The sequence below is a fragment of the Hesperophylax consimilis genome, chromosome 28 (assembly GCF_061612785.1).
Source record: "Hesperophylax consimilis isolate HC1 chromosome 28, BYU_Hcon_1.0, whole genome shotgun sequence".
NCBI classification, from domain to species: Eukaryota; Metazoa; Arthropoda; class Insecta; order Trichoptera; family Limnephilidae; genus Hesperophylax; species Hesperophylax consimilis.
This window is the reverse complement of record NC_142863.1, coordinates 11,316,481-12,468,800: the sequence shown is the minus strand read 5'-3', so window position 1 is coordinate 12,468,800 and position 1,152,320 is coordinate 11,316,481. Positions and strand designations below refer to the sequence as shown.

Below are 1,152,320 nucleotides of genomic sequence, written 5' to 3'. Positions count from 1 at the left end.
GAAAGTTAGTCCTGCAGGCTGGGAGATAGAATAGTCTATGCTGTCGGTGGCGAAGATAACCATCGGGAACATAAAAATGAATGCTTTCCATGGTAGTCGAATTTTCAAACCATCCACGAATCAGTCTAAAGAAATTAAATTTGGGAAACGGGTTTGGGTTCAGCAATAAACACCTCTGCCATTGGTTACCCCAAGTAGATGACTTCGACCCAAAGGAAAATTATTATTCTCAGGGCCTCCCACGTGTCGTTAATGCAAAAAAAAATGTGTATATCCCTCCTGACCCGTGGATGGTTCATTCCGAGCATACCTAAAATAAAGTCGGTAGGATAGAGCCACGGGTAGTAGCCATACTCCCTCATGTAGAGAAATCTCAGGAATTTCTTCTGAACTCTCTCCAACATGAGAGAATACTTTACCTGTTGTGGACTCCAAATTACCGACCCACTTTCAAATGTACTCCTTACTAAGTTGGGTATTGTTATCGGGTATTGCTGATGGGTATTATAAATATGGTGGGGATATTATTTTAATACCAAGACAAAATTCAATCTCTTTTGTTATATTTACTTTGAAATAAAAACCTATGTGATATATTTTATTAGATTTGTCACGTCGCGTCGTTGGCCGCGATATTAACTCGTTTTCTTGTGGTGAAAATGTAAGTATTTCAAATAATATCGACGTGGAAAATACTAGAGGTGTCTTCAACAATGAATCTCTCAACCAGATTCTGAAAGTATATCCCATATTTGAATACGGATTTCGGTCTTGAATTTTATGAACAAAAATCTCTGACGCAACGTCTCTGACGTCAGTGGACCCGGTCGCAGAGCCATTGCTGAGCATGTTGGGAGATTGACAACTATTGTGACGTCATCTGGTTTAAAAATATATGAAAAATTTTACCATTTTTTCGTGACAAAAAATATCAAACTGTAAAAATTAATTCTACTATGAAAACATATAACATAACATAAAAAAAATAAAATTTAAGTTTTAAAAATAAGTAAGAAGTTGAATGGAGTTCAAGAGGGATAACCTTCTGAATTTGTATCAATGGCAAAATCAATATTCTTTGCATAATCATTGGTATATTGAATTTCATACGGTTCTTTATTTGAAATTTGAGAGCCTCTCACATCCATTCCATATTTGAATATATTATTGGGTGTTCTTTATTCATGCTCTATTTTCGTGTGTTTACGAAAATTCATTTTTTTAACGCGAAAACCTTACAAGAATCCAAACTGTTCAGATCCCGTAGTACGATTGCATCCCCATGTTGAGTATTTTGTATGCCGGAAAGGAGAGGAAATTTTAAAAGTACCTGGCTATTAAGATCTGGTCACTAAATACGATTATTGCCACTTCAAGCAACTTTTTGATACTGAATTATGGGTTTTCACCAGAGCAATACTGAAAGTATTTACCACTAGCGATTTTTTTTCCTAAAGCACGTTTTCATAGTGGAAAATGAACACGATTTATCTTACAACGAAAAGAGCTGCAAACAATTTTGAATCAGATGACGTCACAATAGTTGTCAATGTCTCCACATTGCAGCATAATAGCCCTGCGAACGGTTATAATGACGTCATTTTCGATTTGAATTGTTGGTATTTTATCATTTTCAAAATCGATTTGTTCACTAAAAAGCCTTATGAAACAAATTTTACACGGCTGATAAACAACAGTTTACCATACGTAAATGATTGTTTATCAGTTGTGTAAAATTAAACAAACGTTTAAGACTGATGCAATTTGCAATTTTTTTAAAGCTTTTAAGTTTATTAACTAGCAGGACAGGAGAATAGTGCAATTCTGTTGCTGTTCCTCGACTTTTTCGTACTTTCAATCATTAATAAATATTATATCCATGCATTATAAACTTTCCAGAAGAATTCCCTAAATGATAGTGAAAATCCTATCAAACTCCGTTAGTGAACATAATTTAGAAGAACTAAGCGCACAGACAGACGCGGATAGTGACTTTGTTTTATACTACAGGGTTTTCCAATAAGAGGTGTTATTTTGAATAGCCCGCTATTTCGGTAGATGTTACTTTTAAAGCTGTCATTTTTTCACATTTGACAAGTAGAAACTATTATATTAATAAAAATGGAACGATACACGCTTCAACAACGCATTGAAATTATTAAAATTCATTTGAGTTAATCAAATGCAAATCATCTTCAGTGACGAGGCCCAATTCCACCTCGGTGGCTTCGTCAACAAGCAAAATTGTCGCATCTGGGGCTCGGAAAACCCAAGAGTAAATATTGAAAAGCCTCTCTATCCTCAACGTGTGACTGTTTGGTGCGGTTTATGGTCCGGCGGAGTCATTGGACCTTACTTTTTCGAAAATGAGGCTGGAGCAACAGTTACGGATTTTTTATAGCCGGAATTGAATTGGTATTGATCTGGACAGCGTTTACTTTCAACAAAACGGCGCTACGTGAGCACAAGCAACGAAACCATTGATCTTTTACGATTGAATATCAAAATAACACCTCTTATTGGAAAACCCTGTATTTAGAAATAAACTAAAAACATCACATAAATAATTAAAATTAAAATAAGCCCAAATAAAATTAAAATTAAAGGATCTTCCATCAGGGAGGTCACCGCATCGTCTGCATCCATCACTCATTAAGTGGAGAGTTAGGAAAATGATGCTGGATAGTCGGTGGTGAAGTAAGGCGGAGAATGATTGCACCCTCTCTTCTGTAAACATTTTGAAGGCACTGCAGAACCTTGGTAGTTGCATGAGTTGCCTGTATGCATTATTGTATTACATCTTCAGCTTGTCCCATTGCGCTTCTGGGTATTGTGTCCACAGGGCATTGCGGTACGTCTTAAGACGAAACTTGTAATATAAATATGCTTTATTTAAATTGAAGGTTTTCCTATCGTTTCGCTTGAGTAGAATACAAATAAATAAACAAATTACTCAATAAAAAATATAAATGCAAGGTACTAGAAAATTTTTTTTTCAATAGAAATGTCTGAACGCATAAAGGAAACAACTTTTAAAAAATACGGTTCCATGCTAACTCAACACAGTGACTATTCAACACACCTTTAAAAAGTGATATAAAGTCATTAAAAACGAAGAAAAAATATTTTAACCTAACCTACTTAACCCAGTTAATAAATTTTTTGTTTCATCACTTTCCATGACTTTATACAACTTTTTAAAGATGTGATGAATTATCATTTTGATGATTTATCCAGTCACCATCTTCATTATAACGTTATGAACATGCGAGTGAAGTCTTGTGAGGCGAAATTATGGGGAGACAACTTTACCGTAGACGTATTAAGAGTCATATAGTTGATCGATCTCTTTTCATTATCATCGGTCATCTGAAGTACTACGTTGTGTTAATTACAGTCCATTGACTATTTTACCGCCATCCTTATATTACAGAAAAACCTTCACGTAAAGGGCCAATATGCGAAGGTCAAATACATTCATTACACTGCACGGAAACCACACACAATAAAACTAATATATTCAGACTCGGCGTTTGTAATTCTCTAATCTACAGAAGCCATAATATTTTTAATTTGACTTTTTTATTGAAGTTTTCCTGAATTTTACAATAATTAAATATCCAATTTATTTTGAGAAAACGTCTCCGGGGCAGTTAACAACAAATAAATTATGTGAAAAAAATCAAATGATCAAGCTTATTAAATAATATTTTCATAAAACCAGAGTTTTAAAAGCAAATTACCATATTTTCTATTCCCATTTTCCAAGGCTTTGTCTTATTTTCTCATAATAAACTACGATTCTGTATCCCATTGTTCTTTCTTTGCGGTTATTTTCGGAACATTTAATCTTAAACCGCATCATGTGGTAAAGGAAATACGTATTTTAACGTACTTTCCATCGTAATTACATATTTTCTTTGAAAAGTAAGCAATTTCACTGATTTAATGTTTGAAAGTCTTTTATAAATGATATACTTTCTGTGTTTTTTTACAAAAATTATTTTAAATGTTCCTGTGTTTTTCTATACAGAGAAACTAGAACTTGATGCATTCGTACGAGCTGCTTAAATAAATCAAAATATTTGAACGTATATAAGCTCAAGATATGTTTGATCAATATTTCAACAAAAGCGAGAAACAATTGTGTTCACTTTGGGCTCACGAACACGCCATAAAACACTTCCATCTGAGCGAGGAGAGGAAAGAGATCAAACATGGCTAGTGCCATCTCAAGCCATTCTCAATTTTGGAGGCGGGTATGGGTATACCGCTACTCCACGAACCACTTATTGGACATCAAAACCTCTACCATAAGTCACTACAAGTGTTTTTTTTACGTTTTGTGACTTGAGCAATCTGCCCACCAACTGCAAGGCGGGTCGGATCGGGATAGAATTGAAAAAGACCTTTTTACCTATCTGACAGGACTCTCTCGGAATGTCGCCTCGCATCTCAGTGGGAGAAATGTATTCATACGTCCTTCACCTATACAACAATAACCCCTCAAATCCTATCCTAGAAACCTAACTCCATACTTTCAAAACATAAGTAAAGATGTGGATCCTTACATCTTCAATACATCTGCAGTACATTTCAATAATACCCAAACATCGTTAACCTCTTAAGGCCCGGTAGTAAGCGTTTAAAGATGGTCTGAAAGTGGGATATGTAAATACGAATGTCAGAGGGAGCGCGCTAATATTAAAAAACTTAAATAATTAAGAGAAAATTGTGAAAATATTTAATAAAACGCGACTCGTTTCAAACAGAGCAAAAATCTTTCGACAAATGTTTTAGTTGAATTTAAAGATACGCTGTGAATTTGTTCATGCCTATATCATATTAACAGAACAAAAAGTGTTTTTATTAATTTTCGAGTCTTACTTTGCTATTTTTTTCTATCGAGGGAATTTTATATAATTAACTTTCATATAACGACATAATTTTTTTTTAAATAACTTAAAAATTTAACTAGAAACTGGACTGAACTGAATTTAACGATAGAAATAGGGTATGCGGGGGCTGCTTCGTACATTCCCAAACTTATTTAATTCTAAATTAGTTTGTGGAATAAATTATCAGTAAACTGGCATGGCAGACAAAATACTACTTTAAAATGGGTTTATTCTACATATTTATTGCATGAAATAAAAAATAAAAAACATTTTTTAAAGTTTTACTTCGAGTACCAGTCACCCTGTAAATGTGGGTACATACGTACATCGTACATAGAAATTTACATGTGTATGTACTTAACACAAATTGAAAACGTAAATATCATAACGGTTCTTGGTAAAATACAGATAATAATAAGTTAATGTGTTTTCTTTGTAAAAGTATGCTGGGGTAAACCAGCCTACAAAGAGAAAATATATCTCCATTGCTCTTAAACACTGAACATTTTAAAATCCCTAGAATTGTGATCTATAATGATATGAAAGAAAATGATTAGGGTATTTTCAATGTTTTTGTTTTATTCAGTAAAAATAAATTTAAAATTTACAGTGGTGTAGATATTTTGTTTTAAATATTATGTTGAAGAATAATTTTTTATAACGAATTAACTTGTGTCATATTCGATTTGTCGCCAAAATTACATGTTCGTTTTTATTTGTGAATTTGACAGCGTTGACGTCACGCCGGGCGATGTTGGTGACAGCCGTCTTACTAGACATAGGTTTTTTCTATGTCAAAATGACGTTGTTGCCAATTGGAATCGTTTCAGGATGGGCAGCTTTAGATCTTTTTTTTAAAAACAATAATTATGAATGAAAATAATAAAATTACAAATTTTTACTGCGATCAACACGATCACAAAAATAAACTTAAAATCTTCAACAGGTTAATTCATATTATTTCAGTATTTCAAAATGTATGACTAATTTTATAAAAAGTAAGGGACAATTGAGCTTACTTGAAACCTATCTTCCCTAGGCCCTAGACATGCCAATAAAATGAATTATTCGCCAAAGAAAATTTAACAATTATGTATGGTCAGTTTCAGCGGAAGTATTGTGTAATTGACCTTAGTAATTAATAATTAAGATTTTTTCTTGAAACCTTTCGACTAGACAATCAGAAATCAAAAAATTTCGATATTTGAAATTCTTTTACCTATTTTACCAGATGTAAGAAAAAAATATCTTTTTTAAAGCACCCGGACACGCCCACAGCACACTTCTATCGGTTTTTATCTTCATTGGTCTTAATATTATATCGGAGGAAATTGCTAGAAATACGGGTTTTGTGTCATCATAAATCTGCCTTGTTTTCTTTTTAAATGGCGTGGCTTTGAAATACGCCATTTCTTCATAAACAGGCTTTAGGCCGTCTTTTTTGGTAGCCGGAAGCATCCTAAGAAATAATAACTCTTAAACACTGATTAATGTATCGGTTGTTTATCAGTAATCTGTAAAATTCAGATACATTTTATTTTATTTATTTATTCACGCCTTGAAGGCTTTTACATTTATACATTGTTATGGGTTAGTTGTTCAGCAGTACAATATTTGAATAGTACATAATATAACTAACTGAGAATGAACGATATATACAGGTGCAAGGCATCATAGAGATCTCTGTTATATAATTAATTATAATTCTATTATATTCTGTTTCGGACAGCATTTATCTCGGGAATGCTGGGTGTATGCAGCTTTAGTTCCAGAAGGGATGTTGCATTACTCCTGATGGCGTATAAGCTTCTAAACGGTTAAGTATCAATACCAGACATTCTGGCTAAAATAGGATGTCCCGGATAATTTTGCGCTAGGCTGCCAACACAGGCTTTTGATTCTTCCTAGGCGCAGAACTAACTTACCAATGGTGATGCCCTTGGGAAGAATCATTAGGTTAATTAACTGCCTCACAGGAAATGTGGATATTTTCCATATGTCCTACAACGTATTTAAACGTGAAATATTATTATTCAAGACTTAACATTGAAAACATAAATTTGAAACTTTTTTTTGTACCAATTGTAAATGTATTTGCTATTCACTTTTTTGTAATTTTTAACTACCGATATTGCAATGTACTGGTTTATACTGTTTTTTCAAATAAATATATAAAGAACGAGTACTTCAATAATTGTATATAATAACAAGAGCTAAAAATAAGTACTTAAGGTACTATGAAAGTAGTTACGGAGCAATGTGTAGTAATTTGTTATAATACAAGTTAGCATAGAGAATTCTGTTGTACAGAGGAGTTCAGTAATTGTATATAATAACAAGAGTTAAAAATAAGTACTTAAGGTACTATGAAAGTAGTTACGGAGCAATGTGTAGTAATTTGTTATAATACAAGTTAGCATAGAGAGTTCTGTTGTACAGAGGAGTTCAGTAATTGTATATAATAACAAGAGTTCAAAATAAGTACTTAAGGTACTATGAAAGTAGTTACGGAGCAATGTGTAGTAATTTGTTATAATACAAGTTAGCATAGAGAGTTCTGTTGTACAGAGGAGTTCAGTAATTGTATATAATAACAAGAGTTCAAAATAAGTACTTAAGGTACTATGAAAGTAGTTACGCAGCAATGTGTAGTAATTTGTTATAATACAAGTTAGCATAGAGAGTTCTGTTGTACAGAGGAGTTCAGTAATTGTATATAATAACAAGAGTTCAAAATAAGTACTTAAGGTACTATGAAAGTAGTTACGGAGCAATGTGTAGTAATTTGTTATAATACAAGTTAGCATAGAGAGTTCTGTTGTACAGAGGAGTTCAGTAATTGTATATAATAACAAGAGTTAAAAATAAGTACTGAAGGAACTATGAAAGTAGTTACGGAGCAATTTGTAGTAATTTATTATAATACAAGTTATCATAAAGAGTTCTTTTGTACAAAGAAGTTCAGTAATTGTACATAATAACAGATTCAGCATAACCCATCCCACAATACCATACGAAAAATTGGAAAAGGGCAAAATAGGCGCTTCTTAAAGTCTCAGTTCTAAGTTGGACCTAAGAGAGTAGTACATATGGCAGAGCTTACGCAGTCTTTTTACTGTGTCATTTAAATAATCCTCCCAGCGTAGTTGGTCGTCTATGATTATTCCCAAATATTTAACTTCCTTCGATGATTTTAGGGTGGAACATGTGCAATGGATATTCGGTGAGGTTTCATGGATGTTTAGATTGATTGAACACGAGTAGATGATTGGTTTAGGACACTTATTGGAAGCATTATGTTTGCGTATAGAATGTCATTATTGAGTTTTGTCGATATTAATTGTAAGGAAGTTTGTGTCTAGCCAATGCTTTAATTTTATTAAGCCATTATTAGTTTAATGAGTTCCTGATCGCCATGATTCATCCTCAAATATTAATACTGTGTCATTTGCAAGTGTAATACATTATATAAGTATAACAGCGTATACCAAATTAAAATACTGCTTTTGAAAGCAGATTAAAGACTATTTTAGATTTTAAACGAAAACAGCACTCAAACTAATGTTTAACGTCTTAAATTTTTTTTTTAAATATTTTTCATATTATTATTGTATATGTTTTAAGTGACGTACGGAATTGCACGAATCTCCCAACATTCAGGAATAAACTCGTTATTTTATTATAATTATTATGGCTACAGTTTCTTAAATCGATTACCGAGAGTTTTTTATAATGTTTATCTACCACTTTAAAGGAAGCTAGAAAAAAATTAACGAGGCAATTATAATACTGGTTTTTGTCATTTCACTTTTTGTCGTAACATAAAAAATGTTTTTTGATCCATTCAGGCAAATTTTTCGTTTTTGGGGAAAGCTCATATATTCTCACAGAATCGTTGTATCGTTGGTGAGAAATATTATCTAAATGGTGTTAGAAAAAAAAAACACCACGCTTTATATTCAAATCTAGAAGTTAACCACAGAAGAATTTAAATGTGGACTTTTATGAAACCAAAAGTTCCAACCGCAATTTGAAAAAAAACCGGTTGGGAACAGTTAGGAGACTTTCACATTAAAAAAAAAATAATACCGATAAAGCAATTATTAATTCTTGTATATGTATTAATAATTACGATGGAAAAAAATAGTAGATTTAAGATTTATTCAAGTTTTTTAACTATTTATAATATGCAGTCTTTCAAATAATGTAATAAAATTAATAATTTTAAACAGAATAATTTTAAATGGATTAATTTTAAATGGATTAATTTTAAATAGATTAATTTTAAATGGCTAATTTTAAATAGATTCATTTTAAATGGATCAATTTTAAATAGATTAATTATAAATAGATCAAATTTTAATTGATTAATTTTAAATGGATTAATTTAAATGGATTAATTTTAAAAAGATCAATTTTAAATTAATTAATTTTAAATAGATTAAGTCAAAGTAGATGTTTAGCATCCCCGAATAAAGTTTTATGATTACTCTCACTGAGTTTTCGTTTTCTTATCTTCGGATGTTTTCGATTAGATTTTGACCTTCTCCGCAACGACAAAAAGAAATATTACAGAAGAAAACTTGATTACGAGAAAACTTCATGAAAAGATCTGATTTTGACGTCTCATCGATTTTCGCAAATTGGAGAGGCTAAGTTCAATGCGAAATTAATTAAAGAAATCTTAGCAATCATCGCTAGTTTTTAAATACTTGTCAACACCAGATATTTATCACTCTTATATCGGGTGTTTATATTCCAAGGAAAAATTAAATGATGAATAATTTTGGCGCATCTACACCATGCGATATAAATTGAGTTATAAACTTTAAAAACATTCAATAAACTCAAGATAAAGATTATTTTAATATTTATTTAAATTTTATACTCAGGGAATTTGTACTGGATAAGCTACTAACAGTGACAGTGATATTTTCGTGAAAGGTACCTATCTAGATAATGATATTAATGGATCGACTGTCAAAGAATCGGCAGTAGTTGTAATGTCTTAAATAAATAGCATTGATTCAATGACACCGCTTGAAATCGTTGATTAATCATTTTGCAAAAAAATCTTCATCCATTGTATTTCGTCCCACTTGGAAATAATTGATCAATCATTGCGACAGTCGCGAATATAGTACAGGGTTTTCCAATAAGAGGTGTTATTTTGATATTTAAAGAAACTTTTCCCGTAAAAGATCAATGGTTTTGTTGCTTGTGTGGGACGTAGCACCGTTTTGTTGAAAGTGAACGTTTTTCAGATCAATACCATCCAATTTCGGCCATAAAAAATCAATAATCATCTCTCGATAGCGCAATCCATTCAGCGTAACCTCATTTTCAAAAAATTAAGGTCCAATGACTCCGCCGGACCATAAACCGCACCAAATAGTCACACGTTGAGGATAGAAAGGCTTTTCAACAATAATTCTTAGGTTTTTCGAGCCCCAGATGTGACAATTTTGCTTGTTGACAAACCCACCGAGGTGGAAATGGGCCTCATCACTCAAGATGATTTGCATTTGATTCATTCAAGTGAATTTTATAAATTTCAATGCGTTATTGAAGCGTGTATCGTTTCATTTTTATTAAAAGCGTAGTTTTTACTTGTCAAATGTTAAAAAAATGACAGCTTTAAAAGTAACATTTACCGAAATAGCGGGCAATTCAAAATAACACCTCTTATTAGAAAACCCTGTATATGATACAGTGGGCACACATAAATCGCATTACAAATATTAGTATGAAAACATTAGTATTTGTGCTGAGTACTATTAAAAACTATAATTCACTTTTGTCTCATTAGTTTTTACTAAAAAATGTGGTGAAAATTTAGTTCAATTGTGAAAACAGTATTAATTTAAATGCTCAATTGAAACTGACATAAATAGTTCATAGAAAGTTACATAAGACTTATACATTGTTTATTAAGTCAAAGAGGGTTGTTTATGTGTTGAATAAATTTTAAATTTAAAATTTTTTTATTTAAAATGTTCTACATATGTCTTCATTTTAAAGATGTCATAAAACAAATGCCATTTTAAGAACTAGATAAATTTACCTTTCTGATTTTTGTATTTCAAATATACTTTAATATTTAAAAAGTGCTTTATTTTAATTTCAAACATCAAAAAAGGTCTATGTTTTTCGAATTAAAATTTTTTTCTGAAAATTTGCGACGTATTGATCAAAAATGTTCCTGATAAGTTTCACTAACTGTAATTCATTATTGCGAATTTTTGAGTCTGTTCAATTTAAAAGTACCTACTGGACACACTGGGCATAAGGATCTATTTCAGTTTCACCGCTCAAAAAAAATTATGTGGCAAACTCGCCAATTCCTCGCCTAAATGGTTTAGCAAATTAATATACCAATAAATAATGATATCGACATTTTTTATGTTACAATTTTGACGTTTAAAACATACTAAAGAATTTTTCAATGTCAAAATATAAATATATTTAAATTTTCAATTTATAATTATAGATTTGTTTTATTTTATCTGATTGTAAACCATTGCAGTGTAAGAAATTCTTTTTTGCAACCATTGTTTATAACAGGATTATGTGCAAAATTGTAATGTACCCAATGTAAAAGCCCCACGGGCGTATAATCAATAACTAATCGATGGAGTTGGTGTCAAAGAAGCGAACAACTGATTATATGCACTATTAAAATATGCATTATCACTGCCAAACTACGTACTAACAATGTCCAAATATGCAATAGAAAAATCAAAGTTTATACCTAAAAGAAGCTTGTTCTATTTTTTTATACGGGGGACTTCAACATGTTAATTACTTAATGATTAAAACCTCAAATTGTAATACTTAATTATTGAAGACAATATTAGCGACTCACAAACGAAAATTAGAAACAGAAAAGTTTGCTTTACAAAGCTCCAGGAAGGTGTTACTTAACTTGCTTTGCTGTAATAACAATGGTAGAGCAAGACAGAGAGGATGGACCACCAAACAACTTGGTCACACCACACTATCCTTGCCTCATTCACATTCATACATCGCCATCGTCTCGTACATACTATTCTATTATTCTGACTCTTGATATGGCCCTACTCAAGTATTTGATTCACTGAGACGTCCATGACTTCTTCTGCTGTTTACATTGGCTACATTTACTCTCCTTAAACTAATTTTTTCGTGCATTTTCTCTACATGCCCATCTGAACGTCCCTTTCTTAATCTTACTCATTACGCTTACATCAGCATTGCATTCTTTGCGGATCTCCACATTTCTCACACGATCATTCATGGTTTTACCACACATATGCCTCATGGATCTCATTTCTATAGTATTCAGTATATATTTTCATCTTTCCTCTGCCAATTTCATGCCTCATTGCCAAACAACAGGGTAGGTACCAGCACTCCATTGTGGACTCCTAGCGTCGGTTATTTGAACATTTTTTTGTTAGCGCCAACCGCATTCAGTCCTCCATAAATGGAACTTCCTACATTTACTCTTCTTTCACTATTTTTTCATTTAAACCTGTTTACGAAATTTACGTTTAAAACATCGTGCAGGAAAATGTTTACAATTTTGTGTGACTTAATTTAAGTATCTCTTTCTTGATATCGCATAAAAACCAGCGGTCGTAAAGCGGCGATTGGCGAGCCCTTCGAGACCCTTTTTACGATCAGGTTTTGCAGGCCGGTGAAATAGACTACAAACAAGAAGGAAGGATAGAAAAGGTCGGTTATTTTCATAGGTTTCACATAAAAGTGAAGAAAGCGTTACATCTTTATAAACTAGCACTTTTTTCTGTGAAGGAACTGTTTTAAAAACGTAAAAGTTTATCTTTTCCGACAGAAAGTATTTCGGTAGATTGTGATTATGGCCAATTTAAATGGATTGTTGGCGGAATGATTCTGTGGTTCTACAATCTGCAGAATCCAAGGTGAAGTGATTACTCTCGGTGTGCAATAATGAGAATTCGGATATTTCCAATTTAGTTTTTACTTTAAAAAAACTCACGTTATAATAATTTTATGAACAAAACAGATCTCGTACGATAGAGGAGATTTAGGGCTAAACCGACGGCTAGACCGCTGGAGACAGAATGAATTATTTGCCTCGCGAGGTATTGAGCGCAGGTTCACAATGATACCAGCCTCACAAGAATGTGGGTAAAAGTAATGTTGTCATTATTTTCGGGAGATGTAAACTCCCTATAATTTACCCTACAGTATTATAAACACCACATTTTTTTATATAACACTTATTTAAAACATTGGGTGACTGGTATAGCGCTACTGTACGATTTTAATATATTTATATACGTACGTATTTATAACTTTGTCGTTTAAATATCTCTAGAACAGCTTATAAGTTATTCCGACATCAATGCTAAATACAAATGAAACAGAGCAGAAATGTTCCAATTTACGCAAAAATCATTAAAATTTATGAAGTCATTTATTCATGTTCTTCGGTAAAAGTTCGAATCAACTTTTAAAAGAAAAATAACTCTGGAATTATTAATCTGAGAACAATATTATCAAAGTCAAAGAAGGATTAGAGTTCCATTAGCTAATAAATTTATGGGAAAATTCATTATTTTCTTTTAAAGATAAACAAGAATATTATAATGAACAATGATTGGGCTATGGACAGAAAAATGGTCATTTTATTAGACTACAAAAGAAGTAGGATATGGGAATGGGTAGGCCACGCAGTAAAAAAAAATAATCCGGAAGTCCAGAAGAAAAAAATACTACAAGTGTCCCTATCACAAAAATTCTGTATTGATACGAAAAATGGTTAATATCAATGATTAAATAAAATATACATTCAATTGTTTTTTTATCAAAAACATCGGTTGAAATTTGACATTAGACATTCAAAAAAATTGTCACTTGACATTTGAAAAATATGGCTTTTGACGATTGACGTTCAACTTTTGACAATTGACAATTGACGTGTGGCGTATGGCGTATGACGTGTGACGTGTGACATGTGACGTGTGACGTGTGACGTGTGACGTGTGAAGTGTGAAATGTGACGTGTGACGTGTGACGTGTGACTAGTGACGTGTGGCGTGTGACGTGTGACGTGTTACGTGTGACGTGTGACGTGTGACGTGTGACGTGTGACGTGTGACGTGTGACGTGTGACGTGTGACGTGTGACGTGTGACGTGTGACGTGTGATGTGTGACGTGTGACGTGTTACGTGTTACGTGTGACGTGTTACGTGTGACGTGTTACGTGTGACGTGTGACGGATTTAACACTTGATATTGGACATTTTATCGTCAATAAAAATTTCGAATGAATATAAACTTAAACTTAAGGAAACGGAGGTTCTTGGTTTTGGTATAGCCATTATCATATTTATTAGTGACACGAAGTTTTATGTCATATGAGCATTCCAATCTTTATTTGCGTTTAACCCCGAATATATACGATTCTTGCATTAATAAATTTGCTTGGGATTCAATAGGAGTGCACACTTTACATTACAGTAATTTATCAGTAAACATAAATGCATAATATGTGCTGTAGAAAGTACCTAAATTTCAAAAAGGAAAAATATTACAATTTAACTTCATGAAGAAATTTAATTGATTTGTTTATTATACACCGTTTCGGGTTAATTAATCATCCTGTAGCCAAAATTTCAGTCTTTTAGTGTCTATCATCAGGGTGCAGAATGTAATCTGTCCGTAAAATTGTCATCTTTTGTAAGTAAAAGAAATTCTCTCCAAATTGATCACATTCGTTGATTCTCAATGTCGCATCGAGTCGTGCGATATGAAAAAAGCAACTATATTCGCATCTATTGATATAAATACAGTGATATGGAATTTACCTGTTGATTGGAGCGATGAAAGGGTAGAAAAATAAGAAGAAGCAATTTATGTGTCCCTAAGGACTAAACGAAATAAGGAACGTTTCGAACGAGCTTGCTAAAATATTGAGATTCGTCTAGTGTGTACCTTTTTTGTTTATTTATTTTATTTTTGGTAAATCAAGAGCTTTATAATAAATCATTTTGAATACACAGAACACAAAACCAAAAACAAATATTACAGACATTGTATCATACGTATCCCGACCTCCAGAATTTTGCAAGAGAATTCATATTTACGCAAAAACCACAAGAACACTCGAACCCCGAAACCGCTTGATACCGTGTCGCCGACACATTTGGAAAGCTTTACATCAAAATAACTCAATAAAATGAGTTATAAGTGATTAATCAAGATAATTACATAGCAATATAATAGCAGAACCTGAAACACATCTGAAAATAATCATCCATCACCTCCCTCGGACACACCAACCCACGAAGTGACCGCGGCTAGGAAGGCTACTCAGTATTTACGTAGGACCCCCTCCACTACTCCCCGGATGGAATTCCATGATGGCCGCCGTCTCCAACCAATCACAGCCCAGCATGTCACCTTGACTTTCTTATCAAACACTGATAACATATTCAATTGTGATTAATTGTGATATCATCAGACTGGATTTACGGAAAAATGATGCAAGATATAACTACGAAATAAATATCAACATCAAGAAATGATTAGATACTAATACAATAACATGAATAATTATATCTTACTATATTTGTTACCCTTTGGGAAATGTTCAAACCAAAGATATTTAACTTCAAACCCAATATGAAAATTTGTATAATTATTTATAAAATAAATAAACGGGACTGCGGGAGATGGTTTTGGTGGATTGAACTGACTTGGTTAAAGGTATCATATTAAAATATAACTTTCCTCTCAACAAGATAATTGTAGAGAGGAAAAATACCTAACCACTTTACTCCTGACGAAAGAGGATAGAACGCCTCCGAGAGGGTTCGATTTGAAAACGTTCTATAAATAGAGAACCGAATTCCATACAAAGTCAGTTCAACATCTACCTCTGAGAGGGAATCCTCTCTCCTGAAAAACCATCTCCAAGTCTCCAAAAGTCTCAAGAAATATTTTCAAGTGTTTTATTCAGTAGTAAATTCAGTTTTTGCCAGTATTAAATTCTTTTCGTCAGTTCGGATCTGGATATAAATTCCTCTCTGATCGTGGCTTTAAACTCTACCACGAACTTCTACAACATCTACAACCTCTACCAAGACTGAGAACGCTGACAAGTGTACCCAGCTACCTTCGTATCTACAGTTATTGTACGGACAGTATATTGTTTCGTACAGGCATCATTTTGATAAAACTTCATGTATGGCTTGTGACATGATTACAATTATGACTTATAGACGGTTTTCCAATAAGAGGTTTTATTTTGATATTCAATCGTAAAATAGCAATGGTTTCGTTGCCTGTGTGGCACGTAGCGCCGTCTTGTTGAAAGTAAACGTTATCCAGATCAATACCATCCAATTCCGGCCATAAAAAATCATTAATCACTCGATAGGGCAATCCATTCACCGTAACTGTTGCTCCAGCCTCATTTTCAAAAAACTAAGGTCCAATTGCTCCGCCGGATCATAAACCGCACCAAACAGTCACACGTTGAGAATAAAGGCTTTTCAACAATAACTCTTGGGTTTTTCGAGCCCCAGATGCGACAATTTTGCTTGTTGACGAAGCCACCGAGGTGGAAATGTGCCTCATCACTCAAGATGATTTTCATTTGATTCACTCAAGTGAATTTCAAAAATTTCAATGCGTTTTTGAAGCGTGTATCGTTCCATTTTTATTAATGGCGTAGTTTCTACTTGTCAAATGTCAAAAAATGAAAAACCGAAAATCGAAATAGCGGGCTATTCAAAATAACACCTCTTATTGGAAAACCCTGTATCATCCGCTCAAGCGATGGGGTGTTTTTAAAAATAAATGCCTTGAGCGATGGGATTTCTGGACATTCAGTTGTGGATTCGGCAGCGCTTATTCAAAATATCATACCTTCGAATATTAATAATGAAACACAAAAACTGGTTACCATTATTTGAAGCCAATAAATCCATCTAAATTTCATCGTCTATCCCATATTTTTAGGTTTTATAAATTGAGCTGTTTTCGGAAATTTTAAAATAAATTAAACTAAATTTACTCAAGGCCCAGAGAGATAAGACCTAAATATGGCTAGCCCTCGTTCTGAATATGGCTTTCATATTCATAAAACCTACACAACGATCAACCCACACTAACATCAAGCTACTTTACAATCTAGACATCCACAACCACAATACTCGGAATAAAATCCGCATTTCTCAAACACACAATACGAAATATGGAGTAAAATCTCTTAACTATATTGGCTACCCACTCTATAACTCTCTTCCAGAAATGTATAAAAACAGCCAGCATAATCCAAAAAATCAAAGTAAGGCTTTAAAAGAATATTTTAAAAACACGTTTAACACGTTTTAAAAACCAAAATACGTAATTCTTGTCGTGTTGTACTTTGTTTTGTTTCTTTCTCTCTCCTTTTCTATCCCCTGTATTTGTAATCAAGCATAATCTATTTTTACCAAAGTGTTAGTGGGTAAGTAACTTCTTCTTAATTCCAACCTTGGCTCTGTGCTTATGTGTATATCTCTGTCTGTTTCCTTTTTTATTTCTTCTTATTTGTTCTACTTAACCACCCTTTTTCTATTTTTGTACTATTTCGTATGTGAAACTTATAATTTTTACATCAAAATACCATTGTAAAATTGTACCTATTAACTTGTTTACATGAATTGTAAGTTCCTCTCGTCCTTCAATTAGTTTTGTAACTAATCGGGATTGCTCTAGCAAGATATAAAAATAACATAATAATAATATACCTTCAAGTACCGTTATTTTATTGCCTGTACATCACAACACGTTGTCCTATTTAATTATTCGAAGCCTCATACTCAATCTGTTTCCTATCGGGTCAAGAATCACCACATTTAGGAAGATAAAATATATTCAAACGAATTCCTTGTACTGTACCGCCCATCAAAAATTTTGCCTTTCCTTCCCTAAAAACGTTTATCCGTGCTGCTGATGCCCAATAAAGAACTTACATTATTAAAATAAATACCAGAGTAAAATTTCATCTTCAATTACGTGTATTTCCAACATTATATCCTAAAGTCCAAAAGGGATTCTAAAATTAACTAATAAACAGTGTTAATCAAGGTGAGCATGGTATATTATCTGTCTTTAAATTTGTCCATAATAAAGATAAGAAAGTAGTATTATTGTCATGTTTATAAGTCAATGTTTTTTATGCATAGCACAAAGGATAACAAATTATCATAAGTATAGTGTAGGAAAAGCCTTGTTGATGCTAAATTTCAGAGAGACATATTATAGGTGAAAAAATATAATAAGCAGTAATTGTTTATTGAAGTACTAGTACATATTGAATTGTTTGGCGTGTTGGAAATAAGCCGATGTAGCTCAGTGGTCTCAGAGCACCTGACCGGACATCAGAAGGCGCGGGTTTAATTCACGTCGGCGGCATTTATTTTTACTCGGGAGGTATTTTAAATTTGGATGGGTGTTTTAAGGGACTAATTATTGCTTATAATAATTTATTAGGAATTTGTAGGTTCATTTTAACGCAATTTAAAATTTAGGAGGTGGGTTTGGGTACCTCCGCCCTGAGAAATAATTTGATGGATAGCCAAAACCTCTGCTATAGGTCACCCCAAGTGACGTGAAGTTTGATGATTTAGCAGGGGTCCCTTGTTCTGTTCATCGTCTCTCTTGACCTATCGCCTTGCGCTGCAGCAAGAGTGATAGATTCAAACGCTTGTCACTCTTTCACACACTGATCCCTAGATTTCCACCCACCCCTCCTACCCTTCTCCTTCCCAAAATTTTCTCACCTTTTTTTCCTTAAAAAAGAGCCTCTACCCAGCATCTGCATAGATGACATAGGCCCTGAGGGAAATTATGTTCGTCAGGGCCTCCTGTGTGGGTTTAATGGAAAAAAACTAATCAACACCTATTTTGATAATCTAGTCTACTTCAACGGAAGCAATCTTCCGAACAGGCCTTCCATTGATATGCTTGGTGTAACTATAAGTGACCAGCTCAGGTACGGGGGCTCCATCGAAGCCAGAGTAAAGTTGGCCTCTCAGAAGCTGTGCGTACTGTACAGGGCCCGCAGATACTTTAATAGTACACAACTGCTGACCCTGTACAAATTGCAAGTGCGCCCTACTGTCGAATTTGGCAGCCATCTCCGGAGCCCCAAAATACCTGAAAAAAACCCTTGACAGAAACGGGCGGTCCGTTTGATAGATTCCCCAATCTTAACCGACGGACTTCAATCTTTAGAGCACAGGCGTCAGGTAGGTATGCTGTCCTTGTTCTATCGGTATTACAATGGAAGATGCTCTGAGGAACTAGCGTCATTGATCCCTTCGGCACCGGTGCGTAGTCGGGATACACGCCAAACGCGCGCCTAACATTTGTACACGGTTGACATTTTTTACATGAGAACGGGTCGCTTCTACGATTCGTTCTTAAGTTCAACAGCTCGGCTGTGGAACGAACTGCCGGCCTCTTTGTTTCCTCCCTCCTACAACATGGGAATCTTCAAGACCCATGTTCACTCCTTCCTCTCCACAAAAAGGCCCTCCACACAGCATCCCCAAAGATGACATAGGCCCTGAGGGAACTTATTTTCTTCAGGGCCTCCTGTGTGGAGTTAATATAAAAAAATAAAAATAAAAAAAAAACTCAAAAACTCATGGATGCAGTCTGTTTGTTATCCATGAGTTATTATGATATATTGTTAGTTTCTCAGCGCCTTTGACGTGAATTTTCACAAAACTTCGCTATATTATGTAAACATCATTAATGAATTTCTGTGGAAGGATCTCGTATAAGTAAAAAGTCGACTTGCAGTATCCTTCTATTCAAACAAGCTGACTCCGAACAGTTATGCACTAAAAGACCATATTTTTTTAATATAATTTATTCGCTTTTCTTATACTAAATTCAAAGCAGGGTAAAACCAGTTACCTTTTAGTACAGTATATTTTAATGTGAGGTACAATCATGATATACGAGTATCTTATGTATTCAGTTGTGCACAGTAAACCCACAATGTTTATTTTACGTAAGCACCATAATGTTCATTAAAAAAATAAAGTGTCCATTTTAACAAATTCTGTTTTCATGCTCGTTTACTGCAGCACAGACAGTTTAAAAATATAATGTTTTATTAGCTGAAGGATGAAATCCCCGTCTTTGCCGGGGTTTTATGCAAAGTTTTTTTTGAAATTAGATGTAGAGAGTAATTTTTATCTTATTTGGAACGTCTAATGTGCAAAATTCTTCGAAATACTGCTTTAAGGGGTGGGAAAGCGGAAAGGGCGTTATATTTCAAAATATCATGTGGTCACTGATATTCCTCTTGCTTTGAAGGTCAAGTGTGTAAACTTTACGAGAATTGCCGCCATTTGCAAATTGTCGTTGCTCTATTATGGCGCGGCACTGATTTATCACTTGACACCTCAAAATTCGTCAGGCGCCTAAACTTGTGACTCTTGCCAACCACGATGTAAATTTTAAATAACAAAACGCCGCCCGGTCCTATCATTTATTTCGTTCATACACAGATTTTATTGAATGTATATTTTTGTCACGCATGGGCAACGTTTAATTTAAGAATTTACTGGAAACATTTTAAACTTGACACATTTTATCTTAATTTTGTGAGACAATAACATAATTTTTTTCCAAGGGAGACAAACATTCCCATGATATGAATAACCTAATAATATTGAAATTCCTTCGATAATCACCGTGATAGATGGAAAATGTTGCTTCAACAATAAGTAATGGTGGAGGGCTTTAGCTGGCAGAGGATTGAACGATGAACCAACGTGGGAACCCGACGCTTTAGACCGCTGAACCATTTCATTTTATTATACCACACATGTTTATTCCACGTACCTTTTAACCAATCAGACTAATTCATCTGGACTGCGATTGAAACGGGGCCTCCTGATTGGTGGGCCATTCTCTGATAGAATCCTCTCGACCGTGAAGAGAATTTACGACTTTTCCGCATCATTTCCCGATAATGTCTCTCCGTTAACTTTGTGAGTTTTGCCGGGCCTCGGAACGAATGGGTTAAGTTTTGATTGGTATCGTTGGAGTTAATTGTTTTTGATCTAATTGTTATTAACCGATCCAGGGAACAATTAAAGTCACTAATGTTGCCATCTCTTGAAATGGATTTAAATAAATTTTACAGAGATTTAACGAAAAGTTAGTTTTTCGGCTATACAGGGTGTTCGGGGCATAATGCACAAACTGCATCAATGTTGAAATAAAAAAATATATATTATTTTTTTAATTCCCTTTTTTTCTCATACAAAAATATTTTTTCACAGAAGAAAATAATATTATTTTTCTTACAAAGAATTCAACTTTTTAAACTGAAAACTTGGTTAATCTTTGGAACACCATACCCTTTTTGAGGGAAATCATAATTGCAATCAGAAATGAACTCTAAAGTGTTTCAAGTGCAAGCGATTCTGTTAAAAAAATGTATGCACTTTCTCATGGCATAAAGCTTTAAATCGCATATCGAAAAATTTCAGCTAGGGCGAAATTCCAATGCCAGTATTAAACATTTTTTTAATAAATGCACGAACGGTTTTCCAAAGATTACAACATTGGAATTTAAAAGTTTTTTTTTTTATCTACTAACAAGTTAGAATTACCTTTCAAATTTAGTGCACTTTACCTAAAGACATTTATATTATTTATAAGCTTTTTTTATTTATTTATGCTAATAAATAATCGCCGAACAAGATATTTAAGAAAAATTAGTAAAAATATTTTTTTTAATTAAAGTTACATTTAAGGAGGTGTACTCTGAGTAGGTGTAAATTCTTTCCATTTGCAAATTCTTTCCATGTTTAAATTCTTTCCATGTGTAAATTCATTCCATATAAATTCTTTCCATGTGTAAATTCTTTCCATGTTTAAATTCTTTCCTTGTTTAAATTCTTTCCATGTAAACTCTTTCGTTGTGTAAATTCGTTCTATGTAAATTCTTTCCATGTGTAAATTCGTTCCATGTGTAAATTCTCTTCACATGTAATTTCATCCATGTGAATTTTTTTTATTGTGTATTTCTGGAAGTATAATATTGGCACGTAAAATTCACGCATGTGTAATATGATCATGTACTTCTACGTATACCCGAGTCAAACTATCAAACTGAACCTTAACTTATGAGAAAGGAACGAAGTCACCGCAAATGGCAAACGCAAATAAAAATCCTAATATACAAAATTTTATTCAAAGGTACAAAATAAGGGATAAGAAAATGTCTGAAATATTCAAGCATGACTGGGCAGTCTGGGCGCTTTCTCAAACAGCCTCCGCATCTGTTTTCCCCAGTCTAGTACAGTGTGACCAACGCAATAAAAATAAATTGATCACCATTTTTATACAATTTTCATCTGACATTCTCGAGAACACTGAAAAGATAAATGAGAAAAGTGCGTCGGGGGCGCGTCCGTGTGCCTGAAAAAATCACAACTTTCCGTACTACAGGTGAAATTGATAAAAAATATTAAAATACTGTTATTTTTTAACAGATAATTAATTTAATTGTCCCGTCTGTAGCCTAGGATTCGAAAGGTCTTAAGCGCCCCGGAAAAGATCAATATCAATAGGCAATAGTAACGACACTGATTCACAATTGACAATTGCTATTTTTACATTAACTCCATACAAGAGGCCCTGAGGAAAATAATTTCTCTAAGGGCCAATGTCATCTTTGGGGATGTTATGTGGAGGGTCTTTTTGAGGAGAGGAAGGAGTGACAGTAACAGAGGCTGACAAATCGTTCCACAATCGAGCTGTGGAACCCAATAACGAGTCATAAAAGCGATCCGTTCTCAAGTAACAAAAATGTCAACCGTGCACATAAGTCGGGCGCTTGGCGTATTTCCCGAGTATTCACCGATGACAAAGGAATCAATGACGCTAGTTCTCGGAGCATCTTCCATTGCAATACCGGTAGAACAAGGACAGCATACCTACGAGTAACTAACGCCTGTGTTCTACCTAAAGTCTGCAATCCGCTTGTTAAGATATAGGTATTGCTGATTTCTGCAGTCAAGGGTTTTTTCAAGTATTTTGGAGCAAACCAGAGGTGGCTGCCAAATTCAACAATGAGGCGCCCTTGCGATTTGTACAGGGTATGCAGTTGTGTACAGTATTTGTGGTACGCCCTGCTTGTGAAATATAAATTTGACTCTGACTTCGATCCAGTTTATTGAGGCAATTGAAGCGGTTGACAATTGAGAGACTCAAGCTGCGAAGCAAGCGCCATTGACGCAGAGAATTTATCATTTTGCTGTGTGATTGGCTATCATGTGCTTTATGTTCCGAGCTATTTGAAGTTATTCAGTTCATCACGACACGAGATTTGTTTTACTTGTAATCGCATTGTTATTTGGGAGGCGGGTAATCACAACTCCGGTAACTATTTATTGGATAACCAACACCTCTGCCATAAGTCACCTCAAGAGATTCGCAACTTTTGGTGACTTAGTAAGGCTATCCGGGCTCTTGGAGTCTAGGTCTTCTAGGTCTACCCGCCTACTGGAACAAGATACAATTGTTGAGGGAGGCTTTTTGACCTCTATAGCAAAACGCTATCGACTTGACGCCTCGCACCGCAGTGGGAGGTGTCATTCCTGGACGCACTAATTTCTAGATTTCTACCCATTCCTGATACCTTTTTTTATTCCCAAAACTTCATATCCTTCATTTCCTAGACCTCATAGACTTTATAGACCAGCATCTCGATGTATAAGCAAATAGGCATTAAAATCACTTGGCAAACGGAGTCTAGAAACGCTCGATCAAAAGTGATTTTTATTTATTTTGTAAACAATTTTATAAGAAAGAAAAAAGTTTATCAAGGGAAATTTTCATAGATAATCTTAGCTGTAATATTGTTTTTTTTATGTTTTTTCATTTATGTTTTATATGTAACATTTTTTATTAGAATTCTACTCGAGGGAAACGATAGTAAAAGCTTTAATTTATCTAAAAAACATTTTTTGGTATTCATAATGCAATCCAATTCGTTGTAAAGATTGATTGAAAATAGTGAATTAGCATTAAGCTTCGTATTAAGCTTGGCAGTCCACAACGGAATGCTGATATCTACCCTTATGTATGAAAGTGAGATATAGAACTGGCAGAGAAAGGATAAAAGTAGACTGAATGCTGTAGAAATGAGATCCCTGAGGCGTATGTGTGTTAAAACCGTGTATGCTCATGTCAGAAATGTGTAGATCCGCAAAGAATGCAAGGCTGTTGTAAGTGTATCGAGTAAGATTATTAAAGGGACGCTTAGATGGTTTGGGCATGTAGAGCAAATGAGCGAAGAAAGGAGTGTAAAGAGAATATATTATGCAAATGTGAATGGTAGCAGAAGTCGGGGACACCCGAGGAAGACATGGCACGACCAATCGAATCAGATACTTGAGTCGGGCCATGTCAAGAGTCAGAATAATAGAAGAGTATTTATGAGACAAATTATGAATGTGAATGAGGCAAAAAGAGTGTGCCAAGACCGAGTTGTTTGGCGATCCATCTTATCTTCTTACCTCTGTGGGAAAACGGCGTGCTGGTTAGTTAGTTAGTTATCTCAAAACCATATTTTTGTAGATAGGCCCCTGTGACCCTAAACCCCCGAGATAAATTTGATCATCTTACGAACCCATTCCGCAAGATATTGGCTACATCAGTTTTTCCATAAAATCGTTAGAGATCCTTCTAGGATTTTTTCATCCAGTGCCGGAGATACATTTCAAATTAATTAGGCGCCCAACAAATTGTTAGTCGTAAAGTTACGTATATTTTTTCGATATAGATATCGTCATGATGAGAGTTAGTCATATTAATATTGTTTTATGGGGCACTTACTCCGATCATAACTTTCAGGATAAGCCCTTGTAAGGCTTTGTATGACTGCATTAAAAGATAGCGTACTTGAGAATACTGGTTTATGTTATTCTAGAACAGACCCGTGAAAAGTCACGGGATATTAAAAATTTTGGATTGATAATTGAAACATTTCATTTGACTGTAATGAAAATATACTGTCATCTGTGGTTGAGGTTTTTACCCTTTGAGCCTCTGGCATATTGACCGTAACATTTTTCAAATTTAAATTCATTTGTCAGTAGAGTTCATTTGTAGAGCATTTTTGTGTAACTGTCAATAAAGTCCATATAAATGCAATATTTTTTTTTATTTTTTTTATAGTGAATACCTCACAAGAGTCCCAACTGCTCCCGTCTGGAGCCAGTGAGACTATGGCATCCCCAATTGGGGATTGGGGACGAGGCTGAAGGTAAGTGGGGAAGGGAAAGAGGAAGGTGGAGAAGTACCTGGCTATTCAGATCTAGTCACTAAACACGGCTAAAGCCATTTGGAGCAACGTTTCAATTCTGAATGGTGGTCTTACACCAGGGCGATACTGGTAGTATCTTCCACTCTGGAACGTGCCGCAAATATACTATATATTATTTTAATTAATTAATTGTGAAATAACACAGATTAATCAAATAAAATTTATTTGCGCACGCCGGGTTCGAACCCGCGACCTTCGGAATGGCAGTCCAATGCGTTACCACTGGACTATGCCGGCCGTCAATTTATCAATTTCTGAACGTATCAGAGAATTAATAATTGTTATTGAAAGGTGTTGAAATACGCCCTCAAGTTTTATTATTAAAAATAAATATATAATTTTTAAAATACTAAAATTATGAAATCAAACATAAAAAGGTTTAAAAATGGGTCACCATAGTTATATTCGCCTAAACAATGAATTAACATTACCGATATCGAATAAAAACACATTTCTATTGAGAAAATATATTATAAACAGTACTGTTACTTCACTTTTTTACCTTTTAATATAAAAATAATTAGTAAAAAATTCACAAAATATCATAAATTTTCTCAACTTTCGGACGCAACCTTTGGTTTCATAGATGTGTAAATTTTAATTATTCTGTAGTTAACTTCTATATATGAATGTAAGACTTGGTATTTCGTTCTAATACTGTTTAGTTCATATTTCTAACTCTGACGGTAAGGGAGAGACAACGAGACCATGTGAACTGAAATGCGAACAAATTGATAATAACTGTTTGTTAAAAAAAAAACAGTTATAACGTCGCTCTTGTTCGTTTTTGTCCAACAGACCATTTTTTGGCGAAATTGCAGTTGTTCTTCAAAAGCATTTATTTATACGATACAAGTGAAAAAATTTTTTTTAAATATTTTTAGTTTGTTTTCAAGACATTTCTTAGTTCCACCAAAATTAAATCAATATTCCGAGCTTGTTTATCCAACACTGTCCATTCAAATTAAAAACGTGTTTTCTGTGTAATTTTAAACATTTGAAACGAATTTTACTTAAAAATAATAATTTCATTACTTTAAATCATTTTTGTAAGCTTAGAATGAGCTAATTTCATTGTATATGCGTTTTTCGTAAAAAAAAACTTTGAAGCCTTATTTCTCCCGATTTACGTTTTGGTCTGTTGGACAAAAACGAACTAGATATATCGATGATGTTTTTTGTATTTGGACAGGTACTGAGCGCCAACTTGATTCCTTCATAAAACGAATAAACTCTTTTCATTCAAAAACTAAATTCACAATAGAAATAGGAACTAATTCTATTTTAAACTTTTTAGATCTTACCTTATCAATCACTAACAATAAAATAGAATTTAAAATCTATCGTAAACCCACTTACACTGATACTACTATTAATAATTCATCTCCCACAAACATTCTGCTTTCCATTCCATGATCCATAGATTAGTTACCGTCCCGTTATCAAATTCCAACTTCTTATTAGAATTAGCGACGATTTAACAAATCACGATTAATAATGGCTATAATGCAAATATGGTCAATAACATCCTAAATAAGAAATTAAAAAGATTATCGACAAGTAAATTTCTATTTAACAGCTCCCCTCATAATAATAATATATCAACTAATAATAATCAATCTCAACAATGGCGTAGAATTTTGTACATCAATAATATCTCTCAAAAAAGCATAAAATACCTCCCACCAGATATCAAACCAGCTTTTTACACTAACAATAGTATAGGTAAATTTTTGATGAACGTTAAGGACAAAGAACATCGGTTAAATCATTCAGGTATTTACTCACTGCAATGTAGTGATTGTCCCGCGTTTTACATAGGCAAAACAGCACGTAATATTAACACGCGAGTCAAAGAACACCTAAGATGCTTAAACAGTAATGGGTTCTCTGAATTTGCAAATCATCTCATAGCAACCAACCATACGTTTGACAAAAATACTGGCGTCAGTCTATTACATAAAAACGAAATAGGTCTTAGGTTAGATAACTTAGAGGCGCTAGAGTTAAGGAAATCCAAAAACGTCAATAGCAAAGTCATCAACAACCAAATAAACCTAAATAAAAGTCCTATACTCAGATTTTTTTCCTATTGACAAAGAGCACTCGTCTCTCAATCTCCCACTTATCCCTACCTCTTCCACTGTAGCTCAGACTGTCCACTTACCGTGATATCAACACATGTTACTCTAAATTTTATATTTTTAGTATTATACTGCCCTGATGAAGCTACCGTTGTAGCGAAACCCGGCCGGCTTTAAGTATTTACTTATAAGTGATGTTTACAAAGTTATTGTAATTTTAAATTATAAGGTCACATCACAAAGTAACCGCTTCATATGAAGAAATTAAAACTTATTATTTTTTAATGATAAACTAATGTTTATAAGACAAGGTTTTATGCATAGCATAAAGGATAACAAATAATTATAAGCAATAATTTCTTACTTATATAATATATTTCGCCAATAAATGAAGATATTATATATCTCGACGCCATCTAGTGAGAAATTTAGCACTAACAAAGACTTTCCTACAAAAATAAAGTTGGTTGTTTACAGGTGGAAAAAATTTAATATGCAGTAATTGTTGATTGAGGTACTAGTACATATTGAGCCATTGTGACGGGATTTAATCCCTCAATAGGAACCATGATGATGTAAATGAAGTAATAAAAAGAGATATGAATTACAACATTTTATTTATTTCTACAGCGTACAAAACCAGAGCAAACTAGAGATCTCTAAAATTTTCATAATTGAATTTAATCTCAGGGCGTATGCGTGAGATCGAAGGTCTTGCGCATCGGACTTTTTAATAATAGGTAGCAATGATAAATGGTGTGACTAAAAAAGTGATCAAGAATAAGTGATTTATTTATTGTTATTAAGTTTAATTTGTAGAACTCCATTTTATTTTTTTTATTTTTTATATATACAATAATATTATTATTGGGTTTATAAAAACAGTTTATTTTTAAACAAGTTCTGCTGTGTAATTATTATTACGCGTGACAGCTGTTTCGCCCTCTGAAGGCATTATCAAACTGTGGGTAGCCCACTTACAGACGATAAATTTATATTATTTCTAGGTAGGTATTTTAATTTCATTTACTGATTTCTTAATTGATTTCTAAGTAAAATATCAAAAATTATTAATGGTTATTACCCCAGCAAAGTTTCCCCAATTAGTGTAATGTTTAAATTTGCCTGAATGTCTTTATGTTAGTTATTCCCAAACGATGACTCATAGGGTTATTTTAATAGCATAATTAAGTACTTCATAGTGCACTCATATTTGCATTAGGTTTGAAGATATCTAGTAGGGGTGAACGAATTATATTTGTTTGTTCATTAATTAGAATAGCTTTTGGATTATTAGAGTTTTTGTTAATTTCTAACTGCTCTAAAAGATTCAGTTTACGGCCTTTATTTTGTATGTGTAACGGAGTTGGTTTATTATTATCATTAAGTGAGTGATTTTCATCTAGGAGATGTTTGGCAAATTGAGATTGTATTTTATTATTATTTTTAAAAGATCTTATATGTTCTTTAAACCTAGTGTTAAAGGACCGGCCCGTTTGTCCAACATAAACAGCGTTGCATTCGTCACACTGGAGTTTATAAATGCCACTATTTTGTAATTTGAGTACCTTACTTTTTGAGTTTTTAAGAGATGATCCTAAGTTGTTATTTGTGCGGAAGGCAATATCTAAACCACACTTTTTGAGGACTTTGGCAATTTTATTAGATGTCTGTCCGATGAATTCTAAACACCCGAATTTATTATTCGTCTTATTATTAGTCGTTGGGTAAATTAATTTAAGGTTATTTTTGTGTTTGTTATTATTAATTATTTTTTCAATGTCTCTACCCTTGAAGCCATTATTTTTAGCAATAGTTAGGATTGTATTTTTTTCCTTCTCGTATGCTTTCTTGTCAAGTGGGATATTAGTAAGCCTATGTACCATTGAGTGGTAGGCAGATAATTTATGTGACCATGGGTGTAAAGATTTATAATTAATGGTCGTATCTGTAAACGTAGGCTTACGGAAAATTTCAAACGTATGTTTATTATTTTCTCTACCGATAGTTAGGTCTAAAAAATTAATTTTATTATTACACTCTCTTTCAACCGTAAAAAAAAAAAAAAAAAAAAAAAAAAAAAAAAAAAAAAAAAAAAAAAAAAAAAAAAAAAAAAAAAAAAAAAAAAAAAAAAAAAAAAAGAATAAGTGACATAAGAAAACGTGTGTGACAAAGTATTCTAACCTGTTATAAAGAGAAGAGGGCGCCAAACATCACTTTACATGATAGCGCCCTTGAGGTGATTTTTCACAAAAACGGCGCTTTACAAATTATCCAATTATTATTATTATTATTATTGAATCATTTGGCGGGTTGGAAATAAGCCGACATAGCTCAGTGGTTTCAGAGCAACTGACCGGACATCAGAAGGCACGGGTTCAATTCCCGTCGGCGGCATTTATTTTTACTCGGGAGATATTTTCAATTTGTATTAATATTTCAGGCGACTAATTATTGCTTATAATTATTTGATTTAAAACTTGTTTATAGTACATATTATGTGAATTTGTGAAGTGTGGTAGGAATTTTAGATCTAGAGGCTATAATATATCGTATCGCTTTAGTGATCATTGGTTTGACAACACGGCTTTAAAAAAAATTTTGATGCCCCATTATTATACAAAATCGTGAACAATCTTGTTGATTCATCATATCTGTTAGAAAAGATTGCATTTCGTTGCTCTGAACACAACACCAGATCGAAAGACTTATTTAGAACACTATACTCTTTAATAAGACGTATATGTAAAACTCATAATACCTCTAAAGATGTACACATATTCAACTATTACTTGAAAACATATTAAATTCAGCTTAATAAACTGATAAAAAAAATTATTATCTATCATCGTAGTTTATTTTATAGTCTATTTTATTGTTTTTAGGATATTCACGCGAAAACTGTATTACTACTAACTGTTTTACAACAAAATTATCTCTACTACTAAATTTCTTTGTTATTAACAAATAAATTGTGTAGGTACAAATACTAAATCAATAACTTATTGGTCTAGAACATATAAATAATTACTGTTTATGCTTAAATCTACGACTGCTTGTTTCCTAAATAAGTAAAAATACAAAATAAATTAAGTAGGTACTTCAAATACTAAGAAATTTGTTGAAATCTAGTAAAAAAAACGTTATAATTAGGTACTTATCAATTAATCGCTTTATGACAATGAATTCCAGTTTTGAAACGACACTTAAATATAAAGCAAATTCTAGTTTTGGAGTTAATTGAACCAGAGTTACAGATATAACTCGGAAGATACTGGATGAGGGAGAAACTTTGACATCTCCAACATTACTCCATAGACCCATCGTCTTGCAAAGTCACTCCTGGACACACTGACCCCCCACATTCCTACCCACCCCTCATACCTGTTTCCTTTCCAGAACTTTCCATCCTTTATTTCAAAGATGACATAGACTATTATTTTCCTCAGGGCCTTCTGTGTTGAGCTAATCAAAAAAATCCACTGAAAGTTAACCATGTCTATGTGAAGGTACTCTACCACTGCGGCCCGCGAACTAATTTAAAACTGATCATTTGGCCCTCAAGATATAAAGTTTGAGTACCACTGAACTAACACGATTTATTCTGCTGCAAACATTTGACCGCACTACATCAATCGGAGATTAAATTAACCGAAAGTGGGCGTTAAGAAAAGTCGCTGTCGTCTATAATAATACGTTTCACAGATATTTTGAGATAATTCTAATGGATTCAATGATCTGTATGTGCTTATATCTCCGGAAGATAGTAAAAATAAAAATCGTTTATGATCCTTTGGTCCTTTGATGAAATATCACGAAAGTTTCTTCGTGACGAGGATTATTGAGTCTATTTTTGAATGAGTGATTTTCGGTTCTTCGTTGAAAAGATATTATTGTTTCAGTAAAACTTGCTTAACCTTCCCGTTACCATATTCGAAAACTTCTCGCCGATCCCAAGATGATACGCCAGCGTTACCGTAATATTTAAGTTTTATGTACACATTTACCATAATTAGTTTTAAAATATTTTTTTATACATAAAACATATAGTGTATGAAATGAAAAGCGTGTTTAAAAAAACAAATACATTTAAATTATGTATCAGAGCTGCATTTTCAATTTATTTGCAATTTCTGTATAAAATACCAACCAAGAAATGTGCTGTGGGCGTATTTTGTTATCCAAATGTCAGACTGATAGGTCTTGAATTTCCAAAACTATTATTATCTGTGTTTTATAATCATGAAATTCAGATGTGATGGCGATGTACGATTATATTTAATGCGCCCTTGGGGTGATTTTCTCACGAAAACGGCGCTATAGAAATGATCCGATTATTATTATTGTTACGATATCTGTGTGAGAAGTATGAAGTGTGAAATGAGAGAGGTTAATTGGCGGTTAATTGAGTATTGAATAAATAATGTGGACGTGTTTCGTGATGCAAAAGTCTGGTTAATCAGACTTTACATTTCAAATACAGAACTGTGTTTCATCATCATAATGAAATTCTAATTGATGACGATATGCGATATCAATCAAGTATAAGAGAGAGTGCGTTCTAAATGGGCTAGAACCCACAAGTAATACGTCAGTGGTGACAATAGTTTCCATTCGAATTGACAGGGCAGGCATTTTTAGTGTGTGTATTATCAATTCAGTGAATTTCTTTTCTTTTTTTACTATTTATTGAGTTAGTATATTATACAAAATGTGAATATAAAGAAGATAATATTTTCTTTTGAAACTTTAAATATTTCTACAATAAACATAATTTTCTTTTTAAAAACATTATTTCTTCAGACTTTCAGGCATTTCATCATACATCTTTAGTCTTTTGTACATTAGGCAGTTCTGTGATTTTGATTCCTTCATATGTGGCAATCTAATTCTATTTACATTTCTGGTTTCGTAATTATGAACATCTCTATTAAGAACAATTTCATCCTTAAAATATTTTGGCATTTGGTTGTTCATGACTTTATGCACAAAAATTAACACATTAAATAACAGTATCTTTTTTATTGGAATCCAATTTAGCTGCTCTCTCATTTGATTAATGCTTGCGTATTTGCCTTTTCCCAGTATACATCTCATAGCTCTATTCTGTAGAACATCTAGTTTGTTCAAATTTCCTTCATTGGCCAAATAAAACATAGTAGAGCAATAATCTAAATGTGGAGCAACTATAGTTTTATAAATGAGCTCTCTAGTGTTTCCATTTAGTTTATTTCTTAATCTTCTAAGAAAATTGACTTTTTTTGATACCGTCTTTAGCACATATTCAAAATTTGCTGTGAAACTGAGTTTTGAATCGAGTCAATTTCTGGCTTAAAACTTTGATTAAATCATTTTTTTACGAGTAAAAGCTGCTGGTGTGGAGAGCTCAAAGATAAATGAAGAATAATTATACCGTCTAGATCTCAAGAGCGTTTTCCATATCTACAAATCATTGGAAATATCTCACTGTCATGGTGCTGGCGGACCGACAGGAATAATTTGCAAAACCAATTCAATAATTCTCAAATCCATTCTGTTAAGGGTCTGAAAAGTGAAATTCACGATTATGTCGTCATTTGGACCAGGGCTGTCAAAATCACGGCCCGCAAACGGAAGGTTGCCAATTTATCACGCCAAAATACATCGAAAGCTCTCTATATTACTTCCCCACCTTCCTCTCCCCGTTATTCTTCCCTCCCCACTACCTTCAACCTCACAACATACCCCAATTGGGGATGCCATAGTATCACAGACTCCAGACGGTTGGGATCAGTTGGGACTCTCGTTCGGTTCCACATAAAAAATGCTTTATCGCTTATCTTCCGACAATCAGTTCCAATTTTGAAAATTCAAATTAAAAGCTAATTTGAGTTCATCGAAACAGATTTCACGCAAGACTGACTGACGCACGCAAAGATATTAGAAGAACGAGATATGCTATGTTGGCCGCCCGACCGTAGCCGGAGTACTACCTAATTAGGGTACTTTGAACGGTATCGGGACGTGTACGCACAGAAATCTGTTCTATGTATTAGTGCGGATACCTTAACGTAAGCGAAGGTGTGCAGTAGTATTGGTGAACAAAACCGGCGACACTGGGCAAAACAATTCCACACAGTATGAACTGCTCATAGCACATCTCGTTCTTCTAATATCTTTGGACGCACGTCACAGGCTACTGAAATCGGTATGTTCGATTACATATGAGTTCAGTTCCGACGAGATGTTTGGGTTGTAAATTATTAGTATTAACAGAAATAAGACCACTCAATTCTAAATACGTGAAGATTGATGGAAAATGTCACACGTTGTGGCTTTGAAATTTTGTTAATGGTACAAGTGCAGTTCCGCTTAGGTGCCACCTGAAGTGAGGAAATTTGAAAAACTGAACTCTGAATTATGTAAACAAACATAATGATTTCAGTAGCCTGTGACGTGCGTTAATTAAATATGAAATTAGTTAGTTCATTAAATATCAAATTAGCTTTTAATTTTAATTTTCAAAATTGGTTGTTGGAAGATATGATATAAAGCACATTTCAATGGGAAACCGCACAAGACACCTAACTGCTCCCAACCGTCTGGAGCCAGTGAACGCATAGCATCCCCAATTGGGGCATGTTGTGACACTGAAGGTAGTTGGGAGGAAATGAGATGGAGAGAGGAAGGTGGGAGTGTACCTTGCTATTCAGATCTGGTCATCAAACAAAGCCAAAGCCATTTAAAACAACTTCTCAATTCTGAATGGTGGTATTACACCAAGGTGATACTGAGAGTGTCTTCCACTCTAGAACTTACCCCAAATGTACTATTATTATATATTTTTAAGTAGTATTTTATGTAAAAAAAAAAATTGACTAAAGAAAGTTTACTTGCGCAAGCATTTGAACTCGCGACCTCCAGCTTGCTAGTCGAAAGCCTTACCCCTCGACTACGGAGTCCGTCAAAAATACTTATCTTAAATTACCTACTATTATTGTCATTTTCAAAACTTTAACTGTTTTGTCGAGAATTCATACTAACCCTTGATTTTTCTGGGTCTGCCTTAGTATTATATAATATGTAGAAAATTTAATGTAATCAATGCGACTCCAGTGAAACAATTCAGATATTTTATTGCGGCCCTTGGTTATTTAAAGATGGACAGCCCTGATTTGGACGATAAATTACATTTTTTTGCCGAAACATTCTCATTTTATCAAGTCAGCGAAAACTCGTTCCTAAACCATTAATTTGAGTAATTATTATTCGCATAAAATTTTTCCGTATTTTTATCACAATTTTATCGGTGGTCTCCGTAGTGTAAAGTGTAATAAAAAACCTTTTTTTTAGTTGAGACATTGTGAGTTCGATTTCATTCGATATAGATTTATTTTTTTTAATATATAGACGTTTTTTGGGTGTTGTTAGGTTGATAGCTGAGTTTGATTGCTCTAGAGCAGTGTCTGCCAAACTGTGTGTCGCAAGAAGCATCAGATGTGCCGCGAAGGAAGAGGCCTCGAAACAGTTAATTTTAAATAACTCCTATTCCATGTTATATATCACCGAAGAAGGAGATAATACTTACAAATCTAAATGAAACAGAACAAGACACAGAAAACAAAAAGATAACGGACTCAACTGGGAATGGAACCCAGAATCTTTGTCTTACCGGTACAACGTCTGAATCTACCAGAGCATTGGGACCCAATTATTATACAGGGTTTTCTAATAAGAGATTTTATTTTGAATAGCCCGCTATTTAGTTAGATTTTACTTTTGAAGCTGTAATTTTTTGACATTTGACAAGTAGAAACTACGCCATTAATAAAAATGGAACGATACATGCTTCAACAACGCATTAAAATTATTAAAATTCACTTGAATGAATCAAATGAAAATCATCTTGAGTGATGAAGCACATTTCCACCTTGGTGGCTTCGTCAATAAGCAAAATTGTTACATCTGGGGCTCGGAAAACACAAGAGTTATTGTTGAAAAGCCTCTCTATTCTCAACGTGTGACTGTTTGGTGCATTTTATGGTCCGGCGGAGTCATTGGACCTCACTTTTTCGAAAATGAGTCTGGAGCAACAGTTACGGTGAATGGATCGCTATCGAGAGATGATTAATGATTTTTTATGGCCGGAATTGGATGGTATTGATCTGAACAACGTTTACTTTCAACAAGACGGCGCTACATGTCACACAAGCAACGAAACTATTGATCTTTTACGATTGAATATCAAAATAACACCTTTTATTGGAAAACCCTGTACGTTATATTTTCATAGCTACCTTTTTGAATGATCACAAAGTTCTAACGATTTGGTTTGTAACCTAGATAGTGTCCCTGATAAACGTATCCAATTTTTTCCTAAGACAAGACACAGAAAGTAAAAATATAACAGTCTCAACTAGGAATCGAACCCAGATCTCGTTTTTGCCTTCCTATTCATATAAAATTTCTTCAATTTTATTGCCAGAAATGCAGAGGACTAAAATACTTCTTTTTGTATCTTTTTCCATGTATTTTTACATGATTATCAAATGAAGCAGTGGGTCATTAATCCATTCATAAGATTCAACGGTATACACTTGACCCTAACAAAGTAGGAAATTTTAATAGATCTGAAAAACGACCCTGTGCACTTTTCTTTCTTTTGTCAGCATTTTTAATATAGCCTTGGAGTCATTATCCACAATTGGCTACAACAGCAAATAAATCTCAATTGCCGTTTAGTTTGTCGTATCTTTGCGAATTTGGTTTTTCAGCGCTCGTGGAAAAGAATCCAAAACACGAGAACGGTTACAGATGAAGAGTTACGTGTTTTTTTATCTGATTTATAGCAATATTTTGTCAGAATTCTTTCTAAATAACAATTGCATCCTTCTCACAAAAAATATTTTGAAAATATTGATATATTTTGATAAAATAATTATATATTAAAATAAATACATCTCATTTACGAGTTCGCCGTGACGTAAAAAAGTTTGACAGGCACTGCTCTAAGGCCTTCCACACTAGCAAATTTACAAATTTGTGTAATGTGTTGAGAAGCTGCGATTAAATCGAATATTTCAGCTTAAAATCACAAAAAATTAAAATTTACTTACAAAATCATATTTAGGCATTTTTCTAACGATAACTAATTTTTAATTTTACATTCATGTTCGCTTAAGGCGATGCCATACCTAGTAATGCAAAATCATGTGTTTTTGGTTTGAAAATTTGGTCGCCTTGAAATTTTTCTCATGCTTTAATTAAATACTGCCTGTAGAATACATCTTGGCCTTTGAATTAATCGTGTATTTTTTATATAAGTCTTTTTATAAGCCCAGAAAAAAATGTATAAGGCCTATGAAAACTGCTTTAAAGTTCAAAATCTCCTACTTACGAACCCATTTTCGGTTATGATATTATTGTATAATGTGTCAAATTAAGTTATTTAATTATTAAATGATTCAAAAAAATTAAATATTTATGCCTGAACATCCACAAAATAAAATAAAAGGCACTTTTTGGCCATGTTTTTTTCTTGCATAAATCAAAACAGGCGAATGGTGTAAAGCGGGAATTTAAACCTTATCGCCATCTACATAAGGGTTATTATTGATAGCGGCTAAATTTAAAATATTACACGACCTAGTGCTTCGCCTTAAGTACTTTACTATGAACATCTTGACCCACTGATGTAGGTATATATTATGTAAAGATGTTTTTGTAACATAATTTTGATGTTTTGTGAAAATTACTCCAAGGTCGATGTATATTTTTGAGTTCCTGGGCTCTATCAAATTATAATATTTACAAACAGATACAAAAAAAAAATTCAAAGTAGAGCGTTTATTTAAAAGTTTACGACATTTTACGCATAGGACATTATACTTAAAACCCTGGATTATATATGATTTTATATTTGCTATTTCGTACACCATTGCTATTGAAACAAGTCCAAGTTGTACAAAACGCAATTGTAAAATTACTAGTCGTCCTTATATTTTTAAACAGCGACATAATACTCCGTTGCTGTTTCAAAGTGCCAAAATTTTACCTGTTAAGGTTATTCTATGGCAAAAAATCATAATTCAATATATATTTACCCCGCAGCACGCGCAATGACGGGTTAATAGTTCCGAAATTTAATAATAAATACGGACAGAGAACGTTTGAATACAACATACCGAAAATATTTAATTTATTACCTGACACTATAAAGCAATGTTAGTCTGAATAAGATTAAATATATGATGAAAAATTGGCTATCGGAAAAAAAAAATTACTTTAATATGTATGAAAAATTGTATTAAAAAATTGTTGATTCTGTAGATATAAGATGTAAATTATAACTTATAAAAATGTATATGTGACTAAACTTTAAGCACCTGTTGACAAGTCAATTCATTTGGCTTAGCAAGACTTGTTTGTTCATATGTATAAACTGTTTATTCAATAAAAAAATAAAATTAAAATATTGATTAGAAAATAAGTGGCATAAGCTAAGTTTTATTTATTTAAAAGACTGGAGAATTAAGGACTCCTTAGGACTGGGGATTTTTTTATGAAATGACCTTAAGGCCCCGTAGTAAGAGTTCAAAGATGGTTTGAAAAGGTATATGTAAATAAGAATGTTAAAGGGAGCGCGCTACTATTAAAAAAAATACAGTGTGTGGCAAGCCTACGCACGACGGAAGTGAAACTTTAAGTATTCTTCTCTCTCTCTTTTCATTTCATTATTCTTGTGCCACGGATGTTTTTCTCACTTCTATCTCGTCACTACTCATTATTGACACTAAAACTCTGTTCCAAATCGAATAAACCACAATCAATTACGTATTTCACTCGTATTACACTCACCGCGCAGTACACGAAGCAAGCAGCTGATGCCTGGCGTGGCGTCGTTGGCTAGAGAGAGAGGAAAAGAGAGAAGAGAGAGAGAGAGAGAACGTTCGTCAGCGGCTCCCTCACCTCAGTAAGCGACTACGGTGAGAGAGCGACAGTGAACGGTGAGCGGTGGTGGGGGTCCCGTACCCCCACCAACAAATGATCACTGTTTTTGGTGACGGTCATGAGTCGGTTTTACTCCGGTCCTCGAAAATGCATGACGCGCGTAAATAAGTTTCACTTCAAAAACGATAATAACTAAGTTTTCTCGGGAATAAACTTTAATGATTAGATTCAAATATTGTTACAATATAATGTCAAATTACCCATCTCGTAACACATGTAATTCTTTTTTTTTTCTTTTTGAAATATTTCGTGTTTGTATGTAGTATTACTATGTGTTTGTGATTATTCTATGTTTGCTTCACTCAAATGTAAATTGTTAACGTCGATACAGGCTTAGTCCTAGTTAGGTAATTTATATGAGAAAAAATATGATTTTTGCTGTGAAAAAATGGGTTACCACCAAGGCGTCATGGATGTTATTCATCTGCTAGCTAAGTTCCCCATCACTGCACAAACAACATTTTACGTGATAAGATTTGAGATTTATTATAATACTGAAAAGAGTATTTAATTTATTCCTGCAATCCCAAGCCTTAAGGTATTTACGATACTACCTTGGGAAAACGCATCCATCGCCAAGACAAATCTCACCCCATGAACCCGGGCACCCCTGCTAAGTCACCAAACATGGCGAATCACTTAAAATGACATATTGCAGGGGTGTTTGTTATCAAATAAATGGTTGCTGGGGCGGCGGTACCCATACCGCCTTCAAAATTGAAAATTTATACAAATTCTGACCTCATGAACACTATCTATAACGCAGGCGGAAACGTTGGCTAAAGAAGAAAGAAGCACAACATGGCATAATAACCCAAAAAATGATTAGGATAATAATAATAATGTTCGTTTATTTTGGCTGAACAGAGCAGTGAGTGCAATATTCTATCTGCCATATAAAAGCTTACATTTAAATAAATTACATGACAATAAATTAAGTGAAATAAGTTTGACTGAAATTCTCCATCTATGGAGTAGGGGCGTGGCCTGCCACTGGGCGAAGGCCTGGACAAGAGTGTTTTCCGATCTCCGGTAGCGCTGACTCGTCCCAGCTACTTTGTGACGCATCGAGGCAGCAAACCCATGCACCCTTCCCTCTGCGAACATCTGTGAGGCGCTGCATCACCAAGAGAGGCCGAACAGCGCCCTGTATGCGTGGTTATACTGTACTCGGAGTGTGTTCATGACGCCTTGTGTATGCTTTGTCCATAATTCTCTCGTGTAAAAGCTCATGCAGTTTGTTTGTAATAGTTGCTTCTTCACCGGGTTATTGCACTCCTTGCGAGCATGTTGGCTCGCACGCTCAATACTCTTGTTTAGCGTTCTATGTTACTTTTATCATATAGGTTATCAGTGACGATATGCCCAAAATATTTTATTTCGCGGCTGATTTAGAGATTGGCTCTGCCGAAGCATATGGGCAGAATGACAGACGGACCAGTATTTGCTTTTAAAATCAACAGTGGTGATTTTTTAGCATTAAACATTAGCCTATGACTATGAACGTATGCTTCGCATATGGCCAGAAGTTTTCTTTTTGCTCTTACCGATGGGGCTACTGTGACCATGTCGTTTGCATAACTAATATTGTTCATACATACCCTGGCAATATGACATCCGACTCTTGTTTTGTTCAATGATTTACTGAGCTCATCCATATACACGTTGAACAGCACTGGGGATGCCACACTTTAGTTTAACTGCTTCTAGCTATCATTCCATGTACTCAATATATTCTTCTTCTTCTTTCATATGGTGGGGGGTCAGAGGAGGACATCTAGGTCTGCGAGCCATTCTAAGGCCTCAGGGGTCGCCATGTGAACCTCATCAATCCCGCCGAGGAATGAATGGAGCGGGTATTCGTTGACCACATGTTCCGTGGTCCGCACCGCACCACATTCACATACCGCCGATTCTTTAAGGCCCCATTCTGTGCATCATGTGGGCATAGCGGCTATGGGAGCAACATAACCTATTGATGGCGTAACAGGTTTTGCGAGGCAATGAGACCCCAGGCTGTTTCTCGGTGGGGTCCTGTATGAGATGAGCATTTCCCGCGTTGGCCGTTTGCCACTCAAGTTTCCACCTATCTTCTGGTGTGAGAGGTAATCGGAGAAGCCTTCGGAAGCCTTTTGGGACTTCAAGCGGCATGCCGGGTGGGAGACGACATCTTCGTGCAAAACATACATAGGGTAGACCGAGACTATTCGGATCATTTTTTATGTTTTCTTGAAAAAAATTAATACTAATGCATTTTCGAAAAAAAAAATGATTTAATATTAAGCAATTGACATTTTTGTATTTTTTAATTTTAATGATCTTAACATAAAGTAACTTTAAAAAAACATATGACTATTACTGTAGACCTCTCCACCGATCCGAATCACGAAATATATACGTGGTGATTCGGACCAGTGGTGGGGCTATTCGGATCAAAAACGAAAAAATAGTTAAGTATGAAAGAAAAACAAAAACCGAAAATAGGTTTTAGAACCCATAACTTATATTTATTTATTTATTTATTTATTATTTTATTTACGCCCTAATGGGCTTTTACATGAAAATATACATTTACATTGATTACAATAATTGAACATAAGAAGATAAATGGAGTTAATTGTAAGAAAGCAACACATATAATAAAATTTTGTGCAAATTAGCAAAACACTAATAAGATGGATTCAATATAAAATATACCCAAGCATGAAATAGTAAGTAAAAGAAAGTTCAACATAAAAAGTAAGTAAGTGGGTGTGTTTAAACCCAGTATTAATTGTGAGTTTAACAAATCGATAAACCAATATAAATTAGAGTGTAACTTACTCGTGAGGTAAAGAACATTATAACAGAGATTTAAAAAAAAAAAAAAATAACAAAATAAGAGTTGCACCTGTAAAAAGCAAAAACTAATAGAATTTAGCAATATCGACATGAATAAGAAATAATAAGATCAGAGATGGAACATAGTGTTATGTATAAAAAGTAGTTAGTAGGTATATGCATACAATTATAAGTGTATAGTAGAGCAAATAAAAAACAAACAAATATGGATATAATTTACTTGAAAGGTTTCGAATGGGAGAAGATGTAATAAAATTATTAAAGCTATAAAAGTTAATTATTAGCCGATAGAATCGAAATAAGTTGCCTTTTAAAGCTCACAAAATTGTCAAAACCAAACATATCTATAAGTTCACAGTATTTATTCGCAAGGTTGTGAATTCTAGGAATTGGTGAAAAAATAGAATAATTAGTGTTGAGGTTCTTGTTAAATTTAAAAGTATCTTTACTGCGAGTTTGCCTAGCAGGAACATTAATGCAAATAAGTTCCAACAAATTAGGGCTGTCAATTAAAGATTTAATAATTTTGAATAAAAATAGCAAATCAATTAACACTCTTCTATCAGATAATTTAAGAAGTTTAGTTTCAGCAAGCAAGTTATTGTAATTTATAAATTCGATTGGAATTTTCATTTTAAAATTAATGTACCGAAGGAATTTATTTTGTACCTTTTCTAATGATTGAGAATGGACCTTGTAGTACGGTGACCATACGGTGGAATTGTATTCTAATTTGCTTCGTACTAACGAGCAATACAGATGTTTTAATGTTGACATACTTTTAAAATTTGCTCCCATTCTCAAAATAAAACCTAGTATTCTCATCGCATCGCTTGTTATTTCATCGATGTGTTCGTTAAACTGTAGACTCTCGTGGAATATAACACCAAGATCACGAATCTGTGATACACGAAGAAGATTAGCACCATTCATAAAATAGGAAAAATTAAGTGGATTTTTGCCTTTGTAAAAACTGATAATCTGGCATTTACCTAAATTTAGTTGCAAATCATTGACAGAACACCACGCACATAGTTTATTAAGGTTCAACTGCAAAATTGCGCGATCGTCATCGTCTTTGATTATTCTGTATATCTGTTTTATATATTCTGTATATGAAAGTATCATGACACTTATTACACTCTTATTGGCTTACACACCGCACAAATAAAAACTTTATTAAACACTTTCTTGTCGTAACATTTTTTGTGGCACCATTCTTCGCAAGAAGAACATTGAATCCAATCTTCCTTTGGAGGATGTACAAAAGCTTCATTGCAATAAATGCAAAACCACTTTCTTGAAGCCCCAGCCGATGAAGAAGCTGTTATGGAAGATTTTTAACTTTATGTCCCGGGGTACCTTTTCCTTTGAACTGTAATTTTGGGTGGTTTTTGGTGGCATTTCAATCATTAATTCATCCTTCTTTTGTTTACCCTTATACAGGACAAATGGAGGTATGAATGATCCAACTACATTCATATAAGCCAAAACAGTTATATTTTGACCTCGCTTGACAATTGTCATTGATACCACTTCACCACTTCTCTTTTCAGCAATAATATGCGGCGGACGATTATTTAGGGTCATGCCGGTTTTGTCCATATTATAAATGCATTCTGGCCTTCCTTGTAATTGACAGTCTCTTATTACCTTTTCCAGTGTGTCATAAAAATTTTAAATTTTGTCTGGATCCATTCCGTTAATCCTTGCTCGAGATAGTCCTTCTGGTTTTCTTATGGAGAGGTATGGATGACACGTAAGAAAACGATGAAACCAATCTTGACCTGCCATTCCAACTTCTGAATTAAATCTTCGTTGAGCTTGATTACCAAGACGATTACAATAATCAAAAGCGTATTTCCTGACCATTTTTGGAGTAATGCCGAATCCACGTTTAGATACCAACATAAACCAACTTTTCCGCAAACTGTTTTTCAGATTCAATATCTATTGCAGGTCTTGCTCCTGGATTAGAGATGATCCCGGTGATTGAAGTCGTATGTCTTGTAATGTCGTGTATGGGATTCCGTAGCTCACAGCAGCACTGCGTAATCCCATTTCACCGGATTTTACTTTCCTAACGGCTTCACCTATTGCAATTTTCGACCATAATTGATTAGTTGTCTTTTTACATAATTGCGCACCATCTGTTTCAAATAAAAATATAAACCAATTAACGCATCGAATTTTAAAAGCACTAAAATATGATCCAAATAGTTCCCCCGCCGTCGGTCCGTTTAACCTCACATTTATCAATATGATATTTACTCAAAATAAAGTACAAAAACATACAAAATGCAATTTATTGCGCTTTAATTCTGTTTACTGTGCATTTGATTGATAAATATATAACATATGAACATGACTAAATAGCTTACCTTTTCAGAAAAAACACTAAGAACGCAGAGAACAATATTACATCAGGCATTTATTTGAGACGTAACTTGTACGATCTTCACACATATCGATTTTTAGCAGTCAACCCAAGCAATCTGTAATATCGGTAATTTTACTATTATGGCATCTGGTAGATGGGGAAGCGATGTCTTAATTCTTTCATTGTCATTTGGTTACAATAGCCGAGATATATCCATATTGCTTAGCTTGATCCGAATAACTCACCTGATCCGAATAGCCTCGGTCTACCCTACTCAATATATTGACTGGTAATATATTGTTTGGTCAGTGTTTTTCCGCAACTTAGTATGACAAACTATGTCAAAAGCTTTTCATTAATATTTACCCTCCGTTTCATTGCAAATTATCGCTAATAGTTCTCTACTTTGGTGTTCTTTCTTGGTTTTGTTTTAATTTTGGTATGACTTCGTCTTCCCAGTGTTCATTCCCATATTAGATATTTAGTTACCATAAATAATAAAAAATATCACAAATACAATTCGAATTCTTTTGCTGTCCTCTGTAAATTTGTCCCACAGCAGTTTGTTAACAGAAACAAAGAAGAGAAACAACGGGAAACTTTTATATTAAAGTTTTTCAAGTCAAATAAAGAAGACAAAGCTGTATGACTTGAAGCTTCCATGTAATCTGAGTTATTTGCAAAATAAAAAAAGCGATCGCTTTTTCGTATTATTATAGAACGTTGCTCCCAATTATTTTGTTATTAGAACTGTAAAGGATTAAGAACATTTTATACTCGTTCACCTATATTTTCCAATTTTATTCCGACCCTTGACGTGAACTAATGACTTGAATTAGCTTAAGTTACAATTATTTCACTTACTTAATATACTTACTTAATTGTATAATAATAATATATATATATATATATATATATATATATATATATATAATATCAGTCTTCAAACATACTTTTAACCTTCATTATTTATCCTTCATTATTTTATTATGGTACTGGCGCACAACTATGAAAAAATCACGGGATATTAAAAAATGTTTTTTATTAGAAAATAATATTTCAATAAAAAAAAGAAATTGGTAATTAAATTGCTTCAGCGAAGAATCGAATCTTAATCAACTGTTCGGTGAGCAACTATGCTCATTACGATATTGAGAACGGCGGCATAAATGTATGATACCTACCCAAAATATAACAATCATTGGTTTATTAATTTTTAAATTTGACGTACATAATATGGCATCAGAAATTATTATTATTATATAAAAAAATTCGTATAGATTGAATTTTTAGTATTAAAATTGCGTTAATCAGTAAAAATTATTTCTATATGTTATACTTTGAAAACCATTATTCTTGAAACCACTGAAGAGAGAAATCCCCAAAAAATGTGGCTTGGAGGGTTTTATCAAAACATAGTTGACATTATATTTATATATAATATAAGTATATAGATATATATAAGTATATAGAACATCACTAGCCACCCCCCCCCCCCCCCCCATGAAATTTATTTTTCTGGGGACAAATTTTATATTTTCTTGAAATTCTCTAGCCACCCCCATGATTTTTTTTTTATTTTCTGGGGACAAATTTTATTTTTTATAATTCTCTAGCCACCCCCCCACGAAATTTTTATTTTCACGTAAAAAAAACAATTTTAAACATGTCCCACCTAACAGCAAATTCGGCTACCTTATGTATGAGAAACGGCGATATTAGGTCAAGACCCGTTGGCAACACTGAATTACTGACAGGAAATTTCCGAACGTTTGCGTCGACACAAACAAAATGTATGCAAGAGCTGCGTTCCACATGACGTCATTAGGTTTTTTCCATTCGGTTTCTCCGAACGCGCCGGCTTGCTTTCGGAACGTGCGTAAGGAATTTGTTCCGTTCGGAACTAAAACGAACGTGTGCGGCAGTTAATGTATTTTCTACTGATTCCGTGCATTCGGATGTCCGAATACGGAAAACGAATTCGGAAATCGAATACGGAAAACGTATGTATGCGGCCAGCCTAAGACTTTACTAAAATCCTATGTCTCAAAAGGAGACTTTTAGAGGATTTTAGAGAAAAAATTTTACGGAAGTAAAAAAAAAATGATCTCACTACTATTAATTACTACTAGATTATTACTGCTATTGAGGATACATGGACACGCCCACAACATACTTCTATACGTATATATCTTCAGTGATAATCTGCTAAAGGTGACAATTAAGAAAGTGATTATTAATTGTGCTTTTTCCTCGGGTGTTATTATTAAAAACGTCCATTAATTTTTACATTACATACTGAAACGGTTAAAAAATTAAACAGAATATAGTTATGAACAAACTCTTTGTCGCTTTTGTCCTGCGTGTAAGTAACGTGTTTAGAAATCCGCGTGCAATCGAAATGTTATATTTTGCGTTAGTCAGAAGTATACTGGAATAAGCTTTTCAAATTCAGAATTCACAGTTTAAACTGTACGTAGATAGTATACAAAGTGTTCAAAACAAATTTATAAAATATTTAGCCTCCAAATTCAACAATCACTTTGAATGTACATTTCAATATTTTCAACAAAGGCAAGTAGTGGCTGCTTTGGTCGTGTTTGGTGACCAGATCTGATTATCCAGATACTTTCCCTATCCCTACATTTTTAACAATAACGTCGTCTGTACCGAATTTCTGTCCCTAGTTAATCTTAACACTATATGGTCGGGCATTTTACCGCCAAATTGGGGGCGAAGCGCGGGTGTTTTTCTAAATTTTTGCGCCAAAATTAGACTTTCCGCAAAATATTCATATCTTATGATCTATTTATATATATTTCGATAAAAAAAATATATCTCTATTTATTTACTTAGCAATGTATGTGTAATTCCGTTTTTTTATAAACAAAAACTATTTACTTTCTTGGGAATCATAGAAAAAACAGTATTTCACAATCGAATTAACATATTGAAATTTATTCATACAAAAGTTCAAGATTATTTAGAAATTTTCAAAACACATAAAAAAACCATAACCTAATAGTCCTTCAATGTGTGATAGCGTTCGAAACACTTTCCTTTGTGCAGGGGCACATTGCAAAACTTGCACATGTACCGCGTTTCACTGCGTAGTTAGTGAGCGGAACATACGCGACAGCGATTTTGTTTTTTTTTATTTTTTTGTTGTGTATCACTTAACTCATTGTATTGACAGGTAGATAGATCGGGTACCGCCGACAATATAAAACGCATGACCCCGCACCCATTTAGAACCCATTGTTTACAAGTTTCCCGCTCCTTACCGCTTTTCGCAACAAAACGAGTAAACTCGTCTCTACTCTAACATCGACATTTTCGCAGATTCACTGCCCAAATTTAAAGGTGGCCTTATGTCAGAAATATTATAAGTTGTTCAAGGGGCATACATATACATAGTCCTTTACACTACACGTGACACACGGTAATTACTGAATATACATACCAAATTTGAGAATGACACCTCGAAATGTTTAATATCTGTGAATAGTTTCATCACTGTCACCAATGTACTGTTTGTTTATATAATGTAAAATAAATAATCCAGATACCCGCACAAAATAAATATACAAATAAATGACTAATTGAAAACTGTACGAATATAACTTATGCATTTTAATCTACAAAATAAACTAATTCACACGAACAGAACATTTATAAAAACGTTACAAGTACACGACCGGTATACAAGACAACATAACAAATTGTACACTAATACAGTACTGAAGTGGTAAGAGAAGCATAGACCATGAAAATATAAACATTTACAATCTCCTTCCCGATAGCCTCACAACTCACAACGAGAATCGAATAAGTAATTTTAGAAAAAAAATCTGAAGATAAATTTACAGAATTATAATGTCTTTTAATGTGATTCTCAAGATAAGATATCACGTATTATTGTTATGTTGTATGAAAATATTATATATATATTTTTTTTACATTTACCTCAAACAGAAGGCCCAGAGGAAAATAATTGGCCTCTGTCATCTTTTGAGAAGCTGTGTGGGGGTCTTTTTTAAGGGATGAGAGGAGAGGAAGTTCTGGGAAGGTATAATATATGAGGGTGGAGTAGAAATTAAGGAATCAGGGTGTTCAAGAGTTGAATATATCCCTCAGACTGCGATGCAAGGCGATGAGTCGAGAGACCAGCTTAAGAGGTCAAAGGGTGTCCTTAAGCCATCCTCAGGTCTGGCACGCAACATGGCTGGTGGGAAGCTGTGGGCGCATTCTAAACACACCTCACCCGGGCACCCCTGCTAAATCACCAAACGAAACGAAGCACTTGGGATGATCTATGGCAGAGGTGTTGGTTAACCAATAAATTGTTCCGGGGCAGCGGTACACAAACCTACCTCCCAATTATGTGTAGTAAAATTATTTAGCTTGTATTTATGTAATTAGCTACAAAGTGAAATATTTATATTTATTTTTTTAATTTTTCGAAGAAAACTTCTTCGGAAAAGTTTTCACTTTGTGATGGCATTATTTATTTTAGTAAAAAGACAAATAACTTTGTTTACATCACTTTATTTGTGAACATTGTTCACGAAACATGTTGATTGTGTACAAATAAAGTGATGTAAACAAAGTTATTTGTCTATATATATTTCTTTAAATTAAATAATAAAAATAAAACTTTTTATCAAAGAAATCACATATTCATACCATTTTCCGCACTGTCAAAAACTGAACATTTATTAAAAGATCCACACCGTTTTGATAGTACAGGCATTATTCGTCCATTTATCTTATTTATTGAGATGTCGTCTGCTGTACGCATTTAAAATGCCGTATATAGGATAAAGAGTACGTATGAAGTATCTTATTCGGTATTCCCATCCCGAGACGAGATGGCTGAGTGATGGATGATCGTTTTCTCTGAGAATCCTTTCTTATCCCCCGTTATCTTCTCCTCTGCTGGCATTTTTATTGCTTTATTCATAAATGATTCGGATTCTCGTCTGTGATAGACTTGGGTGAAAAACAATTGTTTTGTAGGTTGCTCGCAATTTGGTTGACTGTATAATTTGTAAATAAAGCATTTTCGTTTCGCTACATACAATTACATATGATTCGGTAGGCGGTTATAGGTTCCGCCGCCATGGGGACCATTTATTGGATAACCAAAACCCCTGCAAAACGATACTCATCTGGTTTATTATCTTTGGTGATTTAGCGGAGGTTTTTGCCCACTGATCGGGAAAGACTGGTGAGGGAGATCAATCCTCCCGACCCATCGCCTTGCACCGCCACCTCCTGGACGTATGATCCTAAGATTCTGGTATATCTCTCATACATTTGTGCTTCCAAGAACTTCCTCTCTTTAACCCCCCACAGAGTATCCCAAAAGATGACATAAATTTATAAATTGAATTTAATGCGCAGGATAATTAATTTGTCAGTTAGACTTAGACAGTATGAGAGTGAAACAACAATAGTATAAGGTTTATGGACGATATTTTATAATAATAATATTCACACTTTGGAAGCATTGAAAGAAAGGCGTAAAATAAATGACTTACTTTTTTATTAAAAATTCTTAACTATAAATTCGACTTTTGCGATCTTCTGTAACTCATAAACTTACGAATACCTACAATAACAACACGACAAAATACACTATTCCACTGCAACACACATAAGCGCAATTACATTGCAAACTCCCCAATACAACGGTTTCACATTATGGGAAACCAATACTTAGGTGATGTCGATATATTAAATTTTAACTTTGCGAATTTTGTGGATCACGTAAAAGATTTATTCCAACACTATTCCTAAATAGAAGTTGTATTTTTGTAAACCAGTCAAATTGCTGTTTTTTTATGTTCTAGTTATTTTTCTTATTTTTTTTCTTGCATTAATGTAATTAAATTTTTATTATTTCTTTCTTATGTTTTAAAATTATATCATCGTCATGTAAAAGCGTTGGATAAATATATAAATAAATATCGTCTGCTTTCTCTCTCTCTCTCTCTTTACATCCCAGCTCTCCAGTAGGATATACTATAGTCATTGCAATATTAATTGTTACAAAGATCGCGTATTCTAATTAATGATTTTCCTTGAAGAATATTTAATAATTACTACAAAACCTGTTAAATAACATTGGCGCAGCCGGTAGTCGTGATTGCATGGCCTACGTAAAATAATAACTACACATAAAAGGCTTTGAGGTATAGTGCGAATGAACGGCGAAAGAAAAGTCACGAGAATATTTGAAGAATTGGATGAAGCGGTCGGGAATGCTCTGACCGAATTGTGACTGGTCAATAGCTGTGTTGACAAGGCGTCGGGTTCCCACTCAGACATCGTGAATTCAATTCCTCGGCAGGCTAATTTTTCTGAATCGCGGCACAAACAATAATAATAATAATTTATTCCAGAATGTATTCAGGGATGGTGCAATGCAATACGTTCCATATTTTGAAATAATATATAAAATAATTAGAATAAGTTAAATAATAATACACAGATAGGTACAAAAAATGCGGAATTGAAGTAAAAGAAGATTAACACAAAAATGTGTGTAACCAATCGTTTATTGAGGATATTTGGACATTTCTCATCTCCAGAGGGCCATCCAGGCAACCATGGCAGTGATGATTGTGTTATTTAACTGGCGTAGTCTGCGCCATAAGCTTCCCATATCGTTGCAGAAAAACTCTCCGAAAGCGTACATTCGTCCCTCCAGGAATATTTCCGTAGCGCTGCAGTATCACGGTAGGCGGATTAGTTGGCGATAAGCATTATTGTAAGCGACTTTTGCTTATGTCATTGGGATGCAGTTTAATCCACCCACAGTTCTGACTTGTACAGCGAAGTACAGAATGCATTGAATAATATTTTTTCACGTTTTTACTGTAAAAGTGAAAACGTCTTGACAGTAGGATGGTAGTAGAAGATTTTATAGTGTGGTCAGATTATTCGTAATGATTGATGATTGTCTTTCTTTTTAAAAAAATATCGACTTCATTTAATTTGTAAAAATAATACAAAATAACAATACGAAATACTCAGACTTGTCTACTTAGATATTTATAAATTGAATTTACTTCCACAATTTCTGCTAAAGATCATAAAGCAAATAAAACCTACATTAACGAGTTCATGACGGAAGTTTTGTAAAAACAAAATATCAACACAAAGGATTTGAATTACCCCCAGCGGCGCGGAGAGAAAAAAATATGTCAACAACCACCTGACCGGCAACAATAAAAACCTTCTTTTCCGAGCCAGGGGGTTTGGAAAACCAAAAGGCTACCAAAATTGAGGCGCTCAGCGGAAGATTGGCCAAACCAACAGAATATTAATCAGCAAAAACATCGGATTGTTAAATATAAGTAACCAATTTAGTAATGGAAGAGCGATATAAATAGAGCGAAATCCTTTGAAATCGGTGAAAACCAGAATTGGGCCACTGTGGCTTCAAGGATATGACAAAAATCTTTAAGCCCCGCATACCCAATTTCTACCGATTTGTAACAAGTTTCTCGTTAACTCTTTAAGTTTTTAAGTTCCAAAAAAATACATATTATTTTTTTAGATAATATCTATACATTTGTTATGCCAAAACGTTAATTATATGAAATTTCCCTCGATAGAAAAAAATCCCAAAGAAACTTCAAAAATTAGCGCGCTCCCTCATACATTTGTATTTACATATCTCCCTTTCGAACCATCTTTGAACGCTTACTACGGGGCCTGCGAGTGCCTTAATTATTAACATGAATAAAAAATCTTCTACCACAAAATATTATCATTATTGTTATTAAATTATAATATTACCTATGTACGACTACCACGATACGGGTATGAGCCTACTATAGTAGTCGGGAGAATACAAATAAATTGTATTATGTAAAATTTATATAATTAAGAAATATCGCGCGGTTCGCTTCATAGTAAATTAAATAGAGGAAAGGGTCAGATCAATTTGGGAGCTGCCGCGGAATATCTTATTTGTATCTACGTGATATGTCACCTTAACAGCTGACAGCCGCGTGACCACGGCAGCTCCATAATTAATCTGACCATAATATTGATGTGTCGTATCGTTTTCAAATATCGCCTGGCTAGCAGATCGCGGCATATCATCATCGCCACCCCTACACTTATAACGCATCATAGGTATGTATGGGATTGTATGGCTTGCAATATGGTAATATGGACCACGCCCAAAAAACTTATAGCGTATAGGGTGCGTCCGAATGAGATACAGAAATATATGTTCAAGAGAGCAAAAAAAAAAAACGAATATTCTTTCTGAAAAGTTGCTATAAAAAAATAGGTAAAAACATTTTTTCCTTTGTAAGTTCCTCCGCCTTTTTAACACAAGCATTTGCTTAAAGAAAGGTGTAATCACGATCATCATTATGTGAAAATAACAAAAAAACATTATATATTTCATACTTTATTTGTATCTTTAAGATTATTGGGGAATTAAAAAAAATAAACCTCTTGTCTAAAGTGATCTCAATTTTATAGCCCACTTCCAATAAAATACACCAAACCGTTGTGCCATTTTTAAATTAAATTAAATTTTTTCATGAATTCTCCTTTGGTATCTCTGAATTTACTTCAACCTTTTCCTGTTAAATGTGTTAGTTTCCAGTTCACTTCAACAGTTCGATCACGGTTCCGGTGAGTAAAAATATTTCTTTAAAACATAGGGAAAAGAACATAAAGCACAAGTAGTTTATTAAAACACCACTCGGGTTGATGAAATAGACTCCTTGAAAGTTTCGGACTAATGAAAAGTGAGGACGAATGAGGTATATCTATCTTTTGCAGGATTCTATACATAAATCGACGGGTTGATCATATTTATCGATGCGGGTTATAAAAGCCTTTATACAGGGTGCTGCAAAACATACAGTGCAAATACAGACAATACAGTTTTAAAGGGTTATTAAAAAAACGAAGTAACTTACAGAAAGGGATTTATTTTATTTTATTCGGAATATCAGGCCATTTAATGCATCAAATCTGAAGATGACATCTGAAAGATTATGGCCTCAACAGCGATACATTGATGAAGACGATTTGCTAAGTTTTCGTATATTATAGTGGCGAGTTCCTCCCAAATTCGATCCTTGAGTTCTTCCAAGGTTTAAGGCCGATATTTAAAAATTCCTGCTAGGTGGCGATGAAAGAAATACCATTTTCAAGAAAAGTGCAGATGGCGAAGCCTGGTTTTGTCCAGACCAAACCATGGTAACGACTGAAAACGGCCCGACCCTTCCGACGTTCCGTTTTGAAAAAAAAATTCCAATAATCATATTATTGCAAATAATCATAGTTTTGATAAAATACAAGTATCAATATTCTCTACACTAATAATGAAGGAAAACGTTTTGATTATTTAGTCCTTTGTTAGTATATTCTAAACAAATAAAAATAATTTCAGCTTCAGATTTGTTCCCATTCACCGCCCGTTCTATCGCCACCCTACTCTTCGCTAATCTCTAGTCCCGCCTCCACCCCCACTTTAACGCCTAATATATATATAGGTTCACCCATAACTCAGTAATATTATTCATGTTTAGTTAATACATATTTTGCCCTTTTGAAGGAACAGTTGTTCCAAAACCGGTCAGCGACTTCAAAAACTTTTTAGCGATTTAATTCCTTATTATTCTTATTCCTCGGCTGACTAAGTCCTCCACCACAACACAAGCAACATTTTACGCTTACTGTGGTGGTAGTAGGAGATTTTAAAATTTTTTCAGGTTATTCGTAACCCAGGAATGTAAGTCTTTCTTTTTTTTTAAATAATAATTATATTGTTTTTGTGTTTAAGAGACAATTTTTTTTTTGCAAAGCACAAAGGATAACAAATTATTAGCTTAAAACACCAAACAAATGCCGCCGACGGGAATCAAACCCGCAGCCTTCTGGTTGCCGGTCAGATGCACTATCCATTATGCTACATCGGCTTAAATAATTATAAAATTATTTTTTCATTTAATTAAATAATAGATACCTACAATTAATCGTATAAAATGTAATGTTAAAACAGATACCCATTGACCGGTCGGTAGCTGAGTTGGCATCGCGTTTTGGTCCCACCCAGGCGTAGTGTGTTCAATTCCTAAGCTAATTAAGTCCTCCATCACAACACAAGAAATATTTCTGCTTAATGTAGTAGTAGTAGGAAATTTTCAAATATTGTCGGTTTATTCGTAAACAGATAATGTTTTACTTTCTTTAAAATATAAAAAAAAATTAATTTAAAAAAATTAAATAAAATGTAAAAACAAAGAGAGAAATGTTTTATAAAATAAGAACGTGATATATTAAAGTGATTTTATTTTAGTTGCTTAGGTACCTATTTTCAACTCGCGAAATACCCAACTGTAGTATTATCAGAATAATAAAAAGGGTATATTTTATGGGCTTTGGCGTATTCTATAAAATATTAAGCGGGCGGGCGGTAGCAAAAGTGTTAAATGATTGAGTTTTAAATATGTCGAAACTTCTCTTCAAAAAAGGATGAACATTCGTTTTCAGGTTAAATAAAACAAGACATTCTATAAATTGAAGGAAGTGTACGTGAATAGTCCGGAAAAAAATACTGTTCGGTAAATTCAACGCGAAACATTCAGCGCCAAAAATTCACCGCTGAAAATTAAGCGCGGAACACTCACCGGCGAAAATTCACCGCTGTAATTTTACAAAAATCACCACGGGTATCATTCACCGTAGAGGAAATTATTTTCAATTATCAGGAAGTGTTTTTTTTTCCTGAAATAATTTAGTACAAAAAGAGCCAAAGGAAATAAATTAAATAATAGTTCTGTTAGGTTATGTTAAATTATGCTAGATTGGGTTAGGTTTGATTGGTTAGGTTATATTAATATATATGCTAATTAAACTATTCTACTCAGTTCAATAAGGTATAAAGAATGGTCTTCCATAACTTGTGAATTTTCTAAGCCGTATTTTTCCACGAGGAAAATATTCAAGACAAGCATTTTTGAGATAAACTCAATTATTTATGAGTAGATTTTATTTTCCGCATATCCCTCCATCTTTTACAGCCAAACCTTCAAGAAACGTGTAAAATGTTTATCAATTTGCTCGAGCTTCTGGAAAAAAATTCAAATAAAAGAAACGCTACTGAAATATATTAATTTTAAAAAGATATACTCAACTTTAAAGCCATAATTTTTTAATTGAACATATTAACAAATCACCTCTAGCGATGTAGAATTCACCACCCTACGAGATTTCGAATTTATCACCGTACGAGATGTAGAATTCAATACCATTTAAGTTTTAGAATTCAACACCCTACGAGATGTAGACATTTGCATTGATCTAACTTACAAACTACCTCTAGAATATAGAATTCAACACCCTATGAAATGTAGAATTCATCATCCTACGAGATTTAGAATTTAATGCCCTACGAAATGTAGACATTTTCATTGATCTAACTAACAAATTTACTCTAGAATATAGAATTCAACACCATGCCAGCTCTAGAATTGAATACCCTATGAGATGAAGAATTCATCACCTTACGAGATGTTCAATTCATCATCCTACGAGATGTAGACATTTTCATTGATCTAACTAACAAACTACCTCTAGAATATAGAATTCAACACCCGGCAAGATGTACAATTCAATACTCTATGAGATGTAGAATTCATCACCTTACGAGATGTTCAATTCATAATCCTACGAGATGTAGACATTTTCATTGATCTAACTAACAAACTACCTTTAGAATATAGAATTCAACACCCTGTAAGATGTAGAATTTAATACCCTATGAGATGTAGAATTAATCACACTACGAGATGTTCAATTCATCATCTTAGGAGATTTAGAATTTAATGCCCTACGAGATGTAGACATCTTTATTGAACTACCAAACAAACAACCTCTACAGATTTTGAATTCAACACCCTACGAGATGTTTAATACAACCTCCTCCGAGATGTAGACGTTTCATTGAACTAACTAACAAACCACCTCTAGAGATGAAGAATTCAATACCCTACGAGATGTAGACAATTACAAGAGCACCTTGAAAACATATTAAATCAAACTAGATGAATCTCTTAATGCTAAAATTTTAGATACATGTTATAACTGTTCTTATTGTTTTTTTTTATCATTTTTGTTTACATTGTAGTATACACGTCGACCAAATATCGATAAGTACCTGTGTATAATTATTTGTTTGTATATTTAAAAATATAACGGAACTTAATTGGTCATCATATATTGATTATATAATGTAATCTTAGTATATATAAATCACGTGTCACTGTGTTTGTACACGCCAATCTCCGAAACCACCCAACCGATTTCAATGAAATTTTGAAAATGTACATTGTTGGTTCCAGCTTTAAATATAGGATACTTTTGTAAAAATCAGATTTATCATCCAAATTTTTTTTTATTTATTTTGTATCAATTTATGTTTCTCATAAAATATTCACCATGTATTACACTAAACACTTATAACTTCACTATACACTATTGTAAGCACTTTTTATACAAACGGCTTAAACAAAATGTGATCTTGTTTTTGTTTTATATGCCCGAAGTTTTTTTTATTTCTAGGTATAATAATATAATAACTTATATGTATACAGGGTTTTCCAATAAGAGGTGTTATTTTGATATTCAATCGTAAAAGATCAATGGTTTCGTTGCTCGTTGTTGCTTGTGTGGCACGTAGCGCCGTTTTGTTGAAATTAAAAGTTGTTCAGATCAATTTCATTCAATTTCAAACATAAAAAATCATTAATCATCTCTCGATAGCGCAATCCATTCACCGTAACTGTTGCTCCAGCCTCATTTGCGGAAAAGTAAGATCCAATGACTCCGCCGGACCATAAACCGCACCAAACGGTCACACGTTGAGGAAAAAGAGGTTTTTACAATAACTTGTAGTGGTACGCAACTACTTCATTCGAACGAAATTCTAGAAGTTTCGATTGTTCCAAACAAACTTCTTGGATGTTCTTTTATTTATTTGTTTGGAAAATTCTACATAGCAACCAAATTGTTCCAGAAGCTTCTTCACCTTTTAAAATCGACAGCATGAAGAAGTCAGTCAGTCATCAATCTGCCATCAGTTAACAAAGTGCTCAACGAGTGATAATCCGCGCACCTCACCTGCGCGAAGGACATTCTTCCCGGCTCTCATCATGGACTCCATCGGGACATCATCATAGCGCTTTGGCTCAGATCGCCGTTCCTGGCCAACGCTACGTGGATTACAGCGCCCTGGTTCTAGCGTCTCTGACCAGCGCTTCATCCACTCACCATGACCACCACGAGGACACGCAGCATCCTCACTGGTCTGCTCAACTCCCGCTCAACCGCCTACACAAGGTCCACCGCACCTTCGGCATTCTCGTCAGCACTGGAGTACTGATTGCCAAGATCGCCAGTGCCTGACAGACAACGAGTCCGGTCACCAGCGCCCGGCGTCGACTCACAGACCCGCGCTTGACCAGCCATCACAGCCAGCATCCGGAGAATACAACATCAGTCCTACGCCCACTCTCATCACGGCCCTGACTCACAAAATAAACACTCTGACCTTCATAACATCTTTCATTCCGTGCCTCCTCACCAGATCACCAAAAACTCTTAGATTTTCCGAGCCCCACATGCGACAATTTTGCTTGTTGACGAAGCCACTGAGGTGGAAATGGGCCTCATCACTCAAGATGATTTGCATTTTATTTACTCAAGTGAATTTTAATCATTTAAATGCGTTATTGAAGCGTGTATTGTTCCATTTTTATTAATGATAGACAAGTAAAAATTATTAAAACATAATTTTTACTTGTCAAATGTTAAAAAATGACAGCTTCAAAAGTAACATCTATCGAAATAGCGGGCTATTCAAAATAACACCTCTTATTGGAAAACCCTTTATTACCCACGCACAGGCTGCGCCTTAGTGGGTTCCCATTATTCATATTGATTTATATAATTTTATATGTAATAAATGTAAAAATTAAGGAAAAAAAAAAACAAAAACACATTAATCACCCCCACCCTCTCTATATTTTTTTATCCGATTTTAAGGATTTTTTATAGGAACAAGGATGGTTATTCATTTTTAAGTTGTGTAAGCTTTATCTATTTATATTGGCAAAAGACGGAATGAAAAAAATATATGTTATTAATAACAATTTCGATTTGAGAATCGATTAAAAGGTTTACATGTCTGATTTTGCTTTCGCATCTATGAACCTTTAAAATCTGACATATAAATATATATTATCAGCCGGTCGCTCGCAATCTTCAACTTTCTCATATCAGCATTTTCCAATATGAAAAATAGAATCAACATGAATTCTCGATTTCATATTCAAAAATGTCATGAACGCAAACTCAACATAATAATTTCCATACGAAGTTTCGCCTGTAAAATATGCTTAAAGCGAACACATATTTCACAATTTATTCGCAAGATGGCGTGAAATATCCATTGCATGCAAAACGTAAATAGCGGAGCGGAAAATTTTGTATAAATTTACCAAAAAAAAAAGAATTGTGAAGCAAATCTTACTCAAAGTTTGCATAAAAATTTCACCAGAAAACAAGAAGAATATATTCATCTTTTTAAATACAATATAGTATGTTTTTAGTATAATGATTAAGATTTTTTTAAGAAAAGTATTCTGACTTACCCCCTTGAGAAACAAAGCGAGTTATCCTTGTACATAATGTACATGCTTCCGCAATGGACTCAAATCAAACGCAATAAAGGAATATGTTCACTTCACCGGATTTCTTAACAGACTGAAAATGTATAAATAAATTGTTGAAATATTACTGAATGTACTCGTAAGTACTACACAGTATCGGACAAGGACATGTAATTGGGTGGAGGAATGCAGAAACATATGTTTAAGGGAGATGCATATGTTCGAGCCTAAACACTTCCATATAGAACGAAAGGGTCTTAAATTAAATTTACATGAACAATTTGAAATCAATAAACGAACGAATGATCCTAATGTAACATTTATAAGTAAATCAAGGAAAATTATTAATTATCCACATGCGTATGTTCACAAGACCTAAACAACATAACACATTTTAATAGCAGTCACGTCATTATTAAACAATTGTGAAAACACTAACATTTAATGTGGAGAAAACAGATTTCAAACTACCCCACAGAATGGAGAAACTATTCTTAACAATTACTTTCCCAGTAAATCGGTTTAACCGGTAATAAACCATTGAAATTGTGTGGGGGTAAATAAAATCATATAAATATGTCTTCTCGGCGTGGCCTAACCACAATTTGAAAATAAATAACTTAATAATAACTTTATTAAATTTGACCAGTCGGTGACTGAGTTGACATCGCGTTTTGGTCCTACCCAAGCGTAGTGTGTTCAATTCCTCGACTGGCTTAGTCCTCCATCACAACACAAGCAACATTTTCCGCTTACTGTGGTGGTAGTAGGAGATTTTCAAATATTGTCAGGTTATTCCTAACCCGAGAGTGTTTGTCTTTCTTTTTAAAAATTAAATTATTTAAAAGGATATACAAAAAAATGGAGGATATACGTCGTGTAATTAAAATTGATGTGAACAACACGTGCTTAGGATTATAGGACTCATAATTTCGTCTGGCTTACTGACAAGTGTGAAAATTAGAAAATACAATATTCGAAAAGTTTTTACGTTGTTTCATTTTATTTTTTTTATTTTTTTTATTCAGTGAATTTTATGAATTACAATTTTTGTGTACTTAATAACTCCCACACTAGGCTTATGCCTGTGTTGTGGTAGTCATAATGCTATAAATTACAATAAAACCATATGTTGTAGTAAGAAAAAATAAAACATAATATGGAAGAAAAAAAAATAAACATATTTAAGGAAAATATAAAACAAAATATATATTTTTCATACATGCAAACATACATACAAACACATATATAGATGCTCAGATATATATACATATATATATACATACATAGACATACATACATGCATACATAAATATATCCATATATAAAAAAAATATATATGTATATGGATATATTTATGTATGCATATATATATACACATATACATACATACATACACATATACATACATACATACATGCATATATAAATACATTTATACACATCTATATATGAACACACACAAACGTAATGTGTAATCACATATATACATAAATATACAGATACATGGTTAATTTTATTATAATGGTTTAAAAGTTAGGAACTCCTGTATTCTTTAAAAAAGGCTCGTCCCCTTTCAAATATCCAGTTTTGGACACGTATAATAAAAAGGGATATAGTATTAGTTGATTTTATGTCCCTGTCCAACGCGTTGTATATTTTAGGGGCGATGAACCAGAATTGTCTTTGAGCGAATGTGGTTCTAGTTTTTGGGACCACGCATCCCAGATTTGATGAATTTCATCATTATTTAAAATGTTTCCATTTTGTCTTTTTTATTCAAAAAAATAGAAAATTAAATTTCCATGTATTTATCTTGAATGCTTACCTACATAAATGCAATGTCATAATGCAGACTAGATTTTTTTCTTTTTAATATCGTCTGCCCACACCCTCGTAGCCAATGGATTGCTTGCCATAAAATGTGCATGTTGTTAAAATGTAGGTGTGTATGATCTCGACTAGAAAGCTGAAGGTCACGGGTTCAAATCCTGGCGTACGCAAGTAATTTTTATTTGATTAATTTTGGTTTATATCATGAATCACTTATTTAAAAAAATATATGCTTTATTTGCGGCACGTTCTAGAGTGAAAGATACTCTCAGTATCGCCATGGTTACGACCACCATTCAAAATTGAAAAGGTGCTCGAAATGGCTTTGGCCGTGTTTGGTGACCAGATATAAATATCCAGGTACATCCCCATTTTCCTCTTCCCCATTCCTTCCCCTCCCCACCACTTTCAGCCTCATAACATACCCCAAATGGGGATGACATAGTCTGACTGGCTCTGGATGGCTGGGAGCAAGTGGGACAAACATTAAAAAATATTAACAAACAACAATAACTTTGAAACATTGTGTATGTAGTAAAATTCATCTGTTTGAAGCCCTGTGTTTGAGTCAACTCTGGTTTTGATACCATACACAATTTTTTTTTGTTATTCTAAAAATCGTTTTTTTCGTTTTAAAAGCTCTATACAATCTCGTAAATTCGTTTGTCGTGTAATCGCTGTTTTTCTCCTTTTAATTTATTTAGGAAAATGTCAATGGAAAGTACATGGTTTGGGCGGCAACCGTACGCTTTCAATCTGCATTCATTACGTGGTCCCGGGTCCCGGACCTTATTCGGGTCTAGAACACCGTAAAGGGAATGAATTAAATTAGTGCGAAGGTACAACTACCCTCTACCGTGTTTGATCGTGCACGGACTAGATTACTTAACCTAACCAAACCAAATTTTTTTATCTATCTAGGGAAAATTCTATGTGATTTTTTTTTCACTTAAGAACTTGGGATAAAATGTTATGTTAAAAACACTTTTTCACACAAGAAGCAGCGAAAATAATTTGCCGCACAAACAAAAGTTTAAACAGTTAATTAAATAAATAAATGGCATCCAATTTAAGGCGATGCCATACGTAGCAATGCAAAATCATGATGCACAATCATCGTTTCATATGCTTTAATTAAATACTGCGAGAAGAATACATTTTGGCCTTTGAAACAATCGAGTATTTTTTAGATAAGTATTTTTATAACCCAGAAAAAAAATAATGTAAAAGCCTATGAAAACTGCTTTAAAGTTCAAAATCTCCTACTTACGAACCAATTTTCGGTTATGATTTTATTGTATAATGTGTCAAATTAAGTTATTTATAAAATGATCGAATAAAAATATTTATGCCTGAACATCCACAAAATAAAATAAAAGGCACTTTTTGGCCATGTTTTTTTCTAGCATAAATCAAAACAGGCGGATGGTGTTAAGCGGGAATTTAAACCTTATTGCCATCTACGTAAGGGTTGTTATTGATAGCGGCTTAATTTAAAATATTACACAACGTAGTGCATCGCCTTAAGAAGTAATTGCTCGAATTGAAAAAGATGAACAAATCTCTGCCATAACTGTGACATAATTTTAAAAACTAATTATTTTTTACATAACCCCACATAACATAAGCCTATGACATTTTTGGGGATGCTATGTAAAGGGTCTTTTTAAGAAAAGGAAGGAGAGTTGCGGGAAGGTAAAAAGTATGAGGGTTGGGTAGGAATCAACGGATAAGTGTGTTTAAGAGTGACGGACATATGAAAATATCCCTCCCACTGCGACGCAAGGCAATGGGTCAAGAGACCAGCTAGAGCCACCAAACCAGCCTCTCCTGATCTAACAAGCCACACAGCTGATGTGCAAGGGCATCCTGAAACCCTGAACCCGGGCACCCCTGCTATATCACCAAACGTAGCGAACCACTTGGGGTGACCTATGGCAGAGGTGTTGGTTTACCAATCAATGTAGTTTGTAGCCCTGTTCCGAGGCGGACTCTAGGTTATTGTGTTGGTGTTAATTGAGAATATTTTTATGATTTTCTCTCCTTCGCGTATCCAAGTAGACCTCATCTCAATGTTTGTTGACTTTGTTTATTGGTTTCCTCATATTGAAGTATGTAACGATTTGTTTAAAAGTTTTCTCTTTTTTTTTTCAAGGCAATAAAGTCTGGAAAAAACAAACAATGATACGGAAGATCGTTGATTATTTAAAAAGTAAATTAATCACTTACCAAAATTCGCTTTGATACCCCCAAACGTTTCAAATAGATTCACCAAGAATGAATAGGCTTACCTGTAACCAAGGAAATACATAGGTTACGAAAATCGATTAAAATAAAAACATCATGTAAAACATTTTATTTTAATTGTACCTCATTTAAAATTAAACAAAAATTGAATTTAATTGAATTGAGATGCCTTAAATAAAATTGAAATTATGGGATCATCCATCAAGGTGGTCACCGCATCAATTGAATCCATCGCTCAATATAGTGGAGAGCTGATCAGAGTTGGTTGATTTCTGTGTCTTTCATTTCAGGATATATATTACAAAGACTCTGCGGAAGTACCAAAAGTTGTCACATTGCGTTGTCGTAGCACATCCTAATGAATTTATGTTATTTCAATTAATTTATTTCACAAAGATTTATAAATAAAAGAGTAAAATATAGCTGTAACTAAATAAACCGCGTACGTGGAAGACATTTTTGATAAATTATCCATTTGATGCTTATAATTAAGGGAGAACTTTTACATTTGTTATAGTGTAGAAGAAATATATATGTTTGGGAATCTATTGTGATATCTACGTGATGACTGACATCAGTCTCTAGCACAGAGACGGGCCGAGCTAGAACCGGAGATTCATTATGTTCCTGACTGCTGAGGTTACAACAGCCCATGATGTGCTTCCGTGTTTGCTCACCACCTTCTTGTTTAAATGTCGATAGTAAATTATGGATGTTAACTGATTGTAAATATACCTGTGAGTAACTTTGACAGCGGATGTAATTTCAGATTTCATGCCGTGTTACGCTACCTCCTTCCTCCTGTCTTAATCAATTCAATAATAACATATTTTTTTTGTATTCGAACTTCTTGCTAAGATCTCTGAGCTCAATCAAAGATTGTAACGATTTCGATCAGACGATCAATAAACCGGTATATAACGTATGTTTTACATAGAGTAATACAACAAACCTGTGAGTGTTTTCCAATACGTCCGTATCAGGCAAGTACCCATGACAGATTCCAACAAGTATCTCATTTCATACCCGTATGCGCCCAGACGCGCTGTTTACCGTGTAATCTGGACCCTGGGATATCGAGAAGATATCGGCAGGATATGGGGAGGATTTAAGATAAGTGAAATGTATTACATAAATAGATGGATGCTTGAATCTATTTGTTTTCACTCTAACAACTTTGACAGGGGTTCCTTGCTGAATTGTTCATTAATGGATTTCTTACAATACTACAATTATATAATAATTAACGGAATCCAGGACGAAGTTGCACAGGCGTAAATATTACGCACCGATAGCACTGACAAAATTACAGTACATATGGACGAAGTTCGCGAAGACAGAATAATTACAACTACTGCAAAATTTTTGTTTTTACTTAGATTGGAATAACTTATTTTAATAAGTTTTTTAATGTTATACCCATCAACGTAATCTTAACAACTTGGAATCGAACCCAGGACCAAGGACAACGCCCTTAACCTTACTTTTTACATTTTTTTTTATTTTTCTATATCAAGATATGGTTGTATATGTATACAATTCTTCTAATATACTGTATTAGAAGAAGTTCTTTTTTTAATGATAAACTATTGTTTATAAGACAAGGTTTTTATGCATAGCACAAAGGCTAACAAATTATCATAAGCAATAATTAGTCGCCTGAAATATCAATAGAAATTGAAAATACACGCACCTTCTGATGTCCGGTCAGATTCTCTGGACCACTGAGCCACTTCGGCTTATTTCCAACACGCCAAATATATATATACAGGGTGTATCGGCACTAACCCGACAAACTTTAACCAGCTATTCCTTAGCACATTTGGAGTAAAAAATGTTATGTGCACTTTGCTGTCCGGTAACGTTTTTTTTTAATAAAAAATTAATTAAACATATTTTCACCACATGTCACCACTGTTTTATCCTTTGTCAAAATTTGAAAGCAACATCGCAACTCTCGCGTGTTGCTGCGAACGAAGCCCGTATTACATAATCCAGTACCAGAAAAGAAATATTTTATTTAACAATAATGATTATTCACATTTTTCGTATGCGAATCACTGATTGTCTTCTTGTATTGTACACATCAGTTTTATTTTTGTATCTAAATTGTTTCACCTCTGGAATGCTTTGGTTTCACCTCTTACGCGTTTCACGTATTAAATAGTCTAATTTTGAAACTAAGAAACTAATTAGTAGATTTCCTGAATTTATAATCGAAGTCCAATAATTCTGAGCACTTTTAAAAACAATTTTCCTCACTTAGGTACTTATCAATAATAATAATTGGATTATTTGAACAGCGCCGTTGTTTTTTAAATCACCGTAAGTGCTCTGTCAAAATGTTACTTGCTAGGCTATCCTACAACGTATATTTTTTAATAAATTTAGTTATTTACAACTTCGCGGAATGTGATTTATGAATATTATTGCTTATGTTAAAAGCCTTCCAGAATTACCGGAATATAACGAGCAGCTTGACACACTTAAGTTTATTTCCACTAATTTGAAGGTACAAAGAATGTATAGTTTTAAAAACAATCCCGATGAATCAAAAAACGGTTCATATAAAACTGCTGCGCAACACACTGAGACAAAGGAAAGCACTCACACAAACGTCATGACTGCATTGGATTGACCACCTGCAAATGAATGCTGCCAGATTGCTAATTTATTTAAACAATAATTATTAAATTTTATTTAAAATATCGCAATTTTTTTAAAAAATCGACAATAAATTACAACTATAATTTAAAAAAAATATTCTTAACCCCACGCTTTTTCGTAATTGATTAATTAATTCAGAATTTAAACGTTGCTTGAAATGACTAGCCGTATTTGGTGACCAGATCTGAATATCCAGGTTCAGAATTTAAACGTTGCTTGAAATGACTAGCCGTATTTGGTGACCAGATCTGAATATCCAGGTTTAGAATTTAAACGTTGCTTGAAATGACTAGCCGTATTTGGTGACCAGATCTGAATATCCAGGTTCAGAATTTAAACGTTGCTTGAAATGACTAGCCGTATTTGGTGACCAGATCTGAATATCCAGGTTTAGAATTTAAACGTTGCTTGAAATGACTAGCCGTATTTGGTGACCAGATCTGAATATCCAGGTTCAGAATTTAAACGTTGCTTGAAATGACTAGCCGTATTTGGTGACCAGATCTGAATATCCAGGTTTAGAATTTAAACGTTACTTGAAATGACTAGCCGTATTTGGTGACCAGATCTGAATATCCAGGTTCAGAATTTAAACGTTGCTTGAAATGACTAGCCGTATTTGGTGACCAGATCTGAATATCCAGGTTTAGAATTTAAACGTTGCTTGAAATGACTAGCCGTATTTGGTGACCAGATCTGAATATCCAGGTACTTCCTCACCTTCCACTCCTTCCCTTAGCCATAAAACTTACCCCAATTCAACATAAAAATTGTTTAAATTATCGGATGTAATGAAATGCATAATAATTAGACCCCAAAATACTTAATTATTCAGGGAAATAAACCCCTGAGTCATCAGTTGGAAATACCAACGACATTAAGTGAAATTAACAATGCAATAATCCTATTATTGCATTGTTTAAAATTTCACTTAATTATTAGCATTAGCAAATAATATTGGGATTAGCAAATAATAATTTACGACAATTTACTCGGAAATCAATAAAGCCAGAATAATAAAAAAAGAAAGTTATCACTTACGTCGTCTGTAAGTGGCTTTACCAAAGTTTGATAATGCCGTCAGAAGGTGAAACAGCTGTCACGCGTAATAATAATTACAACTAGCAGAACTTGTTTATAAACACACTGTTTTTATAAATTTTTTAATAAGACTGTTAAAATAAAAAAAATCTCTAAATTGAAATGGAGTTCTACAAACTAAACTTAAAATCAAATAAATTTATTGCGAAGGTTCAAAGTACTGTACTGTAATATTATATTAAATAATTTTTACGTGTTTAATTATTGTTTAAAGTCAGATTAAAGCGATTAAAAAACCCACCTGGCAATTCTTATTCGAGTTTCGTTGTTTTTACGTATTGGCGCGCTTACAAGCATCAGTCGTCTCATTTTTAACCATTAATATTTAGTGTGTAGGAAAGAGAGAAGACGCTTTTCGACACACTTGTCGAAAAACTTGTTGAATGCCGACGGGCATACTCTTCTACAGATTTTATTAAATATTGATATGTAGGTAATATTGATGTGTAAATGAATGACATTGTGAGAATTTTACCAATAAATAATAAATGAAAATGCGGACATGTAGTTTATGTTAATTTTTTTATTGGAGCATTTGTTCGAAGTGACTACCATTATTTTCGATGCAAGCGTGTAGTCTTGTTATATTTTGATTATTTAAGTTTGCAGGATTTGCTTTAATTTCTGCAGCGGCTTCCATCACTCGTTCGAGCAGTTGCTCTCTTGAGGCTATTGGCTTAGCATACACTTTTTCCTTGAGAGCCCCCCACAGGTAGTAATCCAGGGGGGTCAGGTCGGGTGATCTTGGTGGCCAAGCAATGGCCGGACTTCCACGGCCTATCCAACGACCAGGAAACTCGACATCCAAGTAGTTCCGCACGGCAATCGAATAGTGTGGTGGGGCTCCATCGTGCTGGAACCACATTCTCCGTAGTAATTCGAGGTTCACATCTTCCAGAATCTCGCCCAGTTGCACTTGTAAGAACTCCAAATACATCGGTCCATTTAGTCTGGGAGGCAACTCGATTGGACCGAGTATTTGATTTCCCAGGATTCCTGCCCACATGTTGATGGAAAATCTGTCCTGGCTCGACGACTCCCGAACAAGCTTGGGGTTTTGTTCAGCCCAATGGTGCAAGTTGTGCACATTTAGCACTCCTGTTTTAGTGAACTGTGCTTCGTCGGTAAACAATATGTTTTTCATGAAGTCTGCATCTCTTATGACATTATGCAGCATTCTTCTGCAGTACACGACTCTGGAAAAGTGGTCATTCTCCATGAGGCCTTGGCAGCGCCTATAGTGAAAAGGTTTGAGCCCGTGCTTCTTCAGAACTCTCCATACCGCCATGTGTTCCCTGTGTCCTATCATCAGAGCGACCCGACGCACGGACAGCGTGGGGTCTTCGGTAATTAAGTTCAGGATTCTCTCCTCAACTGCCACAGGAACGATGTTGTGTCCTCCGCCGGCGCCTTCAATCCGTCCGATGCCACAGTCACGCAATTGTTGATACATCTGAAACAAAACAACAAATAACAACTGCTTTTATTATTCAGCTCAGTAATAATGTCAAATAAACAATCGCGGGCTTTTTCACTCATTTTATTTTTAAAGAACACTTATTTTAGGCACATATCAGAAAACTTACGTTTTCTCTTCATTTATTTCATTTTTTTATAGTAAAATGTATAACAAAGTGTTTTAAATTATAATTTTCTTAACTAGGTACGGTTGATATCTTGGATTCACAGGGGTGAAATTGAATTCAAGTAATTTAAATAATCCCATGGTGAGAAAGGGAGTGAATTCAATTGCAGTGAATGATGCATTTATTAGAGATTAAAATTAATTAACTTTTTAAAACGCCGTTTAGTGACCACTGAACACAAATCACCTAAAGTACAATTTACATTTTTAAAGTTGGTGGCCCCTTGTTATGTTTTTAATGTTCCCAGTTTAAATTTCAAAAGCGCTTTTTGGCATTATCAATGAATGTAAATAGTTTCAATAAACAATTGATAGGGTACAAACCTGGACAAAGGTAGCATGGTGTGGGACGCGTCTTCCAGGAAACCTCATGCGATACTCCCTTACGGCTGCTCGTGAATTTCCATTGCAAAATCCATAAACAAAAACAATATCTGCTTGCTCGGCAGGTGGATAATTGAGGGGCATATTTCAACAGTAAAAACTTAGATAACAAAACAAAAACGAAACTAGAAACTTGATGACATGCGAACTCCCAAAACAGCACTGACCACTGATACGAGACGGGGTGGCGGGAACCACACGGGACTTGAGACAGAATATGTGTGAAAGAGATGACAGTAGCGCGGCGTTGCCAATTATTTTACCCCTATACTGTGGGCAGTAGCGGAGTGTGGAAATTTTATTTATTTTTTGTTTTTAAAAGAAAAAAAATGTTACCGGACAGCAAAGTGTACATAACATTTTTTACTCCAAATGTGCTAAGGAATAGCTGGTTAAAGTTTGTCGGGTTAGTGCCGATACACCCTGTATATATATATATATATATATATATATATATTTTTTTTTTTTAAATATGATATTGATTATATTTCATGATTGTGACTGTCCAACTAGGAAGGATTTCCGTTTCAGGACAGTCAAATTTACAGGTTTCAAGTTATCTTGGACGAATACAGGATTTAAGACTAGCTAAAATAAGTGTGTTAAAACGAAGATACATAAAAAGACACAAAAAAGTTACATAAAGATACATAGAGGCGTTCGTGATTTCAAATTACATTTTTTAGTATCATTTCGGAATCTGTCCTGCCTAGATCCAACAACCATTTTGTCACTCTTGGACCGAAGGATGACAATTCGAAAAAAATATATTTTATATACCAAGATTTTAGATGTGTTGTAGACATTTTAAATCAGAAATACGAAATCCGAGCGTCGAGAGCTAATGTGCTACTGTCTTGTCAAAACTAGTTTACACGCGGACAACGCGGCCGGGTGAGGTGGTAGGGGTAAGACACGTGTGGAGAGAGCTTGCCCGTCTATCTCCGGGACACAGTGTCTTGGATCATTATCCTAACTTCCTAACACCTAAGACAATGGGTCCGAGGCTGGGACAAAACATTATTGTACCGTCCTCGTGTGATCCCTGCATTAGTGTTATCATCTTCTTCAAATGGTTTTGTTAGGACGGGTTGTTTCGGAGAATTTGAACAATTCATCAAATTTCAACGTTCATTTTCAAGTTCTGTGAAAGATTTTTTCAAGTTCTGTTTTTATTTCAGTTTTGTCAAGCAACTAGCCTACAACGATATAATAACAGAACTTGAATAGGACTTTCGCAGAACCCGAAAACGAACGTTGAAATTTGATGAATTGTTCAAATTCTCCGAAACAACCCGTCCTAATGTCTTAATTTTAGAGTTTAGGTATAAACGGGTGATAAATATGCTTGATATTACAAAAAATAAGGTAAGGTTAGGGTTTTTGGGTTGAGTGTAATTTAAGGAGGCAATTCATTCGGCACGGAGAAAAGTAACTAATTTTTTATTTAAAAAATGGTAAAATTATTCTTATTCCCGTTAAAAACGGGAATTTTAACGAATACATTGACAAATTTCATAACAAACTATTAGGAAAATACGAATATGTTTTGAGGATTTCGGAATACGTGTTTATAAAAATTCTAGTATTTTCGTCATTATATTTATCAGGATAAGTAATCTAATATTTTATGAAGTTTTTTACAAGATTTTAATAAATCAGCCATACTCTTTTTTTTCCATCCAGGTAACTATAATTGATACATTAGCATCATCTTTGATTAAATCTAACATTTCCTAGTTATAATCCAATCAGTTTTGATTTTGTAGGGAGGACGCCATTTATTTGTTCTGTACCGGGCGCAAAATTTACAGTTCTTACCCTTATTTCTAGTTACCATACTATCGCTACTATTGAGGTAAAACTCGCGGTAAAGGTTGCGAACGGTAAATATGGAATGTTTACTTTGAATTAATACTTGAATTTAGTTATATTATTACTAAAAGTTACTATAAATGTCGGGGAAAACCTTTAATAACGCCTGCTCGCGTCCCCTTTAGAGTTACATCGCAGTTTTCAAGTAGTTTGTGGGCTACGCTAGGTTTGTATAGACTTTTTTGTGATTTAATTCTAATACGATATTATGAATATAATCCAACTCTTGATATGAACATAGTCGCCGTCGGCTGCTACTATAACGGCGCCGCATACTAATTGACATATCGCGAAAGTGACTTAATAAACGAAATTAAAATTAAAAGTGCGTATTTTTCCGTCTCCCCCGACATAATAAATCATGTTTTGAATTAATAAAGCTAAATCCATTTATTTGAAAGTGAAATATTGCGTATTAAGAGTGAAGCGGAATAAGAGAAAAATAATAAACTCGCAAGTAGCATTTTCAGATTATAAAGATAATAGAGATATACTTAAATGTCAACATTATAAATCTCCCTGAAACATCTGAATAGCCCGGTTACCTAACTCCTCTCAACCATTCATTCCCACCGCACAACATATCCCAATATTGCTGTAGCTTCACTATCCTTTTGTGATTCGCCGGCTACCTAAATTGGGCGCTTTTGTCTTCTAGTTGTGTACCTAATGATAAAAAAGATAACCTTAAATATTAAAACAATGAGAGACTCTATATTTACGTAGAAATTTAACGCCTTTTCCTAATAAAAGTCGTGAAAATCTGGGATTTTATTAATTCAATAACAATGGTAAAAGCAAATTAAATATTTGAACAGTACGGTAAAGGTTAGTTGTGGATTTTCTGCTTTATTATAAACAAAGGTTCAATTTAATACGTACTTTATTTTAACGGCCCTCCTCACTATATACTAAATTCTAATAAAACTATCACAAACTAAGGTTAACCCTTCAGGCTTCGGAAGGACATAAATAGCCACAAACATCATATTCCATTATAGCCTCTGAAGGACAGATCTGACCAAAGCGTTAATACATTATGAAAGTAATTTAAGATTTTTTATATACGGCGTAGATAGGTGATTTTTTCATCATTGGAAAGATAAATAATTATTCTTTCCAGAGATTATATCAAATATTTTTTATACCGAATTTAATGGATAAAATATGTCAAAGTGCATGATTACGAATCGGCAGGATTTTTTCATTGACAGTTGAAAGTCAAAATATTTTTTTATTGTATAAACGGCAATCTTCCGAACAGGCCTTCCATTGATATGCTTGGTGTAACTATAAGTGACCAGCTCAGGTACGGGGGCTCCATCGAAGCCAGATTAAAGTTGGCCTCTCAGAAGCTGGGCGTACTGTACAGGGCCCGCAGATACTTTAATAGTACACATCAGAACTCCATCAGAACTCCTACCGACTATGTCTTTAAAACCCTGAATGTAATGACACCAAAACAATTATACGCAAAAGATATACTAATTTACGCATTCAAAAACCAGGACAACTTCACACAGACAAACTCAGACAGACTCACAAGATCCACATTACAACGTATGTTACACCAACCTACAACTAAAACAACTTTTGGACAAAGAAATATGCAGTATTATTCTATAAAATTATTTAATTTCCTCCCTTTTGAAATAAAAAAACATTAAAAAAATAACTGACTTCAAAAGAAACATTAAGAAATGGATTATGGATAAGGGAAGGATGAATACAGATATAATTTTGCAACCCAACAAGGACTAAAGCTTGTATTATGTTTTATTTTTCTCTAAATATTGTTTTTTAATTTTCTATATAGTATTTTAACATGTGTACTTGTACTTTTTCAAACACACAACCATGAACAATGTGTCCTTAGAACGGGGTACCCCAGTAAGGACACATTATCTTATATAAAAAAATTGTTAAATAAAAAAAAATTAAAAAATAAATAAAAAAACAACTGCTGACCCTGTACAAATCACAAGTGCGCCCTACTGTCGAATTTGGCAGCCATCTCTGGCCCCTAAATACCTGAAAAAAACCCTTGACTCTCTGCAGAAACGGGCGGTCCGTTTGATAGATTCCTCAATCTTAACAAACGGACTGCAATCTTTAGAGCACAGGCGTCAGGTAGGTATGCTGTCCTTGTTCTATCGGTATTACAATGGAAGATGCTCTGAGGAACTAGCGTCATTGATCCCTTCGGCACCGGTGCGTAGTCGGGATACACGCCAAACGCGCGCCCACCATTTGTACACGGTTGACATTTGTCACACGAGAACGGGTCGCTTCTACGATTCGTTCTTAAGTTCAACAGCTCGGCTGTGGAACGAACTGCCGGCCTCTATGTTTCCTCCCTCCTACAACATGGGACTCTTCAAGATCCATGTTCACTCCTTCCTCTCCACCAAAAGACCCTCCACACAGCATCCCCAAAGATGACATAGGCCCTGAGGGAAATTATTTTCTTCAGGTCCTCCTGTATGGATTTAATATAAAAAAAATAATAATAATAAAAAGTGAATTGACAGTTTTCTTACTAATTACCCACAAAAAAGGAATATGTTCTTTAAATATTGAAATCCTACAAAATTATTGACGTTCCGAGTCAAAATATCTCGGTAAGTTTTTTTGTTAACATTTTCATGTTTGATATTAAAAAATAGTTTTATATTTGTCTATGTTTATTTCAAATACAAACATTGCAAGAGATAATTTCTAAAATGGCATTTTTTTAACGACAACTTCACAAATAAGCAATATATAGCACATTTTAGATACATCGGGAGCTTTCCGAAATTCCGTGAAATTTCACCATGTCGTTGGGACTTGTTAGTTAAATTATTTCAAAACCTCAAGGGTTAAATGGAAGATATTATCTATAAATTGCAAACAAAATCGAAAGTGCAGCTCGGCTACCCTCGCAAAAATATATAAATTTTTCTATCAATGTCCACGATTTTAGTACGAATTTCCGGCGCTAAATACCTTATAAAATAAGGTAATGAACATTTTATACACTTATTAATTTATTTATTTATTAAACGCCCGTAGGTTTTTAATAAACATAAAACACGTCGAACATTAATAAGGTAAAACAATCATACGTAGCCAAACAAGCTAACCTAACAATAAAAATAAGTCTTTTGTATTTCTTATTACATATATTTAGATACAGTTTTTGTTAAAAGTAGAAAAGAAACATAGCGTACATATTATAACAGGGTAGTAGCATTTATATTTCCTTGAATCGTTCAAGACTACTGTTGAAAATGTCAAAGGTTAACAATCTTGGAAACGTTATTTAACACCGCCATATATCGTGTCATGCTATGTCGAGCCAGAACGTCCGTTCTGTTACGTGGGATATATAGCATATCACGGTGTAGTTAAGGCGAGAAAAGACTCTAATAACGCGGGGTTTGCTCGAGGCTCACATTTTAATTGATTCTTACGAATTCATAACAATCTATCTATCTTCTGTTCATATAAATAAAAATGTAAATGTTCGTTTGTTTAAAATCTTGAATATCCAAAAGATCTTCACTGATATCGTTGAAAATTTCCAACATTGTTCTTGTTAGTGACAGAAGTTTTTAGAGAGTGGTTTGAATTTTAGAAGAAGGCGGAGACGTGCAAGGAATTTATTTATTTATTTATTAACGGACATCGTCCAAATTACAAAATAATAACACGAATAAATTAAAATGAAAAATACAGGATTAGACAAAGGTACATGAAAGCAAAGACATAAGGCAGATATAATATAAGAAAATAAAGTGACAAGTTGAATCAAGTCCAGACTACGCCGTGGGTCAGGACCACGGGACACTTGTAATATTTCGTCACTTTTTTAGCGAACGGCAAAAATCATTCAGACTTATCCCAAAAAAGTTAAGGTTTTGACTTGAGTTGACCAGTCTACACATTCTGGACAATGGTGAATAATACCATAATTTTTCGAATGATGGTTGAGGAAGAGCAGTTCATTATTTCTGAGTTTTTGCGAGGGGATATTGAAGGGAATGAGTTGCAGTAGAGTAGGTGAATCAATAATACCATTTATAATTTAGAAGAAGCAAATGAGGTCATTTCTTTCCCGACGGACTTCCAAAGGAAAAAGTTAGTTCAATTTCATCATATGAGTATTTGCCTTTTTCTAAACCTCGCCTCCTAGCAATCCCTCTTAAGAATAAAGTAAAATAAAATTATTTAAGATAAAATAAACATATTGAAAGAACAGGTTAGAATGATATTTTAATACATTATTTCCTTGCCAAGCGAATAAATATATTTTAGTATGCTGGGAGTATTTTTCAAGGTTCGAAATACCATAAAATCGAGGCAAATGCGGTGAGCTACTAGCAAATCCGGCACATGACGCACAGAACGGGTGTGCCCAACCCAAATCTTTTGGTGGGCCAAAAAAATATTACACAGTGAATAAGGCCAGATTCTGAAGAATTCGCATCCTGGGGAAGGTAGAGTTTCCGAAATTACGACGATTTCCCTACAATATGTCGTATCCTGGGAAGGGGTGGTTAGAGAATATCCGAAGATACGATTTCCCTGCAATATTGTACGGGATTGTAGATTGTAGATTGCTAGATAATTAGTGGTAGTTTTTTGCCGAAATTGGTAGATCTACCGAAATTTTGGTAGGAATGGCATTACTAACACGAGTAAATAATACAAACAAAGGATTTTATTTATGGCTTTACATCTCCAGACACAAATTGGTGATATAAACTACACACGCGCCAGTATGTGTCCTTTGCACTCACCCTCCACATGAGTGCCCTTGAGGTAATTTTGCACAAAAACGGCGCTAAATAAATCATCCAAATATTATCATCATTATTATTATTAAAATCAGGTCAGTTGCATTCGATCTTCCGAGATGTGTACGGAAAAAAATATACCGGTTGGAATTGATTGCGAAAATAAATTCCTAGTGCGGCCCTACGCCTGGCACTTTTAAATCAATAAATCAAAACCCCCATCGAGAGTCCGACGTCTAATAACAAAACAGTTCTAATTTCACAAAATTATTATCTAAAACCAGCCGCAAAAATCTGGGAGCTGCAGGTTGAGCATGCCTGCTCTAGAGGGTATAATATTTGCAAAACAATCAGGTAAATCATTAACGCAGATCAGTGGAAGCAAAATGAGTTCGCGAAGTGAAAAGCTCGGAGAATCTCACGTACAGCTTTGTGTGGGAATTTATGCATAATAGATTTCAGGTATTTCATTAAGGAGGGGTCACTACCAACATTGCAGTCAGTAATGTGAGCAGGCAGTAGGGATGGAATGTTAATTGAAATGTTCAGAGGGAGGGAGTCACAATTCCGTGTATGGGACATGCCAACAGAGGGTCATTTACAATTTACATGGACAAATGAAAAATGCGTTTTTCAATATCTGGGTAAATAATGTTAAAAATGAAAATGGTGTTGTGTTTGAAAAATTCGTAGGAATACATGCATTCTTTTATGCTCTGTTATATGCTCTTAATTGTATGTTGTTTATTGTTTATTAGTTATTAAAAATAATATAATAATTGGATGACTTGTATAGCGCCGTTTTTGTGCAAAATCACCTCGAGGGCGCTGTACAAACTTATAATACATCTCTACAGTGATCTATGTTATTACTTAACTATTTATGGAGATAATATACAGTACAATAGTTACCTGGTAGGTCACTAGAGATTAACACTTAATTAACGTTATATAATTGTTTATTAGCGAAATTTAGATACAGGATTTAGGACATAATTGGTGTTACAGTATTGGCCTCGTTAAATTAATGATACCAAGAAATATAATTGATAAGTTTTATTCTTTAAAACACACATCACTGGTAACAAAACAACGACCCTCGAATTCCTTAATTATTTCATGGTTGTTATTGATCCGTTATTTAGAGAGAGAAGAGGAAGAAAATGGGCATGCAAGCCTATTTATAAACTAATTCATTCGAATGTATTGGTATATTTAATCACAATTATTGTCCTTAGGGGAGACATCTGTCGGATATTTCAATTACTCAATACAGATACAAGTGGCATTTTTCGTTGGTTTGATTCTTGGCTAAAGTCTGAACATGCTGCCAGGGCACGGAAGAATTTATTTTTTTACACATAAACAAAAAATAATTTTTAAAAAATAACCATAATATAAGCAAAAATAATTTGAAAAATAAACATAATATAAATATGGACAAATTAATTTGAAAAACAATCATGAGATGAATATGAACAAAAAAGTTCTAAAATAAGAGAATCATAATATGAACAAGTTAATTCGATGTTCCTAGGTCATCCTTCAGGTAGGTTGCTAATTTTTCTCCTTCTTATGACTGCTAGCAAAAAATTTGATGGTCCAAGGTCATCCTTCAGGTAGGTTGCTAATTCTTCTCCTTTTTATGACTGCTAGCAAAAATTTGATGGTCCAAGGTCATCCTTCAGGTAGGTTGTTGATTTTTCTCTTGTTTTATGACTGCTAGCAAAAAATTTGATGGTCCAAGGTCATCCTTCAGGTAGGTTGCTAATTCTTCTCCTTTTTATGACTGCTAGCAAAAATTTGATGGTCCAAGGTCATCCTTCAGGTAGGTTGTTGATTTTTCTCTTGTTTATACTGCAGGAACTTATTTATTCAGTCCGGGGGGTACATCGGGCGTCCCTGTAGCAATGCTTGAATCCTTTTCCATGGGTAATAAACATATTTTGCTGATAGGTCTCTTAAATTTTCCTTGTGCGGTTTTGAGGGTAACCACCCGCACTTTCCCGTCAGCTCCAGGGTGAGTAGCTAGGATCCTGGCTAGTTTCCACATATTAGGCGGCAGGTTGTCCTCCTTTAGTATGACCATGTCGTCCCTTTCAACAGTCCTGAGGCCCTTGTCTTCCTTCCATTTGGTACGTCTTTGTAATTCTGCAAGATATTCCAGTTTCCACCTGCACCAAAATGTTTGAATCAGTGCATTTAATTTTTGATATTGATTCAATCGATTATATTGTATCTCCCGAACATCCTTCTCAGAGATAGAAGCTATCCCTCCGCCAATCAGGAAATGATTTGGAGTCAAAGGATTCAGGTCAGTCGGATCGTTGGACAGAGGAGTGAGCGGACGTGAATTTAAACAGCATTCTACCTGACACAATAAAGTATATAATTGTTCAAAGGTTAAACTTGAATTATCGGTTATTCTTTTTAAATGATATTTGGCGGATTTCACTGCTGCTTCCCAGAGTCCAGCGAAATTCGGTGACCGTGGTGGAATAAATCCCCACACTATTGACAAATCAGCTAAATATTTTTGAATCTTGTCATCAGATTTCTTTAACTTATCATACAATTCTCTCAGTTGATTATATGCTCCCTTAAAATTGGTCGCATTATCTGAATATATTTTAAAGGGTTTGCCCCTCCGCGCAATGAAACGTTTTAAACAATTTAAAAAGTTGTCAGTGGTGAGGTCTGTTACCAGTTCCAAATGCACAGCTTTCGTTGAGAAACAAACAAAAATGCATAAATAAGATTTCACCAATGGAGCCTTCCTGGTGATACCGCTTTTCATCATGATAGGACCTGCGTAATCAATCCCGGTAACCTCGAATGGCCTGCTAGGTGTTATTCTGTTTTCCGGCAAGTCACCCATGATAACTTGACTGGTTACTGGATTTTTTCTGAAACATACTATACATTTATGTAATATTTGCTTAACAGTGGTTTTTCCGGCAATCGGCCAGAACTGTAATCTCACTAGAGATAACAAAGTTTGTGTCCCTGCATGTAAATGTACATAATGAAGATGTCGAATAATTAATTCTGTTAACTTATTATTTTTTGGTAAAATTATTGGGTGTCGTTGCTGGTATGATAAATGTTTCGCCTTTGTTAGCCTGCCCCCGACACAAATTAATCCATTATTTATAAATGGATTAAGCGACAAAATAACGCTACGTTTATCCAGTGAACATTTATTACTCAAAGCCCTGAACTCATCCTTAAAATGGTAGCGTTGAATTATTGCTATTAGACGATGCAATGTATTGTCCAGCTCCGGCACGCTTAACCTCCCGGTTAATTTACAGTTTTTTGTGTTACAATTATTAAAGAAACGCAATATATATGCAGTTACTCTCTTTAGCTTGTTGAGAGAGGAAAATTTTGAAAAGATGTCCCACTCCGTGACATTAGTAGACACGCATACCGCCTTGGTTTTTATCTCTGGAGGATTTATACAGGAATTTTCTGGCTTCGGCCAGTGATCGGCCTCTCTTATTAGCCAATCCGGACCCTTCCACCAAATATCTGCTTGTAATAGTTTGTTTGCTGTAACTCCTCTTGATAAAATATCAGCGGCGTTTTCCTGCGATGAAACATGTCGCCAATGGGCGGGATCGCCGGCCTCTTGTATCTCGGCAACCCTGTTGGCCACAAAGGTATTCCATCTAGCTGGCTGTCCTCTTATCCAGCATAGTGCGATGGTAGAGTCACACCAGTAGTATGTATCCACCTCAACCATGTTGAGTGCTTCTTTGATGTTTTTTAATAATTTCGTTAACAGCACCGCACCACAAAGTTCCAATTTTGGCAGGGATATGTTTTTTAATGGCGCTATCCTGGACCTGGAAGATATTAACTGAGAGTGCATCTTACCCTCGGCGTTCCTGGATACTAGATACGCACAGGCTCCGTAGGCCTTTTCTGATGCGTCGCAAAAACCATGGATTTGTAGGCTGTTTTGACCCCACAAGATTCTTCTCTTTATTTTCAACAGGTTTATTTGAGATAAATTTTTCATGTAATTTTCCCAATCTTTTAATATTCCCTCGGGTATTTCTTCGTCCCAGGAAGTCTTAGATATCCATAATCTCTGCATAATTAGTTTTGCTACAACCGTTACTGGTCCTAGCAGTCCTAAAGGATCGAACGTTGAGGCGATACTTGACAATATCCGCCGTTTGCTTTGTACGGTACATACTGGTTTTTTCACTACATATGAAAAGTAATCAAACTCACTGTTCCAGATTAATCCTAGTATTTTTTCTTCTTGGGGTTCTTTAGATATCAATCCTTGCATATCTTGACCTGGTTCGGAAGATAATTCTGCCACGTTCGATCTCCATTTTCTTAGATTCATCCCTGCAGATTTTAGTAAACTGATTACCTGTTGTTTTAGAAGGTGGCACGATTCAACGTCATTTCCTCCCGTTAATAGGTCGTCCATGTAAAAGTCATTTTCAATGACATTGCTTGCTATAGGAAATGAAAGTCTATTTTCAATACCTATTTGCTTCAGGCATCTTGTCGCCAGGAAAGATGACGGTCCTAATCCATAAGTCACTGTCCTTAGCTTGTAATGCTTCAAATCCTCATCCTGTGAAAAGCGCCAAACAATTTTCTGTAGATTGCGGTCGCTTTCCTGCACGTTTATCTGACGGTACATTTTCTCTATGTCCGCAGTTATGACTACAGGATGTTTTCTGAAATGTAAAATTTGCATATTTAAATCCTTTTGTATGTTAGGTCCGACCATCAGAGCATCATTAAGGGAAATACCAGAAGATGTTTTTGCCGATCCATCGAACACCACGCGAACTTTAGTAGTGGTGCTTGACTCCTTCATCACCGCATGATGTGGTAAAAAATATGATCTCGCATCGCATTCGGATTTTTGGCACTCTTCCATATGACCCAATTGTAAATATTCTCTCATAAACATGCTATATTGACATTTCAATTCTTTATTGGTGGAAAATTTTCTTTCCAATGTATGAAACCTTTTTTCAGCCATTGACAAAGAACTCCCCAGTTGGTCTATACAAGGGCGGGTTGGTAAGGCTACCGTAAATCTGCCCTCCGTGTCTCTACTATGACACTCTGTAAAGTTGACTTCGCAAGCCTTTTCTTCAAAATTCTGAGGTTTCATGACATCCACCTCTTCTAGTTTCCAGAATCTTTCCATCTGGTTACCTATTTTATTAATGGCTAGATTACAATTAATTGATACTGGCCTTGTTTTAGTGATGATGTCGATCGCTCCGGAAACAATCCAACCGAGTTCAGTCCTTTGAATAGTTGGCCCGCCCTCCGTTAAGCGTATTCGATCATTATTCATTATTTCCCAAAAAACTTCCGCACCCAACAGGATGTCAATTGGAGACGTGACATTGAAATCCTTATCCGCTAGTTGCAAGCCAGATGGGATCTTCAACTCTTGTTTCCTGAAGGTCATTTGGGGTAGGTCGGTTGTTATAGCCTGCAATACTAAACAAGAAATTTTCTTATTATAATCACTATTCACTGCTAACATGTCAATTGTAACTCTTCGATTGATATGTGTGATGCGATTTTGTATTCCAGACACCGGCATATTTATTTTTTCTGTTTTTAATTTTAATTTTTTTGCAAAACTCTCTCTTATGAAATTCGATTGGGCGCCTGAATCCAATAATACCCTCGCTTTGTGTAAACGGTTGTCGCTACCTACGATATTCACGATCGCTGTAGATAATAAAATTATCTTTTCATTTTTATTTAACACCGTATGATTTGCCACTGATGTCGAGCTGTGTGCCTCTTCATTTGTGTTTTCACTATTTAATTCATTAACATGTATCAAAGTATTATGTTGATCACTTGCACAGATTTTACATTTGAATTTATTTTTGCAATCTTGTGTAAAATGTCCTACCCTCAAACATTTGAAACAGGCTCGGGCCTTTTTTAAAAATTCTAATCTTCCTTGGATATTTAATTTGAGAAATTTTTTACAATAATACACTGGATGATTTTCTTTACATAGGATGCATCCGTGTTTGGTTGCTATCAATGAGACAGACAAATCTTTCTTGCGATCATCACGTGTTGTAACATTCTTGTAGGTAGGCCTTTTTTCTTGCAAATTTGTGAACTCCAGTACCTCAACACGTTTGGTTAGACATGTAATAAATTCTTTCAACGTTGGGAGTGCACCATCTATTGGCTGCTCTTCCCAAAATCTACGAGTTGATCCATCCAATTTATTAGATATTAAATATATCATAATCGCGTCCCAGGAATCAACATGTAATCCTAGATTTTTTAACGCTTCTAAATTTATATTAGCCTGATCAATAATATGCCTTAACGCGACTGGACATTCTTGTTTCATATCTTTTAACTGAAATAAAGATGCAACATGCCTATGAACTATTATTTTTTTATTCGCGTAACGTTCCTGCAGTATCTGCCACGCAGATTCGTAATTGTCGTGCGATATGGTCAAGGAGGCAATCAATTTAGCTGCGTCTTTTTTAAGGCACGATTGTAAATAAAAGAATTTTTGAGACTTGTTTAACGTATTATTTTCATGAACCAATGCTTTAAAGGTCTCAGCGAATTTAGCATACTCAGTAATTTCACCATGAAATTCAATAAGTTTCAAAGTTGGTAATTTAATTTCACATTTTTCATGATTTACTGAATTCAATAAACCTTTTGCTAATGCAAGTACAGAGAAATATTGATTTTCAAAGGATTCACGTTGACTTACGTGTTCTGCCTCGTCATCCAAAAGTTCTTCGATTTGAGATTGAATTTTTTCAAAGTCATCTAACAATTTTTCGACCTTTTGATAACGTAATTCTAGTTCCGTTTTATCGAGTGTCTTTAAAATATCATTAAACCTTGTCAATTTCGCTTTCAAAATTCCACGCTTGTTGATTAACGGCTTTAACTTTTCCATCTTTAGTGGTAAATAATAAACAATTTAACTTTTAACCTCAAACAACTGACAGTTTACGAATGAAAACACGGCGTTGTTAGCAAAAATGCTTGTTAGTGCCAGGGCTGACAACCTTTTAAATCAGAACAACCACTGAACCACTCACCACTGACAACTTTTTAAATCAGAAATTCGCTGAAATTATTTTGTAGCGAGATTTTACCCGGTAAATTTGAATATTCGCGTGAATTATTTTTAATTAAATAAATCCAATGACAAAACTCTTACAATTGAGATGCTCATTTAACAATAATCGTATCAATTTGCAATGTAGGTAGCTATTAAAATTTTATGCAACTGAAAAATCAAAAACAACAATAATCTTTGTTGCATATTTAAATATTTCATTTGGGATAATTTGAAATAGGAAGGATTCGGGATTCGGTCACAGTTTTGATAGGATGGCGTTGGGATACTTATCTGATGATGATCTGCATCTTCTTGGTTTTTTGCTAGTTCATATTTCGGCTTTCTGGTGCACGATGCGGCTCGATTGGACCATATGTTACAGTATTGGCCTCGTTAAATTAATGATACCAAGAAATATAATTGATAAGTTTTATTCTTTAAAACACACATCACTGGTAACAAAACAACGACCCTCGAATTCCTTAATTATTTCATGGTTGTTATTGATCCGTTATTTAGAGAGAGAAGAGGAAGAAAATGGGCATGCAAGCCTATTTATAAACTAATTCATTCGAATTTATTGGTATATTTAATCACAATTATTGTCCTTAGGGGAGACATCTGTCGGATATTTCAATTACTCAATACAGATACAAGTGGCATTTTTCGTTGGTTTGATTCTTGGCTAAAGTCTGAACAATTGGAAAATTGAATATAACTGGACTTTATCTTAGGAATGGTATATTTAATTTAAGGGTACGACAGCTTAAAAATGTAAGTTTTTAGTTTAGACCTGAATTCTGTTGGACTTGTTATGGATCTTAGTTCCGGAGGAAGTTTATTCCAAGCCTTCGGCCCAGATACTCCGAAAGCGCGATCACCAAACTTAGTATTTGGCTTGCGCTTAGGTTCCATCAGTCTGCCTACAGCTGATGATGTTGCTGATCTAAGAGTTGACTGCCTCAGACCAGTGTTTTCCGGGACGCATAGTTCAGAGATTGTTAATTGTTTACTATTTATTGTTAATTGTTTACTGTTTGTTTTTTATCGTTTACTATTTTCTGTTTATTGTTTTATTTTTTATTGTTTATTGTTACGTTATCTTTTTTATATTTGAATTTTTAACCTCACTCGGACACAAGCCTGTGTTGAGGTTACGTTTTTAGGGTATGTTTTTTTTTATAGTTGACTGGCGTAGCGAAGTCTTGTTTTATCTAGATCGTTTGGTATTTTATATGTCTATAAACTTGTGTTTGTGTTCGATTTTCGGCCCAAGATTCCGTCAAATCTGAATAACTAATATTATGGTAATTGCCTGTCTGAAGAAAGTTTGAAAAAAGAATTGTCACTAAGATGTGACGTTACTTTGGACAAACGATATAGGTAATTCCTTTGTGAAATAAAACAATGTTGTATAAAGTGTGTGGCTTATAATTATGTAGGTAGGTATTTAATTACTTACTTGCAAATTTTATAATTTCAGAAGAGATTTTGGTTTTGATTTGTTAAATAAGATAAATAAAGAAACATTCTTTTTTAAACTCAAGGTCTACTGTTCACAAAATCACTAGTTTATTTAGGTTTGTCCTTTGTTGCCATGAATGCTGTCCAGTTGCAAACCATGCATTTTATAAACATTTGTTCAGTTTAGTTGTAGGTATTTATTTATTTTTTTATTTTATTTATTTATTTATTCCTTTAGATTTACACACAGATATGATACAAGATATATAAAAATGTTTTTAGTGATTATAGATTATTGTACCTTATCAGATCGAAATTATTGGTTCCTAACTAGGCAAATTGCCCGTTCCAAGGAACCAAAATATGTGAAAGTAAGTGTGTGATTTGTCTATGTCTATAATATATCTCATGAATGTTTTAATTTGTGATGTTTAATCGTTACAATCTTATGTTAGAATCGAACTTGAGCTGTTGTGTATGTTTCAGTTGTGTATGAGCAATAGTTAGAATAGTGGAAGATATATATAGTGTGTGATTAGTCTATGTCTATTTATTATGTGACGTTTTTTAAATTTTTTTCAGGTCCTCTTCTACCCATTCCAATCAACCATTTAGTTATTATTGGGCCTATGTAGGAAAAATTTTATGTTTAATTCAGGGGGGATTTTATTGTACAGTTTAGGTCCCAAGTATATGTGTGTCTTTTGATACTTTGCCGTATTGCTTGTTGGGATCATAAGGTCATTTCTGGTGTGGCTTCTTGTGATATGTTTATGGTCAATTTTGTTAATATTATCTAGATTTTTGTGTATATATTAGTGATTATTGCTGTTGTTAATGTATTGGGGATATATTTTTTTATATCTTTATATATTATCATTTATTTGTGATTATATCTTATTTTACATAATATTTACAATTTGGTATTTTTTTGTAAATATTTTATCTCACGGGTGGTCCTAGACCCTTAGTTTTTTGTTATAATTGAAAATCTGTCACTTGATTTTATTCATATTGTTTAAGATTTTTTTTAATTTAAGATTTTAAAACTCTTTTTGGTTTCCAAAATGAATACATAAATAACGAATATTTTTATGTCTTTATCAATAATTTGCTTTCGTGACTGTACGGTCCGGATTCGTTGGGACTATGTTACTCCCAATTAAAATAAGTTGTGAGGTTTAACAAAATGGTTAGGAGAAGGGGTAGTATATGGAGAAGACCTAGCAGTACCTGGCTATTCATATCTGGTAACCAAACACAATCATCATTAACTAACTAATACCTATTCGAGATCGAATAATCTAAAAATTAATGTACACTCTAGTTTTTAATGTTTCTTTTAAACGTTGGAAAGTTTGAAACTTGGAATTATCAAATATTTTCCACAAATGTTGGAAACCGAATGCGTTTGACATCTTTAAAACAAATTACATTTATGCAATTCGTTCGAAACTTACTTATTATTATTAATAATAATAGCTAATAGAAGAAACAATAATAATGCGGTAATGAAATGGCAGAAAATGTACGAAAATAGACTGAATGCTATAAAAAATGAGATGTCTTGAGCGTTGAGCATAGTATTTTTAAAAGTGTAATAAATTTTGAAATAAATATCCTGGTTAGAACTCAAGTGGACAAACGAGTGGGTTTTCCTACCAAGCTTAGAAGGTTCAGTTTGCCTGCTAGGTAAGTCTTTTTTCACAAGCAACATTTTCCACTTATAATGATGGTATGTATTTTCTGTTTATTCGTAACCCTGGAATTGTTTTCCTTAAAACTAAAAAATAAAGTTCGCACAAAAATTTCGTTTCAGAGTGGTATGCATCATGACATAGTATCCAGTGGTTTGATAACCAGCGTTGGCAAGCACATTTTCATTCGATTAAAATACATTAATTAAAATCCATCTACATAAAAACAAAGAGTGTTTGTGGCTGTGTGGCTTTGATTTTTTTATAAAAATCTACAGCTTTATTCCAAGAGTGATTAAAATTTTACATTTTATACAGTTGACCTTCAAAACAAGATAAAAGGTCAATGTACACATGAAATTTTAAAAAACCACCCCATCCCCTTTTCCTGTCCCTTAAATATGTTGATACTTCTTGATGAAATTTTGCACACATGACGTTCAAAATAAGAGGAATATTACCATCTATATCTGATTTTTTTTTAACTCTGTATAAATCCCGTGCAACGCTGGAGACTTCAAATAGTTATATGTAGAAGTAGTGGCAAATTATATTATCTATGTATCGCACTTAAAATGTATTAGCCATATTTATGACCAGATTTAAGTAGCCAGGTACAACTCAACCTTCCTTATTCCCATCTATTTTTCTTCTCTAATACATCCCACCTCTCAAAATACCCTAAAACAGGGATGTCAGTGACCCGCTGGATAGTAGGGACTGTTAATTTTTAAATTTAATTTGCCTTTAGTGTGAATATACTGATTGCTATTATCAATGCATTGATGCAAATTATATTCCTGCGTAATGCATAAAATTACTCAAGTTCAATAAACTTTTAGTTAACAAAATTGGAACTGATAGGTATAAATCAAATCAGACGAGACAAATAGGTACCAAAATAATTTAACAAATAAATTCTTCTATATTTGAAATGTGTATTTGTTTTTTTTTTAATTTTTCACTGTTTTACCTGCAAATTAATTCATATAAACACACTTTTCTTTTAAAGCTTAAACTTGGAGAAGATAGACTTTACACGCAGAGGACTAAACATTAAAAACACTGCATATTGCATGGCTTAAACTTGTTTTGTATTCCCCATTATTACTGATATAATTGCATTAATTAGATCTCTCTAATTTACAACAAAAAAATAAACTACATTTTTAAGAAAATGGACAATATTGGTTTTACAATTATAATATCCCATTATTTTTCACGGGTTTGCGCTAGTGTACACATAAATAAAGAAAATTAAAGTTAATTATTAAGATTCTCTCTTTTATATAATCCATCTACTTAGTTTTCAAGTTTTTTATTCTTTTTGTTCCAATTCTGCATTGAAGGAAAGGAAAAACACAGAAACTTCCTTTAATTTTAGATAGGTTTATTTTAGCAGAGCCGCAGAGGGGGGAACGGTCGGCGGCCGGAGCAAGGACAAAAGCTGACATGTGAACAGAAATTTAGTGGGAAAATACGCGTTCGATAATAAAATGAAAAGGCTTTACGTGTTTTGGAAAAGGGGTCAAAATGTAGGCTCTGGAGTTAAGCCGGAAACAAAACCTTCATTAATAAAGGTCAAACTAACAAAAAATATCAACACAACCACTGTACACGGAGAAAAATGATCCTGTTATAAAAGTGACAGCATGCCGACTTCCTGATAAAAAAAAATATTTATTCAGAATATATCAAAAATAATACAGTGTAAACATAAAAATCTTGTTTGCTTGTTTACGTGACACCCTGCAAGAGCGCCCCGGTCTGTACAGTTCAAAGGGGGGGGATTATGTCACCACCCTGTTGGGCAGCGTTCTGAGGCGGGTTAAGGTAGGGACTGTTGGAAGGGATTTATTACTTGAAGAGGCCCGGATTATATACATTTTTTTTTTGGAAGCAAACAGTCGTACAGTAAAAAATTATAACAATAAACATTCATATGTTCTGGACCAATTAAGTTCCATTGAGTTAAATTTTGATTTAGTATTTTTTATCTACACAACATATTAAATGGCAAAAAAATAAACATAATAAAGAAATACATAAAATTAAAAACAAATAGAAAAAAATACAACTTTTCGCATAGCTATACTATATTCACTACGGGTGATAATAATGTAATTTTCACAACAAAAATATCGAATAATTTTTTTTTTTTTTATATGGTGAATACCTCACAAGAGTTCCCAACTGCTCCCGTCTGGAGCCAGTGAGACTATGGCATCCCCAGTTGGGGGATGTTGTGAGGCTGAAGGTAAGTGGGGAATGGAAAGAGGAAGGTGGGGAAGTACCTGGCTATTCAGATCTAGTCACTAAACACGGCTAAAGTCATTTGGAGCAACGTTTCAATTCTGAATGGTGGTCTTACACCAGGGCGATACTGGTAGTATCTTCCACTCTGGAACGTGCCGCAAATATACTATATATTATTTTAATTAATTAATTGTGAAATAACACAAATCAATCAAATAAAATTTATTTGCGCACGCCGGGTTCGAACCCGCGACCTTCGGAATGGCAGTCCAATGCGTTACCACTGGACTATGCCGGCCGTCAAAGATATAATGTTCATATAATGGGTGATAATAATGTAATTTTCACAACAAAAAAATCGAATAAAATAAAAGTATTTTAATTTATTAATTTATTAAGCTGAATTTTATATGATATCAAGTTATGGTTGAAAATGTCTACATCTCTAGAGGCATTGTGAGTTTCACAGATACGTACTATTACAGAGTTTTGCGCGTATTTGGATTTACGAAGAAGATTTATTATATGAAGAAGAAAATCCAGATGCCGGTAACTCGTTCCACATACGAACCGACTTACACAAAAATGAGTCGAAAAAACGAGCGGGTACTGCCATTGGTAACTCCAAGTGGTTCACTACGTTTGTTGATTTAGTAGGGGTACCCGGGTTCATCGGGTGAGGATTGTCTAGATCTGTGTGGCTTGCGGGATTTAGAGGGACTGGTTGGGGGAGATCTTTTTACCTCTCCTGGACTCTCTCGTCTCATCGTCTAGCACCGCCATAGGAGGGATTAATTCCTCAAGATCTTCCTATATTTCCTTTCCTTAAAAATATCTCTCCACACAGCATCCTCAAATATGACATAAGCCACCAGAGACATTATTTTCCCCGGGGCCTCCTGTGTGGAGCTAACATAAAATATATATATTTTACTAATTTTACATTTATATATTTAAATTTCACTAATTTTTCACGGGATCTGTGCTAGTTTATGTATAACATAATGAACAACAATATATTTTTAACAAAATTATATACAAAAAGACTTCATAAACATTATACAAGGACATGCAATGAAAACAGAAGAGTTTACACTATAAAGTAGCATAAAATAGCACCAATCACAAAGTTCAAAAGAGATTGCAGCAACCACATAGATAACAACACACTGCGATGTTAGCATATAAACGTATAAATAACATGACTGTCCTGAATTATTAAACAGAATTGGATTAAAAGCGCCATCGTTCAAAGGCGCACACGTTGGTGCAATATTTTTAATTAAAAACACTGTAAAAAAAAATTCAAATCAAAATTCTTACCTTAAAGATTTAGTTCAACATATTATTATATCAAATCGGCCTGCTTGGTCAAGGGGTAAAGATCTCGACTAGCAATCCAGACGTCGCGGGTTCAAACCCCGACGTGCGGAAGTAAATTTTATATGAATAATTTGTTTTATTTCACAATTTAAAATAATATATGGTATATTTGCCGCACTTTCCAGAGTGGAAGATAATATCAGTATCGCCCTGGTGTAAGACCACCATGCAGAATTGAAGCGTAGCTTTAAATGGCTTTAGTTATTTACTGTTCTTTAATCTTGTTAAACTACAACTCAGCAGTTTGTCAACAGATTGTACATGTTCAATTTTTTATTTTTTATTTATTTTACATTAGATACATTTAAAGCAGACATAACAGTAATAATATAGCATAATGAGAGCATATATTTAAAATGAGTAGGTACAAGTGTTATTACGTTTTGTTGGGTTGAATTTAGTTCCTAGCTAGGCAGATTGCCTGTTCTAAGGAACCAAATGTTTGTGAAATGGCAAATGTAATTAAATTTTTACTCTTTTTTTTAAATTAAGTATACTTATATTAAGTTTTTACTAAATTTGACATTAATAGGTAAACATGTATAGTTTTAAGTGACATTATATAATAGTTTTTCAGTCTTATATTAAGTTTTTACTAAAAGTGACATTAATAGTTAAACATGTATAGTTTTAAGTGACATTATATAATAGTTTTTCAGTCTTATATTAAGTTTTTACTAAATTTGACATTAATAGGTAAACATGTATAGTTTTAAGTGACATTATATAATAGTTTTTCAGTCTTATATAAAGTTTTTACTAAATGTGACATTAATAGGTGAACATGTATAGTTTAAAGTGACATTATATAATAGTTTTTCAGTCTTATATAAAGTTTTTACTAAAAGTGACATTAATAGTTAAACATGTATAGTTTTAAGTGACATTATATAATATTTTTTCAGTCTTATATTAAGTTTTTACTAAAAGTGACTTTAATAGTTAAACATGTATAGTTTTAAGTGACATTATATAATAGTTTTTCAGTCTTATATTAGTTTTTACTAAATATGACATAGGTAAAAATGTATAGTTTTAAGTGACATTATATAATAGTTTTTCAGACTCCTCCCTACCTAAGCCAATCAACCGTTTGGTTATTATTGAACCGATGTAGGACATTTTGCATTTTTTATATTTAAATTTACATTACAATGTAAATATGTATTCATAATATTATTACTAATTATAAATAAACATAATTTTGTCACTACTTTTAAGATATTTAGATTAATAATAACACTAAACCCACATGTTAATAAAAAAAACAACTATTGATTGATAGTGATGACAAGTATAAAGTATTTCTCTTTATGAGCCCTGTTTTCAGCATATATGCGAATCTATTTGGGAATTTACAATTTTTTGTGTTATTTATATGTTAGAATTTGCTGTCCGTATTTATTACTATATTTTGGAACAAGCATGCTTTCATTCTTTGTGAACCTAGGGTTGTGTTCATGTTCCAATTTATTTTTATATTCAGAGTCAGATATATGCTGAATCAATATTTTGCAGGCAAGATATTTAAGTTTCGATACAACAATGAAATGTTACGTCTCTATGGAAAAATATTTTAATTATTTTATAAGCAATAATTATTAGCCTGAAACACTCATCCATATTGAAAAATCTCCTGATAAAAGATACATGACGCCAACGGGACTTGAAGCCGTGTCCTTTCGATTTCCGGTCTATCTACATATTTTCAAACATACGTAACGAAAAGTGTCGGGAAGCAAAAATTTTTAACTACTAGCGACAACAAATTCAAAGCAAAATACTATCAAGCATCTAGTAAGGTCTGTCTACACACTCAATCTTACTTGCATAAATTCTAATTAGTACAAGCAAGCATTAACATTAGGATGGAAAACGGTATACCGCGTAAACGGCTTGCACGAACGTTCATTTGCGCAAACTAAATTTGTTCTAATCTGCTCAAGTAAGCAAATAAGTTTGTGATTGTGCATGTCAGGCACTGCATGAAGACGGGCTTTTGGTTTTCGTAAAAAACCTAAATTAACTACAAATCTTATGTACGTGATGTATTTTATCCAGGAATTGTGCTACTCTTTGAGCAGTATTGCATTTAACTTACTCTTCTAATCTAGTCAACAACATTAACATTTTAACTTAACGAGTAAAAACTCAAATTGTAATATTTACCATGTACCATGCCAATATTATCGTCAACAATTTACATACAATTTGAGGTTTTACTAATTCATCCTAGACATGCAAAAAAGTCAATAGATGTCGCTCATTAAAATAAACTAGGACATATTTATCCGAGACACTCTTTAGATCGCATTTAGTTCTGGAAGAATCTTGCGATCACACGTAAGATAGCATCCAATACAATAAGCGTTAAGAAAATTAAGATCATGTTGGTAGTTCTTATTCGAAATATGATACAGTTAAATATGACCGAAGGGAATCTGGTAAAATTAATCGTAGAGCAGCGCTTGGCAAGGCTAAGAGCCTAGGTTGAATTCCCAGATGCGACCGTATCTATTCTGATTTTTCTGTTTCAAGTTTTCGTTTGAGAATCATTTATATTGTCTTCAATGATTTAACTAAAAATTTCACTTACCTAATCTATGCAATACCACTGTTATAATTACATTCGTCTTACACTCTGTCGCTACAGTGGTGGATAATTTTGCCACGCATACGCCCTCAGAGACGTCATTTCTACTGCGTTTCACCTACTTTCATTATTCCTCTTCTAGTTTTGTCATCTTCCATCATGTATTTATTTGTCTAATTTCGTGTGATTTAAAAAAAAAAAGAGTTGTGGAAAACCCGAGAACCGCCAGTCAACAACTAATAAAGAAGTCCACAAGTCTTGAAGTTACTGATTTATGGAACTATTTTTCCCTTTTTCCGTCCATTCCTTTATGGAACTTACCCATTCTGCTGTCTCAAACATGAGAAGAGTAACGTTGAGTAAAATGTGGATTATATAACTGTTACGAAAGCAGAAATACATTGAAAATTGAAATCATATAATTATAATAAAATCAATATTTTAAAATAAGCCTGAAGCCAGTTGAACTACGAGATCCCCAATTTTGAGAATTTTTTAAAACCGATGTAAACGGGGGGGGAAATAAAAAATTAGGGGTTGGGAAAAAAATATAAAACCTGACGATTCATCTAGATTGTATTATTATTTCAAATTCCCTCGCTAATCTAAATTGACATCTTAACCGAATAAATACAACAAACTAAGCTGTTCACGTTAGTTTTTTTTTAATATCACTAGATAGATAGATTAGGTTAGATAGATTTCGATTTCTTCGTGAAATTAAAAGAACATTTTTATTGAGATATCGACAACTGTATCTAAAGGAGTATAAAGGGAGAATCGAAATGACAATTTAGTCTTCTTCAATGGAAGAAATTTTCCTAGCATGCCTTCCATTCATATGCTTTGTGTAACTCTAAATGACCAGATTAGGCACAGAAACTCCATCGAAACAAGAGTCAAGATAGCCTCACAGAAGCTGGGTTCACCAGATAGTTCAATATTTTACAACTGCTGACCCTGTATAAATTGCAAGTGCGCCCAACTGTTGGATTTTGCAGCCACGTCTGTCTGACGCCCCAAAATACCTGAAATAACCCTTGACTCTGTGCAAAAACGGGCGGTCAGTTTAATGTAAGTTAGATGATTGACAAGCGTATTGCAATGTTTAGAGTACAGGCATCAGATAAGTATGCTACCCTTGTTCTACCAGTATTACAACGGAAGATGTTTTGAGGAACTAGTGTCATTGATCCCTTAAGCAGTGGTGCATAGTCGGGAAACACGCCAAACACACGATTATATGTACACGGTTGACACTTTTCACATAAGAACAGGTCACTTCAAGACCCATGTTCAAGACTCATTCCTCTCCTCAAAAAGACCCTCCACACAGCATCCCAGAGATCACGGAAATTATTTTCCTCAGGGCCTCCTGTGGGAAGTTAATGTAAAAATAAATAAATAATAAAAAACCTTCATATTCTAGCAGATTTTATTCGATCTCAACTCTGTCAATTTTCATACTGGAAAAGTTGACAAAAAAACCTTTACGGTGGCAATGGTGACAGCTTAAAGGCTCTCAAGTTAACCACAGGACGTTTGGATGCATGTCCTCTTTCATAAATTTCATTCGTCATTTTGTAGAACCTCATTTTTATGTTAATCCGGTTCGAGTTCTCTCCTTGGAGATGGCGCCTGTTGCATACAAATAACCAAGTCATCTTCTTTATTCGTTTCTAGCGTGGCAAAGAGACTTCTTATGTCGTTGTGCATGAAATAAATTATTTTTAGGAGAGAATACATTATTTTCATGTGAAACTTGTGGTGTTAACTTTTTATCCGATTTTATTTTAGCGTTTTTATGAGAATCATTAGTACACAAGGATTTTTTTATATGTTGAACCAAATTGCGGAAGTTGAGAGAAAAAGCATATAACTTATGTGCATAGTTATTGTTGACAATTACCAGAGTGGCGAATACTTTCAGTATTGCCATCGTCAGAAACTAACATTCAGAATTGAAACGTTGCCTTTATAAAGTTGAATACCGCACAAAAGAGCTACAACTCCAGTTAAGACCCAGTGAGACGATAGTATCCCAGATCGGGCTATTTTATGAGGCTACTGACAGTGAGGAGAAGAGAAAGATGAAGAAATAGAAGGTGGGAAAATACCTGGCTATTCAAATGTGGTTAACAAACACGGCTAAAACTATTTCAAGCAACCTTTGAATTCTGAATGGTTGTCATACACCAGGACAATATTGAGAGTACCTTCCAAACTTGAACGTGACGGAAATATTCTACAGGGTTTTCCAATAAGAGGTGTTATTTTGATATTCAATCGTAAAATATCAATGGTTTTTGTTGCTTGTGTGGCACGTAGCGCCGTCTCGTTGAAAGCAAACGTGTTCCAAATCAATACCATCCAATTCTAGCCATAAAAAATCATTAATCATCTCTCAATAGTGCAATCCATTCATCGTAACTGTTGCTCCAGCCTCATTTTCGAAAAAGTGAGGTCCAATGACTCCGCTGGACCATAAACCGCACCAAACAGTCACACGTTGAAGAGGAAGAGGCTGTTTAACAATAACTTTTGGGTTTTCCGAGCCCCAGATGCGACAATTTTGCTTGTTGACGAAGCCACTGAGGTAGAAATGGGCCTCATCACTCAAGATTATTTGCATTTGATTCACTCAAGTGAATTTTAATAATTTAAATGCGTTGTTGAAGCTTGTATCGTTCCATTTTTATTAATGGCGTAGTTTCTACTTGTCAAAAAATGACAGCTTCAAAAGAAACATCTACCGAAGTAGCGGGCTATTGAAAATAACACCTCTTATTTTAAATTAGTATTTTTATGCGAAAACAAATTCAAATTAAGTTTACTTGCGCAAGCCGGCATTTGAACCCGTGACCTCCAGCTTGCTTGTCGAGAGCCTTACCTCTCAATCACAGAGGCCGTCAAAAATACATACCTACCCATAATATAATTATTTTACAGTTTTAAACTGTTTCGTCGAGAATTCAGACTATCCCGATAATTTTTTGGGTCTGCATTAGAATTACTGAGGTTATATGGTAAAAAAAAATATTGATTTTTTTTCACATTTTGTGTAAACATTTCATGTATGTGATTGTTTTGACTCATTTCTTGTATTAATTCTGCAGATTTATTTATTTATTTCAAAGAAAATTTACATTGGATGATACATTTTGAATGTTAATTCAATCGCCATGATAGGGATGCTCCTGTGTTATGTCGGGTGAATTTTACAGATTGAAGAATTTAATAATATTCATAATAGTTAGTAAATTAAATTATACAAATCCGATTCAGTTAATATTTTATGTGATAAATAATTAATTAAACGTTGACAAGTGCTATTTTTTATGTGAATTAAATCAATTGAGGAATGTGATAGATGTGTGGAGGGAGATTAGGGTGTCAAAGTCTAGAATGTATGGGTGTTGTAGTTGAAATGTATTGCAGATGTTAGGATCCATAGTTATTTGTGTTTTGAAAGAATGGAGCAAAGTTTCTTTTTTTGAGATATCAGGGAGAAGTTTGAAGGTTTTGGGAGCTACGTAGGTAGGTGAATTGATGTAGTTTGAGGTTTAGGTACATTGTAGTGTCGTTTGGTTATATTTCTTGAAGTGTGATTGTGTTGTAAGAGTGTTTTTTATTGTATTTATATAAGAAATGTGTTAATAAATTTTAAATGGAGTTGACGTATATTTACGACACTATACTCAATTAAAAGTTGGATTGAGGAATATCTTATTGGTCGCTTATTGATAACACGCATTACCATTTTTGAGTTTTTTTCAGAGGATCAATAATAGTTTTAGCACAGCCATAAATAACACATTCGATAACTATTTGTGAAGTTATGATGAAAACAGTGTTTTTCATCAGTTTTTCATTTATATCCGTAAAAATAATGTTAATATTAAATAAATAAAATAGTAAAAAAATGTTCGATCTATAATTTTTCATTTTCATATAACCTTTATAATAATTTTTCAAATTTACTAGGTTTTCAGCGCGCGCAGGGGTAAGTGAGCCAATAAATAAAAGTTACTTGCGCATCCTTAACTCCTGAACAAAGGATGCCGCCAACGCCGTTTAAAATGACTTTTAAAGCAATTTTTAATAAGATATGAGTAGCCAGGTATATACCAACATTCCTTTTCGTTAGCTAATTTCCTTCCCTCTTCCAAGTAGGGATGCATAGTCTTATTGACTCTAGACAGTTAAAATTATTGTGCGGTATTCATAAACAAAATATAATAACGGCTTATACCACTAATGCTCAAATCCATAAAAATATTGCAAAATTTATTACTTAATCAAAGACTTATGTCAAGTATAAATTAAAATTTTTCGACGAAAATTCTCTTTCAAACCGAATATCATATTTTTTAAATAATCACACTGCAAAAACACAATTGGAAAATTCCACAAAAATATATATTTCATCAAAATATCTACGTTCTTTGTTCTGTGTCTTTTCTTCCGCAATAATCCAGTTTTATTTTAATTTACAGAAATATAAAAGCTTCCACACTCCAAGTAAAGTAGTCTACGCTACGTGCCGTCCGCCAGGTGTCTCTCTTTTATAATCCAAAGCCATGAAGTTCTCCGTACTCTACGTCGTTCAGTTCGTGTCTAAAATATTTTACGACGAGAACTGAAAATTTTGTGCTATGTGGGATATGTATACTGGATCCTACGTATAGGCAAATTACTTAGCACATTACGTACTAGCTCCTACGTATAGGCAAATTACTTAGCACATTTAGTACCGCTCTTACGTATAGGCAAATTACTTAGCACATTACGTACTAGCTCCTACGTATAGGCAAATTACTTAACAAATTTAGTACTAGCTCTTACGTATAGCCAAATTGCTTAGCACATTAAGTACTAGCTCCTACGTATAGGCAAATTATTTAGCACATTAAGTCATAGCTCCTACGTATAGGCAAATTACTTAGCACATTATTAACTGCCTCCTATCAGTAGGCAAATTATTTGGCAAATTTTTATTTGAGTCGTGTTTATGGGCAAATTACATATCATATTTGTATTTTGCTCCTACTTACAGGCAAATTACTTACAAAAGTAATTATGTAAACACTTTCGTCTCAGTTGCTACCGGTACATTACGTATCTGTCTATTTCATCTTTTATTGAGAATTTTTACTTTTATCTTCATCGTTTATTAAATATAAATTCATATCAAACCGAAAATTATCATTCAGGTTTTAAAACCAATATATGAAAAAATAACAATGCATGTCAATTGAAGAAAGGGGTAATTTTTTGACGCAAATTTGGTTAGTGATTTCGAAAATATTATGTCGACATTTATTTTGTTTATTGGTTGTTTTATTTTGTTGTTTGTGAATGCAGTTAACATCTTTATGTTGTAGCTACTGCAGAAAGACGGCAAAATTTAACCACAGATAATAGCCATAAAGGCAATATTGGCAGTTAAAAGATGCCACTTGCTTATTTTATGGCCAAATAAGAAAGACGTTTCATTTTATCACCATTTTAAATTGACTTTGCAGCCAGTTCGTATAGCATTGGTGGTTCCAGACATACAAAACATGTTATACACTTAATTATCAGTAACGTGCTGTACGATTGGGATATCATAGATACCATGGAATACCATATTCTTAATTACCAGTAGCGTGCTGTACAATTGGGATACCATAGATACTATGGAATACCATGTTTTTAATTACCAGTAGCGTGCTGTACAATCGGGATACCATAGATACTATGGAATACCATGTTCTTAATAACCAGTAGCGTGCTGTACAATTGGGATACCATAGATACTATGGAATACCATGTTCTTAATTACCAGTAGCATGCTGTACAATTGGGATACAATAGATACTATGGAATACCATGTTCTTAATTACCAGTAGCGTGCTGTATAATTGGGATACCATAGATACTATGGAATACCATGTTCTTAATTATTAGTAGCTTGCTGTATAATTGGGATACCATAGATACTATTGAATACCATGTTCTTAATTACCAGTAGCGTGCTGTACAATTGGGATACAATAGATACTATGGAATACCATGTTCTTAATTACCAGTAGCGTGCTGTATAATTGGGATACCATAGATACTATGGAATACCATGTTCTTAATTACCAGTAGCGTGCTGTACAATTGGGATACCATAGATACTATGGAATACCATGTTGTTAATTACCAGTAGCGTGCTGTACAATTGGGATACCATAGATACTATGGAATACCATGTTCTTAATTACCAGTAGCGTACTGTACAATTGGGATACCATAGATACCATGGAATACCATATTCTTAGTTACCAGTAGCGTGCTGTACAATTGGGATACCATAGATACTATGGAATACCATGTTCTTAATTACCAGTAGCGTAATACCATGGTGACATTACGCAGCCTTTTGTTAAAGAAGGCTGCGTAATGTCACCATGGTTATTCAATCTATACATGGATAATTGTATGCAAGAATTGAAAGAGGTGGGATTGGGCGCGAATTCGAGATGGGAAGGCTGGCAGAGATATTGAAAGAAGAGTAAATGCAGGTAATTCCGTTAATGGAGGACTGAACGCAGTTGGCGCTAACAAAAAATTGTCCAAAGAAGCGAAGTTAGCAGTCCACAATGGAGTGCTGGTGCCTACCCTGATGTATGGAAGTGAGGCATGGAACTGACAAAGAAAGGATGAAAGTAGATTGAATGCTGTTGAAATGTGATCTCTGAGGCGTATGTGTGGTAAAACCATGTGTGATCGTGTGAGGAATGTGGAGATCCGCAAAGAGTGCAAGGTTGATGTAAGCGTAATGAGTAAGATCAAGAAAGGGACGCTTAGATGGTTTGGGCATGTAGAGCGAATGAGCGAAGAAAGGAGTGTAAAGAGAATATACGATGCAAATGTGAATGGTAGCAAAAGTCGGGGACGCCCGAGGAAGACATGGCATGACCAAGTGAATCTGATACTTGAGTCAGGCCATGTCAAGAGTCAGAACAATAGAAGAGTATGTATGAGACGATGTATGAATGAGGCAAGGAGTGTGTGCCAAGACCGAGTTTTTTGGCGGTCCGTCCTCTCTGCCTACCCCTGCGGGGAAACGGCGTGATGGTTAGTTAGTTAGTTAGTTACTGTACAATTGGGATACCATGGTATAGGGATACTGTAAATCCGAAACAATTTATTCACTATCAGTAGTTCTTTATTTTAGTATGGGGGAGGGACAGTGTGTAGACGTTAAAGTGGGATGCAGAGGTTACTCCGTTAGTCGACGGCATCGGGAGTCACTTGGTTCAGCACACGTGTGCCTCCAGCAAACTTATGATGGAGGCACACGTGTGCCTCCAGCGAACTTATGATGGAGATATTCCTTTACGATGTTTTTTGCTGTTTGAAAATATCCACATTTACAGAATACAAAAACATTTAGGAACAATTTATGCATCTTGCGCGCTGTGACTGCAATGGATCTGATTTAATGAGGTCCACGTCTTGTGGAGGAGCGATAACATTGGCAGTTTATTGATTTCAATTTATTAATAATGAAAGTTAATTTAAATTAAATAAGTAATTAACTAACCATCAGATCGTTTCGCCGCAGGAGTAAGCAGAAAAGACAGATTAACACGCAAGTATTGATTGACGTACCTACCCACGCTCTTTGCGTTATTCACAATCATTGATTCATAAATACTATTATTTGTGCATCAGTCAGGCTAAGACTATCTGCAACAGTTACTTCATACTCTACTGGCTCCTCCCTCAATATTATGAGCGTGAATGAGCAATGTTAGCACAAGTCTGATGCCCCCACTTCTAGTAAACTGAGAATCACTTTATCTCCCTTAGAGCCATCAGAAGTATCTCCCATTTTCTTCTATTCAGATTTAAGATAAAAACTTTCGGTGAAATAGTTTTAGGGGTAAGCGTTTGATTTATTTGCCAACAGTCCAATTATGACGCATATTCACGATGGGACAGAGAAGATGAGGATAATTTTTTTAACGTATTGTAAATTTATTTTTAATGTAAATATGTATGATAACAAACGTTGTATGGAGGGAATTTGGAGGGTTTATGATAACTTAATATAGCTTCGTTTTATTTATTTTTTAAATAAGTCTTAACTTGTATAACTTAGAAGGTCTTTCAATCAGTTCCTTTCTGTCATAATTTTAAAATTTGTGTGACCCCTCCAATTCCAAAGGAAGTGTAACTATGATAATCCTTCTTAGAGTAATGTTGTGGAATTAACAAAAATGTGGTGAGAGAGGAAGGAAATGTATGAACTGGTCAGTAAATACTTATTAAGCTATTCCAAGCAGAATTCGGATTACATAATTTAATACTGTATTATATTAACTCTTTAGGCCATAAACATCATATTCAATTATAGCCTCTGAAGGACAGATCTGACCGGGACGTCGATACATTGTAAAAGTTTTTTTTTTCTATAACGCTTAGATATTATGATAATATTTATGCATTATTACATGGATAACATTTTTTTCAATTGTTAAAGTGAATGACATGATTACGAATTTCGGCATTCTTTCATTAACAGTCAAAATTTTAAAAAATATTTATATTTTTTTATTATATAAACGGTATTAAAAGTGAAGTAACAGTTTTATTACTTATTCTTAGTACCCACACAAAAGGAATATGTTATATAAATATGAAATTATTTCAAAATTATGGAAGTTCCGAGTCAAAATGATCTGGTAAGTTTTTTTGTTAACATTTTCATGTTTGATAATAAAAATTTATTTTTTAGAAAGATCAATGTTTTTTTCAAATACAAATATTTCAAAGAAAATTTAATATAGTTTCCAAAAGAGTATTTATTTAACGACAACTTCAAAAATAAGTAATTTGTAGCAAATTCTAGATACCTCGGAATCATTCCAAAATTCCAAGAAAATTCACCATTCAATTCGTCTAGACTTATCGGTAAAAATATTTTTTTAAAGGGGTTTATATATTGTTATTATCAATGTCGAAGTGACCGAAATACGCAGTTAAAATTATTAAATCATAAATATGACCATAAACTTATAAAAAATAGCAATTCGATGAAAATCCAGTGTTCTCTTACCTACATTTGGAAGCTTTTTCCCCTCCATTACATCTCTAACCCATAAACACACTCGAATAAAGCCTTTCTTGTTGACAATGAATGTCCCCGCTGCAGGTTTGATGCCAACATTTATTTTTTCGCATCAGTGGATTCCCATTTAATATGTCTTTGGTACTTGACCGTTATACAGACGCAGAAACAACATATTATAAAATAGCAAATTTTTTCGACGTGTCATTGCTCACCGTGGATTGATTAGGATTGGGTAGGGTTGAATCGGGTTGGGTCGGGTTAGGTCTGATCGAGTCGGGTTGGGTGGGTTGGATGGGGTTCTTTCGGTTTCTGTTGGGTTGGGTTGGGTTGGGTTGGGTTGGGTTGGGTTGGGTTGGGTTGGGTTGGGTTGGGTTGGGTTGGGTTGGGTTGGGTTGGGTTGGGTTGGGTTGGGTTGGGTTGGGTTGGGTTGGGTTGGGTTGGGTTGGGTTGGGTTGGGTTGGGTTGGGTTGGGTTGGGTTGGGTTGGGTTGGGTTGGGTTGGGTTGGGTTGGGTTGGGTTGGGTTGGGTTGGGTTGGGTTGGGTTGGGTTGGGTTGGGTTGGGTTGGGTTGGGTTGGGTTGGGTTGGGTTGGGTTGGGTTGGGTTGGGCTGGACTGGACTGGGTTGGGTTGGTTTGAGTTGGGTTGGGTTATATTGGGTCGGGTCTCAGTATGCAGAGACCAAAATGTTTCATTCGTCTTCATTTTTAATATCATCAAATAAGCTCTAAATTCGCCAGTTAAAGCTTGTCTGAAAAGTTCTGTTACACCCTGTGTACTTGTACATTATATCAATATATAAGTCTTACGTTGATTGGATACATGTATTATATTACATTTCGCGAAGTTTATCATTTACCCATGTAACCAAATCCACTAATTATTAAGCCTTTGTTTTCTAACAGTGATTTACTGAAATCGGATATATTTGCTCTCAACACATATTAGTGAACCTGATTCTTGAAAATTTCAGAAGTTGAAGAGTTTATCGTATAAATTTTGTAGTAAATTGTTTCAGATTCAATACTTGCTAGCCAATAGGTGTAATCCACTTTACAGTGCAAATAATTTAAAAAAAAATACTTTTGAAAACAAGTAGATCTTTTTTCTGAAACGGCTAAGTAACTAACTTAATATCAAGTGACCTCTCGAGTAACTATGGCCCTCTGTTTTATCTGACTGTACAGAATATAAATAAATAATGATATATGTACATTTTAAGGCTACATTGCAATCATTAATCAAACGCACATGTACATATAGTTTTGTAAAAGTGATCGACGAACCGGTGGATGCAATCTGTTAGCTATAAGTTGATAATAGTTTGTCTATTCTATTGATAGTAATAAGAAACATATTTTATATTTGAACATTGCTCTATAGGTGATTTTTCACAAAACGGCGCTACACAAATATTCCAAATGTTATTTTTATTTTTAGTAACTACGCGTTCAGCGTAAGGATTTCAAGAAATATGCGACCGATGTTTCTTATTTATTGTCATACTTTTATGTAATAGGGTTAACTTACCACCTTTGTTAACTTCTATGTTGAAAAAATACATTATTGTATTTTTGAATATGATATGTTTAAAAAAAACTATTTTTGTCGAAAACGAACTCTTAGCAGAATTCTTGCCTAAACAGACTATGCAATAATTATAATAGCGTATTATCCAAGGTGGATATTTTCAATTGCGAACTTACCAAATACAAGAAGTCCATAAAAGAATATTCCTCTGATGGTTTGTAAATAATGTTATGTCTTTATTTTTTACATTTCTATTGTGATTTTATTTATATCTTCAACCTCTCTCCATGGCTTTAAATATATTGATAAATGTTTTGTTTTGTAATTTTTCTTTTCATATAATCTTTTGTTTGGTATAAATTTTTGAATTCATATTCCTTTCTTAGAAATTTAATTTACTTATTCAGTAGAGGTAAAGTCACAAGGAGGAAATCCATAATTTATTTTATTTTGGCCATATAATACTTATGTACAAACTGAAATAAATGTAAACTGTCGATTTCCCGAAAATTAAAAAATTAATAAATCAATTCTAGGAATTTTTTTTTTTAGAAATGAGTCCATAGGAACAGAACGTTTATGATGCTCACATGTTGCAACCGGGATTTGGAAATGGACCATTGCACCAAACATGTGCAGAATGCGAAAACCACTACAACATTAACATATGGACGGTTAAATAGCAAAAGGCAGCAACCCTCACTGTTTGGCCTATTTAGATATTGCGTCTCTGGTTAAACCACTGAAGGCCTAAAAATCGTAATGCCTAGAAATGTTATCCACACTGATTTGAAAGAAAACTTTATCGCTAGTTCATATGAGACCTTTCAATTCCTAGGGCCCACCAGACAAGCAAATGAAATTTGAATACCTCTTTAAGAAAATTTTTCGATATATGAAAATGAGTGATCAATTTCGTCAAAGTAAGGAAAAAAATTACTTATTTCAGGCACATAAACAGACAGAACACATTTTTATCCTTATATTTCTTCAGTGTGTTAATCATAGATTCTTTTTTATGAAATTAATAGGTCAGCTTCCTCTTTAACTTCCTCTTCCTTATTTCAAGCAACTTTTCAATTCTGAATGGTGCTTTTTAATCAGAGCGATACTGATAGTATCTACCACTCTGAAACTTATCGCAAGTATACTATACAGGGTGTTATGAGACATAACTGACTTATTTTAACCAGTAATTCTCGAGGTTATTTGGAATTAAAAATGTTATTTTTAACTCCAAAGTGATATTTAAGTCGTTGTTAGGAAGCTTTGTAGATGCACGTACAGATGAGAGTGCATAGAGTTTGCGGGGAAGTCCGCAAGATGGAGCCAGTCAGTGGCCAGTTCTTGCCATGGACAGTGCGAAGGCTCTCAGACAATATTATTGGCCCAGATTCCAATAAGCCAACTTCTAGCTAGGTCGACTATCGAGTCACCAATATAATACGCGGAGAATTAATAAATCCTTGATTAATATAAATAACCTATTATTTATAAAACTCCTTCCATGACGAGTTGGAGACCTGTTTGTTCGAACACAACAGTCGCCAGTGACTTTTTTCTCTTAAAAATATTCAAAGTCAGTAGATTGGTCGGGGTAGATAATTGAGTGATCAGTGACAAAACTGAGTGATCAGTGACAAAAAGTAAAAAAGAATTTTTTAAAAAAGAACGACTAAATTCACCTCTGCAAAAATACCGTTAACATTTTATACGCTTATTAAAGTTTGTCAGGTAAGTCTCTTAACCCCATTTGTATTCACATTTTAAAGGATTCTATCTTCCTTTTAAATGCTTGTTTTAGTTTTCAGGTTTCAACGGCATTCAGAAAACATAATTAAAAAAGAAAACAATTCAATCCAATTAAAATCCTTCGTAACGCGTACGGATTTAACGTGCTTTTGAATGTTCTTGGAAATTTAAATGCGGGTAATAGTGAGTGGTATGAGAAATACAAAGCGGTCACAATTAATTTAATGTTTTTCTTTTTTTGTTTCATTCATGTGTTAATGCCATACAAGAGTTACAACTACCTGAAGCCAAAGGGACTATGGCATCTCTAATTGGGGCATATTTATGAAGCTGAAAGGAGTGATGATGATTTTGTAAATTTCTCTTGGAATTTTGGAATGCTTACGAGGTATTTTAAATGTGCTATATATTTCATATTATTTTAGGTTGTGAAAACTAATAGCATTTAGTAAACTAAATAAAATTGTTTGAAATTTCTGAAATTTGCATTTGAAATAAACATTAATATTTTTAAATAATAAAAATTTTATATCAAACATGGATAAAATAATAAAACAATCAACAAAAATAATTACCGTAACATTTTTACCTTAAGCCAACAAAAAAACGCCATTTTTATCCGTGGAATTGTGTATAAATATTTAAGAGAAATTGTGAAAAATAATTATTTTTCCTTCCAACAATGAACAAATCACGTATCTCCGCATTAAAAAAAAGCTTATATAATGATTAGATCTGTCCTTCGGAGTCTCTAATGGAATGATGTTTGTGGTAAGTAATGTCCTTCCGAGAATTGGTGGATTAATTTGGTGTATGCAAAGTCGTATCTACTCCAAGATTGAACATTCTAATCTGATATTATTATTAGTATTATTACGCCATCGTCTGGACGATGTAGGCCCTCTGATTAGTCAAATTCAAATTGACTGTTTCGTGTAAATTCCGCTAACTTGAAATTTAAGACCCGTTTTCATACTAAAATAGGATCACCAGATTTATTCAAAAGCATCGTTTCTGCTCATATAATTTTTGGATAATATCGAAGAAAATACGTTTTAAAAAGTTCATAATCCATTGGATTAATTACATTACGATTGACGTTTATAAAAAATCACGCGTTCTTTCAATATGGCCGATACGCACGACTATAGATGGCTGATAGAGCGCACCTGTGGCGGTATAAAAACGAACCAAATGCCTGGCGCGAATATTTAAATATGCGGCTCACAATACTTGACTACTTCACCATTAACAAGCGTTTAATAATAAGATTTCTTCTGTAAGCTTATCACTTTGTAATGGCATTTTTCATTATTATTTATATATTTTTTTGCTTATTAATTATATCTGATTTTATATTGACATGTTTTCTAATTTAAAAAATTTCAAAATTATTTATTTGCGATGCTTTATATCCTGAGTAAAGTATTTTAAGACCTGAATTTTTATCGAAAGTGTGATCATTATTCAAAAGGTGATTTGCAAACTCAGATTCACTATTTCCATTTAGAGACCTGAGATATTCTTTAGTTCTGACTTAAAAGTTTCTATTGGTTCTACCTTTGTAAAAGAAATTACAATCATCTCAATTTAGTTTTTAAACTCCTGATTTTTTTATCTTTATTATTAAGAACATATTTCTTCATTGTTATTAGTATGGGGACTACTTTAACTCGTCCCACATATGATAACACTAAATAATTACTCCGCCGCCTGAAGCCCCGGGAGAGCCAGGCGCGGACGGGAACGCAACTCTCTGCCATTCTAGTTTCAACTTTCGACCAAACCACCATTCTCTACTACCACCGTCTCTGCGTTCACTTAACTTGTAAATTCATTCTCGCAAATAAATTCAACAAAGATCGCAGACCTTTATCTTTCAATCATCAGAATTCCTTGAACACAGATTTAAGATACCGGCAGCCATCGTAAATTACATTTATCCTGCCATACTGGTGATCCCGACTTTACACTGCCATACTGGTGATCCCGACGTTTACGCTGCCACATTAGTGTAAAACGCCCGTTGAATAGTACAAGGATTGTTTTTATATATAATTTTATAAGTATCGTTATCCACAAACATAATTCTACGCTATTTTTTATTTCTATCTTTAGAAATACCGTTTGAAGAGAACATATTTAATTTTTTTATTTAGTATTTCAACTATTAATTTATTAGAATAACCGTTATTAAATGCTGTTTGTCTTATGAATATTGTAATGTTTTCCCGATCCCCCTTACTCTCGTTAACGGATTAATGTTTTCGTCACGTTTGTTTTGCATCTTCTCGCGGTTTATCAACCCTTCAATCTTAACGAATTAATATGTCACGTTGTGTCAATTTTTTGTTTCGACAAGGATTAATTCATTGAAGGATCCTGTTAATTGGTTGTGGTAACTTTGGTTCTTTTTAGATGAGGCGTGTTACATTCTGTATGGTTTGAAAATAAGACAATGACCGACTACCCTGATTTTAACTACCTTTTCCTACCTTGTTTGCTCGCCCAAACGTTTCCGGTTGCTGCAGTTGATAATGTGCTAATATAATGAGACAATTAATTACAAATTAAGTACATAAAATTCACTATAGACAATTCAATTCAAGATGCACAAGATTCTAAGTTAATGATTTGACTATGGATTGTTAGTTTTGTGAGTTATTTCTATGAGTAGGTATTTTCGGGAATAGCTAGAGACAAAACATGTGTTGCTTTCGATTGGTCTCCGTCCAAATCCCACCCATCAACGTGACCAGCTCGAGAGCAGCCAAGTTGATGGTCCAATCCCAACACCTCCAGAAATGAATTGAATATCGCTCAGCGACAGATGAGATAATGACATGTTTTGCCTCCTGCCGGAGGGTGATGAAGGTGGAATGTGGGTCCTTGGTGGTAGCTGTTGATGTTGATGTTGATGATGAATGATGAAGATTCATCTTATACCGTTAGGTACAAGGAGCTGCTCTGGTCCGGTGGCATGATAGCCTGGTGTCAGGAACCATTTGGGCCACGTGGGTAGCGCGAGGTTTAGGTCGCGTCAACCTCCCCCAAATCGATGATGAATTGAGCTTCGCCAGCATGCCGAAAATTAGGAGTCCACTCTACTAACCTCAAACATAAACATATACTGAAGTGGTTTGCATCAGCAACGTCAGGAGTTCGGGAGTCCCGTGAACACCCCTCTGGTTTACGCTCGTAAGGATAATGATGAATTCAGCTTCAGTTTGTTCGACTTCGCCTCTGCAGTCACGCTACTCCAAATAGCTCCTGGCTCCAGTCTATACAGCTTCTCGTTCCAGTAGAGGTAATGACACATATTTATCATATGTACAATACAAAACATACTTCAAGTCTTTCGTCCACACTCAAAATAGTCATGTCAATATTTAATTTGAACGGGGCGTCCATCCGACATAACGAATGTTTCCTAGACGGGAGATTTTACCCCACTTCAAAGTCATGGTCATTCGCTCTATCGTTTGTTACCCTCCGTTCGCTTCAAATATCAAAGAATGGTAGAAATTGATATCCTCGACTTCCGGCGCTAAGGATCAGGGATACTGGAATCATCAGGTCGTGAATCTGAAATCATCCGATCTCCGTCAGCTCAAACGGTTTCAGTCGGAGTCAATTTCCAACCTAATTCTGGATGACTTCTCCTCCTATAGTGGGGTAAGTACTTATTGGATTTGACAGGAAGGACGTCAGAAATCGCCGAAACAACTTCATATTAGTCGCGATCCCTTCGTTCTGTCAGCGAGAAAATCCTCCTCACACGCCAGCCAAGAATAGCATAGCCCTTATCCGCTTTGTTCCTTCGTCTACCAGCTAACTCAAGTAGGAAAGCCCACTAGCAATTTTCGTTCCCTTCGATCTGAACTCAGTGATAGCGTCCTCTCACCAGCTGAAAATACTCGAAACAGAGGTCTATTCCGGGTGACTATCTAAGGCTGGTCCGCCAACACCTTCGACAGAAACCGGTGCTTTTACGGGAATAACTCAACCACACCAATAGCAGGGGAAAAAGCCGGCGCTGCTATACTAAAATAGACGTTATATCGGTATCCAGGGTTATCGACTTTGCTAACACAAGAGTCCCTATTAGGCAAGCCAAATTACAAATTTCGTTCCCTTCGCTTTTGTCGCTTTGGTAAGATAGGACAGCCTACGGAAAATTCGTACACTCCGTCCCCGCCAAACTTATGAAAAATGAAAATCTCACTTCATAGAATAGGAATGCCAGACAGATGAATTCTCCCGGCGGCTAGCTGTAACCCGCTGCGTTATCCCGATTCAAAATGAATGAAAAGAGTGATGTTTGAATAAGTTATATTTAATTAAATATATTTTATGAATTCCGTATAACCTAATCGTTAAATATTATTACTGGAGAATTATTAAATCATCTTAAATTGCAGAAAACAAAATTGTCTAGCTCATAAACAATGTCTATTGTTGAATGATCTTAAGCGGCTTCAGGGTAACCGCTCTTAGTCCTTTTGTAATCGCCAAGACCCGGTCACTTCAACGCATTAGGTGATTTATGGCCTCCCTTGCTAACAGGTCCGGACCTATAGTGCTCAAGTTAAATACCCTTACTTTAAAATACAATTGGACTATTCGGTTTACATTAAGGAAATAAGTGTTAATAATTAGATTATAATAGACTTACCGATACATCTTAGTGTCAACAATCCAAATAATTATAAAAAAACAAACACAGTCACATGCAGAAAACTCATGCTGTTAGAAAACCGCACCTTCTACACTAAAAGATTTTAGCCGTGTTTGCGTCCCGACGATTAATTCTTGTTGACGCGCTTCTTAGTTTTTACTAACTCGACTATCTTAAAACGCTGACCGATCCTGATTATTCCTGACCGTCTCCCACCGTTTTCAAAACCTGACTATCAAAACTGACTACCCGCCCGCGCTCCTTAACCACGACTATCGACTTGCTTCTTCCGCCCTTCAACGCTGACTGTCTTGACCGTCTCCCCGCGCTTTCAAATCCAGACTCCCAAAAACAGACTACCCGCCCGCGCTCCTTAACCACGACTATCGACTTGCTTCTTCCGACCTTCAACGCTAACTGCCTTGACCGTCTCCCCGCGCTTTCAAATCCAGACTCCCCCTCCCCAAACCAACCCCCCAAATCACCATATGCGATTTCTAATTTATGTTCTTTTGAATTCTGAATGCTTTTTGTTTTCAAAAGACAGAAATGCACTAAAAGAACACATCAATTATGGCCCTAGAACCTGTCACATTAATTTAAATCGTTTGAAAACCAATAAATTGTTACTCCTCGAGTAAAATATCCAATTATTTGCAAAAGAATGAAACACGACCCCCCTAGATCCAGTTTCCAGCCCAAATTCGCTCTCCACTCAATAAAATCTAAGAATTCAAACCACATCCCGGAGGTCTCTGACGATACAGTGCACGTTCCCATTTTTTTTTTCTCCACCCTAATAAATCTAAACACTTGTTTCTAAAACAGCTTTAAGGCCAACATCTGGAAGTCTCCATCTCGTGAGATCAACTGAAAAATTCCTTTCCCACCATAATAAATCAATAATAAAAAAAATTTATCCCAGGGCAAGTTCATCACAGAATATTGTTTTATGGTTATATGCTATTTGTTTTTTTCAGGTCTTAAAATACTTCACACACGATATAAAGCATCGCAAACAAATAATTTTGAAATTTCAGAAATTAGGAAACATGTTAATATAAAAGTAGATATAAGTAACAAGATTTTTTTTATAAACTCTCTTTTAAATATTTTCCCACTTATATATTATTCCCGCTTTTGTAAGATATCACCTCAGGGGCGCTTTATTGTAATAATCTACCCTTATATATAGATTTTTACTCTCCTGATGAAGGTGTATATATAATCTAACTTTAAACTTTATTAGATACAGGAACAGTTGTAGGTAAAGAATTACCACCAGTTGGAGTAAAATTAACACCTTTTAATTAAACCGACTGCTAATCTCATCGCACAGTTAACGTCCTTTTATTCATAAACACGGGTACAATTAATCAATTTGTAATAATCTATTATTTTAGTCAACTTTGTTATAACTATCTTTAATTGTGACAAACTATACGATATTGATTCAACTTATAGACATTGATGGTTGTAACACATATTTAAGCACTGCAAGTCTCCTATGAGCTAATTATATTAGGTACGATAACAGTTAATATCAGTTGTAGACATGTAGTCAATAATAGTGTTTCATTTGAAATAATCCATCACAAATACGTAAAATTTCATTTACTCAAACAACTGTCATTTTTATTATGCGTAAATTTAGCATGTTATTATTCATTAACTCCTTCCTGTTTCGTGTTTTAACAATATGTACCCACCCTTTCTCTGTGAATGACCTAATATCTATCTATTAAATGTTACTGTTGTTGGTATCACTTAAAATGGGCGAAGCCCAACTTAGTGCCGCCCGTAAGGCCTAGCAGAAAAAAAACCGGGGAACGGGTTTTTAACTACTAGTAAAATTATGATTACATGAAGTGACCTGCCAGGTAAATTATTAGGTATGTTTTTTGTATTTGTCTATTAATATTTATTCATATTTGTACAGCGCCTTGTGGTGATTATTTTTTACAAAAACGACGATTTTTTTACAATAACTCCACACGGGAGGCCCTGAAAAAATGATTTCCATTAGGGCCTATTTCATTTCTGTGGATGCAGTATGGAGGGTCTTTTTGATGAGAGGAAGGAGTGAACATGGGTCTTGAAAATACCCATGCTTTAGAAAGGAGGAAACACAAATCGTTCCACAATCGAGCTGTTAAACTCAAGAACAAGTCATAGAAGCGACCCATTCTCATGTGAAACTGACAAGATCAGGCCAATAAAAGTAGAACTCCAAGATTCATATCAAGCTAAGCAAATAATCATAAATAAATATAAACTGAAAAATGGCATCAAAGTTAAACAAGATCTCACGGAGCTGCAAAGGAAACAAATGACGGATGTTTGGAAAGAGTTTGAAACGAGAAAAGCGGAAGGGGAAACAAACATAACAATTAAGTACATAAACTCTCTTCCAAAAATAGTAAAAAACGTGCCAAAAAACTTAAACAGCACCTAAAATTGTTTGGGTACTACCAAAATGTCCGCGGAATGAGAACTAAATTACAACATCTTAAAATAACTTCTCCCACATTCCCACATGATATTTTGTTATTAACAGAAACATGGTTAAATGAGGACATCAATTCATCGGAATTAGGTCTCAATAAATACAACATCTATCGTCTTGACCGTGACCCCATTACAAGCAACAAATCAAAAGGAGGAGGTGTAATGGTGTGCATATCTAAAAACATTTCATCTAAAAAATTGCCAGTTAAACACAAAAGCGTTGAACAGATGTTTGTAATGCTAAATATTTCATCCACAAAAATCATTATCGCTTGTACTTATATTCCACCAATGTCAGATCTGCAAATATACAAGAACCACATCGAGGATGTAGAAACACTAAAATATAAATATCCTAAAGCCAAATTTATAATTGTAGGCGACTACAATCTTCCGAAAATCGACTGGTCTTTCGATAAGAACAATGAAGTGATTATTAACGAAACAGAAGTGCAGTGTGTCAAATCTAAGGAAATGCTTGATATGTCTTTTTTCCTAGGACTAAAACAGTTAAATAAAGTGCATAATTCTTATAACCGAATGCTTGACCTAGTATTTTCTAGTGACTTAAGTACAGTGGTAGAACAATCGGATGAATTGTTGTTACCTTTAGACCAACACCATCCCGCGTTAGATATTATTATCACAAATGAGTCTAGAAAATTGCAGAAATTAAAAACTTCATCGTACAATTTTAAAAAAGCTGACTACCCAAATATAATTGATTATCTTGACCATATAGACTGGTCATTTCTAGAAGATGAAAACAATATTGTGAATCAAGTCCAACAATTTTATTCAATCCTAAACACTTCAAAAGAACGTCATGTTCCAAAAGTTAATTTTATTGCATCCCTTTACCCTACATGGTTTTCAAAAGAATTAAAAGAATTGATTTATACTAAAAAACAAACTCACCGAATATATAAGCAATCTAGAAACGTCGATGATTATATAATGTTTACTAACATAAGAAAGCAGTGCAAAGAATTGTATAAAAAATGTTATAATGATTATATTAGTTTAATAGAAATGGAGGTTCATGATAATGTTAAAAAATTGTGGAACTTTTCTAATGCTCAGCGTAAAAATGATGGTAGTTTACCAAATATTATGTATCTGAATAACAATTGTGCGGATAATACCGAAGGCATTGTCAATCTTTTTGCAGATTTATTCAAAAGTGTTTATGATGATAATATTACCGATAATGAAATCCCAAATGATATATCACTTGAAGAATCACTTAACCTAAACCATTGTTTTATTGAAATAAACGCTATAGAAAAGGCTATAAAAGCATTAGATACTAATAAATCCGCTGGACCGGATGGTTTCCCTCCAATATATTTAAAATCTTGTGTTCGCAGTTTGACTTATCCATTATTTTTACTATTTAATAAGTCTTTGTCGTCAGGGTGTTTTCCAAAACAGTGGAAAAAAAGCTATCTTACGCCTATTCATAAAAAGGGAGATAAAAGCGATGTATCGAACTACAGACCAATATGTATATTGTCCGCTATTCCCAAACTATTTGAATCGTTAGTCCTAGATGTAATATGTAAACAAATTAATAATATTATTGTACCCAACCAGCATGGCTTTATCACAGGTAAATCCACCCTAAGTAACTTGATCATATACGAAAATTACATAACTGATTCTCTTGCCTTGAAGCATCAAGTGGATTCAATATATACTGATTTTTCCAAAGCATTTGACAAAGTTAGGCGACATATCCTTGTACAAAAATTAAGTATGTTGGGTATCAAGGGTAATCTGTTAAGTTGGATTGAAAGTTATCTTAGTAAAAGAGAGCTATGTGTCAAAATAAAATCTGTGGAATCTTACATTTTCGAAGCCACAAGTGGGGTCCCTCAGGGGTCTCACCTGGGACCAATTCTTTTTTTGTTATTTATTAATGATATTGTTAGCATATTTAAAGATGTAGAAGTTCTTCTTTTCGCAGATGATTTGAAAATATATAAAACAATACGCAGTTTAGACGATTGTTATACTTTGCAACTTAATTTAAATAAACTATATCGTTGGTGCATCATCAACTCTCTGTTTCTTAATATTAAAAAATGTCAGGTCATTCGTTTTTGTAAAATACGAAATCATACAATTTATGAATATTCGCTTAATAATGTAAAATTGACAGCTGTCACTCAAATCAGGGACTTGGGTGTTATATTTGATGAACAGTTAACATTCAATCCGCATATAAATGAAATCACAAATAAAGCCCTAAAAATGCTTGGGTTTATATGTAGAACCGCATGTGACTTCAAGTCACTAGAATGTTTGAACACACTGTACACATCTTTAGTAAGAAGTCAAGTAGAGTATAATTCGCCTATTTGGTCCCCGTTTTATAAAGTACATTCCAACAATATTGAAAGGGTACAACACAAATTTTTAAGATTTATTAACTTTAAACTAAATATTCCAATCCAAAATATAAATTATATCCAACTCATGCATCAACTAAATTTGATTACGCTATCAGATAGGCGAATTATCTCCGACCTTGTTCTACTAAATAAAATTATTAATTATAGAATCGACAGCCCTGAAATTCTTGCCACAATAAAATTATTTGTACCTTCCAAAAATACGAGACAAAATTCCACCTTTTTCTGTAACAATTTCAAATCTAATTATCATGCGCACATATCGTTAAATCGAATACAAAATTTTGGTAATAAATTTGGTAATGTTGTTGATATATTTAGAGATTCCGTAGCAGTGCTCAAACGAAATCTACATAAACACTTTGCTGATATGTATGACTTCTCCACTCCATAGTAAAAAACCCATTTTTTAGCTTCTGTTTTTTCACTCTTTTCTTTTATGACTTCTTTTATGACTTTTTAACTTTAATATATATGTTTTAACTTTACAAATTAATATTGTAATTTAAATAACAATTCGAATATGATTTTAAGTCCCTATAAATGCTGATTAATTTCAATCCATTTATTTTTCTAAGTAAGTAAAAAAAGAGAAAAAAAACTGTTCTCCATAATGGTATTCTGTATTATTTGTAAAACATTTATGTACTACAGATATAATAACTATTTTATTTATATATGTACGTAAACTTTTCAATGTCACATACTTAATGTAATAACACTAATAACAATGTATGTAAAAGCCCAATGGGCGTTTAAATAAATAAATAAATAAATGTGAAAAATTTAGTGTACAAATGAAGGTTTGCGTTTGGCGTGTTTTGCGATTATGCACCTCTGCCGAAAATTTATCCAACTGTAATTTTTATTATATAATAAAAACGTGAATTTATTTTTTTCACATTAATCCTAGTAGACCTTTTTTCCTCATTAGCCACTGGTAATCATACGATGTTCATTTATTTCATGACGCAGAATTTTATCGGGTTTAATTCCCGGCGGTCTGCATTATTCTTTGTGATTTACAGAATGAGAAAAAAAAGTAATTAGGTACAAAGTACGTTACCTCAGTTGGGCAGGGTTCTAAAAGGAATTTACTTTGTTCCGAGATATGAGATGTAAAAGTTTTGAAATACGATTTCTCATAATCTATTCACCGATTTCTGATTTTAGTAAGGCGAAGTTAGAACCCTATTCAACTAAAGTGACGAACTACACTGCGCCTTGTAAAAACGATCAACTATCAGATACAATCAAAATAGCGATTACAAAAAGTTCAAAAATCTTTTTTTTTCAACATTGCCGTGCAATTATCTACGGTAATAAAGGATTTTCCAATAAGAGTTGCCATTTTGAATAACCCGCTATTTCGGTAGATGTTACTTTTGAAGCTGTCATTTTTTGGACATTTGATAAGTAAAAACTACGTCATTAATAAAAATGAAACGATACACGCTTCAACAACGCATTGAAATAATTAAAATTCACTTGAGTGAATCAAATGAAAATCATCTTGAGTGACGAGGCCCATTTCCACCTCGGTGGCTTCGTCAACAAGCAAAATTGTCGCATTTGGGTCTCGAAAAACCCAAGATTAATTATTGAAATGCCTCTCTATCATCAACGTGTGACTTTTTGGTGCCGTTTATGGTCCGGCGGAGTCTTTGGACCTTACTTTTTCGAAAATGAAGCTGGAGCAACAGTTACGGTGAATGGATTGCGCTATCGAGAGATGATTAATGATTTTTTATGGCCGGAATTGGATGATATTGATCTAGACAACGTTTACTTTCAACAAAATGGCGCTACGTGCCACACAAGCAACGAAACCATTGATCTTTTACGATTGAATATCAAAAAAACACCTCTTATTGGAAAACCCTATACAACACAGATAACTCTGAAAGTTATTTTGGTTAGAAAAATGGTTTTGCATGCAAGGATAATTTTTTTTAAATGGCAGTTAGAACCTTATCAAACTGTGATAACTTGGTTATTAATCGGCACTTACTTACTAACGCAGGTGGCTTAGATACTTTAGAAGATTCTGAGATTATTATCTATCCGGTAAACTGTTGCAAAACCCCTCAGGAAATTCAATGAAACTCGAGAAAGACAAAAAAAATGCAATGTCGCTGAATTGACTTGAAGGTAATTGAACAAGACTTTGAAGGTAATTGTTTTTTTCTCAAAGAAATCACCATCACAAAGATGTTTTTCCTACGTTTAAAATCTTCAGAAATCGGCAAAAAATTCAAATGACAAATTAAAAATAGAGTAAAACAAAACAACATATCAAATACGTTACCTAATTAATATAGCTATCTCATTTGCTGTCTTTTTTGTCTATTTTTTGTTCTAATTTTTTTTATATGTACTTTCATTGTATTATGTATATTTTTTAATTGAATTTGAGAGCCACCTGGGCTGAAGACCCTTAAAACTTTGCAAAGAGGGCGGTCCGTCTGATTGACAATCCATTATTAACAGACCGATTGACATCTCTAATGCACAGACGCAATGTGGGCATGCTGAGTATGTTCTACAGTTATTTTAATGGAGCCTGCTCCAAGGAGCTAGCGGCATTGGTCCCTGGTGCACGTACGTGAAGCTCGAAGTACACAAGTGTTTTAACTCGTTTTTGTATAAGACGGCTCGTATGTGGAACGAGTTACCGGAATCTGTTTTTCCTCCTTCACATAATCCGGTCCTCTTCAAGACCTACATTAATAATCCCATCTTACAGCCCCTATCTTAAGCCGCCTCACAACGCTGCCCAACCGGGTGGTGACATAGCTTATCTGAGTTTACACTGTACAAACAGGGACTTTTCATAACAAGTGTGTTGTTGTCACTTGCCTGTTAACAATTCTATATTATAGGTATTTATATTTGGAATTTATTTAGAAGTAATTAAAAAATATTAAATTAAACAAATCCTTTGTCTTAACAACCAATTTTATTAATATTTTAAGTAAAATTTATTCAACAGCCGGGTTTGCTTAGCTTAAGCTTCATTAGATATCATTAAATATCCCTGTCGAAGACTTAAAATACAATTTCTTATTAAATACTCTAAAAATACATACATTAGAAGATAGACGTAAAAAAATGATTTAACGTTCTTATTCAAAATACTTAACTCTAAATTCGACTGTTGTGAACTCCTGCAACATACATACACCCACAGTAACAACACGACGAAATACAATATTCTACAGCAGCACACATAAGCGTAACTACATTGCCCACTCTCCGATACAACGACTTCACACCATGGGAAATCATTACTTGGGTGATGTTGACATATTCAATACCAACTTGGCTAGTTTTGTGGATCATTTAAAACATGTATTTCAACAATATTCCTAAACACATCATGTAAACCTACAAATAGCTGTAATTTTATGTTTTTTTTTTCTTTTGTTTGTATGACTTGTTGCATAGCTTTTATCAAATGTAATTTTATTCTTATTTTTTATGTTTCAAAGTATCTGTCAAATTAAAATTATACTACCAACCATGTAAAAGCCCTCTGGGCGTTAAATGAATAAATAAATAAATTAGGGTATAATTTAATAAGCGAATTTTTTGGTGTAAACCTTAATTATATTTGTCAGTAATTACGCAAGGAATATTTTATATTGATGTGGCAGAAGTCGTGAACTCCATAAAAAACTTGTTCCTGTCTTGACTTAAGACCGAGGCTATTCGGATCGGGTGAGTTATTCGGATCAAGCTAAGCAATATGGATATATCTCGGCTATTGTAACCAAATGACAATGAAAGAATTTGGACATAGCGTCCCCATCTACCCTATGTCATAATAGTAAAATTACCGATATTACAGATTGCGTGGGTTGACTGCGAAAAATCGATATGTGTGAAGATCGCACAAGTTACGTCTCAAATAAATGCCTGATGTAATATTGTTCTCTGCGTTCTTAGGACGGGTTGTTTCGGAGAATTTGAACAATTCATCAAATTTCAACGTTCATTTACGGGTTCTGTGAAAGTCCTATTCAAATTCTGTTATCATATCATTATAGGCTAGTTGCTTGACAGAACTGAAATAAAAATAGAACTTAAAAATATCTTTCACAGAACTTGAAAATTAACTTTGAAATTTGAAGAATTGTTCAAGTTCTCCGAAACAACCCGTCCTTAGTGTTTTTTTCTGAAAAGTTAAGCTTTTCAGTCATGTTCATATGTTATATATTTATCAATCAAATGCACAGTAAACAGAATTAAAGCGCAATAAATTGCATTTTGTATGTTTTTGTACTTTAATTTGAGTAAATATCATATTAATAAATGTGAGGTTAAACGGACCGACGGTGGGGGGGCTATTTGGATCATATTTTAATGCTTTTAAAATTAGATGCGTTGATTGTTGTATATTTTTATTTGAGACAGATGGTGCGCAACTATGTGAAAAATACGACTTATCAATCATGGTCAAAAATTGCAATGGATGAAACCGTTAGGAAAGTAAAATCCGGTGAAATGGGACTACGCAGTGCTGCTTTGAGCTACGGAATTCCATACGCGACAATTTTAGCTGGCATATCCTCCTGAAAAGGATGTGCCAACTAAAAAGAACTCACGCGTTGCAAAGGTGCCAATTTTTCATATTACATCTCCAGTAAACGTTTCCAAATTGCGTAAAGATACTGAAGAAAAAATAAAAAACTCGAACGCAAAGGAAATCAAAAGATCTCTCGCCAAAAACCGCCCAAAATTACAGTTCAAAGGAAAAGGTACACCGGGACTTAAAGTTTAAAAAATCTTCCGTAACAGCTTCTTCATCGGCTGGGGTTTCAAGAAAGTGGTTTCGCATTGATTGCAATGAAGCTTTTGTACATCCTCCAAAAGGAAGATTGAATTCAATGTTCTTCTTGCGAAGAATGGTGCCACGAAAAATGTTACGACAAGAAAGTTTTTATTTGTGCGGTGGGTAAGCCAATAAGAGTGTAATGAGTGTCATGATTTGCCACATTTTTAGTAAGAAGTCAAGTAGAGTATAATTCGCCTATTTGGTCCCCGTTTTATAAAGTACATTCCAACAATATTGAAAGGGTACAACACAAATTTTTAAGATTTATTAACTTTAAACTAAATATTCCAATCCAAAATATAAATTATATCCAACTCATGCATCAACTAAATTTGATTACGCTATCAGATAGGCGAATTATCTCCGACCTTGTTCTACTAAATAAAATTATTAATTATAGAATCGACAGCCCTGAAATTCTTGCCACAATAAAATTATTTGTACCTTCCAAAAATACGAGACAAAATTCCACCTTTTTCTGTAACAATTTCAAATCTAATTATCATGCGCACATATCGTTAAATCGAATACAAAATTTTGGTAATAAATTTGGTTTTTTTTTTTTATAAATTTAATTTAGATTAAATTTGATAATATTATTATTAAGTTCTGCAAGTGTTTTAGTTTTTTATTATTGTGACAGCTGTTTCGGCTTACAAGGCCATTTTCAAACTGTGGTTAGTCCACATTGAGACGACGTTTTTATACTATTTCAAATTTAAATTTTGAAGGTGCATACATTGATTTATTACTGGTTACACCGATGACATGATCTATTGTTGGTTAAACCAATCTATGTTTTCCCCTCAGTAAATGGTAATGGGTTCTTAATTATTTACTAATGACTTTATTGCTATGAATTATTTGGGTGCATTATACTGCTTGGGTTTTGTGAAAATACTAAGAAGTGGTGAGTAAATTATTTTCCGTACTTTATTAATTAGTGTTAAATTTGGGTCATTCGTTCGTTTATTGATTTCTAATTGTTCAAGTAAATTTAATCTAATGCCCTTTTTTTCTATATGCAATGGTTTAGGACCCTTGTTGTTAAGTGGGGTATGATTATTCACCAAGAGATGTTCTGCGAATTTTGAGGATGTGTTTTTATTATTATAACATCGTATATGTTCTTGGAATCTAGTTGAGAATGCCCTCCCCGTTTGTCCGATGTAAGTGGCGTTACAATCGGCGTGGTCACATTTTAATTCATATATGCCACTGTTGTTGAGTATAGGGATTTTACTTTTAGAGTTTTTAAGGCTTGTTCCTAAATTATTGTTTGTTCGAAAAGCTATATTTAAACCACATTTTTTAATTTCTTTTGCAATTTTTTCAGATATTGGGCCGAGGAATTCGAGACATGCAAATTTTTCTATATTTTTGTTATTTATCGGATATATTAAATTGATTTTATTTTTATATTTCTTATTTTTTATTATTTTTTCAATGTTATTTGCCTCATAGCCGTTATTAATCGCGATCGTTTTTATCGTTTCCTTTTCTTTTACATAAGCTTTATTGTCTAAGGGAATGTTAATGAGTCTATGTACCATTGAATGGTACGCTGATAATTTATGAGACCAAGGATGATATGAATTTGAATTTATTGTTGTATCTGTAAAAGTTGGTTTTCTAAATATTTCAAAGGTGTGTTTATTATTACTTTTACCAATTGTCAGATCTAAAAAGTTTATTTTACCTTCAATCTCATGTTCAACTGTGAAGCAGATTTTATTATTAACGGTGTTGGCCCAATTAGTAAAGATATCTAACTGTCGGTTGGTACCATTCCAACATATAAGGATGTCGTCTACGTATCGGACATAATATACTATATGTTTAGCTAAGGGAGATTTAAGAATTATATTTTCAATATAATCCATAAATATCTCCGCTAGAAGTGGACTTAATGGTGACCCCATGGGGAGACCATCATGTTGTTGGTAATATATATCATTGAAAAGGAAATAATTTGTATCTACGCAGATTTTTATGAGCTGGAATAACTCTTTTCTTATTACCGGATTGATATTGCATTTTTCCAAGATATTTTCAATTATTATTAGGCATTTTTTAATGGGGATGTTGGTAAATAGGGATTTTACGTCTAGAGAAATGAATTTACAGTTATGCGGGAGATTAAAATTTTTTATTTTATTAACTAGTTCTATCGAGTTTTTGACACTGTAACGTGGTGAAAAATTTGTTAATTTTTTGAAGATGAAGTTAAGTCTTTTAGCCAGGTTTGATGTAGGGGCGTTAATAAAAGATACTACGGGCCTTATTGGATTATTCGCTTTATGGAGCTTAGGTTGGCCATACAGAGCTGGGGCTCTTGGGTTCATGACCCTTACGTTTTTCTTTGACCATTCGGTGGGAAATATGGCATTGCAATTATTTATAAGGATGTTGACGTTATTGACAATTTTATTGGTTGGATCCTTAGTTAAAATTTTAAAATCTTCTGGTAACAAGAAGTCTTCCACCTTACTGATGTAATCAATTCTATCTAAAATAACGATTGAGTTACCTTTGTCAGCTTTGGTTATAGTTAGATTATTATTTTTAATTTTATCTCTAATTTCTTTCAATGTTCGGGTTTCTGTACTGACAGCATATTTATTTTTATTGTTTATCGATTTTAGTGTTTTTTCTAAAATAACTGCCGTGACGTGTTTTGTTAAATTATTATTTTCCACTTTACGTAGAGAAATTTCAGTGTCGATAGCTAATGATTCTATTTGTTTGGGTGTTACTTCGCTAGGGATTTTATATTTAAAGCCTTTATCTAATAAATTATTTTCATCCGTTTCAAATGCAGTGTTTGACAAATTCACAGTTTTTTTAAAAAATTCTATATTTTTCCTGGTGGGAATCTTAGTTATTTTCGAACTTTTATTTTTGTTATCAATCAAATTTTGAAGTTTATTTTGTTGTGTTTTAAATTTTTCAAATATAATTCCGTTAATATGTTCACGTGTATCAAAATCTAGGGTATCAAATTCCCATGCGTGAAGTTTAAATGTTAATTCTGAATGGATCACCTTTATGTAGTGAAGCAATGTGTCCCGTTTCCGACAGCACTCCTTTGTTTCTTCCTTCAGCCATATCCTCTGTGCTCTCACCACAGTGGCTATGGCTGCCGTAGATGTACTTTTGATGGAGATCTGCACGAACTTCGGAATCACATTACACTTCAAGCACTCTTGGTTAAACCACAAATTTTGAACTATTTTTCTATGTTTGAGTTTAAGTCGTCTATATAAGATCACAAGGGTAGCTATATCAACTACCTTTAATTTATTTATTGTTTTTGTGTTTAATTCGTAGAACTCCATTTAATTTTTTTATAAATTTAATTTAGATTAAATTTGATAATATTATTATTAAGTTCTGCAAGTGTTTTAGTTTTTTATTATTGTGACAGCTGTTTCGGCTTACAAGGCCATTTTCAAACTGTGGTTAGTCCACATTGAGACGACGTTTTTATACTATTTCAAATTTAAATTTTGAAGGTGCATACATTGATTTATTACTGGTTACACCGATGACATGATCTATTGTTGGTTAAACCAATCTATGTTTTCCCCTCAGTAAATGGTAATGGGTTCTTAATTATTTACTATAACAGTAGCATATATGAATTAAAATGTGACCACGCCGATTGTAACGCCACTTACATCGGACAAACGGGGAGGGCATTCTCAACTAGATTCCAAGAACATATACGATGTTATAATAATAAAAACACATCCTCAAAATTCGCAGAACATCTCTTGGTGAATAATCATACCCCACTTAACAACAAGGGTCCTAAACCATTGCATATATAAAAAAAGGGCATTAGATTAAATTTACTTGAACAATTAGAAATCAATAAACGAACGAATGACCCAAATTTAACACTAATTAATAAAGTACGGAAAATAATTTACTCACCACTTCTTAGTATTTTCACAAAACCCAAGCAGTATAATGCACCCAAATAATTCATAGCAATAAAGTCATTAGTAAATAATTAAGAACCCATTACCATTTACTGAGGGGAAAACATAGATTGGTTTAACCAACAATAGATCATGTCATCGGTGTAACCAGTAATAAATCAATGTATGCACCTTCAAAATTTAAATTTGAAATAGTATAAAAACGTCGTCTCAATGTGGACTAACCACAGTTTGAAAATGGCCTTGTAAGCCGAAACAGCTGTCACAATAATAAAAAACTAAAACACTTGCAGAACTTAATAATAATATTATCAAATTTAATCTAAATTAAATTTATAAAAAAATTAAATGGAGTTCTACGAATTAAACACAAAAACAATAAATAATAAATTTGGTAATGTTGTTGATATATTTAGAGATTCCGTAGCAGTGCTCAAACGAAATCTACATAAACACTTTGCTGAAATGTTTGACTTCTCCACTCCATAGTAAAAAACCCATTTTTTAGCTTCTGTTTTTTCACTCTTTTCTTTTATGACTTTTTAACTTTAATATATATGTTTTAACTTTACAAATTAATATTGTAATTTAAATAACAATTCGAATATGATTTTAAGTCCCTATAAATGCTGATTAATTTCAATCCATTTATTTTTCTAAGTAAGTAAAAAAAAAAAAAAAAAAAACTGTTCTCCATAATGGTATTCTGTATTATTTGTAAAACATTCATGTACTACAGATATAATAACTATTTTATTTATATATGTACGTAAACTTTTAAATGTCACATAGTTAATGTAATAACACTAATAACAATGTATGTAAAAGCCCAATGGGCGTTTAAATAAATAAAAATAAAAAAAATAAAAAAAATGATATTTTCATAAAAGTCATGGGTTCTAAAACCTATTTTTGGTTTTTGTTTTTTTTCATACTTAACTATTTTTTCGGGTTTGATCTGAGTAGCCCCACCACTGATCTGAATCATTACATATATATGTGGTGTTTCGGTCAGTGGAGAGGTCAACAGTAATAGTCATATTTTTTTTTAAAGTTACTTTATGTTATGATCATTAAAATTAAAACATATAAAAATGTCAAATGCTTTATATTAAATAAAAATTTTTTTTCGAAAATGCATTAGTTTTAATTTTTTTCAAGAAAACATAAAAAATGATCCGAATAGCCTCGGTCTACCCTACTTATTATTCCTATTGTTTATTTGCCCTTTTTTTTCATGGCAGTAATTTTTTAACTATCCTGTTATGTATTATTTTGCCTTGTATTTACTTAGTGTAATATGTAATGGGTTGTTATTGGACATGGTCCGTTAGTAAATAAATAAATTGAGCAAATATTGATATCATTATTGTTAAATACTCTAAAAATACATTCTTTAGAAGACGGTAAAATAAACGATATTCCTTTTTTCTTTAATTTTTGTAACTTTAACTTTATTTTCTACTTAGAAACCTTCACATATCCACAATAACAAAACGAAAAAAAAATATTCTACTGCATCTTGTGTAAACGCAAATATATTGGTCAATTTCCTGTACAGCTGTTTCACCCTATGGGAAATCAATACTTAGGTGATTTTGACATATTAAATGTTAAATTTTATGTATCACATAAAATATGTATTCAAACACTACCCTTAAACCTTCTGTTGAATTTTCGTAAACCTATCTGATCACAGTATGTTTGTGCATTTGTTTCTTATGTGTATTTTTATTTTAGTTATGTTTTTCATGTTTTAAAATTATCTGTCATGGTAAAATTGTACTGCCCACATATAAAGAGCTCTCAAAAGAAACCCTTGAAATGTTAAAAACGGCCTACAAGGATGATGCTTTGGGGAAAACTAAATTTTTGTTGAGGTATTCAAATGAAGAACAAACCCTAAATGGATGACTCCTCTCACATCGAAAAAACGAAGCAGTGTTGTCTTGATGTTTGATCTCACTTGAGGAGCTTTTTTGAGGCGAGGTAAATCTGAAGTCTTCCATTGGATTCTTGCTTTGTTTCAGGTTCTTATCCACAGAAACATGATTTGTCACATTTGACCAACTTGGATAAAAAGCTTGAGTCATTTGGAATTGTTCATAAAAACGAAGAGCACACAAAACAACAGTCATCAAAAAAATTACACTATCCGAAAGGACAAATTCTCCAGCAAAGTGCTTGACATACTGACTAGGGAAAGGTAGCTGTCCATGGCTTTACCGGTACAACCCGGAACTATAAAAAACTAAGCCCCCCGCAACATCTGTTCGGTTTCTTTTGGGTACCTACTCGTATATTAAATAAACTATGTGTTGAGAAGTGAGTTAGTTAAGAGCTTCGCAGATGCACTCGTAGAGGGCAGTGCAAAGAGCTTGCTTGGAAGTCCGCAAGATGGCAGCTAGTGGCCAGTAGTCGCCAGGGCCAGCGAAAATGCTCCCAGACAAACTTACTGTTCCCAGATCTCCAGCCAGCTTCTAGTTAGGTCGACTATCGAGTCACCATAAGAACCAATTATTTATATTCTCCTTCCACGACGAGTTGGAGAACTGTTTGTGGGAACACAACACTATGTAAATTAATAGGTATGTAAATGTATTTTTAACGGACGTAAATAAATAATGTTATATCAAGGAAAATTGTCAATTTGACGATCCTTAAACGGGATTTTTTAACTTCGATAGTAAAAGTTTTCAATGTACCAACTTTAAATTAATATCTCTACTTGCAATAAATAAATAAGAATATTTGAAAAGTTTTAACGATGTTTGTATTTTATTATTTTAAAAATGTATAATTATTTTTATTTTTCACTTGAATTATCTTTTCTAAAGTATAAAAACCAGTTATAAACATGCTGTACCTAAGCTATAGATTTGTGTGGTTGAGTACCGTGCTCAATTCAACTCTGGTTGCGATACGTATACGTGGTGAGTGTTCTGACGAGCAAAGGAGCAAGGCAACTCTTCTCAAAAGAATGTTGAATTTTGCTAGGGGTAAATAAGATTTCCGATTTGGCATACCTGACATACGTGAGTGCTATCGATAACTCAAGACCAAAGACTCGAGTCCAATAGACAAATGTTACGGCATCACCAGGGACCTGAATTTTTAAACTAATTTGCAGCAAAAAGATAGCGAAACTGGTTTGTTTTTTATTTTTATTTTTTTAAATGGTGCCATTTTATGACTATGCATGCTTGTTGAAATCAAGTAAAAATAAATATTTAGAACTAACATAAGTTTCCGGCATCGCCCGAGCTATACGCAGAATTTTTCGAAATCAGATGTGGACACTAATTTTTTCGTATTTTAAAGGTCGAGTGTTCAAAAATTTCTTGCGAAACAATTAGGGTGATTTATGGCAGAGGTTTTGGCTATCCAACATGGATTTATGGATTTATAATTATTTACAATTAAAAATTTATTTCAATTAATGAAGACAATTTTAGCGATCTATAAACGAAAATCTTAAAAAAAAGGTATTGTCACGTCTAGGACACTGGGTTCAGGTTTAAATGTGACAATATCTTTTTTTGCTTTTATTGTCATCATCAATTCAATATTACAATTTGAGGTTATACTCATTAAGTTATTAAAAAAAATATAATAAAATACTTCCTTTCATCATCCCTTCCTACAAAAGAGTTCCGCAATGTACAGACATATAATATACCGTTATTCTCACTCTTGACATTCTACTCGTACTAGTGATGATGTTTGAAAGAGAGAGTACGAAAGCAGTGTGCAATATAGTGGTGAATGAGGAATACTTGGAGCAGGTGGATGGATTTGTGTATTTAGGAAGTATGTTTACGAGAGATGAAAAGGCTTCTATTGAAAGAAGGGTAAATGCAGGTAACTCCACTCGGTTATCGCTATCAAAAAATTTCCAAAGAAGCTAAGCTTGCAGTCCACAACGGAGTGCTGGTACCTACCTTTGTGCATGACAGTGAGGCATGGAACTGGCAGAGGAAGGACGAAAGTAGACTGAATGCTGTAGAAATGAGATCCCTTAGATGACTGTATGGTAAAACCATGTATGATCGTGTGAGAAATGTAAAGGTTCACAAAGCATGGAAGGCTTATGTAAGCGTAATTAGTAAAATTAGATAGTTTGGGCATATAGAGCGAATAAATGAAAAAAGTAGTATAAGGAGAGTATGTGATGCGAATGTGAATGATAGAAGAAGTCAGAGACACCAAAGAAAGACACGGCATGATCAAGTGAACCAGATACTTGAGTCGGGCCATGTCAAGTGTCAGAATGACAGAAGAGTATGTCTGAAACGATGTGAATCAGGCAAGGAGTTGTTATTTACTTTTGTAAATCGATATTTCGATTTAAAATATTTTTCTAATAGTGCTGCCAAAGGGTATTACTGCTTTTTTTTCCATTTTCATTGCCCGACCGATCGATATTTGTTAAATAAACCAGATTTTTAACAAAGTCCACGATCTCCGTCTTAATACGATAGTAATACGTTCATAATCCTGGGGGTTGGGCGGTTTAAAAATATGTCAGCCACTAAGGCTGGCCGCATACATACGTTTTTCGTATTCGATTTCCGAATTCGTTTTCCGTATTCGGACATTCGGAAATGCACGGAATCAGTAGAAAATACATTAACTGCCGCACACGTTCGTTTTAGTTCCGAACGGAACAAATTCCTTACGCACGTTCCGAATGCGAGCCGGCGCGTTCGGAGAAAACGAATGGAAAAAACCTAATGACGTCATGTGGAACGCAGCTATTGCATACAGTTTGTTTGTGCCGACGCAAACGTACGGAACTTTCCGTTCGTAATTCAGTGTTGCCAACGGATCTTGACTTAATATCGCCGTTTCTCATACATAAGGTAGCGTAAAGTAGCCGAATTTGCTGTTAGGTGGGACATGTTTAAAATTGATGTTTTTACGTGAAAATAAAAATTTCGTGGGGGGGGGGTGACTAGAGTATTTCAAAAAAATAAAAATTTTCCCCTGAAAATAAAAAAATTCATGGCAGGGGTGGCTAGAGAATTTCAAGAAAATATAAAATTTGTCCCCAGAAAAATAAATTTCATGGGGGGGGGGGTGGCTAGAGAATTTCGGGACATGTTTAAAATTGATGTTTTTGAAGTAGCTTAATTGGCGACCAGTCGCCTTTTAGATTTTTTCGGCGCCGATTCTCGCTCTGAGTAGCCTAAATGGCGATATATCGCCCTTGTTGGCAACACTGGTTCTGACGTTTATACATTCCGAATGAAGAAAAACGAACGTTTGCGCTAGTCTCACGGAATTTCGAATACGGAAAACGAATTCGGAAATCGAATACGGAAAACGTATGTTTGCGGCCAGCCTAATACTGCGGTATTACGGCCGGTACACGGAGTACGCATAATTATGAGTAACGTTTTATACTAATCTATTCTTATCTCTCCATTTATCTATTATTAGTAAGGGGGTATTTGTACTGGCAGTTCGTTAAAATCGCGCTAGTGGGGAGTGATATGAATAGTTAGTGCTATGGTTGTCACAGTGGTAGAGATTATAGAGTCGTGTAGATTTAACAAGGACACGGATATTAATAGCACTTAATATTTTCATATTAGACATTTATGTTTTATATCAGATATCAATTACAAGTTCCCTTCAACAAATACTGAACATTTCTAAGAAATTTTCTTCGTACTTTTTTCGTATTGTAAAGGGTTTTCCAATAAGAGGTGTTATTTTGATATTCAATCTTAAAAGATCAATGGTTTCGTTGCTTGTGTGGCACGTAGCGCCGTCTTGTTGAAATTGAACGTTTTCCAGATCAATATCATCTAATTCCGGTCATAAAAAATGATTAATCATTTCTCGATAGCGCAATCCATTCACCGTAACTGTTGCTCCTCATTTTCGAAAAAGTAAGGTTCAATGACTTCGCCGGACCATAAACCGCACCAAACAGTCACACGTTGAGGATAAAGAGGTTAATCAACAATAACTCTTGAGTTTTCCGAGCTCCAGATGCGACAATTTTGCTTGTTGACAAAGCTACTGAGGTGGAAATGGGCCTCATCACTCAAGATGATTTGCATTTGATTCACTTAAGTGAATTTTAATAATTTCAATGCATTGTTGAAGCGTGTATCGTTCCATTTTTATTAATAACGTAGTTTTTTCTTGTCGAATGTCAATAAATGACAGCTTTAAATTAACATCTACCGAAATAGCGGGCTATTCAAAATAACACCTCTTATTGGAAAACCCTGTATTATATTCTTATTTTGATAATTCACTAATCCTACAATTATAATATCCTGTGATTATTCACGGGGCAGCGCTAGTTCTCCATAAATGAATACAGATACGTTCTCAATCACAATTCTTGACCGCAAGCGCATTTGATCTGTCTGGTTTGATATTTCTAACACGGATCGCCTCCCTTTTCTCCTACCTCCCATCTGGTATCTGGTACGCCACCCCGGTACGTTCAGCGGCGTCGTAACCATGGCAATCGGCGCCCGTCGCGTCGTTGCCAAGGCGACGTCGCGATTCCCGGGGGAGGGAGAGAAAGGGTGGGGACGGTGGGGTCCGGTGAATCGGGTTAATCAGAACAGAGATAAATTGTTCCAAGTTTATTATAATTGGAGTTGGATTCTTTTAAACAGTATTTTTTAATTGTGGTGGTTGATTTTTAAAGCTTTACAAACCAGTTTCGCATGAACATACAATGAAGTGACTTTGACAGTAAATGCGATGTTTCAGGGTGCTTAGTTTTGATGGAAATGCGCTTAAATGTTCTTGTGTAAATGCACCTAACTGTCCGGTGCCAGTAAATCTACGGCAACCCCATTTGGGGCGTATCGTAGTGGCGGCTCGTGACTTTTGAGTGTACTAGAGTGTTAATTTTTAAAAATTACATTTTTAATGTAGTAGCCGAAAAGTTTTCTTTATCGAAAATTTGGTTTTGCTGTATGAATGAAGAATTTCAGGAAATCGGTGCAGTGCATTTTCAAACTGAAATTTCCTGAAAATCTTTCAACCAAAACTGATTTTTCGAAAAAATATCGTTTTGGACTAATGATGTCGTATTTTTCAAACTTGGCACTCTATCACACTCAAGTCACGAGCCGCTAAAAATTGTGAGGCTAAGCGGGGAGGGAGTGATATGAAAATAGGTTAGTTATTACCTGGCAATTCAGATCAGGTCATCAAACACTAATTATGCCATATTAAGCAGCGTTTCGGTTATGAATAGTGATCTTTCACCATGGCGATTATGCTACTATTTTTACGTATTATGAAATCTTGCAAATAAATTACATTGGTACGTTTGGTGAGTTAGCAGGGGTGCCCGAGTTCATTGGGTGACGTGTGTTCAGGGTGCCCACCAGTTACGTGGTGTGCCAGATCAGGAGAGACTAGTTTGGGGACACCCTTTGACCACTCCAGCTGGTCTTTCTCGACCATATGTCCGTCACTCCTGAACACTCTGATCCCAAGATTTCTACTCAACCCTAATACCTTATACCTTCCTGAAACTTCCTTTCCTTCTATTCTTTAAACAAGAACTTCCACAAAGCATCCCAAAATATCACATAGGCTCTGGGGGAAATTATTTTCCTTAGGGTTAATTTAAAAAAAAAGCTTTTAGAGGATTGGAGCTAGCATCAAGGTATCACATCTATATGCATAAGCGAATACTTCACAATCTTCATTAACACATCTGCCCTGATCTTGGACACTTTAATGCTGTCCGAAACGTTGGCTAATGAAGGAAGTAGCGCAAACACGGCATAACACCCCAAAATAAAACACTTTAACCTTACAAAGTACTTAAACGAAATCAATTATTTATTTTTATTTTTGGAATAACTTAATAAGTAAAAAATCATTTTTTTATATTTAATTATTGAAGACTGAATATTAACGACTCGATTGCATTAAGTTTGGATAGAGTCTTGTTATCATACATAAAGATTAGCTCAGAATTAGCTCGGTAGTCAGAGCACTTCCTCGACAAGCAAAAGGTCCTGGGTTCAATTCTTAGATGCGACTGAATCTTCTTTTTCACATTTTTGATTGAGAATCGTTATTAATTTTGTTCATTTTATGTTAATACTAAATTATATTTTTTAATAAAGGTATTTAATTTGATTTGACTAACACATAATAATTTTGTAAACTGAAACAAAAAAAAATATTTTGGATTTTTTATGTTTTGTGCCTGCATGCTGTGTAGATCAAGTTCAGTGATATTTTGACTTTATAGTTATTTTTCTGCAATTGTTTTAAATAGTCGCCTACACTATTTTCATGTATAAAATCGTTTATATTTTTATATATATGTATGTAAAAGCCTTAATAGGCGTGAAATAAATGTATAAATAAATATTATAATTTTCAAATCTACTTGCTTTGTAATATTTATTTATTTATTTACTAATTTAAACGCCCTGATGGGCTTTTACACTATACATATTTTAAATAATTTACTGCATAATACAGTGACAACAGAAGGTTTTATTTTTAAAACATCAACACTAAAATAACAAAAAAATTTAAGCTCACACAACATATCTACAAGAAAACAACAAATATACGCAATCGCTCTTTAAATATGCTACAAAAAATGTTATTCGGGTATCTCTTGAATACAGGCAAACATATATTAAATATGTCGATATTTGAGGTGAATTTGTTTCCAAGTGTGTGAAATCGAAAAATAGATGCATGTATATGATAGTTGGTACTAAAGTTATTGTTGTAGAATAAAATATTTTGCCTAGTTGCTCGAGTAGGTACTCTGAAATCTATGAGTTGCAGGAGTTCACAACAGTCTAGTTTTGAGTTTATAATCTTAGATAAAAAAGTTAGGTCATTTATTTTTCTTCTGTTTTCTAGGGAATGTATTTCAAGTGAATACATTCCCTTCCCTTTTAATATGAACTTAACAGGTTTATTTTATATTCACCACTAAATATGTAACAATACTAAGTGTCACAGTCAACACGTAAATTTTTGCTCCACACAAATTAATAATTATATTAAAATTAAGAGCTTAAAGTAGTGTTTTTCACCCACGAGTACTTTACCATAATCAAAAATTAACATTGTGTACCAACAGTTGCAGCTGCCTAACCGGTAATTCTTTATTATTAATTAAAATTTCAACTGTCACTGGATTCCATTAGACACACACATACAAAGCCGATTAGAAGGAAGAATACTAATACAATCAAAGTTTCGAAGAGTACAAGTGAAACGCCCACCCACTTCTCGCCATAGACAACGCATGAACAGGGTTGTCACTGCATCTTATATAAATTATTAATATACAAAATCCAATTGCAAGATGAGTACCACTGATGCACTATCATATATCAACAAGGCTAAGGAGGAAATTAGTGCTTTATATAGTAATATTACTGATCCGGCACTTAAACTAACTAAAGATCAGATGACTAAATTACTAAACAAACTTTCCAACCTCTCTGGCACCATGCTGGATGTTGGTGTCAAAGTTGGAATCCTCGAGGGACAGGTTAAGTCATATGAACACATGGTCTCCTCAAAATTGATAGAATCAACCTCACAACATGAATCTTCATATTTACCAAATTTAACAATGTGCGAAGCTGCTGACGAGCTCGAGGAGAGGAAAAAACGTTCGAAAAACATTATTATTTTCAACTTTCCTGAAAGCTTGGCCTGCTCTCAAATTGACAAAATTACAGATGACACGACAAAAATATCAAATACACTAACGGCCATAAACTCAACCATCACCAAGGCCAACATCACAACCTTTCGTCTGGGGATAAAAAAAACGGACAAACCCAGACCTCTAAAAGTGATGCTTGACAATCCCACCCAAGCCATTGATATTTTGCGAAAAAAAAATAGCATAACAGAGTACCCTGGCATTAAAATTTATTCCGACCAAACTCCAGCCCAAAGAAATTATCTCGCCAATTTACGATTAACCCTAGACCAAAGAACCCGAGACGGTGAAATAGGTCTCACAATCAAATATAAGAACAATAAACCTGTTATTGTAAATACAAAAAACTCCCCACGAAACTAACATTTTACTACCAAAATGTTAGAGGTTTGCGTACCAAGCTCAACACCCTAAGGTGTAATATTCCAACGATAAATAACGATGTGTACTGCCTAACAGAAACCTGGCTTCATGAAAATATATCTTCCCCTGAATTAGGCTTCACCAACTACGATGTTTACCGGCTGGATCGTGAAAATATTATTGGCGGCGGGGTTTTAATATCGATCAGAAAGATGTTCCATTCAAAACTATTAAAACTAAAAAATAAAAACATTGAACAAATAGCTATATTAGTGAAACTCAAAGCAACAAAAATAATAATTGTGTGTGTGTATATCCCCCCCCAAGTTAGTGCTGATGTGTATTGTAAACATTGTGATGAAATTGAATCTTTGAAATTGAAATATCCTGATGCAAAATTAATAATTTTTGGGGATTTTAATCTCCCAAATGTAAACTGGGTACAACCCACCGAGTCTTCAAATCCCATTTCTGCTAAAGCCCAATTAATCATTGATATCATCAACTTTCTCAACCTTAAACAATTAAATCATGTTAAAAATATAAATGACAGAATTCTTGACCTTGTCATATCAAACATAAATAATAGTAATGTCAGCGAATCGCGTGAATCAATAGTATCCATTGACTCTCATCATCCCCCTTTACAAGCGACCATTTATTTGGCACCCATTGAACTCCTTAGTCCCCAACCTCCCGTTCACGAACTAAACTACAAGAAAGCCGATTATAATCAAGTGCGGTTATATCTTTCTTCGCTCAATTGGTCCCGCATTTTTATGTCTACAAACGTAGAAGAAGCAACAAATGTGTTCAATTCAAACCTTTATGATACTATTGAAAATTGCATACCAACTTCTATTGTAAAACGTAACGACTGTTACCCAAAATGGGTTAGTACTGAACTAAAAAAACTCATTCAATGTAAAAAAATTGCCCACATTAACTTTAAATCCGATAACTCCACTGACTGCTATAAAATTTTTTCTGTTTTACGAAATAAATGTAAAAGTCTATCTAAAAAATGCTATTCAGATTATATTACAGATGTAGAGCAGACTATCAAGTCAAATCCAAAACATTTTTGGAATTATGTGAATTCTCTTAAAGACAACAACGGCTGTCCTCGATCAATGTATTCAGGGCGAAAACATGCTGACAGTGATCAAGAAATAGTTGACCTCTTTGCTGATCATTTCTCAAGTGTTTATGAACAGAAAAATGATAATGTAACTATACCTGAATTTAAATACACCAATGTAACTGACATATCAACATGCCACATTTCTCTGGATGATGTTAATACAAAGATCAGATCTCTAGATTGTAAGAAGGGGTCAGGTTCTGACAAAATTCCACCGGTATTCATAAAGGAATGCGCTCAGTTTATAGCAGCTCCACTTCAACACATATTCAATCTGTCACTTCAAACTGGAATATATCCTGATCCTTGGAAACTTAATCACTTGACACCTGTATTTAAATCAGGTGATAAAAATTGTGTTTTAAATTATAGACCAATTTGCATACTGTCTACCACCCCGAAAATGTTTGAAAGTATTGTCTTAGATAAAATTGCTGTTAAGTTTAGGCATATTATTACTCCAGAACAGCATGGTTTTGTGACCGGTCGGTCTACCACAACCAATCTTCTATTGTATGAACACTATATCTGTGAAGCTTTCACGTCTCGTGCACAAGTAGATTCAATATATACTGACTTTTCAAAAGCCTTTGATAAGTTAAATATTAATTTCCTTCTCGCGAAACTGCAAGCCCTTGGTATACATGGATCATTCCTAAAATGGTTGAATAGTTACCTCTGTAACCGCGAACTGATGGTAAAATTAAATAATAAAGTCTCATATAAATTTAAAGTAACATCTGGAGTTCCTCAAGGCTCTCATCTGGGCCCACTTCTCTTCGTATTGTTTATAAATGATTTATCTTTATGTTTCGAAAATGTCAAATTCATTCTATTTGCAGATGACCTAAAGCTTTTTAAGATTATAAAATGTTTAAATGATGCACTTATCCTTCAGCATAATATAGATAGACTTGCTAGCTGGTGTGAAATAAACAAATTATTCCTAAACGTAAAAAAGTGTTTCCACATGTGTTTTTACCGTTCACGGACTCCAATAACCATATCGTATTCAATTAACAATAATGAAATTGCATTAGTACCATTTATCAAAGACCTTGGTGTTATTTTTGACAGAAAACTTACCTTTGATCGTCACTGTGAAACAATTTCCAATAAGGCCATGCAAATTCTAGGTTTTGTAATGCGTAACACAAGGACTTTTCAAAACATTGAGTCAATTAAATTACTCTACTGCTCTCTTGTGAGATCGCACCTAGAATATGCATCTCCTGTATGGTCTCCGATTTATACCTGTAACTTACACCGCTTGGAGAAAGTACAAAGAAAATTTCTTCGATACGTTCAATTCAAATTGAGACAGCCTGTAATTGATATCTGCTATAATACATTAATGTCTGGTCTAAATCTACCACTTCTTTCTACCCGGCGAACTATTAATGACATTCTTATACTTTTTAAATTACTGAACAATCTCATAGACTGCCCTCAAATGTTAAGTGTTATAAATTTTCGTGTCCCTGTTAAATCAACTCGACTCCACCATCTTTTCCACAGTGACAATCATAGCACTAACTATTTGTATCATTCACCGTTGGCGCGTTTTCACCGCACTGCCAACACGTATACAGACCTTTTTGATATTTTCAAAACCTCACCGTCTTGCATCAAGGCAAAAATACTTGGTTATGAATGTAATTGATATGTTTGTGAAATGTTAAATGTCTGTTTGTACTGCATCATACTGACTGTTGTGTTCTTCTTTATGTGTAACATATATATGGTGTTCTATACATATACATTCCACATATATACATATATGTGAAATGTATATGTATAGCATCAATAAAAACTGCTTGTGGATGTATTATTTTAATGAAAAATGCTATTTCTAATTGTCAAGTCTCTGACAGCCCTGAACTGTGTACTTATAATCCCATGTTTCACATTACTGTAAAAGCCTTTTATGGCGTTTAATAAATAAATAAATAAATAAATAAATGTAAAAATATTTTTATAATTTTATGTTTCCTACATAAACATGAGTTCTTAAAATTATAGTTTTGATGTTAATTTTTAAAGCTTTACAAACCGGTTTCGCAAGTGACTGTGACAGTAAATGAAATGTTTCGAGGTGCTTAGGTATGGTGGAAACGCCTTTAGATGTTCTTGTGTAAATATCGCACCAAATTCCTAACTGTTTAGGGTGTATCGCAGTGGCGGTTAATGATTTTTGCGTGTATTGTGCAAATATCAGCATTTAATGATATGGTCGCAAAATGAAAGCTTATAAAATCTGGCATTCTCATTTATCATTAAATATGGAATGTATTGTATTGTACTAACCCCGCTTACATTCTGGAATAAATTAATATTATTTTTACCACACCAATATGAAAAATTTTATAACTTAGGTATCAAGTTTTGTGGGAATTTATTATGTTAGGTGTGGTTGGGTTAGGTTAGGTTAGAGCGAGGTTTTTTTCACTTTAGATCCACAAAGGAGGACCTGAGGAAAATAAATATGCCCATGTCAAGGGTTTTCTTTAAGGAAAGGAAGGAGAGGAATACCTGTGACGGAAAAAGGTATTAAGGAGTGGGTAGGAATCTGGGGTTCAGTGTGTTCAGGAGTGACGAACGTTTGATATCATTCCTCCAACTCCGGTGAAGGCAGTGGGTTCCAAAAAAAATGTTATTTTTGGGGATTTATTATAAAACATCTTTTTTTAAATGTCTTTTAAACCTTAAAATATAAAAAAATCTTTGATTGAGGAGAGTTCCTTCCTTCCCGAAGACTGGAGTCAACCGCGCTAACAAACCCGCCAAATGCGGATCGGGTAAAACCAACATTTATTTCGTATATTAAACCTGCTCAAATATATATAAATAAATATAAATATATAAACAAATGATTTTCGAAGAAAATGTGTTTACATTTGTTATGCCCAAACGGTAATTATATGAAAATCCCTCGATAAAAAAATTCTCAAAGTAAGCTCCGAAAATTTTGATCCGCGTTTTCTTCTGTTATTTAGTCTGTTATAAGGCATGAAAAAATTCACAGTGTATCTCTAAATGCAACTTAGCAATTTTCAAGAGATTTTTGCTCTATTTCAAAACAATCGTGTTTTATAAAATATATTCCCCATTTTCGCTTAATTATTATCGTTTTTTTATATTTAACTGTATTTAAATATCTCCTTTTCAAACCATCTTTGAACGCTTACTACGGGGCCTTAAACAAAGTTCTCAATTTTAAAAAAATAAAACGCTTTAAAAGACCAAGTTTGTACATGTTTGAGTACATCTTTGTGATTGGTCATAATCACAATATAAGCACATAAATTTTTTTATACCACTTTATATAATTATTGCCATACAAACATAAATATTGAACTTTTGGAGTAGGAGATCAACTAAGGTGAAGCTGGAATTAGGCAAACAGAGCGGTTTACTGAGAATACATCCAGAATAAGATTATACGATAAGTTTAATTGGTTATTCAATATAATAGAATTATCGTTCAGGGATTTTGTGATTTCAAGTATGGGCTTATGAGTAATTGGAGTTATTACGTTGAAGAAATTGAACTCCTGTGTCCTTATTAAAAGTATGATTGGTGGATTTTAAATATTGGCAAACTTTGAAAAATTATTGTTATTCAAACATCGTAAGTTTAAATATTAGTATCATGAAATACTAATAAATTACTTCTTCAATGATATATTTTTTTTATTTAATTCTACAAAAATCATATTTTTCATATAAAAATTAACCTCACTAGGACTAAGCCTGTATCGAGTTTAAAACAATTTACATTTGAGTTAATCAAACATCGAATAATCACAAACATAAAGTAATACTACTGACAAACAATCAATATTTCAAAAAGAAAAAAAAATATATATATTTTGATTTACCAGACGGGTAATTTGACAGTATATTGTAACAATATTTGAATCATAACTAATTATTATTCTTTATTCGAAAGAAGAAACAAAGTAGAAAATTAAGACAGCTAGGGTGACATCCAGTGTTTTAGCAAATGGGAATTATTTAAAATCGAAAGGAAAAGGATGAAAAAATATTAAGACAATCGTCTGTCAATACAAACATCTTTACTAACTTTTTAAATTTAAATAAGGAATTGGTAGACTTAATATGATTTGGAACGTTAGTGATGCCTGATATAAATAGTTTCTTTGACCAAAAGAAGTTTTAGTATGTACCGCCACAAAGTTCAAAGTAGAGCTAATGCTAGTTGTGTTATTTCTGCAAATTTGGTATTGATAAAAAATCGACCAGTATTTGAGTGATTTACAGCTGTTTTATACAAATTGGAAAATGTTTTATTTTTTGTACATAACTTGTCAATTTTTGGGTAATAATTAGTGGCTCTAAATTGGACTTTAATTATAACTGCAAATTCACTTTGCGACGTCAGTTTAATTTTAAAAAGATGAATCATTAACTAAGAATATTATAAAATTGTATGTTTATCCGAGACACTATCTAGGTTACAAACCAATTTCATTAAAAATTTAGTGACCATTTAAAAAAATTGCTGCTTAAAATATGGGAAAAATTAGTTGCAAAATGATATAGTTAATTCTGAATTTGAAATATGATATCGACAAATATGACATTTAATAAATAGGTCCCAGCGGTCGTGGTTTAAGACGCCTGTCCCAGTAAGACAAGAGATCCTGCGTTCGATTCCAAGTTGGGACCGTTATCTTTTGTATTTTTCTGTGTCTTGTTCTGTTTCACGTTACGTTTAGATTTATAAGTATTATCTTCTTCTTCAATATTATTTTACATTGATAAGTGTGACCTTCAACATAAGTTAAGAACGTTGTTGATAAATAAATGGTATTCAAATATTTTTTAATCTAGGTCTGGCATATTATTTTCGTTGGGTCCTGTGCGAATGTGTTTTCGACAAATCATAACGTTGATTACTGTAACGCAGGTTTAATTTTTGATTTTACGACCATTTTAACGTATAAAAGGAATAATTAAGTAATAAATAGTGTTTTCATTTTTAATAATAGCCATGGCGTGTCTATATGTCTGGAACAGCACAGTGAGTACATTCCCAGACGCCATTTAGCAGCCATGTCGTGTGGAATTATACTATGTCGGTCTGCAAAAAAATACATTAGAGATCTTAGCAGAGCAGAATTGAAAAAGCACAAAATATTTTGCAATCGTAGAAAGAATTTATGTTGTAAAATAATACAAAATAATTTAAAATATTAAAAAGAATTGTTGTTGTAAAATAATACAAAATAAATATTGTTATTATCGTGTATGTGGTGGTTTCTCGTTATGTGATTTACTGTTATATTTTTTTTTCCTTTATTTGTAAAATATATTTATATTTACACATGTCCGTATTATGGTAGTCCGTATTACAGTGTTATAATAATTGTGAAGTTGACCTGCTAACAAACTGCTTTGGAAGTTTAGCCGGTGTTTGTATGCAGAATAAAAATAAAAATTGTAATATTCTAGGAAAAATCTGATTATATAAAGGATAGTGTGTGTGGCAGGCTGGCAGCCGCAATTTTATTCCGAGGTTGATGAAATTTTGCACACTCGCTGGGGCGGGGGGAACCTCAGCTACTATGTTATAATAAAGAGTTATCTGGCAAAAATTTGGACTAATTTAAAAACAATGACATGTAGATACGTACTATGTTCATAATAATAATGTGTCGTGTTATAACCCCTAGGCATACGTTAATATGACCATTGTTCATGTAATTAATGATTGCCGTGATTGTGCGTGACAGATCATTAATTTGGCAAAGATTAGAATTACGTAATTTTTTGTTTAAGTCGACAATAATATACCTACCTATTATTTTATTGTAATACGAATAGTGGTTTGACATTCGCAATGTTAAACAACAAGCATGCGAAAAAGCAATAATTTGACTATTCAGAAAATAAAAAAAGCATTTTTAACGATAAAGCTGAAATTTCTCAATATTTGTAAACGCAACGTTTTTCAACTCGCAACGTAATTTCTATTATGAGTTTGAAGCTTTGAATATATTATTTAAGGAAATAAAACAATTATAACTGTATTCATTTTAAATTATATATATGATTTCATAAATTTATTTCATTTATTAGGACCGACCGGTTTCGCCTAACACAAGCATAAGGTACAGAATATAACTAATCAAAAATACACTTAGCCGAGAAATTGAAGTCACTACGCCTTGGTGGGACCCAAACGCGATGCCAACTCAGCCACTATATCATTATTTGGTTAAGAACTACGAACATTATTTTCATTTTCTTAAAACATATTTTTTGGCTACTATCTTTATGTATGATCTAGATAGTGTCTTGGATATATCAATCAATTTTTAATTTAATGTGGTTACCAAACATGGCCAAAGCCATTTCAAGCAACGTTTTAATTTTGAATGATGACCTTACAATAGGGTGATACTGAGATTATCTTCCACTCTGGAACATGTCGCAATAAATAAGTAAATTGTGAAATTACACAAATTAATCAAAAAAACATTACTTGCGCACGCCTCGATTTGAACCCGCGACCTACGAATTGCTTATATCGTCTATTTATAATTTAATCTATGCTTAATTTGCTTAGGCACAATTTCTTAATGACTTCGTTTTTTTTAAATAGTGATTAAAATAATTCCACCCATCGTAAAACAAACTCTAGTCATACTAAATTTGCTAGTGATATCAAAACACTGAATTAAAATAATGTGTTTCGAAATTCAAAAATAATTATAATATGTCCCAGATTTCAGATCTCTAACTTACTTGAAAAATAAATTAATTTCCTAGAGAAATCTTCTGTTGATTTTGCCATTCAAATCAAATACACACATGTTTATTATACAAAATAAATGAAATACTGTGATAACACGCCACACAAATTTATTAATTAACAAAACTATCACGAAATTAAACTAGTGTTGTTAACTTGATATAATTCATTTAGGTACAGAAATTCATTACGGCCCAGATTACTTGAAGGTAGCGAGAATGGTTAGTGTTTACATCAGCTTAACTATTTTCCCGGTAAAACTAAATAATTACTTTCTGATTAAATTTTGTCTATAACAACACCTCAAGGGCTTTCACAAATAAAACTAGATGTCGTGCGAGGTTGTTTAGGTACTAAAATGTTTTATCTTACATCGTTTTATTTTATTTATTTATTAAAGTCATTTTTAGGGACTTTTACATATGAATAGTAAAAATTATATATTATCACAGTTCGTATACAGCTATAGGCAGACTGATGGAACCTAAGCGCAAGCCAAACACTAAGTTTGGTGATCGCGCTTTCGGAGCATCTGGGCCGAAGGCTTGGAATAAACTCCCTCCGGAAATAAGATGCATAACAAGTAAAACAGAATTCAGGTTTAAACTAAAAACTTGCCTTTTTAAGCTGTCTTACAAATTCCAATTTTATCAATTTTTCAATTATTTTCCAAATCCTGTATCTAAATTTCGCTAATAAACTACTAGTTAATGGTATTTAAGTGTTAATCTCAAGTGACCTACCAGGTAAGTATGGTACTATATATTATCTCCATATATAGTTAGTTATAACATAAATCATTGTAGAAATGTGTTATTTACTTGAACATCGCCCTTGAAGTAATTTTGCACAAAGACGGCGCTATACAAATCATCCCAATATTATTATTGTATTTACTATATATAACTTATCTGACTCAGTAACAATCTTTTGTAACTGTTAAGTGATAAATTAAAGATGTCCACTGACTCGGTACAGTTATTTCCCTCCTTAAATTCTGGGCAATGAGGAATACATATGGTAGTTCGTACCAGAATTTATGCACTGAAATAAATCCCGACTTCTAGTATTACATAGTGGAATCCGAAAGTTTATCAATGCAAGCAATTACTAACAAATGCATCATTTAGAATGTTATATAGAAATACTAAGTCAGTGAAAATCGTTAGACAATTTAAGCATTTTCATTTAATTTAACAGATTGTTGTAATACCCATTTTAAACTTAGAAAAAGATAGAATTTATTTTGTATTCTTTCGATAGCTTTTACGTGAGTATTGTAATGTGGATTCCAGACGGGAGAATAGTAATCAAGTTGATTTCTAACAAAGGCAAAATATAACAGTTTAATACAATTAATATTGTTGAAATTTTTAGTTATTCTAGTTATAAATCCCAACATTTGTGAGCCATTATTAGAGATTTTGTTATTTATATATTCAAACGCCATAAAATGGCTTTTACAATACAGTAATAATCAAGAGAATAGCAACAAATAAAAGAACAATTACTGTGTACACAAAAACACCATTGCAAGTGATGCAGTTATTAATATATGTGCAGTAAGACATGCATAATTTAAAAAATATATAGACCAGTGTAACAATAGTTGAACTTATTTATACTAGGCTTGTATAAGACCGGTCATAAGTCAAAGTATGATGTGTCTATGATAATAGTCAGTAGTGAGTTTATTGTTACCCACAAAATTAATTGTAGTTGGAATAGCTGAGTAGGTTATGTGATTAACAAAAAAATATTTGATTATTACATATACAGGGTTTTCCAATAAGAGATGTTATTTTGAATAGCCTGCTATTTCGGTAGATTTTACTTTTGAAGCTGTCATTTTTTGACATTTGACAAGTAGAAACGACGCCATTAATAAAAATGGAACGATACACGCTTCAACAACGCATTGAAATTATTAAAATTCATTTGAGTGAATCAAATGCAAATCATCTTGAGTGATGAGGCCCATTTCCACCTCTGTGGCTTCGTCAACAAGCAAAATTGTCGCATCTGGGGCTCGGAAAACCCAAGAGTTATTGTTGAAAAGCCTCTCTATCCTCAACGTATGACTGTTTGGTGCGGTTTATTGTCCGGCGGAGTCATTGGACCTTACTTTTTCGAAAATTAGGCTGGAGCAACAGTTACGGTGAATGGATTGCGCTATCGAGAGATGATTAATGATCAAGACAATAAATTATAGATAAAGATTGGAATTCTAACTTGCATCATATAATCACGATCCAGTACCGACTCACAATATACGCATTCCTTGCAGGAACACGGATACTGTCTGAAAAAGAAAATAGATTCATTTCTACGGTGCAGTTAAATTAATACTATTACAAATTAGCGAATTAGGAACAATACAAAGAGATATTCTCACCCGTTTTTGGTTACAAACACATCTTATATTTTGTGTTCGAGATATCAAGATTAAGTGTTGACAACGCATAATTTCATAACGAACCTCTCGGCCTTTTGCTTCCGATTGAAAAATGAGGCCACAAACTGTCGGCCATTTCGCGAATATTTAATAAAAATATAACTACACGAAAACGGCGTAGTTCGAGATCAAAATATCAAACAACCATAGATTTTCCACTCAACCAACACTCACCTTTCAAAAGTTTTTTTTCCATAGACATTCAGAGTTTTTCATTGGTGGATATAGTTAGGTAACAATATGACGCCACAAGCCATGGAGATAAAATTGTCTTTTCTACAGTTCCAATTTTCGGTCGGAGTTATACTCCCCTGGTCAGAATGTTCGAACTTCACGTCATAACATCTGTCAAATTTTTGTCAGGGAGAGGACTCTTTGTAGCGTTTTATTGTTTAAATATGTATTCATTAACTACCGTGAGGCAAAGATCGTAAAAATAACTAAAGATATTATACAGTTTCTTTGTGCACAAATACTTCTACCACAATATAAAGATTTTTCGTTGTACCGAGAAATGAAGCAGTCAGAAATATAAAACATTACAGTCAATAAAACTTTCAGTGTTGCAATATTAAGAAAAAAAATCAAAGTGAAATTTTGTAAAAAATAAATCGAAGACCACAGATTGTTTTATATAATTTCAGCTGTAATTTTCTGTTTTTGTTTCTTGTGTTTGTATAACTTGTTACATAGCTTTTATCAAATGTAATTTTATTCTTATTTTTTATGTTTGAAAGTATTTGTCAAATTAAAATTATACTACCAACCATGTAAAAGCCCTCTGGGCGTTAAATAAATAAAATAAATAAATAATGACGTCGCGAACTGAAAAAATTGATTCATCTATTTTATTATTTAAGTACTACACGTTTCTATATTTTTTTAGTAACATGTTCGAAATCTGAATAGAAAGATCTATCTTCATATAAACCAATTTAATTAAAACTTATATCGCCAATTTGCATGACCCTTTTCGACTCCTAGGCCCTAAACAAGCCAATAAAAATAGGTATCTGCTCAAAAATAAATTTAATTTGTTACATTTTTTTATCAATTTCACCAAAAGTGTAAAATTGACAGTACTGAATTTCATTGGCCTGTTCTTATTTATAGACTTTATTGATTTTTTTATTCAATTTATAAAACTTCTAAGGAATATATTATGTTTCGGTGGTTGAAACGACTAATTAAACGGTTGTATAAAATAGTCATGAAAAAATATTTAAAGCTTTGAAACTATTCAAATTTATTCAATTTTGTCGTAAAAATGTTTGAGGAAGTTTTATTAGAAAAATTATTAATTTCAAATTGTAAAGTTCTACATCTTCAAAGAGATGGTAAAAAATTGCTCAAAAATATCGTTGGAAATCTTTCCAACCAAACTAGGACTTATTCGCTGAAATCAAACTTGTGTACTTGGATATGGTGGCAAAGATTTTCGAATAATACGGAGACTGCTATAAATACTTCTAGCGAAAATCAAAATAAACACTTGGCTTCAAATGGTTTTAGTCATTTTTATTAACCAGATACAATGTACTTTGCATTTTGTCAATCCATAATAAAATATGATATTTATTTTTCCGGAGGAGCAACAACCTCCGCTATTGGTTCAAATTAGCCATCTTAAAATACGCTTTTTGCAAGTTATTGATGTACAGTATTAAGACGAATTATCTGTTAGATTGAATCATCGAAAAAAAATTGGTAGGTATCTATCTAAATTAAATACTAATGAATAGTTGTGATTATGTCGGAATGTATGGAGGAATGATAAAGGGCAACCAGAATGATGCAATCCAAAGTGCTCATAAACGGACCAGTCCCAAAGCGAACCAGACAACTACTCGATATGGACAGAAACTCAGTGAGGAAACTGGTAGGACTACTAACGGGACACTGCCATCTCAGGAGACACATGCAGTTGTTTGGAGTGGAAAACACCAACAGATGAGGAATAAAAACTCCAATTCACCTTTGGTGCCAATGTTCGAAATATGGCTCAGATACCTGGTATAAGACAAATTGTGGCACCAGAAGAGACATAGCCACACATCCAATTACAATCATGGTAAACTTTAAGAAAAGGACCTGGTGACTGTTAAAGGATTTAGGTAAAATGGTGAAAAGAACAATGGGCCTATGGCCTAAGTGCTTGCGGGAACCGTCTTCTCTTAAAAAAAAAAAAAAATGATCCATAAAGTTTCTCTAAACAGGGTACCTACACTACAGTATGTTGTAAAGCTTCTCATCAAATATTATACGAGATCATTCACTTATCTTTCCAGAAGAATACACAACGTATTATACAAAGTGGAAGCAGTCCGTTTCAAAGTGACCACAAATTGATGAAGTCGGCATATCACGAATTATAAATAAATATAATACAGTTATTAATTACATAATATATGTATTTGATGTACCCTCATAAATAAGCAGGGCTTGTGTGTAGGGGGGGTGAACTTTGATTTGATTTGAATATAAGCGTCATTTTCAACTGATTGTAGGAACAGCTCATACAAGCAATAAAGTACCAAAATTATTATATTTTAATTTATCATTTACAATTCTGTATTTGATGTGTTTATTTCTTTTGTTTAAATTAATGATTGTAATGGACCTGTTTGGGGTAAAGGAACGTAAAGAATTTTTTTTTTTCATAAATTAAAATACGTTCAGAGAATAGGGAGAAACGAACAGACTATGGACATCTCTGGGACATACTAGAAGCTTTATTATAGAAACCTACGTCGGTAATAGGTGTTAACCACGTAATAATTGAAAAGAGGCGTGATGGAGCTCAACGAATCAGATCATTCCCAAAATCAATTAAATAAATTTTCGCCAATCACGGAGACTAAGGGCGGTCTAAAGACACGAAACACTCTAGGTTGATTTACTGTTGAGCTAACCTTGGGATCCGGTCTCACGATGCGTGTAAGGGCACTTGGAGAACGACGATAAATTTGCATTCTAAGGTAGAAACGAAGCGATACCCAACCATCGATAACGAAACAGGGGGGTGACGGTTTGGCGAAAGAAGATGGTTTTTTAGAATGTTTTGGTCCAGAAGACATATTACGAGGTGATCCTCATAGAGAGAATTGTTTACGATCGCTGAGGTTCTGAGTGCTATTTCAAGTGTTGACAATGGACACGAATTTTAACTTAAGATGGGATGTTTGGCCGAAATTGCCTAATTATATTAACACGGGGGAGATGCAAGTTGGGTAATTAAGAAAAGACATAAAGGTTAATGGGTCACGAAGTCTTTGATTAACGATCAAAATTTTACGACCTTTTTTTTGCGCGTAAACAAAGTTACGAGGATAATATATTGAAATTCCTGGATGGAGCGAGAAAGGGGTATATGGGTTGGGCTAAAACTAGACGCAAAAAAACTGTAAAAACAGGGATGTACTGGGCGTAGATCACCGAAAAGGAAGGACCAGGAATCGAAAAGAAACCCGAAAGGTAGTTTAGCTCATGATGGAAGAGGTGTCACCGACTCGGGTAGTGGACAGCGATGGGTTACGAAAAATTACCAGAAGATATGCGGCGGATATCACGAAAAGAGTCAAAACAGGTAGGCGAAATTACAAAAAACGTGTCGAATCAAATTTTGGAACGAATGCCTACGTATGTCATCACCGAGAGGAAGGTATATGTGTCCTGGGATCACCCACGGATCGTGTAGACACCAATCAAATGCTAGAAGGCAGCACACAAGGAAGGATACTGGATTGCGCAAGCGCTGGACATAATAGGTGAAAAGCTTCCGTTAGTTGGGATAATTTATCGATTATATTATCGATATCAATAGCGAATTTCTCGGAAAGATTTCGAAAACAACGATATAGAAATGAGCTACACCTAGTCTATAGGCCGGAAATCAACCAATATTACGGACACAACACGCGTACGAGAAAAAATAATCAAATAATTTTGCGCAATAATCTACATCGCCGAAAATCATTTACGGGAGGGCGCCCGGAAGTCAGGTCACCGAGTACACGCCTGTACCCGTCTCGGCAGGGGGGTAGGTGTCTACCTCAACTCGGCAGGCGGGGGCCAAAAATCCTGAAACGGGGTTATGCAATTCTAAACTTAACGGGAAGTGAAACCTTGAATTCATAAAGGCGAAAGTCGCACAAATTTTAAGTCGATTTATTCGAAAAAACATTATTAAATAGCGTTGTTTGGAGGGAATCAGGGCTTTTTTCGTTCTAACTTGGTTGGAGTCGGTCTTCGAGATCTTTGGCGTCGCGACAGTTTTGGCGTGCTATTTTTAAACTAAACTCATAGAGTTTTAAATGTAGTGAAGTTGTGAGTTTTGAAAATCAAGGTATTTTCATGAAGTTAGAGTGCTTTTAATATTAATTGAAATAATTGAAGTGTTTTAAAATTTAATTAGATTCAACCAAAAAAAAAGGGTAGACTCATAATTAGCCAATACTAAATTCACGGGTTGGAGTCTCTTGGTTTGGACTAATATAGAACGATGAAACTCAACTGCAGTAATGTTTAATAATAACGCGTGTGCCATTAGAGGAGGAAAAAATAGAGAACCATAATAATTATCAAATGACCTGACGAAAACGGCTAAGACAAAGTTCTAAATTTATTGTGAAATTGAAGAGACAGTGTTTTCCTTGCGAGCACGGGAAGGATTTTAACGGACTACACGATATAAGAATTTAGTGAAAAAATCGAAGTGAACGTGGCAGATAATATATGAAAGGTTCTAGGGAGGGGGAGGGAGTTTGGGTAGATCTCGGCAAATACTTACTTAGATACTCTAAAATAGTCGATAGGGAGAGATATCTAGACTAGGTACAGTGGAGGCCAACAAATACCTATGCATGTCAACTATCAACTTACGGTTAGGGAGGAAGAGACATTCTATTGAAAGAAATGATCCGCTTAAACATTCCGAAATCTAGTATTCGGTAATTTATGTGCTATCTACGGGGCGGCGTATGAAAATAGAAATTTTAGCTAGGAAAATTAGATACAATATGGTTATAGTTCCTACTGGCGAGTAGACGGGTGACATAGAAAATCGATTTCGAATTTAATACGAACCTTTAACGGCTTAGGGGCTTCTACTCATACCTACAGCCCCTGGACGTGGATTAATGTACATGTCGTCGATATCCCGACTGGACTGGTAATATAACGATTTTGGGTGAGTGATCTTGCATGAATATATATTTCCAGAACGTTAAAATTGCGACGAAGATGGGGCTGCAACTGATAAAATAGTATCACATTTAGAACTGTTTGCTTGCTTCTAACAGCTGTGTTTAGCACGAGGCCAATGACCTACTTATTTGTAAGCAGTTAGTGGCGACACACGACCAAAAGGAAGAAAGGGGACCCCATAAATCACTCGACGTCCGTGCCTGACGACAAAAGTCGTACACTCTACCGAGTTGGCGGCCGCGCAGAGGCACCTCAAATCAACATGGAAGCGACTAGCTGCAACCAACTCGTGCTCGAAACAAATAAAAAAATTAAAATTAATAATATTTGTATAACCTTATATGTTCACTAACAAATTCCTAAATACCTTTGGCCTCGGCTTAGAACTCACCGTTGGAGTATGTTGTCCGTAAGCTGTCTTGGGAAAGCACACAACTTCCTCGGCTCAGAAGATTTTCTACTTTCCTCATCACGCGATTTCGGGGCGTCAACGTTGTATGGAGAATCACGAAGAGTTCGGGAGGTCATCCCTTTTCGCGGAGCCGGGTCGGATGAGAGGACACGAGAAGGCAGTATGAAAATTAATGTCAAGTTGGAATGTTTGGGCCTTGGTTCGCGGCGAAGGCGTTTAATTGAACGGGCTCCAAGTCTTTCAAAATCGCGTGGAGGGGACGTCGGCGTGATGAACGAGGGTTCAAAATCGGAGGACGAACACATACTAAAGCGGGGTTTACCCGGAGGTTGATGCAACTCGACTGGAAAACCCTCGAGATCCTTTGCAGCAACCTTCGTGAGGTGGATAGTAGGCCTGGCGGCTAGTGGACGTTGAAAGCCTCACCAGAACAAACCTATTTGAAACATGCACGCGTTTAGCATCATGATAAGGGACGCAATGAAAATTCCCCTTTTACAGTCAGTAAAGTAGTCCGTTGGAGGAAGCGGGGCGGGGTGATTTGGGATATTCCAACAGGTGCATTATCTCTCCCTCTGACGTGAGCGGTCCGGAGGTGTCAAGGCGACTATAAGAAGAAGTTAGACCAGACCTCGGGGAAAGCCAGACACGTATTGGTTCTTGGGGTTTTGCATTTGGAAGAATAGCGACCATTTCATTTGTGGCAGTGAGGTGCCGACCCAGTTTGCAAAAAAAAACCTTTTTTTCTCGTCATTTAATCCGTTCCCATCTCCTTTTCTCTCGTTTCCACTTCCATCCGCAACACCCAAAGTTTACTAACCACAGCTAAACCCATTTATCTAGTTTCAGTACATCGTTACAGAGGTCGACGAGGGAGTCCCGGTACTTATGCGGAAACAACACACTATTCAACGAAGGGTTTAATAGCCCGTACACAAGAGGGGGGGGGAGGGATACGGTTCTATGTCACAATCTAGAATTTATAAACACGGGGACGTTAGAAATGGCGGGGATACAAGGCAATTGTAAAGATATGATAGAAACTGTTAGGTCGATTAGTAATAGGGTCCAGTATCCGAAAGTTAGGTGAGACACGTACTCGTTCCTTGTAGAACTCGCTGAGGGTCGATGGACGTTTTCCCCACACTTTGGCTAAAAAGAACCGGGAGTTACCACAGAAAGGAGACATTAAATACCTACCACCCCATAGCGGGGGGGCTTCGAATTAACAAATCACACAACGTGAAGTTAAGGGATTTATTGTAGATTATCCCCAAAGTGAAGGCCTTATTTTACTGTGTCCAATATCGCAGGGGCGGGGGATGTTCAGAGTTAGCTAGGCTCAGCACGATATCATTTTGCAAAAGCGAACTGAACGCTGGGGATAAAGAGGTATAAAAACCTCATTCAAGCGAGTTAGGACAATTAGGAGGTCGAGTCAACACATTTGGTGCCTTGAGAACCAGGAGCCGAGAGTTTTACAAGTTGGGGTGGCTTCATTGACCTTATAAGCGATAGAGGTACGAGTATGGTGTCTCAAGAAAAAAAAACATGTCAGGAGCGAATAGAAAAAAAATAGGTCGAAACGAATGTGGGTCAGTTGTAAAATAGTCTAGACAGGTGAACAAAAATTAAGCTGGACGCACTGTTAGACTCTAGTGTCATTTGTGATTTAATTACTTACGATGGAGACGGCGAGGCGCCGGACAATAGTGGAAAAAAAAAAGGTTACCTACTCTTACGTATCTACAGCCGGTGGTAGATTTATCGCTCTGAACACGGCAGGGATGTCGGTCGGCTGTTTGTTGGGACTCGTGTGGCGCCGTTTTGGGTAAAGTCGCCTCAGGCGCACCGTACAAATGAATAAAGAGAATTAATACACAATACGGTAGTTAGTAATGAATAATATAAATTGAGTACTTTCACGAGACTAATAATAAAAGGGAAAGGTTACACAGTTAAATGGAAAAAAAAAAAAAACGTAAGCTGATGTTAATCAACATTTCATGAGAAAAAAAAAGAGAAAATAAATAAATAGACAAGTTAATTACGGAATCTTTATTTGAGTGGAGATTTGTATTAGTTGATATTGCGAAATGTACGCCAACCTTCGATAAGGAAAAAATATACAAATCAGTTAAATGATCATAATTTGAGAAGGGCTCGCATTTAGATGGTGAAACGTAAAGCATCTGACTAGTATTTTGTAGACCGCTTGAAAAAAAAATAATATGAAATGAATATTATTCAAACATTTTAAATGCCTTACGAAAGTGGGTAAAAACCGTACTAATATCGGTTTGTCGTTTCGAAGAGACCTATCGATGGTCACTTGAAAATTATTGCAAGCTAAAAGGAACTAATAGACCTCTTCATGATTTACAACGGTCGGGTCATAAATCTTAGAAAGAAAAAAATATCCACCGAGCATTTGCGAGACGATTTGTAGTACATAAAAACGGTTTGTTATCTTTGGATAGCGTGATATTAAGGGGAAACCTAACCGGTGAACATTTTGAAGGAAACAGCTTCGAAAATACAAGCTTTCATACAAAAGGGATCCGTCTATCCTCTTAATATAGAGTTAAACTTCGCAATGGGTGGTGATAACAGATAACAGATATTGTATGAGCTTTTGTACGACGTAGTTTGGAAACGTTATGCGTGCAGACATCGGTAGTCTCGGAATGTGTATATTACAAAATGGTCGGTAGATAACGGGTTTTCGATACCTAGCAAGCAATATAAAGAGGGAGAAAGTGTGGGATAATAATAATAATAATGTAAACCGAAGACTAGTGAGATTTGACTTGGTTACGAATCGGGACAGCCGGGATTGTGAGAGAGGGAAGATAATAATTATTTTGTTATGTTTTCGTAAAGGTTTAAATTAAACGTAGTGAGTACAACCAGGGGTACAATACGTTTGCGTACCACGACGAGTTCATTGAACCTACAGTGAACATTACCGGTGATTACTATCAAAATACTTAAGTTCGTTACGTAACGGATGTTTTCGGTGAAATAAATGCAGTGTTCTTGTGAAGTGAATAGTTACAACCATTGGATATAATCTAACTTAATATTTGAATAAAGTGAAAACAGTGATATTATGAGAAAACTACAGCGTGAAATAGTGACTAAATTCTGTGAATAAGAATAAATAAATCCATTTCAATTAGTTCAACAAGTAAACAAAACACGTTCAGTACAATACGAATATTAAAACAAAAGATAGGTAGTCTCGCAAAGCTACTACTTGGATGACTTAGTCATATATTCGTGCGGAAATTTCGATGAACATCTAGGACACGTAAGTGCAGTTTTAGGGAGGTTGCGTGTCCAATTCAATAAACCAGATTTAATCCAATTCAAGTGTTGTCAATGCTTATTGATAACCAGCCGCACATACAGATTATTATTTATTAAAGGAAATGAATGAAGTCACGCGAGGAAAAAAAAAAAAAAAACAGAAAAAAAAACCACATGCAAAATAGCTACGCGTTTTAAATAGATTCAAGTTGCGTGCATATAAAAGTGGAAAAAAAAAAACATACAACCAAAACTTCAGTCAGGTACCCATAGAACTTTGCTTCGACCCTTTGGGGGTGCAACAAAAACTTAGCCATAAATGTGTAGTTAAGAGGAAACACGTTTACTGACGAAGCGCCTAGAATAAAAGGCAAAGTTACGAGTTTTGTGACAAATGAAACCGTGTTTCGTCTTAATGAAATCACGAGTGGTAGGAGGCGGCAGATTTATGAATGGCATTGTGCCTTACGTTTTGTTTAAAGGCATTTGAGTTAAGACACGTACAGGGGCGAACTTCGTGAGAAGCAGATAAGCCAAAAATTAACGGAAGATTGGAAAGAAAAAAAAAAGGGAAAGACCCATTCTAGAATTTATTTTGCATTTAGGGAAAATAGGAACATCTCCTCTTAGGGAGGTAAGGGGTACGCAACCTTTGGAGTACGAAAAAAAAAAATTTGAAAAGGAAGAAAAATGAGTCATCTAAAACTATTGTTAGTAATGATTTCACCAACTAAACACCAAAACGTGTCTATCCGCTGTAATCCTTACTAAAGGGAGGCTGTAATGGACCTGTTTGGGGTAAAGGAACGTAAAGAATTTTTTTTTTTCATAAATTAAAATACGTTCAGAGAATAGGGAGAAACGAACAGACTATGGACATCTCTGGGACATACTAGAAGCTTTATTATAGAAACCTACGTCGGTAATAGGTGTTAACCACGTAATAATTGAAAAGAGGCGTGATGGAGCTCAACGAATCAGATCATTCCCAAAATCAATTAAATAAATTTTCGCCAATCACGGAGACTAAGGGCGGTCTAAAGACACGAAACACTCTAGGTTGATTTACTGTTGAGCTAACCTTGGGATCCGGTCTCACGATGCGTGTAAGGGCACTTGGAGAACGACGATAAATTTGCATTCTAAGGTAGAAACGAAGCGATACCCAACCATCGATAACGAAACAGGGGGGTGACGGTTTGGCGAAAGAAGATGGTTTTTTAGAATGTTTTGGTCCAGAAGACATATTACGAGGTGATCCTCATAGAGAGAATTGTTTACGATCGCTGAGGTTCTGAGTGCTATTTCAAGTGTTGACAATGGACACGAATTTTAACTTAAGATGGGATGTTTGGCCGAAATTGCCTAATTATATTAACACGGGGGAGATGCAAGTTGGGTAATTAAGAAAAGACATAAAAGTTAATGGGTCACGAAGTCTTTGATTAACGATCAAAATTTTACGACCTTTTTTTTGCGCGTAAACAAAGTTACGAGGATAATATATTGAAATTCCTGGATGGAGCGAGAAAGGGGTATATGGGTTGGGCTAAAACTAGACGCAAAAAAACTGTAAAAACAGGGATGTACTGGGCGTAGATCACCGAAAAGGAAGGACCAGGAATCGAAAAGAAACCCGAAAGGTAGTTTAGCTCATGATGGAAGAGGTGTCACCGACTCGGGTAGTGGACAGCGATGGGTTACGAAAAATTACCAGAAGATATGCGGCGGATATCACGAAAAGAGTCAAAACAGGTAGGCGAAATTACAAAAAACGTGTCGAATCAAATTTTGGAACGAATGCCTACGTATGTCATCACCGAGAGGAAGGTATATGTGTCCTGGGATCACCCACGGATCGTGTAGACACCAATCAAATGCTAGAAGGCAGCACACAAGGAAGGATACTGGATTGCGCAAGCGCTGGACATAATAGGTGAAAAGCTTCCGTTAGTTGGGATAATTTATCGATTATATTATCGATATCAATAGCGAATTTCTCGGAAAGATTTCGAAAACAACGATATAGAAATGAGCTACACCTAGTCTATAGGCCGGAAATCAACCAATATTACGGACACAACACGCGTACGAGAAAAAATAATCAAATAATTTTGCGCAATAATCTACATCGCCGAAAATCATTTACGGGAGGGCGCCCGGAAGTCAGGTCACCGAGTACACGCCTGTACCCGTCTCGGCAGGGGGGTAGGTGTCTACCTCAACTCGGCAGGCGGGGGCCAAAAATCCTGAAACGGGGTTATGCAATTCTAAACTTAACGGGAAGTGAAACCTTGAATTCATAAAGGCGAAAGTCGCACAAATTTTAAGTCGATTTATTCGAAAAAACATTATTAAATAGCGTTGTTTGGAGGGAATCAGGGCTTTTTTCGTTCTAACTTGGTTGGAGTCGGTCTTCGAGATCTTTGGCGTCGCGACAGTTTTGGCGTGCTATTTTTAAACTAAACTCATAGAGTTTTAAATGTAGTGAAGTTGTGAGTTTTGAAAATCAAGGTATTTTCATGAAGTTAGAGTGCTTTTAATATTAATTGAAATAATTGAAGTGTTTTAAAATTTAATTAGATTCAACCAAAAAAAAAGGGTAGACTCATAATTAGCCAATACTAAATTCACGGGTTGGAGTCTCTTGGTTTGGACTAATATAGAACGATGAAACTCAACTGCAGTAATGTTTAATAATAACGCGTGTGCCATTAGAGGAGGAAAAAATAGAGAACCATAATAATTATCAAATGACCTGACGAAAACGGCTAAGACAAAGTTCTAAATTTATTGTGAAATTGAAGAGACAGTGTTTTCCTTGCGAGCACGGGAAGGATTTTAACGGACTACACGATATAAGAATTTAGTGAAAAAATCGAAGTGAACGTGGCAGATAATATATGAAAGGTTCTAGGGAGGGGGAGGGAGTTTGGGTAGATCTCGGCAAATACTTACTTAGATACTCTAAAATAGTCGATAGGGAGAGATATCTAGACTAGGTACAGTGGAGGCCAACAAATACCTATGCATGTCAACTATCAACTTACGGTTAGGGAGGAAGAGACATTCTATTGAAAGAAATGATCCGCTTAAACATTCCGAAATCTAGTATTCGGTAATTTATGTGCTATCTACGGGGCGGCGTATGAAAATAGAAATTTTAGCTAGGAAAATTAGATACAATATGGTTATAGTTCCTACTGGCGAGTAGACGGGTGACATAGAAAATCGATTTCGAATTTAATACGAACCTTTAACGGCTTAGGGGCTTCTACTCATACCTACAGCCCCTGGACGTGGATTAATGTACATGTCGTCGATATCCCGACTGGACTGGTAATATAACGATTTTGGGTGAGTGATCTTGCATGAATATATATTTCCAGAACGTTAAAATTGCGACGAAGATGGGGCTGCAACTGATAAAATAGTATCACATTTAGAACTGTTTGCTTGCTTCTAACAGCTGTGTTTAGCACGAGGCCAATGACCTACTTATTTGTAAGCAGTTAGTGGCGACACACGACCAAAAGGAAGAAAGGGGACCCCATAAATCACTCGACGTCCGTGCCTGACGACAAAAGTCGTACACTCTACCGAGTTGGCGGCCGCGCAGAGGCACCTCAAATCAACATGGAAGCGACTAGCTGCAACCAACTCGTGCTCGAAACAAATAAAAAAATTAAAATTAATAATATTTGTATAACCTTATATGTTCACTAACAAATTCCTAAATACCTTTGGCCTCGGCTTAGAACTCACCGTTGGAGTATGTTGTCCGTAAGCTGTCTTGGGAAAGCACACAACTTCCTCGGCTCAGAAGATTTTCTACTTTCCTCATCACGCGATTTCGGGGCGTCAACGTTGTATGGAGAATCACGAAGAGTTCGGGAGGTCATCCCTTTTCGCGGAGCCGGGTCGGATGAGAGGACACGAGAAGGCAGTATGAAAATTAATGTCAAGTTGGAATGTTTGGGCCTTGGTTCGCGGCGAAGGCGTTTAATTGAACGGGCTCCAAGTCTTTCAAAATCGCGTGGAGGGGACGTCGGCGTGATGAACGAGGGTTCAAAATCGGAGGACGAACACATACTAAAGCGGGGTTTACCCGGAGGTTGATGCAACTCGACTGGAAAACCCTCGAGATCCTTTGCAGCAACCTTCGTGAGGTGGATAGTAGGCCTGGCGGCTAGTGGACGTTGAAAGCCTCACCAGAACAAACCTATTTGAAACATGCACGCGTTTAGCATCATGATAAGGGACGCAATGAAAATTCCCCTTTTACAGTCAGTAAAGTAGTCCGTTGGAGGAAGCGGGGCGGGGTGATTTGGGATATTCCAACAGGTGCATTATCTCTCCCTCTGACGTGAGCGGTCCGGAGGTGTCAAGGCGACTATAAGAAGAAGTTAGACCAGACCTCGGGGAAAGCCAGACACGTATTGGTTCTTGGGGTTTTGCATTTGGAAGAATAGCGACCATTTCATTTGGGGCAGTGAGGTGCCGACCCAGTTTGCAAAAAAAAACCTTTTTTTCTCGTCATTTAATCCGTTCCCATCTCCTTTTCTCTCGTTTCCACTTCCATCCGCAACACCCAAAGTTTACTAACCACAGCTAAACCCATTTATCTAGTTTCAGTACATCGTTACAGAGGTCGACGAGGGAGTCCCGGTACTTATGCGGAAACAACACACTATTCAACGAAGGGTTTAATAGCCCGTACACAAGAGGGGGGGGGAGGGATACGGTTCTATGTCACAATCTAGAATTTATAAACACGGGGACGTTAGAAATGGCGGGGATACAAGGCAATTGTAAAGATATGATAGAAACTGTTAGGTCGATTAGTAATAGGGTCCAGTATCCGAAAGTTAGGTGAGACACGTACTCGTTCCTTGTAGAACTCGCTGAGGGTCGATGGACGTTTTCCCCACACTTTGGCTAAAAAGAACCGGGAGTTACCACAGAAAGGAGACATTAAATACCTACCACCCCATAGCGGGGGGGCTTCGAATTAACAAATCACACAACGTGAAGTTAAGGGATTTATTGTAGATTATCCCCAAAGTGAAGGCCTTATTTTACTGTGTCCAATATCGCAGGGGCGGGGGATGTTCAGAGTTAGCTAGGCTCAGCACGATATCATTTTGCAAAAGCGAACTGAACGCTGGGGATAAAGAGGTATAAAAACCTCATTCAAGCGAGTTAGGACAATTAGGAGGTCGAGTCAACACATGATTGATCACAATTTTTCATAGTATATGTAAACAAATAATAAGGTAAAATTTTATCTTCTCTAAAATTGACAACGTTTGTTTTTGAAACACAATGATCCTGAAGCAAATAATTTCAGCTTCACAAATCAAAAAATTCAAAGCTATGACCCAGATCATCCATTTTTTCTTTCTTCCGCATGACAAATCGGCTTTACGATGGAAAAACTCCCTGAAAACTTTATTTTATCCCGCAAAGACCATTTTCCTCATAACATCTGATTTATTGAGCGATGAAAAAATATACTTCCTGCTTAAAAATATCTTTGTTATGGAGACTTCTATTATGTATCTACGAAAGAAAAAACAAATGAAAGTAAGTGTGAATGAGGAACTGTAGTGATTTTTATTTTATTTTTATTGTATTCACCGTCACATTTTTAAGTTACTTTTTTTTAAAGGACGTATTCATAGTATAACAAACTTTTGCTGTAAGATCACCCCATTCTTTTCGATCTTTGCATTTGTAATACGAACTTTTTACCACACATAAGCCTTAAGGATCTCTTCTCTACAGAATTCAGTCTACTTTCATCCTTCTTCTACCAGTTCCACTCCTCACTGCAGTACATCAGGGTTGTGGAAAGAATTCCAAAGCTGAAGTGAGCGTAATGAGCAAGGCTAAGAAAATGACGCTTAGATGGTTTGGATATGCAGAGTAAATGAACTGCAAAATAAATCCCAGGAGAATTAAATTACGCTAAAGAGAATGACAGAATAAGTCTGAGAAACGTGACAGGACCAAGTGAATTGTGTAATTTATTTTCAGGTCACTTCAAGAGTGTGTAATATACCTACCTGGAAGTACCATTCTTGTATTGCCTATATATCGTATACTTTTTTTTTCTTATTGGATCAACATTAGTAGAAGGCTTACGTCTCAATCAGTTTTTTTTCAAGGGGCGAATCAAATATAGGAAGTCAAATTGAAATCAAATCCTTGTACTATACCGCCAATCATAAAAAAATGCTCTTCCTAAACACACATTACACAACACGAATTATTCAAATCAATACAGGGTGCAGCAAAACAGACAGTGCAGTTATGAAACCTGGGAGGTGTCTCATTGTGTCGAGAGGGTCGTGCCGTTTTCAGTCGTAACCATGGTTTTGTCCGGAAAACTGTCCGCACGTTTCTTGAAAATGGCCGTTCTTTCATCGCCACCCAGCGGGTCTTCCGGCTGCAATTTGCTACGTCTTCTTGTAAGACTACATGAAGTAAAATGTTTTTAAACATCGGTTTCACACCTTGAAAGAACTCAAGGAAAACTGGCTACCGCCGTGCCAGGAACCATTTGATCGATAACCAACACCTCAGCCATAAGTCACCCCAAGTGGTTCGCTACGTTTGGTGACTTGGCAGGGGTCATGTTCATGGGGTGAGATTTGTCTGGATCTTGGCGGTGAATTCGTCTGTCCACTTACTGCGTAGCGGGCCGGTCTAGGAGGGACTGGTGGAGGAAGACCATTTGACCTCTCCAGCTTGACTCCCTCGACCAGGTGAAAAGGGATAGATTCATCCGTTTGTCACTTCTGAACCCACTGACCCCTAGATTCCTACCCACTGCTCATATCTTTTCCCTTCCCAGAATTTCCTCTTCCTCTTCTCAAAGATGACATAGGCCCTGAGAGAAATTATTTTCTTCAGGGCGTCCTGTGAGGAGCTAATATAAAAAAATAGCTAATGTAATAATAAAAAGAACCTACATTTTAAAGCAGTTGATTAGTGAAATGCATTGAAAATATATTTTTTATCTTTGGTCGATAAACCGGTGAATGCATTTTTTTAAACAAACGGTGATATACAAATCATTTAAATATTTTCATTAATATTATTGGACAAAGCAGAGAATGGAGCAGCCAGAATGTACCAAGACAAAGTTGCATAAAGGTCACTCCCTACTGCCTACTTCTCTGAGAACATCAAACCGAACCTAACCTAAACGACGATAATACCTATCGAGATAAGGCCTTAATCGTATGTGGTGGCACGTTTGGCGTTGGGACACCGGAGGTATAAATTTAACATGTTATTAGGGTAGGGTGTTAAAAAGGGTGTGATTTTCACATTTTAATATGTCTGGAAATAAGCGTTTTTAACCCTTTTCAAATCAAGTGACGGTTTAGCGATAAAGGACTTGCAACGCGAACAAGATATACGAGTAAATAGGTACATAATTTTGTTTGCATTGTATAATCAGTGCCTACTTTATTGACGAAAATCTATTTAAAGTCTTGCTAAATCTTGGACTCTATCTATATAGTTCTTCTTTTGTTGTGTGTTTAAAGGATTGTTTTCACCAATTGCGTGGCGGGCGGGATCCGGGCGGGATCCGGGAGAGATCCGGGTGGGATCTGGACGGGATCCGGGTGGAATCCGGGCGGGATCCGGGCGGGATCCGGGCGGGATCCGGATGGGATCCAGACGGAATCCGGGTGGGATCCGGACGGGATCCGGGTGGAATCCGGGCGGGATACGGGCGGGATCCGGGCGGGATACGGATGGGATCCGGACGGAATCCGGGTGAGATCCGGGCGGGAGGGAGACCTTTTGACCAGCAACCGGACTATCTCGACTTATCGCCTTGCACCGCAGTGGAAGGGATGATTCATACATACGTCACACTTGGATACACTGACAAAGATGACATGACCGTGGGGGAAAATATTTTCCTCAGGGCCTCCTGTGTGAAGTAATAATATAATATATAACAATTCATTCATCGCCTCATACATATCCTTTTATTATTTTCACATTTGACATGGCCTGACTGCCCGACATTTGATTCACTTGATCGTGCCATATTTTCCTCGGGCGTTTCTGACTTCTCCTACCATAAATTCTTTTTCTAATTTATATTCCTTATGGTTCAATTTCATATTTTATATTCCCTAAATATGCACCTTATAATGAAAATCTTAGCTCCCTTAGGTAAACGTCGATTAAAAACACCTTCGAATTACCTAATCCTATTATTTTCTTAATTTTCAAGAGATTTTTTTAATTGAACCCTGTCAATCTGTCGTTGCAACTTATAAAGCATTTAAAATATTGTATCAAAACAAATTAAATCTTGACAAGTTGAAGATATTTCTCCTTTCAAATATTTACGGTGACATAAAATCTCAAAAAGCACTGACTAAATGTCGAAAAGTTCAAAGTCGAACAAAACAAGGTCAACATTGACAAATGATGACAAAATAATATTAACGAGAATCGGTTAATTAGTTCTGGAAACTTTGTAAACTGAGAAATGGCAAATGTATGGCGTTTTCCCTTGCAAGTTTTATTTTTTTTATTTTTCTTGCAAGCTATATGACACACATTTTCTAATACCTACAGCTCTCTAAAAAAACCAATCAAACACACTTATGTAAATTCCAGCGAAGAAAGTCTTTTTATAAAATCAGAAGAAAGGCACATTACTATTTGGTCACGCTAGCTTCGTTTTGATCATGATCGCCGTGATTGTGCAGTGATTTGTGTTTACATGATTAATGTTTTAACTGTGATTATTGACTTGTGATGCAATATATCTGAATATTTTCTAAGTGCGGGCCCGACTTCAGCACCATCATCAATAAACCCAAAGATGGTGAGTGGAAAAGTGCATAATACAATTTTGTGTTTTACTCTATGAGTGGTTCGGGCAGTGGGATCCTGTTGGGATTACAAGTTTGATTAGGCAGAGAGAGGATATAATCCTTTTTTGACTCCGCGGCGACATTGCGTGCACAACGCGTCACTGTACACTATTTACTCCAAAAAAACATATTCTCAGTTTTCATAGTAAGGATTCTCTCAAGGACGCCTGATTGGAGAAACCACGTGTTAATTATCGTACGACTCTATGCTGCTGAAGTTGTCATGAAGAGAAAAATACTTATTTAACTTACTGAAAGAATACAATATAAAATAAACAATTTTAACAAGAAAAACATTGGTATCTTTCTAAATAAAATATGGTTAGTTTACCAATAATCGAAGACGTTCATAATGGGGAGGGGGTTATGGGGTTTCAGATCCCCCCAACCATCGGCCTCAGTATTTAGTTTGAAAAGATATAATAGTACCTACGCATTTCTGGAAAATACAATACTATCTCTTTTAGGCGTCTGATTTTTTACATTAACCCAATACAAAAGGTCCGGAGGTAAATAATTCCCTTCGAGAGGCCTGTGTAATCTTTGGGGATAGTGTGTGGAGGGTCGTTTTAAGGAAAGGAAGGAGAGGAAGTTCTGGGAAGAAAGAAGCAGAGTCCAGTTGGAGAGGTCAAAGAATATCCCTCTATCAAAATCTCTCGATGATCTGGCCCGTTACGCAGTTAAACAAACTTCACCGAATGAACCAGGGCACCTCTGCAAATCACTAAACGTGGCAAATCACGTAGGATGATCTATTGCAGAGGTGTGTGTTATTCAGCGAAGTGTTCTAGGAGCTGCTGGGTGATGTAAATAATAAATTGCGTTGAGTAGAGATCCCAAAAAACTTTTTACAAAAGTTAACATCACTTACCTCTTCTTTAGCTCTGGACCCCTTTCCCCCTCGGGGTCTGTGCTCCGGAGAGGGCCTGAGATTCTTGGAGTCGATCTGGACGTTGGTCTGCATTTTTGGGCTGCTTTTTCTTCAGAACCACGATCAACAACAATTGTTTTCACAATGATTTTTAAAAAAACATTTTATAACACTCACACACTCATTTATTGTTTTACTGAATCACTGGTCATTACGTTCGACAAATTTTTGTAACTACCTATCTACAACTACCTTTAGGTTAGTAAAAAAAAAGATTAGTCAAACAGAAAGGTTTTGCTGCGTGATGAATTAAATTACGTCACAAGTAAATTTGAATTAATAAGAACTTGTGGAACGAGCATACCTCGCGTTGTGCAATCAAATTTTTTTTAAGCATTGACAGACATGGGTCGCATAGACAAGAAGGGAAAAGGGTGAAATGTGGGGTAAAGCCACGAGTCCTGCGAGTACATAATAGGAGAGAGACAGTCAAGACCAAGACAGGATAGAGGGGAGGTCGAGACCGGAGTGGTGGTGCAACACCAAGCCGGATGCTGGGCGGTGGATGAAGAATCTACAGTTAAGTGATTCGCAATATGTGTAGTCTTCCTCCCAACATAAAGCGGAGCGTGACTCCGCCAGTGGCCAGAGTGGGAAGACAACGATGCTGGTAGGAGATTCGCCTAGGAGGGCATGAGATGCTAAACTGTAGAAGTTGCCATTGAGAACCTTGGCCTTACTAAGGCCCACGCAGAGAATTCAGTGACAACGAACTAGTTACAGCGATCAATATTGTACGCGACGATGACGATGTGAACAATGAAGAAGCAACCCAGCGAACCATATGACAACCAGTTAAGCTTAAGATAGAAGTAGATCTAAGAATAATCAATAAAATGTAATAAAACTTGGCCAAGCCTCGTTAAAATCCACTTAACAAATATTTAACATTTTAATTTATTTCCTTTTTCCAACCCAAGCGACCCAAATTACTGAGAAGGCAAAGTGGAGAAAGTACACGACTAAAGGCTTAAAGTATTTTTTTTTATTGAATATATAAACACATTACAATAATTTACAAATGTAGATATTTCGAGGCTGATTGCGAAAAAATTAGAAATTTTTAACTAAAAATTGCCCAACTCAATTGAGAAATTATTTCTCGTGTTTGAGTTGGGGAGTGTTGTGAGTCATTATGGTTTATAGGTTGTAAAATTTAACTAGTTGATGTAGCTAAAAATTAACAAATAGCTATAAAACTAGATGATAAATTTGATAATACTATATAATTAAGAAAATAAGAAATTTAATTACAAACTAAAAAATAAAAAATATAACTTAAATAATATAATAGTTATTAAATTTAGAAAAAATAAGATTTAAAAATAAAAATGTACTTATTAGGTACGAAATAATAGTAGGTAGGTACAGTACTGGTAGTAAATTGTTCAAAGACCGAGCTGGCAATCTTGTATGAAATGGGTACTTAATAAAATGCAACAACAATAAACGCATATTAGCACATATTAGGAAGCGGATAATATAACTTTAGAGGATATGTATTTTTTTTTAAATATTAAATTTTGTTTATATATATATTTTTTTATTAATCATTAATCAATTTTCCTAAATTCATAACGTAAATTTAGGAAAATTTAATTAATAAAAATTACAAATGAGTTCATATAAACAATTATTTGAAAAATGTATCCAATGAAATTAAAACTTGTGATTACCGTTGGGTTTATCTAAAAGTTGTTTCATTTGTGATTTGAAAGTTTTGTAATTTTTTTCAGTTTTAATTTTATCCGGAAGGGCATTAAACAATTTTATACCTTGATAATTATAATGGTGTTGACCAGCACTAGTATTACATTTAGGAATTTCTAAGTTACCACGTGATCTAGATCGGGTACTTATTTTTGTAGAAATTGTTGAATTGAAATGGTCTTTATGAATTTGTAACAGTGCATTCTTTTTAAAAATTTTGTTTAAGCTAAGAACCCTAAACGAGTCGAACAGCTCCGTGGTTGGTATAAAACTGCATTTCGTTTAAATATTCATTAATGAATGAAACAGTTGTTTCAAACTCTCGTCGCATTTTAATTTGTAAATCGTCGTTCAGCGCCATTTTAACTATTTTTTTTTAATTTAAAGTTAATCAAAATTAATAATATTATTGATTTGAAACATCATTTAGCGCGTCTATTCATTCAGTCAGCCTCGTGACTCGTCGGCTCTTCTGACTGGCCGCCAAAACTCTGTGCGGGGAAGCTCGATTCTTGGGTGACGAAACGACGCTTCGTTTAAAAAACTGAACGGTTCAAATATAAAATATTCGTAATCAAAAGTGACGATAGTTTGAAACACCCCAACTTAAAAAGCAGCAGAAAATATGTAAAATGTTTGAAGTTCTTTTCCATGGCGACAAAACTCAAAAAATAAAAAAGGCAATGTTTTATAATTTTTGTCCATTCTGGGTGGCCGTCACAGCTTTGTAGACATTAGCCATAAAAGTTATGCAAATTTATTGACGCCAGAACTTACCATTAATATATCATCTACAATGCATGTTTTTTTTCAATTTGAAAGGCGGTATGGGTCCGCCCCAGGAACCATTTATTAGACAAAAAATTGAGAATAATAAAAAATTAACGATTCGAAACTGAATTCAGTAATATGATTAAACTACTCTTATTCGTGTTTATAATTTATAATTTTGTCTTAAATGATTAATACTTCAGTAAGTACCTTCTCTGGCGAAATAATTTGTTTTACAGAACGTTTTTTTCAAATGCTTCGATCAGCGCAAGAACTCTGAGCGCACAGTGCATTTTTCATTAAATTATGACCCTTTGAAGTTTACGTTCGAAACAACAATGTGGTTTACCGCATTCTGCAATTTATTTTACAAACGTTCAACCTTATAAGTTAAGGCGAAGCACTTCTTTGTTATGCAAAATCATGTGTTCTTGATTTGAAAATTTGATCGTTTAGAAATATTATAGAGGCTTTAATAAAATACTGTAAGTAGAACACATCTTGGTCTTTAAAAATCTTAAAAAGTCGAAAAAAGTCTTTTTTATAAGCAGAGAAAAAATAAAGTATCAGACCTATAAAAACTTCTTTAAAGATCAAAATATCCTACTTATGAACCCCTTTTCAGTTATGGTTTTATTTTACGCGCGTGGTTTCAATGAACTAGGTCCATTGGACATACTTTAGCGTCCCGCTCACATACATTACAATTTGGGGGGCGGGTGACGCCGTCTCAGAAACTATTTATTGGATAACCATCACCTCTGCTTTTAGTATCCCCAGTAGTTCGCTACGTTAGGCAACTTAGCAGGGGTGCCCGGGTCCGTGAGGTGAGGTTTTTCTAGGTCTTGGCAATTGATGCGACTGCCCACTAACTGCATGGCATGCCAGATCGGGAAAAACTGGTTGAGAAATACCAGCAGCAGCAGCAGCAGTTCAGGATTCTCTTGATCTATCGCCTTGCACCGCAGTGGGAGGAATGAATCCATACGTCCGTCATTCCTGGAGACGGACCATAGATTCCTGCCCTTCCGTCATATCTTGATGCTTCCCAGAACTTTCTGTCTTTCGTTCCTTGAAAAGACTCAAAGATAACACAGGGAAATTATTTTCCTCAAGGCCTCAAGTATGGAACTCCTTTAAAAAAAGAATGGATTTCCATTTCATAAACGGTGACACATCTATTTTTTAATTAGTTTGAATGTAACGTGTCTTTTATTTTTATAATATCATTAGATATACTCGTATGTCGCAATTTTTATTATTCGCTCATTCTCGGTAGGACTGCCTTAACTTAACTTAGATGCTTTGGTCAAATCACATTCCGGCAACACCAATTGTCGGAGATGAGAAGTAATCCAGTTATATAACTAACTACATGTACGCACTCGCATACTGCCCACTAACACTTTATGCCTATACATTGGGGTCTAAAGTCATTTTTATAAAATTAGCTTCCTTTATAAATAAAAAATAGATTCTTAAACCATACGTTTCCTTAGAACGCCGTGGAAAAGTGGTAGAAAACCTCTTATGTCGTAATTTTTAGTTTTAATTTAAGTTTAAATTAAATTTCTTCTTTTAAGCAAACATTTCAGCTCCACAAATCCCACAATCATGATTTTTCATCACTTTGCGCTGGCTCAATAATAGTTTCTAACAAAAGAGATGTTTTATCTACTAGTAATAACAAAATAATATAAAAATAATAGGACTTCGTTCATTGTCTAGATTTATGAAAGGATCGGGAGAACATAATACACGTAAGGGTCTTTTCATAATCCCTAGCCTTATTTAAGACCTATTACTTATTAAGTTGATTCAAGAAAGCTTTACTCGTCTATTGTATAAATGAAAATGGACAAAATAAATAAAAGCTTGCCAAATATGTTATAAATGTATTCTTCACAAATAATTGTTAGTTTTCTTCTTTTGTGAGATGGAGGAAACACGGAGGTTGGCAAATCGTTATCCTCGTCTAAAGAACGTGTCGTAAAAACAACCCGTTCTCACGTGAAAAATATCAACGCGCGTTTGGGCTTGTTTCCCGACTATGCACCGGTGACTAAGAGATCAATAACGCTAGTTCCTCAGAGCATCTTTCATTAAAATACGGGTAGAATAAAGACATCATTCCTACCAGACGCCTTGGTTCTTAAGATTGCAATCCCGTTTTTTTAAGATAGGTGAAGCTACCAAAATGTCAAAGATTTTTGGGGCTCCAGACCAGAGGAGACTGCCATATTCAGTGGGGCGCACTTGCATTTGTACAGGGTCTGCAGTTTATTTATTTATTTATTTATTTATTCGAGACACAAACAGGATATTTATTTCAGTTGTGTACTATTAAAGTATCTGTGGGCACTATACAGTACGCCCAGCATCTGAGGGCTAACGATGAAGCCCACGTGCCAGAGCTGGTCACGTGGTAGATTGCCTACTGACCCATGGAACGACAGGCTTACAGAACGCTTACGTTAAATGAGACTAAACTCGACTATTTGGCATTTGATCTGTTCAGTAAATATATATGTATTAAATGTTTTTATTTAATGTATATAAGTAGGTACTTTCAGTGATGTTATATAGGTACATATGGTTAAAAAATATATTTATATTCGCAATCTCACCAATGAAGAAACTGGTTGTTGTGATTGGTGAGCGAATTGCACTAATTAAAAGGAAAATAGAACAACATTATGCAATAGGTAAACATATATATATATACAGGGTTTTCCAATAAGACGTGTTATTTTGATATTCAATCGTAAAAGATCAATGGTTTCGTTGCTTGTGTGGCACATAACGCCGTCTTGTTGAAATTTAACGTTGTCCAGATTAATACCATCTAATTCCGGCCATAAAAAATCATTAATCATCACTCGATAGCGCAATCCATTCACCGTAACTGTTGCTCCAGTAACTCCGATAACTCCAATAACTCCGCCGGACCATAAACCGCACCAAACAGTCACACGTTGAGAATAGAGAGGCTTTTCAACAATAACTCTTTTGTTTTCCGAGTCCCAGATGAAACAATTTTGTTTGTTGACGAAGCCACCGAGGTTGAAATGGGCCTCATCACTTAAGATGATTTGCATTTGATTCACTCAAGTGAATTTTAATAATTTCAATGCGTTGTTGAAGCGTGTATCGTTCCATTTTTATTAATGGCGTAGTTTTTACTTGTCAAATGTTAAAAAATAACAGCTTCAAAAGTAACATCTACCGAAATAGCGGGCTATTCAAAATAACACCTCTTATTGGAAAACCCTGTATATATATATATTAGGAACAGTTGAAACCTCTGGATTATCTATAAGTGTAGTAGTTGTACATATATAGGATTCTGTTACATACTAATTATTGAGTAATTAGAAACATCTTAATACAGTGGAGATGAGTATAAACTGATAATAAATATAAATAAAGGGAAAAACAGGCAATTATTTAGTTAATTATTTCTGAAAGTGTAACTTCAGTTTTAGTTTAAGTTTGTTGATATCCTTTATTTTATATTTATTATATTTAATAGTTAGATATTTAAGTACCTACTTACAAGACTTATGATTTCAGAGGAAATTTTTATTTCGATTTAAACTAAGTGAAAATTACGAAACATTATTTTTTTATATCTACTGCTCACAGAACTACTAGTTTTATTACATAAAATATTAACAAAAATTGCCATTTAAGTACCTCGTAGCAGTTTATTCAAGGAATTTTTTTATCACTGAATATCTTTTTTTAGTAAGTTAACAGAGGTTAATAAAAAAATCATTAATAAACCAAGAACCTGGTGTGGAAATAATACAAATTTAAGAAAAACAACCCGTGTTTCTTTCAGTAAGTCAAGTCTTCGATTTATTATATTCCACAGTTAAAATATTAATTTGTGAATGGTAGTAGTAGTCGAGGACGCTCAGGGAAGACGTGGCACGACCAAGTGAATCAGATACTTGAGTCGGGCCATGTCAAGAGTCAGAACAATAGAAGAGTGTGTATGAGACGATGTATGAATGTGAATGAGGCAAGGAGTGTGTGCAAAGACCGCTTCGTTTGGCGGTCAGTCCTCTCTGCCTAACCCTGCTGGTAAACGGCACTATGGTTAGTGAGTTAGTTAACATATTAATTTAATCCAACGTTCTATGTCCATATTTACTGACTGAGCTTAGCGAAGTCATCTTTTAAACAATCGTTTAGTATTTCATCCGTCTGTAAATTTATTTGTATGTTCCATTTTCGTTTGCAAAAATCTGCTGCAACCACTTTATTATTCAAGCAAACTTCAATTTGACTAATTTTGGCGAGGTGGCTAACTTTGATTGCTTCATTATGATACCTCCTTTTCTATTGAAGAAAGTTTGAAAAAACAATTGTAATTGAGATAGTGACGTTTCTTTGCATAAATTGTATAATATGTGATTTATAATTAAGAACCCACCCATGACACACATCTAAAAGTCTATCTCTTCAGCAGTCTGATTCATTAACGTAGGGATATATCCAAAACCCTGAAGTGGACTTGTGGTCCGAAACAGACCTAAACCCTTGGGGAACTTTCTACACTTCACAGTCGCGCTTTATCGCCATCTATCTCCTGACCTAAAGGGCCGCAAGAGGACACGCTTAAGTGTCATATTGAGCTTCACAGAAGACAACTTATACTATATAAATGATACCCTTAGTATCGCCCTGGTTAAAGATCACCATTGATGGGTAATCAATTTTCAGGTAAACAACATATTATATTTTTATTTTTTAAGTTTTTATTTACATTTTCAATAATATAATTATTTAATTTAAAAAAAATAAATTATTGTGAACAAGTTCGACTCTGTAATTATAATTGCGCGTGATAGCTATTTCGCCTTCCAAAGGCATTATCAAACTGCATTCGGAAGAAAATATATTTTGTAATATATTTTCTTTATATAATTTTAGGAACAAACAGTAGGTATATAAAATCGAGTGGTTAATAGTTTATGACGTTGCTCGACTTTTCTCTACTTTCAATAAATATAATATGTATATATATATATATACCTTCCAGAAGAAATTCTCTAAATAATAGTGAATACCCTATTAAACGCCATTGATTTTGTTTTATACTATTTAGGTATTATACCAATGTATTATCACGATGACGAATTACTATTCCCGAACATTTCACAACATTCCACAAAGTTCCGGGATGTTCTGAAATGTTGTGGAATACTTTCAAGTACTCTCCAATGTTCTGGACTGTTCTAGAAATTTTAGAGAGAGAAACTTCCGGCCCTTATGTCTTCAAAAGGGGGACCCTTCTTCATGGATAGGGTACCAATGAAATGTCTTAGTCTGGAATATCTGGTGAGTGATTTGTATGGGTATATTTTACCGGGCAGCAATAATACACGCGAGTGAATGATTTGAAGTAAAGATAAAGATAATGGTATATAAAATATGCATGTGGTGTATTATAAGTGTATGTGTGTGTTGGGAAGTAAGAGCTTCATAGATGCACGCACAGATGGCGGTGCAGAGAGCTTGCGTGGAAGTCCGCAAGATGGAGCCAGTGGCCAGTAGTCGCCAGGGCCAGTGCGAAGGCTCTCAAAGAAGCTTACTGTTTCAGATTCCAATTAGCCAACTACTAGTTAGGTCGACTATCGAGTCACCTTTATAATACGTGGAGTATTAATAAATACCTGATCTAAAAGAACCATTTGATTATAAACTCATTCTAAGACGAGTTGGAGACCTGTTTGTGCGAACACAACAGTGTGTGTGCGTGTTATTATGTGTAAACCTATACGAATACCTATGAATAATTTTGTTTAGTAGTGGAGCATTGTGAGTTGTGAGTGGGCATTGATTAAGTTTTTTTTTTTTTTTTTTTTTTTTTATTAATATCAATAGCAAAATTTGTACATTATGTAGGTTTAAAGTATAATATAAGTATATTTTTTGTATTTTTTTCACAGTCCTCCTCACTAGGGTTTCCTGTTCTGAGGCGGCCTGTAGTTTTTCTTAAATTTTTGTATTTAGTTTTGAATTGTCTTTACATTGTCTTCATAATGTTTGTAAGTTGATTGTTACTTTGATCTCTAAGCCATGTTTTGACTTTTGTTTTAAATATACTCATTTCGTTTATTTTTTTGGTTTCATTTGGTAGAGCATTGAACAATTTTATAGCATGGAATTTATTATTTCTCTGTCCAAAGGATGTGTTTAAACTGGGAGTAATCAGGATATTTTCGCTTTTTGCCCTGGTTGTGTATTTATGTTGGGCAGTGGAGTATTCGGATATGTTTTTTTTCAGTTTAAATAAAATATTTTTTGAATATAGTTTCTGTACATTGTAAACATTGAAGTTTTTGAATATTTCTTCTGTCGGAGTTCTAAGCGGAACTTTCAGTATAGTCTTTAATACTCCTTTTTGTGCTATATTGAGCCGCTCTGTGTGAGTGCTCAAGGCAGACCCCCATCCAGTTATTCCGTACTCTATTTGTGATTGACACAAAGCATAGTATACTTTTTTAATATCGTTTATATTGAGGATATTGCGAATGTTTCTAAAGAAGTATATGTACCTGGTTAGTTTTTTTGTAATTACATCTATATGTGAGTTCCAACGGAGATTATCATCAATTTCAATTCCAAGATATTTGATGCTTTTGGAGTGTGCTATAGTGGGACAGAGGCATGATAAGCCTTGATTTTTTTGATAAATTCCTTGGCATGAATGTAATTTGAGATTAAGGTCCTCCGACGGCTGCCCTCTGGCTGTTTTAGAAAATGTCAGATATTTTGTTTTATTGACATTAAGCGTCAGGGAGTTTCTTTTAAGCCAGTTTTGCAGGAGACCAAGTCCGTGTTCAGCTTCTTTGTAGGTATTTATCCAATCTTTTTCTTTAAATAAAATTACTGTGTCATCAGCAAAACTAATGATTTTTCCTCTTGTTTCTAGGTTACAGATATCATTAATGTATATTAAAAATAATATCGGACCTAGTACGCTTCCTTGTGGTACTCCATGGTTGATTAGGAGAGGTTTGCTTTTTCTCTTGTTAATTTGGACGCTCTGTGTACGCTCCGTCATATAGCTTTTTAGTAAGTTTAGTGTTGTACATGACATACCAATTTTTGAAAGTTTTGAAAAAAGTATTTTGTGATCTATTGTGTCAAAAGCCTTTTGTAAGTCTATGAAGATTGCCAAAGTTTTTTCTCCACTGTCTAAACTTTTAGTGATCATATCGGTAATTTTTTCTATGGCGTCACTAGTACTTAAGTTCTCCCTAAATCCATACTGAGTTTTTGATAATTTTTTATTGTCTTCTAAGTAGGATAAGAGTTGTTTTTTTAGTATTCTTTCCAATATTTTTGAAAATGCATTTAGTAGGCTTATTGGTCGGTAATTGTTTATGTCATTTTTACATCCTTGTTTAAATATTGGTATAACAATCGCTTTTTTGAGGGCTGTAGGGAATATGCTATTCGTTATAGACATGTTGACTAAGTATGTAAGTGGTTGGATAAGTTCTTTACAGAGATATTTTATTGCGTTGGTTGAGATTGTGTCCTCCCCCGAAGAAATATTTGATTTTAAAGAAGAAATTGTGTTTTTGATATCGTCAGCTGTAATTTGTTTAAAATTGAGCTGATTTCCTTGCTCAGGTGGTTCGTTTATTTGTACATCTTCATTACATTTTGTAACTTGCTTTGCTAGATTTGATCCTATATTTATGAAAAAATTATTGACGTATTCAAGTATTTGGTCAGGATTATCAGTGTATGTCCTGGGAACATTGTTTATATTCAGCACGTCAATTGATGTAACGTTGGCAGATTTAGAACTGGTTATTTCATTTATTATTTGCCACATTTTCCTGGGATTTTGTTTACAATCTACAATTTTTTTCTTATAGTAGGTTTCTTTTGTATACATAATAACTTTTTTGCAAATGTTTCTGTATCTTTTGTAGTAGTTACCAATAATGTTTTTGTTGTGTTATGATAATTACACAGCAGAACTTGCATATGTCAATTTGGGAGGCAGGTATGGGTAACGCCGCCTCGGGAACCATTTTTTGTATAACTAACAACTCTATCATAGGACACCACAAGTGGTTAGCATAGGTGCCCGGGTTCATAGGGTGAGGGTTTGTCTAGTTCTTGGCGGCGCGGCGGATGCGTTTGCCCACATACTGCGTGGCGGGCGGGATCGAGAGACACTGATCTAAGGAGACCCTACACAGCATCCTCAAAAATGACATGAGCAATTATTTTCTGTAAGGTCTATTGTGTGGAGCTTATGAAAAAAAAAACTGTTCATATTTATAAATGAAATAAGAAAATCTTTACATTTACCTTCAGTCGGTTTCGATTTCTTGTTTTTAGACACAATTTGTTCTTTATCAATTGACCTTTCAACCCACCGAGAAGAAGAAATATACAATTGTACATGTTTGGAATCCTTTAAATTTCAGTACAATACGAAAATTGAGGCAAATAAAACACAGGGAAGTATAATTACTACATTGCTTTGGGACATTGCGTGTTCCCTGAACAATAAAAAATAAGAATCCAATGTTATTTGGCTCGTCGGACATAGAAATGTGTTCTTTCCTATTACGGCGTATACTAATTGGAATGTTTCTTAGAGAAAGCACAAATGTTTTTGCTACGAAAAGATAAACAGAAAGAAGTGGGCTGTGGGCGTTTCCGTGTGGCCATGGGCTCATTTTTCCATGCTTCTGACGAATGTCATCAAATTATTGGTAATTCCAGTTAAAAACTGGATTGCAAGTCTTACGAATGAATTAATAGGTTTCCAGACTTTTAGAAAATTATTTATTTATTCATTTTCGGGAATTCCACAGTTTACATTTAATCAGTTTGTACATAAGTATTATATAGTAAAATAAAACCAATTATGGATTTCCTCTTGGGACTTAACCTCTACTGAGACAGCATTATATGGAAAAATTTATTTAAATTTGTGAGAAAGGAATATGAATTAAAAAATTTATTCCAAGCAAAATTATATAAAACGAAAAATTTGCAAAACAATACATTTATAGCCATGGAGAGAGGTTGTAGATATAAATCAAATCATAAAAGAGATATAAACAATAAAGACATAAACATTATTCACAAACCATCAGCGAAATATTCTTTTATGGACCTCTTGTATTTGGTAAGTTCGCAACTGAAAATACAAACCTTGGATAATACGCTATTGTATTTTTTTTTCTTTATACATAAAATATATTTGAATGCAGTTTTTTACATGCTTTTCGACTACCACACTAGACACACGTCCGTATTATTACATTGAATGGAATTTATTAATATGAATATATTATTATGTTTTCGGAACACGTGTTCATAAAAATTCAAATATTTTTGAATTACAACGAAAATTCTTTGTATCGTTATGATATTATCAAGGCAAATCGATAAAACATTCTTAAATCGATGTTTTATTATAAGACTTGTTAATTTATTCTTTCGATAATTGATTTCTCTCCGTGAGGGTATTTTCTGTCTGTTTAGATTAAAAGCCATAGGTCACCCAAGTGGTTCGTTACGTTTGATGTTTTAGCAGGGGTGCCCGGGTTCATTGATTGAGGTGTGTTGGTGAGGAATAGATTTATAAATCCACCCTTCAAACATTTTCATTTCCAGAACTTCATATCCTTCCTTTCTTTATAGAGACCCTCCACAAAGCATCACTAAAGATGAAATAGGCTCTGAGGGAAATTATTTTCCTCAAGCCTTCCTGTGTATCTCATATGTTTAAAAAATAAATAAGGAATGATAGGGCACGAAATAAGTTAGTACATAAATTACAATTACAAAATGTAAACAATAATTTTTACAACTGGAAACTTGATATTGAACTTTTTCAATGAATAGTTAGATTTATCGAAGATTTTCTTCTCCTGTTAATTATTTTCTTCTTCTTTGCTCTTACTTAGTAGTACTCACTTTTTAAAACCTTTTTAAATAAATTATACTTTTTATTCATTTTATACTTTTAGATATTTTAACATTTTATACTTGTTACTTTATACGAGTACTTTTCTTTGAGTTTTTGTACTTTTACATTTTATACTTTTCTTTGAGTTGTTGTGCTGTTAAATTTTATACTTTTCTTCTAGTTGTTGTACTATTACATTCAAAACTTTTTATTTTATACTTTTCTTTGAGTTGTTGTACTACATTTTACACTTTTACTTTTATTTGAGTTTTTGTACTTTTACATTTTATACTTTTCTTTGAGTTGTTGTACTGTTACATTTTATACTTTTCTTCTAGTTGTTGTACTATTACATTTTATACTTTTCATTCAGTTGTTGTACTTTTACATTTAATACTTGTTGTTTTATACTTTTCTTTGAGTTGTTGTACTTTAACATTTTATACTTTTACTTTTATTTGAGTTGTTGTACTTTTACATTTAATACTTTTCTTTGAGTTGTTGTACTTTTACATTTTATACTTTTCTTCTAGTTGTTGTACTATTACATTTTATACTTTTTGTTCAGTTTTTGTACTTTTACATTTAATACTTGTTATTTTATACTTTTCTTTGAGTTGTTGTACTTTTCCATTTTATACTTGTTACTTTATACCTTTCTTTGAGTTGTTGAACCTTTACATTTTATGAATGCTACTTAATACTTTTGTTTGAGTATTTGTACTTTTACTATTCTTACTTTTGTTGATGGCAACGTTATGCAGTATATATGAAAAAATAAATACATTAAAAAATCTTCTTTTCTAGATTCACATATTATTCTCGACTGTAGTAAATTATTTTTTATGACGGTTGTAACTATTGAAGTTTGAAGATCTTTCCTATTTTTAGCGTCTCCTAAGTAAACATAAAAGTTTATTTGAGGTCATATTCTTCTCATAAAATGTGTTTTATGAAGTTTCTAAACAAATTTAATAGATAATAACAAACGATTATTAATTATTTTTAAACAATGTAAATAATTAGATAAATGTAAAGAAAAGAGAAACAATACGGGTCTAACGGGTCAAGCAATAAGACCTCGTTTCAAACCATCACCAACAAAAAAAACTCCCCGCACAGCATCCCTAAAGAAAACAAGACAAGAAAGAAGTGGATTTTTCACTTTTTTATGTGACACCTTACAAGAGCGACCCTGTCTGTGCAGTGTAAAGGCATGGTAAATACGTACTAACGCACACTTTTATTTATTCCATTAATTCAACATAGATTTCAAGCACAAAACTGGTTTTTATTTATTATGTAAATAATTTTATTAGAAAGCAAAAAAGTTAATCAAGCGAAACTGGCACAGATAATCTTAGCTATAATGCTGTATTTTTAAAAGTAATTTCCTTTACGCGTTCATACATTTCTATTGAAAAAAAAATAGTACTACATTAATATTTTTTACTGAGTAATTTATTTTTTATATGTTTTCTACTCAAGCGAAGCGATAGCTTTCAATTTATCTAAAGCATATTTTTTGAATTCATAATGTACACCAAATTCGTTATAAAGATTAATCAAAATAGTGATTTGGCATTAGGCTTCGCCTTAAGGGTGTCCAGCCAAGAGGTGGCTTCAAAATTCAATCGCTGGGCCAACTTGAGATATGTTCACAGTCAGCAGCTGGTCACTATTGAAGAATCTGCTAGTCCTTCCTGTAAAAGACGGCCAGTTTCTTAGAAGTCATGTAATTATAATACGAGAATTAAATCGTAATAACGTTGCGATGGACAAAAAACGTCTTACTTTGAGATTATCATCAGATTTTAAATTTTATATTTTCTACGTTTTAATGCCTTAATATAAACAGAAGTCAGAGCTTCTGCTGTTCCTTTTATCACCTGATAACCGTCAAGAAACATTTTTCTTTGATGTTTGAAATTCTTGTTAACAGCAACGCAAGAAAAAAATTATTTAAAAAAATTTAAAACAAGAAATGACTCTTTTTATCGTATTTTTTCCTTAATGCAGACGAAATAAGCTTGTTAAATTTTTAATTATTATTTATTTATTTATTTACGGTTAGAATGGTTAGAAAAGATTACAAAATTAAGGTACACGTAAGTATAAAGGGTCATAAGAGAAAAAAATTGTGACATACGTAAAAAAATAGTTGCTGTATGTTAGCGAAGTTGAAAATGTTGTTGGTCAATGCAGAATCATTAAGGCGACACAGGAGGCTCACGTTTTAATTAATTCCGATGAATCATATTTATAGATATATTTTTTTTAGAGCGTTCCCTACGGATGTAAGTTATTTATATTTAAGATTAATAAAAACAGTACATTCCAATTAAATTATTTTATGTAAGGCGGTTTGAAAATTTTAAAAAACTACCAGAAATAATTCAAATAAACCCCACTGAAAAATCATTTTTCTATGTCTGTTAGGGCAAATTCGACCGTTTCGAAGTTTGTTCATTACGCTGGGCCGCGCCCCGAATATTGTTTTTACACGACTTCATCACTTATTCCGTTAAGAGGAAGCTACAAGCCAAAAATGTGTATACTCTTGGAATACCGTATATTGTAGGTAATAGGCATTAAATCACTTGACAAACGGAGTCTACAAACGTTCGATTTCAAGCACAAAACTGGTTTTTATTTATTTTTAATATTTTTTGTAATCAAGTGAAACTGTCACAGATAATTTTAACTTTTATATTGTATTTTTTTAAAGTTGTTTTCTTTACGCGTTCATACCTGTCTATTGAAAATATATATTTTTTAGTAGTTTACATTTATATTTTTTATTGAGTAATTTATTATTGAAGTGAAACTTCTTTACGCGCGTCATGCAATTTCGAGGACCGGAGTAAAACCGACTCATGACCGAAACGAAAATGCGGGTACCCCCACCACCGATTAAAGTTCATTTGATCTAGTCAAAGTTTTGAAGTAACATATAAATGCTTCTTAGCTCATCCCGACAACTGGCGTTGGTGGTGTAATGGTCAGCATAGTTGCCTTCCAAGCAGTTGATCCGAGTTCGATTCTCGGCCATCGCACATTATTTTTTTGTTTTTAACGCCTTTTTCATTCAATATCTTATTTTTTAGTAGGTCAGAACATTTTTTAAAAGAAAATAATATTGCAAAATAATAAAAACACTTATCTCACTGTGATAAAACATTACTCCGCTAGAGCGCGCTTTGCGTTATTGTGTTGGATTAAAATTATTATCTAATCCGTATATTATGATAATTGTATTACATTTATTTAATTAATTTATTTATTTTGATAATATGTAATAATTTACAGAAAAAAAAATTAAAACTATCTCCCTCTGATAAAATATCCGTTCGCTAGAGCGCACTACGCGATCTTGTGTGGGATTCTATTTCTGTACATTGTACATTATTTTTAAAAATATATTATATTTTGGGTGTGATGTAGGTAACATTATAAAACATAACAAGCTCTCATATTTTCAGAACCTACATAATATAATCAATTTATGCGGCTTTGCTTACAGTTGGTGCTCAGCGTGGTTGGCTTTCAATCAGTTAAGCGAGGTTCGATTCTCGGCTGTGGCATTTTTGAAGTGAAACCTTGTTGAGGTGGGGGAGCCGCTCACGAACGTTCTCTCTCTTCTCTTCTTTCCTCTCTCTCAGACACCAGCGAACTGCGCCACGCCAAGCATCAGCTGAAACTAGAAGTTTCACTTCTGTCTTGCGTAGGCTTGACACACCCACTTTTTTTTATTTGTATTCTACTCAAGCGAAACTATAAGAAAATTTTTAATTTATCTAAAGCATATTTTTTGGTATTCATTATTTACACCAATTCGTTATAAAGATAACTCAAAATAGTGATTTAGCATTGAGCTTCGCCTTAAGATTTCCACTTTATTTTAGAGATTTGCTAGGGCAATTTTTTATGTACGGCTTCTTCACTTACGTCGTTAAGTTTCCGACGTTATTACATTGTATTGTCTCGTCTTAAGCAGTTGATAAAAAGTTAATGGGATCTCTCATTAGTATACTTGTTAAAGAGATATAAGTAAATCTCTTTCAAATATTAGTATATAAGTGGATTAAAGAGATTAGTTTTTAAAAAATATTTCCCTAGCAATATTATTTGGCGTGCTTCTGAGGTGTTGAAATCCTGCATTCCTGTTAAGAACAAGGATGTATACGGGGAACTCAACGACAGGGAAGTAAGCTCCTTGGTTCTTGGCTTAGAAAGAAGTTAGATTCTTTAAAAAACTAAATACTAATCACTCAAAACGAATTTCTATTTTTGTTGTTAAAATTTTTATGAACTCGTGTTTTGATTTCGCCACAACAAATTCGCGTTTTACTAATAGTTTGTTAGGAAATTTGTCAATTCATTCGTTAAAAGCCTGCACTGCCTACAGTCACTTTTTTAAGAAGAATATAAATAAAAGAGCTTTTCAGTGGACTTTCTGCGTGTAACCTCTATAATTACACAAGCAACATTTTCCGCTAATAATGTAGGTAGTTGAAGAAATTCGAATTTATTGTCAGGTTATTCGAAACCTGGGAATGATTTAATAAATATAAACAAAAATTTATAAAATTGTATTATTTTGACTGCGTATGAAATAAAAAAAGACGCGCCGACGTTTTAGAGCTTCAATAAAGAGAAGCGGAATAAAAAAATATATATCTTTTGTGTGCGAATACAATGAAATTTATTATATGGTGGTGTAAGCCCAGTGGCGTACCAATCTATTATAGAGGTGCCGGTTCAGGGCAAGATAAGGTGGCTTAGGGTGGCCCATCTTTGCGCAGTTTCAAGAAGGGTGTATACTTAAAATAAAGTCATTCAACATATTCTACGTTTAAACAATTGTGGTTCTTTTATTGTTCACTGCGTATCATACAAAGTATGTTTTTTAAGTGAATACCTACCCAAAACCAGTGAGACTATGGAATCCCCAATTGGGATATATTGTGAGGCTGAAATGGGGAAAGAGATGGAGAAGAGGGTGTTTGGGAAGAACCTTGCGATTATGGGTGGTGGTCATTTGATTGCCAATCTCTCCACAATGCTCCGCAATGACGTTGCAAACAGGAACGAATGACGTCAAAGAAGTATTGATATTTCATATAGTCATAGTTGGATATCATCTCGAAAAACTACCAGGAGTAGGGTAGAGCACAATACACACACTGATGCATTGCCTGCATACCGCATGTTTCAAACTTGTGCGACAGCAGATAAAAAATCAAAGGACAATACTGCAAAAATTTTCGAAAAACTGTAACGATTTTCGAATGTATAAATAAATAAAATCCACAATTGCTCTGAAATCATTAGATTTGTAACTAGGAAAATAAAATACGTAACTACCTACTTAATTTTAAACCATGTATTTTCAGTAACTTTTTATTTCGAATACGTAATAATACAATTTGTTCAAAGAAACTTAACTATCTCAATGACAATTCTTTTTTAAAAATTTCGACGAATAAGAAAGTCCAAATAATCACGACGATTTCACATTTGAAAAAAGAATTTCATTAAACCATTGTCAAAGTTAGCCATCTTATCAAAGGCTTGCTTGAACAATAAGGCGGATTCAGCAGATTTTAGAAAACGGAAACGGAACGCACAAACAAAAAGAGTGGTTTTTCACTGGAGTTTTCACTATTGAAGCGTATTGATACACAGAATACTATGTTTGTGGTGCTTGGATCAATTCAGAAGTAGAATATAAGTACTTTTAAATAGAACTATATTAATTTCACCATTGCTTTAGTGAATTAATGAATGCAAATCTTAGAAGTGAAAATTAACCCACGTTCCGATATCCAATCGAGCTGAAACTCGATGGATAAACTCGTTGTCGATAACAAATGTTGGAGGCAATACAGTAGTTAACATACGAAATAAATGTCGTTGACTACAGCTCCTTCAAGGAAGGTTCAATTCTCTGTCAAACCAAAAAATCATGTATTTTTTTCTTATAGTAGTTTTAGAACACGTATAAACTAGATATAAAATTTTAAAATGTAGCAAAATAAATAAACTAAAAAAAGTTTAGTCGAAAATTTTAATTGTCATTGAAGAAGATAATATACTAATACATCTAAACGAAACATAAAACAGAACAAGACAGAAAATATGAAAGATAACGGTCACAACTTGGAATCGAACCCAAGATCTCATGTTTCGCCGGGACAGCGTCTTAACCACTCGACCATTGGGTATTAGTTATTAAACGTCGTCTTTGTTGATCTCATGTTTTAAATTCACAATTAAGATAAGATAAGAGATGCTGGGTTGTGACCGTTATCTTTTCATTTGATGTATCTTATTAATTAGTATCATCTTTCTTTTCAATGATTTATTACAATGATGGGTATAAACTTTCTAAATACTTAAAATAAAATAATTTATTTTTTTATATAAATCAACATGTTTCGAGAACGATGTTCTCTTCATCAGGACAAGTAATGTACTAATTTAAGTTTTAATTATTTTATTAATAAAATGGTGCCACAAAGTGAATTTGAAAAATTTGAAGAAAAAATAAAAATTATTTAATGGTGTTTCTTTTTTTGTTTGTAATAGCTTGGTATGGAACGCACGCGCACGCCCCTGTCTATGAATCCTAAGAAAATACACGAGTCCTTCTCAAAATAAGATAATTTATCTGTAAGTTAAAAGTCTCTCTCGATTCGTGGCCCCGAAAGGGTAGAAAATGATTTAGCGGTTTCTCTGCCACCAATAAATCTCTCGGCTAAGTGCGACTCGAACTGTTGAAGCATCATCTTTGAATGACTTAAGTCGGGTTGATCATCTGAATTAGGTAACTACTGCTCTTAGAATCTATTTTCAGTTATAAGTTTGTCAGTTATAGCTTTGTTAGATGTTTGGCTCTTAACTGCCCTCCACACCATCGACCAAATTCTTGTGAAAGTATTTTATCAAATGTTTATTTTCATTTGAATACCTCCAACTGCTTTATGGCATCCCCTATTGGGGTATGTCATAACAATGAGCGTTATAATATAATATACTTAATATACGTTATATACGTTATAACAATGAGCTCTATACTCTGTTTAAGGAGCTAAACGTCACAAAGTTCATAAAACTGGAAAGACTTCGGTGGCTAGGTCATGTGGAGAGAATGACCGAGCATCAAGAACCAAAGTCCCTGCTGAGCTCAAGACCGATAGGGAGAAGGAGCCTGGGAAGGCCAAGGTTAAGATGGAGCGACAACGTCCTCAAAGATTTGTCTGCCTTGGAGCTTCGAAACTGGAGAGAGCTGGCGCGGGACCGAGATGAGTGGAGGAAGACTCTTGAGGAGGCCAAGACCCACCAGGGGTTGTAGAGCCAAAATGATGATGATGATTGGGGTATGTTTTGAGGTTGAAGGTAGCGGAAGGGGAAGGAGATGTGGAAGAGAAAGTAAAAAGGGGACGTACTTGACTATTCAGATCGAGTCATCAAACACGGCCAAAGCCATTTCAAGCACCGTTTCATTTCTGAATGGTGTTCTTACACTACAGCGATACTGAGAGTATCTGCCACTCTGTAAGGTTCGCTTTAATATTTTTTAATACAAAGCAATCAAATAAAATTTACTTGCGCATGCCGAAATTTGATATCGTGACCTCCGGATTGCTAGTCGAGAAGCGTACCCCTCGACCATGGAGGCCATCTATCTTTTTCTTCCTACGTTCTAGTGTCATTAATTTACATTAAACTTTTCGACTGCTAGTCCCGTTGGCGTCATGTATCTTTTATCAGGAGATTTTTCAATGTGGATGAGTGTTTCAGGCTAATAATTATTGCTTGTAAAATAATTGTTACCCTTTGTGCTATGCATAAAAAATCTTGTCTTAAACATTAGTTTACCAAAAAAAAAAATAATATTTGACAAGTTCTAGTATCTTCACCAAAAAATGTAGACAATTTGTCTCGACGCCATCTAGTGAGAGAGTTATCACTTACAATGCCTTTCTCATATAAAATATAGTTGGTTGTTTTCAGGTGAAAAAATGTAACAAGCAGTAATAGTTGAATGAAACACTAGTATATATTGAATTATTTCGCGGATAAGAGATAAGCCGCCATAGCTCAGTGGTCAGAGCTGTCGACCGGAAATCGAAAGGACGCGGGTTCATCTCCCGTTGGCGTCATTTATCTTTTATCAGGAGATTTTTCAATGTAGATGAGTGTTTCAGGCTAATAATTATTGCTTGTAAAATAATTGACTGCTAGGACCCATAAAGGTCAAATGCATTTGCTCAAGAAAAAATTTCAATCTTTGAAAATTTTTGATGAATTTTACGCGATGTGAGATAAATTTGTGCTTATTTAAGGCACAGAAAGACGCCCGTGACACACTTCTTTCGTTTTTATATTCGGTGTATCACTCTAATGTAGGCAATAAACGTGTATTTGAGCAAATATTGAAGGATTCTTTCTTCTCGGTATTCCGTTCTGTTAGGAGTTATGGAAATTTGACGCCTCAAAGTCTACGAAAATACTTTGAAATATTGATTTTAAATTGTTTTTTATTTGGTCCCGCCTTCATAGTAAGGAGTCAACAAGTATGTTTAAGCAAAAACCTTTCAATTTGAGGCTACAATTTCATAATCACTGGCGATCAAAATCACGTAAAAGTATAGCAATAGTACAAGGTGTTATTACTTTTGCCCCACCTGCGTTAAAACAACATAACGGAAATTGGTCAAATAAGCAGTAACAATAATTCTGCGGTCTTCATGTGTATATCTCTAAATTGCTTATTATCAACTAATGCTCTATCTGTCTAGTTGCAAAAATTATGGCACATTCACATTATGACATTACTTTTGCCCCACCTTGTATTATGAACACTTTCGCAAACTGAAGGCATTCGCTGCACAATCGCGGGCGATATTTTCGCTACATAACCATTTCATGAGTAATCCATTTACTCATTGATCCCTTCGGCACCGGTGCGTAGTCGGGATACACGCCCTCCTACAACATGGGACTCTTCAAGACCCATGTTCACTCCTTCCTCTCCACAAAAAGACACTCCACACAGCATCCCCAAAGATGACATAGGCCCTGAGGGAAATTATTTTCTTCAGGGCCTCCTGTGTGGAGTTAATATAAAAATATAAAAATAAACTTACCTGTTATGGTTGGCCAATTTTCATTTACTTATTGTTATATTTTGTTAATAAAAAATTCATACTATCCCTCTTGCCATTATCAGAATGGTCACCCTATGATTTTGGCTGATAAGCCACCACAGATACTTTGTAACACTTGTTCAGTTTATAGAAGCATGTTATTTTTGCCAAATATAAACGTACTGCCCAGCTGTAATTTTAGTTGAATAACTGTATTTAGTATTTATTTTTGTAATAATTTGTAGGTTTATATTTTATTTATTTTTTTATAACTGTAAAGCTGTATATCTCGATACATGAATGCCCTAGTGAGATGAGCGGCTTATGATTTCATCGTATGACACAATTTATTTTATAAATTAATAATAAAAATATTAAATATTTTGCAGGTCTACTCGTAGGTAGGTATGTGGATTTCTAAGGGGTTCATAAAAAGGAAAACAACAAAACGTAATTAAATAACAAATAATTTATTTTTCGTGGGTTTAAAAAACGATTTTACAAACATTTTGTAAGAAAGCTATCGTGTTGACCCTGGGAGTTTGAAAATGGGGTTTACCAATATTATGAATCGGTTCGTATTCATAATATGGTACTATATTACGGCAGTCAATCAAGTTATGTTTAATTAACAAACTTTGGTGAATTTTTTTTTTTTTTATGTGACACCTCACAAGAGTGTCCCTGCCTGTGCAGTGTACAGACAGGGGAACTATGTCACCACCCGGTTGGGCGGCGTTGTGAGGCGGAATAAGGTAGGGGCTGTAGGAAGGGATTTGTTAATGCGGGCCTTGAAGAGGCTCGGATTATAGGAGGGAGGAAAAACAGATGCCGGTAGCTCGTTCCACATACGAGCCGACTTACACAAAAACGAGTCGTAAAAACGGCCCGTTCTCATGAAGCATACGTCAACCGTGAACGGGTGTTCAGCTCGTGTCCGTCGAGTTTCGCGCACGTGCACCGGTGCATCAGGAATCAATGCTGCTAGCTCCTTGGAGCAGGCTCCATTGAAATACCTGTAGAACAGACACAGCATGCCTACATTGCGTCTATGCATTAGAGAAGGCAATCGGTCTGTTAACAACGGATTGTCAATCAGACGGATCGCTCTCCTTTGCACAGATTCAAGCAGGTTTATTAAGTATTTTGGGGCACCAGCCCAAAGGTGGCTCCCAAATTCAATAGTTGGGCGGACTTGAGACTTGTACAGGGTCAGCAGCTGGTCACTGTTGAAGAATCTCCTAGCCCTGTACAAGACGCCCAACTTTTTGGAGGCCTGATTTACTCGGGCTTCTATGGATCCCCGATACTTGAGCCGGTCTGATATAGTAACTCCAAGCATTTTTAGTTCTTTTATTGTGTTTATGAAATATTTTACATTTAATTTACTGTGTTAAGTCTGTCTAGTCTGTTTTAAAATATATGTACACTCTTCATTGAACTAAAATTAAATTAGTTATCTTATGTAAAAATAATTTATTTTATTTTATGTTAATTAATTTTGTCTTTCCTGAAATGAGTTTGTCTAAAACTCACTGGGAATAATATATTATAAATATTATTGTTATTATTTTGTAATGTATTATCACTAAATAAAAATTAATACATCTAATTTTTTTTGGTTTGACGGCTCAGAGTCTCCTGAAAACTTTTAAAATGTATTTTAATACTTTTTTTAAATGTTTGACTTAGGGTTGAACCTTCCTTCCCAGGGACTGACTAAAATTAGTGAACACCGCTATCACTTAAGCCAAATCCTAATTTAAATTAACCGAGATTTATTTAGTATATTAACTGCTGTAAATTTTTATACTGTCTTCCAATTTCAGAGAAATGCGTGTGTGCTCACATGTGTATGAGCGCTACAAAAATTGATAGAATGCATTGTCATCGGCAATATGTCTAGATATGGAAATATTTATATTTTTTTACTTTTAAAATGATATTTTTTTTAAACATATAAAAACGAAAATTCGTAATTCTTGTCGTGTTGTATTTTGTCTTGTTTCTTTCTCTCTCCCTTTCTATCCCCTGTGTTTGTAATCGAGCATAATCTATTTACACCAATGTATTAGTGGGATACCTTCTTGTAAATCCCTACCTTGGCTTTGTGCTTATGTGTATATCCCTGTCTGTTTCCTTTTTTGTTTCGTATTTTTTTTCTACTTAACTTTCCTTTATCTGTTTTTGTACTGTTTTGTATGTGAAACTTAATTAATTTTGATATCAAAATAGTAATGTAAAAATGTACCTATTAACTACTATGTATTGTAAGTTCCTTCCGTCTTATACAATGAGTTTTGTAATTCATCTGGATTGCTCTAGCAATAAATAAAAAGAGTAAAAATATATAAAGAAATCTACATCAAGAAAGTTGTTGTTTGGTAACATAATATAGACAAAGTTTAATATTTTTTCAAGTAGAGTGGCGCATGGATATATTTTCATCACGTTTTACCGCCGCTTTGGGTGGTAACCAGCGAACTATAGATTTTAGTATCGACCAAGGAATATAAACTATGATTGAATTGCTCTACGACAAGAAACCTATTATTTTAAGACACTTCGATACACAGTGTTATAACATGGATATTGATTTACTGGAAATTCTAAACTTAAGCAAAGTGCTTGGAGCAAGTGGATGAATTTGTATATTTGGGAAGTATATTGAGGAGAGATGGAAAGGTTGATAAGAACATTGAAAAAATACTAATATAATCTAACAGATAATGAAGTACACGGTATAAATTAACCTAACCTTTTTATTAATAATAATAAAAATAATGATAAAAAAGATTTATTGTCTTCTTTTCTTACTAACATATAGAGATTATGATATCCTCACTGGGATCTCCCATGCTGAGGATTTAATTTACATATTTTAATTTAATTATAAGAATATTAATATTACAACAAAGTTACATATGAATTTAATCATGCAGTATAATTTTTTTTTTATTATTTTAAAATAAGTAAGATAGTGTTTTTTGTATAGTTCAGTTTAGTAGACTCTGTTTTAGTCTGTGTTTGATATCACTATATTTTCTATTTCATATCTCCCTATATTAAGTATCCAGCCTTTTATTTGAGATTTAAATGTTATAATGTTGAGGTTTTTGAGTGAGAGTGGTATTTTATTGTAGAGTTTAATACTATGATATAAGAAGCTTTTTTGCCCAAAAGTTGTATTAGTAGTTATTTGTTGGATAAGTTTTTGACCATGAGATCTAGTATTTCTATTGTACGTGTTTGTTGTTATTTCTTGGGTTTTGTACTTATGAATGTAAATGAGTATAGTTTTAGAATATAGTTGTTTAATTGACATGATGTTAAGATTTGTGAAGATTTTTTCAGTGCTAATTCTTACAGGAACTTTCAGTATAATTTTTATTATGGCTTTTTGAGTTTTAATTAGTGGATTTAGTATATTTTTATTTGCACTGCCCCATCCGATAATACCGTATTCTAACAGTAATTGGCAGAGAGCCATGTAAATTTTGATTAAGTCTTTTTTAATGAGCACATTCCTGATAGTTTTGAAAAAATAACTTAGTTTTTTTTAAATTTTATTATCTAAATAGCTAATGTGATTAAATTCTTTAACCCTGAATTCGATTGTTCTTAACTCCTGCATTTAATCGATCCACATATACCTAAACGAACTACTAGGCAGACATTGCATATGGCAGAGAAGCACGGCAGGGAAGCAAAGAGTTATAAATGCCAACAGTGTCCGGTCAAATACACACTTGCAAGTCACCTCAGCTCCCACATCCGTCAGTTCCACCTGCAGGAGAGGAAGCACATATGCCAGGAGTGCAGCTCCTCCTTCTTTACCAAGAATTGCCTGGAACAACACTCCGCCAAACACACCGGAGTTAGGAAGTACGCCTGCCACATCTGCATCAAGACTTACAAAACCAATTATGGTTTAAGTTTTTATAAAAAGAAGACTCATGGAAGAAACTGCCAAAGAGCAGAACAGTAGTTACATGATGGAATTGTCCAGCCGGTTCATCAATTCAATTCAGAAGCCGTTGATTCAGTGATGCCAACCAAACAGATCGTTTTACTCTTTTTTTTACATTAACCCCACACAGAGTCTTTTTTAAGGAAAGGAAGGAGAAGAAGTTCTGGGAAGGTAAAGGGTATGAGGGTTGGTAGGAATCTAGGGATCACTATGTCCAGGACTGACAGACATATGAATATATCCTTCCCAATGTGGCGCAAGGTAATGGTTGGAGAGACCAGTTAGAGCTACCAAACCAGCCTCTCCCTATCTGGCACACAACGCATTTGGTGGGCAGGCGCATCCTGAACACACCACATTTTTAAATAAAGATTTATTAACTCTACGCTTACATAATTATCTAAAATAAAATGTATTCAGAACCAGCATTTGTTAATCTATAATTTATATAAATGTATATATATTTTTAAGCCATAATATTGTTTACTCGAATTCCTTATTGGATCAGCTTTAGCAAAAGTGTTATATTTAGTTCAAGGTATGCTGGATGGTATTTAAGTCACTTAACGGAATGGCTCCGGCTTACTTATCAGAATTGTGTATTCCAGAAGATTCCAATTCCCGACAGTCAACCCTTAGGTCAGCAACGTCATCAGCTATCGGAAGGTTGAAGGAACCAAAGCGCACACCAGATACTAAGTTCGGTGAGCGTGCTTTCGCCGTGTCAGGACCTAAAGCCTGGAATGGACTGCCGCATGATTTGAGAATGATCGCAGACTCGACAGAATTTAGGTCTAAACTTAAAACGCACCTTTTCAGACAGTCGTATCCATAATTTCAGAAACCTCCACTTTCACAGTCGACGGCAATTTAAATTAACAAAATGTAAAAAAAAATACTAAAAATAAAATAAAATAAATAAAAATAATAATTAAAAATATAAAAATAAAAATGAAGACAACTAACAATTTGTAGGCTTTTTAAGACAGTTAAAATACAGTTAAATTAAAATAAAAACTATAGCAGACTTAAGGTCATGCGATGACCAGTGTTTTTTGATATAGTGTCCTCTGCGTGCAGTTTTATCTTTTATAAGCATAAACTTTTTAATATAAGTGTATTTGTCGGAAGTGACTTGCCAGGTAAGTATGTTTTGGTATCTTTTCTAAATAACAAATGTAGACAACCGGTCAGTGGTTGAGTGGGCATAGGGCTTGGGTCTCACCCGAGCGTCGCGTGTTCGATTCCTCGGCTGGCTAAGTCCTCCATCACAACACAAGCAACATTTTCGGCTTTCTGTGGTGGTAGTAGGAGATTTTCAAACATTGTTGGGTTATTCGTAACCTGGGAATGTTTGTCTTTCTTTAAAAAAAAAAAAAAAAAAAGATCCTAGGAAATAAATTGTACAGCGCCCTTGAGGTGATTTTTCACAAAAACGGCGCTCTACAAATTATCCAATTATTATTATTATTTAAAATTTAACCAACAATAGTTTGTATTCCCCAATACAAATTTTACAGTCTTGGCAACAAAAACGGTATGGATATATTTGACAACAATTTGAACTTGACAAACTTCAAATGCCTGTGTAATGAATTATTTTTATCCATCATAACACAACATCAGAACAAGATAATGAAAATAAATAAAACAAAAACAGAACCCGAAAAATAAAAGGTAACACTCTCAACTGAAAATCTAACCCAGATTCTCTTTTTTACCGGGACAACGCCTCTAACTACTAACCACATTTTTATCGATCTCATATTTCAAATTCAGAATTAAAAATACTATCATCAACTCATTTTTATTTTTCGTTGTCTTTTTCTGTTTCATGTTTCGTTAGATTTATTAGTATTATCTTCTAATTCAATCATATGTTTCATCGATGGGTATAACCTACAAAAGTTTAAAATAAAAGTTTTTCGATAAAAATTTAATATTTCTATCTTGTTTATAAAGTATAGTTTTAACAATTTTATATACTTTTTTATCATTATGTCAATTTGGAGGATATTGGAGGATTATCTATTTTTAGGTTAAATGGTATGAAACGTGTATATTTTCTGTTTCTTGTATTTTGTTAATCCTTGTGGAGGAATTTCAAAGTATAACGTAGTTTTCCGGAAAAACATGTAATTTTTTGAATGGAAAAAGAATACATTTCCAAGAAAAAATATTTTTAATTGGTAAAAGACAATGGAATATAGAAAACAAATATTTTTCTTTTTTACTTCTATTGTCACGTAAATTCACCTCCCGAGGTTGTGCACTCTAACCCCAGACACCCTGTACTACATTGCAAGTAAAAACCCTCTGTTCTTTTAAATATAATAAAAATATTTGGCTAATTTATATAGCGCCGTTTTCGTGAAAAATCACCTCAAGGTCGCTGTACAAATATATTTCTTAAATAATTAATACTAGAACTGCTGACTTAAAACTATTGACTTACATCTAAGACATACTCGTATCTATAGGGTCTATAACTGCCTATCTTAATGACGTATATAAAAACTTACAACTAACATTAACATTAATTTAACGCATTTAGGTGATTCATCTGCCAACAATTAAAATAATTGATGTGTTATATTCCCGCTGACATTATCCATTGTCCATCATAAGTTTTATATTCTTTATCATAACATTATTTAAATTATAATAACGTTTTTCTGAAGACGTTATAGTTAAAAAATAAATATTTAACAATATAATCTGATGTTTTTACAGATGGATTGTGTTAGTGGGGGAACATCGGTAGACAGTAGATTTGATAAGGGTTCAAAATGGTTGAAGGTTTAATTAATGTGTTGTGGAAATTACGTAAGTGTTATTTGAGATTAATAAACATCGGAAGAAGAGAAATGTGGCGGGTTTATATTAATCCTAATAATAGTTTACATATTGTTAACACGTAACGATCACATATTATTATCTAAAGGGTTTTCCAATAAGAGGTGTTATTTTGAATATCCCGCTATTTCGGTAGATGTTACTTTTGAAGCTGTCATTTTGCCAAACGCGCGCCCAACATTTGTACACGGTTGACATTTGTCACATGAGAACGGGTCGCTTCTACGATTCGTTCTTAAGTTCAACAGCTCGGCTGTGGAACGAACTGCCGGCCTCTGTGTTTCCTCCCTCCTACAACACGGGACTCTTCAAGACCCATGTTCACTCCTTCCTCTCCACAAAAAGACCCTCCACACAGCATCCCCAAAGATGACATAGGCCCTGAGGGAAATTATTTTCTTCAGGGCCTCCTGTGTGGAGTTAATATAAAAACAATTAAAATATTTTTTTTTTACATTTTACAAGTAGAAACTACGCCATTAATAAAAAATGGAACGATACACGCTTCAACAACGCATTGAAATTATTAAAATTCACTATAAAAATTGTGAAAATTTGGCAGAGACGGTTCGTAAAACTCGAATATTTTTGGGTCGTCGTGAAGCACCTTGTCGGACCGCAATACAGAAATTGGTGGAAAAATTCGAGCTGTTGGGACAACTTAGTGATGTGAAGAATAAGATGGAATTCGTGAAGCTATCGAGGACATAAGGCAGCCACTTTGCGATTTGGTTATGGAAAATTTCATGAAATCCTTCTCATGGTCCTGTAGGCGTGGTCGTGGTGGTCATTTGACTGATGTTATTTTTCACTATTAACGACATACCTTCCTCTTTATAATGAAATAAACATTTGATCATTTATATTAAAAAACGGAATTTTTCTTTGAATATCAAAATAACACCTCTTATTGGAAAACCCTGTATATCTTTTTTTTTTTTTTGTATTAGGCAATTCACCCTAAAGAGAGTGCTTTGTGCCGATTGGGTTAAGATATATGGTTAAACTGATGTGAATTATCTATAAGGGGACTGGACATATCATATATTAAAGTCATTCAAATCTATAAACTTATAAAGAATAGAATATACGCGAGAGTTGTTGAGAGACAGCAAATATGGAATACTAAGGGGAGACTGGTGGGTGATTTTAACTGGTGGGTGGGTATATCTACTGAGCAGATGCTAACTCAATTGAATTATATTGTTTTGGTTTGAAATTTAATAAATATTAATGATAATTTTCCCGCTATTTTACACTTTTGTTATTTTTATCTTCGTATTTCTTTGTATTGTCTTCTGCCATATTCTATTATCTCTCTTTTTAAAAACATCGATTTGAAATTCGGTTTTGTTTTCTTCATCGAATGAAGTAGAATCTTGGAAGTGGAAATTAATCAACTTTCCGACATCCTGTCGAGCTGAAACTCGGCAAGTGAACTCGTTGTCGATGATAAAGCATTATATTTGATAGCACTCATGCACACACGCGAACACATACACATTTTTCTAAAATTGGGTAATATTGTATGTAATAAACAACAAAATTACAGCAAATTAAAATACGAAATAAATGCGGTACTATCCAATTCGAATTTGGCTTAAGTGTTAGCATTGTTGACTCCAAATCCAATGGGAAGAATGTTCAATCCTCAATCAAATCAATAAAAATAAATGTTTAATAGTAAAAATAACTTTTCTTCCTTTATGTAAATCATTTATGTCATTTGATTTTTTTTACTAATGTATTATCTATATTGTATTAAGGTAACTTCTTTGTTTTATGTATTTTATCTGAGTTTTAATTATTGGATTTTTCTCACTCACGTGTGAACAATCTTTAAAGACCCAGTAAAACCATAAATAAATAAATTTCGAAATGCCAAAATGTCGTGCATAAAAAGTGGTCATAAGAAACAAGAAATTTCAAGTGAATTCTTGTTAAAAATATGAGAGAAATATTGGTCAGTAAAACCCCGTCTCGTACACGCTATACTCGTAAATAACTTTGTCAGCTTTATACTTTGTACCGAGTAGATTGGTCTGGTAGACTCTCCTGCTGGTCTGTTAGACCCTCTCAGGCAGTCAACTCCCAGGAACATGTCTGAGAGACACAGCTGTAAATTGACAGTAGAGTATGTTATAATTTATAATAGGGTGTAGACGGTGTGGTGACACTTCGTGTTCGGTTAGTTCTATGTACCTACAGTTCGGAATATAATAGTGAGGATGCTGTAATCGCTTAAATAGCACCAACAAGATGGTTAAAAAATTTGCCTAAGTACACTTTTTCATATTATTTATTTAAACAGTGTTCAGAAAAAGGTTGTCTCCAACGAAATTTCAAGTTTCTTAATATTTATTAGATTGCGCTGAGGACACAACTTTTTGAATTTTTGTAATATACCGAATGCATAATCCGTCAAAATTTTGATATTTGCTGCCGGCCGAAAAGCGTGTGACATCACAATAGATGAGCAGTGGTACTGCAGAACTGCCCTTCGAATCATCAATAGCATTGAATCGTGTCTCGTGATAATTCCATACGTTTTACCTAAGTTTTCTATACATAATGAAATTCGGTAGTCAAACTTATGTTTTTCATATATTTAATCAAATTCGGTAATCAAACTCCTGTTTGTCATAAACATAATCAAATTCGGTAGTCAAACTTATGTTTTTCATATATACAATCAAATTCGGTAATCAAACTTCTGTTTGTCATAAATATAATCAAATTCGGTAGTCAAACTTATATTTGTCATATACATAATCATATTCAGTAGTCAAAATTATGTTTGTCATAAACATAATCAAATTCGGGAGTCTTACTTATGGTTGTCATATACTTAATCAAATAATCATATAATAAAATAATATACATAATCAAATTCGGGAATTAAGCTTATGTTTTTATTTATTTATTTATTTATACTGGGTTTTACAGATGATCACACTTACGTGAGAACAATCCACTTATAAAAACTCAGTTATTGTACAATTACAAAAATCTACAATTAAATAAAGATACAAAAAATTAAATACAAACAGAGGCGGATTTGCAGTCTTGGTCGCCCTAGGCCCCAGACCATGTAGCCGCCCCTTTCTCAGTACCCATCATATTGACCAGGAGTATCCAAACTTTTCAGTAAGTTCCTAGGGTCAAAACCGTTTTAATTTTCCTGCCATTATCATTCATGGTTCATGGGGTGAGATTTGTCCAGGTCTTGGCGGCAGATACGTCTGCCCACCTGCTGCGTGGCGGGCCGGATCAAGAGAGACTGAGTGAGGGAGGCCTTTTGACCTTTCCAGCCGGACTATCTTGACCTATCGCCTTGCACCGCAGTTGGAGGGATGTATTCATACGTATGTCACTCCTGGACACACTAATCCCCAGATTCCTACCCACCCCTCACACATTTTCCTTTTCAGAACTTCCTATCCTTCCCTTCCTTAAAAAGACCCTCCACACAGCATCACCTAAGATGACATAGGTCGTGAGGGAAGCTCTCATTTCGCGAGCGGGTGCGTATTTCCAATCCCTACGCGGGTTTGTTCCCCTGGAACGATTTCGGTCGAAAAATGGACAACGGACCACTTTTATTTTTCTGCGATTGATTTCGGTCCAAAAATGGGCCACATTTCCTACCATTCGTAAAACATTTATTGTAATTATTTAAAACATTTTCTTGGACAGCCGTTTATTTTAACACGGAGCTATTGCTAATTGCAATGCTTTATCTATTTTGACCATAGATGTCACAAATCCGAACTCCGTAGGCTACTTTAGAACAATGCTAAAAAGAAATATAAATCCTTTGCCTCTTAATCCTATTCCTGCGTTCCTCCACCCCCCCCCCCCCCCTTTTCATAGATTTTAACTAAAAATATATATACTTTTATTTTTTAAAGAAAATACATTTATAATGTCACACTTTATTATTCACTATCATCAGTGGAAAGTTCATAATTGGCATAAATAACATCTTATTATTTTATAATCTCTGATTATTGACACTAAATGTCGAAAAAACCCATTTTATACCTTATAGCCTAACAGGGAATATCTCAAATGTAAATCTAAACATAAAAATTCACGAAAGAAATTGCCTCCTTAGAATCGCACCCTGTAACTTAAACTGTATAAACATTAGTAGTAAAGAAGAAATAAAATATCTTGGAATAATTATTGATAATAACATCAAATGGAAAAGTCAAATAAATTCCACAGTAGACAGAATGAGAAAACTGATCTATATATTTTTTAGACTAAGAAATATTGTATCATTAAAAATACTAAAAGATATTTATTATGCACTTGCGCACTCTGTACTACAATATGGAATCGTGGCTTGGGGGGGTGCATATAAATCATCCCTACTCGCATTGGAAACTATTCAAAAAATATTAATAAAAATCATCTTAAAAAAACCATATTACTACCCAACTATAAATGTTTTTCAAGATTTCCCGGTTCCCCCACTTACAAAAATTTATGACAAAATTGCACTTCTACAAATACATAAAGATTTCTTTAGTAAAAATAATTTACCACAATTGAATATTAGCAAAAGAATAATATCTGTTGGAGGACTAACCGTGCCACTAGCACGAACCACAACAGCACAGCATCACTATATATTCAAGGGTGTAAAATTATTTAATAAATTACCCCTTGATATACGATCGGAAGAAAACTACGATAAATATAAAAAAAAATTAAATTAAAATACTCTTGTACCACCTCATAACTTTACTTATTGTTTAGAAATATGTTTTTGACTTTTCAATTCTTTGAATCATCTATTAACTAACCAATATTTTTATTACTTTTATTGTTATTTTTTGTTAAATTACAAATATTTTTAGTTTAATTTAAACAAATGTAAAAATCTTTTGTTGTCCTCTCCTAAACACAAGCAGCTGCTTTATTAGGAGAGTGATTGAAATATTGGTGTTTATATTGTCATAAAATTGTAACCTTGTTTATATGTTTCAATAAAAAGAATTTTTTATTTTTTATTTATTATAGCTTTTGTAAGGTGATTAAGAGCGTGTTCACACAGAGCTTTAATATTCGTGGGATGGCGTATTTCAGCATATCGCTCGCCATACTTCCGTGGGATGGCGTATTATAGCTCTGTGTGTGAACACGCTATTATGCATAACAATACCTAACGCGGTTCAGTCACTAGCGCAACTGAATCACGGTAGGGATTGGAAATACGCGAGCGACGGAAGGTGTGGCGAGGGCGGCTGCGGGGCGTGGGGGCGCGCTGTGTGCTGTGTGTGAACACGCTCTTGCATATCGCTATTTTGTACGTAGAATATTTAGGTAGGTACTTAGGAAATAATTTCTTGTTATCATCTGTGACTTTTTTGTCACGATTGGCCGCCCCTAATATCTGGCCGCCCTAGGCCCGGGCCTACATAGGCCTAAGGGCAAATCCGCCTCTGAATACAGATACATACAATTAGAAAACAAAAACATCAAAAAATAAAAATAAAATACACAATCATATACAAGCTCGCTCAAGTAACACATTACATTATACATTATTACAAGTGGTAAGAGGCATAAGAAATACGAGAGGTATGCATAGAGAGAAAATTGACTCAATAAATTAGCTAATATTTTTTAATAGCGCCAGAACTTTTTCGCTTATATTTTTCTAATTGCGACTATCTTATTAAAAAAATGTAATTTCAATATATCTAAAATTAACAGTATTTATTTTAGAAAGGCAATGCTCTTGAGGAATACCTAAATTTATCAATTTATATAAAGGAGAATTTCTGTAGCGGGTGGGCGGATTGGAATTGAGATATAGAAAACCTCCCCCATCCATTTTCCCCACCCCTCAAAGCAGAATTTTGATCCTTCTTGATAAATTTTGCACACTTGACGTTGAAAATAGAAACAAAAACTTTGTGTAAAGCCCGGGCAATTCCGGGGACTTTAGCTAATATTTTGTAAAAATACTTTCGGCTCGACAAATCCTACACGGAAAAAATGTTTACTTCTGATTTATTCAAAAATCTCTTCAAAGTATTGGTAATCCAGTAAACTCGGTTAAAAACGGGACTGCAGGCCGCTTCCTGATAAAATTTGAGTAAATTCCTAATAATATCCGAACATGCATTCACACACCTGCTTTTAATAAAAGTTTATTAGGATACCTATCAATTCATCCGATAATGGCCTGCAATCCCATTTTTAACCGGATTTCTCCGTGTACAAATATAATATCCGTAAAATTTTTACGAGTCTGAGCTAGAAACTAATTACTTACTATTCAACCTGATAATGTATGAACCCAGTGTAATTTATTTTCAAAAATTTAATATTCAAAGCGAAATATGTTTAAAAGTCCAGTAGGTTAATTATAAAGCTTCCGCACGTGAATAATTTTTCTCCAATAAATTTACAGTTAGGTTTTCTCTGTAATGTGCCAAGGTCCACTAGATGCATTCCTTCGCAGACTCTCTCCTTCACCTTGCTCTATATATTAAAGTTGCTGGGGTCCAGAATTCCATTTAAATCTTTAATAATTTCACGCACAAGGAAGACATGGCATGATCAAGTGAATCAAATAAACATTTAACAGGTAGTTAATATATTTAGATCATTTAAAAAAATATCACAAAGTAAGGCTGTTAACATATAGATGAGAAAATCAAAAATCAAACCATATCTTTACAAAAAGATTATTATTTATTCATCTTTAAAAAAGGTATATATGTATTAAAAGACTGAAGATTGAACTTTCCTCCCAGGGAATAGAAAAATGGTACGAGATTTATTTCGTATTGACTGCTGTAATTTTTTTACGCGTGTGTATTTGCGTGGTTGCCACTAAAAGTTAATAGATTGCATTTTCATTGACAACGAGTCTATCTGCCTGAGTTTCAGCTCGATCGGATGACGGGAAGTGGGTTTTATTCGTTCAATCAAGAAAACAAAAATGAAATTCAAACATATGTAAATATGATGAAGTAATACTAACACAACCTACTGTCAACAAACAAGATTCAGAAAGCAAAAAATTTGAAGAAATCAAGAAAGTTGAAGAAATCAAGAAAGTTGAAGAAATGAAGAAACTCGAAGAAATCAAGAAACTTGAAAAAATCAAGAAAGTTGAAGAAATCAAGAAACTTGAAGAAATCAAGAAACTTGAAGAAATCAAGAAAGTTGAAGAAATCAAGAAATTTGAAGAAATGAAGAAACTCGTAGAAATCAAGAAACTTGAAAAAATCAAGAAAGTTGAAGAAATCAAGAAACTTGAAGAAATCAAGAAACTTGAAGAAATCAAGAAACTTGCAGAAATCAAGAAACTTGAAGAATCATGAAACTTGAAGAAATCAAGAAACTTGAAGATGAGAATAATAATAATAATATTTGCGCTGTACAAATATACGAGTATATTACACTTCCACAATGATCTACTAACTCGTATTTATGGAGATAATATTATACTGTACCATACTTACGTGGTAGGTCACTTGAGATTAACACTTAATTAACATGAACTAAATGTTTATCAGCGAAATTACAGGATACAGGATTTAGGACATAATTAGAAAATTGGATATAATTGGACTTTCTCTCAGGAATGTTATATTTAATTTAAGGGTATGACAGAAAATTCTGATGTAATACCGTCTCAACTACACTACAGTCTGCCTCGGAACAGAAATCGAATAGAATAAACTACTATACTTTCACTCCTACTAATAAACATTTTTTTTACAGTTTTGTAAAATTTAAAACATGTTTATTAGTAGAATAAGAATTAATGAATTCAAATAGTCGTTCAAAAATACACAGTAAAATCAAATACTTGCACAGGGCCGTGTCAAACGTCAGATTGACAGAAAGGTATTATAAAGCCATGTATGAATGTGAATGACGCAAGGAGTGTTTGTCAAGCATTTATGTGCAGTTTTGTGGTAAAATAGTAATTATTTATTGTCTCTTGTATAGTTTACATTAAATCCACACAGGAGGCACTAAGGAAAATAATTTCTATCGAGGACCCTTTCTCATGTGACAAGTGCCAACAGTGTACAAATATTTGGCGCGCGTTTGGCGTATTTCCCGATAGTACACTGTTGACGAATGGAATAATTACGCTAGTTCTTCGAAGCATCTTCCATCGAAATTCCGGTTGAACAAAGACAGCATTCCCACCTAACTTTTGTGCTCTAAAGATTGCAATGCGTTTGTTAAGATAGGGGAATCTATCAAACAGACTGCTCGTTTCTACATTGAGTAAAGAGGTTTTTTTCAATGTTTTTGGGGCTCCAGACCAGAGGTGGTGGCCAAATTCAATAGTGGGGAGGTATATGCGGGTCCAGCTTCTGAGAGGCTAACTTAACTCTGGCTTCGATGGATTCCGTGCCTGATCTGGTCATTTATAATAATATGGTAATACACCCAATAGAAAATTCAGTCCGTGTAGATTAGAATGGAAACCACTGACACAGTACATTTTGACTATTAGGTCGAGATAGCCAATCGACTTTACATATTCTGTCTTTCTTACACTGCCAGAGCTCGTATGGAATGGTGATTCCAATCGATTTTGAATGTGTGCTGAGAAACCGAATTTCGGAATAATATAGGATCTCCCCACAGACATAGGAATTAATAGACGAGAAGATAATGGCGAGGGGTAAAATCAACTGTTGAAGAACGAAGGGAGTGAAGCTGACTGTGATTCATCAATAAATCAATCTGACAGTAAATAGGCATCTCGCATTATAATATCACCATTTACTTCTTAAAAGTAAAATCTGCTTTTGAATGAATAGACATTTTTACATGGGAGCGCAAATTACTCGCCACGTTATGAACAAATTTGCGAAGTCCAAATTCGGCAAAAAAATTCGGTTCTATTTTCAGAGTCGAATATTTCGTTTAAGTATTTAGTTAAGACACTTTTATAAATGTTCATAATTTACTTCCCAGCAACCAACCAGCTTTGTGTTTCGCGTCCAGACGTTTCTCAATGTGATAGTAACAACTGATTCATATTATACGATGTGAATATCCTTAAAATAAAGTAAAATAATGCTTATATATGGAATGTAATACGACAATTGGGTTTATTCTCTTTTTCACATCTATTTTTACAAGTTTTCATAGTACAAGTCAACATTTTGCCGTGTTATTTCGTAAAATGAACCGATGATGCCTCGACCATAGTTCGCACAAGAATGATGACGTCACGTTTTCAAATTTCACTTGAGGCCATACGCGAGCACAGCCGGCTCCAATGGAACCGGTATGAGGAGTGGGGATAATACGCTTTTAATCACTTAGGGTAGTTCTATTAATATTCATATGTCTATGGATCTCCCACACTTTTGGATCGCGAAACACGACCACGTAGCATTTTTTTTTCTTTATTATTATTTACTATTTACTTTACCCGGCGTTGCACGACTTTTCTCTACTTTCAAAAAATATAATATCCATGTTTTATATATGTTACCGGAAATGTATGATATCTAGGAATTGTATACAACTTCAAGGAAATGTATTTAATTCCGAAGCTATTTAGGAAATGTATAAAATATTGTTTTAAAAATTATTTAATACATACGTTCCTGGGAAATGTATACATTTCCTAGGAATTGTATATAATTCCAATATCGTATAAGGAAATGTATAAAAAAAGAATGCTTTCAGTAATAAAACACGTTGTTTTATGTCCATAAGTAATTTTGTCCTATGGCAATTAGGTTGTGTTAGGTTAGGTTATGTACGCACTGACTGTTTACGAGATCGCCTGATCAGACGATGCAATTGATTTCTTAAATGTTTTACATTTCCCCTTGCTATTTAGGAAATGTATAGATTTCCTAGGAAATGTGTCTAATATAATTTATTTCACACATATCCGGGCGATTTTAGGAACTACATACATTTTCTAGAAATTGAATACAATGACGGATTACATACATTTTCGTTAACATATAAACCTCAGGGAATAAATTTTCTAAATGATAGTGAAAACCCTATCAAACTCCGTTGCATAGTTTGGAAGAACTAATAGCACAAACAAACATACTGATATTTATGATTTTATTACTTCATTATGATTTATACTTACATACTTATGTTACTATAAGTATTTTTTAGTTATTTTATGTCATTGTTATTATTATTTCATGTATAACTACCACAACACGGGCATTAGCCTAGTATGGTAGTTAAAAAAAAATTCTAAAAATGTAACTTGTAAACATTTATTAAATAATAAAAAAATAATAAAAAATTTAAAAAAATAAAAAAAAAGAGGCGGTTAGTGACTTTGTTTTTATACTATTTAGCGTACATTAATCTAAAATTAAAATAATAATTTACTGATCTATAGCTTTATCTAATTTTGTTGCCGGTTTTAAGGGCGGAGGGCCTTTAACATCTTAAAAATCTTGACGTTTTTAATATATTAATGGGGTAGTACGCTTTGTGAAATATTTTTAATCTCTCCCGTTACATCTGCGAAGCTTTTTCTTGTCTTATTTCCTTATGAAAGAGCTTTTACAGTCTCGTTATCATGCTAACTAATGGCCGCGAATTTCCTAGCTTCGTTAAAGCTTATGTTGCCTGATTAGAAGCATGGATTACATTACATTTTTTTTAATAAAGATAAGATAATAAAGGCTTTGACGGCCGGCATAGTGCAGTGGTAACGCATTGGACTGCCATTCCGAAGGTCGCGGGTTCGAACCCGGCGTGCGCAAATAAATTTTATTTGATTAATTTGTGTTATTTCACAATTAATTAATTAAAATAATATATAGTATATTTGCGGCACGTTCCAGAGTGGAAGATACTACCAGTATCGCCCTGGTGTAAGACCACCATTCAGAATTGAAACGTTGCTCCAAATGGCTTTAGCCGTGTTTAGTGACTAGATCTGAATAGCCAGGTACTTCCCCACCTTCCTCTTTCCCTTCCCCACTTACCCTCAGTCTCACAACATCCCCCAATTGGGGATGCCATAGTCTCACTGGCTCCAGACGGGAGCAGTTGGGACTCTTGTGAGGTATTCACTATAAAAAAAAAATTTTTAAAATTAGTATTGGTAATTTATTAAAAAATCTCTTCACATTATTGGTAATCCGTATAAAAACGGGATTGCAGACCGTTTCCTGATAAACTTTTAGTAATTTCCTAAAATATTGGAAAACGTGTTCATGCAACTGCGTTTGTGTTGATAATGTATAATGAAGAAATCTGAAAATGTTAGGTTAGGTTAAGTTAGGAATTTGAAAGATCCTCATTGAACGCTGATTCTAGGTGCATTTCTGCGATATATCAAATTGTAAGAAGCTGACAAGCTTAACAACATGTTAGTTATCCTCTTCTGCTGACCATAATTTGTTAAAAAAGCTGAAACCGATATAAAATTTGAACGGTCAAAAAAACAAAATAGCGCTGAATGGGCATTAGACTTTGTCACATGTGAATTTCTGCGAAACAACTGTGCCTAAGAATAACAGAAGAGCGTATGTATGAATGTGAATAAAGCAAAGAGTGGAGATCAAGACATATTTATTTGGCAGTCATTCCTCTATGCTTACCCTTACATATAAACAGTGTGATTATGTTTCAAATAAGTTAATTGTAGTACCACTATTGTACAATTTTGTTATTTCGAAATTACTTCATATTTGCTTGATATTTTTCTATTTTTTTTTCTTTCTTTGTAGATATTATTTATCACGGGAAATCACGGGAAAGTATAATTGAAAGATTTGAGAAGCTGAAAATATTTATGAAATATTTGCCTCAGGATCATTGCCCATAAATAAATAATTGGCTACGATCAGAAATTTACCATTTCAAACAACCTTAAAATTTAATATTCAGCTTTAGATTTGTCAAGAATGTAATAAAGAAATACACATTTCAAATACAGAATCAGTATAATTAATTATTAAAAAAAATTTGTACCTATTTGAAAATTAAAAGTTCATTGAACTTGAATCATTTTACGCATTTTACAAGAATATGTAGGAATATCAATATGCTTATAACGACAATTGAAATTAGTATGTTATTTTGGTAGTTTCAATGGCAAAGTTTGTACACGATGTCGTTATAAAGTATTATATAAGTATTAATCTGTGTTATATATATTTTTCTACTACGTTTTGATAGTTGAATAAGTGATTTTTTATTATTATTTGGTACAATATATGATTTCTGGGGGTTAATTGCTAAACTATGAAATACATCTTTAAAAAAATAAATAAATTCGAAATAAACGAAAACAGAACCAACATTAGAAATAATAATGTATTTTATACCCCCCAAACGAACACAAAACAAATGCAAACACACTGCAGTTTCATTGGACCTCATACTTTCAATCTTTTACCGAAAAATATTCAAGTGATTACTAAACTTCCTCAATATTTAAAAGAGTTAAAATTATGGCTTTTCGATACAGCAGTTGTAACTTTTTTTTATTTAATTATGTATCAATTTATGTTTCTCATAAAATATTCACCATATATTACACTAAACACTTATAACTTCTCTATACACTTTTTTATAGAAACCGCTTAGACAAAATGTAATCTTGTTTTTGATTTATATGCCCACAGTTTTTTTTTTTCGAGGTACAATAATATAATAACGTAAATATATTACCCACGCACAGACTGCGCCTTAGTGGGTTCCCATTATTCGTATTGATTTATATAATATTGTATGTAATTAATGAAAAAATTGGGAAAAATAAAGGAATTTAAAAAAAAATTGCACTAATTTCGGGAGGGTGATTCTATATGATTTTAGAAGTATAAAAATAATGAACTTTTTTTCAAAATTCCATTGTCTTAGATAAAAAAACAGTTAAATTGTTTGTATGGGAAAGTAAATATTCTTCTATGGAAAAATATTTTAGTATGGGAAAAAAAATTTATTGATTTTTTTACTTCTACCATCGTGTTGTATTACTTGCCAAAGATAGTGCACTTTACATCCGGACACCCTGTATTTTAATACATTATTTGATAATGTGGGCCTCACTGGGTGTTTTACACGTGCTGAGGCCCCCAGTTTACAGTTTAAAAGGTAATTAATAAAATTATGCATTACGAAGTTTGGTATTCAATTAAATTATTTTAATATTCATAACTCTATATTATTATTTCTTTGCAAAATCTATCGAAACTGCTCTGGCGTAGTGAAAATTGTGTTACTTTTCTAATAATGTTAACTTAAATGTAATCAAATATGCTATCATCAGTTGAAAAAAGATGTTTTATTTTTTTTTTTTTTTTTTTTTTTATTTATTTGGGAAAATCAACAGATTATTTACATATATAAGAATAAACTAAATAATAAAGATAAAATCCAATAACAGATTTTCACTTAAAATTATAATAATAATAAAGAATATTTTTAAAAAAAAACTAAGGGTTCCGTACCCGTGGCCTGAGAGATTTACAAAAAATACAACATTGTAAATAATAAATAAAAAATAATAGAAGATGAAAGAACACAAATAAATAAAAACTTAAAGTTAACTGATATACTAATAACCAGCTAAATTTCAAAAATTTAAAGTTAACTGATATACTAATAACCAGCTAAAGTTCAAAACATAATGTATTGTAAAATTTCAACTTTATTATTTTCTTTATTAATTTCAACTTTATTTACTCATAGCAGGGGGCTGTTATCTGGGGGATGCTGGGTAGTTTCTGTTTGTTCAATGCACTAAAGATAAACCTATGGACAATGGAGAAGTGTGACCTAAACCAATTTGTGTATGAGTGTTTGTGGATGTGGATGAGTGTTTCAGGCGAATAATTATTGCTTGTAAAATAATTGTTACCCTTTGTGCTATACATAAAAATCTTGTCTTAAACATTAGTTTACCAAAAAAATAACAATTAATATTTGACAAGTTCTTGTATTTCACCTAAAAATGTAGACAATTTGTCTCGACGCCATCTAGTGAGAGAGTTAGCACTTAAAATGCCTTTCTCATATAAAAATAAAGTTGGTTGTTTTCAGGTGAAAAAATGTAACAAGCAGTAATTGTTGAATGAAACATAAGTATATATTGAATTATTTCGCGGATAAGAGATAAGCCGCCATAGCTCAGTGGTCAGAGCTGTCGACCGGAAATCGAAGGGACACGGGTTCGAGTCCCGTTGGCGTCATGTATCTTTTATCAGGAGATTTTTCAATGTGGATGAGTGTTTCAGGCGAATAATTAATGCTTGTAAAATAATTGTAAACCAATTTGAAAGAAAATTGATATCGCCAATTTACATAAGCCAATAATTTAAAAAAATCACTATGTATCAGTTAGACAATAATGAAAAGTCAGTATTTCAATTTCCGGGAATGGAAAATAATGCATTTTTGTAGCTATTTCGTTAAAAGTACGGATAATTTCTCTGATAATTTCTCTGGTTTCCCTTCAATAATAACGAATAACGAATTTCACATATTTTCTTCAAGCCATGTTTTAATATAATAGTATTAAAATAGTTATTTAGGTTATATAATTTTTGATTTATTTTTTGATTTATTTATTTTGTAAGAAACAAACAGCTTTTATATAATATACGAGATAAATATACAAGTTAACTGAAGTCAAGCCACAGAAGTTTCTTATGTTAAAGTGCATTAGAAATGAAGTTTTAGTATCTTAAAATTAATTTGGTGTTAAAGAAAGGGCAGAGGAAAAGGAAAATAGGAAGAGGATAGGAGATGCTGCCGATACATTCCATACTCTCATATTAATAATCGATCGTAAGCATTACTTCATATCGATATTTCTTTAGGTTATTACCAAAAATGTCAATGCTGTAAAATTTTGTATTATATTGTGCACATATACGAAGAATTTGGGAATTTTTTCGAATGTTTGTTCTACACAAGGGTAGATAAAATAAATCAGATTATCGGGTTGATCTAGACGGAATATGAAGATTTATTAAATTGGTAAGTTCTTGTGAGTCCAGACAATTATTTAGGATTTTAAATAATAAGATTTGATCAAAAATAAGACGTATTACGTAACATATTTTAGGATCATGGATTCATATTTTTTATTAAATTAACGAAGAAAAAAATTGAAACTTCCACATCAATAAAAATGGCCCCCAAGTAAATAATTAATTTTAATATTAACGAAATAACTATTAAAATACATCATCATCCTTTTCCAGATACTAAATTACTTACTTATCATTATTATCTAACTAGCTGACATGTACCTGGCGTTGCTAGGGGTTATCCTTAAAAGATAGACATATATCATGACAGACTTTTTGTAGGCCTTTTTAATATATGCAATTCCATAGTACATTATTTTGATGTATCTCACAACGTTAAGCCAGCATTAGCAATGTAGTGCCCGAAAATATATGTTTACGACTTGATATATAAAACATCGACTTTTCTCTACTTTCTATTTATATAATATACATGTATTATATATGTAAACCTTCCGGAAGAAATTTTCTAAATTATATTGAAAACTCTATCAAAATCCGTTTCGTAGTTTAGTAGAACTAAGCGCACAAAGAGAAAGACGTGACTATTTAAGAGTAAAATTTTCTTACACAACAGACACGCCCACAACCATCTTCTACCGGTATTATCTCCTCGCTGGCTCTATATAATTCAATTGAAAATTAACATAACCGAGTTTGATAAAGAGAGTACAAATCTCGGGCGTTTCCCCATAATAAATCTCATGGTAATCAAGCTTTTTTTCATTTTTTTATTAAAAAAAATTCCCCACGGTCGATGTCGTCTTTGAGGATGCCTTGGGAAGGGTTTATTTATGTCAAAGAAGTTAACCTGGGTCTTGAAGAGTCTCATGTTATAGGAGATAGGAAACGCAAAAGCCAGCAAATCATTTTACAGCGAAAACGCACAACAACGAAAACAAAAATAACAAAATATCTTGCGTTTAGAAATAAGGCGTGTTTTCGTTGTATTAGCGTTTTGATTTTAAAATAATTTTTCTGCAACACATAAGAATTTTCTGCTCATAAGTAATACTGCAAAATAATTACACAAAAATGATTAGTTTGTTGATTTTTAATACAAAAAAAAACTGTTTACCTCAGAGATTTTCAAAACAGTTGTAGCGTTTGACCTGTTGCTACGTCAAAACAACGCGAAAAAACTCACAAAAAACACATAATCCCACTGATTTTTGCACATTTAAGTTAAAAACATACTTTATCACGTGTCACGAAAATTTTCACATTAAATATCGCTTAAAAACCGACGTTTTTTTAAACAAACTACGTCGAAACGTCCGACCCTCTTGACTAATATTTGACAACTGAATTCGTGAGGTCGAATTCGCGCCATTCTCAATGATAAGAACATTCTCATTTTACAAGAAACTCTCAAACAATGGTTTAATAATTTTATACCACCACCGCAAAATGCACTTTCACACACAAATTTGTGTTCAATTTAACGACACAAACGCTTTGACATTTTTATAAAACTGAACTACAGTGAAAATGTTTATACTATTCTAGTAAAGACCAGTTTTCTTGGCTTGCTGAAATGTGTTTTTAAGGGTGAATAAAAATGGTTCTTTGTAAAATGTTCCGAGTATTTGTAAATATGATTTTATAAATTTTATTTTAATTCTTGCATAATTTACATACATTTTTTTCATCCTAATGAAATTTTTCCTCGCACATAATAGAAACAAAGATATATGGCATCAAAGAGTACCGACTGCAGCCGAGCTACGATCAGACTGCACGGACCATAAAACCGGCAGCGCAATGAAAGTAATGTGTTTCGTGTAGGTTGAAACAAAGGCGAGGCGCCTTACATAATATTATTTATTTGTTTAATAATATTACTAATTTATTTGTTCAGTTTTATCTATGTAAAGTATGATTTTTTCGATGCCTGTCTTACTAGGAAAGATCTGTGTCGAGACAGAAGTAGGAGGTACAAAAAATTTTCCTTACATAATTTTTTTAAGCCCCCGCATTCCGAATTTCTACATATTTATAACATATTTCTCTTTAACACATCAAATTTTGAAGTGCCTAAAATAATATTATTAATTTTGAAGATAATATATTTACATTTGTAGAGCCGAAACGACAATTATATGAAATTCCCTCGATAGAAAATAATATTATTTATTTTGAAGATAATATCCTTACATTTGTAGAGCCGAAACGACAATTATATGAAATTCCCTCGATAGAAAATTATTAAAAACACGTTTTGTTCTGTTATTTAATTGATTTGCATTTGTCAAGAGATTTTTGCTTCATTTCAAAATAGTCGTGTTTTATTGAATATTTTTAACATTTTTGCTTAATTATTATCGTTTTTTTAATACTAGTGCGCTCCTTCTAACTTATTATTTACATATCTCACTTTCAAACCTTCTTTGAACACTTACTACGGAACTGGTTCCATGATAACTCAACAGAATGACAATTCAACACACCTTTAAAAAGTGATATAAAGTAATTAAAAACGATGAAATTTTTTTTTTAAACCTAACCTAACCTAACCTAACTTAACCTACATAACCCAGTTAATAATTTTTTTGTTTCATCACATTCCATGACTTTATTAAACTTTTTAAAGATGTGATGAATTATCATTTTGATGATTTATCCGGTCACCGTTATGAGGAGATATACGGTACAAGAGCCAGTAACGGACATGAAACCAGCGATGAAACGTGTGATCAAATCTCCTTTTAAATCTGTGATCAATTAAATGATGAAACCAGCGATGAAACCAGCGGTGAAACATGTGATAAACCATGGGAAGAAACCAATAGTGAAACATGCAATGAAACCAGTGATGAAATCACTGATGAAATCACTGATGAAATCACTGATGAAATCACTGATGAACCCATTGATGAAATCACATGAAATTAATTGTGAAACCAGTGATGAAACGAAAGATAAAACCACATTTGAAACTTGTGATCAATCCAATGATTAGATAGATATGCGATAAAATCGTAGATGAAACCTGTGATGAATTCACCAATGAAACCTGTGATGAAACCAACCACTAAATCTTTGCACGTTGTTAAAACAGGAAATCATCTGATAGTATTATTATACAAATATCTGTACAATTTCGGATTAAATTTTTTTCAAAAAGAACCATTGAAGTTTTCACATATTGGTCAAATTCGAATTCTTTCAGACACATTCTTACAATACATACAACAACCACCGTCGACCACTTACTCCTAGATGATCGAAGTGGCTCAGTGGCAGCTGTGCTAAACTCGAACGGTAAAGTAAAGGTAAAGTAAAGTAAAGGCCCATTTGTGTGAGATGAGACTCAAACCGTGCAACTCGATCTGGGCTACCGAATCGGCTCAGTGTCACGTGTGCTAAACTCGAGCAGTAAAGTCCCTAGACCTTTTTTGGAGGTGTGGCTCATACTGTGCACTTTGACAAAACAGAAAAATTATCAGAAATCAAAAATTTTGTTCAAATAACAGCATCAAAAATATTAATGTCTAACAAAACATTTTTCCATAGTCAAAAAAAGAGTGAAAGGAACAATCAAACTTATGAACCCAGCTTCATGTCCGACATTGGTCGATATTCCTGTCACGGTTACTTTGTCCCGGTGACCTTGCTGTCACTGGATGGCCCTATATTTTGAAACCAATGATGAAACGTACAATAAAATCCCCAATGAAACCAATTATGAAACCAGCGATGAAACAGTGATGAAACATGCGATTAAATCACGAATGAAACCAATTATGAAATCAGCCACGAAACAGTGATGAAACCAGTGATGTAACATGCGATGAAGTCACTGATGATACCAGCGATGAAACCGCTATGAAACCAGCGATTAAATCAGCGAGGAAACAGTGATGAAACCAGTGATGAAAAATCCTATGAAACCAGCGATGAAAGCAGTGATGAAATCAAATGAATCATGTGATTTAATCACCGATGAAAACATCTAAGTTTTCAGAATCAACCCAATCACAACTCACATGTACAAAAGCAACTGGAATGTCGGCCCTTTAAAAATCACATCAAAGGCGCTTTACTACTTAGGTCCGGTGTATCTTTTTCTCTTTATGTTCGCTAGAGTGGAAGATACTACCAGTATCGCCCTGGTGTAAGACCACCATTCAGAATTGAAACGTTGCTCCAAATGGCTTTAGCCGTGTTTAGTGACTAGATCTGAATAGCCAGGTACTTCCCCACCTTCCTCTTTCCCTTCCCCACTTACCTTCAGCCTCACAACATCCCCTAATTGGGGATGCCATAGTCTCACTGGCTCCAGACGGGAGCAGTTGGGACTCTTGTGAGGTATTCACTATAAAAAAAAAAAAAAAAAAAAAAAAGAAAAGAGAAACAATAACGTTTGTGTTGATCTTTGCTATAAACCCTGAGAAGATAAGCCATGTGATGCCATTTCTGAAAATTCCTGATTTACCGGTCCATAAATTTATCTAATGCTGTTATATGCAGATGCACGGCTTGTGAGATATTTACCTTCATCAAGTTGCTTTTTGGGATGAGCCGTGCCATGGTAAGCCTGGTGATACCAATTCTGAAAAAAACTGGCGTGTTTCCCGATTATGCACCGGTACCGAAGGGATCAATAACGCTAGTTTCTCGGAGCCTCCTCCATTTTAATACCGGTAGAACAAGGACAACATACCTACCTAACGCCTGTGCTCTAAATATTGTAATCCGCTTGATAGGATAAGGAGAATCTATCAAACGGACCGCCCGTTTCTGCACAGAGTCGAGGGTTCTTTCAGTTATTTTGGAACTACGGACCAGAGTTCCCATCATAAATAAACTACCCACGTTCCCATGTTCAACGCCGTTTCATTTTGGGTGACATAAATTTGTAACCCAAAATTCATAGACAATCAAATATGAGAAATGACGGAAGTGCCAATCGTACAAAATAATATTTCTCAAAAGTAAAACAAACGTACCTACCTAATCCAGCGTTGTTTATTTATGCCTAATCCGAATCATCGTTAGGAAGTTAGTTAATTCCGAGTTCAATTTTTTTTTTTTTTTTCTATTACTTTATTTATTTTCATTTCTTTACACATATTATACATATTAATAGATAGTATATAATAACACAATATATAATACCAAATAGTATACACAAGAAATGAAAACCCACTTAGGCACTGCCTGAGTGTGGGTAATATAAAACGATTACTATATTTCAAGTACCTAAAGTATAATATACATTAGTAGAAAAGTTTTTTTTTGTTTATAGTTATTATAAAAAGTAAAGAGAAAACATTATGTACAATAGTTTATAAAGTTTCAGCAAGTGAGTTGTGGAAAGGATCAATAAATTTATAGTAAAAGCGTTTCAATATCTGCCTCATTTAGCCATAATTTTACCTCTTTAATATATTCTATCTTTTTATTTATCATTTGAGTTTGTAGTGGTAGAAGGTTAAATGTACGAGGACCAATGAAACTGCTATGTGTCTGCATTAATTTAGTATTTGTTTGGGGGGTGTAAAATATATTATTTTTTCTTTTGCTCATTCTGTTTTCATTTATTTTGAAATTATTTTTGTTTTTAAATAAATATTTCTTAGTTTGTAATATAAATAATTTACGAATGTTAAATAATTTAGATTCCTTGTATAATAGGTCGGTCGAGAATGTTTTATTTTTGTTATATATGACTTTAATTATGTGTTTTTGAATTATTTGTAGAGGCTTAATGAATGTATCAGGTGCACCACCCCATCCTTTATGCCATAAGTGATTGCAGATTGCACCAGAGAGAAGTAGATAATTTTCAATTTTTCAGCGTTTAAAATTTCCTTGAGTCTGTAAAATATGTAGGTAAGATATCTTAGTTTAGAAGTGGTTTGATTAATATGTGATTTCCAATTAAGATTAATATCTATTGATACTCCTAAATATTTTATATTTTTGACATTAGCGAGTTCGTTGCACAGGAAGCACAATTCTTGATTGCAAGTTGTATTATGGATTCTAATTTGAATGAAGGATAATCTAAGTGGTGGCATAACAGCCCAAAATAAAATTAATTTATGATAGATTTGATTTAGAGAAGAAAGTATTCGGCAAACTTGTAAAGGCTCTTAAAAAAACAATACTTAATTTTAACATAAAAATATGTAATGGAGACAGCTATTTAAGTCGGCGGTTTATGTAAACATGCGCAAAATAGGTTTTTAGGGTTTAATTTGAGCTATTTTAATAATTTACACGTATTTCCTAACCTTCAAACTTAATTTCGATTGAGAAAAAATGGAACTGCAATGCATCTTTTACCATCTCCAAACACATTAATAGTTATTTATTGTAGTAATTAAGTTGAAACCAAGTGATGTGTATTTTTGCGTACTAAGCGCGTAGCGGAATTCGACAAGTTTATCAAGTATTCTTTCTTGTCAAAACACTAAAATTGCTCCTTTTGAATTGACAGAGCATTAGTATGATTTTGTGTGAATGGCATTGAAGCCAAATCTAGGGTGGGGGTAAATTACCTAGCAGCCATCTTGTATGATATTTTTGGGTTTTTGATGAGACAAGGAGTGGAATAAGCCATCAAAAAAAATTAAGTAGTTTTTGGCATTTTTTGTACATCTTCCCCCTGAACCCGCGGCTTCAAATTGTTTTCAAATTGCCCCGTCGAGGGCTTTTTATGTCCAAGAAATGTATAAATATGAATCATGGCGTTAAACCCTCGATAAGTGAAATAATTTTTAAAAATAAATTGCACATTTTTTCATCTCCCACCGCATAAATAGTCATTTTGAATAATAATTAGGCTATATCCATTTATTTGAAAAATAATAATTCCGTATTAACCGTGTAGCGACAAGATTAATGAAAATACTAGTAAAAACTGTCATGATGGTGGAGTTCCTCATTACGAAATGAATAATCATTATTTTCGATATTTTTCAGTCACTTCTTGCTTTACTAATGCTTCACTAGCTGGCAACACTGCCCGTCCTGTCTATTTTCGTGAGTGGCCCTGGCCGGACGAATCACGTTCCTTATAATTGGTGATTGGCGATCCGGAATTATTTCCCTCAGTCCCCCGATCGGCAGCAATTTTAAACGCGTCAAAGTGTTCCAAAATAATCTAAACTATATTTTCTACATTGGAATACCCCCTGGAGAAACGTGAAGGACATATTCAGATTTGGAATTAAATTGCACTAAACAAAATGTCCGTTTGCTTTGTATCAACGTGAGTAATCTTTACCCAGTTTATCGATATTCATTGTTGTGACGTTTAGTAGTAATAATTCATAATATTATTATTGCAATGTGTTGTTAATTATTGTTCTTGCTGGTTGAAAATGCTTTAAAATTTTTTACAATAAAAATACAAACGCTGATACCATAACTAGGAAACCCGTAATGATGCTGTTTATATTTACAAACTGTTTTACCGTGTCACTGGTTGTACCTAATCAGTTCTGTTATACAGTTATTCTTATACATTATATATTCCGATCACAGACGATGTAATAAAGCCAGCGATAACACTACTAAAAATACCAAAATGTCATCACAACGAACTTTTTTTGTTGGTAACCTATAAATTGCTGTTTTGGTTGCAAAAGGCAAATAAATATTAGGATATTATAATAAATATTAGGGTCTTGAAAGAGGAGAGTAATCATATGATGAAGTTGAACAAACTTTAAACATTTCTTCTTTGGATAAACGTAGAAGGGACACTGATCTGATTTGCATATTTAAGATTATCAATGGTATTACAGACTCACCTGCTTTGTTGCAACTTATCCAATTCAACATCCCTTCCCGTAGACTCCGAAATAATGAATTGCTGTTCGTCAATCAACATTCTACCAATTATGGATACCATTCTCCTTTGTCCAGAATGTCGAGACTTGTCAACTCACTGTCAAGTCAAAGCATTGAATTTTGTGGTATATGCCTAAATGACTTTCGACAGTCAATACGCAATGTCTAATTTCTAATGCCCTTTGAACCATCTTCATGCTTTGACTTATTATTATCTCCCATTCTTACTTTTATATTATTATTGTCATTGTTATTGTCTTCGCTCCTCATTTATATATGCTTTCCTTTCACTGTCATCTCTGTTTATAAAACTTATTCGTGTAATTAATATGTTGTTAATGGACTATTTGTCCGTAAATAAATAAATAAATATTTAATTTGCTCAGTTAACCCTTTTATCCTAGCTATTTTTCAGCTCAAAAAAACAAATATTTATCAAATTTATTTATGAGGATGACAAAAGATTCCTCTAATGGACTTTCCTGTTTCCTATGTCATTATCTTTTATGATTCATCAAAGTTAGCTCTGAAAGATGTGCGCTGTGAGACGTTTAGCATAGTCTAGGTGCGTCGAAAGATTGTTGCTCTGTGACAAAGTTTGGTAAAAATCCCTTTCTCTGCTTACTGCTAAATAAGCTCAAATTATTACCAAGGAAAAACTATTTTTATCAGGAGAGATGGAAAAACATGCATAAAATGGGTTCTTATAATTTGTGTATGTGTATTTAGATTGAAGCGGAAATGGTAAACATTATTTCATACGGTTTTAGGTAAAATGATCATATTATACCAAATGATTGTAATCAAATTATTGTACTCAAATGATCGTAAGCAAAATAATAGTTTTTCAGTGTCTTGTTAAATTAAAACGATTTGATATAATTTACGTGTAATCATATATTTTATAAGATAATGTACAGTTTACGATCTTTTTACGTAAATCTTTTTACTTACGATCTTTTGCATACGATCATAACGTCAGTTACCATACTATCCAAATCCTACATGGCGGCAAAACATCTTTTGAGTGGGAAATTTTAAAATTTGATTGTAAAAATGGAACTTGAATGCATCTTTTACTACCTGATGCAAGTAGTTGTTTCTTGCAATAATTAAATGTTATTTAACCTCTCAGAAAAGGACTTTTATTTACTTTGTGTTCCTTTGCGAACTGTCAAAACGCGAAAATTTTTGTGTTATTCACGAGTTTTGTTAAAAGCTTCATAACTCACGTTTTGGGAAACGTAGCCTCATTCTAAAAAATGTTTTGGAAAGATTATGAAATTCACTATCGTATTGTTTTGTTATACGTAAATATTTGCGTTTCTAAATATACATTTTCTGAAAACGTCAAAAATATGTAAAAATCGCTGACCATTATTTCAAAGCTGTGAAAAATGTACTTTTTTCTGAGTATCATAAAGAAATAACACTTTATATATTGATGAAATATAATTAAAAACTATTAGTCACCTCAAAATATTAACCGTCCAAACTAAAATATTTTTAATAAATTATTTAAAAACGCAATAAATTATGAACGAACAAGATGACAGATTCAATCGACTCAGATAATGCACCTCTACATTCCATAGATATTCTTGAATGCAGACGCGTAGCGTTATTCATTATCGATACTCTGTTTTTTAAATCATGGCAATCCGTATACTAGTGATGGAAATAAATCGATTTTTGTAAAATCTCGCGCGTTTACGTGAAAAGACGTACTAATGTCTTGACCGCTATTATCATATTTACGTCTTTTGACGTTCTAATGTTCCGAGTGGTTAAATGAAATTAAATAAATAACTCTGTTTACACCACTATTTAATAAAAATTATCAACATGTTTCAAAAAACCAATGTGTGTACTTTGTATCCTGATGAAGAAACCATTGGTTATGAATTATGTTGATAATTTTTACTAAATACATTTGTAAACAACGTTAGTTACTTTATTAATTTAAATAACGCCACACGGTGATTTTGCTATTATTGAAGAAGAAGTTATTAAAATAATTTGTGTGTATTAAAACGTAATCGTGACAAGCAAACTTTACCCTAAGTTTAAATACATGCCATTAGAATAATACACAGTAACAGGATGAAACAGAAAATGATAAAAGAATATTTTGAATTAGACTCCATTGAGGTGATTTTATCACAAAATTGGGCTGTACTTAGTTGACCATTTATAATAATTAGTTTAGGATTATTGTAGAATAGTAATAATACTTCTAACATTTCCCTTACATTCTGATGGCAGTTGCCAGCCAATACAGGTAACTGCTAGTTGTACTCTTTATTTTATTCTAGAATATTTTTTCTATCCAATGGTCTGTGTTGTCATGGAACCATAATATATGTGAAGTTTGTTATTTTTTCAGGGACGGGGGCGGCCTTCAGGAGGAGGGAGAGATGGCAGGAGGCGAAGAGGGTGGGGCAGAGGGGGTCGGAGATGCACACGCTGTCCTCGCACAGTTCTGGGAGAAGGTGATGGAGGACATACGCAGGGCGGGACACGTGAGTTACTTTACACACATTCTGTGCTCCCGGAATCATCCTTGCCATAATCCTTAAATCCATAAGCAAGCAAATTGCGTTAAATTTCTAATGTATTTTCCGCCAATTTCTCCGAGGCACATCTGTGCTGAACCGAGTGACTTCTCATGCCATTGACTTACTGAACAACCTCAGCATCCCATATTAATGTCCATTATCTCTCCTCCACCATATAAGAAGAATACTGATTTATAAAACACTTCCAGCAAGTCCTACTTGAATGGCGGGGAAAGCATTGTTGTCCGATAATTTTATATGAATATTGTATATATCTTATTGAAGGTTCCAACTACATGTATCAAAAAAAGTGATACAAGTCTTCTCATCTTGTCTTTTGTGTGAAAGAATATTTTATTAAAATGAAACATTATGAAAGCCATAGAACGGGTAATAAATGCTTTAACTTATGGCATTGAAGCCATTTTTACACACATTTTTTACACATAAATGACTCAACACTGACTTTAACTTCAGTTTATGCAGTTTTAATTTGAGACAAAAGAAAAAAAATTATTTTAATTCTGTATTGTTTTCAAAGATATATTTGTTTAAAAAAATCAACTTTCTCGAACGGGACTCTTGTTTTCATCCTTGTGATTTGTGTTAATATTTTTACTATACATTTATTTACAGCAATGAAACACAATAAATGATCAGCATGCATTTATGGTACGCTATGGAAATTTGCCACATAAGAATGGATCGACGCATTCTCGTGGTTCATAACTCTCTATATTTCTTCCCTCTTACAATCTGGGTCTCCTTAAGACCCAGGTTCACTTCTCATGAGAAATTTCCCTCCAGAGCCTTCTGTGTGGAGTTATGTGCTATATATATTTAAATAGATATTTTTTTAAGTATAGCAGGACTAAAAAGGAATTGATTCTCTTTTCAGGAGGAATACAAAAATCAGGTGCTGCCGTTAGCCCGTGTGAAAAAGATCATGAAGCTGGATGACGAGGTGAAGATGATTTCGGCAGAAGCACCTCTCCTGTTTGCCAAAGCCGCTGAAATCTTCATCCACGAGCTGACCCTGAGAGCCTGGGCACATACCGAGGATAATAAAAGGAGAACTCTCCAGGTAACACCTATAAAATATTAGGATGCGCATGCCCACCACTTATGCCAGATCGCGAGAGGCTGGTTTGGTAGCTCCAACTGGTCCCTCGGCCCATCGCCTTGTGCTGCAGTGGGAGGGATATATTCATACATCCGTCACGCCTGGACACACTGATATCTAGATTCCTACCCAACCCTCATACCCTTTACCTTTCCAAAAAATTTGCCTTCCTTTCCTCAAAAAAGACCCTCCACAAATTGTGCGACTGTCGAATGTGAGTCTGCTCTTTGCGCTACACACCTAACAATGAAATGGAAAACAATTCTCATCTTGCTTTAACTCAGCTGTTTTGTATTTTGTCTGTACATTCCGTTTCAAGATGGTGGCCCTTTTAATGATTCGGTGAAGATGCTTTTTTCAAATGTGAAAGCTTCTTGTTTGTTGTACCTTTTTTTCATTAATGATACCCACCTTCCTGAAGAAAGTTTGAAAAAAGAATTGTCATTTAATATTATTGTAGATAGTGACGTTTCTCTGGAATTCCTTATTTGGAATAAAAAAATGTTACATAAAATATATTATGGTTTATAATTAAGTAAGTAGTTATTTAAGTACCTACTTACAAATCTTATTTCAGAGGAAATTTTGGTTTTGATTTATTAAATAAAAGAAAATTAGAAACATACTTCTTCAGACAAAGGTCTATTGTTCACAGAACTACTATTATAGCTCTAAGACATTCACAATTAATTACACATTCAAAAACTAACTACACACAACATTAATTTTTCGGAAGGACATGCACTAAATACAATAATATTTTTTCAGACGCCGATATTTTCCATTTGTCCTTAGTTCAGTTTACTAAATGCATATTGGACAGAATGAAATCAAACTATCAATTACATACCCTTTTCCCCTGCTGTTTGTAAGATATCTCGGTTATTTTAATTAAGGTGTTTTTATGTTTTTTTTCTGTATGTAACATGAATTTTATGTGTTATTTATATAACATTGTAAAACTGTTTATTTCCCCAACAAACTAAAATAAAATAAAATACTTGTACCCCCCACGCTATTCTTCATAGAAATTTTGCAGATGAGTGGCCACTTGTATACAAAAGAAGAAGTGACTTCTGTTCAAAATACTGGCTTTAATTCCAGAGGTAAAATGTTGAGTTGGTCGTCCCAGATAAAGCCGAGGATAGTAGCTTCAGTGGCTATGCAAGGAGAGGCTGGTCTGCAATAGACTTTGCATATGCAACCTTTATTTGTACAGCTTCACTAATCACACTCATTTTAATTTTTGTAGAGAAACGACATAGCAATGGCCATCATCAAGTCGGACCAGTTTGACTTCCTCATCGACATAGTTCCCCGGCAGGAGATCAAGCCGGCGACCAAGGCACGCGACGAGGGGCGCTCCGCCGTGACGCAAGACCAGGTGCACTACTACTTCCAGCTGGCGCAGCAGCACCAGGCGGCACTGCAGTCACCCGCACCGGCACCTCAGCCCCCCCAACCACAACTGCTGCAACAGGTCAATAATCATTCACTAAACTTTCCGCGGGGCATGCTGAAAGAGTCCCAAATGGCCCTAAGCTCTAGACCCAGCGGGACTATGGCATCCCCAATTGGGTATGTTGTAAGGCTGATGGTAGAGAGGATGAAAAGGATATGGGAAGGAGGAAGGTTTGGCAGTTTTTTTTTGTTTTACCTTGGCTCCACACTATACGCTCGTCATATTTGGGAATGCTGTGTGGAGGGTCCCCAGGGCGGCAGTACCCATACTTGCCTTCCAAATTGTGCCTCTCTTGTTGACTATCATCACGGCAATTCAATTTTTTTTTTTCATTCGTCACCAGGTGGTAACCCCGAGCGGAGAGATCCAGCAGATTCCCATCCAGCTCAGCGCCGCCCAGGTGAACATGCTCCGACTCCAGATGCAGGGTGGAGGAGGGCAGCCCCTGCTCATACAGACCTCTCCGCAGCAGCAACAGCTGATCCAGGTCCAGGCACCCCAGCAGCAGGTCTACCTGACCCAGGTCCAGCCACAGGACCAGGAATAGTAGACCTTGAACCATTGGACCACGCGGTGACCTCTCTTTATCAACCGAGCTAGGTTAAGACACCGCAGCTGGGCTTCCTGACACTACCATATCCTCTACACTGGGAATTCATCCATGTTGTGGAACACATTGGAGGTTGTGTTAGGTTGGGGAGTTTCACAAAAATTTGAATGTAACATTTTCATCAAATAACCAAATTTGACATTTTAAAGGTCTCTGTTAAATGCCAATTCTATGTCCGTTCCAGCTTTTAAACAATATTTTCATCCGCATAAAAGCGCAAGTTCTATCTTGTTATGCTTGTTAGCTGTTTACAATTTGATAGAAAGCTGAAACAAACCTAGAGCTGGCATTTAACGGGGACTTTTCAAATATATACAAATTTGGGGTGTGCAGTATTTTTACACTACCTTTTTTTTTTGCGTGAAAACATTTTTTTTTTCTCACTCAGCATAATTTATGTTTTTCTGCTCAGCATCCTTTTTAGAGCATCTCAAGATCTACACGACTACGCACGAATAACTCATCTAACCCTTTCCATTACATAGTTATGACTGATTCTTTGGTCACGCAGGTTGAATTTCGAAGTTCTTATCTGACCCCCTCCCTGCTCGTCGACGTAAACGCACTAACAAGCAATGGACAGTGGTCTATTTTTAGAATATACATGCCACTTGGCGCCACAACCCTTGGGCCACGGGATATATTTAAAATTTTTGCGACAACGAAAGCGTTTTATCTCTAAAGCATCGATGACACGGGGCTAGTTTACTAGCTACAAGCCAGCGAGTTCGCTAGCAGCTTGTAAACTGGCCCCGTGTCATCGGCTTTTTTACAATCTGCTAGTTGACTATCCGATTGTAAAAAAGCAGCGAGTAAAATAACAAGACGGGCTAATTTACTCGCCATTCGCTGGCGTGTTGGCTTGTAAGCTAGTTAACTAGCCGTGTGTCATCATCGCTGCTAGGAACTAGTTGCGAGTATCTTTGCGTTTTGGCAGTCAGCAAAAATGTGAACGGAAGTAGTTCGCGCGGCAGTAGTTATCTTAGCTTAGATCATGGATAGAAAAACGCGATGAATATGGTGCTTCCAGCCGTTTATTGAGAGAGTTAAAGGACGAAGATCCATTGGCTTATAGAAATATGTTGAGATTAAACAGTTCCAAATTTGATGAGTTACTGCAGATGGTAGATGGAATGCTAAAAAAAAAGATACACATCCATACCGACAGTTAGTTGTTTTTCGTTAAGTTTAATTAAGAGGTTTTTGAAAATTTCATCCTTTACTTTTGTGTTAGAATACTCTTTGTCTTTTATATTCCATAAAATAGGGTATTGTTCGTAGATGTTGAGAAACTCTGTAATATCACGCGTGTTCCACTTCATTTTTCAGCTTAAAAAAATAAATGATAGAATGCAAACAACACGTCACGCAAAATAACACGTGATTCCAACTCGCTAGCTAGTTCGCTACTGAGCGAGTGGAAAGTTTTGTGTGTCATCGACACTCGCTAACTCGCTTACTCGCTAGCTTATAGACTCGTCGACTAGCAGCTCGTAAACTAGCCCCGTGTCATCGATGCTTAACTCTGGCAGGACCTTATGTAAAAACGTTTTCATCTTAAAAAACAAAATGGCACTGATTGACCATTTGATGACAATGTTACATTTGATTTTCTATGTAACATCTCAACCTTAATAATGTTCAAATGGATAATGGAAAATAGACAATGTGTGAAAACATCAATAGAGAACATGATTCCTATTTACAGAAAGTGTTACGAAATGACCATGAATGTATACAATTCACTGTGCCGTGTCTATTTATAGGGAAATGTGTACATAATTTAGTATAATGATGTAATTTAAATAAAAGTCACTAATTTATTAAATAAATGTTTGTTTCATTTCATTTTATACATATTGTTGACAGTGCCGATCACAGGACACCAAAAATTATGACTGTGGGGTGGCCCAGTGGGAGCCACCCGAAAACCGACCGAGGAAGAGGTGAACAGATGCAAAGAATTAGATTAAAAAAAAACAAATATTGAAGTTTTGTGTGAGTGTGAGATTTTTATCACTAGCGTGGTTGGCAGCTATTAATAAGATCAATAGAACTTTGGTAATGCCCTGGATGAGTACAATTAGCATACTGCAGGCAATACAAATGTGAGCATATTATTTTCCCCTGAGGTTTGCACTATAATTTTTTTTTATATATGCATTTATCAAAAAAAAAGAGAGGCAATAAGTATTAAGCACATTGCTTTGTTTTGGAATATTAGCATTTTACATTTTCTCACATTTACACGCTATCTCAGAGATCATTGGCACTTTATTTGGCTTCTATTTAGCTTGTGCGAATAGTTGCAACGATGACTCTGCAACCCAAATACTTATTTTAAGGATTTATTTCTGTACCTATAATTTTGTTAGTTTTTCCCTCAAAATGGTAAATAACCACTATTTAGATTTGTTTATTTGTAAGTTAATTTGATGTAATAGAACGGGAGAACTGTTTGTGCACCAGTGACAAGAATTTTTCCTGCCGACAAACCAATTGAAATTTAGCCTAGTGAAATTTTTTGCTATGCGATTTAAACCTGTATGCCACGAGAAACTGCATAAATTTTTTTAACAGAATCCCTTGCGCTTGAAACACTATAGAGTTAATTTTTGATTTCACCATCTAGTCCCTCGAAAAAGGTCTGGTATTCCAAAGGTTCAGTGCCAATAAGAAATTGCCAACACTACAGCCCTGCAGCAAAACCCTTCACACAGCCTTCCCAAAGAGGACAGGGAAATCATTTCACTCAGGGCCTTCAGTGTGGAGTTAATACAAAAATAAGATAAAACCAGATGCTCTCAGAACAGCCCTGGTGAACATCACCATTCAAAATCGAAACTTTATTTGAAATGACATTAGCCATGTTCCGACACCAAATCTGAATAGCCAGGTACTGCAAAATCTTCCTATTCCTCATCTACTTTCCCTCCCCACTCCCTTTAGCCTCGCAACATATTCAATTAGGGATGCCAACGGCCCACTGACACAGGGCAGTTGGGACTTGTGCAGTATTCACATAAAAAATTCAGCTGTAAATGGACAATTGACTTTTATTATGTGAATTGTAGGTTCACTGCAAATATCTTATTATTTGTAAACAATCTTCGTAGACAAAAGTTAGAATAGTGAAATCTCCAAATGGATGACCAAATTTAATGACCAATTTCGTACCATCCAATGAAAATAAAGTTCTTCTTGCTCTTTACTGGATTCGAACCCACCACCTTTGGATACAAAGGGTCTTAACCAAATGAAAAATCATTGCGATATTAAAATTTAACTAAACAGTGGATAACTTTTGAATCAATTTGATTTCATCTTTGTTTGATTCGTTTTAATAAAGAATATTATCCAGAAGCGTGTTCAAATTGTACTCCAAAACAAATCGGAATACAGGTACAATTATTATACAATAGAAATGAAACAATTATAATGCACAAAAATTAAGTTACATCGCAACATTTAAAAGAAAAATGCAAGTAAAAATTTGAACACAGCATTCCAAAAGATGACAGGCCCTGAGTGAAATGATTTTCCTCAGGGCCTCCTTTGTGGGGAGTTTGTTAAAAAAGACGGTTCAATTTTGAAAAACATAATTTTGCAAAAAAGAAGTAAGTCTTTACGAAAATAGAATTAGCTGGTAATTTCGAGTCGGCACACGACGGAAGAGATCTCGGTGATTCATTCGATATTATTATTTTGAAATACTATATTCACCAATAGTTCGCTCTAAAATTGCAGTCTATTCGGATTTTTTTACGTTTCTTATAAAATCAATTGTTTCGAAATGAAAACGGAAATGATTGTTTCGAAAAGAACCTCTCGTTTTGCTCCATCACTATCGTCAATGGTTACATTTTCTATGCAACCAAAAGTTTTGTCTATGTGTTTTTAGTTTTCATTTTCAATCCGTCTGGTTGGTTTGGGTGCTGTTAGAAAAATCGAAATGGGTGTGGATATTGAGACAACTAAGCCTGGAGATGGTATGTAGTATCATAATTTAAACATCTTTATTTTATAAAGAGGCTGTTCGTTAATTTTTTTATAGATACTAATATCGTAAAACATGTTTTTTTTTATTTCGCGGCACGCGCTACCGGTAAGCCTTTCCTGTCCGCCATATTCCCACCGGCTTGTAGCTACTAATCCAGAAGAGTCTATCTACTAATCTTCGTTTCGGAATATCATGTTTATATTTAAAAAAATGTTTTTTAAGTTAATTTCCTCGCCGTGATTAATTTTCCGAAGTTCACTTCGTGGAAAATATAGTAATTAAACCCAATATTGAAAGCTCGGCAGTCTTGTTCTTCGAAACGGCAGTGATCCTTGCGGCACGTAGTAGAACTATAATAATATTCCTGTAGTAAAACTACACAGTCGTTATTCTCCCTAGCTAATTCTCCAGTTCTAGCCCACTCCGCTAGGTGGAAAATGTCCACCTCCCTAATGATGCGATTTTAATCGAGTTTCCCATCTTGTAATTTGCGTTATTTTTTAACGCCATATAAGTGCATATAAGCAGATTAATCGATCTAGTTTCTGATTATATGTACACAGGGCTAGCCTTCAATAAATTTAATTAACCTCATTATCTAAGCAGAATCGAGAATTGCCGATAAAAGTCCAAATGTCAAACTGCCATCGGAATATCAACGATTATAGATGCATGCATAAGTTTACAGAAATTTTGACCTTGAATATTAAGTAGATACCTGGTGATAAAGTTGTTTACTGTTCCATGGCTTCATAAGTCTAGTATTTAAAGAGTCATCTATCGATAAAAAGCATGCTTTCATAAAACTTACTATCAACTATTTATAATCTTATCTATTATGGCAGTGATTTTGTAGACGATATCGCCCCCTTGGGCGCTTGAAGGATCCAGGGGGGCGGTGATAAACTGAGAGCAATTAATGGAACTGAAAAAATGTGGTTATTTGAATACAGAAATTCAGAAAAAAAACATTTAGTTAAACCGAGAAGTAACTAATTAAAGCTTATTGGTAAAATTTTATTTACGACTACCGTTTAATAAGCATTTTAAAAAAAACCTTTGATTCAACTTAACGACAATAAACAACAACTTTGTGAATTTACGATGGAAAATAGTGCTATTTAATATTAATATATGCGACAATCTACAAACTGACGCACCATTTTGGTAAAGGTCGTAGGTAAAAATTTACTGACTTATTTAATACAAATCTTTTCCCTGCTCCTCTTGTCAAAATCTTTGTTTTGTTTGATATTGACTGAAGAGCGAAATTGTTTTAAGCTAGATTTTTGAAAACAGAACTGGATAAAATTGGTACATTCTTAAGTATAGTGTCTTCACTAAATTTAGTAGAGCTTCAAACCTTTTAGAATAGAAAATGTGTTTTTTTTTGCATTTTAATTATAAATCTTGTCACCAGAGCAGATAACAGCAAGTTGTATTGTCGACGTAACCGTTAGGCCGAGTTCGGAAGATTTATTATGACACAGATATATCCGCTTATGTTTATAAGTTAGTAGGTATCTTTATGCCTGCTTTTCACCATTACGGTGGAAACCTCTGACCATTGATGACAACTGTTAACCATTAGCAGGAAAACAAATTGGTTTCACTTTATGAGCAATTATTAACTGCTTGTGAAGCAACAAAAGCAGCTATACTTTACCAGCATACTTTCATTCTGCATTAAACTTAAACTGCATTTTGATGACTGCATTATCACTCTTTGATATACTGATCTGATATTTATATAAATATTGTGATATTTCCGAGCCCTGTCGATAGGTGAGTTCAATACATTGATTTCCAAACATTGTTTCCTCGATTTAGCCTCCAAGCCCCCGCATTCCCAATTTATACCGATTTATTACAAGTTTCCCTTTAACTATTTAAGTTTTAAGTTCCAAAAAAAAAAGTTATTTTTGAAGATAATATCAATACATTTGTTATGCGGAAATTTTAATTATATGAAATTCCCTCGATAGAAAAAAATCGCAAAGTAAGCTCCGAAAATTATTAAATACAAGTTTTATTTGGTTATTTAATATGTTATAGGCATGAAAAATTTCACAGTATATCTTTAAATGCAACTAAAGCATTTGTCTAGAGATTGTTGCTCTATCTCAAACGAGTTGTGTTTTATTAAATATTTTCACCATTTTCGCTTAATTGTTATCGTATGTTTTTAATATTAGCACGCTCCGTCTAACTTTCGTATTTAAATATCTCCCTTTCAAACCATCTTTGAACGCTTACTACGGGGATTTAAGGCTTTTTAGTTTTAGGGTCTCTTCAATAAATAAATAAACACTGTTAACTTCACTGAGTTTTATTTTACAATAGAACAATCACATGATGATTTTTAATATCTACACTTAAAAAGGCCCGATGTCTTTAAGGTAGTCGAAAGGACCCTGCTTGCTCTGCGGTTAGTAATGAAAGAAGAAGAAAGTTTCTAACAAACATTATGTTGGATAACTTTATATTTTTCAAATAAAGATAAAATGTTTTTATCTTGTGAGCCTTGAGTAGAACTCTACCTTATCAACTGAAAAATTACCTGATTTAGTCAAGTTCAAAACCTTAAAAGCATACACTTACAGAGGGCGGTAGTAGCTAGTTTTAACAAAGGCATCAACACTTTTGTATGAAGGTTCCACTAGGAATACCTTCGGTCCACCTCCGCTGTAATCTAAAATATATATATTTTTTAAATTTAAATCAAGACGTGTGTAATTAGGTGAACAAATGACCACAACTTATTTAAATAGTTTTCCAATGGAATTACCCCGAGCAATATCCGATGAATGATGGCCAATAAAAAAACACAAAATTCTCCAATAACTAAAATTTCATTTTCCAAGTCAAAATAATGTGTTTGTTGTGTTCCAGGAACCACCTTCCCCAAGACCGGCCAGACGGTGGTAGTGCATTACACGGGCACGCTACAGAACGGCACCAAGTTCGACTCCTCACGGGATCGCGGCCAGCCCTTCAAGTTCACCATCGGCAAGGGAGACGTCATCAAGGGATGGGACCAGGGGCTCGCGCAGGTAACATCTAACTAACCCCACAGATTAAACTAGTAGATATTCTGTGTCGTCCTGATGAAAGACGAGATCTTACTTAACCTACATTTCATCCTATGGCATGTTCCGCTACCTCCTTACGCCAAGTTTCGGACAATGTTACAGTATCCATCATCAGGTCAGATATGTAATTGGCAGATTGTAATTATAATATACCTGATGATGGACACTTTGCTGTCCGAAACATTGGCTAAAGAATGAGTATTGCAACACGGCATAATACCCCAAAAATGTTTTTGGCCGTGAAAATCTCATCATATCTGCTAGATAGCAGTTTGTCAATGCGTTTTTACTTAGAATCTTCATTTTTAATTTTAGGCTAGGTACCTAATAATATATCTTATTAAATTATTATTTTAATCATAGACAAATTCAATAGGATTTTCTAAACGCTTTCCCTAGCGCAGGTATTTTGAAATGTGTTTTTTTGTTAGCATCTTTGACCTTTTTGCGACCTTTAATTCCCTAACCTAACCTAACCTTATTCTATAACTAGTGATGGATTTCCTGACGAATGTGTGCAGCTAACATAATTTTTTTTTTAAATAACCGTCGTGATTATTTAATTCATATTTCTATTTCAGATGTCCGTGGGACAGCGCGCCCGTCTGACCTGCTCCCCCGACTTTGGCTACGGAGCTCGAGGACATCCCGGAGTCATTCCGGCCAACGCTGTTCTCATCTTCGATGTGGAGCTACTGAGAGTAGAATAACAACCCACCAACCACCCGGTCACAGCACAACAACAAACAGAAAACTCAAGTCGTGTTCGCCAGCGATATCCCTCATCACATTATAATGCTGTAAAAATAATCTAGCAATTAGCCAACTCGATTATTATTTGTTATTGCATTTTAATCTCTATTCACAATTAAGATACTTAATTTAGATACGAACATATAAACACCCCAATCTGATTTTCTTACAGTCATGAATGATCTGATGATGGAATCTAAAGCGAATGAATTTTCTCAAGCACATAATATTACATATTTAACAATCAATTATTATACCGTATTTTAATTATCGTATTGAAGCATTTAATAATATTAAAAAAAACTGTGGCATACATTTTCTTTAGGACATTTGTCTTTTATTTTTTTATCGTTAACATTATTTTGCAATGCTGTGTGAGATGTTTCTTTGATGTACAATTTAGTTTCAATAAAGAGTATGAAATATGATTTTCTTTGTATTTTAATTTTGTGCAGCGTGTTATATTTGCAACTCAGGAGCTGAATGCAATAACGACTTACAATGAAAATTGAATGATATATTGAAACAATTGTAAACTTTTTTTTATTTTTTTACTGTTACTGGTTTCAGCTTATTATAGCCATCTTCAGACGGGTACAATTATTCCTTAAATTATATCCACAACATTTGATTTGTTTTAATATTTTATTACAATGGAATTCCACCATGAATTGTCGGCATCAAAAGTTTTAAAGAATTGTAGTTTTGAACAAAACGTGTTTTTTGAAATGTGCAGTATTCACTCGTAACTAGTGTTCAAACTTATGCAAGTAGCTCCATCTGTGTAAAGACTACAGAAGTACTGTTTACACAGCAGATAAAGAAGGGATTGGAGATATCAAAAAGGCAATGGGAGCAAAAACAGCTTGTTCTTTGGCATGGGCTGAATTTTTTTTTTTTTGAATTTTGAAATCTCTATAGTCGGGAAAGATGCTCTATACAGGGTGTATCGGCACTAACCCGACAAACTTTAACCAGCTATTCTTTAGCACATTTGGAGTAAAAAATGTTATGGGCACTTTGCTGTCCGGTAGCATTTTTTTTCAATTAAAAACAAAAAAATTTCCACACTCCATCACTGTCATTGGCATTGCTTTTCGTGTTCAACAGCTGTTATAAGCAAGTATGTCGAAAAGCGTCTTCGCTCTTTCGCACACACTAAATAATAATAGTTAAAAATGAGACGAATGGTGCCGTGCCATTTCGTTGTGATTGTAAAAGCGCGCCAATATAGGTACACACGTACATTATTCAACGGAATTCAAATAAAATATTGCCAGATGGGTTTTCAAACTTTGACGAAGGATAAAACTGGTGAAAATATGAATAATAAATTTTTTATTTAAAAAAAATGTTACCAGACAGCAAAGTGCACATAAGATTTTTTACTCCAAATATGCTAAGGAATAGCTGGTTAAAGTTTGTCGGGTACGTACCGATACACCCTGTATATTAACAATTAAACTGTATAGTTTTATATTTTCTATTCTTGTACTCCTGCAAGAGCTCTTTTTTTCATTTTTGCAATTTTATCCAAGTATTTATGAAAGGAATGTTAATAATGCTTGTCGGTAATAATATTAACCACATTGAAAAACCTTAAATTCTGTTAAGTTTCTACGAAAGCTTCTGTACATCGACATTAAAAATGGCCATATTTTTTCCTGATTCTAACCTTGTTTTTGTAAAGCCATCTCTTCTCAAGAGTCCACAAATAGTAGCTGACGCTTCTGTTACAAGTATCACACATCTCAGTTTGGTTTGAGTGTGACAAGGAAAATTCTTTATCATTGGTTCTATGACATTGTCAATTATGGTGTGATCGATAATGACTTGTTCAATTTTCTCATTATTTAAAATTTGATGAGCGCTTGTTACATTTTCCTATTTTATAACATCAGTTAAAACAGGCACCTTATATATGAATAACGTCTATTTGCATTTTTATTTGCCAGGCTAAAAATGCTTTTTAGGGCCAACCTCTTGCATCATTTTTTCATTTGTCGTCTAACAATATGTTTTTGAGAGGCCATAAAAACGATGATACTGGATACATAATATCCTAAATCGCTGCGAAAATAGCATGCAAACACTATTCTTTCATGTAAACGTCTAGCACCAAAAACAAACACTGTTTTCTTAAGGCGATGCACTACGTCGTGTAATATTTTAAATTGAGCCGCTATCAATAATAACCCTTACGTAGATGGCGATAAGGTTTAAATTCCCGCTTAACACCATCCGCCTGTTTTGATTTATGCAAGAAAAAAACATGGCCAAAAAGTGCCTTTTATTGTATTTTGTGGATGATCAGGCATAAATATTTAATTTTTTTTCGATCATTTTATAAATAACTTAATTTGCCACACTATACAATAAAATCATAACCGAAAATGGGTTCGTAAGTAGGAGATTTTGAACTTTAAAGCAGTTTTCATAGGCCTTATACATTATTTTTTTTCTGGGCTTATAAAAAGACTTATCTAAAAAATACTCAATTATTTCAAAGGCCAAGATGTATTCTACTCGCAGTATTTAATTAAAGCATCTGAAACATTTCTAGGCGACCAAATTTTCAAACCAAAAACACATGATTTTGCATTACTACGTATGGCACTGCCCTAATTTGAGCCACATAGGTGCGTATGTGATTAATAAAAATATATTATGTGATGGTTTTTGCAAAGAAATGTAATCCGGATCGCTGTAGTGAGCCACTTGGAATGTACGATTTTACCAGGATTTATTTTTGACAAGTTTTCTTTGCAGAATCCGGAGTCAATGGCTTCACATAATTTCAGTAGATACAGCTGACCTATAATTAAATCCTGCTTACTTTCACCCCTGGCAATGTACACTGAATGGCTTTAAATTCCACGAAAGGAAATAGTTCACACTTATCTAAAGATTTTCCAATAATACCAATGAAACTTTGCGGGCCAGTCGCGGTTCCATCGATGAACCCAAAAAGATGTTTCAAAATGAGCTCTTTTGCGTATCGTCGCTCGAGTTCGTTTTTGTCCAACAGACCATTATGGGCGAAATTGAGTTAAGTGAAAAAAAAAGGATATTTTTTATGTGTTTTCAAGGCAAAGTTTGTCTTAAGTCCACCAAAATTAAACAACATTCCGAGTGTGTTTTTCCAACACTTTTCTACATCCAAATTAAAAACGTGTTTTCTGCGTAATTTGGAACGAATTTTACTTAAAAATAATAATTTATTTCACTTTAAATCATTTTAGTAAGCTTAGAATAAAGCTAATTTAATTGTATGTATATGCGTTTTTCGTAAAAAAAGCTTAGACGCGCTATTTCTCCCGATTTACGTTTTGGTCTGATGGATAAAAACGAACTATAGCGACGGTATAGCCAACAGAAAATTTAGTGTAAAGGATGTTTGAGGTGTGATTCAAGTTGCTGAATGACACCACCTTTTGTATATCGTGTTCAATGAAGTTCCGTCGCATCCAACTGCAACTAATAAAATGTGTTCCAAGTACTTGCTATCTGGTTTTCAAAACGTATTTTTCACAGGTTATCCTCCAAGTGTAAATTTGTAACCTTACGTCCGTCGAAATACATAATAAATTGATGGTGATCGATTATTAACTGCTTACTAGCAAGGGCAGTCCTTTTCTTTATTCAAGCTCGGCGAATGATACTCCTATCCACAAAGCGAGATGCATCACTCTGTAAAATTGAGTCAACATCTTGTAGTAGGTATAGGAGAAACGTTGGCAGTTCCTGCTTCATCCGAATATCTGCATGAGTTCTGGCCACAACATTGGAGGGGACCCACCCTTTCCCAACGGCTGTGTGAGGAAACTGATTGTTTAACCTCCTTAGCCGCACACGTCAGGACTCTAACTCTAATCTGGCCACAACAGGGAAATCTTTCACCGCTGCATTATTTTTTTCATATTAACTCCACACAGGAGGCCCTGAGGAAAATAATTTCCGTCGGGGCCTACGCCATCTTTGGGAATGCTGTGTGGAGAGAGTCAACATTTCTTCAATACCCATGTTGTAGAAGGAAGGAAACGCACAAATCGTTACACAGCCTAGCAACTAAACTTGGAACGAGTAGGAGAAATGTTCAGCATATTTTTAAGTTGTTCTTCACTTGGTATTGTTTTAACCAAATGCATATAAAATTCATTTTTCTGACTTCTTTGAGTCTGAAGTTTAAACTCCACGAAGGAACAACTTCAGTTAATTTGTTTTCAGACTAAATCTCATTATTTGTGTTTTCAATATTTTTATTAAATTTCAAAGTGGTTTCGGAGATACTAAATATTAATATTTTTTTATTTTGAATAATTACATAACAGAGCATCAATACCGCATATGATGAATTTGATATTATGAAAAACAAATTCTCTAAACTGAACCGCTCCACCCTATTGTGCATTCAGCTCCTTAATAAGGAAGTTGAGTCCATTTTTTTTATTTTTTTTTATCAATGTTCGCATTCAAACTTAAATACTGGTATTTTTTTTTTTTTTTTAAAGTTTGTTTTCATAATTAAATTAATTCTCAAAGTTTAAATTTTATTATGCCCGCCAAAACGAGCGGAATCCGAGCGGTAAGAGGCGGGGTGTGGTGTGACGTCATTAGAACTGTGAAAACCACGACGCTCAAGCATTTTGTATGGAAAAATTTTTAATTCTTCAACAAGGAATTCCAGTCATTTTTTTACCAATGTTAACCGTCTATTAGAATTGATGTTATTAAAAAAAAAGAAAATTGATTAAGATTTCATAGTTAAATTAATATTTTAAGTTAGAATATTTGCTTTTCCCGCCCGGTACGGTACTGTACGGTATTGCCGTCGCTACTTGTTGACGTTCCACGCGCTAATTCAGGACCACCGCGCAGAAAAGTAAAGACCAAAAGTAAAATAACGGTTTACAGCCCAGTTCACTGTGAGACCTTTCTGGGCGGCCGGCGGCCTGAAGTGTATCACATGCTATGTGACATGTATAATAATAAAAACTTCTAAGTTATGCAATAAACAACATATTATTATAAAGCACTATACGAATATGTATCTTTAGAAATCCATTTCATATAATAATAACAACAAATACGTACATATATTTGACAAACCCAAATAAACCTTTGGCCTATACACCTCTCTCATCTAAACCGACCATCTCTCATGTAATAGAAAGAGATGCACCATAGGTGATCCGTTGAACGTACAAGTCACGACACATGTGATGTCAGAATTCTTTCGACCAATCGTGGAGCGTCTACAGTCTATTGCTATTGAATGCTTTTTCAAGAACGTTTAACTAATTCTAAGAATAATAATATAGAAATATATTTATATTTTTAGAATCGATATTTTTTTATCTACATGAACATATTTTTTATAAGTCAAAATATTTTTCACTCAACTTCCTTATTGTAAAGGCTCTGGTAAACGAGCAACCATCGTCTTTCACTGGTGGAAGAAGACGGCAATACATTGCTGGAAGAAGTTTAACTTGTTTGAGTCGTCGAAACTATTCCACAGTTGAATTGTTGAACAAAAAAATGAACCGTTCTTATGTGATAAATGTTTATAGGCTGTTAACTCCGGGCACCGACTTGCCAATAATAATACTTAATGCAGCGCCCTTGAGGTTTTTACTAGAGCCGGCCCTGCCTATGAAGGGATTGACAGACTATTGCTGAAGGGATCAGGGCCGGCCCCGTGCAGGCGCAATTGGAGCAGTCCCCTCTGGAAACTGACTTGCCAAGGTGCTGATAATACCTAATAAGGCATCGCTTGGCTCAGGGCCGGACCTGGAAGGGACCAACGTCACTAATTCTTTAACGCATTTTTTATTGAAATACTGATAGAACAGACACAGCATTTGTTTGAAACCCGATTACCAGTCACCCGGTTACTTTCATTTGACGTAGGTTGGTAACATATTTATAATTTTTATTTTTATCAAACCTATTACCGATCAACCTTCCTGTCATCGGGAACCGGTTCCAAAAGTATCTGGAAAATTAAGATGTTCTCTGTAAGTCTCTGGAAAATGGGACCACAGTGATAGCCTATTTTAGATTTCAGGAATCTACCACCTCTATCAAATAGACAAATATTGTCTGTCGCTAGAAAGTGATTCGATATGTGATGCCCGGTCTACAAAATTCATACTCATGCATCTTCTATGGTCGCTCGCCACGCCACACCGGTACCCAGGTGCTGACAATCTATGGGCGTTTGCCTCTCCACACTGGCACTTCACTCGCCTCGCCACTCGACAGAGAGTAGGTTGCGAGACCCGGGTTCTGGTGAATAAATAGTCCGCTGGCTCTTTGGAAGCTCGTGAGTGGGTCATTCGATTGACCCAGGACTACTCACAATACACCCCAATTGGGGATGCCCTAGTACCACTAGATCCAGACGATTGGGAGCAGTTTGAACCCTTGAGCAGTATTCACATTTACATAATTACCATCATACTGGGAAAATGTTGCATCTACAATGGTGGGGGAATAATTAGCAGCGCAGTGGATAGAGTGGACCAACTAACCATTTATTAGAATACGAGCCTAAGAATGAGCCGTTCAAGAAAATGGTATCTAGTTTTATTTCTTTAGAAACTTTATTTTCCCTGAAAACTAAAGCACTTTTAAAAATAAGAAATATAAGTACATGTTGTTTTTCGCCTCGGCATTAGAAATTACGATAAACTTTAATACAGTTCCGTTTGATTCAACAACCTTAGCGTAGATAGCTCCGCTGTAACCTCTTTCTCGTCGAAGAATGTAACAGAAAAAGAGGTAGTCCGGACTACCGTAGTTCTAAAGCGATATGGCCACAATAATTTCTTGCATCATTATAATTTATCTAATTTTTTAAATTAGTTCAGTTCTCCGTCCGTGTCAGATTGGTTTTTTGGATCAGTCTAAGTTCGCAGTGTTCGCACAGCTGACGAACTGTCAGATTAATATTACCATACGCAAAACTTTTTTCTCCGAAACATTAAATAATACAAAACCATTTTTGAGATTAGCGTTTTCACTATTTTAGAATAATAGAGGATGTACATCATTCCAGATCCTATTTGACAATTATTATCGCTTTTAATAATTCCCATCGGTAATAACATTTTTGATTGAGGTACGTTTAAAATTTTTGAAGACATATTATTATGAACAATTCATTGGTTCCTACTCCGAACATTTCTTTTAGTTTAGGCGAGTGTTGTAATATGTGAAGAAATTTGCTTATATCTAGGGAAAAATATATCTTCGAATGGAATTATTTTTTGGATTAGTAAAATACATTATAATTGAGGAAAAATGAAGTTAAGTTGAAAGATAAATATTTTTAAATAGATGAATAAGTTGTGGAGTGAACTGGATTTTTAAAATATTTCTTTTTTCCTCGCAAAACTAAGAAATTATGATTATTAAATTTTAACTTAAATTTCTATTTTTAATTATTAACCCTAATACGTACCAGATAAAATGTTTCCTGTTTCTATTGTTTATTTATTTGATGAGCAGGCAGCATTCTGTTGATACGTTCATGTCCGATTTCACAACAATTGAAAACACAAAGAAATAAATGCAATCTTTATCTATCTTCGTATTTTTTTACTATAAGTATGAATACAACTAAACTGACAAAGTTAAACTAGTAAGTACTCCGCCACCCCAAAAACTAGGCAAGTGTCCAATTAGTGAAAGCAGCAAAATATGCTAAAAATTAAAACAGATATCACCTAAAATAAACTAACACCTGAATCGATCTTCCGTATAATTTCCATTATTTGGTTTAAAATTAAGATATTTTGTTTACGCTTGCGAGAAGACAACATTTTCTAAAATTATTAAAACAAAACGTGGAAGAACGAAACGAACATAAACACAAGCCACAGTTGCTGAAATTAACTGAGAACTAACCAAAATGTCCTAAAACAACAATTATTATTATTATTAACCCTGGTGACTGGTAAAATGGGCAGCGACAGCAAAAGGTAGACGGCGATATTGTAACTAAGTGTGGAAAAGTAAGACGACCCAAACCGTCGAGTCGTTGTACAAGGCCTGGCGCTCGAGCCTAGACACGCGGCGGACTGCTGAATTTGACACATGAATATCGGCGAAATATGGAGCTAGATGTTTTGCTTACAACCATTGATACTTGTCAGATAATCGAGTACCATGTTTTTTAAAGTTATGTATACATGACAATTATGTACCCAAATATTATATTTTGTAAAAAATGTATGTATTAATGTAACTATGATCTATATTAAAATAATAAAAAATAAAAAAAAATGTTTTGTAGAAATGAGATCCTTGAGGCGCATGTGTGGTAAAACCATGCATGATCGTGTGAGAAATATGGAGATCCGCAAAGAGTGCAAGGCTGATGTAAGCGTAGTTAGTAAGATTAACAAAGCAAAGCTAAGATACTCGATTGAATCAGATACTCGAGTCGGGCCATGTCAAGAGTCAGAATAATATTTTTTATTTTATATATTTTTATTTATTAAGTTAAAAGAAATTTTACATTTCACTTTCTTAACTTAAATATAAGAGAGTGTATGAGACGACGTATGAACGTGAATGAGGCAAGAAGTGTGTGCCAAGACTGAGTTGTTTGGCGGTCCGTCCTCTCTGCCTACCCCTGCGGGGAAACGGCGTGATGGCTAGTTAGTAAGTTGGGTTTTCTTATCTCACCCCTGCCCCTGACGTTGAAAAAACTTACAAATTCGATGAAATACATATTGGCTCGTTGTATTAGTTTGACTCATTGACAGTGTATAATTTAGTACGCAGCATGTTTGTAAATTAGCTCACTAAATTTTTTTCTTAAATATATCTATATTTTAGAAACATCGGGTATTATTCCCGGTTGTATCTATCAGTAGTCTTACTAAAATTGCTCTTATATTATTTTTTAAATGACTCTTCTTTTCTGAAATTATGGGTGCAGAACTGACTATTACCAACGGATAGGACATTGCTCTACTACTTATGATCTGCAACCTGCCGCATCAGTAATATAATCAGGATTTGTTTCCTGTATATGATTATTTTTCTCCGGCGTCCAGCTTTGAACACAGCCCTCCCTCAATTTTTCCCCGATTTGCTGATACTGAGCAGCTCTCATCCATCCGAAGCTCATCTCATCAAATAAACAACCACCAAAAATGACAATACTTCAATTGAATGACCTTGTCTCCGATTTCAATAGTAGTATTTAAATATTTTGAAGATTCTTGGGAAATGTTATTTTGTCACTGGGAAAGTTAGCACTTCGGCTATGGCAGCACCGGCTCAGTGTGAATGTTGTCATATGAAGATGAGAGTTATCTAGAAGGCAGTGCACCACCATTATCGGGCGACATGTTGATTTTTCGCTGTGAGTTTGATCGAAGCCGATTGTGAATTCCTGTCAATCGGCACACGAATCGTTAACCATAATCGTACACCGTCAAGAATGAATGCCACCGTTAAAGTTTGTCCGCCGCCGGTTTAGCGGTTGCTCGAGCCGCCCAATAATCGGGAAAACTCAGTTAATCGGATGCAGGGGTGTGTGTGTAGTTGCTGTCGAGACCGACAGAGCGCAGATATTTGTGTCAAAATAATCTAATGCTATTTATAAATATTATTTGCTAGCTTTCACTCATGCTTGGACTTGAATAGTAATTTTTGTGCTATTATTAAACAAGTTTATAAATATTGCGACTTCCCCAATGCTGGCTCGCTTAAAAGCAGTAAATATTTTTCTCATAAGCGGATGCCATTTTTAGAACCATTCCTTTTGACGTTTTTTCATTTCTTCCGTCTGCACTTTTCACTACTCGTTTCTATTTTAGAAATATCGTAGAACATATTCCTCGGTATAACATGTCTCTACACAGCAGACACGACCAGTTTATCAATCAATCAATTCTGTAGAATAAAATCAATATATTTGATTTTTGGTTGTTGATTCAGTTTATATCCATAATATTATCTCTATCGAAAACAACCTTTCAGATTTATAGATATGTTGAGATACATTTCTGGTGTCCTCTTAAATAAATATGAAAATTACATATTCATAAGCCATATCAGTTATAAAATAAACAATTTGTCTGTGGATTCCAGTTAGTTTGTGGAGGTTTTCGTGATTTTTCTCAAGTTGCAGCAGAGGATTTTAATATCTGTGCATAAATAGACGTCAAGCTATTAAAAAATATTATTTATATTACATTCACATTGGATGTCATTCATAAAAATATCTCAGCAGAGCTACATTACACGAAAACTGTAATTACTGTCGAAAAGGTTGGGTGCGAATCAATCTTTTAAATCTTCAGTTCAAAGAGTTTAGATCAGTGTGAGGTGAATATTGCCGTGATGATAGCCAACCTCCGATAGGAGAGGCCACCGGGAGAATAAAACTTGAACGATAAGCTTTAACAGTGGCATTTTTGGTGGTGGTGTAATTTATCAAGTGAAAATAAATGTTAATAATATCACAGTGGAGTTAGTGAAATATAAAATTACGTGACATCAGTGTTAAAACATGCAAATCTTTTATACTCAATACTATAAGTCAAGTCACAATACAAAAAAGCGAGTCTAGCAACCCAAGGTGGAGTTCTGATACCAACCCTGGTGCATGTCCGTGATTCATTGAACTGGCAGAAGAAGGAAGAAAGTGGACTAATTGCAGCATAAATGATATTCCTAAGGCCTTTGTGTGGTAAAATAATGTACAACTGTGTTAGGAATGTGTAAATCCGTAGATAATGCAAGTGAAGATGCCTGGGTTATACCGATGGCACAAGCAAGAGAACACTATGTATGAATGTGGTTGAAGCAAGGAGTATGCCTAGAAATAGTGCGATAGTTGTTATTCAATAACATTCTGGGTATTATTTGTAGATTATTTTTCTATATTATTTGTTCCTAAAACATAACCAGTCACTCCAACTAGCCTTTAGATGATTCATTATTAAATCAATACAATTTTGGGATTCAGTGGATTTTGTACTTTTACAATGTTTACATTAAATTAATTTTCCTCGGTTCCCCTTTGTAAAAACTAGAAACTTAGTCACTCCAGCTTCTCATTGAATGAATCATTATTAAAGCAACGCAAATTAGAGTTTTATTTAGTCGTTTAGTGGATGTTTACAATAAATATGCATTGTTCCCCATTGCAAAGCTTCCTGCTATGTTTGGGAAACATTGCTTGATCTAACAATCACCTATTTGTGATTTGAACGAACGAAGGAAATTATATGAAATTTAAATATACATTTTTTTAGAGTATATACAGATTTTAAAAAAGGAGTGCAAGGAGAATATATGTCGTGAAAGTGAATGTAGACATGTCACTATCAAGTGAATCAAATAGTGAGTCGAATCATGTCAATTGACCTTCCCCGACTTAATTAAAACACTTTAAAAGTTATAAAACAAACAACAACAATGATTACAAAACAATGGTTTATTGAATTTAAAATTATCTTGCCTAGCACAGAATCTCATCCGCACAGATCCGCCCCTGAATTTTGTTTAAGAACTTGTCGAAGATTATTTGAATGTAGAAAGTATTGCCAGTGTTGAAAACTTATTATTTAGATTTGACCAATATTGATCCTAACCATCTTATGTTTTCTAGTTAGGTACTTTTCTTTTTTAGTTATTGATTATAAAAGATTTGCATTCTAAAGTGATCATTCTTCTGTCTTAGTATCACCTTATCCAGCACTGAAGCTAAATCTAATTTAACACAAGCAAGTAATATAGAGCCGTATTTAATTTGTCCCCGGAGGAATGAAAATACAGTGAAAAGATCCACGATGGAGGACAAAGCATGATGGCTCAAAAAATCTGATTGAGCCCAGAAAAACACAACAATCAAACAAATACTCTAGATTCAGATTAACAGTGCAGCAAATACAGATTATTTTACAAGCAGAATCCGTTGTTTCGTCACATTTCTTTATTTTGAATTGTAGTAAAGAAAATTGTTTTGCAAAGAAAGAGCTTCCATTTTTTAATACCACACTCCGACAAGTATTAATGTTAACAGAATCAAAATATTATTAGTTTTTGACGTCGGCCCGATTGTCAAAATCATCGATTTGGAGTGCATTACACCCTGACCCATCGTATAATCAGAAATATAGACAGAATCCTAATACTTTCTATCAAGAACATCACAGCTTCTTCGGCTAGAAAGTGAAACAATCGGAAACAAAATTCTTACATAAAAGATCTGATTATTTAACAACAGTGTTAGCTGTCTTGAATTTCATGCTCTAAATCTCATACTTAAAATACAGCTGATATCAAAGGTTCTGAGATTCATATTAACTGCAGAAAGCAGTATATCATCGTAACGGGAAGATCTACAGCAATTTACCAACTCTAAGAGTAGTGCAGTTGCTCCACAGATCAGTGTTATCGTGTGCCCGAGTTGCTCCACGGATCAGAAGATCAGCTAGCTCAGTGCTATTGTGTGATTGTGCGCCCGTGTGACCAGTGAGTGTGGGCTGAGCGACTGAGGGCAGTGAGAGGAGAGGGTGGCGGCGGGGCGCGGGTAGGTTCGGGGGCCGGCAGGGTGGCACGCTCGGCCGCGGGGGCCGGGGGGGCGCAGCCCTCGGAGTCGCCGCCGGCCGTGGCGGCCGCGCGCGACCCAGCGCCCGACAACTCTCCCACGCCTGCATCCTGGTCAGTATACCCACCTACCTACATTCTATTTTTGCATTATATCCACAGACCTTAGAGACAGATCAGAGGCAGAGGGCAGAGAGAGGACAAGGATTGCCTCCTGGTAATTATACAAACTTACTCATTTGATATCTGAAGACCTTATAGTGTCCTATCGGCTTTGAGGTCGAGGGAGAGAAGAGGGCCTGCGTCCTGGTCAGTATACTTACTCATTTACTTTCTGCAGATCTCGGAGATAGATCAGTGTTCCATTGGCTGTGAGACCGAGGAACGAGAGGACCCTTAAACTTTGCGTTCGTTTTAAGCAACCCCCACGAAATGATTTTTTTTTTCAAAAATGCTAAAACTTCAGAAATGCTACAATTTCAGTAGAGTTTCTTTTTGCAAACCCCCCCACCCCATTATTTGCTTTTAAAATTAAACCTGCATTTTACATAATATGTTAATGCATATTTTGACATTGATTGTCACAACAGTACGAATTTAAAAAAAAATGCATAACCTCCATATCCCAGTTGGTGTGTGGCATACTAGTTGCACGGGTGCAGGCTCACCTTACACATATCAGGTGATATTACTGAGTCAACTCATAAAACAGTGCATAAAGGGGGAACTCTATGGCGAGCATTGGAAATAAATAAATAATTAAATGAAACAGGACTACATTTTGTATCACGTCTCATGTTCACACACCGGTGCATCATTACCCCCACCATTTGACTTTGTTACACGTTTCTTCTCACTCTATTTTCTTTATTATCATTTTTATCTTAATGCTGCACATAAGTCTCAACTGTACGGGACCAGTGGATTAAGGCATTCATAATCAAGGGTATATTGTGCGGCTGAAGGGAAGGAGATGATATAGGCTGGAGAGTGCCTGGCTATTCAGACCTGGTCACTCAACACAGCTATTAACTGAGAGAATCTTGGGTACTTAAATAAAAAGTTCCTTTTTACTCCCTCTTTAGATTTTTGATCCAACTTTTATCAGCTGTCAAGGATAGTAACAAAAGCTAAAATGGGCCGAGAATGTTAGCATTTAGCAGTTCGTTCAATTGTCAATAAATTGATTAAATTAGGTGCCACAGTCAATTCGGTTTTTACAATCTCTTTTACACCCTTTTGGTAACGCGGTCAACAAAGCACAGTCGTAATATTAGAATAAACAATATTATTGTTTATTTTAATATCCATTCTTATTAGAATCTTAGATTTTCCCCACATCTGGCCATAAACTACCCAATAATATTGTGGAATAAAACATAATGTGTTGTATTGGAACCAATCTCCCGTATTTTTTATATGTTCTTTTATTACAATTTTTTTTTGTTGTAATGTATTCTATGAAACATATTCTTGTGTAAAAACAATTATAAGCGTGTTATAGAGTGTCTAATTTCTTTGTTCAGGAAACGACACACCCCTGCATACAATAAGCATTACAAACGGTTTAAAAATGTACTCCATAAACAATCGTTAAATTATTTTACAACTCTTCCCAAGGAAGAACGAGATCGGGAACGGATTACTCATGGCGTTATTAAAAGATCTACAGATGGCAGATGGAAATTCTTTTGATCAAATAATGATTGCTGCATTACTTGTACCGGTGCACTGAACAAATTAAACGATGGGAGAGTGTTGTGGGCGCGTCCGTTTACCTAAAGTAAGCTCGATTCTTCCTTATTTCGAGTGAAATTGTTCGAGTTTTTAAAATTCTTTCTCGAAAAGATAATCAATTTTGCTCGCCAGTCTGAGGCCTAGGAGTAGAAAAGTCTTACAAATTGATATGGATGATACTTCGATAAATGATTAGGTAAACCGAAGTGTGTTATGGGCACTTGTGACCAAAGTAAGCTCAATTTTTTCTTACTTCTGCTGACATGAATTTTTTCTTTCTCAAGTATCAGAATTCTTTCTTGAACACATCATCAATTTCGTCTGTCTGAGAACTACGAGTTTAATTGTATAAATCGTGTGTCGATCACACTTCTTGGGAATGTCTTCTTTTTTTTTTAATTCTCAAGAGTCCCAACTGCCTTAAGCCAGGGGGACTATGGCATACCTGATTGGGATATGTTGCACTTTGAAATACAGTAATCCACCGCTTGATTATCCGACAACTTCTATAATCCACCGTGGTTTTGACGTTACTCGTATGTCAAATTCAGTAGTCAAGACGATCTCTGCACAGAATTAAAATGATTGTTTGCTAAAATAAACAGGGTGTCCAGAGGTAAGCGTACTAACTTCGGGAGGTGATTCTTCACGATCGTAAAAGTAAAAAAAAGAAGTTTTATTTTTTTACTATAATACATCTATTTTAAAATGTTTTTTAAAACAAAGAACTTTCCTTCCCAGGAACTGTAGTCGACAACTTTATCAACCTTGCCAAATGTCGATCTGGTAGAACCGACATTTATTTTGTATATTAACTACTGTAATGTCATAGAAATCCGTATATGTCCGCGTGTGTGTGCGTGATTGCCACCAAAATTTGGTAGAATGCATTGTCATCGATGAAGAAACTATCTTCCGAGTTTCAGCTCGATCGGATGTCGGAAAGTGGGTTAATTTTCACTTCCAAGATTAGCATTCATTACCGAAAACAAAAATGAAATTCAAATAGATGTATTTAAAAAGGTAAGTAGCTTTTTTAGAAAATCCGTTGTGTTATTCCTTTTTGTAATTCTGATAATATTGGTCATATTATTTGTGCCATGATTTCCTCGAGCGTCTCCGACTTCAGTTTACCGTCAATGATCTGACAGGATGTTTGCCGTGGATGACAAAGCGCCTCACGTTTCCAGTTTGCAAACCTTACAAAGTGCATAATATTATTTCACAGAAATAGACCGACACGTTGCACATCTAATTATGAAGGATTCTATTATTATTGGTTACAATGTCGAAAGGTTTTGTTGACTCTTCTCTTAGCGGCCCAGTCCAGTCCAGTGTGATGATAAATAATATCTACTGAGATATAATACGTATATCTCAGTTGATATTATCTTAGTCTTTAACCCCTAGAGCCTCTATATTTTGCAATGTATCTTTTAAGCGTTCTGCCAAAATGCAAATTACTCTCGATATATTTTCGCATTACATTCGATTCCAGACAAATTCGCTGTTTTTGAACGTATTTCAAAATTAAATACTGTTTTTAAAACAGATAGAAGACTCATTTTATTATGCAATTATTATATATATATTTTTAAAGCGTTAGACGGTTTACACGTAGTTCCCGTGAGCACTTAGGTCATAGGCCCATTGTACTATCTCCCATTTTACCTCAATCCTTTAACAACAACCCAGTCCCTTTAATAAAGTTCACCAGGGTTGTCATTGGGTATGTTGCTATGTCTTCTGGTTCTACTGTATGTCTCCCCAGGTATCTGAGCCTAGTTCCCACCAGGGCAGGACATTGGCACCATAGTTGAATTGGAGTCTCTTCATCCTCTTCACATTTCCTACTGCATGCGTCTCCTGAGATGGCAGTGTCCCGTTAGTAGTCCTACCAGTTCCCTCAGCGAGTTTCTGTCCATATCGAGTAGTTTCTTGGTTCGTATAGGGTCTGGTCCTTTTATGAGTACTTTGGATTGTCTCATTCCAGGTGCCCTCTCCCATTCTTTGCAGTGCTGGGATTTGACCCACCTATCAATATGTAATTATCAAACATTGTCAATGTTTTTGGAGTTGCTTACCGAGAATGTATTTACCACTTTACAATGAATCTAAAAAACATATTTAATTAGACAAAGGTATTATAAAAGTTCACATTTTTTTCGTTTTAATCTAAAAATAACTATTAAGGATTTTGCAAACCAAACAAGACAAATATGTTTCAAATGCTAAATGTTGTTTCATAGAATTATTTGAAATTTTTCGGTAGCATCTATGGTAAACTCTTAAATCGAAATACAAAGCGTGGTGTTCTCTCATTATAACTCTGTTTAAATCACAAGTCTCACCGTAATAGAAAATGAGATAGCATGTCTTTTATGAGTATGTGTCAGGCTGGGAGAAATATCTCACAAAAAGACTACGGGTGTTTGATTTCTGAGAGAAATATCTCCCAAAATTGGTCTAGAAACATTCAAAGGATGCAAGACTGATTTAGGTGTGATGGGGAAGATTAGGAAAGGGAGTTTAAGCATGTCCGGTTTGAACATGAAATTGTAAGGCTCTTTTTTAATTTTAATTTATTCATTTATAATCTTTTTCACAATTGATTAATTCAAAATGGAGTTTCAAAGTGTAAGAGAATTTCATTATCGCCCTGGTGAAGGACCGCCATTGAAAATAGGAATGTTGCTTGAAATAGCTTTAGCCGTGTTTGGTGACCAGATCTGAATAGCCAGGTACTTCCCCACCTTCCTCTCCCTCAACTCATTCCCCTTCACACTAGAGATGAATAGGTTCTGCATTTTGTCAGAGGCCTCTGAGGTGTGCTTCCTTTTAAAAGAACTCGAATTCTAGGAGTGGGTCCGGTTTCTGAGTTCTTGGGTACGAACTGTATGACGTACGGTTCTGGTCCCGAACTCAGTCCCTGACTCTGTTCATGTTCTCAGTGAGTGGTGAGTCACCACTCACTGAGAACTCTCATGAGTGAGGCGAATGCGAGGGTACGTGGGTGCCAGGAAGCCACGCTGCCGAGCGTTGGGTACATACAAAGAGGAATTCAAGTCTAAGTCCGAGTTCTCTTGGAGTAGTTGATTTGAAAAAGGAGTACGAGTGGGATCCGCTTCCCGCAAAGGACTCGGCTTCAAGAACTCATTCCTGGTAAACCTACAAACCTCTACTTCACACTACCTTCAGCCTCACAGCATATCCCAATTGTGAATGTCGTAATCTCACTGGCTGCAGACGGTTTAAAGCAGTTGAGACTTTAGTGTGCAAGAGTCCCAACTCCTCGCTAATAACCAGAGCCAATGAGACTATGGCATCCCCGATTGATGGACGGGAAGAACCTGGCTATTCGGCTAAAGTCATTTCAAGCTATGTTTGGATCTAAATTGTTCTCTTTTACCAGGGTGATACTGAGAGTATCTTCCACTGATGGATTGCTACCCGGCATTTGGTGAAATTATATAATTTGTCATATTATAAGTTTGGAATAATGCAGCGGCAGGTAGTACTAATTCTACTCCTTAGACAAACTTTTTACAGATTGAATCAACACAAAATCTTTCTGCATATATAATTATGTATTTATTATTGAAATGGCAGCGTGCTGTGCAAACGACCCGACAATTGGCTGTGTGAATTATTCCATATGAATGGAGACACACTTCTCTGTCTGTACGGGCGAACGTTCCACATTACAATGTACCGGAACCCCAAAAATTGCAGTACCTATAATAGAAGATAATCAACTAGTAGTTCTGTGAATAGTAGATAACGTGTCCAAAAAATATGATTCTAATTTTCTCTTATTTAATAAATCAAAACCAAAATTTTCTCTGAGATCCTAAAATTTGTAATTAAGTACTTAAATTCCTACCTAATTAATTATAAACCTTATATTTTATGTAATATTTATTTATTTTAAATAAGGAATTATACAATTTATCATGTGATAAGACAGTACATATTATAAACAATACAATTTCGCATTTGAAAAAGGAATTTTTATGGAGCCATTAAAATGTCCAAGATCGGAAACGGAACGTACAAACAAATTTACAGACAAGCGAAATGCAAACGGTTAAGAGTTAAAATAGGAATTCGCTATGCTCAGACACATAAAACTAACCATTGTGCCGTTTCTCCTCGCTTCATTCACATTCGTGCTTTGTCTCATTTTTTTTTCCTCGTTTTCTCTAGAGCCAGCCGCACCATTTTGTTCATGAACTCACCTATGGGGTGAGACACATACTTCCTAAATGCAATTGATCAAAAGATCGATATGTTTTTCATGTCCTATAAGGCACTTGCGAAGTTTTTGGCAACTGCAAATACATTATTCAAACTTTAAATGGTACAATTATAACAATTTAGACCCCCATATCTTTATAAAAAGTTGTCCCGGTAGGAAAAGAGATCCTGAGTTCGATTCCCAGTTGAGAATTTAACCTTTTTATTTTTCTGTGTCTTGTTCTGTTTCATGTTTCATTTAAATTTACTAGTATTATCTTCTTCTGCAATGATGTTTTATTTTTTGTTTGGGAAAAGGAATTTTGCTGGCGATAGTGCCACTGGTCACACTTTTCATATCATGAAACATACGTATTGTGTACCCGTCTCATTAGCATACTGTCCACATTTGAGTAAAATCTTAAATCTGAAATTGCCCAACATTTGCCACGCGTCACTGCCAAAGAATTACAACAAAAATTATGAATAACTTTTCACAGGCTGATATTCCCAGGTTACGAATAATATTTTTTAAACTCCTACTATCGACATTATAAGCGGAAACGGTTACTTGTGCAATGATTAATTACTTAGCTAGGATACGAATTGAACCCACGACGCCTGGAAATCATACGCTTTTATCATCGCAGTCACTAACCGATATCTCTATTCAGTATGTTTGTTTGAATTGAGTGCAAGATTTTCTAGTATATTTTACAAGAATCTTCAAGCTATTTATATTTGAATTTCGTTTGCTTATATTATTAGCTTTAAAATATAATCTGTATTTATTTATAATATTATTATGAATGTCTCTGGATGTTGTATTAGAACATTATTTTATGTTTAGCGAATTGACCAAGTCTTGACTATTATGAAGCAGAAAAATCTCGTAAAAGATGAGCTCTTGAAAGTTGCTTGGATTGGTATTGGTCCATAATGCTTCCTGGCAACATGGATAAGTCTGGTAAATAACCGGGAATATAATGAATTTTTATGAAATCCCTAGACTAAACGATGTTTTCTCCTGCAATGAAATTTCAAATTATTTACAAATTTATTTTATTTACTTCGCACAGGAGTTAATCAGGAAAATAATTTCCTTAAGGCCTATGTCATTGTTGGGTATGCTGTTTGTTGAGGAGATAAAGGAGTGAACATGGTTCTTTAAGATACCCATGTTGTGGGAGGGAGGAAACATAGAGGCCGGCAAATCGTTCTACAGCCGAGCTGTTGAACTCGGGAACAATTCGTAAAAACGATCTGTTCTCATGTGACCAATGTCAACCGTGTACAAATATTGGGCACGCGTTTTGGCGTGTTTCCCGACTATGCGATTATTGACACTAGTTCCTCAGAACGTCTTCCATTGAAATATCGGTAGAACAAGGACAGCATTCCGCCTGCATGCTCTAAAGATTTTAATCCTTTTAAGATTGGAGAATCTATCAAATAAACCGCCTGTTTTTGCACAGGTTCTTTCAAGCATTTCAGGGCTCCAGACCAGAGGTGGCTGCCAAATTCAACAGTTGGGTGCACTTGCGATTTATACGGGGTCAGCAGTTGTTAGAGCACGCTTAGAACAGAACATTTCCAAATATCGGATAGTACCGAAGATATAAGCCGACAAAATGTTGTTGTTTGTGGCAGGCCGATAAACGTGTGATGTCACAGTACAAACAATGACTGTCACAGCAGTCAATTGTACTGAATCGTGACTTGTTCACTTTGATAGCTCAAAACTAAAGTCATTTTGGAAATATTTTAAAACAAATTAACAATTAATGTCTTTATTAACTCTTTAAATATACAGATCATCAAAATCAAAATTAAACTAGAAGACAACCTCGTTTTGAATTTCCTTAATAAAACATTGAAATTCCCGACATTGGGGAATTTATATTAGGTGGGGGAATATTCCTGGGTGTGCATTACTATTGGGACTTCTAGATTGTATATCAGAAGCCAGAATGTGGTCCCCATATTTTGCATACAAGATCTCTTTCGTACACCAGCACTTTGTGTAAAAACCTGCTATTCATTCGTTACTGATGAAATTTAAGACTTAAATTATTTTATTCCGAGACATGTGACAGAATTTCAGTTTTGCGAACACCATTCATATGTAAATGGTTGTATTTGCATTGTTTGAGATCACATTTTGTGCTGAAAATCTTTCTAAACTAGCAACTGATATGCATTATGCATATTTATACAATGGGATGCTGCAATTTTTTTATTATTTGCAAGTAGAGATACAAATGACGAATATGACTGAATGCAGTACAGTTGTCGCTGGTAAAAAGGTTATTCAAAGGAGCGAAGCTTGCAGTCCCCGATAAAGGGCCGATACCAACCCTGATCCATTGCAGTGAGGCTATATATATCATGGTTGTCTGAAGAAGGTTTTATTTTTATTTTTTTATTAACAATATAATTTTTTTACAGGTTTTTTTTTCGATGTCTGTCTCACTAGGATAAACCTGTGTCGAGACAGACGTATTGAGTACATAAATTAATGTTTTCATATTATTTGATACGTATAATATTTCATAACATAAATGACGATGTGAAAATGATAAAAACTAATAATAAATGATGAATTGGTTAATCAGCATCTAGTACATACTTATGAGGGGATTTTTATAAAATTTTTGATCTTGGATCTATCTTGGTTGATGATCCAAGACTTGATGTCTGTTTTATATTTCGAAAAAAATTCGTTCAGTCTAATGGCTAGTGGGAGAGCATTATATAGCCTTGTTGCAAAATATCTAAAATTTCTCTGGTCAAAAGTTGTTTTAGCGAAAGGGATTTGTAAGAAATTATGTCCTTTGGTTCTAGTATCACGAGCAGTTTGGATATTGTCAAAAGTAGTTTTGTGTTTGAAGAGGTATGCTAGTATGTTTTTGGCATAAAGTTGCCTAATGTCCATAAAACAGATTTTCCTAAAGATTTCATCCAATCTGCTTGTGATTGGTAGTTTGAGGATAATCTTTATTATAAGTTTCTGAGCTTTAGATATTGGATCAATGGCGGCAGCGTTTGCTCCTCCCCATGCTATGATACCATACTCTATTAAAGATTGACAAAGTGCATAGTAGATTGTTTTGAACTGGCTTAGGTTGAGAAAGTTGCGAGTTTGTCTAAAAAACTAAATGAATTTTCTAAGTTTGTTTGCTGTAGTGGTTATATGTTGTTTCCACTTCAAATTGCTGTCAAAAATAATACCTAAGTATTTAATTTTAGGAACCTGTTCTAAATAAGGGCAATCACATGTTATCGTATTTGTCAGGTTGGTTGAAAGTAGACTGAATGCTGTTAAAATGAGATCCTTGAGGCGTACGTGTGATAATATAACCGGATAACTCAACGCAATGACAATTGAACACCTTTAAGCAGCGATGCAGTCATGAAAAGTGATGAAACAAAAAATAGGTTACGTAGGTTAGGTTAATAGCTTGGTTTTTTTTTCATCGCTTTTAACCTGTTGAAGGCCGGAGCATAAAACAGAAAAATATTAGTGGAACCTAAAGTTTTATTAGCCCAAACGATGCTGATTTTGTTTCTCATACATTTTCGTAGCATTAAGGTCTAATATTAGAATGCTTGTATGTTCTCCAGAGACCCATCGGCGTTGTACAGGTTAAAGACTTTATATAACTTCGACCGGTCGGTGGCTGTGTTGACATCGCATTTGGGTCCCACCCGAGCGAAGTGTGTTCAATTCCTCAGATGGCTAAGTTCTCCATCACAAAATAAGCAACATTTTCCGCTTACTGTGGTGGTAGTAGGAGATTTTAAAATATTGTCAGGTTATTCGTAACCCGGGAATGTTTCTTTCTTTTTAAAAATAAAAAATAAATTCTTTAACCCCTAGTGTGCGTCTGACTTCATTTGCAGTCCAGTGAAATTGTGACTACCTCGAGGTGCACTGCAGTGTGCAGAGTGTAGAGCTAGGTTTTACAAGTTTTTAATGCATTTATTTATTGTCCAAGTAAATATCAAAGTGAAGCGTTTTTATTATTTGTCTTTCTCGAGCGTCTCCTTCTTCATCCATTATTCACTTCTGTTTACCACAATGTTACTGTTAAAAAACTACATTACATCGACTTTAATTCGACTCCGTATCTCATTCCGGTGCAGAAATATTGCGTTAAGTGTTCCTCGGACGTCTTCGACTTCTTCTACTGTTCAAACTACTTTCTAAACACTCCTGGCACATATGAGTATATTATAAATAAATGTGGAGATCTGGAAAAAATGCAACGCTCATATAAGCCTAACGAGCAAGATTAACAAAAGAGATGCTTTGGAGAAGCAGTCGATTTAAAATTTAATTTATAATTAGTGGGAATTAATTTTTATAATATAAACATAAATAATTAATTAATTTTTTAATATACTATATAATGGACAAAAGAGACATCTCTGGTCAATTTTGGATGGATTTTGCTCTGCAGGTGTGATAACTGATTACCGACACCTTTTTGCATTGATCAGTTGGATTCATCCAGTTTGTATCATTTGTCAAAAGAGGTCTATTGAAGACTAAACTGTTTGAAATATTTTTTTGACAGTAAAATGTCACAAATCATGGCTGTGCGTATTATTGCAATGTGCTGATTCTTCATTAATAATTCTACTCTCTTGAGGGCTGGTGACATTATAATCTCTTAGTGCGAACTCAAATATATTTTGTGCTGAAGATCAAGGTGCAAAACTTATTGCAAGTGGGATTCTCTGGTGAGTCTTTTCTGTTCATATGTATTTTGGTGGCTGGCTTAAGTTATTTTCTCCCTGCAGAGTGAATTCATTGATCAATCAATTTTTTTTCATAGGGATTTAGAATATTCCCTGATGGTCTGTGCTATTTACACGCCAGATTATCAACCATGCTTTTTGTTTTGGTTATGTAGAGTGGGGTGAACGGAGAAAGGAGTCTAGGAGAATATACAACGCGAAAGTGAATGATAAAAGAAGTCGGAGACGCATGAGGAAGACGTGGCACTACCAAATGAATCAAGTACAAAAAGTATGTATGAGACGATGCATGAAGTAAGGAGTGTTTGCCAAGACCTTAGGTGGCGGTCTATCCTCTCTTCTGCCTACCCCTACGGAAACATATAGTTTAGAAGTACAATTTTGAAGATTTTTGTTAACATACATCATCAGATATCGGAAGGTTTATGGAACCAAAGTTTACTCCAGATACTAATTTTGAAAATCACGCATTCAGGATATCGGCCTAAAGCAGAAATTCTCAACCTTTTCTGGACCCACCGCCCCCTTTACAAGAAATAAATTTTCAAAGCCCCCTCTCCCATAATAGATATATTTGTAGCAAAAATAAAGATTCATGAGATGGTTGAGGCTCGTGTAGTTTTAATAATTTGTTGATGTCGGGTTCCATTTTGTCAATATCAGTCGCAAATCACCACGCTCAGTGATGTGCGGTCCGTTCCTTTTCTCACTGAGATCCCGATAATATGACAAAGGAAATGCACGAAAGCAGTGTTTTATAATTAATTTCTTAAATGGGTAAGCGACGGCCGCCCTCCTTGACTGCCGTAAAGCCCCCCGTTTGCCTCTAGACCGTGGGAGGCTCCAGCGCACACTGGGAGATGTTACGTTGGCTAAAAGCTTGGAATAGACTCCCACTTCACAACTGAAAAACTATTCCCTAGATATAAGATATATTAGATATAATACCTTTCGACTTATTTATTTATTGGATGATTTGTATAGCGCCGCTTTTGTGAGATATCACCTCAGGGGCGCTTTACAGTTGATGCAGATATTACAAAAAAAATATAAATATTACAAATTGAAATTGGAATTAAGTTAAATAAAATGAAGGAAAAATAAAAGAAAGGCCAATCGGTCACCTGCAAGTCGTGCCGCATGCCCGGGATAGTTACACTAGCTCTTTTTGATGACTCTTTTTCCTGAGCTACCGAGCATCTTATTTTTCCCGTGATATGAGGTAGCGCACCGGTACCAGGAGTCTTACAATCATTCGTACGCTTTTACGTTGGGGAGCTTGGAGACGTATCGTGTGAGCGCAGTATGCTCATTGCTCTTAAGCTCGGAGCTCACGGTTCCGTTGAGCTAGTATCGTGACTCCCGCTCTTAATAAAATGAGTCATGAAAAAAATATAAAATGAAACATGTACACAATCAAAACAGACTGCATAATATTGAACGTGGATAGTACCCATATGCCACCAGTGGATGATATCTGCCGATTTATTAATATGACTCCCCATAATTTATGGAATTATTCATAATAACCTTATCAGGTACACAGCGCAAACTCTTCAGACCCCAGAAACACCCAAACTCGGTGTTTGCTTGCAATTATTCAATAATATTATTGATATCTCTTTTTATCTATGGTGCTAATCCCGCCTTCGGCCTTTTTATATTTTAATTTACGACCCGGGAGGAGAATCGATGTTTCGTGTTGTATTACTATCTGTCTGTATTTTTGGGTTATTTACAATCACGATTATCAGGTACTGTATTTTTTTAGGTTGAATTTGTCTATAAATAGTATATATGTAATTAACCAGAGTGGTGGTATCTATCAGTAATGTCTCTCAATATCTCCGGAGTTCGTTATCTTTGGGGACGCAGTGTGGGGGAAAGGAAGGAGTGAACCTGGGTCTTGAAGAGACCCGTGTTGTAGGAGGGATGAATCACTCCATCCTGGTGAATATATTATATTTGCGGCTCATTTCATAATGGGAGATAATCTCAATATCGCGATTACCGTGGACATTCGAAATTTTGCTTGAATGACTTAAGTCATGTTTAGTGCTCATATCTGAGAGGCCAGCTATTTCCCAACCTTATTCCCCATCTCCTTACCTTCCCCACCCCCTACAGCCTCACACATACCCCAAATTGGGGATGCCACAGTCCCTTTTTTTTAAGTATCACAAATATTCTCATCTGTAGTTCGTTTTTTTTGACATTTAAAATTATAAGTAAAATCCCACTTGTGTTGGTTGCCATTAGGTAACACAATAATTAAATACATGGTACCTACCCAATCTCATAAAAATAGATAGGTCGGTATTTGGTACTTATCAGTTTTTGTAGCAATAGTGATTCGCAAGGAATTAATTATTATTTTTACAAAAAAATGTCTTATTACTAGAAATGCTATGAGGGTTGTACCCAAAATAAGATTTACAAATTTTTTTCACAAAGAAAAACGTATTTATTTGCAATTAATTATAAATTATTTGAAGCCTAGACTTTCTACTGTTTTTCTACATAATCCCTTTGCGATCGATGCATTTTTGCATGCGGTGTAGCATTTTTCGTATACCCGTGTCATAGAACACTCCTGCCGCAGCGTGCAGGTAGTGTACAAGTTCTTCTTTCAACTCCTCGTCGGTCCTGAAATTTTTCCCACCCAGGTGTAACTTCAGCGCAGGAAAGAGATGATAATCACTTGGTGCTTGGTCCGGACTGTAGGGGGTGTGTGTGACGTTATCCCATCCAAATTGGTTGATGAGGTCGGTATGGGGACGAGAATTGTCCTGATGAAAACGCACTCCCTTCGTCAGCATGCACCTTCATTAGCATGCACCTTCATTAGCATGCACCTTCGTCAGCATGCACCTTCGTCAGCATGCCCCTTCCTTTGTTTTAAATTGCACGGCGAAGGTTTTTCAAAGTTTGACAGTAGCGATCAGCATATATTTTTGTCCATGTAGGCATTAACTTACACAGCAATATCCCCTTCCTATCCCAAACCACAGTCGTCATCACTTTGCTGGCAGACAATGTTTGTTTAAACTTTTGCAGCTTCGGCAATCCTGAATGCCGCCACTGACGGGACTGTTCTTTTGTCTCCAGTGTCATGTAATGTACCCATTGCCATTGATAATTGAATCCAAGAATTCCTCGCCCTCTTATGCATAGCAGTCAAAAGAATTTGAATCCGTTGCCGTTGGCGAACTACAGTGAGCGTTGTGGGGAGCCACCTTGCACACATCTTGTGATAATGCAAATCTTTTCAAAAACAGCCTCACAGACATCAGGGATCAATTTGCACAGCTCCCGAACTGTCACCTGTTGATCTTCAAGCATAACCCTCTCCACTTTTGCAATTGGATCACCCGAAACCGATGGCTGTCCGGCGCACTGTTCATCATGGACATGTGTATGTCCGTTTTAAACTCTCTGCACCATTTTCGATGTCCATATATTTCACACAACTATCGATAAATTTCTGACAAACGAACCACAGAACGTAACTCACACCTGGCAGTAACAAACCAAGACTAAGCATTGTAGACAACTTGGAGTGGGGATTTGTAGACAGGGAACCAAGCTAAGGGAACACGCCAGTGTTGCTGGATCTTGCGTTAAAGCGCTCCTCGCGACGCCAGAGCCTTGGTGACCTCATTTTATGGACAACTGTGACACTGACTCGCCATCCTATGTAAATTTCGTAATCACGGTGAAACACAGTTTTGTATGGAAATATGGGTTAATTGGGCTTATTATATTTGGGTCGCGAAACACTCCCATTTATTGTGTTATTCTTTATTGTATGACCGCGGCGGTGCACCAATCTATCAATAGCATTTTTTCTAAAGATCAGGTTCTTTAAACCTGATCACTTCTCCTGTGGGTCATAATCGACGTGGATCGTGCATAATGATCGATTGATCCAGTCTAGTATAGATCACAGGGATTTTCTCTTCACTTAAGTTTAAATTTTTATTTTCTATAGGTATAGAACAGAGCACTAACTTAAGATTAGCAGTTAAAAATGTTGGCCTAATGCTGAATTGTCCTATCCTTTGCTAAGATATATGTTAAATATGTTTTTTTTGTTTACATAATATAGCGTCCCCTCAAATTTTATTGGTGGCAGTTTCCGTCATCTAAAACTAAGCAATATTTAATACAAGTGGACAGGTAAATGCAGGAAAATTTATTATGTTAAATCACCCACATTATATTATTTATATAGCCAAAGCCCACATCATAGTCAACGTGCTATTTTAATTAATTGCAAATAATTTCTATTATTGTACTTGTGAGGAATTTTTTTTAACAATGTCGCTATTTATGTTTTTCTGAGAAAATCAATAGGTTTTCCAATGAGTTATATATATTGTCTGTTTACGAGAGATGGGAAGGCTGAAAGAGATATTGAAAGAAGGGTAAATGCAGGTAACTCCATTAATGGAGGACTGGACGCTGTTGGCACTAAAAAAAATTGTCCAAACAAGCGAAGTTTCACAATGGAATGCTGGTACCTTACCTGATGTGCGGAAGTGAGGCATGGAACTGGTAGAGAAAGGATGAAAGTAGACTGACTGCTGTAGAAGTGAGATCCCTGAAGCGTATGTGTGGTATAACCATGTATGATCGTGTGAGAAATGTGGAGATTCGCAAAGAGTGCAAGGCTGATGTAAGCGTAATGAGTAATATTAAGAAAGGGAGGCTTAGATTTGGGCATGTATAGCGAAAGAGCTATGAAAGGAGCATAAGGAGAATATTATGATGCAAATGTGAATGCAGAAGTCAGGGACGCCCGAGAAGGCATGGCACAACCAAGTGAATCAGATACTTGAGTTGGGCCATGTCAAGAGTCAGAATAATAGAAGAGTATGTACAGAAAAAAAAAATTTTGCTATTGTTAAATAATATGTTGCACTGATTTTATGTATTACTTGCGTCTCTTACTTTTCTGTAATATTTGTATTTCATATATATTTTTAATTTCGAATTTTTATTTTTATTTGTTTTATATTTTAATCTTTATTTAGGTATATGAAAATTAATGTGTCTTTGTATGTGTATTTGTATGTTAACTGAGTTTTTATAACTGGATTGTTCTCACGTAAGTGAGATCTTCTGTAAAAATCCAGTATAAATAAATAAATGTTTGAGACGATGTATAAATGTGATTGAGGCAAGGAGTGTGTGCCAAGACCGAGTTGTTTGGCGGTCCGTCCTCTCTGCCTATCCCTGCGGAGAAACTGTGTGATAGCCAGGTAGTTAGTTAGCCATTAGAGAAACCATTTTTTTTTAATGTGAACACCGCTCAAGATTCCCAATTGCCCAAAACCAGCGGGATTGTGGCAACACCAATTATTGGGGTGTGTTATGAGACTGAAGGGTGTGGAGAGGGGAAGGGGAAGTTTGGGAAGTAGGCTATTCAGGTCTGGTCAACACGGCTAATGGCCTTGAGGTGATGTTTCACAATAACAGTGCTATACAAATCTTCCAATTATTATTACTATTTGGGTATCGGTACCGCCGCCCCGGGAAACATTGATTAGATAACGAACACCTCAGCCATAGGTCACCCCAAATGGTTCACTACGTTTGGTTACTTAGCAGAAGAGAAGAGCCCGGGTTGATAGGGTGAGGTTTTTCTAGGTCTTGGCGATGGATGCGTCTGGCGGGCCGGATCGAGAGAGACTGGTTTAGGGAAACCATTTGACCCCTCCAGCAGGACTTTCTCGACCCAATCGACTTGCACCGCAGTGGAAGGGATGGATTTATATGTCCGTCATCCTGGACCCATTGATCCCCAGATTCCTACCCACCCATTTTTCTTCCCTGAACTTCCTTTCCTTGATAAGACCCTCCACACAGTATCCCCAAAGATGACACAGGATATTATCGATCAACCGTGCTAGATACCCTGCTCGAGTGGTATCTCCGACATAAAAGCATGTTTTTTAATACGAAATTAACGTGTTTGTTATTTATTTGTTGTCAGGTGGGCGGCTTGGTCCACCATGGGGTGCTTTGGGTCCCCGGGGGGCAAGGGCGGGGGGGACACCTCCGAGGGGGATGACCTCAAATCGCAGAAGAGAAGGAGTGACGCCATCACCAGGCAGCTCCAGAAGGATAAACAGGTCAGTCAAACATTGCCGAGTTAAAAATAACCCGACAATATTACTGCAGACCTTTTGGCCCTATTTGTACATAATAAAGTCACAGTACAGTTTAGTAAGGCTCACATCTCCATGAAATTGAGAACCCTGGCATTTGAATAGTCCAGTCCACAACAAGGTGCTTGTTTTTGACATCTGAGGTCTGCCATTGGGTACGCCACAACTCTTCAGGGAGAATCGTGACTGAATTCATTTCGATTCAGTTTATTATTTTAAAAACATTACAAAATAACAGTGGGTGTCAACTACTTCATTGCTGCTAAATATGTCGATATCCGAATTGATTCTGTTCATCAGCAATATAGCTCTCCCCACCGGCACGACCATTGGCAAGTTAGTCCTGCAGGCTAACTATAACTGGGCAGATAGATCGGTCTATTCTATCGGTGACGGAGATAACCATCGGAAACGTAGAAATGAAAGCCGAGTTTTCACACCATTTTTAAATCAGTCTGAAGAAATGTGAAGCAAACTTTTACCTTCAGTCTATAAGGCCAGGAGGTTTGCAAGTTCATCTTGAATTGGAAAGTTAGTGTTTACAGCCTTTTCTTAGCATCATTTCCTGAGATTTGCCATCTTACATTTATTGTAAGTTGTCCCGAAATGCCTAATAAGAATTAATGGCCCTATTTTATTCAACTATGTTTTCGTCTTATCTATGTTCGTATCGAGAATCTATAAAGGGATGAATTGATTTGTTTGCATTATCTGACTGAGCCATGTATGTTATTTGTACGTTCTAGTTGTACCGGGCGACCCATCGGCTGCTCCTCCTGGGCGCTGGAGAGTCAGGCAAGTCCACCATCGTGAAGCAGATGCGCATCTTGCACGTCAACGGCTTCTCGGAGAAAGAGCGCCGCGAGAAGATCGAAGACATCAAGAAGAACATCAGGGATGCCATACTTGTAAGTCGGAATTAGACCTAGATAATAGAAACAGTTATACCGGATGTTTGTTTGTTTGGTGACTGATTTGTTGGTTGGTTCTGTTGCAGACAATAACTGGAGCCATGAGTACGCTGGCCCCGCCCATCCCTCTGGAGAAGGCGGAAAACCGGGTGCGCGTGGACTACATCCAGGACGTGGCATCCGGACCGGACTTTGACTACCCAGCAGAGTTCTATGACCACACGGAGGCACTGTGGCGTGACCGGGGGGTGCGTGCCACCTTCGACCGCTCCAACGAGTACCAGCTGATAGATTGCGCCAAATAGTGAGTTGATTCATATTCATACATTTCATTCAACGGAACATTGAAGACAGTGAAAAAAACTTGTCTATATTAACCTAATCTATTCTTTTTTCGTGTTCTGTTTTGTCTCATATACTTCATTATTTATTACTTTCCTGTTATTTTGCTGCCATTATTTGGTGTGGAAGTCGGTTTCCTGCCATTACTAGTAGATGTCCAAGTCACCTTATCTGCGACCGTTCGGGGGTAGATACCGAGCACTTCCGATCATCGGGTTTCTCAATCAATCCCATTTTGTAACTCCTCCCATTATTATTTAATGAGCAGACGGCGTTCTGCTGATGCGCTCATGTCTCATTTCAATAAGTTTAACAGCTTCATGTTGGCTTTGCTTTGCTTCTTTCCAAATAAGAATCCAGTCGAGCTTTAAATTTGTTTATTTTAGTAACATTGATGACATGTTTTGGAAGTTTATTCCATGCTTCTACTACTCTATTTGCAAGGAAGTGTTTGCTAGGATTGGATGTTAAAAGCATTTTGTTAATTTTTTGAGTGTCCAGTGTTTTGGGTGAAGATTTCTTGGATGCCAGGGCAACCGTAATGTCCAGATAAATTTCAAAAGTCGCCCCTTTCATTTCTTTCATTTAACCTTGATAATCTTAGTACCTTGAGTCTACCTTCATATTGTCGGCTTTCAAAGCTCTTGTATTTTTGTTGAACTTGGACGCTACAACGCATTCTCTCGATCATCATCCAGATTGGATGAATTCATAGGTAATAGAGACAAGAGAGATGGGCCATGGACCATTATTAGTATGAAATCGTGTGCATGGCGCGTGTTGTCAACATTTTTCACCCATGCAAATCTCATCAACGCACAGTGGCGCCTTATATAATAAACGCTTAACTTCAATTGTGTTGCCGCTTTAATAGTACAGTTTGTCATAGCTTTGGCATATTTGGCACGCTTCCATGCCATATCTCCCTCTGTTTCAATTATCTATGGGTGCATCTGAATCATTCTATCTTCCTGTCTTGTCTTTAGGACCAACCTGCCAGTGGTTCTCCCGGTGTGGGTAGGAGTATATTGCTCCTGAACAAAATTAAAACCAATATAAGAATTAATTTATTTGTTTGCAATGTATAAGAAATATAAAAATTATTTATAACGTGATGATTGTCTTTTTGCAGCTTCCTAGACCAAGTTCACGTGATAAAGCAGCCAAATTACACACCCACGGAGCAGGACATTCTACGTTGCAGAGTTTTGACCTCGGGCATATTTGAGACACAGTTCGTTGTAGACAAAGTTAACTTTCAGTAAGTGTTATTCATTTACACATTACTGTTTTGTTGTACCTCTTGATACAAACCAACCTCATTTCCACACGATTAACAATAGATTCTCTATTACGTGAACCTCCCTCATTTCCACAAGATTGACAACAGATTCTCTATTAGGTGAACCACCCTCATTTCCGCACGATTAACAGCAGATTCTCTACCAGGTGAACCATCCACATTTCCACACGATTAACAGCAGATTTTGTATTAAGAGATTCTCTGTCGCGTGAACGGTCCTTATTTCTATACAATTGACAACAGATTCTGTAACAGGTGAATCACCCTCATTTCCACACGATTAACAGCAGATTTTGTAATGAGAGATTCTCTTGTCGGGTGAATAGTCCTCGTTTCCACAAGATAGACAACAGATTCTCTAACACACGATTAGCAGATCTGTATTAACCTCTCAGAAAAGGACTTTTATTTACTTTGTGTTCCTTTGCGAACTGTCAAAACACGAAAATTTTTGTGTTATTCACGAGTTTTGTTAAAAGCTTCATAACTCACGTTTTGGGAAACGTAGCCTCATTCTAAAAAATGTTTTGGAAAGATTATGAAATTCACTATCGTATTGTTTTGTTATACGTAAATATTTGCGTTTCTAAATATACATTTTCTGAAAACGTCAAAAATATGTAAAAATCGCTGACCATTATTTCAAAGCTGTGAAAAATGTACTATTTTCTGAGTATCATAACCACTCGAACGATCGCGCGTCAAAAAACTTTTTTCTCCGATTGCTCGCGGTTTTTTGGCGACGAATTTGAATATTTTCCGCCAACATTAAAAAAATCAAACCTCCGAATTTTAATACGGAGACATAAAACTGATTGTAGTGCTATACAGCCAATGAATTCACCTATATTTTTATAATTATTCTATATTTTTAGAATTGATAGATAAATTATTAAAAAATCTTAAACTTTATGAATGCGCGAAATTAGCGTTTTTGTGATTTGAAATTGCCGCCAGTGGCAGTTTTAAATATCTTTATAGAATATTTTCTACGTTTTTATGTTCTCTATGGCCTGTTTGATAACCACAGATGCAAGAATATAATGGGAAAATAATTTTTTGTACGTTATGCTCTCTTCAAAAGTTTGGTTAGAAAATAATTTTTTAAAATTTGAGTGCGTGACGTGTCAAAATTGAAATCACTGTATTATACTATATAATAAATTTACCACAAAAACTGGTATTACGTTAGGAAGATACATTAACTGTCTACAATTATTAATAAGCATAGTCGCCGTGTTGGCTTTATTTTATTCATTTGATGAATTATACAGAGAGCCTATTTCACGATGTCAAAATCATGGTGCTACTTTTTAAATAATTGTAAATTAGAACTGGAGATTTGTAACCATGTTTTTATATAACGTGCAAAACGAGGAAATAAGGCTTAAAATGAGATATACATCATAGATATAAACATTGCCAATATTTCAGGGGGATACTTTGAAAGTTGATGAAATTCACCAATATTTGACGAAAAATCACTACTGACAGCTACCTTAAGGTCAATCTACATAGGGTATATCGGAATATGTAAAATGATGATAAATTTGTATATATATATCAAACCTTTGTATGACCGTAGAATGGCAAATAAAATCATAGTGATAATTTTATATCTAAACGCAAAGGTATCGAAAAAAAATGGATGAGGGGAAAATAATTGATGGAACCAATAATTGATTTATTTATTAAGCCCTAATATCCTTTTAAATCAATATTACAGTTGTATGGTTACAATGAAAGAGCAGTATTTTGATTTAAACATTGTTTACACACTTTGTCATAATAAAAATGTATTCAGTTTATTGGTTTATTCATAATTTAAGAAAATCAATACATAATAATATCATTGTGCCTCGCTATAGAGTGAGATTCTGAGTATCGCTCTGGTGAGGGACCACCATTCAGAATTGAACATTGCTTGAATTGGCTTAGTTATGTTTAGTGACTAGATCTGGAAAAGACTAATACCTTGATACATTAAAATTGCCAAGAATACATACATTTCCTCTTTATTCGTGGGAGCCCATTTATTGGTACGCGCATGACGCTTAAATTGTTTTTTCGCAATCCATTGATCTGCATACCTGTTGGTCTCTCTCGCGATCAGTTCAACGAAATCTGCATCAAAGATTTTAAGAAAGGCATCCACAGGTTTGCCCATTTCGTCGGTATTGAAAGTTGGTCCCGGCGTGCCTGTGAAAGTCTCCCTTATCCCAGTAAAACGTAAGATATCATTAGACCAATCGAAAGAGTAACCTTCAGGCGGCAGAATCAAACGCATTGCCTCACTATCTACCTGGTCTTGTCTACTAAAGTCTATGGCCATAGCGGAGTTAGGTGAAACGTTGATAATATTATGATAAGGTATTGGCGGCATGCAGAAGGTATCCTCATCGCTCTCTTCGTGGTCGACGTCACTCGCTTCGTCATCCTAGTCGCTCGATCTGTCCATTTCTGAAACAACAGAAAACCCAAATTAATTTAATGTGTCTATATTACGATAACCCACTGCCTCTGGTACGGCTTATGACTCGCAATACGATGGTCGCGGGATCAAATCAAATAAATTATATTTGAATAATTAGTGTTATTTTCACACAAAATTCATTTAAAATAATATATATTATATTTGCGGCACGTTCCAGAGTGGAAGATACCCATAGTATCGCCCTGGTGTAAGACCCCATTCAGAATTGAAACGTTGCTTGAAATGGCTTTTGACGGCCGGCATAGTCCAGTGGTAACGCATTGGACTGCCATTCCGAAGGTCGCCGGTTCGAACCCGGCGTGCGCAAATAAATTTTATTTGATTGATTTGTGTTATTTCACAATTAATTAATTAAAATAATAATTAAAATAATATATAGTATATTTGCGGCACGTTCCAGAGTGGAAGATACTACCAGTATCGCCCTGGTGTAAGACCACCATTCAGAATTGAAACGTTGCTCCAAATGGCTTTAGCCGTGTTTAGTGACTAGATCTGAATAGCCAGGTACTTCCCCATCTTCCTCTTTCCCTTCCCCACTTACCTTCAGCCTCACAACATCCCCCAATTGGGGATGCCATAGTCTCACTGGCTCCAGCTGAGGCTCTTGTGAGGTATTCATATAAAAAAAAATATAAAAAGTTAATCAAATACTTGAGGCGGGCAATGTCAGGAGTCAGAATAGCACAGTCAGGTAGGTATGGAATGAAGAAAAGAGTGTGTGTGCCAAGATCGAGTTGCATGGTGGTTCATCCTCTCTGCCTACCGAAATGGCGTGAAGGTAAGTTAGTTAGTTTTATAACTCACGGTTTCCAAGTACAGACTCTTCTAGTACAGCTGCCTCGTCCACGTTACTTTTTCTGCCCATGTCTGACTCTGAAATAAAAGAAAACACAAATTTACAGTAGAATTTGGATATAATGACTTTGCATTTAACGGTCTACTGTTTTAAGTGACGATAATGTAAACTCTAGTAAGGTTTCATAGCTTTTAGTAGGAAAACGTATCCGTTTAAAGTGACCAACTACGTAAAGCGACCTATTTTAATGATAATTTGTCCGGTTACAAAACCCACCTACCAATACAGCCTCGCAACACAATGAGTCCCGTGAAGCGAAAGTGTTTTTTCAATTTAAGAAAAAAATGCTGTATTACACCGTTTAGAAGCCGGTGAATCAAATGTAATCCTCGCAAAGAAGTTCGGCATGTCTTATTTCTCACTCTGCAATACCCGTTACAGAAAAAAGATGTGTAATGATGCATCCACGACATAACAACAATACATTTTGTATGTTTGTTATGTGGAATTTTTAAGTACTATGCTTATTTCCTGCCAATATACCAACAGTGAAACTGTGCTAGGGATATCAATATAAAATATAGATAATTGATTTTATATTGAGCCCCTGGTATGACATTTCAAAAAATAAACTCACCGTTCCCAAACGCCGACAATTCTTCGTAGAATGGTACGTCCACCCACAGCTCGCTGTGATAGCCGGCTTCCGGAGAGAAGAGTTCCCCACTCCGCGATGTCCCAGGTAACGGCTCGGGAGATGCTGCACGGATAGGCATAATTGGTGCATTGGGAGCCGTTGATTGGGTCTGTGCGGGAGTGGACATCCACGGTGGTGGTACGGGTCGTGGCAACGGTGAAGGCGTCCCTTGTGAAAAGGGACACGTTGTTCTCTCCGGAGATGGAATTCTGAAAACATTTACATAAATCATAGAAAATTGTTCTCATTCACGTGTGAAACAGTAAGTACAGTATGTAAATAAACAATAAAATAAGAACTCTGTAAAATATGCACTGAATGTGCCAAATGCACAGAGCGCTGAACTTACCAACTCTCACTGTAAGAGTGGAACGCTGTCAGGAAAAAACAATAATATTGTACCAAGCATCTAAATACGATTACTTACTTTTGTTTAGTTTTTCTTGGAGGTGCGGTAGGGAGCAAAATGCGCGCCGCCTGCTTCTTGAAATTTCGGCTTTCCAGCTCTAGCCGGATGGAAGCAGGCAGGGCCCTAACAGCCTTTAGGGCCTTGACGCGATCTTCTCGCACCAGTAGCAAAGCAGGGTCGCTGTTTAAATAAATACAAATATATGATGAGTTCAACGGCCACAGCAAAGTACTTTCATAAAAAAACATTAAAAAATACTAACACTCCAGACGAGGCTGCAATTGCAGCTCTGCGTTGACGTCCACGTGCAGGTAGTCCGGCACCAGCTCGTACCCCACGTCTCCCTTTTCCTCTGCCTCCTCTTGCAGTCAGCACCGCTCTATAAATTTTAAATTGAAAACACTTAATGTAAGTACTTAAATGTTTAAATTTTGTTAAATATTGCACTAATATAAAATTTGAAAATAATTATTGGGTTGTGGAGTGATCCCTTTCCCTGGACGACAGCTGTTTCTGCACAAATTTGGTAAAAGTAAACAAATTAATTAATTATACAACTAAATTACTAAATTTTTATTGTGTGACGAAGGCTTTACACCATTTTACATGTGAAAAAGAGTCAACTTTTTGACATATGACTTAAAATAATTGGTTAGCAAATATCTGTATTAATAATGAACCAATTCAAATAAAACTTATATATATCTCTTTGTTTTGAATCACTGTGATGGAATATCTATATTTCAAATGCGCGAGTGCAGTATTTAAGACATTATTGTAAATCAAAAACAGATGACGTCTTCAGTTGACGTAATCTTACACAAAAACTTCAACCAAAACAATATAATACAAACAAACGAATTAAAAACGCATTTCAAAGATAGATAAGTCAATCATGATTACACAGATATATAATTATGCGTTAAAAACCCAATAAATTAATTACTTACGGCATTTTAGGAAGAGTCCAAAATTTCGTGAATGTTGAAAATTTATAATTTTGTTTTTGACAGGACGCCATAAAAAAACCGCGAAAACTCGTTAAATAACACTTCAAAGACAACGGATAAGTTCATAGACAAAGAGAATATATTATCAGCTATTCGATAAAACAAGTAGCTGGCCATGGAAACGTTTTAAATAATTACAATAAATATTTTACGAATGGTAGAAAAATCGGTCCATTTTTGGACCGATATCAATCGCAGAAAAATAAAAGTGGTCGATTTTTCGACCGAAATCGTTCCAGTGGATAAAGAAATAACACTTTATACATTGAAGAAATATAATTAAAAACTATTTGTCACCTCAAAATATTAACCGTCCAAACTAAAATATTTTTTATAAATTATTTAAAAACGCAATAAATTATGAACGAACAAGATGACAAGTCCAATCGACTTAGATAATGCACCTCGAAATTCCATAGATATTCTCATATGCAGACGCGTAGCGTTATTCATTATCGATACTCTGTTTTTTAAATCATGGCAATCCGTATACTAGTGATGGAAATAAATCGATTTTTGTAAAATCTCGCGCGTTTACGTGAAAAGACGTACTAATGTCTTAACCGCTATTATCATATTTACGTCTTTTGACGTTCTAATGTTCCGAGTTGTTAAGAGATTCTCTGTCGGGTGAACGGTTCACATTTCCACACGATTAACAAGAGATTCTGTAGCAGGTGAACCACATTTCACCATCATTTCCACAAAGTGTACTGACCAACACAAATTGTTATTGTCAATTCTCATATTCTAGTCTTATATTAATTCTCATATTGTATAAATATTCTTTGGATAATTAATATCACAATGTAGTAAAGTTTTTAGTTGGCTTTAGTTTACTCAGCATGTATGTATTTAAGATGTGATGTGTATCCTTCCAGTATGTTTGACGTGGGAGGGCAGCGGGACGAGCGGCGCAAGTGGATACAGTGTTTCAATGACGTGACGGCCATCATTTTCGTGACGGCATGCTCCTCGTACAACATGGTGCTGCGGGAGGACCCCACGCAGAACCGCCTCAGGGAGTCGCTGGAACTCTTCAAGAGCATCTGGAATAACAGGTCAGTCTCGTTCTGTGTTTCCTTCCAGTACAGGGTTAGGATACAGGATACAGTGCTGCAGCGCCGATAATATGTGAACAGCTGATTGATGGATTAGGATACAGATGATAATATAATATGAAAAGCTGATTTATGGATTAGGATAGAGTGCTGATAATATGTGAAAAGTTGATTGATGGATTAGGATAGAGTGCTGATAATATGTGAACAGCTGATTGATGGATTAGGATAGAGTGCTGATAATATGTGAAAAGTTGATTGATGGATTAGGATAGAGTGCTGATAATATGTGAAAAGCTGATTGATGGATAAAGTGCTACGGCGCTGATTGATGGATTATTATGATTGTACAGTGCTGATTATTTGTGAAATGCTGATTTATGGGTTATGTTGTGGTTGCAGATGGCTGCGCACGATATCCGTGATCCTGTTCCTCAACAAGCAGGATCTGCTGGCGGAGAAGATCCTGGCGGGCAAGTCGCGGCTGGAGGATGTGTTTCCGGAGTTCTCCCGCTACGCCACGCCGCCTGACGCTTGCCCCGACTCCCGGGAGCACCCTGATGTGGCGCGCGCCAAGTACTTCATCCGGGACGAGTTCCTCGTGAGTTTTCCTGTTCCTCATACATCACTTGTAGCATACCATGTATTAATAACAATGAGAGAGGGTCTGTTCCTGAACCTATTGTATTTAAATTTTCAATCGAAAAGGTTGTTAACAATAACAAGTCTCCTTGATGTGTTAACATTAACAAGTGCTCTCGATGTTATTCTATAAAAAACAAACAGAAAAAATCTAACCTAACCCAGCTTATTATTTTATCATGTTCTATTTTGTCCAGATACTGAGGTGATTGTATCGATAAATGGCGCTGTAGAAAGTATTAGATGCTGTTTTACCTCATTGCAGAGATATCTTGTATCATGCTACCCACTGTTCTATTCCTTACATTAATAACAATAAGAGAGGCTGTTCCTGTATCTGTTGGATTGAATTGAATAAGTAAATTGGACACAAGATTACATTTATAACTAAAACTAGTATAACTAAAAAAAGAATTGTTGTTTTCAGCGTATAAGCACGGCGTCCGGCGATGGCAAGCACTACTGCTATCCCCACTTTACGTGCGCCGTGGACACGGAGAACATCAAGCGGGTGTTCAACGACTGCCGCGACATCATCCAGCGGATGCACCTGCGCCAGTACGAGCTGCTATAAGCTGCCAGCCCCCACGCCCCAAACAAAGGTAAACTAGTGGTAATGTTTCAGTGCATAAGCACGGCGTTACTTCACGTGTGTCGTGGACACAGAGAACGTAGAGCGGGTGAAAGATGGACTCAATTTTATCAACAAGAAAGAGAGTGATGATGACCATAAAAAAAAACAAGTTGGATATCGCACAAAACTCTCTCGTTTGGGAATAACCATGACCGGTCGGTGGCCGAGTTGACATCGCGTTTGGGTCCCACCCAGGCGTAGTGTGTTCAATTCCTCGGCTGGCTAAGTCCTCCATCACAACACGAGCAACATTTTCAGCTTACTGTGGTGGTAGTAGGAGATTTTCAAATATTGTCAGGTTATTAGTAACCCGGGAATGTTTGTCTTTCTTTTTAAAAAAAAAAAAAAATTATCCATTGCATGCATGTCTTCTTATGCATATCTTACTTTACGTTTGTGTGCTTTTATCTGTTTCCAGTTGTCTTCATGGTGTTTCATCATTCTCATCATCTCACCGGCGGGCGTGCGTCCGCACACGGCCGGGCCCGCGTCCGCCCGGTACCGCTTGGAACCACGTGGCGGCGCGGCATCATCACCACTACCACAAAACAAAGTATATTTGATAAAAACAATATATATTGACATATGACACCAATGCATAATCGTGGACGCAATGTATTACCACAGAGCAATATAAACAAACCTACTACTCCAGAACAAACTAAGCTTGCATTTTCGAAGAGATACCGGTATAATGGCGTGAGCGATGTTTTGTTGTTGACCACACGGATGACAATTTATTTTTGCCCGCATGAATGATTTGTTGCTGACCTCACAAATTATTTGTTGTTGACGACATGGATGATTTGTTATCAACCACACGGATGATTAGTTGCTTACCATGTGAATGATTTTTTTACCACGTGGATGATTTGTTGTTGACCACACGGATCATTTGTTGTTGACCACATGGATCATTTGTTGTTGACTACACGACACGGCTTGCCCTGACAACTGCCTGAGCCAGTGGTTGGCGAAATGTTAAAGCCAGCATAAAGCCCTTCTATTCAATGTTTGGTTTTATATTTTATACAAAATTCGAGTTATGTAATCAATATTCTGGTAAAATAATTAACAAATTATTCAACTGTCACTTTTGTATGTTTTGTGAAATAACTAAAGTGTCACTTTCAATTTTCACATTTATTGTGGAACAGCCCAACATGACTTTCAGCTCTCACGCTTCTTGTGGAACAATTCAAATGTTACTTTCAGCTTTCACATTTCTTGTGAAAAACCCAAATGTTACCTTCAATAACCTAAATGATGTATCAAGCTCTCCCATTTCTTGTGAAACACCCAAATCTTACCTTCAACTCTCATGTCTATTGTGAAACAACCTAAATGATGCATCAAGCTCCCCCATTTCTTGTGAAACTTTGAAATGTTCCTTCAACTCTCATATATTGTGAAATGACATAAATGATGCATCAAGCTCTCCCATTTCTTGTGAAACTTTGAAATGTTCCTTCAACTCTCATATATTGAAACAACCTAAATGATGCATCAAACTCTCCCATTTCTTTTGAAACACCCAAATGTTACCTTCAATTCAACTCTCATGTCTATTGTGAAACAACCTAAATGATGCATCAAGCTCTCCCATTTCTTTTGAAACACCCAAATGTTACCCACAACTCTCATGTCTATTGTGAAACAACCTAAATGATGCATCAAGCTCTCCCATTTCTAGTGAAACACCCAACACGTTATTCGCAACATTTATCTTATATCCCGTGAAGCATCTAAGCAAGTAATGTACCACTCACATCGTTTGTAAACATCGCTCACCGCATTCTGCCGGCCGCCGCTTCGCATGCAAGTAATGTTTGTTCGCTTTGAATTCGACGAACGAATATAATAAAGTTAAAATTACGAAGCCATTTAGTTTACGGGGGGGTAATAAATAACTAAAATAATTCATTGTTTTGCACACCATACCGACTCCATGATGATTTATATGTATATTCATATATTAACAATTATATTGTGAATTTATATAATGTAAAAATTATAGCTTAAGGAATTTTAGAAACTAAATTGTTGCGTGCAAGCAGCATGTTAATCGATGTTACCATTTTTATGTTTTGTTTTTCATCATTATTAAAATAATTACACATAATATCTTTTTATTGTTATTATCTACATGAATTTAATGTCCTTCATACATTATTATTATTATTATTTGTAAAAAAACTTTATTAACAATTTTATGAGTTTATTAGAGTTGTGTTATACTTTTGTGGATTGATTGTTATTATATATAATTAACGATAATTATCATTATTGTATTTACCTTTCAAGATTTATACGTTTAACCCTGTATTGTGAATGAAAAAGTGTATTTTTTACTAGTTTACATTTTCAATAAAACATTCACCCTTTATTTCACCTGTATAAGAAGTGATGCTTTCTCGAAGTAAAGATTTTACCGATGTATCCATCCAGAAGTTTAATCCATAAATAAATATCATCACATTATGTATTTTCTAAAATACTTGCCAAAATTCACACCATTAGGTTTGTACTACAAATCACATTTGTCTCAAGAACAACAACAAAAACAGTCAATAACCAACATTGTTGTTGTTTTCTTTTAGTTTTTTGTAGAAATAAATTATAACTTCTGAAGAGTTTTCAATAATTGCTACAGTTGCAAATTTATTAGCAAAAATTTTCAAGGTTATATGAACGTAATTTAATACAATTTTTAATTTCTGCTATTTTACGTCATGTATTGTTGTGACAGCTGTTGCGCCTTGTCATCCTAATGTTGTAATGTTTCGATATCATCACAACACCTTGTAAATGATTTCTAATTTGCAATTATATCCAAGTTGAGATAAATTAAAAATAATAATATTTGACAAATTTAATTTATAACTTTCATAAGCATTTTTATAACCTTGAAATTAAAAGACAATGCTTCGATAGCAACGGCTTTGTAACAATACTGTATTGTGTATAACCTCTAAATAAAAAAAGGAAAACTCATTCACTTTGATTACGATAAATAATATGTGCATAATTACTTATTTACGATAGATTTTTTGTTTCTTTGTAAATTTTTAAAGTGGTGTAAATTTAAAAAAAAATCTGCAATATTTAGATACCAAAAAGTGACTAGTTTTAACAATGTCCATACAAAGAATGTAAGATTTTTAAAATTATATATATTGTATTCTTAAGTTACACACATTGTATTGTCGCCATTCATTAAGTATGAACGACATAACAGTTATTTATGCTATATAATATGTTTACACTAACTAAAAAATAAAGTCTCATAATTTTACTGCCACACATTTTTTTTTCGAAATTAATGGATTTTAACAAATTATTTTAGATCTGGTTTTCACCTTGTAATAGTATTTTCAATAATAACATTAATAATTATTTTTAAGAGGACATTATTATGAAAACTTTTTGAATGTATGAATTTGATTTATTTTTAATTTTACTTAACCACTGAATTATATATAATATATTAAGTTTAAGTGTACGTTTTTTTTTCAGTTATGTTTATATTTTTTTAGTAATCTTCACTGTTAAAAGGTAAAATTAAATTATCTTCTGCCTCAAAGAAGTATATCTACAATTTCCACTACTGACGCACAATTTAAATGGACTTATTTTTCTAATAATTGTTAATAACTATACAAAGTCATATCGTTTTATTTCGTTCACTTGAATTATTTTTATTTTATCTACTTTTGTTTTGATTTGGATTACTCGTATTCTTTTCAATAATCAAATGATTCTTTAATAAATGATCACAATATCGAACTAGCCAAAATAAAACATAAGTAACTAACGGACTGTAGAGATGTTATAGAACAATTTATTATATTTATTTAATTTTAATCAAAAGATTTTAATGTTTATTTTATTTTAAGCCATCATAAATGTTTATTTAACTTATATTATTATTATTCAACTAATAATTTTGATTATTATATAAGATTGCATTTTTTTGGAATCTCAGTTCTATAGAGCCAGGAATTTGCTTATACATATTATGTACAATGTTAAAATCTTAGGTATCTTCCAGTATATTGATACATACCTTAAATACAAGTCTCTTTAAAGGGTATGTGAAGAAAAGATGTTTGTCTTTGAACACTCTATTGACGATGGGTATTTTTCAATTTTAAATTAATTTCTTTTACCAGAAAGTAATTGCCTGATATTTTGTCTTAACCAATGTGTTATTTATTTTCATAGATCAATATTGAACCGCCCTTCTTGGTACCTCTAAAAATGAATTCTCAATTATTTTTTTTTTTATCTACATTACCATTTTCTTAATTTTGGATGTTAGAATTTGAGATGTAACTGTGTAAAATTGTATAGAATTAAAGAGGCAATCAGAATCACAAAGGTTTTTACAAGCGATTAATAAAATTAATTTTTTCAAAATGTCGATTCGAATCATTGTAAATCCTTTGAAGGGATTTATTTTCAACAAATTATTGGCGTACATGTGTTTTACAAATTATTGATAAAGGATTAAAACAAATACTTTCTCTTTAACGTCTTAAATCAAAAAATTACTTTGGTACTCCACTAATACGCCACCCAAAGTACCGAGCGTGTGTCCAATTAGTGAAAGCGGCAGATTATAGTGCATGTGTACAAAATATGCCAAAAATTAAACATGTGTTTCATAAAAGCATACAAACCCCGCTATTTCTTTCGTAAAATATCAATTTTTTTTGTTTTAAGTTATGGTGTTATGTTTACGCTTGCGATAAGACTCCATTTTGTAAACTTATTCAAACAAAAAAATTTGCAGAGCAGAAGAACATGCGACAGTTGATAGAATACACGGAGGACTAACGGAAATGTCCTAAAACAGCAATAATGAATCCTTGTTAGCGAGATCAAGCTAGACGGCATTAAAGTAACTAAGTGTCTAAAAGTAAGATAACCCAAGCCGTCCTTGTCCTTGGCTCGGCGCTCGAGTCTAGGCAACGCGGCAAACTACTGAATTTGATATACATACCGGCTAATTATAGACCTTGATTTTGTGCTTTCATCTTGTAAAAATAACACGGATTATAGTAGTCGTCCCATAATCGAGAGAGTACTATACATACATAAGGCTATGGTTTTCGTAGTTTCGAGTTAAATTTGTCTATGGTTCAGTTTACTTCCTAACACTTTCATTTTACCAAAATCGTTAATCGCCAAACCGTTGGAGAAAAAAAGAACTATTTATTTAAAATATATATATACATTACATTCGAGACATGTCTCATGTAGGGATTTAAAATTAAATTAATTATTCTAAATTGAGAAAAAAAGATTATATTTATGGCTATCGAGTGACTGTGACTGCGGCCAGTCGAGGAGGTCTGAGTAAGAAAGGCCCAAAGAGTATTTTTTTTTATTGATTTTAAAATGGACCCCTTATTTTTGGCCCTCCCCTATTATGAATGCTTCAACTAAATTATTTTCATATATGCAGAGCATTTGTCAAATTATATTTTAAAATTATAATATTATATAAATTAGAGTGTGCATAAAGGGTACAAGATGGTAATCTCAAAAATGCTACATAAAAAAAGAGTTTTTCAAACAGAGTATGAAAGCAGTCTTGAAATTGGTACTTAATTAAAAATAAATCTCATTTTTAATCAGAATGTTAATAAATTATCAACCAATGTGAGTAGGTACTGTGTTTTAATGCCAAAAAGTCATTATTTAAGACATCTGGCAATTCTAGTTATAAGTGCCAATGAATTATTTTTTGTTACAACACAGGGTTCCAATAAATGAATGCATAATAAACAATGTTAAATTTAAAAAGACGTAATGGCAAGTTGAATCATTTTTATGGCTGGCAACCCAGTTTATATACTGATTTCAAACTCTGTTAAAATGGCAACACTAAAAAGCAAAATTTAAAAATGAAACCTTTTTTAATGAAAATTTTACAAAGGAGTGCAAAAATGTGTTTTATAAAATTTTATATGAATGCAACACTTTGGTATCTTATGTTTCAAGTAAAATTTATAAAAAAACATAGTTAGGTAGTTTAATAAACACAATGTTTTTAAAACATTCAATAATGAATTTTACTAAATTCTTTCAATTCGGTTATTCCGTTTTTATGATTTCAATTATTACCTTGTTTTAATACACTATGTTTATTTGCTATCCTTTATAGTCTGTTAAAATAAATATTTTTATATTTTGTTTTATGCGTTGTATTTTATTTTAATTTGTTATTACTTCTCAATTATTTATGATTGTTTTCGATGATTTGTAAATTTATTTAAACAGTATTCCCACATTTGATTAAATGTTATCGAACAAATATATTGTCTACCTAATTGAAAGGAAAAGATTTTATTTTATTTCTTTTGTCCACCATTCTGCTTTTATTTTAGGTGCAAAGTCAAATTTGTACATAAATCAATTGTAACTTATTGAGAGACAGTTGGAAGTTTATGCTAATACATACTTGCAAACATCTAATTTTGATTTTAAAAATACCAAATGCGGAGGGATTAAAAAGTTTCTAGTTCTAAAAACAGCTTTTTTAAAGAAGGATGTATGCATTACTTTGAAGTAAACAGCGTTTCTCTCCTTTTAATGCTTTCATTTGGTGAAGATCAGACATTTTTTTTAATTGCTGTAAAAAATCAGTGTTGCTAGCTATGAAAATTGGAACAACATTTTTTTTTAAATATTATATTGATTACCCTTTATTTTGTTACCTATACAATACACCAGCTAATAATATACCATTCAATTCCTAAGATTTGTGATTTATAAGAAACAACCATTTTATTTTACTAAAAATATTATTGTTTTCTCTCTTGTCAGAAGCACAAAAATTGTTATTTGAAAATTGCATTATTTTAAGATTTATAAATATTTTCATATTCCTGTGTTATTAGTTTCACAGTTGTCTAACTTATGGTTTAATATGTACCTACTTATAATCGAATTCATTGATGTTATTGTAATTTTTTATAAATTTAAAAAAAAAATGAAAGAAATAAGAAGTACCTACTCCAAATTTTTATTTAAATTCACTTCACTGTAAATTATTTTTAGCTTTATAAAAGATCAGTTTATTTTTATGGCAATTTTCAGATATGAAATAATATTTAAAATTTGGAACAGAATCACACAATAGTCAATTTATCTCAAATACATCAGTGTATAATTTAATTATATTCAAAAATAAAATACGTGATGTAATAAATGTAACTCAATTCTTTTCGAGTGAAAATGTATAATTTTTCTTATAGACGTATGTGTAGATATATATATATATTTTTTCCCTAGTCCCTTGAAAACGCAGCTTCACGTTGAAACTAATTAATTTAAAAAATATATATAATATATATCTGTAAATTTTAAATTATAAACATGCTGATATCAATACTTTGTTTTCTCTCTTAATACATGCTTGTGTGATCTGTAGAACATATTTAGCAGGCCATTTATGAAAGCTTAAATTTAAAAGAACTGAAAATATTAGTTATCTATAATACATTGTAAAAAAAAATCACAATCAAATCTTTTATTTTGTGCAAAATTAATCCAAAAAATGCAAATATCTCAAAAAAGAACAAAAATGTTTGATTTCTAAAAGAATTATTCTTACGCACATCTGAAAAAGAGTGCTATAAATTTAGCGCTGGTGCTATGAACAATATTTTCAATTTTCAATTAATGACTCTTATTTGACTTTCTCATAGCATTTCTATCAAAAGAATATCATAATTGGCAAAGGTATGGTTGTGTTAGATATTTATGCAAATTATAAAATGGTCGTTGATATCGGCATGTATTTTGTTATTTAACAATTGTTTGTTTTAGTTGTAATATAGTTGACGGTTAAGAATATTATATTGATTTGAAAGATCTGGCCGATCGCCATACTAAAAGAAAATACCCACAAGTTTTCCTGCCAGATTTTGATTATGTATTATTGTGGTATCAGTTAAGGAACGCATGAAGAAATCTGTAATATATTTACCGGCAGAACTAAACTACTTTTGTCCTGCGATTGCGTGTCAAAATACTACGCAAAACTGTTGGAAAACCGAAAATCATTTGCTTATAAGCACAAAGAACATTTATATGGAGAATGGTAAGAATTTAATTTAAGGATGTTAAATATATATTATATAAACCAGAGTAATTTTCAGTTTGTGTGAGAGATGTTGTTTAGGATTCATTGGTTATTCTTCTAGGTAGTATCTGTGATTTTTGATTGATTTTATTTTTCTTCATTTTCATTGTTGGATATGGGGGTGAATTGTTTGACTCCATAGAAAGCGAGCATGAATGTGTCTAGAAACACTTGTAAGCAAATAACTGCCGTCCTTATAGCCGGTGGAACTAACAAATAAACTAACTGGATTTGCGTCGATAGAGATTACCCCAGCCCAAACAAACGCAGAAACCCAAGATACACTAGATCAGGCCCCATCAATTTATTCCAAATAAACAACACAGTAAAACCAACGTTAATTACTTATGTCATAGTGTTACTTTTCTAAATTACTGTAACATTCACCTTTTGGATGTAAAACAACAAATTGTTCCCCCGATCCCTTTCTTCATTAATGCCCATTTATAAATGATGGGGATGTTTAATCGTTTTATTTACCCGTTCCACGGTAATTTTTTTTGCAGTCTGTGGACTATTATATCCTGTTAAACAACGCAAATCGTTCCTCCTATCTTTTTTCTCATCCCCGTGCTACGAAAAGTGCATTTACGGATTATGGAAATATCTTATATATTAAATGAAGGATTTACACATTCTATTGTGACTACAGTCGATTAACGTGTGAAAAGAGGGAGTCAAAATGGGGTTTCGCATTCAAAGAGAAAAGTAACATTCTGACAAAGTGCATTTTCAATAAGACTGTTCCTTGAGTTACCTGATCTACCGGCGCTTGCGTATCGAGTGCCGCAACGAAACAGCTTGGAGAGTGCATAATGTATCCCTGTAAAGACTCCCACGTGGTGCGTTGTTTCCAGATGGAGTCCAGTAGTATTTGAACGCTTGGAGTAGTATTTTGTCACTTCCTAGCCTCGGGTTCACAGCGAGTGTGCGTGCTAATCATCTTTTAGACGTCTGTTTGTATCTCGCCCCTCTGCAGTGGTGGGCGAATCGTACTATGGTAGTTCTCTCACTTGTTTCGTTATATTTTACTGTGTCAGTACCGCCGAGTATTAAGAGCTAAGGGAATAAGGTTTTACATATATATATTATTATGTATGTAATAATATGCCAGCTGGATTGAAGGCCCATTGTATGAAAATTGTTTTGCTTCTAACCATAAATAAGCTTTGTCATTAAATTATTGAATACAATGTTCATTACACCAACTATGTATATTAATGTTTCATTTTATTCTTCCCGCTACCCTTGACCTAATCTACGCGTCTCTCCATGTCGCGTACGTGATCTATGAAGTATCACTAAAAGACATACATTGTGTCAAACATGCCGCGTAGTGGCAGAGACAGCTCGAGCACTTCTTCAATGGTGGGGACCGACGTTTTGTACGTGTACTGTATACTTAAATCTCACTACCCGGATAATATAATATAAATCAAACAGAAATGTTCATGGATATGTAATGCACCCATCAGATGTCTAACCACAAAATAAATTTCTACGAGTATAAACCAATAAAATTATAATATAAATGTATTAAAAATAATGCAATATCTTGCAAGATTATCCGTCAAACTCTGAAACTTTGTAATTTTCTTGAACTCAGTTCAGTATTGTGATATAATGATCTATCCCCGCAGTATTTGAATTCATATACAAGTGTGCATGCCTGGTTTCGTGGATTGTCAGTGATCGAGAAAGAATGTGCCCAAATGCTTTAACGGGACATCTCTTATTGTCCCCGCCTGCCACTAACAACTGCATCAAAGTACTCTGACGATTCGCGCGCTGGTTGGTTCGTCGTCTGGTTTCTAGCTGTTGCTGGTTAAGCTATGGTTAAGACATGGCACGGAGTGGACGCTTGTCGCTTGAAAATGATCCAGAGTAAAATTTTATTTTATATATCCAAATGTTAATTGCTTTTATGTAGAATTCATTCATTTTGTTGTGGACATAGACTGTTTTTTCTTTTAGTAGGTTTCGGGAATATCTGGTGGGGTTTGTCCCCACCGTCACCATATGAAGAACCGCCACTGCGTAGTGGGATAGATTGAGTTGAAAAGGTTAACCTAGTGATCCTGATGACAACTTGCGTACCAGAGCGGTTAACTCCAAACCTAGAGGTCCCCGGTTTGAAGCCTGCCATGTATATTTATAAATATTCCTGTTTTTATGCACCTTTCTTTCATTTCGCAACCCCTAAGAAGCGGTGATTTTCCGAGTCGACCATCAACGAACTGAAAACACGACAGGTAACTCCCCGATCGAGCTAGTAAAGGGAGAAGAGAGCTGGCAAGTATTTAATTAGCAGTTCTTAACGATCGAGACCAACAGGTTAATAAAAGGAAATAAAATATTGTTTGAATTATTTCACATACAACAAACAAATTATTGTACAGCATATTTGCACCTCATTCGAAAGTGGAAGATAACTTAGTACTGTCCTGGGGAGAAGTGCCATCATTCAAAACAAAACATCAGTTGAAATGGCTTTAACCGTGTTTAGTGATCAGACCATAAACATCTTGAAAGCAAGCAGATACAAAATTGGACCTTCATCAAGATTACAATCCTTATGAATTCATAAACTCATTTTAGGCTTGTATTGTAGAAATTGTTAAGAATATAATTTAAAAAAAAAACATAACCTTAACCTTTAACTATGGACGTCGGGTCTCAGAGGCCCAACCCCTTCTTCAATTTCTCGGAATAAACACCTTCCCCGCGCGTGCCATCCCCGCGCGTCTCAGTAGTTTTAGTTGTGTTATGACCAAGGAGGGAGAAGGTCGCGTCATCCGGCACTTATTACGTGAGTAATAATCATTTAAAATTTGATCAGGGCCTGGGAGACCCGTTGACTATAATTTCCATACAAATATACTCGGGCCTATGTGACCCGTCTACTATAATTTTCTTACATTTTAGTATTATAATCTTTTTTAATTTATTCTAGATTTAAAAACAAAATGGCGGACAGTAGTGAGCCAACTACATCAGCTGTGAAACGTGGTGCCCAACCAACAAATGAACATTGCAGGCGTAAAGTAATGTTTGTAAATGACATGCAAGAAGCCAGTTTGTCTTCAGTGTTCCAAGCCTCTATGTTCTGAGTGCCAGTAATTTTACATAAGTTTGATCCTTGATTTTATTTCTTTCAGAAGTTTTTTTTATGAATTTTTGTTACTGTTTCTTTTATTAGCTAGGAAAAATTATTGGTTTTGATTTTCGTAATACCTACTATAATTAAGGAGCCTTAATATGATCTCAAGTCAATTAAGACCCGAGCGTTAGAACTAGAGAAAAATCACTTTTTCATCTCCATAAATGTTCTACTAATATAAGACAAAATGCGTTTATATTCAGAGCCTGTAGTATATTTAATAAGAATTTTAATGATATGGACATATTCTCAAGTAATTTAGGAACCTTTAAAAGATATGTAATAACTAACATTAAATAATTTTAAATATTCTACTTGAAGTTATCATGTTATTGCTTTGAATCCTTTCCAGTTACTTACCTTCCAATTTATACTCATGTGTTCAATTTAGTTGTAGGTATACATTTATTATATTGTTATTATTGCTATTGTGTAGTGCTTTTATTGATTGCTGCTGTGTTGAAATTTTACAATACATTTTGTTTTGAATTTTAGTTGGTTATTAGTATATCAGTTAAATTTAAATTTTTGAAATTTAGCTGGTTATTAGTATATTAGTATATCAGTTAACTTTAAATTTTAATTTATTTGTGTTCCTAGATCTGTTATTATTTTTTTATTTATTATTTACAATTTTGTATTTTTTGTAAATTTCTCAGGCCACGGGTACAGAACCCTTAGTTTCTTGTTTTAATATTTTTTATTATTATTATAATTTTAAGTGAAAATCTGTTATTGGATTTTATCTTTATTATTTAGTTTATTCTTATATATGTAAATAATCTGTTGATTTTCCCAAATAAATAAAAAAAAAAAAATAAAATAAAAAAAAGACTGAAAACTGACTAGGTTTGTTAAATTTGGAGATAATTATTAAAATATGAATAAAAGTTGATTATTTTTATTACTCGATCTTTTATTTATAAATACTTTATACATATAAACTCCTTGCTAAAGTCAGATTGGTCCAGGTTTGAAAATTATAAGAATTTTATGAAGGGGTCTGTGTGACCCGACGTCCATGGGAGTGTGATTTTTTTTTCACGTCCATAGTTAAGGGTTAAATACATTTCAATTCGACATCAAAATAAGTTTATACGCAGAGCCCATTGTATATTATTGGTTGATATTAGACGACGTATGAGGTCGAATGCAGGGCCGTATTTGTACTTTTCACAAGTATAGGCCACTTTGTTTGCGCCGCCCCCTACCCCCTTCTTGGAAATTGCCACCGATAATATCTATCATAAAAAAAAACATAATCACACACTTTTAGGCTGCCATTAGGTGACACACAATTTTCAAAATAAATATACAAATGTAGGAAGTAGGTATTCAAAAATAAAATAAACAAACGAATTAGTACAATTTAATTTAATTAGTAAAATTTAATAACAAGAATTACAATTTTTTTCGGGTTTTTATATTGACAAAATCATCGATAATATCTTCATAGCTTATAGTATTCATTAAGTCTGCTTCAATGCTCAGAAGAGCCAAAGAGTTAAGTTTTTCTTGCGACAGTGAAGACCTTTGGTAATTTTTCACACGCTTTAAACAGGAAAAACTCCTTTCTCCAGGACAATTTGTGGCCGGGGTGCAAAGTGAGATGCGGAGAGCTATATCCATGTTTGGATAAACATTACACAGAGATTGTTTCCTCAAAAACTTAAAAAGATTCAGTAATGATGTCGATTCAGGTTTCTCTGCCGTCTTATTAGAGGAAATGTGACTACAAAAGTGTACACATTCCTGAACTAAATCATCTTCTAAATCATTACAGTAATATTGCACAAGAGACTGAGCTTTTTCTGAGACTCTTTGTGTTGAAAGTTCACTCATTCTTGTTAAAAATTAAAAATTTTCTTTAAAGATTATATATGCACCATGTCTTCTCTCTAATTCAGCTCTCAGTCTGTCCAGAAATACCAAAAAGGTGTTGACTCTGAAAGAGTCTCTGAAGGTTGTTTCAATTTCCTCATTTGATGCTTCGTCTATGAAGTTTTTTTCTCTTAGGGTTCCTCTTACTCTTAATGTCGCCCTGATATTGCTTAAGTGCACTCATTTCAATTGCACTTTTTTCGAAAAAATCAAAGTTTTCTCGCTCTGCTATTGTAAATTCGAGAAGAGATCCATAAAGATCAGATACCGTCAGTACATCAACAGATGAGTTCTGAATCTGAGCACTCACTTTATTTAATCTGTCCAAAATAGTATTCCAAAATACGATCATAAAAGCCGTTTCCAGTTTTTCCAATTTAAGGCGAATTCCTTTTGCTTCAATTCGTGGGATGGGTTTCTGTGTAGCGTCATTTTCAAATCATTTTTAAAATCGTAAGTACTTCATCCCAGGAATCTCTTACACTTTGACAGGCATCTGCTCTTGCTGATCAACGTGTGAGGTTTACTCTCTTCAGCGTCTTTCGTTTTCCTATTTCATTAGCCAATTTTTTCCAACGATCGGTTGACTTCACAAAGAAAGTATATACCTCTTCCAGCAACATGAAGAAGTGACGGCCTTCTGTACAAGACTCAGCGGCCGAGGTTCCCACCAAATTTAATGAATGAGCTGCACAAGGGACGAACATGGCAGGTGGTACTTGTTCTTGAATTTTGGCTTGTAAACCATTATAAATTCCTGACATGTTAGAGGCATTATCATATGACTGACCCCGGCAGTCTTCTAGATTTATGTTCAACTTTTCTAGCTCTAAAGTAATGGCATCAAATATATCTTGAGCCTTGTGTCCTACAGAAGGTAAGAATTTAAGAAATCTCTCACATGGCTTTCTATTATTTAAAACATATATAATCACAAGTGTCAGTTGATCTACGTGTGCTGCATCCGGTGTAGAGTCTACAATTATAGAAAAGTATTTCGCTTCTTTTATCTCATCACTAATGCATTTCAGTACTTTCTCAGCCATTAAGCAAATGAACTCGTCGCAGACAGTTTTTGATAGGTAGCTAGTAGTTCCAGATCCTTGGTTTGCATGTCTTTCAATATGCTTGGCTAAAAATGGATCAAACTCTGCTATTAATTCAAGTAGCATTATGTAATTCCCACTGTGCGGGTCACCAAATTTTTCATTACTTCCTCTGAAAGCGAGACCTCTTGATGCCAATCCTTTCATTACAGCAACGACCCTCTTTAAAATGTTTTTCCAATAAGCAATTTCCTCGTTTATTTGGGCAGTTAGTGAAGATTGAATACAACCGTGAATCAAACCTCTAGATCTTAAAGCGAGAATACAGGACTTATGATTTGGAGAGTTTTCGTGTTGAGCTACTCGAATTTCTACATTTTTCCAATCATTGAAACCTTGCTGGTCAAATTGGGTCCTGTTCTCAATAGATCCAAATGCCAAACAGGGTCCGCAGAATACGGAGCCTTTGTTTTCCGAATAGACAAGCCAATTCCTTTCTTTTACTTAATTATTTTTCATTTTTCTGAAAAATAGATTTTTTTGTAAATAACGGCGATGATCGGAATACATTCTCCCACTTTTTGTGAAATCACAGGACTTGTATTGTTCGAAACCATTTCTTGCAATAATGTCTCTCGTCGAATCGTTTATTTCCCATAAGGCTGGATCTTTGTTCAGTTTTGTGGTTGATTGTATTTCAGTAGTTTTCGCGACAAGAGACACTTCTTCACAGCGTGACCTCAAATTCCTGCCACTTGTTGAAGGTATTTCACTGTAGGAAACAGAAGGACGAACAGGTTTTACTAAACATGGCTGATCTGACTGATTGAGATGATGCATACTCGCCAGCTCAATTGGAATACCAGTACCTTGATCTTCCTTATTACTACTACTCCCACTCCCTGAGTTCTCTTGTGAAATACTTAATGAATCGTTGCTGTTTTCACTTTTAAAAAAAGTTTCCATTTTCCTGATTTTCTGAAAAGCATGTTGTTGTTCATCTTTTTTTAAATTTTGATATCTTTCTGTACTCAGCACCACTCAGCCGCTTCCTTCCATCACTCATTTTTCGTCAGTATATGAATATGAAGTATTTCGAAAAATCTGTTAAAAGATAAAAAAAATATAAAACGCCCACTTTTAAAGGTTCTGGACTAGATGACGCTGTAATAAAGGTCATAGACACTCTGAATTTTAATGTTTTTGAAACTTGAGTAATATTTGTTTTTGTTAGCGAGCCGAAATCATTTAGTTAGCGTTATCTATCTAGCCCAGCAGAACCAGAATATTTTTTTTTTTTTTTTTTTTTAAAAAGAAAGACAAACATTCCCGGGTTACGAATAACCCAACAATGTTTGAAAATCTCCTACTACCACCACAGAAAGCCGAAAATGTTGCTTGTGTTGTGATGGAGGACTTAGCCAGCCGAGGAATCGAACACGCGACGCTCGGGTGAGACCCAAGCGCTATGCCCACTCAACCACTGACCGGTCAAATAATAATAGTATTATTTATTATTGTGTTAACATACTCACCTTTCACACCCCTGTGAACAGAAACTGGAGCGTAATCAAAAACGCACTTCCACTTAACTTAAAATTCGCCAACAAACAATGTACAAAATGTGGCGTCGCCCGCCACCCTTTACCCTTGCAGCCCGGGCAGTAGCATAAATATAAGTACCTATCTAACTAAAGTACTAGGAATTAGCGCCTTAATAGTTATAAAACTCTGTCTATCCACAGGGACTTTTTTGTTTATAATCGCATACACGGCTTACCAAAGCGAGCGAGTGCCGCCCCCTGAACTCTGCCGCCGCTAGGCCGCGGCCTATAAGGCCTATTGACTAATCCAGGACTGGTCGAATGGTGTTTGCAAAGATACCAATATAAAACTGAAAGAAAATAATGGTTTAATAGTTTCACACATAAGATATGAATACAGAGCATATAAATATATTTAGTTACAGATTATAATGGTCGAATTTCAATACTTTATTGTATGTTGTACAAAGGAGAAACAGAAATCGAAGAAAAAACTTTTAACAATGAAATTTAAATCAACACGGGATAAGGTTTTTGAAATATCATTGTATCTCAAGCGAGGTATTAACGTATAAAGTGGTCTATAGCACAGTTGTATTTGAAAATATAATTGCAATTTTGAAATGGCAAATTGTCAAAGATGACTATGATGTTTGAGATGGTTAACTGCTGTTAAGTTTTAAATTCTAAAAATGTTGGTTTGTCCGAAGATTGTACCTTCCTCCACAAGGACTGGAGTCAACACTGCTAACACATAAGCCAAATCATACTTGGATAGTACCGACATTTATTTAGTATTTCAACTACTGTAATTTTTTAAATATCGTGCCATCCAATTTCAGAAAAATGTGTGTGCCACCAATTGTTTATTTTTTTTTTTATAAAGCGGAGACGGGTTACATATAGTTCCCGTGAACACTTAGGCCATAGGCCCATTGTGATATCTACCATTTTACCTCATTCCTTTAACAACAACCCAGTCCCTTTTATAAAATTCACCAGGGTTGTTATTGGATGCTTCTATTGGTGGCTGTCTTCTGGTTCCACAATGTGTATTCCCAGGTCTCATTTCTCCTCTCCAATCCCCCTTGGTTCCCTGAAGGCCCCAAAGGGGAAGAGAGCTTTATCTCTCCTCTCCACCCCTCCTTGGTCCCCTAAAGGCCCCACGATGGAAGAGGACTTCGTCTCTCCTCTCCACTCCTCATTGGTTCCCCAAAAGATGATAAAATGCTTTGTCATCGAAGTATTTAATGGCAGATTATAGTAGTTGTCAGACAATAGAGCGGCGGATTACCGAGAGATTATTAATTAATTAATAATGATTAAATAAAAAATACATTTTTGTTTATATCGTTTTTATTTCACAATTCATATGAGTTTGTACAACAATCCCTTTATAGTAATAAAAGTAAGGAAAATAAAAATATTTGTAGTTACTTCAAAAACCTTTCTTTTTCGGTGGTAAATGTTATTTTAATATTGTGATAAAAAAAATATAAGAAATATAATTATAATGAAAAAAAAACTTTCTCTTTGACGAATTCAAAAGCCAAAAAGAATATTAAAAAAAAACACAAATTAAAAATTATATGTTATGGTCCCAAAGTGGAAATTATAACCACGTAAAAATCATTATATATGTAAAAATCTTTTTTTTTTCTAAGAAAAATCCACAGTTAAATAATTTAAAAAAAACGAAATTAAGTTAACACTGGTAACGAGTTGAATTACCCTGATAAAAGATTTTATTGTGCAATAAAAATGTGCATAAAAAACAATCTAGATAATCTATAAAGAAAATAAAAATCAACTCATTTTAATTTTTAGAATCTATTTTTTTTTATAATAAAAAATGTCTTTGATTCTAGTACACAATAAAATTATTTTAATATTTAATAGACTTAACAATCTTTTAAAAATAATATTATATAGTCATCAACACTAAACATAACTATTCAGACTTCACATTTATTCAGTTTTAAGAACAGTAAAAGTAGAATGTCCATTTGTGGTGTTGTCAAAATGCTTCAAATCACCGCCATCTTTATTAATATAAGCCATGCTGTAGAAACTGCACCGGGTTTATCAGATTTTAGTGCTAAACCCTGCTACAAGTGCAAAAAGTCCGAAAACAGGTCTCTTTAATTGTCGGTGCAGTTTCTATGGCAAAAATTGATAGTTTTTGTTTGGAATGTTATATGAAATTTTGCACCCGGTTTTGTTTGTAAATGCAACTTTGCAAAAATTGTATAGAAAATCTGTCTTGCAGAAATTGTGGCTTTATTTAATGTTGCAAGTTAATTTTGCAATGTCAATCAATTTATTATTATCAATTTGAAACATCCGATAAGGTTATATAAACAAATTATTAATTAAAAGCAAAAGTTGTTTCAAAACATTTAAAATGGCAGTGGTCTGGAATAAACACAGTAATACAAACCATTACCATGTACTAAATGCCATACATTTTGTTTTGATGAATAGTTTTTTGTGGAAAGGGTTAAAATTGTACTGTTGATGGCTTCCATTGTAACCTGTTTTTCTCAAAAACAATGCTTTCTTTTTATTTCATGTGATACCGCACATTACTAGCTGCCTGGTGCCAGTGGGATTAAGGCATTCGGAAATACCGAACACACATTTTAGAAACCAAACTGAAGATGTCAAATTTAAGCAACATTTAGATGCTGAACGGTGTTCTTCAGCAGAGTGGTGTTGAGAGTATCTGTGTACCAATCAGAACGCATCAGAAATAACAGATATTACAATAGAGCTCTCAACAGCAGGAACTTAGAGCGTAGTGGAATTTGGGTATAATTTTTATTCAATAGGAAAACTGAAAAAGATAAAAAAATAAACATATTATAGTTTGTGTTCACTTTCTGGGCTGGTTGATGTTGCTCTGGGGTTTCATGGCGAAGTTGGACACGGGCTTGGGGCTGTGAGCAGCCTGGGCGGATTCAAGCACGTAGTCCGAGGCGTGCTTGGCGGGGGCCCCCCCAATGGTGATGGGGTTAGTGGGGATGATGGAGGGACCCGACAATCCCGTCACGTCCCCGATTATCTCCTTGGAAGCGGGCTTGTTGTGCCCCTCCTTATGCTGGGTGATGCGCATACCTCCGGCTTTAACTGAAATATTAAAACAAACAGGGATATTTATTTTGCAAAAACAGGTTATTTAACATCTAGAGCAATTTTGGAAAATATTTCTCCCAGCTTGAAACATACTCATAAAAGTCATGCTATCTCAGTTTGTATTACGGTGAGATTTATGATTTAAAGAGTGTTAGAAATAGAGAGAACCACGCTTTAAGTCAGCATACAAATGTTTACCATAGATGCTCCCAAAAATTTGAAATAATTCTATGAAACAACAGTTGGCTAGCATCTGAAAAATATTTTTAAGGTTTGCAAATTTTTTAATAAATATTTTTTTTGTATAGTGACCTAACTTTCAAAATACCTTTGTCGAATTAAATATGTTTTATAGTTTAATGTAAAGTGGTAATTATAGTTTTTTTATAAACGATTTTATTATGTTTGCGTTTTTTAAATTTTAATAGTTTTAATTGCGTATGTCGATTTGTAATACTAAAATCTGAAAAAGATTCTTTGAGCTACTTTCACAAAATTGTACTTTATTTTTAAATACATTAAAAAACAGCGAATTTATCTGGAATCGAATGTAATGCGAAAATATTTCCCACGCAATGATTATTTTGACATTCTTTGCATCGCAAAATACCAGAGGCTCTAGGGTCCAATATATCGCAAAAAAGACACAAATTAACCAAAAAAAATATAAAAAAACGATAAAAGTAACATAAATGAGAAAACCAACAATGGAACAAAACATATTTCCTCCGAGGCAGTTAATTTAACCTAGAGTAAGTAAGACTTACTCCTAAGTTACTAAGTTAGTTCTGCACTTGGGAAGAATCAGAAGCCCATGTTAGCGGCCTTGCTAAACGCACTCATTAAAAACGCTAAAATCCTATCAGTCAAGCTATCGGATGCTGCAAAGAAACCGTTACGAAGTTTATGCACCACAAGCAATGGTGCGATATCTCTCCTAGAACTAAGGCTGCAGATACCCAGCATTCCTGAGATAAACGTTTTTGGAAACAGCCAAAAGAACAAACTGACTCTCTCTAAAATTTCTTTTGAATTGAATTTTCTTGATAATTACCATTTGCAGCTTTGAGGATGAAACTATCAGTGGCAGATCTATGGCGTAAAAAAAACAAGCATCTTGGATCCAACCACAGACCAAGAAAGATATAGACATGCCTTAACGCAAAATCAGGGTATCATTTTGACGAGCTGAAGGCAAACCACGTGACAAATCATTTTATTACCAGGAGGGTTACCAGTATTTCTTTAATAAACCACGACATCAGTTGTATTCTTGCCGTCAAGAGCTCATTGAATAACCACACCCTGAGCAGAAAAGTAATGTTCGCCTATAGTAAAGTAATGATTTGCAGCGTAGTTGAATTGTGGGACTTTTATTTTTAACCAAAACATCTAATATGTACTATCAAATCTCTAGTAGGTTTTTTACGTAGCGAGCAATGCGTGCAACTTTGTAAAAGACTAGTAATTCGTAAGATGATTTTATTTTCCAAGACTAAATAGTGTTAGCACAATGCGAGTTGCCTGTAAAATTCAGATTCATTTATTGACAAATCATTGAAAGGAAGTCACAATTTACTTTGTTTCCCTCGTCCTTATGGACTACAGTTTTTTGGTCTGTGGATCCAACAGTTTACCTACCAGAGTTTTCTCTCGCCTTAAACATATGGGCCTCATTCACTAAACCGTATTCATTGCTGTCATGCACAAATGGGACCTAAAAGATTTTGGAGCCGATGCCATAAACTGGCTAAATAACCTTAGTTGTCTCATTATACCTCATGGTGACAGGGAACATCATAACCACAATTTATATCAAAGTCAAGCAAAAGCAAATAAAGGGCCCGGGGTTATTTTATAATTGTTATTGAACCACAGACATATGAATATATAGACTAGAAATTAAAGATGAGGGGTAAAATCAACTGTTGAAGAACGAAGGGGGTAAAGCTGACTGTGATTCGTCAATAAATCAATCTGACAGTATATAGGCATCTCGCATTATAATATCACCATTTAGTTCTTAAAAGTAAAATCTGCTTTTGAATGAATAGACATTTTTACATGGGAGCGCAAATTACTCGCCACGTTATGAACAAATTTGCGAAGTCCAAATTTGGCAAAATAAATTTCTTCTATTTTCAGAGTCGAATATTTCGTTTACGTATTTAGTTAAGACACTTTTATAAATGTTCATAATTTACTTCCCAGCAACCAACCAGCTTTGTGTTTCGCGTCCAGACGTATCTCGATGTAATAGTATATGTTTCTACAACTGATCCATATTATACAATGTGAATATGCTTAAAATAAAGTAAAATAATGCTTATATATGGAATGTAATACGACCATTGGGTTTATTCTCTTTTTCACATCTATTTTTACAAGTTTTCATACCACAAGCCACCATTTTGCCGTGTTATTTCGTAAAATGAACCGATGATGCCTCGACCATAGTTCGCACAAGAATGATGACGTCACATTTTCTAAATTCACTTGAGGCCATACACGAGCACAGCCGGCTCTAATGGAACCGTTATGGGGAGTGGGGAATAATACGCTTTTAATCACTTAGGGCAGGTCTACTAATATTCATATGTCTATGTATTGAACCAAAAACCTCTCTAGTAGATAAAACAGTTATCCCTTTTCTTATCCAGAGTGAAGAGATAACAGAATAAGTTATGTAATTTATGTAGACCAATAAATTATATGATTTTACTAAGCAGATAATAATAATCCCATGCAGTGTGATTTAAACCGATTTGAAAGAAAACTGATGTCGGCAGTAAATAAGACCTAGGTCTCACATTAGCGACTCCTTATTTTTTTTTTATAGTGACTATTTAAACGTTGTACATACAAAATATGATGTGAATTTATGTATGGTAAATTGTAGTTCTTAGACCTCCTCACTAGGGTGATCTGTGCTGAGGCCGACTAAAGTTTTTCACTTCTACTTTATTTATTTTCTTTTTCATGTTTTTTCAGAGTTTTTTCTTTCAGCCAGTTTTTTATTCTTGACTAGCTGACGTGTACCCGGCTTGGGGGATATCTTTAGGACATAGACATATACCATCGCGGAATTTTCTGTAGGCCTTTTTAACGGATACAATTCCGTAGTACATTTTTTTATGTATCTCATAAGGTTTAGCCAGCTTTAGCAATGTAAGCGCGCCTGACAAATTTATTTTACGACTCTATTACAAAAATTTCAATATTAGATAAATATAATATGCATTTATTATAATTAATATATATAAACCTTCTTGAAGAAATTCTCTAAATGATAGTGAAAACCTTTTCAAAATAGGTTGCGTAGTTTAGTAAAACTAAGCACACAAACAGACAGAAGCGGATAGCGACTTGATTTTATACTATTTGGAGATTTGTAATCATTAATCTTATCTAATCACTTTATATCTGTAGAAAGGATGTTGTGGAGTTTTGAAAATAAATGTAGTTTCTTAGTCCGAACTTTTTTTTTAACTAGGAATATTTCATTGCGATTCGATCTGGTGTGATGAATACGCGGTATTTTTTGTTTTGTTTTTAATGGCGGAGACGGTTTACACGTAGTTCCCATGAACACTTAGGCCATGCTATCTCCCATTTTACCTCAATCCTTTAACAACAACCCAGACCCTTTAATAAAGTTCACCAGGGTTGTTATTGGGTATGTGGCTATGTCTTCTGGTTCTACTGTATGTCTCCCCAGGTATCTGAGCCTAGTTCCCACCAGGGCAGGACATTGGCACCATAGGTGAATTGGAGTCTCTTCAGTACGTGGTATGGTAGAGGAAGATTACTTTTTGATAATTTCAATAGTATATTCAATAGCACAGCGCCCTTGAGGTGATTTTTCACAAAAATGAAGCTACACAAATTATCCAATTATTATTATTAGCAGCATGATTTAGTTGCGTAAACCATTTTGTACGTAAATCGCAGGGATATACACATCAGCGACTTATATAATATACAAAACGATGTACTCGACTGAATCACACTGCTAAGATACCAATGTGAGACTAGCCTAAATGAAATTGATTTTCTGTTCAAGAAAGAATTTTGACATTTCACAACGTTGTTCAATTTCACCAGAAGTAAAGGTATGCTCAAACCACGGCATCCAATCTGCGTTCACGGTGGCATCCGCGGTGGAAATCACACCAACTAAGCGAACTACGCGTTCAGTGTCGGCATCCGACTGCTATTGAATTTAATGATAATGGAAAAGCAGCAGATATTGATGATCAAGAAAAGAAAAATAAGTGGATACGTATATTGGGAATAAAAAAATTTCTGATCAATGATATTGATTATTCATTGTTTCACAAAAAATACAAGGATTTGGAACAGGTGACACAAAGATAGAAATTCTGCAGCAAGAACAATAGCTGTGTTTGGTGGCCAGGGGATCTAGCACATTGAAATCGATAACTTTACAGTATCAGATTGATATGCGTAACTGCCGGTGATTTTATACCGATTTCCCGAGCACAGTCGCGCTTTTGATAGCCAGACTGATATTGATAATGCAATAAATTACAAATTGACATATGCTAGCAACACTGGAGATATTTTCTATGAATTGACATTCCTCAACGTCAGAAGGCTACGTAACCATTAAAAATACAAATAAATTAACACGATAACTTTAGTTTAATTGGCAGTCCACATGTACTTTTTGACACTAAAAGAGCAACTAATTATTTCATGAGGTATTTAGTCATAACCAGAGATGTGCAAAATGGGTACCCAAAACCATTTGAAATGCAAAATGGAAATGGGTCAAAACTTTTCCATTTGAAAATGCAAAATGGTTTCTCAGGTCAAACAATTAAAATAATTATAGAATTTTTAAACAATTTTGTCATTTAATAATGGACATCAATGTAGAACAAACATATTACATGATGGTAAATCCAAAAACACCACGACTACAGATTATGAAACCACAAAAAATTTGCGCGGGACTAATGTTGCCAACGTAAAAACATAGAAACTGCTATATAACATTTAATATTACAGCGTCATGGCCCCATGTTCAGTACCTATTTGAATCAGTATTTTTTGTAATGGTATCACTCAATTGCCAGGGCTCCTACCAGGGAGCAACTTGACAAATGTAAATTATCTCTCGAGGTTGAGGATTGACTGATATTTGGGGCTTATGAAAAAAAGATGAGTGGAGAAAGTAGGAAGAATGTTGCAAAAAAGCATTTAAAATGGAAAATGCATTGAGAAAAGTATTTAAAATGCAAAATGGTTTTTAGAAAAGCATTTAAAATGCAAAATGGAAAATACCCATTTTGCATTTCCATTGAAATGGATTTATTTGAAATAAAGCACATCTCTGGTCATAACTAACCACTTTTCTTCCTCCAGGCCGGAATGGAATCAATTGATCGCTTCTTAGATGAATTAATTAGGTATATGGATTGTGTATACGATTTCTTTCAATTCTAAGAACTTAGTTACCTGTATTCATACATAAACCAGTAATTTTGCATAACGAACGACATTATCCAAAAAGTTGTGTATACAGGGTGTATCGGCACTAACCCGACAAACTTTAACCAGCTATTCCTTAGCACATTTGGAGTAAAAAATGTTATGGGCACTTTGCTGTCCGGTAGCACTTTTTTTTCAATTAAAAACAAAAAAATTTAAAATTTCCACACTACATCACTGTCATTGGCATTGCGTTTCGTGTTCAACAGCTGTTATAAGCAAGTATGTCAAAAAGCGTCTTCGCTCTTTCGCACACACTAAATAATAATAGTTAAAAATGAGACGAATGGTGCCGTGCCATTTCGTTGTGATTGTAAGTGTGCGCCAATATAGGTACACACGTGCATTATTCAACGGAATTCGAATAAAATATTTGCCAGATGGGTTTTCAAACTTTGACAAAGGATAAAACAGTGGTGACATGTGGTGAAAATATGAATAATAAATTTTTTATTAAAAAAAAACGTTACCGGACAGCAAAGTGCACATAAGATTTTTTACTCCAAATATGCTAAGGAATAGTTGGTTAAAGTTTGTCGGGTACGTGCCGATACATCCTGTATTGACACCTTGGAGGCCGTGCCAAAAGCAGAGGTTTTTGTCTAACGACTGTCAGAATCATATTTTGTTATAACTGACCATAGATGACGGATTTTCATCAATATTGTATTGACGTAGGGCTTTATCGATTGTCCGTGCTAAACCTCCAGACCTGAATATCCAGGTACTTCCTGATCATCATTTTCCCCCAACACTTTCCCCTTCATCGTTACAACATACCTTAATTGGGGGTGCCAAAGTCCCACTGGTTTCAGAGAGTTGATACTCTTGTGCAATATTCACATTATTTTTGATAAATAAACAGAAAATAGGGACACGCTTAATATGGACATTTTATTTTAAAAACACTTTGTATCAGTTAGATAAGGTCATTATTTACCTAACCACACCAAATTTAGGTAAATAATATGGAAATTACACATCTTTTCAACAGTTTCTACAAGAAACAACTATTTACATTCCCAAAATAGGTTACATATTAGGCTCTTAATTTTGGTAAATTAAGTAATTATGCATATTTAGATTGAAACGAAACATTCGTAAATCTCACTACATAATAAAAAAAATCCAAAATGTAAGCAAAGGTATCGTTTAACCTTTCAAGCTAATTGGTTCGCTTTATGGAACATTTCATATGGTCTCATAAAAATGGTTATATCTCCCTTACTCTCATGGTGAGAAACAGAGGCAGCTCTAAGGATCCAGACGTTGTAGGTCATTTGAAAAAAATGTGTGGCTAATCTTTATTTGATATTGCGAAAAATGCCCATATATTATTATCGATATCAATTTGTTGCGTCGCGGACTCTAAATACATATTATGTCAATATAGTAAATTGGAAATAAATACACAATCCATTACATTTTTAAGATATTAAGTTTAAATGTAGTTGTGCACAACATTTAAGTAAATAAAATAAAAGTTTGATTCTATTTTACAATGATCTTTTGCGTTTTTTGTTTTGATTCATTCTTCAGCTTTATTCTAAATCGATAACAACATAAATAATTATTTCAAACCTTTCCCGAACTATGCAATTGAAAAACAACCGTTGTTCCACAAACTACAAGCGTGTAAAATGAAAAACCCACATTTGTTTATGTCACCATCTCTGTAAAACATATAATATTCATCATTTTGTCTCCCCCACGGTCATGACCTAAGCGTCCATAAGCTTTCTTCGGTACCTAATTTTACTTTGACGAAAAATATAGTGCCATCTCGTTTATTCTATGGCGCGCATAGGGACAGAAGATGCCAAAGTGGACATTCTTATTGACCCAGCGAATCGTGTGGACTTGTGAATGAAAGCTTCTATTAGAGACAACAGATGTCACTGCTAGTCATTCGCCGCCCCCGCTGTTTCGCGTTACATTTTAAATAAATTAAGAATAAGACCAGTTGTTTTGCTGCACATAATTGATTATTACTGTGTACACCAATTGACCTGAGGGAAGAACCGCCACTGGTGAGAAATTGATCTAAATGGTGTTAGAAAAAGAAAACAACACGCTTTATATTTAAATATAGAAGTTACCCACAGAAGAACAAAATTTTAGTATATCAATAATATATTTTTTATTACTAAGAATAATATTCGAAAGCGTATTTTGGGTGAAATGCAGATCACGCCAAACTCTGGGAATTGAATAAAAATGCACTTTCTAGATGAGAAAAGTGTGTAGAAATTCATTAAAAAAAGAATTAAGGCGCGGAAGAATAAATTGAGGGAGATACAGCCGATCAAAGTTTAATAAAATTGCACTTCGCGATCTGAGGGTAAAATTCGGTTTATGGGAGTATAACCGAAATTGAACTTGATTTAGACTAATTTAGGGCTGGGGAATCCGAATCTGAAAGAATTAGGTGGGGGTCGGCACTATTAACTGAGTTATAGGGTTTTGAAACTTCGTACGCGATACATAGAAGCCATGTTTTATTTATCAATTATGACTTGAAAATCAAATTAACAACTATGTATTTACTTTTGAAATTTCAGTGGTGCCAACCAAAAAAAGAAAAGTGTTGCCATATAATAATAATATTTTTTTACAAAATAGGTTAGGTTTTTAGTTTGGGTTAGAGTAGGCAGAAGAACATGGGAAAAAGGTATTAGAATTAAATCACAAACCAGTCTATACAAACCTAGCGTAGCCCACAAACTACTTGAAAACTGGGATATAACTCTAAAGGGGACGCGAGTGGGCGTTATTAAAGGGGCAATTTTGTGTAACAGGAAATAACATGGAAAAAGGTATTAGTATTAAATCACAAACCGTCTATACAAACCTAGCGTAGCCCACAAACTACTTGAAAACTGGGATAAAACTCTAAAGGGGACGCGAGTGGGCGTTATTAAAGGGTCATTTTTTTGTTATAGAAAATCACAGTTAGGTTAGGTTATATATATACATAAATTAAGTATTTACAAGATTTTAAATAATAAACTACCAATCTGGCAAATGATATTTAATTTTCAGAATTTTCCATGCATTGATATTATTATATGGCAACACTTTTTATTTTTTGGATGGCACTGCTGAAATTTCAAAAGTATTAAAAGTTTTTAATTTGATTTTCGTGACAAAATATGGCGGCGGACTGTCATAATGTGGTAATAATATCAGATCGCGAAGTGCAATTTATTAAACTTTGATCGGCTGTATCTCCCTCAATTTATTCTTCCGCGCCTTAATTCTTTTTTTAATGAATTTCTACACACTTTTCTCATCTAGAAAGTGCATTTTTATTCAATTCCCAGAGTTTGGCGTGATCTGCATTCCTCCCCGTATTTTATATTACCTTAGAAAATCAGTTTTTAGTTTTTGGATAAGTTCAGAAATATTCAATTTTTTTCGATTTTATTGAGAAGTAGAAATACACACAAATTCTCCAACTTTCTGACAACTTCTTTAAGAAATATAATGTCAATATGTCAGAGGACTGAAACGTTAATGCATCTTTTATCATCAGTCTCTCAAAACATAATTAGTCGTTTCTTTTAGTAATTAGGTTAAAACAAAGTGTAATTTCCATAATCAGTGTCTTGTAATGGAGGTGGCAAGGTAAATATTTACATTTTTGAATACTGTTGGAAAATAGATAGAAACCCGTAGGCAAGCTGACTTTCTAAACAGATTCTACTTAGCCCATGGAGACACATTACTTTACCACTTTTTAAGGGCGATAGGTCTAGTAATATTGCGAGGTCGTCTTGAAATAATCGAGTGATTATTAATAAATCGATTACACGAAGATTCACGCAATAAAAATGAGTCGCACTATCGGCGTCCGCTGTTACATTGATGTTTACGTAGCTACACTTTTAGAAAGTCAATAACATGGCATTACATCAAATTGTGCAATATTAATTCAAGGCTTCTAGATGCCGATATCCGATGTTGCTTAAAGATAACAAACAACAAAGGAAACGCTTTGATAAATCTATAGAAAAAAAAACTGGAACGCAATTATAAATAATCTTGCCGGGCGGCCCCAAATAAATAAATCGAAGTCAATAAACATGGCCATGTACACAAATTACAAATCAGTTATAGAAGAAGAATTTGATGTTTTTATTACCTGCGGGAGGATGTCCAGCCTTCAGTTGGCAGGTATTTTCGTCGCTTGAAGACATGTTGGATGGTTTTGGTAAAGTACTTGGTATCAGGACGGGTGGCAACAGATGTATGCTACGTGCACTGAGGAATATCGCTGTTTAATTTGGTCGAAATGTCGACGTGTTCACAAGGTGTTGTTCAATTCGGATAAACGCAGTGACGAGTGACAGCGGCAGAGTGTGCGGTGCCACCTGGCGGCACAACGGAGAATTAATTTTAACCGGCAAACATTTGGTTAATTGAAGTAGGCGTTGCCATCTAGCGGCAAAACGAGGAATTAATATTATAGTTGACATAGCTAGTTGGCATTGCTAGTTGCTTATTTATGGTGTAGACTGTAGACGCCTTTGGACGCCTTCAGACCTGCATTTCTCAGTGGCGCGGTGTGTAAACACGGGGAAACAAATTCCAAGACAGAGATGGGAAGTTTTTGATCCAATCCCGAGAGAAAGTTGATACGAAATAGAAAAATCCCAGATTTCAGTTGGGTAAATTTTACCTCTACTACCCACAAACCGTTTTTAATACATGTTATTTTTATTGTCAACTTCATGACAATATAATAAGAAACCTAGAAACGACTAGTTTAGTATGCGGCGAGGGAAAATAGTGCCAATTAATACTATTTTTTTATTTTTTTATTTAATATTTGTATGTTTTTTACAATAAATATACAATTATACATATTATACAGTGTTATCAAGGTAAATAATAATAGCTTTTCCTCACCATAAAGAGACGAGGCTCTTGTGTTTGTTGAGTGAATCCTAGCTCAATTATATGGAATCATGTAAGTAAGTAAATAATTTAATAAATATTGATATACGCGTAAACTCCTTAGTATATGACATGAAATTTACAGTTGTGAAATCATATCCTTTCAACAAAGTTGATCAAGTTTCTGGTTGAGCAACTAAAGTTAAAAATCCGTCTATTTTTGTTGTTCTCGAGTTTAACACCGAACCGACACGTGTGAACACTAGAGACTTACTGGGGTAAACAGGTGAGTGGTTCATTTATGGGTCGTACTGTCCTCGTGTGATCCCGGCAGAAAATATGTAGGTACTTCAAGCCCCACACCCCACCTCACTGGTGTCAGATTTTTTTACCACGCTACTGACGGAATAACTGCTTCAATGTCAAAGTCACGGCGCATGATGACGTCATGGAGCATGACGCTGACGAATCAAAAGAAGTTATTTTTATGTAAAAATAATAGAATCATTAATTTTATAAGATTGTATCCTGTATCTGTTGCGTACCCATTCACTTACGTTACTCGCGTTCTTATCCATAATTCCATAAATAAACCAATTACGTTCTTATCTAACATGCGTAGGGTTGCCAATTCGTGGGAAATTCCCCAAAGGACGGGGAATTTCTAAGATTTTTCAAGATTTGTTTTTTTTTACGTGGAACCTTTTTGTAGGAAAAATGCGGGAATTCTCTGCATTTCTTGATTTTGCAACAATATTTAAACATATAATTATCAATATTTAATTTTCTTACGCAGTAAATTTTCAAACAAATTTATGTTTTAAGCCAGAATGAAAGAGCATATCCGAAAATGACGACACAATTGAAAATAAATACAAATTTCATTATAATTTTGGAGGTGAAGGAACATGTGATTTTGTGGGGAATTTTAACATCTTTTCATCTCTTGTGAGTATTTTAGAACATATGCATTGGCAACACTGACCTTGTATCTTGATTCAAATAGTCCAGCCAACAGAACCGCTATAATAATAAACACGTTTTATCCTAATAAACGGGAACTCCCGAGATTGTACGATCCTCAAACTGTTATGACGAATTTTTATTTGATTTAAATTATGTGCGAAATTAAATAAGGAGTCCACTGTAGTGGGTCTTGCGTTAATGAATTTCCTGTTATTTATTATTTATCGGTCAAATATAGTGCTAACGGTATTCATTAAATTATTGTTTCTTTACTTGCGGTATCATTTTTTTTTCATTTTCATTTTCTAGATTCTTATATTCCATGAAGTGGTGAATCATTTAAATTTACTGAATTTAAAGTTAATGTTCATTATACAAATAGAACGGCGTCATATGCGCCTCACAATTTTTACCTCATATGGGTTTATTTAAATATTACCTGGCTTTTATAGACTAAGAGGCCTTGTATTTTCTCGGTAGGGAAAAAATTTGTTACCTAAAAACCCTACTAAAATTGCATGTATTATTCAGCATCAGCACCAGCAGCGACCTACAGCGGCCATATACTACATACGTGTCTGTTTGTGTTGTGTTGGGATCGGGGAGGAAAATTCGGCTGCGTCCTATTGTTGGAATCCTTCCGTATATGCTTTGGGAGTAAGGGAAACCGCCGAAAACCTTACCCAGGAAGGAGCGGCCGGTAGTCAACTTGATACATATACGGCCTTCAGTAACATCGGTATATGATGTCCTGCATTTGTGGTGTGTGTGTGTGTGTGTGTCTGTTTTTATGTTAATATATACTTATGGGAAGATAGAAAATAAACATACATATACATACAAATTATAAAATATTATATAAATAAACATTATACATTTAGGAAGGAAGTCGGGAGTTTAGGAAATACCTACTGCTCGCTACTCGTCCGCGTCTGACTCTGGTATGTACCATATGTGGTCATGGTCCATGAGGATGTGTTTAGGTAGTCTGTGTGAATATTTGAATGTCAGGTCGCTCGGAGCATTGTATTGTCCTATGTCTCGTATGAGTGGGTTTTTACTAAGTCTGAGTGATTTTTAAAAGCGTTCAGTCAGTTTGTGTGTGAATTCGTATAGAGTTGGAATTTGTTCTCGTTCGTGTAATCTCTTCAGGTTTGTTCTGAGTCTCGTGTTGTATGTGATTTTAATACAGAGATTTTGAAGTGTCTGTAGTTTAGTGTGGTCTGAGTGTAAGATACTGCTCTATACGGGAATCGCATAAGACAGTACCGGGCGAATAAGCGAGTAGTAGATCAGGAGTTTGGTTTTGGGAAGTAGCGGGCTTCGTCTGTTGAAAATTGGCTTCATCATGCCGATCGCTTGTCGCGTGCGCGTGTGCATCTTGGCTTGGTGAGATTTCCAGTTGAGGCGGGAGTCCATGGTCAGGCCCAGATATGTCACTTCATCTTTCCATTCAATGCTGTGTCCTCCCATTTCGATGTTAAAGTCAGGTGTTCTATTTACAAGTTTTCTCGTGAAAATGATGGCTTCGGTTTTCGCCTCGTTCAGTTTCAGGCGCCATTTTTTGTAGTACTCTACGAGCGCGTTGAGCGCTCTCTGTAGGTAAATATATCATTACTTACACTTTACTAACCTCACTAGGGCTAGCCTGTGTTGAGGTTAATAATTTCACAAAATATATCTCCTACACCAAACTCAAGAGGAAGTTCTCTTCATTGGTGTAGAAAAACTAAAAAAAACCTATTTTTTTCACTGTTTTGTTCTTACGCCATTCACTACTCGTTTTGTAACAACATAATATTTTTTTATGTATTTTTTTTATTGAATATACAAACACATTACAATAATTTACAAATGTAGATATTTCGAGGCTGATTGCGAAAAAAATAGAAATTTTTAACAAAAACTGCCCAACTCAATTGAGAAATTATTTCTCGTGTTTGAGTTGAAATCGTGAAAATACTTTTTTGAAATATACAAAAAAAATAACACGTATAGTAATATGTATATTGGAATAATAATATTGTTGCATGAGTAATGGGTGCCTACTAAGCCGAAATAACATGTGAAATAACATGTTTTGTTATCAATTTAAAAGAGCAAAGATGAAAATTAGAAGAAAAAAGACGATTAATTTAGGACAATGGTGTGAAAAAAATACATACAATATATTTTAACATAACAACCACGGACAAATTTCAACACGTATTTTTTAAAATTTTATAAACAAAAATTGCAGCCGAATAAACATTTAGTGATGACAGGACTGACTCCTTTGATTCATCCTTTAATAGGGTACAATCACTTTTTTTTTTTTTTTTACCAAAAATTAAAGAAAAAAATTACAAACTATAATATTCAAACATTTTTTTTTTACGGTAGAAATAATCTTTCAACGACGTTTTGAATATTCACATTTCAAATTAGGGCCAAAACGACTTCTTTCGCGCGGTTTTGGCTTGTGACGTCACAACACACCCTTTGTTTGACAGCTGACATTGTCGCCAGGATCCAGTAGTCAGTCTTCAGTTGATCATTTGTTTTTCGAAGAAAATGTCCGCAAACACCGTGTATAAATACTGTATAGTACCAAAGTGTACAAATACAACATCTTCGACACCAAACAAATTATTTATACATGTCCCAAATGATGTTATTATGCGTAAAAAGTGGTGCTACGCGATCAAAAGGTGCATTAAAAAAAATGGTGTACTTTCTGCTAAATCTCGTCATTCTTGCTGTGAAGATCATTTCAATGTAAGTAGCTAAATTCATTTTTGTGAAATGTATATTCCAAAACAAAAATCTGCCCTAAACTGAGGGTAATTGTAATATTTTTAACGACGTTAAGCCTTGTAGAAAATTTCAAAGTGCTTATAAAATTTTTACATAAAAATATGTTTTGAAAGAAAAGCCTTATTCATCCTGATGGGTAGTGGATTATATTGGGTACGAATTAGACTACATAGTTTTACAATATTATATTTTATCATAATAATGTCATTTCAGGTTATATGTTAAGAAATCTCTTAACAATCGTGTTACAATACAAAAGATACATTTAAATTTAAAAACAATATTTTGTACCTACATTTATTATTATTTTGTAATTTTATATTAAGTTATTGTTTTAATAATGTCATTTTCTTCCATGTAAAATGTTTTTGGTAACTATGACTGTAATTCACAATAAATAAATATTTTTTTTGTTTTGTATTTACAGCTCCAAGAGGATTTAGAAAATTATATGGAAGTCCAAATGATGGGATGCAAAATGAGATTGAAAAAAAATGTGATCCCACATATTTTTGCCTGTCAAAAAAAAGTTTTACCAAGCCTAAGGCAAACAGGACAAAAAAGATTGCGTGCCGGGTTAATTCAAGACGCGATGATAATGGGGGAGCCCACGAGGAACGCACCATTGGACCCAGAGCCCTCAACATCTACAGCAGCTAGTCTTCTCTCGGAGCCCTCCACTTCAACAGCCATTCTCTCCCTTCCAGAAGCTGCTGATAGCCGTTGTAAAATGGTTAATCAGGCGGTACAAGCAGATATTCGCTGTCGTGTTACCTACAGAAGCAAGTCTACTTCAACCGTGCCAACAATGACAAACACGGCATGCTCACCATTGAAGTTCTCACCCACAAAGCCTGTTTCTGCAAAAGGTGGCTACTGCGAGCCTACTCATCATAATATAGATATTATGTCCACTGGTTCCGAGGACAATGATTCAGATTACACTCCCTCTGCATACTCAGACAGTAACAATTTTGATGGGTCCGAGATTGATACTGGACTTGTAAATCTGACCATGAGAAAATCTTTCATGCTTGTCATAGAGAGAAAGCCTAGACTCTGTTTAGGAATCCCTAAGGAAATGTATCACATTATTTCTATTGTAGTTGCCAAAGCACCTACAGAAACAATTAATGTATTAATTGCACTTAAAAAAATAAGGTTAGATGATTCGTTCGCTATTCTTGCGCTTCACTTTGGTTTGTCGGCGTCCTCTGTAGCACGGGTTTTCTCCAAGACTATCAAAATATTAGCGACTTTATTTCAGGAACTCATAATTTGGCCAACCACATCCGATATAAGAGCTCAGCTACCAATATCCTTCAGGGCAAGGTATGGCAATGTTCAGTCCATAATAGACTGTCTAGAAATACAAATAGAAAAGCCCTCAAATCCGATTCACCAATCCATGTGTTGGTCAGAGTATAAAGGATGTAATACACTGAAATATCTAATTTCGTGTACACCAGATGGTCTGGTAAACTATGTTTCATGTGGCTATGGTGGTCGTGCGTCTGATGCAATTATTATAGAGGACTGCGGTTATTTGTCATGCCTGAGACCTGGGATGACTGTAATGGCGGACCGGGGTTTTAAAAATATTTCCCATATTTTGCAGCAGATGGACTGCGAACTGATTCGCCCACCGAGTGTTTTTGCGAATGTTCAGTCTAGCCGCGAAGAAGTAAAGCAGTCCAAAAGGATTGCCGCATTGCGCATTCACGTAGAGCGCGTCATAAGTAGAATTAGAGAATTCCAAATGCTCAGAATGCATGCAAGTACTGACCATAATCATATTCCCGTAATTGATTACATTATTATTGTAGTATGTGGTCTTATTAACCTGCAAGGGTTACTCATTAAAATGTAATATTGAAAGCAACTGTTGTTTTATTTGTGTGAGACCCTCCCGTGTGATGATGTGCAGGTGTTATATGATTAGTACATCTGCACTGATCTGTATTCCTTACCGTGGGTAATGAAAGGATATATCTTACAATATTAGTTAAAAACTGTATGTAGGATGTGAAGGAAAAACTGGTGGAAAATGTTTTTTAAAAATTTTATTTAACTAAAAAAAAACACTTACAGGAGATACAAAATAGATTAATTTGAACGCTAGTAGTAGCTATGTAAATTTAAGATTCTTATAAATAGCTTGGAACCAAAATGTTAGGCATTTGTCCATTAAATCTAAACAGTAATTTTTATCGTATTCTACATAACAGACAATAACTTCTTTCGAACTTTCGAAGTCTGGCTTTGCTACACAATACATACCTTTACATTTTTTTGCAAAATGCATTTGCAATTGCATTTGGGCCATGTACTTATCACTAGGTTTGTCCATGGTGACCGTGAAGTATCTTCTTAAAGCTGTATCGCTACTTGGACATTTCACTTCTACAATGTAATTTTCTCCTACTGCATCTGGAGAAGCTCCAAAAAATGGATGCTGATTAGAAAGAATCAGGCCGCACTTCTCAAACTTTATTTGAAGTATTTCCTCCACTTCTTTCAACACTTCAGCCTCTAGAAGTCTGCCACGCCTAAGAAACTTAGTTTCTATTAGTTTAGCACCTAGAATGCTCTCAACGAGTGAGCCTTCCATGGTTTGGCAATGAGCAGCTTCATGGGCTTTAGATGCGGTAATTCTAGCGTATCTCAAGTTGTGCCACAATGGACAGTTTGACTGCCCAACAGTCATCTGAGCTGCCCTTTGACAGGCAACGGTGTCCATATTTTGTTGGCAATATTTAAAAAAATCTTCTGATGTTGATCCCACATCATTGGACAGAAAATTACAAATCATATTGTGTATGGAAAGATTTTCGATCACCGTTGGGTGGATAAAATATTTCACCAGCTGAATGTCTCGTACACCAAGCTCGATGCTGCTGTCTATTACTGACTTTAAAAAAGATCTATCGCCCTGCGGCAGAGCAGCAGGAGCAGCTTTCCCTAAATCGCTCGCCTTTATAAATTTCATTGTGGTTCCTATAGCAGCCATCTTAGACCGCTTCCAGTAACACTGAGTGGATGTTTTTGGAGGGTCTTCGCTTCTTCGGTGCAACCACGATAATAAAGTTACCACATGTTTGCAACCGCCTAAAACAATAACAATAATTAGTATTATAGCCAGTAATGTAATGTTGAAAAGAGGGACACAAATGAATCAACAAACAAAAATACGAGTAGAAGACTCTTCTCTTTCACCAACCTTGTGATGCCGGACAATCTTCACATTTGCAGGACTCGATTACTTCTTCTGCTTCGTTGCATACCAAAATTACAGAATATGCCTTCGTGCGGACTCTGTGCTCTGGAGTTACCCGGGCCTTCACAGTGCAAGTGGCACCAATACGTTTCACTTGGACGTAACCGATGGCACTGTCTCCGTAACTCTCTCTGCAGGATCTACAAATTATAATTACATTAATTATTATAAGGCACAATATATCTTTGTACTATTTCACAGACCTAAATATGTATTATACTTTACTGAAAGTCAGTTTCAAACATGAGGAGGTTAGGTTTTACAACTGTCAAATTTTACTAGAAAAAGTAAATACTTATATAAAACGTATTACTTTAATAAAAGTATTGCTCGAAAATCCAATATATATCATGAAACATTACATACTCATCATAATAGTGATTTACTTACCGTAAAACTTTAACGCCTCGCATTTCTGCACTAAAAAAATCAATTTGCGAAAAGAAAACTGCCATCATAATCGCGTCGATTTTTGGCAAATTATCAGACTGTCCTTGTAGAAAACCACTGTCTGTCATGATAGTATGTATTTAAAATATGTGTTATATACAAACAAATGGGTTTAGGATTGATTACGACTATCAAAATCAAACTAATTCAACAACTTCAACAAGCAACTGGAACGAAAACAACTTGAAGTGGGACAAGTGAGTGTGTTGTGACGTCACAATTCGCTAGCCAATCATGTCTCGTTTTCGATATTTGAATTTCCATACAACTTAATAAGTAAATTAATTAATTTAATAAATTTTTTTGAGGGTTTTAAGTATGATTTTCGAGTTTAGTTATATTTTTTACATGTATTACATGCATTGAAAACACTATATTGCATGTACTGCATGTACCCTATTGTTATCTATGACGGTTTTTATTTTTTCATTATCATTGGTTATTTTCTTTGGTCTAAAGCTCGTAAAACTCAGCAATATCGGACCATGACCTGTTATATTAGTAGTGAAGACAGGTCCCTGTGGTTCATATTTAGATTTTTCGTATGATAATCGACACAGCTTGAAATGGTAGAAGAAACTGTAGTAGGTGAAATTATGATTGAAAAGCAAAAAGTGAGATGTATTTTTGAGTTTTCATATTACTTAAATATTTATGTCTCCTTATATAAAATGACTTCCTTATTTTGTATAGATGAAGAGTCAAGCAGTGCACTCAGTGATTCAAGGAAACTATCGGTGGGTTTCCTAAGCAGTTCATTAAAATAATGAGAGATTGATTCTCCTAGGAATATTATTTTCTCATAGTTTGAAATCACCTCGTTTTCTAATAATTTTAGTCTTGTTTCCGGATTTGTAATTTTAAGGAGATTTTTTTTTTCGAATGACATGGTTTTCTGTCATATCGTATTATTACCGAGATAATATCCTCTGAACTTATTTTTAGATTAGCACTTTCTATTAGTTTCATGGCAGTTATTTTGGGATATTCATCAGTCTTTTCCTCAATTCCTGTTATTTCAATACAGTTGTAGCGGTTATGTCACCGCTCCTAGAGGCATCAAAATCATAACCAGACGGCATGTGTTAAACAGCCGAGACAGCAATTATTCTTTCGAGACTTCAATAATAATATCGGTACCATCATACGTAGACTGCTGACTTGCATATAGGGTGATGCAAACGCCCAGACAGTAAACCGAGTCAGCGGTCCTGCGGGTTCGAAGTCCAGACGCTACTCCAACCCGTGGCAGACGAGAACAAAGAAATCGGCAGCTATATAAGCGGTGGAGGACCTAAGTACATCAGTCAGTCATTCATTCCACATCGTTCCAGTCAACAAGTTCCACGCGACATCATCCTACTCGAGATCTCCGACTCGGCGTAATGGAGGGATCGGCCACCATGGCCGGTTCCCCCCACGTCACGCTTCGATCCTTCTTCACCTCAAGTCAGTAGTCAGTAGTAAGTAGTCAGTAAGTCATCAATCTGCCACCAACGATATACTAATCTCACGAGTGACAACTGGGGGGCCCAGCGCCCCTCCACGAAGGACATATACCCGGCTTCGCCCGTACCATCATGGACTCTATCGGGACATCATCTTAGCGCCTTGTCCGGATCGCCGTCCCTGGCAAGCGCTACTCGGATTACAAGCGCCCTGGTCTCAGCGTCTCTGACCAGCGTTTCTTCCACCACCATGAGGACACGCAGCATCTTCACTGGTCACACCGCGCCCGTTCAACCGCCTACAAGGTCCACCGCACCTTTGGCCGTCTCGTCAGCACTGGAGTGCCTGAAGACCTACGTTCTTCGCCAGTGCCTGACCTTCATCGAGTCCCGGTCACCAGCGCCCGGCGTCGACTCACTGACCCGCGATTGACCACCACATCATCGCAGCAACCGGAGTATTCAACATCTGTCCTACATCATCTCCTCGTCACGGCAACTGACTCTCAATAAACACCACAACAACAACATCCTTATCTTTCATTGTCTCACTACCAATTCCCATACAGTCATCAAGGTTCGACTGTTTTATGCAAGCCAGTCTAGTCTCCAGATGCTAAATAATTTTACCTCTCTTTGCCAAATCATTTTTTAAGCTCTTAACCTCTCCTTTGACCTCATTCATGGAGTCTAAGTGAGTAATTATATCATCATGTTTGTCTTTTGTTATTCAAACTTTTTTTTTCAATATTTCAAAGTATTTGATTTTTTTTATTTTCTCTAGTTTTAAATCTACGTAAGACGCTCCTTTTGAAAAAAAAAAACATCATGTCCTGGGATAATGCCTTCGGGTATAGTATTCATTTTGTTTTTGGATTTTGTTATTGTATGTAGATTGGTAGTTCTGCAGAAAAAATCTGATGAGCATTATATTGGAGCGTCATTGAAATTGAACACTATGTTTTGTGCATTTGTATCAGTTAGTAAATTTAAAAAAATTGGCCACTATTTAAATAGTTCACAATATTTCATAGGTAGGTATGAACCGAGGAAAAAACAGTTTGGGAGTCTTGCGTTTTTGCGCTCAACACGGTCCACCAACCCATAAAACTGAACACAAATAATACTCTGAATCACTCGACGGTGTTATCTTTTCGGTTCGGTTTTGAAATCGATCGTTGCATTGTAATTGAATTGTCTTTGCATCTAATCGAGATTTTGTTGAGTTCAGTGATACTGTTGTGTATTGTTATATTATCCTTTCGTAAAATGACTAATAACTTTGGAAGTGTGATATTCATCAACTTGGTATGAACTGATATAACTTGTTCGATGGTTACTTGTAACATTGGATCATGTGTAGTAATAGTTCGTGGCAGTATATCTTAGTGTGATTGTGTTGAAGTGTGACTGATAATGGAAGCAGATAAGACTCCTCAAGTGTCAGCTCTACTGGCCTGCCGGTCCCGCCCAGACCTGAGACGGCTTCGGGGGATGGACTCGCCCACATTCCCCTTCATCACCTTGGCTTGCAAGCACAACAGGGCTGACTTATTGAAGCTGTTACTGAAGGACACCTCTGATGCGGCAGTTGTTGGTGTACCTCGCTGGTGTTCAATGGAGCAAGAATATGAAGGACACAATGCCGTTTACTATTCCATCCGCTCCAGCAATGTGGAGCTCTTCCTCCCACTCCTCGTGTCAGTTACGCCCGAACTCTCGGAGCGACTTATTTCCGAGTCTTACGAGGAATTACTCTTAAACAATGTCCTCGTGTCGGAGGAAATGCATCTGTTGGTCCGATATAAGTTGCTCGATCTACGTTTCTTCTCCAAAGGCGACGGAGCGGTTCCTGTCTCATCCTCCGCTAATATCCAAGAACGCATCCAACTGCTTGGGGAAAATATTGCGCATATCAATACTTTAACAGAAGTGGACAGTCACTTTTTATACACAGCCAAGTTCATAGCTCAGAATATCCACATACTGAAACATCAATTGAAGTCCACATACAATATTCTGCCCTGGGAGGAAATGGAGTTCTGCTTGGTGAGCTTTGTGTCTGCCCACATTCAGCGACAAGAATTGAATTTATTCTATTTGTCCGTACTAAGGAAAAAGAGGTTACTGAAGGAATTGAACAGGTTTACCTCTGCCCTGCAAGAATTGGAGGAATACATTGTGTCTACAGATATCCGGGCACTTCAGAAACCTGTAATCTTTAGCCGCGAGGACGTTGCTGCTACCATCAGCAGAAAATACCCACACTTGTACGCAGACTATAAGGAGGTGAGAGACGTTTCCTCGCTCCATGTGATAAAGACATACCTAGACGCGGCCTTGCTGGCAGACCCTTCTACTAGACTCGGCCAGTTGACTATCAAGAGAGCCCTCCAGGTGACGGGAGAGCATCTGAAGAACACATTGGACAGCCCCAAGCTCTCCCCAGCCGTGAGTGATCTTCTCCTCCACTCTGCACCCAAAGAAACCAGAAAAGTTCTGCAAGATTTGCGACTCTCTCTATCCCATCCACACTCAGAATTGAAAGACCCTGTACTATATTCTAATATTCAAAATGACATTAAAAAGATTGCATCAGTCATTATTGACATAACATACTCCAGCAAAGTTAACAAAATAAAATGTATGCTGACCACGCTCCTCAACAGTGATAGTGTAGATGAATTTCTCGAAATTGCAAACATCTTTCGTGATATTTGCATTGTGGATGTACAAAAAACAGATACTGTTACAAAAGGCCATCGAAAAATTGAAGATTTTATCGAAGACATTATTAGAAAAATAGTAGATCAAACTCCATATGAGAAAAAACTGTTTGCTGAAATAAAATATGTCCTCAACAAATCAAAATTAGAACATCAGTTAACAATGGAAGACTATGTTAGTTTAAAAGTAATAGTTCATTTATCTACCACCTTTTATGACATCAGTAAAGAAAGAAAGGGAAACATAATAAGGGGCTTAAAATTTGCAGCTAATAGAGCCTTAAGAAACTTTTCATCTCAAGAAAATCCTAAAGAAAATTGGAGATATGTAATGCTAGGTAGCCTATTATCTAAACTTTATGACAGCGTATCTACAAGAATTAAACCGGAGATAGCTTTCGAAATAAAATTAGCAATAGTTAGAATTAATTATACTGGATTAATTGATGTTAATATTAACCGCATTGATGAATATGGTAGACAATTATTGTTGAACAAATTCAATAAAAATAACAATGGACAGAAAAAGTATAAGAGTGTTAAAAACGACAGGGAGATAACAAGTAAACGACTCACTCAGAAATTAACTGAACTGGGGATGACCGTAGAAACTGATGTGATGTGTGGTCAATTACATGAGCATCTTTCAAAGTTCTATAAAGATGAGACTGGAAATAGATTGATGGTAGAAGCTCTTGTGCTGGATACAATGTCCCTATTAGATAGCTCCAAGTGTGTTCCTAGCAATGTGCTGTATCTAGATGGGGACATGCCTCTGTTGAGCGGCAAATGCTTGCGCAATCACTTAGCTCACGGGAATGCCTTGGTAGACATTATGCCAACTGATGCTTGGTCCGCTGTGCTCCTCAATGCCATAAAACTTACTGAAACCAAAGACCTGTTACTGAACTGTAAAATAGGGAACATTCTCATACACAATATCAAACTACTGAGACAGAGATACGAGCGGGGAATATCTATTCTTGATAAACAGAAGGAAATGTGGAAGTCTCTTCTTGACGGAAACTTTGATAAATTTGCATTAGGAGTTACAGAAGGAGCTGATATATGTTCAAGAAAGGAAGATCTGTCGACTACACTACATTATGCTGCACGAGGACCTAATATTGAAACTATCAAGTTCTTGACTAAAAAGGAAATGTTTAGCACTGAAGTGAGAGATGTCAATGGTAAAACTGCCCTGCACGTTGCCGCAACTTTTGGAAGAGATGTCATTGTGAAATTCTTAGTGGAAGAAATGGGAAACACAATTAATCAAGTTGATGATGCTGGAAAGACACCGTTACACCTGGCTTGCTGCAATGGCCACAAGAAAACTGTCAAGACATTAATTTCACTAGGGGCCAAAACCACTGACAAAGATAACGGGGGAAATTCTCCTTTGCATTATGCCGTGGTGAACAATTACTTGGATGTGGTTAAAACCCTTTTGGAGAAAGATGCTACGGTAGATGAAAATACTGTTATTGGGGGCTTTACTTCCCTTCACACAGCTGCAGAATTTGGTCACATAGAAATAGTACAGTATTTGCTATTAAATGAAGCTGATGTCAATGCTAAGACTAACTTAGGCGCCTTTCCATTGCATCTGGCAGCACTCAATGGTCACCAGGAGGTTGTGAACGCTTTACTAGAGAAGGGGGCTCATGTGAACCTAAGGGAGTCCCAGGGTCAGTACCCATTACATTTTGCAGTGGAAAACAACCACAGAGAGACTGTCAAGATCCTCTTGGATAAAGGTGCTTTTGTGAATAACGGAGATGTTGCATACAATCATACTCCCTTCCATACAGCTGTGTCAAATGGTAATGCATTCATCGTTAGTTTACTGTTGCAACGCAACGCCAATGTCAATGCTAGGAGAAAAGACGGCTTCACTCCGCTTCACTTTGCAGCCAAGGATGGATATGCAGATATAGTTGACGTCCTATTGCAGAATGGCGCTTTGGTGGATAGCAGAGATGTTAACGGCTCAACAGCTTTACACATTGCTGCTGCCCTTGGTCACACTTCTGTTGTGGAGACTTTAATTAAAACGGGAATCGATATCCATACCCGAGACACATGTGAAGCGACACCATTGCATCTGGCTGCAATTGCAGGTCATCAGCAAGTCGTAGACATTTTGCTAGCAGCAGGAGCTAATGTACATTCTGTAGACAAAGAAGGTTTCACAGCTCTGCATCTCAGTTCTAGAAATGGTCATGCAGCTATTTCAGAGGCTTTGATAAAAAAAGGGGCTAAAGTAAACTGTAAAAGTAATAGTAATAGTACACCAATTTACGAAGCTGCTACTAAAACTTGCAATGAGAAAACCATTCAAATGCTGCTAGAGTCTGGGGCCGATGTCAATGGGAAAGGAAAGTTTTGTAGCACAGCGTTGCATATTGCGTCGTTTGCTGGAAACAGTTCAGTGGTAGAAGTTTTGCTCCATGGAAAGGCTGATGTTGATGCCCAGGACGAAGGTGGTGCCACCGCGTTGCATATGGCTGCCAGTGGGAATCACAAGGCAGTCGTTGAGATCTTGTTAAGGTACGGAGCAAATGTTAACCACGTGGATGCCACTGGTTCTACCGCATTATGCTGCGCAGCAGAGAATAACAATAAAGACCTATTGAACATTTTGATTGCCAAAGGAGCGGATGTTAATTTTGGCGGAGGTAAACCACTGTTATCTGCAGTTAAAGCAGGGCATAGGCTTGTAGTTGAAGCTTTGTTAAAGAAGAAAAATGTTGACATTAATATTAAAGATCGAGAGGGATCAAACCTCTTATACATGGCGGCTGTAAATGGTGATGCTTTAATAGCCAGAGAATTGATAAAAAGAGGAATGAAAGTTGCGGATTGCTTACGAGACCCTTCGCCTTTATTAATTGCAATATTTTCTGGACATACAGAGTTTGTCGAAGTGTTGCTAGAAAATGGAGCAAATGTCAATCCCGCGGATCCTAATCTATCACCGCTCTATTTCGCAGTCCTCGTGAACAAACCAGATATTATGGAAAGATTACTCCACTGGGGAGCAGACTCTAACTTCAGAGATTTGAAGAATAGAACACCATTAGAACTAGCAGTTGCTAATGTCCAAATGCCAAATACCTTAACATTGTTGCAACAAATAGGCGCTAGGATTAACGACAGAGGCAATGACGACTGGACATTATTGCATATCGCAGCTCAAGCAGGTAGTCTCGAAATAACAAAAGTCTTAGTAGACCGAGGAGCAGACATAAATGCTAGAAACAAACTAGGCTCTAAACCGATTCACATAGCCGCTAGAGATGGCCATCATCACATCTTGACTTTCTTCCTGGAGCTCGGGATGAGTATTGATGATCCGGGATCCGCTGGCTGTACCCTGATGCATTGCGCCGCGGGAGGAGGGCAGTTAGCTGTGGCTCAATACTTGATGGACAAACATGTCCATATTAATTCCACCGATTTAAATGGCTACTTGCCTATTCACAGTTCTGCCGAACGGGGACACACAGAGATGGTTAAGTTGTTATTACGTAGCGGTGCAGTGTATGATGCCATCGATTACTTTGGTAGAACCCCCGCAGATTTGACTAAAAGTCCAGATATTAAAGAATTGTTAGAGTCAATTGAAAAACTATTTAAGGCTGTCAAAAGAAATGACGTTTTAAAGGTTGGCAGTTTGGTTAAAGACTTGGCAACATATGTAGATGCAAAGAGTTCTGATAATGCAACGCTTTTGCACATTGCCTCCTGGAAGGGCTTTCAGGAGGTTTGTGACATTTTGTTGAAGAGTAAAGCCAATCCCAGTGTTGTTGGAAAGGGCGGCAATGGTCCTCTGCATTACGCATCCAAATACTCTCATCCGGGAATAGTTGAATCTTTGTTGAAAAATGGCGCAGCACACAACCACAAGGCTGACAATATGAAGACTCCGTTGGATTTTGCTACACACAAAGATATTAAATCCTTACTTCAAATGGTCGAACTGTGTTTTAGGAAAGTAAGAACCCGCAATATTAGGGTAATTAAGGATATAACCAAAATTAAGAATGTAGAAATCATAAAGGCTGTAATGAAAGCTCGCGATACCGATGGCAACACACTTGTGGTTCTTGCTATGAAAAATGGTTTCCCCGACGTACACGAGTTGAAACAGATTTCGCAGGTTAATGTTCCTCACATCTTATCCAAGGTTGATTCAATGTTTATGCTAGAAAGATTCACAGAAGCCATAGATATTTTAAAACATTTGCTTAGTGAGAGAATCGAAATATTGGGAGAGGATAATCCAGGAACTCTGGACATAAAATATAAAATAATGTTAGCGTTGTACAAACAGTCCAAATATGTTGAAGCCATGCCTATGTTGGAAGATATCTATAGAAAGAGAGTAGAAGCATTTGGTCCTCATCACCGAGTTTCCCTGGAGACCAGGAGTACTCTGGCTTTATTATTTCACCGGCTCGGAAGGAATAAAGAGTCATGGGACATATTCCAGGAAATTATACCGAGGCAGCAGGAAATGCTGGGCGAGGGGCATGTGGAACTACTGCAAACTAAAACCCACGCAGGCCTTGTGCTTCACGCCCTGGGGAAGTACGAAGAGGCCCTGCGCTTGAACACGCAAGTTTACAAAAGACATAAAAACACACTAGGCGCCTATCACCCTGACACTCTACGCCTTCAAAATAATATTGCCATGGTGTTGTGTGATCAAGGCAAGTGCGATCAAGCTTTTGCTTTGTATCAAACCGTTTACGAAACCAGAAAAAAGATTCTAGGACTGAATCACTCCGAGACTCTCAGAGCCAGGCGCAATATGGCAAGTGTTCTTATGATGCAAAATAAACTTGATGAAGCTTTGCAAATCTTTCAGGAAACATTAGCTATTCAGAAGAATGTGTTGGGACTCAATCACACTGACATAGTTTACACTCAAAGTCTTATGAAGTGTCTATATCTCTGTCAGAAAAATGTACACGATGCCCTGAAGGTTCACAAAGCGGGTTTGAATGCGAGGAATGCCACCGTGGGCTCCGACCACCCAAATTTCGTACAGATGGATGGATTTCTAGATAGCTTTGATAAACTCTTAAAATCAAAACTTGATGTTGATTCCGGCTATGTTCCTTCTTGTGATGTTTATTTGCTAAATGCAGTCAGTGAAGGCGATAGGGACGCGGTTCATAGTTTGATAGAGAGTGGATCGGACGTGAACGCTGCTGATGGTGAGGGAAGAACAGCGCTGCACTTTGCCGCAACAGTGGAGGTTGTTGAACTGTTGCTGCACAATGGGGCCAATGCTACTGCTGTGTCGCAGAAGGGGAACACCCCCCTGCATCTCGCCACATCTAGAACATGCGGACACACGGTCCGCGTATTGTTGCAGAACGTAAAGAAGACCAAACCCAGCGCTTACTATAAGTTTATCAATGCTAAAACTGTAGTGCAAGGTTCCACAGCTCTGCATGTTGCCGCTAAGAAGGGCACCACTGATATTGTTAGTTGCCTGTTGGAGCACGGTGCGTGTTACAACACTCGAAACAGAAGCGACGATCGCACACCTCTGCAATGTTCGAGCAGTCCCTCTGTCACCCGACTGCTGTGTTTAGCTGAGGAAGTGTTTGAGATGGCGAGGCGCGGCGGCACTGTGCTTCCTCAGGGAGACGAGAGGCATTTGGCAGCGGTGGCGAACTCGAGAGATACAGAACACAGAACTCCCCTGCAGCTGGCCGCAGTTCATGGTCACACCGCCACTGCCAGACTACTTGCCGGGCTTTTAAAACCCCTGGATTAACCAATAGCAGGACTGTGCATCATCTTGCAAGAGGGTTGTGTTATAGGGGCGATGTGTGTATGTGTTTGGTCATTTCTTTTACAGTCTGTAATAAGGTCACAGTAAATTACTTTATAAAATGTTATATTGCACATTTATGTTCCTAAATAATATTAATCATTCTTTCACAGAATAAGGTCACAGAGAATTTTTTTGGTTTTTTAGATTTTGTATACTTTATTTTGATACTGCATTTAAATGATTATTGTTATTATGGAGAATGTTTTTTTTTGTCATTTAGTGATTTACCTCAAGGACTTTTCACATAGTAGTTAGTTAGAGCATATTATTTGTAAGCTGTTATCCTCTGATCCAAAAAAGAGTGATTTTTTGTAAGTTTTTAAAAAATTTATTTATTGCCATAATTTAATTATGTAAAACCATAGAATAAATGAGAACACTAGAAATGTTTTACATATATGTTTGAATGGAAAGCAGTGTCTTACATAGTGCCTTTTGGTTATAACCCATTTAGCATTCTTTCCGTCTCTCTTACCGTGATGTGTGAGTAACTAATATTATGGTTAAAAAGTTGAATTGTTTGTACAAGAAATAAACATTGTAATTTTGAAAAAAATTATTCATATTTTTCAATTCTACCATAATGTCGAATCACCTCTCGAAGTTAGCGCACTTTACCCCCGGACACCCTGTATAAATAAAAATGTTCTTTGTTCAAAATCTTTAATCTCTGAAAGTTCTTCTCCGATTGTTTTGAAATGTTGACCCACGTTGCATTCGAATATGTGAGTTTTTATATATCTATATTATAAAGATGTCATCTATGACAGGTAAAAATAAGCTTTCTTTGAAAAACAGCGTCATCTGTCTGACGTAAAAGCAAGATGCGCTATTGTTTCTCTATATGCACGGACAGACTGAGTCACAGCAACGCGTGGCGGGGTACAGCTAGTCTTTAATTAATCTATTTTATATTATAGTTGTTTGATTACATATCTACTTCCAGTTTATTATTTTTTTATTACATATCAGTTTATTTATCTTTAAGTTTATTATAATTTTTCATGTAATCATAGATATTAGAAACAAAGTAAATGGGCCGTATCCGATGAAGCTGTGCGCATAAAAGCGTCACCAACATCTTTCATGTTACTCGCGTCTACGCACAGTGGCGACCAGCCTTTTATTTCCATCTATACACTAAATGCATAACTTTCATTGTATAGCCGCTTTGGTAGTTCATGTGGTTTGGTCGTACCTCTTCTATTATCTATGATTTTATACAAATATTTTACGAGTCTTCAGTAAATAAATGAATCACTTATATACCTAACCCGTGTTCACTTATTTAAAAAAAAAATTACCTTTGTTCAGTAGTTCTTCGAATCAAGGTATTCCTTCTGTCGAACACCCTAGAGTAATTATAATAATCCAGTAATATTGGCAGTATTTACTGAACAGCCGCTAGGATGTTGACATTCCTTCTAGACAATGGCTACAAATAATTGAATTTATATAGTACTTGGTGACGGTGTTTTGCTTATAACTGTTAATAAAAACCTAATAGTCACTTTAAAAGTTTTTTATGTATAAGCAAAAAAGCAGTAAGGTCGTATTTAGTTTACCAAATTTTAAATTTTCATAAAATTTTTTAAATTTTACATAAAATCCATTAAAAAGTATGAAAGAAAATCAACCGCTAGGAGGTGCTAGTGTAGCACACTGCCATCAGAATGTATTGGAAATTTCGGAAGTTGGAGTTATTGTCTCTATCCCTCTCATCCTCCATTCTCCCCGCTTCACAACATCAGAGACAGAACCGTTGACTCATTGCTTCTTGATTCAGAACTCGAATTATCGGGTTCGAAACCCGTTTGGCAAATAAAATTCTATTGAATTTGTCATATTATTCTATTGAGATTTTTTAAAAACATATTTATGTTAAGACAAAGATTATCGGGTTGCAAATCAACTGGCAATATTACATATGAATTCTCTCTAGTTCCATTAAGCAGAATATGTTGCATGTGCAATGATGGAACGCCGGAGAGAGGATTTAACTTGCTACGCCGCAGTTGGTAAGCTTTGGACGCTCCTAACTCGGCCACTCACTAGATCTGCACAGCACAACCGGGAAGGTACTTTCCGACCTTCCCCACTTTCTTGAAAAGAGTAGTCTGTGACAATCGACAGCAAAAGTCCAATACCGTGGAAGAACCATTTGTAAAAATGTTCAAAAGGGACAAAAAAAAACTATCTAAAGATGAAATAATTAAAAATTAAGTACAGGGTGCAGCAAAACAGCAGTGCAGTTTTGAAGGGCCGGTACATCCCGTGTGGTAGGGGTAGGAACCTAGGAGTGGTATCGTTATGTCAGGAGGGTCATGCTGTTTTCATTCGTTACCATGGTTTGGTCCGGACAACGTTTCTTGAAAATGGCTGTTCTTTCGTCGCCACCTAGCAGGCCTTCTGGCTGCAATTTGCGCCTTTTTTTCTGTGGGACTAGCTGAAGAAAAATGTTTTTAAACATCAGCCAAAATAAACCTTGGAAGAACTCAAGGGTCGAATTCGAGAGGAAATCGCCACTATACCCATTGATATGTGCCAAAATGCTGCCGAACTTCAGAAATCACCTTCATCAATGTTTCAAAAATTAAATAAACCCCATTTCTGTAAGTTGTGTTGTCTTTTTTTAATATCCCTTCAAAAATGCACCGTCTGTTTTGCTACACCCCCTGTACTATTAACTGATATTACAATAAAAAAATTGTTGCCTGTATAATTTTAGTGTAAAGGTAAAATTTAGTTTTTTCTAAACTTTGGACCAGTGATGATTAACCTTTTTAGGTGGGGGTCCAATTTATTCAAATTCAATTTGTTCGCAGAGTTTAGGGTACATACAGCTTGACATGGTTAAATTTGCAGTCAGTGGAGTCGCGAACCTATTTGTATTTTATAAAATGGTTTATTTTTAATATATATATTGTCTTTTTAAGAATATTCTTGCATATTTTATGCAATAAAAAGATTATTATTTTGAGCGGCTGTTTCAAAACAAAAAGAAGAAAGAAAAAATAAAAAACTTTGAAGACTTTCCACAAGCTGTTCACTAGACCCTTGTGCAAAACAGTGTCTCTGTACACAAAAATATTTACGCATTTTTTAAATATTTTATTTAGTCAAGTGGGTCGCACGAACAGGGCTCATCACTGCTTTAGGCCCTCTGCGTGAACTGTGATCCAACATACAATTTTTTCAATATTTTTCCGTTGGTTTGTATACAAATAATCGGCTTTTGCGCTCTAATAGAATTCAATACTGGAAAAACCCACTTTTTTGCCCCTGGCTTTAACTCAGCAAAGGGTAGTCTATTGGTCAATATCAAAATTTGAAAGCGCCAATTGATGCAGATTGTGCAGTTCAACAGAAAACGCTGAAACCGCGAGAGCCCAAATACTTTCTCGCTCATACCTAATATGGCATACTTATCTACAGATGGAAGTCATCTTAGATCTCCTTTTGGACATGCAGCTCACATGTCGCTCGCCCTTCCGTTAACTACCAAAGGATGTACTGCCGGCTGCCTATAACAGCGAGTTCACGGCCTTTAACTAAGCAGAGATCCCGAGCTGGTCGAAGGCTCAATAGCTGATAACTGATAGCGAGATATATCTTTCTTTTCAGTAAGGTTGAATAGTGCCTAGAGGAAGTTTTTATCTTCCGGATAAAGTCAGAGTAAGCGCGCCTTTTTCGCCAATTTCGTTATAATTGTGACAATTGTTTAATTACTTTAACTTTTGTTATAGCATCAACAAAACCTATTTTTAAATTATTGGCTTTACGTGATATTAAACATACAAATATGATCTTCTCATTTACTAGGTATCCATAATCAGTATTTTAGTCCCTTGTTGATTTTATTAGTAACGAAATGTCTTCACATCCATTGTAATTCAAAATCTTTAACTTTTATATTCTTCACAATGGTGTCCGTACTGTTGGTCACACTAACAAGCACTATTTCACCATCAGTATCAGCTTTATTTTTGGAAGTTCTCTGCTCTTGGTGTAATCTCATAGAAACCCGGAAGTTAACTTTCTCCGACGTAGGATCCTTAACGCAGCAGTCCAAATCAGAACCAACATTGGATTGAGACACGAAGTAAGAAGGTCTTGTATATAATATTACTGATTTATATTCCCATGATATCTCCTGCAAGGTTTTCAACAACTTTTTAACATAGTTATCCATCTTCACCATGCTAGAACCGATCATTCTATCAGCCCAGTAAAATGCTGAAATTGTATCTACGACCACAAGCGACACTTTATCATGGGAATGAATTACATTTTCCAAATTGTGAATTGTGATACATAATTGTTCGGAATCGTAAACATTCAGAATCTGTATGCTGTCTAAGGATTGTGCTACTGCAGTTTCAATGGCGCATTCGTGTTTTTCAGGCGAAATAATCTCTGAAACATTTTTCCGTTTTCTTGCCAAATTATATAAGGTCCCAATTAACTGTATCAAATTGAAATGACCATCTGTTACTATGAAAACGACTCCTGCCTGTTTGCCGCCGAAATCTTCTGGTAACAAGGCGTTGGATATTATTTCACACAGCAGTGCAGAATGGTGCGAATGTGCATCGTAAACTAATTCAATTACACTATTCCAGATTGGGCCGTCTTCAAATAATTCAGGGTAAACTGAATTTAAATTTGGACGCTCGCAGTTTCTCCACATGAATTGCAGACCGGACTCGACTTGGCAAGGATAGTCCATCAAATTTTTTCCATCGTCTATATCTTCGATACTCATTGCGTATTCGGCAATCTACAATAAATTACGTGGAATAAAAGTTTTCAGTGAAACGTCAACTACAACCTGTCAATGTCAAATCGTCAACGAAAACAAAATTATAAATTTGTAATTCGCCATAGATAAACCAGCGCGGGCCATGCCCGCCAATTTGAAATTGTTGCCAACACCGAAAAATCAGCTTAATAAGTTCAACGTAAAAAAACTCGGAGAACAAGAACGGTGAGTGGTTTATTTAAGCAAGAACGAGATGTCTAAAGAAAATTCGCATTTCGAAAACTTATATTGTTTCTACAATCTCTTCTGTGTAACCGGTTAGTAGCTGAGTGATCATGATGATTTGTTTTGCAAGACAATCTTGGAATAATGAAATATCCATACAAATTGAAAATATCTCCGAGTAAAAATAAATGCCGCCGACGGGAATTGAACACTCACCTTCTGATGTCCAGTCAAGTGCTCTGGACCATTGAGCTATGTCTGCTTATTCCCAATCCGCCAAATAATTCAATATGTACAAGTACTTCAATCGTCAATTACTGCTTATTATATTTTTTCACCTGTAAACAACCATTTTTATTTTTCTAGGAAAGGCTTTGTTAGTGCTGAATTTCCCACTAGATGGCGTCGAGATATATTATATCTACATTTGTTGGAGAAATATTTTTACTTGTCAAATATTATTATTTTTTGATGATAAACTAATGTTTATAAGACAAGAGTTTTATGCATATCACAAAGGATAAAAAATCTTATAAGCATTAATTTTTCGACTGGAATATCCATACAAATTGAAAATATCTATAATATAATAGGAATTAAAGTGAATCAAAAGTTTTCTTCTTAAAAAATGTTCATACTAAGCGTGGCCAGCGATCCCAAAATATTACCAAATATATTAAGAACAATATTTGAAATGTCAGTGTAAAAATACTCCTCATAAATAAGTAGTGACAAAAAATAAAATCTTTCGGTTCAGAAATAGACTTCACGATTATAGGTAAAATGGGTGACAATGGTCACCAGAGGCGAAATACAACAAAGATTAAAAAAATTATGTATTAGAAAAAAAAACAATATTTTCAGCCTGTCATGTCGGTGTAATTTTTTGAAAATTTACAACAAACTGTCAACACAATCCACGAATCTGCATCCGTCTGTTGAGAATGGTTTATTTATGCGTCTGTTGTCTATTCTCTATTCTCTATTCTATGATCTATGAATTGGTTTATTTATGATCTATGACAAACGTAATAAAACTTTCAAACAAGATGGCAGCCGCCGAAATCCAGGTCGTAAATCCTGGTAATTTGCAGAAGATTGAAAGGTGGATAGTGAATTTAAATACTTTAAACCCACACTATGTAAAATTACCGAATATGAAAATAAAATTACAGTAAAAACGCGCTCAAATTTTCATTTAGAAATAACTACAAAAATGCATTTAAAATTTCAGCTTTTTCAATGATTCTGCTTATCGCGAGGCTATAGAAAATTCAGCGAATTTCAATACACGACTATGTGTGGAGCGGCGGCTGCGTATGCCCTTTCTGGACCCTCAGACAGGTAAGATAATTATTAAAAAAATACCTTATGTGTACAAAAATCTCCTTACCTAAACCGTAAACATTTTGATATTATTTTGTTTGCGTCGGCACACCCATTTTGCGCTTTTACCATGGGATCACTATGATCAACTGCAGTGAGATTATTCCTCTTTGTGTAAATGCATTTACTATATTTGCATAATAATAATATAAAATATTTATAATTTATAATAATAATATGTTTAGTGGAATCTCAGTAATCCGGCACTATATAAGACGCGAAAGCACGTACCCAAAGGATTTGAACATGTTCGAAGTAAGAAATGTAGATCTTATTTTGCTGTCTGATGATATTTTTTTTCTAATAATATTTTTTTTTTCATTACACTAGAGATGAAGCATTCTTAGCTATATAAAAAGAAACGAATTTGGTATAAAGAAGGGTACAAGTTCATATACTACTTTACTAATGCTTGATCAAGCCGGTCGTCAACACTGACAAAACGACATATCAAGCAATCCTGTTTGATATGTCGTTTTAAGCAAAAAATATAAAATCTCATCAAGCTTGGGGCAAGCAAACATTGTAAACAATCAAACACATTTGGCTCAATCAAAAATCTACGTGTTTGTTTCAAGCCGCTTGACCATCGCAAAACTCCTTAAGATTGAAACGAAACTTTCACAAATGTCAATCAATACTAAATAAACCAAAATGTATATGTCGCAAGAGAATCGACAATGTAGCTTTGGTCTCCTAACAAATACCTTTTACTGTCCATTTCTATCTTTTAACTTCAAATTGATAACTAAACTATGTTTTTGTAAATTGTACCATATTACCAGATAATTTGTTAATATATTTTTTGTGAAAATAGTATATAATCTATATTAATTCAGAGAATTTTTTTTTTTAATTGTGCCTATCGCCTACTACGGCGCACAACAGTTTAAAATCATCGCCATCTTGAAACCGGAACAGATAACAGAAATTCGCCATGCTAAGTCGATAATAATAATTGGGTAATTTATACAGCACTGTTGTAAATAATTGTAATTATTAATATGGAAACTTTACTGGTTCATGTAAACATGTAAAATGTAATTGTTTATATATATAGAATATGTATAACTGTGTGTTTCCCCATTAAACTAAAATAAAAAAATTACTTCCTAAGCTCTATCTAATTGTGTGTGTGTGTACTCATACCTTTAAATTCTTAATTCTATTTTCAAATGTAAATTGTTTTTTTATTTTTTTATATATTTTTTTATATTAACTCCACACAGGAGGCCCTGAAGAAAATAATTTCCCTCAGGGCCTATGTCATCTTTGGGGATGCTGTGTGGAGGGTCTTTTTGTGGAGAGGAAGGAGTGAACATGGGTCTTGAAGAGTCCCATGTTGTAGGAGGGAGGAAACACAGAGGCCGGCAGTTCGTTCCACAGCCGAGCTGTTGAACTTAAGAACGAATCGTAGAAGCGACCCGTTCTCATGTGACAAATGTCAACCGTGTACAAATGTTGGGCGCGCGTTTGGCGTGTATCCCGACTACGCACCGGTGCCGAAGGGATCAATGACGCTAGTTCCTCAGAGCATCTTCCATTGTAATACCGATAGAACAAGGACAGCATACCTACCTGACGCCTGTGCTCTAAAGATTGCAGTCCGTTTGTTAAGATTGGGGAATCTATCAAACGGACCGCCCGTTTTTGCACAGAGTCAAGGGTTTTTTTCAGGTATTTAGGGGCTCCGGATCAGAGATGGCTGCCAAATTCGACAGTAGAGCGCACTTGCGATTTGTACAGGGTCAGCAGTTGTGTACTATTAAAGTATCTGCGGGCCCTGTACAGTACGCCCAGCTTCTGAGAGGCCAACTTTACTCTGGCTTCGATGGAGCCCCCGTACCTGAGCTGGTCACTTATAGTTACACCAAGCAACCTCGATACAGGCTTAGTCCTAGTGAGGTTGATTTTTATGTGAAAAAAAAACATGTTTTATGTATAGTGAGATGCAATAAATAAATAAATAAATTGAACCCACCAAAAAATGGATAAACCTAGCTAATGTGTTTTATGTTGTGTTAGGCGTGGCACAGACACACTGCAACCTCTTCATGTCCCGCCGGCAGCGAATGCCGGGGGCCCGGGAGGGACAGCTCTACACATATCCAGCGGCTAGGTAAGTCTTTCATTATCAAAACACACCGTTTGGTCGATACTCTCAGTCGATGGTACCCACCACTTTTCCGAACCATTGTAACGAATCGAACGCCAATTATTTTTTTATTACAGCTGAATTTGCCGATAGTTCACTTCTGACCTTTCTAATATATAATCATTTTTGCTGGAATTTTTTGCAATGTGATTTTAACGTTTATGCTTTGAAAACTATATAGGACAACACCAAAATCATTTGTGCTGATAACAATGTATTCTACTTTTCATTTCATGCTTTTGACTGGTTAGGAAACATTTTATTTTATTTCACTCAACGGCGTTCCTAAAATGAAAATAGCCGACGGACCACCAAACAACTCGGTCTTGGCACACACTTCTTGCCTCATTCACATTCATACATCGCCTCATACATACTCTTCTATTACGTGGCCTGATTCAAGTATCTGATTCACTTGATTGTGCCATGTCTTCATCGGGCGTCCCCGATTTCTGCTACCAATCGCATTTGCGTCATATATTCTCCTCAAACTCTTTTCTTTGCTCATTTGTTCTACATGCCCAAACCTTGCACTCTTTGTGGATCTCCACATTTCTCACGTGATCATACATGGTTTTACCACACATACGCCTCAAGGATCTCATTTATACAGCATTCAGCCTACTTTTATCCTTTCTCTGCCAGTTCCATGCCTCACTTCCATACATCACGGTAGGTACCAGCACACCATTGTGGACTGCTAACTTCGCTTCTTCGGACAATTTTTGGTTAGCGTCAACTGCGTTCTGTCCTCAATTATTGGAGTTACCAGTTTATATATTTTTACTTCAAGACTCTTATATATTTTTTAAACAAAGCTACTATTAAATGTTTCTTAATGCCCACTTCCCCCCCACGACTGTCAACAAAAAAGTGTGTTCTTTATTATCCCAACACAAAATTGAAATGCAAAATTCACTTTCTTATTGACAGCATAAGTAAAACGTTTTCGTGTTCTTATTGCAGCTATTTAAGTTAGTTACTATGTATTACATATCACTTATGACTAGCCAAAACTATTCCTCGGGATTGCCAAAGCGAGCCAGGATAAAACAGTAAGGATTCATTGCAAATTAATCCGCCACCCTCAGCTTAGAAAGTCTAAATGCTGCAAAATATATTATATTTTATTGTGCATGGAACCTAAACTATGGTTTTGTGCTTCTGTTTATTTTTAGAAGGGAAAAATTATTTACGATTTTTTTCTTCTTACACCGGTGGCACACCTAACATCAGCCCTAAACTTTAAATTGCTAATATGTATTTGTTTCTAGATGGCGCAAGGCCAAGCGACAATACCTATCTCTCCGCTGCGGAGGCTGGGGGGGTGAGGGTGCAGGCGTGGGGGCCCCCAGCTGCGAGGAGCCCACCGAAGGGGAGCTCTCACAGGCCCCCATGGACACTCACGACACGGATAGCAAGGACAGTCACCACCACAAGGATGATGTTTCCAAGGTAAGCGAAAGCCAGTCGGTGCAACTTTCCATTAACCCTTTCAGACCTGAATTAAATCCGGCAGTGGTATAACCAGAGGCGGCTCTAAGGATCCAGTCGTGGCAGGTCATTTGAAAAAAATGTGTGCCCATATATTATTATCTATTTCAATTTGTTATAATATTTCCATTGAAATAAATACACAATCCATGTACCTACTTACGGAAAATTATTTTTAAGATGTTTAGTTTTAATGTAGTTGTGCACAACATTAAAGTAAATAAAATAAGAGTTTGATTCTATTTGACAATGATCTTTTACTTTTTTTGTTTTGTTTCATTCTACAGCTTCATTCTAAATCGATAATAACATAAATAATTATTCCAAACGTTTCTCGAACTATCCAATTGAAAAACAACCATCGTTCCACACAGTACAAGCGTTTAAATGAAAAACCGACATTTGTTTATGTCACCATCTCTGTAAAACATATAATATTCATCGTGTTGTCACCCCCACGGTCATGACCTAAACGTCCCTAAGCTTTCTTCGGTACCTAATTTTTACTTCGACGAAAAATATAGTGCCATCTCGTTTATTCTATGGCGCGCATAGGGACAGAAGATGCCAAAGAGGACATTCTTTAAATTGACCCGGCGAATCGTGTGGACTTGTGAATGAAAGCTTCTATTAGAGACAACAGATGTCACTGGTAGTCACTCGCCGCCGCCGCTGTTTCGCGTTACATTTTAAATAAAATAAGAATTAGACCAGTTGTTTTGATGCACATAATTGATTATTATTGTTGTCTTATAATTTTGGGGGGTCAAACACCAATTGACCTAAGGGAAGAACCGCCACTGGGTATAACACATTTGCTTGATGACAATTGGTAGTTAAATGAAAATTTACTAGGATTTAAAATATATATTTTTTCAATAATTAATTAATAATGTTTATTTTTGCTACTTTCATTTGAAAGAGCATTAGGTCTCAGAGGGCATGTTTCACATAAAATGACAAATCGTACATGTACACTGTATACCAAAAACATAACATTTTTGGTATACAGTGTACATGTACGATTTGTCATTTTATGTGAAACATGCTTTGACATTTTTAAATCGCTTAATTGTGTAATAGAATCAGATGCTATGAAAATTATTGTCATCTAATTATATAGAAGGGAAATATTATTATGAAAAATCTTCCAAGGTTTTGTTTATTTCGAAATGAATTTAGTGAAATTGATTTATATTAAAAGTGAAATATCAGTTGAAAGGAAGAAAGACGTACATATTGGTTTATTGTCTTTTAGCGGTTAGTTTACTTAAATTAGAGAAAGATCATTTAATGTGATAATCATAATTTTATTATACTAATAATCTTTTCCTTTCAACATAACTAAGTGCTATTAGCTATTATGTTTATTTCATTAAATACTTGTTGGTTTAATCTAGTAAAATTAATCTATATAAATAAAAATGTAAATGTTCATTTCTTCAAAACCTTAAATCTCCGAAATTTCTTCGCCGATTTCTTTGAAACTTTGACACAACGTTGCATTCAAATAAGCATGTGTTTTTAAATATCTATATTATATAATTGTCACTTGTGACAGGTAAAAACAGTATTTTTTTAAAAAAAACAACACCATCCGAGAGCCCGACCAGAGGTTCTGGTCGGGCTCTCGGAGCAGCCTGACGCGTTTTGGTCGGTCTCGTCTTTCTTCGACAATTACAAGGGAAATTTCATATATTCCGCCCTTAAAAGTGTCAATAAATGTTCCTTACTGTATTTAAGTTGCTTAAGTGTACTAAAAACTAATTTTACTGTGACCAGTGTGGACGTATAACGACTTTAAGAAAAGGTGACAAATAATATTGTTAATCCTAAGATGTGTGAATTCCTGTGCCTATAATACGAGATCAGTGCTTTGAACATTCACCAGATGTGATCATCCCTTCGGCCCTTGCCCCTTGCCCCTCGTCCACCCGCACCAATACTGCAAACCCCGCTGTCCGACGCATACAGTGCTTATACAGTGCCGTTATAGAATGTGGGCCATGTGTGTGGGCCATATGACATTGCTTAGGCCACAGAATCATCGTTTCTCGGAATCTCGGAATCTCTGAATCTACCCTGAACCCGCACAAGAAAAGAGTCATTTGGTGACTCATGCAACCCCTGCCGCAACCTCCGCTCCCCACCGCTCGTGCCCTTCCGCGCGTGGAATAATGACATTGGAAATGAAGGATGAAATCGGACTGAACCCGCGCTCTTTGGTTTGCTGTCTACATGGAGTGTTTTAAAACAATTATATAGTAATAAAATAACTATTTTTAGTGGTAGTTTATTTGTTAAGTTAAATGTTATATTAAGCGTATAAATATGTATTATTTGTTTTATGTGTGTAACGATATGATAAGTTGTATAAGTAAGATGTTTAAGTAGTACTTGGAAGGGAATGGCCGACAAAGATGTCGATGAGGTTCGCTATCCATCACATCGCCAACCCTTCGGTGGCGCAAAGAGGAGGACGGAACGTGATCAATGTCGAATTGGTACATGGAACATTAGAGGAGGAATGGAAAGAAAGATGAACGTACTGTGTGATACTATGGTGAGCAAATGTTTGGACGTACTTTGTATAACAGAGAGTATGAAAAAAGGTAGCGGTACAATGCAGCATAATGATAGGCTCGTCATTTGGTCTGGGAGACCAGATACGGAGAGGGCTTGTCAAGGTGTTGCAGCGCTACTGTCTCCCAGAATGATTGAATGTATGTTGCAGTATGAATGTGTAAGTCCGAGAATAATGTGGATCAGATTTAAAATCGGTTTGACAAGGGTGTTTCTTGTTATTTGCTACGCCCCTGTTAATTCTGAAAGCGATGAAGTGAAAGATGATTTTTGGACTGGTGTGAATGTTGTAATGAGACTAAAAAATATGAACGAAAGGATTATAATGGCAGGCGATTTGAATGGGTGGGTGGGAATTAGACGTGACGGATTTGATTCGGTCTTAGGTATGTTTGGGGATAAAAGAACGAATGACAACGGGAACAGAATGCTTGAAGTATGTTTAGAGTGGAACCTGTTTGTGTCGAATACTTTCTTCGATCATAAAGGTATCCACCAATATACGTGGGAAAGAGGAAATGAGAGGTCAATTATTGATTTTGTAGTAATTGACTCTAGGTTGAGAGCTGTTACCGAGGACACAAGAGTTTTCAGAGGGGCTGAGGTCGAAACTGACCACTTTCTTGTAGTGTCGAGAGTAAACCTCTTTCGCGGTTGGCGCTCTAAAGTGAAAACGGTACCAACTCCGACAAGAGTCAAAATAGAAAAACTGCAAAACGATAATGTGAGAAGTAAGTATGTGAATTGTGCAGAGATAAGATTGAATGCGAAGGAAATGGATGGTCTAAGCATAGACGAAACATGGAACCACATAAAAGTGTGTCTTTGTGAATCTGCTAGGGAGGTTTGTGGAATAAGTACGCAAGGTAGGAAGAAAGGTGATGCATGGTGGGATGATGAGATTAAAGCACTGGTCTCAGAAAAGAAGAAAGCATGGTTGTGTCTGATTGCGGCTGGCAGTGCTTCCAGCGAAGAGAAGTATCGAGCGAAAGAAGTATATAAGGAATGTAAGAAAAAAGTAAGAGTTGGAGTGAAAGAACGAAAGAAACGCCTGGAAGAGGAAGAAGGAATGAAAATGACAAACCATTTCCAAGAAAACATTAAGTTGTTTTGGAAAGAAGTCAAAAGGTCCCGGAGTGGCCCAGAAAACGGAAGCATGAAAGTGATAAAATCAAAAGATGGAAAAATGTTGACGAATGAGGAAAAAATAAAAGAGAGATGGATGAATTATTTCGAGGAAGTCTTCGAAAGCGAAGTGAGTGACAGTGATTCCAGCGGCGAATCAGATATGAATGACAATGGAGTGAATGTTACCGAAATTAGCATGGATGAGATAGAAAGCTCGATTAAATGTATGAAGAATGGTAAGGCTGTTGGGTTTGACAATATTGCTGCTGAATATTTTAAAGGAGGTAGCCGTGTAATTCTCACATGGTTGTGCAATCTTTTTAACCAATGTTTAAAGGAAGGTTACACGCCTTTAGATTGGAGAAGGGCTGTGATCATGCCATTATACAAAGGTAAAGGGTCACGTATGGAATGTGGGAATCATAGGGCTATTAGCCTGCTTAGTTCAGTTGGCAAGCTGTATGGTAGAATTTTGATTGAAAGAGTAAGAAAGGAAACAAAGGATAAAATATGGGATGTGCAAGGTGCTTTTATGAGTGGAAGGGGGTGCATGGACCAGATCTTCTCATTGCGTATGCTCACTGAGAAGTTTCTGGCAAAAAACCAGAAACTTTTCTGTGCCTTTGTAGATTTACAAAAAGCATACGACCGAGTCGACAGGAAAAAGCTATGGAAGGTGTTGTCCAAGTATGGAGTGAATACGAATCTGACACAGGCAATTGCGTCTCTGTATGAGGGAAGCGTTGCATGTGTTAGGGTAAACGGTGGTTTTACGGGGTGGTTTGATATCACAAAAGGTGTTTAACAAGGCTGCGTAATGTCACCGTGGTTATTCAATCTTTACATGGATAATTGTATGCAAGAATTGAAAGAGGTGGGATTGGGCGCGAATTTGAATAATTTGAAAGTATGTTGCCTGTTGTATGCTGATGATGCGGTGCTGATTGCTAATAGTATAGATGATCTACAGTCTCTCGTGTCTAGGATGAACGAAGTATGCATGAAGAATGAGTTAATGATGAATGTAAGTAAGTCTAAAGTAATGGTGTTTGAAAGAGAGAGTACGAAAACAGTGTGCAATATAATTGTGAATGGGGAATACTTGGAGCAGGTGGATGAGTTTGTGTATTTAGGAAGTATGTTTACGAGAGATGGGAAGGCTGACAGAGATATCGAAAGAAGAGTAAATGCAGGTAATTCCGTTAACGGAGGACTAAACGCCGTAGGCGCTAACAAAAAATTGTCCAAAGAAGCGAAGTTAGCAGTCCACAACGGAGTGCTGGTACCTACCTTGATGTATGGAAGTGAGGCATGGAACTGGCAAAGAAAGGATGAAAGTAGATTAAATGCTGTTGAAATGAGATCCCTGAGGCGTATGTGTGGTAAAACCATGTTTGATCGTGTGAGGAATGTGGAGATCCGCAAAGAGTGCAAGGCTGATGTAAGCGTAATGAGTAAGATTAAGAAAGGGATGCTTAGATGGTTTGGGCATGTAGAGCGAATGAGCGAAGATAGGAGTGTAAGGAGGATATATGATGCAAATGTGAATGGTAGCAGAAGTCGGGGACGCCCGAGGAAGACATGGCACGATCAAGTGAATCAGATACTCGAGTCGGGCCATGTCAAGAGTCAGAATAATAGAAGAGTATGTATGAGACGATGTATGAATGTGAATGAGGCAAGGAGTGTGTGCCAAGACCGAGTTGTTTGGCGGTCCGTCCTCTCTGCCTACCCCTGCGGGGAAACGGCGTGATGGTTAGTTAGTTAGTTAAAAAAAATATGTAAAAATTAAACATTGAAAAAATACTATCGAAACTTACATCACAAAAAAAATCGGGAGAAATAATTCGGTCAAGATTAAACACATAAAACACATTTCTAAATATAAAATTGGCTTCTGCCTGAATTTGTAAAAAAAATATAGGGCAAAGCCAGTTATGTCAGCAATTGGAAAACGAAAACTGGCAATGTTTATTCGCTCTAGATAATGAGGAAAAAAATCGGAAATCTATGTATTTTTAAATATTTCTGAAAGGGTTAAACACTTCAGAACTTCATTTAAGTCAATATTCAACATGACATGATTTGAGGTTTTCGCGGCCAGTATTATCATGATTTATTTTTGAGGTAGTGCGCTTCCTCCTTCTTACATATCAGTGTTCATCATCAGAGCAGATGATGGACACTGTAATGTTTGTAAAATAAGGAGTAAGCGCAACACGACACTTTACCCCAAAAATAAATCACAATAAATATTCAACATTCTTGTATTTACCCAGAGCTGGGATATAATTTACTGTGTAAATAAATATTCAAAATACAATTTTAAAATCAACCAAACAATGTGTACAGTCAATTCTGTTTGTACTGGTTTTGAAATAATGTAACACAATCCAAACGGCGTAGTGGTAATTTGTATCTGATAATTAAAATACAGCACAATCAGTTCCGATTTTAAAAATGACACTTAAATTCTAAACAAATCCGAATTCAACGAACATGTTCGATAGAATTGAGATAAAATTTCAAGTAATGAAAGTGATTTCTTGCCAAACATGCGAATGGATTCATTTACTGTCTGACAGCGAAGAAGGTACATGGATAGTTCCTCTGAGCATTCAGACGTTGTGCCCATTTTTTCATCTCCCATTTCACTTCATTCCTTTGAGTTAGTTTCCAGGTCCCGTGAGGGTCCCTGTTTTCCCGCCTATGGATCCCCTGGAAGATCCTCTTTATTTGGGTTCTCTGTGGGAAGAGTCCACTGAGGTGGCCTCAGCTCTTCTCCACCCCTCTAGGTTCCCCAAAGGCCCTTTGTTTTTTGTTTGTTCGAATAGTCCACTTTTGATCCCACGAGTATCTAGGGAAATAGAAGGTCCACTACAGCAGAGCCCCGAGTCTGAGATGCCACTCTTTATCTCGGAGGCACCGTTCGTGACACTGTTCCCCAGTGTCATTCAGTCCGAACAAGGTGTTACCATTCCCTGGTATGGGAATGATGGGATGCCGATGGGTTTGCCGCTCTTCCTATGCTCCTCATTTTCTTGTACTTACACGGTGTTCTATGGAACTTTTCTACATGTAAATCATTGATACTATATCTACAGATCAAAATGTAATTATTCTGTCATTTCCAGGAATGGTTTTATGACGAGATGACCATGGAAGAACTGGACCAACTCGAGGAGCCCGAACCTGACTCGGACGAGGACTACATGGACGAGAGCTATGCGGCGAGGCGCAAGCGCGGCGCGGGGGCCGCTGACACACCCGCTCGGGGCACCCCACCCGCTAAGGCTGGTCGCCGCAGCAAGGCGCCCCCCGAGACCCCTGAGACGCCGGCCGCCACGCCCAAGGGCCGGGGGCGCGGCGGAGGAAGGGGGCGCAAGAAGGCCGTGCAGCAGAGCCTTCCATATGAGGTGGCAGGGGATGCGGATAAGCCTTATGGATGCGATTGTATGTTTGATGCCAGTTTTTTCTTCTTTTTAACCATATTTTGCAGTTTGCGTTGGTATAAAAATATAATATTAAGATGTCTTGTTAATTTAAGAATCTTTTTTGTTTATGTCTGTTAGAATTTTAAAAACAAATATTTTAAAAATTTTAAAAATTATTAGTAAGTAGTATATATTTGGCCAGATGTTTGATGTCTGTCAGGTACTAGTTTCAAATTGACTGCTTCACTTTCTTTTCAATCCACTACATCTGCTGTTGGGAAAATAATATTCTACTCGAACTGTCAAACAAAAGCGAAAAACATACAATAAATGTTATGTGATGTTTATAGAAGTAATACGCAAAACGCCTACAGTCAATGACATTTAAGTTTAGTTAAAATTTTCTTCCAGAAATGACAACGGCAAAACATATAAGGCAAAACAAAAATACAGTAAAAAATATCAGTTTTCGACTTAAATTTATTTTTAAAATTATGAAAATTTTGAATTTAACACGAAATAGTATTTTCTGTCAGTATAGAGTGTAAATAACTTCATAATATTGCATTATTAAGTCAAATTTCCGACTTAACATTTTCGCCTTTATGCCCATGTTATAAGGACACGATATGTTCACAGTGTGTGGTGCCCGCTACAAGACCCGCCCCGGCCTGACCTATCACTACACGCATTCGCACAAGGAGGGTGGAGGTGGTGGGGGCTCAGACGGGGACTCGCGGGACTCACCGGCGCGCTCCACCCAGCCGCCCGTCGTACCCCCCCTCGTAGCCCCCCCCGCTGCGGGACCCATTGTTCCGCCCGACCAGCCTACCACCGAGTACCAGGACAGCTATGTCACATTCATCACGGGGAATAGTAAGTCATTATTATTAATACATCAACAACAACACAACATCATATCATTTAAACAACTATATACTTAAACAATACTTCTTTACATTCATAAATACTAAACACAAGGAATAATGGTATAATTTTACATACAACTACCATTTTTAATATGCATTTTTTTTAAAAACAAACTTTTGTTTCAACTTAACGCGATGCCATACGTAGTAATGCAAAATCATGTGTTTTTGGTTTACAAAATTTGGTCGCCTAGAAATGTTTCAGATGCTTTAATTAAATACTGTGAGTAGAATACATCTTGGCCTTTGAAATAATCGAGTATTTTTTAGATAAATCTTTTTATAAGCCCAGAAAAAAATAATGTATAAGGCCTATGAAAACTGCTTTAAAGTTCAAAATCTCCTACTTACGAACCCATTTTCGGTTATGATTTTATTGTATAATGTGGAAAATTAAGTTATTTATAAAATGATCGAAAAAAAATTAAATATTTATGCCTGAACATCACAAAATAAAATAAAAGGCACTTTTTGGCCATGTTTTTTTCTTGCATAAATCAAAACAGGCGGATGGTGTTAAGCGGGAATTTAAACCTTATCACCATCTAAGTAAGGGTTATTATTGATCAATTTAAAATATTACACGACGTAGTGCATCGCCTTAATGACAATAATAAACGACTATTGAAAATAGTGACATTTAATATTATTTTCGTAAATGTTAATACATGCGTAATTTCCTTTATATTTGACATAACATTGTGGAAGCTAATCGAAGTGAGGTTTGGTAGGTAGGTACTGCCAACCTAAAAAATCACTTAAACAAAGGGCTATAAACGCAGGGTCCCCCTAGTTCGAAATTAGGTACGAAACCAGGGGCTATAAACACAGGATCCCCCTGGTTCGAAATTAGGTACGAAAATGTAAAAATAATTAATAATGAATTTTAAAAATATCAAAAAAATCTCCTAATCATTTTCAAGTTATGTAAATTAAATAAAAAAACCTGGTGATATAAATACATTATACCTACATATTATTTATATCATCAAGTTTTTTTTTACAATTCATTTGAAAAAAAACTGGATTTTTAAAATCAGTGTGGAATTTAAAAAAAAAAATGAAGAATATATAAACCGGACATTCTTATATAGTGATGTCACAAGCTAATTTATAAATTAATAAATATTTTACCATTAACCTCTTGAAAGTGAGGCAGATTTCGGAAACAGCGCGAAAATTACCTTGATGAGTTTTTTCTCAAATTTCGGAAAAAAAACTAAGTATTTGCTTTTTTTTTATTGTTTTCTGTTTACCAGATAATGTAGCTAATTATTCATATATAGTTCATGATTATATCGTAAGACGTTTTCCCAGAATAGCTAACTTTATCTGAAAAATTAATAAAAAAGTGGGTGTGTCAAGCCTACGCAAGACAGAAGTGAAACTTCTAGTATTCCTCTCTCTCTATTTTCATTTCATCATCTCTATTTTCTCTCTTAGGTTAGTTTGAAAATTAGAGGTTAAATAATTCAACGACGAAGCATGGATTTGCTTTTTCTAATATTTTCTTATAGATGAATGACGTTCGATTAATGTATAGTTCCAAAAATTTTCAATTTATTCACAAGTATACAATATTACATAAATAACAATATTACAATTAAAAATTACAAAGAAATTACAATGACAATTTACCAATCATGTGCCATTTTCATTGTCAATTTCATGAATATCATTTCCTAATGTCGTGATAATTGGGTTATGGTAACTAAAGTGCGAGATATATACATGAGCACTTAAATCCTTAATGAATCGTGCAAAAACTGCATCGATTGTTGTCCCGTGTCGGGAGAGAACGTTCGTGAGCGGCTCCCCCACCTCAACAAGCGCATATGGTGAGAGAGGGACAGTGAACGGTGAGCGGTGGTGGGGGTACCCGCATTTTCGTGTCGATCCTGACTCGGTTTTACTCCGTCCCAGAAAATTCATTACGCGCCTAAAGAAGTTTCACTTCAAAAATTCCCCCGTTCGGGAAACAATTGTCAAAAAAATTATGTATATGAATATAAACGGATTTTATTATTTCCACACAAACCTGAATAAATAGCCTATATGAAAAAAAACAAACCAAAGGTGTTTTCAAAGAAATAATGGCATTTACGTTGTTTTGAAAATGTAAAATATTTTAGGCTTTTCAAAAAAAAATCTCACGCCAAGCGTGCACTTTAGAATTTTTTTGTGTCGTATTGTATAAAGTTATGAAAGCAATTCTTTCAGTTTTTGGTAGTTCATACTATTGTTGTTACTAATAATATTTTTTTATACTAGAAACCTGTAAATAAATAATGCTAAAAATATATTTATGCACTATGATGTAAATTTTCTAACATTTTTGCCGTCACTTTACCAGCCTGATTTTTGACACAATTATATTGCGAAATATTGTAAAAATTACATCAAAATAAACTAGATAGAATTACCTTTCTAATGGTACCTAACACCTATTATTTCGATAATGAATTTATATCCAAAACAATGCTAATATGTAGAATATTTACCTCAGACAGTTCACCAATTTGAAGTCTATTTCAATATCTGGAATTCCAAAATGGCCGCCATTCTTGTATACACATTGTAATCGAAATACAGAGTGGTTCAAAGAATCATGATTCAAGGAGAATAAAAATAAATTTTAGTGATATTTTTTTTCATAATATTTATTTCAATTTTATATAACATAAAATGCATTTTTTCAATTTCAAGTACTGGGTGGTTCAATAAAAATAAAAGTCGGAGATTTATATTTCATCATATTTATTTCATTTTATATTATATGAAACACGTGTTTTTCAAACTTTGGTCCAGAGGCCAGGCTCTCGACTACGAAAAATATTATTTTACATATACATATTTATTATGATAATATGTCAATTTTTAGACATTGTTTCTATCCTCCTAAAAAGTGGAAGATACAATGAATGGACATGAAATATTAACCAATGCACTTGCGTTTCAATTCAATACACAAATACCCATACAAAAAATAACAACCAAGCAACAAATAACATCCACGCAACAAATAAGAAACATCACAAATAACAAACACACAATGTACAAAAAACAACCACAAATACCAACATCCAAGAAAAAAATAAAAACACCAATGCAGCAAATAACAAACACCGTAAATAACAAACACCATAAATAACAAACACCATAAATAACAACACCTTGCAACAATTAACACACTCCCTGAACTGTAATTATGGGACTGCCACTATTAGGTATAATGAATTTCCTCGTCATGGCAATTTTTATATTTTTGAATGAAAACAGAAAAAAAAAAAACTAAAAAAAAAAGTAAAAAAATAGTCTAAACAAAAGAGAAAAAATATAATCTAAATGGAAAAAAAGCGATTTTAGCAAGTAATGAAAAAAAATTATAAATCTGCAACTCTATGATAAACCACAAAACACGCCATGCAAAGGAAAACTTTGCACTTTACGCAATAGGAATCGACCTGTTTGTTTATTTTACGCCTTGTACAAAGTACGCACCTTTTGCGTATTTTGCGATTCCTATTGTCCGTTTCTGTGGTTTCAACTAGGTAATGTGAAAAATTCTCTAATCTGATGTGCGCAGGAAGAATATGACTGTCGTTAGAAGAAACCGGTCTGGGTGCTGTCACAAAGGGAGAGTGTCGCGCTATAAGCTCAAATGCCAATTGCTTCCTGAATGTACGGTGAAGAATGGGCACAGCGTCTTGTTGAAGTTGCCTGTAGATCACCAAGCTATTCAGGATGCTGACATTGAGCAGGCGACGAAATACCTTAATGTACCATTTGTGACCTCGCGTTCTCTCCATGCGGTAAGTGGACAACAGCGAATCTTTGGTATCCACTCCACCCATGAAGGAATTGTACCTGACCACAGATCGAGGCATTTGGTATCTCTCTAACCCTCTTTGACCCATGACCGTTTCGGTGTTGTGGAAGGTAGACACCATGGTGACAATTTTAATATCATTCCAAGCAACGACTGAAAAGTCACCACAGTGTCTACCGACAATCGTATGCCGTGGCACACTCTTCTTCATGGCTTTAATAACCTGAGGTACCATCTTTCGGCGGCGATTAAGGGTACCGACAACATCGGTATTCCTTTGTTTCAGGTACCTAGTCAATGGCATGCTATTATAAAAATTGTCCATGTAAAGGCAGTACCCTTTGTCAAAGAACCCCTCCATGAGTTTAAGTACAACTTTAGAAGTTTTACTCGAAAACCCAAGGTGGTTCTCTTCGACTTCTGTACCCTTTCCCGTGTACATTATAAAGCGGTACAAGTACCCTGTTGTTGATTCGCACAGCTCATAGGTTTTAATGCCGAACCGAGCCGCCTTAGTGCGGATGCACTGCTTGAAACCTAGGCGACCCTTCCAGAGCAACAGGGACTCGTCTATGCTAATGTCTTCACGAGGAGTGTACAGACTGGAAAACTTTTCATTCATTATGTCCAATAGTGGTTTAACTTTTGCAAGCTTTTCTTGGGAACCGACATTATTGTCACTAAAGTGGAGGAACTGCATTATCAGACAAAACCTATCATAAGACATTAGAGTCCTAAATTTAGGCATCTCTAAGTAAATATCTTTTGTCCAGTATTCTGGTAAGGCAGCTCTGTAACAAATGGACATTATTATAAATATTGCGAACAACAAATACAGTTCAGGGACCGTCACATCTCGCCACTCCCTCAGCCTGGAATGGGCGGCCATGTGCAATACCCCATCTTCGGTAGTTATCTCGTCCAGTGCGCTCCATGCATGCCTATTCGTTTCCTTTACAATATAGGACATTGTTTCCAAGTCCCATATTTTGGAGAAAACATCATAGGCAGATGCAGCGACTGTCGGAGGGAACACTTCTGTTGATGGGCCAGGCTGAAGGACGGTAAAATTTTACCGCTGACCCGTGAACGAAGAGAAGTCTTCAGACCAGGTGAAGGACTGCTCCTCGGGGTTTTCCTCCTCCTCCCCCAACAGCTCCAACTCTTCCTCAGGCACATCCGTTTCGATCCCCAGGGGCGGGATATATTCGGGATCACCACCGCAATCGGGATTTACGTCGACATCATCTTCGTCATCATCTTCGCTATCGAAGCCGATAAATTCGAAGATGATATTGTCGACTACCTATATATAGAAAGAAAAAATATATATTCAGCTATGCGAAATTATTTTATTTTCATTGAAAAGCGCCCTTGAGGAAGAAAAATACAAAAATTGCACTGTAAAAGTTAGCCTAGTCTTATTATAATTACCTGAGTCGTTGGAGCTGTAGAGGTTGAAGGGGTTGGATCATCCGAGGGCTCCTCCAAGTCTAGCCTCCTCCTTTTTATTGGCTGACCAGGAACCTAAAACAATAAACATTTATTGTTACACTAATGTCTTTCAATTCTGGAAAAGATGAAGCACACAATCAACCTAATATAACTACTACTAATACACAACATACCGTGATTGCTAGAGGCGCTGCCTCTTCGGTGCTTCTGCCGCCTCTTCTGTCGGCTCCAGGAACCTGAAAAAATAAACATTTATTGTTACACTAATGTCTTTCAATTCTGGAAAAAATTAAGCAGTTTCCAGAGTGGAAGATACTACCAGTATCGCCCTGGTGTAAGACCACCATTCAGAATTGAAACGTTGCTCCAAATGGCTTTAGCCGTGTTTAGTGACTAGATCTGAATAGCCAGGTACTTCCCCACCTTCCTCTTTCCCTTCCCCACTTACCTTCAGCCTCACAACATCCCCCAATTGGGGATGCCATAGTCTCACTGGCTCCAGACGGGAGCAGTTGGGACTCTTGTGAGGTATTCACTATAAAAAAAAAAAAGCAAACAACCAACCTAATATAACTACTACTAATACACAAATAATAACAATAAAAAAACATACCATCGTTCCGTCCGGCGCTGCCTCACCAGTCCTTCTACCGCGTACCTCTCCAGTATTAGTCTCCATTCTATAATAATAGGAACAATCAGACATATACTAGTATTTATAAATTTTGTATAATAATAAACAAAAAATATTTTTTCTTATTATTTTTTGGGACACCCTATACAACTGTGATATTTACTAATACTGTGACTTTTGTGATATTTATTACTATTTTTCATAATAAATAATAAATACCAATAAAAATATTTCCGTAAACAATAGTTTACATTTTCTTGGACCTGCTTGTACAATTTACGCGAATTGCTTGATAACACAACTTTTAAAATCTGCCGCTAGCAGTAAAAAAAGTGGCGCTGTCGGTTGAAACACTAACACATGTAAAGTAATCTCGATGTATTTGTGTGAAACGGTAGAGATGCACAACTTATTTTTTTTAAATATTTTCACTAAATATCGACTATATAATGGCTTTGTTACATAATCTCAATTGTTTTCCCTGCATAATGACATTCGAATAACTCAAAATAACATAATGATCACGTAAATATTCCCATCTAAAAATCAAATATTTACGCCCAGCTATTTTTTTGACACATGACATGACATATCATTTTTTTTAAAAATAATCACGAAGTATTGACAAAAAGAGGGCTTCGATATATAATAACAATTGTTTTTTCCATACAATGATACACGAATAACTCCAAATAATGTAATATATCATGTACATAACTCCATCCAAAAAGTAAAAATTGTTCCTGCAAAATTTTTGCGAACTTTTACGTCATCTTTTATAAATTTACAATATCAAAAATGATTTATATTTATCAAAACACATTACTTGGTCAATGAACTATGTATAAAAACACAATTACTTACGTTTATTTGTTGAATTAACTGATTAATCTCGTTTTTAGCTAACGCTCACTCAGAAACCGACCGTTGGAAATAAACTCATAAAACAAGCGACGCCACTTTACCATAGATAATTTATATTTACACGTACAGGGCTCGTAGCCTCATCAAACAAAAAGCTAATTCTAGTCCGAACTTGGCGGAAGCGATTCTGACCTTTTACTTCATACAAATTCTTTATACATAAGGGTTAAAATCGCATTTAAAAAAAAAAAAACCGCCGGATTTCAAAAAAGCCCGCCGGCGGTCGAGCCACAGTTTACCGGTTAAGAATCTATTTTTCTAATATTTTTTTTAGTAATGTTTTCGTAAACTTAGAGATAATTTTTAAAAATCCACAAGTTATTATAAAATGCATGCAAGTGGCCTATTTTTGGAGAGAATTTTTAGATGAGAACTTTTAGATGAAAATTTTTAGATGAGAATTACTCACTTATGTGTTTTCGTCTCTCCACAACTTGGGTCGCTTTTAAACCCTGGTTCACTCCTTTCTCTCGTTTGCATAGCATCCCCCTCAGTATGTATTTTTTCCTGTTGGGATTATTTTATAGTCAATTTCAATTTCAGAATTTTAAGAATATCATGTTTAATATTTTTAAGTTTTACATTATTGTATGAATTTTTCTCTTCTGTTGGGTGTGTACAAATATATTTATTTTACAGCAGGCGCAGTAGCGGGACGTTCCTCACCTCCCGTGCCAGGTTCCGCAGCCCCTGCCATCCCAGCGTCGTCATCAGCGGCGCCCCCCTCCCCACCAGCAGGGGCCGGGCCCCCCGCCTCCCCGGGCGGCACCCCCGCAGCCCCCGCAGTCCCCGCCTCCCACTCCCCCTACTGCGACTTCTGCCTCGGAGATCACACCAACAACAAGAAGTCGGGCATCCCCGAAGAGCTGGTTTCCTGTTCTGACTGCGGAAGATCAGGTAACAGAACCTCCACCAGTTACAACGCCGAGGATTTTGACCGCTTTGTCAGCAAGAGCATCATGGCAGGCTGGCCGGTTACTTCCGATGACGAAATAGGTTCAGTTGTCACGGCGGAACCCCCTATAGCAATCGCTTCGATTGAGCCGAGTCACGCTACGTTTTCGAATGGACCAATTACCAACGGGCCTGTTGTCGGTATCAACGGGCCCCTCGCCGTTACCAATGGGCCGATTCTCGCTACGAACGAGCCCGCTGTAGATATAGTCAAGCCCACTGCCACCAAAACAAAGCAGAAACCAAAACCTGAGCCGAAACGGTCTCCCAGAGAACGCCGCTCCGGTAGAAAGCGTAAAGAGTAACATAAGTTACTTAATATAATTTTATCATACTCGAGTTACCTTGGATTCACATAGCTCCAACTCCCATCAGCAACGCTTGTACCGAACTTACACTCTGGCTGAGGGTAGACCTGGGATGCTTACATTTGGGATTGGCTTTTTATAAGCATTTCTCCTCCTACATTCTATTCCACTACATATTCATTCTAGTATGTAACATTACGTGGCCAACACTAGGTCAATGCGTGGTCAACCTTTGGTCAACATAAAGCCAATTAAAGCCCTCTTAGGTCTTGACACGTTATGTTAGCTCTCCACGAGCCAAAGGGGAAGCCAAAGAAATAAGATTAGGACAATGTTAGGCCAACATTAGGCCATCTGCCAACGTTTGGGGGGGAATTGCATTAACTTATTGATTAATTATAATGGAATAATTTGTTTTCCATAGTCTAGTTATATTTTTAACCATACCTAAGAAATTAGGTAGTTTGTTTGCATAGGTTAAGTTTTTAAACGGAGCGAAATAATGATTTTTTTTTTATAATTAAAAAATATTTTATGGTTTCTATGAAATTTCGAATGTAGTCGTAACTAATTAATGAAATTACAACTTTGAAACTATTCTATGCAGTGGAATGTGGGTTTAAAAAGAATGTAGCCAAATATGATTAGAATTAAATTTATCTTTGATAGAGTCTATTTACAAAGAAACCTAATTTAAAAATTGATCATAATAAATAGTTTTTTTTGGCAATTATTTTGTGGGACCAAGTTCTAAAATACAACACTCTTTTTGAATAAAAGAGTTTTTACTAAAAAATTACCAAATTGATAGTACTAATAGTGTGATGAAATATTGTTATATTATCAAACATTTTATATTGCAGTAATCCCTCATTATTCTTTGAAGTTAGGTTCCCAACATAGATGATAGAAACAATTGGAGATATGGCATGGAAGCGTGTTGATAGTGCACGGACTTTTAAAGCAGCTCTGCAATGCAAGTTGTACATTGGGTGTGTAGGTAGAAACAAAGACGATTTTCAGTAGTATGGGTGAACAATGTTTGGTAATGGCATATCCCCTTGTTTCTTTTAGCATGAAAGCGAGACAACTGCAGGTATATACGGAGTTTGCGTGACTGTCCAGTTTCTCATCGTTATCACCTGTCGTATGAGATGTATTGTGTTAGTTACAGTCTTTTTGACTATTATTCCGCCATCCCAGTGTCACAATACACCTGTAATGTAAAGGACCATTATTTAAAAGACACATACTTCACTAACCCTTCTGTTACGGTTCTTTGTATTCAGTACACATATTGATAATTTGTTGCATATAAATGAATACATAGTTTACATTTATTACTTATGTAAATCATTTTATTCATAATACATATGGACACATGGACACAAGTCAAATATTATGTATTAGTGCTGAAAATGAGGAAAAAACATTGGCCATCCATAAAAAGCACGATCGTCCATTTCAGCTAGCAGACCGCCGGCTACCACGCATTGTGGCGCGGCGAGCGAAACCATGTACCCCTCTTGCTCACTACTGCAAAACTCGGCAAGTTTTCAACGCATGCATACACATGCATGTATTAACACGTTGAACGCCATGTAGGTCACCGGTAACGTGTTAAAGAATTTATGCACAATTTCGGTTGCGTTCGATATATACTTAGACGTTTGAATTATTTTATCCGGCACATTAGTGTACTGCCGAGGAACACTAACACGAGGTTTATTTACACAGATATTGAAATAATTATAGATATGTCAAATCACTGGCAAGAAGGGTTAATTACTATCGAGAATAATGAGGAATTACTGTATTTTTAAGGTATCATATCAGCTTTGTATCAGGCTCTCTCAATGCGTTTCATTTCCACATAAAAGTTGATTTAAATGTCGAGTCCATAATATAAATATTTTACGGGAAGCCAAATTTAACACGCTGCCTTTTAACGAGTCGTGCAAGAGTTTGCACTGCCCCGAGGCTAAATTAGGGAATTGGTACTGAAGTAATTATATAATGCTGCCAAAGAAATTAGAATTCTAGGGCGTCGGCCAATTAGACTGGTCTCTATAGACATTATACCCAAAACCCACAATGAAAAACATATTATATTATTCTAACTATTTATATATAATGTTAATAATTATTGTTATAGATCGATTCTTTAATAGTTTTATCCTTTGATTTTTTAAGATTTTTAGATTAATGATTATTGATAATAATTGTTGGTTTGTGTAATTTTTCGGAGGCGTCAGATATGGAATAGTGGACTGGTGGTCTAGTACTAAAAGTTTAATTAATTGTTAAATTGAAATTTTATTAAATATGACTTACGTCAATTATATATCCCCGTTTACTGCTAAGAATCTTGTATGGAGAATAAAATTGTACTATAAATTCTGATCTTATTAACCTTTGACATGCTTGCGTCTAAAATCATTTGTTACCATGAGGGGTCACCGAGATACCCCATCCGTTTTATGCCCGTGACAGACCACACTGTAAGCACGCTATATTTTCGTGGCTTGGCTTATTTCAGCAATTTAAAAAATGCAGTCTTCTTGAATTTTTAATTATTTATTAATATTATTACTGTACAAACAAACTAATGCATTACCTGACTTAAAGTGCCTTACATCAATGAGGGAATGTATATATATAGACGTTATGCATTCATATTGTAATTAATGTAATTACATATTTAATCTATTTTTCAATTAAATTTGTCAAAAGATTAACCTTCTAATTAGTGGAAGGAAAAACATATCATACTAAAGTTCTACCCATCTGAAAATAAATATCTAAATTGTATACACATTTCATTTTGTAATTGTGTACACATTACATTTTGTATACAAATCGTATACACATTACATGTTGTATACAAATAGTATACACTTACGTTTTGTATACAAATCGTATACAGATTACATTTTGTATACAAATCGTATACACATTACATTTTGTATACAAATCGTATACACATTACATGTTGTATACAAATCGTATACACTTACATTTTGTATACAAATCGTATACACATTACATTTTGTATACAAATCGTATACACATGACATTTTATACACAAATTGTATACACATTACATTTTGTATACAAATTGTACGCATCTTACATTTTGTTGTTCCTTTTACATTTAATAGTATGTTTTTCAAATGATCCACATTTTTTATTTTCATTTTTAAATTAATTGAATAATGTTATTATTCAAGGCCAAGGTTCAAGGCCATTTTCAAACTGTGGTTAGGCCACGTTGAGATAACTTATTTATACGACTCTATTTATCCCCGATGTCTAAAATGATTTATTACCGGTTAAACCGATTTACTGAGAACTTATTTGTGACAATTGATTCTCTATTTTGTGGGGTACTTTCAAATCTGTTTACCCCACATTCATAAATAATTTTCCACTTTTCTATAATAGAGTATATAAATGGAATTGGGGAACTGAACAGAAAATCCCTAGAAATGATAGGCCAGTAAATTGATCAACTTTTCAAGAAAGAACTGAATTAATGGACCGTTGAACTATCAGTTTATCTTTTCAGTGGTTTAGGGCTACAGGAACTGGTTCTTTGCCATTGGCGGTAAATAATAATGTGCGGTTATAAAAGACAGAAGAAATTGAAAATTAAAATACATTATCTAATTCCTTGCATAATGATTCTTAGCAGTATTCCGGGTAGTTGTATTTTTATTTATATCAAATTGGAAAATTAGTAAAAATTTTTCAGAACTGAATATCATAAACTGGACGCATCATTTCCACCATTCTAATTCTCCTCTCTCTAAATAAAGGATTCTGAAACTGTGGGTCGCGGTCATTTCTGGCAATAAGCTTGCTATAAAGAGGACTAGGTTCATGTTTACATTGGACTTCCAACTTAGATCAGAATCTGAAAACTTAATCTTTGACCAATAAATTATTTATGAGTTTTAATAGAACATATTATGCTATTTTTTTGATATTTTGAGTCGGGGCTATTAAATTATTATTCTAATAAGAGTTCTTGAACAAAAACGTTTTTATAACCTGGGTAGTGCAATATATACTAATCTGGTTCATGTTACTAAAGCAGCTTACTGGATTGCCTTAATCTGCACCAAGTGTCACAAACACTTGCAAGTCTGAACTATCAAGACCTGCGCATTTTAACAGTAACATTCCTCCAACATTGCTGTAATTTAACTAAGCCAGTTTTGTCAATCTGGTTCATGTGACAAAACCATTGCCTTAATCTGAATCATGTGACCAACACACTAAATAAAAAAAAATAAAAAAGCCTTAATCTAACTAAGCCAAATCTGGTTCATGTGCCTTAATCTGGATCATCTGTGACCAAAGCACTAAACCTAATCTGGTCCATGTGTCAAAGCCATTGCCTTAATCTGGATCATCTGTGACCAAAGCACTAAACCTAATCTGGTCCATGTGTCAAAGCCATTGCCTTAATCTGGATCATCTGTGACCAAAGCACTAAACCTAATCTGGTCCATGTGTCAAAGCCATTGCCTTAATCTGGATCATCTGTGACCAAAGCACTAAACCTAATCTGGTTCGTGTGACAAAGCCATTGCCTTAATCTGGATCATCTGTGACCAAAGCACTAAACCTAATCTGGTCCATGTGTCAAAGCCATTGCCTTAATCTGGATCATCTGTGACCAAAGCACTAAACCTAATCTGGTTCATGTGACAAAGCCATTGCCTTAATCTGGATCATGTGACCAAAACACTAAATCATACCTGGTTCATGTGACAAAGCCATTGCCTTAATCTGGATCATCTGTGACCAAAGCACTAAACCTAATCTGGTCCATGTGTCAAAGCCATTGCCTTAATCTGGATTTTCTGTGACCAAAGCACTAAACCTAATCTGGTTCGTGTGACAAAGCCATTGCCTTAATCTGGATCATCTGTGACCAAAGCACTAAACCTAATCTGGTTCATGTGACAAAGCCATTGCCTTAATCTGGATCATGTGACCAAAACACTAAATCATACCTGGTTCATGTGACAAAGCCATTGCCTTAATCTGGATCATCTGTGACCAAAGCACTAAACCTAATCTGGTCCATGTGTCAAAGCCATTGCCTTAATCTGGATTTTCTGTGACCAAAGCACTAAACCTAATCTGGTTCGTGTGACAAAGCCATTGCCTTAATCTGGATCATCTGTGACCAAAGCACTAAACCTAATCTGGTCCATGTGTCAAAGCCATTGCCTTAATCTGGATTTTCTGTGACCAAAGCACTAAACCTAATCTGGTTCGTGTGACAAAGCCATTGCCTTAATCTGGATCATCTGTGACCAAAGCACTAAACCTAATCTGGTCCATGTGTCAAAGCCATTGCCTTAATCTGGATCATCTGTGACCAAAGCACTAAACCTAATCTGGTTCATGTGACAAAGCCATTGCCTTAATCTGGATCATGTGACCAAAACACTAAATCATACCTGGTTCATGTGACAAAGCCATTGCCTTAATTTGGATCATGTGACCAAAGCACTAAACCAAATCTGGTTCATGTGTCAAAACCATTGCCTTAATCGAGATTGTGTGACAAATGCTAAATCAAATTTCGATTGTGTGACAATTGCCTTAATCTGGATCAAATTACCAAAACATTGCCTTAATGTGGATTATGTGTCAAAAAATGTATCCAAATTTGGGTAACACGACAATAACATAGCTCTAATCGGGATCAGTCCTCACAAAGCAGCCTTTGCCCAAATCTGGATCGCGACCCAAATCCTTTCAGAATCTACTCTATTGTTAAATATCAAATTCCTGTGTGCAGGCTAGAATTTTTGCCATTGTTATAAATTGAAAAATATAAAATTATATGATTTTGTTACACCTTTGTTAATGAAGATTACCAAAAAGAAAATAATTATTTGATATCTAGTCTGGATGCCTGACCGTGTGTTTGTGAACGAGGGATAAGTTCCTCAGAACGTAGTAAAGTCATACACCTTATTGAAGCATCAACAAACTACACCGACGTAATATTTTAATAGAATGTATATACTCTGTTCACGTTTTCAAAAATTAATTGTTCATGTTAATTGCGTATTTTGTTTTATAAAGTGGATCTTTTATAAAAAAAGAATTAATTTTTGGTCTAAATTTATTGTTACCCAATCTAAGCAACAAACTATTAACTAATCTAGGTAACGAATTTCTAGCTAATCTAGATGACAAATTGCTCGCTAATCTAAGTTGCATTTTATAGCTCACAACGTTATGTGAAAGGTTATAAGATCATCACAAGAGGTAATATCGCTCGCCGATCTATGTAACTAATTGCTCGCCGATCTAGGTGACAATAATAACTCACCACATTTGTCAACAGATTATTATAACCCATCACAAGGTGAGATTGCTTGCCAGTCTAGGTTTTGTATTCATATCATTGTGTGGTAAGAAATGATGTATTGTAGTTACCATAAAATAAGACTGTTAATATTATGTATTAGAGAAGTGTTTTTAATGTTGCCTTTTGACATATTACAATATTTCATATATGTACATAGTTTTTGATGCTTCAATTTTGGTTCAACAATTTTTTCAGTATATTTCAATCACTTTGAAAAGTTTAGGTTAATGATTACACCCATTTACGCCTTTATGTCACTTCTTTAATCTTTCTCTTTTTAATAAAGAAGCTGTAACAGGAGAGGAGTTTATTGTCAACTGATGAACATTCTTTAAATACCCTCAAAATGAAAATATATTTTAGCTTCTGTCTTTATTTACTTTGTCATTATAAGATTTTCCAAGGACTGGAATAAACAACTCTTATTTGTTGGATAAATTGGTCCATTTTTCAAATTCAGTCTTCAAGGGACCGAAAAAACTAAACTTTTTAAACATTAAAATTTTGTGAGTTTCACTGTATTATTTTTGTCAGAAACCAATTTTTAATAACCGTAAACCGAACCTAAACTTTTCAAATTATAAGTGTTGTTTGCTGAGAGCTTCGTTGTAACCTCTCTTTCTTTTACATGCGTCATTGATGGAAAATAAGGAGAGGTTACAATGGAGCTCTCAACGTAAGTTTAAGTACTGTTTTATCTTAATTGAGGAGCTGAATGCAATAACAATTTATGATTAAAATTGTAGTTTTGAGTAAAACACGTTCAAAGTGTTTTGAAATGCCTAGTTTGAAACTAGGCATTGTTCAAACTCCGTCTGTTAAACCCACACAAGTAATATTCAAACAACAGATAAAGGATGGATTGGAGAAACCAAAAAGGCATTGTGAGCAAAAACAGCTTGTGCGCTTTTAATTTGTTATTGTATCCAGCTTCTTAATTTATCATTGCTTCTAGACATTTGTACGTTTTTTGGGAAAGTCCTTTATTCTCCTAGTTAATTCCTAGGAAGCCTTTCTACTGTGTTCAAGTTGATCAAAGTTACATATTATTATGAATTAAATGTAATTATTATTAGACTAGTGAGCTTGGCTCCGGTGCCATTGCCATACAGCTAGCTGAAACATATTAATTACCAGTTATTAAATAATACTGTTAATCCCTTGTCGTGAGACTGCTAGTCAGAGCAGCATTCCATTAGAAGTACTTCTTAGGTAGGGTAGGGGACCACCGTTGATCTGAAATACGCAAGTTCTCCTACATTATGTACGGCACACTTATGAACTCGTGCAAACATAACTCCGTCTTCATTTCTGGCTAATTTACTACACACTTGAACCAACCAATATCTTTGTAATATTGGGAGATTTTATTGTATTTTACCTAAGCTAACATTATTTTGTTCCTATTTTACTTGAGAAATGCGACTTGTTCCCTTCTGCCACAAAGTAAAGGGATAGACATGTGACACATTTGCCTATCAAGCACCATACATTATGGGAGTTATCTGGCTTTACCCTTTTGGCTCCTGCCATTGAAACTTTAGGAGACATTGCCAAAAAACCAGTGACAACCGTGGAGGTCAAGCATGGACGATCAATAAAACCCTACGTCAATACGATATTGACAAAATCCATCATGTATACAGTCAGTTAGCGATATTTGCGAGCACAGTCAGAATATGATTCCGAAAGTCGGTAGATAAAAGCTGCTGCTTTTAGTGTGGCCTCCAAGGCATCGGATAAGTTGTGAATATGTACAACTTTTTGGATAATGTTGTTCGTTATGCAAAATAACTGGCTTATTAATGATTGCTGGTGAACTAACTAAGCTCTTAGAATTGAAAGAAATTGTATATACGATCCATAGACTTAATTAATTCATGTAAGACGTGATCAATTGATTGTGTTCCACCTTATCAACAGCGCTTATTATCATCATGCTCTGGAAATGGGTATTGTAAAGTTATCGAGTTCACGGCTACTGTCAAAGCACTATGATGTGCCGTGGCCTGAGCACTCGGGGAGCTATGCAGACCGTCTGCTTATCCATAGTACTAACGTTCGTACGAAGGCTGCCTTGCGTATTTCATTTGAATGTGTCCGGGATCAGGGTTCCATGTATATCTCGAGTTGCCTTTATGTTTGTAATTGGGGAATGTTTTAGATTTTGGAAGTGCAATGGATGGAATGGAGTTATAAATAAATATAAATAATTAATTAATTAATAACTATAATACATTTTTAGAATTGTTGCTTTGTTTTTTTTCGTTTGACATTTTTATTAAATAATAATATTTTATCGTTTTGATCGAAGTTGATATAATATATTGTCGATCGTTGTCGATTGTATGAACAATGATTGGATTGTTAGATTTTATACCCACTATATTTAATCGTAATTCGGAAAGAGAGTAAAAAAAATAAAAACTATTTTCTATTCTCAAAAATATTGTTTTTTTTTTTTTCATTGTCTCTTTTATTTGAAAAAAATTATCCTCCGCCCGTTTTTGTGCTGAAGAATAGTGAATATGCACTTCCACTAAGCATTTCCCGTACAGATTCATCTCAAAACCTATCATCTAATAGCCTGTGATCTAGTTCGCGACCTTTTGGTACAGTGTTTCCCAAAAATGTACAAACACCAACAAGACTGAAAAAAATCCTTAATAAACGATTTTTTTTAAACTTACCGATGTTTTTGTATAATTTTTGCGGCAATTTGTACAATCGGCTGCTAAAGTATACAAATCCCCGGCAAGGTTGGAAAAGATTCTAATTTTGGGTCTTTTTGTACCTTGTGTGGTGGTTTTGTATGGTTTAGCGGTTGCATGTACAATCGTACCACATACTTTCACTATTGTTCGGCACAAATATTGTTTCCCCCGTCCCGCTCATACCCAATCGCGCTCATCAGCCACGTTTGTACCCTCCGGCCGCAGCCAGTATGATAAAACTCCGGTAAGCAATATTTGTGCCTTACAATACTTATTGGGATATTTAGCACTGCAAATACAAATAGCTCTCACTTCATTAATTAAGTAATAGTATTTCGGATGGTTATATGTTATAAGCCCTGTACTGTAACTGTAACTACAACTGCACATTTCAATACGTTTTCTGATTTCTTCTTGATATTCTGAGATGTTTTATTGACATTTTGAGGTGTTGGCAGTATTCCTTCGATGCTTAGCGAAGCTCACTTGATTCCTGCCTCCGATGATAGTCTGCGTCATTAAAACAACCTATTTCCGACAGTGATATGTAAAAATATGTCAAAACTTTGAGGTTATATCTCAGAACATTAGGAAACATCATGAAACATTGAAAAATGCTTCCCGACATTGAGAGTACACAAACGAAACATTGCTAAAAAGACAAGGCTGCACTTCAGCATTTATTTTTAGTCAAAACTTATTATTTTAGAATGTTTAAACCTACACTTGGTTTTAAATGTTAGAATAGACTTCTAAACACAAAGACTTGGCTAAATATAAATTTGACTAATCCACGGCTTTAGGATAACATGAGTATTTTGAAACACTAATGTGTTGTACTTGAGTCGGTATTATCTCAATAATTTGTATATATAACTCTCCGAACAACTTTTACTAAATGTAATAAAAACCATCCGTTTTAAATGAATGAAATATGAATTATTTCCGACGTGTGCGTCCGCCGAACTAATATTTCCTTGTGTGTGTCCCCAGGTCATCCTACGTGCCTGCAGTTCACAGATAACATGATTGTGTCGGTGCGTCAATACCGCTGGCAGTGCATCGAGTGCAAATGCTGCTCGGTCTGCGGAACCAGTGACAATGACGTAACTATAATTTTGTTTATTATGTCTTCTTCCTCGTAGTAGTAGTGTCTCACTCTTAGATAATAGAAGAAAATGGAGATATGGCATGGAAGGCGTGCTGACTGTTACCGAGCCATCACTAAACTGCACGGGCCACCAAAGCTGCCATGCAATGAAAGCCATATGTTTAGTGTGTTGTGCCAGCGGTTTCATACTTATAATGGTTCATGTCCCTTGTTTCTATTATCTGTACTCTCATTAGTAGGAGGACCCTGCACGAATTGCATGTGTCGTACTGCTGAGTTTGTTGCCTGAAAAAACCTATCAAACCTGAAGTGGGTTGTCACTGCGGTTCTGGTTATCAGAGACCAATGTGGAACAGGTTCTTTATCCTGTTACTTTTGGATCTGGTTCTTCAAAAATAAAAATAAAGGGGGTTGTTGCTAAATAATATCTGAGAAAAAATTCTCATAATTTGTGCATTTGGTCATATTTTGCCACTTTTATACAATTTTTTCACGTTAATTGTATTCCAAAAGGAACCAGTTCCAAAAAAGTAATAAAACAACAATGATTCAAGTGACGGCAAAGGAACCAATTCCTTGAAACCAGGACAGGAATATCGACCATCTCTAATTGATATGTAAAAGATAAAATTACACATTTTATCTAATAAGACAGCAGTTTGTTGTTTTAAAACATCAAGTTTAAGTCGGTTCGAATCTGTCTCTGTGCATTTAAAAGCATCAAATAATTTTGATGTTGCCATATCATTATTATAAATAATAAAATGGTGAGTCCCGAATTGCTATCCGTCAATTTTTAAAAATTGAATTTTTACTGTTTATTTTTTAAATTATTTTTTTATTTAACGGCAATATAAAGTAAAGTAGCAAAGATACAATATTAAGTAAAATAAATATATAAAGTGATGTAGTTTGTTCTCAGTCCTCCTCACTAGGTATTCCTGTTCCGAGGCGGACTGTAGGTTGTTGTATTTGTGTTGATCATGATTTCCTCATCTCCTAATTTGTTGGTTCCCACAAAATATAAAATAAATTAAGCAAACAGTATTTATGTTTGTTGTCTGTAGGTTGCGTTGGGGTTACTTCTTAAATTTAATGATTTCCTCATCTTCATGTTTAGTTAGCCATAATTTGATGTCTTTTTTAAACTTTTCCATATCCATGGTGTTTTTAATTTCAATAGGAAGGGCATTATATAATTTTATAGCATGGAAATAGTGGTTTTTCTGGTTTAAATGTTTCAACGATGCGCACAAGGCACACTACGCTTCTTCATGTAGAAGCCAACAACATTACGCGCGAGATCACACTATGCCCACTATGAAAAATTGCTACAATTTTTTCATAATTCTTTGTTGACATATAAAACTAATTTTATTAAGTTTCTTAGCACGATATAAATTAATTTAAAACTACTCTTATACCCAAAAAACAAATCATTTCTCTAAATATAACTATCCATTCCCGGGAAACTACTTATGGTAGTAGATTATGTACTATTTTTATAAATATATAAACTCATCTGCTAGGACGGTAAAATTTACAAAATCATGATTTTGCAAATTATTACGTAAACAGAATCAGCTGGCACAAGCAAAAATTTATCATTAGTAATCAAGAAATTAATAAAATTTAAAGTTAATGAAACAAATTCGTGACCATATATGTAATTCTCCACACACTTTCTTCCTTTTTATTATTACTACTATCATTTTATATAATTTATTTTTTATTGGATACAATTACTTTAAATATTTTAAAATACTATTTGATAATGTGAGCCTCACTGGGTGCTTTACCCGTGCTGAGACCCCCATTTTACAATAAGTTAAGATTAATTACTCTTCCCATCCCAGATGAGATGTTACATGGACATACGTAATAGGTGCTTTAACTATGTCAAATTTAATATACCTACTTATCACTAATAAAATGTACTGTCTATGTCTAAATAAATTAATATCTTAAATGTATCCGATTTCCTTTTATTTTAACAGGACCAGCTGCTGTTCTGCGATGACTGTGACCGCGGTTACCACATGTACTGTCTGGCACCCCCGTTGCACGCTCCCCCCGAGGGCTCCTGGTCCTGCAGCCTCTGCATCACCGAGTTCCATCAGCCGCGTTAGGCTAGCCACCTGCTACAGCCCTATTAGCAAACCAACATCACAAACAAACACACCCACACACACACTTACAAACACTCAAACAGACACACATACACCCACACACACTTACAGACACCCACACACACACACAATCAACAACGCAACCATCACGGGCTGATACCAGATGAGATATCATTATGCGTTGTTGCGCTACCCCCTTCTTTAGTCAATGTTTCGGAGAGTGTTACAGTGTCCATCATCAGGGACGATTACAGGTCACATTATGTCTATTGGCCACATTAGGTCAGCTGGCCACATTAGGTCAGCTGGCCTCATTAGGTCAACTAGCCACATTATGTCAACTGACGACATAAGGTCAACTGACCACATTACGTCACCTGGCCACATGAGGTCAACTGACCACATTAGGTCAACTGGCCACATAAGGTCAACCGACCACATAAGGTCAACCGGCCACATGAAGGTAGACCTTTCAAGAAGAGATGCTTTGAGGAAGAAATCTGCCACCTGCAACTATTGAATTACGTATCGTCGCCCTGCCCTGATGATGGTCACTGTAATGCTGGCCGAAACGTTAGCTAAAGAAGGTGGTAGCGCAACATGGCATAACACTGCAAAAGTAAATCAAAAAGATACTAGATGTGTTTAAATGAAAAGTTAACAAGCAATCCATCCAATCAGTTAGTTTCAGAGTGATCCGTAATAATCATAAGACATTTTAGTAGTTGAGTGAACAAATGCTCTGCTAGCTAAGTCCTCCATCATTGCACAAGCAACATTTTCCACTTGTAATGACGGAATTTGGAAATGTTTGTCTTTCATGACATCATTCATTAAATGCAGCAAACTTTTAGTTAATTTGATTTGGAGCATTTTCATAAAATCACCTGATTCTTATAATAATAGATAAACATGAAATAGTGACTTAGGGTGGGCCATTTGTCACCGTCACATTTGTCACCGTCACATTTGTCACTGTCACATTTGTCACCGTCACATTTGTCACCGTCACATTTGTCACCGTCACATTTGACACCGTCACAGTTTCAATCAGCGGCCATTTTGAATTTTTTAGATTTGGCAGTCCCCGTTTTTCGACCCGTTTCGGCTTTTGATAAAATTGTGACTAAAGCATAATTTGACGAATAGCTGAATTAGGGGAATCGGAGATGGTCATTTAATGCGATAGGAATTGAAACATCTCAACCTAAAGTAATAAAAATATATATATCAATTATTATTGAATTACTAAATAATTACCTCATTGTGAATACAGTGAACAATAGTTATGAAGATAAAATTTAGTTTGTTTGTACTATTTTTATCATAACCAAGTCTGACTGATGTGCTGTATTGATCTATAAAGTTTCAGGAGTCAAGGAGTGATTGGATGGATAGTTATAAAAGATAAAAGTTAGCGCATAAGCTCAGTACTGTCTGTCATTATTTATTCATGCTTAGTGAAAAAAAAAATGGTTGATAAAGATGAAAAATTTGCAGTGTATTAAATTTATGTGGGAGGATAACTAATTTTTGGATCAATTTTAGAAAGGGGATTATGAAAGACCAGTGAATTTTTGTCTTTTACTGTTGATTTCTGCAAAAAAATGTTAATTTTAATCAGGTATATTCAGTAGGTAATGTTATGAAATTTAATCACATTAGTTTTTATATTATTGTATTATCGACGTAAGAATGATGGTAGTTTCTTCTTGAGAGGCTAATGAGAATAATGTTGTTTACGTTAGGCTAATGTTGTGGGCCAATTTGGCCTTTGCTGGCTCATATTAGACATGTGGGCTGTGCGAACGTTTCCTGTCAAAGTATAAACATAGCTAAACTGCCTAAACGAGTAACTGGAATCCGATGAAAAAATAATTGGCAAAGCCAGTATATCCAAAAGTCTTATGTCTGGATTCATTTTCAACTATTCTTTAACTCACAATGGCCATAGGTCTAACAATCATATTAGGTCTTCAGGCCATGTTTTGTCTACTTCCCATATTATGCCTAGTATACGCGTTAGGCCTACTATCAAAATTAGGTCTTTAAACCACATTTGGCATTCTAACCACATTTTGTCATTAGCAACATTAGATGGACTGGTCACTCACTATCTATGCTAGCTATGTTAGGTCTACTAACCACACTATGTCATTTGACCATATTAGGATAATTGACCACTCCAGGTCAACTGGCCTCATTAGATCAACAGACCACATTATGTGAACTTTTCTACTTTATGCCAACTGGCCTAATTGGGTCAATTTGGCCTTCTGGCCACATTAGGTTAACTGGCCACATTAGGTCAACTGGCCATATTGTGTCATTTGACCATATTGTGTCATTTGAACATATAAGAATAACTGGCCACACCAGGTCAACTGGCCTCATTAGGTCAACTGGCCATATTGTGTCATTTGACCATATAAGGACAAATGGCCATACCAGGTCAACTGGCCTAATTAGGTCAATTGGCTAAATTATGTCAAATGACCACATTAGGTCTACTGGCCATATTGTGTCATTTGACCATATTAGGATAAATGGCCACACCAGGTCAATTGGCCTCATTAGGTCAACTGGCCATATTGTGTCATTTGACCATATTAGGACAAATGGCCACACCAGGTCAACTGGCCTAATTAGGTCAATTGGCTACATTATGTCAAATGACCACATTAGGTCAACTGGCCATATTGTGTCATTTGACCATTTTAGGATAACTGGCCACACCAGGTCAATTGGCCTCATTAGGTCAACTGACCACATTAGGTCATCTGACCACATTAGGTCAACTAGCCACATTAGGTCAACTGGCCACATGAAGGTAGACCTTTTAAGAAGAGATGCCCTGAGGAAGAAACCTGCCACCAGCAGCTATTGAATTACATCAGTGGTGGTATATTATACTCATTTAGACATAAAATGTCCCATTATTTTGGATACATGTATATTTTGTGTTTAGGTTTAAGAAATAATTACATAATTATGATATATACATTAACTATTATTGTTTTAATGGAACGGAGAGGGTAACTTGTAAATTTAAAGCTCAGTGCTTGCCCAATAGCTTTATGTATGAAGTAACGCACTTTTCCTTTCAAATCTAATACATTTATTACTTATTGATATTTGGAATGTTCAGATGGGCCTATGAGGTTAAGTAATACTGAAAATGCATCAAATCGTAATTTATACCATAAATTTTTATGTTTATATGCAGTCTGTCAACATAACCTAGAAATTAAATATAATGTAAAATTTTGATTCCTAATATTATAAGGCAAAACAGATTTTAGATAAAAAAATTAAAATATTCAAATGTGAAGTTTTGTTTGACTTCCGAATCGAAAGTTGATTTGACAGGAAAAATGACTCAATTTTTCTTTCATTAAAAAAAATAAATGTTAGTTATCTCTTCAACATACTAATTTGACATTTACCTACATTAAAAAGTAAACTTTTGTTTCAATTATATCGCTAAAGCTAGGATTCCACGAAGCTGCTAGACGCATCCGACTTCTACACTCACGAGTCGTAGTCAGTGGCGGCTTCTACTCACAAAAATGGGTAGTATGCTAAAAATATTGCCAATCTATCTAAAGTCCTTTAGCGGTGGAAGATACTAACAATTTGCAATTTTGGAACTTATACCGACCTGCTGGAATGATCGGTATGCGAACTGTAAACTAAAGTGGCGCCATCTCACCGAAGAGTTTAAAAGGCATTGGCGAGCGCTGTTCACGTTTCGGAGAAATTTTAATACTATGATCGACATCATGCTCTTCGCATATAGATATTTGATGATCCCGTGCGATGTTTCTCGATGAGCGATATGGAATTCGCTCGCACCACGTGACTTATAAACACGTGATACAAAGAACGAAAATTTGAGCCGGTTGAATTTAACTTAATACTTTTACAGTATTACTCTTATTTGCTTTGATATTCAATGATACTATTATCGGTTGATAATTATTATTTTATACTGACTGAAATTTTCAGAGTGCGTTAGAGCTAGCCACCACTGGTCATAGCCAAGTCTGTGTATATTGTTAAATGTAAATTGATGCAAATAGGAAACGCGAGCGCTGCTAGCAGCCCACTAGAATCAAGTGTGAAAAAATTACAACATTTTTGAATAAATTTCCTTAGAATGTGATGTAGATTCATCTCTATTTAAGAATTACCACTAATTTCTGAACAGTGCTTTTTAAAACTAACACTAATTTTCCTTTCAATTGTCTTGGTATTGCGGTTTAAAACCATTTAAACAATTTCCAGTGCCCTCCATTTTTCACCAATATTTGGTGATAATTGCGTTAAATTATCTTCACGTAATTTTGACTCTTTTTGTATTTACAAATCAATGTTTTGTACGTGCATTGACAATAAACTATATAGAACTTTGATCTTTTTTGTGATCCAGAGTTCAGACAGGCCGTCGATGATCTCGAAGTTTGGAATAATTTCATTTACTTCGGGTACTAACTATATTTCGGTAATACTAACTATATTCGGGTCAACTATATCTGACTGAAATAAATAATGTTTTATCATCATAGGTCCATATACTGCATATCCAATGTCAAAGTTTCATCTCTACTACTTAAGCTTTCGATATAAACATTAAGGTTTCACTTTGTTTAGTATTGTATTTATAAAGTTAGCGTACGAAGGATGGGAGGGGTAAAGGTTGTGAGAGGAGAGGGAGGATGAACCGTAGATTAATCCGGTCAAATTTTTGGTTTGCTAAATAAATAATAAGATTTCAATAAATTTTCTTGGGAATTATTCAATAGTTTTATTTTGTATTTAACGTGCATACATACAGTTCCCAGACGTAACAGAATATTGAAGAAAAATACTAAACAAGCAACAAATCTAACCTATTCTTTTATCATGTTCTGTTTCGCCACTGTTCTGTTTTATTAGAATGTCAGAACACTGACTTTCGCATAAAATGCTTGCGGTAATTCCAGAGAGAAGCCTGGAGTTGTTCAATGGAACGCTCCTTTCAAAGATGAGGAAAGCAACTCGGAGGCTGTGTGAGGAGAGGCTTGGCTGATGAAGAAGCGCAGGAAAGGGACCTGGTGGCACCTTGCCGTTGCGCTGGGATTCCGACTCGAGTACGACAAGGAGAAGATGATAAGGTATTTGCCAACTTTCCCCTTTCTCATCTCTATCACCTCTCCACTTCCATCGGCCTCACAATATGTTTGTATTAGGACGAAACATACAAGATTACCTTTTTTGTTGTGATTGCCACATACGAGTCCCAACTGTCGCTGTGGAGCCAGTAAAACTATGGCACCCCAGTTGAGGTATGTTGTGAGGCTGAAGTTACTGGGGAGGGGTAGGATACTAGAAAGATGGAGAAGTATCCGGCTATTCAGATCTGGTCACCAAACATTTCAATCGAGGTTTCTGTTCTGAATGGTAGTCATACAACAGGGTGATCTTCAACTCTGGAACATGCCGGATATATGCTATCATTTATTATTTTTAATTAATAAATTATGAAATACCACCAATTAATAAATAAAATTTTGGGCACGCTGGGCTTTTATCCCGCAACCTCCAAATTGTTAGTCGAGAGCCTTACTCGTCTACTGCGGAGGCTAATTGATAATCCAGAGGAAGATGAAAGACTTAGCAAAGGAAGAAGCAGCACTTCATGGTTTCTAGGTTTATATGACTGGTACAGAATCCAATAATTCTTAGTGCCTTTCAATATGTTAGAATCGCTCAGGAAATTTTACTTGGTCTAAGATTGGGGCATTTCACAGAAATTTAAATGTAACATTATCATTAAATGGTCAGTTAATCAGTGCCATTTTGTTTTTTAATATTTGAAAGGTCTCTGTTAGATGCCGATAGCAAGATTGACGAGCATAACAACAGATCAGTTGTTCTTTTCTGTTAACCACAATTTGATCAAGAGCTAAAACAGACCTAGAATCGGCTTTCAACGGAGTCCTTTCAAATGTCAAAAAACAAAATAGCACTGATTGACCTGAAATTTGAATTTTTGTGAAGCACTCCAATCTGAACGCTACCATTACAAGTAATCACTAAAGAAAAATATATTTTTTCACCTTATATTGAATAAAAAATGACGAACAACACTTTATTGAGTAATAAATTATTATTGGACAATTTTGCGAAAAGAAACGTCAAGAATTTTTTTTTAGTCCCAACTACTCCCAACCGTCTGGAGCCAATGAGACTATGGAATCCCTAATTGGGGTATGTTGTGAGGCTGAAGGTATTGGGTGGGGAAGGAGATGGGGAGGAGGAAGGTGGTGGAGTACCTGGCTTTTCAGACATGGTTAAAGCCATTTCAAGCAATTTTTCAATTTGAATGGTGGTGAAACAGGGTGAGAGTATCTTCCACTCTGGAATTGTGCCGCAAGTATATTACATATTATTTTAAAATAATGTTGAAAATAATATCTAGTGACAACGAGATTGTGAACAATCCACTGTTAATAGACGGATCTGTAATTTCCAGGTGCAATGTGGACATCCTGAATCTGTTCTACAGGTATTTTAATGGAGCCTGCTCTACGAAGCTAGCAGCATTGATCCCCGGTGCACGGGTGCACATGCGTGTAATTCGATGTACACAAGCGGAACATCCGTTCGCAGTTGACGTTAGCTTCATGATAGCCATTCTTCGACTCGTTTTTGTGTTAGATAGAATATGGAACGTGGTATGTGGAATAAGCTACCGGCATCTGTCTTTCTTTCTTCATATAATCCAGGCCTCTTCAAGACCCGTATTAATAAATCCATTCCTACAGCCCCTACCTTAACCTGCTTCACAACGCTGCCCAACCACGTGGTGACATAGCTCCGCTGCCTTCACATTGTACAGACAAGGGCGCTCTTGTGCTCTCTCTCTCGCATAAAAAAAGATTGTATGGCAAAATATCGTAATTATCACTTGATCTTAAGCGCATTTTATCTTAAATGATCGCTGAATTATCATTTGATCATTTTATTTGCATACAATCATTTGCCTACGATCCTTTTGCTTACAATCATTAGATTACGTTCGTTTTGTATACGATCGTTTTGTTTACATTCATTTTATCTAATTAAAACAAATCAGCCCTTGTATTTTTGTATTACGTATAATAGGTAATCAACTCATTTGAGTTCCTTAAAGAAAAATGGTTCATTTAAACTTTATAATTATAATTTTGCTACAAAGATGAACAAACACAATAACACATGTCAAAATGACAAATTACGTAAATAAAAATAAAGATTTACATAAGTAATAAAAAAAAAATAATAATGTTTATTTCAGCTGGAAAGAGCTGTGTGTGCAATGCTCTGCCTGCCATAAAAGTTTACATTTAAGTTAATACATAAAAAGAAAATGAATAAAGAAATAAATAAAAAAAAATTAAAATGAATACATTGATGAGCACATTAGGACTTTATGGTGGCTTGAGTGAAATTCTCCATCTCTGGTGTAGAGGCGCTCCCTGCCACTGGGCAACGGCCTGGACAAGAGTGTTATCCGATCTCTGGTAGCGCTGACTCGTCCCGGCTATTCTGTGGCGCATCAAAGCAGCAAACCCATGCACCCTTCCTTCGGTGAACATCTGTGAGGCGCTGCATCGCCAGGGGAGGCCAAATAGGGCTCTGTATGCGTGGTTGTACTGTACTCGGAGTGTGTTCATGACGCCTTGTGTGTATGTCGTCCATAGCTCGCTAGTGTAGAAGCTCATACAGTATGTTTGGAAAAGTTGCTTCTTCACCGGAGGACTGCATTTGTTGAATCTCCTGGCAAGCATGTTAGCTCGCACACTCAGTACTCTTCTTTGACGTTCTATGCCTTTTTTATCATTTAGGTCATCGGTGATGACATGCCCCAAATATTTGATTTCGCTGCAAATTGTCAGGTTGGCCCCGCCGAGACGTATGGGTGGAATGACAGTGGGACCAGTATTTGCTTTAAATATCAGCAGGGATGACTTTTTAGCATTGTACATCAGCCCGTGACTATCAACGTAAGCTTCGCAAATTGCCAGAAGTTTTTTCATCGCTCAATAACAAAGGTGTATGTCAACACACAATCTAGAAATATAATAAAATTGAACTTTTTTTTTTCATTACTGTGGCAACACCGATTTTAGAACAAAACACAATTTTAGGTTTGAATTTGATGTTATTTTAAACTTTAGAATCGTGGTTTATTTGTGTTCGAATCTGACAGGTTGACTGGACGGGAAAATTACTTTCCAATTTTTGAAAAAAATGTAATGGCCGAATGAGTTATTTTTCGACTGAACAGCGCCTGTTATCCGCAAAAGCTTTAACACGATGCTCCGTGAATTGCATAGTAAAATGTTCTAGGCACGCCGTTGACTTGAAAATGTATTACATATCTTCAATCATGTGTCACTAGGGTTGCCAGTACAGTTTTTTGAACGGCTGTCCGGTCTAGAAAATTTTGGAAAACCGGACAATAGAATGTCCGTTTTTTTTTAAATACGCGACATATATACCTCAATCACGAGATAATTTACAGAGCAAAAGCCGTGAGCGATGCTGGCGGGTGTATGTGTGCAGTGTTTCCGTCTCCAATGCCTTCGTAGAAAGAGTTTTTAGTGTAATGGACCGGTCAGTGGTTGAGTGGGCATAGCGCTTGGGTCTCACCCGAGCGTCGCGTGTTCGATTCCTCGACTGGCTAAGTCCTCCATCACAACACAAGCAACATTTTCGGCTTTCTGTGGTGGTAGTAGGAGATTTTCAAACATTGTTGGGTTATTCGTGACCCGGGAATGTTTGTCTTTCTTTAAAAAAAAAAAAAAATTTAAATTTAAAAAAATGGTTAATGTATGGACTGACGAAATAAATCTACTAGGTGTGAATACCGTAAAAAGTGAATTAGGTGTTTTCTTCAATTTAAATGTCAGTCACACTGAATATAAAGATACAATTTCAGGCAATAAACAATTATAAGCAGTATCATATAGTGGCAAATATGTTAAAAACTGATTTTATGCTTACCAATAGTAATAATAAATATAAGTTTTAATGTTTACTAAGTGTTTCATTGTGTTCACCCTGAGAAATTTTCGGTAATTTTCTGTTTGTTTTGGCCAAAATCAAAGGGGTTTATGATTATCAAAGAACCCTTTGATTTTCGACAAATTGTACCAAAAAATCAATACCTTTGATAAAAAAATGTTCGGTTTTTTTATCTGGACCATATGGCAACCCTATGTGTCACTTTGTTCATACACGCTAATCTCCGAAACAGCCCAACCGATTTCAATGAAATTTTGTGAATGTGTATGGTTGGTTCAAGCTTGCAATATAGGATAGTTTTGGACCCGATAGGTGGCGCTGTTGTCGAGATCTAATTTGATTTTTCATCCAAAACTACATACCACCACAATTTTTTATGTCCCTACACGGAAGGCTGTCTGTGGCAGGACAACGTCTGCCCGGACCCACTAGTTTATTACATAAAGCAGCAGAGAAGCCTTTTTTCTAAAGATTGTAGCGGATTAGATCTTCCTTGGCGTCATAGATTTCGTAATAGTATTGAAAGAATTTTGTCGTTAGTGTGGAGTGATCGGTTAAATTCGTCACTTTGTTTTAATAGTGTCATCAAATTATTAATTTATGTTATTTTGATAACTAGTTGAAGTTCTCGAAGTTTCCTAGGCTACAGACAGTTGGAAACAGCTAGTGTGACTCCTTTAAAAAAATTAAAAACAAACTTTTGGATCACGAAGTACCCGGCTTTGCCCAGAGTTTTTTGAAATCAGATGTAGACAATAATTTTCCTCTTACTTTGAACGTCAAGTGTGCAAAATTTCTGCTTCTAAGGGTGAGAAAAGAAGATGGGGTAGTTTTTAGAAGTCGCACGAAAGACAATGAACTTTCTCCTGTTTTAAAGATCAAGTGTGCAAAATTTCATCATTCTTGAAAATGAAACTGTAGATTTGTAAATAAAAACCAATGCCCCGCCGAAACTGACAATCTTCTTAATATATTTAAATAGACGTAGAAAAATATATGCGTGAATCCAAGAGTTTTCCGTCAGGACTAATATGTTATCTTTAAGGATGCTGAGCAGAGGGTCCGTTCAATAACTTAAAAGGGGGACCATATGGAACATGGGATATCGCCTCGCCCCCAGGCGTCCCTGTCCTGGTATACTTCAGTGGCCTCCGTCCATAACACCTCCTCGGAGGTCTTGGATGTTTTCCCCCTAGAAATGCAGTCAGTACTTTAATGCGGTCAAAGCGACCTCATCTGCGACTCTTTTAAAGGTCTGAAGATTAGCGCAGGGGTTCGATGTTTAGCACATCTCGGATCGTAGATCTTTTCCTCTCAAATACCTCGCAAACGAAATAAAAAGAGAATAATTAATTTGTTTCATCTGTGGTGAGCGAGATCTATAATGCATAGAGAGCAAAATATCACGTTTAAATTCACATAACAGGCTGTTGGTAGGAAATCAATAGGAAGCGATACAAAAGTGGCGCGCGCATCGCAGCCTCTTCTCTCAAGACTCCGCGCGCTGGACCACTGTGCACCCTTCACCCCACGGTCCGCCGAGATGGGAGTCTCGTAAGCCCTAAGCAGCCCCAAGTAGCCATAAAAGCCACAAAACAGCAATAACAGCGCTAAAACAGCACAAAAAACTTACAGAAATAACCGTTTTGACGCAAATTTAGACCCATCTCGGCGGCAACCATTCTAAAATCACTCAAAAAGTATTCTAAATGTCAATTTGAATCATAAATGATCATTTATGATAAATAAACTTTATTAAAATGTATAACCGTGTTTAAAATAGTGCGTAAATCAGTGCTTCCACAGCTTTTTGTATAAATTAAGTCAGTGGGTTATTGAATAACAAGTATAGTGTATCCGTGTTATTTAAGTGTTTTTAAGTCAGTGTGATGCATATTCCCAAGATCCCGATGAGGCTACCAGGGGCAGGACAAGCGCTCCAAGTGGCGCTGCAGACAGTGCGGCAACACCTGCCGGGCTCCGGGGGCGCGCAAGCCCCTGGGGCACCGCCCAAGCAGGCCGTCCGATTCGCCAATCAGAGTAAGTTTATAACTTACAACACCATTGATTTACTTTAAACTCTCACAGCCAATTATGTTAGTTATGTTGTTTGACTTTTGGGCTATTGAACTGTGTTGCGTTTCCTCTTCGATAAAAAAATAACCTATCCGTTTTATTTTTTTATATTATTTCCATGCACGAGGACTATTCCATCAGGTCCTATGACATCTTCGGGGGTAGTTCCGTGGAGGGTCTCTTTGAGGAAAAGAAGCTAACGTAACTGTCAAAAATATACAAAAACATTGTTTTAAATGATAGAACGGAGTTGATTGGAAAATTATTAATTTTGGCAAACCGCGGTTTTAGGATAATAGGGGAAGTTGCGATGATTGGACTAAAAAACTTTGTAGTCGTATAGCTCCTTAGTCTTGGTATATAGAATACATGTAAATGATTAATTAAAACCACTGTTTATTCATGTAATAAAAGTATAAGTCAAATAATTTTAGAACTTATAATTACACGAAAAAAAGAAGAAAAAAAAATTTTGGGTTGCCTAATTTGAACCACCATCGCCTTTTTTGGACCACTGATTTGCTATGATCGCATTAAAGCATTTTGGAGGCAGGGTCCAATATAAGCGACCTTTCATAATTATAATTTTAATGAATTTTTAGATTTTCAATAACAATATACTTCAATCATTAATTAAAACTCGAAAACAAACATAGCGATAACAATTAGAGTAAAATACTTCTTAGTTTAATAATCGGTTATCTTTTTAAGCATTATGTAGTGGCAATATACTCACATATCTTGAAGAAGCACAAAAAGCAAAATAAATTGTCCTACATTAATGGCCCTATATATTTCATTTTTTTCTTCTACATTTCATCTTTGTTCTTTTAAGTTATTAGCAAAATATGTTATTTCACATGGTCACCCTACATGTGTACTACATTTTTGAAATAGTTTCCTTCAGCTTAGTAAGTAACCATTATTCGTGCAACAATATTGTTCTTTCAATATAGTATTACTTTGTGATATAATCATTATTTTGTAAAATTATTAACCTAGACACAGTCCTAGTGATTTTAATAATTAAAATGTAAAGAGTGATACCGCCTGTAAGGAAACAATAAATAAAATAAAAACATTGAAAAAATAACAAAATAAACATTAAAAAAATAACACAATGAACATTAAAAAAAATAACCTAATAAACATGAAAACCGAAACACTTTTAACATGTATTTGCAGGCAATGTAAAATAATTCTAATTTGGTTGTACCTTTTCATCATTAAGATTAAAATCATTCCCAGCATTGGACCGGTTCAATAGTGGAAAAACTATGGTGGTCCAATCATCGCAAATTGCTGTTATTTCAAAAAAAAAATTGTTATAAAACTTAAACGACTTTTAATAAATACACAATGTTTACAAATAAACGCAATTAAAATAATTAATAACATCATATTTATATTTACCGAAATACGTTACACTGAGATGGTAGTCGCGAAGACGCTGATAGTAGAGAAACAAGTCTGTACGGGATATTGCTTGCTTTGTGACCTGATTGATTATGATATAATGAAGTGGCCATTTCGTTGCGCTGGTCCATTGATCGCAACCTTCCCCTAACACCCCGGCGTTGTCTGAAACACTTAAAAAATGATACCTGACAAGGGTTGAAATGAAAGTTGGGACTCTTGTCCGGTATTCAAATATTACAAAAAAAAGTTTTCCATTTAGATACAAGTCGCTATGTATCTCCAGGCAATGGATAAATTGCTGATACACGATGAAGTAATTTATAACACAAATAAAACGACACCACTAAACTAAGCATTGATTAACCGGACAGTGGCTGAGTTGGTAATGCGTCGGGTTCTCACCCAGGGGTCGCATCGTGAGTTAAATCGCTCGGCTGGCCAAGTCCTCCATCACGACACAAACACCATATTTGTTTAGTGTGGTCGTAGTAGGAGATTTTCAAATATTTTCAGATTATTCGTAGTAACACGGGAATGTTAATATTTAGAAAAGCACAAATTAACAGTATTATATTATAGGTGCATCCGTAAAATACATATTCAGGACTGACAGGGTAACTGGAGGAACTATACCCGGATGATGGATCCTACAACGCTGCTCGAAACGTTGGCTAAAGAAGGAGGAAGAGCAACGCGACATAATAACCCAGAAATGAATCACGATATTACTTTTGGCCGTGAAAATCTTGAATCATAATCAGAGTAACTGAGTTAAAAGTTCTTTGTCTGATTCTTCTTGCCAAAAATTGTGCTACTAAATTGTTATCAAAATAACAAACTCTAATCTTGGTCATGTTAAGAGCTTGTTATAAATAAAAATAACAAACTCTAATCTTGGTCATGTTAAGAGCTTGTTATAAAATAACAAACTCCAATCTTGATCCTGTTAAGGGCAACGATTGATAGAAGATTACGCAATAGATAATCCACGGGAAGACTGACGGTTGGAAGCCTTCGTGGCTTCGTAATCTACCGAACTGGTACTAGTGCAGTTCCGCATAGTTTACATTTAAAAAAGCTAGAATCGTTCTGGGGATTATTTTACTCAGTATTTTTGAAAATGTAAATACCGCACAAGAGTCCCAACTGCTTCCAATCGTCTGGAGCCAGTGGGACTATGACATACCCAATTGGGGTATATTATAAGGCTGAGGAAGGTGGATAAAAGATGGGAGGGGGGAGAGGAAGATGGGATATTAAAAAAAGACTATTCAGATCTGGTCACCAAACACGGTTAAAGCCATTTCAAACAGCGTTTCGATTCTGAAAGGTAGTCTTTCACCAGGGTGATACTCAGAGAATTGTCCTCAGTAACTAATACTACTGTAACTAATCACCGCTAACAAATGATTTATTTATTTATTTGTTAGAGTTTTAATTTTTTTGAGCTACACGGTTTATTAATTACGTTCGTATGTTTGCGATATTGTATGTACGAGTGGTTCCTTTGCCGACAGTACTTGTGGCAACCTGTCTAGCGGCGAGCCAGACTGCACTCTTCACGCTAGTCTTGAACGGTGAGTTCTATTTGCACATCACTCCTTGTACACGCAGAAAACCCGAAGTGAAACCCCGCCTGGAACCGCGTTGTTGTCATTTTGATTGCGATTGTTGCCCCGAGTTTGTTGATTAAACATAGGTGGTGCCCGCCACCCTACCGATATTTTAGAATATGCTCTAGAGTACAAAAAGGTTGGGAACCCCTGGTCTAGAGTAATACCGGCCCTGTGGTGTTTTGATACAAAACAAATAATCAGTTCTAAGTATTTTTGTGCTATAATTGGTAAACCTTTGAGAACCTTGTAAACAGTATACCTATGTATTTTTCTCAGTATCTGAATGTAATATTATTAAGAAGACACCATAAGACATATTTACTAATTTCGAATGTCTGTGCTGTGCGTTAGTTTGTAATTGTGATCGCAAATCTCTTCACCAAAACAGTCTTATCTCAACAAATATTGACAGTATCGATTTGAGAGTTGTCCCATTCAATTCAGCACGAATGAAAACATAATGAATGATACCTCACTCGACCTAGTTTGTAAATTAGTATTTTCGAAAATTCTCCTCCCCTTTCCTCCCTTATGTATGACCAATTTTAATTAATGCAATATTTTGTCATTCACTAAACCCTATTGTATTTGCACCAGGGAGACAATTTAAGTAAAGACTTGATTTCGATGGACGATATAATGTTTAAATTGACAAATTTCAAAATTTTATGTAAGATTGAAGTCTAATTCAGACTTAGAAAAGATGAGATGTTGAATAGGGGGAGGCAATTTTAGATAAGGCTTGATAGAAGAGAGGACATTTGTTTAGAGGGGGACAACTATAAATATAAAACAGAAACCAGACCACAGAAAGTACAATCTGGGGAGTAAAGCAGGTGAATTTTAAAAGGGCGAGAAGGAACGGAACAATGTCTAAATCTTATCAAAAAATATTCTCATATCTCGGTCCTAAAATACTTGGTTTTCCAATAAGAGGTGTTATTTTGAATAGCCCGCTATTTCGGCAGATGTTACTTTTTAAGCTGTCATTTTCTGACATTTTACAAATAGAAACTACGCCAATAATAAAAATGGAACGATACACGCTTCAACAATGCATTGAAATTATTAAAATTCACTTGGGTGAATCAAATGCAAATCATTTTGAGTGATGAGTCCCATTTCCACCTCGGTGGCTTCGTCAACAAGCAAAATTGTCACATTTGGGGCTCGGAAAACCCAAGAGTTATTGTTGAAAAGCCTCTCTATCCTCAACGTGTGACTGTTTGGTGCGGTTTGTGGTCCGGCGGAGTCATTGAACCTTACTTTTTCGAAAATAAGACTAGAGCAACAGTTACGGTGAATGGATTGCGCTATCGAGAGATGATTAATGATTTTTTATGGCCGGAATTGGATGGTATTGATCTGGACAACATATACTTTCAACAAGATGGCGCTACGTGCCACACAAGCAACGAAACCATTGATCTTTTACGGGAAAAGTTTCATTGAATATCAAAATAACACCTCTTATTGGAAAACCCTATAGAATCGTCGACAGTAACTTATACTACTGTAACTAATCACCGTTAACAAATGTTTTTTTTTGCATCGTTACTGAATTGACAAAGGCTTTCGTCTAGAGTAATACCGGCCCTGTAGTGTTTTAATACAAAACAAATAATCAGTTCTAAGTATTTTTGTGCTATAATTGGTAAACCTTTGAGAACCGGTATATGTATTTTTGTCAGTATCTGAAAGTAATATTATTAAGAAGACACCTTAAAAAATATCTACTAATTTCGAATGTCTGTGCTGTGCGTTAGTTTGTAATTGTGATCGCACATCTCTTCATCAAAACAGTCTTATCTCAACAAATATTAACAGTATGTAGTTGAATATGATTTAAGATTTTCACGGCCAAAAGTGTTTTTGTTAATTGTTTTTGGGGTGTTATGCCGTGTTGCGCTAACTCCTCAGGGCAGATGTGTGATAATGTACACTGTAACGTTGTCCGAAACGTTGGCTAAATAAGGAGTTGGCGCAACACGGCATAACACCCCAAAAACAAATTACAAAAAAAGTATGTAGTTGTCTCATTCGATTCAGCACGAATAAAAACATAATGAACGATACCTCACTCGACCTAGTTTGTAAACTTGTATTTAAAAAAATTCCCCTCCTCTTTTCTCCATATGTATGACCAAATTTCTGTAATGCAATATTTTGTCGTTTACTAAACTATATTTTGTTTGCACCACGGAGACAAGCTAAGTTAAGTTAAGGCTTGATTTCGATGGACGAGATAATGTTTAAATTGACAAATATCAAAATTATATGAAAGATTGAAATCTAATTCAGATTTATTTATTTATTTTGTAAGAAACAAACAGCTTTTATATAATATACAATGATAGATATAAATTTACAAGTTAACTGAAGTCAAGCCACAGAAGTTTCTTATATTAGATCATTGGAAATGAAGTTTTAGTATCTTAAAATTAATTTGGTGTTAAAGGAAGGGGGGAGGAAAAGGAAAATAGGAAGAGGATAGGAGATGCTCCCGATACATTCCACACTCTCATATTAATAATCGATCGTATGTATTACTTCATATCGATATTTCTTTAGGTTATTACCAAAAATATCAATGCTCTAAATTTTGTATTATATTGTGCACATATACGAGGAATTGGGGAATTTTTTTCGAATGTTCGTTCTACAAGAGGGTAGATAAAATAAATCAGATTGTCGGGTTGATCTAGACGGAATATGAAGATTTATGAAATTGGTAAGATCTGGTGAGTCCAGACCATTATTTAGGATTTAGAAGAGATGAGATGTTGAATAGGGGGAGGCAATTTTAGATAAGGCTTGATAGAAGAGAGGAAATTTGTTTAGAGGGGGACAACTATAAATATAATACAGAAACCAGATCAAAGAAAGTACAATCTGGGGAGTAAAACAGGTGAATTTTAAAAGGGTGAGAAGGAACGGAACAATGTCTAATTCATATTCGGATCTGTAATGACATTTATTTTTGGAAATATGGGAAAATTTATAAAACCACGTTTTTGATGGATTATCTCTTTACATCGATAGCCCTCTTCACCCAGTTAAAATTTCTAAATAACGCAATTTTCTAAGGATTTGTTTATTTTGAAATTTAGCAGACAACGGTGAGAGCTGCGAGATGTCAGCCATGCGACAAGGGCAAGGGGCGGGAATGGGCGAGGGGGAGGGTGGATACCAGTCCACCAACCCCACGAATCCTTTCCTGCAGCAGCCCCCGGCCTCTCAGCAGGGCACCGCGGAGGACAGCTTCATGAGCGGCTCCTATCAGCATCAGGACGGGACGCACAACAGGTAAATTCTACCTGATTGATTTTTATTATTCTTCGTTATAAGCACCCGCTAAACTGCCAATACAGTTTGTTATCAGGTCATGTTCACAATATTAATTATATATGAATACAATGAAATTTTGTGAATGTGTATGGTGATGGTACATGTATACATACTCCTAAGCGTACACATCAGCTAGTAAATATGCAATTTCAGCCTGCCTAGGTTTGTGCTCGCAAAACTCGAAAAGTAGATGATCGAAATCGCTGAAAATTTGAAAGTTTGTTGTTATTAGTGCCAGGAGTGTTTAGAGATGTTTAAACGGTATAAGAAGTCAGGGACACCCGAGAAAAACTCAACATAATATCTAGAATTAAAGTCGATGTAACAAACATGCTCATTTCCGAAAACAGCTGATAAAATTACATATCTAGGAATAATCATTGATAAAAACCTAAAATGTAAGATAACATCTGCCATACAATACACAAAATTAGGAAATTAATTTATATATTCTTACGAATCAGTAATTTCTTATCAATGAAAAATCTATACTCAATATATTATGCATTAGTACAGTCAACAGGACAGGGAGCAGCTTAAAAAACTAGCCTGACCCCCATAGAAATTGTTTAAAAACTCATAATAAAAATAATACTAAAAATACCTCCAGACTTCCCCGCTGAACGCGTATTCGAAGAATTCAAAGTTCATGCATTTAAAAACTTATTTATGAAAAATTTAATTATTCAAATTATAAAAGAAAAAGATAAATACTCATTCATAACTGAAAATCGAACCAGACTTAAATATATATTTGCATGCCCTAAACTACACACTTCTTTTGCCTAGCACCATTATACCCACCGAGGAAAACATTTCTTTAATAAATTACCAGAAGAAATTAGAAGCATTTATGATAAAAAACAAATATTGAACTGTATAAAAAACATTTTAGGGAAAATATTAACAAAAATACTGATTCCTCTAGTTTCACTTGAAAATCTCAAAAATTATCTTACAAAACTCTATTTATCCTCCATAATATATTTTTTCTTCTTTCCAAATACAACAATTTATATGGATTATGAATTATTTTTTACTTTGTAACCAAGATATATTATTTTTCGCAAATGTACACTAATCTTCCATCCACAAGCAATGCTTTTAATGGAAGTGTAGTACAAATTAAAACAGTATGACTTGTAAACATTGTATATTTATTTCGACCGGTCGGTGGCCGAGTTGATATCGCGTTTGGGTCCCACCCAAACGTAGTGTGTTCAATTCCTCGGCTGGCTAAGTCCTCCATCACAATACAAGCAACATTTTCAGCTTACTGTTGTAGTAGTAGAAGATTTTCAAATATTGTCAGGTTATTCGTAACCCGGGAATGTTTGTATTACTTTAAAAAAAAAAATATTGTAAAAAACACAATTATTGTATGTTGTAATGTAGTTTTTTAACAGTAACATTATGGTGGAAGAAGTTGGAGGCGCCTGAGAAAGGTATTAGCAATAGCGAAGCATTGCAGGGGATCCACTAGTATTATATATATATTAATAATAAAAAAAAAAACAAAAAATAGTATGGCATCAGAAAAAGTACATATAAGTGTGTATATAGAAAGAAAAAATAGAAATGTAAAAAAATATTTTTCACAATATCATTTTTTCAGCATACATTTCCTTATTTTGGTAAAATGTTAAAATTGTAAATTTTAGGGAAACTACTTTCCAAGGTTCTTTGACCGTATTTATTTAGATATCTGGTAATAAAAGGTCCACCGTTTGCAGTTAGTTTTGTATTATGACTACGTTCCACTATTTCGTTAAATTCAGATTGTGATATGTGTTAGCTCATAATTTTAAGCCACAATATAGCACGAACAAATAAATTATAAATTTACAGAATTGTATAACAATGAGGTGGCTACATTGTGTCTTTGTTCATATTCAGTTTTACTTAAGAGTAATTTGATTATGGAATATTGTACATTTGTGACTTGTTAGTGGGATGAATTGTTACAGGCATGATTAGGTTACAATGTTAATTGAGTTAATTAATATTCCTTAATGCATCATATTGTTGTTTTTAGGCAAGCGAGCATGCAGAGCGTGGATTTCTACGCCTCTTCCGAAGAGGGATGTGAAGGCGAGGGAGGTGGCAGACACGGGGCCAAGATCAACGAGTGGCAAGCAGCCTGGAATGTGACCAACGCCATCCAAGGCATGTTCATTGTATCTCTACCATTCGCCGTCCTGCGAGGAGGCTACTGGGCCATCGCCGCCATGGTGGGAATCGCACACATCTGCTGCTACACTGGAAAGATCCTGGTAGAGTGCCTTTACGAAGATGACCCTGTGACGGGGCAGAGGATACGTGTGCGCGACTCTTACGTCAGTATCGCCAAGGTTTGCTTCGGACCAAAGTTCGGGGCCAGAGCTGTTAGTGTCGCTCAAGTCATCGAGCTGTTGATGACTTGCATTTTGTACGTAGTTGTTTGTGGAGACCTCATGATCGGGAGCTATCCAGATGGAGCTATCGATACTCGTTCCTGGATGATGTTGATAGGAATCTTTTTGATCCCACTGGCTTTCTTAAAATCGTTGCAATCCGTAAGCATGCTGTCTTTTTGGTGCACGATGAGTCATCTGTTCATCAATGTTGTAATAGTTGGCTATTGTCTACTGGAGATTGGAGAGTGGGGTTGGGCCAAAGTTAAATGGACAATCGATATGGAAAACTTTCCCATCAGTCTTGGCGTAATAGTCTTCTCTTATACATCGCAAATATTTTTGCCAACGCTGGAAGGCAATATGGAGGACCCTGGTAAGTTCAACTGGATGTTGGATTGGTCACATATTGCAGCCGCCGCGTTCAAATCTCTCTTCGGGTATATCTGCTTCCTGACCTTCCAGAACGACACTCAACAAGTGATCACCAACAATTTGCACTCGCAGGGGTTTAAAGGAATGGTAAATCTCTGCCTAGTTGTAAAAGCCTTGCTGAGTTATCCTCTTCCTTACTACGCGGCTTGTGAACTTCTAGAACGGGCAATGTTTCGCGGTAAGCCACGCACTATATTTCCTTCTATCTGGGCGCTCGACGGAGAGTTGAAAGTCTGGGGGTTGGCTTGGAAAGTCGGAGTCATTCTCTTCACTATCCTCATGGCCATCTTCATTCCGCACTTCTCTATCCTCATGGGCTTCATCGGCAGCTTCACCGGCACCATGTTGAGCTTCATTTGGCCATGTTACTTCCACCTAAAACTAAAGAAAGGCACTCTCAGCACGCAGACAATAGCTTATGACTACTTCATTATTGCTTTGGGAGTTCTCTTCGGTGTTATTGGAGTGTACGATTCTGGTTCGGCACTAATCACGGCGTTTGAGATCGGATTACCTTTCTAGATTCATTATTATATATTACTGAACCGTTAATTGTCTTAGGAAGTAAAGTTACAATTTGTGTTTGTTTTTTTTACTTGAGTTTTAAGCATGTCTTGGAATTGTTGCAACAAGTTGCAAGCTATCCCAGTGGAAAGTCACTTATGGACTATTTAATCTTTTTAATGTTGCAAATGAATATATGTATACATCTGTAGAATGACAGAAACGGGTTGATTGTGCAATTCAATTTGTTGATTGACAATAACCCGCCTAAAAATCCACGACAATACAAAGTATTATTACGTGTTGCTTATTGTAGTTCGAATGACAATAATTTATTGATATTTGAAAGAACACATATTTAAAAATGTAAGCCAAAATGTTCGGTTAATCGATTGATATGGCATTTTAGACACCTACTAACGATGTGCTTTTTTGGTAAAATTTTAAAAGATCACCTTCTAATGTTTGAAAGAATTGTTCTTCTTAAGCGTACTTTCAAAGAATAATGTATTAATTGATCTTGAAAATTAATGGAAACAATCAATCACAGATCTGATTGGAAGATCAATAAATTTTCAACAAAATATCAATGATCAATACTTTGCAAACAAAATCAGGATTTTTGGCTTTGACTGTCTGTCAAACTAGATTCAAGTCGGCAAATGTAAGATTATCCCGAAATGCGGAATTTTATCGAACAAAAAACGTACCGAAGTAATATTGTTTAAAAAATGTTAAAAATGTATAAAAAGTACATCAAATTTGTATAGTTAGACTTACGACTGTATGTCTGTTAGTGTTGTTATTTGTCTTCCAAATATTGACAATATTTAGCCATAAGAAACTTGTCTTCCGAAAAGTCGTACAATTAAAAAATATGTCTTCCATTTTTAATATAAAATTATTATGCTAATGTTAGGAAAAATAAACACTGTAATTATTTATACATTTATTGTGACATTGTGTTATTTGTGTAAATCTTGTGCCATTTAGGCCTTGCTGTTTGATTAGTGCATCAGTAATACTATATTAGTTAGTACAAAACAATAACAATTCTGGCCCAAAATAATGGCTTAAATGCGAACCAACTTTAAAAAGAAATTTAAATTTCTTAAAAAAAAGAAGTTATTTTTTAAGCTTTATTCACAAGGGGAGTATTTTGCCGCGTCGCAATTTTCGCCGTGCTAATTTTGTAGAAAAATTGACAAGTGTAGCGAAACCGCATGTATTTGGGCGTCACAGGCGTTAACACTGACAGAAAAGATGGCCGCCATTCTTGTTCAAACATAATTTTTTACAGGATGCAGCAAAACAGACAATGCAGTTTTGAAGGGCCGGCACATCCCGTGTGGTGGGGGTAGAAACCTGAGAGGGGTCTTCTTGTGTCGGGAGGGTCGTGCCGTTTTCAGTCGTTATCATGGTTTGGTCTGGACAGGATCGGGGCTTCACCGTTCACACGTTTCTTGAAAATTGCCGCTCTTTCGTCGCCACCCAGCTGCAATTCGGCAATTTCGGCTGCATTTTGCGACTTCTTCCTGCAGGGCCACCTTAAGGAAAATGTTTTTAAACATCAACCTCACACCTTGGAAGAACTCAAGAATTGAATTCGGGAGGAAATCATCGCTATACCCGTTGGGATGTGACAAAATGCGGGCGAATACTTCAGAAATCGCCTTAATCAATTTATCATTGCTAGGGGCCATTATCTTTATGATGTCATCTTGATGTATAAAATGACATGATGTATCAAATAAAATAAAATGATCCCCGTTTCTGTTGCGCCGTTTTTTTAATAGCCCTTCAAAACTGCACTATCTGTTTTGTCGCATTCTGTATAACGGTGAGTGTGAAAGTTTATTTATTTGCTAAACTTTATACCACTAACAATTTAATAAGATGGTGGCCATAACGAATTTTTATATATAAATAAATATATTTCTGAAAAAAAATTGCCCTGAAAAACATGTGAAAATAATTCTGAAAATCAAAAAATAGATTTGAACGATATACTCAGAGGCGGATTTGCAGTCTTGGCCGCCCTAGGCCCCAGTCCATGTAGCCGCCCCTTTCTCAGTACCCATCATATTGACCAGGAGTATCCAAACTTTTCACAGTATGTTCCTAGGGTCAAAACCGTTTTAATTTTCGCTATTTCGTACGTAGAATATTTGGGTACTTAGGAAGTAATTTCTTGTTATCATCTGTGACTTTTTTGTCACGATTGGCCGCCCCTAATATCTGGCCGCCCTAGGCCCGGGCCTACATAGGCCTAAGGGCAAATCCGCCTCTGGATATACTGCGAAGGTATTTATACAAAATGCGTAATATTTATTGAATTTAGACGAGAATATGTAATTGTTAGAAGATTTTTCTGCTAGAAAAACTGCAAGTTAACTGTTGTAATATGGCAATGAAATAACATTCAGTTGGTAACACTACATGCACAGAAAGTAGGTGTCAAAAGTATAAGTGTCTGTAATGGCTGTAATGTGTGTGCTCTGTTACAATAAACGTTATTTTGGTTATTAAAGATCACCATCTATTATTTATCAAGACTACATTGACTATACAAATGTAAGCATCATATTTAATCGTTTCAATAGTACATATGTCAAAGTTACAACTGAAAGATGCCGAAAAGCAAAATATGTGTGAATAGTCTCGCGTTATTTTATCTCACAAAAACTTTCGGCGCGGAATATTGTACTCCCTTGTGAATGCGGCTTCAATTGTTCTTAATTTATCGATAAATTTTAAATGCAATAAAAAGAGTCTTCCAAGAAAGAGGTTCAGTAAAATGTGACTTTAATATTATATATTATAAACATTTACCTATCGTGATTTTTTAAAATCATAGTTTTTCGATAACTTATACCAGTATATATTATAGTATACTCCCAAGTTTATCAATATTTCTTATTGATCGGTAGACGATTAATTGTTAATTTATTTTCCATATATATTGAATGCATTGTGTGATAACGTGAAAAATAAACAATTAAAAAAGTTGTATGGTTGGATTGTATGATCATTTGTCTTCCTTATACAAAAATATATATCTATCATTATTTTGATGACTTAGAGTTAAAATGTTGTATCTCCAATTTTGGTCGAAAATGAGTTAAGTTCTGAAATGTACTAAAATGGTATACATTTTACTAGGATCAAGCATTGCATCTCCTAAACCTTCCATCTCAAAAATATAAACATATTAAAATATATTGTAAATCCTCCAGGAATTTTTTTATGAGCATAGATATTGTGTCTCCTTAACAATATAATTTATCTTTATGCTAAAAAGTCACATGCCATTAGTAAATCTATTATCTCTAATTTGTAAATATTATAAAACAAAGTAATTATCCGCTTATGTCTGTTTGTGAGCTTAGTTCTTCTAAACTACGCAGCGGATTTTAATGGAGTATCACTATCATTTAGAGAATTTCTTCCGGAAGGTTTATATATATATAATACATGCATATTGTATTTATAAAAGTCAAGTAACGCTGTGTACACGTCAGCTTGTAGATACCATGAATGATAACATGAAACTAAAAACCTATTTATCACAAAATCTAATTTTCGAAAGTTTGCAATCTTTCAAAATCAGTTTTCTCAATATTATGATCAATGGAGATACAATATTTTAACTCCAAGCCATCGGTGAATACAATTATATACAATACATTTTTATAAATATGTTTTTAGTCAATACATATCTAATTTTAACGTAATTTTCCCCGTCGTTACATAAAAAAAAGCTGTACTATTGGTCATAATATTTACAATTTATGAAATACATGTTTTAGCAGCCTTTTTCGATTTTTTCGAAACTTCATGAATTGCACGTTTTAAATAATGATAACATTCGAATATGCAGTATAATGAATTTATCAACTTTTGTTGTCAAATTGACAAAAAAGTCTTGTTCTCAACGATGTTTTAAAATGTTACAGATAAATAAATTCTAAAAATGTCTTCCATTTGAATAATTATATATTATAACGTAAATGTTTATTTTCCCGTCAATTATTGGTCGGTTACATAGTTTTAAAAGTATATCTGCTTACCAAATGAATCTTATTATTGGACAGTTAAATATAAATCAGCTACCTAACCAAAGAAATATTTACAATACGTACTTAATTAGTTTAAAAAATATGATTTTGCTGCAAATCAGGCTGAACGTTTTAGATAATTTATTTAAAAAAAGAATGTCAACAATTATTATTATTAGATAGGTACCTACTCGTATGTCTTCCATTAATAACGATGTATTTATTTAAACAATTATATTGAATGGGTCGAATAATTTATACATAAGATTTTATTAATAAAGCAGAAAAGGTTGAATCGATGTATCAATGTCATAATTACGTGTTTGTAAAAAGAAGATACTTTCAAATGACCTACTTACCGATTTATGGTGTCAAATTAGTGAAATAATAAATCCAAAATTTCTTTTATATAACATTACAGTCTACTTCAATAAAACTCACTTGATATTTTTGTATAAAATGTATTTGAGGTTATGTTTTAGAATTTTGCATGGAAATGCCTAAAAATGTTTTGAATTAAATATATAACATATCATATTATATTTTAACCTCTATACACATGCTCATAAAGACAATAATAGCAAATCACAGTTTTAAATCGTCAAAAGAGTGCATTATTTGCGCATTTTTTAATATACATACACATTATTCTGACGAAGATTCCTTGCATATACAAATAATGGTGCTTTCTGCACATTTAAAACTGTATAAATCGAATACAATGCTTCAGCTTCCATCCAAAATAAATATTTAATTATTTTGTATGCGATGAAATTGAAAACCCTAGAATGAAAATCACAAATGTCAAAATTTTTTAATTTTTTAGTAGTGAATTTAATCTGAATTTCATGGTTCTAATGATCTTTTGTGTATATCTTAAAAAATTATAAATCACCGATTCACATTTTAGAGCATAGCTGATATTATTATTGAGTGTGTATAATCAAATATTTACTAAAAATTCCATATGAAATTTGCTTCTTTTACAAAAGATTTGGCATTTGTTGTTATTCTTAAAATTATGGAGAATTTACTATGAAAAGTAGTAATTCACAAATATGTCAAAAAACGATGAGTGATTACAGCGTCACGCAGCGGTAAAAAAGCGAACTAATGGAAAATTGCGTCAATAATAATAGTTTGCATCTTTCAAACAAGTTTTGTGTACAATAGGATTTTTTCACCGCTTTTCTAACCCTCGAAAAAAATTGCAATCAAAAAGATATTTTTATGTTGACGATTTAAAATGTGCTATTTTAGATTTGCCGCCAAAACAACATGTTCATTTTTATTCGTGAAGTCACCCTGGTCGATGTTGGTGACAGCCATCTTACCATACATTGTGGGTTTCTATGTCTAAATGACATTGTAGCCAGTACGAACCGAATGTGCGTTTTTTTAAATAAATAATTATGATTGAAAATATTAAAATTACATAATTTTAGTACGATAATCATAATCAGAAAAATAAACTTTAAATCCTCCACGTATTTTTAACGGTATTCATAGTTAGTGAAAATACCCCATTGCTGTTTTTAAAAATGTTTAGTTTTAATTTTTGACAGCCAATTTGAAGGACGTGTAAATTTTTAGGAATAGACAAACAACCAAAAATTTTTTTTTTCGAAAAAATTGGAACTTTAGGGTTTTTATCCCGAGGTCTTCAATTATTCTCTCCACGATAGACGCAGTTACACCAACATTATTAATAATTTATTGTTGTATTTATAATTTTTTTACTATTCATAATAATAACAGTGTGTTTGTAAACACATGACTTTGCTTTCGATTTGTTACCACTTCGACATATATTGTATCATCTTGTCTGAAAGTTATTGCAAAAATATAGGCATTTCATGTTGGAAAATTCACTGTAGTTTAAAAAAAAACGTTTTGATATGTAAAAAACTTGATGAGATATAAATGATATGGATGAGAAATATGTTGTTGACGTGTCTGTGTACCCGAAGTAAGGTCAGTTTAATCTCACTTCAAGTGAAATAATTCAACAAACATTTTTGAATATCGAAATGTTTGAACAGATAATAATTTTTGTTGATCTGTGGGCCTAAAATTATTTGTTAACTTTAGAATGATGGAAATATGACAATAATTATCGTAAACTATAATTTTTTATTCTGCAACGTACATACACTTATGTATTTTAGAAAACAATATTATAAAATATTATATTTTAGTGATGCAACTATTGAGATTTCATGACACAAGTTTTTCAGAAAGATTAAGTATTTTTTAAACCCGAAAATCAGCTTCATTTTTGTACCGATGGCAACACTTGGAATAACATATATGATAAAACGGCATCACTTAAGTTGGGGTGTTTCGCAAAAATTCAAATGTAACACTGAGGTCAAATGGTCATTCAGCCCCATCATGTTTTTTGACATCTGAAAAGTCCCCGTTAAAGACTGAATAATAATAAAAAAATGGTATTCTCTGGCTATTAAATTTAAGACGCTGCATTACAAATATCTACCGATTAATAAATATTATCATATTTCCCTTGAATGCTTTAAGTTTTAGGCTTTTATAAACAAATGTGTGTTATTTTTTAAGATAATCTCTCTAAATTTGCGAGTTGAAAAAATAATTCTTTGAAATTCACCCAATAGAAAATATTCGCAAAGTAGGCTCCGAAAATTATGAAAAAACACATTTGTTTCTGTTATGGAACATGTTATAGGTATGAAAAAAATCACAGTGTTTCTTTAAATGATACTTTAGACATTTGTCGAGAGATATTTGCTGAATTTAAAAAAAAATTAAGCGTAATTAAATATTTTCGCTCACGCCTATTAATAATAATCGTTTTTTTTTAAATAAACTCGCACACTCTAACATTTGTATTTACATATCTTCCTTTCAAACCATCTTCTTGTTCTTATTCAACGCTTACTACGGAGCCTTAATGCCAATGTTCCATTTAAATTTCTGTGAAACACTCAACCTTATTGAAATTTTCCGCTATTTTGTTGGTTGCAGAATAATCGTTCGATAAAAATGTTTATTTTTACGATTATTTTATTCGATAGATCCGCAATCGTAATCGTAGTTAATCATCAATCGTTGCACCACTAATGTATTTATTTTTATTTGATGGAGAATATAAATTACACTGTAATTGAAATATTTCGCTTTTTTACGTATTGTAAAATAATATAGAAATACGAGGATAAACAAACACACATTATATTATTATGCTATCGTTGTTGTTACTTCTGGGTGTGACTGTTTGTAAAAAAAATGTTAAAAAAATTACGCAATATAATTAATATTATGTAGTCGTGAACCAGATTATAGTTGTAAGTTTAATAAATAATTATTATTTACAAGCTATTTTTATTGACGTGATGTGGTATACGTGGTAGCCTCACGTAAAGGGACACCTGGCACACTCTAACCTGACACACTTTAAATTGACACACTTTAATATGACGCACTCTAAACTGACACACTCTAAACTGACACACTTTAACCTGACACAATTTGACCTGATACACTTTAAACTGACACACTTTAACCTGACACAATTTGACCTGACACACTTTAACCGATTTCACAGATTCCTGAACTAAAAGTGTAAATCATCTGGAGTATAAAATGTAGATGATGTTTTCTTCTCCGATGATTATTAATTTAAACTTTTTTACCATTCATCTAAAGACAAAAAAAATTAGTCAATTATTTATCAAATTTATAAGTTAATATTCTTCTTGCTAAGTTCCGTGATTGTTATAAATGTTCTGTTGACTTGAATAGAATTTAAATAGAAATAAAAAAAATAACTTTCAAATTTCATTATTTGTTCCGTGAAACAACTGGTCCTCAATGTAATATATAACAGTACTTCAATGGAACTTTCACAGAACTTGATATTAGATTTGAAATTATGGTGATTTATTATTAAGGTGAATTATTCAAATTCTATGGAATAACTGTTTCTTAGTCCTCCTCACTAGGGGTTCCTGAGTTGAGGCGGACTAGATTTTTATTTAAATTCTGTTTTTTCGGATAATTGACGATTTTTTCAAACTGTTTGTATAATTCCTGTTTGATTTCGCCAGGTGTTGATTTGTTTTTGAAAGCATTCAAGATGCTGTATGGGGATATTTTTAAGGAAAGGAAGGAGAAGAAGTAAAAGGTATGAGGGTTGAGTTGGAATCTAGGGATCAGTTTGTCCAGGAGTGACGGAAATATGAATATATCCCTCCCACTGCAGCGCAAGGCGACGGGTCCAGAGAACAAACCAGCCTCTCCCGATCTGGCAACCCACGCAGCTGGTGGGCAAGTGCATCCTGAACAAACCTTACCTGATGAACCAGGGCACCCATGCTAAATCAAAAAACGTAGCGAACCACTTGGGGTGAACTCTGCATATCAAGTATGCATACCGAATCATTATTTACATTATGTCAAAGAAACAAAATACACGAATACTTTATAATGTGTATGTATAATATGTATGTTTATACTCTATCTTCCCATAATCATATATTTACATAAAAACAGACACACACACACACCACAAAATGCAGGACATCAAATATACCGATGTTACTGAAGGCCGCATACGTTTCAAGTTGACTATCGGCCGCTCCTTCCTGGGTAAGGTTTTCTGCAGTTTCCCTTACTCCAACAGGCAAATGCGGAAGGATTCCCACAATAGGACGCAGCCGAATTCCCCCCCGATCCCAACACAACACAAACAGACACGTATGTAGTATATGGCCGCCGTTGGTCGCTGGTGATGCTGATGCTGGAAAATACATGCAATTTTAGTAGGGTTTTTAGGTAACAATTTTTTTTTCCTACCGGGAAAATACAAGGCCTCTAAGTCTATAACAGCCAGGTAATATTTGAAACACCCATATGAGGTAAAAATTATGAGGCGCATATGACGCCGTTCTATTTGTATAAAGAACATTAACTTTAAATTCAGTAAATTTAAATGATTCACCACTTCATGGAATATAAGAATGTAGAAAATCAAAAAAAAAAAAAAACACACGAACACGGGTCATGAAATGCCTGCCATTAAAATAAATAACATGATCCAACCAAAAAATAAGCACGAAAATTGAATACTTAATTTTTTTTTAATATTATTTATTTATTTTAAGGAACATAAACAAGTCTTAATATGAATTTTATGTACAAAGGAGGATGGAAAAGAAACAGACCAATTATAAATGTTCACAGATGGTTGATTTGGTAATACAGAACTAAGTATTTAGTGAATGTAGACTAAAATATAAAAAAGCCAAACTTAGTAACAAGTATAAAAAAAAGTATAATTTTATTTGAATTGTATTTATTTTCCATAATATATTTCTGTGTCCATAATTTTGAAGCACTTTATTTCCTTTCTTATCAATAAACAAACATCCAAACTAACCTAACCTTACCTAACAATTTTCTATACCGATTTATTGCTATTATCTATAATATATTCCTGTCTCCAGGATTTCAATCACTTCATCTTGCGTTTTGCCTTTAGTCTCTGGTACGAAGATAAACGATAGAACACCGGAGATAAAAGACGCGATTGAAAAGAAGAAGAAGACGTTTGCTATGCCAAAAGCTGTGATGCTCGGAGTAAACAGTTGAAGTAGAAGGAAAGCAGATATCCACATTGAGTACATCGTTATATTGTTAGCCAAGTCGCGAACCTAGAACAAAAGAAAAAGGGATACATTATGTAAATAATAGAAAAAGGTTTGTGGGCTTCGCTAAGCTAGAGGGACGATTCCAGCTCTACATAAGGTTAAGGAATTGACCTTAACCTTAAAATTAACGACAATAAAGAACACATCCATTAGACTAAACGAGGTTAAGGCCCCGTAGTAAGCGTTCAAAGATGGTTTGAAAGGGAGATGTGTAAATGCGAATGTTAGAGGGATCGCACTAATATTAAAAAAAACGATAATAATTAAGCGAAAATGGTGAAAATATTTAATTAAACACGACTCGTTTGAAATAGAACAAAAATATCTCGAAAAATGCTTGAGTTGCATTTAAAGATACACTGTGATTTTTTCATGCATATACCATATTCAATAACAGAATAAAACGTGTTTTTAATAATTTTCAGAGCTTACTTTGCGATTTTTTTCTATCGAGGGAATTTCATATAATTAACATTTCGATTTAACAAATGTATAGATATTATCTTAAAAAATAACATATATTTTATTTGTAACTTAAAAACTTAAGGAGTTAACGAGGAACTTGTTATAAATCTGTAGAAATTGGGTATGCGGGGGTTTAAGGAAAATAATTCTTTATCCTTAGGTAACGAATTTACGACTCTGAGAGCGAAAAAAAAGAATAGGAAAACTAGATTAGGGACAATTTATAATTTAATTTTCGGCCCCTCAAATCCGACACACGTGCCGTACTGCCACAGTTATGATAACACTGGACCAAAATCACAAACCGGGAATTACAAGATCGCTGACGCAGATGAAGAGTTCAACAGTGTAAGTATTTATAGTTTCTTTGTTCATAAGTAGTTTGGTTTTGTTCCTAATCTCAATTTGTTTAGCTCCGGTGCTGTGGACATGTAGTTCTTTGTTTTTTTGAGGTTTGTAAATGATTGGGAATGCAAAATATTTAACCTCTTTTCATAAAATATATATTTTTTAATCACCTCAGCAGCAAAATATTCAGCTAGCAGAACGAACACCACCGTTGCGGCTCCGCTGTTGTAGGCAATCACACACACAACCAGAGAGATCAGCGCTACCCAGGACAGCCAGTCTGGGGCATAGTCGTTCTGCGAAGCATGGAAGAAGATGCCGAGGATAGCCTCGCCGATACAAACGATGAAGCAGGAACTGATCTGTAAGAACTGAAACGAGAAAAAAGGTATTTGAAGATATATATTGACAGCCAGGCGAACTAATGTACCCATTGTTGCATCACCCAAAGACTACTATTCTAGTATTCTTTATCTTAGTAATCTATTTCATTGAATTTGTACATTTTTTTAACATTACAGATTGGGGTCTAGGTCGTTATAAAATGTATTTGAATTTATAAAAACCTTGTAAGGGCATCGTAGGACATGAAAAACGTATCGATTTTTTGTTCAACTACAGGGTTTTCCAATAAGAGGTGTTATTTTGATATTGAAAGTAAACGTTGTCCAGATCAATACCATCCGATTCCGGCCATAAAAAATCATTAATCATCTCTCGATAGCTATCCATTCACCGTAACTGTTGCTTCAGCCTCATTTTAGAAAAAGTAAGGTCCAATGACTCCGTCGGACCATAAACCGCACCAAACAGTCACACGTTGAAGAAAAGAAAGGCTTTTCAACAATAACTCTTTGGTTTTCCGAGCCTCAGATGCGACAATTTTGGTTGTTGACGAAGCCACCGAGGTGGAAATGGGCCTCATCACTCAAGATGATTTGCATTTGATAAACTCAAGTTAATTTAAATAATTTCATTGCGTTGTTGAAGAGTGTATCGTTCCATTTTTATTAATGACGTAGTTTCCACTTGTCAAGTGTCGAAAAATGACAGCTTCAAAAGTAAAATCTACCGAAATAGCGGGCTATTCAAAATAACACCTCTTATTGGAAAGCCCTGTATATTTAGTAAGTACGTGGCTCTCCCCACGGGTGAGTTTATGAACAAATTGGTGCGGCTCGCTCTACAATAAAGAAGGTTATGGCGATGTCCTAGAGAGTGTGACTCCTGTACAAATAAATTTATTAGAGCCAGAATCTCATTGTTAGATATGTAACAGTTTTACTAAACTATTACAAAAGATAAAAAAATAATTAGTCAGAGCAATACCTCTACGTGTCTCTAAGTAGTGGTAATTGGTCATGCCCAGTAAAAATAGATGGGTATAGCCAGGGGTCATATCCGAAGAAACGCAAAAATAAAACTCTTAAAAGTAGCGCGACCCCTGCAAAGATTTATTTGATAACCAACACCTCTGCCATAGGTTACCCCAAGTGATTCGCTACGTTTGGTAATTTAGCATGGGTGCACGGGTTCATCGGATGAGGTATGTTCAGGACGCGCCAGCTGCGTGGCGTATCAGTTAGGGAGAGGTTGGATCATGGAGATCCTTTGACCTCTCCAAATGGTCTCTCGACCTATCGGAATGTGTTCATATGTCCGTCACTCCTGGACACTCCTATCCCTGGATTCCTAACTATCATACTTCTTAACTTCCCAGAAGATCCTATCCTTCCTTTCCTTAAACCCTCCACACAGCATCCCAAAATATGACGAAGGCCCTGAGCAAAATATTTTTCCCAGGGTCGCATGTTTGGGGTTAATGTAAAAAATAGAGCAGTGAGACAAAATCTGAAGTGTAATAAATACAGAAAATTTTTTAAGCAATCATATGTGATGAAACAAAATTATTCTAAAGTTATAATTTTTATGTACAAAATTTTAACTACTTACTAGCAACCTACTTTAGAGACATACTTCATTACAATAAGGACTTCCACACAAACCATACAAGACAGAAGGAAAACATCATTCTAAAAACCTTTTACAAAACAACGACACAGAATTGTTTACCGTATAAAGGAATCCCGATGAAAAGATTCATCCATCATCTGTCTGATTATAACATATCCCAGATACTTCAAATCAATGACCAAAACATATTTATTAAAAAATACACTAATTTAATTTACTAATTTATTTCCTTTATCTGGACACCATTTTTCCTTTCCTTCTGCGCAACGTTGTGACGTTGTTAACTATGGGCAAACTACAAAAAGAGTAGTATAGAAAGACTACGGGTCCAATACAACAACGCCTTCCGCACAATGTTTTGTCTCCCCAGATACTGCAGCGCTTCCTGTATGTTCACGGAGGGGCGAGTTCCCGGATATGCAGCCCTTATTAGATCCAGGGTGGCAGGAATGAGGGAAAGGATAAGAAGCTCTGGAAATATCCTCACTATGGAAGCCCGCCTCACTCCATCCTCCAGCATTGACGCACACTGGAGAAAAATACTAGCGCCTAATATAGTCACGGCTCCCTAAAGGCTTCAACTTTCTATTATTCTATTAATTTTATCATTTTATTCTATTTTATTTTCAATTTATTCTGTTTTCTTTTCTTTGTTTTTCTGTTCTATCTTTTTGTTTATGATTATATATTTTTTTGTATCTCTATATGGAATGTGTGGGACTGCACTAACCTCCCCACATACCGGAATAAACACTTTTATTATTTATTATTATTATTTAATTTACTTGGGTTAAATTCCGATATGGAGTCGGTGCAAAACATGTCACAAAAAACTAATTTCAATTAAGAAGGCGAGAGTTCGCCGTTGTACGAGAGTTCCGAGTTCATTCGGCATTAATTCAGTAGACTTCGCTCACGCCGACTGTTCGTGGTCCGCCGACATTCGTCAACGTAAATTTGCAGAACACTGCCACTCGTGTTTTGTGAAATTGCAACTTTAACAATCACAGGAGCCGATGTGTCCCAGTTGTGGTATGATAAATTCATGTTGAAGTTGTTCTTACCCTTCTCCCAGCATAGTCCATCATCACGGAGCCGACCCCGCACCCGAAGATCAGCGTAATGGAGTAGATGATGGAGCAGACGTCCGAAGACACCTTTAGGTGGACGGCCTCGAATACCAGACTGGCATAAATAGCAATGGCAGCGAGACCCATTATGGTCTGCGCTATGATCAGGGCTATGCAGATGATGAGACCGCGAACAGCTGCTCGGGAGGATACTACAAAAAAATAATGGAAGATAAATGATACTGATAAAAACAGAGTTCTGTTTAGTTATTATTTATATTAGTGATTATTGTTGTTGTTAATGAAGTGAAGATAACTTTTTTATGTTTTGTCATTTATTTGTGTTTATCTTTTGGTTTTCCAAAATAATAAAAACTAAATAAAGACACCCCTTACCATATTTTAAAACACATATACGTATTTAAAATTGTACAAAATACATTAATTTTTGTTTATCAGCTGTGTAAAACTCAAAACATGTTTGAATGTAAGGCCCACAGTGTATACAAATACCCATAATTAAGCATTTTATTTAGTCGATATGAATGAACTACAGGGTTTTCCAATAAGAGTTGTTATTTTGAATAGCCCGCTATTTCGGTAGATGTTACTTTTGAAGCTATTATTTTTTGACATTTGACAAGTAGAAACTACGTCATTAATAAAAATGGAACGATACACGTTCAACAACGCATTGAAATTATTAAAATTTTCTTTAGTGAATCAAATGCAAATCATCTTGAGTGATGAGGCCCATTTCCACCTCGGTTGTTTCGTCAACACTTCGTCAACGTGTTGAAAATCCTCTCTATCCTCAACGTGTGATTTTTTGGTGCGGTTTATGGTCCGGCGGAGTCATTGGACCTTACTTTTTTGAAAATGAGGCTGGAACAACAGTTACGGTGAATGGATTGCGCTATCGAGAGATGATTATGATTTTTTATGGCCGGAATTGGATGATATTGATCTGGACAACGTTTACTTTCAACAAGACGGCGCTACGTGCCGCACAAGCAACGAAACCATTGATTTTTTACGATTGAATATCAAAATAACACCTCTTATTGGAAAACCCTGTAATTGTTTCTGAGATGAGATCGTCTATCATGCTCGAGAATTATCGATAAAACCTTTATGGATGTGTTTGTGCTAGGGGGCCAGAGGGTTAAGCGTTATAATGTCGATATCAAAGTAGAATATACAGTCAAAACTAACAAATGGATGTTAATATATCAAATATCTATAGCACGGCTGGGGTTGCTTAATTTATCGATAGTTTTATCAATGTCGGTAAATGAAACATCACGGTTTGATTCGTGGATGGTTTGAAAACTTAGCTATCATGGAGAACATTCATTTCTATGTTCCCGATGGTTATCTCCGTCACCGACAACATAGACTATTCTATCTCCCAGCCTGCAGGACTAACTTGCTAATGGTCATGCCGGTGGGGAGAGCAATCTAGTTGCTGAACACAATCAATTCGGATGTTGACATATTTAGCATCAATGAAACTGCCTTAAAAAGGCAAGCTCTGTTACTACTAGTACAGTTGATACTCACTATTTATATTTGTGTTGTGTTAATTCTTAGGTACAAATGTATTTAAAAACTCACTAAACTGAATTGAATAAGCGGAGAAAACTTAGTGATATAATATATACGTTAATTTATTAAAAACTGGTCAAATTATTCATTTTCCTGTTGAAAACGGGACTGCAGGCCTTTAACGAATGAATTGACAGAGTTCCTAACAATCTATCACCTTAAAGATATCGAAACTTATGCACACGACTTGCACGTATATCGAAAGAAATATATTATAAAAATAAATTAGATAAATGCAACAAGGACCCCAAAAAAATTTGGCAAATCCTAAAAGAAATATCCCACACATCTTTAAAGAAAAGCGATTCCATAACCGAGATTAAAATAGATAACGAGATTATTAAGACATCAGAACAACCACTAAAAGTATGTAATTTTGTGAATAACTATTTCGCTAACGTCGGCAAGGTATTAGCAAACAGAATCACTACAAATGACGATATCCCAGAATTCTCAAACCACTATACACACACTAGTGTTTCTTCCTTTAAAATTCCATACATTACCCAAATACAAACACTAAAACTTATAAACGAACTAAAAAACACAAACTCTCAGGGTAGCGACAAAATATCACCGATGACACTAAAAATAATAAAGTCAGCACTTCTTATCCCACTTACTATACTTATAAATCGGTCCATTAAAGAAGGAGTGTTCCCAACTATTTTGAAAACGGGCAAAGTAATTCCAATCCAAAAAAAGGAAACAAGGAAGAAATTAATAATTACAGACCAATTACAATTCTAAACACGCTCTCAAAAATTCTTGAGAAACATCAAAAACCACCATTTAATTTTTCTTAACAAAAACAATATACTATCACCAAATCAATTTGGATTCAGGGAAAATATGAGTACCTCACATGCCATAGCCTCAGTAACAGACTTCCTCAAAACAAATATAGATCAGGGTAAAAAATGCCTTGGAATATTCCTAGACCTGGCAAAAGCGTTTGACACAATTCACCACCAAAACCTGTTCAATAAACTTAAATATCGGAATCACGGGAACAGAACTCAAATTAATTGAAAGCTACATGGAAAATCGCACCCAATATACCTCAATAGAAAACACATGTAGTGACAAGGAACAAGTATCCTACGGAGTACCACAAGGCAGCGTACTTGGCCCAATCCTATTTCTTATTTATATTAACGATCTTTGTCACCTCGAAATAGACGGGGAAATTATAAACTTTGCTGATGACACTGTGTTACTTTTTAAGGCCACTGACTGGAACACACTAATCACAAAAGCTGAAGTTGGCCTAAATATTACAAAAAAATGGCTTGACTCTAACTTATTAACTTTAAATATAGATAAGACTAAATACATAATCTTTAGCATAAACTCGAGAGGCCAACCCGCCAAAAACATCTACCTTAAAATACATTCCTGTCATTCAGCGAGCACCCCATGCAATTGTCCTCCAATCACACAAACCGAAAATATCAAATATCTTGGTATATACTTCGACCGATATTTAAAATGGGACAGACATATTGAATCGGTTAAAGGAAAGATTAACAAGTTGATTTACTTTTTCAAAAACGTGAGAAATATACTGAACATATTTGATATTAAGAATATATACCTCGCAATAGCACAATCTATAATGGAATACGGCATTATTGCCTGGGGCTATGCCAGTAAAAAATACATAGACACACTATTTAAAGCTCAGAAAACCTTAATAAAAGTAATACTTAAAGTACCAATACTAAGACCCACTTCAACCATATTTAAACAATTCCCAGTGTTGAAGATTCAAAAACTATATTCAAAACAAATACTTACTTTCCTTTACAAGAACCTAAACACATTTAAAACTTCACAAACTTCTCGCAATACCAGAACAAGACATGCACACCAACTACTAATACCAAAAACCAACACATCCTTTGGACAAAAACACTACAGATTCCAGGCTATAAAACTATTCAATTCACTTCCAACACAATATAAAACATCTAATCTTACAGAATACAAAAAACACATATGGAACTGGCTACAATCCTGTTAATATTTAATTTTTTATATTTCACTTTTTTGGAATAACTATGGAAAAACTACTGTTATAACTATGGAAAAATCGATTTTATATTTTAATTTTTAATGTTTCTCTGTGTAACCAACTCCACTGTATTGTTTTAGAATTATATAACTTTACAATTGAAAAAGTCCTCCACAACACAGGTGAACTCCTCCTAGCGTGGAGGACAATATACTATACCATTGTTTAACAAATATATTAAAGAATAAAAAAAAAAAAAAATAAAAAAAAAAATCGAATGTTTTATGAGAACGTCTGAACACGTGTTCATACAAATATTGATATTGATTTTAACATACTGATATTTTCGCATTCCGTCATGATATGTATTAGGAAAAGAACACGTGTTATCGATATATTCTGAATGATTTTATCAGGAAATTAGCATGCTATCAGTTTTTTAACAGGACCATTTTTCTCCGTGTACATAGAAAGACGAATGCTTCTCCCCGGTTTTCCCTATACAATTAATAAAACTTAAGGCGATGCACTACGTCATGTAATATTTTAAATCGAACCGCTATCAATAACACACCTTACGTAGATGGCGATAAGGTTTAAATTCCCGCTTAACACCATCGGCCTGTTTTGATTTATGCAAGAAAAAAACATGGCCAAAAAGTGCCTTTTATTTTATTTTGTGGATGTTAAGGCATAAATATTTAATTTTTTTTCGATCATTTTATAAATAACTTAATTTGCCACATTAAACAATAAAATCATAACCTAAAATGGGTTCATAAGTAGGAGATTATGAACTTTAAAGCAGTTTTCATAGGCCTTCTACATTATTTTTTTCTGGGCTTATAAAAAGACTTATCTAAAAAATACTCGATTATTTCAAAGGCCAAGATGTATTGTACTCGCAGTATTTAATAAAAGCATCTGAAACATTTCTAGGCGACCAAATTTTCAAACCAAAAACACATGAATTTGCATTACTACGTAGTGCATCGCCTTAAAACTTTACTTGTAGAATGAGGGGGGGAGGTTACATTGTACACATGTGTACAAATAAATTAAGAATAAAAAAATATATATTTCATCCCACAGTTTTCTAAAAAAATATTAAAAATTTCTACAAACTTAGAGCTTTCCACGCCGATTGCTTTTTGATGTAACTGTCATCGAACTCAATTGGCCTTTTGTGTATCGCATCAGGATCCTGCGGCAATCTGGATATCAAATATTCCATCTCTCTTGTTAGATCCTCTTTTGTAGGCTCGTATGCTGAAATTATTGAAAACATTAAATTGTTAAATAGATGGTGTACACTTCTTTCTGTGTTTTGCTTTGTGGATGTTTTCATTACGGCACAACTGATATGATTAATTTTCTTTCTTTAAGAGGAAGCTACAAGCCGAAAATGTGTATATTCTTGGTATACCTTATATCAATATCAACTATCACATACATGCACCTATTTCTCGCTTTCACACACTTGGAAACAAATTCACCTCATATATCGACATATTTAATATAAGATTACCTGTGTTCAAGAGATACCTGAATGACATTTTAATGTAGCATATTAAAAGAGCGATTGCGTATATTTGTTGTTTTCTTGTAGATATGTTGTGAACATAAAAAAAATGTAATTTTTGTGTTGATGTTTTAAAAATAAAAACCTTCTGTTGTCATTGTATTATGCAGAAAATTATGTAAAATATGTATAATGTAAAAGCCCATCAGGGCGTTCAAATTAATAAATAAATATTGTAGGTAATAGGCATTAAAATCGCTTTACAAACAGAGTCAAGAAACGTTAGATTTCAAGCAAAAAATGGGTTTTTATTTATTTTGCAACTTATTTTATAAGAAAGCAAAAAAATTAATCAGGTGAAACTGTCACAGATAATCTGAGCAATAATATTGTGTTTTTTTAAAAGCTGTTTTTTTTGTTGTTTTTGTATTCATAATAAACACAAATTCGTTTAAAGATTAATCAAAATAGAGCTTTAGCACTAAGTTTTGCCTTAACCATAGATAGTAGGTTATGGAATTCATTTAATACTTTGAGGTTCCACTTACTGATGTCCATCGGTTCCGCTCCACGCAACTGCCTAGCAAGGCTGAGAAGTTCTGTACGAACTCCGACTCCATTCAATGGCAACTTCCTCAACCAGGCCACTGCTCTTGCTGCAGCCTAAAACCAAAACAGGAATCAGAAGTCAATTTAAAAAGTTTAACACTTTTTTTTTAATTCAGCAGGTATAGGAGAGTAGTGCAATACCAGTCTGCCATATTACTTGATATATAAACAAGAGAGAAATAAGAACAATGACACATAAATATATAATGAATTAAAAATGAAAATAGGTAGGTACCTAATATAACATAAATAAAGCATTACATGAATAAGATAAATTAAATGATCGCCCATAGGGAAAGTAGCCGCATCGTCTGCATCCATCGCTGACGAAGTGGAAAGCTGAGCTACTCGGAAGCAGCCACAACGGTAACGTTTGTTGATTTTCGTGTCCTACTGAGTAAGCTGGTTGGTCGGTGGTGAAGTGAGGGGAATGAGTGCACCATCCCTTCTGCGAACATCGCGGAAGCACTGCAGAACCTTGGTAGTTGCATGATTTGCCTGTATGCGTTGTTGTAGCATACCTTCAGCTTCAGATATTGTATCCAAAGTTCTGACGTGTATGGGTAGTATTTAAAATAAAAGAAAAACTAACCTCTTCTTCTCCCTTTTTCAGCCTAAACAGTGGCGTTTCCGGCATGAACCAAAATGCCAGCAGAAAGAGAAGAGGCGAAGCCAGTTGCAAAGCGGTATGCACTTCGTAAGAGACCAGCGCCCCGATCACGTAGCTGGTGAAGACGCCTAAGCTGTACTGGACGACAATAATGGAGGATAAAGCGCCACGACCGCGGGGCTCACAGATCTCGCTGACGTAGAGGGGCGGCAGAGAGAGAGCGCCGGCACCGCCCATGCCGAGGATGAACTGAGATGCGAGCATCCAGAAACTGGACTCGGCGTAGATTTTAATCACAGCGGCAATCTAGAAAGGTATCTCCAATTAAGTATATCCAATATTACATATTATTAAAATAAATACCGGAAAGAACAATTATGTCCAATTTAATAAATTCAAATTTACTCCGTGAACTCATTCCTTGTGGGGCCTTCACGGAACCAAAGGGGAATGGAAAAGAGAGATGAGACTCTCTTCCCTTGTGGGGCCTTCAGGGAACCAAGGGAAATCGGAGAGTAGAGATGAGACTTGGGAAGACAAATTGTGGAAACAGAAAACATAGCCACATATCCAATGACAACCCTAGTGAACTTTATAAAAGGGACCAGGTGACTGTTAAAGGAATGAGGTAAAATGGGAGATAACACAATGTGCCTATGACCTTAGCGTTCACGGGAACTACATGTAAACCTTCTCCGCTCTATAAATAAATAATACCGGAAAGTCCAATTAAGTTCAATTTTCTAATTATTAATGTGCGTTCGAACCGTATCTAGATTTCTTTAATAAACAATAAACAGTGTTAATCTCGAGTGATCTATTAGGTAATTATGGTGATGTACATTATCCGACTGTATAAAATATAAATGCATAAGAACAATAACATATGTACATTCTAGCATCACGTTCATCAATCAAATGATATTGCGGCGTGAATGGACTGTAATTGCGGTATTTTGTAAATTTGTTTGATTTGACTTACCAATATCTCCAAGCTGTCGGCACCTTTCCACTTTGCTCTGCGGTAATCACCGGTAGGGTAATTGTTAGTATTGGAGGAGGTCAAGGAAAGGGAATAGTGATATTGGATTTGCGAAATGGTCAATGCGTTATAGATTGCTATTTTTATGCACTATTTCACGGTGATATTTTGCAGTATGACATTTGCCGTTTACAGCGCGGCGCGGTGGTTTTAATAACTCAAGATAGGTTATGCGGAAGCGGTTGTACTTGCGGCGCGGTTACTTAAACAACTGACTCATGTAGGTAAAAGGCGCGGAACGCGGGTGGGAAACAACAGAACCAAATACTTTGCAACAATAACTGGCCCGAGCATGCCCCCCGCCTTGACCAATGGTCAAAGTAACTAATACAACAAAAGAAACACGTTATGAAAGGATTCAATAAACAATACTGAACCCGCGGTAGAACTAAATTCTAAATCAACTAAATCTAAGATAACGTTAAAGTTATTGTGTAGGCAGGGGACAGAGTTTAACGACTGCCCTGCGATATGTTCCGGAGTTAGTCTTAACGTCCGCAACGCGGATCACCCCATCTACGCCGGGGTGGACGTTTACCACTACGCCAATAGGCCATTGTAGTGGTGCGATATTGTCACTCTTAATTATTACCACGGTTCCTTTCGTTATTGGATTCGAATTTGTATTCCATTTCTGACGCGATTGCAGCGTGTTCAGATACTCCATTCGCCATCGATTCCAGAAAGTCTGGACGAGACGATCGACAAGATGTTTTCGTTGCAGCAAATTTACTGGCGCATCTGACAAATCAGCAGCGGGTAAATATTGTAATGGAGTGAGCGTTAAAAAATGCGCGGGTGTTAAAGGCAATGGAGCCGAAACATCGGTAACGCTGAGCACTGATAATGGGCGTGAATTTAGAATAGCTTCAATCTGATGAAGAACCGTTTGCATCTCTTCGTACGTGAGAAGAGATGTACCCACAACTTTATTTAAGTAACATTTAATGCACTTAATGTTACTCTCCCAGATCCCACCGAAGTGGGGTGCTTGTGGAGGATTCATCTTCCACTCGATAAGGTTTTCCAACAAATTTTCTGAGAATTCTTTCTTGTAGTCCGGTGACTCTAAAAGTTCGAATAAAGCCTTCAAATGCGATTTAGCTCCTACGAAATTTGTCCCATTATCAGAATACATTACATTTACAGGCCCTCGACGGGATAGAAAACGTTTGAACGCGTTGAGAAAGACTTCGGTCGAGAGGTCTGAAGCGAGTTCAATGTGAACCGCGCGGGTCACCAGACAGATAAGCAAATGTATGCCTTTTGGCTTCTAACACCCCGACGTCTATGCGGGATTATTTGAAGCGGCCCAGCGTAGTCGACCCCCGTGTGCAGAAAGGCCTTAGCTTCGCGGACGCGGCAAGCGGGTAAATCTCCCATTATTGGGAATTGCGGTTTGGGATTGACTTTAAAGCATGTATTGCACTGATGCACGCGTTTCCGAATCAAATTGCGCGAAGAAAGTATCCAAAACCTTTGCCTCAACAGAGACATAAATAAGGTGGGTCCCGTATGCAAGTTCTTAGTGTGGTAATAATCTACTATTAAATCAACTATATGATCATGAGCGGGTAATAAAATAGGATGACGACTATCAAATTCGAGTTCGGCGTTTCTCAATCTGCCTCCTACTCTTAGGAGACCGTCCTGAATAAATGGATTTAATTTAGCAAGAACTTGCCGTACTTTCTTGCCGTCGTTCACTGACTTCATATCATCGGAAAAATGTACTTGCTGAACTGCCTTTATAATAGCGATTTCTGCAATGTCAATATGGCTTAACTCAAATTTACGCGGCAATTTCCTAATGAAGCGAAACACGTAAATGACAATTCGAATCAATTTCGACCACGAATGAATGCGAGAAGCCAATGTGCATAATAAAGGTGACACGATTGTCTTGAGGCGATTATCGGTTTTAGGCTTCATTTCGGGTGGATCAGCTACACGAGAGCACAAGCCAAAAGTAGTTGGCTGTTCATACTGATTGGGTTTCAATTCCGGTAACTGTTCTGAATTTGCGTGCTTAAATGGTGAAATAGGCCACTCGAAATGCGGCTGGCAAAGCCATTTTGGACCATTCCACCAAATGTCATTTGCTATCAATTGCGATGGTAGCATACCTCTTGACAGGCAGTCGCTAGGGTTGTCAGCACCTGCGACATGATAAAAATGACTACTGTTTAAATTTTCGTGTATTTTTGCTACACGATTGGCAACAAAGGTTTGCCAGCGGTGAGGTGATGAATGAATCCAACTTAAAGTTACAGTCGAATCAGAAAAGGCAAATGTTGAATGAATAGTAAACCTAGCGGAGTAATTATCAATTACCTTTTTTAACAGGTGCGATAACAATAATGCAGCGCATAATTCTAGGCATGCTAAGGAGACGATTTTTAGCGGCGCTACCTTTGATTTTGCGCAAACTAATTGAACCTTAATTCGGTTATCAGGAGTGGTCACATGAGCGTATACCACTCCTCCATATGCCTTTTCGCTGGCATCCGCAAATCCAACAAGTATTAACGTGCATCCTTCCGTGACTCCTATATGACGTGGAATACGAATCGACGATATTGACGGCAATTCCGCGTTGAACTGCTGCCACTGTTGTGATATCCTTGCGGGTGGGATTTCGTCCCAATCGATTTTAAAATTCCACAGCTCCTTTATTAGAAGCTTGGCTTGTACAATTATAGGTGCTACCAGACCTATCACGTCAAAGAGTCTAGCGACAGATGATAAAATATTGCGTTTCGTACAAGTTCGATTGTCTGAAGTAACTTCAAATGCGAAAATGTCATCCGAAGGATGCCATCGTAGCCCAAGGATTTTTAGCGATGCATCATTATCGAAAGTTACACTTTACGACAGGCGAAGTTCCAATGGAACGTTTTCTAAAGCTGTGCTGGAATTGGATGCCCACTTAGCGAGTTGAAAACCTCCTGACTGGAAGAGCTCAATCAACTCTTCAGCCGCGCGGATAGCTTCTTGCTCATTTAAAGCAGAGCTAGCGATGTCGTCTACATAAACATCTCTATTAATAATATCCTTTGCAAGAGGGAAGCGAGCGCCTTCATCTAACAGTAATTGTTTGATTGCTCGAAGGGCTAAGAACGGACTACATTTAAGACCGAATGTTACGCGATTGTATTGGTAAGCCTGAAGCGGCTTTTGCGGATCGAATCTATATAAAATTTGTTGATAACGACGATCTTCTTTGCGAACATTTATACATAAATACATTTGACGAACGTCTGCGGATATTGCGATAGGAAAAAGGCGTAAATTCAGAAGAATGCAAAATAAATCATTCTGTAGGCTTGGTCCCGTGTGTAAAATATCGTTCAAAGATAAACCAGTTTTTGTCTTTGCGCTTGCGTCCAGAACCACTCTCACCTTTGTTGTCATTTTATCTTCACGCCTAACTGCGTGATGCGGAATGTAGTATGCGTTTTCTGACGGTAAGGCTTCCACCTGGGACAGATAACCCTTATGAATATGTTCTCCTATCACTTCATCATAAAGCGGTTTTAGTTCTGGCAGATGATTAAATTTTCTTTCTAGTGCATAAAACCGATTTTGCGCAGCTTGCAATGAATCACCTAAGTCACAAGGGTTGCTTTTGAATGGCAAAGCCACTTCATAAGAACCGTCCTCGAGGCGAGTTGTGGTGCCTTTAAAAATGTCTTCAGCTTCTTTTCCTTCGAGGCTGTGAACTGGTTCCGAACCAATATCTTCGATTTCCCAGAATTTTTGCATTAAGTTCTCAATTTCGTGCGTAGCGCAGAAAGTTAATGCGGTGTTTGGTTGAGAATTTACTGGGGCGTCACCCATAAAAACATAACCTAATGTGGTTTGAATCGCGACTGGAAAACCGGGGGTGATTATCTTATTTGGTAGCAACAGTTGAGAGAACAGACTGACGCCAATTAGCAAATCGATTGGGCCTGGCATTGCCCAGGTGTCGTCTGCCAGCGGAAAATTTATAAATTTATATGACGTCAAGTCCACCTTGCAAGTAGGTAAATGAAAGGTAATTTTTTCTAAAACTAGAGCGGTTATGGAGTATTTGAAGTAGGGATCAATCCTAGATTGAATTGTCAATGTGACACTTCCTCTTATTGATTGCGTTTTGCCACCTAAACCCTGGACTGCGAAGCACGTTCCTGAACTGACTGCCAGGCCTAATTTTTCACAACATTGTGAAGTTATATAATGTTTTTGTGAGCCTGGGTCTAGAAGACAGCGGACGGTATTCTCTTCACCGTTTCGATCAACAGTGTGAACTTTGGCGGTAGCAAGAACTTCAGTGGTTGCCCCTTGTCGCGTGGTTGCTGACATAGTACATATCGGCGGTTCTGCATCGTTAGGTTGAGTTTCTCCATTGGATGTGGAGGCGTTTGCTTGACTGGGTTTATCAAAATGAAGAAAAGTATGGTGCTTGCCATTAGACTTATAACAAGTGCCTTTTGATTTACATTTTGTAGATGTATGTTGCGGGCTCAAGCAATTAAAACACAAAGATTTTTCCTTTGCGAAGGAAAACCTTTCCTTTGGTGATAATTTTAAAAATTGTGTACAAGTGTACAGTTGCGTGTGGTTCTCATTTTGACAATAAAGGCATTTTGATTGCGTACTCGTGTAAGTATGATGTGTGCGGAGTTGAGCTGTGCGACCAGTTCCACCGGAACTGGTTGAATGTGTGTTGGCGGTGTTAGGTCCACGAGTTGTTGAAGTTCGTTGCAGAATTTTGACCTGATCTTGCACAAACGACACCAATTGCTTGCAGGTGGGAATCTCATTTTCTCGAACTGAGAGTTCAAATGCTTGTGCAGTTTGCGACTCTAACTTCTGTAAAGCGCATTGTAGTAATATAAAATCCGAAAGGTCTTCTATTCCCAATTGTTTTAGTGCGGCGATAGATGCTGAATATTTTTCTATAAAAACTGTCAGATTGTTTGCGTTGTGAGCTACGGTTTTTGAATGAAATATGTTATTCAGGTAATAAGTGGCAAGAGATCGCTTATCTTGATATTTATTGACTAGCGTATCCCAGATTATTTTATATGTGTCTCCAGTTGGCACTAAACCTGACGTAACATTTTTCGCGGTTCCAGTTAATTTTCCAATTAAATATTGTACGCGTTGCGAATCAGATAGTTGTGAATTTAAATGAACATTTATTTTGAATGTTTCATAAAATAGGTGCCAATTTTCCATCCGTCCATCAAACGTAGGTAATTCTATAGCGGGTAACTTAATAAAATTATTATTATTAGTCGTAGCAGCACACGCAGATGTAGATGTTTGCGGTTTTGTAGCTAAATTTGGTTTTAAATTATTTCGTGCGCGAATAATACGTGTGTATAATTCTTCAAACTGTTCCCAGCTTGAATAATCTGGTTCAGAATTCGGGTCTGACGTAAGAGTATTCTCGTTAATTTGATCAATAATTAATTCAAATTTATTTTTAATTTCTAAAATACTTTCAGATTCGGACATAAACGCCTCACCTGAACGTGAGGCTTCGAAATTAATTGGAAAATTATTTGCAAGCAAAACTAAATTTTGAACCCTTTTTAGAATAATATCTCTTTTACCTTTTAGTAAAACTAATTGTCTTTTTAGTTTGTCTTCCATTTTTAGAATTATTTGCAAACTAAAAGTTTAATTATTTATAAAATAATGCGCAAGAAACACAAGTGTACTGGGCGACAATTTGTACTGACGAATTATAGTGGAGAAGTTATTTTCCAAATAATTAAATATATTGAGCGATACTCAAAGCGATGTTTACGTACGTACTTAGGTTGGCATTAATACATATAGACGAATATATATTACGCTGTAGTATCTTTGCGATTTGCACCGAATAAATTTGCTACAACAACATCGATAAATAATTTAATTACCCAAGATAGCAAAGAGTACCTATACCTAGGCATGTAATTTCAAATAGCGGCCGAGTATTGCTAACTGAATTCTTACACAAAATGAATGCAATTGAGTAGGAACAAATATGGTTCTCGAATTACCAAAATGTAATTCTCAATTTAAATAATGCGGCTCGAATAGGACCAAATGTTGCGGCGTGAATGGACTGTAATTGCGGTATTTTGTAAATTTGTTTGATTTGACTTACCAATATCTCCAAGCTGTCGGCACCTTTCCACTTTGCTCTGCGGTAATCACCGGTAAGGTAATTGTTAGTATTGGAGGAGGTCAAGGAAAGGGAATAGTGATATTGGATTTGCGAAATGGTCAATGCGTTATAGATTGCTATTTTTATGCACTATTTTACGGCGATATTTTGCAGTATGACATTTGCCGTTTACAGCGCGGCGCGGTGGTTTTAATAACTCAAGATAGGTTATGCGGAAGCGGTTGTACTTGCGGCGCGGTTACTTAAACAACTGACTCATGAAGGTAAAAGGCGCGGAAAGCGGGTGGGAAACAACAGAACCAAATACTTTGCAACAATAACTGGCCCGAGCATTGTACATATGGCTTTTTATTAGTAATTGACGAACCGGTGGATGCAATCTGTTAGACATAGTTTGACTTTGATAATAATTTGACTAGTCTATATTTAGTAATAAGATAGATCATTGTAGAACTGTATCATATCAGCGCGTTTGAGGTGATTTTGCACAAAAACGGCGGTATACAAATAATCCAAATATTATTTTTATTTATGTGGAATGATGTAGAAGGAGATGGGGAAACGGAAGGTGGAGGAGTATCAGATCTAATCACCAAACACGGCTAAGTCCATTTCAAGCAAAGTTTCAATTCTGAAAGGTGGTCTTTGATCAAGGCAATACTTAGCGTATCTTCCACTCTGGAACGTGCCGCAAGTATAATATATATTATTTTAAATGAATTGTTAAATTACTCGCACGCAGAAATATGAACCCACGACCTTCGGGGGCTCCATCAAAGCCTAAGTCAAGTTAGCCTCTCAGAAGCTGGCGTACTGTACAGGGCCAGCAGATACTGCAGATAGTACACAATTGATAACCCCGTACAAATCACAAGTGCTTCACACTATTGAAATAGACAGCTGGGAGCCCCAAAACACCTGATGCTGTTCAGAAACAGCGGTCCATTTGACCGATTCTCCAAATAGATTGCAATCTTTAGAACACAGGCATCGGGTGTGAATGCTGTCCTTGTTGCATCAGTCTTTCAATGAAAGATGCTCCGAGGAACTGACATCATTGATCCCTTCGGCACAGCTGTACACAGTTGAAATTCGTCACATTTGGTCGTTCTCGAGTTCAACAGTCGGCCGTGGAAAGATTTTTCGGCCTCTGATTTCCTCTCTCAGACAATATGAGTTTCTTCAAGACACAATAGCCTAACGATGACACGAGGAAAATGTAATAATTTCCTAATGTTAATTTGAATAGAATTAAGTGAATTATTTAAAATCCGACGGAACTCACGGCTATAGGAATCCCGACCACATAAGCCGAAGGTTTCCTCCCTTTAGACTTGGCGATCACATTGAATATGGGCAACCCTAGGAGGCCCCCGCAGCAGAGCAGTCCCCCGGCCCAAGACAGTTCAGCCTCGGTCATGGGGGTGTCAAGGGGGCCCCCAGTAGGCTTTTGAAGGTCGTCTATTACGGGGGAAAGCCAGCCTAGTTGGCAGCCGAAGGCGAATGAGCCCAAGGAACCTGAAAATATAATGAGGCGTACATGGTACATCATCAGCACCAGAAAATCACATAAAACGACATAAAATGTCAACAACCGAAATTTTTAAACAACGTCAATACCGCACAAGAATCCCAACTGCTTCCAACCGTCTGGAGCCAGTGAGACTATGGCATCCCCAATCGAAGGTAGTTGGGAGGGGACGAAGGTGAGGAAGATGAAAGTGGTGAAGTACCTGGCTATTCAGATCTGGTTACCAAACACAGCTAAAGTCATTTCAAGCAACGTTTCAATTCTGAATGGTGGTCTTACACCAAGGCCATAATGAGATTTGAACCCCGCGACCTTCGAATTGATTACCCCTCGACCACGGAGGCCTTGGATAATTACTTAGAGATTAAATTTAATGAGATCCAACCAGAAATGATCCACAAATTTACTGGTTGTAAAGGAATGATTCCGGGTACACGTTTACATGGCATAAATTTACTGCAGTATCACTGACAATACAACAGTAAGCCGTGCTTTAATGCCATGTGCGCACGGTAATAAAGAGAGTTATTTTTAATTTTATCACTTGAAGATATAACGCTGCACAGTGCTGCAATACCACACAAGTCTATGCCAAATAAAACACGCCCGGTCCCTCAGAATGGATGACTGTTGCATGACACTCATCAGCAAATAACAATTTATTAGAAATAATCAAAGGTAAGACAATGTCCTTCGACATGTCGTGAGTACCTTTATGACATCTTCACAAACATCATGATATAATTGGAAAAATCCAATCTCAGACAAAAAGCTCGTGTTGTGAAAATCAATAATAAATTTCTAAAGGAGGATATTACAAAAATAATCTAAACATAGTAAAAGTTTCGCAAAACTTTAAGTGAAACTTTAAAAAAATCTTCTCAACAAAATCACTTTTTTAACTGTTTCCAGTATAAAATGTCGATGACATTTTGAAGCAAGCTTCCATTATCAAAATGTGTAAAAAAATATCAAGAATTCTACAAACTAGTTAGAAATGGATATCAATTTATTATGGCTAATTTTAAAATAACACAAATGCGCTTCCATTATATTCACTAAGCCATAAAATATTACACTAATCTCCCACCTGAATTATGCTGTTTTATCAAACAATCAGAACAAATAAAAAAAATTGAACAATTTTTCTAAACAAACTTACATTTAAAAAAAATAATCAGTGTGTGGCAAGCCTACGCACGACGGAAGTGAAACTTTTAGTATTCTTCTCTCTCTCTCTTTTCATTTCATTCTCTCTTTTTTTCTGTCTATTGACATATTTATAAGTAGCATGTGATAAAAAAATTAAAAGTTATAATAATATGGGATTCAAACCCGGGTCCGGCATAACGAGTGTCGAACGCTCTGCCTCTAGACCGCGAGGAGAGGTTTCTCGCGCGACGAGAACCGCGTATACAACGTGTACTCCTCAAAAGAGCATTTTATCACTTTTCCTCGTATTAAAAAAATCACAAAAAGAAAAAAAAAATAGTTAAAGCGGGGATCGTACCTCGGTTCTTCATGACGACAGTCGGGCGTTCTGCCTCTAGACCGCGAAGCTGAGTTTGGAAAGTGACCTAAACTAGGTATATAATATTAGCTAGGCTCCTATAGCGAAATGATCACGGTTTTTCGTGACGGTCATGAGTCTGTTTTACTCCGGTCCTCGAAAATGCATGACGCGCGTAAAGAAGTTTCACTTCAAAAATATATTAATTTTGTACAAAACAGAAATATTAGAAAAAGATGCGGTCACATCTAGGACTCGAACCCACGACCCTTGCCTTGCCGGGGCACCGCTCTATCAACTGAGCTAATGGGACCCTATCTCCTTCAGTCATATTTAACTGTATCATACTTCGAATACGAACTACCAACATTATCTTCATTTTCTCACCGCACATTTTCATTGGCTGCTATTTTTATGTATGATCGCAATATTAAGGCAAGGGTCCTGGATTCAAGTCCTAGATGTGACCGTATATTTTTCTGATTTTTTGTTTCAGATTTTCGTTTAGGAATCGCTAAAATTGTCTTCAATAATTAAATATTATAATTTGATGTTTTACTTATTAAGTTATTCCAAAAAATAAAATATTGTTATTTTATTGAAAACTGGTTAAATTATTCGTTTTCCTGTTAAAAATATGACTGGAGGTCTATAACGAATGATTTGACAAATTTCATAACAAACTAAAAGTAAAACACGAATTTGTTATGAGGAAGTCGGAACACGTACAATTATAATAGTTTCGCTTCTCGTTCCTTTTGTTTGTTAGGACAAGGGCACCTTGTGTGAACACGTGTTCAGATTTATTCCGAATGACTAATATTATATTGGGAAATGATCAAGCAGTCACATTTTTAACAGTATCTTGATATAAATGCCGTACTAATTTTTCTCCGTGTGCAACCAAATTGGCTCTCTTTATTCCTCTTTTCTGATACGGTATACATGACCAATAAACCTTAAAAATAATGTTTATAATGTAACCCCTTTTCTCTACTGGTTTAAACACCTTTGATTAATTCTGTGCATCTTGTATCAGTCATACAACCTGCATAGTTGTTACTTTATTTGTTAGACTTTTTTATTTTTAAATTTTGACCCTAGTTTGTATGGAATCGCAGCACTGTGCGACGGAGCCATTCAGTTTATTTTGTGATCAATTGTGTTTTACAAAACGTTTTTCAGGGTTGCAATATTAAGTAATTATTAGTGTTTATTAAAATGAATTATTAGCCTTACATAGGTAGGTACTTACATATAAATGAAGCTATAATTTGGTTTTGAAGACTAGAATGTATTGGACTGACAGGTACAAAAATACTCTCCTCCATTTTATGTTCCCCCATTGGGCTATTAAAATTATAATTATTTTAACTGAAGATTTTGATAAATATATATTTTTATTTTGTGAAAATGTAAACGCTTAGAATGCAGTAAATTTACGGTAAAGACATTGGCAAGACAACGGCACTGTTTGTGTTTTTAGAACAGAATTTATGTCAGGAATGATTGAAAACTGGTAAAAAATTCAGAATTTTGAATTAAGTTTTGGTCGAATTGTCACTTAATTGTTATGTTGTTCAAGTTTTGTTATCTACTGGACCAAAATATAACAGAAAGTGACGTTAGAGACACCCTGGAGAGAAGTTAAACCTTTGATCATTTAAACGGGAAGATGCAGCACACACCATGAAATAAGTATTTTTGGCGACAAACACTTTGTCAATAAACTTGTCATTTCGACATTTACACAAACTTTGTGTTAAAATTGAAATATCATATTCTCAGCAAAACACATGAAAAACTTTTAATAAAAAAACATTCATAGCGTCAGTGAGTCGGTTTTTTCAAGCTCCTTTTATTTTTTTTAATGTAAAACCGGATACGAGTCCCAACTGAACCCTACCGTTTGGAACGAGTGAGACTATGGCATCCCCAATAGGGATATTTTGCGAGGCTGAAGGTAGCGGGTGGAGAAGGAGATGAGGAAGAGGAGTGTGGGGAAGTACCTGGCTAGACAGATCTGGTCACCAAACACGGCCAAAGCTATTTCAAGCAACGCTTCAATTCTGAAAGGTGGTCTGAAACACCATGGCGATACTGAGAGTCCACTCTGGAAGTGCTGCAAATATACTATATATTTTTAAAAATTAGTAATTTGTGATATAACACAAATTCAACAAATAAATCATAGTACAAATAAGTATATTTTCCCTCAGAGCCCATGTCGTCGTTGGGGATGCTGCATGGAGGGTCTTTTTAATTAGAGGATGGAGTGAATATGGCTCTTGTAGAGACAAAATGGGTCTTGAGATAATGTTAATAACAATGATAATATATTCTTTCAAATTATTTTACTGTACTTCACATAAACACTAACTCGCACATATAAAATAACATCAGTTTATTTTTTTCTTATAAGTACTTACAATGATTTCGTAAATTGAATTTATATTCTATATTATATAGTTCTTATATTCTCTTAAATTCTGTTCTCTTAATTTTCTTTTATATTGTATTCTTACTTGTCTCTATTTCTTTTAAATTATTATTTATTTCATATTTGATATATTCTTTCAATGTACTTTGTAAATTCACGACCACCACAACACGGGCATGTGCCTTGTTTGGTGGTCCAAACATTCTCAATGACTGTAATAAACAATGTACTGAATAAAGGTTTTTCATATTTAAAAAAAGTGAATTTGATTGCGTTTTCTTCTGCTCTTTTTCCCCTTATATATCGTAACTTCTTTGTATTAAGTTATTTTAAATTAGTTTTTTATAATAGGACTATTGCCTCTCCTGAAAAATTTTGCGAAAACCTTGTAAACAACAAAAAATAAAAACATCATAGTGGATGCAGTTTAGTTCAGTTTAGTTAGACTAAAATCATAATAGTTTTCCTAAACGTCGACGTAACACATCCTCTGTTAGTTTACAATTGTCAGTGTAGTACAAATTCACTAATTGAGATATGATGCGAATAGAATATCCATCAGCAAATACTAGCAGTGTAAAGAAATGTGGAACGGAGATAAAATAATACGTCGGAGACTGAGGGCAAAACGTTTTAGTGTCGCTTTAGCCGTTCATAAACCAATGCAATTTGATTTCATGTTCAACAGGTAACTTTAATAACGCTTCAATTGACCAATAAAGCCTAATTTTTTATGATTTAGTGTCTTTTTGTTGACTTTTAGTTTAAAAATCTAATCTCTATCTTTACAACCAGCAAATAACAAAAATGTGAACAAATATAACAGTAAGGTTCGTTATGGAACGCATTATTTATATTAAAATATGAGGCCCCGAGGAAAACTAATTTCAGTAAGGTCCTATGTCATCTTCTGAACTGATACATGGAGGGTCTATGTATTAAGGAAACTGGGAGTCAGTGTGTCCAGAAATGATGTGAATTCATCCCTCTCACTGTGGTGCAAGGCGATGTGTCGAGAAAGTTTGGCACGAGAAGTCAAACGGTCTCCATAGACCGGCCTTTTCCGATCTGGCCCGCCACGATGCTGGTGCAGCCCGCCACGTCTACCAAGAAGACCTGGATAAAAATTACCTCGTAAACCAGTAGATGTGGTCGCTCTACTAAATCTCCAAAACGTAACAAACCACACCACGATAAATAAAGATCATCATCTTAAAATTCTAGAAGGCAACCTCGGTGGTCTAGCAGATCCCCAACTATGACTCCAAAGGGTTCAAACACCAGTTTGCGTAAAAAAAATTGTGCTATTTCCTAAGACGACTTTTTGAGCAAATGATTTATGAAAATTGTTTCTGGTGGAATGAGCACAATAATTGTGTGATGTATAACCATGAGCTATACCAATTATTATTGTTGGAAAAGCTTTCATTAACAAAAAGGCTCCACTGGGCAGGGCACAGTAAAAATAGAAGCAATAATACAACAATAGAGGCTTCTCTTTAAGATGACACAATGTCCTTAAATAAAGTCTAAATCATCTTAACGACATGTAAAGAATTCATTTACAAAAATATGCGACGCGCGCCTCGGTGCATTGGACGCACCTATGGTCGAATTTGCTCTCGCAAATCTTAACGACGTAAGTCGTCTACAAAAATATTCGTGGTTTGGCCTGGCACATTAGACGGAACTGCGGTCAAATTTGCCGTGGCTAGAACTAGAAAATTTAATTAATTCTGATAAATGTATTGCTAAAATCTGGACTCAACTGGATGAATAAAAATATCGTCTAAAACCCCAATTAGAATGCGGACAATTTTGAGCAAAATTGCGTTGCGTAGACTCGTACACGATTTACCACACTGGTATACAAATTATTTCGATAGAATTCATGTTTTTTGTATCTTGTTAAATATTAAAATTAGGATTTGTTGATTTCTTACCGAACCGAGGGGCTAGTGGGTTAACCAACAAAATCGAGGTACGTAAGACGTCACACTTACCCAGTCAGATTTCGTTCGTTTTGGAGGACTTTGATAAATGCAAACTTTGAAAATTATTTTAACTATGAAATCGACACTTGTAAAAAAATGCTGGTATTTAAGTAAGATGAACTTATATATTTTTTAATTTGACCGGAATTTCTTGTTGGTCAAAAACTGGATGTTCACAACAAGAGCTAGGTAGGAGTGGAAATTTTCCCCGGAGAGGTCTATTTTTATGTGATTACTTACCGTACAAGAGTCCCAACTGTCCGAGACTTGGGTTATATTTTGAGGCTGAAAGGAACGAAGATTGGAAGGAAATGGGAAGATGAAGGTAAGGAAGTACCTGGATATTCAGATCTGGTCATCAAACATGGCTAAAGCCAATTCAAGAAGTGTTTCAATTCTGGATGTTTTCGGTTCCTCACTAGGGCGATACCTACCGAGAATACATAAAAATGTAAATGAAATATATTGCGTGCCGCTAATACACTATAATAGTAATTAAAAATGAAGTAATACAAAAATAAATAAATTATTTATCCAGGATTGCCTTGCTTCTTCTTACAATTTTGTTATAGCGGCTACCGCATTTAGTTATCTAACAGTTTCTTGCATTCACAATTCTTATAATGTCCCTAACCATGTTCCTAAGAAGGCTAGTAGAAATTGGTTTTACCAAAAAAATTTGGTACTTCTACTTTTTGTTCGACGGAAAGGAACAATTCGTGTCCATATGTGAGTTTAACTCTAACGCCATACCCTACAAAATGTGGTGCGCCACAGGGGTTCAATTTAGGACCCTTATTATTTTTAAACAATTTTAGATAAAATTAAAACTTTTCCATTTTTTAACTTTTCGCTGATGATTAAACTCTTCTTGAAAATAAGATTATAAGAAGACTGCAGAAAGTTTCAGAAAGATAGTTATGCAATTATTTACTAGAGTATTGTTAATAAACACGGCCTTAACTTCCGAAGTGTTCAGTTATGTGCTTTACGAGGTCGCTCAAGACCGTTTATTTTAATAAATTACATATTATACATATAAATCCACACGAGGACTTACAAGGTCTTAGGAAATGTATATGACGCCCGTTTAACATTTCATGCTCATATTGAAAAGTTCAGTAGAACAGCCACGTTGGGTTTTGTCATGCAAAATTCAAAGGAGTTGACCATTGCATCTTGCAATCTTGCAGCTATAAGTTGAACGGATCTCGAGAGCTGACCTCAAGTATGATTTGGGGCGTCTATGTGCTAATGGGCGAAAAAATACAAAATATTTTTTTAGGATACCTCTACATAAGAAAGTTTAGATTTTACCCATAACTGTTTTTAACAGAATTTATCTTAGAAATGCTGCGTATCTACAGCCTTAGTTCTAGGGGGGATGTCGCAATCTATCCCATTATAAGTTTCTGAACGGTTCAATAACATGATATATGTATAACAAGACATTCTGACTAAAATAGGGTTCTATGTCCCGGGATAGTTTCATGTGAGGCCAATAACACGTGCTTCCCAGGTGTAGAGCTAGCTTTCCGATGATGCCCTTGGGAAGAATTACTAGGTGAGTTACGAGTAACTGCCTTGCAAGGAATGTAACAACTTCAACAACTTTAAGCCCGAATAATAATAATTTTGTCATCGAGGGAACTCCTCTTTCTGTGTGCATGAATCGATGACGAGGAAGAGGAAGATGTTACAATAAAACAACCAGCCAATTTTTTTTATTATATTTAATGTTTATTTAATATTGCAACGTTCATTGCTCACATAAAGGAAATAGATAATTGGGGAAAGAAAAATACACATTTCGTCAATTATTTTTATTCATTTACAACTTATACCTTACTTGCTTACATTATTTACTAAAATCGTAAAAAAATAGAATAAGAAGTACCTTTTATAAGATTTACATAGATTTTTGAATTTTTTCCATTTTTATAGAATTTTAAACATAAGCAATATAATCGTGACTAACGGACGTTGAGGGAAGTTTCTCAGAATGTTAACAATCAAACTACCTAATTATTCTAGTTCTACTCAAGTTCTGTTATTATTTCACAGTTCTCGGATAGTTACAAAATCTGAATAGGACTTTCACAAAAGTTGAATTTTAATTTTTAGATTCGATGAATTGTTCAAATTCTTTGAAACAACCGATCTTAATAGTGAGTTGCTCAGTCCTTATTTAGGTTTAAATTTTTTTTATTACAAATTAAAATTCGATTCAACCTTTTTTGCTAGAAGGCCCATATATCTACTTTCAACTATTTATCGGGCTGCAAGGGGCTGTCAGGGTGTGTGGATGTTAAAAATGACACCGAAACCAAAATTATTGGTTTCAAAAATTGGTTTACCAAAAATAAAGTTATTGCTTTTTACCTTTTGTTGCAAGGAGCAAATTGGTCTTCCAATATATTATGTTTCGAAGCGAGGCAACGGAATTAGATGGAGAGTTTTGTTACCAAATTTCTCATTAGTGGTCCTAATTATTCGACTGAATTTGTAAGACACGTCATTTCTAGAGTTGACAGATATGGTGACCGGATAAATCATCAAAAGGATAATTCATCACATTTTTAAAAAGTTATATAAAGTCATGGAAAGTGATAAAACAATTTTTTTTAACTTGGTTGAGTAGGTTAGGTTAGGTTAGGTTAAAGAAATATTTTTTTCATCGTTTTTAATGACTTTATATCACTTTTTAAATGTGTGTTGAATAATCACTGTGTTGAGTTATCATGGAACCGACAGATATATCGATGGGTAGGGTATATCACATAGCTTGACGTGGTTCATTTAGTTAGCTTTTGTTGGTTAGCCGGTGTTGTCGCAGACCTATATATATTTTAACGGTATTTTTCACAGTACGCCAAAGTAAAGAGAGGCTGGTTTGGGGAGATCCTTCGACCTCTCCAACTGATCTCTCGACCCATCGCCTTACGCCGCAACGGGAGGGATATATTCATATTTCCATCACTGGTGGACACACTGATCCTTAGATTCCTACCCAAAATTTATATCCTTTACCTTCCCAGAACTTCCTCTTCTTCATTTCCTTAAAAAAGACCCTCTACTAGAAATTACTTCCTAAAAAAATATTTCTCGAAGGCCTAACCAATAAATTCTGTAGGTTATATTGTTCTGAAATATTGAAAAAAGCATTAAAAAAAATCTTCTTCGCATATTAAATTTGTGACGTCATTTTAATTTAATGAAAATAATGTGGAGTATTCAAGTAGCCTTACTAATAAACGGGTCTTACAATTTTCACAACCAATAAACAACCGTTGTTGATCAGTTGACTAAAATTTAGAGCACTTTTATTAGTAAAGCCCACAGTGTTTTATTTTCATTAAATTGAAATACAAAAAATGCTCGCCAATTTGCAAATTCGCAAAACAGACGAAAGTTTCGTTACGTACTTGCAATGTTTAGAAAACGTTGAACATTTGATCATAAATAGGAAATAACAAAATTGTCTTCTTTTACTACTTGTACGTTTTCAGAAACACAATTACATAATAAAACGCGCACAAAGAGAGCGCCACACACAAATGTTTTGCTAGGTTCAACGTCAAACCAAAAAATGAATTTAATTTTTAAAACAAAATTAAGTTAAGATAACTTTTGGTATTAAAATAGAATTTTGTTGTTAAAACAGAAATAACGGATACCATTATTTCGGTTCTAAAAAAATAGTGTAATATGTATCATAGTTTTCATCTCTTTAGTTCCTGGTTTCACTGATGCTGGAAAATACTGTTGGCGCCATTCGAAGAAAAAATATGAACTGACGATGCTCACATCTGTGAGAAAGTGTTGTTCACCGCTTAAGTAAGATGGCCGCTATCTCGTCAGGGGTTTTCCCGCTCATTTCAGGTATAAACACGCAAACGAAAAATAGCCCGAATGCGCACACACTCGAAAAGAAGAAAAAGACTGAGTAGTCGCCGAAGGCCTGGAAAGAGAGTGAATAAGTTTTTAATATACTGGATTACATTTTTTGTTGTAAACACACTCCTTGATTCATTCACAACAATACATCTTCTCATACATAGTCATATACTCTTCTGTTATACTGACTCTTGATGTGATCTGACGCAAGTATTTGATTCACTTGTTCGTGTCATGTCTTTCTTGAACGTCCTTGACTTCTACCTTTCACATCTGCGCCGTAAATTTTCCTGACACTAGCATGTTCGTTCAACCGATTTTCTGGCCCAAACCATCTAAGCGTCCCTTTTGAAATCTTAGGCCTAGCATTCTTTCCGCAACTTCAGAATTGTAAAAATGTTTTACATTGTTTACCAAACCCTCAGGGAACGCATTTCTACAGCATTCTATTTCTACCTCATTCCTTGCCCCACTTCCATACATCAGGATTGGTGTAAGAACACCGTTATGGACTGCTGGCCTTGCTTCTTCTGACAAATTTTACTAGCCACTATTGATGGAGTTCAATATTTTTCACCTTTTCTTCAATATCCTTATCATCCTTTCCATGGCATCTAGCACGGTCGATAACGGCTTTATCGATAATGTCGGTAACTTGTCATTTTTCCGGAGTATGACCGCATATCACCAACGAACAAACAGTTCGAAACGACTAAGTGTTATTTATTCGACGTGAACTGTTGTTTGTACGTTAGCGATCTGCAGTCGTGCGTGAGAACGATGACAAGTTATCGACAGAATCGATAAAATCTTTGTCGATCGAGCGTGCTAAATACCCATATCTCGTGAATATAGGTATACTTAATAAATGCATAAACTTTAACATTGTGGATTGCCAGCATTGCTTTGCTACAGATTCATAATGTACTGGAGCATATTTTACTATTAGCTACGTCATTCCAAACAGCCCCCGAACATAATTCTGTTTGGGGAAAAGGTTCCATGGGAAAAATCAATAAAATACCTCGGAGTAACACTAGACTCTAAACAAACGTGGGCTAAACACATTAATGAAAGAATAAAATAATTAAATAAGTCAATATCAGCACTCTCCCCATGCTAGGTAGAAATAGTCGACTATTAGCAGACAATAAATTACTAATCTACAAGACGACCATAAGATCGGGCTTTACATAAGTTGCACCCGTTTGAAACTTATGCATCAAATTAAAGCAAATATTTACTAACCTCTACAGCAACACCGAAGAATTGGAGCAATAGGAAAGAGGCAAACCACATGACGGTAGCTATCAACGTTCCTGCTACTCCTCTTGTCTGCAAAATAAATTATAACCTTACATAAGCCTTACTCCATAAATAAAGGCGAACCACCAAATACGATAATGTTGATTTCCTTTATACAGGATATCCAAAAGGTCATTAATTGTTATCCCTTGGAGGGCTGTTAGGGCAACTCATAGCGGATCAGTATATCCGTTGCGCGGCTTTTTTCATACAATACCTACTTATATTTGGATTTGAGGCCAAAATACAAGAAAAAAATCTTATTTTAAATATAGGAAAATAGAAAATATCTAATACAGATGTATGCTACTTTTTTAATTTGTGTTTTTTTTAATGTAAAATACAGACCATTAAAGAATTATATTTTTTTAATTTGGAGGCAATTTTATGTTAGCTAATAGATAATCTAATCCAACCTACTATGCAAATATAAAAAAAATAAAACTTTAAAAAAAGTATTTTTTGCGTTGGAACTTGATAACGGTGAGATACATGATTTATTTATTTTATAACGATATCTCGAGTACGGTTGCGTCGTCGACAGCCAAACCGACATTGAAACGAAATAAATAAGAAATCGTTTTACGATAGCAACACTAGAAGCGGATCTGTCTATGGATTGACATTCCCAAACATCAAACGTCGAACGGCTACGTAAAAATATGAACAAATTGACAGTGTTGAATTGAAGTGCTAACTTTAACATAAATTGGCAGTCCGCATATGCATTTGACACTAAAAAGGCAGATAATCAGTTAGTGAGGTATTTAGTTATAACTTGTTATACAAGCACAACTTTCGTTTCTCTAAGCTCGAACCAATGTAACGTCATTGGCCGGAATGGATTCAATTGATAGCGTACCCTTTAAAAAAATGTTTCATTAGTTCACCTCCGTTCATTAATAAGCCAGTAATTTCGCATGACCAACAACTCTAAAAAAGTGTATATTTATTATTATGGTTGAAGCACTTTGCAGGCCGTGCTAACATTTGTCGATTGTATATCGTGCTGGAAAATTTCACTAATTGACCATAGCTGATGGATTTAGTCAGTATAGGGTTTTGTCGATCGACCTTTTAAATACCCAGGAGCGGCTATAATGACTACACACGAGTAGGCAAAGGAGATGAAGCTCCATTTTCGGCTAGCGACACTACCGCGTTATAAGGTTGTTAAGTATTTTCGTTCACAGGAGTCACTTTTTTTTGCCTGAAGTGTGGTACTGACCTTATCAGAGAACAGTTCCATGACGGTGAGGTAGGTGACAGACCCGAGCCCAGCGAAGTGAAAGAACACTGTGGTGGAAAGGACCACAATTGGAAGCAGTCCTAGCCAAGAGTCTGATATATCGAGTCCTTGGGCCTGCAGTAGCTGCAAAATGCCAAGGATAGCCATTCCCGTGCTCAGCATAGCGCAGGAGATACCCAGACATAGCTAAAATTAAAATATTCAACGGTTTAATCAAAGTGTTAGTCTGTTAGCGCTTCATTATATAAACACCTCACATACCATAAAACGAGATCAAAGCAAATATACAAAATTAATATATATATTCATGTTGATTCAATTTCATTTTCCTACCATTAGATCAAGGTTCCTCTGTATGTATTATTGTAACAATTATACTACGGTTTCAGGCTACAATTCTGTAGTAAATAAATTACACACCACTGCTAACTCGTATGCTACGTTGGCCGATGTTTTTAATGTGCCGCTATCGAAATATAAATCTGTACTGATAAACATTTTATCAGTTTTTTTTTATTTTTTTTTTTTTTATTAAAACACAAATAACATTGTTTACATCACTTTATTTCGATACAAAATCTCAACATGTTTCATGAACCAAGTTCACTTCATCAGGAGCACAAGTACTTACATCAGGAGCACAAGTAATACTTGTGCTCCTGATGAAGTGAACTTGGTTCATGAAACATGTTGAGATTTTGTATCGAAATAAAGTGATGTAAACAATGTTATTTGTGTTTTAATAAAAAATAAATAATGCCATCACAAAGTGAAAAGCAGTTAGAAGAAGTTTTCTTCGAAAAATTTTATCAGTGTATATTTTAACGAGATCACTGCATAACAAGATTTTTGTATCTTCTTTATTTATATTTATAACTTTGTACTAATGTGTATTATTTTTTCTTGTTAACTTATATTTATTACTACTATTTATTTTTATTTATTGCATCTCACTATACATAAAACACTTGTTTTTCACATAAAATCAACCTCACTAGGATTAAGCCTGTATCGAGGTTATCAATTTACATTTCAGTGGTGCAAACATAAGAGTAATCACAAACATAAAGTAATTCTACATACAAACACAAAATATTTCAAAATTAAAGAAAAAAATAAGTATTAGATGTGTTACCAGATGGGTAATTTGACAGTATATTGTAACAATATTTGAACCATAACTAATTATTGATCATTATTCAAAAGAAGAAACAAAGTAGATAATAAAGACAGATAGGGTGACATTCAGTTTTTTGCAAATGGGACTTATATGAAATCTTATCATTTAAGATAGGACAAGGATGAAAAAATATTAAGACAATCGTCTGTCAATACAAAAACGTTAATTAACTTTTTAAATTTAACTAAGGAATTGGTAGACTTAATATGATTTGAAAGATAAGTGGTGCCTGATATAAATAATTTCTTTGACCAAAAGAAGTTTTAGTATGTACCATGTAAATAATCTTATTTTTATCTTTTTTTCTTAAAAAAAAGGTGTAAGGTTCTATGTACAGGACCAGTATATATGTGCTTTTGTCCCTTGCTATTATCCTTAGTAATACCTCTTCACTACATTCTAAGTCCCACAACAATGTGGATGCCATACTTACCCTGGATGAGGGTAGTTAGCCCTCTTGTGCAGTGTTATTTATATAACTTATTTTTAAAGTAAACTGTTGTTACTTCATTTGCAATTGTGAACAACTAACTATGTTAGTTAAATATTAAAATCTATATCTCCATGCTCAGTTCTCATGTAACGACTAAATAAGATCGTCTATATTACTTAAAAATCTTTTGGAGATAGTTAAATTAGCGATATGTAACGTGAAGAAAAGAGTTGGACAAAAAAAATTAATCGCTGACAAGACAAAATGTAAAATTATTCTGTAACACATACTCAATCAACACATCAGACGCACTCACTAACCAATAGGATGCATGATCTGAGAAACAAATTTAGGGATACTATTGTTAGAATAATTCATAATCCATAATAGAATTAAGCATGATCTACACCAGCTCTTTACTAAATCTTACAAATTGTAGTTGTGTATGTAATGTAGTTTAAGTTATTTGTCTTATAGTACTGATTTACTTTCTATTTTATTTTATGTAACTGTCATATATTTTACTAATATTGTTTCATATTTACTTCGGTTTTACATTACTTAAATTTTTATGTTGCATAATATTCAATATAATGTCTAACTAGGTATAATCTGTTCTAATGAAAAAGTCAATATACAATTAAGATGCTCTCCGTATACCTTAACGAGGCAAAAATAAATACATGTTCGAACGTGAAATACTTGGGGCACATTATTAATGAAGACCTATCGGACGATGGCGATATCGAACGACAAAGGAGAAGCCTAAGCATAGTAATTGATTGCCCGCAGATTTTGCAAATGCACCAATACGGTTAAAAAGATACTGTTCAACGCATTCTGTACTGGCCTGTATACGTGTGAGACATGGTGTCACTACCGAACTTGCTCGATGGAACGACTCCGAATTCAATATAATGACGCCTGTAGAATCATATTTGGATACCGAAGATACAGCAGCGCATCGAGAATGTTCACGGAGCTAGGACTGAATGGATTTGCCGGTCTGATGAGACGCCGGGTCACTGGAGCCAGGATGCGGCTAATGGCCTCCGCCAACACGTTGGTGACCGCAGCCTACCAGCACCAAGCGCCACTCCTGAGTGAGCGCTGGGCCCAAGCGCACTCAAGACCACACCCTGCATAGTTGTCCTTATTTGTTGATTTATTAGATGTATTATACAAAAAAAATGTATATCTATATGGGACGTGTGGGATTGCACTAACCTCCCCACATTCTGGAATAAAATTTCATCCTTCATACATACTAATAAATAAAATAAAATAAAAATAATATCTGATGAATAAATGGACCCACACCTTTCTCGGCATCTTGTCACCGATGAAGGTGGGCAATAGACTGCCGCAAACCATGACACATCCAAACAGCATGCTTCCTGTGGTGGGTGATATTAACCCTCCCGAGCGACTGATGATCCCGGAAGCGTAGGAGAGGACTGCGAAGACACCGCAGAACGTCTGCACTATGATCAAAATGACAGCGAGGACAATACCCTTCTTTGCCGCAGCATCCTGAACTAAAAATTAATGAAAAAATATTATAACAATGAATTTCAGTGGCAAATTCATTTGCAAATTCAAACTTCCGAAATGAGATGTGATGGGTCAGTGGTTGTATTGCTGTCGGGGCACAGTGGAAACAAGTTAGTTGTATTACAACGACACAAGAGACACAAGAGATACAAGAGACACAAGATACACGAGAGTTACAAGATACACAATAGATACAAGAGACACAAGATAGTTAAGAGACACAAGATACCCTAGAGATACAAAATACGCAAGAGACAGAAGAGATACATGAGACATAAGAGACACAAGAAATACAAAAGACACAAGAGACTCAAGTGACACAAATGTTACATAATATAATGAACTCAACAATTTTTACAATTAAGACTTTTTTTTGAATCTGTTGAAATTATCGACGAAAATGTCTTCAGAATACTTTGTCTAATTATATAGCCGATTGGGTCAGAGGGCTAAAATAGGCCATATTATTTTTGAATGCATTCAGGTGAAAAATGCCATGGTGTCTTAAACAATAGGAATCGCTAGAATCTATTTAAATATTGCTAAGACGTAATGCAGTATAGAGATGACATTGAATTATTTTATGTCAATATGTTGATAATTAAAATATCTTTTAGTTGTGCTGCGTCCTCTTTACCGATCGGTGTAAAGCAGGGCTAAGTATCGAAACAAAATCATAAATATTGACATTTTCACAAAAAGTAACGAGGGTTCTTTGGGACTTTTTGAAATAGTTGTACTTACAGAATTCCTTGAGGGATGCAGGTTTTACAGCCCCTGCTTGTTCTTTCTTTAGCCTGTTGAAGGCATTTTGGGCATGCGATCCATCTGGCCCTAGTAACCATTGCAGAGTGAGTAGTGCTTCCTAAAAGCAGTTTTTTCCCATATCGATTTGTGGACATTGAATATTTGTGAACATAATCAGATAAAATATGATGCCTCGGCTAAGAGTGGGATTATCAAGTATATTTGTAATGATGGGTAGAATATAATAATGCTCTTGCCGGTAGAAAATTTACAAGTTAATGGGTAAATTGAGCAGTTAATATTGAGTACATTAAGTGGATAATTATTTAAGTAAATAAAAGTATATACATAAATTAAGTAGATAATAATATGTTAATTAAGTAGATAATAATAGGTTAATTAAGTAGATAATAATAGGTTTATTAAGAAGATAATAATAGGTTAATTAAGTAGATAATAATATGTTAATTAAGTAGATAATAATAGGTAAATTAAGTAGATAATAATAGGTTAATTAAGTAGATAATAATAGGTTAATTAAGTAGATAATAATATGTTGATTAAGTAGATAATAATAGGTTAATTAAGAAGATAATAATATGTTAATAAAGTAGATAATAATAAGTTAATTCAGTAGATAATAATAGGTTAATTAATACGATAATAATAGGTCAATTAAGTAGATTGTTAATTATATGTTAATTAAGAAAAAATAATAGGTTGATTAAGTAAATAATAATAAGTAAATTAGGAAGACAATAATAGGTTAATCGAGTAGATAATAATAGATTTAAATTACTGGCCCCGTTAACCACGAATAATGGCTACCGATTAATATATTTTTTGGTGTAGGTATGTATTTTGATAGGTGCGTGGGATCGCACTAAGCTCCTCACACTCCGAAATGAAATAAATAATAGTAATTATATTCCATGAAGAGGAGTGAGATTATTAATTATTTTTCAAGACAAGACTTAAATTTACATTTATATTAGAGAAACGTACAAGCAACAATGAACTCTCAATTTCACTGTAAACTCAATTTTTAAACGGTTCTAATTATTTAAAAAATATTTCTAAAAAATAAAAACTTTAAATATTAATCAAAAAATCAATTAGAAACTGAAAATCGATATTCCAATATAAGTTTTATCTTTGATTAAATTCTTACCCTTATAAATTAGAAGAAGTGGCATAAACAAGGGGGACTTATTTTCATTTGATATTGGAGAAATAAAAATCTTATGTCTAAATTATTGAAATAGGTAATGTCGCATTCTGAAAGCAGCAGCGAGAAAGTTAAATACAATCCATAATCACCTCTTCACACCCCTTCAGCACCAGATAGGCAGGAGACTCTGGCATGAACCACCAGGCTGGGAAGAACAAGGCGCAAAGACAGATGTAGACGACCACCACGTAGGTGTAGGGCACCCAGGCTCCCAGTATGTAGGCAAACAGTAATCCTGTCGTATATCCCATGGCAAACAAACCCCCTGCAAGAACAGTTAAGAACAAGTTTTACAGTTAGCTACTGCTGCCCTCTGTAAATGTAACTCTTAAACTCCTCAGGTTTTGAACATGGCTAAATCAGGTAATTTAACTGTTGATGGTAAGGTAGAGTTTTACTCTAGGCTCACAAGATCATTTTCATTTAGTTTTTGTTTGAAACATTTCTAGTTTTTAATAAGACATGTTTATTAGAATTTTTGTACTTCCAAGAGGAAACGGACTTTTTTTAGTGTGGATATTTAATATCATCATGTGATTATTCCAATGTAAAATAACACTCTTATCTGTGAATTTTTAAGGTGTGTTCTTATTTAAGATACCTGAAAAACTAACAGTAAGCAGGTAACGGATTTGAATCAAGTAGAAGTCACTTTAAATATTCCCATGAGGAAACTTGCAGAACATCAGATTTATAAAGAACACAAGGAAGACCATAACAGAGATGAAGCTAGTGCAAAAGATGGGTGAAGGCAAATAGTAATCTTATAGTATACGGCAAATAAACCTCCTGCAAGAACAGTAAGTACATCAAAAAAGTAAGTAAAATACCCAGTATCAAGTCTGTATGATAAAATAACTCTATTCAAAATAATCAATAAATATATATAAAACAACAGTACATGATTTCAAGAAGCAAATTTAGTCACTCCCAATAGAAACCCTGTTAAAATGAACACTAGAATCAAAATAAGCCATCAGAAAGATCAACACGAAGACCAAGCGACTACTAAAGATGGTTGTAAGCAAACAGTAATATTATTTAGTAGTAGAGAGAGATAAGCAAGTAGTTAGACATAATATTAGTAAGTCAATGTAAGAAGTGAAGAAAGAAAATTTTTACACAAGGATGCTTTGTCACTAGGCTCAGCAATTTTAATCTTGTAGATGGTGCAACAAACTTGCAGATTGCTCGTTTTCGCACCGAAGCCCACATCTCAATTTTTTGTCATTGGACAGTAAGCTCTATTGTTTGCATATTGTATGAGAAAAAACTATATTTTTACCTAATGACGCTTTCACGCGTGGCTCAGCAATCTCATTGTTGTACATGGTTACGATGGTACAAGCACCCGCACTTCCAACTCCGGTAACGAACCTGGCCAATAAGACCCATAACAGGCTGTCAGCTGCCACCATGATGCACCAACTAACCTGAAAATTTAAAAAATTGTTCTTCTGTCAAATAAAAAAAACCTTCATTTGTTAATATATTTGGTTCACTACGTTTGGTGATCTAGCAGGGGTGCCTGGGTTTATTGGGTGAGGTGTGTTCAGGATGCGCCTGCCCACCAGCTGCGTGGCGTGCCAGATTGGAAGAGGCTGGCTTGGGGAGACCCTTTGACTTCTCCATCTAATCTCTCGACCCATCACATTGTGCCGTAGTGGAAGTACGTTCGTCACTCCTGGACACACTGACCCCTATATTCCTACCCACCCTTCATACCTTTTTCCTTCCCAGAATTTCCTCTCCTTCATTTCCTTAAAAATACCCCCCACACAGCATCCCCAAAGATGAAATAGGCCCGAAGGGAAATTAATTTCCCCATTGAGTGTTTTGTGTCACTCATTGAGTGTTTTTCAATGACTAAATAAAATGAAGTGCATTGTAGTATACGTTAATACAGAAGTTGTTTTTATTTTCTGTTTTTGTTTATGTATTTTGTTACAGATGACACTCATAAATTTCACTTTGACTTTGGTTCAAGATTTTGCTTATGATAGCCTGCGATAAGCGAGCCCTAAGGGTCTGAGACAGAGGTGTGAAATCGTCGGATCACGACAATAGAAAGAATGTATTGGAGCCAGGAAGGAGTCTGAAAGGGTCGAGAGGATGCACTAGGTGGCATGAAAGGCTGGGAGGTGACTGGAGAGACTAAGGTAAACTAGGATGAGGTGATTTTGCACAGCGGTGCTGCCAAGGTCTGTTATCTATGTGAGGATATTGTGTCGGCGCTCTTTATTGGCAGCAGACACATGTCAGCGCTATATTAGCGGCGGACACATGCCTGAACGGATGACGAGCCTCGTGCTGGCACAGTTGGTGGACGGGGTAGTCTCTCTCCCTGCAGCAGCTGGTACAGTTCCTTCGCTACCTAGGACTCTTGCAGCAGAGTCTCCATCTTCTGTCTTCGTCGAGCGTCACAGCGGTGCTGCCAAGGTTTGTTGTCTATGTGAGGATGTTGTGTCAGCGCTCTTTATTGGCAGCAGATACATGTCAGCGCTATATTGGCGGCAGACACATGCCTGAACGGATGACGAACCTCGTGCTGGCACAGTTGGTCTAAATAACAAATGTAGATCCTAGGAAATAAATTGTACAGCGCCCTTGAGGTGATTTTTCACAAAAACGGCGCTATACAAATTATCCAATTATTATTATTATTATTATTATTATATATATATATATATATATATATATATAAGTGATATTTATGTATGTGTGTTAAACAGTTTATATCACTAGCGGTTCCATGATAACTCAACACAGTGACAATTCAACACACTTTTAAAAAGTGATATAAATTAATTAGAAACGATGAAATTTTTTTTTAACCTAACCTAACCTAACCTAACCTAACGTAACCTAACCTACATAACCCGTTTAATAATGTTTTTGTTTCATCACTTTCCATGACTTTATATCACTTTTTAAGGATGTGATGAATTATCATTGTGATGATTTATCGGGTCACCATCACTAGCATGATGCTCCATTCAAATATGAACAGTGAATCCTAGAAAACATCGGTGTTAGAGTTCATTTCAAAGTAGTAGACACTGTCAGTATCACCCTGGCGAAAGAGCACAATTAAGAACTTAAACGTTTTTAAAAATTATTCTTTGCATAATTTGCCACCAGATGTGAATAGCCAGGTAGGTACTTCTCTACATTTACATTTCCATCTCTTTCCACTCTAGATCTCTGTCTCACAACATATCCACGTTTAGGGTGCCATAGTTCCACTGGACAGTTGGAAGCACTTCACATAAAAAAGATTTAAGTTAAGAGTAGTAAAAAAATATATAGTTTCTCGTTGGACACTCTAAACCAAAATTTCTTCTGTTCAAGAATAAAGAGTCCCACAAGGATCAAATGTGGGGTGACGATTATTTATTTAAAAATTCAAACATTTTTAAAATTATTATTAATGTGATTTGCAAATTCGTAAGCCCAACTGTTATCAGCGAATAAAAAAAACCTTTTGAACTTAATTAGATATCTCGTTTTTCATGCTCGTGTGAATGATTTAACAACAATATTTCAACTAACAATGCCATGAACTTGTTTGTTAAATGATAACGCTAATATGTTAAGACCTTTAAAAGTCGTACATCATAAGTAAGTCGTAAAAAGTACTATTGTTTTATTTCTTTACACATTTAAAATAATTTTATCAGATCTTTTAATATGTCATAGCTAATCAAATGCGTACGTAATAATTATGCTACGATAGAACATTATTGGAACATTTTTTTGCAATACAAGATATTTCACAATATAGGATGTTTAATAGTTAAAGTTTAAAAAATTTTTTATGTGAATACCGCACAAGATTCCTGAACTACTCCCAACCGTCGAGAGCCAGTGGAACCATGGCATCCCCAACTAACTAACTAACTAACTAACCATCACGCCGTTTCCCCGCAGGGGTAGGCAGAGAGGACGGACCGCCAAACAACTCGGTCTTGGCACACACTCCTTGCCTCATTCACATTCAAACATCGTCTCATACATCCTCTTCTATTGTTCTGACTCTTGACATGGCCCGACTCAAGTATCTGATTCACTTGGTCGTGCCATGTCTTCTTCGGGCGTCCCCGACTTCTGCTACCATTCACATTTGCATCGTATATCCTCCTTACACTCCTTTCTTCGCTCATTCGCTCTACATGTCCAAACCATCTAAGCGTCCCTTTCTTGATCTTACTCATTACGCTTACATCAGCCTTACACTATTTGCGGATATCCACATTCCTCACACGATCATACATGGTTTTACCACACATACGCCTCAGGGATCTCATTTCAACAGCATTCAATCTACTTTCATCCTTTCTTTGCCAGTTCCATGCCTCACTTCCATACATCAGGGTAGGTACCAGCACTCCATTGTGGACTGTTAACTTCGCTTCTTTGGACATTTTTTTGTTAGCGCCAATTGGGGTTTATTGTGAAGCTAATGGTAGTGGGAAAGGGAATAAGAAAGGAAAGAGGGAGGTGGGAAGTAAAAATTTTGGTATGGTCTCCAGACACGTCTAAAGTCATTTCAAGCAACGTTTCGATTCTAAATGGTGGTCTTTCACTATAGAGAGTCTATCTAACCGTCTGGAGCCAGTGAGACTTTGGTATCCCAGATTGAGGTATTTTGTAAGGGTTATGGTAGTGGGTTCGGAAAAAGAGATGGGGGAGAATAAGGTGGGCTATTTTAATCTAGTCACCAGACAAAGCTAAAGCCATTTCAAGCAACGTTTCAATTCTGAATGGTAATCTTACACCAGGGCAATACCGAGAGTATCTTCCACTCTGGAACGTACCGATGTCGAGATTGCAAGATTGCAAGATTGAAAGTCGCGAGACTTGGCCCTCGAAAGATCTTATTATGCCAATCGAGGCCATAATACGATGCAAACAATGGAGTAGCGATTTCATCTAGCAAACATTTCATTTGCAAGTAATCTAAGCCGCTTTGAAAGTAATCTAGAAAATTAATTTGAAAAGTACTTACTAGAAAGAGGACTCCGGCCAGATATGCGACAAATTTGCGTCCTTTGGCATTGGCTAGTAATCCATAGATTGGAGAGGAAACTACAGCACCTAGACAAAGTGATCCTCCCACCCATCCTACAATCAAATAAATGTTACTTCCCATAATTACTTCATTATTCTACCAAAATTACATTCTATGGTGTCCAGGGGCGGATCTCATGGTCAGCATTTCAGCAAAATAGTTCTGACTGGGCCGCTGCCTGCTGGGCCTCTCTAGAGCCCCTTTGCAGTTCCATCTTTAAGACAAAGCTTAATGCCAAATCACTATTTTGATTAATCTTTATAACGAATTGGTGTATATTATGAATACCATAGGTTTTTCTATCGTTTCGCTTGAGTAGAATACAAATAAAAAATAAATTATTCAATAACAAATATAAATGCACACCACAAAATTTTTTTTTTCAATAGAAATATATGAACGTAAAATGGAAACAACTTAAAAAAAATACAGTTTTATACCTAAGATTATCTGTGACTGTTTCACTTGATTAACTTTCTTGCTTTCTTATAAAATTATTTTACAAAATTATTAAAAACCAGTTTTGTGCTTGAAATCGAACGTTTCTAGACACTGTTTGTCAAGCGATTTTAATGCCTATTATCTACAATATAAGGTTTACCAAGAATATACACATTTTTGGCTTGTAGCTTCCTTTTAACCTAGACAGGGCCGCCAAGAGAGGGGCTCAGGAAGTTATAAATCCTAATATTTGATTCGAATTTAAGGTGATCGTGTCAAGAAAACGGCGCTATACAAATCATTAAATTATTATTAAGATACAATAATTTAAAAAATTACTTGAAACTACCAATAATAATGTTGACATGCACGAATGTACTTTGATTTAATAAAAAGAATCTGTGAACTTTTATAATGTTTTTGAAGCATACATTTTTTTTGTTTGACTGAGGATTGAACGTTCCTCCCCAGGGACTGGAATCAAACGCACTAATAATAAGCCAAATACCGATTGGGCAGGACTGACATTTATTACTTATATTAGATTACTTATTTCAGAGAAATGCGAATATATTTTCGCATGTGTTCGCGTAATTGCCACCAATGATAAAATACATTGTCATCAGTCGAGTTTCAGCTCAAGCGGATATCGGGAAGTGGGTTGATTTCCAATTTCAAGATTCCATTTCATTCATTCAAGAAAACAAAATCAAATTTCAAATAAATGCAACCAAATAGATGAAATGAAAAATATTAAATGAGAGGTATATCAAAAAAACAAGATAAATCTACCTGAATCAGATTGTGTGAAACGTTCGCCTTTAAGAAAACCATCCATCAATTGAGGAACCGCGAAAGAGCTCCACGCAACGGCTTGACCATAGAATAATGACAGGAAACTACCTGAAAACAATAAGACATTATAATAATGATACCAAAATAATGTAATTAGTTTTCTGATAAACACATTAAAAATATTGCCGCTCGTAATTAACAAAGAAAGGGAGTCACTAGTTGTAAATAAAATTTAGACTTTGTATTTAGACATTTGGTGTAGGTGTGTTTAGTCGTCTGGGGTCTAGCACAGTGAAATCGATAACTTTACAATATCGGATGGATAGGCGTAACTAACGACGATTTTATTCCGATTTCCCGAGCACGGCCGCCCTGTTGATATCCAGACCGATATTGATAAAGCAAATCGACATAAGATGGCAACACTGGCGCATATGTATATGAATCGATATCGATAAACGTCAACAAAGTAAAAAATACTAATAAATTGTCAATGTCAACTTGAAATAATAACTTTAATATACATTGGCAGACAGCATGCACTTTATGATACTAAAAAGGGAGTTAATGAGATCTTTGGTTATGACTAGACCCATGCATATTTAGACCCTTTTCAGCGGTAGTTGCATATTTTAGCAAATAATTTGATATCTTGCATATTTACGCTTGATATCGTGATGCCTCACATAGCGACACTATAGACGTCAGATAGCAAGGCGCGCGGCCAGCGAAGCTGAGCGAAGAACTGATAACTGATCTTACTGATCGCTACGGCCGGCGGCCGGAGTGGGGGGGGAACTTCTCTCATCTTCGCCTGCGCTCGCGCCTACTTGGCTTAATTCGGCTAATTGCCGAAAACAATTCATTCATTCGTATGAGGGGTGATTTGGTATATTTTTATGGTAATTCAGTGAATTGCGAATTTTGTTTTTGACTGGTCGCACGCGCTGTTCTTTAGAGTTTCGTCTAGTGTTTTGTTTGTTTGCACGAAGTTGTACATTGTGAAAGTGAACCATGCCCCCTGATAAAAAAGTGCCCATACGTAGATAGCTGAATATCCTGGAATATTTACATACGACGGAAAAGTTTTATATTGCCGAGTTTGCGAGAAAAACATTTCTAGCACAAAAAAGTTCCAAATAGACCAGCATGTCAAAACCAGTGTTCATATCGAAGGAGTGCAGAAGAAGGGCCCACGACAACAAGTTTTTACAGTGGCAAGTAGCAGTAACAGTGAAGTAACCTCCAAAGGTAAACAACAAAATCACTTTAGCATGGATCTATGTGAAGCATTTCTAGCAATCAATATCCCTCTATATAAACTGACAAATCCTGCCTTGAAGGATTTTCTCAGAAAATATTGCATAAATCAAAATATACCGGATGAATCTACTTTACGTAAAAATTACATACCATCAATTAATCTACATGTGCTGGAAGAAATACGCAATGAACTCAAGGATAACATCATATGGATTTCAGCTGACGAAACCACCGACACTTGCGGCCGTTACATTGCAAATTTGATTGTTGGTGCATTAAAACTTGAACCTTCACCTTCCTATTTGGTGGCCTGCAGAGAACTTGAAAAGGCAAATCATTCTACGATCGCCAGATTTGTGAATGAGGGTATAAAAAAAATATTTCCTGAATCTTCTGCGGATGAAAATGTGTATGTGTTGCTCTCAGATGCTGCCCCCTATATGATCAAAGCAGGCAAAGCCCTCCAAGTATTTTATCCCAATTTGATTCATGTGACGTGTTTTGCTCACGGAATTCACAGACTCGCCGAAGAAGTGAGATCCACGTTTGCGAATGTAAATAACCTGATTTCATCAGCAAAGAAAATGTTTCTTAAGGCGCCTAAGGCCTACAAAGAATAACAAACTAGATAAAAAATAAGAAAAGAATAATAAACTGCCAAATATCCCTTTACCTCCTGAGCCAGTAATAACACGTTGTGGTACATGGATCGAAGCTGCGATGTTTTACCATGAACATTTTGAAGCCATCAAGGGTGTTATCAATGACTTCGATAGTGCAGAGGCTTTGGCAGTTTTCCAGTGCAAAGAATCGTTTGACGACGCCAGTATTAAAAAAAACCTAGCTATGATTACCACTCATTTCGCCTACATACCTGCAAGTATAAAAACGCTTGAAACTCATGGATTGGCGTTGAATGCATCTATTCAGGTTATGAAGAAAATTCGCCTTATGAATTCCTCGTTGCCAAAGCTATTCCCGAGTAAACTCAAAGAAAAATTTGAAAACATACTGAATAATACCCAGGGTTTGAACCTTTGTGCCAAATTGATAACTTCATCAACGGGGCAGGTGAAATTTTGCCCGGAACAATAAGTTCAAAAATCGCACCCAAATTTAAATTCTGTCCAGCCACATCAGTAGACGTAGAACGTTCCTTTTCCGCTTACAAAAATATATTAAGCGATCGTAGACACAATTTGTCTACAGAACATTTAGAACAGTACTTAGTCATATACGTTTTTAAAGGTAAATTCTAAATTTCATTGTTAAATACATTTTACAATTGATATTTTCGAAAATATAATTGTTATCCTTGAGAACTAATAGCTTACTAAAATATAAAAAAATATGTAAAAATACGACTTCCTGTATTATTTCATGTTGCATATTTTGACCCTTTTTATGGATTTTCGTGCATATTTTAGCTATTTTTATTGCATATTTGCATGCATATTTTGGGCTATTTTTGTTGCATATAATCCGGTCTTTAGTTATGACTAACAACTTTCGTTTCCCCAAGTTGGAACGGAATCAATTAATCGCGTCTCAAATAAATAAATTAAGTCCATGAATCGTGTATTTTGTTGCATTCGAATAAGCGTGTGTTTTATATACATATATTATATAGATGTCACCTGTAAAAACAACACGCGCTATTGTTTCTCTATCTGCACAGACATACAGAGCCACAACAATGCGTGGCGGGGTACAGCTAGTAAATAAATAAAATGGTATTCAAACATAGTTATTTTATTTTAGTTATTATTATGTATACCCACAAAGAATTTTATAATATGTCCAAGAATGTCTCGACGAAATTGGCACTCGACCATTCATTTAGGGAGAGGTTAAAACAAGTGTTTTTGTTTTGCAATACGATGGCATACCGTCATAAATCATTTGTTGCTGATGTGCTTTTTAGGATCCGTTAGTAAAATAAATTACTCACACGTGAAAGCAGCGAGATATTGATGGTGCACTGACGATATTCCCTTGTTGGTTATCTCCGTCCCATGGCTGGGTTTCTTCGTCATAACTACTTCTTAAGATATAGGCATTAAAACAAACTAAAAGATTAAAGAAAACTGTGCACAGAACAGAATGAAACAAGTATTTTGGATGCCTAGATGGTGAGGCTCATTTAGAGATTTCATCTCTCTGTAAGTTGTAATTAGAATGATGCTGTTATCTTTAAGTTAATATAATCTTGTATTTTCGTTTCGTATCTTTAATATTTTATTATGTTTGACTACCGGAAAAACCACCCAGATTATATTCTAATTACAATTAAAAAAAAAATAATGTCAAACTGTAATGTTTGAACAGGTTGTAGTTTTTTTTTAGTTTTTAGTTTAAAAAAAATTTTGTTTGCTTTTTTTAAAATTATTTCTTAACATTTTCTCATTATACTTGTAATCACAATTTTAAAATTGTGTATATTGTACCTACTTTACAATGGATAACACTTATTTACTGTCATTATCTCCTGTATAATACAGATATTCTCCTATGTACACTGCATCATGTATCACTTTTATGTAAAAGCCTTTTTATATAAAAAAAGTAAATGTTGTTCACGGTGATTTCTTCAATAGTGACAGTGTTTGTCCTTTTGAATCTATAATAATCGTTAGTAAAATAACCTTAAGATGGTACACATTTCTTTGTTTTGTTTCGATTTTTATTGATGGTTTTTTACAAGGGTAATACTGGTAATTTTGTTAAAATTAACATCAAAAAGAGAACGCTCGACTTTTTTTAAATTTTGAAAGTATTAATCCGTTTTTAAAACAGAGCTGAAACTTGTATATTTTCAACATATTAATCAATGTTTACTCCTTTTTCCAAAATGACCCACCACACTGTGGACACAGCATCCTCAAAGATGCTTTAGATCCAGAGGGAATTGATTTCGATCCGACCCTCATTTGTGATATCTCTCAACACATTTGCATTGAGATTTAAAATGCACTGCCTGTTCAAAATTCGTCTTTCAAAATATAATAAAAAGGACATATGCAAAACATTCGGCCAACTATACAAAAAAATCAAAAATTCAAGTACTTCAAATACTTGTCCTTTTCTCTCAGAAGGCTGTTACTCAGTGACGATTGTCTTGGACATAAAGTGTGCTATGTTTTGTTCAAGTCAACTGAAATTGTGCCATTTTTAATATAATATTAAAAAAATAGTTAGATTATTAGCTAACCCCTGCCGTCTGCTCATTTAAAAAAAAAACCCACACCATGTCATCTTTGGGGATGCTGGGTGCGGGTATTTTTAAGGCAAAAAAAGCATGAAAAGTGGGTAGGAATCTAGGGTTCGGTGTGTCCAGGAGTGACCGACGTATGAATCCGTCCCTCCCGCTGCGGAGCAAGACGATGGATCGAGAGAGACCAACTGAAGAGGTCGAAAGGTCTCCCAAAACTGGCCTTTCCCGACAAATGCTTTACCAATTGCGCTACGTCGGATTATTCAAAACCCGCCAAATTATTCCATATGCACTGGTATTTTTCATTCTACAATTATTGCTTGTTAAATTTTTTTACCAGAAAACAACCAACTTTATTTTAGTATGGAAGCCATTGATAATGCTAAATCTCCCACTAGATGGCGTCGAGACATATTATATCATCATTTATTGGTGAAATATATTTGTTAATTTTTTTTTTTGACAAATTGATATTTAAGAGACGGGATTTTTTATGCATAGCACAAAGGATAACATAATATTTTTAAGCAATAATTATTAGCCTGAAACACAAAATAATAAATTGAAAAAATCTTCGGAGAAAAAATACATGCCGCCGACGGGAATTGAACTCGCAGCCTTCTGAAAAAAAGATTGATTGCTCTGCATTACTGCCATCTGGTAAATCAATATCTCAATTTTTAATCCAAAGATATTTTGTATAAAAATAATAATATTTCATTAACGCTTTTAGATATTGTTATCAATTAGAAAAACGATTGTCTTGAAATTCAACAATTGAGTTCCTTGTTGGAAATAATGGACTTTCTACGGGTCTTCGTTCCAGCTTAAGACAACAAACCATAAATGGCTGATATAGCGCCATTCCTAAAGGTTCAATAAATATCTTATTAGCAACATCATTCAATTTGGGAGGCGGGTATGGGTACCTCCGCCCCGGGAACCATTTATTGGTTAACCAACAGACATTTCATAGGTCATCCCAAGTGGTTCGCAACGTTTGTTGATTTAGCAGGGGTGCCGGGTTCATCGGGTGAGTTGTGCTCAGGATGCGTCTGCCCACCTGCTGCGTGGAGACCCTTTGACCTCTTCAACTGATCTCTCGACCCATTGCCTTGCGCCACAGTGGGAGGGTTATATTCATATGTCCGTCACTCTTGGACGTACTGATCCCTAGATTCCTTCCAAACCGTCATACCCTTTACCTTACCAGATTTTGTCAACACAGCAACCCAAAAGATAACATGGGTCCTGAGAGAAATTATTTTCCCTAGGGCCTCCTGTGTGGGTTTAGTGTTAAAAAAGATAGTTATATAATGGAAAATACATAATTGGGGAAAGTATGGTAAAAAATATACTTAGAACGGGTTGTTTCACAAAATTTAAACAATTCATCAAATTTCGAAGTTAAAATTCAAGTTCTGTGAAAATTCTGTTATTATTTAATTAAGGGCCAGTTGTATCTCAGAACTAAACTGAAACATGAATTGTCCAAATACTATTTTAAATTAATAAATTGTGAAACTGCACGAATTCATCAAATAAAACTTACTTATGCACGCCGGGATGTGAACCGAAAGCCTCAACCCTCGACTACGAAGGCCGTTAAGTGAAATTCTGAACGGTTGCTTTAAATAAGAAATTAAAACCTCTTCTGTTACTTGTATATTTTCAGAAAGATCATTTGAAAGCATACCCCTTTGAAACCACAACTAAATAATGGGTTTTCCAATAAGAGGTGTTATTTTGATATTCAATCGTAAAAGATCAATGGTTTCGTTGCTTGTGTGGCACGTAGCGCCGTCTCGTTGAAAGTAAACTTTTTCTAGATCAATACCATCCAATTCCGGCCACAAAAAATCATTAATCATCTCTCGATAGCGCAATCCATTCACCGTAACTGTTGCTCCAGCCTTATTTTCGAAAAAGTAAGGTCCAATGACTCCACCGGACCATAAACCGCACCAAACAGTCACACGTTGAGGAAAGAGAGGCTTTTCAACAATAACTCTTGGGTTTTCCGAGCCCCAGATGCGACAATTTTGCTTATTGACGAAGCAACCGAGGTGGAAATGGGCCTCATCACTCAAGATGATTTGCATTTGATTCACTCAAGTGAATTTTAATAATTTAAATGCGTTGTTGAAGCGTGTATCGTTTCATTTTTAATAATGGCGTAGTTTTTACTTGTCAAATGTCAAAAAATGACAGCTTCAAAAGTAACATCTACTGAAATAACGGGCTATTCACAATAGCACCTCATATTGGAAAACCCTGTATCAATAAAGCGTTCTCAAAGAAAACGTCAGAGATAACTATTTTGCGAGCTTCAAGGTCAAAAAAAATAATGGTGTTAATCGTTCGCAAAGTAAAACCAAATTCAGTCATGAAAACTTTTTGTATTTTATAAAACGGAAACCATTAATTTACAAATACGTGTACATAGGTTATCATATCTGTAGTTCTTAGTTTCAGCGCTGCTCGATGATACTGATGACGTCACACAAAGAAAAATGGCAAACCGACGATGCTGCCATCTGCGAGAAAATGTAGTTCACTATTTAAGCAAGATGGCGGCTATCTCGTCAGGTGTTTTCCCTCTCATTTCAGGGATATACATTGCAACGAAAAATACTCCGAACGCACACACACTCGAAAAGAAGAAGAAGACGGAGTAGTCACCGAAAGCCTGAAAACAAATCAAATAATTTTTATAAATACTGCAAAACGTATTTGTTCATCCGCTTCACATCCAGAGGTTCAACCAAGCGTCCCTTTTTTAATCTTAAATTCCACATTTTTTAAAGGATCGTAAATGGTTTTACAAAACATATACGATCGTACTTCTACACCGTTCGGTCTACTTGCACCCTTCCACTCACTTACATGAGGGTTGGTATCAGCATGCCATTGTGAACTGCTTTTATTGATTTGAAAAAAAAAAAAAAAAACATTAACTTTTTTTATCATAAACTTTACACAAAATGCCCCGAAGAAAATTATTTTCGCCATGGCCCATGATCTACGCTTTAAAGTTATATTAATTGACAGACGATTGTCTTAATATTTTTTCATCCTTGTCCTTTCTTAAATAATAAGATTTTATATAAGTCCCATTTGCTAAAATCTGAATGTCACCCTATCTGTCTTTATTATCTACTTTGCTTCTTCCTTTGAATAATGATTAATGATTAGTTATGCTTCAAATATTGTTACAATATACTGTCAAATTACCCATCTGGTAACACATCTAATACTCATTTTGAAATATTTTGTGTTTTTATGTAGAATTACTTTATGTTTGTGATACTCTTATGTTTGCTTCACTCAAATGTAAATTGTTAACCTCGATACAGGCTTAGTCCTAGTGAGTTTGATTTTTATGTGAAAAAAAGTGTTTTATGTATAGTGAGATGCAATAAATAAATAAATTAATATTTACTAACCTCTACAGCAATACCGAAGAACTGAAGCAATAGGAAAGAGTCAAACCACATGACGGTAGCTATCAACGTTCCTGCTACTCCTCTTGTCTGCAAAATAAAACATAAGAGGACTTCCTGATAAATAAGGGCGAACGTACAAAAAAAATTATACTATTATTATTATTTATATAAACGTTGTTTAAAACACGAAACAGCTCTGTAAGTTTAGTGGGGAAAGCACAATTAAAAAATGCGCATGTTAACCATATAATTAACGCCGAAATTAAAAATATTGGTTTATTTAAATAAATGTAAAATAAAGTAAGTGTAGATTGAGGTACTAGTACATATTAAATTATTTGGCGGGTTGGAAATAAACCGACATGGCTCAGTTGTTCAAAGCACCTGACCGGACTTCAGAAGGCACGGGTTCAATTCCCGTTGACAGCATTTATTTTTATTTGGGAGATATTTTCAATTTGTATTGATGTTTTCAGGCGATTAATTATTGCTTATAATTATTTGTTATCCTTTATGCTATACGCTATACATAAAACCTTTACTTATAAACATTATTTTATCATTAAAAATAATGATATTTGACTAATAAGTTTTTAGATTTTCACGGCCAAAAGCATTTTTGTTGTTTGTTTTTGGGGTGTTATGCCGGATCTACCGGATCTGCCCTGATGATGGACACTGCAACGATGTCCGAAACGTCGGCTAAAGAAGGAGTTAGCGCAACACGGCATAGCATACCAAAAACAAACAACAAAAAAGATATTTGACTAGTCAAAATATTTCACCAACAAATGTAGATATAATATGTTTCGACGCCATCTAGTGGGAAATTTAGCACTAACAAAGCCTTTCCTACAAAAAATAAAGTTAGTTGTTTACAGGTGAAAAAATTTAATCAGCAGTAATTGTTGATTGAGGTACTAGTACATATTGAATTCTTTGGCCGATAAAATTGACAAATTACAACAAGGGATTTAAGCAATAACTTTGTGCTCTGTTTTGTGCTGTAGTGAATTTGCTTATATATATATGTACTTTCGAAGTAGAAAGGTCAGAATTCTATGGGGAGTTTTATTATGAAATTACTCTCAAGTGGTGTTATTTTTAGATTGAAATTAGGTATGAGAGGGCTAATCTGTTGTTATTATATACCGATGACTTATTCATATAGAAGACAATGTTTTATAACACACTATAAACGTCCTAACAAGGAGTACCCGATAGACATACGTTATCAAGAGTAGCTACAGGTATTTGTGTGTGGTACCGACCTTATCAGAGAACAGTTCCATGATGATGATGTAAGTGACAGACCCAAGCCCAGCGAAGTGAAAGAACGCCGTGACACAGAGGACAATGATGGGAATCACGCCTAACCAAGAGTCGTATAGGTTGAGTCCTTGGGCCTGCAGTAGCTGCAACGTTCCAAGGATCAGCATTCCCGTGCTCAGCATTGAGCAGGAGATGCACAGACATCGCTAAAATTAAAATATTCAATGATATAACAGACGTTTAAGCGCTTCTCTTCTGTTTGGTGTTAACATTTACTAATTCAACAAAAAATTATGTTCCTTCATATTCTTGTACATCATCTCACAACAATCCCAAGGAAAACACCTAACATCATTATCAAAATAGATCAAATCAAATAGACCAACTAAATATATAAATAAATGTCTAACTACCTTTGGTCAAAAAACTCTGAATTATTTGTCGTTAAGTTTCAATATAACAAACTCATAACAAGAAACAAATCTTGGCTCAAGGAATTATTGGAAAAATTACTAGTATTTTTAAAACATCATCATAGAATTTAATGAAAAAATCTTGAAAAAACCCCACCCAAACCTTGTGAACCACAGAAGTCGTTGAAAACCCACCATCCATAACCTAGTTCCCATCAGCACAGAATCTCCTAGTGACAAGGACTAATAGATCTCTTTTATATTAATATTTCAAGTAATTATATAATTTATTTATTGAAAAGCGTTTAAAGATTTAACGTTCGTCAATATCACATTCAATTTAACATATTGTGTAGCTTTGTTTTGAACACACAAATAATAAAACCTCTTTGCCTATTTCTAAACAATTATTTGAGGATAAAAGTTGAACTAGCAAGGTATTCAAAAACAAAAAAACAAATACGATTTGTCACAAGCGAAAAGGATGTCGAGAGATACTTTCTTACCAGAGGTTACCATCTAGTATAGAAAAATTGTTTATAGTTTTGTAACATATAGTTTTGGAGGACGATTAACTTTAAAGTTGGCGAAAAGTCGTGAATTTTAAGATTAAAAACAATAACTTATCCTTAAGTAGAACCACGATCGCCTCTAAAGTGGTTTATTTTAATATTAAGGACAAGTTCGTATTCTTCAATGGAACCTAAATCGCCCCTCAGGTATTTTCCGCCCTTGGTATTATCCTTATTAATATCCTTTCCCCACAGTCTTAGCCTCACAAAGTTCCTAAAATGGGGATGCCATACTTATACTCCAATGCAGAATTATTTAGATAACTTTATCATATTAATATATAATTCGACCGGTCAGTGGTTGAGTGGGCATAGCGCTTGGGTCTCACCCGAGCGTCGCGTGTTCGATTCCTCGGCTGGCTAAGTCCTCCATCACAACACAAGCAACATTTTCGGCTTTCTGTGGTGGTAGTAGGAGATTTTCAAACATTGTTGGGTTATTCGTAACCCGGGAATGTTTGTCTTTCTTTTAAAAAAAAAAAAAATATATATATTTCAACAGTCAACAGCTAGCCACATTCATAAGCTATTATAATCTATATACTCTCCATGCAGCGTAGAACCGCGAGGAGTGGAGAAGCATTGTTCACCAAGGAAATTTGAGATGTGGTTACGTCCTCAGGCAATGAATCTAGAAGATCATATAAGTTACTTTTAAAGTCAGCTGACAAGGCAATATGTAATGGCAAGGAAAGAGTTGAACATGAAAAAAGACCTGATGCATAAATGACACTTACCTTTCTCGGTATCTTGTCACCAATGAACGTAGGCAACAGACTACCGCAAACCATGACACAACCAAACAGCATGCTTCCTGCGGTGGGTGATATTAACCCTCCCCAGCGACTCATGATCCCAGAAGCGTAAGAGAGGACTGCGAATACACCGCTGAAGGTCTGCACTGTGATTAAAATGAGAGCGAGGACAATGGCCTTCTTTGCCGCAGCATCTTTAACTAAAAATTAATACAGCAATTATTATTATAATGAATTCCAATTACCACTAATCAACTATCGTGTGATTTAGGGGGTTTTTCACTATCTCTGATTATGTTCTGACTAAGCACTAATCCGCGGATTAGTCATTTTTTCGTTTTCACTATATCTGAATAACGCTAACGCTCGGGTTAAAGTTAGATTTGACTAATCAGTGCTCGAACTTCACGTTAGGCGCTATTCCTCGAATCAAAGATGGCGTCAAAACATTCCGAGTTTAACAGCTGAGAAGTGAGTCGAATTTTGTAGAATGAATTTGAATGCTTGTATGATCCATCCTGAATTATTTGATTGTGTTCAAAATAAGAAACAATGTATTAATTCGACACGAATCTATCTAAAATGACCTGATAATCAACATAACATAACCAAAAAAATGCACACTTCGCGGTGTGCGGACTGTGACGCATGACAGCCGTGGCAGTAGATGGAGAAACTGCAAACATTTTGCGATGTTGCCAGACTATTTCGAGTGTTATCTATCCGGAAGTTCGAAACAATGGTGAAACGGTCGCCGTTGAATAACGAAGTTATTCTGAACTTTAAAGCCAGCCAACGGATAGCTATTCAGATATTTAGCCCGACACACAGTGGCCAATTTTGATGATTTGGCGCGACATCGTTCTCGGCGTTCGACCATTTGGCATCATTGATGTTTTTTAAGGTATTAATAAGAAATACCACTTATTTTTTGTTAATTCTTATTATTTGAAATGTTGATAATGATTTTAATGCTTTTATAAAAAGTAGCGTGTAACTTGGGAGCTAAGTTTGTATTTTATAGATTATAATTCTTTAAAAAAACAGATAATAAAAATACAGTGAACAATTTTGTACATTATGATTCTTTAGAAAACAAGATAATAACATTTTTAAATAATTATTTATAAAACAGATAATGAAAATACATGAAAACTAAATAATTTTATGGATTATAATTCTTTGAAAAAAAAGATAAATTATATATTGAAAACTAAATATTTATGACATAATTTAACATAAATACAAAATGTGATTTCCAGTAGTAACCCTATGTTTATAATTATTTGGGTAAACTGTTTAGGTGATTAACGTTAACTTACTATCATTTGATTAAGCAACATAATGACTCAATTTCCACCGCGTTGATAAATTCATGGCAAAGACATTAATTCTTTTTAGGAAAACTTCACGTACATCACATTCATAGAAAATTCTCACTTTTTCACAAACGTACTTATTTAATAGTGTAATCATTGCTTGAGATGGTCTTGCAATAGAGAACCCCTCCTCCCGGATGATGTCAAACAGTTCCCTTCGTGAGATAGCGCGGCTTTCTGAAAAGATAAATAAATCTAATTGAGGTTGATTGTCTTTGATATTTTTTCAATAATTTACATTTTTTTCCATTATATATTCGGTCAAAACTATTTTGATTATGACTTCTTAAACTGATGAAACAGTTAAAAAGTCTTGAAGGTTTACCGAATGAAATATAAACTGCATTAAAAATATGGCTTTATAATTTTGAGCAAGTATTTAAATATTAACAATAATATACATTGTAAATAACTTACGTTGAAAAACATTATCCATGGTTAAATTTTCACTTTGAATCAACGATAAACACATTAAGAACTTAACTCGGCACACCTTCAAATACAACTAAATAATAAGAGGGAAATTCCTTCTTTTATATCTGTTTTCTGCAACTAAATGCAAATATATAAATAAACCAACGTAATTACGTTCTGGATGTAAATAACAGCAATATTTTTAGTGGTTAATTACTTTCAATTTTATTTTTGATAGTACACAGAACAAAATATTACATTAAGTTGATCTTTCTTTCACATATAGGAGTTAAAGATTGGATTCTGAAATAAAATTGACGAAAATTAAGTACAATCATTTCTTAAAAATGCAATTACTGGAGTGGCTGGCTAAAGTTGGTGGTGATTTTTTTTGTCCGTATACAAAAAAGACACAGCAATAATATCCTACTAAAATTAGCGTGAAGACTCGTGAAGATTTTTATTCCTACTCCATTAAAGCCAAAAAATTGGAAAAAAAGGTAAACTTTGAACCAAGGCAACAGTTATAATTTATTAAAAAAAATTCATTTATTTAAATAAAGCACGTATCTTAAAGAATATCTCAAGTGATTTTAAAAAATATTTTTTTGGTATAATAAGTTCACAAACAACCTGATTTCGCACGCCTTCAAACTCGCCTAGATACAGCAGCATAGTTGCGCGCCCGAACATCTCAGTTCTGTGCGTAATTACCGAGTAAGTAAGCTTCGGATGTTATTTTCAATGGTTTTTTTAATGTCATTGATTAATTGAGAACACATTAGTAAAAAAAAAAATCATTTCGGGAACATGCCGATCTGGGGTCAATGTCGCGCCAGCGCTCAAATTTAAGCCACTGTGCGACATAGTGAAATACTCCCTTAGTCATTAAAACTATGTGTGTTACGTAATTCTTATTTTCAATCACACGAAGCTAATAGTACCCTTATTTATAATTATATATATATATATATATATATAATTATAAATATATATTGTCCTCTTCCCGTATTATGTTGATCCAGTAAGAAGTTGTTAGACTAAGTTGATCCACCTTTAACACCATATAACTTGGCTATTATGGAATACATCTGAATAAATTGACAACAGTGGTACAATAATTATCAATGTTGCCAGTTTGCCAGAAAAACCATTTGATATACTGTTAGTAAAATTTTCAAAATTTGTATGGAAATCGGATGCATAATTTATGTTGATCTACCCAAATTGGCTAACTTATGTTGATCTCATATATATTGATCTATTCCCGTAGTATGTTGATCTACCCAAATTGGCATACTTATGTTGATCTCATATATATTGATCTATTCCCGTTGTATGTTGATCCAGGTAAGAAGTTATTAGACAAAGTTGATCTGTGTCCCTATATATGGTTTTACTAAATGAACCAATCAAGGGGCAATCGGTGGACTGTTCATCACAAGGTTTTATGTGATTCCGTAATCTTTTGTGATATTGAACTCAAAGTATTAGTCTCTAGAGTCGAATATCGCATGAAATGACTGTGAAATGGTACCGTTTCAAATCAAAATGACGTGTGTTGCTTGAATTGTTTATAAGAAATGTATGCGTATTTAGATCGAAACGAAAATTTCGCAAAAACAAATCCATAAAAAAATCATAACTTAGCAGGGGTACACGGGTTCATAGGGTGAGGTTTGTCTAGGTCCTGGCGGCGGATGCGTTTTCCCATCTACTGCGTGGCGGGCCGGATCGAAATAAACTGGTTGAGGGATACCTTTCGACCATAAAAATCCAAAATGGCGGCAAAAGGAATAATGTTATGTAGGAAATTTTGAACCTGTATCTTTTACCATCTCTCCTGATTACGCTTCGTGACTTAGTAGGGGAGGCCGGGTTCTTGGTTATAATGGGTAATTAATGGATGATTGGACGCGGTTGGAGCTAACTAAAAACTGTCCAAAGAAGCGAAGCTAGCAGTCCACAATGTAGTGCTGGTACCTACCCTAATATATGGAAATGAGGCATGGAATTGGCAGAAGAAGGCTGAAAGTAGACAGAATACTGTAGAAATGAAATCCCTGAGGCATATGTGCAGTAAAATCATGTATGACGAAATGTGCGTATGCTGTGTCTATTCTACAGGTATTTTATAAGAGCCTGTTAAAAGAAGCTAGCAGCATTGATCCCCGGTGCACCGTGCACGTGCGTGATACTCGAGCGGAACACAGGTTCACAGTAAAGTTGATGTTATCTATGTATGAACGGGTCGTTTCTCCGACTCGTTTTACCGTAAGTCGGCTCGCATGTGGAACGAGCTATCAGCATCTGTTTTTCCTCGTCCATATAATTCGCGCCTCTTTAAGACCAGCATTAATAAATTCATTCCAACAGCCCCTACCTTAACCCGCCTCATAACGCTGCCCAACCGGTTGGCGACATAGTTTCTATGTATTTAACGTGTAAAGACAGGGGCGCTCTTGTGAGAGGTGTCACATAAAAAAATCATACCGCCGAATTTGAATATGGAGACTTACAAAAACTTCCGTCTGGAGCCAGTGAGACTATGGCATCCTCAAAGGAGACCTCAAAGGAGATGACGAGGAGGAAGGTGGGAGAGTACCTGGCTATTCAGATATAACCAAACACTAATTGTAAAATAGTGCAAATTAATTTTAATAAAATTTATTTGAACCCGCGACCTTCGGATTGCTAGTCGAGAGCCACCTCAAGTAGTTTGATATGTTTGGTGACTTAGCAGGAGTGCCTGGGTTTATGGGGTGAGGTTTGTTCGGTTCTTGGCGGCGGATGCGCTTGCCTACCAAATGCGTGGTGGGCCGGATCGATTAATCCTCTTTCAACGCATCGCCTTGCAACGCAGTAGGAGAGTTGGAATCTTATGTTTATCACTCGAACACACTGACCCCCAGAATACTACCCACCCATCCATACCTATTTCCTTCCCAGAACTCACTGACCTTCCTTTCTTTCAAAATACCCCCAACACAGCATTCACAAAGATGACATAGGCCTTGAGGGTTACGATTTTCCTTAGGGCCTCCTGTGTGGAGACGATGTAAAAAAATACAAAAAATAAACAACTATCTCGCTAAATCGTTGGCGGTGACTAATGGTAGGTGTATTGGTTATCCAATAAATGGCTCCCGGGGCGGCGGTACACATAATTGTAATAATTCTCGAGGGCTCTGATGTACAGACATTATGGCTCCTGTTGATTGACGAACATATACTAAAACATCGTTGGTTGGAATCGGTGCTTGAAATGACTTTAGCCATGTTTAGTAAAAAACAAATTGGAATAAATTTTTCAGCAATTTCAATTTAAAATTTGAAAAATTTAATTCTCACCAATCTAATCACCGCAATTTTAATAGGCACATATTATGGATATTACGCTTTGTTTCAACTTAATCATTACAAGAAACTTACGTCGGGAGAGATGGTAAAAGATACATTAAAATAAAATTTTATTCAATCAATGTCCAAAATTTCTCTTATAAAATGACTTAGACAAATCTCACCCCATGAACCCGGGCACCCCTGCTAAGTCACGAAACGTAGTAAATGATGCATTAAAGTTACATTTTTGTTTAATCAAGTTCAAAAGATTTTTTAAGCATGGATATGACGTTTTTGAAAGTTCCATTCCATATGTGACTGAAAAATGGGTGTGGCTTACAGCAAAATCTCGATGACACAAGTTGATCTGTAGGGATTTACATATGTATGCCAGCTTGGGTAATGGATCAACATATCCGGAGTGGATCAACAAATGCAAACGGATCAACATATACCTGGCGTACCGTCGCGCGAGATCAACATAGTACGAGAGGGGATAAATAAGCGAACACATATATATATATATATATATATATATATATATATATATATATATATATATTTATCTCATTTACTCCATATTCTATGAAAATGACTCTGTACTTAAAGAGGATAGACTGCCTCACGCGTATTTATATTGAAATGGAACTTTCAAAAACGTCATATCCATGCTTAAAAAATCTTTTGAACTTGATTAAACAAAAATGTAACTTTAATGCATCATTTACTACGTTTCGTGACTTAGCAGGGGTGCCCGGGTTCATGGGGTGAGATTTGTCTAAGTCATTTTATAAGAGAAATTTTGGACATTGATTGAATAAAATTTTATTTTAATGTATCTTTTACCATCTCTCCCGACGTAAGTTTCTTGTAATGATTAAGTTGAAACAAAGCGTAATATCCATAATATGTGCCTATTAAAATTGCGGTGATTAGATTGGTGAGAATTAAATTTTTCAAATTTTAAATTGAAATTGCTGAAAAATTTATTCCAATTTGTTTTTTACTAAACATGGCTAAAGTCATTTCAAGCACCGATTCCAACCAACGATGTTTTAGTATATGTTCGTCAATCAACAGGAGCCATAATGTCTGTACATCAGAGCCCTCGAGAATTATTACAATTATGTGTACCGCCGCCCCGGGAGCCATTTATTGGATAACCAATACACCTACCATTAGTCACCGCCAACGATTTAGCGAGATAGTTGTTTATTTTTTGTATTTTTTTACATCGTCTCCACACAGGAGGCCCTAAGGAAAATCGTAACCCTCAAGGCCTATGTCATCTTTGTGAATGCTGTGTTGGGGGTATTTTGAAAGAAAGGAAGGTCAGTGAGTTCTGGGAAGGAAATAGGTATGGATGGGTGGGTAGTATTCTGGGGGTCAGTGTGTTCGAGTGATAAACATAAGATTCCAACTCTCCTACTGCGTTGCAAGGCGATGCGTTGAAAGAGGATTAATCGATCCGGCCCACCACGCATTTGGTAGGCAAGCGCATCCGCCGCCAAGAACCGAACAAACCTCACCCCATAAACCCAGGCACTCCTGCTAAGTCACCAAACATATCAAACTACTTGAGGTGGCTCTCGACTAGCAATCCGAAGGTCGCGGGTTCAAATAAATTTTATTAAAATTAATTTGCACTATTTTACAATTAGTGTTTGGTTATATCTGAATAGCCAGGTACTCTCCCACCTTCCTCCTCGTCATCTCCTTTGAGGTCTCCTTTGAGGATGCCATAGTCTCACTGGCTCCAGACGGAAGTTTTTGTAAGTCTCCATATTCAAATTCGGCGGTATGATTTTTTTATGTGACACCTCTCACAAGAGCGCCCCTGTCTTTACACGTTAAATACATAGAAACTATGTCGCCAACCGGTTGGGCAGCGTTATGAGGCGGGTTAAGGTAGGGGCTGTTGGAATGAATTTATTAATGCTGGTCTTAAAGAGGCGCGAATTATATGGACGAGGAAAAACAGATGCTGATAGCTCGTTCCACATGCGAGCCGACTTACGGTAAAACGAGTCGGAGAAACGACCCGTTCATACATAGATAACATCAACTTTACTGTGAACCTGTGTTCCGCTCGAGTATCACGCACGTGCACGGTGCACCGGGGATCAATGCTGCTAGCTTCTTTTAACAGGCTCTTATAAAATACCTGTAGAATAGACACAGCATACGCACATTTCGTCATACATGATTTTACTGCACATATGCCTCAGGGATTTCATTTCTACAGTATTCTGTCTACTTTCAGCCTTCTTCTGCCAATTCCATGCCTCATTTCCATATATTAGGGTAGGTACCAGCACTACATTGTGGACTGCTAGCTTCGCTTCTTTGGACAGTTTTTAGTTAGCTCCAACCGCGTCCAATCATCCATTAATTACCCATTATAACCAAGAACCCGGCCTCCCCTACTAAGTCACGAAGCGTAATCAGGAGAGATGGTAAAAGATACAGGTTCAAAATTTCCTACATAACATTATTCCTTTTGCCGCCATTTTGGATTTTTATGGTCGAAAGGTATCCCTCAACCAGTTTATTTCGATCCGGCCCGCCACGCAGTAGATGGGAAAACGCATCCGCCGCCAGGACCTAGACAAACCTCACCCTATGAACCCGTGTACCCCTGCTAAGTTATGATTTTTTTATGGATTTGTTTTTGCGAAATTTTCGTTTCGATCTAAATACGCATACATTTCTTATAAACAATTCAAGCAACACACGTCATTTTGATTTGAAACGGTACCATTTCACAGTCATTTCATGCGATATTCGACTCTAGAGACTAATACTTTGAGTTCAATATCACAAAAGATTACGGAATCACATAAAACCTTGTGATGAACAGTCCACCGATTGCCCCTTGATTGGTTCATTTAGTAAAACCATATATAGGGACACAGATCAACTTTGTCTAATAACTTCTTACCTGGATCAACATACAACGGGAATAGATCAATATATATGAGATCAACATAAGTATGCCAATTTGGGTAGATCAACATACTACGGGAATAGATCAATATATATGAGATCAACATAAGTTAGCCAATTTGGGTAGATCAACATAAATTATGCATCCGATTTCCATACAAATTTTGAAAATTTTACTAACAGTATATCAAATGGTTTTTCTGGCAAACTGGCAACATTGATAATTATTGTACCACTGTTGTCAATTTATTCAGATGTATTCCATAATAGCCAAGTTATATGGTGTTAAAGGTGGATCAACTTAGTCTAACAACTTCTTACTGGATCAACATAATACGGGAAGAGGACAATATATATTTATAATTATATATATATATATATAATTATAAATAAGGGTACTATTAGCTTCGTGTGATTGAAAATAAGAATTACGTAACACACATAGTTTTAATGACTAAGGGAGTATTTCACTATGTCGCACAGTGGCTTAAATTTGAGCGCTGGCGCGACATTGACCCCAGATCGGCATGTTCCCGAAATGATTTTTTTTTTTACTAATGTGTTCTCAATTAATCAATGACATTAAAAAAACCAACATAAATTTTATTAAAATTAATTTGCACTATTTTACAATTAGTGTTTGGTTATTCAGCGCCCTTGAGGTGATTTTTCACGAAAACGGCGCTATATAAATTAGCCAAATATTATTAAATATTATATCTGAATAGCCAGGTACTCTCCCACCTTCCTCCTCGTCATCTCCTTTGAGGTCTCCTTTGAGGATGCCATAGTCTCACTGGCTCCAGACGGAAGTTTTTGTAAGTCTCCATATTCAAATTCGGCGGTATGATTTTTTTATGTGACACCTCTCACTAGAGCGCCCCTGTCTTTACACGTTAAATACATAGAAACTATGTCGCCAACCGGTTGGGCAGCGTTATGAGGCGGGTTAAGGTAGGGGCTGTAGGAATGAATTTATTAATGCGGGTCTTAAAGAGGCCCGGATTATATTGATAGCTCGTTCCACATGCGAGCCGACTTAAGTTGATGTTATCTATACATATATGAACGACCCGTTCATATATGTATAGATAACATCAACTTAACTGTGAACGTGTATTCCGCTCGGTCCGTCGAGTATCAAGCACGTGCACAGTGCACCGGGGATCAATGCTGCTAGCTCCTTTTAACAGGCTCTAATAAAATATCTGTAGAATAGACACAGCATACGCACATTTTGTCATACATGATTTTACCGTACATATGCCTCAGGGATCTCATTTCTACAGTATTCTGTCTACTTTCAGCCTTCTTCTGCCAATTCCATGCCTCATTTCCATATATTAGGGTAGGTACCAGCACTCCATTGTGGACTGCTAGCTTCGCTTCTTTGGACAGTTTTTTGTTAGCTCCAACCTCGTCCAATCATCCTTTAATTACCCATTATAACCAAGAACCCGGCCACCCCTACTAAGTCACGAAGCGTAATCAGGAGAGATGGTAATAGATGCAAGTTCAAAATTTCCCATATAACATTATGCCTTTTGCCGCCATTTTGGATTTTGATGGTCAAAAGGTATCCCTCAACCAGTCTCTTTCGATCCGGCCCGCCACGCAGTAGGTATTTTTTATGGATTTGATTTTTGCGAAAGTTTCGTTTCAATCTAAATACGCATACATTTCTTATAAACAATTCAAGCAACATATATTAGGGTAGGTACCAGCACTCCATTGTGGACTGCTAGCTTCGCTTCTTTGGACAGTTTTTAGTTAGCTCCAACCGCGTCCAATCATCCATTAATTACCCATTATAACCAAGAACCCGGCCTCCCCTACTAAGTCACGAAGCGTAATCAGGAGAGATGGCAAAAGATACAGGTTAAAAATTTTCTACATAACATTATTCCTTTTGCCGCCATTTTGGATTTTTATGGTCGAAAGGTATCCCTCAACCAGTTTATTTCGATCCGGCCCGCCACGCAGTAGATGGGAAAACGCATCCGCCGCCAGGACCTAGACAAACCTCACCCTATGAACCCGTGTACCCCTGCTAAGTTATGATTTTTTTATCGATTTGTTTTTGCGAAATTTTCGTTTCGATCTAAATACGCATACATTTCTTATAAACAATTCAAGCAACACACGTCATTTTGATTTGAAACGGTACCATTTCACAGTCATTTCATGCGATATTCGACTCTAGAGACTAATACTTTGAGTTCAATATCACAAAAGATTACGGAATCACATAAAACCTTGTGATGAACAGTCCACCGATTGCCCCTTGATTGGTTCATTTAGTAAAACCATATATAGGGACACAGATCAACTTTGTCTAATAACTTCTTACCTGTATCAACATACTACGGGAATAGATCAATATATATGAGATCAACATAAGTATGCCAATTTGGGTAGATCAACATAAATTATGCATCCGATTTCCATACAAATTTTGAAAATTTTACTAACAGTATATCAAATGGTTTTTCTGGCAAACTGGCAACATTGATAATTATTGTACCACTGTTGTCAATTCATTCAGATGTATTCCATAATAGCCAAGTTATATGGTGTTTAAGGTGGATCAACTTAGTCTAACAACTTCTTACTGGATCAACATAATACGGGAAGAGGACTATATATATAGTGTTCGCGCTTAGAAGCTGCAGACACGCATCTATTTAAGCTCCCAGATTTAAATTCTCCTGAAAGGGTAGTTCTTATACTAGTGTTCTTAAAGTGTGTCCTTATAAGTGAAATATGCCAAATTATGTGTTTTTTATGTTAAAATAATTGTATAGTGTAAATTCTGATAGATATGACATTTTCAAATATTGAATGTAAAAGTTTTATTCAAAAACTTTTTAGCAGACATAGTTTGTTGAATGGTGCAGTGCGAGTTCACAGATGCATGCCACATGTTTTCTGCTGGGACGGTGCGATGACCGATATAAGGGTACGTTGTATTTTTTGTGTGAACTTTCGAAATGGGTCGTAAGGGTCATAAATCATGATAAGATATACTTTGGACGAATTGTGTGCTTTACGACCCTTGCCAGTTAAAAACAATATTAATAGTGATAATGGCAGTGATAATGACAAAAACCATAGTAATAATGATAATAACAATAGTGTACTATTTCCCCGACGTAAGGGAAGAAAACGAGGGTGTAGAGCCGGGAGGAAAGTTAAGCTAGTTAAAATCTTGCGTTTAGCACAAACCAGGAATGCTCGTCCGCCTAAGTTTTTAACCGTTGCCGCCTGGAATGCGCGATCCATTGGAAACAAACACGATGATATTGTGGATCTGATACGTGACAAAGGTATTCACATTTTGGCGCTATCGGAGACTTGGCACGAAAATGCAGACTCACTTTCAATCAAAAACCTTCGATCAAGCGGGTTCTCGGTTTATGAAGCTGCAAGGCCCATTAAAGATGATACAACGAACATTAATTTTACAAATCATGGGGGAGTTGCAATTGTAGCGCAAAGTGGTATTCGTTTAGACAGTATAGGGATACGTCAGATTTATACTACTTTCGAGTTCGTCAGTTGCAAGGCTTCTGCCAATGGTGCATCCCTCGTCATAATCTCCATCTACCGTCCCGGGTCGTGCGCACCGACTGCAAATTTTTTTAATGAATTCAGGTCTCTCCTAGAATGCACCTCCAACTACAACTGTGATGTTATCATTTTAGGAGATGTAAATATTCACCTAGAAAAGAAAACTGAACTCATGTCCAAAAAATTCACCAAAATCCTGTGTGACTTCGGCTGCGAGCAGTGGGTAAACTCAGCTACTCATGATGCAGGAGGTACACTTGATGTAATCATTTCCCGAGTTGGGTCTCCCCCGAATAAAACTCACGTGACTGACATTGGACTATCGGATCATCGTCTCGTCACATCCGTGTTTGCCTTCGATCCTCCAAAATTGGAGTTTAAATCCGTTATCTCTAGAAATTGGAGAGAATTCGACTTTTGGAGGCATTTTGCAATGAACTGAAAATCTCACCGCTCTGTGATAAGGAAAAGTTTTGTAAATACCAGGTAGAAGAGTTAGTAATTCTTTATAATTCTACGCTACTGGCATTACTTGACAAAAATGCACCTTTCACAGAGAAGGTCTGCCGCATTCGAAATGGCTGCAAATGGTTCGAGGCTGAATGTCTCAAGAAGAAAAGGGAAATGCGAAAATTCGAGAGGTTGTACAGACGAAACCCGACTTTCAGCAATCGGCAACTTTGGATTGCGAAACAAAATGCTTACAAGGAAGAAGTAACGCAGAAAAAATCTAACTTTTGGTGTGAACAAATTGAAGCAGAAAAGGACCCTCGAAAACTGTGGCAAAATATAAAAACTTTATGTGGAGAGAGCAATATCAAGATTGATTCCTCTCTTGAAGCGGATAGTCTTGCGACATATTTTAGGAGTAAAGTCGAAAAAATTCGGGCTCTCGGTGGGGTAGGAATGCCTTCTGTCGCAGCAACAACTCCGCTCACTGGTAACTTCACTACTTTTGCAGCAGTAACTGAAGAAGATGTCGTACGTGCTGTGAAGTCTTGCCCAAACAAGCAATGCGCTCAAGACCCCATACCGACCTGGCTCTTAAAGAAATGTCTCCCGGATATAGCACCTGTAATTACCGAAATTATCCGGAAGTCTCTTGTAAATTCACTTGTACCGGGATCACTTAAAAAATCAATTATAACTCCAATACTAAAAAAACAAAATCTTAATACTGATAATACAGATAATTACAGGCCAATATCCAACCTACCATTCCTATCAAAACTGCTTGAGAAAATCGTTGCCAAACAATTAGTGGGGTACTTGAACTCCGCTGGTCTGTTTGCCAAAAATCAATCCGCTTATCGACGGTTTCATTCAACGGAAACTGTTCTTTTGCGGGTTGTTTCAGACTTGATCATCGGGATGGAAGCAGGTAAGTTGGGTTTGATATCTGTTCTTGACATGAGTGCGGCATTTGACACAGTAGATCATAGTATTTTACTAAATGTGCTTGAAACCGAATTTGGCGTTCGAGGTGATGCACTCCAATGGATGACATCGTACCTGTCTGGACGAGTAGCCTCAGTAACTTTCAATAAATGTACATCACCTGAAACTCCCATAGAATTTGGAGTTCCCCAGGGTTCTGTCCTAGGCCCCATTCTCTTCATTCTCTATACGAATCGTCTTGAACGACTAATTCACTCAGCTGGCTTTGAATCACAAGGCTACGCAGATGATCGTTTGATTTTCAAGTTTTGTTCTCCGGACGAAAAAGACGTCCTTAAAAACCAGGTGGTTAGCCTCATTAACACAATCTCAAGTTGGATGTCTGTCAATAAACTTAAACTAAATCCCACAAAGACAGAATTTATGTGGATAGCTTCCCCTGGAAGGCAAGCTCTCCTTGACTTCAGTCCAATCCGTATTCAGGATACGGATATAATCCCTTCTGCAGAAATAAAATTTCTAGGTTTCACTATGGACAATATTCTTTCTCTTGAATCGCAAATTTCAAAAGCTGTGAGTTCTGGTTTTTTCCATTTAAGGCAGATAAAATCAATCAGGAGATGCCTTCCCTCTGATGGAGCAAAGTCACTCATAAATTCGTTCGTCATCTCACGTATGGACTATTGCAATAGTGCATATGCCGGCCTACCTCAGAAACAAATCAATAGAATCCAGTCAGTTTTTAATGCTGCGGCAAGAATGACTTTTGGTGAATCTAAGTATTGCCGTATAACCCCACTTCTAAGGGATCGCCTTCACTGGCTTCGATGCCCTGAAAGAATAGAGTTTAAGATCTGCTTAATGACCTTCAAAGCATTGCAAGGAATGGCGCCAGCATATATATCGGAACTATGTATCCGACAAAACTTAAGCAATAGACAGCTTACTCTAAGGTCAGCAGATCTAGATATTAGTAATCGTCTAATCGAACTTTCTAGGTCAAATCGAGCTGTTTACTATGATCGTTCTTTTAGTGTAACAGGCCCTCTCATCTGGAATAGACTTCCCTCAGCTCTTACTAATCTCCAGAATTTGGCTGAATTTAAACGAGCTTTAAAAACAAAATTATTTAAAAAATCTTACCATTTATAAATTTTAACTTCTTTTCAATATTTTATAATAAGCCATATTCTAAAACTTCCGGTAATTGTTTGGTTTCGGTTGTCTCCTTATTGTACCTTTTTAGTGTCTGCTCAGAAAATTCTCATTTCTGAGCACAAACTGCCTCCTGTTTTATGTTATGTTTTAGTTTTAATATTCGTGTTTTGTCCTGTCCTACTGTTATTGTTATTCTAAGTTTTGTCATCACTTTGTATAAACAGTGTATTTAGTGTTATAATATTAGATCTGTATTGGGTAAGGCACACTGTAGGAATAATTTTAAGAACTATTAACACTGAATTACCATTTTTTTAAAGTTTTTTATACGAGTAGTTAAGCGCACTTGAAGTGAAATGACACTAAACTGCGCTATATAAATTCCATGTTATTATTATTATTATTATTGATCCACTACCCAAGCTGGCATACATATGTAAATCCCTACAGATCAACTTGTGTCATCGAGATTTTGCTGTAAGCCACGCCCATTTTTCGGTCGCATATACATTTTACACGATTCATGGTGCTGCCAGACGCAAAGCTCACATCAAAAGTTAATGTACAGCGCATCATCTTTTCTACCGACACACGACGCTATCAAATATTTCTTCCTATGGTAGGAGAGGGGGTCAGTTGAATTTGAGAGCGGCCGAGGAACATAATTTCATCTGTCAAAGTTACAACTTTACTTACTGACAGCTTGAGCACGTTTTCGAAATGGATGATACTTGTCGCCTATTGCTGGATCTGTTGGACAGCTCATCCTCAGATGATGATGCCGCCAACTATATAATTATAAATGCTATTTATAAACTGTTTAGATTTTAAACAATCTGCGCGTAAATAGCGCATTTTCACATAACCTGACATAACCTCTCCGTCGAATCAGGAAATTCGCAGTTCGCATGCCGATCGACGAAAGCGACATATAATAAATTATTGTAAAATAAGCTCACGTCGATTTCTAAAAATGTCGAAGGCAAAGGCGGCAAGGACCAACACCAGGGCAGGGAACGAGAAGAGAGCACGAGAGCTGACGAGAGCAAACCAGATTACCCAGTAAAACAATTGAAAACAATCAACAAACGAACAAACTAGAAGCTTCTCTATGTAGGTATCGGGCCGTCCAACTTTATCAAAAAACCGAATGATATTACCAAATAAACATACTGAGTTAAAAATATGATTAATTTTGAAAGGGCGAAAATTTGTTTACTTCAAATTCAAATATTGATTATATTTATATTTTAAATATATGTTAAGTATGTTTGCCAAATAAAGTTTTTTTATGTTTCTAAATTTACTAGCACACATGACGATATGAGCTAACATAATAAATAAGAAATGCATTATTAGGCTGCTTATGTCATGGCTGTCAAAGGGAACACGGAACTTAGTTGGTAGCTCCGCAATTAAAATGACCCCCTCTCCTTTTTACGGCGGAGAGGGGGACGCATAACTTTTCAAATATCGCGTCGGGAGCGGTTACGTAAAATAAATTCGGTTAGCGAAGTTCAGAACCACACTTATAGCGCGTTATCTTTTTACGTGTGTCGGGTCTGTATGGGATTGTATGGCGAGCGCTATTGTGCTTTATATTATCTGTTGATGTGAGCTTTGCGTGTGGCTGCACCATTATTTTGTTGATCTATATATTTCTGACAAACTTGACCGCTTGCATGTGTTGTAACTTGTAACCGCCAATTTCGCGCGCGTTGTGGTACTTTTTAGATTCCGTTAGAACATCCATATTCTATAAAATTGACTCTGTACTTAAAGAGGATAGACTGCCTCACGCGTATTTATATTGAAATGGAACTTTCAAAAACGTCAAATCCATGCTTAAAAAATCTTTTGAACTTGATTAAACAAAAATGTAACTTTAATGCATCATTTACTACGTTTCGTGACTTAGCAGGGGTGCCCGGGTTCATGGGGTGAGATTTGTCTAAGTCATTTTATAAGAGAAATTTTGAACATTGATTGAATAAAATTTTATTTTAATGTATCTTTTACCATCTCTCCCGACGTAAGTTTCTTGTAATGATTAAGTTGAAACAAAGCGTAATATCCATAATATGTGCCTATTAAAATTGCGTTGATTAGATTGGTGAGAATTTAATTTTTCAAATTTTAAATTGAAATTGCTGAAAAATTTATTCCAATTTGTTTTTTTACTAAACATGGCTAAAGTCATTTCAAGCACCGATTCCAACCAACGATGTTTTAGTATATGTTCGTAAATCAACAGGAGCCATAATGTCTGTACATCAGAGCCCTCGAGAATTATTACAATTATGTGTACCGCCGCCCCGGGAGCCAATATATTAGATAACCAATACACCTACCATTAGTCACCGCCAACGTTTTAGCGAGATAGTTGTTTATTTTTTGTATTTTTTTACATCGTCTCCACACAGGAGGCCCTAAGGAAAATCGTAACCCTCAAGGCCTATGTCATCTTTGTGAATGCTGTGTTGGGGGTATTTTGAAAGAAAGGAAGGTCAGTGAGTTCTGGGAAGGAAATAGGTATGGATGGGTGGGTAGTATTCTGGGGGTCAGTGTGTTCGAGTGATAAAAATAAGATTCCAACTCTCCTACTGCGTTGCAAGGCGATGCGTTGAAAGAGGATTAATCGATCCGGCCCACCACGCATTTGGTAGGCAAGCGCATCCGCCGCCAAGAACCGAACAAACCTCACCCCATAAACCCGGGCACTCCTGCTAAGTCACCAAACATATCAAACTACTTGAGGTGGCTCTCGACTAGCAATCCGTAGGTCGCGGGTTCAAATAAATTTTATTTAAATTAATTTGCACTATTTTACAATTAGTGTTTGGTTATATCTGAATAGCCAGGTACTCTCCCACCTTCCTCCTCGTCATCTCCTTTGAGGTCTCCTTTGAGGATGCCATAGTCTCACTGGCTCCAGACGGAAGTTTTTGTAAGTCTCCATATTCAAATTCGGCGGTATGATTTTTTTATGTGACACCTCTCACTAGAGCGCCCCTGTCTTTACACGTTAAATACATAGAAACTATGTCGCCAACCGGTTGGGCAGCGTTATGAGGCGGGTTAAGGTAGGGGCTGTAGGAATGAATTTATTAATGCGGGTCTTAAAGAGGCCCGGATTATATTGATAGCTCGTTCCACATGCGAGCCGACTTACGATAAAACGAGTCGGAGAAACGACCCGTTCATATATGTATAGATAACATCAACTTAACTGTGAACGTGTATTCCGCTCGGTCCGTCGAGTATCAAGCACGTGCACGGTGCACCGGGGATCAATGCTGCTAGCTCCTTTTAACAGGCTCTAATAAAATATCTGTAGAATAGACACAGCATACGCACATTTTGTCATACATGATTTTACCGTACATATGCCTCAGGGATCTCATTTCTACAGTATTCAGTCTACTTTCAGCCTTTTTCTGCCAGTTCCATGCCTCACTTCCGTATATTAGGGTAGGTACCAGCACTCCATTGTGGACTGCTAGCTTCGCTTCTTTGGACAGTTTTTTGTTAGCTCCAACCTCGTCCAATCATCCATTAATTACCCATTATAACCAAGAACCCGGCCACCCCTACTAAGTCACGAAGCGTAATCAGGAGAGATGGTAATAGATGCAAGTTCAAAATTTCCCATATAACATTATGCCTTTTGCCGCCATTTTGGATTTTGATGGTCAAAAGGTATCCCTCAACCAGTCTCTTTCGATCCGGCCCGCCACGCAGTAGGTATTTTTTATGGATTTGATTTTTGCGAAAGTTTCGTTTCAATCTAAATACGCATACATTTCTTATAAACAATTCAAGCAACATATATTAGGGTAGGTACCAGCACTCCATTGTGGACTGCTAGCTTCGCTTCTTTGGACAGTTTTTAGTTAGCTCCAACCGCGTCCAATCATCCATTAATTACCCATTATAACCAAGAACCCGGCCTCCCCTACTAAGTCACGAAGCGTAATCAGGAGAGATGGTAAAAGATACAGGTTCAAAATTTCCTACATAACATTATTCCTTTTGCCGCCATTTTGGATTTTTATGGTCGAAAGGTATCCCTCAACCAGTTTATTTCGATCCGGCCCGCCACGCAGTAGATGGGAAAACGCATCCGCCGCCAGGACCTAGACAAACCTCACCCTATGAACCCGTGTACCCCTGCTAAGTTATGATTTTTTTATGGATTTGTTTTTGCGAAATTTTCGTTTCGATCTAAATACGCATACATTTCTTATAAACAATTCAAGCAACACACGTCATTTTGATTTGAAACGGTACCATTTCACAGTCATTTCATGCGATATTCGACTCTAGAGACTAATACTTTGAGTTCAATATCACAAAAGATTACGGAATCACATAAAACCTTGTGATGAACAGTCCACCGATTGCCCCTTGATTGGTTCATTTAGTATAACCATATATAGGGACACAGATCAACTTTGTCTAATAACTTCTTACCTGTATCAACATACTACGGGAATAGATCAATATATATGAGATCAACATAAGTATGCCAATTTGGGTAGATCAACATAAATTATGCATCCGATTTCCATACAAATTTTGAAAATTTTACTAACAGTATATCAAATGGTTTTTCTGGCAAACTGGCAACATTGATAATTATTGTACCACTGTTGTCAATTCATTCAGATGTATTCCATAATAACCAAGTTATATGGTGTTTAAGGTGGATCAACTTAGTCTAACAACTTCTTACTGGATCAACATAATACGGGAAGAGGACTATATATATATATATTTTTTTTTTTTTTGTGTGTAATTCAGACAGTGTGTCCATTTACAATACACATGTAACATTAATAAAGTTATAAATAGTGGTTTTTGGCATTGACATGCCTCTTAAATTCTTCAAGGCTATTATTAAAAACATCGATAGGCGGAGGCGGAAATATGGAGGCGTTGTTTAACAGCGCCATACCTCGTGTCATGCTATGCCGAGCCAGTAAGTCCGTTCTGACACTTGGGATACATAGCAGATCATGGTGCCGTCCCTGGTTGTAGTTGTTCGGTACGAACAACTTATAGCATTCCAGAGGGTATGGGCTATCTATTAAATTATTAAGAATTTTGTACGCCGTTACTGCAAGGGCCCCACTTCTCCTCGAGTGGAGAATTTGGTAGCGCGTTTCGGCAAGCAAAAGCTGGGTTAAGCTTTGTTCTTACAGATATTTTCATTTACGTTAGATCAATCCAGCTATAATAACTCAGTTATTATACAAATAGACACAAACAATTACAAAATCATAAAATTATACAAAAAACTTATTCAAATGATAAAGAACTCAATAAAACTAGAGGCAGGAGACACAAGATACACAAGAGACCTAAGAGACACAAAGGGAGACTTTTATTCTTTCTCTTTATCACTTGATGAAGCAGTTGTGCTTACAGAACTCCATGAGGGTTGTGTTTTTAGCAGCTCCTGCTTGTTCCTTCTTTAGCCTGTTGAAGGCATTTTGGGCATGCGATCCATCCGGTCCAAGTAACCACTGTAGAGTGAGTAGTGCATCCTGAAAGTAGTTTTATCAACATCGATTTGTGGCCAAAGTAGAATATAACCAGATAAAATAAGGTACCTCGGTGAAGTGTGAGCAATCAATACACTTACTGTTCATTCCAGAATTAATATAACATTGTAAATATTTTAGACATAAGATAATTCCCACCATTTTTAATATTAACATTTTTACGACGAAATACTTATTTCCTACATCTGAAATGTTAAACAACCAAACAACCAAATAAACATCTAATCTATAGGAGAACTGTATACAGAATATATACAATAAAACAACGCACCCAAGTAACGCCGTAACGCCCAAGTAACGCCGTGTAACGACATTTATTTTAATACCAACGGTATAAAATATATTTAAAAGGATTTTTATAAAATTGCCATCCAATATAAGTTGAATCTTTAATTAAAAAACCAACCCATATATATTAGAGGAAATGACATAAACAAACGGTGCTTATTTAAAATGGATATTGGGAACAATAGTTTTGTTTGGAATAGGTAAAGTCGTCTTCTACAAGCAAAAGTGAGAAAGATAAATCAAACCTATAATCACCTCTTCATATCCCTTCAACATCAGATAGCAGGGAGACTCTGGCATGAACCACCAGGCTGGAAAGAAGAGGGCGCAGAGACAGATGTAGATGACCAACACGTAGGTGTAGGGCAACAAGGCTCCCAGGATATAGGAAAAGAGTAATCCTGTCGTAAAGCCTATGGCAAGCAAGCCTCCTGCAACAAAAAAAGATTTCACTCAAGAAGTGTCCACATCCATTCCTAGAAGGAACCCAGCAAATCATCAGAAAGGACACAAGGAAAACCAAAACAGAATTGAAGCTACTGCAAAATATGGATGTAGGCAAAGAGTAACCTAATTTACAAATAAATATACCACCCAAGTACAGAGTAGTTTGGTTTTGCAAAGAAAAAATAAACACATTGCTGTATTAAAATCATGGACAATACATGTAATATTGGTGAAATCTGGGTTTCCGACCTATATACGGATTATACAGGAAAAGTCAAAATAATAAGCGAAAGTTTTTACAAAAGGAAGCTTTTGTGTGGCTCAGTGTTGTGTTCGTACAAACAGGTCTCCAACTCGTCTTGGAAGGAGTTTATAAATAATTGGTTCTTTTAGATTAATCAGGGATTTATTATTATTATTATTTTTTTTGTGTTTTATTATATATTTTTTTTGTTGTAACAAAGAGATATAATGATATCCTCACTGGGATCTCCCGTGCTGAGGATTTCATTTACATATTATGTACAATTTAATTATAAGAAAATGAATATTACATCAAAGTTACATATATGAATTTAATTATGAACATATATCATGTGGTATAATTTTTTTTTTTTAAATAATTTTAAAATAAGTAAGATAGTGTTTTTTGGTATAGTTCAGTTGATTCTGTTTTAGTCTGTGTTTGATATCAGTAAATTATTATTAAATATTACTCCGCATAATATAATGGTGACTCGATAGTCGACCTAACTAGAAGCTGGCTAATTGGAATCTGAAACAGTAAGTTTCTCTGAGAGCCTTACCACTGGCCCTGGCGACTACTGGCCACTGGCTCCATCTTACGGACTTCCACGCAAGCTCTATGCACTACCATCTGTGCGTGCATCTATGAAGCTCTTACTTCCCAACACGCAGTAATCTCATTTTTGCGCCCAAGCCTACACCTTTGAATTTTTTTAAAAAGAAAGACAAACATTTATGGGTTACATTCACTGTAACTGTATTTTTACCTAATGAGGCTTTGACACGAGGTTCAGCAATCTCGTTGTTGTAGATGGTTGCGATGGTAAAAGAACCCGCACTTCCACCGCCCGCTACGAACCTGGCCAACAAGACCCATAACAGGTTTTCAGCTGCCAACATCATGCACCAACCGACCTTAAAAGTAAAAATATATTTTTTCAGTCAAATAAAAAACAAAATCGTCGATGATTATGTATTTTTTGGGAATCATTAATACTTTTTATTTTATTGCAGTAAAAAAACATAGCAATGTTTATAGAGAAAAACAATTCACATGTATTTAAAATATTGCATGGTCTATGATTTAAACCTCTCCTTGTAACGTCTTTTTTGTGATTTGATCATTGAGTAATTTACCGGGAAAGTGTGAAATTTAGGTAATGTACGAGTGTGTTTGAAGATGTGAGAAGCGGTGATCCATAGAAGTGAAGCAATATGTGTATTGGACGGTTGATTTAGTTGCTTCTTTTAAGTATAAATCCGAAAAATGTCGATGTTAGATTTCGTGCCAGAGTAGTAGATGCTCTCAGTATCACCCTAATGAAAGACCTTCATTCAGAACTAAAAGTTGCTTGAATTGTTGAATAGCCTGACAACATAACCCCATTTGGAGTGCCGTAGTCCCACTATACGGTTGGGAGCACTTTACAAAAAAAAGATTTAAGTCCATATTTATAATAAAATAAGTCATTTCGCGTTGGAAACTGTAAACGTCTAACCCACAATTTCTTCTTATTTTTGGGGTATTACGCCGTGGTTCGCTTCTTCCTTCTCAAGCCAATATTTTGGACAGCATTACAGTGTCCATCGTCAGGGCAGTTGCGTAAAGAATGTGGTGAAGTGTATGTTGATATATGTAGATATGATTACTGTTGGATTCTTTTGGAAATCGTCCGTTCTGTCAGGCCTACACAAACCTTGTCACATACGGAAGATATGAGTTTATAGACTCTGTACCGGACAGCAGATGGATATACCTAAATCATTATAAAATAATCAAGAAAATGAATATTTGTCTGATGTCACACATTTTACGATGCCGACTCCTTTGAGGCTTGTCTCGTACGATGATAAGATTTTTAATCACGGCACACGTGTCATATCGCCAGTTCAAGGATGAATTACTCGCACGACAAACTGTGGGACCTTAGTAATTAATTCTCGGCGCTGTGACGCCTTATCATATTTCTGTTTAAATATAAGAATAATTGCTCCATATTAACACGTGTAGAAATTGTTGAAGTCGAACCCAATAAATACGCAAACTACTGGCCCAACCAGTCAGTTGTCCGACGACATTCGCGAAGTTGTGTTTCTTTGCAAATCCTTACCCAAGGTACCCCCGAAAATAAACCGGCATTTACAGTCGATGTCACTGGCGTAGGTGTTCAGTACAGACTCTATCTGTTTCAAGAGGAAACTTGGTTTTTGCAGGCCTCATTAAGTCTTTTTTTTTGTCGTGTTAACGAAGACAGTCTTGATGGTTTATTTTATCAGTATTTTCGAAATTATATCCATCACATTGTGAACATAAGGCAAGAAAGCGCTGCCTTTTGGCTCATGTTTAATTATGACTTCGTTTGGGTTAGACTTGGCTAATCTGTTTTGCAGGGTAACCGTTCCGCTCTAATGCATCGGTTAGCTTTATAAGTTCCGATCCTATTTTTGTTTGAATTGATACTTACTAGAAAGAGAACTCCCGTCACGTAGGCGACTAACTTGCGACCCTTGGCATTGACTAGAAATCCATAAACAGGAGAAGTAATTAAAGCGCCTAGACAAAATGATCCTCCAACCAATCCTGCAATCAAATAAGTGAAATTATATCATTATTCTACCAAACTACATTCTACCGGCACCGGTTACTGTTGGCACGATACTGGCACCTATCGCATCTATGTTTTTTTTCAAGTGCTGAAAGTATTCAGAAAAATAAGTGAAAACAAGCGGGTAATAGTTAATTTGATTATAAAATCTATACTTAGGAGATATCGACGAAAATTTTAAATTTAGTAATTTATTACAAAAATCTTTAAGCAATTCAATTTCCATCAAATGAGGCCTTGTTTTTGTTTATTTAAGTTCTTCATAAAACGATTATGCACCAATATATTACGGGAAAATATAAAAGGTCATGGGCATATACTCTGCACATCTCACTAGGGGATTCCTGTATCAAGATGTGCAGCTTTTCAATTAAAACATTTAAAAAAATATATATTCGTAAAATTAATATAATAATAACATTAAATTTAAACCCAAAAAACAAAAGTTAATGACACGGTTGTTTCGAGACCGGTAGACAAAAATAAACAAAATTTTAGTAACAAATGTACGAAAAATATAACAAAAATGTCAAAAAAAGAAGCATTGGTAATTAAGTTGGCAACAGTAATATTCTTCTGTTAACTAAAGTACAAGGTACCTGTGCTGGCTTATCAGACACAAGCATAGGGTAACCATACTAACAATTACAACATGGATAGTATGAATAATAAATTATAAGAAAAAATAAATATCTATTTTTTGGTGTTCTAGCTATAAGTCTGCAATTATCGCCTTTTATACTAATGACCTTTCGTCCTTTTTGTATAGATGTGACTTTTGTCTTTTTTGTTTATAGATGTGACTTTTGTCCTTTTTGTGTATAGATGTGACTTTGGTTAGTTTTCACATTTCACGAAAGATATTGTTAATGAAAGGTTTAAAATATGTTCCAAATGTTGAATTAGTAAAAATGAAGAAGTCTCTGTTTTGATTACTAAATAGAAATTACATTTATTGCAGTTGGCTACCATTTTATTAAAAAATGAGTTCGTGACGTTCAAAGGGTTATTGTATAGGGACACAACATCGGGCAACTTTGAAAACGTATCAAACGTTTTTTCAAACTTCACAAAAATCGCTGGAGTTGAATAAAATAAAAATTTCTTTAAATTATGCTACCTTAACTATTCCAGGTAATTTAAACCTATTTTATCAACGGCAACGTCTTTATTTTTTCACAGCAAAATATTTGTTCAATCTAATCTAAGTATACGATCATGCAATGCCACGATGTATCGTGTTTCACGAAGGTTTAAATAATATACATTATTTAACAGTATTTCAATAAAAAAATTATTTCCTTTGCATTAATCATGTATTTTTATCACATTTGTATCATTTATCTTTAACCGAGATTTCATTACTAACACTCAGTATAATAAATAAATAAATAAATTAGTAGCATTATATTAAGAGTGAGGTGGAAATATGTCATAGATTTTAAAACCTTTGTATTTTAGTCAAATGATCTTGATAATTGGAATAAGTATTAAACAAAAGCAAAATTTTTATTAATTAAAGGAGAGGTCTAAATGTCAAGATAAATCTACCTGCATCAGCTTGTGTGATAGTTCCTCCTTTAAGGACACCACCCATCAATTGAGGAATCGCGAAAGAGCTCCACCCGACAGCTTGACCATAGAAAAATGGCAGCAATCCACCTGGAAGCAATGAGATATTACATGAAACCAAAGGAAACTAGTTAATTTTCCAGTCAAAAATATTAAATATAGCCGCTCAAAAGTAATGAAAGGGAGCTTGTCACATCATCTCCTTCCTTTCCTTAAAAAGACCCTCCACACAGCCCCATTCCCAAAGATGACAAAGACTCTGTAATCGCAAGGGCGAATCAAGAGTGGACTGTAAAAATTAATTATGAACTTTGGAGTTTACACAATTATGGTTTGAGATGGTGAAAATGGAGTAAAGAAGGAATCCGACTTCACCCTTTGATGTTCTTCAACGATGTTAATGGTTGGTTTCACTCACAGGAGATAGGAGATTTTCACACACAAGCTTCCATAACATCCAGGTTGGATAAGAAACACACTGAGGGAACCGAATAAGTTTACTGCACAGGCCTTCTACCCCGAGTTAATATCAATAACAACACTGATAACAAAGAGATGTTCATCAAACCGGCTTCATCAATAAACTGGTTTGACAGTTACGTTTATTGTTGTAAAGTGTCACACAAACGTGGGTATAGTCGGATAATGACAGGTACTTGTAGGTAGAATAGGATGGGAAAAATTGCAAGGAAAATGTTAAAGGAAGATAGTTGCGTCAACAGACTCTGAGGGAAATTATTTTCCTCATGGTCTCTTTGTGTGGGGTTAATGTTATAAAAAACCACATGAAGTGTAACTATTTTAAGTTTGCTAAAGAAAATGATATTTATCTAAAAATGTCTCTCTATTCTCTCTATCTCCATTAACGACCGTATGAGTAATTAGTCGGCACTTGACCATTCCCTAAGGCAGAGGTTAAAACGACTATTTTTGTTTAATTCAACAATTTTTGTTAATTCGTGAGAAATAGTTTGGATGCAGGTGAATTCTCTAGTTGATGTTTCGTATATATTTTTGTCAATTGATATCTGTATCTGTTTTTTCTCCTTAATAAAAAAAAAATAAAAAAAAAAATAAAAAAAAAAAAATATGGCATACATTATTTTTTTAATGATAAAATAATGTTTATTCGACAAGGTTTATATTTATTTATAATTTTACGTCCGGCTCGGCTTTTACATGTTTTTTTCTAAATTTTTTACAAAAAAATAAACATAAACAACAAAATAAAGAAAAATCAAAATCAAAAAACAAAATCAAAAAGAAAATATAAGACATAAGAATAAAACACAACCTCTTAAACAAAAGCAATGTCAAAACGAAATAAAGTGAAAACTAGTCACTCCACCATGCAAGATGGAAAAATATAATACTAGGAAAATTACAAAACTTTGGTAAGATAAACAGAGCTACGTAGTTTCAATAGTTAAATAATATTATATTTGATATTCTTCTTTCTGAAATAAATTGGGGTAATGACTTGTTTATATTTGGTGAATGATGTGTTGTATATATCATCTTCATAGTCATTACCCAAATTTTGTATACGGCGAACGGGGGTATAGAATTGAAATTCTGTGTTGGAGTTATCACAATAGAACGGTAGATAATTGATTGCAACAATAACATTTGGCTGTCATCAGTTGTTTTGTTTTGCTCTATCTAAAATTAATTTTTTTCCATTCTATTTTGTTTTCTGGCCAAAAAAAAGTGTAGTGTGTTGTGCCTTGAGGTTTCTTCTCCCTTTTGATCTTCCAGGAGTCACTTTTCGCTGCTGATTTCCAGATATTTATAAACTTTTTTACTTCTGTCATTTTTCATACTATTATTGTAGTTGTTTACTGTTGTGAATAATGGAGGAAGATTTCCCTCCTGGACCCCCTACAAAGCCCCCAGATCCCTCTCCGGACCCCCCAGACGGGGAAAATGTAGAAATTTCTGACAGTGATTCTGTCATTTTGACTTCTACCAAAAAAAGGAAATTTACTCCTTCTTCCCCAATAAAACTTGACTCGCCTTCGACTTCACAGTCCCCACCAGCACTTTCTCAACTTCCTCCAACAAACTTTTATTCTCTTCATTCCCGTGGCCCATTCATAGTATACGCCCAAAAAACTGAGCAAGGAAAAACCATCCACCCTCTTGAATTTGGCAAATTCCTATCAAATAGCAAGAATCTTTCAATCAAGCCTGGAGGTGTAAAAGCCGAGGGTCGCTTCCGAATCTCCGTCGAATTCCTCTCAGGGTCAGCTGCCAACAGTTTCATCAAAAATATCTTCATTTCATCTAATTCAAAGTTTAAGGCATATATCCCTACTTTCAATGTCACTCGCATGGGCCTGGTCAGAGGTATCTCGACCGATCTGTCCATCGAAGAAATTCTGTCTTCACTTTCAACCCCCCAACACATTGGCAATCCCATAAAAGCCAGAAGGCTAAATTACAAGGACTCCTCTGAGGGTATAATTTCCTGGAAGCCCTCCCAATCTGTCGTTATCACCTTTGAAGGTCAATCTCTTCCCTCCCATATATATTTATTCTTCAACTCATTACCAGTTGAAATGTATACTTATCCCACCACTCAATGTTTCAATTGCTGCCGTTTTGGTCATACCAAAGCTGCATGCAGATCTCAACCCAGATGTTTTAAATGTGGAGAAAACCACGCAGCTGACCAATGTCCTTCTTCCTCCTCACCTAAATGTTTTAACTGCTCAGGCTCACATACAGCTATCAACACATCTTGCCCAGAACAATCTCGCCAAAAAAAAATTAAAATTTCTATGGCCTCTCAGAACTTGTCTTTTCTGCAGGCTTCTAAACTATTCCCGCCTGTCAAAAAATCATTTGCTGAGGCTTTATCCAGCAACTCCTCATCCAACCCTCTTCCCTCCACTACAACAACTTCTTCTCGTTCAACTAAATTCACATACAAAAACGCTATTTCTAAACCGGCTCCTGGATACGATCAGCAACAACACAACTCACTACTCTTAAATCCCAATGGTTCACCTCTTTCAAATGCCACAAATGGGTGTGCAAATAATTATAATCCGTCCTCAATGAACTCTCTTAAACTTTCTGAAAAACTCTCCCAAGACAATTCTTCATTTATCCAAACTCTTATTATGCTTCTAATTGACCTTATTTCTTCTCAAACTAATCTACCGTCAAACGCTGCTACTATTATTTCCACATTAAAATCATTTATTCAAAATGACTCTTCAGGATGTCAGAATACTTCAGTGGAATAGCCGAAGTGCTATTTCTAACAAATCTGATCTCCTTAACCTATTAAATTCCAACATTATTTCTTTGGCTGCTATCTCGGAGACTTGGTTTACTCCATCCACCCACTTTAATGTGGGAGGGTATTCCTGTCTCCGCGACGACCGCCCGGAAGGTTCGGGCGGCGGTGCTGCCCTTTTTATTAAAAAATCCATATCATTTTCCCCAATAAATAATATCAAACCCCCCAATGCTGACTTCCAAATGGTTGCAGCTAAAATAAAGGACACATCCTTTATTTCAGTCTATCTTCCCCCAACAGCCCACTTCAATAAACAAACTTGGTTGCAAATTGTAAGTCAACTAAGCCCTCCTTTCTTTATATTAGGCGATTTTAATGCCCATTCCCCCGTCTGGGGTTCTGCTTTCTCCGACCGAGATGGTCGAAGTGTGATGGATTTCCTAGATCAATCCAACCTTTTCCTTTTGAATGACGGATCTCCTACTAGGATCTCACGCCCCAGCACAAACCCCAGTGCAGTGGATCTATCGATATGTTCTACTAGTTTGGCTTCTCTCTCCTCGTGGGTGGTGTCCCCCGACCCTTGCTCCAGTGATCATTTCCCGATCACCATTACTTATCAAACTTCTTTCCAATCATACAAGTCTCATATTTCGACAAAAATTAAAACGAAACACACCAAATGGGATGAATTTAACTCTCATATGGACAAGTCCCTATTAAATTCACCCGCCACCGATATATTTTCCGTCAAAGATGATTATAATAACTTCAAATCAATGCTCATAACTGCAATAAATAAATCAAATCCTCCCCCTAAAACTAAATCTCTCAAAAAACTCCCTCCAACTCCCTGGTGGGATGAGGAATGTTCCAAAGTAGTAAGAATTCGGAAAGCTAAATCTCTTTCCTATCGTTACAATATGACTATGGAGAACTATCTTATATACAAAAACGCTGAATCCAATGCCAAAAGGGTATTGAGGTCAAAAAAAAGATCCGGGTGGTACAACTTCTGCAGTTCAGTATCTCCGAACACTCCAATTTCGGAAGTTTGGTCTATGATCCGAAGATTTAGATCTTCCTTCAGTTCACCATCTCCTCGAGCGTCTCATTCTAAATGGATTGATGAATTTTTGGACAAAATTGCCCCCCCTTCTGTACCTAACTTAGATGAAATAACGCCCATCTATAATACTCCTATGTCTAATCATTGGCTAGACTCTCCGTTCACCTTAATTGAGCTAAAAAATTGTTTATCAACAGTCAAGGACTCATCTCCAGGCAGAGATGGTATACCTTACAGCATAATCAAAAATAGTAATGATAATGTTCTAAACCACTTCTTAAGCATCTTAAATAAAATCTTCCAGACTGGTATAATGCCTGATGACTGGAGTTGTCAAATAATCATCCCTATTTTAAAAACAAACAAATCACCAAATTCTGGATCCAACTACAGACCAATCGCTCTTTCATCCACCCTCAGTAAACTCTATGAAAAATTAATTAAAAACCGATTAGAATTTTTTGTCGAGAGTAAACAGCTTCTCTCTCCATCTCAATTTGGATTTAGAAAAAAAAAATCCACTCAAGATAACCTTGCCATCATCAGTACTGATATTAATTTATCAATTTCTAAACAGGAAGTTTGTCTTGCCGTCTTTATAGATATAGAAGGCGCCTTTGACAATGTTTCCATCCCAATCTTGAAAAAAAAACTTCTAGGCCTTGGCCTTCCCCCCATGTTTGTCCAATCTATTATTAATCTATTTCTAGATAGAAAAATTTTCATTGAACTTCCAGATATTTTTCCTCAAAGTAGGTCTATTTGGAAGGGTTTACCACAAGGCGATGTATTGTCCCCCTTACTGTATAATATATACACATATGATATGCATGTCGCTATTCCCCCACAAGTAAAAGTTATTGAGTTCGCAGATGACATAGCTTTCTTCTTATCATCCAAAATCATCCCTCTCGCCGTCAAATATCTTAACGAAGCCATGAATGCCCTTTGCACATGGCTCACGTTAAATGGTCTTGAACTTTCAATCCAAAAGACTCAGTGTGTCACCTTCTCAAACCGCCATAAAAACCCCCCCGTTCAAATTTTATTTAAAAATTCTCCAATCCCCAACGCTTCTGAAGTAAAATTTTTGGGAGTAACATTTGATAGGAAACTTAAATGGTCTTCACATATTAATAATTTAGTTACTAAATGCGAAAAAAATTTAAATATCATCAGATCATTATCTGGCGTTTGGTGGGGTGCTCACCCTACTTGCATTAAGTTGCTTTACAACGCACTTATTCGAAGCCATCTTGACTATGCCTGCCCACTTTTTAGTACTGCCTCAAAAAATGTACTTGATAAATTAGACAAAATTCAATCTAAATCTTTGCGAATTATAACTGGAGCGATGCAATCGTCACCCATCAATTCCCTTCAAGTAGAATGTTCTGATCCTCCTCTTTATTTAAGGCGTCAACTATTTGCTGACAAATTTGTTCTTAAATGTTTAAATTCTAAATGTCATCAGGTTATCCCCAGCGTCTCGTTGTTCATTGACTCAACCCATTCATCTACAAACAGAGCTTCAACTAAACCTCTTCCTGACATCTGTAAAAATTTTAAGTCTCTCTCAGAGCTTCACATCATCCAAAATGATCTACTACCCTTATACAAATTAAAATATAGTCACGTCACCCTATCCCCAACAATAATAGAAGGGATCGGAATCCTTAAAAGTCATTCCAATCTCCCGGCCCGAACTGTCAATAATATGTTCAATGACATTATTTCATCTAAATGGCCCAACTTTTCTCTTTTATTTACTGATGGATCCAAATCTCCCGACTCTCCTAACTGTGGTATAGGTATTAACGTTTACCACAATAATTCTAATGACAGAATATTTCATTCAATTTCAAATCAATTTTCAATATTTTCAGCCGAGTGCATTGCTATAATAGAATCTCTCAAATAAATAATCAAAAATAATTTTGAACATTCCCTCGTTCTCTCTGACTCTCTCAGTTCCCTCCAAAAACTTAAATCCAGTCCTCTTCTTCATCCTGATGATCACTTTGTATGCCTTATTCGAGAGATGATAGCCTCCATTCAAAGCTATGGTAAAACTGTAACTCTGATTTGGATTCCTGGACATGTTGGTATCATGGGTAATGATATTGCGGATGCCTTGGCAAAACAAGGAGCGTCCAACCCTGTTGTTACCCTCGTAAACCACATTCCCCTATCTGACATTTTTTCCATCATCAAAGATAGATCCCGCAATGTTTGGTCGGAGTATTGGCACATTGCTAGTCAATCCAAGGGAGCCTGCTATGCCTCAATACAAAGGACTATTCCATCAAAACCGTGGTTTCAGCAATTCCCTCATTTTTCCAAAAAAGAAATTTCTTCACTCATTCGAATGAGGATCGGACATTGTTCCGTTCCTTCCCATCTTTTTAAAATTCACGTTGTTGACTCCCCAGATTGTACATTCTGTGGTCTAGAAGTGGGAACTTTAGATCACATATTTTTTGGTTGTCCCTCTCTAAACAAATATCCTCTATTCTATCAAGCCTTATCTAAAATTGCCTCCCCTCCATTCAACATCTCGTCTCTTCTAAGTCTGAACTCGACTCCAATTTTCATTATAATTTTGAAATTTGCCTATTTAAATAAAATTAATATTTAAATTCACCTTTCATTTCTCAATAATTTTAAATGATGGCCAAGAACACCCTTGAAGGGTGAAAGCCAGAAATAATGTTAAAAAAAAAAAAAAAAAAAACGGTAGATAATTCCTCGGTGTTGGTTTGCGAGGTATATGTAAAGAAATCAAGTATAATAGTTCAGGGCTGTCAATTATTGAATTTATGATTTTATAGCATTACATAAAGGATAACAAATAATTATAAGCAATAATTATTCACGTGAAATGCCAATACAGATTGAAAATATCTCTCGAGTAAAAATAAATGTCGCCAACGGGAATTGAACCTGTACCTTCTGATGTCCGGGCAGGTGCTCTGAATCACTGAGCTATTTCGGCTTATTTCCAATCCGCCAAATCATTCAATATGTACTTAATCAACAATTACCTACTGCTTATTATATTTTTGAAGTGAAACTTCTTTACGCGCGTTATGCAATTTCGAGGACCGGAGTAAAACCAACTCACGACCGTCATCAAAAACCGTGATCATTTCCCTATAGGAGCCTAGCCAATATTATATACCTACTTTCGGTCGCTCTCCAAACTCAGCTTCGCGGTCTAGAGGCAAAGCGCCCGATTGTCGTCGTGAAGAACTGAGGTTCGATCCCCGCTTTAACTAATTTTTTTTTTCTTTTTGTGATTTTTTTAATAATATTTTTTTTTAAAGTGATAAAATGCTCTCGTGCTGCGACTTTTAGATATTTTGACTATATAATATTTTGGTCGAATACGTAATAACCGCGGTCTAGAGGCAGAGCGTTCGACACTCGCTATGCAGGACCCGGGTTCGAATCCCATATTTTTATAACTTTTAATTTTTTTTTATCAACGATTTGTTTTTTTTATTTATAAATATGTCAATAGACAGAAAAAAAGAGAGAATGAAATGAAAAGAGAGAGAGAGAAGAATACTAAAAGTTTCACTTCCGTCGTGCGTAGGCTTGCCACACACTGTATTTTTTCTAATTATTGCTTTTTAACTAATTATTGCTTATAATATGGCAAACCATTATAAATCATTGTTGCTAATGTGCTTTTTAGGATTACTCACACGTCAAAGCAGCGAGATATTGATGGTGGACCGACGATGTTCCGTTGTTGGTTTCTTCCGTCCCATTTCTCGGTTCCATAACTGTTTCTTGGTTTATGCAAACAAATACAAAAAATTTAAACCAAATTATGCACATGAATGTTATTAAAATATAATTGAGCATTTTAAATGCTAAGATGATGAAGCTACTTTATGGAGGCCATCTCTCTTGATGTTTTACATAGGATGGTGCTGTTGTCTTAACCCCTACTGTGCGGCTGACTACATTTGCAGTCCAATGAAATTGTGTCTACCTTGAGGCGAACTGCGGTGTGCAGTGCGGGGTTTTATAAGTTTTTAACGCATTTTATTACTGTCTTACCAAGAGAAAAAGCATTTTTTTTAGAAGTTTTTTCTTTTATTTCAAATCTCGTTTTTAATATTAAATTTGGTTTCGTGATACTTAAAAAAATTTGCGAGCCTAATAAGGGATTTGCTTCGTGTCTTAAAAATTGTATTATGTTAATATTTGACTGAGTAGTTGATCAGAAAAACTACTCAGCTAATAAATTATAATTACGATTTATGAAAACTTCGGCCATAGCAGTTCAGAAACACATATAACAATATTCCTTTACCTTTGAGTCTTACGGAGCTTTTCAACTCCAAACTTTCACCTTTAAACTTTAACTTAACTTTAAATTGGTTTTTTATGATACAGAACGTTCGAACTTTATCATTATTGACTTTTATCTCTAAAACATCTAATGACAATTAATTCTTTCAAGTTTACAATTTACTTGTTTATGAAGTTTCTTTTCGAAGTAAACATATGACTGTGGAAGCAGAATATTAAAGTTTTGTGTTTGAAGAACAAGCAATGACGCACGTGTTTTTTCCATTGCATATTATATAGAATCATTATATATAATATAACACGCAGGGGAGGATTTTACTATTCAAGGAATCATTTTTAATGTAAACACCGCACAAGAGTGTCAACTGCCCTAATCCAGCGGTGCCAATTTTTGTGAACACATTTCAAGCAACTTTCGGTTTTCATTGATGGTTTTTCACCTGCCACTATTATAGTAGATTTACATAAAAAAATAAAAATTTTGAAAACAGAGTAAGAGGAATAAAGCTGAAAAATGTTTATTTTTCAGTTTAAAATTATAAGAGCTAAATTCTCAATTTGTTCTCTCGTGTTCACTCATTTCTCTAAAATGAATCTTCACAGTCTACACACAGCATCTTCAAATATGTCTTTACCACGAGGGAAATGATTTCGATCTATTATATCGATATAAATTGCTTGCAAGCAGTCTGTTTCAAGCTTTGTTATTTGACTTCAGAAAAGAAGATTCAAATGTAAATTAAAACAAAACATTTTTAAAATTATAAAAAGACACACTGATAAACTTTCGAACAACTGTAAAAAAATTCGATTGTTAAAATTTGTTGATCATATAATACGCTTGTGTCCTTTGCGCTCCAATTACAACATACGGCTATTTCTCAGTGACCTTTGGCAGTGTCGGAAGTGTGTACATTTGCACTAATGCACTTTTCAAATGCGTTGATCATATTATAAACAATTCTGTGCTTTGTTTGAGTCAACTCTAATTGCGAAATACAAAATATGAAACAATTATTGATAATTAATCCACGTCTGTCTTTTGCACATAGCTACTGAGATATGGATTGAAACGTTAGGAATGACCCTATATCTGCCATTTATTGTTATGGTCTGCTGTGTTAAGTTATTTATTGTTTATATTATATAGCGTCCGGAAACTAGCGGTAAAAGCGAAAAACTATAGAATCTACATAACAGAGATACGCGATTTTTTAAACGTTTTTTTCCGGCATTAAAAGGGTTAAAATAACTTTTTGACTACGTTACCATAATACGATAGACCTGACTATGTAGTGACTGATTTTTTTAGAAATTTGATCTAAAAATTCCAACTTCGGATACGATTTAATAGAAACAAAATCTTAAAAAATTATCCCACAAAATAGACTTCGATTATCATCAAATTTCATCGTTCATTTTCGGGTTCTGTGAAAGTCCTATTCAAGTTCTGTTATTATATTATTATAGGCTAGTTGCTAGACAGAACTGAAATAATAACAGAACTTAAAAATAACATTCAAATAATGTTTGAAATTTGAAGAATTGTTCAAATTCTCTGAAACAACCCGTCCCAAGTCATCTACAAATATTCAATTTTTCAAGTTATGTTTGAAGTATCAATTCTAATAACATTAATTTTTAAGGCGATGCCATACGTAGTATTTAAAAATCATGTGTTTTTGGTTTGAAAATTTGGTCGCCTAGAAATGTTTCAGATGCTTTAATTAAATACTGCGAGTAGAATACATCTTGGATTTTGAAATAATCGTCAGAGTAGAAAAGTATTTTTATAAGCCCAGAAAAAAATAATGTATAATGCCAATGAAAACTGCTTTAAAGTTCAAAATCTCCTACTAACAAACCCATTTTCGCTTACGATTTACTACGATATTTTATTACGATAATGTGGAAAATTAAGTTATTTACAAAATGATTGAAAAAAAATTAAATATTTATGCCTGAACATCCACAAAATAAAATAAGAGGCACTTTTTGGCCATGTTTTTTTCTTTGCATAAATCAAAACAGGCGGATGGTGTTAAGCGGGAATTTAAACCTTATCGCCATCTACGTAAGGGTTGTTATTGATAGGGGCTCAATGTAAAATATTACACGACGTAGTGCATCGCCTTAATCTCTTTCATCCAGATTTTTATTCTTGATTTGTAATCATTCAAATCGATTTATATCTGGGGAAAAAATGTTGTGGACTTTTGTCGCAAAATAAATGTAATTGTTGGCATATGGTTTTATGACGTGGAATGTTTTAAATATGTCATTGTGATTTGATTTGAACAACATAAAAATATAACACTTATTTTGTGTAAAATTACGAGTTTTAAATTAATTTATTTATTAGATCGGTATATGTAAATATGACAAACCGCAAAGAGATTTCTACTATAAAATTAAAGTTTGTAAGAATAAATTTTTAAGCTGTGGACTTTTTATAACATAATCATATATTCTTTGGCAATGAGTTTTATAAAGGTATAAGGGTACTTACGGAGGTGGAGGAACATTTACTTTTTGGGATGCACTCGGATTGCACTGTAGTTGTGGTATTAGAAAAAAAACTTTATTATTGCGATGCGTTAAGATGATTTTAATTTCTATGCGATGCGTTTTTGGGTAATAATGTTCACCTCGCGTCACGGCTGTTGGTTTTTGACTGACTGATTCCCGGACAAAGAGGAGAGGTATGAAGGAGAGGAAAACGGGGTTCAGGAACAAAATTCATTGCCATAAACAATTCGCAATGACACGACAATTAGCCATTATTTGGCGTAAACATATTATATTCTATATTCTATTCCTATCCTATTCTATTCCTACAAAAAATCAGGTCGCTAATAAGAAAGTTATTAGAATTGTTGGATCAAACAGCTTACCTGAACATTCTCGTCTTAGTGGAGGTCTTTTAGGAATCGTTGAAATGTGAGTTAGATTCAAAACCTTACCGCTTGTACTGCGAGTTTCCGGACACGGTGTATTTTGAAAAATATTCTGCGGCGATAAAAAAACAACACGCACGCAACTTTTTATCGGTAGTTGAAAAGGAAATATTCGATAAGGGAAAATATTTTACAATGTATTCTTAGTTTTATATTACGGTGTTGTATTTTATGAACAATGGAGGTTATTTGCTTTTTTTTACGAATATCGCACAAGAGTCCCAACAGCTCTCAACCGTATAGACCCAGTGAGAAAATGGCATCTTTAATTGGGGTATATTGTGAGGCTTAAAGTAGTGGTGAGGGGAAGGCGATGGGGGAGATGAAGGTGGGGGAGTACCTGGCTTTAGATATCTTGTCACCAAATATGGCTAAAGCCATTTCAAGATACGTTTCAATTCTGAATGGTGGTCTTATACCAGGTAGATACTGAGAGTATCTTCCACGCTGGAATATGCCGAATCATCAATAAAATTTAATTGCGACCTTCGGATTGCTAGTCGATTGATTACCTTGCCTTACGCCTCGACTACGGAGGCTGTCACGGATGCGTTCTTGGTACATACACGGATTATTTTGTTTAGAAAAAATATTGTAAACAAGCTAGAAAACCGTTTTTATTTGAATGAATGCGAGGAAGCGTACAGGGTGTACAACTAGATATGCACGGTTATCGAGGGTGCACGGATTATTTACAGTACAAAGTATGTTGTAAACAGACTACAGCACCATTAGTACTCGAATGATTACGGGAGAAGTATTCAAGAAGGCTACCTCGTGCACCGTAGCGATGGACTGCGAGAGATGGTTGCTTTTAAATGACCATTTATTAATGGTTTGAAGAGAGTCGAGAGTGAAACTGTCAACATAGAAACATAGCGATGGACTGCTAGAGATGTTTGCGTTTAACTGACTATTTATTACTGGTTAGTCGAGAGTCGAGAGTGAAACTGCTAGAGATGTTTGCTTTTAAATGACTATTTATTAATGGTTAGACGAGCGTCGAGAGTTAAACTGTCAACATAATAACTTAGCGATGGACTGCTAGAGATGTTTGCTTTTAACTGACTATTTATTAATGGTTTAGTCGAAGGTCGAGAGTTAAACTGTCAACATAATAACTTAGCGATGGACTGCTAGAGATGTTTGCTTTTAACTGACTATTTATTAATGGTTTAGTCGAAGGTCGAGAGTTAAACTGTCAACATAATAACTTAGCGATGGACTGCTAGAGATGTTTGCTTTTAACTGACTATTTATTAATGGTTAGCTAAGGTCGAGAGTTAAACTGTCAACATAATAACATAGCGATTAACTGCTAGAGATGTTTGCTTTTAACTGAATATTTATCAATGGTTATTCGAGAGTCTAGAGTGAAACTGTTAACATAATAAAATAACATTACACTATATATTTAGTTAATAATAATTAGTATTAAATTATAGACATTGCGATATTTTTATATACTTACATTAATTATCATTCGACGATCTCTGTGGTCGAAGGGTAAGGCTATCGACTAGCAAGCAGGAGGTGGCTGGTTCAAATCCCGGTGTTCGGAATTAAATTTTATTTTAAAGAAGAAGAAGATTATACTTATTAGTATTAGATTATACTTACTAGATTTATTGATCTAAACGAAACATGAAATAAAACATAACGATCACAATTAGGAATCAAACTATCTGTATTCTTACAGGAACAGATGTCTTAAACCACTAGACTATAAGGACCTATTATATATAATATGATATTATATTTCAAATTCAGAATCACCAATATATCTGGCAACTAATTTTTCCCATGTATCGGACCCAAACCAATATCTGAACATGGATTTGGTGAAGCTCCTTCCGGAAACACCTTGCATAGTTATATATTATCTGGTTGAAAACTTTTGGAGTTTTTCTGGTCTACTTTACAGAAGCACTTTAATCGCGGTTAGAATCGCTTAGAATTGCCAGCAGTTCGCGCCATTCTCATTTACAAAACCGCTAAATTAAAGAAATGGTGCACAAGGAATAACGATTAAGATTATGAGAACAATCTAAAATCGTGAGTAACCATTTTATGCATATGGTGGAGGTAGGGTTTTTGGAATTACATATTACAATTACTCCTTATGCAACTTAACCTCTCGCATTCTTATGTTTTTTAATAATTTAAATCAATTAGTCAACTATTAACAGGTTTATTGATATTAAATCATAAAGGGGGCATGTCTGCGGGAAATTTGTCTATCTTTGGAACAAATTGATCAAATATTTTTAAATGTCGAATTCATTGGCCTTTCTGGGGCCAATGAATCTGAGGGCTTGAACCTTTAAAGTTTGTATGTTTGTAGTTTGTTTAGATCACACTTCTAGGGATTATATATTCATTGGACTGTTAGTGTGCCTCAATTCATGTTCTCTAGTCAGTGGCGACGCGTGTGAAAGTTTAAAAAAAAATGTGTTTGTATATTTGTAATAGAAAAATGTGGGATCTTATAACATAATGATATCTTGTACTTTTAATTGAAAATAAACTCAGGAATAACTGGTTAACATCTGTTGTTACGTCCACTGTATACTTATTGGGCATGCTACTTTCAGATCGAGCCGCGCGCCTTGTAGAGCGATCCCGACAGTTCTAGAAGTTCTGGAAGTCCGGCGTGTTCTCGTTCAAGTTTCCAGGCTGTAATGCGCGCATACCTATATACTTGACTGTATTATAATGATAATGTCAACTTGTTTTTCTACTTCTCTCTTCGAGGTTTTAAAAATAAAATACTTAAGCTTCAATGAAGATTTTAGTTAATCAGAAACAAAGATCATGCATATAAATATTGAGAATACATCGAATAGAACATTAATAAAGCGCCATTATTATTTTGTCTTCCATTAGAATGCGTCAGTGATTATTTTGTCAAGATGGCTGCCATCTCCGCCGCACTTTTCCCGCGAGTTTCTGGAAGAATGGCGTACGTGAAGAAAAGACCAAACGCGCAAACGGATGAGAAAAAGAAGAATACCACGTGATCTCCAAAACCCTGGAACACAAAAAAAACAATATTAATTTTGAAAGAGATTTGATTAATTTTATTTCATATCAAAGAAATCGTTAAATTATTAAAAAACGTTAAAGAGTATACTTTGAAAGAATTGAAAAAAGGGGAAAAATTTATTGTGCCATTTTTTCGGTCAATTGTTAAACTGTCAAAATAATGAGATAAGCAATTAAGGCCATGCACTACGTCGTATAATATTTTAAATTTAGCCGCTATCAATAACAACCCTTACGTAGATGGCGATAAGGTTTAAATTCCCGCTTAACACCATCCGCCTGTTTTGATTTATGCAAGAAAAAAACATGGCAAAAAAGTGCCTTTTATTTTATTTTGTGGATGTTCAGGCATAAATATTTATTTTTTTTCCGATCATTTTATAAATAACTTAATTTGCCACACTATACAATAAAATTATAACCGAAAATGGGTTCGTAAGTAGGAGATTTTGAACTTAAAAGCAGTTTTCATAGGCCTATACATTATTTTTTTCTGGGCTTATAAAAAGACTCTGGGCTTATAAAATACTCGATTATTTGAAAGGCCAAGATGTATTCTACTCGCAGTATTTAATTAAAGCATCTGAAACATTTCTAGGCGACTAAATTTTCAAACCAAAAACACATGATTTTGCATTACTACGTAGTGCATCGCCTTAATGAAATTTTATCGTCAAACCTGTATGAAAAGGACGGGTCGTTCCACAGAATTTATACAATTCATCAAATTTGAGTCAAAATTCATTATTTCATCGGCCGGTTGCTTCACAGTTCTTTAATATAATTTGAATGGGACTTTCTAAGAACTTGAATTTTTACTTAAAAGTTTGATGAAATGTTATAATTTCAAAGTTCAAAATCAAGTTATGAGAAAGTCTTAATCGAGTTCTGTTATTATTTTAGTTATGTGCAACATCTGGTTAAAAACGATGTGATAACACAGAACCTTTACAGAACTTGAAAATGAACATTGAAATTTGATGAATTGTTCGAATTCTGTAAAACAATTTGCCATCAGAGTTCACAGGTTATATTAAAGAAGGAAGGTGGATATTGAATATTGATGTTACCTCAACTGCCATGTGGAAGAACTGTAGTAAGATGAACGAGGTTCCCCAGATCACTATGGCTATTAAGGACCCTGCAACTCCGCGGGTCTGCAAGGAAATAAACACACGTTAGAATTACAAAGGACCATTTGCATAGTATCCTTAGTATAAATGAACACTTTGCCTTGTGAAGGCAAAGATAAATAATAGCGTTAGTGACCGTTATTGAACCACATTGCAATGTAAACCAGAAAAAATAAAATTATCTACAATGCACACTTATTACAAAAACACGTTACATTGTCACTGATCACACTTTTGACGTATCGCTTGTTACCGTGCTGCTGGAACGAGACGGAGTGCGTATTACATGACCTGGGGGTCTAGCACGATCCAATATCAATTTGTTATATCAAGTTATCAAACTTAACAAGATCGAAATCGATAGGCTCAATTTTCGACTATCTTATACCAAATTCCCTAGCACGGTAGCGCTGTTTATAGCCGAACAGATACAGATATTGACATGATACATACATTATCGCTCAATTTTTTTTGTTCGATATTCGATAAGAAAAAGACTCAAGTAATTCTTGCTCGATGTTTGACTGAAATATACAATTTGAATGAGCGTCTTGGTGGTATATCTACGGCGTCTTGTGCCGAGCTGCTTGAGCGTGTAGACGCAGCATGTTATACATAGTGTGTACATAGTTTATGGTTTGACATTCCTAAACGTCAAACGGCTACGTAAATATTAAAAAAATAAATAAATTGACGATTTCGAATTGAATTATTAATTTTATTGGAACTCTGCAAGCTGGAACGGAATGAATTAATCGCGTCTTAGATGAATGAATTGAGTCCATGAATCTTTTATATGATTTCAAATCTAAGAGCTTCGTTAATTCACCTCTATTCGTTAAAAAGGCAGTCGTTTTGTTGTGTATATTGACAGTTAACTCAAAACCTTGGAGGCCGCGCTAAAAGCAAAGGCTTTGTCTACCGACTGTCGGAATCATACTCTGACCGTGCTCGCAAATATCGCTAAATGTTCATAGATGACGAATTTTGTCAATATCGTTTTAATATAAGGTTTTATCGATCGAGCGAGAAACCCTGCTAGGCAGTACCCAACTGTAAGTGTAACAAAATGATATCTACATTTTAGCACCGAACATGGACCAATGGTTGGTTAAAATGATACATGCTGATACACCCTGTGTAAATTCAGAACTCACCTCATCAGAGAACAGCTCCATCACAGTGACGTACGTGACGGAGCCAAGTCCTATGAAATGAGAGAAGACGGTGGCAGAAAGGATGATGATCGGGATCCATCCCAAGAAGGATCCTGGTGCTGATGTATCCATTCCCTTTGTCCGGAGGTACTGGAACGTTCCCAGCATGGCCATCCCGGTGGAAAGGAGAGTGCAGGATATTGCGAGGAGAAGCTAATCAAACAAATAAAGATACATAACTAGTAGTTCTGTGAACAATAAAAACCAAAATTTCCTCTGAAATCATAAGATTTGTAAGTAAATATATTATTACCTACGTTGTTAATTATCAACGAAATTATATTTAATGTGACATTTAAAAAAATTCAAATAAGGAATTTACAATGTGTCCAAAGAAACGTCAATATCTCAGTGACAATTATTTTTTTCAAATTTTTTCAGGCAAGTAGGTATTACAGTACCCATCATAATATTTAAAAAAATCAAATAAGAAAGTCCAAATAAACATTACGATTTCACATTTAAAAAATAATCTTAATTAACTATTAAAATGGCCACCATACTGAAACGGAAACCGACCGTACAAACAAATTTGTAGACAGACAAAATGCAAAACGATCGATTCTGAATTATATAATATAACCCCTTGAACGCTTTAAGTTTTAAGCTCATAAAAATAAAATAAAAAATCTCGGTGTTTCTTCAAAGCTTAAGTAGCTACAATTTTTTAAACGAGCTTTTCTTTATAAGCTTATTTATTATTATTTCTTATACGTTAACCCCACGCACAAGGCCCCGAGGAAAATTATTTCCCTCGAGGCCTATGTAATCTTTGGGCAAGCTATGTGGAGGGTCTTTTGAAGAAAGAGAAGTTCAGGGAAGGAAAAATGTATGAGGGAGGGATAAGATACTTCATTTTGGGTAGGTACCTATGATATGTTTCCTTGTAATGTCTACTAAGTGGTATGTTTATTCTTTAATTACCCGGTGACGTGTGTAGTATATAGGTGTGTGTGTGTGTAATGTATGTGTGAGTGTTTGTGTGTCTGTATGTATGCACATTGAACAGTTTAAATTATTGACATGATGCCACGTTTAAATTTGGGCAGTGAATCTGAAAAAATATCAATGTTAGAGTTTAGACAAATATTATTTAGAGCATGAAGAGCTCGGATAATTGGCGAATTAGATGCTGCATTTGTTTTTTATTTGTCTTCTTTTTGAACGATTGTAACGGAGCACGAGTAAAAAATAAAACAGATATTAATTATTTCTAATGAACGTTTTACTAAAATCTCAAATGTTTCGATCTTTACAGATGTAAGTTATTTATTTTTTAGATTTATAAAAACAAGACCTTACTATTACAATATTTTATGTAAAAAGGTTTGAAAATTTTATAAAACGTTTTTCAACTAAAAAATTAGGCGTAAGCATCAGTGTTTATTATTTTAAATGCTGAGTTAGTAATTTCCCGAGGGATCCCTCTAGAAACATTTGAGATTTCAGTAAAAATTTCTTGAGAAATAATGCAAATAAACCCCACGGAAAGATCGATTTTCTAGGCGTGCTAGGGCAAAGTCGACTGTAGGTCTGTCCATTATGCCAGACCGCACGCCGAATATTGCTTTTACACGACTTCATCACTTATGTCGGAAAGATACCGACTTTTTTTGTAGATAATATGATATGAGATATCGCAAATTCAACCCCAGGTCTGTCGAATACACCAGGGCCGAGCGTCGCAAATTATTGTGCGCGGCTTTTGCACTTACGTCGTATTAGATTCTGGCTTTATTTAGGGTTTTGTTTCATCTGAATGTGTTTTGGTGTAAACGATTCGACGGCGGTTTGTAATCTGGCGTTAATCTTAAATTCTTACCCTCCTCGGCAATCTGTCAGCAATGAGGGGAGGGAGCAAGCTGCCTGCGACCATCAGCCCTCCGTACAGAAGGGATGCTGAGAAAGGAGAGATATCAGCTCCGGACCTGCTGATAATCCCGCTGGCGTAGGACAGGACTGCAAACACTCCGCTGAATGTCTGTATTGAGAACAAGGCCATACCGTATATTAGGCCTTTCCTCGCTGCGGAGCTTTTGACTAAAAGACAAAATGAAAACAATTAAAATTATCGTTGAAGATGAAGATACTACTAACAAATCTCAACGAAACATTTATTTTTAATTTTTTTTAATTTTTTTATTGTGATGTACTTTTTTATTTTTTAATGTGTTTTTTTTGTACACTATTTTATCTTACTTAAATCCTACAAAACTGATCAATCAGTTTGATAGTAAGAAATCTCTCACTTTTCCTATTTATTTGCTTATAATAATATATTTAAATCTCAACTTGATATCTTGATGCGTAATACATAATATTTACTTAATAGTATATATCTTATATTAAAATACTTACTAATTATTATAATGCTTATGATCACAATGTACGATAGTAATTGTTTTATTTTTAACAATGGTTAACAGTTCTAGGTATATTTCACAATATACATGAACCAGAACATTAAATCATATTTGACGATCTCACATTGCAAATTCAGAATTAACAATATCACCTTCAACAACTTTTTTTTCATGTTTTTGGCCGCTACTATTTTAGAAACAATATCAAATTACCATTCAGATTTTTAACATGTTTTTCTCAAATGTCTCAGACCTCTTCCACATTGACTTTCTTGTTATAAATTTTCCTTTCTATGTTCAACATGCCCAAGCCATCGAAGCGATGATAAAATAAATATTTTAATAAATCTTACAGAATTGTTTTAAAGATGCTGGTTTCACAGCACCTGCTTGCTCCCTTTTAATTCTTTGAATAGCATCTCTGGCGTGGGTCCCCCTTTTCCCGAGAAGCCACTTCAGTACCACCATTGCTTTCTGAAATAAGATAACCAATGTCATTTAAACTCTCCCTTATACCTAGATAGCATGCAGTTAGCAATGTTTTCTCAGAAGTAGTAGATGTATTTAACTGCACGGAATATAGTAATTAGAAGGCTATAATTCACACCTCAATCACAATAATCAATGTTAGGCATGATAATATTCTTATTTTACTATATCTTAACTATTTACTCTTGATATATTATGGTGTTAGCTATCATATGTATTATTTTATTAAAAAATATAATTTCTAATTGAAAAGTTTGATAGAATCGCTGACAGCCCTGAATTAGGCTTGCGATACTTGTCCAGCTATTCCAAGTAGAATTAATTTTGAAGGTAACGATAAACTCACTACTAATTACTCTATTATCATAGACATATGAGTATTAGGTAGACCTGCCCTAAGTGATTAAAAGCGTATTATCCCCACTCCCCATACCGGTTCCATTGAGCCGGCTGGGCTCGCGTACGGCCTCAAGTGATATTTGAAAACGTGACGTCATCATTCTTGTGCGAACTATGGTCGAGGCATCATCGGTTCATTTTACGAAATAACACGGCAAAATGTTTACTTGTACTATGAAAACTGGTAAAAATAGATGCGAAAAAAGAGAATAAACCCAATTGTCGTATTACATTCCATATATAAGCATTATTTTATTTTATTTTAAGCATATTCACATCTTATAATATGAATCAGTTGTTACTATCACATCGAGAAACGTCTGGACGCGAAACACAAAGCTGGTTGGTTGCTGGGAAGTAAATTATGAACATTTATAAAAGTGTCTTAACTAAATACTCTGAAACTAACTACGACTCTGAATATAGAAGCTGCCTTACTTTGCCGAATTTGGACTTTGCAAATTTGTTCATAACGTGGCGAGTAATTTGCGCTCCCATGTAAAAATGTCTATTCATTCAAAGCAGATTTTACTTTTAAGAAGTAAATGGTGATATTATAATGCGAGATGCCTATTTACTGTCAGATTGATTTATTGACGAATCACAGTCATCTTCACTCCCTTCGTTCTTCAACAGTTGATTTTACCCCTCGCCTTTATCTTCTCGTCTATTAATTCCTATGTCTGTGTCTATTATAATATTTCGCTAGATTATACATGTTAACAAGTCACTTTTTTATATCTGTTCAAATATAATATTCTCTGTTATTATAACATACTATGCCTTAATAGAATTTATTTTATATTAATTACTATTCATTATCATAAACACCTCATACCTCGATTTATGTCAGGTCTTATACAAACCTAGTATTCATTCAACTATTATTACACTAGTAGACATTTATTTTAATTACGTATTTTCTCACTGTACTTCTATTAACATCTGTATCACTTGCAATAATATTTTTGTGTACACATTACTTGTTCTGTAATTTATTACTAATATTCTACTGTGTACCACTGTATGCTTATTATCCAATGTATCACTCTATTGTAAAAGCCATTTTATGGCGTTTAAATAAATAAATAATATTTTATTTATAAAGTGTTATTTAAAAAAAAAATCTTTTAATTATTTATTTTTGGTATTTCATAACGACCCGCGTGGGAATGACCATACTGTTAACCGAAACAACCAAAGCGTCTATGACGTCACGCGTACATCGTCAAATTTAGATCGTTTTGGCGGGCTTTGAAAAATGAAAGCTTTGATCATTATTTGAACTACGATAACTACATTATTTATACTCAAATATTAGTTTTTAAGTTTTGATTTTTTTAATTGGTACAATATTTTTTACATTTCAAAGTTTTCCAGTAATGTTTGCCTCACTGGGTGACTTGCTCGTGCTAAGGCCTTCATTTTATAATATGAAAATATAATCTACATAATACATTAAAAGAGAAAATAATACATTTAAAATATAATCTTGTGTGTTTGTGAGTGATGTGTGTTTATATTGGTTTTGTGTGTTACGTGTAGGTTTTATATTTATTTTATGCTATGACATTTTGGTAATATTGTCTTTTTTGTTCTTTAATCCATTTTTTAATTTTGTGTGTGAATTTATTTTTATTTTCCTCAATTTTAATTTCAAGTTTTACACTGTTGAAAGCTTTTATAGCATGGTATTGGTAGTGTCTTTGTCCAAAGCTTGAATTTACTGTCGGAGTTTTTAAGTTTTCTTTGTACGCTTGTCTAACTGGTCTGTTAGTGTTATTTTGTGTATGTTGAAATTTTTTTTTGTCAAATATGTAGTTTAGTGGTGTTTTAAAGTATAATTGGCGTATATCTAGTACGTCACAGCTGTTGAATATTTGGTCTGTATCAGTTAGTCTATGTTTTTTTAGTATTACCTTTAAGATCGTTTTCTGTGCGGTTTCTATGTAATTGATAGCCGAGTTTGTTGCTCCTCCCCAAGCAATAATTCCATATTCTATTATTGATTGGCCAAGTGCAAAATATATCGTTTTCAATTGTTTTATTTTATATATGTTTGGGAAAATGTGTATTGTTTTGAGAAGTTTATTTGTGATTTGTTGATGTGAGGTATCCATCTAAAGTTATGGGCAATTACGATTCCAAGATACTTTATTTGTTCTGTTTTTTCTACAGGTGGGCAATCGCAGATGTTGGTGTTTAAACATTCGTGTATTTTTATGGTGTTTGTGTTGTTTTTTGTCTGTCCCGTGCTATTTATACTGTATGCTGTGAATTTTGTCTTTGATATGTTAAGTGTAAATATGTTTGAATATTTTTATTTATTTGTTTTAATCCTTATGGTTTTTACTTTTCCGACGGATCTTGTAACATCAGATCTCTTTTGGATTGTTGGATGACTTTTATGAAATAAGTATTTGGCAAAAATCACCACATAATTTTTTTAACAAAAATCTGAAAAAATATTAAAAAAGAGTAGTCTTGACAGACGCCATGGATTAAATGACTCCTAGAAGTTGACATACAATCGATAATCACATAAAAAGAGATAACTGAATACAATAATCATCTAACCTCGTCTCTTTCGTTGAGTACAAGATAAGCAGGTGACTCCGGCATAAACCACCAGGAGGGGAAGAAGATGATGCAACAGATCAGATATATATTGATACAGGTATAGTAGGGTAACAAAGCCCCCAGGATATAGGCGCTTAAGATTCCCACAGTAAATCCCATCACCATCAGACCCCCTGAAAAAACAGACAAGTTTAAAAAATAAAATCAATATTTCTTACTCAATTCTTCTTCTAGGTAGATTTTTGCGTAATCACTAGAAATTTACATAAAACAGGCCTAAATTTAGTCAGTGATGTGCAGTTTATTAGTAACAGCCTGGTAGATCCCGTCAGTTTTACTCTGGAGAAATGTCCAGCGTTTATAATCGATACGTTGCTTGAATTGGCTTTAGCCATGTATCTTAAAAAGTTAATTTCTTGCAACCAACCCGAAGTGTTTTTTTTATCCCTCTACCTAAATTTTAAGAATTCCTTGTATACGCAAATGAACCGGTCTCAAAATGCCCTTAGTTTATAGAAATGGTCCTGTACCAAAAAATTCAGTTGAAAAAATAATAATGTTCATGTTCCTTCCATTCAAGGTTCCCTAGTATGCATTATTGTAACAATCATACTATGGTTGCAGGCTATAATTCTGTTATAAATAGATTACCCACCACTGGTAACTCGTAAGCAGTGTTGGCTTATGTATTTTATATGCCTCTATAGAAATATAAATTTGTACTGATTATACATTTTAGCAGTATATATTTTGACGAGGAAAGTCTTTTTGTTCTTGTTTCTTCTTGTGTAATCTTTTTTGTTTTTTACTTTTTTTTCTTTCTTCCATATCTGACTTGTCAGTAACTTTCATGCGTATAAATTAATTGTGCCGTTAATTATAAATAAATAATAATTCAATGGGACTACACCAAAGTTACAAAAATAGAAATTTCAATCTCTTGCAAATCTTATCGAAATCAGTTAGAAACGATAATTATATTATTTTAAAAATACATATAAAAAGTACACCTACCTAGAGAAGCTTTAAGATTTGGAGATGCAACCTCATTATTGTAAATGGACACAACAGTAACAGACCCGGCTCCTCCAAAGCCAGAAATAAACCTGGCCACAAGTATTATCCAGAAATTCTCGGTCATTGACATAATCCCCCAGTTTAGCTGCGAAAACCAGATACATTTTCACAAAATTATTTTAAAATGGGCTATTTATTATACAACTTTGAACAAACTCCTCGTGAACTTCTCACATAAACTTTCTTCTTTAAAACACCCCTTAACTTGAAATGGCATCAAAACACTTCAGTTTTGGAACATACTCCCCTTTTGACTTCTAATAAAGATTATGTCCAAGAGGGAAGATTCTACATGGTTATATATATTTTGAAAATAAAATTTATGTATTTTTTGTCACAATTTTCATTTAATGTTTTTAATTTGAAATATTTTAGAAGTTTCTTATAGTCCGTAAGTAGTGTGGACTTTTCCAAAAAACTGCGATGGACTGAATCCTGAAAAGAATGCCATACCATAATTTAATACTCAAGTGGGTGCCCCAATGGAAGTGACTCAGAGGCAGACCGAAGAAGAGGTGGATAAACTGTGTTGAAGAGGATTGGAGCTGGACGAGAAGGACGGAATACTAGAGGTTCATGGCGAGGAACCGCTGCCAGTGGAGATCAATACATTTTTCGAGGAGGCCAAATCCCTACCTGGGATTTCGTGTCATAGGCCCGGAATATTAGTTGGTCCGTATCCTAGCTATGTGCCACATTCCTCACTCAAATTTAAGCGGGCGAAATCGGCCCTTTAAGCCTTGGTAAGTCATAAAATAGTTCCTATTTTAGACGTCAAGGTGCTAGCAGTAACAAATGTCAAATATGACGTTTACGTGAGTAATTATGTACTCCCATCTCACCAAAATACAACTGACTGATTTATCAGTACGTACTATTATATTCATCGAGCGATGAGGGTTGTTCTTAATCGATTAATTGATAATCGATCTAAAATAGACAAATACTCTGGTAAGGTTTTATAAGAGGATTTTTTCAACGTTTTTACAGTGTTTTCAGCGGTTTGTTAGTCAATTTTTTCAGGAATATTGCATTGTTTCCAACAAAGAAATACCATTTAAAATTAAATCAGCTCCACGCTGATTTTAAGTGAAGAACTTTATCATAAAATGTACTCGTGAATTAATCCCGCGTAAAACATTTGACATTTTAAAAGCTTTCGTTCTCTCTATGCCAGTAGAGAGCACAAATATACCACTCATGTAGACAGTAATTTGGTTTTACATAGAAAAATTAGGCACATTTCTCTATCAAAATCAAGGACAACACGTGTAATATTACTGATATCTAGGCTTCCGATCTATATATAGATTATTTCCTAAGCCGCGCTAAACTCGACATTCCAACCAAGCCTAGCTTTAAATAAACCGATATACCGGGCCATAGTGATGACGATGTGACCTACGCTATCTGTACTACAGAGATAAGAAATTTATCTTGAGTGACGCATCATGTCATGTGTTTACGATAATTTTAACGCGTCTACTACTAACTTGCGTATCAAAAATAATTACTTTTATTGCACGATGGTGTTCACTGAACGTGCTTACTGGGTGATTTATTATGTTTAAATAAAGTGTGTTGCCTAAGATTTATAGCACAGAGAACACATGACAATAATCAAATATTGTAAAAAAAAGTGTATTTAAAAGTGGTGTGCAAATTTTAGTATTTATGATAGGTCTGCAGGTTGTCTCAAAAGTTCAATGACTTAGACAAACAGTCTAGTTAGTAAAAGATTCTGTGTTCAAATCCTTGACGCGAAAAATATTAATTTTACACTAAGGGTTTAATAATTTAAATAGTTTATTTTCTTAAATAGCTGCAAAATTACTTGGTGGTGAAATTTTAATTACATGGAATTGAAATACTTTATATACACTACTTCTAATCAATAATAATCTACATGTTTCAAAGCCAAAATAAAAATTATTTTTTTATTATTCTGACGAAGAAGCCATTGGCTATAAACGTAAAGATTATTATATTGATGGTGCACACAAAGTATTTCATTTTTATATAATTTAAATAGTGTTGAATTATGGAAGGACCATTAAAAAAAGAAAAAAAACATGAAAACAAGTGTAATGAAAGAATTTCATACAAGTATTTCATTTTCATATAATTTCACAAGTGTTGAATTCTGGAAGGACCATTGAAAAAAGGACATGAAAACAAGTGTAACGAAAGAATGTAACAAGAAGAAGGTAATGAGAGAGAAAAGGTGTACATATTATGATTATTAGCGGTGCATAATGATATTAATATAAGCTTTGCTGAAGAATAATTACTGTGGTGGTGTTACTTACAAGAAAGGCTATACCTATTAAATATGAAGCGAATTTTCTTCCTCTTTTGTCAGCTAACAAACCATGGAAAGGCGAAGAGATCAAAGCACCTAGACATGGTGCTCCTCCAATCCATCCTGAAATTAAATTCTTAAAAGTTACTTTTATCGGTGTTTGGGGATGTGGTAAGGAGACAATGAAAGATGCAAGTTGTGATGTCACAGCGTTTATTTTGAGTCCGTTGCACAGTTGTGAGATGACTCCGGACAGATAACGATGACACCAAGTGTAAGCGGCAATGACAGCGACTTGAGGATGTGTTCAGCACTGGGGATGACGTTGAGTCTTTCAGGTACTCCAGTGTGAAACAGGATAGCCGAAGGTATGATTGTCCTGGTCGGCAGATGCGCGGGAGATGCAGGCAGGTGACAATGTCGCGGGGCCGAGGCGCAGACCGGCAAAAGTGTCGCGGAGTCTAGGCGCGTGGGAAGCTCAGGCCAGGGATGATATCCGGGGCCGGGGCGCTGATGTAATCCCGTGGAGTCCATGATAATCTGTAGCCTCTCCTATAAGGTCCGTGCAAACCCGGATGTGGTGAGTAGGTCCATGGCCTGAAGCGGCGCGGTGGAGTAACGGCGGGGCGCGACCAGCCATGTGGCCGGCTGCTCAATAGGCAGTAAGCGGTCACAGAGCTCGCAGCTTGATCACTTGTAAAACTGCTGATTAATGACTAACTGACTGACTAAGTATCTCGATGCGGCCCATTTTTATAGGCGCCCGGTGCGTGGAGAATCTTCGGGCGTGTAGATAGATGCGCCAAATGCTAGTATCGTATCTAGAGAGTTCTAGCTACGATGCGTTTTGCATGGGCGAACATTCCAGAATATTCTAGTAGCATTGCTACACATATATTTTATTATAATTTGAAGCTGAAACGGACCTAAAATCTGCTTTAAACGGGAGCCCTTTAAATGTCAAATAACAAGATAGCCATTTTATAACAACCTTACATTTGAATTTATGGGAAATACCTTAACCTAAAGCAATTGTAAACCATGTAAGATTCTGATCCGACAGATTCTCGTGAGATTCTGTCAAACTTAGATGAGTGAAAATAGACAATGCGTATTGTGTCAATGAACTATGTCCAGTGGACATACTAATTTAATATTTATAAAATGAAACAATAAATAATACCTAAGTGTATTTGAGAAACTGGTCCCCCGGCGAGAATCCCTTCTTGGAACTGAGGAACAGCTATTGAGCTCCAACCAATAGTTTGTCCATATAATAAAGCCAGTATACTACCTAGAAAATACGTAAACATTGGATAAAGTTTAAGATGCTCACGGTGAAATGACTTCTGGTGTATTATGCCATTCCGCATTCAGAAGTCTTGGATTATTCATCATCATCTATCCTGATGACATAAAAACGTGATGGCAAGCCGTTAACCAATAAAATATTAGTCGATTCAGTTTATATCGGAACACGCGTTGATGCAGCTGTCAATTCAATTCAATTCAAATTAGCAATATTAATATAAGTAAGGAATCTGGAACATTGACAAAAGAAGCACGCACAACGTTGCTCTGAAAATTGTAAGTTAACCTGAATAAAATGTGAATGACGTTAGAGCTATTTTTTCAGATGAGAAACGTGAATTATGAATGTGAATGAAGCAAGGAGTGTGTTAAAACCGTAGATAAAAGAAATAAAGGAGGCTATGGCTGAGTTACGACCAAACTGAAAATGGACTAACAATGTGGGGGAGCCAATGAAAGCTTTATATCTAGAAACAAAGACGTGGCGTCACTATTATACATAGGTGCTATTTGTAGCAGCATGGGTGAACGATGTTGGCGACACGTTTTGTGCGCTAGGTTTTGATAATAGTTCATGGCACACTTTCCTTGTTTCTATTTTAAATGGCAATAAGATATTACAGTGAGGTAATGGCAAGCCAGCTTGCTATTTAGTTGAAGTGTAGGAAATGTCTATATTCTTAGATTTAAAAAAACTTAAATACATGCTAACTAACTGCTTCCAACCGAAAATATGGCATCCCCAATTGGGGCACGTTTGGAGGCTGAAGGTAGTGGGGAGGGGAAGAAGACGGGTAAGAGGAAGGTGGGTAGTATATGGATATTCAGACCTGGTCGCCAAACACGACTTAAGCCATTTCAAGCAACGTTTAATTTCTGAATGGTGCTCTTCCACCAGGGCGATACTGAGAGTATCTTCCACTCTGGAACATGCTGCAAGTATACTATATATTATTTTAAATGAATCATTGTAAAATAACACAAATTAATATAATAAAATTTACTTGCGCACGCCGCGATTGGAACCTTCGACCTTCGAAATGTTAGTCGAGAGCATTACCTTTCGACCACGGAGGCCGTCAAAGGAGATTGTCCTTGAAATAACATTGCGTCACGTGATATAACGCCGTGTCATTATTATAAATGCTTAATGTAGGCATATCTCGAGTTGATTATCTTGGGAGCAGTGCCGGATTAGAGATGGATCCCTTTAATTACAAGGTGCTGATTTGGAGGATAACCTACAATCGTTTTTTGATCGGTCGACAATCTACTTATATCTAGTCGTCATTGTCACAAATATTCATTAAAAGTAAATCCTAATTTACTATTTACTTGATTACAACATCATGTAAAATCTTGTTAATTATTGATTATCTATTCCAAAATGAGTTGACAGATTTTATTCTTTATTCAAAATATATTATTTAAATAATATTTAATGTAAAATATATTATTGCACTCTTCGAGGTGTAGTCATTTTAAAGTGCACCTTGAAAACATATAAGTTCAAACCGGCTGAATCTATCTCATTATTTATAAATTAATTAATTAATTTATTTAAACGGCCTGATGGGCTTTTACATATTTTACATGATTTACTGCATAATACAGTGCCAACACAAGGTTTTTATTTTTACTATAACAACAAAATATATAACCAAAAACTTTAAAAAAATTAACTTAATTCATGGTATATATAATTTTCTATTTAGTTGTAAATAATATAAAAAAGAGAAAAAATAAATATACAAGTTTTAAAAGTGCAGATGGTATAAAAATGGTTCCATGATAACTCAACACAGTGACAATTCAACACACATTTAAAAAGTGATATAAAGTCATTAAAAACGATGAAAAAAATTAAAATTTAAACCTAACCAAACCTAACCTAACCTACATAACCCAGTTAATATTTTTTTGTTTCATCACTTTCCATGACTTTATATAACTTTTTAAAGATGTGATGAATTATCATTTTGATGATTTATCCGGTCACCGTTCGGTTTGGTGTAATTATGTTTTGAAAAAATTGTGTACCTTTTGTCTTCATCCAGACTGAAACGTTTTGTTGATTTTAATTTATAATAACATCGATCGCAATCAAACACAGTGGTAGCTCGTGACTTTTGGGTATACTAGAGTGCTAATATTAAAAAAATAACGATACTGATGTTGTAGCTGAAATTTTTTTTTTTTTCAAAAATTCGATTTTTTGTATGATGATTTTCAGAAAACCCGTACGGAGCATGGAAAACTGAAATTTTCTGAAAATCTTCATACAAAAAATTGAATTAAAAATAAAAAATCGTTTCAAGCTACAACTACATAAATAATGCAATTTTTGCTCATCTAAATCTTCCGAGTTTTTAAAAACTCGTCCATCTATCTAGGTAAAATGTGGTTGTGTGTCATTAAGTTTTGGCAAAAAATTGTACCTTTTGTTTTCATCCAGACCGAAACGTTTTTTGAAAAATAATTCAAAATAACATTGTTTGAATCGGAAGTAAACAATCAAAGAACTCACATGTGATTGCTGCCAAAAATTGACGAAACACTGGCGGAGAAGTTTGTATTTTAACTTCCACTGGTTCTTTCTTCAATTCTTTCGTCTCAACTGGAATGTACGTAGCCGACATATTTACTATGAACTAATACAACACTTAAAAATTAAATTTTGAGAAATAAATTAATAAAATTAACTAATTGAGAATGTGGCTACATAATATTTTGCAAGAGCAATTATTATTGCTACTAACTAGTGTTTGGGCTAGAGTGCTCTTATCTACATAAGATTTTGTGTATATTTCAAAATGTATTATTAAATGTTTGAGTATTGAAAAGGCCTTCAGGAGGGTGGTTCAATGTTAAATATTATCAATTTGTATCTATCTGAAACAACTTTATCAATAAAGTAACTAGTACCTTTAAAATGGACTCACTACTCCGGAATGATAAGCAAAAAATCCAGTGAAACTAAACAAATTTTAAAACTGATTTTAATTATTGTAGCAGTATTTTGTTATTGGCAAAGAAGAGGAGTTTAGAAGATTAACAGTTTTGAAAAATAAAGACACGGGAATAATTTACTCTAAGATGAAAAAAATATTCCAAGATTGAAAATATGTTGAGGGATCTAAAAGCATTGCCCTTTGAACGAATTGTGTACGTAAATGTGATAGTTTTTTTTGTTGTTTTTAACATGATAAAAAATTCAGAATTTATGCGAAAACATAATAAACATCAAGACAAATGTAATCGCTCTACTGGAAGAAAAAACGAAAAAAAATTTCCAAAAAAAAACCATAGAACTCATTACTCTACAGTGGTTGTAATATCCTTGATATTAGTGTTCATATGCTCACCCTTAGATTGCACTTGGTTAGTCTATAAGGCTACCCATAGATGGCGGTAGCTGTCGAGAGTAATAGCTTATGTCTTGTGATGTTTTGAACATCCACATAAATAAACGATAAATAATAAACGAACGTGCTCTAAAATTTTTTTTTTTGGGCTAACAGATGGGATTTGTTGACAGACGGGCTAGAAGTGCCATGTTCCCACGGGAAAGGAGCAGAGATCGATGAAACAGTCGAGTCTTGAACTTAGATACGTTCACAGCTCCGAGAAATAAATACAAATCAAAAGTGTTGTGTGAAATTAGAGTTAATTAGTGAATTCAGATGGTGTAAGAAAGCTTTGTTGGTTTTTGAATTAAAGTGAAAGATTATTGAACCAGTGTTTGTGTGAAGTGAAAGTGGTTCGACTCAGTGAGAAAATAATAATAATAATGATTTCGTTAAAACAGAGTGAACGTATATGAAGGCAGCAAGTTTTAATCGGTCTAGGGAGAAATTGATTTGGCGAGATCTATCCACGGAGACCGAAAACCAGAGGATCAAACAAATTATAAACTCGGGTTCGAATCCCAACAGAGATTAGGGAGGTACAAATGTATTTACAGAATTATTTAATTACCCTTTTATAGGCGTAGGGAGGAGGTCGAAAATTAAAGTGATTTAGCTATATAGTGTAACCAGGTAAGCTTCACGCTGAGAATGAGAGATGACTAACTGGGTGAGTTTTTTAATATTATTTATTAAATTTCAGAGGACCCTTTTAAAAGACGGATACAACCGAGGTACAGGAACTAAGTTTACGACACCTGCCGCCCAAATAATGTTATCATTAAAAGGGATGTGCTAGGCGAAATGTCAATCAGCCGTGAGCGAGAGACGAGCCAATGACCTTTTCATATATAGGCCGAGAGGCGCGGTGTACAGTCGGTCAAAGGGGAAGTTTTGCTGGCGTATGCCCTCCCGAATTGAAAGCGATCGGATGCAACCAGACGGAACAAAATGAAAACTTTTCTTCCGTTATTTGACTTTCTAATTTAATACTTTTCATCTATTGTTTGACTTTCTAAGTTACGAATTGGGATGCACAAAAACAAATCTAAAGTCGAAAGAGGGAGATGGTAATCTCCGAAATAAAACTACCAACCGAACAACTTTTCTCAACAGGTACCTTTCGAGAGGTAGGCAGCCTCTTTAAATTAAATGCAAAAATCAAACCAATTATCCGTTTATACCTACCTGAGAGGATAGGTATTCAGTAGGAGTTACCCATACCTAATACACGAGGATGCTAGTAACCTCATAAAATACTTACTAGAACCGAATATTAAAATACAGACAGTCCTCATCCTAAATTTGGCATTTCGAGTAGACCTTACATATATCTCACATGATAATTGGCTGAATGGGTAGGCACACAACCTATCGTTAAAAAGCAGGCTAAATGTCGACAAGATCGTCGTGTGTTATCTATGTATTGACCTAGAAAGGGATGTAAATCCCCGACGGCGAGGGAGTTACAACGTTTTCTAGAGGTGGCACGTAACTTAGGACCTTGCGTGTCACATTTTCGCGACTAGATTCGTGACAAGGGATGTCATGGTTTTCCCCTTCTACACTCAGTAAAGTAGATTTTCCTGGAGGTGTATGAGATTGGGGCAATTCTGAAATTGGTGATGAGACCTGGTTTTCTTTATTCTGGCGTGACGGTTGCCGATTTGGAACAAGGGGAGACCCGGCCGGTTGTGATATCCAGACACGCAGATATCGATCGCCTTGCTCAAATTATCATCCATCAGTTTTGTTTGGTAAGAGGAGGAGTCAATCTTAGCTTGAAAAAAATTCATTTCCTTTCCTCTCCCTCCCCTCCTAAAATATATACATGGATGGCGCCGACAACTAACACCATAAATTTATCGTATGTATATCACATATATAAAATCTAACACTTTATTATACTCACATTACCCTATGACAGGTAGAATCACGTAGCTAGTTTGAAGAGCAGGCGACTTCAGAAAAATAAGGTTTATGAAATGGTTTTAAAACACAGCGATAATGGATTCAACTCACTCTATCTCAAAAGAACCAAGGGATACCACACATACATAGATAACTAGGTTTCTAAACCGAGAAACAAAAAACCAACACAACGTTCGGTGAAGCCTTTTTATACTGAACCGTCACGTGAAATGAGTACGTTCAAGGTCGTACGTCACGTGGACAAACTAGGATGTACACACTTGAAGGGGTGTGTAATAAAGAGAGGAGCAAAGGCTTGTAGAGACGGCAGGGGAGGAATTTTCCATCCCTGCGAACACATATGCAAAGCCTTATGGAAAAGTTACCTATGGGACATTAAAGAAATTTATCGTAGAAAGAAGAGAAGGAAAAGTTTGAAGTAGAAAGGGCGAAATATTACAGTCTACAGCCATGCCAGATATAGACCAAAGTAATTTGTTGAGGACGGTGTTTTTATTAAGAGTTTGAGATAACCCCAGTGACACAGCAGTTGTGAAGATCTTTCAAAGAATACCGACTAGTATAAAAGATAAGAAATTTTTTATTTTTTTATATAAGTATATAATATTGATGTATTTATTGACTCCATTTGTAGAACTACACATAATCTATACCAGCACTTTGTTGAATCTTACACATTAGTTTAATAATGTAATGTAGTTTTAGTGTTTTGTCTTGTATGTACTGTTGTTCTAATTGATATTTTATTTTATGTTACTCGTTTGATAAAATTGTTTCATATTTATTATTTTTTAATATATTCTCATTATACTTGTAATCACAGTTTTGCATTTGTGCATTCATACATTTTGTACCTACTTTATAATGGATTACATCAAAAGCAAAAGCCTATTTAGGACTATAAATATGTAACAACTGTAAACATGCATCTACTATTTCAAGTATAATAAAAAAAATGTTGTTCTTGTTCTTCTCGAGTATTAGCCCAATTATTTGCGCCACTCCAATAAATTGTCCCGGTGAACACGGTTTCTTCACTACCCACGGTCCTGCATTGTGCGCATTGCAACACATTTCTTTAGACTGATTCGTGGATGGTTTGAAAACTCGCTTATCATGGAGAGCATTCATTTCTATGTTCCCGATGGTTATCTACGTCACCGACAACATAGACTATTTTATCTCCTGGCCTGCAGAACTATCTTGCCAATGGTCATGCCTTTAGGGAGAGCAATCTCGCTGTTGAACAGAATCAATTCGGATATCGACATTTTTAGCATCAATTAAGCTTCCTTTAAAAGGCAAGCTCTATTATTACTGGTATAGTTGATATACACACTGTTTATATTAATGCAAGAATTCTTATTACAAAAATATTTTAAAAACGCATTGAAATTAACTCGTATTAATTTGTAATGTTTTTGAAATGAATAAACAGAATTGAATTGAATTGTAAGGAGAGCTGCGGACACTGATGTTCCAGACGCCTGTGATACTCAATCAGCATTGATGACCTCTTGCCATCCATTGTGCATAGTGACCATGATTATCTAAAGGTTGAAGTTCTCAGTTTGGCAAGCAATATGTTCAAATTACCTTAAAAAACGCTGTTGGCAGATAGTTGATGGCCCATTGTGAATGCCCAGGTCTTCCAAATCTCATAGCGTGATATCCTAGATAATAGTTTAAGAAGTTACTCATAGATGGCACTTGAAACAATAAAACAGTCGGCAATGCAGGGATTGAGACTTGGATAAGTACTATTGCGTGCCAAAGAATCATTTCAATTAAAGCCATCCATTGTAATCTTTCGCCAAACAAAAGTACAAAACTTTCTGTTTACCCCAGAGTTTGTGAGAAAACCCAGTATGTTAACTTCAATATTAATATTAAAAAATTAAATAACATTAAAAAAATCTTAACTAATTGTGGCTTCGACATCATCTTGAATATTCCTGTATAATTCTGTCTTCTTTCTACGCCGTTCGCATTCATCGTATTGCATCGTATTATTACAACATCGCTTCTATTATAAATAACTAGTAGTTCTATAAACAGTAAACCTAGCGTCCATTAAATTGTTTCTAATTTTCTCTTACTTAATTAATCAAAATTAAAATTTTCTCTGAAATCAAAAGATTTATAAAACCTATCTACCTAAATATAAACCATTAATCTTCAAATGAGAAATTATTAACTAATTAGACCAAAGAAATGTCACCAAATCAACGATAATTGTTTTTAAAACTTTCCTTAGGCCGGTAGGTACTGCAATATTGATTATTCCGGAACCATGTGAACTCTGGCGGTATAAAAAGGTAGTATTAAAAAGGTCACCATCTTGAACCGGAACTGGAACGTAACATAACAAACAAATTTACAGTCTGATAAAATGTTAGAAATAATACAGGATTTCACTACGTTCAGTGATAAATATTATTATTGAATCTTACTGTTTTAATTTCTAGTTTATATTATTTTTCAATCTAAATGACCCTGCAGTGATAATAACCGCATAAATACGTTATAAGATAAAGGCGATAATAAGATAAAACATTATCTATGCAATAATAAATTACATTTAAAAATAAGCATTTAAACAGGGATTTTTATTTTACCGAGTCGGCAAATTCTGTTGGGAGATAGTGCAAGACTGACAATGACTAATCTGTAATTAAAAGTGGGACAATTATTTGAACCCTATATAATTAATATATTCTATATGCTTTCAGTTAATTTTTAAATAGACAACTAAGCAGAAACGATACCATGAAATAGAAGTTATAACTTACTTATTAATTACTTATCATCATGATGCTCGATCATGTTCTATACATATAAATAAAGAAAGCATATAGTAATAATATAAAAAAATAATAAATAAATAAATAAATAAATAAACGAATGAATGAATGAATAAATAAATGAAAAATGAAAGAATAAATGAATGAGTGATTGCATGAATGAATGAATAAATAAATAAATGAATGAATTAATGAATGAATGAATGAATATAAATAAAGAAAGAAATAAATATATGAATAAATGAATGAATGAATGAATTAATTAATTAACGCATGAATGAATGAATCAATGAATTAATTGATAAATAAATAAATATATGTATAATTGAATGAATGAATTAATGAATATATGAATGAATGAATCAATGAATGAATTAATAAATAAATAAATATATGTATAATTGAATGAATGAATTAATGAATATATGAATGAATGAATCAATGAATGAATGAATGAAAAACTAAAGATAAATTAAAAACAAACAAGTAAGCAACCAAACAAACAAATAAATAAATAAACACAAGCGTTCATTTTTATACAAGAGAAATATGCAAAAAAATGTGAATACCAATTTTAGAGTAAAATTAATGTATATGGATGTAATAAATTATACCCTGCTAACTGAAAAGTAATTGATGAATAAAAAAAATTTATTGCTAGCGAAAGAATGTCGGGAGTAAATCGTGTTACGTTGGAAACACACAACACATTGGATACAGATTTTTGTCGTTTAGAAATGTTAAAAACAAACGAGTTCATTTTGGAAAACGGATAAATGAATTATTTTTGGTATTTCCTTTTAGGGAATATTTGTTTAGTAATTAGTATCTACCGTTGTTTTTACATGTACGGTGCACGTGGGGCGCAGTCCGTAGAGGCAGAAAACCGGTGCTTACTGTAAGAAAACAACGAACTAGAAATAATAACATTAATGGACACAACTTATGCTGGTAATCTGTGCCTTAAATGTTTCACCGCGAGAATTATTCCTGTATGTGAAATTTTACACCTTCAATGAACTCTTTTTTTTTATTTATTGCTAGAGCAATTCCGATGAGTTACAAAATTCATTGTAAGACGAGAGGAACTTACAATAGTTACAATACACAGGTGGGACTTAATAGGTAAAATTTTACATTTGTATTATAAGTTCCACATACGAAACGGTACAAAAATAGAAAAATAACCATAATTATAAATTTCACAAACAAAACAGAAAAAAATAGAAAAAGGGAAGTAAAGTAGAACAAACAAGAAGAAACAAAATAGGAAACAGTCAGGGATATACACATAAGCACAAAGCCAAGGTAAGAATTTACAAGAAGGTACTTACCCACTAATACATTGGTAAAAATTTGCTTTGTCGTTTCCAAATTTGAACTGACTGAAGCAGGTAAAGCATGTGAGGATAAGGACTTACTGAGGTCTGCAAAGACTAAGTTTCCTCTGGAAACAGTTGGAGTGTATAAACTCAGCTGTTCCGGATGTGACAAGGTCTATGTAGGCCAGACAGAGAGGACTATTTCCAAAAGGATTTCAGAACACTTCAGAGCTGGTAAACTCGGCCACCCTGACAAATCGGCAATTGCCGAGCATTTGATTGACACCGGGCATTACTTTGAACTTGTTCCTGAAGTCCTGGGGAGACCCAAAACTTATAGAGCACGGCTGATTACGGAGGCCATTGAAATTCATAAAAATCCCGTAAATATTAATAGAGACGATGGTTCTAAGCTCAGTAGTTCTTGGTATCCGGTAATTGACGGATACACTAGAGCTAAACGAAGAAAACCACTATAAAATAAAATTATACTTTAATGTCAGCTCAGAGGGTTGGAGCTGGCAACACGGTATCACATCCTCATACATAAGCTCACATTTCACCACAACCTCAAATAACACATCTGCCCTGATGATGGACACTGCAATGCTGTCCGAAACGTTGCCTAAAGAAGGAGTTAGCGCAACACGGTATAACACCCCAATGACAAATAAAGTAATGCTAATTTAATAAAAATCGCATCAAATCATGGGTAATCTGGTTAATTGGTTAACGGGATTTCCAACCGTTTCTTGATAAACTTTAAGTAAATTCCTAATATATCGGAATGCGGGTTCATGCACCTGAATTTGCCATGATAATATTCAATGACAAAATGCGAAAATATTAGTTTTTTTTTAACACATGTTCCAACATTGTGATAGTATTTAAAAAAATATTAGGAACCTATCAATTCATTCGTTAATGGCCTGCAATCCCATTTTTAATCGGATTATGAATAATTCGAAGAGATTCTTAGTAAAATTGTAATATTCGAGGTTAAAATAATTATTTGTCTACAACAATTATACTTACATGAAAATATGACAATATTTATTTTTGAAAGGGACAAAAGTTCAGAGCAAAATTCACACCTGCACTTGAAAAACTACACCCAACCTATCATCTTTGGTCATAGAGCAATGTAAGCAACTGCGATACAGTTTTCTCTTTCTCAAGTCATCAGTTGACATAATATGTAATATCAGATATCAAAATTGTAAAGAAAAAGCCTTGGATGATATGTGTTTATAACATTTATTAATTATCTTATCATACAAATTCAAGTAATCGAGTAATGTGTTCTACTAAAAGTGTTTTTTTCCTTTAACAGCCACCTACAACTAATGATGGGTTATTTCAGAGAATTTGAACAATTCTTCCGATTTCAAACATAAGTTCTGTTAAAGTTCTTTTCATGTTAGGTTATTATTTCAGTTCTGTTAAGTAACTGGCCTATAATGATATATTAACAGAACTTTAATAGGACTTTCATGGAACTCGTAAATGAACGATGAAATTTGATGAATTGTGCAAATTCTATGAAAACCCATCCTAATAGTGCGCATAATTTGTTTTTATTGTTAATAAATATTTGACAAATAACTACTTTCATAGTTTCACTATGTTACAAATTATTGGTTACGTGGTTAAAAAATGGAATGCAGACCTTTAACAATTGAATTTACAGGTTTCCTGATAAAATTTTACTAAGCCACGAATGTATCATCACGATGTCGGAACACGATCCTTAATAAATTACCAATATTAATTTTTCTCCGTGTACTACGAATTTTTGAACAACTTTTATACCAAACTATAAAAATGCATGTGTTTGAACACGTGTTGCGATATCATGGTAATATATTTTCAGTGTACTAAATCAGTAAACCTGTTAATTCATTTGTACAATTCACCAATAATTTGAAGAGATTCTTAGTAAATTAGCAAAACCAAAAAGTTTTGGAAACCTTCCAAATGCAACATTGTGTCTTTTAAACTGATCAATTTACTTCATTTGAATGTTCTTAGTTTTGTCATTTAAAAGAATTTTTTTCTTCATTTACTTGTCAGACTGAACATTACTTCATCGTTTTGACAAGATGACCGCCATTTCTTCAGGACTTTTCCCACGTGTTTCTGGAAGAATGACGCAGGTGAAGAACAGACCAAATGCGCAAACGGAGGAAAAGAAGAAGAAGACTGTGTGATCACCAAGAGCCTGCAACAAACACACGAATTATATGAATTTACCCATTGAAATAAAAAAGTGAAGGTTCACCCTTTGGCTGTTATTAAATATTTACAGACTTATAACATACTCTCTGCTTGAAAGAACCACTGAGATTTTTTTTTTGGTTATTTAGATTTAAAACAACGTTCTTTTCAAAATTAACTTTAGGCCTCAGTAGATTTGCTATTACCTCGATTGCTATTCCAAAGAACTGCAGTAAAATAAAGGATGTGCCCCAGATCACCACGGCTATCAAAGATCCAGCGAGTCCTCGTGTCTATAATCAAATTAAAATCATATCAAACCACCTGGAGTTATCTAGAAATAAAAATGCAAACATTCCCAGGTTAACCTAACCTAATAATATTTTAACTACTCCTAATACCACATCGTGGAATGATGAAGAACTTAGATAGCAGAGAATTATTGATACGATTAATACAATTGATACATTTAATGCAATTGATAAGATTAACACAATTAATGCGATTAATACAATTAATACGATTAATACAATTAATACAATTAGTACACTTAGTAGATGAAAGTAGATTGAATGCTGTTGAAATGAGATCTCTGAGGCGTACGTGTGGTAAAACCATGTATGATCGTGTGAGGAATGTGGGTTCCGCAAAAAGTGCAAGGCTGATGTAAGCGTAATGAGTAAGGTTTGGGCATGTAGAGCAAATGAGCGAAGAAAGGAGTGTAAGGAGAATATACGATGCAAATGTGAATGGTAGCAGAAGTCGGGGACGCCCGAGGAAGACATGGCACAATCAAGTGAATCAGATACTCGAGTCGGGCCATGTCAAGAGTCAGAATAATAGAAGAGTATGTATGAGACGATGTATGAATGTGATTGAGGCAAGGAGTGTGTGCCAAGACCGAGTTGTTTGGCGGTCCGTCTTCTCTGCCTAACCCTGCGGGGAAACGGCGTGATGGTTAGTTAGTTAGTTGCAATTAGTAAAATTAATACAATTAATAAATTTAAACGTAATTATTATAATTAATAAAATATACATTACAGTATAAATAGATATAATTTTACTTCACCTCATCAGAAAAGAGTTCCGTAATTGTGAGGTATGCCACAGAGCCCAGACCTATGAAATGGAAAAAGACGGTTACAGCAAGCACCACGATTGGCATGAAGCCAAGCAGGCTTCCTGGTTCAGACATATCCAGTCCCTGGGTTCGGAGGTATTGAAAGGTTCCAAGAATTGCCATCCCCGTTGACAGCATTGTACAGGATATTCCAAGAATGACCTGAAATAAAAAAACGAAAAGTTCTGTTAGATATTCATTTACTTTTTTTCACTGTACCAAAAATACAAACAATTTGAGATTTCCTCTGTGTTAAGAAATTTAAAAAAAAAATAGAGTCGAATTATATAAAATGAAAACCATTAAAATATAACAATAAAAAGACAATAACAACAACAACAAAGCTACTCACGATATGCCAGAAAAACACTAGCATTTGAAAATGTCCACTTTTGATATCATGTTATTGTAACGATTACATAGTCTGTTCAAGCAAGAACTTTGTTTATAGTTTATTTTGGTTCGATTCACTTTGGATAGGAAAGAAGAGCGTATGGAGCGAGCAGGTACATTAAATTGAATCCTTTTTAACGACTTCGGTCATTGAATAATATTGTTATACAGTATTACCTTATCTGTGTGATGCCTTCATACGTTCAGTGATTCAATCAAAATTAACATGATTTAAGGTTTTCACGGCTAAAAGAATCAAGCCATCTGAAATATTGGCTAAGAAGGAAGATAAAAAATAAAGCTATGTGCCTCACAAAATAACCACCATAAATATTTAATTAATAATGTTCATTTAAGGGCTAGCTAATTTACAAATCTCAAGATACAGATACTTCTCAGCCTTCGTTTTACCGATTTCCATTCTCCTAACCACTCGAAAACCTTACCAAATTAGGAATGTCATAGTCCCACTGACTTCAGGCAGATGAAAATGCGTACAAGAGTTCAAGATCTTAAATAGATATTATAATAATTGCTAAACGTTTCGTCAATAAAATTAAACGTTCATTAAAGACTTTTAGAAATGTCGATGCGTGTCCCATATTAATAAAAATCGGATATGTAGGAGTATAAACCAGAGACACTATCTAGGTTAAAAATAAATTCGTGAAAAACTTTATGTCACACAAAAGGATTGCAGCAAAAAAAAATTGAAATAATTTCAGTTAATTTTGAGTTTGAAATATGAGAAAAAAAGGTGTTGGTTGTCCCGGCAGGACAAAGATCGTGGGTACGATTTCCAGTTGCCACCGTTACCTTTTTAATTTCTGTTTTGTTTCGATTTAAAAGTATTATCTTGTTCTTTAATGATTATGTATAATTGTACTTATTAATTATCAATTATATCTTACTAGCTTACGTGTACCCGGCTTTGCTCAGGTTTTGAGGTTGTGAATTCTGGAATACCCGAATGAATGCATTTTTAAGGTGGAAATAATATTTTTGTTAACAATTGAAAATGTTAAGGTTTTTTAAATATTTGTTTCACTTGATCGTGTTATGTCCTCCTCTGGAGTTCTCAACTTCTTCATCCATTCGCTTCCACATCATACATTCTTCATATACTCCTTTCGTCGTTCATTAAATATGTTATAACATTTAAGAATTTGATCAATTTGTTCTTACCATGTCTTCCTCGACCGTTCCCGACTTCCTCTAACATCCATTACAATACACAATGCGTTAAGTCTTCCTTGAGCGTCCCCGACTTCTCTAACATTAAAACCAATCTCTAAACACTCCTGGCTCAACTAATACGGACGAACTTTGAAATTTTCAGTGAAATCAGTACCTAGTTTGTTAATTTGTATAGATTATTCTCACTCTTCTAGGTAGTCTATCAGCAATAATCGGAGGCAAGGTGCTTCCGACCACCATCAGCGATCCATATAGGAGGGAGCCAGTCTCCGGAGATAGACCTCCCCCGGACCTGCTGATGATGGTACTGGCGTACGAGAGAACGGCAAACACCCCACTGAAGGTCTGGATAGTCATTAGGATCATGCTGAGGATGAGACCCTTCACTGCTGCTCGGCTGTTGACTGAAACGAGAATTAAAGTCGTCAGGTGATTGTATTTATGTAAAAGCAGTTACATTGTATTGTGATTTACTTTAAATGGTAGTATGTATGTATGTGTCCAAACTAAATGTAAAAAAACCTCCCGAAGGAACTAGAGAAGGAAAATCTTCTAAAACCCTTTTTTGAGGTCAAAAACTGGTTAAGATATCTTATAAAGATATGCACGAAGAGAGCAATGATGAATAAAAATAATATGATAATGTTAAGTCAATGTAAAGCGGCATCGATCTAGCAGTAGCACTATATGTAAAAATAATAAATGTATTGTTTTTATGTGTTAATTAGAAGAATGCTTACAAAACTGTTTTAGGGTTGCGGACTTTACGGCTCCTGCTTGCTCCCTCTTTAGTCTCTCCAAGGCATCTTGTGCGTGTGTTCCATTTGGACCAAGCAGCCACCGCAAAACTTCCAAAGCTTCCTGCAATTGAAGAATATATATATATTCATAAAAAATACAACAATTTAAAAAATCACAGAAGCCACATTTAATTGAAAGTATTTTGGAGTACAATAGGTTATAATCAGGTAAAACGGGGGCTGCGGGAAGGTATTTATTACTGCAGATCTTGATTAGGTAGATAAGATAAATTAGCAAAAATGTCTACATGAGTGCAGTTTTCTACAAAAAGAAGTATTTTTGTTTCTACAGACTCAAATGATACACCTGAAAAACAGACTCTAGTTTCAACTATGTATGAGATATTATAGAAATCAATTACTCTTAACTGAATGTTTCAGTTGAACCACCCTTTTGTGCAGGAAACAATCCAAGTTAATCGAAAAATTTGAAATATAACTAAAAGGTTACAATCAAAATAATTTATTTTTATTAAAGGAAGATACTGGTGAGTAAGTAATAAACCTTACCTTGTCATTTTCATTTAACACTAGATAGGCTGGCGACTCAGGCATGAACCACCAGGCGGGGAAGAATAAGGCACAGGTGACCAGGTAAAATATGATCACATTGGAGTAGGATAACCAGGAGCCGATGATATAAGCGCAGAGTGCGCCTGATGCATATCCCATTACCATCAGACCTCCTGGTAAGAAAAGTAAGAAAATAAGAGTGAACTCTTGCTTGAAGAACGTGAAAAATGGACAGACATTTAAAAATCAAGTCAATTTACTTATTTAATAAAATTAATAATTATTAGAAAGCTTAAGTTTATTATTTTAGTTTTTCGGGTTAAGTTTAACTTGACTACTAGATATCTTAAAATTCTAGCAGCAGAAATAGGTTTAATACTATCCCTTTTAAGTATAAATTCTTTTAAGGATGAGTGAATGAGGTGTTCAAGAATATTCGTGTACAAAATTAAAAGAATTGGACCCAAGTACCTTTCTTTTGTAAATAGATGACACTATAGATTATATCATATTTTTTAACAGAAATTTAATCATATTACCCAATGAAGCCCTTTTAAGTGGTGATGCCACTTCATTGTTGTAGATGGAAACCACAGTGATTGCACCAGCCGCGCCCATGCCAGAAATAAACCTGGCTAATAGAATTATCCAAAAACTCTGCGCTGGTAGCAAAATTGCCCAGTTCACCTAAAAACCATGTATACGTTACTATTGGTGACAAAGCATAAATTTTATCAATGGAAGGGTGCGTTCCATGGTCTAGGGTGCCAACATGAGATATGTGATAGGAATGGCAGCAGACTTCGAATGGAATCAAGTGAGAAGGCCGCGAATCTGAGATTTGATTGGTTTCAAACCCCTGCTAACTAAAGAAAAGTCAAAGTTGAGGTGGCTTGGACAATTTTGACATAACTCCGGTATGCCAGTGGAGCGATTTTCGCACAAGGTACTCTTGGATATTCCGGAAACAAGACGTCTAGTTGGTCACTCCAGTCTTTCCAACTTTCCTCAATTTTAATTCTACCTGCCCTCTGGTTGTAGGCTAATAATACTTTCAGGTCTTCTTCTTCTGACGCCTTCTCATATCAAAGGTCGACAATCATAAATGTAATTTTCTCCCCGCAAAGTGCAGCCTGGTACAACCTAGTTATATCGATTCGTCTTTCCCTCCATAAATGCCCTACCACAGCTCCATAAACTTAATTCTGGATTATCACCTGCTTTTATTGTATTATTTTAATTTCTCGCCATAATTTTTATCTTAAAATGTGTGGCTCCTGACAATTTGACAACGATATTCGAGAATTTTTTATATCATATAACTCATCTTTTTAAGTGAGTTCAAAAGAGATATTTTAAGCTTATTCATAAAAAGACGATAAAGGCGATATGTCAAACTACACATCGAATTGTAAAATATCTTCTTTACATATTTTTTGAGAAATCAGTTCTAGATAGCATTGTAAAACATATCAAAAATATTATTGTTCCTAACCAACTTGCCGTAATCATGAAAATTTATGAAATTTACTTATCCGAATTCCTTGGCCTTAAACAGTAAGTGGACACAATGTACACCGATTTTAGTAAGGTATTTGACAAGGCTCGACATTAAATCCATAATCATATATGCGTAAATATAGACTCGGATCGTTGGATTATCAGTTATCTTAGTAATAAGAAACTTATTGTAAAGATTAATTTTGTACAGTATTATATTATAACATTTATGATCACGAGTGGGGTTCCTCAAGGGTCCCACCTCGGGCCAATATATTTTTTAATTTATTGTTCTTGATATTTTTAATAAATTAAATGATTTACAAGTCCCACTATTTGAAGACGACCTAAATATAATTATAAGGGTACGAAAAGCATATGATTTTCAAATTTTACAGACTAATTTAGATCAACTATACCAATGGTGTGAACAGCATGCTTTATTTTTAAACATTCAGAAATGTCAAGTAATACGATGTTACCAGCTGGGCGTAAACTTAAATAAAATAAAACATACAAACTAGACTTTATATGATATGTTTTTTGAGTATCAGGTGATTTAAGTGATATCTACAACCTTCAACGCCGGTAGGTTTTATAAATACATTCAAGATAAGAAGACTGATTAATTTATGGTGGGCTTTAATATTAATTTCTACTAGTCGAGGTACTATTATATTATTAGCTACGTATTTGAACTTCTAAACTTGGATCGGAAAATTTGTTTGATTAAATTATTTTGATCTAAATTATGATGAAATAACTGACGGCGCAGCGTTAAGCGTTGGTAGGTAAAATATTAAATACCTTAAATTGATGTCAACTGTAATGTTAATAAAATAAGATTCTATCACACGTCACCACTAATCACACTGCTATACGTCGTGACCGATCACGTAGTACTCCCTCTGTCTCGTCTGTTACTGTGCTGCTGGAACGAGACGGAGTACTTAAATATCCAGTGGCGTTTAAGTAAGGTGTGATGGAATTTATTTGGTATTTTGATGTTCCTTCATTGATAAGATTGTTACTTACAAGGAACGCAAGGCCAACAAGGTATGCTGTAAACTTCCTTCCTTTTATATCAGCAATGATCCCAGGAAGAGGCGAAGTAAACAAAGCACCCAGGCAAGGTGCACCTCCAATCCATCCTTTTAAAACACACACACAACAATAGCGTTAAAAGAACATCAAAGGATCTTCCTGAACCCTTCCCTAGGAACACACAGTGGAGAAATTAGGAATTGTAAAAAGGAAATAATGTTTACTCACTCAATGATAATAATAAGCCAACTGTGTAACACATGTACAAAATAAAGGCCATGAACTTAATGTTTTAGAGCAGTTGGAAATTAATAAAACAAAAAAAATAATACTGATGCAACCTGAAAATTTATGCAGATGTTTCCTCACTCAAAGCAAACATGGCCAATATATACTCACAGAGGGCGGTCGACGCGGTCGTAGAGTACTACAAAAAATGGCGCCTGAAACTAAATTACACTAAAACCGATGCCCTAATGTACACGAGGAATTGGACGGAAACACCTGACTTCAACATCGAAATGGGAGGACTTGTCATTGAATGGAAAGATGAAGTAAAATATCTGGGCCTGACTATGGACTCGTGCCTCAACTGGAAATCTTTATATGTATAAAGAACAGTAACAATGTTTTTCCACCTCATGGCAAATAAGAATCTAGAAAATTAAAAAAAAAAAACAATTTGTACATATCTGCCGACTTCTGGACACTGTAATGCTGTCCGAAATATCGTCTAAATAAGGAGATAGCATAACACGGCATAATACCCCCAAAATAAATAACTATAATGTTTAAACTGAGTTCGAATATAGACCATAATACACGTTAGTATAATTATGCATAAAAACCCCTAATTTTTCCGAATTATCAATTTGTAAACGTCAATTTCCCCCGCTTTAACAAACCTTTGGCCAAATTTTAACAATACAATAACAGAAACTTTACATTTAATAATTTCCAACAATTTGCTTGGAAATTAATGATAGGGGCACGCACCAGTAGTCAAAATAAAAGCAAATCGTTATAATATTTTAAATAGATACAAATATTTTTCATAAACTGAAATAATATAAATAGATCGTCTGTAAGTGGTCTCGCCACAAATTTTATAATGCCTTCGGAAGGCGAGACAGCTGTCACGCACCTAATATTACACATACCTAATTATTACACAGCATACATTATTTATGAATATTTTTTTTTTGAATGATTTTTTTGAATGAATTGAATGATAAAAATATTTTAAAATTAAACAATAACTTTGTAAACATCACTTATACTGCCCTGATGAAGCTACGGTTGTAGCGATTGTAGTATTTCTTCTAGTATTATACTGCCCTGATGAAGCTACGGTTGTAGCGAAACCCGGTCGGCATTAAGTATTTACCCATAAGTGATGTTTACAAAGTTATTGTTTAATTTTAAATTATAAGGTCACATCACAAAGTAACCGCTTCATATGAAGAGATAAAAATATTATTAAAATTGGTTCAACAAATGAAGCTTGGTAAGAAAGAATAAATAAAAATACGAAACGAAATTATATGTTCAGGAATGACGAAATGTGTTGATACATAAGTTTAAATAAGTCATAAGGTTTATTTTTTCCCAACGTCATTGTCACGTTTAGGTATGCCAAAATTATTGTATTATTGAATATAAATATAATAATATAAAATGAATACTTCTGCTTTTTTTATAATTGTTATTGGCTTGTGTTAATTGGGAGCTGACAGTTAATCAAATGAGAAGTTTCAGTATATCTGCCATATTCTCCCGACTTTGGACAATTGTTTTCCTCTCTCAATCTAACAATTAACAATCTCCGAAGAGCTGGTTTTTATAAAAAATGTGATTTGATACATACCTAAAAGAGGCTGGGTCACAGGACCTTCAGGAAGGATGCCTTGTTCAAATTGAGGAACAGCCGCTGAACTCCAGCCAACGCTTTGGCCGTATATGAAAGCTAGAAAACTACCTGCAAATATAAAATAGGGGTCAAGATTGGATTGGGGAAAGATTTTTCAGAATTTTATTTAAAAAAATATACGTCAAAAAAGAAAGTGAGTGAAAAATATAAGTTTTTTTTATAAGTAGAATTAATAAATCGATATTTAAAAAGATTAAAACCGTGAGACACTCAAACGCCCTGTGATTGGTCGGCGGGTTCTGACAGCACTTAAGCGGCTATCTCACGGGTTGACCGGCCGCGTTTATCAAGACTGCAGATAATTTTGTTCCAAGTTGTGCTACGTATATTCGCACACAGGTTTACCACTACTGCGATTTTTAAATTATTTCAATAGAATTTTTTTTTAGAAATTTTGCTAAATATTTAAATTGGGTTTTTTGTTTCTTACCGACCCATGTGGGATTGTACTTTTTCTGTTATTATTGTCGACGAAACCGAGGTACGTATGACGTCACGCGTACCTCTTCAGATGTTGATCGCTTTGCGAGTTTTGAAAAATTCAATAAAATAGAACGTGAACACTGAACATTAACAATATTTTTATTTTTTACTGGAATTAATAATTCAACATCTGGGATACAACTGACGGCCACCGTGGTCGAGTGGTAAGGCTCTTGACTACGAATCCGAGTAAATATAACATAATTTACTATTTTTTTCACAATTAAATCATTTGTTACACCTTCCAGAGTGGAGGATGCTCTCAGTATCACCCCGGTGAAAGACCACCATTCAGAATTATGGTCTTTATTTGAAATGGCATAAGCCGTGTTTGGTGACCAGAAATGAATAGCCAGGTACTTCTTCTTTCCTCTCTCTTTCCCCTCCACACCACCTTAAGCCTCACTTTACCACAATTGGAGATGCCATGTCTCACTGGCTTCGTTGCTAGACAATTGAGAGCAGTTGGGACTCTTCTAAGGTTATTATTACAAATTTTAAAAAGGCTGGATTAAGCGTAGACTCAGTTCTGTCTTACATGGGGTTAAAATGATTTCTGAAAACTTTCTTTTCATAAAATTATCGTTAACAATATAACAAATAATTTTTCGCTTGCCAGCGATGCCTTTCAAAATAATAAATAAATAATACAAATATAATATAAATATAAAAAAGGAAACAAGGCGACATAAAACTCGAATAACGGGGGTTAGGTCGACGCTCACATTTTAATGATTTCTGATGAACGTATTACTAAAATCTTAAATATTTCTAGAAGGATCCCTATGTATGTACGTTATTTATATTTAAAATTAATAAAAACAGGACCATACCTTAAAAATATTTTATGTAAAACGGTAAATATTTTATATTACTATAAAATAAGAGATAAGCACCAGATTTATTTTTTTATTTTTCTAGACGATGAATTAGTAATTAAAAATCACAAACTTTGCTACGAAAATTATAAAAAGCTCATCTGTTTCTGTAGCATGTTATAGAAACAAAAAATACAGTGTTTCTTTAAATGCTACTAAAGTCATTTGTCTATAGAATTTTGCTCTATCTCTAAAATGGTATAAAATAATCTTGCTATCCGCGTCTGCCTGTTTGCGCTTAGTCCTTCTAAATTACGTAACGGATTTTCATTTAGAAATTTTCTTCAGAAAAGTTTAAATATATAATACATGCGTATTATATTTATAGAAAGTAGAGAAAAGTCGAGATTAATAAGTCACGCTTCGTTAAATGTTTTCACTTACGCCTATCAATTATATTTTTTTTTTAAATATTAGCGCGCAGCATTATATCTAATCTATTTACCATAATCTCACTTTCAAACCGCCTTCTTCTTCTTTTTGAACGCTTACTACGTAGCCTTCTTATATACAGCTATTTTCAAGCTGAATATACAATAAATGATGCATTGCTAGCGTTTCCCAAATATTATAATGAACTTTCCCATTACACATGTTGAGAACATGAGAATACCGTAGCAGTTCACCCGGTGAAATTTTGCCTTGTCCTTTATGATACGTTTTTCCAATGAAATGTATTTTAGCTTTGTCTAAAGCGCAAAATACAGATTAAAATACAAAAAATATCAGTAGGTAAGCGATTAAAAAACTCTTAGTATGTACCTACTAGTAACTCTTAGTAAACTCTATTTAACCTTGTTTTGGTTTTATCTCTTTTCATTACTTTTCATCACTTTTTTACAGATGATACGAAGAAACGAAGTTATAAAAAGTGTTTACTTACATGTAAAAGCAGCCAGATATTGAGTAAAAACTCTCTCGCGATTTCCAGTAACTAAAACCTTTGAAGTTCCTTTAGACATTATTAAAAAAATCACTTTAAATTCAGTCTAACTTATTTATTAAAGCTAAAACCGAAACTTGCGTTTCGTAATTTCTAACTTAAACTCGATCACCGTTTCATTAAAGAAGTTAATGTTTTAACTTTGATTTGGTTTAGATGGTTCTTGTTACTTGTAATCGGTTATTTTTTTAAAATATTATCATAACTTTATAGGATTATGAAATATTAATAAAATTTAGTTAATTTTGGTCACTTGTCTTGTGTAGTCGAGTTTACAATCACTTGTGTTTACAGCGTTTCAATGGGCCTCGTGAATTAATCTAAATTAATTGCACGTGCGAGATCTGTACAGAGTGCGCTAATATACCGTTGGTACCAATTAAAATAGTACAAAAAATATAAACTGTCCCAATTTAAATTATAATCGACCAAAGAAATATTCAGGCACGTGTTTAGAATGCCAAAATGTCAGTTTTCGGATGATAAACATTTTTCTGCGATTTGTTTTATTGCAAAATGCGACAAATTATTAAGGCCCGATATATCATTCGCTCTTTATCGTCTCTTGGTTGTTATATCAAGCTTAGCACGTAGTTAGTATAAAGGTCGTAAGCATAGATATACGTGTTATATACGTGTTGTTGTGATATTAATAGACTAATATATATTTTTGCAAAATCAAACTGCTGTCATCGCGATGTTTATAAATTTCAGCAACCAAGTATTTTTACGTGGGCTTAATCATAAAGTCCCCCAACTTCAATCAGCATGGTGCTATATGCAAGGTTACTATTTGTAAATAGTACCTATTTGTTTTTCTGGAGACTGTGCACGTGCACCATTAAAATGCACCAAATAAACTGTTCTCACATTGGAACATTTAAAATACCTCTTATACTTGTAATGTTTCACCTTTTTGGGTGTGAGAGTAATTTTATATAATTCCTTTTTGTTTGTTTAAAACAAATATAGAATTTTCTTCTCTCTGGGCTATGACCGATGTTTAATTTTTTTTTTCTAAGGCTTTGCATATGTGTTCGCAGGGATGGAAAATTCCTCCCCTACAACACATAAGCCTCCATGAAAATTGGACCCTCTTCTTTGATATCTACAGAAAGCTACTTAAAGCTCTCTTGTACTATATATCTTTATAGACATATGTACTTAACTAATTAATACGTTATTTACGATCTTGAACGCAAATATACCCGTATTTATATTGTAATTAAATTCCATCAAACGTTGTGTAATTTTTTTGATTTATGATATAGGATTTTAATTACTTTCATTTTTGTGGTAACCCTCTTGGTTCTGATCGAGGTGTTGAGTTCAAAGTTGAATTAGTCTTTCTATTGCAAACCTAGACTTAAATGAATTTTCTGAATGAGCTAACTTTCCTATTGTAATTATTCTGATTCCCTGCACCCTAACAAAATCGTAGTTAAACGCTGATAAAAGATATTATACATGTTTATTTGGACAGGTAATTTAATATAACTCAAATGGTTAATTGTTAGTAAATTTGATTTTGGTGAACTTTTGTGTCTGTGTGGCACCACTCCTTTATGATTCTGCTGCTATAAGGTACATGTAAAGATTGATTTAGTAGGTTAATGTAATTAGTTAATTGCATATTTGACGAACTCGGAATAGCCCATTTGCTGGCATAATTTGGCTCCAATCCTCCGTCAAGTAAACGAGATGATCGGGAGTGGACTAGAAATTTGCACAATCCTTTGACACGGCTCCTTGATTGATACCTAAGTTATCGTGTCCCAAGAAGCCTTCCACGTCATCATGTACTGCATTCAAGTTTCCCCCCGGGTCCCGATACCCCCAAATTCCGACCCCTCCTTGGACTACAATTTACTTAGGGCGAACCGGTTTCGTCCTATATACAATCATATACTCACGGTTGGTGTGGACTTACGGGTCGTGAATCCTCATTCCACGTTTAAGAGAAGATGCGATAGTGGTCTATTAGACCTAAAATGCAAGCTGTATGCAGGTCCGCATCCTCCAGTAAACAGTACATACGAATAAATATATGTATACATACAGTTTGGGAAAGGCTTATAACTCGCAATACGAGGCTATCTACCTCGCATCCCGAGCTCGGATCTCGCGCCAAGAACTCTGCGAAGCTCTAGGTCTGGTAACCGAATATATACGTACTAATAAGGTGATACTAATAAATACTAGTAGAATAAGGTCATATTTGATAGTTTGTTTTGGAGAGCTATCGAACTCCAGGCTTTTGTTTGTTTGGTTTTGACGTTTTTATTTAAGAGAATCGCCATCTCTATTTGGTTTGGTTAATGGTCTTGTTGTAGGAGCGACCACTGCCTCCTATTGATGAACTGTATTTGTTTTAAATTTTACCTCCAGGGTTCAACATTAATTTTTGTTCATCCTATCCCGTGATTTTCCAATTGTTTCAAGTGGTTGATTGCCACATTAGAGAGTACTCGACCCTCAAATGTCTCAGGCAACTGATGGGGTTTTGTATGAGCACCCAATCAATAATATTCAAATGTTTCGTATAATTATTCGATATAAATCTTCCTAACCCGTGATTTTTCAATTGTCGTTTGTGATTGATAGGTATTTGAGCGCACGCAGCTTCCAGCTGGTTCAGATAACTAATAAAAATCTATGCGACTATCTAATCAATGATATTTAAATGTTTCATGTAATATTTCGATATAAATCTGGCTAATCCGTGATTTTTCAATTGTCGTTTGTGATTGATAAGTATTTGAGAACACGCATCTTCCAGCTGTTTCGGGTAATTAATAAAATCCTTTGTGACTAACTAATTATGGCCAAGGTCGTTTTCAAACTATGCGGTTGACCCAATTCTCCAGTGATCCTTTGTTTTGTAAACAAATAATATAAACATCTCCTGACACACTAACCTAAATGTGAGATTTGTTTATTTTTAAATTCCTTAGAAGTCATTTGTGCCTCTTTACTGATTCAGTTATGATACCGTTTATTGTGCATAGTTAATTTAAATATTTTTAATTCCTTTATTGAAGTTAAACTATTTATTTCATTTTCCGAATTTAGTAAATTTACTAGGTTAAATGAAGAATAAATATAAATATATATATATGTACACATATCTCGATTGTCAAAATACGTTAAATAAGATTACATATATTAATAAATAAATATAAGGTATATGATTCTACATGGTCTTGAATATTAATAAATACATATTTTCTTTTTCAATAATATAGATATGTCCTCGGGTAGGTATTAAAAATCGCTACCATTTCGATGTTTCGATTAATAAATAAAATACATATATATAATTACATTACTCATATATATATTCTTTATATACAATATTTTATTTTATATTTATAAATATATATACAAATATACAATATACATATATTAATGTGTAATTCTTTGTTTTGTTGTTTTAATTTTATATTCAATTGATATACTTCCACTTCACAGCCCTTCTGTGTCTCCTGGGACCTGAAAATTATTTATAAAAGGAAAACTCACCCACGTCAAGGTATTTCCGGTCGGGTAGTACACAACAACCTTGATGAAGAAATCCTACCTAATTAATTGTATTTTTCAACTAATTTCAAAATAAATCTTTTCGACTATTTATTCCTATTTAATATTTTATTCTCGCTTGAGTCGTATAAATTAGCTGATATTTAATTTTTCTTCCGAACGAAATCCTAATTCAGAAAACCCGTTGATTTAATAACACCTTTCTAGTTTAGGCTTTTGAATGATAGCTGTTTCAGATTCTTTTTCGAAATGATAGACTGATGATTAAAATTCCGGTTAAAACGACAAACACTTTTAACACTGTCGCTATACGCACGATGGATTTTAATTGAACAATTTATTAGTTCTAAATTTCTTTTTATATAAATTGATAAGAAAATTTATTCCAAATTGGGCAAACTTTTAATTTACTCGACTATTAATAAATTAAATTTTTTCTAACTGTTAATTTTAGAACAAAGGTTTAAACGTTTATTATTATCGAATCCTTTTTTTTTGTTTTTGTGTTTCTTTTAACCTAAGATGAAGTATTTATTACTATTATTATTATTTTTTAACCAAATTGACGTTAAATTATAATCTATTTTTAAATATCAATACGCGATCACGTTCACTTTAGATTAACGATAACAAACTCTTAAATTTAATTTGAATGTTTTCACTTTGAATGAAATAATTATTTTTAAATTTTTAATTAATTCACAATTCACTTTTTGCACTTCACTTAACACTTTTAAGCACTGAGTTTAAATTATATTTATTTTCACTGTTTAACCAAATTAAACTGATTTAACAAAACTTCACTGGTGGGGTTTTCAGAATTTAGAAACTGAATTTAAGACTTTTTACAAAACTTTCTAAGTCCAGGTACTTGTTCAGAATTTAACACTTAGATTATTTCACTAGAATTTTACCAATAGACGTAGTACTGCCATGTAACAACTTTTCAAACCCTCGGCGCGACTGTCCTCCTGACTGATGAGTTCCATCTTTTATACCCCTCTCAGGTTCCAAAAGACGTATCTGAATGTCTCTTGATGCTTAATTCTATCTCCTATCAACTCGTAAATCCAAACACCCCTTCCATCAATATCGAATGTGCTCCCATAAGATGTTCTGCTTTCCGGCTCTGGGCGGTAGTTAGTTTTTATCTCACAAATCTAAGTCGATAGGGTCCGAATCGGGTAAGTCTGTGTTAATCGCCCAAGCTTCCTTTGTCCTGTGTTCATACAAAATGTAGTTAAATTCTCATGATTTTGTGTTCCTTTTTTTTCTCAATTTGCGATAGGTCCGTCCTCAATAATATATATATACATCTCAATTTTACGCATCTCGTGTGAAAAATACCTAAATCCATGTTGAAATCCCTACTATGCAGTTTAGAATTTCGATTTATCTAAATTCTACTCAATTTTATTGTCACCTATATGAGCTTTTCCATTTTCACCAGTACTTTCTCTCTTAATGCCGCAGATTTGAATTTTTCCTTATCTTTTGGATTTTCTTTTATCCGCGACGTTTTCTTGCACAATTTTCTTCTTTATTCTTATGTCATTTCTCATAACTCTTTAACTAGTTATTTTCCAAGTCGTATTTATTTATTTCACGGATAAATTTGAATTGTATCACTTTTCTCCACTTGGATTATTCTTTATCTCCGTTCTTTACCCTTTCTTTCATCTTTTCTCCACTTTTCCCGATGTGTGTGGTCTCCAGGAAAATTTCATACTTCATCTATTATTAATTAATATATAATTTTCCACACTTCTATGGGAGATATACCTAATTAGACTCTGGGATATCTGTCATTTTTATTGCCTGATCCAATCTCCGCCCCATCCTCCATCTTTCTCATACCAGAATTCACATAAAACATATGCACTGACATCTGTTTATGTTTAAAATTTTGGTACTAGACTCGTAAATTTAGTTTAATTTCAAACCTATCAATTTTAATCTCTTTTGACTAATCTAAATACTTCCATAAGGTCCACGTTAAAGTTAATCGCTTTTCTAATCGTTTATTACCTTAACGTAAATAAAAATCATGTTCGGATTTCGATTGTTTACCCTTCAAAATATACATGAGACCGCCAACCTTTTGTCTTGTCTCGATCCCTCCGTAATATTGGGTAACTCTAATATATATCTAACCTAATAATCATGAAAATGTCTACTTTTCCTGAATCTAATCTATCGATATATGTTTAATTTTACTGTCTTCTTCTAATACTCAATTTTCATTTTCCTAGAACCTTCGTAGCAGTCCAAAATCCCTGTACTATCCTTCCATTCGATCGCCGCACTTTTCTAAAAGTGTATTTTTTTTGCGAGATTTTTCATTCAAAATTGATTTACCAATATGTCCGTTTCATCTTAAATTGATAACGATTAATTTCCATTGTTTCCAACACTCACTCCTCTCTTTAGTACGAATTTTATCGAACATGACACCCTCCTTCTATCATAAATAATTGCACTACAGTTGAAATTCCGCCAGTAACTTTCCTTCGCTTTTCCCGTCCCTTTTTTATACTATCACGTTTATAAATTTTCCATTGCATTTTCGTGCGTGTGTTTTTCAATTTGTAAAATCTTCAAAGCACTCGATTTCAACGGTTCGCCATCACCTAAATGTCTCGGTTATTGTAAACATTTCCAGGAGTTTGTCGCCTTGAACGTCAGTGTTTATGCCATAGTGCGTTCACCTCTAATTTTTGTGGGAACGGAAATGCAATTAATTATCTTTTTTAATGTCGGGTCCAAGGTTCAATCCTTTGTCTTTCGTAGACACACCCCCCTTCGTTCACTGATTGGTTACTCAAAATTTTTATAGCTCTTTGTTTAGATCTATTGGTTGACAACCTTCATTGTTTATTTTTAGGCCTAGAAAAGGGGAAGCCCTGTCTAGTCCTAGACGATTTTACGACATCTCTGCTCTCGTCCCGGAACCTTGATTTAATTTCAACTATTACAGGAATCTACTGCAAGCAAGCTGGATCAATTCTTTCTCCGCCAGATGTCGTTAGCATGTCCGTTTTCATAAATAATTTGCATATTTTCTTGCAGCTATGGTTTATCTGTTTTTTCTTTCACTGTGATTTAAAGCCTTTCATCACATACTTACCAAAAAATTTTTAGATTGATCATAATCCTTTAATATCATTGAAATTCCTCTTTGCTCTATGAATCATCGACGTTTTTACTGATAAACGTAGGTAATTTACGTTTTAATTTCGGGCAGTAAATACTGCCCAAACATAATAAATTCATTATTTACGTAAATGTCAAATTTGAAATTGTGTCATTACTAACGTGCAGGAACTAGTTCCAAGCCTAGCGAGGATTAAGGAGCTGAATAAAATTTATTAAATTACTTAGCGAGCACAAAGAGCAACTAATATACCGGGCCTTAGTTCACAAATAATCTTTTTATTTAGTTTTTAATGACAATTAAAATAATATATCTTTTAACAGATTAAGTTAAAAAAATTAAGGTTACAATTTAGCATTGTCCAATTTTAGGGACTTAATTAACTTTTTGAATTGTTTTAATTCAAAGTTTTGGTATTTATTTTTGGACAACAATATGTACCTTCTTAAACCTAAATACAAATAATGGTGCTGAGCCGTGGTCGTTCTAAGCATAGGGATGGCTATTTTTTTCTGTATTATGTTTGTGCAGTGATATATTTATTGTAATGGCATGTATTATAAAATATAGCTACTGATATTATGTATTATGTTCATAATAGTACTCCAGGGTATCGATTCTTCATACATACATCCGTCGACGCTATTATTCTTGAGTCCCGTCGAAGTACATACTTACATACGCAAAACGTCAAAAGTCATTCCACTCGAACGAGTGGGTAGAACCATTCGTTTTTCGAGTGGAATGACTGCATCGAGAATCGAGGCCCAGGCGTGCAATGAAAAAATAAACCCACTTCTAGAATTGAAAACACTCCCATCATCACCGTGATGTAGTCCACCATTCGGAATTGAAACTTGAAATTAATAGTCAGGTATTTCCCTAACTCCATTTTCTCTATCTCCTTCCACTAGTCACTAAGTTCAGCCTCACAACCATTGGGAGTAGTTCTCCAATCGATTCTCCAATCCAGGCCACTAACAATCGCCGTCGAAAGTATATACATTGGTCAACATTCTTAGCCTTGAGTCTCGCCGAAGATACACACTTACATACGCCAAACTTCAAAAGTGGTCCGACCCACTCGTTGGTCGAGTGGAATGACTTCGTCGAGAATCGAGTCCCTGGTCCTTTTAACATCCCCTCCGATTCCATTGAAAAATTTCAGCACAAATTTCTAGTTCTAACTGTCCTAAATTTGACCGTATCTTTTACTGATTTTTCTTGTTATTGTCTTCCTTTTATTAATTTAATTACTTTTTCATTATTGATTGAAATCTGTTGGGTATGTCTTATTATACCCAAAATGTAATTATTTGTTAAAACTAGTTAATTTTAAAATAAATATATATTTTTCAATTTGAACACTAATACGGATCATCCTGTGTGCGAGCGGCATTTTTCTCACGCTCTAACTGCCCATGAGCGATTGACCTATTTAAATGGTTTCTTAGAACTTTAAGTGTTGCGAGGATTATAATTGAAAACCAATTGGTAAAGCGTAGTGTTTTGATGGCGAACGCGTTTTGGAAAAATATTGTCAGGGCCTTAAATGCTCTCTCCCTAAACTTTGCAACATTTATAAGGGACGATTGAACCAGTCCATTCGACGGTAACCCGACGCTTGATCTCCTTACAGTTCTTCCACCTACAGTTGATCCCCCAGGCAGTTGATCCCTCTGACAAATGATCCCCCAGGCAGTTGATCCCTCTGACAAACGATCCCCCAGGCAGTTGATCCCTCTGACAAATGATCCCCCAGGCAGTTGATCCCTATGAAAAATGATCCCCCAGGCAGTTGATCCCTCTGACAAATGATCCCCCAGGCAGTTGATCCCTCTGACAAATGGTCCCCCAGGCTGTTGATCCCTCTGACAATTGATCCCCCAGGCAGTTAATCCCCCGGGCAGATGATTCCTTGACAGTTGATCCCTCTGACAATTGATCCCCCAGGCAGTGAATCCCCCGGGCAGATGATTCCTTGACAGTTGATCCCTCTGACAATTGATCCCCCAGGCAGTTAATCCCTCTGCCAGTTAACCGCTCAAAGGTTTATTTCCGATGCACATCCTCATTGAAATATTTAAAAGTCGAAATTCTTAGGTACCTTTAGGTAGGTAGAACGTATTTTCTCAAAACCACTCTTATTCGTTGATATCTCTGCATATCCCTTCGGTAATAGTTATTTTAATGTAAGTAGGTAGAGTGTTTTTTTCAAAGCCGATTTCATGTACCTACAAGTATGCCGTCTTTTGTTATCCGGTGGTATATATTCTCTTGTCAAATTAATTCGAAGACGCTTAGTAATATTATATGTAAGTAGGTGCAGCGTATTTTAAGCTAAGTCAACTGCAAAATAAATAAGAAGTATTATTATTTTGTTAATCGGCGGTATATCCTCACGGCATATTGTTAGAGAAAATATAAGGCTAAAGAATTTCCAAAGTACACCGGCTTGTGTTATACTATACTAACGTTGCCAATGATGAAGTACAACAGAAATAATCCTTTGGGGGTCAAGCGTCCGAGGAAATCAACTGGCAAAGGGATCAATTATTCAGGGGGTAACTATCTGGGGGTCATAGAATCCTGTCCGACTTGGATGACATGAGTAGAGTTTTTTTACCCGCAATACTGCGGATTTGAATGTGCGGGATTTGCGAGATTGCGAGATTGAATCAAAAATCTAAATTTACACCTAAATCATACTGTGATGACAGTCCTACCAACTAGATTTACTAGATGGACCAGTGAGAGCTTTTTCCGATGCTGGGCTGAAGTGCACAAGCGTCGGTTCAGGTATGAGTGACAGGACTCTCTACGTTTATGTATTATAGTGTATGTTTTATACGATCAATTATTTTTTATCAAAGTCTTTAATACTTGCTATGTTATTTTTCAATGTTTTTGTATATGATTAATAGTACCATAGATGATTGATCTCAAATGACTATGGACAGTCCTGTCAGTAAGAATTATGTTTTATATTTTTTTAAGTCTTCTTAAAATACTGAATTTCAAAATCTTAAAAAATATATTCCTAGTACCAAAGATGCTTGATACGAAATGTCATGACTTTCTATGTCACTCTTTTCACGTATTTTTTTATTATAAAAGATAATCGAATAGATCCCACTAATCCCGCCAGATTTCTAAATCTATCCCGCAATCCCGAAGTATTTAAAATTGGTGCGAGTTTTCCAAAAATTGAGTGCCAGCCCGTTCAGCCCCTTATATACGAAAAGATAATATTCAAGCTGAACGCTTTTTTGTGACTCGAAGTCGGTGTAGGCAATCACGTAGAATAGGAGAGATTTAAAAAAATATATATTTTTTCTCGGGGTGGAATTTGTTTCCAGCTTATATTTAACAAGGGGGACTATTTTGTGAAGCGAGTTAAGGAAAGAGCTGTAGTGGTACGGATTAGATAAGGGAAGAAAGACAGATATCAGTAGCTCGCTCTAAATACAGGGTTTTCCAATAAGAGGTGTTATTTCGATATTCAATCGTAAAAGATCAATGGTTTCGTTGCTTGTGTGGCACGTAGCGCCGTCTTGTTGAAAGTAAACGTTGTCCAGATCAATACCATCCATTTCCGGCCATAAAAAATCATTAATCATCTCTCGAAAGCGCAATCCATTCACCGTAACTGTTGCTCCAGCCTCATTTTCGAAAAAGTAAGGTCCAATGACTCCACCGGACCATAAACTGCACCAAACAGTCACACGTTGAGAAAAGAGAGGTTTTTAAACAATAACTCTTGGGTTTTCCGAGCCTATTTTGCTTGTTGACGAAGCCACCGAGGTAGAAATGGGCCTTATCACTCAAGATGATTTGCATTTGATTCACTCAAGTCAATTTAATAATTTCAATGAGTTGTTGAAGCGTGTATTGTTTCATTTTTATTAATGACGTAGTTTCTACTTGTCAAATGTTAAAAAATGTCAGTTTTAAACGTAACATCTACCGAAATAGCGTACTATTCAAAATAACACCTCTTATTGGAAAACCCTGTATGTGAGTTTTCACGAAACAACGACCCGATCTAAAGAAACCTGTACCAACTAAGTCAGGATTGTTGTCCTCTTGCAATTAAAAGATTAATTTCATTACTTAATTCTATATTTTTACACTGTCGCATTGTCGCATTAACAGTACTAACCTACAAAATTACACTGTTTATACTTACATAATGTTACAATTACTAAATAAAATCCAAAAAGTCGAACTAGGCCTTTTTGACGTCGTCCGTTGTCGAGGGGATAAAGCTCTCGATTAGCAAGCCGAAGGTCGCGGACTCAAATCCCGAATATAATTATAAAATATTTAATAAAATTTCACAAATAATATAATATACAGTATACTTGCGACACGTTCCAGAGTGGAAGATACTCTGAGTATCGCCCTGGTGTAAGACCACCATTCAGAATTAAAACATTGCTTGAAATGGCTTTAGCCGTTTTTGGTAACCCGATCTGAATAGTCAGGTATTCCCCACCTTCCTTTTACCATCTCCTTCCCTTACCCACTATCCTTCAGCCACACAAGATACTCCAGTTGGAGGTGCCGTATATACATAAAATATAAAAAGAGGCCAATGTAAAAACCCAACATAAAAGATATTAAATAAATTCGTATTTTTTTATTACACACTATGAAAATTTCAAGATAATAATACAACAGTGCAGATCTGTGAAAAATCATGGGATATTATTATTTTACTTACTAGGTACCTTCCTACTACATCGCTTCTCTAAATTGTACTTCAAACAATTAGTTCTAATTTGATTTCAAAGCAAATTTGAGTTCGTTGAACGTTAATAATTTTACGCAGGAATAACGTGGGAATGTATAAATGTGGGAATTTCGACCTTGTTTGAGTTAAAAGTAAAACAAATCAGTTACATTGGTTATTAACATATATTTTTTTAATAATACGTAGTTTCACAACGTCATTGTGTTAATTTGGCAAATTTCACTATACCCATTTTCAAATGACTTCACTCCGGGCAAGATTGACAGATAATAGAAGCAGCAGGTGATTTTTTCATATCTTCTTAATTTATTGAGTTTCATCGCTTTTCTAAGATGGCCACTATTTCCTCAACACTTTTCCCGCGAGTTTCCGGAATGAAGATACAGATGAACACTAGTCCAAAGGCACAGACGGCCGCGAAGAAGAAAAATACAGAGTGATCTCCGAAAGCCTGAAAATTAATTTGTGTAAACAATATTTAATAAAATGTGTGCTATTTTTTTATTTGTGTTTTAAATTATACAATTATTGGCCATTAAAAAATGATTTATTTACCATTTTAAGGGCAACTTTGGCAACGATTTACGAGTTAATTACCATTATTAAAAATATATATGTTTTGTTATATGTTAAATAAACAATGTTAAGTACTAAAAAAGCATTTTCCTGGGGTTAAATTTGATTTACAAAAGATAGATTTACTTTGAAACACAAATTTGACGTGTGTAAATTTAATATTTCGACACAAAAAACTTTTACTTTGTATTCCATTATATTTAAGTTGTAGGTTAGACAAGAGTTTTTTTTAATTATTATTCATTTTTATACAAAAAATTCAAAGTTACTTATAAAATCATAAAAATGTACCTTTTAATGGCCTATAACTATAGTTTATAATTAAAAAAAAAAAACAATGTACAATTAATAAAAAACCTTAAGATATCGCCAATTAAATCGAGACCTTCTGTAGCCAGACAGATATGTTAAATCTTATCTTTTACAGAAAGAAACTCAACATTGAAAAAGTTTGACCATCTTCAAAATACAAGACAAAATATGTAAATATGTCCAGGAAAACACTTATATTTGTTAATTTATTCAGTGCTCACACCCTATTCAATCAAAATGGCTTATATGTGTCGGACATGTAAAATAAAAACAATACTGTAATATGAATGTTTTACATAAAATAATATTACCTCAACAGCCACTCCAAAGAATTGCAATAATATGAACGATGTGCTCCAGGTGGTTAAAGCGATGAATACCCCTGCAACGCCACGAGTCTGAAAAGAGGACAGAAATTTACTTTACTGCATAAATGGTTTTGTCTTTTGATTTGAATTTTAGGAATACCAGAAGGCTGCTTATTACAACTATTTTTCAATCACTAAACAGAATATCCTAAGTGTTTTAATCACAAGCATCAAATTGGCTAAAAGTTACCTGCACAAAACAACACAAGTTGAAAAAACAAATCAAATTTTAGTCTCTGACAAGTGGTTTTGGAATACCACAAGGTACAGCATTGGGGCCATTACATTTTATCATGAATGTTAGTGGTGCTTTTGAACAAAACCTCAGTGGAAGCGTTATTTCATATTCTGACGTCATATAAATGACATAGTATCGGTGTCGGGACTGGAATATTGTAAACGCAAATGCAAATAATGATATGCAAATCCAAAAGTACTAGCACTATTAAAACTGGCTTTCAATAAATGAAAAAACTATTATGTTTACTTTAATGTATACCTACATTCCCCAACACACCCTTTCCGATCCCTTTATCTCTGGTTGAAGAGATAGTACCGGTAGTCAGTACATTTTTAACCATACAACGAGTTACAAGTGACAAGCTTAACGCAGCGTGAGGGGAAGCAAACCGAATAATCTGTGAAGTTTTAGTGTACAAGAACAAGAGTTTAGGGAACAAGATGATATCCATCATAAGAAAGGCCCATTAAATATTCCACCCAGCTGTATTAATTCACTCCTTTTCGTTCCTAAATATCCTTGGGGTAGTATATATATACTACACATCTGCCCTCATGATGGACACTGTAATGCTGTCCGAAACATTAGCTAAAAAAGGACACTATTTTATTATGCCGTTGTATTATGCTTATTTTTGTAACAATATTACAATTTCAAATAAAAAACAAAAATAAAATAGTTACCTCATCAGTGAACAACTCCATGCCGGTGACGTAGATGACAGATCCGAGGCCGATGTAGTAGAAAAATACACCGACTGATAAAGCTACTGCGGGAATTGTGCCCAGTAGAGATCCAGGTTCTGATATGTCCAGTCCCTGAGTCTGGAGGTACTGGAAGGTTCCTAGAACTGCCAAAGCAGTGGCCAGAAATACAGCAGATATTCCGAGTAGTAACTGGAAGAGAATTATTTTTTTAAATTTGAAGATGTAGCTAATTTGGCACTCGTTGATTGCAACCTTGAAACTCCCATTGTTAAGTCAGTGGAGCTCGGTCGATCCTCTCATTGGGTCTATCGTTTTAACAGCAATATCAAACCCAGTTCCGGATCCAGGTGTGGAGGGGTTCTCACAACAGTCTACAGCAAAATGTCTTCAAAAGTACTTAAAAACAAACATTTTGATGTCGAAAAAATTTTCATTACGATAAATGGTAAAATTTAAAAAAATGCATAGTTGGTTGCATGGACATTGATCCCTCTGCTAATATCTTTACATATATGAATCAGTAAGAATATTGAAATCAGTGTACGCGCAAGAGCTCGTTCACGATAAAGACACAGTGTTATAATATAATATACTATCAATCTATGATATGAAGAAGTGCAAATACATATTCTCTAAAGCAGTGCTTTGCAATGCGTGTGCCGCCTATGTAAAATAAGAAAAAAATATGGAATAATTTGTCCAAAAAATAATATTAGACCGAAACCGGGAAAAGTTCTGCTAAAAAACTTTGGTGTGCCGGGTGTAAGAAAAGGTTGAAAAGCACTACTCTAGAGCCTAGGCACACAGCGGTTCGTCTTAAAAACATACGAGTTTTCGGATTAATCCAAAAATTCTCTGACATCTGACACAGTTGGAATTTTTTTCTAAAAATAACAATGTTATAAGGACCTTTACTATCACATTTCACCTTTTTATCACCTTTCTTGGAATCTTATCGGCAATGATCGGAGGAACCATTCCTCCAGCTACCATCAGGGATCCATACAGGATGGTGCCTTCAGTTGGGGTCAGTCCTCCACCAGACCGGCTGAGGATGCTGCCTGCGTAGGAGTGAATAGCGAACAAGCCGCAGAAAGTCTGCACAGTGAACATCACGATGGCGTATGTGATACCTCGTCTCGCTGCAGGGTCCTTGACTTTTGAAATAAATTAACATTTACAATTATTTAAGTTTTTATTAATGGCCAATCATACCACTTACATATACATTAAAAAATCTTCACCACAATTATGTTCGTCAATGCATAAATCCATTGGAAAGAATGAAAAACAGAAGAAAAGTGAAAATCTAGCAAAAAGATTGTAAACCGAAAGCAAGTGTAGGAAAGTTGGTGGAGATCAAAGTAGAATGCTTAGGTTATTCGGGCTGTTACGATTTATCACAGAGTTTCCCCCGAAAAATTAATGGAAGGGAAAATTCTTCTACGATGTGTTATGTGGTTTGCGTTTGTCCACATTCACAGTTCAGAGTCGAGAACCCTGGCAGTTTAACTGTTGACAGTTAGTAGTTCACAAGGTTTTTCACGTTCGAGGTCTACATCTGAGCTCGTCTCCTTTTACAAGAGAGTGTTGTGACTAAAGCGGGCGGTTAGCAATGATTTTATAGCATGAATCAATGAAACTTGAGTGGTTGATGAGGATTCTGAAACAAGACGAAGGGAAAGAAAGAAATGAATTTTGAAAACTTACAGAATTTCCTAATAGTAGCTGGCTTCGCGGCTCCAGCTTGTTCTTTCTTCAATCTGTCAAACGCATCCTGAGCGTATGATCCTTTGGATCCCAGGAGCCACTGCAGAACTCGCAAAGCCTCCTGCAATACACCACAACCCTCCATCCATATTGAAATCAATAAATCAACGAACAATACAAATTAAAGTAGGGCATAGGAATATAGAAGAGAAATAAAAATATTAAGATATAATTAAAATCATCAATACAATTATTTATTAGTGAACACATCTTATATATAATGCATAAATATGACGATCGGTCAATTGTTGACATTTTGGTGCGAATGGTTTTTTAAATTTTTTTTAATTGGAACTTGTACCGTTTTAACAAGTCTACTGCAAGATTCTATATGATAATTTTTCTGTATGAAAAATCTGTTGTGAAAGTTTGACATCACACATCTATGTCGGAACCGCACAAAAACATCTGTTGTGTAAGGTTGACATCACACATATATGTCGGAACCGCACACAAAACATCTGTTGTGTAAGGTTGAGATCACACATTTGGTATGTCGGAACTGCACACAAATAAGCAGAATGTTGATGTTTTGTAAATTTTCACTTATGAAGTTCCTTAAAACATTGGAATTTTTTAACAAAGTTCACACATCTTCTATGCTTGTTCAGCTAAATCATTAATTTAAAGAGTATTGCTTGAATGCGTTTGTGCACACTGATAATCTAAAAAAAATATAAAAAACGTTTTTCGAACTGTATGTTATTTTTGAAGAAAATTTCCATTCATATGCTGAACGGAAATTGAACTGAGTTGAAAAATGAATTATATGAAATTCCTCTCTGAAAAAAAATCTCTGAAAATTATAAACACAACACCTGGTTCTGCTATTTAACATGCTATTTGTATAAACGTTTTTGCGTTTCTTTAAATACCACTTAACTCAGATATGAAGAGATTTTTTGCTCTATTTTAAGCAGTTGCTAACCCCCATCAATTACAATAATTATTTTTAATTAGCGCACTCCCCCTGTAATTCATATTTTACATATCTCCGTTTCAAACCATCTTCAGTAATCTTCTTTTTCTTTTAGAACCCTTATAATACGCTTTACATGTCTCAGATAATAAGCGTTCCCTCGGGGGTACCTCAAGGCTCCCATTTAGGAACCCTGTTCTATACTTAGTACTTCAATAACATCAAACATGTCATCATCAAATATTCAAATGCATAAGTTCAGTAGATGATTGTAAAAAATATAAGAAGACATTTATAAAATCAAGAAAATTGCACAAAAATCAATTATTTCTAAATGTAATGCGATAACGTTTTCTCGTAAAAATCATTGAATCATCCATGTTTACCACCTGAACCACATTCCTCTTCAAAGAGTTGACAAAATCAGAAAATTGATAATTGAAAATCGAGAAACCTTGGAGAATTACTTGACTCTAAATTGTTATTTAATGAACATGTTGAACACATATTGGAAAAAGCCTAAAAACAAATGTGTTTCATTTAAACAAAAATACAAAATCATTTAATAAACCTTTTACCCTTGAACTACTATATATGACATACGTAAGATCGCATCTCAAATTTGCATGTGTCATTTTCAATCCTCAATACCAAATTTATAGTAATCAAATTGTAAATATTTAAAAAAACATGAAACATACCAGTCGTATCGCTTTGAAAATCATCAATGCAACTCACTTTTTGCAAACGAAGATTTTTTTGACATACTGTTAAATAAGACAGTGAGTCAATAAGGCAGTTTACGGTCTATATAAGTCGTCAACTATCTTATTGACTCACCAGTTCTATTAGAAAATATTGCATTTCGTTGCCCTGAACGCAATGCCAGACAAAAATATCTTATTTTACAAACAACAATTTAAATCAAAATACGCCCAAAACTCTTTAATCAGACGTATCTGCAAAACTTACAATTCCCTAAGAGATCATCTATCCTTTTCATGATTTTTTCATTCATTTATACCTTTAAATATCTAATTTCTTATTATAAGCAATAATTAGTCGCCTAAAATATCAATGCAAAATGAAAATATCTTTCGAGTAAAAATAGATGCCTAAAAATATATTTTCGAATATATAAAGATATAAAGAATATTTTTAAATATATAAAGAAGTTAGTATTTTAGTAGGTAACCTTGTCATTCCCGTGCAATACCAGATGAGCGGGTGACTCTGGCATGAACCACCAGGCGGGCAGAAATAGTAGTGAGACACAGAAGTAGATCACCACCACGTGGGAGTATGGAACCCACGCACCCAGCATGTAGGCACACAAGATGCCCAGCGCATAGAGCATGGCCAGTAGACCACCTGGAAATCATTAAGCGGTTCTGTAATAATGCCACTTAACTTTAACGGCCTTCTGCTAAATATATTATACAACCGCTTAAATTCACAAAATGGTTTTCAGCTATGTTGTTTTTTAACATTAACTATCTTTAAATTAAGGACACATTAAGTATGAAGGAAGCGTTGCATGCGTTAGGGTGAACGGTGGTTTTAAGAGGTGGTTTGATATCACAAAAGGTGTTAAACAAGGCTGTGTAATGTCACCGTGATTATTCAATCAATAAATGGATAATTGTATGCAAGAATTGCAAGAGGTGGGATTGGGCGCGAATTTGAGCAATTTGAAAGTATATTGCCTGTTGTACGCTGATGATGCGGTGCTAATTGCTAACAGTATGGAAGATTTACAGTCTCTCGTGTCTAGGATGAACGAAGTATATAAGAGGAATGAGTTAATTATGAATGAAAGTAAGTTTAAAGTAATGGTGTTTGAAAGGAAAACAGTGTGCAATATAGTTGTGAATGAGGAATACTTGGAGCAGGTGGATGAGTTTGTTTATTTAGGAAAAATGTTAACGAGAGATGGGAAGGCTGACAGAGATATTGAACGAAGGGTAAATGCAGGTAACTCCATTAATGGAGGACTTAACGCAGTTGGCGCTAACTAAAAAAAATTCTAAAGAAGTGAATCTACCAGTCCACAATGGAGTACTGGTATCTACCCTGATGTATGGCAATGAGACATGAAACTTGCTTAGGAAGGATGAAAGTAGACTGAATGCTTTAGAATTGAAAATTAAGTAAATACCTAATGAAGATTTGAGGCGGGGCTCAGCAACCTCGTTGTTGTAAATGGAGACAATTGTGATGCTACCAGCGGCTCCAATACCGGCAAAGAATCTGGCCACTAACACACACCAAAGACTCTGCGCAGCGAACATGAAGGACCAATTTACCTACAAGCAATAACATAATATGTTATAGAATATATCTGAAACGATTTACACATCCCTTTTGACTCGTAGATTTATGGTTTCGAGAACATTTAAGAGATGACCTGTAGAATCGAGCCATGGGTATAGGGAATACCTTAGAACGTACGCGGATAAACGAACAGTGATGTTCCCGACGTCTGTGACACTTGGATCAATCCAACGCATTGGTGATCATCCTCTGCTTCTTAGACTGTATATGACTGTAGCGAGTACTTACTGTAAATAACTGTTTCATTAACTACCCTCAGTATTCTCTCAACTTTGGCTATACTAACAGCTAGCCTCACTGCCGCTTGCTCATAGCTCTGGCTATTTAGATATTTGCCCGGTTCCTGGTAAATAAAAAAAGAAGGACCTGCAAGACAAAAAATGACACAAAAAAAATGCTAAGAATATGGAGTGACAGAGAAAGAACAAAGACTACCAAGATGAGACTCGTCTGCGCGTTGCTGATGTTTATTATATTTGATGCCAAATATGTATAAAGAAAGCGGATAGACACTCTCGAAACGTGGTGATGGAGAAAAATGCTCAGGACTCCATGGACAGCCAGAAGCACAAATATGTCCATTCTGGAAGAACAATGCTTCTATAATAAGCTTTCAACTGAGAAGCAGAGGACTAGCTTCCGGTACGTCGGTGTCCTTGGATTCCGCGCAGCGCAGAACCACGAGGGGTGTAAAAGTTTTGTTCACCATGAAAATTGTAGTAGGAATCACCATCCCCAACAATGAGGAACCGACTTCGGAAGAATGCTATAGTTATTTAGTGAAATGAGTTCATATTTTTGATATACATCAAACGCCTTTACTTATGCTTATCATTGTATCTTCCTTCAACAAAATCTTACCACGAAAGCCGATGCGACGAGATAAGCTGCAAACTTACGACCCCTGGCATCGGCCAATAGTCCGTGCAGGGGAGAGGACACCAACGCACCTAAGCAGAGAGCGCCTCCCACCCACCCTAAAATCACAATGTATTTAATTAACAACAGCGCCGAAAAGGCTTATATATTCTTATAATAAACCTGCAGGATGAAGGAAAAGAAGGATGTCGAAGATTGAGTGGCTGGATGGTGTGGAAGTGGGGGCGTCGCCAGCTTCCTACCTGGGGAGGACTGGGAGGGCGGCAGCTTAAAACTAGTAGATACAGTTAAATATGACCAAAGGGGAGATGGTTAAATTATCTCAATGGTAGATTAAACCCCCTGCAAGGCTGACTGCTGTTTAAATATTACAATTTGAGGTCTTACTCAGAGTTTTAAAAACAAACAAAAATAAAGTAGATTTAATAATGTTAAAATAGAGAAGTAACTACCGGAATTAGCTTGGGACACGGGGCCTTCTAGTAAGATCCCTCCCTGTAACTGAGGAACTGCCGCAGAACTCCATCCTATGGTATTGCCGTACAAGAAAGCCAATAGACTACCTGCAAATAGGGTGAAACATGTACATTTACAAAATTATTGAAAAGATATGAATAATATTTAAACATGTGAGGAAGCTTTGTAGATGCACGCACAGATGGCAGTGCATAGAGCTTGCGGGGAAGTCCGCAAGATGAAGCCAGTGACCAGTTGTCGCCAGAGCCAGTGCAAAGGCTCTCAGAGAATCTCACCGTGGCAGATTCCAATTAGCCAGCTTCTAGTTAGGTCGACTATCGAGTCATCTTTATAATACGCGGAGTATTAATAAATCCCTGATTAATATAAAGAACCAATTATTTATAAAACTCCTTCCACGACGAGTTGGAGAACTGTTTGTGCGAACACAACAAAATAAAAAGACGTAAACTGGTGGTACTTCCCGTCTCCTGGTGACAAGATTACAAGGACGGGAAGGTAGGGAATAATTATAGGAAAATAACAATGCCCGAATACCATTTTTTAGCTTTTTTTTAGTTCAGCGGTGCAAGATGATTCGCTTTTTACATCCATTAGCATCTTATTAAATATTGAACGCACAAAGTAAACGAATGTTCGTTTGCCGTATTTATTAGTAATTTTTGGAAAGAAAATAACTTAACTTTACTAAATTTTGTGTTGTGTGTGTGATCTACTTTTTCTTTATATATGGAATCCGACATTAAGTTTTGGCATACAATTTTAAACCATAATATCCATCCAACAGGTAATATATTAACAGTCACATATAATAATAATAGAAATAGAAAATTCTTACACGTAAATGCTGCCTGGTATTGATGGAAAACGGAAGCATTTTGGCTTTCAACTTTTGACTTGGTATACATAGCGCAAAATTACAGCACCCCAAACAACTCATCGAAAACTACTGATCTTCTGAAGATAATGCCGTTATTTCTTACTAGAATCTGTTATCTTAAAGAATTATTTAACGACATATTTCTACAACCACTTAACCAGATGACATTGAGAAACATTTACACAGAGACAAGTTAGAGATTTCACGAGATTATAAAGATAATGAAAATTCGCGTGGCAACAAAAGATGCTGCAAAAATCTGTACCAGAATCATCAAATACGTTTCACTAAACTACATTTTGCTATCTGGTAGTATTTATTCAAAGAAGTTACAAAATAAAAATATTGAAAACAAAAATTTCAAGTGTGGAGATTTGGAATTCTTTGCAAGGGTGAAGCTTAATGAACAATTACAAGAGAAAAAGACAAATACATAGATAGTTTTGAAATGTGGTGCGGATAAACGAAGACAGAAGTGTAAGGAGAAAACAATGATAGTTTTGAAATGTGGAGCGGATAAACAAAGAAAGAAGTGCAAGGAAAATACAAAGATAAATTTGAAATGTGGAGCGGATAAACAAAGAAAGAAGTGCAAGGAAAATACGTAGATAGTTTTGAAATGTGGAGCGGATAAACAAAGAAAAAAGTGTATGGAGAATACAAAAAATATAGTTTTGTTAAGAAAAGTCAGGGACTCTACCAGAAATCCAAAGGAAGACATCGTGCTATCGAGTATATAAAAAATCATCCCGTAAAAAAACCTAAGTTTTTTCACTATTATCTATCTATTTTCATCATAGTTGTGCCGCGGTTCAATGAAAACATCATCAATTGTAACAAGAAGGAACTCCAGTTATTTTTTATCAATAATGACCGTCTAACTTAAATACCAGTACCTAAAATTTTTTTTGTGTTATATTGAGTTTTAATAGATAAAATTATTTTCATAGTTTAAATTTTTTGGGTCTCTCGAAAACGCACCAAATCTATGCTTTGTCGAAGAAAATGGTATGACGCCATCTAATCAAACTGCCCAATAAGAACATGGCGTGACGCCATCTAATCAAACTGACCAATAAGAAAATGGTGTGACGCCATCTCATCAAACTGACCAATAAGAAAATGTTTTGACGCCATCTCATCAAACTGACCAATAAGAACATGGTGTGACGACATCTAATCAAACTGACCAATAAGAAAATGGTGTGACGCCATCTAATCAAATTAACCAATAAGAAAATGGTGTGACGCCATCTAATCAAACTGACCAATAAGAACATGGTGTGACGCCATCTGATCAAACTGACCAATAAGAAAATGGTGTGAAGCCATCTGATCAAACTGACCAATAAGAACATGGTGTGACGCCATCTGATCAAACTGACCAATAAGAAAATGGTGTGACGCCATCTAATCAAACTGCCCAATAAGAACATGGCGTGACGCCATCTAATCAAACTGACCAATAAGAAAATGGTGTGACGCCATCTCATCAAACTGACCAATAAGAAAATGTTTTGACGCCATCTCATCAAACTGACCAATAAGAACATGGTGTGACGACATCTAATCAAACTGACCAATAAGAAAATGGTGTGACGCCATCTAATCAAATTAACCAATAAGAAAATGGTGTGACGCCATCTAATCAAACTGACCAATAAGAACATGGTGTGACGCCATCTGATCAAACTGACCAATAAGAAAATGGTGTGAAGCCATCTGATCAAACTGACCAATAAGAACATGGTGTGACGCCATCTGATCAAACTGACCAATAAGAACATGGTGTGACGCCATCTGATCAAACTGACCAATAAGAAAATGGTGTGACGCCATCTAATCAAACTGACCAATAAGAACATGGTGTGAGGCCATCTGATCAAACTGACCAATAAGAAAATGGTGTGAAGTCATCTGATCAAACTGACCAATAAGAACATGGTGTGACGCTATCTGATCAAACTGACCAATAAGAAAATGGTGTGACGCCATCTGATCAAACTGACCTATAAGAACATGGTGTGACGACATCTAATCAAACTGACCAATAAGAAAATGGTGTGACGCCATCTAATCAAATTAACCAATAAGAAAATGGTGTGACGCCATCTAATCAAACTGACCAATAAGAACATGGTGTGACGCCATCTGATCAAACTGACCAATAAGAAAATGGTGTGAAGCCATCTGATCAAACTGACCAATAAGAACATGGTGTGACGCCATCTGATCAAACTGACCAATAAGAAAATGGTGTGACGCCATCTAATCAAACTGACCAATAAGAACATGGTGTGACGCCATCTGATCAAACTGACCAATAAGAAAATGGTGTGCCGCCATCTAATCAAACTAACATTGCATTCTGAGCAAGTACAATAGTTTAATTTAGGAGATCCAATAATTTTTTGCTAAATTTATACTACCTTTATTGTACTTGTAAGTTTGATTACACTTTGGTGTTTCAACTGAATATTTTCTTTTAAATTTTCCATAAAAATCTATAAAACTTTTCCTTTGTGGTACCAATGCGATATAAGTAGTGTGGGACCTAATTTTGTATAAGAATTATTATAATCAACAATGATATCAATAACATATATTATTACGTAATAAGATAACCATATAAATATTATTACGTTATGATGCCGCTCAACTAACCTCAAAACTATCATTAATTGTGTAAAAAATAAATTTGCTATACGCGCCTAAATGATATTTTAATTCCGTCAACACTTTGAAACGATGACAGTTAAATATTTTAAATACACACATGAAATGTTCAAAACACAAAACCAGAGTGGAATGTGATTCGTTACCTGTGATTTCAGCATCATCAGATCCAGTCGTACCAACCGAACAGTATGTTTTAACGTGGTGATGTTTTATACACTTTTAAATGAAGATTTAAAAATTCTACTTATATTGATATTTTTATAAAACTTACATATTCAGAATCAGTGTTTGTTTATATTTAGTTCACAAAATGTTTCCATATTAACATTTTGAGGAATAATATTTATGGTAAATGTACATATATATATATATAACTAATCGTTCGGGTGGATATGAACATATTTTTTTAGCTAAAATATTTTTCACTGGAGTTCTTTATTGTGAAAAAACATCTCTTTACCGAGATTTTGCAAGCCTTCTCAGACTCCTTGAGACCAAATCATTTCCCCTCTCTGTTACTCAGTTACAGCCACACAATAAACGTTTTTCTTTGAACAAGATCCTAAGAACATAAAATATACATAAATATAATTCTTTGTTTATCTTTTGTTCACATTAACCTCTCTTCTTTTTTTACTGCATTATGCATGAGAACCGAATATTTTGAATGTATCTTTAAACATATATCATAAATTCCTTCCATCACAAAATGAGTTGCAAGTTTCATAGTTCATCGGGATTGTTATGTTGTAGCAAAAAATAAAATATTAAAAAAATACTCCCATCTCTGATATTTCTTCGAAACAATAAATTATCCAAGAATCTCACCTTTTTCATGTTCTCCTGAAATGAACGATTTTTGCCCTACTTTACAACTTGTGTTCAGAGATGTCAGGGGAAGTCTTAATTCAATATTTTTACTTTATATTCAACATTATTTTTTTATTTTCGTACAATATTTTTTTTTCATTTCAAAGCTATCCAGTAATGTTGGCCTCACTGGGTGGCTTACTGGGTTGAGGTAATCAGTAATCAGTAATCATAAATTATTATATTATATTAGTAGTACATTTTTTTATACGAAGCAGACACTTTGTGATGTGAAATTATAATTAAATATAATAATTTCGTTTGTCTGTAAGAGTAAATAGTTTACTGTAATTGATTTGTGATGAGTTAAATATAGGGGCCATGATTTTTTTGCTGGCTTTATTGATTGGTGGATGAATCATTCTCTGTATTTCGCGATTGATTGGTGATTTGATTGGTTGCTAGCTATGTTGATTGATGGATGGATCATTCTCTGTATGCTGCGATTGATTGGTGACTTGATTGGTTGCTGGACACATTGATTGGTAGATTGATCATTCTCTGTATGCTGCGATTGATTGGTGACTTGATTGGTTGCTGGACGCATTGATTGGTAGATTGATCATTCTCTGTATTCTGCGATTTATTGGTTACTGGCCATATTGATTGATGGATGGATCATTCTCTGTATGCTGCGATTGATTGGTGACTTGATTGGTTGCTGGACGCATTGATTGGTAGATTGATCATTCTCTGTATTCTGCGATTTATTGGTTGCTGGCCATATTGATTGATGGATGGATCATTCTCTGTATGCTGCGATTGATTGGTGACTTGATTGGTTGCTGGACGCATTGATTGGTAGATTGATCATTCTCTGTATTCTGCGATTTATTGGTTGCTGGCCATATTGATTGATGGATGGATCATTCTCTGTATGCTGCGATTGATTGGCGACTTGATTGGTTGCTGGCCACATTGATTGGTAAATTGATCATTCTTTGTATGCTGCGATTGATTTTATGACTAGATTGTTTACTGGCCATATTGTTGGATGCGATTGATTGGTGACTTGATTGTTTGATGGTCATATTGTCTGTATGCTGCGGTTGATTGTTTCACAGCAAGTAGATATCTCCTGGATATTTATTATCAAAGCAAACCAGAACTCTCCAAAAGCTCTCTTCCACTGTTCCGTCATCGTGGTAATTGTTGCATTTATCTACAGCTGACATGAACTTGGCTGGGTCGGTTTTCGGTGACAACATCTTGAGTCCCATTTGTTTGTTAATGCCTACGAGAAAAACAAAATTTTAATTTCACAGAAATGTCTCATTTCAAATCATTTTATCGTGAAATTAGTCATAGTTAAAATTTGAGAGGCGGTATGGATACTGCCTCTTGGATAACCAATACCTCTGCCATATGTCACCCCAAATGGTTCGCTACGTTTGGCGACTTAGCAGGAATGAGTGATGGACATAGGCCTCGAGGGAAACGATTTTCCTCAGGGCCTCCTGTGTGGATCTAATGTAAAAAAGGAACTGTTGTTTCATATCATGCGCAAAAGTGGATATTTTTCACACATACAGCCATACTAATAAACGTGTTAAAAATTGTACACAACTAATACACAATCATTTTCAGAACATAGATGGCTGTTTATCAGGTGTGTAAAATTTAAAACACGTTTATTGGTTAGGTCCATTAAATTTATAATCGTAGGGTATTATGCTTCGACATAGCGAAATCTTGACTTATTACCTCGGCGTAGGTTAGTACAACGAGCTTAAGACTGGCTTTACTACACCACCAACGCTGAACAGTGCTTAAGAACGTAGTTAGAAAACATGTATTGTTTTCCAAGCGCGATGAAAACGAACGCAAGAGGCTCATTTTACTAATTTCCGTACATATGAAATCATATATACCATCCCAACCTTCCTCTTACATATATCCCTACGTTTCGTGTCTGTTTAGCTTGACAACTTACCCTAATTAGGGATGCAATCGTCCCACTTGCGATCATTAATTCATTTATGAATGTGAATACCGTACAAGAGTCCCAACTGCTCTCAACTATCTGGAGCGAGTACACAGAGAAAAAGAAGTACGGCTTTTTAAAAATCTAGATACCGTTAAAAATGTGACTGCATGACCATTTCTTAGTAAAAAAATTATCATTCAAAATATATATGAGCACGTGTTCACGCAGGTATCCCTGATCGAACAAATATAATGGACGAGAATTGTTATTTTTAAGAACTCGTATTCCGAATTCGTCATAACATATACGTGCTTTACTGATAGTTTGTTACGAAATTTGTGAAGTCATTCCTTATAGTCCTCCACTTCCGTTTTAGGCTGGCCGCATACATACGTTTTTCGTATTCGATTTCCGAATTCGTTTTCCGTATTCGGACATCCGAATGCACGGAATCAGTAGAAAATACATTAACTGCCGCACACGTTCGTTTTAGTTCCGAACGGAACAAATTCCTTACGCACGTTCCGAATGCGAGCCGGCGCGTTCGGAGAAACCGAATGGAAAAAACCTAATGACGTCATGTGGAACGCAGCTATTGCATACAGTTTGTTTGTGCCGACGCAAACGTACGGAAATTTCCGTTCATAATTCAGTGTTGCCAACGGATCTTGACCTAATATCGCCGTTTCTCATACATAAGGTAGCGTAAAGTAGCCGAATTTGCTGTTAGGTGGGACATGTTTAAAATTGATGTTTTTACGTGAAAATAAAAATTTCGTGGGGGGGGGGAGGGGTGGCTAGAGAATTTCGGGACATGTTTAAAATTGATGTTTTTGAAGTAGCTTAATTGGCGACCAGTCGCCTTTTAGATTTTTTCGGCGCCGATACTCGCTCTGAGTAGCCTAAATGGCGATATATCGCCCTTGTTGGCAACACTGGTACTGACGTTTATACATTCCGAATGAAGAAAAACGAACGTTTGCGCTAGTCTCATGGAATTCCGAATACGGAAAACGAATTCGGAAATCGAATACGGAAAACGTATGTATGCGGCCAGCCTTAAACAGGAAAACGAATAATTTGACAAAATTTTTAAATAATTAATCAGTAAGTTTTCACCGTGTAAGACCATGGTATTTCAAATTAGAGTATGTTGTAAAGCTGAAAGGTGAGGTGAGGGAAGAACATGACGAAGAGGAAGTTCCTGGCTCTTCAGATCGGGTCACCAAATACGACTAAAGCATTCAAGCAACGTTTTGATTCTGAAAGGTGTGTAAATTCAACAATAACTTTGAGTGTACATTTAAAACTTTGCAGCAAAGACGAGCAGTAGCTGACCCAATATTTATAAACAGAATTTTAAACTTTTTTTGTATTTCTTTGGCATTCACTATGTAACAATTTCTAGAAATTTTTTGTTTTTAATGAGTTTTTATTATTCACAATGTACATTTGTTACGTATAAATTTTAATGACACGGACGTGTCGAAACCGGTCGCTAATTTTATTAAAAAAAAAAAAATTATACGTAACAAATGTATATTGTGAATAATAAGAATTTTAAACAATGGCATTGACTGTACGGAACTTTCTGTCCATTATTAACTTTAACATCCCTTTGAGACGTACACGACATATAGTGCTATTCGACACGTTTACCTATAAAACAAAGGCAGAATCTAATTCGCCAATTAACCGAGCTCTTCATACTCTAAATAATATTTGTCGTAACTCTAACATTGACATTTTTTCGGATTCACTGCCCAAATTCAAACGTGGCATCATGTCAATAATTTAAACTGTTCAATGCGCATACACACACACACACACACGCACACAAACACTCACACATACATTACACACGTCACACACACCTATGTACTACACACGTCACCTGGTAATAAGAAATAAACATACAACTCAGCAGACATTACAAGGAAACATATCATAGGTACCCAACATGAAGTATGTTATTCCTGTATATTGTTTCATCTCTATAAATCATGTACTGTTTGTTTCTATAATATAAAATAAAAAAATCTCATCAAGGCGGTACTGAGATATTTTTGATCGGTATCTTATAGAAAAAAAATATAGTTACCATCAGGTGATGTAAGGCCAAGGTTTTTGTACACGCAGTAGGCGTATTTTTGGATCTTAGGGTCTGCGTTGGACAGGTCCCCGTTCCGCAACTTGAGCACATCTGCGGGATTTGCAAGGCTGATCTGCTGACACATGATTCTCACGTGCTGCATTGCTGTTTGCTAGACATAAAAAACAAATACAGAAAGGTAATACACAAAACAGGTAAAGGGGAACAAATATGTCAGATTAAGCACAGATGAAAGCGATTTTCTACAGATTCCGTTGCACTCTTTTATTGTATAAATATAAAATGAGCGTTCGTGACGTTTATTCATTTTAATTCTAACTTACCATCATGCCGTTTCCCGCAGTGGTAGGCAGAGAGGACAGACTACCAGACATCTCGGTCTTGGCACACACTCCTTACCTCATTCACATTTATACATACTCTTCTATTATCCTGACTCTTGACATGGCCCGACTCAAGTATCTGGTTCACTTGATCGTTCTACGTCTTCCTCGAGCGTTCCCGACTCCTTCTATCATTCACATTTGCGACATGCATCGTCGCGATTCGCTCTACATGCCCAAACCTTTCATAAGAGGAAGCTACAAGCCAAAAAAGTTTATATTCTTGGCATACCTCATATTGTAGGTAATAGTCATTAAAATCGCTTGAAAAACGGAGTCTAGAAACGTTCGATTTGAAGCATAAAACTGTTTTTTATTTATTTTGTAAATAATTTTATAAGAAAACAAAAAGGTAATCAAGTGAAACTGTCATAGATAATCTTAACTATAATAATAGTTTATTTAATTATAATAGTTTCCTTTACGCGTTCATACATTTCTATTGAAAAAAAAAATTTGTAGTAGTTTACATTTATATTTTTTATTGAGTAATTAATTTTTTTATTTGTTTTCTACTCGAGCAAAACGATAGGAAAACTTTCAATTTATCTAAAGCATATTTTTTGTTATTCATAATGTACACCAATTTGTTATAAATATTAATAAAAAAAATAGTGATTTAGCAGTAAGCTTCGCCTCATTACGCTTAGCATATTTTGCGAATCTCCATATTTCTCACACGATCACACATGGCACGAAAAAGAATCCGGTTTTTTTTACCAAAAACTTCTCTCTTTCAAATTTGATTCATGGATCCCTTTCCACTCATAAAAGCAGCTTGCGAATCTCATATTTTATCCTTTGTTTCCATTCCTACCCTTTTAGTCAATATTATTACAAATAGCATGACAACTAAACTCGCAAACTAATAGCCCTGTGATTCCCACATTGCGTTATAAAACATTAATATTACAAGAATTTAAATAATAACAAAAAAATAGTCACGCGAAGCTGCCATCAGGCAGCTTGTCTGCAGGTAGTACAATTTTTCTTTAACATAACACAATCACAAATAATAATAAGCAATAATTAGTCACCTGACATATCAATACAAATTGAAAATATCTCCCGAGTAAAAATAAATGCCGCCAACGGGAATTGAACACGTGCCTTCTGATGTCCTGTCAGGTACTCTGAAACCACTGAGCTATGTCGGCTTATTTCCAATTTTCCAACCCCCCAAATGATTCAATATGTACTAGTACCTTAATCAACAATTACTGCTCATTATATTTTTCCACCTGTAAACAACCAACTTTATTTTTGTAGGAAAGGCTTTGTTAGTGCTAAATTTCTCACTAGATGGCGTCGAGACATATTATATCTTCATTTATCGGTGAAATATAGATATTTTCAATTTGAGGGGAGATATTTTCAATTTGTATTGATATTTCAGGCGACTAATTATTTGTTATCCTTTATGCTATGGATAAAACCTTGTCTTATAAACATTAGTTTATCATTAAAAAATAATACCACAATCATTTTGTTGGAAAATTTAATTTCACGTCAATGTCTATGTAATGCATTTGTAAAAGCTGTGTACGCGTGACAGCTGTTTCGCTTTCCGAAGACATTTTAGAAATATAAAAAAAACTTGACAAAATTAAAAATCTCCCACTAACTACATTATAAACCGAATATGTGCAATGATGGAGGACCTCACGACGCCTGGGAGGAACTTTATGCATTTGTCATCTCAGCCACAATGTGATGAAGGTTCAGCGAGGAAAATGCATTAGATTAAATAAATCAAATCGTAAGTGTGAATAATTAAGGATATATTGATTATTACCTGGCTCAAGACCATCAAACTGCTAACAATTAATATCTGAAGTACAGCTGCCTCCATTTTGTTGTGTCGAGTTCTGCAAACGAAACTGTTTTGTAAAATAATAACCACTTGTTTTATATAGGTATATTTATTATTTGCTCGCCAGACGAAATACATAGACTTATTTAGGTGCAGATGTGCCCGTAGAGTTCGAAGAAAGATATGATTTCAACTAAAAAGATGTCGGCACGCAATCAGAGTTGGTATTCAATCAATTAAGTAAATCTGATAGTATTATTACGCCAACGTCTGGACGGTTTCGGCAATCTGATTGGTCAAATTCCAATCTTATATTTCGGGTAAATTCCTAGAAAATGTCAATTCCTCCTTTACCAGCCGCTGGAGTAGTTTCCCTATTGGCCGACAGAGCGCACCTCTGGCGGCATAATAGCGAATTATAGTGTTTCATTTGAAATAATCCATAACAAATACCTACGTACAATTTAATTTATTCAAACAACGGTTATTCTTTAGGTAACAACAACCGTTTTAATACGCATTTAAAAAGAAAACAAGCATTTGATTCAACTTAATGACAATAAACAACAACTCTTTGCATTTACTATTTAATAATAATTTCGCACCATTTTGACAGAATACTGATATGAAGTTTGCGCATTTGTAGGAAGTGTAGGCACTGCCAACCCAATAAAAAACGTGAAACACAATCGGAAACTAGAAACGCTTCAATGATTGTAAAATTAGCCAACAAATCTCTAATCTGACATGTGCATATATGTATAATAAAATGATAGGTTAGGTTAGGTTAGGTTGGGTTATTATAGGTTAACTGTTGTTAGTATCACTTAAACTAGGCGAAGCCCAACCAAGTGCCCGGGTTTTTAACTGCTAGTTGATGAATATTATGTCAATTCATAATCTTTTTTCTTTTGATCTTTTGTTAGAAGTTTATTCCCTCGCTTCTTTGACATCATTATCTCTAAAAATCTAGTGCATGAGAAGGTAGGGCTCGTATTTGAAATAAAATAATACTTTTTAGTACTTACTTGCCTTTATTTATAACTAGGTAATTGATAGAGAAAATATTTCAATGCTCACCAGGTCACACAGTAGTTCCGCAATTTGCTGATCGACTAATATCTGAGAGGATGGTTTGGGGAGACCCTTTGACCTGTCAAACTGGTTTCTTTTGACAGGAAGTGGTTTTTAAGAGAAAGACCATTCGTCCATCACTTCTGGACACACTGATCCCTGGATTTCTACCCAGCCCTCATATTCTTTAACTTCATCTCCTTCTTTCTTTAAAGAGACCCTCCACATAGCATCCCAAAATATGAAAAATGCCATGAGATAAGTTATTTTGTTCAGGGCCTCCTGTGTGGGGTTAATCCAAAAAATGCTGTCATTGAAGTTTTCCCATTTTCATTTGTATTCAAATATGGGTACAATAATGATAACAAAACAGCAGATGGTTGATTGTATATTTTAACAATGATGATTTCATATCTCTAAAACCTTTGTATGAACAATTGTTTCTCCAATAAGTGTAATAAGTAAATCTTAAAACTAAATCCTATTGTTATTTTTTGAAAAAAACGACAAATTTTTGTTTTTATTATTGACCTAGAATGAGAGGAATAACACATTGGACAGGAACCTTGTGGCATTTCATATATTAAATCAATTCATTTTATTGTTCATCAATTCAGAATAGAAACGTTGTTTTAAATCAAGGATGGTGAACTATTTGCCTTCAAGGGCCATTTCGATCATTGTGTATCATTCGCAGGCCGGACATACGAAAACTCGTAACCAGAGATGTGCTTTATTTCAAATAAATCCATTTCAAATGGAAATGCAAAATGCAAAATGGGTAATCACCATTTTGCATTTTAAATGCTTTTCTAAAAACCATTTTGCATTTTGCATTTTAAATGCTTTTCTCAATGCATTTTCCATTTTAAATGCTTTTTTTGCAACATTCTTCCTACTATCTCCACTCATCTTTTTTCATAAGCCCCAAATATCAGTCGGTCCTAAACTTCGCTATGAGAGATAATTTTCATTTGTCAAGTTGCTCCCTGGTAGGAGCCCTGGAAATTGAGTGATACCATTACAAAAAATACTGATTCAAATGCTGAACATGGGGCCATGACGCTGTAATATTAAATGTAAGATTTCTATGTTTTTACGTTGGCAACATTAGTCCCGCGCAAATTTTTTGTGCGGTTTCATAATCTGTAGTCGTGGTGTTTTTTGGATTTACCATCGTGTAATATGTTTGTTCTACATTGATTTCCATTATTAAATGACAAAATAGTTTAAAAATTCTATAATTACCTTTTTTAATTGTTTGACCTGAGAAACCATTTAGCATTTTCAATGCATTTTGAAAATAGGTATTTTGCATTTTGCATTTGAAATGCTTTTCTAAAAACCATTTTGCATTTTGCATTTTCAAATGGAAAAGTTTTGACCCATTTCCATTTTGCATTTCAAATGGTTTTGGGTACCAATTTTGCACATCTCTGCTCGTAACTATGTATATATCCTGTACATATGTACACATTCGTACGTATTATATAATATACCTTCAGCCTCACAACATACCCGGATTGAGGATGCCATAGTCTCACTGGCTCCAGATAATTGTGGGCAGTTCGGCCTCTTGGGCGGTATTCATATAAAAAAAATGCACGTAAATCATGTAGGTATATGTATTTAGGTACAAATCTGTATATAAAGACACATCAAAATTATTGTGAGTATTTGTAAATATTTGTGTACATATTATATTTTATGCATTTGTGTATGTATATATTTGACGACCTCCGTGGTTGAGGGGTAAGGCTTTTAACTAGCAAGCTAGTGGTCGCGGGTTCGAATCCCGGCGTGCGTAAGAACATTTTATTTGATTAATTTGTGTTATTTTACAATTTACTCAGTTAAAATAATAAAACGTTAATTTGCGGTAAGTTCCTGAGTGGAAGATACTCTCAGTGTCGTCTTGGTGTTAGATTACCATTTAGAATTGATACGTTGCTTTAAATGGCTTTGGATGTGCTTGGTGACAATATCTGAATATCCAGGTAAGCCTCATTTTCTTCTTTCATATTCTTCCCCTCCCCTTCATAATTGGGGACGCCATAGTCTCACTTGGTCCAGACGATAGGGAGCAGTTAGGACTCTTGTGCGGTATGACATTAAGTGTATATACATATGTATCGATTGCTCGGTATTAAACATAAACTAGCCCGATATATAAATAACGATATGTGTATCAAAAGATTCGCTAAAAAGAGCTATTCCCAGTTGAACTCCTAAGTCGACTCCTAAGTCGAAAATCATGTTTGAAAATATCCAAATATTTAGATGTACCCAGTTTTATTCAAATCTATTTCGAATTGTTTCCATTTAAAACTGAATTTTTTGTGAAAACTGTTGAAAGTTGACATTTTTGCATGTATATTTAGACATGCGCAAAAACAAAATATTAATTACCTAAAATCAACAGATTTGGACTTGTTTCAAAGCCATATTTGTATATTGATGTGAATATTTTTTGACTATTCGTGGATTTGTGTGGACATTTGCAGATGTTTGGGGATCTATATATGGGGATCTTTGTAAATATTTGTGGATATTTGGGGATATTTGGTGATTATTGGGATGTGTATATTTTTCCGACATTCGTGGATTTGTGTGGATATTTAAGCATATTTGGGGATATGTGGGTATTTTTTGGATATTTGTAGATTTTTGTGTATAGCTGTGGATATTTGGGGTATTTGTGGATAGTTTAGGAATTGGGACATTTGTAGATGTTTGCGGATATATCCCTATATTTGGGTATGTTTGTGGATATTCGGAGATGTTTATGTATATGTCATACCAAATATTTCAGAAAAAAAACCCCTATTGGGCACTCAATAGTCTCAATAGCCTTTATAACTGGCAGTTGTTACTTTTGTGCGATGTTCACAAAAAAATATTCGTTTTCTTTTCCTTACTTTACCACAGAAGAGATACACCTATAGAAGTGTGTTATGGGCTTGCCCGTTTGCCTGACAAAGCTCAAATTTCCCTTACTTCTGGTTAAAATGATCAATCTATTTAAAATTTCTAAAATCTTAGGAATCGATAAGGTTTTATGTTTTTTTGCTAAATTATTTATATTGTAAAATGCGTGGGTGAGAACCAGAGATGTCAAACCTTAAAAAATGACTTAGACATGTATTGGCGATTGAATACTAATTTTTTGTCAGGGCCAAATAGGGGCTTGAAAAAATACTTTCTATGATTTACAACATTTGCAGTAATTTTCTGAAAATGTTTGCCATCTCTGTTCAACAACTGTCTTTGGATGATTAAAAACTTTTGGGTATCGTTTTAATAAATTTATTTTCTCTTGGACACATACTTACAATTTATCAAACTTTAATGCATTATTCTAGGCATAATAATTATATGATCATTTAAATTACATTACACATTTTAAAATTTTACAGTTTAAATTACACATGTATTTTAATAGTTGCAAGAATTAGGTACACAGAATAGAGAAAAACACAATAAATGCGATGTGGGCGTGTTTTGTGTACCAAAAGTCTGACCAATTGGGCCTGAAATTTTCAACACAAAATTGTGAATGTTTCATCATCATCATCAAGAAATTAAAATAGTATAGCTATATACGATGTTAGGCAATTAAGAGAGACAGAGATAATGCTAAAAGGGATAGAACCAAAAGGTACTATCACAGTTGCGACATTTGTATGAAATTTAATCTACATGGAAAGCATTTCTAGTGTATTTTATCTATTGATTTTAAATGTCCTAAATGTCCTTTCAAAAAACAAAACAAACATTATGCATGTATTTATTTTTGGAATAACTTAAATACACTCCCCCGCAATGCGAGGGTCCTGGGTTCAAGTCCCAGATGCAACCGCACACTTTTTTTCCGATTTTTCTGTTGGTAATTTTCGTTCAAGAATTGCTAATATTGCCTTCAATAATTAAATATTACAATATGAGGTTATGTTCATTAAGTTATTCCAAAAATAAATATACTTACAGAAAAGTCAATAGATGTCGCACATTAAAAAAAAAAAAAAACATGATATATTTATCGAAGACATTGTCTAGATTGCATTTAGCTCGAGTTGAATCTTGCGAACGCTCATACATAAAGATAGCAGCCAATAAAATTGTGCAGTGAGAAAATGAAGATAATGTTGATTGTTCTTATTCGAAGTATAATACAGTTAAATATCCCATTAGCTCAGTTGGTAGAGCAGTGCCAAGTCAAGGCCACGGTCCTGGGTTCAAGTTCTAGTTGCGACCGTATCTTTTTCTTTTAAGAATCGCTAATATTGTCTTCAATAATTATTTATGTATATAATTTAATTCCGCGTTATTTCATCCCACGTGATTTCATCTTTGTACCATTTCCTTACAGAAGATTTTCATATAATATATTTACGTGAGAATTTGTATGTAAGAAATTTATTAATATTTGGTAGCTTATAATAAGTGCTAGAATTAACATAATGGATAAGGTATTATGTTTTTAATACTATAATTTTCAAAGGGACTTAAAATACCCTTTTTGGTTAGTAGAACATGTACTTATCATAATACGAAAAAGCTCATTTTTCTATAACAATAAGAGGATATTTAATAATAACTTTAAGCTTATCCGTAGGATAACGTATATTTTCGATTAACGATTTGTATATTTATAAAGTCCGAGTTTACTATTTGGTGCTCGAACACATTATGAATAGGCCTCCGTGCTTTAGGGATAAGGCTCTCGATTAGCAAAAATAATCCCGGCGTGCGCAAGTAAATTTCATTTGATTAATTTTTTTTTTTCACAACTTATTTTTAGAAAATAATACCAGAGTGAAATATGCTCTCAGTATTGCTCTGGTGTAAGATCATCATTCAGAATTGAAACGTTGCTTGAAGTGGCTTTAGCCATGTTTGGTGAACAGATTTGAATGGCCAGGTACTTCCCTATATTCCTCTCCCATCTCATTCCCCTACCCATTACATTCAGCCTAACAACCTACCCCAATGGGGAAGACATAGTCTCACTGGCTCCAGATGGTTGGAAGCAGGGACTGTTATATGGTATGCGCATAAAAATGACTATTTAAGTGTAATATATTAACCGTGTTTTATTTGCTTATTTATTAATATTCGTTATCCTATGGATAAGCTATCAAGAGGATTGTGAAATACACACAAATACTTAGGTTATCAGCTACATGATTATGTTAAAAGGATCAAAAATATTTATTTATTAAAAGTTTATATTTACATTTTTTTTTATTAAACAATATTATATACATACGTATCTACGTACGATTTTTAAATAAAAAAATGGAACTGATTAAAAGTTTATCTTAAAAAAAATACACAATCAAGATAAATATTATTTACATGAAAAATCTTTACGTATCTTCAAATCGATTGCATTTATTTTACAAAAACTGTATAACTGTTCTAAGTATTAAAACTCTTCAATATTTTATATAGTTACTTTAGTAAAATAAGCATAGCTTAATTTAAATGAATTTTTATGAAGAATGCCATATCATGAATACCAATTACTTAAATTAATAGATTTATCATAAACTTTTTGGCAAAAGTGTTCAAGTGCGATTAGGAACATTCATTGCGACACATTATTAATTTGTTATGTAATAAAATACTAATTTTACAAAAAAATTATGTTTCGTTTGTTATTATAATATATATCATTCAGAATCCAGACATTGCCGTGCTTGAAATTGTTTTAGCCGTGATTAGTGATAAGATCTAAATGGCAAAGTACTTTTCAACCTACGTTTATCCCCAATCCCTTCAGCCTCAATATATATTCCACATAGGAATGCCATGTAATAACTGCTTCCAAAAAATGATCCCTTGATTCACAATAAAAAATAAATAAATAAATTAAATAAATAAATAAATAAATAAATAAATAAATAAATAAAATAAATAAATAAATTAAATAAAAAATAGATAAAAACACTAAACTGAATAAAATCAGTAAAATTGATAAATAAGAATAATAATAATCTTTATTACAAAATACAGTGTTTTCCAATAAGAGGTTTTATGGGTTATTGATGAGGGTTATTTTGGATAGCCCGTTATATCAGTAGATGTTACTTTTAAAGCTGTCATTTTACTGCTTGTAGATTATGTTGAATGGATTGCGCTATCGAGAGATGATTAATGATTTTTTATGGCTGGAATTGGATGGTATTGATCTGGACAACGTTTACTTTCAACGAGACGGTGCTACGTGCCACACAAGCAACGAAACCATTGATCTTTTACGATTGAATATCAAAATAACACCTCTTATTGGAAAACCCTGTACTACGTAGATGTTGGAATACGATAAAAAAAATGCTGTATCGCTACGTTCTTAGTAGATCTCAGATTATAATAAACATTTGCATATTTGATATTAATTAGCCTTTTGGTCGTTAGTGTATATTGGAGCCGATTTTCGTAATTTATGTATAAATATGTGCTGATCAAATGAGAAAATGTGGGTTTTATAACACGTTTAGCATAATTTCCACCATTTTCCTTTGATTAGCTCACATTTATACAGAAATGACTAAAAAAGACTCAAATATGAACAAACGATCAAAAAGACTCAAATATGCACTAACGACCAAAAATACTCAAATATGCAGTAACGATCTAAGAGACTCAAATATACACCAACGACCAAAAATACTCAAATATGCACTAACGGTCAATAATACTTAAATAAGCACTAACGACCATAAATACTCAAATATGCACTAACTATCAAAAATACTTAAATATGCACTAACGACCAAAAATATTTAAATATGCACTAACGACTAAAAACGCTCTTAAATATGCATCATGCAATATATATGCAAACACACATAATCTAATGTCCAGTGATACAGTAGCAGCACAGCATTTTTTAATGATATTCCGACATTTTTGTAATGCTTTATTTTCAAAATTTGAATATATTTTATGAGAAAACTGGTTATTTTTTGATCCGATTCCTTTAGAAAATTTTGGAAAAATGAAATCTGTAAGATTTTATTTGATGACCTGTATAAATTTTTCTCCCTCATCTAAATAACGATAGCCAACCCCCCATGACATGACATATAAAACAGTACAACTAAATTAAAAATAAATGTCTCATGTCATCTAAAATTTCCCAAAGAACTGGGTTTGAAAAGAGATATTCCTGCTTAGGCATATATTTTGGCAATGTTAGTGCATATTAGGGCATTGGTAGTGAATATTTCGCCACTTCGATTAGTGCATATGTTCCGATATCTAGTTATCACAATCGGTATTATCCAGTGTTTTCGTAATTAATTAGTTTCCTTGAAAAATAATTTCATTATTTTTTATTTCTATCAAGTTACCACTGTTACGTTTTTCAATGTTTCCTCTATTGTACCACCCACCTTAACTAATGAATTTAAAATTTATATTTATTTTTGAAACATACATAGGATAGTATAACTATATATTTATAACTAACAACACTTTTTTAACAAAAACAATTTGGGACAATGTACAACTGACTGCAGACAACTATCTACTCGGTATGTTTTGAGACTTCACGGCCAAAACTATTTTTTATTGTGATTAATTTTTGGGTTATTATGACTGCTATGCCTGCCCTGATGGTAGACACTGAAACACTGGCAAAAGAAGGAGGTATCGGAACACGGCATAATAACACAAAAAATAATCATGATAACTAACTAGATTGCTTACATTAATGTTTTAAAAATACTAAGTGATATGATGTTATGATGTTCGCTTACCTACATTATAGCTTATTATAATATGAAAAATACACATATTTAAGAATTTAAAAAAATGTTTGCATGATATCTCGTCGAGTAAAAAAGAGTAAAATAACACACCAATGTTTTTGTAGAAAGATATTTTTTTACACACTTCACCACAATCTGCACATCTGCCCTGATGACTGACGCTGTAACGCTGACCGAAACGTAAAATAAAGAAGGAGGAAGTGCAATAAGGTGTAATATCCCAAAATTTAACAAGATTAGAAAGAAAAACGTCCCCGAGTCACTAATAGCCTGATGATATTTGAAAAACTCCGACTAATTGTAGCGGAAGATGTTGCTTGCGCAATAGCCCATAAAGGTATTGAACCCATGGCGTCTGGATGGGAACCCCACTCACTTGTCAACTCAAAAATTAACCGGCTAAGGCGACATAAGACTCTAATAACTGGGTTTTGCTCGTCGCCCACATTATAATTATTTCTGATGAACGTATTACTAAAATCTGAAATGTTTCTAGAGAGATCCCTACGGATGTTAGTTATTTATATTTAAGATGAATAAAAACAGGACCTTACCATTCAAACATAATTTTGTATAAGCATTAGATTTTAATTTTTCTAGACGAAGAATTAGTAACTTCCCGAAGGATCCTTCTAGAAACATTTTAGATTTTAGTAATACGTTCATCATAAATAATTAAAGTAAACCTTATGGAAACATCGATTTTCTAGGCCTGCCAGGGCAAAGTCGACCGTAGGTCCGTTCATTACACCCGGCCGCGCACCAAAATATTGCTTTTACACAACTTCATCACTTATGTTGGATTCTAGCCTTATTTTAGGGTACTGTCTCGACTAAAGTGCGTGCCAAGACAAAATCATGATCTTTCATTTATGTACATCTAGAGATTGGCAGAAAAAAAATGTTTTATAGTTTCAAAATTGTCTATGGACAAGTGAAAACAACAGCTGATTCTGACAGATCCATATTTAATGACAAAAGTACTGAAATTTAAGCAAATTTAGCAAGTAATCAAAGTTGAAACATATAAACTAGTGAAAAATTAATCAAAATAATAGTGTATTTCGTGTTGACAGTGCGAAACAACTTTACATATTGCCCTGAAAAATTACGCATAACGAATTCACTGTCATTGTAAGCTATAACCACAGACAATTTATGTTTTTGAATTTTTGAAATCTTTTTGAATTTGTGAAGAGGTTTTTTTTTTTGTCATAGACAAATAAGTTAAATTAATTTTAACTCAATAAGGGGTATTTCTGAACAACTATAAGAAACCTACCTACAAACTAAGATATAAATCAACCAAAATGTCTAAAACTCGCAAGGTTTGCAGTGCAAAGAAAGATACATCTTCACCTTTAGCAACCACGTCTGGCCCTATTGATTCACCGTCGGCGCATCAGTCAATGATTAACATTGACACTGACTCATTAATCAATTTTTTTGAGTCGAAACTTGAAATCATGCGCACTGAAAACAAGAAAGCAATTGACGCTGTTCAGTTAAAATTAGATGCGCTATCTAACGAGTGGAAGGACCAATACACAAAAATTCTGGGATGTGTGAGCGTTCTCCAAGAAGAAAACTCAAACCTCCGGCAAGAAGTCCAGTCACTCCGAGATGCACAAGATGAGATGGAGCAGCGCAGCAGAATATGCAATGTAGACATCCATGGGATTCCCGAAGCAAAGGGCGAAAATTTGATGACATTAATAGAGAAAATAGGATCCAACATTAACGTCCCGCTTCCAAGTAGCTGTGTGGTTTCTGCGCATCGCGTCGCTCGCGGCCACTCCTCGCCCTCCAACCGTCCGCGCAATATAGTCGTACAGCTATCCACAAAACGACTTCGTGATGATGTCATCGCTGCAGCAAGGACTCGCCGCGGCCTTACCACGGAGCAATTAGGATTTGGTGCTCCCACCACCAATTTTTATATAAACGAGCACCTTACATTGAAAAATAAAATCCTATTTGCCAAAACACGAGCCGCCGGAAAAGCTAACGGCTTTAAATACATTTGGGTGCGGAACGGCAGTATTCTGGCGAAGAGAAACGATCTCTCTCGGGTTTTCACCATTCGCCGTGAGGGAGACCTTCAAAAGATAATCACACATGATCAGCAAAACATGTGACTACAAACATGTTACTGCTGTCTTTGGTATCCGCTTTCTCACAGTATTCTGTATCCTGTAATTTGTTTCTTTCAAAGCTACTTTATATTTTTGTTTAGCGCGCAATATCCCTATAACTTTAAACCAATACCATGTTTCTCACATATTCATTCACATTCTAAAATGTCAACATATTTCACATTCATTGATCTAATAAGTAGTCTATGTTTTTTATGTAATTTCGAAGCCTCATATGCCCTGCATAATGTATCACTCGTGCGATTGTGGAATATGTCAAACGGCACTCCCACTCTGGTGAAATGATCTCATCATCATCTATAACCGTTTATTACCAGAACTGTGGTGGTATTAGGACCAAAACCCAGGAGCTACTAATTAATGTATTATCGAATAACTACGACGTTATAGTTCTAGTTGAAACATGGCTTGTAGCAAATATAAATACTGCTGAATTCATAGATTCGCGTTACACGGTATTCCGACGTGATAGGGACCGTACACTCACTGGTAAAATGGATGGAGGCGGTGTGTTGGTAGCAGTGCGCAAGGAGCTTGCATCTTCCCGGCTCGAAGACTGGGAAAATGGTCAAATCGAACAAATCTTCATTTCTATTCCGGTAAGGTCTTTCAATCTCATCATATGTGCAGTATACATACCTCCTGCCTCACAACCTACGTCTATGATACGTTCTCCAAAAACCTGGAATCTGTATATTCATCACAACCAAATAATACTTTTTGTGTACTAGGAGATATGAATCTACCAACTCTGACTTGGTCATTTTCCGAAAACAGCAGTCAAGGTCTCGCCTCCTCAAATACGGCTGCATCGAAAACGTTGCTTCAAGCAATGTCATTGATGGACTTATTCCAATATAACTGTATACCTAACCATAATGAAAAATACTTAGACCTCGTATTCTACAGTCGTGAAACAAATGTTACACGTAGCATCAACCCTCTCATCTCAGAGGATAGACACCACCCAGCCCTTGAATTTGATTTATCCTTCGTAATTCAACCAAAAATCAAAAACAAAATACAGCGTAGGCGCAATTTCAGGAAAGCTAATTATGCTCAGATTAATGAGGACATTAATTGTATTGATTGGTTATCTGAAATCGCAAATTTATCAGCCGAAAAAGCAGTAGATCGATTCTATTTAAAAATAAACAATGTAATTGATAAGCTTATTCCAGTATTGGCACGACGAAATGACAAATTCCCCATATGGTTTACTCCAGAACTTATTAGGTTATCAAGGAAAAAAGATAAAGTCTGGCTCAAATGGAAGACATATAAAGGTCTTTCTGATTATCGTGAATTTTCCTTCTTACGTGCTACATACAAAAAACTGACTTATGAAACCCGAAGGTTATTTTTTGACAACATCGAAAGTTCATTTCAAAATAACATCAAAAGCTTTTGGTCATACATATCCTCATTAAAATCGTCTGATGGATATCCTGCTGCAATGTCCTTCGAAGGGCGCAAATCTAACGATGCCCAGGAAATTTGTGATATGTTCTCTGAATTCTTTAAGTCAACATTTGAACCTTCCTCTATCAATGACCCAATTATTAACATTGACCAACTTGAGGAAGTTCAGGACTCTGGACTTGCGCACATTCACACAATTAAACTAACGGAAAAAGAAGTGCACTCGAGTTTAAAATCGATGGACATAAACAAGGGTGCGGGTCACGATGGAATACCGGCGTTTTTCCTTAGATCTGCTGCGTCGTCACTGTGTGTGCCGCTTACCATAATATTTAATAAATGCCTGAGTGATGGAGTTTTCCCTGATAGGTGGAAGTTGGCCTATATTATACCGGTCCACAAGGGTGACTCGCGTCAAAGAGTGGAAAACTATAGACCAATATCCATTCTCTCGGCGATCCCTAAACTATTGGAAAGACTTGTCCATAACAATATATATCCCCAGCTTGCTGCCAAAATTACTGAACAACAACACGGGTTTGTAAAAGGCAAATCTACCATGAGTAATTTACTTATTTACTCAAATTTCTTATTTACTAGTATGGATCGAGGCCACCAGGTAGATGCAATATATTGCGATTTCAAAAAAGCTTTTGACAAGGTTGACCACCTTATTCTTATCAAAAAAATTATGTACAACGGAATTAGAGGAAATTTATTACGTTGGTTTATCTCATATTTAACAAAAAGACAACAAGCCGTATCATTACGAGGACACACTTCTACATGGGAACCAGTTACTTCTGGCGTGCCTCAGGGGTCAATCCTGGGTCCGCTGTTGTTTATTCTTTTTATTAACACTGTTACTAAATGTTTCGTGCATTGTTTATATCTTTTGTACGCTGATGACATAAAAATATTTGCCATTGTTCGGAATCTAAACGATTGTCTGCTCATACAAAGCGACTTAGTAAGGTTCGAAACGTTTTGCAATGAAAACAAAATTTACCTAAGCTACAATAAATGTAAACAAATAAGTTTTACTAAAAACCACAACGCTATCAAACACAATTATTGTATTGGTAATTATTTACTCGAGCGCGTTTACTGTATAAGAGATCTAGGCGTTCTTTTTGATTCCAAACTCCACTTCGATGCGCACATTGATAATATTGTGAATAAAGCTTACAGCATGCTAGGATTTGTCATCAGAAACAGCCGTGAATTTCGAAAACCTGAAACATATCTTCTTCTTTACCACACTCTGGTCCGTTCTCAACTTGAATACTGCACCTCCATATGGAATCCACTTTACGATATCTATAAAGAAAATATTGAAAGTATTCAAAAGAAATTTCTGCGTTGCCTCAATTACAGAATGAGCGCACCCAAACGCGGGTACATAAATATGCTCTCGAGTTATAAAGTCTCCACTCTATCTAACCGGCGAACATACCTTGATCTCATGACTCTGTATAAAATCTGTAACAACGTTATTGACTGTCCCGACTTACTGAAATTAATAAACTTCAAAGTACCACCCAGAGTAACAAGGCTTAACGACTTATTCCACATTAGCAGGACGCGTACAAATGCTGGTGTCAGGGATCCAATCAGAAGAATGTGCGAATCACTTAATCAGAACCAAAACCTCGAGGACTCTGACTTATTCTTTGATACACGCACTACTTTTAGTAGAAAAATGAAGACTGTTTTCCTACAAAGTTCATAGTAAAAAACTTAGACATACATACTTGTTTAAATATGTATATATTTTTTAATTTCTGTTTAACATTGTTTATCTATTTATATATATATATATATTTTTTTTTTTTTGTTTTACTCTCTAAATTTTTTCAAAATAATTTGTAAATTCTTATAAGGATATTGCGCATTTCTTTCATATCTCTATTTGTAAAATAATATTCTTATGTATATATTCCCCTATTTATAAGTTAAAATATTTGTAAATGTTTTTAACTGCTGTTTAAGTTAATTCGTGAGAAATAGTTTGGATGCAGGTAAATTCTCTAGTTGATGTTTTGTATATTCTTGTCAATTGATATCTGTATCTGTTTTTTCTCCTAAATAAAAAAAAAAAAAAAAAAAAATCAAGAAACGTCGTTGTTGCCCTTGAAGAAAAACGAATAAAAAATATCCAATTAGAATGTGGAATTTCCCAAAGCGACAATTTTTATGTACGTCATTACGTATTCATTAAAAACTAACCTTTATTCAAATAAAAAAAAGAAATAAATCGCCTCCAAAAATTAATAAAGATATACGCGTCCATTAGGGGCCACTAATTTGCTTTATTCACGTAGTCAAATGATGGCAGTCTACAATATAGTTCTGATGCCAACCCTGATATATAGCAGTATATGTGAGATGTGAGGCACATAATTTGCAGAAGAAGGATGAAAGTAGACCAAATATAAATGCAAAAAGATCTTAAAGGAGTCCTTAGAGATAAATGGATGGCGCGAATGGTTGATTTATGACGATGTTAAATGTAACAGGCGTTCAAACAACCGGACCTTAGACTTTAAACTATTTTTTTTTCTAAACAAACGAATTACGACAGGCGTTAGGTAGGTATGCTGTCCTTGGTCTGCCGGTATTACAATAGAAGATGCTCCGAGGAACTAGCGTCATTGATCCCTTCGGCACCATTTGTACATGGTTGACATTTGTCACCGAACGGGTCGTTTTAACGACTATTTTTTACTCGGCTGTGTAATGATTTTGCTTCTTGTTTCCTCCCTCCTTGAACAAGAGTTTCTTTAAAACCCATTTCCACTACTTCCTCTCCTTAAAAAAGACCCTTAACACAGCATCCCCAAATATGATAAAGGTCGTGAATGATATTATAATCCTTATTTCCTCCTGTGTTGAGTTAATATACAAAAGGGTGCTACGGTAGTCTGAATGTTTTTTCAATTATTTTTTATTAAATGTTAAAATATTCAAAAAATATTATATCTATAATAATACTAATTTTAATAGTTTGATAATATGTACGAAATAAATTTAGTATGACGTTGTACAGCGTTGATATTCCCCAAATTTACTTAGGTACGTGAAAATATACATTTTTACATTTGCCTATTTTAGTTACACAATATTTAAGATAATTACGACTTTAATTTCATGCCTAATTTTTACTCTAAAAATATATAATTACCAATATGTAAGTTAATAAAAAGAGGTTAAAGGAACGTACATACTTAATTAAAAAAAGTATTTTATCTATAGACATTAAAATTAATAGATTTCCCGAATATGAAATCTGGGTATCATTTCGGTGAGCTGAAGGCAAAACCACGTGACCATAGTTTTGGCACCAGGAAAGTTCGAGAATGCTCTGAATAAACTATGACAGTCGTACATTTAACACTGAAGAGTGCGCACTAAAATAACAAGACCATGCGCAGAAAAGTAGAGTTCGTTAAGATAAGGCAAAGATCTGCAGCGCAGTTCATTGCGGGAATTTCTGCGCAGGATTAAATGTTGTGAGTGAGTGGCTAGATTATAAGACATTTGTAAAAGTGTCCAATTAAATAGTGTAATAAAATATTAAAATTTGTAAATAAGCCCGAACTTTTGTTAACCCGATTTAGGATATAATGTAGTATTAATTAGTAATATAGGACTAGTGATTCGAGGACCAAATGGGGATATTACAATGCGTGTTGCCTGTATACTGTCAGATTTATTTATTGAAAATTCACCGAAAATGGGATCTTCACGTCGCCTCCCGCTTTCCGCGTGAATTGGTTTATTCCCCTTTCCCCGATTGACTCATCTAGTAATTTCGATGTCTATGATTTTATTGAATTTCCACCAGTATTTAAATTTGGAACTGTTTAGTCACTATCAAATATAAAGAATTTATACAATAAATTCAAAACATTACACTGAAAATGCACTTTAATAGAAATATGTTGTGGGCGTGTCGTGTTCCCGAAATAAGTTCATTTTAACCCTACTTCTGTTAAATATGATTTAAAAAACCGAAAGTATTTCTAGAATAAATTATCAATTGATAGGTTTTATAAGTTTGTTTTCAAATTGGTATATATCATACTTCTAATACTTTGTATAGCTTCTTCAGGGCAAAAAAAATTACAGAAATATTTTTTAGTGATGAAATAGTACGACATGAAAAAAATGTAATATTAATTTGATTTTTGAGTGTTAGCATAATGACTTAAAAAAAAGAAAAAATTAATATAATATTTTTTCGCGGTTTATTTCTTAGTTTTTAATTATCTATTTATTTCGTAATTTTAAATGTCCCTAAGGTTCTGTCTGAAACATTATCAAGCAAATTAAAACAAAAATTTTCAAAATTAAGTCCATCAAATCTTGGCTTAAAGAATCATCGGAAAAAGAATTGACAAGTATTTTTAAAAAGTTCGTCTTTGAAGTTGAAAAAAACCACACCCAAACCGTGAAGTTGAACCTCGCTGAGAACCCTCTTATTGAGAAGCACTAAGAATAAATATTTTTTAAAATATTTATATGTAATAAAATATAATTTATTTTCTTAAAATTTTAAAAATATAAGATAGTAATTAAATAAAAAAATACGAAATTTCACTTTCCTCAATTAGTGTTTTAAATGTAAATAATATTTACATGTTTTATTTTAAATAATATAATTTTGATATTCTGTTGAAGCTATTTTAATACACACATTATTATTTAAATATAAATTTTAGGTCCTAAAGTTTAAAAAAATCGATCTATCTTTTATTAAAGAAAAGTTTTTTCGGCAACATTTATTTTATTTCAGAAATTAAATTTCGAGAACTTTATCGTACTTGCAACTTTTTACTTATCTGTACAAAATAAAAATAAAGATATACGGATTATATTCCTTACTTTATATTATAGATTTATATATAAATAGAAAAGAGTGGAATTCCTTAAACTTGACAAATAGAATAAAAATGGTAAATTACACAAAATTGACAGACTTTTTATTCTTAGAAAATAATCCACTCTTATAGAATTCAATCGACTAAACTCAAAAAGAATTCTTATCATTTTCGTTTACCCTGACGATAATCTCATCGGACTCGTATCCGGATGTGAATTCTCGACCAGAAAACTGGCAGGGGAAACTAAAGTTTTGCTAGAAGATTGATTGAATTTACCTTAAATCAAAGCAGTTTTGCTATAAAACTGATCGAAATTGTTGCAAGTTGGACTGTTATATTGGAGCAATCGCAGTCTTTGTTACAGTATTCCTAGTCAAAATAGCAATCGCGTTGATTGTTGGTGGTTCTCGGGTTGTTTGTAAATCGGCGTCATTGTATTGAGTCCATATCCACGGTCAATCTTGTGGCAGGATTATCACTGACTGAATCGGATCTGATCTGCTTCCTGTTGTTGTTCTCCACGAAGGAGGTTTGTGTCCTGATCCGGGTTCTGTCTCTTTCGATCTTGTCACAGTTGGACAGGTGCTGCAGGCGGTAGCTGGCGCACGTCTCGCGCCTGGTGCCAGCCCTGGACACTGCGCCACGGCCGCAGACGTTCTGACCAGAGCCGTTGGGCCTGGTGGGACCAAGACCCAGGCAGCGGCACTCGAAGAAAGAACGCCGGAATTCTTGACGGAATTTACCTGGAATAAAGAAAATTTCTGGTTTAAGTAATTTTTTTGTAACAATTGCATAGTCAGAGCAGGTAAGATATCTAGAGATAGACAAATTTGTAACATTTCGCACCCATAGTATTAGACGAAGACAATTAAAATGTTTGATTTTCTGAGTTGATGATGCAGAAATATTGAAAACAATATTAAAACGTGCTCTAAACAAAACTATTACTGAACGAACTGTACAAAATTTAACAACGAATCAAATACCTACTACACCAATTATTTTATTTCTTTCTCATATTGCCACTTTGAATCCAATTATCTCAGAATGCTTTGATGTCATAGTCTAGGACAAGGTGTGCCATAAACCATGCCGGGGAACATATTTAATTGTGAATAAAGTGTCTAATGTGGGTAGTGGTGCACAAACGAATGAGGAGGTAATTTATTCTAACCGGTGAGCTGGCTACCTATTTCTAGTTTAGGCCCTTTTAACACTATATTTAGAGCGAAATTTTATGCTGTAGGTATTTTGGGTTTACAGAAATCTTTTCTTAGTACGATGAAAATAATAAATTCAAAAACAAAAGTTAAGGATACAGCGTATCATGAAAATTAAGATAAATAAGAATGGACAGATTAGCATAGATAATATTAATACGTTTAAATACAGTGGGATCGTTATTGGAAAAAATTGAAAGTAGGAATTTAGAAAAAGTTTCAGTAGTCACCAAAGTATTATAAGCCGGATATTTTTTAATAACATCTCCTCAATTTATTTTAAAATTAGTATCTTTATTTCCAAAAATTTATTTTGACATTAATACATATATTTCTAATAATTTATTTCTACATTAATATCTGTATTTCTTATAATTTATTTTGACATTAATACCTATATTTCTAATAATTTATTTTGACATTAATACCTATATTTCTAATAATTTATTTTGACATTAATACCTATATTTCTAATAATTTATTTTGACATTAATACCTATATTTCTAATAATTTATTTCGACATTAATATCTGTATTTCTTATAATTTATTTTGACATTAATACCCATATTTCTAATAATTTATTTTGACATTAATACCTATATTTCTAATAATTTATTTTGACAATAATACCTATTTTTTTTTAAAATTTAATTAAAATCAAATTTAATAATATAATTATTAAGTTCTGCAAGTATTTTGTTGGTTTTTGTTATTGTTACAGGTGTTTCGGCTTTCAAGGCCATTTTCAAACTGTCAGTTTGAAAATGGACACTGATAACTGACAGTTTGAAAATGGCCTTGAAAGCCGAAACAGCTGTAACAACCTTTAGCAAAGATTCAAAAACTAATTCTTAAGGTTATTCTCAAAGTCCCATTGAGGACGAGCACTGATTTTATTTTTAAGGCACTTCATGTTCCTAACTTGGAAAAATTGTATTCAAAAAATATCCTGCTTCATCAATTTAAAAATGCACATATGTTTGAAGAACGAATAAGCACTAGAGCCCTAAGACAGTCACATATAAAATCTTTTAGCATCCCAGTTTGTCAAACCTCTTATGGTCAAAGAAGTTTTAAATACAATGCTACTAAACTATTCAATTCTTTACCTACTGACATTAGAAATACGCAAACAAAAAGTTCATTTAAAAGTAAAATCATCGATTACCTCCAATAAACATATCCATTGAGTAATTTTAAATATATTGTCTTATAATACTTGAATTGTATAATTAAAAAAAAAAAGATTTTATTTTATTTTATTATTGTGTCATGTTTCATAGTATGTTAACAACCGCTCTGTAAATTGGCATCTCAACACAGGCGTTTTCACACCTAGTGAGATGGGCAATACTTGATCACTCTGTTTATATGTAATATTATTTTATTATTGTGTCATGTTTCATAGTATGTTAACAACCGCTCTGTAAATTGGCATCTCAACACAGGCGTTTTCACACCTAGTGAGATGGGCAATACTTGATCACTCTGTTTATATGTAATATTATTTTATTATTGTGTCATGTTTCATAGTATGTTAACAACCGCTCTGTAAATTGGCATCTCAACACAGGCGTTTTCACACCTAGTGAGATGGGCAATACTTGATCACTCTGTTTATATGTAATATTATTTTATTATTGTGTCATGTTTCATAGTATGTTAACAACCGCTCTGTAAATTGGCATCTCAACACAGGCGTTTTCACACCTAGTGAGATGGGCAATACTTGATCACTCTGTTTATATGTAATATTATTTTATTATTGTGTCATGTTTCATAGTATGTTAACAACCGCTCTGTAAATTGGCATCTCAACACAGGCGTTTTCACACCTAGTGAGATGGGCAATACTTGATCACTCTGTTTATATGTAATATTATTTTATTATTGTGTCATGTTTCATAGTATGTTAACAACCGCTCTGTAAATTGGCATCTCAACACAGGCGTTTTCACACCTAGTGAGATGGGCAATACTTGATCACTCTGTTTATATGTAATATTATTTTATTATTGTGTCATGTTTCATAGTATGTTAACAACCGCTCTGTAAATTGGCATCTCAACACAGGCGTTTTCACACCTAGTGAGATGGGCAATACTTGATCACTCTGTTTATATGTAATATTATTTTATTATTGTGTCATGTTTCATAGTATGTTAACAACCGCTCTGTAAATTGGCATCTCAACACAGGCGTTTTCACACCTAGTGAGATGGGCAATACTTGATCACTCTGTTTATATGTAATATTATTTTATTATTGTGTCATGTTTCATAGTATGTTAACAACCGCTCTGTAAATTGGCATCTCAACACAGGCGTTTTCACACCTAGTGAGATGGGCAATACTTGATCACTCTGTTTATATATAATATTATTTTATTATTGTGTCATGTTTCATAGTATGTTAACAACCGCTTTGTAAATTGGCATCTCAACACAGGCGTTTTCACACCTAGTGAGATGGGCAATACTTGATCACTCTGTTTATATGTAATATTATTTTATTATTGTGTCATGTTTCATAGTATGTTAACAACCGCTCTGTAAATTGGCATCTCAACACAGGCGTTTTCACACCTAGTGAGATGGGCAATACTTGATCACTCTGTTTATATGTAATATTATTTTATTATTGTGTCATGTTTCATAGTATGTTAACAACCGCTCTGTAAATTGGCATCTCAACACAGGCGTTTTCACACCTAGTGAGATGGGCAATACTTGATCACTCTGTTTATATATAATATTATTTTATTATTGTGTCATGTTTCATAGTATGTTAACAACCGCTCTGTAAATTGGCATCTCAACACAGGCGTTTTCACACCTAGTGAGATGGGCAATACTTGATCACTCTGTTTATATGTAATATTATTTTATTATTGTGTCATGTTTCATAGTATGTTAACAACCGCTCTGTAAATTGGCATCTCAACACAGGCGTTTTCACACCTAGTGAGATGGGCAATACTTGATCACTCTGTTTATATGTAATATTATTTTATTATTGTGTCATGTTTCATAGTATGTTAACAACCGCTCTGTAAATTGGCATCTCAACACAGGCGTTTTCACACCTAGTGAGATGGGCAATACTTGATCACTCTGTTTATATGTAATATTATTTTATTATTGTGTCATGTTTCATAGTATGTTAACAACCGCTCTGTAAATTGGCATCTCAACACAGGCGTTTTCACACCTAGTGAGATGGGCAATACTTGATCACTCTGTTTATATGTAATATTATTTTATTATTGTGTCATGTTTCATAGTATGTTAACAACCGCTCTGTAAATTGGCATCTCAACACAGGCGTTTTCACACCTAGTGAGATGGGCAATACTTGATCACTCTGTTTATATGTAATATTATTTTATTATTGTGTCATGTTTCATAGTATGTTAACAACCGCTCTGTAAATTGGCATCTCAACACAGGCGTTTTCACACCTAGTGAGATGGGCAATACTTGATCACTCTGTTTATATGTAATATTATTTTATTATTGTGTCATGTTTCATAGTATGTTAACAACCGCTCTGTAAATTGGCATCTCAACACAGGCGTTTTCACACCTAGTGAGATGGGCAATACTTGATCACTCTGTTTATATGTAATATTATTTTATTATTGTGTCATGTTTCATAGTATGTTAACAACCGCTCTGTAAATTGGCATCTCAACACAGGCGTTTTCACACCTAGTGAGATGGGCAATACTTGATCACTCTGTTTATATGTAATATTATTTTATTATTGTGTCATGTTTCATAGTATGTTAACAACCGCTCTGTAAATTGGCATCTCAACACAGGCGTTTTCACACCTAGTGAGATGGGCAATACTTGATCACTCTGTTTATATATAATATTATTTTATTATTGTGTCATGTTTCATAGTATGTTAACAACCGCTCTGTAAATTGGCATCTCAACACAGGCGTTTTCACACCTAGTGAGATGGGCAATACTTGATCACTCTGTTTATATGTAATATTATTTTATTATTGTGTCATGTTTCATAGTATGTTAACAACCGCTCTGTAAATTGGCATCTCAACACAGGCGTTTTCACACCTAGTGAGATGGGCAATACTTGATCACTCTGTTTATATGTAATATTATTTTATTATTGTGTCATGTTTCATAGTATGTTAACAACCGCTCTGTAAATTGGCATCTCAACACAGGCGTTTTCACACCTAGTGAGATGGGCAATACTTGATCACTCTGTTTATATGTAATATTATTTTATTATTGTGTCATGTTTCATAGTATGTTAACAACCGCTCTGTAAATTGGCATCTCAACACAGGCGTTTTCACACCTAGTGAGATGGGCAATACTTGATCACTCTGTTTATATGTAATATTATTTTATTATTGTGTCATGTTTCATAGTATGTTAACAACCGCTCTGTAAATTGGCATCTCAACACAGGCGTTTTCACACCTAGTGAGATGGGCAATACTTGATCACTCTGTTTATATGTAATATTATTTTATTATTGTGTCATGTTTCATAGTATGTTAACAACCGCTCTGTAAATTGGCATCTCAACACAGGCGTTTTCACACCTAGTGAGATGGGCAATACTTGATCACTCTGTTTATATGTAATATTATTTTATTATTGTGTCATGTTTCATAGTATGTTAACAACCGCTCTGTAAATTGGCATCTCAACACAGGCGTTTTCACACCTAGTGAGATGGGCAATACTTGATCACTCTGTTTATATGTAATATTATTTTATTATTGTGTCATGTTTCATAGTATGTTAACAACCGCTCTGTAAATTGGCATCTCAACACAGGCGTTTTCACACCTAGTGAGATGGGCAATACTTGATCACTCTGTTTATATGTAATATTATTTTATTATTGTGTCATGTTTCATAGTATGTTAACAACCGCTCTGTAAATTGGCATCTCAACACAGGCGTTTTCACACCTAGTGAGATGGGCAATACTTGATCACTCTGTTTATATGTAATATTAAAATAATTAAATAAATAAAAATAAATAAAAAAATAACAAAAACCAAAAACTACTTGCAGAACTGAATAATTATATTATTAAATTTGATTTTAATTAAATTTAAAAAAAATTAAATGGAGTTCTACGAATTAAGCAAAAAAACAATAAATAAATAATACCTATATTTCTAATAATTTATTTTGACGTTAATACTTTTCTTAGTTAATCAAACAACCTTCTATTATCCTGCTTACCAAGGTTAGGTTAAGTTAGGTTAGATTGCTTTTTTCGACAATTTCATGCCGTTTTTTTGTGTTTATAGTAATCCTTTCTAAGTTATTCAAAAAATCTTCTATTTTTTTTTGTATTACAGACTGTGTTTCCATTTACAATACACCTTACCAAGGTAAGGTTAGGTTAGCTTGCTTTTTTCGACTTAATTTCATACCGTTTTTTTTTGTGTTTATAGCAATCCTTTCTTAGTTAATAAAACAATTTTCTATTATCGCGCTTACCAAGGGAAGGTTAGGTTAGGTTGCCTTTTTAGATCAAATTTTATATCTTTTTTGTGTTTATAGCAATCCTTTCTTAGTTAATCAATCAATCAATTATCCCGCTCACCAAGGTTAGGTTAGGTTGCTTTTTTTGACAAAACTTAATACGTTTTTTTGTGTTTATAAAAATCCTTTATTTTTTAGCCCATTAGCCCGCTTACCAAGGTTAGGCAAAGGATGGATTTTTTGCGAAGATGGAGAGGGAAAAAGTTTAAAAAAATATCCAACTATATTATTAACGCTGTACAATTTTACTGTACAACGAGTTTTTCTGCATCAAAGTTAAGATTCACATAAATGAAACCTTAAAAATGCATCGCTCGCTTCAATTTGTACCTTTCAGGTATAATTCTCGTTAACTTCTCGTTAAGCAAAGTCAGTTTTCAGCAGTTTCTTGTGTCTTAAGTACCTTCTCCTCTACACTCCTCTCCTGTCATCTTCAAGCAAATTTACGAGCAGATCTTACTCTACTTCCTCGTAGAATCTTACACGGGTAGACTTAAAATACAGATTATAAGACCCAGCGTTCCATAATCTTTTTCATTATTGGACTCAGGAGGTTTATCACGGACGATCAATATAATATAAACAATAAACCTCTGTGTTAATACGATATTGAAAAAATCAGTAATCTATGGCCAGTTAGTGATATTTGCAAGTACGGTCAGATTTTGAATACTGATTTTAGGTGTCGGATAATCTGACAATGTGCAAAAAAATTTTATAATGTTGTTTTTTATGCAAAATAATTGGCTTATTTATGAATCGATCACAAATATTGATCCATGGACTTAATAATTTCATCTTAGACGCGATCAATTGATTCCGTTCCAGCTCGGAGAAACAAAAGTTGTTAGTTATGACTAAAGACCTCATAAACTAATAAACTCAATTTTTAGTGTCAAAAAGTACATGCGGAATGTATATTAAATTATCATTTCAAATCGAAATCGTTAATTTATTAGAATTTTCAACTTTAACATAGACGTCTGACGTTTAAAAATATCAACTTATTGAAAATACCTCTAGCGTTACTAGCGTATGTCGATTAATAATTTATTGCATTTTCAATATCGGTTTGGCTATCATAAGCACGATCGTGCTCGAGAAATCCGTTTAAAATCGTCGGTAGTTACGCCTATCGATCCGATATTGTAAATTTTGTATTCTTCTGTTCTTAATTCTTTCTTTTTTAAAGTTGTAGATTTGTAACTGACAGTTATTGTAGATTATATTTTTGCAGTGATTTTGACGAAGGAGGAAAAACATATGCCGGTAGCTCGTTTCTCATGCGATTTACACAAAACGAGTCGAAAAAACGACCCGTTCTCATGAAGCCAACATCAACTGTGAACGGGTGTTTCGCTCTATTGTATACATATAGCTATTGATTTTTATTCTGTTCGATCCACAAAACAAAAGGTAAGAAAAGTTGAAGAATTTTTTAAGAAAACATGGTTCACGTGAAACTGATACTTTATATTAACAAAAAAAGTAAAATAAAATTTAAATTTATTTTTTACTGTAGGTACTTACTTTAAAAAACAAAAATATAAAAAATTTAGGATTACTAGTATTGAATTTTCTAATTTGCGATGGTTTCGTAAGAGTCCCGACTACCCTGAACCAATTTGGGTGTGTCATGTGGCTAAAAAAGTAATAATTGAAGGGTGGGAAGTATTTGGCTATTTATATCTGATCACTAAACACTGCTAAAGCCATTTCAGTCAACGTATCGATTCTGAATGGTGTTCTTTCGCTAGGGTGATTCTGAATGAATTTAACATTCTGTATCGTGCCGCAAATATACTAAACAATCTTACTATATTTTTAATTAGTTATGATATTTATGTGATGTAATTAAAACGGATATATTAAATTTATTTGCGTAAGCCGGGTTTCGAAACCGTGACCTCCGTTTTTGGAGTCCAGGATTTTAATTGCTCGAACACAGAGGTTGTGTTTTTTCTTTGCGTTTGTATCTATAATGATTACCATTTGTAAATACACGGTATCCAGAAACTCGTAGTACAAGCGGAAAACTGGAGAATTTCAAGATATAGAGATCCCAAAAATCTTATTTTTTTAAATGTTCGCTTTTTGTTGTTGTTTTTTTCACGTTTTTCAATTTATTTTTCCGCAACTTGAAAACGAAAGCTCGAATGAAAAAAACAAAATCAGTTCACCAGTTAGTACTACGAGTTTCCAGGCACTGTGTACATTCCTCTGAAATAAAGACTGGTTAATTTTAATATTACGAACACACAAACAATATTCTCGAAAGCATTTTATAATAAAAATATACACAGTTTAATAAACTTTTCTGTTCAGCTTACGTTTTCACCAACACAACATTAAGATAGTAATATATGTATATAGGTAGTATTATTTAAACATTGGGGTTATGGTATCATGCACTCATCCTTGTGCTGGTGGAACTCTAGGTGGAAAAAATATGTCGTCACAATATATATACATAATATATGTACCTAAAAAGCCCTAGACAGAGCTATTCGAGAACAATTTGAAGCGACGGGTGAGAAGGAATACGTTTGAAAAATTGTCTTTAACAGCTTAATTAATGACACATATAAGCCGTTATAATTGCTTTAGCGCTTATAAATCATCCTCAAAGTTTGTCATACAAGATGACTGCCAGGCAAATTCCCTTCATCCTAGATTTGGCTTCAATGTCATTAATACAAAAACGCACAACATGCAGGGCTTTTTAAATTCATAACATAATATTAAAACACGGTCATTCGGAAAGTACGCACTTATTAAATTAAATTTCTTTGGCCTTTCTGGGACCTAATCGAAGAAAATTAGATTTCATTCAAATCGGTGTTGACCCACTTCTAGTGATTTTTTATTCAGTGGCTAATCTGGAACAATACAATTTAGTATAATAATAGTTTGCACTTTTCGAAAGACCTTGTCAAAACATATACAGGTGGTCCGGGGGGTAAAGTCCGCTAACTTCGGCAGATGATTCTACATGATGATAGAAGTAGAAAAGATAAACATGTAATAATAATTTTCCCATACAAACAATTCAACTTACTAAAGTAAAAACTGCATTAAAACCATGGAATTTCGAAACAATTTTTTGCGATTTTTAAGTGTATTTTCGTGTAGAATCTCCCCCGAAGTTGGCGCACTTTACTCCTGGTCGGTCACTCTGTATATATATTTTTAAAGCTATAATAGTTGCGATTTTTTTAATACATTTAAAATTTATAAAGCTGTGACACGACACAAAACGACATAAATAGATGCTTTTCATTGAATTATAATACAATATCATTGCAAAAGTGAGTTGTATAATTGCCATACACAAATATAATACATTATTTTATATATGAGACATGACCATGACATCTAATACCATTTGATAATGACTGAAAAGTTGTATTACAATATATTTGTACTTGTGTTAAAAAATTATAATTTACAATTTTATTAATTTTTAAGGTGAGACGTACAACAGTTGGTCGCTTAGCAACGCTTGGTTAGTAAATCGTGGATAGTTATTTTCCGTCATGCATAAAGGACGTTAAAATGTATTGTTTTCTTGATTGAATGAATGAATGAATGAAGTAGAATTTAAGCCGCTCGTGGCTGATGAAAATGCATTCGATCAACTTTTGGTGGCACACACACGCGCACACACATTTCTTTGAGATTATAAAAATTAAAAGCGAAAAAAATCTCGGTACCATCCAATTAGGATTTGGCTTCAGTGGTAGTGCGGTTTACTCATTTTAATCAGTCCCCGGGGAGGGAGGTTCAATCCAAACCGAAATTTTATTTTTTTTACTGTAAAAGACATTTTAAAAGATCACAGCCAGTTCCTGGAGAGGGGGGTTCAATTAAAGTTAAACAAAAAAATAATGATTCGCCTGAAACACTCATCCACGTTGAAAAATCTCCTGATAAAAGATACATGACGCCAACGGGACTCATGTATCTTTTATCAGGAGATTTTTCAATGTGGATGAGTGTTTCAGGCGAATAATTATTGCTTGTAAAATAATTGTTACCCTTTGTGCTATGCATAAAAAATCTTGTCTTAAATACATTAGTTTACCAAAAAAATAATGTGTTTCAGTAGGTCTACTAATAAAAATATGAATTGTAATAAAAAAGACGATTTTTAAAAGAAGAAACTTTGTAAATTCTTCTGTGTTTTACTTATTTACAAAATAAACCTGTATCATGGTCCCATTTGAATTTTAAGAAAACACAACATTTTTAATTTGTATAAAAATAGTAAAATTTTCAATCACACTGTATAAATTATTTAATAATAGTCAGTTACAGCGTTTAAGTTTTCATAAACTAGGGGAAAATATTTAAAAATAAAAATTTACATTTTTGTTTTTCTTTTCTTCTTCATCACGAATGTTTTTTATAATGTATTATATTGTAGTATTTAAAATTATATATATTTAGCAGACATACACTAATAAGTGCTGTTTTTAATAAATGACTGACCTGAGAATCCAGGGAAGCCTGTAAAACATTGAAAAGCACCAATTTATAACATTAACTCAAGTATTTAATCTTAATTACTAACATTCTAAAGCAAGAGAGGTCTTACTACAAATTTGCAAAATATTGATAAATGCTAATGTAAATTTTGTATTTTGTTCGGACAAAAATGTAAAGATACTATTTTGAAAAGTAATTTTGTGGTTATCTTTGAGGATATCAATAAACTCTCAAAGTACACACTGAGCTCATGGGACCAGTCACAATTGCTTGATGACGATATACAGCTGGCTGAGGAAATGGAGAAGGAATTTTAATTGACGAAGTGCTCAGATTCATCCAGAGGCGGTGGATTTTGTAATCGACTCGCTGACACAACCTTAAGGTTCACCGGCGTTTAATCTCACCAACTGCAGGAGTGGTGCCTCAATATTTTACTTTATAAGGCGTAATTATAATTAGAATAATAAGTTATATAATCGTGTTCATTATGTGTGTCTCTGTGTAGTGAAAACCTTGCCGATCACCTGCCTGTTAAACTGTTGTTTATCGACCTTCAGTTTGTAGAGAAGTCACCACCGTAGTCTGACTCAAACATATTTAAAACAGCATAATTAGAAATATAAAGTTAATATTGAAAGGTTAAAAGGAATTAAAAAAGAAAAGTTCTGAAACACTTTAAAACCTTCCGACCACCCCAACATTTAAAAGACTAATTGGCATTCCACAAACTAACAACATTAGAAGATATAAGAGATATATCTGACCAAAAATTATCCATAAAGCTGTTGATAACAATTACCTTCTGAAAAATACTAATTTTTACTGCCCAGTTTGAAACACACATTCAAAGAAACTATTCCACATCGCACACTCCAAAACTAACTACACACAACATTCATTATTCATAAGAACATGCACAAAATACAATAATATATTTTCAGACGCTGATATTTTCCATTTGTCCTAAGTTCAATTTACTAAATGCATATCGGAAGAAATTAAATCAAATTGTTAATTACGTACTCTCCCCCTCCTGTGTGTAAGATATCATCTCAATTATTTTCGTTAGGGTGTTTTTATGTTTTTTCTGAACGTGACATGAATTTTATGTGAAAACTTCACTGTTTAATGCAACATGTAAAATGTAATTATTTATATTAAATTGTAAAACTGTTTGTTTTCCCAGTAAATAATTTTTTTTATTAATATATACAAAGAAAAAATTAAATATAATTTTTTCAATATTTCACGTTTTAAGGTCAGTTTGATGGTTAGACCAATGTTTCAATACCATTATCTATGGCGTCATCATTTTCCTTAGGTTAGGATAACGGTTGTTGACATGTTCTCTATTGTACGTGACAATGAGTGTAAATTAGACCAATAACTCCATTTTTTAGTTTGGTTAGGTATTTTTTTGGTTAGGTTTGGTTAGGCTTGATCAGGGGTTCCCAACATTTTTTTACTCTAGAGCACATTCTAATATATAGGTAAGGTGGCGGGCACCGCCTATTTTTAATCGACAAACTCGGGGCAGCAATCGCAATCAAAATGACAACAACGCGGTTTCAGGCAGGGAATGCTATTTGCAAATCACTCCTTGTACACGCCGTAAACCCGAAGTGAGCTGATGATCGCCGAACCGATCAGGACGGTACGAGTACGTGACTACTGTCAGTTTGGCTGTCGGGGCCATGCGTATTGCTTTTACTGAAAGACAGAGATGGCAGAGTCATGTGCCATGTGTTTTGGCGCCTTCGGCGTTTATCGGCTCAGTTCGTGGCGTTCGTTCACTTAGGGTTTTCTGCGTGCACAAGGAGTGATGGAGATAAATGATGGACTTGCCAAACGTCACAGCGGTGCTGCCAGGGTCTCTTGTCTATGTGAGGTGTCAGCGCTTTATTAGCAGCAGATACATACCTGGACGCTGTTGTTGGACGCGGTGGACTCTCTTACTGCAGCAGCTGGTCCAGTTCCTTCACCACTTAGGATTCTTGCTGCAGAGTCTCCATCTTCTATCTTCGTAGAACGTCACAGCGGTGCTGCCAAGGTCTGGTATCTGTGAGAGGATAGTGTGTCAGCGCTTTATTAGCAGCAGACACATACCTGGACGGATGACGAACCTCGTGCTGGCACTGTTGGTGGACGCGGTGGACTCTTTCGCTGCAGCAGCTGGACCAGTTTCTTCACCACCTGGGATTCTTGCTGCAGAGTCTCCATCTTCTATCTTCGTGTCACCTGTTCCTTTACTTCATTTTACTTAACTTAACTTCACTCTATTTTTGTAATATTTATATTTTCTGTAATACCTGCATCAACTGTAAAGCGCCCCTGAGGTGATATCTCACAAAAGCGGCGCTATACAAATTATCCAATAATAAATAAATAAATAAATAGAATTTTCCATTCCAGGCTAGCATGAAGAGTGCAGTCTGGCTCGCCGCTAGACAGGTTACGACCAGTACTGTCAGTAAAGGAACCACTCATACATACAATATCGCAAACATACGAACGTATTTAATAAAACTAGGCACTGAAAAAAATTAAAACTCTAACAAATAAATAAAAATAATTCATATTTTTAATTAATGTCGATGAAAAAGATATATCACTGTCGAATAGTGGCGGGCACATACGAATCGTTCACGGGCACGGGGTTGGGAACCCCTGCGCTAGATCAATAGGTAATAATAATAATAATATTTGAAACACTGTAATAGTGATTTTTTAGTGGAAAAATCACCCGAAGAGCGCGTAACTCTAATAAATTCACAAAAAGTGAGATTAGATCACTCTTATCTAACCCCTTGTTCACGGACTTTACCACAGTTGTTTTCTTAGTAACATGTTTTAATGAAAAAGGGCGGCGTACTTAGGCACATTTGTAGATGGTTATTTCTCTCTCGTCTGTGACTAGTTTAGCGAGTAAATTACATATATTATAAAAATATATATATTGTACCGTTTATCTATTAATATAAATAACAAAATCTGTGGCGGATTTTGCTACATTTACGAACTTTAGCAATAGTCAGTAACAATTTAAGGTTATAGAAAAAATGGAAGACGCGAATGAACGTACAGAGGACTGTGAGGAGAAAATATGACGTATGCAAATGAATGATAAAAGACGTCCCATATAAATTTAAAGTGCGCACTTTAGTCACCTCTAGGCTGGAGCCCACAACACTTGATAAACCTTCTTGATTCTGTGCAAAGGAGGGCGCTTCGTCTGTGTGACAATCCATTGTTAATATACCGATTGCCATCACAAATGCATAGACACAATGTGGGCTTACTGATTCTGTTCTACAGGTATTTTAATAGAGCCTGCTCAAAAGAGCAAGCAGCATTGATTCCCTATGCACCGTTGTACGAGCGTGAATCTTAACGTACATGAGCGGAACACCAGTCCACAGTTGATGTTAGACTTTACAAGAACTGGTCGTTTCTTCGACTCGTTTTTTGTAAGTAGGTTCGCTTGTGGAACAAGCTAGGACCATCTGTTTTCTTCTTCATATAATCAAGACTCACATTAATAAATCTCTTCATGCAGCCCCTACCTTAACCCGCCTCACAAAGCTGCCCAACCGAGTTGCGACATAGTTCCCCTGCCTCTACAATGAACAGACTCTCTTGTGAGGTGTCACATAAAAAAAAATAGTAAAAAAGTCGGTGACGCCAGAGGAAGACATGGTACGATCAAGTAAACAAAAAACTTGCACCAGGCCAAGTGAAGAGTCAGAATAACGGAAGAGTATTTAACAATATTTATCCACTCTGACGGCATTGTGGTTAGTTAGTTATTAACAATAATAATTATTGTTGCAGTAGTCGGTAACAAAATTAGAGTTTATCAAATTATTAGCCTGAAAAACAAATATAAATTGAAAAAATCATCCGAGAGAAATTTGTGTCGCCGCGCGCCGAAGGGAATTGAACCCTTATAATAATAATATAAATAGTCAAATACTCATAACTTGCAATTCAATACATCAGCAAGATACCAGAAAACTATTAAAATCCGAAAATTTAACACTAAGCTCATTCAAAATACCTATCTTTATCTAGGCATAATTTATTTTAATAACCTTCCATTAAATTTAAAAAATATCGAAAATATTCAGGAATTTCACCTTAAATTAAAAAATTACCTTAAACTATTATAAGTCCAAAATACGTTCACTACTTACATCTAGAAGTAATATTGTTTAAATCTTGTGTTGTTTCTTTATAAATTATTTACCTTAATACTAACATGTACATAATTGAACTAGAATTCCCTCACCAAACACAAGAGCATTGTCTCTTTATGGTGAGGAAAGGCTACTTTAATTTCTATTGTTTTATATCTTTTTTTATCCTGTATACTTATCTATGTAAAAGTATATGTTTTCAAATATTAAATAAAAAAAAAAATAATAAAAAAATTGCTATCCCTTGTGTTTTTGCATTAAAATTTAGTTTTCGGAAGATACGTTTACCTTTAAAGAAATCAATAAAATTAGAGTTTATTTTAAAAATGTAATTATTTTATCTGTATTTCATCGCTAGTAACGAAGCAATGTTCAACTTGTTAACAAGTTTGCAAGGGTTCCGAAAGTTTGTCACTGCGCCCCTTGTGAAGAAAATCACTTTCCCAAGTGAGCACTATTTCTTTTAACCCCCATAAATTGTGTTTACCCAAAATGTTATAATTGTGGCGTCAATTGTGTCAAAAACTGGTTACCAACTGATGTTACGCGCGGCTAACACGATTTATATTATACAGCCTTGTGTTCCACAAAACCCCACAATTAATAATATTTAATGAATAGTTATGAGAATTAGGTAAAAGTTAAGTAGAGTATAAGGCAAGCAACAGATGGTTCTGAATTACATCAATCAAATTGAGATATCTTTTGGTTGGAATGAAAATGGTAATAACACTAAAGAAATAAAAATCATTTTGTGGGCATACCTAAAGTAAGCTAAATTTTTCATTATAATGTGGCACCTTTGTTGGACAAGATTCTTATTAACATTTTTATATTGCGTAGCCTTTGTTGAACAAGGTTCTTACTAACATTTTTATATTTCGTCACTTTTGTTGGACAAGGTTCTTAATAAAATTTTTATATTGCGTCACCTTTGTTGGACTAGGTTCTAACTAACATTTTTATATTTCGTCACCTTTGTTGGACAAGGTTCTTGATAAAATTTTTATATTGCGTCACCTTTGTTGGACTAGGTTCTAATTAACATTTTTATATTTCGGCACCTTTGTTGGACTTACTAACATTTTTATATTGCCTCACCTTTGTTGGACAAGGTTCTTACTAACATTTTTATATTGCGTAGCCTTTGTTGAACAAGGTTCTTACTAATATTTTTATATTGCGTCACCTTTGTTAGACAAGGTTCTTACTAATATTTTTATATTGCGTCACCTTTGTTGGACAAGGTTCTTACTAACATTTTACATGCGTCCCTTTGTTGGACAAGGTTATTACTCAAATTTATTTTTCAAAAATGACCTTTGAATGCAAAACCATTTCTTCGTCTCATTTCCAATACCAAAACAACTTTCAAAGCCATCTGTGTTATAAATCTTCAAATGATGAAGTTCTAACATCATGTTTTTAAAGCTTCCATTTATTTTGCGACGTTCTAATATCACTTTGAATCTTTTGCAATTGCCATTTTATTTCTATCTGATAGTTAATAGTTTTAACGAGGCACAGTGTAGTTCGTTACTTTGGTTGAATTGAGTCCTGACTTCGCTTTACCATGTTATGACGTGTTGAAGTTTACAAAGACGACTTCTCAAAATCTTATAATTTTCTGATTTTGAGGTGCAATCTTATGTAAAGTATTATGCTTACGTGGCTCTATCTTCTCTGAGGTTTGCGAATCTCTAAGGTCAGTGGCATCAGCGCGCTGCTTTTTCAATTCGCAATTATCGCATTGTTTCAAAAACAATTAAGCTAAACATCATCACATTTATTCCTAACAAATTATTATAAGCAATAATTATTCGCCTGAAATATCCGTACAAATTGAAAATATCTCCAGAGTAAAAATAAATGCCGCCGATGGGAATTGAACCCACACCTTCTGATGTCCGGCCAGGGTCCAGAGCACCAGAGCACAAAAGTAAATGGCAGTGTTTTAAAACGCTGCTGTTTACTTTCTACCATAAGGTAGAGGGTGATAAAAATTAGCACATTTACGGTTTCAGTTAATTTGTGATAATTTACGTACGTGTATAATTTAATGTGTTTGAATAATATTATATTCAGTGAAACCAACTAACAATCTACGGAGATGGATAATATATTTTATGAACTTCGCTTGAAAACGTTCATTCCTAGGATACCCAGCAAATGTTGAAACTTTGCTACTGAAAGTAATTTGAATAATAATTTCGTTTTAAAACTATCCAGTCGTATTTTATTTCATTGTATGTGTGCTTATCGAATTAACATAGCAAAACTGGACAATTTAGTATAATAATAAAACAAATAATCAACTACGCCTATGTTTAGAAATAATTCAATCATCGTACATCGTAAAACAACGCATTACTTAGTAACCTAAAATTTCCAACATAAAAACATTCGCTAACTAACTAACGGTAGGCAGAGGAGACGGACCGCAAAACAATTTGGTCTTGGAATACACTCCTTGCCTCATTCACATTCATACATTTTCGCAAACTAATCTTCTATTATTTTGACTCTTGACATGGCCCGACTCAAATATCTGATTCACTTCTGAATCCCGGACTTCTGCTACCATTCAAATTTGCGTCATATATTCTCCTTACACTCCTTTCTTGGCTCATTCGCTCTACATGCCAAAAACATTTAAGCGTCCCTTTCTTGATCTTACTCATTACGCTTACATCAGTCTTGCACTCTTTGCGGATCTTCACATTTCTTCACACGATCATATATGGTTTTATCACACATACGCCTCAGAGATCTCATTTCTACAGCATTCAGTCTACTTTCATCCTTTGTCTGCCAGTTCAATCCCTCACTTCCATACATCAAGGTAGGTACCAGCACTGCATTGTGGACTGCTAGCTTCGCTTCTCTGGACAATTTTTTTGTTAGTGCCAACTGCGTTCAGTCCTCCATGAATGGAGTTACCTGCATTTACCCTTCTTTCAATATCTCTGTCAGCCTTTCCATCTCTCGTAAAAATATTTCCCAAATACAAAACACTTAAAATCTCTTGAAGGATATTTTCTCAGAAGCTTTACTAACAGAATCTTTCTTTGAAACTCTCCGTATTGAAAAAATATTTTTGAATCGTACACTCTTCATTATACTTCCTTTTCAATTCGTATTCTTATTTCAAATTAATTTCCTTTTTATTGTATAATGTTGTTTTTCCCGAAATTAGTTAAATTAAACTCATTAGGAATCATATTTTATATATATTTTTGTTGTTATTTTGTAATACAATTTCACTTAAATAAATAAAAAAAAAGTGGGTGTGTCAAGCCTACGCAAGACAGAAGTGAAACTTCTAGTATTCCTCTCTCTCTATTTTCATTTCATCAAAAATTAAATGAATTAATTAAATGAACTACAACTATAAATGTAAATGTAAACGCAACACAAAACGCGAACACAACTTATCACAGCGGGAGCACGCTGCTAACTGATTCACTGGCCGTGGTGGGCGTGGCCGCGCAAGTGCGCTACCGGCCGACCTGCTAAACCGAACTCGTATCTCGCTCGTAACTCAAAGCAAAACGTTCGTGAGCGGCTCCCCCACCTCAACAAGCGCATATGGTGAGAGAGGGACAGTGAACGGTGAGCGGTGGTGGGGGTACCCGCATTTTCGTGTCGATCCTGACTCGGTTTTACTCGGTCCCCGAAAATCCATTACGCGCCTAAAGAAGTTTCACTTCAATAAAATAAACTCTGCATGGCAACTTAACTATTTCGCATTATTTTTATTTTTTCATTGTAATTTGTCAAACGTATTTTTTGGATCAAATATAAAAAAAAATTTGTATTCAGTAGGTAAAAACCACCATTTTACGTTCATTTTGCTAATATCCTAGTGAGGCGTTTACGAACTGCAAACTGTATAGAAATAATCACCTCAAAAGCGTTTTGCTCTTGGATGAGAGTTGGTTAGTGTATATGGTTTCATTTTCTTAAGAAAGTTTGTTTTTAATTGACTGTCAAAGTTTTAAAAGCCAATTTCTAACCTCCGACTTAATAGCCTGTGATTCCAAAAATGTGCACTGAATACTCTGTTCCCAAACTTTGTAAAAAGTATACGAGAAAGTTTAACTTAGTTAATTTGATGAATCAGACTTGGCCGATGAGTTGCCTCTGAGTAAGAGTCGTGCAGAGACCAGTCAAGAATGATGATTTCACGACAAATACATTTTTTGGCTATTTGAGTTTAGAATTGAAACATTCAGTCTGGAAAAGCTCATGGTCACAGCATTTATCAGAAAAGTAAAAGGCTGGAGAACCAAGTAAATACCACCAATGAGTTAAATTGTGTCACAGTTCTCCAGAATATTTAGTATCGCCAAGCAGCACGGGATTGTAAGAAGTGCTGGAATCCTCGTGATTAGGGTTATTTGAGCTTAGAACTGAGAACTTCAGCCTGCAAAAGGTGACGTTCAAGAGCAAACTGGAAGGCAGAAGAAGTAGATAAAGATCAGCGGTGCGTTGGACTGATCAAGTATCACAGCTGTCGGTATCTTCCTATGCAGTACATGAAGGTAAGGCGGGGTGGAAACTCGTTTATCATGGAATGTTGAGTTTAGAACTGGATACTTCATACCCTGGAAGCTCTTGGTCAATAGCGAACTGGAAAGCAGGAGAAGCATAGGAAAATGACCCAGGTTTTGAACTGATCAAGTATCACGAGCTTCCAGAATGTCTGTGTCCTTAACTCTGCAGTACCGTACAGTGAGGAGTGGTGGTGTCTGGTTCATCAATCCAATTTCAGTCAGGTCACCATCCTCAGAAAGAAGAACAGACAATAAACGTGCTTTTCAATTAGTGACTGCAGAGTTAACTCACCACTCATGAAGTTGTAGATGAGAGGATTTACAGCGCTGTTGGCGTAGCACAACCAGTGAGACAGCAAAGCGAGGAACGCTATGGTGTCAGTCTGCTGCATACCAAACGCGTATCTGAAATTGATAAACAAACAATTAAAATGAGAAGTGAAAAGCAGTTAGAAGAAGTTTTCTTCGAAAAATATTAATTAAAATGATTTGTTTTGAGATTCTCAGGACCAAAACTGTTGTCCTGATTATTTTTTGGAGTATTACGTCGTGTTGTGCTTTCTCCGCCTTTAGCCAACGTTTCAGCAAACCTTTCAGTATCCATCCTCAGTGTATATCTGCCATGATGACTGAGGATGGATACTGCAAGGCAATTTGATCTATTTGTTGACTAAATAAAGAGGAAAAGAAAGACGTAAAATAACTCAAAATCCAATCACGATAACAAAGAAATGTTTGCACATAGAGAAAAATGAGTTTGGCTTAAAAATATTGTTTGAAATTGAGACTACATGACTAAATCCTAATAAATTAGTAGCCTTTCAGAATAAATTCACGCAGGTGGCCTCGTTCAAATAAAAAAAATAAAGACGAGATGAAAAAATATTATCATTTTTAAGAACTTTTTTGTGCAAAAATTCATTTTATCTTTGATTCGCATATTTTTAAAGGAAAACATTTAAAACCGTTATATAATTCGCAAGAGAGGAATTCGCAACAAATATTGGCAACTGATTTTTTTTTTACATTAGCTCCACAAAGGAGGCCCTAAGAAAAAAAAATTGCGGTTATTTCATCATTGACGATGCCGTGTGGAGGGTCTAATTAAGGAAAGGATGGAGAGGAAGATCTGGGAAGGAACAAAAGGTTTGAGGGATGTGTAGGAATCTGAGTCAGCAGAGACGGACGTATGAAGACATTCCTCCCACTGCGGTGCAAAGACCAAACGGCTGAAGAAGTTGAAATAGTCTCTCCCGAACCGGCGCACCACACAGAAGGTGGGCAAATGCATCCACCACCAAGACCTGGACAATCCTTACACCATGACACCGGGCACCCCTGCCAAGTCACCAAACGTAGCAAACCACTTTGGTGTGACCTAAGGCTAATTGGTTATATGCACAAACGATGAATACCGTTAAAAATGTGTGGATGATTTTAAATTTATTTTTCAGATTTTGTACTAAAAAAAAATAAATTTTTATGTTTTCATTCACAATTATTGATTTGAAAAAACCGCATAAACTGAAACGGTTCCAACTGGCTACGACGTCATTATGAACGCCACTGTGTTTTGGCGGCAATCGAAAATTGATTAAATCGTTATTGAAAATTTATTCGTTTACATAAAAATAGATTGATGGGTCTTGTATGGGGCCTAGGAGTTATAAGATCTTATCTAAAGATGTATAGTCATCAGTTTTCTTTCACAATTTCTATAAGATTTAAGACTTACTCCAATTTTGGAGAAAGTGGTCCCACAAGAGCAAGCTGGCTTCAGACCAGGCCGTAACTGCTGCGATCAGGTGTTGGCACTGACAAAACGGCTGAAGACTGCGGCAGCGTTCATTGATCTCTCTGCGGCCTACGACACGGTGTGGCACAAAGGCCTCCTTGTTAAACTGTACGACACCATAGAGGATGGCAACACAGTACGACTCATTGAGCAACTGCTAACTGGCCGTACCTTCAGGGTTTTTCTAGGAGGGCGAAAAAGCAAAAAAATACCCCTCAATAATGGCCTTGCCCAGGGCTCAGTGCTGGCCCCATCGCTATTTAACATCTACACTCGAGACCTCCCTCACACTGAAGGCAGAAAATTTGCTTACGCAGATGACATCGCCGTCACAGCTCAAGCCAAAACCCTTAAAGCAGCAGAAGATATCCTCAATTCTGACCTAAAGGCTTTGGAAGAATATTTCCTCAATTGGCGACTAAAGCCAAATGGGTCGAAAACAGTTGCGACAGCTTTTCATCTTAGCAATTCACAAGCGGATGCCAAACTCTGTGTTCAGTTTGATGGAAAAAATATTTACCATGACCCCCACCCCCGCTATCTCGGAGTTACTTTTTACAGGAGCTTGAACTACCGGCAACACATGGAAACAGTGGGTAAAAAAACCAGGACAAGGCTTAACTTAGTTAATAAGCTAGCTGGAACTAGCTGGGGATGCGACGCCAACACGCTCAGAACAGCATCCATTGCCCTGGTTTTCTCAAAGGCTGAATACTGTGCTCCAGTATGGGCTAGAAGCGCCCACACTTCCATGGTAGACGTTCAGCTTAATGCCACAATGCGAACCATCAGCGGGACTTTAAAATCTACTCCTCTCCCTTGGCTCCCCGTACTTGCAAACATAACCCCGCCAAACATCAGGCGAGAAATTGCAACACTGAGGGAATACAAGAAGGCGCTGCAAAAAAGCGCAATACCTCTACACGAAGATGTCGTCTCCCACCCGGCATGCCGCTTGAAGTCCCGAAAGCCCTTCTGGGCGGAAGGAGAGAGGCTCCTCCGACTACCTCTCACCCCAGAAGATAGGTGGAAACTTGAGTGGCAAACGGCCAACGTGGGAATGCCCATCTCATACAGGACCCCACCGAGAGACAGCCTGGGTTCTCACTGCCTCGCAAAACCTGGTCCGCCATCAATAGGTTAAGGAGCTCCCATAGCCGCTGTGCCCACATGATGCACAGATGGGGCCTTAAAGAGTCGGCGATGTGTGAATGTGGTGCGGTGCAGACTACCGAACATGTGGTCAACGAATGCCCGCTCCATTCATTCCCCGGCGGGATTGATGAGGTCCACATGGCGACGCCTGAGGCCCTAAAATGGCTCGCAGATCTAGATGTCCCCCTCTGACCCCCCACCATACGAAAGAAGAAGAAGATAAGATTTTATAGAATTTTTATCGCCCTGGTGTAAGACTACATATTCAGAATCAAAACCTTGCTTGAAACTGATTTATCCGTATTTGGTGACTAGATCCGAAATTTTAGGTCCTTCCCAACCTTCCTCTTTCCTATCTCCATCTCTTCCTCACTCTATCCTTACTGCATACCATAATTGTGAATGTCCACAGACCCAGTGACTATGGACAGGTATTCACAGAAAGAAACAGAAAATTATTCATTTCATTGAAGGAAGGTCTTCGAAATAATAAGTATTATAATCTTCCTTTTAGTAGAGATGATGAAATAATCACTAGGATCTCCCCTGCTGAGGATTTCAGTTAGATATTATACAAATTTTGTAGTGTGCATAATATGAAGTAATTATGAATATATTAAGTAGACTTTTTTTTTAAATATTTATAAATATATTACATTGTTATTTTTAATGATAAACTAACGTTTATAAGACAAGGTTTTATGCATAGCACAAAGGATAACAAATAATTATAAGCAATAATTAGTCGCCTGAAATATCAATACAAATCGAAAATATCTGCAGTAATTGTTGATTGAGGTACTAGTACATAGTGAATCATTTGGCGGGTTGGAAATAAGCCGACAATGCTCAGTGGTTTCAGAGCACCTGACCGGACATCAGAAGGCACGGGTTCAATACCCGTTGACGGCATTTATTTTTACTCCGGAGATATTTTCAATTTTGTATTGATATTTCAGGCGACTATTATACTATGAAAGAGAGGTAAAATTAACAGATCGGCACATCTTTTCAGAATAATTGTATTTATAAAATCTGGTCCAACAGCTTTTATGGTGCAAGTTTTTTAAGTGCGGCTAGGAAATCATTTTATTTACATTTTAAATGTCGACATTTTGGGCCCATGAGGATCAGGAACATACCAGTCAAATTCAAAACTTTGTTCACCATAAACTGACTTAAAGTATTCCGCAAAATGCTTATGCTTCCGGAATATCGGTACCAATGTGACTACGTCCATTCCATGAGATTTGCTTTAAAAACATACCATCTTTCCTCTTTTCGGATACAAATTTCCAGAAAGATTTTGGATCACTCTTGAATGTATTTTTGATATTCTTTAAATAATCCCTGTAAGCAATATTTATGCAACCTGTGATTTTAGATCTCGGAACACAAAAAATTTCCCGATGTCTTACCAATCCGGTAAGCTCCCGATTTCTGTGATGCTTGTATTTCCCTTTCAAGTCCCTAAGAACCTCTCCATTAAACCGATGCGATGGTGAGATTCTGCTGTTCAATGCTCACAGTCAGCGGTAAATTGAAATCTCACATAAGTATCAGTCGTGTTCTCTCATTAAACCAACTCTCCCCTTTGCCACAAGTTACAGGCGAGATCTTGTTCCAATTGAGTTTTAACCCTCTGATGGCAAATGGCGAAAAATTCTGTTTTTATTTTGAATTGAATATTTTGATACAGCATTGTAATAGTTATACAAATAAATATACATTATTGTACGTAGCTTAATATCCCCACAAAGGAAAATCCTATGCGTGGGTAATATAATATTATTATTATTTAATGAAACTAATGTCTGTAAGACAAGGTTTTATGCATAGTATTTTTATTTTATTTTTATTTTATTTTATTTTTTCATATATACGGCATAACGTTGCCATGAACAAAAGGAAGAATAGTGAAAGTACAAAAACTCAAATAAAAGTATTAAGTAACAAGCATAAAATGTAAAAGTTCAACAACTCAAAGAAAGGAATAAAGTAACAAGTATAAAATGGAAAAGTACAACAACTCAAATAAAAGTAAAAGTATAAAATGTAAAAGTACAACAACTCAAAGAAAAGTATAAAGTAACAAAGTATAAAATGTTATAATACAACAACTAGAAGAAAGGTATAAAATGTAAAAGTACAACAACTAGAAGAAAATTATAAAATGTAATAGTACAGCAACTAGAAGAAAAGTATAAAATGTAAAAGTAAAAAAACTCAATGAAAAGTATAAACTAACAAGTATAAAATGTTAAAATATCTAAAAGTGTAAAATGTACAAAAAATATTATTTATTTAAAAGGTTTTAAAAAGTGAGTACTGCTAAGTATGAGCAATGAAGAAGAAAATAATTAACAGGAGAAGAAAATCTTCGATAAATCTAACTATTCATTGAAAAAGTTCAATATCAAGTTTCCAGTTGTGAAATTTTCATTTTCTATCCCTCTTTTTGTGCCATTAAAGGCGTGTTGATTGTCCCATATATTAGGCCATTTAAGTTCTAGATTAGACAAGAAACGGGTAAGTACTTAACTTGTTAATGCGGTGCGCAGGTACCTGGCTATGTTATTTTTATAGTAAAGCCGTGGCTTACTGGCAATACTGATTTTATCAGAATACGTTAGACACGGAGCTGTCAGATGAAGAAAAATATGACAATGGAAAATAGCTTTCAGTGACAATCATAGACATGTTTTTAATACTGAGCGAAGCATTATTAACAATAAAATAGTTGAAAACCAGTCAGTAAAGATCGAACAATGAGAATTTCATCAATGTATATGAACCTTTTTTCTCAATTTATTAGTAAAAAAGCCTTCCAAATTCAAATCCTTGAAGACTAATATAATATCCATACCTACCCTTTGAAATGTAATTCCAGTATAAAGGATAACAGATAATTATAAGCAATAATCAGTCTTCTGAAATATCAATACAATGTCATTAATAAATGAAAATATTATATGTCTCGACGCCATCTAGTGAGAAATTTAGCACTAACAAAGCCTTTCCCACAAAAATAAAGTTGGTTGTTTACAGGTGAAAAAAATATAATAAGCAGTAATTGTTAATTGAGGTACTAGTACATATTGAATCATTTGGCGGGTTGGAAATAAGCCGATATAGCTCAGTGGTGTCAGAGCACCTGACCGGACATCCGGAGGCACGGATTCAATTCCCGTTGGTGGCATTTATTTTTAGTCGGGAGATATTTTCAATTTGTATTGATATTTCAGCCGAATAATTATTGCTTATAATTATTTATTATAATAGTAGTTTATAACATTAATACGGTTTAAAAATAAAGCATTTGTTGATAATATGACATTAATTAGGTTTTGAATGAAACAACGTAAAAGGCTGACAAAACGAAAGAGGTTTTATTTTGTTTCATAGACAAGTTTACACCGTTAGAGACAACCTAAATACATGGTATTTTGAGCATATTACAACAGCATTATATTAAAGTGTACATTTTCTTTGAAGTTAAGATATATAAAATTAAGTTATCAAAAGTAAAACAATATGTGAAATATAAAAAAAAGATAAAAAATGATATTTTCAGTGAGGTTTTAAACTAGACATAAAAACTATTGTACCAAGAAATGTTTTGGAAAGAAGGAGTTTTATAAAAGTATAAAAAAATTGTGCAATCAAAAACAATGGTATAGTATGGTATTGCATAATTTATATGTTATTTGAAAGAAGAATGGATCTTTTTATTTCAATTTGTTTTTATAATAATTAGTATTTTGACGTTAAAATGTCTCATAAAAAAAAACATAATTAGTGTGTTGTAAATTTTAGGGGCAATAATTAAATTTTTTTTTAAATCTTTCCTGTTCGTAAGTCATAACTTATTTTTAATTTATTATAATGAGCCATATTCTCAAGCCTCCGGTTATTGGTCGGTGTATCTTTCCTCCACGTTGTACTTTTTAATGAACAATATTCTCAGAATGATAATATTGCTGAAAATAAACTGACTCACGTTTTATATTATTTAACTAGCGATGATCCATGAAAATTCATGGGATAGAGATGTACTAAAAATATGTAATTTTAAAATTTTTATCCATCATTATCGTTTTAAGAAAATGATCTAAAACTAAACATTTTGAAATGACGTCAACGTCACCATATATAGGGATAAACAAAATTAAAATTAAATTAAAAATACTTTCACCATTGTTTTTAATATCTTAATTTTTTTGAGGATAAAGAAAGAGGGGGAAATTCTTGTTATATTTTTTTTTAAAATGTTTATTGTGTAAGTTTCAATTACTTGTTTCGAGCAGCGGATGATAGTCATCCCCCGATAAGATAGCACAGAAAATAAAACACAAAAAAATAAAATTACTTCCCCGTTTATTTTTAAAGTTCTCAGCTGCCTGTAAGGGTTATTGATATTTATTTTAAGGGTCCCCCCAAAGTACGATCATTATTGGATGTTACGTCTACCGACGTCTGTTCGCCTCGCCACATTATCTCTTGGGGGATTCTTGCAGGATGTGCGGCGAGCAAAGGCTTTCAGTTCAAAAGGGTCTTCTTTCCGCATAATTCCTTAAGCAGTATGGTAATATCGGATAATAAATTAATAACCGATATACATAACTAAGAATATTGCTAAAAAGCAGAAATAACTTACATAATATACAATTCTATTGTATATCCTCATTTATTTTTTTGTTCTAGTGTTTTATTATTATGTAAAGAAGCCTAAAACAATAACCTACAGATTATACAAAATGGGGGATAAGGATGATTTTAAAATGAAATTTATTTACTAGAGTTAAAATGATGTAACAAAATTTATATTATTATGATTTTAACTATCAGGTCGCGGGTTCGAACCCGGCGTGCGCAAATAAATTTTATTTGATTGATTTGTGTTATTTCACAATTAATTAATTAAAAATAATATATAGTATATTTGCGGCACGTTCCAGAGTGGAAGATACTACCAGTATCGCCCTGGTGTAAGACCACCATTCAGAATTGAAACGTTGCTCCAAATGGCTTTAGCCGTGTTTAGTGACTAGATCTGAATAGCCAGGTACTTCCCCACCTTCCTCTTTCCCTTCCCCACTTACCTTCAGCCTCACAACATCCCCCAATTGGGGATGACATAGTCTCACTGGCTCCAGACGGGAGCAGTTGGGACTCTTGTGAGGTATTCACTATAGAAAAAAATAAAAACTAAACAACATATACTATAATAATAATAATAATCTCTATATAAGAAAATTTGTACATTACAACTAAAAATGCATATTTTGTTTTATATTGTACATTGATTTGTAACTATTTTTTTAGGTTATAAAATTAACAGAAAAATACAAAAATAATATGATGAAGGTAAAAAAGAAAATAAAAGTACAGTAAGTTGAGGTTTCTCAAATACCGCCTCCCTAGGCTAGCCTGAGTTGAGGCAACATTTTTAAAAGTTAGTTCCCTATACCTTTAAACATACCCATACTTGTATTAAGATGTATTCGCTCAATAATGTGGTGACTTAAATAGCTGCGAATTTGGGTGAATGCACCGGTGAAGGCCCTATTCTTATTTTTGATCCAAGTTTTTACGATGTCTTTGAATTTTTTTTGTGAATTCCATTATTTTATATTGTCTGGAAGAATGTTGCAGAGTCTTGTCGCAAAGCATTTAAAGTTTCGATGACCATAAGTAGTATAATAATATGCGTTGTCGGTATTTGTAAGTTTTTGTTGTTGCTTCGAGAACTTTGAACTTTTTTCGTAGTAATTATGTATATTTGTGTACAGATGAGTTAAAATAGTTTTGTAATATATAAAACACGTTCATAATATTGAAGATTAGGTTCGAGTCTGTAATTAAAGGGAGCCTAAGAAATAATGTTTAAAATTGTTTTCTGAGCCTTTATGATTGGGTCTAGTGCAGATGAGGTGCCGCCTCCCCATGCTACATACTATATAATACATTAACACAGATGTACAAGCTTAAAAATCACATGCTGCATAATTATCAGCAAAATAAAATTGTGTTCAATTAATGTGTTCACAATTACCCTACGAGAAGTTGTCGAGTTTTAAAGCTTCCCAAAATTATATTTCTTGCACACGAAACAGCTTGTTTTGTGTGCACATAAAGACCTTTTGGTAGGTTTTTACAACGTTTTTGTCCTTTATAAAAATAAACAAAATTATCTGTTTGCCAGAAGTCTAGGAAAGAACCTTTACAGAACTTGAAAATCAACTTTGATGAATTGTTCAAATTCTGTTAAACAACACGTTCTTAGGAAATAATTTACAACTCTTTTATTTTCACATTTCATAAATATCTTACAAAAATGTTAAATTATTAATAAATAAAATTTTAAAATGAAAAAAAAATATATAGAATTTTAACCGTTTGGCCACGGAGGTCAACTATTTCGCAAACCAATGCGGGTGAACCACAAATATCGTACATCAACAATTCTCCTTTGCACTCGATGAACTTCCACAAGAATGCGATCCGCGAGATACGTATCTTCTACTCCAACTCCCTGACAAACTCCCCCATTGAAACCACCCGACAAGTCCTCTCGATAACTCCGTCCGACAAGTTCATCCGATGCCAATCCCACCCACTCACCCTTAACCCCGAACGCCACCCGTAGACTCCCGACTTAACGAACCGGCGTTTTAATATTTCGCGGAAGAGATGCGCTGAATATATTTCAGGAGTAAACAACATTGTAAAATTTTTAATATTGAGATTACGACCTCCCTCAGTAAAGGCGAGAAGCTTTATGTAAAAGAAGGTAAAAAAACTGTCTTAATATGCTGTGTAAAAGGTGTTATGGTATGTTTTTTAAGGAGTGTAAAAAATGTTTGTCGAAGGACCTTGAATGTTAGTGTAATTACCACTGCACCAGACAATAATATGTTGTGTGATAAGGAGGGACTCACCATTAAGAAAAAGGGCACTCTTTTTCTTCCTGTTATCCTCCTCAGGGATCACGGCGCGGCGGCGGCACTGAACATTAAGCGGTTTTGCACGAGATCGGCGCGAATGTAAAATGTAATAAAATAAGCGAGATGTAGTTTATAGTGAGCGATGCGGACAGACTGACTACAAAATGTGCAGCAAAAGAGTGCGGAATAGAAAAAGGTACTACTAGGAACAAAAATATTATCTCAGTACAGTGGTCGCATGTTGTACATAGGTGTGCATAAGATGTATGTGTAAATTAATGTATAATGCGTATTGGCGTAACCATAATAGAAAAATTGACTTATGGGGGTTTTATGCTGCTTTTTTAATTCAATTTGTATATTTCTAATGCTTGAATTACAACTGCCAAGTTCTCGGCCGAGAGCTCGGCTGATGTGATCAGTACAGTTAGTAGCCCAACAAGCTGACGAGTGATTCAGGTGAAACATTGGACAGAAGCAAGGTACAATGACTCGGTCGAGTAAGTATCCCCTCTACCTACATACTCAACTAGGCATTTCACTTGCTCTCCACTCGGTCAGTGTTTGACGTTTGTTGTTAAAAAATACTCTTTTTTCTTTTTGACTTTTTTCTTTTCCCACCATCGTGAAGCAATGTTAACAGCACTTTAAACTAATCTCAATGAACTGACTCACCCACGTCTCTTCTACATGTGCTCACTTCTACTCTTCAATAAGTTGCTTGACCAAGTAACAAAGCGGTGACTCGGCCGAGTACCTACTTGGCACGTGTAATTCGGCCGTATGGATTCGGAATGAAAAAAATATGTTTTCTTTTTTTTTCATCGGGGCTTCGAGTGCAAAGTTAATGTAAATATATATATACTCGTGTTTATCCATAGTTTAAAATGTCGGCCATTATCATTTATCATCTGTCATCTATCATTGTTTTACGTGACTATATATTATGTGGAATTGTCGCATGTTTTTTACTGATAGTCAACGTGTATCAATGTTAGATTTTGTGAATTTTGCGTGAATGTTTGGTGATTTGACAAATTGTTTTGAGAAAAAAATTATGTACTGTTAACTTATAAAGTAAAGAACGTCTATGTGGGAAATGATTTGAGATTTTCACGGCCAAAAGCTTTAAAGTGATTTATTTTTACCTCCTCATTTATCTGAAACGTTGGCTAAATAAGGAGGTAGCGAAACATAAAAAAAATTGTAAAAGATATTAATTTGGAATCTGCGGTAGGTGGTTGGCACTGCTGTGATTTCACCTGTCGTATATGTAGCGACGAACTACTAGATCAATACGAGCCTTTTGCAGCATAACCTAGAACCTTCGAGACTTAAGGGCTGCTAGTATGGGCAGCGCACGCATTACACCTGGACACATCTAGACTCGCGACGAAAGCACGCGTGTTTACCTGAGGTTTCTACAATCCTCCGGGCTGCCCTCGCCTATACAAAGTGTGCCGCGTCGCACCACAGTTCAGTCTATTACTAGTACTGCCCAGGTCATGTTACAACCGCGTATCGAGGTAAAACATTGTTTTTGACTACTCCTGGACGGGAGGAGACCTACCTCAGCACGCTGATGAGGTGCACGGGAAAGTAGCAGACGGCAAACATGACGACCACTGCTACCAGCATCTTGGCAGCCTTCCTCCGCGTGCGCACCTGCGCCTCAGTACTGGCGTTGGCGTGCGCGGACATAGTGCTGCGCCGGTTGTTGGTCACCCCTGGAACAATTCAAATAATTGAAAATTAATCATTTTTACAAACGAGACTGATTTTGTCAGTGAAAACATTAACTTCCGATGATTTTCGATCGATTAGATCAACATTAATTTTATGAGTTAGGTAGGTACCGTAGAAAATAGAAATAAAGTAAGATATGGCATGTGTTATAAATTAGAGTGCTTTTAAATTAAACTCCGATATTTTTGAGATCAAACTGAAATATTTTAATCACAAATGAATATACACTTTCACATGATATGACTAGGCACTTTTTACAGTAAAATACTCTAGATATAGGCCAGTTCCTGTGATTTTTTTAGGAAAGGTGAAGCCTTTGGTTGTTTTTGAGAAAAATAGCGTTTTTAATGAAACCTAACCTTTTATATGACAAAAGACAGTTGACAAACATCAATCCAAAAGGCAATACAGGAATTGTCCTTGCCGACGCGATTTAAATATAAACAAATAGCAGAGGCGAGAACCTTTCATAAATACTATTACCTAACCTTCACAGGTGGCACTAATGGTATCTAATTTATTCAAAAATAATACAAGTAAACTTATTTTTTATAGTGAATACCTCACAAGAGTCCCAACTGCTCCCGTCTGGAGCCAGTGAGACTATGGCATCCCCAATTGGGGGATGTTGTGAGGCTGAAGGTAAGTGGGGAAGGGAAAGAGGAAGGTGGGGAAGTACCTGGCTATTCAGATCTAGTCACTAAACACGGCTAAAGCCATTTGGAGCAACGTTTCAATTCTGAATGGTGGTCTTACACCAGGGCGATACTTGTAGTATCTTCCACTTATGCATATGGTTTACAGATACTAAGCCGATATGCAATTTGCAGGAGTATGGATAAACATACAGGCGACACATTTGTTCGAGCGGTTTCATACTAATGATCAAGTCCATGTATCATCTCTTTCTATCAGATAATTAAAATATTTCACCAAATCATATGCAAAAATTAATATTTGTTCTTAAAATAAGTTTGACTGTCTTTTCACTAATCGTCTCTGTTCTTACCCAATAATAATTACATCGGTAATGTGTGTCCATTTTTATAAAATTTAAACTAACGAAACGTTAAATATTTTAAAAGCTTATTTCACGTTGTCTGCAAAGATTTTCAAATGAGAACAATTATGTCTGATTCAATTTTCCGGCGATTTCCAGCCGCAAATTTTCACAAAATTTTTCATTATCAACTCTCTTCGTTGAGTAATGTGATTATCTCCAGTCGAAGGCTTGCCGAGGTAATGGGAAAGAATTTTAAATGAAAAGAATTTTAAATGTAAAGTAAATTGGACAAGATTTTCGAACAAGAAATCAGCGCAGAAACAAGTAAAAAAACCTGTTTTTATTTTACTTCGAATAGCCTTATACAAGAAAATTTACGAGAAAAGATTATAATAAACTAGTAGAAATTATATTGCTTTTATTCAAATTGGTATAGCTACCGAAAATATAAAAGCAACGATTTGAAAGAAAACGGTAGTCGTCAATCAGATTCGAGAAAGGTCAATGAATATCTCATGAAAAAGTATTTCCGATTTTAAATTTTCCCCGAAGTAAGAAAAAAATTGATATCTCTTCGGGCACAATCCCGCGATACATTTCTATATGTTTATATCTTCAATGCTATATAATAAGGTAGAATGTTCCGAAGTAGATATCTTCGTTGATAATTTAAACGGATTAAAAAAAAGAATTCTGCTGTTTCTGAAATTTTTTTAATTAGGTATATTTTGTATTACTTATGTCTCTTGTATCTCTTTGAATCATTTGTTATTTGGGTGAGCTTTATATAATTGTGTATTTTTATTTGTTTTGTTTTCGTTATTGAATCTATATTTAGATGTGACTAAATTTATGTATCCTATGTCTGAGTAGATTTATATATATATAAACGGTTACATATAATGGTTAATTATTAAATATTTAAGTACCTACCTACAAATCTCGTGATATTAGAGAAAATTATGGTTTTGATTTATAAAATATTAGTTTTTACCCGCGGCTTCGCTCGAGTGATATAAGGGAGAAATTACTGGGCAAATATTTTTCTCACGGGAATGAAATTTTTTTTCCGGAATGAAAAGTAACTTATATCACTTTTAAGTTCTCCGACCATGCAAAAAATCTCGTCGATTAGAATCGAAAATTTTGATGCGAGGTTTCCAGGTTTCAGACGCAATCCACATTATGCAAGTGCATTATATAAGCATAATAAATACAAAATAATACAAAAACAACACGTCAACTCACCAGAGATCAAATGGGAAAATTATTCACCGACTCCAGATATTTTCATATCAGAGGGATCGGCTCGGTAGAACTCCTAACAGGGCCTATAAAACCTACTGATCCCTAAACATAAATATTTAAAAAATCTTTCGTTATCCTACATGTATTCAAAATGACCGACTTTTGCATCTTTATATATAAATTTTTTGATAGATCTAATACGCCAAAATTTTTAATGAGAGAGCTGTGTATAATGCCAGTAGCCGAAATTACAAATGGTAATATTTTTATAGTCTGAGAATGCCAGATTCTTATAATCTCATTTCCTAAATCTGTGTATTTTCTTATTTTTTCAGAATTTCATTACCTTAAAAGTAAATATAAATATTATTTTGAAATTGTTATCATTATTTTAATTAGTTTAGTAATCAAACATCAACATTTTATTTTAAAATCAATTTTAATTTCTTTCCCTCCTTTCTTTTTCTTTTCTCCTATTTTTTAATCTTTAATTGTACAAAACATGTATGTTAATTTATTTAAATTTTGCCAGTCCTAAAACGGAAATTTCTGCTAGTTGGACAGGCAAAACATTCTTCAAATGTAAATAGTATCCTGTACTAAATAAAATAATAAAAGATATTAATTTATCTGGAACATTAAATTGATCAAATTAAATATATTTATAACCTTAATAAATCACCCTCTGAGATAGAGTATAATAAAAACATGTATTTAGCGAACATAAACTACAAATTAAAATGACTGCATCGCACTTCAGTTTTTCAACATTTATTTTTCAGACGTACTGTACGAGAAGATTAACTGTGGGTAAATTACTTTGTAAAACTTTTTTAAATCTTTGAAGTTGTCAACAAAATAGGAGCAAATATGATTTGTAAATAAATATCACGATGAAAAGCCGATGTTATAAAGTTGCAAAAAGTTTGTTAACATTTCATTTATTTTTTCAGGGTTTATAAGCTTTTTGTCGATTGTTAAAAGTTTCGTTTATTTGTTAAACCTTTGTCATGTGCGTAGAATATATATATATACTTTGTACCTAGCTTATGTTCCCGGCACAGCCCGGAATTAATACAGAGTTTTTTTTTAAATCAACGAAGACAGTATTTTTCAGATCAGGGAATGTATCAACATTCAGCTTTACAGAGAAAGAGAAATGGGGTGGTTTTACGAAATTATTTATTTGTTTATTCACGCCTATTAAGGCTTTTACATACATATATAACAATATTTAAGAAATAATACTCACAAATAGTGCAGGAAATGACTTTTTAAAACACATATATAAAAAAATATTGTTGAATTTGATCCACACAGTATATAGGTACAAAATATAAAATTAAAAAATCCAAAATAATTTTTTTCTTTCAGCCGACAAAATACTGTTAACGTGCAAAATACTGTACTACTGTCAATTAAAATAGCTTTATCAAAATATTCCCATACTTGATGCAAAAAACTTCAATAAAGTATGCTTATATAATGAAATTGATGTACTAAATATATCAACAACATCGGAGTATTTGTTTCCTAGCTGTTAAATCCGTCGCACAGGAGTGTGATATTGGGACGTTGATATAGAATTGAATATGAAAACAATAATATTATGGTAGGTACTGTCTTGTAACCGACCTGCTCGGAGTATGAAAATAGATTACGTATAATAAATCAGGGGTATCAAATATTGAATTAATAATTTTATACAAACATGTTAAATCGGAAATGATTCTACGATCAGATAATTTTATTAAATTTAACGAACAAAGTACGTTATCGTAATTTAGGTTTTCTCTAGGGATGCCCATTTTAAAATTTACATATCTTAAAAATTTATTTTGTATTCTTTCAATCGCATGTGAATGAACCTCATAATTTGGGGACCAAACCGTGGAATTGTATTCTACATGACTCTTACATGTAGACAGTAACGTTTCTCTTTGTTTGAAAATCAAGCTTGGAATAAAACTGTAGATTTTTATTTAGGAAAACCGCCCGCTACGGATACTTTTGTTTATAATTATATAGGCTATAGATATATGTTTTGGCTTTTGGATTTAAGCATGATATTGGGATGGCGGAAACATAGTCAATTCACTGTAATTAACACAGTGTATTACATCTGGTTACCTTTACCTTTTACACGTACAAATTCATATATTTTCATTCAGTCTCCCCCAAAAATGATGGGATTTGGATTTGTTTATACTTCCTATGTTCAAGGTTCTATGAGATATTATTTTATAGAGTATATAGAGCTGCAAAGCTCTGGCGTAGGAGAATTTGTTATTATTCTTGTGAAGAATATAGAAAACAGCATAATATGATGTACAACCCGAAGAAGACGGAATTGATTGCGTTCTACCACGGAAAAAGTCAAGATAAAAGTAAGATGCTCCCCGTATACCTTAACGAGGCAAAAATAAATACGTGTTCGAACGTGAAATACTTGGGGCACATTATTAATCAAGACCTATCGGACGATGGCGATATCCATCGACAAAAGAGAAGCCTAAGCGTAGTGTCTAATATGATTGCCCGCAGATTTTGAAAATGCAGCAATACCGTAAAAAAATACTGTTCAACGCATTCTGTACTGGCCTGTATACGTGTGAGACATGGTGTCACTACCGAACTTGCTCGATGGAACGACTCCGAATTCAATATAATGACCCCTGTAGAAAAATATTTGGATACCGAAGATACGCGCATCGACAATGTTCACGGAACTAGGACTGAATGGATTTGCCGGCCTGATGAGACACCAGGTCACTGGAGCCAGGATGCGGCTAATGACCTCCGCCAACACGTTGGTGACCGCAGCCTACCAGAACCAAGCGCCACTCCTGAGTGAGCGCAAGGCCCAAGCGCACTCAAGACCACACCCTGCATAGTTGTCCTTATTATTTGTTAATTGATTATATATATATTATACAAAAAAAATGTATATCTATATGGGACGTGTGGGATTGCACTAACCTCCCCACATTCTGGAATAAGATTATTAATTTTATTGTAATGACGTACGAATCTTTGAAATATTCTTATTTTAATATGCGAATACCGTACAAGAGCCCCAACTTCTCCAACTGTAGTGGGACTGTGATATTCTTGGTGGAGGTACCTATGTCGTAGGGCTGATTTGCAGCGTCGCGACGCTGCAAGACGCGTCGTGAGAATCTTCTGAAGAAAGAGATTCGATAATTTAAAATGTTTTCACAAAACATGGGAACGAAAAACTTCTATTCGATTATCTGACGTGCACCCGGCGATGCTAGGGGACTTATAATTTAGTCTAAGATCCCTTAAAGAACGACCGTCACCGAGATGTTTATTTGATGAAACGTATTTTATATTTAATTTAATATGTCAATAAATATATTGCATATCGGTTGCCTAGCAAATTTTAGTCCAGGGTATTCGCGGCAAATTTTCAAAAAGTTTTAGTTTTCAAAATTCGACAACCGGAATTCGGGACTGATTTTTAGCAGGCAACCTTATACCATCGTGTTCATAATGAAATAATCTTTAATTTCATATAATTTTTATTCAATTATCAGACCGGTGCAAAATGCTTTTTCGATTTACCTGTTTATACATAGCAACCTGAGAGTTGTGACCGGAAAAGAGTAGGCAACCTAACGTTTGCATATTCTATGGGTTTCATACTTTCGATTGGTATAGAATTTGTATAATAATCAAACCGGTGAAATGTTAATTTTTTTTTTTTAATTATTAATTAATCATACCCTGGACTAAAATTTGTTAGGCAACCGATATGCAATATATTTAATGACATATTAAATAAAATATAAAATACGTTTCATCAAATAAACATCTCGGTGACGGTCGTTCTTTAAGGGATCCTATACTAATTGGTTTGGAGTAAATTTTTGAGATTGTGAATTCAATTTTGTATCAGTATCACCTTCAACAATTAACTTCCAAGTCGCACATTGTCCTCACACCTCTTTATTCTTTCATAACGTACGCCTAATATAAATAATTGATTTGTCTTTTCTACCACTGTTAATAAACTACATTATATCGTTATTTTATAAGCAATAATTATTAGCCTGAAACACTCATCCATATTGAAAAATCTCCTGATAAAAGATACATGACGCCAACGGGACTTGAACCCGTGTCCTTTCGATTTCCGGTCGACAGCTCTGACCACTGAGCTATGGCGGCTTATCTCTTATCCGCGAAATAATTCAATATATAATAGTGTTTCATTCAATAATTACTGCTTGTTACATTTTTTCACCTGAAACAACAAACTTTATTTTATATGAGAAAGGCATTGTAAGTGCTAACTCTCTCACTAGATGGCGTCGAGACAAATTGTCTACATTTTTTGGTGAAGATACTAGAACTTGTCAAATATTAATTATTATTTTTTGGTAAACTAATGTTTAAGATAAGATTTTTAATGCATAGCACAAAGGGTAAAAAATATTTTATAAGCAATAATTATTAGCCTGAAACACTCATCCATATTGAAAAATCTCCTGATAAAAGATACATGACGCCAACGGGACTTGAACCCGTGTCCGTGGACATGTATCTTTTATCAGGAGTTTTTTAAATATGGATGAGTGTTTCAGGCTAATAATTATTGCCTATGAAATAATTGTTACCCTTTGTGCTTTGCATAGAAAATCTTGTCTTAAACATTAATTTACTAAAAAAGTAATAATTTACATTATATCGACTATAATTGGATTAAATATATCATACCACAGCAAAAAATAGAGTTAAGTTTTTTCTCAGGCATCCCTGACTTTTTTTACCATTCTTACAACTTTAAACACTCCTGACACTAATAAGATCAAAATTTGAAATTTTCAGCTTAATCAGTCCAGTAGTTTTTGAGTCTATAGGGGACACATGAAAGACAAATTATATTAAATTATTATTAACTATTCTAGTTTAGTAGGTGAAATTTTTTTCAATATGGACAATCAAAGCTTCATTATTATATATAAATATTGAATTTTTTAAAAATCTAATAGGATATTTGTAATTTTTTAAAATATAATATGGACAAACAAAGAAAAAATATTTTTAAAGAATATAGAGGTACCCTCACAAAAATGCTGGCATTTGCAAGTAAACAAAACAAAAATAGGACAGTGACTAAAAAAATAATCGGTTAGGTTAGGTAGTGTTAATTTAAGTTTGGTACATAAGTTTTGTTGTTTGGTTGTTATTTTTTTTCAATGCTTCATTTTGTCAATATTCTAATTTGGTTAATGGTCTGTTTCGGCACTGTTCTATTTTGGCAGTATTATTGGTATGCCTTAGTTTAGGAACATGTCTCGTTTTAAATTATTATAAGCAATAATTAGTCGCCTGTAATATCAATACAAATTGAAAATATCTCCCGAGTAAAAATAAATGCCGCCGACGGGAATTGAATCCGCGCCTTCTGATGTCCGGTCAGACGCTCTGGACCACTGAGCCATGTCCGCTTATTTCCAACCTTCCAAATAATTCAATATGTACTAGTACTTCAATCAACAATTACTGCTTACTATATTTTTTAAACCTGTAAACAAAAAACTTTATTTTTGTAAGAAAGGCTTTGTTAGTTTTTAATTTCCCACTAGATGGCGTCTAGACATACATATTATATTTAAATTTGCTGATGAAATATTTTGACTTGTCAAGTATTATTGTTATTTTTTTAATGATAAACTAATGTTTATAAGACAAGGTTTTTATACATAGCACAAAGGATAGTAAGCAAAAATTAGTCTCCTGTAATATCAACACAAATTGAAAATATCTCCCGAGTAAAAATAGATTTGATTAGTCTTATAAACATTAGTTTAGAATTTAAAAAACAAACATTATGTCTCGTTTTGTTCATGTTTCACATATGTTTGTCTTTTTTTTACGAGAATGACTGCACAAGCTGTAAGAACACTTTTTTACGCATCCGAGTACGTTCTTGAGCATTCTTTTTGAGGCAAATTTGAGAACTAATCACACGAGTGTTATATTGTAAAATTCAAAATGTCAAAACCAAAACTAAAAAATAAATTTGAAGCCCTTGGTTAATTTATGTTTATGTGAAACACTCTAACCAAAAAGTTGTTCAGCTTTATCTTCCAGGAAATAATTTCAAATATTTGTGTAACGGATAATTATTAATACCCCTTTAATGAAGCGCCTTTTACAATAAGCTCATCACGAGGGGGGCTTAAAAGTAAAGTCTGTTTTCGTAAAATCTAACTCTTGTTAGTTGATGATAATTGCTTTGATGTTGCTAATTTAATTTACTGTAATTTTCTCACCAACAACAGAAATGAGACAATAACAGAAATATTATTAAAAGAGGAGCTGAAGCTTCCGGCGTTGCCTGTGCTATTTGCAAAGTTTTTTGAAAACATAGATGTATGCTCAATAACTAGTATTTTTTTATCTAATTTGAACGTCAAGTGTGCGACATTTCATCAAGAAGTATCAATATTCTGATTAAGGGATGGAAAGGCCACTGTCTACTAGAGATACGAAAAAACTACACCATATTTATTTATTGCATCTCACATAAAAATCAACCTCACTAGAACTAAGCCTGTATCGAGGTTAACAATTTACATTTGAATGAAGCAAACATAAGAGTAATCACAAACATGATGTAATTCTACATACAAACACAAAATATTTCAAAATTAAAGAAAAAATAAGTATTAGATTTGTTACCAGATGGGTAATTTGACAGCATATCGTAACAATAATTAAACCATAACTAATCATTAACATAATCATAATAACATCAATTATTCAAAAGAAGAAGCAAAGTAAATAATAAAGAGAGATAGGGTGACATTCAGTTTTTAGCAAATGGGACTTATATAAAATCTTATTATTTAAAAAAAGGACAAGGATGAAAAAATATTAAGACAATCGTCTGTCAATACAAAAATATTAATTAACATTTTAAATTTAACTAAGGAATTGGTAGACTTAATATGATTTGAAAGAATATTAAACATAAGTGGTGCCTGATATAAATAATTTACTTGACCAAGAGAAGCTTTAGTATGTACTGCCACAAAGTTCAATGTAGCACTAATTCTAGTTGTCCGCGTTTGTTTTATTCTTTCAACAATATATTCATATCCTTTTCCCTTCCGTTAAACCGGAATTTTGATGCTTCTTAATGAAATTTGACCTTTAAAACAAAAGGAAAGTTATTTGATTTTGAAGAATTCCGCGTAAAGCCCGTTCGTCGCCGGGACTTCAGCTGGTATGTGTATAATAATATAATAATAAAGTGTTTATTCCGGTATGTGGGGAGGTTAGTGCAGTCCCACACATTCCATATAGAGATACAATAAAATATATAATCAAAAACAAAAAGATAGAACAGAAAACCAAAGAAAAGAAAAACAGAATAAATTGAGAATAAAATAGAATAAAATGATAAAATAATAGAATAATAGAAAGTTGAAGCCTTTAGGGAGCCGTGACTATATTAGGAGCTAGTATTTTTCTCCAGTGTGCGTCAATGCTGGAGGATGGAGTGAGGCGGGCTTCCATAGTGAGGATATTTCCAGAGCTTCTTATCCTTTCCCTCATTCCTGCCACCCTGGATCTAATAAGGGCTGCATATCCGGGAACTCGCCCCTCCGTGAACATACGGGAAGCGCTGCAGTATCTGGGGAGACAAAACATTGTGCGGAAGGCGTTGTTGTACTGGACCCGTAGTCTTTCTATACTACTCTTTTTGTAGTTTGCCCATAGTTCACACGTGTACAACGTTGCGCAGAAGGAAAGGAAGAGCGTCCTTTTTACTGCGGTACTACAAAGGCGAAATCTTCTGCTGAGCATGTTTGCTTTAACGCTGAGAGCTCTCCTTTGTCTATCAATATCATCATCGTCCATCAGATTACTGGTGATTATGTGCCCAAGGTATTTAGTTCCTTCGGTCACCTTCAAGTTCACACCGTTCAAGGTAGCTGGAGGAATATTTTTCGGGCCTTGCCCATGTCTTATGACCAATAGAGCCGTTTTAGCAGGGTTATATAACATATTTGTTTCTTCAGCATACTCTTCACAGATTTTCAGAAGAATGCGCAGTCCCCTTATAGATGGTGCCATCAGGACCATATCGTCCGCATAACTGACGTTATTCAGACACTGTCCTCCGATGTGGCAGCCTACTCCTGCATTGTTTAGCCTTTCGGTGAGTTCGTCCATGTACAGATTAAACAATATCGGTGACATGCATCCTCCCTGTCTGACGCCACTCTTTAGGAGGAAAGGTTCGGAAAAATCATCCCTCCATCTTACTAAGTTTTCCTGCTGTCTGTGCCACGAGTCGAGGATATGTATGACCTCCGATGATATGCCTCTTTCTCTGAGTTTAGCCCATAGCAGAGGGTGAGAAACCCTGTCGAAGGCCTTGCTCAGGTCTAAGAAACATGCATATGAGGTAGTCTTTTTATTCCTGTAGTATTCCAGGGTTATTTTTACCGTAAAAATAGCAGTATCGGTAGCAGTTTGCTTTTTGAATCCCATTTGGTTGTCATGGGTTTCCAGACTGGGTCCGATACTGTTTAATAATAGACGTTCGAATAATCGTGCGATGGTGGTGGCAATTGAGATAGGTCTATAGCTGTCTTGAGAGGTAGAGTCCAACGATTTAGATTTGAGAACAGGTGTTATAATAGATCTTGTCATATTAGTTGGTAAGTATCCGTTCTTCAAGATGTCGGTAAATAAACTCGCCAGCAGTAGAAAAATCGGTCCTCCAGCGTGTTTGATGTGTTCGGTACTCAGTCCGTCATGACCCGCTGATTTCCCAGTTTTCATTTGTCTCAGGGCGGTAATGACCATGTCTGCTGTGATCAATAAGCCGCTGTCTTCATTTGTTAAACGACTCAGTGGTGGTTCGCTTGCGGGGATTGGAGAGGTCGGAGAAGAGGTGGCGAAGTGTTCTGCGAAAATGTTAGCAATAGCTTTAGTGTTCGTTTCTCCATTTATATTGCACGGAATTTTACATCGTATGTTGCAGTGTTTGTTTGTCTTATTCCAAAACTGTTTAAAGTCACGGCTATGTAAAGCTCCAGCTATTTTGTCCATTTCAATTTGTTCGGAGTCGTTTTGACATTTTTTCAATGCTAGTTTGAACGCTGCACGCTTTAACTGTCTTTCCACCGCGATGGAGCCCTCATGGGGCCTACCATTTTCGATCCAGATCATCATAGCGCGTCTCGATTCTGCGTATTTTTGCGCGACGAAGTCATTCCAACCACATATTTGTTTATGCCGTTGTGATCTTTGTTTACGATTGTCAAATGCTTCAATCGCAGCGTGTCGTAGTGCGTCCACTATGTGGGTATATAGTGCCTCGATGTTCGCAATTGCAGGGTTGCCAATTCTCTCATTCGATATAAAATCTTGTTGAATATTTTGTAGAAAAACTTGTGAGGTTATATTATAACTCTGAATGTCACGTTCATTCTTTGGATTCCAAGTTGCTCGGTCAGTTTTCATACGTGTATATATTTCGGTAGTTGGTATTCCTTCCGTTTGTATGGTAAGTTCGAGAGGCCTATGGTCTGTCCAGTCCACGTCGTAATATATTTTCATGTCTAGAATCTGCTTGAAGATATTTTTTGTCACCAAGCAGTGGTCCAGCCACCTAGTGGTGTGGTGTGCGTCACTAATATATGTATATGAATTTTCTGGTAACATTTCGGTATCAGCACATATAAGATCATATTCTTGACAGAAGGATTTAAGTTCTATTCCGAAAAGTGAATCTGGATTTGCATTAAAATCTCCGATAATTATGGAGTTGGTGTAATCCTTTTCGTTAATAGTTGCTTGCACGGTGGCGAGACAGTCAACGTACTCTTCGAAGTGATCTGCTGTGCAAGTCGGCATGTACAAGGTGAAAATGCATAAAGTTTCGGAAGCTAGGCTTACCTCGATACCCGCCAATCGGCAGTTACTCAACGGGATCGTGGCAGCCCTGAGACTTTGCCTGTACAGCACCCCCACTCCTCCGTGTGGCCGGCCCAACACTGGCCCTATCGATGTATTGACGGCAGAGGTTCCCAAGCTGTTGTATTCCGGGTGTATGTGGGATAAGAATTCTAAGTCCGACGGGAGTAGCCAAGTTTCCTGAATTAGAACAATATCATGTGTATCACACAGGTCATGGATGAATTTTTCTGAGCTGCGAACGGATCTGCAGTTCACCGATACAATTTTTAAATTTTTATTATGCATTGTGGTGATTGTTATGTACGCGTGATTCTTTATATCTTCTGAAAACAATTCCCTCAGGCCACAGTTCCTCTTCCAGATATTTCTTTAATTCATTTGATTTCACCGCAAGTTTGAATGAATTAAATGGAGTTGTGTGGAAGGGCTTTATTAATTCTACCCTGACCCCATCTAGGCCTTTGTCTTTTAGGTAAGTTGTTACGTCATTCTCTGTCGTATCAGTCGCAAACCTTGATATGTATACTGATGCGGTTATATCCGCAGATTTTAATGCAATTGATTGCGCCTTCCCTCTCATATTATGAATACGTTTCTTCTTACGCATGACTAGTTTGAACCCATTATGGTCGGCAGCGCCTGTTTGCGGCCCTTGTATTTAACCCGCCTGCTTGTTTTCGGCGTTAGCTGCACCGGCGGTAGGTGAGTTTGTGTGCGCAGCTCGCTTGTTCTGTGTGTACAGATTATTCACGTCGTTGTTAGTGTTAGTCGGCGCTTGTGGAGTACTTTTGCAAGCATCTACATATGATCCCGATGCTGCATTTGTGTGGGTATTGTTTATTTTCGAATTACCCACATGTTTGTCACCACTCTGTTTTGATTGAATCGGAGTTTTCGTCTTGCACTCATTGTGAATATTAATTTCCTTAATTTGATCACGTAGTGAACTAAGTTCTTGCATTATTTCGGCTGTGTTTGTGCTCGATGATTCCCTTAGGTCGCTTTTAATTTGCAAAATTTCGGACTTCATGGCATTGAAATCTTTTAGTAAACGGGAAACGTCCACACTGTCAAAGTTAACGGGCGGCAATTTGTGTAACTGTCTTGCGACGAATATCGGTAGTTTGTCAGGATCTGTCTCCTTCAGGGCCCTCAGAATATCCTTAAGATCGCGGCTGATCCTGCCATCTCCCTTCCGCAGAGTACGCTTCTCCGGAAGCTTATCGAATAAGATGTTCTTGGCCAGCTTTATATCCTCCTCGGTGAAAGCGGAAGTGCACAGTTGTGTGATTGAAACTTCATCTAGAGTGTCCGCTTTATTTTGCATAAATGCAAGACACTCGTTTATTATTATATTGCACGCGTTACAAGTCATCGCGCTACGGAACGTGCTTCTGTCACGGCGGTTACAGAAAAAAATAAAATAAAAGTATAAAGAAGATTGTCAACGAGGAGTTTGTTTTCATACAAATCTACGCTTTTATTCCGAGATTGATGAACTTTTGCAGACTTCAGGTTACTGTGTACACAATATTTCGAAAAATCGCTCCATTCCTGACAGCTAACATTCCTCTTATTTTGAATGTGAAACGTGCAAAATTTCATCAATCTTGTAATAAAACTGTAAGTTTTTATAGAAAACAAACTCAACAAGGTGGAAAAAATCATAAAGCTATAATTGTTGAATGCAATATTACTTTAGTACTAGTATTTATTGAATTATTTGGCGGTGAAAAATTAACTGATGTAGCCCAATGGTCCGTGCACCTGACCGGCAATCAGATGATGCGGGTTCAATTCCCGTCGGCGGCATTTATTTTTTCTCGGAAGATTTTCAATTTATATTTGTAATTCAGGCTAATAATTATTGCTTATGATCATTTACAACAAACTCACCTTAAAACACTCTATTACACATACATTTTTGATTTCAAGGAATTTCAGCCATTTATCGGAAAATTCTCTAAAATGTGATTTATAAAGATTTGAAAGAAAGCCGATGTCACCAATTTACATAAAACTCTTAGACAAAAGATAGGTCTATGAAATTGATAATCTGAAAATGTTTGATCAATTTGATATTTGTTATTATGTTAAGCCAAATTAACCAGAAGTAAGATAAATCCTTTCATACTTCGATCACACTGACACGCCCACGACTTACTTTTATTTGTTTCCTCTTCAGTTCTTTCAGCCTCATTGACCCAGTTCATAAAAGCGTTTATGTTGGCCAACATAATTCAAAATTACAAATTTTGACGATCTGCTTAAGTGTTTTCAATATAAAATTAATAAACCGCTTCGTTTTCCGAGAAAAAACCTCATTTAATTGATTCAAGCGGTTAAAATAAGGTTTTGACATTTTAATCGATGTTAGTACATTTAGGTAAAACATTTGAGAAGGACTTTAATTTCAACCTGAAAGCGTTTTTATAAACGCTCTCAAACCAAGAGGGCGATACTGTATATATATATAACTCTAGAACGTTCCGAAATTATAATATAATATATTATTTTCAAATAATAATTTATCAACTAAAACTAATTGAGATGGTCACAGTGGTCGAGGTGATAGTGACGAGAGGATTTCGGCTTGATAGTTGAGAAGACGCGGGTTCAAATCCAAGTTTAAGAAATTTTTATTTATTTCATTAATTTGTGTTGTTTCACAATGTATTCATTAAAAACAATAAAAAGTACACTTGCGACGTGTTCCAGAGTGAAAAATACTCTTAGTATCGCACCGGTGTAACACCACCATTCAGAATTGAAAACTTGCTTGAAATGGCTTTAGTCATGTTTGGAGAGCAGATATGAATTGCCAGATACTTTCCCACCTCTTCTTTCCCATCTACTCCCCCTCCCCACTATCTTCAGAGTCACAACATAGTCTCAGTGGCTTCAGATGGATGCGAGCAGTTGGGACTCTTGGGTGGTATTCAAATAAAAAATCAAATGAAATTTTCTTTTGCATGGTAGGATTTGAACCCTGACCTCTGAATTCCGGAGCCAAGGATTGTACCCACTCAAACATGAAGGCCGTCAAGCCTAGCATCACTTTTCTAAATATTTTAGAAGTGTACTTTACCAATAACCATAAAACAATACGTAAAAGTTCATATCCTTTGACTCGTACCCTTTAACTTAGTTCCTTTATTGAGATACCTACGCTTTTCCCTTGTGGTCTACATGAAGCATTAGCGAAATGTGGTAGCCTTGCAAACGTATCCACGTATCATTTTACGACTTTAATGTAAAAGGAACATCTACGCCTCTACGCAATGTAAATACATGAATTGTGTACGTCATATTCATTCCAGGCATTCCCAGGCATGCCAAATTAAATTTTGTATTTTTTTATTTATTAAATAATCAATCAATTTACAGAGTATGTTAACTAAAATAATTCATAAAACTAGTTTTCACTGCTTTTGATTTTATGAATGTTTCTCTTCTATAGAAGCTGGCGCTTGTGTTTAAAAGAATGATGAGCATCAAGATGAAGAATATTTACTGTTTTTAGTTATGATTTAAGGAAATACGAATATTAAAAAAAATTATTATAGCGACTATTTAAACATTGTACATACAAAATATGATAGTAATATATGTATCTTAAATTGAATTTCTTAGTCTTTCTCACTAGGGTGACCTGTGCTGAGGCAGACTAAAGTTATTCATTTCTGTTTTATTAGTTTTCTATGTCGTTTTTAATGTTTTTTTCAGAGTATTTTTCAGATTTTTATTCATGATTTGAAATCATTCAAATCGATTTATATCTGGGGGAAAAATGTTGTGGAGTTTTGTTCCAAAATAAATGTACTGTCGGCATGTGGTTTTATGACTTGGAATATTTTAAATATGTCGTTTTGATTTGATTTGAACGAACATCGAAACTTGCTTCTTATATTAAAGATGTGTGACAGTGACCATTCTTCTATAATTATCGGGACCTTATATGTCTTGGAGTTACTGCCAAAATCAACTAAATTATTTGTTTTTATTTTTTATTAATAAATAAAACCACTTATGTCTGGAATAAGTTAAGTAGGTATTTATAATTTGGTTGGAACTTTTGGTTTCATAAAGGTGCATATTTTAATTCTACTGTGGTTATTTTGTAGGTTTGAAAATAAAGCGTGATGATTTCTCTTTCTAACACCGCTTAGATCATATTTTTCACCACAACAGTAAGGGAGATACAACGATTTCTGTAAGATCAAATGAGTTGTTACCGAAAGCGAACAAATTAGCACAAAGGGTTAAATTAATGCTTAAATTATTTCGCAAGAACCTGACTTTATAATAAAGATCTAATTTTAAAATCGTAAATATTCCAAAGCATGTAAATTACCAAAGGACCTTATTTTTTTTTGTTTAAAATAAAAGGCTTTTACAGTAGTTGATAGTTCCTTTTGGCAGCAACCCCAAGATATTTATATTTAAAACGTGGTATTATTAAGTACCTGCATCAATAATTAACGTACATACTATTTTATTTACGTGTGTAAATTACGTGTAGTCGAAATAATATTTTTATGCAAATATTCAATTATTCAGTTGAAAATGTATCCCTGAAAAAATTATTATGTTCATAAAGAAAGAATAATAAAACATGAATGGTGCAAACACGATGAAAGAAGCAGCTACAATCAGAAGAAGAGATTAGTGTTTCACAGATAGACATTGTCGTAAAATTTAATTTAGTTAAATTTGCTAAAAAAATCTGCAATAATGCAGGACTGAACGCAGTTGGCGCTAGCAAAAAAATAGTCACAATAATGGAAGAGTATGTGTGAGACGATGTATGAATGTGAATGAGGCAAGGAGTGTGTGCCTAGACCGAGTTGTTCGGTTTGTCCTCTCTGACTACCCCTACTGAAAAACGGCGTGATGGTTAGTTAGTTTATTAAATTAAGGAAAATGGTGGATACTGCAGAATACTTACAACTTCTGACGTTTCCCATAAATTCTGATGGCAACATGCTACACTAGCGCCTTCCAGCTGCGTGAGTTGTACGCCTTAATTTTATTTCATACAGTTTAATGAATTTGACGTTAAATATATTTATTATTTTATCTAAATAAATTAAAGAAAAAATGGGTGACGTAAATACTTTTTTTATCCATTCATAAAAAACATTGAAACCGCATTACCTCTTAGAATATAGAAAACAGCATAATATGGTGTACAACCCGAAGAATATAGAAAACAGCATAATATGATGTACAACCCGAAGAAGACGGAATTGATTGCGTTCCACCACGGAAAAAGTCAAGTTACAAGTAAGATGCTCCCCGTATACCTTAACGAGGCAAAAATAAATACATTTTGTAATTGTTAACATATCTTTTTTTTTTTTTTTTAGTGAATACCTCACAAGAGTCCCAACTGCTCCCGTCTGGAGCCAGTGAGACTATGGCATCCCCAATTGGGGGATGTTGTGAGGCTGAAGGTAAGTGGGGAAGGGAAAGAGGAAGGTGGGGAAGTACCTGGCTATTCAGATCTAGTCACTAAACACGGCTAAAGCCATTTGGAGCAACGTTTCAATTCTGAATGGTGGTCTTACACCAGGGCGATACTGGTAGTATCTTCCACTCTGGAACGTGCCGCAAATATACTATATATTATTTTAATTAATTAATTGTGAAATAACACAAATTAATCAAATAAAATTTATTTGCGCACGCCGGGTTCGAACCCGCGACCTTCGGAATGGCAGTCCAATGCGTTACCACTGGACTATGCCGGCCGTCAGAGATATCTACTAGTTTATTTCTCTTTTATTGAAATGCATTAACTCTACCTTAACTTATCTATTCACCTACCTACCTTTCATATTATGTTTACTTTTATTTTTATTTTTATAGTCTATCTTTTTCCATTTAAAAATGTTCCTGTATTTTATTTTATGTAAAAGCTTGTTATGTAAAAAACTTGCTATATAGGGCGTTGAAATTAATAAGTAAATAAATATTTATACCGGTAACAATGAGCTTATCTTTCTGCCACATAAACGTCAAATTACAAATGAAAAAAACAGATTTAGCAATTTTTAAAATATATCTTACCCGTCTTAATAAATTGTATGTTCAAGACCAGAGGTGAATCTAAAAAGGAATCGTAGAAAAATATCTAGGAATCTCGTCGGAATAAATTTGGTTTATATTTCCCCTGAGAGCTGATAAGGACATATAAGGTCTAGTTTTAGTGGGGGAGTCATCAACTGAAGCGATAAATATTCTTCTTTCAGAGGTTGTAAAGAGGGGTGGGGTAAAAATCCACTCGAAGGTTACAGCAGCAGGGGTGCGGAAAGCACGTGAAATCATTTGGTCTGGCCCACCAATTCAAGACGACATTCAATAGATCCTGGAGCTTTTTTCTGTGACAATTGGATGGTGTTCATCTATAATATTTCTGTTCTGTTCATTGATTTGCCCACGTCTTGAAAATACTGTTCACATTCATCAAACAGAATCAGTACAACATCGCTTCTTGCGATAAATTGCTTGCACTTTAGGACTTAAAAGAGGCTAGAGTATACATTCCCATATGTTGAAATGAACTCACTCTAAATCTTTCCTCTTTAAGAAAGGGTAAAAAAGACTTGGATATAATTCGCATTTAAAAAAAATATCAAGTGACTTTCATTGTTTGTTATAACTCATCTAGGTCAACATCCCCTCCCTTAAACTCCGTAATAATAATAGCAGCCATTCAATCAATTAAAAATACTCATTTTTATTGGGCCTCTGAATGTAATCCGATTCAATGAACTCTTTAACTTTTGCTTTGAATTTAAGCTTCATTTCTAAAATTGTTTGTTCGGAGAATCGAAACAAGCGATACAATACCTACTTATAATATAATTCTATTAACATAAAATTATCTTAATTGCCAATTTCAAAATTGAAGCTCAAATTTAGATTATTCCCATTTACGAATTATATTTAGGTGAAATAAGAAGCGAAAACTTTGTTCCACTTTTAATACCTCACATTTGTCAAATTTGACCTCCAACGCTCTAACGCCGACGAATCCGGTCCCTGCGCAATACCATTCGCTTGATAAGAGTGGAACACATTTCATGGGTCTGTGCTGCAACTTTAATTATTGTGGATTCCATTCACTTTTGTCCAGAATGTCAAGTCAAAGCACTGATACTTTCGGGCGACATCATCAACCGCCACACCCCCCTTCTGACTCCCGCACAAAAACAATTTTTACACCGATTTTGCAAGGAATGTATACTCTCTATATATATACGAGTATAACTCAATGTAAATTACAATGTTAAAAATCAAGTTCTGTTAAAGTTGAAATTATTTCACCATGGGTTGTTTCACATAACATGTACAATAGCAGAAATTGAATAGATCTTCAATAATTGTAATTTTGAAATAGAAACAACTGAAGAAACAGCTTTTTTATAAATTTTTATAAATGATGTCCGAAACGTTGGCTAAAGTAAGTAGCCGAGCCCGGCAAAAATAAATCACTATAATTTATGACACTTATATAAAGAAATTGTTATTTTCAATATTTTAGGAAGCACTCTAGTATAATTGCATGCATAATTCTATATTTGAATGATTATTATAAGTTAGTATCAATTTTGTCCTTTACAATGAAAAGAGTCCAACCCCTGGTTTACCGGGTAATCCTCCGCAACTTCCTTGTACCTTGTTTGAAAAAACTGCCGTAAAAACGCTATTAAAGGTCCCAGAACTAATTGAAGACACTCTAGAGTAGCAAATTACATGACAAGAAGAAAACAACGAAGGCGTATTTTCGTTCATTGCATAGGGAACTAGTAACAAGTTCGAAAAAAGACAAATTATACAATTATGTTTCCAAAAAATGTGTTCAGATTTTCTTACGATAATTGTTTTGTCAAAATTTGATTCTAAAAAATATTCAAGTATTTATTTGTTAATAAGTGGAATATTTCTAAACGTATCCGAAAATTAAAAACTGTTTTAGAAAGGTGATAAAATACGCTTTCAAAATTTATTATTATAAATTGAAATATAATTTTTGATGAATTAAAATTTTGAATGCGAACATAAAAAATGTTTAAAATGGCCCATCTTATGTTTTTTGGAACTAAAATGACTGATAACAAAAACACGCGAATTTTATTAAACAGTATTACGCACGATATTTTCCTCTCCCTTTTTTGATATTTTATATGAAAATAATTAAAAAATTTACGAAGTTTCATAATTTTAATTTAATTTGCTTTCGGAACCTTTGGTTTCATAAAAGTGCACATTTAAATTCTTCTATATTTATTTTAAAGATTTGAATTTAAAGCATGGATTTTTTTCTTTCTAAGATCGCATTTCTCACCATGACAATAAGGGAGATACAACGATTTCTATCAAACCATGTGAGTTTTTCCCAAAAGCGAACAAATTAGCACTAAGTAATAAAGTTGTTTTTTTTTTTAAATATTCATTTTCATCTAACAACACAAAACATAAACTTCAGACGTTCGTTATCGTTAAACATTTCTGGGTCTTAAGGGTAATCTTCGGATAGTTTCTGAAAGTAAACTACCGTAAAAATACCATTAAAGCTCCCGGACTCTGTAATAACTGAACCTCATTTTGTGGAACAAATGACCCAACAAAATGATCCCAACGATCAGGTACATTATGCTTATTCTTTTATCAGTACCGGATCTTCTTCAGGTGCAGATGAAATGCTAGGAATGGTTAGGAGGAAGGTTTATAACTTTTATCCAAAAACTGGCAAAAGGACAAACTGGCCGGTTCTTGAATACAGGATTTTTAAGAATTTTTAAAAATAAAACAGTGACACGATTTTCCATCTCCTAGGTAAAGTCACTCGCTCATCTTTTTTATACTAAAACAAAGTAGCTACCTGCGTCTGTCAGTTTGTGCGCTTAGTTCTGCTAAAGCACGCAACGGTTTTTTTTCGGAAGGTCTTTAAATATATATATTAAATACATATTTAATTTATTATCTGTATGTTTTGTTATCTAGTCATAAAAAAATCGGGCGTTTCCATTGCTAACGCTGGCTAAACCTTATGAGATACCTCAAAATGAATTAATTTGAAAGTGTATATCTTAAAAAGGCCTACATAGACATACACCATGATGGTATATGTTTATCTCCTAAGAATAATCCCCTAGCAACACCGGGTACACGTCAGATAGTTATTATACTAAAATAAAGTCGCTATCGTCTGTTTGTGAGCTTAGTTCTTCTAAACTACGCATCAAAATTTGATAGGGTTTTCACTAACATTTAGAGTTTTTTTTGAAAGGTTTATACTTGTTGGCTAAACCTTATGAGAAACATCAAAATAATGTTCAACGGAATTGTATATTGTCGTAAAAAGGCCAACGGGTGGTGTTATATGTCCATCTCCCAAGGATAACTCCTAGCAAACCGGGTACACGTCAGATAGTTGATAATAATAATAAGTATTAAAAAAGCGTTAAACTCAATCTTTTAGAGCAATTGGAAATTAATAAAAAATCAATAATCCTAAAGCTAGTACTTAATAAATTAACAAAATAATATAATTCGTTAGTCACTTTCATATATGTTTAAATCAGTTCCATGATAACAACACACTGACAATTCACCACACTTTTAAAAAGTGATATAAAATCATTAGAAACGATGAAAAAAAAATTAAACCTAACCTAATCTAACCTAACTTAATTAACCCAGTTAATAAAGTTTTTGTTTCATCACTTTCCATGACTTTTTATAACTTTTTAAAGATGTGATGAATTACCATTTTGATGAGTTATCCGGTCACCGTTTAAATCGAGTTCAATTATTATAGAACACACAAATAGAAGTTAAAATAATTAAGAAGGGTAAAATAATTTTGTAGGGATAAATAAATCCCCGAGTCTCCCAAATTATTCATTAGGAAATACCCATTGAAGTATAATTATTCATTAGGAAATAATAATAATATAATAAAAATAATAAATATCTTTAACAAATTTTCAAACAATAACTATAGAAATACATGTAAGACTGTTTTGTGTACATTGGTTTATAAATTAGAAGAGTATATAATTTTATCAATGGAAATTAATATATAAACAGTAGGTAAAATAAATGTAAATAATAGAAATGTTAATGTAGTTATGTGTTGAGGTTTATCATAGCCCGCCTCACTAGGCTTAGCCTGTGTTGAGGCAGCTATCTACCAAGTTTATTTATAGTACTATAACGTACCTACAATTATATAAAAATACGAACACTCAATAGTTAGGTAGCATCAATATCAATACATCATATACCAAGTTCGTTTCTAGTCCTAATAATATACCTACAATTATATGAAAATACATACAATAATTAGGTTGCATCAATGACTGCGAATTTGGATGAGTGCACCGGTAAAGGCCCTATCATTACTTTTAATCCAAATTTTTACGCTATCTTTGATGTATAATACCCATTGATGTATGATAACTCATTAGGAAATACCCATTGGTGTATAATTATTTATTACGAAATAACCATTGAAATATATTTATTCATTAGGAATTACAAATTGATGCATAATTATTCATTAGGAAATACCCCACTTTAGTGACCTCTATTCTAATTTAAATGATATGATAAGTGGGGAAACTTTAAATGTTAATTAATAATCTTTATCAAATTTCCAACAAATTTACTCAGAAATCAATAAAGGCTTAGGTTATAAAACAATGGAAGTAATATAAATCTAAATTTATCGTGTGCAAGTTGTTTAACTGCAGTATGATAATGCTTTTGGAAGGCGAAAAAGCGTAATAACACCTAATTACACTTACACAGCAGAACATGTTTTTTTGTATGAATTAATGATTTATATTATTGATATGTACAGTTTTGTGGCTTATCTTAGCGTTTTTTGTGTTCATGTACAAGAGTTTCAACTGCCCAGAGCTGGAGGGATTTTAAAATCCCCAATAGTTGGAAAACTTTGTGAGGCTGAAGTTAGTTTGGAAGGGTAAGGGAATATACAAGATAAACCTTTCTTTTTATTCGATAAAAACTTCAGAATATTTTATTACACTGGTCATTAACATTACTTTTAATGGGGGTACCAATTAAACTTGAAATGTAGGTCCCACTCTGCTTATCGTACTTATGGTGAAAATACAAAAGGACGGACAGGGGTTCTCGTGGGTAATTGAGGTCATGTTGTAACCTTAAACACCTTCCTTTTTTCGTAATTGTCAAAGTTGACAAGATATACATTTTTCAACTTTATCATCGATTAGATGATATTCTCTTACATTCACGTAATAGGTAATAACGACTGACAATTTAATTCTTATCGACTAAATGATGCTTACTTTATATCGATATGTATCGCCCGCACCGAAGATAAAGTTGTTAAAACACCGTTTTGACAAATTTCTAGAATTTATAGATAAAATAAATAATGTGCAGATTCATCACAAAAAGTCTACGTGAGTAATATATCTATGGTGTACAATGTCCACACCAGGGTTGCCAAGTCGTGGAGAATCCTCCGAATTGCGGAGATTTTTAAAAAAATGTTTTTTTCGCGGGGAGCACATTTTTGCAGGCAAAATGCGGGAATTCTGGGTATCTCTTGATTATCCAACCATATTGACGAAAAACAATTTACAATAATTTTGAGAATGTACTATATTTTGTTTTCTTTATCAGCACATTTAAAAAAAAAGAATTTTTATATCCTAAGCGAAAGAAAAAATCTGAAATAGATCTAGACAATACAAAATAAATGCTAATTTCAATATAATTTGGTTATATTTTGGAGGTAAAGAAACTTGTGCACATATGCACTGGCAACCCTGGTCCACATTCTTATTAGAATCGATGAAAAATTCATAATTCAGGTTTATAAATACCAATTAATTGTTCACCAGGTGTGGTCTAGGAAGTATTTTTATAATGTGTACTTTGGTGCTATACGATAATATTCGTGATGAAATTTAATTTAAATTTTTTACTTAGTATTCTTCAATGTGAAAAGCGGGTAATCTTAAAAATTACAATAACGTCTTAACTCTAAAACATGGCTTTTTGATGTTGGTGACTGGAGACGTCACGCGTCACGTCTATAGATTTGATCTGGAGACATCAGGAGACCATCGGGAGACCCGAAAAATGAATACCTTGAAAATAATTTAAACTTTTATAACTAACTATAACAACAAAAAATTTACATTTATTTAAGTTAAAAGGGAATTATTAAAAAAAAATATATGACGATCTGGAGTTCCTTATTGGGAAAAGGGTGACAGTTATTCAGAAATATTACATCTGTTGGTAAAAAACACAACAAATGCCTAAACTGATTCATTAAATTACCAATACTGTCTTTTAAGGGACACCTACTTTTAAATAGTACGTTCTTTTCTACTTTAGCTCTATTCGTTGCAAAATTTCTGACAAAAGTAAGGGTCTTTTTCGATTGAAAACACTGAATAGACATTCTATAGAAGCGCAATTTACACCGATTTGATAGAAAATTGACTGTTATTGGCAATCTACATAGACGTTTCGATTCCCAGGCCTCAGACAGGACAATGAAATTTAATGATATGGTCAAGGAGGAATTGGGAAAAATGAATCTTAGTTTGGGCACACCACACTTCTATTGGTATATCTCTAAAATGGAATAAAAATAATAATGGAAATCTTTCACGTTTAGAAACTACATTTATGTTATTCTTTCTGACGCGAATTTCTCAGAAAATTCATTACGTGAAATTTTTCTTGAAATGATAATATGATTTTCTAATGTAAGATAAATATTGATATTTCAAAAGCCAAAAAATAACTCTCGAACACTGAATAGTGTGTGCTGTAGAAGTGTGATCTATAGGTGCAAGGAAAAAATGAATATTGCTAATTTATTAAAAATCTCTTCAGAATATTGGTAACGGATTGCGGGCCGTTTCATTATAAACTTTTAGTAAATTCCTAACATATCGGGACACGTATACATGCATTAGCCTTATATAAAAAATAAATGTTCTGCTAGCCAGGCAGCCCTAATGGCACTGGGAAGTAACCGATGCGACTCCAGACTGGTGATGGAACGCAGGACTGTTCGTACAGAACTCGCAAACATCAATAAAATAACCCTAAACTGGGTACCAGGACATAAAGGTATTGAGGACAACGAGCCGGCTGACGAACTAGCAAGGAAAGGGGCGAAAGCACCACTTGTAGGATCCGAGCCGGCCGTAGGAGTAGCAGCTTGCCACACTAAATTACATATTGATAGGTGGGTCAAATCCCAGCACCGCAAAGAATGGGAGAGGGCATCTTTAATGAGACAATACAAAGTACTCATGAAAGGACCAGACCCTATACGAACCAAGAAACTACTCGATATGGACAGAAACTCGCTGAGGGAACTGGTAGGACTACTAACGGGACACTGCCATCTCAGGAGACACATGCAGATATTGGGAGTGGAAAACACCAATAGATGAAGGAAATGTGAAGAGGATGAAGATACTCCAATTCACCTATGGTGTCAATGTCCTGCCCTGGTGGGAACTAGGCTCAGATACCTGGGGAGACATACAGTAGAACCAGAAGACATAGCCACATACCCAATAACAACCCTGGTGAACTTTATTAAAGGGACTGGGTTGCTGTTAAAGGATTGAGGTAAAATGGGAGATAGCACAATGGGCCTATGGCATCTACATCGTTACAATACATTGGTATTTTATTAAAAGCTTATTAAGAAACCTATCAATTCGTTCGTTAAGGGCCTGCAATCCCATTTTTAACCGGATTACGAATAATTTCAAGAATTATCCTAATAATTTAGCAATATTAAATATTAATAATTTTTATACGCGTATCAATTTAAAAGAAAACGGTTGTCGCCAATTCACAAATGAACTCACAAATCTCTAGAATTCACACCTCAGACAGGCCAATAATTGATTATTTTTTTGGCAGAGAAATATGATATTTGAAAAAGAGTAATTCGCCCTTGAGGTGATTTTCACGAAAACGGCGCTCTATAAATTAGACAAATGTTTTTATTAATAAATTTCACCAGTGATGAAAATTTGAGCTTACACCGGGTAAGCGAATGTCCATAACAGATTTCTATTGGTCTGTCTTTTTAGTGTTTTTTTTTTTACATTACTGTTTTGATTTTGTATTCGAAGGCTTTAGGAGGGAGGATCACAGGGCCTAACAACAAAAACTGGCTTTTTGAATTAAGCTTAGTTTCGGTAATGTTATATTTATTAGTGACACGAAGCTCTATCTAGTATATACAGCCGTTTAAGAGATGCAGTTGGGCATTTTGTGGGACGTACGAGTATGCCAATCTTTAAAACTAAGTTTTTGTAGGTATGCCCTATGATCCCAAAGCCCCATATTTAGGTTTGGCTTTTGCGAAAAAGTTAGTATTTAAAATCATATTTTTCGAACCTTTTTTTAGTTCCGGTACACATCGCAAAATTAATGGAACATAAGAATTTTACACATGTAACAAGCCTAGTATAATAATTTATAAAGTTTAAGTGAAATTTTTAGATGTTGCAAAATTTGTGAATAATTTCAGTTATAAAACTTTTTTCAAATTACCGACAACAAAACTTCGCTGGTTAGTCTTTCTACATTAATGCTTGTCAAAATATTAATAAACATTGTGTAAATTAGGTTTTTGGTGGGGATAAATCTAATTGTAAATAGAATATTAAATTACACTCCATTCTTTCTAATCTTATAATTCTCTAATCTTTATGTGGGTTGATTGGACATATCTTTACGAACGCGCTAAAAATGCGAGTTCAAATTCCGGAGTGCGAAATGAATTTTAATTAATTAACATCACTTCAATTTTGAATTAGATAATAATAAATAATGCATATTTTAATATAAAGCAGTGCATTGCACTGCTTGTCTCTAGGTAACACATAACATACAGCGAAATCTGTGCTCCAGTCATCGATGTGCGATAGAAAATTCCAGTCATAATTCCCGCCATGTTATTATTTAAGTCATCTTCTGGTACAAGACTTGTGCGCAAGCGCAAACGAGTCATGCATATTTCACTGTGCACGAAAATTTGTCCTACTATACTACGCTTGTTAGAGCAGTGTATATATATAACTCTTCCCGTGCACCATCGATGAATGTGTCAAGCGTCTTGAAAGCAAATGAATTTTGCAACACTTAAGTCATGCGTAATCCAATGCGTCTGGAATGAATTGGTTTAAGAATACTAATAATCAATTAAAATGTTAGCGCTACAACATTCACACATTGGCACTCGTGCGCGGTAAATTTAAACGGTTTCGCGTGATTTTTAGAGAAGAATTGCGTGTCCTTTACTCTCGAAATGATTTTGCGAGATGTATTATTTTACTAATGTAACTGAGTAGGGTGAATGCATTGCAGTACTACAATTAATTAATTTGCTTCAACAATAAAATATAAACGAATCGAAATGTTTATTTGATTGACCTTGGCCATGTTTGGTAACCAGATCTGAATAGCCTGGTCACCTTTCGTTTTCCCCATATCTTTCCCTATGCCTCTACATTCACCTTCACAACATCCCCCAAGCAGTTCTACGCAGTTTTTCTTCACAATCACCTAACCCTGCTTCGACGATGAAAGCTGCAAGGTCGAAACGCTGGCTAAAGCACACAATAACCTAATGCCCAAAAAATTATACACCACAATTTTTCATAGGTTGAAATATTCAAATCAACAGGTGAATGCCTTAAAAGAAAACAAAAGCAAAACTAGAGTTTAAAACAATAATTTATCCTTTCCGAATCCAAATATAATAAATCAGTCACGCGAAGTTGTGTAAAAAAAGCTCATTTTAAAATTAAACATCCACCGTAGGGAAAAAATAAAATAAACGCAGGATACAAATTACAGACATGAAAACAAAACGACCTTCATAAAAATTTTATGTTGTATTTCACTCCGGGTTTTAATAAGAACATTTTGTTTTCCTGTTTACTTGCGTTCCTACATACCCGGCGTAGCTCGGTGATAAAATTTAAAGCTTTTAACTGTAGGTACCCTTTTTGGTGTTACTATATTAATTTGCTTGAATATGAGAGTTTGAGATGTAAAACATTTATGTTTTTAGATCTTTTTTTAAACGTTTTTCTTTTTGTGAATACCGAAAAAGAGTCCGAAGTGCGAAGCCAGTAGGACTATGGCATCCCCGATTAAAATACGTTGTCTGACTGGAGCTACTGAGGAGGGGAAGGAGAAGTGGAAGAGGAACGTATGGAAGAACCTGGATATTAAGATCTGGTTACCACTGTTTATTCTGATAATGCTGTGCAGAGACACTCAAGGATCGAGTTTCGTTCAAAATTATGATGATGATCTGGCTTGTAAGCCGTCTTTGTGGCATCAGGGAATAATTAATTCCCTATGAAAAAATGGGGAGGATTACAAAATTCACTTTACAGGAAACGTAACAAATTATCATCCAGCCACCAAATACAAAAAAAACAGAGAACTCACCGAATATATCACTCGCATTGAGATTGGCAGCGATTCCTTAATCTTCAAATTCGGCAGCGGACGGCAATCAGCACAATAACACTCGCATCCGCACCATGAAATAATGATATGTCACAACCAGCTCTCATGAGAGTAGAATTTAGAATGAATTGAATTCACAAATTGAATGCTCAGATGACTGTATTTCATTGTCACTTATCTGCAGAGCAAAATCTATACAATAATTGACCAGAGATTTCAATTATTGTAAAGATTTTCCTGTTATCCTGTCCACTATTTTTAATTTTAATTTTCAAATGGTTTACTGCTTCTCCAGTCCTGGTGGAGCCCCGAAGAAGTAACCTTCTGTTATTTATAAAAAAGGCAGAAGTTCCTAATATAATAATAATAATAATGTTTGGCTAATTTATATAGCGCCGTTTTCGTGAAAAATCACCTCACTTATATATCACATATATATATTCTAATAATGATAGATCTCACATATCAACAAACAGATGGTAATCTTGCCAATCTTGACAATGATATCTTGTTGTTCTATCGGTATTTGCATGGAAGATATGTTCTGAGTTAATTATTATAATACAAATTCAATCAAACATACTAATTTCGCTTGTCTATGATGTGCGTTATTTCTGCGTGATATTATTAACGTTTAACTAACTCAAATATGCTTTAAATTTAAGTATCATTTTAATCATGATTGTGAGAAGAATATTTCATTCATGTGATAAAGTAGGTACCCAAATGCAACATAATATTTCAACAAAAAAATATTTTATTTGCTTTTTCGAAATTGGAATAATAATATCACGTGATATTATTATATACTAATAACTTTAAGGTAAGGTCAATGGTTAACAGGTGGGTAGGTAATTATTTTTATTTACTAATAAAAGTTGAACGAAAGTTCTTAAGCCTAGTAGTTAACAAATAAAAAGAGTATTAAGAAATGAATTGCTCTTCTTCTAACTTAGCCTTAACCTAGCAAAGGCGAGAGAGATATTAATGGGCTTTCCACACTAGCGACCAAGCTCACTGAAAAGTATTGTCAAATAAATGAATAAATCTTTGCTTTTTTTACACAGGAGGCCTTGAGGAAAATAACTTCCCTCAAGGCTTATGTCATCTTTGTGGATGCTGTGTGGAGTGTCTTTTTAAGAAGTTCTGTCCAGCAGTGCCGGACGTACGAATCCATCCCTCCCGCTACGTTGCAAGACGATGGATCGAGAGAGACCAGCAGGAGAAGTCAAGGTGTCCCCTCAAACTGGCCCGCCATGCAGCTGGTGGTCAGGCGCACCCGCCTCCAAGAACTGAATATACCTCACACGATTAACCCGAAAACCCCTGCTGAGACACCAAGCGTAGAAAATCAATTAGGGTGATTTATGGCAGAGGTGTTGGTTATCCAATAAGTATGTACTCATACCCGCCTAAAATTATGTAAATATGTTTAAAATGGCCTAAGCCATGTTCGGTGACCAGACCTGAATAACTAAGTATTTCCCCCAACTTTATCTTCCCCTCCCCTTATACCCATAAGCCTCTCAACTCACAACATACCTCGATTGATGTCGTAGTCTCACTGGCTCCAGAGGGTTGGGGTTCTTGTGCGGTACACACAAAAATCGAGAAATTAAAATCTTCGGGTCGTATAGTTTTTATAATTTACTGACTTGTGTAACGCGAAGCTGCGACTCCACTATATTTTTAGAGGTGGTGCAGGGCAAAGCCCTGTGCCACACGCCCAAAGGACCAGTCCCTAACTACACCGAATGCTAGGTTATGGGACGATTTTATGCATCCGACAAACCCGATGGACAGTGCAATAGTCAAAAAGGTATAAATCTGGGCTTCTGGAGCACAAGATAAGCCCAGATTGGAATGCAGGAAAGATGTACTCACCCTTTGATGACTATCACACGTCTCCAGGAGTTTTGGTTGATTTCACTTCACAAATATTTGTATAATCGCCCTGTCTGATATTAGTTATCACTACGAATTCTGATGCGCAACTGACCACTTGTCCGATTTTACAACAATAATTTTATTATGGTGACATTTTGGGATGGGTAAAAGGGTAGGTAGGACATTTGCAGGATTTTGTATTGACATTACACTTGTCCATTAAGCCTGTGGATGCATACCTAACAATCCCCTATATATTGCGCGAACAGAAGTCCTGTTATAACTCGACCGTTTTGCAATTCGTCTGTCGGTAAATTTGTTTGTGCGCTCCGTTTCCGTTTCCAGATGGTGGCATTTGAATGGCTCATTAAAGATTCTTTTTTCAAATGTGAAATCTTCGTCTTTATTTGGAACTAAAAAATTGTGATTGAGATAGTGACGTTTCTTGCAAATACAAATTGCATAATGCCTTACTTGAAATATACATTTACATAAAATATGTGTTTAGTAAATAAGTACTTGGGTGTTTTCGATTTCAGAGGAAATTTTGGTTTCGATTTATTATAAGGGAAAATTTTGAAACGTACTTAATTATGCTAAGTCAACTGTTCATGAAACTACTTCCTATTATGTTTGAAGAAAATTTGAACAACAAAACTGTATTAAGAAAAGTATGTGTTAGAAAATTGAAATAAGGCACCCAATTTGCTATTTATAAATTTTTAGTCCCATTTATGATTTGTTAAGAACAAAATTTCTAGCGACTTTACAACACAAACAGTAAAAAGTTTGTAAGTAATTAAAAGTTGCTTTCCAATAACATCAGCGAAAGATTCCGGAAAGCCAATACTAATATAAACACAGTGTGGGGGAATTTGTGAAGAAAATGTTAAAATTATAAACCAACAATTTAAAATTGGAATTGATCTATGAGTGAAATCATAAAAACAATCTTTCAAATCCATACAAGCGATAAAGTATATTTATAATATATTTTTAATGCCTTTTTTGTTATATGTTTGAAATGTGCAATATTCTTCGACCCTTTAAAGCAAATTTGAGTTTTTCGACGGCCTTTTTCATTCCGTACGTGTTTTTTCAAAATACTTACTATTAAAATAAGACACTTAACCTAGCAAACCACCAAGGCGACAGGGGTTATGGTTATGCAATAAATGGTTCCCGGTGCGGCGGTACGAATACCCGCCTCCCAAATGTTTTAAAATGTGACTTTCTTATTTGCATCTTTCAAATAATATCTTGAAAATAGAAATTTCTTTGAGATAGTGACATTTTTTGGCCAAATAATGCTATAATAATTATAAATGGAAAATTAATAAAAAAAACATGAAATACTTGGTTTTTAATTAAATAAGTGACTTCTTACAAATCTTATGTTATCAGAAGAAATGTTGGTTTTGATATATTAAATAAGAGAAAATTATAAATTAGACCCGAGTTCTACTGTTCACATAACTACTAGTTGTACCAACTCAAAATCAAAACTAACTACAATCAAAATTAATCAGAATTGAGGAAAAATTGAGCTCACTTCGGGGCAAAACACAAGTCTTTCTTTTGATCTTTTCAGTGCTTTAGCCAGGACTTTAAAAATAGTGAAATTAAAATGTCCTTTAGCTTTGAATGTCCATTTTCGGTGCGTAATAAAATTCTGAACGTCTTTTTGATAATTTATACTGCCCATATCCAGTCTACTGGCCCTATCAATATAATTTAATGTTAAATCAATATCCTCAAGCGATTTGCCAGGAGGTTTATGGGGAAGCAAGAATAAGGCTTTTATTTATTGGTGGGAGTAAACAGTCTATAAAAACTTCCATAACTTCGGTATTTGAAGATTTATACTGGGTGTGGAGCAGGACACAGCTTTTAAACCCACTTGGAATTTTATTTTATTTTTCTAAGAACAATTTTTTTTTGTGTAAATTTCTCACAAGTGTTTCAACTGCCCTCACCTCGACCTCACAAGTGGTCGATATCGACAGCTTCATCAAAATAGAAGATTTCTATTTTGATAAGAATTCAAATAAAAAATCCATAAGAACTACAATCACTAAATACAAAACCATTATTGCTCCATATTTTAACTACTGCTTAACGATTATCTTTTGTAATCAAAATATGTTTCAAATTCTCCAATGTAGAGCAATGATAACAATACTCAATATATTAATATTAATAGATTTTCGTAAAAGTAACTAAAATTTGAAACAGATGCTGTCCTCGAACACGATGATATTTATAAATAGAATAATAAACAACCTACCAAAACCTTTCAAAGAAAATTATGTATAAAAAGGACATTCACAAGCATAATACAAGAACGTGCAACATGAAATTCGGCTACCAAATGAGGACAAAACCAATACATAAAATAGTTTATTGTACAAGGGAATGCAATATTATAATGCGAAGTCGGAAACCATAAAGTCTGCACTAGCTGATAGATTCAAGAATATACTAATATAATAGAAAAATGTGAGATGGGCCCCAATCTAAATCTTTTTACTAGTATGAAACTTGTCGCCAACTTCGTTCAACCGTACTGATGCGAATCGCATCCTACCCCACTTTTATTTTTACCTACACACCAAGCGCATAACTTTCTTTATAGTCCGTGCTGTCTGGTTGAAGCTCAGCCAGCGTAGACAGTCGGCACGCTTCTGTGCGATATATCCATTACCCAGGTCAAATCAAATCGATCAAGGTTCGCACTAAAATCATTTTTCTTTTCTGCGTGTTTTTATAAATTAATATTTTTCTCTAAATAGTATAAAATAAGGTCACTATCCGAGTCTGTCTATTTGTGCGATTAGTTCTTCTAAACTACGCAACCGATTTTGATAAGGTTTTTTCCATCAGTTAGATTTTTTTTCCAGAAGGACACAGATAATTTAGGGTTTTCCAATAAAAAGTGTTATTTTGAATAGGTTTATCTATTCCGGTAGATGTTACTATTGAAGCTGTCATTTGACATTTGACAAGTAGAAACTACGCCATTAATAAAAATGGAATGATACACGCTTCAACAATGCATTGAAATTATTAAAATTCATTTGAGTGAATCAAATGCAAATCATCTTGAGTGATGAGGCCCATTTCCCCCTCGGTGGCTTCGTCAACAAGTAAAATCGTCGCATCTGGGGCTCGGAAAACCCAAGAAATATTATTGAAAAGCCTCTCTATCCTCAATGTGTGACTGTTTGGTGCGGTTTATGGTCCGGCGGAGTCATTGGAATTTACTTTTTTGAAAATGAGGCTAGAGCAACAGTTACGGTAAATGATGAGAGATGATTAATGATTTTTTATGGCCAGAATTGGATGGTATTGATCTGAACAACGTTTACTTTCAACAAAACGGCGCTACGTGCCACACAAGCAACAAAACCATTGATCTTTTACGGGAAAAGTTTCTTTGAATATCAAAATAACACCTCTTATTGGAAAACCCTGTACATGCATATTATATTTACAGAAAGGTCGATGTTTTGTAACCAAGTCGCAAATATGTTTGGGCGCTTACTCTAGCTCAGCTTCATGAGATGCATCAAAACAATGTACTACGGAATTGCATAACTTTAAAAGGCCTATAAGAATTATTCCCAGCAAATCTGGGTATACGCCAGCTAGTAATTAATAAATAAATATTTATAAAATTAGCTAAAAATTTTATAAAATTAGCTAAAATTAGCTAATTTTATAAAAATTTATACGTAACAAATGTACATTGTGAATTAATAAAACTCATTAAAAACAAAAAATGTCTAGAAATTGTTACATAGTGAATGCCAAAGAAATACAAAAAAAAAAAAAAAAAAAAAAAAAAAATAATAAATAAATAGCTAAACTAAATATGTACTTTTCAAAATACGTATACATCTAGGCTTAACGATTGGTTGTAATTTTATATAGGATTTAATTATACAAAAAGTCTGCACATGACTTAGAGCTATGGTGAGCAAACTTTATAGATTGAAGTTTTTTGTTCCACCAAATACCCTTAGAATAGTATACCTGTCATTGGCGGAATCCCTAATAAGATATGGAATAACTTCATGGGGACATTCAACAAAAACAAATCTTCATTCAGTGCAAAATGTACAATATTCTTTGGTAAAATTATTATTAAACAAAACTAAATACGAACAAAGACATGACGTACCAAAGTCATTAATATACAATTCTTTAAATTTATTATCTGTTCGTGCTTTATTGTGGCTTAAAATTGCGAGTCAGCATACATCTCAATCTGAACATAATAAAATAGTGACACATGTTCATAATACAAGACTAATTGCAAAAGATGGACTTGTAGTTCCCAGATACCTGAATAAATACGGTCAAAGAACTCTAGAATACCTCATTCCAATAATTTACAACATGTTACCAAACTCAATAAAAAGCTGTGAATTGACTCACAGAAGGAAATGTGTGGTAAAAAAATGAAAGATTTTTTTTGTACTAATGTAATTATGTGAATATTTTATGTACTTGTTAAAATTGTATATGTATTTAAAAAGTTATTGTTTAAAGAACCCGTTCAAAAACTGATATCAATCAGTTTAACTGGACTTAATAGTAAAAAAACTGTATTTTTGAATGTCAATAAATAAAATTTAAAAAAAAACCTACTAACTACGAAGTTGTAATTTTAAATAGTTTTTTTGCTAATTATAACGTAAATACATCCTCGTGAACTTATATCGCACCGATCATTATATTTACATAAAGTACAAAAGACACATCCTCTAAAAATCTTACATTCTCTTTCATACATTGTTTTCTGTATGCTTTTCTATTTCGTTTGCAATAATTTATCGTTACATTACTATCTGTATGCGTCATGTTCTTTCATTTATGATGCATACTACTCGTATTATAACATTGTATTATTATATTATGCACTTAAATTAATACTATAATGGCACTACTTTCCATCTTGAACCCGGTAATGTGTTTCTGAGATGGATAATACTGTTAAAATAAACATATATACTATATATTTGTATAAGAACCTTGAACCTTAATGTTATCCTTGTTTATGATGATATTTTTTTATTTATTTATTCATTTTCGGGAAATCGACAGTTTACATTTAATCAATTTGTTGATTAATCAACATTGGTTTAATCAACATTGGTTTATCTCTTTCCTAGTGATGTGATCTATACCGACCTTAAAAAAATAAATCTTATTAACATTGGTTTATCTCTTTCCTAGTGATGTGATCTATACCGACCTTAAAAAAATAAATCTTATTAACATTGGTTTATCTCTTTCCTAGTGATGTGATCTATACCGACCTTAAAAAATAAATCTTATTAACATTGGTTTATCTCTTTCCTAGTGATGTGATCTATACCGACCTTAAAAAATAAATCTTATTAACATTGGTTTATCTCTTTCCTAGTGATGTGATCTATACCGACCTTAAAGAAAACCGTTATAGTCATTAATATTACAGCTCGCGACAGTTAAATAAAGGATTTAGTAGTAGCAAGTAAAAATAAATTGTGATTATATTTAAGGCGATGCACTACGTAGTAATGCAAAATCACGGGTTTTTGGTTTGAAAATTTGGTCGCCTGGAAATTTTTCCGATGCTTTAATTAAATACTGAGAGTAGAATACATCCTGGCCTTTAAAATTAACGAGTATTTTTTTAAATAAGTCTTTTTATAAGCCCAGAAAAAAATAATGTATAAGGCCTATGAAAACTGCTTTAAAGTACAAAATCTCCTACTTACGAACGCATTTTCGGTTATGATTATATTGTATAGTGTGGAAAATTAAATTATTTATAAAATGATCGGAAAAAAAATAAATATTTGTGCCTGAACATCGACAAAATAAAATAAAAAGGCACTTTTTGGCAATATTTTTTTCTTGCATAAATCAAAAAAGGTAGATGGTGTTAAGCGAAATTTAAGCCTTATCGCCATCTACGTAAGGTGTGTTAGTTTAAAATATTACACGACGTAGTGCATCGCCTTAATGAAAAACTAATGTTGTTTGTTTTATGCATTGCATACAGGAAAACAAATAATTATAAGCAATAATTAGTCGTCTTAAATAACAATACAAATTGAAAATATCTCCTGAGAAAAAATAAATGCCGCCAACGGGAATTAAACCCGTGCCTTCTGATGTAATACAAATTGAAAATATCTCCCGAGTAAAAATAAATACCGCCAAAAATCAGTTGGTTTTTTTGTTGGCAAAAATAAATATCACCAACAATCATAAATTGTGATGTTTAATCGACTTGATGAAGTTCAGATTTCTAAAAATAAAACTCAATTTTATGAGACTTATGTAAAATACATTATTATAAAAAAAATATAATTATATATATTTAAAAACAAAATGTATAAAGAAAGGGTTGAACGTCGACAGCGTCCTCACGAAACTAATTTATTTATCATTAAAAAGAACAACCTCTTTTATTTTGTACAAATAAAGTTGATCCTAATAAATTCCAGAGGCCACCCTTGGTATAAAAAAAATAAAATGTATTAGCTTCCCACTTTAACCTTTCCCATTCCTCGCAGCAACTCGACAAGCTCGTACAAACTCGACAAGCGTAGGTAATATTTCTCGTTCTTATCGCTTGTCAACACGGCCAGAATCGGGAATCTGGTTAATTTGATCGTTTGTCTTCCTTGGACGTCCACGACTACCGTCTTAAAGTGTACCCACCCCTTTTACCTGATAGGGTTGCCCACCGTCACGAAAATATTATTATTTTTATTAATTCAATTTTTAACCGTCCGTGGGACAATGACATACTCGATTGTGCATTTTATGAAGTTGAATAGAGTGGAGAGGAAGAGGCAATAGGGAAGAGAAAAGTTGGAAAGTATTTTTTGACTATTAAGATCTATTACATACTAGTCACCATAAACGGCTACTACCTTTTCATGCAATGTTTCACGTGTCTATCGCTCTGCGTTTCACGGATTGAGGACATTTCCGGTGACGAAAAACCAGGAATATACCAGTGACAAAACAAAACATGATAAAATAATAGGTTAGGATAGGTTTGATTTTTTTTTCACTTTTCGTCCTATTTTTCTGTTTTTTCACTGTTCTGTTTTGTCGCTGTTCTGTTTTGTCAAGGTTCTGTTTTTTCACTGGTTTGTACTTCACTGTTCTTTTGTGTGAACATTCCGTTTTGATACTGTTCTGTTTTGACACTTTTCCGTTTTGTCATCGTTCCGTTTTCATATTTTCATCACTGTCTGTTTTGTAAATGATCAGTTTTATTACTGTTCTGTTATGTCAATATTTTGTTTTATCACATTACTGGTTGTCAATGTTCTGTTTTGTACATTGTTCTGTTTTGGTAGTATTATATTTTGACAGTATTCTGTTTTGATGCTAGTCTGTATATCACTGTTCCATTTCGTCAATGTTCTGTTGTCCCCTGTCCTGTTGGATCATTGTTCTCTTTCATTAATGTTCCTTTTTGTCACTGTTCTGTTTGGTCAATGTTCTGCTTTATTACGGTACTATTTTATCACTGTTCTACTTTACTACTGTCTATTTTGTTGTTGCTCTATTTTGTTCATTCCTGTATTTTTTCAATATGCTGTTTTATAACTCTTCTATTTGGTCATTGTTGTGTCAGTGATTACTGTCGTAGTATCTTCACTTTAACAGTCATCAGCTCGGTTGTTTAGAAAACTCCTTGCAGGTCCATGCACCCCTGCTAACTTTTCATTCCCCTGGAACGTTTACATCGAATTAACATTGTTTCCTCCTCAATTTGTTACACACCACTTCCCTTAATTAAATTAATTTAACACGGTCGGCTGAGCGCGGAGTAAACAAATAATTAAACCTTTCAACCGTGGTACTTGAGGTAAATGGGTTTTGTTAGACGATCGCAGCTGCATAGCTCTTAGGATGCTGACTCTGAGAACGGGCAAACAATTGGTTCTTAGTTTTGCTACATACCCTTTGCTTAATTAACATTCATGCATCGTTTCATACATTCTCTTCTGCTGTTATGACTTTTGACCTTTTTAATAACACATTCAACTATTTGAGTCACTTGACTGTGCCGTGAGTATCTCGGGCTTCTAATGATCAATTTTGAGTCTTGAATATAAGTTAATTTATAATTGTTTCAGGCTAGAATTCCGTTATAAATACATTACACACCATTGGCAACTCTCATGCCATGTTAGTGAATGTTTTTAATATGCTTCTATTGAAGTATGCGTTGTACTAATCCAACATTTCGGCAGTTTACGTTACGGCAGGCAGATGGGTTCACTGTATAACATGTTTTTTTGTTGTTGTCTTCTTCTTCGATTTCTTTCTTCGATGAACATTATTTTATCTGATGTCTTTTTTACTTACATAATCTTGTTTTTTTCTTTCTTCTGTTTATATTGTATTCGTTTCTTTCGCAAACTTTGTACTTATCTTGTTTCGTTGTATTATCTTATATTTTTTTCTTTACTTTTTTCTTTCTATATTGCACTATAAGTGTCAATAACTATTGTGTACGTAAATGGTACTTGTGCCCTCCAATACTGAATACATAAATCTGCCTTGCATTATTCGGAACTCTAAATGTTGTAATACGGTCATATATGGTTTTACTACACAAACGCCTCAGGGATTTTATTATCACTCAGTCTGCTACCATTCATCCTTTGCCAATTTCCATTAGGTTGATATTTACATGCGCAGTTTAAATACAGAGCGCCCATTAATATTGCCTAACACCCATTAACCCCTAAAGACTCTGACATTGTGGAATACACTTCTCTTATGTCAGAAGTGCTTTAAAATATTTTTGCATTACATTCGATTCTAGATAATATCGACGACTATGAACTATTTCAAAACAAAATACTTTTTTTAAAAGCAGACGAAAAACTCTTTTACATTTTATTATTACAATACGACGAAAAAAAAATATTTAAAAATTTTGAACGTTAACACAGATTCAGTTCTTAAAGTCGTTCACCGATGATTTTTATTATGTAAACTGTAATTAAAATTTCACACGAAACTAAAAAAATATATTTAATTAAACACAAGAATTAAAAAAATATATTTTAATTCCACTTTTTTCATTTCATAAAAAAATATTTGTTAAAAAAATTGCGTTTTGAAAATTGAAATTTTTTTCAAATGCTTAATTTAGTTTCATATCTAAAGCGCGGTTTTCTCTTTGTAACATACTGTATCATATTTCTTATCGTGATTTAAAATGAGATAACATAACTTTCATGAAACCGTGTCAAGCTGGAATTTCAATTTTAATTTTTTTTATTATAGCGACTATTTAAACGTTGTACATACAAAATGTGATGTTAAGGCGATGCATTACGTAGTGTAATAAATTTAATCGAGCCGCTATCAATAACACCCCTTACGTGGATGGCGATAAGGTTTAAATTCCGGCTTAACACCATCCGCCTGTTTTGATTTATGCATAAGTATTTAATTTTTTTCCGATCATTTTATAAATAACTTAATTTGCCACATTAAACAATAAAACCATAACGGAAAATGGGATCGCAAGTAGGAGATTTTGAACTTTAAAGCAGTTTTTATAGGCCTTATACATTATTTTTTTCTGGGCTTATAAAAAGACTTATATAAAAATTACTCGATTATTTCAGAGGCCAAGATGTATTCTATTCGCAGTATGTAATTAAAGCATCTGAAACATTTCTAGGCGACTAAATTTTCAAACCAAAAACACATGATTTTGAATTACTACTTAGTACATTGCCTTAAATATATGTATAGTGAGTTGTATTTTATAGTCCTCCTAACTAGGATGACTTGTGCTGAGGTGGAATAAAATTATTCATTTCTGTTCTATTAGTTTTCTATGAATATCTCCAAAAATACACTATGGGTGTTAGTTTTTTGTAAATATCTTCCAAAATCGCAAAAGCGGTTAATACATAGTATAAAATGACTGTAGTATTTATAAACTCGGATATATTCAAGGACCTCAAAAATAATATTAGAAGTATTTAAGTGATCATCTAGATAATTTTAGATTAAAAAAATTTCACCTATAACTGAGCTTTATTGAAATTTTCCAGATATTTTTTGCGGAGAACCTGCAATCTTCACCATTAGTTTCCCGCTGGATTTATTATTTCTTGCTAACTAGTTAAGAATTTGCCCTTTCAAATCTCTAAAATAAAGCGAAAATTTGAACGACATACGTGATGAAATCGTGTAAAAATAATATTCGCCGCACGGCACAGCTCAATGGACGGACCTACGGTCGACTTTACCCTAGCAGATCTAGTAAATCATCTTTCCGTAGGGTTAATTTTAATTGTTTCTGATGAACGTATTAATAAAATCTCAAATGTTTCTAGAGGGATCCCTCGGGAAGTTACTAAATAATAATTTAGAAAAATAAAATTTTGTTTTACCGCTTATTTTACAGTTGAAAAAAGTTTTTTTAAATTTTCAAACCGTTTAGATAAAATATTTTATTAATCTTAAATATAAATAACTTACATCCGCAATGATCCCCTTAGAAACATTTGAGATTTTAGTAATACGTTCATCAGTAATAATTGAAATGTGAGCGTCGAGCAAACCCCCGTTATCAGAGTCTTATGTCGAACCATAACCATATTCATCACTTGAGCGATTTTTGGAATATTATGCCAAGTTTGTGAAAACGTTTTTGCTTGCCATAATGTGCCAATTTTATAGAACCTAAAATTATGTGATAAGCGGTAAAATCTAGGTGGATTTATTGGCTTTAAACCATAGTAAGCAGTTTTATCTGTATCCATATTAATATTTTCAAGAATGGTATTCATTAAATAATATGGTAAATGTATATGTCAGACAACAATTGCTCGATTAGATAACGCAAATAAATATAGCGGAGAGAAATAAAATGAAATATTTAAGAGCAAAAGATCTCTGTTGTGAGAAATATGGGCCAGGGTCGAGTTATGAGTTGTGGGTGAAATTTATTTTAGTGATTTGAAAAAAGCACTATCTTCACATTGCATCATTCTGTCAGTTAATTTGCGAATCTAACAAAATGCGCAAATTAACTGACAGAAAGATGCAATATCTTCAAATTGCATCATTCTATCAGTCAATTTGCGCATCTAACAAAATGCGCAAATTAACTGACAGAATGATGTAATATCTTCACATTGCATCATTCTGTCAGTTAATTTGCGCATCTAACAAAATATGTTAATTTTAGCCTTTAGGATTTTTTTCTTCTTTCCAATCAAGTCTCTGAAAAATCTCCTACTACCATCACACTTATCAAAATTTTGTTTGTGTCGTGATAGAGGATTTAGCCGGCCGAGGAATTGAACTCATGACGCCTGGGTGGGAGAACCAGACACGTTTCCATGTCAGCTGATGACCAGTCAAAATTTTCAGTTTCAAATTCAAAATAAAATATTCCACGAAAATAGCACTGCGTACATTCGCCTCTTGATACCCTTCAGACAGCCTCCGTGGTTGAGGAGTAACGCTCTTGTCAAGCAACGGAAGTCGCGGGTTCAAATCCAGGCGTGCACAAGTAAATTTTATTGATCGATTTATTTTTTTATTATTATTTTCGCTAAATTACCAAAGCAGGTTGTCAGCAGATCATGTTCACAATAATAATTATGAAGCCACAATCAAATAGATACAGAATAATAACATTTAGGGGATTACAATACAAAGACATACAATACATAGATAGATATATGTATAGGAATTTCATAACGAAGAATTATAAAACAGTCACACATTCAAAGGCACACAGATCGTATTGATTGTGTTATTTGACAATTTACTCAAGTTAAAAAATGCATAGTATATTTGCAACACGTTCCAGAGTGAAATATACTCTCAGTATCGCTCTGCTGTAAGAAAATCATTCAGAATTGAGAGGTTGCTTGAAATAGCTCTGGCCATGTTTGGTGATCACATCTAAATAGCCATGTACTTCATCTTTATCTTCACCTTCATCTCACCAATCTCTTTTCCGTTCCCACAACCATCAGCCTCACAACACACCCCAATTGAAGATGCCATAATCTCACTGGCTCCAGATGGTTAGGAGCAGTTCAGACTCTTGCACGGTTTCATATTAAAAAACTATTATTTTACTTATGTTTTCACAAAGAAGATTTCAGTAATCAAAAAACGGTAACCGTATATAACAGAACAGACACAAGTTTTTTCAACAAAAGAAACTTTTCTTCTCTTTTGGCACTTTTTATTTTTATATTAGTGGGTGTTGCGAAGTAAAAGCTTCATAGATGCACGCACAGATGGCAGTGCATAGAGCTTGCGTGGAAGTCCGCAAGATGGAACCAGTGGCCAGTAGTCGCCAGGGCCAGTGGTAAGGCTCTAAGAGAAACTTACTGTTTCAGATTCCAACTAGCAAGCTTCTAGTTAGGTCGACTATCGAGTCACCTTTGTAATACGCGGAGTATTAATAAATCCCTAATTTATCTAAAAAAACCTTTTTATTATAAACTCCTTCCACTTCGAGTTGAATACCTGTTTGTACGAACACAACAGTGGGGAAACAAACAGTTATGTATATTTTATTGAAATAATAAAACATTACATAATTACATGAACCAGTAAAGCTTTCGCACAAAATTAATATTTTATACAAAAAAAAACACAAATATAAAGTGGAGAAAATCATAAAAAACACAGATTAAAAGAATATATAGATCGATTTAAAATTAATTTAAGTACCTGTATAAAAATAATACCAACTTGTATCATAAAATAATGTTCAAAGATAAACAAAATCAAGAAAGAAAAACAACATAGTAAGAATATGAAAATACCTTAAAATCTTAAACACGACAGGGGTAGAGGGTTCGTAATTAAAAAATTTAATTTCGTAATTTTAATTTTTTTCTAATATGCATTTAGTAAATTGACCCGAGGAAAAATCTGATAAATCAATGTTTGAAAAGATATTATTGTACGTTGTGCACGTCATTTTGAAAAAAATGTATGTTATAGTAAAATTAAAGATAAAAATAGTGCTAAATATATTTTGGGAAAACTTACATTTACAATTGGGGCTTGTAGTTGTATACTTCTGAGATTCGCAGTGTCCGGGGATGTTATTGGACTTCCACAGGACTCGAACTATCTGGCAGTATGCGATGGTCATCAGCAGTAAAGGAAGCCTGCGAATAGATAAAATTTAACGTTTAAAACATTTATTTTGGTTAGGCCAATTTCGTGGTATTGTCGCAATTACATCCTACAAATCTCTCCTACTCTTTCAAACTGTTGTCACATCAATCGCTCGACTTTGAATGGATCAATGGTTTAATACGTCCATTACATACGCCAAGGACGTGACGACCTACACTGAATTCATGAAGCAATGGTCCTGATACGCTGATGTGAGGCATTCGTTGGGTAAGCGACAGCCTGTTATGTTTTTTTTTTTCATTATTTCTGGTTTTCACCCTGGCTTCACCCAGGGTGTGCTTGGCCATCATTTAAAATTGTGGAGAAACGAAAGGTGAATTAAGATATTATTTTAATTAAATAAGCAATTTTAAAAATAAAAATGAAAATTGGAGTCAAGTTCAGACTTAGAGGAGATAAGATGTTGAATGGAGGGGAGGCAATTTTAGATAAGGCTTGATAGAAGAGAGGATATTTGTTTAGAGAGGGACAACCAAAAAATATGTGATCTAAAGTTCCCACTTCTAGACCACAGAATGTACAATTTGGAGAGTCAACGACGTGAATTTTAAAAAGGTGGGAAGGAACGGAACAATGTCCGATCCTCATTCGAATGAGTGAAGAAATTAATTTTTTTGAAAAATGGGGGAATTGCTGAAACCACGGTTTTGATGGGATAGTCCTTTGTATTGAGGCATAGCAGGTTCCTTTGAATTGACTAGCAATGTGCCAATACTCTGCCCAAACATTGCGGGATCTATCTTTGATGATGGAAAAAAAATGTCAGAAAGGGGAATGTAGTTTACGATAACTGTTATGTTACGACTGCAAATATGAGTATGAGTTCCGCCACCCAACAAACTATTCATTGGATAACCAACACCTTTGCTATAGGTCACCTCAAGTGTAAAGCTCCGTTTGGTGACTTAAAAGGGGTGCCTGGGTTTATAAGGTGAGATTTGTCCAGGTCTTGGAGGCAGCGCGTCAATCCAAACGTTCGTCACTCCTGAACAAACTGACATCCAGATTTCTACGAACCCCTTGTACTCTTTTTCTTTCTAGAATTTGCTCTCCTTCATTTCCTTTAAAAGATATTCCACACTGAGTTGAACTAATGCGAAGAAAACAATAGAATTTACGTATAGCACACGGCGCCTACACTCAAAACGCTCTTTCGTTTGCTTCACAGCATCCCTTTGATAGCCTTTCGGTCGTAGTCCATCTTTCATGCCCTTGTTTCTAATAAATATCTATGGTCTATCCTAAAATATCAAAATCTAAGGTGTGGGAAATGAGATGGATAATTCAGTGCGGCCTTGCGTATTGTAAGAATACAAACAAACACACATTCAGACCCAAGAAATACTACCTGAAATAACTAGTTCATGTGTTTACGCCGTTTAATACATAAATTTAGTAACAAGATATTGAGTAAACCAAGCAATTTGTCATGTTTGCTGTGCGTACCTATCACTGAAGCAAATAACGAAAAGAACTGGGCTGTAGGCGTGTCCGTGTGCTTTAATAACTTCGGTGAAAGTTATTAAACACTTTCATAATCCGCAAATTTTCCCCGAACTTACAATAATCACTATCCTTGGTCTGTCTGGGGATCTAGAATAGTGAAATCGACACAATATCAATAATGCAATATTGAATCAATAGGCGTAACTACCGATGATTTTATACCGATTCACCAAGCAAGGTTGCGCTGTCGATAGCTTGACCGATATTGATAACGCATTAATAAAGAAATCGATATAAATTGCCTTTGAAATGATATTCCAAAACGTCAAACGTCATACAGTTACCTACAAATATAAAGAAATTGAATTTAAGTACTAACTTTAATATGCATTGGAAGTCCGAATTTACTTTTTGACTTTAAAATGGAGATAATTAGTTTAGTAGGTCTTTATTAACATTTTTTTTTGTGAACAAATTTCATTTCTCAAAGCCCGAACCGATGTAGCGTCATTGGCTTGAACGGATTCAACTTGCCGCGTATACGACTTCTTTCAATTCTAAAGGCTTCGTTAGTTCATCTCCCTACGTAAATCAGTAATTTTGCATAACGAACGACACTATAAAAAAAGGATGTGTATATTGACAGTGTGATAGTATGGAGGCCGCGCTAAAATTTGTCTATCGGCCGTCGTCACATTTCTTATCACTTGTTGACCGTGTTCGCAAATATCGCTAACTTACCATAGATGACGAAATTAGTCAATATCGTATTTACATAGGTATTTACGTACTAGACCTCCTGATGGCTCGAAGTTGAAAGGTCTTATTACACTTCTAGGGTTTGTCTATTCAGTTGTCCAACTCTGTTATTATCGAAGACCATACGGGTTATTTTCGTATGAGTGAATTTACGGATCAAAACGCAAAAGCTTTATATTATTTTTCAAGAAACACGTGATAATTTATTACAAATCGGGTAAACATGTAGCAATATTGAGGGAAGTTTGTAAATTTACCTTTATCCTTTAGTATCACTGTTTATATTATTTATAGATGTATTATTTTTAGTAGATTTAGTAGAGTTTAGTATATTTGTTATTTTTATCATACACAACCAGAAAAAAGTAAAAAAATGGCATCCCAGTGTTGCCCTGGTGTAAGGCCACCATTCTGTTGCTTGAAATGGATTAAGACGTGTTTGGTGATCAGATCTGATCAAGTACTTCCCCACCTACTTTTTCTCCATATCCTTCTCTTCAACCTTCAAAACATACCCCTGTTAGGAAAGCCATAGTCTCACTGGCTCCAGATAGTTGTAACTCTTGTGCAGCATTTTAAACTCCTCTTTTGAGAGAATTCATGCAAAATTACGTCAGAAATGTAGAACATTGTTAATTTCACAAAGTATTTATTTTGCTATAATACATATATTTTTTTTAGTATTTTTTTTTGGTTAGGCTGAGGATCGAATCTTCCTCCCTTGGAACTGAATAAAATCAGTAAACTGCGCTATTACTCATGCCAAATCCTAATTGGATGGTACCCAGATTTATTTCGCATAATAACTGCTGTAAATTTTTATAGTGTCAACCAACTTAAAAATATGCGCGTGTGCATGTGTGTGCGTGCATACCACTAAAAGTTACTAGAATGCATTGTCATCAACGACGAGTCAACGTCGAGGATTTCAACTCGATCGCATGTCGAGAAGTAGGTTAATTTCTTCTTCCAACGTTCCATTTCATTGATTAATTAATGTATTTATCATATTTATCATTCAAGATAATATAATCGAAATTCAAATAGGTGTACCTATTCAACGCGTCCATGCTCGGAAGGACATTACTAGCCACAGACATCATATTCCATTATAGCTTCTGAAGGACAGATCTGAGCAGGGCGTCAATACATTATAAAAGTATTTTTATCTTTTTTTCTATAATGCGTAGATACGTGATATGTTCGTCGTTGAAAAGATAAATAATTATTATTTTTAGTTTGTATAAAATATTTAAACAAGATTAAATGGATAAAATCTAAAAAAATGTCAAAGGACGTGATCACAAATTGGCGTAATTTTTTCATTGACAGTTGAAAGATAAATATTAGTATTATTTTACTGTACAAACGGCATAAAAAGTGAAGTAACTTAATTATTTCAAAAGTTATTGTTCTTATTTAGAAATATCAATTTAATATCATTGTTTATTTAAAATACAAAGATTTCATAGGTATTTTTAATGTAATTTCTGAAATTATTATTTTTTAAAAGTTATTGTTCTTATTTAGAAATATCAATTTAATATCATTGTTTGTTTTGAATACAATGATTTCAATGGTATTTTTTTTCTCTAATTTCTTTTTAATAATAATAATAATAATATGATTTATTGTCTTCTTTTCTTATTAACACATAGATATAATGATATCCTCACTGGGATCTCCCGTGCTGAGGATGTCATTTACATATTATAATTTAATTATAAGAAATTAATATTACAACAAAGTATAATGTAGTATATATATATTTTTTAAGTAATTTTAAAATAAGTAAGGTACTGTTTTTTGGTATAGTTCAGTTGATTCTGTTTTAGTCTGTGTTTGATTTCAGTAAATTTTCTATTTCAGATCTTCCTATGTTAAGTATCCAGCTTTTTATTTCAGATTTAAATGTTAAAGTGTTGAGGTTTTTGAGTGTGAGTGGTATTTTGTTGTAGAGTTTAATACTGTGATATAAGAAGCTTTTTTGCCCAAAAGTTGTATTAGTAATTATTTGTTGGATAAGTTTTTGATCATGAGATCTAGTGTTTCTATTGTACGTGTTTGTTGTTATTTCTTGTGTTTTGTGTTTATGAATGTAAATGAGTATAGTTTTAGAATAAAGTTGTTTAATAGACATGATGTTAAGATTGGTGAAGATTTCGTTAGTGCTAGTTCTTACAGGAACTTTCAGTATAATTTTCATTATGGCTTTTTGAGATTTAATAAGTGGATTTAGTATGTTTTTATTTGCACTGCCCCATCCGATAATACCGTATTCTAACAGTGATTGGCAGAGAGCCATGTAGATTTTGATTAAGTCTTTTTTAATGAGCACATTCCTGATAGTTTTGAAAAAATAACTTAGTTTTTTAATTTTATTATCTAAATAGCTAATGTGATTGGTCCATTTTAAATTTCCATCTATTTTTAGACCTAGATACGTTATATGGTCAACATTTTCTAATGAGGGACAATTACAATGCTCATTTAAGTGATGCGGGCTATGAATTTTCAAGTTATGGTTTTCTTCAGTGTTTTTTGTATTTTTTATTTTGAAAGTGATGAATTTGGTTTTATTAGCATTTAGTGTAAGTGAATAGTAGTCTAGCCATTTTTTAATCCTGTTTAGTGTGTCTTCTGCTTTCTTAAATGTTTCTGTCCAATTATTCCCATTTATAAGGAGAACAGTATCATCCGCAAAACTTATGATTTCTCCGTCACATTCTATGTGGCATAGATCATTAATGTAAATTAGGAACAGAATCGGACCCAGAATACTTCCTTGAGGCACCCCGCATTTGACATCAATACACTCACTGGTTATGTTGTTAAGTTTCACAGTTTGCTTTCTATTTCCCATGTAGCTTTTAAAGAATATCAGTTCATTATCAGTGATCCCTATGTTAACTAGTTTTTCAAAAAGATGTTGGTGATTTATTGTGTCGAAGGCTTTAGAAAGGTCGAGAAATACTCCAATGCATTTTTTATGTGAATCTAGAGAATTTTTAATATATTCAATTACTAAAGCTATGGCGTTGGATGTACCTAGATTTTTTCTGAAACCAAATTGTTTTGGTGATAATAGTTTATTTGATTCTAGGTAATCGATGAGTTGAGTTTTAACTGTTATTTCTAAGATTTTAGATAATGTGTTCAGAATTGTGATTGGTCTGTAGTTATTGATATCTGTACGATTTCCTGATTTAAAGATTGGTGTAATAGTCCCTATTTTGAGTTGTGATGGAAATCTGCTTTCCGTAATAGATTTGTTTATTAGAAAGAGTATCGGTTCGGTAATTTCATCTTGTATAAATTTTAATGTTTTCATTGTGATTTCATCACTACCAGATGAAGATGTTGGTTTGAATTTAGAAAATATTAGTATTAGTTCTTGTTTAGTGATTTGTTTTAGAGCAAATTTAAACCTTTGTGGATTTGGGTGTTTGTTTATTTTTGGGTTATAGTGTTGGGGTTTGGTTATTTTATTCGCTAAGTTCGAGCCTATGTTTGCAAAAAAGTTGTTTGTGTAGTTAATTAGTTGATGTACGTTTTTGTTGAGCGAGAGTGTGCCGTTCTCTGTGTTGATTTCTTCCAATGGGTTTGCTTTGTTTTGATTTGTGTAGGTGATTTCTTTAATTATTTGCCAGAGAAGTTTTGGATTATTATTGGATTGATGAATTTTAGATCTGTAGTAATTTTGTTTGGCCGATTTAGTAAGATTGGAGCAGATGTTTCTATAATTTTTGTAAAATAGTTTTAAGGAAAGGTCGTATGGATAGTTTTTTACTTGCTGATGGATCTTGTCTCTTTTTCTTATACATTTTAGTAGGCCAGGTGTGATCCATGCTTTTTTGATAATTTTATTGTGTGAATATGTGTAAGTTTTTATTGAGGTGTGATTATGTATTTTTAATTGCAATAGTTTAATAAATAATTTCCAAGCATCTTCAAGGTCTTCAGCTTTATATATTAATTCCCAGGTTTCAGTTTTTAGTGAATTTTTTAGTTCGTTGTAGTCTATAACATGTCTATTCCCCGTTAAATTTTGAGTCGATGGTCGATTTTCCTTTGCATGGATGTTAAAAATTAAAGTGTAGTGATCAGTGATAGTGGATTGATGTATGATTGTGGAGTATTTTTTATTTGTTTTTGTCATTATGTGGTCAATGCAGGTTTGTGAGGGGATTGATTTATTAATTTTGTGATCCACTCTTGTTGGTTCCCTTACAGCGGCAGTCATCCCGTGGGAGAGGAGTAGTAATTGGTATTCCTGTGTTTGTGGATGTTGCCTTCCGGTATCCAATATGTTAATGTTGATGTCCCCTATGATGAACAAGTTCCTGATGTTTCGTTCTTGAAGTAGAATGGAGTCTAGTGATTCTGAAATTATTTTTTAAAAAGTTATTGTTCTTATTTAGAAATATCAATTTAATATCACTGTTTATTTTAAATACAAAGATTTCGTAGGTAATTTTTGTCTAATTAATGAAATTAATTATTTTAAAAGTTTTTCTTATTTAGAAATTAAAATTTTATATCACTGTTTATTTTTAATTAAAAGATTTCAAAGGTATTTTTATTAGTCTCTGGAGTAAGCTTTATGACTAGCACCATCTATCGCTTAGATACTCAACTTATTACCATACATCACACATACGAAATATAATAATTTGTAATATCGTACTTTAATATCACTTTTCTATTAATTCGTTTGAAGTTGATGAAAATTTTTTCAAATATAGATATTCTTTCCTAAAAAGATAATCATATTTAAGGGCCTAGGAGTGGAATGTTCTTACGCAAATTAATGACATAAGTTTTCTCGGAAATATAAATATTTTTATAAAAAAAACCTTTACCAGTTCACATTCTGGCAAAGGTTGAACTTTAAATTTTTTTTATTTGAATTTCGTCTTTTTTAGTGAATAAATGAATCTTGGAAGTGAAAATTTAACCATTTCATGACTTCCGATCGAGCTGTAACTCGGCTCGTTGACAATTCATTCTATCAGCTTTTGGTTATAGAGTGTTTCTATCAACAATCACGCATACAAAAGCGTACATATACGCATTTGGATGACATTACGGCAGTCAATGTTGAGAATAAATGTCTGTCGTACTCGATTGGGATTTGGCTCAGTCGTTCACATAAATCTAATAATAGATGTATTATAGTTAAAAAAAATACTGATTTTTGTATACTCATGTCGTATCAGCTCACTGCCATGTAATTGAGGAAGAGTTGGACCTCATCTTCCACCTTGTAATCGTTACTGAATTGAGGAAGAGTTGGACCTCATCTTCCACCTTGAAATCGTTACTGAATTGAGAAAGAGTTGGACTTCATCTTCCACCTTGTAATCGTTACTGAATTGAGGAAGAGTTGGACCCCATCTTTCACCTTGTAATCGTTACTGAATTGAGAAAGAGTTGGACCTCATCTTCCAGCTTGTAATCGTTACTGAATTGAAGAAGAGTTGGACCTCATCTTCCATCTTGAAATCGTTACTGAATTGAGAAAGAGTTGGACTTCATCTTCCACCTTGTAATCGTTACTGAATTGAGGAAGAGTTGGACCTCATCTTCCACCTTGTAATCGTTACTGAATTGAGAAAGAGTTGGACCTCATCTTCCACCTTGTAATCGTTACTGAATTGAGGAAGAGTTGGACCTCATCTTCCACCTTGTAATCGTTACTGAATTGAGAAAGAGTTGGACCTCATCTTTCACCTTGTAATCGTTACTGAATTGAGGAAGAGTTCGACCTCATCGTTACTGAAGCGCATGCGTGGTCTTTCGATAGGTACATAAAGAGTCGGCGATATGTAAATGCGGTGCGGTGCGGATGACCAAACATCTTAAAACATGGCAAATGCCCACTGCATTCATTCCCCAGCGGGAGCGGTGATGTCCACAGGGCGACACTTGACACTATTAATATTTCACAACCTTCTCTTCCTACTCCTTCTATTTTCATAAAATAACCCAAAAATTGGAGTTGTCACAGTCTCACATACTGGATCCGAACAGTAAAGATGAGTTGGGATTCTATGGCGGAGTTAATTAATACAAAAAAATGTATATACACTGAAATTTTGCTAAAGTATTTTATTTTGTTCCAGGTATTTTACTAAACACTTCCAGTAACGAACTACAACACTCATTATAGTAATCACATTGTGAATCGGTGAGCAAAAACATTATAACAACTTAAAAGATTCCATTAAAATTTTCCAAGGAAATAACTGATCATAAAAACTGTCACAAAGAAATAATCTATGAAACCGAAAAAAAGACTAATTACACGGAAGCGAAAATTCTAAGCAGCGTTCTGAAGCACAAAGCTTTACAGAAATATAAAAATGTCAATCGACATCCATCGCTTCTGTATACTCGAAATATGTAGCATACAAGTGTGCCAGTGAACACAAAAGTTAGCAACCGAAATTTATTTAAAAAAGTGTTATGTGTGATTTCTTTAGCTTTTTTGTGATAATACATTGTATTAAGACGAGACAATACCCTAAAATAAAGCCATAATCTTGATGACGTAAGTGAAGCAGCCGTGCACGAAAATATGCGACGCGCGGCACTGGTGTATTGGACATACTTGCGGTTCAATTTGCCTTATCAAATCTCTAAAATAAGGTGGGAATGTTAACGACATAAGTGATGAAGTCGTCTAAAAACAATATTCAGCGCGCCCCCCCGGCGTAATGAACGGACCTACGGTCGACTTTGACGTAGCGAGCTTAGAAAATCGATCATACCGTGGAGTTTATTTTAATTTTACCTAATGAACGTTTTACTAAACACTCAAATGTTTACAGAGGGATATCCCAGGAAGTTACTAATTTATCGAAAAGAAAAATAAAATCTGATACTAACAGCTATTTTTATAGTAAAAAAACGTTTTATAAAATTTTCAAACCGTTATACAAAAATTATTTAATTTCCTAAGGTCCCGTTTTTCTTTATCTTAAACATTAAAGAACGAGTTAGCTCAACACGGCATAACACCCCAAAAACAAATAATAATAGTATTGACTTCGATGATTAAGGACGGGTTGTTTCAAAGAATTAGAACGAATCTTCAAAATTCAAAGTTAATTTTCAAGATTTTTTCTGTTATTTTTTCAGTTCTGCCAAGCAACTAGTAAACGATGATATAAAAACAGAAGTCGAATAGGACTTTCACAGAACCCGAAAATGAAGTTGACATTTGATGAATTGTTCAAATTCTGTGAAACAGCCCATCTGATAGTATTATTACGCTAACGTCTGGACGGTTTCGACCCTCTGATTGGTCAAATTCAAATCTTTCTGCCACTGGAGTAGTTCCCCTATTGGCCGACAGAGCGCACCTCTGGCGGCATAATAGCGGATAATAGTGTTTCATTTGAAATAATCCATAACAAATACGTACAATTTCATTTATTCAAACAACGGTTATTCTTTATGTGCAATTACCGTCTTAATACGCTTTAAAAATAAAACAAACATCTGATTCAACTTAATGACAACAAAAACAACTGTTTGCATTTAGAATTTAAAAAAATATTGATATTTTATATTATTTACGTAAATAATAATTTTGCACAATTTTGACAGAAAACCGATATGAAGCTCGCGCATAATACACGTTTGTTGGTAGGAAGTATAGGCACTGCCAACCCAATAAAAAACATGAAAGACAATCGGAAGATAGAAACGCTTCGTTGATTGTAAAATTAGCCAACAAATCTCTAATCTGACATGTACTTATATGCATAATAAAATGATAGGTTAGTTTGGGTTATTATAGGTAAACTGATCACTTAAACAGGGCCTAGCAGAAAAAAACCCGTGGAGCGGGTTTTTAACTGCTAGTTCTTAAGATTATAATATGAGGTTTCACTCATTAAGTTATTTAAAAAAATATTGTTTTCCGAAGGAATCGTACAAGTTATTCGAGTTTATAAATTTGTATTAACAATGAATTTCCATTTCACTCGAATTTTCTTTTCCAAAGTTGAATAAAAAATTAGAAATATATATAAACAATGTACTTCAGGTTAAAATGGGTAAAAAAAATAATAAAATAAATTAATTTCAACCTTTGTCTCGGGTGCAAAAAATAAAATAAAATTCGCACCCAGAAATACTTTGCTTCTTCCAATCATTTATCTTCTAGCCCGCCTCTTTGTTTCTGACGTTCCAATTTCCAAGCCTTGTACCCGTAATATTGAAATATTATTTCTTGAACGCTTTATTTTACAGCCTGAATATACTTTGACGCCATCTATCCCTTCCCCTTTTATACCAGGTCAAGAAAGGTTGCCAGGTGGGTCTACAAACGGCTGACAGAAATTAAATCGTGTTTATTTTATTCGAACCTTCTGCAATACGTCGGACGAGAAACGGTTCGCACCAAATCGAATTTGAACAGAATTATTTCTTTTATCCAGATTTAAAAAGACAAATGATGTTGCTAATTAGATGCATTGACTCCTTGGTAGCAGACAGATACAAATAAATTGTTTATCTGTACTAAAATGTACTCTCAGTATTTTCTCCTTTTAGTATATAAAATTGTTAATTTAAGATTTGACTGTCATGAAGCTATAATTTTACTGTCACTGCATATACCTTCAAAACATACTACAGTGTGTTGCCAAATTAATAGAAACACCCACAAAAAATGCGTTTTTATTACTTTGCGTTCATAAAAGAAAGATTTTTATGATTTTTAGTTGCAGTTTTATTATTTATTAACAAGGACATTGAATGTGAAATGTTTAAACACCGTATTTGTTCTTAATGTGCGTTTATTATTTGATGTTGAATTATTTAAAAACATTATCGCACAGAAAAAAGAGTTACAAAATTATTATATAATCAAAAATTATTCACGCTTTTTATAAATCTTAGCGATTAAAAATCTTTAAAATAATAATAATGTATATTTATTTACCAGAACTTCAACCACGCGATTTCAATAAAGTATTGGCCACGTGGAAAAACCTTAAATTTTCGAGGGATGTGGCACATAGTGAGTGTTTCCACTTCTTAAAAGTGTCAGTGGTGATACCAGCAGAAAAAATAACGAAGGAATAGGTATCATATCGAAGTTATTTAGATATATAGACAACGTAAACATAAAAAAATCACGAAATATTGGAACTGTCGCTATCAATTTGGTAACCCACTGTAGATCGAATATATTATTTAACAACAATAACATAGTGTTTAATTCTCATATGGAGAAAATTCATAGACTGGGCGATAAGCCAATAGACGTCGCTGATATTTGCGATTTAAATCTCGACACGTTCTTAGGCAAAATAGTTCAGCACTTTTTAGTTAATGTGTAAATAACGAGTTATCATAATCTATGCATAGTATTAGCAATACCATTTTAATTTTAAATTTTTCAGCCCTCGCAAATAAATTTCAAAGTTTGTAAAAGTGTAAGTTGTTTGCAAGTGTATTGTAAAATATGCATTATTTTTTAAAATCTCTTTTTATTTACGTTATAGTGTTGGGATCCAATAGGACGTTAATAAATAAATAAAAAAATAGTACTGCTATTGTGAAAAACCACCATTTATATTTAAAGAGTTCCTTGAAATAGCTTTAGTCGTGTTATGTTATAGGATTTGGATAGCCAAGTGTGATGTATATAGAGCCTACCGGCTGCGCCAATTGTTATATCTGTCTTACTTAGCAGATTTAAGGATTAGAAACACTTTGGTAAAAAGTAAAAGGTTCTACTTATAATTGTGTTTATTTACGTTACAACAAATAGATCTGGATTTAACTACACTGTTCATTACCCAAGGGTTGGTAATTCTCTGGTTCGAGAAGCTTGTTGCCTGTCAATAACATCCCACAGGCAATTGCTACACTCTAGCGACATCTGTCGGACTCTGGAGTAAGCTTTATGACTAGCGCCATCTATCGCTTAAATATTCAACTTATTACTATACATCACACCAAGTAGTGCCCAATCTTCTTCTTCCCATAACCTTTCCCTCCCTTCTCCTGTCAGTATCACAATATTCGCAAATTGTGGAAGCCATAGTTACCCTAGCTCCGGTCAGCTGGGAGCAGTTAGGAGTCTTGTGTGGTATTTAAATAAAAAATAAAAAAAATTACTTTCGATTTTATCATCAAAATAAAACAAATTATTTTATTTAATTAATTATTAAATCAAATAATTAACTTATCGTTAATCTTTGGCACATAAAAACTTAAATTAAGTAAATGATATTTGTTTTGTTTATCATGCCTCATTTTAACTATTGCAATATTACCTGTTGTAAATAAAAAGATAAATAAAATTGAATGTTAAGAAAAAAATAGCGTGACAAATCATGGGATATTATAATACCAATTCTGAAATTTTTATATTCCAATTTAGTGAAAAAAAAAACAAATTCCTGTTAAAATAGTTTATTTTAGATAGGTACCTACTTTACTGTTTGTCTGAATTATTTTTCGCATAAGCAGTTCTTATTTTGAAAATGACACTTAAATTCAAAGCAAATTTGAGTTAATTAAACAAGATTTCACATTTCACTGGGACAAACAACAACACACAGACGACAGAAATTGAATTACATATTCTTCTTACAAGCAGTTCCAATTTTGAAAATGACACTTAAATTCAAAGTAAATTTGATTATTTCTTTACAAGAGCAGTTCCAATTTGTAAATGACACTTAAATTCAAAGAAAATTTGAGTTCATTGAACCTGTTTTCACATTTCACGGGGACAGAAAACTTTATTTAGTCTTTGTAGATAATATTTAAAAATAAGTTACGTGAATTTTTCAAATCTCTCTTTGTTTAAAACATGATTGAAATTGAAATTTCAAAAAGTTTTAATCTGCTTAGATCGATTCAATTGTCACCCGTCAAAATTTCATAGCAAAATATCGCAAGCAATATTGAAATTTCATCCTATTTTGAAAGCATTTTAATGTGTAGACAAACAAACCTTATCCATAATAGAAGCGAAGACTTTTTAGGTACGTCAGCTTTATTGTCTCAGCCGGTAACAACAGGATCCAGAGACAACAAAGTTGAAAGGTAGTAAGTGTACAGGAAAGCTTTTAAAATGCAAAATGATTGGTAAATATAAATATTCACCGGATAAAGGTGTACTCCCGTTTTCAGAGAGGATTTTATAACGATAAAGATAAGGAATATTTTTAGAAAAATCTGGAATGCTCGAAAATATTCACTTGTTTTGTTGCTTGCTTTTAGTAGATACTACTGGGAAAAAGTACTTCAGAGAATTGAAAAACCAAAAAATCTTTTTTATATTCGTCCTTCAATATTGAGAGACAAAGAAGGGGCTCCACAACTTTCCCGGTATAAGGAAAATGAACGTGTACCTCCATCATATAAATAGTTAGACCTGGCTAGTCAGATCTACTCAATAAACTAAACAAAAGCCATTTAAAGCGATGACAACATTTTAATTTGCTAACTCTATAATTATGGACTAAAACATGGATCTAAGATTTTTACTCAATAATTGTTAAGTGAAACTTGGATCTAAGATTTTTACTCAATAATTGTTAAGTGAAACTTGGATCTAAGATTTTTACTCAATAATTGTTAAGTGCAACTTGGATCTAAGATTTTTACTCAATAATTCTTAAGTGAAACTTGGATCTAAGATTTTTACTCAATAATTGTTAACTGTAACTTGTAAATTTAAAAAACTAAATATTTTTTTACCTAATAATTGTGAATTGAAACTTGGATCTCTGATTTTTACTCAATAATTGTAAACTGCAACTCGGATCTAAGATTTTTACTCAATAATTGTTAATTGAAACTTGGATCTAAGATTTTTAGAAATAAAGAAAGATTTTTTAGTACGGTATAAGTTTTTTTTTTCATAAATTAAAATCAAAATTTCCTCAGATATCAAAAAAGATTTGTAAAAAAATAAATAATTAATTAGTGTTCATTTAAAATTTGAATAACGGTCAGCATTTATTTTAGAAACGAAATGTAACAAACAAATTTACAGAGTGATGATATGCTAAATGGTGAAGTTCAACTAGGAGTTCGCAATGCTCAGTCAATAATGTCTTTGCTCAATAATTTTGCTTGCTCAGTCAGCAAGCAAAATGAAATCCCTGTGACTATTTTCAGGCCTTTCCTTTATTTAGTTATTTATTAATTGGAAATATTTTTGTTGGGTTCGCCCGGAGCAAATTGAACTGTGGAATCCTCAATATGGGATATGTTATTATGATGAAATAAGTAGGGAGGGGACAAGGATAAAGATCGGGAAGTACGTTATATATATTAGTAGAGACCGGATTATATGCAACAAAAATAGCCTAAAATATGCATGCAAATATGCAATAAAAATAGCTAAAATATGCACGAAAATCCATAAAAAGGGTCAAAATATGCAACATGAAATAATACAGGAAGTTGTATTCTTACATATTTTTTTTTATTTTAGTAAGCTATTAGTTCTCAAGGATAACAATTATATTTTCGAAAATATCAATTATAAAATGTATTTAACAATAAAATTTAGAATTTACCTTTAAAAACGTATATGACTAAGTACTGTTCTAAATGTTCTGTAGACAAATTGTGTCTACGATTGCTTAATATATTTTTGTAAGCGGAAAAGGAACGTTCTACGTCTACTGATGTGGCTGGACAGAATTTAAATTTGGGTGCGATTTTTGAACTTATTGTTCCGGGCAAAATTTCACCTGCCCCGTTGATGAAGTTATCAATTTGGCACAAAGGTTCAAACCCTGGGTTATTATTCAGTATGTTTTCAAAATTTTTCTTCGAGTTTACTCGGAAATAGCTTTGGCAACGAGGAATTCATAATGCGAATTTCCTTCATAACCTGAATAGATGCATTCAACGCCAATCCATGAGTTTCAAGCGTTTTTATACTTGCAGGTATGTAGGCGAAATGAGTGGTAATCATAGCTAGGTTTTTTTTAATACTGGCGTCGTCAAACGATTCTTTGGACTGGAAAACTGCCAAAGCCTCTGCACTATCGAAGTCATTGATAACACCCTTGATGGCTTCAAAATGTTCATGGTAAAACATCGCAGCTTCGATCCATGTACCCCAACGTGTTATTACTGGCTCAGAAAGTAAAGGGATATTTGGCAGTTTTTCTTTGTAGGCCTTTATACGAGCAGGCGCCTTAAGAAACACTTTCTTTGCTGATGAAATCAGGTTATTTACATTCGCAAACGTGGATCTCACTTCTTCGGCGAGTCTGTGAATTCCGTGAGCAAAACACGTCACATGAATCAAATTGGGATAAAATACTTGGAGGGCTTTGCCTGCTTTGATCATATAGGGGGCAGCATCTGAGAGCAACACATAAACATTTTCATCCGCAGAAGATTCAGTAAATATTTTTTTTATACCCTCATTCACAAATCTGGCGATCGTAGAATGATTTGCCTTTTCAAGTTCTCTGCAGGCCACCAAATAGGAAGGTGAAGGTTCAAGTTTTAATGCACCAACAATCAAATTTGCAATGTAACGGCCGCAAGTGTCGGTGGTTTCGTCAGCTGAAATCCATACGATGTTATCCTTGAGTTCATTGCGTATTTCTTCCAGCACATGTAGATAAATTGATGGTATGTAAGTTTTACGTAAAGTAGATTCATCCGGTATATTTTGATTTATGCAATATTTTCTGAGAAAATCCTTGAAGGCAGGATTTGTCAGTTTGTATAGAGGGATATTGCTTGCAAGAAATGCTTCACATAGATCTATGCTAAAGTGATTTTGTTGTTTACCTTTGGAGGTTACTTCACTGTTACTGCTACTTGCCACTGTAAAAACTTGTTGTCGTGGGCCCTTCTTCTGCACTCCTGCGATATGAACACTGGTTTTGACATGCTGGTCTATTTGGAACTTTTTTGTGCTAGAAATGTTTTTCTCGCAAACTCGGCAGTATAAAACTTTTCCGTCGTATGTAAATATTCCAGGATATTCAGCTATCCACGTATGGGCACTTTTTATCAGGGGGCATGGTTCACTTTCACAATGTACAACTTTGTGCAAACAAACAAAACACTAGACGAAACTCTAAAGAACAGCGCGTGCGACCAGTCAAAAACAAAATTCGCATTTCACTGAATTACCATAAAAATATACCAAATCACCCCTCATACGAATGAATGAATTGTTTTCGGCAATTAGCCGAATTAAGCCGAGTAGGCGCGAGCGCAGGCGAAGATGAGAGAAGTTCCCCCCCACTCCGGCCGCCGGCCGTAGCGATCAGTAAGATCAGTTATCCGTTCTTCGCTCAGCTTCGCTGGCCGCGCGCCTTGCTATCTGACGTCTATAGTGTCGCTATGTGAGGCATCTGAACGATATCAAGCGTAAATATGCAAGATCTCAAATTATTTGCTAAAATATGCAACTACCGCTGAAAAGGGTCTAAATATGCATTTGCATATGCAAATATGCAAATGCATATAATCCGGTCTCTATATATTAGATTATACGAGAGCAGTATCGTAATAAATTAGAAGATTTAATAACGACAGTTTTTCGATATTTCCAAAATGACTTATAACGACCTTTCAAAGTGATTTTGGTAAAACGTAAGCAATGGTGGATTTAATAACAACAGTTTTTCGTTATATCTAAAATGACTTATAACGTCTTTTGAAAGTGATTTTGGTAAAACGTAAGCAATGGTGGATTTAATAACGACAGTTTTTCGGTATTTCTAAAATGACTTATAACGACCTTTCAAAGTGGTTTATCGTGACGTCCCACGAGAGATGATTCAGTACAATTCATAATTTCAATAGCAGTGTCGCAGTACCGCCAGGCACTTACTGTGATGTCACAAGTTTTTCGGCCGGTCTCAAATATAAACGTATTATTAGGTATTTTTTGAAAAATTTAAAAATAGTTTTTCTCAGCGTCATGAATATATGTTAAGAACAAGAGGTGAATCCTATGAGTACTTTTCGTTACTGGGTACAATGAGTACAGGTACAGAGAAATACCTGGTGATACAGATAATACCGGTGACAAAATACTCAAAAGTATTTATTACCGACCTGAGGATTGATTCAGAATACGTAATTCTAATGCACTCGCATAACTTCTGCCCATAAATTGATGAGCTTGATTTCCCCATTTATTATTTAAAATCCCTTGGGGGAGGGGTTGTTGGAGAATTTCTGTAAAACAAAATTCCCCACTAAAAATTTCAAAATGAGTACTTCCCCACAAAATATTTTAAATCCATGGGGGGGGGGGTTTGTTGAAGAAATTCAATGAAAAAAATTTCCCCACAATCAAAAACTCGTATGTGATTCCCCACAATAATTACGAAAACCAATGGGGGGGGGGTACCCACTAAAAATAACCGTCAAAAATACCCATCGAATATACCCATCAAAAATACAAACCTACTAAAAATACCCATCAAAAATATCTATTAAGAATACCTATCAAAAATACTTATTAAGAATACCCATCAAAAATATCTATCAAAAATACCTACTAAAAATACCCATTAAGAATACCTACCCATAAAAAATACCTATCAAAAATACCTAATAAAAATACCCATCAAAAATACCTATTAAGAATACCCATAAAAAATACCTACTAAAAATACCCATCGAAAATACCCATCAAAAATACCTATTAAAAATTCCCATAAAAAATACCTACTAAAAATACCCATCAAAAATATCCATCAAAAATACCTCGTAAAAGTACCAATTAAAAATATTTAGTCCCGGTATAAAATACTTATGAGTATGTTGGAACAAGGTATTTTGGAGATCTGTCACAAGTACAAAGTATCGCATAAAAATACCCGGTACGTTTACTGGGTACGATAAATACGCCTCACCTCTATTAAGAACATGAAATTTTGCCGTAAAAGACGTACTCACTCTCGTCATATCAGTACTAATTTTTTAAAAACGCAATCAAAATAATTTTATATTAAAAATATTACAAAATAGTTAGGTAATTAATTGCACCTCTAAACAAACACTTTCAGTTCTGAAAATGATGAACCCAAGTGGTTGACTACGTTTGGAGATTTAGCAGGGGTGTCCGGGTTCATCGAATGAGGTGTGTTCACGATGCACCTACTCAACAGCTGCGTGGCGTTCCAGATCGCGAGAGGCTGATTTGGAAAGACCCTTTGACCTCTCCGACTGATCTCTCGATACATCGCCTGGCGCCGCAAAGGGAGGGATATATTCATATGTCCGTCACTCCTGGACTTACTGATCCCTAAATTCTTACCCACTCCTCATACTATTTTCCTTCCCAAAACTTCATCTCCTTCCTTTCCTAAAAAAGACCCTTCACAGCATCCCAAAAGATGATTTTCCTTCAGACCCTTCTGTACGGGGGTGATATGAAAAAGGACCATCTTAAATTCAAAGCTAAAGTTCTAGTGTACGTTTAACCGGAGTTACAGACAGACACGTGAAATCACAACCGAAATTGGTATTTTTAATTAATAATTCCATTTTATAACCCGTGTCTGCATCGAATCCGGCCCATGTAGGCCAACGCAAGGGTTGTAAAGGTATTTTAGCATTTTCGCAAAATGCTGTCAATTTTATTGACTTTACCAACGTGCCACGCTATTTGCTTTGTAAAACTAGACAATAATAATTAATAATTATTCCCAGACAGTCACGTATGATTGTCTACAATCTAAAATAGCTACATTTGAAATAATTCAGTAACAAAGCACCAGTACCCTTGATTCTGAAAACAGAGGTCATCGATTTAAAATCATAAAAATAAAATGTTTAAAAAATTACCTTTATTTTCAGAAAATTACTAATAAATTAATGAAATACTCAATAATAATTATCCACATTCAACCTCAATAATTTTGGGATTTATAACTAGGCTAACCAGAAATTTTAACAATATAAAATGTATTAAATTGTTATATTATACCTATGTAAGAAGACAAATGGAGTACAAAATACACTCCTGTCTGGAACCCACATTATAATATACGTGTACAAGCTGTTGAGAGAATAAAAAAAAATTCTTAAGTTTTATAAATTTTAAAATGGGTATTACTGCAATTATGTTGAACTGAAAAACTCTGTTAAATTATATGAATATGCTGAAATTGTTAGACTAAAGAATTTTTACTGCCTTGGTATTTCTATATAAAATTCTAAACGATTTAGTTCATGGTTCGCTATTGCTATAATTGATAAGCTTTCGGATTCCACATTGTAATACTAGATGTCAGGATTTATTTCAGGGTCAGAAATTCCGGGACTAACTACCATATGTATTCCTCTTTGTCCAGAATACTATGGAGTTAAACAACTATACCAAGTCAGTGGACAGCTTCAATTTATCTTTAAACAAATATAAAATATTATTGATAAAGCAATTCAGTTATGTACAATAAATAATGTATATTTCGTAATATTTATATTTAAAAGCCCCGACAAAGGGCGATAATTAATAAATATTAATAAATCGCTTCACAAAACATTGTACAAATACTGTACAATTTCTATTTCGAATAATTACTCATAAAAAATGTCTCGCATTTTGGCAGACTGGCGTATGCGCAGACTGATGCGTTTTCCCAGCGATATTCATAATACGACTGTTTTGATTTGTGGTTTGTGTGATTTAAAGCATGTTATAGCTGATAATTTCGATTATAATGACTAATTCACTGATATATTAGAAAAAATCAAAATATTAACAATTTGTTATTGTTATTTTTTTCTCTTTAATCCATTAATAAAGTCAGTTGGAGACTATTTAATATTTATTTGTTGTTTAACGCTATCGGAAAAAGCTAGGTTATTTCAGACATATTATTATTTAATTGATGGAATATTTCGTATGATGGAACTGGCACTTTTAGAACTATCTTAAGGCGAAGCACTACCAAGTAATGCAAAATCGTCTTTTAGTTTTGAAAATTGTTTCACTTATAATTATTTCAGATGTTTTAAATAAATACTGCGAGTAGAGCACATCTTGTACTATGAAATAATTAAGTATAAGGCCAATAAAACTACATTTTTATTTATACAGATATCGTAGATAGATGTGGTAAATTAAGTTCCTTAGAAAATGATCGTAAAGTATTTAAATATTTGAGCCTGAACTTCGAAAAATAAAATAAAACACACTTATTGGCGATGTTTTTTTCTTACCTAAATCAAAGCAGGCGGCTGGTGGTAAGCGGGAATTTAAACTTAACAACCATCTATATAGGGAGTAGTATTGTTAGCGGCCCGATTCCAAATCTTACACGATGTGGTGCATCGTCTAAATCAGTGCTCCGCAACCTTTTCTCGCCTACGACACACCAAATTTCTTCCTAGAATTCCGCGGCACACCAAAAGCTAAAATACATAGATATTAAATTGATGCACAAATTATACAATAACTTCTTGTTTTTTTTATTTGAAAAGTATACATACATACATATAAATATAACGGTGACCGGATTAATCATCACAATGATAATTCATTACATCTTTAAAAAGAAATATAAAGTCATCGAAAGTGATGAAACAAAAACTTTAATAACTGGGTTAAGTAGGTTAGGTTAGGTTTAAATTATTTTTTTCATAGTTTCTAATGACTTTATATCACTTTTTAAAGGTGTGTTGAATTGTCACTGTGTTGAGTTATCATGGAACCAAATATAACATATTTATTTTCACGCAATCTTAATAATTATTATAAAATAATAATAAATTAATGAGCGATTAATTGTTAAATTAACCTGCGCTTGTTTCAATGAACACAAAAGTTTTATATTCGGCTCGATTTTTGACAGCGCAACCCGAAGTTGTTGGTCAAGACTAATGTTAATGTTATTACTATATTAAGTTTACATATATGTATTGTTTTAAATGATATAATTGTAAAGCTGCACATCTTGATACAGGAATGCCCTAGTGAGATGTGCAGAGTACGTTTTTTTGAATAAATAAAAAAAAAATAAAAATAAAAAAGACCTTTTAAGCATGACCCCTTATCATTTTTAATTAATACAAGCGTTGAAAAACTTTGCTCACATAATATGTCGTTGAAAATGGAAGTAGTATTAAGAATGCTTTGACGGAAATGTGAGGATATTTTTTTTTAATGTAAATCCAGAAAACATCTAATTGATCTTCGGAGAAGTGAAGTCATGTCATGTGATGTCATGTCATTATTTAAATCTGTAAATTTCACTCGAATTTGCAGAGGCAGTGCTTCCGTAGAATTTATTGCATTGGTTGCAAAAGGATTTCGAATCCAATCGTATTGTTCCGTATTAATGGAATAAAAATACTGACCAAATTTGTGCTGAAGTATACTTAAATGTTGTTGGGTCAGATCCACAGTTAATTGTTTGTTTTCAATTGTACTATGGTTGATCCTTTGGTACATTTCCAAACATCCTTTTTGCAACTCTTTCTGCCAAAGTTCGTCATTAAGTTCATTCAAAAGCTCGAATATATCAGCCATGTATGCAAGTTTGGCTATCCAGTAATTATCATCGAGGTGCTGATATAGTTCGGGCATATTATGATTTAAAATAAACTCACGCACCTTGTGACGAAGCTCAAACAATCTAGCCAAAACTTTGCCTCGGGATAGCCAACGCATTTCAGTATAAAACAATAAGGATTCATATTCGGCTCCCATTTCTGAACAGAGTATTCCAAAGATTCGCGAGTTTGGGGCTCTTGATTTAATTATGTTTAAGATTTTAATGCATTCATTCATCGTGTTCAAAAGTTCCTGAGGTAAATTTTTGACCATCGATGCTTCTCGATGTATGCAGCAGTGTGTAAATTGTAACGTTGGATTTTTTTGTTTTACACAAGAGACAAAACCCTTTTTACTACCTGTCATTGCCGCAGCGCCATCCGTGCAAACAGCAATGCAATTGCTCCATTTAATATTATATATTTTGAAGAAATCATCGGTTACTTGAAAAAATTCTTCACCGGTAGTTCGCTCTGGAACCTCCTTACAAAATAAATAATGTTCTTAAATAAAGTCCTCGTCAACGAAAAGTACAATAGCTATCAACTGTGCTTTATTTTTAATATCGGTTGTTAAAATATTTTGTCATTGTGTATTAAATACATAATGAAATATTGTAAAATGTCAAATACATTGAATTTGACCGCGGCACACCTGTGTCCGGCTCACGGCACACCTGTGTCCGGCTCACGGCACACCTGTGTCCGGCTCACGGCACACCTGTGTCCGGCTCACGGCACACCAGTGTGCCACGGCACACCGGTTGCGGAGCACTGGTCTAAATGACTCTTTTTTGGGCTAAGTTGAGTCGCTATGTATCTAGTACTCTATTTGTGATTGACACAAAGCTTTAAAAGCACAATTCTTTTTAAGGCGATGCCATACGTAGTAATGTAAAATGATATGTTTTTGGTTTGAAAATTTGGTCACCTAGAAAAGTTAAAAATCTCCTACTTACGAACCCATTTTCGGTTATGATTTTATTGAATAATGTGGCAAATTAAGTTATTTATAAAATAATCGAAAAAAAAAAATATTTATGCCTAAACATCCACAAAATAAAATAAAAGGCACTTTTTGACAATGTTTTTTTATTGCATAAATCAAAACAGGCGGATGGTGTTAATCGGGAATTTAAACCTTATCGCCATCTACGTAAGGGTTGTTATTGATAGCGGCTCAAATTAAAATACTACACGACGTAGTGCATCGCCTTAATTTCGTTTATCTTGAAGATAATAAGAAAGGAATAAAAGTATTTATATTTTTCACTCCAAACAATGTTAGGAATCACTAGTTAAAGTAAGTCAAGCACATCACTTGACACCCTGAATGAGGAATAGAAATGAGGCAAGAAACGAAGAAGTAAAATATAATAGAGGTCGTATAACTCACGTGTACAGGATGACAGCTTTGATGATATGCCAAGTGAGATCGCTCTCGGTGGACCAGGTAGGAGCGCACTGTGTGAAGTAGTCTAGTTCGAAACGTACCGAGGAGCTCTTCTTTATCTGCAGCACGACGAACTCGGGGGTGTCTGAAAAAAACATAGTACTTGTTTAATTGAACTTTACCGTCTTACTCATAAAACATAATATGGGAGAGTAAGAACGGGTTAGTAAAAAACGTTACTCATAATCACGGGCATGCATACTGCGTGTACCGGCGGTAATAGGACAGTATTAGAAGTTGACATATTCTTAAAACGCCTGATCTCCATGTATAGAAATATATTGTGATGCGGAGATCGCGGATTTTGCTAAAAATCTGGTTGATTTGAAAAAATATCGATCGGTCGCGCAATAAAAATGTAAAAAAAGCAGTTACATCCATTTGAAGCACTATTTTAAATCGAATATGTAACGTATAATCGAAGTAGCCGAATTTCGAAGGAATTCAAAACAGACTGGGTCAATGACATGAAGAAACGTTAAGTTAGCAACTAAACGCGAAATGCAAAAATGACCATGTTTTTGAGGTTTGGAACAAAGCGGTGCTATGATATTATTATGAAGATTTTAAATTGAACAGCATACGGCCCTCTTCACAGTATAGCTATACAAAAGTCAAACTGTTGAACTCATTAAAGTCACGTAATTCCATTTTGAATTACGGTGTGATGTACGCTCTAAATAAACTGGGTTAGAAAAAAAAACAGCACCTTTTATGTATGCATATAAAAGTTTGCCATAAAAACTTCACATTTAGAAATATTTTTATGAAACGACATTTAGCATTTGAAAAACATTTGTCAAAGTTTGTAAATTTTATACCTCACAAATATTTTTATATTTAACGAAAGAAGTGAATTGACAATAACTTTTAAAATACCTTTGTCTAATTAAATATGTTTTTTGTTTCGTGTAAAGTGATAATTACAGTTTACACGATAAAAATCATCGATAGAGACACCCATTCATAGCTTTAATTTTTAAGAAATGTGACATTAATTATTGAAAAAATAGCTTTAATTTTGCGTTTTCAAGCGTTTATAGCTAAATAGGATAACATCACAGACATAGGAATTAATAGACGAGAAGATAATGGCGAGGGGTAAAATCAACTGTTGAAGAACGAAGGGCGTAAGGCTGACTGTGATTCGTCAATAAATCAATCTGACAGTAAATAGGCATCTCGCATTATAATATCACCATTTACTTCTTAAAAGTAAAATCTGCTTTGGAATGAATAGACATTTTTACATGGGAGCGCAAATTACTCGCCACGTTATGAACAAATTTGCGAAGTCCAAATTCGGCAAAAAAATTCGGTTGTATTTTCAGAGTCGAATATTTCGTTTAAGTATTTAGTTAAGACACTTTTATAAATGTTCATAATTTACTTCCCAGCAACCAACCAGCTTTGTGTTTCGCGTCCAGACGTTTCTCGATATGATAGTATAATATGTTTCTAAAACTGATCTATATTATACGATGTGAATATGCTTAAAATAAAGTAAAATAATGCTTATATATGGAATGTAATACGACAATTGGGTTTATTCTCTTTTTCACATCTATTTTTACAAGTTTTCATAGTACAAGTCAACATTTTGCCGTGTTATTTCGTAAAATGAACCGATGATGCCTCGACCATAGTTCGCACAAGAATGATGACGTCACGTTTTCAAATTTCACTTTAGGCCATACGCCAGCCCAGCCGGTTCCAATGGAACCGGTATGGGGAGTGGGGATAATACGCTTTTAATCACTTAGGGCAGGTCTACTAATATTCATATGTCTATGGATAACATCAAGGAATATGAGTCGGAAAGAGGGAAAAAAACAATGAAATTAGCAAAATCACTTGAAACATGTTTATTGTATTATTGATTGAAATTCAACATGGCACATGTTTCTACAGTAGAGTGTGTCATGTTCGTTCTACGATCTGTCAATACAAGATTATAGCGACTAAAAAATCTTTTTTACTATCGCTAAAAACACCATTTATCGCTTTGATTTGCGAAAATATCGTTAATGCATGGGTGTCTCTAATCATCGGTAAACAACTTTAAATACGTTCGTGTTAAAATATTTAATATTTTTCATTTCTAAAATACGGACGTCGATTTGTAATTTTAACCTTTTGATTGATCTTGTTACGTGAAAAGCCCTCGCGTAAATAAACTGTCAAATACACTAGCCGTTACGCCGTAGCCTTTGATTATATGCCGTAGCTTAGCAGGGACGGTATGAACAAAAAAATATAAACGAACGCTACACAAAGCAGTAGACATAAAATTAGTTAACTTAAATTATGAAAACAAAAATTAAAAATAGTGGACAGGATAGACATCTCTGGTCAGTTATTGTATATATTTTGCTCTGCAGGTAGGTGACAAATGAATTGAGTCATCTGTGCATTGAGCAGTTCGATTCATCTGAATTATGTTGTTTGACAAAATAGGGCACCACTATTCCTGTTTGGTTGATTTACGACTAAAAGATTTAAATATTTTTGCCACAAGAAAGTGACAGTACTTTTTGAATTACAATGTGTTAATTCAATTGATTCTAAATTCTAGCTTGAGAGCTTGTCGTGACAGATCATTATTTCATGGTGTGAATGCAAGTTTTATTGTGCTGATTGCCGTCCGCTACCGAATTTGGAGAACAACCTTGAGGTTAAGGAATTGCTGCTAATCTCAATGCGAGTGATATATTCGGTGTGTTCTCTGTTTTATGTATTTGGTGGCTGGATGATAATTTGTTACGCTGCCCGCAGAGTGAATTTTGTAATCAACGTTTTTTTAATAGGGAATTATTTATTCTCTGATGGTCTTTGTGGCTTACAATCCAGACCGTCATAAATAAACATAAAATACAAAATCCATGCAATATTCAAAAATTTTTCAAACATCGTTCCAAAAATTTTCATAGCCTATATCATGTTTGGGGATGCTGTGTGGAGGGTCCTTTCAATGAAAGAAGACGAGGATGTTATGTGAAAGAAAAAGGTATGAGGGATAAGTAAGAATCTAGGGGTTAGTGTGTCCAGGAGAGACGGACGAATAATCTATCCCCACGCTGTGGCACAAGGCGATGGGTCAAAAGAGACCAGTTAAAGAAGTCAAAAGATCACCTTAAACCAGCCTCTCCCGATCTGGCACGCCACGCAGCTGGTGGGCAGGCGCATCCTGAACACACCTCACCCGATGAACCTTGGATACCCTACTAAAACAACAAACGTAGCGAACCACTTGGGGTGACCTATGGCAGAGGTGTTAGTTATCCAATAAATAGAATACATTCAAAATAATAATAAAAGCTAATATCAATATGGATTTATTATAGACTTGTTGTAAATAAATTCCGTGCAGTTGATCACATATACCTTTTCTGAGAAAGTATCGTCAACTGCATGCAATTTAGGTAAAAGCGAGTATTTAAATGACTTAGTCATATTGTTCTCGCAATTAAAAACAAATAATTTGATCGAGTATTTCTAGTTAGAGTACGGAATCTTAGTAATTCGGGGCTGTTTATAATACCATTAACAATTTTAAAAATAAAAGTCAATTCGAAAACATGTCTTATCTGAAAGTTTTAATTATTTTAAGTATTTCATCAAGTTTATTATGACAATCATCCAATTCTTACAACGGAACTAAATGCGAAATTGAGTTCGATTATGTTTTTTTCCCCTCCCAGAAGTTTTCTGAGAAATATGAACAAATAATTATAACTTCTATAAGAGTCACTCTTGTTATTTTTTTTAAAACATCTTCTTTGCAAGTTTTCAATAAATATGGCATATTTCTTATTTATTTTCTTGTTATTATTTTTTCCATTTTTCTATTACTTATTTATGTGAATGGCCGTTAATTGCATTCAAAGGTAGATTTAACACCGAAGTCACCGTTACTTGCTTTCAGAGAATTTTGTTAATTGAATAACTTATTTTCGTCGAGTTCCAGTAACACGTATTAGCGACAAAATCGAAATTCGGAAATAATAATCACAGCAAGTGACATCTGGCGGTTAGTTTTAGAAGTTATTTTGACATTTTCCTTAACTCAAGGGCCTGTTCCCACTTCCGTTTTAAAAACGGAGGCGGGTCCCGTTTTAAAAACGGATGCCCTAGTGGCTGTAGTGGAGGTTTGGAGCTGTTCACACTTGTCCGACACGATTTGAAAACGGATCCGACATTTTTTGTCGGATGGATCGCCAGCGCAGCGCGTCCGTTTTCAAATCGTGTCGGAACACGCTCGCTCATAGTGTTGTATGGAGCTGTTCACACTTGTCGTCCAGTCGTTCCGGCAAAGTCCCCGTCCCCGCCAAACCCCGACCCCTCCCCGCCCGCTCCCTGTGGCAAGGAAGCAGGCACGCTGCGTGCTTGTATTTGGTTATTTTGTTAATGCGATGCACTACGTCGTGTAATATTTCTGATTGAGCCGCTATCAATAACAACCCTTACGTAGATGGCGATAAGGTTCAAATTCCTGCTTAACACCATCCGCCTGTTTTGATTTATGCAAGAAAAAAACATGGCCAAAAAGTACCTTTTGTTTTATTTTGTGGATGTTCAGGCATAAATATTTAATTTTTTTTCGATCATTTCATAAATAACTTAATTTTCCACACTATACAATAAAATCATAACCGAAAATGGGTTCGTTAGTAGGAGATTTTGAACTTTAAAGCAGTTTTCATATGCCTTATACATTATTTTTTTCTGGGTTTATAAAAAGACTTATCTAAAAAATACTCGATTATTTCAAAGGCCAAGATGTATTCTACTCGCAGTATTTAATTAAAGCTTCTAAAACATTTCTAGGCCACCAAATTTTCAAACCAAAAACACATGATTTTACATTACTACGTATGGCATCGCCTTAAGTAAATAAATCAAAACTACAATAATGGATAAGGAAATAAATCCCGAAAATTTAATACCACTGGTCGAAGAAAGAGTATGGTAATATTTTATCAACTAAATAAAAACAAAACACTTGGTGTACACAACTTTTGTACATCAAAATTTTTATTTTTTTAAGTTTACTTTTTTTAAATTTTAAAGCTTTAATGAGATGCACGGAAGACCGTATTAGTTAAATAAACACATAATAAAAAATATTTGAGTTGTTATTGTTTTCTTACTTTGAAATATCGATAGCCTTTCTTCAGGACAAATGCACTTTCTCAATTTTGTATTTTGATATGTTAAGCTCTCTGAAACTCATTCCAGTAGATGGTTAAAGGAAATGATAGACATTCTCTTAAGCCATTAAGCGCCCTTGAGGTGATTTATCATGGTGAAAACGGCGCTATATAAATGATCCAATCATTATTATTCTAAAATAATTAAAGAAATTTAGTTCATCACTTCTCAACTCACCAATTAACAATTGGAAAATTCCTACAGAAAATCATTCGGCTATGATTGGGTGTACCCAAAATTTTCTTTTCACTTTTTTCCTTCTTTTTAATAAGTACAACATGACAACAAGAGCTTCATCGTCGTCCATTGCGCACCATTACTGAAGAATGAGCAAAGAACATGTTTTTGTTGAATCGACAATTATTTTTTTTCGTAGAGTATGGTCCGTTTTTAAAACGGAAGTGTGAACAGGGCCATTGGCCATCCGTTTTTAAAACGGGACCCGCCTCCGATTTGAAAACGGAAGTGGGAACGGGCCCTAAGGCTGAGGCCAGACGAGCGTAATTTTGTGAGTTGAGAGTTGCGTTTATTGAGTCGCATAATTACACTAGTGGGTTGGCAGTCAACTCATTTTGCATCGCCGTGTAGCAAAAACAGGACTTTTAAATGAAACCAAATGCAGCGTAAATTACGCTACTCACAATTACGCTCGTTTGGCCTGAGCCTAATACTTTTTATTTCGCCCACGCAGCAGATATTAATATAATTTATTTCAATTTACTGAATTAAATGTCATACAATTTAAATTTAATATTCCCAGATTGGCATTGTATAAAAATTGATTATGATTGGTCCCAAGCGGCAATTAAGAGAAGGGAAAATATTTATTTATAATGCTATTTAACTACTCTTCCTAAAAAACAGCACTAATTAAGCTCGAAGACTAACTTAAAATATAAATCACTGGCGGCAATTATAGAGGAAAGATGATTCGTGGGCCGCTCCAGACAAAGTTGAGAGCATCTGAAAATACTGCGAGGAAAGATCGGGCCCACTAAGGACAAGGGACGGAAGTATACCAGGAAATGTATTTTCAAAGCGATGGATAAACACATAGGAAAAGGGTAAGAAGATGGGTGTAACTATTTACTAAAATAAAATATATGTTGGTACTTACTGAACACCAGGGACAGCAGCCAAATGACGATGATGGCAGTTTTGGCTCTGCCTGTCGTGGACTTGAACTTGAGTGGGAAGCAGATGGCGTACCACCGGTCCACGGATATGAAGGTCAGAGTCAGCACTGACACCGTAACAGAGACAGCCTGGAACAAGGAGAATAAATACTATTAGAATTACAATTTTGGTGCAAAAAGGGGTACTGAAAGGAACCGAAATGGGTCCCAATTTGTTTAAATATAATATATTTTTTATTTTTTTCCACTTTATGTCCGAGTCAAATCTTCCCCACAGGAAAAACTAAACCCTTCAACACACTTTTCCACAAATGATCATCTAGTCAATCCATATAATGCAAGTGCATTATACAAGCATAATAAATACAAAACAATAAAAGTACAACATGTCAACCTACCAGAGATCAAATGGGAAAATAATTCACCAACTCCAGATATTTTCATATGAGGGGTTTCGGCTCGGTAAATATTTTTTATTTCAAAGAAAATTTATATTGCATAAAAATTTTTGTGTAATGTTACGTATTGAAGATTTTCATGATATACATAATATTAAGTAAATTATACAATTCCGATTTAGTAAATATTTTGTGTCACAAATAGTAATTTAATTAAACCAATATAATTTTTTAAATGAATTCAGCCAATTGAGGAATGTGAGAGATGTGTAGAGGTTAGATTAAGAGGTTAAAGTGTAGAATGTATGTTCGTTTTGAAAGTATGGAGTTAAGTTTCGGTTTTTAGGATATCAGGAAGAAGGTTTTGGAAGCTAGGTGGGTGAATTGTCTTTGTGCTGATGTAGTATAGTTTATGTACATTGTATTGTCGTTTGGTTATATTTCTGGTGGTGTGATTGTCTTGTAAGATGTTTTTTTTTAAAATTAGATTTGTATAAAAAATTTGTTTAATGCAGTTGACGTATATTTAAGACATTAAAATCGATAACAAGTCAAATTGAGGAATATCTAGTTAATCGCTTGTTACCTACTATAACACGTATTACCATTTTTATGCTTTATGCAGAGGATCAATAATAGTTTGAGCACAGCCACCTCAAATGATGAAGCCGTAAGTTAATATGGATTAATACCTAATATTATATAGATACGATTGTAAAGTACAATACGTCGAATGGTAATGGGAGTCTTTAAGATCGACTCAAACAGGTGTACAGCAAGGATCAGCAATGGACCCGATTTTATACCTACATAATATAAAAATAAGACAACTCAAAGACTATGAACTTATGTAATTCCGGAGCGTTTGCTCGTAGCTTATTTCCAAAAGCTTGTTTTTATTTATCATTTATCTTTTTTTTTATTTCCTGATTTGATCACTATTTTCACCTTATTCTTGTTTATATTTACCATGTTGTTAACAATATTCTACCATATATTGCAAAACTTTAACCATTATTTATGACGAAAATGTGAGAATTTGGACATTTTTTTGTCCATTTTTGTAATTATTTTTACACATTTTTTCAAAAACTTTGTTCACTTGGACAATCCTTGGATATTAGAAATAGGATATTTTACCAATCTTTACAATATATTACAGTATTTGTCCAGTGATCATTCTCGATATTTTAAAATGCATGTGATAATACCATTATATTACGGATGGCATCCGTGTTCGAGGGTCAAGGCTCTCGACTAGCAAGCGAAAAGTCGCTGGTTCAAATACCGGCGTGCGCAAGTAAATTATAAGTTTGTGTTATTTATTGTATACTCGCAGCACGTTCCAGAGTAGAAGATACTCTCAGTATCTTGGTGTAAGACCACCATTCAAAATTGAAACCTTCCTTAAAATGTCTTTGGCCGTGTTTGGTGACCAGATCTGAATAGCCAGGTACTCCCTACGTTCCCCTTCGCCGTCTCCTTCCCCTCTCCACTATCTTCAGTCTCACAACATTTTCCAATTGTGGATGCCATAGTCTTGCTGGCTCCAGACGATTCGGAGCTGTTGCGACTCTTGTGTTGTATTCACATAGAATAAAAATAAAATTTAACGCTCTGGAACTTAAATCTGTCTTTTTCACGTATTCTCGTACGAATATAAGGATATCGCAATAATGTAAGTTGTCAAAGCAGTCTCTGCACTGTAATCGCCCCCAAGAAAATAATAAAAACTATTTCGCATCGTTAGACTCTGATTAATGTTCGTTTTACAAATATACCACTTTGCACCACATTCTAAGCGACCAACCTTTCAACTGCCATGAAAAGAAGCAGAGAATATTTCTAAACATGCTAAATCACAGCACACAAAATCCTATTATGCACAAAAGCTTTGCCATTATGAACAGGAGCTTTGTGAGATTTTGGCATCACGTCCTATTTACCCCGTTGGTCGAATTCCCATGGTCTGTACCATACACTAAGTATTATATGTGTTATAAAGGAATTTAAATTCCTCCCTTGTATGTAGAATCCGCTTTCATGGTAAGGGCCGAGGCTTCATAAATCACGGGGCGTTGGTCCCTTATCTCATTGACTTGCTATACCTTCAAAGTCCTTTACGTAAATCCTTGAAATCGACTAATAACAAACTAGAGTGGACCTTGCGTTGAAAAAACGAGTATACATCGGTGTATTGAATGAGTAAAATGGATTGTCGTTTTACTATATAACATAAATATTGTGTACATCGATTTCCGATGTTCTAATAAGCATGAAAATCTTAGTATTTACTTAATTCAGTTGACTGACTAAGAATTAATAATAATAATTATAAATTTTCTTTACTTGCTTTGTTAGCTCGATCCGTGTTATAGCACATTGTCTACTTTACATAGTAATTTGACACTTACGATAATTACCGCTGTTTCTGTTTTCATATTTTATTTCTTTGTAACCTTTCCTTATCTGTGGTGTGTATTTACTACACATTGCTTCTGATAACTTAAATAAATCTATAAATATAATAAATTCTGGGTTCAGATTTTAGGTATTCCTCCGTTATACATTTATGCACTGAATTAAAAAATAATATTTTACATAGTTTTTAAATTAAATTAAAAATCGGGATTGAATACACCAATACAATCAACCGTGTGACACTGCTACGCGAATAGTGTACGAGGAAATGACACACTATTGATGTCCCGCTTTAGTTCGCTATGCGGGAACATGAGAAATCCACACGAGAAATGTTGTATTCAATTTAGACCATCGATACCTACAACCGCATAGCTGTGTGTGTGAGCACCAGCAGCTGCAGCCAGTCGGTCGCGGGCCGTCGTTAGATTAGGACTCCTCGCACGTTTGTTTAGCATCTGCCGATGGTTTTTTCATGTTTCCAGCAATTAAATTAAAATTATTATCACTTTTGATATAAAATATAATAAACATAAGCGACAAGCTATGAATATTCATATTTTTCCGATTTTAAATCGCTTATTTTGAGATGTGTATTGACTACACAGCACCGGAACGCGTGGATTTTTTTAGCACGGTAAGGGAAAGGAAGCCAATGTCTAAATAAAATTCTCTATTCAATGATTTAAACCACAAAAAAGAAAACACTTGTTTTAATCATTAATAAACCATTTTATTATAATTTTTAAATGCAGTTAAACACATTCTTAATGCTTTATATTTATCGATTAATTTATTTGTTTTCCAAGAGGACCCACCTAGCAAATTTGATATAACATGTCAATGACAAACGTCCCTCAAGGCCCCGTAATAAAATGTAAATGGAGCAGATAAAACTATCAGTGAAGATTCCTAAATCATGCAAAAGGGACCCATATATTATCATAGGAATGGGATATCACAAGATAACATGTGTTTTCACTATTGCCGAGAGTCAGTCGTACCTAAGTTTTGAAGCCAAAATGTTCGTTTCCAGTCCTGGTTGATACGATAAAGGTTTTTTTTTAAATAAAAGCACAACGAAAAATAACCCATTTGACAGTTGTTGACATCGTCAAAAACGTCGTTAGTTTATTGAGCATGTCTCTTCCCTAGAAAAGCTTGTTCACGTCGACAAAACAAACTAAAACTTCGCACGTAAATCTAAATTATTAAGGACCGGTTTTTTCACAGAAATCGAACAATTCATCAAACTTCACAGTTAATTTCCAAGATCTGTAAAGGTTTTATTCAATTTATGTGATTATTTCGTTATTATTAATTAATTTACTGAACAATTTGTATAGCGTCGCTTTTGTGATATATCACCCCAGGGACGCTTTAAAGTTGATACGGGTATTACAAAAAATATGAATATTACAAAAATATAGTGAGGTTAAGTTTAGTAAAATGAAGAACAAGCACAGGTGACATGAAGATGAAGGTGGAGACACTGCAGCAAGAATCCTAGGTGGTGAAGAAACTGGAGCAGCTGCTCCAGAGAGAGAGTTTACCGCGTCCACCAACAGTGCCAGCACGAGGTTCATCATCCGTTCAGGTATGTGTCTGCTGCTAATAAAGGGCTGACACAATATCCTCGACGTTCGACGAAGATAGAAGATGGAGACTCTGCAGCAAAAATCCTAGGTGGTGAAGAAAATAGACCAGCTGCTGCAGCGAGAGAGTCTACCGCGTCCATCAACAGTGCCAGCACGAAGTTCATCATCTGACCAGTTATTTCTCCTAAAACTTGAATAGAACTTTCACAGAACTTGAAAATAAGCTTTAAAATTTAATGAATTGTTCAAATTCTGTGAAACAACTGGACTTAACTCTTTTTTTATTGAAATGAGAAAATAAAACTTTCAGCGAAGTTTCAACAGTTATTCAAGATACCACGAGTAATGGATAACGATTATCGGCCAAAAAATAATTGAAATGCTAATTTCGGTTTTCGGTACGATAAATATGGGTGAAATTATTCAAATTTACTTGAAATTGGAGTGACATCATTTTCATAATTGGAACCGGTTGTCTGAAGAATAATTCAGACAAGATTAGTAGGTACTTACTTTTAATCAGAAAATTATTATATTTTTATGAATTACAACAATTTATAATTCTCTATTTGAACGCGTATTTGTTTTGTTTACCTTGTTGATAGATTTGGTGTTTTTATGAGTTAACTAACATTGTTCATTCGAAAAGTAAATTTCTAATCGGCTCGTTATAGAAAGCTAGTTGTACCCCGCCACGCGTTGTTGTAGCTCAGTCTGTCTGTGTAGATAGAGAAACAATAGCGCGTTTTGCTTTTACGTCTCACAGATGACGCTGTTTTTTCAAAAATTCATGTTTTCCAACAAATGTCTTTGTTTTTTTAAAAAGCAAGTTTTTACCTATCACAATTGGCATCTATGTAATTTAGGTATATAAAAACACACGCATATTCGAATGCAAAGTTGCGCGTTATGTCAAAATTTCAAAGCAATCGGTGAAGAATTTTCAGAGATTCACGATTTCGAACAAACGAATATATACATTTTTATTTATATAGATTGGCTGCATTTGTTTTTGAAAGGTAACGATCACAAGAAAAATATTTTATTATTACTTTCAGATTCTATAATACAATCATTAAAATATTCGGTTGTTTTTCACGTGTCTGCGCTAGTAAAAAACTACGAAATAAATAGATTTTGCAAAACAAAGTCGTTTGAATTCAACGTTTCAAATATTTATGCTTTACAGAGAAGAACGATAAAAGCAAGATAATCCAGAATCTTGGATAAACAATCTACAAAATTAATACGAGTGCAGTTCCACAGAGCTATTCCTAAAGCAGCCTACAAGGCGAAGATTGCCGTGATGGTCTGTCAATGAAGAACTTCTAAGTTTTCTTATCTCTGACCAAAGTATTTTGAGATAAGACAAAAATAAAGATTAGACGACAAAATCAATGGGTAGATATTTATGAATGGATTTGAACTGCAAAATCCGACCCAAACTCAAGCGCATAAACCAAAACCACTAAGCCACCCAAGTCTAGTTTGAAAAGGGTTTTTCACGGTGGAAAATAAATTATTCATATCTGCACTCGAAATCCAAAACCGAAAGCACCTTACGGGGGTGTGAAGGATAAACTTTCAGATATGAATCGGTGCGTACTTTGAAATGTTTGTGTTAACGTGAAAACATTTTAAAAGTTTTTCTATATGATATAAAACTAGCTAATGTGGACCAGGCGTTGCTGGGGATTAACCCTAGGAGATGCATTTGCCAACATGGATTTTTCTGTAGACCTTTTTAAGTTATAAAATTCCGTATAACATTGTTTTGATGTATCTTATAAGGTTTAGCCAGCGTACCAATGTAATCACCGAGATATATACATTTTTACTACTTGATTAAAAAACCGCAATTTTCTCTACTTTCTACAAAGATAATAAGTATGTATTATATAAATAAACGTTCCAGAAAAAAATTTCTAAATGATAATGAAAATTTTATCTAAATGAAGAAAGTAATTATCTAAATTATCAAAATCCGTTGGGTAGTTAAGAAGAAGTAAGCGCACAAACAGATGGACTTTATTTTATACTATTTAGAGATATGTAGGTGGGTTGCATCTTTTTAGTTGTATTAATCATCAACTTATGTACTGAATTACTGTGTCAAGATGGGCAGCTTTTCAATTTAAGGAATGTAATGAAAACTAAATTTTTTTATTTATTAAGACATTTACAGTACAATAATATACAGTTAAGGATATTTTTCGTTATTACATAGATGTATTACCTTTACGTATATCCATAAAATATCACTGCGTAATTTCGCCAGAGATTGTTATAAAAGGAAGAAAGTGTGTGGATAGAAACATATAAATTGAAATCAAGAATTATAATATGCACACGAATTGTAATTGAATGTTAATACATAAAAATTTTGATAAATGATTTAGATTCTAAATATAATATAAACCTACAAATTTATAGCAAAAACAAACACTAAACTGCCGTTTAGTGTTTGTTTTAACGCAACACTGCCGTGTTACGCTACCTCTTTCTTTAGCCAACATATTGGACAGCATTACAGTGTCCTTCATCACCAGACAGTTTGTAATATTTATTTAGTCAGTAGAATGTTATTGTTGCTAACCTTAAATTTACTGTTCAGCTTTAATATTAGTTTAAATAACTGTGTTACTTGGAAAAATTTGGACAAATTTTCACGTATTATATTAATTTATTTTTGGGTATTATGCCGTGTTGCGTTTCGGACAGCATTACAGTGTCCATCATCACACCTGCCCTGATGATGGACACTGTAATGCATAATAATGTCCATAATCACATTTGCCTTGATGAACAACACTGTAATGCATTATATTCTCCATAATCACATCTGCCCTGATAATAATAATAATAATAATTGGATAATTTGTAGAGCGCCGTTTTTGTGAAAAATCACCTCAAGGGCGCTGTACAATTTATTTCCTAGGATCTACATTTGTTATTTAGAAAATATACCAAAACATACTTACCTGGCAAGTCACTTCCGACAAACACACTTATATTAAAAAGTTTATGCTTATAAAAGATAGAACTGCACGCAGTGGACACTATATCAAAAAACACTGGTCGTCGCATGATCTTAAGTCTTCTATAGTTTTTATTTTAATTTAAATGTATTTTAACTGTCTTTAAAGCCTACAAATTGTTAGTTGTTATCATTTTTATTTATTTATTTTTAATTATTATTTTTATTTATTTTATTTTATTTTTAGTATTTTTTGCATTTTGTTAATTTAAATTGCCGTCAACTGTGAAAGTGGAGGTTTCTGAAATTATGGATACGACTGTCTGAAAAGGTGCGTTTTAAGTTTAGACCTAAATTCTGTCGAGTCTGCGATCATTCTCAAATCATGTGGCAGTCCATTCCAGGCTTTAGGTCCTGAAACGGCAAAAGCACGCTCACCGAACTTAGTATCTGGTGTGCGTTTTGGTTCCTTCAACTTTCCGATAGCTGATGACGTTGCTGACCTAAGGGTTGACTGTCGGGAATTGGAATCTTCTGGAATACACAATTCTGATAAATAAGCCGGAGCCATTCCGTTAAGTGACTTAAATACCATCCAGCATACCTTGAACTGGATTCTTTCAGGACATTTGAGCCAGTGCAGATTTTTGAGATGCTCTGAAATGTGGGAGTATTTAGATACTCCGGTGATAAGCCTTGCCGCGGCGTTGAAAACGGATTGTAATTTGTTGATTTGAAATTTAGGGAGACTTGCATATATTCCATTGCAATAATCTAGACGTGAAACAACAAAGGAATTGACTGCAATTTAGTCGCCTCTGTTGGCAGGTTTCTCCGCACTGCTTTAATTTGCCTTAATTGAAAGAACCCCGTGCTTACAGTTCTGTTCACCTGAGTTTTAAGGGAAAAATTAGCGTCCAGATTGACACCCAGTAATTTGATGCACGTTTTTGGAGTGATGTCACTTCCGGAAATGGTTATTGGGGAGTTTTCAATGTTATGCTGACGTCTGCTTGTAGCAGTCCACAGAAACTCAGTCTTTGTGGGATTCAGTTTCAATCTATTTGAGGTCATCCAGCTAGTAATTGCTTCTATACACTCAGTTATACGAATTTTTAGACTGTTTATTTCTTCTGGTAAGCAGTAAAAATAAACTTGCTGGTCATCAGCGTAGCAGTGAGATAGAAGGCCGAATGATTCTATTATTTTAGCGACATCATTTTTGAAGCGAATGAAGAGTAGTGGGCCCAGAACGGACCCTTGGGGTACTCCAGATGAAAGGGTTGCATAATTTGATTGGTTTTTTCCCACTTTTACGGCTTGTAAACGGTTGGCCAGGTATGATGTCAGCCAGGTCTTAACATCACAGTTTAAACCAAATGATTCATCTAATCGTTTAATAAGATAGTCATGGTCAATCGTGTCAAATGCAGCACTCATGTCCAAGACTGAAAGAAGTGCCAGTTTACCCGACTCAATAGCAGTAGTTATGTCCGACAAAATACGTAGTAACCCGGTTTCTGTGGAGTGAAACCGTCTATATGCAGATTGGTATTTAGTTAATAATTCATTTGAATTTAAGTGACAGACCTGTGAGGCAGCGATTTTTTCTAATATTTTTGATATAAAAGGCAGATTTGAAACGGGTCGGTAATTTGAAAGATCTTCAGCGTCTAGTTGTGGTTTTTTTAATAATAGAGTTACGATAGCTGATTTAAGGGATTTTGGAAAGTCACCCGTGCTAAATGACTTATTGAAAAGATGAACTAAAAAGGGAGCAATTTCATTGCAACACTTTTTCAGTAGCCACGTTGGAATAGGGTCGAGCGAAAACCGCTTGTTCGGTGAAGTAAGAATTAATTTCCTTACTTCTTCTAGGGATGTAGGTTTGAAGGCAGAAAGGTTTTCTCTATTGCATTTAGTAAAATACGGTGGTGGAGCGTAGGTTGTTAGGGCTCGTATTGACTCAATTTTGTCAAGGAAAAACTTGGAGAAGATTTCCGGAGCTATGTCGATTGTATTTGGTGCATGGACATCAGCAATGACTGTCTTAACCGAGTTCCAAAGACTACGTGGATTTTGACGCTCTAAAGTGATCCTATTTGTCCAATATTCAGAATTTTTTGAACGGATTAAGATCATGTACTCTTTTTGAGCCTGTATCCAATCGTTCCGTGATGTAACCCCCAAGTGTCTGTAGGACTTCTCCAATTTACGCATCAATCTCTTCTGGCTCCGAAATTCTTCGTCAAACCAGGCATCAGATTTTCGTAGACGCCGAGTTTTTGTAGAAATTGGAGCATATGTATTTAAAAAGGTTGAAAGGATAGTGTTATAATCTGCTGCTAGTTTGGTTGGCGACTCTGTTTCCCATGCGCTATGTGTACAGAGCGGAAAAGCTTTTAGTTCTAACAGGAAGTCGTCAAAGTTAAAACCGTGCCATGCTCTTGATGTGATAGTAACGTAAGGAATTTTCGGTGGGTTAAAATCGATTTCTGCGCAAATAAGTCGATGGTCTGATAGTCCTACATCCACACTATCCGCTACCAGAAACGGACCGCTTGACTTTGAGATAAAAATGTCCAAAGTTCCGCCAGCATCGTGAGTTGGGGAATTAACCCATTGACGGCATCCGAAGCAGTCTAATAAATCAGTGAATTAAGTATTTGGTGATTCTAGACGCTCTAAGTGAATGTTAATGTCGCCTGTTATGAAAATATTATCGGAAAGTCCCACAACCCGCTCGAGAAAACACGAAAATTCATTAAAAAAGTCCAAAGTGATTTGTTTTGAACCAGGCTGGTATAGGGTACATAAAATGAATGATGCTCCTGCAGACAAAACTCGGCATCCCAAGTGCTCAAAGGTTCGGTATGCACCAATTGACACCCTTGTTAAACGCAAGCCCTGGCGACCTAAAATCACGATACCCCCGTGATTTACGCTAGCGATGTTGTCATCCCGAGAAATTGTTGCTTTAGGTCGGGCTTCTTCTAGCACGACATAACCTAAAGCTCGGAGTCTCTTTATTGAAAAAGAGTCACTATTTTCATGCCAAGTCTCAGTTATGGCCAGGACATGAAGATTCTGTTCGTTGAAAACCTCCCCTACCTCCTCTATCTTGTTATTGAGAGATCTAACATTCCAGGATCCTATACCAAGTTGACGGCTCTTAAAGTTGGCATGCCGTTGTATACAAGCATTAACTGTGTTAAATTCTCTCTCCGGATTCGGGAGAATTTGAGTTGCTACTTTCCCTGTTCTTCTGTTAGCGGTGACGTAACTATTTCGATGCTGTGTTCCAGATGTTTTTTCCTACTGCATCCAGCTCTGCAACCACGAAACCTAATTTTACGGGTAGTTGTTTTAGTAATAACGCGTCCAAGGTTATACAGCGATATCTTTGCAGCTATTGCAGGGTCCAAATAAACACTATCACTATTAAGTCTGAGTAGTGTGGCCCGGTCATATCCGACATAGTTTACAACCACCATAGCCCAAAGGATACCCTCATAAATCACTTACACGCACTTGAAACTGTTCACTAGTCTATCACCGTGCACATGTGGTAAGCATTTAAAACCGACGACCGATGCTTTGCCTTTCACTGTGCACTTTTTGGATAACGTGGCAGATTTGAACTAAAAATATGTAAAACTTTATATTAAAACTTGAATTAAGCCCGAAGAGGCTACAGAAAAATTATTTTACTTTTATACACGTAAACTAAAACTTAATGCGGTTATTTTATGCTAAATTTACACCTGGAAAATTGAGGACTTCCCAGGATTTCAAAAATAAGCTCGGAGCGCTTCCAAAAAGCAGTCCGCAGCCCCAAAGAGCGCCTGATGATGGACACTGTAATGCACTGCATCATCGCGCCATACGATACAACAAATGACGCAGGCAACTGCTAAAGCAGTTGCCAGTTCAATTGGTAGCCAGGAGGAATTGGCCAGCCTCTAGGTTGTCAGCATCAGTGGCTAATTCAGTCGGTAGCCAGGGGGAATTGACCAGCCTCTAGGTTGTCAGCATCAGTGGCTAATTCAGTCGGTAGCCAGGGGGAATTGGCCAGCCTCTAGGTTGTCAGCATCAGTGGCTAATTCAGTCGGTAGCCAGGAGGAATTGTTCAGTCTCTAGGTTGTCAGCATCAGTGACTAATTCAGTCGGTAGCCAGGAGGAATTGGCCAGCCTCTAGGTTGTCAGCATCAGTGGCTAATTCAGTCAGTAGCCAGGGGGAATTGGCCAGCCTCTAGGTTGTCAGCATCAGTGGCTAATTCAGTCGGTAGCCAGGGGGAATTGGCCAGCCTCTAGGTTGTCAGCATCAGTGGCTAATTCAGTCGGTAGCCAGGGGGAATTGGCCAGCCTCTAGGTTGTCAGCATCAGTGGCTAATTCAATCGGTAGCCAGGGGGAATTGGCCAGCCTCTAGGTTGTCAGCATCAGTGGCTAATTCAGTCGGTAGCCAGGGGGAATAAGCCAGCCTCTAGGTTGTCAGCATCAGTGACTAATTCAGTCGGTACCCAGGTGGAATTGTTCAGCCTCTAGGTTGTCAGTATCAGTGCTGGTTCTGTCGGTAGCCAGGAGGAATTTGTCATCCTATAGGTTGTCAGCATCAGTGGCTAATTCAGTCGGTAGCCAGGAGGAATTGTTCAGCCTCTAGGTTGTCAGCATCAGTGACTAATTCAGTCGGTAGCCAGGAGGAATTGGCCAGCCTCTAGGTTGTCAGCATCAGTGGCTAATTCAGTCGGTAGCCAGGGGGAATTGGCCAGCCTCTAGGTTGTCAGCATCAGTGGCTAATTCAGTCGGTAGCCAGGGGGAATTGGCCAGCCTCTAGGTTGTCAGCATCAGTGGCTAATTCAATCGGTAGCCAGGGGGAATTAGCCAGCCTCTAGGTTGTCAGCATCAGTGGCTAATTCAGTCGGTAGCCAGGGGGAATTAGCCAGCCTCTAGGTTGTCAGCATCAGTGACTAATTCAGTCGGTACCCAGGAGGAATTGTTCAGCCTCTAGGTTGTCAGTATCAGTGCTGGTTCTGTCGGTAGCCAGGAGGAATTTGTCATCCTATAGGTTGTCAGCATCAATGCAGCAGGCATTGGCCAGCCTCTAGGTGTTCAGCGGCAGTGGGCAGTTAAGTCGGTAGCCAGCAAAAATTCAGCGGCGACATGGTCATTTGATTATAAGGGCCTGTACACGGAGACGCCCCACTATGGTAACGATGATAGATGCGTCTGGCTCAGCTGATAGAGTGCCCGCAGTAAAAAGCTCGTTGCAGGTTGTAATATTTAAAAATGATTGTGCCGTGATGGAGGAACAGTAAAACACAAATACAGCTTTTAGTTGACACTCAGAAATTATAAGAACAGATCGCGTTGTTACCGGCGTAGTTTTAAAACTTGAATCCCCCAATATTTTGTTTTAGTGGGCTATTTATAATATCTCCTATAAGCGTTTGTGTGACGTCAGCTTGCAAAAATATGTTTTCGTTTTCAAATGCAGGCATTGTGGTGCGAATAATATTTCGCCCAGTAACAGCTTTTTGGCTTTGTCAACATTTTGATTTTGTTTTAGAAAATAGGGTTATCGAACTGTTTCATGTTCGATCCAGTCGTTTTGCCGCCTGGTAACAGATTGATGCATTTTTCAAGTGGTAAATATTATGATTTGAAAAAAAGGGGTCATCAAACTTGCAGGTGTGCAACTTTAGCCGCAATTGATATTAAATGCAATAAAATCATGTTTCATGTTCGATACATGGGTAATTATGTAAAATTAACATTAATTCTGTAAAAAAGTTTTTTTTTGTGTAAAATATTTCATTATCTTGAATAGGGAACAGGGTAAAGGTAATGGGTAGAAAAGGTATTAACGAGGGGTATTGACGGAGAAGATATAGAACATTTAGATATGATTATCTTGATGACCTTAATCTCTTCCTTCCATTATTCTTCACGCCTTACTCCCTCCACTCAACTATTGATAGTGTCACAGAACAACTTAGTCAGGTAGGGAGCTTTTTTGTGTTTTCGGTAAACATTAGAATTGTGAATTTCACCAAAAGAAGGAAAATATGCCACATTTGATTTATGCGTGCCTTACTTTTTTTGAGAAAAAATTATGTGTCGTCGGTCTACAACAGAAGTTTTGGTAACTTACATTTTGGTGTTTCGGAGGTAAGTATTGAAATTATAATTTACGATATGAACACATTAATTTGTGACGAATAAATATATTAATAAAGTCCACTATAAAGTGGTCAAAACCAAATTTATATTTTTATTTTGTAATTTATGTAGAGCCATAAAGTTGATGATTTTTTAAAAATACATGAAATTATAATGTTTGAAGGATTTCATACATCAGTAATTAGAAGAAAATTACACATTGAATACTTCAAAACAAGTTTGCACTCTCGTCACAACATGAGCTTTTAACACATAAAAATATGAAAAATGATTGTTCTTACTAATTTTTATTTGTAGCACTTACACGGGGAAAATTAAATTAATATTTAATTTTTTTTAATAATCTGGTCAAATTATTCGTATTCCTGTTGAAAACGGAATTCCGGCCTTTAGCGAATGAATTGACAGATTTCCTGACAAATTATCAGTAAAACGCGAATTTGTTATAAGGGCGGTTGAACACGTATTCGCAAAAATTCTATTTTTGTGATATTTCGTCATTATATTTATTAGGAAAAGTACACCTGCATGATTTATCAGAAAATGAGTTTCCGTGTTTTTAACAGGAATTCAATAAATCAGCCACGCTCATTTTTTACGTGAACAACACGATATCTTGACTGTGTCAAAAAGTGGGTTACTTACACCAAAAGATATTGACAACAACACCAAAAGTGTGTCTTTTACACCAGAAGATATTGACAGCAACACAAAAAGTGGGTCACTTACACCAGAAGATATTGACAACAACACCAAAAGTGTCACTTACACCAAAAGATATTGACAACAACACCAAAAGTGTCACTTACACCAGAAGATATTGACAACAACACCAAAAGTGTCACTTACACCAGAAGATATTGACATCAACACCAAAAGTGTGTCACTTACAACAGAAGATATTGACTATTTGATGACAACAACATTAAAGAAATTATTTAAAATTATCAACGTGTGCTAGTAGCCCGATGATATTTACCTATTTATATTTTTTTAAATGTCTGTGGCTTGAATTTTATTTTTATGCAAATCTACGGTTTTATTGCGAGAATAATGAAATTATGATCAATAGACCTTCAAAACAAGATGAAGGTCAATGTTTTTACACCTCTTAGCAGAATTGTGATACTTATTGATGAAATTTTGCACACTTGATGTTCAAAATAAGAAGAAAATAACTCTCTCTCTCTCTCTTCGCAAAGCTTTTCGTATTGAATAAAAATATTTTTATAGTTAACAAAAAGTTTTGAATTTCAAAAAGTGAATTTCATACGCAATTTCACCAAAAAGTAACGTATAATGCTGGATTTAGTGATAATTCCCCGTCATGATTGGTTTAGATCGCATTCAACATTTTTATAAAGGTTCAAGCCACATTTGAAAAGCTTTTTAAAAATTGTAAGAAAACTCACGTAACCTTTCACTCGCCACGGCGAATTTTCAAGTAATAACCTCAGGTGTAATGGAATACGATGATTTGAATCAGAGCCTAACTAGGGAGGGATAGGTACAGCCACTTCACTAGGTGCTATGTCTATGAACATTTTCAAAGATTTAAATAATGGACGATAAACAAATTAAATTATCATTGAAGAAGAAGATAAAACTAAAAATCGAAACGATAAATGAAACACAGAAAAATTAAAATATATTTTTTTATCTAAAAAATACGATAAACTGGTGTCACTGCATATAGAGTTAGGGAAAAACTAAAAGAAAATGAAAATAAACTTAACTAAGTAGCTAATAAAAATACCTACCTTGAAAAATATTATCATTTTTTAGAATACCGGATCCAAGAGATCGAACAAGCGGAGAAAAAATGTGACGAAAAAAGACGAAAATATTGGAAAAACCGTCAAGATAATCGCAGACAAATTGAACGTAAATAATGAAAACATTGAAAAGATGTGGAAACTTTCCGAAAGAACTGACTCCAAACCAGCATTGTAATTATTTAATTCACGCGTCAAATATTTTGAGACGAATGGATAAAACAAAGGAAAACTCCACTGACGAACAATGATATAAACAAAAATGGAAATAACGGCAGAATATACTAAATAGTACATACTACAGAATATACGAAAATCTTACTATATAAAAAAAGGGCTCCTATACAATACAAAACAAAAACTGAAACCAAAATGTAAATACATATGGGTACAAAATGGCAAAATATTAATTAAAAGTGAAGATGCAGGCAAAATCATACAAATAAAAAGTGATAGTGATATAAACAAATACAGGGTTTTCCAATAAGAGGTGATATTTTGATATTCAATCGTAAAAGATCAATGGTTTCGTTGCTTGTGTGGCACGTAGCGCCGTTTTGTTGAAAGTAAACGTTGTCCAAATCAATACCATTCAATTCCGACCATAAAAAAATCATTAATCATCTCTCGATAGCGCAATCCATTCACCGTAATTGTTGCTCCAGTCTCATTTGTCGAAAAAGTAAGGTCCAATGACTCTGCCGGACCATAAAATACACCAAACAGTCACGCGTTGAGGATAGAGAGGCTTTTCAACAATAACTCTTGGGTTTCCGAGCCCCAGATGCGACAATTTTGCTTGTTGACGAAGCCACCGAGGTGGAAATGGGCCTCATCACTCAAGATGATTTGCATTTGATTCACTCAAGTGAATTTAAATAATTTCAATGCGTTGTTGAAGCGTGTATCGTTCCATTTTTATTAATGGCGTAGTTTTTACTTGTCAAATGTCAATAAATGACAGCTTCAAGAGTAACATCTACCGAAATAGCGGGCTATTCAAAATAACACCTTTTATTGGAAAACCCTGTACATTAAATATTGTAATATAAAAAAATAAATAAAAAACACCTTTCAACTCTGAACGCTTATTTTATCAGTTATTAAATCCAAGCTATGGAAGATTCAACACTATTTGAAACACATACAATTATCAAGTGTCGAAATTTGGATACATCAAGCAAATGACCTACACTGAACCAAATTTCTTGTTCTGTGAAGACATTTACATAAACATATTGGAAAGTAAAAATAGTGTTATTACAGAATATCAAAATCTACTCCATGAAAATGGCTTGGAAAGTATAATATTAGATTTTTTATTTTTTATAATATTCATTACATTTTATGCTTTTGACTGTCCAACTAGGAAGTATTCCCGATGTGACTCGGGATGAAATATTGAATGGAACAAAAATGCTAAATCATGTATTGATCATATTGCAATAAGTAACCGCTATTAAACTGTATTGTCATGTACTGTAACTATTAAAATATCCGACCATTATAAGGAAAGAGGTACTTAAAAAAGATTTAAATTAAATTAGTTTAAAAAATTAATGATAAAACTTTTGTATACTGAAAAGTTGTAAAAATGGAGAGATTTCTTACTATCAAACTGAATACTAATCAGTTTTGTAAGACACTGTAAAATACAAATGTTAAAAAGCAACTGAATAAAGAAATCATAAAAAAAACTAGGAATCCTGTCCCGGTAAGACGAAAGATCCTGGGTTCGATTCTTAGTTGTGACCGTTATCTTTTATTTTTCTGCGTCTTGTTCTGTTTCACGTTTCGTTTAGATGTATTGGTATTAGCTTTTTCTTCGATGATATTTTGCATTAATGGTTATAACGTTCAAAATGTGGTGAAAAGAAAAAGTTGTTCCTGAATATTAAAATAGATTGAAAATACGAACAAAAATGTTTGATGCAACTCGACCACACCACCAGTAGTAAACAATTTTGAAACTGTGTTAGAAATTTAATTCAGGATTTAAAAGGGAAGAAATGTAATTTTTTTTTATCAAACTTGCTTATGATACTATAGTGATTTGTTTTTGGGGTATTATGCCGAGTTGCGCAACACGGTATAATACCCCTAAAACAAACCACTATAATACTTTTGGCCGTGAAAATCTCAAATCATACTTGCTTTTGATATTTCAAATTCTTGGAAAAGGGTGAGATGTTTCAACTTTCACCAGCATTTGTCTTACTGCATTAATAAAAGCCCAGAGTTTGTCTTTCTTATCTATCCTTGTAAAAATAATGTACATTTTTTTTAATTACGCGCAGGTCCGTCCAGTACCTACACCAAAGCCGCGCATCGCATATTTTTGTAGACGCCTTCTATCGTTAAATTCCGAATTTATTGTAGGGTATTGTGTCATTTTAATATATATAATTAAGCTTACAGTAAGTACTTATATTGTGTACAGTTGTTGAACTCCTTTGTGCGGCATAGCTCTCTGTCACAGCTTGTATTGTGCCTGCTTACATTGTTCATATTTAGCTCGTTGTATTATGTGCTTTACACTTGTTATTGTGCTAAAAAACACTACAAACTTGTGAATTAACACAATATATAAATTTTGTTTACACGATAGAAAATGGGTAATACCTAAACCATATTATTGGACAATTAATACAGATGATAAAAAATTAAGGTAAACCTTAGTGTAACGTGTTCTACAGTAAAAATACTACAATGTAAAGCTCATTCAATTGGTTTTGAAAAATCACGGGAAAAGTGGAATGAAAGAACAGCCTTCATTGAATTTCCATGCAATAGGGCTCTCGACGAGCTTGCACTGTTCACTGGGTGAAATTTCCTCAGAAACGAGATAAGCTTTAATATGATTTGGATTATTTGCAAACCGAGCACAAAACATGTGAAAAATACGACGAGGACACTACGATTGCACCTTCTTGTTACACGACACGAATTCGAATGCTGTACTTGCGACAATTTACAATACAACAAATTATCTTCTTATTTTCAAGTGTGGGTAAGGCTGTTTTTAAGGAATGAAATGGATAGTAGGTCTGATAGTAGGTATATGATGGAAAAATGGTAGATATTATTCAAAACTGTTTCAATACTAAACACTTAAAATCCATTATAGTATAATCCATTATATAGTATAAATGGGCTTTATCTTCGCATACTTACAGTCACTACCTCAGTGAAAATTTGGGTAGGTTCTAAGATATTTTTTTTTATATTTATGTCTTAAAAACCTACATAGTATTATTATTTTGCCTAATTTTTTAATGTCTTATATCCATTTTTGTCTCATGGTTATTTAAAAATTTTAAAGGTTTTTTATTGTTCTTTGTATGCACTTAATACCCATAAGGTGTTGATGATTAATAAAATAAAATAAAAAACAACTTTTAATTTATAACAACCTAGATGTTGCCAGAAATATGGAAAAAAAAACCTAGATGTTTCAAAGCCAACGGCTTCTTCGTCAGTGTAATGATAATTTACAAATTTAAAAAGAGACAAATAAAGAAAAATACATACAAATAATAATAATTGGTGATTAATTAGTTATTCTTAAATAAAAATTAAATTATATAAACGAAAATTAATAAGTATGGAAGATATACATTCTCTCGTGTCTAGGATGAGCGAAGTATGTGTGAAGAATGAGTTAATGATGAATGTAATAAGTATAAAGTCATGGTGAAACAGAGGGAGTACGAAAAAATTGAAAGAAGGGCGAATGTAGGTAACTCCATTAATGGACTGAACGTAGTTAGCGCTAACAAAAAATTGTCCAAAGAAGCGAAGTTAGCTGTCCACAATTGAGAACTGGTATCTACCCTGATGCATGGAAGTGAGGCATGGAACTGGCAGAGGAAGGATGAAAGTAGACTGAATGCTTTAGAAATCGGATACCTGAGACATATGTGTGGTAAAACCACGTATGATCGTGTGAGAAATGTAGAGATCCGCAAAGAATGCAAGGCTGATGTGAGCGTAATGAGTAAGGTTAAAAAAGGACGCTTAGATGGTTTGGGCATAGAGAGCAAATGAGCGAAGAAAGGAGTGTAAGGAGAATACATGACGCAAATGTGAATGGTACAGAAGTCAGTGTTGCTCAAGAAAGACATGGCACGCTCAAGTGAATCAGGTACTTGAGTCAGGCCATGTCGAGATAATAGAAGAGTATGTGTGAGACGATGAATGTATGTGAATGAGGCAAGGAGTGTGTGTCAAGACCAAGTTATTTGGCGGTCCGTCTTCTCTGCTTACCCCTGTGGAGAAACGGTGTGGTGGATAGTAAGGTAGTTAAAATAAATAAAATGATCATAAAATAGTTAATTATTCCATTTAAGCATTTATCATTTTTTTATAAACCAAGGCAATTATGCATAAATAGAAAACTTTTATAATTCAACGTCAAGGAGTAACTAAGTATAACAATTTTTACCTGCTGACAAACTGCAAAAACTGTTTAGCAGGTTAAAATCGTAAAATTAAAAAAAAATTGAAATATTGGTATCAAAGTGAAATTGACTATTAACAGTTTCTCTAATTTCCTCAACTTCAAAGTTTTCTAATTATAAATACATTGTATTTCATATGTAAATTTTTTAACCGTTTATTTATTTCAAAACAACGGTTTGTTTCCAAAATGACGCCATAAAGTAATTCTGCAAATATTGAAGAAAAAAATAAATCTTGTGTAATATCAATAAGAAATCCTTGTTCCGGATCTGTTTCGTAACTATTCTTGGCGTGCGCCATTTCCAGTAATAGTCTCCATTAACCTGAGACGCCATGGAATTGAACTGTGATTTGTGATGCTGTCAGTGCGTTTTACGGGCGGTTAAAGGAATAAACGTTTACCACCAGAAAACCATGTTAGTATAACTGTTATCCGAGCCATCCTACGGCAGGGTAGTTTTAGGGTCTGTTAGGGTGGCGCCGATTACTGATTAAGGCGTCCTGTGTGATTTGTTAACGCCTTCCGGTACAGGCACGTTTCACAGGCCGTCAGAAGGGTTAGGCCAGATGCGGTGGAACGGAAAGACGCCCGGATATCCGAATGTCATGTTTGAACACATTTTTCTGGTTATATTAATTTGTGATCATGATATATGACTTCATACGTTGCCAAGAGCGTCATACAATTTCAAAAAATAATATAAATACATCACATTTCCATCTCTCGTAAGATTTGACATTTCTCATTTCTTCTTCTTTACATATATATAGAGGCTATCCACTCTCTAGAAAATGTTTGTCCCATCTAAGCTTAATTTTATTTTTATAAATATATATATTTTTTCAAATAATACGAGATCACTGTCAAGACGAAATTACACAGGCGTGAATTTCACGTACCATTTTGTTACACTTTATATTACTTTTCAAAAGTGTTGAAGTGTGATGAATTGCAACAGTCTTAAGTTACCCGGTTATTGTGACTTCATATCACTTTTTAAGAGTGTTGAAGAGTGATGAATTGCCACAGTCCTGAGTTGACAGGTTATTGTGACTTTATATTACTTTTCAAAAGTGTTGAAGTGTATTGAAGTATGTTGAAGTGTGTTAAATTTCCACACTCCTTAGTCGCCGGTTACTCTTGTAAACGTGTTTTAAATTTTTCATATCCGAGAAACATAGTTTTTGCGTGGTAAATGGTTGTTTATTAGTTGTGTAAAATTGACTTACTTTCACTAAGATTAGAGGACTAAACGCTCTTTAGCTTTTAATCCCTCAGGTTAATTTAATCAATAGGAACAGCTAATATGATCTTATAGACATCGTTGTTTCTTCCTTACTGTCATGGTGAGAAATATGATAGAAAGAGAAAAAACAAGCGTTTTATTCTAATACAGAAGTTAACCACAGACGAATTAAAATGTACACCTCTAAGACACCGAAGGTTCTGACCGCAATTTGAGAAAAAAATGTGGAATATTGTAAATTTTTTATTAATTATCTGAAACGACAAAAAATGTAGTAACTGTAGTGTTTATAATACATTTGTCGAATAAAATAGGAGTTTTTTCGTAGTTTTAGTTCATTGTTTAGACAAAAAAACTTAAGATGAGTTATTTTTAATTCAAGTTTTTTTGCAATCCAAATTTTAATATTTCAAACACCATATGTTTATTTATTGTTTTGGTGTTTAATTCTTAGAACTCCATTTAATTTTTTTAAATAAATTTAAAATAAATCAAATTTAATAATGTTATAATAATTATTAAGTTCTTCAAGTATTTCTGTTATTTTTACAGTTTTAATGTGACAGCTGTTTCGGCTTTTGAGGCCATTATCAAACTAAAAAAAAAGAAAGAAAGCGGAAATAGTATTCTAGCAGAATATGCCAGAGGCCTGAGCGCTTAAGTATGAGCTGAATAAATTTCACAATGGAGAAAAAACAAATGTTTGGTCAGGTTCAGTTTATTAACGAGTGTCATAATTTTTATAATTCTCTCCGTGTGTAATCTCGTCCGTGCCAAATTCTGCCAGTGCAATATTGGTACGTGAAATTCACGCTTGTGTTAAGTCGTCAATAACACGTACAATCATAATTATATTATAAACTCCTAATCTCACTCCTCCATGTCTTAAAATCTTATCCTTAATTCCTCTTACAAAATTCACATTAATAACATTGAACGAATACAAAAAAAATTTCTACGTTTTACGACTTACAATATCATTTCTTATTAAATACTCTAAAAATACACACATTGGAAGACAGTCGTAAAATAAACGACTTAATTTTTTTATTCAAGATTCTAAACTCTAAATTCGACTGTTGCGAACTTCTGCAACTCATAAACTTACGAATACCTACAATAACAACACGACAAAATACACTATTCCACCGCAACACACATAAGCGCAATTACCTTGCGAACTCCCCAATACAACGGTTTTACACTATGGGAAACCAATACTTAGGTGATGTCGATATATTTAATATTAACTTTGCGAGTTTTGTGGATCACGTAAAAGACTTATTTAAACACTATTTCTAAATGGAAGTTATATTTTTGTAAACCAGTCAAATCGATGTATTTTTAATTTATGTTCTCGTTATTTTTAATTTTGTTTCTTGCATATATTATTTTTTAATGTAATTTTATTTTAGTTATTTCTTTCTCGTGTTTCAACACTGTCTCTCATTAAAATTGTACATGTAAAAACCCTCTGGGCGTTAAATAAATAAATAAAAAAAAAATAATAAAATTGCTCATACTATTTTCAAGATTGTCACATAAGTTTTCACATGGATACACTAAACGTATGAAAATACGTGAATGATGTGCACTCCCACGTTCTAGCATATATCATCCGTCTCTAGCGGCTTTAAATGTTGGAGATTTTTTTATGATTTCTTAAAATAACTCGAGCCAATACCGTGCAGGTACTTTATTTTCAAAATAATAATGGATAATTCATACAGTACTGTTTTTATGAAAAATCACCTGCGGAGTTTTATTTTTGTAGCGTCTAGGATTTGTTAGCGGTTTAGTAATTGAGAAAGCGATAAAAATAAGATTAATGACTATCCCTAAGAAATAATATCAAAAACATTATAATTTTATTAATATGAAATGTGTTTCAGATTCCTTATACTGATAGACTACACACTGTATACTGTTTCCTGTACAGTAGTATAGAGGTGATGAAGCATTTTTCGTGTCAGTAGGAGGCCCGAATTGAAAACCTGCTTTCAACACGTCTTTAATCACGTTGTATTATAAAAGGCTTTCCACACGACCATATTAACGATATTCACACTTTGCGATATATGTGAGTAATCTAAAGAAGCGAAGTTAGCAGTCCACAATGGAGTGCTGGTACCTACTCTGATGTAAGGAAGTGAGGCATGGAACTGGCAAAGAAAGGATGAAAGTAGATTGAATGTTGTTGAAATGAGATCCCTAAGGCGTATGTGTGTTAAACCATGTATGATCGTGTGAGGAATGTGGAGATCCGCAAAGAGTGCAAGGCTGATGTTAGCGTAGTGAGTAAGATCAAGAAAAAGACGCTTAGATGGTTTGGGCATGTAGAGCGAAGGAGCGAAGAAAGGAGTGTAAGGAGAATATACGATACAAATGTGAATGGTAGACAGTAGAGGAAGACATGGCACGACCAAGTGAATCAGATACTTGAGTCGGGCCATGTCAAGAGTCAGAACAATAGAAGAGTATATATGAGACGATGTATGAATGTGAATGAGGCAAGGGGTGTGTGCCAAGACCGAGTTGTTTGGCGGTCCGTCCTCTCTGCCTACCCTTGCGGGGAAACGGCGTGATGGTTAGTTAGTTAGTTAGTGAGTAATTTATTGCATCTATATTTTTTTTATACACCATAATAATAAATACACTTAAACTTCCTAGCTTTCGATTAGCTAATTGGAGGTCGCAGGTTCAAATCCCGCCGCAAGAAAGTTAATTTTATTTGGTAAATTTGTTATATTTCACAATTTACTCATTTAAGGCGGTTTAACCAGCGAACGAGAATTCAAATTTCGTTAAAAGACGGTCTCGCGATCGGACGTTTTTTTAGACCGAGACAGAAATACCGAATTCACTCCGCTGCGAGCCGTACACTCGCGCGGCTGTAAAAACTACAGCATGGTTCCGATGAAATAACAATTATTGTTGTTAAATTCTTGGTTGTAGCTTTCTTCATAATAAGTAGTTACATACATATTTGTAAATTATACGTCGGAGTGAGTAAACATAAATAAATACAAATGCAGTTTGTTGACATGGTAGATATAAAATATGTAGGTATATGAATATACATTTAAAAAAAATTCAAATATTTGTTTAATTTGTTTTTTTTTTAAATATTTTACACGAGTTTTCCAAAGGTGAGTAAAAATCTTTTGTTTTACTTATTTATTCGTTTGTCCGAAAGGTATTACCGGTAAGTTTTATTTCTAATACTTATCTATAAAGTATTACTTGATTTGGTATGTATGACATTGAAAAGAGGGTTTATTCCTTACAACTGAAGTAGTATATATATATATTAAAACTAGGTTTTATTTCCAACTATTTTCTACGGTACCTACCTACATATGTAATTATGCGATTGCACAATATTGTATCGCTTTCACGTATTTGTTTTCATGATTAACGGAGCGACCTGACTCGTCTAATTTTCGAAATGTTATTAAATTCACGAGTAAATTTCGATTGAAAAATTATAGGTTAGTATGTCAAAAATAACCTTGTTTTTTTCCTAAAACAAGAAGCTCAATTCACAATATGACATTATGAAACTGACAAAAAGTAACACAAAAAATATAAAATATGTTGAATTATATCAATGTAATAGTGAATTGGACAATAAAATAGAAATTATGAACAAAAAAATGATTTGAATCGCACATCACGAATCGAAATTCATTTGGTTCGTGGCACTTTTTGACTACCAATCACAAACAGTTTCATGTACTTTGGCATAAGTTTTAACATTTATACATGAAAAAACGATGACAGACATAAACTCCTATCCATAGTTGATTCTTTTCCCTGGAAATAAAACAACACAAAATTATCGCCAAATGTTATAAAAAATATGTGCTAATTCTGACTGATTCTTTCAAACGACTCTGTAGCGTACAATGTACACGGATAATTAAATATCACTAACCTTTGTTTTTTCTGAAAATATATCTCCCACGTACGTTTTTGATGTCGTAATTTGTGCTATCTAATAAAACTTTTTTCCGAGGGTATTTTCCTCCTCATTTTTAAGCGAGGAATTTCTTTAAAATGTTATCAAGTAGACTGGCGTGGAATAGACGTCCGCTCGCCGCCCTGTCGCAGCGGGGAATGATAAAATTTCGGCTTGCGCCGGGGTAATCACAAACAACAAACGCGAATCGAAATTAATTACTTTTATGTACTTTAAGAATATATTTTTTGGTCATAAATTATTTCTAATGTTTCAATAATGTCTTGGTAAATTATTTTTCTAAAAAAATCTGAACTATACCAATTTGTAAGACCATAAATAAATAGTCCAATTGAGGGATTTTCGTCACAAAACGCGTGCTCGGATTTATTTATTAGTAATTTTATTTGAAATAAAAACAAAATTCTTACACATACTTATGATAGATAATTTATTGATTGTTTATACTGTATTATTATATGATTTGAAATATTTGTTGTATAATACAACTTCACCTTTGAAAATGCAACAAATCTGCGCATCGTCCAACGGTAACACTTTATTATGATATGAAAATAATATTATTTTTCAAAATTTTACATCTTACTTTACTAGATAAAATAACGATCTTTCGAAATCAATTTGTGTTTTTTTCTAGAAAAGTGTCCATACGTCTAAAAGTGGCCTCAAAATGCCAAATTTCAGGTCAATTCTACCTATTTCGCCTTAAAATAATATTCTATTAATTATAAACGACTTTACGGGCATTTCCATAGTTTTATATTTTACATAAATTAGTGCATGCTACAGATACAATGAGAGTTTTTTTTATGTTTAGCTAACAATTAAAAAACGAACATAGTATATGGTAGATATAATGTTGCATTTTAAAATGTTTAATAAATAAGATATATAATTTTTAATTTGCAGATCATTGGCATATAAACAATAATACATAATTTAGAAGTGAACAACAGGAAGAATGTAAAAATGTACGCAATCACTTGATGCTAGGCGATACCCCAAAATAGTATATTTGCGGCACGTTCCAGAGTGGAAGATACTCTCAGTATCGCCCTGTTGTAAGACCACCATTCAGAATTAAAACGTTGCTTGAAACAGCGTCGGCTGTGTTTGGTGACCAGATCTGAAGAGCCAGGTACTTACCATTCTTACCAACCTCCCTAATCTCTATTTTCTTCTCCTCTCAGCCTCACAGAATATTCAAATTGGATTCACGCCATAGTCTCCAGACTCACAAAATAAATTGAAAATATAAACAAAATTTATAAAGCTGTCCGACAAACGATTAACTACTTTGCAATTTTGCAATTGATTTAATTTCATGTTCCTAATAGAGTGAAACGAACAAAAAATATCTTTCACTAAAACAATTAAGTCAATACCAAGCTAAAATAACCAACATGCAAAAGTAGCAGATATTTTAATATCCCCAAAAACCATACAAAAAAAGATTTTTTCATATTTTTTAAAAGAGTTTATTTATTTATTTTGTAAGAAACAAACAGCTTTTATATAATATACAATGATAGATATAAATATACAAGTTAACTGAAGTCAAGCCACAGAAGTTTCTTATGTTAAAGTGCATTAGAAATGAAGTTTTAGTATCTTTAAATTAATTTGGTGTTAAAGGAAGGGGAGAGGAAGAGGAAAATAGGAAGAGGAAAGGAGATGCTGCCGATACATTCCACACTCTCATATTAATAATCGATCGTACGCATTACTTCATATCGATATTTCTTTAGGTTATTACCAAAAATGTCAATGCTGTAATTTTTTTTATTATATTGTGCACATATACGAGGAATTGGGGAATTTTTTCGAATGTTTGTTCTACACGAGGGTAGATAAAATAAATCAGATTGTCGGGTTGATCTAGACGGAATATGAAGATTCATTAAATTGGTAAGCTCTGGTGAGTCCAGACCATTATTTAGGATTTTAAATAATAAGATTTGATCAAAAATTAGACGTCGTATTTTTCGTTTACATGTTGTTTTCAGTTGTCTCATTGCAAATTTAATTAATTTGTATGTTTACACTGTATAATTGTTTTGTAATATTTATTAATAACCCTTATTTATTCTGAACATTTGAAAGTAATTGTACCGTAAATAAATAAATTATTGCACCAAATATACGATAGCAAGAATGTGATATTATGATGTGAAAAATTTGGGACTACTACAAATAATATCTATTATATTCGCTGTACGATCTTGATAGAAAGTGATGTCGCCAGTTAACTGACAACTGACAATAGTGACGAAAATGTCTTGAAAAGAAATGAGCACAAAATATTTGATCAATCGTAGATTGCAAGCTCTCGTGGGATCTTCGCATAAATCATGCAAATGATCAAAATACCCACATAACTGATGTACTATATATAATATATTCTTCAAGGATTACTACCCATCCCTTTACAATCTTTGGTATATTCACCCCATTCTGCGGTATCCTTAAACTTTTAAAGAAACTGATGAACCTGACCTGCAAGTGCCTCAAAAAACCGAGCCTTCAGAAATGTTCTTGGTCTTGCGTAGGTCACGTATGCCACGAAAATCTATTCAATTTTCGGTATTTTTTAATTTTTTTAAAATTTTTATTTTTTTTATATTAACTCCACTCAGGAGGCCCTGAAGAAAATAATTTCCCTCAGGGCCTATGTCATCTTTGGGGATGCTGTGTGGAGGGTCTTTTTGTGGAGAGGAAAGAGTGAACATGGGTCTTGAAGAGTCCCAAGTTGTAGGAGGGAGGAAACACAGAGGCCGGCAGTTCGTTCCACAGCCGAGCTGTTGAACCTAAGAACGAATCGTAGAAGCGACCCGTTCTCATGTGACAAATGTCAACCGTGTACAAATGTTGGGCGCGCGTTTGGCGTGTATCCCGACTACGCACCGGTGCCGAAGGGATCAATGACGCTAGTTCCTTAGAGCATCTTCCATTGTAATACCGATAGAACAAGGACAGCATACCCACCTGATGCCTGTGCTCTAAAGATTGCAGTCCGTTCGTTAAGATTGGGGAATCTATCAAACGGACCGCCCGTTTCTGCACAGAGTCAAGTCACTGTATTAACATCAAGCCACTTTACAATCAAGATATAACAATAGAATCAGCATTCCTTTAACACGTACTACTAAATATGTGATAAAATTTATACACACTATATAATTATACATATTACAAATATGTATAAAAACAGCTGGCATTTAAAAAAAACTGTTTTAAAGTATTTTCATTTAAAAATGAAAATATGTAATTTTCTTGTCACGTTTTGTTTTGTCTCGTTACTTTTTTTTCCCTACTTTTCTTTGCACTATATTTGTAATCATCGTAATGTATATTCTTGTCTGTATTATATGTTTTCTCTCGTTGTTCGTTCTACCAAAGATCATTTTTGATTTTTACATGAAACCTATTATCGATTGGTACTCGACGAATGGACTGTAATTTTTAACGAAAAAATAAGATTAAACAATCGTGTTTATCACAAGAGAAAATAGGAGTGGGATAGGAGGCCTTTACCTTGGGAATGTTGTTGCTTCAATAGAAAGTACTGATGTTGGTCTTCAATGTCCTGTGGGCACTATAGTTTATAGATGTACACCTAGTATTGTTTCACAACCACAACGATAATATTTATTGAATGTATGATAGTTGGGGCATATATGTGCTGTTCTACGATAATTATTACGAAGGGACGACGAATATTAAACGAAATGCAACAGCGACAAAATAACATAAAAAAAACAAATGACACTTGCTTTTGGCTTCCATTTTTCAAATCTTCTTGCTTGCTTTTTTCGAAGTAAGACCTTTAGGAAATGGAACCAAAACAAGTTTTGATACAATCATAAAAGTGTTTTAATATGACATACTTATATTTTTAATACCAAAATACCTATGTAAAATTGTATCTTTTACCTTCTTATGTATTGTAAGTTTCTCCCGTTCTTAAATAAGTTTTCTAACTCATCGGGATTGCTCCAGCAAGAAATGTAATTCAAAAAACCACAAGTGCGAAAAATTTGACATAATCTAAAATGATATTTTTAGAAGAATTAAACAAGAAATAAGGAGTTTAATAAAGTAAAACAATTTTAGAGAAATATTTTCGGACTGACATCAAAATTATCTTATTCCGTTTAGCATTTTCGATGTAAAGCATTTGAATGAAGCCACCCAGTAATAATGTTCTAGAAGCCAGTTGGGACGTTCTGCTTAATTCCCTCATTTGACTTGTAAATGTTCGTTCACATTTAATAGATCGTGAAAATTTTAATGTCACGCTTCGTATGTACTACTCATCGTGACAAATTATGGAGAGGAACAACTTCTAAAGGGGAATTTACGTATTTACTCCGTTATGTTTTATGCCAAAATGCGACTAAATTGTAATATGGGGCAACTTTTAAATCGGGGGTGACTTTGATTCTCATTACCAATCATTTATTTTCGGGGAATGCGGATACAATGACGTACAAAAATGGTCCCATTACAACTCAGGTCGGTGACGATTCAACGCACTTTTGAAAATTGGTCTGAAGTCATTGAAAAGTGACATTAATAAGTGAAACAAACCAATCTATAAACAAACCTACACTAACCCAGTTAAGAGGTTACCCCACCTTGGCCCTTGTAAAAATATGTATAAAAATAAAATGTCGCAATTATTAAACACACATATAATCATTTTTATTTTACAAATATGCATTATACATAGTACTTTAATGAATAATTTAAAAATAAATAAATTAAATAATAACGGTGAAATGGGCCACCAAGAAGGACTTATTTTACTTATTTACTATAAAATAAGCATCGTTTGATTTTTTTTCTTATCTGGAAAAGTAATAGCTAAGGTGTTGCGTAGGAAAATTAAAAAAAATAGCTGAAATGACAGGTGTTTGAAAAAAAAACTTCGTTTAAAAATGTTGAGTTTAAAATTAATATAACTTATTAACGTAACATCCAATCAAAAGAATTGTACGTTTCATCTTCGATATTATATTAATATATAGATACTTAGATATTATGAAAATTATGTGGATCTTGAGAAATCTTGTACAAAATTTAAAAAAAAGTAGTTTCGAATAAAGCGCAAAAGAAAAAACAGTACGGCGTCACCTTCTTAAAAGCTAAATACTCGTATATATTTTTAATAAATTACCTTCTGCTGTTCCTGTACCATACATGAGGTCTTTTATTAATGTGACGATGTCCTTCGATTCACTTTGAGCAGCCCTTTTCAATTTTCTGGCCTCTTTATCTCCAGTTGGGCTCTGATGTTTGCCCATGTTATTCATACGATCGCTACCTGAGTTTTGGGCCGACTCTGCCGCGCTCACTTCTATTGGCTATAACTTCGGAAATATTTCGGAATTTGAAATGGTTAAATGTTTTAAATATTCTTAAAAGTATAAAAAATGTATCTACATAAATGAAACACTTTTCATGACTTTATATCACGTTTCAAAAGTAAGTTGATTTGTCACTTGTCCTGAGTTATCCGGTGGCTTTAGAAAATAATTGTCAAATTAGTTGGTTTCTAGTTATATATTCAAACTGGTTGAATAAAATGTACTGTTTTATAATAAATTTTATAAATTCTTCAACGATTGTAATAGTTTCGTGTAATTTATATTTTAAAAGAATATATATATATATATATATATATGATGTCTGCAGGTAAAACTTCGAGGGGTGATTCTACATGATAGTACAAGAGAAAAAGATAAATAAGTTTACAAGGTTATTTTCATCGCAATGTTTAAAATGTTCACCAAACACACACACACCTACAATAATTTAAATATTATATTTTGATAGTTTAAGAACACGCTATAAATGTTCCGGCAAAAAATTAAATAATTTTTTTTTATAAAGTTATTGATGTTTCAAAGTTGAAAATTAATTAAAGTCACCCCATTTAACGGTACCCTGAAATATTTTAATATTAATTCATTATGTAAATAAGTACATAGAAGATACTGATGCTACCATTTAGGAGTATTTATTGTTACTTCCTTATGTCGTCAGTCATAGGATATAAGTAATATAACCAATGAAAATGTGTAGTGTCTTTCGTTACAGCTCCATAACGTTTATGATTCACGCGGAATAAAGAGAAACTAACTATTTTCATTTGCATTTAATCCGAAGTTTGTATGACAATCTTAAAGCGATACTACAGGGTTTTCCAATAAGAGGTGTTATTTTGAATAGCCCGCTATTTCAGTAGATGTTACTTTTGAAGCTGTCATTTTTTGACATTTGACAGGTAGAAACTACGTTATTTATAAAAATGGAACGATACACGCTTCAACAACGCATTGAAATTATTAAAATTCACTTGAGTGAATCAAATGCAAATCATCTTGAGTGATGAGGCCCATTTCCACCTCGGTGGCTTCGTCAACAAGCAAAATTGTCGCATCTGGGGTTCAGAAAACCCAACAATTATTGTTGAAAAGCCTTTCTATCTTCAACGTGTGACTGTTTAGTGCGGTTTATGGTCCGGCGGAGTCATTGGACCTTAATTCGAGAATAAGGCTGGAGCAACAGTTACTGTGAATAGATTGCGAGAGATCGAGAGATGATTAATGATTTTTTATGGCCGGAATTGGATGGTATTGATTTGGACAACGTTTATTTTCAACAAGATAGCGCTACGTGCCACACAAGCAACGAAACCATTGATGTTTTACGATTGAATATCAAAATAACACCTCTTATTGGAAAACCCGTACTTATTGGAAAACCAATTTGTTGAAAGAAATAATTTTCTCAGAACTATGGCGTTTATTTAGAAAAGATAGACAAAAGTTTCGAGGTCAAGAGGTAAGGCTCTCGACTAACAATCAGGAGGTCGCGGGCTCAAATTATAGTTTCACTATTTAATCATTAAAAAAATTGTATATTTACGGCGTATTCTAGTGTCGAAGATTCTCTAAATATTACCTTGGAGAAAGACCAACGTTCAGAATTGAAACGTTGCTTAAAATGGCTTTAACCATGTTTGGTGACCAAATCTGAATAATAATAATAATATCGGCATGATTAGGATAGCTCTGTTTTTGTGCAAAATCACCTTAAAGGCGCTGTAAGAACATATAATAGATTTCTACATTAATCTATGTTATTACTAACTAATAGACTAGTCAAACTGTTATCAATTTATAAGAGTGCATCCACCGGTTCGTTGATCATCAATACAAAGCTATATATACAACGCATTTGATTGATGAACGTTATGCTAGAATGTACATTTATGTTGTTTTGATTATTTATTAATATTTTGTACAGGCCTGGAAGGTCACTTGAGATTAACACTGTTTATTAGAGAATTTATTTTTTATTTTTTTTATAGTGAATACCTCACAAGAGTCCCAACTGCTCCCGTCTGGAGCCAGTGACACTATGGCATCCCCAATTGGGAGATGTTGTGAGGCTGAAGGTAAGTAGGGAAGGGAAAGAGGAAGGTGAGGAAGTACCTGGCTATTCAGATCTAGTCACTAAACACGGCTAAAGCCATTTGGAGCAACGTTTCAATTCTGAATGGTGGTCTTACACCAGGGTGATACTGGTAGTATCTTCCACTCTGGAACGTGCCGCAAATATACTATATATTATATTTTAATTAATTAATTGTGAAATAACACACATTAATCAAATAAAATTTTTATTTGCGCACGCCGGGTTCGAACCCGCGACCTTCGGAATGGCAGTCCAATGCATTACCACTGGACTATGCCGGCCGTCGAATATTCAGATACTTCCCAACTTCCTCTTATCCACCTCCTTCCCATTACCCCTTCTTTCAGCTTCACAACGCATCACAACTATTAATTGTTTCCATAAACAATTGGTTCTACGCCTCAGACGGTTAGGAGCCGTTGGGATTCTTGTACGGTATTCACATAAAAAAACTGATCAAATTTAAATTTCGCATAAAAACATCATTTTAGGATGATATGTTACTTGTGCAATGATGGAAGACTCAGATAGCATTGGAATGAACCTGCAAAGCATCGATGGAAAGAACTAACTGTTTGCGAATTTTATTAGCGTGATATAATAATTATTTGTAGTAACGATAGGTACACGCAAAAATGAGTACGGCTGATTTATTAAATTCCTATGACTTGCCAATTCACAACTAAATATTATTACATTAGAATATATCAGAGCACGTATTCATACAGCTGCAAAAATATTATACAATATGAACACGTGTTCCGACATCCTCATAACACATTTGTGTTTTACTGATAGTTACTTAGAAAATCTGTTAATTCATTCGTTAAAGGCCTGCAGTTACGTTTTAAGGCGATGCCATACGTAGTAATGCAAAATCGTGTGTTTTTGGTTTGAAAATTTGGTCGCCTAGAAATGTGTCAGATGCTTTAATTAAATACTGCGAGTAGAATACATCTTGGCCTTTGAAATAATCGAGTATTTTTTAGATAAATCTTTTAAGATAATATGTTTTTAAATAAATAAAAAAATTAAATTTTAATAAATAAATCTATTAAGATAATATATTTTTTTAAGATCATATTCCAGGTATAGATTTATTCAGTGTTATTTTTCTAGGTGTTCATTTTCAATAGCAGTCGCGCCCTTAGGACAACAAGGTTCTATCGGACATTTTGACCAAAATTTCCATTTTTGCACCTAGTTTCTTCTATTTATTGTAATTTATAACCCTGTCTTCAAACTTCAGCAAATAATTATTATGCAACAAGGTTCAGTAAAACACTTTCAATTTATTTTTTAGAACAATAGGGGTTTATTTGCAAATTTTTCGAGCAACTTTGTTCTATCTGCAATAGATAAAATATTTTTAGAACAACATAGTTCCATTTGTGTTGTACTACGAGCTCTTTTACCCGGGAAACTAATATTTCATCTGCGATTCCGTGAAAATGAATAAAAATTAAGTAAAAAATATCATTATGAAAAAATATTTGCATGGCGTATTGTAATTATTATTATAAGTTTCTTCGATTTATTTCAATTTAAAAACCTTTCTTCGAACTTCAGCAGATATTTATTATGCAACAAGGTTCTGTAAAACACTTAATGTTTATTTTTTAGAACAACAAGGTATTATATGCAAATATTCCGGGCAAATTCTGCAAAACATAAAATATTTTTATATCAACATAGTTCCACTTGTGTTGTACTGTGAGCTTTTTTGCCTGTGACACCTTGATTTCATCTGCCAATTTCGTGAAACTGAGTAAAAATTAAATAAAAAATATCATAGTGAAAAAGGTATAAGGGCATTCTACACAACAAACTAGTATTTAGCCTAAAAAAACTATTTAAATAATCAGATAGAACCATGTTGCTCCGAGTTCAATGCAACAAAGTTCTATCCGTTTTTTTGCTTAGTTTTTCGGCTAAATGGCACGTATTTTTTGCATAGAGTGTTCTTAAACATGAAGAAAATTATATTAAAATATGTCCTGCATAATCAATCAAAATTTTTTAGTGTTAGTTTTTTATTCGCTATTTAATTTTGAACATCAATATCTTAGTTTCATACTAATGGCAGATATAACCTTCTAGTTCCAAAGGAAAGCAGGTCATCAAAGAGGCTGTAACGAGGTCGGGAAAGCTATATACTGAGGTTAAAAGGCTATAATTTTTTAAATATGGATCCTTAAAGTAGAAAAGCTCCGGTCTTTAATGGTTTTCGGGCTCATTATTTTGCAATTTGGCGAAAAAATATGCAAAATAAACAGCTGACTGCGGTAAACTCACAATTTCATTGTTTTTTATTTTTTTTATTTTTGGCGTTATGTGTCAGGCTGTGGCAACCTTATTTCCAAAAACATCTATTTGAATTACAATCTTGTTTTCGGTAACGATTGAATGCAAATCTTGAAAATGGAAATTAGCACACCTCCCGACATCCGATCGAGCTGAAACTCGGCAGAGAGACTCGTTGTCGATGACAATGCATTTTAGAAACTTACATATACACGAAATAAATGTTAATTGTACCCGATCTGCGTTTGGCGAGGTTGTTAGCGCGGTTGACAGTCAAACCAAAATGTATGTAAAAATATATTTCGGACTGTGTAACTCCCTCTTAATGTATGGTTGCATTGGCTGGGGAGCATCAGGAAGATCAATCCTAGATCCGCTTATGAAGACCCAGAAATCAATAATTAAAGTCATAATGCGCAAACCATATAGGTTCTATAGCGATGAGCTCTTTAAACAATTTAATGTACTTGATGTTCGTCAAAACTAAATAAAAAAGGTTATTATCCATGTACATTAAAATCTAGACAATATTAATAAAATTGACAATAAATACATCACAAGAAGCCACACCAGAAATGACCTTATGATCCCAACGAGCAATACGGCAAAGTATCAAAAGACACACACACACTTGGGACCTAAACTGTACAACAAAATCCCCCCTGATTTAAACATAAAAACTTGTAATATTTCATACATAGGCCCAATAATAACTAAATGGTTGATTGGACTGGGCAGAGGAGAATCTGAAAAAATGTTAAAAAACATCACGTAATAAATAGACATCTAATCACACACTATATATATCTTCCATTATTCTAATTATTGCTCATACACAATTAAAACACACACAACAGCTCAAGTTCGACTCTATCATAAGATTTTAACGATTAAACATCATAAATTAAAACTATATTGAGATATATTTTAGACATAGACAAATCACACACTTACTTTCACATATTTTTTGGTTCCTTGGAGCGGGCAATTTGCCTAGTTAGGAACCAATAATTTCGACCTGATAAGTAGAGATGGCAAAATTTAGCATTAATTTTCAGATTTTTTAGCATTAAAAATTGGAAATTTAGCGTTTTATAGCATTTTGAGGCATAATTTAGCGTTTTGTAGCAAAATAGAAAAAAATGTATTTAGTGAATGTTTTTAGCGCATATTTTAAGTATTTTTGGTAAAATATATGTTTAACCTTCATTTGCAAGTATTTCCAGGTGAAAGATTATAAATAATTATTTTTAATATTAAATTAATAAGGAAGGAAACTGTAAGTACTGGTCGAACACAAACACAACAAATGCAGATTGTGATTAACATCAATATTTCTCACAAATTGTGTAATGTCAAAAAGCTATTTTAGCCTACAGTACAAAAATATTAAATATTAACACATAAAATAGTAACAAAATTATAAAAAATCGTAGGAAAGGCTTCCAAAAATTAAATAAAGTAGGCACGATACTTTTCCCTGCACATTCACATGAAACTACCTTCCTTATGCATTTTTCTCAATTATTCTTTAGTTGTACAGGACTAAATATTACTGTATCAGCTTCTCCAATTTGTATGGTTCTTTGACTTACGAAATACGCTATATTATCGGAAAGCGTTTAAATTCAGCGTACAGTATAAATTAAAAATATTAAATATTTACACATAGAATAGTAACAAAATTGTAAAAAGAGGTAGGACAGGCTTCTAAAAATGAAATAAAGTAGGCATATTTGAAATACAGGTAAATACATACAACAATGGAAAAGGCACTTTACTGATTGAATGATAGAATTGCGCACGTTTCAATAGTGGGCTCCTTCATTCTCGTACGCCTGTCAGTCAATACCCGGTATTTTCGGGAAATTCGCGCCTATTTCGCTAAATAGAATAATTTAGCTGAAATACGGCCAAAATCACGTTTTTCGCGTTGATTCGCGAAATAGAAATCACTGGAAACACTTTCAAATGCCTTGAAACGCAAAGAAAACTTATAAATGCCCTATTTTCGAACCATAAATATTTTTTCGCGTTTTTAGTTAAAACGAAATTTTGCCATCTCTACTGATAAGGTACAAAATCTATAATCACTAAAAATATTTTATTTATATCTTGTATCATATTGTACTGTGTGTAAATCTAAAGGAATAAATAAATAAATGCATTTATATATGTTTTAAAAGACATTTAAAAGTTAAAGAGATTCACTTCGTAGTCATACCCAAATAATTTTTCTTCGTAATTATTTGTATGGAGCCGTTTTCGTGAGATAATAACCCCAAGGGCGCTTAACAACTTAATTTATTTCTACCACTAAGACTTATAACTTCTTATTTTTGGCTTATAACTAAGTTTCATAGCTAGAGACTTATAACTAGTGGCTTGAAACAAAGATTCATGTCGAGTGATTTACAACTAAGACATTTAACTAATGGCTTAAAAGTATACATATTTTTATGACCGAGTGGGTATTTACACAATACCGCTATTTTACGACTTACAACTACGGCTTAAACTAGAGATTAACGACTAACATACATTGGTTGTGCGCAAATCCTTCGTTCGCAATTGTGCGGAGGGTTGGTGCGGATGCGATATAGACTAAGACAAACCAAAAAACGAATTGAATTGCCTTAGTGTTTTGCAAGAGGAAAATGAGTAGGAAAGGCCAAAGACTTACCCTGGTCTCGTTCTCCTTAGCCGCTGGCTCTTTACACTTTTCAGTTTGCATACAATTAACATTCGCTCACTTAACACAAAACAAAAAACAATGACATTCACTGCTGCGGGTAAACGTTTCACTGGACGATGTGTGCTCCAAAAACAATCACAGCCGAGTTCAACATATGCGGGTTTCAAGATGACACGAATGTTCGCGGTAAGAATGCAACGATAACACTAATGCTCCTTGTCTTTGGGCCCGGGTCAAGGAAAGGAGACAAGGGGCAAAAGGGGGGTGAAGGGTACACATTTAAGGCTATTCAATTTTAAACCTCACGCGCAACTATCCATATTTACGTTTACAAATATAGATTGTTATGATTTCTGCCTGTGGTGTCAGTGGTAATGTATAAAATATTACAAAAATAGTTTACGCATAAAAAATGGTTATTTCATTAAAGTGGGTAGTCAAAAAGAAAAATTCATTACAATAATACTGAGAAAAAAAAAAAACGGGCATTATTCTGTCTTAAGTTTTGCTCTGAACTCAGATGAGCTGTCGATCTTTCGCAAATGTGAAGGGAGTTTCAAGCTGTTGGGCCTGCTACTGCAAAAGCTCGGTCTACAAAATTGGTATTGGGATTGCGCATAGGTACTGAGAGTCTACCTAAGGCTGTTGAAAACGCTGATCGAAGCTGAAGATGCTTGCTTAGCATAAACATCATTTGGATTGCACAGTTACGACAAATAGGGTGGTGCCATGTCATGTACGACTTTGAAAACCATCCATCAGCGTTTAAATTGGATTCTCTTGGGTCACTTAAGCCAATGAAGGTTCCGTAGATGTTGTGAGATGATGGAATATTTGGAAACACCGGTTATCAGTCTTGCTGCAGCCTTGAAAATTTACTGAAGTTTGTCAGTGTATATTTTGGGGGATTATTTAAAATTATTTTATTTTTAAATTTATTATTAAAATTTATTTGAAATTAGCTACTAACTGGCCCAAGAGATGCATAACTAGGTCGAAGATTGAAAATATAGGATTTTCCAATAAGAGGTGTTATTTTGATATTCAATCGTAAAAGATCAATGGTTTCTTTGCTTGTGTGGCACGTAGCGACGTTTTTTTTAAAGTAAACGTTGTCCAGATCAATACCATCCAATTCCAACAATAAAAAAATATTAATCATCTCTCGATAGCGCAATCCATTCACCGTAACTGTTGCTCCAGCCTCATTTTCAAAAAAGTAAGGTCCAATGACTCCGCCGGACCATAAACCGCACCGAACAGGCATTGAAGATAAAAAAGCTTTTAAATAATAATTCTTGGGTTTTCCGAGCCCCAGATGCGAAAATTTTGTTTGTTGACGAAGCCACCGAGGTGGAAATGGGCCTCATCACTCAAGATGATTTGCATTATTTTAATAATTTCAATGCGTTGTTGAAGCGTGTATCGTTCCATTTCTATTAAAACCGTAGTTTTTACCTGTCAAATTTTAAAAAATAACAGCATTAAAAGTAACATCTACCAAAATAGCGGGCTATTAAAAATAACACCTCTTATTGGAAAACCCTGTATATGTATTATATTCACACAGGAGGCCCTATAAAAAATCATTTCCCGCATGGTCTATTTCAGCTATAGGGATGGTATATAAACGGTCTTTCGGGCACCTCTGAAAAAGTCACCAAATGTAGCAAACCACTTAGGGTGACCTATCAATGCTAGAAGTGCTGGTTATCCAACAAATGGTTAAAGGCGCAACGGTACCCATAACCACTTTTTTAATTTAATTTGGGTACATTTTATTTTTCTTTCAAATCAGTATTGATCATACTTCTAGGGATTATTCGTTCAGTGGCTACACCAGAATGCTACCGCAAATTCTCATACATAACTCCGCTTCGGGTTAAAACGGGGCTCATGAAGGCAACCGGGTTGACAATAAGCTTGATTAAGGCTGTGCGAGTGTTGCCATATCCCTGTAATTAGCATTTCTCCAGCGGGCCTAATCAACGGAAACCGCACAGGATTTGATGAAATTGCAATATGCCATTCAGTCAACACCCCACGCGGTCGCATTTCAAATTTGGTCGATCTGTATGAATCGGTCGATCTAGGTGAAACCAAATATTTTTACCTCCAGCCTCACAACATACCCCAATTGGCGATGCACTGATTTCACTGGATTCTGACGGTTGGAAGCTGTAAAAACTCTAATATGGTGTATTAACCTACAAAACATCCCCAATCAGTTAATAATTTTCAATAGTACTAACGAGTGTTTCCAAAGGAAAGATCTAGAATTTTAATATTTGTCCCTGTGGTTCAACATTAACTTACTTTGTTTTGGTTTGATATTAACTTACAAAAAAACCACAGGGACAAATATTAAAATTATAGATCTTTCCTTTGGAAACACTCGTTAGTATAATATTTAAAATTATTAACTGTTTGAGGATGTGGTAAGGATACGAACGAAAGAGGTTGTGAGGTTACAGCGTTAATTGAGTCGGTGTAGTTGTGAGAAATGACTCCGGACCGATGTTCAACGCCATATACGGTTTACCAGGAGTCATACGAATACGGCTCATCAAAAAGAGCTACCTAAATTGTACGGCTCGCTCTTGACTCATCGGTAATTCAAAGTCAATTTCTTACTATACTGTCGCCACCGCGTTGATGAAGACCGGACACGTAGATGTGTTCAGCACTGGTGAAGACGTGGAGTCTTCCGGGTGCTCTCGTGTGAACGAGGTAGCCGAAGGTGCAATGGACCTAGTCGGTAGATGTACGGGGGGAGCAGGCCGGCGGTGACGCTGCCGGGCCAAGGCGCAGATCGGCGAAGTTGTCGCAGGGTCTAGGCGCGTGAGGTCGGCGCTGGCCAGGAATGATAGCCGGAGCTAGGGGCTATCATTCCTGGGCTAGGCTAGGCTAGGGCGCTGATGTGATCCCGGGGAGTTCATATTGATTTGTAGTCCGTCCAGAGCCGGGTGTAGATGATGGTCCTGTAGAGGTGCTGTGAAGAAAAAGCGGGACGCGACGCGGGGGGAACCGGCCATATCGGCCGACTCCTCGTTCGTTCGAGCGTTCAAAAATATTCTTGTAGCATAGCTACATATCAATTATAAATGAGTATATATACGGCTGGCCCCGAGGAAAACAATTTCCTTCAGGGCCTATTTCATCTTTTGGTATGTGAGTGGTCTTTTTTATGGAAAAAAGGAGATGAAGTTCTGGAAAAGGAAAGTGTGTCCAGGACTTACGGACATATGAATATATTCCTCCCACCGCGGCACAAGGCGATGGGTCGAGGGACCAATTAAAGAGGACAAAGCATCTCCCCAAACCAGTTTTCCCGGTCTGTCACACCACGCAACTGGTGGGCAGATGCATTCTGAACACACCTACGCCGATGAACCCGGGTACTCCTGCTAAAACACCAGACATAGCGAACCACTTAGAGTAACCCATGCCTATTTCTTTTATTTCGAGATATACAGAAATTGTTGAAGGAAGAATTAAATAGTATCAATAAAAAAGATATGGATTAAGAATTGTATGGGGCGCAGATCTTCACTGGAATTGTCTGCAATGATCCTTAAATAATTAGAAGAGGAAGATCCTTTGAGGAGTTTATTTTTACAGCACCAAAAATTGCCTCAACTGCGTTTTATTTGCGCTGTTTTTCCTTATATGTTATGCAATCGATGAGCAGACCAAAAGCAGTCGTGTTCACTCTATTTTATCAATTCAGTCAAATTTTACCAATTAAGTCATCTCTTATCAATTTAGTCATCTTTTACCAACTAAGTCATCTCTTAACAATTTATTCATATTTTACCAATTTGGTCATCTTTTACCAATTTTTGTCATCTCTTACCAATTTAGTTATCTCTTACCAATTCATCTCTTTTCTATTTAGACATCTCTTACCAATTTGGTAATCTATTATCAATTGAGTCATAGCTTACCAATTTATTCATCTCTTAACAATTTAGTCATTTCTTCCGGGTTCCATTCATGCGATATTTTCAGCAGAAAAAATGCGTGTCGCACTCACGGAGCGACTGGTCATTGTCCTACTCTCCTGTCCGCGAGAATAACATGAGGACAATGAGAAACTCTGTGGGAAAATGTCTTTGCCTATTGTCCTCACCTCCTTCTGTTCACAGTAGAACAATCGGTCCGGAGCTGAGACAATACGATATTGTCCCGTCCTTGTGTGAACTCGGCTTAACCTTGGCTTTATCTTGCTAATATAAAAATTGCCATTGCTTAAATTACAACACGTATTAACTACCTATCCCTTTTCTATAATTTATATTTTTTCTCATTCCGTTATGTCATTAACAGACAAGTGTCCGTATACAGATATGTATGTTTTGGACATTGCCTGATTTATGTACTAAAATAAGATAATTAAATAAATAAAATAATTCAAATTTAACCCGGCACCCTTTTTGGTACACCCATAAATGCAAAACAGTATTACCAACTGATCAGAATACAGACAACGTAGTTACGTGTCTGGCTGTTTTAACGTGTATGTTGTACGTGGTGTCACCCTGGAACTTGGCCCCGCTGAATTGCTTTACGTATCGGGCTGATTTGAGTTATTTCAGAATAAATCGTGACGGATTTTTACTACCAATTTTCTGGACAAGGCAGTTTGAAAATATTTTTGCTGGCAGTACTAAAATAAAAAAAAAATAGTTAATTATTGAAGACAATATTAGCGATTTCTAAACGAAAATCTGAAACAGAAAAATCAGAAAAGGATACGGTAACATCTAGGACTCGAACCCAGGACCCTTGCCTTCCCGGGGCACCGCTCTACCACTGAGCTAATGGGACCCTATCCGCTTCAGTCACTTTTCACTGTATCATACTTCAAATAAGAACTACTAACATTGTCTTCATTTTTTCACCGCACATTATTTACTGGCAACTATCTTTATGTATGATCGCAAGATTCAACCCGAACTAAATGTTATCTAGACAGCGTCTTTTAGATAAACCTATCTAAAATAAAGCCAATTGCATGAATTTTGGAATATAAACGTGCAGTAAATTGATTTCAGATTTTCACAGCCTTTTATTATAGTGATTTATTTTTAGGGTATTATTCCGTGTTGCGCTACCTCCTTCGTATTACCCTGATGATAGATACTGTTATGCTGTCCAAAACCCTGGTTAAATAAGGAGTACCTCAAAAATAATCACTATAACGCAATAAATTATTTATGCTGAAACAATTAGTTAATGGTATGTTTACAGTTAGAAACAGGAAAAACAATACATTATAAGGGAAAAATTGACACTGGAATATTTTTCTGCCTCCCGCGTATTTGCAGCGCCTCGAGAATATTGGCCAACCTGCATTTAAAGCTTTATCTCCCTCCTGGGGGACTCAGTCACTGGTCTTTGCATTTCTTAGTCTAAATTTATTCTTTGAGTATTGCAAGATTTAACCTAGTAAAATAAAATTCAATATGTCAAATATTTTGTGAAGTGCAATATATATCATGTGAATTTTTTTTTGTATTTTGTTAAGTAGTTAAGATTAAACCTAACCCACGTTATAATCTACGCGTTCATAGGTGGGGTTAATTTAATTATGTTATGAAAAGAGACCTTTTCCAAATTGTGCTTTAAAATTTTAATACATATTATTTGCATGCACCGTAGGAATATGAATAAATAGTTTTCTCTGTGCAAAAACTCAGTTCTTTCAAGAAGGGCATACGAATACAATATTATATCGGTGAATGCTGTATTTGAATGCTTTTGAAAGAATTTAGTTTTTACACGGACAAAAGTATTTATTCATATTCCTACAGCGCATGCAAATAATACGTCTTGAAGTTTCAAAGCAAATAAATTAATAGCAGCCACATCATTATTAAACAAATAACATTAATGTAGGGGACAACAGACTTCAAAATACCCTAAGAGAATATGAAATCTATTGTCACAATTATTTTATCAGTAAATCGGTTTAACCGGCAATGAATAAATTTAAATTGGGAGGGAGTAAAATGGAATCATATAAATAAGTCGTCTAAACGTGGTTATAACCACAGTTTGGAAATGGCCTTGAAAGCCGAAACAGCTGTAACAATAAAAAAGAGTTCTACGAATTTATCACAAAAACAATAAATATCTATTCGTATTCATATATACTCTTTGTTATTCCGACTCTTATTTAGTCTACTTGATTGTGCCTCTTCCTCGGGCGTTCCCCACTTCTTCTACCATTCTCGTATATTCTCCTTACACTCCTTTCTTCGATCATTTGCTAAACATACCCAAACCATCTATATCTTTCGTAAGTTCTTTCATTCTTTGCAAATCTCCACATTTCTCACTTTATTTACGTCTCAGTGATCTCATTTATATAATTTATCATATTTAAAGTTGGCGGAATGTAACATTAAAAGTTGATATGTTCCTAACATCTCTGGAATTTATAATAATGAAGCCTAGCATTTTAATTGCAATGTACCTAATATAATAATTTACTGTCACATGTTAACTTCAAAACAACCGTCATATTCAAAGCAGGGTTTATGTGTATAATAATAATGTGTTCATATTATATTCAATATACAATTTGGTTCATGCAAGGGTAGGTTTAATGATATCCTCTGGAGATTATGATCTAAGCACATACCTGTGGGAGTGTTGGGGATGCTTACTGGAGATTAAATCCAATAACAATGATATTTTATGATCCCTTGTGGGAGATTTTAATGGAACGTGTTCAAAAAAGAAGTCATGTAAATTTCATGCATTATAAATAAAGCGATCAATTTTAAAAGGAAAAAAACGCAGTTTAAAATGAAAATTACAAAAAAATTGTAATTAGTTTTTTCAAAGATTGGCATGATTTAATGATTTTTAGTGCTTTCATAAACAAGCCGAGTAATGGCTGATTTACACGTTTAAAAAAGTGGCGAGTTAGTCACTTAAAAATAAGAATATATAACAGTACCATTATCAATATTATTCTGACTGTTTTATAGCATAAAAATAATATTGTGTTGTAATTTGTTTACTTTATAAACAGTTATAAACTGAGCCTGCTCTCAATACAAAAGTTCCTAGTCAGACAGGCACAACATATAACCCATGTTATGAAATTAATAAAAAAAATAAAAATGAAATTATATCGTTATCGTGTAAACAGGCTCTTATTAAAAAATCAAATTTGAAGTTTCCGTTCGAAATTTTTAAATCTTTTACATAATAAACAATGTATGTTTCTGTATTAATAACAACATTTCTAAGAATTACCTAGTTCGAAAAAAAATTCTATTGGTGAAATAATAGTTCCACGACGATGCGTCAAATTTAAAAACGCTTTTGAAAATTAATACAAAGTCAAGAAAACTCGCTTATATACCGAACATAACCACTTTTTTCATGAAGTTAAGTCACTCATCAAAAGTGTGTTGGGTTGCCACTGTCATGCGTTGTCCAGTTACCAGCAAACATATTTAAGCGAGAAATATAATAATTTAACCCCTCAAGCCTTGGAAGGACATTACTAGCCATAAACGTCACATTCCATTAGAGGCTCTGAAGGACAAATCTGACCAAGGCGTCCATGCATTACTAGCCACAAACATCACATTCCATTAGAGGCTTTAAAGAACAGATCTGACCGGGGCGTCCATGCATTACTAGCGACAAACATCACATTCCATTAGAGGCTCTGAAGGACAGATCTGACCAGGGCGTCCATGCATTACTAGCCACAAAAATTACATTCCATTAGAGGCTCTGAAGGACAGATCTGACCGGGGTGTCCATACATTACTAGCCACAAACATTGCATTCCATTAGAGGCTTTGAAGAACAGAACTGACACGGGCGTCCATATATTACTAGCCACAAACATCGCATTCCATTTGAGGCTCTGAAAGACAGATCTGACCGGGTCGTCCATACACTACTAGCCACAAACATCACATTCCATTACAAGCTTTGAAGGAAACATCTGACTGAGGCGTCCAGACATAATAAAAGTATTTGTGTTATTTGTTTTTGGGGTGTTATGCCGTGTTGCGCTAACTCCTTCTTTAGCCAACGTTTCGGACAGCATTGCAGTGTCCATCATCAGGGCAGATGTTTTATTAACGTTGGCTAAAGAAGGAGTTAGCGCAACACGGCATAACACCCCAAAAACAAATAACAAAAATACTTTTGGCCGTGAAAATCTTAAATCATATAATAAAAGTATAATATTTTAACTTTTTTTCTATAATGATGAGACGTTGTATTTATCCGTATTTTGAAAAGTAATTATTATTCTCCTTCTATATTTGTCCCAAATATTTATTGACATTTGATTCCATAGTTGATACCTACTTAAAAGTGAAAAAATTATCAATTTATATTTTTGTGTTGTATGAAAAGCATTAAAGTTGAAGCGATATTGAAACAAGTAAAATTGAAAATCTTTAATTTTATCAAAATTATGGACTTTTCGAGTCAAAATTTTTCAGTTTTTTGTTGATGTTTTCATGTTTGATGTGAAAATTTTATCATTCAGAAATATCAAATATTTTAAATACAAACATAGCATTTGATAATTTCACCGGATTTATAGGTAAAAATATTTTAAAGACTGGAGGGTTGAGTCCTTTTATAATAAAGCATGGAAGTTTTTCAGCTGGCCGCTTGAATTTAAAAACAAATACGACTTAGTAACAGCAGATTATTAAAATAAGCAATGTAAATATTAAAACTGGGATTGGTTTCATTAAAAGGGTTTTTGTAATCCTACCATAATACGTATCTTTTTATCTGGTCGCTGTAGCGTCGTTTTTTCCATAGACTTCGTTTTATATTATTATGCCGAAAAGGTAAATATGTACTTGTTATATATTTTAATGAAAATGTTGCCTTTGAGTAAGGTTTAAACTCTGAAAAGACACACCGATAGAAGCGTGTTGTGGGCGTGTTCTTGTACCCGAAGAAAACTAATATATTCCTTTCTTCTTTTTGGTTTGTACTTCATGTAACGCAAACGATATGTATTTTCAAAGGGTTCTCCTTATTTTGAATTCTCAGAGTCCCGCAAGGATCTAACCAAGGATCGCTGCTTTTTTGGTGTTTATAAATGATATTGGGTCAAACATCACTCATTTTTATTTCGTCTCATTTACGTGGTTAAGAAGTAAAGGCTCTTGACCGGCAATCGGTAGATTGTGGGTTCAAATCCCGGCGGGCGCAAGCAAATAGTCTTAGATACATTTGTGTTAATTTATTCACACAGTGGAAGATCGGTATCGCCCTGATATAGACGACCATTCACAATTGAAACGTTACTTAAAATGGTTTTAGCCATATTTGGTCACTAAATATGAATAGCCCCGACCTTCCTCTTCCCTATCACCTTCCTCTTCTACTACCGTCAACCTCATAACGTACCACAATTGGGGATGCCATATTTTCACTGGCTCCAGACGGTTGGGCACATTTGAGACTCTTGTGCAGATTAACATAAAAAATATTGCATATCCTTGGACAGTGAGTTCAATTTAACCTTAATATTTTGTTTAATGTACCTCTTCCGTCCTGTTCAGGGTGGATCAATGCAAAACGAACTCTTAGCAGAATTCTTTCCTGAACAGACTATGCATTAATCACAATAGCGTATGACCAAGGTGGATATTTTCAGTTGCAAACTTACCAAATACAAGAGGTCCATAAAATAATATTTCTCTAATGGTTTGTGAATAATGTTATGCTATGTTTATATTTCTATTATGATGTAATTTATATCTACAACCTCTCTCCATGGCTATAAATGTATTAATAAATGTTTTGTTTTGTAATTTATCTTTTGTTTAGTAAGATTTTTTAATTTATATTCCCTTCTTACAAATTTAATTTAATTATTCCTTATTATGCTGTCTCAGTAGAGGGAAAGACACAAAGAGGAAATCCATAATTGGTTTTATTTTAGCTATATAATACTAATGTACAAACTGAAATAAATGTAAACTGTCGATTTCCCGAATATTAATAAATAAATAAATAATTTGATTAAACATTTTCAAGTATCGATTTTTTGCAGAAAATTAATTTCGTTGGTCTAAATGGGTCCAACAAGTAAAAAGGTTTTATATGAATTGGTGTTATCAGTTTCACTCGAATCGCTACAAAAGTTCACACTTCCATGGTTTATCTGTTCATTGGTTACGTTATGTACAAGTGGAAATATTTACATTTGAAAAGCGTTTGATTTCGTATAATAACAAAAATTTTCAACGCTGTCAAGATTTGTATTTACGAATAAAATTTTAATTCCGTTAAAGCGCTGTAATGTTTACACATTTTAAGGCGACATTAGACTGGGTGGGTTAATAAACGGGGGTTTGCTCGACGGTCACATTTTATAAAATTTCTGATGAACGTATGACTAAAATCTAAAATGTTTCAAGAGGGATATCTACGGAGTTATTTATATTTAAGATTAAAAAAAACAGTACCCTACCATTAAAATATTTTATGTAAAACTATAAAATTACCGGTAAGCACCAGATTTTATTTTTTTTAACATGATTTATTTTATTTTTACAATGAACATAAATATACAATTCAGTTTTTAAATAGATTTTGTTTTTCTATTTATAATACTATTCCATTAAAACCATTTGCTTGTGGATGGAAGAGGAGTGTACATTTGCGAAAAAATAATGGTCTAGTATAATATTGGTGATGATCTGGCTTGTAAACCACACAGACCATCAGGGAATAATTAATTCCCTATAAAAAAATGGGTTGATTACAAAATTCACTCTGCAGGAAACGTAAAAAAATTTAATCCAGCCACCAAATACATAAAAACAGAAGACTCACCGAATATATCAATCGCATTGAGTTTTGCAGCGATTCCTTAATCTCCAAACTCGGCAGCGGACGGCAATCATCACAATAACACTTGCATTCGCACCATAAAATTATCTGCCTCGACAAGCTCTCAAGAGAGTAGAATTTAGAATCAAAAAAATAATTAACACATTGTAATTCTAAAGTACTGTCACTTTATTGTGACAAAAATATTTTAATCCTTTAGTCTTAAATCGACCAAACAGGAATAGTGGTTTCCTCTTTTGTCAAACAATATAATTCGGATGAATCCAGCTGATTAATGCAAAGATGACTGTAATTCATTATCACTTTACCTGCAGAGCAAAATCTACGCGTGAATTCTCAGAGGGTCTATCCTGTCCACTATGTTGAATTTTAAGTATAAAAATTTTAAGTTAACTTAGTTTAAGTTTACTTCTTCTCCAAATATAATGCATTATTTGGAAAGAAAGATCGATTTTCTAGGCCTGCTAAGGCAAAGTCGATCGTAAGTATGATATATATTTTTTAAACGACTTCATAACTTATGTCGTTATGATTTCCATATTATATTAGAGATTTGATAGGACAAATTCAACCGCAGGTCTGTCTAATACAGTGAGGCAGCGCGTCTCATATTTTTGTGCACGGCTGATTCACTTACGTCGTTAAGATTCTGGCTATATTTTAGGGTATTGTCTCGTCTTAAACAAAAAAATATTTATTGGTTCACTTAGTTTATGTACGTTCAAATTAAAATCAATGATGTGATGTTTTAAATCATAAAACTTTCAGATTCTTTTGGTGTTATTTCGTTTTCATAATATTATTTGAAAGTCGTTGACTAAAACGGCGTAATTCGTAATTGTCAACTTGGATATCAATATTATAATTTTTGTATAGCATTTTTATAAAAGCACATCGAAAAAACTTGCGTAGAAAAAATTTTTTGTGATCAACTTTCAAAACAAGCTTTTAAACCATTTTGAACTGACCTTGTTTGTGCCACCGTCATATTTGATATAGTCACAAAGCGACAACAACCTTCTTTTTAATTTTTTTGGCCATTTTAAAGATTGCTCCTCATCCGGGAAGTGATTTTATAACTTTGTAGGGTAAATTATAGAGTGTTTACATCTCCCGAAAATAATGACAACATTACTTTTACCCACATTCTTGTGAGGCTGGTCTATAGCGGTCGGTTAGGCCCTAAATCTCCTCTAGCGTACGCGATCTGTTTTTGTTCATAAAATTATTGTAACGTGAGTTTTGTTAAAATAAAAAAATAAATTGGAAATATCCGAAAACTCATTATTGCACACCGAGAGTAATCACGCAACCTTGGATTCTGCGGATTGGAGAACCACAGAATCATTCAGCCAACAACCCATTTAAATTGGCGATAATCACAATCCTCCGAAACTTGATGTGGGCTTGTTATATCAGACTTTGAGCAGTCAAGCGTAATAGTCATCAAAAATTAAGCAACCACTGACAGGCCGAAGATTAACGTTTAACGGAAAACGTTCAAATGAAAAAAAATAAAAGTAGCGCTATATGTTAATTTGTCACAATATTACGAGAGATGGAAAAGCTGATAGAGGTATTAAAAGAAGGGTAAATGCAGGAACTCTATTAATGGAAGACTGAACGCGGTAGCAGTCCACAATGGAGTGCTGGTACCTACCCTGATGTATGGCAATGAGGCATGGAACCGGCGGAGTAAGGACGACACTTGACTGAATGCTGTAGAAATTAGATCTCTGAGGCGATTGTGTGGTAAAACCCAGTATGATCGTGTGAGAAATTTGAAAATACGCAAATAATGCAAGACTGATATAAGTGTAATGAGTAAGATTAAGAAAGGAACGCATAGATATTTTGGGCATATAGAGCGAATGAGCGAAGTAAGGATAGTAAGGAGAATATATGACGCCCGTGGGAGACATGGCACGATCAAGTGAACCAGTCGTCGCTGGGTTGCTTCTACGATTCGTTTTTAAGTTCAACAGCTCGGCTGTGGAACGAGCTGCCGGCCTCTGTGTTTCCTCCCTCCTACAACATGAGACTCTTCAAGACCCATGTTCACTCCTTCCTCTCCACAAAAAGACCCTCCACACAGCATCCCCAAAGATGAAATAGGCCCTGAGGGAAATTATTTTCTTCAGGGCCTCCTGTGTGGAGTTAATTAAAAAAAAAAAAAAAAAAAAGATACTTCAGTTGACCTATGTCAAGAGTCGGAATAACAGAAGAGTATATATGAGACGATGTATGAATGTGAATGAGGCAAGAAGTGTGTGCCAAGACTGAATTATTTGACAGGCATTAGTATCTGCCTACCCCTTTGGGAAACGGCATGATGATTCTTAGTCAATTGTGATGGTGGTTTAAAAAACTGGCCCTCTGTTCAGTGAAAACATGCTGATAAGCAAGATCTTGCAAAATCATCTCTTCTTTCATTTGTAAGGAATTGAAAAAAAAACTGAAAATCTTTCATAAATTTTCAACCAACTCACTTTATAAAATATCCTATGGACGGCAGTTGCGAAAGCAAACCCAACTTTGGTTGGGAAATTGATTACTTTTCTATTCAAGCACTTTTACAATACAAAGGGTAGCAATAACCAAACAAAAATATAATAAACTAGCATAGACGTAGTGAAAAATCACGGGATTAAATTATTTATCTCTTGATCAAGCCTTTCAAATTAAGAAATTTACATAAAGAATGTTAATAAACTTGAAAAAATACGACATCATCTATCGAAGGATAATTTACAAATACAAGACACGATATATTCCTACTAATTAAACGAAAAATCTAGCACCGATCAAGAAAATGATAGTAATTCAAAGAATATTTATACAACAGACTGTTAAGACGAAGCTACAAGCCAAAAATGTGTATATTCTTGGTTTACCTTATATTGTACGTAATAAGCATTAAAATCGCTTGACAAACGGAGTCTAGAAACGTTCGTTTTCAAGCACAAAACTGGTTTTTATTTATTTTGTAAATAATTTTATAAGAAAGCAAAAAAGTTAATCAAACGAAACTGTCACAGATAATCTTAGCTATAATACTGTATTTTTTAAAGTTGTTTCCTTGACGCGTTCATACTTTTGAATTGAAAAATTTTTTTTTTAGTAGTTTACATTTATATTTTTTATTGAGTAATATTTTAAATTTTATTTGTATTCTACTCAAGCGAAATGAAAACATTCAATTTATTTAAAGCATATTTTTGGTATTCACAATGTAAACTGGTTTGTTATAAAGATTAATCAAAAAAGTGATTTAGCATTAAGCATCGCCTTAAAGTTGCGCCTCAGTGGCGCATTTTCCACCAAAATTCATCTTGGCTTCTGCCAAGCATTTGCACGAAACAAAACTGCATTATACAAAGAAAAAATTTTGAAAAAGAAAATAATTGTTGTGTATAAAGCTTCGGGCTTTCAGACACAGATGGCAGTGCTCTTAGTTTTAGCCTCCGACGACAGAGGGCGTCTCAGCTTGAGGTTAGGTTTGATTGGAATCCCACTGGGGGACTGAATCTAGCGAGTTCCGATAAAGGTTGACCAACGCGGTTATATTGTACACGCGATATTCTAAATAAACCAGTTATTAACAAGTAACCTAATTATTACTGAAAGAGGTATCTTCTATCCAAGGAGTGTTGTGAGTCTGTGGCAAGAAGTCCACGGCTGTATATCCTGAATGAGAGAACATCACAATAATACTAAACAAAAACGAAATATGAAAAAAGAAATCGAACCCAGAATCTCTGTATTACTGGAAGAACTTTTTTGACCACTTGACAATTGGGACCTAAATATTATAAGTCATTTTTAAAGAAGTATTGATTCATAAGATAATTTTTGGTACTTACTTTTTCGCTTATTATGATAAGTAGTTCAAATTTTGGAAATTAAAAGTTCTTTGAAACCTGAACAATGTTACGCATTACGCAGGAATATTTCACATTACTTACTTACCCATTCACCAACAACCGAAAAATTAGTTTCTGTCTAAATTTTGCCAAGATGTATCTCAATTGATTTTTAAGAAAAAAATATAGTTTTTGAATCAGCGCATCGAAAATATCCAAAATCAGTTACTTAAAATTAATAGTAACTTTTCGTTATAAAATGATTTCAGTCTCGTGTCTTGGGCAGTGTTCAAAAAGTCATTGTAAAAATCAGACGACATCTGTTTTCTTTCAAATCGATATTATATCATACGATAGCTCTTAGGTGGATTATATGTTAAGCGTTATTGATTGTCTTTTGGTGGCGAGTCGCCTGTTGCGTTTCGACTGAGTTGTTCTCCTTTCAAAATTCCCAAAACATCCAAAAATGTTTGCAAGTTTCGGAAATCTTAACATACAGATTATAATACTGGCCACATAGTTCACATGCTTGAAGTAACGAGGGGCTCTCGGGCAAATAGTTGTATCCACTTCTTGAAGAAATACTTGGAATTGTTTGGAACAAAATGCCATACTGCTTAGTGGTTGACTAGTGCCTCAAGCAAGCTTCAAAGGGTAGTGTTTTAACGTTCTTATTAACCCTTCAGGCCATTGGCATATTGACTTTTATATTTCATAAAGACGCAGTAGGAGAATATGTCTGTATTTCCACTTCGCAATAAAATCAAAATATATGGAATATTTCTGAGCTGGACTGTTTTTGAAAGGTGATGAAATTTGCTTTCAAATTTCATTATTAAAAATAAACCAATAATTTTTTAAATAATAAAAATTGCTCTTTTTGACTGTTTAGTTTAGTTTTTTACTGAACTGAAATTACTGATAATTATAAAAAAATATTCATTATTATTTATTTCTTTTGGTAAACTAATGTTTAAGACAAGATTTTTTATGCATAGCACAAAGGGTTTCCAGTCCCATTGGCGTCATGTATCTTTTATCAGGAGATTTTTCAATGTGGATGAGTGTTTCAGGCTAATAATTGTAAAAAAATATTCATTTTACTTTTATGTTATTTGTTTTTGGGTGTTATGCCGTGTTGCGCCAAAAACAAATAACAAAAATACTGTGAAAAACGGCCTTGAAAATCTAAAATCATATTATACATTTTATTGTACAAAAAAATCATTACTTTTCTCACTATTTTGTCGTACTTCTATAAAATTTTATGTTTTTCCTGTCTAACCTCGTATAGTTGATATTTCTCACCTTGATAGTAAGGGAGATACAAGAATTTCTATGAGACCAAAAAGCTGTTCGCAGAAGCAAAAAAATTGATACTACGGGTAATAGCTGTTTGTTGGCAAAACCGAACAAATTAAACTGAGGGGTTGAGCCTTAAGGCTGTTCTAAAATGTTTAGCCCCTTAAATGCAATTTGAACTAGTTTAACGGCCTTTAATAGTATCCCTTAAAGTTATGTACAGTATTCGGTTGGCCAAAACATAACAAAAAAAACAATACAGTTTCTTGTATTTAGACTTAGGCCACAGTTGAGCCCTTCTTCAGCAAGGATACGCAAGTATCCGATACTTGATGATTTAGGTATATATGCGTTGCTGACATTATGTAAACTCGTCGACGACGCTAGTTACGGCGACCAGTCGGGCGAGGTTGTTCCCACTCACGTGCATCGTCCAGGCTTTAAACATGGCGTCACTTGTGTCAGATATTTTGTAACAAATGATTGACAGGGGAAGACAGCGAGGACGGACACATACTCCTTACCTAATTTACATTCAAAAATACACTTCCATTATTCTGACTCTTGACATGGTTCGACTCTAGTATCTAATCTGACACATCATCGTATTGTATACATATACACATGCCATTCAAATTTTGTTACAATTCGGGTGCTTTGATCAATAAAAATAATATTAATAACAGTAATCACCTCATAATACTAGTAATAAAACACTCAACAAAAGTGACAGAATATTAAAATGACAGCTACAGCAACTGTTTGGTGGTGAATGACGTTATGAAATCATTTTTCATAGTTTTGACGTTCCTAAAATTCAATAATGATGTGTGGCGCCGCATTGATATTATTCACATTATTCAAGGACTGTTCGCAACAAGTTAATTGTGACTTTAGTATACAACATGAGTATCGGATACTTATGTATACCTGTGGAAATCAGGCCTTAGGGAAGAGTGTTTTTGGCTAAACCAAGCTCCTAAGTATTTATTGCATATTTAACATGTTCTTTAAGATTGCTATGTTGTTCGTTTACAAAGTACTAAATTAGTCTTTTTCACCACAGTCTGTCTTTAGATGAGATGGTTGGGGCTGTTTTATCAGCTAAATTTAAAAACTCTGTTAATTCAATTTGATTTTCTATGTCGCCTTCCAAATATTTTTTTTCCTTTTGACAGAATTTACCGTTTTGTAAATCGTTTTCGGAATATCTAAATTAACACAAATATTTAAACAAAGCTTTGTCAAGTAAAACGTTGAAACAAAAAAAGCACAGAAAGCTTCGGAATACTAATTATTGACACCCGACTGCTCTCCAGAAATGTTTTATTTCCCTGATTACCTTTAACGCTTTGGACAAACCTAACCTAGCCTGTAAAATGGTGAATAGTGAATAATTTTTCAGGCAATTTCATCTGTGGTAAAAAATGCCTGAATATGAATCTAATAAAATGTACAAGATATACATTTCGATGAAATTTGAAATTCATTCCTTGCAGGAGACGCTGGAGATTTTTAAAAATTATTTTTATGTTAGTACCTGTCAAGAGTCTCCTGTGTGTAGCTAATTAAAAAAAAGCCTTTTTGACGCCTGTTTTTGATTCGAGTAGGTGTAATTTAAGCAGGTATAATTCTCCCCATGTGTAATTCTGGCAGCGCATGGAAATTACGAATGTGCAAATTCGACATTTAACCAACTATTAATAATAATGTGTTTTTTTGGAATGTAGGAAGGTTTGAGCGATCCCATATATCCCATAAAGAATATACACGTAAAAAGTTAGAATGTACAAGCAAATAAATAACATTTTAATATATATACATACAGGGTGTCCTGGGGTAAAATGCACACACTTGCAGAGGAGATTCTACACGATGCAAAAAGGAAAAACGTCAATATATTTTTTCAAAATTCCGTTGTTTTTTTTAAGTAAAAAAATAGCCATAGAAGAATATTATTTTTTCAATACAAATAATTCAACTTTTGTACCTGAAAATTATCTTATTTATATTTTACTTATCTTTTTTTACTTGATTTATCATATATAATCATCTCCCGAAGTTTGTGCCCTTTACTCCCTTACACCCTGTATATATACATATAGCAAAAAAATATGTTAATAACCTATATCATTTGAGATTGGCGTGGCTAATACGTTTCTCCAGTGTTATATGATGCCGGAATCTAAACTTGATCCTCTCTCTTAATTCGAACTCTTGACCTCTGCATGTTTTTATAATTAATTTTGAGTGAATTTCTTTCATACATAAAGATAGTTGGCAAAAAAACATGTGCGGTGGAAAAATGAAGACAATTGTTAGATAAAGAGTTTCTACGGAATCGAACCGCGTATAGAAATGTATTATATCTTCAAGAATACCTGGCTAGCTCGAGCAGGTACCGTGTTTTCAGTTCGTTGGTATTAAGAGAGAACATACGCCTTCTAGAAGTGGGTAGAACAAAGGGTATCTTGGAAATAAAACACTATTATTGTGGTGCCTTTAAATGCCTTCAAAAAGACTATATAATTACAGCACAGGAATCTACGCGTAGGAAAAACTTAAATCTCTTTGTGGACGGTTAAAAGAATGATGTTAAATTAGTGGGAAGAAAGCAGAGACAGAAATTAATAAAAAAATAAAGGAACGATACCGCAGTTTTTGTAGTTTTGTAGACGTCCAGGGAGCAGGCAGTAGAAAAAATGAATCGAAATATACTAGTAATGAATTGACAAACACTGTAGAAAGAATGAATCGAAATGTACTAGTAATTAATTGACAAACACTGTTTTAGCAAAGCAAGTCTCGAATTCAAAGTGGAGCACGTAACAACCTCTCGCAAACAGCGCTGGAATCCAAAGAGCCCGGTGTCTCTTCCAACCGAGCTGAGGACCGCTCGTTCTCCCCGCCTCTCCCGATAATGGTCAACGCCCCCAAGGGGTTACCATATGAAAGAATTTAAAAATACAAAGTACTTGATTTTAAGAAAATATTACGGGGTTGAATGTTTTAATTTTAAGAAAGTTCGTTTCATAACACAATGTTGGTAGTTCTTATTCGAAGTATGATACAGTTAAATGTGACCGAAGGGGATAGGGTCCCATTAGCTCAGTGGTAGAGCAGTGCCCCGGGAAGGCAAGGGTCCTGGATTCGAGTCCTAGATGTGACCGTATCCTTTTCTGATTTTTCTGTTTCAGATTTTCGTTTAGAAATCGCTAATATTGTCTTCTATTGTTGAATTTTTTTCCTTTCAATACATAATTAAATGTACAAAAAATATTCACAAACCACTATGATCATGCTGTATATAATTATGGGAGGAGGTAGGTGATATCTTTGTCCTTTTAAATTAATGGAATTTTTTTTCTATATGTATATTTCTTCATCCTTGTCCTTTTATAATGTAATTCTTTTTTTCTTTTCTCTGGTTATATTTAAAATAACAGCGTATTATGCCTTTTTTACAATCGAATATCATAGTCACTCTACATGCTTACTACATTATACTTTATTTGATTGGCCGAAATTAGCTTAGTGGGTACCCAATTCGGAATAACATTAGTGTAACAATTTTGTTCTCTCAATATATAATCTTTGTGTTATTTTTATCATTTTTTAAAATTATTAACCTGAACACAGGCTTGTCTTTGTAAGATTAAAAATTCTAACGTAATAATAAACAATAAACAATAAACAATATACAATAAATAATAGACAGTAAATAATAAACAATAATTCGGGAAGACTTGATGTGCAGGAAGACACAGTATCGAATCCTACAATTATCCTACCTACCCAATGTAACCTTCCTAAAATATCACCATGACTGGATAATTGTTGTAAGAAGAAAGAGATGTCAAACCTACATTTCAAAGTGACAGTATGCTTAGTGTATCAGACAGGGAGGATTGATTTCTAATAAAAAGAAGGCCGCTAAAAAAATAATGTGAATTTTATATATTAACTTTAATATTACTAGGGAAGCATCAAGAAGCTGGCATATTTTGTGGCCCCAGCTGTGACGGTGGGTTCCTTTTTTCTTATACTCGAATGTTCCAGAAGCCAAAATGTAAAAGCTTGAGAAATATTGTCCATCAAGTTAGTGGGTGCAAATAAATTAATTTTCCCAAATGACATAATTGCACTTAGTATTGGGTCTGGTCCTTCGAGTGTGTAGCATAGGTCTTATTCCAGCAGGACCTTCTAACACCAAATCACACAGTGGATTTGTAGTTTCACCATACTACACCACCATTAATATTCTAATTACTTTTTTATCATTTATCCTCTTCTACATCATTTACTATCAGTCTCCCAATGAAAGAAAAATGTATTATTAATTTAATGAGAAAACAATATTTTTTTGTTTTATAATTTTATTTTCCAATATACATTTGTTACTTAAATTTTGTTTAATTTGCAATCGGTTTCGTACTCAAATCATAAAACTAAATTAAAAATTATACAATTAAAATAAAATCTTTTCTCGCCCCCCTTCTCCACCCCAAATCACCCCACCCACTACCACACCTAATAAAATATAATCTCTCTGTAATTTAATAATAATTTTATAACTAGCAGTTAAAAACCCTCTCCGCGGGTTTTTGCTGCTAGGCCCTGCGGGCGGCACTTGGTGGGGCTTCGCCCAGTTTACTAACAACAGTTACATTTAATAAGTAGATATTAGATCAATTGGTAGATATAAAATAGTAAGACATTATGTAGTAGCCCGAGCGCGGACAATGAGAGGAACACCCTTCACCCCAACATAAATCTCGTCAATGAGAAAAATGTTTCCTCTCCCACACCACCGAAATGATTTCATTTTTAAATCGAAGTTAAATTGAAAAAAAAAATATATAAATATATATATATATGTAATTCGGAAATAAAAAATATCAACATATTACAATATTACATATAACTTTGCTGAAATAATAAACTCTTACCAAAAGATTGTCAAAGTAAATATATTTTTTTTAAATATATTAAGGATTATTTTATTGGAATAATTCCTAAAAATCTACACATTTGGGTGAAATAGTATTACGCTCTTACCAAAAGATTGTCAAAGTAAATAAATTTTTTAAAAATATATTAAGGATTATTTTATTGGGATAATTCCTAAAAATCTACACATTTGGGTGAAATAGTATTACGCTCTTACTAAAAGATTGTCAAAGTAAATACTCATACAACAAAGATCTCTTAAAAAATTTTCAAAGAAAAAATTCTTAGGCGAAAAAACCTTATATGTGGGATAAATTGACCTGAAAAACCAAACTATTGTAAGCAAGTACCTACAATTTATTATACTTTTATTTTTTACAATTTACAACATAATATTATATACTTTCATTAGAAAAAAATCTCTTTATAAACAATATTGTCCGTATACCAATCAGTCAGAATTTGCCCTTGTCTGGAACCGTCAATAATCTGTATAAATAACGATGACTGCGTTCGTACTCTGGAACAGGCAACGTACAACTCTCCATGAGAAAATACTGGTTCAGGAAGTAACAGTCCAATCCGTTCAAAAGTTTGCCCTAGAGATTTATTGATGGTCATTGCATAAGCTAATTTGACTGGGAACTGTTTCCTGCACATATTGAATTGTATTTTAACATCAGACAAAGTGTTTAAGTAAATTCTAGGAATGAAATGTACTGTACCTTTTCTGTTCCCCGTAATGATTTCGGCTTGAATTAAGTTACAGCTGAAATTTTTAATAACCATTCTTGTTCCATTGCAAAGGCCATCACCAACAGATAAATTTCTAAGTAACATAATGATGGCACCAATTTTAAGATTTAATATGTGTGGTGGAAAGCCATTTGGGTTTATTGAATTTAAATATTCAACAGGAAAGTTAGTCTGCTCGTTATAATCTAAATTTCCTTCTTCATTAATGATGGTATCAACAGAATGAAAAGTCTTCATTTGTCCTTCTAATCGTTGAAGTACATCCTCATTGATTGCACAAACATGACTATTTTTGGGGCACAAAATGGTATGTTGACTCATCAATAAGGCATCAGCAGTTGCATGTGTCTCACCATATATACATTGAATAATATCTTGGCATTTATTTACATTGGGAATAAGCACAGATGACTCTAATGTTCCTTCTACGGGAGGAAGTTTTCCATCTCCCAAGTCCAAAAGCCATTTAGAAAATATGTTTTCACTTTCTAAAGCTCTGACATTTGTTTTTAATTGAAAAGTTTTGAAATGGTACCAAAGTATGCTGCTTTTTATGCAAGCGGCAATTAATTGTCCCCGTGAAGCACGTCGACACACTGGAAGGATCTGACGAAAGTCTCCGCCCAAAACAATAACTTTGTTACCAAAGACAGAATCACTTCCCATGATATCACGTATAGTACGCTCAATTACTTCTGAAGCTACACCTGGGGCCATCGGTGCTTTATCCCATATTATAATATCTGCTTCTGTTATAATTTTCCGGTTCTTTGATGTGACCTTACATGTTGTATTGTCCTGTAAACTGAGTGGTAAATTAAAAGCAGTATGACACGTTACCCCACCTGGAAGCAAGATAGCTGCAATGCCTGTCCAAGCGACTGATAAAACTTTTTTACCTTTTCCTCTTAGAGTGTGAATTAAAGTTTTGTAAAGGTATATTTTCCCTGTTCCTCCTGGGCCATAAATGAAGAAACATTTATTGTCATCATTTTCATCTGAAAAAAACTTATTCAAAATAGAATTATATGCTTGAAGTTGTTCGTCATTGAGTTTGGCAGCCATCAATTCACCTAAAGTGTTTTCAGAAATTACATTAAAATCAGTCACTTGTCCAAAACTTCAACTTTCATCAGGTTAAGTATAAGCATATCCTGTATGTTTAAACGACAAAGATTAATAGCTGTTTCTGCAACACCATGATGAAAAAAATTTTCAGACATACATTTGTTGAAATTATTCCACAGCTGCAACGGGTCCGAAGGGATACATTGTATTAAAATTAAAACAAATAGATGTCGAAGAGTTTTAGGCATCAAATACAATGAAGCCTCCGTCATGCACTGCGTCCATTCTCCTATGTCATCAATGAGCTTCAGTTCACGCGCCGCATCACGAAAAGTAGCTAGTAAATTACCATCAACAGTCAACAGTTCGCAAAGATTCAAAGGATGTAGCTCCAGCCACCTTTATAAGAATCAGCCGTAACTGATACAGTTCTATATTTTTAGGAGAAATTGAAGGTATTCGTCCAATGATTTTGCCACCTCCCCGCTGTCGCCTCGTCCACTTTTTACCAGCTGAAAAGACATAATTATTTGGTACATCTTGATACAGAATAGAGCGTCCCTCAATATCTTGAAGATTCAATTGGAACCACGCTGTTAAAGAGGTGTTCCTTCTAGATGCTTCCCCGAGAGCCTGTTCCTCCCGCCCCTCTACAAAATACACAGATTGGCTGTCGGGTAAATGTAAAGCCAGAAGTAAAATTGAGTGAGATTGATCATGTATAGGATTTTCCATAATTTTCCAGACAGCTTCAGGGGCACTTACATATCGACAATTGATATATTGCTTAATTTCATCATATTGAATAACCGCACTCTCCAAATTTCCAGCATATTGTCTTATTTCGATTCTAGCACAATCAAAACCTTTAGAAATATATTTATGAATATATTAATTTAATACTGGCCACAGAGGAACAAATTTCAACATTAGTATGAGCATCATATTTTTTGCTAAGGTATGCATTATATGGAACAACAAATCGATTGTCGATACGTATATCCCGAACAACGTGATTTTCAGAAAAATTATCACGTCTCCTGTACTCTGGGTAGCCTGCGGAATTATTATCAGTAGAATCTTTAAATGATTTGGGGAATTTTTTAGAGCACTTACCGTCTACCATGCAGACTGACCTTGGATTAAGTACGCCACATGGTCCATGAATGTTATTTTTTAAAATAATACGGTACAAAGCCAAATTCTTCGGATGGGGTAGTTCTGCAGATACGGCATTATCAATATCAGAAGCTGTATACAACTTATCTTGGCTGCAAAGTGTAAACACGCCATTTAGATGAGGTAGTCCTCTTTTTTGCAGTTCAATTGTATAAACCCAACAAATTACCTTTCCAAAAACATGTTTCTCAGTCATATCATGAATAAATTCCTTGACTTTTAGATGGAAAACCTTGGCTACTATATCAGGGCTGTCCGCGGCCGATTGATAATGTTCCAATTCGGTTTGTATTTCTGGCCATTTGGGATTGCATGTAAACGTTATGAATAAATCAGGACGACCAAATTTACGTACCATTGCCATTGAATCTTGATAAAGTTTATTCATATGGCGTGGTCCACCAGTAAATGAAGATGGAAAAATGACTATATTACCTGCACGTACTCCTTTATCAGTGGCTAAATTTCTTACATGGTCTTGCAAACCTTGGTAGCATTCCACGTTGAGTTGTCGTTGGTTTTTCCTAATGTAATCTAGGCGACCAGATTCATAAATAATGTAAGCATGAATTAAATACTGTTGAAAAAGTTTACCCGCATAATGGATTGGATTAAATATGTTTCTTCACACTGCTAATTTACTTGCATAAAACTGCATGGCAGTTTCAGTATGACGTTGAGCAGTACAGAAATCAGCATCATGCTGAAAGCCTGGGGTCCAACCACATTCACCTGATGGAAATAGTAGTGGGAACAACATAGGATCTAAATGCTTTGATAAAGTTGCCACCCTTTGAAGTCCTACAACATTTTTAGGATAAACAGCGATATCTATACCCGATGGTAAATGTCCGTCTCAGTCTGCTACGTATACCATGGCGATATCGTGAGAACTTGTTGGAGCATTGTACCTCCGTTGGTCATCAGCTGATGAACGTGTAAATAATAGACGTATATCTCTCACCTGCCCTCCGTCAGCCGCAATGCGTAATTCTTCTTCCTCGACAGCTTCTTTTAGTTTCTTATACTGATGAGCATAAGGGCTTATTTGGCGTATTTTGCTATCAATTATTTGCATTATATTTTGATAGCAATCGGCATTAGATGGATGACTCATACGCACTCTAACAGCCTCATCAGGATCATATACATAAAGCTGAGCATAGGAAGGTATTTCGCCTTCAACATGTATACTTCTGGAAGTAAGATGATAAACCTCACCAGAAATTTTTAAACAATATGGACCATTACCTGGGATATTAGCTATTTGCGCTCCAAATGAGGCAAATCCATTAGCACTGTTATATTGACGAATAAAATTCCTAAAATTTTTAGATTGACTACAATCTCCTGTCAATAATGCGTTAAGTGCTGGAGGATAAGCTAAAATTTGTGGTATTATTTTTCCATTATGTCAGCAAAAATGTAACAGTATACCTTTTTCAACTTCAAAATGAAGCACCTTGCAATGCTCGATTGTACATTCTTTTGACATGACGCCGAAATAATTCTGTTCTGGAAGCACATAATTTGGATTATTGATTAAAGCACATTTCAAGAATACATTACATCTATTTGCTGTGGAAAACCGCCTTCTGGAATTATTGGGTTCAATTTGATTATCAGTCATATATTCTATTCGTCTTCGGGAACTTCGATCGCTTGGTTAACGTCCCTTTCTCATTCGAACATTCCGAAATTCGGCCAATTCTGGTAAAATATTGTCCACATTCCTTGTAACCATAGTTATTAAATTGAAATAATAATCTGAAAACAAAATATTTCTTTTTAGTGACTCACAGGAACTTTTAAAACAAATTTCTAGGTTAGCACGTCAATAATTCTGTAATTACCCAGATATCAAACATGACAGCGCATGGGGTCGGTGTTGTAATACCAAAAAATAATTAATTACGTATTTAAGTATCGAGTGGAACTGGTTATTATTGCAGCCGGCTTTATAATGGTGGATTTATAATTATATATTATATTTATTATTTATAATTTTATTTATTATTTATAATTATAATATATCTCACATTAAATAATCACACTGACATTGTAAATTTCTTGACACTAACTGGCTATAAAAGTTTTTTACATTGATTGGAAATCCATATACGCTGGCAACACTGAACAATCTGTCTTTTGCGTGAATAATGATAAACGTCAAATTTTAATACGTAATTGTGGATAATTTTTATTGTAATGTAATGAATCCAATGGATTGTGAACTTTCTAAAACATATTTTCTTCGATATTATCCAAAAATTATATGAGCAGAAACGATGCTTTTGAAGAAATCTGGTGATCCTATTTTAGTATGAAATCGTGTCTTAATTTTCAAGTTAGCGGAATTTAACCGAAACAGACAATTTAAATTTGACCAATCAGAGGGCCTACATCGTCCAGACGCAATAGTATTAATACTATCAGATGATTTAATTATAATTTTAAAATAATTTCATTGTAATTTAAAACTCGTTCAATTATAATTTAATAATAATTTAATCATATTTTAATTTGAGAATTTAGTAAATAATTTTTTATTAATTTAGTGAATAGTTTAATTTAATAATTTAATTAATTTAAATAATTTCATTAATGACACTGTGGTATCGAAACCGGTAGCAAAGTAAGCAAAATTTAAGTAACAGATGTACATCGGAAAATAAAACTCAATAAAACAAAAATATCTATAAATTGTTACACAGTTAATGCCCAAGAAATACAAAAAAGTAATATTGTGTATGTAATACATTCAATTCCGGTTAAGTATTAAACGAATATGACTTTATGTAAGGAGGTTTTAATATTGCTTTATATCCTAACTGTGGATAATTCAATTTCCGTAGCAATAATTTAATTACAACAAATGTGAAACATTAGTGTACTTTTCGGTACGGTCTAACCACCGAAAACACAGACCGAAAGAAATGTATTATAAGTTACATCTGGTAAAACTAACAAACCATTTTTTTAGATCTAAATTATTTCTTAGTCAATAACCCTTATAACTTCATTGGTCAATCTTATGCCAAGGAATTTAAAAAAAATCTAATTGTTATCTGGAGAACTAACAGTAGATAGTGCTGGTGTGGTTGGCGATCAGCATGACATGACAACCATGTGATTAGGCTTAAAAAATATTATTTTAAGGATTTAAATACATCAAAAAATTGTTGATAAATTAGGTGGTTGGAGTGTCAAGCAGTTAATAGAATAGTAATTGGGAAAAAGGAAGATTTGGTTTGTTCTATTTCTATTTCGTTTTCTGTTTCGTTTCATTTCAACCTATTTCAAATTGTTTTCCTGTGAACGTATGTATCTACAAATAATTTTAACAGAATTAAGACGATAAATAAGTTTTGCTGCTTAATTTCATATTGGCGGCGTACGACAGAAATTACAATTCTTGTACAATTTTCTCAGAGCCTGAATGTTTGAAAAGTGAGGTTCACTAAATTATTAGAATAATTTACTTGGCTTTATTTAATTTATATGGCTATTATAATATCATTTTGCTCTAATTAGACTGTACTGACGCTTATAACAGATGGCATCACGTGGTCATTTTTTATCTGTTTGTATTTATGTATTTTTGTCACGGCAGCATCTGTTTTTCATCCTTCATTATTTATGATCCAGTCCTCTTCAAGACTTGCATTAACAAATCTCTTCTTACAGCCCCTGTTTTAACCCGTAACCTGTCCAACCGGGTGGCTCAAAGCTTTCCTGCTCTTATATTGTGCTGACAGGAGGCTCTTGTGAGGTGTCAAACAAAGAAAAAAAAACATGATCGCTAACTATACCAGTGCCAACGGCTAATTTATGTGATTCAGATTATCTGTCATTGCGTACAAAAGCTTTCTTTTAAAGCTTTACAGGTTACACTTCTAGAGATTTTGTATTCAGTGCGTATGATAGAAACTTCACTACAAACTGTCAAACTCGTCAATGATCTCCGGATCAGTCATTAACACAATTATTGAACATTTTGAGCCGATTCTCGTCCAACTCCAAACTAGTTATAATTGATCTAACTCTGGTTTGTGGGTCAAATAGTATTACGTGTACAATGAAGTCGGTCCCAGAACTGTACAAAATTAATTTAGAACAACTGGTCTCTCTATTAATTGTTAACTTTGAAGTAATTATTTAGTTGTGGGGTTAACACATTTTCCAACGCAAACCGTTATTTCCACTTTCGGTAGATCACTTAGTCCTCTTTTGAAATACGGTAGGTAATTGATGTTTGACTTACTGTTACTTTTGACATCTTCACATTTGACATCATCACATTTGACATCGTCACATTTGACATCGTCATATTTGACATCCTCATAATTGACATCGTCACATTTGAAATCGTCACATTTGACATCATCACATTTGAAGTCGTCACAACCCAAGGATTAGTGTATTTGGATAAAAATATTTCTTTTTTTTTATTTTGTTGTATTTGGATTGCCCAGCTTTTACATGGATTATAGGAACGGAATATACATAGAGAGCTCTCAAAAATTATGCACAAAGCTTTTAAAGCATGAAATAACGCTAAAATGACAAACTAAATACGAAGCAATATTATTAAAACATGTATCAATAACATAAAATAGAGAACTATAACAACAATAAATACAAAAAAACCCCCGAAAGTACATTTCAAACTCTACTATAATTTTTAGGATTCAATAAAGTGCTAGTATGAATTACCCACAATTTTATAAAAGGAGTCTTTAAATATATCAATGATAGCCTCAAAATCGCTGCCCATTATTGGATAGTGAGTGTGTCTAATAGTTGTTTGTGCATGTATTGCAGAAAAATGCTACATTTTGTCGTGTGTTCCTAGTCAATGCATGGAATTTAATAGTGGCGACGATAGCAGAGATGTCACATATGTTATTTCTGGACAATTTTGAAAAAAATAATATATATTAACCCCTCGAGTATCGGAAGGAAATAACTACATACAAACATCATATTCCATTAAAGTCTCTCAAGGACTGAGACGAAATTTTTAAATGTATAAATAAAGTGACAGTTTTAACAATAATATCAAATTCTGTAGCAGTCTCGCCCGTTAAGTACCTACCGCACCGACAGTCAGCATTCTCAAGTTGCCGTCTTGTTTGGCGATCGAGTCTGAAGTGCGCTGCGCAGCATTTGGATTTGGTTCTGTCAGTTGTGGCTCGAGTGTCGGTGGCGCGGAACGTTCTGAAAGACTTGCCGACTTTGGCGGACCCTGAATATACGTAAGAGGCCCTTTAAATTGAGATTGATATACTTTAGTTTCTTGAATATACGTAAGAGGCCCTTTAAATTGAGATTGATATACTTTTGTTTCTTAGGGATTACACTGATAATATATAAATTTGTTCAGAATTATCAAATTCTGAGCTGGCGCCCATTTAATTCTTATAGCATAATTTATTCTTTCGTAAATTTTCAACTAACATTACTTGCATTTTTAACTATCGAGATTTCTATCTCGACACGCCTTGAGATATAACCTTTTATATTGAGTCTCTTGCTTCTTTTATTAATTTCCTAGAGCTATGTGTTTAGTAACCGCATTTTATAAAATAAATGTTATATTTGTTATAAGAGTTTTATTACTGGTGCAAGCATACCACACCCACATGTATCCTCGAGTTCCTTTTAGGGAAGTATTAAATACAGATAAGATTATTTGCTTCAATTCTTTAAAAAATATGGACATTTTGAGTCAAAATGTTTCGGTAAGTCTTTAAATGTTAACATTTTCACGTTTGATTGAATTTTCATTATTTAGAAAAAACAATTGTATCGAACATCATATCATACAACTAGATTAAGTTGTTGCCACCCACTGTGTCAATTACTTGAAGTAAACACCTGCAAGTTTGATGACCCCCTTTTTCCAAATCATAATATTTGCCAATTGAAAAATGCATCAATCTGTTAACAGGCGGCAAAAAAGACTAAAACAGATCGATAAACCTATTTTATAAAACGAAATTAAAATATTTACAAAGCCAGTCGCCGGGCGAAATATTATTCGCACCTAAAAACACCTGCGTCTGAAACTGTAAAAAAGTTGTGGTGATGATATTGACGTGACAAGAATGCTTGTAAAAGAAATTATAAAAATGTAAAAAAAAAACACAATATAGGGCATTGAAGTTTCAAAAATTACCACAAGTGGACGGAATACCTCCAGTTACTACGCGATCTGTTAATTATAATTTAAAATTATAAATTTCTGAGTTTCAACTGAAATCTGTAGTCGCTTCTGTTCCTCCATCACGCCACAATCATTTTAAAGATTACAACTATGTGCAACGAGCTGTTTACGGCCGGCACTCTATCAGCTGAGCCAGACGCATCTGTCATCATTACATAATGGGGCGTCTCCGTGTGCAAGCCCTTATAATCAAATGACCATGCCGCCGCTGAATTCTTGCGACTAAACTGCCCACTGCCGCTGATCACCTAGGTCCTAGAGGCTGGCCAATTCTTGCTGCATTGATGCTGACAACCTAGAGGCTAATGAATTCCTCCTGGCTACCGACTGAACCAGCCACAGATGCTTACAAATTGAAGGCTGACGAATACCTGCTGGCTACCGACTGAACTGCCCACTGCCGCTGATCACCTAGAGGCTGGCCAATCCCTGCTGCATTGATGCTGACAACCTAGAGGCTGATAAATTCCTCCTGGCTACCGACTGAACCAGCCACAGATGCTTACAAACTAAAGGCTGACGAATACCTGCTGGCCACCGACTGAACTGCCCACTGCCGGTGATCACTTAGAGGCTGGCCAATCCCTGCTGCATTGATGCTGACAACCTAGAGGCCGGCCAATTCTTTATGGCTACCGACTGAACCAGCACTGATGCTGACAAACTAGAGGCTGGTAAATTCTTCCTAGCTGCCGACTCAATTAGCCATTGATGCTGAAAACCTAGAGGCCGGCCAATTCTTTCTGGCTACCGACCGAACCAGTTTTTTTAGAAAATTCAGTTTTTTGTATGAAGATTTTGGCGCACGGCCAAACTGAAATTTCTTGAAATCTTCATACAAAAAAAATGAATTTGCAAAAAAAAAATCATTTTCGGACACAACAACATCAACAATGCCATTTTTTTGTAATATTAGCACTCTAGTCACCCAAAAGTCACGAGCCGCCACTACTCCCCACTACCTTTGAAAACCTAGAGGCCGGCCAATTCTTTCTGGCTACCGACTGAACCAGTTTTTTTTAGAATATTCGGTTTTTTGTATGAAGATTTTGGCGCACGGCCAAACTGAAATCATGAAAATCTTCATACAAAAAAAATGAATTTGCAAAAAAAAAAAAATCATTTTCGCACACAACAACATCAACAATGCCATTTTTTTGTAATATTAGAACTCTAGTCACCCAAAAGTCACGAGCCGCCACTAATCCCCACAACCTTTAGCTTCACAACATGCCATAGTCTCACTAGCTCCAGACGGTTCGGAGCAGTTGTAACTCTTGTACGATATTCATATAAAAAACTCCTTGAAAGCCTTTTATTGCATTCGTCGTGTCTTTGGGATGTAGGTAAAAATATTTTAAAAACTGAACGGTTGAATAATATGTAGGTTGTCAAAATTCCATTGTTACGGGTATAATAAAAACCAATTTTAAACGTTATTCCAATTCTTTATTTTAATTGATCACAATGTTTGCAAAATAAAAAGAAAAAGTTCAATATTAACGTGAAAACATTTTTAAAATCGATGCCGGTTGCGGGTAGAAAGTTTAAAATCGATGTTGGTTGTGGGTAGAAAGTTTAAAATCGATGCCGGTTGTGGGTAGAAAGTTTAAAATCGATGTTGGTTGTGGGCAGAAAGTTTTAAATCGATGCCGGTTGTGGGTAGAAAGTTTCCGTTGTAGTTAAAATCTTTAAATAGTATCAAATAAAGTCGCTACCCGCGTCTGCATGTTTGTGTGTTTAGTTCTTCTAAACAACGCAACGGATTTTGATAGGGTTTTTGCTATCGTTTTGAGATTTTTTCCATAAGGTTTATATGTAAATATATCATGCATTTTACATTCATACTTAGTAGAGAAAAGTCGAGTATATCATAGAATTCAAAACCACAATACTTTACTAAGAAACATTCAAACTCCCAAGTAAAGCTGGTACACCTCAACCAGGAAAATATAAAATAATATTTTTAAATAGCGAAATTCTTTCTTGAACAGAAAAAATACTTTGTTTATCTATCTGGGTCGATGAGTTGAAAGGTCTCATATCAATTGGCGACAATAGTTGTTGAGCGTGTAAATAGCCCTAACAAAAACGGGCTTTATACCCAAGACAGTATAACTGAAAAATTATTTTCACCTCAAAGATTATTGTTAAGAATTGCCTTAAAGTATAATAAAAAACGTGCACAAATCTGTTGTTGATCCCTTTTCGCAATTGTAAGGTTTCGTCTGGCCCATGCAATATGCGCAGCAATTTTTTGTCTTGTCAGGTGGCACCTTAATTAATTTTTGAGGAAAAGAAAATTGCTCAAACTTACAAATACCAAATTTCAAACCGAAAAATCACAAGATGATAAGTAGTTCTATTTTTTGAAGCATAGTCTAAAACCATTTGTCATGCATTCGGGTATGTACTTCCAAATTGGCATGAACATGAACATAATCTCTGAGGTACTTTTTTAAAAGAGATATTATAAACTAACCGAAACAAAATGGTGCTTATCACAATATATCACTGAAATATCATCTGTGCAGTGGTTCTATCGTAGAAATAACCAAATCTCAAATTTAATACGGTAGATTTTATTTTCTTTTTCCGGTTATTCATCATTATGGAGCAAATTTGTATGTTAACATAATCCGATTTGATTATATGTCAAGTGATAAGGATAGATACAAGGGTGGCGTTATTGTCATCATTATACTTAATCAAAATTTCCATCTTTGATTAATCCGACACAATTTCTCCTGAGACCCGAACTACTTCCATCGTATATGATATACATAAATACGGAGGTTTGTACAGATGCGAAGTATTTGAAGATGGTATAGAGTTAGTGAATAGGAAATCCCTAGAAGTGTCACGTATACCGATTGGAAGACAAAAAATATTGCCTGTAATGTCCTGGTGTACTGTTTAAGTTTTGTCTTGGAATGAAATACACTTGTGATCGGGAGTAATAAATAAGTGCTTTGGTTCGTTTAAGATTATGAGTACTTTATTATTGTAGATAATTAAAATCTCTAGCAGGACATACGTCTGTTCGATCCCTACCTGAACTCAGAAGCATTCAGTATAACCGACATGCTATCTCTGTGCATGTACCTCCATCTTTGAAAAAATTATAATATTACCTTAACGGGATAATAATAACATAACCAAATATCGAGCTGTGAATGACGAATACTTAGAGCAGATGAATGAGTTTGTGTATTTGGGAAGTATCTTTGCGAGTGGTCGGAAGATTGATAAAGATATTGAAAAAAAACGGTAAATACAAGTAACTCTATTAATAGAGTACTAAAATTGGTACGCGCTAGCAAAAAACTGTTCAAAGAAGCGAAGCTAGCAGTCCACAATAGAGTGCTGGTATCTATCCTGATGTATGGCAGTAAGGCATGGAACTGGCAGAAGAAGGATGAAAATAGACTGAATGCTGTAAAAATGAGATCCCTGAGACGTATGTGTAGTAACACCATATATGATCGGGTGAAAAATGTGGATACAGCATAATGAGTAAAAAAGGATTTAAAAAAAGAATAAAGAAAGGAATGCTGAGATGGTTCGAGTATGTATAGTACAACAACGAATAAAGGAGTGTAACGAGAATAAAATACTCAAATATGAATGGTAGAAGAAGTAAGGGATGCCCGAGGAAGACATGACACGATCGAGTGAATCAGATACTTGAGTTACAGACAATTACTACATATTTTATTTTTATATTAACCCCATACAGGAGGCCCTGAGGAAAATAATTTACCTCAGGGCCCATTTCCTCAATATACATATGATTATATGAATAAATAACTCTCGTCATATGCCGGGACCGCATATGTGAGTGCTGCACATTATCTACGAATTTAAAAAAAAAAAAATTATGTGAGATTTTGACCCTTATGTATAAGAAATTTGTATGAAGAACAAGGTCACAATCGCTTGGGCTATTCTCGTTCTTTACGCAACAAATACCGGAATGACTTCTAGCTTTTCAGATTTTTTACAAAGAATTTTTCTGTGGAATGCCAACGAAATATTTGCCGCGTTTTTAGTGTCAAAGCGTCTTCTTTCATTATTTTTGATATAAATTGATTGTAGAAATAATAGATTTGAGGTATCATCAGAAAGATAGTTTTATCTAAATTATTTTGATGTAATTTTTATAATATTTCACCCAAGAAAAGTGATGAAAATTAACTTCGTAAGATGTTAAAATTTTAACGTCATAATGAATAATTATATTTGTAGCATTATTTATTTACAGGTTTCTTGTACAAAATAATATAATTAGTAACAACAGTTGTATAAACTACCGAAATCTGGAAGAATTGTTATAATATATTTATTTAATGCGACACAAAAAAAATTTAAGTGGACACTTGACGTTTGATTTTGGAATTAAATTGAGCTTGTAATTTCCTGGCACACCACAGGTGGGTGGTGGGTCGATATATCAGTTGGAGAGGTAAAAGGGTCTTCCCAAATAAGCCTCTCCCGATCTGGCACGCTAAACAGTTGGTGGGAAGGCGCATTCTGAACACACCGCACCCAATAACCCTGGAACCCCTGCTAAATCACAAAACTTAGCGAACTACTTAGGGTGATCTATGGCAGAGATGTTGGTTATAGAATGAATGGTTCCCAGGTAAATTGAAATGTCTATGATTCACAATTCTAATATAAATATATGCATATATTCTAGATTTTAAAACTAGAAATATAATGTTAAAAAAATGCTATTTTGTTTTTTACGGCGAATGTATTGAATTACGTAAAATAAATAAATAAATAAAAAACAGAACCATACATTTTGCGTGAAATTTTAATATGATCCTTTCTCATAGTCACTATCATCTCAACCATACCATCGTTAAGTACAAGTAAATTCTTTCTAAATTATTATTTTTTATGAAACGACAAAGTTACGTAACAAAGAAGTTTGTTATACATTTCTCTAATATAATGCGTATGTTTTTATATATTTTTTGATATCAGTAATTTGAGTTATAAAAAACGTATTTTTTTCTAATGTTCACCTTCAAAATTTTAATGAAACAAAATATTTTTTTTGTTTTTGACAATAAAATTTGAAAATTGTATTTTGTCACCTTTTAAAAAACTTTTTTTAGAAATAGTACGTTTTTTTTAAAGTGAAAGCTTGATGCGTTATAAACTTTGTGTATAATTTTTGATAGCTCACTAGGTACATTCTGTTTTTATAATCCAAGTAAAAAAGCCCAGCTGGGCGTAAAACCAAAACAAAACAAAAACCATTACCCTACAAAATTCATTTAAAAATACATAATTCATCAGATTTTCTCTTTACACCACTGATCTAATAAAATGAATTTCTGTTCTTTGGAAAAATCACACAGAAAAAAATGGCTGCTGAGGGAATATCCCCGGCGATCCCTTATTATTTTCTTTTCTGTTCTTTGCCTATTCATTGCTTTTCAATTACGCTTATCTCGAGGGACATATTGAATGCCTCATCGATCCCGCTCTGCTATTATTAAACTTCCTCTTTACCCAATTTTTCCCTCAAAACCCCATTTTGTGTATTGTCATGTTACTTATGAAGTTAACAGCGAAAACTTTTGTCGCGAGCCCGAAAAATGGTATTTTGTTTGAAAGGCTATAGATTGCGGGTGGAAATTTTACAAGAAGAGTTTTATGGGTTATATTTATTAACACACTTGTTAAAATAATAAAACGATAGTTGAGCCTAATGCTATGTTATTTGCCTATATGTAGGAGCACATGTTGTTCACACAAAATAAAAATTGAGTTATGTTTTCCTATATTTAGGAGGTAGTATGAAATAAAAAGCGAAAGTTTTCAAGTAAAAACCTTACAAAAATTCTAACTGCTTACAACTTCCTGGGTCCAGTGAGACTATGGAGTCGCTAATTGGGTCATATTTATTATTTTTTATTTAATATAGATAAGTACCTAGGTACAGTGGTGTTAAATAAATTTCATATGAGTACAACATATATTTACTATTTCAATCTCACCAATGAAGAAACTGGTTATTGTGCTTGGTGAGCGAGTTACAATAATTATAATTATCTATATGTGTAGGTGTACATAAATATATAGGATTTTGTTACATACAAAATATTGACCAATCGAGAAAATAATAAGAAACATCTAAATAAAGTGGAGAAGAATTTAGACTAATAATAAATAGAAAGAAAGGGAAGAACAGGTAATTATTTAGTTAATTATTCCTGACAAGTATTACTTCAGTTTTATTTTCAGTTTGTTGATATTTCTTAATTTCTTTATATCAATCGGAAGGTTGTTGAAATACTTTATTATAGTAGTGAAGTATTTGGAAATTCAGATCTGATCATCAAACAAGGCTGTTGGCAATTATGCCGTTTGGACATTATAATGATATTAAATTTATAAAATTATAAAAAATACCTATATTTATAATTCATACCTACATCATTAGTAAAGATTAATAATGATAATTATATCCCAGGAAAAATAACCAAGACTTTTAAAGAACGTAGATAATAGGTACATTAACTATGTATAATTTAATAATTAGAATCTTTTAACTATTACTAAAAAAAGAACTATGAGTGCCCAAATTAAAAAAAAAATCTAAAAAAATTGGCAAATCACCTTGAGTCGTCAATTTAATTTAAATAAAAAAATAACTTTGTAATTACCATTTAATCAAAATATCGACATGTTTCAAAACCAATGTTTTTTTTGACAGAATAAACGTAAGTATTGTAAAATTTTATAAATTTAAAAATAAGTACCTGCGACAAAATATTATAATGAGCGGTGATTAATTGATATTATTATAAAAAATATATATTATAAAATTTTATATCTTATGGGTTAGGAAATATAAGAACTAACAAAAGTTTATTAAATCTTATGATTATACACCTTTTAGATCTTATGAGTATATAAACACAATATCCAATAATTTTTTAAAATATTTTTTGTTTGACATATTATCTATTAATTTAGTACTATAACCGTTACTGATTAAAATTTGTCTAATGATATTTAATTCTGTGTTTCAATTATTCTCATATGAAAGAATAAGAATGTGAAAATTTTTAGTTCTATTTATATATAACGTATAGTTATAATATTTATGTATAACAATATCTGAACATGTATTATATCAGCATTAGAACTATTGTCGCAATTTATTATGTACATACTCTTGCAATATTATCAGCTCTGCTTTATTCCAACTGAATAGAATAACTTTATGTACTTACCACCTACCTACTTATTAATCGAAATGTTATAATATTATTTTTATTTTACTACATTTTTACCATATTATTAAATTTATTTACATTTACTGTGTATCGAATTTAGTAACTGCTATATTAGTCTATTTCATTGTCTATACTTTTGTTATCATGCTATATAAATTTGTTTATTTCTTACTTTATAAATAAAAACTTTCTTTCTTTTATTTTAACTTATGTATATTGTAATGGCACTACTCCCCAACTCAAACACGAGAAACTTTTTTCTCTATTGAATTGGGTTAACGTTAAAAAGAAAATATTTTATTGTAATTAGTTTTTAGAAGCATATGTTTTTTTTCTGTTCATCTGTTATATGTGTCTATTTCAAATTAAAAAAATATATATATTTTTTTTTTGATAATGGAAACGCTCAAATTCTAAAAGTTAATGATATAAATAAATAAACATCAAGACGTATACTATTGCTTGCTTGTAGTACACTATATATGAAACTTTAACACGAAATCAGCTATTCTAGGAGTAAATAATTTTAGAAAAGTTTTAATGTGATACTAGCAAAGAAAAAAATATTGCGAAAATTGGCAAAAAAAAATCGTCTTGACTTCGGAGGTAAATGATCGAGCAGGTTTCTGAACGCCGATTTGTATAACTTGTCGAAAGTTTTTGATCCACCCGTAAAGCTAATGTGACTTCAATAACACAAATTCAAATAAACATATTAAAATACAAACAAACAATATTCACGTATTTACTAGGATACGATTTTTGGCATATTATCCAAAGTTTGCAAAAAGTTTTCATGTGCCAAATTTATAAAAATATATATCTAATAATGCAGAAAAAATATCTTCTTGGATCACAAGATCATTTTTAAAGATAGACTTTTTTAACTTTTGAACTATCTCGGTGTATCCATTTACAGAATTTTAAATGATTGCCCACCACTTTTACAGACAGGCAAATCTGTGGAACTCTATTCACTAACGACCACTAATTCAACAAGTTTGTTTGAAATTTTCATCTCATAGCACTCCAGACAGTCAGCAACTTAGATCATAAATGTTTTCAAGAAGTTAGCAGTCATAAATTAATGTCAGCATTAAAAATAATATATTTCTGTTAACTTGAGAGAAACATACTTTTGAGTGCTTTTATTAACCCCGAGTTACCGCAGCGTAAAATTTGAAATTATATTTATTTATTTGACTGACTGATTCTAAAATTTGTTTTTGAATTGTTTTATTTTATAATAATTACCACTTGTGATATGCATATTTGTGTAATTCACAAACAATTTAAATCATTTTTTTAATATAATTTTTTTACGAACTGGAACCGTTAGCGAATTATGAAAAATTATTGATATAAGTGTTTACAATGTAATTTGAAAATAAACTCTTTAAGACAACAGGTCTACAAATAAGTCACATGTAGAATGCCGAACAAATACGATAAATCTTAATATATTTTTTAGTTTTATTGTAATAACAATTTCAAATAACTTTTTAATTAAACAGAACGACAAATTTAAAAAAAAATTAAATGTATCCCATTCAAATAAAATAAATCATATGTGTTTAACCGAGACACTATCTAGGTAACAAATAAATTCGTTAGTACTTTTTAGCAATTGAAAAAAATTGCAGAAATTTTTTTGTTGCAGATAATATTGTTAATTCTGTATTTCGTATGAGACCTTACGAAAAACAATCTTCTATCTGTCTTTTAATATAAAGTTGGTGGTTGGTAATGATTTTATTTCTATAAAAGTCTACAACCTTACTCCGAGGTAGATGAAATTTTTCACACTTGACCTTCAAAACGGGAGAAAAAAGTCTGCAAGAGATATCCAGTAAACCACCCTTATTCCCTTTTCCCACCTGTGATGTCTGTACGAATGTAAATGAGTGAAAGCGAGATGGAATGCTTGCCAAATCTTATAAAAAGCGATGCACGTTAGTTGTGTGCTTCTTTTGTTACAAGCAGCTCCCCAATAAATATAAGTACAAGATCACGTATCATTATTGTGTACGACCTTCACTCACTACAATAATACTCTGCCTCTACATTACATTGGTATACACCTAAATTTGGCATACATTACACAACCCCTAAAGCAGTATTTTGATACTTAATAAAATAAGCGGAACACTACTAACTATGTCAATATGATTTATTTAAAATTACGTAAAGCCCGGGCAACAACGGAAATTTTAGCTCTATATAAGCTATTTATGGATAATTTATAAAAAAGTGCCCTGGTGTGGCTTATTTTTTCATACAAATTAAGTATCATAACAAGATTATCAAAGAGTAGTCACCGAACCTCGGTAGTGTGCAGTCGTGTTTACCAGTGCTCTGTGTTTGACGGCTTACTTTGACGGCGGCGCGGCGTACAGATAAAATTTATTTATTGTTACCTTTTCGTATTCATTATTTTTGTTTGTGTTATTGGTTTGCGACGAAGTTGCGTGTATTATTTCTATCATTTATTATTTCTAAAATAATTATTATTGTTTAATTTTTTTTTTAATTTGTTGAAATGGAGGAAGATGAAAATCGACCTCCGGACCCTGAGCCCATTTCTAATATTGTAGACGACTACGATACTGATGATACCCAGACTTCTGTAACCCTTCCTTCACGAAAACGACGTCCTCCGCTTTGCCTTGATGTACCTCCTAAAATTAAATCTCTTTCACAATCAAACGAAGCCCCAATCTCTCATGGAAGTTATAATGATACAATTCCTCCAGAAGCAAAAGCCATTGAGCTTATGTATTCTATTTCATCTTCAGCTCCATTTATTGTCAATGTCCAAAGGACTGAACAGGGGAAAATAATTCATCCCCTGGATTTTGGTAAATTTATTTTTAGCTCAAAACTCAATAACCTCGGTATTATAAATGGATCAATAAAACCGGAAGGTCGATACAAACTATCCATAGAATTTAAATCTGCCACATTAGCTAATGATTTTGTTAAAAAAATAGGTTCTCTTTCAAATAATAAATTTAAATCTTTCATACCTACATTCAATTTAACCAGAATGGGCAGAGTAAGAGGTATCCCAACCGATCTATCAGAAACAGAAATAGTAGATGCTTTTAATGACTCTCAATTAACTCCAAAAGTTTTAAAAGCACGTCGTTTGAATTTCAAGGATACTTCCACCGGCACCACTATATGGAAACCTTCACAATCCGTTGTTATTACTTTCGAAGGTCAAACATTACCATCCCGTGTATTTATTTATTATAACGCTCTTCCCGTTGAAATACACAGATTCCCGACTATCCAATGTTTCAACTGTTGCCGTTTTGGAAATTCAAAACCTATTTGTCGTTCCCCTCCTCGTTGTTTCCATTGCGGAGAGGATCATCCCTTTGAACAGTGTCAAAATACAACGAATAACCCTATTTGTATTAATTGTAAGGGCAACCATACTGCTGTTAGTGTGGCCTGTCCAGAGTTATCTAGACAGAGAAATATCAAACAGTCAATGGCTGCAGACAATATTTCTTACTTTCAGGCCTCTAAATTATTCGCTCCTACAAAAAAATCTTTTGCAGAGATAACGTCTAACGCTTCTTTCTTTCATTTTTCTCCCCCTAAATCCCCTCTATCATCTTCCCACAAAGAAACAATTTTCAAACCGATAAAATCTAATCCAAAATTTATTCCTTCTTTCGATAAAAAACTACATAATGAACTTTTACTTAACCCGAATGGGAATAATAAATCCCAGGCTCCCAATGGGACTGCCTTAAAAAACTGTTCCACTTCCGATATCTTCCCTAAAGTCACGATTGAAAATTCTTCTTTTATTCAAACTTTAATTACACTATTAATTACGATCCTTTCAAATAACAATAAAGTACCGTCCAACGCTGCCGATTATATGAAATCTTTACTCTCTAGCCTTCCCGATGTATCCGCAACTGAGCAAAATACTTCAATGGAATAGTAGAAGTCTATTCGCCAACAAAATTGATCTTGTACAGTTACTTGATGAACATAATATTTCAGTTGCTGCCCTCTCCGAAACGTGGTTAAAACCCTCATACCAATTTAATATTCCTGGATATCATTGTCTAAGACATGATAGACTGGATGGCAAAGGTGGCACTGCTCTTATTATACATAATTCTATCCCTTTTAAACAAATTATTTTCCACACTCTCTCCAATAATTTTCAGATAGTAGCTGCTGTTATATCTGATATTACATTACTATCAATATATATCCCTCCCTCTACAATTTTTGTTGAAAACAAATGGTCAACATTTATATCCCAGATTCGTCCCCCGTATATGATACTTGGGGACTTCAATGCTCATTCTCCTTCTTGGGGCAGTGAGTTAACAAACCGTTCTGGCCATAATCTATTAGATTTTATGGATACCCATAATTTATGTATACTAAATGATGGATCTCCAACTCGTTTCACTGCCCCTCAACATCGGAAAAGTGCAGTCGATTTATCTCTTTGCTCATCTTCGGTGATTCCCATATGTTCTTGGAACATTCTTAAAGATCCCCTTTCCAGTGACCATTTTCCTATAATAATTACCTTCCACCATCTATCTTCCACGCATTCCTTTACGATAAACAATAGTTTTAAATTTAAAACGAAAGACGCGAATTGGAGAAATTTTTCTTCAGAATTAGACTCCATTGTTCAAGAATCTAAGTCTTCCCTTGTTAACACTAGTTTACAATGTGAATTATTTCCTAACATGATAATAAAAGCTGCAGAAAAAACACTTAAAAAACGTAATATTAACATTAAGATAAAACATTCCACCCCATGGTGGGATGAAGAATGCACTAGTGTCGTTAAATCCAGAAGAGAAGCAATTTCCATTTTCCGTAAATGTATGTCTTTCGAAAATTACCTTTCTGTGAAACGCGCCCAGGCAGAAGCGAAACGCGTTTTGAAAAACAAAAAGCGGTCTGGATGGCGAAAATTCTGTGAACGCTTGTCTCCTGAATCTCCCCAGTCATCCGTATGGTCCAATTTAAAAAAATTCGGTTCGTCATATACTCCGCAGCGTTCTAAACATATTCCAGAAGAAATTATTATAGGTTTTACTGATAAGATAGCTCCTCCGTCAGTTGCCAGATGTGAGGAAATGCCTTCCTTTATTTCTTATCCATCTCACTCTAGCTGGCTGGACTCTCCTTTCTCAATAAGTGAATTAAATCGAGTAATCAATTCCCTTCCAGACTCTTCTCCTGGCCCTGATGGAATCTTATATAGTTTCATTAAAGCATTCTCAGACATGTCGGTTTAATATTTTTAATCCCTAATTAATTACATGTTCGAAACGGGATTTATTCCGGAAGTCTGGAAAGTTCAAAAAATCCTTCCCATTTTAAAACCTGGCAAAAATCCATCTGAAATCTCATCCTATCGTCCTATTGCTCTTTCGTCATGTTTAATGAAAGTAGCAGAACACTTGATAAAGAACAGATTGGAATGGTTTGTTGAAAATCACAGAATTATCTCTCCTAATCAATAAGGCTTCCGGAAAAAGAAATCAACCATAGATAATTTAAGTGTGTTAACAACAGACATCCGTATATCTCAGTCCCTTAATTCTTGCACTCTGGCCACATTTCTTGATCTTTCGTCAGCTTACGACGATGTATTAATTAACATTTTGAAAGAAAAATTAATTAAAATAAAAATTCCCTTAAAACTAGTTCAATTTATTATTAATTTACTAACAGACAGATCCATTATTATCCACTTTTCTTCAAAAACTATAAATCGTAAACTATGGAAGGGGTTACCTCAGGGGTCCGTAATCAGTCCATTATTATTTAATATATATATAAGTGATTTAGACAGTGTAATTCCTTCATCTATCAAGCGACTTTATTTTGCTGATGATTTCCTTATATATTTATCACATAAAAATCTATCACGCGCTGCGAAGGAATTGAATTTGGCTTTACATAATATTAAAGTTTGGTTGTTGACAAATGGGATGAATTTAGCTACGTCTAAAACCAAAGTAGTGGCTTTTACGCGCAAAAGAAAAATACCCCCCTTTTCTGTCTGCTTTGATAATGTCCCTCTTCAAATCGTTAAGCAAATTAAATTTCTTGGACTACTTTTGGATCATAAACTTTCCTGGCTCCCGCATATTCAGAACATTTCGGCTAAGTGTGAAAAGGGTCTAAATATTATGCGAGCTGTTTCCAGAGTGTGGTGGGGATCTCATCCTACTACTCTTAAATTAATGTATGGTGCTCTAGTGCGAAGCCATTTGGATTATGGAACATTTCTTTTTGATCCTCTTCCTAAATATTTGGACAAAAAACTTGAAAGAATTCAGTCCAAAGCGCTCAGAATAATTATTGGAGCGATGAAATCTTCTCCAATTAATTCTCTCCAGGTAGAATGTGTTGATCCCCCCTTAATTTTAAGGAGACAATTCCTAGCTGATAAATATATTTTTAAATCTTTTTCTATATCGCGTCACCCTTTAGAACAAAGCCTTGATTATTTGTTCAATTACTTAAATAACGAAAAAAGATCGACAGATAAAAATCGACTTCCTCTCCTTCTAAAAAGTTTTCTTTCATTCAAATCTCTGTCTTCTTCCCTCCAAAATCTACAAAAAGATCCTATCCTTCCTATTTTCACCATCCCATTTGATTCTATCAATTATATCCCCAACGTTATAACTTCAGACTTCCGAACTGATATTTTAACCTCATCTAATCAAAATGTTGAGGAAAAATTTAAAAACATTACATCTTCTAAGTTTCCAGAATTTTCTCTCATTTACACAGATGGTTCTAAGTCTGATAACAAAGATTGTGGAGCTGCGGTACACATTCCCGAATTCGATTTAGATTTGTCTTATAAATTGCCTAAAGAAATTTCCATATTTACTGCAGAATGCTTCGCAATTGAACAAGCTTTGAGCCAAATCCAGCTTTTCAATATTCAACGAGCCTTACTGTGCACTGACTCACTAAGCGCAGTGTTGAAAATTTCCTCAAATATCCATAAACCAGAAGACTATATTATTTATAATATCAGAAACACCCTTAAATCTTTAAATGAATTAAATTTCGAGACAATATTGGTTTGGGTCCCTGGCCATTTAGGAATTGAGGGTAACGAGAAAGCCGATTCTCTAGCTAAACTTGGAACAATTTCTGGCTCTAATCCTTTAGATTTTAGAATTCCTATCTCTGACGTCATCCCAATTCTTAAATCCAACATGATCCGCTCCTGGGAAGAAAATTGGACCAATACGAAAACCCGAACCGGTGCTTTTTATGCTGGAATACAAAATCATATTCCAAGTAAACCTTGGTTCCACGGCAAGAAAAAATCCAAAAGATTTATATCCTGTATCTCGAGAATGAGAATTGGTCATTGCTCCATTGCATCCCATTTGTTTAAAATCCGGGTCCTAGATAGTCCACTCTGCCAGTGCGGCATGGAAAATGAGACTCTTGATCACGTTTTCTTTAATTGTAAAAATCATTCATCCTTCAAAGGCATTTATCGTTTACTTATAAAAATCACCCACCAATCTCCCCTTAGTATTCCTTATTTACTTTCTCTCAACAATTCTCGCATTTTCTCAGTTCTATACAATTTCATAGATTTGAATGACTTCAATATTTGAGATTTCCTATTCCCGTATAGATTTCCCATAAAATTATAACCATCTCCCTTAACTTTAACGGCACATAGCACTCTCTTTAGGGTGAATTGCCTAATACAAAAAAAAAAAAAAAGATTATCAAAGCAGCATTTTGAAATTTTTTGATGAAATTTTGCTCACTCGACATTTAAAATAAGGGGACGATATTTGTTTACATCTGATTTTGAAAAAAAGCCAATGCACGGAAACTGCTGAAGTAAAATCCAAACTAGCAGAAAGGAAAAGAAAAGATTTTCGCGATTGTACCGCAGTCACTCTCTACATAAATGCCACAGATCAAAGATTATAAACTTTTTAAAGTATTTTTTATTCACAAAGTTTTTCAGCAGAAGATTCAAGCCACATGATCTCTTTAACCGAAAAACTCGATGGAAAAGTTCACAAATCTATAGATAATCTAAGGTCACCTATAAATCTGATCGGGTTTGTCAGATTCTTTTTTGGTATATTTTTGCTATCAAGGTGAAACTCGGCGTTTTTTGTGTTGTGAAGGTAAGAAAAGTGATAAAGGGAAATAAATGGTTAAGAAGAAGATTGGGAAATATCTACATGCCTATTGTAATCTGGACACTTAACACGATTAAAGCCATTTAAGACGAGACAATAACCTAAAATAAAGATTTTTAAGTTATCAATATCAGCATAGATATAACAATGCAAACGTGTTTGACAAATTAGTATAAAATCATCGCCAATTAGTTAAATATTGTATAGTTATCGAAAGTGCTACATATAAACAATGTATTAATGAAACTAAGTAAAGATTAACCTGTCGATACGCCGCTTCCTAGAGGAGTCACCAACAGTAGAAGATTAATATATAATATCAGACATAGTTCATCAGCCGTTAAAAACACAAGTGAAATCAACAATTTTTTTAACTTCAAATATTTTTAATCATCTTCATTCCACAATCTTCAGTTATTTGTAAATTATTAGAAAAATTTAAAACTTACTCTGATACTAGTGAAGCTTTCGCATTAAAATTCAAAATCCAACACACAAAACGTAATGTTATGTTTAGATCTTTAATATTATGTACGAGTATTAAAATTTAACATCTTGGAAAGCAGGATGCTTACAGAAGAACATTGATGGAAAACTTTAAGCCCAGTTTGTACAAGTTTCCACCACATTAGTTTAATTTTAAAGCCTAGTTTTAAACAAAATTATACCTCTTTCAAGACAATTGTTATGCTCATAATTATGCTTCTGATGAATTGATAACATATTTTAAAATCACATGCCTGAAAACTTCAGCCGTCGCCACAACTTGTTAAAGATACCACAAGGCAGAATATATGTTCTAACACAGCAAAGCATAGCAAAAGGAATGGTACTTCGACTGAGAGCTACTGAAATTTTCTTAATCCATATTTTTTTGCTGTTATCTTTATATATGATTGCAAGGTTCTACCCGAACTAAATGCAATCTAGGTGGTGTCTTGGATAAATTTATCCATTTTTATTTCAATGTGCGCCATCTGTTGACTTTTCTTTATTCTTTTCTGAAGTGTAGCATGAATATATTTTTTTAATTGGAATAACTTAATGAGTAAAACCTCAAATTGTAAAATTTTAACATTGAAGACAATATTAACGACTCTGTAAAACATAAAATACAGAAACAGATTCAGTTGCATCTACGGGCGTAATTTTTCTTTAAAACCGGTAGAAACCACCCCTGACAATTTTTCTGTGAGACATTCATTTAGCCTTCAGAGTTATTAAGAGGTTGTTTTCATTCACCCTTTGCAGTGTTACGAAGTACTCAACGTTATTAAGGTTCATCTTTTAAAAAAATCACCTTTTAAACCGTGAAAAAGCACTTAATTTAGAATATTACAGGCAGGCAAGGGAACACAACGCCTAAAGGAAAACACATTTTCGTAAATAACCTGTTACAGGAAATAACGTCATGACGTAGTCCCTAAAGTATTCACTGAAAAGTGACTGAAATATTTTCAAGTTCTTTTATAAAAAATTGCGAGAGTGAAAAAGGTAAACTGAAGAGTCTATAATTTTATAGAAAAAGGGTATTTAATCTCATATTATACTGAAAAAAACATTTCTAGTTCTGTGAAAAATAGATCACGTTTTGACAAGAGATTTTTAAATTCTTTTAAATGCTACGCCAGTGAAATAATGGCACCCCAATTAGGGGAAATTGTGAGGCTGAAGGTAGTAAGGGGGAGGAAGCTGATGAGGAAGAGGACAGTGGCAGGTATTCAGATCGGGTATCCGGGATATAATAACCGGTTTATTATAGTTAAAACGTATGGTTTAACCTGAACTTCTAATTTATAACAGGTCGGTGGCTGAGTTGGCATCGTATATGGTTTCCACAAAGATGTCGTGAGGTCGATTCTTTGGCTGGATAAGTCCTCCATCACGACACATGATGCATGATTTTCCGCTTACTGTGTTGTCAGGTTATTGGTAACCCGGAAAATTTGTTTTTCTTTTAAAAAAATACATATTTAAGAATTATGCACTTGGTCAATCCATAGAAGAATTCAGAATCATTGTTCAGGGAGGAACAACAAACTCAGCCATCGGTCATATGGAAATTGCACAAGAACCCTCTTAAAGGTAATACTTTAAAAACATAGAATGATTGACACAGACCAAATATTCAACATGTTTAATGTACTAGATATACGCCAACTATACATCAGAATACTGCAAAACTATGAACTGTTTAGACGAGCACACAAAATATATTTTAAAAAATTCGACATTAAACACAAGCTTTGGACAAAGACACCTCAAATACCAGGCAAAAAAGCATTTAACAATCTTTCACTCACTAAATGAGAGATATAAAAAACATTTAAGTTTCAAAATTAAAAAAATATATTAAAGAAGAAAAATAGCATTATAACAAAACGTTTATAACGTAAAAGAATAAAACTTACAATACTATACGTATAATAGTATAGTTATTATATACACACTTCAATATATACACCCGTACATCATAACATTCTTCGATTTTCAAAAAAAAAATTACTTTTATATAGTTGATTTTTATATCTTTTCATCTCAGTTTTACATTTTATTTTTCAATTTTCGATTTTATGTCCGGGTTAAATTTACCCCATAGGAAAAACTAAGCCCTTCCACTCACTTTTCCACAAATGATAATCTGTCAATCAACATTATGCAAGTGCATTATATAAGCAAAATAAATACAAAACAATACAAGAACAACACGTCAACTCACCAGAGATAAAATGAGAAAATAATTCACCGACTCCAGATATTTTCATATCAGAGGGTTTGGCTCGGTAGAACTCCTAACAGGGCCTATAAATCCTACTGATCCCTCAACATAAATATTTAAAAAATCTTTCGTTATCCTACATGTATTCAAAATGACCGACTTTTGCATCTTTATACATAAATTTTCTCTCATTTATTATTTATATTATATTTTTATTTAATTCTAAAAAGAAGGCCTCATCATGGGAAAAGTACCGAATGAGGTCCGCGTTACCATATTATGTTTGAAAATACATAATATTATTGTATCAATAAATAAATTTAATAAAGACTTATGACTTACTTCTAACTTCGGACTAATTAACTATAATAATTAATCATTCTTGACTCAAGACAATTTGAATGTTGTAGATTATAAAAGATTTCAAAAAGTGGATTTACAGCAGCAATTTTAAAAAGAAACGGTGTTAAATCTTCATTGCAAATTTCAGCATACTAAAACTTTACTAAAAAATGCACCACTCAATTTTAAAGAAAAATATGAGTACCTTGCTGAACAAAACACCTACACTACAAGGACGAAATCCTCAAATCTACTAAGCATTCCAAAATTAAATACATCTTTCATCAAGAAAAACCACTATTTCCATGCTATAAAATTATACAATGCCCTTCCTTTTGAAATTAAAAACACCATTGATATAGAAAAGTTTCAAAAATATATCAAATTATGGCTAACTAAACAAGAAGATGAGGAAATCATTAAATTTATGAAGTCACCCCAACGAAACCTACAGACAACAAACATAAATACTTTTTGCTTAATTTATTTTATATTTTGTGGGAACCAACAAATTAGAAGATGATGAAATCATGATCAACACACATACAACAAACTACAGTCCTCCTCAGAACAGGAGTACCTAGTGAGGAGGACTGAGAACAAACTAAATAACTTTATATTTTTATTTTACTTAATATTGTATCTTTTTTACTTTACTTTATATTGCCGTTAAATAAAAAAAAAAGTTCTACAACCTCTAAATAGTATAAAACAAAGTCGCTATCTGCGTCTGTCTGTTTGTGCGCTTAGTTCTTCTAAACTATGCAAGAGATTTTGATAGGGTTTTCCCTATCATTTAGAGAATTTCTCCTGGAATTTTTTTGTCACTGTCCCCCTTCCTGCTGATCCGGGCCAAATGACAAGGAATATTATTATCGTTGCATTTTGTTCACCGAGAAGAATTCTCGTGTCATTTTGTGAATACCCGCGAATGTTAAACTGGGCTGTGATTTTTTGGAACATCACATCGTCAAGTGAAACATTTAACCCGCCTCAGTGAACAACACTGTTTTATATATTATGTGAACAAGTTTCAAAAGGAATTGCCTTAATTATATGCGAACAGATCTGTGCAAAAGGAACCAGCGGCTACGGAGGACCAGACCTAAGGGTAAGTCTTTGGCTTTTCCCAATCTTTTCCTCTTCTGTAAAAAAACATAAGGCAAATTCAATTCGTGTTGTTACTTTGTTAAGTCTTTACCGCACTTTTCGCATCTCTGCACAATTGCGAACGGAAGATTTGCTCACCACCAATATACATAAAGCTGGCGTTGCTGGGGGTTATCCTTAGGAGATTTTTTTTTTTTTTTTAAAGAAAGACAAACATTCCCGGGTTACGAATAACTTGACAATATTTGAAAAGCTCCTACTACCACCACAGTAAGCGGAAAATGTTGCTTGTGTTGTGATGGAGGACTTAGCCAGCCGAGGAATTGAACACACTACGCCTGGGTGGGACCCAAACGCGATGTCAACTCGGCCACCGACCGGTAAGTTTTTATACAATCGTAAGTTTTTCCGTAGGCCTTTTCAAGATGTAAAATTCCTTAGTAAAATATTTTCATGTATCTCATACGTTTTAGCCAGCGTCAACAATGTAAGTGCCCGAAAATATTTTGTTTACGACTTGATTACAAAACATCAACTTTTCTCTAGTTTCTATATTTAAACCTTTCGGAAGAAATTCTCTAAATTATAGCGTCTTTATTTAAGTATAAAAGAGATGTCAGCATCGAATATATAGAATTTATAATGAAGCCAAAACACCGCTTCCTTATTTTGATAATTTGATCTCTTTGACTGTAAACAAATTGTTGGTTCCCCGTCACTAATAAGAAATCCCCTAAACTTTGCACCAAATAAAACCCATCTTGAGCGGTTTCCCGCAACGTTTGAAATTAACTTGCTCTTCGGGAATATTTTCCAATCTTACTCGAAGTTTATTCAAAACACTGCCTAAGTAAAGGGCACCCGCTCCTTACAGGGGTTCGAAGGAAAACTTTGTTTTAAGTTTACCAAAGGTTTTAATCTACTCTGGTAAATGTAACGTTCAATTTTGTAAAGAGCCTTTTTATACTCTCAATAACGCAAAAGAAAGTATTGAATGTTTAGAATCTTCCGTTTTGACCATCGCGATGTCTGTAAGTGGTTGTTGAAAATATATCAAATCAAAAGCATTAATTAATTAGAGATCTTTTTAATGAAGTGAGTATTTTAAGAAAATTTCAATGTTTCAGTTCACTAACTGATTTGATTTATTTATAGTTTTTTCCCATTAAATAGATGATGCACATTAGACATGCTTCCTTGTAGATTTGAATGGAAATCTATGTTTTTTTTTATTTTTATTTATTATAAGAACTTTTTGAACATTTATACATATTTTTGATAATTCATCCGCCATGCTAGGGATGTCCCTGTGTTATGGCGGGTGATATTTACAGATTGGATTTATAAAATAAGTTAATTATAAGTTATAAAGTTATTCAATTTAGATTAAAATATAAGTTAATTAGATTATACAATTAAATTATACAATTAAATAATAAGTAAGTAATAAAACTATACAAATTAAATTAAATTAAAAGTTATTAAATTTAAATTCATTGTAAAATAAGAGACAAATAGATAATCTAAATTGTTAAAACAGATATTTGTAAAAATAAAAATGGGATAATTTAAATTCATCAAAAAATATGAGACATTGAGATAATCAAAATAGTTAAAAGAGATGTATATACAAATTAAGATGGAATAATTAAAGTTCATCGACAAATAAGAGACATTGAGATAATCGAAAAAATTAAAACAGATATTTATAAAAATAGAAATGGAACAATTTAAATTCAACGAAAAATAAAAGACATTGAGATAATTGAAAAAATTAAAACAGGTATATATAAAAATAAAATTGGTATAATTTAAATTCATCGAAAAATAAGAGACATTGAGATAAACAAAATAATTAAAACAGATGTGTATAAAAATAAAAATGAAACAATTTAAATTCATCGAAAGATAAGAAAAATAAGTGACACAATAATCAAAATAGTTAAAACAGATATCACGATTTAAAATAATAATGCATAGGAAATGGTTGAAACAATTGTTATAATTATAGTTCATGCGACAGTTAAGAGAATTATAGAAGGCTTTAGTTATTTGGAGAAGTAGAGTTTTTAAAATTAATAGTATAATAATTACCAAGGGATGTAAAAAAAATAATAAAAATACCACATTTAAGAGAATTATCAAAATTAAAATTATTAGGAAAAGTGAAAAAAGTGCAAGAATGAAAACAATCACTAGGATAGACGGAATCAAGTGGTTCGAAATTATGAAATTAATTAGAATAGTTGTATCCAATTTTAGAATAGCATTATTAAGAGAAGTTAAGTGAGGTAATTGATTTAAGTAAGATAATTTTATTTGATGATATGATAGGATTAGGATTATCATGGAAATATAAGGAGTTAATTTAGTTGAAATTATTTTATAATTTAAAACAATTGAATGTATCACATGTATCATACGACATAAAGTAATTGAGAAATTAAAAATATTTAAGTAAATTAAGTTTGGTATAATAATTCGATAAATTAGCACAGTGGAAATAAATGGATGAATTGGAATAATTGTAGAATAGAATATAGAATAGAACATAGAATATTTATAGAAAAGAATATTTGAGTGATTTAATATGATCAGATAAAGGGGAATTATGGAGCAAGTTACGATAAATATTTGAAGCAAGTTGATAAGTTTAGTAAGATTATTAATAATTATAGATAGATTTGTGATGTGAGCAAAGTTGACTGAGAAAAGAAAATAAATAAAAATTATTGAATTATTACAGATAAGCAGATTAGTTAATGGATTTTTTTTGTTGACTTCCAGTCACATTTTTTTAATGTCCGATTCATACGAGATTCTAAGGATTTTAGAGTCCTCAGACTTACGAACATACACCTGACCATTTTTTGTCCATGTGAATTTATAGTTTTTTTATTTTTGCCTGTTGTTTTGTTTGAGCCAGGAGGAATTTTTTTCTTGAAGTTAGGTGGTCGGATATATAGATGGGTGTACTGTGACCCATTTGAGTATGTGGTAGTCCTATGGATGAAGCAGTAATTCGGCCTTTGGTTTTAATGTGTTCTTTTAGTTTAGCCAGGAATAAATCTCGCATTAGTTTAGAGCTGAGGGTGATTATTATATCTCTTGGTTTTGAACGAGAATCATCGGAGCGGTTTCTGCCTCCCACCCGCACCACAGAGGTCGCGTCTTCGGGCTGTACTACCGATTTTATGACGTTTGTGGATAGGTTGGTTCGGGAAGTTGCGCAATTCTAGGTTGTTCGACTGAGACTCGTATTCCTGATTATCAATTTTATTCTCCAGGTACTCCACTGTTTTTTTGAGGTCTTGTTGTTCTTTTTTGAATGTTTCGAATTCAGTTTCAATTTTTTGGTTTTGGATTATGGTTAGATCGATTTTTTTTATTAGGTCATCGTATTGTTTGCTGATGAAATCAATACTTTTTTGCGTTTCTCCCTTGAATAATTCGATTTGTGTTAAGATTTCTTTTTTAATGTTATCCATTTTTTTATCGATGTGTTGAGTTATTTTTTCAATTTTTATTTCATCGAGTTCAAGCGCACTTTTACCTCTGGTTGTCATTGTTATATTAGGTAATGTGAAGTTGATTTAAATTTAAGTGAGTTTTTTATTGGAATAGGTTATTTATAATTTTTATTTGAATAATTTATGCTTTTGTTGATTTATTTATTAACTTGTAGTGACATCTGTGGTTAAGACTTTGCAGTAGTGCTTTTGATTATAAATAAAATAAAAATAAAAATAAATGTCTCCGCTTACTTTTGATTCTGGCCCATTTTAGCACCCTTAAGGGTGAATTACACCTGCCGAGTGCTCGGCCGAGTCGTTTGCTTTGTTACTTGACCGAGTAACTTATTGAAGAGCAGAGGTGATCACACGCAGAAGAGATAGTAGGCGAGTCAGTTCGTTCACATTAGTATAAAGTGATGTTAACATGGTTTCTCGATGGTGGACAAAGAGAAAAAATATATAGTTTTACAACAACAAACGTTACGCACGCCTAAAAAAATTGAAATTTAAACACGTCGTAACCTTAAGGGTAAACGTAACATACATTATAATCTTCGAGTTCATAAATAGCATTAGTTGTAAAAAAAATGTTTGCTTACTGTCCAATAATGGCGTTTATAAATTTATTTTAATAAAATACGTTTTTGCAAGTTACTACTTTACAATACACAGTTATTTGTTTGCGCCCGTACATTTGCAATATGAATGTGAATAGGTAGTATTTTTATTCATTTAAAAATCGATTTATAGAGAAAGGTGCACAAATACAATATTGTATCGGTGATTCAATCTGATATTATATTTTAATGCCTTTTTTGAACGAATTGAGTTTTTATATCTACAAAACTATTTATTTCTATTCATATTACTTATGTACGAGTGCAAACCAATAATTCGTCAAAATATTGTAAAGCATAACTTGCAAGAAGCGTCATTTAATAAAATAATTCAAGTAACGCTATCTATGAATATGTAGATTATAACGAACATTGCGTTTAACTTAAAATTTTTTTTTGAAAAAACATAGAATTACTGAAAAATACCAAATATTCAACATGTTTGACGTACTGAACTACAACTTGACAAAAAAAAACACATTTCAATAATCACAAACTATCATTGATAGACCAGGTGAACACGCGTTAAAAAAATGTAAACTCCGACGGTGAACACGAGATTTAAACAAATACACCACAAATACCAGGCGATAAAAGCATTCAACAATATTTCACTTGCTACAAAAATGAGAGAAACAAAAAACATTTCAGATACAAAATTAAAATATGGTTTAAAGAACAAAAAATGCATTTTTACAAAAATTTTACAACGAAAAAAAAACTTTTTTTCGTTTAATGACTGACTCGTCTGATCGCACTAACCGAGTGCAGAACGAGTGGAGCGAAGAATTGACTGTGAAAGGTAGAAGGGGTACTCTACCGAGTGATTTGGCCTTTTTTCTATCTGCCGAGTAATGACTGTACCGATCACATCAGCCGAACACTCGGCTGGAGTCACTGCCTCGGTCGAGCACTCGGCAGGTGTAATTCAGGTATTAAATTTGCCTATTATCATACATCGTCATCGTATTTGAATTTCATAATGATGATGAAACTTAATTTTCTAAGAACCGATTGGTCACACTTCTGTTCGGCCCACCTCACATTTCTTTATTCCGTTCGAATCATACGGGTATTTGTTTTCGTTTCGACTTTTTCAGATTTATGTAACCAAAAATTGTTTTTTAAACAGTACACCATTCTTTTTATCTGGAAGATCATTTTAGATTTATTATCTCTGACATAACTGAAAACAAAACTAAATTATTTTTTACGTATTCTTGTTGGGTGTTAAAGAGCCTCGCTCATTTTTTAACATTACTTTCTCTATTCGGATATTATGAGATGTTTTTTCTACCTTTCTTTCTCGTCCGTTTGCTTTCCCTTTCTCCATATCCTTTAACTTCACAGACTTACTGGCTTTGGGCGCAGTTAGGACGCTGTAATCATATAAAAAAAACTCAAATCTGCATCCCATAGTCGCAAATGTAATGTACAACAATAAAAGTAACATTTTGGAGGCGGGTATTGGTACCACGGCCCCGGGAGCCATTTATTGGATAACCAACACCTCTGCCAAAGGTCATATCAAGTGGCTCGCTACTTTTGGTGACTTAGCAGGGGTGCCCGGGCTTATGAGGTGAGATTTGTCCGAGTCTTGGCAACAGGTGCGTCTGCCCACTAACAGCGTGGCAGGCTGGATCAGGAGAAATCGCTTGAGGAAGACCTTTTGACCTCTTCAGCAGGACTCTCTTGGAATATCGCCTTGCACCATAGTACGAGAAATAGATTCATACAACACTAACCCCCAGATTGCTACTCACCTCTCATACCTTTTTTTCCCAGAAGACCCTGAAAGGAATTATTTTCTACCAACTTTTCCAACAATTATTGCCACCTGTGTGAAGCTTATATAAAAAAACGTTAAAGAAGAAAATAATACTAATAAACGTTTACTAAACACGAAACAGAACAAGACATATAAAAATAAAAATGTAACGGACTCAACTACGTATCGAACTCAGGATCTCTGTCTTATCGGGACAATGCCTCTAACCACTAATCTATTGGGACTAAATATTTTTATCGATTTCATATTTCAAATTCAGAATTGACAATATTATCTTCCAACTAATTTTCTCCAGGCTGCTATGTTTTTTAAATGATCATAGAGTTCTAAAGAATTTTTATTTGTAACCTAGATAGTGTCTCGGATATAAATTTATATGGAATAACAATAAATGTCTATCCGAGATACTATCTATATAGGATGATATATATGGGATACCTATTGACTGTCTCCTAAAGCCTTATTAAATATTCAATTCCATTGTGATAACTTCTTTTTAATGACTTTTGAACGTTTAAGAAAGAAGTAATTCAATTATTAAATAAGTATTTTTTTAAATAAACGTTCTTGATGCGTAACACCTATGTCGAAAAATCAAAAAAAAACTAATTAGAAAAATTAAATGGAATTTTTTTTTTAAAGAGAGTACAATTCAAGTGCTGGTGGAACTAATTAACGCTCGTTTCTGTGTGTTTTTTCTAGCATTCTTTAGATTTTATTACATAATATTGTTTCATAAAATACACATTGACAGAGTGTAGCGAAGTTCTGTTTTGTTGTTTTGCTATTGTTAAAAAAATAATATTTTTTCTTAATCTTCCTATTTATTTGGATTTTTTAATTCACATTTTTTTAAATATTATGGAAAATAGTAGGTACCTAACTGCCTGAATAACTTTTGAAAAAATAATAATTGTCATTAAAATACTGACTTATTTGTAATACAAAAAAGTTGCTTGATATGGTATAACAGCGCTCTTGATGTGATTTTTCATAAAAAGTTTTCCAATAAGAAATGTTATTTTGAATAGCCCGCTATTTCGGTAGATGTTACTTTTGAAGCTGTCATTTTTTGACATTTGACAAGTAGTAACTACGTCATTAATAAAAATGGAACGATACACGCTTCAACAATGCATTGAAATAATTAATATTCACTTGAGTGATGAGGCCCATTTCCACCTCGGTGGCTTCGTCGACAACAAAATTGTCGCATCTGGGGCTCGGAAAACCCAAGAGTTATTGTTGAAATGCCTCTCTATCCTCAAAGTGTGACTGTTTGGTGCGGTTTATGGTCCGGCGGAGTCATTGGACCTTACTTTTTTGAAAATGAGGCTGGAGCAACAATTACGGTGAATGGATTGCGCTATCGAGAGATGATCAATGATTTGTTTATAGCCGAAATTGAATGGTATTGATCTGGACAACGTTTACTTTCAACAAGATGGCGCTACGTGCCTCACAAGCAACGAAACCATTGATTTTTTACGATTGAATATCAAAATAACACCTCTTATTGGAAAACCCTGTACATGATTTATGATGAAGTAAGGTAAGAATTTAAGTACCTACTTACAAATCTTATATTTTCATAGGAAATTTTGGTTTTGATTTATTAAATAATAAGAAATATTATTTTGTACGCGCGTTATACTGTTCAAAGAACTACTAGTTATAAAATATGTATAATAGTTTGCCTGGGATTACAAAAAATGGTCGTTGGTCTACCCTGATTCACTGGTTAATACAGTAATCCCAAATGAAATTACCAATTTTTCCTGTTACCCTAAACTTCCACAGCTTTTGGGTTTGTGACCAAATCTAATTCCTGCTTGGGAAGGAAAAATAATTGAAACCACATATAATATTACTGCGGGTGACAGATTGATTTAAAGATAATCAGATTTGTTTTGGAAGCAATTTTTGGTCACCCAATAATAATTATATTTTGAGAATTAATTCAAAAACTTGAAAGAAGTATTTTTAGTATTATTAGCATGTTTTTAAAATGAAATTGAAAATTATCCATATATCATATCAATTGAATTGAAGAAGGCACGAGAGGCGTAATATTTTTTATCAACTTTATTGGTTATTAGTCGACATCATGAGCACAACATCTTTACTTGAAATTTAACATTGATTTAATATATCGTTAATTTATCAATCTCGTTTGCTCTTTAGATAATCTTGTAAGATTAGCGTCTAAAACTTTTTGTGTTGCTTTTTAATCAGCATCATAGATGATAAGAACTTGAGAAAAATTTAGTATCGAAAGTTGTTCATGATACAGTATATAATTGCTTGGGGAGGAGCAACAAACGCAGCTATCGCTCAAATAGAAATCGCACAGAAAACGATATTAAAGGTAATCCTCAAAAAACATAAACTAACCGACACAGACCAAATATCTAAAAGCTGTGACATACTTGATATACGCCAATTATATGTTAAAACTCTACTAAACTACATTTTCGACCAAAAAAACAATCCCCAACAAACACAAAATATCACTAATAGACCGGTCAGAAAAGCGTATAAAAAAACATAAAAACTCCGACGGTAAACACTACCTTTGGACAAAGACACCATAAATACCACGCTATTAAAGTATTCAACAGTCTTCCACTTGAAACAAAAATTGAGGAAAATAAAAATATATTCAAACACAAAATAAAAAAAATGGATTAAAGAACAAAAAGACAATATTTCCAAAATTCTATAACATAAGAGAATAAAACATATACACGCAACACAAAAAAATGTATAAGGCAAGCGGCACGCACAAGCACATAGATCATTGTAAGTGCCGATTTCCATTCCCTTCTAATGTTTTTATTTTGGTGTGAGAATTGGATTTTGATTTCTAATCTTTATTTTTGGTGTAAATTTATCTTTATTTTAATGTTGTTTTTTGTTTAAATGTATAAATTCGTATATTTTAAAATGGGGGCCTCAGCACGGGTGAACAACCCAGTGAGGCCAACGTTGCTGAATTGAAATGTGAAGTACTGTAGAGTAATGTATCAATAAATAAATAAATAAATATCACGGTAAATAGCTAACGAATATTGTTCAGTACTTTTTTAAATTCCGAAGTCGGGTTTGGGTACCGCAGCCCCGTGAACTATTTATTGAAAAACCAACGCTTCTGCCATGGGTCATCACAATTGGTTTGCTGGTATAGCAGGGGTGCCCAGGTTCATCGGGTGAGGTGTGTTCAGGATATGCCTGCCCGCCACCTGCGTGACGTGTCAGATCAGGAGAGGCTTGTTTGGGAAGAACCTTTGATCTCTCCAACTGCTCTGTCGACCCATCACCTTGTACCGCATTGGGAGGGATATAATCATAATATAAACTGACCCTTAGATTCCTACCAACCGCTCTTTCCATTTCCTTCCAAGAACTTCCTCACCTTCTATGTTAGTACCACAGAACAGAAAATTGAAGGACGTGTAATATTTGTCAATGTCAAAGAAATCTGAATTCTACGTAATCAAGAACTTTTTATTTGCAAAGGTTTAACGATATCATTTTTTTTAAATTTATTTATCACATTTAGATCAAAATTGTATAAAATAATTATCATTAACACCCAAATTATTAAGGAAGCTTCCTCTAAAATCATGAAAAAAATTAATTATTTAACGGGCTATTCTTAATATATAAAAGTCACTGTGTTTGTAAACGCTAATCTCCGAAACCACACAACCGATTTTAATGAAATTTTGTGAATGTGTATGGTTGGTTCTGGCTTAAAACATAGGATAGTTTTGGATCTGATAGGTGGATATTTTCAGCTTTATCATCCAAAAATACATATAACCACAAATTTTAACTTCTCTTCACCCCCCTCAATATTTTATAAGGTATTTTTACGTAATTTTTTAATAGGAAAAATGATCGTAATTTATTTTTAAGTTGTGTAAGCTTTATATATCTGTCTATTGGCAAAAGAAAGATTGACAAAAATTTTGTCCTCTAAATCGCACTATATTAAATTTAAATTAATTACTATAATTTAAAACAACAATATTGTTTAGACATAAGAATCAATCTTTATTTACCCCATTCAAAATGTTCAATTTAAATCCATCATCAATTAAGAATTTTCATTTTATTTATTACACTTGAATATGAGATAAATAAAAACTGAAATCATTTTTTTATTTTTTTTATGTGACACCTCACAAGAGCGTCCCTGCCTGTGCAGTGTACAGACAGGGGAACTATGTCACCACCCGGTTGGGCGGCGTTGTGAGGTGGAATAAGATAGGGGCTGTAGGAAGGGATTTGTTAATGCGGGCCTTGAAGAGGCTCGGATTACTCGGAGGGAGGAAAAACAGATGCCGGTAGCTCGTTCCACATACGAGCCGATTTACACAAAAACGAGTCGTAAAAACGGCCCGTTCTCATGAAGCCAACGTCAACCGTGAACGGGTGTTCAGTTCGTGTCCGTCGAGTTTCGCGCACGTGCACCGGTGCATCAGGAATCAATGCTGATACATAAATGTATATCGAAAGTGTTTTATTCGGATCGTAATCGTACGGCAATCTGTCACATTGAAAGACAGTGACCGGATAAATCATCAAAATGATAATTCATCACATCTTTAAAAAGTTATATAAAGTCATGGAAAGTGATGAAACAAAAAAAATAATTAACTGGGTTAGGTTAGGTTAGGTATAATTTTTTTTGTTCGTTGTTTCTAATGACTTTATATGACTTTTTAAGTGTGTGTTGAATTGTCACTGTGTTGAGTTATCATGGAACCGTCTCCTTGTAATGGAAGTGGTATGTATATTCCTTTATTACAAGGTGACGTGTGTAGTATATAGGTGTGTGTGAGACGTGTGTAATGTATGTGTGAGTGATTGTGTGCGTGTGTGTCTGTGTGTATGCGCATTGAAATGTTTAAATTATTGACATGATGCCAAGTTTGAATTCGGGCAATGAATCCGAAAAACTGTCAATGTTAGACTTAAGACAAATATTATTTAGAGTATGAAGAACTCGGTTAATTGGCGAATTAGATGCTGCATTAATTTAAAGCATGAAAAAATATAGTACCACGTATCCGTACTACATATTTCCTACAACTTTTGTTAAAAAAATAATATTTTTCAGTTAGGTTGGGTATTTTGAATTTTAATCTAAATTTAAATTTTGCTTAAAAAATTCTGTGCAGCCGTCCCTCCGTTCTTTTAGATATTTGAAAAGTTGTAATCCTTTTTACTTTACGAATGAAAAAATGAGCTCATTTCGGGTACCCAAAAACGCTTACAGCACCGTTCAATGGGTTTATCTGTTCGGCGGTTTACACAAATTTATTTTTATTCCATTGCTTAAGTTTCCGAGTTCAATTAACTTTTCTTTGAGCTGTTCTCTCTGTGGTCGTTTCGCCTAGAGCCTTATAATAAACTCTACAACTGACGAGTTAAAAAAGATAGTCACTGTTCTGTGAAATTGTATCATACTGTACATCGTATTCCATGCGCGTGCCGCGAAACTTTGCGGGATGATTATTCATGAAAAACTTTCCATTATTGTCTAAATAAAATAAATCATTATATTTCTCATTAATTTTAAAAAGCGTTCGTATAAAGACAACTTTTTTATTATTTGTTCGCGCTCGGTCAGCAGTTGTTTTATTGTTTTGGTGAAAATAAATTAGGAACATTGAGTTTACGCTCTTTTGTTTATCTTACCAGAAAATTGGAATAACTATTGATTAGCAACTGTTACTAGGCTATGCATGTACCGACTTAAAGATGTTATCTGAACACGTGCGTAATAATATCTTGTCAAAACTTGTTCCACTATTAGAACGCGAAAAGCGATGCGCGTAAACCGAATTCAGAAGTTTTAGTTAGCGTTGAAAGAGTTGGAGGTGAAAACGCGGAAACTATTTTTTCGCTTAATATCTCATCTAAATATAATACATCAATGATTATTAATCGTAGAAGTAAAGCTACGATTACACTAGACAATTTTTACGGCATGAGCATGGTATATAGTTTATGTATATTTTTTCTACGGGTACGTCTTTCAATATTTAAATCAAATAGCACTCATTCTCAATTACAGTAAATATATGTTAATACTTATTGTAATTTAGTAATTGTGAATCAACATTAATATGTTAATGTTGATTCACTTTCATGTTCATGATTACCCACCACTGGTAACTCGTATGCAGTGTTAGCCGTTGTTTTGATATGCCTCTATCAAATTACAAATCTGTACTGATTAAAATGTTATTAGTGTTTATATTAATGAGATCAGTGCTTTACAGGTTGTTCTTGTTTATTCTTTATATCTTTTAATAACTTTTAACTAATGTGTACTCTTTTTTTTGTAAACTTATATCAGTCAACTCTGATCACTGGGATTCATGAAGACCAATTTTTAATAATCTCAAACTTCTGACAGTGACGGACATATATATAATGGAGTTATGCCTGTTAGTACGATCATCTCCAGAAAAGTTCCCACAAAAAAAACTCAACACATAAACACGCTAGGTTCACAGAAAACTTATTAATCCCAAAAGCAAACCAAACTATATTTCAAAAAGGACCACACTACATGGCCATTAAAGTATATAACAACTTTCCACGTAGCATCAAACAAATTACCGACATACTTAAATTTAAATCAACACTAAAAACATTTCTTTTAAACAAATGTCACTACACCTTAAATGAATACCTTACATGAATTAAATACCTCTGTTTTTTTTTTTATTTACTTACATTTTTTTTTAAATTATTTGTTAACATGTAATTGTTGGGTTATGTAATATAATGTGTATTTGTTGGGTTGGCTGGAAGAAATAGGATGTAACCTATAAGTTTTACCCTTTGTACTCATTTTGTGCAATATATTTTAATTGAATTATGAATTTATATAATCTCATAATTTTTCCTTCATTTCCACATTGTACCATGACTATCAATAACTATCGTGCATTTAAATGTCACTAGTATTAGTAGTTAATTCTAAATAAATACTCTGTACCTACAAGTATTCTGCCATTAGAAGCCCTCGCATACTCAATTTCTACTGATTTACTATAACAAGTTCTCGCTAACTTTTTAAGTTTCAAGTCCCAAAAAAAAATATTTTTGAAGATAATATTTATACATTTGTTATGCTGAAACGTTAATTACATAAAGTTCCCTAGATAGAAAAAAATGCAAAGTAAGCTCCTAAAATTATTAAAAACACGTTTTGTTACAGACATGAAGAAATTCACAGTGGATCTTTAAATGCAACTTAGCATTTTTGGAGAAATTTTTGCTCTATTTCAAACTTGTGGTGTTTTATTAAATATTTTCACCATTTTCGCTTAATTATTATCGTTTTTTTAATATTAGCTCCCTCTAACATTCGTATTTACATATCTCCCTTTCAACCTATCTTTGAACGCTTACTACGGGGCCTTATGTTAAAAAGAGTTATTGTTATTTAAAAAGGTTGAAAAACGATGATGAATATAAAATGTTTCTGAATCAATCAAATGGCTTATTATGTTAATGTATAATTTCAAAATAAATAATAAAAATTCAACCACACATCGCGCAAAAAGTTCTGTAACAATTGAACAACTGCCGTGCGGTTTTAATTTTTTTTTTAAAGATTTATTGTTTAATATTAGTTTTAATGTTTGAAATACGTAATCATTGTGGTTTTGAAACATGAAATATTACTACTCACGTAGTGGTGTAAATTTTTAATATTTTACGTCAAAATTCGCGTGGTAAAATTGGCTTACAAACAAACCGCTTATTTTTTTATAACTCAACCAAATTCCAAATTGAAAAAAAAACTAATAATTTTACCTCAGGTCAGAATTAAAGTCATCTTAAAACGTTCTATTACATTTTTTTACGTGATTGCAACTGCTCACAACCTTTTGGAGTCCATGAAATTATGGGAGCCCCAAATGGGGTATTTTGTGAGACTCAAGGTTTAGGTGAGGGGAAAGATATGAGGTAGATGAAGGTGGGGAAATACCTGGATATTTAGATATAGTCAGCAAACGCGACTACATCCATTTGAAGCAATGTTTCAATTCTGATTGTTCAATTGTCGTTCACCGTTTATATTATTTTCGATGAAATAATTGTTGTGAATCAACAGAAAGTATTTAAGTACAATTAGGCTTTATCCCCCAACCACGGTGGCCGTTGAATAATTTACCCGTGGCGTGATAATAATTTTCTTGGATTTTGAGCATTTCGTTTTTACTAACATAATACAGGGTTTTCCAATAAGAGGTGTTATTTTGAATAGCCCGCTATTTCAGTAGATGTTACTTTTGAAGCTGTCATTTTTTAACATTTACAAGTAAAAACTACGTCATCAATAAAAATGGAATGATAAACTTGTGAAAATAAACTTCAACAACGCATTGAAATTATTAAAATTCACTTGAGTGAATCAAATGCAAATCATCTTGAGTGATGAGGCCTATTTCCACCTCGGTGGCTTCGTCAACAAGCAAAATTGTCGCATCTAGGGCTCGGAAAACCCAAGAGTTATTGTTGAAAAGCCTCTCCATCCTCAACATGTGACTGTTTGGAGCGGTTTATGGTCCGACAGAGTCATTGGACCTTACTTTTTCGAAAATGAGGCTGGAGCAACAGTTACTGTGAATGGATTGTGCTATTGAGAGATGATTAATGATTTTTTATGACCGGAATTGGATGGTATTGATCTGGACAACGTTTACTTTCAACAAGACGGCGCTACGTGCCAAAAAAGCAACGAAATCATTGACCTTTTACGATTGAATATCAAAATAACACTTCTTATTGGAAAACCCTGTAGTTAGCATAGTTAACAGTTTTCTTAAAAATTCTGCAGAAGTTATAGTTGTTTTGCAAACTTTTACTAAAAGCGAAAAAAGTTGTCTAAATATTAACGATACTCAAACAAAAAACGTGAAATAGAAAAATACAGAAAAAATATTCAGTCGTATCTAGGAGTTGAACCCAGGACCTTTCCTTTCCTGGTAAGTTCTCTGACCAGTAAGCTAATTCGACTATATCAACTGACACTAATTATAACTACTGCGGCTGCGACTGAGAGCTTTCAACATTATCTTTATTTTTGTCTGCTATCTTTATGTACGATTTTCTTTGTGAGTGAATATTTTCTGTCTCACGTCTTTCATTTGAGAGACTTAAATATTTTCTTAAATGATTAAATATTACAATTTGAGGTTTTACTCATTAAGTTATTCTAATAAAAAAAAATGTCCTTTACTTGTAAAAAAGTCAATAGATGTCGCACATTAAAATAAAATGCAAAAATTAATCTAAGACACTATTTAGTTTGCAATATACTTCGGGTAGAATCTTGAAATAATACATAAAGATAGCAGCAAAAGAAATATGTGTTAAGAAATACTTTCCCGGCAAGATGGAGTTCCTGGGTTCAATTCCTAGGCGCGCAGAATATTTTCTCTGTCTTTTCTGTTTTACGTATTTCGTTTAAGAGTTGATGACATTGCAAATGATATTCAAATTAAAAATGTTAAAATTAAAACTTTCCTACGAATTAACGACACATTATAATTTTTTGCCCAAGTGTGCGTCAAGAGTTAAGTCATGTGTTAGATAAGTGCTAAACCCATTTTAAAGATTTTTTGTTCAGTACGTAACAAAGTACTTTAAATTTATTTTATACCGTTCATCAAAAATTTTAGTGACTCTTCGTTAATGACTGCTTTTAGTGCCGAAAACTTTAAGGTAGTTTATGATAAAGAATAGTGGTAATGAAAAATGCAGAAATGCAATATAAACTTACTCAATTAAAATAAAAATGTTGATAGGAGTTCGAAAAGAAATTTATAGTTGTTTAACTGGAGATTTATTGATTTTTGTAGCTATTGTAAACTCTTTCGTATTTTATAAATTGAATGAAATACAAATGATAAAGTACATAGTAATAATTATTGATCAAAACGTAAATTGGAACTTCAAAGTTGAGTATATAAGTAACAAATTAATAAAACAACAAATCAATATTTTCAAAACAATAAGAAACATTTGAGATATAGAAAAACCAATTAAAATTTATTACGCCTTATGCCAACTTCATCTAAAATATAGTCTTATCGAAAGGGGAAGTTTGTGTGATTCCATTCTAAAATCAGTCTCACAGCACAAAAGGCAATTTTGAAAATTATATCTAGAGTCCTCATCATAGCCCCTACAGACTATGTTTTTAATTGAATGTAATGTTTCTGAAACAATTACATTCAAAAGATATTTTAGTTTTTTAATCCAAAAAGCAGAATAACTTTAACACACACAAACTCGAGTAGATTCACAAGATCCTAATTACAACATACATTTCACCAACCTACAACCAAAACGATATTTAGCAAAGAAATTTGCATTTTTTCTCTATAAAACTATTTAATACCCTCCCTCTTGAAATAAAAACCCACAAAAAATAACCGACTTCTATAGAATATAAAGATATAAATTATCGACACGGGAATGAAAAATTTAGAAGAAATGTTGCAACCTCACAAAGATTAACGTTATGTTATGTTTTTCTTATGTATATTTTTCCACTGTACCTATATTTTTCTTGAATAATGTAATGTTTTTCTTCAGTATATTTTTCCACTGTATATTTTTCTTGAATAATATTATGTTTTTCTTCACATTCAGGTCACATTATTTTCAACAATTAATACACTTAAAAAACTTGACCAAATGTATTATAAGTCGCACAAATAACCATGTACAATGTGACCTTAGAACGGGATATCCCAGTTAGGTCACATTATTTTCAACAATTAATATATTGAAAAAACTTGACCAAATTTTTAACTCGAACAAATAATTATGTACAATGTGACCTTACGACGGAGTATCCCAGTTAGGTCACATTATTTTCAACAGGTGTAAAAACAAGTATGTATTGTATTCTCTACATTTGTATAACTTCTTTTTTGTTATTTGTTTTCTTTGAAATTTGTTTACAACGACTTTTAGTACTTTTTGGTAGTATTTTTTGATACATCTGCCTTGATGATTGATACTGTAACGCTGTCCGCAACGTCGGCTGAAGAGGTTTGAAAGCGCGACACGCATAATTCTTAAATCTTTGAGTGAATCTTATATTATTATTGCGCAAGAATTTGGTGAATTTGGCTGCTAATATTAAGAGTTTTTAAAAGAAGTCTTCCATGATAAGAATAATAAATTTTCAATTAAATACATTTTTATTATCTTCCTTATTTCTAAATAGTATAAAATAATGTCCCTATCCTCATCTGTCTGTTTGTGCACTTTGTTCTTTTGAACTACGCAACGGATTTTGATAGGTTTTTCACTATCATTTAGAGAATTTCTTCCGGAAGGTTTGTAAATATATTACATGGATATTATTTTTATAGGAAGAGAAAAGTGGATTTTTATTCCTAAAACCTTAAAACCTTACTCCAAATCATCCACAACCCCGAACAACGCCGGGTACACTTTAGCTAGACTGTTATTAGTAATGTTTATGATATCCTAGCAAATACATCTAACGTTTTTATTTATATTTAAGTTTAATTATTTTAAAAATATATAATTACAATTTTATTGGAATAACTATTGAAGTATAACAGCGTAATATATCATTGAAGACTAATACATCTAATTATACTTAATAAATCAAAACTAAAACAGAATCACAACAAGACAGAGAAATATAAAACTCTCAATCTCAACTGGGAATCCAACCCAGGATCTTTGTTTTATCGGGACAACGCCTCAACCTGGCAAATTTGAGACTATTATGTAATATCATTTTTATTAGTGCTATCTGCTTTTTCAATTAGATATATTTTTAAATAATTTTACCTACATATCACATATATATTACAATCAATTACTTTTTATAACTTACATACTATTTTATTTGCTGTAACTTAATGTGGTTCTTACAATTTATTTTGCGTTTATTTATTGGTATAGTTTTAATGGCTTCCGGCATCGCATTATAATGTTTCATCCATTCGAAGAACAAACTCTTTTACGTATTTGGCTAACATTGTTGTGTGTTATTTTTTGTTTCTATTTTATGATCCTCGTTACATTTTATATTCAGCTTCTCATTCGAGTTATTTATTTCTTTATTATAAGATAGAAGAAAGAACTGTGTAACAAATAACTTTATGCCTATATTTTTTCTTTTTTTTCGGTATAAATTTTTAATTAAAATATTGAAGACAATATTAGTGATTTCTAAACGAAAATCTGAAACAGAAAAATCAGAAAAGGAAACGGTCACATCTGGGACTCGAACCCAGGACCGTTTCCTTTTCTGATTTTTCTGTTTTAGATTTTCGTTTAGAAATCACTAATATTGTCTTCAATATTTAAATATTACAATTTGAGGTTTTACTAAATAAAGTATATTTTTAATTGTTTATTTCTTTTCAATTGCCCTAAACCATTGGTGGTCATCCTTTTAAGCAGCCGGGCCAGATTTTAGAAATGAGATTTCCTACCGGGCCATACAACAAAATTTCTTTTATTATTCAAAACAACCTTTAGAAGATATAACAAAAATGAGAATCAATCATATTTATTAGATTAGAGTTGACAATACAAAAAATAGTAATAAAAATAAACAAAATATATAAAATTTTAGTGAGAGGTCTGATTTTGTTTGTCAGAACTAAGTGCATCAATGTTGATTGCGATTGATTTGTTGCTACACGCAAACGGTTTTCCAAATGCGCATCAGTGATTTGTATTCTCATTTGAGATTTAATGTGCTTCATAAGTGTTTCCAAATAGCGAAATCATCGATACAGCATGTTTGTAAAAAAGGATATTTCTCCTTGTCCAAATATGTTTTGTAAAACTCTTCCAAACCAACCGGATTGAATTTTTTATTTAATTGTGCATCACAATACATTTCACAATGTTCTATTTGTAAAATTCCTGGCAGTAGATTCACGTCTATGGAGAATGGCGTTGCAAATGCATCAAAAAGCATTCGAAAGTATTTATCTCTGGCTGCAATAACAATGTAGAAAAGTGAGTAAACATTTTTGTCATTAATTGTTGTTTCCAAAGCCCAAGTTTCATTTGGAATGCGGAAATAAGATCATGCATGTTATTAATTAGTTGATCTTTCCCTTGTGGACGAGTATTAACAACATTTAGGTGGCTAACTATATCGACAAGAAATGCAAAGTCGAAAACCCACTCTTTTTCTTCAAATTCTGAGATACTTTTTGAATTGCGTGCAAAGAATGATTGTATTTGTTGTTTCAAATCAAACACTCTTTAAAAATTTTGGCACGGATCAGCCATCTTACTTCTGCATAAAATGTAACATGTCATCATACTATGAATCCCAAAACTTGAGAAACTTCTGGAACTGACGGTGATTCAACCCCTTAAACTTAATAGAGTACACTGTTTTGATGAACACATTCATGACATGATCCATTTTAAGGGACTTGGAACATAAATTTTCCTGATGAGTAATAACAATAAAATTTTGCATCGAAGTATTACCAACTAATTAATTAATTAACATAATTGAATACAATGAATTCATTAAATTTATAAGAGAATTTATTTCAGTTAAATTTGTAAATCAAATCATTTAATTAATTTCAGTTTTTTTTTAATATTTTTATTCTAGATAAAAGAAAATTACATTTTTTACTTATTTAACTAGAAATAACGTATATATTAGGGCGGAGTGAAAACTTTTTTACAAATTTCGTGTTTCCTATATTACCAATGGGTGCCTTGGTATTACCCTATAAAGTACACAAAATATCATCAAATTCCAAATTCATCTTCAGGTGGCGCACTGACCCAAAAGTTCTAAAAAAAATGGTGTTTTTTCAGATTTTGTTAGTAAACAAGCACATCATCTAATCCAGCTTAAACGTCACAAAATGTATTTTAGTTTTAGCCATCTAACTTAACCCTCTTTCCCCCACCCTTTGACACTATTTTGCGTAACAACAGATGCAGTCGATCAGTAATTAACAGACATTAGCGCGAAGTGCACGTTCGTTGGAACAGCTGCGAAAACTTGATTGTGATTTCTTTGTAATATGCCTAAAACAAGAAAAAATTCAATGTGTTCTATGTTTGGTGGCCCAGAAAAATTAAAAGACAATGTGTTGCCAACTTATTCGGAGGTAATAAAGTATTATTTGTGGATTAGAAATGACTTGCAGTGGTTATCAAATGGAAAGATCCTTCTGTGAAAGATATATGTGAAATAATTGCAATTGATCTAATTACGCTGTGGAATAAAGTCAATAAAGCGTCTATTCCTATTGTAACTGAACGTCAAATTGTAAATAAAACTAACCCGGTATTATCACAAGTACAAATGCTCAAAGAAATGTCGAGTACCTAAAAAGAAAACTGAATTTTATGAAGATGCAACAAAAAAACTCTTTGATATTGCTGTTTGCAAGTGCATTTGTGTCGATTTTTGTAAATGTTTAGTAAAAATACCCAAGAAGGAGCTAGAATTCCTGCAAAATCATAGAAGTAGCCGCAAAATGTATATCGTCTCAAAAGATATAGTGGCAACCAAGGCTTTGGAGCGTAGGCAATTACGACTGATGAGGCAAAATAAATTATTTCAAAAACAGACTGTTGAGAAACCTCTGAGCCCCTCACCAGAGACTTCAGAGACCTCGGATGATAGTGTAAGATTATCAGACAGCAATCAAGATCCAGACTTTTATACATTTTTTCCGGCATACTCCACGCCATCCACATCGAAATCACAAACAAATCAGATGAGGCATCGATAAAAAATCTTGCCACTGCCTGTGACAGGACTGGTGTCTCCGACAGATCAGCATCAACCATCGCCAGTGCAGTTCTTCAAGATATTGGTTTTATTTCTAAACAAGATTTCTCAAAAGTAATAGATAGAAGTAAATTACGACGCGAGCGCCGAAAAGTTCGAGAAGAGTTGCAAAGAATACAGATTTCGAGCTTCGGGAGTTCTGACGGTAAAATAAGTGGGTTATATTTTGATGGTCGGAAAGATAAGACCATTGTGCAGGAAAAACATGACAACAAGTACCACAGGAGAACCATTACTGAAGAACATATTGTTTTGCCTTCCGAGCCAGATTCTCAGTACATTGGCCACGTCGCGCCTCCTTCTAGAACCGCTAATTCTATTGAGGATTCAATTGTAGAATTTTTAAATTTGCACTTCGGAGATTTATCAACCATTGTAGCCATTGGATGCGATGGAACGGCTGTAAATACGGGCTTCAAGAATGGAGCAATTGCATTGATTGAAAGACATTTAAATAGACCATTACACTGGTTTATATGTTTGTTGCATGCCAACGAATTACCACTGCGTCATCTTTTTAATGCTTTGGATGGCAGTACTTCAGGTCCCAATACGTTCGCAGGAGTCATTGGCAAGATGTTACAGCACTGTGAAGACCTTCCTGTGGTGAAATTTGATAAAATTACGACAGTCTTACCCGATATCGACGTGAAAATTCTAAGCAATGATCAAAAATATCTGTATGAAATTTGTCAAGCTGTAACACAAGGCAGCGTAAAAACTGATTTGGCTAATAAGCAACCAGGAAAGCTGGCACACTCTCGTTGGCTAACCTGTGCAAATAGAATATTGAGACTATATGTAGCAACAAAGTTTCCAAGTCTGGTTGAGATTGCTACGTTTGTGATAAAAGTTTATGCGCCAATATGGTTCACCATAAAAACAAAACCTTCATGTAAAGATGGTCCGAAACATGTCCTTAGTATGATAAAAAGATGCTCCTATTTAAAATATGAGCTAACAACAATTGTTTTTCGAATAATCGAGCGGAACTCTTTCTTCGCTCATTCTGAAAATATTTTATTAGCGATGCTACAAGACGAAAGACAGCATATAAAAGAATTAGCAGTAAGAAGAATTCTTAAAGCCCGACAAAATGCAAAGGATAAAATAGTAAGGACATTCTTGACTCCAAAACTAAACTTCGAAGCCAACGATTATTATGATTTGATAAACTGGAAGACAGAAAAATATTCGAGCCACCATTTACAAAAAAATACGATGACAGTGAATTATGGGACAAAATTATGAGCGAAGATATAAATATCCGGATTGAAAATTTTCCCTGTCACACACAGGCTGTGGAGAGAGGTGTGAAGCTGGTCACTGAAACTAGCTTGGCTGTTTGCGGAAGTACAGCACAAGATGGATATATTCGAGCAAGAATAAAATCGAGAAAAGAAATGCCGAAATTCGAAACAAAATTACACTTTTCCTCTGGAATTCAGGGAGCTACCACATACGCATATGACACGACTGAAGGCTGAAATGATTAAAAAATGTATGTTCTTAATGTTCCTTATATTTTAATACAAATAATAAAGTTAAATATGATAATAATTTTGTTTAAAATTTTTAAAAAATTTCTAGAATCGATCATTTTTTCAAAATTTCAGGTCCTCTGCGCCACCTGAAGATCATATGTCAAAAAAAAATAAAAAATATTTTTCAACAGCTATTTATCTACAGCAACATTAAAAGATATAGGGTTTTTGAAATTCAAAGAAAAAAATTTTTCGACCTCTTTCACTCCGGGCTAGTATATATAACACATAAATATATTACACACCAATATTATTCACTTTCATTGTTTTGTTGATTGTGCATAAAACTGTTAAATTTATAAATCATTTCATTGATTTAATATGATAAATTTAACTTTCAATTAATTTAGTAAATTAAACAAATTAAAAAACCCTTTAATCCAATAAGTTAATTTAAAAATTTAAGATATTATTAACATTCAATTAAACTTCTTCTGCCTCTGAACTGACTCAGCCTAGTGAGTGGTACATAAAAAAAATTAAGCATCATTAAAATTGTCTTCAGAAGGTTCCCTAGGGCTTTGTCTTCCCACTCGTTCTAAGAACTCTCCTCTAGTGGTTTTTCTTTCAGTGTTCCGTGTCGGGCAGTGTCTTTGGAAGCTTTGTTCCCAGTGATTGCATTTCCACTGCGCTCACTCTTTTTTAATCCTCATTCATTTCTTCAATTATTTCAACACAAAGCCGGATTTAATTTAGTATCCCAGATAGTGGTAGCATTCTTTTTATCAATACAAGAGAGGTTTGAAGTTCCTTTTATTAGTTTATTGTTTTTTTCAAAGATATTTTTATTTTCGTTTTAATAATATTTCTTCTAAGCTAACCAACGTATTTTAACAGCGTTTTCACTATCATTTAGACAATTTATTCCGGAAGGTCTACAAATAAAACTCGTGCATATTATATTTACAGAAAGTAGAGAAAAGTAATTTTTTATTCTAGAATTCATAACCTCAAAACTTTACTCCAAATCATTCACAACCCCGTGCAACACCGGGTATACGTCAGCTAGTGTAAAAAAAATAGTGTATGAAATTTGCGGCACGTTCCAGAGTTGTAAGTAATTTCATTATCGCACTGAATATATAGAGATACGACCAGAAATCGAAACGTTAATTGAAATGGCTTAAGCCGTGTTTGGTAACCATTTCTAAACAACCTGGTACTTCACAACATTTTTCTCTTGGACTCTTGTACGGTTGATACATAAATACAATATATATATTTCTATTTTTCCACTGCCTGGAGCCAGGGGGACTATGTCATCTTCGATTGGAGTACTTTAGGGCTGGAGGGAGTGGGAGGGGTAGGAGATGTGTATAACTTTGTTTACTTGAATAAGTTTACGAGTTAATTAGCATAAGTCTAATTTTGATCTGTTCTTGTCGGAACTTCATATGTAGGAAAGAACATTTTCGTTTGAGAAAATAAATTTAGTTTATTTAATATTACACCGTTCCATTTAGTTTTTCGAACTCCGCCTAAAACATATAAACAAAACTACTTTTGGTAAGTACTTAACGAAAGTTTTTTTTTTCAGGTTATGTTATGTAGGATTTATGTTATATTAGGATGGGTTAGGTTATAAAAATTAATTCGCTTTCAATAGGTACTGGGTAAAATTGTGTTATTAATAACCCACCCTTTCCTCTTAGACCTGGTTACTTTAGTCAGTCCTTCCTGCTTCCTTGCTACCTACTTGGCACAGTGCGCCAATCCAATATCTTGTGTAGTAAACAACTAACCATCTGACGAGTTCAACCAACCAGTTAATTAAATAGATTATCTCTACCACGGCTGCTTGGTCTCTTAGTCTCCCTTGTCGGTCCCTTGGAGACAGGAGAACATCAAATATCTTTCACGAATTCTGTCTCATTCTTATTATGAAATGATTAACTAAGGGACTGTATAGTGTTTCACAGGGGCGTGCGGTTGAAACCATTCGTCGTCATTCTTTCTTCTCTCTTCTCTCTTCTCTCTTCTCTCTTCTCTCTTCTCTCTTCTCTCTCTCTCTCTTCTCTCTTCTCTCTTCTCTCTTCTCTCTTCTCTCTTCTCTCTTCTCTCTTCTCTCTTCTCTCTTCTCTCTTCTCTCTTCTCTCTTCTCTCTTCTCTCTTCTCTCTTCTCTCTTCTCTCTTCTCTCTTCTCTCTTCTCTCTTCTCTCTTCTCTCTTCTCTCTTCTCTCTTCTCTCTTCTCTCTTCTCTCTTCTCTCTTCTCTCTTCTCTCTTCTCTCTTCTCTCTTCTCTCTTCTCTCTTCTCTCTTCTCTCTTCTCTCTTCTCTCTTCTCTCTTCTCTCTTCTCTCTTCTCTCTTCTCTCTCCTCTCTTCTCTCTTCTCTCTTCTCTCTTCTCTCTTCCTACTTAATAAATAAAACTCCGCCCACTCTTACCTTTTCCCACTCTTTCTACTGTTCAATTGTAATCTATATTTAATTTTTGACTTTTTTACTTACTCCTGATGAGGTGAACTTTGTTAATGAAACATGTAGAGGATATGATATCAAAGTGATATCAACAAAGTTATTTTTGTTTTAATATACATAAATTTATCGAAATTGGATCCAATCGACAATAGTATATATATATAGATATTTTCCTTACCATTATTTTTTTATGTCGATAGATACATTTTGTACCAGGGTTCATATAAGGCCATTTTCAATGGCCAACAAAACATTATTTGCATTTCTTTGCGCGGAAAGTAGGAGTGATGTCGTGCCGGCTAATATTAAATTTGTAGGACATTACGTAAAGAATTTGGAATAAATCACAGATTTATTTTAAAGTTTTTACTAACTTTTCAAAAGTAAAGGTATGTACTTTGACTTCCTCAAAAGTACAACAAATCATGACTGTGGACCACACGCCGATGGTTTTTAAGGTAAAGAGAATAGAATTCCCTATTTGCGGCAAAATTAAACATAATTAGTTTGTGTAAGCGTGTTGTTTCTCTTATTATTGTGGTAATTACTATAAGATTACGATCAAATTACAGTAATACAAAAGTAATGACGGTTGAACCCTCAGATCATAGATGTTCTATGACCTATGGTTCTACCGCTCGCTACATCTAGTAATCGAATGCAATATAAATAGAGTTATGTATGAAAGGGCCATAGGTACCGCCGCCCAAGGAAGCATTTATTGGATAAGCTTGTCATAGGTCATCCCAAGTGGTTCGCTATGTTTGGTGACTTAATAGGAGTGCCCAGGTTCATCAAATGATGTGTGTTTAAGTCTTAGCGGCGAATGAGCCTGCCCACCAGCAGCATAGCGAGCCGGATCCAGAGAGGCTGGTTTAGAGAGTTCCTTTGACCCCTCTAACTGTTCTCTCTCGAACCATCGTCGTACACCGCGACGGGAGGGATGGATTCACTGACGCCTAGATTCCTACCCGCTCCCCATAACCTTTTCCTTCTCAGAACTTCATCTCCTTCCTTTTTTCACATGAATCTTCTCACAGGAGATGACAGAATCCCTGAGAAAAATATTTAAACTATGTGGGGTTAAATTAAAAATACATAGGTATATACTAATTTATGTTGTGACTCTGTAACTTCGTTCCAATTAACTTTAGAATTTTTGATTTGAATATGTGTGTCATGTTCAAACAATTTAAATAATATTTTTACGAGAAAATTATTTTAATCGCCATTTCAGAAATTGTAACTGTCTTGTCAAGAATTCAGACCCTCAGTGATTTTTCACGGGTCTACGCTAAATAAATAAATGAACGTCAAAAAGGAACCTTCGTCAGCAACAAAATACCAGAACCACAGAAATTTCAAAGGGTGTTCTGATAATTTCCGCAGTAGCACCAATGTCATAATTTTATAATATACACAATAAACGTCAAAACTTGAACCTGTTGACAAGAATAAAATACCAGTAGCCCAGAAAAATGATTGGGTATATATATATTTGGTTAATACTATAAACATTTGTTATTCAGTAATAGTATTTAAAAGGCCCGTATTGAAACCATTTATATTATAATTTATGAAAGTGTCCCGTGATTTTTCACGGGTCTGCTCTAGAAATTCAATAATATTTTTCAGTTTCCATACATTGGAAGTATTATGATGAATATTCTATTTGATTCAGTATTCTTTTCATTCATATTCTATTCGATTCAATATTCTATCCCAGACGAATGAAGAATGAGCTAATGATGAATGTGGGTAAGTCTAAAGTAATGGTGTTTGAAAGAGAGAGTACGAAAACAGTGTGCAATATAGCTGTGAATGAGGAATACTTGGAGCAGTTTGAAGAGTTTGTGTATTTAGGAAGTATGTTTACGACAGATGGGAAGGCTGACAGATATATTGAAAGAAGGATAAATGCAAGTAACTCCATTAATGGAGTTACCTGCGTCGGACAAAAAATTGTCTAGAGAAGCGAAGTTAGCAGTCCACAATGGAGTGCCGGTACCTACCCTGATGTATGGATGTGAGGCATACTGGCAGAGAAAAGAAAATAGACTGAATGCTGTAGAAATGAGATCCCTGAGGCGTATGAGAGTGATTATCGCTGATTCCATCAGTCTACCCATAGCTACCTCTTCTTCTGTTGTCACTCTTTCCTTTATCATGTTTCCAATATCCCTTTCCTGGATTGAAATTTGGGTAAATTTGGTATACAGATATCTCAAATTCAAGCACACTTGGGCGAGTCCATTTGATGAATTTTTGAATTCTTTCAAGTAAGTTTGTTAATTTTGGCATCTCGAATTTATAAAAACAGTGTGGTTGGATAATAAAAAAATGTGTAACTGGTTGTGGAATAGCGAATTTTGGCATTTCACGGTTAAGTCGACAACTTATTTAAATGTATAAGCAATATCTTATTTTCTGACTTTAGTTTATCGACGTCTTGAGCATAACCGACAATTAAGTTTAGTTTTTTTAATTAAAAATTAAACGTATTCCTTTTACTCTAGAGGTTTCTAATTTTCCCAATAGTAAATTTAAAAAAAAATTCCTGTGAAATTTTAGTAGGAATTTTAATTCTGTAATGTATTTCATGTAACATTTTCTTATTTCAATTACGGAATTTTACAATATATGTTCACCAAATTAGGTATATTCTGTTTTCATTTCGTAGAATTTTCTTGATGGTTGTTTTTAATGTTGTTTTTCTCAGAAATAAAAACATGAGAAATTTGTTAAACTTACCCTATTCGCAATGTTATTGTTCCGATGTTGGATTTACTTGGCTACTGGATATGTAGGACATACCTAGAACAAAAGATAATTACCATTTATTTAGGCAAAGTTTTTCTTTAACTTTCTTTAAAGGTTATACCATTGTGTAATATATCATTGAAGAGGAATATGTCATGCTGTCCCGGTAAGACAAGAGATCTTAGGTTCGTTTTCTAGTTGTTATCTTTTTAGTAGTAGTTATCTTTTTATTTTCTGTGTCTTATTCTGTTTCATGTTTCTTTTAGATTTATAGCTATTATCTTTTTCTATTTATTTCTAAACAGTTTAGCGGTAATTGGATGATAAGCGCAAGTAACACGAACGATGTTTCTAATATAAAGCACTGTAGTAGAGTGTAAAATAATCAGTAACATGATATACCACGTATTCATTTATTTCTATACAGTTTACATGTAAATAGATGATAAGTGCAAGTAATCTGATAGAATAAATAAGTATTCTATCAGATTATAAGATAAATGAAGTATTATTACGCTTGCGTCTGGACGATCTAGGCCCCCCGATTGGTCGAATTCAAATCGTGTGTTTCGGGGAAATCCCGAATAGGGGGTCTGCAGGCAAAATTCGACCACTCTGCGCCTCTGGTGGTATAAGAACGAACCAAATGACTGGCGCGAATATTTAAATATGCAGCTAACAATACGCAAAATTACTCGACCACAAGCGTTTAATAAGAAGATTTCTTCTGGAAGCTTATCACTTTGTGATAGCATCATTTATTTTATTAAAACATAAATAACTTTGTTTACATCACTTAATTACATACAACCCCTACAAGTTACATGAACGAAGTTCACCTCATAAGGTTGTATACATTGAAATCAAAAATTAAATACGGATTACAATTGGAAAGAAGAAGTGGAAGTAGGGGGAGGGGTAAGAGTAGGCGGAGTTTATCAGAATTATGAATTACAATATCGTTAGACGGGAAAGACCAGTTGAGTAGGAAAATATTTAGAAGAGGGTTTATAATTTTTTTTTGCTTATTAATTATATCTGATTTTATATTGACATGTTTTCTTATTTCTAAAATTTGAAAATTATTTATTTGCGATGCTTTATACCCTAATGAAGTATTTTAAGACCTGAATTTTTATCAAGTGTGATCATTATTCAAAAGATGATCAAACTCAGATTCACTATTTCCATTTTGAGCTCCAAGATGTTCTTTAGTTCTGATTTCAAAGTTTCTATTGGTTCTACCTTTGTAAAAGAAATAACAATCATTCAAATTGAGTTTATAAACTCCCGATTTTTTTGTTTGATTATTATTTTGTAACCTAACCCAACCCAACCAAGTGCCGCCCGCAGGGCCTATCAGCAAAAACCCGCGGAGCGGGTTTTTAACTGCTAGTATGAATTATTTCTCTAATATAAAACACGGTAGTAGAGTGTAAAATTATCAGTAATACGACTAATCACTTATTTTAAATTAATAATTATTAATTAATTATATGTTTATTTCTATACAGTTTACAGGTAAATAGATGATAAGCCCAAGTAATATGAATTATGTTTCTAATATAAAACACGGTAGTTGAGCGTAAAATCATCAGTAACATGATTAATCATTTATGTGTTTATTTCTATACAGTTTACAGGTAAATATATGATAAGCGCAAGTAATATTAATTATGTTTCTAAAATAAAACACTGTAGTAGCGGGTGAAATAATAAATAACATAATATATCATTTATGTGTTTCTTTCTATACGGTTAATGGTAAATAGATGATAAGCGCAAGTAATAAATACTATCTATACTTTTAATATAAAACATGGTAGTAGAGTTAAAAATAATCAGAAACATGACATTTCATTTATGTGTTTATTTCCATACAGTTTACAGGTAAATAGATAATAAGCGCAAGTAATATAAATTTTGTTTCTAATATAAAACACGGTAGTAGCGTGTAAAATAATTAATAATATTATGTAACATTTATGTGTTTATTTCTATACAGTTTACAGGTAAATATATGATAAGCTCAAATATGAATTATGTTTCAATTCAAAACACAGTAGTAGCGGGAGAAATATGAGTAACATATCATTTATGTGTTTATTTCTATACAGTTACTGGTAAATAGATGATAAGCGCAAGTAATACGAACTATATTTCTTATATAAAACACGGTAGTAGATTATAAAATAATCAATAACATGATATATACTTTATAACTATACAGTTTACAGGTAAATAGATGATAAGCGCAAATCGCTAGAAATTCTGAATGCGGGGGCCACAGTAAGTAGTTTCATGTGATGTTTCCATATTAATATTTTGAGGTATGGAATTAATTAAATAATTTTTTTTTTTTTTTTTTTATATTTACTCCACACAGGAGGCCCTGAAGAAAATAATTTCCCTCAGGGCCTATGTCATCTTTGGGGATGCTGTGTGGAGGGTCTTTTTGTGGAGAGGAAGGAGTGAACATGGGTCTTGAAGAGTCCCATGTTGTAGGAGGGAGGAAACACAGAGGCCGGCAGTTCGTTCCACAGCCGAGCTGTTGAACTTAAGAACGAATCGTAGAAGCGACCCGTTCTCATGTGACAAGTGTCAACTGTGTACAAATGTTGGGCGCGCGTTTGGCGAGTATCCCGACTACGCACCGGTGCCGAAGGGATCAATGACGCTAGTTCTTCAGAGCATCTTCCATTGTAATACCGATAGAACAAGGACAGCATACCTACCTGACGCCTGTGCTCTAAAGATTGCAGTCCGTTTGTTAAGATTGGGGAAATAAAAAAATAATAAGGTAAATGTATGACATATTACGTTAAATTAACAGTTACGTGTGTTAATTTCTTATTAAAACAGTAGGACCAAGAAACTTCACTGTAAGATAACACAGCCGCTTTATCGAGTTTCTGTAATGTGCTAAGTCCTCCGGGTTAGTAGGTCCTAACTAACATTGTTAATAACTTGGTTAAAACTCCTTGTCTAACTTCTGTACGATCTCCTCAAGGGAGCTATTCGCTTGGTGATAAGAACTTAAACCAATTCAATGCGGCATTATTGGATCAATTAAATTAATAGTACGTCAAGGGGATTAGGTGAGAAAGAGACCGTGAACGTTATGTTTATATATATTATTAAATAGCATAGACCCGCGAAAAAGAAGCTGAAAGTATTTGAGCCTTTTAGAAAAAATAAATTTTACTACCAAATATTAGTAAAAAATAGTATTAAAAAAGACATGACACACTATATTCGTGTTAGTCGAACAAAAAATAAATCACCGCTTATGGAAAGGATAACCATTCAAAAAATATACATTTGAAAGGCCGTAGAACTATAATCATAAAATGGCATTTATATAGCGTAGTTTAGTGTCATTTAACTTCAAGTGCGCTTTACTACAACTGCAATATTATTTACTTTACTAATTTGGTTCCATTATAACTCAACACAGTGACAATTCAACACACTTTTAAAAAGTGATATAAAGTCATTAGAAACGATGAATTTTTTTTTTACATAACCTAACCCAACCTACTTAACCCAGTTAATAATGTTTATGTTTCATCACTCTCCATGACTTTATATAACTTTTTAAAGATGTGATGAATTATCATTGTGATGATTTATCCGGTCACCCTATAACATATATACTTTCATATCTTCCTTTCAAAACACCTTTGAACGCTTACTGCGGGGGTTTAGGACGGGGGATAATATGTCGATAATATGCAGGTATTAAGAAAACTAAGGAAAAATAAATGAGGAAAAATACTAAAATCAATAAATCACAATAGAGAACAAGTGATCCGGCCATTTCTATTAGGTTTACCGGTATGTAGGTTAGCTCTTCCATAGTTCCCCACTGCCCCAGTTTCCCTAGTTACCTAGTTCCTTGGTACCATAATTCCACGTTTCACAAGTCCCTAGTTCTGTAGTTTCCTTGTTTCCTAGATTCTCTGGTTGCCTAGTTCCTTGGTACTATAGTTCCCCGTTTCACTAGTTCCCTATTTCTTTTGTTTCCTTGTTTCGTAGTTTTGTAGTTCCATAGTTCTCTAGTTTTCAAGTTCCGTTGTTAAGTATTTTACTAGTTTTCTAGTTTCCCTAGTTATCTAGTTCTTTAATACTATAGTTCCCCGTTTCACTAGTTCCCTATTTCTTTTGTTTCCTTGTTTCGTAGTTTTGTAGTTCCATAGTTCTCTAGTTTTCAAGTTCCGTTGTTAAGTATTTTACTAGTTTCCCTAGTTATCTAGTTCTTTAATACTATAGTTCACCGTTTCACTGGTTCCGTAGTTCCCTTGTTTCTTAGTTCCGTAGTTTCCTAGTTTTATAGTTCCATAGTTCCGTATTCCTCTAGTTTCCTAGTTACCCTAGTTACCCAGTTCCTTAGTTCTTTAGTGTCCAGTTTTAATAATTCCCTAGTAATGTTGTTCCGTAGTTTTTTATAATTTATTTTGTGATGATACATTACAAAATAATAAAAACAATATTTATAGTATATTATTGCCAGTGTGTTTGAAAAAAACTCATTTCGGGAAAGACAACATTAGTAAACATAAAATAAAATGAATTATTTTTACATAAGAAAACGAATTTAAAAGGTAGTTTAATGAACAGTGTACATAGATTTTAAAACAGACTAGACAGATTGACAAATACATTAAAAATACACAAAAATACACCAAATAAAGAAGTTTTTTTGAAGTTCCAAAGAAATAATAGTTAAATAGTTCCTTAGTAACGTAGTTCCCTTGTTTCCTAGTTCCATAATTCCGTATTTTTCTAGTTTTTAATTCCTAATTTCCGTATTTTTTTTGTATTTCTTAGTACCCTAGATACTCAGATTCCTAATTCGCCAGTTCCGTAGTTACCCAGTTACTTAGTTCACTAGTTTTCTAGTTCTGCAGTTTCTATCACCCAAATTTCTTAGCAGCTTAGTTCCCTAGTTCCCCAGTTCAGATTACTTACATAAAATAGTTTAAAATAATTAAAATTGTAAATGCGTTCTTTTTGAAAAGGTCTCCTCATCGTATGTCGGTTGCAAAATGAGTCAATAATCGAACTTTGAGTGATGAGAGGGGAAGAGTGCCAGAAAACAAATATCTCGAATCCAAGCGATAAGAGCCCGATGGGACTGTGCCCAACTTGTTAAAACGTTTAATATTTCAATATTAGTTCAAAGTTTGAGGAACTAGAAGAACGGAAGATACGACAGGGACTCCCGGGAAATGGATTATTGGCAGAACTTTGGAAAGCATTGTACGAATTACATTAAATTCGAATACTGTACTAATTTAATTTGTTAAAGCAAGTTCCACTTTTCAATCATTTATGTAGGTAAACAAGGTTTTTTCACGGGTCTGTGCTAGTTTGCCCTATTAACAGTGGCTTTAAAAATCCAATTTTGTAATAATTAATGTCTGTGCGACGCTTTCGGAGATGTGTTCGGAGCTTTCTACAATTGTGTGCTAAATAAATTTATGTGAAACAACCTCTATTTTATAAAAAAAGCTGGACGTCTAAATTTACGCTTAAGAAAATTTTCGTGTTAACAATGGGTTACTAATATTAATTTGAAGTTGGAGGACCACTTTTTTTGGATGCCGCACCACTTACTGCCCTACCTACATAAGTGGTAAAAATAAACGTGCTGATGACATCGTGCACAGCGCGGTAGACACAACATTTGCTTGAGATAGCTGGCGCGCTCCTCCAATGTTGACTCTCACCCTGTATGCCACTTGAAGACCCAAAAAACCCTCTGAAAAAACTCGAGTGAAAAATATAATGACTTTTAAAAAATACATAATGTATGTATGAATTTACGTTCATTCTGAATATTCAAGTTTTATTATACAGGGTTTTCCAATGAGAAGTGTTATTTGGATATTCAATCGTAAAAGATCAATGGTTTCGTTGCTTGTGTGGCACGTAGCGCCATCTTGTTGAAAGTAAACGTTGTCCAGATCAATATCATCCAATTCCGGCCACACAAAATCATTAATCATCTCTCGATAGCGCAATCCATTCACCGTAACTGTTGCTCCAGCCTCATTTTCAAAAAAGTAAGGTCCAATGACTGGACAGTCACACGTTGAAGATAAAGAAGGTTTTCAACAATAAATCTTGGGTTATCCGAGCCCCAGATGCGACAATTTTGCTTTTTGAAGAAGCCATCGAGGTAGAAATGGGCCTCATCACTCAAGATGATTTGCATTTGATTCAATCAAGTGAATTTTAATAATTTCAATGCGTTGTTGAAGCGTGTATCGTTCCATTTTTATTAATGACGTAGTTTCCACTTGTCAAATGTCAAAAAATGACAGCTTCAACAGTAATATCTATCAAATTAGCGGGCTATTCAAAATAACACCTCTTATTGGAAAACCTGGTATATTCTTATATGGAAAATAGATATAATAGAAAATATAAATCGTCATTTAAAAACGAATAAAACATCATCAGGTTTTACCTCACACAGAAAATGATTTAAGGCGATGAGTCAAGAGAGATCAGTTGGACAGGTCAAATGGTATCTCCAAACCAGCCTCCTACGATCCGCTGATCAGCTAGCGGACAGGCGCACCTTGAATACACCTCACCCGATGAATCGGGCACCCCTACGTAACGAACCACTTGGGATGACCTATGGCAGAAATGTTGGTTTTTCATTAAATGATTCCTGGGGAGGCAGTCCCCAAACCCGCCTCCAAAATTGATTGGTTGGTACAACTGAATATGCTGACACATCACAATCAGTCTACGTGAGTAATATATCTGTGCTCTAAAATTTCTTTTTATCAGGATTTAAATAAATCAGCAGTACTATTTTTTCTACATGTAAGCTTCCTCTTCTTTATCTACAATAGTTACATCAGCTTACATTAATATTTTCAGCGAAATAGTATTCCTTAGCCATCAAAGTTAATCCATGGATCCTTTCGCAGAATTATTTTAATAAAAAATGTTACTTTCACGACTTATCAAAGATGATAGGTTCTGCTTGAAAAACATTATCTTTGCTTCGTGACTGTCACAGAGATAGTCACAGGAAGTGTCACAATCTGCTTTAAGTTACAGTGACAAGTGACAGTGCCCCAAATAAATATGCCAGTTTCCGCGAAAAAGAATTTTGTCAAAAGTAAAATATTACCATGTTGTTTACATCGCAGCAGTGAATTTTTTATGTTTTTTCCGTGATATCTCTGCTTTGGCGTAACTTAAAGCTGGCGTTTTTTCTACATGGGAATATAATCAAAACCATCTCAAGCAAGGTCTGGATACCTGATACAAATCGGATTCGTATTTTATGTAATATTTATTGAAATGTTTAAATGACGTTGTTATAAAAATGTCAGCTGTTTCGGCGCCTAACTGTAGTAGCCGGATAAATCAGAGCTTTGACGAAATAGACTACAGTAAAATAATAGGTTAGTTAGGTGACTTTGGGTTAGGTTAGGTTACGTTCAATAAGGTGAGCTTAACTGAGGTATGTTTTTTTTTTCAATTTTCTTCATCGTTCTGTTTTGTCAGTTTTCTGTTTTGTAACGGATTCGGTTAGGTTTGGTTAGGAAAAGCTTAGCTATGTTAGATACGGTGAGTTTAGTTATTTTATTTCCTTCACTTTTTGTTAACTTTTATTCATTGTTATTTTTTGTCAGTATTCTGTTTTAACGGAATTTATATAATTACCTAAAAATAATTTTAGTAAACATAAGTTTAACTTTAATAAAAAAAATAATAAAGTTTGACAAGTCAAAATATTTTCACCATTACATGAATCGACGCCACCTAGTTAAAGTATTCAACAATATCTTTCCTACAAACATAAAGTTGGTTGTTTTCCGGTGAAAAAACGAAAAAAGCAATAATTGTTGAATAAAATACTAGTATTTATTGAATTATTTGGCAGTTAAAAATAAGCCGACGTAGCACAGTGGTTCCGTGCAATTGACCGGCAATCGGAAGGTGTGGGTTCAATTCCGGTCGGCGGCATTTATTTTTTCTCGGAGATTTTTTTAATTTACATTTGTGTTAAAACCTAATAATTATTGTTTGTAATAATTTGTTATCCTTTGTGCTTTGCATAAAACTTTATCTTCTAAACATAAGTTTACCTTTAATAAAAAATATTATTAATTATGGTGGATCTTATAGAAATATAGTCGGTCGAGGTGGTTTTGGTAATCTACTGTAAACGTCGTAATTTATGTTCATTGATTATTTGTGTGTTAGTTTAGAAAGCTATTTTCCTAGGTTTTCGGGTGTCAAATCTTCTTGAAGTTGTTATTTTCAGGAATAGGAGTCATTTTGGAATGCACTGAAAAAATAAAACTGATAGAAGTGTGCTGTGGGCGGGTCCGTATAAACGATGTTAAAGACAGAAAACAAAAACAAAAAAATTGTGAAATTTATATTACATAAGAAGAAACATGGTGTACCACAAGGAACTGTTCTTGGCCCGATTTTATTTTATATATATAAATGATTTCGTTGTTTAGATATCCAAGAAAAAAATTCTTACGCCGACGACACGGCAATAATAAATTCATGGTTCGAAACATTTTCTAACGCAACAGAATGTATTGCATTTGTTTCAACGTGGACAAAATACAAGAAACTCGTTTTAAACTACAGCAAAACTTTTTATGGAACATTTAAAAAAATAAAAAAATAAAAACAAACCAAACGATAACCTTAACATTAGAATCCACAATACAAATTGCAGCATGTTCGATTTACAACGAACTTGCCAAAGTTGAAAATATACGATATTTTATGTACCTATTTTATAGATTTAAGAAAGTACTATTGATTGACAAATTGAAAATGATGTATTTTTATCTTGTGCAATCTGCAATAATTTATGGCGTTGTGGGATAATGTGGTGTGCTTGGTGCATTTATTAATGCACTTATCATTAAATAACTCAAAAGCACACTATTAAAGTTTATTTTACTTAGCACATTATTAATTAATATTTAATATCCGCAAATTATTTATCCTGCTAACCATATAATATGTCATTGAAAAAGAAGATAATACCAATATTTCTAAATAAAACATGTAAAAATATAACACACAAAAAATAAAATGAAAAAGGTCACAGCTAGGAATTTCATTCAACATATTGTGTTGAGGTTAGATCATAAAATGGATTAATTAATTTAATAATATTTATGATAAGTCGAAGAAAATTATCATCAAAACTTAATTAATAATTTCCTGTGGCTATAGGAAACAGTCTTGCAAATAAAAGCCACGATTGCAAAATTTAACCAAATAAGAGAATGCAAATGCTTGGCTTCATTCGTCAAAATTCTAGAATTTTAGAAATATTTTAATCTAAAAAAATTTCTATTCATTCTTTGTTCGAAAATAACTCCTTAATCTGGTTCCTCCATTTTAAATACATTCAGATTCAACATAAATTCCTTAGACCCATTAATTTAAAACTCGCTATTCCCATCAAAAGCATCAATTACAATTACTTGACAAAGGAATTAAATTTATTAAAACTCTCAGATCAAAGAATTAATTAGTCGTATAGACAGCCCTGATTTACTTAACCACATTAAATTTAATTTACCTATGATAGCTATTCGTTCCAAAATATTTTTTACTGTAACATTACCATGATTGAGCATTTCAAATACTCGCTTGTACCTAGATAAAATGATGTTAGTAATAATGTGGCGGATCGATTTAACTGCATGGAAAGCAGGTACAAGAAGGCTATAATCTCACATTTTTTCAATAAATATTAATTTATCTACTTGTATGTGTTTTATGTACTTGTATATCTTACTGTTATATCCTTCTAGAGGTTTGTATTCATTTGATACTTTTTTGATGTCATTGGGGATGCCACTGTCTATTGGGAATAGTTGGGACTTTTGTGCGGTACTCACATAAAAAAAACACCATATTATATACTTATATAAAATTGTAAATTATCATTTGGTTAGCTTGATATCAAGGTTCCGTAGTATGTATTATTGTAACAATCATACTACGGTTCCAGGCTGTAAATCTGTTATAAATAGATTACACACCACTGATCACTCGTATGCTATGTTAGGTGATGTTTTTAATATACCTCTACTGAATTACAAAGCTGTACTAATTAAACATTTGAGCAGTGCATATTTTAATGAGATCACTGCATAACAGGTTTTTTGTGTTTTTGTTGCCTCTTCATTTCTTTCACTAACTTTGTGTACTGATGTTTATTATTTTTCCTTTTTAATTATATAATCTTATAATTTTTAAATTCTAAAAAAAAAAAAAAATATTGTTTTTAATGTAATCACTCAAATGAAATTTTGCTAACGCCAACATGAAATAAATATGATATTTTTTCGGTTGATAACCGACGAGATAAATCGATTGGAAGTATGTTGTGGGCATTTTGGTGTGCCCGATGAAAACATTCCACCCGTACACCTGATGAAATTGACGGTACATTGTCAAATAGCAAAAACGAACCATTATGATTTCATTGGCCTGTGTGAGGTGAAGTGCTCCATTGCCTTGGAGTCAAGGACTTTATGTTTATTGAGGACGTAAGATTTCTTTCAAATCGTTACTAATCACTTTTCTAGGTAGTTTATTTTCGGTAGGTTTATCATCCTTTTCAAAGCAGCGGTTTAGACTGCGTTATTTAAAATAAGTCGTAACAGATTTTGGTGGGCGGAATATTAAATTTATAATTCCATTGAAACTTTTGAAATACTTGTAAGAGTCACAGTTTTCTTAATGATGATTGATTTCTATGAAAAGCGAGAGTTTCCTTGGGCAAAATACATGGCTTTGATAAAACGAACTAATTTCTCAAAACGTGTAGTGTTTGCCGATGAAATTGTCTCGCGTCAGCCGTTGTATTGTAATCTCAATTAAATTAATAAATTAATTTATTTTTGGGTTATTGTGCCGTGTTGCGCTACATCTTTCTTTAGCCAACGTTTCGGACAGATTACAGCCCAGATATATAATACTTTCCTTCAAAATATTACTTCTGGTCGTGAAAATCTCAATTTATATCCAAATTAATTTTAGTTTATAAAAAATGATTAAGAGGCAAAAAATTTGGTATTTTCTTAACCTATGGAACATCTTTCAAAATTTGTGGAAGATATAAAAAAATTTTTTCTGATTTTGATCATCGTGCTAAAAATGTTTTTTCATTAATAATTATTGATTTTAAAAACGATCTAAAACCGCACATTTCGAAACGGTTCTAACTGGCTAAAAAGTCATTATGACATTGAAAACACCAATGTCTGATAAGACGGCTGTCACTAACGTCGATCCGCTTGACGTCAAAACACCAATTTTAAGTATAAAAACGAACCTGTCACTTTAGCAGATACTCGTATATTCAAATATGATTGTACATTCACTGAACTGATATTCATTAGAAGTGTAATTTATACCGATTAAAAAGAAAATTTATGTCACCAATTTACACAAAATAGATCAGTTACATTGGTCATCTGGAAGATAATGAATTCAATTTATTTTATTAATTTCACCAGAAGTAAGGAATAATTGAGCTTACTTTGGAGACGCGGACCCACCTAAAACATACTTTTAACGGCTTCATCCAAGTCGTAGTTTTACCACAGATAACTTAACACTTGTTCTGCAGTGTGGTATTTTTTTAATCTTATCTCATTTCATCTCTCAATCTCTCCCTTGTCCTAATCGGCCATTCTCATTAGTTGGATCGGGTAAGCCATCGCTTCGACAAGGCATCTTTTACGTGACTTATAATATATTATATAATCGAAGAAGAAGATACTACTAATAAATCTAAACGAGAATGAAACAGAACAAGACAAAGAAAATAATAAGATAAGGATCACGACTAGCAATCGAACCCAGAATCTCTTGTCTCTCCGGTACAGGTACCTTAAAACATTCATTCTGACCTACTTATTAAGTGTCACATTTGTCGATCTCATATTTCATATAAATTCAGAATTAATAATATCACCCCTGTAATTTTTCGTATTTTTAACAGCTACTTTTTTATTTTTATTTTTTATTTATTTTATTTTAAATTTTAATTATAAAAAAAACAAAAAAAATTTAGGGTTGGAAAATTCCAAACTAAACCCTTTAGTTTTAATTGAAGAAAATGAAGAGAATATGAACTATTTGCCGCAGACTTGGATTACGGCATTATTTGAGCGCACATGCGGTTGCCATTGGTTTTAGATGTTTAATAAGACATTTACGAGCTTTGGTCTAGATTCTAGATATTAGAATGCTTTGTATGACCGACAGTATTATAGCGAAATACGAAACTTGAAGGATTATAATCCTACCGCAGAGAGCTCCGTTTTTGTTTCTCTTTCTGTTACATGCATGCGAGGTTTATGAGAAATATACTTTTTGACCGAACTATCGACTGTATGACTGTAACAAATTATATACTATTATTTCGGCTCCAGTGATATTGCAGCGCGTCAGCGATGTTTAACAAATGTTAACGTATTTTATTTAGTAAGTAAAAAGGATTATATATATATTTTTATTTTTTATTTTTTTATTTATTTGATTTTTTATTTTTTACATATTCAATAAAATTGTTAAATTTATAGGTTTATATATTTAATTTTTGAGAAAACTTTAAAGATTTATTTTAGCTCGACCAACTTTAGTTATATTCTAGTGCAGACCCGTGAAAAATCACGGGATATTATAATTTTACGGTTTGTGAAGCTAAAAGTATTTAAGAAAAAATATTTGCCTTTGAAATGAAGAAATTTACACTTCGAATGTTAGCAAGTTTAAAAAATTATAACATCTCTCCAATGACGTTATAAAAATACAAGAAATTCATACTAATTGACGAAAAAATGTGGCACCGCTCATTAAAATATTGTCCATTCAAAGAATATGTGAGTACGAATGAAATAGATATACTAACGGACTGCTATCATGTGGAAAGTATAGGTATCCACTGCACCTATTTCAATGGAACCACACGCGTTGTCTCAATCACGTATCTTTTCTCTATTAATTCATCTGAGCATCTATCAAAAATTTAAACAAAAGAAAAATACGCATTTCGAATAAATAATCATTAAATCATAAAAATATTTTGGTACCCACTTTGTAGCTTATCTGATATGATAAATTGTTCCAATTTTGAATTGAACGTTCATTGAACTTGAGTAATGTTACGCACTACGCAGGAATATTTCACATTACTTGACCAAATTACCCATGCACCAACAACACATGAAATTGTAATATTTAATCATGGAAGACAATATTGACGACACACAACAAAAAAATAGAAAAAGTATCGGTTGCATCCAGGAAACGAACCAAGGACCTCGGCCTTGCCGGGGCATTGCTATACCACTGAGCTAATTCGATCTTTTCTAAAAGCTACCAACATTATCTTCATTTTTCTTAGCGCATATTTTTTTTATTGGCTGCTATCTTTCTGTATGATTGCAAGATTCTAACCGAACTATACACAATTTAGATAGTGTCTTGGATAAATATAATATTTTTTTATATTACTGTGAAAAACATCTGCTTACTTTTTTACAAGTCAAAGATGAATATATTTATTTTGGAATAACTTAATGAGTACAACCTCAAATTGTAATATTTAATCATTGAAAACAATGGACTAAGACCATGGAACTGGACTACATCTGTGTGATTGACGTTTTCACGAAAATAACTACTTAGAATTTTATTTATCTCTATTTTGAACAAAAAGCATTAAGAGTTTTTTAAAACATTCTTAGATTTTTTTTAAATCACTCAAAGAATTTTTAAAACTATATTCATGGAATTATTTTTAAAAGAATTTTTAAAAATATATTCATAGAATTTTTTTTTTAGTACTCCCAAATTTTTTTCCTCCCCCTGCCCCCCGCAGTCCCCCGCAGTCCCACCGACTTATTTGGTTTTTTTCTCAAGAAAGAATTCGATATTCAAAAGAGTTCTAATTCACCCGAAGTAGGTAAGGAAAATTTGATCTTACATCGGACACACAGACACGCCTACAAGCCTGTTACACTCTTTTAATCGTTTTATTCAGCATTGCATTGACAACAAACGAACTATGTGAAACAGAAAAATCAGAAAAAGATTAGGAAATAAGAGATATATTTCAATTCCTAGATTCCTTGTAATACTCGTGTAATATTCGATGAAAACTTGTCATTCATTGCACACATCAACTATATAACTAATAAGGCTTTAAAGATGCTTGGCTTCCTTTGCATAACTTTAACTGATTTTAAGTCCATAGATTGTATGAGAACCCTCTATATTTCGTTAGTCAGAAGTCAATTGGAGTATAATTCACCTATTTGGTCCACTTTATGTAAAGTTCATTCCAATAATATAGAAAGAATTCAGCACAAATTTCTTAAGTACGTAAATTTTAAGCTCAAAATTCCTATTGATTACATTAATTATGTCAGTTTGATGAATCAATTGCATCTAATAACACTGTCTGACAGAATAATTATTTCAGACCTGGTTGTGTTACACAGAGTCATTAACAACTTAATTGATAGTCTTGCCATCCTTGCCACTATTAAACTCCATGTGCCGACTAGGAATACAAGACAAAATATAACATTCTTCTGCAATACATACACGACCAACTATCAGACACACTCACTGACCAATAGGATGCATGATCTGGGCAAAAAGTATGGGGGTGCTATTGATTTATTTATTGACTCCATTTATAGAACTAAGCATAATATATACCAACACTTTGTCGAATCCTACAAATTAGAGTAGCGTTGGTAAATTAGTTTTAATGATTTGTCTTATATGTAGTGTTGTTGTAATTTCTTTTTTACTTTATGTTACTTTTACGTTGTACTAATATTGCTTCATATTTAGTTTTTTGTTTTTTATTTATTTCTTAATATTTTCTGATTATACTTGTAATCACAATTTTACAATTGTGTATTTTGTACCTTCTTTACAATGGATTACATCTATTTACTTTCAGTATCGACTGTGTAATACAGATATTCTCCTATGTACACTGCATCATGTATCACTTCTATGTAAAATTAATAAATTTCTGGATTCTGAGTTGTTAATATATTCTTCAATGATTAAATATTATGTCAAATTAATGATTTATTTTTAACGCTGTCCCCACGTCGCACAACCATATTAAAAAAACATAGATTTAATATTACATAATATGTTTTCAAGTAGGTAATTCATTGAAGTACAGGGTGTTCCAAAAGCCAGAAGTGTTACGAGTATTTTCATACCGCTATCTCACATCACATCTCAACCCTCGTCAAATTAAATTCATGGTTATTCTACTTCTTTGTTTGAACTTCGAATACGGTCGCGTGCACTTGTTTTTCAGCTAACTGACAGTTGGCGTGGTTCAAAAATATATATTTTAAAAGCACGCGAAAATAATACTTAAACGTACAATGGTGCCATCACGTAATTATTATGTGCCAAATAAGGGTGTGATTTTTTTAATATCAGTTGCCACATGACGTAAGGTATTTTTTATAAACTAATAATTACTTACTCTGAGATTTTTTTATGGACAACTCGGTAAAATCGGTAATTTTAGCGTATAGATGAGGTTGCTAAAATATGATGTTTTATGACAAACGCGTGTAAATTTACACATATTTTAAAAAGAGTCTTTAAAATCATGCACAGTTTCTGTTGAAGTAAATAAAAATAACAATATATCAATAACTCGACTAAAAATAAACCTAAAGCCGTCATCCTATTTTAAAGATGTATGATGGAAGTTTGTGCCAGTGCTATTTTCATATTCATAGCTACTGAACATCGCAAACTGCACCAATCCACGATATTCGATTTTCCGGATTCGACACGTGTCTTAAATAATAACAATAAGAATTTATTCCAGAATGTATGCAGGGGTAGTGCAATGCAATACATTCCATATTTGAAATAATATACATAATTAGAGTAAGAAAAATAATAATAATACATAGGTGATTCTGATAGGCACAAAAGGCGGAATTTAAGTGAAAAAAGAAAAAAATATAAAGACGAAAATGAGTGTAAGCAGCCGTTTATGGTGGATATTTTCACATTTTCCGTCTCCAGAAGGCCATTAGAGGGGACTCCTTCCAGGCAACCATGGGAGTGATGATTTTGTTACTTGATTTGTGTAGTCTGCGCCATAAGCTTCCCATGTGATGGCGGAGAAGCGCTCTGAAAGAGTGTACTCTTCCCTCCAGGAACATTTCCGTGGCGCTGCAGTACCTCGGTAGGCGGAATAGTTGGCGATAAGCATTATTGTAAGCGACTTTTAGCTTATGTCATTGGGATGCAGTGTAATCCACCCACAGTTCTGACGTGTACAGCGAAGTGCAAAATGCGTTGAAAAGTATCTTTTTCACGTTTGTACTGCAAAAGTGAAAACGCCTTGACAGCAGGGACTATTTATCTCATCCGAGTGAACTGATTGTTTTGAAGAGCAGTTACAGCTAGTTCCTGGCTCCAAGTGTGTATCTCTTAGGACGGGTTGTTTCGGAGAATCTGAACAATTCATCAAATTTCAACGTTCATTTTCAAGTTCTGTGAAAGATTTTTTCAAGTTCTGTTTTTATTTCAGTTTTGTCAAGCAACTAGTCTACAATGATATAAAAACAGAACTTGGATAAGTCTTTCACAGAACCAGTATTCGTAGTTGATTTTTTTATAATTATTCCAATTATTTTAAAAACATATTCATAGAATTTTTTCTATTTGATTATTTTCTCAAAAAATAATTGTTATTCGAAAGAATTCAAATTCACCCGAAGTACATAACAAAAAAATTATCTTAAGTCAGACACACAGACACGCCTGTTACACTCTTTTCGTCGTTTTATTCAGCGTTACATTGATGTTGAAACATTAAAAATCCATTCATATTGACCTTGCATTTTTTTAATTTACAAGTTGGCCTAGTTATTTTATCACGTCTCATATAAAATGGACCCGTTTATCTGCGGAGTAGGCGCATTTTTACTAGCTGAACTATAAAGCAGATAATTTATTTTCAAATATCTGGCGTAATAAAAACAGTCTGGAATTTCTAGGTCAACACAACTTATGCAACGTAGTTTTTATCGTGACCTTAAGAGCTTTAAAATAGTAAATTTTCTTAACAGGTTGCCTGCTCGTTATTACGTAATCCTTTAAGAAGAAATTTCTTTCGTATCCTATTAAAACTATGAAGTTTTAGGATAGTATTATTACAAGGCCTGATGCGATAACTTCTCAAACTTAAACCAGTTTTTATCTGAACTTAAAACCACTAACCATCATCAACATTTGGAGGCTTAAGTAAGTAATTTAATCTTGCTTTCTAATAAAAAAATTAAATAAAAGTTATAATGTGATGATAAGTTAGTTAAATAATAATTTGTCCCGCTGAAATTGACCTCGAAATATTATAATTAATTTTTCAAAGAAAATTGAATCAACTGCCATTGTTTCAAAATACAATATCTCGTTTACGTCCATCGCTATTCCAGAAAATCGAATTAAGGTTTCCAGGAATGACCAACCATGAAATACCCTCCATACTAACCAGTGTTGGATTAATGTGTGTTTGTGAAGTGTACCTCCATTAAAAATATGATATTATGTGACAAACTTGCATTTTAATAATATTAGAACATTATAAACAGCGCGTCATTGAAATTCTGTCTCTAAAATCAATGCGACCGAAACATGGTCAAAGAGCAACCCGATATTCCGTGCTGTGCGTTACAGAATCAGCACAACATACTTCACACAAAAAATTAAAACAACACAATCCCCTAGACGTTGAAATCTTATAATCTACGCCAAAGCAAGACGATCATTGTGCGCCGCAATAAACATGCCAACGAGCACGCAACTGAACGTTGCACTACATATTACACTACGTTGTTATTTAATTTTAGAAGTTCATAGTAAGTTTTTGTTTACTATGGTCAACTGGAGACCATTCATTCCCCGGCGGGATTGATAGAGTCATACCGCTAGAGTACGAATGATCGTGGTCCCTGCTACTTTAAATTTGGAATAATCAATATTATGTTACACAAAGGTCTGAAGAATGTTAAAAAATACTCATTAATTTGATGACATTTCTTTAGACACATTGAATACTTCCTTTAAAAAAATTGTTACTTTAATTTTTTTTATCGGTTTATTACTAAGTAGGGATGGAATCAATGACCTCTGGATCCAAAGACAACGTTCTGAACTACTAGGACACATTGTTTGTAAATTATAAAACAAACATGTTTGTGTTACTTTGATCATCAACATCACAAGCAAAATTTTCTGCTTATTTTACATAATAAAAAGGTTGAAATTCAAATATCAGAGTTAATCCTAATGTATTTTTTAATTTTTTTAAAAAATATTTCCGAAAATAAAACACAATGGAAGTTGCTCATTTAAAAGTTTTTTTCCCCTGACAATTTTCTCTTCTGCGTTCTCTGCGAATTATAACTCATATATTAAAATTTAGAACGTCAAATCTTCCCACCAATCAGCGGCACGTTCTGAATAAGAATGGAAAGAATTTTTCCATAGTCTAAATATCAGAACGACCGTCAGATAATAATATAAAAAAATGCTTTTCCCGAGAAATTTATCCGTATTTTTCTTCGCACCAAAAGTCTTTTATGAAAATTTAAGATTGCAATGAACCATTTTTATCTCGCTTCATAGAATAAATAATAACTATTCATTCTGTGAACATTTAAGTATAACTGGCTTCCAAAAAAATGTAAATATTTTTTTGGTTTTATCGCGGAATTGTTTAGGCAAATGCTTACTGGCTAAGGATGCGTTCTAAATGAAGCGATTATATTTTTTAAAAGATTAATTTTATTTGATACACAAAATTTACAAAGGGATTTTTCAAAAGGTTTCCAATTGTAAGGTACAAATGACGTATCGCTGAAGACAGAATATGGTTCTTAGAAGAACTTTCAAAATGCACTGGGTGGTTCGATGGAACGCGCATGCGTCCCAGTTTGGCGATTGAAAAGATCTTGCCAGTTACTAAAATTAATAGTTCCTACACTTTAAATTAGGATTGAACCTTTCTCAGCAGGAACTGGTATTTAAACTGTTGTGAACTTAAACTTATTAAGTGTATTGGTTTGGTTTGATTGAATATTGAACCTTCCTATCCAAGAACTGGAGTTGTCAGCTCTACCAACCTCGACAAATGCCAATCGGGTAGCACCGACATTTAATAGCAATGTCATCCATACAGAGTGCAAGGCTGATGTAAGCGTAATGAGTAAGATTAAGAAAGAGACGCATAGATGGTTTGGGCATGTAGAGCGTACGAGCGAAGAAAGGAGTGTAAGGAGGATATATGAAGCAAATGCGAATGGTAGCAAAAGAGTCGGGGATGCCCGAGGAAGACATGGCATGATCAAGTGAATCAGATACTTGAGTCGGGCCATGTCAAGATTCAGAATAATAGAAGAGTATGTATGAGACGATGTATGAATGTGAATGAGGCAAGAAGTGTGTGCCAAGACCGAGTTGTTTGGCGGTCCGTCCTCTCTGCCGAACGGAAACGGTGTGATGGTTTGTTAGTTAGTTAGTAATGTCATCCGATTTCAGACACGTGCGTCAATGTCCACGTGTGTGTACGTGATTGCCACAAAAAATGCATTGCCATCGACAACGAGTTATCCGCCAAGTTTCAGTTTGATCTGACACCAGGGTTAATTTCCACTTCCAAAATTTGCATTAATTCATTCATTCATTTATTACCGAAAATAAAAGATCAAATAAACGTATTTAAAAAGCAAGTTTCTAATTTATCTTATTAAATTATACAAAACCAAAATTTCATCTAAAAACACTAGATTTGAAAGTAGGTGCCTACCCACTTAATTAAAATCATAAATATTTTGCGTAACATTTAAAAAAATACAAATTGTTCAAAGACATTTATATCTCAATTACAATTCTTTTTCAAACTTTTTTGGCAGGTAGGTAAGTACGCCCCACTGTTGAATTTGTCAGCGACCTTCAGTCTGGAGCCCTAAAACACTTGAAAAACTCATTGATCTCATACCCGTTATCTTCCCAGAACTTTCTTTAAGAAATACCCACCAAACAGCATTCCAAAGGATGACATATGCCACGAGGGAAATTATTTTACTTAGGTTCTCCTTTGTTGGGTTAAATTTTAAAAAAGGAAGCAGTTGGGACTCTTGTGCGGTTTCACACAAAAAATAGGTATTTGCTCTCCTTTGGCAGTCACTTCTATTTTTTCCCATACTTAAAATCTTGTATTGTGAACAATGTTTCCCTAAAATTATAAATCACACACGTTAATTTCGGTTTCCTGTTACGTACATTTATTATTTCCTGTTTTATTTAATGAACTCAAAAATTGCTTTAAATTCAAGTAATATTTTCAAAGTTGAAAATGATGGTTTGAAAAATTCAGACAAACGAAAAAGTACGCACTAATGAATAATAATTTGAAATATGAATTTTCTAAATCTTAAAATTTTGACTTGCGTAAATCTATGACAGATCCAAATACGAATAATTATTTTAAAAGTTTTCTTACGGCACCTATTCAAATCGTCGCTAATTATTTTTTTAATTGGCAATGATCCCGAGGCAAATATTGCATAAATCCATTCAGCTTCACAAATCCAACGGTGATTTTTCTCGAGTCTACGCCAGTAATACAATATTCAATATTCAGAAAAACTTATTGTAGATGTCATTTAAAAAAAATTGAATTAAGTTTTTAAGAATACTGATTTTTCACGATAAGGATATATAGATATTCATTTTTATATGAATACCGCACGAGGGTCCCAACCGCCTGGAGGAGCCAGTGAGACTATGGCATGGCGTATGTTGTGAGGCTGAAGGTAGTGAGGAGGTAGAAGAGTACCTGGCTAATCAGATCTGGTCACCAAATACGGCTAAAGCCATATCAAGCATTATTTTGTACGCGTCGGGTCAAAGCTCCAAAACGTCAAACAGTGAACAAGTCCGAATCTTTGCTCCTATAAAAAACCTAGAAAACTATGTGAAAAGCGTGATTTAAGTGTGATATCTGTGAAATCAAACTAATTCCACATATTTAACCAAGTAATTACTTCTTGATTGCTCACAAAATAGAAAGACAATCTTAGTGAACTTAATATAAAAAGTGTGATATCATTGGGAATGTCAAACGTCAAACGGTGTTATTGTCATTTGCTCTAAATAAATAAACACTAGAAATTTTATGCTGTGAAAAGGAATCAAACAATATAATCCTTTGCCATTACTTGTTCATATCTTAGCGCAAATAATTATACAAAAACACTGTGGAAATCATCCGCAATGATGGAATGCAAATCATGCAAGACCCAAATACATGACAACGAAAATTTGTACTGCAAGACATGTAAGCATAATTTTCATTTCTTTTGTTGTCATACAACTGAAATTAATTTTCGAAAGATGAATAAAAACTATCAACAAAGTTTCAAGTGCCCATCTTGCAAAGAAACTAATAAAATTTCTCAACAAACAAATGAGCTGACAGAGACATCTGTGAATGAAGCCCCACAACATAATGAAGATGAGCTGACGGAGACATCTGTGAACGAAACCCTACAACATAATGAAACACCGGGAGATAACGATAAAATTAATTCAATAATTAACTAATTTAACAAAAACTTCAAAAGCTTCCAAGAGATGTCTCTAAAAATATATTCACTACTAGAAAATTTTCAACAAGAAATTAAAAGTCAAATTACAAACATTGATAAAAACATTAATGAACTAAAGCATGTAACAAAAAAAGTGGAGAATTCCTTAACAAATTTAACATCTTCAAGCATTAATCAATCGCTCTTGACTTATAAAGCCGAAACAAAGCAACTTCCCATAGTGGAAAATAACATTTCTTTACATCAACTAGCAGATCTCGTAATGCCGCCGCAGGAAAACAAACCTAAAGTACTCATTTTTGGAGATGAGGATGGAAGAAAAATGAGACGAAAATTGAAAAAAATTCAAAAACAATAGAATGCCGGAGTTATATTTATCCCGGTGCCACTGTAGACAAATTTAGTTCAACAATATTACAGTCATGTGAAATCCTTACAAAAAAAGATTTTGTCATCATTTTTACTGGGACATATGAAAAATCACCGAATAATATAATTAGTCACTTGTACTACATTGTAAATAATCTTCACCACACCAATGTTATAGTGCACTCGGTACCTAAAAACAATCATTTGAATGTTTCCAAACTCAACCACGAAATAAGGTCTCACGCTGTTATATTCAAAAATCATTGTCAATTCATCGGACCAATTTTCCACGACCGAATGAATGAATATGATATCTCGAAATCGATGAGTTTGGCAAGAATAAACATAATTGAAATAATTAAGAATAACCACCGGAGAATGTTATATAATATCGAGAAGGAAATAAACAAACATGAACCCAAATCTACCTACACGCAAACTCCAAAAAACTGGATCCCGATAATGCCGGAAAAATCACCAATTTAATGGACGAAATGAAATCTTATAATAATAAAAAAAAAAACAAATTAGTCAATCGACGACCACCAGTCATATCGAAACTTACTATTTAGAAACAAAAAAAAACTACATACACGGGTAGATGACGTAACTCTCTACAAACAGTTGGGCACAAACAAAAACCAAACTTCGATCTCATTCCTATATCTAAATATTAGAAGCCTGAAAGGAAAAGTCGACGAGATCCTGTGCTTATTAAAAACCATTAACTACAAAATCAACATCATACTTTTAACAGAAACTTGGCCCAAAGAAACGGACGTACCATACATCAATATTGAAGGCTACAAACACGAGGCATCCTGCCGATCTGAGGGCATCGGTGGTGGAGTATCCATATTTATTGAAAAAAACTTAGAATATAATTTAATCGACAATATAGTAGATCCAGACAACAATTTCCTCTGGATACAATGAAACAAACTAAACTTAAACATTGGAGTGATATATAAAAAACCAAACACCAATTTCCAAGATTTTATAGATAAGTTAAACACACAGCTGAAAACTCACAAAAGGTCCATAATAATAGGGGACTTTAATATCAACTTACTTGACTCCACAAACACACACACTTGTAAATACACAGAAATCATCAATTGAAACAATTTCAATATAATAAACAAAAAACATGCGACACGTATCACAGAAAGCACCAACACCATTATCGATCACATCATCTCAGACATAAATCTTTCATATTCTATAACGAACTGTGTTACTTCAATATCTGATCACAACCTACTGATTCTTGACATACTGCACACCTACACTAAAAAGAATTCACAAAAACCCTCCTATAAATATACGAAAATTGACTATGATAAACTAGAGGAGGGTATTCGACAAATTTCTTTTCTTTAAATAATAACGAGGACTCGGAACTGAACTACAATAACTTTGTAAACTATCTAATAAACAAAATTACTTTTTACAGTTCAACAATAATAAAAACAAATAAAACCTGTCTTCCTGGTTGGATAACAAAAGACTTATTAAAAATGATTAATAAAAGAAATAAACTACACTTAAAAATAAAAAAAGAACCCTGTAACCTATTACTGAAAACAGAATTTACTAAAATACGTAACCAAATAACTATACAAAAACAAAACTCTAAAAAACAACACTATAGCAGACTATTTAAAAAATGTGAAAATAATACCAAAAAAACTTGGAACCTAATTAACAACATCATCAAGAATCAAACAAACACGCAAAGCAAACCATGTAAAAAACTAAAGAGAGATAATAAAATTATCACAGAAGAGATCAAGATATGCGAATGCTTTAATAACTACTTTTGTAATGTTGGCGACTCTTTAGCTGGTAATATAATTAACAAATACACCCATGTACTGGATGAAAAAATTACATTAAAGTATGAAAGTACGGAGTCAATATACCTACAACCCGCAACTGAACCCGAAATACTAGCTATTATAAAATCCCTAAAATCAAATGCGAGTGCTAGTCATGACCAATTAAAATGTGTAACAGTACAAAAACTTGCCCCGCTATTAACACCTATACTTACTAAACTGATTTACCTGAGCCTAAAAGAAGGTCAATTTCCGAACAGTTGTAAAATCGCAAGGGTTATCCCAATATATAAAGGGAGCTCGAAAACTCAAACATCAAACTACAGGCCTATTTCTGTCCCACCAATTCTATCAAAAATATACGAAAGAGTAATATACGATAGGCTAAACAACTTTCTGAAAAAAAAATCATTTCTATATGCCAAACAATAAGGTTTCAGAAAAAAGTCTAACACTGTTTCTGCAACTAATGATCTTATAAATAAACTTAGAACTAGCATAGATAATAGAAAATATGTCATAGCAATTCTTGTAGACCTTCAAAAAGCCTTTGACACCGTAAGTCATGAAATACTGATTAAAAAAATAGAAAAAACAGGAGTAACCAGTCCAGCTATCAAATTAATTAAATCATATCTATCAAACAGAAAACAATATATTAGCATAGAAGATAATAACAGTCAGTTAGAGAGTATAAACTATGGAGTTCCGCAAGGATCTATACTGGGGCCCCTCCTATTCCAAATATATATAAATGACATCTGCCAGTTGAAACTACATGGTGAAATATTTCTATACGCAGATGACACTGCAATATTTTACTTCGGAAAAAACTTAGAAACTCTATTAGAACAATCTCAAGAGGATCTTAATATTCTAAACAGTTGGCTAATAAAAAATATATTAACAATAAATATTAATAAAACCGGTTACATGATCCTAAGCTCACCTAAAATAATAATACCGTCGCATAAACCTCTACAAATAGAAGAAAGGGACTTGCTTATTCCAGACAGCGAAAAATACCATGGCTTACATATTGATAAACATCTGACATTTAAACAACACGCAGAAAAATTAAAAGCAAAAATCATCCCACTAATTAATGTATTTGGTAGAATTGCCCATCTCCTACCAACGGAGGTAAAGAGGGGCTTATATTTTAGTTTAATCCAGTCTCATCTAAATTATTTAATAGAAATATGGGGAAATACATACATTACATACCTAAATGATTTCCAAACAATACAGAACAAAGTTATTAAAAAACTCTTCAATTATAACCCGGACACTCCCACAAAAAAACTGTATCAGGAAATGAAACTTTTGAAAATAAGAAAATTATACGAATACAACATATGCCTCCTAATCTACAAAATCCAAAATGGACTTACACACACAAACACAACATTTAAACAAACGTCACAAGTACACGAACATTATACTAGGCAACATAACAAATTGTACACACATGCTGTAAGGACTGAAAGTGGCAAAAGAGGCATTGGCCACGAGGGTGTACAAATATACAATCTCCTTCCAGATAAACTTAAAACGGAGAGTATAAATGTATTTAAAATAAACTTTTTAATCTTAAGTTATTAGAACAATTTTAGAATACTATTTATTTAATGTTATATATTAAAGTTAAGAAAGTGAAATGTAAATTTCTTTTAACTTAATAAATTAATAAAAAAATAAAAATTTAAAGCAACGTTTCAATTCTGAATTGTTGTCTTACACCAGGGAGGTACTGAGAATCTCTTCCACTCTTGAACATGCCATAAGTATACTATGTATTAAAAAACAAATTAATTAAATAAAGTTTATTGCACACGCCAGGATTTGAATCCGTGACCTTTGGCTTGCTTGTCGGAAGCCTTACCCCTCCAACAAGGAGGCCGTCTAGTCGAGGCGTCACATAAATATATGTTTAAACTGCAATCACTTAACTTTTTTTATAATGCCTCAGTGTAATCGAATGTATGTGGAACCATCAAGCAGTGCAGTTTTATGAAAACTGTTAACAATTTGCCATCAAATTATTAAAAAAAATACAACCTTTTTCGCGTTGCTTTTTACGTTCGCACTCAATCACCATATAGAAGAACTTTCGGATAAGGAATAATAACGATACCAACAAGAATGAGATTCATGAATGAATAAGGTTATTTACATTTCGGGACCAACGTTTTCTTGAAATATGATTTAAGATTTTCACGGCCAAAAGTATTTTTGTTATTTGTTTTTGGGGTGTTATGCCGTGTTGCGCTAACTCCTTCTATAGCCAACGCTTCGGACAGCATTGCAGTGTCCATCATCAAGGCAGATGTGTTATTTGAGGTTGTGTTAAAATGTGAGCTTATGTATGAGGTTGTGATACCGTGTTGCCAGCTCCAACCCTCTGAGCTAACATTAACGTATCATTTTTTATTTAAAGTGGTTTTCTTCGTTTAGCTCTGGTGTAGCCGTCAATTACCAGATACCAAGAACTATTGAGCTTAGCTCCATCGTCTCTATTAATGTTTACGGGATTTTAATGAATTTAAATGGCCTCCGTAATCAGCCGTGTTCTAAGTTTTGGTCTCCCCAGGATTTCAGGATCAAATCCAATGTAATTCCCGGTGTCAATCAAATGCTCGGCAATTGCCGATTTTTCAGGGTGGCCGAGTTTACAAGCTCTGAAATTCTTTTGGAGATAGTCCGCTCTGTCTGGCCTACATAGACCTTGTCATATCCTGAACCTAAGGCATCCCAGTAGGTTGTGAGGAGCAGGGTGGTGAGAAGGAGATGGGGAAGATAAAGGTGAAGAATTACACGGACATTCAGGTATGGTCACAAAACGCAAATAAAATTGCTGAAGTAATAAATCGCTATCGCTAGAAGTGGGATAAATTTGATGAAGTTTGATAGAAGTGTAATGATATGTGATGAAGTACGATGAAGTGTGACAGAAGTGTGATAGAAGCATGATGAAGTGTGAAATATGTGTGATGAAGTGTACAACAAGTGTGATTCAGTGTGATAAGTGTTGTGGAAGTGCAATAAAGTGTGATATAAGTATAATAAAGTGTGATAGAAGAGTGATAGATATGTGGTGAAGTGTGACAGAAATGTGAAGTGCGATAGAAGTATGATGAAGTGTAACAGAAGTGTGATTAAGCGTGATTGAAGTGCGACGAAGTGTGATATAATTAAGATGTAAGTGTGATAAAGTATGAAGACGTGTGACTCTAAGGCCTCCGACAGGACAAAAAAAATAATTGTCTGTTTAGAATCTTATCTGAGGGAATTTCTAAAATTGAACATTTGTGGATAATTTTAAAATAAGGTGTTTATTTTGGGCATATGGACATGCTCACAGAAAAAATCCTTCCGTTTATCTCTTCAGTGCTTAAAACGCACATTCAAAACTAAATATTATACACAGTACATATCCTCACAAGTGATAAATCCTTATTATTTACATAGATTTACTAAAAAAAAATTGTTCTGTCGTCAACTTCGCACAGTTTTTGCTCGTTTGAGAGGTAAATTTTAAGCATTTAAGTACAAAGCATGAAGGTAATTGTGCCTTCTATTCCCGGTCAACATCCGGCAGCTGGCGCTGACATCACATCCCGTGAATGGAACAACTTCCTAATTGGTTTATTGTGTAAAAGCTTGCGGAAAAGTATGATGCAGTTACTTCCATAAGTTACCGCTGGGAATCGCTGCCATGCATGTTGTTAAGTTATTTATAATAATAAAAATAAAATAAATTTGTTTTTAAAATACAAAACTAACCGTTTTCAGTTCATCCTGAACCTTCATCAGGTTTATATAAAAAAAACGGATAAGGGTGAACCGAAACCGGTTGGTTTTAAATATTAAAAATAAAAACAATAAAGTCGTATTAAAACAAAGTTAAGTTTTTAGATTCTCACGGCCAAAAGCATTTTTGTTGTTTGTTTTTGGGATGTTATGCCTTGTTGCGCTAACTCCTTCTTTAGCCGACGTCTAAACGACGTCACACATCTTCGGATCTACCGGATCTGCCCTGATGATGGACACTGCAACGCTGTCCGAAACGTCGGCTAAAGAAGGAGTTAGCGCAACACGGCATAACACCCCAAAAACAAACAACAAAAATAAAACAAAGTTGTTTTATTCTAATTTTATAATTACGTTTATTCACAAAGTGTTTGCTAAATTTGAAAAATGAAATTATTTGTTAAGCCTGTCACAGACGATGCTATATTCTCGTGGCTTATCGTATTTCAGCGTATCGCTCGCCGTACATTCTAATTGGTAGCGTATGCTGATATTTCTTTGTCCATATAATGCAGTTATTGTTTTTCGCCTCTGGTAGGTATTCTTTTTGATTTTTTAAATAAACCTTGATATTAGTATATGAGCTAACCCATAGATGGCACTTGATTAGTCTATAAGTTACCCGTAGATAGCATCCGCTGTTGAGAATAACAAAGTCAATAATCAGGTGAGAACATCAAGGTCAGTATTCAGATTATTCTAAATGCATGTTAATATAGATTTCATAGCCAGTGGCGCGACTTTTGTTGTGATAGGGTGCTAAATTTTACTAATTCAACATTATTGGTGTTTTTTTTTTTTTTTAATAAATTTTATATTTTGTATGAAGATTTTCAGGAAATTTCAGTTTGGCTGTACGCCGCACGGTTTCCTGAAAATCAACATAAAAAAGTCTTTTTTGGATACAACACCATCAATAATGGCATTTTTGTAATATTAGCACTCTAGTACACCTAAAAGTCACGAGCCGCCACTGATCACAGCCCTTTGTAAACAATAAAGACCAAAGTGGTTTTTTGATGCCGGAGATTTCGATAAGATTTTGAGATGCCATAAATATGAATAAAAATTAAGCTGATTAAAAATTCGAAATTTGATAACAACGAGCCTAAAACTTTAAGTATTTAGAAATAAAAGATTATGAATTAAATTTACTGAACAATTTAGGGATAAACCAAAAACCAAATGATCCAAATAGATCCGTAATAAATAATGAAAGGAAATTGATCTATCTATTCTCCGCTACCTTAAAATAAAAAGAAAACGAGAGTATGTAATTTCTAAAAATAATTCAGGTATTTACTTAGTTTTTTAAATTCATTTTTATAACCTGATAATAACGAATATTGACTTGAACAGTACTCACGTCATTACAAAACAATTGAGACAAACCTGCTTTTCTGTTGCTTTTATGGAGTCTTCGCAATCCTCTAACTTGCTAGGGCTTATAACAATACCCTTTCAGGTGTCTAACTAACTATAACTGCAGCTCATTTGGCCTTATCTGATAGTATTATTATCTGAATGACTGTACAGTTAAGGATTGTTTTAAACGGAAGTGGTGCCCTTTGTTATTTTCAAATAGAACTGTTGATGTCTTCAAACAGTATTCCGCTTATATCTGCTAGTTACTATAACTGTATTATGTATATGATAATTGTATTTTATTGTTTGAAATTTTTTTTTTTTTTTAAATTAGCTCTACACAAGAGGCCTAGAGGAAAAACAATCCCTCGTGGCCTATTTCATCTTTGGGGATGCTGTGTGGATGATCTGTTTATAGAAAGGAAAGAGATGAAGTTCTGGGAAGGAAAAAGGTATGCGGGATGGGTAGGAATCTAGGGGTCAATGTTTCCAGGAGTGACGCCTGTTTCATTGAATATCCCTTCCACTGTAGTGCAACGCGATGCGTCGAGAGAGTCCGGCTGGAGAAGTCAAAAGGTCTCACTCAACCAGCAAACGCATCGGCTGCCAAAATCTAGATGTACTTCACACCATGAATCCGGGCACGCCTGCTAAGTCACCAAACGTAGCGAACCACTTGGGGTGACCTATGGCAGGAGTGTTAGTTATTAGGGCGGCGGTACCCATACCCATCCTCCCAAATTAATCACTTATTTACGTAACATCAATGTGTTTTATGAAAAAAAATATTAACTGGATTTAAACCCCAAACAAATGACAAGAAAAAGAAAACACAATAAGGGGGTATTTCACTATCTCTGATTATGTTCTGACTAAGCACTAACCCGCGGATTAGTCATTTTTTCGTTTTCACTATATCTGAATAACGCTAACGCTCGGGTTAAAGTTCGATTTGACTAATGTGACCAGTTTGACCAGTGCTCGAACCTCACGTTAGGCGCTATTCCTCGAATCAAAGATGGCGTCAAAACATTCCGAGTTTGACAGCGGAGAAGTGAGTCGAATTTTGTTGCGAATTATAATGGATACCGAGGTTTTTGATTTACAGAAGCAGGTGAAAAGGCGGCGATGCGAAGGCCGCGAGTTTTAAGAGCTCGAATGAATTTGAATGCTTGTATGATCCATCCTGAATTATTTGATTGTGTTCAAAATAAGAAACAATGTATTAATTCGACACGATCTATCTAAAATGACCTGATAATCAACATAACATAACCAAAAAAATGCACACTTTGCGGTGTGCGGACTGTGGCGCATGACAGGCGTGGCAGTTGATGGGGTAACTGCAAACATTTTGCGATGTTGCCAGACTATTTTGAGTGTTATCTATCCGGAAGCTCGGCAACAATGGTGAAACGGTCGCCGTTGAATAACGAAGTTATTCTGATCTTTAAAGCCAGCTAGCTAGTCAGATATTTAGCCCGACATAGTGAAATACCCCCTTAGGGGGGAAACCAACATTTTGCCTGTGAGTTCCTCACTCAATATTTCGGTTTTAATAAAGCCGCTTAAAAAATATGGCGGATGTGAAACAACGAAATTGATTTTAATCGAAGGAAGTAAAAATGAAAGTAAACAAGCCTTTTGTTATTATTACATTATACAACAAGAACCCAATTAAAATGATAAAAAACATCAATATTTAGCCATTGGAGCGGTCTCCTATAGTAACAATTTCAACATTGGGCGCTTGGAAATTTTTAAACGTTGAGTTTTGAAATTTTCCACCCTCTTTCACAAAATAATACCTTTGATTTTTAATATTGATACATATAAATGGGGAATTCTCGTGCATTTTGTAAATAATTTATTTCAATAAAGATAATTATTTTATTATGTGCCTCTTTTTTTCTTTTTTTTTAAATGCATTTTCAATTTTTTGTAGTTGTTTTAAAAATTGCGTGCTATTTCGGCTCTGAAAACGGTCATGCGCCATTTTGACCGCTACGTCACAAGTGCTACGTCACACCTTTGCCGCCGCCGCCGCCATCGGTTTGCAGGATCTACTCAGGCCGGTCAACAGTGACGTCATCGTTCGCCCTTGAACGCTTGATCAATCACCGGGCGTTTTTAGCTGCATTGAAATATTTCGTTCGCGCCTATTTTTAAAGTCATTATAACTTTTATAAATGATTTTTGAAAATTATAAAAACTATGTATTCTTGTGTCTGAAGTGTTTCTACATGTGAATAATTAATAATAAGTGATTTTTTGGTGTGAAGAGAATTCCCTATTGATTAAGGCGTTAGAGAACCGTTTAATGCACCTGTGTTTGACTGTTTGTTCCATATTTTTTAGAATTCATATAAAAAAAAAATGTTTGCAAATTGGCCAAAATCCACTGGAGCGATTAGAATAGTTTTAGTTGTCAACTTTCGTGAGAATAGAAGCAAATATACCGCACAGAGTTTTGGCGGCCGGGCGGTAAGGGCCGACTAGTCACGAGGCTGGCCGAATGAAAGTAGTTCCGTCTTGTCACACTTACGCAAGAGTCGAATTTACTCCCCTAGGGCCGCCAAAGATGTTTCACATCAAAAGTTTTCCGATTTTTCTCTAGGGTGATATTCAAAGATATTTTATCATACGCCTTAGAAAGAAAATTCAACGATTTTTCCCTGTTGAAATATTTAAAAATAATTTAACAACGTTCGCATTTTTACATCTACAGAACGTGTAACGACGTCACGCGATGGCAGGTTTTTTTCTGTGACAAAACTACTTACAGTTTCGCTGACGCTTCGTGTCTAGACGCCGAGATCAAATATTTTATTTGCTTGGATGTAGATGGAATGGATGTCTTCAACCACATTCGACAAAAATCTTCCGCTCGTAATCGGAATTTATGCATTGTTTTTATGTCTCATTTCTGAAACCCAATCTTATATTTATTTATCTCCATTTTATTTATTTATAAAATACGTGATATTTAATTGACATTAATACATTGAATCATCGCACTAGGCAACTGCCTGTTTCATGGTGACCAATACATAATACTTATGTTGTATAAAATGTAAACAATAATTACTAATATTTTAGGTCTTACTAATACACGTGTTTCAGGTCCTACACAATCGATAACCAACCTGTACTGGAAACCTACGCTAGTGACATCAATTGTAAAATGCCGGTTTCCTCTCGGGGGTACCTTGGGTAAGGATTTGCAAAGAAACACAACTTCGCGAATGTCGTCGGACAACTGACTGGTTGGGCCAGTTGTTTGCGTATTTATTGGGTTCGAATTCAACAATATCTACACGCGTTAATGTAGAGCAATTATTATTATATCTAAACAGAAATATTATAAGGCGTCATAACGCCAAGAATTAATTACTAAGGTCCCACAGTTTGTCGTGCGAGTAATTCATCCTTAAACTGGCGATATGACACGTGTGCAGTGTTTTAAAATCTTATCATCGTGCGAAATAAGCCTCAAAGGTGTCGGCATCGTTAAATGTGTGATACCAGAATATTAATTTTCTTAATTATTTAGGTACATCCATCTGCTGTCCGGTACACAACCATTAACGTGGACTAATGGTTATTTCTCAATTGCACAAAACACGCCATTAGTAAGGGAGTAAGTAACATTATGAATAAATCTCAATGATAATTCTTCTTTAAAACATTATTTAGACATGTAGGTACCATCCAGGAGCACACGTTACCAAACTAAGATTGTACAGCTCGGTTGTAATAGCATTGTTATCGCAATAAATCTGAATACGAACCATGTCGCGCGTTGGACCTGGGGTGCCCTGACTTTCCCTCGGCCAGCTCAGAGCGGGGCATGAGACGTCTCTCTCATAGTCAGGGTTCGGGGTCAGCGCGAGGCTCAAGAATCCATATCCCACCGTCTACACAAAACACTCCCATACGACTGCTATCCCCAAATGAAAGAGGTTAGGTTTTTTATGAATCAACATTGTATTTGAGCGGCAAAATGGACATTACATGGGTGAATAACAATAGAATACAGGTTGTTACATCCTAACTGGAATTATCATCAAAGGGTTCCCTAATCTCTCTCTGGGGAGTAATTAACAGCTCTCTCTCTAGACCGACAGGCAGCGTGGACGAATTTAGGTTATTAGCGGACACATTCAAGGGGTAATAGGAAGCGTAAGAAACTCACAGCGTGGCGTGGTCGGGACATGGGAGTCCTCGGGGCATCCTGTTGATTGTAGGGCTGAGCGCCGTGTTTCAACCAAGCGGTGCCAGCCTGTCGATGTTCAAAGCGCGCCATTCTCGTACATTATGCTTTTCGACCGTGCGGTGCGAAATTGGGAACGCGGGGCCGGAACGCGCACACGTCCAGCTAGGTCAGAGGTCGGGGCGTAAGAAGGGACGAGGCGCTTGGTCGCCGGGGGTGGGGGAACTCTAGCGGATCTTTTGTGCGTTTTCAACTCCGTTTGGTCCAGCAACCAACCTGATAGTTCCCGCTACTCAGGCTAGCAACTGTAGGATCTTCGCGCTTAAAATCTGTTATATGACAACCATCATAGTTTCAATCACGTAACGAGCCTTGAGCTTCAGTAAAGTGTAGTAAAACGAAAAACACTACATTAACCTATTACTTTATTATTTTAAAACATATTACTCTACTCATTTTTGACATTTTTTTCATATCATATTGTGATTTCAATAGCCCTGAAATTTACCATAAAAATCTAACTGTCAACTTTATTGTTCTCTCGTGACTTTTGCTCCTTACATAAATTGACGTGTTGTGATTTTGTACTTGGCGAGACGCTAATGCGGAAGCCGGCCTCACCGCTGATTCAGCACACCTAACTTTAATTAAGCGGGATGGTCCGATGCTCTGTAGGGAACCCGCTTGCACAGCGCGGGTGTAAACTGTGCACCTTAAGTTTAGACTTACGGAATTCAATACTTCGTTTGTGTGAAAGCACTATGAAACAATACATGATTATTACTTCAATGGTGAAAGCCTACTTCAATGGTGAAAGCCACAGAGTGGTGAAGTGGTGAAAGCCAAACGTAATGAAATAATCCAAATAATGGCGAACGCCACGGATTCAAGTCTCTGCAACAAGAAAATAATAACGAGCAGAAGATATGGTGGAGTCTGTATTGACAATGTATCTTCTGACATGGCTCTTTAAATTACACAGCAAATGCATTACCAAGAAATTTGCTGTCATTCACACCTTGTATCAAATATTATTTGTATAAAATATTACACCAATATTAAATTTATATAAATCTTCCCACACTTATGTGACTTTAAAAAAAAATATAAATGTAAAATGAAGTTTAACTTCTTCAGTGTTAGAGAGAGGTAGCAAGAGTCAAAGAGTACAGTAATGCGTGCTCGCTCTACGACTCAAAACCAGCAATCCGCTAGCGAAAAAGTTAGTACCCACTCGCAATATCCATTGTTACTTATATATATATTTGCGCCCTTGAGGTGATTTTCTCACGAAAACGGCGCTATATAAATAATCCAATCATTATTATTATTATCACATCCCCTTAAATAACAATAATTTATATCCTAATTACATGATGTATTTTGAAATTTTATGTGACCAACGACCACGGACCTAAAAAGCCCTGGACAAAGCATTCGTGCGATTTTGTATGAATGACACTGAAGTCAAATCTAGGGTGAGGGGAAATTGCCTGGCAGCCATCTTGTATGACTAACTTTTGAACTGATTTAAGAGGACACTACAAGCCAAAAATGTTTATTTTCTTGGTATACCTTATATTGTATGTAATAGGCGTTAAAATCGCTTGACAAACGGAGTCTAGAAATGTTCGATTTCAACCACAAAACGGGTTTTTATTTATTTTGTAAATAATTTTATAAGAAAGCAAAACAGTCAATCAAGTAAAACTGTCACAGATAATTTTTGCTATAATACTGTATTTTTTAAAAGTTGTTTCCTTTACGCGTTCATACATTTCAATTGAATTTTTTTTTATTAGTTTACATTTATATTTTTATTGAGTAATTTATTTTCTTATTTGTATTCTACTCAAGCGTACGATAGGAGAATCAATTAAATTTATTTAAAGCATATGTTTTGGTATTCATAATGTACACCAATTCGTTATAAAGATTAATCAAAATAGTGATTTAGCATTAAGCTTCGCCTTAAATGCAAAGTGGTGCATAACGAACTGTTATAATTTTATTGTTGTGTTGTTATTGCAGTTACAACGGCTTATGATTTTTTTGACGAATTTGTTGTGACAAGGGATGGGATATGTCATTAAAAAATTCATTAGGTTTTGGCATTTTCCATACATCTTCTTCCTCACCCAGCTACTTCAAATTGTTCTCGAATTGCTCCGTCCTCCAGACTTTTTGATCCATGTCTACGTCATAGTAAATGCAGCATTCAATTAAGCTGATATATATCTATATTTAGTACCAAAATCAGCGTTTATAATCTACAAGCTATAAAGATTGCAACAACCACCAGAAATTCCGAAAAACCAACCACTGGACCTTATTTGGCCACATTTTGGCCAATTTCCTAACGCCCTTGAGCTCACGATGGTCAAAATGTGGGCAATTTGGAGAGATATTTTAATGAAGCTCCAAAGCGTTGGAATCTTCAATTAATCATAAAGCTTACATAGTAGTTTCACACTCAAACAATAGATGTTTCGCATCGTTTTTCACAAAAATGTACTTATACAAATTATCTAAATACTATTATTATTAATATCAAAAATGAGAATTTAAAAAAAAACCTGTCCAAAAAGAAAATGTATTTCATATATTCATCGCAAAATTGATAACTACTCTCAGTAACGCCTGGTTTAAAGAACATCATTCAGAATTGAAATAATAAAAAAATGGTTTTAGCCGTGTTTTGACCAGATCTGAATATCCAGGTACATTTCCCTTCTTCGTCTATTTCCATCCTACTACCTTCAGCCTAAAAAAACACCCCAATAAAGAATAGCATAGTCTCACAGGCTTCAGAAGATTGGGAGCAGTTGGTACATAAGGAAAGGAGATGGGAGGAGAGGAGGATTAAAATTACCTAGCATTTCAGATCTGTTCATCAAATACGGCTAAAGGCACATAAAGTAATGATTTGATTCCAAAAAATAGTCTTTCACTACGACGATACTGAAAAAATCTAACAATCTGCAAGACTCACAAGAGACTTTCGTTCTGATTTATCATATGCGCAGTTATTAAATAAAAGATAGTGTAAATAAAAACGTGTTGATTCGATTCCTTATTACTTGCTTTGATATGATGTTAAATGTTTATTTGAGAAAAAAACATCAATGCTTTGAATACTTTCATTAGAAGATTAACAGATGTACACATATAATATAATACTGTTCAGAGTCACGATCGTTTTAAAATGTACATTTTAAAGGAATGAAAATGGAACTTTCTTGTTTCAGTGCTAACTTTAGAAGAATTCAAAAACTTATCGGGAACTAATATCTATCAAAACCGCATCTAACTTTTCTAATATCAATCTTTGTACATCAATAATATGGTATCGTTCTTCGCAACTGATGTAACTTTAAAATTAGGATTAATTTATTGGATTTATTTTGTTAAGATTTAAAACCTGCTAAACTACTAGATCAATAGATGCGTAGATATAAAATTAATGGTTAGATCAGAAGTTCAAATTAACAGCGTTAAATATATACGTAAATTAACTGGCGTGTTCCCAGCGTTGCTCGGGGTTGTGAATGGTTTGTAGTAAAGTATTGAGGGTGTGAATTCTAGTGTACCTGAATTCTAGTATACCTGAAAGTTGTGTACCTGAAAATTCTGTACCTGAATTCTAGTGTACCTAGTGTATAATAGTAGTAGTAGTAGTGATAATGTTAATTAAGTGTTAATCTCAAGTGACCTACCAGGTAAGTATTGTACTGTATATTTTCTCCATAAATAGTTAAGTAATAACATAGATCACTGTAGAAATGTATTATAAGTTTATACAGCGCCCTTGAGGTGATTTTGCACAAAAACGGCGCTATACAAGTCATTCAATTCTTATTATTATTATTACCTAAAAGTTGTGTACCTAAATTCTAGTTTACCTGAAAGTTGGGTAGTTGAATTTTAGTCTACCTGAAAGTTGTGTAACTGAATTCTAGTGTACCTGAAAGTTGGGTACCTGAATTCTAGTGCACCTGAAAGTTGTGTACCTAAATTTTAGTGTACTTGAAAGTTGTGTACCTAAATTCTAGCGTACCTGGAAGTTGTGTTACTGAATTCTAGTATACCTGAAAGTTGCTTGCCTAAATTCTAGTTTACCTGAAAAGTGGGTAACTGAATTATTATCTTATCTTATCTTGACGGCCGGCATAGTCCAGTGGTAACGCATTGGACTGCCATTCCGAAGGTCGCGGGTTCGAACCCGGCGTGCGCAAATAAATTTTATTTGATTAATTTGTGTTATTTCACGGCAATTTGCGGCACGTTCCAGAGTGGAAGATACTACCAGTATCGCCCTGGTGTAAGACCACCATTCAGAATTGAAACGTTGCTCCAAATGGCTTTAGCCGTGTTTAGTGACTAGATCTGAATAGCCAGGTACTTCCCCACCTTCCTCTTTCCCTTCCCCACTTACCTTCAGCCTCACAACATCCCCCAATTGGGGATGCCATAGTCTCACTGGCTCCAGACGGGAGTAGTTGGGACTCTTGTGAGGTATCCACTATAAAAAAAAAATAAAAAAAATCTACCTCAAAGTTGGGTACCTGAATTCTAGTGTACCTGAATTTTGTGTAACTGAATTCTAGTGCACCTGAATTCTAGTTTACCTGAAAGTTGTGTGCCTGAAGTTTAGTGTGCCTGAAAGTTGAGTGCATTTTAAAACTGAAAATAAAATAATTGTATTGTAATAAGGATTTTTTCACTTAATCATGCCATGTCTTCTGAAATCTCTTCTACCATTCACATCCACAGCATATTCCTTACACCCCTTTTTTCGTACATCTCCTAAGCTTCATTTTACCACACATAATAAGTTAATCCATGTATTTCTCGGGAGTTCTCAAGTTTTATTATCATTCGATAAATCTTTATTTTATTACCGTTAAAAAACGACATTATATCGATTTTAATTCGACTACGCATCACGTTTTAGTGCACAGATATTGCGTTAAGTCTTCCTTGGGCGTCCCCGACGTTTTCTACAACTATTGTATTCCACATTATTACTATTAAAAAAATTACATTGCACTGACTTTTATGCGAGTCCGTATCTCTTTCTAGTGCAGGGATGTGTTTAGTCTTTCTCAGGCGTACCCGATTTCTTCTCTAAACACTCCTGACTTTCTTGAATACAAACTTTAAAATTTTCATCGCAATCAGAACGGAATCGAAGAAAGAACGCATACGGGGCAAATAAAGAAACATTAATTTTTTTATGTATAGAAGTACGTATAAAAATAATAGTACATACTAAACATGTAGCTATAAACGAACAGATATATCCATAGCATGAAGAAGAAAACTAGAAGTGCCTTCCATATGAATTTGATTGGTAAGAAATGTGCTACTGACTTAGTACCTTTTCGTTCAAGACCATTTTGAACGCGGTCTGTCTCTTTTACGCTTGAATTCTATTCGCTATCCCATTTAAAATCCGTAATCATGATGAAACACAGTTTTGAACGGAATGTAGGCCCAAATCAAGCTTATATTTGGATCACCAAATATGCCTAAAAGGAACTTCCTACGTTATTCTTTATTACATGGTTATATCTATAGATTTATGAGTAGATTAAATGTGTCCAAAATGCAAGGTAGCAAAACAAGAGTATTAATATAAATCATATGTAATCACAATAGCTACACCATTAGATCTAATTGTAATAGATTAAAGCAGAATAAATGGTATCATTTTTAAATGAAGCTTTGTTTAAACACCTATGTATCTTTTTAAATACGCCGAACAGTTCCGTTCCTTCCTCGAGATAAAATATACTATCTTGACATAAAAAGCAATGGGTAAACATAATGTATTTATAAGTGTTGAAGTGGGGGTGGAGGCATGACTACATACAAGTGAAGAGTTTTTGTTTATCGATATAAAAAAACATTATCTTACAGTACCATATTAAACATGTTTCCTTTCATCGTCCGTTCTATCTCCCCTTCCCACTCTTCACTGATAAAATAAAAGAGTAATTTTTGTTAAAATCATACTTGCAGTCAAAGATAATGTTATATCAATACGATATTTTAGAGTGAAAGCGCGGCGTTAAGCCTGTTTGCGCCGATAAAGGCAAATTGTTTTTGTTAATCGGGAAACGAGATTTTGTTACGGAAATTAATTATTCCTGGATCTCTCCATCTCTCTCTACTTCATCCTCCGGGCTTCAGTTTGCAGGGTCTTTTTACCTCTCTCCACTTCCTCCTCCGGGCTTCAGTTTGCAATCGTTCGCAGTGGATGGTCTCTCCACCTCTCTCCACTTCTTTCCACTTCCTCCTCCGGGCTTCAGTTTGCAATCGTTCGCAGTGGATGGTCTCTCCACCTCTCTCCACTTCTTTCCACTTCCTCCTCCGGGCTTCAGTTTGCAATCGTTCGCAGTGGATGGTCTCTCCACCTCTCTCCACTTCTTTCCACTTCCTCCTCCGGGCTTCAGTTTGCAATCGTTCGCAGTGGATGGTCTCTCCACCTCTCTCCACTTCCTCCTCCTGGCTTCAGTTTGCATCTTTTGCAGTGGAGGGTCTCTCCACCTTTCTTCACTTCCTCCTCCGGGCTTCAGTTTGCAATCGTTCGCAGTGGATGGTCTCTCCACCTCTCTCCACTTCCTCCTCCTGGCTTCAGTTTGCATCTTTTGCAGTGGAGGGTCTCTCCACCTTTCTTCACTTCCTCCTCCGGGCTTCAGTTTGCAATCGTTCGCAGTGGATGGTCTCTCCACCTCTCTCCACTTCTTTCCACTTCCTCCTCCGGGCTTCAGTTTGCAATCGTTCGCAATGGATGGTCTCTCCACCTCTCTCCACTTCTTTCCACTTCCTCCTCCGGGCTTCAGTTTGCAATCGTTCGCAGTGGATGGTCTCTCCACCTCTCTCCACTTCCTCCTCCTGGCTTCAGTTTGCATCTTTTGCAGTGGAGGGTCCCTCCACCTTTCTTCACTTCCTCCTCCGGGCTTCAGTTTGCAATCGTTCGCAGTGGATGGTCTCTCCACCTCTCTCCACTTCTTTCCACTTCCTCCTCCGGGCTTCAGTTTGCAATCGTTCGCAGTGGATGGTCTCTCCACCTCTCTCCACTTCTTTCCACTTCCTCCTCCGGGCTTCAGTTTGCAATCGTTCGCAATGGATGGTCTCTCCACCTCTCTCCACTTCTTTCCACTTCCTCCTCCGGGCTTCAGTTTGCAATCGTTCGCAGTGGATGGTCTCTCCACCTCTCTCCACTTCCTCCTCCTGGCTTCAGTTTGCATCTTTTGCAGTGGAGGGTCCCTCCACCTTTCTTCACTTCCTCCTCCGGGCTTCAGTTTGCAATCGTTCGCAGTGGATGGTCTCTCCACCTCTCTCCACTTCTTTCCACTTCCTCCTCCGGGCTTCAGTTTGCAATCGTTCGCAGTGGATGGTCTCTCCACCTCTCTCCACTTCTTTCCACTTCCTCCTCCGGGCTTCAGTTTGCAATCGTTCGCAGTGGATGGTCTCTCCACCTCTCTCCACTTCTTTCCACTTCCTCCTCCGGGCTTCAGTTTGCAATTGTTCGCAGTGGATGGTCTCTCCACCTCTCTCCACTTCTTTCCACTTCCTCCTCCGGGCTTCAGTTTGCAATCGTTCGCAGTGGATGGTCTCTCCACCTCTCTCCACTTCTTTCCACTTCCTCCTCCGGGCTTCAGTTTGCAATATTTCGCATTGGATGGTCTCTCCACCTCTCTCCACTTCCTCCTCCTGGCTTCAGTTTGCATCTTTTGCAGTGGAGGGTCTCTCCACCTTTCTTCACTTCCTCCTCCGGGCTTCAGTTTGCAATCTTTCTCAGTGGATGGTCTCTCCACCTCTCTCCACTTCCTCCTCCTGGCTTCAGTTTGCAATCTTTTGCAGTGGAGGGTCTCTCCACCTCTCTCCACCTTTCTTCACTTCCTCCTCCGGGCTTCAGTTTGCAATCGTTCGCAGTGAAATGCAGTTCACGTAGTACAAATCATTTAAACCGCATAAAATTACATCGCAACATTACGAAATTAATAATTATTTACGTAGTAAAAATCCTAATAAACAAGAGAAATAAAACTGTAGGATTCATCCCACCATCTTATATTATTTACTGTCGGTATTTTGATCGATCTCCGACCGTAATCAGCTTTATTTTAAAACATAAAATAAATTGACACATAATTAAACAATTTGATACAAAATTCAACTCAAAACTATATGCAAATGAATATATTGGCTAATCTGTTAACTAATACAAATCTACAATAATTATTATCTCAAAGCAAAACTTTTTTGCTACCCATAATATGGTTATTCGTACAAATAATAAATCGATTTTCAAATACCGAAAAATAACAAAAGTGAATCTGAACGCTCCGTTCTAATATTATTATCTGCCAGTAGCGCCATTGACAACTTTGTGACGTCATCTGCCACTTAACCTTTAAAATTGGGCCGTTTTACATGAGTTTTAAAAAAATCTCACTTTGAATGAACACCGTTAGTAAACTTGACTAATTACGACATCTTTCAAAAATTTAAACAAAATAAATACACATTTCTAATTAAGCAATGCAACATGTCTTCCATTAATATGCTTGGTGTAACCAGCTCAGGTAAGGGGATGATAGTACACAACTGCTGTCCATGTACAATCAATATTGAATTTGGCGGCCACCTCTGGTCTGGAACCCCAAAATACCTGAAAAAATCCTTGACTCCGTGCAGAAACGGGCGGTTAGTTTGGTGGATTTCCCTCTCTTAAGAAACGGATTGTAATCCTTAGAGCTCAGGCGTCAGGTAGGTATGCTTTCCTTGTTCTACCGGTATTACAATGGAAGATGCTCCGAAGAACTAGCGTCATTGATCCCATTGACACCTGTGCACAGTTGGGATACACCCCAAACTCGCGCCCAACATATGTACACGGTTGACACTTGTCACGTCAGAACTATACTACTATACAACTCGTTCGAACGATAAGCCGGCCTCTGTGTTTCCTCCCTTTTACAACATGGGTCTCATTAAGACCTATGTTCACTCCTTCTTCTGCTCAAAAAGACCCTCCACATAGCATCCCCAAAATAATTACCTTCACGGCCTTCTGTGTGGAGTTAATGATAAAAAAAAAATTGTTAAACTACTTTGTCGTTCGCCTGAATAATTGTTCCTACTCCAATTTCGAATATGACATAACTCAGAGTACCTAAATACAAGTTATCACAAAAGAAATTAGCGTTTTTTTTTAGTGGTTTAACTGGATGCTTACACCCGTGAAAGAAAATGAGGATGAAGCTCCCTTTAGTTCCGTGGGCTTCCATTTCTTGCTACCGTCCATTTCGATCACTGGAATTTGATGGCACTGATGCTTTATTCTAAGGGAGGAAGTTTGCAGTAATAGCATTAGACATGTTTTCTCAGCGCAGCTTTCCAAATTGATTTTATTAAAAAGGTGTGACGCTTACCCTTTCCCCTTTTAATATTAAATTTGTTGGGGTAAGGGAAAAAATTCTTTCTCTTGAAATGGCTTTTACCACTGGAGAGTTCTGATATATAATCCATTTTTTTATATGGAGACATGACACAGCTTGAATGCACCTCGTTTATAGCATAATTTTAGGATTCATGAAAAAATTAAAAAAAATGGTTTAATTTATAAAGCGACAATTTTTACTTTAAAATTGCCATTTTGTGGTACCTACTTGAAGCGTTATTAAATATTATGACTTTTTGTGTTGTATATGCCCTAGTTGATAAGCACCGCTATAGATTTAAATTTAAACAAGAATTTGTAAACGTGAAAATACATGATCAATGATTTATAACAATTTTTTTTTAATTATTTCGGTTCATGCAATGCCAATAACAAATAAATCGGAAGAGATACGAAACATCTTTTGTTAGAGTGTGAAATTTATAAGTTAGTTCTATGATTAATCGAAGATTTCAACGCGCTGGATTTTACGAAATAATTCCAATAAATGTTTAAAATATCTCTTAAAATTGCCCACATTTTAGCCAGCGTGAGCTCAAGGGCGTTTGCAAATTGGCCAAAATGTGGGCAAATAATTTCCAGTGGTTAATCGTATTTGGTGACCAAATCTAATTGGCCAAGTAATCTACAACCCACCTTTTATTTACCTATCTCCTTCCCTTGCCCTTACGGTCAGTCTCACAATATAATGACATAGTGTCAATAACTCCAGATGGTTGAGAGCAGTCGGGACTGACTTTTACAATTCCCACTCCCTCCAACCTCTCAACATGCCCCAAGTGGGGATGCCATAGGATGTCTCCGGAAAGTTGGAAAACTTGTTGAGAATTAATTTTTTTTGTTTGTCAGTATTTATTAAGGTTTTCCGCCGATAGCTCCGTTCTCCCCTTTCTTTTTTTCACAATCGAAGAATGTAAAAGAAACACATCCTGCAAAGAAGATCTCAGGAGCAGGATCATAAATAAATCCTTCTATATGTATTAATACGAAACTAGCAGAAAAAAACCCGCTGCCGTGGTTTGAAAACTTTAACGCTTCCTTTTAAAAAAAACAGATGGCGCCACTACTGTTTACAACAATACAAAACTATACAGTTATTATGATAATAAAACTGTCAGATATCGACAAAAATTATGGGCACTAAATTTAACTAATCTGACAATATTTTATGTAAATTGCAGTGTTGAAAATACGCAGAAATAATAATATCATTATTGGAAAATCAATCCTTCGTTTAAAATAATTGACTTATTATTAGTGGCATTATATAAAATGACAGGTAGGTATTCCTAGTCAGTTACACGAGTACACATTTTTATATTTCTATACGCAGAATTTCAGTGCAAAACACAAACATTTGTTTTTCTTAAAAGTACTCGTATTTAGAATAAGAGTAATTAAATATTTATTTTGGGGGTATCGTGCCGTATTGCGCTACCTCTGTTTCTTTGACAACGCTTCGGACAGCGTTACAGTGTCCATCATAGGTGATGTATCACCGCAGTGGGAGGGATATATTCATATGTCCGTCACTCCTGGATACGCTAATTTCTACCAGTGTTGCCAAGTTAGCATATTATAATGCTAAATTTGGCATAATTACTCCATTTTTAGCATAACTATTATGCTTTTAGCATGTAGCATATTTACTTGGCTTATTTTTACAGAAACATGAAAATAATAAAAACCATTTTTTTAACTAACAAAAATGATATCGATTGAAAAACTGGTGTCTCAATGGAGAAACATAGTTCACATTAAATGGGAATCCTTGACTTCCACTGTAGAGTTTTGGAATGAAGTCATGCAATATAATGATGCAGCTAATAATAACCCCTTCGGTGATTTATATCAGTTTGCAATGTCTATTTTAACATTGCCGCATTTAAATGCAGACATTGAACGTGTGTTTAGCCTAATGAGTCTGGTCAAAACAAAACTCCGAAATCGTTTGGCGGTGAGAACCCTGAATGCAATTTTGTACGTGAGATTTGGCCTAAAGAGAGCAAGAAAGTGCTGTTATTCTTACACTGTTCCTGACGAAGTACTACGCTGCATTGGGACCAAAGAAAGTTAATACTCCGTCTCTCAGCCTTCCACATCAGCTGCTGATGATGAAGAAGAAGAAGAAGATGAAGGTATTGATATTTTATTTCACTGATTTTATTTCTAAATTAAATTTATGTTAGCTTTTTTTTGGTATTTTTTTTTAGGCAACCCTCATAAATCATACCTTCAGGACTTACCGTTACCAAGACTTCCTCTTCTAAAGATGACATAGAACTCCAGGGAAGTTATTTTTTCAGGGCCTCCTTGTGGGATTAATGTAAAAAAACATATGTTAACATGTATTGGTAGTCTTCTGTGTGTTTTGAATTAAGTGTACATTATCAAGACAAATGAAATTGGTTTTCATTATCAGTACATATTATAATAAATAAATAAGTAATTTTTTTAAAGAAAGACAAACATTCCCGTGTATTGAATAACCTGACAATAATTAGAAAATCTCTCACTACCACCACAGTAAGCGGAAAATTATGCTTGTGGCGTGATGAAGGACCGAAGAAATGAACTTGCGACGTTTGAGTAGGATCCAACCACTGACTGGTAATATAAATAGATCGTCTGTATGTGTCTTCACCACCGTTTGGTAATGCCTTCGAAAGGCAAAAATAAATATATTTTTTTTTGAAATGTAAAATATTTAAAAAACAGTAATCTAGATGAAACATTGGAGAGAGGTTGTGATAAAGGTAGGAGGAGATGGGAAAAAGCAAGGTTGAAAGAACGTTGATTTTCAGTTCTGGTCACCAAACATGACCAAAACCATTTAAATCAACGTTTTGATTGTAATTGATTATTTGTCATCAGGGCGGTACTAAGAGTCTACATATTTATAAGAAACCTGGCACAAATGTACTTTTTATTATTATAATCAAAAAAGAATGATAAAATTGTTTGCGAATGCCGGGAATGTAACCCACGACTTTGGGCTTATAGCTGATTATCCTGACGTGAGGTCGCATTAAAAAATCTTAAATCTATAAATTTCCTACCCAAAACGAATATCTTGATGCGAGGTCGCCTTGAAACAGTCTTAAAACTATAAATTTCTTCCCCAAAATGAATATCTTGACGTGAGGTTGCCTTGAAAAATCTTAAAACTATAAATTTCTTCCCAAAACGAATATCTTGACGTGAGGTCGCCTTGAAAAATCTTAAAACTATAAATTTCTTCCCAAAACGAATATCTTGACTTGAGGTCGCCTTGAAAAATCTTAAAACTATAAATTTCTTCCCAAAACGAATATCTTGACTTGAGGTCGCCTTGAAAAATCTTAAAACTATAAATTTCTTCCCAAAACGAATATTTTGACGTGAGGTCGCCTTGAAAAATCTTAAAACTATAAATTTCTTCCTCAAAACATATATCTTGACGTCAGGTAGCCTTGAAAAATTTTTTCCCCATAACGACTAAAAATCCTCCTCTGTTTTCATTATTCTTTTATTTTCAAATTCTTTTGTTCTCTTTGTTATAAAGTCACAATTCGGTATAATAATTCTTTTATGCCAGTATATTTATATCAGATATAACATCTGTGTTCATCATCTAAACGTTATCTTGTGAAATTGTGCGCTCATAAAATATTTAAATGTTGTCGCTTCTTTCCTCTGTGAATCAGAAATCGTAAAATGTAATGTGAACGAATTAAATAGATATATCATTTTTTTACATGATTATAGTGAAGATGTAACTATTGATACATAACTTAATCATTATTTTACATTAGCTCTACGCAGGAGGCCATGGGGAAAATTTTCCCTCAAAGTCTATGTCATCTTTAGGGATGCCGTTTGGAGGGTCTTATTAGGGAAAGGCAAGAGAAAAGGTATGAGGGGTGGGTAGGAATCTGGGGTCAATTTGTCCAGGAGTGACGGACGTATGAATCAACCCCTCTCACTGCGGTGCAAGATGATGGGTCGAGAGAGTCCGGCTGGAAAAGTCAAAGGGTCCCCCACAACCAGTCTCTCCCGATCAGGTACGCCACGCAGTAGGTCACAAAAGCATCCAACACCAAGACCTAGACAAACCTCACCCCCATAAACCCCGGCACACTTGCTAAGTCACCGAACTTAGCAAACCACGAAGGGTGACCAATGGTAAGGGTGTTGGTTATCGAATAAATGGTTCCGGGTCAATGGTTTGAGGCGGCGCACTTTGGACGGAATGGAAAAAAAACGCGAATTGAGTGGTTTTTGCATACGTTAATTTTTTTAATATTTATATTTTTTTTAATGTAGTACAATAGTTTCTGCATTTTATGTGTTAATTTAAATATGTCAATAGGGCTTGATGGAAGTTTGGCAACGCTGCAAAGTGTGTCGTAAGTTGAATGTTCGGCATCGCGTTTTTCAGTTCATGCCTACGCGTGAGCAGAGACGGTTGTGTAATAAGTGATTTTAGGATATATTTACAAAAATTTCTTATGGCTGACATTTCTCAAGATATTCTTAATTAAATTTACAAAACTATATATCAATATATCATGTGTGTGAGATTTGAACTAACATCTAATTTTACACTATTTTTGAATTTTTTTGCTGTTAAAATGCATATTTCAATTAGCATTTAGAAACAAAACATCGTTTGTTCCCATTTATGAATATATAAGTATTGTAGACTGAAGTCTCACCTTTAATGTCATATATAAATTGTGATCATCTTTTGTCCTTCCTTGAACAATTTTGTTATTTTCAGAAAGGCCTATATGCATTCTCCGGAGAGAATTATTCGAGGCATTAAAAAAAACGGGGTATATTAAATGCCACTTCTGCGAAATTAAAATAGTTTTTAATTAATTACGTAACACAAAAATACCACATAGCGGCAGGTTCTAACATTTTGAGCCCTACATTTTACAAAAACATTAAGAATTTTTCACTACAATTAATGACGAAATGGAGAAAAAGCCATTTATAATAATAAATTAATATTTTTACTTAAAAATAGTTATAATTCATTAATAAGATTAAAAAAAATATTGCACTAATATTTAGCCATCAAACAATTAATTCGTGTTTTTTCTTCATTCCGTCCACTGTGCGGCGGTACACACCCGCCTCCCAAATTTTGATGTGAAACTTCTTTAGGCGCGCCTAGGGGAGATAAAATCTACTCCTGCGTGGTGAGACGGGACGACGCTATTGCACGAAACAACGCTTCATTTGGTTATCTTTGTGACTCGTTGGCTCTTTCTGTCCGGCCACCGAAACTCTGTGCGGTATATAGTATGGTACAGTAAACAAGACATGATGAAAAAGACAAAATATCTCTGTGCAAAATAATTTGCACAGAGATGTGCAAAATGGGTACCCAAAACCATTTGAAATGCAAAATGGAAATGGGTCAAAACTTTTCCATTTGAAAATGCAAAATGCAAAATGGTTTTTAGAAAAGCATTTCAAATGCAAAATGCAAAATACCTGTTTTCAAAATGCATTGAAAATGCAAAATGGTTTCTCAGGTCAAACAATTAAAATAATAATAGAATTTTTAAATAATTTTGTCATTTAATAATGGACATCAATGTAGAAAAAATATTACACATGGTGGTAAATCCAAAAACACCACGACTACTTACGTATACGGACTTATGTTGCCAACGCAAAAACATAGAAACTGCTATCTAACATTTAATATTACAGCGTCATGGCCCCATGTTCAGTATTTGAATCAGTATTTTTTGTAATAATCAGGGAGCAACTTGACAAATGTAAATTATCTCTCATAGCGAGGTTGAGGACCGACTGATATTTGGGGCTTATGAAAAAAAGATGAGTGGAGATAGTAGGAAGAATGTTGCAAAAAAGAATTTAAAATGGAAAATGCATTGAGAAAAGCATTTAGAATGCAAAATGCAAAATGGTTTTTAGAAAAGCTTAAAATGTAAAATGGAAAATACCCATTTTGCATTTTGCATTTCCATTTGAAATGGATTTATTTGAAATAAAGCACATCTCTGGTATATTGAACGATCAAAACATACAAATCCACAAATACTCGTAATTAACACTCCCTACAAAATATGGGACAAAATCCTTAAACTATATTGCCTACACACTCTATAACTCTCTTCCAGAATGTATAAAAAAAGCCAGATGTAAAAAGTCATACCTTAAAAAATATTTTTAAGTACACTCAAACGAAAAAGCTAATTTTAAATCGTAGAAAAAATGTGAGAACTCAATATTTCGAAAATATTCAGTTTGGGGAATTTGTAAGAAAACTGTAACTTCACTTATATCTCGTTCATATAATAATAAATATAATTTTTAGTTAAACTGATTGTTACGATTGCTGCGCGAAATATGAATTATTCATTTTGGCTATTTTTAGGATTTTATTAATGGCATCCAGTATAAATATTTGAGACAAACTGGAAAGAATTATGATTTCTCTTTCTAACGTAAAAAAATATGTAATTCCACATGATATAAAAAAAGATAAAAATATTTTTGTAAAATATGGACGCTCGGTCATATATGACCCTCACATGCTGGAGGGGTTAATATGTAGGTAGGTTTAAGTTCTGCTATTATCTCAGTTCTGTCAATCAATTAACCTATAATTAATTATATAATAACGGAACTTGAATAGGACTTTCACAGAACCTGAAAATAAACGTAGAAATTTGATGACTTGTTCAAATTCTCTGAAACAAACCGTCCTAAGTCTTTAATTTGAACATATATCATTTATAGATATAGACTACAAAAAAATAAGTTTTATGACTTTGAGACATTCTGTGTGTCAATGACAAACCCATATTAATAGCAGTCAATATCCATCATAATAACATTTTACTGCCCAAATAATAAACAGCCGTATAATAACCATAACATTTTCTTTTATAGGCTTATTAACGACATAGAAATCTTTTTTATAACGCGCACAATATTTACTGTCGCCATTTTAAATATTATACCTAAGCAAAAAAATAACCTTTCATTCTTTGGAATAAATACCATGTTACGTTATTTAAAAAAGCACTGAATTAAATAACTACTCACTAGAAATTGGGTTAATAGCACTACACATGTATAAAGTATTTAATTTATTTGCGTTATAAACATTCTTTATACATTCATTTTTTCCGGTTCTTGGGATAGATTATTCCATTGACCAATAAATTAACGACATATAAAATTTAAGACCGAATTAAAGAAAAAGAAAAATACATAACTATATAATATTAGCAGTTCTAATAAAGTGCAACTATCAGATTAACAAGATAATTAATTTTAAAATCGATTGTGCGAAGTGTAAGAAATATATTTCATGATTTACTTTCTGTTTAATTTATATAATATACTCGTATTATATATTAAAAAATGTATTGCATAAATGAAACCCACAAAGTCGATGTAAACTCTTTATTAATGCTTATACAAAGTTTGTTTGATTTGACAATGTTTGTGAAGCCTTTTGTATTTGTTGTTTTTGATCCAGGTATTTAAACTGCCTTGTTTAATATCTGATAGTATTACTTTTATACTGTCCCTCACTAAAGCTCTCACTTAAGAGATTTTCTTAAAATACTCTCATAAATATTGTATATTATCCATTTTATAAAATTAAAAATTAAATTCGCTGTTGAATCAATGTATAAAAATAAACGTCAGTAACGCCAAAGAACCAATCTCATTAATTAATCATAACTCAATGAACAGCCAGAGATTGTGAATTAAAACAGTCAATTATGAATTTTCTTTTGACTTGCTTCAATATTTGCTTTCAAGTTAAAATATTAGAACTGAGGATTCCGAGAATGAAGAATATTATCATTCCGACTGAAATTCGAAAATAATTTCTTAAAAATTCAGCGTTTCTTTTACAGGACTACCTACTTAACATTTCGTTTTGGATATTTAATTGTGTTTACAAAAATTTCATTTGAAATACTTCAACAAGTAGCTGTGTAAAAAATATAGATTTTGTTGACTTTCTTTATCAAAAAATGCTTTATTTTTGTCGTCGCGTAGCAATGGTTCTCTTAACACGAGGGTGGTTACTGTAATATCCTTGATGTTATTTTTTTACATATGGAAAACAGCATAATATGATATACAACTCGAAGAAGACGGAATTGATTGCGTACTTGTTCGAGCGTAAAATAATTGGCACATTATTAATCAAGACCTATCGGACGATGGCGATATAGAACGACAAAGGAGAAGCCTAAGCATAGTGTCTAATATGATTGGCCGCAGATTTTGCAAATGCAGCAATACCGATAAAAAATACTATTCAACGCATTCTGTACTGGCCTGTATACGTGTGAGACATGGTGTCACTACCGAACTTGTTCGATGGAACGACTCCGAATTCAATATAATGACGCCTGTAGAATCATATTTGTATACCGAAGATACAGCAGCGCATCGACAATGTTCACGGAACTAGGACTGAATGGATTTGCCGGCCTGATGAGACACCAGGTCACTGGAGCCAGGATGCGGCTAATGGCCTCCGCCAACACGTTGGTGACCGCAGCCTACCAGCACCAAGCGCCACTACTGAGTGAGCGCTGGGCCCAAGCTCACTCAAGACCACTCCCTGCATAGTTGTACTTATTTGTTAATTTATTATATAAAATTTGTATATCCATATGGGATTGCAGTAACCTCCCCCCATTGTGGAATAAAAATATATTATTATTATTAAGCCTACAAAGGAGGCCCTGAAGAAAATAACTCCCCTCAGGGCCTCTGTCATCTTTTGTGATGCTGTGAGGACGGTCTTTTTTCATGAGAAGAAATTCTGGGATAGTAAAAAGGTATGAGGGTTGGGTAGAAATCTAGGGATCAGTGTATCCAGGAGTGACGGATCTATGAACATATCCCTCCAATGCGCCGCAAGGCGATGAGTCAAGATACCAGTTTAAAGGTTCTACCCAAAGCAGCCTCTCCCGATCTGGCACGCCACTCAGTTGGTGGGCAAGCGCATTCTGAACACACTTCACCCGATAATCCCGTGCATTCCTGCTAAGTCATCAAATTTGTGATCAATCACTTATGGGTGACTTATGGCAGAGGTGTTAGCTATCCAATAAATGGTTACCGGGGCGGTGGTACTCAAACCCGCATCCCAAATTGAGTGTAAGAGCTCACCCATAGATGGAACTAGATAATAACCTGTAAGGTTACCTGTAAGTGTTCAAAGAGATTTTGAAAGGGAGTATGTAGATACAAATGTTAGATGGAGCGCGCTAATATTGAAAAAAACCATAAAAAATAAGCGAAAATGGTGAACATATTTAATACAACACCACTCGTTTGAAATAGAACAAAAATCACTCGACAAATGCTTTAGTTGCATTTAAAGATACACTGTGAATTTTTCATGCCTTTATTACATACTAAATAAAAATACAAAATTATTTTGTGATTCTGTTTGTAATTCAGGTTAAATCAGCTTTAGAAGTTGCATTTACTTTAAATTTAACTGGGAACTCTTCGGACTGGCTATAACATTGGCTTGTCTTCAGCGCTAAACGTTTTATTTAAAATCCGTATGGTTCACTTCTAGCGATGATCTTTAAAGTGTTTTGGGAGAATTGTTTATGCAATTCGTGGAAAATTGACGTAAAACGACTATTAAAAGTGATTTACTGTCTTAAAAATAATAGATAATACGAGGGAGTATGGCTGTTCATGTTTGCATGCAGATAAGTTGTCTATTTGAAATTAATTTAAAATTATGATAACTTTCCCATTGCTCAAAAATGAATATTAATTTAGCAGCGTTCGACCTTAAACTGAAGTCGTAAATCTTCGTCAACTTTGTGAGTCGGTACACTTCATTATTTCGCTAATTTATTTGCCGAACACGCTTATGTGCGTTCTTCTACTGATTATGATTTATTATGTCCCATCTGCTTTATTTACGAAGTCTTTAGCGAAGGTGAAATATTAAAAGAGAATTATTGTAATTTGGTTGTTTTGTGAGGATAAAGTTAGAGAGCGGAGGTGAATAAATTGAAAAAGGGAAAGGTTGAAAAGTGTATCCAGATTTAAATTTCAATTTTATGCAATTAGTAATGTTTCCCTTCTGTTTTTCAAATACGCATGCTTAAAAGCATGTTTAAAACTAGCATGCTCTTCAACTGTACTGAAGGCACACTTGTTGCGTAGTACTGAATAAGGGTTCAGGCTTAAGCCCCAGCATACCGGATTTCTACCGATTTGTAACAAGTTTTTAAGTTCCAAAAAATAATGTTATTTTTGAAGATAATATCCTAGTATTTTTTAAGTCAAAACGTTAATTAAATGAAATTCTATCATTAGAAAAAAAATCGCAAAGAAAGCTCCGAAAATTATTAAAAACATGTTTTGTTCTGTTATTTAATATGTTATAGGCATAAAAAAATTACAGTGTATCTCTAAATGCAACTAAAGCATTTTTTGAGAGATTTTCGCCTTATTTCAAACGAGTCGTGTTTTATTAAATTTTCTTAATTTTCGTTTAATTATTATCTTTTTTTTAAATATTAGCGCACTCTCTCTATGATTCGTATTTACATAACTCCCTTTTAAACCATCTTTGAACGCTTACTACGGGGCCTTAAGGAATTAGATTTATATCTAAATCGTCGCTTTCCTTAACTGTAATTCTTAGTAATTCTGAATTCTCAGTAATGAATTCCTAGTAATTAATCTAATATCTTAGAAATTTGTGCTGAATTTTTTCAATTGAATCCGAGGGGATTTTAAAGTGAGAGGACAAGTCCTCGATTCTCGACGAAGTCATTCCACTGGAACAACGATTGGTTTGACCAACTTCGAAATGCCTTTTGATGTTTAGCGTATGTAAGAATGTAACTTTGACGAGACTCAAAAATAAGAACGTCGACCAATTTATGTACTTTCGGCAGCGATTGCGAGCGGCCTAGATCGGAGAATCGATCCCCAGATAGAATAATTATATTCGAACTTAAAACAATATTTTTATAGTCTGCCATTACAGACAATGAAGCTAAACATTTTTTATTATTTTATTTTATTTTATATTATAGAAACAAACAGTTCATGATTTACAGAGATGAAACAATATACAGGAATAAGATACTTCATGTTGTGTACCTATGACATGTTTCCTTATAATGTCTGCTAAGTGGTATGTTTATTCCTTAATTACCAGGTGACGTGTGTAGTATATAGGTGTGTGTGTGACGTGTGTAATGTATGTGTAAGTGTTTGTGTCTGTATGTATGCGTCTGTGTGTGTATGTGTGCGTGTATGTATGCGCATTATACAGTTTAAATTATTGACATGATGCCACGTTTGAATTTGGACAGTGAATCCGAAAAAATGTCAATGTTAGAGTTAAGACAAATATTATTTAGAGTATGAAGAGCTCGGTTGATTGGCGAATTAGATGCTGCATTTGTTTTGTAGTTAAACGTGTTTAATAGCACTGTATGTCGTGTACGTCTCAAAGGTATGTTAAAGTTAATAGACAGAAGTTCGGTACACGCAATGTCATCTACCAATAACTCTCTTGAAACTTGTCCTATAACATTCATTTTAAATTGTTGCGAATGATTTGATAACAGACATGGAAATAAGCCTGAGCGAAGTATCTGTCGCGTTATAATTATTTTTTTGCTAAAACTGGGTCATTCCTGACCCACACTTTAGTCAAGAAAGCACATGTTGTATTTCAAAGCCCCTTTGGAGATAATGTTTACTCGGACTGGGCGAGGAAATAAATGGGTAGTGTGTTTGTTAGGTTGGCCTTAGGGGAAAGTTATGTGAGCGCCGCAATCTGCGCTGAAAGATAAAGGGGACATTACTTTCACTTTATTTGGCCTTATCTAACGTCTTCCGCAAACCTTCCGACAGTGGCGTGCTGATAAACTGGACAGTTGGGGTCGCTGCCCGTTTTAAATGTATTTTAGTTATTACGTACCTGCAAACAGATTTCAACAATATATTAACAGTAGACCACCTCCGTGGTTGGGTGGTTAGCGGTAACGGTTCTTGGCTACGAATTTAAAAACCAAAAGCTTAGTATACACCACTTCTATTTTTTATACTTAATGCTGAATAGATTTTGCTACAATTGTAGCTTCTTCAAGGCAGTAAAATACTCTCCTAAAATATTTTAGAAGAGTAATGAGTCGTGTAATTTCTATACCCGCTATATCAACTTTCATTGATTTGGAGAAAACCGCAAACACATCTCTAGCGTACATAAGTAAATGCATTAAAATTTTTTATATAATGAATTGGAGTAATAAAATTTCGAAAAGCATTTATTTTTCTATATATGTCTAGCAATAATTAAGTAATTTCGATAAATAAAATGGATATAGCGGATTTTGATACTCACTTCGTGATTTTGAAAGTCAACTGAGGCGACATGGCGGGTTTAGAAACTCACGCGTAGATCATTTTGACACACGAGCGTGGCGTCAGAGCGGCGGCCATATTGTATTTTGGCAAAATAACTGCTTGTGATTCGTTGAATTCGATATAGCGGGTTTTGATAGTGACTTTCTGTATGATATAGCGGATTTGGTTTCTCACTCGCAGTTTTAACATGGTTTTTGGTCATGATAAGGAGGGTTTTGAAACTCAATTTTAGGCTCCTCTTGTTGCTCGCAAAAATGTGAACAAGATGTCATACTCAGATCATTTTGTCAAAAAATCGGATATAGCGGGTATAGAAATTATAGGATTCTAATATACTGCCCTGAAGAAGCTACGATTGTAGCGAAACCTGGTCGGTAATAAGTATAAAAAAGAAATGTGGTTTTTACTGAGTTATTGTTTCTTTTTAAAATATAATGTCACATTACTATTAATTATTTATTTAAAATATTATTGATGTCTATGGTCTCTTATGAGTTCGTCTGACGTTTTGTCAAATGTTCGCGCAAATTTATAAAAAAAAAACAAGTAAAATTCAAAATTGAACACATGTACCGGAGTGCTGACGCGACCAAACACAATTTCGCTTTATTTTACGCAGTGTAAATCGTATACTTTAAATGATATTGTGTCAAAAAGTGATGTTTTTGTTTTTGTGATTTGAGGTTAGGTATCAATTAGGTACCAAGCAAATAGCTGACGCATCTCTTTATAGACTTTTATTTCTTATTGTAATTCGATATTAATAAGCCATGTAAATTCAATAACCACTCGACCGAAAGAGTGAACGGAACTAAATATGGAGGAATTAATAGAAAACATAAGAATCGATATTAATAAAATAACAACTGTAAAAGACTCGAAAATAAAACAAAGTTTGGAAAACAATATTAAAAAGGTTGAAGAAGCAATAAAATGTGAACAATTAAAACTACAAAATAAAATAATTCAATTGCAAGACCAAATAATTATTATTAATGAAAACTACAGTCAAAAATTAGAAAAAATAATCACAACAAATCAAAACTTAGAAAAATATCAAAATCTCGAAAATAAAACAACTACGAGAAGTTACGCTAACATCACAAGTGGAAAATACACGACACCTAAAATTCCAGAATTCCCCGTTATAATAAAAACTAAAAACGAAAATGAAGACATAAAAGAAACAATCATGAAGAATGTAAAAATATCTAAACTAGGAATCGGAGTAAGTAGCATCAGAAAGACATCAAAAAATGAATTAATAATCAATTTACAAAAAGCAGATGATATGGCTAACATCAAAAATGAAATCACAAAATTAAAACTTGAAGGAATACAAATTGAAAGCATTGATAAAAAAAGACCGTGCATGATCTTTAAAGGAATCGACGAAAAATACACACATGAAGAATTTATATCGGATCTAATTCTGCAAAATGAAGATATAAAAATAATATATGAAAAGGATCCAAATAAAATAAAATATAAAGGAACCATACCAATTAAAAATTTTCTACAAAAAAATATCATCCTCGAAACCAGTGGAGATTTGAGAAATCTGCTAATTACGAAAAAAAAAGTTAACCTTGGTTTTTACCAAATAAAAGTTGAAGATTGCAACCCTCTAATGCAGTGTTACCATTGCCAAAAATATGGGCACACATCAGTGCGTTGTCTTCAACTTCCCAACAAACCAAAATGCCTTCATTGTGCGGGTGAGCACAACATTAAAGACTGCAACAGTAAAAACAAAACACCAAAATGCATAAATTGCACAGAACTTAATTTAAAATTCAAAACCACAAATACAACAGACCACAAATCAAATAGCAAAAAATGTAAACACAGGATGAAAATGCTTGCCTTCGCTCAAGAAAAAATTGATTACAATTAAAAATGGCCGATTTTATAATAAAACAAATTGACGAAAAATACAAAATAACCGAAGAAATATGTCAAAATATTACGGAAGTCAATAAATGGTGTATTACAAACAATAACCCATTATTAATATTACATATGAACATCCGAAGCATAGCAAAAAACCTAGATGAATTCTTGATAAATATTAATGATCTGCATACATCACCCACCTGCATAGTGTTAACGGAAACGCACTGTAATGACAATCAATACATAAATGCGCTACCAAACTACAAAGGCATCGCTACAACAAGACCGATTAACAAAAATAGTGGATTAATTATATTTGTTAATGATGAGTGTGAAATTACTGACATTGAAGAAATTTATATACAATATGTAAAAAAATAGATATAAAATTAAAAAATAAATTATACAGAATTTTAACAGTGTACAGAACGCACAAATCAAACATAATCAACTTTACATACGAACTATGTGAATATCTTAGCAAATTACCGAGAATACTTACTTTTGTTTATGGTGATTTCAATATAAATATTTCTGCAAACCATCACTCAATTGAAAAAAATAATTTCATAAACATGATGACACACCTCAATTTTAAATCTTTTATTAATAATAACACTAGACAAATTAAAAACCAAACGCCATCATGCATAGACCACATCTGGTGTAATATACATTTGAATGAAATAAAAAATATTAATTCTACTGTGTGGAAAACTAATATAACTGATCACTACGCGTGTCTTATACTACATGATACAAATAGAAAACTAAATACAAAACCCAAATTAAATCTTCCATATTCTCAAATAGACTACAAATTATTAGAAAAATCACTAAAAACTGAAAAATGGGAAGAAATTTTAATAAATAAATGCGCCAACCAAAGTGCATTACTGTTTGAAAACACTTTAAATAAACACGTTTTAGAATCAACAAAAAAAAAACAAATCGTCCCCAACTCAAAAACAAGAAAAATTAAACCTTGAATTACTCTAGGATTAATAAAAGCCACTAGGAAAAAAAATAAACTTTATAAAATAACACAAAGGCCACTAGTTAACAATAAAATTGTATTATACTATAAAAAGTATAAAAATATACTAACTACACTAATAAGGAAAACGAAAAACGACTACTACTCAAAAATTATAACAGAAGCTAAAGACAATAATAAAAAAATATGGTCAACAATAAATGAAATAATAAATAAAAAGAAAAAATATAAGCACATATCAGAAATCTCAGATGGGGAAATAATATATAACGTACAAAATGACACAAAAAAATGTTGTAATATTTTAAATAACTATTTTAATAACGTGGGAAAAAACCTAGCAAAATCCATAAATAAGACCAATATATCTAATCCACAACAAATAACACAATGTCAAATTAATAAATTTCACCCAGTCACAGAAATCGACATTGACAGAACTATTTCGAAACTAAAAGGAGATTCTGCCCCCGGCTTTGATAACATAGATACTAAAACAATAAAATCGATGAAAGAATACTTAATTCACCCCATAACACATATAATAAACCTAAGTCTAGCAAATGGCGAATTTCCCAATAACTATAAAAGAGCAATTATAACCCCCATTTATAAAACAGACTGTCGTAAAGATCCACAAAATTATCGCCCGATTATATCAAAAATATATGAAAAAATTGTAAAAAAACAAATTTGGACATTCTTAGAAGAAAATAAAATAGTTAATTATAACCAATTCGGATTCAAAAAAAATACAAGTACTCACGACGCGATAGCAAAAATAACCAACTATTTATATACGGCCCTAGATTCCGATAAAAAATGTCTTGGCATATTTATAGACCTCAAAAAAGCTTTCGACAGCATATCACATAAAAAATTAATAAGTAAATTAAAATCAGTAGGGATTAGTGGAAAAGTCTTAGCATGGATAACTAGTTATTTATATAAAAGACCTCAACAAGTAAAATTACTCAATGAAGTCAGCGATTCAAAATATAGCGACTTTTCAATACCCCAAGGCACGGTTTTGGGACCATTGTTATTTATTATATATGTCAATGATATATTCAATATTTCCAAATATGGAGACATTGTCTCTTACGCTGACGATACAGTCCTACTACTAAAAGCAAACACCTGGTCAGAACTAAATAACATGGCAAATACAGATATCAATGAACTAAAATTATGGTTTGATGAAAACCTGTTGACTTTAAACTCTAAAAAAACTTATTATTTACCATTTTTCATTAAAAAACAAGAATAATATAACAAGAATAACAAGAAATAAACATAATTATCCACTCTGTGAAAAATACAGAAAACCACAAATGCAATATGTTATGCACAAACATAGAAAGCAAGACCGATATTAAGTACCTAGGCATAACAATAGACCAGCGTTTAAAATGGTCCCCACATATAAATATTCTGAACAACAGAATAAGGAAACTAACATATATATTTAGATGTTTAAGAGATATTTTAAACGAAAAATTACTTAGAACCACATACTTCGCTTTCTGTCAATCAATTATACAATACGGCATTATAGGCTGGGGCGGTACATATAAAAATCAAACTCAAACAATTTACATATCACAAAAACTAATAATAAAAACCATATTAAAAAAACCCTATTCATATTCGTCCGAACTTTTATTCAAACAATTTAAGGTCAGAAAATTAAGTGCATTATACTTCTACCATGCAACATTACAAATTTATAAAAACTATATTCAAAATAAAATTGCACACTTTAAAAATAACAGAAATCTTAGACAAACGTCAATACTTCCTACTCCTAAATGTAAAAATACAATAGGACAGTACAACCATGAATATCTCGGAGTTAAATTTTTTAACTCATTATCAGAAAAAATTAGAAACATGAATGCAAATATAAACGAATTCAAAAGCCACCTTAAAAAGTATTCTGAACAGTTGAACTGAATCGTACCAAATATAAACAAATATAACAACACCCCCATACACACAAGCCCTGCTTATTTATGGGGGTACATCGAATACTTATATTATGTAATTAATAACCTACTATATTGTGTAATTATATTATGTAATTGTTATATTATGTAATTCGTGTATCTTTTTTTTACTAATAAAAAAAAAACAAAAAAAAAAAAAAAAATATATATATATATATTAATATAAAAAAAAAAAAAATAAAAAAAAATAAAAAAAATAAAAAAAAATTACAAACTATCAGCTTCGTATGAAAAAATAAATAATGTTATTTCGCAAATTTATTGATTTAACATTCAGTATATTAGAAGACCCTCTCAGTATCGCCCTTGTAAGGGATCAATTCAATTTTATTTCAATTTAGGAGGCGGGTATGGGTATTTATTGAATATCCAATACCTCTGTCATGAGTCACGCCAAGTAGTTACTACATTTGGTGACTCTGCAGGGGTGCGCGGGTTCATGAGGTGAGGTTTGTCTAGTTCATGACCGCGAATGCGTTTGCCCACCTACTGCGTGACGGGTCGGATCGGGAGAGACTTGTTGAGAGAGACCTTTTGACCTCTGCAGCCGGACCCTCTCGACTACGAATACCGTCAAAAATGTGAGGATGATGTATAGTTTATTTTTCTGATTTTCATTAACGTTCGGAGAATACGAGTTTTTTTAGTATTATTTATAATTAATTATTGATTTCAAAAACTCAATGAAACCGCACATTCCGAAACGGTTCTAACTGGCTACAACGTGAGACATCTGGTAAGACGGCTGACGTGACGTCAACACCGCCGAATTCACGAATATAAACGGACATGTCGTTTTGGGGGTCAATCGAAAATGGCACATTATATAATGTTATAAAGCAAATATTCGTCGAAAAAAATAGAAATACGTAAATCATCATAATTTATAAAGTAATTTGTTTGAATAAAAAAAAACGTTAAAACACCGTATCGAGGATGCCATAGTCTCACTGGCTCCAGACAGTTGCATTGAAATACTCTTGTGTGGTATGTGCTCAATTAAAAAGTAAATTTGTTGGGATGGGGAGGGAAAGAAGATAGGATGCTTGGGATAGTCGATGGTTTTTCAGGGATTTTGAGGCTCCAGACCAGAGGTGGCTGCCAAATTCAACTTGCTATTTGCACAAGGTCTTCAGTTAAATACTTTCTGATAAATTTTCGTAATAAACGTCCGCGTGTTACTTCAATATTTCTTACTTCCTAAAACTTTTCAAATATTACGACAAAGAACCGAAAAGAAATTTCATTGGACCATTTTTATTATAGTTGAAAAGTGTAAGCTGGCGACATCAGTTTTTTTTTTAAATCGGTATAGATCACACTCCTGTTGCTACACGCAATTTTCGGATTTAGAAAAAGCCCTGCATGGTACGAAAATGCCCCGTGCATTTGATAATTTCATCACGCCACTGGCTTCCAGCAGTAGGCTTAACTATTTAAAACTGTCAGATCATTCCGTAATCACTGCCGATTGAAATAGTTAACAAAATATCTCTAGCACAGTCGGAAACACAAGATTGGAATACTCGATCTTAAAAGTAAAAATTAAGAGGCGTGTCTCGAGCTATAAATAAAAAAATGTATATAGTGTGCGAATGAAAACATATTTTGAAAAAAAAAGACAACATTCCCGGATTACGAATAACCTGACAATATTTGAAAATATCCTACTACCACCACAGAACGCCGAAAATGTTGCCTGTGTTGTGATGGAGGACTTGGCCAGTCGAGGAATTGAACACACCATGACTGGGTGAGTCTGTCTGGGAAATGCTGTCTAAGGGGTATTTTTAGAGAAAGGAAGGATCGAAAATACTGAGAAAGAAAAAGGGTAATAGGGGTGGATAGGAACCTGGGGATCAATGTGACCAGGAATCCATCCCTCAGACTGCAGTGCAAGGCGATGGGTCGAGAGAGAGTCCGGCTGGAGAGATCAAAGGTCTCAATCAACTTGTCTTTTACGATCCGACCCGCCACGCAGTAGGTAGGCAAACGCATCCGACGCCGAGACAAACCTTACCCCATGAACACGAGAATCTACGTGACCTATGGAAGGGGGTGTTGTTTATTCAATAAATTGTTTCCGGGGCGGCGGTACCCATACCCGCCTCCTATATTTGCACACCTGCCTTTATCTAAAACAAGTTTATTAGCACACACCTCTTAAATTGCCTGGCCAGGCCACATTGCAAAGGGGTGAAAGTATATTGTCCATCGGAGAGTTAAATCTCGCTCTCACTGAAAATATTGATTTTCGACGAGTAATGACTTGGCTTAAATTTTTGTAACGAAATGTAATTTTCCTATCCTGCTTACCCCAAAATATATAAATTTGTTATAAATGTATTGGAAAACATTGATAAAACAGTTATTTTTAATCCCACTTATATACATTTGTATACCTCAAATCAAATTCAAAAATTATAATATAGATGTACAGTAGCGTAGGCACTAATTCTTTTTGCAAATATTTCATCACAGTTGTGCTAAAAAGCCAGATTAATAATCTTGGTAATTTTTTTTTTAAAAACTAAATCCATGTTTTTCAAAGCCAGCAAAAAAGAGTAATGTTTCGCTGTATGACAATTTTAAAACATCAGTTTTGTTACGAAGGTTAATTAGATCTACAAGAGCATAGTAATATTTCTGCAGAATTTTAATGACTACCGTGTTAGATGAAAATTTGGAACTCATTATAAAAGACGAATACCTACAACCTTTATGTGATAGCCATTTTTTGATCATTTTCATCCAATGGATGCGGTATCCACTTTCAGACCACATCAACCTAAGCCTGCACATTGGATATACTTAAAAAAAACTTTTATGTGAATACCGCATAAAAGTCCCCACTGCTCGCCATTGTCAGGAGCCAGTAGAACTATAGCATCCTTTATTATTGTGGTTCATTGTGAAAAATTAATGAATGTGTGTTTTTGAAATTTCAACACTTCAAGATGCCAGATACCTATTTCCGATCTCCCCTCTCCTAACCGTTACCTTCAGCCTCACAACATACCCGATTGGGGATGTCATGTCTCGTTGGCTCCAGATGGTTGGGAGCAGTCGGGACTCTTGTGCAGTTTCACATTAAAAAAACAGGTCAGTGCCATCAAGAAACGTTACCAGATTACGGCGATTGTCGTTGAAACTCATTGTTACTACTGATTTGTAAAAATGAAATAAAGTAGTTAACAATAATATTCAATTCCCAGAGTTGCTGAATAAGATTCAAATCAATGTACCTGCGCATTCAACACGCTATTCTGTCCTGATCAGGGTGGATCAATGCAAAACGAACTCTGAGTAGAATTCTTGCCTGAACAGACTATGCAATAATACAATAGCGTATTATCCAAGGTCGATATTTTCAGTTGCAAACTAATTAAATACAAGATGTCCATAAAGACTATTTCTCAGGAGTGTTTTTGAGTATTTAGAATAGTAAAAGAAGTCGGGGACGCCCTAGGAAAACTTTACGCATTATCTCTGCACTGGAATGAGATAAAAGTCAATATATAATAGTTTTTTAAAAAGTATCAATGTATTATACAGTAGTGAATGGTGGAAGTCGGAGATATCTGAGGAATACGTAGTAAGATCAAGCGAACAAATAAAATTAAAAAGTTAATTTTTGTAAATTTTTAAGTGTAATTTTTTCCATCTTAAAAACAGACCCACTTTTCAGGTAGTACTCGAGAATTCGCAACATCAAAACTAAAAATAGTGATTAGACTTTTTTAACAGGTGAAGTTTATTAAGTGAAAGTACTCACTCCAAAACCACAATTTACTGAATAGTTATATTAATTGTAATAGCTAAATTTATTACAATAAGAGAGTTGGCAATGGAGAAACAATGAGGTTGTGTTTTAATTCTTTCGGATATCGGATAATCCAGTTGGGCAAAAAAAGTTCGCTGAGGTTTGCTGGGTGGGTGAGCCATAAGCCGGTTAAAAACAAAAAAGAAAAACGAATTAATCACCCGAAAACGGTAGCGATTATACAAAACACGAAGGTTCTGTTCACAAAACAAAACCTTTTTTCAAAAAAAGTAAAATTTATCTTTAAAATATTTACCAAGCAGAAACATATTTTGATCACTTCCTTTGTTTACTTATTTGCAAATGGATCGATGTTGATATTGTTTTTAAATTCATCGATTTAAATTTTTTTTTCTTGTTTGAATTAATGATATAATAATCTTGGAAGAAATAATATATAATATCAAAAAACATTGTTTTTATGGGTTGATTTTTTATACGCCGTATATTATTTAAGCCTAACAAATCATCGTTGAAACACATTAATTTTACCGACTTTTTTAATGCTTTGACAGATTATTAAAAAAAAAAATTTCATCACAATCGGTATCTAGTGTTAAAGATTGACGAGACTTTTTCTTAAGGTTAACAGATTATCCGTCTAACTCATAATAGATAATACGTGGGAATAATAATGGGTTTGTTGAAAACGTAACTCATAATCACACGCATGCATCTGCGTATGCCAGCCGTAATACTGCAGTATTAGTAGTTGACAGGTATTTAAACCACCTGACCCCCAGGAATAGGAACGTTATTATTCTCCGTCTTATTACGATCGTAGTAAGACGGAGATCGTGGATTTTGTTAACAAACTGGTTGATTTGAAAAATACCGATCGGTATCGCAATTAAAATGTAAAAAAGCAGTAATACCCATTTGCATCACTATCCGAGGAATACTTTAAATCAAATATTGATTAACCGAGGATAATATGGAACACATAACGGATTTTGATGCAATTCAGAACACACCGGGTCAAAGACATTACAAATATGAATGTGAAGTTAGCAACAAAATACGACAAATGTTAGCACAAAATGCGAAAATGGCCGTGCTTTTGGGGTTCGAAACAAAATGGTGCAAGTTTAAAAAAATCTTGCATGAATATTATTATGAGTAAAGTGCAGTGTGCAGTCCTCTGCATAATTTAGCTGTACCAATGTTGCATCGGCATTGTACCAGACAGCAGAAGATTATTTTATAAAATATTATGAATTAGAAATCGTTACCGTATACAGGTCATATTGCCTTTGTAAGGATGAATTACTCGCACGACAAAACTATGGGACCTTAGTAATTAAATTTCGGCGCTACGACGCATTTCCCATGCATTTCTGTTGATGCGTTGAGAGATGTGAATAATTGCTCCTCATTAACACGTGTACATAATGTACACTTTAAACCCAATAAATATGGAAGTAACTGGCGCAATCAGTCGGTTGTCTGACGAAATTTGTGAAGTTGTGTTTCATTAGCATATCCCACATTTCAAGAATTTAAATAATTTTCTGTTAGAATACATAAATTACGCATTTTATTACTTGTCATATCAGTTCTAATTTTTAAATTTACTAAATAAAATATATTTATACTATAGGTGTCTGGATACTATATCGTTTTTCTGAATTCTTGACACAATCAGATGCATTTTTGAAATTTAATTTTAATTCCAAAACAAATCAGAGTTAATTGAACAAGAGTTACACCCAGACAGACAGACAGGCAACCGAAATTACTTGTTTCGATGATATTTTATGCAACGGTTTTTACGAAAGATTTTGTTCAACTTTACGAATATCCACTGTTTGCTGTCAAAACTTTCTTTTAAACATTTGTAGGGATAGAAAGGATAAGAAGTAACTACCAGGTTATTAAGACATAATCACTTAATGTAGCACAAAGCATTTAAAGTTCCATTTCAATTAAGATTAGTGTGTTTAAAGACGGTTGATTATGACAGCCGCTTTAACAAAATCAACGCTGAGCGAAAGCTTAGTTAAGTAAGACAAGTTAAGAAGTAATTAGCCCAACACTTCAAATCTTTTCCGCTTCACTTCCAACATAAATCTTCTGAGCGAGAAGAAAAACTAAACCGTGTTTATTATAACCTTTTCATGTGATTACAGCAAAACTAGGGTGTGCGATCCCACTCTCCCGCCCTCCCGCATCGCGCGATCTTGCGGGATTCAAGCAATTTTTGACCCCGCATTTTTGCAGGATTTACATGCGCGGGATTTGCACTATAACATGCTGTTTTGACATGTATATCAAAACAAGCTTGCAAGTTTCAAATTAGCAACGTCGAGATTTTACAATGAAAGGAGAACTTAAATTGATGCTCGGAAGAGAGCATAAAGCCAAATCTCAAGCTCAGAAACTGCAAGACTAGGTCTTGCATTTATTTTGAAGAAAGAGGCCTTTTTTAGAACGGAGGTATCAAAGACTTTAAATTAACTCACAACTTCTTATGACAGCTGGGCTTTTGTGCACAAATTTAATGTTCGTTTACATAAGGGTGACGATAGGTCTATGTTTAGAAATTTTTTTTCAACGACAACAAAATCGGCCTTAGTAATGTCTTTTTATGGCATCAATGGTATCCAAGGTGATTGAATTAAAAAATACATATTTATGAAATAATTTTGGCTTTATTTCTATTAAATATTTCTTAATAAAAATCTTTTTTAAATTCTATTCCGCAATCTCGCAGGATTAGAAAAGCGTGCGGGATTCACAAACCCTATGCACAACTACTACTGAGATAAACTGCTATTTTACATGGGATAATTTATTTTTTATGCATCCGCTAAACCCGATGGACAGCATTCCTCAACTTTTAAAATGTAGACTTCTGGATGATTCACTAGCAATATGAATGTTTATATTGAGGAATCAGTAGGGTTTATAGGTCCAGTTAGGAGTTCTACCGAGCCGAACCCTCTGAACTAAACATGGCTGAAGCTATTTCAAGCAGCGTTTTAAAATAAAGCCACTCACCAGATATACTCTGATTTACATATAATTATTATTTTTGAACAGGAAAATATATTCCCAGGGCCTATTTCATCTTTGGGGATGCTTTGTAGAGGGTTTTTTTGAGGAGAAGAAAGAATGAACATGGGTCATGAAGAGACTCCTTGTTGTATGAGGAAGACAACATAGAGGGCGGCAAATCGTTAAGCAGCCAAGCTGTAGAACTCACGAACGAGTCGTAGAAGCCACCCATTCTTTTGTCAGAAATGCTAGAGGCTAGTTCCTCGAAGCATCTTCCATTGTAATACCGGTAGAACAAAGATAGCATACCCGACACCTGTGCTGTAAATATTACGATCTGCTTGATACGATAGGGGAATCTAACAAACGGACCACCTAATAACATATATGATTCATTTAGCCACTTTATTCTGAAGACGTCATTTTACATTAAAATGTAGATATTTGACTGTGGGTTGTAAGTTTATTATTTGAATTTCTAAGCAAAAAATCTGAATTTATTTATATAAAATTTTAACCTACGTACTCACTTTTCCCGCATCTCCCCTACTTATCTTTTATTTGACAAATAAAGTTACTCGTGCCGAAACGTGTTTGAATTTAGTTGGAATGGTGTTTATATCTTCATATTTCGAACAAAGTACAGAAACAAAATTCGATAATGCAGTACAGAGCACATCGCATCATTTGCGACTGTTGTATGCAGTGCGAGTTAGGCCAGGGATTTTCAGACTGGTGGCCCTGAAACTAAAGGGACCTGAAAGGTAAATTGTGAAATCAGCGAGACAGATTACGCTTATAACGGTAAATCCCCTGATGGGGCAGCGCATATACATAACTCATCGCGTGCATTATCGACGCATGTGCGAAACGCCATTAAGGCAACTGAATATTTGCGCCACTTGGTCGTGTGTAATCCAATACTTCTGGAAGTAATTTGTTTAGGAATACTAATTTACAATGTTAGCGCTATAACATTCACTCTTTGGTGCGGGTGAGCGGTGAATTTAAACTGTTTCGCGAGATTTTCAGTGATGAATTACGTGTTCTTTACCATCGAGAGAATATTGCGAACACTGAATAAGCAATATTATTTATTCAATTATTTAACAAATTTAACTTAGTGGAGTTAATGGATTGCTGTACCCCCATTAATTAATTTGCTTCACCTATGTTATATCCTTCGTACAATTTAAAAGTGATTTTTTTGTGATAATTTCTGTCACGAGCTACATCTGCTTTGCCTTTGCCGTTTTTCAAATAATATTGGTTGGAATACTCTCGGAACCATTTCGAGACATTTTCTTGCTACGTGTGCCAAATTGAGATTCAGCAACTAGTAGTTAAAGTTTTCATTGATATTTATTGAAGATATGCTGTTGTTAAATTCGTAATATTTAAAGTCTTGAATAGCTCTGTCTGTGGCAATATTAGGTTTAAACAGAATAAGAAGACACGAACTTGTACGAATCGTATCTTTCCATGTTAGTCGCTCCGGGGCGAGTTTCTTGTATGCAGGTAATTATGTATTTCGTGAAACTTTTGGTTATGTTCTCTTTGTACGTGTTTCACTAATGATCTCAGTTTATTTTGTGTAAAGTTGACTTTTGGCAGCATAAGAGATAGAATAATAAATAATTGTCCCAGAGAAAAACATGTTAACAAATTTAATATCTTCAGTAAATGTTTTTTTTCCTACAAAAGGATTTGATGACCTCCGTGGTCCAGGGGTAAGGCTCTTGCGGCCTCAATTCCCGGCGAGCGCAAGTAAATTTAGTTTGATGAAGTTTTCACAAAATAACTCAATAGGGAATTCTCGTGCATTTTGTTAATAATTTATTTCAATAAAAATAATTATTTTATTATGTGCCTCTTTTTTTTCTTTTTTTTTAAATGCATTTTCAATTTTTTGGAGTTGTTTTAAAAATTGCGTGCTATTTAGGCTCTGGAAACGGTCATGCGCCATTTTGACCGCTACGTCACACCTTTGCCGCCGCCGCCGCCATCAGTTTGCAGGATCTACTCGGGCCGGTCAACAGTGACGTCATCGTTCGCCCTTGAACGCTTGATCAATCACCGGGCGTTTTTAGCTGCATTGACATATTTCGTTCGCGCCTGTTTTCAAAGTCATTATAACTTTAATAAATGATTTTTGAAAATTATAAAAACTATGTATTCTTGTGTCTGAAGTGTTTCTACATGTGAATAATTAATAATAAGTGATTTTTTGGTGTGAAGAGAATTCCCTATTAAAATAATATTTAGTATATTGGCGGAACGTTCCAGAGAGGAAGTTACTCTAAATATCGCCCTGGTGTAAGATCATCATTCAGAATTGAAACGTTGCCTCAATGGCTTTGGCCAGGTTCGATGACCAGATCAAAATTGCCAGATACTCCACACCTTCCTCTTTCCCATCTCCTTCCCTCCCCACTACCTTCAGCCTTACAACATACCCCGGTTGGGATGCCAGTATCACTGGCAATAATGTTTGTGATAAAAATACTTACTTCAGACCTTATTCAGAAGGTAGTCTATTATAGAAGTATAGTGCATATAAATAATTAAAGTAGTTTGAATGGTTAAACAAGTCAGCGACGCCCGACAAAGACTTAAACGCATGATCTCTGAGCTGGAATGAGATACAAATAAGTCGACATAATATAATTTTTGAAGGTAACAATGTGGTGAATGGTATAAAAAAATCGGAGACGCCCAGTGAATCAAATATGTATGTATGTTAAAATTTTGCGTTTGTGATAAACGGAGAAAGGGGTGCAAGGATAATGTACGTCGAGGAAGAATGATCATGCCATGTATTCTTCTTTCACTCCTTTCTGCGTTCATTCGCTCTTACATACCCAAATCATCTAAGCGTTCCTTTCTTATTCTTACTCATTAATGATTTTCTTGCTTTGTGATTTTCCACATATCTCATAGGATCATACACGATTTTACGATACGTACGCCTCAGGGATCTCATTCCTACAGGTCCGTAATGTCGATGAATTGGAATGGCCGAAAAATCAATAGAAAGTTATTAAGACTAAACGTAACGTACGTTATAATCTAAGCGTTCATAGATGGCGTTAATTTACCTTTTAAATAATTTTATGAGAGTTATTCTTTAATATTAAGACGTATTATTTGTTTAAGCCCGTACATACGTAATATGCAAGGTTAGAGTTCTATTGTCATTATGGAAATTTTATAAAACGCTTTTTTACTATAAAAATAGCTGTAAGTACCAGATTTTATTTTTCTCTTTACGATGAATTAGTAATTTACTGAGAGATCCCTCTATAAACATTTCAGAATTTAGTAAAACGTTCATTAGACAAAATTAAAATAAACTCCACGGTATGATCGATTTTCGAAGCCCGCCAGGGCAAAGACGACCGTAGGTCCGTCCATTACGCCGGGCCGCGCGCCGTAAATTGTTTTACACGACTTCATCACTTATGTGGTTAACATTTCCACCTCATTTTAGAGATTTGATAAGGCAAATTGAACCGCAAGTCTGTCCAATACACCAGTACCGCGCGTCATATATTTTTGTGCACGGATGCTTCACTTACGTTGTTAAGATTATGGTCTCGTCTTAACATAATGTATTATCACAAAAAAGCTAACAAAATCACACACTAATAGTAATTTCATTCACAAACAAAAAATTCTCTTTTTTTTGTGCTACATATTATACAAAAGCGATGAATGTCGTTTGACTTTTTTGTAAAGCTTTGTGCTACAGAACGGTGCTAAGAATTTTCGCTTCCCTGTAATTAGTTTTCTTTTCTGTTTCATAGAATATTTTCTTGTGACAGTTCTTATGAACTGTTATTTCCTCGGAAAATTTTAACGGAATCTTTTAAAAGTTCGTTATAATGTTTAATGTTTCTGCTCACCGATTCGCAATGTAACCATTATAATGAGGGTTGAAGTTCGTTACTGGAAGTATGTTGTGCCATACCTGGAACAAAAACAAAATTTTAGCATAGTTTTAGTGTAGGTATATACATTTTTTTGTATTAATTAACATGGCCATAGAATCCCAACTGCTCTTCACTGTCCGGAGCCAGTGTGTGACTACGACAGCACCAATGATTGGGTTATTTTGTGGAAATAAAGGGAGTGAAAAGAGGAGGTTGGGAAGTATCAATAGCCTCAAGCGTCTCCCTGTAGACATCATCCCTCCTGCGGGGAAATGAATGCAGCGGGCATAATTTGACCATGTTTCAACATGCTTGCCGACTCTTTAAGGACCCACCTGTGCATCATGTGGGCACAGCGGCTTTGAAAGGACCTTATCTTATTGATGGCGGACCAAAGTTTACGAGGCAGTGAGAATCCAGGATGCCGCTCAGTGGGATCGTGCACTAGATGGGAGATTGCAACTCTCCAGTCTCCGCCAATCTTCTTGGAGTGAGAGGTACTCGGAGGAGTCTTCCTCTTATCACCCAGAAGGGTTTTATGGAGTTCAAGCGGCATGCAGGGTGAGACAACATCGTCGTGCTATTCAGATCTGGTCATAAGTCATTATAGGGTAGACCGAGGCTATTCGGATCGGGTGAGTTATTCGGATCAAGCTAAGCAATATGGATATATCTCGGCTATTGTAACCAAATGACAATGAAAGAATTTGTACATAGCGTCCCCATCTACCGTATGTCATAATAGTAAAATTACCGATATTACAGATTGCGTGGGTTGACTGCTAAAAATCGATATGTGTGAAGATCGTACAAGTTACGTCTTAAATAAATGCCTGATGTAATATTCTTCTCTGCGTTCTTAGTGTTTTTTCTGAAAAGGTAAGCTATTCAGTCATGTTCATATGTTATATATTTATCAATCAAATGCACACTAAACAGAATTAAAACGCAATAAATTGCGTTTAGTATGTTTTTGTACTTTACTTTGAGTAAATATCATATTAATAATTTTCAGGTTAAACGGACCGACGGTGGGGGGGCTATTTGGATCATATTTTAATGCTTTTAAAATTCGATGCGTTAATTGTTTTATATTTTTATTTGAAACAGATGGTGCGCAATTATGTGAAAAAGACAACTTATCAATCATGGTCGAAAATTGCAATGGATGAAACCGTTAGAAAAGTAAAATCCGGTGAAATAAGATTACGCAGTGCTGCTGTGAGCTACGGAATCCCATACACGACAATTTTAGTTGGCACATCCTCCTGAAAAGGATGTGCCAACTAAAAAGAACTTCCGCGTTGCAAAGGTGCCAATTTTTCATATTACATCTCCAGTAAACGTTTCCAAATTGCGTAAAGATACTGAAGAAAAAATAAAAGCCTCGAACGCAAAGGAAATCAAAAGATCTCTCGCCAAAAACCGCCCAAAATTACAGTTTAAAGGAAAAGGTACCCCGGGACTTAAAGTCAAAAAATCTTCCGTAACAGCTTCTTCATCGGCTGGGGCTTCAAGAAAGTGGTTTTGCATTTATTGCAATGAAGCTTTTGTACATCCTCCAAAGGAAGATTGGATTCAATGTTCTTCTTTCGAAGAATGGTGCCACGAAAAATGTTACGACAAGAATTTTTTTAATAAAGTTTTTATTTGTGCGGTGGGTAAGCCAAAAAGAGTGTAATAAGTGTCATGATACTTTCATAAAAGTTATTGGTTCTAAAACCTATTTTTGGTTTTTGTTTTTTTTTCATACTTAACATTTTTTCGGGTTTGATCCGAGTAGCCCCACCACCGATCCGAATCACCACATATATATGTGGTGATTCGGATCAGTGGAGAGGTCTACAGTAATAGTCATATGTTTTTTTTAAGTTACTTTATGTTATGATCATTAAAATTAAAACATATAAAAATGTCAAATGCTTAATATTAAATATTTTTTTTTTTCGAAAATGCATTAGTTTTAATTTTTTTCAAGAAAACATAAAAAATGATCCGAATAGCCTCGGTCTACCCTATATGTATACGGACACAGAAGAGAAATTAGAGTTTCTCTTGTGTGTCCGTAACTCAGGTTTGATGATCTCTAGAACCTAGATAGTGGATTACCCTTATTTGACCCTTCAAATTTAACAGTTATTTTCAAAAATTAGTTTATAAAAGAAAACTTCTCGACATGATCATAAACCAGGAGCACAGAAATGTCACGGGTAATTTAAGTTGATTTCTGTAGTGGCGCTAATATCACAATGTACAAAATATTATCAAACGTGAAAACGTAAAACTGCCTAAATGATCATAAGATTAGGAAGATATAAATTTGATTGGCTACAATAAACACTTTTCAATCTACAAAATACAAAATGGACTTATACACACGAATAAAAACATTTATTAAAGTAATAAACAGTATACAAAACAACAAAATAAATTGTACACTAATACAGTTAAGACTAAAAGTGGTAAGACAAGCATACTAGCCCAGTCGATCTAAACGAAAAATCGACCATAACTGGAAAATTAGGGAAAAGCTGAATTTTTGCTTGTGTACCTACTACAGGGATTATTTTCACAAGTATTTTCACTCCTCCCACAAAGATCTTCTTCCCGATAGCCTAAAAACATGGAAATTAATCAATACTTATAAAAATCTGTTGAATCTTAAGATGCACAAAATTGTTAAAATAAAAAAATCACATTATTTAAGATTATTCACAACCAAAATTATTATAAGTACAAATGTTTTTTGGTGGTATTATTTTGGCATCAATTACACATCTGCCCCGACGATGAACATTTTAATGCTTTCCGAAAAGTTGGCTAACGAAGAAGGCAGCGCAACACGGCGTAATACCCCAAAAATAAAGCCTTATCACATGGATAAATAATCTACCCTTGTTAACGGGCCTTCGTTAAAACGAAAGCTTTTAACGTTGGTCAGCTTTTGCCGTCAATTATTTGGGACAATACGCGTAATTAGCCCCGTGGGTACTTTGCGAACATAAAACGACGAATTGATAGCCTACCGGCTTAATGATCTGTGGCTAGAATGTCAAATAAACCTCTCGGGAACATTAATGTTCTACGTTTGCTTATAATAAAACGAAGTTTAACGCCGATTCAACGAAATGAAGTCATTGTTCCGCAACTATTATTCGCCCAATTCACAGAAGATATAAACCGATATAAGTAATTGTGAGCATATCCGTGTGCCCGAAGGAAAATAATTTTTCCATTACTTTTGATCAAATTGCTTGAAAAAGTAATAGCACTATTCAGTTATCGAAATAAAATATGTTTACGAATAACAAGTTCTTAAAACTTAACTACGAAAAATTCCAGCAAAAGTTTTGGCTTGTTTTCAAAATTGAATATTTTGTTACACTGTTTATCTATATACTTTTACAAATGCTACCCATCTCACTCATTTTTAGAGTAGCTACGCCAGGCGGTTCGTTTAAAAATGAACTTTCAGGTCCCACTATGGACTGGGATACAAATCTTTACTTTACATTAGTGAATTTTGCATTTATTTTTAAATGTGCGTTCTTCGGCGGTCGATACACGATTGGTGGCATATTCAGGTTTGCCAATTCAAAGATTCTAAAATCCCTACAGTAAATATTCAAATTCCCCACAAGTTCCTTCACCTACAAAATGAAAGAAAATTCTATTGAAATTAGCATGTATTTTTTTATTATCTAGTCTTTTTCCAATATTCTTTTTCATTCTGACTTTTAAAAAAAAAACAACTTGAACTACTTAAACTTGGTATTTCTACACAAAATGCTAAATGATACAGTTGATAGTCCGGTATTGCTAGAATTGATAAGCTTCCGGATTCCACATCGTTAGAAGTCAGGTTTTATTTCAGTTCAGAAATTCTGCGACTAACTACCATACGTATTCCTCTTTGCCCAGAATACTAATGGAAGGAAACAATTATACAAAGTCAGTGGTCATCTTCAATTTATCTTTTAACAAATGTAAAATGTTGTTAATGAAGCAATTCAGCTATGTACAATAAATAATGTATATTTCCTAATATTCATATGTAAAAGCCCCCAAAAAGGGGGTTAATTAATAAATAAATTTTTAAAAAATGTTGTCGGGCTGAAGGTAGAAGGGATAGAAAAGAGGTGAGGAAGAGGAAGGTGCGCAAGTACCTGACTATTCAGATCTGGTCACCAAACACGAACAAAGCCATTTCAAGCAGCGTTTTAATTCTGGATTGTGGTTTTACATCAGGGCGATACTGACATTATCTTCCGCTCTGGAACGTGCCGCACATATTATTTATAATATATGAAATTTTCGTTTACTGATTTTTTAAAGTTAACGGTAGAGCGCAGAAAATAATCTGTTTGTCTTTGTTAAATTCAACGTGCTGTGATAGCGTCTGCTGGAGAACGATCAAATTCCATCTAGAAACCGCATATTATATTTCCTTGCCTCGATCATGGATGTTAGAAAAATTAAATAAAGGATAACCTTAATCGTTAATTTACTTACCCCACACAATTATGTAAAATATGAAATTTATTTAAGGCGATTACGTAGTAATGCAAAATCATGTGTTTTTGGTTTAAAAATTTGGTCGCCTAGAAATGTTTCAGATGCTTTAATTGAATACTGCGAGTAGATTACATCTTGGCCTTTAAAATTATCGAGTATTTTTTAGATAAGTCATTTTATAAGCCCAGAAAAAAATAATGTATAAGGCCTATGAAAACTGTTTTAAAGTTCAAAATCTCCTACTTACGAACCCATTTTCGGTTATGATTTCATTTTATAATGTTGCAAATTAAGTTATTTTATAAAATGATCGGAAAAAAATTTAATATTTATGCCTGAACATCCACAAAAAAAATAAAAAGCCTATTTTGACCATGTTTTTTTCTTGCATAAATCAAAACAGGCGGTGGTGTTAAACGGGAATTTAAACCTTATCGCCATCTACGTAAGGGGTGTTATTGATAGCGGCTTGATTTAAAATATTACACGACGTTGTGCATCGCCTTAAAGTTAGGCAGCAGTGAGTTTTTCTTTTTTCTTTCTGAGACTAGAGAAGAGATATTATTTAATAAATATCATTATAGTGGAATTGGCGTGCCAGCACGCTGTTGAACGTGACGGTTAAATGAAGTTGGCATGCCTGCACGTCCCATCCGTGTTTAAAGAGTTAAGTGTTCCTGTGACATTTTTAAAAGTAACTCTAAACATAAGTTCGTAAGATAAAATAAAATATTTTGCATATTTGTCTCAAAATCTTAGTATTGCCCTGGTAGAAGACAACATTTTTAGAATTGACTTGTGGCCTGGAATAGCCACTTTAAATATGTTTAATGTTGAGATCTGAATATCCAGATACTTCTTAACCTTCATATTTTTCATCTTCTTCCCGTTTCTACTCCCATTAGTTTTATAACATGTACACTGTTAGATACATAGCCCCACTCTTTCTGGACAGTTGAGACTCTTGTGCGGTATTCACACAAAAATAAACATTACTGGAAAAAAAATGAATGTTTCTTCTTTAGGTTATCATTGAAAACTAGCTTCAATGAGATGTTATTTGTTCCCTGTGTTCACTTAATACGTAATTCCTAGAATAATGATCTATACCGATATGAAAAAAAACTGTAATCACCAAATTAGTTACATAAGAAAAAATAACTGATAGTAACTTTCTTAGTGGAATAACACAATTAAAAAATCATCCCGTGAAAAACAAATCTTTTTTAATATAAGCTCTTTTTATAAATAGCTGTATTTAAAAAAAGGAACCTATATATTTTTTGAATTGTTTGAGGAAAGAACCTTTCTCCCTATAAGATGGAGTTAACCGCGCTAACAACTACGCCAAATCTCGGTTGGCTACGATAGATATTTATTTCTGAAATGTCATCCAATTTTAGAGTATGCTTATATATATTCCCGTGTTTATGCGTGATTACCACGCATGATAGAATGCATTGTCATCGAAAACGAGTCTACCTGTCGAGTTTTAGCTCGATCGGATGCCTGTAAATGGGTTGATTTCGTCTTCCAAGATTTTCATTAAAGCGAAAACAAAGATGAAAATAAGGATAGAGTTCACACAACTGAAATTATTTGATCTCTCTCCTGGTGTAAAGAAAAAACAAACTCTTTTGGCACACATACACGCCAAATTTCTAATGATTTATGTATTTTTTACAGAGAGACTCAAATGCTTAACGATTCTGAATTGACTATTGACATTTTCAACGTCACTTACAGACAAAAAAATGGTAAAACTCACCCATGACCTAATACAGGTGAAATACCTAAAACAAAAAAAAAAACAAAAAATACTTACATTAACCTCAAATTTGTAATCTTCTCCGTAATATAATATACACAATCGACAAAAAATGTACCTAAAACATATACTACATTAGCACAAACACAATTTATCTATTTGGCTCCTTAAATCTTCAACCTTCTCCCTTATAACTTAAAAACCGAAACCCAACTCCAACCATAGGATCCGACTACAGTAGCAGTTCGATAGTATGCAGAGTTAAGTTTTTAGAAGTTTTTAACGCATTTCAATACTGTCCATGTAAATTCCTAAGTAAAACGTTGACATTGTAGATGCTGTCAATTATTTGAAATCTATTTTTCAACATTATATTTTGCTTTGAGTTATTTACAAAATATTACCAGTTTCTAAAAGTTAATTTCAAAATCCAAATAACGCTATAGATAATAAGCACTATTCGAATTGGGGGGCGGGTTTGGATACCGCCGTCCCGAGCACCAATTATTGAATAACCAACACCTCTGCCATAGATCACCCCAAGTGGTTCACTACGTTTGGTGATTTAGCAGGGGTGGCCGGGTTCATCGGGTGATGTGTGTTCAGGATGCGGCCTGCACACCAGCTGCGTAGCGCCGGATTGGGAGTAAAGTTGCTGGTTTGGGGAGACCCTTTGACTTCTCCAACTGATCTCTCTTTGTTATAAATTAGGGTCCTTTTAAATTAAACTCCGTTATTGTTGAGAGCAAACTGAATTATTTTATTCACCATGAATAGACACTTTCACATGACATGACTAGACACTTTTTACAGTAAAATACGCTAGTTACAGGGCAGTTAAACATCCCTAGAATGGCGTTTGAAATAATACTACAAAATGTATCTACTGTACGCTTTTTTATTTACTTGAAATAAATATAAAAAATATATCGGTGTTTAACCGTTTTAGAGAAAAAAAATATTTTAAAAATCAATACAAATATATTTATCATTTTCAGTGATCGTAAGCGATATTGCAAAATTATTAATTACGAGCTGTACGCCACCACGCGTTGCTGTGGCTCAGTCTGTCTGTGTAGACAGAGAAAAAATAGCGTGTGTTGCTTTTACGTCCAATAGATGGCCATATTAAAAAAACATGTTTTTCCTGTCACAGGTTATATCTACATAATATATTCATTTAAAAATAAGCGTTTTCGAATGCAACGTTGTGTAAAAAAATGAAAGCAATGTGTGAAGAACTTTCAGAGATTTTAAATTTTGAACAAACGAGCATTAACATTTTTATTGATTTAGATTAAGATGATAAATATTCGGGGCATCCATGGAAATAATTGCTCTTTGCTTCGGGCTGAATAATTTTTGTCCTTCTTTTATGTTAGAAAATTATTTCTGTAATTCGACCGCCATTTTGTTGCCTCGTGAAACCACTTATCAGAGTAATGAAGTTATAACTATAATATCATGTTCTTTTTTTATCGAGACGGTCAAAGATATTCCGCATAACAGATTGGCATATCTGGCGACAAGTACTCCCATATTGACAACTAGGCAGAAATAATACACTAAAGTAAACTCTTGTTAAATTCAAATCCAAATCTCCGTGGACACTCCAAAAAATTAACCAAACATATGTATTGGAAATAAAGTAGTGAATGCATGGAACAAACATCCGCAACATGTATTAGTATTATTATATTATTATATAAACCAATTTAAAGCTCAGCTGGATTCTTATTTGCTGAGAAGAAAGGATTAACTTATTTCCATATTTAAAACAACTTATTTTCTCTTAAACTTATTGTGAAATCAAATATGAACGCATCAGCAAAATGCTGCTTGCTCATTAAATGATAATATTAATTAAAATATTCACCCTACGATAGCAACATTAAGCATAATTACTTAAACGGCTTAACCAGCTGTTTTTCTTTATGAAACGACAAATTCAAACGATTTTGTTCTGCAAAACAAGTTTAATAATATTTTAGAATTATTGCTTTTGACCAATATTCGTTAGCTTTAAAGTTACCCTTTTTTTATTTTATTTTTTTTTATTTTTTTTATTTTTTTTATGTGACACCTCACAAGAGTGTCCCTGCCTGTGCAGTGCACAGACAGGGGAACTATGTCACCACCCGGTTGGGCGGCGTTGTGAGGCGGAGTAAGGTAGGGGCTGTAGGAAGGGATTTGTTAATGCGGGCCTTGAAGAGGCTCGGATTATAGGAGGGAGGAAAAACAGATGCCGGTAGCTCGTTCTACATACGAGCCGACTTACACAAAAACGAGTCGTAAAAACGGCCCGTTCTCATGAAGCCAACGTCAACCGTGAACGGGTGTTCAGTTCGTGTCCGTCGAGTTTCGCGCACGTGCACCGGTGCATCAGGAATCAATGCTGCTAGCTCCTTGGAGCAGGCTCCATTGAAATACCTGTAGAACAGACACAGCATGCCTACATTGCGTCTATGCATCAGAGAAGGCAATCGGTCTGTTAACAACGGATTGTCAATCAGACGGATCGCCCTCCTTTGCACAGACTCAAGCAGGTTTATCAAGTATTTTGGGGCACCAGCCCAAAGGTGGCTCCCAAATTCAATAGTTGGGCGGACTTGAGACTTGTACAGGGTCAGCAGCTGGTCACTGTTGAAGAATCTCCTAGCCCTGTACAAGACGCCCAACTTTTTGGAGGCCTGATTTACTCGGGCTTCTATGGATCCCCGATACTTGAGCTGGTCTGATATAGTAACTCCAAGCATTTCAATGGAGTCTTTATTGGGGAGAGTGCTCCCATAAAATTGCACCAGACAGTCATTGATCTCCCTCTTTGCCGAAATCAGACACGCTTGGGTTTTTGAGACGTTGAAACTGACCAAGTTGGCCTTACCCCAGGCACGAACCATCTCTAGGTGGTGGTCAATTTTTCGCTTCAAAACTTCCCGAGCTGTTCGGACATCATAGGTGGAAGGGGGCCTGTCAAAAAGATAACCCTCGTGAACGGTGCTGTCATCAGCGTAGCAGTGAATTGGTGCACATTCAACGAGATCGTTGATGTGCAATAAAAACAGCGTCGGAGACAGCACAGATCCTTGTGGCACCCCCGCATTGATTTGGTGCGGTGAGGAAGAAGAGCCGTCAACCACGGTTTGAATTGTTCTTCCCCTCAGAAAGTCCGCAATCCAACTATGCAGGGTTGGGTGGATCCCATACGATGGTAAACATGGTACCTATAACTTCAATAATTGTAAATAATTTAAACCCAACTGATCCCAAAAATCTGGAGCCAGTGAGACTACGGCATTCCCGATTGGGGTATGTTATGAGGCTGAAGTTAGTAGGAAAGGGAAAGATATGGAGAAGAAGAAGGTGAGAAGATACTTGGCTATTCAAATTTGGTCACCAAACACGGCTAAAGCCATTTCAAGCAACGTTTCAATTCTGGATGGTGGTCTTTGACCTGGGCAATATACAGCGATTGTCTTTCACTCTGGAACGTGCCGCAAATTAATCTTATCTCCATTAATTAAAAAGCAGGCATTATTTAACGTTTCCGTGAAAAATTTTTGTAACAGTTTTTTTTCGACTTGTTGGAACAAGTTCATCGAAGAGGCGTACGAGTTTGATAAACAAACAACATTTTTATTCGATCTTAACTGTCTCGAAATTGAGTCGTCAAATTGAAAAACCTGTCCTGGAAAATTCTGCTGGTTCTGACACGTAAATAATATATGCACCGTAATTCTCCCTTTCAAGGAAGTGGATAGACCCTGACCCTGCAATCAGTCAAGCTAAGACAATCTGGAACAGTCACCTCATTATCCTCTGACGCCTCCCCCAACATTTTGAGCGTGCATGAGGAATGTTAACACTAGTCTGGTTCCCCCTTCTAGTAAACCGAGAGTCATTATTTTCCTTAGAGTCTTCAGGAATTTTTCTCTTCTTCTTCAATTCAGATTTCTTTATAAAAACTCTGGGTGAATTGATTTTAGGGGGTGAAAATTTGAATTCTTCGCTACCTAGCTAATTAAAAAGCATTTTCATTATGGGACAGCCCTGTGATAGTGAGTTTAACTGCCCTAGCTATCTTCTTATTATATTCAGAATGTACATATATACATATACATTTAATTAAAAACTAAGTGATAAATTATATCATTATTTTTTTTATGTTTTGTATATATTTTATTGAATGTAAATATGTACAAGTACACTGGACGGTCTAGAGTCGTTCATAATAGTTAAATGAAGCTTAAGTGCGGCCCCTCTAATGGTTCTGAAACATCAAAAAAAATAATAATGTACAAGTATGTTGATATAATTAAACGTATATTTTTTTTATATTCAACGTGTTCAAAAAGTTTTTCATGATATCTACAGATTTCCGAAAAATTCCGGAGCGTAAGTCGACGACTCAGATATCATGAACAATATACGGTTTTGTCAGTTAAGAGTGTTTGTCATGTAACTGATGATAATAATTGTGAGAATGTCGTTCTCAGGACAATACTGAGAGTATCTGACGCTCTGAATGAATGTGTTTTATTTAGTGTTAAGTTTTGATTGGAAGGAACTTGTAAATGATAACACATCAGAAACTTTAAAAGGACTCTTGACTTTTATTTGCTCTATTCCCAATTTCATTGTATAATAATAATTTCATATCAGGAGATCCAAACTATCCAAGACAGACCAAGGAGGTTTGTCTTTACTTATTAAAAGCGTTAGCGAAAAGGATATGTTAAGTTTTAGCCACATATGTTAAGTTTTGATTGGAAGGAACTTGTAAATGATAAAACATCAGAAACTTTAAAAGGACTCTTGACTTTTATTTGCTCTATTCCCAATTACATTGTGAATATCAGGAGATCCAAACTACCCAAGACAGACCAAGGAGGTTTGTCTTCACTTATTAAAAGCGTTAGCGAAAAAGGGGAAGGTACAATGAAAATCTGATCTTTTATAATCTACTTGGGAGTTTGCACCTACCGACATCTATGTATAATTTTTACAACTAATTATCTTGGTTACATACAATTCAATTTTATCTACTTGGAGAGGTGTGAGTCCTAGATAAAAACTGCATTATTCAATTTTAAACATTTAGTTTAAATAAACTTTTTACCATCTCATTTCTGGCTTCAAACTCGCAATATCTGGATCCGGAACGCATGATTCATTCGGTTCAGAAATACATTTCGTCGGTTGAATACGTCAATCAATAAAGCCATCCTTCCGTAGTTTAACTCAATGGAAGAAATCTTAATTAATTTATTTGAGACTGAAAACATTACGATAATTAAAAAATCTCTCAAATCACGATACCATTTCCATTTATTCAAATATTGTTTTTCTTAGAAAATACTTATGAAATCAAATTATATATAGAAAAATCATAATTATCTCCTTTAATTATTAATTAAATTTATTTTCTAAGAATTCCAAATTATATTCACAGTTAACAAAAATTAATTTTATTATAGGTATTGTATTCAGTGGATACAAAATTCCTAGAAGTGTGGTCTAAACGGATTTGGTAGAACTGTTTTCCCTGTAATTTTATAGAAGATATTTCGACTACTAGGCTACAGATGGGTCAATTTTTTTTTACATTAACCCCATATAGGAGGCCCTGAAGAAAATAATTTCACTCAGGGCCTGTCATATTTTGGGATGCTGTGTGGGGGATCTTTTTAAAGAAAATGAAGGAGGTAAAAGGTATAAGGGTTGGGTAGTGACGGCGGCGCAAAGCGATGGGTCGAGAGACCAGTAAAACCAATCATGATCAATTGGTCTCTCCAGACCAGCTTCTCCCGATCTGGCCCGCCACGCAGCTGGTAGGCAAGCGCATCGTAAACACACCTCACCCGACGAACCCGGGCACCCCTGCTCAATCACCAAACGTAGTGAACCACTTGGGGTGACAAAATGAAATTAACATCAAAGAACTTCAAAGTTTTTCCACAAGATGCAAAAAGTATGCTCCCAGTCCGGGCACACGGAAATGCCCACAATACTCTTCTATTTTTGTTTATTGAATGCAAAAATATTAGAAGAACGAGATGTGCTATGCGCAGTTCGTACTGAGTGGAATTGTTTTGCCCAGTGTCGCCGGTTTTGTTCACCAATACTACTGCACACCTTCGCTTACGCTAAGGTACTATACATAGAACAGATTTCTGTGCGTACACGTCCCGATACCGTTCAAAGAACCCTAATTAGGTAGTACTCCGGCTACGGTCCGGCGGCCAACATAGCATATCTCGTTCTTCTAATATCTTTGATTGAATGCATGTGGATCATTTTTCAACATTGAAGGTAACAATTTACGAGTATCAAAATTGAAGAAATCTGAAACTTAATATTTACTTATTTATTTTATTTAGTACAAGTTATTATATAAATTTGAAATGTGTTTTGTCTGTCCAACGAGGAGAAAGTTCTCGATGTTAATAAAAATATGTTCAAATAAAATCAATGATTAACTTAATAAGATTGTAGAAATATATTACATATTTTTAAGGCTCCTTTGAGGTAATTTTTAAAACGACGCTGTACAAATTATCAAAACATTATTTTTATTATTATTAATTTATCAATAGCCGATAATCAACACGTTTCTGGTAAATCTTCGACCATTTTACATTTTTTAATCTTTAATTTTTAGTCTCTAAAATTTGTTTGTACGTTCCGTTTCCGTTTCAAGATGGTGGCGGTTATAATGGTTCAGTAAAGATTCTTTTTCACATTTGAAGTCGTCGTGTTTATTTGGACTTTTTTATGGTAACTAGGTTTCTGAAAAAAGTTTTGTTGGACAAATTGTATGTCATGTAATATAAAATTTATTTAATAATTGTATAATATTTCAAATAAAAAAGATACATTTTAAATGGAGAAAAACGAGCATTGTTAATTTATTAATAATCTCTTAAAATCATTCGTAATGCTGATAAAAACGAGATTGCATCTCCCTCCTGATAAACGTTTAGTAAATCCCTAATATGTCTGAACACGTGCTCATGCGCATTGATATGTTACTAACAGTCTTGGAAACGAAACCTGTCAATTCCTTCGTCAAGAGATGAATTGACAGATTTCCTGATAAACTTTTAGATTTTTAACCGAAAAACCAATAATTTAAAGAGATTCTTAACAAATTAGCAATACTCATTTTTGTCTGTGTATCATCGTAAGGAATCGTGGACGCCCGAAGAAAGCATGCCACGAACAAGTGTTTTGATTTAAAAAAAAAAACATCACTTAATATTAATAGCAAAATTTTCGTGTTTGAAATTTAGAGAAAGCAATTTTATTTACGTGAACATCGCACAACAGTTCACAATTATTCCCCACCGTTCCAGTGAGACTAACGCATCCTCAATTGGGGTATGTTGGGAGGCTAAAGGTAGTGGGGGTATGGGATGAGAAAACAGAGTGTGCGGATTTATTAGGTCAACAAAACATGTCTTAAGCCCCCATACCCAATTTCTACCGATTTATTACAAGTTTCTCTTTAACTCTTTATTTTTTTAAGTTCCAAAAAAAAAAATATTTTTGAAGATAATATCTATACATTTGTTATGCCAAAACGTTAATTAAATGAAATTCCTTCGACAAAAAAAAATCGCAAAGAAAAATTATTTTACACACGTTTTGTTCTGTTATTTAATATGCATCAAAACATTCACAGTGTATCTTTAAATGCAACTTAAACATTTGTCAAGAAGTTTTTGCTCTATTTCAAACGAGTGGTGTTTGATTGAATATTTTCACCATTTTCACTTAATTATTATCATTTTTAATATTAGCGCGCTCCCTCTAACATTAATATTTACATATCTTCATTTAAAACCATCTTTAAACGCTTAATACGGGGCCTTCGCGTTGAAATAATATTATTTTAAAGATTTATAAAAACATAAATTTTTGTTTTACTTGATCGTACCATGTCTTCCTGATGTTACTTTAAATTTTTTTTCGCTTAATTATTATCGTTTTTCAATATCAGCGCGCTCTCTCTTACATTCGTATTTATATATCTCCCTTTCAAATCATCTTTGAACACTTACCACGGGGCCTTAAGGCGAAGCTTAATGCCAAATCATTATTTTGATTAATCTTTATAACGAATTTGTGTAAATTATAAATACCAAAAAATATGCTTTAGATAAATTGAAGGTTTTCATATCGTTTCGCTTGAGTAGAATACAAATAAATAAAAAATTACTCCATAAAAAATATAAATGCAAACTACTAAAAAAAATATTTTTTTAATTTATAGAAATGTATGAACGAATAAAGGAAACAACTTTTAAAAAATACAGTATTATAGTTAAGATTATCTGCGACAGTTTCACTTGATTAACTTTTTTGCTTTCTTATAAAATTATTTAAAAAATAAATAAAAACCAGTTTTGTGCTTGAAATCGAATGTTTCTAGACCCCTAGTTTGTCAAGCGATTTTAATGCCTATAACCTACATTATAAGGTATACCAAGAATATACAAATTTTTGGCTTGTAGTCATTTGAAGCAACATTTTAATTCTTAATGCTGGTTTTTCACAAGGGCGATGCTGTAAGATTCTTCCACTGGAACATCCCGCAAATACATTTTAAACTACAACCGAATTATTTGTGGAATGACACAAATTGATCAAATAAAATTTATTTGCGTACACAGGGATTTGAATCCGTGACCTTATCTGATTCTTAGCTAATAATCATAATCACTCAAGCACGGAGGCCGTATAGCATGCTGCGCATGGAAAACACGTGGAAAATTAGATGAAATTTAAAATTGTAGCCCTCTGATCAAAGCTCTTGAAAATAGTGTAAATGGTTCCCGTTGCCCGAATAAACCTCGCTGAATATTAACTGCTTTAAATATTGGATTTAAATAATAGAGATATCAAAGGGTGCCCTAACCCGTGTACGTGTTTAACACAAAAAGGTTGCCGCTCTCTCTCTGAATACCTTTCTCTTTGACGCTAAAAGCCTGCGCGGATAATACTCAAGTTGGGGAGACTGCAGTTATCGGATAATTATTTTATTACAATTCAATTCTGTTTATTCATTTTAAAAACATTACAAAATTGTTAATTTCAATGCGTTTTTAAAATATTTTTGCCATAAGAATTCTTAGATTAATATTAACAGTGCGTATATCGTCACCTTAAAGCAATAGTGGGATATCTTAAAAAATGCTGTTCTGAGATAATAGGACTTTTAGGTTTGCGTGAGCTCTAGCAGTATCAAATTAACTAATCTTGCAGATTAATGATATGGTATAAGAGAGGTAAATTATTTAACTTCAATACAAAATTGTAATAATAGAAAAATAATTAATTTTTTCATACTAATTTTGACAAAGTATACGTAAATCTGGAAATATCTCACTGTTGCGCGGAGTTTTTGGTAATCATCTCAAATTATCTCAGTGTAGCATAGTAATAATATTACGAGTTTAGATGGATAAATGAATTAATAATTCACATAGCACTCTTTTTAGGGTGAATTGCCTAATACAAAACAAATAAATTAATAATTGTTTTTTTTTTGGGAGATTTTTTCAATGTGGAAGACTGTTTCAGGCTAATAATTATTGCTTAAAATAATTAATAATTGTTATTTCTGCATGTTTTTCCATGCTGTTTATAATCATAAATACATTTTCAACTGTACACACCAACTCACTCCTATAGTTTGTCAATTAGGCAATTTTATGGGAGTAAGGTGGAATAAAAATGAAAAAAATATATATTTGTGCTTATAAGTTTATTTATGAGAAGCGTGATATAATGTATGTAACAAAAATAACAGAAAACCTTAAGAATTAAAGTATGTAACAAAATTAACAGAAAACCAAGAATAAAAAGTAGGTAAGTATAAAAAATTTATTGTTTATTGTTGTTGTTATACGCCCATAGGGGCTTTTACATAGATTATAAATAAGTTTTACATAAGTTATCGAGTTAGAATTTATACTAAGAGTTATAAAAGTGAAGAATTTTAAAAAAATATACAAGTAGTTTTTGAAGAATATGGCGTAAAGAAACATTTTAAACAACATAATATTTAACAATAACAAAGAACAAAATATAATATAAAACATTACAATAACATATCTAATCGTTAAATCTATTACAATAATTTGTATGATTCCACAAAGTGTTGGTTTAATTTGAATTTAAGATTATAAAGGGAATCATGGAATATATCTATAATACCACCAAACTTGTTGCCCAAATCATGCATCCTATTGGTAAGTGAGTTTGACTGATAGTTGGTTTTATATGTGTCGCAAAAGAATGTTGTATTTTGTCTAGTATTTCTTGTCGGTACATAGAGTTTAATAGCAGCAACGATGGCAGGGCTGTCAATAAGGTTGTTCATGACTCTGTATAATAAAATTAGGTCTGAAATGGTTCTTCTGTCAGACAGCGTAATTAAATTAAGTCCATTCATCAAATTTACATAATTAATGTTTTCTATTGGAATTTTAAGCTTGAAATTTAAGTACCTAAGAAATTTGTGTTGAACCCGTTCTAATTTGTTAGAGTGTACTTTATAGAAAGGAGACCAAATAGGTGAATTATATTCCACTTGGCTTCTAACTAGTGAAATGTAGAGTGTTTTCATGCAATCCAATGACTTAAAATCAGTTAGGGTTCTACAAAGGAAGCCAAGAATCTTTAAAGCCTTATTAGTTATATCATCTATATGCGCTGTGAATGTTAAGTTTGATTCGAATATAACTCCCAAGTCACGAATTTGTGATACTGGTGTTAATTTAACATTATTTAAATTATATTCATGTAAGATATGAGAATGAGTTCTGGAAAATCGTATTACTTGACATTTCTCAATGTTCAAAAATAACATATTTTGTTCGCACCATTTAAAAAATTTATCTAAATTAGCTTGTAAAATTAGGCAATCATATATATTTCGTATTCTTTTAAACAATTTTAGATCATCTGCAAAAAGTAGGACTTGTACATCTTTAAATATGTTTACAATGTCATTAATGAATATTAAGAATAATATTGGGCCAAGGTGGGACCCTTGCGGGACACCACTTGTGGCCTCGAATACATAGGATTCTATAAAATTAATCCTGACACAAAGAACTCTATTACTGAGGTAACTAATAATCCATGTCAATAAACTACCTTTGATGCCTAACAGTCGGAGTTTGGATATAAGAATATGATGTCGAACCTTATCAAATGCTTTACTGAAATCGGTGTATATAGAATCCACTTGTTGTTTCAGACTGAGCGATTCAGATATGTAATTATTGTAGATAGTTAAATTACTTAAGGTAGATCGACCTCTGATAAAGCCATGTTGGTTAGGAACAATAATATTGTTGATAGGTTTTACAATGGTATCTAATACTAATGACTCGAAAAGTTTGGGTAAAGCAGACATAATACAAATAGGTCTGTAGTTAGATATATCGCTTTTGTCGCCTTTTTTATGAATGGGCGTTAAATAACTCTTTTTCCACAGAGCCGGAAAACAGCCAGACGCTAAGGATTTGTTAAAAAGTTTATGTAAGGGATATATCAAACTATCAATGCAAGTTATTAAAAATATGGGAGGAATACCATCCGGTCCAGCAGATTTATTACTATCTAGTGCTTTTATGCTTCTTTCTATGGAATCTAATTTTATGAAACATTGACTTAGGTTTAATGACTCTTCCACTGACGTACTGGAGACTGCTTTGATGGGAATATCTTTGTCGTAGACACTTTTAAATGAGTCAGCAAAAAGATTAACTATACCCTCAATACTGTCGGCACATTTTTCTTTAAAGAACATGCTATTAGGATATCCACAGTTGTCTTTTCGTTGAGATTTAGTAAAATTCCAGAATTTTTTCACATTGTGATGATGTACCTCATTTTCAATTACGTTAACATAGTCACTATAGCACTTTATTGATAATTCTTTACATTGTTTTCGTAGTTTAGTAAATGCTATATAATCGTTAGAATTTCTGGTATGTTTATATTTTCTGTGGATACATTTTTTTTTATTAATTAAATTAGTTAGTTCCCTTGTAAACCATTTCGGATAATTAGATGATGTAAAGCTAACCTTGGGAACAAATTGTTCTATAGAGGTATTTAAAATCGAGTAAAAGTATTCTAATTGATCATTTATATTATTTTCCTCATCTAAAAAGGACCAATCTGTTTGGGCAAGGTACTCCGTAATATGATGGTATTCAGCTTTGGAAAAGTTATACGATGGGACACTTGTTTTTTTTGAAGATGTTAAAGGCCTATTTGTTATGATAATGTCCAACGGTGGGTGGTGTTGATCTAATGGTAATAATAATTCGTCGGATAGCTCAACCACTATTTTCGAATCACTTGAAAACACTAAATTCAACATTCGATTGTTAAAGTTGAAAATCTTGTTTGATTGAGTTAGTCCCAAAAATAAAGACATATCACGAATTTCACTACATTTAGCACACTGTAAATCGGCTTGGTTTGTAGCAGGTCCGTTGTCATCTTGGCTGGTCCAGTTAGGAAGGTTATAATCACCAGCAATAATGAATTTTGCTTTAGGATATTTGAATTTGAGTACTTCTATGTCCTCATTGTGATTTTTATACGTTTGCAAATCCGATGCAGGTGGGATATAGACACAGCCAATAATAATTTTTCCATTAGGTATATTGAGCAATACAAAAATTTGTTCAACACTTTTGTGTTTTACCGGTAATTTAGTAGATGATATATTCTTGGATACGCACAGCATCACACCTCCTCCGTTAGACTTTTTGCTCGTAATAGAATTTCGATCAGAACGATATGTGGTATATTGATGTAGGCCTAATTCTGACGAGCTGATATCAGCATTTAACCATGTTTCAGTTAAAAACAGAATATCGTGTGAGAAGATTGGGGAGTTAGTTTTAAGTTGGTGCAATTTTGTACGCATTCCCCGTACATTTTGATAATATCCTGTAAGTCTAGAAAATCTGTTCTGTTTGTTTTTTAGTTTTTTGCTTGGGTTTTGATGATTTTGGGAATTCCGTTGAAATGTTTGATTCGTAAATCGACTTCGCCCTTTTCTTTCTTCTCTTCTAATTCCTTCCAGAGGTCAGTTAAGTGATTTCTTTGTTGTAGTGTCCTGTCAGGTTTGATTATAATTCCATTGGACAGAGTAGTTTTGTTAAAGAGTATTAGTTTCGCCTGTTTGACTTCATCAAATTCTAATTTAATTGGCCTGGTTTTGTTTGGAATTTTACTTCCGAGCCTGTAAATTTTCACATTTTCTAGATTGAACTCGCTATTAATTTCACTAATAGCTGCTAATACCTTTTTTCCATCCTCCAAGACGCTCACTGTAGTTGAGTTCGAATTACACTCGGGGACGTTGAGTAAAATTATGTTCTTCGAGCGGGTCTTGCGTTCCTCTATCTCAGCGAGCACCTCACAAATTGGCGTTGTTTCCTGTGGTAATACTTTCTTTTCAATGATTTTTTCGAATGTCATAAGTATAAAAAATAACAGAAAACCTTTAGAATAGATAGTATTATATTATATATGACGGCCGGCGTGGTCTAGTGGTATACGCTTTTGACTACAGATCCGAAGGTCGCGGGTTCGAACCCGGCGTGCGCAAATAAATTTTATTTGATTAATTTGTGTTATTTCACAATTAATTAATTAAAAATAATATATAGTATATTTGCGGCACGTTCCAGAGTGGAAGATACTCTCAGTATCGCCCTGGTGTAAGACCACCATTCAGAATTGAAACGTTGCTTGAAATGGCTTTAGCCGTGTTTGGTGACCAGATCTGAATAGCCAGGTACTTCCCCACCTTCCTCTTCCCCATCTCCCTCCCCTTCCCAATACCCTCAGCCTCACAACATACCCCAATTGGGGATGCCATAGTCTCACTGGCTCCAGACGGGAGCAGTTGGGACTCTTGTGCGGTAATACTGTAAAAAAAAAAAAAAAATCAATTTTTTTTTACAGTAAACTTTAAGAACAAAAAAATAAAACAAATATGTGTTGATTCCCTGGAAACCTACAGTGAACATCGTTATTTTCTTCTTGTACATCGCGGTCTGTATTGGCAGTTTAATTAATTTAAAAAAATTATGAGTTTTTTTGGTATAACACCACTTTGGCAAAGAAATAAGAAATCACGATTTTTATTCGGTGGAATTGTAGATGGAACTGCATAAGCTGGTCCTAGAATTATATTATTCTCATTCCGAACATTCTTTAGTCGCTCTCTCACATTAATACTCTGATTGAATGGATCGTCGGTGTAGGTGCTTTTGTATTTGATAACTGACTGTTCATCTTTAGTGATCTGTAAAATCTTAACTTTATTCCTAATACATTTATTTTTGTCCACGATTATTGAGAATTTTTTTCCAGTCTTCTCACATACCTTCTTCAAGTCAATGAAGTCCGTTGTTTCCATTTCTGTTAACTTATAACGAGGTTCATTCTTCTTGGAACACTTTATGATCATCGCTAACTCCGTTGGAATAAATATTAGGCCTTGTTTTAAAACCCTGACCTTTTCTCTGTCGATGCAATAATGAATGGAGTCTCCTTCGTTTTCTGAGTGCCCAACTATTAGATATTTATATTTAAGGTAATATTTAAATATCAAGTGTTCATAGTGCATGCATGTACATTGTACATGGAAAATAAAAATTTGTTTTTATTATGTGCCACACAGTTATCGGAATAAAAGATCACTTCCCGTTTCCCTTGGCAAAGGTCTTTTAAAAATGTGTACACGCAGGTAGACATTTCAATTGCGCCTCTTTTAGCTACACCCTCATGCCGCATGTAACAATGGCCCTGTCGTGTTTTGGTATTGTAAATACAGAAGTTATAACGTTTAACTTGCTCTTATAAAAAAATAGATATATTGCCATTCGGCAACGGCACAACAGCTTGAAAGTCATGAATGGCAACTACAGTATCATCAGTGGTCTTGGTAATGTTTTTATATTTTTCTTGTCGAGATAGCTTTACATTCTGAATGTGTTCAGAATATTATTATTTTTTATAATTTCTCATTTGCAGTACTAAAGTTGTAATATACACAAAATGCTTCTTCTTTGGTTTAAAAAAAATATTGAATTTGGTATTGAATATTTTCCTGAACGTAGAGTAAGTAACATAGAGATTACCTATCGAGACACACTTCTATTTGTACAAATTGTACATCTTTTGGATATTTGGAGATCCGAACTGATCCTGCACGACAATAGTGCGATTCCACTCTACTAAAGCTGTTGATGTGATTCATAAAATCATCAACTAAATCATCCTTTTGCAGGAAGCTGTCTGTTTTCTTTTTTAATGCAGTGCTTATGGTATTATTGCTTATATCTAAGGTTGCAATAAAAAATCTTACACGTATGTAATGTCCATCTCTCTCAAAATAATAACCACTATTAGCTTGGATTCATGGAATCATAAATATTAAAATATTTTAATCGATCAACTTCCAAAACAGATTCAGAACATTTGTATTTACAATTGGTACACAGTACAGGCTTAATTTGTTTTGCTCTGCATACCTTTCCCTACTTTGCGACATACTCCTGACCAGTATTCACCTTCAGTTTCTTTATGTTTCTCTTCCAAGATCACCCAACTTGTTGAAAACTATAGAGCTACAGTGAGACAATGAATTTATTTCAGTATTTTAAACGACCTTTTGAAAGCAACAGTGGGACAACATCAATATCTCAGTGTTGCTCTGAGTGACCGAACATTTCAATACTGAGATTTTACTTGTAACACTGCCATTTTTTTTTTACAAAATATCCCAGTAATGCATCATGTAGAGCTCACATTTTTACATCGAACTGCATACTTATCTCAAAAGTGTATTTTTCGAAGATATCCCACTATTGCTTTAAGGTGACGATATCATCTATACCAGTAATAATAATAGAGCTTGTCTTTTAAAGGAAGCTTCATTGATGCTAAAAATGTTGATATCCGAATTGATTCTGTTCAACAGCAAGATTGCTCTCCCCACAGGCATGACCATTGGCAAGTTAGTTCTGCAGGCCGGGAGATAGAATAGACCGTTGTCAGTGACGTAGATAACCATCGGGAACATAGAAATGAATGCTCTCCATGATGAGCGAGTTTTCAAACCATCCACGAATCGGTCTAGAGAAATGTGTAGCAATGCGCACATCCCTCCTGACCCGTAGATAGTTCATTCCGAGGATACCCAAAAGAAAGTCAGTGTGATAGAGCTACGGCTAGTAGCCATACTTCCTCATGTAGAAAAATCTGAAGAATTTCTTCTGAACTCTCTCCAACATGAGAGAATACTTTACCTGGTGTGGACTCCAAATCACCGACCCACTTTCAAGTCTACTCCTTACTAAAAATAAAACTATAAGTACCCGGTTATCTCTAAAATTCCTTGTAGTGCGTAGAACAAAGCCCAGAATTTATGTTTAACTAACTAAAGACCCCAGCAATGCCCGGGCTAAATAGACGGAAGACAATAATTTTGGTCTTATTTTGATCTCTTAGTGTGCAAAATAGGCTGGGAAATGGAGGTGACAAGATTAATCAACTAAATGACATTCATTTAGGCACAGCCAAAGATATTAGAAGAACGAGATATGCTATGTTGGCCGCCGGACCGTAGCCGGAGTACTACCTAATTAGGGTACTTTGAACGGTATCGGGACGTGTACGCACAGAAATCTGTTCTATGTATTAGTGCGGATACCTTAGCGCAAGCGAAGGTGTGCAGTAGTATTGGTGAACAAAACCGGCGACACTCAGCAAAACAATTCCACTCAGTACGAACTGCGCATAGCACATCTCGTTCTTCTAATATCTTTGGGCACAGCACATTAAAAACTATAATATTTTCTTTATTTTTATGATTATGATCAGCCAATGGAGAGATAAAGGGGTGAAAGTGTATTGTTGGCGTGTCAGTGTGTCTGAATTTAAACCTAATAGTGAGGTAACCAAACATACTTAAGCCTAAATGCATTTGATCCAGCAAGGCGAAACATTACTGAGAAAAAGCCATATGTCATGGGCTTTCTTATTATTTACGATTAACGATTTTGAATATTTAACAATATTTTACAGTTATATGAATAGTTTTACTCTTGATCGTGCCATGTCTTCCTCGGGCGTCTTACCATTCACATTCTCATCATATATTCTCCTTACACTTCTTTCTTCGTTGATTCGCTATACGTGCCCAAACCATCTAATCGTTCCTTTTTTAATCTTATTCACAACGCTTACATCAACTTTGCATTCCTTGCGAATCTCCACATTATTCACAGATGGTTTACCACACATCTCCACCCACCTACCACGCCTCAGGGATCTCATTTCTACAGCATTCTATCTGCTTTCGTTCTTCCTCTGCCAGTTCCATACCTCACTGCCATACGTCAGGGTAATTACCAGCACTCCGTTGTGGACTACTGCTAGCTTCGCTTTTTTGGACATTTTTTTGCTGGCGCCAACTACGTTCAGTTCTCCATTAATGGAGTTTCGTGTATTTAAATTTCTTTCAATATCTCTATTTCCATCTCTCGTTATATTGGAAATAAGATAACATATAGCAAAAAATAAATATCTTTATCCTTTTTCCTACAGATATAGAGAGCTTCATTTAAGACAAAACTTGTAGAATTTAAATACTTATTTATTGTTAACACTACAACAACTCATGATGCAAAATGAATAATTCCTGCCATCCATTCTTTTCTGACATCCATGTGTGCCAAATTGGGGCACGTCGCTCCCGAACAAGCGATATCATATTAAAAATAAAAGGAAACTCGATTTATTAAAACATACCTAGTTCCACTCTCACTGCTGGCAAGGCATACCGTCTCGACATAATGTCGGATGAATCAAATGAATCAATTCCATGCGGCTGCGCCAATGAATCATTCCGAATATTATTCTCGATTAATATATTGCGGCCCCATAACCTATAAATCAAAATACAGGCCTGTGAGAGAGGAATATGAAAAATAATGTTACAAATAAATGTAACAAATTTTTCCACATGACAGAAATATTACATGAAAAAACAAAAATGATTGTTTTTGGTCGTCTTCAAAATATATCAAACGGGCTGAAGTTCCCGGGGTTGCCCCGAATTTGTTCTGTTTTAAGCGGTTTAAAATGGAATGAGGGGTGGTTTATTGAAATTGCTTGTAGACAGTAATCTTCCTTTTGTTTTAAAGGTCAATTTTATTGTGTAAAATTTTATCCTTCTCGGAATAAAATTGTTGATTGATTTGTATAAAAAACGGTTCCATGATAACTCAACACAGTGACATTTCAACACACTTTTAAAAAGTGATATAAAGACATTAGAAACGAAGCAAAAATATTAACCTAATCTAACCTCACCTACTTAACCCAGTTAATAAAGTTTTTGTTTCATCACTTCCCATAACTTTATATATCTTTTTAAAGATGTGATGAATTATCATTGTGATGATTTATCCGGTCACCATAAAAAACAAAGGCACGACAGACACAGTTCTTTAAAATACACCCGGTACCCGGAAACCAGTAATAATAATAACTAGCAGTTAAAAACCAGGTTTTTTTCTGCTAGGCCCTGCGGGCGGCTCTTAGTTAGGCTTCGCCCATTTTAAGTGATATTAACAACAGTTACATTTAATAGATAGATATTAGGACATTCACAGAGAGAGAGTGAGTATATATATTGTTAAAACACGGAACAGGAAGAAGTTAATTAATAATAACATGCTAAATTTACGCATAATAAGAATGACAGTTGTTTGAATAAATGAAATTTTACGTATTTGTGATGGATTATTTCAAATTAAACACTATTATTGACTTCATGTCTACAACTGATATAAACTGTTATCTTAGGTACCTAATATAATTAGCTCATAGGAGACTTGCAGTGCTTAAATATGTGTTACAACCGTCAATGTCTATAAGTTGAATCAATATCGTTTAGTTTGTCACAATTAAAGATAGTTATAACAAAGTTGACTTAAATAATAGATTATTACATATTGATTAATTGTACCTGTGTTTATGAATAAAAGGAGGGTAATTGTGCGATGAGATTAGCAGTCGGTTTAATTAAAAGGTGTTAATTTTACTCCAACTGGTGGTAATTCTTTACCTACAACTGTTACTGTATCTAATAAAGTTTAAAGTTAGATTATATATACAACATCATCAAGAGAGTAAAAATCTATATATAAAGGTAGATTATTACAATATAGCGCCCCTGAAGTGATATCTCACAAAAGCGGCGCTATGCAAATTGTCCAATAAATAAATAAATATAATGTTTACATTTTATTGTGTATACACCGAAGTCAAAAATTAAATATAGATTGCAATTGGGAAAGAAGAAGTGGAAGGAGGGGGGAGGGGTAAGAGTAGGCTGGGTTTATAATAATTAGGAATTACAATATCGTTAGACGGGAAAGACCAGTTAAGTGGGAAAGTATTTAAAAGAGAGTTTATAAAAAAATTCTTGTTAATTAAATCTGCTTTTATATTAACATATTTCCTCATTTCTAAAATTTCAAAATTATTTATAGCGAAGTATTTTAAGACCTGAAAAAAACAAATAGCATATAACCATAAAACAATATATTCTTAAGACAAATAGCATTTAATAACGGTTATTCTAATAAATTGATAGTTGAAATACTAAATAACAAAATTAAACATATTCTCTTCAAACGGTCTTTCTAAAGATAGAAATAAACAATGGCGTAGAATTCTGTTTGTGGATAACGATACTTCTAAAATTATATATAAAAACAATCCTGGTACTATTCAACTGGCGTTTTACACTAATAACAATGAAGAAATATATTCTTAATAATAAAGAGAGCAAAATTCAAACAAAAAAATCAGGAGTTTAAAAACTCAATTGGGATGATTGTAATTTCTTTTACAAAGGTAGAACCAATAGAAATTTTGAAGTCAGAACTAAAGAATATCGCAGGGAAATGGAAATTATTAAATAATAAAATTGAAATATTGAATCTGAGTTTGAATAATGATCACACTTTCGTTAAAAAATTCAGGTCTTAAAATACTTCACTTAGGATATAAAGCATCGCAAATAAATAATTTTGAAATTTTAGAAATTAGAAAACATGTCAATATAAAATCAGATATAATTAATAAACAAAAAAATATAAATAAAAATGAAAAATGCCATTACAAAGTGATAAGCTTCCAGAAGAAATATTCTTATTAAACGCATGTTAATCGTAAATAGTCAAATATTGTGAGCTTAAATATTCGCGCCATTCATTTGGTTGGTTTTTAAACCGCCAGAGGTGCGCTCTGTCGGCCATCTAATCTATAGCCGTGCGTATCGGCCATTGAAGGAACGCGTGATTTTTTTATAAACGTCAAACATAATCACGTAACTGTGGATAATTTTCACTGTAATGTAATTAATCCAATGGATTATGAACTTTCTAAAACATATTTTCTTCGATATTATCCAAAAATTATATGAGCAGAAACGATGCTTTTTAAGAAATCTCGTATTATTATGAGGCGATCCTATTTCAGTATGAAATTGTGTCTTAATTTTCAAGTTAGCTGAATTTACCCGAAACAGACAATTTAAATTTGACCAATCAGAGGGCCTACATCGTCCAGACTCAAGGGTATTAAGACTATCAGATGATTGGATTATTTGTATAGCGCCGTTTTCGTGAGAAAATCACATTAAGGGGCGCTAAGAGGGTGCTTAACAACTCAATTTATGCATTGATCTTAGACTTAGGTTTATAACTAATTAATTTTGGCTTATAACTAAGTTTTATAGATAGAGACTTATAACTAGTAGTAGTGCCTACAAGCGGAAAAATTGTGAATCTACGTCACATTTGAAGTCGATTTTGTAAAAAATTATATTTCGTTTCGACACATTTTAAAATTTAATAGCATTTGAGGAGGAAGGTTCAATTCGCAGTAAAACGAATAAAACATTTTTCAAATTGTTTACTAGCCTGCCCAAGAGATGGCGCAATCAGGTAAAAAATTGAAAATAGATATAACGAAGTAAAGAAAAAAACATTGTTTATTTCGGGGTTGATTTTTTAATTTTTTTTTATTTAATTTATACCACTAGGCTGAGCCTGTTCCGATGTGGCAGTGTTTCGGTGTTTGTTCTTCTTTATTATCATTCAAACCGATAGAGTTATATCAATGTTCAATCCTGTTAATTATTATTTTTTTTGGTAAACTAATGTTTTAAGACAAGGTTTTTTATGCATAGCACAAAGGGTAACAATTATTTTACAAGCAATAATTATTCGCCTGAAACACTCATCCACATTGAAAAATCTCCTGATTAAAGATACATGACGCCAACGGGACTTGAACCCGTGTCCCTTCGATTTCCGGAACCACTGAGCTATGGCGGCTTATTTCTTACCCGCGAAATTATTCAATATATACTAGTGTTTCATTCAACAATTACTGCTTGTTACATTTTTACATTTACATTTACATGCCGTAATAGTAATTGGAATGTGTTCATGACGCTTTGTGTATACCTTGTCCATCTTTCGCTAGTGTAAAAGCTCATGCAGTACTTCTGAAGTAGTTGCTTCTTCGTCGAAGGCTGAACTTGTTGAATGATCTGGTGAGCATGCTGGATCACACGCTCAGTCTTTTTCTTTGGCGTTCTAAGACATTTTTAATCATTTAGGTCATCAATGATGATATTCTGAAATATTACATTTTAATGCAGCTTTTGAGGTAGGTATGGACGGAATGACAGCAGGACCATTATAGCGTGCCGGAATTGATCCCGCATTCTCAGTGATTAATTTTATAGGATCTTAACTTCCTTCTCATGACCAATATTACTATGAAGCACTTGTTGCATTATCGCATATTTCTAAGTTATTCCATTAAAATTTTTGTTAATTGTTACCTTTTAGATCAAGCGAAAAGTTTTGTCTGTCTAGTTTTGCCTAGATCAAAATGAATTACCCATTTATTTAAATAAATGAATTAATCCACTTAACGTCGTGGGTCAGATTGAATTGGTTCGCCATTGTCAATGAATCTGCCCGTCACTAATGGATACTCGATTTTTTCCCTTTAGAAAATGTACAAATGGTTGAAAAAAGGATTTCAAAAGCCTTACAGCAATATTATTTCGTAATAACTCTGATCGAATAGTCTAAAGCTGACCTTCTCATAATGTAATAGAATAAAAGACAAGGACTTCATAGATTGTAAAAGATGTTTTATAAATAACTATCATCTCGAGACTATTGGACATTTTTTTTTTATTTACGAAATACATTATTTTAGTCTTATTTTTTTGTTTACCTCTGAGATCCAATACGATCGTAACAACAACCACGGAGGCTGTGAAGTGTTGTTCTTTTTGAAAAAGACATGGCACGGACAAATGAATCAAATACTCGAGTCAGGCCATATCGAGAGTCAGAGTAACGTAAGATTATATACATCACGATGTATGGAAGGGAATGAAGCAAGAAGGGTGATCCAAGACTGAGTTATATGGCGGTCCATACTCTCTGCCTATCTCTGCTGAGAAAAGACTTGATGCATGGAGAAAAATGAATGTCTCTGATTTCTTAAAAATCGCTTCAAATTAATGCTAATCCGGTTTAAAAGGGACTGTAGACTACTTCCTGATAATCTTTTAGTAAATTCGTAATAATATCGGAACACGTGCTCATGCACCGGCGTTTGTTTTAGTAATATACTAGCTGACGTTTACCTGGCGTTGCTGGGGTTTATCCTTAGGACATAGACATATACCATCAAGGACTTTTGTGTAAGCCTTTTTAAGATGTACAATTCCGTTGTATTTTATTTTGTTATATCTCGTATGGTTGAGCCAGCGTTAACAATGCAGCGCCCGAAAATATATTTTTACGACTTGATTATAATCATCAACTTTTCTCTACTTTCTATAAATATAAATTCAAAATTCAAAAACATTTATTGCACAAAAATACAGAGTACAAAGGGTATAGCTTATAGGTAAATCCTATTTCTCCCAGAGAACCCAACAAATACACATTATATTGCAAAACATAAAAGTTACATGTTAACAAATGTATGTAAATAAAAAATAAACACTTTTTTTATGTAAGGTATTCATTTAAAGTGTAGTGACATTTGTTTAAAAGATATATTTTTAGTGATGATTTAAATTTGAGTATGTCGGTTATTTGTTTGATGCTACGTGAAAGGTTGTTATATACTTTAATGGCCATGTAGTGTGGTCCTTTTTGAAAAATAGTTTTGTTTGCTGTGAACCTTGCAACGTGTTTATGTAATTTTTTTTGAGGGAACTTATGAATGTATTATACATATAAACCTTCCCCAGGAAGTTTTCTAAATGTTAATGAAAACACTATCAATATCCTTTGAGTAGTTTAGAAGAACTAAGCGCACAAACAGAAAGGCGCCGATAGCGACTTTATTTTATACTATTTATTTAGTTAGAGATAATGACGAAATGCGAAAATTTTAAGATTTTTATGAGCATGTTGTTCCGACATCGTGACAAGTAATTTTTATTTTACGAAAAGTTTATCTAGTCTAGTAATGTGTAATTTCTATCACCTAAGAAATTCTAAAAATATAGTACTATAGGGTTCATATGTCTCATACTGATTTATAAAGATGGAAATTCTAACTATACAATTGTAAATGTTCTCCAAAATGCCCTTGAAAGAATCTCAGACTTGTGATGTCCCGAAAGAAACCATTCATCTGTTCTGAATGCAATTACTAATGTTATTCAAATTGACCCTGGTAATAAATTACATCTTTGCGATTCTTTCAAGGATAAAGAAACCATCCTGTCACTTCGAATGCAATCAACAATGTTCTAAAAATTTGTTTTGACAGCATCGCCATTCCATTGTAAGAATATTATGTACTAAATACACAATTTGGCTGTCCTGAAACGGGAATCCTTCCCAGTTGGTCAGACAAAGGTTAATTTTGTTTTGTATTGTTTGTAATTTATGTATGTATAAAATAAAATTAAAATAAAAAATAAAAAAAATCGTTCAATTCATTCGTTAACGGCCTGCAATCCCGTTTTAGACCGAATAACGAAAAACATATTTAATCAGTAAGTTTTCTGAGTGTGAATAGTTGTTTTTACCGACGTGCATCACAATCCTAAGAAAAGATTGATAATTACATTCAATACCACATTTCTCTTAATTCTAAAGAATTTCCTTTTAAATTAATATTCATATTATTAGATCTCAACTCACTTTTTTCCATTAAGAATCCCTAATAAGCTTTCAAAAAGAAGAAGAATATTACTGAAGATGTTTTGAATTGAAAATACTTAAATAATATGACAGAGGGAGCTAGCTTATATTGAAAAACGATGATAGTAAATAGGCGTAAGTGACTGTTGAGAAAATATTTAATAAGGTACGAAAATAGAAAAAAATCTCTTGACATCTGATGTAAGAGGCAGTTGAAGAAACACAGTGATTTTTTTCGTACCTGAATGAGTTTTTTTAATAATTTTTCGGAGCATACTCTGCAATTTTTCTCAATCTAGGGAATTTCATATAATTACTTTTTAAACTCGGTATCTGAATAGAAATTATCTTATATATATATAATATATTTGAGAGTTTAAAACTTAAAGTAATAAAGGGACGTAGGTTAGATGTGTCGGTAAAAATTCAGCCTGATTTCATAAGCGTCTATAAAACGGTTTATTTTAACGTATTTCGATTTTACTACCATCAAACCCCGTATTTCCGTTGAATCTTCAATCAATCAAAGTACGTACATTACTTCTCAAACAAAATTTCTTATCGATATTCCGAGAAACTGTAAAATGTCTTTTGTATTCCGTATCTATTATTAGTTCGAGGGAGGGAACGGCATTAATTTTACAAGTTTAAATTGGCGAAATGAAGAAGTTCCAGAGCCTTTAGCAGATCTAAGTGGCAATTATATAACTGTATTAATAGACACTGGTGGTATGGCTTACTCTGTAACCAAAGATAGACTGTCACTTTTCGACTCATTTCGACAAACTTCGGGTATGAATATTTGTCGTGCGTGGAATATTTTAAAATGAAAATTATACCGTTTTTCTGAATAAATTAATACATTTTTTTAAAGACTTGGTTTGTAACCTAGATAGTTTCTCGGATAAAGATCCGATTTTTATTTATATGGGATACCTATTGATTTAACCTACCTAACAAGACACAGAAAAATATAACAAACTAAACTACGAATTGCACCCACGATCTCTGTTTTACCAGGACAATATGTTTAACCACTCGACCATTGGGATATAATTATGTAATTTTTGTCGAGCTCATATTTCAAATTCAGAATTAAGAATCTTATCTCTACCGTAATTTTTGGCAGTTATCTTTTTTTTAAAGATATAAATTTTTAAAGAATTGGTTTGTAACCTAGATAGTGTCTCGGATAAAGAACCGATTTTTATTTATATGGGTAGTGATTGGATTATTTATATAGCGCCATTTTCATGAGAAAATCGCCTCAAGGGCGCTTACCCCACCTAACAAGACAACATATTTAACCACTCGACCGTTGGGATATAATTATATCATTTTTGTCGATCTCATATTTCAAATTCAGAATTCAGAATCTTTTCTCTACCGAAATTTTTGGCAGTTATCTTTTTTAATGATAAAATATTTTAAAGAATTGGTTTGTAACCTAGATAGTGTCTCGGATAAAGAACCGATTTTTATTTATATGGGATACCTATTGACTTAACCTTCTTAACAAGACACCGAAAAAATAACAAACTAAACTAGGAATCGCACCCAGGATCTCTGTCTTACCCTGACAACATGTTTAAGTACTCGACCGTTGGGATATTTGTCGATCTCATATTTCAAATTCAGAATTAAGAATCTTATCTTTACCCAAATTTTTGGCAGTTATTTATTTTTTAATGATATAAATTTTTAAAGAATTGCTTAGTAACCTAGATAATGTCTCGGATACTCTTATTAGATTTTTATTTATATTTACATATTTGAATTTATTTTATTTTTTTCTTGATAATATGAAAAAGTAACGAAATTGAATCTTTGAAATGGAAACTAACCCACTTTCCGACATCCGATAGAACTGAAACTCGGCACGTATACTTGTTGTCATTGACAATGAATTCTGTCATTTTGGTGACACCTATGATCAATGATCACACACGTGCGTACACACGCATTTGTCTGAAATTGGATAATACTATATTAATAAAATTACAGCAGTTAATATACGAAATAAATGTCATTACTATCGAGTAACGGATTGATTTTTCGGTTTATTTTCACAGGAAAATTATAGATTTTCTGTCTTTGGGGACTGTACGCCACTGATGGATAGTAAATTGCAATTTAGCCTGCCTATAGTGCCTATTTGAAAACAGATTAATATCAATCATATCGTATCTTACAATTATTGATAACCACTAAACTACCGAGTGATCGAAATATGCGTTGGGCGTGTTTGTGTGCCTGCAGCAAGTTCAATGACGTCTTTATTTCTGCAATGATTGATCAAACATTTTCAAGTGCAGTGACCGAAAATCTTTAATAAGTGTGCCGAGAGTAAAAATAAATGTTTCTTACTTTGGTAAGTTTTTAGATTCTCACGGCCAAAAGCATTTTTGTTGTTTGTTTTTGGGGTGTTATGCCGTGTTGCGCTAACTCCTCCACATCTTCGGATCTACCGGATCTGCCCTGATGATGGACACTGCAACGCTGTCCGAAACGTCGGCTAAAGAAGGAGTTAGCGCAACACGGCATAACACCCCAAAAACAACCAACAAAAAAGTTTCTTACTTTGGTTGAAATTTAAAAAAAATGTAACAATCACTGAATTTTTATCTTGCAATTTCATTGGCTCATTTAGGGCCTAGATGTCAAAATAAATTTGATGTAAATTGGTAAAATTAGTTTAGTTTCAAATCGGTATAAATCACAATTCCAGGAATTAAATATTCAGCGATTGAAAACCAATTTGCCTTGTTGTTATTCACGAATATCCAATAAAGCTTACAGAATAATTCATGTTAATTATGTTACCAATCCATATTTTTAATAATAAAATTAATTTGTGCTCCTATTCCGTACCTAATTGCCGTATATACACTGAACACATAATCCCTAGAGATGTGATCAAAACCGATTTGAAAGAAAATGGATGACACGAAAATACACATAGATAATAAAACTTTTCAAATTCTAGACGAGCAAAGGATATTGTTTACATGCTCAAGAAAGAATTTCTATTTTAGAATTTTTTTTGATCAATTCAGCTGCTCGGGTGTATACTATGTTAAATGACAAAAATAAGTTTATGAAATGAAAAAATACACTTTGTAAAACACCACTTTTACTATGAATTAATATTAACAGCCAACCAGGTTTCGCTTAGCTCAAGCTTCGTCAGGGTTTATTATATCAACTAAAGGTATTTTCATACAGACATATAATAATAAAACAATGAGTAAAGGAGATAGAAATAAATATTTGGAATAAACACAAAAGTTACGATTTTATTTTTTTAAATTTAAAAAAAAAATGATATTTTTTGAAAAAAAATTAAAACTTTAGGCCTTGTGCGGGAGACCTAAACATTTTTTTTTAAATCCAAAACTTTTTGTGGTAAGTTGTGGTACCTAGTAGCAACTTTTTTTCAACTTGGAATTTGAAAATAAAAAAAAAGTTAAAAATCGATACACCCTATTGTACAGTATGATGCTTAAGTTTGTCTTTTTGGTAATTTATTTATTTATTTATTTTTTCATGTTCTCCATGAAACGGTTATACACCAATATATCATGGAGAAGATTACATATTAAAAGGTTTACACAGGCAGTTTTACTATTTTGTCACATGTGTTATAAGATAGTTACTGAATTGTCTGTAGGTGACATTGAAAATGTCGATGGCTAATGCAGAATCGTTAAGCAGTTGAGTCGCTAATATATAACATATAGTAATATACAGTTATAGTTTTTTATGTATAGTTGCTGTATGTTCAGTACGGTGAAGTCCTTAAATAACTGTATTGTCGAGGATCTGTAAGGTTTTTTTGTGATAACTTTAATTAAGGCTTTTTGCGCTTTGACAAGAGGGTCCATATTAGTTTTAGCAGTACCACCCCAACCAATCATACCGTGAGTGAAAATTGATTGGGCTAATACGTATTATATTGTTTTTAGAGTCTTCGCTTGCATTATGCTTCGTATATTCTTAAAGAAATATATGAGTTTTCTTACTTTACCCGCTGTTATTTATTTGTTCTGTCCATCTAAAAAAGTTGTCAATGTAAATGCTTGAGTATTTAATAACCTGGGTTCGAGTTAGTGGGTTGACATTAAAAAAACACTGTTTACACATGTAAAAAAACTATTTTTGAAAAAATGTCAGTTAACATTGTTTACACCCGAGCAGCTCAATTTGTAACGTATTGATACATCGAAGCCCAGTGCCGTTACAAGATATCGATCACAATATCTAGATCGATCATCAAGAGGCCAGCAGGCGCACAGCTTTACAACATATCTTCAGCAGAGCTACATAGAGGTTGGATGTTGATTTCACCGGTAACTAGATGAACAATAGCGATAGAAGTAGACCATGTGACGAACAAATCATTTATGTTTAGTATTCTTCCAACCATGGTTTTACACTTAAAATTTGAATTATTGTTTATTTTGTTATTATGTTTAATAACATGGCACTTAATTACTTACTATTTAATATCGATCTAGCATACGTTCGTTGACTTGACATTTATACAGGGTGTTAAGGGATGTACTTGACTCACTTTAAATGAGTGATTTCGGACAGTATTTTAAACTTTTTTTTTCTTAACCAATAAGAAAATATTCCAAATGTCATCACTGATCACTCAGCCGAGTAACCACCCAACCCCTCCCCCTGCACCTAACTACCCATTCAAATAAAAAAATATCACCGGAGAACAAAATTTCATGCTCATTATTTACTCCAAATAATGTCAGGAAACACTGGTTAAAGTAAGTCAAGTACATCTCTTTACCGGTAGCGGCTCGTGACTTTTTAGTGTACTAGAGTGCTAATATTAAAAAAATGGCATTATTTATATTGTTCTGGATGAACACGATTTTTTTTGAAGATTTTCAGGAAATCCGTGCAGCACACGGCCAAACTGAATTTTCCTGAAAATCTTTAAATGAAAAAAAAAAATTTTAAAAAATTTTAAGCTACAACAACATCAATAATGCCATTTTTTGTAATATTAGCACTCTAGTACACCCAAAAGTCACGAGCTGCCACTGATTTTTCCATTAACTAACAAAAACTAATGTTTATAAGACAAGGTTTTTTATGCACAGCACAAAGGATTACAAATTATTAGAGGCAATTATTAGTCCCTTGAAATATTCATACATATTGAAAATATCTACCGAGTCAATATATTCTCTGAAACCACTGAGCTACGTCGGCTTATTTTCAACACGCCAAACTATTCAATATGTACTAGTATTTCAATCAACAATTACTGCTTATTATTTTTTTCCACCTGTAAATTATTTTTACTCGAGAATTTTTATCAATTTGTGTGAATATTTCAAGCGAATAATTATTGCATATAATAATTTAATAACAATACATACTGAAGAGTCGATTATTCAATTCTATACATGTAAAAACAAACTTTGGAACTAAACTTAAAATTAGAAAAAAAAAAACATTAGATAAAAATTAACATTAGATTTATTTTTATGAATTTTGTCTATATTGTATTAACTACCCTTGTTTATTTAATCATCGTGCTTTATTTTATAACCAGTAAAATTGATGTTCATGCCACACATTTTTTCATTTGATTAGTTTACTTTTTAACATTCTTTATTAGTTTACTTTTTATTCGATTACAATCCAATTATCTTTCTACAAATTTTAAAATATGGACTAATTGAGCTTATTTCAGGAAAATCGGCACTCCCGCAACACTATTATTATTATTATTATATTTTCAGTGCTTAAGTATATATAAACCAGGAGTTGTAGTAGTAGTGGTAAATATTTCCGAAATAATTCCGGGAATATTGCTGGAATTTTCAGCTAAATGGTGAAATCCCATCAGGTTTTCTGTTACAACGAAATTTAATGCTGTATGCAATTTTTTATAGTATATGAATTAGAGCATTTATCGTATTCGATATTTTCCAAAATTTAAAAATTTATTCTACTGAAAAAATTTATATTTATGGATGAAAAACATATGAAAACTTTTTAATTTAAAAAAATTTAAATTATAAATATACAAATGAATAATATGTTACAGAAAATTATTATTTAAATAATTTTATAGCCCTGTTAGTAAAAAATTTTTCTCAGATGTAACTAGAGAGCTAATCCATTTATTAATGCTCAAAAATAATATAGGTATCTACAATATAGTTACTGTCTTTTGAATTATGAATTGTAGTGCATCTTACTTTACGAAACACTTCGACATACATTTTGCTGCGTGTGACTTTATAATACACTTTGGCGTATATTTTACTGCGTGTGACTCCACGATAAACTTTGGCGTTCATTTTGCAAATGTTCACTTTAAGAGCTCATAAAAAAACCTTGTCATTTTCGAAGATATCGAAAAACTAATTATATTCCTAGTAACTAGTTATATCTTTAAATATAAGACCTTTACTTAAAAATGTTTTAGAATGACATTCTTAGTAAAATAAATACATTTCCGACTTTGGGGAATTTATATTCGATCAGGGAATATTCCCGGATGCACATCATTAGTCAGGACTGTCAGGAGTATTAACGGACGGATTCCAAACTAAACTTCAGATTATAGACGTCGGATGAGATTAGCGTATTAATATTTGTTCTAGCGGTTAACAATGCGATTCTTCGATGTACATATTAGCTTCACTGAGTACTTATGCACTGGTGCACAACTGGAACATGTTAACCCCTCAAGCGTCTTTGGGACAAATATGACCCGGCGTCAAATAATAAAAGATTTTTTCTATTATTTAAATACGTGATTTTTTCGGCGTTCAACAATATTATTTTATCTATACACTGAATGTCATGAATTTAATATTTCATAACTACAGCCAAGGTGAAGAATTCCTAATTCACGCTATTAAGACAATACAATACCGATCCTACCCAATTTGGTTTTAGCGCGGCTGACTCCAGTCCTAAAGGAGAAAGGTTCAATCCTCAGTCAAACCAAAAGAAAAAAGTTTTTAAACATATTTTATGAGTTTTGAGCAATTAAGAGCCAGTCGCTGGGGATGAAGGTTGAATCCTCAGTCATACCAAAAGAATATTGTTTTTAAATACACCTATTATTAAAAACAGATATATTATAATAAAACAAAGTTTTTTTACGTATAGATATTTTCATATTTGATATTAAAATTTTATTCTTTAGAAATAGCAATGTTTATTTCAAATATACTTGTGAAAAATAAACTTCTCTAGTTTTTAAATTTAAGGCAATGCACTACGTCGTGTAATATTTTAAATTGAGCCGCTATCAATAACAACCCTTACGTAGATGGCGATAAGGTTTAAATTCCCGTTTAACACCATCCGCCTGTTTTGATTTATGCAAGAAAAAAATACGGCCAAAAAGTGCCTTTTATTTTATTTTGTGGATGTTCAGGCACAAATATTTAAAAAATTTTCGATAATTTTATAAATAACTTAATTTGCCACATTATACAATAAAATCATAACCGAAAATGGATTCGTAAGTAGGAGATTTCGAACTTTAAAACAGTTTTCATAAGCCTTTACATTATTTTTTTCTGGGCTTATAAAAAGACTTATCTAAAAAATACTCGATTATTTCAAAGGCCAATATGTATTCTACTCTCACTATTTAATAGAAGCATCTGAAACATTTCTAGGCGACCAAATTTTCAAACCAAAAACACATGATTTTGCATTACTATGTATGGCATCGCCTTAAGAAATGTCTAAAAAAAATATACAGAACACATTTACCTAACGACATAAGGATTTCGTTTATGAATAAGGTCTTTTGCTAGGGTGGTGTTGATTATATATATCACTCTTGAACCCGCTGAAATAATATGAATGTTATTTAAAAAAAAGATAATCATTTTACGAATAACCTGACAATAATTGAAAATCTCTTACTATCCACAGTAAGTTCAAAATGTTGCATGTGTTGTGATGGAGAACTTTGCCAGCCGAGGAATTGAGCTCACGACACCTGTGTTGGACCTAAACGTGATGCCAATTCAGCCGCTGGACAGTCTGAACTATATCGATGGTGTACACGACAAGATTTGAACTCGTCACTTCTGAATTAAATTTGTATTCGAGGTTCGACCGCCACTTCTTTGTTGGAAACAAAACAGGGAAATTGAATTGATAAAATAAATGTTCAAATCACAAAAATAATAAATAAAATAGAAAAATGTTATTTTAGTAGTAAAAACGTAATTGACGCCAAACATGGTCGATTATATCAACGGTACCTCTCTGCTACAGAAGTCTAGAAAACTGTCTGTGAAGTAAAATATTCTTCGAAGTTGTCACCCTTGGCATTTTATACCTAAATTATTCCAATACGGGTACAAAAAGCCTTCAGAATAATAATATTACATTTATGTTGAGCAATTTTGTAACATTTCATTCCGAGTGCCCTTTACTCCAAGCCTATACATTTTTAACTTACATTTTCACGTTCACTCTTTTTATTCAAAATTACTACTGGAGTGGTGTTTAAAATAGAATAAATAACCCTTAACTAACGGAATAAGATAAATATGAACCATTTTAACAACGTAAGGAAAAAATCTAAACTTTATTAAACTAAGAGGAGGAAAACTGAACTATTTTTAATACACTGGTACTTAACATGCTCTCAGATTGGTAAGAAGAAACGTTTCTCTTCTCCTTGAGTCGTTTTCTCATTACTTAGGATTCTTAGTTCAATTTTTCTTTTGGACAAGGATTTTTTAATCCTAGCCGTAATTAAATGGTAGTAGAAAGAATAATGCATTTTTTCTTAAAAAATGAGATTTTCGCTAGGATAAAAATGTTTTTAACATTACACACGAGTGTAAAGGTAAACATGTTAATTTTTATTGTATAATATGTTCTTACTATGTAAATTTAAATAATTAGCTGTATTTTATAAAATAAATATAAAATATATAAAAAAAAACAATAACTCACCTGGCAACAAAAGACAAAATCATTAATCTAAGAATATTCAAAATCTGGATTTTGTTTTTCGATGGGATGACATTTTTTAAAGAATACTCGTACCTGTTGACAAGACACCGAAAATGTTGAAAGTATATTCAACGCATTTCGCACTTTGCTGTACACGTCCGAACTATGAGTGGATTACACTGCATCCCAGTGGCATAAGCTAAAAGTCGCTTACTATAATGCTTATCGCCAACTATTCCGCCTACCGAGATACTGCAGCGCCACGGAAATGTTCCTGGAGGGACGAGTACACTCTTTCAGGGCGCTTCTCTACGCTTCTCTACTTCTACGCCAATTAAGTAACAAAATCATCACTGCCATGGTTGCCTGGATGGAGTACCCTCTGATGGCCCTCTGGAGACATGAGACGTGCAAATATCCTCCATAAACGGCTGCTCATACTCATTTTTGTGTTAATATTTTAGTTTTTTTTTTTCTGTTAATTTCTGGTTTTTTGTTCCTATCGAAATCGCCTATATATTATATTATTATTTTTCTAACTCTAATTATGTATATTATTTCAAATATGGAATGTATTGCAATGCACTACCCCTGCATACATTCTGGAATAAATTCTTATTATTATTATTATATCAGTTGACAAAATATCGAAAATGTTGAAATAATACCCGTGACAAGATAGCGAAAATGTTGAAATAATACCCGTGACAAGATAGCGAAAATGTTGAAATAATACCCGTGACAAGATAGCGAAAATGTTGAAATAATACCCGTGACAAGATAGCGAAAATGTTGAAATAATACCCGTGACAAGATAGCGAAAATTTTGAAAGAATATCCGTTGACAAGACATCGAAAATGTTGAAAGAATATCCGTTGACAAGATAGCGAAAATGTTGAAAGAATACCCGTTAATAAGATACCAAAAATGTGGACTGTGGGGGTGCTCCAGTGGAAGCGACCTAGAGGCAGACCAAGAAAGAGATGGAAGGGGATTGGAGCAGGGCGGAGAGGACTCCCTGGAGGCTAATGACGAAGGATCAAAGCCAGTTGAGAGCATTACATTTGTTCACAAGGCCAAATCACACCATAGAACGTACACAGAGATGATGAATCCTGTTATTAAGTATCATCTGTCGGCGTACTTCGTTCCAAAAATGCCTTTGCAGCTGTCTGTGTTGATTAATTACTGTAATTTATATTCTTAAATAATCTGTTGACGGCTTTCCTCTCCCAATGAAAGGAATGAAAATGTTGTGAAAATTTCGTTTTATAATAATGAAATATGATAAAAAAATGTTTACAGGGCAAGCTGCAGCATGCTGTTTGATAAATTATTTTAATTTTTCACTGTGATTTTGTTTCCTCTACGAATTTCAACAAAAAAACTACGGACGTGTTCATATTTTTTTACATTAACTAATAATAAAATAATTTCCCTAAGGCCCATGTTATCTTCGAGAATGCTGTGTAGTTGGCCTATTTAATAAAACGAAGGAGAGAAAATGCCGGGAAGGAAAAGTGTACGAGAAGTGGGTACGAATCAGGGGGTAAGTAAACACACACTTCCTCACAATATACACATCTTCCCTGTTTATGGACACTATAACGCTGCGTGAAAAGTTGGCTAAATAAGGGGAAGAACAAAACGGCAAAAAAATCCAAAAAATAATCACAATCAATACTTTTGGCCGCAAAAATCTCAAATCATAAAACTTCGTGATACAAGTCACGTAAATATAATATTAATTTGTTTTAATTCATTTTCACACGCCCTTCCGATATTTCAACCTCTGACCTCTGTCCCCAAACTCAAGGAACTCATTAAAGTTTTTCCTTACAAACTCTTGATCCATTCCAACTTTTGACAGAAGTTAAAAAAAAACTGAATAGAGCAAACTTTAATTTTTTTGTCGTGAGTATTAAAATCCGATAGAGTTGTCAAAAAAATAAGAAGTTTGTTTAAAAAATTACCGTTCAATAATTTGTTATTTTTTGCAGGATATGCCTTGTAAGTTATTAAAAATAGCAAGATCAAAATAAATCCCCAAAATGGTCTGTTTTGTTAATAATGTTAACGGTGTTTATTTATTACTTTACGAACGCCCTTTTTAGGGGTTTATACATGTGAATAGTAAATAATATATATTCATTCAGAACATATTTACAATACATAACTAAACTGCCACAGTAACAATCTTTTGTATTTGTTAAATAGTAAATTAAAGATGTCCACTGACTCTGTATAATTATTTCCCTCGATAAGTATTTTGGACAATGAGGAATACATACAGTAGTTAGTCCCGGAATTTCTGCACTCTATCCAAACTTCTCGTATTATGTAGTTTAATTCGAAAGTTTATCAATGCAAGCAATTCTGGACTCTCAAATGCACCATAGAATTTTTAGTTCAACGAAATTGCCGGAATACCCACTTTAGAACTTGGAAAACGTAAGAATTTCTTTGGTGTTCTTTAAATAGCTTGTACGTGAATATTGTCACGTGTTACAATAATCATGTTATTTCTAAGGGTTAACAAGTGCATAACTCTACGTGAATAAATCGTCGCCAAAGCAAAAAGTCACTAACATTTTTGGTAACAATGAGTTAGATTCGTCAAAGTCACTAACAGCGGAGAATCAAATTTTTGTTATTTTCCCAAAGTCGTCAAACCTCTTAAATATTGAACTTTCCACTTCGTATTGAAACATGTTTTATCTTTTTAATTTAGTTTTTTTTTTAATAAAAAAATATTTCGTAATGTGAACATTACATGTAGACCAATGCTTATTAATTTAGCAAAAGTCATCTCCTGCATAAAAGCAACAGTACTGAAATAAGTTAGTGACTTTAATCCTTCAACGTCATCGATAAGGCTATTTTAAATTCGCAAAAACTTTTGACCCTTAAAAGACGGCTAATATTTTTTTAATATTTCAAAGCCAAATACAATGTCAACTAGTAGGAATTTTCATTGACAATATTGAAATACGTTCAAAACTTCTAAGACCTAGCTCTGCACACTGCACATTGCAGTGCACCTGAATCCTATTCTGAAAGTGCTCGCAAATATCGCTAACTGACCATAGATGACGAATTTCGTCAACATTGTATTGATATGTTAATTTAACGATGTACTGTGAAATCCCTAGATAGCTTTAATTATTTGGCATTCTAATTAATAGTCCCAACATTGGTACTAAATAGTAATTTAAGTTCCAACGACGAAAATCGAAACTTTGGAACATTGCAAAGTCCAATACAAAGGGTATTACTAACAATAGTTCAGAAATGGCAGTGAATAGCTTCAGATTCGGAACTCAGTACGAGCATTAGATTTCATCTTTCATCCCGGATTTGTTCCTGGAAGAATTAGCTCATTACAAGTGACAGTTTCTTAGTAGGAGTAAATCCCCTTTACAGATAACTGGATGTTGTCAGATAAACTGAGCAGATCCTTTATCTAGATAGGCATAGGCAAGGAGTGGGGAACCTTTTCGCCGTTGGAGGTCATTTGGATGCTTGTAGATTTTGTTGGCAGGGTGTCGGAATTCTCTCATATTAATATAATCTCATTTTACTAAGTACCGATTTTCTATTATTTTTATGCTCATCATATATTCACGCCAGACAAGAATTCTTCGAATACAAAAATTGATGATCACAAATGAGTCTACTACTAGAAATTTATAACTGCACTCGGAACGCGAGAGTGGTTTCCCTTGAATTGCGTCTATAGATCAGTTCACAAATCGAATTTTAAGTTGCGTTAAAAACACAAGACTAGTTTAAAGTAATTCTGCATAAGAGTCAACGACCTTAAATTATAAGCTAATGGATGATGAAGATATTGACAGGCAGAGGCGAGTATTGAGTATAAAATGTAACAAGCATAGTAGAAGATTTCGGCTCTGCAGTCCACAAGAGAATAGAAGCTCTTCATAGCCTTAACCACCCTGATGCGAGCTCTGGAAAAACTTAAAAAAAACTATAGAAGAAGAAATATACTTTATGCTATTTTAAATGAGTAATTTGTGAAATAACACAAATTAATCAAATAAAATTTAGTTGGCTTTTGAACCCGCGACCTCCAGTTTTCTAGTCGAGAGCCTTAACCCTCGATTACGGAGACCTAGTTGATCATTATGGATCAATTAATAGTGACCATTGAACAATTTAATTTGTATCCTAAGAGTCGAAAAGTATTTGAAATATGAATTGGTTACGTTTGGTTTCTTTCAAATAGGATTACATCACACTCCCGTGTATTAATCCATTCGTATGTCTCTGTTTTATTTGGCCTCTTTCAGCCATAGATCAAAATATGATCAGCTATCAAGAATATTGGTCATGATGTCAGTCAAGTGAAGGTTAACGAGAAAAATCATAGAAGTGGCGTTTAACGGGGAAAGGGTTCATATTTTAAAAGAATCAAAATGATGCTGATTTTTGGTCTGATAGTCATCAAATGTGACGGTGATTTAAATTACCCTACTTGACAGTTCTTAGTATTTGATGTTAAATATTTCTTGGACATTTTGTAACTACACCAATCTGCAAAAATCCGCGAACTGATTTGGCTGAGTTTTATAATGAAGAAACACAAAATCATATGTACACATTCACAGTATATAAATAATAATTGAATTGTGTATGAACCGGGCCTACAATATTGTAGGATTGATCATAAGAGTGACGAAACCATTCAGATCACCTCATGTAATAACAATACTATATGTCTACTTCGTTTCCTCAATATTAGAATTTGGATCACCAATATGGAATCCTCAATATAAAGTTAATATTGAAAGGTTAGAAGGAATTAGTTCTGAAAGACTTTAAATTCTTCCGACCACGCCAACATTTTAAAGACTCATTGGCATTCCAGAAACTATCCACATAAGAAGATATAAGAGATACATCAGACCAAAAATTTTTATTCAAAATTAGCGACAACGCTGTTAACAACGACTACATTCTGGAAAATGTTCATTTCCACTGTCCAGTTTGAAACACACGGTAAAACAATGTATTTTACATCTCACACTCAAAAACCAACTTCACACTACATTCATTTTTCAGAAGGACATGCACAAAATACAATAATATATTTTCCGTTTGCTCTTGGTTCAGTTTACTAAATGCGTGTTGGAGAAAATTAAATCAAATTGTTAATCACGAACCCTCTCCTACTGCTGTGTGTAAGATATCTAAGATATCTCAGTTAATTTCATTAAGGTGTTTGCATTAAGGTATGTAAGATATCTAAGATATATCAGTTAATTTTATTAAGGTGTTTACATAAAGGTATCTAAGATATCTCAGTTAATTTCATTAAGGTATTTACATTAAGGTATGTAAAATATCTAAGATATCTCAGTTAATTTCATTAAGGTGTTTACATTAAGGTATGTAAAATATCTAAGATATCTCAGTTAATTTCATTAAGGTATGTAAGATATCTAAGATATCTCAGTTAATTTCATTAACGTGTTTACATAAAGGTATCTGAGATATCTCAGTTAATTTCATTAAGGTGTTTTCACTAAGGTATGTAAAATATCTCAGTTTTTGTCAGTAAGGTGATTTTATGTTTTTCTGTTTATTTATGTTTTTTTCTACGTGTAACATGAACTTTGTGTGGAAACTTCACTGGTTAATGCAACATGTAAAATTTAATTATTAAAATAAAATTGTAAAACCGTTTGTTTCCCCAAGTAAAAATATGAACTGTGAACAAATAGCAATTCATTATACAACATTAATGACCACAACATTCCAAACCGACAATTATTGTGATATTAAATTAAAAAAGACGTATTTATAAATAACGCGGTAAAACAACCACAAATTCTAGAATTTAAAATGTGGTTTTGATTTGATTGTGGGTTAGACCACGCGTACCCAACATACAAGTTGATTCTTTATCGTTGTAATTTATCATTGACAATAAGTTTTCAACACAAAATTTACAAATTATTAAAAGCAATAACTACTTAGCCTGAAAAACAAATATAAATTTAATAAATTTTACAAAGAAAAAATAAATGCCGGCGACTGGAATTGAACTCGCACCTTCTGATTACCGGTCAGGTGCACGGATCCACTGTGCTACTACAAAATGTATATTTGTGTTTCAGGCTAATAATTAGTGCTTATAATAATTTGTTAACCTTTGTGCTTTACATAAAAACCTTGTATTGTATATGTAAGTTTACCTTTTATAAAGAAAAACCTAATTTACAGCAAGAAAAACGAATTGTGGCTAGTGTAAATAATTCTTAGAATACGAGTGATCATTTATCATCAGATTTTAAGTTTATTTAGGTGGAATTTGCTTTGTGGTAAGGCGATTTATCTTTCGTGTAAACTGAAGTGGGTTTTATTTCGCAGGGTGATAGTGGTGCTGGCAGAGGCGGATTAACTGTTGAGAGCGCCCTAGGCAAGCACCTCATCGGCGCCCCTCTAGCGACCACATATTATAAATTTTAACAAGTACCTAAAGTAGCCGAATTTGTAGTTAGGTGGGTTTTACGTGAAAATAAAAATTTCGTGGGAGGGGGGGGGGGGTGGCTAGAGAATTGTTTAAAATTGATGTTTTTACGTGAAAATTATGTTTTTAACTTGACTCTGAAGTAGCCCGACCAGTCGCCTTTTAGATTTTTTCAGCGCCGATTCTCGTTCTGAGTAGCCTAAATGGCGATATATCGCCCTCGTTGGCAACACTGCCAGCTATCTTTTTTTTACATACCAAGTTTCATCACAATCGGTTCAGTAGTTTTTTTGCATGAAGAAGTAACATATACCTATACAAACACACACATATACACTTTCGCAGTTATAATATTAATAGGGATAATTAATAAAACATAAAAAATTTAAATGATCAATTATTTATGTAAAGGAATAAGTACTCACTAATAAGTACCTACCTAGAAATGCCTAGGATCCCTTTGTGTTTAAATTACGAATTTTATTTTATGCACTTTTCAAATGTCACTTATGTGTTGTCTTGGTTACACTTAAACAGCATTTATTTATGAACAGCATTGTGTACTCACTATGTGGCTGACTGAGTGACTAATAAAAATAATGTAATTTTTTAATATAAAAAAGGACGACAAATAAACTTTAAATGTCGTTTCTTTGTACTTCAGAGCAACGCATTGTTTTATTTGTCTTATAAAAAGATATTTTTAGTGAAGAAAAATGGAAAAGTTACGATTCACATTTACAGTGTTAGCAGCATTGGGTGGAAAAACCGGTGTGAACTGCATAACTTCAATCGAGTCACCCGATGAACATTTATTTGATATTCCTGATGATTTGAAACTTGCAAGAAAACACACCGCCATAACAACTACGGACGTTTTTACTAAAATTCAGAATTCCCTAAAGAAAAAAACATCAAACACGGAAAATATTTATTAACCGGTATTTCAATGGAAGATGCTCCAAGGAACTAGCATCATTGATCCATCTGCTCGAGCTGACCAGCGTGTGTCAGATGGATTTTTGACAGTAGTTTTATTTTTTTTATCATTACCTAGGATTATTTGTGCTTGTAGAGTTTGCCATCTTTGAGTTGAAGCTGTAAAAAATGTGTAGATTTCTTGAAGGAGACCAAAGAACCAACAAGCTTCTTGAGCGCATTCAGCGGCACATTCACCCACTAGGTTAAGCGAATGTGCAGAGCAGGGTATATATTCTGCTAGGGGACATAGTTCTTTTATTTTGGCCTGTAATCCATTGTAAATGCCTGACATATTTGCGGCATTATCATACGACTGGCCTCTACAGTCTAATATATTAATTTCAATCATGTCCAATGTTTTAATAATAGCATTTGCTATGTCTTGTGATTTGTGACCGACATTTGCGATAAACTTAAGAAAACGTTCAACGGGCGTACCGTCGGTTTGAATATATCGGATCACGAAAGTTAATTGGTCAATGTGGGAAATATCTGGTGTTGAATCCACTATTATTGAATAATATTTTGATATCTTGATTTCATGTTTTATTTGTGTTAATATTTTGTTTGCCATCAATTCAATAAATTCGTCACACGTTGTAGAACTTAAGTAATTGGTATATCCCTTTCCCTTGCCGCCATATTGAGCAATATGTTTACTTAAAAACGGATCAAACTCCGCTATGAGTTCCAGCGTCATTAAGTAATTTCCGTTATGAAGAGAGCCAAGTTTTTCGTCATGTCCTCTAAAAGGTAAACCACGCGATGCTAAAGATTTTACAGTGGCAACCACTCGTTTTAAAACTTCACGCCAATAAGTCATCTCTTCTAGAAATTGAGCGGCGAGCTCATGATCGACACGACCGTCAATGTTAGATCTACGTTGCAAGCTCAAAATACATGTTTTATGTTCACATGAGTTTTCGTGGCTTTCTAATCTATTCGATGCGTTCTTCCAATCATTAAAACCAACATCTTGTTTTCCAAAACTAGTTCCACCACCGAATAATAAACAAGGTCCACAATAAACTTTACCTGTGCTTGGAGAGTAAATAAGCCATTTCCTTGGAAGTTTTTCTCTATTTAACAACTTTCTTTCAAACATTGTTTTTGTTAAAAAACGTGAGATTTTATCTTCATATATTCTCTTACTCAATGAAAAATCTGCATTTTGATTTTGATTAAATCCATTAATTGCAATGTATTCTTGTGTTTCGTTATTGATATCCCACTTGACTGGGTCACATCCCACGATAAACAGTCTATTTTGCGACTGCCTCACAACTTCTACGGCTGACGGAGTAAGCAGCATGGACAAATCGTGTTGTTTAGAACTAGTAGGAATTTCACATTGAATAGACTCGGTAGAAGACGCACTGTGAATTGCGTTAGAAAATTCCGAATCATCACTTTTTAATTTAGAAAAAAATGTCTCAATATGTTTCGTATGCTTTATAATATTTTGATTTTTTTCTTCTTTTTCCTTAGCCTTCCTTTTATAAGCTGCACCACTAGGTTTCTTCTTCAATTCACTCATTATTTGTGTAATGAACTAAAACGCAATGTACTAATTAATTCACACAAATACCGCTGCGAGTACGTAATCAATAGAAGCGCGCGTAACCGGCGACATCCAAGCTGAAAGTGATGAGTGTGACTGTCACCCCGTCATCCGTTCGGAAGTCCGGTGCCGGCCGCTTAGCCCCTGCCCCCGCTGCGCCCTTTGCCCTGCAATCTAGCAACGCCCGCGAACGAATCCACGAGCGAGCGTTCTTCTATTAAAAAATCATGCGGTGGAGGCATGGAGGAATAATCAAGAAGGCGAGTATGCTTTGGAAGCTCTGCATCTCTACAGAAGTAAATAATCTTTTATATTGTGTAAGCAGGTGCATACTTACTTACAAAATTAAGTTTTTATATAAATATATTTTTTTTAATTCTAGGGGCGCCCGCCGGCGCCCCTTTGTAACTGGCGCCCCTAGGCACGTGCCTACTTTGCCTTAGGGTTAATCCGCCACTGGGTGCTGGATTGAATTAAAGTTGTCATAGGACAGTCACAATATACTCTTTTATAAAATGAAAAGACACGAAGAGCCAATCGCAACTACATTTTTGGGATATATTGTGAAGTAAAAGAAATTTTGGGTGGACAAGGTAAGAGGAAAAGTGTTTTTTTTATCGGGTCGATTTGGATTGATGTTTGTTGGACTCTAATATATTATAAATCTAGCTGTGGTCGGTCAGTGAGATAGAGAAACAATAGCGCGTGTTGTATTTACGTCCAGTAAATGGTTTTTTTTTTTAATGTGATGTTATAATGATTTACCTATCACATGTGACATATATATATAATTCAGATACATAAAAACATAAGCGCATTTGAATAAGACGTTGTGTCAATATTTCAAAGCAATCATTCAAGAACATCGGAAATTTAAGATTTTGAACAAACAAACATATTCATATAGATGTTAGACTATCGGAAAACGAGTAACATCAACAAAATGAGGAATATTGATTGACGGTGAAGCTTTTAAAGGAATGTTTGAAAAGAAATAATTGGTAGTAATACTGGACTCCTAACCAGTGGCGGCTCGTGACTTTTGGTTGTAATAGAGATTTCCTGAAAATCTTCATACAAAAAATCGATTCTAACAAAAAAATAGTAGTAATTTTCAGCTAATTCAGTTAATAAAAAAATCATTTCAGTTTGGCCGTATTCTCAAAAACGGCAAGCAAATCATCAAAATATTATTATTATGTATATTATTGCACTGAACCGCAGTTTTGTGATATTTCACTCAAAATTAATCATTTTATGACACAAACACTATCGGCAAGCAATTTTAAAATTACCCAAGATAACTAAACTAAACTTAAAAAAATAAATTATTAATATTATATTTAGTTTTACTATAAATAATGAACTGCTGATACATTGATTGGTCAGAAGAAATTAGAAATTTTATTTTTATATAATTTGTCTGAAGCGTAGATTATTGAGGAAGGGTGCAATTTGTTTGAGCAAATTTTAAAACCTGACATAACCTAATTATTCAGAAGTGAATGTTACAATATTGCCAGAATGACGCTCGGACGAAATAAATTACAAAGACGAAATAACACATGAAGAGATTTATATCAACTGAATTACAAAAGACAAAAAACTTTTTTTCATTAGTTTAAATTTGAGTGCTTGCTTAAGTGTGTGCTAAGTTACAAAGGTAAAGGTTAGATTTTTATGAGGTGTCTAATTACATCCGCGTGTAATTCTGGCAGTGTAATATTCGTAAAAAAAATTGATTGTTTGGCTGAATATTATTAACGATATAAATTAATCCTTACCCGTCTTATTGTTTGTCACCATGAGACTGAAAGTACCAATCAGCACCTTTTTTACCGCGCTACTGACTACAGGTTACGAGTTCAAATCCGTGTCGCATGCAATCGCCGTGGAGTTTTTTGTGCTTCAGAGAGGGAAGATAGAGAATACCAAATGCAAGGTTGGGTTTTTCAATATTCTGGTGGTGTCCTCTCGCAGTACCATTTCCGTTCTTTTTCCATTGATTTAGTCAACAAGAAACTCACGGCCCTAAAAAAATATTAATCGAAACATTGACTCATGTGTAATTTCTGTAAGTAATCATCCATACTATCCTTGCAATATTCTCCTTCTATAACTCCCAAAGTCTGATGTATTTTAACATCACACGTAAAAACTTACTGATATGAATTATTGTTAATTAATAAAAAATCTGGAAAAATTATTAGTTTTCTTGTTAAAAATGGGAAGAATAGTTTGACAAATTTCATGACAAACTATCATTAAAGCAAAAATATTTATATAAGAGGAAGTCAGAACACGTGTTCTTCAAAATAATAATAGTTTAGCATGTTGTCCATTACATTTATTCGGACAAAGGAATCGTCATGAACACGTGTTCAGAAACATTCTGAATGACTAATATTTTACTAGGAAAAGGTCATGCAGCCACATTTTTAACAGCATCTTGATAAAAAAGCAGTATTCATTTTTCTCCGAGCAGAACACTTTGATATACGTACAAAGCAAAAGATTGTCTGTCCATAAAAGACTAATGGATTTCTCCACTCAGTCTTCGATAATCGGACACCTAACTAAACCTAACCTAACCTAACTAAATGATTGTACAAATATGTGTTTTACAGTTCTCAGTCGGACACTGAAATGGGAACTAAAATGGATTGCAGTCGAAATGAACTCAGAGTGTTCAAACCCAGTGCTGTAGATATTTCCAATTTGTAAACAGTAGTAATTATATATCTGAACATTTCGTTGAAAACAGGCTACTTGCATCATTTTTTAATACGTCATTTGATTGAAGAAGATAATACTAACAAATCTAAATGAAACAGAAGAAGATACTACAACTAAGAATCCAACCCAGGATCTCTTGCCTTAGCGTCTTAACAAATCGACCACTAGGACCTAGTTATTAAACGTCTTATTTGTCGATATCATATTTAAAATTTAGAATTCTCGTGTTATTGTAATACCTTTTTAAATGATCACAAAGTTCATATGATTTTTTTGAAAATTTTTATTCCAGAATGTATGCAGGGGTAGTGCAATGCAATACATTCCATATTTGAAATAATATTCATAATTAGCGTAAGAAAAATAATAATAAAACATGTGTGCTTCCGATAGGAAAAAAAAGCGGAATTTAAGTGAAAAAAGATAAAATATAAACCCAAAAATGAGTGTAAGAAGCCGTTTATGAAGGATATTTGCACATCTTCCGTCTCCAGAGGGCCATCAGAGAGGACTTCATCTAGGCAACCATGGCTGTTATGATTTTGTTACTTGATTGGCGTAGTCTGCGCCATAAGCTTCCCATTTGAAGGTGGAGAAGCGCTCTGAAAGAGTGTACTTGGTACCGCAAAAGTGAAAACGCCACAGCATACCTGCTCTAACTTCTCTTTGCCTTTCAATATCCTCGATATATTTCAGGTCGTCTGTGATAATATGTCCCAGGTATTTGACGCTACGACTAGCATCCATTTTCCTTTCATCTAACCATATTGAAGGTGTTAGAATGTTTTCGTTTTGTATTTGAAAACCATAACTATTGATTTGGACATATTATATACAAGGTTATGATTTTTTGCAAAATCTTCACATATTTAGAGTAGTTTCATTAGTGCGCTAAGTGACTGTGCTAGAAGAACCATATCATCTGCGTAGTAAATATTGTTTACACATACTCCTTGAACATGGCAACCTATATTACTTATATTAAGTCTTTGAATCAGTTCATCAGTGTATATATTAAAGAGTGCTGGAGACATGTTTCCTCATTGCCTTACGCCACTTTTCAAATAAAATGGGTTGAAAAACTCGCCAGACCATTTAACCGCATTTTTTGCTGCGTATGCCAAATTGAAAGAATTGCTATTATATCTTTTTGGTTTTTAACTTGTATATTAAATATCAAAATCAAAACGACAAAAGTTAACTGAAGTCTCAGTGTTGCTTTATATTAAAAACAATCGTGGACCGGACATTTTTTTATTTAGTGAGTTAAAAAAATGATTTGTTTATTTTATTTAAAAACATTTTCGTAGTCGTAGTAGAAACATCTACAAAATTTGTACGAATCATTAAAAAATGCATGCAAGTGACCCAATTTATATAGAGAATCTTTTCTCCCTAATTCAAGTTATTGATTTGTCAACTCGTTCGCAATCTTTATGATGTCTTGCATTTCCCACTCCGCCAAAGCTTTCAGCATTAAATTTTCATTTTTATTGAGTTTGTACGACGTTTTATTTATTCTAAACAGTTTTAACGCAGACATAAACACGCCACGCCGCGCCGTTAGAAGAGGTGCACAATACTCGGATAATATTGCACAAACTGAAGTTATAAATTGCCACGTAAACGCTAAGTAGTCGTCACGCTTAGCATTTGCAGTTGACAGGCTTTTACAGGTTCGAAAATATTATATAACTAAAGGATTCAGAAAACTAATCGGAGATAATTTTAAATATTTTACAGTCTATCGTATCGTATCGAATTTTCCTACCCAGGAACTGGAGTTGACGAATCCACCAGCCGAGCCAAATTCCGATTAGATAAGGCCGACATTTAATGCGTATATTAACAGCTGTATTGTCATCGAATTTCAGTGAAATGTATATAAGTCCACGGGTGTGTGCGTCATTGCCACCAAAAGTGCAGAAAATTCATTGTTATCAACAATGAGTTTATTTGATGAGTTTCAGAATGTCGGAAAGTGTGTTAATTTCCACTTCAAAAATTTGCATTCGTTTACGATCACAAAAGTGAAATTAAAATATTTCGATGTATTTAAAAATAGCGATACACAAAATTTTCAAGAATTTTGTTTACATTTATTCCACACACGAGGTATGGCGGTGACATTATTTATTTATTCATATTCGGTAAATCGACAGTTTACATTTAATCAGTTTGTACATAAGTATTATATAGTAAAATAAAACCAATTATGGATTTCCTCCTTGTGACTTTACCTCTACTGAGACAGCATACTATGGAATAAGTTGTTTAAATTTGTGAGAAAGGCATATGTATTAAAAAAATTATAGAAAACAAAAAATTATATAAAACGAAAAATTTACAATACAATACATTAATAGCCATGGAGAGAGGTTGTAGATATAAATCAAATCATAATAGAGATATAAACAATAGAGACATAAACATTATTTACAAACCATCAGAGAAATATTCTTTTATAGACCTCTTGTATTTGGTAAGTTCGCAGCTGAAAATATCAACCTTGGATAGTACGCTATTGTAATTATTGCATAGTCCTGGAAAGAGTTTTGGAAAGGAAAACAGTACGAGTGATGGTTTGGAATCTGGGGTCAATATGTCCTGTAGTGACGCATGTACCCATCCCTTCGACTGCGGTCCAGATGGAGACGTCAAAGGGTGTCTCTCAACTGGTCTCTCTTTGTATGCATCTGGGCTGATGCAGCACAGATGCATACGCCACCAAGACCCAGACAAACCTCACCCCATGAACGCGGTCACCCTTGCTAAGTCGTCAAACTTAGCGAATCGATTGGGGTGACCTACGGCAGTGGTATTGGCTATCTAATTAATGATTCTCGGGGCGGCGGTACCCATACCCACCTCCGAAAGTATATTATTAAAATTACGTGTTTTCTGCTGGTACCGCTAATCGTTAGAACTACGATAGCTTAATATAAGATTATCGAAGCAACCTTGAAACCATTTTTATATTTTTTTATATTCGCTCCACACAGGAGGCTCTGACAAAAATAATTTCCCTCAGGGCCCATATCATCTTTGGGGAAACTGGGTGGAGTTTTTTTTAAAGGAAAGGAAGTAAAAGAAGGAGAGCAAGATCTGTAAAGGTAAGGTATGAGGGATGGGTAGGAACCTGCGTGTCAGTGTGTTCAGGAGAAACTTTCGTTTGAGTCCATCCGTCCCACTGTGGTAAATGGGTCGAGGGAGTCCCGCTGGAGAGGTGAAAAATCTTCCTCAACGAGTCTCTCCAAATCTGCCGTTAAGACCTAGACAATCCTACACCATTAACTCGGGTACCCTGCTAAGTCACCAAACGTAGCAAACCACTTGGGGTGATTTATGTTAATGGTTCCCGGGGTGGCGGTAACCATACCCCCTGCTAACTTAAAATATTTTTTTATTTTAATGCAAAAGCGATAAACTCACTGTAAAAATGTAACACACTCGTTAATATTGTTGGTGGCATGACAACGAGTCGTTTATCGAATTCGATCTATCATAATACATGTGCAAAAAAATATGCAAATATCTGAATATGTCCGGTTAAACAAAGGTTATACTAAACAACGGTTGATAAGAACATAATAAAATACACAACAAGGGAAAAAAACGGAAAATAAACGTTTCTCGGAGACTTAAGCACTGGTATTATGGTTAACTTAGCGATGTGACGACTTGTTTAACTCAACTATTTTATTTTTGGAAGTTTGTTTGTAAAGTTGCTTTCTTTTTTAAAATCTGCTGCATCTAATTTGTTTTTCACTTTGACTAGACGTCTAACTTTGACTATAGATAGCTATCTTTGACTGAAAGTATAATTTGACGGCCGGCATAGTCCAGTGGTAACGCATTGGACTGCCATTCCGAAGGTCGCGGGTTCGAACCCGGTGTGCGCAAATAAATTTTATTTGATTAATTTGTGTTATTTCACAATTAATTAATTAAAATAATATATAGTATATTTGCGGCACGTTCCAGAGTGGAAGATACTACCAGTATCGCCCTGGGGCCTTAGCATGAGAATCGATCGAACTTATTAACGATATCGGATTGCTAAGCGTATCTACCGACCATTTTATAACGACTTCCCTAGCATGAGAACGCTATTGATATCTCTAACGACATCGTTAAGGCAATAAATACAAATCGATATACGCTGGCAATACTGGGACGGAATTGTCTATGAATTGAATAGACGTCAAAGTCAAACGTCAGATTTCAAGCGTGACCATTTTAAACGCCGTGTTTTTTTAATATTTTACGATGTCGCAAGCAATGGTAGCTGGGTAAGTTATTTATTTATCTTTTTATGTGAAAGAATTTCCATTATTATCAAAGAGATATACTTACATTCTATTGTGTCAAAATTTTGAAGTTATTTTTACTAATATTTCAATCATACGCAGTATTTTAAGATATTCAAAATGCTGATATTATGATTTCAGGAAGAGAGTAAGGTCGACGACCAGTCAAATGGATTTGCTAACCAGCTATATGGCTGACCATTCGGAGTTCGCCGCTGGAAGGTTTGTGGGACCCCGGGGTTCCCAAAAAAATAAGGAAATGTGGCGGAATTTGGCGGAACAACTGGCAGAATTGGGTCCTGCTAAGTCAGCCGAGCAGTGGAAAACAGTGAGTATTTGTACCTACCTATACAAACTGGTTGCAGCAAACTTTGCTGACCTTCTAATATAATCTATCATCGAGACACTTGATATAAGACCGTAAATCACTTTTAACCTGACATTATTTTTACATTTTACAGACATGGCGTGACTTAAAATGTAAGTCGCGCGCCCAAAATGCCGATGCCAAGCAAGCTGCCCTCACGACTGGAAACACTGCCGAGATACCGGTGTTAACTGACCTGACACAGAAGGTCATCAACATCATCGGCAGAGCCAGTTCTGAGGGCAGCGGACTTCTAGAAAGCTGTATAGGAGATGGACCTGAACTTATAATGCAGGATGTTGAGGTCACTAATGTCTTAAAATGTTAATATAATATATTCTGTCAAAATTTAGTTGATCTTTCATTATCAATGAAAATTATTTGTGTGTTTTACAGTATTCCGATGAAGTTGGAGAAGGGCCCACAGATTTACAGACGGCGCAGTTAGCTTCCCCTTCTCGCCCGAGCAAGAAGAGGAAGCTAACTGACAAGCCAGATGTGGGGGTTCGGATGGTGATGGCGCAGGAGGCTAGTAACAAATCGTCCAAGGAGCTTGTGGGAGCTATTGATAAATTCTCCAATATTTTTAAGGTATTTCCTATTTCTCTTCGAATCACTCCCAAATACAGCGCTACACGTGTAAGTTGCCAGATTAAAATATAAAGAAATAGCGTCAATTCATGTTTAGGCCACCGCCAACTTATAAGTGTGGCACTGTACTTTTAAATTAGAATTAAATCTTAGTAGAACAAAATAAAATGCCTAGCTTTGACTTATTTCATTTATTTATTGTACTATTCCCAATGTACTATTTTTCCATTTTGCGCGGTGGAGTTTTTATTGTTCTGTTTGTTTAGATATTATTTGTGTTAATAAAAATTAATAAACATGTAAAATCCAGCTTGGCGAGAAATTCAAAATGAATAAATTAATTTATAATCTTCCTTTTAGTATGTCGACTACCTATTGTTATTTAAAATAAATTAATGAGTTGTTATTTATCATTTCAGAGTTCAATGGATCGATTTGCTGACATTTTTTAGGTATTTCCTGTTCCTTTTTGTAATTATTTGTCAGGGCACCCCGAGACCGGCACTAATAACTAATTTACTATAGAAGGTAAATTAAGTTAGTAAATTAATGAATTATCATCTCTTGTTTCAGAGATACACGGCAGTGGAACGTGAAAGGGTTTGTTTACTCCAACGACAGTTGGCGAGGTATTTATTTGCTATACATCTATACAGGCTTTTAAAAACATTTAATGTACAAAACTGAACAAATTAAATTAAATATTGCATTATTTAATATGTCACTTGAGAGATTGCGAAGTATGTTCACAAAGGATGGAACACGATTATTAACAATTGTCCTTGGAGAGGCAAGCAGTCCAGCTAGGAGGTACGATGAAGGTAGAATGAATGAGATCTCTAATAAAACATTTCTAATTCTAGACAAACTCAACCATCGAAACAACCGTCAACATCATTTGCCAACTCGCCCAACTATACGTTGCAGTTGGAGTCGGAGGATGAATACGATTAGTTTTTATAATTTTCAAAATAATAAGTTTTTTGTATACTTTGTGTGTTAAATTTTTATTTTTATTAACGTTTTGTATGTTCATAATTTTTATGTTTCTTGTGAAAAAGTGAAACTCAACAACAAATGTCATTTTTTTACAATTTAGATACATACAATACAATATTTTAAAGTACTTGTTGTGTAATATTGCATGCAGCACTTTGCATATACATATACTTGATTAGTAGCAGTTCTTCAAACTCTTGCAATGTCTCTGTGAGGCGTGAATTGTTTTTACGATGTAGGTACATACAATACAATGTTTTAAAGTACCTACTATTGAAGTTTTTTTTGAGAAATATTGCATGCAGCGCTTTGCATATATGTATACTTGATTAGTAGCAGTTCTTCAAACTCTCGCAATGTCTCTGTGAGGCGTGAATTGTTTTTACAATGTAGGTACATACAATACAATGTTTTAAACTACTATTGAAGTTCTTTTTGAGAAATATTGCATGCAGCGCTTTGCATATATATATACTTGATTAGTAGCAGTTCTTCAAACTCTTGCAATGTTTCTGTGAGGCGTGAATAGTTTTTACAGTGTCGGTACATACAATACAATATTTTAAAGTACTATTGAAGTTCTTTTTGAGAAATATTGCATGGAGCGCTTTGCATATATGTATACTTGATTAGTAGCAGTTCTTCAAACTCTCGCAATGTCTCTGTGAGGCGTGAATTGTCTTTACAATGTAGGTACATACAATACAATGTTTTAAACTACTATTGAAGTTCTTTTTGAGAAATATTGCATGCAGCGCTTTGCATATATGTATACTTGATTAGTAGCAGTTCTTCAAACTCTTGCAATGTTTCTGTGAGGCGCGAATAGTTTTTACAGTGTCGGTACATACAATACAATGTTTTAAAGTACTATTGAAGTTCTTTTTGAGAAATATTGCATGGAGCGCTTTGCATATATGTATACTTGATTAGTAGCAGTTCTTCAAACTCTCGCAATGTCTCTGTGAGGCGTGAATTGTTTTTACAATGTAGGAACATACGATACAATGTTTGAACATGATGAAGCACTATAAGTCAGTTTCCTTGTTTAATATATTATCATTCGTGGGAGAAGTACTTTTGCACTAGTTCGTCTCTCACTCTGCGGGCTGCAACAACCCTGCTGACATCTTCAGGCTGGTGCAGCAGCTCAACCTCTCTTAACTCTACATTATCAATATAATCGTCTGTTAATCTGAAAATAGAGAACAATTTATTAATATTTTGTACTGTTGCCTTACTTTTTTAAATGCATATAGTTCAACAAGGAAACTGACTTATAGTGCTTCATCATGTTGTATAGTATAGCACAAGTAATAATTATTTGACCAGCAGCATCGGGCTCATAATGGAGAACTCTGTCTTTCCTGAGGCAACGGAATATAGCCTTCCATGCCCCAAATAGGCGTTCTACGGAACATCTCGCCTCACAGTGCGCCTTTGTGTATCTGTATTGGGCACTCCCCTCGACTGCATTCAATATTGGTGTCATCAGATAAGGCTCGAGTGTATATCCAGAATCGCCTGATTGAAACAAAACACCCATTATAATAGGTACATATAACTACTAAATTATGATTTTTTTGCCTTTTTTTAAAATGAGTTGTTGAAATACATACCTAGCAAGAAATATGTCCCAATTCTCTGATTGTATAGTCTGTTCATTTCAGTTTTGACTAAACTATTATTCCAAATGAATTGGTCATGGACAGTACCCGGGAAGCGTGTGTTGATGCTCAATATTTTCAACGTAGCATCGCAGACCTGTTTATCAAACATAAAAAACCTTCAATAAAATTTGAAAACAACAATCCGGCTGTTTTATTTCTGAAAAAATATTTACCACTTGAACATTCAGCGAATAAAATCCTTTGTGGTTTTTGTACTGCTCCTCGTGTCTGGAAGGGGTGACGATGGCGATGTGGGTGCAATCGATGCATCCCAGAACATGTGGAAAGTTTAATTTTTCCCTAAAACTACTCTCTACTTGCTTGCGGGCTTCATTTGTAGCCGGAAAATGTATCCATCTTCTGTACAGATGTTCTAAAACTGCTTTCATAAACAGTTTTATGCACTTGCTAACGGTAGTTTGCCCTATCGCCAAGAAGTGATCTTGGCCTACTCCACGTTGGTAGCTCCCTGTAGCAAAGAAGCTGATGGGTGCGAGTACCTGTCAACATCATAAATAATACAACTAATTAATAAACTTCACTTTTGATCATTTTAATCACTTTATTGTGAAAAATTATCATCAGCAATCGAAACAAATTTATTTATTTCACGTGGTCGTTCCAGTGGTGGATAGATTTATATTGTGTTTTTGTTTTACTAAGATATCAATAATATTTAATACTCTCACTTTAATGTATACTGGAAGTCCTAATGTATTTTTTGACACTAGAAAAGGAGTTAATTGATCAATGAGATCTCTAGCCATAATGCGAGATATTCGAAACAATTGTCTGAATTCCGTCTCTGCAAGTTCGAACGGATTCAATTGATCGCGTAAACGACGCCTTTCAATCCTACGATCTTCCCTAACCTGCCTCCTTTCATTGAACCAGAAATTTTGCATAATGAACGACATTATTAAAAAAATACGTATATCGACAGCCAACCAAAGTTTTAACTGACACTCAAGACCCCACGTTATATTCGGCGGGCTTTTAGCAACCGTCGGTCGGAAGTTATCCTATCGATACATTCTCATGCTCGCAATTTTAACGATACCGTCGCTACTTTGACCATAGACAAGGAATTTTAACAATCGTCGGTTGTTATATTTTGATCGTGCTAGCATATGTCGTTAAGTGCTCATTGATGACGTATTTTAACGATATCGTATTGCTATAGGGCTATATCGACTTCTCATGCTAAGGCCCCTGGTGTAAGACCACCATTCAGAATTGAAACGTTGCTCCAAATGGCTTTAGCCGTGTTTAGTGACTAGATCTGAATAGCCAGGTACTTCCCCACCTTCCTCTTTCCCTTCCCCACTTACCTTCAGCCTCACAACATCCCCCAATTGGGGATGCCATAGTCTCACTGGCTCCAGACGGGAGCAGTTGGGACTCTTGTGAGGTATTCACTATAAAAAAATAAAAAAAAGATTTGTCAGTGACAATGATAAAAGAACTTCAGTCCATCTTTTAATTTTTTTTTATTTTTTTATTTTTATAACTATTATTTTTATTTTTATCGTTATTTTTACTAGTTTAAATAATTTAAAAACTCGTGACGTCACAAAGAGCCTAGTGACGTCACAAGAGCTTACTTTTTGTATCAACCGGGTCAACTCAGTACTAAACTGAAACGGACTCATAAAATTATTAATTCTATTTCCTTTTGTATTACGGTGAGATATATTTTGTAAGCAGTGTCAGAAAGAGATAAAACCACGATTTGTATTTATATATTAAACTTATCATACACTTCAAAATAATTGCAATATATTCCAAAAATTCATCAACCGTCAAATTTTGCGTGTTTGGAAAAGATTAGTCAAAGTTTGTGATTTTTTAAATTAATTATGTTTATATGAAACAAAAATAAGTTAAAAAAATAACATTTGCAAAACGTCTGTGTAATTAAATATATTTTTTTAAATTTCATATAAAGTGATTTTACTACATTTTACAATAAAAAAACAATCGGTAGCGATAAAAAATTTTTTTAAATCAGAATTTTTGTATTTACAATAGCATAAATTAGTTTGTAATATTTAAATCTGAAATAGTGTTTAACCTGGTATCAAAAGCAGTAATTCATTTTGGTATAAATTCAAAAGTAGCAAATCTAGTAGATTCATAAATTTCTGATTACGAAACTTTTCATACAATACCAGTGTTTAAAACCAGCGAATACTGACAACGTTACGATAGAAATAGCCGATGCAGTGATGCCAACCAAACAGGGCGTTATGAAGGGATAGTATTTTATGCATCAACGAATTACTAATACATTGAAATTCAGAATCAACGTTTGTTGACCTAAAGAAATACAGACATTTTTTAAAGCTATAATACTTTTTGCTGCAGTTGCTTATTCCTTTTTGGTTCCTTATTCTTTGACTGGCTACATAGATTAACAATAACAAGCAATTCATCAAATTTGACTGTTGATTTTCAAGTTCTGAAAAAGATCTATTCAAGATCTGTTATTATATCATAATTGGCTAATTGTTTCAAACACTGAAATGATAACAGAACTTGAAAAGAACCTTTACAAAACCTGAAAATCAACATTTAAATTTGAATTTTTGGCCAAACCAGAAAATAATGTGAACAAAGTGGCTTTTTACACTCAGGGTGTAAAGCGCAAGATTTTGAGGAACGAATATATTTTTCATCTATCCACTTGGTACCTAATTACTAAGAGACGACGAGATGAAAGACGAGGAGATTCACAGTCTTATATTTCATTTACGGAAAATATTATCCTTTTTCATTTTTATCGTGTTACGTTGAAGCTTCAACAATATTGCATAATATAATATATAATAATTAAAATAACTAACTAACTAACCATCGCGCTGCTTCCTCGCAGGTACAGTCTTATCTTGCTCACGCCTAATTTGTGATTTTTTTGTTATCATATTTTCAATGTAATTGAATTTTATTTTTTGAAATAGAATAGCATGTTTGAAACAAACAAACTCTGCAGCAATAAAGTGATATTAATTTGAATGTTTTAAATACATGTATGTTGTTTTAAATACTTTCAACTCAAAATTGCCGAAACTGGAACAAAATTTTGCTTTGAATGAAAAATAGAACTTTCATACTAGCTAGCTATGTACCAGTGACTAAACAAAATTGTTGAAATTGATTTTCTATAAGTCCCCAATTAGCAATTCAATGAACCATTGTGTGTGCCACTTCGATTTGACATACATGTCAAAACAGCTGTTTTCAACAAAAGCACTTCAATTAATCAATACTTCATTACTTTTTTTGTGTTTAACAGTATGGTTTTCTCTAATTCTGAAGGTGGTTTAAAATATACATTTAACAATTGAAATCAAGATATATGTATAATTAAGATAGCATATATGCAATGCACGAGAAAGCAAACTATGTGACGAGAAGTAGCTCGTTCAAGTCGAGAGTCGCGAATGACAATGTTTAACTATTTCATCTTTGGGGATGCTGTAGACAAAGACAAAAAACAACAAGCAAAGACAAAGAGAAAGAAATAGAAAAAGACAAGGACAAAGACAAAGACGGCTTTGTCTTTGTCTTTGTTTTTGTCTTAATGTCTTTGTCTTTGTATTTGTCTTTGTTTTGTCTTTGTCTTTGTCTTTGTCTATGTCTTTGTCTTTGTCTTTGTCTTTGTCTTTGTCTTTGTCTTTGTCTTTGTCTTTGTATTTGTCTTTGTCTTTGTCTTTGTCTTTGTCTTTGTCTTTGTCTTTGTCTTTGTCTTTGTCTTTGTCTTTGTCTTTGTCTTTGTCTTTGTCTTTGTCTTTGTCTTTGTCTTTGTCTTTGTCTTTGTCTTTGTCTTTGTCTTTGTCTTTGTCTTTGTCTTTGTCTTTGTCTTTGTCTTTGTCTTTGTCTTTGTCTTTGTCTTTGTCTAGTAGAATATACTAAGACTTTCTATACCCCTATTAGAAGACAAAAATGTATCTCTCTTGTGAAATTATTCTTTTGTTATCTGATGTTGACTATCATCGGTGTATACTTGTCCTGGAATAACCACGCGGAATCGTCGTAGAAAAATTCAGATTTCGGAGCAATTAGTTTTCACCTAAATTACCTTTCCTTATAATATGATCAAGATACTGAGTTTTCTCTTTTTTTACAGCAAGCACAATTTTACAAAGTTTGATCCGCTGAACTTTCCAGAATGTTTTGACGATACGCCACAGATATTCAAATTACTAGACTAGCCCTAACACGAAATCCGGGTATCATTTCGACGAGCTAGCGTCAAAGCACGTGGCCATATTTTTGGCACCAAGAGGGTTTCGAGAATGCTTTGAATAAACTAATCACATTAGTCGTCCATTAACCACCCGAAGAGCGGGTTCTGTGTATTCAAATAATACACAGATCATGTGCGTTCGCTAAAGTAAGGCAAAGGCGTAAGGTAAGGCAGCATGGGATTTTTCTGCGCAGGATCTGAATGTTCGTTCTTAAACGAATCGCGTAACGAAACTTAAATTGATTGAGCTGGGTAAATAAAAGCACACGTGTAAAAGTGTTTAACGAAATAGTGTATCAAAATATTTAATTTGTTTTGGTATTATTTTAGTTTTTACGCAGCCAGCAATTTGGGCACCATTGTAAAAAGGACTAGTTATTTGTAGGCAGATTTTATTTTCGAGGACCGAGTCGTGATATTACAATGCGAGCTGCCTGATTACTATCAGATTCATTACCGCTAGTGAGACGGTTACGCCACCTCCTGCGCTTTGTGCACATTGGTGTGTTCCACTAACCCTGATTGGCTCCGTCTATTAATTTGAATGTCTACGGGATGCGCATATATATTCACATTTCAAAACTGGCAACCCAATCCCCGACAGTTGATCTCCCGGACAGTTGATCTCTGCCAGTTGAACCCTCGGACAATAATTGTTCGCGCAAAGTTTATCCTAGTATTTATTATCGTTCACACCAAAATTTGTCATTGATCCCTTTGGCACAATTGTATAGTCAGGAAACACGCAAAACAAATGAAACAGTTGACATTTGTCACATGAGAACGGGTTTGTTATACGGCTCGTACTTGTTCACAGTCCTCTTGATCTCAATTGCTAAATGTATATTTTACTAAACCACCTTCAGAATTAGAGAAAACCTTACTGTTATGAAGTGCTTTTGTTGAAAACAGCTGTTTTGACACGTGTGTCAAATCGAAGTGGCACACACAATGGTTCATTGAATTGCTAATTGTGGACTGAGAAAATCAATTTCAACCAACTTGTTTAATCAATGGTAGCTAGCTGGTATGACAGTTCTGGAAAATTTTCATTCAAAGCAAAATTTTGTTGCAATTTCGGCAATTTTGAGTTGAAAGTATTTAAAACAACATAAATGTATTTAAAACATTCAAATTAATATCACGTTTTCGTAGTGCTGCAGAGTTTGTTTGTTTCAAACGTGATATTCTACTTAAATAAAATTCAATAACATTGAAAAAAAGTTCATATTATAAAAGATAACAAAAAGAACACACCTGTTGTCCGTATTTCACTCAAAACAAAAATTAGGCGTAAGCAAGATAAATGGCAGTTTCTCAGTGACGTTTTGCAAGTCACTTAGTTTCAATAAACATGTTTATACTATTTCAAAAAGTGCATCACAAAATAATATTAGTATCATTTGAAGGAAATCAAATTGATTTTGATACAAAACTATAAATTATATAAACAATTGTGCGAAGTATGCTGAAATACGCATTCACTATTTAGTCTAGCAATTATGAGATTCATAACTCTAGGATCGAATTCATACAAAGAAAACTAAACCGTGAAATTAATTGGTTATCGTAAAGGTTTATCTGATCAATTTGGAACGTATTATGATCGAATTTCGCACTATAAACTACACTCTCTGACAACCAAGCCTAAAATTTCCGATTTATTGCTTCTGCACCAAATATTTCATCCCAATTGACATCAAGAAAATCAACAAAGAGTGGTTGGTACGTGTACCGCCATCCTGGGAACCATTTATTGCATTAAATTATGAAAGTTAATTCTGCCAGAATTTTCAAAATGCACATTATATCTGTAATCAATAACAAATGTGATTTATTTAAATTTCTCATCTGCAATTTTCGTCAACCGTTCCTTTCCTCAAATGCACTTCTTATTTCCCTCCCTCATTTCCCTCTCTGTTCCTCCCTCTCTCTGTTCGTCTATTACTCGCGTTCAATTTCCCAATAACACGTTCGCCTTAAACTTTTGCTATATTTCTTATAAACTTACGCCTTGCTGAGCGGTAGGTCTGAAATACTAACATTATAAAACTAGAATTACAATTATACCGAACAGAAAAAAATACCTAGAAGTGTGATCTATGCCGAATTAAAGGAAACTGATTATGCCAATATACATAAGACCTTTTCACTACTCGGCCCAAACAGACCAATCAAATTGATCATCTGTTCTGTAAAGAAATTCGATATTTAAAAATACTTGATAAATTACACCCGAAGCAAGGAAAAATTTAACTCAATTCTGCACTCTAACGGTCTTACTAAAAACCGTGGTGAAAATTTAATTCATTTGATAAACGAATGCGCATATGAAAACATTACTAATATAGAAAATTAAATAAAATAATTCTTGTGAAGATATACATACATTGTTTACACAGCCAAAAGGTGTTGTTTATCTGTTGTATAAACTTAAAATTTTCAAGGTATTTTAAATGTGGTATATATGTTTCTTCTTTTAAACTATCCCGCAGCCAAGTTGGGGAGTAGGTAGTACCAAAAATTACCATCCTCCTTATATTAGCTTTAATACATGACATATCATTTTAGTATTTTATGTATTTCTGCGCAAATACATAAGTTACCATTAATAATTGACTGAATAATTGGAATTTCTATTGTTTGAAAGAGCCCATAAGACAGAAAAATGCATGGGGTCGTCGGAAGACGCACTTGGTAGACGTTTTGTTTGGCATCTTGGCCTGTTAAGAGTTAAAGATATTGTAAAAACAAGTACCATTTTAAGAAACATGATAAAAATGACCTTTTGGGTTTTTGTATTTGATTTAATCTTTGATATTCATAAATTGGAATACACTAATTTCGAAAGTGAAAAAATTTGAAAAAAAAACTTATTTTTACTCGAAACGTCAAAAATTTTAAAAATGCGAAATTTTGAAAAAATATTCTTTTTATTTATGGAATCTACCAGGACAAAATAAGTAGGTATTGTTGATTTTTTTAAATCCTGTTAAAAACGGGATAGCAGGCCGTTTCCAAACAAAATATAAGTAGTGTCCAAATTTATCGGAATACGTTTTTATGCACCTTCGTTTGCCCTGTATTATATAATGACGAAATGCGAAAATATAATTGAACACGTGTTTAGAAATCGCGATAATACTCAATTTTTCATTAAAATTTAACATTAAACCTTTCAATGGATTCGTTAAGGGACTACAGTCCTGTTTTTAAGTGGAGACAATATCCTAAAATAACGTCGGAATCTGATTTAATTTTTTTCTGAAGAACGTATTACTAAATTCTCAGATGTTTCTAGAGGGATCCCTCGAGAGGTTACTATTTCATCGTCTAGAAAAATAAATTCTGGTGATTAACACTAATTTTATAGTTGAAAAAACGCTTTATAATATTTTCAAAACGTTAATAAATAAGTAAGGTATTATTTGTATTTATCTTAAATATCTTACATCGATAGAAATCGCTCTAAAAATATATGAATACTATAGTTACAAAATCGTCCGAATTAATTAAAGTGTGAGCCTCTAGCAAACCCCCGCTATTAGAGGCTTATGTCGCCTTAACAGGATTACGAATAATTTAAAGAGATTCTTAAAAAGTTAGTAAGTTTTCTCCATGCATGCAGCGCAAAACCGCGAGGAGTCTAGGATGCTTGTCTACCAGGGACGTGGAACATATATCGTAACCTGGGAATACTTTTATTTGTTTAAAAAAATAGTGTTGCGCAAGACTTTAATTTGATCGCTTGTTTGAAGGGCCTTTAATGTATCAAAATATGCAAATGCAAACGAGCAGGACACATCGGCTAAAAGTCAGACTTCAGGTTCACAAAGGATCTCATTCGATAGACCCAAAGCGAAACCAACAAAGGGGCTAAAGTGGAAGCTAACACATGCTAGATCGATGGGACACACAGGTTATGGTGGTTACGGTTCTTTTAAGTGGAAATACCTGGCAAAGGAAAGCTTAGCAAAGAAGCTGTTTTGTGGGTCTACAAGTCTACATACAGAACTGGAGGGTTTTTGTAGGTAAAAATCACTAAAATATATTTATGTACGTTTATTTATATATTATTAAGAAAGAACCCTACAAGCGGTTTTGTGCGTCTACAAGACTACATGCAGAAGTAGATGGTGTTATTAGGTACTACTGTACAAATAACGAAAATACAAAAAAATATATAAATACTTTTTTTTTCACGTACTTTTATTTATATTATATTATATTATATTATATTTTATTTATATTTATATTTATATTTATTTAGTTTATTAAGAACGAGCCCTACAAGCGGCAAGAATAAAATTGTTTTATTTTTACGTACATATTTTTTTTCTTTATTACTATATACGGAAAACATATACACAAATGATTTTAATAATTGATTGTAACAGTTTTATTTTTAGAATTGTTCTGCTGAACTGATGAGTTATTAATGAGATAGATTTTCATTATCGGATCGACAGGCTCAATTTCCGATGATTTTATGCTGTTTTTCCGAGCACAATCGCGATGTTGATAGCTAGAACAATATTGATAATGCAATACATAATAAATCAATACACGCTGGCTACTCTGGCGCATCTGTATATGAATTGACATTCCTAAACGTCAGACGGCTACGTAAAATTTAAAAATATTTATAATGGTATTGAAATATGAACTTGATAAAAAAATAAAATAAAACCTCAACATTATAACATTTATATCTCAAATAAAAAGCTGGGTACTTAAAATAGGGAGATCTGAAATAGAAAATGTACTGATATCAAACACAGACTAAAATCGAATTTACTAAACTGAACTATACAAAAAAACACTTTCTTACTTATATTAAAATTATTTAAAAATATATATATACTACATGATTTATGTTTATAATTAAATTCATATGTTACTTTGTTGTAATATTAATTTCTTATAATTAAATTTATATGTTACTTTGTTGTAATATTAATTTCTTATAATTAAATTATAATATTTAAATGAAATCCTCAGCACGGGAGATCCCAGTGAGGATATCATCTCTATATGTTACTAAGAAAAGAAAACAATAAATCATTATTATTATTATTTTGTACTTTTTAACACTCAAAAGTGAGTAAATTAGTTCATGAGGTCTTTTCATAACAAACAACTTTTGTTTCTTCAATTTGAAAGTGAATCAATTGATCGCGTCTTTATTGAATTAACTAAGTTTATGGACAGTGTGAACAACTTCTTTCAGATTTAAAAGCTTAGTTAGTTCACTGCCATTCATTAATAAGCCAGTTGTTTTGCACAACGAACGACATTAATCAAAAATTTGTGCAAATTGACAGCTTATCGGCTATTGGAATCATAATCTTACCGTGCTCGCAAATATCGCTAACTTACCAATAACGACGGATTTCGTCTATATCGTATTGATGTGGAGTTTTTCGATCTACCGGGCTAAATACCCGGGTAATCTTAAAATAAATAACATTTCTGTACTATAGTACTAGTATTTTTTATACGCATTTAATTTTCAATGAAGATGTAGCGTCGTTTCAAAAATAATCATGAATAAGTGGAAATCTTTTATACAGATTTACAAAGCTTTTTCTCTTTCTCATTATTTATGAAATTCCGATTAAAACCATTGACGTAAGACTCCCAGGGTACAGAAAGCGGATCGCGCAAATTCGCGTCGTATTTCGAAATTTATAATAAAATACGTATTTGCCATTAGAAATTTACTGTTTACAATTATCTATAGAATTGTGATACCGGGGTATTAAGGATTATCTAAAAATTATTCATAAGCTGCTCGTTTATTTCAGTAAAACACTTCTCGAAGTTATGTTTGAAACTATAATAATAAATTATTTGTTTGCGCCCGTATATTATATGCAATATGAATATAAATAGATAGTTATGTCTTTGTACCAACTCAATTCTTTCAAGAAAGGCAAACCAATATTGGATTGAATCACCGATACAATATTGCATTTGTATAACTTTCTCTAAAGAATTGGGATTGTTTACGGACAAAACTGTTTATTCTTTTTCACATTTCGTATGTATGGGCGTAAACAAAAAAAATAATCGTAAAATTTTGATAAAAATCCCAACTTTTTTTCTTCCTAAAATCGAAAAATTAGCGCTATCTGTGAAAGAGCAGATTATGAATTCTTTTAAGTATATCCATAAACCTATTTGAACTGATGTCACAAATTAATATTTTTCTCTTAATATTAATAATGTTTGTGTTATTTTTATCATTTTGTAAAATTATTAACCTCAACAAATGCTTCTTCTAGTGAGGTTCAAAGCTCTAACGTAAAAAAGATACAATTAAAATTAAAATTTAGTGTTAGTAAGTTAAACATCTTGTCTTATAGATAATACCTACGATAAACAAACATGCACACAAACAATTATATGCATTAAACAATCTATATTAATCAATCATGTTTATATTTTAATCTTAATGTTTAATATTTTTAATTTTTATTTGTATCTTTTTAAATATACATATACTTTTTCTTTATTTTTCAGTTTACTATTAATTTTAATATACATATTTGTTCTTAGTTTTATTTATCATTAAATTTGTTTTTTTTTTCTTTACTTCTTTCTTATGTTTCTATGAAATAGTATTTTTTAGTTGTTTTAAGTTATTTTTATTATTATTTCATGTATGATTCATACTTGCATACTTATTTTTCTATAAAATAGTAATTAAATTTTTTAGTTTTTTTATGTTATTTTCATTATTATTTCATGTATGATTCATGCTTGCATACTTTTGTTTCTCTAAATTTTTTTTACTTTTTAGACTTTTTTGGCTTGACTGTATTTAACATGTATATATTTTATGTATAAGCTGTTTGTCTCTTACCTTTACCAATAAATAAATAAATAAATAAATAGACAATAAACAAAAAAAAAATATATATATATATTTTTTGTTCTTTTATGTTATTTTTATTATTATTTCATGTATAACTACCATAACACGGGCATTAGCCTAGTATGGTAGTTAAAAAAATGTCAAAAAATGTAACATGTAAACATTTATTAAATAAATAAAAAAATAAAATAAAAAATATACAATTTAAAGAAACAATTAACAACAACAACAATATTTTTAATATCGTCTCAACTACTCGCAACTATTTGAAATCAATGGGACTATGGCTTTAGCAAATTGAGATATGTTGTGAGGCTGAGGGTATGGCGAGAAAAAGAGGATGGGGGACATGAATGGATATTACCCACTTGCCTATTCTGCTTTTCCAGCAAAGTTTCAATTCTAGAGATTATTTTCCGCTCTGGAAGTATTGAAGTGGGGGTGGGGGCATGAGAGGGATTAGTTAAGAGGGGGAGAGGAGATGGGAAAGACGGTGAAAGAAAACATTGTCTAAGACGGGACTCTAATATAATATTTTGTGTTTATTGATAATGGACTCATTATTATTGAGGAATTTATTTATTTCTAAGGCTTCTAAGTTATTTAATCGTTTTTCTTTATTATGAACTAGCTGACGTTTACCCGGCGTTGCTGGGGGTTATTCTTAGGAGATATATCATCGAGGACTTTGCTATAGGTCTTTTTATGATATAAAATTCCATAGTACATTATTTTGATGTATCTCATAAGGTTTAGCTAGCATTAGCAATGTAATCGCCTGAAAATATCTTTTTTACGACTTGATTGGGAAATATCGAATTTTCTATACTTTTTATGAATAGAATATGCACATATTATATATTTAATCCTTTCGGTAGAAATTTTCTAAATACTAGTGAAGAATGTATCAAAATCCGTTGCGTAGTTTAGAAGAACTAAGCGCACAAACAGACAGACGTGGATAGCGACTTTGTTTTATACTATTTAGAGATATGAGAAATATTTATTTCTTTTTTTTTAAAGCTATGATTATTTGCAATAATATAGTTAGCGAAATCGGAAAAAATATTGTTATTAAGACACCTTACACGGTATCTTTGATTCTAGTGTCGAAATTACGAGTTCATTTCCCCTTTAAAAATGAGGAACTATTAAAAAACGCTCTTTTACGATATTTTCTCATAGTTTAACAGTAAATAAATCAAAAATATAAATTCAAAGAATATATCGTAAAATTACGGTAGACTGATAATAATAATATTGTAATGTACTGGTATATTGTTAATTGTCTTCTTAGTATAGAATACACTTTAAGATCGGGAGTAAAAAAAACACACTTAGGTCCTCAAAGATTACGAGATATATATATTATCCTGAGATAATTACAATGAATATCTAGCAGTACATACTACGGCCGTTTTATACGAGACTCTGAGATATTCTAACGAGGAAAGGAAACGAACTGAGCTGCCGGCCTAGGGATCGGCTAATATCGGTTGTACTCGTAATCATTCGGGTACAGCCAACATGTTATCTCTGGCATGTAGCGTAACTACCGCCACGTATAGAAATATCTTAAAACTATATAAACTGAATAATAATAACTTAGATGTAAATAATACACTAACATCTGTTGGGCGGTAATTAAATATGACACATCTGCCCTGATGATGGACACTGCAATGCTGTCCGAAACGTTGGCTAAAGAAGAAGTTAGCGCAACACGGCATAACACCCCAAAAACAAATAACAAAAAAATATCAACACTACAATATTAATATTTGGATGATTTGTATATCACCGTTTTTGTAATTCATCACCTCAAGGACGCTGACGAATCATCTTCTTAATGATTTCTGTTAAATCTTTAATTTGTCAGACTTCTCAATGCTTCTCAGTAATATATCAACGTACTCCGAAACACAATGAGCCCCTTTCAATGCTATAAAATCATCCAATTACCCACTACATCGAAAATAACATTAATTTAGAGAGGGAAATCGGGTGATATTTTATTTTAAATCCACTCTATTTGTGGATGAAACGCGCCAGTAGAAGTTCAAAAGTACCCCATGATTACCCCAGGCCGCATAATTTGCCTACAGAAATGGCGGTCGGGCGGCCGCATGCCATAATTGGGGCGATCGAGGGATTATTGGGAGGAAAAAGTGTAGGAAATGAAAACATCGTAGGGATGCGATCGGAGAGTAATTGATCACAGAACCATTTTTCACGCTTTTCATGATGAAAGTCCCGTAATTACAAAAAATAAAGATACTGCTCAGAAAATCAGATGAGTTTTAGCGGGAGTTCATAAGCATCAAAAGGAGCATGCGGACAGCCAATGCATATAAAAAAGTTAATACTTCAATTCAAAATTCATAGAGATATGTGCGAGTGTTACCAGCATATATCGATTCTGATTTCTTGCATTATCAATATCGGTCTGCATATCAATCAGCGCGACCGTGCTCGGTAAATCGGTATAAAATCATCAGAATTGAATAACCAGGTACTTCCCTATCACTTAACTCCCTTCAATACTAACTTGGAATTTAATACGAATCAATATCCTTGATTTTTTGTCATATGTTCTAAGCGTTATTGGATTTCCTGTCACAGTTGTAACATGATCTTCAAAGCTTTCTTTGTATAAACGAAATCTCCCTAGATTTTCTGACAATGAAAGAATGATTGAGATATCGCGTAATACCTACTAATAAAATGATCATTGATTCTTAGAAACCAAAAATTATTTAAGTAATACCAATTTATCTGTGCACAGGTGCGGACTGACAATGTTTTTTTCTTAAATTTTGATATTATATAAATGATCTGTAGTTTTCTAGAGTCAGTGGGATTTTTTTTAAAGTTAGCTCCACACAGGAGACCCTGCGGAAAAAAATCCCTCTGGGCCTATATCATCTTTGGTGACGCTTTGTGAAGGGTATTTTTGGGGATAGGAAGTTCTAAGAAGGAAAAAAGGTATGAGGGGTGAGTAGGATTCGAAGGGTCAATGCGTTCAGGGGTGACGGAATCCATCACTACATCTGTCGTGGAAGGCGGTGAGTCGAGAGACTCCAGCTGGAGAGGTGAAAAGGTCTCCCTTATCCGGCTTGCCACGTAGCAGGTGGGCAAAAGCATCCACCGCAAAGATCTAGACAAACCTTACCCTATCAACCCGAGCACCCCTGCTAAGTCACCAAACGTAGCGTATCACTTGGGGTGACCAATAAAAGGTACCCAGGCCGGCGGTACCAATACCCGCCTCCCAAATAAATCGAACTTAAATAAATAAATAATAAAACTGTCGAAATAAATCTCTTTCCCAAACTTTTAAAAAAAATGCTTATTTTTAGAAAAAGCGATACTGAGAGTTTCATTAAAAATTCCAACTTTGAAAATATTTTACTTTTGTCCTTGTCAACCGATTTCGGCTAAGTGATCAATGACAGCACCTTCTATTGAAATACTAGTAGAACACATACAGCACTCACAACCGAATAATATGATGTACATTTTTTACGTGAATACAGCACTGCTCCCAACCGACTAGAGCCAGGGAGACTTTGGCATTCCCAATTGGGGTATATTATGAGGCTGATGATAGTTGAGGTGGGAGCTAGATGGGGAAGAGGAAGTTTGAGATGTACCAGGCTATTTAGATCTAGTAAAAAAACATGGCTAAAACCATTTCAATCAACGTTTTGATTCCGAATGATGGTCTTTCACCATTAAAATACTTAGAGTATATACCCCCCTGGAACGTGCTGCGAATATTTATATATTTTAATGAATGAATTATGAATTTGCTAAGTATTGCTGATGATTTAAAAATTAAGTTAATCAATTAATTGATAGAATGTATCAATTTAATAAATAAATAAAGTTAATCAATTAAATAATTCAATTAATTAATTAACAAAGTTAATCAATGAAATAATTCAATTAATTAATTATTAAAGTTAATCAATTAAATAATTCAATTAATTAATAAAGTTGATTGCTTAATTAATAAAAATCATTTAATTAAGTCAATCAATTAACTAATAAAAATTAATTAATTTATTAAGAAAATTAATAAGTTAATTATTAATGAATTAATTCAAAAAGTTAATCAATTAATTAATTAGGTTTCCGAACCAACAACGTATGTTTGCGTCTTTATTTTTTTTTGTTTTTTGCCGATCTGTCTCTGTTTATTGTGCTATGTAACCGAGAAGCTTTTCGTTCGGTTTTCAAAGGTTTATCTTATTTTCGTACGAGTTTATCTACTTCAATAGCACATCTTAAATATCCAGAATTAGATCAATTCGATATTAAGAGATGTTCAAAATGATCTAGACTGCTTCTATCACTTCCATTGTGCTGCATTCGCCGCTATCAATTTTAACGAAATTTCCTGAATTTTCTTCTGAGGTTATACAGCTGACAGATGAGGCAGAACTCAGATGAAAACCTGAGCTGGCATAATTCTTTAGTTTCCAAGCCGGTTATAAATCTAAATACGTATACAGGTCACTAGAAAAAAATCAAAGTAAGTCAGTTTTGTTGTGGATCTTCACACAAAGCTTTTAAATCAATATTCACGGTCTAAAAATAATTATTTTTTTTATCTTACCGTATTTGCGATGGATCCAAATTGATGAAAAAGTAATTTGAAAAATGCTGTGACATACCTGAAACAAAATAAAAAGAATATTTGAATAATTTGTTTCAACTGAGTTAAGAAAAACATGACAATGTTTAAACATATGCTACTGCCATCACAGTAAGCGGAAAATGTTGTTTGTGTCGTGATAGAGGACCTATTCAGCCGAGGAATTGAACTCACGACGCACGGTTGGGAACAGGCGCGATGTCAACTCAGCCACTTTAGATTATGGCCTTTAATCTGTGCATGTTGTTTTTGGGTGTTAATGGTACTTTTAACTCAATATGGGCTCTGCGATGTTGCGATGACAAACAATAAAAACAAAATCACGGACATTTTTGCACGATGTCGCGTTGCGCGTATTCGCACGTACACTGCTGTTTTTTTTTAACAATTAGGAGGCCGACAAAACCGAGATACGTATGACGTCACATGTACCTCACTAGATTTCGATTGGTTTGGCGGTCTTAAAAAAAATCGCGGCGAAAATTATTTTAACTATGAAAACGAGAAAAAAACTCTGGTATTTAGATTTTTCTTTATTAAATGGACTGGAATTCAAATAATGTCTTCAGTAACGTTCTCTTTAAAGCGCCACATCTTCTATGATGTTTTAAATCATTTTATTACCTCTTTGAAATATCATTTTTCAAATCGAAACCAAATTTACTTAAATTATTTTCTGAACTCGTTTCTTCCTTTAAAAACGATGAATGAATGCGGGTAAATCTATTTCTTAGAACCAATAAAACTTTTCAATGTTGAGGAAGGGAAGAAATAGATGTAGGTAGGTGTCCACTGAAGAGATGGACCCATAGAAAAGTAAAAAAAAAAATCAAATTTTTCTCACTTCGGTTAAAATTGATATTATTTTCAAACATAGAATTTCTTTCTTGAAAAAATAAACCATTTATTTTTATTTTATATAGCTGTAAAATTCAACAGCCTAGTATATATCTATTCTTACACTACTATAATAATATTATTTTACTTACGTACTAATATTAGAGCTTTACAACAATGAGACATAACCCACGAAAAGCTGCAAGACTTTTATGTTCCTTAAAATTTAAGGGGAGTTCATTTTTATAATAAATATTTGTTTATATTGCCAGTAAATTTGTCTCAATTTATACCAAGTTTCTCGTTAACTCTTTAAGTTGAAAAAAATACATCTTTAGAAAATATCTGTACATTTTTTATGCCGAAACGTTAATAATATGAAATTCCCTCCAAAGAAAAAAGTAAGCTCAGAAAATTATTAAAACCATGTTTTGTCATATTATTTGATATGTTATAGGCATAAAAAAATCACAGTGTATCTTTAAATACAACTAAAGCATTTGCCGAGATATTTCAAACGAGTTGTGTTTAAGTAAATATATTCACCATTTTTCGAAAAAAATATGATCTTTTTTTGATATTAGTGTTATTTTACATATTTCCCTTTCAAACAATCTTTGAACGCTTACTACGGGGCCTTAAGTTGCGCAAGTATTTTATTTTTTTTATTTTTTTATTATTGTGATAGCGGGTATTTTAGACTAAACGTTGCCACACACTTAAGCAGATTTTAGCAGATTGAGTTGTCGTTACTTTGTTTTTATCCTAATACATCTGTTACAGCACAATATAGACCTCATAGTTCTGTTCTGTATTGGTATTATTTCCACTCTTTTAAGTTGTGTTAAAATTATAATTGTGCAGTGATTCAAGTGGAATGCTACAGTGGTGTCGGAGATGTTACAATATTTGGGATGTAGCAAATAAAAAGTAGAATATAAATTGGCAACATCAGTTTTCGATCACATCGGTAAAGGTTGATCACGTACGATACCTTGCTGGTCTCTGGGGGTTTGGAGTCAGGCGTAATTTTTTGATATTTTCTTTCGTCATCCAAAACAAGCGGTTTTTCAGTAGCTGATTAATAAAATACTTATGTTTTATTAATTGTGTATTGAGAATTCCGTACAAAAAGTTCAGATGAATTTGCAATAAAGGTGAGATGATTTTAGATGTTAGATGCTGGTTGTACGACTTTTAAAAATAGAATTTTAAGCAATGAAGTGATAAAGATCCAAAATCCATTGAAAAACAATGATTTGACACTTTTTCTTCATAAAGCACAAACAAAATGATTCAAATACAATTTTGACGCATAAAAACTAAAGATAAAATGCGACACTGACGTGAAATTGAAAATAAACGAGTCCGTAGATGGAAATGAAGCAAACTGAATATATAAAGTGACATGTAAGAAATGAAGTTAAATATTTCAAATAGGAGGATATAAAATTCAACAGATCACACTTCTAGAAATGATCTGTTCTGTGGCAGACTTACATTCAATCAAGTTCGCAGGAAAATATTTGAATTGAATCAAATACTGGATGATTCAATGAATATAAGACAGGATTTATTTCGATAAATGACAAATAATAAAATCTTGTGTTATTTGGTTTGTGTAAGATATTTTGGTAGTTTTGTTATTTTGCCGGAAAGCCTCGTTTGTTCGGTTATTTCCGTCATTTTTTGTATTCTGTTTTTTTTTATTTTGATTTATGTTTGAGAAATATACCTACATTCGTATTTTCTTTAACTAATAAGGTATGTTTATGTAATACCGTTCTAAGGAGGCTTGGGAATTAGCGAAACCATTGTTTTGAAATACAAATGGCGACACAAGACTCTAAAAAGGGGGGTTTGCTCTAGGCTCACATTTTATAATTTCGACGAATTCGTAACGATAGTAAATATATATTTGGTTTAATTTTTTTTATTTAACTATAAAATTAGCCCTAAGCACCAAATTTTATTTTTCTAGACGATGAATTAGTAACCTTTCGAGGAATCCCTCTAGAAACATCTGAAAATTTTAGTAATACATTCATCAAAAATAATTGAAATAAACCCAACGGAAAGATCATTTTTCTAGGCCTGCTAAGGCAAAGTCGACCGTAGGTCTGTCCATTGCACCGGGCCGCGCGCCGATAATGTTTTTACACCACTTTATCATTTATTAAGATTTCCACTTGATTTTAGAGATTTGCGAGGGAAAATTCAACCGTAAGTCTGTTTAATACACCGGGGCCGCGCGTCGCATATTTTGCATTAATTATTCACTTACGTCCTAAGGTTCCGACTTTATTTTGGGGTATTGTCTCGTCTAAATGAAGGTTTTAATGAACTTATTATTATTATTGTAGAAAGCAATCACTTTGTGGTTTGACATATTTAATAAAATAAAATACTTTTTTGTTTTAAAACCACGATATTTATTAATTTAAGAACCGACCGGTTTCGCTTTACTTAAGCATCATCAGGGTACAAATTAATACTAAACAAGAAGTACATAATGTGTGTGTATATATAACAAAATATAGAGGGAGACAACATGATACAAATATAAGCAACACAAAGACGGTCATAAAATACATTAACATAAGTGCACAAGTAATGGAAACCGCTAGATAAATATGTAGACTAATGGGTTATATCAATAAATCGGGAGAAACAAAGCATCAACTGGCATGGTGGTAAGGAGGTAAGGAGAACTGGGATTTTTTTATGGGTTTATTGGAAACAGACCTAATATTGGACTACTTGATATGTCTAATTGATTATTAAGTATCTGACTTTTGGTTTTTACAGCTTTTTTAATTTCTAGTGCCTCTAAGTTGTTTAGTCTGTTACCATGCCCGTTTTTATGTAAGATGTTAGCACCGGTGCTATGACAGAATGTATGATCTTTATCGATCAAATGATTTGCGAATTCGGAAAACCCATTATTATTGAGGCAACGAAGATGCTCCTTTATCCTAATATTAACATTACGTGATGTCTTACCGATATAGAAAGCCGAACAATTATTGCAATTTAATTTATAAATCCCCGAATGACTTAATTTATCGTCCTTATTTTTAGAATTAATTAGAAATTTACCTTTATTGTTATTGGTATAAATGGCCGGTTTGACTTCAGAAGGAAGGTTTTTTACACTTAAGGTAGAAAAGTGATTAGTAAATAAAATTCGCCGCCATTGATAATCAATATTATTATCATTGATTTGAAGACAAGGACTAGCAAAGAGGAAGCGATTAATGGCTATTTGTTTTAGCTTTTTATTTAAGATTAAATCTATAAAATTTGATTCATAGCCATTATTTACTGCTATGTTTTTAATTAGTTTTAGTTCACTATCAAAATTACTATCGGACATTGGAATTGTGACTAAACGATGGACCATTGAATGGAATGCGGAGTGCTTATGTGAAATAGGGTGATTGGAGGTGCTGTGTATGACAACGTCAGTATAGGAGAAAATAAAAAGAAAAAAATCCCAGTTCTCCTTACCTCCTTACCACCATGCCAGTTGATGCTTTGTTTTTCCCGATTTATTGATATAACCCATTAGTCTACATAATTATCTAGCGGTTTTTCCATCACTTGTGCACTTATGTTAGTGTATTTTATGACCGTCTTTGTGTTGCTTATATTTGTATCATGTTGTTTCCCTCTATATTTTGTTATATATATATATATATATACACACATTATGTACTTCTTGTTTAGTATTAATTTGTACCCTGATGATGCTTAAGTAAAGCGAAACCGGTCGGTTCTTAAATTAATAAATATCGTGGTTTTAAAACAAAAAAGTATTTTATTTTATTGAACTTATTAGTTTCAATTAATTAATGGTAATTTAAGAGACCTCCGATGGATCTTATTTATCATTTAGTTTCTAAACCTTATTGAAATTTATAAATATATGTGTGCCTATATCCTTTTGTATGCTAGTTCCAATTTTTCAAAATCAGTTGGACAATGACATCTCCAAATTGATCATGTTTTAAGGCTGAAGAAATTTAATAATGATTTATAATCTATATGTAGACACGAAAGAAAGTGTCGCGGACACGATTTTTTTTTTAAAATTATGGCGGGTATTTTTTTAGTAATTCAAAAAAGGAAATCATTAGGATGTATCAAACACGGAACCCAGCGAAAATCGCCTAAATTTTTTTAATTTATAATTTGATTTTTCAACAATAATTTTTTTTTAAATACTAATAATTTGCGCATTATCTCAAACACATTCAAATTTCCACAAATTGAGAAAACAACTGATGTAACCAATCTGGACAATTCAATTTCAAGTTCTGATGTCATTTCTGAAGACAATTTCCTTTCGACTTCTTCATCTTAATTTCTAATACACTTTTGCTAAACGTTTTATTTTTACTTATTGTTTTTGTGTTTAATTCGTTTAACTCCATTTAATTTTTTTTAAATTTAATTAAAATCAAATTTAATAATATAATTACTAAGTTCTGCAAGTATTTTTTGTTTTTGTTATTGTTACAGCTGTTTCGGTTTTCAAGGCCATTTTCAAACTGTGGTTTATCCACGTTCACGTTTACGTTTTTACGTTTATCCACGTTTACGTTTCAAACGTGGATAAACCACAGTTTGAAAATGGCCTTGAAAGTCGAAACAGCTGTAACAATAACAAAAATCAAAAAAAACTTGCAGAACTTAATAATTATATTATTAAATTTGATTTTAATTAAATCAAAAAAAAAAGTTTTATTTTTACTTTTACGAATTTTGTATTCTACTCGCATACACTATAAAAAAATAGATTTGCAGAGTTTGAGTTAGTGTTTTAACCAAAATTCCAATTTAAGCAGTTACAAGTGGTTAATACCTACTCTTAAATGGTTTACTTGTCAGCTTAGTATTTTCCTTTCCCTTCCCACTCCCTTAGCCTTTGCTGTATCAATGGTTTATTCATTCGTTTCACAACCTAACTTTGTTTAGTGAATTGGGGTGTAAAAACGGAAGAGTGGTTCCTCTGGGGGGTTGGGGCACCCCTTCCTCAACCGGAAATGCTTTTTCTTCTTATATTGTTAGGCTACAAGTTTAGTCTCACACTGGCCATGTAGTCAGGCGATACAAGAGTTCGACTGGATCGAAGACACTTGGATTTTTACAACTTTGCTGAAAGTATATATTTTCCGGCGGCTAAATCAAACGGATTACTAGTTTCCGACATGTTTTTTAACGATGTAAACACATAAATATGTTTAAAACCACTTTTCGAGACATATCTCGAGATGATAATAATTTTTGACAAAGTCACAGCAAGTGAATTAGTTTTAATCATTTTATTTTAACACAACTCTAGATAATAATTTTTTACAATATATACATACATTTGTTTAAAACTACTTTCTAGATGTTGATGATTTTTTATAGTGATTTGTTTTTGGGGTATTATGCGGTGTAGCGCGGTAGATGGAGGTATCCATTTTTAACCACTGTAACCACTCCTAACTGCTTACAGAATCGCCAGGATACAAAGGAAAGAAAGCATCAGACTAAAATACAGGACTTACTAAGACCTGCAAAAACTAAGTTTTCTCTGGAAACTGATGGAGTTTACAAACTCAGCTGTTCCGGATGTGACAAGGTTTATGTAGGTCAGACAGAACGGACAATCTCCAAAAGGATATCTGAATACTTCAGAGCTTGTAAACTCGGCCACCCTGACAAGTTGGCAATTGCCGAGCATTAGATTGACACCGGGCATTACTTTGGATTTGTTCCTGAAGTCCTGGGGAGACCCAAAACTTATAGAGCACGGCTAATTACGGAGGCCATTGAAATTCATAAAAATCCCGTAAATATTAATAGAGACGATGGAGCCAAGCTCAGTCGCTCTTGGTATCCGGTAATTGACGGTTACGCCATAGCTAAACGCAGAAAACTAAAAGTATACGTAAATGTCAACTCACAGCAGTGTCATCTGCCCTGATGACACTGCTACGCTATCCGAAACGTTGGCTAAAGAAGGAGATGGCGCAACTCGGCATAATACCCTAAAAACAAATCATATAATCCATATAAAACACAATTAAAAAAATATACTGAAAACCTAAACAAAATAAAAAAAGTAAATAAATAAAAGAAAAACAAATACAAAAATTTAAAAAATAAAATCAAAATCTAAGAAACTAAACAAATAATACATCATCCCATACACACAAGCAATTGCTTATTATGGGAGAACATTGAAAAATAATAAATATTAATCATATCATAATATCTTTTATCTTATTACAAGTGAAATATATATATGTATATCACACATTGTAAAAATTTTTATTGAATAAATTGAATTAAAAAAATAGCGAAAAAGGTTAATTTCTAAAATAGGATAAAGGGAAAATTGGTCATTAAAACAAGGATATTGGTCTACAATACCACTGCAGCATCCCATCTGAATTACTGCACAAGTGTAATCTTTCTGAGTAACAAAACCCAAATTAAGAGAATGGAAATAATCCAGAACAGAGGCATGAAGTCAATACTGTGTTGTAGCAGGTACACCAGAATAAAAACCATGCAACGTCAACTCAATATTTTAAGTGTTTGGCAACTATTTGTTCTATATCTTATTTATAAGTTAAAAAATAAAATGTTACCTGACTATATGTCAAAGAATGTAAAAATAAACAGTACAGTTCATTCATTTCCTACGAGAAACTGCAACGATTTTAGGCTTCCAAAAACAAATTTATAGGGAACACAAAACAATATTTATTATAAAGGTTTTAAAATAATCAATGAACACCCGGTAATTGTCAAGGAAGCTGAAAGTCTTGCAGATTTCGTGGATTATGTCTCAATGTTGTGAAGTCCAAATTTTTGTATGTAAGTAGTAAATAATATTATAGTAGTCCTAGAAAAATTAGGTATAAGATGTAAAATTTTATAACAAAATAAAATTTACATTAAAAAAAAAATACTTTTCGCCGTGAAAATCTCAAATCATACTTGATGATTTTTGATAATATAAAATCATGAATTTGTTTTAAATCACTTTATTAAAACACATCTTGGGAAGATGATGATTTTTGACAGCACCGCTTTATTTGAACACAAAATATCTAATAGAGACCTTTTAAAATAAAGTGGTTTAAGACAAAAGTATACATTTATATTTTAATTAAGGCAAACCCAAAGTAAATGCTTTTCACGGGTACGACGTATTTTTTAATTAACGCCCCCAATATTAAGTTGTTCTTAGAAGGACCGCTTTCGAAATAAAAAGTTAAACACTTTAGAAATTTTGTATGTATTTAAAAAGATATAAATGGTAACCTTGCCAAAGAACCATTTTCATCTTCATTTCTATTTAATTTGTTTTGCTGCATTTTACAGTTTTTTTTTCAGAACTCATCTATAGAAATGGCAATATTTTGCAGTATCAATGGGAGAAAGGACGTCCTTTCAGACCAGTGACTCCGCTATGACAGTAATTTTCTTCATCCGATTACTCGTTAACCGCATTTTTTCCTATGCAGTCCGTTATTATTGTATTATAATGAGTAATAATCTTTTAAAAAGAAATACAATTTTGTCAGAAAGGCCAAGAGCTAAGGCCACTTACTTGCTTAAAGTGGTCATTCATTTAATTTTAACGTAACTTCGAGGGTAAATTTTTTTATAAAAAGAGAATAAAATGATTTTTATAAAGTTATAGAAATTAACATTTTTGAATCTAGCATAAACATTTACTAACAGATAAAAACCTATTTCTGTGATATTTAGGCACACTTTACACTACATCTAAAACTTGTTTTTTATAGTTTTTTAACCAAAACCCACGAAAAGCAGCAGGGCTTTTAGCTTCTTTAACATCGAGATTATTTTGGGTTCCCGACAAATTGATTTTCGGAGGTCTAAATTCTATATATCTGAGAATTCAAACCTAAATAGTGTGGAGGGCAATTATAACTGAAATATATTTAAACTTATAGCAAACTTTATGAGAGTCGTTATGATAATTTAAATGGTGAATTTCTTTATAATTTATTCCTATTGAACTCGTAGGGAAGAAATTACTTTTCAGAAATATTAGCATAATATTATTTTCTGAAATTAGTTGTTAACTTCTTGGGAACAAAAGTTTTCAAAGGCGGTACAATGTTATTTTAGATACTGTTACATGGTATCATATTTCGTCACAGGAAAGCAATAACTGTAACTGCCACTAACTACGAGGATGCTTTTTACTTCATATCATGGGACACTTTTTTGATGTCAATCTATTTGGGAAGTGAGGTTCGACGAACTGTCTTTTACTCGTATGTCAGCTCTAGCTTGAAAATTTACATTCTTTTTTACAAATTATCACTCTAGTTATTAGTTTTTAGCGCTTACATTTTATGTACATCGAATAAATACTTAATAATATCATATTATTATATCTTTTGAAACTATTGGCTTTGAAACGTGTGGATTAATATTAATTAAAATGGTGTAAACAAAGTATTTCATTTTCATATATTTAATAAAATATTATTAACATTTTAGATAGCAAAAATATTTATATAGGTTTATCTTAAACTTATCCAAAACAAATCCATGAAAATATCCACGTGGGTATAGTCAAAACATATACACAAAATTATCCACTTAGGTATATATCTAACACATATCCACAAAAATATTAACTTAGGTATATTCTTAACATGTCCACAAAAATTTCCACGTAGGCACATCCAAACCTATCCCCAAAAATATCCACTAAAGTATATCCTTATCATGTCCACCAAAATATCCATATGGATATAGCCAAAACATATCCACAAAATTATCCACTTTGGTATATGCAATACATATCCACAAAAATATCCACTTAGGTATATCCTTAACATGTCCACCAAAATATCCACTAAGGTATATCCAAGCATATCCCCAAAAATATCCACTAATGTATATCCTTAACATGTCCACTAAAATATCCACGTAGGTATATCCAAACATATCCCCAAAAATATCCACTAAGGTATATCCTTAACATGTCCACAAGAATAACTATGTGGGTATATCTAAAACATGTCCACAAAAATATCCAAGTATACCCACCAAAATATTCACAGAAATCCACCAATATATTATCCACAGATATAGAAATATCGTTGACCGGATAACTCGCCAAATTAACAATTCAATTCATCTTTGAAATGGGATAAAGTCATGAAAAGTGACGAAACAAATGGGTTTACTTAGATTAGATTAGACAAAATAGTTTTAATCGCTTTTAGTGAACTTTATTTAACTTTTTTTAAATGTGTTGATTTGTCATTGTCTTGATTTATCATGGGACCTTTTACACCGTTTATTAATTGTTGTTTTGACTTTTTTTATATAAAAATGAAATAATCTGTGGATTTACAGGTACTTATGTTACATATAAGATTTGTAACAAGGTGTGTGCGCATCACTTTACTTACATCGCATCTATGGTCTTGGTGTGTGGGACCTTTAAGTACCTACACCTTGTCATATTGCCATTGATCAAATTGACAGCCCTGTAATTCTGACTTGGAGAGTTCCAAACCTGAAAGAGCAAGGATCTGTGATTTGCATTGGAAGCAGTCGCCATTCTTTGATCACCAGCCCAGAGCAGCGGGCATTCCTCTTGGCTGAGGTTCGACGAACATATTCGCCAATTTTTGTGAGCATCAGTTTTGCATATGGAGCATTGACCATTGGATTGATGGAATCAGATGGCATCTGCCGATCCTCATTGGTTAAGAGGGACCCTTATGGAGACCAGCAGCGTGAGGCTGTTTTTCATTGGACTACAACATTATTTTTGGATAAATTATAAACTGGGAGTTGCTGTGAAGAACCGGAATCTACTGCTTTGCATCAAGAACGAACTGGTATCACACCTTCATTTTACCTATGTAAGCCCTTTGCCAGACAGATTATATAGTACGATGCTAATTAATTTCTTTTTTATTATGTCTTTTTCTATTCTTAAATATTTTTTATTTCTAGATAATAAACCCATCTTTACTTTTATTTGTTGCCACTTAATCCTTAATTCTTAATATATCATGTTGGTTCTCTAAACTCTCGATATAAAATCCGTCATAAAAAAAACTGAAGCCTGATGTGTACTTAAAACGTAACCATCAAACTGACAGCTTGTTCACAGCAAAGAGCTCCCGGCTCTCGAGTAAATAGCTCCAACTCCCCCTTTGATAAAAGTTTCTGAAAATTTCACTTCTCTTTGAACGGGACCCGAGCATAAAAGACCGAATAAATTCTGGGCGACACATTAAACTCGTGTCACCCACAAAAAAGGCGCCATGAAAATTAGCCGTGTGTCGTTTATTATTATAACCAAAAATGTATTTTCCGATACGAAATAAAAAAAGAGTTTATTTTTTTTAAATTTATTGTAATAATTGTCTCTTTCTGAAGTTGTAATTTTTAATTTTTCCATTTTCACTCAAACGACTGTCATCTAAAACCGCGCGTCCGAAATGTCCGAAACTTTGGTGAGTAACTGTCAAAAGATGCACAGCTATATTCACTAACTTTTATTGATGAGTACCGCCATCTTTGCGTTGAGGTCGGAAACTTTTCAGACCACCCTCGTATCATGCAAGCTACGAAACTATGTTAGTAGGTACCTACTGATTTTGCATCAACTTCACTGTGATATTTTAAGGTAAAGACACACTGGGGTCAATTAGCAACGTGTGCATTACTACGTACCTCGACCAAAGTTCAAACTTAAAAGAAAAACGACAAAGGTCTTACACAGGAAACGCTAATCTCGATATTCAATGGATTTTTTTAATTATAAATCACTTTTTAGCGTCCATACTTAATCTATTAGATGTCTATCTCACATTTTAACAACGAAACAAGCAACAAAATGTCAGTAAAAGCCAAAAACAAAAATTAACATAATTTTAACCTTTAAATCTACTCGTTGGGAAGCCACCAAAGCCATATTTCTTTCATACGTCCCACGCCGATCTGGACAGCGCAGATCGGCGTTGCGCGGGTAGCGTTGGAATACGTTGCGTGTAACAAGTTCCTATCTGAATTTTTAATGGTTAATGTATGGATTGTAAGTTATTCAGATATTTTAATGCATTGTGCACATTGCGTATGTGAGCCTAGCGTATCCTTTCCTTAAATGTTGTACAATACTAGTAAGTCCATCCGCTCACGGGGCATCTGAAACTAAACTGAACCTGGTTGGCAACTTTACTGTCGGTTGCAAACTGGTTGGCAATCGACCTTCTCTCAGGGCGCAATTCAAGTTTACGATTTCACAAATAATATAAGCTTATTAAACCATAGAACAAAGAAGAACACTTCAGCTGTCATCAGTCACTATCATATTGCGTTAAAAATGTCTAATAATAATACAGAATCAAGTGACGATGAAGCCAAAATTATTATTTTTCCCGTTCTTGCATAGTCAGGAAGCAGTCCTATATAAACGGGAATATTTCAAACTCCTGAACAAATTTAAAGTTTTTTTTTGGTCGGACATATCGTAATCTGAAAGTTGTTGAGGCTTGGACAAATCGCAAATATTGGAAACCTGACTATGGGCAAGTGGCAACTGAAAACGCGCAGGTGAATTGCGTGGTGAGTTGCGAGTGACTGGTTGCTTCGCCGTTGAAAACTGTATTTGTTTAATACACATCATAGCAACTTGAGTTGCCAACTGGTTTTATTCAGTCACCTCGTGTGTGGATGGACTAAGACGGTCACAATAAACACACTTATTATTTATTTTTGATCCGTCTCTAAAATCAACAAAACCCAGTTTTTTTATTAATTATTGTTTAAGATAAGTGAAATCAATACATAATAGATTTAGTAGGTTAGATAAATTATGGTTTCGTTTCCATCTAATTAATTGTTCACTTTCAGTAGGGTTTTACTGGTTTTACTTGTATTTTACTTGTCTACTTTCAGTAGGATTTCACCCTCCACACAGCATCCCCAAAGATGACATAGGCCCTGAGGGAAATTATTTTCTTCAGGGCCTCTTGTGTGGAGTTAATATAAAAAAAAGGATTTGATATGAAAGGGATTCTATTACATTGATATAATTTTGTCATCTGAGTTTGATTCAGAAATTATTATAAATAGCTATTTTTGACAAGTCAAAATATATCATTGAATTGTAATATATCATTGAAGAAGAAGATAATAGTAAAAAATCTGAGCACAATATGACATTGACATTAGTTTTAATGAAGATTGAACCTTTCTCTTCAGGGACTGGCTCTTAACTGTTGTGAACTTTTTTTGTTTTGTTTTTTGATTAAGGATTAAACCTTCCTCGTAAGAGACTGGAGTCAACCGTGCTGAGCAACTGACTCAAATCCAGTTTAGGTTGGACTGACATTTATTTCATATATTAACATCTGTAATATTATCCTATTTCAGAGAAATGCGTATATGCTTGATTGACACCAATGTATTGTCATCGATAACGAGTCTATCGTCCGAGTTTAAGCTCTGTGGGACTACTTTATTTCCTCCCACATGTGGCAATACTATCGTAAATTAATCCGCTGCTAGACGCAAGCGCGCTGGAGAAGACAAATCTTCATTCCTGTTTCAACCTTTGATCCTACCGCCACTCTTTCTACTTTTTCTGCCACCGTCTCCGCGTTCTGTAAAATTGTAATATTCGTCCTCTCGAATAAATTTAATTAATACTGCAGACACTCATTTCAATCTCCCATCTCCTGAACACAATTTACGGTTCGGGCAGCCGCCGTAAATTATAAATAACTATAGCTCTCATACGCACACACACACATCGCTGCCACAGCTCCATTGGATGTCAAAAAGTGGTTTAATTTCGACTTCAAAGATGTGCATTAATTCACTCAACATTTTTTTAAAAGTTAACGGTCTTAACTGTCCCGGTAAGACAAAGATCCTGGGTTCGATTGTAAGATGAGACCGTTCCCTTTATATTTTCTGTTTCATTTTTTCTTTAGATTTATAAGAATTATCCTTGTCTTCAATCCAAGGTTTCAATTTTCAATTAATTTATGTTCACTAATCAAAAATAACTGGTTTCAGATTACACTTGAAATCAGATACAACTCTGCAAAGATATTATGCGCGTCAGTACTTTGGAAAGAGAGATTACGCAAGGTTTTTTAAATATTTTGCTACCAAATTGTTTTCAGTTGTGTACCTTCGAAGCTGATGATTATAATAATTTGAATTTAGCGTTTTTAAAATACATTTATTTCTGTTCACAATATGTTGACACGCTAGAGTTACCATAATTTTTGAGATTTACTTCAATGTAGAATTTTTTCTTTCTTTTTCATAGGTTAAATAGGCAACGCTAAGTTAAATTTCGATGTTTGAGTACGAAAACAGTATACAATATAGTTGTGAATGATAAAAACGTGGAGCAGGTGGATGAGTTTGTGTATTTGGGAAGTATGTTAACGAGAGATGAAAACCCTGATAGAGACACTGAAAGAAGGGTAAATGCAGGTAACTCCAGTAATGTAGGACTGAACGCGGTTAGCGCTATCAAAAAAATTCCAAAGAAGCAAAGCTAGCAGTCTAAAATGGAGTACTGGTATCTACCACGATGGATGGCAGTGAGGCTCGGAACTGACATAGGAAGGACGAAAGCATAATAAATGCTGTAGAAGCAAGATTCCTGCGGCGTCTGTGTGGTAAAACAATGTGTGATTGCAAATAATGCGAGGCTGATGTAAACGTAATGAGTAAGATTAAGAAACTGACGCTTACATAGTTTAGGCTTGTAGAGTAAATGAACGAATAAAGGAGTGTGATGAGAATGCATAACGCGAAAGTGAATAGTAGAAGATGTCGGGGACACATGGGAAGACATGTCATGAACAAATGAACCAGATATTTGAATCGGTCCATGTCAAGAGTCAGAATAACAGAAGAGTATGTATGAATGTGAATGAGGCGAGGAGTGTGCCAAGACCAAGTTGTTTGGCAGTCCGTCCTCTCTTCTTACCCCTGCATGGGAACAGCGTGATGGTTATTTAGTTAGTTAGTTAGGGCAACTTCTTTTTATCACTTTAAATGACTTTATATCACTTTTCAAAAGTATTTTAAATTGCCACCGTCTTGAGTTTCCATGGAACCAAAAGTTTAGTATTTGATATTTTATAATTTTCTTTGTCACGACGTAGATACGTACGATGGAAATCTGTTAATAAATGGAACTGATTGATGTGTTTTGAAAAATATAGATATAAATATACAGGAAATCTTTTCAAATCTAAACGAGTGATAAAGTACCTAATAATGAATTGTTTTATCAGACAATGATTCTCATTCTATATTTGAAATGTACGTCAATATGGCTTACTTCTGCCATTTTCAAAAGCGAAACTTTTTCACTCTTTCTCTGTCTGTCTCTTTCCTGTTTTATATCAATATTTTGATACGAAAAAAATATCTTAGGATACATTATTTACACAGAAAACATCGTATCGAGTTCTTCAAAATAAACAAATATTCAATCAGAACTCTCGATCAAACGTACGAGGGGATATTTTCAGACACTGAAGGGGTAAACCGACAGAATTGTGTTGTGGGCGTGTGTGAGAATATGCTTTGTTTCTACCGGAATTTCATTTATCCAGTTCCTACCCATCCCTAACCAGAATCTTGCTGGAAAAGTATTTAAAATTTGGAATAACAAGAACACTAATTTGAGTGCATTTGTTTTGAAAAAAAAACAAAAGAAGACTGATTGAACTACTGAAAGCAAGCAATTGGTGACTTTTGTGCACATTATCTCGTTTAAAAGTGAATAGAAGAAAATTGACTATTGATTGAAATCTTGGAGGTGCTTAGTATCGTTATATGTTTTCATTCGTTTTGTTGTGGTGATAATTACCTTGAGGTTTTGCGGTGGAACTCAATAATATCTTGTGATAATGTTTTCTGCTACTTTGCAGAGATTCAGTGATAATGAAAAACGGTCTTCTTTTTTTGCTTCCTTCTATACCTAGTTCATTTCTATCATCCAATTCCAGCAAACGTAATCGTTTATCATAGTCTTCAATGATATTCCGATTTGGATTATTGCGTTTGTTATGAAACGAGTACAAGCTTACGGAATTGTCTGAATGAGCTATAAGCTAAGATGTAAAAGAGAGAAATCTTTCTGCTACATTTGCATTTTTAACTATCTGTCTCACTCTATACTGACCGAGTCAACCACACTGCTTATTTATCCTACAAAAATCATTACAGAATTTTTTAAGTCGATCAAATGGGATGACGATATACAGTGTAGAATAAGTGTAAGAGAGACAGATCACGTGATAAAAAGGGTAGAATCAAGACGTACCAAGTCAGTGGGGAGATTGGTTTGTATTCAAATCGAAAAGGAGAGTATTTCTAGTGTATTAGTATTAAATATTCAGTGCGTTGGCCTATCTGGGGCCGATAAATTTATTTGACGACTTCGTTCAAATCGGTGGACATCGCATTTCTAGGGATTATCTGTTCCTTGTTTTTAGTGAAACGGAGGCAATCTCCCAAATCAACTAGGGAAATATTTGCTTAAAATGTTTGATTTTCCCGTTTTACTGAAAATAATACTGTAATAGCTTTCACACCGGAAAAATTAGGAAAATCAAATCATTTATTCAATCAAATTAAAACTCTTCAAATTGATGAAAGCCGGATTTTTTATGAAAAATTAATTGAAAAAAAAAATATATATATTCTTTTACCTAGGTAAGTACTATTATTTACTAGCCTTACATTCATTCATTAAAACTATAATATATTATAAGTATTTTAAAATTTTGACATTTATTACATCGAATTAAACTTTTTCATCACTTTGTCAACACGAACACCCAATGTCTTTGAAATATGTTCTTCACGTTCAAATATTTTCACATTCGAGTTTGACAGTTCAATAATCAAGGGAAAAATATATCAAATTTTTAACGTTTGAAAAATTTGTGATTTTAATCTGTTTAAGGAACTCCAGAAAAATATTATGTCTTAAAAATATGGCAAATATTCGGAATCGCTAGACATGAATAGTGCGCAATATTTTAAATGAAACCTTCTGATTAACCTTAATTACTATAAAAGGAATCTGCCTACATTTGGGAAATTTTTAATTTTTTATTACGTAAAATGAAAATTCACTTTCGTTGGATGGGATGACAACCATTTACAATAATTTCTGTCAATTGGTATTACTGATTTTATATTTATGTGACCGACTTCATGCGGATAAAAAAAACAGTGGCGGTTAATATTGTTTACAATAATAACGAGACAAAACAAAGTTTTTTTCTGTACCAGACAGTATAAAAAACACTTGAAATGAAAAATGTGAAAAAATTAATAATTTAATGTATGCAAATCTTTAATCAGATTTACTTGGAAGTTGCACTGTTATGATAGATATAATTAGAATTACACATCTCGCTGGCCATAGACCAGAAAAAGGAATGAATTCGATCCTTATTTTTGGGAAGGGATTTAAAATATTTTTTTTAAATGTAAATTTGTAAAATAAAACTAAATATCTTTATTTTATTTTTCGAGCTCAGCCAAAATAGTACCTACCTAGCATAGAATAAATGGTAAAAATTCATGCCACTCATATCAGGAATATCAACAAAAAAAAATGTCATCAACAAAAATTATTCAGGCTGTCACAGCATACAACGAAAGCGAATTTTCGTTTTACGTAATTAAAAATTAAAATTTTTCCGAATGCACTCACACTCCTTTTAAAGTAATTAAGGTAAATCAGAAGGTTTTAACTAAACTGATTCGATGTTTTTGATTGTATACCAAAATGGGTTTGAAAGCAGATAATAGACTCTTTCAGGTTGAAACATTTCAAATGGACAGATGTAATTAAAAATATAAAAATTCTGATTTCATATTAAGTTGTTGTAGTAAAACAATTTCATTTGAAAAAAATTATTAAATTACAAAGACGTATTATAAAGGTTACTGTCACTTCCCTTTTTTCATATCATTTTTTTAATAAAAAATACAACTTTGGTAAACAAATGCCCTTTTACGCTTTTTGGAATATATTATAATTATTTGGAAGTTTAAAATAAGCTTTTAGATGTAAATACAAAGCGCGTTGTTGTCTCTTTCTTACACTGATTAAATCACCGTAATACAAAAGAAAATAGAACTACTATATTATGAGTCTGTCTCATTTTAGTACTGAATTGACCCTATTGATAGAAATAGTAAGCTGCTTGTGACGTCACAAGGCTTCTTGTGACATCAGGGCGCTTATAAATTTTTGTTTTTAATTATTAAAGAAATAAGGTTAGTACATACGTAATAATATTTACACTGTGTTTGTACATTTTGTGAGATTTGAATACTACTCTTCCATGAAAGCTCTAGCTAGTTGTTGGAAGAGAAGTGCATAGTACATTATTGTAGTTATTTATAAGTAATTAATAATATTATAGGTACATGTATTTTGAAATGTAGTAAGTATTTTGCGATATAAATATAAATGTGATATAAATGTAGGTAACTAAAACTATCTAATATAATATAAATAGTAATGACGACTTTATATTGTGCAATATTTGGAGAAGAACTTATCGCTTATGGGAAAATTAATGAAATAAGATTCATTCTTTGCAAGTTCAGTTCACGTGGAAACGGTTTTTTGCTAAGATTGTCTTATATACATTTAAAAGATACGGTCACATCTAGGAGTCGAACTCATGACCCTTGCTTTGCCGCGATGTGTCCTGATTTTGTCCTGATTTCTGTTTCTGATTTTTCTGTTGCAAATTTTCGTTCAGGAATCGCTAATATTGTCTTCAATAATTAAACATTACAATTGGAAGTTTTTCTCATTAAGTTATTACAAAAAAAAATCCTTGACTTGCAAAAAAAGTCAATAGATGTCGCAAATAAAAATAAGATGTTTATACACTGTCTAGATTACAATTAGTTTGTGTAATGAAGAATTTAATTTTGCACTCGATAAAATATATTTAAGTCGAGTATGGCTTTCAGTTAAATATTGATACCCTGTCTTTGTTTTTTATCAATTGAATTATTAAATTTTGAAGGTACTTGAAATTCTTCAACTAAACGATGTGTCGGGTAGTCGATGGATTTAAAAAATATATAATTTTTATTTTTACTACTGGAAGAAGGTAAGTTTTAAATAGTTAGTTTTTCAACTAATGATAGCGTATTGTAAATTTGATTGAACTAAGGTTCAGTATATTAAATATAGATTGCTTATCGACAAAATATTATTACTGTTAAAAATATATATAAATTATTTTACAATTATTTTACTACTTGACAAATTTGGTCCTTCGTTTTCAGATTGTTATCGATAATTAGTCCTAGATATATAATTGTGTTTGTTATTTTTTTATGTTTTTGAGATACAGTCATTTTTATCGTGAGTTTTGGAAAAACTTCATGTCAAAATTTATAAGGGTATTTTTTAAATTTTTTTAAAAATTTTATATTACACAATTTACAAATATAAGGCAAAAAAAGTCCCAAAAAACTGATTTTTAGCAGTTTGTTTAACGGGTATCGTTTGTGTGTATTGCAAACGGAACTACATTTTTAAAAAAACTAATAAGATAAAAACTATACTAAATATATCGATACTAAATCTGCGAAAACTTACACGTATCTAATTTATTGATGAAATGTCAAAAACAGAACATCCTAAATCGAATTTCTTATTTTTTTACAAATCTCTTTCATTTTCGGTACAATGAACTTTGATCGGTATTCTACGTGTAAGTTCACATGTTTTTACACTACAAAACTCATGGGATAGTCATAATATTTCATTAAAACGTGTTCCAATATAATTGCGTTATTATTACATTATTTAAATTGAATTTCAACCAAAGCAAAAGCTTTAGAGTTCATAGCACTAAAATAACAGACAGACAGAGTCACAACAGAAATGTGAGAGTGAGAAAGAAATCCTTCATGAAAGTAGCAAATGATGTGATTTTGACATATTATTAGGATGCCAGAAGACCTTTATTTGTATTAAGTACTGAGTACAATTCCAGGGGAAAGGGGTCCAGTAGGCCGCCTCGAGAAAAGCTGGGGAAAAGAATTTAAAGGCTGTGCGAGCAGAGGTTAGGACTGCCTGGAGGCGCTGATGAAAATGTCATGTTGAGGATGCTGTATAGAGAGTCTTTTTAGGGAAAGAAAGTGGAGGAAGTTCTGGGAAGGAAAAAGGAACGAGAGGTGGGTAGAAATCTGGGGGTCAATGGCTCCAGGATTGACAGACATATGAATCCATCCCTCCCACTGCGGTGCAAGGCGATGGATCAAGAGAAAGTCCGGCTGAAGAGATCAAAGGGTCTCCCTCGAATATTCGATCCAATCCACCTCACAGTTAGTGAAACAGGCACCCCTTCTAAGACACCAAACGTCACAAACCACTTGTAGTAACCTATGGCAGGAGTGTTGGTTATAAAATTAATGGTTTTCGGGGTTATCAACTTTTGGACAACTATATTAATTACATCAAACAGTTCGACTCCTACATTTTTTATTTCAAAATTAATTTGCTTATTTTGGAAACAATGAGTTGAAAATAGATAATTAAATTATAACTTTATATTAATAACGCCAGATGCACTATTTTAGTTGCTTGCTCAAAAAAATTGCCTTACATAACATAATAATAATCATAATATACTCTGCTTCGTAGCATTCTCAAGAGAATAAATAAATACACTCAAATGATATAGAAAAAGTGCCAAAACAGTTTATGCGATACCTGCATACATGCGATAGTTTTGGTACTACCCCTTGTTATATTCCTCTGATTTTCTCGCCATAATGCTAGGACAAGATCACCCAGACGTTAGGAGAAAAATTGAATGGTGGTATTAGCACATGAGCTGCTCAACGAACACATTTGCAATCCTGATGTTCTGGAGCGTATTACGTTTTATGTCCCAGATAACTTCACCAGAGCTAGGCAGCACAGGTTTTTTTTATTTTTACAAGAGGGAGGACCGACCTACCAATGCTCCTGTTTCCCCAACCAAAACAACTTTCTTCAGAGATAGACATGTTTCAGTCAAACTTCAATGAATTCAAGATTAGAATAAGTATTTATTTAACACGATGATGCATCGTAACTGATTTAATAAATGTATATAATATCTTAATATACTAGTAGGTAAATGATTAATTGGAAATATTGTGAAATATTATTGGAATCACTGTTTTAATTAAAATGATTGAATCTGATTAACTATTTAGTGGATGTGTTTCGAAGCTTAACTAATTTTTCGTTCACCCATTCTGTGACCTGTGAAGAAGATTTATTAATACAGAAAAGGTCCCGACCCAATCTTGTCTCGAAAATCTAAAAATAAAATTAGATAGCAAGTAATCAAAACTGATACGGATGATTGACATCAATCAGAACTATTTTATTAATAAGTGTTTGTGAAAATAAAGGAGATGATTATTAGTAAGAAACAATATCTTTCACCCATCTTCTGCTACTTTATTTCTGCCTACACACCAAAAGCATGAGTTTCATTGAATAGTCAATATGATATTCCGTGTCATGCCATGTCTCCGTTTGTTTATTTTATCTGTGTTAATTTATAAATTAAAATTGCTTTTAATTTTTATATTAGTTCAATAGAGAAAAAAATGCTACAATATTTTTTTTAAATACGTGTTGCATGAATCAGTGAAGTTTCCGCAAAATATACGTACAAAAAAATAACAATAAAAATCGAAATTATTTTTTATCAAACAATTTTCGAAAGTCAAACACATCGGAATAAATTATATTCATAAACAGGGTGTCCGGGGGTAAAGTGCACTAACTTCGGGAGGTGATTACGTGAAAAAAAACTTTTTTCAAAATTCCAATGTACATTTTACCATACAAAAATATCTTTTTTACCCAAAAACTACCTTAATACTTCGAATTTAGAAAAAAGTAATTTTTCTCTTTTACTTCTAAAATCACGTAGAAACTCCTCCCAAAGTTAGCGCACTTTACCCCCGGGCACCTTTTTTATGTTTTAAAATTCGCAATACTTTGCAATATTTTGCTATAGTGATGAAAAAAAAATGACTGCGATAAAATTGTAAAATTTCTCCTTTTGCTGCCAAACTCTCCAAAGCTTTAAAAATTCTGTGAACAGATTGAATTACTTTTTTCACTCCAACTCTCAAGGCGTAACTTTCAAATAACTTTAGTTAATAACAAACTCTACGATAACTTATTCCCATAACTATTCTGCAAACGACTGTCGAGAAACGTGTCATTTTTCCTTTAAATAATTCTTTGCAGGATTGTTTTCAGGAATTTGAATTTGTGTCACGTGGCATCGGACCGAAACCTACAGAATATGAACGGTTGCTTTTCAAATTCAAATCCTCCAATATTTCTTACGATATCAAAAAAAAATGTTTTAAAAAAGCTAAACAGGCGATGAAGATACAAAAGGGGTTTAGCTACATCGCCAAACTTTTCAGGTAACTAAAAATATAATTTAAATCATATTCAGTGGCGATTGAAGCAAAATGAAACCATAGACACTTGTTCTTATAAATTGGGTTTTTTTCGTTTATATTTTTGGTCGATAGTTCTTTCGGTATATATTGTTATAACGAAAAATAATACGAATTCCGGTTGTCTGTGCATGAATATTATTTGCTCTTGCATAAATATTTTCACGTTTAATGAATTCAAATTTGCTTTGAATTTAAGTGTCATTTTCGAAATTGGAAATGATTGTTCGGACAAGCGATACAGTGGGAACCTACCTATAGTGAATATAATATTTATTATTGTTTTGAAATTTCTTTTGTTCAAATTTTTGACAGATTTCGTGAATTTTTAAGCTCGTTAACTGTGTTCATTCGAAATTTCTGATCGTCTCTCTAATTTATCAACAAAAAAATAATAATATTTTTTTTTATTTTATTTATTTATCACGCTATATTTATTATTTAATTTTTTTAAAGAAAGACAAACATTCCCGGGTTTCGAATAACCTGCGATATTTGGAAATAATCTCTTACTATCACCATAGTAAGCGGAAAATGTTGCTTGTGTTGAGATGGAGGACTTAGCCAGCCGAGGAATTGAACATACTACGCCTGGGTGGAACCCAAACGCGATGTCAACTCAGCCACAGATCTGTCACCATTTACTAATCTATATCAAAATGTTACTGTTAAAAAACTACATTACATCGACTAAATTCGATTGCTTATATCATTCCGGTGCAGAGAGTATCCCCCGGGCGTCCCCGACTTCTTATACTATTCAAACCACTGTCTAAACAATTCTGGTATTAATAAGAACAAACCTTTAAACACAAACATACGTACGCTGAATTTAACATAATATATAAATAGATTTCATTAGGGATATTTGGTATCGACGTTTTCTTCCTGCGTTCTTCATGTATTCTGTCTCATAATATGCCGTGAATAAATCCTTTATTTATTGCCTCTCAGTATACATAAATAATAAATTCTTTTCATAAAAATTAACTACAATAGTACTAAGCCTGTATCGAGGTTAACAATTTACATTTGAGTGAAGCAAACATAGAGTAATCACAAACATAAAGTAATTCTACAGGGTTTTCCAATAAGAGGTGTTATTTTGAATAGCCCTTTATTTCGGTAGATGTTACTTTTGAAGCTGTCATTTTTTAACATTTGACAAGTAAAAACTACGCCATTAATAAAAATGGAACGATACACGCTTCAAAATCGCATTAAAATTATTAAAATTCTCTTGAGTGAATCAAATGCAAATCATCTTGAGTGATGAGGCCCATTTCCACCTCGGTGGCTTCGTCAACAAGCAAAATTGTCACATCTGGGGCTCGAAAAACCCAAGAGTTATTGTTGAAAAGCCTCTTTATCCTCAACGTGTAACTGTTTGGTGCGGTTTATGGTCCGGCGGAGTCATTAGACCTTACTTTTTCGAAAATGAGGCTGGAGCAACAGTTACGGTGAATGGGTCGCTATCGAGAAATGATTAATGATTTTTTTATGGCCGGAATCGGATGGTATTTCAACAAAATGGCGCTACGTGCCACACAAGCAATGAAACCATTGATCTTTTACGATTGAATATCAAAATAACACCTCTTATTGGAAAACCCTGTACATACAAACACAAATTATTTCAAAAGATAGAAAAAAAGTGTTTGATGAGTTAACAGATGGGTAATTTGACAGTATATTGTAACAATATTTGAACCATAACTACTTATTAATCATTATTCCCAAGAAAAAATAACTAGATCATAAATTAAAAATCATTATAAAAGATAGTGCGACAAAAAAGGGTTCGGAGTAAAAAATCATTTTAAAAACACTAAATTGTGTTGCTCTGGCCTTTCTTTGTATAAACCCTTTTGCTTTTTCATAGTTGATACATTGTAGCGTCCCAATACTAAAGATATATAGAAAGGCATGTCAAGAAATGCCTTTGAAATGCTAAATATTTAGAATGTTGTATAATATTAGAGTCACTGCTACTGTTTGCAAGAAATGGATTCGAACTGGGGCAAATATTTTGTATCATCGCGCACGACTCGACTTCAGTTACACGATTCTTGTGGCACGTTTGTAGTGGAACGTGAGTCTACCATATTTATATTATAACTAGCTGAGGTGTACCCGGCGTTGTTCTTGGACTTATGAATGGCTTGGGGTAAAGTTTTGAAGTTGTGAATTCTGGTGTAACTGGGTGCATTTTAATGGAAATACTAAGTATTTGTTGCACTTGATCGTGTCAAGTATTCCAGAGTATACAAGAATCTCAATTCAGATGCAGATTTCTAATAAAAAGTTCCTTACCATCTTATTAGCTTCAGTGATTGCAATCAGTTAGTTAAGACAGCAAATCTATCAGACGGGTTGTGTACTGTATACTCTGGACTGGAATGGAATCAAGACTCAATGGCAAGTTATATTTGCAGTTAAAGTCACAAGCACGCCGTATTATTTGTACTAAAGATCTTTAAGCTTTGTACGGATCGCTGAACTTCTGAGGGACTAGCTTTTATTTGAATAATGCACAGTACAATAAATATTTATATTCCGTTCTCAATGGAGATATAATCCAATGGAAGTGTGGAAACACTTTCATACATAAAATAATGAACAACCTGTTACCAAAATACTTTCAAAATAAATTTTTAAAAATGTAACACCAGGACGTGTTATAAATTCAGACTATCAAAAAAGGACAAAGCCTATACGCAATACAATTCATTCTACAATGGGATCGCTTGATTTTGAAAGGAGAATATGCTAAGTTTCTACCGGGACCTACAGAATAAGTATTGAACTACTGGAAGCAATATTAATCATCACTATTAATTTATAGGGGTTATTTATTAGCATGTAGATTTAGTGTTTTTTTAGACTATGTGTGCCAATAATAATAATAAAGTAACAACAATATTATTATGTAATAACGTAATAATAATATTAAAAAATATTTATTTAAATATGTATGTTGAGGGATCAATAGGATTTATAGGCCCTGTTAGAAGTTCTACCGAGCCGAACCCTCTGATATGAAAATATCTGGAGTCGGTGAATTATTTTCCCATTTATTTGATCTCTGGTGAGTTGACGTGTTGTTCTTGTATTGTTTTGTATTTATTTTGCTTATATAATGCACTTACATAATGTTGATTGACTAGATGATCATTTGTGGAAAAGTGAGTGGAAGGGTTAAGTTTTTCCTTTGGGGAAGATTTAACCCGGACAACTAAATCGGAAGTTAAAAAAAAAAAAAATAATATTAAATTTATACGCCTAAAAAGTCTTTTACATAAAAGTGATACATAATGCAGTGTACATAAGAGAAAATCTGTATTTTACAGGAGATAGTGACAGTAAATAATAATATTATGTAAACATATTTACATTGTAATTGAACATGTACATACTTTTGACAAACTGCTTAATTGTAGTTCAACGGGATAAAACTTTACCGTACAATAAAAATAACCTTTTTCGTGTACATAATTTTTGAAAGGAAGGAAGTTGACTATCTTGAAAGTGCATTATGCCGTTTAAGTACTCGTTCGTTTTGTTGTGGTGATTATTACTTCGAGTTATCGCTGTGAAACTCTCTATATTGTGATCGTGCTACTCCAACCAGATACAGTGGGTAGTGATTGGTCATTCTATATTCTCTCTTGCCATAACCTTGATTATTTCTTGACAATTCCAGTAAACACCAATTCATTTCGTCTCGTTTAAATCACAAAAAGTCCACATTAATGTTAATCTAAAGCTGTAATGCGTAACCAGTTTCGGATGCAACAGAGATGAAGTATTAAAGATAGTTAGTGAAGAAAACATAATGAAATCTATGTATTTTAAAATATACGTATGGATAAACGGGTAAACTCATTTTCCTGCATTTTCATTTTTTTATAAACTGACAATTTGTGGTGGAAATCTATTTAAACAATTGAAAACTACTTTAAACATTAAAAAAGCGGATAAAACTGTTTCAACAGATTATGATTTTCCTATATTTTCGTAAGTAATTATAAATTTGAATAATAGACGCACTTTATGCCATGTATAATGTACAAGCGTATCCGCTAAACCGTTTTCTGTACGTGTAATTTATATGCGAGTTTTTTCCAGAAATTAATTCTTTGTGATAAAACTACTTTTTGGCATATTATGCCAAGTTCGCAAAAACTTTTTGGGTGATCTTTTGGCATAATGTGCCAAACTTGTTGAACTTAAAAATATGGGAAAAGCGTAGAAATCTACGTGGCTTCATTGGATTTAAACCGCAATTAGCAGTTTCATATGATTCTGTAATAATAAGGGAGGAATGGTATTAATTAAATAATATGGTAAATGTGACACCAATCACTTTAGTGGGACGAAGACTACGAACAAATCTTAACAACTACATACAAGCTAAATATAGAAAGTGTGTATTAGAACAAAATTCGTTACAATTCGACAAAAGGATCTTGTTCACACAGATAATATTTCATTTTCAAAGGGAATGTTCGTATTAAACTGCGCGAAACAGAATTCAAGCCTTGGGCTATCCTTTGTATTTTATTACCTTCATATTTTATCCAAATCGGACGATTTTTCAGAACACTAGTAAGCAAATCGCTTAACTCAATCTTTTTCAATAGCTCTTGGAGTATTTTCAGCCGTGAGTTTCTTGTGTATGAAATATAGAAAGGAGAACAGAATTGAACTCTGAGAGGATGTCACCAGAATATTGAAAGTCCTACCTTTGGTCTTGGTGTCCTCAGTGTTTCCTCTAGCTGCCCGCATAAAGAAACTCCACGGCGAATTGCACGTAACACGGAATTGCACTAGCAAACTGTGATCAGTTGCGTTGTAGAAAAGGTACTGATTTGGCACATTTTCAACCACATCCCGTCTCCAATGATAATAGGACGGGTATAGGGGGAAAGTAGTGAGTTAACTATATATACCCAAAGATAATCTGTGTCAATCACTGTCGATATAGAAATGTCTTTGAGACACAATCTAGGTAAAAAATAAATTCATTACAAATAATTATAAGCAATAATTAGTCGCCTAAGCTATCAATACAAATTGAAAATATCTCCCAAGTAAAAATAAATGCCGCCAACGGGAATTGAACCCGTAACTTCTGATGTCCGGTCAGGTGCTCTGAAACCACTGAGCTATGTCGGCTTATTTCCAACCCGCCAAATTATTCAATATGTACTAGTACCGCAATCAACAATTACTGCTTATTATATATTTTTCACCTGTAAACAACCAATTTTATTTTTGTAGGAAAGGCTTTGAGAGTGCTAAATTTCTCATTAGATGGCGTCGAAACATATTAAATCTTCATTTGTTGGTGAAATATTTAATTCATTAGAGATTTTTAATCCTTCATAAAGATAGCAGCCAAAAATTTCGAGAAAAAAATATTTATGAGATAATATTGTTAGTTCAGAATTTTAAATGTGAAATCGAAAAAAATGACCTAAAATAATTAAGTCCCGATAGCCGAGATAAGACAGAGATCCTGGATTAGATTCCCAAGGGACACCGTTACCTTTTTGTCCGTGTCTTGTTTTGCTTCACGTTACGTTAAGATTAATTAGCATTAACTTATGTTACATTGATGGGTATGACATTCAAAAGTTATTTCAATAAAATTGAATATTTTAATTGTTTGTGTTTACTTATAGAATTGGGTTACACTAGAAACATGGCGAGAGACAAATACGTGATATCATGAGGGTGGGTATAGAGAAAGAACGTTTTTTTTACTTACACTAAAGGCTTATTATTCCTTATCCTGCCGAGAGTATTCCCTAAGGATGGCCTTAGAACTGTCGGATTTATGTTTACTCTAATTAGTCCCCATAAACCAACATTGTCCTTTATCTAATTTGGTTCAATTATTCTTAAGCCTGAGTTGGTCTTTAATTCGAACGAGGTTTAGCTATTATATATTGTTTTAATATTTATTTACACGAATATATTACGGAAAGAATTACAAATTTGAGGAATATTTGTAAGTATAAAAAGTTCGTGTGGGCAGTTTTCATATTTTGTGACATGCTTCAATAGATAGTTGCTGAACTGTTAATAATTGTCGTTGAAAATGTCGATAGTCAATGCAGAATCGTTTAGCAGTTGAGTCACTCTGTTGATTGGCGCGTTCTTGTAGGTTCCTCGCTTTTGGAGCAAAAAAGTGCATGGAATCTCCCACGAGTATACTTGCTAGGTAGATATAAGCTTCTCTCTTTCATAATAGTTGGATTAAGAGATTAATTTAAAAAAAGTGTTTATCTTAAAATATGTTTTACTGGGCTTATAATGATTGACATCATGCATTCTTCAATTTGGGAGGCGGGTATGGGTATCGCCGCCCCGGAACCATTTATTTGATAACCAACATTCCTGCCATAGGTTACTCCAAGTGTGCCGCTACGTTTGGACACTGAGCAGGGGTGCCCGGGTTCACGGGGTGAGGTTTTTCTAAGTTTTGGTGGCGGATGCGAATACCCACCTACTCTGTGGTGAGAGACTGTTTGAGGGGGACCATTTTACCTCTGTAGCCGGACTCTCTTTCTCCACCTATAACCTTGCACTACAGTTGTAGGGATGGAATCATACGTTCGCAACTCCTGGACACATTGACCCCTAATCCTACTCACCCATCATACATTTTTTTCTTCTCAGAACTTCCTTTCCGTAATAAGACCTCCAGCACAGCATCCTCAAAGACGACAAAGATAGCCCTGAGAGATATTGTTTCCCTCGATGCCTCCTGTGAGGAGCTAATGTTAGGAAAATCTTGTTAAGAATAAGGATGGATACAGAAATGGATAGTGTGTATATTCCCTCACATGCAGATGACGCATCAACTCTTTTGTACCTTTCTATTTCTAAAATATGGTTTTGTTCAAAAGTGACCAAATAATGTAGTTACATTCCCGTATTGATTATACATAATATAAACAGGGGAAATGGGCATTAATCATGGTATTTGTTTGGAACCGGGCGCATCGCAAGCCTTGCCAACATCACAAAACTACCACCAAACTGAACGGATATGCTATGAAATGAATGCATTTGGTATGTAGGTATAAAAAATTGGGGTGCTACTGTACTTAGATGCGATTTGCATTTGCAACTTTCAAACAAATAATGGTTCGTCGTTCAAAGCCCATCTCCTTTGTTTCTGTCATCAGTTTAACTGTTGGCACGTAGACAGGTTCATGGTATCAAAAATTCAATCAGTAATGGCTAATAACCAAATGGTTTGATAAAATAAATGAAAACTACATTTTCAACGTATTTTAAGGCCACAACAATTTTGCAAGTCAAATTAATTTTAGCAATAAATTAACTCACCAAATTCAATTTACGTAGAAATTTAAAACTGGGCTGAGTAATAAATTACAAAAAATCGTTTAAAAAACAGGCTTATTAACTTCATTTAAAGTTAATCACCCTCATCTGTTTTACATTATAATAATTATTAATCTGTTTTTAAATAAAGTGCCTTCGGTTCTAATCAATTAAGGCTTAAATATAAGGAAATTCTGTATACAGGTGTGCCTTCACAAAATATATTACGAACCTAAAATGAAAACCCTCGGAGTGGTTCAGCGAATTGCTTGAGCTTCAATTTATTAGTATTAATATATTAATACTTTTTTTTAAAAAGATAAACTTTCCTTTTCCTAAACACAAGTGACTATCAATTTTAATTAATTGATATCAAGAAACATGTACTTTAAATTTACCCTTTAAAAAAATTATAATTTATGGATTAATTTTTCTTACATTAGTTCCAGACAGGAGGCCCTAAGAAAAATATTTCCTTCAGGGCCTGTGTCTTTTTTGGGGATGCTGTGTGGAGAGGTCTTTTTATGGAAAGAAATGAGAGGATGTTCTGGAAAAGAAAAAGGTATGGGAGGTGGGTAGGAAGTGTCCAGATGTCTCCAATGCGATTGGTCGAGAGGGTCCGGATTTTTAAGAGGTCGAAAGGGCTCTCGCAATTTGGGCCGTCACGCAGTAGGTGTGCAAACGCATCCACCACCTAAATCCAGACAAACCTTACCTAATGAACCCTGGCACTCCTGCCAAGTCACCAAACATATCAAACCACTTTTGGTGACCTATATGGCAGGGGTGTTGGTTACTTAATAAATAGTCGTTGTGCCCAAATGATGCACAGATGGGGTCTTAAAAAGTCGGCGATGTGTGAATGTGGTGCGGTGCAGACCACCGAACATGTGGTCAACGAATGCCCGCTCCATTCATTCCCCGGCGGGATTGATGAGGTCCACATGGCGACGCCTGAGGCCCTAGACTGGCTCGCAGACATAGATGTCCCCCTCTGACCCCCCCTCCCCCACCATACAAAAGAAGAATTTAATAAATGGTAATTATTTAATAAATCACTTGATGATGGACACTGGCTGTCCGAAATGTTGGCTAAAGAAGTAGGTAGCGCACCACGGCATAATACCCCAAAAATAAATCACTTTAATACCATTAGACGTGAAAACCTCAAGTCATATACGATTACCCATGCATATATTTTTTGATAAAACCACCTCTCCATCCAATCCTAGGAAACACTTTCTCGCAAATAAAGAATTATTTGGGGAGAAGGATTAATTTATTTTAAATTTACAATAACTCAATTCGTGTTAAACTTATTGTAAAATCAGATATGAGCGCATCAGCAAAATACTGCTTGCTCGGTAAACTATATTAAAAATAATATTTTGGACACGTTTGGACTGTTTACAGAACCTATAGTTCTATTTTATAGTATTACAGCACAAAAACCGTAATTTTATGGTGATCTCTCACCATGGTGATACTGAAATATCTACGGGAAGTAAGAGCTTCACAGATGCACTCATAGAGGGCAGTGCATATAGCTTGCGTGGAAGTCCGCAAGATGGCAGCTAGTGGCCAGTAGTCGCCAGGGCCAGTGAGAATGCTCCCATACAAACTTACTGTTTCAGATCTCAATTAGCCAGCTTCAAGTTAGGTCGACTATCGAGTCACCATTGTAATACGCAAAGTATTAATAAATCTCTGATTTGGCACAAAAAACCATTTATTTATAATCTTTAATTTTTGGAATAACTTTATTGAGTATTACCTCAAATTTTAAATGAAGACAATGTTGGTAGTTCTTATTCGAAGTATGATACAGTTTAATTTGACCGAGGGGGATAGGGCCCCATTAGCTCAGTGGTAGAGCGGTGCCCCGGCAAGGCAAGGGTCCGGGGTTCGAGTCCTAAATGTGACCGTATCCTTTTCTGATTTTTCTGTTTCAGATTTTCGCTAAGAAATCGCTAATATTGTCTTCAATAATTAAATATTTATAATCTCCTTCCACGACGAGTTGGAGAACTGTTTGTGGGAATACAACTCTATTATCAAAAATAATTATTTACCGGACTTTTGTATCACTCTGTATAACTAGAAAGCAGTTTTATTTAACGTTTCGCTCTACTTGATATAGTAAAAAAGCAAAACAAAATGCCCTTAAAACGTTCCGTTCCTATTTGTCACCTTTTCACGCGATGGGTTCTCGGACTTTTGTGAGAAAATAGTTTAACGTCAGGAAGCAATTTCGCATTTTGAATATTCAATAGTTTGGTATCGGTCGTGGGTGGATACATGATAATATTGTATACCATTTTTCCCAATAACCCTTTCAGAACTGAATTGGTGTACATTATAAATACCAATAAATATGTTTTAGATAAACTGAAGGTTTTCCTATCGCTTCGCTTGATTAGATTACATATAAAAAATAAATTACTCAATAAAAAATATAAATGCAAACTAGTAAAAAAATTTTTTTTCAATAGAAATGTATGATGAATGGAAACAACTTTTAAAAAATACATTTTTATAGCCAAGATTATCTGTGACAGTTTCACTTGATTAACTTTTTTGTTCTCTTATCTAATTATTTGCAAAATAAAAAAAAAACATTTTTTTTTGCTTGAAATCGAACGTTTCTAGACTCCGTTTGTCAAGCGATTTTAATGCCTATTACCTACGATATAAGGTATACCAAGAATATAAACATTTTTGGCTTGTAGATTCCTCTTAATACGGAGATAGCCGATCGAGTTTTGCTTAGTTCAAACTTCGTCGGGACTTGCACACAGTGTCCGGAAACTTCTACGAAAGCAGTATGTCTGGAATTGGTGAATCAAAATTACATAGTGATTTAAATGAAATAAAAGAAGAAGAAAAATGCGAGCTGAGCTTACGTTTTGATGCAATTAAGCCAGAGACATCCAAATTGATCGACATGTCCTGTCATGAAATCTGAGTATTGCTTCGATGAGCTGGAATCCAGTGATCGTATTTTAGGGTTCAAGAACGTTTTGAATGAACTATTCCATCAGTCATGCATTGACCGCCGTAGGGCGCACAATTAAATAACCAGAGCCTATGGAGAACAGTAAAGTTTGCTGTAAACTAAGGCAGAGGCTTAAAGCGCAGTATTATTATGGAACTTTATTATCTGAATACTTTTTACACGGTCCGAAAGAGTTAAGGATGCCAGGCTCATAGAAATAAAATTATTATTCGATTCGAGTTGGGATACCGTACACATGGAACCCTTTTGAAAAATATGTAACGTTTTGTCAATAAAACCTTGGGTGAAATTCGAATTTCTTGGAATTTGATAAATTCAAAACGTGTTTTTTTCTTATTGCGAAAACATGTAGAAAAGTAACCTTTAAGATCAAATGAACAGCAAAACTGGACAAGCAAAAAATTTCAAAAGTTCTTTGAAAATTTCTGTTGAAATTCGTTGAAAAATTTATCATAGTAATCAAAATCAATAATGGCAAAGGTAAAAAATGATTTTTTTTTTCATTAAAAGTACCTACATAAACATGCCGGCTGCAAGTGGCTTTACCACAGTTTAATAATGCCTTCAGAGGGCAAAACACCTGTCACGCATAACAATAACTACACACAGCAAAACTTGTTTCATAATAAAGGTTTTTTTTTGTAAATTTAATGGTAATGGTATTAAAAATTAAAATAAAATTTTACAAATTAAACCTGATACCAATATATAAAAAATAAGGTTCCATGATAACTCAACACAGTGAAAATTCAACACATTTTTAAAAAGTGATATAAAGTCATTAGAAACGATGAAAATTTTTTTTTTTAACCTTACCTAACCTACATAACCCAGTTAATAAAGTTTTTGATTCACTACTTTCCATGACCTTATATAACTTTTTAAATATGTGATGAATTATCATTGTGATGATTTATCTGGTTACCAAAAAATAAAACTGTTCCCTTTCTAAACTTCAGCAATGTTTCATAAACTGATGTAGTATTTGGTCCTGACTAAAAATAATCGATCTTTTTTAAAATATTGTACCTATTTGTTGAACTTTGCTTTTTTGTTTTTATGGGGTAAATAATGTTTTTTTAAATATCGTCACTGGCCGTTCGGCGTGCAAAACCACAATTTTTGCAATAATTGTGATAACTCGATTTCAATCAGTTCGTAATGGTGTGATAAGTAACCAGTTAAAGCACGGAGGCTTCATTGATGCCAAAATAAAGCTAGCCTCACAGGCTGTACTGGCCTCGTATGCCGTACTGTACGAAGCCTGCAAATACGTTAATAGTACACAACTGCTGACCATATAAAAATCGCAAGTGAGTCCCAAAATTCCTTTAAAAACCCTTTGACTCTGTGGAGAAACGGGCGGTCTATTTAATAGATTTCGATATCATAACAAATGGATTGTAATCTTTTGTGCACAGGCTTCTGCTGTCCTTGTTCCATCGGTATTACAATGGAAGATGCTCTAGCGTCACTGATCCCTTCAACACCAGTGCGTAATCGGGAAACACGCAAAACAACATATGTATACGGTTGAATTTTTAAACATGAGAACATGTCGTTTCTACGACTCGTTCTTGAGTTCAACAGCTCGGCTGTGAAACGATTTTCCGGCCTCTGTGTTTCGTCTCCTCCTTCTTCTCAAAAAGACCCTCCACCCTGCATCCCCACAAATGACATAGCCCCTGAGAGAATTTATTTACGTCAGGTCTTCCTGTGTGGAGTTAATGGAAAAAAATGTGTATATTTTATCCGAGTATGTTAATCCACAGAATGCCGGTCTTCTTTGTTAAAATGATCGATTTTTAGGATAGTTTGTGAAAGCGCTTCAAATAATAATACCGCGGTTCCATGTTAAATCAACACAATGACAATTCAACACACGTTTAAAAAGTTATATAAAATCATTAGAAACGATAAAAAAAAATTAAACCTAACCTAACCTACCCTAATGCAAAATCATGTGTATTTGGTTTGAAAATTTGGTCGCCTAGAAGTGTTTCCAATGCTTTAATTAAATACTGCGAGTAGAATACATCTTGGCCTTTGAAATAATCGAGTATTTTTTAGATAAGTTTTTTTATAAGCCCAGAAAAAAATAATGTAAAGGCCTATGAAAACTGCTTTAAAGTTCAAAATCTCCTTCTTACGAACCCATTTTCATTTATGATTTTATTGTATAATGTGGCAAATTAAGTTATAAAAATGATCGAAAAACAAAAATATTTATGCCTGAACATACACAAAATAAAATAAAACGCACTTTTTGGCCATGTTGTTTTCTTGCATAAATCAAAACAGGCGGATGGTGTTAAGAGGGAAATTAAACCTTATCGCCATCTACGTAAAGGTTGTTATTGATAGCGGCCCAAATTAAAATATTACACGACGTAATGCATCGCCTTAACCCAGTTAATAAAGTTTTTGTTTTATCACTTTATAAAACTTTTTAAAGATGTTATGAATTATCATTTTGATGAGTTACCCGGTCACCGTAAAAAATATGTGTTATTTTCTTAAACATTTTCCAAGTAAAACGTAGTTATATAAAATTCGATGGAAAAAATCGCAAAGTATGTTCCAAAAATTATAAAAATAATTCGTTTACCTTATTTAACAATAGGTTTGAATAAAATTCACAGTGTATCTTTAAATGCTACTTTAGACATTATTTGTCAATAGATATATATTAAATAAGTTCTATATTAGATAAGTTTCGTTGCTGTTCCTCTAATGAGTTTCACCGCCTTGAGGCGGACTTTATGTGAACGGTAATATCAGTCACTTATAAACAATAAGCCCGTTTCATTGTACACATTGGCATAGGTGGCGCTGCTGTCACATTTATAATCCGCCAGTAGCTGGCAATTGAGCGCAATATTTTGTCGAATGCGCCCGAAGTTCGAAGCCCGATTACTTTTGTAACTGTAAGTGAGTAAATTTAAAAAAACTAAATAAATATTTTTAAAACGTTTATCGAACTGAAAAAAATATTGGTAATTAGCTCGGATTATTTTTCATCCTTTATATAAATATTTTTTTTGTATTATGAAATTTAGGTGGATACAATTTAACCCAAAGAGCTGTACCGCAATAAAGAAATTGAATTTATGATTATCTGGGTAAGACCATTCCACTGTAATAATATTAACCTTATCCAAGTTTATAAAACGTCAAGAAAAGGATCCTTATTAATTATTATTGGAATCCCTTATTTATACTGAAATTTAACAGACTATTTCACTTCCGTGAGAATAATTCAGTTCTAAAACACAGTTAACACATAAATAGGTAGTACAATTACAAAATCTACTTGGACGAAGGATACATTCATTTAAAAATATAAAATTATATACAAAAAAGCTTACTCAAAAGACGAATAGTACAAGAGAGGCAAGAGACAAAAGAGAAACAAATAGTACAAGAGAGGCAAGAGACAAAAGCGAAACAAATAGTACAAGAGAGGCAAGAGACAAAAGAGAAACAAATAGTACAAGAGAGGCAAGAGACAAAAGCGAAACAAATAGTACAAGAGAGGCAAGAGACAAAAGAGAAACAAATAGTACAAGAGAGGCAAGAGACAAAAGAGAAACAAATAGTACAAGAGAGGCAAGAGACAAAAGCGAAACAAATAGTACAAGAGAGGCAAGAGACAAAAGAGAAACAAATAGTACAAGAGAGGCAAGAGACAAAAGAGAAACAAATAGTACAAGAGAGGCAAGAGACAAAAGAGACACAAATAGTACACGAGATTCAAGAGACACACACAGAGATACAAGTAACACATTTTTAGGAAAAGCAGAACGTTTTTCTGAATCCATATAAATCATCAATGAAAATGTCTACTTCAGCACACTCTATCTTATTATATATCTTAGTCGAAACATTTGGATCAGAGTGTCAAAAAAGGCGATATAATTTTTAAATTAATTTAAGTGAAACAAATCTATGGCGATATACACAAATACATGGTGTCAAAGGGTAAAGTGCACAAACTATGACAGGTGATTTTTCTTGTTGGTAGAACTAAAAAAGTTAAATAACTTATTCGAAATTCCGTCGTTTTTTTCATAAAAATATTTTTATCTCGAAGAATATTTATTTTTTCATTCAAAACAATTAACTTTTTTTTTTAAAGTTACAAAATTACCTATTTTTAAAAGTTGGAATTTCAAAAGAAAGCTATCGTCATGTAGAATCACCTACCAAAGTTTGTGCACTTTACCCCCCGGACACCCTGTATAATTGTTTTGTTTAGTAACTCAGTACACATCGGCAATCTGTGTGGGGGCCTAACATGGCCATGTCGAGCACTAAACAGAATCGATACGACAAACTACTTTGTTGATGTTGCTTTATTATCCCCAAGCTGCAATATATCGATTATGTTGACAGTTAAAATAATCGTACTATAAAAGTAACATTGCTACATATTATCTACGGCTATCAGATGTTCATTGTATTTAAAATTCTGTCATATTAATTTGCAATGCAAGATAGATGTTATTTCTTGTGATTATTTTTTTAGGAATAGCTGGAATAATTCAGAATAAGTGTTTCACCAAACAAAATAATTAATTTCTGTTTTTATTTAAAGTTAAATTTTGCACAAAGAATGTTAATCGTCGTATAGACAACTGCATCTACAAAGTGGAGGGCTCGCTTAACTTAGAAGATTTTAGTCTATGTCAACTGTCAAAATATAATTTCAAGAAGACGTAAAATATAATTCATATTTTCAAGCTTTTAAAGAGATTTTAAATTTTATTACAAAACGACAAATTAATGGTCCATTTACAATACAAGATTTCTTATTTTAATTTTCTAAAGAAACTTTTTAAATATTTTAAGTATTTAAATATATCTATTATTTTTGAAATTTCATCTTTAGCACTTTTCTCGATGCTATGCTATGCTACACAGTGAAGACACAAAACTCAAAGTCTGTTTTCTCAGATATAAATATTTTGACTTGCGGCACTATCTACGGCTAAATACAACAAAGGAGACAAATAAACGATATATCATTCAAACAAATTAATAATGCTAAATTATTGTGTTCGCCAAATCCAATAATCAGATGAGACAACGGCAACGCTAATTAATTTGTTGATCAAAGAAATGCTTTCTCCTCCGACAAAAGGACTTGACTCTTGTATAGTTTTCAGTTGAATTCTGAAATATTCTGAAAGAAAATCTCAACAAACAAACCCAGTCTCAGATTCCCTTAGAATTGAGTATATTATATTGACCCGAGAAGCCAAAAGGGAAGGACTACTTCTGCGAAAATCGATTATATGCTTTATTACATTCTCTGTTGCTGGCAAAGGGAAAAGGTATCAAAACCCATTAGGAAAAAAAAAATATGTACGAGTGTGTAGTACACTTTGTTCTCTCGTGGTAATGTCTGTGATGAAAAAGTCTTGTATGAGCATTATAAGTAAGTACAGTTCACTTGAAAGGAAAATTCGATTAGGTACCTTTTATTTTGGGAATTCTCTTATTTCTCGTCGTCCGTTTTCTTTAGCTTTACAGTATTCAACAAATTATAGTATCAGAGTTCATCTTTTTTACATTTTGATAAAATGGCAAATAGATTCTTCAGGTCAATCAGACCTCTCCATTTTTCAAAATGTTTTAATTCTGTGAAGTGTTGAAAATAGAAAATAATTAATAAATTCAATTTAAGAGGCTAATATTGGTACCAGAGTATGGGAAAACATTCATTAGATAATCACCAACTCATCGATCACCCCAAGTGGTTCTCTGATTTGGTGATTTAGCAGGGGTGTCCACCAGTTGTGTGGTTGTTAGGATCGGGAGAGAATGGTTGAGGGAGACCCTTTAACTTTTTAGTCTGGACTCTCTCGATCCAAAGCCTTAAACCGCAGTGAGAGGAGTGGATCAATACATTACTCCTTTACTTTACTAAAAAAGGGTAATTAATGTTCTCATGGCCTCATTATCCTTGTGCAACGATGAAGGACTTGCATAGGCATTGACCCACGTTGCCTGCGTGGAGAACTGTCGCAATTTCTTTCTTAGCTAAATACCGATTATTTTTACAAATTTGTAAAAACATGTCCAACAAAAACTACAAACACAACATTTGGGCAAAAAAGCTTCCTATACTAAGGTACTAAACACTATAACGAAATCATACTCTCATTAAAAACTATATTAAAACATGCAAATCTCAAATAAAAGCTGGATACGAAACATAGGGAGATCAGAAATAGATAATATACTGACTGAAACCGAAATCACTCAACTGAACAAAAAAAACAATGTAATATATTATATCAGAAAAAAAACATCATTTAATACATTCACTTTATATTATCCATACTATTAAATTTTAATAATATGTAAATGAAATCCTCACCACAGGTGATCCCAGAAGGAATATCATTATCTCTGTTTGCTACAAAAAAGTAAGTTACTGAAACACTAGTTACCATTAATTCATGAAATAGAGACAAGTTAAGCCCAGTAAAACAATTGATTATCCATATGAATAATTTTAAATGTCCATGAATCTTTCAGTTTATCATCCCCAACCAGTGAGAATATCATTATATCTGTCTGCTACAGAAAAAGATGATACTTAAATACTAATTACTATCAATGCATGAAATAGAGATAATTTAAGCCCGGTGAAACTATTAATTATCCATATGAATAATTTTAAAAGTCCATGAATCTTTCACTTTATCATCTCTAACCAGTGAGAATATCATTATATCTGTCTGCTACAGAAAAAGATGATACTAAAATACTAATTACTATCAATGCATGAAATAGAGATAAGTTAAGCCCGGTGAAACTATTAATTATCCATATGAATAATTTTAAATGTCCATGAATCTTTCACATTATCATCTCTCATCAGTGAGAATATCATTATATCTGTCTGCTACAGAAAAAGATGATACTAATAATAATAATAATAATAATAATAATTGGATAATTTGTATAGCGCCGTTTTTGTGAAAAATCACCTCAAAAATACTAATTAATATCAATGCATGAAATGGACACAGGTTAAGCCCGTTGAAACTATTAATTATCCATATGAATAATTTTAAATGTCTATGAAACTTTAACTTAATTACATCTCATCAGTGAAGATTTCATTATCTCTATTTGCTACAAAAAAGGAATATGATAAAACAGTTATTATTATTTATTCATGAAATAGAGACAGGTTAAGCCCAGCCAAACTATTAATTATCCATATGAATAATTTTAAACGTCTATGAAACTCTAACTAAATTACATCTCATCAGTGAAGATATCATTATCTCTATTTGCTACAAAAAAGGAATATGATAAAACAGTTATTATTATTCATTCATGAAATAGAGACAGGTTAAGCCCAGTCAAACTATTAACTATCCATATGAATAATTTTAAATGTCTATGAAACTCTAACTTAATTACATCTCATCAGTGAAGATATAATTATCTCTATTTGCTACAAAAAATGAATATGATTTTTTATTATATTTATTCAATAAAAAAATTTACAATGTTTGATATACATATATATATATTTCACTAGTAATAAGATAAAATATATTATGATATGATTAATATTAATCATTTTTCAATGTTCTCCCATAATAAGCAATTGCTTGTGTGTATGGGATGAGGTTATTATTATTCAATCATAAAATAGAGACAGATTAAGTCTAGTCAAACTATTAATTTTCCATATGAATAATTTTAAATGTCTATGAAATCTTAACTAAATTATATCTCATCAGTGAAGATATCATTATCTCTATTTGCTACAAAAAAGGAAGATAGTAAAACATTTATTATTATTAATTCATGAAATAGAGACAGGTTAAGCCCAGTCAAACTATTAATTATCCATATGAATAACTTTAAATGTCCATGAAACTTTAACTTACTCATCAGAGATATCATTATATCTATTTGCTACAAAAAAGGAAGATTTTGTCCATGAATCTTTCACTTAATCATCTCTCATCAGTGAGAATATCATTTTATCTGTTTGCTACAAAAAAGGAAGATATTAAAACACGTATTATTATTAATTCGTGAAATAGAGACAGGTTAACCCCAGTGAAACTATTAATTATCCATACGAATAATTTAAAATGTCCACAAAACTTTCACTTAATCATATCTCATCAGTAATATCTATTTGCTACAAAAAAGGAAGACAGTAATACAATTATTATTATAAATTCATGAAATAGAGACAGGTTAAGCCCAGTGAAACTATCAATTATCCATATGAATAATTTAAAATGTCCACGAAACTTTCACTAAATCATCTCTCATCAGTAATATCTATTTGCTACAAAAAAAGGAAGACAGTAATACAATTATTATTATAAATTCATGAAATAGAGACAGGTTAAGCCCAGTGAAACTATCAATTATCCATTTGAATAATTTAAAATGTCCACGAAACTTTCACTTAATCATATCTCATCAGTAATATCTGTTTGCTACAAAAAAGGAAGACAGTAATACAATTATTATTATAAATTCATGAAAAAGAGACACGTTAAGCCCAGTGAAACTATTAATTATCCATATGAATAATTTTAAATGTCCACGAAACTTTCACTAAATCATCTCTCATCAGTAATATCTATTTGTTACAAAAAAGGAAGACAGTAATACAATTATTATTATAAATTCATGAAATAGAGACAGGTTAAGCCCAGTGAAACTATCAATTATCCATTTGAATAATTTAAAATGTCCACGAAACTTTCACTTAATCATATCTCATCAGTAATATCTGTTTGCTACAAAAAAGGAAGACAGTAATACAATTATTATTATAAATTCATGAAAAAGAGACACGTTAAGCCCAGTGAAACTATTAATTATCTATATGAATAATTTTAAATGTCCACGAAACTTTCACTAAATCATCATTCATCAGTAATATCTATTTGCTACAAAAAAAGGAAGACAGTAATACAATTATTATTATAAATTCATGAAATAGAGACAGGTTAAGCCCAGTGAAACTATCAATTATCCATTTGAATAATTTAAAATGTCCACGAAACTTTCACTTAATCATATCTCATCAGTAATATCTGTTTGCTACAAAAAAGGAAGACAGTAATACAATTATTATCATAAATTCATGAAATAGAGACAGGTTAAGCCCAGTGAAACTATCAATTATCCATTTGAATAATTTAAAATGTCCACGAAACTTTCACTTAATCATATCTCATCAGTAATATCTGTTTGCTACAAAAAAGGAAGACAGTAATACAATTATTATTATAAATTCATGAAAAAGAGACACGTTAAGCCCAGTGAAACTATTAATTATCCATATGAATAATTTAAAATGTCCACGAAACTTTCACTTAATCATCTCTCATCAGCAAACCAGGACGCCCAACTGAGAGACAGTTTAATGAGCGTACACCATACATTGGCTGACCACCTTGAGAAGGGTTAACACCAACTGTCAGAAAACAACTGAGCGTTCATTACACACAAACTGTACCCAGTTAGAACCCATCTTAATAACTGTCCAGTGAACCGGTCTGAAGGTTACAGATAATCACGCCAGATTTAAAGTCCTTTGTCCTTGCTTTACTCTAGCTTCCGCGTCATCGCCTCTCCCCTCACACGTAATTAAGTTTGACCCTTTTGATACTTTCTCTTTTTATAGCGTGAAAATATTGAAGTTTTTGTTAAATTAATATTTTTTTAATTTTATCTAATTCTTTTTTCAGAAGAATAATTATTTCGAGTCGTGATTTTAACCATCGCGGATATCTGCAATAATTCACGCCACCACTCAGTAAAACTCGTTTCATATCAACACAAGTCAGAACCTTGAATTTTCTTGGTGTAAACCTTAATGATTTTTGCAAGTGATATTTTATATTGATGTGGCTGAAGTCGTGAACTTCCTCAAAATCTTGTTCCTATGTTGACTTGTTCTTTATTATGTACCCTATTTTTGTTATAGCAGTAATTTTTTAATTATCCTGAATTGTAACATTTCTCCTTGTATTTACTTCGTTTAATATGTAATGTGTTGTGATTGGAAATGGTCCGTTAATAAATTAATAAAAATAAAGAATTGTTTATTTTTATTTTTTGGAATAACTTTATTGAGTAAAACCTCAAATTGTAATATTTAATTACTGAAGACAATATTAGCGATTTCTAAACGAAAATCTGAAACAGAAAAATCAGAAAAGGATACGGTCACATCTAGGACTCGAACCCAGAACCCTTGCCTTTGCCGGGGCACCGCTCTACCACTGAGCTAATGGGACATGTTAAAACATTCTTGATTCGGTTGTGTTAATTTATGAAAGTTTTGATAAATATCTCTTTTACAATATTTTGCATAAATATTTTTATTTCAAAAATAACTAATAATTCACGGTTCATTGTAATATTTCTTACTTATTTGTTTATTTTTAAGTTTCTGTTTTACCTATTCATTGATATTAGTATTTGATTTATACGGTTTATTATTAAAGCAGTTCTCCTGTGTAATTATTATTACGCGTAACAGCTGTTTTGTCTTCTGAACGCAGTATTGTAGTGTTATGTTTAATAAATCTTCTGGACAAAGAAATATTAAATTTCTCGGTGCGAAACTATTTGACGCCCTACCAAATCAACCAAAAAAGTTACGGACTCTAATAAATATTAAAAAAAATCATTAAACACGTTGAATTTTTTTAAATAGTTCATTATAATATAATCATAAGCCACTCATCTCACTAGGGAATTACTGTGTCGAGATGTACAGCAACACAATTATAGTATATAATTTAAAAAAAACAGAAGTGAACATAATATGATATCGAAAAAAACTACAAAATCATCACAAAAATAAACACTATAATTATCAAACATAATTTACAGCTGGGAAGTACGTTTAAAGATGACAAAAGTAACATTCAACTGACTAAATAAGTATAACAAAGTACCAGTGTTGGCTTATCAGCCACAATCATAGGGTGACCATTAATCTTGCCAACAAAAGCGATAATTTAAATAATTAACAAAAAATGACAATATAAATTAAACGTAATATTTAAATAACGTTCAAAACTTGAATTTATATGTTTATTCGAGACACTATCTAGGTTACAAAACAATTTTATTAGAAACTTTGTTTCCATTTTAAAAGGCAGATGCCAAAAATATGGGTAAAATAAATTGCAAGATGATATTGTTCATAATGAAACATGAGATCTACAAATGTGACGTTAAATAAATAGGTCCCAATGGTCAAATTCGTTAAGACGCCTGTCACGGTAAGACAAGAGATCCTGGGTTCGATTCCTAGTTGTTATTGTTATATTTTTTTATTTTTCTGTGTCTTATTCTGTTTCATATTTTATTTAGATTTGTTAATATCATCTTCTTCTTCAGTGATGTATTACATTGATGAGTATAACTGTAGTATTTGGTGATTTAAAAGGTTCGGGAAGGTTCGGGTTCTACCGAACATAACCGAACGCTACCAACCGCCTCCGGTTACATTGTCGGGTCGCGAAGAGAGCCCACTCTTTCGCTAGACGGCCTTTGGGCAACTTGTTACTTGTATTGTCAGTTTATTATATTCCGAATTAAACAGCGTCCGTGTATAAGAATCTGGAGAATACTGGAGATTAAGGGCCCAGTATTCTATCCTATAACCTATACAACAACGATACGTTACAATAACTAAATAAAAATGTTAAAAAATAGAAAAAATTGTTCCTTAATATAACTAAATTTATATAAGCAAATTAATAACATAACAATAAGAAAATATATAAGTACATAATACTAAGCACATAAATTGAGTAGATAATAATAATTAAATACGTATTTAATTATTAATGTTATAATTTGTTAATATTTAAGACAATGTTAACAAATCTGTATAATCAATTCAAAAAAATTATAAAAAACTACTACAGGTCGCCACAGAACAGGAAATCATAGTGAAGAATACAGTGAAATCTGTGACATTATTCTTACACCATATTCTTTAGTTATATGCTTTATACTTACTGTAATTACCAATTATGTCATGGTCATGTGAAAACTTACTCATTAAAAAAATTAAATAATATATTATGGTCGCATCGCGCAAGAAAGTAACGTAAGCGCTTGTACTCCATGGCAACGTTAGAATTGCTCATCGAGCGCAATTTTTTTCGGTCGTGCTTTAAAATTTGAAAAACATTTTTTTTCTCTACAGAAAAAAAATTTTCACGCCTCCCCTCCCACTTCAACGCTTATTAACATTTTATGTTCACGTATTGTTTAGTACTGTCAAGTTAGTATATTTTGCACTCAGGAAAGAACGCTGGTTCCGAAACCGGTTTGCGTACATAAAAAATAATAATGATTGAAACAAATTAACATTGTTTTATGTATAATATACATTTTACTTACCACAACTTTCTTAATTCATCACGTTTACAACGAATATATATTTTTTTGATTTATTTGATCGTGCCATGTCTTCCTCAGGCGTCCTCAACTTTTTCTACCTTCCATTAGTATCATGAAATCCACATTGGTATTATAAACAATACATTATATTGATTTTAATTCGACTATTCATTTCATTCCAATGCAGCGATATCGATTTAAGTCTTCTTCGGGCGTCCCCGACTTTTATCAGCATTCAAAATACTCTATTAACACCCTTTGCACTAATAAAAACAAACTTTGAATTTTTCAGAGAAATCGGTCCGATAGTTTTGAGTCTGTATGGCACAAACAAAGAAACAAATATTTTTTATATATACAGGGTTTTCCAATAAGAGGTGTTATTTTAAATAGCCCGCTATTTCTGTAGATGTTTCTTTTGAAGCTGTCATTTTTTGACATTTGACAATTAACAACTACACCATTAATAAAAATGGAACGATACACGCTTCAACAACGCATTAAAATTATTCAAATTCACTTGAGTGAATCAAATGCAAATCATATTGAGTGATGAGGCCCATTTCCATCTCGGTGGCTTCGTCAACAAGCAAAATTGTCGCATTTGGGACTCGGAAAACCCAAGAGTTATTGTTGAAAAACCTCTTTATCTTCAACGTGTGACTATTTGGTACGGTTTATGGTCCGGCGGAGTCATTGGACCTTACTTTTTCGAAAATGAGGATGGAGTAACAGTTACGGTGAATGAATTGCGCTATCTAGAGATGATTAATGATTTTTTATAGCTGGAATTGGATGGTATAGATCTAAACAACGTTTACTTTCAACAAGACGGCGCTACGTGCCACAAAAGCAACCAAATCATTAATCTTTTACGATTGAATATCAAAATAACACCTCTTATTGGAAAACCCTGTAGAATGGATAACAACAAAGTTATAAGATACATTTAAAAAAATATATTTTTTTTATTCACCGTGACGAAGTTTTATCTAAGAAAAGAATCGTCTACAAGTGCACAGTGCCAAGACACGATAAATAACAAATGACTTCTACTTAGTGTTGAGAATGTTAACAAAATTCCTAAATATTTTACCCAAGAATTATTTTTAGCTGATGCTACGGAGTGAAAACGTAAAATAGGGTACACATATCACAAGTACGTGAAAACGTCACAAGAAGCCAGATATCTACGTGTGCGGTTTTCCACTTTTTCACTAGCATTATTTATGAGATAATGTGCCTGGGGGAGACTCCGGCTCTCAAGTTTTTCGGGGTGCCTTAATTCGGTTCTTATCGCCGTTTACCTCATAAATAATGCTCGTGAAAAAGTGGAAAAACCATACATTACTTAACTGCCTCATTGGGGAGGCATAGTTCAACAGTACGTTCGGAAGAGTAGAGATGGAGCCACTTTCATCTGCAGATCGCATTTGCATGTTACACTTATATTATTGCCGTTGTAAATATTGCATTTTGACCGCAATTACCCATAAACGATGGCAATAAAGTTCACCAAATTTCAAAAGAGTAAATGACTAAATACATGTTCCCATCTGAAGATAAAAAAAAATCCGTGGTGATATATAATAATAATCTAAGAAAAAAATCTTATAGAGTTTTTTTTTTAAATAGAGCAATTTTTATTACAAAAAGTATATATTAATTATTGTCCGGTGTAATCGTAGCTTTACTTCTGCAAGTAATTCACGAATTTCTAATCTGATCTAAAACAGTTGACCGAGTGGGAAGAAATAATTATTACTAGCAGTAAAAAACCCGCTCCGCGGGTTTTTTTCTGCTAGGCCCTGCGGGCGGCTCTTCGTTGGGCTTCGCCCATTTTAAGTGATATTAACAACAGTTACATTTAATAGATAGATATTAGGACGTTCACAGAGAGAGGGTGAGTATATATATTGTTAAAACACGGAACAGAAAGGAGTTAATTAATAATAACATGCTAAATTTACGCATAATAAGAATGACAGTTGTTTGAATAAATTAAATTTTACGTATTTGTGATGGATTATTTCAAATGAAACACTATTATTGACTACATGTCTACAACTGATATTAACTGTTATCTTAGGTACCTAATATAATTAGCTCATAGGAGACTTGCAGTGCTTAAATATGTGTTACAACCGTCAATGTCTATAAGTTGAATCAATATCGTTTAGTTTGTCACAATTAAAGATAGTTATAACAAAGTTGACTTAAATAATAGATTATTACATATTGATTAATTGTACCCGTGTTTATGAATAAAAGGAGGGTAATTGTGCGATGAGATTAGAAGTCGGTTTAATTAAAAGGTGTTAATTTTACTCCAACTGGTGGTAATTCTTTACCTACAACTGTTACTGTATCTAATAAAGTTTAAAGTTAGATTATATATACAACATCATCAGGAGAGTAAAAATCTATATATAAAGGTAGATTATTACAATATAGCGCCCCTGAGGTGATATCTCACAAAAGCGGCGCTATGCAAATTGTCCAATAAATAAATAAATATAATGTTTACATTTTATTGTGTATACACCGAAGTCAAAAATTAAATATAGATTGCAATTGGGAAAGAAGAAGTGGAAGGAGGGAGGGGGGAGGGGTAAGAGTAGGCTGGGTTTATAATAATTAGGAATTACAATATCGTTAGACGGGAAAGACCAGTTGAGTGGGAAAATATTTAAAAGAGAGTTTATAAAAAAATTCTTGTTAATTATATCTGCTTTTATATTAACATGTTTCCTCGTTTCCAAAATTTATATATTATTTATAGTGAAGTATTTTAAGACCTGAAAAAAACAAATAGCATACAACCTTAAAACAATATATCCATAAGACAAATAGCATTTAATAACGGTTATTCTAATAAATTGATAGTTGAAATACTAAATAAAAAAATTAAACATATTCTCTTCAAACGGTCTTTCTAAAGATAGAAATAAACAATGGCGTAGAATTCTGTTTGTGGATAACGATACTTCTAAAATTATATATAAAAACAATCCTGATACTATTCAACTGGCGTTTTACACTAATAACAATGAAGAAATATATTCTTAATAAGAATGACAGTTGAACAAAAAAATCAGGAGTTTAAAAACTCAACTGGGATGATTGTAATTTCTTTTACAAAGGTAGAACCAATAGAAATTTTGAAGTCAGAACTAAAGAATATCGCACGGCTCTAAATGGAAATAGTGAATCTGAGTTTGCAAATCATCTTTTGAATAATGATCACACTTTCGATAAAAAATTCAGGTCTTAAAATACTTCACTCAGGATATAAAGCATCGCAAATAAATAATTTTGAAATTAGAAAACATGTCAATATAAAATCAGATATAATTAATAAACAAAAAAAATATAAATAATAATGAAAAATGCCATTACAAAGTGATAAACTTCCAGAAGAAATCTGCTTGTTAATCGTAAGTACTCAAATATTGTGAGCTGCATATTTAAATATTCGCGCCATTCATTTGGTTCGTTTTTAGACCGCCAGAGGTGCGCTCTGTCGGCGATCTAATCTAAAGCCGTGCGTATCGGCCATTGAAGGATCGCGTGATTTTTTTATAAACGTCAAACATAATTACGTAACTGTGGATAATTTTCACTGTAATGTAATTAATCCAATGGATTATGAACTTTCTAAAATATATTTTCTTTGATATTATCCAAAAATTATATGAGGAGAAACGATGCTTTTGAAGAAATCTCGTATTATTATGAGGCGATCCTATTTTAGTATGAAATCGTGTCATTTTCAAGTTGGCGGAATTTAACCGAAACAGACAATTTAAATTTGACCAATCAGAGGGCCTACACCGTCCAGACGCTGAAGTATTAATACTATCAGATTAAGGTGCGTATATACAGCTTAGGTTAAGATTTAAGCTAAGATTTTTTTTAAAATAAAACGTAAACTTAGCAGATGCCACATTTATTTTTTATACTTAATGCCGACCGAGTTTCGCTACAATCGTAGCTTCTTTAGGGCAGAGCAATACTCTACTAAAATCTACAATTAACATGTGTTATTTATGATTCCATGATAACTCAACACACTTTTAAAAAGTGATATAAAGTCATTAGAAACGATGAAAAAAAAATTGAACTTAACCTAACCTAACCTTACCTACTTAACCCAGTTAATAAAGTTTTTGTTTCATCACTTTCCATGACTTTATATAACTTTTTAAAGATGTGATGAATTATCACTGTGATGATTTATCCGGTCACCGTTATTCATAACTACCAGCAACTAATAGTAAATTCCAGTAATAATTACCCACTAAATTAATAATTGAAGAAATGTATGATATATTTGTACAACGCTCTTGAGGTGATTTCGCACAAAAACGGCCCCATACAAATCATCCAAATATGATTATTACTAACTAACACAATAACTATATTTTATTTAATATAGATATAAGTGGGTACAGTGGTGTTATATAAATTACAGATCGGCACAAAATATATTATTTATAATCGCAATCTCACCAAAGTACAAACTGGTACTTGTGCTTGGTAAGCGAGTTACACTTATTATAAGGAAAATAACATTATTCGATAGGTACAATTGAAACTTCTGGATCATTTATATGTTGGAATACATATATAGGATTCTGTTACATACACAATATTGATCAATTAATAGAGTAATAATACATTTAAATAATGTACAAATATATATAGACTAATAATAAATACAAAGAAAGTGGAAAGCAGGCAATTATTAACTTAATTATTCCTGACAAGTATAACTTCAGTTTCAGTTTCAGTTTGTTGATATATTTTAATTTATTTATTTCAATCGGAAGGTTGTTGAAATATGTGACCATTGGTATCAAAACTGGTCAACTCCACTTTAGGTGAATTTTCAGGAAACACCAAAACAAGTGCTGGATTTGACTATTTTTCATACCACAGCCGCTTTTTAAACCGGTTTCTCTTACAAAATATGCGGATATGACTGCTTTTGAAAAATAAGAACTGTTCTTTTGTTAATAATGAACACAGTTCAATACTTAGTTTATTTTTTTTAATTTTGCATCTGACCAGTTTTGATACCAAACAACTCATATATAGCTGAATATATTATATTCAGTTGTAAATTACGTATTATCACATGTACGGTTATTTTAATGCCATCTACACTCTTAATAATGGTTTATTTATTTTCTCTCTTTTCTTAGATTATAATAATAATAATTTATTCCAGAATGTATACAGGGGTAGTGCAATGCAATAATTCCATATTTGAAATAATATACATAATTAGAGTAAAAAAAATAATAATAATCATGGGTGATTCGGATAGGCACAAAAAAGCGGAATTTAAGAGAAAAAAGATTAAATATAAACACAAAAATGAGTGTAAGCGGCCGTTTATGGAGGATATTTGCACATCTCCCGTCTCCAGAGGGCCATCAGAGGGGACTCCATCCAGGCAACCATGGCAGTGATGATTTTTTTACTTGATTGGCGTAGTCTGCGCCATAAGCTTCCCATGTGATGGTGGAGAAGCGCTCTGAAAGAGTCTACTCGTCCTTCCAGGAACATTTCCGTGGCGCTGCAGTACCTCGGTAGGCGGAATAGTTGGAGATAAGCATTATTGTAAGCGACTTTTAGCTTATGCCATTGGGATGCAGTGTAATCCACCCACAGTTCTGACGTGTACAGTTCATTTAAAATGTAAAATTATATTTACCATGTACTATGTTCATATTTTTATAGTTTTTGGTTAATTATTTTGTTGTCACGCTCACTGCCCTGAAAAAACGGTTATAGTGAAACCCGGTTGGCATTTTTTTAGATTGTTTTTTCACGATTAATCACCACCGAGGTTTTGCGGTATGATTGTGGAACACGGTGTACACGTATGTAAGTTTTATTGTTTATGGTTGGTCGCAAAATCATTAATGAATTCAATTTAAAAAATGAGGTTAAAGCGTCCCTGACAACATTTCACCCCGATCGTAACACCAATGTTTGAATTGCTGAAATATTTTCTACTTTTGTCACGTCACCTGGTTTAATTAATTGTTTGGAACTTTTTGCACGTCAAATCAGGCCGCTTCCACGAGGCATAAAATCATAAATAACTTTTATCATTATTTGCTTTAATTTGTTTTAGGTAGGTACTTAAATAAAATAATGTTTTTTTTTTTTAATTCAGAAAAATTATGTTTTGTATTTCTTTGGCATTCACTATGTAACAATTTCTAGACATTTTTTGTTTTTAATGAGTTTTTATTATTCACAATGTACATTTGTTACGTATAAATTTTTTTATAAAATTAGCGACCGGTTTCGACACGTCCGTGTCATTAACTAGCTATGTTAAAAGTTTTAACATAGCTAGTTAAAACTTTTAACATAGCTAGTTAATGACACGGCTAGCTATGTTAAAACTTTTAACATAGCTAGTTAATGACACGGCTAGCTATGTTAAAACTTTTAACATAGCTAGTTAATGACACGGACGTGTCGAAACCGGTCGCTAATTTTATAAAAAAATTTATACGTAACAAATGTACATTGTGAATAATAAAAACTCATTAAAAACAAAAAATGTCAGAAAAATTAATTAAAAAAATAACATGTTTTTTAAACCGTTTTTTAAATTCAGATAGTAATATTGTTCAAGAATAAATAATAAATAATGATATATGAGAAAGGTCGAAATAATTTTTTTTTGAGGAACTGAAAACGTAATTTAATTTATTTTTATTTTTTTGATAATTAATTGAATATGTTATTATTATTGAAATATAAATTAGAATAGATCTATTCTCAATTTTGGTGCGAACAGAAGCAAGTACAACGCACAGAGTTTTGGCGGCTGGGCTGGAACAGCCAACGAGTCACGAAACTGGCTCAATAATAATAACATGGCATTTATATGGCGCAGTTTATAAAATAGTGTCATTTCACTTCAAGTGTGCTTTACTATAATAAAACTTAAAAACGGTAATTTAGTATTAGTGATCTTGTTCTTAAAATTATTCCTACAGTGTGCCTTACCCAATACAGATCTAATATTATAACACTAAATATAATGTTTATACAAAGTGATGACAAAACTAAGAATAAGAATAAAAGAACATTAAAACTAAAACATAATATAAAACACGAGGCAGCGTTTGCTTGGAAATGAGAATCTTCTTGGCAGACATTTAAAAGAGCTACAATAAAGAGACAACCGAAACCAAATAATTTCCGGAAGTTTGAGAATATGGCTTATTATAAAATATTGAAAAGTAGTTAAGATTCACAAATGGTACAGTTTTTTAAATAATTTGTTTTTAAAGCCCGTTTGAATTCAGCCAAATTCTGGAGTTCGTTCCATATAAAGTTCCGAATAAAACGTCGTTCCATGCAATAGCATCGTCCCGTCTTGCCACCTTGCAACGCAAGAAGGTCGTACTCTTCTAGTTGCGTCTAAAGATGTTTCACATAAAATATATTATTTAAAAATAAATCAGTTAGTTCATCATTGGTGGGATCGTCTATAAGTAGCTAGACGAAGTTGTATTTTACCAACTCTTTCACGAAAGGAAATGTACCGTTCAATGTAATGCGCAATTGACCAGAAATTTAGTAAAATGGCTGATCCCAAAGAGATTCTCAACGGTGTTTTCCGGGTGATTTAACCCATTCACAAACTTTAAAGGTAAAGTTGAGATCTCTTCCATATTCATATCCAGCGCAGTACATTTTCCCTGCACACTTCTTTGAAATAATCAATACTGTATAGTTTAATCCTGGATAACGAATCTTATTAAATATTTGCTTATCCGTTGCTTATACCACCGTTGATTCGACTACGCGTTAAGAATATCGAAGACCATATAAAGCGGATTAGTTTTTACGAAAAAAAATATTTTTAATACAAGCATCAACGTCCTTATTTAGTTATTTAAAAAAGGTTTCAAAGTAGAAAGAATTATTATGTATATCTATTTAAATAAGGTGTCTACGTAGAAATAATCATTATAATAATAATAATAACATGGAATTTATATAGCGCAGTTTAGTGTCATTTCACTTCAAGTGCGCTTAACTACTCGTATAACAAACTTAAAAAAAATGGTAATTCAGTGTTAATAGTTCTTAAAATTATTCCTACAGTGTGCCTTACCCAATACAGATCTAATATTATAACACTAAATACACTGTTTATACAAAGTGATGACAAAACTTAGAATAACAATAACAGTAGGACAGGACAAAACACGAATATTAAAACTAAAACATAACATAAAACAGGAGGCAGTTTTTGCTCAGAAATGAGAATTTTCTGAGCAGACACTAAAAAGGTACAATAAGGAGACAACCGAAACCAAACAATTACCGGAAGTTTTAGAATATGGCTTATTATAAATATTGAAAAGAAGTTAAAATTTATAAATGGTAAGATTTTTCAAATAATTTTGTTTTTAAAGCTCGTTTAAATTCAGCCAAATTCTGGAGATTAGTAAGAGCTGAGGGAAGTCTATTCCAGATGAGAGGGCCTGTTACACTAAAAGAACGATCATAGTAAACAGCTCGATTTGACCTAGAAAGTTCGATTAGACGATTACTAATATCTAGATCTGCTGACCTTAGAGTAAGCTGTCTATTGCTTAAGTTTTGTCGGATACATAGTTCCGATATATATGCTGGCGCCATTCCTTGCAATGCTTTGAAGGTCATTAAGCAGATCTTAAACTCTATTCTTTCAGGGCATCGAAGCCAGTGAAGGCGATCCCTTAGAAGTGGGGTTATACGGCAATACTTAGATTCACCAAAAATCATTCTTGCCGCAGCATTAAAAACTGACTGGATTCTATTGATTTGTTTCTGAGGTAGGCTGGCATATGCACTATTGCAATAGTCCATACGTGAGACGACGAACGAATTTATGAGTGACTTTGCTCCATCAGAGGGAAGGCATCTCCTGATTGATTTTATCTGCCTTAAATGGAAAAAACCAGAACTCACAGCTTTTGAAATTTGCGATTCAAGAGAAAGAATATTGTCCATAGTGAAACCTAGAAATTTTATTTCTGCAGAAGGGATTATATCCGTATCCTGAATACGGATTGGACTGAAGTCAAGGAGAGCTTGCCTTCCAGGGGAAGCTATCCACATAAATTCTGTCTTTGTGGGATTTAGTTTAAGTTTATTGACAGACATCCAACTTGAGATTGTGTTAATGAGGCTAACCACCTGGTTTTTAAGGACGTCTTTTTCGTCCGGAGAACAAAACTTGAAAATCAAACGATCATCTGCGTAGCCTTGTGATTCAAAGCCAGCTGAGTGAATTAGTCGTTCAAGACGATTCGTATAGAGAATGAAGAGAATGGGGCCTAGGACAGAACCCTGGGGAACTCCAAATTCTATGGGAGTTTCAGGTGATGTACATTTATTGAAAGTGACTGAGGCTACTCGTCCAGACAGGTACGATGTCATCCATTGGAGTGCATCACCTCGAACGCCAAATTCGGTTTCAAGCACATTTAGTAAAATACTATGATCTACTGTGTCAAATGCCGCACTCATGTCAAGAACAGATATCAAACCCAACTTACCTGCTTCCATCCCGATGATCAAGTCTGAAACAACCCGCAAAAGAACAGTTTCCGTTGAATGAAACCGTCGATAAGCGGATTGATTTTTGGCAAACAGACCAGCGGAGTTCAAGTACCCCACTAATTGTTTGGCAACGATTTTCTCAAGCAGTTTTGATAGGAATGGTAGGTTGGATATTGGCCTGTAATTATCTGTATTATCAGTATTAAGATTTTGTTTTTTTAGTATTGGAGTTATAATTGATTTTTTAAGTGATCCCGGTACAAGTGAATTTACAAGAGACTTCCGGATAATTTCGGTAATTACAGGTGCTATATCCGGGAGACATTTCTTTAAGAGCCAGGTCGGTATGGGGTCTTGAGCGCATTGCTTGTTTGGGCAAGACTTCACAGCACGTACGACATCTTCTTCAGTTACTGCTGCAAAAGTAGTGAAGTTACCAGTGAGCGGAGTTGTTGCTGCGACAGAAGGCAATCCTACCCCACCGAGAGCCCGAATTTTTTCGACTTTACTCCTAAAATATGTCGCAAGACTATCCGCTTCAAGAGAGGAATCAATCTTGATGTTGCTCTCTCCACATAAAGTTTTTATATTTTGCCACAGTTTTCGAGGGTCCTTTTCTGCCTCAATTTGTTCACACCAAAATTACCTCTATATGTTTAAATAAGGTATCTACGTAGAAAGAATCATTATGTTATCTATTTAAATAAGTTATCTACATAGAAAGAATCTTTATGTCTATCTATTGAAATAAGGGGTTTACGTAGAAATAATCATTACCTCTTTATGTTTAAATAAGGTAGGTATCTACGTAGAAATAATCATTATGTTATCTATATAAATAAGGTATCTACGTAGAAAAAATCTTTATGTTCATCTATTTAAATAAGGGGTTCACGTAGAAATAATCATTACCTCTATATATTTAAATAAAGTATCTACGTAGAAAGAATCATTATGTCTATCTATTTAAATAAGGTATCTACAAAGAAAGAATCATCATGTCAGTCTATTCAAATACAAAATAATTCAGTGACCGTCATGAAAAAATAGAAATAATATTTTTATAATTGAATAACTTAATAAGTAAAACCTCAAATTTTATTATTATTAATTCAAGACAATAATATCGACTCTCAAACGAAAAATGTGAAACAGAAAAGACGGAAAAAGATTCTGTCGCATCAGGGAATTGAACCCAGGACCTCTTTCTTGCCGTCAGATTGCTCTAACCACTGAACTAATTCGATTTTCGTAATTTTTAACTGTATCATACTTTGACTGAGAGCTACCAACAATAAATTAATTTTCTTAAAGCACATGTTCATATTTTTGGCTGATGTCTTTTTATATGACTGCAAAATTCTACCAGTCTTGAATTAATACATTCATCTTAATTTTAATGTGCGACATCTATTGACTTATCTACAAGTCTAGGATGAATATTTTTATGGTAAAACCTAAAATTGTAATACTATGTAAATCAATGAGGACAAAATAACGACTCTTAAACAAAAAATGTGAAACAAAAAAGCTGCTTAGTAAACAGCATTTCCCGGGAATGGATGAGATGGTGGGTTCAATTCCTTTATGCGACTGCATCTTTTACTGTATTTTCTGTTTCAAATAAGAGCCATTCGAGTTTTTATGATTAAATTCCAATAATTACTGATACCAAATGCAAAAGTTAAATGAAGTCTGAAAGTAAATAAAAATTCACTGTGTTAGAATTTGTGTACTTCATTTGTTGCAACATCGCAATCGATAGAAAAATGCGTATTTGAAAAGTGATGACAAACTTTCGTCGTAAAAAAGTTATTAGAAATCTTCGTCGATTCAACAACGCGCTTGCTTGAACTCAGTGTCAATCTGTTAATCCGTTAAAAGTGCACAAATCTTTAATACACACCTACTAGACGCCGAAATATAAAAAAATTATACTAATTTATTGTGTATCATGGGTTAACTCTCTTTTAATTATTCAAAAATCTCACATCTTACAAAGTACACTGACTGACAACGCACAGGATTTTCATACATTTTATGTTTGTTCTCATTGTCCGTAATACTATGTGATAAAGTATAGTTTTTATTTTGACCTAACAGATGTCGCAACAAAAAACAGAAACAAAAACGAACGTAATTCATTAGACCCTTCTTTCGCGACTTGCGACTCCTTTGTGGTTAACATAAACAAACAATTCCTTTTTTTTAAACAACACCGTGGATAAAAAGGGCCCTCTGTCAACAGCAACGCCGTCTGGTGGTAGAAATCTAATTAAGAAGTTCAATCTTGTTAAAAGCGTTAAGTATGTACCTTATAAAGCTTCAGTCGGTGGCTTTAATTATTAATGTATAGTATATTTGACACGTTCCAGAGTCGTGGATTCTTTCATTTTAAAGTCTTAGTGAAAGGCCACCATTAAAAAATGAAAAGTTGCCTGAAATTAACTTTAGTCGTGCACAGAAGCTGCTCAGAATGAAATATCCAGCATTGCATTTCACTATAAAAAATTACCTGGCATGTAAAACAGGCAAATCAAATTAATTAATAGGGGTATTGTTACTCATTTACTCCACTAAAATTTGTTAAATAATTATAAATTTTACCTCTCCGGAAATGTTCGCAAAAACCAGGACAGGAAAATTGTTTTTTTTTTTTTTAAATCACTGAAAATCCCGCGAAACTGTTAAAATGACAAATGTGTAACTATTGTAGCGCTAACGTTGTAAATTATTTTTCCTCAAATAATCCATTCAAGATGTATTGGATTACAAAGATTCAGGATCAGGATCAGGCCGCTTGCAATCGCCGTTAAAAGTACATATATTGGTCGAATTTTTATTCTCAAGTCATTCCACTCGATCAACGAGTGGGTCGAATAAGTCGACACCGATTTGTCTTCGACGGCTGTAAAAATCTAATTTATTATATCCTAACCTAAGATCGTTTCCCGCGCGATCCTCGAAGGATAAGCTTAGTGTAGTATATTTTTAATTTTTTTTATAATCTCATATAATGGCTGATTTACTGGCGATGTTATTTGATGATTGGCATAACGTAGAACAATCTGAAGCAGCCGCCTTGAGACAACATTCGCTAATTTAACAGACGGAGACTTCGTCAGGAAATTTAGGCATGAAAAAGCCTTATTACGTCGGCTGGTAGTCATTGTGTTTCTGTTCATAACACCCCCATCCCCTTTTTCAGCTCTAGACGTCGAAATTAAGGTGAGTACACAAATGACGCAGTGACGCTTTTTTATTGAAATTTAAAACTATAAACTGGCTGGAATTATGACTAGAGAGTATTATAGAATATCAATGACTGAGACACATATGTCGAATGTTATGTAAAGACTGAAGACAAGCTGTGCAACAAAAAATGCACATACCAAGGAAATGCCACTGGTCACTCATGTATATCGGCCGAATCTGATCAGGTACTTAATAACACTTTATTCACACCCTAACTCCCTTCAGCAACACAGCGTATCACATACCCCAATTTCGGATGCCATAGGCGCACTGGCTCTGGGCAGTTGGGGCTTTTGTGCGTAATTCACATTAAAAAAATGTCTGTTTTGTGAATAAGTAATAATAAATTATAGTAATGTTTATAATAATAAGCGTTTATTCCAAAATGGATGCAGGAGTAGTGCAATGCAATAATAAAAATAATAAAAAAATTATATATAGAAATGCAAAAATCATTCATTTTAAATACATGTAGGATAACGAAAGATTTTTAAAATATTTATGTTGAAGGATCAGTAGGATTTACAGGCCCTGTTAGGAGTTCTACCGAGCCGAATCCTCTCATATGAAAATATCTGGAGTCGGTGAATTATTTTCCCATTTGATCTCTTGTGAGTTGACGTGTTGTTCTTGTATTGTTTTGTATTTATTTTGCTTATATAATGCACTTGCATAATGTTGATTGACTAGATGATCATTTGTGGAAAAGTGTGTGGAAGGGTTTCCTATGGGGAAGATTTAACCCGGACATAAAGTCGGAAAAATAATAATATTTGGACGATTTGTATAGCGCCGTTTTTGTGCAAAATCACCTCAAGGGCGCTGTACAAATATATAATACATTTCTACAATGATCTATGTTATTACTAACTATATATGGAGATAATATATAGTAAAATACCTACCTGGTAGGTCATTTAAGATTAACACTTAATTAAAATTAACTAATTGTGTATTAGCGAAATTTAGTCACAGGATTTAGAACATAATTAGATATAACTGGACTTTCTCTCAGGAATGGTATATTTAATTTAAGCGTATGACAGCTTAAAAAGGTAAGTTTTTAGTTTAGACCTGAATTCTGTTGGACTTGTTATGGATCTTAGTTCCGGAGGGAGTTTATTCCAAGCCTTCGGCCCAGATACTCCGAAAGCGCGATCACTAAACTTAGTAATTGGCTTGCGCCTAGGTTCTATCAGTCTGCTTACAGCTGCTGATGTTGCTGATCTAAGAGTAGACTGCCTCAGACAAGTGTTTTCCGGGACGCATATTTCAGAGATGTAGGGTGGGGCAATTTCATTGATGGATTTAAACACCATCCAGCACAATTTGTACTGGTACGCAATACATTCATAATTATTCAAACATTTACTGACTTCGACGAGAGCAATAAAGCTTATCGTCATAAAATAAACGCATACTCAGTTAAATTTTGCCTGTGACGAACTTAAATGACTTTTAGCATGAAGACATCAAATTGCAATTAAGGCAAGAGGCAATGGTTAAATGGCTAAATATTCAGCTCTATTTCTTCGGACTATTTTCCTCACTTACGGTACATACGCACGTAAATAATGTGATCGAGTGCATGCATCCAAAATCTCCAAGATCACAAGGCCGGGACACTGAATCAAATCAGCCGCCTAACTTGTATGAGAACCTCCTAAAAACGTATTTTTATGAATTTTTTAAAATTAACTAAAACAATTAAAGATATTTTAGTTGATAAGAAAAAATTGAAAAATAAATTAAAACTAATGTTTTTGTAAAATTCCATACAAGTTACGAGGGTGCTTTGAATAAGTGTCCCGGCCTTGTGATCTAGGAGGTTTTGATGCACCACGTTGTTGATAGTTAAATAAGCTAGGTATGTCTTTATCTGCAGTTATTCCACTTTGACTTGCATAACTATTTTCAGATTAACTCTTAATGGTTATGCGTATGGGTTGCGCAATTATAGTTAATGCGAAAAACATTGTGTGGATTTATGGATTCGATTTCTGAAGCGATGTTCTTGCGAAGTGTTAGAGAGAAGCATCTTTTTTCCTGCTTAAGACCACCTATTGCAATTAGTAAAAAAGAGTTGTCGGGTATTAACGATTTTACAGTTAAATTATTTCAATTACAGTTTAAACATGTCCTTGTCCGGGGTAAAGTGCACTGAATGTGGCAGGATTCCACATGATGATTTAACTTTTAAAACCTATATTCAAATATCAAAAATCGCAAAATTGGCGCTTGAGCTCCTAAGGCGCTCGGCGCCTTCATTGTCCAAGCGTTGGTTGAAATGGCTTTAGATGTATTTGGTGACCAGATATATTTCCACATTCCTCTTCCCATGTCCTTCCCCTTCCCTTATCCAATAGCCAAAACTCTTTTCATCACAGCTAAATGAAATAATACGATTAATTTATAACACAACACAATTAAATAACCCATCAACACCACACAGAGACCCCGAGGAAAATAAATTCCTCAGGGACTATGTCATCTTTGGGGATGCAGTGCGGAGGGTCTTTTTGAGAAGATGAGGTTGTGAAAATGGGTATTGAAGAAACCCATGTTGGAAGAGGGAGGAAACACGAAAACCTTTCCTCTGCCGAACTGTTTAACAAAAGAACGTTACGTAGAAACGACCCGTTCTCGTGAGATAAATATTGTCAAAAAAGTAAAAATGTTGAGCGGACGATGTACCGGTGACAAAGGGATCCATTGAAATGCAGGTAGAACGAGGACACCATTCCTACATGGCGGCTTTGCTATATATAAGAGGTTTCGTCATAAGTGGTCTATATGGAACCCCAGACGTTAATAGTTTTAGGAAAATTCAATATTCGGCAGGCAGGGGGTCTACGGAAACAAAAATATTTGGCAAGTGGTCTACGGGGCAAAAAAGTTTGGGAACCTCTGCTCTATATGATAACTTTTTATAATTTCAGGTTTTTTAAGGTTAAAAAGTTTATTTGTTTTTATGAAAAAATAAATATTCTTATGACGAAAAAATGTTTTTGAATGGGAAAAAAATGGAATTACTTCTACCACCATGTAGAATCATCTCCCGAAAATTGTGAAGAGATTTTTTATAATGAGCTAGTTAAAGTAAGAATGATGTGTACGAAAAATCGTTTATTAGATCGAATATTATGTTTGAAAGATGCTGTATGTATCGTGAACCACACAAAGGAGGCCTTGAAAAAAAATAATTACCCTCGAGACATCTTCATCATCTTTGGGTATGTTTTGTTGAGGGTCTTTGAAAAAGAAATTCTTTGGGAAGGAAAAGGACATGGGGTATGGGTAGATATCTGAAGGTCAGTGTGTCAGGGAATGATGGACGTTTGAATGTATCCCTTGGAACAAGGCATATGACGATGGGTCGAGAGCCCTGTTTGAATGTTAAAGGGACTCAATGAGCCGGCCCGCCAATCATTGACGTATACACCGCCAAGACCTGGACAAACCGAACCCCATGATCCCGACCACTCCTGCTATGACACCAGGAATACTTATTTGGATTGATATGGTTATTATTCAGATACTAGGGTAGTGTTACGAATAACTCGTATGTATAAATTTACCTCCAAAGCAGAATAAAATTATGTTGGTGAAGCGCTTAATTTTCAAGATTATTTATTAAAGCCGATGGATATTACAAAGGTTAAGTACCCATTGTCCCTAAAATGTTGAAAAACTTTGCATAAATATTTCATCTGCATGTATAGGTATGAAATTTTGATGTATCGGTATGTTACTATATTGATAGTAAGAGGTTATTTTCATCATCATCATCAGTTCCATTTTTAAAGATAGAACTTAAATTCAAAGAAAATACTTCATTGAACCGTAATTACATACACACAAATACAATATTTTATTTTTATTTATTTATTATAAGAACTTGTTGAACATTTATACATATTTTTGATAATTCAACCGCCATGCTAGGGATGTCCCTGTGTTATGGCGGGTGATATTTACAGATTGGATTTATAAAATAAGTTAATTATAAGTTATAAAGTTATGCAATTTAGATTGAAATATAAGTTAATTAGATTATACAATTAAATAATAAGTAAGTAATAAAAATATACAAATTAAATTAAATTAAAAGTTTTTAAATTATACAAATTTAATTGCATTACAAATATTAAAATCATGGTTTCTAAATGTATTTATAGTAATAAAAATGGTATTAAATATTAATTTAATACCATTTTTATTACTATAAATACATTAGTTGATAAAATTATAATATAATTTAATTTATGTACCAATTTTTATATATTGTGGTCTCCAAGTGAACTTATCCATTTTGATATTAGTTTTTTAAATTTATGGGGTTGGGTTTCGGTTTTTAAGTTTTCAGGGAGAAGGTTAAATATTTTGGGAGCTAGGTACATGAAATGTCTTCGAGCTGACGTGGTATGTAGTGTAGGGACGTTGTAGTGTCGGTTGGTTATTGTTCTGGTGGTGTAATTGTGGTGTACGAGGGTTTTTTTCTTATATTTGTACAAAAAATGCATTAGAGTAAATTTTATGTGGAGTTGCTGTATGTTTAAGACATTGTATTCAGTGAAGAGTCGAGTGGAGGAGTATCTTGTCGGTCGCTTGTTGATAGTACGTATTATCGTTTTTTGGGCTTTTTGTAATGGATCAATAAGATAATGTGCACAACCGCCCCAAATTATGATGCCATATGCTAATTGGGATTGGCAGAGAGCATAGTAGACTGTTTTCATTATTGTAGGAGTAAGGATATTTCTTAATGTTCGAAAAACATAACAGAGCTTGCCAATTCGGGGAGTTAGGCTGGCTAAGTGCTGATCCCAACGAAGATGATGATCAATTAGGACCCCTAGGTATTTTATATGGGATACTTTTTCTAAGTTTGGGCAAGTACAGGAAGAATAAGGTCTTGGACAAGAGTGAATTGTTATTTTCTTATTGTTAGTAGGTTGGGTTGCAACAGATAGACTGAAGGTTAGGAATTTTGTTTTACCAGCGTTGAGTGTCAGGAGATTGTCATCTAACCAATTCTTTACAAGGCCTATGTCGTGTTGAGCTATGTCAAATGCTCCTTTCCAGTTTTTATGACGAGCTATGAGCACAGTGTCATCTGCAAAGGATATTAGTTTTCCGGTTATGGGTAGGTTACAGAGTTTGTTGATGTAAATGAGGAACAAAATAGGGCCTAGGACACTCCCTTGTGGGACTCCGAATTGAATTGGTAGAGGGTTACTTTCAGCTGTGTTATTAATTTTTACAGTTTGTGATCTACCAGTTAGGTATGAGGAGAACCAGTTAAGAGTTGAGTCCCGGATGCCTATTTGAGATAGCCTTTCTAGGAGTATGGGATGGGAAACCGTGTCAAATGCTTTGGCTAAGTCTAAGAATATGGCTAGACAGGAATCGCCTTCATCCAGGCTATTAGAGATGTTCTCAGTCAAATCTAAGATTGCAGATTCTGTACTAATTTTTTTTTTGGAAGCCAAACTGATTGGGCGAGAGAATCTTCTGGGTTTCCAAATGGGAGATTAGTCTACTTTTGACAATTTTTTCGATGATTTTTGATAGGACACTTAGCAAAGAAATGGGTCTGTAGTTTTCGATATTTGTTTTGTCGCCACTCTTATAGATTGGGATAACCGTAGCATGTTTTAGTTGGTTGGGGAAGGTGCCACTTTTGAAACTTAGATTAACAATGTGTTTTAACGGTGTGGTAATGAAGTGAGCTATGTGTTTTAGTATGTAAGGTGAAATTTTGTCATTACCTGCAGCACTATTTGTTTTTATAGAGAGTATAGTGTCAACAATTTTTTTGGTGGATGTGGGGGCTAGGATAAGTGTGGGATGTAGAAAGTTCTGTTGTCTTACCCTTGAAGCTAGAAAATTTTGGGTTTTATTTGTGGCTTTCAAAATTTTGTTGGCTAAGTTTGTGCCGATATTACTAAAATAATGGTTGGCGTGATCAGCTAAGGTTTCTGGGTCTTCGTGAACTTGGATATTTTTCCCATTTATAACTAGTGATTGAATGTTGAGTGAGGTTTTTTTATTTTCTGATATGTCGTTGACTACGTTCCAAATTACTTTGCTGTCATATCCTGATTCTTCAATTTTTTTCTTATAATATTTTTGTTTGGTAATTATTATCAGGTTATTGCAAATGTTACGATACTTTTTATAGAATCGTGAGAATTGGGGGTAAGGGTTATTTAGTGCTTGTTTATGGAGTCTGTCTCTTTTACGTATGCAGAAGATAAGGCCGTTCGTAATCCAAGGTTTCAACTTCTTGTTTTTGTTGGAGGCTGTTTTGGTGGGGAAAGACGCGTAATTAATGTGGGCAGTTAGTGATGCAGAAAACGTTTCAAGAGCTGTGTTGACATTTTCAGAAAGCAGGGTAGACTCCCATTTTTCTAGTTCTACTGCCTTTATCAGATGATCCATATTTACAATTTTATGAGTAGGATTACTGGGCTTAGGGGGAGGAGATTTTGAATTATGCAATTCTAGGATGGTTGAGTAGTGGTCTGTTACAGTAGATTCGAATACAATTGATTTAGCAGATCGCTTTGTTCTAACCATGATGTGATCTATGCATGTCTTAGTAGTGAGTGTGACTCGGGTAGGTATGTTGATGTATGGTATAAGGCCATGTAGGCCCATTAGGTTTAGGTATTTTGTTGTATGAGGGCTGGCTTCGTTTAGTATGTCTATGTTGATATCACCTATTATGATGAGATCTTTAGTTGAGTCTTCGATTTTTTTTTCGAGTGAATAGAGAAAAGGGGAGACATTATTGAGCTTAGGGGAGCGATATATGGCGAAGACATTTAAGTTGTCAATAGTAACTTTGAGGCAATTTGCATGGTCAACTGAAATTTCAGACACTATAGGGTTTAAGTAAGATTTGACATAAACTATGACCCCATCGGATTGGGACATGTGCCGAGTTGTGTTGAACACGGAGTAGTTGTTGATTATTTTCGGGATATAATTTGCATTTATCCAGCACTCTGACAGCACAATTATATCAAATTCATTCCCTAATTCAGTTAGGAGTACAAGTAAATTGTCAAAGTTTTTATTGAGGCTGCGGATATTCATGGCAAATATTTTTAGTGCTTTAGGTGTGGAGATAGTTTTTTTATATTCATTTATATCATTTGTCGTTTGAACCGTGATGTTTAGTAGGTTATCGATAGGGTTATTTGGGTCCATTATAAGCGTCTGTGTATGGTGGGGGCTCGAATTCATCAGTAACATTGTGAGTTAAGTGGATGTATAAAGATAAAGGAAAACCATAGAAATTGATAATTAAGATGTGTTTTTGCAGATGTTTAGTTTCTCTAGTGCTTAGTAGAATTATATGAATTAACGGAATTAGAACAATAGGAAGAGTGTTAAAACAGATATATATAAAAATAAAAATGGAATAATTTAAGTTCATCGAAAAGTAAGAGACACTGAGATAATCAAAATAGTTAAAACAGGTATTTATAAAAATAAAAATGGCACAATTTAAATTCATAAAAAAAAAATATGAGGCATTGAGATAATCAAAATGGTTAAAACAGATGTATATAAAAATAAAAATGGAACAATTAAAATTCATCGAAAAATAAAAGACAATGAGATAATGAAAATAGTTAAAACAGATATTTATAAAGATAAAAATGGAACAATTTAAATTCATTGTAAAATAAGAGACAAATAGATAATCTAAATTGTTAAAACAGATATTTGTAAAAATAAAAATGGGAAAATTTAAATTCATCAAAAAATATGAGACATTGAGATAATCAAAATAGTTAAAAGAGATGTATATACAAATTAAGATGGAATAATTTAAGTTCATCGACAAATAAGAGACATTGAGATAATCGAAAAAATTAAAACAGATATTTATAAAAATAGAAATGGAACAATTTAAATTCAACGAAAAATAAGAGACATTGAGATAATTGAAAAAATTAAAACAGGTATATATAAAAATAAAATTGGTATAATTTAAATTCATCGAAAAATAAGAGACATTGAGATAAACAAAATAATTAAAACAGATGTTAGTAATAATATTAAATAATATAAACAAATAGATATTAGTAATGTTGTGTGGTTTTTTGAAATTGAAGCCTTTGCATTTTAATCAATATTGTACATTGGACATTTTTATTCATCCCGGTAAAACGGGGTTAGTCGGGTTGCTAATGAATATTTCCGCCTTAATCCAACGTATTACCTGTTTGCTGTTAGTCTGCCGTTGGGATTAGAGCGTAAACAAGGCTGACTATGGACCGCGTGGGGTCTTTTCATTACGCCAGAAGATTTATTGACTGAGCGAAGTGTACTTTATGGCTTTGTGGGTTAAGTACAATGGTACACATCGGGAATAATAATGGCATGCATTGAATACTATTATTTATGGGTTTCTTAATTTTCTTTGTCTTTGTGCATTCATTTTTGTATCGATCAGTTGAGAGGACCCATCGCCTCCCCGCCCTGTTATAAGTAACAAATGTTGACCTCTTCAGGGCGCATAATAACGACTACAATTATTTGTATCAAACGAAAACACATTTATGTAAAAACTCAACTCTAGACCCTCAGGTGTTCTTGCGTATGATGCATTAGTATTAATATGCTAGTAAACAGTAAAGAAATTTATGCATAAAATAAACAATACCTAACTTAGTTACTAAGTAAAAAAATCACATTAATATTTATTGATTCATGGTTCTAAAAAAAAGCATTATTTCAATTTTAGTTTATCTAACACAATCGATAAACAAGACGATAGAATTGATAAACTGGAATACTTGAACCAATCATGTAATATCGAGATGAGGGGCATTCCGGAATCCAACGCAAATAACAATATGGAAGTGCTCTTTAAAATATCAAAAATTATCAATTACGAGGACGCAACAGAAAATGTGCATTCGGCAATCAAAAAAATATACAGGATGGGGCCGAAAATCTCTGAAAAAAGTCCCAGATGCATCATTGCAACATTTTATAACAATCAAGCAAGGGATAATTTTCTATACCAATTAAAAACTTACTTAAAAGCCACAACACCCAGCAGCAATAAATTAAACACATACGATTTAGGATTATCGCAAGATGCCAAAAGAATTTATATATCAGACCATCTAACACAAAAAGGCAAATTTTTATTAGCGCAAACAAAACGATTCGCCAGAGAGAACAACTTCAAATATGCGTGGTCAACGTCAGGACGTACCCTACAAAAACAGTCTGATAGCTCCAAAATCATAACAGTTAACAATGTCAATGACCTTGACCGTTTAAAACGTCAGAACATCTGACTACAACTTCTCTCCATTATTAAGACTACAAAAGAAGATATTTTTAAATGTTCTCATTTCAAGTTTAGTTCCCACTCAGCTCTTATATTACAGTGAAAAGCTATTACGTCATTCCGATTTTAATAGAATTTAAATCTTGTAAACATACATACTGCAAAATCATATGCAAATTGTTTTTAGTGTTATTATAATATTATGTTTCTCTTGATAAATTATGTGAGCACTGGATGTTAAATCATTTATCATATAAAATCAATTCCAATAGAAGTACTTACCTTATGTTCATTCATTTGTTAGTTTTAATTTGTTCTCTCCATTATTAAAGCCACTAAAGAAGGTATTTTTAAATGTTCTCATTTCAAGTTTAGTTATCCACTCAGCTCTTATATTACAGTGAAAAGTTATTACGTCATTCCTATTTTAATAGAATTTAAATCTTGTAAACATACATACTGCAAAATCATATGCACATTGTTTTTAGTGTTATTATATGTTCTCTTGATAAATTATGTGAGCACTGGATGTTAATTCATTTAATTTTCAGAAATTTTAATTTTGTAATCATAATTTCCTTTCTTGGTTTTTTCACGAGTCACGCCACTATTTTCAATATGTCACTACATCGTCTATTAATTTTTTTGGTTTTAATTTACTTTAATAAGGCATATTTTGTAATAGTAATTTCATTTCCGGGCTTTTTCACTAGTCGTAACAATTTTTTCGACAGGATACTACATCGTCAAAAAAATGTTTTCTCATTTTTTATTATTATTATTATGGTATGAAATTATATTTAATCCCATACTCTCAGTAAAGCTATACATATCTGATAAAAAAATAATATCTTATACTCATTTTTATGTATTTTACTTTCATTTTGCAGTCTGTCAACAATGTATTATGTCATGTTTTAAAAAAAATTAAATAAATAAATAAAATAAATAAATATAAAAGGAAATATAACGATGATTAAAAAAATCACATGTGTTGGAGCAAGGGCGGGGTCTAACCACCCCCTTAAGGGGGGAAGTTGATGAGACAAAAAAATGTATACTATTATGGCACCAAAACAAAATCATAAGTATTCTAAAAAAATTATAGTAAAGATAACGATGGTTAAATTTGTCTGTTTTGGATCAGGGACTAGGATCTAACCATTTCTTTAAGACCCCGTAGTAAGCGTTCAAAGATGGTTGAAAAGGGAGATATGCAAATACGAATGTTAGAGGGAGCGCGTTTATATTTAAAGATACACTGAATTTTTCACGTCTATAACATATTAAATAACAAAACAGAACAAAACGTGTTTTTAATAATTTTTGTATTTTTTCTATCGAGCGATTTTCATATAATTATTATTGAATATTTTGAATTGTCAAATATTATTATTTTTAAATGATAAACTAATGTTTACAATACAAGGTTTTTATGCATAGCATAAAAGATAACAAATAATTATCAGAAATAATTAGTCGCCTGAAATATCAATACAAATTGAAAATATCTCCCGAGTAAAAATAAATGCCGCCAACAAATGTAGATATAATATGTCTCGACGCCATCTAGTGGGAAATATAGCACTTACAAAGCCTTTCCAACAAAAATAAAGTTTGTTGTTTACAGGTTAAAAAAATTAAATAAGCAGTAATTGTTGATTGAGGTACAAGTACATATTGCATTATTTGGCGGGTTGGAAATAATCCGACTAATCTCAGTGGTTCAGAGCACATGACCGGACATCAGAAGGTACGCGTTCAATTCCCGTTGGCGGCATTTATTTTTACTCGGGAGATATTTTCAATTTTTATTGATATTTCAGGCGACTTATTATTTCTTAACCTTTATGCTATGCATAAAAATCTTGTCTTATAAACCTTCACAAAATAACTAATTGAGATGATAAAACATTACAATGCCTAAAGCAATTCATTATTTTTATGAGATAATAAAAATATATTTCAAAACAAAGGTTAATATCTCGCTATGTAGTAAAAACACTTTACCCATAGGCAGAAAAATAAAATAATAAAGGCGTAAATCACAAAGAAAAGGAGAGACTAGAAGCATATCTTTAAATTGAATCAATTAAAGTAATAAAACATATTTTAAAAAGTCCTTAGACAGTTTTATGTCCGGAGAAAAATACTCCAATTTGTTCTATATGACGGTACAAGTAAAAAAAAATAAAATAACTTTTTAGAAATTCCGATGTTTATTTTCCCATAAAAATTAAACTTTTTCAAACTAAAAACTACCTTAAAACGTCGGAATTTCGAAAAAGTTTTTCATCTTTTTTACTTGTACTATCATGTCGGGGGCCTAGTTACAAAAACTGGTGTTATGAGTTAAACTTGGTTTTGGTAATGCCATAATCATGTGTATTAGTGACATGAAACTCTATCTCGTACATACAGCCATTTAAAAGATACAGTTGGGCATATCAGTTGGCCATACAGTAGAGGGCATATGAGCATTTCGAACCTTATTTGCGTTTATCTCAAAACAATGTTTTAGTTTTCATGATCTTGACAAAGGAATTATATAACAATTTGATGATTCTTTGCACATAATTCTAGCGCAGATCTGTAAATATCACGGAATTATAAATCAAAATTAAATTCCATAAAAAAATTGTAATAAATGTTTTTTGCTATTTTATTTTGTTTTTTTTTTTAATGTCAAGGATGAAAATCGAATCCTGAAAAATTTCATGGAATACAACTATTATGAACTTTTTAAACTACCAACTATTTTAATAATGTCGGTACAAACATATATCGGTGAAACATCACGATTCATATTTAAAAAAGGCATATTAAAATAATTTTCAGTAAAAATATCGGTTTCTATCGCTAACAGGGCTATGAAAATATTAGGTTTTATAGTAAGAATTTTAAAAATATCAACACATTAAAAATAATTCTGTTCACATCTCTCGTTAGAAGTATTCTAGAATACAACTCTACAATTTGGTATTACTTACCATTGAAAGAGTCCAACGCAAATTTTTGTTGTGTATTAATTTTAGGCTTGGAATTTCTTTAGAAACAATAGATTATGATTTCTTATTAAATTAATTGAAATTGCTTACGTTAAGTGAAGAAAAATTTTTGATCTTATATTTTTACACAAAATTATAAACTATCAGTTGGATAGCCCTGACATAATAATGTTGATTAAATTTCATGTACCTACCATTAGATCAAGGTCCTCTAGTATGTATTATTGTGACAATTTTACCACAGTCTTAGGATATAACTCAGTTATAAATAGATTGCACACACTAGGGAACTTTTATGCTAAAATCGCAGATACTTTCAATATTCCCCTTGTAAATTATAAAGCTGCACTAATAACACATTTTAACGCCACTTATTTTAATGAGGTCACTACATAACAGGTTTATGTCATTGCTTTTTTCTTTACTGTTATTTTATTTGCTATGTTAAATTTAATTCTTTAATTTTACTCATCAAAATTTAATACTGCACTATGTATGTGTAAAAAATTAAATAAAAAATTGTATGTAAATGTCACTTGTGCCGTAAATTCTAAATAAATAAAATAATATATTTTGGTAGGTACGAGTACATCTGTATCTTATTTATCGGCTGTCTGAATTCTTCAAAAAATGATTCAACTTTGAAAAGCGACACTTAAAAATCCAAGCAAATTTGAGTTCATTATAGGTGAATAATTTCACGCAAGAATATTCCACTTTACGTACCGACAATTAATATGTTTGATGATGTTGATTTGATGATTTTTTCTATGTAATATGTTGTTTACCTTTATTTTCTGTGTCGTTTGTGAATAATTTTGGGATGAAGGCATTGTTTGCCGTGTAATATTGTATGATGTAATTGAAATATGTTTATTTAGGCCGGAGTTAGCAGATATAGAGCCTTGAGTATCTGTCACAAGAAGCAAACACATATTATCATTTTTTACCTCATTCTTTGTTTACTTAATATCTGGGAAAATTTGTAGAATTTTTGAGGACGGTTAAATAAAAATCTTTTTAAATAAGAGCATATGCATATTAGTCGATAGATAATCTTAATCGATTTAACAAACTAATCTATCGACGTAATTGTAAAAAGCATTCACTTTGTGGCTCATCATAATTTATAATAAAAACACATAAATTTGTTTTTGACCACGATAGTTTTATTTTCACTCTACCGGTTTCGGAAGATCCCTTCCTTCGTCAGGAGAATATTTAAAACTAATCTACTACACAAAATATTGACACATAAATACAAAAATGTTAAGTGTTTGAGAGAGATGTCGACAAAGTGGAAGGGGTAATTACGGGAATTCCAGGAAGAACAGAGCGGTTAACTGGAAATATGTCAAGAATAGGACTATAAGACAGATTAATTTGGTTATTTATTATACTGGAGTTATTATTGATGGCTTTTCTGATTTCAAGTGCTTCTAAATTATCTAATTTTTTGCCTTTCTTACTACGGTGAAGAATTTTAACGCCTGTATCTTTACTAAAAGTATGATCGGTGGAAATGAGATGATTGGCAAACTCCGAAAAATTATTGTTATTTAAACATCTTAAATGTTCGGTGATTCTAATATTTATATTTCTAGTTGTCTTACCTATGTAGAACGATTGACAATCATTGCAACATAGTTGGTAAATGCCTGAGTGGCTAAATTTGTGATCTTTATCTTTAGTATGTAATAATTACTTTAGGGAAAAACTTTTTTTAGGATATAACTCTTTAGCTAAATTATTTTAGGGAAAAACTTTTTGAATGTTATGCTTTAAGATATTGAGATAAGTTATTTGTTTGCGCCTGTAAATATGCAATATGAATATTAATAAATAGTTTTGTTGGTATACAAACTCAATTCTTTCGAGAAAGGCATAATAATACAATATTGTAACGGTGATTTAATCCAGTAGTATGTTTGTATGCCTTTCTTGAAAGAATTGAATTTTTTTTCTTCATATGAAGCGGTTACTTTGTGATGTGACATTATAATATAAAATTAAACAATAACTTTGTAAACATTACTTATAGGTAAATAATTAATGCCGACCGGGTTTCGCTACAACCGTAGCTTCATCAGGGCAGTATAATACTAAAAATCTAAAATTTAGATTAAAATGTGTTGATATCACGGTAAGTAGACAGTCTGAGCTACAGTGGAAGAGGTAGGGATAGGTGGGAGATTGAGAGGCGAGTGCTCTTTGTCAATAGGGAACAATCTGAGTATAGGACTTTTATTTAGGTTTATTTGGTTGTTGATGACTTTGCTATTGACGTTTTTGGCTTTTCAGGAGGCGCTAGAGTTAAGGAAACTAAAAACGTAGGTATAAAGGTGGATAATAAAAGAAAAAAATAATGAATCTGTAAAGCTTTATAATTTGTATTCATCGTGTAATCACCGATACAGTGTCGTATTTTTATTCGCTTTTCTTGAAAGAATTGAATTTGTATACGGATTAAGCTTACTGGTTATTCATATTCTTATTACGTATCTACGAGCGCAAACAAATAATCCATCACAATATTTTAAAGAATTTTTTTCCTTAAATAATTAAATCAGCTCCATATTTGCAAGAACTGATTGTGAATTCTTTCAAGTATTCCTTAAATTAATTTATTTATTTATTGCATCTCACTATACATAAATCACGATTTTTCTCATAAAAATCTACCTCACTAGGACTAAGCCTGTATCGAGGTTAACAATTTACATTTGAGTGAAGCAAACATAGAGTAATCACAAACATAAAGTATATATATTTTTTTTTTCAATGTATGTTTTTTTTCTTTATTTTATTTATATTTTTTATTTCTTCTTATTATTTGTATGTGTTTTCATATATAAAATTTGTTTTAGTTAGTGTTTTATTAATTATTTTTTTATCTATTTATTTACTACATTTGTTTTCTGACTGATCATTCGATCTGAAAAACAGTATAGATGATTGAATTAAATAGTAGGAACCTATCTACAAATTGGCTACACCTGTATAAACACAAAATTGCACAAAAACTTACAACTGTATAATTATTATTTCTGAACATTATTTTTATGAAATTCTTGATTAATGTAATATCATTGTGTGAATCAATTTTTCTAGTTACAGTGTAGTCATATACATAAGTAATTGTATATAATACAGATGAATAGAAAAATGATTTCATTTTTGGAATAACTTAACGAACAAACCTCAAATTGTAATACATATTTAAATATTGAAGAAAATATGGGTAATTCTAAAACGAAAATTTTTTTTAGACTATTTTCTGATCCTTTTTTTTTACTAATGGTTGGGTTAGTTTTTGACGGCCTCCGTGGTCGAGAGGTAAGGTTCTCGACTAGCAGGCTGAACGTCGCGGGTTCAAATCCCGGCGTGCGCAAATAAATTGTATTTGATCAATTTGTGATATTTTACAATTTATTCATTTCAAAAAGTATACTTGCAGCACGTTCCAAAGTGGAAGATACTCTCAATAAAACTCGTAAAGCATTCAGAATGTAAGCGTTGCTTGAAATGGATTTAGCTGTGTTTGGTGACCAGATCAGAATAGCCAGGAATTTCCCCACCTTCATCTTCCTCATGTCCTTTCCCTCCATACAACCTTCATCTTCACAACATACCCCAATTGGAAATGACATAGTCTCACTGGCCCCAGACGGTTGGGAGCAGTTAGGACCGTTGTTGTTCATATAAAAAATGTGAATTTAAAAAAAATATTAGATTAGGTTAGGTTAGGTAGTTTATTGTGATATAACTGTTTTTACCCGAGATATCAGGATAAATTGTCTCGTAAACTCCGTTTTCCTAAGTTCAAATCAAGCAGCCAATTATTCAGATGTCTGCGCGAAAGTTTATGTGAAGACAAGCTTATCTGGCACTGCTGAAAACCAGCTACATTCTTTTGGCAATATAATCATCTAAATGTATGTATACTAACTATATGCAAACATGTAAAAATTATTGTCAAATAAACGTTTTTATAATAATTATTATCTGATAGTATTATTACGCCAACGTCTGGACGGTTTCGGCCCTCTGATTGGTCGAATTCAAATATTATGTTTCGGGTAACTTCCGCATTGCGTTCGCGCAAAATATTAGGCATTCGTTCCTTGAAATGTCAATTCCTCCTTTACCGGCCGCTGGAGTAGTTTCCCTATTGGCCGACAGAGCGCACCTATGGCGGCATAATAGCGAATAATTTCATTTGGAATAATTCATAATACGTACAATTTCATCCATTCAAACTACCGTTTTAATACGCATTTAAAAAGAGAACAAACATTTGAATCAACTTAATGACAATAAACAACAACTCTTTGCATTTACGATTTATAAAAATATTGATATTTAATATTAATAAGTTAATAATAATTTCGCACCATTGTGACACAACACCGATATGAAGGTCGCGCATAATACGCGTTTGTTTGTAGTAAGTGTAGGCACTGCCAACCCAATAAAAAAACATGAAAAACAATCGGAAGCTAGAAACGATTCGTTGATTGTAAAATTGGCCAACAAATCTCTAATCTGACATGTACTTATATGTATAATAAAATTTACATGTACATATATGTATAATAAAATGATAGGTTAGGTTAGGATAGATTGGGTTATTATAGATTAACTGTTGTTAGTATCACTTAAACTGGGCGAAATCCAACTAAGTACCGCCCGTAGGGCCTAGCAGCAAAAAACCCGAGGAGCGGGTTTTTAACTGCTAGTTATTATTATTATCTTGGAACGGATGTACAAAGCCCGAATTAAATACATTTTAGTCTATGTGAACTGTCACACGTAAGGTGTATTATTCTAAAAATTATTGATAAAACTTTCATCGTGTCGATCTGAGCTTTCGATTGAGCTTTCAATGCTACGGCACCAGATTGAAATGTAGGCAGGATCGAAAGCAAAAAAACTATTAATGCAATGATAGAGAATATAGCTAGCAAAGGATTGAACTCACAACGCCTTTTTTACATTAAACCGCAGAGGAGGCCTCGAGGAAAATAATTTCCCTCAGGGCCTATGTGTTTATGCTGTTTCGGCGTTCAAGGCCTGTGTCATCTTTTAAGATGCTGTGTGGAGGGTCTCTTTTAAGAAATGTAAGTTCTAGGAAGGTAAAAAATATGAGGGTTGGGTAGGAATCTAGGGATCAGCGTGTCCAGGAGGGACGGCCATATGAAAGTCCTTAGGGAGGAAGTAAGTCATATTATAGCGGTATTTTGTAAATACCCACTCGGTCATAAAAATATGTATGGTTACCGGTTAAAAGTCTTAGCTGTAAGTTACAAGATATTAATATTAATTATAAGCCACTAGTAATAAGTCACTAGCTATTAAACTTAATTATATGCCACAAGTGACAAGTTATAAGTCTCATAAATCACAGGAATACATTAATTTTTATAAGCTGTTAAGAGCCCTTGAGGTGCTTTTCTCCCGAAAACAGCGCTATACAAATAATTCAATCATTATTATTATTATTTAGTCTCAATTTTCATTTAAGCCAACAAAAATCTTTGAAATTAGCTACTATCTAAAATATTGTGCAACTAGGTCAAAAATTTAAAATAGATAAATTAGTCGTTTATAGTATTTTTTTTTTGTTTTTTTTTTACAGGTTGATTTATTTAATGATTATATTTATGGGTACCCAAGGTTATCCTTCAAAAGTAGAAAAAAATATTCCATTAAAATGAAATATAGTTTTGAATCAATTTTCTAGCCTCAGGATGTGTCCAGTATAATTTATTCAACTGGAAGAATTCTTTCCAACAAACGAGCGTTTTATTTTCGACCGTTCGTGCAAGTGATAATTATTCATTTTTAATTAAATGCTGTGTATTTTTTTCTTTAAAAACCTTTTTAAAAAAGGTCGAGGCGAACAGTATTTTAATGCCTTTGCGATGTTTTTATTGCTATCAAAATGGCAAAAAAACCCGTGGATTGCTGAATAATAAAGCAATTGGTGCGAAAAGATTTTTTTAAATTTCACGCAATTTGTTCCGACAAAAGAAAAATACCAATCATTTTTTAAAGAAGCGCAAAGGCGACGCTATTTCATTTTTTCGTTAGTTAATTGAAATTAAACACAAATTAATTTTTTCGTTAATTAATTGAAATTCAAAACAAGTTGAAAATAAATATACAGAATGAATAAGTGAATTGAAAACGTAATTATTTTAGCTCACATTCCGCAAAATCAAAAAATTAATCGAATTTGAAAAAAATATTGTTTAATGTTTTATAATTGAAGGAAATTATTCTTCAAAGGTTTTACAATACAATTTCCACTGAAGATGTCACAAACCGGTAGAAGGGGGTTGAGGGCGTGTCCGTGTGTCAAGATATTTTTTGTCAGTTCTTGTTAAGTTGCCAAAACATTTAGAAAAATCGTCAGTTTTCTTGAATATCTATAAATTAATCTAAATTATATGGATGTCACATGTGACAGATAAAAACATGCGCTGGAGAACATGAACTTAAAAAGCAAAACGCACCATTGTTTCTCTATCTGCACAGATAGACTGAACCACAGCAACGCGTGGCGGGGTAAAGATAGTAAAATAAGACAGGCAATATAATCTTTACGAACAATTATTGTTTTGTTCGGGGGGTCTATTTACATTTAAAGGACTTCTCTGGTTCCTTACAATTATCGACAACTGGGAAGAAAGAAAGTTTTAAAAACCACTAGTTGCACAGACACAGCAAAAAATCTTTTTAGACAAAGGTAAAACTGGCATACCATCAGTCATACGGAAGCTTTGCTACCATTTACCACCATTTTTTTACAAAACCTCTGAACTAATTAGATTCTTACACGCCGGTTCAACTTTGGTGTGGTAAAGCCGGCCTTGAGCCTGTTTCAAGACCGTTACCAAACAAATAATAACAGCAACAACAACAGTAATAAGTCAAGTTTTTCACTGTTTAAGGAAAGGGAGTATGTATTGTTATTAAAATGAAAAAAAAAATATAGATATATTCATATTTTTGGATTACTACGCCGTGTTGCGTTTCATCTTCTTTAGACAACGTTTTGAACAGCGTTACAATGATCATCGTCATGGCAGATGTGTAGATTGTGGTGAAATACGTGTTTATATACGTAGAAGCGATTCCGTCACTTTTTTCTCAGTAGAATGAGTTAAACTAATGTTGTTTTCAGCGTTTAGTTTTGGAGTAGCCGTCAAGCACTGAATACCATAAGCTTAGCTTCATTGTCTTTATAAATATTAATGGTGTTATAAATGACTCCGTCGTTGGGCGTGCTCAATGCGTTTTGAGTCTTCCAGGAAGAAAACCAAAGCAATGGCAGGTTTTAATTAAGTGCTCGGGAATAAGGTGTTTTCCGAAGTTTTATCTGTTTTATTTTTGTATTGATGAATATACTTTCTATAACGACTTAAAATGTTCCATTTTTAATTTAAATTATTTATGAAATTATTACAATTACAAATTTTTATCACCAAACATTTTAAAATACCCATTTTGTCAAGATGGCTCAAAAGTTTCCTGAAATCCTTTCGGGGAGGGTACGATAAGTCTAGCCTAAATACACCTTCTCAAATCTGGAGCATCTGAGATTATAAACTCCATCTGTGTCTAGAGGAATCCTATGCAGGCATGAAGGTCATGGATTTAAGTTGATGCTCCGAAGACAATCTTGAGGCTTTTGTTTCAGTCCAAAGCAGTCATTCCCCCAGGGGGTTGATTTTGATCAGCAGCGGGTCCATGTCAATGAAAAAGGTGCATTGGATGCAAATGGGAGTCCACGAGAGAGGATCCCATTTAGGCCAATTTTAGGTAACATTTTTTGGGAATGTCATTTTTGTGTGGTTTCATATGGAAGAGTTTTCAAAGGACAACAGTGATGTTATATCTAGAGAAATTCTGAAATGTTGACGAAAAGGGCAAATTCTGGCAAAATCTAAAATATTCTAGTGAAAATTTCGAAACATTTAATTTTCTGGCGAACATTTTGTCACACAAAAAATGGTGGGAAATTCATTATTTCGAAATTACCTGGTCACCCCCCTTCCCAAGGATTTCAAAATATTGTGGGGAATTAGTGTCTACTCAGATAATTTCTAGCCACCCCTCCCCACATGGATTTAAAAATATTGTGTGGGGAATTAGTGGATTCGGAAATATTGTGGGGAATTTGGAATTAGTGTCTACTCAGATATTTTCTTGCCACCCCTCCCCACATGGATTTAAAAATATTATGTGGGGAATTAGTGGATTCGGAAATATTGTGGGGAATTCCAATCGAGAATACTTCATACCTATTCTGAAATCTAGATGAATTTTGGTATGAAAGGTTAATATAAGGAAAGCAGGGGGTCCACTCAAAACAAAAAAAATCGGAATGTGGTCAACGTGACAAAAAAGTTTGGGGTCTCTGGTCTAATGCCTGCAATTCGGATTATTTTCTTATGTGAATTTAGTTATTTCAATACTTATTCTTTTTTACCCAACGTCATTGACCTATATATGACATCTGTATGATTTGGCAGTGCTATGTCACCGATTGAGATAGGGGCTGTAGGAAGGAATCAAAGATATTAGAAGAACGAGATGTGCTATGCGCAGTTCGTACTGAGTGGAATTGTTTTGCCGAGTGTCGCCGGTTTTGTTCACCAATACTACTGCACACCTTCGCTTGCGCTAAGGTATCCGCACTAATACATAGAACAGATTTCTGTGCGTACACGTCCCGATACCGTTCAAAGTACCCTAATTAGGTAGTACTCCGGCTACGGTCCGGCGGCCAACATAGCATATCTCGTTCTTCTAATATCTTTGGAAGGAATATATTAATGCGGGATTATATGAAGGAGAAAAAAAAATCGACCCGTTTTCATGAAGCTGACATAAACTGAGAACGAGTGTCCGTCAAGTTTCGCATACGTGCACCGGTGCACAGGGAATCAATGCTGCTAGCACACTTCAACATGATCCATTAAAATACCCGTAGAACAGACTTAGTATGCTTACGTTGCGTCTGGGCACCAAAGATGGCAATCGATCTGTTCACAAGGGATTTTCAATTAGACGCACCACCCTCATTGGCACAGAATCTAGTAGGTTATCAAGTATTTTGGAACTCCAGCCCAGAGGTGGCTCCCAAATTCAACTGTTGAACGTACCTAAAATTTTTACAAGGTCTATACAAATCCGCTAACTCTATACAAGACGCTAAATTTTTTGAAAGCCAGATTTACTCGGTCCCGATATTTAAGCCGGCCTGAGATACTCGTACTTACTCCAAGCATTTGAACTTAGTTGCTTGCACAGAAGGCCGTTAAGATGTCATACAAAAAACCAGTAAACCCTCAATAATAGCATCTTCAATAGTTCTGTTAACGTTGGTTTCTTAGACTTTAAATCATGGCACGATTGAGTGAATCAAAAACTTGAAGCAGACAATGTCAAACGTCGGAATAACAGAAGGGTATGTATGTACTAGCCGATAGATGAATGTGAATTAAGCAAGTAGTGTTTTCCAAGACCAAGTTATTTGGTGGTCCATCCTCTCTGCCTTCATCTGTTAATTATTAAATTTATACTATTTTCTTTATCTCAAGATGAAAATAATATTAATTAGTCATTAGCCTAATTTTTGACAAGAATTATGAAATTGTATATTACGTTATTCAAATTATATTCACATGATTCCAATGGAATGAGAAGAATATAAATAGACATCTTTTACTGATGTATTAAATACCGAGATTATCAATGATGTAAAATTTAATGATACAAAGTTTTAATTAATTTTCTGAAATAGGATATTCGTTGGGGTGTGTGTAGGGTTCGTTTAAAAATAGGTTCGCACACTGGCGCAATGGGTTAATTGGTTAATAACGTGTGCTTCGGAGACTGGTTGAGGGGTTAAACCCTATATTTTTAAAACCATTAAACAAAAGTGTCAAAAAATGGCTGAAATGTTTTTATCTAATTTATTACATTCATTTTGAATTTGGATATTGTGATGGTCAATTATTATCTAAACAAAGCTAATTGAAAAAATCGAAGTTTTAATTGGAATAATACTAAATAGCTTTTTTTTTGTGCCGTAAGCTTCTGCGGCATTAACATTTACAAACTCAGAAAATGTAATTATTTTTATTTTATAAAATAATTTTATGCAAATGTGTGGATAGCAATATTTTTTTTTGTTTTAACCAATTGTTATTTAATTTTAGCTAAATAAACACAGAGAAATGGTCAAACTAGTTAATGGTAAATTAGACGTGAAGTCCTGAAGTCCTGGGGAGACCCAAAACTTATAGAGCACGGTTGATTACGGAGGCCATTGAAATTCATAAAAATCCTGTAAACATTAATAGAGACGATAGAGCTAAGCTCAATAGTTCTTGGTATCCGGTAATTGACGGCTACACCAGAGCTTAACGAAGAAAACCACTTTAAAAATTATACGTTAATGTTAGATCAGAGGTTTGGAGCTGGCGACACGGTATCACAACCTCATACATAGGCTCACATTTCACCACAACCTCAAATAACACATCTGCCCTGATGATGGACATTGCAATGCTGTCCGAAACGTTGGCTAAAGAAGGAGTTAGCGCAACACGGCATAACACCCCAAAAACAAATAACAAAAAAAGTTCCTAACTCTGTTTAAATTCTATCATTTGTTATTTAGTTTTAACTGTATAATTTATTTAGTTTTATCTTTAATTCTATTTCTACTAAGGTTTCTATAATAAAATTATTTTTTTGTTTTACAATAGCAATTACCTTTTATTTATTTTTATTCTTATATAAATCATCTACGACTAACATAATGCGGTCATGAGCCTAGTATTATAGTTGAGAAAGTCACCAAAATTGTAATTTTTTTATATTTAAAAAAAAAGTGTATCTCAAGTGTAATTGCATATAAAACCAGATGAATTTAGAAATAATAGTTATTTTCTTTCATGGAAATATATGTTTGGTGGCTATAAATACTAAAATGACGTTAATAACTATACTTCAAAAGTAACCTACAATATAAACAAATATATGTAGCGAATGTGAAAGAAAAATCAATGAAACGCGTTAAAATAAGCTTGATTTTCCTTGTTTAGAGGTTTAACATCAAGTTTACATCAAAAGCATTCTTCTAACATTTTTTAAAAAATTATTTTACTTTTGAGAACGTATATTCAATCCGTCAAATCTGACAGCTGTTTCGGTGTAGCGCTCTTCATAGAATAATGGCGGATGAGCTTCTGTAGCGTGACGACGGCTAAAACAATGACGCCACAGAAAATAAATGTATTTTTATAAATATCTATTAATACTTGAATGATGGGATTTTGGGGCATGATACATTTCGATTTAAAGAAAAAACCTACATTAACCCTAGAAAGATAATCATATTGTGTAGTACGGAAAAGATGCGTAAAATTGACGAACGTGTTTTAAACAGCTGCAGGTCGAGGTTTATTTATTTATTTCAATAAATTTTATGTGATTATTTATTTACAGATATATATAAGAATAATAGTATTAAATAATTATTTACTTAAACTCCTTTATTTTTTAAAAAACAACAAAAACTTTAAACTTCTTCCATAAATCAACGAAATTCTTTAACATTTACTCTTTCATACGAAAACTTATTTTTTATTACAGTAATCAGCCTTTTTAGTACAAAAGCAACAATTAGCATATCATTTATATATATTAGGTACATATACTTATATAAAAATCAGTTACAAACAGCTTTGGCACATATCATCAAAGTCACGTAAAAGATAATTATGCGTAATTTTTACTCACGCGTTCTTTATATTTCAAAATCGGTGACACTTACCTTATCGACACGTACACTACATGGCAGCTCTCAGCGACGAATGAGATTTCCTAAACGCACAGCTATAGATTTGCGCTATTTAGAAAGAGGGAGCAATATTTCGCAAACGCATGCGTAAATTTTACGCAGACTATCTTTCTAGGGTTAAAATATCAAAAATCGTAAAGTTGGCGTTAAAGCTCCCTTGGCGCTCGCCGCCTTGTGCAGGTTTTATATTTTGTATATATTTATATGTACATATATGCATATTTTTTTACCCTAGTTACACTCAGGGGCCCAGAGGAAAAAAATCCCTGAGGGCCTGGAGAAAAAGGACTGGAAAAGGAAAAATGTAGGAGGGGTGGGTAGGAAACTGGGGTCAATGTGTCCAGGAGTGACGGTCGTATGAATTCATCTCTCCTACTGTGGCACAAGGCGATGGGTCGAGAGAGTCCGGTTGGGGAGGTCAAAAGGTCTCCCTCAACCAGTTTCTCCAGATTCAATCCGCCAATCAGTAGGTGGGCAAATGCATCCGCCGCCAAGAACTAGACAAACATCATGAACCAAGAAACCCCTACTAAGTCACCATATGTAGAAAACCACTTGGAGTGATCTATGGCAGGGGTCTCACAAATTACAAAATACATGCACATAAATAAAAAAAATAGAAGGTAAATAATTTCCCTCAGGGAGTATATCATTTTTGGGGATGCTGTGTGGAGGTTCATCGAAGGAGATAACATGGCTCTTGAAGTGACCCATATTGTAGGAGGGAAAAAAATCAAAAGCCGGCAAATCGTTCCACCGCCGATCTGTTGACTCAAAAACGAGTCGTAAAAACGAGCCGTTGTGCCTCGTGTAAACCGTGTATAAATGGTCATCCTTACTCTTGCAATTCTATCACGTTTTATTTAGATACCTCCCTTAATGTGATGAAGGAAAATGTAAAACTAGCCTGCTTCATACTTGTACTCCCAAAATCTCCTTGCCTCGCCACGGGAATCAATTTACGTTTAATCCCATGGTAACCCTTTGTGGTTTCGATAGGCTTCAGGGCAATAATTGTTTTAGTATAGCCTTCTAGGTGCTAGTACCTACCTATTTGCGCATGGGGGAATTTGACCTTTGTGAAAACATATCATGTGAACCACACAAAATCTAGAAAGAAACTCAATACTTTACTAGAAATCACAATAAATCTTACTAGTAGTTTTGTGAACATTAGGTTTGTAAGTAAGTACTTAAATACCTACCCTCTTAATTAAAAACCAATTATGGTTTTTAATTAAGTGAATTAAGTGATTAAGTGAAAAAAAGTATCCAAAATATATTAATATTTTGGATACTTTTTTTTCAAATAAACAATAGAAAATGTATCCAAAGAAACGCACTAAATCTATGACAATTCTTTTTAAAATTTTCTGCAGGCAGGTAGGTACCATAACATTAAAAAAAGTCACAAACATGTGACATACATAATAATTTGGTGGAACAGTAAACATCAAGTAAAATTTGCTATTTATAAATTATAAAGAATATCAGTATTACCTATACTAAAATAGATTATTATTACTATTGAGGTATGTTATTATAGCCGTCTTGTAACTTTATTCCGTAACGTTGACACATCTACAATGTCTACGGAAGCATTGCCAACTGCATACAATCTAGGTACAAGCAGAAAGCTACAATTAGAAGCGCTACTGCATACTAATATCTTGTCGAAACTTGTTCTACAATTAGAAGCCAATAAGCGTCGCGCGTAGACCGATTTCAGAAGTTTAATTTAGAGCGTTGGTGGAGTTGGATGTCAGTTAGAGGTAATAAACGCGAAACCTATTTTTTTGCTTCATTTCTCATCTAAATTTAATTCATTAATGGGTTGCAATTAAAAGTATTATAAAATTAGCGGATCAGACTTCAAATTAAAGAAGTTAAAGTTATGTAGTTTTGACTACAAAAACTAACCAACTAACTAACTAAACGTTTTTTGACTTTTTACTTTGTTACCTGCTTAGATAATAAAGTGGATGCAGCAGATTTTATTGAACGGAAATGGAACGCACAACCTAATTTACATACAGATGAAATGTGAAAACATCGAATTAAAACCGGAATTCGTTACGCTCAGCCAAATATTTTAAAGCAATAGTTATGAGCCTGAAACATCTATATAAATTGAAAAAAATCTTCCGAGAAAAAGCAAATAGTGAACATTTAAATTTTCTTACTAACAGAGTGATAACAAATAACACGTATCAATAAAAGTAAGTAAGGACATCAGTAAGTGTACAGCAGACGGAGGGTTAATGTGAATAAAATAATAATATTAACAACCGTCAAACTTCTGGGAGTTTATCTGGATTCAGACCTTTCTTTAAAAAGTCAGGTAAATAAAGTGGTAAATCTGGCTGAAGTGTCCTGAAAGGATCCAGTACAAGCTATGCTGGATGGTGTTTAAAGCTATCAACGAAATGACTCCACCTTACATTTCTGAGCGATGCATTCCGGAAAATACTGGTCTAAGGCAGTCAACTCTTAGATCAGCGACATCATCTGCCATTGGAAGGTTGAAAGAGCCTAAGCGAAATACGAACACTAAGTTTGGTGGTCGTGCATTGGGAGTATACGGCCCTAAGGCTTGGAATAAACTTCCTATGGAATCAGAATTCAGATACAAACTAAAAACTCATTTTTTCAGACTCATTTCCATTAATCCGTCATTCTATGCAAATCTTGCATTTTTTTTCCTTTTTTTATACCGTAATTGTTGATTCACACACATACATTCTAAAGTAAGACTGCTATTGACTTGCCTACCAGTGGAAAATGGAAAATATCAGCGGGAATTTAACACGTCAATCGGTTTAATTTTTGGCAGATAAATCATCTAAATGCGTTAAAGATTATTAATTTCATTCATTCACTCCATTCATTTAAGATCCAGCTAACAATAAAAACTAATTATAAAACAACCTAATGTAATAGAACTTCCTTCTTGTTCTGGTGCTAGTGAAATTAGATTGTAAATGTTAATTTTAGTTGTAAGTTTCTACATTTATGTAAATATGTATGTCGTTAAGAGGAAGCTACAATCCAAAAATTAGTATATTCTTGGTATACCTTATATAGTAAGTAATAGGTATTAAAATCGCTTCAAAAACAGAGTCTAGAAACGTTTGATTTCATGCACAAAACTGGTATTTATTTTTTTTGTAAATAATTAACAAGAAAGCAAAAAAGTTAATCAAGTGAAACTGTCACAGATAATCTTAGCTACAATACTATATATTTTTTTAATTTATTTCTTTTACGCGTACATACATTTCTAATGAAAAATATTTTTTTAGTAGTTTACTTTTATATGTTTTATTGAGTAATTTATTATTTTATTTGTATTCTAGTCAAACAAAACGTTAGGAAAACCTTTAATTTATCGAAAGCATATTTTTGGTATTCATAATGTACACCAATTCCTTATAAAGATTAATCAAAACGGTGATTTAGCATTAAGCTTCGCCTTAGGCTTTAGTCGTTAGACAGTAGTTAAAGGCCTTAGTCGTAAGTCACAAGGTATAAGTTTTAGAGGTAAGTCACTAGTTTTAAGTCAGTAGTTCTAGTATTAACTATTTAAGAAATATATTTGTACAGGAGCACTTGAGGTGATTTCTCACGGAAACGGCGCTATATTAATTAGCCAAATATTATTATTATTATTATACCAACCGTAAAATGAAGGCGCGCAACAGAATGTTATTTCAAAAAATCTGCATAGAGGTAAGTATATAAAATATGTTCCAAGCTGTTAATTAATACCTTCATAATTGAGATAAGATCGAGTTTAGGGAGGGAACTTGACTAGAACCCGCAGCTTTCAGGTGATCTACCAATTGCGATTTGTCAGCTTATTCAAAACCCGCCAAATTATTCTATATACTTGTATTTTTCATTCAACAATTACATATTTCACTAACATTAGTTTATGATTAAAAATAATTTTCAATTTGGTTGAGTATTTTTACCTAAAATCCAAAATTAAGTTTTGCATGAAAAAGGCCGCGCAGTATTTCCTCCGTGTTGTCGCATAAAATCTCTATAAAAACTAATTTTGCTCTTAAGCTAATTTGTCGATGGCGCATGTCTTTTGTGTTTCTGCTGGAGAAATGTGTTTCTCTTTTATTGTTTGTGGTCTTCTTTAGCAGTCCACAGATAAAAGGTTTATTATGATTGTTGATGGGTTCCAATAAGGTTAACTTGTGTAAACATCTGCCCGTAATATAATTATTGTCTAATTTTGTTTACATCTTCATTCTGATGAAATTTGGTTCCAAAGTGGTATGGGTTGTTTTTGCGTAGTTTGCATGTTATTCCGTGAAATTCCTGCCGTTATTCGAAACGGGATACAAAAACCGTAACGAACTAAAGCAGTGTTTCTCAATGCATGGAGCACGCCCAACAAGGGGGGTAATTCATAATGTTTGGGAAGCAATGCGCAAATCATTTATTATACCTACTAATTTCGGTTGTTTGAGATATGAAATATTCCAAACTTAAAGTAATTAACTCAAATTTGCATTCAAATTTTCAAATTGGACCTGATGATTGTGTGAATTCAGACAAGCGATAAAGTAAGTGCGTTCGAACCGGTTATCAGAAAATAATGTTATTTATAATTATATTTTTCAAATCTATTGTGTACAATCTATACACAATAGATTTTAATATGTGCACGGTGAAACCAACGATGGGTTGTTTTATAGAATTTGAACAATTCATCAAATTTCAACATTTATTTCGGTATCAGTGAATGTCCTATTCAAGTTCTGTTATTATATCATTATAAGCCAGTTACTTCAGAACTTTAAAAGAACTTTCACAGATCTTGAAAATTAATTTTGAAATTTGAAAATCTGTTCAAATTCTCTGAATCAACCCGTACTTAGTATTGCCAATTTATTAAGAATATCTTCAAATTATTGGTATTCCGATTAAAAAATGAATTTCAGGCCATTCCCTGAAAAACTTTTAGTATGTTCCTAATATATGAGAACACGTGTTCATGCATTGCCTAGAAAGTACATAATGGCGAAATACGAATATATTCATGTTTTTATGAATATGTACTCCGACATCGTGATAAAACATTCAAATATTGCTAAAAGTTTATCAGGAAACCTATCAATTCATTTGTTAAGGCCTTGCAACCCCGTTTTCAACAGGATTACGCAAACTTTGAGGAGATTCTTAATACATTAGCAATACGTGCGTAATAGTGATATTCTCCTTGAGTATTTCATTTGTTTAAGGTTTTGACAGCTGATTTTTTAAATTTTACTAACCTTGTTCATTTACAACGGTAAATTTATCTCAAAATTTGTCAGCAAAAAATATCATTATATCAAAATTCCACTATTAAGAAAAAACTTAGTCGCACTGGCTGTCATCATTTAAAAATCTGGAGCAACAGATAGGTATCTATCACTAAAAATAAAAGCGTTAACTTAGCGAGAAAAACCCACGTTTATCCAAAACTTTTGAACCTAACATCCGCACTTTACGACGTTTTCATCAAATGACTCGCTTTTCGTCACAATGTTTGAATGTTCACGCCTCTCGCGCCTTATGTAAAATTGATGGCGCATAGGTAATGAATCCCGAAAATGCAACATGGGTTTTCAGCGGTTTACGGTTGTTTTATGTTGATTCAACATTCATCCGAATAATCGAGTTTTTACTGTATTTTCTTTGCGATCTTTTTAATAAATTTTTCATCTTATTTTATGTCAGCTAAAACAAAATATAAAAATATTAGTTTGAGACGATAATCACTAGCCGGAGTAATGAATGATACTCTTAATATCACCTTGATGAAAGACCACCATTGCTTGAAATGGCTTTGGCTATGTTCGGTGACCATTAATAAGAAATCATATAGGAGGATCTAAGAGGAAGATACGACACAATTAAGTAAATCAAATACTTTAGACGGTATGTCAAGAGTCATAACAACAGAAAGCATGTATTATATATGCGACGATGTATGAATGTGATTGATGTAAGTGGTGTATGGCAAGACATATTTTGTATGGCGGTCCATATTATCTGCTACCCCTGCGGGGAAACGGAGCAATGTTAGTTAGTGACAATATCTGATTACCCAGATACTCAATCATACTCTGTTCCATTTCCATTTTCTTCAGTCTGACAATGCGCATCATTTGATGGCGCGATATTCATACTGGCTAAGCAAATTCGAGTGAATATTTCGTGTTAAAATTTAAATATAATTTCTGTATTTGGAAAAAAATTATCTATTTAAAAATATAAAACGTGTAAAGTTGAATTTAATCAGTTCATATTTTCGACAAATCTTCGATTACCAGTTTTTTATTGTGAATGTTTCCGCCTAAAATTAAAATCTACACATATAAAATTATTATCTATACACATGAAATTAATTAACAAATTTGAAAAATGAAGATTGTATACCTTTGGCCAAATGACATAACACTACTTTGAACAAAACTGTGTAATTAACAAAACTAACTTACACAGCAAATTTTGAATTTTTGATAAAAAAAAGGTATGTAACAAACTTAGAAGACTCAGAAATAAACTAAATATAAACATTACAGAGCTCAAATATAATTTAAGATTTTCACGGCCAAAAGTATTTTTGTTATTTGTTTTTGGGGTGTTATGCCGTGTTGCGCTAACTCCTTCTTTAACCAACGTGTTGGACAACGTTTGCTAAAAAAAGAGTTAGCGCAACACGGCATAACAACCCAAAAACAAAAATACAGAGATCATTTTTAAAACTGTAGTTTAAAGTTTTTTAGTTTCTAAACACTTTTACATCACTGCTCTACGATGTTATATTTGGCCAATGAAGGAAACCAGAAAAAACTAGAAATTATTCAAAACAGAGCTTTGAGATGTATAATAAGAAATGTATATTAAAAATTAATCAATTATCAAAAAAACTAAATTGGATTACAATTAAAAAGAGACTGCTCCACAATGTGTTCATTTTTTTATTTATAAAATTATGAAAAACCAATTGCTGTTATACTTTAAGGATGAAATTATTATAAATAAAAATTTACTTCATTATTAATTAGAAAACCGAACGGAAAAAAATTTATAATGCTGATTAATTAAAAATCACTTCAAATTATTCGTAGTCCGGTTAGAAACGGAATTGCAGGCCAATTACTTATAAACTTTTTGTACGTTTTTAATATACCGGAACACACTTTCATGCAACCATAGCTTAGCTCCCGCATATCCAATTTCTACCGATTAACAACAAGTTTCTTGTTAATTCTTAAAGTTTTTTAAATAAAAAAATACAAATATTTTTTTTTTAATATAATATGTATACATTTGTTATGCCTAAACGTGAATTATTTAAAATTCCCTCGAAAGAAAAAAATCGCAAATTAACCTCCAAAAATTATTTAAAACACGTTTTGTTCCATTATTTAATAGGTTATAGGCGTGAAAAAATCACAGTTTATCTTTAAATGCAACTAAAGAATTCGTCGAGAAATTTTTGCTCTGTTTCAAACGAGTCATGTTTTATTAAATATTTTCACAATTTTCACTTAAATATTATTGTTTTTAGTATCTTTTTTTTAGACAACGTGAAAATAAATTCTTCTTTAACTAAAAGTTTAACAAGAAACGTATCAATTCATTCGTTAGAGGCCTGCAATCCCGTTATTACCGGATTACCAATAATTCAAAGAGATTGCTTATAAATTATTAATATTTTAAATCAGTAAGTTTTCTCAGTGCAGAAATATAAATATAATTAGATTGCCGCGAATAAGAAAAATAGAGTCGCAGACAATAATGTGAAATCTAATTAAAACGCAAAATAGGCAATCTAGCTTTCGAAAATAACTAAAAAAGCTGGATCAAGCCAAAAAGAAGAGATTATTATAACAATGAATATAAAACCATAAACACAGCACAACTAACAGAAGCAAAGATAACAGTACATGTAAGAAATACATCGAAGAATTATATCCGACTTAATATTTATGTTCAAAATTGTAAATGGTAGTATAGACAGTCCTGATTTAATTAACCTCATTGAATTTCATATACCCACGAGAGCTACTCGTTCTAAAATTTTGTTTAAATGCAACAATATCAGGACTGAGTATTCCAAACACTCGCTTGTACCTAGGTTGCATGAAGTTAGTAATAGATACGCAGATGTGGCAGATCTATTTAACTGCACGCAAGGTAGGTACAAGAGGGCTATGCTATCAAATCTTTTCAATCAATATTAATTTAATCTAATTCTACCTTATTTGCACTATACAAACTTATGTACTTGTATCTCTTGTTTACTTACTTACCTACTTACTCTCTAATGTCATTTCACAATCAAATGCCACATATATTTGTAATTCTTTTTTTTTAAATATTTCTACGATTTTAACTGTGACATGTTATCATTGTTTATGGTATATTTATACCGTTGATATTAAATAAATAAATAAATGTAAGCACCACACTAAGATCTATTTTTACAAATAGCAATTGCGCCTCCCTGTTGAGTTTGGCAGCCACCTCTGGTCTGGAGCCTCAACATACCTGAAAAACCCTTGACTCGGCAGAAACGGGCAGTCCGTTTGATAGATTCCCTTGTAAAGTATATTTATATAATTATTGAAGACAATATTAGTGATTTCTAAACGAAAATCTGAAACAGAAAAATCAGAAAAGGATACGGTCACATATAGGACACGAACCCAGGGCCAGTTGCCTTGCCGGGGCACCGCTTTACTACTGAGCTAATGGGACCCTATCCCCTTCGGTCACATTTAACTGTATCATACTTCGAATAAAAACTACCAACATTTTCTTCATTTTTTCACCGTTAATTTTTTTATTGTCAATTATGTTTATGTATGATCGCAAGATTCAACCCGAACTAAATGCATTCTAGACAGCGTCTTTTAAGATAAACCTATCTTACTTTTTATTTATTTTAATGTGCGACATCTATTGACTTTTCTGCAAGTCTAGGATGAATATTTATTTTTTGGAATAACTTTGTTGAGTAAACCCTCAAATTGTAATATTTAATTATTGATGACTATATTAGCGATTTCTAATTGAAAATCTGAAACACAAAAATCAGGAAAGTATACGGTCCAAAGATATTAGAAGAACGAGATATGCTATGTTGGCCGCCGGACCGTAGCCGGAGTACTACCTAATTAGGGTACTTTGAACGGTATCGGGACGTGTACGCACAGAAATCTGTTCTATGTATTAGTGCGGATACCTTAGCGCAAGCGAAGGTGTGCAGTAGTTTTGGTGAACAAAACCGGCGACACTCGGCAAAACAATTCCACTCAGTACGAACTGCGCATAGCACATCTCGTTCTTCTAATATCTTTGATACGGTCACATCTAGTCCTTGTGAAGTATATTTGACAAAAATAAATCATTTGTAACTTTTCAAAGTAATAAATAAACCCAAGAAACAGTTGTAAACTTCTATTTGTCCAAAATAATTTTTCATCAGGATTTTGGATATATTTTGTTGAATATGTTTGATTCAGCGTAGGAAGTCTTTAGGACTGTTACCCACTGAATATATAAACCGCTAGAAGTGTGTTTCAGTCGTTTCATGATCCTCAAATTAGCTTAATTTTCAAAATAATACTGTTCAATACATTTTGCACATTTCTGTACACGTCAAACCTGTGGATAGATTATACAGAATATGGATTAAATAAGTCTATGGATAGTGCATACCATTTCTTTCAGTTCTAATAGCTTAGTTAGATCACCTACATTTATTAATATGCCAGTTATTTGGCATAACGAACAACATTTTCCATAAAGTTGTGCATTTCGACAGCTTATCTGACACCTAGGAGGCCGCGCTAAAAGCAGCGGCTTTTGTCTACCGACTATCGGAATTATAATCTGACCGTGCTCGCAAATATCGCTAACTGACCTTAGATGACGTATTTCGTCAATGTCGTATTGATATTAGGTTATATTAATCCACCGTTGTAGATAACGGTACAGATAAGACTTCTATAAACTTTCTATCCTGTGGTGTTATACATAAGTCGTCTGGATTTGCGGACTCAATTTTGAAACTGAAAGGTGCATTGGAAAAAGCACTCCATAAACAAGATAAGAAAGTGTTGACACTTTTGGTTAAGCGTGGGATTGAAGAATGAAGCCAAGAAGAAACAAAAAAATATTTTTAGTTCTTCGTATTTTTACGTTTCAATATACTCTCACCAAAATTAAAAATTTCACTCGGTAGAAGAATCCACATTTTAAAATTTTTTTGTGATTCGTTACAAGTGTCCGAATAAAAGTTAGGATGTACGTTCCTGGATGTTCACACCGTATCACATATACGGACAAAGCCATTTCAAGCAAGTTTTATTTCAGAATTGTTATTTTTTTTAATTATGAATACAGCACAAGTTTCTCAACTTCTCCCAACCTGCTGAAACCAATGAGACTATGGTATCCCCAATAGGTTTGTTGTAGAAAATCTTGTCTGCGTATCAATTTGTGGTTTTATTGTGAATTATCGAATCAATATCGACACAACTATTGGGTTTGCTGTAGTCAACAGTGAGAATTGGAAAGATATTCAATCTCACCCCTGGGCTTTGGTGTACGTTTAGTTAACAATCGATATTATGGCCTTGAGGATACTGCTGGTCATCACTACAAAAGCTTCCGTAATAGACTCGAATTAAATGCACTTAAGAAACAAGTTCACTGCAACGGTTTTCTTTACAGACTGGTAATGCTTAGTAAATTGTTGCAATGTCTTTATTGTAGGTATGTAGGTATTTCACACTGTCAGACAGGGACAAGTAATTGGGAACAGGAATGCGGGAACATATGTTAAGGGAAGATTCGTATAGTTGCATCAAGAAGGGTATTTTCATTGTTTTTTATTCTTGAGAAAAATTCTTGTTAAATTTTATTTTATTTCATGTTCGGAAATAAATGTTCTAAATTGTTTTAAAAAGTGGCATTTTTTATTTGCTGAAAAAACGATATGTTCGTTTTTGTACGTGAATATGGCCGCTGTGATGTCACGCCCGCCAGCCGTCTTACTAGACACTGGCCTTTTCTATATCTTTGTAGACAGTTGGAATCGTTTCGGTATGTGCGGTTTAAGATCGGTTTTTCAATCAATATATAATCATGAACGAAAATATTGAAATTAGATATTCTTTGTACGACGATCATAAAATATCTTTCGCACGTTTTTAAACGTTATTCATAGTTTGTGAAATTACCCCATTGGGTTACGATGTAAGGTTGAAATAGTGGGTAAGAAAAAGTGATAGGAAAAAAGAATATTGAAGAAATTGTTCCTGTAACTGGCTATACATGACGGATACACACACCAGCAAAAAAGCATGCCTTTAGCAAGTAGCTGGCTAGCCGCTAATTTGGTAATTATACACACGCTAGATACAGGCAAGCCAACTAGTTATGGCTGAGATGAAGGTCCAGGAAGACATACGAAAAAAACTGCAATATTATTTTTGTTTGTTGTTCCGCACCACTCTCCCCACCTCACACCGTGTGCCACTGGAACACAAAACATCTAACGCCGTGCGATTGAAAGGCATTCAAGCTACTAGCATGCGAATTACTAGAAGCCAAACGATACATGCCACTGGCACGCCTAACACTGCTACTTGCAAGCGAACGACCTACTAACACGTGCATTTGCTGCTGATCTACTCTACTCGTCAATCTAGTTCGTTTTTATTCAACAGAACAAAACGAAAATCGGGAGAAATAGCGTTTCAAAGTTTTTTTACAAAAAACGCATATAAAATTAAATTAGCTCAATTCGCCTACTAAAATGATTTTTATGTAGAATTCGTTCCAAATGTTTAAAATTGCTCAGAAAACACGTTTTTAATTTGGATTTAGGACAAATTGTTGGATAAACACGCTGGGAATTTTATTTTATTTTGGTGGACTTAAGACAGACTGTATCTTGAAAACAAATTAAAAATATTTTTTTTCACTTGTATCGTATAAATAAATGCTTTCTGAGAACAACTGCATACTTAACTCAATTTCGCAAAAAATGGTCTGTTGGACAAAAACGAACTTGAGCGACGTACTATCTGCTGCATCTGGAACGTGAAACTTGTGCGATTGATTTTTAAAGTAAGAACGGGAGTAGTATTAATTTTCACTTACTTTTATTCTTGTCTGTGTTCGTCTAATATAATTTATATAAATGATGCAACGTCTGGAAGGCGTACCATTGACCTTTTGCTAACTTTGAAGACTAACTAAACCACTACTTTGTAGCTTAAATTAAACTTTTTAAACTAAAGACTAATCGTCTGGACAACCCGATTTGAAAAGTATTGTGTTCTATCTCAAACATTCCCATTACGACCCTATCCATTTACGGTTTTAGACGACCGACGATTTCATTTAAAAGTCACCAAGTAATTTCACAGTGGATTAGGTGCATTCAACAAAATCCTACACGTTCATTTTGGTTCAAGTCAACAAAGACTGAATAGAGAACTAACCGCAGAGGCGGCTTTGGCAGGTTAGTTAGTTTCTGTTTAGATTTGTTGCAAAACTAAAAGCGTCCTATATTAATTATTATAAAAAGCTTCATTCAACCCTTCGGGCTTTAAAATGTGTTTACCTACAAGGAATTTCAGAATGCTTTCGTTTTTTATGTGTTAAACCGCACAAAAGTCCCAACTGCTCTCTACCGTCTAGAGCCAGTGATAATATAGCTTGCCCAATCGGGGTATGTTGTGAGAGTGAAAGTAGTGAGGAAGGGAAGGAGATGGGGAAGAGGAAAGTGGGGAAGTAGCTGGCTATTCAGATCTGGTCACAAAACACGGCCAAAGCTATTTCAAGTATAGTTTGATTTCTGAATGGTAGTCTTTCACCATGGCGTTACTGAAAGAATCTTCCACTCTGGAACGTGCCGCAAATATACTTTATATTATTGCTGTTGTTAAACTAAATTCAATTTAAAAAACTAAATAAAATTGTCTTTCAGATGTTTGTATTTGAAATAAACATTGATATTTTTAATTAAAAACATCTTATCGGACATGAAAATGTCAACAAAAAACTTATTTGGACAATTTTGACTCAAAGCGTCCATAATTTTAAAAGCATTCGATATGTTTTAAACAAATTCCTTTTGCACAGAAAACTGTATCTTCTAATTTTGTGCCGGTCAACTGTCATCTTGTAATCATACACTGTGACAATTTTATTCATGAAAGAAGTGTAAATATTTGAGACAAATAATAATTATTTCTTTTTCAAAGGACGAACAAATCACATAAATGTCCGTACTAAAGCAAATATCTAAATAATGTATGGACGCCCTGGTTGATCTGTCATTTAGAGGCTCTATTGGAAAAATATGACGTCTGTGGCTACTATTGTCCTTCTGTATGTATTGGATTGTATAGAATTGGAAGGTATATACTTCTCATATCAAATGCTCCAATTGTCCTACCTACCCAATGTACCCATCACAAAATGTCACCATGACCTGTTTAATTGCTGCAAGATGTCAATAAAGTGACATTATACTCATTTGCAGCTCTTTAGAGCTCAGTGTAAAATAATACCTCAGACGTGGCGGATTACATATAACATAAAATTATATAATAAAATATTGTGAATTATATTTTGACAAAGCATATTTCCAATACGTCGCTTGAGTTCCTTTTATCCTGTACTCTCTGACCTGGGCTTATGTTCCTGTCTTATGTTCCAGAAGCCAAGGTTTAAACATTAAGGAATACTGTCTTTCAATTACTATTATTATCAAATGATAATCAAATGTTTATAAGACAAGGTTTTTATGCATAGCACTAAGAATAATAAATTATTGTAAGCAATAACTAGTCGCCTGTAATATCAATACAAATTGAAAATATCTCCCGAGTAAAAATAAATGCGTTAAAAAAAATATATATATATATAAATACATATATGTATATATATGTAATTGTTGATTGAAGTACAGTACTAGTGCATATTGGATTATTTGGTGGGTTGGAAATAAGCCGACGTGGCTCAGTGGTCCAGAGAGTCTGACCAGACATCAGAAGGTGCGGGTTCAATTCCCGTCGGCGGCATTTATTTTTACTCGGAAGATGTTTTCAATTTGTATTGAAATTACAGGCGACTAATTAATGCTTATAATAATTTACTTTCTTTCAAGTTTAGCGGATGCATTAAAAGTTGATTGACCCATACAATATTGCAACTAACATAGTTCTGGGACTGGTCTTTCGGGTGTGTTGCGTAGTGCTTATTCCAGCAGCACCTAACTTTTCCTAGTCAGTCATAGATTGATTGCTTAGATAGATTGTTTTGATAAATAATAATACGGAAAATTAATACGATAAAGTAGTTCACGTTCCGGCTTTTATCAATTTCGTCAGCACGCTCATATATCAATAAATTTATCAGTGTGAAAATATCTCACTTCGATGGCAACTGTTTTTTTTATGTGAATACCCACCAAAGTCCCAACTGTTCCCGTCTAGAGCCAGTGAGACTATGGCATCCCCAATTGGTGTAAATTTTGAGCCTGATGGTAGTGGGGAGGGGAAGAGCGGTGAGAAAGTACCTGGCTATTCAGATCTTGTCAAAAAAACGGCCAAAGCCATTTCAAGCAATGTTTCAATTCTAGATTATGGTCTTTGAGGCAAATACTGTTTTTCCTTTACTCTAGAACGTGCGACAAATATTTCACACATTACTTTTTTAATAAATTAATTGTGAAAAAACATAAATTAAATATAAATAATCTGAATATATATAATCTGCCATGGGATACACATGTAAAAGATATATACTCACTGACACAAATACTTCCTTTTACGATTCTGCCTAAGTATAATATCACAACTGCCATTCTACTGATAATCAACACTCCTCACACACCAACAGTAAACCAGTCTTTAATTCCGACATACACCACCACAAAAAAACGATCACAAAATCAAATAGGTACACTTATCGTCATCTACTTACACGACTAAATTTGGAATTAACTTCTTACAATACATTGCACATAAGCAATATAACGCATTACCTAGTAACGAACAAAAAAACATTGGCAAAAGCTCTTAAAAGCTATTTCCTCAGCAGTTTTATTAATGACTGACACATTTTTTCTTTGGAACTCCTAAATAACTTCTGCGTTTATTTATTTTAATGTATCTATGTTGTCTTGTCTTTAATATAATGTTGTCTTTCCCGAAATGAGTTTTGTAAAGTCACTGGGAATAATAAATTATAACTTATTATTATGTAATAAAAAAATAAATAAAAATTATGCACGCCGAAATTTAAGCCCACGACCTCCGAGGTTGAACGTTGACATTATATTTAGTGTTGGCAGCTGAACCGTAAAATTGGAACGACTTTGTTTTGCGAAACTATTAAATTCTTTCATTTCATTAGATAATTTCACATAATTGTTTTTTTTTATCGATAGTCGTTAGCCATTACTCGCGATATCTAAATAACTGTCGTAACAGCGTTTTCTAAAGATGAAATCGTTCCATCAGAAAGCAATCATTAATTTTATATCTCAAAATAAATTTTGTTGGCTTACCTGTACCATTCAAATCGAAATCTCTAATGTAAATTTACGACATCAGTTTTCTTTCTCGGTAATAAATTAATTAAACAATCTAATTTCAGTTTTCATTTTTGTGACGATATTTTTCGTAATACGTGAACCCTTCATTTAGAAAATTACAAAATTTTATTTTTATTTGAATACTGCTCAAGAGTCTCGACTGTTCCCAACCATCTGGAGCCTGGAATCTACGGCATCTCAATTCGGAGTAAGTTGTATGGTTGATGGCAGTGAGGAGGGAAGAAGTATCAGAAAAGTGGGAAAGTTCCTGGCTCTTCAGATTTGGTCACCAAACACGACTAAATCCATTTCAAGCAACATTTCGATTCTGAATGTGGTCTTACATTAGAGAAAGAGAATATCTTCCACTCTGGAACGTGCCGCAAGTATAATATAAATTATTTTATATGCATTAATCAGTTCGCCGAGATATGAACCCGCATTTCGTATCTAATCGCTTGGGGAGACCTTTGGCAGAGATGTTGGTTATCCAATAAATGGTTCCCGGACGGTGGTAACCAAAACCCGCCTTCCAAATAAAAAAAAATACTTTTAGCTTCACAAATCCTACAATTATAATGTCTCGTGATTTTTCACGGGTCTGCGCTAGTTATTATGATATCATTAATCAGTATTATATGGGATTATCTGTTTAGTGGTGTGTGAATGGAGAAAGGTATGAGTGCCAAGACGAAGGTAGGGATTGTAAATCAATGGAATAGCTAGTATTTTTTTTTCAATTTGTGAAGCGGGTATGTGTACCGCCACCCTGGCCACCATTTATTGGTTAACCAAAACCTCTGACACCATTTGTTGGCTGCGTTTGGTGACTTGGCAGGCGTGCCCGGGTTCATGAGAGAGGTTTTTCTAGGTCTTGGCGGTTAGATGCGTCTTCAGGTTCGGAGGAGACTGCTAAGAGAGACCATTTGGCACCGCATTGGGAGGTTTTGATTTATACCTCTGTCAGTCTTGGACCCACTGACGCCTAGATTCCTACCCACCCATCATCACGACACAATGGCCTTGCACCGCATTGGAAGGTTTTGATTTATACCTCTGTCAGTCTTGGACCCACTGACGCCTAGATTCCTACCCACCCATCATCACGACACAATGGCCTTGCACCGCATTGGGAGGTTTTGATTTATACCTCTGTCAGTCTTGGACCCACTGACGCCTAGATTCCTACCCACCCATCATCACGACACAATGGCCTTGCACCGCATTGGGTGGTTTGGATTTATACCTCTGTCAGACCTAGACCCACTGACGCCCAGATTCCTACCCACCCATCATCACGACACAATGGCCTTGCACCGCATTGGGAGGTTTGGATTTATACCTCTGTCAGACCTAGACCCACTGACGCCCAGATTCCTACCCACCCATCATCACGACACAATGGCCTTGCACCGTATTGAAAGGTTTGGATTTATACCTCTGTCAGACCTAGACCCACTGACGCCCAGATTCCTACCCACCCATCATCACGACACAATGGCCTTGCACCGCATTGGGAGGTTTGGATTTATACCTCTGTCAGACCTAGACCCACTGACGCCCAGATTCCTACCCACCCATCATCACGACACAATGGCCTTGCACCGCATTGGGAGGTTTGGATTTATACCTCTGTCAGACCTAGACCCACTGACGCCCAGATTCCTACCCACCCATCATCACGACACAATGGCCTTGCACCGCATTGGGAGGTTTGGATTTATACCTCTGTCAGACCTAGACCCACTGACGCCCAGATTCCTACCCACCCATCATCACGACACAATGGCCTTGCACCGCATTGGGAGGTTTGGATTTATACCTCTGTCAGACCTAGACCCACTGACGCCCAGATTCCTACCCACCCATCATCACGACACAATGGCCTTGCACCGCATTGGGAGGTTTGGATTTATACCTCTGTCAGACCTAGACCCACTGACGCCCAGATTCCTACCCACCCATCATCACGACACAATGGCCTTGCACCGCATTGGGAGGTTTGGATTTATACCTCTGTCAGACCTAGACCCACTGACGCCCAGATTCCTACCCACCCATCATCACGACACAATGGCCTTGCACCGCATTGGGAGGTTTGTATTTATACCTCTGTCAGACCTAGACCCACTGACGCCCAGATTCCTACCCACCCATCATCACGACACAATGGCCTTGCACCGCATTGGGAGGTTTGGATTTATACCTCTGTCAGACCTAGACCCATTGACGCCCAGATTCCTACCCACTCATTTTACCATTTTCCTTACCAAATCATCCTTTCCTTCTTTTCCTTGAATAAAACCTCCACGCAACATCGTACACGGCCCCGAGGAAAATAATTGTGGTTAGCTACTGTAAAAAAAAGTTACCTTTGATTTTTTATCCTTAACATCATATCGATATCAGCAATACCAGCACGTCAATTTTGGCAGGATAGGGGGGTGGGGTTTGATGGGTAACGAGAGGGTACCTATGCATACTTCACGTTTCTACTTCTCACTTCAATCACATTGGTATTCTCCAGACGGTCTTCATTTCATTCGGTTTCTGCAAAAGTTTTCCTATTTCAACGATGGCTTTTTGTCAAATTTGCATACCCTATTTATGTTTCTTTATACTGTAGTTGGGTAACTTCCAGGGGCGTGCAGTACAAAAATAGGAAGAAAATCTAATTAAAAATATTAATATCTGTTACGTGTCTGTAACTCCGGTACAATGAAATGTGAGAAGAAATCAGACAAACAATGAAAACCATATTTGAAATGTGTATTTTTTTAAGGGATGTCGTAATTTTTCAAGTAACGAGCGGTGTTCATTTGAATGTTGAGAAATTCTTCTCTGAAATTTTCATGTTTGTTTTTGAAAGGCAATGATCCTGAGGCTAACATTTTTTGACAAATACTTCAGGTATCTCATATTTCATCAAAAAAAAATCATCCCTTAGGTAGCATAAGCAATAGATTCAAAACAAAGGGTCTAATAGCTAGCCTAATGGGGAGTATGACCACAGCTTAGCACCAATATTTGAATTTAAGTGTGAATGGTACAATATATTTCTGTCCAAAAACAAAATTAACGAATCGAAACATTGAAATATGAACAATTCAAAAAGCAAATTAACTCCTTTGAATTGGATAATGATATATTGTACCCGAATTTGTAGTATTATCCAGCATTTAAAATGAAATTATTATCATTGTAAAACTAAAATTTGGGTAAATGGAATTACGTTTGTAGTTTATATGAATATTAAAACGTTGAATTACGTTTATAGTTAATTTGAATATTGAATTGTGTTAATTTTTACGTTGAATTACGTTTGTAATTAATTTGAATATTGAATTTTGCTCATCTCTATGTTGAATTACGTAAGTAGTTATTTAATAAGTCTTTGAATATTGTAAACACATCGCCTTTAAAAATAAAATAAAATATGCGTTAGCGTTTTTAGTACACTATGAAAAAACTTCTTCGAATCACCTACTCAAAAGATAATATTAATTTTCGACAAAAGACATTGCACGCCACTGGTGATCTTCCTATGCAATTATTCACAGTACATTATAATACCCTTTAATAAATACATTTTTTTTATTTTTTTATTTTTTTTTATTTAATATTTGAAAACATATATTTTTACATAGATAAGTATACAGGATAAAAAAAGATATAAAACAATAGAAATTAAAGTAGCCTTTCCTCAAAAATATATTTGTATTTTTACTTTGTCGTAATAATTTACATGAAACTGAAAATTTCATTTAAATTTCATACAGAAATATTGGATTGGAAATGCATGTTTTTTTTAAAGGTCGTTCTATGTAATCATAGATACTCTCAGTATCACAATACTGATGAAAGACCACCGCAATGGAAATACTGTATTTAGTGACTAGATCTGAATAGCCTGGTCTTTCCTAACTTCCTCTTCCCACTCCCTTTAGTTTCAGAAGATACACCAAAAGGGATGCAATAGATCTACCGGTTTCGACAAGATGGCTTCCACAATACCAGCGGTTTTCACAAAAAATGTTTGTTCATACCGTTCCTGACACGTGATTATGAAAAAAAAATTACGATATCTGACGTAGCTCAGTGGTCCAGAACATCAGAAGGTGCGGGTTCAATTCCTTATTTACTTATTTATTTTTACTCGGAAGATATTTTCAATTTGTATGGATATTTAAGGCGACTAATTATTGCTTATAATAATTTATTATCCTTTGTTCTATGCATAAAAAACCTTGATTTATAAACATTAGTTGATCAAATCATGGACATTCCAAACACCGTCAACAAAATCAAGGAGGAACTAGCGGATAAATAAATCAAATTATCTACGGTAGAAATCCACCTGGCGGATATAGAACAAGCAGCCCTGCTGAACTCCATAGAGATAAACGGCCTAAAATTACAGGACAACATATCCCCAGTCCACGCTGTTACACGGATCGCTGAACTCGCAGGCGTTACGATGTCCCCAGAGGATACATACAAAGTCACAACAAACAAAACAAATGATCAAACAAAAATAACAATTAATTTTAAGGATACCACAAAAGCACAAACCATGTTAGCATCCAAACACAATGACCCGATAAAAAAATTCAACGGAGAAGGAGCCAAATATGTTTATCTTAATGCGGCATTAACCCAATATTACAAAAATCTGCACTGGAACACCAGAAAAAGAGCCCAAGAAAAAGACTACAAATATGTTTGGGTAAAATCAGGAAAAATTCTCGTCAGAAAATCCAAAGACTCAAAGGTTATGGAAATAAAACACCTAAACGATATATCTAATAAACTGACATAAACACGACTGTACATCTAACACAACCTCACATCACATACTTACACAAATACACACCAACATGGCAGATTACATGGAATATATAGATTCGGACAATCAACACTACTGTGAAAGTACAAATGATATTAACCTCTGGACCAAATTCACAAAAGAAAAACATAGAATCAATATATTACACCAAAACATTAGATCGATCAATAAAAATTTTGATGAATTTTTTATATACCTCCAACAGCTTGAAAATAATTTTGATGTCATTGTACTGACAGAATGCTGGTTGAATGACAACTACATACCAAAAACAATCAAAAACTATAATACACACCATACAAAAATACACAAAAACCAAAATGATGGTATAGTTATATACGTCAGTGATAAAAATAACACAACCATTCAAGAAATAAACATAATCGACTCCAACTGCATACAAATTACATATAGAAAAGAAACATGTATCCTAGCTATGTACAGATCTCCATCCAAAAACAACATCACAAATTTCTTAACTGATCTTAACAATACATTAAATGATCTCAACAAATACAAAAATATCATCATCATAGGAGATCTTAATATAAACATTCTACAAAACGGACACCCACAAAACATAGAATACCTAGCAATACTAGCACAACACGGACTGGAGCCAATAATAAAGGTCCCAACACGGGTCACACAAAACACTAAAAGCTGCATAGACCATATAATGATCAAGACAAAACTAAAAACCAAAACAGTAGTACTTGAAAGCACAATCACTGATCACTACATGAATATGATAGCAATAGACACCGAAAACACTACTTCGAAACAACATAAAATATTTACAAAAAAAATAATTGACTACTCAAACTTAAAAGAAAAACTCCAAAAAATAAACTGGAATACATTATACCAAATAGATAATGTCGAGGAAGCCTAGAATACATTTACAAATACGCTAACGCAAGAAATAAATAATTACACTACAATAAAACATATAAAACTTACACACAAAGCAAAAAAAATTAAACTATGGATAACACAAGGAATATTAAACTGTATTCGTAAACGAGACAAAATTCACAAACAAATTAAACAAACACCGTATGACATGGAACAACTTAATTACTATAAAAGATATAGAAACATATGCACGAAAATTATTAGAGTAGCTAAGGAGATGTACTACAAAGAAAAACTTAAAAAAGCAAACAATTACCCAAAGGAAATATGGAAAATATTAAAGGAAGTTACATACACACAAAAATACAAACAAAAAAATACTATCGAACATCTAAATATTAACTCGAAAAAAATAGATGCCAAAACAAATATAGAAATGATGGCAAACCACGCAAATAACTTTTTTGCAACTATAGGGAAAGTTTTAGCGAATCGTAAAAAACACAACACAAACACACTAACACAAACAAACAGATCAAACATCGATACCCAACCAACACAACACAGATTTATATTAAAAACAAGTTCGGAAATGGAAATTAACAAAATAATAAATACATTAAAAAACCAGATTGCTCCTGGATTAGATGAAATAACAACGGATTGCATTAAAATAATAAAAAAATGAAATATTAAAACCTATAACACACCTAATCAACCTTAGCATAACACATGCCTGCTTTCCTAATACTCTTAAAAAAGGACTGGTAATCCCTATGTATAAATCCGGAGATAAAATGGAAATAACTAACTATAGACCAATTACTTTGTTAAACTCTCTATCAAAGATTTTCGAAAGACTATTAAAAAACCAAATAATAAAATACCTGGAAGAAAACAAATTAATCTCGGACAAACAATATGGATTTAGAGAAAAAAGAAGCACAAAAGAAGCTTTAGCAAGTACAATAGATTATATACATAGCAACTTAGATCAAGGGTTTAAATGCATAGCGATATATTTAGATTTGGCTAAAGCCTTTGATTCAATATGCCACAAAACACTTTTTAAAAAATTAGAAAATATGGGTATCAACGACAAAGAACTACAACTATTAAAAAGCTACATGAGCGACAGAACACAACAAGTCAAAATTAATAACTATACTAGCAAACCACTGCCGATTACACACGGAGTTCCACAAGGAAGCATACTAGGGCCCGTTCTTTTCATAATTTACATAAATGAACTTTGCAGCATGGAAATAGATGGAGAAATAATTAGTTACGCAGACGACACAGTTTTATTATTTAAATCTAAGGATTGGAATAAGGTTTATAACATAGCGAATCTAGGAATCACGCAAGTGAAAAAATGGTTGGACTCAAATACACTCACACTAAACATATCGAAAACAAAATTCACAACGTACAGCATAACTAACACAGGACAGCCAAAAAACAATACAAACACCATAAAAATACACGAATGCATAAACACCAACATCTGCGATTGCCCCCCTCTAGAAAAAACAGAACAAATAAAGTATCTAGGAATCCTAATTGACCATAATCTTAGATGGACACATCACATCAAACAAATCACAAATAGACTCCTCAGAACAATACACATTTTCCTAAACATAAGAAACATATATAAAATAAAACAATTGAAAACAATATATTATGCACTATGCCAATCAATAATAGAATATGGAATAATTGCTTGGGGAGGAGCAACAAACGCAGCTATCGCTCAAATAGAAATCGCACAGAAAACGATATTAAAAGTAATACTCAAAAAACATAAACTAACCGACACAGACCAAATATTTAAAAGCTGTGACGTACTTGATATACGCCAATTATATGTTAAAACACTACTAAACTACATTTTCGACCAAAAAAACAAACCCCAACAAACACAAAATATCACTAATAGACCGGTCAGACAAGCGTACAAAGAAAACATAAAAACTCCGACGGTAAACACTACCTTTGGACAAAGACACCATAAATACCACGCTATTAAAGCATTCAACAGTCTTCCACTTGAAACAAAAATTGAGGAAAATAAAAATAAATTCAAACACAAAATAAAAAAATGGATTAAAGAACAAAAAGACAATATTACCAAAATACTATAACATAAAAGAATAAAACATATACACGCAACACAAAAAAAATATATAAAACACGCAACACGCACAAACACATATATCATTATAAATGCCGATTTACATTCTCTTTTGATATTTTTCTTTTAGTGTTATAATTATATTTTAATTTTTAATCTTTATTTTTTATTTTAAATTTATCTTTATTTTAATGTTGTTTTTCTTTTATTTTTTTTTAAATGTATAAATTCTTAAATTATAAAATGGGGGCCTCAGCACGGGTAAACAACCCAGTGAGGCCAACATTACTAAATTGAAATATTGTAAAAAAATGTATCAACAATAAAAAAAAAAAAAAAAAAAAATTGAAAAAATAATAACTTTTGAAGATTTATGACTCTAAACAAACAAACATTAACATTTTTGTTTTTATAAATAAATTGATTATCTTCATTGATTTGGAGGATTTCGGCAGATTATCTAATTTAAAGCTATTTAGTTATATTTTATGTTATTTATTTTTCGGAACAACTTTATAGACTATAACCTCAAATTGAAATATTTAATTATTGAAGACAATATTAGCGATTTCTAAACGAAAATCTGAAACAGAAAAATTAGAAAAGGATACGGTCACATCTAGGACTCGAACCCAGGACCCTTGTCTTTCTGATTTTTCTGTTCCAGATTTTCGTTTAGAAATGGCTATTGTCTTCAATAATTAAATATTTTATGTTACCTATATTCTTTTTACATTATAATTTTTCAAATAATGTACTGCACTGTCTTAGGGCGTTTATATAGAAATGTTTGATATTTATATTAATGTAAGTAATCTTTTAAATATGGTAAATCTTTTACCATTTTTAACGAACCATAAAATAAAAATACAAAGATACAAAAACGAAAATCCAAATCCTCCGCGAGTTTATATATTTTCTAAAGATCCCATTTCTATAGCATTACACGTGTTCAATTATTCCCTTTTTTCTGGTTTAACAGCTCTCTCTTCCGACCGTAAATAGATGTTTTGGGCACAGAAAAAATAACCCCGTTAGACTGCCGAACGTGGCACACAAAAATCCTTCTAGATAACCAAATTAACCTAATTTTGTTTTATACGGACAAGTCTGGGATTTTGCGATGTTGTACAACATCCCACTATTAACCCTGGATAACAAACCTTATTCCGTCAATTTGGTAACGCGTTCAAAAAATAATCTGAAATTCGTTGTTGATAAATTAATTTTGGTTATTGTATAGCGACCAATTTAAATAAAGGAATGATTATAAAAATTATAAAAAAAAACAGTCACCTACTACGGTTGTCGGTGCATTGGTGTATGTGTGATTTTTTAAATTTTATTCTTTATCCTTTTTCATTTTATTTTTCTTTATTCAGTGACATGGTTTTTACAATTATTAGATATTTTTAGACCACCAAGCAAGGAGATGCCCGTATTGTTGTGGTTGATTATCTTTAAAAGCACTCTTTGTACAGTATACCCAAAGATGACAGATTAAAAATAATTTACCCAGGGCCTACTTGCTAGTTCAATCATCTCCAGAAAAGTTCCAACAAAAAAACTCAACGCATAAACCTGCTACAAGGTTCACAGAAAACTTATTAATCCCAAAAGCAAAAAAAAACTATATTTCAAAAAGGACCACACTACATGGCCATTAAAGTATAAAACAACCTTCCACGTAACATCAAACAACTTAATTTAAATCATCACTAAAAACATTCCTCTTAAACAAATGTCACTACACCTTAAATGAATACCTTACATAAATTAAGTACCTCCGTTTTTTATTTCTGTTCTTTATTTTTTATTTACATAACTTTTGTTAACACGTAATTGTTGGGTTACGTAATATAATGTGTATTTTTTGGGTTAGCTGGAAGAAATAGGATGTAACCTATAGGCTATACCTTTGTACTCTGTATTTTTTGTGTAGTAAATATTTTTTTTAAATTTGAATTTGTGTTTCGTTTGTAGCTAATGTAAAAAAAATTCAAACATTATTGCAAAGTCGTAACCTGGGAATGTTTGTATGCATTGTGATTCATTTTTCTGTTATTTGTCATAGTCATTCTATATATGTCATTTCCACTTTCTTTAGCCAACGTTTCGGACGGCGTTACAGTGTCCATCATCAGTACAGATATATCAGATCTGATAAAGGTTAGTATATAAAACAACCCAATGCGCTTGGCATTTCGTATTTCTCAAAAAATCTACTCAATTCATTCAATTATGTTCTGAAGTCTGAAATGCCTTTCGTATGTGATTTCTTTCTTATCGAGTTTCAAGAGTAGGGTATCAGAACGAATATATTTTATATGTAGAGGTATTTTCTTTGGCACGATTTTTCCTTTCTAGGAATGGCAAAAGGTTCCACAAAAGTATTACTACAGGGAGAAAAATGAGCATTGCTGATTTATTAAAATCCTGTCAAAAGGGTGACGACAGACTATTTCCTAATAAACTATCAGAATATATCGAAACACGTGTTCACGCAACTGTGTTTATCCTGCTATATTGTGCACATATTAGAATTTTTTTTAACACATTTTCCAACTTCACCATAAGGAAATCTTTCAATTCATTCGATTAACGCCTACAGTCCCGTTTATAACAGGAATACGAATAATTTGAAAAGTTTTTTTAATAAATTATCAATTTTCATATTAATTAGTTTTCTCCGAATGTGCCAATGCATTTATATTTTACTGATAATTTATTAATAACTTATAAATTTATTATTTAATTACTCAATTAAAATATAATATATTATGTTTGCTGCACGTTCTAGAGTGTAAGATACTCTCAGTATCGCCCTATTGTAAGCCCACCATTCAGAATTGAAACGTTGCTTTAAATTACTTTGACCGTATTTGGTGACCAGATCTGAGCCAGATTCTTCCCAACCTTCTTCCTCTCCATCTCCTTCCCTTCCCCACTACCTTCAACCCAATAACATACCCCAGTTGGGTATGTTATAGTCTCACTGGGTCTAGACAGTTGGTAGCAGTTTGGACTCTTACGCGGTTTAAACACACTATTCTCAATGAGTTAATAAAGCTCATTTTGGGAAAGATATCATTACACAATTAAAAGGAAAATATTTTAGTTCAATGAAGAGCGTGCATAGATTTTAAAAACAAACTTAACACAGTTAATTGGAAAATATTTCATAAACATATTAAAAACAATATACAAAAGTAAGAGAGTTCGAAAGAAAGATAAACAGAAGTTAAGAGTTCCAAAAAAAGATTGACAGAAGTTAGAGAGTTCCGAAGAAAGATAAACAGAAGTTAGCGGGTTCCAAAGAAAGATATACAGATTTTAACGCATTCCAAAGAAAGAGTGCGTCACTAATGAATATTTTATTGTAATCTCTAAAACCTCTCTTAGCTTATAATATGTATTTTAATGTTTGCCAATGATACAGTATAATCTATTTTGAAGTTTCAAAGAGCATCCCGATGAGAAAATGTGAAAAAAAAGATTTGATCAATTTCAAAAACCTTATACAATTTTCCGAGATATGTTTTCCATTTTCTTAATTTAAAAAAAACATCCAAATTTCACCAAAAAAAAAGATCAATATTTACTGAACAATTTTCCAACCAATGTTACCTGAAGAAATTTTTCAGAAAATTAATGTTTTCCGGGATAAAAATATCTACAACATGAATAATTTTACTTCGAATAACAGAATAAAAAGATAAAATCTAACAAAACAAAACTTTTTTCAGATGTCAATAATAAAAATAAAAATTGAAATGAAAAAACTTAATTTATGAACCCAACTTCAAGCACCACGATATTTTTTCCAAGGAATCGTCTATTTTTGGAATTGGTTACTTTTGGCTTTTATAAAATTCAAAAACTTCAGCTATGAATAAATAAAAATATATCTACAATGATTTATTATATATTATAAATTATGTACTTCATTCGTCCAGTCTATTTGAAATGAACGAGGTTATGTGACAAACATATAAATATATTATATATATAAATATATTTCGTAAGCATTCATAAACGGTTCTTATTTGGATAGAAAAATAAACAAGTAAATTTAATTTTAATTTAAAGTAAAACTTTGCACACATTCTTATAATTGCTGTTATACATATGAAGGTGCAAAACTATACTGTGAGAGATCTTTAATAAATTGGGTGAAGCGCATCAAAAATTCACTGGCATCGAATTTTTATCTGCAAGTAATAATTATTCTCCGAAATATTATCAAACGTACTAATTTTGGTTGTTTGTGATGTGCGTTATTCCTGCGCGAAATCTGAATCAATTAACTCAATTTTGATTTGATTTTAAGTTTCTGATTGAATTGAATTATTACTGTGTTAAGAGTTTTTTTTAAATTACCTCCACACAGTAGGCCCTGAGGAAAATATTTTTTTATTTTCCTGGCCTATGTTATCGTTGTGGATTCTGTGATGAGGGGATTTAAAAAAAAGGTAGGATAGGATGTTCTGGAAAGAAAAAGTCATGAAGGGGTTTGGTAGGATCTAGGGATGGGTGTGTCGAGGAGTGACGGATTTATCTCTCGCTATGGTGCAAGGCGGACCAGTTGGAGAGGTCAAAGGGTTTACCTAAGCCAGCCTCTCCCGGTCTCGCACGCCATGCAGCTGGTGGGCAGGCCCATCTTGAACACACCTCACCCGATAAACCCGGGCACCCCTGCTCAATCACTAAACGTAGATAAACACTATGGGTGATCTATGGCGGAGGTGTCGGTTATTCAATAAATGGTTTGCCTTCCAAATTAAGCAATTAATTTAATATGTAACACAAACTATAAAGTAATATAATAATAACAGACGAAAATAATTTTATCTGTCTTTTTCGAAATTGCAATTGTATCACTCTGTAATTTACACTGGTTTACGCTGGTATTATACAGGTTGTCCGGGGTAAAGTTCAATGGTTTAATTTAGTTTTTAGGTTTAATAGTTGAATCGTTTGGATGGGAAAATAAATATTCTTCTATTGAAAAATATTTTTAGATGGGAAAATTAACATTGGAATATCGAAAAAAGGTAAATATCTTTTTTACTTCTACAGTATCAGTTAGAATCACAACCCAAATTTGTAGTACTTTGCACCCGTACACTATGTTTTAAATGTTGCTTTTCACCATACACGGCTAAAGCTTTGTAGCAACTGAATGGTGGTCTAACACCAGGGTGATACCTAGAGTATCTTCCATTCTAAATATACTAAATTATATATTAAATGAATAATTTATGAAATAATACAAATTAATCAAATAAAATTTGCTTGCACACGTCGAGATTTGAACCCGCGTCTTCAAGTCGAGAGCCTTAATCCTCGACCACGGAGCAATCGTCTCTCTTTTACCAAACATCTTACTAGTTATATTCAAACTAAATATTTGCTATACCTTTTGATTAAAAAAAATAATACTTGAGTTTGGTCAAATATTTTGTCCTCAAATCTTAATTTAAGTTTTGTATGAAAAGGGCCAAGCAGCCGTTCCCCTTAAGTATCTTATTTACTTTACTAAAGTATTTTATTTATTTTAATAAAGTATTTTATATATTTTACTAAAGCACCTATGTTGTTTATTTTATTAAAGTATTTACTTTATTTTATTAAAGTATCTTTTTTATTTTACTAAAGTATTTTTTTATTTTACTAAATTATCGTATTTATTTTACTAAAGTATCTTATTTATTTTACTGAAGCACCTTATTTATTTTACTAAAGTATCTCATTTATTTTACTAATGTCTCTTATTTATTTAACTAAAGCATCTTATTTATTTTACTAAAGCGACTTATTGATTTTACTAAACTCAAACAAAAAAATTCTCTGTTTTTAATTTAACAGTGTATAAGACTAAACAAATTTACTAAATTATTAAATAAAATGTTGTTTTATTGTGTTTGTTGGAAAACGATCAACTTTTATTATATTGTTTCGAAAATTCTAAAGCCTACTTCAACTTTCGTGAAAACACCATGACGAAGTGTTTTATTTCAACCCTTGAAAGGTTTTCAGGGATAGTCTTAACGAATTTAAATGTATTCTGTGTCAAGTAGACCAATAAGCCGCTAAGGGATGGTTTGAACCTTTTAGGGGATGATTGATTCTCTTCTGACAGAAGTTATATTAATTTGGCCACTGGGCAGTTTTGATAAAAAGAGGCATACAGGAATGTGGGTTGAAAGCACTGAACACTAAATCAATAGAAGTGCTATATGGTTACATTGCAAAACAAAACATTGGAATAACATGAATAATGACGTTACCTTTTTTTTGTGAAACTGCACATGTGTCCCAACTGATACCATCCGTCTAGATGCAGTGAGACTACGGCACCCCCAATTGGGGTATTTTGTGAGGGAGAATGTTGTAGGGTGAAGAAGGAAATGAGAAAGAGGAAGGTGGAGGTGAATGGTGGTCTTACTCCAGGGCCATACTGAGAGAGTTTTCCACTCCGGAACGTGCCGCAAATGTACTAAATGTATATTTTTAAATGAGTTAATTGTGAAATAAACAAATTAATTTTATAAAATTTACTTGCGCACGCCGGAATTTGAACCTGCAACTTCCAGCTTGCTATTCGAGAGCCTTACCCTTCGACCACGGAGGCGTACGATATATACCTATATGTCAATTGTTATAGTCCGATTAAACTGATTACTATCTAAAAAAATCTATTTCTAGGCCCCTACTGACTGGCCAATAAAATTATTTGCTATACATAAAATTACGATGCTTGAAATTTGTTTTACAATTTCATCCAAAGTAAGACAAAAATGTGCTCATTTCGGGCGTGCAAACACACCCACAATACATTTACATTGTTTTATTTGTTCAGTTGCTGAAGGTACGATCATATCTTCAATACAAAAGTCTAAAATAAAGTTTTTGATCAGCTCTGTTCTGTTTGAATTGTGACTAACTTTTGTTATAAAGATTAAAATCCGAATACAGGTATTCAATAAGGACGCAAAAAAAGGAAATCTTCAAGTCTTTATCAGTCCCAAACATTAAAAATATCAAAATTTCAATTTGGAAGGTGGGTATAGGTACTGCCGCCCAGTAAAACATTTATTTGATAACCAACACCCCTGACATAGGTCACTCCAAGTGGTTCGCTACGTTTGTTGACTTAGAAGGGTTGCCCGTGTTCATGAGGTGAGATCTGTTTAGGTCTTAACGGCAGATGCGTTTGTTAACCTATTGTGAGGCGGGTAGGGTAGGGAGAGACAGTGGGAGGAATGAATGCATTCGTCCGGACACATTAATTCCCTGATTCCTACCAACCTCATTCATTATTCCTTCCTAGAACTTTCTCTCCTTCCTTTAAAGCAAAGTAGGTACCTACTGTACTTTGTTTCTTTTGATAGTGTATACAATTTCCTTGTATTTCTACATTCTTGTTTTGACCTCTATACTAGATTTGTAACTGTGTATAGAAAATTCTCAGAATGCCATGAAATATCTTCAAAGTTCAAAGGATTCAAGTTTCTACTTCGCTGCTTTTGTCAGGGTCCGCGCTTCTACTACAAATAATATACGTCAATAGGTACAGGGATAAACAACACTAGAATCAGACCAGGGATGGGGAACCTTCAACAATTCCAACGAATTCTTTCCCTGTTTTTTTTAATGTTGTAAATACGTTTTACTTCAATAAAATTGCTTATAACATGCCAGCCTACCTGAGTTTTTGAGTAAACACGATAAAAATATCTACCAACATCAGAATGTAGACAGTTTTTCTCCAAATTGAGTCCCAAATTGAGACTATGGCATCCCCAATTGGGGTATGCTAGGAGGCTGAAAGAAGCGGAGAGGGGAAGAAAATGAGGAAGAAGAGGTGGGGAAGTAACTGGCTATTCAGATTAAGTCACTTGATTCTAGATATATTATTTTAAGCACCGATTCTATATATATTATTTTAAATTAGTAAATTGTGAAATAACACAAATTAATCAAATAAAATTTTCTGGACCACGCCAGGATTTGAAACTGCGACCCCCAGCTAGCTATTCGGGAGCCTTACCCGTTGACATACAGTACCTTACTCAGTACAATATCATTACTGTAGTGTATGGAGTATTATCGTGCCTTTATTGTAACGTGTCGGGTAGTATGCAATAATACTCTTGGGTGATCTATGTACTGGTATTTATTGGGGAGCTGTTTGTAACAAAAGAGGCAGACAACTAGCGTGCATCGCCTTTTATAAGATATTGCAAGCATTTCATCTCGCTTGCACTCATCCACATTCGTATAGACATCACAATTACGTATGTAGGAGTCAGACTATGGTAAATATTCCGAACTACGCTGAAGAATTGTGCTGAAGTCAGTAGCCGGCTTACCTGATTACGTGGAGCGTTTTTATTGATTAAATAGTGGCTTCTAAATACACGAGCTAAAATTACTCCTTATGTAGTAAAAATCCACCAAATCTCCTACTTCTGCTTCATTGAACTCTAATATTGTGTCATGGAATCTATTTCAAACTCCGTCGCCCTCTGTTGAACTCAATCACTTTGTCAGCGATCTTGGGAAATTACTCCATCCAGGTAATTGACATTGATCTTGTTGAATGAAAAATACTAGTACATTTTGAATTATTCGGCGGGTTTGGAATAAGTCGACTATCTTAATTGGTATAGCATCTGACTGGCAGTCAGAAGGATGCGGGTTCATATCCCATCGGCATCATTTATTTTTTCTCGGGAGATTTTTCAATGTGTATGGTTATTTTATGCTAGTAATAATTGGGAATGTCGTAGCCATACAGTTCTAGCGCGGTAATCGCATTTTTTACAGCCGAGAAACCGAAAATGTGTAAAATATTTATCTTTAAATTTGTTAGGGTTTAATAAGACATGTCAACACGTCGCCGTCGCCCCACATATTATAAATAATGAATTAAAAATGTCAACTTGTCAACTGGAAAAGGTTTATACAGCCAATAATAATATGTCACCAATTAATTTCTAATTATCAACATTACTCAGCTAAGTATGAATATAAATTTACAGAGACGTTGAATTATTATGTAGGTAATTTTCGACTTAATTACTTGAATACACTGTGTCCGGAAACTCACAGTACAAACTGTAAACTGATAAGTCTACATAACTTATTTATTGTCAGATGTACTACAATTCAATATTCAGTTTTTCTTTCATGTATTCAATACTACAGGGTTTGCCAATAAGAGGTGTTATTTTGATATTCAATCGTAAAAAATCAATGGTTTTGTTACTTGTGTGGCACGTAGCGGCGTTTTGTTGAAAGTAAACGTTGTCCAGATCAATACCATCCAATTCCGGCCATAAAAAATCATTAATCATATCTCGATAGCGCAATCCATTCACCGTAACTGTTGCTCCAGCCTCATTTTCTAAAAAGTAAGGTCCAATGACTCCGCCGGACCATAAACCACACCAAAAGTCACACGTTGAGGATAGAGAGGTTTTTCAACAATAACTTTTGGGTTTTGCGAGCCCCAGATGTGACAATTTTGCTTGTTGACGAAGCCACCGAGATGAAAATGGGCCTCATCACTCAAGCTGATTTGCATTTGATTCACTTAAGTGAATTTTAATAATTTCAATACGTTTTTGAAACGTGTATCGTTCCATTTTTATTAAGAACGTAGTTTTTATTTGTCAAATGTTAAAAAATGACAGCTTCAAAAGTAACATCTACCGAAATAGCAGGCTATTCAAAATAACACATTGGAAAACCCTGTATTATACCATAAAAAATATATATAAAATAAAATTAATCTAAGAAAATTATGCTGTGTTATTATTTTTACGCGTGACAGCTATTTCGCCTTTTTAATTCATTATAAAAATAAATCTAATACAGGTTTTTGGACGCTGTGTATTTAGAATGTACGTTAGTATTTATTATTATACTAGATTTGAATTGCTTATCGCTTAGAAAGCAAAGCAAACCCATCTTACCATCACATCGATACTTATATTCATGCATAAAAGACACGTAAATGTAGTCTGTTTTACATGTATTTTTAAAAAACCTGCTTGAAGGAAATAACAACATTGAGCGATTCGACGCATTGTCAAGGAAGTTGACATAAATAAGCGGAATTGATAACTACCGGTGTAGACAGAACAGAATAGTTTATTTCTCGGACTCTTTTTTAGCAAGTAATATAATACCTTCGAAATTTTGCTTCCGTTCAAATGAATCTCAATAAAAAATACATTGTTTTTCATAGACATTTAAAATGATAGATTAGCACATCATGGAATTGGGAACAAATTAAGTAGCGCGGAACGTGACCGTTTCCCTTTCTGTAAAGTGTCAATAAATGAATCTGACAGTACATAGGTATCTCGCATTGTAATATGTAGAATAAATTATTACAATGTAATGATGTCAATATATGTTGTAAAATGTTTGAAGAAAAAATATCTAAATGCATAAATGACTCGACAAATAATAATATAATAACCAAATCCAAAGTGTCGAACTTGAAACCTATAAAACCATGGATTACTCATGGTTTAGTAGTATCTGTACGACATAAGCAAGCTCTTTACAAATTAACTACTCAACAACCAAATAATAAAAATTTACTAAATCATTTTAAAGCATATAAAAACAAACTTTCATATATTATAAAAAATACAAAACAAAAGTATTATAAACAAAAGTTGAATCAGGCTGAAAATGATAGTAAAAGAGTGTGGACAGTTATAAATGAAATAATTGACAAGAAAAAAAACAAGAATAACGACATCGCCACTATATTTCATGACAACATGAAAACATGTTGTAAAGAAAATCCCTCAAAAGCTGCAAACATATTTAACACCTTCTTTGCGAACGTAGGGGAAAATCTTGCCAATCTCATTCATACTGACCCAAATATAACATTTCCAGACTGTAGTATTGATACTGACAATAATATAGCAACATTCCAAGTCACCACAGAGAACGAAATAATATCAATTATAAACGATATGCAAGGTGGTTCTGCCCCGGGTTTTGATGGAATAACAGTTAATATTTTAAAAAATATTAAAAATCAAATTTCTAAACCGTTAAAACACATAATAAATGTAAGTTTCCAAAGCGGAGTGTTTCCATCAATCTACAAACAAACTACCATTACTCCAATATTTAAATCTGGTAACCCAGAAGAAGTTAGCAATTACCGACCCATATCAGTAATATCGAACATAGCAAAAATTTTTGAAAAGATAGTTAAAAAAAGGATAAACCAATTTGTAAAATGTAATAAATTAATTAATGAAAATCAGTTCGGTTTTATGGAAGGTAGAAGCACTCAGGATGCAATTGCAAAATTAACTAGTCTTGTTCATAATTCATTAGATAAATCATTAAAATGCATTGGAATTTTCATAGATCTAAAAAAAGCTTTTGATAGCATATCACACGACAAACTTATAAGTAAATTAAGAAATATTGGATTAAGTGGTACAGCTATAGAATGGATAAAAAGCTACCTTTTCAAACGCCCTCAAGTCGTAAAAATCAACGATGTACTTAGTCAACAAAAAACAAGTCACTTCGGCATACCTCAAGGTACAGTCCTGGGACCGTTACTGTTTATCATTTATGTAAATGACATATTCAATCAAAGATTAAATGGAAAAATAATATCTTATGCTGATGACACTGTCATAATAATTGAAGGTACTGATTGGAATAATGTTAATAACTTAGCAAATACTGATATTAATATACTAAAAAATTGGTTCGATAAAAACCTCCTCTCATTAAATACTGAAAAAACAAAATGTATCCCATTCTCTATCAACAAATTTAAATTAATACCAGAATTAAAAATTATAATACATCAACTTAAATGTAACAGAACTAATTGCAATCAAGAATGTTCTATACTTAGTCTAACTTCTGAAATTAAATATCTTGGTATATATATAGATCAACATTTTAAATGGAAAAAACAAATTTGTGAACTTGTCAAAAGAATTAGAAAATGTATTTATATATTTATAAGACTTAGAAATATTCTTAGACTAGAAAACCTAAAAAGAGTGTACTATGCAATTGTACAATCTATATTACAATATGGTATTATTGGCTGGGGAGGAACTTATAACAATATATTAAATCCACTTAAAATAGTTCAAAGATTGATAATTAAAGTAATATTGAAAAAACCATCCAAATTTTCTACCGAGATTCTCTTTTCAATATTCAACGTACCCACAATAGACAATATATATAAAAAATATTCAATTCTACAAATTTATAAAGAAATACAGTTAAATAACTTACAATTCAATTCATCAGCAAGATATCAAAAAACTATCAAAATCCCAAAACACAATACAAAGCACACACAAAATACCTATCTCTATCTAGGTATAACATATTTTAACATCCTTCCATTATATCTAAAAAATATTGAAGATATTCAGGAATTTAAAATAAAATTAAAAAATTACCTAAAACTACTATAAAAGTCCATATCTTACTCTTATTATTATTTCCTTCAAATCTTGAAACTGTATTATTGATAAATCTTGCCTATTTCTTACTTATCCCTTTGGTTTTGAAAAAATATTATTTACTTACTTACATGATTCCATATAATTGAGCTAGGATTCACTCACCAAACACAAAAGCCTCGTCTCTTTATGGTGAGGAAAAGCTATTATTATTCACCTTTATAACACTGTATAATATGTATAAATTGTATATTTATTGTAAAAAACATACAAATATTAAATAAAAAAAATAAAAAAAAAAAAAATATTACTATTTAGTCATTCAAAATAAAATCTGCTAACGAATAACTAGTTCTTTTTTTCAATGAGGCGCAAAATTGCTATTAATTTTGTAAAAAAAACTAAACGAAATCTGAATATTTTATTACACTATTTATTTAGACACTAATACAAATGTGTTTCCTCATACCACTTAGCGTCTCTACGCCATGTGATTCGTATAACTCTTGGAAGCCGGGTAATATTTTGTAAATATCTCAAAGCCAAATAGAATATTGAAAAATATATTTGAAATAGTTCACGGGCACCTACAATCTCAATGTTTTACTTAAGAATTTTCATAGAAAGTATTGAAATGCTTATAAAACTTGTAAAACCTCTATACGAGTACAATGCACATTGCAGTTCACCTGAAGGTAGTCATGATTGTAACAGGTTTTATTGAATAATAATAATATCGCCTGCGTCATTCAAAAACCACATGTACAATCTCAACCGATTTTTGGGAAGTTGTAACATGTATGGATAACCAACATCGGGATTGCTACGATAGTGAAATATAAGAAGTTCAATATTACATTTAATTCAATGTCGCATAGAGCTAGAGATCTCTCTTACAACAAAATTTAGATTAAACTCAGGGGCGAGCGGCAATACGAAGTATTGTTCGCATGGATGGAATTTATAATGTTAGCAAGAGTTATGAATGTGACATTGTGTAAATACATTAAATATCTGACCTGTTTCAACGGTATAGGGCGCCATGCAACTCTTAGGAAAGTATTGCAAATTTAGAGCGGGATCAACCTGATGACCAGCGAATAAAATTATCCAGCTGATCGCATCATCGCGTCACCCGGAAATCTGCCGACTGGAGCGCTCGCTCGTATCCTCCCTGTAGACGCGACCACACCGCCTGGCTGCCCGTTTGGTACTGACGTTCGGAAATCATGACTTGAGCTTCCTTCTAGAACGGCCCAAAGAGCACACGTCCCAAAGACTACATAGAGGTCTTGTAAGAAGTTTGACAATTAGTGGCAGGGCAAAAGTGAACTGCTACAAACAACTATGGTAGTTGGTTGGTAAGGGTTAAGAAAGTACATTTATATCCTGCGCAGGTCTCACATTGGACTGCGCAGCAAAAATTTTAACGATCTTTACTTGTCTGCGCATTGTTTAGTTATTTCAATGTGCGCTCTTTGGTGTTTAATACACGACTGATGCCGTAGAATAATGATAGCAATTCGGTGAGGTGTGATCAGGATACGCCTGCCCACCAGTTGCATGACGTGCCAGATCGGGAGAGGCTGGTTTGGGGAGACCCTTTGACCTCTCTAACTGGTCTCTCAACCCGTCGCATTGCGCCGTAGTGAGAGGAATACATTTATACGTCCGTCACTCCTGGAGACACTGATCCCTAGATTCCTCTCCAAACCTCATACCTTTAACCTTCCCAGAATTACCTTTCCTTCCTTAAAAATGATCCTCCACACAGCATCCTTATTATTTTCCTTAAGGCCTCCTATTTGGGATTAATGTAAAAATGTCCATGTAATAATTTCAATGCCATGATATCAGAAGTGGACATCCATAAGGGGGTGTTTTTCTGACAAGTCATGAGTGTCTTTTGTGTTGTTGTTTCTGTTGTGAATTTAATTTGTTTTACGTAAATCCTATATTTTTATTATATTATCATATTAGGGTTTTTGTTTTGCATAATTCTGTTTTGTTAATTGTGTTCACCTCTTGATACAGTGAGAAAATCTTTAAAACACGAAAAATGATAAAAGTCAAGGGTTGATGTCCAAATGATCAATAAACAAATCTCCTATTTATGACGGGGGTTTGCGTACCGCCGCCCCTAACACTATTTATTGGACAACCAATACGTCATATGTCACCCCAAGTGTTTTGCTACGTATGGCGAATTTCCGGGGTGCCCGGGTTAATGGAGTGATGTTTGTTGAGGGAAACCCTTTGACCTCTCCAACAGGACTCTATCGACCCACGAAATGGATTCATAAGTCCGTCACTCTTGGACACATTGAACTCTTGATTCCTACACACCCTTCATACCAATTTCCTTCCCAGAATTTTCATTTATTTATTTTATTTATTCTTCACTTTCCTTAAAAAGACTATTCACAGCATTCCCAAAGATGACATAGGCCATGAAGGAAATATTTTTTATTTGGGCCTCCTGAGTAGAGCGTAAAAAATGTCTAAAACAAATTCAAACTGGAAAAAATTATTTTTTTTATTTTGATTCAGTAAATCACATGACTTAGTATATATTTTTTGCTATTTATTAAGTGATTTATGAGGGTCCCAGAGGATGCAGGTATATATTCCGTAAAAACGTTTCAATTTTACTGAGTGAATTAAACATATTAAATTAACACCTACTTTCAGCAGCTAAGATATCATTGTTTTGTATGAAAATTTTAGTTTTGTATGAATTTTATTTGAATGAAAAATGATTGTTTTTTTATGAAAAATTATTTTTTTGTATGAAAAATTATTGTTTTGTATGAATTTTATTTGAATGAAAAATGATTGTTTTTTTTTATGAAAAATTACTGTTTTTTTTGAAAAATTATTGCTTTGTATGTAAAATTATTGTTTTGTATGAAAAATTATTGTTTTGTATTAAAAAAAATTGTTTTGTATGAAAAATTATTGTTTGGTATAAAAAATATTGTTTTGTATGAAAATTATTGTTTTGTATGAAAAATTATTGGTTTTATGAAAATGTATTGTTTTTTATGAAATTTGTTGTTTTGTATGAAAAATGCCGCGCAACCGTTCCTCTTAACACATTTTTGATTCGCAAGGCCTGACTCTCCCGGGAATCAAGAACAGCCCATGACACTTCGCATCACTCAAACGTCGGGCTGCCTTTATATACGACTTATTTATGGTAATAGGCTGTTTTGGCAGAGTGAAATAAGTACAAACACAATCATGTCGGATTGGGACTTACTGCCTTTTATATTATAAATAACAATGGTTTCTTTGTAAGGCGTATCAATTTGAAAAAGACGTAGTTTTGTACGGAATTTGTGTATTTGTGAAGAAGTTAGCAGTTCAAGGTGGATATTTGATACCAAATCTGATATATCTTTTAGTATGAAAGGAAAGTTGGTAATTACATCGATATTCAAATCAGGCCAATAAATACGCTTTAAACTATTTCAAGCGACGCGACGTTTTGATTATGAATTGTAGTATTTTATCAGTGCGATACTCAATAAATGAATTTTTAAAGGCACAACGCTGTTCCTTGGTTTCGCTTACGAGTTTGAACGCTTGTACAGGGAGTTTAAACAGAGTTGGGTTGTTAAGTTCATCTCCATATTTGTGACGTACGCTATGTGGTGTCATTTTTTAAATGAATTTAACTAGACAGGGGTAATCTAGTATATTACATGATAAGGACATAACAATTTGACATCTTCGGAAAAAAAAATCACTATTATATATTCAAACATCAATTCAAAAAGTTTTTTTCTGAAATAATTAAATTAGTGCCACCTATGAACGAGCAGGTAATGAATAATTTTTAGATTATCCTTAAAACCCCAATTTCACAATTCTAAAGATAATTGTGAACAGTAAATTTCTAATGGCAAATACGTATTTTATTATAAATTTAATATTATGAAAATTCGCGATCCGTTTTCAGTACCCTGGGAGTCTTATGTCAATGGATTTTAATCGGAATTTCATAAATAATGAGAAAGAAAAGGAGCTTTGTAAATCTGAATAAAAGACTTCCACTAATTCATGATTATTTTTGAAACGACGCGACGCCGCGACGCTACATCTTCATTGAAAATTAATAGCGGATAAAAAATATTTGTACCGTGGTACAGAAATGTTATTAATTTTAAGATTACCCGGATATCTAGCACGGTAGATTGAAAAAGCTCTTAGATATACGATATTCACGAAGTTAGTCGTTATTGGTCAGTTAGCGATATTTGCGAGCACGGATAGAATATGATTCCAATAGTCTGTAGACAAAAGCCGTTGCTTTTAGCGCGGCCTCATAGGTGACAAATAAGCCGTCAATTTGCACAACTTTTTGGATAATGTCGTTCGTTATGCAAAACAAATGGCTTAGGAGGTGAACTAACTAAGCTTTTAGAATTGAAAGAAGTTGTTCACATTGTCCATAGACTTAATTAATTCAATTAAGATGCGATCAATTGAATCAGTTTCAAACTGGAGAAACAAAAGTTGTTGGTTATGACTAAAGATTTTATGAACTTGTGGGACTACTTTAACTCGTCCCACATATGATAACACTAAATAATTACTCCGCCGTCTGAAGTCCCGGGAGAGCCAGGCGCGGACGGGAACGCAACTCTCTGCCATTCTAGTTTCAACTTTCGACCAAACCACCACTCTCTACTACCACCGTCTCTGCGTTCACTCAACTTGTAAATTCATTCTCGCAAATAAATTCAACAAAGATCGCAGACCTTTATCTTTCAATCATCAGAATTCCTTGAACACAGATTTACGATACCGGCAGCCATCGTAAATTACATTTATCCTGCCATACTGGTGATCCCGACTTTACACTGCCATACTGGTGATCCCGACGTTCACGCTGCCATACTGGTGACCCTCGACATTTCTGGTGATAATAATTTTTAGTGGACACGGTAGGTCGATCGTTGAAGCTGGAATCCTGGACAATCGAGTAAGTAACTTCCAATCTCATTACTTACAATCTCATTTTCAACATTTTTAAGTCCAGTATATTTATTAGAGTCTGATTGTCGAATTATAAAGCACATTTCAAAAAAAAAACATTATTGTCCCACCAATTCTAATAATTAATTATTTCAAATTTACCCACTAATCTGAACCAAAAAACTCGTATATTCGAATAGTATAGTGCCAAAAAATCTCAATTTCAGTGAAACACCGCACCAGCAGCTGCAGACCAAGCATCAAATTCACCGCAGAACGCAACAATTTCTGCAGACCAACATCAATTTCATCGCAGATCAAGGATCTACCGGATTTACTACGCAGGCAGAACTTCAGTTCCGGACCTCGTAACATCCACCACAAATCAATGCCCAGTAATCAACACCAAGTAACGAACCATAATTAATCCTACATACAGTGATTTTACAGTTAAATTTCCGAATACGAACATTCTAAAATAACTTTAAAAAAAAAAAAAATTTTTGCAAGTGTATAATATTGTTACATGTTTATTAAATTAAGTGACCAGACAAGTTGAACTCGTCACAGTACATTCACATTATTTACATTGTATGCACTCTAGATTAAGGGATTTTTGAAATTTTCGGATATCATCAATCTAACATTTTTGAATTTTTAAATTTTTTTTCTAAATCTAAATTTACTGTCGTCATTGCTTTTGTTTCCTTGCTATTTTTACACATAAATCTGCCTATTTTATACTGCCTATTGCTTGCCGTATTATCAAAACAATATGTCATTCGAGAATAACCAGACATCGAACGAAATCCACGGTAATAATTCCACAATGGACACAACAATAAACTCTGTCTCGGTTAAACTACCCGCGTGCTGGCGCGACAACATTGCACTTTGGTTCGCACAAGCTGAAAGCCAATTTTCTAACTCAAGACTAAAGGATGACCTCACCAAGTACAACATTATTGTTGCCGCTTTGGATATGGAGACCCTCAGGACCGTAAGCGACATCGTCATCAATCCTCCTGCAGCAGACAAGTACACTCATCTCAAATCAGCACTCATCGAGAGATTACAAGATTCTGAAGAAAAGCGACTCACTCGTCTTCTAACCGGACTACAGCTCGAGGACAGGAAGCCTTCTGGACTGCTTCGACTCATCCATGAACTCGCTGGTCCCGGGCTATCGGAGAGCCCAATCGTACGCGTACTTTGGCTACAAAGACTCCCGCAACACATTCAAGCCATACTTACCGCACTACCCGACGACAACCTGTCGCAACTAGCATCTGCAGCAGATAAAATCTCGGAAGTTTATCAAAAATCTGAATGTGAAACTATGGACAATAAACATCATAATGGCATCCCGAACTCGAATCCAAACATCAGTGCTATATTACAAAATTTACAAGAACAAATTTCGGCACTCACTCTAGAAGTCAGTCGACTTAAAACAACTCGGAGAGATGATCATGGACAGGCAAACATTAATTTCGAAAACCGGAATCCCAGCACCCGCCGCGAATGGCGTCATCCATCGACATCATACCCAAATTCCGCGCACCGACCTCGTTCTAGGTCACGCGGTAGCCAGTTAAACACCAATAACACGACACTCGGCTACTGCAGTTACCATGCAAAATTCGGTAACAAATATATATACTTCTATGAAGTTTTCAATTAAGCAAGCAAATTTTTCGTCCTACAAAAAGTTTTAAAAATCGTTATCTTCATTGTGATTTTCATACAAAAACTAATTGTATCACATTCAAAAAGTGTATCGTTTTCCGATTATTAAATAATCAAAGTGTGAACACATCTACTATAACAGTGATTCTAAAAACAAAATCTTATTTTCGTGACAAGTGACATTTAAAGCCATAGACATAAACCTAATGAAATATTGTTCTGGCTGTCACTGAAACCAGAGACAATATTTTGAATTTGAATTGAAGTGGGGGCATTTTTGAACCCAACTTTCTTGTAAACTGTGAACAAAATGTCTAATACCCAAACACGTAGCAATAAATCAAACCTTGATAAAGAGGACAAACAAACTATGGATAAAATTTTTGATTATATCGACAAAAAGTTTGATTCTTTAAAAAAGGATATAATTCAAAAAATTGAATGTCAGAATACGGAATCTATAAAAAGTATTGAGTACATAAGTGCTCAATATGACGAAATTATTAAAAAATTGGATACAAATAATAACCAAAATAAATCAATCCAAAACGAACTTGAAAATATAAAAAAAGAGCAAGTGGGAAAAAACGCTACAATAAAAAAAATGGAACTAAGACTAGATGAAATTGAATATACATCAAATCTGCACTACCTAGAAATTGCAGGAATTCCACAAAAAAATGGTGAACAACTGGAGGAAATTATAAAAAAAGTCGCATCTGCAGCTGGAGTTCAAATCAAACACGCTGATATAAACAATGTGACCAGAACTACAGACCGAAGACTTAATGCTCCGCCAAAAATCCTAGTAAAATTTACAGAAATTAAACTAAAAGAAATCCTTCTATCTAAAAAAAGAGAAATGGACCTTAATTTACTAAAGGATTTGACAAACGAAAAAGTGTACATAGGTGAAGTAATAAGTCCCTACAAAAAAGAGTTGCTTTGGAAAGCAAAGCAACTAGCCAAAGAAAAAAATTATGAATTTGTTTGGATCAAAAATGGGAAAATAATGGTTCGTAAAGGTCATGATCAAAAAATTTTGTACGTAAATCATCTGGACGACCTCGATAAATTAATATAAAAAATCACTTACTTGAACACACCAAACTGAAATACCTACTGAGAACATGGATAAGGAAACAATAACTACAAACAAACCAGATGAACTGCTAACTCTTAAAAACAATTTTAATATATTAAATAAAAATATACGAAGTATCAACAAAAACTTCGATGAACTTCAAATACTAATTAAGAATCTAAAAATTAATCTTGATATAATTATCCTCACTGAGTGCTGGATAAAGGATAAATATTCACCCTTACATATTAATAATTACACCTCATATGCAACCAATTTGAATTACACAAAAAATGATGGTGTGATAGTGTACATTAAAGATGACACTAAAACTGAAGTCAATGAAATAAAATTCCCAAATGCAAACTGTTTGAAAATCAAAGTGGGTGATGAAACCACTATATTAGCTCTGTATCGATCACCAGCTACAACTAATATTAATCAGTTTCTTGAAACGCTTTCTAATGAACTCAATCTTCTAAAAAACAAAAAAAATGTCTTCCTCATCGGAGATATAAATATTGACATACTAGAAAACGGTCATCCAAATAGAACTGATTATCTGCAAACACTGGCCGCCCACGGACTTGAAAGTTTGATAAATAAACCTACGCGTGTTACAAATGACAGCAAATCTTGCATCGACCACATATTCAGTAAGACTGTTAAACCAACCAACTCTATCATATTCACCTCTACTATAACCGACCACTATACAACAATTTTATCTATTACAAAAAAGAAAATACAAAGATCGCAGCCCTACCCAATTATCGTGCAGAAGACAGAAACCATATGGAATGAAGTAAAACAACAATTACTAAATACAAACTGGATAAACCTACTGGAGAACCTTGATACAAATAGTGCCTGGAGTAAATTCATTGAATATATAACTCATACCATCATGTCAAATACCAAATCAATAGAAAAAAAGATTTCACATAAAAATCAACATCTTAAACCATGGATAACCCAAAGCGTTATAAATTGCATTAGAAAAAGAGATGAACTACACAGGAAAGTTAGTTTAAATCCTTGTGATATTTTTATACAACGATATTATAAAAGATACAGAAATATTTGCAAAAATGTTGTACGCAATGTCAAAGAAAATTATTATAAGAAAAAAATAGACGAATGTAACAATGACCCACGCAAATTATGGAAGATCATTAATGAAATTACAAGTGCAAAATCATCCCATAACAAAAGCATAGATGAACTAACAATTGAAAATACCCAAATCTCTTTCGAAAAGCATCCGGACAAAATTCTTGAATACGTAAACGAATTTTTTACAAATATAGGGTCAAAATTGGCAAAGCAAATCAGACATCCAAAAACTAGCATTTTACCAGAAGAAAAGGAAAGTATGAACCAGATAGATAAATTAAAGTTAACTAATGTAACCAATACTGAAATCAGAAACGCAATTGTATCCCTCAATGTTAATAAATCATCGGGAAATGATATAATCTCAAATAAAACAATAAAACAACTCCAAAATGAACTGACCTTCCCTTTGACATACTTGGTCAATCTGTCTATATCTACAAATGTATTCCCCTCATGCCTTAAAAAAGCAACAGTTATACCTATACATAAAAGTGGTAACAAAAAGGATATATATAACTACCGACCCATAAGTCTCTTAAGCTCCTTTTCAAAAATCTTGGAAACTGTAATGAAGAAGCAAATTGTTCATTTTCTTGAACAAAACAAATTATTATCACCATCCCAATATGGCTTTAGGGAAAATCTAAGCACCAATGATGCCATAGAAAATCTAACAAGCATAGCCATAAAAAACATAGATGAAGGGAAAAAGTGTTTGGCTTTATTCATAGATCTTCAAAAAGCTTTTGACACAATCGACCATAAAATATTACTAACTAAGCTAAAAAAAATAGGAATGGCCGAAACAACAATGAACTTATTAGAGTCATATATAACAGGGCGAGAACAACAAGTACAAATTGGCAAACAAAAGAGCAAACTACTATCTTTAAACTATGGCGTCCCTCAAGGAAGTGTACTGGGACCGATCCTATTCATTATCTATATCAACGATTTAACTAACCTTACCATTAAAGGAAACATAATCAGTTTTGCTGATGATACTGTTTTATTATTTCAAGAAGAAAATTGGACGGATACATTTAATGAGGCTGAAAAGGGGCTTAGTGCACTTCAAAATTGGCTTAAAATCAACTCGCTTACCCTTAATATAAGCAAAACAAAATATATAACATTTTCAATAAACGCAAGGAGCCAACCAATAAAATCACTAGAACTAAAACTACACGAATGCCATGGAAATAATATACAATGTTACTGCCCCGTCATCGAAAAAACACAAAACATAAAATATCTCGGAGTAATAATCGACGAAAATCTTAGATGGGACCTACACATCAAAGGTATTACGGAAAAACTCACAAGCCTTATATATTTCTTTAAAAATCTAAGAAACGTATTAAATAAAAAGGATATGAAAAAGGTCTACTACGCATTATGTCATTCTCGAATTGAATATGGAATCATAGGATGGGGATCTGCTACACATACGTACCTACACAACCTGAATACGATTCAAAAAGGAATCATAAAGACCATATTGAAAGTACCAATTAGAACGCCTTCAATTGAAATATTCAATTCCTTTGACGTACCAAATGTACAGCAAATATATGCCAAAAATATATTATTGAAGCTCTTCAAAAATAACAAATCCTCTACTAGACTGTGTATGCATAACACTAGATCGAACAAAAATGATATAAAAAATATTCCAAGTTATAAAACCACATTCGGACAAAGAAACTATACATACTTTGCAACAAAACTCCATAACATCCTTCCCCAAGACATAAAACTAATAAAAAATCCTAATGAATACAAATCATTAATAAAAATATGGCTGAAAGAGGTCAATGAAAAAACCCTAATGAAAACACTAAAAACGATATAGAAGACACTAAAAACGACATAGAAGACACTAAAAACGACATAGAAGATTAATAAACCATATTTAAATAACTTTAGTCCGCCTCGGCACAGGACCCCCTAGTGAGGAGGACTAAGAAATACAATATTTTATACTTAATTTCACCATTATATTTTGTATGTAACAATTATTTTATATAGTCGCTAAAATAAAAAAAAAAAAATAAAATAAAAAATCATATAATTGCACCAAACCATGTACCTTTATTAATAATAAGTCAAGAAACTACAATGGAAAACCCGCAGTAGAGACGTGCGATTTTCCTCAAAAAACTTGTCGTCTCTTCATTCACGAACTCGTGACGCGACAGAAATTTTTAATTGACACTGGTGCTGACGTATCTGTTCTCCCAAGATCAAGCTGGAACACGACCAATACGGTCACAACAGATACATGCCCCACCACATTATACAGTGCTAGTGGGAAACATATAAAAACATATGGTACAAAAATCATAAATCTCCAATTTGGCCTCCGCCGCGATATGAAGTGGAAGTTCATCATCGCAGACGTCTCGAAAGCCATTTTAGGAGCAGATTTCTTACACTTCTTCAACTTAAGCGTCAACTTGAAGAAAAGAACCCTAACGGACCAGTCAACAGGATTGCAGATAAGAGGAGTTTCGCTGCAAGGACCCTCATCTGGCATTTCAACACTGCCACACTGGTATGGAAAAACGATCTACACCGATCGCAAACCGATTACGTTTGCGTTCAGCAAGAAACAACGTCAAGCATATCTCCGGTCATCTCAACACCGTAGCAGATTCACCGACGTCAAACACATCTCCGGTCATCACAACACCGTAGCAGATACGCTGTCTCGAATAGAAGAGATAAACACCCCCTTTGTTCCTCGAGACATGAGAGAACAAGCAATAGCCAACGTACACAACGTATGCCACCCAAGCGCCTCCGGCACCTCCAACAGCATACGTCAGAGATTCGTCTGGCCCAAAATGGCAAAGGAAACCAAAACCTTCGTCAAACAGTGCGTCGCTCGCCAGAAAGCAAAAATACCACGACACACAACTGCACCCACAGCGACGTACGGAAGAACATTTAGACTACCATCTGAATTCTTCACCACAACCCACCGCGAAGAAACCCACCGCGAAGAACCCGACACCTACGTCGGACGCCTACAAAAAAGGTTTAATGAGATGAAACCCACTCCCGCTAGTAACCACAACGCTGGAAAATTTTTCATCCACAAGGATTTACCGCTTTCATCACACGTTTATTCATCAAAAGATCGACTGAAACCTGCATTCTTTCAAAGCACAGAAGAAATCCCATCAAGAGGAACCGTCACACAGCCTCTAATAACAAAAATGACAACTCGATCCGGAAGACATGTTCACTTCCCGGACAGATATCAAGCGCAGTAATAATTTGGCAATATCATAAGGCACAGTAATTAGCAAAAAAACTAACCAGAAACCTTAGATTGACGTATCCATAAATTTCATAAATTAATTGTAACTATCATATCGCAAATGTCAGACAATCTAATAAATTACTGTTACTAAAACAAACAAAAAAACAATAAAATTTAATATCAATAATACGCATATATAAGCATCCTACAATAAAATCTTTATTATGTAAATATTCACAATACTATGTACTACGTCAAAAGTGCATTAATAAAAACAACAATAGAACTGTCATAACAAGCTATTTTAAATCATCGTAAACAATCATAGTATACACAGGTAGCACACTACTACGCTAAGTACATTGCGACTAGCGCTCGCCGTTTATCAACAATTATGTTTACCTGTATATCATTTATGTACCTATTTACTACGGCGAATAAAAATTCGTACGGCCACAGCTACTATGCAACGGCGGCATGGAGCCACTATTACTTACCATTGTATTATTACTTTCCTGTCGCTAACCAAGCGCAATATTATCACAACATTATGTACCTTACATTATAAATGGACTTGTGTTTTTGTAAATTATTATTGACATTGTAAAATATTCATTGTTGTAAACATGTACTATATGTCTTTGTATCGCGTAGAGACGCTGGGGGGGAGGCATGTGGGACTACTTTAACTCGTCCCACATATGATAACACTAAATAATTACTCCGCCGTCTGAAGTCCCGGGAGAGCCAGGCGCGGACGGGAACGCAACTCTCTGCCATTCTAGTTTCAACTTTCGACCAAACCACCACTCTCTACTACCACCGTCTCTGCGTTCACTCAACTTGTAAATTCATTCTCGCAAATAAATTCAACAAAGATCGCAGACCTTTATCTTTCAATCATCAGAATTCCTTGAACACAGATTTACGATACCGGCAGCCATCGTAAATTACATTTATCCTGCCATACTGGTGATCCCGACTTTACACTGCCATACTGGTGATACCGACGTTCACGCTGCCATAAACTAATTAACTCCGTTTTGAGTGTAAAAAAGTACATGCGGACTGTCAATGTATAATAAAGTTAATATTTATAACTTTTACGTTCCCGTCTGACGTTGAGAAATGTCAATTAATAGACGGGTGCACCAGTATATCCAGCGTATATCGATTTCTTTTTTATTACATTATCAATATCGTTCTGGGTATCAACGGCGCGACTGTGCTCGGGAAAACCGCGTTAAATCATCAGTAGCAACGCCTATTGATCCGATACTGAAAATTAATCTCATTAAGAACTCATCGGTTCAATAGAATAAATAATAATATATAAATAAACGTACATATATATTTTCGTGATTTGTACTTACAAACACCATCCAGTTCTGTATGTATACTTGTAGACCCAGAAAACAGCTTCTTCGCCAAACTTTCACCCAAAGGAACCGTAACCACCCTAACCTGTTGATCCTATCGATCTAGCATGTGTTAGGGTTCTCTTTGGATCTCTCTGTTGGTTTCGCTTGGGGTCTATCGAATGAGATCCTTTGTGAATCTGTTGTCCGACTTTTAGACGATGTGTCCTTTTTTTTTTATTGACACCTCACAAGAGTAACTATGTCACCACCCGGTTGGGCGGCGTTGTGAGGCGGAGTAAGGTAGGGGCTGTAGGAAGGGATTTGTTAATGCGGGCCTTGAAGAGGCTCGGATTATAGGAGGGAGGAAAAACAGATGCCGGTAGCTCGTTCCACATACGAGCCGACTTACACAAAAACGAGTCGTAAAAACGGCCCGTTCTCATGAAGCCAACGTCAACCGTGAACGGGTGTTCAGTTCGTGTCCGTCGAGTTTCGCGCACGTGCACCGGTGCATCAGGAATCAATGCTGCTAGCTCCTTGGAGCAGGCTCCATTGAAATACCTGTAGAACAGACACAGCATGCCTACATTGCGTCTATGCATTAGAGAAGGCAATCGGTCTGTTAACAACGGATTGTCAATCAGACGGATCGCTCTCCTTTGCACAGATTCAAGCAGGTTTATCAAGTATTTTGGGGCACCAGCCCAAAGGTGGCACCTGCCCGTTTGCAATTGCATGTTTTGATAAATCAAAGGCCCTTCAAACAAGCGATCAAATTTAAGTATTTTTTAAACAAATACAAGCATTCCCAGGTTTACGATGTATGTTCCACATCACTGGTGGACAAGGATCCAACACTCCTCGCGGTTTTACGCTGCATGCACGGAGAAAACATTACAGCGAGTAGTGAAAAGGTCTTATGTATATTGGCAAAATCAGATTCCTTTAGATAGATCACACTTCTAGATTTTTTTTCTGGTCTGTGTAGTTGTAATTCTAGTAGTTAAAATGTAAATTTCTCAGACTTACTGCTCAGCAAGATATTTTAAGAAATATACAACAGTTTAAGGCAAACGAGTTGTTGGGAAATTGAACGTGAGAAATAGAACATAAAGAGAGAAAGAAACAGAGACGAAGGTGAGTGAGGGAAATAAGAAGTGCATTTGAGGAAAGTAATACTAGATTACTAGAATACAAATGATGGGTAAAATGTGGATTATTTAATTGATTTCTTCAATTTATCACTTAATAAATACTAAACCATTGATTTCAATAAAGCAACGAGTGATCTACCAATTTGAAATATGAAAACCTAAATCAACAGATTAAAGAACAAGACAACGTGTTTCAATGAACTTGTAATAATTTTAAATGCTCCCGTGTTTAATGTTTATGCAATAAACGTCTAAAAGACACAACTTTTTTTGTTTGTAAAAAATGTCTGGCTTCTGATTTATCGACGCACAAGTATTTTCCCAATGATTTAAAACCATTTTGTTTACTTGTAAAAAAGATTAAGACATCTGAAAGAACGCACAATATAAATCTTTTACAAATTTAACGGCCAATATAATGGGTTGATGTGTAATTTGGTGTACCGTTTTAAAAAAGATTTAAATATAGTTTATTTTTATTTGTAATATACTTTGATTTTTACTGGTTTCATACACTGAAGGAAAATGTGGGCGTGTCTGCGTTCGCAAAGCAAGGACAACATTTTCGCATACGCTTACGGTGAAATACTCTTGAATCTTTTTTTTTATTGAAATTCTTTTTTGAACAGGTAATCAATTATTTAATTGGATTATATGGGGACTAGGAGTCGCGAGCTCTAGCGTAATTAGACCTGTAATATTGACATTCATAGTTGTAGTTTCTATGCCTCTCAATAGATGACAATAGAGTGTGAAGATTTAAGCTATTGATATTAATGTATTTTTAAGATATTTCCATACGTGGCAGTAGTAACGCCACACGACTGAGACAACATGTCGGTCATACCCAAGTGGATACGAGTACAGCCGATACCAGCCGAACTCCAGGTCAGCAGCTCAGAAGGAGTTCCTTCGCTCAACAGAATAACTCGAGTCTCGTATAGAACGGACATTAGTCCTTTCTAGAATGTCATTCACTGTAAAAACCTCACAATAATAACCACGGGAGCTTATTTGGCCAAATTTTGGCCAATTTACCAAGTCCCCGAGATAAAGCTAGCCAAAATACAGCTAATTTGAAGAGATATATTAAAAAAAATTATGGATTTTTTTTAAAGTTCCAGAGTCTTCGTTACTGCAATATTAACTGAGATAAATTTTTTAAACAGCAAATGGCAAATGTGAACAATATTTTTAAGTTTATATTTGAAATGCTATCTTTTCGTTGCAATAAAAAATTTCTTAAAGGTTTATTTTAGGCTGATTCTGTTATGTTTTGTTTATGAATGTATAAGGTATTAAAATCTCTGCTCATTTAAAGTTTTATCAAAATTATCGTAAAATGAGAGGTGTAATATCGTGGCATGTTTTATTATGAATTCAGTTAGAGTTATTCATAAAATACATTCTTCATTATGCTAGAATAATTTAGTCTGATAAATTACAACTTACAATTGGCAAATTATTTGTTGAGAGAAAAAAGTATTTAAATTTTTTTTAATAGTAATGCGTAATGTTCTATTGAACTATAAAAACATAATCACCAAATTTCCTGTAACAAGTACCATGATAAACCATTTTAGTCAACATTCAAGCAAATTTCACACGAGGCAGGCAATTTTTTTTTTTTTTACAAAAACGTACACAACTTAAAATAAATTACGAAATATAAGTAAATACATTGGTTTTAAACGACAGTTAACAGTTTATATGTTGAACGTGGAAGAATTCAAAACCAAATTTTCGAAAATTTCCTGCACTCAACGTATTTTACCATAAATATTTTGGCGCTCCAGGGGACTCACTCGTACTCACCTAATCTCAAACGAACCGAATAATTCTTCGACAATTCTCTATCATCAAGTGCACATATAACCAAACCTCAAGAAAATTAACAGAATAACACAAGACCACATCCGATTTTTTTAATCGGTATCAAATTTCTATCCAATTTTCTTTTTTACTTTTTTAACGGTTCGACAGAATATATTTAAAATTTACAGACCCTATCCTAAATAATTTGACAGAAATTTTAAATGTAAAACCCTTTATCGTTCAAAATAGAATGGGTTTATAGGGATTAACTTATCAGACAGTTTCTTAAAGTTTAGTAAACGAGCACACAAAAACACGTGCAGCCAAAAATTAACAGGTAAATAAATGGACAAGAAATTTATGAAATATTAACATAATTTAACGATTCCGTCCACACGACGCCCGCGCAACGTGCTGAGCCGCGAGAACATAAATACTCAGCGCATTGTGCGGGCTTTGTATGTACTAATTATGAGAAGGTTCCCTTTGATGTTGCGTTCTAAATTTAAATTAGTCTTTTCATTTCATTTTTAAGACTTCACTAAAAACATCTTTATAAAGGCTTAACATTTTAAAGTCTTCTTTTAATCTCAGTAATTCGCAAAGAAATAAATCATCAGAACGACTTACAAACATCGGAAAGGATTAAAGAACTTTTGCAAAATTGGACAGGAGATTAAAAAAAGCCTTTAATTAAAGTTTTAATTGGGTACCGATAAAATGTTTTAACGAATTTTCTGACCGCCAACGGAGTTATTGACTGTTTTTATTCTCGTAAAGCTCTGACATATTTTTTTCACCTTGCAAAAAATTAAAGACAATTCTTCCAATTCTTTTTGTGTTTGTTTATTATTTAAACAAGCTTCAATGAGGAAAAAGTACTTCGATAGAAATAATGCAGAAACTCAGGACAATTATAGTAGAACAGCTTCCATAAGTTTGCCGAGAAAAGATTTAAAAAATATTTTATTTTTCTACGTAAAATTTTAGAAATTTTATTTATTTAGATTCGCTACCGATTTCGATACGACTGTGTCCTTCACTAGTGTGTTCAAAGAAACTTATACAAGTACAGAAATAATTAAATATTGTATGTTGGGAACAGAATTGGAGGAGTTTAAATTAGGATACACGTTTAATAATAATAACAATAATGTGCTTATTTCGGAAAATGGCGAGGTTGTTGCAATCCCACACATACTATAAAGCACATACAGTAATATTATCTGCCTCTACAAAATATAAATAAATGAGAATAATAACATATGTACATGCTAACATCACGTTCATTAATCAAATGCATTGTACATTTAGCTTTGTATTAGTGATCGACGAACCGAAAGATGCAATCTGTTAGACATAAATTGATAATAGTGTGACTAGTCTATAGTTAGTAATGACATAGATCACTGTAGAAATGTATTATATTTATATTTGTACATAGATGAGGTGATTTTACACAAGTACAGCGCTGTGTAAATCATCAAAATATTACAATAATCTGGTCTAATGAATGGTGGTCTTACACAAGTGCGATACTGAGAGTATCTTACACTCTAGAACGTGCCGCAAATAAACAATATATTATTTTAAAGGAATAATTTGTGTCATTATTACACAAATTAATTGACAGCCGGGATCGAACCCGCGCCAAAAGTTGTTACAACAGATAAACAACCCTCTTTGGCTGGATAAGCAAAGTATATATCTTTCCTTGAACTATTTTATGTCAGTTTCTAAATTAGTGAGGTACAATACGGTTGATTATCAATCGTATAAAATTCTTAATAAAAATAATAATAATAATAATTGGATAATTTGTAGAGCGCCGTTTTTGTGAAAAATCACCTCAAGGGCGCTGTACAATTTATTTCCTAGGATCTACATTTGTTATTTAGAAATGATACCAAAACATACTTACCTGGCAAGTCACTTCCAACAAACACACTTATATTAAAAAGTTTATGCTTATAAAAGATAGAACTGCACGCAGAGGACACTATATCAAAAAACACTGATCGTCGCATGATCTTAAGTCTGCTATAGTTTTTATTTATTTTAATTTAAATGTATTTTAACTGTCTTAAAAGCCTACAAATTGTTATCATTTTTATTTATTTATTTTTAATTATTATTTTTATTTATTTTATTTTATTTTTAGTATTTTTTACATTTTGTTAATTTAAATTTAAATTGCCGTCAACTGTGAAAGTTTAGGTTTCTGAAATTATGGATACGACTGTCTGTCTTACCGTGTTATAAATCGGTAGAAATTCGGAATGCAGTTTTAAAAAACGGGCACGCTGACTACCTATAACACACATCTATCTGTTTTACACAGTGTTTCCAACACAGGAGTAGAATGATGTAGAATTGTAGATGATGCTTCTTTGACTTGGTTCGACAGTCGATTGATTATCGACAGATTTTCAAAGGAAGCATGTTCAAACGTTTTCTCTGAACCGCTTGACAACCTAGTTTTTGGAACGAACTATTGATAAAAAACTAGAACTTGATTTAAACTAACGACTAGTGCGGCAGTAAATATTCTAACTATCACCATGTTGGAAGAAAAACATTATAGTTATTATTTTTTTTTAAATATTAAGATTTCTAAATTATCATAAGCAATAATTATTAGCCTGATACACCCATATAAATTCTCAGCCTTCTGATTGCCGATCAGTTGCACTATCCATTATGCTACGTCAGCTTAATTTTAAAACGCCAAATAATTCACTAAAAACTATTATTTTACTCAACAATTATCGTTTATTAGATTTTTTCATCTGAAAACAAAGAATTTTTTTATTTATTATTATTATAAACTTTTTTGCGCCGTAGACCACTTGCCAAATATTTTTTTTCCGTAGACCCCCTGCCTGCCGAATATTGAATTTCCTAAAACTATCAACGTCCCATGTGATAATCGTTTATTTTTTCGTAAAAAAATCCCTTCTCTTGCCTGTCCAACAACCGGGTGGCTGTATAGCTGTAAAGCCCTACAGAACTGCCCTTTAAGTTATTTGTCAGTGCTTATTCCGGTCAGTTCTTCATGTCACATGATTTCGATTCTTCAACGTTACATTTCCATAGTCAAAATATCCTCAAACTTAGTTTTGAAGTCTGTGTGAAGTGCATTTAAATGTTGAACGTCATTATTCCCCTGGACGTTTTTCAAAAACAAGTTGGGGAACTAGGAAAATTCGCGGCAAGTTTTGCTTGAATATATTAATTCTGACGAGAAAAGGAACGTAGAATCTATTTATATACCTACCTCAATTAACAACTTTACGAAATATAAAAATACAAATACCAAATAAGTAATTTATCAGTCTTGTGGTACTATTGTGTCATTAACGGAACTCCTAAATGTTGACTTGAGGTAAATGGGGGTCCGCTCGTATGTACCCCCATTTGAATCTCGTGGACCCCCAATTTTTTTTTCTCGCTGACATACCCCAACATGCCGATATCGATCCCTGGGGGTCCATATAGACCACTTTGGGAACCTCTGCTTTAAATTTAGTGATTATATCTTCACTGAAACTTCCCACCTTTCTCTTTCCCATCGTCTTCTCCTCCCCAATACCTTTGGCCTCACAACATATCCCAATTACTGGGGATGCCATAGACTCACTTGGGATTATTGATCAGGGCTCACACAAAGAAGTGTGAAAATAAAAAATGTCACCTAGACCAGTTTTGCATATGTGCTGAAACAAATGACTCCCGATGGATAACTGAATATCTCAGCATCCCTCTTTGACCTCTACCAGCTCTCAAAGGAGAGAAAATAAAATTTTGTTTCAGAATAAAATGTTTGAGTTGGCATTGTTAGTTTACCCGAAAGTACATTTTTCAGAATTTCTGTAACGGTACAAATATCCGACGCGATGTTTGACGTCTGAATTTTGGTTCTATCAAATATATCTCGCTTCTATGCCATCTGTAACCTCTACCCGTTTATATGACAAAATTATACAGTCGTGAATATCGCGTACCAATTGTATCGTACCAACACTGCTAGAACGCGATTGGAATTACACATGAAGAGAATTATACCTTATTTTTAAATTGTCTCCTAATTTTTAAATTGTCTCAGAATTTTTAAACTGTCTCCTAATTTTTAAATTGTCTCCTAATTTTTAAATTGTCTTCTAATTTTTAAACTTTCTCCAACTTTTTAAATTGTCTCCTAATTTTTAAATTGTCTCCTAATGTTTAAATTGTCTCCTAATTTTTAAACTATCACCTAATTTTTAAACTATCACCTAATTTTTAAATTTTCTTCTTATTTTTAAAGTGTCTCCTAATTTTTAAATTGTCTCCTAATTTTTAGATGGGAATAACTTTTGAAGGTTATACCCATCAATGTAATATATCCCGTTAACTATTAGGAGACCAAATTTGGTCCCAAACATCATATGAATTTGGCTTTCTAATATTTAAAGGGATATCATTAAAAAATAATACAATAATAGTAAAACTAAAACGAAACTTGAAACAGAACTATCTATCTATCATGTTTTTTAATATTATTTTTTTTTATCTTCTATCTATTTACACACTTCCTTTCAATTTCTTTTCTTTTTTATATATTTTTGATTCTCTGGCGCATTAATTTCACCAAATCTAAAGTAAGGTTTCACGGAATGGTTGAAAAGCTTACATTTTTCTGTTTTTTATTTATTTATATATACATATACTTTTTTCTTTTTTGCATATTTTTTAATTCACTATTTTTTTTTTGCTTATTTTTATTCTCTATTTTCTTTTAATCTACTTTCTTTCTTTATCTATTTCTGATTCTCTAGCTTATTAATATCATCTAAATAAAAAGTAAAATTTCAATTTGATAAACTCACATGTCAATAATTTTTTACTATATTGGTATTTTTGAATTATCATATTTGAATATTCTTTGAGTCTATTCTCTACGTTTATATTACTTAAACTATATAGTTAGCAACTTCTTGTATCAAGAAAACTTTTGAAATTATTTATAAAGAGCAATAATTAAGTAAAAGTCAATACACTAGACAAAACAAGAATCGCATTTAATAAATCTGCCTATTTCTGACTGTCCTAAAACAGTTTAATCTCCTAGTTGGACAGCCAAAGATCACTGTAATATGTAATGGTTTTTAAAAATTAATAAATAAATAAATGAATCATTTAAGAAGATAAAATTAATAATAATAAACTGAGACCAAACACAGAAAAATTAAAAGGTAACGGTCTTAACTTTGAATCGAACCCAGGATCCCTGTCTTACCTGCCTCTAACCACTCGGCCATTGGGACTTAATTTTTTTATGTAATTTTTTCGTCGATCATATTTCAAATTTCAAAATTCAGACTAAGAAATATTATCAAAAACAATTTTTTCCCTTAATATACCCGCTTGAGCTTAAATTTTTTATTGAAGTCTTCAAAAAAAAAAAAAAATTATTTCTTATAACTTTGAAAGTGTATTCCATCACCTTTTTATTTTTTTGATACTTTCAAAAATATACCATTTATTTGTATTGTATAGTATGAAGCGGAAATTCATACTAATTATACAGCTTTCTGACAGCTTATTTAAGAAATATAACGGTCAATACGTCAGAGGCCTGAAGGTTTAACGTAAAAATTATTAATTTAAAATAAAAATATATATATATATATTTTTAGTGAAGGTATATTGCAGTTGTTTAAATTGTGACACAAATTCATCAAATATTCTTCATACTCCGTTTTCTCAAATGAAATGCAGATACGTTTCTTTTGAATTATCTACATTTAAAACACTCAACAATTTTTAAGCAGTTTTTTACGCGTGTTACTGTAGTAGGTGTGATCATCAAGCAGGTAAACTTCTTTCCGTGTGTAACTCTGGTAGTGAAGCTGGTACATGAAATTCACGCCTGTGTAATTTTGTTCTCAAACTCGTCTACCCAGTTTCGAGGCGAGGAATTCTTAACAAGACGCTGGGGTACAAGACATATTGACATAGCTCAAAATAAGATTCAAATTGATTCGAAAGTTTTTTTTTAATTTTCTTTCTGTCCAATTTTACGAAAAATATTATTGCTGTGTCGTCAAAAACTCTCGGGTATTTTTTTTTAAAGATTTTATGAATGCTATAAGTTCTTAATTATTTATTGGACAATTTGTATAGCGCCGCATTGTGAGATATCACCTCAGGGGCGCTTTACACTTGATGAAGGTTTGGGGATCTGGTGAGGAGGCACGGAATGAAAGACGTGTCGTGAAGGTCAGTGTGTTTATTTGTGAGTCAGAGAGCCGTGATGAGATGACGCTGGACAGATGTAGTATTCTCCGGATGCAGGCGGTGATGGCAGGTCAAGCGCGGGTCTGTGAGTCGACGCCGGGCGCTAGTGACCGGACTCGTTGACTGTCAGGCACTGGCGATCTTGGCAATCAGTACTCCAGTGTTGACGGGAAGGCCGAAGGTGCGGTGGACCTTGTAGGCGGTTGAACGGGAGCTGAGTAGACCAGTGAGGATGCTGCATGTCCTCGTGGTGGTCATGGTGAGTGGATGAAGCGCTGGTCAGAGACGCTGGAACCACGGCACTGTAATCCATGTTGCGTTGGCCAGGGACGGCGATCTGGGCCAAAGCGCTATGATGATATCCCGATGGAGTCCATGAGCAGAGCCGGGAAGAATGTCCTTCGCGCAAGTGAGGTGCACGGATTATCACTCGTTGAGCACCTTGTTAACTGATGGCGGATTGATGACTGACTGACTTCTTCATGCTGTCGCTTTTAAAAGGTGAAGAAGCTTCACTACAGGACTCCCCTTCCAGCGGCATGGTTGAGGGCCGCGATAGAAAGAAAAGTTGAGTCAGATCTTGCTTGTTGATGGGAGTAGGAAGGGTTGGTGCTGGTATCGTTGCATTTATCTTGGGTTCAGGGCCACTGTACAGTTGTTGTATATTCTCTCACGTAAAAAAAAATGAAATGGTTAGAAAAACAAAATTATTATAAATTACAAACACTGTTCACAACACAATCTGAGGATACACTCAAGGTTACCATGGTTGGCACTATTATCCGCGCTGGTGCGGAGATGGTCTGGCGCATGCAGCTCCATGGTGTCTCAACCGATCACCCATTTTGAGACGGGGTTACCGGTGAGTCGGGGTAACACAATCACGTCGGGGTCACCACTTTGGGGATCTGGTGAGGAGGCACGGAATGAAAGACATGTCGTGAAGGTCAGTGTGTTTATTTATGAGTCAGAGAGCCGTGATGAGATGACGTTGGACAGAATAGATGTAGTATTTTCCGGATGCAGGCGGTGATGGCAGGTCAAGCGCGGGTCTGTGAGTCGACGCCGGGCGCTCGTGACCGGACTCGTTGTCTGTCAGGCACTGGCAATCTTGGCAATCAGTACTCCAGTGTTGACGGGAAGGCCGAAGGTGCGGTGGACCTTGTAGGCGGTTGAACGGGAGCTGAGTAGACCAGTGAGGATGCTGCGTGTCTTCGTGGTGGTCATGGTGCGTGGGTGAAGCGCTGGTCAGAGACGCTGGAACCAGGGCGCTGTAATCCATGTTGCGTTGGCCAGGGACGGCGATCTGGGCCAAAGCGCTATGATGATATCCCGATGGAGTCCATGAGCAGAGCCGGAAAGAATGTCCTTCGTGCAAGTGAGGTGCGCGGATTATCACTCGTTGAGCACCTTGTTAACTGATGGCGGATTGATGACTGACTGACTTCTTCATGCTGTCGCTTTTAAAAGGTGAAGAAGCTTCACTACAGGACTCCCCTTCCAGCGGCATGGTTGAGGGCCGCGATAGAAAGAAAAGTTGAGTCAGATCTTGCTTGTTGATGGGAGTAGGAAGGGTTGGTGCTGGTATCGTTGCATTTATCTTGGGTTCAGGGCCACTATACAGTTGTTGTATATTCTCTCACGTAAAAAAATGAAATGGTTAGAAAAACAAAATTATTATAAATTACAAACACTGTTCACAACACAATCTGAGGATACACTCAAGGTTACCATGGTTGGCACTATTATCCGCGCTGGTGCGGAGATGGTCTGGCGCACGCAGCTCCATGGTGTCTCAACCGATCACCCATTTTGAGACGGGGTTACCGGTGATTCGGGGTAACATATGTGTAACAGGAAATTATTAAAGATCATTTTTCGAAGATTGAAGCTATATTAAGCCCATATTATGACTTTAAAGGTGGACGTTGAACATGGCTTGAAAATGATGAATGATTATTTTGGATATTGAACATATCGTCTGGAGATTGAACAATTCGGCTCCGATAAGTTTGAGGTATTTTTTGTTCAATTAGCCAATTAGTGGTAAATTGTATATACAGGATGATTTTCAGATTTCAAATACTTTACTTTTATCTTAGTAAGTAGTTGACTTAAAGTATTACTTTAAAATATACAAACAGAGTCCTTGAGTTGATTTTTTACAAAAACTGCTCTATATAAATCATCCAATATTTTGGAAGTTTGAAAAAAATGCACAAGTACAAAAGTACCTACCGCTAATATACTACTATCGGTTGTCGGTGCATGCGTGATGTGAAATATTCTTACATCGTACGTATTGCGGCCTCCGTGATCTAGGGGTACTCTTGACTAGAAATCCGGAGGTCACGGATTCAAATCCCGGCGTGCGTAAGTAAATTTTATTTGATTCATTTATGTTATTTCACAAATTATTCATTTAAAATAACATATAGTCTATTTGCGGCATGATCCAGAGAGGAAGATATGGTGTAAAGACCACCATCAGAATTGAAATGGCTTTAGCCATGTTTGGTGATCAGATCTGAATAGATACTCACATACCATCTCTCTTCTCCTTCATCCTCCTTCCTCTCTTTCTCCTCTCCATCTCCTTCCCCTCCACACTACCTTCAGCCTCACAATATACTAATATACCCCAATTGGGGATTCCATAGTCTCACTGGCTCCAGATGGTTGGGAGCAGTTGAGACTGTGTGCGGTATTCCATAAAAAAAATCCCGAGTGATGCGTAAAATTATTGATGTTCAATTTTCAGTTGAAAATTTGTTTTTTTTATTGTTTCGTTACCTACATTTGATAAATGAAATTTCTAAAGTTTACTTACTTTAAAAAGATTTTTTTTGTCTTTCTGAAGATCTTATTTGCCGTGAGTTTATTATTTATGTAGATTATCGTGACTAAAATATTATTTTTTTAAATACTTTCAGCTCTTAAAATCTTAAAATTATAATATCCCGCGATTTGGGTTATGGGTGTGCGCTATTTAACATTACATTTATTGTTGTTAGTCGTATGCCTAGTTGTTTTTTATTGTAGTTCCTACATAAGAATATGTTTATTGTTTTTTATGTGACTAAAAAAAACAAAAAATCAGAAACTTTTAACTGATAACGGATTGATGACTGACTGACTTCTTCATGCTGTCGCTTTTAAAAGGTGAAGAAGCTTCACTACAAAGGTATTACAAAAATATAAATATTAGAAAAATAAGTTAAATAAAATGAAGTACATGAACAGGTGATGAAGTACAGGAACAGGTGACACGAAGATAGAAGATGGAGGCTCTGCAGCAAGAATCCTTATGTCGAAAATCTGTTGTCATTATTTAGAAATTTAACACCTCGATTCAAACTACATACATAGATGAATGTACCTGAAGAATTTCGTTATAATAATTTTTCGATCATTCCATTTGACAATTTTGAATCGTCGACTCTAACCTAACCTAACCTAACTTAACCTTGCCAAATGCCCATCAGGTAAGACCGAAATTTATTTCGTATTTTTACTGCTGTAATTTCATCCGATTATAGAGAAATGCAAATATGTTCGCGTGCATGTACGTGATTGCCACAAATTAAAATACATTGCCATAGACAACAAGTCTGCTAAGTTTCAGCTCGATCGAAAATCGGAGAGTGAGTTAATTTCCATTTGATTTTTTTTAAATGTTTCATAAAACAGTATATGGTTTATATGATTGATTAGGTATGTATCCAAGTATCTACCTACAAACCTTTTGATTTCAGATTAAAATTTGAATATCAATTAGTTAAATAAGATTAAATTAGAAAAAACTTTCATAACTGTTTCTGTGCGATAATCGCGTTGACTATCGACAAATGGGTTAGATTATAATAGTTATAATATAGGCAGGTATGTGCCTATATAAATTAATGCTCCGTTTGCTGAACCAAAAAGATAGGTATTCGCAAATGTGACTTACGGAAGAGTTTCGTTGTCTTGAGTAAACAAGGTGCAATATATATTTAAAGTTTACATTAAAAGTTTTGACAGAAGAAAACCACAGAAAAACATTAAAATAGACAGGTGATCTGAGATAAACGGATATAAAACTTGATTTTTGCCGTGAATAGTGAAATAAATAAAGTAACTCAAGATGGATCCTAAAAGTTTTATTGATAAAGCCACAGATGCAGTTCTAATTCTACAAAATTGCATTAATGACATTTCGACAAAACTAAACAAAGAACAAATTAATAAATTAACCCCGAAAACAATTACAATTTTGGGGTTAATAAGCGAAATGGCAGCAAAAATGGCCGATATTTCTGGAGAAAATAGAATACTTAAGGAAATTACGGGTAACAATAAGCAATACCAAAATTTGGGGAAAAAAATTATTATCACTCCGAAAGAAGAGCAGACCACGGAGAAAACCGAAGAGGATATTAAAAAACAAATTGATCCAATTGAAACAGGAGTGATGGGAATAAAAAATGCAAAATATGGTAAAATAATTGTTACATGTAGAAATAGTCAGCATATTGAAATACTACAGGAAGACATAAAAATAAAGTTCTGTGAAAAATATACAACGAAGATCCCAAATAAAAGATTCCCATCAATAAAAGTCGTTGGAGTAACACATAAAATGGATGAAAAAGAAATCGTTCAGAACATAAAAATTCAGAACGAGTTTCCAGAAGAACCACAAAAAATGGAAGTAACTGTAATAAAAAACAAGAAATTAAAAACAGGAGAAGAATATATAATATATTTGGAAGTAGATACACAAACACATGGAATAATGTTGCAAATGCAAAAAATAAATATTGGATGGGAAAGGGTCAGAGTATTTGATGCATTTGACATTAAGCGCTGCTATAAATGCTACGGGTTCAACCATAAAGGGAGCGAATGTAAAAAAGACTCCTTTGTATGCCCTAAATGTACAGGTGGTCATAAAAGTGAAGAATGCAAGGCTATTAGAGGAACAGAAAAGTGTAATAATTGTATTAATACTAAAAAAAAGTTGAAGATAAACCTAGACTCAAATCATCCAGCGTGGAGCTTCAAATGTCCAGTATACAAAAGGAAATTGGAATTGGAGAAGAAAAAGGTAAATTTTTTATAAAAAGCAACCAACTGCAAGGAATTATATACTTAAATATTCAGAGTCTGATAGCGAATAATGAAGAAATCCAGATTTTGATTGAACGAAATGATCCTGCACTTGTAATGTTAAGCGAGACTCACATAACATGCGATATTGAAGACAGCGAAGTTACTTTTCAAGGATATTCAACAATACGCTGTGATTCCTACAGTAGACACACAGAGGGAGCAATAATAATTATCAAAAAAGACATAATATTTGAAGTTATTTCTAACACAAAATACTAGCACTAACACTAGAACTGCTGGATACTAGCGATCAGGATAACTTCTGGATATAAGAAAGGAGTATACGGAGTAATTTACCATTCTCCAAATGCAAGTACAAAAGACTTTTTATCATTTATAGAGAACTGGTGCACCCAAAACCTAGAAGAGGAAGAAGATAATATCCTAACTGGTGACTTCAATATAAATTTCAAAAATTTGAATGATACATATACTAAAAGACTTTAAAAAATTATCCAAGCATCGGGAATGAAACAACTTGTTAAAAGTGAGACACGAATAACGGATAAATCCAGGACGTTAATTGACCTTGTCATATCCAACAGATTAGATTTGAATGTAAAAGTTCTAGATGAGCCAAAAATAACCGACCATAACCTTATCCACATTACAGATAACACAAAAAGAACTAATACGAAAACCAGCAAAGTAATAAAATACAGAAATTATAAAAAATATAACAGTGAAAGGTTAATTGAACTTCTGGGTGATCTGAATGAACTTCATCAAAAGGAATTTAATGAAAAGGCTAAATAATTAATAAATAACCTTCAAGAAGTAATCGACCAGTTAATACCAATCCAAACTACAAAAATAAGAGGAACAAATAAATGGTATAACATAGAACTACAATCAATACAATATGAAAGAGATAGACTGTACAAAATTGCAAAAATCTCAAGAAACTCACAAGACTGGAAAGCATTCAAAAATGCAAGAAATAAATACTCAAAACAACTGAAAGTTTGTAAGAACGATTACTTCAAAAATAAAATTATCTGTGAAAAAGGAGACACTAAAAAAATGTGGAAAACCATAAAAGGATTAATGCAAACTGAAGATAAAGGGATGAAACATGACATTGAATTTCCACATCAGATACAGGGTAGCATACAGAACTGCTTCAACAAATATTTTGTAAACAGCATAACGGAATTACATCAGAGTATACCAATACTGAAGGAAGACAACCGCGTGAGAAATGTTCCCCTAAACCGAGAAAAACTTGTGTTTAAATAGATTGATGAAACATATCTTTTACAGATTCTAAACAGCACCAAATCAAAAGAGAGTCCAGATGGAATAAGTTTTACAGTTTTAAGGGATGCAATGCCAGTGATAGGACCTCATCTTCTGAACATAATAAATGAATCGTTAAGAAGTGGAAAATTTCCAAACACATGGAAAACATCTATTGTGATCCCGATTCCGAAAGTTGTTAATACCAGAAAATGCGAAGAATTTAGACCTATAAATATGTTACCAAAATACGAACAGGTACTAGAAATTGTAATAAAGAAACAACTCGTTGAGTATTTGGAAAAACATCATATATTATGTGACGAACAATCAGGATTCCGTAATAATAACTCTTGTGAAGCTGCAATAAACATTGTGATTAATACATGGAAGAAAGAAACAGATAATAAAAAAATCACCATTGCAACATTTTTAGATTTTAAAAGAGCATTTGAAACGATAGAAAGGAAAAAACTTTTGGAAAAATTAGAAGATATAGGTCTTTCTGAAGTAGATCTAAATCTTTTCAAAGAATATCTCCATGAAAGAAAACAGGTAACAACAGTGGAAAGCTCAGAATCAGAACCGATAGAAAACAACCTCGGTGTTCCAGAAGGGTCGGTATTAGGTCCAATTCTATTCATTATTTACATTAATGATATAATTAAAACCATAAAACATTGCAAAATTAGATTATTTGCAGACGATACATTAATCTATATTTCATGTGAAGAATACATAGATGCAATCAATAAATTAAATGAAAACCTACAAAATATAGCGAAATGGCTGAAATTAAACAAATTAAAACTGAATGTCAACAAAACAAAATATATGGAAATAGGCAACAAAACGCATAACACAGAGTTAAAATTGACAATTAATGGCGAAAAAATTGAAAAAGTAAATGAAATTAAGTACCTGGGTGTGATACTAGATTCAAAACTAACTTTCGCAGCAAATTTTGAATATGTGCTAAAGAAGGTATCTAAAAAAGTCAATTTTCTTAGAAGATTAAGAAATAAACTAAATGGAAACACTACAGAGCTGATTTATAAAACTATAGTTGCTCCACATTTAGATTATTGCTCTACTGTGTTGTATTTGGCCAATGAAGGAAACTTGAACAAGCTAGATGTTATACAGAATAGAGCTATGAGATGTATACTAGGAAAAGGAAAATACGCAAGCATAGATCAAATGAGAGAACAGCTAAATTGGATTTCTATAAAAAAGAGACTATTATTTAATGTGTTGATTTTTGTACATAAAATCATGAACAACCAAATGCCAAAATATTTTAAGGATGAAATTGTTTTTAATAGAGATGTTCATAATTACGAAACAAGAAATGTAAATAGGATTAGATTGCCACATATGAAAAAAACAAAATCACAGAACTGCCTAATGTACAAAGGACTAAAAATGTATGATGAAATGCCTGAAAGTCTGAAGAATGAAGGAAGAATGAATGTATTTAAAAAGAAATGTTATATTTATTGTAAAAATATGTAAAATTACAAAATGAAATATGATCTTGTTTATATTAGTTTATATTCAAATGTATAAACTAACTCAATAAATAATAAAAAAAAAATAAAAAAAAGAGTTGGTTGTGATGTTCTATGATATGATTCTTTTCAAATGTGACTTAAGGAAGAGTTGGTTGTGATGTTTGATGATATGATTCTTTTGGTAGCGCTCGTATGGTGGAGGAAATCACAGGCACTCGTATAAGATTGAACTAATTATAACTCTGGCTAAATATTGAATTGTAACATCGGTTGTTTTCTCGGTACGGTGTTTTTGTCAATTGTCAGCTGACGTTTTCGATTCAACTCAAAGCAACACTGCGCAGATTCAAACCAGTAAAATTTGAATCCTAGCCTCCTTATTGGTAGGAGCGGAAAAGCGTTAAACAAACAAGCGTCACGAAACAGTCTAAATATTATTATACTACGGAAAATTTATTGAATTTTATTTATTTCAGTATTCCATAACTCATGGCGTAAATAATGTATCGAGCAGAAAATACTTACGTTTATTTAGATAAACAATGTAATTTGAATTGTCTGCCCAATTTTCATGACAGTAGAACTCTTCGTTGTAGAGTTTTAACTGCTTCAAACATTGAGGTGATTTTTCACAAACACGGTGTTAAATAAACAATAACGTTATTTTTATTATCACTATTGATTTTGAAAGATTGAATGGAGGTCTACAAGATCACAGCGCCTTGTTACGTTTAGATCTCCAAATAGATGTCTTTGATATCATAAACGGAATTGCTTTGTTAAAATTTTCAAAGACAATAATAATTTCAACACGTGCCGTGTTATGATGGCTAGCTTGTTGAATGTTAATATAAGGAATGAAAATAAGTGCGTTGACAAAAGTTCCAGACAAAAAACTCACCGTTTGAGAGTTTTCAGCTGTATGGTAAGTGTTCAAAGATGGTTTGAAAGGGAGATATGTAAATACGAATGTTAGAGGGAGCGCGCTAATATTGAAAAACGATTATAATTATGCCTCCGCATACCCAAATTCTACCGATTTTTTCTACTGAAAGTTTCTCATTAACTGTTTAAGTTTTTTAGGTAATATCTATACATTTATTATCCTGAAACGTTAATTTTATTAAATTCTCTCGATAGAAAAAAAATCGCAAAGCAATCTCCGAAAATTATTTAAAACACGTTTTATTGTGATATTTAATATGTTGTAGGCATAAAAAAATCACAGTGTATCTTTAAATGCAACTAAAGCATTTGTCGAGAGATTTTTGCTCTATTTCAAACGAGTCGTGTTTTACCAAATATTTTCACAATTTTCGCTTAATTATTATCGTTTTTTTTAATATTAGCCTGATGACTCGAATATTCGTATTTGCATATTTCCCCTTCAAACCATCTTTGAACGCTTACTACGGGGCCTTAAGCGTAACTGGTGAATATATATATAACTCGTCATATGCCGGGACCGCATATGTGAGTGCTGCACATTATATACGAATTAAAAAAAAAAAAAAAAAATTATGTGCGATTTTGGCCCTTATGTATAAGGAATTTGTATAAAGAACAAGGTCACAATCGCTTGGGCTATTCTCGTTCTTTACGCAGCAAATACCGGAATGACTTCTAGCTTTTCAGATTTTTTACAAAGAATTTTTCTGTGGAATGCCAACGAAATATTTGTCGCGTTTTTAGTGTCAAAGCATCTTCTTTCATTATTTTTGATATAAATTGATTGTGAAAATAAAAAATATGAGGTATCATCAGAAAGATAGTTTTATCTTCATTATTTTGATGTAATTTTTATAATATTTCACCCAAGAAAAGTGATGAAAATTAACTTCGTAAGAAATGTCAATATTTTTACTTCATAATGAATAATTATATTTTTAGCATTATTTATTTACAGGTTTCTTGTACAAAATAATATTATTAGTAACAACAGTTGTATAAACTACCGAAATCTGGAAGAATTGTTATCATATACTTATTTAATGCGACACAAAAAAAATTTAAGTGGACACTTGACGTTTGATTTTGGAATTAAATTGAGCTTGGAATTTCCTGGCACACAGGAATAAAACACGACTTGTTTTAAATGGAGCAAAAATCTGTCGACGTATTCCTTAGTTTTATTTAAAGACACATTGTGATTTTTTTTTTCATTCCTATAACATATTAAATGATAGAAAAAAACGTGTTAAGAGGAAGGTTCGAGCCGAAAAGGTGTATATTTTTGATATATACCTTATATTGTAGGTAATAGGCATTAAAATCGATTTGCAAACGGAGTCTAGAAACGTTCGATTTCTGGTTTAAAACTGGTTGAAAACTGGTTTTTAATTATTTTGTAAATAATTTTATCACAGATAGTCTTAGCTATTTTACTGTATTTTTAAAAGTTGTTTCCTTTACGTATTCATACATTTCTATTGAAAAAACAAATTTTTTTAGTAGTTTACATTTATATTTTTTATTGAATAAATTATTTTTTTATGTGTATTCTAATCAAGTAAATTACCCAAAACATATTTTTTGGTTTTCATACAATACATCATAAAGAGTCCGAAGGCGGTGGGACTAAGACATCCTTAATAATTGGGGTATGTTTTAAGGCTAAATTAATTGAAGAGAGGAAGAATATGGTGAAGAGAAACGTGTGCCTTGCTATTCAGATTTGGTCACCAAACACGGCTAAAGCCTTTTCAAGCATAAATTTTCGATTCTGAATAGATTTTTTTTTTTTACGTAAATACTGCACAAGTATCCCAAACATCGTTGAGCCAGCGAGACTATGTCATTCCCAATATATGTTGTGAGATTAGGAGATGGGGAAGATGAACGTGGGGAAGTTTCTGGCTCTTTGGATCTCCTTACCAAACACGGCTAAAACCATTTCAAGCAACGTTTTGGATTCCGAATGGTTGACATTCACAAAGTCAATATTGAAAGTATTTTCCAATCGATCCGAATTTTTAAAATATACACACATTATATTTTTATTTCATTAGGATTGGAACCTGCGATTGCCTCATTGCTAGTTGAAAACCTTACCCCTAGACTACGGAGGGAAAATTGTAGGTTAAAAAGTAAATACCTACTTGGCTTTTCAGTTCTGTTCACCAAACATGCCAAAAGACTTTTCAAGCAACTTCGATTCTTCAATTATTCACCAGGGTTATACTAAGAACATCTGATAAGGCACTTTTGACATAGGAGGAGAAAAGTTCCTTCTCATTGATCTTGCTTAAGTTTTTCTTTTGGGATTAAGCTCGTGGTGAAAATCTAGGCTTAAGTATTAAAGTTTGGATCTAGGATTAAACTCGAAGTGAAAACTATGTGTAAAAGAAGACTGTAAAAGAGCCTCGTAAGCCACTTTGAATTACGTTTCACTTTACTATTATTTAAGATATGTATATATTTATACATACCAATTATCAGTAGATATTTGTGAAAACTCAACACAGTGGCAATTCAACACACTTTTAAAAAGTGAAATAAAGTCATTAGAAACGATGAAATTATTTTTTTTTAACCTTACCTAACCTAACCTGACCTAACCTAACCTACTTAACTCAGTTAATAAAGTTTTTGTTTCATTACTTTCCATGAATTTATATAATTTTTTAAACAAGTGATGAATTATCATTTTGATGATTTATCCGGTCATCATTTTAAACGTATCTCCTGAAGTATTAATATTTTATAACAATCGACTTATGAGCAGCTTGTACTTTCAAATAATTAATGGGAAAATATTTTCTGTGTAAACAATTACTGTAATTGTAATTGTCAATAAATTGTAAGATACACAAACTCAAACAGCTCGGAAGGCTTTGAAGCAGAGAATGGATTGTTTCCTCGAGAGGGTATCCTCTTGGGGTGAGAATAACTTAGTCAAATTTAATGTTTCAAAGACCCAATCATGGCTAATTACGTTTAAAAGGGATCGAAATTACAATCTTGTCTCTTACAATGGAAGCAATCTTCCCAAAATGCCTTTCATTGTGATATGCTTGGTGTAACTCTGACTAAAAATGACCAGTTCCGGCACGGAAGCTCCATCGAAGCCAGAGTTAAGTTAGCCACACAGAAGCTGGGCGTGCTGTTCAGGGCCCTCAGATAGTATACAACCTATACAATATCTATTGAATTTGGCATCCACCTCTGGTCTGGAGCCTAAAAATACCTGAAAAAAACTCTTGACTTTGTGCAGAAACAGCCGGTCCATTTGATAGATTCCCCTCTCTTAAGAAACGGATTGCAGTCCTTAGAGCTCAGGCGTTAGGCAGGTATCTGTTCTTGTTTTACCGGTATTATACCGGAAGATGCTCCGAACTACCGTTATTGTTTTTTTCAAATATTCACTCCTTTTCCATCCACAAACAAATGCTTCTAATTTATATATCTAATACGTCTGTCTCGACACAGGTATAACCTAGTGAGACAGCCATCGAAAAACACCTGTAAAAAAAAATTATATTGATAATAAAATTAAAAATTGAAAGCAGTTTGAATCATGAGGTACAAAATAACCCATTAAAAAAACTGTATTATTATGTTATGTACAAAAGTTTTAATTATACATAAATTATATAAAAAGTGTTGTTAAACTATTTTACCAATAATTCTACACTTTCATTGCATTTAGAACTATACCAGCGAAAACCATTGAAAAATTACGGGAAGTTATTATATTTAAAGGATTTATGAAGCTGGAAGCATTTATGAAAGAAAGTATTTTTGCCTTTCAAAAGACGATCAGAAAGTTACTTTTCGAATGAACACCATTACTAAACTTGAAAAATTACTACATCTGTTCAAAAATGTTAGCAAAGGAAATACTTATTTTAATCAAAGAATTATTAATTTATTGATTAAATTGTTAGCACAATCAACTCCAATTTTTTAATTTTTTTATTCTTTATTGGCTTTCACCCATTAAGAGTGATCTTGGCCATACATTACAACATTTTTCTTATTAATAAATACAACAAATTACAGGATAAAATTGACATGATTGACAAAACCGCTGGATAGTACAGGGGCCCGACCCTTGGGCTCACGACCAAGGGTGGGCTGCCCCATCAGCCAGCGAAAAAACCCTGCCGCTGATGTTGTGCCGGTTCGTGACCGGTGAGGACCCAGCATCTAGCGTTTGGGGCGCACTGGGCGACCTCCACAGCCGGACTCTCCTGCCCATTGCCTAGAACCGCAGTCAGAAGAACGTACCTTACATTTGGTGTATCCAGTTGCTCCACTCTCCAACTCCCCACCCAACCTTTTTAACCTAATCCTTCCCAACCCATCTTAAATCCCACAAACAAATAAAACAAACTTAAAAACTATGAACTCACAACAAATTAATATAAACTCAGCGACAGCGAACAGTAGGAGTCCTCAGTGTGGACCGAGGATGAAGGTGAATTTCGCTAACATTCGCGGTCTGCACACCAACCTAACTCCCATCCACCACCACCTTCTCTCACAAAATCCCCATCTCCTCTTCCTTACGGAAACACAGATTGCCGAGCCCCCAGATACCTCCTATCTGAACTGCCCAGGATATCATCTGGAAAGCCTTTTCAGGCCCAAAGGAGGTGTCTGCCTTTACAGCCGTGCTGACATCAGCTGCGCTTGTCTCGCAAATATCGAGAGCGCAAAACACGAAGTGTTATGGGTACGTGTGGATCTCACCGGTATGATGAGAATTTATGCGTGCCTATATCGCTCACCAAACCTTGCCGAATCAGACACTGTTGAGTTGTTTAAATACTTGAGTGACACTGTAGATATTCTCTTGCCCCGTTACCCATCGGCCGAGTTTGTAATCCTGGGGGACTTCAATGTTCATAATGAACAATGGCTGAAGTTCTCGGGCCCAACAAACTCTGCCGGTAGATCAGCGGAATCCTTTGCCCTTATCCATGGACTAAGCCAACTCGTAGAATCTCCGACCAGAATACCAGACATCCCATCACATCGAGCCAACCTACTCGATTTGTTTCTCACTAGTGAGCCACTCGGGTACAGAGTGGAGGTGACAGCGCCCTTAGGATCTACTGACCACTGCCTGATTACCACCTCTGTCCCATCCTCCATGAACCGTCAACCCGACAAACATGCAAAGAGGAAGGTATGGCACTACAGGGCAGCAAAATGGGACGGCATGCGGTCTTTCTTCGGCGCCTTTCCTTGGAGTACTGTATGCTTTAGCTCCGAGGACCCATCAATTTGTGCACGCGAGGTAGAAGAAGTAATCACATCAGCAATGGATTGCTACATTCCCTTCTCCGTCAAATCCTCTGGAGCGGGCACAAAACCGTGGTTTGACCATCGCTGTGCTGAAGCTGTCAGACTCAAAAATACGGCTTTTAATGCACTCCGGAAGATTAGCTCCATGAATAACCTTTCGGAATACCGAAAACGGGCAAGGGATTGTAAGAGAGTTCTAAATAGAGCTAAGAGCGATCACGACCAGAGAATTGCGAAAAAGCTGGCTGACTGCCCCACTGGTAGCCGTGCTTTCTGGTCACTCGCTGGCTCGATCGTAAGAAATTTCTGCAGAACCACTTTCCCACCTCTGACCAAGCCTGATGGTCGGCTGGCTAACTCGGCCCGCGAGAAAGCTGAATTATTAGGCAAAATTTTCGCGGAAAACTCAACTCTTCAAGATAACGGAGAGACTCCCCCTTCCATTCCGCACTGCGGTTTTCAAATGGAGGAACCGAAGATCCGGAACAGAGAGGTTCTCCGAGTCTTGAACGAGCTGAAAGTCGACAAAGCCAGTGGGCCGGACGGAATACCTGCCTTGGTCCTCAAGAGGTGTTCTGCAGAAATGACTCCAGTGCTCGCGAAATTATTTAGGCTCTCTCTCAAAGGTGGAAAGGTGCCAGATCTTTGGAAAAAGGCAATCGTCCACCCAATCCCAAAAAAGGGGGACCGTTCCGACCCTTCTAACTACCGCCCCATAGCCATCACTTCCATACTCTCGAAGGTATTAGAAAGGGTGGTTAACAACAAATTGCTCACATATCTCGAGAATAACAATATCCTAAGCGATCGGCAATATGGATTTCGTCGAAACCGATCGTGTGGCGATCTACTCGGTTATGTAACGCATATTTGGGGGCGGTACATGGAACGTTTTGGTGAAACCCAAACCGTTGGGTTGGATATTTCCAAAGCCTTTGACAGAGTCTGGCACCGGGCGCTTATCGGGAAATTACCATCGTATGGGATCCACCCAACCCTGCATAGTTGGATTGCGGACTTTCTGAGGGGAAGAACAATTCAAACCGTGGTTGACGGCTCTTCTTCCTCACCGCACCAAATCAATGCGGGGGTGCCACAAGGATCTGTGCTGTCTCCAACGCTGTTTTTATTGCACATCAACGATCTCGTTGAATGTGCACCAATTCACTGCTACGCTGATGACAGCACCGTTCACGAGGGTTATCTTTTTGACAGGCCCCCTTCCATCTATGATGTCCGAACAGCTCGGGAAGTTTTGAAGCGAAAAATTGACCACCACCTAGAGATGGTTCGTGCTTGGGGTAAGTCCAACTTGGTCAGTTTCAACGTCTCAAAAACCCAAGCGTGTCTGATTTCGGCAAAGAGGGAGATCAATGACTGTCTGGTGCAATTTGATGGGAGCACTCTCCCCAATAAAGACTCCATTGAAATGCTTGGAGTTACTATATCAGACCAGCTCAAGTATCGGGGATCCATAGAAGCCCGAGTAAATCAGGCCTCCAAAAAGTTGGGCGTCTTGTACAGGGCTAGGAGATTCTTCAACAGTGACCAGCTGCTGACCCTGTACAAGTCTCAAGTCCGCCCAACTATTGAATTTGGGAGCCACCTTTGGGCTGGTGCCCCAAAATACTTGATAAACCTGCTTGAGTCTGTGCAAAGGAGAGCGATCCGTCTGATTGACAATCCATTGTTAACAGACCGATTGCCTTCTCTGATGCATAGACGCAATGTAGGCATGCTGTGTCTGTTCTACAGGTATTTCAATGGAGCCTGCTCCAAGGAGCTAGCAGCATTGATTCCTGATGCACCGGTGCACGTGCGCGAAACTCGACGGACACGAACTGAACACCCGTTCACGGTTGACGTTGGCTTCATGAGAACGGGCCGTTTTTACGACTCGTTTTTGTGTAAGTCGGCTCGTATGTGGAACGAGCTACCGGCATCTGTTTTTCTTCCCTCCTATAATCCGAGCCTCTTCAAGGCCCGCATTAACAAATCCCTTCCTACAGCCCCTACCTTACTCCGCCTCACAACGCCACCCAACCGGGTGGTGACATAGTTCCCCTGTCTGTGCACTGCACAGGCAGGGACACTCTTGTGAGGTGTCACATAAAAAAAAAAAAAAAAAACAACATTGATAAAACAACATACTATAACGTAACATAAATAAACCAAACACAACATAAACATAACATAACATAAATACAACATAACATAAACATAACATAATATAACATAAGCATAACATAACATAAACATAACATACTTAACATAAACGGTACAACTCCAATTTTAAAAATCAAAGCAAATCCCAGTTCTAGAGTCATTGAACTGAATACAGACACAGAAACACACCACGGAAATTTTCTTTTTTTTCTTTTTGAATAAATTTGTACTGGTAGATTACCAGCACTTTTGTGAAAGATCACCAATCAGAATCTAAATGTTGCTTAAAACGGTTTTAGCCATGTGTAATGATCAAAATTGAATGGCCATGTACTTCTGAACATTCCTATTCCGCATTACCTTCCCTCCCCACTCCCTAATGCCGTAGCTCTAACAACAACCATCCTACATGTTCCGATGTCGGAACAACGTGTTCATGAAAATATTCCGATTTTCATGAACATGTGTTCCGACATCGTGTTAAAATGTTCATAATTTACTAAAAGTTTATCAGGAAACCTGTTAATTTTCATTGGTAAGGCAAGTATTAAAGGTAAGGATTCTCAATGAATTAGCAACATTTATTATCTCCGTGTACCTCCCGCTGTATTCTGTCTAAAACAATATTATATTTGCGTTATAATAGTTCAACTGGCTCTGGTCAGATATAACCCTTTGACAGAGGAACCGCAGAGACAAAACTTGTTTAAACTTTGGTGCAAATTTCCGGTGACACTAACTCGACTCAACGTAATTAATAACGCCAACTTAGCCCAAAGTTTCGTGACATATTTGTGATGTCCGCATTTTTTTGTTTTCAATGACACTTTCCAAATAAGTCAAAATCATAACTTTTATTAGAAATTAAATATATGATTTAGAGAGTACATGTGTTTTTTTGTGATATTTCACCCTCCATTCTAAGGATGACCCTGTGTTATGGCGGGTGAATTTTACAGTTTGCGGACATAGAATCTATACATTACTTTAATACAAAAAAGAAAAATGATGTATAGCTAGTTTGGGTTGCAAGAAAAGAATGGAGAAGTAAGAGAAATATAAGATGAAAAATTTCAGAAATTGTTATTAAATAGATCACACTAATTAATTATGTACATACTGGTTCCATGATAACTCGACACAGTGATTATTCAAAACACACTTAAAAAGTGATATAAAGTCATTAAAAACGATGAAATTTTTTTTTTACCTAACCTAACCTACTTAACCCAGTTAAAAAAGTTCTTGTTTCATCACTTTCCATGACTTTATATAACTTTTTAAAGATGTGATGAATTATCATTTTGATTTATCCGGTCACCGTACATACTATACCGCTAAGGGTTCCATGATAACTCAACACAGTGACAATTTAACACACTTTTAAAAAGTGATATAAAGTCATTAGAAACAATGATTTTTTTTTTAACCTAACCTTACCTAACCTACCCAGTTCATAAGGTTTTTGTTTCATCACTTTCCATGACTTTAGATAACTTTTTAAAGTTGTGATAAATTATCATTTTGATGATTTATCCGGTTACCACCGCTAAGAGACGAAATAAGGATATATTCTGTTTTGTCTGAAAGGTGATTAAATTGATAGAGTCTAGAATAAATGAGTATAGTAGTTGTAATGTATTCCGTGTGTTAGGATCCATTTCTTAATTTATTTTTTAAAGGAATAGGGTTGACTTACGGTTCTTAGGTTTTCAGGGATAAGGTTAAAGATTTTAGGAGCTAGGAAGAAAAACTTTCTTTGAGTTGACGTGGTATGTAGTGAAGATACTTTGTAGTGACCGTTGGTTATTGTTCTGGTGGTGTAGTTGTGTTGTAAGAGACTTTTATATTTTAACAGGAAATGTATTAGCGAAAATTTTAGGTAGAGTTTTCGTATGTTTAAGACCTTATACTCTATGAGGAGTCGAGTGGAGGGGTATCTTGTCGGTCGCTTGTTAATGACACGTATTACCATTTTCAGTACCAACACACAATATTTTATGAAATAACGTAGTTAAATTCTTTTGTTAATACTTTTAGACTTCCGAATTCTAATTTAATAAACTTATTGTGTTCTCTGCAAATGGTCCAACACACTTTTTAAAAAAAACAAAGAAATAGTTACATTTATTAAACTGTTTAACTAATTTAAACATGTATCTGACAAACCGAAATAGAGAAAATTTCTCTCATTCTGTATTTAATATGTTTTTTTTCACGGTGCTTTCATCATGCTACACCAAAAGTGTTTGCGGGCCGCAGTTTCCCCACCGCTGTTCTACACGAACTATGTATTCTCTCTCCTAATTATTCGGTATTAAAGCTCTAGAATGCGTCAAAAACAGGTGAGTCATGTTTGTTTAAGGGGTATGCAAACCGCCGAACATGCAGCTGGTGTTTGCTGGCTTCAATTGTTTACTAGATCCGTGGCTGCCACCCCTGGAGTCAGGCCCGGACTTACTATAGAACTAAAAGAACCATTGCTCAGGGCGCGTATAATACTATTTATGGACTAACTACCATATGTATTTCTTTTTGCCTAGAATACTAATGGAGGGAAAAAAATATGCCAAGTCAGTGGAAATCTTTAATTTATCTTTAAATTAATATAAAATGTTATTAATGAAGCAATTTAGTTATGTACAAAAAATCATGTTTATTTATTAATATTCATATTTAAAGGCCTGAAAAAAAATAATGCTAGCGCAAACCCTGTGAAAAACCACGGGATGTTATAATTATTGTAGGATTTGTGAAGCTGAAAGAATTTATAAAATATTACATCGGAATCACTCACTGCCGGTCATCGATTTTCTCTATAATTTTTTTTTTGTTGACAAATGGTAAGAGAAATATTCCAAATTAACTCTCAAAAGAACAACGTTAGTAAACTTTAAAATCAATAGTTATTCAGTTTAAAGTCTGTTAATTCTTGATATATCTGTCAAACGTTTTAACAAAAGAAATGCACATTTAATATATATGTTACAGCCAAAGTAATAAATCCGGATATTATATATACCATCCAGCCATTATTTATAATGTCTACCCAATTTAGACAAAGTGATAATTGACACAGAATTAATCACATTAACTAGCAATTTTATATAATATCTTCGTAGACTTGGATAATGTAATAAAACAAGTAGGTATAAGTAAAGATTATAAAATTGTATTTTAATTTGCCTTTAATTTATAAAGAAAATTTATGTTGATTTATTATTGCTTAGGTTAGGTTAGGTTGGGTTATGATAGGTTAGGTTAGGTTAGGTTGGGTTATTATAGGTTAGGTTAGGTTAAGTTGGGTTAGGTATGATTAGGTGGGTAACAAGTCAGTTGGACCGTATTTATTACTTTGGCTAACTTTGACCGATATTTTGAATAATATCCGGAAGTGATTAATGTATCACATTGTATAAACATTTTTTTATTATATATAATGACCAGTAATTATGTATATTAGCTATTTAATCACTATGACTGTAACATATATATAATTTAGCTACCTACTTAATCGTCTTTCCGACATGGTTCGTACTTATCAGTTCCAACGTTTAAACTAAAATTTCACTGAAAAACAGTTTCAAATCACGCATGCACCCACGCACCAACAACCCAAATTGGTATATTTAATTATTGTTAGAACGGAGTTAAAAATATTTAACGACCCGTCTGAAGAAACAAATTTCCACAAATTATTTTGCATTGGGTCAAATATGTATTATCCATTGCCTCTACTGGGTGAGTTCGGTCCTGTTTGTGCTTCAGACAACTTTGCACAATGCTTTTCTAACTACCATCTGCTAGCAACATAAGCTTTAGAGCCCCGCCAGAGACCGCACAAGAGTTCCCAGCAAAACCAGAGGGAGGATGGAATGCTCAATATTGGGGAATGTAATGGGATGAAAGGATGGGACAGGATGAAGAATAGATAGAGAACAATGGAAGCAGTATCGGATCAGGACTTTTTGTGCTGGAAAAAAAATATGTTAGGCGACTCCAATCACATGATCTGATCTTTCTTATTCATAAAGATTCTTATTTTTTAATGATAAACTAATGTTTATAAGACAAGGTTTTTATGCATAGCACAAAGATAATAAATTATTATTTAATTATATAAATAATTTACTATCCTTTGTGCCATGCATAAAAACCGTGTCTTATAAAAATAAATATTTAACAAGTGAAAATATTTCACCAACAAATGTAGATATAATATGTCTCGACGCCATCTAGTGGGAAATTTAGCACTTACAAAGCCTTTCCTACAAAAATAAAAAGTCGGTGTTTTACAGGTGGAAAAATATAATAAGCTGTAATTGTTGATTGAAGTACTAGTACATGTTGAATCATTTGGCGGGTTGGAAATAAGCCGACGTGGCTCAGTGGTCCAGAGCGTCTGACCGGACATCAGAAGGCGAGGGTTCAATTCCTATCGGCGGCATTTATTTTTACTCGGGAGATGTTTTCAATTGGTATTGATATTAGAGGCGAATTATTATTGCTCATAATAATTTATTATAAAGAATCATATTCGTAAAGACGAGTTAAGGAAACGGAGAAGAAATTCTATACCGATTTTTATGTTTTTTGTTTAACATATGTTTATAAGTAAATTTCTATCACACTGCTTCTATTCGCTGCGACGGACGATATTAAATTATTTAATAATAGCTTTACCTCGCTACGCATTGCTGTGGCCTAGAACATGTTATTTGCAAAGGTAACATCTATTTAATATAGTTATATAAAAACACACGTTTATTCAAATGCAAAGTTGTGTCAACATTTCAAAGCAATCGGTGAATAACTTTGGGAGATTTCAGATTTTGAACAAACTAACATTAATATTTTTATTTAAATAGATTTACGGTATTAATATATCATACACAATTATAATTGCATGTCCCAATATATAAAACGCATATACTAAACGCATAACGCATATACTAAATTGTTGATTGGCTTAGGTAGGGAGGAGTCTGAAAAACTATTATATAATGTCACTTAAAACTATGTCATGTTTGCCTGTGTTAAATTTAGTAAGAACTTAATATAAGTATACTTAATTTTAAAAAAAGAGTAAAAATTAAATTACATTTGGCATTTCACAAACATTTGGTTCCTTAGAACAGGCAATCTGCCTAGCTAGGAACTAAATTCGACCTAACAAAACGTAATAACACTTGTACCTACTCTTTTTAAATATATGCTCTCATAATGCTATGTTATTACTGTTATGTCTGCTTTAAATGTATCTAATGTAAAAAATACATACATACATACAGACATAAGCATAATCAAATATTTTTTTACAAAAATAACAATGAAAGTATTTGATCATAAGATGGAGGAGGGTTTGGGTACCGCCGCCTTGAGAACCATTTATTGGATAACCAACACCTTTACAGTAGGTCACCCCAAGTGGTTCGGTACGTTTGGTGATTTAGCAGGGGTGCCCGAGACGAGGTTTGTTCAACAACAGTTATAACGGCGCCTGCCCGTCAGCTGCGTGGCGTGCATGAACGGGAGAGGCTGGTTTGCGGAGACCCTTTGACCTCTCCAACCGGTCTTTCGACCCATCTCTTTACGCCGTAGTTATATATACATATGTTGGTTACTTCTAGAAAAAATGATCCCAAGATTCCTGCCGAACCCTCATACCTTCCACCTTCCCAGAACTTCTTCTCATTTCTTTCCTTAAAAAAGACCAACCACACAGCATCCCAAAAGTTGACATAGACCCTGAGGGAATTTCTTTTCGTCAGAGCGTCCTGTGTGGGGTTAATGTAAAAAAGACAGTATAAAATTAATACAAGCTCTAGAAGGAAGAAGAAGGAAGGAAGGAAGAATTGTAAGTGGATTTGGGTTTAATTAAGATTGATTGCAAAATTATGATAATATAGCCTTCTTGTACCTATCTTGCGTGCAGATTCGCCACTATTACTACCTATGATAGAATGAAGTATGTCTTTGGGTGGGTTTATTTTTAAACAACTCACAGTTTCATTCCGAGATTGATGAAATTTTCACACTTGACCTACATAACTGATCTTGAGTTAAATTAACTACATTTTGAGTTTATGAGACAATATGAAGTCTAGACGTATTGTGATTTGTAACGTCATTGGTTAGCAATAAATGATAACTGTGACTACAAGTATGCACGAAATAAAAAATTAAAAGTTTTTCTGAATTATTATTATAACAATGAGTAAGTTTTTGTTGGTGTTGTTTCATATAGTGTATCTCCTGTGTTATTTATCACAATATGATATCTTGTCTTAATATGATATCTCCAATTACACCAGAATATCCTCCATAAAATAAATGTTTTTCTGATTTTCAAGAATATTTTTTTGTTTTTAAATAATGTTGTTTTATTAGAGGTACCTTAACAAGGAGGACATTCATAAATAGTTTTATTTTTGCTAATACTACACCTGTACAAATTGATAAAATATAAACTGTTGATTTACTGAAAATTTATAAATAAAACACGAGGAAGATCATCGTCCACATGAAAAAAACCACCCCTAAAACTACTTATACTAAAAATGATGCTGACTTAAAGAGATTAATTTAAACATAAAATAAAATTTTATCAACATATTTTCAAACAAAATTATATACCTACAAGACAAAGACATTCACTACTTAGGACGTGTAATGAAATTAGACAAAATTATATACAAGACAAGGACAGTCACAGATTAAACCCAAGGATGTGTAATGAAATTAGATAAAATTTAAAAAAAGTACAAAGCCAATACACAAAATAGTTTTTACTCCATAAACGAATGAAATATTATAACGTGTTGCCGGAAACTATAAATTCTGCACCGATTAGTAGAAGCTTGATTATCGGAGCCAAATTATTCAAAAGATAATGTTATAGTGTATGCACGCAAGTTATAATAAATAAGACATTTGTAAACTTGCATAAAAATATAATATAGTATAGGAGATGTACATTCTAACACACCGGTTTCATGGGGAAGCGGCAGGAAGTATGGGATTCTCAGGACGTTAGTAGGTAAATTGATTTATTTCAGATGAAATATTGGAAATGAATTAAAATCCGTAGAAGCGGTCTATTGGGTAAGGTATCCCTGGGATAAGTCAGCAAATTTAACTAACTTGATGTTCAAAATAAGAGAAAAATATGCTTTTACACACTTTATGTTCAAAATAACAGGAAAATACTTTTTGACGAAATTTTACACACTTGACGTTCTAAATAAGAGGAAAATATACTTTTACACACTTGACCTTCAAAATAAGAGGAAAATTCTTCTTGGTGAATTTTTACACACTTGACGTTCAAAATAAGAGCAAAATATTTCTTGTTGAAATTGTACACACTTGACCTTCAAATAAGAGGAAAATTCGTCTTGGTGAATTTTTACACACTTGACGTTCTAAATAAGAGGTAAATATACTTTTACACACTTGACGTTCAAAATAAGAGCAAAATATTTCTTGTTGAAATTGTACACACTTGACCTTCAAATAAGAGGAAAATTCGTTATGGTGAATTTTTACACACTTGACGTTCTAAATAAGAGGAAAATATACTTTTACACACTTGACGTTCAAAATTAGAGGAAAATAATTATTGATGAAATTTTACACGTTTGATGATCAAAATAACAGGAAAATACTTGTTGGTGAAATTTTACATACTTGATGATCAAAAATACTTTGAAATTGTACACACTTGACGTTCAAAATAAGATGAAAATTCTTCTTGATGAAGTTTTATACAACTGACATCCAAAATAAGATGAAAATTCTTTGTCTACACCTGATGAAGAACTCTGCGTAAATACCGTCCAACGCCGGGGTCTTCAGTTAGTATTTATAAAAATATTCTGCTTAGGTAAGATTGGCATTAGCTAACTAAGCATTCCTAAAAATTTCACTTATTTAAATAAGTTTTCAACTTTTTTCATCTTCATAACTGTTTGAATTTCTTTAATATTTATCTTTCAAAGTGTCCCTAAGTACCATTAGTGTGGTGACTTTAAACACCCATTAAATTTGCTTTTTCAAGCGTTACCTCAGAAGAAATGAGAAAATTAACAAAGAAAGAAATACAATATTTCACCGAAAAAATACTTTCTTTTGAAATGAAAAAAAAATCTTTTTTTTCAGGAATTTGTGTATTCTCGACTAAGAGCTACAAAACTTTTAATATTAGCGACCCTGAAAGAAAAACATTGTGGAGTTATGTAAATAGCGGTGGATATATTAACAAATATACTAAACTTTATTTTGAGAGATTTTATTTATTCATCAGAACTAGAAATTCTCTGTCAAAGAAGGCTAAGTTAACCAAAAAGATCATTTGAGCGCAATATCTAAAATACATAGCAGAGATTAAAAAAATTTCTTCCAGTTCTACGAGTATTTTTTTTCTTTTAAAAGATGTTTTCATTTAAAAGTTTTTAAATCACTAACTCTAATCTCAATCCATCGTTTATAAGCAGACTTAAAAAGTGAACAGTGAAAGCAAAAGTACATATACGTTCTTATTATTGCACCCGCAAATACACTGGCAAATATGTACAGGGTTTTCCAATAAGAGGTGTTATTTTGAATATTTGCTATTTCGGTAGATGTTACTTTTGAAGCTATTATTTTTTTACATTTGACAAGTAAAAACTACGCCATTATTAAAAATGGAACGATACACGCTTCAACAACGCATTGAAATGATTAAAATTCACTCGAGTGAATCAAATGCAAATCATCTTAAATAATGAGGCCCATTTCCACCTCGGTGGCTTCGTCAACAAGCAAAATTGACGCATCTGGGGCTTGAAAAACTCAAGATTTATTGTTGAAAAGCCTCTTTATTCTCAACGTGTGACTGTTTGGTGCGGTTTATGGTCCGGTGGAGTCATTGGACCTTACTTTTTCGAAAATGAGGCTGAAGCAACAGTTACGGTGAATGGATTGCGCTATCGAGAGATGATTAATGATTTTTTATGGCTGGAATTAGATGGTATTGATCTGGACAACATTTAGTTTCAACAAGACGGCGCTATGTGCCACACAAGCAACAAAACCATTGATCTTTTACGATTAAATATCAAAATAACACCTCTTATTGGAAAATCCTGTTTATAACTTATCGTTTTAAAATATTTTTAAAAACTATATAATTTTTCTCTCTTGTAACTAATTGTCATTTTATTTAAATACGCGTGTTATGATTCAATGAATTGTTTGCGATTTCTTTTAATATGGAATCCACAGAATTGACTTTTAAAATTAATTAAACGGTACGCATAGTCACAATTACAGTTATTTCGGAATATTTATCATTCCACCGTGAAAATATAAATATGCAAAAATGTTCATTAGTGTTACGAACGATGTAAAATAATTTTGGTATGACGCGCGGTCTATAATCCTGTTACTCAAAATTTCCAATTTTTGGAATGAATTTTACTCCCACGGGCAACTTAATCATCCCCGTTCGTGTGATGCCCACACTGAAGAGATAAATAGGTAGAAATGTGCTGAGGGCGTGTCCGTGTGCCAAGCCGAAGAAATGTCATTTTCGTCTTACTTTTGGTGAACTTGACCAAACATCATCAAAAATCAATTATTTTTAATCATAGTTTTATTGGCATGTCTGTATGGTTCATTGGAATCAAATGTTTTTTATTAAATGGGGTATTTTTACAAACTATAATAATAATAATATTTGGCTAATTTATATAGCGCCGTTTTCGTGAGAAATCACCTGAATAACATTAAAAATTTGAAGTTTATTTATCTAATTAAGATTATCATACTAAAAATATTTGGTTTCAATTTATAATTATTGATTTCAAAAAATTTCTCAAACCGTACTTTCCGAAACGATTCCAATTGGCGACAACATCATTATTACGTAGAAAACGCGGCTGAATTCGCTAATAAAAACGGACATGTTGTTTTGGTGGACAATCGAAAATGGCATATTTTATATCATTATTATTATTTTTTATTTTTATTTAATATAATATTAGTGGGTACAGGATATAATATGAGTAGGTATTCATCTCACCAATGAAGAAACTGGTTCTTGTGCTTGGCGAGAGAGTTACACTAATTATAAGAAAAATAGAATATCATTATGCTATAAGTACCTAAGTATATATATGATAGGAAAAATATATAAAGAGACAAAATCTAAATACAGTGGAGATGAGTATAGACTGATAATAAATATCAATGAAGGGAAAAACAGGCAATTATTTAGTTAATTATTTCTGAAAGAGTAACTTAAGTTTTAGTTTAAGTATGTTAATATCCTTTAATTTCTTTATTTCAATCGTAAGGTTGTTGAAATACTTTATTCCTAAATATTTATAGTTATTTTGCATTTGTTTGGTATTACATTTTTGAATTTTGATATTGTATTGATATCTTTTAGATAAGTGGGTTTCATATTTTTTGATTATATTATCTTTATAAATTTGGATAATTGCATTTTTCTTGAATATATCTTCTACTCGGGGCACTCCTAAATCTGTAAATAGCGTTTCTGTTGGATACGTGGATTATAGATAACTTATTCGTCTGTATAAAAATATCTTCACTAGGTATCATATTTTTTTACGCTTACAAAAATACCATATTGGCGAAAAAAAGTTTTTTTAGAACTTACTACTGTTGAATATAAGGGTTGGAAATATTGCCGACGTTAACGCGAACACTAAAAAAATTATAATATACGAGTATACACTTGCGAGCCGAAATGCGAACCGAACAACAACAGCGAAACTCGATATTTCCACAAGAGAAATTGGAGTGATACATAGCGGTGAATAAACGACTAGTCTCAGTAATATATCACATTCTAGAGATTATCCGATCAGTATATGTTAGTATGACGCAACAGTGACCAAATCCTTTAGATAAGGCTGCTAATTGTTTATTCCTTGTTTAGCTAAATGAGTTTACAAGATTAACATGTGGTGATAATCTGATAAATGTTATCCATGGGAAAATGTCACTGATTACTTTTAGCCAAAATTGTTTGCAGAGTCATTAAAGGTCAACCCATGCACATTATTTTTCGTGTTGACCTTCTAACAACGTTTTTTTAATCAAATACTTGATACAGGCCGTGACAAGAGTCAGAATAAAAAGAGATTGGGTATAATATTCAATCAATCGGGAGGCGGTTTTGAGTACCACCGGCCCGGGTACATTTACCGGATAAACAACAGCCCTGCCATAGGTCACCCCAAGTGCTTCGCTACGTTGGCGATTTTGTAGGGGTGCCCGGCTCCATTGGGTGAGATGTGTTCAGGATTCGTCTGTCCACCCGCTGCGTGGCTGGTGATCTTTTGACCTCTTCAACTGGTCTCTGTACCCATTGCCTTGCGCTTATACCAGTGGGTGGTATATATCCACAATGATCCTTAGATTCCTACCCAACCCTCATACCTTTTATCATCCGAGAACTTCTTCTCCTTCCTTTCCTTAAAAATGACCTTTCACAGAGCATCTCAAAAGATGACATAAGCCCTGATAGATTTTTTTTAGCAGTGCTTCCTGTGTGGAGTTAATTTAAAATAAGTAAAATATTTTGCTTTCTCTAAATCTACAAAGAATATTTCATTTTAAAAAATCCACCCACTGAATACAATAAGTTATTACCTAATAACAAATATTGACCAAAATAACAAATTAAGTATGAACAATTTGAAATACAAATATAGTCAGTCAGCCTTTCTAAAAAAGGACTTATTATTATGGCATTCGTTTGGATAAAACGTTCTTAAATCAAGGCTCAAGGCCAGCTTTACCACACTAAGGTTGAACGAACATTTAAGAATCTAAATAGCGAGACTAAGTAATTTTTTCAAAAGTGCTTACAAGACAAGGCACGATCAAGTGAATCAGATACTCGAGTCGGGCCATGTCAAGAGTCAGAATAATAGAAGAGTATGTATGAGACGATGTATGAATGTGAATGAGGCAAGAAGTGTGTGTCAAGACCGAGTTGTTTGGCGGTCCGTCCTCTCTGCCTACCTGAAACGGCGTGCTGGTTAGTTAGTTATCTAACACTCTTGAGATATTTTTCTACGCATTTGTCAGAAGTCCACTGGAGTGTGCTTCCACAATATGGAGTACTCAATAAAATGTATACATAAATTTAATAGAAAGAACACAGAGTAAATTATCGAAACATTTGTTAAGTTTAAAAAAAAGACATACATTGTCACATCTAATGTTTCTGTATATAATTTGCTAAATAATAAAATAGATAGTCCAGAATTGTTATCAGTTATTGGTATAAATGTTGCAATGAGGCGTACTAGGCATACTACGCTTCTTCATACAGAAGCCAACAACACTAATGCTGTAACAATTAATCTTACCTGTATTAATACTTCCCTAAAAGGAATCTCAAGATATATGTGGGTAGATTAAATGCTTGCACCAGTAATAAAACTCCTATAGCAAATATAAGATTTATTTTATAAAATGCGGACACAAATGACATCTTGAGGACATACGTAATAATTTAATTTATAACCATATAACTTGTAATTAAATGTACCTACTGTCAATGTTAAAATAATTAAATAAAAAAGGGGTATTGGATTCAGATAATGATTTATTGTAACGAAAACTAAACTTGCATCAAACTAATCATTATATTAACACTTGGCAATAAAGACAAATCCTCTAAAATCTTACATCTCCTTTCATAAAACAATTTATTTATATATATTGTATGCGTTTATACTTCATTTACAATAATTTATCACATGATCTGCATTCCTTATTATTTCATTTTTCTCCCTTAACACAATTAAAATAATAATATAATCACAAAACTTGAATAGAACATTCACAAAACTTGAACATCAACTTTGAAATTTGATGAATTGTTCAAATTTTGTGATATAACCCGTCCTTAAATTAAAACTGTGATGGTATTACTTCCCATCTATAACACGAGAATAGATTTATCAACCGAGATGGGTAGTGCTGTACAAAATATGAATACAATATATCTTGTAAACACTCTTGAACCATAATAAAATAAATAAAAATTAGTCCCAGAGAGATGTCATACCCACGTATACATCTCTCCCTTCTTTTATTTGAAAGCGAAAATATTTTATAACGTCGCGTACGTCCTCTTTCTGAGACGACTCTAAAAACCACGATACAAGTATATTAATGTGACTAAAGCAAATAGTGTGCACCGAGATATGTGACAGTCTTTCATCTCTGCTTTATTCTGCGGGAAAACAGTGTGATGCTAAGATCAGTCAGATAGGTAGGTACTTTTTTTCACTAACTTCATACCCTTAGGAAAATTAATTTCCTTCAGGCCCGTGTCACCTTTGGGGATGCTGTTTTGGGGTCTTTTGAGGAGAGAAAAGAGTGAGCATCTATACGATGTATGTGGAAATAATCACAGAAGCTGGCAAATCGTTTCTCAGCCGAGCTTTTGAACTCGAAAACGATTTGTTGAAACAACCCGTTCTCGTGTGACAAATTTCAACGGTTTACAAATTTTGGGCGCGCGTTTGCCGTATTTTCCAGCTATGTACACTGTACAGGTCGGTTAGTTAAATGGGTCAGTTTCAAATCGTATTATTGACTTCATTATTGAAAGTGGTTTTTTATTACATTTGAAATTTTGGCTTAAAGGTTTTCATTTTTAGAAAGCAGACCTTTGAGATCAGGACCCAACCGAGACCTTTAAATTAACCCACTTTCTTGCGAGGGTTTAGTGGTTAGGATTGACAAAGGGTAAAGGGTACTGAAGATATCTCCCAACAAAATCAAACTGATACAACGAATCTTCAATTTAATAAAAAGCCAAGTTTCAAACCTTTATAAATTATCATTTTTGTTCGGGTTTCTCGTGACCATTTTTTTCCAAAAATTTTCGTACTTTATATGTACCAAAAATAGATATTTATTTGTTTATTTAAATACAAAAAGCACGACATGTCCCATTAACATAAATATAGTTAATAAGTACAAGGTATAAAGTATACAGCATAAAGTTTAAAGTATAATATACGGTATAAAGTGTAAAGGTAAAATATAAAGTTTAGTTAATTATAAAGAATTAATTATAAAAAAAACAAGTACAAAAGGTAAGAAAAACAAAATATTGAACCTTTCCCTTACTGTGCTTAAAAAATCCACGCGTTCCGGTGCTGTGTAGTCAATACACATCTCAAAATAAGTGATTTAATTTCGGAAAAATATGAATATTCATAGTTAATCCCTTATGTTTATTACATTTTATATTAACAAAGATAATGATTTTAATTTGCTGAAAACATGTAAAAACCATCGGCAGATGCTAAAAAAATGTGCGAGGAGTCCTTATCTAACGACGGCCCGCGACCGACTGGCTGCAGTTGCTGGATGGGCGCTGGACTCACATACACAGCTATTCGGTCGTAGGTATCGATGGTCTAAATACAACTGCGGATGTGTGGATTTTTCAAGTTCCAGCATAGCCAACTAAAGCTGGACATCAATAGGGTATCATTTCCTCGCACACTCTTCGCGTAGCAGTGTCACATGGTTGATTTATTTTGTGTATTTGTTACCGATTTGTAACAAAACACTCTGATTTTTAATTGAATAAGAAAACTATGTAAAATATTATTTTTTAATTCAGTGCAAAAATGTATTACAAAGGAACACCTTAAATCTGAACCCAGAAGTTATTGTATTTATAGAGTTATTAAAGTTATTAGTAACAATGTGTAGTAAATACATATCACAGATAAGGAAAGTTTAATAATGACTTGGAAGAATTATTTTATTAACTATGCCAAACATAAATTAATAATTTTCAGCAATAATAATAATTAGCACTGTAATAATTTTCTTTCTGAGCATATGTTGTAATTTTATTCGTTCTACGTTCTACATTTATGATTACACATTTACGTCATATTGCGCCGATTTGACATAATTGTTATCTGTCATCTTTTCAAATACAGCGCCATGAACTATTTGCTTATATTCGGTATAAATATTGATCCGTACCTATTTATTTTATGTGACGCCCGTGTCTGTACAGTATAAAGGCAGAGGATCTATGGTGCTACCCAAATGGGTAGCGTTTTGAGGCTGGTTAAGGTAGGGGCTGTAGGCTGTTTATTGATAGCATTACACAGTAAAAAGAACATTCTAGATTACCTAGAACCCGTTTTCCGCTTATTCCAGGACACCATTTATAATCGAATAAAATTTGCGCAGAATCAACTCCAAAGGCATTTTGCCGCAAGTTCTCAAGTGACAGGTATTCATTATAATAATAATATCTACTTGATATGAATTTGCGTTACTTTGAACTGCATTGTCAAAGAAAAGAAAGATACCCAAGATAAGATGTATTTACCTGAAAGTAGAGTACAATTCTGCACATGGCGTTCCCGAAGAACCAGGTTTCCGTGACATCCCACAGGACTGTAGGGGGAAGACAAAACAGGATCACCATGAAGTCAGCAACAGCAAGATTCACGATAAAGTAATTGGTCACTGTCCTCATGGAGTGGTTCCTGTACACAGCAACACACACCAGAGCATTCCCTACAAGCCCAACAAAGAACACTACCATGTGGGATGCTATCAACACCCATTCGTATGGCATCGGAAAGATGTAATCATCAAGCAGCTCAATATATTCTTCTTTAGTCAGGTTGCAATAGATCACCTGACCTACGCAGATAGATTCTGTAACATTTTCAAATTCTGTAGTAGTTTCTAAGTTGTGGGAAAAATCATCTTCGTACGTCATCTTTCCGATGTTTGTATCTTTATCGTTGGATGTTGTGTCGTTGAACGGGTTCGTTGATGATTCCGACATACTTTCGCGATAGTCAAAAGAATGGCTCAACTGATGTTCGATCAACAAGCCATATGTTGGTTCCTGAGAAATGGTTGTATCTGATTCATCTGTTGTATCATTTTCGTAGGTTTCTTTATAATCGATGTCTTGGCCTCTTTCAATGAATCTCCCTTTTAATGAGTCTAAGTTTACCATTGGAGTGAAACCTCTTGTGATGTTTTTGATTTTGGATGCATCAGGGTTATTCTTTACTGTCTGATTTTCCTCCATTTCTGGTTGTTTTGGAATCATTTGATTTTCGTTAACTTGTTTTAATGACTGTGATTCTTTAACGAGATATTCACTCTCTTGTAGTTCATTTAGTTGTTGTTTAGTGGGAGTCTTTTCCACTGGCAGACCTGAAACGTTTTGTTTTACTAGATTTTCGTTTACCGTTTGGTCTACCTGTATATTTTTCAGAAGGTTTTCTTTATTTTGGACTGGAAACAAACCATCGTTTATGCTAGAACTGATTACACCCTCTTTAAAAAGTTCACTAGGGTCACTACTATCAATCATTCGAATTAAACAAATACAAAAAAGGATTTTGACTAACGGAAACAAAAAAATGTTTTTATAGCTTAAACTGGTTGCTCTTAACTCCATATTTAGACTTTAATTCAACAAAACTTTAATATTTATATTGAAAATTAAGTTAATTATGTTAACACTGACTCTATTATTATTTTTATTCACTACCATTTTATCTATTACGCCAGACTTTTTTAAGAAATAGTTTACATGGGATGATTCTTTCGGCCCTTCTCGTTGCAGCAATTCTAGAAAGAAAAGAGAAAAATATCTTAATTAATTAATTAATTTTTATGAATAATATCGTCCACAACACATATAAATATTTTCTACTTAGTTAATTTTTTGTAATGGTATTGCTAATGAGTAAATGAAAAGTTCTTGTTACAAAACGTTTTCTATTCTGAATGTTGATCTGTTACTATAGCAATACTCACATGCGTGAATTACACCAACCAATGCAATAAAACATGAACAAAATTACATAACTCAAATTACCACTGCTAAAGTTACATCTACTGGAATCACACACGTCATAAAAGTTTTTAACTGTGTGCTAAATAATTTTCATATTGAAGAAAAGAAGAAAAATAGTAAGGTTATTTTTGTAATATTAATAATAAAAGGTAAACCATATGTTTACAAGACAAGGTTTGATGCAAAGCACAAAGAATAACAAATTATTATAAGCAATAATTGTTGAATGAAATACTAGTATCTATTGAATTATTTGGCGGTTAAAAATAAGCCGACGTAGCACAGTGGTTCCGTGCACCTGACCAGCAATCAGAAGGTGCGGGTTCAATTCTCGTCGGCGGCATTAATTTTTTCTCGTAAGATTTAAATTTTTGTTGGCTAAGAAGTATTACTTATAATATAAAGTTTTTTTACGTCTGTAATTCTAGTAGATGTGATTCTCTCCAGATGTAATTTGGTCCATGTGTAATTCATCCGCACATAATTCTGATAGTGAACGGTAAAAATATAACGTATTTTTGTGAAAATATGACAAACTTAGATAAAGAATATATGCAGACGTAGGTTAGAATGTGTACAATCTTAAATAGCTGTGTAATTAAAATTAGTGTTAATTAAGTTAACTTTTACGTATTTTTTTAAATTATGTAATTGTTGAGCCGCACAACTTGACCCAGAAATGCTTTAGTGAGATGTGCAGATTATGTTTTTTTACGTTAAAAATATTTTTTTGATGAATAAATTTAAAAAAATACTTTTTTATTAAATCATCGTAAAATTTTGAAATTGAATTATAGAAAAACGCTCCAATCCTCTAAGCTCTAAGAGCTGGTATTTCGGTATAATTAGTTAATTAAACATTGTTTTCAGCGTTTAGTTTTGGTCTAGCCGTTATGTACCGGATATCAAGAATTATTTAGCTTAGCCCCGTCGACGTCGGCTTAATTATTAATAAAGACAACGTTCTTCAACATAACCACAAAAAATATTAATTTAAAATATGTAAATGATACACAAATCTGTAGAAGTACCCTATCTGTGATATCTGTGGATATTAACAAATTAAATAAATACTTCATCTTGCACCAAATTTTCAGCAAATTTCACAGTTTTTTTTACTTATTCCAGGAGAGAAGCCCCCGTTGGCGGTGGTGAAAATTCACGCTCCGTATTTGACGGCGTATATATTTTGAAAATGCCATCAAAATGTTTCATTAATAGGTCTTCAAGTAGAATATCGACTCACTTTAAGCATCGCAATAATCTAAAGAAGCTACAAAAACAGTAAGTACTCATAAATTCTCTTTTTTTCATGTAAATTTGTCGCATTGCATATTTTCAACTGTTATATTCTTTGAAACGCACAAAATACAACATTCAATATGCGTTCCTGTTCCAAACGGATAAAAGTTCTTTAACATAACCACAAACTTCGATTACACATTTGTCTATGGCAACCAAAAAATTGGCCATAGAAATATTGTCAATACATCATAACACCCCCAAAATAAATGACGATAATAATTTTGGCCGTGAAAATCTCAAATCATTTCAGAAAATATTTTGTTTACACTTTATGAATTTCGCCAGTAAGGCGCGTCATGTAATATCAATGACGTTTGATTGACGCCTGTAACACGATGCAAATATTGCAGGATAATTATAGGATCAGGTCCTGCCCTAATTAGACACCCTAAATTCACTGGAAATAGGTCGAATCGGCTACTCGAGCGCCACAGTTGTGATTGATGTAATAAACATAGGGTACCGTATTATCAGATTGCTTCGCAACCCGGTGTCTGGCTTCGGTTTGACAAAAATAGTACCTGGAAGTTTACTAGAATTATATATATCAAGGGAAATGGGTAATGAAACATTATTGCTGTGAAATATTATTTTAGTTCACGTCCTCGCCATTGATTTCACCCACATACCGAACGTTTAACTTTCATCTCACAGCCGCTTTATTGTTGTGTTTGATGTAGTTATGAGTCGATAGAATTAATTATTTTTATTAGTTTCCAATTAAACTAAGTTTGTTCTTCATCATGATTTTTGTTTAATAGTAAAACAGAAATGAAAAATTTATGGTGCCGTTTAAAATCGTAGGAATCAAGGCCAAAGAAGAAATGAACAATCAACTCCGTTTGAAATTGAGAATCAGATCTAGTGTGTCACATGATTGAATTTAATCATTTAATTCATTCATTAAATTTTTTCCACGTCTGTTTCACAGTTATGTAGTGTATGAATTAATTCTTCTGCGGTTAACTTATGAGTTTGAATATAAAGCGTATTGTTTTTAACACCGCGATTTCTCATCATGACATTAAAGGAGACAAAACGATTTCTTTGAGATCTTATGAGCATAATTAAAACAAACTCCACGGAAAGACGAATGTATTACAAAAATTTCAAATTTTTCTAGACAAATACCTCGGAAAGTTACTAATTCATCGTAGAGAAAAATAAAATCTTGTGGGTACTGCTAAGTTTATACAGGATTTTCCAATAAGAGGTGTTATTTTGAATAGCCCGCTATTTCGGTAGATGTTACTTTTGAAGCTGTCATTTTTTGACATTTGACAAGTAGAAACTACGTTATTATTAAAAATGGAACGATACACGCTTCAACAGCGCATTTAAATTATTAAAATTCACTTGAGTGAATAAAATGCAAATCATCTTGAGTGATGAGGCCCATTTCCACCTCAGAGGCTTCGTCAACAAGCAAAATTGTCGCATTTGGGGCTCGGAAAACACAAGAGTTATTGTTGAAAAGCCTCTTTATCCTCAACGTGTAACTGTTTGGTGCGGTTTATGGTCCGGCGGAGTCATTGGACCTTACTTTTTTTAAATGAGGCTGGAGCAACAGTTACGGTGAATGGATTGCGCTATTGAGAGATTATTATTTTTTTATGGCCGAAATTGGATAGTATTGATCTGGACAGCGTTTACTTTCAACAAAATGGCGCTACGTGCCACACAAACAACGAAACAATTGATCTTTTACGATTGAATATCAAAATAACACCTCTTATTGGAAAACCCTGTAGTTGAAAAACGTTTCATAAATTTATCAACCTGTTTTACATGAAAATTTTTAATGAAAAGGTACTGATTTTGTAATTTACATCCGTAGGAATCGGTTTAAAAATAAATCAAATAATTGATTCAAATTATTAGAGTCATGGGTTGCCAATTGGAATCCACTTGGCTTGCAGCCACGAGAAAGACTTTAGTTGGCTTTGATAGTCCGTGAAGTTTGGTCGTAGCTCGCCGACAGTCAGTACGCTTCCATGGCATATCTCATATGGTTTCTATTATCTATGTTCACATAAGTAAGTCGATCTGTAGATTTTTGCTTCGCGCAATACGATAAAAGATTCTCAAGAATGTTTTGCCTTCTTGCATTCTTGCCTTCTCGGGTAGCGGGTATTATAAAGTATTAACAAGACTCTGGAGAGTGTATGTATGTATATATACATGTTTTATACACCAGGATTGACACTCATTCTCTGAAACTTCTTCACTTCAAAGAGGTTTCATATTCGTGTAAATCTAAGAAAAATTCTTTGTCAGTTTCTGAAATAAAGATTTTTAAAAAGATTTTGTATATTGCGATCACTGCACAGAAAATCCATATTAAATCTGGTTAGATGAATGCTGATTTGAAAGAAAAAACTTTCTTCACCAGGGTAAATAACATGCCTATCAACTCCTAGACCCCAGACTGGTTATTTTTATTTTTTATTTATTTATTAAATTGAATATAATTAAATTTAATACAATATAAGATATGGGTAGTCCCACAAAGCTGTGACAATCAGCTTGTCTGTAGGTTCTACCATTTAATGTTATAACATAATACACATTAGCTTAAGTTTAAATATTATGCCAAATACCAAATATAATGTTTAGGATAGATAAACGTTTTGTTCATTTATTAACTACTTTTTTGTCAGTTTAGGGCAAGGTTCCTCATTATTTTTTAAGTTAAAGTTTTCGTTAAATTTGTTATAAATCACAGGTATCAAATAGTCAAGTGTTCTGCTACCATACTTATTTGATATTAGTGGAATTTTTTGGCCTTTTTTTTCAGTAAATCTTGTTTTGCGACTATGCACCAATGACTTTTTGCACGCATTTTCTCCCGCATTATCCATAATTATAATAAACCAGAAAGCCCTTTAATAGGAAGTAGGCCCTCAGAGCCATACAGTATTTTTAAGTTGTTTCTTTGTTTGTAAATGTTATGTTTGACAATTTTTTTTAATTATAGCAGTTTGTAAATTTTGAATGTATCTAATATTAATATTACTCGAGTGTCCCCAAGTTCGAATTCCATATCGATTAAACGAAGATATTAAAAATGTTGGGATTTGTAACTAGGTTAACCAGAAATTTTAACAATATATAGTGTATTAAATTGTTATATTTTGCCTATGTAAGAAGTCAACTTGAGTACAATTCTCCTGTCAAGAACCCACATTATAATGTACATGTACAAGCTCTTGAAAGAATACAAAACAAATTCTTGCGTTTTATAAATTTTAAAATGGGTATTCCAGCAATTTTGTTGAACTACAACACTGTTAAATTATATAAATATAATCAAATTGTCAGACAGAAGAATTTTCACTGACTTGGTATTTGTATAAAAAATTCTAAATGATTTAGTTGATAGTCCGGTATTACTAGAATTGATAAGCTTTCGGAATCCACAACGTAATACTAGAAGTCAGGATTTATTTCAGTGCAGAAATTCTGGGACTAACTACCATATGTATTCCTCTTTGCCCAGAATACTAGTGGAGGGAAACAATTATACCAAGTCAGTGGACATCTTCAATTTATGTTTAAACAAATATAAAATGTTGTTAATGAAGCAATTCAGTTATGCATAATAAATAATGTATATTTCTTGATACTCTCATGTAAAAACCTCGAAAAGGGGCGTTAATAAATAAATAAATATATGTTTAAGAATAAATAAGGATACTGGTTTCTCTATTAGGTTACTTTTATTTCACGTAAAATGTAAAATCATGCAAGCATTCAGAGATTATCAGGACATTGTTTACAGGGTATTTTCACTGTTTTTTTTATTCTCGAAATAAATTACGGTAATATAAGTATTTTCTATGACGATTTAAAATTAATAATTAAATATTAATTTAGAATTTTAGAAAAAGTCAATGGGTATCCCATATAAATAAAAATCAGATATGTTTATCCGAGACACTTTCTAGCTTACAAACCAATTATTTTAGAACTTTGTTATCAGTCAAAAAAATAGCTGCCAAACATATGGGAACAATATTTGCACAATGATATTGTTAATTCTGAATTTGAAATATGAGATCAACAAATATGACGTTTAGTAATTGAATCCCATTGGTCAATGGATAAGGACGTTGTACCGGTAAGACAAAGATCCTTCGTTGAATTTCCAGATGAGACCATTACATTTTTTATTTTCCGTGTCTTGTTCTGTTTCATGTTTCCTTCAGATGTGTTAATATTATCTTCTTCAATGATTTATTACATAATATATAACTTGGTCCAATAAAATTCTAAAATATTCAAATTACACATTTTTAGTGCAATGATCAGAATAAAAAAAAACTTTGAATCTTCCACACGCAACACGAAATTCGTTGTTTGTAAAAATACACCATTATTAATAAATAGGTACTAATCATGCCAGCAGTATTGATATTAATGTTAGCATAGTTAACGGATAAAATAGGACAACATTCACTGGTCATTCAGTCACTGGTCATTCTTTGATAGCGACGATGATATTAATGTACACCTTAAAAAATTTTACTTCATCGTTAATTCTGCAATTGAACAATTTGTTCCTTTAACGACTTACAGAGAAACTCTATACCCAAAATGGTTCTCAAAAGACCTGATAGACTTAATTTACCTCAAAAAATTATCTCATAAGAGATTCAAACAAAGTCGCCTGGCCATCGATTATACTGCGTTTCAAAAATTGAGGGCAGAGTGCAATAAGCTCTCCGCAAAATGTTACAAAAATTACATTAGTGATGTCGAAGGCTCTATCATGGACGACTCAAATTTCTTTTGGAAATATGTTAAATCCCAAAAAGAAAATGGTACTTACATACCTAGTAGTGTGTCATTCGATTCTAAATTATCCCAAAATCTTCAGGAAACTGTTAATCTTTTTGCTGATTTTTTTAGCGGCGTTTACATTAATGCAAGTGAAGACAGCAATATTTCGTGCTTTGATTTGGTTGAAACTCTTGATATATCTGACTGTAATGTAACCATAGACGATATTATATCTAAGCTGAAGAGTCTTGATTCCCGAAAATCCGCAGGACCTGATAATGTTCCGCCCAGGTTTTTAGTAAATTGTATGCATACATTGTCATATCCTATTCATAAGTTATTTACAAAGTCACTCTCATCAGGTGTATTCCCGGACCTTTGGAAGTTTAGTCTTTTAACGCCCATTTTCAAAAAAGGTAATAAGAGCGAAGTAACAAATTATAGGCCAATATGTATAATGTCTACTTTACCCAAACTTTTTGAAAGCCTAGTACTAGATAAGTTGATATCCCGAATCAATCGAACCATCTCTCCCCTTCAACATGAATTCATTAAAGGTAGATCTACTCTTACCAATTTGATATTGTACACGAATGATATTGTTAATGCCCTTAATGCATCACATCAAACTGATTCCATATATACTGACTTCAGTAAGGCATTTGATAAAGTAAACCACAAAATATTATTACGTAAACTAAAATTGTTGGGAATAAGAGGGAGCATGTTGGAATGGTTTAAGAGTTATCTATTAGGAAGGTACTTAGCAGTCAAGATAGATTCGTTTACTTCTTATACATTTGCTGCCTCGAGCGGAGTACCACAGGGATCTCACTTGGGCCCAATATTATTTTGTTTGTTTATCAATGATATTGTTAATATTTTTACTAATGTTAAAGTCCTGTTATTTGCCGACGATCTGAAGATATACAGAATAATCAAAGACGATGACGATCGCGCAATTTTGCAGTTGAACCTTAATAAACTATGTGCGTGGTGTTCTGTCAATGATTTGCAACTAAATTTAGGTAAATGCCAGATTATCAGTTTTTACAAAGGCAAAAATCCACTTAATTTTTCCTATTTTATGAATGGTGCTAATCTTCTTCGTGTATCACAGATTCGTGATCTTGGTGTTATATTCCACGAGAGTCTACAGTTTAACGAACACATCGATGAAATAACAAGCGATGCGATGAGAATACTAGGTTTTATTTTGAGAATGGGAGCAAATTTTAAAAGTATGTCAACATTAAAACATCTGTATTGCTCGTTAGTACGAAGCAAATTAGAATACAATTCCACCGTATGGTCACCGTACTACAAGGTCCATTCTCAATCATTAGAAAAGGTACAAAATAAATTCCTTCGGTACATTAATTTTAAAATGAAAATTCCAATCGAATTTATAAATTACAATAACTTGCTTGCTGAAACTAAACTTCTTAAATTATCTGATAGAAGAGTGTTAATTGATTTGCTATTTTTATTCAAAATTATTAAATCTTTAATTGACAGCCCTAATTTGTTGGAACTTATTTGCATTAATGTTCCTGCTAGGCAAACTCGCAGTAAAGATACTTTTAAATTTAACAAGAACCTCAACACTAATTATTCTATTTTTTCACCAATTCCTAGAATTCACAACCTTGCGAATAAATACTGTGAACTTATAGATATGTTTGGTTTTGACAATTTTGTGAGCTTTAAAAGGCAACTTATTTCGATTCTATCGGCTAATAATTAACTTTTATAGCTTTAATAATTTTATTACATCTTCTCCCATTCGAAACCTTTCAAGTAAATTATATCCATATTTGTTTGTTTTTTATTTGCTCTACTATACACTTATAATTGTATGCATATACCTACTAACTACTTTTTATACATAACACTATGTTCCATCTCTGATCTTATTATTTCTTATTCATGTCGATATTGCTAAATTCTATTAGTTTTTGCTTTTTACAGGTGCAACTCTTATTTTGTTATTTTTATTTTTTTTTTTTAAATCTCTGTTATAATGTTCTTTACCTCACGAGTAAGTTACACTCTAATTTATATTGGTTTATCGATTTGTTAAACTCACAATTAATACTGGGTTTAAACACACCCACTTACTTACTTTTTATGTTGAACTTTCTTTTACTTACTATTTCATGCTTGGGTATATTTTATATTGAATCCATCTTATTAGTGTTTTGCTAATTTGCACAAAATTTTATTATATGTGTTGCTTTCTTACAATTAACTCCATTTATCTTCTTATGTTCAATTATTGTAATCAATGTAAATGTATATTTTCATGTAAAAGCCCATTAGGGCGTAAATAAAATAATAAATAAATAAATAAATAAACATGATAAAATAGTGGGTTAGGTTGGGTTAGGCATGTTTTTTATATACTTTTGGTCACTTCTCTTCAATTTTACATGAGTAACTCGTTCCACAGACTGCACCGATACCGGGCATGGGTACCACCGTCCCGGGTTATCATTCAATGGATAACCAATGACTGCCATGGGTCCTATCCTTCCTTTCCTCAAAAATACGATCTACTCAGCATCTCCATAGATTTATTCTCGACTAATTTATGTAGCGCCGCTTTTGTGAGATATCACCTCAAGGGCGCGTTACAGTTGATGCAGGTATTACAAACATATAAATATTACAAAAAAAAAGTTAAGTTAAGTAAAATAAAGAACAGGAACAGGCGACACGAAGATAGAAGATGGAGACTCTGTAACAAGAATCCTAGGTGATGAAGAAACTGGACCAGCTGGTACAGCGAGAGAGTCTGCTGCTGATAAAGCGCTGACACAATATCCTCACATAGATACCAGACCTTGGCAGCACCGCTTTGACGTTTGACAAAGATAGAAGATGGAGACTCTTCATCAAGAATCCTAGGTGGTGAACTTCTAGCCCTGAAGATTTTTTTTCCTAAGAGTCTCCTTTGTGTAGTCAATTTAAAATAAAAGTAGAAACTTCGCGTCCTGTCACTTGCCAGATTCCAACGAAATCACGACGATGAAAATTGCACATCGTAAAAACAAATCTGGATGAGTCTTATCTTTTTGTCCACCGAAAATTTTCGAAGGGATCCAAATTCAAATAAAAATAAAACAGGACTTAAGCAAATAATACAGTTTCTGGTGGTTTTTATGCGCTGTAGTGGGTAGTTCTGTTTTCCCTGCCTTGCAATTTACCCCGGCTGAGCTGAGCTTTGCAAGCAAAGCTTTTGCATTATTTATTATTATACGGGACTTAGTGTGCATTATTTCTTTGATACCATCGCTCAGTACTGCAATCCCGGACAAGTAAAGTGACAAAAATAAAATTAAAAAATCACACAATTTACATATCTGCAGGTTGGATGAATAGCGCATGGCGCAGTGATGCACTATTCCACAGAAATAATAACAAGGAACGATATACAAGGTGATCAGACAGAATCAATGGCGGTTCGTGTCCTATCTCATTGGGAATCAAAAGCGAAAATATTCACTCATTTATAAATATTATATTGGTATTTTCCATAATTGTGGTGACTTTTGGCTGAGTCACTTTGCGAAGGACTGGTTCCTCTCTGTGTAATATCTGTGTGTTTTTCTAGTTCTAGAGAGATCATTGAATGATCTTCGATAATAATGATTTTTAGATTTAAAATAAGAATTAGAATGTAGGTACAATAATTAAGTTTATTTTCGAACTGTTACTTATAAGGAAGCTACGAGTGTTAAGACATGAAACAAAAGAAGATTTACCCATATATACTATTCGACCTAGTGCTGTCTCTTTCATACACGAATGGCATACGTTCATTACAATAATTGTATTATCTTAGATTTAATGGAATTTCATCATTAGCAACCAATCAACAAGATACAATTTGGCAATTCATTGAGCAATCTGTGGCTAATGAACGTAATGTCGTATAGGGGTAAAAGAAAGTTGTCTTAAAATCAAAAATCTCAATTTGCGCGTGGAACTATTCTATTTTTTAGATAAAAAGAAACATCTTCAGATTTTTAAATTTATCTATAATAACACGATAATAAACCAAATAATTTAGTGATTCGTGCCGTATACTTTCCAGTACAAATTTGTTGCTTATAATACTCACGATCGCTGTGCACCCGTGCAGCTTATAGATTCCTAACGTTTGCACACTCGCGTGGTTTATCGCTGAAACGCCACGAGTATGTTTTGTATGAACAATTTCTTAGAAAAAAAAATCCCATAGTCGCTGATTTTGAAACGTACATATGCGATTCAATTATAACTCGCTCTCGTGCAGCATTACGCGTGGGTTTTTTAATCATATTATTTTAATAACGCGCTGTTTAAAGTGTGATAAAATTGTAAAACAAGTTTCTCTTATTTTTTAATCTTTTTTATGGCAGTTTTTTGCATAAACGCACTTAAAATAAAAACGCGGCTGGACATGAACATTATTTAATTATTGTACAAGCACAACCTCAATTAGTTGTTTTTCAAACCTCAAAGTATGAGCACCAGTAGTAAGCTTATATTTTTTATGTTTGTTTCGAGGATCGAGACCAATATCCTGACTAAACATATGTATTTACTTTTTAGCACTGACCAAATTTTTATTCTTATTAACGGATATACAGGGTGGTTGGGGGGTAAAGTGCTTTAACTTCGGGAGGTGCTTCTACATAATGGTGGGAGTAAAAAAAGATAAATAACTTTTATCCAAATTCTTTTTTTTTTCCCCACAATTTTTTTTTTTCATTGAAGAATATTTATTTTCCCATGCAAACAATTCAAATTTTGAATGTAAAAACTACCTAAAAACGTTGGAATTTCCTTTTTTCTTTCTTTCGAAAAAGTTTTTTTTCCCTTGAATTTAGCGCACTTTACCCCCGGACACCCTGTATATCTAACAATGAGAATCTAGTTTTCTGAGATTCAGTCTACTCTCGAAGACGTACGTCATCGGTTCCTTGATAACTCAACACAGTGACAATTCAACACACTTTTACAAAGTGATAAAAAGTCTTTTTTGCTTTTTTGTTTTCGGGGTGTTATGCCGTGTTGCGATAACTCCTTCCTTAGCCGACGTTTCGGACAGCGTTGCAGTGTCCATCATCAGGGCAGATCCGGTAGATCCGAAGATGTGTATAGATGTGATGACCGAAACGTCGGCTAAAGAAGGAGTTAGCGCAACACGGCATAACACCCCAAAAACAAACAACAAAAATGCTTTTGGCCGTGAAAATCTAAAAACTTACCTGATATAAAATCATTAGAAACGATGAAAAAAATTTTTTTTCAATCTAACCTAACCTAATCTACTTAATCCAGTTAATAAAGTTTTTGTTTCATCACTTTCCATGACTTTATATAACTTTTTAAAGATGTGATGAATTATCATTGTGATGATTTATCCGGTCACCACGTCATCATAACCTCTTGTACTGTCGAGCGAACCACACGAATTTATTTACTAGAAATTCTGTGCACAGCAGACTTAAAGTTGAGTATTCCAATTTTGACACAGCTTTTGCGCCAGAGCGCGCACGAATAAACAAGTACTATCAAATACGGCTACCATCAGACAGACAAAATTCAAAGTCGTTGAATTGAAAAGGACTAGGCTCAGTCAATGGACTACAGTGGGAACTACGTCTTCTTATGAATAAAAAATATATAATAGCCAAGGAATGTACATTTTTTGCACGAGGATTTTTCATCTGGATCTTTTTGAGTTGTTATAATATATCCAGCCAACAAGCATGTTCGAGGGTTGACATTTTTTTAGTTTTTATCTGCATTTTCTAAATATACAGATATGTTTTAAATTTTATTTTGACCTTATACTAAACCGAATAAATCGCAAACAATTGTGAATCAGCTCTCATATTCTATGCACAAAGAAAATTTTGTAAATATTAATTTCCTAAATTTTAGTTGATATTCGTTGTCAGGATCTTATGCTTCCATTCTAAGATCCTGTCAGAGTCAGCAATGTAAAGCTTTTGCTGTCGTAAATTATTTGAACACATCTCAAACTGAAAAACTCAAACCGTTGGGTTGGATATCTCCAAAGCCTTTGACAGAGTCTGGCACCGGGCGCTTATCGGGAAGTTACCATCGTATGGGATCCACCCAACCCTGCATAGTTGGATTGCAGACTTTCTGAGGGGAAGAACAATTCAAACCGTGGTTGACGGCTCTTCTTCCTCACCGCACCAAATCAATGCGGGGGTGCCACAAGGATCTGTGCTGTCTCCGACGCTGTTTTTATTGCACATCAACGATCTCGTTGAATGTGCACCAATTCACTGCTACGCTGATGACAGCACCGTTCACGAGGGTTATCTTTTTGACAGGCCCCCTTCCACCTATGATTTCCGAATAGCTCGGAAAGTTTTGAAGCAAAAAATTGACCACCACCTCGAGATGGTTCGTGCCTGTGGTAAGGCCAACTTGGTCAGTTTCAACGTCTCAAAAACCCAAGCGTGTCTGATTTCGGCAAAGAGGGAGATCAATGACTGTCTGGTGCAATTTGATGGGAGCACTCTCCCCAATAAAGACTCTATTGAAATGCTTGGAGTTACTATATCAGACCAGATCAAGTATCGGGGATCCATAGAAGCCCGAGTAAATCAGGCCTCCAAAAAGTTGGTCGTCTTGTACAGGGCTAGGAGATTCTTCAACAGTGACCAGCTGCTGACCCTGTACAAGTCTCAAGTCCGCCCAACTATTGAATTTGGGAGCCACCTTTAGGCTGGTGCCCCAAAATACTTGATAAACCTGCTTGAATCTGTGCAAAGGAGAGCGATCCGTCTGATTGACAATCCGTTGTTAACAGACCGATTGCCTTCTCTAATGCATAGACGCAATGTAGGCATGCTGTGTCTGTTCTACAGGTATTTTAATGGAGCCTGCTCCAAGGAGCTAGCAGCATTGATTCCTGATGCACCGGCGCACGTGCGCGAAACTCGACGGACACGAACTGAACACCCGTTCACGGTTGACGTTGGCTTCATGAGAACGGGCCGTTTTTACGACTCGTTTTTGTGTAAGTCGGCTCATATGTGGAACGAGCTACCGGCATTTGTTTTTCCTCCCTCCTATAATCCGAGCCTCTTCAAGGCCCGCATTAACAAATCCCTTCCTACAGCCCCTACCTTATTCCGCCTCACAACGCCGCCCAACCGGGTGGTGACATAGTTCCCCTGTCTGTACACTGCACAGGCAGGGACACTCTTGTGAGGTGTCACATAAAAAATAAAAAATCTCGCAGCTCTTGTGACGTCATCGCGAATATTCTAAAAATAGAACAATGTCCGTTTATTTTTAGTGCACTTACGTCATCGAGCGAGGAGGGAGGTCAGATAAGAGCCTTAAAATTTACTCTTTCGAGACTCTTATCTTACTTTAAAGAAGCAATCATAACTTTTTTTTAAATTTTTTTATTGAATATACAAATACATTACAATAATTTACAAATGTAGATATTTCGAGGCTGATTGCGAAAAAATTAGAAATTTTGAACAAAAATTGCCCAACTCAATTGAGAAATTATTTCTCGTGTTTGAGTTGGGGAGTGTTGTGAGTCATTATGGTTTATAGGTTGTAAAATTTCACTAGTTGATGTAGCTAAAAATTAACAAATAGCTATAAAACTAGATGATAAATTTGATAACACTATATAATTAAGAAAATAAGAAATTTAATTACAAACTAAATAATATAATAGTTAACTTAGAACAATAAGATATAAAAATAAAAATGTACTTATAAGGTACGAAATAATAGAAGGTAGGTACAGTACTGGTTGTAAATTGTTCAAAGACCGAGCTGGCAATCTTGTATGAAATGGATACTTAATAAAATGCAACAACAATAAACGCATATTAGGAAGCGCATAATATAACTTTAGAGGATATGTATTTTTTTTAAATATTAAATTTTGTTTATATATATTTTTTTTTTATTAATCATTTATCAATTTTCCTAAATTCATAATGTGAATTTAGGAAAATTCAATCAATAAAAATTACAAATGAGTTCATATAAACAATTATTTGAAAAATGTATCCAAAGAAATTAAAACTTGTGATTACCGTTGGGTTTATCTAAAAGTTTTTTGATTTGTGATTTGAAAGTTTTGCAATTTTTTTCAGTTTTAATTTTATCCGGAAGGGCATTAAACAATTTTATACCTTGATAAATATAATGGTGTTGACCAGCACTAGTTTTACATTTAGGAATTTCTAAGTTACCACGTGATCTAGATCGGTTACTTATTTTTGTAGAAATTGTTGAATTGAAATGGTCTTTATGAATTTGTAACAGTGCATTCTTTTGCAACGAAGTTATTCGTGCGTCGTCGTGTAGGTCTTGAGGTGCTCTAAAATTAAGTTGAGCAGAAAAACATGAATTTTGACCATTGATGAACGAAAGAATAGTAGAGATTCTACCTACCCCATTTTTTTGTTTGTTAATACCACATAAAAATAACAACTGCTAGGAGCTAGTGGTATTATGAAACGAGATAGCAAAGAGATATGTTGGTAAATATCTGACTATTTCACCAGGACGATACTGATAGTATTTAGTATCATCTTCTAGTAACCAAGTTGGTACCTACATCTCTAACCTTTTCCTTATCTTTTCTTATCAGCGTAATTTTGTCCCACTGTTTCCAGGCAGTCAATTTTATTTAATTATCTAACAATACTAAATTTGATTAATTAATTTAGTCAGTTATTGTTCACACGACTACATGACCATATTAACTTCACCGATCCACTGGGCTTTACTCCTGTACCTCAAAATTAACGTAACAGCATTTCGTTAACATAACACACATGCTAACTTCCTGAAGGGTCGCCCACAGAGCATTACAACATTTTAAAGCCTTAATGCCCTCTAAGGGAAGGCAAGTAATTCAAGGCTTTATGGCTTTGTCACGCTGTTTCATAGGTCTTTTGTTTGAAGGTTTCTGGGTGTTGTGAACACTGACCTTTAAAGCGATTTGCTAGGTAAAATAGTTAACGTTTATAAACATTATTTTTTATTTATTTTATTGTATTTTACAGCCAATCGGGCTTTTACATGGATTTTAAGAACAGAATATACCAATTGAGCTATCGAACATTATAGATAAAGTTTTTAAAGCATAAAATAACGTTAAACTGATAAACTGAATATGAAAGAATTTTAGTAAAACATTTAAATTTAAATAAAATAATATATAAAGTAGAATAATACTACAAATAAGAAAAATACCTAAACCTACATAACCTTATTGCAGGATTCGACAAAGTGCTGGTATAGATTAAACTTAATTCTATAAACATGTTGCCCATATCATGCACCCTATTGGTTAGTAAGTCAGTCTGATAGTTGGTTGTGTATGTATTGCAGAAGAATATTACGTTTTTGTAATATATTTTATATGTCTGCACATGGAATTTAATAGAGGCAACGATGGAAGGGCTGTCAATTAAGTTGATAATGACTAATGACTCAGATGTGTAATAGAAACAGATCTGACACAATTCTCCTATCAGACAGAGTTATTAGATACAATTGATTCATCAAACTGACATAATTAATGTATTTAATTGGAATTAAAATGAACTTAAAATTTACAAACCTTAGAAATTTGTACTGAACTTCTTTATATATTATTAGAGTGAACTTTATATAAAGAGGACCAAATAGGCTAATTATATTCCACTTGACTTCTACCTAATGAAATATAGAGGGGTTACAATCTAAGGATTTAATGTCAGTTAAAGTTCTCCAAAGAAAGCAAAACATCCATGTTATATTTATTTATTTATGTTTAAGAAACAAACAGCTTTTTCTTAATATACAATGATAGATATAAATATACAAGTTAACTGAAGTCAAGCCACAGAAGTTTCTTATGCTAAAGTTTATTGGAAATGAAGTTTTAATATCTTAAAATTAATTTGGTGTTAAAGGAAAGAGAGAGGAAGAGTAAAATAGGAAGAGGATAGGAGATGCTTCCGATACATTCCATACTCTCATATTAATAATCGATCGTACGCATTACTTCATATCGATATTTCTTTAGGTTATTACCAAAAATGTCAATGCTGTAAAATTTTGTATTATATTGTGCACATATACGATGATTTTTTTCGAATGTTTGTTCTACACGAGGGTAGATAAAATTAGATTGTCGGGTTGATCTAGACGGAATATGAAGATTTATTAAATTGGTAAGTTCTGGTGAGTCCAAACCATTATTTAGGATTTTAATCAATAAGATATGATCAAAAATTAGACGTCGTGTTTGGAGGGAGTTAAAACTATGATAATTAATGGATTCAGTATAATTTTAGAAGTGTAAGTTTAGTTTATAATTTATGTGTTTAATTTTGTTTTTAATTCTTTCTATTCTTTTGATATGGGTTTGGTATAAAGGAGTCCAGATCGGTTTACAGTGTTCCAGGTGCGGGCGAATATATGAGGTGTAAAGGGAAAATAGAGTGTTTATGTTGTGGAAGGGTTTTGCTATGCGAATTATAAAACCCAACATTTTATTGGCTTTGTTAATGATGTCATCAGTGTGTTGGATAAAGTTTAATTTAACATCCAGTGTTACCCCAAGGTCCCTGATATATTTTACTTCATTGATGTGTATGTCGTTTAGTGTGTATACAAAATATATTTTATTTTTATTACGTGTAAATGTTAATTTATTGCATTTTGCAATGTTAATAACAAGTTTGTTTAATTCGCAATAGACAAAAAGACGATTGAGGTCCCCTTGAAGTTTAATGCAGTCGTTAATTAATAACTAAGTATATTTTTATATCATCTGCATATGCTAGGTAATTAGTTAATCATTAAATAATAATAGGCCTAAATGAGAACCTTGAGGTACACCGGAGGGCACAGAGAAGAAGCTGGACTTTGTTCCCTCAACTAAGACACTTTGAAATCTACTCCAAAGGTATGAAGTGAGCCACCGGAGTAAGTCACCATGGATGCCTAATTGTTTTAATTTGTGAATTAGAATGAAATGATTTAGCTTATCGAAGGCCTTAGAGTAATCAGTGTAGACTGCATCTACTTGGTTTCTATGCAATATGGACATTGCACGTTAAATATTCCGTAAAATTTACCAATTTTGTTAGTACTGATCTTTTTTGAAGAAATCCATGTTGTTGGTTTTGTATATTACGAACAATTGTTGTGTAAATTTGATCGTAGACAAAGTGCTCAAAAAATTTACTAAATACCGTGAGTATTGAGATTGGGCGGTAATTTTCAATGTTAATTTTTGACCCTGTTTAATGAATAGGGATTTTATTAGCTTCCTTAAACTTTGTGGGAAATTTACCTTCTTTTAGTGACATTATAAATATGTTATATGATCAATGTGTGCAATGAATGTCAAGTTTTCATCGAAAATTACACCCAAGTCACGATTTTGTGGCACTGGTTTTAATTTAATATTATCTTATGTATATTCATAGAAAATATTAAAATGTGTTTTGGAAAATCGTATAACTTGACATTTCTGAATGTTGAAAAGTAAATTATTTTGTTAACAACATTGATGAAGTTGATAAGTTGATAATTAGTTGATAATTGAAGTAAGTCTGTAGAATTTAACAGCGGAATACATGTCGTATTATTTTATATGTTTTAAGTGGTCAGCAAATATTAGGACTTCTACATCTTTAAAATTAATTTTCAACAATGAAATTTATGGATAAAAAGAAAAATATTGGGCCTAGATGGGACCCTTGAGGAACCCCACTTATGGCCCTAAATATAAAATACTGTACAGAAATAATCTTTTGCTAAAGTAACTAACAATATCCAACTCAATAATTTACCTTGTGGTTGAACCTTAACAAAAGCTTTACTACTATCCACTTATTGTTTGAGACCAAAGAATTCAGATATATAATTTCCATTAATCATTAAATTTCTTAAGGTACCATAATGTTTTTTATAGATTTTACAATGATATCTAGCACTTATTTGTCAAAAAGTTTCGGTAAGGCAGACATTGTGCGAATTGATCTATAGTTTGAAATATCGCCTTTTTATAACTTTTTTTCTACTGAGCCGGAAAGACGCAGAAGATAAAAACATGTTAAAGAGTTTATATAGAGAATATATCTGACTATAAACACAAGTTATTAAAAATATTGGAGGAATACCATCCGGTCTAGCAGATATATTGCTATCTAATTCTTTTATACTTTTTTTCTATGGATTCTATTTTGATGAAAGTTGTCTAAGATTTAAAAACTTTTTCACTGAAATATCGGAAACAGTATTGACAGGAATATTTGAGTCGTAAACAATTTTAAATGAATCAGCAAAGAGATTAACTATACCTTCGATACTGTCGGCACATTTTTCTTTTTAGTACATGTGATTGGGAAATCCACAATCGTTTTTTTGATGTTATTTTTAAAAACTCCACAATTTTTTTAAATTATGGTTTACCTCTTTTTCTAATACGTTAACATAATCACTACTGCATTTAATTGATAATTCTTCGCGATGTTTTCGTTATTTAGTAAAAATTACGTAATCATTAGAATTTGTGGTATGTTCATATTTTCTGTGGATATATTTTTTGTGATTAATACTTTTTCGATTCCCTTGTAAACCATTTGGGATTGTAAGATGATGTGAAGTGAAGTGTGACCCGAGAACAAAGCGTTCTATCGTGGTATTTAAAATTGATTAAAATTGTTCTAATTGATTATTTAAATTATGTTTCTCGTCTAAAAATAACCAATCTACCGAGGTAAGGTATTCTATAATATTATGTTATTCAGCTTTGGAGAAGTTATTCGATGTGGTAGTTATGTTTGGAGATCTACCAGACATATTTGTTTTGTAATATCTAATGGTGAATGGTGTTTATCGAGAGGTAATAATAATTCATCAGATCTCTTGACTACTATTATTAAATCACTTGAAAATGGTAAACCTAATAATCGATTGTTAGAATTAAACACCTTGTTTGATTGAGTGCCAGGAATATGATTGGTCTTATCACGAATAACACTGGATTTATCGCACTGTAATTCAGATTTGATTGTGGCAGATCTAAGTTATCTTGGCTGGTCCAGTTCGGCAGATTATAATCACTAAATACGTATTACAAAAGTAGTCCGGGGTAACTTGCAAAGTCCAATAACTACAATAACTTTGGGAGATGATGCTACACGAAAGTAATGTAAAAAAAATCTGTCTATGTGCTAAAATAATGCATATTGAGAACACAGAACTTGTAAAAAATATTTTATATTTTTATGAAAGCGGGAAATGTTGCTTGTGCAATGATAAAAGAATTAGATGGCCGTTATTATTAGCTGGCTAAGCTGATATTGTTAAAGGTTTCCGTTTTAAACAATACTAAAATACTTATGTAAAAAAATACTATGAGGATTCTGACCCACCGAAAAAAACCCTTCTACCTAGAATTTGTTTGTGTTTTTTCCGTGTGTTTGTAAATGCAAATTTCCTGATCTAACCCCTTCATCTACACCACACACCTACCCGAATTGTGGAAACCATGGGAAAAACTTGGCCTGCAGCGCATTTTCCGTGTGTTTCCGAATACAATCATTCATATCCAACTCCCTTCACCCACACTATAGGTATACCTATCCGAATTGGGGACATACCATGAAAAATATCACCTGCGGCGCTTTTCCGTGTCTTTTCAATGTTACTATTACTAACTAAATTTCACTCCCTTCGTTCTCGCCACTTACTCCTTTCAAATTGTCCTTTGCAAAATTTTCAAAGGATTTGGAGAATTCAAAATGCAGAACGCGCGGAGTGACAAACCAAAGACCTGAAATTGAAATTGAGGATTTGGGATAAAATTTATATTAAGCGCAAATCCCCTTTTGGGGCTGAAAGATTTTACATTTTAAATTTCGAAATTTCTATTCCACAACATTTGAATAAAAATTCTATTTTACTTATTTTGAACCACCATGTAGAAAATCCAAAGAAGAGTGATCTCTGTAATCTGTGACTATTTGACATACGACCCTTTGACTCTTAGGCCCCTAAAGAGACAAAATAATATTTTATCGGTTCAAGGAAGAATTTTAAGTGTCACGATAAAATTAACATAATTTGAGCAAACAGACGCACCTACAAAACACACCAATAATTGGTTTATAATATTAACAAATTATTATAAGAATTAATTACTCGCCTGAAATATCCATACAAATTGAAAATATCTCCTGAGAAAAAATAAATGCGGCCGACAGGAATTGAACTCGCACCTTCTGATGTCCGGTCAGGTACTCTGGGTCAGTGAGTTTCGTCGGCTTTATACCAACCCGCCAAATAATTCAATATGTACAAGTACGTCAATCCACATTTACTGCTTATTATATTTTTTCACCTGTGGACGACAAAATTTATTAAGGTAGGAAAGGCTTTGTTAGTGCTGAATGGCGTCACTAGATGGCGTCGAGATATATTATATCTACATTTGTTGGTGAAATATTTTGACTTATCAAATATTATTATTTATTAATTTATTTTAATGATCTTTAGAAAATTAGGTATTTTATTTGTTGTAAAACACGCCGAACGTGCGTTTTTAATATCGTACCCCTCAAGAAAAGTTTCATAATTCAAAAGTGGTAAGTTTTGCAAAAATAATCTATCTTTTAACTTTATCATACTTCTTACAGAAGTACAGAAAACAATAATTTAATTAAATATTTCGTTTTTTCTGTTAGATATAAGATAATTATTTAATTATAAACGAAAAAAACTTTTATGTCAATTTGTAAATTTTTTTATTGTTTTTTGTAATAACTATCCGTAACCTGCACACACAGAACCAATTTTTTGGGGACATGTTATGTATTGTTTTATTATTATTGATCAAAATATAGATTAGGATGCGCAAACTACCGCTACCAAGTACTAAATAAATTTAATTTGCCGCCATTGAAAGGAATGTCAATGGCAATATTCTACACTAGCGCATCTAGCGACCAGAGTTGTTTAAATATTTCCAATATTTTAATGAAGTTGGACGTATTAAACGCAATAAATTTCAAGTATGTCCACTGGACCTAGTTTGCTGGAACCACGAGCGTTGTCTCAGTAACCTATCTTTTTATTTTAAATCATCTAAGCACATTCCTATATGAGTTCCAATTTTGAAAATGTCACACCCGTATGCATAAGGAATACATTGTTAATTTATATTGCATTTAGCAATTGAATTTGGAACTATTTTTTTGAAAGTGCATAAGTGCTTTATTCTTTCTGCACCTCGTTGACATTAAATACCAACAGTTTGCAACCAGTTCATAAAACAATAATAACTCACGTCCGTTAGTTGCACGCTGGCAACATTTTACACTTTACGGTGGTCACATTAATGCAGCCATTGTGTGGTTCATGGATGACACAAGATTTACAAACGCGAATAGGTCGGATAATAAAGAATTCCACAATTTAAATTTTAAAAACTTCACATATGTCTATTTCATGGTCAAAATGATTTTTAAAGATCGCATTATTCAAAGCCCGCCAAAACAATATAAATCAGGCGGAGTACGCGTGACGTCATACGTACCTAGGTTTTGTTGGTAACAGTAAGGTCAACCCACTCGGGTAGGTATGAAAACAAAAGAACACCGTATTTTTGCACGATTTTCAAAAACATGAATTCTTTTCAAATAATTTGAAAACCGCAGTAGTGACCCGTGTGCAAATCTACGCAGCGTAACATGTGACAAAATTGTCCGCATTCTTTCAAAATTGTAGGCCGGCCAACCCGTGCGGTAGGGGTTTAAGTGCAGTCAGAACCCACCGACCAATCACAGGGCGTTTGAGTATAATAAAACTTATATATACAGAAACAGCGTTTGTTGATCTATTTATGTACATGTGTTTTAAAGTCGTAATATTTTTCACTCAAATCCATTATTAAAGTTGATTAGAACAACACATACTTCGATGGTAATGCTTTTGCGATAAGTCACTGAAAAACAGCCTTTTGTTTTGATTACGGTTAAAATATTGTTGTATACTAGCGCAGATCCGTGAAAAATCAGGAATCGTCATAAAGGTGACTTTGAGAACTAACATCTTGAATAGGTGTCAAAACGTGTCCCACTATTATTACGTGAATAACAGTGCGCGGGGACCGGATTCGGTAGTTTTCAGCTTTTCGGAGGTTAAAAAATGGAAACGTTTTACAGCGTTTTTACTAAAAAAAAAAAAAATCCATAATCTGTTAGCCCTACCAAAGTGTTAACCTAACACCATTTAAAAATTATATTCAAATTGCCAGTTCATCTAAATTTAAATTAAAACAATTCCAATGAGAGCGAAGTAATTCAACGGAAAGTTAAATAGAGAAATAATTTAACTTATTAGATAATTTTCTTGGTAAATGTTTAATAATATAATTCCTTAAAGTTTTGAAATCGTTTATATATATTGTGCATAAATTTTGTAGAAGTGGGAATTTTTGTAAAGTGCTCACGCAGCGTGCAAACGAACCACATTTAAAATAATGTATCTGTATGTGTTTATCCACATTTGAATTAATAAGAAAATAAGAAGTATATTTGCGATAAGATCAACGATTTGATAAGTTGCAAATTCTCAAAATTGACCTATGAGAATAATACTGAGGCGAAATAGATTTTTTAAAGTACCCAAAATGTTAAAGGATTTAAATTGGATAAGAGTGAACTTGAATTGAAATAGAAAACAATGATATTTAAAACATCAAATAGTAAACAACCTGTTAACAAAATACTTTAAAAAATATATTATACACAACATGGAGATTAACAGTTGTAACCTTGTGTTAAGTGCAATAAAACCAGACTAAAAATGTCAAAGCCTATACGCAAATCTGTTTATTCTACGACACAATGGAAACCATATAAATAAACCACCGTGAAAAATCACAGATAGTCTGAATTTTTAACAAATGAGTTCCAATTTGAATAGGTATGCCTAAAATAATTAATTATCTGGTATAAATATTATACTGTCGGTAGGTATTTTATCGATTGTCTGAATTCTCCAAACAAACACTTCCAATATTAAAAATGACACTTACATTCATACAAGAGTTCTGGAGTTCATTGCACCGGAATTACAGATAGACAGATAGAGTCAAAACTGAAATTAATATTTTCAATAATTCAAAAGAAATTGTAAGAACCCATAGACATCCAAATTGACAGACTTGCCTTAGCATGAAATCTGGATATCATTTCTACTATCTGGAAGAAAACCACGTGACCATATTTTGGCACCAGGTGGGTTTGAGAATGCTTTGAATAATGAGTCGTAGATTGAACCAGGGGGGTATAACTCCGCTTCAAAACCTCAACAAAATCAATGGTAAAAATCTATGTTTGTGATGTCACCGATGCGAATTTATTTTTTCAGTCGCTCACTCTACCATAAGACCCGTGTAACAGAAAGAGAGGCTTCGCAAACCGTGTAATGCGTGTTCTCGCCGCTAGGTGGCCGACGCGTGCTCCCCGCCATTCCACTTCCTGAAGAAAAATGTAAACAAAGTCTGACGGACGCCATTATCAGTTTATTTTATCATAACATTGTGCAAAACCTCTGAGAGTTCAATTTTAGCTCAATACGCATCAGTTTGTGGGTTTTATTTCGGTATAAGAATAATGTAATTAGACGTCAATACAGCTAAAACAGTAGGTTGAATCGTTGACTGCATTTTCATTTCATGTTTATATTTAAAAAATAAAATTATCGTACATGTAAATAGGAGTTTGTTTTTCAGCTTCTCATAACACGCTGTCTTGAGAAATTGAGCTGTAAATAAAGTTACTTTAAAGCTCATTTTCTCTCTTAGGACAGCGCTTGGTCAGATGGGACCTTGTGGTCTTGGATGATATTTTACTTATGTTTTAGGCTAATGAATTGGGGTTTCTGTAGGTTCCGAAGCAGAATTATATTGACTATGGTTGGTCCTTTTTTAAAAATTTTCTCTATACTTTGTCGATGGTGTGGTGTGACGTCACCGATGCGCGGTGTCTTAAAATTTGCCAGATCTATGGTTAAAAACTTGACCAAAACAAACCTATGGAAAGAGGGTCGAGTTATCAATCTATAGTACACATTGAAATAAACAGAACCTGTGCAAAGAAAAGTTTGTTAAAGTAAGGCAATGATTTGGAGAGCAGTCCATTTAAGACATTTCTGCGAAGCATCGAAATGTATGTAAAAAACATTTAAATAACCGAACCACCTTCAAATCGAGTTGGTAAAATATAAAATAAGACATTTGTGAAATTTTCCAACTAAATATTCAGTTTTTGAAACAAGCCCGAACTTTTGTTCACCCACCCTTTTACGCAGCAAGCAATTTGCACGCCATTGTAAAATGGACTAGTAATTAGTGAGCAGATTTTATTTTCCAGAACTAAATGGTGATATTACCATGTGAGTTGCCTGTATTCCACCAGATTAATTTATTGGCAAATTGAAAAAAGGCAGTCGGTCACGCCCACTTAGTTTTTCCTCTTTTCCTGATGAGCTAATATAGAATATGAATACTTTGTTTGTAGATCAAAACACCTTTTTATAATTTTCTTCCACTTTTAATTAATATGTTATGGCGGTATATGGTCTCACCTTATGGCGGGCATTTTTAGATTCCGACAAAAGGTGAAAATATTGGTATATTATGTATTTTATTATTTGCGATATTTTGATAATATGAAATAAATCCCCGTTTTAGTGAAAAATTGAACCAAGAGCGCTGTACGAGAATTGTTTTTACCAGGGTTCTATTTCAATATTGTAACATTCTGTTTATATTTGCTGTTTCCTAGTACAATACCTCAGCATGTTTTACTCAATACATTAGCACGTAGTAAAAAAATTATTTACGGCACTAGATGCCATCTAGCGCTCGGTTCCGAAGCTATTTTTACGAATCTGAACAAAATGGTGCTGGTCGGAACGTAAACACAGTAACTGGCACGATGCTAATAAAGACCCTTGGATGTTAAACTGAATTACAAACAACTGGCATGGTCCCGTAATAAATCATATGTATTTTACTAACATCAACAATGTACTATTCGCACTGTCCTCGTCTGTCTGTTTGTGCGCTTAATTCTTCTAAGCTATCCAACCGATTTTTATGATTTTCAGTATCATTTAGAGTATTTTTTCCGGAAGCTTTATGTATATAATACATGCATATTATCATAGACATATGAATATTAGTAGACCTGCCCTAAGTGATTAAAAGCGTATTATCCCCCACTCCCCATACCGGTTCCATTGGAGCCGGCTGTGCTCGCGTATGGCCTCAAGTGAAATTTGAAAACGTGACGTCATCATTCTTGTGCGAACTATGGTCGAGGCATCATCGGTTCATTTTACGAAATAACACGGCAAAATGTTGACTTGTGATATGAAAACTTGTAAAAATAGATGTGAAAAAGAGAATAAACCCAATTGTCGTATTACATTCCATAAGTAAGCATTATTTTACTTTATTTAAAGCTTATTCACACCGTATTATATGGATCAGTTTTAGAAACATATACTATCACATCACAATGTAGCGATTCTCAAGTGTGCTCATCGTTGTTTACTGGGGTAAGTAAATTATGAAACATTTGTAAAAGTGTCTTAACTAAATACTCTGAAACTAACTACGACTCTGCAAACAGAAGAAATTTACTTTGCCGAATTTGGACTTCGCAAATTAGTTCATAACGTGGCGAGTAATTTGCGCTCCCATGTAAAAATGTCTATTCATTCAAAAGCAGATTTTACTTTTAAGAAGTAAATGGTGATATTAATAATGCGAGATGCCTATTTACTGTCAGATTGATTTATTGACGAATCACAGTCAGCTTCACTCCCTTCGTTCTTCAACAGTTGATTTTACCCCTCGCCATTATCTTCTCGTCTATTAATTCCTATGTCTGTGCATATTATATTTAAATAAAGTATAGAAAAGTCGATGTTTTGTAATAAGTTGAAAACATATATTTTCGGTCGCTTACATTGCTAACGTTGGCTAAACCTTTAAACCTTATGAGATACATGAAAATAATGTACTACGAAATTGTATATCTTAAAAGGGCCTACAGAAAAGTCCGTTAAGGCGTATGTCTATCTCCTAACGATAACCCCCAGCAACGCCGAGTACCCGTCAGCTATTATAGGGTGTATCGGCACTAACCCGACAAACTTTAACCAGCTATTCCTTAGCACATTTGGAGTAAAAAATATTATGGGCACTTTGCTGTCCGGTATCATTTTTTTTTTCAATTAAAAACAAAAAAAAAATAAAAATTTCCACACTACATCACTGTCATTGGCATTGATTTTCGTGTTCAACAGCTGTTATAAGCAAGTATGTCGAAAAACGTCTTCGCTCTTTCGCACATACCAAATAATAATAGTTAAAAATGAGACGAATGGTGCCGTGCCATTTCGTTGTGATTGTAAAAGTGCTCCAATATAGGTACACACGTACATTATTCAACGGAATTCGAATAAAATATTGCCAGATGGGTTTTCAAACTTTGACAAAGGATAAAACTGTGGTGACATGTGGTGAAAATATGAATAGTAAATTTTTTTTTTTTTAAAAACGTTACCGGACAGCAAAGTGCCCATAACATTTTTTACTCAAAATGTGCTAAGGAATAGCTGGTTAAAGTTTGTCGGGTACGTGCCGATACACCCTGTATATTATTTAGTGAACAACTATTACTTGAACAACTCTCAATGATAACTTGAATTGTATAACTCTAAAAGACACTTAAAAACTAACTACACACAGCATTCATTTTTCAGAAGGACATGCACAAAATACAATAACCAATAACAATTGACCATACTCAGAACTTCAACAGTTGAGCTCTGCATTTACGATTTTGAAAAGAAACATTGGTCGCTTATCCTACGCCGATCCACAAGTGTATGTATTTTTAAGATATTTAATAAAAAAATGTAGTTTATTTGTTATGAGGGGATGTAATAACGCTGTCATTAATATCTTATTAATAGCCCTGCCATCGTCGCCACTATAAAATTCTATCACTGACTAGGAACACAAGACAAAATGTAACATTCTTCTGTAATACATGCACAATCAACTATCAGAGACACTCACTAACCAATAGGATGCATGATCTGCACAACAAGTTTGCGGGTACTATTGATATTTAATGACACCATGTATAGATTTAAGCGTAATCTATACCAGCACTGTGTTGATTCCCGTAAATTATATATTGTTAATTTAGTCTTTTGATTTATCTTGAATGTTGTACTGTTCTAGTTTCCATTTTATTTTATGTTACTGCTATATTTTAATAATATTTTTTCATATTTAGTTTTTTTTTAAATTTATTATATGGAGGGGTAGATATGGTAAATGTAGATGTTTTTAAATAATAAAGTAGACCTTTTTGATATTTTCAAAACCTCACCGTCTTGCATCAAGGCAAAAATACTTGGTTATGAATGTAACTGATATGTTTGTGAAATGTTAAATGTCTGTTTGTACTGCATCATACTGACTGTTGTGTTCTTCTTTATGTGTAACATATATATGGTGTTCTATACATATACATTCCACATATATACATATATGTGAAATGTATATGTATAGCATCAATAAAAACTGCTTGTGGATGTATTATTTTAATGAAAAATGCTATTTCTAATTGTCAAGTCTCTGACAGCCCTGAACTGTGTACTTATAATCCAATGTTTCACATTACTGTAAAAGCCTTTTATGGCGTTTAATAAATAAATAAATAAATAAAAAGGTTGAGAAACACTGGATTAGATGTTAATTATTTAAAAAAATGTAACCTTTATTCAGTTAGGTATATCATAACGTATAAAGAGTCTCCGACATGTCACGTCAGGGCAAAAGCATCTGGTATCCATATAGGGTGCGAAAGTTGGGGGAGGTTTAGTACCATAAAAAATATACAATATTCTAGTAATATGAAAATGAGGAAGGCAAAACACAGTAATAACCTTTTTCATTCTCCAATGCTAGAATAGTCCTTGAATAAATGCGGACAACATTTATAAAGATCCTAGATCAGATACAAAGTGTTACAGCACAATGTGGCAACACGGAAGCAAACAAGAAACAATATTTTCTTCAACACACGAAGAAAACGAGTCGCAAACTGGAATTAAACGTTAGCCTTGCAGTTACATATGTAGGTCTTGCAATTAGAGCGGACACAAACACTATAAATTAAGGAATGTTTCTATTGGTATATACACCACGATTCCGACAGTGATATTGTTGCGAAAATGAGAGAATTTTGCTAACGCCATTATTGTTTTTAAGAGAAAGAAAAAAGTTTGAAAAATAATCGAAAAATATTCGAAAACTTTTGCGATGTGTGTTTTTGATAACTAACTAACTACCATCATACATTTTTCCTCACGGGTAAGAAGAGAGGAGAACGCTAAACGGCTTGGTATTGGCACACATTCATATAACGTTTCATACATGCTCAAGTTTTTTATTTTTTATTTATTCTTAAATATATTAGTATGACAAAGGTAAGGTATATTTTCCTCCACGCTAGGAGTTCACTTGTGTTGTGGAGGACTTTTTCAATTGTAAAGTTATGTAATAGTAAACAATACGGTGGAGATTAGTTACACAGAGAAACAATAAAAATTAAAATATAATGTCGATTTTTACAAAGTTTTAACAAGAACAAATGTAAAATATAACAAAATTAAATAATTAAAGAATTGTAGCCAGTTCCATATGTGTCTTTTGTATTCTGTAAGATTAGATGTTTTATATTGTGTTGGAAGTGAATTGTATAGTTTTAAAGCCTGGAATCTGTAGTGTTTTTGTCCAAAGGATGTGTTGGTTTTTGGTATTAGTAGTTGGTGTGCATTTGGTTCACTTAGTCGTACCATGTCTTTATTCCTCCTGTCTTTGTTCATTTATTCTACCTCTCTAATCGTTTCTAAGTCTAACTCATTACGTTTACATCAGCCTCGTGTTCTTTGCGAATCTCCACATTTCTCACACAGATCATACATGGTTTTGCCACACATACGCTTCAGGGATCTGATGTCTACTTTCATCTTTCTTCCGCCTGCAATTCCATGCCTCGCTGCAGTTCATCGGGATAGGTACCAGCACACAATTGTGGACTGATAGCTTATTTATTTTTATTAAAATTAACTCTGTTACAATTTTATTCTTCAAAAGTCGAATAACACTTTGAAAACTGCCGAATGCAAGTAATGCATTTGTTTTAGTACTGTGTTCGACTTAATTCTGATTAAAAAACATAAACCAATTTTGAAAACATTTATATTGACGAGTTTTATATATCATATATTAAGGCGATCCTATACGTAGTAATGCAAAATTATGTGTTTTTTAGTTCGAAAATTTGGTCGCCTAGAAATGTATCAGATGCTTTAATTAAATACTGCGAGTAGAATACATGTTGACCTTTGAAATAATCGAGTTTTATTTAGATAAATCTTTTTATAAGCCCAAAAAAAATGTAAAGGCATGTGAAAACTGCTTTAGATTTCAAAATCTCCTACTTACGAACCCATTTTCGGTTATTATTTTATTGTATAATGTGGCAAATTAAGTTATTTATAAAATGATCGAAAAAAAATTAAATATTTATGCCTGAACATCTACAAAATAAAATAAAAGGCACTTTTTGGCCATGTTTTTTTCTTACATAAATTAAAACAGGTGGATGGTGTTAGCGGGAATTTAAACCTTATCGCCATCTACTTAAGGGTTGTTATTGATAGCGGATCGATTTAAAATACTACACGACGTACTGCATAGCCTTAATAATTTTCAATTAATCCGTGGTTTACGCGCAACTAAAATCCGAATCATAAAAATTAACTCTGTCGTTTTCGCGACCCATGAATTCGAGTAACTGATGGATTTCATAGATTTATTAAAACCGGACTTTTGAACTCTAGACGGTTTAAGTAAAAAATGTTAATCAGCACCTTTGTTATATCCAACCCTCAATAACTAAAGACATACTACAAAGATAATATTATGTTTGTACATATTAAACTTAGCAATTAACATTTATACGAGTATATTACATATTAAGCGCTTTCCATATATGTATGTTTTATAATAATATGTGAAAGCGGCATTTAATTTACTGCAAATTTTAGTTAACACGTTATAATTATTCGTGTAGACGTATGTAAGAGCTTCTGTTTCCAGGAGATTGGATAATTCTGTAAATTGGATAGATTCTCTAGTTAACACGAGATTACCATAAATTATCACACAATGTTTAAGCTTTGGGGTAGTATCAGGATTATAGACTAAACAATACCAAATCTATCCAAGATTTCCGAGGCATATTTGTGAAGCATTTCCTAAAATCTTTTATCTATATATAAATAAAAATTGAAATTTTCGTTTGTTCATATCTTAACTGTCTGAAAGTTCTTCACAGATTGATCTTCCTAATACAGGGTTTTCCAATAAGAGGTGTTATTTTGATATTCAATCGTAAAATATCAATGGTTTCGTTGCTTGTGTGGCAAGTATCACAGATCAATACCATTCAATTCCGGCCATAAAGAATTATTAATCATCTCTCGATAGCGCAATCCATTCACCGTAACTGTTGCTCAAGCCTCATTTTCAAAAAAGTAAGGTCCAATGACTCCGCCGGACCATAAACCGCACCAAACAGTCACACGTTGAGAATAAAGAGACTTTTCAACAATAACTTCTGGGTTTTCTGAACCCCAGATGCGACAATTTTGCTTGTTGACGAAGCCACCGAGATGGAAATGGGCATCATCACTCAAGATGATTTGCATTTGATTCACTCAAGTGAATTTTAATAATTTCAATGCATTGTTGAAACGTGTATCGTTCCATTTTTATTAATGGCGTAGTTTTTACTTGTCAAATGTCAAAAAATGACTGCTTCAAAAGTAACATCTACCGAAATAGCGGGCTCTTCAAAATAACACCGCTTATTGGAAAATCCTGTATATAAAATCACGTTACACTCGGTTCTTACCCGCTAACTGATTTTCCGAAACCGCCCAACTGATTTCAATGAAGTTTTTTTAATGTATATGGTTGGTTCCAGCTTAAAATAAAGGATAGTTTTGGACCCAATAGGTGGCGCTGTTGTTGAGATCGATTTTTTTTTTGTAATTTTTTCTAAAAATAAAATGTCCTGTTTTCAGAATTTTCATTCGAAAATACATACGACTACAATTTTTTACTTCCCTACATAGAAGACGGTCTGTGACAGGACAACGCCTTTTTATTATAAAATCCATTCCAAATGATTGAGTTAAATTCAAATTGGTTTCTAAAAAAATATATAAAAATTGCTGCGTATGTTTGTGCTCGCAAAATTAGAAAATCACTTGACGGATATCGCTGACAATTTCAAAGTTTGTTCTTATTAGTGCCAGGAGTGTTTTAACGGTGACCGGATAAATCATCACAATGATAATTCACCACATCTATAAAAAGTTAAATAAAGTCATGAAAAGTGATGAAACAAAAACTTTATTAATTGGATTAAGTAAGTTAGGTTAGGTTGAAAAAAAAATTTTCATCGTTTCTAATGACTTTATATCACTTTTTAAAAGTGTGTTAAATTGTCACTGTGTTGAGTTATCATGGAACCGTTTTAACATGTTCGAATGGTAGAAAAATTCGGGTACGCCCGAGGAATACTTGACGCAATATCTCTCTACTGTAAGGAGATAAGGTATGAATTTATGTCGGTGTTATATAGGTTTTTGTTATGTATGGTAATAAGTTGGGTATTCAAGCGATAGATGGCACTAGTCAGAAAGCTTACTCCAGAGTCCGACAGATGTCGTTAGAGTGTAGCAATTGCCTGTGGGGTATTATTGTCAGACTTCAAGCTTCTAGAAAGAGAGAATTACCAACCTTCGGGTAATGAACAGTGTAGCTAAATTCAGACTTATTTATTGTAACGTAAATACAAGCAATTATTGTAAAGAACCTTTTACTTAATCAAGAGTTCCCAACACACTAAATCTGCAAAGTAAGAAGAGATATAACAGTGTTTAACAATAAAACAGTAGTATATAGTAGTAAATGGTGGAAGAAGTTGGAGGAATTCAAAATTTAGAATTTCTGAAGTTTGTCAGGTTTGTTGTCATAAAACAAATTTTTCATACTTAGCGAAACCATTTCAACAGCACTTTAAACTAATCTCAAATAACTTACTCGCCCACTGTCTCTTCTACGAGTGATAACCTCTACTCTCCAATAAGTTGCTCGTCGTAGTAGCAAAGCGAGTCACTCGACGGAGCACTCGACAGGTGTAATTTGGACATAAAAGCAACAAGCGCTATTGTTTCTATATCTTCACAGACAGACTCAGCCACAGTAATACGTGGTGGAACTTAGCTAGTTAGTAATAAAATCAGTTTTGCTAAACGAACTCAAAGGCATTTTTTATTATTATCAGATATTGATAAAATTATCGATAAAACAAGCAGCTCCCGAATGCATTCCCAAAAGGGCAACGGATTTTATCGGTATTAAATTATGTAATTATTAAATGGTAAAATATGAACGTTGTATGGTTATTAGAAAAATATCACATTGAAATGTAATATTTTTTAACTGTATATATTTGTACTAAACATAACTAACTAGGCACATTACCCCAACCATATTCTAAAAATATAATAAACTGAACGTAGCAAAGTCCTGTTTTAACTCAACCATTTTGCGTTTCGTACGTCTGTACATTAGTTTACTCGAAGTGACGTTTCTTTGGACACATTTTATAATTCCTTATTTTTTTTTAAATGTTACACAACATGGTTTATAATTAAGTAGAAAGGTATTTAAGTACCTACTTACTGTTAAATAAGATAAATTTAGGAAATCACTTTTTTGAACGTTAGGTTGGTTGTGGTGTTATGGTACCGCCGCCCCGGAAACCATTTATTGGATTACAATCACCTCTGCCAAAGTGGTGATTGGTGAATTGGCACTGCACCCGGGTTCATCGGTGTGATCAAGATGCGCCTTTTCACCAGTTACTTGCAGGACCAGATCGGGATAGGACGGTTTAAGGAGACCTTTGATCTATCCACCTTGCGCTCAGTGAGAGGGACATATTCATACGTCCCTCTCACTGCAACATACTGATCCCTAGATTCTACCCAACCCTCATATCAGTTACCTTTCCAGAGCTTCCTCTCCTTTCGTTCCATAGAAAAGACCCTCCATACAGCTTCCCAAAAGATGACATAGGTCCTGAACGATATTATTTTCCTCAGGGCCACCTGTATGGGGTTGGTAAAAAAAATATTTATATGATCGATTGCAGCGATTGCGATTGATAATTTTTTTTAAATTACAATAGACTTAGATAGAGAATGCATGTTTTGTGGTAGACAAATAGATAAATTTTACCGTATTTACTTAACTATTTAAACATCAGAAACCCAAATTCGTATGATGTTTGGGGTCAAATTTGGTCTCCTAATAATTAAAGGGTGAGTATGTTTACGTTTCTTCGACCTTACCATAGACTTGTGTATATTTTTTGCCGATTCTTCGACCTTACCATACACTTTTGTATATTTTTTTCCGATTTTTAGACCTTACCATACACTTTTGAATATTTTGTTTCCGATTCTTCGATCTTACCATACACTTTTGAATATTTTTTCCGATTTTTCGACCTTACCATACACCATAATAAATGTTTTCAATTGGAATTCTGAGCTTATAATTTGCGTACCTAATAAATTTGTGCTGATCTCTTTCTATATTGTTAGAGTGAACTTTATACAAAGGGGACCAAATTGGTAATAAAGATATAAAGTAAAAATACGTTAAATATACGAAAATATACACTTTTGTATATTTTTTTCCGATTCCTCGACCTTACCATACATTTTTGTATATTTTGATACTTATTTTTTATACGATTTTTCCTATAACAATGTATTAAAACACGCATGTATGTAAATTTTTGGTCATCATCCCTGTTTTATGTATTTAAATATAATAAAAAATAAATTCTAACGAATTAAAGCCCTATTTTCGTAACAATATACTGAATAAGGAGCAATTCTCTTAGTTTCCACCAACATATTGTTGACTTAATTATTTCGTACGGTTAAACCCAGATACAATATGGCTTGGCTACAATAATTATCTAGATGTCTGATGAACATGACGATGACGAAAGACGTTGTGGACGTGTCACGGCGTTTAATTGAAATGTTTCATTGAAGCCTTAGACACATTACGCATAAATTGGGCGTGGCATATGTGTTGGGCTGACACACTACGCTATAATCTTCTCTAGGGGATGGGTCAGATCAATTGGAGGACTGCCGTGGACTATCATTTTTTTGTATTGGATCTGTCACCTTGACAGATGACATCCGCGTAATTATGGTGCTCCGTAAACTGTTCTGACCTCTTCTCCTGCCGGGTCGCATAATTTTCCAATAAAGCCTGGTTAGCAGATCACATCGCATATCGTCGCCACGCCCACATTTATAGCACATCATCTTTTTAGGTGTGACAGGTCTGAATTTGATTGTATGGCAAACAATATGGAAATATAGAAAACGCTTTGAACTTGTAGCGTAATCTGTCACCCCCTTTAATATTACAGCCTCTAACTTGTGCTACATTTGGTGGCCTAGCAGGAGGTGAGGATTGTTATTGTATTGGCGGCTAATTCATCTGCCCACTTACCGCATGGCAGGCCGGATCGGGAGACACTAGTTGAGGTAGACCCTTTGACCTCTCCAACAGGACTCTACAACAGGAAATAATACGATTCCTGTATTTTTTTATGTTTCTTTCCCAGAACTTCCTCTATTTTATTTCTTTAAAAATACCTGCTGACAGAATCCCCAAAGATGACATAGGCCACGAGACAAGACCTCTTGCGTAGAACTAATGTAAAAAATATAATTAAGTTTAATTTTTAGATATTTTTGGTAAATTATAAAATTTCATAATTTAGTATTTTATTCTCTACAGTTATAAGATCGTAAATAAAGACCTGTCGTGTATCACATTACGTACTGTGTACACAGTGCGGTGTTGTTAGGGATTTGGTGGTCGCTAGCTTGATCGCGACACAATCACTATAAATAATGCGGATAATGTCTCGCACTAGAATTAGTTTGCTCCATGACACGCTTTATTTTCTATGAATTCGGTGCAGTGTCATAACAAGACTACTGCGAGTTTTTTGGTTCTAGTTTATTGACCTTCACGGAAGTTACCGACTTTGCAAGAAGTTTCCTCAAAATAAACTAACACTAACCTAACAGATCAACATGCTTATGGAAACTTATGTTAATTTTTCTTCGGGGCCTTTAGGTATGCTGTGTTGAAGATTTTTTAAAGAAATAAAGGGGAGAATAAAAGGGTAGCAGGGGTGAGTAGGAATCTGAGGGTCAGTGTACCCAAAAGTACACTTTAATTCACTTTAGTGCAAGGTGATGGATTGAGAGGGTGTAGCTGGAGAGGTGAAAGGGCCTCTCTCGATTCCGGCCCGCCATGCAGCTGGTGGGCAGACGTATCAATCGCCAAGACCTGGACAAAACTTTCTCTTTAAGCCCGGGAACCCCTGCTAAGTGACGAAAAGTAGCTTGTCACTATGGCAGAAGTGTTTATTATTTAAACATTCATTGTTCGTTATTTGTCCGCCTTTCAAGGAAAACCCATTTATTTAAACAAGCATGGCGGGGTGGCCCTTGGTTACTGATATATTAAACGCTGGAATTGTGATATAGGCGCGTTTGTGTTAAATATCAAATATCGTCATTCTTTCTAATGCAATATTTTTGTAAAAATGTTGAAAACAATACGAAAAAAACGTTATGTAGCAATATCTCGATTTTTTCGCTCATTGTACTGGTGGTAGGAAATTTTAAAATAATGAATTAATGCATGAACGAATGAACCAACAAATTAATGAACGAATTAATGACTGAATTAATTAATTAATGGATGAATGAATGAATGAATGGATGATTTTTTTAATAATGAAGAAATTAATTCATTAATGAATGAACGATTGAAGGAATCGATGAATGACTTAATGAATAAATGAAAGGATGCATAAAATAATGTTTTTCTTTTGTAAAAATCGTGATAGCGATAGAATTGCTCTGTAATTAATTCTCCCGAGAATTTTCTCTCATTGCTACAACTGTTTACAGTGTATGAAAAACAAGTATGTATTTAATTTTAGCTCATGGAATGTATCAACTTTGATTGTTTGGAGAGGTTCCAGGTCTGTAATAGAAATGCACATGGCACACAACAGTCACAGAAATGCTATTTCATTTCAAGACTTCAAAACATTGTCCAATGCAATAAATTGCACATTCTGTCCACATTTCAACAAATCGCAAAACCAAAAACAACTCAGAATCCAATTTCGCAAAATTGTAAAAATAATATATTTCACCAGAAGTAAGATTCAATTACCTTACTTCAGATAATCTGTTCACTACCAAAAATACTAATTTGTTTTTGCGAGAAATGTTAGTCCTAAATTTAAAAAATCCTAAGTGATAACTGGTTCAATTAACTCAAAATTGATTTGAATTTTACCCTTTCAGCACTGTCCTTTTGTGTTCACGTTTATACTAACTTTTTTGCTCGATAACACCTTAAATAATTGGAGTATAAAATATTTTTTGCTTACTAATTCACTTTTTTTTTAATTTTATTGTTGCTGTTTTTAGGCTTCAAAGAGTTATTTTTTATTAACAAGGAGAAAAAACGTACCATACAGAGTATTGTTTAATTTTATAAAATATCTTTTTTAATGTGTAACATGCACAAGCATAAAGATAACATTAAAAACGTAGATATAGTAAAAGAACCACATTCAAGCAAACCAGCAGAAACGGGATTTGTCATTACATTTACGATGTTTATCGCTGAAATGAAGATTGCAACGTAGCAGAAAAAATAGACGCCGTGAATTGTTAAGCTATTTGTTTCACAAAATCAATAGATATTAAGTTTTTACTTCGTGTTCCTCAGGAAGAACTCTACTATTGAAAGGATTAAGTATCAAAATTGTAATCAGTTGTGTGAAGAATACAGACAAGCTTAATTAAAATATAATACTTTAACATTTTTTTACGTTTTCCAAAATTGGTACTGATTTGTCAAGAATTCTAAAAATCCCTTTATTTTTTACTGATATTTCAAAATGTTAATATTTTTAAATGTTGATATTTTTAAATGTTAATATTTACAAATGTTAATATTCCAAAATGTTAATATTTTAAAATGTTAATATTTGATGTTATTTTAAAATGTTAATATTTTTTAATGTTAATATTTGATGTTATTTTTAATTGTTAATATTTTTAAATGTTAATAATATGTGAAAATGTTAATATTTTTTTATAAATTTGAACATGGTTGGTATCGATTCTCGCACATGCCAAGCATTGAATGTGCCAAGAATAACCACAGATTAATCATATGGTGAATGCTAGTAGTGTTTATACTAAATAAACAACATGGTATGGGCTTGATTGAATATCCGTTGATTGTATATTAAATATGCCAGATTTCTTAAATTATTATACAAAAAATATCCAGCAATTTACGTGCAGCGCGATAAAGGAGAAACGGAAAAATCTGGAAGCTTACTGTTATCTTGGTAGTAACGGAATTAAATAAGCTATAGGTTCGTTTCATAATAGCTTCGTTCAGACACTCCACACAATGCACGTGAGCCGTTTCTTCCTAGATTCGAGCGAATTGTATTCTGATTTTTCTGTTTCAAATTTTTATGGCATCGCGCGGCCTGGTTTTGATTTTTGTGTAAGTCACTGTTTAAACGAAATTTAAAAAAATCTATTATAATCGATATAGCAGGCCGTTTCCTGATATTTTTTTTGTAAATTATTAATATCGTCGCATTAATTCGTAGACTGCGTAACTCCAAATTTTTCGAAAATACGTTTTTAATGCCATCTGGTGTTAAAATTAGACCCGCATCGACTAGTAAAACTCGAAAATTTAAAAAAAAATTAACCTTTTAGATAAACACAAATTAGAAAACTGCGTAAAATTATGGTGCCATTTTTACTTGCGAATACTTCGTAACTCCTTAATTCAGTATTGGCCGGTGAGCCGTGCACGCTTGTTGTGTTTTTGACTGAGGAAATTTATTTACGGTGTAATAGTTTTACCGTGAAATTAACTGAAATAAGTTGATTAATCAATTTTGAACATTTTATAACCTTAATTTTAATTGTGAAGTCACGAATAGTGTTTTGTATCTGTAGTCTAAACTGACGTCTTCTGCACCGTGTGACGCTCTGCCGTAGCTCTCTTGTTTTATGTGCCTCTGCGGTTTCGTAAATACCTAATAGGTCCTTGTTCTGTGATTATCTCTTCTTCAAGGTCGCCATCTCTTTGCAAGTGGATCTCCTCCTGATGCATATCCGGATCCGGTTCTTCACTGTCCTCTTCAAACAAACCCAAAATATTTACGGTGGAACGTGCGGCAATTCCATCTCCTCTCTCCTCAGACACAGTCCGTTCTCTGTCAGGCATCTTCCGCGGGTCAAGCACATGTCTTGGTATGCCATCTACTTCGATGTTGTTGACTGAAGTAAGTCCTGTCACCCTTCCATGCACGATGTGCATCTCCCATCTACGGGTTTAACCGCAAGAAGATCGCCCACTTAGAGCTCAGTCAATACTTCCTCTTCTATATTCACTTGCGCAGAAGGGTGTCTCCACGAGTGTGAAGTGTGAACTATACTAGACAGCGCAATACCTCGATTATCCTGACTTTTTGCAGCCAAAGATTGTACCGAAACACTGCCTGCAGGGGATCGCTTCCACTTCTGGCTGCAGTTCTCTTTATTGTTTGATGATGTCGTTCAACTATACCGTTTCCAGCTGGTCGGTATGCCGCGAAAAATCTTTGACGAACATTCCATCTTATCTGTAACACTGTAGGAACAAAATGCAGTACCATTGTCCATGAGAACTACTTTGGGCGGGCCTCTTTCCCGAAACACTTCTTCCAAATGTCTGATAATCGAAGCTGCATTATCTGACTCGATTTCCCGCCACACGGCAAATCTACTTGGACCGCAATCGATAAATGTGAGTAAACATTTCCTACCGAAATGAGAAACATCAACTGCCAAGCGACTCCAAGTTGTCACAACATTAAGATTACCCGCTTCATGGGATGATGGTGGAGGGTCAATTGTCCTGCATTGTACGCAGGAACGCACGCATCTATCGACGTCCTTTCTTCTCGCCTCGGGATCGACCAGCCGGGCAAGATGAAGCGTTCACTTTACTCCAAAGTGATGCTGAGCATGAAGAGTTTCTACGCTTAAAGCACATGTTTGCTCACCAGTTCCACTTTCAAGTCTCTCCCACCTATCTTCACACTCTGAGGAGTCTCTTTCACAACGTTTCCTGTCATGGCTACTCTTTGCCCGGGTCTTGCAAACCCTAGTAAGTACATCAGTTTTATTTCTACAGGACAACAAGGGTGATCGACAATGTCAGATCAAATTCTTCTACAATCTCCTTCATCAACTCCAAGCGTCACTTAACGATCATCTCTGACACGACTACTCCCGGTCAGTGTAGATCTCACCCAGCACAAAACCGTCGCCGAATCTGTAATGATCTCCAGAGTTTGAAGATTTCACTTGAGAGTCAGATTTAATCCCTTAAGGAAGGAAAAGTACCAGCATTTACAAGACTTAAAACAGACATTAGAAAAGGTTTACCACTCCTTTAACAATAACCTTCCGCATCATTAAAATCATTAAAATGCATCTAAATAGACTGCCTCGACATACACATACATTGTTGTGTTTTATTTTGTAAATGTAAAATTCCTATCTCCCAAATTTTCCGCTAGGTTGTTCATAAAACTGTTCGCAGAAAAGTATGTATCTTTTGTAAAATGCGTATCTCCATTCTCGGTTTTTAAGTAAACTTCCTAACTCCGATTTGAAATAGAAAGCCTTAACTTACAAAAGTTTAATGATTGAAAATAAATTTCCAAATATATTATATGTTCGAAACATAAATAAAAAGAATAAGCCGTCTTTCATTTTTTTTCACTACGAGGTTTTTTGTGCCTCCTGTAAAATTTTACATTTGGGAGTTACGCATTCTACGAATTAATGCGACGATATATCGGAACACGTGTTCATGCATCTGCCTTTGCCTTGAATAATATATATACAAAAACAGAATGCAAAATATATTAGAATTTTTGAGAAAACGTGTTTCGACACTGCGAAAATACCTTTTTCTTTTCCTAAAAGTTTAACAGGAAACCTATCAATTCATTCGCCAAGGGCCTGTTGATTACGAATAATTTGAAGAGATTATTAATAAATTACTAATATTTTATATCAGTAAGTTTTCACGCCATTAACATAAAATAGAAATAAAGATCATAATATTATAAGATTGAATCTAAGTAAGAATCGTGGCTCCCTTATCAGGCACAAGAGCTCCTCTTCTCTGATAAGGTATACATGACCAATTATGAACCTAAATATTATATTCTGCAAAATATGTATGTATTAATGTAACTATGATCTATATTAAAATAGTAAAAAATAAAAAAAAGTTAAAAGTACAAGGTAAGTATTCAGCACAAAGTTAAAAGTATAATATAAGGTATAAAGTTTACAGGTTAAATATAAAGTATAATTTACGGTGTAAAGTGTAAATTAAATATAAATTTAAGTTAATTATAAATAATGAATTATAATAAACAAGATGAAAAGGAAAAAAAAAATAATGTTGATAATGACTTATTTGTCAACTATGCCAAACGTAATGGAGATCTCATTGCTTATTATATTTGATATTTTTAATTGCCGCCCTGTTCAACATCACGTGTTCCAATATCGAGATAATCACACCTAACAATCCTTTCGTTAAGGGCCTTCAATCCCGTATTTAACCGGATTAAGAATAATTTAAAAGAGATTTTTAATAATTTAGCAATATTCAATATTACTTATTTTTTCTCCGTGTAGTTAGTATTAAATAAAAAACCAGAGTCAAACGGGCAGTGTAAACTATATAAAATCAATTGCACTATATAAGTATATAATAATGCATTCAGGCCTTCTTATCAAAAATTTTCAAGTATTATATATCAATTTAATTGGTAGTTGGGAACAGCGCACGTGTATTGTGTGGAATACCTGGACGACGCTATTAGTGGTTTGGCAGCACGATAATATACCATGCGCTGTTTTGACGCGATCGAATCGCGCCGCTGAATGGCAATATGTGCGACCTAATTACAGTCGTGTGATTATTGATGGGAACCAAATTAACAGCCAGTTGCGAAATGGATACGGACGATGTAGCACTTTAGTTATTGATTGATAGAAAATATAGACGCCGAATTATTGGATTAATTAAGTCAGGCAAAAATACATGTTACCGATTCAGATAAGTAAAAATAACTTTGGAAATAGAAATAAAATTCCTTCATAAATTACATAGATCTCGAATGACGTGAAAATTATTGGCATTTTTTACGATTCATATAAAGAATTAATATAATATCTTGAAATTTGGAACGATTTAATCGCGTGTATACATATCGCGCTATTAAATTGCGCTGTTAAGCCGGCCTTAAAATTATAGCTAAGTCAAGTATTTTTGTAATAGTTTTAAAATAGTACATTGATATTTTTTTATTTTTATATTTACTCCACACAGGAGGCCCTGAAGAAAATAATTTCCCTCAGGGCCTATTTCATCTTTGGGGATGCTGTGTGGAGGGTCTTTTTGTGGAGAGGAAGGAGTGAACATGGGTCTTGAAGAGTCCCATGTTGTAGGAGGGAGGAAACACAGAGGCCGGCAGTTCGTTCCACAGCCGAGCTGTTGAACTTAAGAACGAATCGTAGAAGCGACCCGTTCTCATGTGACAAGTGTCAACTGTGTACAAATGTTGGGCACGCGTTTGGCGTGTATCCCGACTACGCACCGGTGCCGAAGGGATCAATGACGCTAGTTCCTCAGAGCATCTTCCATTGTAATACCGATAGAACAAGGACAGCATACCTACCTGACGCCTGTGCTCTAAAGATTGCAGTCCGTTTGTTAAGATTGGGGAATCTATCAAACGGACCGCCCGTTTCTGCACAGAGTCAAGGGTTTTTTACAGGTATTTTGGGGCTCCAGACCAGAGATGGCTGCCAAATTCGACAGTAGGGCGCACTTGCGATTTGTACAGGGTCAGCAGTTGTGTATTATTAAAGTATCTGCGGGCCCTGTACAGTACGCCCAGCTTCTGAGAGGCCAACTTTACTCTGGCTTCGATGGAGCCCCCGTACCTGAGCTGGTCACTTATAGTTACACCAAGCATATCAATGGAAGGTCTGTTCGGAAGATGGCTTCCGTTGAAGAAGACTAGATTATATATATTACACTAACACAATATTGTAAAAGAATCCCAACTGCCCGAGTCTGTGGAACTATATCATCTCCAATTTGGATACGTTGTGAGGTTGAAGGGATTAGTATGGGGAGAAAGTGCGGAAAACGATGTTTTGTTGGTCTTTCAGATTATAACTATCATGGTTCAATGTATTTTCGAAAGTTCTGAAAAATATAATAGGAGGCCCTGGGGAAAATGATTTAATAATTTTACTATAATGTCATCTTTGGAGATGACGTGTGGGGAGTCTTTTTTAAGGATATGCAGGATAATTAGTTCTGAAAATTAAAAGGGTATGAGGGGTGGGTAGGAATCTAGGGATCAGTTTGTCCAGGAGTTACGGACGTATGAATATATACCCCCTGCAACGACGCAACATAGACCAGTTGGAGAGATCAAAAGGTCTCCCGAACCAGACTCTCCCAATTGGGCAGGCGCATCCTGAACAAACCTCATCCTATGAACTCGGGCACCCCTGCTAATTCACCAAACGTAGCGAACCACTTGGGGTGACCTATGGCAGAGGTGTTGGTTATCCAATAAACGGTTCCCGGGACGGCGGTAACCAAACCCGCTTCCCAAATTGAGATCTAGTGGATGTAATATTAACTTTCCTTTTGATCAATAGAAGGTCAATGCCTAAGCGATGCACAACCCGTGGACCGCGGACAGCTTCAGGCCCATTAATTTCAGCAATTTCAACAATTTTTGCCCACTGCTAAATAAAATGTCGAAAAATATACTCTGGTAAAACCTAAACAGAATTATGAAAATGGTCTGAGAAGTAACCGAGGCAGTTTTTTAAAAATTAATTAATGCGATTAGTGACAAAAATAATAAATCATGTTTTCCCGCGGAAAGATTAACTACCGGCATGGCTTGATATTTTCTGTTGTATGGTTAGGATCCATTTTAAGATAATTGTTAGCATTCTAGGTGTGTTTGTGCTAATCAGAAGTTCGACAATTATATTCCGGAAAAATTGTAACTGTCGGTAAAATACTAACAAGTAATATGGGCGGAGTGAATTAATTGATTTTTTTTTTCAAAGATCAAAAAACTTATAAATTGAACTGCGATGACATCTTCATGTGAAGCGGTTAGCCTTAAATTCAACAAAAACCACTTGTTACATTTATTTATTTATTTAAACGCCCATTGGGCTTTTACATACATTGTTATTAGTGTTATTACATTAACTATTAGGGCGGAGTGAAAAAACTTTTTTTCGAATTTCATGTTTCCTATATTACCAATGGGTGCCTTGGTAGTACCCTATAAAGTACACAAAATATCATCAAATTCCAACTTCATCTTCAGGTGGCGCACTGACCCTAAAGTTCTACAAAAAATGGTGTTTTTTCAGATTTTGTTAGTAAACAAGCACATCATCTAATCCAGCTTAAACGTCACAAAATGTATTTTAGTTTTAGCCATCTAACTTACTCTTCTTCCCCCCACCCTTTGACACTATTTTGCGTAACAACAGCTGCAGTCAATCAGTAATTAACAGACATAAGCGCGGAGTGCACGTTCGTTGGAACAGCTGCGAAAACTTGATTGTGATTTCTTTGTAATATGCCTAAAACAAGAAAAAATTCAATGTGTTCTATGTTTGGTGACCCAGAAAAATTAAAAAACAATGTGTTGCCAACTTATTCGAATGTAATAAAGTATTATTTGTGTATTAGAAATGACTTGCAGTGGTTATCAAATGGAAAAGATCCTTCTTTCAAAGATATTTGTGAAATAATTGCAATTGATCTAATTACGTTGTGGAATAAAGCGTCTATTCCTATTGTAACTGAACGTCAAATTGTAACTAAACTAACCCGGTATTATCACAAGTACAAATGCTTAAAGAAATGTCGAGTACCTAAAAAGAAAACTGAATTTTATGAAGATGCAACAAAAAAACTCTTTGATATTGCTGTTTGCAAGTGCATTTGTGTCGATGTTTGTAAATGTTTAGTTTAAATACCCAAGAAGGAGCTAGAATTCCTGCAAGATCAGAGAAGTAGCCGCAAAATGTATATCGGCTCAAAAGATATAATGGCAACCAAGGCTTTGGAGCGCAGGCAATTACGACTGATGAGGCAAAATAAATTACTTCAAAAACAGACTGTTGAGAAACCTCTGAGCCCCTCACCAGAGACTTCAGAGACCTCGGATGATAGTGTAAGATTATCAGACAGCAATCAAGATCCAGACTTTTATACACTTTTTCTGGCATACTCCACGCCATCCACATTGAAATCACAAACAAATCAGATAAGGCATCGATTAAAAAATCTTGCCACTGCCTGTGACAGGACTGGTGTCTCCGACAGATCAGCATCAACCATCGCCAGTGCAGTTCTTCAAGATATTGGTTTTATTTCTAAACAAGATTTCTCAAAAGTAATAGATAGAAGTAAATTACGACGCGAGCGCCGAAAAGTTCGAGAAGAGTTGCAAAGAAGGCAGATTTCGAGCTTCGGGAGTTCTGACGGTAAAATAAGTGGGTTATATTTTGATGGTCGGAAAGACAAGACCATTGTGCAGGAAAAACATGATAACAAGTACCACAGGAGAACCATTACTGAAGAACATATTGTTTTGCTCTCCGAGCCAGATTCTCAGTACATTGGCCACGTCGCGCTTCATTCTGGAATCGCTAATTCTATTAAGGATTCAATTTTAGAATTTTTAAATTTGCACTTCGGAGATTTATCAACCATTGTAGCCATTGGATGCGATGGAACGGCTGTAAACACGGGCTTCAAGAATAGAGCAATCGCATTGATTGAAAGACATTTAAATAGACCATTACACTGGTTTATATGTTTGTTGCATGCCAACGAATTACCACTGCGTCATCTTTTTAATACTTTGGATGGCAGTACTTCAGGTCCCAATACGTTCGCAGGAGTCATTGGCAAGATGTTACAGCACTGTGAAGACCTTCCTGTGGTGAAATTTGATAAAATTACGACAGTCTTACCCGATATCGACGTGAAAATTCTAAGCAATGATCAAAAATATCTTTATGAAATTTGTCAAGCTGTAACACAAGGCAGCGTAAAAACTGATTTGGCTAATAAGCAACCAGGAAAGCTGGCACACTCTCGTTGGCTAACCTGCGCAAATAGAATATTGTGACTATATGTAGCAACAAAGTTTCCAACTCATAGTCTGGTTGAGATTGCTACGTTTGTGATAAAAGTGTATGCGCCAATATGGTTCACCATAAAAACAAAACCTTCATGTAAAGATGGTCCGAAACATGTCCTTCGTATGATAAAAAGATGCTCCTATTTAAAATATGAGCTGAAAACAATTGTTTTTCGAACAATCGAGCGGAACTCTTTCTTCGCTCATTCTGAAAATATTTTATTAGCGATGCTGCAAGACGAAAGACAGCATATAAAAGAATTAGCAGTAAGAAGAATTCTTAAAGCCCGACAAAATGCAAAGGAGAAAAAAGTAAGGACATTCTTGACTCCAAAACTAAACTTCGAAGCCAACGATTATTATGATTTGATAAACTGGAAGACAGAAAAAATATTCGAGCCACCAGTCACAAAAAAATACGGTGACAGTGAATTATGGGACAAAATTATGAGCGAAGATATAAATATCCGGATTGAAAATTTTCCATGTCACACACAGGCTGTGGAGAGATGTGTGAAGCTGGTCACTGAAGCTAGCTTGGCTGTTTGCGGAAGTACAGCACGCGATGGATATATTCGAGCAAGAATAAAATCGAGAAAAGAAATGCCGAAATTCGAAACAAAATTACACTTTTCCTCTGGAATTCAGGGAGCTACCCCATACGCATATGACACGACTGAAGGCTGAAATAATTAAAAAATATATATATTCTTAATGTTCCTTATATTTCAATGCAAATAATAAAGTTAAATATGATAATAATTTTGTTTTGAATTTTTAAAAAATTTCTAGAATCGATCATTTTTTCAAAATTTCAGGTCTTCTGCGCCACCTGAAGAACATATGTCAAAAAAAAATAAAAAATATTTTTCAACAGCTATTTATCTAAAGCAACATTAAATGATATAGGGTTTTTGAAATTCGAAGAAAAATTTTTTTCGACCTCTTTCACTCCGGGCTATTAACTATGTGACACTGAAAAGTTTACGTACATATATAAATAAAATAGTTATTATATCTGTAGTACATAAATGTTTTACAAATAATACAGAATACCATTATGGAGAACAGTTTTTTTTCTTCTTTTTTTACTTACTTAGAAAAATAAATGGATTGAAATTAATCAGCATTTATAGGGACTTAAAATCATATTCGAATTGTTATTTAAATTACAATATTAATTTGTAAAGTTAAAACATATATATTAAAGTTAAAAAGTCATAAAAGAAGTCATAAAAGAAAAGAGTGAAAAAACAGAAGCTAAAAAATGGGTTTTTTACTATGGAGTGGAGAAGTCATACATATCAGCAAAGTGTTTATGTAGATTTCGTTTGAGCACTGCTACGGAATCTCTAAATATATCAACAACATTACCAAATTTATTACCAAAATTTTGTATTCGATTTAACGATATGTGCGCATGATAATTAGATTTGAAATTGTTACAGAAAAAGGTGGAATTTTGTCTCGTATTTTTGGAAGGTACAAATAATTTTATTGTGGCAAGAATTTCAGGGCTGTCGATTCTATAATTAATAATTTTATTTAGTAGAACAAGGTCGGAGATAATTCGCCTATCTGATAGCGTAATCAAATTTAGTTGATGCATGAGTTGGATATAATTTATATTTTGGATTGGAATATTTAGTTTAAAGTTAATAAATCTTAAAAATTTGTGTTGTACCCTTTCAATATTGTTGGAATGTACTTTATAAAACGGGGACCAAATAGGCGAATTATACTCTACTTGACTTCTTACTAAAGATGTGTACAGTGTGTTCAAACATTCTAGTGACTTGAAGTCACATGCGGTTCTACATATAAACCCAAGCATTTTTAGGGCTTTATTTGTGATTTCATTTATATGCGGATTGAATGTTAACTGTTCATCAAATATAACACCCAAGTCCCTGATTTGAGTGACAGCTGTCAATTTTACATTATTAAGCGAATATTCATAAATTGTATGATTTCGTATTTTACAAAAACGAATGACCTGACATTTTTTAATATTAAGAAACAGAGAGTTGATGATGCACCAACGATATAGTTTATTTAAATTAAGTTGCAAAGTATAACAATCGTCTAAACTGCGTATTGTTTTATATATTTTCAAATCATCTGCGAAAAGAAGAACTTCTACATCTTTAAATATGCTAACAATATCATTAATAAATAACAAAAAAAGAATTGGTCCCAGGTGAGACCCCTGAGGGACCCCACTTGTGGCTTCGAAAATGTAAGATTCCACAGATTTTATTTTGACACATAGCTCTCTTTTACTAAGATAACTTTCAATCCAACTTAACAGATTACCCTTGATACCCAACATACTTAATTTTTGTACAAGGATATGTCGCCTAACTTTGTCAAATGCTTTGGAAAAATCAGTATATATTGAATCCACTTGATGCTTCAAGGCAAGAGAATCAGTTATGTAATTTTCGTATATGATCAAGTTACTTAGGGTGGATTTACCTGTGATAAAGCCATGCTGGTTGGGTACAATAATATTATTAATTTGTTTACATATTACATCTAGGACTAACGATTCAAATAGTTTGGGAATAGCGGACAATATACATATTGGTCTGTAGTTCGATACATCGCTTTTATCTCCCTTTTTATGAATAGGCGTAAGATAGCTTTTTTTCCACTGTTTTGGAAAACACCCTGACGACAAAGACTTATTAAATAGTAAAAATAATGGATAAGTCAAACTGCGAACACAAGATTTTAAATATATTGGAGGGAAACCATCCGGTCCAGCGGATTTATTAGTATCTAATGCTTTTATAGCCTTTTCTATAGCGTTTATTTCAATAAAACAATGGTTTAGGTTAAGTGATTCTTCAAGTGATATATCATTTGGGATTTCATTATCGGTAATATTATCATCATAAACACTTTTGAATAAATCTGCAAAAAGATTGACAATGCCTTCGGTATTATCCGCACAATTGTTATTCAGATACATAATATTTGGTAAACTACCATCATTTTTACGCTGAGCATTAGAAAAGTTCCACAATTTTTTAACATTATCATGAACCTCCATTTCTATTAAACTAATATAATCATTATAACATTTTTTAGACAATTCTTTGCACTGCTTTCTTATGTTAGTAAACATTATATAATCATCGACGTTTCTAGATTGCTTATATATTCGGTGAGTTTGTTTTTTAGTATAAATCAATTCTTTAATTCTTTTGAAAACCATGTAGGGTAAAGGGATGCAATAAAATTAACTTTTGGAACATGACGTTCTTTTGAAGTGTTTAGGATTGAATAAAATTGTTGGACTTGATTCACAATATTGTTTTCATCTTCTAGAAATGACCAGTCTATATGGTCAAGATAATCAATTATATTTGGGTAGTCAGCTTTTTTAAAATTGTACGATGAAGTTTTTAATTTCTGCAATTTTCTAGACTCATTTGTGATAATAATATCTAACGCGGGATGGTGTTGGTCTAAAGGTAACAACAATTCATCCGATTGTTCTACCACTGTACTTAAGTCACTAGAAAATACTAGGTCAAGCATTCGGTTATAAGAATTATGCACTTTATTTAACTGTTTTAGTCCTAGGAAAAAAGACATATCAAGCATTTCCTTAGATTTGACACACTGCACTTCTGTTTCGTTAATAATCACTTCATTGTTCTTATCGAAAGACCAGTCGATTTTCGGAAGATTGTAGTCGCCTACAATTATAAATTTGGCTTTAGGATATTTATATTTTAGTGTTTCTACATCCTCGATGTGGTTCTTGTATATTTGCAGATCTGACATTGGTGGAATATAAGTACAAGCGATAATGATTTTTGTGGATGAAATATTTAGCATTACAAACATCTGTTCAACGCTTTTGTGTTTAACTGGCAATTTTTTAGATGAAATGTTTTTAGATATGCACACCATTACACCTCCTCCTTTTGATTTGTTGCTTGTAATGGGGTCACGGGTCATGTTACTAGAGTACAAAATGTAAAAAAAATCCTAACACAATACAAGCCCTCTTGTGTTTGTTGAACCAAAACAGTATAAATACAGCGTGTTACCGACTTATTGAGATGTTATAAAGTACTATTTGTGAGTGAAAATGATTTATTATTCAAAGAAACGGAAAAAATTGTCTGTGTTATAATAATAAATGCCTAGTGGCAATTTTTTGGAATATTAGCAGAGTACATAGAAAATTTTGGTAAAAAGCTTATATTCCTGTCATAAGCCATCAGCAAAAAATACAACAATTGTAAAATAAATATGATCGCATTAAAAATTATTTGTGTTTTTTGTATGTAATTTGTTTAACTTTAAGGCTTAGAGTTATAAGCATGTTTTTGTAGATAATGTTATTTTTTTTTAAGTCTTCGAAATAAGCCATTTATTTATTTACATATAGTATACTCCCAAACGGGCTTTTACAAACATCGGACATGTACATTATAATTTAGTAGAACAGTAATTATGAAGTAAAATTTGCATTTAAATAATTGACATAAATACAAAGATGCGTTATGTTCACACTAATAAGTTATTATGTTTCTGGATTGAAATTTAATAACAAAAGCATCAAAAAATATTAGCCACAGCGAATATGTGCGAATGAATGAAATGGCTACAATAACATCATTTATAGCCAAATGAAACGGAACTCATTAGAAAGAGATAGCTATTCAAAGAATATGTGTACGGGTGAAACAGCCAAAGTATGAACGCTCCTCGTTTCTATATGCGTTCCTCGCGACACCTGCAAGAGACGACGTATGTCCGACGGATAAATCGCGTGACATCATGTTCAGACTGCTCGCCCGTCAGTGGGTCATTTTTCCCCCCTTCTCGATGAACAAACGAGCGAGTAAGTGGAAGAATACGACCTAGGTACTGTCGCTAGGTTGTCCTTCATTCACTAACGTGTTTTTGCGTTCGCTGTCTCACTTTATTTTACTTCGTTTAACGTTATATTGATTGAAATAATAAGTGATTTTTGAGTACATGCGAACGGAAATAAACTCCATCAGATCGGTATTTGCTCGAGAATGATTTGTGCACATCTCAAAAGCACAGGAAGTCATGTATCTCACAAAAAGAGCCTAGAGCGACGTGTTTGTGGTAGCCGATGAGAGCTTGTCTGTGCGATTCAAAACGCAGTAAATCAGAAGTTTGTCCACTGGACCTAGTTCAGTGAAACCATGCGCATTGTCTCAGCAACCTATCTTCCCACTTAATTAATCTAAGGCTTAAAATAATAAATAACCATTGCATAAGAATTATTATTAGTATAGCTTTTTTTTAACTATATTCCGTACATTTGAACACATCTACAATTTCTACAAAATTATTACAAACTGTATGTAATCTAGACACAAGCAATCTTATTACCCAATCCTGATTTTATTGTTGAAATTAAAAAGAATTTTCGATGAAGTAGTTCTAGTTGGTATGTTGAAGGTAATTCCATAAATAATTCTAAAAATTAAAGTCATATCGGGAACAAGTTTTAAATCTGAGATTTTTAAAAATGGTAATTCGTTCATCAAGTGGTTATAATTTATAGTTTCTATGGGAAGACTGAGTTTATAGTTATATCTTAGAAATTTGAGCAGATTTTTTTCAAATGAATAGAAGTGGATTTTTAAAAGTGTAAAGACCAGGTGGAAGAATTATATATGAGATGTTAAATAAAAATAAACTACAAAAAAATAAAAACGTAAATAATAATATTTTTTCCTACAAGAAAATCATATTTCTAATTTGAAAGGTGGGTTTGGGTACCGCCGCCCCGGTAACGGAGGAATATATGTCTCCTGGTCATTCCTGGACATACTGATCCCTAGATTCCTACCCATCCCTCATACCTTTTACCTTCCCGAAACTTCCTCTCCTTCTTTCCTTAAAAATGTCCTCCACGCAACATCCCCAAATATGCCATAGGCCTTGAGGGAAATAATTTTCCTCAGGGCGTCCTGTGTGGGGATAATGTTAAAAAAAGATTAGTCAAACTTGATTCAGATTTTATAAACCTTCAATAACTTTGTTCTAAAACCGATGTTGCAATAGTCATGAAAAAAATATTACTGATAGACCATTCTTCTATATTGGTTACCATCTGTCTAAGGTAATATGATTTATTACTAAAGTGATTTGTTTTTGGGGTATTATGCCGTGTTGCGCTACCTCCTTCTTTAGCCAACATTTCGGACAGCATTGCAGTGTCCGTCATCAGGGCAGATGTGCATTACAATGCTGTCCGAAACGTTTGGCTAAAGAAGGTGGTAGCACAACACGGCATAATACCCCAAAAACAAATCACTTTAATACTTTTGGCCGTGAAAATCGCAAGTCATACCTGATTTATTACTGTTTATATTTCAAACGCATTTATCATTTTTTGTTTTAGTGTATATTCCGTACAGAAGGACAAAGATTAAGAAAAATAATCTTTTAACTCAAGTGCTATAAAAGGTTTACGTCGCTGACCTAAACTGTCTCATATCGCTTCATAAATCAGGATAAATAGTATTTATAGACTCGCCAAAGGACAATATGGTATTACCAAAAATGAGAAGGCTAGTCAGCACTAACGAAGCCAAATCCTTTACCCTTTCCTTTATCCTTATGTAATCAACTACTATTCCTAACATCAAGTTGCCACATTAATCAATTAAATAATTAATTACGAAGAAACACTGACAGATAATGAATGGAGAATAATGTAGGTACTAATATCAGTGGTGTACTGTCCATACAGGCTAAACAGCGGTACCTACCCTAATAAGTGCAACAAATTATAAAGAGAGAAAAATATTTTTTTTGATTAACAGCCGAGAAATTTTGCACTCCATAATTCAATTTGTCACAAAAATGAGATTTTTTATGTGAATTCAGCACAAGAATCCCAATTGCCTGAAGCCAGTGAGAGTCCAGCATTCTCAATTGTGGTATTTCGTGAAGCTGAAGGAAGTGGGGAGAGGAATGAGGTGGGGAAGAGGAAGGTGGGGAGTACCTGGCTATTCATATGCAATCACCAAACACGGCTAAAGCCATTTCAAGTAACGTTTAAATTCTGAATGGTGGTCTTACATCAGCATACAATGTATTAATTTTAATTAATAAATTGTGAAATAACAAAATTTCTCAAATAAAATTTACTTGCGCCAGGATTTAAAACCGCAACCTACAACTTGCTAGTCGAATGCCTTACTCATCGACGACGGAGGTCGTCAAATGAATTTGATTTTTATAAAAATCTATAGTTTTATTACGAGATTGATAAAATCTCGCACACTCGACCTTTCAAAAAATAGGTCACCGTGTATATGAAATTTTTAAAAATCCCCTTCTCACACACCATGGGGCAGAATTTTGATTCTTCATTTGCAAGCTTGAAGTTTAAAATAAGACGAAAATGACTGATTTCAAAATGTTTTGTGTAAAGCCCGAGGAACGCTGGATACTGCAGTTAGTTTTCAAATATTCATACCCTAAATCGAAGAAACTACGAACAGTGTGCCTTAGGTCAAAAAACAATGCTAGCCACTGAGTAAGGATAAACCTAAAATTATATCATAAATGTCTGGATTTATTTATGGTTATCGATTAAATAAAACATATATTGAGAACTGAATTCTATTAACATGAAAAAAAGATTTTGAAGAGTCAAAATTGCCTTTTTTATAATTTAAAATAAAAGCAAATTAAATTTTCAAAATCAGATTAAGTAAGTTGTGCAAGAATTTTATTTAAATTATTGTGACAGATATTTTAACGTTCAA

General features: G+C 34.1%; 22 protein-coding genes, 2 long non-coding RNA genes and 1 other non-coding gene across 30 annotated transcripts; 9 read left to right on the top strand and 16 right to left on the bottom strand.

Annotated features, from left to right (window-relative positions):
* Positions 1 to 176,748: 176,748 nt before the first annotated feature.
* Positions 176,749 to 176,820, top strand: TRNAG-UCC (transfer RNA glycine (anticodon UCC)). The gene has a single exon. It is a non-coding gene; the product is annotated as a tRNA-Gly (tRNA).
* Positions 176,821 to 211,779: 34,959 nt separating this feature from the next.
* Positions 211,780 to 220,149, top strand: LOC149410194 (nuclear transcription factor Y subunit gamma-like). Its single transcript, XM_089648512.1, has 5 exons — positions 211,780 to 212,002; positions 214,973 to 215,108; positions 216,043 to 216,228; positions 217,520 to 217,747; positions 218,073 to 220,149. Exons 1-5 carry the CDS (start codon positions 211,980 to 211,982, stop codon positions 218,274 to 218,276), a joined length of 777 nt encoding a protein of 258 aa, XP_089504638.1. The 5' UTR covers positions 211,780 to 211,979; the 3' UTR covers positions 218,277 to 220,149.
* A 2,051-nt stretch (positions 220,150 to 222,200) lies between these two features.
* Positions 222,201 to 226,612, top strand: Fkbp12 (peptidyl-prolyl cis-trans isomerase Fkbp12). Its single transcript, XM_089648820.1, has 3 exons — positions 222,201 to 222,328; positions 225,232 to 225,392; positions 226,013 to 226,612. Exons 1-3 carry the CDS (start codon positions 222,292 to 222,294, stop codon positions 226,139 to 226,141), a joined length of 327 nt encoding a protein of 108 aa, XP_089504946.1. The 5' UTR covers positions 222,201 to 222,291; the 3' UTR covers positions 226,142 to 226,612.
* Positions 226,613 to 235,512: 8,900 nt separating this feature from the next.
* On the top strand, positions 235,513 to 275,345 carry Galphas (G protein alpha s subunit). Of its 4 annotated transcripts, XM_089648806.1 has the most exons (11): positions 235,673 to 235,736; positions 236,616 to 236,708; positions 237,895 to 238,877; positions 255,499 to 255,637; positions 256,420 to 256,581; positions 256,671 to 256,888; positions 258,059 to 258,187; positions 264,520 to 264,699; positions 265,102 to 265,300; positions 265,769 to 265,943; positions 266,394 to 275,345. In XM_089648806.1, exons 4-10 carry the CDS (start codon positions 255,518 to 255,520, stop codon positions 265,913 to 265,915), a joined length of 1,155 nt encoding a protein of 384 aa, XP_089504932.1. In that variant the 5' UTR covers positions 235,673 to 235,736; positions 236,616 to 236,708; positions 237,895 to 238,877; positions 255,499 to 255,517; the 3' UTR covers positions 265,916 to 265,943; positions 266,394 to 275,345. The 4 variants fall into 4 exon arrangements, with proteins under 4 accessions (XP_089504931.1, XP_089504933.1, XP_089504935.1 ...); XM_089648805.1 differs by lacking the exons at positions 235,673 to 235,736; positions 236,616 to 236,708 and adding an exon at positions 235,513 to 235,566; XM_089648807.1 differs by lacking the exons at positions 235,673 to 235,736; positions 236,616 to 236,708 and adding an exon at positions 235,544 to 235,630.
* LOC149410192 (uncharacterized) lies at positions 262,264 to 263,035 on the bottom strand. The gene is made up of 3 exons (XR_016305054.1): positions 262,891 to 263,035; positions 262,647 to 262,808; positions 262,264 to 262,428 (listed from the first exon to the last, which is right to left on the bottom strand). It is a non-coding gene; the product is annotated as an uncharacterized LOC149410192 (long non-coding RNA).
* An 8,194-nt stretch (positions 275,346 to 283,539) lies between the features above and the next one.
* Positions 283,540 to 294,756, bottom strand: LOC149410190 (death-associated protein 1). Its single transcript, XM_089648495.1, has 2 exons — positions 294,558 to 294,756; positions 283,540 to 284,890 (listed from the first exon to the last, which is right to left on the bottom strand). The coding sequence occupies exons 1-2, from the start codon at positions 294,610 to 294,612 to the stop codon at positions 284,637 to 284,639; spliced, it is 309 nt and encodes a 102-aa protein (XP_089504621.1). The 5' UTR covers positions 294,613 to 294,756; the 3' UTR covers positions 283,540 to 284,636.
* A 4,034-nt stretch (positions 294,757 to 298,790) lies between these two features.
* Positions 298,791 to 300,944, top strand: LOC149410189 (uncharacterized). Its single transcript, XM_089648965.1, has 2 exons — positions 298,791 to 299,035; positions 299,502 to 300,944. Exons 1-2 carry the CDS (start codon positions 298,832 to 298,834, stop codon positions 300,942 to 300,944), a joined length of 1,647 nt encoding a protein of 548 aa, XP_089505091.1. The 5' UTR covers positions 298,791 to 298,831.
* Positions 300,945 to 301,168: 224 nt separating this feature from the next.
* On the bottom strand, positions 301,169 to 302,948 carry LOC149410188 (uncharacterized). Its single transcript, XM_089648749.1, has 3 exons — positions 302,742 to 302,948; positions 302,295 to 302,491; positions 301,169 to 302,182 (listed from the first exon to the last, which is right to left on the bottom strand). Exons 1-3 carry the CDS (start codon positions 302,867 to 302,869, stop codon positions 301,203 to 301,205), a joined length of 1,305 nt encoding a protein of 434 aa, XP_089504875.1. The 5' UTR covers positions 302,870 to 302,948; the 3' UTR covers positions 301,169 to 301,202.
* A 2,457-nt stretch (positions 302,949 to 305,405) lies between these two features.
* On the top strand, positions 305,406 to 314,105 carry LOC149410187 (uncharacterized). Its single transcript, XM_089648547.1, has one exon. It carries the CDS (start codon positions 305,666 to 305,668, stop codon positions 312,770 to 312,772), a length of 7,107 nt encoding a protein of 2,368 aa, XP_089504673.1. The 5' UTR covers positions 305,406 to 305,665; the 3' UTR covers positions 312,773 to 314,105.
* Positions 314,106 to 316,610: 2,505 nt separating this feature from the next.
* Positions 316,611 to 317,676, bottom strand: Xrcc2 (X-ray repair cross complementing 2). Its single transcript, XM_089648692.1, has one exon. The coding sequence runs from the start codon at positions 317,595 to 317,597 to the stop codon at positions 316,710 to 316,712; it is 888 nt and encodes a 295-aa protein (XP_089504818.1). The 5' UTR covers positions 317,598 to 317,676; the 3' UTR covers positions 316,611 to 316,709.
* Positions 317,677 to 318,838: 1,162 nt separating this feature from the next.
* d4 (double PHD fingers d4) lies at positions 318,839 to 356,169 on the top strand. 2 transcript variants are annotated; one of them, XM_089648854.1, is made up of 9 exons: positions 318,839 to 318,924; positions 319,054 to 319,163; positions 321,231 to 321,324; positions 322,635 to 322,815; positions 329,700 to 330,018; positions 330,639 to 330,875; positions 338,413 to 338,667; positions 349,140 to 349,252; positions 351,255 to 356,169. In XM_089648854.1, exons 1-9 carry the CDS (start codon positions 318,839 to 318,841, stop codon positions 351,384 to 351,386), a joined length of 1,527 nt encoding a protein of 508 aa, XP_089504980.1. In that variant the 3' UTR covers positions 351,387 to 356,169. The 2 variants fall into 2 exon arrangements, with proteins under 2 accessions (XP_089504980.1, XP_089504979.1); XM_089648853.1 differs by having other exon boundaries at positions 338,410 to 338,667.
* Positions 336,084 to 337,780, bottom strand: LOC149410185 (uncharacterized). 2 transcript variants are annotated; one of them, XR_016305057.1, is made up of 4 exons: positions 337,711 to 337,780; positions 336,826 to 336,892; positions 336,386 to 336,448; positions 336,084 to 336,284 (listed from the first exon to the last, which is right to left on the bottom strand). It is a non-coding gene; the product is annotated as an uncharacterized LOC149410185 (long non-coding RNA). The 2 variants fall into 2 exon arrangements; XR_016305056.1 differs by lacking the exon at positions 337,711 to 337,780 and having other exon boundaries at positions 336,826 to 337,359.
* A 5,765-nt stretch (positions 356,170 to 361,934) lies between the features above and the next one.
* Positions 361,935 to 374,213, top strand: VGAT (vesicular GABA transporter). The gene is made up of 3 exons (XM_089648872.1): positions 361,935 to 362,480; positions 368,662 to 368,857; positions 370,935 to 374,213. The coding sequence occupies exons 1-3, from the start codon at positions 362,330 to 362,332 to the stop codon at positions 372,247 to 372,249; spliced, it is 1,662 nt and encodes a 553-aa protein (XP_089504998.1). The 5' UTR covers positions 361,935 to 362,329; the 3' UTR covers positions 372,250 to 374,213.
* Positions 374,214 to 380,937: 6,724 nt separating this feature from the next.
* LOC149410182 (facilitated trehalose transporter Tret1-2 homolog) lies at positions 380,938 to 402,464 on the bottom strand. Its single transcript, XM_089648964.1, has 8 exons — positions 402,452 to 402,464; positions 400,696 to 400,928; positions 392,182 to 392,505; positions 391,529 to 391,643; positions 390,584 to 390,727; positions 385,828 to 386,045; positions 382,960 to 383,160; positions 380,938 to 381,066 (listed from the first exon to the last, which is right to left on the bottom strand). The coding sequence occupies exons 1-8, from the start codon at positions 402,462 to 402,464 to the stop codon at positions 380,938 to 380,940; spliced, it is 1,377 nt and encodes a 458-aa protein (XP_089505090.1).
* A 6,393-nt stretch (positions 402,465 to 408,857) lies between these two features.
* Positions 408,858 to 413,490, bottom strand: LOC149410181 (trehalose transporter 1-like protein). Its single transcript, XM_089648693.1, has 3 exons — positions 413,316 to 413,490; positions 412,031 to 412,117; positions 408,858 to 410,846 (listed from the first exon to the last, which is right to left on the bottom strand). Exons 1-3 carry the CDS (start codon positions 413,481 to 413,483, stop codon positions 410,712 to 410,714), a joined length of 390 nt encoding a protein of 129 aa, XP_089504819.1. The 5' UTR covers positions 413,484 to 413,490; the 3' UTR covers positions 408,858 to 410,711.
* A 1,774-nt stretch (positions 413,491 to 415,264) lies between these two features.
* Positions 415,265 to 428,134, bottom strand: LOC149410180 (solute carrier family 2, facilitated glucose transporter member 8-like). The gene is made up of 8 exons (XM_089648963.1): positions 428,003 to 428,134; positions 424,786 to 424,896; positions 423,490 to 423,605; positions 419,767 to 419,914; positions 418,571 to 418,746; positions 417,248 to 417,368; positions 416,270 to 416,487; positions 415,265 to 415,285 (listed from the first exon to the last, which is right to left on the bottom strand). The coding sequence occupies exons 1-8, from the start codon at positions 428,085 to 428,087 to the stop codon at positions 415,265 to 415,267; spliced, it is 996 nt and encodes a 331-aa protein (XP_089505089.1). The 5' UTR covers positions 428,088 to 428,134.
* A 5,821-nt stretch (positions 428,135 to 433,955) lies between these two features.
* LOC149410179 (uncharacterized) lies at positions 433,956 to 457,378 on the bottom strand. Its single transcript, XM_089648962.1, has 5 exons — positions 457,246 to 457,378; positions 456,041 to 456,216; positions 455,359 to 455,479; positions 435,706 to 435,923; positions 433,956 to 434,189 (listed from the first exon to the last, which is right to left on the bottom strand). Exons 1-5 carry the CDS (start codon positions 457,376 to 457,378, stop codon positions 433,956 to 433,958), a joined length of 882 nt encoding a protein of 293 aa, XP_089505088.1.
* Positions 457,379 to 475,141: 17,763 nt separating this feature from the next.
* Positions 475,142 to 480,486, bottom strand: LOC149410178 (trehalose transporter 1-like protein). The gene is made up of 5 exons (XM_089649032.1): positions 480,370 to 480,486; positions 479,476 to 479,693; positions 477,594 to 477,806; positions 476,374 to 476,460; positions 475,142 to 475,289 (listed from the first exon to the last, which is right to left on the bottom strand). The coding sequence occupies exons 1-5, from the start codon at positions 480,482 to 480,484 to the stop codon at positions 475,158 to 475,160; spliced, it is 765 nt and encodes a 254-aa protein (XP_089505158.1). The 5' UTR covers positions 480,485 to 480,486; the 3' UTR covers positions 475,142 to 475,157.
* Positions 480,487 to 483,472: 2,986 nt separating this feature from the next.
* LOC149410177 (solute carrier family 2, facilitated glucose transporter member 8-like) lies at positions 483,473 to 490,927 on the bottom strand. The gene is made up of 5 exons (XM_089648961.1): positions 490,702 to 490,927; positions 488,047 to 488,157; positions 486,871 to 486,986; positions 484,499 to 484,646; positions 483,473 to 483,657 (listed from the first exon to the last, which is right to left on the bottom strand). Exons 1-5 carry the CDS (start codon positions 490,811 to 490,813, stop codon positions 483,473 to 483,475), a joined length of 672 nt encoding a protein of 223 aa, XP_089505087.1. The 5' UTR covers positions 490,814 to 490,927.
* Positions 490,928 to 499,563: 8,636 nt separating this feature from the next.
* LOC149410176 (trehalose transporter 1-like protein) lies at positions 499,564 to 501,051 on the bottom strand. Its single transcript, XM_089648959.1, has 3 exons — positions 500,926 to 501,051; positions 500,063 to 500,149; positions 499,564 to 499,860 (listed from the first exon to the last, which is right to left on the bottom strand). The coding sequence occupies exons 1-3, from the start codon at positions 501,049 to 501,051 to the stop codon at positions 499,726 to 499,728; spliced, it is 348 nt and encodes a 115-aa protein (XP_089505085.1). The 3' UTR covers positions 499,564 to 499,725.
* Positions 501,052 to 503,610: 2,559 nt separating this feature from the next.
* LOC149410175 (solute carrier family 2, facilitated glucose transporter member 8-like) lies at positions 503,611 to 510,701 on the bottom strand. The gene is made up of 6 exons (XM_089648958.1): positions 510,598 to 510,701; positions 508,291 to 508,401; positions 506,415 to 506,530; positions 504,419 to 504,566; positions 503,877 to 504,052; positions 503,611 to 503,628 (listed from the first exon to the last, which is right to left on the bottom strand). Exons 1-6 carry the CDS (start codon positions 510,674 to 510,676, stop codon positions 503,611 to 503,613), a joined length of 648 nt encoding a protein of 215 aa, XP_089505084.1. The 5' UTR covers positions 510,677 to 510,701.
* Positions 510,702 to 522,271: 11,570 nt separating this feature from the next.
* LOC149410174 (facilitated trehalose transporter Tret1-like) lies at positions 522,272 to 535,720 on the bottom strand. The gene is made up of 10 exons (XM_089648957.1): positions 535,714 to 535,720; positions 530,666 to 530,776; positions 530,196 to 530,311; positions 529,159 to 529,306; positions 528,196 to 528,371; positions 526,022 to 526,142; positions 525,251 to 525,468; positions 524,288 to 524,500; positions 523,307 to 523,393; positions 522,272 to 522,558 (listed from the first exon to the last, which is right to left on the bottom strand). The coding sequence occupies exons 1-10, from the start codon at positions 535,718 to 535,720 to the stop codon at positions 522,424 to 522,426; spliced, it is 1,332 nt and encodes a 443-aa protein (XP_089505083.1). The 3' UTR covers positions 522,272 to 522,423.
* Positions 535,289 to 541,435, bottom strand: LOC149410173 (uncharacterized). The gene is made up of 3 exons (XM_089648586.1): positions 541,338 to 541,435; positions 539,148 to 539,310; positions 535,289 to 536,353 (listed from the first exon to the last, which is right to left on the bottom strand). The coding sequence occupies exons 1-3, from the start codon at positions 541,392 to 541,394 to the stop codon at positions 536,178 to 536,180; spliced, it is 396 nt and encodes a 131-aa protein (XP_089504712.1). The 5' UTR covers positions 541,395 to 541,435; the 3' UTR covers positions 535,289 to 536,177.
* A 17,506-nt stretch (positions 541,436 to 558,941) lies between these two features.
* LOC149410171 (orexin receptor type 2-like) lies at positions 558,942 to 1,097,617 on the bottom strand. Its single transcript, XM_089648681.1, has 7 exons — positions 1,097,264 to 1,097,617; positions 663,715 to 663,862; positions 657,330 to 657,471; positions 634,052 to 634,167; positions 590,150 to 590,306; positions 578,975 to 579,087; positions 558,942 to 559,414 (listed from the first exon to the last, which is right to left on the bottom strand). Exons 1-7 carry the CDS (start codon positions 1,097,513 to 1,097,515, stop codon positions 559,101 to 559,103), a joined length of 1,242 nt encoding a protein of 413 aa, XP_089504807.1. The 5' UTR covers positions 1,097,516 to 1,097,617; the 3' UTR covers positions 558,942 to 559,100.
* On the top strand, positions 905,023 to 906,543 carry LOC149410172 (uncharacterized). The gene is made up of 5 exons (XM_089648912.1): positions 905,023 to 905,115; positions 905,275 to 905,461; positions 905,595 to 905,804; positions 905,897 to 906,091; positions 906,511 to 906,543. Exons 1-5 carry the CDS (start codon positions 905,093 to 905,095, stop codon positions 906,541 to 906,543), a joined length of 648 nt encoding a protein of 215 aa, XP_089505038.1. The 5' UTR covers positions 905,023 to 905,092.
* Positions 1,097,618 to 1,152,320: the final 54,703 nt, after the last annotated feature.

Coding starts and splice junctions, on each gene's coding strand:
- LOC149410173 (XM_089648586.1), bottom strand. CDS start 541,394: ATGGAGGCAGCTGTACTTCAGATATTAATTGTTAGCAGTTTGATGGTC. Junction 539,311..541,337: donor GTTTGATGGTCTTGAGCCAG/GTAATAATCAAT, acceptor TTTTATGTCTAG/CAAACAGCAATGCAGCACGT. Junction 536,354..539,147: donor TGGCCTTACATCACCTGATG/GTAACTATATTT, acceptor TTTTTCTCGTAG/GCATTAACAAACAAATGGGA.
- LOC149410187 (XM_089648547.1), top strand. CDS start 305,666: ATGGAAGCAGATAAGACTCCTCAAGTGTCAGCTCTACTGGCCTGCCGG.
- LOC149410194 (XM_089648512.1), top strand. CDS start 211,980: ATGTCCGTTTGCTTTGTATCAAC. Junction 216,229..217,519: donor ATAAAAGGAGAACTCTCCAG/GTAACACCTATA, acceptor TAATTTTTGTAG/AGAAACGACATAGCAATGGC. Junction 217,748..218,072: donor AACCACAACTGCTGCAACAG/GTCAATAATCAT, acceptor ATTCGTCACCAG/GTGGTAACCCCGAGCGGAGA.
- LOC149410178 (XM_089649032.1), bottom strand. CDS start 480,484: ATGGTGGTACTGAAGTGGCTTCTCGGGAAAAGGGGGACCCACGCCAGA. Junction 477,807..479,475: donor CTGACAGATTGCCGAGGAGG/GTAAGAATTTAA, acceptor TTGTTTGATTAG/CTTCTCCTCGCAATATCCTG. Junction 475,290..476,373: donor TCTTCCACATGGCAGTTGAG/GTAACATCAATA, acceptor TTTGTGTTCCAG/GGTTTTGGAGATCACGTGGT.
- LOC149410174 (XM_089648957.1), bottom strand. Junction 528,372..529,158: donor CCGCCTCAAATCTTCATTAG/GTATTTACTTAA, acceptor AATGATTTCCAG/GTGGTCTACTGGCCATGCTC. Junction 522,559..523,306: donor TCTTTGGAGTGGCTGTTGAG/GTAATATTATTT, acceptor ATTAATTTTCAG/GCTTTCGGAGATCACTCTGT.
- Galphas (XM_089648805.1), top strand. CDS start 255,518: ATGGGGTGCTTTGGGTCCCCGGGGGGCAAGGGCGGGGGGGACACCTCC. Junction 255,638..256,419: donor AGCTCCAGAAGGATAAACAG/GTCAGTCAAACA, acceptor TGTACGTTCTAG/TTGTACCGGGCGACCCATCG. Junction 256,582..256,670: donor ACATCAGGGATGCCATACTT/GTAAGTCGGAAT, acceptor GTTCTGTTGCAG/ACAATAACTGGAGCCATGAG.
- LOC149410180 (XM_089648963.1), bottom strand. CDS start 428,087: ATGACGAAGAAACCCAGCCATGGGACGGAGATAACCAACAAGGGAATA. Junction 417,369..418,570: donor TGCTGAAGGGGTGTGAAGAG/GTGATTATGGAT, acceptor AACTGCTTTTAG/GAAGCACTACTCACTCTGCA. Junction 416,488..417,247: donor TGCATCCCTCAAGGAATTCT/GTAAGTACAACT, acceptor ATTAATTTTTAG/TTCAGGATGCTGCGGCAAAG.
- LOC149410188 (XM_089648749.1), bottom strand. CDS start 302,869: ATGACAGACAGTGGTTTTCTACAAGGACAGTCTGATAATTTGCCAAAA. Junction 302,492..302,741: donor CGAGGCGTTAAAGTTTTACG/GTAAGTAAATCA, acceptor TATAATTTGTAG/ATCCTGCAGAGAGAGTTACG. Junction 302,183..302,294: donor AGATTGTCCGGCATCACAAG/GTTGGTGAAAGA, acceptor TTATTGTTTTAG/GCGGTTGCAAACATGTGGTA.
- LOC149410179 (XM_089648962.1), bottom strand. CDS start 457,378: ATGTTGGCAGCTGAAAACCTGTTATGGGTCTTGTTGGCCAGGTTCGTA. Junction 455,480..456,040: donor TGTTGAAGGGATATGAAGAG/GTGATTATAGGT, acceptor AACTACTTTCAG/GATGCACTACTCACTCTACA. Junction 434,190..435,705: donor GTGACAAGATACCGAGAAAG/GTAAGTGTCATT, acceptor TTTTAATTTTAG/CGATGTCTGTGCATCTCCTG.
- LOC149410189 (XM_089648965.1), top strand. CDS start 298,832: ATGTCCGCAAACACCGTGTATAAATACTGTATAGTACCAAAGTGTACA. Junction 299,036..299,501: donor GCTGTGAAGATCATTTCAAT/GTAAGTAGCTAA, acceptor TTGTATTTACAG/CTCCAAGAGGATTTAGAAAA.
- Fkbp12 (XM_089648820.1), top strand. CDS start 222,292: ATGGGTGTGGATATTGAGACAACTAAGCCTGGAGATG. Junction 222,329..225,231: donor GACAACTAAGCCTGGAGATG/GTATGTAGTATC, acceptor GTTGTGTTCCAG/GAACCACCTTCCCCAAGACC. Junction 225,393..226,012: donor GGGACCAGGGGCTCGCGCAG/GTAACATCTAAC, acceptor TTTCTATTTCAG/ATGTCCGTGGGACAGCGCGC.
- LOC149410171 (XM_089648681.1), bottom strand. CDS start 1,097,515: ATGCCATACGAATGGGTGTTGATAGCATCCCACATGGTAGTGTTCTTT. Junction 663,863..1,097,263: donor GAATTGTACTCTACTTTCAG/GTAAATACATCT, acceptor TCCTTGTTCCAG/GCTGTCTCTGTTACGGTGTC. Junction 634,168..657,329: donor AAAGCTGTCATCCTGTACAC/GTGAGTTATACG, acceptor ATCTATTCGCAG/GCTTCCTTTACTGCTGATGA.
- VGAT (XM_089648872.1), top strand. CDS start 362,330: ATGCATATTCCCAAGATCCCGATGAGGCTACCAGGGGCAGGACAAGCG. Junction 362,481..368,661: donor CGTCCGATTCGCCAATCAGA/GTAAGTTTATAA, acceptor TTTGAAATTTAG/CAGACAACGGTGAGAGCTGC. Junction 368,858..370,934: donor CAGGACGGGACGCACAACAG/GTAAATTCTACC, acceptor TGTTGTTTTTAG/GCAAGCGAGCATGCAGAGCG.
- LOC149410172 (XM_089648912.1), top strand. CDS start 905,093: ATGTCGCAAGCAATGGTAGCTGG. Junction 905,462..905,594: donor CAGCCGAGCAGTGGAAAACA/GTGAGTATTTGT, acceptor TACATTTTACAG/ACATGGCGTGACTTAAAATG. Junction 905,805..905,896: donor TTATAATGCAGGATGTTGAG/GTCACTAATGTC, acceptor TGTGTTTTACAG/TATTCCGATGAAGTTGGAGA.
- d4 (XM_089648853.1), top strand. CDS start 318,839: ATGACAAACGTAATAAAACTTTCAAACAAGATGGCAGCCGCCGAAATC. Junction 322,816..329,699: donor ACAAGGATGATGTTTCCAAG/GTAAGCGAAAGC, acceptor TGTCATTTCCAG/GAATGGTTTTATGACGAGAT. Junction 330,019..330,638: donor TAAGCCTTATGGATGCGATT/GTATGTTTGATG, acceptor ATATGTTCACAG/TGTGTGGTGCCCGCTACAAG.
- LOC149410177 (XM_089648961.1), bottom strand. CDS start 490,813: ATGTCGGCTACGTACATTCCAGTTGAGACGAAAGAATTGAAGAAAGAA. Junction 488,158..490,701: donor ATTTTTGGCAGCAATCACAT/GTGAGTTCTTTG, acceptor CGTATTTTCTAG/GTAGTATACTGGCTTTATTA. Junction 486,987..488,046: donor AGTTTCTCAAATACACTTAG/GTATTATTTATT, acceptor ATTTAATTTCAG/GATGGATTGGAGGAGCACCA.
- LOC149410182 (XM_089648964.1), bottom strand. Junction 386,046..390,583: donor ATCGGCGTGGAAAGCTCTAA/GTTTGTAGAAAT, acceptor ATTTTTTTGTAG/TATCCTCCCGAGCAGCTGTT. Junction 383,161..385,827: donor TGGACTATGCTGGGAGAAGG/GTAAGAACAACT, acceptor TTCTCGTTTCAG/TTCTTACAGATCAGTTCCTG.
- LOC149410176 (XM_089648959.1), bottom strand. CDS start 501,051: ATGTCTGAACCAGGAAGCCTGCTTGGCTTCATGCCAATCGTGGTGCTT. Junction 500,150..500,925: donor CGGAACTCTTTTCTGATGAG/GTGAAGTAAAAT, acceptor ATTTGATTATAG/ACACGAGGACTCGCTGGATC. Junction 499,861..500,062: donor TCTTTGGAATAGCAATCGAG/GTAATAGCAAAT, acceptor TGTTTGTTGCAG/GCTCTTGGTGATCACACAGT.
- LOC149410181 (XM_089648693.1), bottom strand. CDS start 413,483: ATGGCTATCCTTGGCATTTTGCAGCTACTGCAGGCCCAAGGACTCGAT. Junction 412,118..413,315: donor TGGAACTGTTCTCTGATAAG/GTCAGTACCACA, acceptor TTTATTTTGCAG/ACAAGAGGAGTAGCAGGAAC. Junction 410,847..412,030: donor TCTTCGGTGTTGCTGTAGAG/GTTAGTAAATAT, acceptor CTCTCTTTCCAG/GCCTTCGGCGACTACTCAGT.
- LOC149410175 (XM_089648958.1), bottom strand. CDS start 510,676: ATGTCTAAAGGAACTTCAAAGGTTTTAGTTACTGGAAATCGCGAGAGA. Junction 508,402..510,597: donor ATATCTGGCTGCTTTTACAT/GTAAGTAAACAC, acceptor TTATATTTGCAG/GTAGTTTTCTAGCTTTCATA. Junction 504,053..504,418: donor ACTTAAAAGGGCTTCATTGG/GTAATATGATTA, acceptor TTTTCTTACCAG/GAGGTCTGATGGTAATGGGA.
- Xrcc2 (XM_089648692.1), bottom strand. CDS start 317,597: ATGAGTATCGAAGATATAGACGATGGAAAAAATTTGATGGACTATCCT.
- LOC149410190 (XM_089648495.1), bottom strand. CDS start 294,612: ATGTCTTCAAGCGACGAAAATACCTGCCAACTGAAGGCTGGACATCCT. Junction 284,891..294,557: donor GGCTGGACATCCTCCCGCAG/GTAATAAAAACA, acceptor TTAATATTTCAG/TTAAAGCCGGAGGTATGCGC.